The sequence below is a fragment of the Lonchura striata genome, chromosome 1 (genome assembly GCF_050655825.1).
Source record: "Lonchura striata isolate lonStrDom1 chromosome 1, ASM5065582v1, whole genome shotgun sequence".
Lineage (NCBI taxonomy): Eukaryota > Metazoa > Chordata > Aves > Passeriformes > Estrildidae > Lonchura > Lonchura striata.
Genome location: NC_140703.1, coordinates 106,798,607 through 107,848,195, shown reverse-complemented (window position 1 = coordinate 107,848,195; position 1,049,589 = coordinate 106,798,607). Strand labels below are relative to the sequence as shown.

The following is a 1,049,589-nucleotide window of genomic DNA, read 5'->3' as shown; positions in this document are numbered from 1 at the left end:
CTCTCTCCTTTCTCTCTCCTCCACCTCCTCTTCTGCCTCAGGGTCAAGCATTTAAAGAGACAGATCCCAATTTTTTAGTAGCTCTCTTAAATAACTAATTTTTAGTCAGGGACACATAATTTCGTGACATGAGCTTATCAAAATGCTGATAGGAGCCCTGGTGTCTGGGGAGTGTGTGTTGGAGAGGAGAGTTTGAATTCTGCCCTCACAATACATCCTAACAGTATGGCTATTTTAATATGACTAACATAATTTAAGAAGGCAAAGAAAATTGTGATGAATATTTTGGTAACTCCTTGGTTGAAATTTTGACCAACTGTCAAGAAACTGTTCTCAGAAGGAGAGTTTATAGCCACCTTCAACATACTCTAGCAGCTTCCTTAGGCATTTTTTGTAGAACATATTACTCATTGCTGACAACATGATTATAGCAGCTATAGGGATTTTATTGTTTATAGATGTTGTGACTGTGCCTCCAAGATTCTGAGCCCATCACTGTGGCAGATGAACATTACTCGTGGACTCCAGGAAGGCTGAATGTGTAGTGTGACAAGAAAAACCCTTGGCAGAGGGAGAAAAGAGAGGGAAAAGGAATTTGTCAAATTTGTTGGAACCTGTAGGACCTGCCTTTGGTTTCAACCCCTTAGCTGGCTCTGATTTCTCGTCTGTACCAAGAAACACTGGAGGGAAGAAAAATGGATATAAAGTGAAGACTGGGCTTTGTGCTGAATGTGAAAGCGAGCATTTCATGCTCTGGTTGTTAGGTTCAGATGAAGGCAAAAAGCCAAGCATCTAAAACTGAAATAAATTAAGTTCTACAGTGCTGACTCCAGCCAGGCATATTGCTGGTATTTCACCTTGGGGAAGCTGGGACTTCCCAGCCCCCCCAAGGTTCAACTCATTCCCCTTCTACTGTCCTTTCAAGGATTGAAACAGTAGGGATTTATTTAGGACTATCCCTTTCCTGAGCTTCTTTCTACCACAGGTTTCTCTCTGAGATAGGACCTGCCGGGATGTAACCAGCTGCCACTATAAATGGCCTGGGCAGGAGGGGGTGAAAGGGACTGCAGGTTTTGTTACCTTGATTATCAGAATTGGTGTAATAGAGGTTGCTGTTATGGACAATATGGACTGGGAGACATCCCTTGTTCTTCCAGATTCAGGAGGGATAATAATCAATTTAGAGAGATCACCCACCATGTTGCAGTGACATCTCACTGCATTCTTTAAACCAATACTGACATATGAAGGGACTGCTACACTTTTGGTAACTGGTGAAGTTACTAACTTGCCACACACCTCATTAAATGCAACCTGCATGTCTAGGACAGCTGGTGTGTGTCTGCTTGGCACCTCTCTGTTCACAGCAACCCCCTCTCTGACAGACTCATACAATGGCTATGGACAGTGCTCAGAAGGGACATTAATTTCTCCATCTGTATTAATTACAGAGAGTGTGAGCACAACAGCAGCTTAAATCAATGTATTGGCATCCAAATTGACAGGGCTGGTCTCTAGCTAGTGGAGCCATGCCAGCTAACATGGACTGAGACCTACTCACCAATCTGTGTTGTGCTGGGTAAAACCATCACTGTCTTTGAAGAGCATTTGCAGTTTAGAAATATGTAGCAGAATATGACTAACATGTAAAGGAACAGAAGTTTAGGTCAAACCAGAATTATTCTGTGCACTGCAGCGTTGTTTCTGCTGCACTGGGAAGAGCTGGCTTGCTGTCTCTCAGGCATTTCTGATGACAGGATTAGGATGGTTGTTCAGAACATTAGGCAGGTTTTCTAAGTGCTGAAGAGAACAATGTTCCTGAGGGTCATTCTCAAACCTTCTTCCATCTCTTTCAGGGCAAATGGTGAATGAACTACCTTGCTTGAAATGGAAATCCCCTCTAGGAGTATTAACAGTGCCTCATTTTGTTAACATCTGGTTATTACTGAACTATGTGCTGCTGTCCTTCACAGTGTGACTTTAGCTTTCCACAAAGCTGTTCACTGAGGACTCCTGCATTTCTGCCATGTCAAAACCTCCAGGACTGCCCCAGCATTTCCCTCCATCCTCCTGCCATGCAACCCTACGTTTGGTGGTTTTGCAAGCTGTGCTCCTGTGCTCTCTAACCTTCCCTTGCCCCTATAATCTCCACTCACAGAAGATGATCCTGGCTCCCCTAACAACCAGAACAACCAGTCTGATGGCAGAGTCAGATACTGAACATCTGGAGGGAGCCACTGGCAAATGGAGATGGGGCAGTGATGGCCTGAGTTCCTGTGGGAGAAGCGAGGGATTCCTGTGAAGGTGGAGGAAGCCCTTGCAGAGCTGAGTTTGTGAAACACACTGGGAGATGGTGGGCAGCTGAGGAAAGAGGTTTCACAATTTTCCCAGTGAAGACAAGCCTGAGGGATGACAGCATTTCCAGCCACTCCCTGGGTGGAAGGTGTGTCTCTGTACTTAAAAGACAGCAATCTCCCCAGCTCCACCCATGGCATTTTTCAAACAGAAAGAGTTGTGGGATCCCACATGGGGCTTTGTTCCTTCCCTCTGCAGCCACACCTGGGCAGGACACACCAGGGCCTCTGGCCACAGCAGGGCCCATCAGCTCTGCTGGACAGACGTGTTCCAGCCTCCACTCCTGCTCCAGGGGGTGACAGTGGGGACAGGGGGCTGCAGCAGCTGCTGATGCTGCTGCTGGAGCAGTGGCCACTCCACAACTTCCCCCAGACCCCACGCTGGCTGTCTCACTTCTGACCTGTTTTCCTCCTTCACTGAACTCTGCTTGCTAAACACAAAGTGGGATAGGAAACCTTTCTTAAGAGCAAGCAATGGGAATGGGAAAGACAGGAATTACAGAGCCAGGCCATGCAGTGGCTTTTGTTACAAATTAATTTTTCTGTAACCAGAGCTAGACTATAAGAATAAAATCATAGTTGGCAGAGCTGACTTTGGTATTCTCATTGATGCAGTTGTCTAATGTTCATCTTTACACACAAGCTCCCTTGCCTGAAAATGGATCCTATTGGGAGGGGAGGGATGGAACAGGATAGAAATCAAGCAGTAATAATTTGATCAGTATCATTTTAACACAGGTGACATATTCCTTTGTACTTCTACATAGAAAAACCATATCAAAAGAAAAAAAAAGATATTAATAAAGGTAGGCTCACCAGTTTTAAGAAAAAGAGGCTAGAGGTTTTCAGTTACAGCACTTTTAAACCAATTAATCTCAAGGTTTGTGTGACCTATTTAGCAAAAGCTGGCCAAAGTGTCACTTCAGAAGCCCAGTGCTTGACTAAAGTAAATTCAAAGCCATAAAAGTATGGAACTCAAATTGCCATTAAGACATTTAATTTTATATAAAGCTTCACAGTTCATTATAGACAGATGTAACACTTGGATTGGGTGCAATGGTAGAAAGAAATTTATTAGTAGAGAAAAGAACTAGTTAATTATTTTTAATTCACAGAACTAATTTTTGCTTCAAATTATATTCTTTGAACCCATAGCATCAAATTTACAGTTTTAAATCCAATGAGACTACCAGATCTTTGTATTCAATTTGCTTTATCATCTTATTTTTGCAACTCTGATGGGTGAGCACTTAATTTAATTTCCTTTCCTCTGGTCTTGCTATTTCTTTTTCTGTTACTTTGTCCTTTTTGACTCATCCCTTTGGTCCAGGCGACTTGCAATGTGCTCTCCTTTGGCATAAGGATGTCACAAGTACATTACACAACTGAATCAATGGTGATGTACAGAGTAGATCTAAGGTAGCTTTTTTCCCCCTTCATCCTACTGTTAGTTCAGACCTTGACCAGATAAACTTAGATAAAAAGCTAGAGGTTTAGACATTGGAAAAAAATATTAAAATGAATCTATTACAACAACATAAGCTTCTTAAAACAAGTAAAGTAAAGTTTATTATTTCTGTTAGCCTATGACCTATTGCAAAAAAAAAAAAAAAAAAAAAAAAAAAATTCTGACTGAACACAGAGTCCAGAGCATTCCTGTGGAAAACAGAAGATCTATTGAGAAGTGTACTTTTGAAGACTGGAGCAAAGCAGAATGGTGCCTGATAAAATCACATTCATTAAATCAATTTGAAATTATTAAAATGATAGATTCATTCCTTTGTAAAATAATATATTGCCTTTCAGTTAGGAACATGATTATTTACTAATTATTTCATCATATTTCTAAGGTACTTGTGTAAAGATCAATTAATCTGATGTCAGCTGTCATTGCATACACTATAAAGGTTATTGAACCATAGATGTATAGAAATATGAAATTGAAGATCAAAGGCAGTAATAAGAAGATGAACCAGTTTGAGATTGCATTTTGTTTGTATGCCAGTAGTCATGCCAGTTGTACTGTGAAATGAAGTTCACCAGTGACCTGTTTCCTCATTCTGCTCACATGAACAACAACATATGGGAAAATTCCATGAATTGTATTTTTATCTAATGAAATCACACAGCCTCTGATCCTTAGATGTGATTGACATATTTTAAAAAGCAGTAAAGCAAAAGAAGAGGGGAAAAATGTATGATCTTTCAAATACTAATTTAAATATAATATATAAAAACCAAGTTTTGTTATAGGCAAGTTGCATCATCTTGACTCCAATTAAATAGCACTTTTCTTTGCAAGTCATGACCTCAGTGGACTAAGTAATGAAACAAAGTAGTACTCAGTAAGATACCAGATGGAAACCATTAATACAAAGAAGGAAATTTTTTCCAAATTATATAAACAGTAACTTCAGTGATGTGACTGGGACAGAAGCTTTTTGTTAGATGTACCAAGTTAGATTGATGTTTTCACAATGAGACATTCCTATCTCATAATCTTGGAGGTAGTTTGTTTTTCCGTGCACGATTTGTTATTGCTATTATTATTTATTTATTTATCTTGCTTTTGATAGGTTGAACAAGGTAAAGCTGTAAGGAGATATAACACTTCATTTTTATTAATGTTTGATGATGTGAAGGCAGGATAGCAGTGGAGGAATTAAATGAGAACAATGATGTGCTCAAAACAAGGAAATAGTAAAACAATTTTTGTAGAAGGGTGGGGAAGGCAGGACAGAATTAGTCAAGGATGTTGTGCTTGAGAATGCAGAAGCTGAGAACCTGGACAAGAGCCATCTGTGTCTGTTGGTGGACACAGCAACAGAATTGTATTTGGCATGTGGAATAAACCTAAGGTAAAAAGGACAACTGAAGATGTAGTTATTGTGAAACAAAATAGAATTAAAGAGGGTTTTTAAATTGTTGTTTAGACAGACTAGAATAAAACATTTTTGTACGGTGAAGGTAAAGATAAAAAGAATTCAGGAGAAATGCAAAAGAAATTATACTGGGCACATGACGACATGGAGACAAACAGAGTTCATTAAGTTAAAAAAGGAGGGCAAAATTGAGTCAGACGTAATTTCTTCACATTGGGTTCGTCTGCATTTACAATAGACCTACTACATCCTTATCAGAGGATGTGAAACAGCAGGATGGAGACGCAAGAAGAAATAAAATATATTGACCTGACACACAGGATGTCATGCAGGTAAACCGGAGTGGGAAGAAGTCAAATAAGAGTTCCCAAAACATCAGAAAGTGTGCAAGAATGTTTGAATAATGCATGAAACACACGGATATGCATGTATCTCAGCAATGTAACAGTATAAAGATAACATGGTCTGTATAGCAGTGTGTTCTTTAGCTGCTGACCAGGACCACCTCAGCGCTGGAAATATTGTTCTTCTTTTATCCTATTATGATTATAAATTAATTATTATTATTTTCTTTTAAAAATTCTAAGGCGTAAACTCCATTTTTCACAGCCACCCACTGGGCCCTTCTCTCCTGAGCAGCTCTTAGGCTGCCTCATCTTCCGTGACTCTCTTTCGGCCGCGTATCCTCCATGGCTTGGGGGTGGCGTTTGCGTTCTGCTAGTCGCAGGTTTCTTCTCACCGGGTGCACACTTCTCCCAGCAGTTGTGTTTGTTTCCGTGTGTTCCACACCACCTGTGGCCCCGTGCACTCACCACCCAGGTGCCTCTTCACCCTCTGCCTCTTGTCTTTGCTTGTCCCGCTCTGGTCCCGTGGCCGACTGTAGCCGTGGCCTTTTGCTACTTTCTATATTCGCTGCTTGAATTTCTTTTCCTGCTTGTTAAAAATAGGTTAGAAATGGTTGTGAAATAGTTGATAATTGTTAAGCATGCACCGTTAGTTTGGTTATGGTAAAAGGGGTTTAAAGGGTAGTTATAAGAAATACGGTACTGTATACACCTAAGTAAAGTGCACCATCCCTGAGCCAGCCTGGACAGAACTGTAATGGGCCAGTCAGGTGCCTTAAACCTTCAAGAAAATGAAGGATCCAAAAAGAAACCAATCTAAAGGGATGAAAAACAGGATTAAAAGGGGCATCTGACCCACTGAATTCTTGCCACTCCACCTGGAACATCGGGCACATCGCTGCTCAGCGGACACAGTGCCAGCACTGCAGCATCCTTGACAGGAACTCTCCTGCTCAGCCCCCGAGCCCCCTTGCTTTAGGCCTTTCTTTTTATTACAATAAATGCTGAAATCACTTTTAGTACCAGGAGCGTGGTCCTGTTTTTAACAGTGCTGATGCTGCAGCCAGCAATGCTGCCGGTGGCTGCGTTCGTGTGCTGTGTCTGGTCTCGCTGCAGCTGCTGTTCATTACTGCCTCGGCCGTACTTGTGGCCACCTGCAATCTTCCTCTCACAACTTTGTATATTTAATCTCTAAGTCCCATTTTGCCGCCCAGTCCTGTGGTCAGCTTGGCTTATTTCACCTTCTTCTTTCGTGACAGGCTGTTTGTCTCACATTGAGCACGTCTTCAGAGTCACCGTATGCTGGAATAAATCAACCAAGACTCCATTTTCTTCATGCAGAAAGCCAATTCCTTATTCTCAAAGCTCATATTTGTAGGAAATATCAGAAGGCATTGTGTTAAACCTAACTGGTCAGCAATACAATGAAACTCAGTTCATTCGTCAGAAAGGGCTGTTGTATATATCTATCAAATTTTCTGTCTAGATATGTTTGCATTTATCCTTTTTGTGTTCTCATGGGGCAAATATTATTGTTTACATGGGTGCATTTGTTTTCCACCCTCCAAATAGATTCTTGTGTTAAACAACTTCCCTTTCTCAAAACAGCTTCACATGGGAACTTTCAAATTTTTTGTTAGCTGCACTTAGAAGAATGGACTCTGACCAGCTCAGTGTGAGTTGTCAGCTGAAATTCAAGCTGTGCCTGCTGATTTACCATATCAATGGAGTCAGGGAGCATTGATTTCTCATCCTAATTGAAGGCTTCCATAAGTTAGAAGGACATCAGATCACTCAGAAAGATGCTGGATTAGATTAGGCAAATTTAGAATATCTGAAACCTCTCCTGGCTACACAAGCCTTTTGTGCAGCATTTCCTAGAAATAGACACATTAGAGTCAAAATTTGGATTTAGGTTTAAATTTCCCCCTGATCCTTCCATGCAAAGTAAAGGAATTCCCCTAGAAGTGTCTGGGCTGTTCTAGGAGCAGGTGGTTCCCCTTGGGGCTCTCCAGCTCAACAGCACCTTAAACTAAGGGAGCCCACTCATCACTTTCAGTGATACAGGCATGCAAGGCTGGGATAAATGAAAGTGATTAAATTATCTTGTGTCTGGGGGTCACAAAACTGTCCTAAGCACTGATCTTTCTGGTGACCAGTTTCAGGATTTCATTTGTTCAACCTCTTCTGCTTCCTTTTTATTTCACTTGGTATCATTGCAGAGCAAATCTTCACCTGCTGTACACCTACTCCACCTGTGAGTAAAAACATTCCTAAATTTGCATGAAAAAGCTAGCTTTGAGTCAAGTATTAATTCAGTATGCACACTGCTGCAATGGTAGATGTATTATTGCACACAAAGACAAAGTGACTGAGTTCTGACTGAGCTAAATGTAAGTAACAATCACTAAAAAACATGCAAAGGCAAATCAGAAATAGTTATTTATCTTTTCCTTTTTATGAATGATTGAAGAAATAGAGAGCATTTAGTCTGTGGAAGATTTAAGGTTGAGCAAAGAAAAATGAGAAGTGTTTTCATCAGTGTATTTATAACAGTTTGATTTTATTTGGTTTTGGGGGATTTCTATACTTAATCTTTTCACTTTTGGGCCTGGGGAGCACATTGGACAAAGGGTATTAATATTAAGAAGAAGCAGATGTTCTTGTCTACTTCTCAGAAGTGGAAAAAAAAAGATTTAAAGGATTTTAGCATTAATACATGAAACAGCCACAAATGAGTTTAAGAACCAAATGACTAATTCTGAGGAAATATGTAAATAATCTTCCTCACATAAACAGTCTGATTTAATATTGTGGTTATATTTAGGGTAGTGAAATTATATCTCGATGCATAGCTAATAATGTATGAGAGCATGATTCAAGCATTTTTGTTTTAAAATCTTTTTATAAGGTTTAGGCCATAATACATTTAGGAACATGTTAGCTAAATTGACATGTGCAGTGGAAATGTTATTCCAGAGCTCCTACAATTGAAACACATTGCACAACAGGGTTTTAAAGAAGGAATATTTTTTTTTTTGCTTAGACATATCTTGATTGTAAAATCCAACTCAGCAATTGCCTTCTGGAACTTTAATCTCAGACTACAGCTTTAAAACAAGTCTCTTGTCCTCCCCAAAAGCTGTGTGAATTTAACATCCCTTTTTCTTATGCAGAAGATCATCAAGTAGAGTAGTGGGCATGCTTCTATGATTTATTTATCAACTAAAGTGCAAGTTTGACTAAGGCTAAACAAAAGTTTGAAAATGAGCAGCGAATGATTAAAATGACCATAGGGTTGAAGCCATGGGAACATGTCTTAGCCTCTGGCATGGTCATTCAAGAATTGCAGCCAGCTAATTGAAAAAAGTAATTTTTTTTTTTTTGGTAGGAAAAAACAGTGAAGGAGAAACTGAATGAGATCATACTCAGAATTTTCTTATCTCTCTGAGTCTGCTGAGAGTCTGAAATAACTGCTCCAAGCAAAGAAGCAAAGCATAAGCCATTTTCAAAAGTTTTTGATGTGAAGAACAGAAAAGGAGAGGGAGAAAACGTTCAGCAAAATTCCTCTGCTGCTGTTCCAAACGCGGGGAATGCAGCCCTCCTTCAGAGCTGCAGGTGCTCTCTGGGGGCTCAGATGGCACCTCCCTCAGCTGCCCCAGTCCACATTTAAATGTCTTCATCCTGGTACCCACTTTCATTTCCCCCAGCAAGGGCTGAGGGAGCCATGAAGTTCCTGCTTCAGCAGCAGCAGAGGGGAGTTGGATGCTGGAGCAGCACAAGCTCAGGGCAAGGTGTGAACAGGAATGACTGGCTGAATGCAAGGCTGGGGAAATGGAGGCAAATAAAAGGTGCTCATTACGTTTTGGACAATATCTCTGCTCCACTTCAAGATGGGAAAACTGAGCCTGTGCCATCTGATTATCTGCCAGATACTAGCTCAACCCTGGATAATTTTCTGAAGCTTTTGCTGTGGCTGTATTTTGAGGGGAAGAAATCTGAGCTCTAGCAGCTCTTAATTCTAGTTCAAATATTAGTGCCAGGCAGCCCAAAGCAATGAAAGATCTCACTATTTTTTTTGTCAGGGTTCCAAATGTGGCAGGGGCTGTAGCCAGTGAACTGTATGAGGCTGCTGAAAGGTGCATCATCATCCTGACATGCAGTTCACATGTGGCTTATGTTAAAGTGCCATTGCTTCTCAAAGGAGTTTTGCCAGGCAGACTGATTTTGGATGCTTTTTGAGGGGATGACACACAGTCTTAGTGATGCCTGAAACTTTCAGCCTCCAGGTATTCCCAAAATCAGACCTCTCTGAACCCCTAGTTTATCTTGGTGGAGCAATGCTACCCTGAGGATTAAAGTGGCTGCAAATCAGATTGATAACCCAAGAAAGCAAAAGGTCAGAAGAAACAGAAGCATTTGGGCACTTTTCAGAAACAGGAAATAAAAATATATTTAAGGGATTTTAGAAGATTTAGGATTTCATTATCTACTTTTCTGTTTAAGGCTGTAAAACATTAAAAATGCCACAGGTGTATTTCACAACAGGGCCAAGGGAGGTTAAATCAGTCTTCAAACTTGCAATAGGATGGTTAATTCTTATTTGTGAGCTGTGAAAGTGACAGTCTTTATTAATTCCATGAACTTTACAAACAGAAGGTGAACACAAAGGAAGAAAGGAAGACTCATTTGTTGTTTTTTTTTCTGATGTAAAATTAATGTTCATCAGCTCACTTTAATGAGTCAATGAGGCAGTAAGCAAATAAAAGCAACTAATTTGCTCTGCACATCAGAACATATATATTCTACCTCCATCACAATGTTACAAGGAGTAAAAATCCCATCCCCTTTTTGGAGTTGTATGGATATTTTACTGTGCATAAGCATAATAACTATTATTTTCTGTCATTTTCCACCATTTTTATGTTCTTAAAAACAGGCAGTTGAGCTCCTCATCTCTACTGAAAGTGCAAACCCAGAAATAGTCCCTGGAGTCAGTGACTGATGAAAACTGAGTGAATACAGGACATGTAAGAGGATGGGCAATAAAACATGTATACAATGGTCTCAGAAAAGCTCTCCCACCTGTGAGCTTTGTAGCACTGCTGGTGCAAGAAATATTCCAGCATGTGGGTGAGCTGGGATTTAGGTGGGGTGAGAGGCATAAAGAAATGAGTGAGAAGTGATTTGGCTGTCATGAACTTGGCTCTTCTGCAGCTACAGCAGAGCTGGCAAAGCCCGGGTGTAACAAGGGCTGGTTTAGACTCTGTTGGAACTCAAAATGTCTCTCATTTTTAGAGGTTCCAGGCCTTGGTCAGAAGCATTTTAGACCCTGGCAGGCAGCTGGAAAGAGTTGTGATTTTGAGTTTGAGCCATGGAATGAGTTACCAACTTTGGAGGTGGAACAAACAGTCACAAAAGGTTAGATAGTATAGTAAAAGTAGTTACAAAACAGAGGGGAAATTCTTTTAGTATTGTACAGGGGGGTTTTTACTTTGTACATGGGGGTCAGAAGTTCTAAGATGGAGGAAAGTGGGCTGATCCTGTTCTTCCTCCTTCTTCTTCCTTGCCTCCAGGTTCTTGGTGATGTTGGCACTCACAGATTGGTTTAGAGTAGAAAAGCACTTTGTAATATAGGTAGTAGGTATTGGGGAAAAGCTGCAAACATGTAATATATAATATATCATATAAAAGATAGCAGCAGCCCTGGGTTGGGGGGAGAAGAAGAAGACAGCAGACAGAGAGGATGTCAGTGTGTGTGTGTGCCTCTGCCCAGGCTGCTGACCAAACAGCCACAGCCCGAGAAGAAAATCTTTTAGATAATTAACAATAAACTGCCTTGAGACCAAACAGCAAGAGCCTGCACAGTTTTTCTTTGGAAGCACGGGTTGGAGGAGGAATTTCACCACCACATGGGACCCCAGAGCAAGGCTGGGGTTCCCACAAGTCTCTGCCTGCAGAGCAAGTTTACAGGGACTGAAAATGGGAGGTTGCCGCAGCTCATGCGAGGTCGGAGGTGGCTCCGTGTGGTGGAAAAGTCTTTCCTCCAACCTGTGCTTTCAAAGAAAGGCTCAGAAATCTTCTGTTGTTTGGTCTCAAGGTAGTGTATTGCAAGTTATCTAAAAGATTTTCTTCTCCAGCTGCTGCAGTTTGCTCAGCAGCTCAGGCAGAGGCACACACACCCTGACATCCTCTCTGTATGGTGTTTTCTTCTTCTCTCCCCCAGCCCAGGGCTGCTGCTATCTTTTATATGGTATATTATGTGTTAAATGTTTATAGCTTTTCCCCAATGCCTATTACCTATATTAAATGGTGCTTTTCTACTCCAAACCAATCTGTGAGTGCCAACATCACCAAGAACACAGAGGTAAGGAAGAAGAAAGAGGGAGGACAGGGCAGGCCTAAATCCCTCCATCTTAAAACCTCTGACCCCCATGTACAAAACCAAAACCCCCCTGGACAAGACTTAAAACCCCCCTTTACAGCACTCAAAAATTCTTCCCTTTACTTTGTGACTATTTCTACTCTAATATCTAAACTTTTGTGACTTCTTGTTCTTCCTGCAGGGTTTGTAAATCATTCCATGGTTCAATCCAAAATCACAGCTGTTTCCAGCTGCCTGCCAGAGTCTCAAATGCTTCTGACCTGGACCCGGAACATCCAAAAGTGTCTGAGGGACATTTTGAGTTCCGACAGGAGGTGTGAATTGTCACCTTTGCCCTGCTGACCACCAGTAGCCATCAGACAAGAGCTCTCCTGGCAGCACTTCACCTGCCAGCCCCACGTGGGTGAGGAGGGGCAGGATGTCCCGTGCCAGGCTGTGGCCTTTGAAAGGTGGGAATGCAGCTGAGCACATGCCAAGGCCTGCACTGCAGTCCTGAGGCAGCACCAGGGTGGGAATTTTGGTTTAATTTTTGGTTTAATGTGTGATGGAGAGGCTCTGGGATTTTTTGGGTGTGCACTGCCTACAGCAGCAATCGCTCAATGCACCTTTAGATCTTGCAATAATTGGTGAGTACAGGCTCCTTTACAAGAGAGAAGTGATTCCCACATTTCATATAAGTGCACTATTAGTCATCTGCCATTGCTGATATAGTTGACTTATTTGTTGTCTAATGTTTGAGGTGAATGCTATTTAAGATTTATTGTGTAATTTCCACTATGCCAATGTAAAACATATAGTTTGTTGCAATCGGGTTGGAAAAAAGAACTACCTCTTGATGCAAAAAGGGTGCCAAGATTTGAAACTCCCCAGTGACAAATGACAGAGGCACCAAATATACCTTGTTCCTGTATATCACTTCTTTGATGATGATGTGCTTTTTATGTAACAATGTGGGTTTCTTTCCTGTCCCCAGAATATCCTTGGAACTGAGTAATGCTGTCCCAGCAATGTTATTATGCTGACAAAAAGATTTTAATTTTTAGACCGTTATAAAATATATGAATGCAGGCATAATGTTTTAGTTGCATAATGTAATACCAGGAATAGCTCACCAGTCATCTTAATCGAGTCATAATTCACTCAAAATCTCGATAATTTGCAGTATACCTTGTCTAAATGGAGGTCAGAGAAGATACTGGTAAGGTCAATAATCTCTGCTGGTACTTGGCAGATAGGAAAATAATTGTGAACTGTATAAAGTTTGAAATATTTTACTTGTGAGGCTGCAACAATCTTGGGCTCTTTTTCAGTTTGTAGGAATTCTCACCCATTTACAGTCATTAATGCTTTCTGATTTGAACAGGTCCACAAATTAAAGGAAGAGCTGCCTTCAAATCATTAACTTTCCAGTCTTTTGAGTTAATAGGGTTGATATAAAATCACCATTATCAAACCTTCTAAAATCTGATAAGAACTCTAAAATGACATTGCACCACATCTGTTCCATTCAGTTACGCCCATTTAAAATAATTACAACAGAAAATCCTCATTGCTGAGAAAACTCTGGACAGCTGGAGTCTTCCCTTTAACCTACATGAAACTAGCAGGCATCACATCTTTCTTGTTAGCAATTCTGCACAACAATTCTCCTGTCAGCCAGTGCAATTTAAATCACCTGGTTGCCTGAAGTAAGGCCAGGGACATTTAAAAGATGAACAATTACTCCGAGTGTTTTTTAACAACATGAATATATTAGAGAAGTGAAAAAAAATATTCACTGCAAGAATAGTTACAGAATCTTCTTGGAAATTTGCTATATTCCTGAATAACAAGTTTCTAAATTATTCCCATCATTAGAAGGATGCTTTCAAACATTGTAAACATCAAGAACAATTTTAGATTAAAGATCCAAGCAAAAACTTGTAGCTGAAATCTTAGCTCATCAATAATTCAAAGTAGTTCTGGGAAATGTAATCTATTTCTTGGCAATGCTTTATCTAAACCCGTGGCTGTGTGGATTTGATTGCTCTTCTGTGCCACAAGGTGTCATTGTTTTACCATGATCAGCTTTTAAAAGCCACACCATAGGAAAATCTGCAAAAAATTTCCTTCGTCTGGCATTTTAAAAACTTGGAATGAGACACAGATAATTATCTAGGTTTTAGTTGCTTGAGAAATGTAGAAAATAGCAACCTGTCAAAGATTAAATCAGAAAGTTCTCTTTGACACCTACTAATGTACCAGCAGGCCTTCAAGGTCTTCAGGCTTGTTGGTTTTCCCCTTCCTGATAGAGAAGGATTTTGTGTGGCCATTTGATCCCCTTGCCTGGGCAGGAGGTGAGGAGCCCCAGTTCTGTGTGGAAGGCTGGGAGGATGTGGTGCCCTTTGGCAAACCCAGGTGTCTGTGCCCTAGGAAAAGGGCAGGTTCCTTCTGCTGCTTGCCCTGGGAAGGCTGCCCCACTGCTTGCTTGATCGTGGAATGATTTGGGTTGGAAGGGACCTATAAGGGACCTTAATCCAACCCCTCTGCCATGGGATGGGATTCCTTCCACGAGGTCAGGCTGCTCACAGCCCCACCCAAAGGGCCTTGGATGTTTCCAGGGATGGAGCTTCTGTTGCTTTTCAGGGCAACCTGGTCCAGTGCCTCATTACCCGCATTGTAAAAAATTCCTTCCTAACACCTAATCAAAACCTCTTTCCATTTAAAGCCATCCTCCCTTGTCCTGTGTCCTAGGTTATAATATTGGGGTGTATTCCATTACCACCTCAAGCTGCAATCCCTTTCTTTCCTTATCTCATGACTCAGAGTTAAGTCCCTCCAGGAGGACCTGTTCTTGTAGCCACAGGACTGATAAGATCACAGCATTCTGTTGTGAGATGCTCCACCCAGAGGGAGGAGCCAAATGATGCCATCAAGGATATCAGCGGGGTTGTGCAGACAGCAAGTAGATCCCCTCTTCCAAGAGGAACAGCTGAGACCTTCTTTACACTGGACCTCCAGAGGGAAATGACATCAGTCTACAGGACCACTGCTTGGACAGAACCATACCTGCTACCACCACCCTAGCCAGCGTCAGGTTGTACCTCTGACTCTGTTGGTGGTTCTTCTTTTGTGCTATTGTATGTATTTGGTTCTTTGTTCCCTTTTTCCTAATAAATTGTACTTCTGACTTAGAGCCTCTCACTAGTTTTGCTTTTCAAACCAGGACATCCTGTCACTGCAAATCTTGTAAAACCCCCTTCTTTGTCTGTCTTGTAGCCCCTCTAAGGTAACTGAAAGGGGCTCTAAGGTCTCTCAGGAGCCTTGTCCTCTCCAGGCTGCACAGCCCCAGCTCTCAGCCTGTGCAGCTGTGCTGGTATCACCAAAGCAGGGCTCTGTGTGACACTGAGCCTGTGACACAGACAGCAGGCAGGACTGCCAGGAAGAAATTCCACTGTTAAGCATGTACAGGAAGAAAGTGGACTTGAGCATTAGCACTACTAAACCCCAGGAATATTTATACATTCAGGAGATTTTCCAGATAGATGCCTAGTTGCCAAAACATGGCTAAATTTCTCAGGGAAAGCCTGGGGGAAAGCAGGTATCCATCACTTTTACAAGGCTTGCCTGGGGTACTGCTGGGAGTTGGCTGCTCAGCCAGAATCTCCCTATTGTAAATGCAGGAAAACCCAAAGGGAAGAAATGACGATGCGTGACTTAATACAGAAGGCTGAATTATTTCTTTATTATAACTGTGCTAAAATAAACTAATATACTATATAAAAGGAGAATATTTTCTCTAACTCTTATCTCTAACTCCAACACAACTTGTGACCCTCTCTCTCGAGAGTCCAGCCCCAGGTGGGTTGGATTGGCCATCAGGCTCAAACAATCCTCACCAGAATCCAATCAAGCACTCACTCCAGGTAAACAATTCTCCAAACATATTCCACATAGGAAAAACAAGGAGCAGAAATAGAAATTGTTTTCTCTTTCATTTCTCTCTGTGCACCTCTATGAAAAATCCTGAGAGGGAGACATCTCTCTGTTCTGAATGGGAACCACCCAGGGAGCTTCTCATGCCCTGAGCTCTGTGCTCAGGGCAGCCAGAAACACTATCTCCAGAGGTCATGATGCAAAAACCTTGAAAAAAGATTGGTGGTGAGAGAGAGGGAAAAGGAGGAAGTAAGATGAGCTGGCTCACAGATACAGCAGGAGAGATCCAACATCCAGTTGCAAGACTGGAAGAAGTGCTGGGAAATAGGATGCAGCAAGAGTTGTAAAGGAATGTTGTGCATTGAATGAGGAGCTAGTACATGGAATTTTTTGCCCAGGTACTTATGACCTTGGGGAGGACATTTGAGGTTCCCACCATGGGATGATTTAATAGGAAATGTTGATGTGTCAATAGGAACCTATTGGTGTATTACACAGGCATTCAATGTTGAGACAAAGACTGTGAGTTAAGAAGTCCAGATACAGCCATCTTATGTGTATCCATAAGTTATAAGTCTATCAACATATTGCTTAAATAAAATTAAATAAAAATTAAACTAAAAAAAAAATATACCCCGATATCCTAGGCATTGAATCACATCACTCTGAGCTGAAAATGGAAGTTTAAAGTAGTGAGCAGGTATTTAATTTTGTAGTTGATCTTGAAAATCTCAGTGGACCTTCCAAAACTTCAAAACCATTGGAAATGTTTCTTCATCCTGGAATGAAGATTACTGACAGAATGGCGTGTGAAAAGTTTTCTGGATATTGCTGTCTAAATCATTACCTTTTCTTTGCACAAAGTGACACTCTGAAGAGTGTTGAAGCATGGAAAAGAGGGGATTTATCCACAGGAGTTTGTTGGATGTCAGAAAGACATTAGGCTGTGTAATTGCCTCAGTCAGTTTGCTGTAGGGAGAGGAAATTATGTCTCTGTTGCATCAACTTTTCTTCTGAATTTCATCACTGGTAAGTTAGAGATATATTTTTTGAGCCAGATAGCTGTCATTCAGTATTGATACTAAAAAAGTAAAAAACCACACAGATTATTCTCTCTGGGCCTTCTGCTTTTATTTTCTTACCAATGAATGTACCAAACATATATTTTTGTCTTTGATTTAATACACAAAACCCACTATTTGTGCAATATCTCTTGCCAGAAGTTCCTGGAGGTGTTGGCAGCAGAGGTGAGCAGCGTGGCATCTGCTGCATTGTGTGCTGCTTAGCTATTTCACCCTGCTTTAATTTCTGCCTTCATTAGGCTTCCCTAGCCAACATCTGCATGCTTTTAAGCATCTAAACTGAAAATCAGTCTTCACAGAACCAGTGTTAAATCTTGTACTGTCAGTCAGAGCATGGCTTGTGTCACTGGGACAGAAGGTCTTTATGATCTTTATGAGGAACCCCTTTATGCACTGTATAAAATCTTTCCCCAGGCCGCCAAGGGTACCTGTCACCTTTGCTAATGATTCCACAAATGTCACCATGTTAATGATCTCCTTGCAGCTCAAACTGTAAGCCATGGATGTCTGTTTCTCTTGAGAGAGATAACTTGTGTATAAACTGTACCTCAAACCAAATGGAAAATAATAAATAGTGATAACATTTCTAATGGAAAAGGCTTTCCACAGAAGGGCTCAAAATGTCACATCACAGTTACAAAGATAATGTTTAATCTATAATAAAAAATTCCCATCAAATCAGGAGCTTTTACTGTGCACTTTATTTGTTGGTCCTAGGAAGAGGCGAGGCTTCAGCCTTCTCTTTTCCCTCCTTGTGTGCGGGTGCAGATGCAGCATTGGAGGCTTTGGTCACCACTTGCAGCTGTGGCTGTGATGGCATTTGGGGATTTCTGGAGCTGGACCTCAGTCCACTGCTGGCCAAAGGTCTCTGCACAGCCCTTCTTCCTCTGCTACCCTGGGACAAACAGCTCAAGGGCCCCAGTGCTGCTTCAGCCTCACTGAAAACATTTCTCTGGCTTCCAGAGCAGCAAGGCAAAGAAATACCCTGAATCTTTTCAGGGCTTGACAAGACTCATTTCATAAAAGCTTTTTGCATTTGCCAGATTTTCAGCAGCTGATCAGAGCTGCCTATGAAGGCACAGCTTGGTCCGTGAACACCTTCCAGGCAGGGGGTTACATGTACCCTGTTTGTGTGTCCTGCTGATGCACAGTGGGGTATGTGTAGATTCACTGAGAACACTCAAACTGTCATGAATCAAAGAAAAAGACAAAAATCAAAGTATTTGTCTTTTCAGAGCCCTTCCAGGCTAAACAGGCTACCCCCTTAGTAAAAACACTTGATGCTTGGTCAGATATTGCTCCCAAAATATGTATTCATGTAGAATAACCATTGACCACAGTGAAGGAGGCATGGTGACATGATGACAGAAGTGTCAGTCAGACTGCCCAATTCTGGCACTCCCTTTGTCACATCATGCCAAACATTAGAATAGAGCTGTGTGGATGCAGGTAAGATCAAAATTATCTTCAATATGGGGAAGAGAAATCAGTGAGATTAGAGGGGACCTTCCTTATAGCCAAGTTTTACACTCACCAGGTTTAACCTGCATTTTCAGCTCCCAGCCAGACTGTAGTGATTAACTGGACAGGTGAGTCAAGTGCATGATTTTCCTCTGTGGGAAAATTAAGAGAAAAATGATGTGATTCCTTAGAACATCTTGTCTCAGTATCAAGAGGTACTGAAGACTGTGTAAGAAACAGGTTTCTAGTGACCAAATTATTTTCTATTCTTTCTCACTCTCATTATGTTAATCGAGGATATGGGTGCTCATCTGCCAATTAATGTTCAAAGCCACTTCATTCCTATTTTTGCCTTTGAAATTCTCCCCTCATGGTACTGAACACATTTCCAGCAGTCTGTCATATTCAGCATTTATCACATACCCAGTAATCCCCATTTCTCCAGCTTCTATGCTGCAAAACATTAGCCCTATATTTCAAAAAAATTAATAACCGCAGGGACACATTTCAGCTTAGCAGAAGCTCAGGATTGTCTTGGTTTCCCACAGCAACCATCAAGAATACTGGAAGAAAATAGGTCAAATTATTTCATGACAAAATCAGAGGCAGAGTTATAGTGTTAGTTCTGAAAGCTGGTTGCACTATTGTTAAAATGATGTGCATTCCTCTAAATTATTCTAACAAAAAAAAAAAAAATCCAAACTATTTTACTGTAGGAATGTTTGACCCATTTTGATAGAGAACAAAATTAATGGGTCAAAGAAAAGCAACACTTTCACCTTTGTGTGGCATTTTGGTGATAACATTTTCTAGAAACTTATGGATAGAATTAATTCTGAGTTTCCCATTTGAGATATTGTTATAATGATTATAAATTTGACAGCTACAACTATCTATAGTATGGATAGCAACAAAATATTGATCTTGGATCAACAGGAATTTAATTTTGGCTACCTTTCTTTTACAGTTTCTTTGGTTAGTAACATGTGAATATATCACAATTTGGTATTACTTTTTGTGCTTCTATTTGTTATTTCATCCCAGAAGCATTTGGGAGAGTCTGTGATATTATAGAGAATTCCTGTATAGAACACAGAGAGCAGAGAAGACTTTAAGATGGTTATGATCCTTCCACAAAGACAATCTGTTCTTCACAAAGGATAAACGAAATATGTTAGCAAACGAGGTGAATCTCTGAGAAAGTGTGAAGCAATAAAAACAGGGTTTAAATAGATCACGTACTTGCACAGAAAATAAAGTAGGACTGAATTTAGAAACACTTTGGTTAATAAATAGAGAGAAAATCCCAAATTTTCAATCAAGTGGATCAAGTTTGAGAAAATATATGCGTTTAACATCATCACCTTATTTTGAGTAGGAATTGATTGCAATGAGGAAAGTAAATGTTCCTCTTGATAAGCAGACAAATTGAATTTCAGAACCTAGATGCCATCTTTATAAGCTCAGGAGAGCAAACCATTTCTCTGAATATAATATATTGCTTAGTTTTCCTCAAAACACTTTATATGGGACAACAGAATTCTGTGTTCACTGGACTGAATAGTCTGAAATGTTGAAGAATAGTAGGGGTGTTGGTTGGTTGATTGGTTGGTTGGGGTTTTTAGCCTTTTTTCTTTTTTCCACCTGGAAGGCATAGCACAAAACTCTTCTATTTCTAGTTACATGCATTGTGGAACCAAGCTAAAGGTTACCTCTTTCTTCTGCTGGCTCTGTTCAAAACCACTGCGCAATGATATGTGGCATTGACATTTTTAATTTGTTCATTTTGGTTTTGCTAAATGATATCTCCATCCTTATACTTTTCTGTCCTCTGACCACAAATGCTAATTACTCTCTACAGAGTTATTCCTCCTCCCCTTTCACCAGGACTTGGCTTAAAACCTATTTCCCACCACGAAGCAGTCTGGACTGAGTTGTCCCTTATGGCAGGGATCAGCTGGTGCCACAGGACATGTCCCCCTCCATCACTGGGACCTGCTCAGCCTTCAGCCCAGCTGCACAGAAACTCTGCCATGCCTCTGAGTGCAGGTGAGTGAAACCTCTGGCTCCTCACAGGCTCTCACCTGGGCTGTCAGATCCTTTAGCACAAACAGGAGTCTTTGAGCTGATCCGTGCCTTTCAGGCATATGAATTTGAGATTGTTCTCTATGCATAATTTTATACATAGAGCATGATATTCTGCTTTTACAAATAAACAGGAAGGAAATTAAGCATTATATACCAGTTGTTGAGCTTACTGCCAGCTAATTTGGAGCAAATTGTGACTAAATCTATGTAACAAAGGGGACTTGCATAATAAAATTTACTTTATTCTTCATTATAATGCAAATCTCTATGTCCTATTACTCCAACTACAGTATTTTATACCAAAATAGCTGATGATGCAAACCAGATTTCACTACTGCTGAGACCTTGCTCTCTGACATTTCTTCATTCATTTGGGGAAAAAGCCCAGAATTTCCTTCCACATATCTTCCCCAAAAGCTTTCAAGAGATAAGCATTTTTCCCCTGCTTTATTCTAATGTAAACTTGAACCCATAAAGTTTCATCAAAAGAGTGTAAATCTTCCCCCTCCAGAAGTTATCTGCCATGTTTCTTCTTATCCTTTGGATGACTGCAGTAATTTTTATGCTGTGCTGTCGGGAGTGTAATGTTAAGTGCTTCATTAATGATGATTTGTGCCATTGAAAAGTTTAAAATGGGCAGATCATGGCAAGGACCTGACATTATTTATTTTCACTCTTTGTATTAAACTCTGCAAAGAACATTTTAAGAGCAGTTTTGCTTCCACTTGGGGATGCCATAAGCAGTATTTCATGTGCCATTGCCTCAGAGACAGCATTAACCAGGACAACAATAATAATGGCTGCACATATTGCTAATAAATATTTGCATTTATTTGTGATAAAAGGGATATGTTTCACTGTGTGAAAGGAAGGAGATAAGTAAAGATGCTTGTTTGAATTTGGAATAAATGATAATTCCAGAAATTTTCTGCTTGAAGTGTTAAGAAGTAATAATTGTATCCTAAGGAGCCAGGCCCTGCAGAGTGTGGTACAGCAGAGCAGCTGAGAGCAAATGCAAACTGGGAGCTGGGAATTGCCCTAGGAAACAGACTGGGGCTATCTGGGTTTCCCTTCAAGTTAAAACAAGGGGATCTCGCTTTAAGTGGAGGTGGGGACGGATAGGAAGGAGCAGGAGGAAGGAGGAGATGCCTCAACACTCGGATGTGTTGGATTTAAGTCCTCGCCTGGCTCTTGGTTTGGGATCTGGTCCTGAGCTTGAGGTCCTGTCCAGCTTGTAACTGTCTGGAGAGTGAACCAGGGGGCAGAACTTGTGCTAAAATCCAGCTGGGATAAAATAGTCACAGCATAAATTAATACAGGAAAACAGAAATATCTTTTTAGCATTTCACTATCTATTTTTTAAATCCCCACACTATGTTAGAATACAAGAGAGAGGCTCATTTGCTAAAAAAAATTCTTTTTTGCTAAGACCATCACAGGGTGGTATAATATGGTTTCTTTGCTTAGCTACAATTTTTGCGATATGTCGAAAAAACATTAATTTGAAACAAATTAAATGAAGTGTAATTTTTTGTCGATTTTATATATAAATGGGCATTTTATTACAGGTAAAATTTCATGTGACCTCATTTAAACACAGGCACAGGTAATGCCAAATGGTAGGTAATTTCATTAGTGTGTTTTGGCTCATTAAGACTGTATTTCTCTAGGGACACTGAAGCTTAAGAATGTGCATTAGGAAACTGAAGAGAATTACTTCTGAAGAATCTAAGCCCTTGTCTGTGGACTCCAAGGTGGCTTTCGGATACAAATAATGAGAATAAGCTCCATTTCACAGTAAAAAAAAAAGTAAAAAATACAGTATCCCAAAAATCACGTTTAGGAGCAGTATTAAATAAGTTTGTAGGAAAGGAAAGGTCAAACATACTATTGAAGGGCTCTGAATTAAATACCCTAGGGAAATTAATTTGTTAATAAAGACTCTTAGAACCCCTTTACGATTAATGTTCCTTGGAACTTCGAAGAGGCCAGATTGCCTGTGCAATGTAAAATGTCACTGGAAAAATATTCATTTAATCAACATGGATTAAAACATATGAATCTTTCCCTGGTTCAACTCAGATGCAATAATTTTCAAGCACACATCTGCAGCAGTCAGATATCAGCCTGGATGAGTTTGTGCTTAATAGTTCAATCATTCTTTGGTGTTCTTGTATGGGAAAAATCCAGAAATTAGTTTTATAAAGGGAAATTTTTCAGGAATTACAATTGCTGCAATAGAAATGTAAACACAAATTAGATATTAGGGGACCTCACCAGTTTCAGTGACCAGACTGCTGCTTATTTTAATATGTCTGTGAAAAAACCCCACACAAATGGGTTTATGACACAGGAAATATTTAGTACAGATTGTATTTAATTTTACACTTGATCAACAAATATAATTTAATTTGGTGGTAGAGGAAGAGAGCAAAGAAGGAGGTGCTTACCAGGTGGGGAGGGATCCCATGAGAAGAGTCGCCAGAATGGAAAAGGAGGGAGGGAAGTCTGGCTGGAAGAGCATGCCAGTGCTGGTGCCTGCTGGGATCCTTCCCATCTACCACACTTCTTCTGAGAAGAAATAGATCAACTTCTCACTCTCTCTGCAGGATGCAGCAACCTTGACACGCTGCTACTCTGTGGGATGATGTGAAAGACAATAAAAGAAAGGAATATGTTCACTCTAATTAGCAGGAGGAAAAAAAATAATGAAGAAGCAAAGATATTGTTGTGAACTAAATCTTGTTACAGTGCAGTGCAGGCTCACTTTAAGAGTTGTCCAAGTGATGCTATTCCCAACAAATCAAATTAATCTGAAGGCTTGATGTTTATATCCAGGATTATGATGACCCCACAGGAGCAACAATTTGCTGGCAGCATTAACAATGGAAGAACTGATACTCAGAAACTCCCAACACATTTAAAGCAACACAGATGTCATATGTCTACTCCCAGTTAGCAGTACAAGAATTAGCAAGCTCAGTAATAAATGTTTAAAAGTTTTATAAATCCTGTATACATCCATTTGCCTTCTGAAAAATGAAACTGCCTTGTGGTTCATTTTGCCCTCCCATTTTCTCCACCTTAAAGCAGCAGTTTGGGAGGCTCATTTCCATTACAGATGCTGAATGTGCATAAAAGGAGAGTGCCTGTGGAGAAAGCTCCGTTTTAGATGTACTCCCTGTGGAGTGCATTTTTTATCAAAACCCATTTCTGATAAAACATGCTATTTGAGCTATTTTTCAGTTGTAAAGAATCTCATGCAAACCTGCTGCAGCTGGGCTGTAGTGTGCAAAGTCTGGGCTGCCCAGCACTTGGTGTATGAATTGAAGCTGTAGCAGTGCTGGGTAAAAGTATGGGGTCCAGTCAGGACACTGGAAATCACAAATGCAGCTACGTGGAAATTTTCAAATTACTACATTACTCTCTTGAAATGTATCTACAGAGAAATCAAAATAATTTGTCAATATATGCTGAGTTTCCTAAACAGTTCAGCCTTCCCACTCTTTCCCTTCTGCCTAAGTAAAAATGAAAATATTTTTAGGCCTAGTTCTCCTAGTTCTTCCACCATAAACCCGTATCTGTTTGCAGATTTCAGCTGGACCAACCTGTGGAAATCCCAGCTGTTATATATTCACATATGAGGGAGCTGAGTAGGTATGGAAAATGCTTTCCAGGCCCACTTTGAAAAAAGGCTGAAGGAAATATCCAGTTCATGTGAAGTATCTGAAGCTTCACACACAGAGAAAAGTGGATGCCTGTCCCAGAGGAAACATTTCAGGGACAGTTAATGCCTCAACACCTTAGTCATCAGAAACTCAACAAAACTTAAGAGCAATTAATCCTGTGGAAGCCACAGTTCATTGGTTCCTGTTCTTATGGCAGTAGAATCTAAACAAAACTTCCTGACTTCTATGTCAAGTGATCATAGAATCACAGAATGTTTTGGGTTGGAGGAAACCTTGAGGATCACCTGCTTCCAACTCTCCTGCCATGGGCAGGGCAACCTTCCACTAGACCAGACTCGAGGCTCCATCAAACCTGGCCTGGAACACCTCTAGGGATGGGGCATCCACAACTTCTCTGGGCAACCTCTGCCAGTGCCCCACAACCCTCTCAGTAAAGGATTTCTTCCTAATATCGAACCTAAATCTACTCTTTTTCAGCTTAAGGCCATTCCCCCATATCCTTGTAAAAAATCTCTGTCTCTCTGTCTCTCTTGTTGTGGGAATCCAGGGCTTCCCTCTGGCTGCCCTGGCAGGTCTGGGACCCTGGCAGGGGTCAGGAACCCCCCTGGACAGAGCCCCCAGAGACACTGTCTGTGATCTCTGTCCATGGAAAAGAGTTTTCAATCTTACAGGATGAATTACCAGCTCTGAGTGTTTGATATAAGTAATAGTGTGGCACGGGTGCAAAAGTAAAATGTTAGGATTCTAGATTAGGGGGTTCAAAGGGGGAAAGATGGAGGAAATTGGGTGTGTCTTGTCCTTTTTCTCCTTCTTCATGCCTTCCATGTTTCACTATAGTGTTGGCATTTTTCTGTTGGTTCAGGCTGGGGACACACTGTCCAACGTAGGTGACAGATATTGGCACGTTATTGTAAATATAGCACAGGTAGTTTCTGGTATTTAATGTTTGTAACATCCCACTGAGGGCAGAGCCCCACACGCTGCCCTGCAGGACAGAGCTGGGCAGGGCAGCAGAACATGTTAGAGATAAACAGAATAAACAACCTTGGAACCAGCACAGACCAATTATGGCTTCTGCTTTGGCAGTGGGGCAGAAAGACAGAGACTTTCTACAATCTCAGAATCATCAATACCTCAGATTCTGTCATCTTGTAGGCTCCCTTTAGGTGCTGGAAGGAGCTCTAAGGTCTTCCTGGACCCTTCTCTTCTTCAAGATGAACGACCTCAGCTCTCTCAGCCCATCTTCATAGGACAGGTTCTCTGTTCCTCTCTTCATGGCCTTTCTCAGGACCCACTTCAAGAGATCCATGTTCTCCCTGTGCTGGGATCCCAGAGCTGCAGGGATGACTCCAGCTGGGTCTCACCAGAGCAGAGGGGCTGAATCACCTCCCTTGACCTGCTGCCCACTGCTGATGCGGCACAGTCCAGGACACATTTGCCTTTCTGGGCTGTGAGTGCACATTGCTGGGTCATGTTGAGCTCCTTGTGAACCTTTGTCACCTTCATGCAGGCAGTAATAATTATCAGTCCTAAAAATAACTAGGGTTTCTTTGTTCTTACCAGTGAGAGAAATGTTACTCCAGTGCCTCACCACTCTGGATGAGAGGGAAGAAAGCAAGCAGCAGACAAGGCAGACAAAATTGGAAGCAATCATGAAAATAGAGGGGATTGAGGGGGTGGAAGGGAGGGAGAAAATATCATCCTCATTTGAGAGGAAGAACTTGAAGAAACTGAGAAAGATGTTAAAGCATGACACAGTACTAATGGTCAGCAAATGTAGGTGTTGGTGCTTCTTCTATAAAAGGAGAAATTCTGGGAGCTGATCTTTATCTCATATAACTGTTTAGAGAGGACGAGGCAATCAAAAAGGAAAAGCAGTGTCATGTGCTGTGGCCTAAATAGAGCATATATTTTTTTCCTTAAATTAAGACAGGGTATTTTTGAATTTTTATTTCCTAATAAGGTAATGTCATGGTTCCTGGAAAATCTGTGAACTATGAGTTTGTTAACATCAGTGATAATTTTGATAGATAGACTGAAACATTTTCAGTCATACATTGAAGAAAAGGAAGTTTATTAAAGGAATTTTTCTTCCAGCTTTTTTATTAAGTCAACATAAATTCAGCAGTTTTTGGCAGTTTGAATAAAAAAGCCATATACTGTGTAAATCAAACTCATGTCCTTTTTCAAACACTGGGGGGTTTTTCTTGTGGAAAATATCTATATTGGTGAAGCCTGAATATTTTTGCATACTTTGCTTACAGAAAATACAGGAAGTCATACAGGTGCAGTAAATCAATATGCCACACCCATGAAATGACCGTGTATGGTATTTTAGTTTGAACCAGGATTGCATTTTTGTCCCTGCTTACTGTGTCTCACATCAGAGATTTGTCGTGGAGGATGCAAACAGATTCCTTGATGAAAGTGAACTTGCAGACACTGCCCTGGTGGCTGGGTAAGTCTCTTCAGCTGCTAATGAGCAATTAATGCATAAAGCCAGAGCAAAGCTGCTCTGGCATAGTCCCCCCAGATTCCTACGGTGTGTTTGACCTGTGCTCAGCTTTGACTGCTGCAATCAGCAGATCTGCACCAGCAGTCTTGGTAATGGAAACAGCTCGAAAGGTTGAAACAGCTCAAAAGTTTAAAACAGCTCAAATTTTAAAACAGCTTAAAAGTTTAAAGAGCTCAAAAGTGCCAGCACTCGGAGCTCCAGGCAGCAGCCAGCCCACAAGGGGCTAAAGTGCATTTCCCAGTCCTGGCTCTGCATGCCCAGCCTGTCCTGTTTGACATCTGGACCCACAGCCAGGGGCTGAGCTGGGGTGCACCTCCAGAGCTCCTGGCCTGGACAGGGTCAGGAGGGTTGGGTCTATTATCCTGAGAGAGATTGCTTGTCCAGGAGTGTAGGCACAGCTGGAGAGGAAAAACTGCCCCTACGCTTGGACACTCAGAGGATGAGTTATTTGGGGTTTGTTTTTTATGTCTCCTGAGAGCCCAGTGTGTCAGTCTGCATGGTGTCTGTCTGACAAATAGAAAGCCTTGCTTCTGCTGCTTTTCAGAAGTCACATCTGCCTTAGAAAAATAAGATGTCTCCCCTGAATATACATTAACCATTCCTATAAACTCTACTTTAAATTCAGGTTAAACAGATAATGCATGAGAAGCCATGTTACTGCTAATGTGTACAAGGATGTTGTAGCTTCTTCAAGGCAAACACAAAATTAAGGAAAAACAGAGCAAGAAATACAAAGAAGGCCCCTGTTTATTAAAGTAATATTTTCTTTTTTTTTTTTTTAACTAAAAAAAAGTCTGCTTTCTCAGGTGTATGCCCTCATTCCAAGAGCTTTATTTTTAATGAGAAGAAACCACCTTGAAAAAATGCACAATAGTATATAACCATACTAGGCAGACAGCTTTGTTAAATGATTTTTCCCTTCATAGATTTCTCAGGCATCTTAGACCATATGTGTGAGCAGTGTAGCACATAAAGGAAACAATTTCATTCTGGACACAGAGGTTGGAACACATCTCACCATATAGACATTTGCACTCACTAATAAAGGTACATATATACTCACATGTACAGACAAATAATCTTCTGTCTTTTGCTATTCTGATTTGTGTACAGCTATAGAAGTATCAGTATCTATATCATTTTGCCCATCTATATTTCTTTTTATGAATGATAAATAATTAGTGGTGTAGCTATAAAGCTTATGTATTTCTAGCCAATGACACCTTCAAGGTTCCTCTGCTGCCTACTGCTTGACCTTGGTTTAAAAGCACACAGAATGGAAACCTTGAAACCAAGATCAGCAGGATTCATTCTGACAGAAAACAGATGCAGCACAATGGAGAAAAATACACATTTAATTTTAATCCTTCTTTTCCTTTTTTTTTTTTCTTTTTTTTAACAGCCTATTATCAGTTCTTTAAAAAAATCCTAAGGTACAGACTGTCCTTCACACAAGTATCATACATTTAATACTCCAATCCAGTTTTGACTGGATAACTTTGTAACTACTGTCACTAGCAATTTCTACATTATTCCTCCTTTTGGGCATGGTAGCAGGAGAACAATGTGGAAGTAACATAACAAAGGGCTGTGGCCTTAAGATGACCCTTCTTAATGGAAGATTCCTGACTTCATAGAAGTACAATAAGAGGCATTTTATTTCATAACATTTGGACAGGAAGGTTACAGGACTGCAATATAGATAGATGACACACAGCGTTGTGACCTTAAGGATGCTGCTTTTGTCTTACATTACTTTTCAATTTTATGTTCTGTCTCAAGCCACCTAATCTTAGGTAGGGCTTAATAGGCTTCTTGTTTTCTGAAAGGGAATGAAAACAATTATCTTTACAAAGCGGGGAACAGTGTTTGAGATCATGTCACATGTCACTGGTGTAGGTCCATGAAATGGACAAACCCATGCCTGGTTCGCCAGCTGCACTTGTCCATGGGAAATTATTGTTTGCCACTGCATTATTTGGTGCTTTTATAGACAAGAAAATATAAACTTTTGCTGACATTGGTTGTTAATTTGGTACTTTATTAGGAAGAAAAGATAAACCTTTGCTGCTGCTTTTGGAAAAAAAAAAAATGAAGTGGTGCTTAAATAATGAAAAGAGGCAGATCATCTATTCTGAATTACTCAAGCTGTTGGTGACCAAAGAAGGAATGTCTCAATACTGCTAAAGCATAGTGAAAAAGAATATAGGGCAATGTTCATAAGGAACGCAGCAATACTTAAAAGAATTGACTTAGAATAATGCTAAAAAGGACTGGCATTGTATTTGAGTGGAAAAAGGAGGGCATTCTAAAAGCATAGAAAAAGATACTTATAATTGTTGTGGGAACACTGGCAGACAGTGCACCTATCCAGAGTCTGTTTTTCATCAGAGTATGTGGTTATGGTTTGTAAAGACAGGAAAGTCTTGAAGACCTTTCTAGTGATGTTTGTAATTTAAAGACTCGCAGTGTGAATGTTTGAATTTTGGAAGCACGTGAAAATTAATTACATTCCACAAATTCTTGAAGACCCAATATAACAACAACTCTTGATCCAACTTCAAAAAACATTTTGAAAAAGTGGGAGGAATGGATTGTTTTGATAATTGAATTTTTATGTCATGCCACAAGACATTTCTGCAACAGAAAGGACGATTCCTTTTTTTTTCACGAGCATTCTAAAATCTAGTAACACATGATTCAGACTTGCTCAGTTTGTGAAAATAGAACTGTTTTCCAGTGCACATGCACAGACTTTTAATAGTTTCACATAGAAGGGTAAAGATTGTTAGAGAAATTCTGAAATGGTTCAATTCTGTAAATTACATAAAAGCAGCAAGCAGGCATCCAAAGGTTTCTTCCTCACACATTAAGTATCACAAAGTCCTCTTTTCTGTAATGGGCATCTTTATGGACCTCAAATTGCCAGTGTGGTCTCTTCCAAAATCCTTTTCCAATGTTTCTATTTATCCAATTTAGTTCTAGTCTGATGATGCTCATAAGTCCTGTAAATAGGCCCTGCAAAGCAGGAATTGCCTGATGTTTCAAACTTCCTTCTGCTGTTTTCAGGCATCACCATGTCATGGCTGGCCTCTCAGTTCAGCACAGAAGAAACTTCACTTTTTCACTTTTAATAGGAGATTTATTCTTCATTTCTTTAGGGATCAGTGCCCTCAGGTATAGCTAGAGATTCTTTGTCATGCTGATTTAGTAAGTTCTTTTATATCTTTGCTTCCATTTCTCTGTACACACATACTCAACACATTCATACCCATATCTGGATACATCAGAAGCTCCAAAATGTTTGATTGTAAAGCTAAGTAAAATATAGGAAAGAAAGTGCTTTATTTATTCTGGGAATACAATTATGTATAGTTGAATAGGAGACTCTGCTGCATAACTACATGCAGCATTTTTTTTTTTTCAATCTTCTTCTTCATAAAACTGAACTTTTCTGGGGGAAAATGTGCTGATAATAATGAGAGCTCTAAGCACAAAATGTCTGATAATTACAAGAGCAATGAGAAGAGAAACAAGATGCATAGAAGAATAAAGACACTGAAAGAAAGGCAGAAAAAAATCCTGGAAACCTGCACATAGGCCTGGGACCATATTATTGAATCTGAACCATAGCCTTTATTTATGTAATTTTATCAATTACATATAATTACAAGAGTGAATGCTGGCAGAAACAAAATACTTCACTGAATTTTCATGCTTATTTTCTTCTCTCCTTATTTCTTTCTATTGTTAAACATTTTAAATTAATGTTAATAACATTTAATCTATAACATCATAAATGCCCTATAACATGTTTTGGAAGGCAAAATAAGCTCCTAACCTGAAAGATGAGTAAGAGGAGCCTGAGGTATTTTTATCAAAGCAGCCTAAGAAATGGTGCATTGCAGACCTCAGCTGAGATAGTGCAATTAAAGGGAAAGTCAATTGATCACAGGAAGAGAAGGACAAATATCAACAGTCTTTTGTCAATTAGACTTCTAAATTATTGTGTGGGATTCACAGTTTTATGGAAAGGTTAAAGCAAAAGGCTTTGTAATGCAAGAACAAATATCTCTTGAGGAATGCATTGCTGATCCTCTGACCAGTTTTCCACCCTTAGGTAGGATGTGTTGTTACTTCTGACTGTACTAAACCACCATTAATTAGGTAGCAAGGGATGCATTTCACTCTTCAAAATAATGAAACCAGTTAGAGATTATGTTTTGGGGTTTTTTACATGGACTGACCTTCACAGGCTTATGCACTTGGCAAAACCTTTGCTTTATATTTTAGTTTTAGAATGATTCTTTAAGCTGCTTGCTCACAAGTAGAAATTTCCCATTGGAAGCTTCTGTTCTTTTTGAAGAACTACTCATGAATGGGGCAGGTGTCATTTTCTTATCTTTTGAAGTGGTGTATCTCAAGCAGTCTGGTTCAGGCTTAAATTAACCTAAAGATCTTATAGGCAAATACAAAGCACTGACAGTTCTATGAATAAAGACAACTCTATAAATAAAGAGAGAACAATTATTAATATACTCTGAAATACATACTGATCACTGAGAAATAAGAAATGGACTTCAGAATATTGAAATACATAGAAGACACTGTTTTAATTAGATTTCTGTATCAATTTAGAACTTAGAAGAACATCAAAAGGCTTGATTCAAAAGGAAAAAAACCCAATACCTTGATTTTCTAAGTAACAGCTGACAGTTTAATTTTAATGCCATCTTCTAGATTGTAATTTGGCAACAGGCTTTTTTTTTTTTTCTATTTTAAATGAAATTATATAAGTCCTACCTTACACTGAAATAAATAAGTTTTTAACTTTGGCTTTGTTCAAGATTTCAGGTCAGAAATTGGATTTTTGGTGATTTTTCTTGAAATTAATATATTCAAGCTACTGTTTGAACATTAAAACTATCTTTCCTTCCAAAATAATGTGATTTATGTATTATCTGAAAAAAAAGAGCAAAGCTTGAGGTTCCTTCTTATCAGTTGAATTAAGCATTTCAGCAAGTTAGACTTGAAGCATTTAGAAAGTTTTAAGGAATTAACAGCTGAAATTTACACTTCCTGGTCAATATGTATATCTGGGTTTGGCCATACCTTACTGACAGTGCAGGCAGCTGCCTCCCTTGTCAGTGCTCACCTCCAACCAGGCAATAGAATGACCTGGGTCTGGGAATCCATAGTTAACCATAGCACTACAGGTATTCTACATTTATACAATAATCATAAGTCACTTTGGGCAGTCCATTTTTAGAAGGTGACTGCCTTGCTCTCCAGACTGAAATCTCTATTCTCTCAGCCTTGTGACTCATAATGCACCTTTAGTCATATTTTAACCTTCAGTGTTGCACTCTCTGTCACATTTTATTGCTTAATACATGCAACATCACAGCACCAGATAAACCTCAGTGACTTCTGCATGAAAAACCATTTCACTCGGCTTTTTAATAAGAATGCCTTTAAATTTGAATGCTTAATATGAATGTTCCCCTTTGATATGAATGTTGCATTCATGCCCTTGACATACTTGCTCAATAATAATAGCAACAATAATGTCTGTATACAAAAGGGTAAAACAGCATATTTTTCCCATATTATAGAGCCATGTTGGTTCACTGGGTTTCATCTCATTAGACTTAATACTTTTTTGTTTTTTGGTCAGTTGAGCTATAAAACAGAATTGATTCGGGGATATTTCAGGGATGACTTGAATCTCTTTGTATTAGAAGACTCATTCCCTACCTTTGCGTATTTTATTTGGAATTTAATGAAATAACAGTATATGGGGAGAGGTAAAGGAGCTCTGAAATGCAGTTGGTATTTCGGATGTGGCAATAATTTATTCTATGGCTTTACAAACCATATGGATTTACAAACCTACATTCTGTGGCAAACAAAAGGTCCTGGGCTTTTTCGAAAAAGAGAAGCTATTGAGCAATGTGATATGGAGTTCATAATCCTTACCAGTCAAACATCACATTAACAAAAAAGATAATGGGATTTTATCTGATATAGTCATTAGAGGCAATTATTTTTTTCAATTTGTCTTTCAGTTGTTTTCACCTTTTGTTCAGTGCTCACCTCAGCCATGATTCCACTCAGATTTCAGAACCTGCTTGTAAGGATTTAGGGACATTAATTGACAAACCTCCTTTATGGAAGTTTATGGAAGTGAAGAGGTGATATGCTTTACTCATATCCTAGTGAGGGACAGTGAGAGACTGAGTGGGATACTAGCAACTGTGGGATCTCTGCAACTGTGGCTAATGAAAAGCATCATTAAATTCCCTAGCTTTTGCTTCATTAATAGTTACTACTTGCTGTGGCCTTATTTTCCCAGCCCAGTAAGCAGGAATGGGAGCTTGGCCAAAGCTCTGGAGCAGTGGGCTGTGGTGTGGGGGCACAGACCACATTGATTCCCCTTGGGTCACCAGGCAGAGGCATTTCTTTGCACTGCTCTTTCCTGCAGCGCCAAATGAGGGGATTCAGAGGAAAAGAGTGGTGGACATGAAGAATTTATTTCCTGCTCTCACTCCAGTTACATGGTAGCTTAAAGCACAGTCCTCAGCCATTAGAGTGAAGCTGCAGTGGCTGACAGACACTGCTCCTTCCCTCTTAACATGGGTTACAGCTCCTCTACATGTGCCCAAACCGAGTTCCTTATAACCTCCTTGGTAGCCCTTCAATTAACTTGAAAATTTGCAAATAGCTTTCTATGCTTTAATCTGCTTGCTTTCATCCTTTTACTGCCACTTTGATAAATTGCCAGACAGGATAAGCAAGTGGCAAGACAAATACTTTCAGAGGTGGGAAAGTGTCAGGTTCCCAGTGCAGAAACCTCATGTCCTCCAGTGATGGACTTTAAATTTTAATTTAGCAACTCTTATTTCTGGGAAAGAGTAAAAATATATCACATTTCATCCAGTCTACTAGATGTATTTAAATAAGCATAATTTGGATCTGGAGTAAACTCTTGAGGTTCTGCACTCAGAGGGTGAGTGCCAAGTCTCCAGCTGGAATGGCTTCACTCTGGGATTGGTTTCTGTTGCCCTGCCTGACCTGCTGTGTGGCTGGAAACAGGCACAACAACTGAGAATCCCTCAAAGCTCAGACAGAGCAAGCAGTTCTTGCTGCTGCAAGAGAGAGCTGCTCAGTTCTGTTTGTGTATATATCATATATATCATGTATATATCATATATCCTCAGGCTGGAGCTGCTTCTAGCAAAGGCAGACTTTAGGAAGACTAAGAAAATTCCAAACCAAAGGGATAAGTCAAGATTCCTGCATGGGGAAAGCAAATCTGCTTTTCTTTCCACATTTGGAAGCAGCAGCACTGCTACCAGTGGGACAGAAGGACCTGTGCTCTTTTCCAGCTGTGTCCAAAGACTGGTGCACCAATCTAGCCACCATCAAAAAGTTCACTGGTAGTGCCAAGAGTAGCTTCTATTTTCTTACTCACCTTGGAAGACTCCTTAGTGAAATCTGAGCTAACTCTGTGCTGCCTTTTATAATGTTTATTTTCTCTTCAATCAAAATAATGTAATTTACAGCAGAAAATACAAAATATCAGCTTCCTCTGAGTATGTTTAATGAGGTAAATGGCTACTCTGTGCAAGAATTTTATTTTCATGCATCCTGAGAAGGTGGTAACAAAGTCAGCCTGCATGTCTTGAGCCATCAAGGAAAAGATTGCACAAATTATGTCCAGTTCCTCTTTAGACCCACAAGATGGGTGCTCAGCACCTTCTGAAATCCAGAGGGTATATATCAGTGTGCAGCAGACTTCTGTCTACTTTACTAATATGTAAAGTAACTCTAAAATTCTTTCCAAAATCTGCTTTTGCAGGCTTAATATTCAAGGCTGAAAAGAACTTCGTTTTTTAAACCTGAAATTCATTAAGATGAAAAATAGTAAAACAAAGAATAAACATTAAATGAGTAAATGTTATTTTATTCAAACTTTCACCTTGGAGAAAAACAACAATCTCCTCAAATCACACAGGACCTGAAAATATTGGAAAATATAATAAGAGAAACTTGTAAAAATTGTGCAGATATACTGTTTCCCCACATGTACCCCTAATTAAAAAAAAGGAAGTAGAAATTAAGAGACTTTTCTCTTATAGTGTTAAACGAAAACAGATGACAAATAATATTGAACTCTCTGTAAACTTAAAAATATCCACTAAATGCCATCGGACACTGTAGCTTTAATAGAGAATTATTTGGAAATATAAACTTTTCTTTTAATTCTATGGGATTTTTTCTTAAAAGTGGAAGAATTTTGATACTATTTAATACAGTTCAGTGAAGAGTTATTCTTTTTTAATAGAGGTTTCAGGGGATTTAAAGCTATCCCAACATTAATCTTTCATATGATGCATCGTTAGCAGAACTAAAATTTCTCATGTTCTACAAGGTTTTGGAGCACAGTAGCAGAAATGAAGCAGCTGGTTGTATGGTTTCAGATAGATCCCATCTCTATTATTCATAAGTTTGCTTGCTGCAACAGAAATTTTATCCTTTCTGGTGAAGTGGATAACACTCACTTTAAATCCATACTTACATTGTTTGCTGGATCAAGGCTGTCACTGGGGTTGTTGATTTTCAGCAAAAGATTATTTTTTAGAGGCATATGGGGATTCAGTGAAACAGTATTGACTTTGTAGGAGCTGTGTTTATTTAAAAAAAAAAAAATGCTGCTAAATTATTTTGTGATCTTTTGAAAAATAAAATCAAGAAGCTTCCCCAAAAAGCCTTTTTCTCAGTAGCCCCAAGTTCTGTGATTTGAAGCAGGGCTTCAATAATGTACTCAGCACAGAAAATTCTGAGTATTCCAGTGGAAATTGATAAAAGAATTTAAAGATTCCTGTGAAACAATGATATTTTGAAAGATGCAAAGAGCATTCAGGCCCAGTTTATGAGGCTGAGGAGAAACTTGTGAAGGAAAATGCTTACTATGTGACTGTCTTAGAGAGATTTGGAGCTTAACAGAGATTTGGAGCTCTCCCTCCTCTTCCCATCCAATCCAGTCAGACCCTGTCCTGCCATCACACACAAACTCATTCTTGCAAGCTCAGGTAGCACAGTTTGAAGAGGCAAAAATTGCAATTTTCAAGGCAGTTGTGTCAGCAGGACGTCCCAAGGAGTCACACTTCTACTACAAAAAAAAACATTTTAAAAACATAGCTGCTTTTCCTCAAAATTTGTGGCTTTACTTGCTGCTTTTCTAAGCCACAGACTACCAATATAACTGCAACTGCCTTCTGCCAGGGAAAGAAGAACCCAAAATAACTTCTCTAAGGTAAACAAGACAATTTATTCTGCAAAAATAATGCCTACACCAAAAATTACACTGATGTAACTGTACAGATGGAGCAGTAAGATTCCTCAGGATTGATTCTTCCCTTTCAAGTCTGGCTGCCTGAAGTTAGATCTCTCAATCTGTATTCTGGCATGTAGACAAGTAATCTGATTTTCATGAGTGCTCAGCACTAGGCAGATTCCCAGAAAATATTTTACTTTTCAGTAACTAATGCCACTTTTAGAAAGACAAATCTGTGTTGAAGGGTTTCCTCCAACTATTTATATATTGTAGGGTTTTTTTTTTTCCCTGCTCATCTTGACTGAAATAGAAAAAATGCTACCAATTTAATTAATTTTAATTCCCTGAATTAAAAAAAAAAAAAAAAAAGAATCCCTTGCTTACACAGCATCTCACATTATGACTCTTCACTAGCCCTGGGAAATGGTGCAAACAAAATGATATTCCTATCCTATGTATTATATCATTCCTCCAAGGGAAGAAAGTGGAGACCACAGATAACACATTATTTCTAGTTTTTGTAGACATTATTTAGCACTGCATAGAAATTTTTTTTCAAGTATTTTTAAATGTCTTCAATGATCTTTAAGGCAGAATGCTTTGAAATGAAAGATATGCTTACTGTGGTTAGGTAATGGAGAAAAAACTAACAATCACAGGAGAAGAAAAGTGGGATTTATGGGTTGCTGGCTGTTAATTGAGTGGAACACACGTGTGCACAGCCTGTCTCAGGAAGCCCAGCCCAGGAGGAGCAGTGGTGTGGGGGGTGCTGCCTTCTGCCTTCTCTGCTGCCCTGGGGCACCAGCCAGGTCAGGGTGGCTGCTGTGGGAAGGGAAGCTCAGATTGTTTTCTGAGAGGAGCTATGGGTGATGGATGTGGCTGGGATCACCAGTTTGCTCTTCACTTGCTAATGGGACAGTGTTAATGCACACTGCCCTTCATTTAGGATTTCTGGCACTGTCACAGCCTAGTCCTAATAAAATATGAAACAGCTCATTGTACATTGTTGCTTCACAGGGATTTTTGGAATGGAACATCCATCTATTTTTCTGTCATTTTACTTGCCGATATTTGAACACAATGAAGAAATCTGCCTGTCTGCTGTAGTTAGCATTTGTAGTAGGGGTTTTTAAAAGTAATTTCTGTCTTTGTTACTGTTGTTTAGTGTCTTTGAGCTTAGCTTTAATATTAAATAAAAACACAAGAAATGCTATGTTTTAAAAGGCACAGCTGAAAAGCCATTGACAACAAATATTTGTAATATTTTTATTCCACTTTACTAAACTCTTCTACTTGCTAGGAGCTTGGATTCGACCAAGTTAACAAGGTTATCAGTTACATGTCTGTTGTCTTGTTATGGCTTCCTTGGCTGAGGTGCTGCAGCAAACAATGCAGGAGTGATGCTTTGTTCAAGCAGCAGGATGGAGGGGGCAGGGAGGGCTCAGGGCTGCCTCTGCAGCAGAGAGGTAATTAAAAGCATTTTAAGGGATTAAATCTATGCATTTAGCTTAAACATACATTTCCACTCCTCTCAACCTATGGCAGAGTGCCTAAGTTATAAGAATAACTGTTTAAATTACCAGTAAAAAGGCAAGATCATTGCCTGCTCCCTTTTCTGCTCTTCTGTGTAAATGCCAGGTGCATTCAGCTTTCCCCTAAGCACTGTCATAAATTTGCTGTCTCCCTGCTGGCATAATTAATATATGCAACTGTTGCTATCTAAAGAACAGAGGGTGCCAGGGCAGCAGCTGCACAGTTGGAGAGCTCACATTAGCATCATGCCAATTGGCTGGCACTTCTAATCACTTTTGTACTGTCATGATACTTTGAGAAGCAGAAAAAATATTAGCGCCTTCTACAGAATCAGTTGGACAAATGGAAGTAACAGGAGTACCTCATGTGGCTGCTGCAGGATTTACAGCACAGTTCAGTATCCAGTTTTTTGCTGGAATGGTATATGGAAAGTACATAAGACATTATGAAAAACGTTGATACTCTTTTCCCTTCTCCTTCCTGCTCCCAGCAACTTTCAGTGTTACTGTTTGTACTCCTGCCAATGGCTAGTGATTAGCTGAAGACATCAGTGGATGCCTTGAAAATTTTAGAGGTTTTATTCAACACCAGTAAAGAATAAAATCTGAGGTGTTTCTTTGAACTTTTAATAACTGAATGATAAGAAAACTCATTCTCCTCAGTTCTCTACTGAAAATTAAGTTGAGGCCAGCATCCTGCTCCTGGACAGGATGGTTCAAAAATTGTATTCAAACATGATCTCAGCTATACCATACCCAAATTACTGGTGCCTGTGTGAAAACATTGTGCTGTCCAGGGCTAAGAGCAGCATAACTCAAACTGTGTGAAGCCATCACTTCCAGCAGTGTTTTAGCAGGTGTGAGCATAATGCCAGGCCCCAGAATCTTCTCCCATGAAGGTGTGTGCCTCCAGCCATGTCTCCCCTCCACCTTTTCCCTATTTCTTCTCCTCCTGTGGCTGCCCAGCCCTGTGTGCTCCTCTTGCACTTTCATATGCAAGTGCTGATTGCCCACAAGTTACCAGCATGTTTCACTGTCCTCATTTTCTAAATGATCTCTATACTTTTTGTAAATGCTTTTTCCAAGGGATGATGCCTCAGTTTCAATTTACAGCTGCTGAATTCTTTGCATGCACTGTGTTCCTTACCCATTTAACTTAATCAGATCACATTGTATCTCATGTCACTGTAGCTCCTGACTTCACTTAGGAGAAAATTCCAAGCCAATGCAACAAAAAACACCCTGATGTTTTATTTCAGTGGGTACCTTCAGAAGGCTGTAATCTGGGAGGGACAAGGAGCATGCAGCATTGCTTCCTGCAGCTCTCTGCAAGTGCCAATGCACATCAGAGCTGCTGTCACAGCATCCAAACTCACAACTACCAGTGATTTACCAAAATAAAACACTCAATTGCCTTCAAATCCAGGGGCAGATTGGGGTACTCAATACTCCTCTGTTGTGTGGAACCAGTGTTGGAGGCCAAAGGTGGCGAGAAGCCAAGAGAAAGGACGGTGGATTCCTGCCTATCCCCATCTCTCCCCACCTGAGAAAGAGGCAGCTGCTCTGAAACAGTTCATGTGCTCTCCAGGTGTACCCCTTGTTAGGATCAAAGCTTGTGCAATTGTATTTTAAAAAAGCCTACTGTAAAATGCTAATGAGGGCACTTCCAGACTGCTTTCTTGGGTAGCAAAAATTAGTATGTGTGTGTACCATGGACAAAAACAGATTTATAATTTCAAAAAACAGCTTTGTAATTTCCTTTGCTCCAGACAAAACCTTGAGGGGTCATATTAATTTCAGGCCACTGCAGTGAGATATTTAACTGAGGATATTTGATGTTGCTTGCTTCCTAGTACTTCAAAATCAGTCCAACTTTCAGGTTAAATACAAACAGGGCATGCATTGTTCATTACAACAAAGCATATGTTACTAGAATTCATAGAGAGTCAAATGTGGCTCTTTCAAAGGGAAATGTCAGAGGATCCAGAAAGTTTGTATTTTTCTCTAAATGCTGGTTTTCACCAGAACTTGACTCTTGGCAGTTTTCTTTGTGCCAGTAAAGTTTCAGTGAATAGAGCTGAAAACAACTCACATGGGGACTTCACTAAAATGTCTCGTCCCTATAGGAGCAGGTAACTGAGCCCAGTCTTTGTGGTTCAGGAATCAGTGATCTACACAAAGGGCACCAGATGCCTCAGCAGAGCCTTTGAGTCTCCAGATCCTTTGAGGATTTTATTTTCAAAAACTGTTGTGAGAGAAACATTTCAGTAACAGAGACACAGGTGACTAATTCTGTGCTGTACAGAGACATCAAAGTCTTCTGGGTTCCACAGGCTGGAATCCCTCTTGAATAGCTGCACTTAAAACCTTTAAAATCAAACACTGTGGCATCCCCTACAACCCCTGAGACATGTCCCCACCCTCTGAATAAAACCAACCAAAAAGCTAACTCAAAACCCCAAAGGACAAAAAAACCCCCAAACCCAAACTCTACAAAACAGAAAGAGAGGGAGAATTAATGTTTCACATGGGGAACTCCTGGCTGGCACCAGACCATCAAAAATGTTCTGGGGACAACAGTTGGGGACAAATTCAGTGAGAGTCAGGAATGCCATGGTGTGAAAAAGGTGTACTACAAATTAGGATGTATTTTAATGTTTGCCAAAGACTTTCCACCTTTGTTCAGCATAGTGGAGGCTTGGCTGTATCCAACTCTGGACACTGTGCTCAAAGTATAGAGAGTGTGCACAGAAGGGTAACAGGATGGTCAAAGTGATTCTTACATTCCTGGTAGGAAGTGTGTGTAGTATTCTGCATTTTGGAAACAACAAGTCACTGTCTTAAATTTTCATAAAAAAAGATGAAAGTATGGAGAACTGTGTACCAATAAAGCAAATTGTTTTGGCAAGTCGAGGTAATTCTATCCATGTAGCATTTTAAGATCAAGATAGCTCTGATAGAAATTATATATACATCTTTGGTTTCCTCAGGCAGAAGAGGAAATGTGTGTAATTTCCATTTTGCATGAGTTTTACTCAACAAACTTCCAGGTGAAAGGGATCAAGTCATGATTTGTGAAGTCTGCTTCACATGTTCAGCTGAATCTGGAAAAGGAAGTGGCTGGGACTTTACTGGAGTGAGTTTTCAGCTAGACACTGTCCAGCACGGGGGTTTTTCTGAGCATGTCCTCAAGTAGCTTCTATGTTCCTGTGAATAAGTATCTGTGAAAGCTCCTAGGTTCAGGTGCTCCCAGACGTGAGTTGGAAGCAAGCAGGAATTTTGGTGGTATGAACTTTGGATGATGTTACTTAGCAGAATTTTGGTTTCCCTGCATCCTTTAGAGGGAAGACCTTCTTGGAAAGATGATGGGAAAGAAGGAAGATCCAGGGAACCACAGGCTGCCCAGCCTGTCCTCAGTCTCTGGGGTACCAGTAGATTTGGAAGTCACTTTCACCCTCATGAAATATGAGGGTGGATTTGCTAAGGGTAGATTATGCCTGACTAACCTGATTTCTCTGAGGAGCTGAGAGTGTGGATGAATAGCAGATGTTTACCTTGCCTTTAGCAAGACTTTGTCAGGATCTCCTATAATATCCTTAAACTGGTAAGTCATATGTTGGCTAGTAAGTTGCAAATTGTCTGGACTATTGGACTAACAGTAGCAGGGTAGTAGCTGTGAGCCTTGAGTTCATAATCTCCATCCTTGGAAAGATTTAAAAGTGCAACAGGACAGAGCCCAGAACCACCTTTAAGCTGTAACCAGACCTCCTTCAAGCAGCAGGCTGGGGCCAGATGGCCTCTTGTGGTTCCTTCCAACCCGCAGGGTCCTATGCAAAACCCTGGACTGGAGTTTCCTCAGACAGTGTGCTGAGCACAGAGACTTCTTTTGTAGATCAGAATGAGTAAAGGACAGTTATAGCTATGTAATCACAGAATCAGAGAATAATGAGGTTGGAAGAGACCTCTAAGATCATCAAATCCAACCTATGCCCTAACACCACAACTAGACTATATCATCAAGTGCCAAGTCCAGTCTTTTTTTAAACATATCCAAAGATGGTGATTCTACCACCTCCCTAGGAAGACAATTCCAGTACTTTATTATTCTTTCAGTGAAAAATTTTTTCCTAATGTCCAACCTAAACTTTCCCTGACGTAGCTTGAGACTGTCCTCTTGTTCTGCCAGTTGCTGCCCGGTGGAAGAGATCGACCCTCACCTGTCTACAACCTCCCTTCAGGAAGCTGTTTGAATGAAAACTGAATTTAAATGAAAACTAAGTGTCCAGGCTATTGGGGATTGAGATGTTTTCCAGGGTCAAGACTGTGGTTGTGTAGCGTAAGTGAGCAGGGAATCTACAGTAAATCCTGGTGTTACATCAATCTCACTGGCAGCTCACCCTCCTATCTGCTCCCTTGCTGTTTGCCTGGGAGGTATGAGAAAATATCTCTTTGATAGTAGATGTTTTCCTCTGATGCTTGATCAGGTCTGCTTGAATTTCCTAGCCTTTTCTATCCTGGGAGCATGTTGGTGTGCATCCTGTTTTACAGGAGGCAGTATAAGCCTGCTGAATGTGAACCTCTCCCTGCTTCCCTTCCATTATGGAAACAGGAATGTATGAGTCTGTAATTTATTTAATACTATTACATATGTTTCACAAAAAATGTCTGGAAGACTTGTCACAGCTAAACTACCTTTTCTCAGGATTCAGCAATGATAAGATGTATCTTGTACTTGAAAGAAGTTTTAATTTGAATCACAAATTCTTTTGTGCCTGATTTATCAGCAGTGTGTAGTATAGTACAGGTATCTGAGAGTGAATCACTTGCCAATCCAAGCTCTACAGTACCACTAGCCTATTGAAATTATCTATAGAATTTCAGGCCTTTCAAGTCTACTGCTAAAAATTCAATGGACAATTCCATACGATGCCGTAGTGTTAAATGAGCTGGTGCTTTATTTGAAGTTCATGCCTATCATCCAGAAGGCATATGGCTCTGAATGTAAAAAGGATTTTAAAATAATATTTAAAAAAAAAACTTTTGGAAGGATTACAGTTAAGTCCTTTGTGTCTGGACCCAGCTATCATGCTACAACCTGATCAGAGAAGGTAAAACCTTCATATACACACTACAGAGCCCAGCATCTCAGCTGGGATATCCAAACCTTCAGGACTCAACACATGCAGACTTATAAAATGATTAGGAGTAATCTAACAGATCCAGGTGAGATCTCAGCTCCTGACATATCTTAATTCAAAACTCAAACCAAAGGGAAAAATAACCATCCTTCAAGACAGTAGAGTTTGGAAAATTTTTAAAATTTTTCAGCATAGATTCCTAGCCAAGCGTATCTTTTGTGAGTTTGCCATCTGTTATTCCTCCTTAAACATTTTTAAAATTCCAATAACAGTGATAGACATGTCATGGCCTCAGAGACGTTGTGTTTATGTCTATGGCCCACGTATGTTATAATTCCAAGCTATTATTTCTGATTGTGCTCATGCAGGATGTGCTCCCTGGGCCAAGAAATGCAAGAGCAGCAATTCTGTGAGAGATGACATTTGAGAAACACCCCCAGCAAGTCCCACACACTATTCTGTAAGACTCAGCCTGCTTTAATATATTTCATGCACACACACACACACAAACAAAAATTTTAGTTGTTTCTCAGTGTTCAGTGAAATCTCAAATGCAAGATTTAGTCATTACTGTTCCTGGCTTTAGAACAGAGCTGCTGTTGGGATTAGATACCAATAAATATAATAACTAAACAATATAAAAAATTCTGCAAAACTCTGGGTAGTGTCTCTATTGTCAGACGTCCCCTTCTGATTTCTCTCTTTTCTACTTTAATTGTAATTTTTACAAGAAAGGAACTTTCTCAAAATACATTTTTGTAAAACCCTTGCCAGTTTGGTCCTTTGAGCATGAAAATAATGAAAAACTCCAGTAATAATATCTTTTTTGGACTATTATGTGGGAAAAACCACAAATCCCTTATATGTATAGGATTAATGTTCTGTTAGGGTGTTAGACTCACAGCTCTCTCTTGTGTGTACCCAGCTCTCTTGAGTAATGTGTTTTCTGTACTGAACATAAACAGACTTCTGTAAAATGAACAAAACAGAATTCTTAATTTAAACTTCAGGGAAAAAAAAAGTTTGTATTCCACCCATTGCTCCTCAGTCTTATTACAACTCAAGTCCATAGGAAAACAAAATAAATCTAGATAGTCCAAATTGTTTTGCTTCATTCTTTTACAAAATATTAAAAATATAGAAAATAAGAAAATGAAGAAGAAAATAATTTAATGAGTATTATCCCTTAGAAATCAAAGGGTTTTAATGAATATTTTTAAAGTCCATAAGTAATTACCTATAAAAGAGATAATTAGATTTTTTTTTTGTGAGAATTATGAATTTAATTATAACAATGTCATAGGCTTGACCCTATTTTCTTGTGTTTTTTTTGTTTGGTTGTTTTTTGTCGTTTTTTAGAAATAAATTGCTCTTAGCCAGCAAACTCTTTGGGATGAGAACTTTCTTGGAGTCCAGTGTTTTCAGAGCCTAGCAATAGGCAGTACAAATAATCATAATTTAGCCTAATTTATGCAGCAATAAATAATGGTGGTCGTTGGGTCATCTTGTCCCAGAAACATATTCCTTACCAGTGCTGATTTGAAGCATTTTTGACATTTCATTATTACTTTTTTTCTGGTTTTCTTGTTAGTCATTTGCCTGGGAAAGATTTCTTGAGGGGATTTGGCAGCAAGCTTAACTGCTGGGCTTTAGGAATGACTTCTTTTTCCCATCAGGGATATAAAGGAACAGGGCAATATGATTTCATGTCATCTCAGTTTTTTGGGACCAGAGCTTGGAAATGCAACATGCAGGTGAGCTTCCACAACATTACATACAGAAGTTATATAATGAAAATCCATGTTATTTTATTCTCTGAAGTGTATTATATATGTTCTTTAACTTTGTGTAAGGTATTGAGAAATCTTTGGCAGGTATGATGAGTTAGACATAGTACCCATGTGCACCTTCTGACATTAGCCCTTTTTCTTTTGGGAGTTCTATGGAAAAATATTTCTTAGTGATGGAACTATGCACACTACTGATGTTGGAAATGTTGGAGCTGGGGTGAGAAAAGCTGCCTTATGGTATCTGAGGACCTTGATCCCAATGCTGAAATCCATCCGATTATGACTTGAAATCCAGATTAAATTTGGTTGCTTGCATTTATCTTCCATTTTCCATGAGTAGAAGTTTTAAAAAGTAAAATATTACTTGACTATCTACACCACTATCTTTAGTTTCTTGCCTGTTATTAAACTGAACTCTAATGCTGATTTTGTGAGCTGCAGAAATCCTAGTCTTACAATTCCATCCTGAAAGAAGCTGAACAGAAGCACACACACGCTGTTGGTGCTCTTCATGTCAGTAGTTGCACATCTTATTAATGGCAGTTTTTGAGTCTTAGTACTGGAAGAGAAATTACATTGAAATTAGATTGTGTTTCCTTTCCTTTATTTATTTATTTACACTGAAGTTCCTTCAGAATAATATTTGCATTTATTTAAACTGTGAGCAAATTACAAAAGGTTAATTCACTATTAGCCCATTCCACCATTTATGCTAAGATTTTCAGTTTTCACTGTCTCCTGCTTCTTACAAGATTAACCAGAAAAGAATTAATAGAAATACCAAAGCTGAAGAGATAACAGTGTTAATCCACTGATTTTTTTTTGCTTGCTCTGCTTCACAATTTTTGTTAATCTGAAGAGAGGACAAAAATTAATAGAGATACAAATAATTAAGGCACTGAGTTAGCCTGTGGTTTGGAGGCTCTTTCAGTTGCTTGCTTTGAAACACATTTCTATGACCTGAGGCTCTTGTAAAATGGAAATAATAGCACTCTGTAGCTCACAGAATGTTGTGAGATTTAATACATAAATATTTTGAGATATTTCAAATGGATAGGGATTAGATGGGTAATAATGGTAAACCAACAGGTGAATTTATATTGTTTTCTAAGGAGTAATTTAACTATTCTAAAAGCATTGAGGGCATTATTTCAGGAACCCTCAGTCTCACAGTTTTAAATTCTTGTAAAGAAATTGGGAGCAAAAATTACATAAAAACACAATTATAAGTTTTCAAACCTGTGGAAAATTAACCTCTTCCCCCCACCCCCTCTCCACCTTTTCATACAAAATATGAAAAAGGGCTTTATTGCAATGTAAAAATAATTATTGAGATTGTTGAGATGCTTTATTTAATTTCAGATTTCTCAAGCAAGTTTTTCTGTAACACCACAAGTAATTTAAAATACATTTAGACTTGTGTCTAGGTACACCCTAGGTTGGATGAATTTGAAAATTGGAATACAAAGGTCAGTTTATTTGTTCCTTCAAGCACTAAACAGCAAAGTTGGGAAGATCACAGGAGACTAACAAACAGCAGATTGCATAAAACTGAGAGGTCAGTGCAGAAGCATAAAACAAATGCCACAATATACTGAAGAATCACAATTTGTTTTAGGGATGATTTCATTTGAAGGGGTCCTGTTAGTACTTGTGACTGATTCAGTAATGGCCTCAGCATATTTGTCAGGGGGAAAAATAATAAGCTTGTTTTCATGGTATCTAGGTGAACAAGGTCAAAATGAAGCATGAAATAAGATAAGACCAATCCTAGTGTAAATATGAGAACACTGTAGAGACCAGTCAAAATACTATGATGACTTTTCCAAAATGCACCTCTCCTAGAGGAGGTTTGAATGGTATTTCTCTGCTGTCTTCAGGAGTATGTGTTATCCATAATAAATCCACAAAACGATCCACAATAAAATGAAGAAATTATAGTTCCAAGAATAATCAATATTTATGGTTTCAGCAGTCAAACCTAGCTGTTCTCCCTTGCAAAGGAGAAGTACTGTTTATTTCAAACCCTTTGAATTCTTTACCAAGCAATGCAGCTGATGATAGACTAGCAGGATGTGCCTGCTCTTACAAAGAAAAGAAATAAGAAAGGAGATGTTGTTCCCTAAAATTTACTGTTGAATATTGCTGTCTCTTAGGGTGGCAGCTGCAAAGCAAGGCAGGGCACAGCTCTGCCCATCCTCACCAGGGTGCTGCCTCAGCCCACAGCGAGCTTCAGGTGAAGCTTTCTTCTGTAGCACAACCAATATGAGCTTGTAATATACCCTGGTGAAAAGACTGACTTTTGGAATCATGATACTTATTTTATTATTAATAATAAAATATTATCCAAATTATTAAGATGAATAATTACTGTAATTGTCATCTCAGCTATGGCAATGGCAAATGCTGTCCCTTGTATGTTGGAGCCTTTTAAAAATCTAACTAATTGACTTGAAGTACATTCTATTTTGGGTTTATTACCTAATGTTTTCATAAAAGGCCTTCTTGTCCTTCAAAACAAGAAGGTGTAGTTGGCCCCCTCTGTTTTCCTCATTCTGTATAATTGGCCCCTACCTTTTTTTTAAAATTTTTATATCAATTTTATAAGTCTTTTTTTAAGAGGAAAACAATGTCCCCTTCATTTCTGTTCATCATTCCATAGTCTCACCAGTCTCACTTTTTAATTTATTTTTTTTAGCTTGGTTTCCTAAGGCTTGCATGTGAACTCACCTTCTTTGTAGATGCCTCTATACCCTCATATGTCAATTTATAATGATGCTCAGTTCATTGAACAATTTTATTTAAATTTGTCAGGGGACAGACTTCTCAAAGACAATTAGTTTCCTATAAATAACTTCTGAAAAGTGCTAAGACAGCAATGTGACCTCACTTTAGCAGACAGCAGAGAATTCACACCTGACAGGGCCTGAGGGTGCTCCTGGGCAAAGTCTCCTTCGGAGGAGCTCCGATCCCACTGGCAGACAGAACACCATGGAAGCACCTGTTTTAATCAGGGGACTAAAGGAGAAAAGAGGAGAAATCGAGGAGCTTCCAGAATGTACTGGAAAAATACTTGCATTTTCCCTCTTCTTCACTTTAAATAGCTTTTGAAATTCTGTGTGGCAAGGGGCTAAACCCACCTATGGTCCTGTTCCTCGCGGGCTCCTTCCATGGTACAGGAGCCGCCGTGGGGAGCAGCGCGTGGGCCCAGAGCGGCGCTGGGGGCTCTGCGTGGCACAGGGGGATGGAGCTGGGAGCACCCCAGCCCTGCAGCCACCCTGGCTGGTCCCTGCTTCCAGCACCCTCTGCCAGTGCTGCCAACACCAGCCTGCTCCAGGCACCAAGCACCCCCAGCCGCAGGGGCTGCGTCAGGAGCAGCAGACTGAGCTGGGACAGCAGGGTGTGTTTGCTGTGTGCTGGGAGGTGTGAGACCCCAGGAGTGAGCACTACCTCATAAGCATATATTTGTTTTAGATCAAACCAGGTCACATTTAATTTTCATACTCAATACATTCTACTCTGTTAATCCTGTAATAATGATATTAATTCTATTTTGTGTGTTCAGAGGGGCAAATAGCGTTTGAAATGGAAATTTATATTGTTCAACTGCAGCCAAACTGGAAATAGTAGGGGAGGTCAAAGAGGATGATAATGGTCTCTGCATTGCTTATATGCATCCTTAGGGAATATTTTGCCTTTTTTTTTTCTTTTCACCTTTAGTCTGCTATTATCACTACTATGAAATTTCAGCTTAGGGAATATGCTTGATCATTCCTAGTACTGCTAAATGCTTCTTTGTGTTAATCTCCTACAAGAGAAGACTCAAGTGAAAAATAATTCAAGGCCAGGGCCTGTGAAATTTAATAATCCTCACTCATGTGATCGGTATCAGGGAAGCGAATTTTCCTCACAGACGACTATTCAAGTATTATTTGCTTTGTATAAAAAGAAATTATTTTGTTTGCTGACTCTTCTTCATACTTAAAACCAGTTCTAACTGCATATCCTGGTTGATAAGTAACTTGAGGCTTACTGAGAGAGGCTGGTCCCCACCTCAGATCAGAGTAAAGAAGATTCCATTTCCATACAATTGGAAAAAAAGTTGCCTATTTCCCCTTGAACACATAAACTGCTTTTACCTTTCCAGTCACTAATACTCATAAAGTGATGTTATCAGTTACTAAGGGTAACAGGGATCAAGAAACCTATTTTCTTATCTTTCAAGGCCAGAAGGTTTTATCATAGTTAGGAGACAACGTTACATGAACCTAAACGTTCTGCTGTAACAGAAAACAATCTGAACTGTGTTTGGAATGTTTACTATTAGTTGTACAAAACAATACAGCTTTAATTCTAATGACATCAGCTGTGATAAAAACTTCTAGCATGCAGTGTATTTAAAATTATTCCACCCATTTGTAGATGTATTTATAATTTATTTTTATTTAACATTAAACATATTTTAAACACACATCATTCTCATGTTCATTCAATTCCTATAGTGCAAAATTTTCTAGGTGGGCCCCTCCTCAAATGCCAAAGGACATTTAGGATTGTTCTGGTACCCTAAACACGAGTAGAGTAGAGCTGTCAGCCACAGCATCAATTTGTGCAGATGATCTGCTGTTTTCAGGGGCTCTGCTGAAATCTGAAGTCAGTCTTACCAGCCTGTTTAACTAGGCAAGACTGGCTCTTCCAGGAAAAAGAAGTCAGATTGACTTCTCTAGCAACAGAATTGAAACAATTTTCATAGTGATTTTTTATTTTGGCAATTCCAATAAATATCTTACCTTGCTTACAGAGATGCTTCTGGAGCCACATGCCCTTGAAGAACCATTGACTAAACCCATCAAAGTACTCTGTAAATCTTCCCAACAGAAAGTAGCATTTATAGGAATACATATAATAATCATGTTAACATTTTCACTGGGGTAAAAAAAATCAAAGGTACTTTATTTGAAAAATAAGATTAGGATCATAGTTGCTATTGAAGCAATACTTTCACAACTAGAGAAATTTGAATGTGGGGGTTCTTTTCTATAACTCAAACAATTTAAGTGATTCTATCTAATCTCCACAGATTTTGACAGAACATACAAAATCCATCACACAGCAAAGTTTTCTGTTTCCATAACTCAACATAATTTAGTGAAGTTTTGTAGAGACAAATGTCCTGCTGCTGCAATGTCAGAGCTGTCCTAAAGCCAGTGCTTTTGTAGTTGAATCCAGTTGAGGAAATCCTTTATACTGTAGAATTCTGAATTAAACATTAGATTTTTCAGTTTTAATACAGAAGTCTGGGAAGAAAAAAACCATTTTGTTATACCTATGTTAAAATACTCTTACAAGTGTTGACTTGGGAAGATTTATTTCTTGGGTCTTAGAAGAGTGACTTTAAACAGGGCTGGAGGGCAGCTCTTCTGCCAAAGCTCTGCCTACCATGTATAGCATTCCTGAATCTGGAAAAATTTAAGCAAAGAAGAAATCACATGTGCAGGTGTTTCAAAGATGTTTTATCCAAATTGGCTTAGTTAGAGATTATCAGTCAGGAAATCAATTTATTTTGAGGTTCCTTTGTACAGTGGGAGACTTTGCTGTCAGGAGGTTTGAGAAGAGGTCTTCCTGAGAGTGCTGGCCTTTGACTTCCAAGACCAAAGGAAAAGTATTCCTTTTCTCTGGATAGAAAATCTGGAAAGAGGGTGTATACCTCCATTATACACTCATCCTTCTCCCTGGTAGGCCTCAAACAACATGAAGAAAACAAAGAGGAAGCAGTTTCTCATTTTGCAGTACTTGACTTTGATTTTTACAAATAGTAACATCTCACATGTAAAGTTAGGAGCATTAAAAAGTATTACATTTATGAAAAAGCATACTAGCAAAATTCTTTCTTTTTCTTTTTGTCTTTTGCCAGAAAACACCAGGAAAGTGCTTCTTGGCTGATGATATTGCTCATCAATTGCTATTGAAAGTCTGATCAGGTGGTGAAGATACCCTTCATCCTGCAAGAAGGATTACAGTGACAATGACTGCTTTTGGGACACAAAGTAAAATTAACTTCTAGGTTATCCCCGTCAAGGACCATTAAGTCCTGAACTTATGAGGGACACAGTGAACAAGTCATATTTTAACCTCCTCTGAGCACAAAAGCAGGCAGGTTCTTTTCCTCCCCCAACAAATCTGACCTTCGCTGGAATTTATGTGAAAATGAAAAGATAAAAGAAAGCTGTAGCCCTGCCAAACTCTGATGATGTGACTCATTTTAATTACTGGTATTTGGAAATTAAATGGCCTGAGTTTCATTGTGTGTAGTTTGCTGCAGGAATAATGATTTAAGCAAGCTCCAGAGCTGCAGCACCTTTCACAGCAGGTGTGCAACAAGGCATTCATTTTTCTTTTAAGGGCGTCCTTGTAAACATAATAACAATTAGGAAGCTAGATTCACATCAGAATCTCCTGTGCAGTCTGGCATTACCTCCTTGGGCTACTTCATCACTTCAAATTTACTCAACAAGTTCCTCAAATCGGAGCTTTGATAAAATGACATTGAACAACATTAGACGAGGACAATTTCCCTAAAAGCAGAACATGTTAGAGACACAGACAGCCAGAACATGGACACTGCTAAAGGAAACTTCTTGCCTTCCCCTTATCAGCTTCATTAAACCAGAATATCCACTGCGCCCAAGCATTGATTCTTCATTCTGGGTACAGAATTTCTGAGGAAACAAGAGCTGTCTTATGGCAGCAGAGGTGGGTTTCCTTGCTAGTGCTGTTTTTTCACATAGTATTCATCTAACAGAATAGATGTGTTATAGCAATAGTGACACTATCAGCTGTTTCTTACAAAAGTCACAACACACCTGTTCACTTTACATCTAGCTGTATTTTAGCAGTGACTTTTCATGTATTTAGTCCATCTTTGAAAAGCACAAATCGATTTCAAAATACACCTGAGTTTGCAGTACTGTCTCTGAGACAGATGGTGAACTCTCTTGAACAGATTTTTTCAATCCTGTTCAGTGTTTTGGATCATTTTTTTCCTGAAATTTAAATTCACCCCTTTGAGAATGAGTGAATGGTGCACAGTTTTCAGATGTAGGGGGTGAAGGGGAGGCTAAAATGCTAATTAATTTGTGATTCTAAAGTTTACTTAGGATCCTGGAATAAATTAAAATATTTAAAAATATGTTTTGACTATAATTTACACTGATCATTTTGAATATGATAAAAAAACCCCTATTTTTATTAATGAGGAATATCTACTGTTTTTATTGATGAGAAAAATGTACCATTTCAAACTTCAGTACATCTTGTTGTCAGCTTTTGAAACTGTATTCTATACATCATCCAATAACAGTAGGGAATAAGCAAGGTATTTAAATCTGGACTTTTAAAAAGAGACAATGGAATAATTTCAGAAAGATGCTATTAGAGTGTACTAATATATATGGTTTAAAACTTAAATTCTGAATACCAGTTAGGAATTATTTATTAAATCAAAACATTTATGAAAAATCAAACACATTTCACTGACAATACATAATTATCTCACCATAAAGAATATTTCATCCTCAGTTCTACACATGCTAAAATTCTTTTCTTTAAATGTTCCTCAATACTCTTGAACCATTTCAAGTTAAATTCTAAACAAAATGTTATGAGGATCCTACTGGCTCAAGTAGAAGCCATGAAATAATAAGCATTGCATATGACTGCAATAGACTGAAGAATCCTGAAAAATCTTCTTTTAAGATAGTTTTTGTCCACATATTTTAAAAATACTGTGCTCAGCTGAGATATTTACTGCCTTCCCTGATGTTTCTTAATAGTTAGCAAAATTTCTACCACTATCTTTTCTTTGGGAGGTTGTCCTCATAATGCATCTATTTGAGGGCTGATGCTACAGGAATACATTTAAAATGTTGGTGCTCTAGTCCAGTAGTTGTGGTACAGAGAGCTTTGGAACTGAATTGCCCTGTGCAATGTCTCAGTTATGGAGCTATTTGGCAAGTCTATACACAAATGAAAAATCCAGAATTATTGATGGTTCATCAGAGCAAAGTTCATCAGAGCAAAGAATGTCTGAAAAACAAATTACCCAGGAAGGGTATGCAGTATGTATACATTAAGGGGAGGTGCAAACAGCTATGCTCTGGAATGAGTAAAGTACAAAGTTCATTTTAAAATGGGGGATCAATGTCAAATGGTCAGCAAATATATAAATTTCTATTTTTCACTGATGCATTTCTGTCTACTAATATATAAAAAATGATGGAAGTGAAGGTTATAATAGGAAAAGATGAGTGAGAGACGAGTACAGCAGCAGTGTTGTAACTACTTTTGTTCTGAATTTAAATGATTCTAAAAAATTACCTCATTTTTAGTGAAGTCAAAGCTAGTAAATGAAGAACCAAAACTATGTTGCAATAGTTTCTAGAAGAGAAAAGATCTCTACTGCTCTATAGAGTGGTTATTTCCACTGTTAGAACTACATCCATATTTCCATCCTTGCATTTTTGGAGGCTTTTCCTGGTGTGCAATATAAATTTTTGGGAAGGCTAGCAGATAAGCATAGAGGAGTATACAAACAAAATTAGGAGGGTCTGTTATATTTTATAGTCTGGTAGACTTATTTTGAGTTAATGGCTCCTAGCTCTCAGTGAGCTCTTGGTCTGCTCCCCATCCCTAGTGGGACTGGGGGAAAAATGCAGAAGTCATTATTTCATAATCCCTTGGGATGGAGATTGATTAAGTAGCAGCTTAATTTCCTTTTTATAAAGGGCAGCTTAATCATTATTCTGATAACTCTGACAGCTACAGGCTCCATTGATTTATAATGTACTTGTATTCTTTGGCAGAAAGAAGTTGATACTCAATTTTGAGCTGAGTCTATAGATTGGAAAAAGAGTACTAAGTCTGATGGTTTTGTTGAGATCAAGATTCATTAGTGTCAGGCCTTGTGATGCACACACCTGTCCTCTAAAGCTGTAACTCTGCTCTGAGATCAAATAACTGCATAATTCACAAAAAAAAAACCACTCTATGAGAATCGAAGGAGATGATTTTTCCTTTAGTGACATACAATTTAAGGTTCCTGTTAAAAATCTTGCTACCATGTATCCTAGCACTGGGAATGTCTAAAGGCTGATAAATGTAGCTTTTCCCACATTTTCTGTTGACTTTTAAAAAGTACCTAATTCACTTCTTGTTATGCAAATTGTATTGGGAAGAAAAAGTAGGTTAGAGGACCCAGCCTGTGTTTATTGACAGAGTGCTGTGACGAGATACAGCCTGTCAATGCTAGGTGCAAAGTTATATGGCCATTCTGATGACATGCACATGAAAAGAATGATTTTGCACATGAGATAATCACCTTGAATTATTCAAAGTGCAGCTTCTTCCTTCCATATCTATCATATATTACTGCTGGGTCAGATAAGTTGGTGTTAGAGCGTGGTGTCATATTTCAGTCCAAAGTGAGCTTTTAAAGATGAATTATGAACCCCTAAAAATAAAATAGGAGTTTATCACGGGACCTTCAACTACAGAATCACTAGTAAGCATAATTAATACTGAGCTCAAAAATGGGAATCTGCTGCAGTCCTCCACTGGAGAAGGAACATTACATGAATTAGAATGCTTCATGTAACGAAGAGAAAGAGATCTATTATTACCATAAACTTTCTGGTTCCATTATCTTCACCTCCAAACCTATATCAACTACCATACCCGTGGAAGGAATATGATCATTGCACACATGGTTCTCTCAGGAATTCTGAAAGAAATACAATCTCTGCAAAAGTTACTATATATACTGAGACACCAGGCTTTATTTAATGATTAAAAAAAACCAACCCAAGAGCCAGAAACTGATGAAAGGGTAACATCAATTATGACATTGGGATAATTCTACCTGTGCTATATTTTTATGGAGGAATAAAATTGGACTGGCCTTGTCACTCAGGCTACAAGGACCCTGATTAGATGAGCTGAGAGCAGGTAAGAGGAGAAGTGCTCTTAAAATCAGGCTGAATCATAGCTCTTTGGAAAAAGCCCCTTTAACAAGGATTTATACAAGGGGACCACCTTTTGTTTGGCAACAGTGGAACACAATGTCACACCTACCCTGGTTGAACTCCATGGATTCCTGAACAGTGGATTCCACTTATACTTGACCCATCAAAACACAGCTCTGAGTTTTTCCACACAACTTGCATTATTCTTATATTCATATTTATACTTCTATGTGTACTGTCACATGTATAAATACACACATAAAAACCAGAAGCAATATTTTGCTGTATTTATGAAGAAATAGAAGCACAGCTCAAGTTTGCTGCCAATTTAAGTCACCTGTAGATCTTTATTGCCATTCACAAATATTAGCACTAATATGCTAACTGAAATGTGTGGAATATGAACATTTTTTCATTGAAAAATGACATTCATACAATATCAAATAATTATTTTTAAACATGTCTACATATTTTTCATCTTTTCTTTAGTTTCTCTTTAATAATCCAGGATGGGGAGAATGGGTGGTAAGTTTTACTATTTGGAAAAAAAGATAAGACAAAAAATCTTTATTTTCAAGCAATAGATCCCCACCAGCTTCTTCTTCCATCTTCTGCAATCTTCACATTACATGGAGCACATGGTTTAGGTTTCCCTCACTTTCAAGGATTTATCTGTCTTAAGTGTTCTTAAACACTTCAAAATTTTTTTTTCCAGTTATTATTTGTATTTTCCCTGGCCAAAAAACACCACGATTCTCTCCTGTGTTTCAAAAATAGAGTTATTTAATGTAATATACCTGCAGAAAATTTTCTTACATCATTAAGCTACAACAACATTGCAACTGCAAAACTGCAAAGATGGAAGTACAAGAATATATAAATTTCTTTATGTATAAATACATAAAGAACAAAGAATATCAAACAAGTATCTGATTTTTGATCGGATAAAGTATCTTTAGCACTATGCCTCGTTTTTATCCATCAAAGCTGTAGCAATGCTACTACTTTTGAATATAGCCTTCACCTTGGCTGAGCTCCATTTAATTCCCAATTTCTCTGTCCTCATTCTCTTATGGTGCTGTACTATGAGGAGGTTTGAGGAAGCATGGGGAAGCATGGGGAAGCACATCCAGTTTTGGGATGTGGGATATGGGACTAGGGAAGGGCTTGAAGTGAATCCCTACTACAGAAGGGAGATGAGGGATTTTACCTGGACATTTCAGAGGTTGTGGATTTCTGTCCTTGGAGACAGCTCTTCCTTCAAAGACCCAGCTGTGCAAAGCCCCAAAAACCCCAAACTCAGTGTTGAACCTAATTTGAGCAGGAGATTGAACCAGATGTGTTTCAAGGGCTCATCCAAACGGAGTGGTGCTGTGAGTCAGTGACAGCTGTATGTGTGCAGCTCTGGTAGCACCAATGGGCCAGGAGAGGCAGGACTGGCTCTGCTGATTGATCTATTCCAGCAGATGAAGTCCTGCCCTTGCCATAATTATCAGGAAGGCAGTGAGGTCACCTACGCTGTTAGAAAGGACACTGTTGTGGCACAAGAAACTGGATATTCAAGATGGACTCTATGTATGCAAGGCATTTAACCTGGAGAGGCAACAGGATACACAGTTTTCCACTTAATCCCACATATTTTGCATCATCTGTAGTCTTGGTGAGATCCTGTCCTTTGCTTCCTATATCCCTGAGTGTGAGAGGCTCTGGTCTGACAGACCACCCTCTGCATCTCTGACTCACAGCCCCTTGCTGCAGGTGGGTTTATGTGTATTCCTTCTCCATGGACACAGCTGTGGACTACTTTTCTATTATCTACTGCTTTTGCCTCTTTTTTCTCTGTGCCTGAACTACTGGTATTCTTTTATTTGTGGCCATGCTTTTATTTCTTGTCACGTTTTTCAAGTTCTAGATAGTGTTCCATGTAACACATTCTCCCTTCCACCATCTGATATGTCAGTTAGCAATAACTTTCCTTGGATACTTCCCCCCCTCCAAAATAGTTTTGCTATTTTGTATAATTTAATTTTCTTTAAGCTTTATTTCAAGGATTTTGTTGTTTTCTTCCTGTTTTTCTCAATAAATTTTCAGTCATACCCAAATGCCACAAAGTTATGTATAATTGTTACCAATGTAAGAAAACAATTCAGCTTGTCACCCTTCTGAAAGCACATCCCCAGCTGTGGGAACAGATTGTGTCGGCCATATGTGGCTGCAGCACTTCTCAAATCTTGTCATATCTCAGGTAAGAAACTGAAGCCACAGCCTTGACTAGAAAATTCATAATGAAATGTGACAGAGGAGGAGATGGAGAATCCTGTCATCCTTGTGTTCTATATTACACATTGTCAATCTTGTCAAGTCAAATCTGATATAAGTGAATCACATTAATCAGAAAATGTGAATTTCTATTTGACAAGCTAAAGGAGCATAACATCTTCAATTAGACTAGCTACCTAAAATTAGCTACTGACACAAGCAAGTATACATGGTCAATTTGCCTGCCTGAAACTGAAAATCAAGCAAGACATGTTAGATAATAGATAGTCCCAGACTGAATGCAAGGCTGTAACTCACTCTATGGGCCACTGACATCACATGAAACCAAAATTAATTCAACTAAAAATCCAGTTTGGGGTCATCTGTTGGTGACTGTTTTACAGTAAATATTTTAACCTTAAATGTTTTATAATCTTCCTCAGTATTTCAGTTCTTTGGTTAGGAAGGATGGTGGAAGCTGAAGTCCATCTTTCAGACATCTTTGTAAATTCTGTGCTGCTCTGAGATCCCAGCTATGAAAAAATGACAAGAGGCTGGATAAGTCTTATTTGTATTGATTCAGTGCACAGTAGAAACTTATTTTCTACACGTCTATTGGGATGAAATAAAGGGAGGAAAGACTAGTAGGGAGAACATACTTCAGAGACACATGGGCAAGGCCATAAAAGGCTTGAGAAAGGATAGTTTCTAGGTGCCTTCATTCTGAACCTGAAGCTGGAAATTGCTTAGAACCTCACCAGACAGTGTGCTAGCCCATGAGCAGATGATTGCCCTGTCTTGGCAGAAGTGTAGGGATGGCTTCCCTTTGAAAATGGACAATATGAGACCAGTTTTTGGCACCCTTGTGCACCTCAGTATCAGTGTTTAGACAATTATTAGGCAATTACTGACTTAAAGACACACAAATATGCTTCTTGAGGCTAAGTTATCTCTTGGCAGAAAGAAATTAAACACACACTAAAGTCTTAGCAAAGATTATCAGATATTTCTGACCTTCTTCCCAGGGAATTTGAGCTCAAGTCAGAGATTAGATTAATTGCTTTTCTTACCAGTTGCCTTCTGGATGTTCAGAAACTTAAACAAAATATATGAAGCTAAAACTCTCTAGTATTTCCATGTTTTAAAAAGTCTACCTTCCTTCCATAAAGATCAGGACTATAATAATTTTAGAAATTATAAATAGTGATTACAAAACCAAAATAATAATCCAAGAGTCACAACATTAATTTTCTCTAGGTTTGTGCAGCCATGACTGTGTGAGGGACACAGAAAGGTCTGTAGCACTTTTAAGTATCTGCTCTCTCATACTCCTGATGGCTCACTGTTTTTACCTCTCTTTCCTTCTGAGAGTAGAGTCCTTCAAGCTGCTACAATCACTTTTATCTAATATGGACTACTCCTATTTCCATAACAACTAAAACTCCTTCATTATCCTAAACTTCAATTAATCTGACATCTTAATCACTTCTAGAGAAATACAATTCCAATAGGGAAGAATAAGCAGACTAAAGACATGGATTTTGAGGGGAACATGATCATGGTTTGACCTGCTGCACAATGTAAAATATTTTCTACTGATTGCAGCATCTTCATCAAGTTTTATATCTCTCACTGTACTGATGTGTTATAGAGTGAAGAGTTTTCTCTCTAGTTAGCTTTTCTACTATGTTAGTTCTTCTTCTTGTGTGAACCTCATCTTTAAAAGAGAAGTCAATAAATATCAAAACTTGTCCTGTGACATTTACAGAATGGTCCTGCTATTATATTAGGAAAAAAATAATGACCACAGGCAAAGATTAAATACTTTGGCCATAAGGTGGAGAGGCAAAACATTGTTTTACTTTTTGTAACTGGACAAAGACAAAGGAGAACAGATGAGTCCCGAGACAGAATTTCAATACATGATTAAACAGTACATGGTTTTTGGGGAGATCTCCCTCTCAAATGTTTGTCTGCATCTGCCACATGACAGAAATTAAGGCATTTTGGACACAGAACAAGGGTAGAAGACATAAGGAAATAACTTCATGTGCCAGAAATAATGCATTAAGCCACCTCTGTCCACTATAATACTGAAGGGACAGGTGGTGAACAGCACAGTTGTTTGAGAGTTCTCCTGGGGGAATTTACCCTCCTGCAGGCTGCAGACCTGTTTGAACTGCTTCAGGGCTCAGGCCCATGAATGACTTACAGTAGCCCATCAGGAAACTTTCCAGACTGAGTTCATCATTGTTACCCCAGGACAGCAGCCTAGGATGAGATGAATGATAGCAAAGGGCACCTCTGTCCCTGCACTGACCCTCTGAAGGGAGCCTAAATTACTTTGATTAGGTCTGCCTTTGGTTTGAGATTAATTTCACCTCATAAGGTGTGAGCTCATCCTCGCTGTACTGCTCAGCCTAAGTATCAAAGGCTGATACAATTCCTGAATAAAGGAAGGGCATCACAGAGCAACACTGACACAGGTGATGAGCAGTAATATAATAGGAAGCTGCAATCTGATTGTCAGATCTTTACAAAATGGAGTTCTGAGCTCTTACAAGCCTTTGAGAATAAATTGGATCTTTTTCTGCTATGTCATCTCTGCTTTGGGAGCAGAAATTCTTTATAGATAGCACTTTCAGCCATAATTCATTCAAACACTATACTAGCAAAATAGCTAATGAAGGCCTTCAAAACTATATTTGTGATACAAACCCAGAAGATGCTTTTAACAACATCTTTTATCCTTTTCTTGGCACAGGTATTAAATATTTTTGGAAAGCTCCATAAAATCCAAAACTATGAAAAGAGTTTGATCCAGCTTGCATCCCACAGTTAAATCACTCAGAGAATTTCAGAGGAGACTAAAATCTCACTAGAAGGTTTGCTTTCATCACAGGGAATTCTTTCCCCATGATTTTCTTGTCTTTTTCCCATTCTTTTCCTTGACTGGGAAAGAACAATAAGTTATTGACATAAAAAAGGAATAGTATCATTTTCCATTTCAGTACCTTTATGGTTTTTAATCAAATATCTCCAGCATCTCTTGACAGTTTTGCTTAGGGTTTTTGACAAGTTAACTGAAAACAGAAACAGGCTTCAACTATTTTTTTGTTCATTCCTTTTGACTCTACCCTTTGTATTTTCTTCTCTTTGTATCTCCCATACATAGAGAGATAGAATCATCGAATATCCTGTGCTGGAAGAGACCCACAAGAATCATCAAGTTCAACTCCTGGGCCTGCACGGGGCACACCAGGAGTCACACCATGTCCCTGAGAGGGTTGTCCAGACCCTTCTTGAGATCTGTCAGGCTTGAACATGAACTTATTTCTAGTGTTCCTTTGGCAGACTGCTCTCCTCTTATTTTCTCTGAAGTTACAAGAAATCCTATGTGGAAGTGCAGAAGGAGGTGCCAGAAAGTGGACACAATTTATTTGTAATGCTTGTGAATAATGCCATTTACTTGTGAGCTATGCAGCAGATCACTTCAAGAGTTCAGGAGTTTTCTGTCCTAATTCATTCTACCACAAAAAATCTTCTCTGGTCAAAACTCTGGGACTTTTTCCAAAATCATAATTAACTGTGTCATTAGCAAATAAAAGGAATTGATATTGTTTTTACATTAATTTTACAAGTAGTAGAAGTTTTTCACGCCTGTTTTCTGAGTGAAAATGTAACACAAACTTCTGAAATGGGATAATATATATGCTAATGTAAATAGGATGCCTTCGAAGTTTTTTTATACCCTGCACAAAACCATTTGATATTTCATTAAAAGGAAATAGACATGATTGTTTGTAAAAATGAAGTTTCTCATTTTGATTTTCATATTTCTTAGACTGATAGTGCATTAAAATTATATTAAGAAAATGAACAGTTGACATGGACCAGAGCCCACTGTTGTTTGGGGCTCAGTTGTTCGATTTTTATTACAGATAGAAAGGAGAGGATACTATCTATACAATAAATAGTGCTATTGTTAGCATGGATTCATTCAAATATACATATCTTCATTCCCTAGAATTTTTTGATAAAAGGAAGGAGACAATTCTTTGTCACTTATGTTCTCTGGTTTTAATCACAAAGTTCAGAATATGAATGTTTTCAATGGAAAAAAAAAAGAAATTCAAATAAGACATTAAGAAATAAAATATTGTTTTTTTCTCTCCCACTTAGGGACTGACTGTGCTCTAGGCTTTCACAGCTGTACTGGATATCCTTCACCTAAAGAGGGAAACACATAAGGAGAGTGAGGAGGCCTCCAGATCAGCAGTTATTCCCGTTTCCTGACTATTGTAATTCTGTTCACATTCTTTTTTACTCCCAGCCAATTAGGCAACCTATAATTAAATTCCTTTAATTCAAATCCTTTATCACTGTGTCTGTCTGAGGATTTTCGTTTCTCACACAAACTTGGAATCCAATGACCTCATAAACTAAATAAAGAAAAACAGGCTGAAAATCCAAAAAAGCAAATCAGCAGCAGCCATCAATATCAAAATAAGCTGTCACACAACAAAGGAATAAAAAGCAGACATAGAAATATGTCCAAAGTCACCTTTCATTTGTCAAAGAAACGGGGAACACTGCACACTGATGAAAGATTTAAAAGTGTACTTCACAGACTGGATGCATCCCAGCCACTGATAATGCAGAAAAGATACTGGGCTTGTTTGCTGAATAAACATCACAGGAAAATCACAGAAAACTTTGGTTTGACTTATGCAAACATATTTATTTAGTTCACTTTACTCCTACAGAGATTTTCCACTGTAGTTTTGACAGGAAGCAGATTAATTTAATGAACTTTCCATGCATTTACTGTGTGATTATTAAGGGTAAATGAATGTTTCATTTTGTCAGTTTATGTACTTCAGGTAATAACATTTCACAAGAGCTGTCAGCTACACTTAGAATATAATCTTTAATTCATAGGATAACAAATAATGGACAAAAGGTGTAGGTAGCAAATATAAACTTTTTTTGCAGCTGATTATTTGTCTTGTGTGCTGTGACTTCTCTAATGTCTTCATTCCTCTAAAAATCCTTTTATTCTTTGGTCTAGCCTCAATTTTCTCCTGCTACCTTTCTAAGCAGAGGGCTGCTCAATAATATCCCTCCATAGGATGCCAGCTTTTCCTGCAGCTACCCTGCTGCTTGGTCAAACTGTGATTTCACTCACCTTTAAAATGTCTAATAACAACTTCCATGTTGCTCCCAGGATCTCAGCTACAGGAGAAGCCAAAGCTGATTTTGATCTTCACTGCTTTGAGGGAATTGCAAAATGCAGATTTGCTGAAGCTCTGCTTCTACTTTCACTTTGGTAAAAGCACTAGGTCAGTGATCTTTCCTTATGACAAGATTAGTATTAAAAATCATAAAAGAGGTTTATATATGAAAGAATTTTATTAACTTGCAGATTATAATGAAATTCATAGTTGATACAATTTAATCAGTCTTGCAAAAGCAAAGCAATGAAGTTAAACCACCTGGTTAAAACATATCCATTCTTACCACAACATGTTAGAAAACAGTCAATGCATGGAGTTTTATTTCTCCTTACTCAGCCTTCTCATTGTTATATTCTGATCCCATCATTATATTCTTATCAGCTGATGAGGAACCTGGCACAGAAGTGTGTTGATCTGAGAGAAGACTGAATGGGAGAGGAAATCACAACATTTTAGTGGTCTTACTGAGACTGTTTCAGTGTGTGTGAAAAAAACATGCTGCTATGGCACTGCTGCTCTTTGCAGGTAGGTTCTGTGAGTAATTTTGAAAGCTTTAACATACAGTTTTTCATATATATTCTTTTAGAAAATTTTAATGCTTGGTAAAAGCCTTCAAACCTACCGATAAGGATGGATAAAGATTTTGTGAGCAGCTTGGAAAAAAGAGCAGTAGTGATCTGGAGATACAACAAGAATTGCACACAAGGTCTCTGTGATATATGTAAAATACTGTTCTGTTAATTTTATCCTATGCCATAATTCTTTCTGAAAATTTACAGTAAAGGCTTATCAAGAACTGGATTTGTGTTTCACTGAAAGAGTATTCTGCAACTTTAGCTGTAGAATCACAGAACCTTTTGATATCTCCATATCTTTGCCAGTCATCCTCCTCAGCATATTGAAGGACACCCACTCAATCCCTTTATTTTAAATAGGATGACATACATTATCACCTCTTTTTTTCCGCCCTCTGCAGAATTTTGGTCCAGCAGAGGCTCAGTTGCCTTCTCAGAGGAAGTTACACAAAAAAATTAAAGAAAATCTTTTTTTAGCTAAAACTCAGACACTATTTTTTGTTTCACACTGATTACCAAAACAGTGTTGAGCATTCATTTTCAAAGACCAAACAGGATATTCTCAATCTTTTTACCATTTTTCATCTTGTTTCTAGTATCTCTAAAAAGAAAAAAACAAACACCAAAGAAACTCCAACCGAATGAAAAACCCTTTCAGAAATCACTACACTGTTACTTATATCTTACTTCTCCCCACCATCACTAGGTCTGACCCTGACAACAAAATATATACCCTTTTGAGAATATAATCACTTTAGTGTGGTAAAATAGCAGTATAAAAAAAAAATTCTAATTTGTTTGTGAACTGATGCACTTCCACTGAAATAATGAAATTATGTTAGCTTCCTGTTAAGAATTTTTATTAAGCATGCACATTGGAAAGAAAGAATAAGGTGCTATTTCTTTCAAATAAATATCATTGTCTATCCTTAAAATGAAAAGTAAGCTACTTTTTTAACTTACCACAGCAGAGAAAGACCTATTTTTAAGATCTTTAAGAATGAGCAGTACCTGATGTACCACAAGATAGTCAGGCTGGCACCATGAAGATAGTACCTCCCTGGAAAAATAGTGATTGTTGATATTGTGTATGGAAGAAACATGAATAGGAACATGTGACTTTTGAAGGACTGTGCTACTTGCAGAAATATTTCATCAGTGCACACATAACCTATTGAAAGATAAGAGCATGCAGCCTCCCACAGGAAAATATAAGACCTATATTTGATTAAGGCCTAGGCAAAGCAAGATTATTTTTTTTATTTACTGATTGAAAGAAAATCAATTTCTGCATCATAATCCTATTGACAAAACCTGCATGGCCCACCAACAACATAAACACTTATGACACTAAAATAAATAAGCAGTCAGACATTGAAAAGTACAAACTATTCATTTGGATTTTAACATTTACACTGTTACACTCTTATGACAAACACACACCAGGTTAACAAGTATTTATTTCAATTATTTCATGAGAATGAAAAGAATGCTGATTCATCTCTGCTGTCCTTCAAGAACACTCCAAGCTGTAACCAAAGGACTCTGAGCACTGGTTCCTCCTGAAAGGAATATCTAGGAATATCACTAGTATGTAGTACAGAAAGCAGCAGATGAGGCAATTTTAACTGCATGCATGCTGAAATAATCAGCATTTCCACATTAGAGTTTCTGGAGTGGATGATCCAACCCGCTTACAGCACACAAATTTCATAAATTACGTCGGTCTTGGACACTACAAAACAGCTCTGTGAACTTATGCAGAAAAATACTTTAAAGTAGATAAATTTTTACTATAATCCATACAGAGATGTGATGGGGGCAGAGATGTATGAACTATTTGCTAGTCATTTGTGAACTGTTACTCCACCTGCATTTTAACTTGTATCTCTAAGGGAAAGAATAATAATTAGGCAATCACCCTAAATTTGCTTACCAATCTGCATAGCTGCTCTCCATCTCAGTAACTTTTAAGTCATGAAAGCACTATATTTCTGTAATATGTGAAGTAACTTGGTGCAGTGGGAAGGAACTCTATTAATGGTTCTACTTCAAAAAAAGGCTAATTTACATGTTTCTGTCTTTTTAGACATCTAAAAAATCTGTACTGGTATCTACTTCTGAGACCCAAAGGCAGACCTTGTTTTATTTTTAGGTGGCACTGAGAACACTGTGTGGGAAGTGTGTGTGTGCCACAAACAGGGAGCATTTAAACATTCCTGGGGCTTTTGCCTTTCTGCACATTTGAGAAATTCCTCACTCTCTGATAATCCTGGAAATGCTTTTGCAGTATCTGGATGTTGTCCAAGAAACTTTTCAGGCAGCCTTGGAAGAAGTCATCCAGAATTTCATTTTGCAAGACAGACTAAGTATGATACTGAACACATTTCTTAATGCAGTAATTTAGCAATTCCCAGTAACAGAAATTTGAGGATTATATCCACAGTATTAGAAAAGCTAAGAGATGACACTAACTTCATCCCCAGAAGTATAAGGTTATTGGAGTAGCACTTTGTGAGCATCATCACAGATCCCTGGAAAACATTTGCACTGTACAGCACCCATACAAATGTTGTGCATAGATTTCAAAACTGTCTTCACTATAGAATTGTTGGGTTCTTGACCACAATTAAAATATTTATTGCCTTCAGTAAAAAGATGAAGATTCATGATAAGATTTCACTATTCTCTTTTTAAAGATTTTTCAAAGGGAGCAACATTAGGTTTGGTTACATAGAAAGTAAAAAGAGTCAGTAGAAGCCCAGTTTTTGGATAAATGTTATGAAAATTAAAAACTCAACCATTAAGTGCCGTCACAAAGGCAAAATTCTTAGAAACAGTAGATTATAGTGGTATTAAATTACATAATTTATTGTAAATCCACTACTTGTATTCCTTCATTTCCTCACACTACCTCTTCAATGACAAGTTCCTGGATAATTCAAGAAAGTACTTCTGTATTTTCCACACCATGAAGAGCTTTTGGAACATCATATATCTGTTCATCATGCAATAAAGAATAACAGCTAAGAGAAAAAATTGTATTTCAATAGCATTCAGAAGTTGGTGTTTCATCCACAGATATTTCTACATCATCAATAAGAAATAGAAAAAGATGAATAGGACAGCTGGGAATGCATGAGAACTTGTACAGTGTTGAAGACCAGAAGCTTCAAAGAAATAACAGTGTGGGTAGTGTAAGGGTGACTTTGAGAGTTGACTTTCCTACTAACTTTTAAAATTAAACCCTGATAAAGTGAATCATCAAAAAGTGTTTAATGACTCAAGTTGAACTGAATTACTTCAAAGTGTTGTAATACCAATTTACTCTTTTGTGATTTATTTCACGTAAGAAGCTTTTATAAAGAAGCTGTTAGTGTCTGTTGATCAGTTGTTGGAGGAATAACTTAATTTAGGACAATAATCCATTTAGAGGAAATACTGACATTCAAACATGTGCATCAGACTTTTAAGGCTATTTTGAATTTTGAACACAGCTGCAGCTGATTTCCTCTGCAGAGCTGAACCTAAACCTGCATGTTACCCAAATATAAGAGAAAAGAAGGATGAAGATGAAATTTAGGAAAAAAAAGCAAGTTTTAAGATGGGCTACAAGATATTATATAAATAAATTACACTTGAAAAAGGTTAATTCTCATGATAGGGAAAAAACTTTTATTTCTAGAAGATGGGTTTTGTTTGTGATAATCCAAACTGGAATGTCATTATTTTTTTCACTAATGTCAAGTTTTACTTTTATCTACCTAAGTTGAATCTGCCAGCAGAACAGAACATTTAAAAGTAATTTTTATATAACAGACATCCTCAATATTACAGGACAAAGGCTGTGAGACATAAGCTGAATACTAGATGAAATCAGTTATTAGATATAAATAAAGAAAATTCTCTAGGTGTAAATTTGTTTTAGAAAGACCTTCTCATGAAAGGGATACTAAAGACACTCCACATTATGTCCTTTCAGGAAAGAGGAAGGATTTTACACATTTGCAGGATTTTCTCTCATTAAACATTGATGCCTTTTTCCCTCTGTAAAATGCAGCTTGGCTTTCCTGTAGAACTTTTCCAGGTTTAGTTTTGTCATGAGGGTTTAAAGCATAGTACAGGTACTCTGGGACTGATGTTTGTACAGGAATATGTGATGTATGTGACTTGGGAGGTCACCATGCAGACTGACTTTGTGTCTGCAAAAGTGATACTTCTCTCCCAGCCTTTGATTCAAAAATTCTACTCAGCAGCAAGTTATTTTTAACACACATTGAGGAAATTTGTAAGAAACTATGCATAATGATTGATGCTGGTGAAGAGAAACTACATGCAGGGGAAGCAGCAATGCCCTTCTATGACTGTCTCTTTCCTCTAAAATCTTAATTTTTTCCAAAACCAAAATATCAGAGAAAGAAAAGAGGTTCCCGGTTTCTATCTGCATCTTTGCTTTTTCTGTTCATTCTGTCTCTGAACCCTGGCCTGATCACATAAAATGCTCCTTTTCTAGCAAGTTGTCTCCTGCTGCTGATTCATCTCTTGCAGGAATCCAGTTTATTCTCCCTTTCGCTAAGGATTCTCTATGTAATAGAGCTTCAAGAGCATCTTCCACAAAGAGCAATTCTGGTTGTTGAAATGCAGCCTTACCCTTCTTTCCCTTGGAAGAATTTTGTCTCTCATCTACCCCTGACTGGCATTTGCTACAACAATTTTGTCAGGGGTAGATGGACAGAGCTGTACAGAGTGGGAACAGAATCACTGCTTGCTGAGCACTGCAGTGCAGCACAGTGGGAGGCAGGCTGTGAACAAAGTGCTGAGGATTCAGCAGTGATGCTCTTTGTATTCCAGGGGCTTTCCTTTGGGTTGACTCCTCTCTGGTCATCTGAACCAATCCCTTTGGCAGCTGGAGAGCATCAGGCGCATTTCTGGGGATAACATCTTAATCTAGCTTGGCCCAGAAGAGTTTGGTTTGCACAATCCAAAACCACTCTGCAGTGCAAACAGTCTGCAGGGGTGTTGAGCTGAATTAAAATACTGACTAGGTTGCTGTATTAAGTTTTCTTCTTCCCCACATTTCTTCATTCACCTGAATTGGGTGTGAAGGAAGCTCTCTGAGATAAATAGAGTATTCCCACTAGCAATAGCACCTGTGATAGTGGAAGCCACAGCTGAGGTAATATTTTCAGCTCTACTACACTTTTCTTCTCTTGATTTTCTGCTTAATATTTGCAGAAGCAGACAGTCAAGTATTGTCTTGAATATTTTTCAAAAAAGTGTCATGCAAAGACACACATCACAAGACTAGAAGAAAACAGCTAAATCATTGTGAAAGAATGCATGCAGGAAAGCAAAATATATTTCAAATGCCATCTTTAAATTTGACATTTATTATGCCTATATACTATTTTGGGTGTTTCTGAGCTATTAAAGACGGCTCATTCATTGATATTAGAGAACAAGCTGTTTCTTAAGAAATGTGATCAATAAATTGAACTAGCAGAGCTGTCCAAGTTAAAAAGAAAGAAGACTAGTGAATTTATAACTGTCACCAAAACAAATTGGGAAGGGAAGAAATAGTATCAACTATTAAATGAAGCAAGATTTTTAAAGAAGATAAGCTAGCCAAATATAGTAAATTTTTATTCATAGCAATCTGGACAAGGCAAATTAAGCAAAAATTGCATTTTAGCTGATAAACATAGTATGAAGAAAGTAGAAAAGTCAGAATGCAAGTTGAAAATTGTCACTTAGAAGTTCCAGAAAATAAGTACATCAATTAATATATGGACAAGTGTGACTTTTAAAGTAGCAGTCTGAAGACATGTAGGAAAACATATTCCCTTTAAAACAAGACTGATCTGTAGCTGCAGAGAGGGGCCTTGAAGCTGTCCCCTGAATGGGTTTGCTCTTCTCACTGAAACTACTGATTTTACTTTTCACTTCATCTGCAATCAAACACTGATGAACCCAGCAGGGAGAATGTCAAAAGAAAAGCCCAGAAAACACTAGAAATTAGGTGGCCATTTTCATCTCATATCACTGCAAGAAATTGTGAACACACCAATCAATTAAAAATGAAAGTGATTATTTTATTCCCTCATAAATACCACGTGTCTTTATTACAATGTCACAATTTTTTCTTGCTGATAATGCAATTTATTTGTAAACAGCTTTGTAGAAAAAAATATCTGAGTTGAAGCAGTAAGGAAAAATAACACATCGTGTTATTTATGCAGTAAAGTGTTTTGTTCTGGATATCAAATTTGCCTCTTACTCCCTCCAAAAAGATGGACATTCAGTGCCAGGCCTCCTTTGGATCACATAGAAGGTGCCAGCAGAGACCCATTATTGAATGCGTGCAGGCTAAACCTGTATGAAGCCAGTATCTCTTAACAGTTCAGGAGATTTGGTATTTCCCTTATGATTTTTCTGCTCCCCCTTACCTTTCCTATTTAAAATTCATGGTTTCCAAGCAAAAATTTAGAATATAAAAATTACACAGTATCATGGTTTGAATATGTAGGAGACAATTAATGTTTCAAACTATTAAAAACCTCATTAAAACCTTACATGTGTTTCCTGCTGCACCTTTCTTGTGTGCATGAACAGGCTGAGATCAGCACACACAAGCTGTGCTGAAGAAGGAAAGGGATTCAAAATACAGGTTTTGGGAAAAGACAAGATCAGATTCACAATGCAGCAGTGCACATGCACTTCTCAAGTGATAAAAAGTATAAATTGGCAATAAGTTTTCACAGGAAAGATGAGGTCAGCTTGCCCTTGTGTGCTGTTGGAAGCTCTCACAATGCTGAGGACACTCTAATAGGTTGAACTTGTTGGTTGAAAAACTTTCTCCCTCAGTGGATCCAAATTAAGATTTTCCTGACCTTGACAGAAAGAAGCAATTGGAGTTTTCACTCATCTGCAGCCAACTTAAGGTTGGTCAGGCATGCTGTTATAGTATCTGTGTGAAGAAAACATGGCAAAAATAGACTAACCCCTGAAGAAAAAAATACTGAATGCTAGGAAATTGCCTGTGTAATTTCAAGACCTACGCCTGCCCAGAATTATTTTTTATTCTGCATACAATTTCAGCGCTAAAGCCAAAAAAATTTTACAACTCCATTTAGCCCCAATAATACAAAGTTCTTTTTAGGTATAGAATTTGCACTGCAAACCCTGAAAGAAATTGAGATTTCTTATTCCTAATTTCTAATTACTTCAAAATGGAGAAAATTAAACTAACCACATAAAAAAAAATTAGAAAACATTCTCCTAATCTACAAAAGATGGTGTATTTACTAATTTAATCAACTAAAAAGTTATAAAATAGTAATAATAATAATAATAATAATTTCCCTCAGCAGTTTGTACACATTTTCATTAGTGCAGACCTAAACCATATGTCACTATCTGAGGAAAAAAATGGTCATAGTCCTCAGAAATTCTAGAGCAAAGGAGAATGAAGGGTTATGTACTGATATAAAAATCTGAAATCATTATTATGAGCTAAAGGCAGTGTGACATTGTTTGGTGCTCAGTCCAAATGCACCCAGCACTGAGCTGGGTTTGTTTTTAATGTGGTCTTTCCTTAGACTTGGAATTTGAACAATGCTCCCTCCAGAAACCCTACTGAACAATGTTTACACTATAAGCACACAGTCTAAGGGGAAAATACCCCAAAGTTCCATCCAGTCATGGCATGCCCATATTAAAAAGTAGAAATTCTCAACATAGCCATTTAAAATATTTCAGTCCTACCTCTTCCTATGTCCCACTGGCAGAAAACCATGGATATCACAGTGACCCATGGTATCTTTTGTCTAACTCCTGGTGTAAGAGAACTGGCTTACAGATAGGAGAAAGATTTACAATACTAAAAAATGCAATGAAGAAACGGATCTGGTGAGGCTCTCCATTGCCAACTACCTTTAGGGCTATCTGAAGCATCTGGGCACATTATCTTTTATGTGTATCTATTTCAAAATATAAACTCCACCTAGATTTGCTTTTGATGCTTAAAAAGAAAGGGTAATGAAAACCAAAAGTTTGTAAAGATCAGTAACTGAATTATCTGTAATTAAAGTGTCTTCTTCCTTAGCCATTAGTGCATAGTTTGGGATCAGAGTTTCATTTAGAAACCCACTATGAAGCTCATGAATTTCAGCCTTCAGACAAAGTCCCAGCTGCAAACAAACTATATTAGTCTAAAACATTTGAGAAAAAAGATGTTCATATCTAATGTCAATGAAGTGGAAACCTCTTGCAAAAGTTGCATTTCCTTCTTTCCCTCCTGCCTTCTTTCTGCTGGGGGTAATTTCTGACCCATACTGACTGACCATCATGTATTTTGTGTTTGTAGTAAGAGATGATTCTTCAACACTGTTTGAGAATTCTTAATAAAGAACAAAGTACAAACCCTGTAGCTCCTATTTAGAGTGTTCTTTACAAAGACATACTTCTATATTTTGAAGTCCATACAGGAACTATTATCACAAGAAGCTGTAAATACTTGCCCTTCTATGGTATTTTTAAATACAATGCAAATCCTTATCCTATTTGGGATTATTTTGATGACCAGGAGATAGTAGCAGAGCCTGAAATAAATTTTGAAATGCTATTTCTGCAGTGTGACACTATTTAGGTTTAAATATATTTTTATAATTGGAACACTTGTTAAACATGGTGTGGTAGCAGCAGAGCCCTTTTAATATTATTATTATAATTATAATTATTATATATTATATTTACAATTATTATATATTATAATTATAATTATTATAATTGTTATATTATTACAACCCCTTACATTTTATACACAACTTTCTTATTGCCAATAACAGCATCTCTGATCTGCCTGCAGCTGTTTTTTTTTAAAAGATGCTGTCCTTGCAAAACATGAGGAAAACCAAACAGAGCTGCCAGGAGATGGACTTTGCACAGCAGCTAAAAACTTTGGTATACTTAGGGAACTGCTCTGAAAACAAAAGGGAAAACATATGTGCTAAAAAAAGCAATTGTGTTCAGACATTAAATTGTTGACTAACACCTATTAAAAGGCAGAAGAATTCTTACTTCTAAGTTTATTTTTAGGCACTTTCATTGGCCATCACTGTCTTTTACATATTTCAGAAGCTGGTTGTGAAGTAGCATCAAAGCCCAATACTTCTGATGAGTGTTTTTTAGATATTCCATGGGAGATGTAATGTTTAATATCAAATGTACTTATTTAAAGGTTATGCTACATGGGATTTCTAATCTGTCAGGGTGATACAAAATATAGTGCACAACCCAATACAAATGTAAGCTGCACTTAGCCAAATGCATGTACAGCAACTGCAATATGGAATTCAACCCCAATACCAATGTGGTTCCCATTACTGGCCTTTAGAAAATGCTCACCACCATGACAACAGGGTCCCCAGTCACCAGGAAATTGTAGAACCACCACAAGCCTTTTGTTCTCTTTGGAATTCTGCTGTTTTTTCAGTTTTTGTACTCTCTGCTGGGGTAAGTCAGGTATTCTCCTGGTCTGGCTAACTCAGGGAGACATTCTCACTCTTCCAATGAACTAAGGGAGAGATTTTTGCAATGCCTGTTGATCCACTCAGCTGTTGACAGCTGCTTACCTGAAACAAAGGCCACCCTCTGGTCCCCTTGGGGCTGTCAGCTTCTATATAACAGCTTTGGTCAGTCAAACCCTGCATTTTTCCCAAGCTTATGGGGACATTTCCTTGTCCATCTCTCTGCACCTTCTTCCCTTTGGAGCTTTATTGGTCAGACTCATTTAATCTTAATTTACAGACTTAGAAAATCATGAGGGAGAGTACACTCAAATAAAACTGAATAATATGAAACAGAAAAGAAATAAAATGAAAGAATAGCATGAACAACAAGATGATAAAGCTGGGTCTCATCTATGCTCTGAGATGCTGTACAGGAGTAGCCAATTCTGGCAGGTAGAACCCCCCTTCCCAGGCACTCTATTCATGACCCTGCATTGGGGCTGGTGGAACTATCAAGGATCTGTATACGCCTCCCTGAGTAATTGTTTCTCTGGCATGAATAAACACCCCTTTCAAAACACCCTTCCTCTGCAGCAGGAAGATATTTAGTCCCCTTTCACAGGCGGGAAATTGAAGTCTGAGACAGACTGTTTTATCCAAGGTCAGGCACAGTATCTGCTGTCTGAGCTGGAAATGAGCAGAGACCTGCGCCGCCCTGCACCAGTGCTCTGCCAGCATTCCATCTAATTCCATCATTATGTTTGCATTGAATATGACCTTAATTTAAACTTGCTACCACCTTAAAATAAGCTGCTGCCTGCAAGCCTCCTTGCAAGCTTGTAAGGAGTTAACACAGTGAGGCTAAAACTTTCAGTAAATACGATTTATTTTAATTACAGCCTACAACAGCATGACATTATTTTTTCTCCAAACAACAAGGACATAAGTCTCAATGCAATAACTTTTTCAAATGATTAATGGGAAAAGTGGGTCAATACCAAGGATTAAATGGTACAGCAACACAAAGTTAATAAAAGTTAATATTTAATTCACCAGGAGAATAATTCTATTTTGTTATGTTCCAGGCTATATTTTTAAATATAGTGCTAATATGGAAATAGAATTTAGTTTCAATTCTTCACAATTCTAACATGAGCTCTCTAAGGTCACACTTCCATTGCTGTTAAAGCCCATAATATCACAGGGTCCTTTTGATCTAAAACTTGAAATTAACAGTGTCATATTTATATTATTAAGCTAACTATGTAGACCTCTAAAATCAAGGTAACAGTTACAACATTTTCAGTTTGTGTATCCATAATTTTTATTTTCTTTGTCTAAAAAAAAGTCATACAAAAAAATAGCCAAAATCTCTTATGCTATGCTTTAGCACAGTGATTAGCTAGAGAACCATTAACATGTGGAAGAAATAATTTAGCATCTAATGGTAAGCAGAAGGATGAAGCAGGTGGTAAACAGAAATACATAAAGGGTTCTGTTAAGAGAGCACAAGAGACAAATTAAATTAACATATTAGTGTGAGTTTCTTGAACTGCTTCACTGCACTGCCAGCATTTTTGTTAAACAATGCCTTTTTTTTTTGTCTCTGAGGAACAGTATATTTTTATTGTCCTTGGTATCTCATCAAATTTTGTAATTATGAAATAATTTCAGAAGAGTGTTTCTAGTGAAAAGAACACTTGGCCTGTCGCTGTTCTTTACTTTCTGAATAATGTAATCAAGTTTTTAAAGGTCATAGATGGAACTTTTAATAAAAAAGCTTTTCTTTTTCCCCTTATTTAGGTATACCAATTCATAAACATTTTTTCATTTTCATTTTTGTTTACCTGACAGTCACAGCACAAACACTGGAATAAGAGCAGGGCTGTTCTGCTTGCATTTTTGCACCGCCCATAACCCCTTTAAAGCTCAGAAGAATAAAGAAATTTCTATACAATCCTCAAGTCAAGGAAAGCAAGGAAATTTAGCAATAAATAAGCAAATACAGGCTATTTTTTTCATTACTGAATTATGGGGGAAAAGGCAAATCACAATATTACAAACCAAGTTCCAGGCTCTGCTGTCACTACATGCTTTGGTGATGTAGCTAAAGACAGCCCCAGGAACCAAGGCACTGCTGTGCACAGTATCCCAGCAAAGCTCCCTTCCTGCTAATGGAGCTCAGGGTAACCCAGGACACCTTTAACAGATGCAATAAATTCCTCTGATCAGCAGCCTGCATTTCTACAATTCTGTGAATTGCCATATAAATTTATAACATATTAGAAATTACCACTATCATATGTCAAATACAAAATGCCTCTGCTCTGAGTGATTGCTTTTCAGTAAGGAAAATGTATCAGACTATTGTGTGCTTTAAATCCCTGGCCCTTTGTTCTTTTCTCTTCCCAGCATAACACGGTGTGAGTGCATGTGCCTGTGTGCTGTTCTTGAAATCATTACATTGACTGACAGCTACATGCCATAAACAGCAGTCTGAAAACAGCATTGATAATGTGCTGAAATGCTGTCTTGTTGAGGTAATTTAGAGCTATAACACATTTCCCTTCACCTTACCTGTGTCTATGCTCTGTGAAGCAATTCTCAAGCACTGCACTTCCATTGCCCCATGATAATCACAAAAGAGGGTATAGAGAAAGGTGAATTTCAAGAAAGCAGAATTGAAAAATTCTCTCAAACCTGTGTCATAAAAACAATGAATGTGGTGTAGTGGACATGAGTCAACAAGGATGTTGTGAAAGGTAATCAGAAAAAAAAAAAAAAGCAATTTTATGCACAGTTCATGCAGTGTCAATGGACAAAAAAATAGAAGTAGCTCTAACATGTAAAAAGAATTTACTTGCCTACTCTGTTGCTTAAATTCTGATCCTAATCTGGTGGACAAATTTGGTTTTAATGTCATTATAATGCAGATACACTTTTAAATATCAAATACTATTTTCCAAAGTAAAAAGAGGCCACAGACCAAGCAATGCAGGATTTGGCATGTTTAGGACTTTAATGATCTAGTCTGAAATAGTATTTGTGAGTGTGTGGAGGGCCATGCTGAATATTTTTTCTAAATAGTGCTAGCCTCATCACTAAGGCCACAAGCTGCTCATTGCATTTCACAAAGCATATCATCCTCCTGTGAATCCACTGCAGCTTTCTTTGGGGTATGGACAAGTTCTTTAGAAATGGAATTTCAACAGATAACTTACAGACAGTAGGTGTGGAAGACTGGGTACTCAGAAAAGGTGCAAAGTCACCTACAGCTGTCTATATGCTAGCACCATGCAGGTTGGTGGTGTTATTTTTGCTCTTATGTGCATAGAATTTGCCCTTCCTTTGCTGATGTTTTGAGAAAAGTCTCCTAGGCTTGTAGGAAAAGCAAGAGAAAGCCAGCACAGTTTCATCATGTGCTGCTGATAAGAATGTCTGAACTATTACAGTCTATTTGGGAATGTCCTTGGAGTTTTAACTTAAGCTTCTCTAGGGGAAAGAGAAGTCCTAATAGATCATTCTTCTAATAGCAATGATAACAAATAGAACTGATATCAGACAGCTGTTGTATATCAGGAAAAATTGCCTCCTGTTTATTTTAAAATGACACAGTTGAACCACATCTGCACTGCCTTATCACACATTTTCTGGACAAAAGGCTTCTCCTGCTTGTTATTTAGTATGGGGATAATAATAAAAATAAAATAGTCAATGGAAAATGGGCAGTAGAAGCTTTGCTGAAATAACCTGTGGTTATTCACAGTTTCTCTACCCATGACAACACTTGAGGTGTTTGAGACAGTAGGTGAAACAAACACTGTAGTCCTGCTTCACCAGTGATGCATGATATAGTCTGTATTTCTGTTTATCCAGCAGTGACAGGAACATATTACTGCCTCCTACCTGAAAAATGGCCCAGACTTTTTTGTTTGCTGATGAAATTTTAAGGAATAGAAAACCCCCAAATTTCTCTATATTGTGATAAGACAAATTGCTTTGAGATAGTTTGTGTTAGGCCTGGCTGGACACAGTTGAGTATCATACAAGTACAGGGAGGGGGAAAGAAACCAAGATTGATTAGGTCTCTAGTTTATCAGTGCTCTTGGATTTTTTCATACAGAACATGCTGTAGTGTTTCTATGGTCTGAATTTTAAGCCACAGAGTGGTCCAGTATTGAAATGATTATGTAAATTATTGCAGAATGCTTCTGCTGCATTCTTCTGCTAGGGCTGCTTTTGCTCTGAGCCTCTTTATGCCATTCCCATCCATGTCTCACTACATGAAGCTAGGACAGAAATAAGGTAGATTTTCTTTATTTCATTTTATTTCACTGAAAAGGACTGACAGCATAAGTGCGGCCAAGAAATTAGGAATAAACCAAACCAAGTATCCAAATCTCTTTGAGTAATTTGGTTTGAATTTAGGTATTACAGGACTAAATTGTAAGGTTATGATAAAGAGGTGAACTGGCAGGGAGAGGTTTAATTTAATTTATTAGGAGTCAAAAAGGCACATTCTCCGACATTTCAAGATTTCAAATATTATGCTCAGGGCAGATTTCTTGAATTCATGTAAATAATCAGATTTTTAAAGTTAAAGCACTAAATTGAAAGTTAAGCACTGAGAGAACTCTCCATAGGTTTAGCTCTTCTAGTGAGGCTGTTAAAAACCATGGCAAAACACAGGATGTGAAATGGAAAACTAGGGACTGACTCGACCCTGGAAAGGTAGAATACAATTTATATGAACACTGGTCAAGCTTCTGCTCCCCCTTGTTACTGGCTGAGTACTACAGAGACTTGGCTCACCTATGACCTCTTCACACTGTACAGAATCTGAGTAAGAGAATTAAAAAATCACCATAACTAGAGGATTTAGTAGAAAGTAACTCAAAACCATAAAATATATTAGTCATAGAAGAAATTGGTAGCAATAGAGGGAAAATGATGGATGGATGGATGGATGGATGGATGGATGGATGGATGGATGGATGGGTGGATGGATGGATGGATGATGAATGGCTCTCAGAGTCAAAATAAAATGAGCTAGAGGGTAAATCAAGGGGTTCACAACCCCTGGAACAACTTTCTGATAAACTATTTGTCTGAATCACACCATGGGTCATTAATTGTTTTTCAGTCACTCATGGTATCCTGATGCTTTTTCCCATCTCTCAAAAGAATGCATTTTCTTGGACATTTGATTTTTGGTTTTTAGTTGTTAGGTTTTTTTTCCCTTATGTAATGAATTTTCAAAACAGTGAGTTTACTTAAGTGATCTCAAATTTTTAACTAAAAGATTTCAAGCATCTTCAGACTGGCAAATTGAACATTGAACTACAAGGTTCAAGTATTTTGTTTGTTCATTTTCACACATACTGGAAAATTTATTTTATTCCTATTACATACTTGTATGATACAAATGAAAGTTAAAACTGAGGCTGGCAGAGAAGGTTACATTAAAATATGTGTATCTGATTGTGAATCAAATGGATCTGTGTTGCTCTGTGATGGTCTCTCCAGTTGATTAGAATGTTTTAAGGAAGCAATCTATTTTTTAGCAGTCATAAAATCTTGAAACTTTCAGTTCAGTAATCCAGTCATGGTCTTCTTCAGAAGCAGCTGCATTGTTTCAGAATGAATAAAGCACATCCATACAGGAATATGTATGAATAAATATTTCTGAAGCAAATTTTATAACATCCCTGATGTAGAAATTGCTATACATTTATTAGTATATAAATTTATGGAAATATTTCATCTTATTTCATCTTGACACAAACAAAGAAAAGTAGAAAAGCTGGTTTGTTCCTTTAACTGGATTTTCTTCATTACCCTGAGTTAAACACTGAATAAAGGGCTAGGAGTGTAAGATCATATGACCATAAAACTCTTTAAATTAGAGCACAAATGAACCATTTTTCTGTAAAAAGTCAACAAAACTATTCAGTGTGAATTACTCATTCAAGGGTGAATTTAATGGAAATAGAAAATCACAGACTTCTTTCTTATTATTTACTTTTTAATTAAAAAAAATCACATTACTCTTGCATACGATTAAGTATCAAATAAAGCTTTTGATATTAGCAAACAGCTTTACCTAGTGGGAAACTGCAGACATGTTTGGCTCTACAAATTTTACTCTGTCTTTTTCTACCCATCTTGTTTCCATTCCTTTCTGTGTGGCTCTTGGTCTGCAATGAAGCAGCTGAACAACTGCAAAGCTTCTAAAGCAAAGAGCAATGTTTTCTTTACACATTACTCCAAAATTCATTATTTTTATACCTTTTTTTTCATCAGTTTACCATAGGACCCTTAAGATGTAGTGTTTCACTGATCAAAATCCCTGGATTGAGCAGTTACATGCCCTGATAGTATTTATGGGATATACAGCAAGACTTTCATGCAGATACAACTTTAAATGGGGAAAATAAAGCCTCTCCCTTTTCATTAACCCCCTATTTATTACTGGATTCAAACACTGAAGCTTTCAGTCTTTTTTACTAGTCAAATCTAGGATAACAGTATGCAAATTGTGTGTATTAAGTTGGAGTCTCAAAATGTTTGCTTTCTTTTCCAGATTGTGTCCTTGAAGATATTAATCATATTCTTAATTTCATCATAATTATAGGTTTTGACATAGGAAAATTATCTTCTCTTTCACTTGATCCTCTTCCTGCTTGTTCACATTTATCCCAAAGAACTAAAACACCACTCTGATGGCTTTAGATGATTATGAAAGAACAGGCCCTCCTATCCAGGTTTTCTAAGCATTTTTTCTTCTCCCCAGGCCCCATCCTCCAGGAGCAGTGAATGCTTTCAAGAAATGTGGCACAGATGTGTATTAGCATCTTCTGTGTTTTGGAAAAACTACTACAGATAATATGACTGGATCCTGAAATTAGAGGCCCTGTAATGCCTATAAAAGCATTTTCAGAGAGAAACTTGGGCTTTAGAGAATGAACGCCTGCACAAAACCAGCACATTAGGAAACAGGAATAATGAAAGTGAAATGGGAAATTTTACAGAATTGATTCTGCTCTGGAGTATTTACTGGGTGGAAAGAGCTCTGGCACATCACCAGTGACGAATATAAAGGAAAATGTTCCCAGTGCTGGTGCAGCAGCCAGAAATGCTGACTACTCCCTTTTAAGTTAGTTTCCACTATTTCTCTGAAAGCAGCAGTTTGACCCAGAACATTTAATAGCCAGCATGATTCAGACCTTTGTGAGTACTGCTCACATTTCTCAGGGCTTCGTGGTGAGGAAATTGGCCAACCTCTCTTTCAGCTGATTAGAGAACCAAGTTTCCAGTTTGGTTTCATATCTTCAGCAAAATGAACACACTGTATTGAATGTGGCCTGCAGTATTTTAAAATTCAGGTGTATGCTAGGCCTGGTGTTGAAGGGAGGATAAACTGGGAAATCCATAATATGTGGGATAAACCTTGGCCTCATTGAACCCAGGGAAAAATTTATTGCTGTCTTAAACAAACCGGCTGATTTGCTTCACAATTCTGTTTTTGATTACAAATAATCTCAGGCAAATAATTTCCTCTCTTTTTTGCTTGTCCTTGAGGTTTTGATCCTCTTCAGCCAATTGTGATAATCCCTGTGCCAAACTGTTGACAGTCTCTTATTACTAGTATTACTAGTATTACTAGATCCTAAGTACAGTGACACACATCTCAGCCTTTAGTTATCATCATTCCACATAACTGGCAATATAAAAGCAGACTGTATCAGGAAATCCATGAGCACTCCTTATTTTCACTGAGGCCAGCTGCAAAATTGCTGGCGATAATCATGAGTACTTACACATGAACCCTCACTGAAGAATCTTTTGATGGTTACAGACAACAGCAAACACTAAATTGAAGTGCTCAGAGACACAGGGCACTGAAAACAGTGTACTGATATACAGAGTACCTGTGAACCAGGCAAGGTGAGAGAATTTAGAATAAGCTCTCTCACTACATTCCCTGCCTTGCACTTGTAGCATGGATTACAGGTGATGTGTCTGTTTCTGTGTCACAAAGCTTACTGAATGACAACACTTGTTACCCAGAGCAGGGCAATCTACTGTTTGAAATATGTCCTTTAACTTTCCTTAATTGTCAGACTTTAACAGTTACCTTAAATTTAATTCTGTTGCATTTAAGGTCCAGCTTTATGATGATATAATTTATTTTGGACATTACCGGTGACATTGCTCTCTGCCTGTCAATGGAAACATAAAAGAATATCATCATAATGAATATCCATGGACTTACATAAATCACTCAAAATACTTCTGATATGTACAGAGATTTTCCATTGACCCTGTAATGACTTTATTAAAATTGTTTCTACACAAGCTGTGTCAGCAACAGAGATAAGAAATGATGGTGCTTCAGCAACATCACCTCACCTTTTAAATGTTTTGGGAAAACACTGTTAATTTTCTTTTAGTAGTGTATCATCTTTCCCAAATTACAGCCTCAGAGAACAGCACAGTCTCCATATACTGGCAACATAGGAGATTTCCTTTTACTGTTACTTCATAACTTCAGGAGTTATAGTTATCACTGGGAACAAATCAAAGTTATTAAGAGTATCTCCACTCATCAAAATGAAGATGTGAAGCCACTGCAGTTTTAATTTAGCCATTAGAATGAAGGTGATACAGCTGACAGCCTAGAGGACTTAGACAGTGACTGTCATTTCCACCATGTCATTGCTACTCCTCCTTGACTTAATAAAATGACTCTTGTTTAATTTTGTGGGATGGAAAAAACCTTAGAGGACTTTCTTTGAGCAGTACAAGACTCCACAATTCTACATAGGCCCTAACACTGGTGTAATTCCAGTGATCAGAGAAGAATGCCAGGAGTCAGGGTGGAGTTCAGCATCTACTGTGGCAATGGCTCAGACTCTTTATATCCTTTGGTAAGCAGGACCTTGGAAAAAAACTCACTCAGACAATTTCTCTTACAGTAAGATAATTTTTCTCTCTCTCCTTTATACATTTTTAATTGTGGTTTGACCTGCTGCCAAGTTAAGCACTCTTTCCTTATGAGGAAAGTGTGTCAAAGATTCAGGCTGGCCATGACTGAAGCTTTTAAAAGACCTGAACTGACAAAGGTTTTGGAGGTGGAGGGGAAGGAGGTTGATGGGAGGAAAACATCTCCAGGGAACTTCTGGGATTTTTGTGTGTAAAGCACTAACCCTTGCCAAGTTTGGTAAAGGAAAACACACAGTTCTGCTTCAGGAGAAGAAAAAAGAAGCTACAAAATATCAGAGTAAGTTTTCTATGCCTTATATGGAAACTTTTATTCTAAGGACAGGACATAGTTAATAAAAACTAAAAAGTCATATTTCAAATCGAAAGCAAACACGACAGTTTTACTCAAACTAACATTCATGTAATTGGTGAAAGTTTTAAATATTAACATCTACAATCAGCAACAGCTTCAATTCTCAGAGCTACTGCAGTTCTGACATTAAAAGGACAAGGTAATGATGTGATTTACTGTGTTACAGGTGTACAGAGAAAGCTTGACTGCAAAAAAAGTGGAAGATTTAAATTGAGTATGTTCCTTGATTTAAGAGAAAGATAAAGAAATGTCAATGATGACATTGTGGGTTTTTTTCTGAGGTGGACCGTTGTATGCATGGTGCATACAAGTAAGCAAAATAAATGACAAAGCAATGAAAGAAGGAATTTGCAATCTGCCTCTTCTAAGGAACCCAAATTTTCAGAGACAAAATCTAGAAAGCCATGCTTTGATATGATAAAGTAAAGAAATAGCAAAATAATCACATTCTGGTGAAATTTCACCAAAAAGAGAGATCTATTTGATGTATGATTTGCATGAGAATAAAGGAAAAGTATTTATCAATAATTTATTTTTCTATGGGACCAGCTATCTTAATTCTATCTATTTTTAAAAGGTCTCTATCCACATGCCCTTCTGTATTTTCAGTTCTTTTTTATTTTCCTTTATTTCTCATAACTTCAAAATTTCTTCTTCCAGTTTTTTAAGCTAAAGTTTTCCTCTCCATGCTTATTTTCTATGTTACATGTTATGGCTACTCTATCACCATCCGATGTACTTCCTTTACTACTTGATTAGTATTCAAGGCAGAACTACCTAAATATTATTAAATCGATTGTCTGTTACATTCTTATTGAACAATTAACTCTAAAATAGCATATGATCCTTGATTTATCTGAGTTTTTAAGTGACATTTATGCTATTGAATTCAGTGTTACTACCCCAGTATTTAGAGGTTTCAGAATGTTTCAAGAAGTGGACCTAAAAAAATGCAACTCTTACCACTCAAGTCTTTAGACATCAGAAGCACTGGAAGAGTCAAACTCACAATATTTTCTCTTCTTTTTTTTTTTTTTAATAATAAAATATTATGTGCATAACACGTTGCACGACAATTTTCAGTTATGAGGAGCCTAAATAAATTTTTATAGTTGTGCACTATAATATTCAACTCTGTTTAGGTCAAGACAAAAGTAACTACTCAGATTCAACATTCTTTAGAATTCTGGTAAGGCATTTCTCTGAGTGACACGACATACCATTTAAAACATCGGCACTATGTAACAGCAAAAAGTGACTTGAGAAATTTACAAAATTACAATGAACAAAACACATCTACTGAGGAAAATATTTCCATCTCCAACTCAAGAGATATGTAGGGATGAAAATGGGGATCAATGGTGATGAGGAGAGGTAATTGAAGGCCAGAAAAGCTCTTCCCTTGGATTGCTGGACCTGTTTTCAAGGAACACATTGTAATGTAGCCAAAGAATTCAAACAAGAAAGATATCGTACCTCTGCTAATAAACAGCTCTGTTGTTGAAAGAAGGTCAGAAAACTATGTAGGATGTCACAGAAGAGGAGCAGTCTGACAAGAGTTCTCAGTGCAATATGCAATTATGACCCTAAAAGACTAATAATTCTTTAATGTAGGAGCATAGAATAATGAATGTGAGTTGTGGAGTTACAAAGTCTCTCTCTCTGGCACTGGTGAGAACAGCACAAGTGGTACCTTCTGTAAAGTTCTGATGTCCACACTTCAAAGGCTTTTAGAAAGTGGCAAAAGTGTTGCAATGGGCACAAAGGATATCTAAGAAACATGTCTAAAGAGAAAAAAGACCTTCAAAGTTTTAGCTTGAAAGTTGTTTATAAGATAAAATATGTTTTACTCATTAAAAAGGGGTGAGAATTGACAGGAATTAGTCCTGTGATTTTAAATTAATAGGGAGATGTGTATCAGGAGCCTAGCAGTTATAAGCTGAACCTGGAAAGTAGTAACACAATAGTAATTTTATGCAATAAGAATTGCAAAAACCTGGATAAACAACCCATGGCTTGGGGGCTTTAATGTCTTGGGCTGAGTTTGCAATGGTGTCCTGCCGAGGCACTTCATCAGCAACAGCTCCGAGTCCCGCAGTGCCCTCAGGGAGCAGAAAGGGGACTTGATGGTCCCTGTCAGCCTCAGCCTGAGCTGCAGCCTGGCTGGGCTGCAGCTCAGCTAGATAAAGATGCTGGCACTTCCCACTGCACTTTGGGCTATCAGTGACTGCAAGCACACTGAATGAACCAGCAGAACTGCTGGGTCACTCCCTAATCCGCTTGCGCTGAGAAGATCTAGGTGAGAAAAATCCTTTCTTTAATGAGGGTAATATAACGTGATTATTTTGACAAAACTGAAGATCCAGTCTGCCTTGTCTGACAGCAAAACAGAATGCCAAATGATTTCCCTGTTAGCTACAGAATGGTAGAAAATTTAGAAACCTGGTGAATGGTGATTGAAGCAAAGAATGCAAGGACCTGCTGAAGATATTTGAAGATCATAAGTATTTGTGATATAGATTATAGGTGAAACTTTAAATTAAATATACTCATGTTTTGAAGAATAGTGAAAAAATAGGAAATACAGCTTTAATATTGTAAAACAAACTTGATCTAATAAGAAATTTTATCACTGATTCACCAGAGGACAGTATTTTTAAATACACAACTTGGATGAAATGTGTCTCAGTTAAAACCTATAGAAAGATGTATGGATTTTAAAAATCTGCACACTGATATTCAGATAAAATACATGCCAACTTACAGGCCTATTTGAATGTAGATTTTATTAGCAGACTGTCCTATGGTATCAGTCACAAATGAAAGTGTATCTGTGAACTCACCAGGCTCAGATAATTAGCTGCAGTAACATAGAGAACTTTAAACTTAAAAATTGGTGCAATGGATACATAGTATCCTCCTGCCACTGTAGAGCTAGAATGTGTTTTATTCTTTAAGCTAAAACCTTGAACAGTATCTAACTTAATTGAGCTTTTTGCCTGATACCCATCTGTTGTCCTGTATCAGCAATGTGTTCTTCAAGGTAAGTAACTGAAAGCTATTTTCTACACTAGTATTTTATAACACAAGTCCCTTATTCAAGTGCCATTAGCAAGAGTACAGATCAATTTCACATGATATTTAAAATTATAATTTAAAACCAAAGCTTGCTACAAGCCCTCTCTCATAACACCTATTTTCTTCTGCTCTCAAGATTTAAGGATTTACCTACCTGAGGGAGCAGTTCCACTCGGTGGCTGAGTAGAATACTGGTTTGCAGCAGTATTTCCTGCTCTTTCCCCATTCTCCTGGAAGGGTGGTTAGACCACACCTTTCTACCTGCTGTGGCACCATTTTTAGCTTTATCTCTAGCTGCATTCAGTTCAGTTCAATTATCAGAATACTACATGGCTTTTTCCTTGACTCACCAGGCACAAGTCTGCTGTATCATGAACGTTCCGACTTCTCAGGTGGGGCAGAAACTTCACAAGTAGCACTGGGTAAAACAAAGCATGGAAAGTACATTTCAAGGTACCTCATTTCTCTGCTACTTGCAACTGCTGTCACAAAAATGCTTCCAGGTTAGAAAGATTGGTTCAGCGAAGGATCAGATGTGTGCCAGAGCTGGGGCAAAGAAAGTAGCAGCAACACTTGTGTGGGAGTCACCTCTCAGCTCCAGTGAGCTGCCAGATTGGCTCAGGAGGGATTAGGGGACTGCAGCCTGAAGCATTGCACACTGACAGATTTTGGGAGCCCCATGAACCCACTTTGGGCCAAAATATAAGTTATGACATATATCTAAACACTGAAACCCCAATTGCATATCTAAATGTACAGTTTTGGATTGCTGGGGTCCACAGCTTTTTACAGACCCCAAAGATCAATTAATCTTTTTTTTTTATGGGAAACAACTGAGTGTCTTTCACTGTAAAAAGTTTACAAGTTTGCTTCTTTCCCTTATTTTGCCTACCCCAAAACCTAGTTAACACTAACAGAATAACCTAGCATTAGCTAAGGTAAGTTAGCATGTGGGTACAAGGAAAAAAGGCCAGGCCTAGAGTATATGAGGCCTCCTTAAATTTGCTATCTGACAGTGGAAATATGACAGTGGAGTGCATGGTCCAATAAGAGTAAACTGAAGTTCAGAATTGTTATTTCTGAATTCAAATTGTCATGGCCACATTTTACAAAGAACTGATCTGAAAATAACAACAACAACAACATAGTCCCTTTTTCATGTTCTGGTTTCTTTAAGGTATGTTAAAAGGCTGATTTTGTACCATTACAGTTTTTACCAGATCAGACATCATCTACTTTCAAGCAGCCGGCAGGAAGGTCTAAACCTGAGCTAAACTCCTTTTTACATACTCTGGCTAATTCTATAAAAATGTCACCATATTCTCACCCTGCTCCAGATCAAGCACATATCGTGAGGTGAGCTGGTGGTGGGATACAGAAACACTGTCAAATCACAGCCTTAGGGAAACTGAAAAAGCTCTGGAAATTCTGGTCATCATCTCTCACATGGGTCCACCTCAACCATCTTTGGCTCAGGCTCCCAGTATCCTCCTCCTAAGGAACCCATTGTCCCTCCAGGAAGGGGACAGTAGTGTGTGTGGTACAGCACATAGGTAGAACTACTTTTCCCTTAATCCCCACATTTCAAAAAAACACCCCAGAAAAAAACAGGGGACATGTGAATGGTGATTAGTCTAACTAATGGATAGTCACAATGAGAAAAGAATGACAAGCAGCAGCATAATTGAGTTCCAAAACCTTGTTTTAATAAAGCATTTATTTTACACAAGACATATTGTTTATCATATCCTTATAACAATATTCCACATTAAACTTTGTTTTTCTGTAGCAAAAAGTTAACTTCTCTTATGCTAATCACCAAATTGAATCTACTTTACATCTGATCTTAAAATAAAATTTTATTTTTCACCACTTACACTAAAAGGAATAGTGTTCATTCATAGGACATCAGGATCAAATTCTACACTGGAAAAAAGTTTTTCTCAAGCTTATGGTGCACTGAAGCACTGATGGCATAAAAACAAATGCTTGTTTGGTCTTGTTCTGAAACTGAAGGCTTGCCCTCTGGCCAAGAACCAAATGTGCTACCAGATGAGTGATACAGAGACACTGAGCAGCAACATCAGAGAGCCAGGCTGCCAAGACTGCACTGTATCACCTCCATATCCAAGGCTTTGTCTGAGTTAAAAAAACCCTGTAGCCACACACACATATACACAAAACCAACCCAAAACAAAATCAATCCAAAAAAGCCACAAACAATACAAACAAGTAATCCTTGGTCTGGAAGCTTGTAAACTTATTCATGATTGTACCACAAGGAGCTTGGTAATACCCATGTAACATCAGATCTTCCAGCAGAAACCAGGCACTTCCCCTTTATTCTAAAAGGATTTTCATGCATTTTCCATCAAACAGTTTAGTTTCTGTTAGGGATTTTGGTTTTGGCTGTGAATAGAATGATTTGTTGTTAATTTAGCTTGAATGCTATGGAAAGGCAGAACCCAGATTTTTAAATAAAGACTGTACAAAATGCTAAATATCAACATGAAAAACACAAATAAATATTTATAGGATAAATAAATTAAAACATTCTTAATGTTTGAGCTCAGAAATAGATCATCTACCCTGAATAAAATAGACTTCCATGTATATCAGAATACATTAAGAATTAGGATGAGGGAAATGAGTGTTTAAATGCACTTGTCAGAGAAGGAAGTACACTTGTAACCACAGCAATGTAATTTCTGGCACTGAATAGTAAACCAAGTTTCGGTTCCAGTGTGGGGTACACATTTTGTTATAATTATCAAAGACAAAGTCTTTTTGTATAAGTTTGTTTAGAAGACAAAGAGTCAGCAAAATCATTATATAACAGATGAATTGCATCTACATTTGAGACTTGTTTGAAAAAGAAATACCTTGAATAATTAAACACCTGCAACCAATATTTCTGCATAGGGAAAACAAATCTCTTGTAGACTTGGTATAAAAGTTATATTTACAAGTATTTCCTTTGTCTATAGCCCTGTGTAAGCAGCATCCTCCCATAATAAGCAGAACATTCCCACAGTTGCAGTCCAAGGTCAAAGCTGCAAAGGCAGTGATTCCAGTCTCAGCTGCACTGTGCTTTCCCATAGATATTTTTCAAGTTACAAACTCATAAAAAACCCAGCTAGATTCCACAGTCAGACTACTAATCTGTACCTCATAGGAGAAATGCTACTGAACACAACTGAAAACTTAGAGATGCTCTTTTCCTAAAAATTGGCAAGACTTACCTCTGAAGTTTGTGAACAACCCCTCCCAAAGAAAAAAATACCCTAAAAGGAAAAAGACTAAAAAGGCTGAAAGAAACCATCTAAAATCCTAATGCTGTGGAAACATGGATGACTATAACAAGAAACAACCTAGAATGGCAAAGAAATATTCTAGACAAATAAATGACTGTTTTGTCATTACCAGGGATGATTACCAAATGAAAACTTTGGTAATATTTAGTGTTAGTACATTTCTTTTGTAAATCTAGCATATTTTCTTTCTTAAAGGATGTTTGGTGAAACCACTGACCTGTCAGCAAACTTTAGACATCACTTAATTGGTGCACTGTAGCAGTTCTCTTCTATTGCAAAGCCAATAAAGGGCTTTATAATGTTTGAGTCTGTGGAAAAGAAAACACATTTCATAGGTAAAACCAAAAGCATGATAATCTAGGTTTTGGACAGCCTGCATTTGGAAAACAAGGTTTACTTGAGACAGATAGCCCATCAGTGTTTTATACAACTTTATAAAAATGTGCCTTATAAAAAGCACAAGTCATTTGTAAAAGCCATTTGTAAAGAACATCCCCTCTGAGTCCAATTGTGAAGAAAGACTTAGAGGAAAAAGACTATATGACTCTATATCGGTGTAAGCTGATAGGGTAGGACTGACTTCACAGGGAAAGGAAATTGCCAAGAACTAGCTCAAAATTGTTGTGTTTCTACAAAATCCAAAACACTCAATAGTATTTGCTTAAAAAAAAACCCAAACAAGCAAACAAAAAAACCTCCAAAATGAAAACAAACAAAAAACCCCAAAACCCAAAACACAACAGCAAAGAAAAACGCCTTTATGGAAAGAAAATGCAGCTTTCCAAGGGTGATTTAGTCTTCTCTTGGTAGAGATACTGGTAGCAGAAGGTACAGAATTTTGCTTAAAACTGGCTACTTTCTCTAACTCTCTGTCAAGGTTCTTCCAGATCACATGAACCAGAAAACATGTCTGGTTTAGGTGATAAGCAGCAGATAAAAGTAACTTTATTTTCTGTAATGTTTATTTACTCCACTCTGCTGCATCCACTTTTATTTAGTCCAGTTGAGAAGGTGGTTATTTTTCATTCCAGAGTCCACATTTGGACAATCATGATTCCCCTGTCCCTCCTGTGTAAACACCAAGGCCTGGAGGGATGGGAGGCTTCCTTTGGAGTTCATATGACACTTGGAGGACATGGGTCACAAAAAAAGTAAGTATCTAAGAGGAGAAGTTCATGGAGAAGCAGAGCCTGAAGGGATAATGAAAACGGCATCAGAAAGATGGGCCATGTGTTGAAAGGCAGAGCAAGGGAATTATTAATGGGAATGGTTCCATGAGGGATCCCAGTGGGCTATGCAGCTGCACCAGCCTCAGGGCACCCTGACAGAGCCTGGTTTGCAACCCTCACAGAGCACCCATTTGGGCAGGGACATGTCCGATTCTCTGTCCCCGCATGGCAGCACTGTGGAGTTCATTTGGCACAACAGGCAGGCATCACTCCTTAGGGCAGGCATACACGAAAGTCCTCGATGTCATTAGTGGCGCCACCTTTTTCTCTTCCAGCGGGAATTTAATTATTTAGACCAATTCAGCGCTCCTTTCTTCCCCAGCACACCCTTTCTCTCTCCTCCCGAAGACCTCTCGGGTGCTTGTGAAGGCAGCGGGGCCGGCGGTCATTTCTCGGTGGGGTCCCGCGGGGGCAGGAGCTGCTCCCTACGGCGGCAAAACGAGAGAGCGGCGGGAGCTGCCGTGTCCTGCCTTGCCCTGCCCTGTTCGGAGCATCCCGGCGTAACACCAGCCGGGATGGACTCGGAAAGAGGGGCCGGGAAGGGACATCCCGCGGGAGCTGCAATTTGCCGCTCGCCGCGCCGCAGCCTGCGGGCAGAGGCGCCCGGCTCGCCGGCTCCCCCCGGGTATCTCCGCCTCAGGGAAGGAGGAGGAGGAGGGTTTCGTTGTTTTTTTTCATCACTCCTCCTCCCCCCCGCCTCTTTTCCAGCCAGTGGAAAATGAGTGTCTGCCCCTCTGAACGGCCGGTAGAGCGCCTGCGGCTGCACACACACACAGACACGCACACGCCCCCGCCGGCTATAAATAAGTTAGGGAGCCGGGCAGAGGGCGAGCGGCGCCCAGGAGGCAGGGACCGCCCCGCCGAGCCTCCCCGGCGGCTCAGCCCGGCCCCGGGCGCCGGAGCCGCGGGTGCCATGGCGTGCCGCTGCTGCGCGGAGGGCCGGCGGCACGGCAGCATCCTCTACAGCATCCTCCGCAGCGAGGAGCGGGCGCTGCCGCCCGCCGGGCCGGCGCCCCGGGGCTGCCCGTGCGGGTCGCGGCGGCGGGTGGCCCTGCGGAGCCCGCAGGTGGCTTGCAAGGCGGCCTCGGCCGTGCTGGTGAAGACGCTGCGCTTCGTGCAGAACGTGCCCTGCTTCCAGGAGCTGCCGCTGGAGGAGCAGCTGCTGCTGGTCCGCAGCTGCTGGGCGCCCTTGCTGCTGCTGGGGCTGGCGCAGGAGCGGGTGCACCTGGAGACGGTGGAGAGCGCGGAGCCCAGCATGCTGCAGCGCATCCTCACCGCCCGGCAGCAGGGCGAGCCGCGGCCGCCGGCACCGGCACCGGGCCGGCCGCAGCACGGCCCGCCCCTGCCCTCGCCCGCCGACATCCAGGCTATCAAGGGCTTCCTGGCCAAGTGCTGGAGCCTGGACATCAGCACCAAAGAGTACGCCTACCTCAAGGGGACGGTGCTCTTCAACCCGGGTGAGTGGCCGGGCGGGGCAGCGGCGTCTCTGCCACAGGGCAGCGAGGAGGGCGGGGAGAGCCCGCCTGTGTCCCCAGGGAAACGGGGCAGACCCGGGGCTTTCCTCGGGGTGAAAAAGGTGTTGGAGGAGAGGGACGGGGAGCAAGGTTTCACCTTCTCCCCCTTCCTCAAGATCCCGGCCGCAGGCAGCGAGGGTCCGGCTGCAGCTCGGTCTGGGGTCCTGGGGGCTGGCGCTTTCCACAGATGCTTTCCGCGAATTCCCGGCGCCTGGCAGTCGGGTGGAGAAGGCTGGGAGACAGCAGCGGCTCCTTGCTTGTTTCCCTCAGCGGGAGCGGCGGCAGCTCCACTCCCCGGCCCGAGGGCAGCGGCTCTGCCCGGGCCGTGCCCGGGGGTCTGCGCGCCCCGGAGAGCAAGGGGAGGCTCGAGGCTTCCTGCAACAAAGTGCTGTTGTGGCTTTTGGTGTAGCATTTATGATCGGGGTTTCTTTGGTGTTTTTGTTTTGTTTTGTTTTGTTTTGTTTTGTTTTGTTTTTTTTTTTTCCATCTTTCTTTGTGGAGACTCCCATAGATGCAACTCTACCGAGTGACTTATTATCACGTCGGTGACTGACCTGAAAAAGTAGCTGGCAGGCTGGATCTGGTACTTCCCAAGTGTGCAGTACCGTGTGAAAGTGGGACAGGGCTCTGCTGGCGCTCCCACTGCCAAAGTGTCAGTTACTGATGGTTTAGGTTCCTGTAGTGGTACTTTGCATTTATCATCCTGCTTGTGTAGCTTTGCTCTCTATACAGATAAGAGAGAAAAAGTTACAATACTTAAGGTGGAGCTCATGTAACACAAGTCAAATTTGGAAGCTGGTCTAATGCAAAAAATAGAGGCATTGTTCTGGAAGGAAAATTTTCTTCTCTGAAAGGTTCATCAAGCACTGGAACAAGCTGTCCAGGGAAGTGGTTGAATCACTATCCCTGAAAGTGTTCAAAAATCTCTAGATATGTTCCTCAGGAACAAGATTTAGTGGTGGACCTGGCAGTGTTAGGTTAACTGTTGAACTCACTGATCTTGGAGGATTTTCCATCCAAAATGGTTCTATGATCACATATAACCTTAATTCTGCACCTCCATCTTTCAGTATCCTTACTGCGGTTCATTTGCAAACTTCCTGTTGCATGTTGGAGTCATTACTTCTTGCCACTCATAAACTGGAGTAGAAACAGTAGACAAAAGAAGCCTTAAATGTAAAAAGTGCATTATTGTAGAAGTGAAAAACTGAAAAAAGCTATTCTTGTTGTCTTCCCCACTGTAAAAGTGTTTTGGAGAACATTCTTCAAAGGTTTTATCAACTAATTTGTTTAACACCTAAGTGAATGCTGTCAAACAACAAATTTTAGGTTTGTGAAGAAGAGTGTTAAATATCCAAAACACCAATATGATAAGAATTTGACCTGCACAATAAATTTGGCATATTGACTTTGCATTCAAGAAGTCCTGTAGCAATTTAATTTCCTTCTTTCCTTGAGTGATAATTACAGTCTGTGAGCTGTTAGGAATTGTTCTGTAAGAATAATATTGTTTTGTAAACAAGAATATATAAACAAAATAATTTCTTTTCATTTTCAGATCTACCTGGACTGCAGTGTACTCAGTACATTGAAGGGTTGCAGAGGGAAGCACAGCAAGCTCTAAATGAACATGTCAGACTCATTCACAGAGGTGATGAAGCCAGATTTGCCAAGCTGAATGTTGTTCTCTCCTTGTTAAGATCTATTAATGCTAATGTGGTTGCTGAATTATTCTTCAGGCCCATCATTGGAGCAGTGAACATGGATGACATGCTTTTGGAAATGCTTTGTGCAAAATTATAATTAAAATTATAAAGGTGTGTAAAATAATGAAAAGAAGTTCAGTGCAAAGGAAGCTCCAGAGCAGGATAGTGTAAAGTGTTGTAAATAAACTAACTTATTGTTTTTACATAGATAGTATTTTTGTATTCCATAATAAAATATTCTTCAAGTTCTGAAAGCAATTTTTATTAAACACAATGGTTTTGGAATAAGGTTATGGTCATCAAAAGAAGCTTTAAGGTTGTAGAGAATGTTGATGTCCAAAGCTGACTGGCTATTCTTTTACCGTGCCTCTAGAATAAAGAACATATTTACTACATTGTACTTTCAAGGTGAGTAATCCCTGGTTTTTCGAAATATGCACAATCTTACTGGTATTCTTACTACTTCTATTGACTTTAACAAAGTCAAATTTGTGAAGGTTATTAAATATTCACCCAAGGTTTTCTTCCATATGGAGAATATGTGTTAGGAGTATTTTGAGGCTCAATGAACCTTAAAGTATCTTCATCAACTCTAATATTTGCAGTAAAACATTCCATTCAATGAAATAAATATTTTCCCCAAAACAAGAAGCAAATAAAAATCCCCTCAAAAAATATGCAAACAGCAAATGCTGATTAGGGTCAGGAGAACTAGCAGGGTGGACTCCACACTTTTATTTCATCTAGATAACTGCTAACTGGGACTTCAGAAGTCAGATTCTTCAGACTACTTATTCCTATTGAGAAACCAAATTTTTATGCTGAAACATGGTGTAGCACTGGTAATTCCATCACAATTTGTCACAATTTGACATTGATGATGTCTAAATTCAGCGTAGAGCTTGACATTTTATTTTATTTTATTTTATTTTATTTTATTTTATTTTACTTTTCTTGGACTTGATCCTTTCTCCCAAAGTCATTGTGTCTTCATTGGAAAAATACCCTGTTTTAAAAATAAACTCAGAAAGGGAAAATCACTGATTTAAGGGGGATTTGTCTCATGATTTTCTGTTCTTTGCACTCAATTTTCTAGCTTTTCCCAGGGGAATATTGGTAAAGACATGGAGAGTGAAGTTTGACAGTGTTCCCAAAGTAAAAGCAACTCCATGTGTTGTTCAGACATATATTGGCCACCAGCAACAGTTGTTTTTTAAAACACAATAAATAAAGTTGGAGGAATTACTCTCCTTAACAGGAGGTGTGCAGGGGAGAGAGGGAGGAGTTGGAAGAGCTTTCTTTTGCTGCCACCTTGCGCAGAGGACAATCACAGCTCCTACTAAGGTAAGGAGCAGGGGCACTTTTGTTGGCTTGTACCTACCCACATAAAACTTATGGGAAGCAGAAATTGTTTGAGAAGTAGCCAAACATTCCTAGGTGTGCAAGTTCATTCATAAATATCACTGAGATTTGTATTGCCATGGCACTTAGGATCTCCTCATGGGCTTTGACACTGTCACTAAGGAAAAATAACCAAGCAAGAAACATAACCCCCATCCCAAAAAACAATGGTGGTCCATAAATGAGCAGTGTTCTGGTGCTCACATAACTCTGTGTAGGCTTGTGTACCATGAGGAACTTCCCAAAAATTCAAAAGAAGAAAAAATACGTAAGTAAAGTGATCTTTACTACCAGTCCAGACTTCAGATCAATTCAGACCATAATAGAGCAGGCTTAGTTTTTATATTAAGTTGATCCTTTTATATGTATACACAAATATATGTACACCTATAACAAACATCTACATGTGAATAATATTTATGGTGCATATGTAAAAGTTCTGTGAATTTACAATAGCTTTAGAACTTACCTGAAATCTCTGTAACATAAATTTGTATATATATTTCCCTCTTTGTTGGCAGCATATGAGATCACAATAGTTAGCTTTCAAGGATGTCTGACAACAAAACCTCTTTCCACAAAAGCAGAAAGCATGATGCTGAAACATTTAAGTAGTGGTTAGTGGCAGATGGTGTATCTTGGGTAAGGACTAAAGAGAACTCCAACAGCCTCAGACTGAAACAATTTTACTGCCACATGGAATTCATTAATACTTACACTAGTGTTCAGACTTCTCTGCTAAGTGGCAGAAGAGACTTTTTTGCAGTACTCCTAACAATTGTAATAGCTGAGCTTTGGTCACAGGCCAATATTTTCAGCTGAACAGTCACCTTGAGACATCTTGGGTCTATTGTGCCACTACATACTGTAGTTTTCATGACTCAGGGGCACCTACTTATATCCCCAGGTTTGATGTCTCAGCAAATTCCATAGTCTGCCCAATTTTCTGAAGTTGTAATGAAAAATGTACACTGCAAATCCACTTTGAACTGTACTCTATCATATTTCTCTTGGACCAGCAATACAGTTAGTTATTCAGCTGTTGTCTATTCCAATGGAAGTACCTGGGAATGGTAAGTAGGAAATCTGAATGGGAAAAAAAAAATAGCAAGATTTTTGCAGAGAACTGGCAATAAAAGAAGAAAAGGAGAACTGTATGGGAGAGAAGTGTGGGGTGTGCTTCTGGAATGCCATGGGGAAGGGTCTGATTTGAGTGTGGGGACAATGTAGGAGACAGCTGAGTAAGAAGGAGCTGGAGAGAGATTGTAGCTCACAGAACAAACCAGAAGCTGAGCAAAAAGGTCACTGTGGGAGGATTCATCTGTCAAGTCCAGAAGATGTGCAGAGCAGGGAAGAGCCCACCCCAGAAGCTGTAGAGGACACAGGCATCCCCAGTGACCTGCTGGGACAAGTGACCTCCTCTCTCCACTGGTGCTGCTGCAGGAGGGCCCCTGATGGCAGCTGAGCTCCTCAGCCTTCAACAGCGTACAGTGCTCGCAGAATTAAGCACAACTTCAGGATCTCTGGCCCTGGGTGCTCTACAACTGGTTTTTCTGCTGGGTAGGAGAAGTACTGAACTAGGTCCTTTTCTGTCCTGGACAGGGTGGCTGAACTCTGGCTCAGATAGTCTCAGATGGCCATGGCCACTATGGTGACACAAGGATCATCTTTCTGGTTATCCTGGGCAGCAGGAATGGGGGACAAAGCACTGGAGGCCTCAGGGAGGCAGGGTAGAAAGGAAAGCGGCCATTCAAGGATGCTTCTTGGTAATGTAGCCTTTACTAGAAGAAGGGGGGCAAGTCACAGCCCTCCCACAGCCTTAGGTAGTGAGTGAGAGCTCTGTTTGTCAGCTGCCTGGGACTCCCGTGGAGACAAAAGCCTCCAGCCCTGCCTGCTGCTGAGCAGTGCTGTGCTGGGAGCTCTCCCCTGTGCTGGGAGCTCTGCTCTGTGCTGGGAACTCTGCCCTGTGCTGTGAGATCTGAGCTGTGCTGTGAGATCTGAGCTGTGCTGTGAGATCTGAACTGTGCTGGGAGCTCTGCCCTGTGCTGGGAGCTCTGAGCTGTGCTGGGAGCTCTGAACTGTGCTGGGAGCTCTGAACTGTGCTGGGAGCTCTGAGCTGTGCTGGGAGCTCTGCCCTGTGCTGGGAGCTCTGAGCTGTGCTGGGAGCTCTGAGCTGTGCTGGGAGCTCTGCCCTGTGCTGGGAGATCTGAACTGTGCTGGGAGCTCTGCCCTGTGCTGAGCTCTGCCCTGTGCTGGGAGCTCTGCCCTGTGCTGGGAGCTCTGCCCTGTGCTGGGAGATCTGAACTGTGCTGTGATCACTGTGCTGGGAGCCCTGCCCTGTTCTGGGAGCTCTGCACATGCAGCACAGAATTTCTTGTCATGTTCCTAAATGTACCAGTTAATGACTGCTTTTCAGATCAGATATTGACATGGCTTCAGAGGATATTTTTGCATTTTCTGTTTGCTCTCTATCCCTGTCATTTCAGGCATGAGTCTCCTAAGGAGCACCATTTTTTTCAGCCCTCCAGGGTGTTAAAGACATTTTAACTAAGAGCAGCATCCCAAGCAATTGAATCCTGCAGTCCCCACAGTGAGTGCCTCAGGCAGAGGCAGTGCTGTACAAAGAGCCATTCCCACCCACCTCAGCAGAGATTCCCATTGCTCCTGGCCAGGCCTGCTGCTCCAGCAGTCCAGACTCCAGCTTCTAATCACAAAGCTCCATGTGCCAGAGCAGCCTTGCCATGTCCTTTTCTCTGAAGAGATCTGAGAAAAGATAATTTAAAAACCAAGTTGCATTTTCAGTTGTATGAGTGCTTCTTTTAGATAAGGAAAAGCATAGCATTTATTTATAATCTTACTTTTCCTAGTTTAACCTTTGTTTTGGTAACCTTTCTAATAGTTTGCTTTAAACTTTGCACCATTTTGCTGTTGTGGGTAGACTGTGAACATTGTTAATGCCTAATGAGTAGTAACTTTCCTGGTGGGATTCTGCAACTTCAGTTTTCTTGTTTTGAATTGGCCTCATATACTGGCTTGAAATTATGGTATCTAGTCACTTTCATCTCTTTTCAGACAGAACTTATTTCTCTAGTGGACCTTCTGGGCATTGCAATTTATCACTTTTTAATTCACCGAAAAAGGTCCCGAACAGTGCAAGCAAACATGATATCAAAAATATTTGAAATTTTGAGATGTAGCTTGAGATTTTAGCACACATATTATCTTAGGACTCCCAGTATTTATTTTAAATTATGGAAGTGTATTATTTTAAATCTGAAAGTACATGAGTAAAATTCAATAGCTGAGACAAACCAAGATTGTCAGAGGAACTTTGACAAAAATATTCCTAAGTCTACAAGCTCTGTGAGGTCACAGGGCTATAACTTATTAACTCTATGCAAATCCATGATTCATTCATGTTGTTGATATAAATCACATTGTTGGTAGGAATGGGTAGTGATTTCATTGCTTGTGTCAGTATGAAATTGGTCCAGATTCATTTACATATCCTCAACATGCCTAGATGTAGGTAAATAACCACACAAGTGTTATGCTAGCATATGCAATACACAGATTTTCTCCTTTTTCTTCTGCATGTAGTTATGTTATTTACTTATTTTGTATAAGGGAAATCATACTCATTTCAGGTTCAGAAAAAAAGAACCTGTTCTTTAGTTCTATAGCACTCACTGTTTGGTCACATGGGATGAATTTCACCTTGCTGAAACTGAGCTGTCTGAAAATTTGACATCCAGTCATGTTGGGGCATCTGGGCTGTGTCTGGATAGGATGGAGAGACAAAGATCTCCAGGTTCCTTTTGATCCCAGCATCCCTACTGTAGGGTGGCATCATGGATTTGTACTTTGAAGAATAAGGCTTGATTCAAGTTATACACTGAACTGTCAGTGTATAACTGTCAATTTAGTAGAGTGAAACTTTAGGGCCATCCTCACTTCTGGGAAACCATCAGCCATCTTCTCTCAGTTGAGACCATAATGAAGTTTCTTACATATGCACATACCCATACACACACAAGTACCAAAATGTAGCAGGACAATTCATATCCTTTTCTTCTAGTGAAGCTGAGTTAATAGAAATAACAAAAAAGTCAATAAAGCCTCCAAACATAGAGAAAAAGTATTTAGAAAAAAACCTATTGTACATGTAACTGCATTTACCCTAGGAGCAGCCTGCAGTTCCAAGATTTAAGTACACAACTAATATCTGCCATCTCTAAGTAAGAACTAGCTGAAGAAAATGAATCTGTTTTTCAAAGAAAGAGACAATCCAGCTTATTTTGTCTCTTTGAAACTGGAATGAGCAGATAGGGTTGACTGATCAAATGACCAAATAAATTCAGTACTGGAATGAGGAGTTATTATTATAGAGGGGTTTTTTTTTTAATTTTTTTTCTTTTTCCCATGCTAACTTTACTAGATCAGGGAGATATAGGAATAGATATGAGTCTGTCTTCAAAATGTTGCAACATAGCCAACATCAGTTACTCAGCATACTGCTTCTTGTTGAGTATATTTTGGTGTCCTGAAGAACCAGAGCTGGAGGAGGTCTTTAAGATCTTCCAGAAAGCTGAGGAGCAGTGCTGCATTTCTAATTCTAGAAGAATTAGGTAGAAATCCTTCTTCAAATGACTCTCAAACAAGGTAAAGAGAACAAAATCTTATTGCACTAGGATCTGAGGTCATCTGATCTGGGAACTTCAGTTGTTCCCAAACAAGATCAAATGGCTGAGTTCGCATTTATGACTTGTAATTTATAAGTTATTTCTAGCTGATTTCCAGACACACAAATCTGTGCAGAAATTGAGGGAGGTAAGAATGATGCTCAAATGGGTTCTGATAAAGAAGTCCCAAAACTCAAGAAGTTACCTCCTTTAAACTGATTTTTGAGAGGTCCTTCCTATAATTTCTGAGATTTTGAGTTGTGAGAAGAAAACTTTCGCTACATTTGCTGTGGTCAAATTATCCCAGCCTAGTTAACATTTTGAAATAAGGTAGGTGAATCATACAGCTGAACTCTAAGACAATGGCCATTAGCTGGAACTAGTTATTCTAGAATGAATTGTGCTCAGAAAGATTCCAGCTGAATGAGAAGCACACTCTCCTCTAACCAGAGGCACACCCAAGCTACAGCCCAGCTCTGCTCTGGGGTGAAACCACAGTGTGATGCCTGCAGTTTCCTCTCTCAGTTCTCTTCCCTCCCTCCCTCGCAGTGCTTTGGTTTATATAGGAAGTACATCAGATAAGTGGGCTGAAAGGAAGCAGTGGCTCCTTCCAGTTAGGTTGTTGTTCTGGACAACCCTACACACAGCAGCCCTGCATTCTCCAGATGCATTGGGGAAGCTGTAGACCAATCCTTTTCTCAGTACGGAGCAATTAGTGTTTCTGTTATCCATGTCTTTCCCTCCTTTGTCACTATCTTGCATGTTGGGGCAAATATTTGAAGGTATTTTTTACTTTGTTTATGAGACAAACAGAGCTCTTGTAAGTGTAAAGCAATTACTGATATCATGAAGGAAACACGACTTATTTAGTTTTGCCTGGCTCCTGAAGAGTCCAGTATTCTTGGGGTTGCTATGGTCTCAATATTTCCTTAATGCAAACCATAGAAACAATTCAGCAAAGAACCCTTTTTCCATCAGTTATTTTATCACAGAACAGTAAAGGTGACAGGAAAAAAATATGATGAGAAGCAGTAAAGCTGAAACAGGCTATAAATTACAGTGGGTGTATATTCTGTTCTTCTACATAGTCATATGGCTGGAAGCGATTTCATGGCATCATCTAATCCATCCTCCTGTCCTGACAGGATGAATTGTACACCATGTCAAACATGGCAAGAGCTTGTCTAATCTGTCTTTAAACATTTTAGTGATGGGGACTCTATGACACCTCCATTCAGTCTATTTTTGTGTCGCTACCCTTAAAATTCTAAAGTTTTCCAGGTATCTGAGCTGGCCTTTCTATATTGTAGTATAATCTCCCTTTTTCTTAACTTATTCACCAGCTACGTGGACAAACTTTGTGGCAGATGACTCTTGCATATTTGAAGGCTGATAATCTTACATTTTGTGGAAAGCTTCTTACCAGGATTCTTTCAATTACTCATATTCCCTAGAACTTCCTCTATATATCCATTTGGTCAGCAACCACATTCCTGAACTGCAACTCACAGATTTTCTACTGGAATAGAAAAAAAAAATAAACAAATGAAAAATTATAGTTCTTTATGATCCATTTACACAATCTTCTCATCAATTTTCAAACATCACAGTGAATTCTTTCTAGAAATTTTTAAAAATACTTCTTTTATATTACTCTAGCACTTTCTGATAGTCAATAATCACAGTTAAAACATATTTTCCAGCTTCAGCTCTAAACATTTTATATAGATTGCATTTATACTTTTATAACCTCATGGTTGTGGTATTTGATGTTATATGCAGTTATATTTGAAATATCACTTGGACTTTCTTTTTTCAAGGTGGTCTTGACACTTGTGAAATTTAAAAATAAGACTGTTCAAAACGCTTAGAAATTCCCTAGTGGGACTGTTCTTAAACTGTCAGTGTGGGTGGATGAGCTTGGTGGATGGGTAGTTTTCAGTGCCTAATTGCCTTGAATCTGTGAAATGCAGTTCATTGCATCATCAGCATATGCTATTATCTTAATGACCATTATTTTGTTTTCTTGAGACAAATAGGTTGCAGTTTATGGTGGGTTTTAATTTACTTATTTAAATTGTCTTAAAGAAAGGAAAAGGAACCAAGTGCATGTGTAACATAGCAGATCCTCTGGAATTAGTATGCAGAGAATATGAAAGGAAAACAGCAAATTTTGTTTGCAACAAGAAGAATGCTGTACATCAAAAGTGAAACACTATCATTTCTGCAGACCCTTTACTTCACAAACAGCACAGGCTTTTCTACATCAGGAATTTTGCCGGAGAAGAGGAAAAATGAAATGAAATAAAATAAAAAGAAGGCAGAAAGATTAAAGAAGCATATGATGTCTGCTATAGAGCCTGGCAAAATCTGCTACACAGCAGGTCTCCCTGTGTCTGCTATGCCATACTCTGTCAAAAGCAGCTCCCAAGTGTGGGGAAGGGAATGTTAACATTTCTAATCTTGGATGTATTCAATGGTGCCATCTCAGTTTCATCAAAAACCTGTAATAAAATACATCCAGAACATTTTCCCTCATGAAAGCTTAGTGAAACACAGATGTTGCTGCTCCATATTTTCCCAGAGACCCTCACCGACTCTTTTTACAGAAAATCTGGGCTTCCCATAACCCCATCATTGCCTCTAACAGCAGCCTTCCGTTTCCATCAACATTTTGCTCTGCAGAATTGCTGTTATCGTGCAACACTGTGCTTTTCAGCACATTAAACTGGTTAGAACTGAGGCAGTAGAAACGTATCATTGCTATTGCTGGGGAAGAAAGCAGATGCTGTTCATATGCATACTGAGAAATGAGAAGAAAAAACCCAAGCTGAAGACTGTTTTGAAACTTCCTTAGAGAAATGTGAAAAAAAGCACAGTCCAAAAGGCAAGGAAATTACACTAATCAATATTCACCTTAAGCCTGAGGAAGAATGATTGGGATCCATGCTGACATTATCTAAAGCTTTCTTTCTTGCTCATGTACTTTTCAATAACAGGCTTATTTTCTCTCTCTCTTGAGACTCGAATAGACAATTAAGGTTTTTAAACATCTATAGGTTTGGGGTTTTTTTCAGTAATCTGCAGAATGAATATAAATCATCTGTAACTCACAGTGCTGCTTCATGAAAGTCAGTATTTTTATCTATTTTATTCTGTGACATCCTCTGGTTTTCTCTAAAATCTGATTTTTTAAAATCTCTATTGATTATTTTTTTCTTAGTTTTAATAGTTTTCTCCCTAAAAATACTTTGCATAAGAATATTAGTATGATTTCTGCTGACACCTTTCCAGTACTATCACAGGCACATGCATTCACATAAATTCTGTGTACCTAAGCAGGTCCTCATTAATGTGCCTAGCTATTAACTTCAAAGAAAAATCACTTCTAGACATGGAGTTTTGAAAATTATGCTTTGTAACTTGAAGAACCTTTTTCCATTTGTTACTCAGCTGCCTGACATTTAATGATTTAACACTTAAGTGGCAGGGTACATTAAGATGTATTCATGTATTTGAATAGTTTAAAAGGGATTTTTAAATCTGTGCACTGTGGCTGCCAGCACCAAGTGAGAATCTCATGGTGACCAGTGGATTCTCAGGGTAGACATTTCTTCTGACAAGTGAAATAAATCTGTCCCATCAAAGGAAAGAACTGCATTCAGGAAGCTAAGCAGCAGACCTGCTCAGACTTGTTAAAACTGCTGGTCATTCTCTTGGAGGTATTTGGAATTAGAAATTCCAGATATATAAATATAAAATGTATCATGCTGGACCTTACAGCTTGAGGAAGACAGGACTGCTGCTACTCTGTGTCCCCAGGTCCAGCTGATAACAAGCTGAAAAATTATTGCCAGCAGGCACAGGGCACATGTAGAGGTGTCTGGCAGTGCAGGTCAGTGACACCCAGGGCATTCCCAAAGCACAGGCAGCACCCCCAGGCCTGTCCTGCTCCCTGTCTGGCTGGGCAGGACAGCAGACCATCCTTGGGAGTCCAGAGCACAGCATGGGGTGGATCCAGCCAGCAGCAGGGCTGCTCAGCCTCCCCACTGAGGGACCTGCACATGTGGGCTCCCAAGGATGCAGCCCCACTGCAGCTGCTGGCACCACAGATCCACAGGCAGGCAGGCAGGGACACACAGGGGATGAAAAGTCCCCTGATGGAAAGCACTTGGAGATGGACTTTAATAAGTAGAGAGGCAGACTGTGATGATCAAGTGCAGGACAGGGACAGACTGCACTGGCCAGACCTTGCTTATGTGTTGAGATGCTCTGAAGTTTCCTGCATTTGCAAGGCCCCTGCAGGCCCTGACAGGAGCTCTGGCCTGGCCGAGGTGGATGCTGACACTGGCCAAGTGAGTGTTTGCAGGTGTGCTTGCTGTGCTTCTACAGAATGCTGCATTCGAACAGGGTGTGACAAGTGGTGGCTTGTCCCTGCATGCCAGCACCTGCTTCACAGGCCACTGGGCTCTTCACAATGGCCCATCAATCTTCCCCACCTTCTGGCCAGATGCCACTCGCTTTGGCTAAAGACTGTACAAACTGTAACCTTTTGGGAAGACTTTGGTGCACCCCCTCGGATGACGGTGGCTGGACCATCGAGGATCTCATCTCGGATGGTGGTAGCTGTATTCCCCTTCCCCTCTTTTCTCTCTATTCTTTATCTTCCCTTTTTCTGTTCCCTCTATCACATTTGCTGTTGGTACCTAAATAAAGGTGCATTTGTTGAAATTAAACTGATGGTCCCCTGCTGTTTGCCTTTTTGCATTTTTGGGATCGGTTAACAAACCATCATGACACCCCGCACGAGCGGATCGTGACGTGTTAAGGGAGCTAATACTCCCTTCTTCCCCCTCAAACTCCCCACATTCTTTAATTTTTCTCATCTTTGAGTCCTCCCTTAAGAATTCCATAGAAATCCTGTGCAATCCTAAAATGTTCTTCCCCTGCATCCTGTGATGTGTCCCACCCCTAGACAGGAGCCATCCTTAGTCCAAAAGATGGCTCAGGCGGTTACGCCCAGTGATTCATGGTGACAGGTTTCACACCTGGACACTGGGACTGAGGTTCTGCTGGGGCAGCCCTGGATAAAGCCCAGACAGGATTCCCTTCCCTTGGAGTCTTGAATTGGGATATCCCCCCTGCCTGATGCTGTCCTGTGCTCCTCTGCTCTTCTTTATGGCTGCAGGGGTGGGCTCGGAACGGGCTGGGCAGAGTTTTATTTGGGGTGTCTCTGCCCCATTGTCTCTCTGGGCCATGGGTATACAGGTGAGCTTTTCTCAGATAACCTAACATGTTCATTTTGTCTTGTAATTACAGGGACCAAAAATTCACTAAGACTGAGAAAATCTCTCAGGTGCAAGAGAATAAAAAAGATCTTAAGCTTCTGCCTTCTGAGATATCCCATGTGCTATTTTTTTAGTAATATATGATAACTAGAGCCATTCTACTACAGATATTATTTGCATGTTAGGCTGCTTCATCTCCCATCTTTCAAAATGCACTTCCACCACTACAGAAAATATTTTTTTTGTATTTCTTTGAAGAAGTTCAATATGATAACATCTCTTGATTAAATTTTGGTATATCACAGATATTTTCACCAAAATTACATCAGTTATCATCTTGTCTACATTTTTGTTAGTTTTGGGGGCGGGTTACTGAGATGTGATGATGGCGTGTCAATGGGTGCATTTTGATTCCTAAGCACTTTATAAAAGTAATGCTCCTGCATGTAACTTCACAGTGTCACCTATACTTCCTCCACTATACCTTGACCAACACATTTAACCTGTTATCAATGTGAAGCAGAAAAAAAATCAACAATCCACTGTGTAATTAAAAGCAATGTCGTTATCTTAGCAAATTCAGGCTAAGATGAGGCTCTCAATTGCTATACATACATTCATACAACTTCACTGACTTTTCTATAGGCTGAAGAAGCAGCTTGAGCAGAACTTGGCCCATGGCATGACTGACATTTCACACAGCCATGGTGCCACATCGCCCACCCCTATCCCCAGGGGTATTTCAGCTGAGCTTGTGAGCACCAAAATCACTCCCCTCGCACAGTTGTGGTGTGAGAGAGCTCAGTAAAAACCTCCTTCATGTTTGAAGAGCTTAACAGAGTTTCCTAAGTAGCAAGTGTGTTAGAAGTGGATCTGAGAGACACCTACCCTGGACTGCAAAGTAGTGTAAAAACCAACTGGTAAGAAATGCTGCTAAGCATCTGAAAGAAAGTGGCCTTTTCTACTTTGTCCCAGACCATTCCATATAAATTCTTGTTCAACATTGTGTCCAGTGGGTGAGCAAGTGCTTCATGGAATACATAAGCTGTAAGTCATGTTTTGTTTACCTGCATAACATGCTGCAAATGTTCCCAGCTGCAGTGCTTGAACTTTTAACCAAATTCCTCTAACACAACTGAAGGTGTAGTTTGAAAACTAAGGCCTGACTTGAGCTACAAGATAAGGGACAATTTGAAGAGATTTTATTATTAATGTAACTGTTCAAAATTTTCTCAACAGGTATGCATGAAAGTGAGCTTTTGCAGTAGGTTTTGACTAGTGCCCAGAACAGCCCCTCCCGTTATTCTAACACAAATAGCCTCAACTAATTCTCTGCAAAATGTAGTCACAGCTGTTTTATATTGACAGCAGTCCTAACCTTGCTCCTTTTGAAAATCAAATGGGAAAAAGCAGACAGAATGAAATGGAATTGCTAGGGATGGAAGCTAGACATAATACCAAGGCTAGTAGTGGAGAACATACAATTGGATTTTCAACCGATAAGGAACTTGATCTTAACTCTTATCTTCAAAGGAAATACCTCTAACAAGCTGGCATTTTCCAACATGGTGAAAGGCAGGAATTTAAGGAGCAGACCCGAGGGAAGTGTGCTGCCTAGTGAGTTACCAACACCTACACACTGCAGCATTTTGATTTTTTTGAAAGCTTCTCACCCAGACACTATCCAGCCCCATCTGTGCTCAGCTTGAGAGCTCTGCTGCAGCCAGAGCTCAAAGCTGCAGGCCAAATTGGAGATGCATGAACTGATCAAAATTTCCTCTAATTCTACCTCAAGAATAAGTGACTGAAATGAATTCCATCAGCTCTATACATTTGCAGCACTGCCCCTGGCACATTCGAGTTGATTGGCTTATTGCCATAATGGTTTCAGAAATATACTGCACTATAAATGCATGAGCTCTTCACAGCAGTGCATTACAATCAAAATTCCTCCACATCTACACCTGCTATTATTTAAATTGCTCACTGCAACTTCATTGAACATGGCACTTTATTACAATGGATGCTCAGCAAGAAAATCAAATAGAAAAGGACAAAGGGATAAAATCACAAGAAAATGAGAGCACATAATCAAAGGAAAAAAAATAAAATGCTCTGGGATCTCTACTCTTATTCTTACAATATTAAATCATTCTCTTCTTGTTGGTAGGGGAGAATTTGAATGACTAAGAAGGCTAAATGTAAGTTTGCAATGCTGAAATAGGCACTAAGAGGTGAAAGAAATCATGAGTACTTAAAAATAATCATTGAGCCTCCCTGCAAAATCAGCATAACTAGGATTTCATTCCAAGTGACTAAAATTGTCTAAAAAGAATTCCAAATAAGCTTAATACTTTTTTCCTTTTTTAAAACGACTAATTTGGAGCACTATGTAAATCATACCACGCCTCTAGAGAGGGAGAATATATTCAAAAATATGTTGTATATCAACTGTATTTTTCAGGGCTACACAGTCCAATGTCTCCATGGAGCACATTCAGCAATCCAGCTGCATGAATCTTCTATTTCTATAGGCAGGACAAGCATGTGGCTCAACTGAGATTTTTGGTTTTTTCCTAATATGGGGACCCTAGTGGCTACCTTTTTTTAGGTGCAGCTTCTCAGTCAGAAGAGTTAAACACTCTGAGAATGTGTGATTCTCTCAATATTAAAGCTTCAAGAATTGTGTGCATTTGATAGACATTTTATTTGAAAGGAATTTTTTTTTTTTTTTTTTTGAGTCAAATATCCTTCTTAAGGTACTGAAATGAGATGCATTTTTTTCAAATTTCTTGTCTCACTTTGTTTTTAATTTTACATTTGTCTTTGATGTGCATCAAGATGTAGATTTGGTTGAAAGACAGCATTCTTCCCCTCCACCCCTAACTGAGCTTCTCTGCAGATTGTATAAAAAAATAGTATTTGATTTACAATCAAAACGAAAAATTTGAAATTCTCTGTGAAACAGAATTTCCATATTTTACAAAACATTACCATTGGACTTTTCTTTCACTAATGGCAGGCAAAATATTTGGACACACTTGGAAAGTATTTTCCATTGGATATTCTCTTCTGGTTAATAACTTTTCAGTTAGCCAATATATTACCTTAATTTTGCCTCTCCCAGGCATTGTCAACGTGGAAGAGACTCCTCAAAGTCTCAGAGTAAGAGAAATTGTTTAGCTTAAAATCTGTTGTGATAAAGAGGGCACATTAACACTTGAACAATAATAACCACCTTTATACTGACTCTTCAAATCTTTCCTATTTAACTGCCCAGTTGATTTCTAAAACAAAAATTTATTAGTGAAATCTAAATTCTATAGATATCTAACTTTAGTGCACTTCTTACACCAAGTAGCAGAAAACTACATGATTGTGTAATAATCAGAGGTACACCTCTTCTGCCTCTTCCTTTTCTACTTTCATCCCCCTTGTTCATGAATGCATCCATGTTCTCAATATATAATGGGAACATATTATTCTGTGATATCTGTCACTGTTATGCTGTTGTGCCATTTTTGCTGCTGAGTATTCTTGAAGACTCAAATACCAGAGTCACTTTGTGCCCACGTTATAAATCATGGGCTGAAAGGACTAAAGTTCAAGATTTTTTGCATTAAGAAAAACAATTTACCCCTATCTGGATATCAAATGCAAATATGTCAGCAGAATATGTCACATTCCTTCTCAATTACTAAGTATAAATTATTTCTGTCCCACATACAAACATTCCATATCTCAGCCCTTTTCAAGTCTTTTTCTATAGGCAGTAGTCTCGTTATTCACAGCTTAAATTGCAGGCATTTATGTCTCAGTAATGTTCAAGTAATCAACTTGAAAACTGAAATAATATTCAGTTTTAGTACAAGCCTCTCTCCAGGAGCTGAAGTTATGCTGATGTAATATTGCCAAAAAAAAGGAAAAAAAAACCCCAAAAAACAAAACAACCCCATAAAAAAACAAAACAAACCAAAACAAACCCAAAAAACCAAACCAGTGACAAGTTGCTCTGTTGTCTTTGCATTCAGTGAAATCTTTGCTACATTTGTTTACTTCCAGCCCTGTCCTCCATTTCTAAAGCACTCATGGGCTGATTGAAGACTTGACATCAGAATTGTTTAAACATTGCCATGAAAAAAGGTGATATTAATACTTGAACAAATACAATCTGTGACTTGGCAATAAAAAGAGGCTATAACTGAGATATATTAATTGCTAAACATGATTTGAATTATGCATACAAACTTTATGGATCAGCCTATCAACAGATCATCTCCTGTTTGTCATTTGATGCATATTAACTTTATGCACTACTGCTTCAGTTCCTATTTCATTTAATGTTTACTGATGCTTAAGGTATATTAATTCATGACAAAAATAAAAGTTCTTACAAGCTCATATTCTTTTCCCTTCAGCATTGTAACTTGTGTAAAACTAATTTCCTTCAAAATTAAATACAAGAAGATAATGACTATAGTGTGGTAACTTTTGTCATTATGTAGGTATATTGTTTTCTTTTGTTACAAGTTTTTTAATTTAGAAATCAAAAATGGAAAAAATTCGGGTTTTGTTCTGAATATTATTTTTTAAAAATGTGTGGTAATGGTAAAATTGGAACGAACAGAATTGACGTGAATCAGGGAACACATAGACATAATTATTTCACTCAGAGCTCCTGTATTTTTTAGGCCTGAAGGAGAATTAAATTAGATATGTGGAATTCATATATATATATATATATATATATATATATATATATATATATAAATTCTCTACCCAAACAAAGTCCACCCCCAATCCATCCTCAGACTAGTGTAAAATATCTGCAGTTTTTGAAGTGATATTTCAAGCAACAAGTAATTTTGCTTTGCGCCGAAAATCTCTTATATCTCTCCATATGGTACTGCACATGCAGTCCTATTTTCAAAAACAGGCTTTATCTGCATGCTCCTGTGCCTTCACACGTCATAAGAGTGACCATCCTTAGCAGCATCACTTGGACTTGCAGCTTACCTTTGAAAGGGGATTTTCCAGTCAACCCCATTTACCATGCCTTGGCTCACACCATGGAAAGGTCTTGAAGAGCAGGAGTGGATTCCCTTTGGGTAAAACCAAGCTGGGGGTGAGCTCAGCTGCTTTTGGACATTCATGTGGCTAGGCATGAACTAGCTCTGGAGCCTGGAATCTCTCCTGATGCTGGTGGGGAAAACCAAACAGAGCCAAACCTGCTGTAAATTTGGTTAGATTTAGATTAACGCTTTACTAAATCTGTTTTGGACAAACCAACGTGTCACATACTCATTGATCACAGAGACTATTTCCCTCTCTTGGCTCTGATTTTGAGGCTATAGCAAAGAAAAGGAAAATTAAAGTTCCTTTGATATTTGGTATGCTTGTTTCATGAGAAAGGGAAGGGTGTGCCCCTGTATTGTATTTGCATGGCCAGATTTGGTAATGGAGAGGCTACAGGGGTGGCTTCTTTGAGAAGCTGCTGGAAGCTTCCTTCATGTCCAGCAGAGCCAAGGCCAGCCAGCTCCAGGATGGACTCACTGCTGGCCAGGGCTGAGCCCATCAGGAATGGTGGGAGCACTTCTGTGACAACATATTTAAGAAAAAGAAAAAAAAGTTATTTTGCAGATATAATTGCAGCCAGAGAAGAAAAGAGTGAGAATGTGTGAGAGGAACAGCTGTGCAGACACCAAGGTCAGCAGGAGGTGTTTAATGTGCCAATGCTGGAATTCCTCTGCAGGCCAAGGTTCAGCCCATGGTGAGGCAGCTGTGCCCTGCAGAGATGGAGGCAGGGGGATGCAGAGACCTCCCACAGCCCATGGAGGAGATCCAAGCTGGGGCAGCCTGAGGGGAGGCTGTGAACTTGTGGGAGTCCCATGCTGGAACAGGCTCCTGGCAGGTTTCCTGGTAGGATTTGTGACCCTGTGGGGGACCCACGTAGGAGCAACCTGTCCTTGGAGGACTGAACCCAGTGGGAGTGACCCACATTGCAGCAGTCTGTGGAGAACTGTTCCTGTGAGATGGACTCATGGTGGAGAAGTTCATGGAGAACTGTCTGCTGTGGAAGGGACCCCAGGCTGATCAGGGAAAGGATTCCTCTCCTTGAGCAGCATGAGGAACAACCTGTGACGAACTGACCATAACGCCCATTCCCTGTCTCCTTGCACTGCTGGGGGAAGAGTTAGAGCTAGGAAAAAGGGAGGGGTGGGGGGAAGGTGTTTTTAAGGTCTTATTTTAGTTCTCCTTATCCTGCTCTGCTTTTGTTAGTAACAAATTCAATTAACATGTCTAGTTCTGGCCTGTTTTTACCCATGATGGCATTTGATGAGCGATTTCTCCTGGGCTTTACCTCAACCCATGAACACTTTATATTTTCTCTCCCCTGTCCAGCTGTAAAAGGGAGTGATCAAGAGGCTTTGTTGGGTGACTGAAATCCAGCCAGGGTCAACCTGCTATAGCCCCTCTGTTTTCCTATTGCCTTCCCAGAGTGCTTGCACAGAACACTCCTTGCAGTTGATATCCTCTATAATCCCCATAACATTATGGTCCATCTGGCTTAGTGCTCAGGCTGGGCCAAAGCACTTGTCAGTCTTCTCCTTTATTATGGGTATGATTGGCTGTCTCCTTAGCATGATGGATGGGAGCTGATGCTCCACACTGAAAGACTTACATGTCCACAGGGAAAGGCAATTAAAACCCTCTACATTGCATGATTTCCATATATAATTAGAAGAGAGGACTATTAGCTACAGAAAAGACATAAATAAGGTATGTAATCTGGGTGTCTGAGATAACCTGGGGAGAGGAGGGAAGGGAATGCAACTTTCTGTAGCTGAGCACCACCAGTTGTGGGGGTTACAGGGCAGGTGCAGATGTGATCAGTGGGCACCTACAGGTCACCCACGTTGGCCAGAGTGGCCAGGTCACAGTGGTTCCCTCCCTAGGAAGTCCACTGAAGGTCACACAGGCTCCCAGAAAAACAGAAAAGTGACTTTTCTGTGACACAGTGATGCTAAAGATCCTAGGAGAAGTAAAAGAAAAAAAACCCACAAAAAACCAACAATCAAATGAAAGGCCTTTTGAAAACTGTTTTATTTTGACTGTTATGCATAAAGCCAGCAGCTCCCTATATTGCATATACTTGTTCTATAATACTGGGCATATTCCAGTGAGTGAAAGAAGTCATCAGAGATACAAAAGATGTGAAGGGCAAATTGTTAAATACAATCACTCTCCTTGAAGGAAATTTGTGGTATTTTTCTGTCAGGTTTTAAACCAATAAGGGTTTCTCCTCAAGCAGTGCAGTATGTCACAAGGGAATTTAATTTTTTTACCAGGCTATTTTTTGTGACTCCTGTTTCCTGCACTTCAGTGGAGCTCTAAATTTCCTGGAAGTCTGCATTTCCCTTCCACTTGAAATATTAGGAAACAGGCTGTGTAGTCCTTAAGAAAAATAAATAAACCAAAGAGCTATTTTTTTTACTTTTTAGTATTTAAATATAGTAATTCTCAATTTTGAAATAAAGTTTTATGTTTAAATTGTAAAAAAATAGTGTCTGAATTTTCTGTTGTGAAAAAAGAATCTTCTTGAAATATTTCTTTTTACTCCAATAATATTAATACCAATGGTAAACACAAAAGGTATGAAAGACATAGCAAATCAAACTCCATACCTGAACTGGGAATATTTTAGTTTTAATTCTGTATCCTCAAATGAACAAACCTCCTGACATGAAATAGTTCTGTCATACCTTCTTCTAATACAGAGAAATACCTCAAATACCGTTCATTAAGTGAGTGTCCTATGGAGTATTGATTTTAATTATGTAGAAAACAAAGTTCTGAAATTTCAGTCATTTCAAGATCAGCATATATATTTGTAGAGCTACATTTACTTTTTAAAAATACAATCATTTAATGCATTTATGTATATGTATAACTATACTGAAATGTAAATATAACTATATTGAATTTATATAGTTATACTTTTGTGTAGATTTACATTAATAAGATGCTCTTGTAGTAAATTTTTATTCTGGATTTAATTTGGATGGAATTAAATTTATATAAATATGCACTTATACAATATATAAATAGTAAAATATATAAATATATAAAATATAAAAATACATACAAATATATATAATATAAATATATAATATAAATGTATGATATTATAATATATAAATATTATATAAAATATATAAATAAATATATAAAATATATTTTATATAGAAATATATAAAATATATAAATATATAAATAGTAAGTGGCAGGAATAATTTAATAGCTGAGCTTCCTATTTTGGCCCTTGCAGCCCAGAACACATGCTGCTGTACTGCCATGAGGGGGTCTGGCCCCTCACAGGAGCAAAGCTGCAGCACATCCCCTGCTCCTCTTTTCATTGCTGAGGATATGCCAGGTCTTGTCTTTTTCACTCTCATAATATCTGGGAGCTCTGTTTTAATGGCAGAGTAAATTTGGCTTTGTTTTTCTTTTGGAGCACTGTATATATTTTACCTCTGTGTAACAGGGATGCAGGATGATCAGTAAACTCTTAAGCAAAACTAGAGAACTTACCTCGTGCTTTGGGAACCTGAAGCCATGCACTTTATACACCTACCTCTGAAATTTCATGTCTTGCTCTGAATAAAGGAACACAGCCAGCTGAGTCCCTCAAAAATGTAAAAATGAGCTGACTGTACACGTGTTTGATGTTTAATTCTATCTGAAGGGTAGAATGAGGTGGCTTTATAACACAATTTTACTACATAGTTCTGGTAAGGTTCTGTCACACGACACCTGTCTGCAGATGGTTTAGTTTGTGCTCAGGCATTAGAGGAGGAGGTTGAGGGATGCCTTTGGAATCTCTGCCTGAATTGTCTGAGGACTCCTCTGATGATTCTTGTTCAGCATCCATTTTTTACCCATATCAAAGCTTCTCTGCATATGACATATTGTACTCTCATGTCCCAGATATCTATTCCACTGTCTTGACCTCTTGCCAGTTTTCAGACACTTAAAGCACCACCTTTAAAACACTGATTTTCTTATAAGTTATCTCTAGTCTACTGACAAAGTACAGCTGCACTTGTGATAAAGAAAATAAAAATGCATTAAGAAGGTGGCAGAGGAGAGAATGGATCACTGCTTTTGGGAAGCACAGTTAAACAGTCTTCATTGGCAGATGTGAAATGTGAAACTGGTGAGAAACAGGTTTTGTACCCTAGGCAGAGTTTTGAAAACTGAGCAGCTGAAAGAGTCACTGGAACTGAGCTAAAATATTGAAACAGGGGGCAAGAAGCAGGAGGATTTGCGGTATGAGCTTTTGACTGTGTTTGGAAGCCCTGTAAGAGTAATTTTGAGGCAAATGAGCAAATAAAGAAACGTATTCTAAACCATGACATTTACTGAGGACTGACAAGAAACACTCATTAGTTAATTAAAAAATTAATATGCTAATGAAAATTTCAGAGACACCTGGGAACAAAACCAGAAGTAGTACATGGTATTGTTAGAAAAATTGTTTACCCTCATCATTTCATCTGACTTCCTGCTTATCTTCCTTGATGTTTCTAAATGGCTTACTACAGGAATAAATAAGATTTCTGTATGCTCAGAAGGATAAAAACATCTCTTTTCTTCCAAAACTTAAGATTTTTTTTTTTTTATTATTAAACATAATATTCAGGTCCTATTTTTTGTCAAGCATCATTAAAATATTTGACTCCTCACAGGCAACTGTCCAAATTTTCATTACTGCCTAATTACTCAGATTTTTCCCCATAATTTTTTACAGACTTTCGAATTATTTTCTAGAGATTAATATTTTTTTACAGACTTTGTAAGGAAGAGTTATTGCAAATTATTATGTTATTTTATTGTCTTATATTATTGTCTTCTTTATAAATTATTTAAAATACTGCATAATTTCATTACTTTACCTCAAAGCCATCCTGCTTAGACTAGTAAACTCTCCTTCCCAGAGACAGTGCTGTTCCATATCTACTTTTTAAGTCTAACATTTTTATTTGGAAGATTTTGAGAACTCAGTAAGCAATCATTTCAGAACAGTGTGAAGTGTCAAAAACTATCAGAAACCTAGAAACAGTTTATCATTTAGAGGGAAAGCAATCAGCCCAACCTACAAGGCAATCACCTTGCTGGGTGTTAAATTTACCAGGCACCAATGAGAAAAGCACTCTGGGAATATCAGTGTCAGAATACAAAGCTGTACTGAAACACAGTGACACCTGCAGGGAACACCAATAAAAGAGATGATACTGGGACAGAGACAATCTAAATTTGAGAAATTGGAATATATGACATGATTTTGTCACTTTGCAAAATAATTTATGCCTTTCTAATTAATTAATCTTTTATACATAATATATATCTATATAATTTACTATAATTAGGTGACTTAAAAACCTAATTTAATCAATTTTTGTCATGATCCTGGAGATCAACAATAATAAGTCTAAAAATTTTGGAGCACATTTGAAGAAATATTATGATAAACAAGGAATGTCAATTAAACCAATCTTGTCAGAACAAGCTTAATTGTTTTTAATAATAGCAGAATTATAAAGAAAATTAACATTTCTTCTATCACTTGATTGAACTCTTTTTCCCTGAATATTTCATTATTGGTTAATTATGACTCTCTTATTTTTATAGACTGTAATACATAAAAAACTTTTATTATGATATTACATGCATTTAATGAGTTTCCATTTTTAGCAACAGTAGACCCTCTAACTTTTCAGTTTTATGGGTCTACTATACTTCATTGAATTACTGCCAAATACCTAATCTTCCAGAGAAAAATGTAAACAGTCTGTGTGATATATATCATCATCATAACAAGACTTCTCTTTGCCAGTTGACCTGATATGCAAGTTCTTTCAGATTCCTTGGTAACTCTTTTCATACAGTAAGTTACAAAAAAATAGGGAAGATAGGGGAAAATATCAGCAATGTATGTTTATTATAGATAGAAAAAGTTATAAATTATAGCCTACTAAGCTGAATTCAGAATGATTTCTGTGTAGGAATATGTAAATTGACAATAAAGATATCTAACAATAAGAATATGTTATAACAAGGAGAAGAGCTGCCTTGCTGACCCTGTACCTTTTTAATGCCATGTTCAGTCATTTTCTTATGCACTTCTCCTTAGGGCATTTGAAACCTCTTCATGGCTGACAAGGGTTCACACTTTCAGCTTCCAGCCACAATGGCTTTATGAAGTTGCATTCTTTAACCTCCACAGATTTCATCTTGCAAGGGTTACACAGGCATGTGCCAGGGAAAAATTACCAATTTCTCAGGTGGCACCTAAAAATTACTTTTTGAAGAGCCTTCTTTCCTGAGTTCTGTCATTACAAGGTTGTGTTACCTGAGGTACCACTGCATCCATGTGAGAAGAAGGAATGTTAAAAATAATTATTATGTCTTCCTGAATGATTTTAAAAATGTTTGTGCTAGTTGTAGTTCCTAGTAGCTCATCCTGGGTGTTGTTCCTAAAGATGGCACCTAGTTCCTGGCAGGTGTAGGTAATTACTGATGAGCAACACAGACTTGTGTAACCCAGGGTGCCTTGTGAAATCCTTCATAACTTTTAAGTCTTCGGCATAAAGAGGGCAAAATTCTGATCCCGTTGAAGCCAAATATCTGTTTTGCTTTTCCTCCAGCAGGGCCAGCTGTTAGGCTCCCTGTTTCTCTGAGGAAATAGGCAGCTGCATTCCTGCCTGGAACCAAAGCATGGATTTTCAGCTGAGCTTTGAGATGAAATTTCAGAAAGAACATGCATTCACACCCACACCCACAAACCCTGCGAACACCCCCACAAAATGAGTGCATATTAAGGATGATGGTGGGGTCATTTATTTATGGATAATGTAAAATATTTTAAAGAAGTTGATTTTCTGCTGTAAAAATGGAATTGTAAAGATTACAAGGGAATAGAAGTAAAAAAAAAAAAAATATTAGTCAGGAACACATTTGGGTGTGGTGAAAAGACATCCTTCTACCATTTATTTCAAGGTTAAACTATCAAATGTTCAAATATGTCTGCAACTGACTCAATAGCATTATAGATGAATAGGCACTATGCAATCAGAATACATTATATCCCTACAGAGGCAGTCCAAGAGGAATTATGCTGATAAACAAGCCCATATTAAGAGAAGTGACAGAAAGACTAAAAATAAAGCTTTTTGACAATTCAAAATTACCTTTTGCTAAATATTTTATTGTGAAAATGCAACACTGGATCTGCCAGCATAAAAGATTATATAGAATTTTTGGATTTCAGGTTCTGCTTCTTATTCTGACAAAGTATCTGTCTAAATTACAGCATGAAGCAAGTATTCCAGGATAGAAATCAGGCCTCAAACCAGCTTAAATTGTCCTAGAACACTCTGTGTGATTCTTCTCACTCTTCCTCAACTTTTCCACTCCTTCCCAGGGAAGTTCAAGGGAAGTCTGTGCAGGGCTTTTTCATCTGACTGAAGGCTGGGTTCTGTACATTTGTTTTTTTTTCAATCCAAGCTTCCCTGAATGATACCTTGTGCTGAAAAGTCTCAAAATGGGCAGAATCAACTTCTAAATGTTCTTGTTTTCTGAGTCAGATTCTATAATGTTATCTCTAGTCTGATAGAGAATATAAAATAAAATCCTTATGGATAGGGTAATTTTGGCTAGTATTAGCTTCCCTGGAAAGTGCACCAGAAGGAAAGTAACTCCTGTAAATTTTCTACTATTTTAAAATATTTATTACAGTTCACACATGAAAATTTTGCATAAACAAAAGGATATTACATGAAATTGGCAGAAAAGTGGGCCAAAGGAAAGGTATTAAACAGATGAGAATGACCAGAGCAAAATCACCAGAACACCACTGAGTTTATAAATGCACATTGGGACCACATTCTTGTTCTTCAGCATTTGACGTCTGGGTCCCACATAACAAATACATTTTCCCTAGACCATTTTGAGTTCAGCTGTGGCCCCAACTGGTTCAGTTTCAGTTCCAGTACAAACCTCCCAGAACTTTGAAATAGGATTTGCTTTTTGTTCTGGCTTAAGCCAAAAATAAATTGGAAAAAAGACTACTATTTGGTAAGCTCCATTGCTCCATTTTTTGCTCATCCACTGTTCTGAAATCAGACTTTTCAATACATGCATATTTTGAAGTGGACTAAGTGGGAGGGCACTTCACTTCTAATAACTTTACTTTAAAACTTGAGTTTGTGGATTGTGTATAGCCAAAGGAAACTTTAGGTAAAAGTCAGTGTGTCCCAGTATGGAGAAGATGAGTAGATAAATAAAAACCTCTTCCAAAGATCAGGTTTTATCATATCTGAAATTGGCTGCATATTTATCAACTTGAAGATAATGGAAGATCCATTTCCAGCTCCTGCTTATATGTCAGATTTTTATTCCTGCACTACACTGAAGCACATCCACAATTCATCAATGAAAAGTCAAGGTAACACTCGACTTATTTTCTGTCAGTTCTATATTAGAGATCTACCTTTGCATAATACTGAATACTTAAATTGGTACAAGGATACTATGACCCCAAAAGGGCCAGAGTAAATCACTGAGCTCTACTTAAATCAAATGCAATAAGACTACTATTCATCTATTTCTGCACTGGTTTGATTTCTGAATAGTTGAATCCCTATGATATCTCCATGTTTTAGCTGTTTTCAGTTGGCAATCCCATCCAGAATGGTTGCTATGTTTCCATTCATAGCATCCAGGGAATATGTGAACAGTAGTGAAAACAGCAGCAGGAAATGCAGAAATGATCCTAAGCAGCCTATAGGCAGAAAAAGCAGAATTACTTTTTTAAGCAACCAGAAATGTGCATCAAAAATTTAACAAGTCCATATGCAGCAAGCAATGTGGCACATCATCTTTATTGCACTTCCAGAGCAGATACATGTAGTTCACAATAGAAAACATACCCTGCATTAAATTTCAGTTTGTTCTAAATCCCTAGCAGGGATAAAACAGTTAGGGAAAAGGGCATATATAGTCTTTGCAATAAAAATGGCCATTCTGTACCCCTGCTGTGTGATCTAATGATAATGTTGAGTCAAACATGAACAGGGGAACAAAATTGGCCTGGCTAAACAGAAATACTTGGCTGAAACTCAGGACTAAAAGGAGAGTTAATAACTTTTTGAAGAAGGAGCAGGCTACGCAAAAGGAATATGAGAATGTTTTGAGGTTATGGTGGGAGAAAATGAGAAAAGCCAAACCTTGACCAGAAATTGTCTGAATAGTTCCGTAAAAGACAATAAAACCTGTTCTATTAATACATTAAAAACCAAAGGAGGGCTAAGGAGAGTCCTCATCTTATATTGGATCCACGGAGGGGTGGTAACACAGTGACAAAGGTTGAGGAAAAGACTGAAGTGCTTCATGCCTTGTTTGCCTCAGTCTGTAGTAGTAAGACCAGTTGTTCTCTGGGTGCTGAACTCCCTGCACTGGAAGAGGGGGAAGGGGAGCAGAATGAAGCCCCTGTAATCCAAGAGTAAATGTTCAGTGGTCTGCTACACCCCTTAGATACACAAAAGTATATGAGGCCATATGGGAACCGCCCAAGGGTACAGAGGGACCCGGTGGAAGTGCTCACCAAGTCACTTTCCATGAATTAGCAGCACTCCTGGCTCACCAGGGAGATCCCAGCTGACTGGAAGGGACCGAATGTCCATCTACAAGAAGGACTGTAAGGATCCAGGCAACTACAGGCCTGTCAGCCTGACCTCAGTGCCAGGGAAGGATATGGAACAGATCATCCTGAGTGCCATCCTGTGGCACAAATGGGACAGCAGGGGATCAGGCCCAGCCAGCATGGGTTTAGGAATGGCAAGTTCTACTTGACAAACCTGATCTGCTTCTATGACAAGGTGACCCACTTAGTGGATGAGAGAGAGGCTGTGACTGTTGTCTACCTGGACTTCAGTAAAGTCTTTAATACCATTTCCCACAGATTTCTCCTGGAGAAACTGTCTGAACATGGCTTGGACAGCTGCACTGTTTGCAGAAAATGACATTGGGCAGGAGTGTTGATCTGCTGGAGGGCAGGAAAGCTCTAAAGAGGGATCTGGATTGATGGGTCAAAGCCAAATGTGTGAGGCTCAACAAGACCAAGTGCTACATTCTGCACTTGAGCCACAACCCCAGGCAGCACTGCAGGTCTGGGGAAGAGTGGCTGGAAAGGTGCCTGGGGGGAAAAGGAGCTGGGGTTGCTGGTCACCAGCAGCTGGTCATGAGCCAGATGTGCCCAGGTGTGCCCAGGTGTGCCCAGGGAGGCCAATGGCACCTGGCCTGGGTCAGCAATGGTGTGGGTGCAGGACCAGGGCAGGGATTGTCCCCCTGGGCTCAGCACTGGTGAGGCCACACCTCAAATCCTGTGTCCAGTTTTGGGCCTTTCACTACAAGAAAGGCATTGAGGGGCTGGAGTGAGTCCAGAGAAGGGGAACGGAGCTGGGGAAGGGTCTGGAGTGTGATAAGGAGAAGCTGATGGAGCTGGGGATCTTTAGCCTGGAGAAAAGGAAGCTTGGGGGAGACTTTATCACTCTCTACAACTCCCTGAGAGGAAGTTGTGGTGAGGTGGGGGTTGGTCTCTTCTCCAAGTAAAAATGACAGGAGCAGAGGAAATGGCCTGAAGTTGTAAAAAAAACAGGCAAGTTTTTTTAGATATTAGGAAAATTTTCTTTAAGGAAAGGGCTGTCAAACACTGAAACAGGCCCCCCAGGAAAGTGGTTGAATCACCATTGCAGGAGATATTAGAGAGATGTGTAGATGCAAGAGGTGGGGACCTCTTCTATTGATGGACTTGGAAATGCTGGGACAATGGTTAGACTCAATGGACTTAAATACCTTTTCCAATCAAAAGGATTCTATAATTCTATTCTATGATTACCAGTAATGATGATGATGAGGAAGGGAAATAGGGTGGCATCTTATCCACAGCATAAAGCCATAAAATATTTCTATCCTGGAAGAGCAAGCTTAGCTTAAACTTACCCTTGTCCCTTAGTAGTAATCAGTAGTCCTACTGATGTCAAACTGAGATAGGGCAGGAAAATTTGCATTCTTTTGATTAGAGAACTGAGATTAACATTGCAAGTCTCCTCTGATTATATCTGAGAAGATGGGAAGTCATATAAGAACTCCAGGGGGAATGTGATAGCCTTTAAATGAACACAATTTAAATAGAGGGTATCAGGTCTCTCAGTCCTTTGAAGGCAGAAGAAAGAATAGCTTCAAACTGGTACCATGTGAATATCATGCAGCTTATCTGATATTCACTTACCACTTCAGGACTGCTGCCATTCCAAAGGCTAAAGGAAAATGTGATAGCAAGAAGCAAAAGAAAGTGCAAAACACTGGTGATGTGGGGCACACCTGTGTCTGCTCATAATAGGGAAAGATCATGAACTGAATAAGACAAAAATAGAAAGTCACTTTTAAGATTAGTTTTACTGATGCATATCATGAGTAACAATGAGAAATTTTTTTTAGGCATAAAAGTAAATTTATGAAAACACATATTTCTTAGCCAACAACTTTTGATGAGGTCTGTGTTTCTGCCAATTACAGACTCCTCATGAGCTTAAAGAGTTGTGGTAAATGTAGGAAAATGCTTGTTTGGGTTCTCCCAAAAAGTGACAATAAGCCTATTTATGTAATCAGTTTTATAAATTCCTTTTATCATTATGTAATATAAGTCCAGAGTGACCAGGTTCATTTACTCATTCTCTCATATCTTCTGCTGCAGCAGGCTTCTCTCCCAGCTTGCTTCCCTAAATTTTGGGCTATTTTTGGAAACAATCTAGCAAGAAAACATGATTTTTTCTGATATGTTACAGTGAAGAAAGTTCAATGCATAGCCCATTATGTTGCTTAACATGAATTATGGTTTAGACTTTTATTAGCCTTTTTAAAAATTCCTTTATATTAGAGATTTTAGTGCTTTATTAGGATTAGTTCCTGCAAGCACACTCAGGTATTTCTATAAATAGAACTGTAATGGATGCACTGAGTGAGGCGAAATTCCACTGTACTTGGTTATCTTCTCCCTATTGGTAGTAAATTCAGCTGTACAGAGAACAAACAGAAGAAACAGTGCACAAAAATTCACTCAAAGGAGCTCAGAAATTTAGAGACTTCCTTGAAAAAATGACCCCCAGACTACTCCTTTTCCTAGCACATAAGGACCAGCTGTTCCCATCTGTGCAGGGGTCTAACTCCTTTCTGAACATATATAAATCCTGGTTCCATGGTAACATCTGGCAGTAAATTCAACAAACCAGTGTGCTTTTTTGTTTATTTAATATTCTTCATAGTCATTACTTTGATACCTACCAGGGACATTTAATCTTCTGGTAGGACATCGTGGATACATATTGCTCATCTGAAATATCCTCAGCCCTGAAGGTTTTTCTGTATAAATTTGTGTTATGGAAAGAAGTATTTTCCTTTCAGCATTCAAACCTCTGGCTCTCAGAGCACATTGAAGTCCTGCAGATTTCAATTCCAAAATAAAGTACTCTCCCTTGTTCAGAAAGGCTGCCAGATTTTTGGGCATGCTAGAAAGAGATCGCAAGCAGAGGAAAAAATGGAGAACAACCTTTATTCTGTGCATTCCCAACGGGTAGTCAAATACACATGGCAGATTACTGAGAGACCCTGCTTTATTTATTCATGTCAGTGCTTGAAGGAGAGGACCAGGATGAGCAGCCCTGCTGGGGGATGCAGGGATGTAGCCCGCAGATGGCACTGCTCCCTCACTAGTTCTCTTCTCAAGCGAGCCGTGACTCACAGTTTGCACCGAAGATATTATTTTTTCTCCTAGGGACATGTTTACTTTGTGCATCTTGAGCCACAAACAGAAAAATGAGCTCTTCTTCAATGCAATATTAGCAATGAAAATCCTGTTAAACCTTTAAAGATCGTGATGGGCAATGTTTCACTTACCTTTTGCACCAGACTGCTCATACAGTTAAATAAAATTGCTCTTCCTGGTTCAGTGGACTAAAGCCCTTGCCTTCTGTCCAATTTAGTATGGAATTCCTTTGTTTCTAGAAAAAAAAAGAAAAACACTAAAAACTTACAGACCTTGAAGTAGCATGAAAACCTAGATGTTTCTTTAAGAAAAACAAAAATATCTGTCAATTGATAAGCAAACAGGTGAATTGATTAAAGTAATACATTTAAACACACACGCAAACACACACACACACATGCACACAAAGAGAAAATAAACAAATGTGTCCTACTTCAGGCAGCAGCTTATGTTTGATCAGGCTTTCACTGGAGATGCAAAGCTAGCAAGTAAATTGGACAAGGAAGAGTTTTCCTCTCTGTTCTCTGTGGTGTGGCACCTCAGTAAACAATGCTGGCTAGAATTTAACACCAGACTGTGGCAAGGGAAGCAGCATGCTGTAGTAATTTGGTGACTGCATGCTCTCCTTTTATCTATCTGCAGAGAGAGCAGTAAATGCTTGCAGTTAATGTTTCATAGTGTTTTCCAGACTAAAGTTAGAAAAAAAAAGTGGTTTGCCTAAGTTACAGCACTGCCAGTTGTTTCTTTGAAAAGCACTATTGTCTTAGTTTTTTTAGGCAATGGATTTCAGTTTTCACAGGGGAATAATCTCGAGGACATGAAGGTGGCCATTGCTTCTGCTTGATTGTTTACAATCAGTTACACACTGATTTGACCAGCCTATAAAGCCTTTCAAAAACCATGTTCTTACATGCTTAGCAGAACTCTTTAGAGACTGGCTGTAAAAATCTTGCAGTTTTCAATTTGTGCTAGGCATGCACTCAACCCTACAGAAGGCTCTGCAGGTATCTGTCTTGAGCAAAGCTTAAAAAATCTAGTGAATCTTGCTCCTGCAGGTACAGGTCCTAATGCTGCACAAACTGAACTGCAAAGTCTGCCCTGAATGAACATGAGACAAGATGCCAGCAAGGGATTTCTAAACCACAGCAGATCTCAAGGGGTTAACATGAATAGCAGCATTTAAGGGCTCCTAACAAGGCAGTGACAGACAACCTATTTGGTAGGGAGGAAATAACTGGAAAGATGATAACTCTTTTTGCCCCCACGTGCCAGTACTGAGGTTGTAACCACTTTTCCTTGTTGCGTATCACAGGGAGCTTGCCATGTCTGGGAAAATCCATCATTGTTTCTGCTCCTTCAGGTACACAGAAGAAGGGGAAGGCCAAATTCTTGACTTGTCACATTTTTTTTCAAGTCTAGTAAATTATAATTGGTTAGCTAATTGGGAGGCATGTCTCCTGTTAAAGACAGAAACTCTAATGGTTAATTTGCCCAGAGTTTAGCTAGATACACCTATCACTGAAGTCAATGAGCAGATAAAGCTCAGAGCAGATTGAATCTGACATATTTCTGAGGAGCTGCTGAATAATTCCATCCTGTGCCTTTTCTCACACTCCTGCTATGCTTTTTCTGCTCGCAGCTTGATTCTCTTTTTCCTTTGTGTTTGCTTAATGATGGCTGCCATTTCTCCTCTCCATGAACAAACAAGCTCACCATTTTATTTAATGCTCCTATTTGAATTATCTCTGTAAATTCACCAGAATGATAGAAGTGTTATTTTGCTATCTACCCCAGCTGTGATTCTTGCTGATTTAAACTCAAATATGCTAAAATGAGTTTTAGATGAGGATTCTTCGTTCTATTGTCTCTACAGAATTCACTGTTCTGAACGTGTTACTTTGAGAAGAAAAAAAAAATTAATATCCTGTGCTGAAGCATTCTTGGAAAAAGCCAGTGGCCTATACACATAAAGAAGAGATACTTATCTGAATAAAAAGATGTCTGTTAGACATATGAAGACACTCTATATGCATTCTCCTTTGAAAAGCTGTCCTAGTCTCACCCGCTCCACCTTGTTTCCCTCTGACTTATTCTAATCTGACTCTTCTCAAGTTTCCTTGACCTTTCCTTACTACTCTTTCTTGACTTTTCCATTTCATGTCTTTATTTAAGGAAGATGAGCAGTTTTCTTTGTACCTCTGACAGCTTTTTTTGCTATAGCCACCCCTGTGGGTTTGAAGAGCATTTATCTCTGTGCAAAAAGGCTTTTAATGGGATTATTTAAAAACAGAAAAAAAAAATCCAACCCAATTTATATGATGTTCTGAACTGAGCTTTTTAAGCAAGAAATAGAAGGAAAATATTTATCAGGGCTTAAAAGTAAGAATTTCAGGTAATTAAAGTTGATTGACAATTAGTGCTGTCTTTTAAATGAAACAATTGGATTGAGGTATTTGGAACACCTGTTGTATGAGATGATATTACCAGAGAAAAGCTTGAATTGTTGATTCACTAACAAAGGTGTGTGCTAATTCCTTTTTAAAATGAATAGGTTTTAATACTGAGCAAAATAAAGTTGTCAGAGAACTTGACAAACGATGACACACTCAGAACATTGTTGGTAAGTGCTGTATCTAGGGTTGGCTTCAAGCATGCAAAGAAAAGGCAGTAGAGCACATCAGCAGAGTAAAAGTAGGGAAAAGGAAAATTGCAAAGTGGCTGTGCCCCCCTGGCTCAAGGTCCTGAGAAGACAAGCTGACATTTGCTGTGACTATGAGAAACTTTATGGATGTAGGGCAGTAAATGTGGCTGGGAAGAAGTAAAACTCCTCTTAGAAGTATCAGTTATTTCTGTATCTCTTGGCCTACCTCTGGTTGCAGCAGGAGCAGCAAACCTGGTTCTCCAGAATCCACTTGATTCTGACAGTTTCAGGGAGGAAAATGTTTTTCTCTCAGCCCTTCTTGGATGCCACCCCCACAGTTTTGCCTCAGCCTTTGGCTCTTCTGTCCCTGTGGCAAAGTAAACCCATCTTGGCTGTGTTGCTTCACAGAAGTGAACCACCAGTTCAGCTTGACTATGGATATATATCTTTGCAAGCACTGTGAGTGCATTATACACTGTGTAGAAATAGATTATCAAAATGTTTGAGTCAAAGTCAAAGACATAATGAAAATTATTGACAATTTTGGACATAAATAATTTCAGAGCTTTCTATGGAATGGGATTTGGTTCCTTCTCATTTCAGCCATCACTGTGATGATGTGACCAAAATAACTGTCAAGCACTGAAACAAAATACTCTGAGGAAGTTAATAATACTTTATTTTCATAGCTGGGAATTAATAATGAGCAGTAAAAAAAGACACAAGCTCACTATTAAACAGAAAATATAAATATATATAAATGTACACAGAACACACATAAATAAATACATAAATATATCTATAAAATAGTTGATTCAGTTAAAGAATTATCTATTGGTGTTAGTGCAGTTGGGTTCCTTTGGAAAAATAATGAAATGTAAACTTATGTGCAACATGTAAATAAAGATAACCATATCTGCAACATCCACGGCTAGCAATAGAAATATAAAACAAAAATGATACCTGATTCTCACCCAGTCATTAAAAATTATCTTTTGCATTTTTAAGCTTCTTGGGTTGAAACTGTCTATTTATAGAAAGAAGCAAAACAGAAAAACAATCATCCAGCTACTGCAGTCTGTGCCTCTTTTCCAGAGACCAAGGCCCTCTGAGCTGACAGAATTTTGGATAGAATAGTTTTCCCTTCCTTGGCAGAGCAACACTCAGCTAGGGGCAAGATGCTCTACAGCGAGTTTCACAGTTATCAGCTGATAGCAGAGAAACCTAAAACTGGAGTCATGTTTTCTGTTCCAGGCTCTGGGCATATGTTCTGCTGGGTATGTCTTCTTCTGCTTGTTTCTCTCTGGTATCATCACCTCTCCTCTGCCTTCAAACTTTCCCTCCCCCAGTCCTGTCTCCTGAGATGCCTCAGCCTCCTTCTCCAAGCAGGGCTCCCCAGAGTCTCACACCACGCAGGATCCTTCCTTGCTCCCATGTTGGACTTCTCCCTCCTTCCTGCATGAGGCCACTCTGCTTTTGACTTTGCCACAGGACTCATCAGGAAAGAGAATGTTTCTAGGGCAAGAAAGGGCAGGTTTTAGAATCACTTTCACAAAGACTGAGAAAGGCAAGAGGATGAACTTTCCACATTCAATTGCATTATCCGCTGTACCTCCAGCATCCCTGGGAACTTGGAGGATGCTGGGGGCACTGAAGGATTTCCCTGCACAAAAGATATTCCCAAATCCTCATAGCCCTTTGTTGCAAGCTACTTCTCTTCCTGCAGAGATTGTGCACCCACTGTCTTCTCAATTGTATGGGTTGAGAGGGGAAGAAGTTATTTCCAGCTGAACAATGTAAGTAATTCTTATTTTCAAAAGCTGATTTTAGTCCAGATGCCAGAGTATTTTCATGAGAAGACCATTCCTGATATTGCTAAGTATGAAACCACAGCACAGTCACAGCATTTTAAATAAGATATCTGCATAATTTTTAACATTTGCTAAATAATGTTTGCCTTAGGTGGAATATATAAAATTAAGAAAAAATACTGCAAGCACCTGAAAATTGCCTCTTTACGGGAAACACTGAACAAGTTTAACAGTAGAAGTTTCCACCTCCCCTATGTCTATTAATTAAATTCTAATATATTGATTGATTTTGCCTACATATATTTTTATATTTTCTTTGGTTTTGTAAGACACATTTCTAAATACAACTCTAAAGCTACTGGTGCTGTCCCATGGAAAGAAGGACGTAGCTTTGTAGGTAAAGAACTAGAATGAAAAATAGGAAATTAAGTTTTTAGAGCTCCCCCAAATATAAACTTAAGAATGTCCTTTAATCTTTCCAATCTTTGCCAAAATGCAAACATTATTCTATATCAGTTTATGTCAGTTGTCCAAAATAAAGACCTCCCTTGTTAAAGGAAGGAAAGACAAGTCATTAAAAACTGAGATTACTATCCACAGTTAGATGTTAGGTACCTCGTTCCTTTATGTGATTTTTCAATTTGTATATGTAACTTGCAAGCTTTTAAGAGGAGTTACTTTCTGTATTTATTTGTGTTTATTTATTTGGTTTATTGTACACATCGTTTTGCATTCATAGAAGTAGAGAAATGCTAAGCTTAGACTGACTCCTAATGAGAAATAAACAATAGACAACTTGTAACTGCAATTGTAAATTTTGAAGTATGCTACATGAAATCTGCCCCAAAATGTGTATTTTCTCACAAGAATATATTTATCTGGAATATATTATCATAATTTCTATAATTCTGCCTGTAATTCTCAATATCTCAGGATTTTTACTCTTTCATGTTTCAAAATATCTTTCTTTCCTATCTTAAGTTATGGCATAAAGTCAACTGTAGACCATAGTAAGAAGACAATTTTGCAAAATTTTTATAAATCAAATTACAATCTGACAAGGTTGGAGGCCTTCAACTATTTGACTCCCAGGTTTATTTACGTGTCCTTCTGTATGCCCTACTAGGTAATATCTGACTTGCAAGAACAGCAAAATATTTCCATCATCCATTCAGTCAATTATACAATGTTCAATGTTGTGATAGTATCTTTTGTAGTTGCAATTTTGTATTATCTACAAATTAGTTACTTTGCTGTGCCTTTAATAAACCCAGTACCAATAATGACACATGCTGTTTCCCTGAGACAGGCTGAGGCTGAGAAATATGCAGAGCATGATTAATTAACCAAGTGAAAGAAACTACCCAGCTGACAAAAGTAATCATTGGCCCAAATGACCTTTGATGTCTCAGTGATTTTGGCTAGAGGGCTTGGCAACTGCATGGAGTGGAATGCTAAAATAATCTACAACTAATGAACTAACATTCTGAAGATGGTCTATTTTCACTGCACAAACCATTTCTGTTGTTACAAAGCCTGGTGGATTGATTCAGTAGTCTGAAATAAAAGATAGAGGGACTGGTGCCTTAGCTTTTAATAATGTGTTCTCTGTTTCTACAGTAAAAAAAAAATCGCCTAGCTTTTTTTGTACTCGTCATGTATTTCTCAATTAAATTTTTTAAAGAGTAATTTGCTGAGCATGCAGTCCAACTATTATCATGTGATTGGTCATGCACATGTTGTGTTGGTCTGGCTTTGGTCATTCTCTGGTCTGTACATCCCCCTTTGAACCCTACTGTTCCAGTGGCTGAAAAATCCCCTGAAGGTATCCATACAGGGTTGGTACAGACTCAGCTGTTTGCTGTGGTGAATACCTTCTCTACTTTGTCACACAGCAGTTAACCACATGCATTACTAAATCCTTTTCCACCCAATGTTTCATCTCCTTTGTGCCAATTCTCTGTTAAATCACAGCTGTGAGTATGAAGTGCCCTGAGCTGCTGGGAATCTGCATTGCTCACCCACTGTATTGAATAAAAGTCTTGGTTTCTATTGCTACTGGCCTCTGCCTTTTAGCCTGCATGGTGTAATGGAGAGACATCCTAATCTGTAAACATTTAAAGATGGGGAAATGGTATCACTTGTGACAAGTGAGAGAAAAGTGCATCTAACTTTGATTTGGACTGTGAGAAAGATGTGGCCACTCTCACTACTGCAACACCTCCTCCTGCATAAAGACGCTCCAGGAAAGCATGAACATAAATGTGTATATAAGGATATGCACAAATTTCAACAGACTTAAACTCATTTTCTAGGAATGGCTGACTTACAAAGTGCAGCTCAGCCTCATCCTTCCCTGCCACAATGTAGAAACCACTTTCTTGTGAAAATGCAAGCTAATCCAAGCACCTAAATGAAGACTTAATGAGGCAAAAGGCAGACTTCGAGAGAAGAGGTGTCATTTTTATTTAAAAACTGTAACAGGCATCAGCTTTAGTCTTTGCTCAGTGTAGTAAAGGAGTAGATTGCTGTCATTTTTCCATTTGAGAACCCACTGCCAGAGTTGCACACCCTGTGTCGTATTTGTTTGATCATCCCCTGGGACATAGTCACAGTCAGCCTTGAGGCCAGCAGGCCCTGAAGATATGCAATGCAGGAAATGGTGCCTGTTAGCATGCAGCAAAGAGAAACAGCTCTTTCACTTTGCTGCAGAAATCACAGCTCTTTAAGGCTGGAAAAATAATTATTGTATTATTTGCTAATAAACACAACATATATATTTTTAATAAGATCCTGAGTAGAGCTGGAACTATAAAAATCACATGGTATGTGGATTTTTTAATAAACCATCACTTGAGAAATGATGTGTTATTTTAATATCATTAACTGGCATTTTGTCTAAGGAGGGTTTTTAATTAGTAAAGTGGAGAAATTAAAAATGCAGTGCATCAGCTATTCCTGTCCAATACGTCTATGATCCTTTTTTTGGATGACTTATATCTCTCATTTGCTACCAGATATGACGTAGTGATCTCCTTGGTATTTAGATAAAGGCAAAGTACTTAAGTTTATATGGAGGTGTTCTTCTTAAAGCTACATTTTCATCAATACTTTTGAAATTTTGGCACAGCTGACAGATAAGCATTGTTAAACTAACAAAGCTATTTTCTGTCTGAGTTTAGGATGGCAGCCCTTATATGCTACACGGTTGACCTTGCTCTTTTTTTTTTTTCTTTTTTAGAAAATACCTGAAGTTCTTTAAATATTGAGGTCAATGAAGGCCATTATTTCACTTACTTTAATTGTGCCTCTGAATGTCTATTATTAATTCCTTCCTTAAACAAACTGACCCATCCCAACCTACTGCTCAGATTGTTTTAACTGTGAGAAGGTTTGGCAGAACATTTCATGTTTGACTGGTTAACCAGAGCAATACTTCAGACATTCTTCCTAATACACCTACAAAGCATCTACCTTGTGAAGCAAGTGAAGGAGCAGAAGAATAATTAGGATATAAAGAATTCCACTATGCCGATGTAATCCAGACAGCAATGTCTAATGAATGAGAACACAAAGGCATGCAGCAGCTGTCAGTTGAATGCATGCCACAGTGCAGAGCAGCTCTATAAATGCTTCTGAAAGATTTATAGACTTCTATTTCTATTCTGGTATTCTGAGAGCGTATATTATTTGGAGGATAATGTAGGGGCGGGGGGAGATGGGATAAGGATGCAAGAAAATTAGATCCCAAATTAGATCACAGATTAAGATAAGGAGTAAAACTGCTCGTGAATTATCATGGGCTCATAATAGAGCTACTGTATATCCCACACCCGAGAAAAGCACTTAACACCCTCTGCTTACTGCCAGGGTGATTTTGGCTAAAAAAATAGAAATTAAAGGGAATTACAGCTTGCTTTAGCTAAGTACACATCCAGTCATTGATGAACACTTGGAAGTGTTGCTGAGGGCTATGTTGCAGCTGTGGGGCTGCTGGGCTGCAGTTCTGGAGGCCCGTGCACTGGGGCACACATCCGTGAGTCCGTCTGTCCCGAGGATCCGAATCTGCACGCGGGGCTGTGCCTGCAGGAGGAGCGAGGCAGCCACTACGACTGCAGCATATGGCTCTGCAAGATATATTTGCTGCTTCTGAGTTTTTCTTCTCATTTCTGTCTGACATCCTCTGTCAGGTTTCCATGCTTAGCTTTGTCAGTCTTCATTTTCCCTCTTCAGGCTCTCTGGGAGGAATTCAGCTTGGGAAATCACTCTCTGCAACTTGCTAAATCAGAGCTCAACTAAAACGCCTTCATCTGTACCTCAATTTTTTTTTTTTTTTGTGACAATCATTTAGATAATAGCTTAGGAAAGGTTTCCATCACTCTGCAGTAGGGCAGGATTTACTCTCAGTGTAAAATCTGTGCATGTTTTTATCTAGTCTACTCTGGACTATTCCTAATGGCAGTCCTGCAATTACCCCTCTTAAGTAGAACTTTCCATTGTCTAATTGTCCTTGTTTCTAGCATTTTTATTACTTGTACGTAACCTAAATTAATTTTCTTTCGTCAGGTTTCAGCTACTGCTTCTTATTATATTGATCTTATAACTTGAAATACTTTCTCCATATATTTTATATTACCTCTCCTGGAGTAGTTAGACACACTTATCATATCTGCTCTTTGCCATTTTTCTCATAGCTGTACAGGTTGCACTCCATTCATGTCACCTTTTAAATTATGCTTGCTAAACTATTTATTATTTTTTACTATTTTCTCTAATTTATTCCTGGATTTTATTTAGTCAGGAAGCCCACCATACTATCCTGTGAAATAAAGGAAAATTGAACAAGGAACCCCATTTTTTAATAGCCATTTTAAGAGTGTTTCAAAGGTTTATCAAGGTTTTCCATATCTAATTAGTCACTTTTACAAGTACAGGAATACTGTGTTCCGTGTCAGCATAATTATGTTAATGAGTCTAATAAGTAGTCTGAACAATCTAACCTCTTAAAAGTAAATATATAATTTAATAGAAAAATTTTGTTTGGTATCCTGACAGAATAATAGAAAAACTAATTTAATCTCATTAATACTGCTGAATTTGTTATTATTCTGAGTTACACAAATAGTCTTGGAAATAAACAAAATTTCTAAGGAGACTGCAGAAACAAAATTTCTGTACTAAGGAGGCTGCAGATGACATTGAAGGGGAAGACAGCAAATTCATAGGTAACAAAAGCCAGTTGGTACCAGCAGAGAGAAGTGCACCTCTGGCAGGGAGGAAGCAGCTCTCATTTATGCTGAAAGTATCTTTCAAAATGCTTCAATCTGAGAAAGAGTAATGTGTCAGAGAGGTTCTTATTGAAAAATAAACACTATATAAAAGTAAAGCTTTGCTAATCTGATTTTGTATGACCTTGTTTTGTCCTTGGGCAGGCACTTTCAGAAAACTGCAATATATTTCAAAACTGGCAGTTGTGTTGTAGAACCACACCAAGGACCAACAAAGGTGTCTGACCATCAGCACTTACAGGGCCCACAGCAAAAATATTCTGAAGACCAGGGGATTGTACTTCTTGAGCAGTTTCCTATAATCCACAAGAACTCGGGAAGACTTGATGAGGAAAGTTGCAGTAATTAGAAGCCTGGTGTTATTGTTGGACACGAACATCAGGACATGCCCTTCAGCAAAAAGTTTGTGACCTAAACATAAAAGGACATTTGGACAAACTGCTGGTTACAGCTGAAAGGATAAGAAAGACAGGCAAGTGCACATCTCTTCCACTTGTAATCTTGGTTTGTACTTCCAGAGGGGAACCGTGGGATACTTACAGCATCCTGGTGCTGGAGTGTAACAGAGCCCAGGCAGAGTGGGAGATCTGACCTGGGAGAGTCCAGAAGTGTCACTGTGCCACAGAGGACATGGGCTTTGTGAAAGAGACTTCAGGGATTGCTTTTTCTTGTAATCCAAGAGCAAGGAAGATGAATCCCAGCTTTACCCCCAAAACTGTTGGCTCTAGTGACAGGCTCCAGGAAACTTCATTGCATGTCTGTGATCAGAAGAGTGACTGTGTTTTATATTTTAAAGAAACAAAACCAGCAAGACATACTGAAGTCAGCTAAACTTTATGAATTTGCATTTTCATAAAAAGAAATTGTTTCTGTAAAAATCTTTGCCTTCTTACATGTTTTAGTTACTTTCACGTTTGAGTTTGTTTGTTTGTTTGTTTTAAATTATTGTTGAGAACTAATGGTCATGAAGATTTCCACATTGTCTATCTTTCACTGGAGTCATGCTCTAAATAACATCGCTTAAGCCCCTTACAAAAAGGTGCAATTGTATGGTCAGCCCTACAGGTCAAAGAAGAATTGTATATCCTCATTAGGGAATGAATTGTAACTTTAATCTCAGGACCATTTAATAGTCTTTTGGTTACACTGCCCAGACCTCAGAAAGGCCCAGCTGGATGTGACAATATGTGATTTCTTCACTGAAATCCACACTACAGTATTTTTGACTGCAGTGCAAAGCCTTGTGACATCCTGACCATTCCACTGCCATGAAGACATTCATTCCACTCATTCCAGAGACACATTCCTGTTTGGCTGCTCACTAGAGCCAGCCTGACCTGGAGCATATGCTCTGTGGATGAGGGAAACAGGGTGAGAGCATGTGGGTGGGAGACCAGACTGATATTTTCCAAGATCCAGGTCCTTAAAAAAGCAGGGAAAGCATTTCATTTAATTTAGTGGCAGAGTACCATACTGGCAGCTTGCAGTCATTTTGGAAAACACAGTTGAGAGAAATGAAAAATCAACAAATATTACTGTCCATTTGAAAGCAGCTGTAATTCAGGCAGAGCTCAGCAAGTGGTTTGTTGTTATTTAGGATCTGGGGAGAGCTGATTGCAATGCAGGGCTGAGTTATACAGGCTGTTATTCCATAATAGCTGATGTGTTTCTCACCTGACCAGATCCAGATTCACTTTCAAGAACAGATAATTCCATCAGGTTGGCACTTGCTTGCACATGCACTGTTAACAAAATAATGGTTTTCACCATGCCCTTTGGAAAACCATCTGATTGTCTCAGATATGCAGGTTCCAAAAATGCCCTAAGAGCATGCCATTTTGCTGACAGTTAGTGAATAGTCTCAATTAGTTTGAAAGAAAAAAGCTTAAAGAGATGAGCAAGAATTCCAATGTTCAGCAAACAGCAAAAGTGAAATTTTAATGAAAGCTAAATTTCAGTGGGGCTGCTGAAATGGGAGATATGACTAGAACAAATCAATATATCATCATACTGTTTTGAATAAAAATCTCTACATGTGCCTCTATATGTAAGTCTAAGGTGGCAAACCTCATGGAAGAGCCTGAAGGAAAAATCCATTCTGGAAAGGAGCAGAGCATTTTGTTTGTTTCACCAATAAATGATGAAAATACTTGGCCTCCCCTAGGTTAAAAATAACTCATTTGGAAAACTGCTTTATAAACTAGTTTAACAAGGAAATTTTTATAAAGCCTTCTATAGATTCATAATTTAGGTAAACAATTTTACATGAAGAGAACAGGCAGTAATTTATGGATTAAGAGAAAGAAGGGAAAAAGATTTTGCTGAATAATGTTCTAAAACTTCTTTAATTGTTACTGTTAATTTCTTCTGTCATTGTGATCTGGATACATTTTTAACAGAATTTCATTGTTTCATATCTGGGCATTAGCCCATGTGCATTTAAAACACAGAATATATATTTCCAAACTGTTGTAATTAGTAATGATTTTAAAATTACTTTACTGTTGCTTGTGTCATGATTTTTCCAACATTCATCCTGTTGGGAAATACAACTCGATTTAATTTAGATATTTGAAAATTTAGGATTGTGCTATCTTTTCAGTGCTATAAACCTGCACTGGAATTGGTTTCTTCCAAATTTTTATGCACATATATATTTACCTTGTCATCAACTGGTGTAGTTCTGATAAGTAACTAAATTTGAATTTAAAATAATCTTTGCTGAAGGCCTTACATTGGCAAATGCTTTTCTTACAAATAACAACTGTTTCTATTTAGGTTTTCATTATTTCTGATAGAAAGTAAATACTAATACACTGAAACTGGGATAATGAAAATTGAACAGAAGGAATTGGATAAAAATGACATACATTTTTACAATGATATCTTTTTTTGACATGGAAAGGGTTTAGTTGTTTAAAGGAAAACAGTGAAGAGGATTTTTTAGAAGACAATAAAATACAACCATATTTAATATGGTTATATAAAATAAAATATAAAATATGAAAAAAAAAAATAAATAAATAAAAAATAAAAAAAAGAAAAAATAACAAAATATAAAATATAAAATAGAAAATAGAAAATAGAAAATATAACATTGCAAAATAACCAAATTGTTATTGAGAATAACTTTGAAAGGAATTCCTCCACTGTGTTCTCCCTCAAGAATGCTGATAGGGTACAAAAGAAGCAGTCTGTATTCTTGCAAAGTTTTTTAGTATTTCCACAATAAATGTTAATGTGTTCATCAGTTTCAAAATGAAGCATCTCTTGTTTTCTTTTTCATGTTCCACAAACTTGAAAACACCAATAAACAAAATCAGATTTAGATAGTAAAATCTTTCAGAATGATTAAGTAATGATTGTGCTCTCATTTGTGCCTTTATAACAACATATATAAATCCAAATATCCCAGTGTATGTTATTCCTAGATTACATTACAAAAGAAAAATTGAAAGATCATTTGCAGTTTTTCTTTTTCATACTATGCATTAAGTAGAAGCCTTAATGGTCTATCCCACATAATGTTTAGGAGTCTCAGATAAAATACTTTTGTCTTAGATCCTTACAAATATACTGCTGGAAAAAGTCCAACTCCAAAGGAGCTCTCACTCAGAAATGCTTGAGGATGGAAAAATAATGATTCGCTTTTTGTAGCTGCAGACACAAATCAGAGAAAGGTGATGTGACTTGCCCAGGGATATACATGCAACCTCTGGCAGAGCTGGGATTTACACTTTCATCTTGCTGCTCAGTACCTTAATCAGAAAACCTTTATTCCTCTTACAGACTGAAAATTACCAGCTTTGCTGCAAAACATTCCTGGGTCTGAGGAAATAATATTGTCCAGCCCTTCTGAGTCCAGGAGTTCCATGAAATCTGCTTGCAAGAGTTCCCAGTCTCCAAAATCTCCCTAGCTAAACTGGGCAGAATTTAAGTTTGAGGGTCAATTAGCAGGATTCACAATGCACATTATTAGAGACTGAGGGGATTTAGCACAACTGTGACAATGCATTTCCAGCTCACATCACATACATTAGCTGTAGGTGCTGTCTGAGATCTCTCAATCATACATTAAAAAAAGTGACCAAGTTTATTCCAAAAGCATTTTTTTTCATTTATGCTCATTGGTAATAGCTCTTCCCCTGTGTTCTTTGCATGCTATCCTTTTCTTCTGTAATTAATAAATTGGTGTCCTCTAGAATATAACTACTATGCTTAGTTCTTGTTATTACAGTATTTCCACTGGTTGCCAGCCATACCATAGAATGAGGTTTGATATCATGTAGGGGTGAGGGGGATAAATTTCTCAATGGGTGACATGCTAAAGGCAAGGTTTGAAAGGGAAGATTTTTATAACAGTGGGCAAAATTATCCACATGAGACTGAAGGGCAAAGTAATAAAACTTTAAAACCATTAAGTCTGGAGGCCATGTCAGAACATTGTAGTAGAGGCACAGATGGTGTGCATACTGATGAGCAGGAAAACACAAAAGAGTGAGCAAAACTGCATGGATAAATGAAGAATTTCATAACTTTTACTGGGGCAACAGATGCATTATTTTTTAAACCAAAAACCCACTGTAGACAGCAAAGAGAAAATCACATGGAAAGCTATAGTAATTTCACTATCAAAAGAAAATCAATGATGAAAGCTGTGCAAAGATCAAATAACATAAATATAAAGATAGTGAAGTGACAATGTGAGATTTTGAGACAAAAGGGAGTTATGTGAGATTAGCACATCTGGGATTCTGCCTCTGAGATTTCAGAATCTGCACTGATGGTATTGAAACTCAAGGTGTCTGTAGTCCCCTTGTTGGGCTGTCTTGGCTGAATGCTGAATTGTTGCATCATCAGTCCATGGCCTCTTCTCATCTCCTGAAGCTGATGAGCTTTTCATCCTCTGCCTTTGGTTCTGAACAATGTGTTGCTCTAACTGATGACACACAGTGATCACTCTGGAGGGAATTTTCTAAATCATCCCTTCGTTTTCAGTTCAACTAAAGGATTGATGACTTAATTTATAACAGTAACAAAACATTCTGCCCTCCTACTCTCCTAACAGTGGTATCTTCTGTATTTTAAGGTTACTTTTGCAACCTACAGAGGTAAAGCTGAGTACAGCAGACAAGCATGTAAATTTTCTGCAATTGCCATGGAATAAATGTCTCTGAAACTGGGTTTTCATTCTAAAGGTTATGGTTATCTGCAACATTTGCCATCATAAATAGTCCCATTATTAAATGGCAGTAATAAATGTATCAAAAGGAATTAATAAAATGGTATTTTTTCTGAATCCATCCTGCTAGAAATTTCTGTGATCCAGGTCATCCTGAGATCCCCATTATTATGAAGCATGCTTGTCTACTTGAAAGGCTCAGGTCTGGGTAGGAAAACACCCCTGGGAACATCAGCAGGACATGTGGGAAGCAGAGCAAAGAGGAAGATCAGACAATCACAGAGGCTGCTGATGCAGCATTTCTCTTGTTTCCAACAGGTATTCTGAGGCACCTTGCAAGCCTCTACTCCTTGGTTAAACACTTAAATGGTTACTGTCTCCAGGGAGCACCATCAGCAGATGTAATTACAACTCTTGGGCTGCTATTACTTAATCTAGCCTATCAAATGTACTACTTCACAGCAATGGGAAAAGAAACAGAGAAAGTATTCCCAGTCCTGTACAAAGGCTGGCATTGTGGCTTTCTTCACAGCCTTTCTTTGATTCATCTCACTCTGATCACCAGGTGTGTTCAGATCCTCAAAATAATTTCCTAAGTTTTCTTAATCTTTAAGTTTATTGCTATTCTGCCAAAATGCAATAAATTTCTTTATTCCCCTTTTCATTGTTCAGTGTTGACAATTTAGAAAACATTAAGCATTAGCAATATTACCCCTTCTGTTCTCAAGCTGACACAGTACTCCTTGACCCTTGGGTATTTTCTGAGTTTCTCAGCTCTGCATGAATTCAGCATGAGGAAGTGCCATGAACAATGAGAGAAGCAAGGAAAGGTGAAATTAATGCAATTTCACAGTTATCTTATATGATATTGATAGAAATCAAGCCATGTCCTTGTGGGTGCTGCACTTGGGATCTGCAACTGGATTGTTACCTTATAAAAATGACTCAGCGTTTATTATCGCTTAACTATCTATGGTTGAAAAATTGCCTAGTATATTCATCTGATAAACAGTACTGCTGAAATGATGCAAAAGCTTTAGAGATGTCATTGTGGTCTGTGTTAATGGATATGTTTTCAGCAGATTTTTTTATGTGTGCCTTCAAATTTCACAACACTCTAAAAAAGATTAACAATCTTAGAAACATGGGTGAAATATACTTAATGAGCCTATTCTGTGCCAAAATTAAATCTCTGCCCTTAATTCAGTGGCTGTAACTTCTGCATCCATTCAGTATTTTAGGCAGGAGGGATGAGACCCAGAGACACAACTTGGCCAGTGGCATTTACAGAACTTTCTTCTACTGTTCAGCCATGTGCTAGTGGTGTGTGTGTGGTCTGACTGCACTCTCTGACCCCTGTGCTGACAAAGTCCAGCCAGCTATAGCCCTCTACCTTCCACACATAGTGGATGTACAGCTCACTGGGCCCTGGCATCACTGCTCCTCCTATTGTGGAAGACTTCAGCAAACCAGTTTTTTTCTGCAAGTTACCAGGAGCCCACTGTGAGATATGGCAGCAATATGAGGTGGCCTTAAATAGCTGAGATACTTGTTAAGAATATAAATATAACTGTATAACTTGCTTGATCTTTCTACATGGAGTTTCTGAATTCATTAAACTATGTTTGCTGTGTGCTTTACATTCATAGACAACACATTTCCATTCATAAGCTCTCAGTTCTAATAGGAAATATAGAAAACTTCCTTGGAAAGTGAAAGTAGAGGCAGTATATCTGAAAACCTGCCAGGTGAATCACTCCTTTACCACAGTACTGACAGCAGGATCTCCACGTGTTCCTCCCTTTGCAGCAGGCTCTTTGTCATGGGCTTCCTCTCTTGCATTTGTAAATCACCCTGTCTAAGCTGTGTCAGCTGGCTCTGTGCCCTGCACCCAGCAGTGCTTTTGGGCAGTCCTGCTCTGCCAGGGCTCACCTGGCTCAGCTGCTGCAGGGCCCAGTTCAGTGGGAGAGCCTCCTCCCCACTAGCTTCTGACCCACTGTCCTCTTGCTGCTGCTGGGACATTACCTCAGGGGCAGGGCAGTGAGCAGGACACCCAGAGATACTGAGAGTGTCTTCCTGATTACTTTTTTCCTCTCCAGACTCATTTCTACTCTTTGGGTAGCATATAGTCATTTGTGTTGGCTCCCAAAATGGTTTTGAGAAATCCTGGGTTGAACTCTTGTGTGCACTGACATGTGGGAGGTTCTTGGTGTTCCCCATCACCACCCCTGGCTCAGCTCTGCTCCTCACAGAGGGACAAGGCTGCTGGGGAAGGTCCTTGTCCCAGTCTGTCCCATGGGACCCTTTGCTACCTGCCCTGGCCATGCTGCCCCTGACAGGAGACTCATGGATTGCAGGCAGACATCCAGAATGGACGCAGGCAGCTCTGTGGTCCTCACAGACATGAAGCTCTGCTCACAGTGAAGAATACTCTATGAGACAGTCACATGGATTTGCTTTGTTTCACCCTTCCTTTCAGAATTGCTTCTCATGGCGAAAGGATGATCTATGCAGGCTGGAGATCATAAATACCACACAGAAATAGGAGGGCATGGATTCTGGTGGATATTTATGGCAAAAGAATGGCATTTAGAGTGCATTTTGAAGCTTAGTTCATTCAGCTAATAACTTTCTTTCCCTGCTTGAGTATCTTCCCCAAGAGCTCCTCAAAACCCATCTGCAGGCTTGACAAACTGCTCTGCTGGCAGTGACATCTCATTCTGTTTTTAATTTTTCCTGGGAGCCCTGTGATTGTTCTTGACTGTACAACATGCCCAGACAGGAAGTCATAAGTGAGAAAGGAATAAATGACCTTGGGAAAGATAAAATCAAGGAAGTAGCTGCCTCTGTCATTGCCAAAACAATTATTCTGGGTCTTCCCTTCAGTTCCCAGACAGGGTGGGTCTTGCAGCAGCTCATGTGGATTTCTCTGCTGGCTGCAGCACATTTTTGGTTCCTCTGTGCTCTGGTACACTTCAGACATAGTCAGGAATCAATACTGTGATGAATAGACTTTGCATGGAAGCTCTGGAAGTGTTATGGTACCCCTGAGTACAGGGCTCTCCATAGGAAATGGTCAGTAGCTCTTGCAGATGAAAATTGAGCAGCACTTGCCTCCAGCAGCCCCAAAATCTCCCTCCTCTTTAGGTCCCCACAGTGCCAGGCCCCAAACATGCAGCCCAGTTTCCTCAGCTTGTGAGAGGTTCAGTAAATACTTAATATTGAATTCCCTGGCCAAAAAGAAACTGCACCGTAAAATGATTATTTTCTTTAAGTTGTTTCTAATTACTTGACTATTTCCCACAGACTTTTCTTCTCTGACAATAAGTGGTAGGTTGCCATCAATTTGTGGTGTTTCACTTTTATTGTGCAGTGATGGTTACTTGGATTTCATTGATCTTTGCTTGTTAATAAAGATTTTATTTGGCGTTAATAAAGTTAAATTCAATGTTAATACAATAAAAGCTGTGCCTTGTTGATGTGTCTCTGTGTTTGTATTATGAGCATGGTTTTTAGCTTACAACAGGTAAGTTTAACATGCAGATATTTTATAGATGTTTTACTTTCAATTTTTTAAAAGATAAATTATTGAGACAAATAATTTTAACACATACAGCAAAACAACTTAAAAAAAAAGGGTTCTCATAGCTAGAGCTGATGAAGACATGGGACTGTGTCTCTTTGAGGAAAAAAGGAATAAAATAGAAAGCCTTGGAGTGAAAATTATTCTTGGATTAGACAAAAGACACAAGGAACCATGCCAATTAAAAAATGAATTCATCATGCTTTTTGATTATTCCAAATCCTTTATGAGCCAAAAAGAAATACATGTCTAATAATTCTAAATATTCAGCATTAGATCACATTGCCCTCTGCAAAACATAACTACTGCTTGCAGCTGGTTCATACCATGACTTCCTAAATGCTCAGCCTTCCACATGTTCATACTTGATGACATATAGGGAGTACATAGGTTTAATATACTAAATATTTTAGGCTAAATGAACTAATTATTTTTGCTTCATTAGAGTCAAGATACAATTCTATCACAGAATCACAGAATGACTGGGTTGGAAGAGACCTTCAAGATCATCGAGTCCACCCCAGCCCCACCACCTCAACTAAACCCTGGCACTGAGTGCCACATCCAGGCTTCTTTTAAACACATCCAGGAATGGTGACTCCACCACCTCCCTGGGCAGAACATTCCAGTAGTTTATTGCTCTTTCCATGAAAAACCTTTTCCTAATATCTATATCTATATCCAGTATATCTATATCCATAACTACATCTATATCCATAAATCTATCTATGTCTATATCATCTATATCTATATCTATCTAAGTATCTAAAGTGGTAACTACTGGAAAAAATAGGAGTAATGAGGCCACTACTACTGAACTGCTTATTGAATGTTACAATTATATAAATATTCTGCAGCTGTAGGACCGAACCTTCTCAGTTCTGGTGTTACTTTGAACAGTGTATCTCTTCTTAAAATCTAAGATTTTGAAAAAGGCAGAATAAAATATTTAGTAGGAAAAATATGGAAAAATATTGGTTTATGATAACAATATTAATAATTCCAATGCTAAACCAGAACTTTTCATCTCTTCATAAAGAATTCATAGGTGAAAGCAACATTTTTAATTATGCAGTAGTTCTTACTCCTGCCAATGAAAATTCAGTTTGTGCTTTCATAGTTTTACCAGGTATGTGCAGTGTATCCAAATATTTGAATACATCTATTCATCCTTTATCTGCATCAATATTATTTTAATATTTATTTTAAACCTTCACTTGGCACTTCATTTTTTCATTTTAAAGATGGGGGTACTGATAAAAAAAGTTAGCTGCTTCTATATGTATTGTTGTTAACTTAATTAATGCAAGTCATGAAATCTCTAGCTTTTTGCCAAGAATTTAATTTTTTAATTAATTCAGAAGCATTCATGGAAGAGGAATTGCTTTTCTTTGAGTGATGTTGCAGAAAATTCAAGCTTTGTTTGCAAAAAGTTGATCACTGTTGTCTAAAATTTTTCTTTATCCTTGTTTTTAAATCTCATTATTAGAAAAATCCAACTCTTCTCCCATTTCACAAGCCAAGAAATTATTATCTTCTCTTTTGTGGTTATTGTGAAAAGCATTTTCTAGCCACCTCAAAAACATGAACTATAGTCACAGCAGGATTGTTGAACAACTCAAATTTCCCCCTGGGAGGAAGAAAATATCATTTATGTCAACATGTTTATTGATTTAGATTAGAATGAAATTGCAGAGGTAACCAACCCTTCTAACATTTGTCAAGCTGTAGGGTGACCTGGTTTGTACTGATAATTGGAGCTGTGGAGTTTGGGGAAGAGGTGCCTTTATTGCCCTTCCTTGCAGCTGATGGGAGTGTCCCAGGGGACCAGCTTGAACCTCTCTGTGCCCTGTGCATGACACTGTGGGATGCTTGCAGAAGAAAAACAATGAAGGCCTAATAAATTATCCAATTTTTTTGTAAATGAGGGAAAAAATGAAATAGACCTAAAGCACAGAGCACAACAGAAATTCCTCTGGTTTGTATTTCCCAGCCCTGCAGGCTGATGCTGCTCAGGAAAGACGGCGAGAGCTGCACAAGAGGAACTCTTCATGAAAAGATTGAACAAGCTTTGATACCAGCAGCCACTGCCACACAGCTTTACTGATCTTGTCAGGGAACGTTTCTTTGTCCCAGTGTCAAAGCAAAAATAAATTAAACAATCTGTGAAGTCCCTCAAAATGTCAGCGGGCTCTCAAAAATACTTTTCAAAGAGAAATGAGGGTGGAGCAGAACATGGTGGTGACTGAGGATTCAGCTGGCGAGAGGCAGGGATCCAGCATGGATGACTGATGCCAGGGCAGTGCAGCACAGCTCAGCCCTGACTGAGTGTCCATGACACCAGTCCATGCCTCACAAAATCCCAGAGTGCATCCAAATTGGAAGGGACCTCAGCAGATCATCTACTCCCAGCACCCTGCTCAAAGCGTGCTTCAGGGCAGACCTGCAGGGTGCGACTGCAGGGAAAACAGCTTGCGTGCTGAGATGCTAAGGGGTACTTCCTCCTGTAGTTTGTTATAAATCATGAGTTTCAAAATGATTATCCCCCTGCCTGTGGGTTTTTTGTATGTGGGAACAGGTGTGGCACAATGCCAGGCAGTGGACTGAAATAAAATTGCTACGTTACAATTGAGTCAGAAGTTATTTCCAGTTGACAGCAAGACTAGTTGCATCATCTCTTGGTTGACACATTCATGATGATCTCAGATTTTGCATGATGCTGGTGGCCGGATTTCCCAAAGGATGTGAATGACAGAATTACAACTCAGAATTACAACTCAGTACACTGATTTATGATCTTATAGCAGGCAGCGCAGGCAAACCAGGGCTCCTCTTACAGCAATTTTTCCTTTAAAAAGTTAATCTTATAACTACCTCTGGACTGAGGTAGTTTTTTGTGAGACATCCACATAAATCCATGTTGCTGATTCAAACATTGCTGGATGAATAGCAATTCGGGCTGCAGGTGACTGGCAGAAAAACCTGCCTATAGCATCCCCCAGTCAGGGAGGAGCAACATCTTCACCAATGAACTGACCAAGTCCAGAGCTGAAAAGTCCAAGTCCAAAGCTGTTGGACTGAACGCAGAAGTTATCCTGATCCTGAGTCTCCTAGCAGTTCTGAAAAATTATCCATACCAGGATGCTATTTTCAAAATTTTATTTAGCTTGTCCATATGCTTGTTGTTCTTCCTGACCTATGGAAATGTGGGTTGAGATTGTTGTCTTAAAAAACAGCAAAAATGTATGTTAGTTTGTTTGGTTTTTGGGTGTGGTTTGTTTTGGTTTGGTTTGGTTTAGTTTTTTTTTTTTCCCTCAGATTTCTGTGGCATCTCTTCTGCATTCTCACAGTTTAAATCTGAAAAGTTAAAATCACTGAACATACTTCTCTCCCAGGAGTATAGCTGATGCAAAAATAGCTAAATGTCATTTGAAGCAAAATCTAGGAGAGAAGTGGATTTCATAAACCATATCACTCCAAAGTTCTTGCGTAGCATACAGAATTAGTATGCTTAGGTCTGCACTTTCAGTTTTAGACTGAGGTCTTTAATTGCCCTTCTGATACAGGGAAATCTTTGTTTTGTGCTAGGACCTAGAATTTTGAGATCAGTCCATGCAAATCTTTCCCATACAGAGACCTATTTTAAGTTCAAGCAAGAGATTTTATTTTATACTTAAACCAGAATGATGATGTTTCTGAACAGAGAAAACTAATACTAACTGGTAAGGTAACTGGAAAAGCAGTGAGAAGTATCCTAAACGTGGTTCTACCTCTATGCCAGTTCTGTCTTGTTGATTGTCAAAACGCTCTCTGTACACAAGCTTGGCCTTATACCAGATAAACTTGACCTTGAGACCTGCTTGATTTACTCCTTGCTGAGAATTTTATTCTCCTGCCACACTTGGCAGCATCTAGAACCATTTGTTTCCTGAGCAAGTTCACTTACCCTCCAGGGTATACCAGCTGCCAATTTTTTTTCCTTTAAGGGAAGCAAGAGGAAACAATCCCAACTCTGTTCACCCCAAACACACTTTTTAAAATAAAATTAATTATATTTTGATTGCTGAGTTTATTTGTGTTTCATGACATCCAAGTGACTTCCCAAAAATATTTATATTCTATTTAAGTCTGAAGCTACCAAAACAAAAATGAAGCAATTAACATTTCATTAAATTATCACATTAGACTTTATCTGTGTTGTACTGAAAAGTGATAATAAACTGACAAACACATGACCAGGAGACCAACTAAAGCTCATTTCTTCAGAACCACTTGCAAAGAACTGCAGAAGAAAGAGCAGCTGAAACAAAACAAAACCTTCATTTAAACACTCCCAGTCTGAATACACGCATAAAACCCAATCAACCTGCTTTTTAATTCTATAGACTTTGGTATGATGCCAAGATAATTTCCAGCTCATTTTTTCCACCATTAAAGTAAAATTGCTCAGCTAGCTTCTTAAGGGTAATCAGAAACACCTCACATCTGCATTATAAAATGGACAATTTAAAATATTTGTCCTAAAGCCACAATGCAAGACAAATGGCAGCCTGTATAAAACTCATCAAAACAACAGGACACCTGACTACAAAAAAGAGATCATCTCATCAAACAGGACAGCTGGCCGTCTTCCTCTAAAATTTGAATTGCAGATGTGCTTCCCATCCTCAGCATTAGCCTGTAGAGGCCAGGAATGTCTTCTCTTCTTTTTCTTTGGAAATGGGATGGTTTTGTTCCAGTTTTAGAGGAGAAGTATTTCTTGATATAGCCTTTAAGCACTTCTTCAGGACATGGTGAGCTTGTGGCTATGTGGAGGCAGAGGGTATGTGATTCTACAAGACCAAGTGTAGATTCTCAAAAAGAAGGCATCTCCTCTGGCTTGGAAGTCACCATCCCAAGCTGAGATGAAATCTCTAAATTCTCCTGGCCAGAGCGACACTCCTTGGCACTATCAGACAATGTCTTACTAAGATGCTGCCCTGGTTCTGTTTCTAGGGTTGGACGAGGATGTCTGGGATTTTGTGCTCGTCCAGATTCCTTGTCACTGAAAGACAGATGAAGGATCCACCTTCACAGGAAGGCTGTAGGGTCTTAAAATCTTTTGGCCTCTTTCTGCCTAACACTTATTCCTTGAGTTTGATAGGAGATGTCATTTAGTTACTTTGCATCCTGATAGAAAAACAACCTCTCAATGTAGATGGGTTCAAATTGACATTACAGACAAAAACAGGGAGTAAATCCCAACCCTAGTCTTCAACACAAATGAGCTCATTGTCAGGCAGTTGTCGTTGAGTGCTGGAGTTGCCTGAAGAATATTCTGGGAAATGATCATCACACCTTTAAATTCCTCATAGAACAATTTTGCTGTTAAAAATGTCCATGTCTTAGAGACTATCAGGATGCAGAATTGGTGGGACAGACAGGGGAATGGGACAGGGACCTCCTGCAGTGGCCCATCTCACCAGAAGTGCTGGGAATGGTGACCAGGACGGGTGAGTCAGGGTCTGACAAGGACACTGCTCAGGAGATCTGAACTGGGGCAGCTCCTGGGCAAGGAGGATGAAGGATTGTGAGAGAAGGACTCTGGTAATGCTGGTCAGGGCCATCAAGAAACATTAGTGCACTCAGGATCATGACAGTAAACTTGGTTCAGAAATACTCATTAGAGTCAACAAGAAACAAAATATCCTTTCATCTCCAACCAAAAAATGATGTTGGTGGGACAGAAAATAGTTCAGAAGAAAGACTGAAACTTCTTGCCACAAATGCAAATTAAAATATGTTCAAAGGAAAACATGTGCATTAATAAAACATGTCCTACTGAGATAATTAAGCATATGAAATTATCTGTACATGAATGCAACTAACTTTTTCATTTTCATGCAAGATGAAATAAAATAAGTCATTTCAGATCAGTATGTAAATCAAAATGTAAATAAAATCATGCAATTTTAGACCATCTGCCTTCAGAGAATGTTTTTGACTGTGATAAGCTATTTAATGATGTTGCCCACACTAACAATGTCTATGAATTACAGGAATCATGTGCCTTGCAATAATTTGCTCTTATGTGTCTTTTCCTAAATACCTTTTATTGTTGTTGTTACACCCTGCCACTGGATTTTACCCAAAGTAGGGTGTAATTAAAGCTGACTGAGAGCTCAGTTCTCAGAGCAGAATGTTGAGCTTGGTCAGATGAATGCTGTTTCATGCTTTGCCAATGATCACTGGCTGATATTTAAGCAAAAGGCAATATTTAAAATTATATAATGCACCTGGTCATGTTTTGCAATATGTTCCATGGCTAATAAATTCTTGTTTGAACCCAATGTGATTTACTTTATCCTCTGTCACATGAATTTTGATTATCCAGCTTACTATGTGTAACTGCAAACATTGCTCATAAGATTATCCACTCCTTAAACTCAGCTGCAGCACATGAAGGCTTGAGCTTCCCTAGCAGTGGATTGTGAAAAGTCTACCAAAAAATCCTAAATTATATCCACTTTAAATACACACACTTGTTATTAAATACATAGTATGGCTTACATGATTGCAAGAGAAACTGAATAAGAGATTTTGAGTTTTCCTTTCAGGACACAATATGAAAGAAGGTGATATTGCTGCCAGCACATGGCAGCAGCCAAAGCAAGCCCCAGTCTTAGGGACCCAACTTCCTGGGAAAAAGAGAAATATCAGCTCCACATATCAGGGTTTCTCAACTTGTAGATAATAAGTAAGACAAAATTCCTTAGACTTATCTCAAGTCTTCCTAGGATAATGTTTGTGCCTATAGAAATCACATTACTGGGTTTTGCTAAAGAGTGGGTTCAGCCATCACATTACCATAAAAGGCAAAATAAAACAAGATGAAAGGTCCAGGAAAACCCATCTCTGAAAGGATTCTGGTGCCATCACCATCTCATGAATGCTACAGTCAAATCTTTCTGTTGAAAATTACTTGCTTGGCTGCAGTAGAAGTGAAAAAATGTCCCCAGTAGTACTATAAATGATGTGAAATATGCTTGTTTCTTACTTTTCATTGCAAATAAAATAACTTCTGTAGTTTTGTTGAGGTTCACAAAAAGCTTTTGAATGAAAATGGGTCTTAGTCAAGAAGAGAAAAAATGGTATTTATATAGAAAGCATTGAAAAAAATGCTAGTCTTTGTCATTCTCATATGAGAGACTGTAAAACTTGCCTGAGCTTTTTTTTTTGTATCCTCTAATCCTTAAGATGACTCTCAGGAGTTATAAATATAGGTGGAAAAATGAAATATGAGACTCTAAATGGTAACATCACATTTCACCCTTCTTTATTCCTACAACTTATGGCTAAAATGGTAAGAGAGAATTAACTCATTAAAGGGGAAGAGATAATGCCTTAAAGAACTTGAAAAACTCTTTACTTTCATGTAAGATAGAGAGAGCCTGATTTGCATTTATGCAAATCCACTGGAAGGGATGCAATTATACTAGCATAACTTAATATAAAGATGAATCCAACTTGATGTCTTTCTTTATAGCTTCAGGGCAAAAAGCTGAGTTCCACAAAGACCTTTAAGGCTAAATTTAGGGTTTTTAGTTGATGGGTTGTACCAATGTGTTTGCCACAGAAAAATATTTTTAACCATCTTTATTTTATTTCTTTAGGTAAAGGTAAATCTGGGGATTAACTGAGAGTTACTTTTTGGTTGTGTGCATATTGGTCACATATACTCTGTTACTCAGCCTGCTAGTCAGCAAAGATCAGATTTTTTTGCTTACTGGAGATATTATGTGATATTCTTAATAACAGCCAGTTCTCTAGAGAACTTCAGAGATGGGGCAGAGAATTTAAAGAGCTGTCACTCCTTGAAACAGCTTCTTACAGTCAGCAAGGAAATAGTTATCTGGATCTATTATTATTTCATGCATTTCAGACCTGTAAACCCCCATTTCTCAGAACAGCTGTGCTATCACTATATGTCAGAAGCAAACATTTCAGTAAGTGCATTGGGCATTCTCTATTCTGTGGAGTTGCGTTATGTATATGTTTTATTATCCCTGTATTATGTATTGGTTTATTCCTTTGTACCCCCGTGTGCAACTTGGTTTATCCCCAGTTTTCCCGCCTTGTCCGCCCTTCCCGCCTTCCCAGTATCTATCCATCACCCTGAAAGAGGCATTTTACCCCCCCCGGGTGCCTTGTCTATCACTCGGTGCCCCTTCCCATCCATCCAGAAGCTTCTACTCAGGGCACCGGGTGATTGGGCGAGGACCTGGGGCTCCCCCCATATCCTTCCCCCATTGGACCCCACCATATCCCCCCATCCCGGAGCCACCCCCTATCCCTATCCCCATGGGTCGTTGGATACCCCTCCCTTACAGTTTATAAGCCAGTGCAAGCACCTTGTGCTTGTTCCTGTTGGCTGGCATCGTTCTAGGACATTTGGCCCCGTTGGGCTACAATAAACTCGGACTTAGCCCCCAGCAGGATCCGCTCTTCATTTACCACCGCGAGGCTTGCTAGCGCTGCTCGGGACCCACAAAGGCACTCTCCAAACCCCAGCTGGGAGCGGCGGAGGGTGCCTCCATCGCCCGCCCTCGCCCCAGGATGAGAGCTAGCCGGGGCTGAGACAAAGGGAACCGGGGCGGGAGCGCGGCAGCTGGCGCCCAACGTGCGGCCCCGTTTTCGCGGCGTTGGACCCTCGTTTGAGGATTTTAGGGTCGCGCAGACCTGAAGAATCGTCCTCCTGGCCGTCAGCTACCCCGGCGAGAGCAGACCCACGTTTTAGTGGGTGGCACTCTTGGGGACAGGATCGGCAGCTCTGGAAAGCACCTCCGGAGTCGATTCTCTCGCGGAGAAGCCCTGCGATTGGTTTTTCTTTTCCACCCTTCCCTCTTGGACCCCTTTGGTTCGTGAGTATAGGGGCCCCTGGGGCTTTCCCGGTCCTTTTTTTGGTTGGTTCCTTTCCCCTAGGTTTTAGGGGAAGGATCCCTTTTTGGTGGGTTTCTTTTTCCCCGGGGTTCGGGGAAAAAATTCCTGTTTTTGGTGCTTCCCTTTCCGGGCGGGAAGCTTAAGGACCGCGACAAAGCCGGAAGTGTGGTCTTTTGTTTTTCGTTCGTGTTTTCCCAATCGTAGGCGCTGCAGCACGATTTAACATCTAACAGCCATGGGTGCAAGGCTGTCCGTGCCGCAGAAGAGCATTTATTCCCAAGTTGTGGGTATCCTTTTAGTGGGGGGAATTAAGGTTAAAAAATCTGAAGTAAAACGGTTCGTTCAGTGGTTGTCGCAAACTTTCCCTGACATTTCGCCAGCTAAATTATACCAAGCCCCTTTTTGGGAACAGGTAGCGGGGAAGATCCTGCGACAGTCAGATCTCTCTCTCTCCATATTCACCCATTTGGCTCTCCAAATTCGCGATATAATTAAATATCGCTACAAAAGTCTGCCACAGCCAGCCGCAAACAAACCGATCCCCAGTTCGGCGAGTAGTTCACATAACCCTACTCCGCTTCCCTGTCCCTCAGCCCGGTCGCTGCAGTACGATGCAGCGCTCGCCGCTGCAGCGGGGTGCAGGGCAGCTGCTGTCGCTGCTCCCGAGGCTGCGGCTGCGGCGGGCGCTGCGGGAAAACTGCGGCAAAACTCTCCCTCTCTCCCGAAGTCGGGTATTATCAGACAGGCATCCCGGCATTGCCCGCAGGCAGATTCTGGCCCCTCTGAGAATACCCTAGACACCCCGCAGGGCGGTGCAGGCACTGTCTCTGCTTCTACCCGTTCCCCTTCTTCCCCGCGCTGTACAGCCCCGTCCCGTAAAGACTCCGTTCGTTTTCAGTTATCCCAGACCCCCGAAGATCCCTCATCCCCCATCCTCCATCCCCAAACCCCACGAAATGGCTCCCCTTCTTCCCCCTTCCCCAGGACACAAGATGGAGGTGACCGCATGGGTTTTCCCGCCACTCGTGCTCCTTCTTCCCATGATCCCTGTCCTCCCCCCTCCCATAATCCCTTCCGGCAGACCAACCCCTTCTGCTCCCCGGATTTCTCCGCCCACCTCCCTCCTCCACCCCCCGTCAACTCCCCCTCCCTTGAATTATTCAACACCCCACCCCTCAGCTCCACCCCCGGGGAGGGGAGTCCCCACCATACCACTCCTCCTGCTCCAGACCACGCCTCGTCCCCTGGTTCCCACGACCCCACTTCCAGTTCCCACGCTTTCGGTTCCGGGGGGGGGAGCGTGGGAACCCCGATCCACCCCAGTCCCTACCTGCCTTCTCGGCCGCACCTGTCACCTGTACCCCGCGGCGGGGGGGTAGGCCCCTTGCACAGTGGTCCGCCATCCCCCAGCAGACCATCAAAGAGCTCTGCAAGGCCAAGAAGGGGTTCGGGATGGAAAGCGAATACTTCCGAGGCTTATTAAAAGCAGCCCTCTCCTCCAAAGAATATGTCCCAGCAGACATGCGAACTCTCTTCTCCTGTTTAATTACCCACGGAAAATTCCTCATCTGGGAGTCCGAGTGGAAGCGGGAGATCAGAGAGGTGTTACCTGACCTCTGGGCCAATGCAGATAGCTCTAGGGATGAGGATGGGGCTGTAATATCGCTAGACCACTTGTGCGGGGAGGGGGATTGGAAAATGGGGACCAAGCAGGCGGAAAAAATCCCCAGAGAGGCGCTGCAAGTCAGCACTAGGGCAGCAGAAAAGGCGTTTTTTAAGTTAAGACCCAGCGGTACGGTTATTAACTTCTTGTCCCTAAAGCAGGAATCCCTAGAACCTTTTGTCGCGTTCGTGGATCGCTTGCATCACGCGATGGAGGCTCAGGTCCCGGATGAGAGGCTGCGAGAGGGGATGCTTGCCACAGTTGCGAGGCAGAACGCTAACGACGCGTGCCGGCAAGCAATCCTCAGTCTGCCCCTGGACCCTGAGCCTACCCTTCAAAGCATGCTACAAGTCTGTGCGAGGAAGGTGACAGTTCCTGCTAAAGACATTCCAGAGACTCCTAAACCACCAACAAAGAGAATAGCCTTCGTTGAAGCCGTGACACCGCCAGCCACCCCTTCTCCAGATCGCCGCCCTACAGGAGCACCCCCGAGGGGACAACAGCACCATCAGGTCTGCAATCTATGTAGGCAGAAGGGACATTGGGCTTCCCAATGCCCGCTGAGGGACGAGTTTTTTAGGTTTAAACAGCAGCGACAAGAAAAGAGTGCCCCCAACTCGGGGGGAAAACAAAAAAACTGAGTCATCAGCGCAGTCCCTCCCTGCGCGAGGACATAAATATGGTGGGTTCTATAACATCAGAGGAGGGGAGGGACGACTACCTGCAATGCCCACCTGAGGACATTTCACTGGACTTGACACACCAGATTATGGCTGACAAACCAGCCTATATGAGAGAAGATGTGGATTTCATTCCCACTGCTTGGCTGGGTCGAGGCCCGAACCAGCCCAAGCCGATACTTAACATCGTATCTGGTTTCTCCCCATATAGGTTGGCCCTGACTGAGGCTCTGCACCTAAGGGACAGCGACTGGCACTCCATCGCTGTCGACACAGAGGACCCAGAAACCTGGAGGAACCTCCACAGTAAGTACATCGTTCTTGGGGACACAAAATTCACGCCTCTCGAAGTCACTATTGCACCATCCCTGACATCCAGGAACACCGAGCGATTAGTGGTGTGGCTGCACTGCCCCCATCCTCCAGTCTTCCTTCCCAAGGGCCAAATCATCGCCCAAGCCATTCCAGCATCTGGGCCTCCGGCACACCCTGAGGATCTATGGAAGAAGTCAGCGAAGAAGAGCTACCAGGTGTGCCAGGCCCAGGTCATAGGGAAGGAAAGACCAAAGCTCTCCTGCTATATGCGGAAGGATGGGGAGTACAAACACCTAAGCGGTCTCCTAGATACAGGAGCAGACGTGACAGTCATTCCCGCACGGGATTGGCCGTCACGCTGGGAATTGCAAAACGTGGCGGGGAAAATTCAAGGTGTAGGGGGTTCTCAATTGGCAAAGCAATCAAAAAACATCGTAAAATTTGAGGGGCCGAACGGACAATCGGCCTATTTACGCCCGTTCGTATTAGATTACACAGAACCCTTATGGGGGAGAGACCTGATGGCCCAGTGGGGGGTCACAATTAACATCCCGACCCCTCAAGTTTTTCGGGCAACAGTCACTGAGGAGCGTCCTACCCGGAAACTTAATTGGCTCACAGATACACCAGTGTGGGTAGAGCAGTGGCCGCTCAATAAACAGAAATTAAAAGCGCTTCGGGAGCTCGTGAAGGAGCAACTTGCCAAAGGGAATATCCAGGAAACAACATCCCCCTGGAATTCCCCTGTCTTTGTCCTGAAAAAACCTGGCAAAGATGAGTGGCGCCTCCTTCATGACCTTCGCGCCATCAACAATGTAATAGAAGACATGGGTCCTCTCCAGCCAGGGATGCCGTCCCCCACGATGTTACCAGAAAATTGGAAATTAGCTGTCATTGACATCAAAAATTGTTTTTTCCAAATTCCCCTACACCCTGATGACGCACCACGGTTCGCCTTCTCGGTTCCTTCCATCAACCGAGAAGCCCCAATGGAGAGATACCACTGGAAAGTTCTTCCCCAAGGCATGAAAGTCAGCCCAAGCATTTGCCAGTGGTACGTCTCTTCATTGCTGTCCCCTGTGCGTGCAGCCACCGAGGGCGTGATCATCCAGCACTATATGGATGATATTCTTATTTGTGCCCCCAACAGCGATCTACTTACACACGCGCTTGAACTGACAACCAGTGCGTTGGTTGCTGTAGGGTTCGAACTGCGAGAAGATAAGATTCAAAGAATGCCACCTTAGAAGTACCTGGGTTTAGAAATAAACAAGCGGACCATTGTTCCGCAGAAATTGGCCATAAAAAATTCAATTCGGACTCTAGCCGACGTGCAGCAGCTGTGTGGGTCTTTAAACTGGGTGAGACCCTGGTTAGGTATTAACAACGAAGACCTAGCCCCTCTTTTCAATTTATTGAAAGGGGGGGAAGAGCCTAGTTCTCCCAGGGAACTCACTCCAGAGGCCAAAGCTGCTTTGCAGAAGGTTCAGGAGGCAATGTCTGCCAGGCAGGCCCACAGGTACGATCCGGGCCTGCCCTTCAGATTCATCATATTGGGCAGACTGCCACACCTCCACGGTGTCATCTTCCAATGGGCAGACACCCTAGGAAAGGGCAAGGATCAGGACAAAAGGGACCCACTCTCCATCATAGAGTGGGTATTCCTGAGTCATTCACGATCCAAAAGGTTGACACGGCCACAAGAGCTGGTGGCAGAGCTAATCCGCAAAGCGAGAACGCGGATTCGGGAGCTGGCGGGGTGTGACTTTGATCACATCCACATTCCTTTGAAATTAGAATCGGGCCAATTCACAAAGGCAATGTTAGAACACCTGCTGCAAGAGAATGAATCATTGCAGTTTGCACTGGACAGCTACACCGGAAAAATTTCTGTTTTGAGACCGACCCACAAAATTTTCAATTCCGAAATCCAATTCACTCTGTCAACAAAACAAATTCAGAGCAAAAAACCCTTAAAGGCTCTAACAGTTTTTACGGACGCGTCCGGAGGGTCCCACAAGTCAGTAGTGACTTGGAAAGATCCTCAAACTCAGCAGTGGGAGGCAGATGTTGTTGAAGTAGAAGGATCCCCTCAAGTAGCTGAGTTGGCCGCAGTCGTTAGAGCTTTTGAGCGGTTCTCTGAACCTTTTAATTTGGTAACTGATTCGGCCTATGTAGCAGGTGTAGTGTCTAGAGCACAGGATGCAATCCTGCAAGGTGTCTCCAACGATGCCCTTAACAGGTTGCTCTCTAAGCTGATAAGGCTAGTCTCCCACCGAGAGCAACCGTTTTATGTGATGCATATCAGGTCACACACCGACCTGCCGGGGTTCTTGGCCGAGGGCAATCGCCGTGCCGATTCCCTCGCTGCCGCCCCCGCACAGCTGGCGCCGCTCCCGGACAAGTTCCAGCAAGCCAAAATAAGCCACCAGCTTTACCATCAAAATGCGCCTAGTCTGGTCCGGCAGTTCCATCTAACCCGGGACCAGGCCAAGGCCATTGTGGCCACATGCCCGTCCTGTAAGTCGCTCCCCCTACCATCGGTGAGTGCAGGGGCTAACCCTAGGGGTCTGAAGTCCTGTGAGGTGTGGCAGATGGACGTTACTCATATCCCCTCCTTCGGGAGGATGAAGTACGTCCATGTCTCCGTGGACACCTTCTCTGGAGCAGTTTTCGCCTCTGCCCACACAGGGGAGAAGGCCAAGGAAGTAGAGAAACACCTGATACAAGCCTTCTCCATGCTAGGCGTCCCAAAACAGATAAAAACAGACAATGCCCCCGCGTACACATCCAAGGAATTCGCAGGCTTCCTGCAGCAATGGGGAATAAAACATAAAACTGGCATCGCCTATTCCCCGACAGGTCAAGCCGTAGTAGAGAGGACTCATCAAAGCATCAAAAGGATGCTTAAACAACAACAGTCGTCAGCTAAAAATGAGTCCCCCCAGGTTCAGTTAGCGCGGGCCCTTTTTACCATCAATTTCTTAAACTGTTCCTTCGAGTGCCTCAACCCCCCCATCGCGAGGCACTTTAATTCCTACGAGCAGAGCAAGGTCAAAAAAAAGCCGCCAGTTCTCATTAAAAACCCTGAGACCTGGCGGCAGGAAGGACCCTATGACTTGGTCACCTGGGGACGGGGGTACGCTTGCGTATCCACGCCCTCAGGCCTGAGATGGGTCCCTTCCAAATTCGTCAGACCATATGTCCCTAAGACCCAGAAGAGAAAACCGGACAGTCCTCAGGTTCGGCACGCCGCCCTCAGACGGCGGAGAAGGTCCCCCTCACCTGATCCCCCCTCTTCCCTCTCTGGCTCCTGGGATTCTCTGTTCCCCTTTGAGTTAGACCTCCCCTACCTCGACTATTAATTTCAGTTGCTTTCTAAAGAAACAGGACTTTTGCTGCTGCTGGGACTCATTGTGTTTATTACAAGCTTTAACATAGTGATGAACTGAAACCCTTGAACAAAGAAGGGTTTCAAGAAGAAGAATTTCCAGAAAAAGGAAACATCTAGTTTCAAAATGAGCCCAGTGACTGTGAAGCCCCCGTTTAAAGACTTACTTTATCCTCTTCACCTTTCTTTCTTTTTAAACAAAAAAAGGAGGAGATGTGGAGTTGCGTTATGTATATGTTTTATTATCCCTGTATTATGTATTGGTTTATTCCTTTGTACCCCCGTGTGCAACTTGGTTTATCCCCAGTTTTCCCGCCTTGTCCGCCCTTCCCGCCTTCCCAGTATCTATCCATCACCCTGAAAGAGGCATTTTACCCCCCCCGGGTGCCTTGTCTATCACTCGGTGCCCCTTCCCATCCATCCAGAAGCTTCTACTCAGGGCACCGGGTGATTGGGCGAGGACCTGGGGCTCCCCCCATATCCTTCCCCCATTGGACCCCACCATATCCCCCCATCCCGGAGCCACCCCCTATCCCTATCCCCATTGGTCGTTGGATACCCCTCCCTTACAGTTTATAAGCCAGTGCAAGCACCTTGTGCTTGTTCCTGTTGGCTGGCATCGTTCTAGGACATTTGGCCCCGTTGGGCTACAATAAACTCGGACTTAGCCCCCAGCAGGATCCGCTCTTCATTTACCACCGCGAGGCTTGCTAGCGCTGCTCGGGACCCACAAAGGCACTCTCCAAACCCCAGCTGGGAGCGGCGGAGGGTGCCTCCATCGCCCGCCCTCGCCCCAGGATGAGAGCTAGCCGGGGCTGAGACAAAGGGAACCGGGGCGGGAGCGCGGCACTATTCTACCAATAAGAGTCAGGGAAAGGATACATTATCTACAGAAGATCTGACCTGAACAGATGGTGATGTGTAACTGGTTGATTCCTTTAATAGATTATTTATATATATATATATATATATATATATATATATATATATATATATATGAATATATAAATAGGTATGCTAATAACTATCAGCAGTAAAATATATCAACATTTATATATATACAAATATATTCATATATATATCATATATATATGAATATATATTCATATAGCAACATGAAAAAATATGATAACTGAGAATAGAATCACTTTTTTGAGTTAGATATTTTATACAAACCAAAATTTCATTTTTAGGGGGGAAAAAAAAAAGGCCATTAAATAATCTCCAGCAAAACAGAATAACATTCAGAAGCCACCTGTGAAGCTCTGCAAACATGATTACAGCAAGAAGCCCTAAAAGCCTATGTCTATTCTTCAGTATCATCAGCTTTATATTAGCTTAGCTTAAGTACCAGAAATAACCTCATTGCCACAATTTGGGATTTCCTTAAGGTGTGTGTTGCTGAAGATACCCTATTTTTATAGCTCATTCTCTTGTGTTTATTGCTAGCTCAGCTGTCTCTAGGTGAGGGAAGGCATAGGCAGTTCCATCCTTTTACATCCTTTTATATGCTTGGTTTAATGCATTAACCCTAGGAAAACAAAACCTAATGGCTACCCTGTCCCAGTTGCCACAGCACTACAACAGAATCCTTGAAGTTGCTGCAAAACTGAACTGGAGGTTTCTCATCTTTATTACTAATTCAGCCCCATTTCTTTTTGGCAGGAAAATTTTAACAGGTAGGTAATCCTGTACATGATTTATACATAACGTCAGAGACAAAATAATGTGTAATGCCAGAGGCATAATAATGTGGATAAACATAACTAGAAGAGTACTGTATTTTGTTGCAGTCTGCAAACTAAATGGGGATTAAATTAAGTAACAGCATAAAAATCAACACTAGGAATGTACAAGTCACTTGATCACAAATTACTATATTACCTCTCAGTATAATCTCATGCACAAAATGTCAGATTTAATTATGTTACACTAGTTAAAAACTTCTATCATTTTTATATGTCCTATTGAATACATTTACCACTCAAATGTAGCAAACATGCTTATGAAATTTTCATAGAATTTCCTGTACTGCCTTGTACAAGTAAACACCATATTTAATTGTTTTGGCTTATGAGATAATAAAATGAAATGTAGAAATTATGGTAGGATAATAAGTGCAGCATCTTGCAATGCCATTTTTACTGACACCGGGGTTTAAAAATTCCCTGGTTTTGATTTGTGACAGATAAACCCCAAAAATTTCTTTCCCCAGTGAAATTATTTGTTTTAGGCAATTCTCTGACTACCATGCTGGCTGTCCATATGTAATAGGGGATTAAGGTAACCTAGGAAACCAGTATTAACAGATGTAAAAGTCTACTATTTTTCATATTTTCCCATTTCTTCTCTTATCTCAGAACTGCTGATATGGTACATAATAAAACTCTTGCTATTCTACCAATATATATAAAGACATTATGGTACTCAAGCTACTGGGGCAAAAAGGTCCTTCTGCAGGTGTGCAGAGAAGATACAAAGTGTACTAGGGATTCAGAACACACATATCTGTGGCTGCCTCAGGAATGAATAAGGAAGATGTTTTTAGGATAGCTGCAGTCATTGACAGTTCCAGCCACAAATAAAATACTGAAAGTAGGGAACAGAGAATGGTTTTATTTTGTTTTACTGGAAGAGAATAGGTGTAAGGTGATTATTTTGCTCATCACACTCCAGTGCATGGGTGACAATACTTTCCTGTTGATGATAAAGACAATATTCTGTGGTGCATGAGATAAAGAGGTGACCAGAATATTTGTTCAAATACAGCTCTTCTTTTCTAAATAACTCTGCCAAGTGGCTTTGATCAAAGAAAGAACTTGCAAGTTTGATTGAGGGACTTCTTGCTTTAAGTGAAGGTGGAGGGAAGAGAAACAGACAAATTAAATGTTCCTTTATTGCTCACAGATGAGTTCAAGAAGGGAATAGATAGCTACAAATTTCCTGACTTGTCCTGTCTTAGTGGCAGTATGTATGCAAAAAAGGTGTTGTATGTCCCACAAGGAGACAGCTCTGGAAGACTGCATCTCCATTTTTATGTGCTGGCCAGCTTATCTGTCCTCCTACTTACCATAATAGTTACTGGGCACCAGGAACTGCAGCTTACAGCTGGATCCCAAGAGCACACTCACCAATTTCCTTTGCTTAGGCAGAGTTCAGCATAATTTGCAAACTACCCTAGCACTACTGAGCTGCATCGTCTACTCTAATGTCTCCAGACCCAGAAAAGACACAGAAAAATTAAAGGCCAAAATGGAGATCATGGCTTGGTCTCCTGCTGGCTGTGGATTGAAATGCTGCACTTCAGAAATTTTGGATCTTCTCTTCAGCCTGAAACTTGAGAAGGACACCCACCAGCATACTGTTCATATCTCAGAAAAGATCTGAGCTTTCCTTGCATCTCACCAGGAAGCTTCAAAAATCCTGGATTGCCAAGGTTTTCAGTTCACCTTAAGAGAATATACTAGTTAACACAGGGAGAAAAATGAGTTCACATAGCAGTACAACACAAAACCTCTGCTTTCGAGTTAAAAGTCTGACCACAAGCATCTGCCAATCCATACCTACAGAGCTGACCAGTGAGATTTTTTTATATGAATGGGAGATAACACCTCTAGAAACCTACAACACTCATGGTACATCTTTACAGGAGAAACAAATAACTGGTACTGATATTAATTGTGGGAAAGGAGGTTAAAATCCCATTTCTGCTCCTCCAGAAAGCAAATACAGCAGACTCATGCTCAGATGAGGGTTTCTCTTTTTTGGTAAGCAAGGCAGCTGAATGAAGCAATGAAGTGCTGTTGATGTACTTTATTTGACAAGGCAAAAAAATCCCAGAGAACATGGGGAATCTTTTAATGCTGTGCCAGAAGACAGGTGGGGGAACAAGCTTCAGAATAACCTTCTCTGACCTCCATCTCAAAAAAAAAAACCAAAACAAAACACCTTCCCACCCAGTAAGAGGAGACTGTGGGAGGAAAGAAAGGTCTGACTCACAGCAGAAACAAAAAAAAGTAACGCAAAAAGAACAGCCTGCATATGCTTCAATAAAGAGACCTCGTATATCTTTAATTAGCTCATTATAGAAGAGTGTAAAGCACTAAAGGAAGCCAATATGGAATTATCAAATCAAATGGTATTAAAAAAAGAAAGCAGGGAAGGAAGAAGTTGCTCATGGTACAGGTTTGCTGTTAGGGTGCTGTTCTAAGCAAAAGCGAAAAAGAAGGAAGAAGGAAGAAACAGAATAAGAAAATTTGGACATAATCTGCTGTAACAGAAATGTCCACAGAAGTCAGTGAGGAGATTATACTACTGCCTCCATAATTTTGTGTGTGTCTGTATTCCTGAAGAGAGCTGCTCTTTCCATATCCATGTTCACTTTCAGCTCTCCAAACAATCTAATACCCCAGGTTAAAGAAATGTTAAAAATGTAGGTGGTATAGCACAATATATAAAAATGTAGACATCAAGTATAACATTATCCTGGCATTTAAAGATAAATGGCATTAATTTCACATTGTATCTACCTCAGCTACTCTGATCTGCAATTCTGCAGCAAAAGAAATGAGATGAGTGCTTCAGGTACTGTAAGTGGTGGTGCTGCAACTCACCATCAGTGTAAATTTTACTTTCAGCTCTTTTCTCACAGAAATTACTGTTAGATATTTTGGCACATGTATGCTTTGAGCTTCTTTATATTCCCTCAAGCTGCCAAAACAGAGTAAGAAGGCAAATAGGCTTTAGAGACCAAACAAGCTCAGCAGCTTTTGCAAAAACATTCGCAGAATAGGGTAAGGAACACAAAGAGCTGTCCTTGAACTTAGTCTCCCCTCAGTGCTAATGGAGTGGAAGTGTGCTATAGGAACTTTCTCTGTGGCCCTTGATGAGAGCTGGTATGACTAGGATCCTTAAATGGTATTTACAGTACTCTCTGCTGTCTTCATTAGCAATCAGAGTGGCTGAAATAATGACTAATACTGTAAAAATTATCTAAAAGGAAGAAAAGATGTAAACTCTCAGCCAAAGGTGAGGAAAAGCAGGGGGAAAATTACAATTCTCCTGACCTTGCAATACAGCCCTGGTGCAGCACTTCAGGATGGATTGAAGTTGTACCCTTTACTAGCTAAATTACAAAGCTGACATCTTTCTGAAAGGAAACATAGAACTTGCCATATTTTGGGTGTGCATTTTAAAATAAATTAATGAATGCTGAAAATATTAATAATTCAGAAACTGACTTGTGAGGGCCATCTCTTATGTTTCAGCATGTTTGACCCTGTCCCTCTGATACTTCTCATCTTGGAGAGGGACAATTTCTTGAAAGTAAGCTGCATGTGAGCTAGGTGGTTTCTTATGAATATATCATCAGCTGTGACAGTGACCCCAACTGACCAAAGGGATCTTCCAGACCATTTGACATCATGATCATTATACAAAGTGGGTGGAAGAAGGAGCAAGAGGTGGATGTTTGGAGAGATGGAGTTTGTCTTTGCATGTCACCATTACCTGTGATGGGGCCCTGCTCTCCTGGGATGGCTGAACACCAGCCCAGCCATGGGAAGAACTGAATTAATTCCTTATTTTGCTTTGCTTGTGCACATGGCTTTTGCTTTCCATAGTGTTTAAGAGATGCCAAGTCATGGTTGAGAGTCTCTGTTATTTTCACATCAAAGGACCAGACAGGGCTATCACCCGCCAATTTCCCACACACACTCAAAATCACTAACCTCTCTGATATAGAATATTATAAATAATTCCCCAAATTCCCGCAGCTATAGAACCTAATGAACATATGGAGTTTATTTATAGAGTTCAGTGCCAACAGCAAGGACCCAGGTTTGCTGCAGCCCAGTGGGCCAGCCCCATTTTCACAGCCCACAGTGAGTGGGGGCACAGCCCCACAGCTGCATGTCTGAATTGTGTTCACTGCATCCTCTTCATTTGGTGCCTATGCAGAGCCTGCTTGAAACTGTCTAGACATTTCTTTAGGGAAGAAGATTTTTACATCTCAGTGGCTCTTACCCCATATTCTTGGCTTATTCTTTCTTCTGTCTGACATTCTCACAGATCACAGCGTAGAAGGAACCTGTAGAAAGGTGCCTTGCTCATCTCTCACCTGGCTCAGGCTCTAAGGCAATAGCTCATTTACTTAAAAAAAATCCAAAACCAAAACCCAAAACTCAAATCTACTGAGAGAGAAGAAGCACAACTGCAATTCTAGAAAAAGGAAAAATCCCAGATGCTTTTAGACGTTCAGAAGAAAAAGAATGCAATTTAGTACATCAACTTCTAAAAGTCCTCTCTCTAAAATTGGTGAAATGAAAGGAATTTGTAGTGTCTTTTGAAACCATGGCACAGAGTAATCCTATTTAATGACGTGAACTCAGAATAGCAATATGATAAAGGTGAGCTTTATGATAGATATGACAAATATCTAGGGCTTGATTGTGCCCTTTGGTACACTAGTAGAGCATTACTTCCAGCTATTTAAAATCAGCTTCTGATTGCATAAAGCCTCAAAATGTGGGAGGCAAAACAGGAAAATCTCCTTTGTCTGTGCTTAGTAGCACAAAAGGTGATGGTTTTTTATTCAGGAATTGCAGCAAGTGACTTCACCTTATTCTGTTATGTAAGAAATCCAGTGTTGGGTTTTAATTTACATTGCCAACACAAAGCAATGATACCACATTTGTAAAGAAGAAACCCCAACCACCCAAATGAACAGTGCCCACACAAGACATTACCCCTAAAAACCACTGGCACTGTACTGATTTTCTCCCCAAGCTTTTTCAGAGCTGCTGGTTAGAATTTTTTATCTTGGTGTTTACTTGTGACACCACCGAGTTTCACAGAGATACATGTTTTCAGAAAAACAGTTTTAAAATTACTCATGAAAATAGTTTGAAGGCATAACAGATTTATTCATATGCCTGCATTTTTTTTCCAAACTTATTGACCCAAAGAACTCAAAACCATCATGCTTTTCCTACATGAACAACATCCCATAATATTTGCTATAGTGAAAGAAATATAAAAAGAGAGAGGGAAAAGAATGATCAGAAGGAGAAGGGAAACAGGACATATTAAGACAAGTAACACTAATAAAATACCTAAAGTAAATAAAGGAGAATGAGATGAACAGTATACAGAGCAGAACAAATTATGTACTGACACAAGGTAAACAAAGAATTTAAAAATCTTCTAAGGGATCACAGAGGACAAAAAACCAAAAGAAAAGGAAAGAATTAAGTAAAAAAATATCCCAGAGGAGAAGGAAAAATCCAAGTACAAAAAAAAAATATCCCAGAGGAGAAGGAAAAATCCAAGTACATCTTCCTTTATTTGTACTTTATTTATATAAGCACTATTTTTCCATTTACTTGGATGGGAATTAGATAAGACTTTTTATGAAAAGTAGAGAAATTGAAAGCTTTCTTGATGATGAAGGAATGACAAGAAAATATTCCTCGAGAAAAATAATAAGAATTAATTCAACATTTTGAAGATTAAATATACTCCAAACATCATGCAAATTATTATTGGGAACTGTAAAATGCAAGAAATTAGAAAAGAGAATTTATCACTCTCTTAACAACTGTTTTTTATTTTTGTTATAGAAAAGGGTCTCTGTAGAAGTGCTGAAATCAAAGAATCACAGTTTACATTTCTGCCTCTTGTAAAAGTTTGGCCTTTTGTCTCTCCTTTCCTCCCTCCATCCCCAATAAAATGAACCTCAAATGGGTCTCACTGTATGGAATTCCCCTGGTGCCTCGATCAACAGGATGTGTGACATTTTCATGCTCCTAAAATGTGCTCAGAGGGCACAGGAGAAATGTTTGCCTCTATTCTCTGTAGCAAATGTGGACAAAAGATCAGTCCCTGACACGCCTGTGGGGCTGAAAGTCCTTTAATGATGACTCTGCTGTAGAGTGCCACAGATGTGACTGGGCTGAGGGAAAGGCATTTTCTTACTGTCAGGAGCCTGTGCCTCTGTGTGGGTGCTCCAGATCTCAGGAGTCCAAGCAGAAGGTTCAAAATGCACCCCAGCATGACCTTCCTACTTACTTGTGGATGTATTTGTGTCTATTTATTCATTTATATATTTTATATATTTATTACTTGTATGGTCTTATACATGTATCAAACTTTTGTTGTCTTCCCATTGACTTTGCCTCTCCATAATCACAGTTTCCTCTTTTTTTCCTCTTGCAACTAGTTTATTTCTCTCATAAAGACCACCAAAATAATGGAGGACATAGAGAACTAACCACACCAGGGAGACTATGACATCAACAATTTAAGAAGTCCTGCAGGATTTCCTTGGAGGGGGAAAAGCAATGGACATCATCTGAAAAGTCAGATGCACAGAAACCAGCAGAGCCTGAGATGCAGAACGAGGCAGAGAAAACAAGGATGAGTTTGGATTCTACTCCTTTGCCAAGAGGAATGAATATGAGCTGGGTTTAATGACAACACTGTTCAGTGAAATGTTTCTGCTGCAGCAAAGAAGCAAAATATAGCGGGAACACATGTTTTGCTTGTAGAGACAGAGAGGAATAATTGGATTTCTCAGATATATTAGAAATAGCAGCAGGATTTAATGACAACACAAGGGGAAAAGAAAGGAAGGGAGAAGTTAAAAAAAAAGCACCAACTTTGTGACACTGATGACTACAGGAGATGAGAGAGTTCCCAGTGGTGACAAACAAAGCAGAGGATTTATGTGAAAAATGTGTAAGTTAGCCTCCAGAAGTATTTGAAATATCAGCAAAATCTGGGAAAGGAGATCTGTATTGGATTATTATCTTGCAGGGTATCTTCTAAATGTTGTGGTAACTTACTTGAAGTTCTCAGTTTCAAAATATTTTGGACGCTCTTAGTTTTGCATTATTCCCTGAGTAACCAAAAAACCTGTAACTTGAGTTGCTTTGGTTTTATCTGGGTGAGTTCCTGGGAGCTGAGTAAATTGATGAAAGGAAAAAAACATCACATAATCTTGAACATGACAAAGCTTAGTCTGGTACTGAAAGCAATCACTTTAAAATAACCCTCACAGTTTTTAGTACATTTTAATCTAATGTAGAAGTTGGCTAACAGTCAATCCTCCTTAGAGACTCAGTTTGTCTGTGTTTCAAGTTCTCCTTGCTGGCTTCCAGCTGCCATTATTGCTGTAAGAACCATTTGTCATAGGAGAGGAAAGCAGTTATGTGGAATGCCTCAATATAGCATTTGCTTCTATTCAAGATGCATGCATCAGAGGGAATTTGTGCTAGGTTTGAGTAACTAAATCTCATGTAATGAAAAGATATTGGATGTGGTTGGTGCTTTGGGCTCTGGTTGTTTCCATAGTTTGCAGTTCTGGAGAGGTATGAAAGCAGTGTGAAATATTGCAATCCTTCCTGGGGGAGAGTCCTCTAGAGCAGAAAGTGTGGAAACAGTCATCAGCTCTGTAAAACTGGAAGTTTTAATGACTTCTTCTGCTTCAGTTTTCCATTCAAAAAAAAGGAATGCTAATTTACCTACATTTTAGAGATATTGTGGGAGGTAACCTACTTAAGGTTTGCAAGTCATTCTCCTCTATAATTTTTAAACAGTATTATTTAGCTAAAATGAAAGCACTTTTGAACAATCGTAACCATGGTCTTGAATTAATCATTTTAAGGCAGCTTTTTCTTTTAATAAATTCACACTGAGAACATCTGTAGCACCTTGACTAGTTTCAAGTACCTTAGTGAAGTTTACAGACTAAATATTTGACTCCATCTAAGTGAAAGACTCTTTTTCTCTAAATGATGGCATACAATCTACAGAATAAGAAAAGTAATAGTAGTAGTGACAACAATAATAGTAGCAATAAATAATGTAATTGTAATGTTGATTAACAATGGTTTTGGTGACTGAGAATTTTCCCATTTATTTCAATAGATGCTAGATATAAGATCAACTCATCTAGACTACAACTTTTTGTGTGGAACTGTTGATGTCACTGTAGCAGCAGGAATTCACAAAATATACCTTTCAAAGTTGAATGACCTCCAAAGATACTAAAAGCCATTGAGTCAATTGGGATATTAGTGTTATGGCATACTGCAGTTTTTCCCAAGCTGCTTCCTGATAACTCAGTGTTCCATAGTTGATAATTACCAATTTCTCTTTTTGTCTCCCAGGAGCTGATGACTTTATCATCTCCTCTTTTTCTAACATCTCCTTTTTCCTGACTGGTGATATCCACATTTTCCTTTCAGATAGTCTAATTGACTAACATAATTAAATTAAACACAGAGAAGGCATTTGCAGTCCAAAATTGCTTTGAAATTGCTAGTTCAGAACTAAAATATATGTATTATCTTAATCTGATTTTTTTTTAGAAATAAAGACTGTGGTAGTTCAAAATGAGTTGTCACTTTTCTAAAAATAACCAGTATCTCCCTCATTGAAATCATTATCACCCTAATTGTGTAGAACAAGAATATAAAGACATATTATCCATATTTCAAATATACTTCGGAGATGTTCTGAAATGTTTTCAATACTCCCAGTTGAAGTCTGAGCCCTGTTATTTCAGAGAAAAATGGTAAAGCCCTGTTCTGCAAATAGTCACACTTTATATAATGCCAATAAACCCCCCCCAGAAAATGGAAATGCCTGAAGGTGGTCATTCAAGGCATCAATTTTCTGCTGAAACCTTAGAAACTCTATAACTGGAGTTTGGGTTTTTTTCCTATACACTAGTACAGTTGTAGAAAGAAAATAATTAGAGGATATATCTAACACAAAAATAAAAATTCTGATTTTGGTCTACATGTGCAACTGTAGGTATCATTTTATTATGCTCTGTTATGACAGTCATTGTGACCTAAAACAAATATTTTCAAAACTGTCTTCTCTGGCTCACGGGCAGGAGGGAAAGTAGGGAAATGTAAAGGAAGTGATGGTTTTAACAAGCAACTCTTGTTTGCTTGTTTGTTAGTTAGTTTATTTTCTACATAGCTTTATTTTGTTTTGGTGCTACTATTGTATATCAAATTCTAAGTAAATGATCTGATTTTCAAGCTATGACATTTATATTATTGGTTGTCTTGGTTTCCAGAAAATATTCTTTGCTGTTCCTTGGGGAAACAAAAGTGCAGCAAAAAGAGAAGATGCAGTTACATTTTCTCACACCAGAGCTCACCCCTGCAGCTCGGAAAAGCGTCTGGCTTGAAGGAAATCTCTGGGAGCAGCATTGTCCCCAGGGGAGGACTTGCCCAGACCTTGTTTATGCCCTGGGCTTGGTGGCAGTTCATGGCAGCTTGGCAGTGTCGCCATCCTGGCAGTTTCTGCTGTCAGCAGATCTTTCAAGACTGAAATACAGCCCTGTGATTACACTCATTATATCTATTATCCCAGATCCATCCAGCCCAACACAGGAATAGAAAAAAAAATATGTTAATTACTCCCTAGTTATGACTGTTTTGGGGTAACAAATTCTTTCATATGAGAAGTCATATGAGGAAAACTGGTGAAAGTTTGATAATATAAAGTACTGACTTCCTTAGCAAATAAATTGTGTTTCATTCAGCTTTTTAAAGAGCAAAATTAGCAAGAGCAGACTCTCCCATGTGTGGTATGCCAAATCCATTTGCCTACTTTTCTGGAGAAATTGAATATCCACTAATCCTGTTTCTAACATGTTTTATTTTGGGACAGACTTTAGGTGACAGACCTCATTAATAATTTTTCCAGTGTACCATGAATGACAATATGGGCTCGATATGATAAAAGGCAATTTAAATACTGGTAAATCCACCTATATCAGCCAGGTAATGATTCCCTTCTCCATTTTATTTCCAAAAATATTTTATTGTATTATTTATTTTAATTTTAAATTTATTTACATTAATATAAGAAATTGTAATGCAGAGATATGGGTATGTGACAAACATTCTACAGTCTATGAAGTTACAGACAAGCAATTAATCTCTACTAACTGCCCTGGGCAGACTCCTCTCACACAATGCACTGTGGGGTAGCAAATGTTGTTTTTGCTCAAAGGCAAGCAACTTAACATGAATTTGCATTTTCCAATGAATAATTGTGCAAATGACCTGGCTCTGTAAATTCACTCTCTAGCTTTGTGGTGGGCTGTTCACCACAATTCATGTACCAAAGCCTGACTACAAATGAATCTCCACATCTCCATCTCAGCAACACAAGTCGATTATACTGGGAAAGTTTGTGTGCTAGAGAGGGAAAGTTGTACCAGCAGGAAGCACTGGTGCAACTGCCTGGGATGTAGCATTATGGTACCAGCCCCTTTCATGTTGCAATCAATGCAAGCTACTGTAAAAATTGTGCATAGATTGGATCTAATATATATGCTAATGCACAATAGAAAACTCTGCTTAAAATGGTAGAGTACCATGCAGAACAGATCACCTCCTCAAGCAAAACCACCACCATTTGGCTCTTGAGGGGCCCCATGATCACCAAAATAAAAATTGATTAATTTGCACCCTGTCACCTTGATAGAATTGGCTGCTTGTATTTTGCATGCACCATTTTTTTTTGTTGATTAAATACAGACTAATTTCCTAAAAATTGATGCACTTTATGAGAGTAAATTAACAAACAGCTAATAAGCCAGCCATTTTTTTCTCACTGAAAAGCAAAAAAATGCAAAATAAATAATTTTCCTTATTATTTGGAGGGGAACTGGCTTTTATTTTCAGATTATTTGAAAAGGAAACAAACAGTTTCACTTTACATACTACAAGTGCCATCAATTTAGTTGTAGACATAGTCTTGATTTCAGCCCTAGTGTTTTGTCAGTCTAGCACAATGCTCTCAAATGGAGAATGATAATGTTTTTAGGCACCACAAAAAATGCAAAGAGCTGCAAAATGTAGAAAAAGCAGTACTTTTACATTTTCATAGCACCTACTATATAACAAGAAGAGAAGTTGCTGCCAATACTGGCTACAAATATTTATTATATAAAGATATGTCAAGGGTAAAGAGAAGTGCCTTGGGGTGCTGCTCCTGCTGTAGAGGTGTGAGCATTTACAGCCATGCTGAATAACTCCAGAGAGTTCTCCTTTTCCTGCCCCAGGTGGAGCTGATCTCCAGCTTCCCACAAACCAGATGAGAAGGGGCTGCTCCTGTGAGGAGTCTGAGATGCTTTACTACAAGAAGCCAGGCAAACTGAGCAAAAAAGTCAATGGCAGTCAGGCAATCAGTCCAGGAGACATTCTCTTACTCTTCCCACAGGTGGATTGAATGAGAAATACACCATGAATAGTTCAAAGCTTTAGAAGGAACCAGTGCACTTTGTCACTTTTTCAAGTCTGTGCTCTCTCTCACCTTGCATTTTGACATCTTTTCTAACTAAAACAAGTAAGGGAAACAGCCTGCCCTGAAGCTGGTCTCTCTAGTTTAATTAAAAGCTTTATTTCAGCTTTGTGTAAACTGTGTGTGCTAAATGTCAGTAATTCCAGCAAAGAAGAATATTGTTTGCCTTCCCACCGGTCATCTCCAGGTCAACTGCAGAGGTATGGTCCAGTGGAGGGACAAGAACAATTGAAATAACTTTCTAGCTCCAGTCACTTTCATCTTCTGTTTCAATGCCATATTCCATTTCTTCCTTTTCCCTTTTTTAGAGCTCAAAATCGTTATGCTCTGCACTTCTTTTGACACACACTCCCCCACCAGCAGGATCAGTGAGAGAACTGGAACGGTAAAAGCTGGAAGACTCATGGGTTAAGATAAACACAGTTTAATTGGAAAAGCAAAAGCCATGCACATAAGCAAAGAAAAACAAAGAATTAATTCACTGCTTCCCGTGGGCAGGCAGATGTTCATCCATCTCCAGGAAAACCAGGATTCGTCATGCATAATGGTGACTTGGGAAGACAAACTCTATTACTCCAAACATTTCCCCCTTGCTCCTTCTTCCCCCACTGTATGCCCTGGTCCATGATACCACCCGGTCTGGAATATCCCTGTGCTCAGCTGGGGTCTCCTGTCCCAGCTGTGTCTCCCCCCAGCCTCCCTGGCACACCAGGCTCCTCACCAGTGTGGCAGCAGGAAAAGCAGAAAAGGCCTTGGCTCTGTGTAAGCCCTGCTCAGCAATAACAAAAATATCCCTAAATTATCATCACTGTGTTCAGCACAAATCTACAGCCTAACCCTGTATTAGTCACTGTGAAGAAAATTAATTCTACCCCAGCCAAAACAAGCAAATCTGCAGAGGTGAATCTTGCTCTTCTGTATATCTGCAAGGTTAAAAATAAATTTACCAAAGGGAAAAAAACAAACAAACAACCCCCCCCACAATAAAACAAAAAAAACAACAAAAAAAAACAACAAGCAGATTTATATATGTGTGTGTGTGTATGCATGTTTGTTTATGTACATACACACATGCATACACACACGTATATATATATATATATATATATATATATATATATATATATATATATATATATATATAAATTTCAATTGTATTCACATCCTAAATCCTGATCTATCCTAACAGAACCTAACTGGCATGTGACAATACCCCACATGGGCTGTATCTGTTAAGAATATCTGCAATGTTTACAATGATCACATCACAAATGACATTGACAAGTCCACATTTAAGCCCATCACCTTCAATCCTGTGCTCCACTGCAGCTCCATTTTTCCTGAGCCAATGCAAAGTTCTCATTCTGCCATCCCTAAAGCTGGATGCCAAGTATCATGGACTATTTTTCTACTCAGATTTGATATTTTCTCACACATAAGCATCCAGTATTTGTAGCTTTGAGTGGTAAGCTCGCTATACAATCGAAACTTTTTTGTCCCAAATCTGTTTATTTTAGTTTTAAAAGTCAAAATTTAACCTCCAAATCACAGATTAGTTTGAAGCATTTATCTTTGAATTGATCTTCTGATATGCAAAAAAATTATTAAAAATATGATTTTGCAATACACAGTAAATTTTATGACAGGGTCAAGTGGATTAAAAATGGGCATTTTTTGACAGACTACAAATGAATATGTTAGTTATGCAAGTCTTTCTGTTTTTGTAATCCAGTCAAAAATCCATTTAGACATGGCCCTGAGCAGAGAGGTTGGACCAGATGGCATCCAAAAGTTCCTTTTAACATGAACCATCCTGTAATTGTGTTGTGTGCCTTGCCCCCAACAACACTGGGGACACAAGACACTTCATCATACAAATTCAAGAACTGAAGGCTGCTTCTGGGTTTAGCTGGATTAAACAGGCATGAAAGGGAGGATACCTGGTTTGAATGACAGAATTAATTCAGAATATCAAACTGTAGGTTTCCTCTCTTACCACTAAGTTACTAACTGCTATGGACGTGTCTACTGGTAGGTGGTTTGGTGGAGAGGAATTACAGGAGATCAAACACCAAATTAGAAATATTTTTCAACATTTTGAAACCAGCCAGGTTGTTTTTTACATATCAGCATTTTTTATTTAAAGATTTATATAATATTTTCTAATTTCTAGATAGTTGGGACTTAGGGTGCAATCATATTAGGAGATTGTTGCAAAGACCATCAGTGTTAATTACTATCCTAAAATTTAAATGTGTGCAATTACAGTTCAAAACTAAGACAAATAGGACATTTCCTATCATCACGTTTGAGACACCAAACACGTTAAGTTTGGAAGATATTTGAAAAGATGGTCTTCCTAATAACAAGTTCTGTGGTAATCAAGAACAAATAAAAAGATTCTCTGTCAAAAAACAGATTTTAGGGCAACTGCAAAATCACTAAAGACAGGGGTAGACACACATTACAAAATTAAACAATTAGTAGTAATTGTTACAATGATTCTGGAGTATCCAGCATCCTGTTCTGATTTCAGATTTCACTTGTGATTTTTTGCTGGAAAAAAAAACAAACAAACAAACATCAAATGAAGACTGAAGAACCTCAACCACTTGCTGCCAAAACAGGAGAGGCACAAAGGTGACATAATGAGCTGCATCTTAGCAGAGTCTTTTTCAATGCAACTGCTATGGCTGAAAGCTCCAAGTGCCACAGATCAGCAATCCTATCCATTTAGCCCTGCTGGCAACAGGTGAAAAATAGCCATGGTGAATACCTCAAACAAGAACACTTATGGTGCCTTTGATGAGCTGGTTCATCCAAGTCTTACATACACTGAATCATAATTTATTTCAGCTGCTTATTTCAGCAGAAGTCCTGCTGACCACCGAGGCAGAGCTGGTACATGCAGGGGGATGTGGTTGTGTCTGTATGTGCAGCTCCTTGCAGAGCACAGGGGCTGTAATGAAAGACTTTGCTTTCACTAAAAGACCAAATTATTAATAGATGCAGGTGCAAATGAAAAGCAGATATGGCTTTTTAGGTAATAGAGTAAAGAGCAAAGCAATGTTAAAATATATTTGTGACTGAGATATTACCTCACCTCAACAAATTTTGTCCCAGAGGTGTAGGTGTGATTCAGAGAAGTCAGGAAACCAACAGGACACTACATCTTGTCCTGTCTCCCAGTCAGCAGCCTGTCCTCAGCACTGTTTCTGCTGCAGCCTCTTGTCAGGTCCCCATTTTGCATACCAGCTGTGAGAATTTGTTCCACTTCTACATCCAAGACAATTTTATTTTTTTTCAGTTTCAACATCTCCAGGTGAGCATATCCCTATTTACTTTCCTACATGTCTTTTGCCTGTCCATAGCAGTTTTCATCCAGGGACTGCAAAGCATTTCTCTCAGCATACAGGTTTTATCAGTGCTGTGAAAGTGCAACTGTGAGAGCCTTTCACCTCCCATTGGCTTTTTCTCCTAAATGATTATAACATTTTTATGTTCTTCCAGAGCACTGCACATATTTTGTGAGATGGATTGATGGTGAGGAAACTCTCATCAGTCCCTGCTCTGCATTGCTGGCATAATCAGATGCAAGTTCATTCTCTCCCTCCCTCTCTATGACACTTGGACCTGCTATTCCTAAATCTTCTGGAGGAAAATTTAGTAAACAGGACATCTGCTCCCTCTCAGCCAAACCCATAGAAGCCATCTTAGGAGCAGGGAAGGAGGGTGGCAAGATCATTTGACTTGATGCACTGTTCCCAGGGAAGTCCATCTGGGAACACTCCGATTCTGATGTAATCCGTGACAAAGGATGACTGGTAATAACAATTATAATTGCATTCAGTAGTATTGTGCTCAGGTGTAGTAATTTTTATCTTCCCAAAACAATCACAAATTATTTAAATAAGTGATTAAGAAGGACCTGGGCAAACCATGAAGATGTGTGCAGCATGTGCTGTGTTGAAAGTGCTGTCTGAAATCACATAAAGGTTCAGTTCAAGAGAAATAATACTGAAAAATAGTTCTGACTGCATCAGATACTCCTCAAAGTGTTTGAGGAGATATAAATTACTTTGGACATTGAAATAAACATTGTTCTTTCTCTCTTTGCAACATAATTTGTTACTCTCAGCACAAAATCAATCTAAAGGCTTGTTTGAATTCATGGAGATGTGCCTTTGCTCTGCATCAGAAAAGATTTCTCATTCCAAGACATTCCCCATTGCTCCTTCCTGCTGGGAGGAAAAAGTGGATAGAACAGCCTTCTCACTGCCTTCATTTTCTCTCTCTCTTGCCAATTATTTCACATAAACCTGAAGACAAATGATCTGTCTTTTTTGTCTCTTCTCCTTTCCTCCATTTGCTTTCACTCTTGACCATACTTAGTACCTGAATGACACAGAAATCCCTAGGATGGTAAAGAAAACACACAGGGCTGTGGGGCTGCCTGAGTCTACTCCCATCACTGGTGCAGAGTCCTTTCCACCAAATGTACTCCGAAAGAAAATTAGCTGTGGGAGTGGAAATGCCACAGTTGTGTCAAAAAAGTGCTGCAGTGGGGTGAGGAAGCCCTGCTCACTGGGACAGGGATTTTTATTGCATGGTTATGCTCCTCCTCTGATACCAACTACTGTCTCTGCTTGAGTTCCAAAAAGGCTGCCCCTGCAGGGAATTTCCAGCATAATCTTTGTTGGTATGCAAATGTCCTAAATTGTCACAATCCTGACTACTGCAAAAAATTATATATTTATATATATATTTATAAATTTTAATATATATATATATATATGTATAAATTTGCATACATCTCTATGTATGCTTTTATGTACATAGATATGTATTTGCTCACACATTCACACGTGTGCATCCTCACATCCTCCCTGTCAGTTGTGGTGGTACAAGTAAACCAACTTTATGACCAGTGAGACAATTTAACCATAGATAACATGAACGGAGGCATAACCTGATAAAGTGGATCAAGGAAAAAAGGTAAATTTGCCAATCTGAGGACATCTTACTGCACTTAGTATATTATGTAGGCATTTTGTTCCACCCTCTCTTCCATAATGCAGCTAAGTCTCCCATCAATTTGTACTTGGAAATGTCAGAGTTCATTTAAATAATGATATAGAAGGGAGAAGAAACTTTACAGAGATGGGATTTAAAAGCATTTACAAAATAGAATGAAGGAGAGTATGCCAGTCAACAGGATGTTCTACAGGGAACTGTAATTCCTGTTCAAATGACACCTCCCATAACTGTGAAAGAGACTTTACAGAGGGAAAGCGCTTCTACTGGGCAGAAAATCAGTTTTTAAAATTGAATCTAGAAAGTTAAATGTCTTGGTCTGGGAAAGTTCTTTGGTAATGTTTGAGGTTTTCTGACCTTTACTTGCCTAAGGGAAACTGTAACTAGAATAAGTGCCAACTGTGTATATGTGCATCACCATATATTATGAAATAAAAACTTTTTATCCTTTCAGTTGTGCTTGTAGATTAAACATTTATGAAAATTATACTACTTGATCTGAGGTGTGATTTGTGTCTTGTTTCATGAAAGACACTGCAGCTCAACTCATGCTCCATAAAGCTGCCAGATTTGTTAATAGAATCTGCAAATATAAGAACCTGGTATGTGCCAGCAAATATTTTTAGTAGAACAGGAATTTGAATGATAAATCCAAAATAAATCCTCCTGTTCTGCAAATTCAGTAGACTTAAGGAACAACCTCATTACATGTGAAAGCCTTTTCTCCCGGGAGGATTTGTGGAATCCCCAGGGCTTTTCCCATGCCAGATGTTATCAGCAAAAGACTGGAAAAGGTTGCAGGATAGGGAACAACTCTGCATGGGACAGGAATAGATTGATAAACTGAATAGTCTTTGGCAACTCTGATGAGACACTGTCAAAAACCTCCTGGAGATTACATGATGGATTTAGAGCCAAAACACAACAACAACAACAAAAATTAGTGCAGGAAAATTTTACAATGGATTACTATGGTAGTATATAATTTTTTGGTCTATGGATGACAATTCAATGTAAGAAATGGAAGTCTTCCATTAGACAAGAAGTATCATTGTGAAGAATTCCATGAGAAAAAGAATGTCAGTTTTTATCTTTGATTTGAGGAATGAATTTGTGTTGCATCTAATGACTATTGAAATCTAAAAGAAGATTTTTTATCTCATTAATTTTAGTCAATCTGAAGACTGTGTTAAAGTTTTAATATTTTATACTTATGTTTGCATATCAGATCATTTAATTTCTATGACTTTAAGATAAAACTCTTAATGAAAAGCAGAGAAGTGGAAAACTTTCTTGATGATGAAGGAATGATAAGAATGTATTCCTAGAGAAAAATAATAAGAATTAATTCAATATTTTGAAGATTAAATATACTCCAAATATCATTCAAGATTTTACTGGCCATTGTAAAACTCAAGAAATTAGAAAAGAGAATTTATCACTCTCTTAACAATTTACACTGGTTTTTTTTTTTGTTATAGAAAAGAGTCTCTGTAGAAGTGCTGAAATCAAAGAATCACAGTTTACATTTCTGCCTCTTGTAAAAGTTTGGCCTTTTGTCTCTCCTTTCCTCCCACCATCCCCAATAAAACGAACCTCAAATGGGTCTCACTGTATGGAATTCCCCTGGCGCCTCGATCAACAAGATATGTGACATTTTCATGCTCCTAAAATGTGCTCAGAGGGCACAGGAGAAATGTTTGCCTCTATTCTCTGTAGCAAATGTGGACAAAAGATCAGTCCCTGACACGCCTGTGGGGCTGAAAGTCCTTTAATGATGACTCTGCTGTAGAGTGCCACAGATGTGATCGGGCTGAGGGAAAGGCATTTTCTTACTGTCAGGAGCCTGTGCCTCTGTGTGGGTGCTCCAGATCTCAGGAGTCCAAGCAGAAGGTTCAAAATGCATTCCAGCATGACCTTCCTACTTACTTGTGGATGTATTTGTGTGTGCACATTTATTTTTGCTTTATGCTTTTATATTTGTGTATGCTCTTATATGTATATCAATTGTCCATCTTCGTCTTCCCATTGAATTCTTGCCCCACTTGAACTCTGTTCCTGCCTCTAGCCTACTTTGTGCTACTCCTCATAAACCCTTAATCCTCAATCCCCTCCAAACTCTCCAGACCTGTTTCCCACCAGAAGCTTCTTGAATGGCCTGATTTTGGCCATACCATCACAGTGCCAGCTTCCCCCTCACGCCCCATCCCACCCTCCTCCCAAAATCCTTTTCATATTCTGCCACAGTGTCACCACCTGGGGAGCCCTGCTGGCCTGCATCAGACCTCTGTGCTACACAAAACGTGGGGATGGGTGGTTTTGGATGTTTTACAACTACACACATTCACAGACACACAGGTAGAGCCTGGGGAGTACACAGGATGTGTGCTCTGCTCTCACTGACACTGAGATGCTGCAGATACATCAGTTTTAGTCTGGCCAGTGTCATGACTTAAGATATTCTGCTATGTTTTTGAAACTTTTGGCCATGAAGGATATTAGTGTGCAATTTCAGCCTTTGCAACGAGATGGAGAGGAGGGAGAGGAGGGACAGGAGGGACAGGAGGGACAGGAGGGAGAGGAGGGGTAGTGTGGAGCAATAGACACAGTCAATCACAGTGCAGTGTGACAGTCCCCTGGAGAGGGAACAAAAATTACAGCACTGTGAGCACCTCCAGCAAGTGTGTGCCTGCTTCCTGATGAACTGGCACAGCTGCTTTGCACAAAGCTTGAAAAACCCATGTGACCCATTCACAGGACATCTTTCTTCATCATGTAAAAGAGTTATCATATAAATTCTACTTTAAGGATACAGCTTGTATCCTCACGTAATGGGATCCTTTAACTTTGACATTGTCCTGAATTACTGAAAGGGAGTTAAACATTTTCTAGTAATACTTTTCAAAATAATAGTAAAAAGGTCTTAAAAGAATAGTTTGAACTCTCAAGCACATGAGGTGATTCTTGGCCTGTCCTGTACAAGGCCAGGAACTGGACCTGATGATCCTGATGGGTCTCTTCCAAATTGGCATGTTTTATGATTTTATGTTCTATGAAACTTGCATGGTGATACATTTTGGATCAAAACACTTAGCCAAAAATGTCTACTTTTTTCTCTGTCATAAATCTTCATACACCAGTTCTTTCAATTATTCAACTTTTGAAATGAAAAGAAAACAAATAATATAAATTTATGCAGAAATAAATAAAAAAATAAGAAAATAAAAAGTAGATAATGAGATGGAAACATTTGAATTAAACAGTGTGGAATCATTATTTTTAGTTTACTTGATTTCTCTTAGAAAACACACATAAAATATTTCTACTTAAAGGGAAAGTCACTAGAAAAAGTAAATTTTTTAATATCTTTGAAGTGTTGCTTTTCAGCAAAGTGGTGATTGATGGAAAAACTACAAACAGTTCTTATTTTACTGAAGTCTATACTGCTTAGTTTGAATCACCATATGAATTTTACAGATTAGCTGTAAATTTTCTGAAATAAGCATTTCATCAGTTTAGAATCTGACACTATGTAAGTGACAACATAAAGGAGTTTTAAAATTATTTGCTTTATTTACCAACTGCATAATTTTTATCTTCCTCAGTACATTTACACAAAAGCATGTTAATCTTCTAATTAATCTCTTTGCAACATTTTTTTTCCTTTTATAATGATTTTACTACTTTTCATGGAACAGTCACAACTTATGTAACATTATATTGTTTGGATAACCAGAGTAGTGCTACAAGTCTGTGATCACATCCCATCATTACCCTTTCTCCCTGCTGAAAACTGACTTTTCTTTTCCTACTTAGTTTTCTGTCTTTACCTTTTCTTACTCCCTAACAGCACTTTATCTTTCATATCATGACAACTTATGTTCTGTATAGCACCTTATAATGTACTTTTTCAGAAATTTTTGAAAATCTGGTGAATATCAGATTCAAACTGCTCTGTGGATGTACAAGTCCAGGAAACAAAAAGGGAATTAGTAGGTAAAAGTAACTTTGAGTTATGCCAGTAAATCATAAACTGACTAGATTGTTTACTTAAAGAAATACTTTTCCTACTACAGGAATGACAAGGACTCTAACACATGACATGGAGTCTGAGGATTTTATTTTGATGGGCATTAATGCACCAAATTGCTTATCTCTTTGAAAAAAAAAAAAAAAAGAAAGAAAAATATCCCACCTAAATGTCTCCATTGGTTCTCTATTTTTAAAGTTGCAGACCTGATGCCTGATGGATGGTGATGGGAAGGGGATGAAAACAGCATGGACATTAAAGAATGTAGACAAAGCACAGTCCTCCTACTGTCTAAGGCTTATGACCACAGATACTCATGTCTTTGACAGGAGATTTGTAGAAACAGAATGGGAAATATGATTACTGCTGTGGGGAGGCTGTACCTGACTGCCATGAGATAAACTGTTGATATTTGCATTATGGCAGTGCTTGGGGGGTCCAGTTAGAAGCCAAGGTGTATTTCACTGTGTGCCTGCACATAGAAAAGATGTGTCTTGAGGAATGTTTCAGTCACCTTAGATTTGGAACCAAACCCATCATTGCCTTCCTCCCTGGCACAGAAGTGGGAACTATTTTCTTTGCTGGGTTCAGGTGTGAGCTGAGTATCACCAGAAACCTGGCTGGCAAATTGATCTGAGTAGGAAACAGTCACCTTCTTTCTTTGTTCCCTTTGCTCACATCAGAAAAACTGTGGCTAAAACCCCAAACATTTAGCAAATCCACAAGACATGTAGTTTGCCATGATAACACCGTGTCATCTGCCAGTTGTAGTTCATGGATGTGAAAGTCCAGGTGACCCTAAAGGAAGCAAATACTAAGCTACCTTTCCTAAATCTACCATAGTTTCCTTGCTGTCATGGCCTCTGAGACATTGCTGCCCCCAAGGTCCTACAACCAGAGTGAAGGAGAGAGAAACCCAGCACAGAAAAATTTGTTCTGGGAATACACTTGTCTTCTATTTATCCTTCAGGACAATTTAAAATTTCTTTTAAGCCTTGAAAATTATATTAATCTCCCTTCCACTGTTTCTTTTCTTTTCGATGTTAATTCTGTAATGAGATCTTTTAATACTCCAATTCTTCTCCTAGATTTTCCCCCTGGCTTCCTTAGTATTTATCAATGCAAACTACTAAATAAGAAAAATACAGAGATGGCTCCAAAATAACATCTGCAGTGGAGAGCCTGTAATAGCTGCAGATTACATAGGAATACCCAAAGTAGCTCTAAAATTTGCACGTTTGGATGCAGCTAAAACTTATGGAGCAGCTTTTATAACAGCTGCAGGGCTCTTTGCTGCTACTGCAGGCTCAGCCTTGTCCAGTGCTAAAACTGCAGTGAGTATTCAATTGGACACTGTGCATTTGCAGGAGGTGCATGGTACCTTTGGCTACAGTGGAGGCAGAACCAACAGAGATGATAAATCACTGCAAGCAGCAAAAGTGTCTGGAAGTTAAGAATACAGAATGAAACCGTTCTCACCTGCAAACTTCCATTACAAGGATGAGAGCTTTTCTAAAACATAATATTCTTGAAGGATAAAAAAAGACAGTGGTTCCCATGGTGATGAGAAAAAGGATATTGGAATGTGGAGGTCTCTTGAAATAACTAGCAAACACATCTGTAAAGTTGGTAATATGGTGAATAAACACAGAACTATGGTAATCCAAAGAAGACTATTGAATCAAAAAGAAGGAACAAGATATGGGCTGTCCTGAGGGTCAGGAAACACTCTGTTTTGTGGTGGTTAGATATATATGACTTTTGTTTGTGAGAAAGCTATGTTAAATTTTGAATAAAAATTATAAATCTATTTTTTGTTGCTAGAGATGGTTGTATATTTACCCCAAATTTTTATGGGCTTAAAAAAAAAAACTCCTTAGTTTTCCATGAAAGTGGTTTACATTCTCTTACTAAAGGCCTCTTTTAACTTTTCAGAAATTGCCAAAATTATATTGCCTTTTTGTAGGTTGTCAAATATATTGAATCTCAATTTATATATTCAGGATTTCAAGAAATTATAGTGATGGTATAAAGTTTAAGATCAATCGTGTATTCTTGAATGTAATAACATTTTCAATATAGCATATCCAGACTAAATATCTTTAAGCAAACATGTTGTTAAAAGAATATTTCTATTAAATAATTTCCCTTTTCTTCCAAGAAGTTAGTGCATGTTAAAAAATTTATGTACATGGACTTCTAAAATAATTCTGCAGCATTGTAAATCCCCAGCTAATTTGCAAATTTTCAGACATGTTCAATCATCAAATTTCATGTCCAATCACCAGACTTTATGATCAAATGCCAAATTTGAGGCATAATGAAAGAATGAAAAATCATTCTGTGATTTTGCCAAAGAAATAAGACAAATGAAATATAAATACAAAACTACTTGGCAGAAGAAATATATGCCCTATAAGGGAAATGTAAAAATGCTTCCAGTGTGGGTGAGAATGTGACCTGAGAAAGAAAACAAGGAGATTGAAGAGAAGAGCAACCTGGGATCATATATCTTTATCCTACCTGGTTAAAAACTTCATGGATTTATCTGGGCTTTGACAACAGAAGAAAGGTTTGGTAGAAGCACAGATCCCTTTTCAGTCTCCAAAAACCCAGGAAGAGCACTGCAGTGGGTTGGGTTAGCATGGGTGCTGTATTATGCTTTTTAATTGAAGATGGATCAAAATATACCCTTTAAGAAATATTAGCAACTTCCTTACTTGCCTTATTATTCCACTTGGAAAATCCACTCAGTTTTGTCTCAGAGTCTGTCAGCTGCTGATGGATTTAACCAGGCAGCCTTATTCACATCTTCCTGCTTGTGTGTTCTCCAGCTTTCAGGATCTCATGCAATTCCAGAGAGAGAGCATTTAGAACTAAATCTATCAAATGACCTCACACAGAAAATAATCCATTTTATTAAATTTCCGTTGCCATGGATTTAGCTTGCAGACTTGATATACAAAATCCTCATTTTGGTTTGCTAAACAAGATCAAAGATGGCTCTGACTATTCCAAATTCCTTTGAAAAGCTAATCTGTATCATTATGCTTTAGACAACTTCTCTCCTAGGAGTCTCTTCTTTAATGAACGATTATTCACAATAGCACAGGATCTGCTCAACAAAAATAAGCCCGAACATCTTAGAATTTTACAGCTGCTGTAATTAAGCAAACATTGTCAGATCAAACTTTTCTAAAACCATGGAACTTTTTTTTTTTTTTGTTATATATATGTATTAAATTTAGTGGATCAATCAAGAATATTTTCAGAAACATTTTAAATTGAGATATAATTATCTGTTGCTAATATGCAAAAATTGAATAGGGAACCTAACCTAATTCAGTGTTCATTATGATTAAAAGCACTTTTGAGTTCATTGCTTTGTTCAAGCAGAAAGCAAGAAATGCTCTTATAAAATGATAGGGCTTGATCCAGTGGAACAGAATTAAATAGAATTGAAAATGAAAGAGAATTGAAATCTTTAAGCTCTTCATTTGTTTTTCAGTAGGTAATGCTGCAGTTAGAGGAAGCATTAAGGGCATTGGATTTCTTCTGCAAATATCTCTTGGCTGAAGAATATCTCTTCAGTACTCCAAACATGGTAGCTGTAGGTACTGAAACATACAAAGTATTATGAAAATATTCATAAGACTACTGCTTGAAAAGACAAGAATCCATCTTCCGTAAGAGTGCCTGATTCCATTATCTGATTTCTTTTAAGAAAACATGTGGGCAAGTTTTCATGTTTATTTACAGCTGCTGCTTTCATTATATCCTGCTTTCTTATGTGCCATTTCATGAATTATGCAGGAGCAAAAATGAAACAAGACCCAGTGAAAATTAGGCTACAGGACATACCTGAATTTCACCAACTTAAATCCTGAGTTATTTGAAAAAGTGTGTATTGCTGGTGGGAGAGGTATGGGCTGGGCTGGAGGTACCCAGGAGCAGCCTGTGCTTCCTGTCTGCCAAGGAAGAGGAGGAAGAGGAGGAAGAGGAGAAGGAGGGCATCAGTGCCCATCCTCTGGAGAGAGCACTGAAGAGACACCATCCAGGGCATTCACACACAGCCAGTGGCTCTGTGGCAATAAATGGAGAGCCATGCCTGGAATTTTTACATTTTTACATCCACAAGGGAACAAAACTAAGGGGCTTTCACTCTCATTATCCAGACAGCCTTAAAATGTTACTGCATCTAGTCAGCTGGACAGAATTTCCAGTTGCAGGTAGTTGGTTGGTGCCTCCTTCACTGATAAAATGCAATTGATAGGATATTTGTGTAGTTAACAGCACTGGATATGACTGACCAATTCTTACAATTCCTTTTAGAAGTCTAAGGACATCCTTTGATTTAAACATTGCTTTAAAATATACTTTTTTTTTCTCTTTTCATTGCCTAACTTCTAGGAATTAAAAAAAAAAAAATCATCCCCCTGAATTCACATGACTATTTATCCTTTTTAATCCACCCAGTCTTCAAGACAATTTTATTCTTTTAACATTTGGTTTCATCACTCTTCTTTTCTGTGCATTTTCTGTAGGCTGAGAAAGCTCCATAAGGTGTTTTATTACAGATATTAATATGACATCTGATTAATACAGCCACTCTTATAATTAAAAAGCTCTTGCTCCAAGAAGAAAATTGCATTTCCTTTTCTTTTGATTCAATTATATTAGTATATTACCCTTACATTTCAAATCTCCATTTTTAAGTTCTTATATTATTGTTGCAAACTTTGATTTCTTTACAATTTTGAATGTTTTTAAAGGTTATTATTGGTCCCAAAAATTAGACAATCAAGAGAAAACACATATCTCTATATAGAAGAAGCTGCTGTTACCAATACTACTACCAAAATTTTTCTCTAATTCTAGACTTCAGCCAAAAATCCACAAGTGGAATGAAGTGCTGAATAGATTTTAAAAATTAATCACTTTCTGCTACATGGCAAATAATACTGAGCTTTCTGAGAGAACCTGTCTGAGGATATGGCAACATACACTGTACGTCTGTGAAAAGAGCATATCTAAATAATCATTTGGGTCAATTTCTGTTAAATATAAGAACATAACCATTAGCATTCTAATGTGAGAAAAGTGAAGAAGTTACTGACAATGATGTCTCATCTTCAGCTGATGTCTTCTAACCATGGCCACCACTCTAAGGCAAGAATGGTGCTTCAAAAGGCATATGCAAACATGATATTTGGGGAAAATCCTAACCATAAATAACCTCTCATGCAATCACAGAATAATTTAGGTTGGAAAATAACTCTAAGATCATTGAATGCAACCCCAGCACTGCTAATTGTACCATAAAACATGTTCCCAAGTGCCACAACTACATATCTTTTAAATACCTCTTGATGGTGGTTCAACTAATTCCCTGGCCAGTCTGCTCCAATGACATACAACCCTTTCCCTGAATAAAATTTTCTTGACATTCCCAATCTCCTTTTCCCCTGGTGCAACTTGAGGTAGTTTCCTCTGCTTTTGTCACTTGTCACATGGAAGAAGAGACTGAGCCCCACCTTGCTGCAACCTCCTTTTAGCAGTTGCAGAGAGCGATGAGATCCCCACCAAGTGTCCTTTTCTTCAGGCTAAGCACTCAGAGCTCCCTCAGCTGTTCCTCATCACACCTCTGCTCCAGACTGTCCACCAGTTCTGTTACCCTTCTCTGGAGAGGCTCCAGCTTCTCAGAGTCCTTCTTGTACTGAAAGGCCCAAAACTGAACACAGGATTTGTGGTGTGGCCTCAACAGTTCTGAGTGCAGGGGGACAATTCCTGCCCTGGTCCTGCTGCCACACCATTGCTGATCCAGACCAGGTGCCATTGGCCTTGGGCTCCTGGGCACACCTGGCTCATGTCCAGCTGCTGTTGACCAGCATCCAGATCCTTTTCCTCCAGGCACATTTCCAGACATTCTTTCTCAAGCCTGGAGTATTGCCTGGGGCTGTTTGTATTCCAAGGGCAGGACCTGGCACTTTGCCTTCTTGAACCTCATACAATTGGCTTTGGCCCATCCACACAGCCTGGTCAGATCCCTCTGTAGAGCCCTCCTACCCTCCAGCAGATCAGCACTCCTAATCATCTTGATGGTGTCTGCAAAGATTCTCAGGGTACTTTTTCTCCCCTCCTCCAGATTATCAGTAAAGAGGTGAAACAGGAGTGGGGCCATTCCTGTGCCTGGAGAACACCACTGATGACTGGCCCCAGCTGGATGTAACTCCATTTCCATCACTGTCTGGGCCTGGCCCCACAGCCAGGTTTTACCCAGGAAGCAGAGCACCCATCCAATCTAACAGACAGTTTCCTACAGGAGAATGGTGTAGGAAATAGTGTCAAAAGCTTTATTGAAGTCCAGGTAGACAACGTCCATAACATTTCTCTCCTCCAGTGTACAGGCAATCTTGTCATAGAGAGGAGATAGAAGGAGATCCAGTAGGTCAAGTAGGACCTACTCTCCATAAATCCATACTGGCTTGGGCTGATCCCTAGTTTGTCCTACCCATGATGGCACTTCCTTCCCTGTCACAGAGGTCAGACTGGCAGGCATTCTCCTTCTAGACCTTCTCCTAGATTGGCATCACATTTGCTGAGCTCTGGCCAACTGGAACCTTCTTGGTTATCCATGAGTTCTGGTAAATGACAGAAAGTGGCTCAGTGAGCTCTTCTTCCAGCTTCTTCAGTATCCTCTGATGCCAAAGGAGGTCTAAAAGACTGTCTGTCCCTTGGAGGACTCTCTAACATTCTCTAAAACAAGCCAAAGTCTGCCTTACAGAAGTCCAAGGTGGCAGTTGCGCTGACCATCCTTACTTCTTTGAGAACTGAGAATTTCTGATCACAAGATGGCCACCAGACATCACATCACCCATCAATCCCTCTCTTATCACAAACAGCAAGTCCAGCTGAGCACTTTCCTTAGGTGGGTCCCTCACCAGCTGTATCAGGAAGTTATCTTCCACACACTCCAGGAAACTTCACGATTTCCTTTCTGCTATGAAAATTTCTGAAGTGTATTTCCAGATGTCTTACCACATATCTATCTAGTAAGCTGAAGTCTTCCATGAGAACAAGGACTAGTGAGACTTCTCACAGCTGGTTACAGAACATTTAATCTTCCTCTTCCTCCTGGGTGGGGGGTCTGTAACAGTTGTGTGAGTCATCCCACCACGTCTTGTGATGACAGCTATATGAACATTTTCCAGTTGCACTATAGTTTCCAGTTTCTCCTGTTTGTTGCCCCTGTGCATTAGTTGTGGGGGGTTTTCAGCTGGGCTGTTGATCCCAACACCTTTTTGGATACCTAATTGCCCTAATTCCTGTGTGATCTGTCTCAGGCACTTCTGCAATTCCTAACACATCAATAACTCTTTTGTCTTTACTGTTTCATACATCTCCAGCCCCACTGACACAGCAGACCAAAGGACATCACCAGCAACCATCCCTTAAATATTGGTGTGGCATCCTCAGGCTTATCTTGAGTGAGTTTGGTTTTATCCCTTTTCCCCTTCAAATCCATTTAAATTTTTTTCACTGACCTCTAATAACTCCTGTGCAAAGATCCTTTGCTCTCTTTGAGACAGGTATAACCTGTCAAGCACGCAACCTGAACTTAAATCTCACTCACTTGTGAGAAACATCTGACTGTGGCAAAGCTTTGATAGCCAGAGACTTCATGAGAGTTAGTCTGGGCAGAATCAATGACATCTAGATTTACTTAAATTAGCACAATAGCTTGATGATTGATAAAATTGAGTTTGTAAGCATCACACACAAATTAGATTTTTTTTTTTTTTTCCTTTTACAGCTTGAAGGTTTTTCCTTTTCTTTCCTGCCCACACAATCATTTTTGTTAAAATTCTTCCACAGGAAGAATTTGTGTTTCTGGAAAAACACAAGACTGACATTTTGGAGACATTGCCACCCCTGCATGTGCACAGAACAAGGATCAGCACACAAACAAAAATACAAATATCAATCAAATTAAAATATGAGATTATTATCCACTTGGCTCCTTCTCCTTCAGGGTACCCAGAAGCATGCCAATTAGTGCCAGCTGTGCTGACAGTTATTTATTAAGTCTATCAGGAAACTGCTCTGAGATTCAGGGGTTTCACTAATTCCTCTAAAAGCATCAGAGCAGGTGCTTTACTCATAGTGGGAAATTCGAATGCTTCCTTTCAAGACAGATCATATATGTTTCAGTCTGGTCAATAATAATGCTTTTGAGGGCTATAAATAGAAGAATGCATTGCTTTCTTTGCTCTTGCCTAATGAAGTAAAGCAGCTGGCACTTACTGGCAGTCATGGCCCTGATGGTGAGTCCACTCTGAACCTCACCATGCACATTCTGCACCTGGGCGTGTGCTGCAATCTGGTCAGGCATAAGTTCAGAACAAGTAAGCAAGGAAAATGACAGTAAAAAATATTTCTACTCTCAGGGATTGTCCTATACTTCAGGAAAAAGCCGATGGGATTGTCCCCAACTCCTGCTCCCCAGATGGGTGTGCTCAGCACGGGCCAGCTGACCCTATAGAGCTTTCTCTCATGGGGCAGTATTTGCCAGTGCAAAACCTCAACTGTTCTCTGTTCTGGGATCCACTTGGATACGTTCTACCTTAGCAATAGAAATTGCCATAGATCATTTTCCTCTTTAGTTTAAGACATTAAGGATGGAAATTTAATGCTCAATCCCTCTTCCTGACACAGGATGGATGTTGTTATTATCCACATAAAGAAAAAAGTTTCTTGCATGCCTTGGAGATCCTACAGATTTCATTTTCCTCCAGAAAGAAAGAATGAAACTCTTCACATTTTGTTTTATGAAACAGGAATATTTGTAATGACATCTGTTATTTAATATATCCCTTTCACTATATTTGCTTTGTATGTATTTCTATCATATAGCCTTTGTCTTGTAAGCACATTAAAAAGGCTTGCCTATTGAAGTCCATCACAAATAATTAAGTTATAAATTTTTTAAAAATTTCTTTTCTCTTAATTACTTTCTTAAGACAGAATGACAGAACTGAAAATATTACTGGCGCTAAGAAAGCAACAATAACTGATATAATCTAAGCATCTCCTTCTAAACTCATCTTTATTATTCATATTTTCTCCTTCATGTTTGCACAACCTTAGAATCAAGACCTGAGACACAGAAAATAGAGCTTGCCTCTGTGAATAATATATACACAGGTGATACTTTTTCTTCTTTTTTCCCTTCTCTCTTTAATGAAGGCATTTCAATTTGCTTTCATTCATTCAAATACCCAGAAGTGTGCAATGAACAAAGTGGTTCCCATATTGTGATTTTGAATTATCATTCTTTTCAAATCTTTCCAAATGGGACAGGCATATTCATTATTAATAACTAATTTTTCATTTTCCCCACTTGCACATTGCCATGATCTTACATAGCTTTAACTGAAATTTGTGTATACATATATATTCGTATGCATTATATGGAATCAAGAACTACCTCATAGTGGTGATGCATTTTTTCCCTGAAATTTTTAAATGTAAATATCTACCATATTATAGTTTCAAAAGCAATTGTATAGTTCTTCAGTATTCACCGTAAAATTCCCACTGACACTTACAAGAGCAGAGTCAGTTTTGTGAGAGCAACACTTCAAAAGCTTTGTGAAGACTCCATGCTGTACAAAAGTTTGCAGGAGAAGCCCAGGGCTTTTATTTTCCCATACTGTAATTTGTTAAGGTGTTAGAGTCTGTTAACTCAGATTTTTTTTTCTCTTTTTTGATGTTTAGGACAGATTTTTCTGTCACTATTCCTCAGTGCAGGAAAATAGATAACTTCAGAAAACATTTACCATTCAGACAAGTGTAATTGATATCCCTTTTGTCTAGAAGCTACTAAAGCTTTGCATTTGCTACATGGCAAATGCTTGTAAGGGTTTGGAACGGGACCGTGTCAGTCTTTATCCAACTTCTGTCCATTTCTTGACAGCACCTATTCAACTGTATCCATGTACTCAGGTGACATCATGTATCCAAAAAGAATTTGTAGATTACAAATAATTTGTTTGAATTACAAGAATTTGTAATTATTAGACAAAAACTCTGCTTCTACTGAGAAATGTAAAACAGGAACTAGCTCTGAGACTGGCAATGTTTTGTTATAACCCGAACTTTTCCACTGTAGAGCAGCAAGTTTCAGCTGATCAATTTTTCTGTGAAATACTTCCTTATGCCATAAAGAACTATAGGGGAGGATGGACACTTTTTAAACAACACATGGGTACTGCTGCCAAAATGTCTTTTACTCAAATAGGATTGGAGTCCACATTAAATGATGAAAGTGCTTATATGTGATGAAAAGGCTTCTATAGTTGCACTGCTTTTCTGATTAACACTTCCCACAAAACGAACCCAAAGTAATGAATTTAATTTAACAGCTCCAAAATTATGACAGAAAATAAGATTTACAGTGCTTTAAATCTTTCTTTTTGTCCTAAAAGAATTAAATACTTTGTCTAAAATACTAAAAAATTAATTTCTTAAGTTCAGTTGATAAGAGGCATGAGAAATGAGGTTTCCAATCTTTTATGAGCTAAAGCCATGGGTAAAGTGTCTCATCCTGAGGGTCTCTTGCCACAAAGGGCACAGGGCTGAGAAGAGCTGGCCAAGACAGCTAAAAAGAGAGGAGTTGGTGCCTCATTCTGCCTGTGGTTCTTTCTCTTCAGCTTGATTTGAGATGATGAGCTCATGTTGATCCTGTCTTACTCAGAAACATGTTTTGCTTTCCAGGGAATGAGATAAGTAGGGATGGGCACAGGAATGAGGATTTTTGAAACCCACACCACCATGGTCCACTTTACTCAGGCAGGGACCCTCTGCCTGTGTGCCTGTGCCTGACTTGGTATAAAACTATGTATAAGAATAACTGAAGTCTCAGATCCTCCATAGCCTACCAGAGGTTATGTGCTGATTTTCATGGAAATGGGATTTCAGTCAGAACTAGGGAACTTTTTCCACAAATACATTTATTAGATTGGAACGTAGCTTACCATAGGAAGTGTCAAATGCAATAATAGAAATTCACTTTGAAAGCTTTTTTCCATCCATCTTCTGTCATCCTATGAATATTTTGGTTTCCATTTCAATCAGGGACTAAGAAATTGCACGTGTTAGGTGCCCTATTTGTACAAACTCTGCCTTATTAAATATCACATATTCCACCAAATTATGAAACATTTGTTTTAAGTGGTTTAAATGATGCAACGTTTTCTTTAACTACTGTTAAAGAAAATAATGAGAAAATAGGGAGAGTATACATTTAAATATATAGCCACAGTTGGATGCTGGACTCAACTGATAGAAGAAGGTAGTAAAATCACATTTATATTCTCAATCTTATAGGGAATCATTATCATTTTTCTAAATAAATGCAACTAAATGAAGCATTTCAATTTATATTTAAAAAAAAGCAAATTTTTTATGTAGAGGAAGTAATATTTTTTTTAACTAGCACTGCTTCTGAAAACTTCATTTATGAAGACCATTAGTCTGACCTCATTTACCAGCACTGAATTCACTTCAAACTGATTATAGTAGTAACTTATCTGTCATGCTCTTTTGAAATAAAAAGAACAAGAAAAAATGAATCAATGTAGTAATTATATTAAAATATCTACATTTTTTCATAATTGGTTTTATGTGTTAACAAGAGAGAACGATGTAGCCAATGAAGTAATTACTTGCTTCTATCTGATCCCTATTTTTGTAAGAAACAAAGTTTAATCCTGAACTAATAATTTTAAAATTCTCCTTTTACTTACTTTTTATATTCTGGAGCCCCAGAATGATGTATTCAGTGGAATAATTAAGCTAAATGCTTCTCTCTTCTGCATGTATTCATGCAGTGGGTGTTGAAGAGAGGAAACAACAAACAGGTCAATTAACAGACTACTGTAGAAATTAAAATCCTTCTAATCTTTCCCGCTTGGATGATCTATCGTAGGCTGAAAGGAAATAAAATTCAATGCCTTTACTAACACAGCTTTAGCTAGGGTATAAAGGCAACACTCTTGCTGATCCCTTTAGCCATGGCTAAAGGCAGTACTGAATTTTACTGCCTTCACAGCTGCACATACATGTTAGTATCACAACCAGGTAAGCCCTGTTTGACTTCTGAAGTGTGTAGAATTTTTTGTGTTTTAGGGACATGGTAGGGCTTTCTGAATTCAGCTACAAGTCAGTGTTCTGTGAAGTCTGGTGGCTTGAATTGTATTTCCATGCTTATTAACATAAACTGCCTCAAAAGTATTTCTTCATTCAAGAATGTAAGGAATTAAGACACCATAGTCAATTATTCATGTCATTCAGTTTGGAACTGTTACTGAAAACTAACTTAGGTTCAGTCCTAAGTCAAAATTTAACTCTGTGAATACCTACATACATGTATAGATAAATATATTTTATACAAATATATTCCATACATATGTAGTATTCAAATTTAGGATATTTCCTGTGTAGGCACTTGTAACTGCAGTCTACACTGGAGCAAAGTACTGCTACAGCAGAGAACCTCATTATCCCCTTGGCTGATGGCAATGAATCATTACAAACCCGTACTTTTGTCCTGTGGTATTTGAAAAACAAACCTGGCATTTCAGGTTCTGCTGAGTCCTAACTCCAAATCTAACACCAACACCTCCTTGAAACTCCCAGGGGTGCAGTAAGTCCTACCTGCTGCCAGAACGGTGCCACAACATTTTACACTTTCAAACAGGCCTTGTGTGGGTCCTCCTTCCTTGAGCTTCCCAACAGATGATTGAGGTCTCTTGTCTTTAACCTCAGCCAAACCTATAATGCAAATTTAAACATAACTAGTCTACAAAACTCCATGAGTAACTTGCATATCCCTGAAAATCAGATTTTGAATTATTTGTTTCTGCTGATGCCTCTGATCACAGTATTAACTGCTTAAGAGGATACAGAAGTTAATGTACCTGATCAACTGCTGCTTTCAGCTTGAGAACTGATCTGTGCTATACCAAAATCATGGCCTAGTTACACCCAGACTCATTAGGACCATAAATCATAATCTCAATTCCTGCTGACACCCAGGATCTTGACTCTATACTTTTGGAAGACACAAATCTAACTCTCAAACTGTAATCTATCTCTGAACACCAAGTAATTTTCTCTGCTTTTCTGAACTCTTACAGCCTTCCTTTTCCTGTTCAGGACTACCCCTGAAGTTAAAACCACACCACTGCAGCTCAGCCCAACCCTACAAGCCTTGTATCTTGCTTCCCTCAAAAAGCAAAAAGTCTGCCCTTAGCCCACAGATGATCATATTCCTTGTTACTAAATGTAAAACTTTTTCTCGCCATAGTAATAATTGTAGCTATTCAGTCTTTCCTTTCCTGACCCCTGAACTGAAGCTGAGCCACATATTCTTCATCCAGAATTTACTAAAAAAAATAATATTTTCTGTACATTTTCATAATCTTAGCTACAAGGATATAAGATTATTATTATTATAACAGTAAAACTATTTATTTAGACATTACTGCTTTAAACTTTAATATATTGCTGACAAGTAAACCCATCCTGGTCCAAACTAAAGTATAATACTTATTTCTCTCCACCTATGATACTTATTGCTCTCCAGAGCATTCTCACCAGCCTTGTGTGACTCAGTTTATTCAGTATAATTATTTTGTCTGAATCCTATTCAAGACACAAACTTTGCTGCAATATTTTAAGCAGTCTTATGACCTAAATCTTCCTAAAATATAACCTTGGCTAGTACTCACTGTGAATCAATTGCACATGTAAGATCAATAATTGTCTTTCTCATCCATGAATGCTCTTCCCTTCTGCTTTGGCAAGCAGATGAGCATGGCATAAAGACAAACAAGGTGTTATAGTAAGGACTGGCAAGACTTGAGTTAGAACTAGATTTTGCTTTGCCATTTAAGACAGCAGGTGTTGAGATGAATGACCTTTAATATATCAAGGACCTAACCTTCAAGTTACCCCACATTAGAGGCTACCTTAATGAATGATGGCTCAGAAGATGAGCAGGTATAAATATATAACGTGTGAATTGAAAAACTGTGTAGATACTTGGTCTTGATTATGTGTGAAAAAGAAAAATTAGGGAATTAGAGGTATTTTTTTTTTTGTGTGTGTGGACATATTATGGTTAGATTGCTGTTCTTATAGCTATTTTTATAAATTTCCAGACAAAGTGATAAAAGTGGAAAACCAATGGGGAAAAGTTTATCTAACTAGAAATACCTGTGGCTTTCTAAAGACTAAGAATAATTCTTTTATATATAAAATAACAGAGTTGAACATTTCTTTGATCTCTGCAGGAACCAAGGAGGAGCTAGGTGTTTGGTGGAAGGAATGGTTCATTGATTATTTGTGAGACTGTAATTTGACAATTCAAACATTACTGTTGATTCATTAAATAAAGCTGACTACTATTTCTATTAAATATACTTCCTGTCTTTATGAATGCTACCTGGGTCTCTTCTGAAACTGAAAATCTGAAAGCACAAGTTTTTGATCTAATGACCTGCTTGATTCTGTAATGCCAGCATGATTGCCTCCAGGCCAGCTGCAGCCTGTGACCAACATGAAGTCTGAGGACTATTAGAGAACTGGAGATACTGATGATAATAACATAGGATTTTACCCAGCAGAATTTATATTAGAATTTTTTATTAAGTCTGGTGCTTATGACTGCTGCTCCTATGAGGGTGGAAGCTGGTTTTCCCCCTGAAGCCTGTCAGAGCAAGGGGAAGAGACTATAAGCACATAAAAGTTACATCCTAACTCTGAGGATCTGTAATGATATAGATACATTTCTCTTTAAATCTTGTTACTTCTGGTCTTAACCCTAATGAAATTACAGTGCCACCACTCATCAATTCCTAACAATCTTAAAACATTCACTTGTGAAAACTCTTACCCCAGCCTCACAGGAGTGAGTAATAAATCTCCCAGTGCCTTCTGGCTCTCCAGTCCTCTAACTCTAGTCTTAATCTCTTCGTGACAGCATAGAGCCGAATCTGTCAGTGGCTCAAGAATTAACATTAAGCTGCATGTTAGTGCTGTGACTGACTTCTCTGAAAATGCCCAGCTGGGACACTTTGTCAGACCAGGAGCTGTCAGGAAATCCCTGCTGCCACTGCTAGAGCAGCAGTAAAATTTAGAACAGTGGAGACAGCTGTATATCTTGGCATTGCTAAGATCAATAAAGGTTGTTGCTGACATGGGCAAATATCTTACACAGAATTCAGGAGGAGAATGAATTAGAACAGTTTTCGTTATGGCTGTGGTTGGGTGTGGAACAATCCCATGCTTCTGCCTGAAAATGCTGCATGTCTAACAGTGATGAGCATCCTGCAACAGGAAAGGTGAATCATGGGGTGTTTGAAGACTTCCAGATCATCCCTGGGAGAGGAAGAAAGGCTGGTTTGATCCTGCAAAATGCAGGGGAGGGATTATTTTAGCCCAGAGTTAGATCTCAGGATAGCAAATGTTGAAGGACTAACTCTTGGATTAATTCTGCAAAATTCAGACTATAATTTATTCTGAGAATAAAGGGTCAATGTTTTGTTGTATTTTGGCTATTTTTAGGCCTGTAGTGGGGTTTGGGACAGCTGAGGTATGAGAATTAATGTCAAGTATGAATTTTGCCTGGCACACAGAATGGGGCTTTTAGATACATTTTATTCTGGTCCTGCTTAGATGGAGCTAATAAACTCCTATGTTAAATATAGGTTTGGCATTAGGCTTTAGGAAGAATTATTGTATGTTATTGTACTAAGTGGGAGTGAATGCCAACAGAAGGTTGCTGATTGACTTTGTTAAAGGTAGTGTTACATTTGAGTCAGACTTAGTGCCAGTCATTGGGAAAACTGGCTGAATTTATCTGAGGTTTCCTTACTTGGTTGAGAACAAACTAGCATGAGGTAAAAAACATGCTTTTTTTTAGATTCAGAAGAAGGTATGGCTGGAAAATAACAAATCAAGTCAGCTATACATTTGTGATTATTGCTTGAGTTAATCAAGGACATTACAGTATCTTGTTTTTATACCAATGACAGAATCTGGTTTAGAATTAGAATCAAGTCCAACCACTGTGTTTCACTGAGAGATCCTACAAGGCCTGCAGAGATAAGATGAAGGTCAATGCCAACAGTGGCATTTGGCATTTGATTGATATCAGGACTGGGGAAGGTCACTGCACTTGCATTTAATGGTGGTGTTAGGGCAGGCACCTGAAAGAGCAGAGCCAGGTTTATCGATTGAATTTCCAAGATTAGCAGGGCTGGGGTGATATTTTAAATAGGTCATACCAAGTGCAGGGACTAACAAGAATTGCTGCTCTTCTGAGTTAAGTTTGTGATTAGAATTTGCTGTGTCAAGAACTAAAAGGCTGAGGCCAGCAGGCTGGAGAGGAGTCAAACTGAGAAAGTGGTCTTGTTGTTTGTTTTGGATATAATTATCTCTGGGCTCTGACATACCTGATAGGATAACTATGTAGATTAAAAGAAAGAACAAGGGAGGTAGGATAGTCCAAGTGATGAAGAATTCTCATAATACCCATGCATTAAAACTCATTACATAACCTTACTTTTCTTAAAATTTCTAAAGCTCAGCCTACCATGAGTCCCTTTCACTTTGAAGCTGGAAATATTGCATAGCTCAAATAAATGTAACAAGAATAGATTTATCCTGCTCAGGTACAGCAGTGGATTTTAGCTAATAAGTATTCTGAAATTTAGAGCACTGGACAGCTCTGGCTGGGCACAGACTCATTCTGCACCTGAGGCACATCAGGACTTATTATTTCAGATATAGATGAGATTTTCCTGAAACTCTTCACTGTTTTAAAGCAGATCTCAGGAAAGAAAAAAAAAAACAAAAACAAACCACAAAAAAAAACAACAAAAAAATCCCAAAACAACACAAATCAATTATCCCCCTCAAAAAAATTAAAGAAGCCCAAGCAAAACACACAAAACATGATGATACAAAAGTTGAGAATGTAATTGCAAGAAAATTTGGAATTGATGATCTTTGTGTTTCCCTTCCAACTTAGAATATTCTGTGATCTGGAAATAAAGTTAATATGCTCCCTTGAAACCATGGTGTGACTATTTTAAATGAAATGTGTGGGGTTCAGAGTTTTCTACATATATATATTTTCCTTTCCTAATTTTTTTTGAAAGTAAACAACAACTAGAATAAATTATACTTATAATTCCACTACTGAAATATTAATAAAATCTAGCTATTTACTTTTGTTTGAAATGGAACTTTAACTTGAAGAAAATAAAACAAGTTTTTCTAAAGTCCCAGAAATTTTAGTTTTTATTGTAAATTTATTGTAAATATTCAATATGTAGTCGTATAGCAGTTGAAAGGATCTAAATTAATGTGTGAACTCATAAAAAAGCTTTTCAAAATTTTTTGAACACTTGCTTTGAAGAGGGGTAGACTGAATTAAAATGAATTTACTAAATTTACTCATTTTCTCCATGAAACAAAAGGAATTACTCTCTATTCAGAAGTCATGTGATGTAATTTTGGGAAGGATGTACCACCTTTTGCATACACTGATTAAGTGAAGCTCTATTTCAAAACCAGGAAAATTTGACTGGCTGACCATGAGGATTTCTTTGCCTTTGGTTCTGTGAGGAGTGAGAATGTAAATGTACTAATGTAAATGTAGTAATGCTTGTACTAAAGCAGCACAGAAACCTCCATTCCTACCCATGGAAACACAGGGTATCCACAGGCTAAACATTGCAGGTGGGGCAGTAGGATTTAGTGCAGTGCCCCAGCCAGCAGTGATTACACTGAATTTACCTTTTCACTTTCTCACTGACACCCACAGTGTTGCAAGGAGGTTGTTAGAGCAATGAAGGTCAGGAAATGCCCTGAGGTTACAGTACTGCTCAAGCCACTGCTACCCAATGGCTCACAAAACCCTTCTTTGTCTCTGGCCCCATCTGAGCATCCAAGTGCAGCTATCTGAGCAGTTCTGAGCAGTTAAATTATAAAACAGCCTGATAATTATGTTTAATTAATGGAGTCTGGGGTCATTGAAGACAAGGACAGTGCTTGAAAGGAAGAAAAGCTGATGGTTAATGGTGAACAGCATTGACCTGAGCTCAGAAATCTGCTCAAACACCCATTTGTGTCAATGGAGTGGTCAATCATACGTGAGACCTAATAAATTAAAAAGAGGAAAGAATTAGGACTTGAGAACATAAGCTAGCACTGGTATAAAGATTTTTAAGGGAATTTTCTCATCCACTACAAAAATTTTAAATGGACACTGAGAATGGGAATTTTCATACTGAACTATGGTTATCAAAATAGTCAGCATACACTGAATGTTATGATCCCTTTTCAACTAGAGAGATAAGCATCTTCAGAATGGGAATAATTCCTCCTGTTTTAGCTCTTGAATAATTTTTGGATGGATTACCCTCTGGAGACACTCTAGCCTCCCAAGTTTGTTTAAAGTAATAACAGAGTAGGGAGGAAAGTATGTGTTTTTATCTGGAATTACCTGTTTGTCTGTGGAAATTAAACCATAATGCTTCAGTTGCAAGGACTCCAATATTAGAATGGTAGCAAGTTCAAAGAGGTCATAATCTTGTATCTGACATTTGGATAGTTTGAAAATTAAAAAAAATAAAATCTGAGCAACAGGAAATATTTTTTTGATCTTTAACTTAGAGACCCAGCTAGATCTTCTGCAGCCTACTTTATTCCTCTCTCACATTATTAGTGCATTCATCATCTTACAAGTGCATGCAAGTACTTTTGAAAATACCATATAAGGGTTCATGGGGTCTGCTGTCTGTAAAATCATTCTGTCTGACATTTTTATAAAACCTTCTTCAAAAGTGCTCCCATGAGCCTTTACCCATTTAGATGAGGTCAGTATGTTCCTGTTCCTGTCAGGTAAACCTACTCATTTTCTGAATATGAAATGATTTTCTAAAAAATGTCAATTGTAAAATAATCTTAACTGCTGTAATATAGCCTGTGGTAAGGATTGTTGTTCTACAGCTAACTTTGTGTAATCTTGTCCACTTAAGTAAAAAGTAACATGCATATATCTGCTTTAATCTTGATCTTTGAAAAATATCAGGCCAACAGACATTAAGTAATTCCTTGTGAAATGAATTTTGTAAACAGACATTTGCATTTCATAACACATATATTAGCATAGAGTGATTGACATCAAGTTTTTCCAGGGTTCATGTTCTCACCCATTTGCATTTCATAACAACTTTATTTTATAAGCACAGAGAAGGAAAAAGAGGAATTATGTTTCTGTTCCTCAGTCAGGTTTAGCAATGTGAACAGCCCTGGAGAGCAAAGCAGACAGTGCTGAGCACTCTGTGTCCATGGTACACGCATTTAAAGCATGGGGAGGAAAAGGAGGTTTCAGACCAAGTCTTGTCTGGCACCATGGCCTGAGATCCCACTCAGTGAATAACTGGGGAGCTCACTGAAGTTCAATTCCATCCAAAGGAAGTTCAGATCAAGCATGCTGAGCCAAATCTGTAGTGTGCACCAAAGCACTGAAAGGAGGGGGCACTGGAGATACATTTCAGAATAGTATTCCTGATCCAAGTAAAGAAGTAATGCAATGCTCAATGAGAATAGGCCTTAGGAAAATACTAATTAAAATAAAACAAATGCTGTTTTCACCTGCTTTGAGCTTTGAAGACACAAGATTCATTTTACCTCTCACCATCACCAGTTGGCAATGGAGAGAAAGCAAAGACATTCCTTTCCTCTTTGCTTATAAAAATTGAATTATCTTAAATTCTGCTTGCTTGGACTGTAGCAGGAAATTTTGAGACTTATGCTAACGCTTCTAATTGCAGACATGATACCAAAACATATCCAGGTGTAGAAATAAAGCCCTTATTAAGTAAACAGCTGTGGAAGTAATCCCTTTCTTATTGAACAAATTGCTGATTCAGAGAGTCAGGTTTTCCTCTTCTTTCATTAGCAGCAGAAGTGTTAAGGGCAGAAAGGCACTCTGGGACAAAATTATCAGGCACCCAAGCAAAAGTTTTTCCTTTGTGAACTGTTAAAAAGCTAATGCTACCTATTCTAGCTGTTGTAACTAATCTTTGTTGAAATCAACAATTCGTAGTGACTAATGAAATGTGTGACATAGAAGCAGATTGTCCTTTGAGTTTGATATATAATATATGGCCTGAAAAAAATTAAAAATATGAGAAAATGAATTTAAAATTACTGGAATAAATACAGACTATGGAAAATGTCAATGTGAAAAGGCCTTTTTCTGATTTAAAATTTAATTGAATTTCAAAATGTTCCACTTCAGTCAATTCTGAGGAAGCTCTGTTGGGTATTCACAATTTCCTGGATGTCCTAGAACTGATTGACAACAAGTGTGTTTTCATTTTGTCACAAGAGACAGCTATATATGAAAAGAAAAAAATAAATATTTTCTGAGCATGAAAACTTCAAGTGTATTTAGCAAGAGATTTGTTTTTCATAAAGTGTTGTTGCACTTTCTTAATAGGTAAGATATCTGTGATATATCACTTGGACCTTAACTATCAAATAGATTTTGAAATGCTGGTATTCAGCAGTTTAGCCCAAAATTGCACTGGGGATATGAGTTTAAATGCTCTAATTTAGGTCACAGTAACATATTATGGTTTAATCAATACACAGAAGCAATTGTTTACTGTTTGTGATAGTTAATGTTGTTTAATTCTAAGAATTAATGACTTGGATAAAATGAAGAGTAAAAGCCATATTCTAATTTGTGTGAAGGGCAAGTTTCAGTTTCACAGAATTGCAAACTGTTAAAAGAATGAAGGAAAATACCACTGCAATTACTACAAGTACATAATTTCAGCTTGGAGGGCATTTTTAAAGTACTGCAATAAGGAAAAAAAAAAGAAAATTTGTGTTACTTAAAGTACAAACCAAGTTTTTAATGAGGTATAGAAAAGTCTCCTAAAAACTGCTGGAAGGTTGTTCAGAATACCCAGTTTTGGTTCATAAAATTTACAGCTCTCAAGGGCATTAATTTTTAAGGATTTCACATGACTTACAAGTCATGTAGCCAGACACAGGCCATCATGAAATGTGAAGTATTAGCATATTTACCAGTTAACATTGGAGCCAGAATCATGAGGTTTATAATGGACACAATGGGTTTTGTGTTTGGTTTTTTTTTTTGTGGTAAGACATGCTTAACAGACCATAACCTCAAATAAAATAGCAAATAGTATTACTGTTTTTCAACTACTGAATCATACTTGCTACTTCTTCCATTTAAACTTCCATTTACTCTTCCACAACCTATTGCATTCACTTTTGATTTACTATGAGCTTGGTTAGCTATCAAAATAAATCAAATGTGATAGTGGATTGGTACTGGATTGCCATTGTAAATATAGGTTAGAAGTGCTCTTTTTAGTTTAAAAAATGTAAGTCAATAACATCAAACTTTATATGCTACAGAGTGTTCAGAAAAACAGGTTTTTGTCTCTAACACAGAAGAAAAAAATGTAAGGTACCTTTAGGGATCTTCTAATAGGCACTAGACCCGTGCTTTTCAGAAACTAGTAGATGTGAACCTTTGTGTTATTTTAGACTTAAACTTTTGAAGAATAAAATCTCAGGGAACTTAATCAAACATTGAAATCAAGAGGATCCTGGTTTACTTTCTCCTCAACAGAGACATGAATCTTTCTTTACAAGTGCTCCATTGGAATGTTTCAAGTCAGGTTCCTGCTAAGAAAAAGCTGATCAGTGTCATGGTACCAGGGCATGTTCTCAGTGTTACGTGTTTCATTGGATGCTGTGGGTGTCCTTTGAAATGTGAATGGTCCTAAATAACAAATTCTACTGGAAGTTGCCTCCCAGGTGGGACAGGCTCTAGAGCAGGACAGGTGGGACAGCCCAGGCCATGACTGCCAATCTTGCTGAGATGCACATAAAGCTTTCTTCAGGGTCCTCAGCTTTTACACAATGCCCAAGGGCTAGAAAAAAAGGGCTTCTGAAATCACTGTGTTCCTAGAAACTAAAGCTTTCCAACTTCATATATGCCCCAAAGAGCCAGGAATGCAAAATCTAGAAATGAGAACGTATTTAATTTTTTCAATGTGTTAGGTGTAAACTCTATGTGCTTACATGCAAAAGTTGTATAATTATTCCAATCAGTTTTATTTTCAGGAGGAAGAATAAGGTTGTGAAAAGCATTCACATGATTGCACATTTTCATGGTGATCAGGTTATTAATGTTTTTAGAGAATATCTGTACCTGCAGTGAATACAAATCTAAGTTGAAAAGAGGAGAGGAGGGGAAGGGAAAACTACACTGTTGCTGCCACTCTTCCCAGCACCTGCCCACATCAGGGACTGGCAGAAACAGGTCTCTGCCTCTCCAAAACCCTTAGGGAGATGTGCACTGCCTTGGCATGCAGGGAGAGGCCTTATTCAAGGGCCACAAGGCAATCTATGCAGGCTTCTGAGCTTTTAAACTTGGGTTCTTCCACTCTAATTCATATGGATGAAGGCAATGGGCTAGACACAGCCTTACTGTAAGTTCTCTAGAGTGAAAGCAAATCTTTAGCCAAGGATTTGAAATGAAAAGGATTTATCCTTTAATTGAGTCTAAGTTCCTCCAAAAATTTGGAAAGGTTATTTCCCCATATATTAAAGAGAAGATAGTCCTGGAGACAAAAATCCAGAAGAGGCAAACTGAAGGGGACAAAAAAAAAGAAAAAGATTGGTGTAGAGATGGGCTTTCCATTCTTTGCAATATGTATTTGTGTCTCAGCTTATTTTTAGCCACTTTTTCTGTTGCTAATGTAAATGTTCCTGTTATTCTTGGTAAACCCGGAAATGTTAATTTTTTCTCAGCTTCATAATTATCATTAGGTGTTCTTGAGGATAATTCTCTCTCTTCCATACCATATAAATGGAAGGCTACTGTCATTAAAGCTGAATTATGCTTTATTAAAAATTATTTATATTTAATCCAATTATATAGATGATATAATGTATGTCATGTAGAGTAACCAGCTATATATACAGCCTGATATGCAGAGATATTAAAGAAAGTTCTGATGTGTGCCCACTGTTGAGTGTGTTCCCAAAAAGCCCTGTCACATTCCATCATTCGTTCATGGCACAGAGCCCAAGTTCAGTGGAGCTCCAGCTGCTGACAGGCCTGTGTTGCTGCAGCCAGCATCAGGGGGTTTCTAGGAAAGGCTGTGACAGCCTTCTGCATCAGGTGCCATCTCTGCAAGGGCATCTGGAATTTTGACAGAGTGCCAGGAAAATCCATTTAATAAGCATGTGCTGGAAAATGCCTCTAGTGACACAATATGCTGGCAGTTTTCTTAAGAAGCCACTAGTATGGATTATTCCAGAATTTGGCCCTAAAGCATATTTGAAGAATATAGAAATTAAGTAAACCAGGTAGGTATCCTGTCTGCAAGAAAATTCACAGCTTTTCCAAAATACGACCATGAAAGTAATAACAATCAACTCCCCCCTACACACACTAGAGAGTGTTCTGTTTTAGAGACCATGATACTCCATTTCAACTAATCCAATAGCTATGCCTCCTGAAAAACATAAGCAGACACCATAAATATTTAGTCCATGATGTTATGTACACATTTCACCTGAACCTTATTACCTGTCTGTTGTGTTGGAACCTGAAAGGCTGCATAAGCAGTAATGTGGTTAAGAATGAGACCCACCACTGTGTTTTATACTTATCATAATTTTTATTGTTGTGTATATGGAACAACAGGTGCATCTAATTCTTGACAAAGAGCCACTCTGTTAAAACTGTCTGCAATTATACATTTAAAATTCTTTTAATATTAAAGTTTCAAATTCTAAAAGCAATTAACTTTTCTTAATTTGATAAAAGTATTTAAAGTATATTTTTAAATTAATCTTCTTAACTATAAGAACATGAGGTTTGCTGTTGAAGCAAGTGGGACTATTGAAAATCTTAGTTTGCATATGTGTTATAATTTGGTAATTGCTGAAAAATTCATTTGAGATACTCTAATGGAGATGCTACAGAAACACCATATACTGCTCCTTCATGTGATCACACGAATGAAGGCAGAAGGAACTTATGACTTTGTTTGTATTGCTTATGAAGGTGATAATTTAGGTTTTGCTTTATGGTTGCTGGAGAATCACTCTCCCTGTGTTACCAAAATGGATTTTTTCTTACCATAAAGATGATGATATTGGAAGATACAGAATAGGGAGGGGGAAACAAGGGAAAGATCACTGTTATATGAAAAATCATCCCTCTGAAAAATGAATGAACACAATTCTTGACAATAATCTCCTATGAATTACCTTCAAAGTATTTTGTCTGTTGTGAAATTTCTCTCTATCCTAGATGGCAGACTCTGATGTCAAGCCTGCCACCAGAAGGTGCATCAATATTCCTTATTGCTGGAGCAAGAACCATCAGACATAAGAGGAAATCCGGATACTCAGCCTAAATGTAGACTATGAATTTTAGGGAAAAAAAAGTTAAATATATGTATGCATAGATTTTTAAATTTAGTTTTACTGATGACTTTATCTAACAAGAAATTATGTACCCATACATAATGTTACTTAGAGTGCTTTAGAGATCTTTATAGCATTCAGACTGTTACAAAATGACTGTTTCATGCCTAAAATGCTTTAAGTTAGTGTTGCATTTGCTCAAGTCAAGGTTTATTTTTTATTCCCTTGAGGGTTATTTTTTTTTTCTGTGAATTTTCATATGCCTGCTTGTGATGGTTTTGGCTGGGGCAGAGGTAATTTTGGCTTTGGTAGAGCTAATTTTCTCCATAGTAGCTGGTGTGGGACTGTGTTCTTGTTTCCTACTGGAAACAGTGGTGGTCACACAGGGGTGTTTTGGTCATTGCTGAGCAGTGTTTGCACAGTGTCAAGGCCTCCTCTGTTTCTCAGCCACCCCCCCAGTGAGGAGGTTGGGGTGCACAAGCTGTTGTGGGGTCAGAGCAGGGAGAGCTGACCCCACAGGGACGTCCCAGACCATCTGGTGTGAATGGCTCAGCACAGGAGAGGCAAAGGGAGGGTGTTCAGATCGATGGTGTTTGTCACTGCATGATGGAGCCCAGCTTTCCTGGGATGGCTGAACACCAGGGAAGCCTGCCCATGGGAAGCACGGAACTAATTCTTTGCTTTTCTCAGCTTTGCTTGTGTGCACAGCTTTTGTTTACTTATTAAATTGTCTTTATCTCAACCCATGAGTTTTTCTCACGTTAGTTTCTCTCCCCCTTTTGACCAGTGACTGCAGGGGGTTTCGTTGCCTGCTGGGGTAAACCATGACAGTGCTACAATAAACTGTATGTCTGAGAGGTATGTCGTGTATTCTGCACCCAATAGATGCCAGGGAGCTCCAGCTGAAAATGCTATGCTCGGTGCAGAAATCTTTGCTGAAAACCATGCCTTTTTCAAGATAGCTATTTAGCTTGCTAGAAACAGCTAGCTGGCTTGCTAGCTCAGAACTGAGCTTGCTAGATAGCACAGATCCTTGTCAGAGTGTGTTTACAAGATTATGTACAAAAGATATACAAAACCTAACATGAAGTTGAGCCTAAATACAGACTTTACTTAATTTTCAGGTCTCAGTGGAATCAGTGCAGTAGTTGACATCAGCATCAGTACAGTACTACCAAGAAAACAAGAAGATAAGAATAGTAAAAATAAAAGTTTTTCTGAAGATGTTAAGTCAGAAGCAAGAATTTTTGCCCTGTTTTCATAGTCTGTACTACTGTCTTCTGTAGTACACCTGCCATCTGTATCATGGTGGATATCAATATGTTTTCTCCATGTATCTGAACCCAATAACAATGAAAAACCATTAAAATATGTATCTGACTCAAAATAGATTGCAAATTTTATGAAGTCACTTCTACTTTAATATATCAGATATTTTGTTTTGTTTGCCTAGCTACTCCTGTCATATATTTATAAATTACTTGTTTCTGTTGGGCACACTTTTTTTCCTTTAATCTTTCAGGAAATTCAGAAAAGGAAAGAACCAACAACATTAAAAATAACCCATTTAATTCCATCCAAAGAAAAGGCCTAACAAGAGATTCTGAGACATTAAAGGCAGACAAAGAGAGAACAGGAAAAAAATTTTATTAATAGATGTGATTCTTCCTTAAAGGTAGGTAATCTCAATTCAGTTTTCTTTTCATGCCTAAGCAACTACAGATTTTTTCTCAACTTAAGGGCCAGTAAATTAATGAATATGTGTGTTTTCCAGGTTTTTATAAAAACCTTCAAATTTTACAACGACAAATAAATTAAATGGAAGAAAACACAATAAAGTAGTATAAGAAAAAGAGAAGAACTCTAGGAGTTTTCTAACCTTTAATTAAGTTTGTAAGAAATCCCTTTTGTTTGAGACATGTTCTCAGATATGCTTCTTGATAGCAAAAAATCCTGCCTAAGGGATTTTCTGGATACTCACCTCCCACCAAAATCTTTGCATGGTTAAACATCTCAGGTATTAAACTCATACTCTATCCCATCCACACATATGTTGTATGCATTTTCAATGAAGCCATAAGGGACTTCTGAAAACACTGCAATAAGCTGGTGTCAAATCCTTAAAGAAATTATGTCTAGGTTTTTTTCTTAATTTCCAAGTAGAAACAAACTGTGGAAAAAATCCCCAGTAGTATTTTTATCTTGTCTTAGAAAAATAAAATTTGCTGTTATTACTTTACTTAATTGCTTTGGAAAAGTGTGTGAAGCAATATGTGTCTGAAACGAAGAGTATTGCCAAAAAAGAAATATCCATCTACAAAGCAAAAGGAAGGCTACATCCACTGAAAAAAACCCAGTACATTTTGAAACCCAGTGCCTTGGCTGTCTCATCTTTTTGGCAAAATCTAATAATTAATTTATTGGAGAGGTTGAAGCTGCAAACTTTAGGCAACACCTGAAAGGAATGAAGAGAGGAGGTATATGAATTTGGACATCTTCATAAACAAGCTGCTTATCCACAGGCTACAGTCATTTTTCCTTTGGACTGTTGAACATTTAATTACTGTATATGAAGTAAAATGGCTTCAGTGGAAGAAATCTACCAAGCCTCAAAAATCCTTACCTAATAATGCTTAAATCAGTCCCATTGCCCTTGGCAGGAGCAAAGGAGGAAAACAGCAAAACCATCACAACACTTGCACCAGTCTGAATTTGAGAAGGAGTTTTCATAGATACTGAGCTCAGGGGCTAAATTTCTGCTGGGGACAGACAATCTATATTATCCTGAGGGAAATTTCTAACTCTGAGCACACTTATTATATATGTTTGTTCTCACAGTTTTGTATCCTCTGGCAAAAATGCTCATTACTCTGTGTGCTATTTTCTGTGATTTGCCTTCTTAAACATGAGGTTTTATTCCTGTACAGCGCTAAGAACATAAACCCTTAGGAAGGGCTGTGAATGTTGCCAGGTAACTATGCACCATAAACTTGGGCATTGAACTGTCAGTCTGCATTTTGAGATTAACTTCTCCTGAGCTGTGTCAAATGCCTCCATAAGGACACAGCACACACCTGTGTTTTGACAGGTGGCAGTGACACTGACACCAAAATACCCAGCGATGGGCAAAGCATGCTAACAAAATGATACTTTGGTTTTTCCCTCTCCATCCAACTTGAGGTACCAAAATCAGTCTTTTCCAACCTCCTTCTTCATTCTTTGTTCTCTGGGTCAAATCCTACCCCTGTGTATATTTTTGGAACCCCACTTATTTCCCCATTCCCTTGGTGACAGCTGTATAGTCACATTACCTTCATTTAGAGTCAGTTGTGGCACCTAGGCAACCCGAGGGCATCAGTAAATTGGATCATTGCCTCAGATTGCACTCGGTGATATTTTGTTTATTTCTGGGGAGAAACCTTTATTTGAACACAGCTGTAGCTGCCTATAACATCAGGGGAAATAAAATCTTACATTTTTAACCACATTTAACAGATAATACTCTCAATAAGTAACAGAAATGATCCTGTTGAATAGGTAAAAATGAAAAAAATTAATTTAGGTACCATTGCAGTCCTGTTCTCTCCTCCAGCACCTTTTCAAGAATCTGATTTAAACTGACAGAAGATAAAAAGATTTAAAATAATACCTGACACATCATCCATAATCCTTACTATTGTGCCATCTTCTTGCCCTCTTTCAATTTAGTTCAATACAGGGGCAGGTGGCAAGGACATGTGAGGTGCCTTCCCCTTAGATTTTGGATTCTCTTAGACCACTAGGGTAATTTGGCTTTCATTGGTACATTCCATAACTAGAAAGATACTTCTGTTTGGAAAGACAGTACACATAGGCACAAAGAACCAAAAAATGAATTTTAAACAATGGTATGGGGTTAAGCAATGTAGGACCAAAAATAAATGGAAGATACTTCCTCAGGGTGAAGCTAACCAAAAATAATATTGAATCATCTGTGCACAGATTTTACAAGGGAAATATTGAAGGCTCAAAATTCAGTTAAAAGTACCTTAATTGGTACTTAATTGGTGATTATTTGGTTGATATTAAACTTAGATAACCAGGGCTTTCCAGAGAGCAGCAACTGTCTTTCAACATAATGCTGACTTATATAAGCACTGAACCTCTGTAAACTGGCATAATTTTCTGGCAAATACACACAATGACAACTTAGAAGAGAAGCAGGAAACCTTTCCAGAGGTATCCAGAAATCAACCAAGGTCAGTTCACCAAATGAGAATAGAGAGAAAATCCAAAATTCTACAGGAATTATTTCGCAATGAACAAAAAAAAAAAGCAAACAAACAAAATGAAATCACCATAGCAGCATGGATTGAGATACGTAAAATAAGAGAATTATTCAGTAATCCAGAAAATTCAGTTAAAGTCAAAATAAAATATCTTTAGTGGTCTGTCTTTAAATCTTATCTTGAAAGCTGCCAGTATTAGTAATAGCTGCACAAGATAGCATCTCAATAGTTCCACTACAGAGAAATGCCTCATGGGAAAAGAAAACAAAGTAATAGCTTCACATTTTTTTTAACTTATTTTTTTGTGTGTTGATCCAGATCAGGCACTTTGGACACTCAAAATTCTTTTCAACAGATTCAAATAGAGTTACCATAAAAACATGGTATTTTAAAGGCCTAAATCATGTCTTGGAAAAGCTTGTTCAATAGGACAAAAACCACCAACAAAACAACAAAACCCCCAAAAAAGCTAGTGACTGTTGTTTCAAATGCAAAGTGAAAGATTTACTGGCACATACCAGCTTTTTCCCTCTCTTTTTTTTTCCTCATATTGCACTACTAATAATGTATTTTTGTTTCAATGTGTGAATTAGCTGACTCATTTTCAGATGGCACACAATAAATATCATGCTTTGCTTTCTAATTGTTGGGGGTTTTTTGTTTGTTTTTTTTTGGTGTAGTTTTTTTTTTTTTTTTCTTTTTCTTTTTCTAGCTGGTTGTTCTCAAACCCATGAAAGGCATGTTTCAAGCATTACTTGTGTTGTTATTTTGTGCTTTCAGTTGATCCATAACCTGTCATGGTTTGATACTTCAGAAGTTGCTACAGGCTTTGAGAAGCATATGTGCTGATTCATGTTCCAGCTTTGTTTTCTCCAGAAAAAACACTCAAGATTACAGTTAAATTAGGTCAGTGGTTGGATTGAAAATGCAGAAGAAATTGCTGAAAACACCTTTCTTATTCCTGGTATAGAAATAAGAAGAAAATAAAAATCAGGGTTCAGAATACCTTTTATTGAAAGTCTTGTGTTCAAGTAGTAAATGATATTTTTTCCTTCTCCACTGGTGAATTAAACCAACCAACCAACCAAACAAACAAACTGAAACAACAAAACAAAACCACCAAAAAAACCAAGCAAAAATCCAAACCAACCAACCAACCAAAAATAAAGAAAATTGGGCTTTCTTTTTTTTCTAGAAAACATAGTAAAACTATCCCAAAATATTTCTTTTAGAGTATTTAGGCTTTAAGATATATGCCAAAAAATATGTGAAGCTCATGATAAGATCATGAGAAATAACAATTTTCTGTCCTCATTTGCAGGAAATGTGCAGGAAGAGCTGGGGCGCACAGTGACTAATCTACATGAGTTAATTAAACATTGCCTGTGGTGCTCTATTATCTCACTCTCATGCTGTTAAAAGGGTCTCTGGCACGATTTTACTCTGGGCCACCAAGGGCTCTCCTAGTCAGTGCCTAAGCAAGTCTGCATGATTTCTCCTAATAGACAATTTGGATAAGACACCTATTCTGGATGCCAAAAGAGTTTTAATTGTATTGATGCACAAGCTGGCCCCAGGGCCAAAGAATGGGCCAGTCACCATTTCCTTTCCTACTTTCAAGGTGACCAAAGTGAGGAACCCTTGTGAAAATACATTTGGAAAATGTATTGGGAAAAGCAGTAGGGTCACTGGGAGTATCCCCTCCACATAAAGAATAAACAAAAAAGCTAACAAATAAGTAAATGAGATAGGTATTTGTAAAACAAACTTAGAAGACTATGGTCAGCTAATATCAACAACCCCAAAAGTCAAGCTGATTTACAACTTGAAAAGTTAACTTATACCATAAAAATTGTCATATTAATAATCAAGACAAATAAAGGTGTCCCATCTCTACATTGACTCCTGCTATATGGTAAGGATAGAGCACAAATTAAAGGCAGTGTTGGTATGTACCCAAACGTAAATTAAAGCTTTGTCTTTTTCTCATATGATTGATGAAAAAGGTCAGCCAACTATCCCCCAAAATAATGGAAGACACAGTAGGCAAGTAGAATTACTAAATATAAGACTGAAGTAAAACTCAGTTTGGAGTTATCCAAATTTGGAGATATCCATTCCAGAGCTCTAAAAAATTTGCACATTTAATCTAAGTCAAATACTAAGAATTGTTAATACATTTATAAGGCTGATAACTATACTCTTGACTAAACAATTGGAGCTGTAGCATCTACATTTAATAAATGGAAAAAGAGCAGCTGCTCAGTTCAGTTCCTTATCTGACTTAAACAGTAGGCAGGGCTTTATTTTAAAAAAAAACTGCTGAAAAGTATAGAAGCAAATAAAAATGATGGTGAGTAGTGTGGGTCTATCAGTCTCTGCATGGTGCAACACCACCCAGGTAAGACCTCTTAGAAAATTAAAATAAAATATAACTAATTATAGAGAATTAGAAACCAAACATAAACATGTTTTTTCTCAAATTCTGACTGTTCTGACAGGAAAAATGTGATTGGAGCAGAAGGTCCTGTGGAGGTGAGGCAGTGCTGGTCTCAGTTGACTTTCTGCTTCACCTTGGGTCTCATGCTCAGCTCCTGCCACATCCAAATCACCTCCTGCAAAAAGGCTGGCTGGGCACACATGAACAAAATTTGAAAAAGCTAATTTGCATAAGAGGTGTGCACCTGGTAGACTAAATAAGGGAGTGGATTGAGCCCTCTCCTGCTTTTTTTCCTCTCTTCTCTTTTTCCTCTTTCCTCTCTTTCACTTTCTTTGTCTCTCAACTCCTACTCTGAACCATCCACATGGCAGGACCAGCGTGGGACCTAAGGGCTGCTGACATTCTTTGTCTTCTGAGGAAAACATATTTTATATCATATTTTACCACTTGCTCCATACTGAACATGGCTGTGGGAGCTGGGGGACTATGGAGGTGTGCTGTGCCTTGGGAGCCAGAGCAGGTGAATCCTGAAGTGTCCTGTACAAAGTTAAGGGCCTGTTTGCCTCCACTCTTGGGGAAATATATTGTACAAATTTAAGGGCTGGTTAACCAGTGTCCTTCCAGTCTAAACAGTGGGCTGGTTGCCAAAGTTATGGTGACTGTACAATAAAGCCCAAGAGTTCCCTGACAATGAGGTTTGGTGTCTTTCTTCAGCCTAATGAGAATTTACCAAACACCACCATTGGGTCGTGACACTTATCAATCTAGATTTCAGTAAAACACACATGGCACATTATTAGACAGTACAGATAAACTGATAAAATAACAGAAAAACAGGATTATGTTGGACTATATTGAAAGCAAATCTTTTAGTCAGGAGAGGCTGGTAATGAAGATCTTAGATGAGTACTGAAGACAGTCTTTGCATCTTACCCTTGCTTAAATGTGGAAAAGTTCTGATTCTCAGTTTTGGGATGCACTGTCAATGAGTAAGTCTAAGAATATCACACACATAAAACAGAGGACTTTAAGACTTAACTAAAGCTTGGAAGCTGATGAGAGATTGTAACAATTGCATTCAAAAAACAACCGCTAAAAATAATGACTAAGCCCAAAGCCTTATGTATAGATCATTATGTGTAGAGCATGTACTTCATCATTAGGCAATTCTGAGTCATTGCTCTAGACATCCATTTAAAATAAAAGATTATTTTAATTAGGAAAACTACATGTGAAATAGATATAGACATATCAGTGACATTTGGCAAAGCTTTGGTGAAAGATTTCCTGTAGATCCTCAACAGTATACCAGACCAGAACCATCACAGAGGAACCTTTCAGATGCTGAGGGGGAAGAGAATTATGGGAAGACCACACTATCTTGTCTTGTTTATCATAATTTAAAAAGGCCAAGATGCATGGATGATATATAATACCTAATATATTCTGAGTAAATGCAAAGAATGAGAGAACTGTGCATAGAAAGAAAATTGGCACAGAAAAAAATACATTCAGGGTAAATTTATAGTGGCTTGTGAATGGTAGAAATTGATGGCCTAGAACAATAAATATAAGAGAGTAATAATAAAAAACTACTTATATTTAAGTTTAAGAAATGTACACATTGGGGACTTAGGGTACTTATAGTAAGGACTGGACTTGACAGCCAGTAGCATTTCTCCTAACGCAATATTTGTAGGACTGTCCTTTATTTCTCCTCTGTGGCACCTTCAAGAGCTATCTGAAGTAGGTACTAAGACTTTTTTTGGACTTCTTTTGCGTCATGTCTTTTTAATAACTTTTTATAAATGTTTTAGAGGAGATTTACAGTTCTACTTCACATCTTCACAATTTATTTTCCAAAGTGTCCACATCCTACAAATTATTTTAAAACAAGATTCTCAAGGGAGAAAAGTTTTCCCAGAAATAATTTCACAAGTGAAGAATGGGTGGGGAAGTAACTTAAAACTACTGTAAATTCATTCGTAGTTCTGGAAAGAGGGTGAAAGTCTCTCCCTCTTATGATTACGTGATCTACAAGTAGTTGTTAGGAAGAAAATCAACTTATTTCCTGTTGTGTCTGAGTGGATTTTTTTTTTTTTATCAAGACTAGTATAAGGATGAACAGTAACAAAAAATTCCTGACCTGTGAGAGTAATCTCTTCAGGAGCAAAGCTGTCTCTTTCCACACTGAAATAAAATCTTCGTAACCCTATCCCTTGTTCTCCAGATTCTGTTGATGTACAAAACATATTAGACATCAATTCGTAAAAATTATCTTCTTAAAGTTAAGCCAGCTTCAAACCACAATAGTTTCTGTAAAATGGTCCGTACAAGTTTGAAGATCAGACCTCATTTTTCAGTCCCACATTGCAAGCTCTGAAAGGAACTGTCAGCAGCTGGCATTTTATTTTATTGAGAAAACAGAAATCTAGGGTAGAATATTCTTGTGGTTTTTTACATCTGGTATCTTTTGTCACTTTTGAATCAAATCCTTGATGATATTTAGCATTTGTTTAAAATTATCTCACTTCTCCCATTTTAATTAAAAGTTAGGAAATCTGTTATTTACCCAGGAGATTAGATCAGACCCATTTCATCCTATTTACAACAAAGAGAGTCAGTAATAAGTCCTTGAAACCCCTTCTAATCTCTAATATAAATATTTATTTAATCAGTTTAAAAATTATAATTATTTACCAGAGAGACTGAGTCAACTTCTACAAAGTTATTATGGATGAAAACATAGTTTTTGAGGCTTTTAAAATAACTTAATAGCTTGAAACAGCTTCTTTAGAAGATGCTCAAATCTTTTTTGGCAAATGATTGTTTAGGTTGCTATCTTTTGTATAACCTAAGGAAATTTTTTCCCCCAGGCATCTATTGATTACTTTAATTCCTAATTAACTATTTGCTTGGAAGAGTATTTTCTTTTTCTAATGATTTCAATCATTAGAATAAATGCTGCACTACTGTCCTGGTTTCAGCCTTAAAACCACAACAGCTTTTCATGTCACTACAATTTCAAACTCGCTCTCACACCACTTGTATTGGGTTTGCATGACAAGGTTTTGGTAGCAGGGGAGCTAAGGGGTAACTTTTGGGAACTGCAGGGCTGACTTCTCTGAGAAGCTGCCAGAAGCTTCTCCCATGTCTGACAGAGCCAAAGCCAGCTGGGCACAAGAGAGACCTGCCACTGGCAGGGCTGAGCCCACCAGTGATGGTGGCAGCGTCATTGCGACAGCAAAGCAAAGAAGGAAAAAATCCAAAATGTGCAACAAGCAACAGCAACCAGAGAAGAGAGGAGTGAGAATATTTGAGCAACAGACCTGCAGGCACCCAGGGTCAGTGAAGCAGAAGTGGAAAGAGGTGCACACAGAGCAGAGATTCCCCCAGACCATGATGAAGACCACAGTGTGGTAGCTGTGCCCCTGCTGCCCATGGAGCTCCAGGATGGAGCAGGTATCCACCTGAAGCCCATGGAGCACCCTGTTCCAGAGCAGGTGGCTGTTCAAAGGAGGCTGTAACACCACAGGAAGGCTGTGCTAGAGCAAGTTCCTGGCAGAATCTGTGGACCCATGGGGGCCCCATGCTGGAGCAGTATATTCCTGTAGGGCTGCACGCCCCAGAAGGGATCCATGCTGATGTTTGTGAAGGGCTGTAGCCTATGGAAGGACTCATGCTGAAGAAGTTAAGGAGGACTATATCCTGTAGGAGGCAACCCACACTGGAACAGGATGAGTGTGAAGAGTCCTTCCCCTGTGAAGGAAGGAGCAGCAGAGACAACGTGTGACAAAATGACTGCAGCCCCCATTCCCTGTTCCCCTGTATGGGAGGAGGAGGAATGATGAGTGATCTCTCCTTGTCCTTATCTCAACACATGAGCCTTTTGTTATATTTCCTGTCCAAATGAGGAGGGGAGTGACAGTGGCTGAGGTGGGCATCTGCTGTCAAGGTCAAACCACAACATAACAAGATCCTCTCTTTTGTACATTCAAACAAATTTATACTCTTAACTTTACAACCAATTCATCATAACAAAAATGTCCTCTTAGATGTATCAAAAACCAAAGACACAAATGTAGTGTATTGATAGCACAAAATATCTGTGACCAAGAAGAACATATAATAATTAGTTACAGTTAGGGCAGCTTTGGAAGTTAACTTGGAGGAAGTCACCTCTTGCAGTGGGGAGTGCAAAAGTGGCTGAGCTGGTACTTGGCCATAGGCATTTGTGCCTATGGATTTCATTCATTTGGGTCCAGAAACCAGGACTGAGAAAGGCCTGGAGGAGGCAACAAGGAATTTATCTATCATGTAGGATGAGAATTCAACCAGCACAGGAGCAATAGTAGTTTTCTTGCATCTTCTTTCATAGTATATTCTTCCTTGAATGTTTTTTTTGTATCCTTTCCATTCTCTCCAGTAGATGTGGTGCTACTATCGGGTGCAAGATGATGCTCACTGGAGAACAAAAATCTTGTGCTTGTTGTTGGCAATGTATCCAGTGCTGCTGACAGAAAAGCCACAGTATATTCCCACATCAAATATTTGGGCTATGTTGCTTCTGACAGCTGTCTCCACCACAGTCAGTACTAAATCTGAAGACAGTCAATGCCTAATTTCTCAAGACAGAAATGAGAGTGCTATATGAAGTAATCATAAGGGGCCCAGGCTTTGTCCTAGCTTTACCTTGCTCAGTGCTTATTTCCCTGCAGAATAAGTAGAGAGAACATGCTGACCTGGGTAAGGTTCATCAGCATTCAGAGAAGAATAGCTATTTGATTTTGTGGTTTGCATATTGATTTAAAAGAATTAACCCATTCTGCATGCAACTGGAAAGTAAAACACTGTAAAGATCTCTGACTAATTTTCTGGAGCTATTTTTCAATCTCTAGACAATGCATTTGGACATCACTTCTACATTACTGTTTTATCTCCTCTGTTCACATTATTTTCGATACTGCAGTCCTGTTCTGCTGAAAAGTATGCTTACTGTTCATTTTACTTTTGACATTTGTTTTTACCGAACTTTGAAACTAACCTGTCTACAATCCATGAGTCTATTTGAAGTGAGGGTATATTTCCCAGACTTCTTGGAACAATTTTGAAAACTTAAACTACAATTACTGATCTATCTTGCATCATAATGTCTCTTTTTCTCAGCATCACCTTTTATAGTATATGACTACTGGGGTGTCTTTTATGTTTCTTGTTTAATGGAAGACCTTCTTTTAAAATTCTTCAGTTGAAATAAAACAGCTTTTTACTTGCAAACAAGAGTTTTATTTGCACTTCAGTGGATACTGTAAATTTAATGTGCAGTTATGTATGTATTGCTTCAAATGACATTCCAACCACCCTGATCCAGTAGCTGACATGTAGGGTCCCAGCATGTGAATAGCTGCATTTCACAGGTCTGTTCATAAATTTATGTTTCAATTGCAGATACAACACTAAATCCTAACAACACAAACTTAGTACTTAAATTTTTTATTTATTTTATTTATTTTTTTTCATTAAAAACAAAATGCAATTATCTATGCAAAATATAATAAACATGAAGAAAACCTGCTCCCAAATAGAAAAACACAGGTTGGATGTCCTGGTTTGGGACAAATTTAGAAGTCACCCCAGGACATTGGGAAAAATAAAAAGTGGAAATAAGTACTCATAAAGAGAGGGAAAGTTGAATTTAATCAATCAATGAAATTGATTATAGGAATAAGTGATACATGTCAGGAGACTCTAAGAAAGATGTCCAGAGGTACTCTAAACATTTCAATCAATATTAGTGCTTGTTGGTGCTTTTATTCTTTCTGTCTCTTTATTTATTTTTTGAAACCAAGACTCCATCACTCTTCAACCAATAGTCTTGTTTACTTACTTTTTTCCTGTGATTGCCTCTCTTCAAGCATGCAGCCCTATGTGGCTTCCCAGACTGTTCACACATACATGATTTTGGGAGACAATACCAGCAATTAATAATTAATAAAATTTTTGCATTTGTACTTGTCTCAGCCATGTGTCTAAGAATTGCAAGGAATGCAGAGTAATGCAGTAAAGAATAGAGAATTATGTTCTTCAATTTTTTTATTAATGTCTGTTAAATAGCAATATTTAAAAAATGTAACTAAATATACATAAATATTTTTTGAATTTACAGTGGATACCATATTTCTGTGCATGTCACATGCTGGTATTTGAGTAATCATAACTCTTATGATGTCTAATCGAATGCTAAATGCATTTCCTGCCACCATACCAGGCCAATGAATCGTGTTAATACAGGTGAAACCATGATCATTTATTCAAATGATCTTACTAATATTTTGTATAGCAAAGATAAAAATCTCATGGGAAGTAGATGAAGCAGACAAAGTTCAAAAGGGTGACTGCCTGTAGAAACAATATTTTTTAATATAGTTCACCTTGACTTCATACTGCAGGTGCAAAATACAGTAATTTTAAAAATGTATTTAAATATGAGTTGTTGCAGGTAAACCAATTCAGTTGTCACATCTTAAAAGTCTTGTGATGAGCTACAGACACGCAGGCCTGGCACAAGTTTATGGCCTGGGCTTCTGGAGCCAGAAGATCACCAGCCCTTTTGACAACTTGAGCTCTAGCTATGACACACAATAGAGCTTTGTAAGAGTTGCTGTGCACTAGTGCCTGTCTCTTATTGCAAGCCCCCAAATCCTTGTGTTACTGACTTTCAAATTTGGAGCAATTCCCCAGCATCTGAGGAGAATCACGGCTTTTAAAAATAAGAGTGGAAACAAGTTCAGTATTTCTTGCATCTTTCAGGACTTCAGATGGTGAGGGTCTTGATAGGAAGACAAAAAAAGCTGATTGCAATTAATTTGTGTAGTGTAACATGGGTATAAACCCATTGCCTTGGATAATGATTTATGCCACTGCACTTTAGAAGGGAACCACAAAGCTTACAGCTGTTCAGAAACCCAAGGATGGAATTTGTCCTGACACAGGCATGATGTCATATTCAACAAACTTCAAAAAAGAAAAACATTCATCCAAGTTTTCAGTAATGCCCTTTTTGACATTTTTTGTTAGTTTTCATTGGAACAATGACAACATTGCTGTGATTTGAGCTCCTTCTCTTCCACTACAGTTTTTGAATCAGTCAGGGTCTTCCATCATGCTCACACAAACATACCACACACACACATTGAGTGCTAAAAATTATTCCCTACCATGTTACTTTATTTCCCACCATGTTATTCTATTCCCCTGTCGCCCTGTGCTTCCAGTGGAGCTAAACTGTCACAAAACTTGAGCAATGCTGTAACAAATCAAACAAGTTTGCACCACCCACACACAAAGTCTTTGCCCCAGAGAGTTGTGAGACTGTATTTCTTGCTTTGCAATGATTATAACCATAATCCTTAGAGTTTTTAAGAAAAAAAAGTACACGGAAAAAAAATATATATCCTAAAGAAAATATCCTTAAGAAATAAAATAGCAGAACAAGAGGAAACAACAAGAAAGAAAATATTAGAGGTCAGATTCTCAGCTGGTGTAAGATGGAGCAGCTCCATTATCTCCAGGGGAGCTGTGCCAGCTTATCCAATACATATGCTCTGGCCCAGTATGCCCTTCTAGTCAAATCATTGAACTGGTACCTTCAAAGCTTTCCCTATCATGCTGTTAAATTTGTAATGCTACCAGCAAAAATGTCTTTCAAAAAAAAATTTTGCATACGCAAATTATTCACATTGCTTTATTTTTTCTTTGTCAGTTCACAAAAAAAGGTATTTCAAGTTGTCATAACCTTGCATTTAGTCAGTGAAAGAGTAAGCTTGAAAGGAGAACAATGTTTTACAAATTGGACACATACCCTGTTTACTTTCCTCTAAAATTTGCACACTATAAAGCAAGTGGGTTTTTTTGTTTTGTTTTAAAACCTTCTTTGTATATTATCATACAAAAATATTCATATGCAAGTAATAAAGATTTTTTTAAACATCCAGCTTTTTTAAACCTAAATCAAAGTCACACCAAAAGGGCTTTTTTGTTTGGTTTTGTGTTGTTTTGTTGGTTTTTTACTCTAGACAAAGTACACATTGTGCTTTAACAAACTTATGGCATCATGTGCTCTTTACAAGGATTGTATTGAAAAAGCTCATGTGTTGCTATTCATTAAATAATGTAAAACTTGCCTACTTTTGTGGGTTTTATGTCTCTTAATTCTCTTTTCCCCCCCTCATGTGTTTGTGTTTGTATATATGTGTGGAAAAGTTAAGGCAAGTGCAATCAAAGTTACAAAAATCAATGTTTCTATTGCTAACATGTGCAGCATTCATATTTAGTGAGTGATGTCTTTTCTCCTGTAAGAATAAAACGGATGAAAATACAAAATGTTTAAGATATTATAGTTATTAAAATAAGATCTTCATTTTTTTAATACCAGGCTTGTTAGGATAACATAAACCATGTCCTTTTTAAAGTAACATACACTGAGACTAGGTAACATTTTGATCATGACTCTCTTGCTTCTCAGCAGTAAGTATAGTATTACTACAAAAATGCAGTTCCTTTTAGCTGTGACCCATTTAATTTTTTAAAAAATAAATATAAATAAATCTCTTTAGGTAAAATCTTTACTATACAGTAGGCATAAATATAGGTTGATGTATTTCTACTTAACTTTAGTGCTTCTATTTTAACTTTAATGATTTTGAACAAAGTGTATAAAGGAAGAGACATATTTTCCAGTTTATAATCATACCTGTAGCCTTAAAGAAAACCTTGACAAGAATGCATATGTTAATTTATGGTTTGTATGTCAATAGTTATGGACATTTGGAAAAGGTAATGATACTAAAACTTCAATTAAATTATAGAATAGGGAGAAATTCATGTTCAAAAATTCTGGGCCTGATTCTGCTCTTTATTTTTGCACCAATTATACAGAGCTACAGCTAATTCTGCTGACTCCAGTAGAAATATTTTTTTACTTCAATCAACTATTAAGAAAATTAAGATAAAAGGTGCCAATGCCTAGCATGACACTTCCTTGTTTCATTCCATCAATGCAAAATCGAAGATGGCACGTAGATATTTGCATCTTCATGGATGTGCATGTATTCCATAGGAGCTGCAAAGCAGTTCCACTCTGCTGGTTGCTCAGATTATGGAGGACCAGCTGAGAGCTTTATTAACAAAGTGCTTTTTCAAGATGCTTATCCAGGTGTTAACTTTGAACAGTGGGCTCCCAAGAAGGGGCTATTGCTGCTTGAGTTGCATTGTGCACTCTGCTTGTGGACAGTCAGCTCCCTCTGAGATGAGTAAAGGAACTAAATAAAATTAAAGAAACTAAATCCCCTAGACAAATTGCTTTATTTGTATTAGTTTTGCAGCTTTTTTATGGAACAGCAGGTGATGAAATTTTTCTTCTAGTATTTAAACTAGATATATGTTCTTTCTGTTAAAAATCTTTTCGGTCATTTTGTTTTATTGTCATCTGAAGAAAGTGCAGAACATGCAATATGCTAATAAAAAGATTTACTTATGAAATGCTTAATTTTATATATTATCAAAAGTCTCATGAAACTAGTAACTGCACAAAATTTAATAGTGTGCTTTTCTTGCGAAATTCATAGGTGGCTCCAAACTGCCAAGAGTGAGAGCAGTGGATATTGAGATGCATTGTTGGGAAATAATCCCTTTAACTGTAAAAGCTAAGATCAGAATTCTGTCTTTTAACATACTCCACTCACTACTTGTTGCTGCTTCACCACTGCCCAGCACTGGGCAGCTGCCTTCTTTAACTTTATTAGCATGCTGAACATGTATCATCTACAAATCTTCAAACCTTTATAATGAAGATGTTACAAATTATTTGTGCATTTTCTGAATAATATAAAAATATCTTAGGTCATATTTTTACAGGACATGTAATATAAATTATAGCAAATTAGACTACCTAGAGCAGAAGAACTGTAAGAGTTACAGGAAGAAGGGGCAGATATCTGTGTTCTAGTAAGGTATTTGAAATAACCAATGATAATTTTGTAAGTTCCCATAGATTCACCTTGACTTCGAAATATTTTATTTTATTTTTTTAAGACTTTGGAGAGCCTTAGAAAGCCAACAGATAACAATGAGAAGGCTGGAAAAACCTCAGCTTTTCAAAGGAAGCTCATTTCTCAGTGAGCAGGGGGAATCAGACTCACTGTGCCTGAGACTCCAGGTATAATAGCACCTGAAAGTACAATTTTCCCTTAAAATACCTATTTTTTGGATTGGCTATGAAGTGGATAACTGTCTGAAGTGGGGCCTAAGGAAATCTGACAGACCTTTGAGCATGAGCACACTTGTGCTAAAAGTCTCTTGACTTTCAGACTCATTTATGACTATTTTACTCCAGTTCTCTGGACTTCTCACTCCATTCTTTCTAAAAACTCATGTAGTGCAATGGTATCTCAATCTTGATGTCTCCTTATGAAAACAAATCAGAACAAAGCAAAGCAAGTCCAAGCAAACAAAAAGACAATTCAAGGAAGGGAACCATTCTTGAAAATTATATGCATGTACATCTCAGTCTGTGTCAAACTCCTTATGCTCTAGGTTGCTGTCTGAGGAGATCTTGAAAGTTGTATATCTGGTAAGGTGCCCAAGGTGACTAAAAGGGAATTTTTCCTCAACATTCCCTAAAGAACATCTTGGCAAGTGCCATTTCAAGCAGATAACATCTTTGCTGCTGCTTCTCACTCTTCAAACAACTAACAACATTTAAAAAAATCAAGGAATGGTATTTGCTATGTGGTTCTGGAAGCTACTCACACACTCTTTTGTTTAGAAGAGTGAAGAGGTAATCAGAGAAAATAAGAGATGAACTATACTGATATTATTTACAATAGGAAATTTGGCAGATATTCAGGTAGGTCTTATTAACTAGGAAAAAAACCATTTCCTACCTCTAACGAGGTTATATAAATGGCTTCAGATAGCAAACATTTGATGAAGGAAGTATCTGCTAAATTTGGGGTTCCAGGCGAAAGATATCTGTAATTTTCTGTGGCAGCAGGACTAGATGAATGCTAGTTATGTTAACCTATCTGGTCACCACACAACCAGTAAAAATCTTCCCTATACCTCTCCCACCCTGTGTCACCCCAGCAATGTATTTCTGTCACAGTACCCCTAGCACTGGCTTGCTTACAAGTTTGTCATCTCCTGGCAGCACATGGGAAATGCCTTGCTATAAAAAAAAAACAGATTTCTGGGACTTCCTTCCCTTTTTTTGGGTGCTACTAATTTTATTTTGTTGTATAGTTCTATGATTAAATGATTACAAGTTAAAATACCTATGTACAGGAATAAAATTGCATAAAGTGCTTTTTGTGATGTAAGTAAGATCTGAGAGTGATTATTGCAACAATTTTGTCCCAGATAGCTGCACAGTTTGCAGGTTCATGTGTTTTGCTGAGGTAGGCATAGGTTAGTGCTCTCAAAGAAGGAGCCTGGTGTCACTGCACTATTTTACCAAGATAGATAGATGGAGAGACAGCTGTGTCACTGTTCTCCTCACTACTTTGTATTTACATAATTGCTCCACTTGAAGTTGTCTGGCTGTTAAGATGACAAATGTACAGCATTCTAATGTGATGCTGAAGGTAAACATATAATACTAATTGTTTAAATTCTCTACTGAAATGTTCCTAAGAACTCAGTTAGGGCTGCAGTGAGCTGTTCGTCAGAGAATATTAACTCTGGCAAACAACTTCTTGTATGTCTGTAAATTCACTGCCACTTGTGTTTTAAATTTACAATGAATAATGGGATTTCCTAAACAAATATCTCTATGGTTTACCTGTCATGCAAAGAATGGAGAGAAAATTTGGAAAAGACTTACTTAACTTCCTAGAAAACATCAGGAGAAAACAACCTTCTCTTGAAAAAGAATTGTCTGAACCCAAGTTTAAAAAGATTAAGTAATTGCATTGCTAATTTGTTTTTCTTTCTTTATGTTTGTTTTTCAAGTGTGTGTGGGAAGACTACAGCTTAATGGAATATCTTGAGCCAATAACTGACATTTTTAAGACTTTCTTTTTACCTCAGAGAAGATCAGAATAGCATCAGGATGTTGCTTCATATGAGCAATCTATGTGGAAGTGAAAAATGGTTTACTGAGAACAAAAAAATGCGGCCTTTTTTCAGCTCGAACCTTTACTCCTGTGAGTCTCAGAAAAGAAGCACCTAGGCAAAGAGGCTTTGTGTGGACCCCAACCTGAGGACTTACAACAAGCTTTGAGTGCTTGTACTTCTAATTCAGTCTGTAAGGGAAACAGATATGAGAGGATGGGATGGGATGGGATGGGATGGGATGGGATGGGATGGGATGGGATGGGATGGGATGGGATGGGATGGGATGGGATGGGATGGGATGGGATGGGATGGAAATTTCTGCTAGGGTTCTCAGGTGTGGTGTTACTTGACTGAGATGGAAATTTCCTGTGGCTGTCATTTAGTGGATTGCACACTAACCAAGCAAACTGACCTCTTTCTATGCTTGGTGCTGGTGTTTACTTTGAGCATGGAGCAAATGGGAAATATTGTCAGCTGCTCCTGTTCTTCCAGCTGCTTTGCCAAAGGGCATTGCTCCCTCGACATCTGATAGCTCTCATGTTTATTCTCACTAGCATCAGTAGCAGCTTACTGCCCACCTTCCCTGTGTGCTGCCTGCAGCAGGTGGGACACTGGTGATACCTTGAGGTTCCTTCTGCACCCACCTGGCAAAGGAGCAGCTAAACAAGAAGCCAGAGGGGCCCGTGCTCTCCTCCTCCATGCACAGGAACACTTTCTCCTCTGTGGAGCTTCTCAGTTGTAGACATGTGGTGCAGCTGCCTGCTTTGGCATACACTTCTTTATCTGTCACAAAATGAGTTTGAGAGTATGGGCACAGTAAGTATTAATTGCTCCTGGATGATGGATGAATTTGTATTTTTGAGGAGGGCAGAGGGAGAACTAGCATTTGATTAAAAGAGAAAGAGAAGGTTAAAAACCAGATCTATTTTATTTTTTCAAAATTTTTCTGTTCCTTTTGACATGTTCTGATGGTTAAGAGAACATCTCTAGAAAAGATATCAAATAATACCTCCCTCAAATTCTTAGCTCTCGCATTTTGTTTCAAATTATTTTCCTAATACCAGTCATCAAGAAAAATGTTTGTACTCTCTCTAACCTCAGTACTAGATAATTTATTTTATTTAACATTTAGATCCTAGAGAATCATGTAACTCTTAGTCCCCCCAAATAACAGTATTTGAATTGACTATTGAATGTTTCTGAAATTATGTTAATTAAGATATTAGCTATTTAATGTTAAGAATGATACTAAGCTTTTGGGATGACTCTGGTTGTAATTGCAAGTTGAATACTTCCCTTTAAAAACACTAAATAAAAATATACTGATTTTTTAATAATCTGAACAGCTTCAGAATTGACATGTTTTCCAAATAAGGTATCAGACCTGCCTTTGTAATTTCTTCTCTAACTTCTTTATGACCCTGTGGACCCTAAACCTATACCCAGAGCTTATTAGTCCAGAGCAAAAGTCAAACTTTGTTATAAGCAGAAATAAAAAGAAGAAAAAAAAAAGGGAAAAGAAAAAAAAGAAAATTCTTAATAGCTGAAGCACTTTTATCATTTTCACTCCTTGGAGCAACAACACTGAGTTTTGGAATATCAAGTCAAGGCTGTTTGGTGAAGTATGATGCTGCCAACATCTTCTTGGAGGATAGGGACAGACTCAATGGAAAATGGCCCTGCAGAATTACATCACAAACAACAGCTCAGTATCCATGCTAAATTCAGTGAATCTGAAATTAAAGACATAATGGTGTGCTTCACCCTCCAATCAGTGTGCTATTTAGAAGGTGAAGAGATGTGCTTATACAAAAAAAAAACAACAACAAAAAAAAAAAACCACCAAAAACAATCCAAAAAACCCCAAAAAACAAAACCAAAAGAATAAAAAGCAAGGGAACTTGCAACCCTCATAATACAAGGAAACTCGTTATGAGGTTGCTTACATTTTTTCTGCTGCCAGACACTTTAACCTATTTCTCAGCTGGGTTAGAAAATGTATCCTAATAACAGCAAACCAGGTAGGGGGTGGGAGTGAAGTATACTTACTCTAGTTAATAAATTAAGTCTGCTACAGAGATTTTTTTTTTTTTAGCACTGACAGATTTTTGGTATCCTCTTTATAACAACAATAGAAGACAAACAAAAATCTCTCTGTGCTAGACTATCAACAAGTACAAAATCATTCAGAAGTGTATTAGACATACAGGGACATATTTGTGTTGCTGATCTGTCTGGATGGCCTCCAAAAAAGCCAGTTGCTTGATGTAGGTCAGCCAGAGTACAGAGCTTTGCATGACAAAAGAAACCACAACACAGTCAAAAAGCAAGTGGGTATTTTGCCCTTTATTCTCCATTGGCCGTTCTATTTTTGAGATTACTTTACTGCTGTGGTTTTTCTTCCTTCTTTGGATTTTAACTAAATTCTCCTTAGGCTTACTAGCTTGAAATTTTCTTCTTATTATTTTTTCTTTTTTTTTTTTTTTTTAGTGTAAAAATGAAGGAATCCTTTTTACTAGGCCACTTTTCCCAAATCTCACTGCTCTATCTATAATTTAAATGAGTAATTAATGCACAATATCCAAATAAATCTTTGTGAATTTTGATCAGGCAGGTATAACAAGGTTTCTGACAGTTATGGAACTGATTATCACCCATTATGTAAAATACACATGGTTTTCACAGCTGTGCAGAAATAGAAAAATCTTAGTTTGCATCTAAGCCTAACAGTATTGAACTCTGAAACAGATCATATTGAAAGTGATGTTGGCTGCCAGGTGAGAACTGGGTCCCTACTAAAATCCAGAAGGCATTTTGCTGTTCTTTCCTTGCAGCCAAGATTTCAGTTTGTCACAGACTGCAAATATTAATTCCTTTTCTCTTTGTTTTTCCAGCTTTTTTTCTCCCACACAAATCAATCTTGCACTCATTCAGATTTATTATATTTACTTTCAAATCATACTGTTGTAACTGAGAACAGAATCAGACCCAGCAATGCATTTTGCCTTCAAAATAATTAGCTGCATTCTATACAGTCTCCCATTTCTTTCCAGCTATATATGCTCTCTGGAGAATCTATATACTGAATTTACACAAGCTGTGTAACAAGAGTCCTTTTATAACACGGACTAGCATGATTAGAGAGAGCCATATAGAGACAGAGCACCACACTTGGATAATTCACGTGCATAGAATCCACATACAGACCCAAAGTTATTGACCAGGCAGAGAAAGTTTTTCTGATCATCACACTGTGCCTTTTTTAAAATAAAGTGCTATTTGCTTATGGCTAAACCTTATATGTGGCTATTGCATGCACATTTCAGGCTGCATTGTCAAAAACCAAAACACCTTCACCAAAAACGATGGAGCCTAAGCACTAGGGCAATGACAATTTTTGTTGGTTTTGGTTTGTTTGCTTTGTTTGTTTCCATTTTATTTTGCATTCCAATGGAATTTTTGTCAAACATAGAGCATGTGAACACACAACACTTTCCTTTACTGTTTCCCACAATGAGCTGTTCACAGAAGAGGAGTGCTAAGGAGGAATGTTTCTAAAGCCACAGAAAATTTCCTCAAACTTATTTCAGGTTTTGTCATGTGTTTCTCTTTGTTTTTTCTTATGCTCAATATTATGACAAAACAGTATAAGAAAACCTTCCTTTAAGTAGTGAGAATATCAAATAGTATTCGTCAATCCCTGAATCATGCTATTCAAAGTGCTTAAATCTAAAAATAGAAGAACAGAAAAGTACTTCCCATGTGGCTAAGGAAAGATCTATCCATTGGCTAATTGTGATTGTGGTCAAATAATTGCATCCTACATTTATTTCATATCCCAGTCTTTACACCAGGGCATGTAAAGGGAAAAAAATAATGAATTTATTTCAGAGGATCCTGGGGTATTTAGGACTGTTGTGGTTTAAGCCCAGATGGAAATTAAACACCACACTGCCACTCAATCAACCCTTCCCCTTCTCCCCCTTCTCAGCCCAGTGAAAGCCAGGACAGGCATCCAAATGAATGAAGGAAAATGCCATCAGTGCCTGACAGGTGTCTGTAAGAGCAAATAAATAATAGCTTTCTTAAAGCAAATGTGCAAAATTCTCTTAAAATGTTATGTGACCTGGCAGCCTAATTTCCATTTTGTGGATGTTTGGCACATATCCAGAGACACTATAATAAAGAACGGGTTGTAGAAAAGCACTTGAGCTAAACCTCAGAGAAATAAACATTTTAAGCAAACAAAAGTGCACGCCTCAAAGGTCTATTAGCTTCTTATGCAGATACTGAGATTTCTTGACTTTCACAACAGAAGCATAGTCATTTCCTCCCACACTGTCAGTTCTGGATTGCTCCCACATATATCCCCCAAACTGCAGCTTCTCCACTCACTTCTCATTAAGAAGACCAAAATATTATAAGCTCTACTTTTCTTGCTGTGACAATTATGATGAACAAACCCCCAAAACATTCATTATACTGGCCAATATCATTCAGCTGCCAGAAAAACACCTAAAGCTAATTAATTACATAAATAGACTCTCAAGCCTGTTTGCCAGGACACCAGTTACAATTCTGCCAGGGTAAATCAAACCCATGGCTCTATGACAGTGTGCTACAACCAGAACTCCTCTGCTTCTGCCAGCAGGGACTAGCAGAGAGCTTGGCCTGAATATGTTGCAGAACTGCACCACTTCTCTCTCCTTCTAAAACCAGAAAGGACTTTCTGTTATTTAAAACATAAGTATGAGCAAGGTGCTTATTTAATTTGTCTCAAAGATGTCTGGGTGTAAACACAGTGGTGGGCTTTTATTCTTCCCTGTCAGCCGTGGTACATGCATTATTTGCAACTCCTCAAAGATGGAATCATACATAAAAATAAAACTAATTTATTTATTCATTAAAGTGAATAAATTGTTTTTAATACTTCCAGGTCTGATTTAAATATTAATTTTGTATAAATAAAGTTTATTCTGAAAACAGTTATATTTCTGGTAATCATGTCATTTTTTTTCTGCCTGAGTTCTTACTGAAATCATGTTGAAATTAATAAAGTTTTATTTATTGTTACAAGCTAAAATCAAATGAAAGAAGATTTCTTAATCTTGAATATATAATTTTAAAGCAAATACAGTTTTTGGAACATTAAAATACAAGGGACTCTGAAATCCACAGGAAAATAATGTTTTGCTCTTGCTTTTTTTTTTTTTTGAAAATAACACTTTCTATAATACAAAGTGACAAACCATCTACAATACTGTCTTTTTTATTCCCCTTTGGTTTGGAAGTCATCACTGTACATACCAGCAGGACTCTGCATTTCAGTGTCTATTGCCTCACTTGTCTTACTTGCCTGACATTTGCAAATGTTATTTGCAAGATTTTGAAAGTTGAGAAAGAAAAAAAATGAGTGATTAAAAAATAAAATCCACAACCACATTAATACTTTTCCAGGACGTGTTAAAAATAAGGTTGCTTTTATATTTATAAAAGGGATACAACCAACTCATTCTTAAAATTAGAATTAAGAAAAAAACAAACCCAAGAAAGCAAAAACCAAACCGGCTATAGTTTCTACACACTCTAGTGACTACTGTGAAGCAACCAATACAGATTGGGTATTTTCTCTTGTTTGACAGGTATCTACCAAGTTACATGTTAGATGGTCAGACTGTAGTGTTACCCCAAATGGGGGTCTTTGTAAGGGCAGGGAAGGAGCAGTGCACATTACGAGAGTAGAAATGAAACTGGAGCTCTCAGTGAGCAGTGGGGTCCTTCTAAGAACAAGAACTCTCCAAAAGAGGTGAGCTGCAGCAGGCATGGCTAGGCAGGCCAACAAAATGGATGGTGCTTCTGATATCAACATAGCTTTGTCCAAGCATTCCCAAGAGAGGTTATAAACAAACAAACAAAAAGTCTAAAACTATACTAATGAAGCAAAAAAGTTTCCTATCTATACAGCAGTCTCTTCATTTAAAAAAAATGTAAATATACAAATTCCAATGACATATAAAACAAAGTCAAAAATGTGAATGGGAAGAGACATGGGTAAAACAGGAAGACTGATGCTACAAAGAAATTGCAAAAACATATGTACAAGACCCTGTTTTTCCTCGTTTGTTATCGATTGTAATGCATGTTTAACAGCAGCAGTCGAGGATGTAGTTCCAGGCACCAGACTGCAGACTCTGCTCCTACTCAAGGGGGTTGACAGCCCCTTGCATGTCGGTCACCAAATGACACTTGATATACTGGTCTCCCGTGGCAAGAGGGGCAGTATGGCACTGTTTGTGTGAGCCTCTTCGGGGTTCTGCTCCCTGTTAGTTTTTGTCTGCGGCCGCTGCCCGTTTATAAGTGTCATGGGGATGTTGCAGTAGGTGTGCTGGTTACCTATTGAGGTAAGTGGCAGGGTGCCGGCAGGAGGTACATCGTATTCATAGCTCCGGTAATAGTGTTTCTGGCGCATCTGTGAATGATATGTGTTATGAAAGGTGGAGCGCAGGTCTGGATGGGCAGTGGCAAGAGCAGTGGAGGTGGCAGCAGCCATGGAAATTGCGGAGACTGTCTGCAGTTCCCCAAAGGGCCCCTGCTCACTGACATCTAAAACCTGCTCGTTTGTCATGGGTTCAATCCTCTTAAAAGGCATTTCATACTGTAAACGTTTCCAGAACTTGGAATTCAACTTGTTGCATTTTGGTCCGTGCCATTTAATGACAGTGAGGAGCTTGATGGTATGTTTTAGGGCCTCAACCTCCTGGTAGTTCATAACTCCTCGTAGTTCACTGCACTCAATCAGTATCACTTTGATTTCTCCCGTGACTAACATATTTCGAAGCCTTGTTTCCAGTTCAAAGATGCTCCAACCTCTTCTTACCACGTAACTTGGAGTCATGACGATGATCAGTCGCTTGCTTTGGTCTACACATCTTGCCACATCTTCAATGTAGGCTACAAAACAAAACAATTGCTCAAAAATCAATCTAAGAAAACAGTCTGCTCTTATAAACTGGTGAGAAACAACAGAAGCAAATCCTTGCTCCCCAAAGATCTCACTGAAATATGCAGAAACATCAGCTATAAATGTGCCAGGCTGGCCTGGCAGAACATGATCTTAAGTAACCAGCTCTATGTGGACCTGCTTGAGCAGGGAGGTCGGAAAGATGATCTCCACAGGCCCCTTTCAACCTCAACCATTCTGTGATCCTGCAAAACATCTATTCCCACACATGCTACGGATCGTGAGTGTTTCTTCAAGAGCTGTGGGTTTGTATCATCTCTTTCTCTATTGGAACAAATATGTCCATCGTGATTTTTACCTTTAAAAAGGCAAAGTCACCCAGTTAGACAACAGAGCATCATCCATGTGCTTTAGGACCTCAGTCTCAAACCCAAATAATACTCTAAATTTTTTGGTAGTCTTAGATTCTGTTTTTCCTTCATGCCCCTGCCACACACATTCATAAAAATTATTATTTCCTGTAAATTAGTGTTTAGTTTGGTGTAGATTTAAAAAATATCCATTAGATTGTTTGATGTTCTATGTTGTTCTTTGTCTATACCAAGTATCCTTCCTTTTATCTTTCATTAAAGGTATTGAACTTTGTCATTGTCTATATGGCTACACTGAAGTCATGAAGCCACTACAACAACTGACAAAATATGACTGCACTTATGTTGGAATATGTGAGAGGATCTACTTGTACTATCTGGAATCAATTCTAGTATACAGTCTCTGAGAATGATCAAGTTCATCCACACACTGGACACTGACAGGATTCACCACTTTTTTTCTGGTATAGAAGTTATTACTCAACCATTGCCTTAGTCTAAATACAGCTTTGTCCTTCCTTTGTGAATTTCTGTAATAAGAATCATGGATATCTTTCCAAATAAAATCTAAGGAACTGAAAACAAAGACCTTCGTATTCATTCCTAGATATGCAAGTTCTCAAAAAATCTGAAAAATGTTAGTCTCTTTCATTTACTTATGCATCCCCTTCTTGCACTGTTTTACCTTCAATTAAAACAATACAATTACTAAATAATAATCCTCTTATCTGGGAAATGCACATTAAAGTTTGGTGGCTTATCCTCACCATTCTCTAAAAAATGGGAGAAAAGATGACATTCTGAAGGAGTAGGTGTAGAAAGAAGACTAAAACAATCACTGCAATAACTCATTTTCTCCTTCACTATTACATGACAATAAAGACATGACTTACTTCCTGTGGGAATCAAATCTCTGTCTGGTATGAACAACTTGTATCCATAATGCTTTTCCAGCATATCTGGTAGAATCTCAAGAGCAAATCTTTCTTCTTCTCCAGTTTCTTGATTCCACTGATCAGGATCCACTTTGGTATAAGACAGATATGCATCATAATCTTTGTTGTCTAAGGAAAGAGGGAAATCAAGTTAGTTTATTCCTTATTCTAGCAGTTTTCCCAGATATTTCCCCAGGTATTATTTCTGGGAGAATTTTCCAGGAAGAATAAATGGTTTAGATAAAATGGCAAGCTTTCACCCAGTCTCCAGATATGCATCCATTCAGCTTTCCTGTTTCACCTGGTAGGGATAATCCTTAGTTACACAGATACAAGGAAGGAGAGCTCCACATCCATAGACAGAAGTCAGTTTATGTAAGAATCTGGATGAAGGAAATCCATTAAACTTCAGAGTGACAGCTCACGAGCACAAAATTCAAAAGCCACTGAGAAGAATTTGCATTCTTCTCTAGCATAAAAGGAGAATGAAGAGCATGGAAATAATTAGGCTACTATGTAAATGTCTCTGCTGCATAGTAAAACCATTTCAGTCTTGCCAGAATTTTACTATAAATTTAGGACTTGAGGCTGAAATTCTCTACATGTACATATAGCATTCCTTGTAAACTCTTTAACTCTCCAGGTCTGAAATTATTGCCAAGCTTAAATCTTTCCAGCTTCAGCTCCTGATAATGCAGTTTAAGTTTCTTGAATTCTGTGTGCTTAAACTTGCAAATTTAATGTTGCATTAATGTGCATTTCATTACTTAACAGTGTGTTACTTCAATATGAGAAATAACCATGCCTGTGTTTTAAATGTGCTTGGTGTGCCTACTTGAAAGACTGAATCAAAAGCGCCACCATTAATTTTCATTAGGAGGTCAATAATGCCAAGTGCTCTGGAACTAATTCAGTGGAATAAGAGGTCACGTTTTGACTTTTGTTGTGAAGAAAGTAGAGAAAAATCAATGACAAGAGTAATGAAATGCTAACATCCTTCTAACTCTCTTGACAACATTATGAACAGACTACCCAGAATATCAATTGCTTATAAAAGAGATCTAACTGAATATTCTAAGTACTGTGTGTCATAAGTAATGTTATATTCAGTCAGTGCTGACTTCATTTTTGTATTGAGAAACTCTTTTCTTCATTTTACACCTTTTTGTAGTCTGGCAGCATTATTTTGAAAAACCTGCCAGCTGTAGGTTGGATGGAAAGAGTGTAAATGAAATTAATGGAGCGGTGCTAATCTTGAGCAGTCCTTTCTCCCTTCTGAGGAACCGTGTGCACTAATGCTAATTAACATTTGCAGATGACAGAACAAATGTGGTTGTATTGTTACTGCTTTTAAACTTTCTAAACCCATGAAGTGGCCATGTGCACATTCTGTGCCCTGCACATCTTCTGTGGGATATTATCTATTGGATAGTTATATCCACAGAAAAAAACAAACAAAACAAATTTAAAAAACAAAACAAAACCAAAAAAACAATCCAAAACAACAGCAAAAAAAAAAAAAAAAAAAAGGAAAGTAAGTAAAAGAGAAGCACTAACTTTTATAGGTCCCACTTTCCAGGATTTTTTTGGGAGTATTTATGAAAACATGTCCTTTAATAACAGACAAGCACCTCCTGCCTTTGATAATACCTTAAGACTGATTTGATCAAGCATAATATAGAGGGGCATCCACTGCAGGTGTTTCTGCAGTAAGACAGTGTTTACACAGCAGAAGTGTTAGCACACAGCGCAGTCAACAAGTATATGGGGAAATTATTACAACTGACAAAATGCTGGTGCTGCAATGACATATTCTATTGTCACCTCATTAATGGTCATAGCCATGGTACATGCTTGAGACAAGTGCTGCTCTGTTCAAAGGCTTTGAGTAAAGATGAGAATGCAAAATTTCTCAAAGAGATTAATAATAAGAAATAATGCAGAATTCAAACAGTTTTAAAGGCTGAGTGCTGCCTGTTAAGATCCAAATGCATCCTTACTTGGAGGGGATTATTTGTGCTATGACATTGTTTTATTGCATATGCAAATATTGCACTTAGCATTTATTCAAAGTACATATTTGTCATATCATGGAGACTCCAGCATCTCCACTAACTACAGCTGCATCATCCTGTATTGCAGGAAAGATATCTTTCCCTCCTAGTTTTATGAGTATTTGTAGGGCAAAGAATAGTTGGGGTCTAGGATACATCTGCAGAGATGTGTTCGGGCATCAGGCACGGGGAAGCTCTGGATTAGTTAATCACAATGAGGTCAAATGCAGCTTGTGCTCAAGGTGTGATGCATTCAGCCCACAAATGTCTCAGCCAGCCCCAAAGCACTAGTACTTCAAGACTCCAGGCAAAACAGTCTCTGAGTTACAAACTGTCCTACCATTTCAACCGTTCTATGGAGCTGGAAAGGAGAAGTTTGTAAGTGAGCAATGGTCATGGAGCTACACTCAGCCACAGGTATAGATAGACCTTAGGGGTAAACTCTGAGGGTCAAATCTCATCTTCGTTAATAACACACAGAAGGATTACTTCACTTAGTGGCCCAGGTTTCTAGGCAAAGCACCTGTTGCATCATTGGAACATGCAATTTTTAATCCTGCCCATTCCTAGTGGTACTCATTCAAATGCAGAGTGCGCTGTCATACTCCCTGTAACTTTCTACAATGTTAATCCAACAGAAGTGATATAAATTTTTAGGGGATGAAGCTGTAAATGCTTCTTATTATTCCAAGGATGTGCTCAGCAGCAGTCACTTAAAGGCTCAGTGTAAGCATAAAATGAAACCCAGACTCTATATGCATCTACTCTTTCACATGCAAATGGGATCTTTGGGTAAGTAAATTGCTATCAGACATATAAGAACTCATCTGTATGCATGCTCTCTTAACAGCTACACATGAAGAAATGATAAGGTGGTGCCTACAGAAAGAAAGATAAAGCTTCCTCTTCCACAGGGACCATGAAATATATTTAACATCAAATTTGCATTATAGATGTATGTGTTTTCTAATGATTTACATGTTACACTGCAAGAAGTCAGCAGTTTGGGCCTTTGAGGGTTTATGAAACACTGAAAATATTTCTGCTAATGGGGGACAGAAAAATCATCAGGAAAAATTAAAAAACAGCCAAAAAACTTCCTAGAGTAATTTTTATTTTCTTATCAGCCATATTCAAGCCAGTGATAAATTCTGACTTTTAGCTGGTATTATACATTTTAGCACAGAACAGATTAAGAGATTAGCTCATGGTTACCTTCACAAGGAGAAATCCCACAATGTTGTATTTCATAATGAACCTTATTTCAATGAAGCTCTAAGAACTAGATGATGAAGTCAGCTCATGTGTCTGTGCATCCTGAAATTCTCAGAGCAATTTGCAGTGCTTTCAGAAACATTCAGTGCAGTGGAGGCAGCTGACCATGCACAGGTTGCTCCACAGCTCGGTGTAGCCAGCAAGGCTGGGCAAATCTTCCATTTCCAGATCAGCAGGGAACTGCACAGCTGACTCCTCTCCTTCAGCAGAGCACGTGCTCTCCTCTTAAATACTCAGATATTCATACAGGAGTTAGGAGAAATGCACTGATTTAACTGAGTATTTCAGGATTTCAAGGGGAGCTTTGGAAATTAGAGATTGGGTCCTTCCAAATGCTGCAGGGAGCTGGAATCAAACTGATACAGGAAACTTTTGTCTTAAAAAAAACATGTTATGTTCAGGAAAGGTTACAAAGAACCTTTCAAAATTTCTCTGAGACTGTAGCTGCTTTAAAATTATGGCATTTCTTAATCTGTATTTGCTTCACAATCTTGGGTGCTACATTTAATATATACATTGGGATAGTGGTTATCCTTAATATAATGAAAAAAATGTCATTTAATGCTGAGTTGAATAAACCACTCAAATCCTAGGTCTTTCAAAATACTTATACTTTTCCTCACACTATTTACTGTTGCTGATGCAACATTTTCTATTATTTTTAAATGTCAAACCCTTTTAATGTTAATAAAAATTAAGAGCTTCCCACACAATTTTTTCCATGGCATGGTGTATTTTAAATGTAGCATTCCTCATGATAGTTCATATTCTTGTGCAAGTGAGTGATGTTGAATTGCATGGGAGTCTCTTTCTAGTTTACATCTGAACTTTTTAACCTATAACAATCTCTTAGTTTGAAATCCAAAGATGATCTTGGTAATATTTTATTTTTAAAGATACATATATAACATAAATTACACATGCACTTTAGATGCTGTGAAATAGGAAGAGAGAAATAAGAAGGAATTTTTCTTTGAATTAGGACATTTCGTGTACAGAATCTAGAAAATCCCATATTTAGTGGAGACATAAATTGAGTTTTTATTGTTTGAATTGCATTTCATATGTAAATAAACAGCATAAACAAGAAGAGTTAAAAGAAACAGTTTTCCAGCAATAAAATTTTAATTAAATAAGAGAAAAATCCCTTTTTGTAACCAGTAATGTTTAGAAAGAAGAGAGCTGCATTTTTCTAAGGTGATTTTAATAGAATTTTAAATTGATATTCATAGAGAAGGATTTCTTATCGTCACAATTTGCCAATAGCCAATAAGAATATATAAACGAGTGGTGAGACTGCTACTGCAAACTTATTTTGTGCGTCCCCAGGGAAGGTTCAGTAATTGCAAAGTCACTAACTTCAGCAGTAATTTCAGTCTAGCTATACCTGCATAGCATAATCATTAACACAAGTGCTTAGGTGGTTCTTAAACCAATGGTAAAATTTATATTTAAAAGTTAATAACTTAGTCACACAGAAACCTGAAGAATCTTAAAGCCCTGGTATTTCTCACTGCTTAAGAGTTTCCCTGGGATGAAACCCAGGAAATCACTAAGTATTTCTTACCTGCTCTTGTCCTGGACAGTTAATAAGATATTATCTGGGCATTCCCCTAGGTTCCTCCATGAACCCTGCTAGTCTTTTGCAGCTAAATAATAGCAAGAACAAAATCATGATTACATAAGGACTCCCAGGTGCAACAGGAACTACAAGGAAGAACCAGTTTCATCAGTCTCCTAATTTGAGCATTGATTTGCTTTCCCTCAGCAAGAAGCAGAAATTCATCTCTCATGAAAGAGCAAACAGCCTAGGCAAGAAACATTACAGATGTCATGTACCAAATCCAAACAAGATTTCCAGAACTGAGAGAGCTCAGCAGCGGTACGCTTTAATCTTATGAGATTTATTTCTTTATTTTCTTATTTCAACAATGTGGTGGAAAGCAAACAAACACACAAACAAACAAGCAGCCACTTTCCCTCTTCCAGAACTGAAACCCCCCAGGCCTGGGCCCAGTGGCCTTCCCTGTGCAGAGCTGCACAGAGGCCGTGGCTTCCTTAAATTCAACAAGGTTTCCTTGGCAAAGAAAGCTGAGAAGATTGAGGACACCACAATGAGCCCCTGCCCATTATTTTAGAAACAGCTGATGGAACCTAAAGGCACCAAGGGTCATTATGAAGGTTATAATTTCAGCTCTTAAATAAAACTCCCACTTTATAGCTATCAGATGCCTACAGCCTTTTTTTCTTGAGCCTAAAGCTTGACTTCTTGTCTTTACAACAATTTTAGTCAGGTTTTGTCTTCAATTACTACTTGTTTTTTGTCAGCCTCCTAGTGAAAAATGTCTTTTCTCTTTCATTTTTTTTCAAGATTGTGTTCACCTTTGCTTATTAATTCCTTGATAAAAAATTGCCACAAATTTAAAAGGTTAAAAATCTACCCAGGTACTGGAAGCAGCAGATACCTGCAAACTGTTTCTACTATTAGCTGTACCATATGGTCTTGCCTCTGAAACTAGAATCTAAAACAAAAACATATGTACAAGTTTTTGAGTATGTTTGCCTATCTGACCATGCCCAATGGTTTTTAACCTGCCACCCATAGACTTCTAGGTTTATCCATAATGTAAATTAAAAATAGCATACAGTTATTCACATATGCACTGGAACCTCTCAGATCTTGAAATGGCAAAAAAAAAAAAAAAAAAAAAAAAGTCAAAGCCAGCTATTTTGGTGACTTTGAACTTCCTATCCACTCTGAAGCAGGTTGATAACTGCACTACTGAGAGAAGTGACTCCTCTCCACCCTCACCGTGGCTGATTTGGCTCTCATTCATGCCTGGGGACTGATCCTTGCACATCTTGATGAGCAGGAAAAGTAAAAGAAGAAAGTTGTCCCAGGTAAAACAGTGGGAAAATTTCCACTTATTTTAGGGTGCCTGAAAGTCAGCTTATACCTAGATAAAGAGCAGGTTTCTATACAGTAATAACATCTCTTTTGATGCAATTGGCTTTTAAGGTCACAGAGTGCAAGCTAGAAAGAAGACAGGGCATGTGTTGATCGCAGGTACTTGTAAATGGTTATTTACATTTTCACTCTGTCAGTTAAAGTACAATACTTATTTTCATAAAGTAATTTAAGAACTGGGAACAGCAAGAGAAGTTCCTTGGAAAGTAAAAAATACACAAAAAGCCACTGCTAAAAAGCTACAGAAAATGAACATGGTATAAAATGTCTTTTGTTGGAGCTCAATGTACAACAAAACAGAAGAAATCATCACTTCTAAAAGTGGCTTTCAATAATATCATTTTAGTCCCTAAAGTGTGCTTTATGGACAAGGTTTTTAAAAATAAGCTTTTAAGTTTAAAGCTGCAATGATAAAAAGGTTACTTGACATTTGACAAAGATTAGCCCTCAGAAGTCCCCAGTGAAGTATCTATTTCTGAAAATGTTGTTTTTCCAGAACAGTCGGGACATTTCTTTATTTACATTGCACTTCAAGCTATCATCTTTACTGTGTACGCAGAGAGATCTTGAGCTGGATTTTTCCTCTTAAACAGATTTGGGAGTTTCTGGCCACCAAACCGGTAGCGGTGAGTTATGGCTCAGAGATGCAAGGTCATGCCAAACACCTGCAGGTAACAAAAGTTTCTCCTTTGCCAAGGGTCAGAGTATTTCTCTTGTCCCTGTGCTCCAGTGACTAGGGGAGCAGTCAGACATTCACAGTGATGTCCCTGACTGGACAGGGGCACCCTGTGCTCCTCTGCACTGAAGGACAGGTTGTGGTGTCCATCACACCATCCCCTGGTGTGGAGCCAGCTCCCATGCAGTTGGAAAGCACGGGCATGGAGAGAGAGGAGAAACAGCAATATTATTGTATCCCAAATTAGTAGGAAAGGCAGGGAATCAACCACAAAAACATAAAAGGGGGCTTCAATTCCCATTCCCAGGACTAAGCTGCAGTGCCTGCAGGAGAGAGAAAAACAGAAGGAGAGAATCTTGTCCTTAGGCTGAGAAAAAAACACTGGGATATTCAACAGTGTAAGTTAGAGAAGTGAGGAATCTACAGCTGTGACCACTTCTTTAATCTGCAGTATCCCTACAGAAAGTAATAAACTGAGTTGCATTAGCTGTAAGGGTTAAATACTTTGTTTTCAAATCTCACAATTTACCTATGCCTCCCACAAAAATGCGTATGTTAGTTAGCCTCAGAAAAACCAATGTGTCTAAGGCTTGGAAAGGAAAAAGGAATTGTTATGAGATTTGACATCCTGAAGGGCTTGTTCTCTGATCATGGAAGAAATGAAGCATTGAATTTTAAAAGAGATTTGCAACTGAAAATTTTAATTGGACCTCACCTTTAAAGTGTTTGAAATCCTCTCTGGGTACAATGCAGTGCACATAAAAAAAGACTGTGATATTTTGATGTTTGCTTATCTCCATGCTGTCCTGAAGTATGACAGAACATGGTGTAAATTATGAATAGAACGTGGGCGCTCTGCTGCTGCACTGCAGGAGATGTGGTTAGAATAGGATTTTGGAGTTCAGCATTTTGTGCCTGTCAATAACAAACTAAGCCAAAGGAAGGGATCTCGGTGTATATCTGCAATTTATTTCTGCACAAGGCATGTCTTAGGCTTCTGTGGAACATTTTTTCTCCATCTTCCTTCTTTTGCACGAGTGTAAGTGAAAGAGACAGAGTGAAATGTGCAGCTGCAGTCTCTTCATTAACACAATGGGTTTTCTCCATGTTGTCAGCATACTGAACACAGTAGCAGCTACATGTTTTCATTAGGAATTTGTAAGTAGTATTTTTCTTTTTATATTGCTGTGGTTAAGCATTCAAGCTATCAGTGTTTACCCTGGTCTTCTAAGGAAAATCCATGCTTGACCTTCTTTAACAATGACCTTTGCTCAGAAGGATAAACTGAATGGATATTGGCTTTCCTCCTTTTGAATCACAGAACAGCATCCTTTGGAGGTAACTTTTTTTTATGCTTAAAATCCATGATTCAAGTATTGCTGTTCCTAACCAACCAATGTTTGGGATGGGACAAGAGAGAAAGGCAAGGGTACAACACCTGGCAGAGTGAGTCCTCAAATGAATTGGAAATACTTGAGATAATGATAAATAACAACTATAAAAGCAAGAATTACTGATACTAAGGGAGGAAATAATAAATTACACCTATTTAAACAGTTATTGTTTATTTCTGCATATTCTAATGTGACTATTATTAAATCCACATAATTTATGGAAGTAAGCATGCCCATTTAAAATAGCAGCTGCTTTGTGGATAGGAGAGGATCTTATCTTCTGTAAAAAAAGGTGTCTGCCAAAATCCTCCATGACTCACAGTCCCTCTGGGCCTCAGTTTCCTCCTTGGTAAAATAAATAAAACATCCCAACTTTTTTCCTCACTGAGCTCCTACATTAATGCATCTTTTTGTAAATCCCGTAGAAGGTTACAAAATGTTCTGGTGTTTGGCTTGTTGCTCTGAAAGAGCATTTTCTATTTTCAATCTTTGTGCATTTTTAGATGGGAGGCAGAAATGGGTCATTCCCTAGTGATTTTATTATGAAAGTCTTATGTAAGGACCTGTAATTCTGCAACTGCTCTTTTCCTTATCAGTGACAGATTTAGCCATCACTTGTTTATCAGTACATATTTATTTTAATATATCACAGTGTCTTCTGCCTACAGGCTGTTATCTTGACCTGTAAAAAAACCTTTTATTAGTATTTCTGTAGGAAAAAAGGTCCTGTCACCAAAGACATAGTAGTAGCTCAAAACATCAGAAACTCTGACCCAAGAAAGCAAATCTAATTAATCAGAGCCTGCAGCTTAACCCAGTTTGCTGTTCAACAACAATTTTGATTAGTAAGGCTAGAGGCAAAGATGACCTTTTCCTTCAGTCCTTAAAAAGGTAAAATGAAAATGCATGTATATGTTTCACAGAGCTAGTGCATATATTGTGGATTACTTTTGTTTAGGCTGGATGTCCTTGAATCACAGAATAACTTTAATGACCATTTACAGCCTGCTCAGTGATTAAGTAAATTAACTCAAGCAAAGGAATACTGGGTACATTCCCAAACACTCAGTGCAGTTTATTGAAACTGATCAGTTTAAACAAGCAGTAAATTGAGATACACTTCAACCTCTACCTATCTGTTGAATACAATTAGGGAAAACACCCCCTTGCTCAGTACTGACAGAAAGTGAAAATCTTTAATGTACAGATGTTGGCAATTTACATTCAGTGCTGGGAGTAAAAATCTAAAAGACATGGATGTCTTCTAGAGCTCCAGAGAACAGCACATACATCAGCTCAGCAGTGACTGTGCTTATGTGCTGTATGAAGAATGCATATTCAAGTCAGCACATAAAATTGCAGTAGTTACCACATCTTGAACTGAAATAAAATTTGGGCCTTGGTTGAGAGAAATAAAAGAGATATTCTTAGAAAGCAGGAAATGTGCTAAGAATCTGCCTTACCTCCATCTAGTTCTTCAGCTCCAAAATGATTTCTGTAGAAGAGCATAATCTCTATCTTGTAACACTTGTAGATAGTCACTAAACAAACAAGCAGCAGCAGAATAGCACCAAGCCCACCAGCAAGCTCAACTGTGTACATCAGCTCTGCAAAGAATTACAAAACGCAGTAACAACCACATTCCAAACCACAGAAAGATTAGCAGCAGACCTTGAATTTCTGTCAAACATTAAAATAAAATAATGAGTGATGAGTTATTTATGTATTTATTTCATTATAAAGCCCTTGAATGAATACCTAGTTGATGAGGGTTTTATTCTTCAATAAGCTGTTTTTTCCCCTCTAATACACCATATGAATTGCTCATTTAAAAAATAAATTTTGCTGGGGATGTGTGTGTGTGTGTGTGTGTGTATGTGTGTGTGTGTGTTTGTCTATGAGTATGTGCATATATTTTGTAATTCTCTTACTTTTTTGTTTCTGCAGATAGATCACAATTTGCTTTACCTAGATCAATGTTGCCATTTGATTTAGAGCGAAATCAAAAGTGAATGTTTCCTTTTTGAGGACTATAATGCGAAATCAGCTCTTCCCTTATTCCATATACAAACAGGATGTGGGCAAACTGGACAAGATTAAGGATTTTTTTTTCCAAAATAAAATTAAAAATAAAAATAATTTTAAAACCACACAAAACATTTGAGGGATGTGAAGACACATCATCCAAGGAGACCTACAACCTCACATCTCAGTTGTGTTAATATTTTTAACAGTTTCCCAGAGGTCTGCATTTTATTCTCATTTTTCCCCCAATGGGCTTAGCTAATGCATAGACACAGCAAACAGTCCTGGTTTGTCTGTTATGACATTCCCATTCAGATCTCCTGGTGTCTCTGCTGCTGGATGGTTTGGGATCATCACCATGGAGCTCTGTTCCTGAGGACAGGGACTGGTCAGTTGTGGCCACCACAAGTGTCCAGCAGCAGAGCCACTTCTCAGGCCAAAGACAATGTGCCACCACGGACTTTTGCCTCCCCCAGTCTGAAGGAAGCTCACAGAGCTTTGCTACTTTTCATTTGCTCATTGACTGAAAACTGATAGAATCAAAAAAGGAGGGTAGGAGGAGAGTTGCTAACAAATCTGTAATTTGAAATCACTAGATGGCAAGTCTTCCATGCTTTTCCAAATCACTCAGTTTTGAGGAATGATAAAAAAACACCAGATCTTGGAAATCTAAGATACAGGGTTTGCTTCATGAAAGATCTGTGCTGGAACAAGTATTTTCACAGTGTCCTCTTCAGCTGTGCAGCTTATGTCTGAGCGAAGTAGTGTGGACCTGGAGTAACCTTTTTTTGTGTGTGGTTGTGCAGATTTAATAATCCAGCACAATACAATTCAATTAGAGAAATAAAAGGTTAGAGGAAAAATTGAAAATTGCATTTATTTGACAGCGTCTACTGAGAATCACACACCTTATTTTTATTATTATGAGGCAACTGTAAGAAGATTTCATTGCTCTCTAGAAGACACTAAAAGTGTGTAATAAAATAAAATAAAAAGGCATTTATATTCCATGTCATTCTTTCCAACACTGTGATGGAAACTTTTTTGTATTAGATATTTTTAAGACTGACATGGTTATTTCAAACTCCCAATACTTTTCTGGTAAAGAGAGGGAAATGTTATTAAAAACATTCGATAAAATATGGTTTGCATAGGCAAAAAATGCAGTATTTTAAAATATAAATGGCAATGGAAATTGCACTGGCTTACTATACCCTGTTTATCATTTTGTAATACAGGTGATGCAGCTGTTCAATGGTAACTAGAAGAAAGGCTTTAATATTTTGGGTTGCTAGGCACAAAGTACTCTATTTATGTGCCTGCTGTTATGACTCACTAAAGTCAAAGAAAAACTTTACAACTGGAAAAGTGAAGTTTTTTTCTCAACTAATGATTTTTATATGAAATGAAAAGAAATAACTGCATGTATTCATTTGTTTTCTGTCATTGTGCAGGAAATCAGACTAATACACTACATCACTTTTGCCATCAGAGTCTCTCTTAGTTATATGTTTCCCCATAAAGTAAGATTATGCCTTTATGTTTGCTTCAGTAAAATCTATCTGAAAGCACATGAAAGTGTCCTTAATTAGACCATCAAAGCAAACAACAAAATTCTCTAGCCAGCCTGAAACATATAAGCAATTACCTTTTCATGTGTTGCTGCTGAGCCATCGTGGTGGTACACAGATAAAGTGGCTCTTTCTTAAACAGATTTGTTTGCAAAGGAAGTTTCACGGTCTATTGATCGAACAGAGCCAGCTTGTACTTTCCTCTGTGCTGGACAGCCTCTACCAGCACACGTTCACTCTGTGTTTTGGGTGCAGCTTGTCAGGGGTCAGAGGCACTGAGGGGCAGTGATTAGCCCTGCTGCATCCCTACACCCGGCCCACGAGTGCCTGAGCTCGCCCCAAAGTGCTGGAAGTGGGAAGAGCTGGAAATGGAGCAGCCACACCCGTGCAGCACCATGGAAGGCAGGGGACTGGCCTGGGCACACGGGCAGCAGGCTGATTGTTTTCAGGCCTTGAGTTTGTTTTTCTGCAGGACGCTGAACTGCGCCCTGAAAGGCCACTGCCCGGCTCTGAGATTCCTTAGGGGCTTTAGGAACTGTGTTTCTCTGTATTGAGCTGAACTGAAGGGGCAAGAAGCAGAAGGCTCAGTCAGCCCTGCCTCTGCTGTTGGTCCCTCAGGTGACTGAAGCCATTTCACATTTCTGTGCCTCGGTTTTCCCAATGTGAACTGGGGAAGGTGCTCTGGCTCCTCCCTATCAGAGCTTACTTCTGAAAAAGTGTGAGCACCAAGGGTACTGCTGATGTGTCTGTCAGGTTTCAACAGTGACTGTTAAAGACAAGTTAAAGAGTAGCAGCAAGGCTGCAGCTCATGGCTACCTTCACAATAACACTTTTTTCTGCTGCTTTATTCTGCCTTTTACAGTGTGATTTGAGCACAGTCGCTGCAGCAGGCATTACACTCACTTTGAAGTGCGATCTATTTTTCCTGCTGAAACTCAAGTTTCCTGTAGTGACTACACTCTAAAAAGATTCCGTTTCATCACAATTCCACATGAGAAGAAAGATATGAGAAGTGCAAACCTTTTAAAATCTATTTGGCCCCAGTGTTGTGTTGCTCAAATTACAGACCCTCCTTAAGGAGCTGAGACTGAATGCAGAAAATAGTAGAGGAAAATTACTTGGCCAACCCTTAGGGCGACAGGCATTCTCTTAAACACAGCAAACGAGCAAGTGCCAGAGAGTTACATCCACAGCACAGCAATCATTTAGTTACAGGCAATTAACAATAGTCTTCCAGTAGCTCAGGAGTAGTTCTACTCCAAGGAAAACACATTGATTGCTGCAGCAGTAGTAGATTGGTTTCTGAATAAATAGCTTCAATTTAAAACAAGATTTGTTACAAGCATTTTGACCAATGGCTACAATTTTTTTCCTTATCAGGAGGCTTTGGACAAGCAACTCAGTGAAAGAGACAGCTAATTAAAACAAAGCACGTGTCCTCTCCATATATCAGCCATGTATGGCTTGTAATAAATGCACTCATTTTATACCTTTTCTTTCCTAATTATTGGACACATTTGTAGGTTGTATATTTGATCTTCACCTGGATCTAATATTTGATAAACTTCCTTTCACTGTGTCATACAGGTAATTCACTTATCATAACTGAAGTTGTAAGAAGAAAATAAATAAAAGTGTTCTGTCAAAGATTCATATCTTTTGACATATCACATGCTTCAGGAACTTTACTTTTAATGATATGTAAAAATTTAAAATTAATTTTATTCACTAATTAGCTTTCATACATCTGAACTGCTTATAAAAAGAATTATATTTCAAACATCCCTTTTTTATTTTTGTGATTTATAACACTCTGAGCACATGTGATTTATAGCTGCGTATTCAGTTTCTGAACCTTTTTCAAAATCCAATTACAGTCTATCTAAGGTTTCAATTTTGCAATCACTTACGCAGATTGGCCAACTTCATTGACTATAAGTAATCCCTCTGAAGTCAACAGGACTATTCACAGAGCTTCAGGTTAGCACACAAATAAATCTTTGCAACTCTGTGGCCTAAACTGATTTTCATTGTCTGCTTGTCTTGGATAATTTAACTCACAAAGAGACAGGGTTTTGTTAGAGGCAGTTCTCAGTTTGTTTAGGTATATTATCACAGACTGCAATTATTAAAGGAACCATAAGGATAATAAATATAATTTGGAAGGGGAGCAGGGGCTGCTGTGTTATAACATGCAAGTTTGGTTATGAATGGGTGTGTTTCTTCTAAAGGAAGAATAAAACTGGCTAACACAGGAACACTTGCCTGAGTCTCATTTCAGAGATCAGCCCTAAGCAGTAGGCAGAGTTTAAGCTAGCAACAAAGAAACCCATTCTCACGGTTCTAAAATGGAGAAGCATGATTATTACAGTATTTCTTATGGCATAGCCATATAACAAATTATCTTCCCAAAGTATGTGGAACCCCAGCTTTATACAGCATACACATATCCAATACATGTATGTATAAAATCTATTCTCTACATTTTAGGACTTTTGTTTGCTTGTTTCAGATTGCAAACCAAAATCTGGTTGTGCTAAAGGTACCTAGATGGATATGTGTGAATATCCTATGGATATATTATATGAATACTGTTATGAATAATTACTGATTGATTCTGTAAGACAATAGTACTTCTGATAACAGTAGAAGCAGATTTAGGCTACTCATTAGCTTGATTATGAAATAATTTATTTGCACAAAGTATATGTTTTCTACCAGCATGGGCCACTCATGCCTGTGGATTTCTGCAGAACTGACTGAAACTGCCTGAATTTAGTTATAGTTTTCAGTGCAGTAATTTCATTTTATTTATTAGAACTACTTTTTTTATTTTTTATAACAATAAATAATACATGTTCCTGATTCCCTTATGAAAAAGAACTAGTCAGGTTTGGGATTATATATACATAAGCATATATGTGTGCAAATGCAACACAGGGATCTGTTAATTTATTCATTAGTATGGCAGAAAACATATCTGAGCCTTGGTGCTGTTGGATTTCCAGTGTTTTTAGGAGATAGTACATTATTATAATAGAAGTATGTTCTTACTGATGGCATTTTTATTTCTGCTGAGAAGTGCAGGATACCTGTTCCCAGTAGGAGAGTAATTACACACACTATCTCCAACAGTATGTTAGCTCAAAGGAGGATAAGGTTGGGAAAATATAGATGCTGCAATGTTACTGAAGCTTACTACATTTAAATATAACAATGCATTTTAAAGGCAGTTTATGATATAGATTGAAGGGAAGAAATGTCATGGTGTGGAACTGCAATAATCTTTGGTTATCTTCCCCAAATTTAAGAATTGTGTATGACCTGACATCTTCCTCATTAGGAGAGCTTCCTGTCATTTATGATGCTCATATCCCCATTCATCTGTTTAGCACAAAAATAACTTTTGCACCTTTAAGACTAGTTCCAAGATCAAAAGAGAGAGAAGTGCAGAGTTTGTTATCAGAAGCTGCACTTGCTGCCCCGCATCCTTCTGCTGGACTGTGTTGTCTGCAGACAGACAGGCAGCAGGACAGAGCTCTCTTTTGCTTTTAGTTAGTTTTTAGCTAGCTAAGGCAGAGAACTTCCCTAGACTGTGGATTTTCTTGTTCTTAGAATTGTTCAAACCTGCTGTGGACTAAAAACCCAGAAGAGCACCAGGAGCTCACACCTGGGCTTGGCCTGGGCCGCGGCATTTCCAGCGCTGGAGGGACTGACAAGAGACAGAGAGCCAAGCTACAGCCCAGGAAAGGAACTTTCTGAGTCTGTCATCTCTTCCAAGTGACAAGAAGCTTTATTGTTTAATATTGTTCATTTTCTGTGCTAGTAAATATTTTTCCTGTTAAATAAACAAATTTTTTTCACTTTTCTCCAAATAAATCTTTTCTGGACCAGCTGGGGGAGGGGCCACTTAAATTTGCATTCTAAAAGAGCCCTTTGAAAATTTTCTCCCAAAATTTACACTAAACAAAGACATTTCTATTTGTTAATTGTACTACAAGCCCATAATATTACTTCATTCAGAATTTCTGAAAGAAATGAATGTAAGAGGTACTGAGGGATGCTAAAAAATGTGGCAAAAAAAAAAGAGTACTGAGTTCCAAGGATGTAAGATCATAAAGCATACTGTTTTCAGGTTTTTTTTCTGAGGATAGCATTAAAGAATAATTTAGCTATGCATGGATTATAGAAAAAAAAAGTGACGTTTCATTTTAAAATATTTTCATCCTTGCCAACCAAGGTTAGACTTGCACTTAGACATTACATAAAAGGAAGTACTATGATAAAAGTGGTACAAAAGTTGTTTTAAAAAGTAATCTGTTAAACAAACCAACTTGTTTGACATATTGTTAGCACTAAAATTTGTCAGAGGAAAGTTGGATTTAGGCTGAATAATCTTACAAACTTTTTTTTTACTGGAGTTATCTTAGTCTAATTTTATAAAGTATGAAAAAACCCAGACTGATTAAGAGTGGTCTCGTGAAGAGTTTCTTTCAGGCAGAGGTCTTTAGTATTTCATTCCTTGACTAATTTTAGATGAGGTTGAATGTGAAAGGACAGTAATGTTTAGTTAGGTTTGGGCAAGAAGAGAGCTGATACTTGACCTTTGGCCTTGTGTCAGGAACATCTTGGGAGAATGAACATTTGCACTGCTAAGCACAGTGACAACTTGAAGGCTTCTTCAATGGCCATTGGTGAGTGAAAAATCAATTTACATCAAACCCAATTCAATTTCAATTCCAATTCTAAAACCTGATGAGGGTCTCAGGAAAGCCTTTTCAGCAGTGCAGAATAAAAAAAGAATGCCTTATAAAGTGGAAGATAGACTCATGTAAGATCAGAACTGACCATGTGGATTGGAGTTCTTCAGCTGAGCTTCCACTAGGACTCAGAGATTCACTGGAGTGAACAAGTGCTCAGGTCCAACTAGCAGAAGCTGAAATATAACTCATTGTTCTCATATTTCATATGATGAGTTTCCTTTCAGAAATTTCAGAAGCATTGTGAAGCTTTTTGGTAAAAGGAGATATAATACCTGGGGTTTCTTTGCAGAGGTTAGAAAAGAACTAATTTCGTTTCTCTTTTAAGTCTTAATTGTCACTCATCACTACCACTGTGTGAAATTCTGTGCAACTGACTGAAAACGCATATAACACATTCTAGTCTGTAAGTAATAAACCAGATTTACACTATTATGTGAATGGCACTGCAATTTAAGGTGCTTGTCAGCCATTCTATTCTCATTAATAGCCATATGAAGATAATTTGGAATTACTTTCTATTCATAATTTGCTATTACATTGCACAGGAAATAATAATATAATGCTTATGCATTAAAAAAATGATGAGTTTTAAATAAGGTAGCTTTCCTCAAGATGTATTCAATCTAGGAAATATTACCTTGCATATTTTTCAAATATATCTTTTCATGGGCAATTTTAAACACACTCTTTCTCTAAACAATTTATTTCAGTGAAAATATTTTTTTTTCTTGACAGGAACAAAAACCCCAAATTTGTTTTAACTACCCTCATTAATTTACAGTCAACAGGATTCATACATGCCTACTGAGAACACCTATGACAGAGAAAAACAAACTGAAACCATTAAAGAGGCTAAGGGTAGGAAATTTGATGATAATACTGTGTAGATGAAAATGGGAAGGAAGGGAAGTAGATACTTTTAAAAATGCATGAAAGCATGTTACCTTAGTTCTGGCATCTGTCCCAGGAAAAATACCAATATTATTATTAAGCTTTTAAAATAATATCCATACCACTTAAAGCATAAAACCAAGATAGAATTTGAGATTATTTTTGCTGTAGAGTTCTACTTGCTGACTTACAGAGAGGACTTTCAAAAAAATAATCACATAATTAGATAATAACCTGTATTTACAACACAGTCTATGATAAATAAGATTATGAAGACTTTGATCCTGCATGAAAGTCATACTTGTCAATACATAACTTTGCAGAAAAGCATTCTTCTTCCTAATGCATTGAATTTTTATCTACTACATTAATAGATTATAAGTTTGTCTTCTTTAATTAAAAAACTTATGAAAAAAATGGAATTGTAGTCTGTGATCCACCTGTTATATTATCTGCAAACTGTGGTCTGTCATTAATAAATTTCTGCTTAGCTGCTGTCAGTACCACCCTCAAAATTAATTTCTAGAAGGTTCCTCTACCTAGCTGAAGATTAACCTGTAACTCCTCTGGATGATCAATGACACCTACCACCAGTAAGTAACAAAATCAACCTTAGATTATAACAAGTAGATTTTTTTCCCACCCAAAAGAGAAAATAACTTGATTATTTTAAGGGTGACAGGGATTTGGTCTGAAGGTGAAGGAATGGGATGAAAGTTAAATATTTTGGGTTCTGATTGCTCTCTTTTTCCTATTTTTTTTTACAAATTTTGTTGGAATTAATTAGAAAAAGGAAACAGAATTGTCATTGTCATGGTTAAAATGCTCTACTGCCTTTAGCTTTGAGTTAAATGTTCCTTATGCACAGGAACATTTGAGGAAATTTAGGACTTGAAAAATGGTTAGCGGGCAGGAGAACAACATAGATCATAGGCTTTCTCCACTGGAGTCAAAAAGTAAAAGAAGTTTCAGGAGAAAATAAGAGCTGGGCTTCCTACGATACAGAGCACTGATGTTTGCACTAGAGGGATGTACCAGGGCCCCCAGCTTTTCCCAATGCTGGACCCTGAAATTGTCTTCAGTTTCCTGCACAAGTGGTGGTGGAGTCCAGGGGCAGTGTTCTGCGCCCCTCCTGACATTAGCTCATGCCAGGAAAGGAGAGGCTCTGGCTGCCCATCGCAGTGTCACACCAGGGAAGAGCAGAGTTCCTTCCCCTGGCTGGATGAACCAGCCTCTGGTTTGGGCCAGCACCACCCTCTGATGGCCCCTGCTCACCCTGGTCGTGAGAGTGTGTCCCTGCCAGGCTGACCAGGGGGAATATTGAGGAAGATGTATCCAGGCTTTTTGTGGTGATTTAGATTTGTTGTCGTCTTATGCTTTCAGGGCCTGGGTAAGCATAGGTATGTCTCAGATCTCCCCCTGGACTTTTCAGTGTACAGAAACTCTAATGACCTGGGTGAAGCAGCAGTTGCAAGGGTGTTTGAAAGCTTAAACTTCGTACCTAAACACCCACTGCAGCATTTAGCCCTAAATACTTTTCCCAGGAGCTCTCTTTGTTCAGCAGCAGAGTTTTCTGCTTTGCTGTCCCTTCTGATCCTGGTGGTAATGTTCTACACAGGAAGTTGAAGAGGGATTATAATTTCTTTTTCAGGTATGCAGTGAACATTCCAGATTCATCTTTTTTGTACTCATACTGCTGGAAAAGAAGATCGCTAACTAGAAAACCAGCCAAAGCTACTACATCTGCAAATGTCTTGGTGTTCAGGAAGCAAATTTACCTAATTCTTAAGTCCCAATTGGTCTAAGTCAGCCAAATAATCAGAAATTAATAAACAGCTAACTCACTCCTAGCAGAAGCTAAATATGGATCTAAACAAGGAAACCTAAACTGAGAGGTTGTCATGGTGATATACAGGAGACTAAGCAAGCAGTGCAAAACTCCTCTTCCTAGGAGACCTGAGAGACTAGCTCAAATTTTTATCTGCCATGCTTAATTTATCATTTCACTGAAACAGTTGTCAACATGCAAAATGTGTAGAAGGATTGTATCTGGTACCTTTTGTCTTTCAAGGGCACAACAGATTTTGCTTCCAAATCTATTCCATATTCAGCCTTACTTAAAGAGGAAAAAAAAAATTGGGGAGTTTTTCTGCTATTTTTTTCCTTTTACTATTTATAAGGGCAATTAAATATTGAAATTACTCCCTCTTAAGTATGTTATCAGGAGGCCACATACTGTGGTATGTTTGACTTACTGAGCTCTCTAAGAAAGGGAGCAAGGAAAGTAGATTCTTGCAAAATTCATGCATGCACAAAGTTAAATTAGAGATCTGGTGGTCACAGAACAGAGAAGACATGTTTTCAGTCTTGGAGCTACTGCTTATATGGAAGATAAACTAAGGACTAGCCATCATCATGTAACTTAATAGGTATCAGTTAAATAAATATTGGTTTTAAAGTAATTTGACCCTTAAAATTTTTTATTTTCAATATTCCATCAAGTAATTTGATTATTTGGAGCAAGTTGCTGGATTTCAGTGTTTTTTTGGGTTAAGCTCTTCCTCTGGGTTCAAATGTCTCTGAACCAGAGTATATGACTATTAGCTGGTATACTGTTGAGGTTCAACTACTTATTAAGTTAATTTCTCATCTCAGAAAATTCAAGAAAATATGACAAATGTCAGGCTAAGTAAAGCATCTGGTAATTCACATCTGCATCTTTTAAGAACCAATGACAAGAGTTTAGAAAAATGACTACAAATGAAGTTCTATACAAGAAATTGGAGGGACCCAATAATATGTTTAAATAAATTGGTCACACTATCTTGAATTATGGTTTCCTTCTATACTTAGACAGACTTTGCATGCTACAAAACTAAATTTAGGGAAGATATCACATCTTTGATGTAAATTGAGATGCCACAAGTACTTCAGCACCACAGTAAGATCCTGGTTTGCTCAATTCTACAGTCTAGAAAAATCTCAGGAATGTCACCAAAATGCAGACACGGCTCCTGCTTATTTGTTGCTTTCTGAAGTCAACAGGAAGCTGCATGAGGATGGGAAGTGCCAATCCCAGGGATGTGGAGGCCCGTCTGGGAGGTAAAGTGGACAAGGTGGGTCTGGGAGCTTTGATTTGCAGGAGATTCTCCATCTCCCTGTAATTATCTCGGTGGGAGATGGCTGTGGCCATTAGGCAGGCTGGGATCATGGGATGTGAGCAGTGAGGAGAAACAGGAGGGTTCTTAGAAGCTTCTGTCATGATGTTTCACTTCAGAAATGTTGATGTCAAACAAGTGTTGGAAGGAAAATTTCCATGTCAGGCTGTGCAGGAACCCCCTGGCATGGGGTTTAGGTGGCATTTCTGATAAAAGTGGAAGGTTTTTGGTTTTGGTTTTCCTAAAATTTGATTTCTTTTTGTTGCAGAAAATTATTAGCGTTTAATCACCTGTGGTTTCCTACTATTTTTTCCCTATTGAGCCTTCATTAATTTTAAAGTTAATGAATTATTAAATGCATCTTTTATAGAGATCTAGTCAAAAGGCATTACTGCATTTTTTCCAGTGACAGCCATAATTAACAATATCCTTTCTCTTTTACTTTGCAAGTCGTACAAATTCCTGGGGAAAAATAACGATTGACTATTAATTCTTCGGAAGTTAAAATTCATGCTTGCATCAGAAGGAATCCCTACAAGCTGACCACCCCTACACTTTACCCCTTCATGGAGAAAAGCTGCATATTTACCCCTTTTGTGTAGAAGAATACTGGCATGCCGACGTCCATTCCCATTCTCGACGTAGCAGGAATAATTTCCTAGGTCTGCCTCTTCGACTGAGTCAAGAATCAGTGAGATGGAAACCTCCTGTTCCCCGAGATGTTCCTTGAGAACCCTGAAAAAAAACAACCATCACGCCTGTCCTGCTTGTACCACAGTGAAGCTTTAGATATTCATGACATAATGATGCTACTTACAACTCTCTGGCTTCAAATTTGGTTATGGTTCGATGCAAACTTTATTTAATTATATCATGCCCTTTTCTCCCTCACTTCTAATGAGGAGGTTTGGCTTTGTAAATGTTAATGAGAGCTGCAGTTCATTGTCTTTTTTAAAGCAGAATGACATGTACATGGATAATATATCATTGCACACTTTGATGGAAACTCTGATCCATGGAGTCTTGGAATGGTAGAAGAGACAAAAATGAAAACAGTTATTCTGGGGTTTTAGAGTCACAGTCTGGGCCAAAAACAATATTTATCCTTTTTCTGAGGCACTTCAACATGCCACTCAGGAACAATGTGTTTATGCCATGAGAGATAATTTTCTAGAATGCATTATAAAATTTGATAATGTTTTATCAAACAGTAGGAAGAACTGGTACACCAGGTGCCACCAGCTCATAGAGATTAAAAATAAAAAGCTTCCTTATGTAAGACTCCACCCGTCTTCCCATTACTTTCTTTCACTCTTAACAAGACCATCAGTAATTTTAGGAACTCAGGAAAGCAAATGAAAAATGATTCCAGGCCTGAAAAATTAAGTGGAAATGAGCTTTTCTTCTCCTCCCTCCACAAAACAAGAAAGTTGTAACAGTTTTGTTGACACTTTTTTTGTCAGTCATCAGATAGCCAAGTCACTGGCTGAAGGGCTTGGGAAAGATTTAAACACAAAATATATCTGATCTTATTGTCACATGCCATTTAGTGTATTGGTCTTGAATTTTGTAGAATAAACTTGAAGTCCACTGGGTGAAATACACTTCCTTTTTGCGTGTGTCTGGGGATGATGACCTTGAAAGTCACTGTGGTCTACTTGATTTTGCTAATTGTGATTGTATTGTGTATAATTTCTTTTTTTTGGGTTTTATTCCTCTATCTCTCATTTTCCTTACAATTCTTATTAATAATATATATTTACTACTATAATTAGCATTATTGATATTATTATAATCTCTTATTTTGTCTCAATTATTAAACTGTTTTTATCTCGACCTACAAGTTCTATTGTGGTACTTCTCCCCACCTGAGGGGGATAATAGGGGAGTGAGTGAGTGGCTGTGTGAGACTTACTGGCTGAGGTTAAACCATGACATGCACACCAAGATATGCCTGAATTTCTGAGTTTTAATTTCTGTGATACATAGAAACAGTGATAGTCACACATACAGAGTTATAAATGAAAAAGGAATCTCTTCAGATCCAAGCAGATATTTCATATTAGATAGGATTTAGTATGCTATGTCAAGCATGTAATTCTCAATACGAATACACATTTGTCCTTAATTTCTAAATGAGGCAGCACTTTTAGGAGCAGTAGAAGTACATGTCATAAATTGCCAGATCCTCCCTAAAACAAGTATTTCAGCAGATATAAGCAGCCCACATAACAGGATGCTTGGTTCTAACAAGTCAGATAACATCCCAGGAAACAGTTTTTTTCATTAAGAAATCAAAACATTCCAAAAGGGAAGTCAAACTACAACATTTATTTAAGGTTTCATGTTTGAAAATAATTTTTTGAGCTGATTTTCTGAAGATATTTATTTTTAATTATTTAATCTTACTAAGTATCCTCATAGCTGTTTTTGTAGATTGCCACATTTTGAAAAAGTCACTAGGTAAATTCCAGCTGGTCAACACTACAGCTCTTTTTGGGTAACTATTCTGCTTTTGCAAATCTCTAACATCAGATTTGGATGAGGAGGGCATTTTTCTGTCCTCTAGTGGTGTAGTCAAAAAGCAAATATATGATGTTGCAAAACAAAAAAAAAAAATCAGACCCAATGTGCTCCTTGGCTAATCTGTGATAAAATGTATGACATTAACTATCAAAAAATATAGAGAAAAAAGAAAATCCTTTTTCTGTTACCTAATGTCACTTTCCCAGACTCGATTATCATCCAAATCTTCAATAAACTTCTCCCCTTTCATCCAGTAGATTAAAGGACTGACATCTCCACTGTATCCAAAGAAAGCTCTACAAGTTAGATTAGCAGAACCACCTGTTGAAAAGAATGTAAGAAAATACATTTATTTAAAAATCTTAGGTCAGTTGCTTTTTAAAAACCAAAATATCCAGAGAGCTCCTCAATTCCCAGTTGCTGTTGAAAGTGTCCATGAGTATCTGCTTGTCTTGACACAATACATTTTCTGAAAATAAATACAATAAAAATTAAATTAAATTATATGTAAAAACAGGATTAGTTACTTTTCAATACATTTTCTGTTTGATAAGGATATCAGAGACTATGTCTTTTCAGAAGGAGCTAACTTAACAAAATATTTCTATTTTTTCTCAGAAAAAGAAAAAAGTTAGGTAATATAGATGTGCAACTATATCTATGTTGGTTCAGCCTTGCAATGGTTTCTGCAGAGGCTGGTATATTCCTGTAGAGTTCCATTCCCAAGAGATATCTGGCAGAAAGACATGTGCTCATTGTTATAGTTTAGCAGGAAAGTTTAAAGCACTGACACTTGAAAAAAGCTCATGTGAACTACTTCTGAGCATTATAAGCCATTAGAATGGGAAGAACCATTAGCAGAGCATGCAGTGCATGCAGGGAATAGAAATTTCATATATATGTACAGCGATACTTATTTAATCATTATAATAAGGATTTAAAAAACTAATATGCCTTCACTTTGTCTATTTTTTTAGGGAACCTTACATTGTGTTTGTACTACCTGGCTTTGGGCTTTATCTTGAGCACATGCAGAGATTGAAATGGCAACTTGCACACTTTTTGTGTGTGGTAAGATTGGATAAAGCAAGAGGACAGACACAACCAAAGATCTCCCATTCACTGCCGCAAAGAGATTTGTCTCAACATGCACCAACTCTTCTGAACTTCCATATTCATTTCTTTAGGGGATAATTACACAGTAACTTAAGGAGGTGTTGGGAATTAGGAAGTGGTCTTTTTCCCCCTGAAGAGAAAATTTCCTTGGAGTTTATATTACTGCTGAGACCAAGTTCATATCTCAATGACACCTTCAGTTTTAAAATTTTGGACTTTAAAGCTGACAGACCATAGCTCCTGGACAAAAAATAAGAGGAAAGCATTTTTAGCACTACTTCATCTGTATCAAGATGCCATAAGCACATCTGTGTTTAATTAATTTCCTCAAAATACACTATTTTGGGTCAGGACCTGGTCCTTCTTAAACATACAACATTAACACTTGAATTTCATATTTAACTTTTAGCAAGAAGATAAATGCAGGATTCTGTGTAACAAAAAGTCATAACATTATTAAATTAATGTCTTATAAATTACTAATAAATACACATTTCTATGACAATAAGTGTCTTATAAATGTCTTATAAATGACTGGCTTGAACTCTCATATCCATGCCATGAAAAGTACAGAATCAAAAATTTTTGTTCCAAATGTGCAACATCAAGGCAAATATAATTTCTGCTACTTTCACAATCTGTTTTGGAACTTTAGGATCTCATTTTCTTTTAGCCATTTCAGGAAGGTTTGGTTGCTACCATACCTTTTGCAATCAATGCCTGCTAAGGAGACAGGAGTATTCCAGTACTTGAAACTAGAATGGAGAGAAGGGTCACCTTCATAATCAAAAACTATGAAATGGAATCTCTGAATAATGAGAAATTTTAATAATCTCACTTATTCTAGAGCAAAGTTGCCAAATATAAGTATCTTCAGTGAGAGGGCAAAACCTCTCTTTCTAAAGACAATCATAGCTCCTGTTTTCACACCCCGGGGAATGATGGTCAGGACACCACCCTGGAAACCAAATTTCTCACTCTCTTCATGGCTCAAGAAGTGCAATTTGGAATCACTGGGGGAAAGATTTTTTTAAATCTTGAAGCCATTTGAAGGGAACGAGATGAGCATGGGGACACCACTTAATGTGTGTCAAATGCATAAAAAGCTGTAGTGGAACATGATAAATTTCTTGGTTCCTTGCCATGCTAACCCAGTTTCCTACAGCAGTTGCGCTGCACATATATACCAAGTGGAGAGTGGGGGTGGGTGGGGTTGTTTGGTTTTGGTTTTGGTTTTGGGGTTTGCTTTTGTTTTTATTTTGCATCATAATTATGATGCTTGAACTTGTGAAAATGAAAATATAAAACCTTAAAGGATTATGAATGTCTTGTAATCTGTGCACTCTTGAAATGGGAGGAGGTACCTGCACATGTAAAGCCAAAGCAGGTTTCTGTGATAATTGGACAACCCCTGTGGCATTATCCACCAGACTTAGAGTGCTACCTAATGCATCACTGCCGCTTCTTGGGCTTTTTCCAGAGCTTTCCTAGCAAGCCAAGGCTTGGTTGAAACTTTACAGCTTTTAAGAGTTGGCAAGATAACAGCTAGAGAGGCTGTAACTTCTGGCCAATTTATCCATGATTCACAGAGATTAGACACCACAGGTGCTGAGCCATCAAAGCTCTCCAGGCTACTGCAGCTAACAGGTACCCCTGAGAGATGATTTTTTATCTGGTTGGGCTTCTGAGCCTTTTATAGATGAATATTATGAGCACGGATTTGTTTTTTAAATATAAGCATCTTCTGATAAGGGCAAAACTTATCTAAAAGAGAGGTTTTAAGATTAAGGTTGTTTTCTTTATTTAATTCTTAAAGAAGTTTTCCCCCTAAATAAAACATGCAAACATATCTTTAAATGTAGAATCTGAAGTCTCCATTCAACATGAAATGGTTGCAAGTGAGAAATAAATTAGGAAGAATGTAATGCCACTTAGTAGTACCGTGTTGATTGCAGTTACTCAGGAAAGACCATTAACATGCTGAGGCTTCAGCTATAAATTACCTGCACTGTCCATCTCGACCAACCTTCACAATAACCCAGTGGGATGGTCATTAGCTGGCCATCAAGGAAGATTCAGTGACCAGCTAATGACCAACTGTGACCATTAATTAGGGGGTCTGTTACTCCAGGACTCACAGCTTTGTGCAGAGGGCACAGAGCTCCCTTGGTGAAGCAAAGAGGCTTCCAGCTGCAGGCACTGGTAAATAAAACCTGGCTGCAGGGCCATGCTAGGAATGGACAGAGCATTTTGGGAGCACATCTTGATCTCTACTCCAGAGCTGTCCTCATGAGAGAGAGAGTGAGTAATGCTGTAGGAGGGGCTGCATTTTTCCCTAGGAGTTCAGCTTTGAAGTGAGCAGACAGACAATCTCTATTGTGGCACCAAGCAGCTGCTCTGCATGGACAATTTGCTTTTAAAAGTCTGCAGATTTGTAGAAAACATGAAACATATAATAAATACAAGAGCTGCTTTGCTTCATCTTTAAGCTAAGGTATAAACAACTTGTCAATCAATTAATACAAATCCCTCACAGTTAACCTTAGGCGACTGTTTCTCTCCATATGTTTTCCGCACTGAGAAAAACTAGAGAGAGCTGAAAGTCATACAAGTTTCATGAAAGTATATATAATGTTTTCTATGCCATTAGTTTAAACTTTCCTGTTAATGCTGGATTACTACAGTTTTACAGTCTGTTTTTGAAGGATTTTAATTTTGCATTTTAAATTTACTAAGTGTTTTCAATTAAATTACTAGGGAAATTCATCTGTATCTGTCCTGTTTGCTCTAAGATGCAAATTCAAGTTGCATCCTGGGTAATTTTTTTTTTTTTGGGTTTGTTTGTTGAGGTTTTTTTGTTTTTTTTTTTCTTCATATTTTTTTTAATGGACCCTGGAAAAATCCAAAGATCAGAATAGAATTATTAAGTGAAACTTATAGTGTTGCTATTTTTATTGACATCGCCTCGAAACAACAAACAGAAAAACCAAAGAAACTTAAAGAAAGCATAAAGAAAAAAATAACACTTTTGACACCTCAGTATAATTATACATTTTTAAACTGTGACATAATGCAATAAATACACACAAGAGAACACATAAGAAGTAAATTCAACTGCATTTTTCTCCATCACCCTCTTTTCTGATGAATATGCTCTTACAGTATTGAGTTTATTTTTGTAAAAATTGGAATAGCACTACATGCTTCTGCTGCTCAATGTGATAAAGTCACACTCAGTTCAAGCCAATTGGGTTCAAATTTAATTAGTAAAAAGCTCTTTGCCATCCAAACTCGGACCCATTTTTGTTGCATAGTACGCGTCCAAGTAGAGCAGAATGCAAGAAGGGACAACAAGGTGTTCTTCCTTGAAACCAGCGAATATCTTGAGCAGAACAATACAGATTTTGTGTTCATTTTCACGACTTGTCAACATTTGGGGCACTTTGCAAACTAGTGCTGGGGAGCCTATGCCCAGCAGAGGGCACCGTCTGACTTCCAAACATTAAAAAAAAAACCCAAATTCCTAGTGAATGACTTCTTATTAAATGCATCATCCTGCTAAGAACGTGCTAGTTGTAATTAGAAAATAGCAAATGTTTTGCGATTGCTTAAATGCCCTCTTGTGTGGTCAGCTGAGATTCCGCTCGCACCGTTACTCGTACAAGTTTTGCACAGCACCAGAGCACCTTCCTCACCTTTGATTTGGCAGATTCTTCAGGGAAGGGAACCATTTTTTGTTGGCAGTAACTGTAATAATCAAAAATGCTCTGCAACCTCTTTTTAGAAGATTTCTCAAAGACATATTATAGAAGTGTTTGAGAGCTATGCTCAACATTGAGTAATATTGAGTGCCAAAAGACTGAAAATGTTAAATGCACTGAAATGTGTGACTTTTTTTTTTTACTGTGCAATGTAAGCTATTTATACAATTTATGTACAGAAAATACCTAGGTAATACCTACACACTTACAAGTATGCCATTTATTTGTAATGTTAACATCTCAAAATGAAATTATAAAAGGTCAAGACAGATGCAATCAAAATCTCACACACAGGAATTAAATACTGTTCTTTCCATTCACATTTAAGGAAAAAATACTGTCAAAATATCAGTCTTCCAAGTGGAGGGCTGTGAAAGCTGGTAACTTCCTAGGTGTGACAGATCAGCACTGACAGGAATAAGTCAATGACCCACTTGTTTTGCCAGTGTCATCTGACAAGGCCAGCGGGCAGGTAAGTAGAAGCTGTTCTCATTTTCAGAGAAGTCTTATGTCTTAAAACAATTCAACAGTGTTTGGAAGCCTTCATGCAAATGTGATTAAGAAAAGAAAATAAAACCCAAATAAAAGTGAAGTACCATATAGTTTTCAGCTATGTGACTTGATCCTATGGTCATCTACAACCTGATCTGTAAGGATCCTCTTAGAAGAGGGTGAACTGCAGAGATTCCTCTGGATTCCTTCCTTGCATGCCCAAAGCACCACCTACATCTGCTCTCCGGTTTCCATACACATTTTTGCATCTTGATATCTTGTACTGCCTTAACATAATGTAAATGTCCTGCTGCATGCTTCACATAGTGAGTTCGGAAAAATTAAACAAACAAAAAACCGAAACAAACAAACAAATAATCAAAATAAATGTTATTTTCTGAAATGTGACTGCAACCTAGAAATTGCAATATTCTAATCTCATCACTGAGTAGTAGTTTTTTCATGTTTTTGGCAAGTCATCAGGTCGTGCATCCATACAATTGTGAAGATACAATGGGCAATTGCTGTCTATTTTAAATTCAGTAGATGCAAGTTTGAGAGGGTTGGACATAATAATTCACTAAGTGTTATCATGCAAGCATCATACAAAGTGCTGAATGTGATTACACAGCTGTATTTTTTCATTAAAAGGCCTGTCCATATTTTGCTGTGCTGCAGAATGGAATTTTGATTCCACTGGAATCTAAAGCACATTTTGAATATGTCCTTCAGGCCACAATGATGTAAACTTAGAGTGCACACTACATTCCTCCACAAGAAAAAAAACATCAGCAAAAGGTTCTCAACAAGTCTAGAGAGAGATAGTAGTTTTTGAACTTTTACAGAATTTCTAAATATCACTATTTAGGGGAGAGGTTAAAAAAATCCCTTCTTTCAAGTTCTGTTTTGGTGTGGGTTCTTTTAGTTTTTTTGGGGGGTTTTTTTTTGTTTTTTTTTTTTTTTTAATTGGATAGAAAAAATCAAAAAACTAATTCTTATTCATTAGATTTTTCTTTGTTTTATTTATTTATTTATTTTTTTACTAAGCAGATAGCCCTCCCTCACCAGAGCTTAAGTCATTCACTTGTTTTCAGTTACCATTACCACATGAAAAGCCCTTTGCCTTCCAGGGCTTCCATCTGCTGAATTACAATTCAGCAGCAGGACCCCTGAAGGGGGTCTGTGTATGTTCCTGCTGATCAGCCCTAAAATACTGGAGTCTGCAACACCTTATTAGGTGCTGAACTCAAACATATATGGTGTTTATAAGATTAACTTCTGTGTGTAAAAATTTTGTAGTGGGTTTCTTCATAGATTGTGAAGGAAAAGAAGCCCAAATCCTTTCTGCTTTGATGGGCTCTTTAGCAGCAGGGCTGTCAGAGAGTCAATGAAGACAGCAACCACCAGAGCAGACTGCAGAAAATGAAGTGATGTATGGAAATTGGGGCTCAAAATGTCCAGAACACCTCTCAGGTGCATAGATTGTCAAACTTGCCCTCATTTCACAAGAGGTAACAAAACCCCTGAACCAATAATCTTGATTTTCCTAACAGCGGGCCTCTCCTCTTGATAGATGGTAATGTCAGGCTGATAAATTAGCTGTTCAGCAAGTATTTTTCACTCCTTCCTATTCAGAAGTAGAGGCTGGAATGGAAGACAACTATCACAAAAAAAAAGCAAGTATTTCTAAAGAAAAGGAAAGCCCCTGCAGTTGTTTTACAAGATTGACTTAACTTTTATTCTCACAGCTCCTATTTTCTATTTCTATTTAGAAAATGCATTTATAAACACATTTTTTGCTGTGCCCTCTCTGTGAGGTCTAAAGATAATTTGTTTTTTAAAAGCTTATCTGTTTTTAGATAAGTCACAAGAAAATATCCTAGGTAACAAAATATCTGTAATTTAAAAAAAAAAGATAAAGAGGCGGCTCTAAATGTAAACTTCACATATTTTTTACCTTTTATAGAGTTCTGTGTCTTGGGAGCTTTAAATCTGTTCATATAATGCATAGTTTAATATTGTTCTGTGTTTTGTTTCTGTATTCTCTTTAGGTCACACTGCCTTTGATTATGATGTAGTGGTATTTTAATGATGTTACATGATAAAAAAGCCAGCCTTTGAGCTGACAGCCCAAAGTTCCCATTGCACAGAGGAGTCCAAAAAGGCTCCCAGAAGGGACCCAAGTCCCACACCTGGGGCTGCCACTGCCCCTCAGCAGTCACTGACCTCCAGAAAGGCCTCATGTCTTTAGCTTTGTGAAGTCCTGCACTGAGTCATATTTTGGAAAACTCCTATAAAAACAGATAGGTTTCTTGGTTAAGGCCTTCATGTTTTGGAGAGAGAGAAAAAAATAAACAAAATTTTTAAGGTATGTGTCCTTCTGGTAAAGAATATTTACTGGTAAGAAATGCAGTAGGACCTATAAGCTCCTGCAGTTCTGTTGGTGACTCTGGGCCCCAAGAAACTACAAAGCTAGAATAAGTTCTCTGCTAGTTAGGAAAGACAGTTTCAAGCCATTACAGTTCTCACTACATATTTCTCCATCCCAAACAGAATCCAGAGGCAAAGCAGCAGCAGGCTCAAAGAGGGACGTCAGTGGCTCTCTTGGTCAGAGCACAGCTGTTGCCAGACTCATTTTGCTGAGGAACTACTTGAAAAGCACACAACAGCCTAGCTCCCTTTCTGCTTTATTTTTCTTGTGAAAACTGTAGATACAATTCCTTTTTTTTTTTTTTTTTTTTTTTTAACCTGAAGAGTTGTTCCAGCAGATAAAAGATTCAAATGTCTTACTGCAGAGGTATTTTTTATAAAACCTCTCTTCCTCTTCTTTCTGAACAGACTATAGTGGGTTTGCTTTGGCCTCTGGTGGGTGCTAGTCCATGTCAAAAAACTCTGCTCATAAATCTTCACAACCAGTACCTTCTCCCAGCCTCCCTCTCAGGTACACTGCACAATATGTTCTGTACAAAGAATAGCAGATGATGTTCTGGACTCTAGATAGTGATAAATGACATACTTATTTTCCCAAACTTTGCAAGCAACTTAATGTCAGATCATACTTAAATGTAAATATCAGCAATCTTAATGAACAGCCTTATCAATTCATGTTAAATAGAAATTCAAATTCTTGTGGCTCTTTCAGATCCTATCTATCCATCCAGTTAGTATCTTTGGACATGGAATTTAACAAAGAGCATTAGAAAATGTGTTTTACTGGAATGTCTTATAATAGCTGCTCTTTAACTGCTTTGGAGAGAGGGACTGCAGTGTTTGTATCATCATTAGGTGATTTGAGCACATACATCAAATTCTCAACTTTGGAGTCATGCATATATACAAAATAATAAATTGTAGGTTTATTTTCCATTGGTCAGCCTCACTATTCTTTTCTTCTCTTTGTTCTTTCTTCATAAGCAAATCTACCATGGACTGAGGAGACTGCAGGGTGAGTACAATTATTTGGGTGAGGAGGTATTCTGAAAAAGAACTGTAAAAATGGGCTACATATTGAAGATACAAAGAAATTACAGCCTTTGAAAGTAGCATGCACAGTGTCACCTACACCTGGGTTCTTATTAAGGAAACTGGGACTCCAACTTACAAACAACAAATAATTAAACACTCTATCTTCTTCTGGTGATCTTTCTCTTCAGCATGCACTGTGAACATCACCAGTTCTAAGATTTTCATTAATTAATCTATTCTGTCAGATCAGATCATATGATGGAAAATGTCATTTGGAAAAGATCCAGACTAGTTTGGCCAACATTTGAATGGGGAAAACTACTGCTCCCATGAATCAATGTGGCACAGCAGGATAAATACAATTGAAATAAACCACAGCTATTATGTAAATCAAAAGACATCAATTTGTTCTAAAATATGTGACACCATTACTCTGTTCAAATTTTCACCAGGAAAGCCATTAAGAACCACTGAAAATTGGAGTCCTGATGAAACAAACCTACTGATTACTAATAAAATAGATAAATAAAATCAGCACCAACTTTCAGTTTACTGCAGTAAAGCCTCTGATGGTAGAAAGTGATTTTATGTTTATTCATACTGGGTTTTTCTACTTGAAGAAAAGAATGAAAAAGAGTGATATATATATATATATATATATATATATATAATTTAAATGTGCTTCTACTTTAAGACAAGAAGGTGTAATGAAATGGACAGAGAAAATACTAATTCTTAGCATAACTTCAGAAACCATTTGCCATTTAAATAAATATCATATGGACTAGTATCTGTTCATATAATTTTGAAATCCTAGCACATCAAATGTTTCTATTGCATAAAAATGGAAATGCATGCTGTTCCTAAGAGCACTGGGCTTTCTGCTTTTATACAGTAGTCATTACATTATGTAGTCTTTATATTTCTCTTACATATGTTAAGAAATTGAACTTTAGTTAATAAGTGCTTTCCTAAGAAAATACTGAAACAAAATCCATTAGAACAAAACCCTGGTTCACAAAGATTCAAATGGAGAAGCTCGTTTGCTTCTCAGTGACAAACGTGCTGTACTCTTGGACCATACACGTGCTGGAATAATCCACTGCTATTGATCTACTTACTTGCCACATGAGGAGCACGAGGACATTTTTTGGATTATACCTCAAGAAACTGCAGATTGATAGACAATGCTTGGTGAAGGCAGCTGCACAAATTCCACAAAATTCCACAAATGGAATAAAAAAACTCAGCTAGCACTTTGTATGTGCTACCTGTCTTTAAAGGAAGAAAAGTTTATAAATGGGAGCAAGCATGAATTCTTGATGCTGTACCTGCTTTCTGGCCTGACACAAGAATTGCACAGGACAGGACCTGAGACAAGAAGAATTCCCACAGGGAAGAATATGTGTCTGGCCAAAAGGAGGATTCCTGCCACGCGTTCCTGGGCCATACAGCTCCACCCTCCAGGTCCTCACTGTATGAAAGCTCCTCTTCTGTGGCAGAGCCTGCCCACTGCTCCCAACCCCTTGTCTCTGGTTTTGATGGGGTGAAGACCAGTGAACTTCATTTCCCTCTGCAAAGAGTAGCTATTCCTGCATCTCTCAGGCCAGAGGGGGAGAGTTTCTTGTACTCCTAAATAACACCTGATCAAGGGCTGGCTTCATGTTGGCTGTTCCTCTTCAACAGGAAAATGACCTGGCCAGACTGGAGGCACTGTAGGAAGAAGCAGAGCCTCATGTCCCCATCTGTGTTTGAAACAGGGGCAGGCCTGGGCATCATAAAATATGATTCTTCCAAAACAACTTCCTTCTCAAGAACAATTAGTCATTAAATTGTCTTGGTTTGTTGAATATTTTTGTCAAGAGTTGATGCTTTTTAATACTGGAAAGTCCAAACAGCAGCAAGGCTGAAATTATTTATTTTCTTGCAGCAGCCATGTGGGCCTCCTTTCTCTAGTCCATCCTCATTCTCCTTTAGTTGTAATTTCCATGTTTGAACAGCACAGAGTCCTACCAGCAAAATTTCTGAGAGGTTTAGGGCTCCTGTGTCTGAACCTTGAGGTCAGCAAGCAGGATATTAATCCTTTTACTTACATAAGTGTGAATTTCCGGAACAATCTACATAATCCATCCTCCTCATGCTGCATGCCCACCAATGCTGTAATTTCTTCTTTTTTTTTTTTTTTTTGTTTGTTTTTGTTGGTTTTTTGTTTTTAATCTTTTTGTTTGTTTGTTTGTTTGTTTCTTTGTTTGGATTTTTTATGTGTTTTTGGGGTTTTTTTTGTGTTTTGTTTTGTTGTTGATGTTCAGATGATTTTTTTTGTTTGTTGTTTTGTTTGGTTTTGTTTTGTTTTTATTTTTATATTTTCTAAGTGTTCTGAGAGGCTTTGGAGTTATGTCATTTCTAAAAAGTAGAGGAAAATAAAGGAAAAATTCACCTTGTTCGATTCCAGCTCTGGGAATACAGAACACTGTCTACAATGCTGTTTGTGCTTTTAACAGTTTCTGGAGGTCTCAAAGCAAGGACTAACAGCAGGGCTTGAGTGACAATAGAAATATAAGGTATGACAGCTGCTGGTAACAGGAACAGGGACAAATATAATTATGCAATATTTATGATACAAAACATCCAAGGAGAGAGGTGGCAGGTTGGTGTCTGTGCCAGCACAGGTCTCTGCAGAGGTGTGTGTCCTGTCCCTGTCCCCCAGAGCTGAGGCTGCCAGTCACCCCAGGCTGCATGGTGGCTTTTTAATGGGGACACCTGTCCACAGGGGACCAGAGTAACTTTGCAAAACCCATTTGCACTTGTGGCTCAGAGCTAGAAATTTAGTCCAAGTCTGGGGGAGAAGAAGATGTGTTAACCCTTGCATTACATAGCCCATCAGCAGCTCTAAAGAATACCATTGCAGCTATAGGCTTTGATTTTTATTGATGCAATCATTTGCAAATGCTGTTACAAATGACTGGACAGTAAAACATTGAAGGGTTTTTAGAAGTGCTTAGTACAGTGTTTAATTTTAGTCCTTTGCCATCTCAATGGCACCCATCCCTTTAAAAATGTGTCATAAATGGAAACATGAAAATGAGTATTATTTATAAAACAGTTCAAAATGGATGGCCTTAAGCATTAAGTATTGCATGAACACATATCCAGCAAGTTTCCTGCATATGTACAGTGTTCACTCTCAGTGGAGTTTAAATCCATACTTAAAGAAAGTCATATAGATCTTCTGAGCATCATCAATAGTGAGGCCAAAAAAAAACCACTTTAAAACACTGTAATGTTAATTTGGGATCACTGCTCTACAAACACAAGAAGTTGGAAAGAAAACAGTCATCCATACTGAATCAGAGCAAAGATCTACCCCAGCATACTCTACCTGTACCATTCAATAGCATGAGAGGCAAATATATATATATATGAATGTGACAGTCCCTGAAAACAACCTAAGTTTTATCATGAAAATTTTTACAGACTTTAACTACAGCAATGCAAATAATAAAGAGCAAGGTCATAGATTTGTCCTTTATAAGCAGTTTGTCTGTTCTAACAGGATGTGCATAAATAATGGGACCAGAAATAAGGTCCATTAGGACTGGGATACAAAAAGAAAAGGAAAAAAAATAGGCTTTCTGATGGAAGTTCAGCAATGTGCTTTTTAAAGAAAGCATGCATTTATATGAGAATTTAAAAGATGTAAATTTATTGGTATAAGAAGAAGCTAAGTGATCTTATCCAATTGAGTGCTTTGCATCCAGCTTGTTGCCATTTATTTTCTCCACCTCTCAGTATAATCAAAGATAGCTAAAACTCAAGTTTAGAGAGAACTGTTAAGGATTTTTTTTAAAATGCATTAGATTTTACAGCAAGTATGCTAAACTATACTTTATGGAAATTGCTGTCCTAAAACATTTTGTAGTGTGAGATGCTAAAGTTCAACTGATAAATAATGAGCTCATGTAAGAAGCATGAAAAAAACAGAGGAAAATAATAAAAAGTAATAATAAAATAATAAAAGGAAAAGAGGCAAAGTTACTCCTGTTCTAGGTGCTAATTTAAAGATGAAGAGAGAATTTTTTTCAAGACTGAAATAGCAGGCAGCAGTTCCTTGGTGTCAAAGGCAGGATGACAAAGGGTGTTTGGTCCTGTATCTTTTCTATTTCATTTCAGCCAGTCTCTAAACTGAATACCTGTCCTGATGAGTGTGAGAAAAAAACTAATTCAATAGGAATAGCAATAACTTTTCAGTGTCCTGCTCATTTTTTCCCCCTTATACTGCTATAAATAATTATTCTAAAAGCTATTTCCATCTTGAATGTTTAGGTCAGTAGTGTGGAAGGAGTAGCTGAGAAGCAGAAAAAGATTGTTTTAGAGGTTAGGACCTGACCTCTTCAGGGGCATGTACATGGAAAGCAGGAGGGTGGGAATGAGGCACCTCAGAGATGTGCTACTGGCACCTACCCAGTGACAATGCAACAGCCTAAAACCAGGTTCCAAAAAAGGTTGTGCTGAAAGAGGAGGATTTTACTGTTTCTCCTCAAAACAAAAGCCCTCAACACTCCTGTTGTCCTGTTTCCACAGCCAACCTGTCCCATCCCATCCCTCCTCCCCATCCTAAAGGTGTCCTGCAATCTCCAGTACCTTCCTGCCTGGAGACAACTCCAGGCTTTGATCTCCAGCACCCATGAAAGGCAAGAGGCAGCCTGAACTCTGCTAACGTGTAAATTAACCTTACACCTCTAACACATAAAGTTATGAAGGCTGGAACCTGCCAAATCTCTAACACAAGAAATCATTAAATATTACAAAATTATGTTGAGATGTGATCATAAAAAATAACAAAGTCAACAAAATAAAACACTGCATATGTGTGGGAGAACTGGCTGAGAACCACCACTTTCCTTCATCCTTGAGAAAGATTCTTCTGCTGTAACTTCAGGAATGGCACTGCTAATAAGAACTGGCTAAGAGCATCAGTTTGCCATTCTGAATAAAATGAATCATTCTTAATATGATTAGCACATGTTACATATTAGAATGAATATGAAATTTAGGTTTGAAAAGAGCATTTGTCTAAAAGAAGAAAAAGGTTGACATGACATTTTCTTCATAAATGAAGACTTACAGGGGAAAAAAACCTCTGCTTTCTATATTCATTGTAGAAGTATTTCTATTAAAAAGCTATTAGTTACTCAAATGTCACTTTTATGAATAAAAACTTATCTTGGTGCAATAGAGAGATATTGCAGATGAGTTTTTGTTTATTTAAAGAACTGAAAACTTAAAGATTTTCATTAAGAAAGACAAAAAATGCAGAGCTACTAGCTCACCCTTCCACTAAGTGAGAACATGAAAAGCTCCAATAGATTATTTAAAATTACAAAGACAAACTGTTAAATAGGTTAGATAGGAATAAAATAATCTTTGATAGGATTTTTTAAAGTTTTATTTATCAACTGCTCAGAAATGAATAATTCATAGAGTGGACACACTGGGTTCAACAGAATTAATTTTCTATGGCTTAGACAATGGTATGAAAAGCAGAGATTTCCAGGAGACATGATTTCTGATAAAAAAGGTTTGGAGTTTTATTTCATTGATTTTTTTTCCTGTCTGCTAGTTTATTTAATTTGAATAGATCAGGATCTTGGAGCTGTTAGACCAGGATAGTCACAATAGCATGGCTGGCCTGCTAAAAAAGATTCTGGGATCTATCCCAAGACTTGCAGAATCTGAATTCAATTGATGCAGGAAGAAGTTTGGCAGCCCAGTTGGACCTTGACCACCTATTTTCCCAGAGTTTTAAAATTCTTTTAAGGAGAGCAAATTACTTGGGAATGGGGAATCCCAAGCTTTCCCTGCTAGCTTCATATCAATGATCTTGGAAAGTCTTATTTGTCTTTCTGCCTGGAAATACAGTCCTTAAAGTCCAGCTTGAGCTTCTCAAACTTGTATCTTTTCTTCCTATTGACCACCTCAAGGCCCACCTCAAGGATGCACCAAGACCACTGGCAGAGTGGTTATGTTGGACAGGAAGCATCTTCCAAAGTGACAGTTCTAGCCAAGGGAAATTCTGACTTCCAGCTCTATTGATCAGGCAGGAAACATTCCTCATGACTATCAATATTCAAGACCAGGGCTTTGCAATCTTGGTGATCTTTACTGACTTGCAATAAATCTAAGATGTTTGATTTACCAAAATGATGTGAAGCCAATTTGTTCTGGCTGAGATTACCTTTTCCCAAAAATTACTGACCTTGACATTTCGGTGTAGTTTCAGCTCTACTACATGTGTAGGACTTGAGATACTTATTGTCACTTGCTGTTCCAATTTACCTGCCACCATGGCTCAGAGAAATTTATCCTCTAATCCTGTGTTTAGTTTAATTCAACTACAAGGACAGCAAGTCCATGAGATTCCACAATAGAGACCTTCCAGGATCAGCTGAATGAATGGTAGGATGTGAGAGTCCAGGACATTTTTCTGGCTGCCCTGGCAATCTCGAGACCCTGGCAGGAGCTCGGTGACCTTGGCATGGAGTCAAAAACAGCTGTGGTTTTGATTTTGGCCCATGGAAAAAACTGCCAACTTTGTATGGGGAATTACAAGCCACAAGGGTTTGAGTAGTGTGGTAGTTGAATTAACACAGGGTGAAAAAGTAGAATTTTGGGGCCTTTTAGAATGGGGTTCAAGGGGACAAGATGGAGGGATTTGGGTGTGTCCTGACCTTCTTTTCCTTCTCCCTGTCCTCCATGTCTTGCTGTGATGGTGACACTTTTCTATTGGTTTAAGGTAGAGACACATTGTCTAACACAAATGATAGATATTGGCACACTATTGTAAACATAGTACAGGTAGTTTTTAGTATAAAATGTAAATACCACCCTAGAGAGAAGACAGAATGCCATGGCCAACTTGCTCGACAAAGCTCAGCAGGTCAGAGAAAGAATGTTATAGACAAGGAACAATAACCTTGAGAAGCCAACCCTATGCATTTCAGACTTCTTCTTTGGCTGTGCAGGCTGGGAAATGAGGACTTTTACACTGTTGGGGTCACCTCAACACCAAGACCCTGAGAGTAGGCCTGAGTATATCCTACAGTAAATCAATATTCAGAAAATAATAGCTAAAATCCTGAAAGCAATACAGCTGTAAAAAGCTGTATTGGATCATCTGCGCTGCTTCTGTACCAGAGATCATTTCTTCTGGACCCCAGTGGTGTTGTAAGTGTAGCATGCATTGCTTACTGTAGGTCTATGAACACTGTTTCTTCTGTGCAAATTGGATTTAAATTGCAGAGGAACCTCCTTCTGGTGGAGGCCAGTAAATGTCACTGTGATAACAAGCACTGCTAGTTACATTTGTGATTGCTCATTTTTTTGTTCACTATTTCTTCATCTGTTTCTCAAAGAGGTCATTTGTTTTTGGCAGGCTACTTGAAGAAGTGTGAAGAAAGGAGAATATTTATTAATGCATTTACATAAATGGTGTCAAGCTAAATTCAGTATAATCTGTAGAGCAATATTACTTTCAACTTATTAGGAAAAGAATAAATAAAATCAGAATGACTAGACACTGGAAAGGGCACTAAACAAATTGGCAGTGAAACCTTAGCAAAGCACCCTTGTTATCACTCTTGTCTAGGCTACACTTCTGCAATGAGGAAACTGCTTAACACTCTGTAAGCTCTGAGATGACTCATATGCTTCAAATGAAGCATTTACATAACTGTTTATAGGCTGGGGGCATTGCATCATAACCTCCATGGGGGAAGAGAATAATCTCTCCCATGCTCATTACAAACCAAAATTTAATTCCTGCTTCTAGCAGGAATACCTTTGCAGTTTAAGTTAAAACACCACAGATATCTTTTTACTTTTTTTCTTTTTGCTACTGACTTGCAGTAAGCATAATGCTTTTGGGATGCTTTTGTACAAGAAAGGGAGAGGTAAAATGAAAAGAAAGCAAAGTAGTAAAAATCCAAATCAGGGAAACCATTTTGCAAGGTAATTAATTGCATTAGAGGAGAAAATATATGTGGAACAAAAATGGGTTCTGGTCTCTGCTCTGTCTTATATTGATATTGCATATCATTAACCTATAACTAAGATTAAACATATGATAGAGAAATAGGTGTATGTTCTTACATGGACATTTATGTGCTACTTAATGGCTCAGGTATTATTTGAATACATCTTTTAAAATGCAACCTGTAAGCATCATTACTCTTGTGACTGGTATTGCAATAGTGATAAATTTGGACCCTAACAATATAATCTGATGGGGTTTTATTGGTTAGAGTCAATATTTGCTAGAAGATGATGAGGTGAAGAACTGGAAACATTAATCTCAAAGTTAGGACAAACATTTGTCCTGTTCACCTCCAGTTAAAATCATTCTGACTTCCATGCTATAAAACTAGTGTGTCTCCCATATTTTATTAATTCATAGAATCATAGGGCATATTGTGTTGGAAGGGCCCTCCCAAAACCATCAAGTCCAACCTCCCTACAATGATGAAGGGGGAATTCAGTTTTTTTTTTTCCTGTTTTTTCCTATTTCTGCAATTCACTGGAAAAATCTGGGCCCCAAAATTACATAAAAAATTATCTTTTCATGTTTACAAAATGATTAGTTTCACATCTTCTATGAATAGCATTTTGCATTTCTAGAGTGCCTTCATATAGACCACCTAAAGTATTCTGCAGTTTTCTTAAATAGTGCAACAACTTTTCTGATACCAATGGCTGGGTCTGTATTTTCTGTTCAGTTGAACATAATTAGTATACTTCTATGGTGACAAATATTTTGAGAAACCAACTGCAGAACTATCTGGGATGCCAGCAGAACTCCCATCCTAGTCTGGGATTTCACCCACTGTCCTCACAGCACCACGGCATTTTGCACAGTAATGATCCATCTGTTTATGGCTGGCAAAATAATCCTCATCATAACCACTGCCCAGCTCAACAGCTGTAAAGTGTAATGAAATATAAAACCATTTAAGGCTCCTATTGCTGTGAGATAAATAAGGAGTTCAATCCACATAACTCGTTCTATGCAAAGGTGCATCACTTTGGAGTCTTTTACAATGGGTGAAGAGTAGAGAAATGGAATCTGGGTGTTTATGTGGACTAAAAACAAGGGGGTTTAGTCAATGACTCCTCCATGGGTCTCTGAATAATTTTCACTGCTCACAACACTTACTGATGTGCTTCTTGTATTTCTGGCTCATGTTACTAAGAAGTTCTGTCCAGTGCTGCCTGTCTAACCCACCAAATACCATTCTGATGACCACAGACATAAAAAGAGCATGGTGAACTGGGAAAAGAAATATGGCAATAGTTCCTTTGGGAGCCAAGATGGATGATTAAGCCTTAGCTAGAGGAAGTGTCTAATTGTGAAGAGAGAGAAACAAAATCAAGTCATACCTTGCAAGAGAGGATTTTATTTCTGGTGTTAGAGGATGAACATTTCCTGCTAATTTGAAAGGAAGTCATGGAAACACGGTGGCTGCAGCAAAGACCTTTCAGATCACCGAGTCCAGATCCTTCATGCAGGGGATAGTTTTCATACTTCTGTCATACTCAGTGTATTTTACTGGAACCTAGCTAAAAGACCAGCAAAAAAGTTGCATAATTTGGAAAGGAGCCAAGACAAATGCCTTTCCATTAAATACTATATAATTAGTTTTAATTCACTATAAAATCCTCTAGAATTTATCCCCTTTACTGGTAGATTGAAATATACTCCCTTTGGGAGGGTTTTAATAGGAATATTTGCCCTCATGAAGAAAGTATGTATTCCCATTCTCTTCCCAGCTGTCTGATAAAACAGTTGGAGCAATGGCTCCTTTGCCAGCTTTGCCAGTAATCTCTGTGGCTGGCTTGGGTACCATCTAGATCTTCTTGTGGGGTGTGGGAAATAGCTCAGTTTAAATAATAATCCTGTCTTCCTCTTCTGATTTCACAGAAAACATAAGGCTTCTACACACTAAAGATATGGTAAGAAAATCCTTTGCTTTTTTATGCATAAAATGGAGGACTATCCAGAGAATATAACATCGTGGGAATTGCCCTATTTAGTAATGCTTCATAACTAATTCTTATCCTCCTAAGAAAGGCATGTTAAGTCAATTAAAAGATTCATGCATATAAATTGCTTGGAGCTATTCAAGGATGATGATAAAAATATAGTGAAATTTGTAATCCTGTTGGTAAAGAGGGGAACTTCTTTACAAACAGAAGAAACTAGACTGGGTAAAATGCAGAAATATTCACTACAGACTCATTTGCAAACAGACACAGTCTAAGCAGCATTCATTTGCTCTCATTTAGAATTGTGACAGTCCCAGTTTCTCAGGAGATGGCAAGGAACAGAATTCCCAGTAAAATACTGTATAGATCATGCTATACCTTCTTCCTCAGATGTGCACAAAGCTTTTACACAATTCACTTTGCCTCGAGAGAGATATTTTTTTAGTGAATGTCTAGTTACAGAAAGGAAGAAAGTTGCAAAATTATTTGTGAATTCAGATGAATTCTGGCTAAAGAAGGATAGAAAATATCGAGAGGTGTTTCTTACATTTTCAAAACAAGTTTTTCAATATTTCTTACTCTAATGTATTATATTTTGAGAAATTACCTGCCCTGACAAAGGAAGGACTTTTCAAAGAGGACTGAAAATCTGGAAAGGAAATGCCACTTATTATTTTGTGATGAAAGACATTGTTGGCTTCTCCAAAATGAGACACTGCATGATATCATTATTACATCAAATATTCCTGAAAAGGTTATCTAATTTCAACCCTAAGAAGTGCACTCATTTCTTAGCCAAGTATTGATCCTTGGCAGATTTAAATCACAAGGGTTGAACTGTGCTAATTATTGTGAGAACAGACTTCTTCAATGTTTTAAGTTCCCATGTCTAAATTGTCCTTTCCTACCCTCATGCAAATGACATTTTTTCAAAGCAGGGAGGAAGGGAGAGCCATTGCATCTCCAGATGAGGTGAGTTATGAGTTCTGCCAAGAGGTGAGATGTGTAAACACTACTTAACACTTTATATTCCTTCAAGCCCCTTAGACTCAGGTTAAGCTGCCTCCTGTGAGTTCAAATTCCCTTTGAACTAGGTCATCTGAGTGATAATGACAGTTTACATGTTTGTATTGTCACTTTCATCCTGTGTCCATGAAAAGCAGTGTGGACATCGAATTACACAGAGCTAAAAATCATGGAGGAGCCTGCATCAATTTTACTTGACTTCTCAGTATTCTAAAATCAACAGTGTGAACCCAAGAACTTGGAAAGACCATATGTCAAGAAATTTTCTGTAGATCCTTCCTGGTTTTATTCTGCAGAAAATATCTCCCCAGATTAAACAATTTTTACAGTAAAGAGGAGTTTACTGTAAACATTTTAACAGATAAACAGAAGTTTATCTGTTACCATCTAGAACACAAAATACTCCCTAAAAATTATTTTGGTGGTATATCAAAACTAAAATGGAATATGAATCCTTAGACCTGGAACAAAATATGCCATACCAGAACATTTTCTATTCAGGATACTGAGCTTTCTGAATTTTAAGTTAAGGTAATTTTGACCATGGTTTTGGTACTTCTATTCTATACAAAGCCAGGAGAATTGTTTGCAAGTGTTGCAAGAATAGACAAAAGGTGTTAGAATCTCCTGAACCATTAAGACAATGGTTTGTTTAGAGTTTGACTTGAATTCCAAATAAAATATTATTTTCTGCCATATTCCATGCACCTCTGTCATTCAGATGTATAGTCTAAAACAAGATACTAACTCTCATGAGTGACTAATGCCTGCTGCACCCACACTGTATGAGCTAGATTGAATTATCGTTTTTGGAAAGGTCTGCTTAGTTGGTTTTGGTTTCTTTGATGTTTTGTTTTAGTCTGGTTTTTTTGCTTGTTTGTGGCTTTTTTGTTGATTTTTTTGTTTCTTTGGTTGGTTTTTTGTGTGTTTTTGGGTTTCTTCTTTTGTGGTTTGTTTGTTGGTTGGTTTGTTTGTTTTTAATGTACAGAGCATTTTGGATTCATATTACAGAAGCTGGGTTGAAGAAATATCCCAGGCACTTGGAGGGCCATGCTGGGAATTGTCATGCTGTGATTTATCAGAAAAGTCTTAACCAGAGACCGAATTTATAAAGAAGCTGTCAGTGTAACCATAGAAGTAATCAAGGACGTATCAGAACTTTCACATATTCTCATATAAACAGAGGTAATTTACTGAAACAAATGTGCAGCTGATATTTCCCCATTCCAAGGTGCTGTGAGGATAACCCAGGGGTCTGGTGAAACTGTCAAACAACCAAAATTAACCACAACGTAGGGTAACACTCTTTTACATTGGCCAAGTTTAAATACTCTGGAGATGAACTCTTGTTTTATATCCGATCGTGGTTTTGATTCAGCGCTGTGGTGAAGAACATGGATTACCTTTAAACATTGCACTCCTCTCTCTGCTGCACTCACACAAAATAAATTAGGTAAAAAATCACAGATTACAATAGAAATTGAATAATTAAGAGCTAAATTGAACTAGTGTCAAACTGTCTAGGGGGAAAAATAATTTCCATCCACATCTCAGTGATGGTGTAATAAACAGTGTAACAATACCATAGAATTACTGAAAACCCATATCACACTTTTATCCTTTCTTGTAATGGTCCTTATTACAGGCATTAGACTCATTCATCAAAAGGTTAGACATAAATTATAGAAATAGATTAAAGATGCACACTGGTGCATGTGCTTGCTTAAATTTAAGCTGCTCTTACTGCCTTATTCAAATTCTATAGGTTGAACAAAGTTTTGGTTTGGTTTGGATTTTTTTTTTTGTTGTTGTTGTTGTACAAGTATCTCACAGTTTTGAATTTTCCCAGTAGAGATTCTCTGTAATTAAGACTTAATCAGTCTTTTCAAATTTAATTATTTTTAACTTCTGGAAAAATAATTTCATTTGTTTCTAAAATTTTTCCAAGAGCAGTCTCAGTCTCATTCATGATCATTACCATTGCCTAATTAAAAATAAATTAACTTTATACACAAAACCAAAAAAGTTAATCCAATAGGGATAGTATACTTGACAAAAAAAATTACAGGCTATTTCCAGCACTGTGAGGAAAAAAAAAAAAGAATCTATTTTTAAATCCAACTCAAAATTTTTTATTCATGAGCATTTTCATATTTTTTCATTATAGTTTGAATTCATATAGTGAGAACATAATACTGAGAAACAATTTTAAAGTATCATTTACCATGTTAAACATACCATATATCTGAGTATTGAAAAGTAGCACAATTTTTAGAAAAAGGATGAATGATAAATATTTGATAAAAGTTCATTTTTATGATGATAAGATTAATTAAAAGAATTTCAGGAAATAAAAATATATAGAATTAAATATGTAATCAAAAGTAGACCACGATGTTCTTTCATTAACCATATTTAAGTGGTACAAGTCAAGAAAATAGCGAGAAATTAAGTTTCATATTTTAAGCACAGGCTTACTAAATACAGATTTTCATAATAAAAGGGGACAGTCCTTGCCAATCACCAAGTCCCTCCAAACCTATAAGTTAATCTTTTTTCCTGATTGCAGAATAATTTCAGCCAAAGAATAAATTACATGATACAGTAAGTCTCCTTTAAAAATATTAGCCTTAGATGTGCACACAAATGGAAACTGTACATGAAAATAGAAAGACACAAACTGCTTACATGCAGTTTACTCTGAAATATTAATTTGTACAGTTCTTGCTTTCAGTGACTACAGGATAAATTTTCAGATTATAAGTATGTCTTCATTTAATGTGCCCTTTATTAAAGTGTGAGACATTTCAAATGAGTGACAAAAATGTTATAAAATACCTGTTTAATCCTCCTTTATCTTTCCATCCCACCCTGAAAGATAAGGGTCTATTCAAATACTATTCACATATGACCACATTTCTGAAAACAGGCACTATTAGTCTTGAGACCTACTGTCATTAACAAAATTCAAAGCAGAATGTGGCATCTATCCTACAAAAAGGGGACTTGAGGGAAATAGATCTAAAAAAATTCTGTTCCTTGAATGTTATTACCTTTGTTGTTTTCCTTTTAAATAAAGAATTCTTTATAATCTCAATCTGGATCTTCTTTTGGTTTTATATTATTATAACAGGAAGGTTGAAATAGATTGACATTATATGATAAATAGCTACCACAATTTCTTCAGGTCTAAACGCTTGCAGAAATGTTCCTGTACATGCCACAATTTCATCTGAACACCAGGTACATTTTAAGCAGGCACACACGGGTCCCTCCTCTTTGGGTACTGCATCTTTTGGCTCCTTCCCTGCTGTTTCTGAGCAACTTGTAATAGAGTGTTCCATGGAAGAAAGACTTCAGGCAGAAGTCCAGAGAAAGAGGAAAGAAAAATGTGACTGCTATCTCTCAGCAAGCTCTGGAGAGTGAAATGACAGTAACTAACTACTGTGGCAATATCGCTCATGGGGAGAAATAAAAATGAAATCTCCTGGTATGGAAAAGATTTTTTATTCAAAGTAAATTCTATATGGTCACAGCTTCAACAGTCTTCATTAAAACCATGCTACTGAAACCTCTAAACACAGAGTAAAAAGCCATGGATTTAGAGCACGCTAACTGTTTCATAGCTGTCTGCACAATCACTGTCAACTAAAGAGAGACTCCACAGTAATCTGAAATCAATTTACATTAGAAGACATCAGTGTCTCATCGTTTGTCACTATATGAAACAATCTAATATTCTGCCTTAGCTGGTTCTCTGCTCCAATTATTGAACATAAATTGCAAATCCTTTCCTATTTCTGAACTTCTTTTGAAGTAGGAATTTAGAAGAATGGTGACCTCTAGTATACCAGGATCCAATCCCTTTGATTTAAAATGTTGTAAACACACTGCTCATAAAAAATGAAGAAAAAAAAAGAAAAGAAAAGCTCCACAGAATTTAGATAATTTAGATGAGGGGGAGAGTAAAAGGGGCAATTACATTACAGAAATCAAAAGAACATTGCTTTAATGTCTTCAAATATTTGGCTGTTTAGAGACTTCTAAAAATGAGGAAATCAGAAATAGAATAAATGGGTGAAAATACCACTTGTTTTCTGCACCCACACATGGGAAAAAACACTTTGACTGATGACAATTGTTTGTGCGTGAAAAAAGGAAGCAACTATGAACATATCCAGACCTTATTCTGCCTCATGTCATGAATGCGCCTAAATAATTTTATTTTCTTCAACAGCATTTGTGATATCAGGTCTTTCTGGACATTCCTAACCTCTGAAGATCCACATCTCATGAGATTTCTACATCAGCCTTTGCTGTAGCAGTCCTGTAAAATTTTGTCACCCATTGCCATAAACCTGATTACTAAAATCTGCTTCTTTTAAAACAGTTTTAGCTATCAAAAATCCTTCATGTCCCTACCTGCAAAGCTATCCAAAATAATTTTATTCTCTCATTAGTCAATCATTTTTGTGTTTGTTTAGTTATCTAAACACTTTTCCACTCCTAAATTACTCAAAATAAAAAAATTCCAACACAACAGTTTGCTGGAAAAATAAATGGAAGTTTTGTATTAAAAAAAGGAAACAAAACTTTAAAAAGATCCACTTAGAAACTATGTGAAAAGTTTTGATTTATCTGATTTACCTTCAGGTTTTAGTTCTTGAAAGCTTTTGTGATTTTGATATTTTTTAATTCCAATTGAATAATATGTGGAAAAAGCCATTGTAGGACATGAAAACTGCCTCTCAGTAGTTATAGCTCCTTGTATAGATATTTGATTCTAAGTGGGTATGTAGACTGCCACTAGACAGAAAGTGCTTTTACTACTTTCTTTTCATCTTAATCCTTTCTATTGACCAAGTTAGGAGGGGTTTCACTGGCAGAGCAGAAATGATTGGTGTATTGCCATGATTTCACTAGATTCAGAATAAAAGCATAAACATCTAGTTCATAGCTGTAAAACTTCCTCCCTCCTGCCTCATGCTGCCAAATCTAAGGATTTGTAGTGTCAACTAACTTGTATTTCTGGATAGAAAATTTTTTACAGTTTAGCTGATTGTGATAAAGTAAGTTTAAAAAAATTCAAGGTTTCAGTAAAGGAAATTCTTAACTAGGGATCTGAAAAAAAAAAAAATAGAAGGATAATTTAATTGCCTACTAGTGGGTTTTAATCTTCATCAGCAAAATTATGAATGGATACAATTTTCACCTATTCATTTACCTATGCAGAAGTAGAACTACATTTGGAATTTGGGATGTTTGCAACAGCTATTCTCTAACTAACATAATCCTTTCTGCAAAGGTGCACACAAGGAGATGTGTGGTAGGCAGAGCTGACATAGGTACAGAAGGTGGGATATTTAGGGCAGCACTCAGAGCCAGCCAAGACAAATCATTCATCTCCATCTTAGATTACCAGTAGACTGTTGCCCAGCTATTGGTACCATAGGAGAAACCAGAGACGAGATCCTTACTATCTAGGGGAGCATTTGTAGTCATTAGGTCACCATTAAGTGGTTGTTTGCAGAACTCACCAACATCTAAACCTTTGACAGAGAAGAGGTTGTAACTCATGAGTCGAGATAACAGGACCATGTTGAAAACAATCCAAGGAAAAGTGGCATAACCTGATTAGCTCTGATGAGTGGAAGTGCCTTTTGTCTCAGACTGAGCTGTTGTAAGGTGGCAGGCTTATTGTGCAGTGGAACCACTGTTTAGGTCACACAAACTTGGAAAACAAAGACATGGATTTTACCTGGGCTCCTGGTCCTCCAAACCCACGGTGAAATACACTGCACCATTTTCACGTGCTCACTGTTCAAAATGGAACAGTATTTTGAAGGTTGCCTCATCAACTTAAAAACTGGCATGTTAGTAAAACTTCAGCATAAGCCCCCAGCTGGATGGTGTTTATCTCTGTCACACCAAATATGTGATATCTTAGATTCCAGCTCCATGCCAGCAACCCTTCAGCCACCACTGCCCTCTTAAATAAGAATTAGTATTTGAACAACTTAACTGTATTGATACATGTGCAGAAATAGATGACATTTTCTTTTTTTTCCTTCAAAGATAGTTGTATTGGATCACTATGGAGTTAATCTCACACAAATTTATAAATTGGCTCCCTGTGGAGTTAATCTCACACAAGTTTATCAAACATAAGTTGAAATGTGAATCACAGACCAGAAGTTTTAAAACTGCACTGTTTTAGTTATCCTGAACTATTGATTTTCCTTCGTATCAAAACTCATTCAAGAAATATTAATACTGCTACCTTCTTTTGAACATAAACTTGCAGTTTGAATAAGATGCAAATAGCTACCACCCTTAGAAATGGAGAAAACTACCCATATATTTTGCAGCACAAAGTTGAAACTAAACATGCCATTTTTCACCAAAATATTGTTTCCCATTACTGAAGAGAAGTGATGGGCCTGAGGGCCTCATGCATTACAAATCTCGTGTGCTTTAAATTGCTAGTAAATCACTTGCAGTTTTGCCTTTAGTAGTTTCTGCCTAGCTCAGCATTTATTGCTTACAGCTGAATACAGCCACCTAAATCATCCATCACAATTTTATAACCTACTGTCAGTTTCCATTTCATACACCAAAGAACTGGCACATCTTCAGAATGGCAATGGGTGAGCACACTCTATACACACTGAATAGTTCTGCGTGTGCAGCTTGATGCAGTGTTTTTAGCAGCACAGGGAGAAACACCCGTGAGTTTCATCCATCAGCCTTTGACCTCATTTGAGGGGACAGAGATTCAGAGCAGAGCCTTGCCCACAGCTTGGAGTTCAGAGCTCTAGTGCTTGCTGCCATCAGGTTGCTTACAGTGACATGAACTTTTCTGTTCTTCATTGACTCCACACAAGAAATAAGGTAAAACTTCACCCAGAGGTGCCAGACACACTGATGGCCATGGAACACTGAGCAAACACACCTAGACCTGGTTTGCATGACAGACCAAGATTTTGCCAAGTTTAAACTTCTGATTTCCTAGGCAGAACTCAAATATGAGCCAAAGGCTCTTCCTAGATGTAAACTGTGTGTAGCTGGAGACAGCAAAATGTCTGGTTTTGGCATCTAAGTCCCTAAGGAGGTAATTCCGAAATGACCAAATTTTAAAATGGGGTAAAATTCAGATCTGTGATCCAGGCTGGAACCTCTTTGTTCCTCTGGGGGTACTGAACAGATCAAGGTCACAGAGGAGACGAGAGGTTCAGTGGTCTGGGTTTCTGGAGGTTGATGGACTGGTAAATAGCAACAATTCAAAAGTTTCAGTGAAGACAGTGTTGAACCAGGTCCAAATTTGATGTCACTATGTAATTTAGCTTCACCACTTGCTGTTGAAGGCCCTCTTGCCATATACATATTTTCTTGGGATCCAGCCACATTGACTCTAAACCATCTAGTTTATGGGCTTATTTCAAAAGGGTCTAATTCAAATTCCTAAATGGATTCTTTTGACTTCTCAAATTTTACATTGTCCTTACATAACAGCAGCTGAGTTCAAAACTCTGAGCTTACATCTTATTACTCCAATTCTGAGTTTTATGATGAACAACTTGATCTGTAGAATTTTCCTGAAAAAATTCTACAAGCTTAATTTTACTGTCTCATATTACCCGATTAATAGCTGTCTTTTCATACTGTGTTGAATTGCTTTTTTTTTCCTTGAATGGCAAACTAAATGCATAACATAAAGGACATTTCCACATGTCTGTTATAAAGTAGCATTTTAGATTATTACAAGCACATTACCTCAATAGCAGAATCATGTCCTGTTGGCATAGAGTTGGTAAAAAAATATCCAACAGGAACTATAGAAACTGTATCCAAATGGATATTACAGACAAACCAAAGGCTCCATCCATTTACCCTACATTTACAAAGTCACTTAGAGAAGTGACTTAAAGAGAACAAGGAGTTCATTTCCCTGAAATGTGATTTATCTGCACTTTAGATGCTGTGGGGATGGATGCTTAGGGAAAGGGATGAATAATTTTACTGCAGAAACACAGGAAGTGAAATTTATAATTACAATCAATAATAATAATCACCATTAATCATTAGTCAGTTAATAATTACTTAGTAACTAATCACATCCACCTAAATATTAATTATTCATTAACTGATCAGTTTTAATAAACTAATAATTTATAACCTATTATTATTAATTACCTAAAGACAATAAACCTCACAAAGGGATGCTTTTAATATTTTTCAAAATTTGTTTCATATTTATTTTCTTTCTCATCCAGAGTGATCCCCTGCTCCCAGTGATATGTCCTTGGAGCCTTTCATTTGAGCCAGTACCATCCTGCCACAAATTAGCCCCTTATCCTTAATTTGCCTTGGCTAATTAACTTGTTCCAATGGAAAACTATGCATTTAAAATAAGTAAAAATTAAAGGTTAAAAAAAAAAAAGGCCAGTCACTGAATTGGTACTTCAGTATTTGAATACAGCTTTTGGCTATTCCAAAGAACTGAGTGTCACTTCAGGAAATTTCAGGACACCTTCAATCAAAGCCTTTCACAATCATTCTTTTTTCAATGTTCTGACGTACACCTTTAGCTTTCTTAATTTTGAGTATGAAAGAATGGGATGTGTCATCACCAAAGAAATTAGGAGCCCCTTTTCACCGTGCTGAGTGTCTATCCAGGCAAAGGCAGTCTGATTCATAACAGATCTCACAGATTAATTTGTGGAGAAGCCAAGAATTGAGTTGCTGTTTTAAGTATATCTGTAGCTTTGAAGGTATATGTCAGAGTGCAGAGAGTATATCATAAAATGCTATCTTATTTTCTCTGGGCATAATACACTAATCTTAAATTTGTGTGAGTCATGTTGAACATTCAGGCTGTAAAGTACATTCATAAGTCCAGGAGTCTTCATCATAAAGGCTTTACGGAGGAAAATAATACAAAGTTTTTCTTAAGGAAAAACAATAATGATATTCATTTCCAGTTATTCATTTAAGATACTCTTTTTCACTAAATTCATATAAACAGGATACAAACAAAAGGAGAGTGGATGTAATAAAACTGGGAACTCTGACTTCACAAGCCAATATGTATTACCCAAGGTTAGACTGTGCACATAAATGAATGTTGTTCACATTTTAATATGACTAATTATATAATTATGACCTTGAGTTTCAAAAATCATCACAAAAAAATCAGAAAACTATATGATGACTCATTGATTTAGGAAAAAACCCCAACAAAACAAACAAACAAACAAAAAAAAACCAAAAAACAAACCAAAAATGTAAAACCAAATACAAAAACTAAATGTGCTCAGAAAAAAATCACATTTTTATTTGGTTTTCTACAAATAAAATGAAGTTTTAAATACATGTGCCTGTATGTATGATGGGTAATTAATAAGGGAGGGAGGTTTCTGAATGAGGGAGGTCTCTGAATGTCCAATTGACTGACTTCCAGTTGTAGTTTGGGTCTTCTCTTTTTATTCAAACAATGGAAATGTTATAACCATGCTGGATATGCTTCCAGCTATGTTTATTCATCTGCTGCTTCGACCATAGTAGCTTTTCTGGCTACACCTTCATTCAAAGAGTGGGAAAAAATAGAAGGAATAAACATGCCTGGTCCACAGCTGGTATAAATCAGTGCAGCTTCTCTGTCTTCAGTGGAATGACACCAATTTATAGCAGCTGAGGATCTGGCTCTTGAAGCCAAGTTATGAGCCAGATGAGCACAATGGGATGCAAAAAGAAGGCATAATGTGGCCATAAATTTGCTCAAAGGCTCTTCACATTTCAATGATACTCTCTTTGTAGAATTCAATTAGCATTGCTGTTTCTACTCATAAAATATATGCTCTTCCTGAATAATTTTTTTCTTGTTCTTCTACACTGTCCAGAGGCCAAATCTTACAGCTGCTGCTTAGGCTAAAATCTATTGATTTCACAGCATGCCTTCAGTATGTAAGCTGGACTATTTCACAGAATTTCTGTGTTAAACAATATAAGCTTGGAAAGAAGTCTGGGAATAATCTTTAGAGTGCAGAATTTAACATTTTTCAGATGTCTCAGTCCCTCAAAGGTTCAATCCACAGTGCTGCCTCTTCATTTTTGTAATTTATCAATTATGTTTTATGTCATATTAGGTTTTGTGTTCTGATATATTAAAAAAGAGTATTTGAGTGTGTGAAGCATATGCTATAAATCAACAAATAATAAAGAGTCAGAACCAAGTATCTTATTTACTGTGTGGCAGTAGTGAAAAAAATAAAAAGAGAAAATTACAGGAATAGCTTTTTCAATCTTTATTGTAAAGCAAGGGAGAAAATAATTTAAAAGAAGTTTGTGATAGTATGCCATTTGCAAACACCACTTTCAAAGGTTTATAAGAATTTTCAGTATGTGTAAAGTTCAAAACTAAGAAAAAAAACATACAAACTCCAGCAATATATCACCATTGTATTCTTGCATTTTCCTGCCAATTTAATCTTAATAGCTAGTTTGAGCCTTTTGACTGAGTCAACAGCTTAGGAGGAGCAGCAATTGTGACAATCCCTTCTCTGTTCTTCCTGGGCTGAAAAGTCATGGCAACTGCAAAGGTCAGATCATTATTTTCTTTACATTTTGCTGCCACTAGCTGCTTTATTTAGGTGCTAAATCAAGGCTCCTTGTTCTTTCTACCAGAGGAATATCTGCATCCCAAGAGTGGCTGACTTTCTCTAGCCTCTTCTACGTACCATCCTAAAAGTTTTTCGAAAACATACTGTAGGAAAAGGAGAAAACCACAACTCCTTGCACCACTCTAATATTCCACTGATGATTTATGTTTGGCATTTTTCCAATTGCACCTCAAATTTAATCTTTAACTTTGTCTGGACAACTCTCAGTTAATTTTTTTTCACACAGATGCTAATGCAACATGTGTTCCATCCCTTCCCTTTCCTTTCAAATTCCTCCTCAATACTCCTCCTTAGAGAGCATCCACCAACTCCAACCAGATGGGTTGATAGAATTATAAATGAACTGACAGGAATTTTAAAAATACTAGAGTAGCATATTGTCTGGATATGAACCTTTTTAAGAGCATCAGGAAAGAAAATTTATTATAATTTTTGTGTCTAACCTGTCTGTTCAGTCATTGCCCATCTACTTTGTCTTTAAATTAGGCAAGACCTAAGCCTTCTTTTCTATTCTATGGCACCCAGAGATGGATTTTCACAAAAAATGACAAATAGTGGTCAGAGTCCAAAGCAGTTCTTGAGCTGAGAAGACAAAAAATTTAAGAACATTCAAAAAGAAACTGCAAGATCTGAAGGATGTGATTGCACTGCTACAACATAGGCCCCTGAATTGCTGAAGAGAGAATAGATCATAAGGTGTAACATTTAGAAAAAGCAAATCCTTTAAAATAAAAATCTGTAGTATGCTGAGAATACTTGCTCAACGTAGAAGGTTTCAAAAGGCTAATTTTAGAATAAAAACTAAAAAATATGAAAACTTTCTTAGAAACAAAGCCAACTATTTAACCATTATAGAATTAAAAATATTCAAATAGGAAAAATAATGACAAAATTAATAGTGCAAAAATTCTTTATTAAAGTCATAGTGATTTTGTGATGATCTGTACAAGATTTTATGTTTTATTTTATGTGAGCACCAAAACTTTCTCAAGAAAATTTTAATGAAGGAATATAAATTTCCCTTTAAAACACTTCCTCTGATTTGAGGTAGTAAATCTGTCATTTGCTTTTGTGGTGTGCAATTTTTCATTATAACTGATTTTAATTCTTTTCATCCAGTTTTATAATTGTGGAAAAACAGAAAAAAGACTTGCAAATTTTTCATGTTAATTTAGGCTAAACCAGCATCCAAAACCACTGAGGTTTTTTTGCTACTATTGACTTTGGAAATGGCCAGGCAGCTCAAAATGAAGTGTAGCAAATTTTGCATGATTTTATGTGGTCATATAGATTTCTATCTGATTCCTTTTCCATACATCAGAAATGGGATTTTTTTCCTCTTCTCTCACAATGTCTGTTACATACATGAACAAATACTTATTTTAGCAAACAAAATTGGTTACATACGTGCGATCTTACTTTAGTCTTGATTTTTTGTTATCTGAGACCGTTAATGTTTGTACAAAATTAGCATAATGAATCTGTGTCATTTTGGCAGGACTCTGTTCTTCAGTAAGCAGCCTGCCTGCAAGAAACTAAGGTTCAAGAAAATTCCTTCCTCCCCACCCTTCTGTGCAGCTAGATTGCTAACCTATGGACTTTTCCTCTTCAACAAACACAAGGACAATACTTTTTAAAAACTCCCAGAACTATGAAAATAAAGGTGAAAGTTAAGTTTCCAGTTATTTTATTTTATTTTCAGTGATAATTATCAGGCTCAGAAAATCCAAACAAAAACCACTTTATATCAGTTCTCAGTTTTAAAAAAGCTTTAATCCTGTTCCAGTTTCCAAGTGAATTTGTTCTAATGTACTGCCTAGATGCCCAAAAGAAATCATAGGAGAAACTAAATATCTTCTTTTCATCTGACAGAAAAAGAAAAATTATCTCCTTTCCTCTCATCACAACATGAACTTCCTCAACTTCAATGTTTGCCAAAGACTGCCTTCTAATCCAATTTGATTTTTTTAATCCGATTTTCCTAGGTAATAGTTTGAAGACACTAAAAGCAGAAAATAAATTATTCACCTAAAACATCAAAGCCTTATTTTTCTTCTATATGTTACTGAAGTCTAACAAAGTCTGTAAATAGCATACAGTTAAAAAAACGTTCAAATGACCATAGTAAATCAGTGGGACTCAATACTAATATATTCTTATGGCAGTTTTCTATGGGTTTGGATTTTGATCATATGGCAATTTAAAAACAGGAATTTACATTACTTTACCAATTAACTTCCCATAGCAAAGTTATAAATAATTTTGAATGAAGATTTTAAGTGAAGCTGTCAGTTATTATGTGCAAACTATTAATATTTTATTAAGAGGAAATTTCAAGATGTAGTTGTGGCTGTGTACTTACATAGACATGTTCATAGTTTGTTCCTTTTCTGTCATTTGAGTGATATTATTCTATAATTTTTCAAAATAATTATATGCATAATGTAATTAATTTTTTCTTATTTGTCAGGGGAAGTTCCTTTGAGCAAGTAGTGCCTTATGAGGGATACAACATTTTGTACTTTGTGAGGTGTGAAAGAACACTGTGTGTTATGTGAATTCTTAATTGAGATGCTCTGCTAAATGACATCTGAAATTCCTATGGCCATAGTAGCATGGTATTAACATATGTAAAGGGATAGCTAAAGAATACTGGCAAATATTTTGTCTTTAGAGTTTCAAACTTTCAAACAAGAATGAAGGAGGAATGAAACACTGATTTTGTACAGTGACATTTCAGATAATTAGAATATTTTAAGTATATTTACATTTTCATGTAAATATAGGTACTGATTAAGCAATAGTTGGCTAAACTAAAAGTTCAATTACCTCATTAGGTTAATAACTGCTTTAGGGAATTTTATTAATTTTTTACTTTAGAATCTTATACTTTCATAGTTTTTGCTACAATTCTCATCAAAAAATGTTAATGTCATAAACCGGTGGCTAATAATATGTTTAAGTGTTTTCTTCATCAGAGCTCCTCATATACTCTTACAATCACACAACCTTGTACCTTCTGTGCCTTTTTATTTTCTGTTTTTACTCACAGATCTGTGACATATCCTGAGAGCTATGCTTGGAAAGAGACAGCTCAGTGACAAAGCTCCCTGTGTGTGCTTCTTGTTTTATACTACAATCCAAGCTTTCCTGGCAAATGGCAATATCTCTATAATGTACTTGCCCATTGCCCAGTGCAATTATTCCAGGGCACTAACAAAATACAAAGAAATACATAAACAAATAAACAGGAAATCCAACACTGCAAATCTGTTAAGATGTTTTAACATGCCTCATTTTTTGAAATCTTGTAGGAAATTTGGACTAATAATCTACTACTAAAGTTTTGGTTTAGAAATTCAGAGAAATATTCTTGTCCACTGAATTATTTATAAATATGATTTATTATTCTTGGATTTGAGTCTTGTTGCTTATGCCATCCTATTTTTGCTCTTCAGACAGCTTGCAAGGATGGGAACACTGCTTCTGCATGTGTCAGTATGATTATTGCCAGTCACTGAGTGCCACAAAAATTGTGTCATCTTGGTGCATTGGACTCACCAAATCTTTAGGAATCCTGTGTTGAAAATCTGTCTCATGTCAGCTGGATTCTATCCAGAGGCCACTGATTTAAAACAGGTGTCAGACAAACTCTGCTTTCCCATCGTTCATCTTTTTACGACACTTATCTGCATGAAACACTAGGGACTTTTCCATACAACCAATTTCATAACTTTGTCTACTTTAAGTATGAATGATGTTCTAGTACTGGTTTTTAGCTATAAAAGCAGCCTAATTAACAGACATATGATTTTTTTCTTTTAATAATTGAAATTTTAGGAGGCAATTTAAGGTAAAAGGATATTCTCTGATGCTTAGGAACAGCTTGATATCATCTTGGTTTCTGTAATTTCCTACCTAAATGATTCTATTATTCTGTTATGCTGCTAAAATTTTTAATTTCAGGGAATTGAAAATTTGAAGCCATACTATTCTTGATATGGGAATCATGGGTGAGCTTTTGTCTATAACAAGCCAATAAATTTTTAAAGAGGTATAGGATAGTAATACAGACATTTCTTTGATAAATGTATATAATTCTCATGCATAAAGCTGTTGATGGATTCTCAAGTGATGCAACCTATCTGATCTTTATGGGAGGGACCATTTGGGGAAGTTAGGACAAGACAGGAATCTCCAATGGCAAAGGCAGAAAAAATTATGTTCATATGGTATAAAATGCTGGTGTTCCATGAATAATGCCTAAGATACTCTATGTTTTATCATGGTTTTGTGTTTGTTTGTTTGTTTTATTGATAATTCTGGTAGTTTAATAAGAGGTATTGTTTCTCACTCCCAACCTTATCTAGTGTTTGCTCAGGGCACTGTGAACACTCTCACATTGGGTCCTGTATTCTGCATACTGGCTTACTGAAAACATCAAAAAATCTACTTTGGAGCCTGAGTGGTGGTCTAGTATAGAGGGATGATATTGAACTCTTACCTAAGCAGAAAACTTTTGCCTGGTTTTCCTGGACAGCTGGGGAGCTGTGGTAACCAACTTGATATAGCTAAGTAAACCTAACGCTGCTGCAGACAAGAAACTCATCCATATCCCAGAACAAATTAATCCAAATTATTGTGGAGCTTTATTGAAGGTAAAAATCTGTAATTTTTATCGCAGCTGTCTCTGTGCCCTGTCCTGGGAGGTGCTGCTGGCAGCATGCTTGTTTATCTTCCACGCTGGCTGTGACATATCTCTTGTCTGCTTTTCAGCTCATCATGGAAAGCTCCATTTGAGTTCATCTTTTAAGGCCATTATCACAACACACAAACAACTTGAGGTAGTAGTTAAAAGTGCAGCTTTGCACCTTTTCTGCAGGGAGGAAAGAACAGATTGGTATTTTACCTCAAAAATTTCAAAACTTAGTTCTTTTTTGGAAGATGTCTTTACTTCACTCTATAAAATCTATGGGTTGATAATAGAGGCTTTAAATTCAACATTCACTGTGGATGATTGATAAATGGAATGAGTATGCAGAACAGGAGGATTATGGAGAAAAATACTGAAACATACAAGAGGTCTGAAGGGATTGACATACAAGAATAGATTAAAATTTTAATATGTGTAGAGTAGCTAAACAAAAACTGAGAAGGGATTGATAGTCATGCAGGGAGTAAACACAATAACTTGAGGCAACTGAAGGAAATTAATCAGAGGAAAAACTAGTCTGAAAAAAACAGGAAAAGTAGGATTGATTAATTTCCCAGAACAAAAGGGGAATTCCCAACACTTCAAGCCTTAAATCCAATATAGAGAAAAAACATAAGAGGGTGTTCTCTTGGGAGAATTCTCTCATTGCAAAGAAATATTACTTTCTGACCTACTGGGTCCTTTTTATCACCAATTTCTCTGTATATGTAATTAACAGCAACAACGCTGCAGCAAACCCTTAGAATATTGCATTATATTCACATGTGCAAAGGTGGTAACTATTAGCCAAGTCACACTACAGGAAAAGTTTCTGAATTCTCTGTTTCCTAAGAAAAATATCTTAGACTGTAAGCCAGGCTTGAAGCTTCATGAATATTGAGATTAAGCTATCTTTTTCCTTATTATCCTTAGTTTGCCACCTGTACATTGTAGTATATATTGCTTAAGAGGTTACCCAGAAACAGGCTTTGAGAATATATTGTCGCTTGAAAAATGTAATTAATTACTATTGTTTCAGCTAACAGATTTCCATTTCAGGTTATTTATTTTCTAGAGTCACTGATGAGCCGACTGGAAAAATGAAACACTTGAGTTTAATTACCAGTCAAAATTACAGCTTTCTAAGTAGGTACTTCATCTCATACCCATTTTCTAATTGTCTCTTCTTATGGTATAATAGGTAGCTATATCTGCTGCCTTTCTCATTGTTAACATCTTACTACCACATTCAAGCCAAAAAGAATATAAGATGATTGTAAGATGACTTAAGTGTAGCATTAGAGTGCACCAAAGAGCAGAGTTTAATATCTCACAGATGCTTACTTATTTTCCCATGACCAGTACAGAAATAGAAAAAGGAAATTGCCTAAAAATAACATACTGACATTAAAACTTTTAGATCTTTTCAAGCATAAGTTTATAAAATATAATGCAAGTGAGACTACAGATATAAAGTGTATTATTAATGTCAGTGATAGACCACCATGACTGCTGAAAGTAGAACTTGAAGCTGGATTCCCAGTGGAGAGACCATGCCCTCAAGGACCCGAGCTCTGCTCCAATGTGAGCATCTTCAAGGTAGGGCCACTTATAACAAAACACATATCAACACTGTCAGCCTCAAAAGAACTAAAAACATCAAGAGGTAATATTTTAATCACCACTGGCTTTATAAAAACAGATTCTGTTCCTGAAAAAGAATAGCTTTCTTCTTCCTCACTTCCTACTCCAGTTATTTACAGATATTGTATTCTTTACATTGCTTATTCTGCATAATTAAATTGAGTTGAACCTGATTAATTAGCTGAACTAATAATTCTTCATATTTGACCTCAGTCTTCTAGGTTTCTACTCTCATATTCTCTGGCTTGATCTTTGAAGCATTATTATTTCTTTTACAAGATGTGAGAGATTAAGTCAGTGTAGATTAAAAGATGAAAATCAAATTTAGGAATTGACTACATCATAAGTCCAGCTCAAAGTGCAATATTTGTCTATTCTATGTAGGAAAATGTTTATTTTTATGATCTATACCTTATAAATCATCATTAATTCTCATATGTATCTAAACATATGTCAGGAGTCTTTACCAGCAATTTTATTTTTTGCTGTTATGAATTACAATTACCGGAGCTAAGCAAGCTCTTAATGGGATTGAGGTTCCACAAAGCTAATAACTGCATATCTTTAAAATGATCAGTATTTTCTTTTTCAGAATGGACATCTTTTTCAGATGAGAATCAATGAGACAAATACTATTATTTGAAACCGTGTTGTATTTGCATTTGTGTTATGGGTTGTCTAGTAAGAGTGACAGAGAGAAGATATAAGACCAGACAAGTATCAGGTCAATTCTTAGGATGTTGACAAACCATTTATTATGCACAGCTTACTGAGTTCTAACAAATGCATACATAATTTAGAACCAAAGATCCTCAGTACTGCTGCTGTTAATCTAACTATAAACAACACTCATTTCAAACTATTGTAATAAGAAAAATCTGATGCTCAGTTGTTTACCTATGTGTCACTGACCACACATCACTTTACTCATCTCCAGCAAGAAAATTTTCTGTGCTTTGATTAATTTAGAATTCTCTGTTTCATCCACTAAGAAAATCACTAAAATCCACCAAAGGAAAAAATGTCTCTCCACATACTGTACATAAATTTTTTCACCTTTCTTATTTTCTACTTCTGGTTTATATATGTGTCCACAAAAACACACATAAACAATAATTGTCTCAGTTATCTCTTAGGTTTTACTTTTGTTGGTTTTGGACCAGTAGGAAAAAAACTCCACAAAATGACAAGCCAAAAAAAGGACAAAAAAATTTTGCTGAAATCAGCTGTAGAGATGAGCCAAAGACCATGTAAAAAACCACACACACATTTTCCGTCTCTGTGTTTCTGGGATGCTTATTCCTTTTATTTTGATGGAGATTACAAGGGGTTTCTTTCAGTTTTGTTTGTTTTGGCTTTGGGTGGGTTTTTAATTTTTTTTTTGTGTGTGTCTAATACACACAAAGACATTTTTTTAAGTTTTCCACATATAAAATTTGGTTTCTTGTACTAATTTATTTGATTTTCGAGATGTGAGACTGGGCACAGGTGTTTCAAGTGAACAAATGTTCAGAATAGGAAATTTATCATGATGAATCAGGGATGTTCTGAGTAGTTTTGTTCTCATCCCTTCATGCTTCCTTGGTCTTCCTTTTGGTCTTTATTACTTTATGCTTTCAAACTTCTGAAGTTTTATATATTTTGACTGCTAATATTTTTGAGGGGAAAAGTAATTTTTTCATTGGGATTTATATAATTTTATTTTTAAATAAAGAAGATGGAAGAGATAAAATTATCCTAGTCATCAAGAAGGATAATAAAATCTTAAAAATATGGGGATTCAAATTAAGAGGAAAAGAAGAAGCACATTACATATGAATGTGTTAAATTAAACAGAATTCTCTGAAACATAAAGTCACAACATATAATTCATTTTATAAAATATTTTGCACAAAGACTGGATTATGTGTCTATCCTTCAAGATCTTTATAGATTTCAGATGCAACAGTAAAGAATTTAGGAGCAAAAGCACTGGAGAGAAAACTCTAAAGATTTTAATCAGGAGTAATTCATGAAGAGACCAAAAGAAATGGTTTAGGTGGTCAGATTTAATTCTCTCATGTTGTCAGCACATAGAGACAACAGTCATAATGCAGCACCCTTTCCTTAGCATTTGCAACACCTGTACCTTCAGGTTAAGATTAAAAGTTTCACTAAACAAGAGACTCAAGAATTCGCAGTAGCTTTTAACTAAGAGATGGAAATGAAAGAACTAGAGACGTGTTTTCTATGTGTTTCCAGTCATACTAAAAAACTGGTTTGTCTCAATAGATTGTTACTGATCCTTGCAAAATGGCATATTCCTCCTTCAGAAGGCAAGATTTCTATACAACATTTAGAAAGAAAAATTTCCAAAGCATCTTCTCCCCTTTTTCCACTTCCATTATGCCTACAGTGAATTATTACTAATCTTAAGAATGGGTTAAAAAGTTAAAAATATTTCCCAGTTCTGGGCATTGTGGACACAGAAAGTTGGGAAATTTGTCATCCATTTTTGTATTAAGATGCAACAATGTCAACTGTTTGGCAAGCTAGAATTAGGTAGCTCACATTAAACAAATTGTGAGGATTTTGATCTGCCTCAGGCATTTTCCAGTGTTTGCTTAAAAGCCTGTATAATTTTTCTTAGTCATAAAATAGGCTATATAGGAATTCAGCCATTTATATATTAAAAAAAATATAAAATATGTTTTTTCTTGTTTTCCCAACATAGCAAGGGAAAACTGGGTAGCACCATTTCATCATTATTACTTTTACTGTGTTGGCTAGGCAGGAAGACGGCCACATTTCTGTTGGCAGTGCATAAGCACTGGGACAGCCTATTCCCTACCCTTCAACATCCAAAGTCACAAGTCACTAAGTAGGAATCAGATCCAGCAGCTTCCCATATCACCACAATTTCAAATCTGCGGTGAGAGATTATTTGGCAAAGGTTAGACCTAAAAAAGCTTTCCTTTGCCTCCTGTTTTTAGGAAGGAAAGCTCTCACCTGCTCATTTCCTGCACAGCTGACAGAGAGATCCATTTTCTTTATCACAACCTACTTCATCTGAATGTGCTGGTGGTGTGATAATATGCCATTGTCATTTAATTATAAATGAAGTGCAGTGAGTGTGCCTGTTTTGCATTGGGTGGCGTTAATTTTCTTTCCAGCGGCTGGTAAGGGGCTGTGTATTGGATCTGTGTTGAGCCCAGGGCTGATCATACAGAGATGTTTTTGTTATTGCTGAGCAGGGCTTACACAGAGCCAAGGCCTTTTCTGCTTTTCCTGCTGCCACACTGGTGAGGAGCCTGGTGTGCCAGGGAGGCTGGGGGGAGACACAGCTGGGACAGGAGACCCCAGCTGAGCACAGGGATATTCCAGACCGGGTGGCATCATGGACCAGGGCATACAGTGGGGGAAGAAGGAGCAAGGGGAGGAAGTCTGGAGGGATGGGACTTGTCCTCCCAGGTCACCATTACCTGTGATGGGGCCCTGCTCTCCTGGGATGGCTGAACACCTGCTCATCCACAGGAAACACTGAATTAATTCCTTGTTTTGCTTTGCTTGAACATGCAGCTTGTGCTTTCCATATTAAACTGTCTTTATCTCAACCCATGAGTTTTCCAGCTTTTATGCTTCTGATTCTTTCCCTGGTCTCTCTGGTGGGGAGTGAGCAGCAGCTGCCTCGGGTTTAGCTGCTGGCCGAGGTTAAACCATGACAGTGAGTCAGCGGCTTTTCTGTCCTTTTCTCAGCTCACATCCTGCCCTGCAGAGGCAGCTATTGAGCCATCAAAGGCAGGAAGATGTTATGAGACCTGTAATGCCCCATAACTTTGATATGCAGCTCACCCAGACACCTCATTCAAGCAATAAATATTTTAGAAGGGCAGCAGACAGATAAGTGAGTAAGTGAATTAATTCATGTGTTCTTATTTATGAAATGCTTGCTCCCAGATTCTGTTAAAATTTTACGTATTGGAGAAATTGAAATTTACTTTCATGAAATGACCATCATCTTCTCTCTACTGCAGAACTGGCACTGCAAGCTGCACACAGGCAAGGGCACGACCTCCTTTTGAAGATCAAAAGCCCTGACAAAATTGTACCAGTCTCATCACACCATTTCTGTGAGCAGATATGCCTCTCATTTAAGAATAAATAAAGTAATTTATTCCATTTATGGCTCATTTTCCTTGAACTTTAATTAACTTATAGAGGGTCAGAAATCCTGTTTATGCTTCAAACAAAACTGCTTTTCCCTTTTGAGATGCTTGGTTTCTTTCAACTTGTTCACTGATAAAAATATGGTTGTGTTGAGGCCACCCTGATATGAAATTCTTTCTTCTTTCTCTGTCTATCACAGACTTCTGTTACTTGGAATATATATTTAATATATTTTCTCCTGCAAAATATTTATCTATCACTTCATTATTGTTTTTATTCTGTTATAGAAACTGAATATGTTTTCATTTTTCAACATATTTACTGGTGAGACCTAATAAAAGATCCTTAATAGAAGCCAAAATAATGCATTTTACACCATTCTGTTACATTAACTGAGGAGAGCAAGCTTACTAAGAGATGCCTTCCCCTGTTCCCAAAGCAACAGGTATGCCTGCACCATAAAATCCAGGAATATAGTGTCAATTCCGAAGAGGAGGAGGCATTAGTGTGACTCAGCTGTGTAGGAATGGCAGCTCTTGTCCTAAATGTGTCATGGGCATGTTGGCAGTCTGCATTTGAGGTCTTGAACCCTGAATGCAGTTACTAATGCTGACACCAGTTCTTGGGCTAGCCCAGGTCAGCTCATGCAGACCTTGTAACACGTGCTCTAACAGCTGCACTTTTCCTCTGGGAAATGCCCTTCCTCCAGCCAAGGCTATTCCCTGAGTGAGAAATGGTGACACCACCAGCAACGTGTCTGAACTTTTGACTGATTGTGGTAGGCTGAGCCTGGCTGGACTCCAGGTCTCCACCAAAGTCACTCTGTCACTCCCCACCTCAGCTGGACAGGAAAGAGAAAATATAACAAAAGGTTCATGGGTTGAGATAAGGGTGGGGAGATCACTCACCAGGTACCATCATGGGCAAATCAGGCTTGGTTTGGAGAAATTAACTCATCAACAATAAAATCAGAGTAGACTAAGTAGAAGGAAAGCCAAACTATATAATACATTCCCTCCTTCTTGCCAGGCTCAATTTCACTCCTGATTTCTCTGCCTCCTCCTTGCAACAGCACAGAAGAACTGCAAAAGGGGACTATGGTCAGTTCATTGCATGTTTCTGCCACTCTTCCCCCTGAGGGAAGAATTCCTCACTCCTCATTCTGCTCTCTAGCATTGCTCAGTGCATGTTTTGCCTGTTACCTCTCTCAGTTACTATCCTTATCTCAAATTCCTCATGCCCCATGTTGGGCACCAAAAGGGACTGTGGTGGGTTGACCTTGGCTGAACATCAGGTGCTCACCAAGCCCTTATTTTCCCCATCAACCAGACAGTAGGGGAAGAAAATAAGATGGTAAAAGCTTGTGTGTCAGGGCAGCTAAAAAAACGAAAAGCAAAGATATATGTGGAAGCAAAGAAAACCAGATTTGTTCTTTACTTCCAATCAGCCAGTGGTGTCCAGCCTTTTAACATTTTACAGCAGCACATTGTTTAAGTAGAAACAGATGCATTATTTCTGTGAGCATACATCTTAAATTAGAATTTGCTCAACATCTGGTTGTACAAGGTACAGTATATTAAGTCCATGACACATCTTTTGTAGCAAAATCATAATAGAAATAACTCTGAACAAATATCCGGGAGCTGAAAAGGCCTAAATTCTGAGAAAATTAGGATTGGGGGTTTGGCCACATTCTCCAAGTGGGTATTTCAACTTTGCTTTTGGAAAAGGAGCTGACAAACTTCCTAATAGTTATTAGTTTTCAGTCCTAATTATTTCATTTTTAGTAAGCCAGTAACACTGAGAAAAGCTGGTTCATTTTAGTCATCAGTCCTTGATCAGTCAGAACTCTTTATACTTTGTAACCTTTATTCTTAGATTCCTTTCAATTCCCAGCAAGGCAACAAACCCACATCTTTATATGTGAATTCTGTGCATGAGAATTTCTTTGTCTGAACTCATTTAAGAACTCCCATAATGATACAGTGAAAGTTTATGGTATTTCCTCCATCATGCTCAAGGTGTTTGTTTCATATCCCATGGGGTATAAATCAATATTGTAATTTAAGAAGAAAATAACACTCAGATTAAAATCTCTCAGCAGGAAGAAGAAGAAAGCATTGCATGTTTTTAAAGTTTAGTCAGGACAGGGATTTTTGCTTCAGTGATATGTAAAGCCCTCAGCTGGACCTATATTTTAAGAGAGAATAGATAAAAAGAATTTGTAGCCAACTAAAACTATTTTATTTAATTTGAAAAGCAAAGTTTTGAATTTATAGTTACTATGACCAAAAAAGAAGAAAATAGTCTGTTTTTTTTTTTTAATAAGTTCTTATTCCTTTTAACAATACATTATGTATATTTAAGCATATCACAGTCAAATCATATAGGCACTATCCTGGGTTGACTGAAGCTGGGGGAAAAGAAATGTTCTACATCAAGAGATGAGCTCTTGAGCTTCCCCTTCCCTTTCTCTATCTTTGTAAGTCTCCATTAGAAACAGTAACAATCTCATCACACGTTTTGTATCAAATAAATAAATAAATAAATAAGTTATGCAGATGCCAAATGTAGGATGTATAGGTACTCCAAAATCTTGCACGTCAGCTGAATTTTTAGTGCAAACACTCTATACTGTTAAAATAAATCTTTTGAAAAAAGCTATTCTTCCCTTTTACTGTCATACTGCAAAGAAAAATAAGCAAGACATTGTAAAATGCCAAAAAAGAGAGTTGTCACCCAAGAGCATATTAAAGGCAGCAGATAAATTGTTGTGAATTCCCAGCAATATTTCATTTCAAGCAACTTTCCATTCTTGAGTGCTAGAAGTGACCCATTGTTGAAAAGCAATGTGATTTGTGACAGTGGTGGTGTGAGAGTTCAATGCAGGAATCTGCAAACACACTTTGGTTCTATTTCAGCCATTGCAGAAGCAGGCATAAAAGACAATAGTTAAAGATTTAGATTTTTTTAATGTTTCTTAAATCTGTATTTAAGCAAGCCACAAACCACCCTTCCCCTCATATCAAACTCCTTATAAATGACACATCACTTCAGGAGAGAATGATATTGACAACTAAACCTTCCTAAAAGTAAATATGTTGCAATTTATTCAGAGATACAAGCATGTCTCACCTTGTCAGCTTTCAGACTGTTGAGCTGAGATAATAGGTGCAACTTTCCATTAAAGGTCTGCTTTAAGCCTGGTAGATAAGAACACAAAAATGGGACCTTAAAGAAGATTCCTAAATTTTAGCTGTGAGCCACTTAGGGCATTGATTTTCTAAAGTGCTGAGCACTCTGCAGTTCAGGATAAGGAACACCATTAGGTGTTCTTATATGTGGGTGCTTTGGGTATTCAGGCTATGTATATAAGTGCTTAAATAGATTTTACTAAAACTGCTCTACAGGGATAGATCTACAGGCTAAACACTGGCTTTACCCAGATTTCAAGGTGTCAGATGCTGTGGTCTGATAAAAAGCTCTGTCAAAAATTTTCAGATGTGAATTCTGGGAATGTAATCAAGATGAAAACATGTAATAGAAGCATAATTCAGAATGACTGTAATTAGTTTCTCTTGTTTATCCTATGATCTTGAGCCTTGACTTGATATTCACATCAGATCAAGATGTTTATATGCACTTATTCTAAGTTGAAATAGCTCTGTACTGTGCTTGGTTAGTTAGACAATGTTGTACAAATATATTCCAAGGCATTTTATTACAGAGCTGCCAGTGACAGCCAACTCCAGACATTAGGCAGTACTGGATGGAATGGTTATTCAGGACAACAAGAAATTATTGGCTGAAAGAAGCTTGGGAGTGGTCTGTGAATACTGGAAAAGAACAGCAGACAAAGAAGGACTGATTTAGCTGGGGGATGAAAATGTGACAGGAAGATAAGTCAAGTCAAGAGAAGAAAAAATAAAGGGAAAAGAAATATGTGCAGATGAAAAGAAACTAGAAATAGAGATATCAGTGCAATTGTACAGGGCTTTGTCATCAATAATTAATAGTTTTGCCATTACAGAAATTAGAAAAACAGTCAATAATGGGATTGAGAACAAGTGATGTGATCAGAGCAAGAGATAGGAGAGGAAGTTTTTTGGTAAGGACCTTCAAATTAAAATGGAACACAGTAGTAGGCAGTGGGGATGCATAACTTTGGGAAATCAAATCAAGATATGCTTGACTCGTAAACATACTTGGATTTCACCAATGTAGTACTCTGAAACCAGTGACTCCCAGAAACATTAAATGGGAAAAAATTGCACATCCTGAGTATATATTTTTTTAAAAACACAGCAGAAACATACCACAACTGTGTCTGTACCTCACTGGAAGACATTCACAGAGTAAAATGAAATTTTTTTCACGAATCCTGAATGAAGGACATACTTCAGGTTGTCATCTTGAACTCTAGCCCATTACCTTAATGGATTTAACTTAGACCCTTAATCACATATAATATTGTCCATTGGTGCAATGATATTCTTCAATCACAGAAGGAAGTCAGGTAATTGGCAGCCTGCTCACAGAACCACTGGCCACAACGGGCTGCTTTGGCTGGTGCTGAGTTTCTTGGCCGTGAGGTCAGGGGGACAGGGCCACCCTCCACAAATCCTGATATTCAGCAAGGATGGTCACAAGGAAGCTACACTCTTTTTGGCAGCTTGGTACCTCATTTTTCTGTCTGTATTATGACTGAATTAGGGAATGTCTGCAAGTTTTGCAGCTCTTATCTGCAGGAGGTGCTGCTGCTGCTGCTTTGTGTTCCTATTTGCCAGCTGAGTGAGTTCAGGTAACTGCTACTGGTCTTTACACCCCAGATACCTGCAGCCTTGTATTGATACCACAGTAAGACTTTCCAAGAAAGGAAAAAGACACCAGAGAGGTTAATTCAGCAAAGAATTCTGTCCCCAAACACTGAAGCAAGTGCCACAGTGAAAGCCAATCTCATGAGACAAGTAGGATGGACTTTGACACAGTGTCCACATCAAGCAGGTAAAATTAACTTGCTTTCCTTGATAAATCGTAAAATACATTTTTAACTAACAAAAGTCTTAGCTCAATAGAAGCCTTCATAGGCTTCTTTTCTTTTTTATCACTTTATAAAACTTTTTTCCTGTGCTCTGAGAAAACGGCCCACAGGTGAAAAGAGGATTGTCATTGACTCACGAGCATGAGTCACCTGGAAAAAGACTTGGCTATTAGACCTGATGTACAGATCTTTCTCTTTAGGTGTCTATAGAAGACTTCTCTGTGAAATTCTAGCACACAACTTAGCTATATTTTTTGAATTCAGAGAATCTTTTCCATCACAGAATAATCTCAGTTCCCCTATGATGATGTTATTATTCAAGTACTCAAAAGGAAATTCAGTGAATCATGTAAATATGCTATTATTTATTTTGTTAATACACACTAACTTTTGAGAGCAGAATTGACAAAGTAAAATCAACAAGGTAATAAAGTAACCAAATTCCATCTTGTTTTCAAATCAAATGAAAAGCATAATTTTAGTGGAAAAGCAAATAGTGGGGGGAAAAAAACTATCTGAAAGACCTGAGGGAACTGGCCATAAAATCAGCTACAACAAAAAATCAAACCAAAGTCTCAGAAGAATCTGGCCTTCACATGCCTAAGTCAATTCGAGACATCACAGAACTTAAAAGGACAAAGAACTGGTAGGAGATGACAGCTTCATATCTGAAACCCAGTCAGGTTTCAAGGTTAAAGCCATATTTATGTTTTCACAGTTTTTCTTCCTAATTTTTAAGGTTATATCTATGAATATTATAATATCTAATCTGAAAATTTCTAATAGGTTAAAAGGCAATCTATCACCATCTTTGAAATATGTTAACAGATCTATAGTTAAATTAGGCCATGAAAAATGGCTAAAGGTTGTCTGTGAAAAAGCTCTTTTTTATGACAGAGATAATTGAACTCACAGAGAGGAAAGTATAAGCTGAAAATTATTTAGAAAATTCATCATGAAAGTGTGCCATTATATTAATTTAGAGAGAAAATAACTTTTTCTTTATTATTTACCTATCTCTAATGAATTCATCTTTCTCTGAACAGACGGGCTAAGTGAATGTCAAAATGTTAATGATGAGCAAGTTGAAAGTTAGAGTTTGACCTCAGTGCTGAGCAGCCAAAACAGTATTTCTGATGTCCTTGTAATGCAACATGAGATGGATCTTTGTGACACTTTTTTTCTTTTTTGTTGAAAGATAAAAGAAAGATGTTGGTGAAAAATTTAATTCAATCAATTTGTTGGCATTTTTTTTTCTCTTCTCATATCAGTGTATTATGCAATGAAAATGTCCTAAGAGAACTGAAAATTTCACTTCAGCCTGCATATAAAATGATTTACATTATTCTCAAAAGCTCATTCTTTATCACCTCAAGATAATGAAGGTGACAGAATGAAATATGAAGAAGGGAATTTAAAGTCCTGTTACTAATTTTTAGCTCTGCATATTAGCTAGAGTGCACACTGAATCAAATTTTTTTCCATTTTATCAGTGTTTGTTGAGTAATTTACAGTCAGTGCCAGTAATTGCCCAAGTAATGAAACCAATGAGAGCACCTCTGTAGTGAACAATAATGAGGAAGAACATCCAAAGTACTGGGTGATAACTAAACTATTTCAGACCCCAGAACATGTAACTTCTTTTTAAAATGAGTGTTCAAATATCATTTAAGTGTTCACTTAGACATTTTTCATTATGAAGCTTCATTTTAGTTCTTAATTTTCTTAGTGCCCTAAAATAAAAAAAATAAAATAAGCATCTCTATTTAGTGTTAGGACTACAAATAATTTTGTGAATTCTTATAATGAAAAGGCATTTTCTTTTAGTAAGTTTTAAGTATGGAAAACATTGATTAAAAAAAAAAAGAGAGAATGAAATGAAAAATTTTGTTGAACTTACTTGACACTTTATGGTGTTCACCATTCCTTAAATAAATATTTTGCTATTATTTCTATTTTACTAAAGTACAGATTCAGTGAGGAAAGAAGTTCTCCTTGTAAAAATTTAGTCGAAATATGTCTTAGGACATGTATCTGGGGATATTTAAGTTTGAACTTGTGTGTCTTGAAAATCACCTAAGTGTTGCAACAAATTATGGGGAACTGCTGACATTAAACAGTAGAAAATTTGGGCTATTTCTGCTCCCATTTACAAGGGTTTCATAGGAGAATATGCTGTTTACTTCTGTTAAATCCATTTTAATTTACATAAGTTTATTGGAATGGAAAAAAGGGGTCCATTTGGGTTAGTTATTTGCCCATTATGTGCATATTTCTGTACATTTCATTATAAAAAAATCACAGCTGAAGAGCTGTTATAATGCTCTTGGTCAAAGTTCAGGGCTGTTGCTCTGTATCCTCCTTCCCAGTTTGCTAAATAGAACAGACCAAAAAATATCTGCTCAAAAAAGGGCAGGGAAATACAATATGTTGTTCTGCCTATGCTTCTCTGTCAGTAGCTGAATACAGTGTAAAGGAATAACTGTGGTGATCCTGTAGCAAGTTAGTGTTCGCTCACAGAGAGAAAATCAATATTTCGATCAAACCAGATATTAGAACAGCAGAGAACAAGCTCCCAGGATACAAAGAGGAAATTTTTTACAATGAGGGTGGTGAAACACTGGGGCAGATTGCCCAGAGAGGTGAAAGATGGTCCAGCTCTGGAAACACTGAAAGCCAGTTTGTGCAGAGCTCTGAGCAGCCTGATCGAGCCGGGGATGTCTTTGCTCATTGCAGGGGGGTTTGACAAGATGACCTTTAAAGGTCCCTTCAAATCCAAAGTATTCTCTAACTCTATGATTCCATGAACTGAATTGGTCAAAAAAGATGGCTACACTTTTGCATTGCATTGTTTTGGTATGGATGGATTTACAGAGGGACAAAAATAAAAGTACACAGCTTCCACGCACAGTGGATTTAAATACAATGCTTGTCACTGATGTACCCAATCAAAAATAAGTTTTTAATCAATTTAAGCAGAAAAACATATAGAAAAGCACATGGAAAACTCAAAATCTCCTTTATATGAGAGTATAAAATGTGTGTACTTGTTTAGAGGAAATAAGAAATAGGTCAATATAAGATTCATTAACATTTTTTCATCAGTGATATTCTGCAAAAAATGGAGGGTCAAATGAGCAAAGTATATTATAAAGTGTAGAATTTGGGAGCCTGTGACTTATTTCCATAACAAAGAACTGTATATTAAAGAAAAATGAGGTGTTTGTGCTATCTGTAAAGGAGACCTAGCTGCAGATACTGAATCAATAGCTTACTGCTTTATGAAGCTGAATTTTAAGTTAATACATTTATTCAGATATCTATTTTCAGATCTCTACATAAGCACAAGAGAACAAAGTTCAATATTGTAACCAAAATGCTTGTCATTATCAGATAAAAACAAAAATATCACAATTGAACACATACTACATGTGAAATACTAGTGACAAAAAGGGACCCAACCTCCCTGTATTTAAATCCATGAGAAATTATATAATAAAAGAGAAAATAAAATCCAGGGGTTAACAATAATTATTTTGAATATGTTGTCCTTTTTAACCTTATTAGATGTTCTTCAAACTAGTTCTCTCAAAAAAACAAAATTATAAATTCTCTGCATGAGTTGCTGTCACAGTTCCACCAATGAAGAAGAAAAGGAAAAGTTGTCTTTTATGTTTCATATTAGGCATACTTTGTCAGTGCTGTTAAGTTACATTTCTGTGGATTAGATTTCTGTTAACTGGTTGATTTTTGCCTGTCATTGCCTCAGAACATTATTGATGTCATGATAAGCACTAGTGAAATAGAGTTTTTTTCAGTAATAGACTGTTTTGTCAGATGCATCTTTTCCTTTGTAATGTCTCTCTCTCTCAAATAATTAAGTCTTAGATGAAGAACAGCTAAAAACACATGAACATGCTCAAATAATTGGAATGTATCCCTTATATCTATGCCTTCTTTCATAAGGATCAATACACAGAAGAGCAGGAAAGTTGTATCTTCATCTGCCCTTGAGAGAGGGGAGATGGTGCACAGCATCCCCTCCCTGGGTACAATTTTGCTGCTAACAGGGAATGTACTTCTGTCTGCAAGAGATTTTTCCAAAGATGCTTTTAGGTGGGTAAAAGACATGTTTTGGAGTGTGAAGAAACCATACAGGTCACCATGACTCAGATGGTCTGTCCAACAAGCCTTTAAGTACATTTTCGGTATCTGAAAGCAAGCACTGAACCTTATGTACATTGACACTCTTATAAGAGTTTCAGATTTGTTAGCATAACTACTAGGAGTGAATTCATCTTTAAGTAAATTTTTTAAGATTTTCTCAAGCCATTCAGCCATGAAACAGGATTTTTTAGTTTTCTTTACATCTGAGCATAATTACCAAAGGCCTCACTGAATATCCCAGAAGAATATATTGATGGGAAAATGGCTAAAAATGCTAAGCATGAAATGTGCCATTGTGGGTAAGCTTCTAGTGTGCCCCCAAAATGGCCGTGCAGAATAAATATTCTCCCATGGCACATTTCACCTTTCAGAGAAAAAGGAACACTGGTAATCTAAATTTTTTTAATAAGTCATGAAAAAGGCAGTAGGTATGACTAATTTGTCCTGGTGTCTAATTAACAATGAGATGAAAAATGTATTGGAGTCTACTATGTTTTCTGCATCTGCATTGACAACAATAGCAAAAAGCCTGGCTCACGTCTAGACATCCAGAGGTAGATATCTTAATCTGTAGATTCAATATCAGTAACAGAATTGTAATATCTGAGGAAATAAATAGAAGGAGAGATTTTCTATTTTATGAGAAGATACTGAGTAAAACTATTAAGCTGTGTAAGTGTTGAGAAATATAGGTAGTGGGTACAGCATCAGAACTTAAGTATAAGATAATATTGAATATTCATTTCTGAACCTTTATATACCATGTATCTTGTCACAAAAATCAGGGAAATGCATACTTGTACATTCTCCTTTTTTAACCTGCTTTTATCTAAACAAACTCCATGTGGAATATATTGTTTGATTTTCCCTGGAAGACAAACTGGGTTCATGACCAGGGTAGTCTGAAGAAACTTATGGAAGAAATCACAGTGTTCAGCATTTTGAGAAGCCTATTGAGAAGCACTGCTTGTTTATCACAACTTAAGCATTGACAGAAAGCTGACTTATGTTTTGTCTAATAATTACATTCATCCAGTGCATATTTAAGCAAATATCTTTTTCAGAGGAAATATTTGGACATTTTCCTTATGAAGGTACCTAGAAACTCCCTGATTTTAAAGAGAGGTTGTTGCAAGATGTGTTTCCAAAAGCAAGGTAGCATGGAAAAAGCAAAGTGTTCAATTTTTTTTGCTCTGTCCTCCCCTGAATTCTTCTCTATCCAGATAAAATGCAGAGAGGTTGATGATGACATCCAATGCAACTACCAGGTTTTCTCAAAAACTTGTTATTTTAACTTTTTGTATTACAAATGAAATCATAATAATTACAGTTCTTCACAGTGCCCTGCTTTTTTGTCTTCTTTTATTAAAATTGTATTGTTACATTATAGATAGAGGAAACATTTTGGACCATTCAAGATTTTTCTTCTATTTATCTCCTACAGCTCAAAGGGCGACTTTACTATTGTTCCCCTGCATTACCAATGAGAATATTTTTCCTGGATTTAGTACAGTCTTTCTATTTATTTGAGATTTCCTTATTCCTGATCTTACTAAGTCTTAGGATGTTCCATTTTATTGGTTGCATTTCAGATTTCAGACCCATGGTTCTGTTGTTTCAATCCAGGATCAGTTACAAAAGTTTCTATACAAATAAATCACAAAATGCAAATCCTGCTAATTGGGATAAATTAAAAGGAATTGAAGCGTTGTAGATCTAGGCTGAAGTAGCTTTTGCTTTCCATTTGAGATTTTAAAAAAACATTTGTCCTTTTCATTTCTCTATGACTATATCAGCAAAGACTTTAACTATTACATACAAAATTTTTAGGATAAAAGCATTTCAGCTAAAATATATCTTAATATAAGGGATTATTGCAACAGTTTTTCTGTTACTGTGTTTGATGGTTCATGCTTAGAAACAGTTGAAACTCTTAAGCATGTGCCTCCTTAAATGAAATTATCTTTCTTGAATCACTAGCTAAACCACTTCCATGACTTAAATGACACTTTGCTCTTTTTCACATTCATGTCTTACATTTCTGCTGTATGATCAGTACTTGACCTTAGTTCATTTGATGTCTGACTTCAGAGGAGTGTTAAATCAAATATAGAAGGACCTGGGTATTACATGCTGATGAAAGTATCAGTGCACAACCGTTTGTACTTTGCTTTTTTCAGCATTTGGCCACTCCACGGTGGCAGGAGATGGTGCCTGTGGCTCAGTGCAGACAGCACTGCATATGCATCAAGTGCCATTCCAGTTCCACAGGGAGCTTTGTGGGATGGGTTAGGGAGACCTGTGGCCTTGCAATTGTAGAAAGAATGGTCATAAAGGCTAGTAAATCCTTCCCTATCTACCTTACCAGTTCAATGCAAAAGCCACAATTTCCTCTTAGTCAGGAGTTGGAATTTGAAGCTGATTCTTCTGTTTATATTGCAGTAATACTTGCCCCCTTATAAAAATATGACTGCTGCTTACATTCAGTTTTAGTGAGACTTCAAAACTCACCATCAGTTATCTCTCCATGGAGCAGGTTCTGCACACTTAGCTAGAAAGCTTTTTTGGGTCGTGTTTTTTTTTTTGTTTTTTTTTTTTTTTTTTTTTTTTGTTTTTTTTTTTTGAGACACGAACTAAAATATGCTGGAAAATAAATCAGTTCTGGAACCTTAGTTAAAACACAAGCACTAAGAAAACAGTTTGACTGCCTTCACAGTAAAGGGCTACTCAGTCAGTACAGAGTTCAGGATGCCAAATATATACATATAAATAAATACAAATATATTTATGTATATATATGCTTTCAAATTTTGGCACTTCTGATAAGTTCCAGACTGACAAAAAACTGCAATAACAGTGAGTCTTTCACTGGCAACTGGCACTCTTCACACACATTTTTAAAACTTCTGTTTTAAAGGTTACCATTATTGACTGGGGTTGAGACTGATCACACTAGGTCAGTTCAAAGTTCTCTCTAGCCCAGTACTAGGTTTCATGGAGGACAAATACAGGGCTACAGAGGTCAAAACTAAAGCAGAAACCATGCTTGTCCTGCAATTAAGAAAATATTGCAGTGTATGTTAGGGCATATAGATTCTTTCTTGACCATGGTCTTAAAGCTTGTGAAAGTCTCCTCTCCCCCTAGCATTTAAATCTTCTTGTACTCAGTTATTTTCTGTAGAGTGAATAAATACAATTGGAACTGTACTAAGAAACAATGAATCTACAGCCCATTAAGAAGTTCTTCCTGTGCATTTCATCAAACTGTTCAGAGCTGCAGCACAGTTCTACAGGATATTTTCTCTATTTGCCACGTTCAGACAAAGTTTACAGAGGAGGCTTGAATTACTTCCTTTCAAAGAGAACCCCATGTGTGCACCAGATCTGGTCCCTGTGGGCAGCTCTGAGCCACACACATGGAGGTGGCATGCAGTCACAGGGATGGGCCTGAATCTACTCTGAAGCAAAACTCTAAAATGTAAAAAGATGCAAAATTCAGGCCTTGACATAAACCAGCTCAGTCTATTAGACTGCTGATATTACACCAAATTATTTGTTAAGGTAGACATACTCACTGCCTCCAAGCTTCTGATTTCTGTTTATAAACTCCAGTATGAAAGTGATTTTCGGCTTCTTAAATCTCAGAATTCCCCACACTGGAAGGAAAACATTAGGATTGTGTATGTTGTATCTATCTTTCAATTGTCAGTATGATTAAACCATTCAGGGGCACAAATACAGCTTTTCATTTTAGATCAAAAGCCAAAGTAGATAAGTGTGACTCTTGACAGCAAGTTGTATGCAATAGGAAACCAAAATATGTTTATAAGTTGCAGTCCTTCCCAATGCTCTTTCTGATTATTGAATTCACTCTCCATTATTTGGCTTTGATTTGAGCATAAAACACAGTATAATTGTATGGAGGCTGGTAAATTTGTACTTGAACAGAACATTAACTATAGATATAGCATCTCTTATGGAAACCAGTTAAAGGTGATATTGATACATAGGAGACACAAGGGCACTTCATAAAAGCAAGAAAGCCATCAGTTTAAAAGGCTACATGAGAACACATATGAGTTTTGAAAGAAAAAAGAAATTAGCATTTCTTCTGAGATGGGCAATATTCTTCTGAGGAAAGGATGGAAATGTAGCCATTTAAAAGTATAATAGATTCAGATCTTTAGAAACATCCAAAAACATTGGCAAGAATGGTGGATTACAGGAGGCAATTATTCTTTCCTTTTTAAAATTTTCTAATTCTTACGAGAAGAATGAAAGGTACGGATAGTTATGGATACATTAGTTGCCAGGTTGCCTAGTGGCATGGTGTAGTCCAGTAATGGATATAGCATATTCTCTTTTATAAAATTAATTAAGACTTCTTAAACTTAAACTAATTTAGTTCAGGAAAGGGCACATGGTATTCTTCTGAAATGAATCCATGCAGATGCTGGAGGAACTGCAATTGTGAACAATTATAAACATTTTAAAATAGATTGTCAGTATCCTGTGGGTACTCTCTGGTAGCATGGAGAGGTTTGCATTCCCACTGTTTTGGCTGATATTACTTCACAGGGCAATAAAGCAAGAGACATTGCAAGAGAGGCTTTGCACGCCAGGAGGAAAAGGTCGCTAAGTAGTGGCAGCTATACAATAGCTTTTGAATCAAAAATAGGAGAGAAAAACAGTCTGTTACAGTTCTGAGACTCAAATTCCACCAGTAACAGAGAAAAAGAGAATGTTAGTAAACCTGAAAAAATGACCAGCAGTTTTCTTGGCATCATTCAAGTTGACTGAAATGGTATCAAAGCCAAGCTATCTGCTCCTTTTTTTTTTTGTGCTTTGGAGAAGCAACTCATCCTCCTGTTAAAAATTTTAAATTTATATTAATTGTGTAATGCAACCAATGATAAACTAGATTATCTATATCTTGAACATGTTAAATCTTAGAAATATTTTCCAGTTTTTTTTTCTCAGAATAACTCATTTTTTTCTTTATCTTTCCTTTTGCTTTATGCTTTAGGCCAGGTCTCATACTGTATTTGGAATATACACTATAAAGTTCTTCAAAGGCAAAAGTTGGAGTCAGTTGTCATAAATGTGGCCATCATCAGAAACTCTAATCTACAACCACATCTTCTCTCAGTTATGAGCTCATAATGGAAAAAAGTATTAACCTCCTTTATGTGTATAAATGAAGTTTGCAGCAATAATAACTGTTGCTTTATATAATTTGATAAAGTATAATGTTTGATAAATAGAAATAAATGCAAATTAAAATATCTATATTGCTGCACTAGGTAAGAAAGGACATTTTCCTCAGAGGTTAATGACTTGCTGGTTTGAGGAAGAGAGAGAAGATCCTATCCAAACTACATTTAAAGAGAAGTAAGAGCCACTGGTGATCCAGGAAGGAAACTTACTCAAGGTAAGCTGTCTGTCATTATTTTCAATGACAAGAAAAGATTTTTGAAATTAAATAAAAATGGCATATACATGCAAGTTATCATTCTCTCCAAAACATCTTTCTTAGGAACATAATCTGAAGATGCATAACTGGCAGGAGATACAAGTTCCTGAAATTCAGGGTATGTGCCAATTTGCTACAATTTCTAGAGATCTTCATTGAGCTTTACAAGGATTTGATTTTGAAATAATCCAAATATTTTATTTTCTGACACTTCTGTCTTTATAACTTTAGATGATAATTTTTTGGTATTGTAAAATAATGGCATGGCATTCTAATGGCATTTAGAATTATTTAAAGATATATGGATCACATACATTTCAGGATATACTTCCAAAATATCCTTACAGCACACCAAATTTCAGCAGATAATCCACACCATACTTCTGCATAGATGAGTTTGAGAGACACTACCATTATGTCTAAATGGGTTAGACATGAAATGGCAACTGTTCTCAGCTGAGAAATTTCTCTTTTCTGAAGGAAGTTACACTTAATGAGTACACTTAAATCTTGATAGGTCACATGCAGTTTAGGATATAAGTACACAAAAAAGAAACTTAGATGAATTAATATAATAAAGACTATATATTTCAAATGTCTTGGTTTTTCTCCAGCTAAGTCAGAGGACAAAATTGTCAAGATTGTGAAATTATGTATTGTTAGAGAGGATGTAACAGCTACTTTTCAGCTATGTAAAGTAATGAACCTACAATACTAATATGAGTGTTTTCTTCTGCAAAGATTTTGTGGTGCTTTTTTTTTTTAATCATGGTGTTAAAGATGACATAGCAAAATATAGTTCTGGGGAAAATTATTCGAGACAAAAGTTATCTCACTTTTTTATATTTCATATGAGCTAAATATGGGCAAAGAAGAGTTTTGGCATTCAGAAGCTATAAATTAGACTGTATTGCAGATCTATCTGTGATGGTCTAGTGCATGGAATGTGCGTGGGTTTATAACAATTTCTTTCAGAAAAATGACTAAGGATTAAATCACTTTTAGTTAGGAAAACCTGTGCATTGTCTCCCTAGATATTTTTAGGCTTTTGCTCTTTGATACAATTGGAAGTACTGAATGCATATGGGATGAGGCAGATCTATTATCAGAAACACTGATATTTAAAAGCATTAAATAGTTTGTGTGCCTACACATTTGCACATTCAATTTGCTATCACTTTTCCTAAAGTGCACCTTGTCAGGACTTTCTATAAGCAGCCCTACAATTCCCTTAAGGTACCTTTGTAACCCCTCAGTGTAGCCAAAGAACACATAAGTAGATGATTTTGAGTATCCAGATCATAATTTATATGAACACTGAAGCATGGAGAGAATAGTGATGATGGCTCTAAATTTACCAATCTAATTCTATGAAATCACATGTCCTTTTCTTTCTTTTTTCTCATGAACTGCCAGTCTTTCACTGGAAGGGACAATGGAAAATAATAGGTCACTTCTAATCCCAATTGACAAGGATGAGCACAGTCAAAATTTCCTTTAATAAAATATTTTTAGAAAAGTTAATAATAGTAAATTAGTAGCAGCTTCCCATTATATCCTGTTGCTTTCAGTCTCAGCAAAACTTCTACTGGGAGAAGTGACCATAAAAGAATGAGAAAATATGAGGTTAGGGAGAAAAAATGGTACAAGTCCTAGAGCCAAAACTTACACTGTATGTAAGGATCAACAGCTCAAACAAGAGAAATAAGCACTATTATTTGCCACAGGTTTCCCAGCAGCATCAGATTCTAAAGCAGATGAATTTGGAACAATGACAGTAGCAAATGTCCAGCAAAAATGCTAGTGACAGGAGGCCTTCCAGGCTGGTGTCCTGAGGTGATCTGATACATCAGAATAAACCACATCCAACAGTAATTCTGTCTGAGCACTCCCTCCTCAGGAAGCCAATCAAACCCAGGGCTGCAAGCAGCATAAGCATCATGTCAAAGGAAGGGATTCTGCCCCTCTATTCTGCTCTTGTGAGACCCCACTGGAGTAGTGTGTGCAGTTTTGGTGTCCCCAGTGTAAGAAAGACATGGAACTGTTGGAGTAAACCCAGAGGAGGCTATGACATTGATAAGAGGATGGAATCACCTTCTTTATGAGGGAGGTGAAGAAATTTGGGGCTGTTCAGCCTGGAGGAGAGAATGCTGTATAGAGATCATTGCACAGGGACTAAATCACAATGGAACTGTACTCTAACCAATAGAACAGGGAGTACAAGCCCAACAAAACTGGAACAAATGTTAAATTGTCAATGTTGATGCATGTGTTGTATGGGAAAAGCAAGGATTTATTTGTGAAAGTAATACCTGAGACATTTGTCTTTGACACTGAAAAAATGCCATTTTGAAATACATCCTGAAAAAACTCCTGAAACTGTACTTGTATATGTTGGAAATAGATGTGTCTGTATGAGAACTAATTGTGGCACTATCCTTCCAGACAGCACCACTGTAGAGATGAGCAATCGCTCAAATGTCTGTAATTTTACCAGAATTGTGGGAAGTGACTTTAGTTATTCAGCTCATGTCACAACCTACTGACTGCTGTAATCTAACTGCACATCATATAGATATTTACTGCCCACCCCACACTGGAATGAATTTTACATTGGTAAAGAAGCTACTGCAACATGATGGCATGTGTCAACTGCTAGAACATGCTGGAAACAATGGACAGAAAGCTCTAATCCATGTTCATCGTGGAATAGATACTATGTTCTGGAAATAGTGAAGAATGAAATCAGTGCTGGCGGGGCACTTTATTCATATGGTTACCAACAGTAACAGAAACTTTAAATCAGATGTTGCACCCCATAATCACTTTGCTAATTTCCATTGTATTATACTTGTTATTGTACTGTTTTTTATGTTAGAGTGTGGAGAAAAGCTAGGTGTTCCAAAGACCACCTTGCATATATAATACTACTCACTCATGCTTACACTCACGTTTAACAAAACCTTGATAGTTAGGTAATCTAACAAAAGAAAATTCCCTCAAATTACAATTAATAGGGCATGAATCTGTTTAAAGAGGCTCAGAGGCAAGAGGCAACCACACTGCCACTCTGTGGAGCAAGATGGACTGGGGAGTTTTTAACAGGAATGCCTTTATGCATTTAACTGTATACATCTTTGTGTCTGTATGTGTGGATATATTGATTTAAATATCCTCTAGTAATACAGCATGAACGTCGCTGCTCAGATCTATAATTAAATCACTGTTGCAATTGTAGTAAACTCTATCAAATCACTTTGTAAATGTTAAATTAGTCAATGATTGAGTGCTGTTAAACCCTTTTGCATCCTTACCCTTTAGAAACCCTGTAAGTTACATGTAAGTAATTCTAAATTACTTCTAACTTGATTTTCCTTTGCATGTTTTACTATGTAGTAATTAATAGAGTGAACCTTGCCATTGACTCTGTTAAAGTCACAGATTTATGGCAAAATCTCCTTTGACCAGTACCTTTGACAATGATTCTTTTAGTGGCCTAAAACACTCCTTCATGCCAAGAGAGGAGAGATCATTGATGGGGCCCAGCATTAATCACGCTTGCAATTCCTTAATGAGAACCATGACAAGAGTCAGGGAATTTAAATTAGTTTCATAGAAAATGAATAACTAGGACTGGATCTTACTTTAACTTTTTCAAATTCTGCATTTGTACAGTCTACCTCGAAGCTAACTGATCCTTGGTCAGTGGAATTAAATTAGCACTTGTAAGGTACAATGCATTTGACATGTTTTGTACACTAATTGTGTTTATTCCAAAGGACATCCATGTCAATAGATCAGAAGAAAATACCTACTTGTAGATTACTTAATTTGTTAAAATGACTTTCACTCCTTTCTTTGGATTCTGAAGGACTTGACTTCACTGTATGGCAGAGAATTCTGGTCGCTGATGTGCAGTCACAGATGTGTCTGGTAATGAAAGCAAATAACTACTTTCAAATAAAGCTGAGGCTTCCTGCTAGACATAGCAGTGAAGTGCTACTTCAAATAGTACAATTCATCCTATAGAAGGCCTGAAGATCCTCTATACATTTCAGTGCCTAATTTCTTGTAACAGACCCTATTTTAGGAGGCAGAACTAAATTTTTAAGAGGGCTCTTAAACACATTATTTTTGGTTAGGTTTTGTTTCGGTTTGGTTTATGAAACCTTATTTTCAATCTGGCACCATGAATGGCCACTGCTGGAGAGAATTATGTTTGGCAATGTGTCAATATATTGCAGGCAAAATACTCAGAGGTTAATGAGTTGACCATCCCAAATTGTCTTCTGATAAAATTCTATAAGCATGGGTTTTATTACTTAACACACTTCTAAAAATTATATTTTTTAGTTTTAAGAGCTGAGCTGAAGAAGTACTATAAAAATCCTTCAGCCACCTGTGTATTTCTTGCTATTATGAAAAATTATATTTTTTATTATTTTAATTTAATATGTCATAAAGATTAGGAAATCATATTCCCAAAGAAATAAGCATTCTCTAAAATTGGCACATCTAGAGTTTGCTGTGGATTCTAAAGAAGACAGAGTTGACTCATTTGGTTTTCAAATGGACTCATTGAACATAGCACATATAGTGAAGAATTAACTAACTGTAGCAAAATGTTTTTCATAACTGCTTCTCTCTGCTGGAAATCCCACAATCATACTTAAAATCTAAGATAATGAGAAAGCCTCTAAGCTGAAAAAGTGATCCCTTTAATAATTTCAATTCCAATATAACATATAATTTTCTAAAAAACAGAAATTTTGAAATTTCTAAATTTTTTTCCCAAATTCAAATTGAAATACTTTCCAATAGTTACAATATATTTTTGCTGCAGATCCTTATAACACACTGCTATCTGCACTGGCATCTGAGTAAGGACAAAGAGTCTCTTGCTACACTTGGGACAGCAGTAGTGACCACAAATGTATAATGGCTCACTGACAAACGCTGGAGGATGTGGAGTGCACACTGAGGTGGGACTACAAAGAGCACAGCACTGCAGCTACAGTCAGGGAAAAGATCACAGGGATGAACACAGCAGCAGGATCTAATCTGAGCTAGCTGCAATAACAAATATGGCCAGCTCCCACAAAAGCTCTGCTTAACTGGGAGGAATTTCATTCAGATGCAAGCACCTGACACTCCAGTACTGAAGCTGTGGTGAGCTTCCTCTTCTGCTTATTTCACCATGGGGCACTATGGACAAATACAGATGGTATTTGTAGGACTATTTGTAGCACAGGACTTTCCATGAGCTCCTCCTAGTGCCTGACAGCCATTTGAAACCTGAGTATCTGGTTCAAAACAATTCTAGGTTCTTTCTGGTATTATTAGTAAACATCAGCTTTTAGATCTAGACTGTTCTCCAAGTAAAAATGGAAAATGAGTGAAAATGGCAAATGCCAGACGTGCTATCCATTATTAATGAACTCAAAGGATATAGCTTTCATTGCTTGAACGCATAATAACTTTTTTTTAAAAAAAGTCAATTTTTTTGCCACCAAAGGGCCAGTGTCTATAAAAGTCAGATTTGACACTGTTTTCACAGAATTTGCATTACTAAGCTTAATTATTCCATTATTGTAAACTTGGGGTAAACTATATTTTCTCATTGTTTCGGTTGGAATAAAGTTGACTTTCTTTTTAGCAACCCATTAGTTGCTGTGGTTTTGAATGGTGTTGAAATCAGAGTTGATAACACAGGATTGTTTTAGTTGTTTAGTTGCTGAGCTGAGCTCACAGTGTCAGGAACTCCTCTGTCTCTTGCACCATTCTTCTGTGAGCAGGCCTGTACTGCAGAAGAAATTGTGAGGAGAGACATCTGAGACACAACCCAGATGACCACAGGGACATCCTACACCATTTGGAGCTTGTGCCCAGCAATGAAACCTGGGGAGTCAAGAAGGAAGGGGAGCATTCAGAGTGATGGTATTTGTCTCTCCGAGCCACCACTGTGTTGATGGAGCCCAGGTTTCCTGCAGATGGCTGAACCCTGCCCGCCCATGGGGAGTGGCAAATGAATTCCTTGTTTTGCTTTGTTTGTGGCTTCTGCTTTACCTGTTAAATTGCCTTTATCTCAGTCCATGAGATCTCTCACTTCTGTCCTTCACCCCACTGCAGGAGTGAGTGAGGTGCTGTGGGGTGCTTGTCTGCCCAAAGAGGCTTAACCACAACACTATTGACCATCGCAGGACCACCTATATAGAGGCAGAAGTTTTGTATCCAAACATCCCTTATGGACAGCAATTTATACTGTGAAGGTATGCAAGATTCTGATGGGTAGATTTCTGCAGACACTTGTGTGTGAAACATTTTAACATGAGTTCATATAATTTCAAATAATTATGTAATAATATCCAAATCTGAGGGCATTATTGTTGAATTGCACAATAAATTTTTAATTGGATTGGATCTTTATGCAATTATTATGCTTTTTGCATTTAGAAAATAAAATAAGGAAAACTAAGTAAACATAAAATTTAAAATAAGTACTTAAATTAAGAATAAAATATATAATCTGAATACCTGAATATATTCTATGTATGCTGGTTTTTGCATAACATGCTTTATATAGAGCAGCATTATAATGCAAGTATAAGACAGAGAGGCAAGTTAATAACATCTGTGCAGTACATTTTTTTACAAGGAAGTATATGAGCTATTTCAAAAGCATGTTGTCAGTTTGCTAGTTATGCCTTCAGGAAATAGTCCCATAAAATGAGTGCAAGCTGCCTGCTAAATTACAATGTAATTTTCTTATTTTAGTGGAAGGTAAGCATTTGGAATACCATCTTGTTTATCACAAATAGGGAACACCACATTTGCTCAATGGAAAATTTTAATCAGTTAAGTGAAATTCATGGATTCAATGTAACCTTTTTTAGGAGTCTGTTTTAAATACTTAACTACAGAATATGCTGCAGTTTAGTTGATGAAAATGACCTGCCTGTAGAATTACCATTATTGCACATATAAAGTTATGTACTGCAAGAAAATTTTTGTACACTGTAATATCAACTGGATTTATTTTAGCCAGTTAAAAGAGGACATAACAAAGCATAAAAAAAATGGCTCTCATAAAGGATAAATATTGTCCTCTGACCCAACTCATCTTCCACTTTTTTTGGGTTATTTTTCCTAGGTGGGGCAGTGAAGCAGGGTTCCATCTGTCCATTACTTCAGTTAGGGAATATTTGAGTATTTACTTCTCTACGAAGTCTCTAAGATCTCTTTGCTCTATGGTACTTATCAATTATTGTGAATAATTTTTAAGTTGCAGGTAATTTAATATATTTCCCAAGGAAAAAAATTCATGAGCATGCTAAAATCACTTTCTTTGAGCATGCTACAAATCACACTAGGTATGTCAGAGCCCTCTTTACTATGGAGCCCTCTTTATTTTATCCATGGTTTATATGTAAGAAGTAGGTCTTTTGTGTCCTAACAAAACAAGCTGATTATATATGTGCAATTCTATTTATATATATATGATCAAGACAGAAATGTGGCATTCCTCTCTGGAGCAGATGAATCACTGCTCTGAAAGTCATGTTCAGGTCTACTGTAAGTGAGCCAGAAAAAGTGCCACCAGCATTTGTTCAGTTCTTGTGGCACTGAAGTCTAGAGTGTAGAAAATATTACCCTGTAAAAAGGAGGTTCCACTGGCTTCGCTGAGTAGAACTCAGGATGCTTCCATGGATTGAGTAATCCTGGGTAATCAGGCTGAAAAATTCTCCAAGGGCTTTCTTCTCAGTGAGCAGAGGTCACTTATGACCCTGCACAAAGACGTGCCAGGGTGGAATGGAGGTGGGCAAATAATGGACTAACACTGCAAAATGATTTCTGTCACAGGCATAACGTGAGGACTACATGTCTTACAAATTCAAATGCTATTTTTCTTACTGGTGCTAAAACAGAATGAAGTTGCAGAGCAGTATTCCTGAGAGCCAGATTCTGTCACACATATTGGATATGAAGTGCCAATGGCTTCAAAAGAGGTTAATTGCAAAAGAAAATAATGTTCACTACGAGAAAGGACTACAGAATATACGCCTCAGAAGTTTCATAGGATTTTATCCAGGAGGAACCATTATGATCATTCAAATCTGATTTCCTGCAAAACAACTCCAAAAACTTCAACTACTGATTTGTTCACTTTGCCCACCATGCTGGTGCTTGAGCATGTTTTTTAAAATGACAACTAATTTTAATTTACAGAGTTTAAATGCTGGAAGACGCACTACAAACTCCAGCATGTTTTGCACAGTTTAATTAAATTTTATTGCTGAAAAGTCTGCCTCATTTTGACTTTGAATTTATTAAGCTTCTGATACTAGCCACTGGGTCTCATTCTCCATTCATCTGCAAGATTAAAGAGCCTTCTACCAGCAGAATGCTTTCCTCATGTGGGCAGCTGCAGACTACAAACAATTCACCTCTTAACCTTCTTTTTTGTTTAGTTAAATAGATTAACTTTTTTTTAGTCTTTTACAGTTGAGACAGGTTTTTCAACCTTACATTATTCTTTGAGTTCTTTTATAAACCATTTCCAAACTGCTGACATTCTTTTTATACTCTTTACATGAAAACTGAACAAAGAATTTCAGTAAGTACTTGCTATCATGGATGACACTGAACACTTCCTTGTTAGTCTCACCTTTATTAAAGCAAAGTCCATGCCTGGCTTCAGAGCCACAAAATCACTTTGCAACCTCAGGTTCAGAAGGGTGTGCCCTGTGACCTCCACCTGCTCTATGGGAACTGGTAAGTGTTTTTTTGAAATCTTTTACTTTAGCTAGAGATTCCCTCAAGATATACTTTTAAATAATGTTCAAACATAACCATGTTAAGAAATTCTTGTATATATGGAAAAAGCCAAAAAACCCAACTGCTATTAAGGATGTATTATTCTGGGAATAGAACAATTCATTAGCTGGACAGACATAGATATAATTAATATTTTTATTGATTATAAAAATAATTAATCATAAAAATATAAAGTGATTATAAATAATTGCTTAATTGCTTAAAAACCAATTTCCCCTTGGGTAAATCAGGGGCTTTAACTATCAGGCATTAAATGCATAAACAACTCTATGCTTACTAAGCTGGACATTGAAGGATATGCTGAATAGCTTTGACAAATTGAGTTTTTAAACTAAGAATACCAGTCCAAGAAATCAGTTCAAAATATTAAATATATTCTCTGTACCTAAAACCTTTTTGTTTACAGTCAAACTGAAAGGAAAGCATTACTTCTCCTCCAAGTAAGTAGGCAAGCCAAAAGCAAAAAAGATATTTTCAGACTTTTTTCTTATAATATTTTCACCAACCATGTTTTGGTACCCAAAGAGCAGAGATAGTAGTTATGGTGGTCACTCCTGTAAGGGCTTTTTTAGAGCATAATTTCTGTCTTCATGGAATTTTGATGAATTATGCTACATGACAACTGCTTAAATGTGAATTAGAGTTTAAATCAGTGTCTGAACAGATTTTGTTCCAAATCAATTTTTAAACATGGTTTTACAATTCAGAGACTAGTGATACAGAAACTTTGTTCTTGGCATCTGCTGTAATGATTGTCCATTTTCCTGAGGGCTAGACTGATCTTCTCAGCACAATAAAGATTTCCTTCTTGTGAATGAGGAGTGTGGGGTGCATGTTTTCCTTTGTACCATACTTCTCCCTACCTCCTTCTCACTTTGTAGAATGGACAAAGGACAGTAGTTAGTTCCTGCCACAGGTTTGTAGTCTACATATTCTGTTTCTGTGGGACTTTAAACTTGTCAAGACCTTGGACAGAGAACCATCTCCCTTTCTTCAGATTCCTTATTAATACACAGCTACAAAAAAGAACCACCAGGAATGAACATTATCACTTTCCTATTTCTGCTTTCCCCCTTATATTAGACATCCAAGGAGAATGCACAGGTTTGTCCTGATCCATCCTCCACGTGTCCAGACTGCTCCTTAGAAGGAAGTGGCTGTTCAGCAGATGGTATTTCTTCAAAATAACTGCTGCCTGTTTGACATTCTGAAATAACCTCTAATTTTCACACAGGTAAGGGAAGCTGCTGCATATCTATGGGCTAGTGAGATTTGGTAGGTGAAATTTATGTTTTATATTCTGCTTCTAAAGAAATTACTAGGAATTGCTTCAGTGACACAAAACTGGCAGTATTTTCCTTACTTTCCTCATGACTTTTGGCAATTATTTATAAAAAAATTATTAGCTGCTTTCTTATTAGTAAAGCAGTGTGAAACTGAAATCCTCACTTGCTGGAAAATGTGCTTTTAGTTCTTGTTACTCTGATTTCTTCTCATTGGTGTTCTGTTTGTGCATGCTGAGGAATTTCTGTGAAATCCAGATTATGACAGATTGGCAAAATTTGGTTTACTTTACATATGAAACTATGCAAAGCCATGAAATCCTTACAGTATTGCAAATAGCATCTTAGTACAGGGCTCATGCTTTTTAGAGCAGAATCAAATCTGGATGAACTCCCAGGGGCTGTGCAGCCCTCCAGTTCCCCTGTTCTCTTACACTGAGTTTAAAGTTTTGCATGGTGCTAGCACATAACCATTTTCATAGACAAAGGTGAATTTGCAGCCCTGTAGAGTTTTAAGGTGCTCCATGTGGGATCTATTTTGGAAATATTGATTGCAGTAAATAATGTAAATCACACTTACAAGCATTGCTGTAGTTAGGTATCTTGATCTTGGGTCTAGTCATAGAAAACAAAGTATTCCTGCTAGGAAACATACAAAATCACACAATGAATTCCAAGTACAAATATTTGCTGGTATATGTATAAGGATTTCTTATCCAAACATCACAGGATGTTTCATTGTCCCAGAGAGGAACCCTAGACTGAATGTGAGTTATAAATAATTCCTGTCAGGCTTGGAATAAAGTTTTGTAAGCCTTCTGAGCACCTGTATTACATGGAACATTGACTTCACCTGCTGTCCATCATTATGGTCCCTGGAATACACTGTTGAATGTTGTTAGACCTTGCTTCATGTCTTGAACTGAAAATGTGTTATTTCACTGGAAGTGTATTTGTTCACATTTTTTTTTCCAAGCTGATATTTTTAGATTAAATTTCTAATCTTCCCATAAATACTATATCTCAATATAAATTTTATTATTTCTTTGTAGCAATATTACCCCATATTAATTCGCTCTCCTGTTTTATGTATCATCTGTAAAAACCATTCATGTGAGAATAATTCCAGCTTCCACAGCAAAAATTAAGATATTAATCAAGATGGATAATAAAGTCATGTCCTGTGGAAAACCACTAGATACTTCTAGTCAACAAAATGCTATTTATTATCATTATTAACTTAGGATAAATTAAGCTATAATAAAGGTTAATTGCATAAATAAATCAGCTTGGACTTCTGAATAACATAAAGCAATTTGTTAATATTTCCTGCACAGACTCTTGTCTCCATAAAACACCCAGCATCCATTCTTAGGAAAGAAAAGGCAAAAACTTTTAGCTATTTATAGTTACTATGGAAACAAAGCAAAATCAAATAATCATCAGAGCTCGTGTGATTATAATATTGTTCATTTGATAGGCTATTGAACCATACTCTTGCTTTTAATAGCATTTTATTTCAAATAATAATAAACCTTGGTGTTATGGATTTCACATTCAGGTGTACCCTATTTGATTACAATAAGGGAAGACATCAGAAGGCTTAAATTTTACTAACCTATAAACATAAACAGTGTACAATGTAGGAAGTTTTGCTTGTCTAAAAGAACAATTTTCAAAGTAGGCTGTAGAACAGAAAATGTTGCCACTTATTGTGAGATATTCCTTGCTGCAAAAAACCACCAAATGTCATGCTTTAACTTTTTGTTATGGTGCAGGTGAAAATATGGGTTGATGTATAAGATTACATATCCAGTCCTATCAAATAGCTAAAAATGAAGCAACAACCAGATCAAAGGGAAGAGGTATTTAATGACCTTTATGAAACATTAAAAAAATGTACCAAATAATTTATTATGCAAGAAAACATTTGTGGTGTTTTTAGATGCAACTAATAAAAAATATGTTACCTAATTTGTAAACAATCTCAATTTAAGTGTATTCAAATGCAAAAAATACATGATGATCAGCTTACTGCATTTCATGTCCAAGCAGGCACAGGACACATGTCCCTGACATTCAGCACATTCAGATGTAGCCCGTGGGTTTGCTGCTCTGACTGTTGCATCCAGGAATTTTGCTGCCTGACACACAAGCTATCTATCAGCCTCCTCTAAAGAGACTCATTCTGTGATCTTCAGTATCTTCTGATTTTATCTTTTCTTCATTTCTTGCAGTGAGATGGACTTCACACTACTGACATGGCCACAAGGCTGCGGCCACCCCGCTGCTTCAATGCTCCTTCCACAAAAGCTCACAGGAATAAAGCATTCCAATGGAAAGACCAAGCTATGGATGAAACCTGATGCCCCCACATACAAAGGGGTCAATACAAGTTGTAATTGTAATGGTAGCTTTATGGCAAGAAGAAACAAAATCTCTTGGTTACTAGAGTCCAACTTGCTTTCACAACCAGAAAGACTCTGACTAAAACCTGTGCTGTGTTTCAATTAATCACGAGTTCAAAGATCCATTTCAGACATGGAAAGAGAATTACAATGATGACAGCACCTAACCTTTCTAACGACAAGGGATATGCAGGTACTAAGACTGCCATCAAAGTTTTAAAAGTATTTTGACAGCATATACAGTGCACACATTCCTGTGGTATGGGATAAAAAGCTTTTACTGGTACCACTTTGGAAAGCATCCTGTTTCCCTTGCTTCCTTCATGCTGATAAAAAAATCAAAACTCAGATTGCTTTTTCTTCACCCAGCTCTTGACTCTAGTTCTTCTACTGGGCTTGTTGTAAGTTCCATATTTAAATCAGCTTTTCTGTTAAGAAGGAAATTACTTTATGGACGACATCCTGGTTCAATTTACATCATCCTGGTTCAATTTACATCAATAGCAATATTTCTGTGGAGACAGAATTTCATAACACAATCTCAAATTACTTTTAAAGCTATTACTGTAGGAAATGCAGCTTCTAGAGGCAGAATTTGTCTTGTTTCCCAATGCTTTTAATAACATAATAATGAACAATTTTCCACACTTTCATATAAGTAAAGTGTCCTCTTTATTCAGAAGAAAAAAAAGGACAATGAAAGTAAAAAAAAAAAAATAATAATTTCCTATGGTGATACAAACAAAAAAGGAAAAAATAATTTAAAGAATAAATTCAGTATAATTGTGTACCACAAATGCTATACACTAATCCACCTGATTTTTTTTTTTGTAATGCTATTTCAGAAGAATGCTGTTCTTTAAGACTATTTTAAAAGAATGTTTTCATCTATAACATATTTCTATGTGTCCTGCTTTTCTATATTTGAAAATATTGGCTTCTTTTTCAGTACAATGAGAACTGCTGAATTTTCTCACTTTAGAGGTATCAAAAAATCCTTGTGATGTACTTAGATAGGTTTCCAAATAACAGTTTCTTGAATCTGTAATTTTTTATTTGGACTTGAAACAAATATGTTATTATGCTGGTAACCATTTTCATCAGTCAAATTCATTCTTGAAAATTATGTCTATCATTTTGGTGATTAACTTGCTTTGGATGTGTTTTTAATACCTTAATAAATAAATCACTTAATACCTGATTTTTTTTTTTCTGAACTAAAACAGACACATAAAAGTATTTGAAATCTCGAAATTTAATAATAATAGATATATTTTTAGAATCTCTTTCAGGTCTTTTTCACATTTGATTTTCTTTTTGCTGCCATCTTTCACTATTTCTGACAACATCATGTTGGATGAAAGGCAGTGAGTCAGTAAGAAAGAATGTGTTGCATACTTCTGTTTATAACCTAACATCTGATTGATTCATATTAGAACATCTTGTCAGCCACACAACAGAGTACAATGTGTTTGTTAGCTGGATTCTTCATTTAGGATGTTTCTGGGTTTGTTGATACTATTTCTCCAAATTCTGTATCATCAGGCAAAGAGGAATGTTTCCTCTTCCTATTATAATTAAAGGATGCCTTCTGCTGACAACAAATGCACTTGTATTGGCTTCTAAAGACACAGTCCTTATGAAAGAATTGCAATAAATACATTTTGGTTGGGTTAAACAACAGATGGCTGACATCTTCTACAGTTTCATTTCTCTGGTGATATTTTGCCACCCTCTAAAAAGCTTGAATTGTAGCACTTCTTGTGTTATTGTTGATTTTGCAATAGGAACCAATCTGGAAAGCAGTAATGACATCTCTGAGAAGGGTAAATGTTTTTCAACAGTTTTCTGCTCATAAAGTCTGAGACGGTGAAAAAGAATAGGTAATCTGAAGGGTTTACCTTTAGTTATGTAGCTTATCTGGTGAGCAAACAAAAAATATGCTGGCAATAAATTTCTATAAACAGCAGTATGCCTCATTCCTCCTAATTGAAAAATGTGAGAAACTGTTGCAAACTTCTTACTTTTCTGCCAAGACCTTTGACTTAGGAAATAATTGACATTATAAAAACTTCTTTTTTTCTTCCCTAAGCAATTTGGGAATTGGAAGATGTAATGGAAAGTTAAATATGAATGGAAACACTGGAAGGTTTCTAGATGAAACAGAAACATTTGGTCTGAACTCAGAAACACCTTAGGCACGGATTCCCTGGTGAAAACATTCGGAGCAGCCAGTAGAAGTAAAAATCAAAAACTTTCTCTTTGCAAGCAAATGTTACCATGACCAACCTTCCTGTGAAAGGAAGAGGCTCGTTCTGCACACAGCTCCTTTCATCTCCTGCTTGGGGTCAAGCAGTGCTGTCCTCAGCAAGCAAAGCTCACCTGTCACCCTCACACATGAGCAGCAGAGACACACCAGGACAGCCACTGCCTTCATGTCCTCACACCCCTTACCTTCCCTGAGCTCTGCACCACATCCAAAATACCTTCTACAATTCTATAAGATTTAATTTGTCATGGGTTATTCAAATGGATCCTTGGGAGCCTTGTACAGACCAGATCATTTGCAAGAGGACAAGAAGTTGCTTTAAAGCAGAGTTAGGTAAATATCAAAATGGTTTTTGCAAAGATGAAAAACAGCCCAGAGATATGTCAGTTTAGACAAAGATGAACTTTTTAAAATAAGAAGTGTGTGAAGAGAGAGAGAGAGAGAGAAAGAATTTAGGGTATAGGCATAAAGATACCCACATTCTAATCCAAAATGCTCAGTGAGCATAATACTGATATTCAAAAACGTTTCAGGGTTTTGTTTGCCTTCCAAAAACAAATTTCAAATGAAAAAACCCAAAAAACTAAAAGACCCAACACCTTCATATTAGCCTTTTCCCTTCCCTTCCCTTCCCTTCCCTTCCCTTCCCTTCCCTTCCCTTCCCTTCCCTTCCCTTCCCTTCCCTTCCCTTCCCTTCCCTTCCCTTCCCTTCCCTTCCCTTCCCTTCCCTTCCCTTCCCTTCCCTTCCCTTCCCTTCCCTTCCCTTCCCTTCCCTTCCCTTCCCTTCCCTTCCCTTCCCTTCCCTTCCCTTCCCTTCCCTTCCCTTCCCTTCCCTTCCCTTCCCTTCCCTTCCCGTTTTTTCCTTCCCATATTTCTTGGGCAGAATTGCTTATCAAAGTATATCATGTCATCTGAGCTAAAGAACAAGCTGAAAAACAGCTACATATATGTCATACTCTATGTATAAGTTTTCTTTGGGTGAAAGAAAATAAGATCAAAGCACAATTCAGTATCCAACACATACATATTGATTCAATGTAAAGATGTGCTGTGCTAGGAAATATGTTATGATACGAATTTTCAATTTGGTCAGCAAAGGAGGAAGTATCTTGGAGTCAAAATTTCCAATGCTCATTTTTTCCACTGCTTTCAGATGATTGTGCCATGAAAACCATTTGGCTTTAAGAACATGGGATAAAGGAGAACAATACAGTGCACTAATCTCTGAAATAAAAAGCATTTTGAAGATGCTTTCAGGAAAAGTAGTCAGTCATATTGATTTGGAAGGCAAAGAAAGCAACTTAGTGATCAGAGAAAAGGCTGAAGAATTTGTACATGGCTCTTAATGCCCAGAGCAGAATGCAGGCTACCCTGTGCATTTCTTTAAATAATGCTTTTCACAGGGAATTCAAGGTAGATACTAATGTTTAGCTAAAATAGAGATATTCTTTAAGCATTTGGGTTTGGGCTATTTTGTGTAAAGCTGAATTGCCTCCTTTCTTGACAGAAATTAAGAGAATGAAGCAGCACTGGTTGTGGAAGTCCCCTACAGGGCATCCCGAGTGACAGTCAGCAGTGTGTGAACTTGGACAGCTACAGGCGGATCATGAGGAAATTCTCTTTTCATAGCAGATGAATTTTACCAGTGTGAACTGGCTGCCACTGTGATGGAAAAATAAAATGCAAAGGGACACACCCTCTCTCTTGCCATGGCATACAGAACATAGGCCACTTTGGGAGGTCCAGCCTGGAGCTCCCCCTCTCCCTCTTTTCTTTAGCAGTTGGATACTGCTCCAGATGCACTCACTGATGTCCAGTGAAGGGAAGGGATCATTTCCACAGACATGCCTACTCCACCACTGCCAACACAGCCCAGAGTGCTGGGGCTGTCTTTGCCACAGGACCCACTGCTGGCTCATGTTAAACTGGGCTCTCTGAACCTTTTCTGCAGAGCTTTTCCCAGCAGTTCTCCCTCACCTTGTGTTGCTTTATGCCATCCAATTCAAAAGGATTCACCTTTACCCATGGAGAGCATCTTTCAGTGCAACACCTTCAGCTTTTCCTTCTCATCTTGAGAAGGACCCATAGGTCATGTGAAGAGAAGATATGAGACAAAGCAGGAAGGAACACCGGCCCCTTTCTGAAGATAGACTGATTTTATTTTTTAAACACCAATAAATTAAAGATATCAGTGTTTTAGACATATTGCCTCATTAATACACAGAGCAGAGAGGGGATTTAGCAAACAGATGAAAGGCTGGCTGCTGGTACTTCTCACCTTACATCTTTCTACATGACTGTGAAAATGTTTCATCCTAAAAAACAGATCCTACAGCACAGAGGTGTATTTGTCTCCAGGTCCATAGACCCAAACTTTTTATCCCTGGGGTCAGTGAGCAGTAAACAAGGGTTTGAATTCACTGCACTGCTACGTGTGCATGAAACTGTGAGTAGACGAGACAAGGAGAAAAAAATAAAAAAGTATTTTCATTCCTTCCTGTTTAAGCTCAGAACCATTTCTGTGTCTTAAAAAGACACTGGATAAAAATTCATAATGTAAATGCTCTCTCGGTAGAATGAATGAGTCATAAAGATAGAGCCATTCTATAGCCACTTTTTCATATTAGGACATTAGGACATTCTTATAAATGTTTGTTTCTAAGTATGAGAAGCAATGGAAAACTTTTTAAATTAAGTGGCTAGAGTTATTAATTAAAAATACACAAACAAATAATATAACTAATAAACAATACTTGAATATAATGTAAAGAAATATTTTGATTTAGGACTTAAAAATGAACTAAATCTAGTGTACAGAATTTATTAAAAAGATTAATAATTACATGGAATTGCTATTTTAATTGCTTTGCTAATCATAGAGGCATTATTCAAAGTCTTTTAAGATGAACAACTTCATTTGCATGTGTGCTGCTCCTAATTAGTTTGATGCTTTGTGCTAATAGAATGGTCCCACAGCAAGAATGTATCTTTAGAGTATTTGTAACAAGAAATTTATTAAAGTATAGTCTTCTACATTTGGTTATGGTGGAAGAGTTGGTGACCTTGTTGAATGCTGAATGCTGTTACTGCTTTTTCATGACTATGATAAAGGAGGGAAATGCATTGTCCTTAGAGAGGGATGCAAAGAGGTGACAGGAGCCTATTATGTAGTTAGGAGAAAATAACCATTAGCACTTTGTGAAAACGACATTTAGAAAAAAAAAAAATATTAAAAACAATGAAAACTACAGACTGTTGAAATTCTTATCAATAACATCCTTGTTTTCCCTAGCAACTAAGAAAAAATGAAGAAACACAGTAAGTTGGATTATACAAAAAGGCCTTTCAAAGCTTTGGTTCCAGGCATGAATAACCAGGAGAGCAAAGCAGAGCTGGTGAATTCAAGGCCAGGTTGGATGGGGCTCTGGGCTACGTGGTGCAGTTGAAATCATCCCTGCCAGGGGGGTTTGAACTGGATGATCTTCAAGGCCTCATTCTAACCCAAATCATTCTATGATTTTATGAGGAGACTCCTACAGAGAAGTATTTGAAAACATTAAAAAGATAAACAAAACCACCATGGTGCCATTAAAGTTTTCAACCTCTATTCAGTTTAACAGAAAGCAAGTTAACATTGAATTAAATATATATGCCTATTATTACTTTGAATAAGGATTTTATTGTTATTGCATTGGATATTTTAATAAACTTCATGCAGTAAACATAGAAAAGAACATTATAAAAAACTCATTAATTTTAATTAGTCCTGTTATAAATTAAGTGACACTGCTCAGCTGCCTAGCAGTAAGTAAAATGCCATTTCTGAATTCACATGTAAATAACTGTGAGTGACAAATAAGAATATGATGATAAAGGAATATATAATTACTGCTATTAGCATTATACCTAAAAAACAATTGAGGACTGAGTTGTACCTGTTAAAATAAAGCTCCTTTGAAGAGAAACACCAAAATATTTTTTCACATGCTTATATCAATCCAGTTTATTATATGTTTAATGAATGCATAACACAAATCAGTATAGAAAACAAAGCACTAAGAAACAAAGAAAAATATATTCATTTTTCTGTTGATTACATGCAATGAACTCTATCTTATGGTGATACAGATTTTAATTAGTCTGTGTTTGTTGAATGAGATGAGAGGCAACAGCTTTTTATTTAAATTTTGCTTTTTTGTTGATGTATTTCATTTGGTAATTGTTGGAGTTTGTGAGTAAATATGAACCAAAATTCTGTAAATATGAAATAATTTCCTAATTAATTTTTCAATGTAAAGTTGCTTAGATTAAAAAATGCACGTGCTTAAAAAGTAAAAATATTTTTAAATATTTTGAAGTAGTATAATTTGGATTGGTTTGCAGTTTCTTCAAATCTTATTTTAATAAGTGTAAACAGAATTTATTAAAATATTATAATTGTTATACAGCTATCTTGTTTTATGGTTAATTTGATCCAAAAGTAGTAGTTTTCAGTTTTCAGCAAATTGAAGGAGTTGTCAGTAAACTGAAGGATGTTATACATACTTATTTATGTATTAAGAGCTCCAAACTTTTACTGCTGCTTACATAGTCACTGTCTTTACATGGGATTGCCTGTGTCACTGTCATACAATTGATATTTATTAAAATGTCGTCACATATGTTGGTACTATATCGCCAAAGTTATAAAGTATTAAATAATTATTTCCTTCTTGTACTGCTCAGAAAATAAATACCAATAATGGTGCCAACCAGTTTTAGTTTGGTTGTTTGTTTTTTCCTTTTTTTCAATTTTAAATATGTTAATTTTCATTGGTCACATCACTGACATGTTAATTTTTTTTTTGATAATGGGATTAATTAACCCTATTTGCTCAGGAGTGTAAAATAAATAGAAATACAGTGGTATCAGGCTCTGTCTACAGTGGCCTCCTCTGGTCATTTCTGTAGTGTGTCCATGGAAGACACATATTTTCTACTGATTTTCCTCTCCTTTCCCTCCCTAAAGAAGTCAAAATAACATGAAGCCATTGTCCTTTCCAAAGTGCTCTAAGCCCTTCTGCATTAGGAAGGTCCTAATTGCTTCTCACCACACCAGAAATACCATCATGTCTTACAGGTTATTTATACTGCAACACTTCTGCCCCTAAATTCTGCCAATTTTCACCATCACATCAGGTCACAAAATACCGAGGTATTTCTCTGGCTGTGCAGCAAGGATAGATTCAGCTGGGAGCACTGTGAGCCAGTAATGCCCTTCTCATCTCTGGGCCTCTCGTGCTGAACTAGCTTTGTTAGTGTGCATCCACTCTCACTTATGGGTCATAAAGCTATGCCCACATTAAACCTGGTCTATAACTGTTCCTGATTACCTAGGGTGTTCTGTCTGAAAAAAATTTAGAAACAGAGTAATTCAGTCATTTTCAAATTGCTCTATGTTGATTTTCTTGTCCTTAAAACCTGACATCAAATCACCATTGCTTGATGAAAGTGGTGAGGAAGAAAATCTGTGCATAGCAGTTCCAAATGGAAGTACTTCAAGTAAAAAGATATGAATGCTGCTGGGAGCACTTGCAGCAGACGGATCTGGCTATAGATTGATCTCTTTTGTTCAAGCCAAGCCTGCTGTCAGCAATAGCTTGTCTCTCTTTCAGCTGATTTTAAAAGCATCACCCAGAAAATTAGCAAAATGAAAAGGGATGCTTCTCCTTTCTGAATCTCACACCATGCATGTACAGAGCTTTGTACGGTCTGGCAAAAGGATGCAAAGCAATGAATTCACAGGTAAAGTTTAAGAATCCACAATGACTTCCAGCTGGGAAGTACTATTAAAATTTAAAATGCTTGTGAAGATTAAACATGGTTACCTATGGGCCCTGAAAATGGGGGAGGGAGCAATTCAGGAAGGGCTACAGTTGCTGCTGGTAAAATGAATGATTACCAAGTAAAAATAAATGCAGGAAAGACAGTTTAATATTCACTTTTGAGGACAGAGTAGCAATGACAGTGTCCCTGTGCATCATTAAGCTCCCAATCCAGATACTGATGGCAGGGGCAGAAGAATTTTATTATCTTGCTTTCTGACACATAAAAGCCAAGTTTGATGGAAGACTTTGTCTGAAAATTATTTATTTTAGCTGTTCCATCAGATTCCTTAATTTTGGTAGAATTCAAAGCTTTTGGGAGTGGGCATGAATAACAAGTAAGCAAGAAATTTAGTTGGTAATGCTCATTTGCCTTTTTCTCTCTTTGGTAACAAATGGTACAAACAGTAACACCAACACATACATTGCTGCAGGATGCTCTCAAACTTCAATGTGGATTCAAATGAAAGGGAAAAGAAAATCAGAATATATTCTACTTGTAAACTTTCTGTAAAAAACAGATGAGATGCCATCCTAAGAACTATAATTTCCATGTTCTTTCTTTTCTACAGAGATGGAAAGGGATCATTAGGAATATATATAGCCCAGCAAGCAAGGGACTGTTGGATATTTCTGAAAATAATACATAATAAATCAGTGAACAAAAGCCATGAAGATTCCACTGTTCAAAATATTGTTTTTAAAGCCTTATGATGGGTGGTCTAGCTTAAAAAGAAAAAAAATCCCCCCAGAATTAAAAAGGTTTCTTCCCAGAAGCATAGCCCTCTCATTATTTCAAATCTCAGGTTTAAGGCTTGAAGAAGCAGCAGTAGGGTTATTATCCTCTGTAAGATTCAGTCTCCTGTGACAATTTTTTGACACACTCTAACAGGATAACAAGGCATGGAAGGCTGACACAGGAGGATGATAATGCACTTGAGATTGCCTTTTGAGTAATTATGTGATCCCAATTAAATTAGTTTAGAATGTCTTAAAAGGCAGGTTAAAATTCAGTATTCATTGTCCATCTTTCTCTATGAGTTGAAGTCCTGCTCAGTACACTGCATAATTGCCATGAAAGCAATGATTAGAGCTTCACTGCCAGGATTCATTGCTGAGCTTCCTTTGCAGTGCTCACTGCTAAGGCTGCTCCCCAGTTTTTCTTGCATTTGAATGCATGAGGTTCTGGTAATAAATGTCATTTAGGATATATGTCATTTAGGATATAAGTAAAGGTACAGTCACCCCAGAGACAACTTCAATCCTAATTAAGCATTTGCAGTACTTCTAGAAAAGAAAAGGTTACTTATGCTTGTTCTTCTAATGACATATGGATCTGGACTCTGCAGTCAAATACACCTTTTGATCATAATCAGAATATGGGTGTACTTTGGGAAAAGCTATCCTTTGGTTAAAAATGAACTGCTTTACCAATTTTATCTCAGAAGAGTTTTTGCACTAGTATTCCAGAAGTACTTTTTAAAGGAAGAATTATGCAGGCATTTTTGATTATTTTTTCTGCATGAAGTACACGGATTATTTGTCCTAAAGATGGCAACTGACAGTATACTGTTTCATTTACTTTAAAGAAAAGGATTAACATATCTTAGCTACTTTCCCTTTTTATTGAGAGCAAATGACTTGTGCTTGAATATATGCATATCTGCAATGTAATTATTTTGATCAGTGAAAAATAACTAATGCAGGCAGGTTAGCAAGAAATGTAAGCTATAATCAGTGAGTTAATTTGTCTTTGTAATTAACTGTGCACTCCTATGGTTCTCTCTTCTTGTTTCTACAACCCCAAAACACCCTTGCAGTTAGCATCAGTTATATAATTTCTCATTCAAGTAGAAGCAATTGGCCCATTGGTCCAGCAGTGCATTTTCAGCTCAGATATGAGAGGATAAGATGGCACCCAGCTGTTCAATAGCAGATTTGATGCAACTCCCTCTAGGCATGCAGTGTCAAATTGGTCAAGACTCACAATTATAATTTGGCTTAAATGATATCTTTCTATGGTTTGAATAAAAAATATCAGAGCTCCATCAACCTGCCTGTACACAGGAGGGTGAACAATGTTTATCTCTTAGAAACCCCTCAAGCCATGCCCAAGCTAATGAGACCCCTACACTTCATTGGTGTTTCTGCCCAGTTCATCAAACTGAAACCACCAAAGAGGGAAATGTGAAAAGATTAATGACAAAAGAAAAGGCATGAGTATTCAGTAAAGTTTGAGTACTTATTTAAATTTGCATCAAATAACACATTTGTGAGATTTGATATTGATTCTTTCTTATATGCAAATTGCTCCAAAATTATTTTGTTGATGAAGAAAGGCATTGATAAACTGTATGTGCCTTATGGCCTGAGATGGTCAATGCCTTCTTCTGAAAAGGAGGGTGAAAACTTATCATTTGAATGACACCATAAAACTGACTATTTAAATGTACTAAGTTCTCATAAAGTTGATTTCAGCAGTTTCCTTTGTGCATATATATATATAGTATATGTATAATCTCACAAACATGACATGGCAATGTGCAATACTGTTCAAGCAATTGCTATCTACAGTTTTTCACACCTTTTAGAAAGATTTCATAATCCCAAATATCCCATTAGACCAAACAAAATAATCACAAGAGTGTATGACCAAAAGCTTTTCAGAGTATTAAGTATTTGGGCTGCACAAGCAGAAACTTACTCAGACTCAGATTCAGTGAGAGGAAAAGGCTCCAGTGGCTCAATGACTTGCCATAATCCTTGATCATGAATTGCTACCATTAATTTAATAAGTCAATTGTGAGTTGAAATCCAGAGGAGAAGCATCTTGACATCTTCAAAAATGTTAAGAGTTGGAAAGTCAATTTTGGTCAGCTTGTTTCCATAAATAAATTTGCAATTCTATTAAAAATAAATTAAATCTATAATTTTAGGAGCACATCCAGTGTGTGCAGCTGGAATTTTGTGAAGGAAAGAGCATGGTGTAACATTTGAGTTGATATAAGATTGGCCTTTCCCCAAGAGAAAATTATAGATTTTTCTACCAATCACAAAGTAACACAGAGTTTGCCAGACTTAAAGTGCTTAGCAATATTCTTGGCAAAGGCTGATATATAATCATCTGTCAATTATACTACTGCTGTGTGCTGGAAAAAGAATTAATTTTGACTCCATTAAAATTTGATCTCCTTAATCCAGGCCTTGATATCTTTTTTCTAGAGGAATACATTTTTCTACACAGCATAAGGTAGAGATTTCAAGCTTTTCAGATTATTCCCACCATGCATTTTCTGGAGTAAAAATAAAAGGGGAACATTTTGCTATTCAGGCTGAAAAAAAGACAACTACTAGAAGCATAATTTGAATTTTCTTTCAGCAGAAAAATGCATCAGTTTTAGTCCTAGCCTGGCTCAAAGGTGGAAATCCAAGATCATCCAAATCTTAAAGGAAAAAAGATGCATTGCTTCACAGGGATCAAAAAGTTGTCTATTGCAACAATAAAACACATTTGTGATAGAAACAGAGTTTTGGTCCTTCTAGAATTAAAAAAAGTATTTCCATAATATCATTTATGTCTCAGTAGCTATGGAAAGCTTTGTGTTTTTCTGATTTTCTCTCCACAAATGTGAGCATCCTGCTCTACTCATCTCTAATGAACTAAATTATTTTCTACTTTAAGCTTGAGCTTCATGTAGTTGAACAGTTTTTGATTCAGCCATGATGGTTCCTTCTTAAAGTTCTGATCCAACATTCTGCATTGCAAAATATTAATATGTTCTCAATATAGTGTCATCAAGGAATTCAGAACTCTCCCAATCTTCCCTTTTTTTCAAAATTTACTATTTCCTCTAATAGTCTAACATACCAGTTGGAGTTCTAAATTTTCTTTCTTCAGGCTTCTTGTCTCTGTTGTGATATTCTTTCTTCTCTTTTCCTTGAGAACCATGGGGCCTCATGAATCAGAATTAAGTAATTCATTTCAGTGATCAGAGTCAAACTGAATAGGTGTATTTGTCACTCCCTTTTGCAAGGAAAAAAAAACCCAACAAAAACAACTTCAAGCAGTGCCAGACATTTTGTGCATTCTTCATCTGGCGGCTGCCTCTTACTCCAATCATGTATTTCTCTAATCAATAGGAAATCTCATCTTCGTCTGTAGTATTCCTCCCTTTATCTTTCTTCTATTCTACTAAGAAAATGAAAATTCAGTGTTACTTCTGGTGGGGCTTTTTTTGACACAGGCACACAGAAAAACCCCAGTAGCTAACTAGAATATAAAAAGATTATAACTAAATTTTAAATGTAAATCTGGAGTCTCTGTTTTAGAAATGGAAAGAAAAAAAGTTATGGAGAAAATTTCTTGCTCTCTCAGTATACTGAAATAATTTGCTTAATAATCTATTTAATTTCAATCTCACAGACTATTAGTAGACTTACATAAATTTAACTTTAAATCCTAGAATTTTATTTGCTTGAACACTATTGTATATGGTACAGAGTTCCACAGACTATTTACATACTATGTAAAGTAGGACCTCTTGTTTTGAATCTCTTGCATTTTCATTTTAAATGACCTCCTCTCCATCTGGCATTGAAAAGGGCTATAGATTTTATTCTATATGATTCATGATCTTATATATCACAGGATGCAAAGTTTTGCTTTTCTTCCCACAGCAACTACAATTAGTCTACATAGTCTCTTAAAATAAAATCTGCTGTTTCTGTCTCAAGATACAGTTTTGCTGTACTTTACTGAATTTTTTTAATTCACTATATTTGTGATATTAGCTAAAATAGACTTGTACATCAAAATCCCATTGCAAATCACTGAGACCAGCTATTATCAAAACTTGCTCCTCGCCTGTTCCTCTCCTTGCAAGATGAATATCATCTAGCATCTTTTGCCATAGATTGTAAACTTAATTGTACCAATAGCATGCTAGTTTAAACTGTCTTCTTGTTAGTAACATACCTCTTTTGAAAGGAAAGAAAATTTAAGATATTTAGAAAAACTGGGAAGAAGGATTTCTCCCTTCCTTTTCCCTAAGCTTTCCTTCTGTCCTTCTTAAAGACAGTGGCTCTTTGAACACTCAGCTGCATCTCAGGTCTTGCTATGCTGTGTCACACAGGACTGTTGGCCACTGAGGATCTGCAGGACACTCATGTATCCAAACACACACAGACAGGTGCTGTTTCCAGGCTGTAGCAAAATGTTTATGGTTGTACTTGATCTCAGAATCATTTAGGTTGGAAAAGGCCATCTATCTCTGCACAAAAGTCATACCACTGAGGTTGGTGCCAGTTAAGGAAGCAGCTGAGGGAGCTGGGAGTGTTTAGCCTGGGGAAAAGGAGACTGAGGGGAGACCCTGTTGCTCTTTAAAATTACCTGAAAGGAATTGTAGACAGCTTGGGGCATTGGTCTCTTCACCAAGGGTGAACTGATAGGCTGAAGGGAAATGTTCTCAAGCCACACCAGTGGAGGTTTAGACAGGATATTGGGGAAAATTTCTTCACTGGAGTGGTAGTCAGGCATCACAAAAAGCTGGCCAGAGCAGTGGTAGAGTCAGCATCCCAGGAAATGTTCCAAAAAATCATGTAGATGTGGCACCTGGGAACATGGTTTAGTGGTGAACTTGGCAACGCTGGGTTAATTGTTGGACCTGATGATCTTAGAGGTCTTTTCCAACCTAAGTGATTCTGTGATTCAATGCAATTTTTTTCTTCTTCTAGGTGGGTCATTAAGCTTTTGGTGAACCTCACCTAATTTCAGGAAGTTATCTGATCCTTACTCTTCACAATTTACTGTAATTTATACTAGTTGTGTGTAGCTGCATTAGTCTCTTTTCATTCCCTGAAAAAGTTAAACTTGAGGATTCACGTCCCTAATGTGCAAGTTAATGAAGTTTAGAATATACTGGGGAACTAATATATACTTGCTGTCCTCCATGCTTTGGTTACAGTTTGTCTTTAAATAAGAGAAAAGAACTAAAGATCTTTGTTGGTGCAGTTCACTGCTGGCATCCTTGTCTTACCTTCTTGAAGTGTTCTTCAAATGTCCTTGTTAGCTACCCCCAAGAACAAGTTAACTGTATAATAAAGGAGGAGAAATACACAACATTTGAATACAACAAAAGGAAAAGAAAGAGCAGATTGAGAAACCTGCCCTTTTACACACCTGAGCACAATCATACACAAACTGCAGTGAAAAACTTGGTTTCCCCTTGCAAGTGAACTCCCCATGAACTCTGGGGGATGGCTTCCGGGGTGAATGTCTGCAAATGCCTTCCCAATGCACATTGTTGGTATATATAAAAAATCCCCATTATGTGAATTTAAGTAACTCACAAAATCTGTTTATTGTTTAATATTATGTCATCACTAATTTTATGCTTCAATTAATTTTCTGCCATATTTTCTCATGTTATATGAGAAAGCTATTTGTATGAAGTCATCTTTTGAAAATTAATTTCATTTTCCTTTCTGAAAAAGACCATCTGCATGAACACGCTGAGAAAGTAAAAGGAAAACTTCACATATTTAATTTTATCAATCAGAATTATTCATATGATTAAGCTTTGTAGAGTTTAAATAACAAACTGACTTGACATGCCCCTAACTTGCATAACCATTGTCTCAGGAAAGTAACTTAGATGCAGACTGTCTGACTGTGTGTGGAATTAAGATTAGAAAGCCTTGCCAGAGGTGGGTAGAGGGGGTAAGGAGATAGTCTTGCATTCTTTCTCATTGCACAGGGTTTATTTTTCCAAGGTGGGTGGTTGCCAGGAAACAGTAAATACAACTGAAGAAATGGATTTATTTGACGTGAATCCCTTAAGTGAGGCGAGAGAACAGAACATATGCAATGACTGAGCTGAGGATCAGTTTGAGCAATCACATTTGTTCAGGTGATTGCTGAGAAAGCCACACACAATATTTTATTTTTGCATCCTCTTCTGCCCTGTTTTCATCTCCTGCAAGAAAGGAAGATGAGTACAGTGCTGGCAGCACCACAATCTTTGGAGGCAGATTTTCTGGGGTGATGCCTGCCATCCAAGAAACCTTTATTGTTCTCACATGGTGGCAGGGAGCCTGGGGGAGAGAATCTGCTTGACTGTGCCAGTCAGGTACCAGGGTGCTCCCCACAGCCCCAGCTCCACTCCCACCTCTCTGACTCCTTTCTTTCCCATCCTGTTCTTGCCTTCTCCCTTTTCCTCCTGCCCCCGCTTACAGCCATGGAATTAATGTCAATTTTCTTCTAGCTCTGCTTACACAACATTCTGTGAAATATTCATTTCCCATGCATGTATTTCATCCAGACTGAAATTTGCTGGATGCAAAGCATATATCCTTCTTGGCATTTGGTTTTTTTTTTTTTTTTTTTTTTTTTTTTTTTTGTTTCTGTCTGGTACAATCAGGCGCTATTCTTGTTTGTTTCCATGCAGCATCACAGCAATAAATATAAATAATAAGAGTATGTGCAAATTATCCATGATTAACTGTTTCTGGGGGAAGATTATCACTTCTCTGGGATTCACCCCTCCCATAAGAAGTCTATAATCTTATAGACATATTAAATCATTGAAATGATTCAGAAATGTTAAAGCAGAAAGATTTCAACAAGGGAAGCTGAAATCTGCAGCTCCTTAATAACTGCTCTGACACTTTTATGTAAAGATTTTTTTCAAAATACATTTTAATTGGTAAATTTTGTTTTAAAACTTGAGGCTACCCTACCCCAGTAATTATGTGTACTATGAATTTGGAAGTGTGCTGGAGAAAAGAATTAGTGCAATTACCTTCACTGTAAAAACAGGTATCTGTGGACATATAATTTAAGACACCACTCAAAAATATTGCACTTTCTTTTTTATCTATTCATTTTTGAAGATGATAATTGGTGAGAAATTCTTGTGTTATGGCTCTGATTTATGTTTGTTGTAAATTTACAGACACATAATATTATAGGAAAGATGTTCCGAGCTGGGTAAAAAGATATGTCTACCTAAGCAGCTAAAGTTATTAAAACTCTGTTGCTCCCATAGTTATCGTATTTTATTCAAAGGTTCTCAAAAGTTTAGACAGAAGTTTTGATCTAAGTAGAGATAATATCATTTATCTATTCAAAAATTACTTGTAATTTATGAAGATTTGAGGAAAGTAGGACATTCTTGACTTTGAGTTATTAAAACTCAGAAATATCAGGTTTAAGGATGAATAAAAGATAAAATTATTCTATTAAAAAGAAAAGTCACATGAAGACTACAAGACATCAACTTTTTCAGAGAAATTGGGAATTCAAAAGTGTAAATATATGTTGTACTGTTTACACATCTACACCAGTTCTGACAGTAGTGCATGGCCTGTTTTACTGCACACATTTTGCAGAGTAAGAGAGATGATTTAGACAGTACACTTATAGAGCCCAGGCTCCTGAGAAAAGTGGAGGAAAGCCTAACTTCTTTTGGAGTCTGGCTAAGAACTGGAGCTGAAAAAGTCACCAATTCCTGTAGGGGTACCTGCCCTTCTGAGCCAGGAGTTCATGCTATGGAAATCTGGCAGATGCTTGCCCTGAGTAAAGTGGATGTCCACCAAAGTAAAGAGATGTCTTAGAGGTATAACTTACCCCAAGTGACTTTCCCTGTGTCAGGGCATGTTCTGTCAGGGGCACAGTGACCAGAAATCAAAATTTCCTGGATTGCAACCCTGTATTACTTCTCTCAAATCCCATTACCTTAAACATTAACAACCTTTACAGTAAGATTTGCCATAGGGAAATGTTATTGAGGCAGGTCACACGTCAAGCCTACCAATTCTGACAGTATCCTTTCCGTGCATTTCTTTTTCAAAGGATCAGTGTGAGCAGCTGCCACTTCCTATCGTGTAAGAACACTTGCTGATCTTACTACTGCCAACTTCTTCACCGCATTGCTCACTGAAAATGTGGTGACAAGCTGGTGCTGTCAGGAAATCATGTCCTCTACAAATATCTGACTTTACCAAAGCACAAGCTCATACCAAATCCATGCTATATTTGCATCATATAAATATATATGTTCCAATACAATACAAACAGCCATGGAAAATCCACTATTTTCATGGTGTGTATGCACAGTTGCAGAAAATAACCTTTATATCATTTTGCTGTTGTTATTTTTGTTGCATTTTCTGCTTTTGTTTTCTTGCTGTTATAAAATATTACTTTGAATTAAAACTATACAGCAAATTGCCTATTTTGTGTACGCACGTGTGCATGTACACAGATCCCTGAAATGACAAAGAACCGAAAAATACTGCCAGAGTTGTTTCAGTTCCTTTGATGATCTCAATTTATTATGGTGTTTATCATGCTTTTCAGAATAATACCTATATTTTAATGTTGTTTTTATTATCTTTTCAATATTTAAACATGAATCTTTAAACTTTCAAAAACAGGTCAGTCATTATTGCTGTTTTCTTAATAGGAAAATGAGGCAAAGGAAGACGAACTAATGTACTGACGGTCTTACAATTTTGGTCATGGTGTTTGTCATGACAGAAATTCACTTGCAGTTTCCTACACATGGCAAAGTGCTGCTCTTCTCCTTAGCTCTGACTTCAAGGACTTGAGCATTTCTCTGGACTGTCCAGTGTAACAATTTCTTAAAAAAATATTTAGGACAAGAATCACACAGAAAGTTGTGGTCTGAGCAAATACTGTGGATATTTTACTGACTTTTCTGAGGTGTTGGTTAATTACATTTTTTACCTGATTATAATGTCTGCCATGATCTGCTCCTGTCAGAGGTCTTCAGGGTCCTTGCAACGGTCATGAGGCAAATGAAGGAAACTTTGGACCGTCTCTCACAAATGTCCTAATTATTTCTAGAAATAATATTTCATCTCTGTTTAGATCAGAGAAGGTGTTTATTTCCAGGGAAGATAATTCATCCACATTTGTATGTGTTTCCTTGTTTAGACAGGAGGTTTTATGAAGGCATCAAGCATCTAGAGCAGCATTCATTCCCTGCTTCTGATATTGCTCTTTCCCTGGTGTGTTATGAGAACAAGGCTGTGCATTCTTTCACTCATTTTCCTATACCTGAAATAAGGGAAACACAATATCACAGCTGTGCAAAAGAATTCCTCAGTCTGCCTGTGCTGGAAAAGCCCCTATAGAATATTGACTTCAATAATCTGGAAATGTGGGTCAGCAGAAATGAAGCAGGTGTGGGATGGTGGAAATGCATTGAAGGGAATATGACAGGAGGGAAGCTTAAGAAACAGAGATTCCTGTTTACTCTGGCCCTTCATTCTACCTGCTAATCCCAAACCCACAGATCCCAATAGCATTCTTGATCTGTCTATAACCAAGAAATCTATTATTAGCTGCCCTGCCAGATCCTTTAGATCCCAATCTGTTCCAATAGTTACTCCCATTTGTAATTAAAATCACAGCTATATCTATACAAGCAGCCACATGCCATAGAATACACGATTATAGCAGTTTTATTCCCTAGTGGCATTTTCTAAGGCTTAATTTATAAAATAAAAATAGTATTTGAAATTGTGTTATGAAAAAATATGATTTCAAAATACGTGTTGAAAAAAAAGATACTTCTACTAGAAAAGAAACTAAACACAACCACATGAAAACTTAATACACGAATATTTCCCCCCCAACTTTCTTTTACAAATTCCTGAATATCTTTTTAATTTGGAAAATATATGTCAAATCAGGAGTCTCTCCAGGTCAGGACTGACAAGAGTGTTGCAGTTCAGTGTGCTTAATTATCTAACATAAAGAAGAGAAAGCTCAGTCTGTGCACATTTCATGTTCATGCACCTTTTCTCTGGTTAAACTATGACACTTGCTCTTACTTCAAAGATTTTTTTAATAGAAAAGCCAGTTATCCTCCACTGACTTTTGGCACAAACATCAAATGTTTCTGACAGCACATGCTGACCATGCATTACACTTTTACTTTTTCTAATAGAGTATATATAGCAAATGGCTTTAGCATGATTCCAAAGCAATTTAAACTACAGTCTAATTTTAATCAACTAGGAGAAAAAAACGCAACAAAACCAACAACCAAATAAAATCCATTCTTAACAATTCTTTTCAATGAATTAATCAGTTTCCATCTCAGTTATTTGGAAGAAGAACTTAAGATAATTCAATTACTGTAAATACTTAGGGAAAACGAATGATTTTTTTTCAGAAAATTGCAGAATAAATTAAAACATCTCTAGGCTAAATATAAATATACAGAAAAATGTATTTGCTTGTATTTAAAAACATCTGCAAAAGCAGCCGTAAATGTGTATTTTTAGGTTTTCACAAATGTAGTAAAGCCCATTTATACAATCAGACTTAAAGTGCTTATGATGCTGTAGTGTGGTGTGCAGTGAAAACAGAGAAAGTATAAGCCAGCAAGAATAGTAGAAAAAATTTGTCTTCTGAGCTCTCCTGAGAATTTATTCTGAACCTTGCAGGCTGCCCTTATGCAGTGCCACACTACCAGCCCTGTGTGGTGCACGTCCAGCTCATGATCTCATTGCCACAAATGTTTGTCTTGCTCATTCATACTTATATTGGAGAAACTCAAAGAACATTCTGATATAAAACTGTGAAGTCCTACTGGTTTTGTTGATATCAATGTGCTGTAAAATAAGGAATGCAATGCCAATTTGTAATTCTATTTGTCTGATAACAGTTGAGTTTAAAGGCTTGGCTTGTGCAGTGGGTTGATGGCAGCCAGCAGCCATCATCATTTGTATAACTGTTCACTCACTCCTTCCCTATGGTGGGATAAGGGAGACTATAGGAAGGCAAAAAGAGAAAAAACTTGTGAGTTCAGAAAGTTTTACCACTTACTAAAAAGCAGAGTAAACTGCAAAAGCAGAAAGCAATCACAAACAATCCCTGGAACTGAGTGTACAGTAAGAAAGGGAGTGAGCAACTGCAGGAGACTTGGAGATCACAACTGCATTAAACACTGCCAAGGCTACAGAAGGAACTTGCCATAAGCTACCACAGCAGCAACTTGAGATGTGCAGAGAAGAAAGGAACTTGTAACAGGAAGGCCCTAATTCCAGGCCTGTCAGAGGTGAACACACTCAAGTTAATGCATCCAGACAAAAATTCCCACTGTGGCAGATTGCAGGAAACGAAGCAATGCTTCAGGATCCACAAGGTGGTGATTAACTTCTACTTGATCTCTACCTCTCTCCTCTCTCTTTCTGCCCCTTCCCCTTTCCCACTTCCCATTTATTTCTATCTTTCTACCTCACATTTACTGTTAAAAACCCCTGTACTTAAACTATGATCTCATTTGCACCTTTTATTCAGGCAGAAGCATCTTTCAGTAAATTGCATCATAACAGGAACAGGTCAGGTGAAGGAGCAAATGAGTCAAACACTGTGACCAGCAACAGAAAGTTGAAGCCGTCAAAGTCAGAGCAAAACTCATATAAGAGCTTTAAATCCAGTCTAGAACACTTTGATCAGATCTGTCATTATCTGGAATCCCTAGAGTCAGATAGAGCTGTGTTGGGTGAATAGTACCAGAAGCCAAACATCTAGACCAGCGCTCACTCAGTCCCTGCTCCAGAGGGACAGAAGCAAGAATAGGAAGAAAAAACACTAAGAAAAAAATCGGGTCAAGTGAAGATAACTTTTCAAGTGAAAGAAATAGAAAAAAACCCAAAAAAACCCAAACAATGCAAAGAAGATCCGTAGTCGTCACTTCTCATAAGCAAACTAATGCCCAACCAGTTCTGAACAAAGGCCACCTTAGAAACCAAAATGACAATCCCTTTCTTTTCAGAAAACAACAAAAACTTCAGTTTTTGTTGCTGAGTATGATATTAATACAGCATTGAATATCCCACTGACCATTCTGGATCAGCTGCTTAGGTGTGTCCCTTCCCACCTTCTTCCCCACTCCCAGCCTGCCTGCTTGCTTCGGGAGGAGACAGACTGGGGAAAAAGCAAAAGCCCCAGTGTTGTGCAAGCACAGTTCAGTGAAAGTCAAAATATTACCAACCCGCACTGTTTTAGATACAAATCCAAAACATAACAACATATGGGTTGCTATAAGGAAAGTTAACTCCATCCCAGCCAGAGCAAGTACAAATTGCTACAGAAGATACTTAACCACTTATTTGCAAAATTAAGAACAAGATTAGCTATTAGGCAAAGCAACCTATGTCCTTACTTATGTTACTTATGCCCTTTAATTCAACAGGATTTGTAAGAGGTCCAAACCAAGCCCTGTCTAGTCCCTGGGTAGGTCCCAGGAATTTCTTGGACAAGCCCTGAAGGTCCTACTGATCCCTAAGGAGGAGGACATTTGAAGGAAATTCTCCACATGGGAGGTGTTTGGATGATTACAGCATTGGTTGAGTAGATCTCACTTGCATCCTGCTACATAAATGTCTGACTTGCTACAGAAGCTGTATTCTGGGCTTCCTGTAAATTGAAGGAATTGCACTAGTCTGTTTCGATGGGAAATGCAGTGCTAACAGCACCTGACTTTTAAGTGCCAAAGCTGGCCAATCAAGGACACCTCAGTAGTCACTGAATGGTATAATATATTTCCTTAAGGAATTAAGCCAATTACTTTACAGCAGTGTCAGGAAGGGATAAATCATCCACTTTAGGTACCTACTGCTCTTCAGGTATTGATATACTTGTCAAAGTGCCAAAATTCAGTGTCAGAAAGAAAACCTGAATATCACTAATTGAAGAACTAACTTGAAACAAAGCTCAAAAGTATTAAATTTAGCAAATCTGACCAATGTAATCACAGTTCATAGACTCATAGAATTATTAAACCATCAAGGCTGAAAGGGACCTTTAAGATCATCCAGTACCACCATCAAGCCAACACTTCCTACTCTCTCCTTAAACCACGTCACCCACCACCAGATCCAAACACCTCTTGAGCACCTCCAGGGCTGGTGACTCCACACCCTCCTAGGCAGCTCATTCATTCCAAGGCCTGAACACCCTAATTTTTTAAATTTTTTTTTCCCCAAATATCTAATCTGAATCTCCCCTGTCTCAGATTAAGGCCATTTCCTCTGGTCCCCTCAGTGAAGGCATGGTACAGATCTGCCCCCACCCCAATACGACCTCATTTCAGGTAGGTATAAAGAAATGGAGTACATGGGTTCATCACTGATTAGGGTTTATTTGATGCTACTGACTGGAATGTTTCTTCTCCAAAGATGAAATAAAGCCAAAACACCACCGATAAAGTGGAACTAAAACCATGATCAACAAAGGTATATACAAAATCAGGCGACTGTTGGATATTTTCAACTGTAAAATAAATTTTGGGCACAATTTTCTGCCACTTGAAAGTGGTTCTCCAGCATTAGCAAAATGGAGACCAGTTTGAATTTACTTCAAAGAAGCTGAATTGAGAAAGTGCAAAAAACAAATTGTTATAAAAATCCCAGGGGAAGGGGGTATTTATTTTAGGTTTATTACACAAGATCTAATATTCCTAAATATTCAGTTAACATTTCTAAAAAATAATTCATTAATTTTACTTAGGTTGAATAAATAAATAGATGACAAATAAGCACTTTGATGGTTCTTATCAGATACCTTCATGCCAAACTCTCCAGTGCATTTATTGCCATTAATCAGTATGCTGCAGTATTGTCAGAATAAGAATTAATTTACACAGAATACAAGCAAGACTGGTAAGTAAATTCACCCACTCTGACAGTCTTATATGCTATAGTCATTAGTAATTAAAGTCAAGAAGGCAGAAAATTATGAAAGTTTCATCCATGTAAGTAACACATACTCACCCATGCCTGGTGAGGAGCATGGTTCAAGACCATACCTAGGATATATTGTTCTTTCCTAAGACTTAGGAGACATTTCATTTTCACTACATTAAACCCTTGTTCTGTCTGAAACCATATTCAAGATCATAGAGGTATAAAGTGATTGTAAAAATAATTTAAATTATTCTAGAAGATCTAGCATGCGGTGGTACTTAACAACAGTAAGGAGCAACTATTAAAAGTATATAAATATTGCTTCAGTGACCACTCCTTTACTGTGGACAACTGTAAGATGACTCCAAACTCTTTTCTTAAGTTAGGATAATATGGAAATGCTTACAGGAATAAACACTGAGAGGATTCTGGCCCCCAGAATAGCAAAGGCACCATCCTTTGCCACCCTCCTTAGAGGAGAGCACCAGTCTGAAAGCTGCGAGGCAGGAGCCCTGCAGGCTCCTGTCCAGCCTTCCCTGCTCTAACTCGGAGTCTGTGTCCTGCTAACCTGGATCAGGTGTGCCAACAGGAAAAAGAAGTATGGGCAAGCTTTCTTCTGGTTTTCATGAGAACAGTATTAAAATACTCCTCGATAATTAACCTGGATCACTTTTCTAGTAATTTTTTGGGGCTGAAGAAAATGAATAATTCACCTCTGCAATTATAGCTAATAAAACTGCATTAAAAATGAGATAACAACATTTTTTACAGATTAGAGCTGGTAGACGATAGTGACACCACAGGGATGCTTTACTCCTTGCAAATATAAAAATACCTTATAGTATAGAACTAAGAGATTTTTTTCTTAAGTGAGATATAATCCACATTATCATGCTTTTAATTATAGCCTCAACACTTTTATTTTAATTTTTTGCTCCCTGTTGGGGGGAGGGAATATTCAGTAATAGATACACATAAAAAATTAACAAATTATGGTTTAATTTATATGTACTGTTATCAATACCAGCTCTGGAAAATATCCCACAATCTCTAATAATACAATGGGGAAAGTAGAAAAAACATACAATCTTTACTGTTTCTGTAATGTTTTACACACTTGTTCCAGAAGTGTTACATGGTCTTTGAGAGCCTGCAAAAGTTACAGACAAAATATAAATGGTCTTGTAAATCTCAAATCTTTTGTTTCACAGCCTATCAATTCTCAAGTGCCCAGGCTGAACTATAAGCTATACAAGGCAAGAATTCCATTGCAGAGGGTTCTTTGGTGTGTTTGGGTTTGTATTTTTTTTAAAGGTGACATTTTAACCTTTCTCTCTTTTTCTTTTTTTTCCTTTGGGTAACTTGTGTAAAAACTGAATGCCTATTTCATGATGCAGCCCCTTTCCAATTTTCCATAAAGTGGTTAGTATTATATCTAAAATTAACATTCCTCTCCTATGCAAATACACAAATGATGTTTTATAATGAGTGTGAAATATAACAAAAAACACTTAAACACTTAAAAGTTATGTGTGTGAGAAAATATTCAAAGCTCTTCAGACTCCCAGAGAAGCTGTTCAGATACCATTAAAATAAAAATCAATCCTCTCCATCCTGAAATTTATGGCTCACTGCTTCTGCTGTCTTTGAAGATACCATCCTCAAGGGTCAGTCAACACATTCCCAATGTCAGCTCTTGCCTGAGAATCAGCTATACTGGAATTCCTAAAAGAGTCATCTATCCTGTGTGAGGTCCAATCTTTCTTATGCTCTTCATTTTCACTACCTGGAAAACCTGAATAAAATTTAGAATTTAAACGGCCGTGTGACAATTATATTTGACAAAATAGACAAGTTTTGTCGATCAACTCTATTTTCAACAATGGACTTCTGAAAGATATTATAGCTGTTCTTTATCTTTGGCTCATTTGTAGACGAAAAAACAAAATTAATATGCAAATGAAGACCATCTTTAAACTGTTGGGCTCACTCCTTAACTCCTGAGATTTAATGGACATGATTGCATCTAAACCCCTAAAAAAGAAAGCAATTAGTATTTCAGTGACTATTAATTATCTTCCAATGAAAGATGTAGCTCAACCAGAGCCAGTCTACATAAAATATTAAGTGGATGGCACAAGAACAATTATATTTATTCCAAGTCAATCAGGATGCAACCATTAAGATTACCAATTAACAAACCCCTACCAATTCACCTAAGAATAGTAGTGTATTCTGTATGGAATTTCTGAAAACTTTGGCATTTATCACTATTATTTATATGCTTTTATATATTTTTTCCTTTAATTTTTTCTTTATATATTTATTTTCATATGAATTTATAACATAGGGTTTATTGCATGATTTTCTGGATTTTATGTATGTCTCAGTGATTATTCCTTCTTTTATTTAACACAGTAATGGATATAAAATCTTAGCATTTACCAGCAATTAAGGATATTCACACAGTTAGTGATAAAACAATATTATCCCCATCTCTGGAAGTGTTGAAGGCCAGGTTGGACAGGTCTTTGAGGAACACTACCTGGTGCAGTTGAACATGTCCCTGACCACTGCAGGAAAGTTGGAACTAGATGATTTTTAAGATCTCTTCCAACCCAAATTCGGTGATTCTATGATTCTACATCTCATCTCGGACATCTCAAGCAGTGGTCATAGATTAGCATACAAAAATGTATTATAACCACTTGGAGCCATAGAAATGTGGAATGTTTCAATTAGTTGAGGAATTTCTGGGAAAGATCAATCCAGTTATTGAAAATGAGACTCCACTTTACAAGTTGATCAGAATGATGTCAACATATTTTCTCTACAAATTGCTTACTTTTGGAATATGTACAGGAGCCCTTTTTTAAATCACAGGGTCCTAGAAGCCTTCAGTGCTGAGAAAACATTGAGTTTCTTGGTTAAGTATTAAGACAGCTGTGTAAAGCATTTTTCCTAACCAGGCCAATGTGACAGATGAGCTACTCTTTAGAGTATTTTAACAGCTTCAGTGAACTGCAACAGGAGGTGAAGAGACACCCTATTGTCCAACCTGTATATCTCAGGGATAGGCATCAGCATGATTTATTACAAGAGCTTGAACCAAGCCTGCAGCAAAGGAGAAGCAGTTTCAGATCACTAGGGAGGGCTGGGCTGGGCTAACTACTTCACTGGAGTCAATCACTCTTACACAAAGCATCTGCCAGAACTCTGCTATGAGACATTTACAAATCAGGGATCATGACAAGTACAGAATGTTCTGTGCTGCTTCTTCTATTTTTTTTTCTTGTTGAAGTTAGCAGTAAGATGATTTGTATTCAGTGCTCTTATTTCTCACCATGTTACAGCCTATTTTGCTTTAAGTGCAGTTCAAAATTTCTCACCATAGCATGGCCAAAATAACTCAAGTTTTTCACTGATTTTGCTTATGTAAAGGTGCTCTATGAGAGATCACTGGGAACAAACACACTGCACTTGGTTAACATTGCACAAACAAAAGTTTTACTCTGCCCCCACTGCCTTATAAAATGATTTCAGCATATGTCCTGAAGCCAAGCTCTGCCACGGAGCTGACTTCATAGGCTGTGGTTAGAGGAAAACCATACTATACAGAAGCCAGTTGGCTTCACGCTAAATAGATATCACCATTTTGGGAACCACATTTGCCAAACCCTGGGTGTTCCTCCATGCTTTTACACAGTATTTTTTTTTTTATGTCAGCAACTTGTGAATGTGATAAAATATAATTATCCATAATGGGATACAAAGTACAGCGCTATTACTTTACAATGATTGTCAAAGTTGCATTTAGAAAAGTGTATGGGCTGCATCTGTGAATGCAATTCCATTGCTGCCCCAGTGAATTTGGCAGTAAATTTTGCTAGTCATGCTTCAACAAAAGATTAGGAAATTAGGTAGCAGAATATAAGAAATTGTGGGACGCCCATACGGTTTTGAATGAAAGATGGTGAGCACGCTAGACATTTTCATGCCTTAAGTGTTTGTATCATTCATGTATTTTATTGAAGTATTTTATATCATTCATGGGTTCCTAAATAGGTGTAAAAAAGTAAACAAGTCTGAGCCTGCTGAATTACAGAATAGAGTACAGTTCCTTCAGTGTGTATGATAGCAGCTTTACTCATTCTGACTTTGTAGGAAGGGAAAAGCGACAATTGTCAGTACTTATGCAACACTTTGTCGAACATGAAATGTGCTCCCTGCCAGGAAGTGTCTTTTCAGTTTAACCTCAAAATGTCAAAATATATCTGTTTCCTAAGTTTCCTGATTAGCTCTTTTCCCAGTGAAGCCTGTTCACAGCAAAAGAAAAGAAGAGTTTTAGTTTGCTGCAGAATGTGTCTAAGAATAAATATTCTAACACTGATTTCAAAAGCTGAGTTATTGGCTGCTTTTGCACTGATTTTATGGTAACATGTTATGTTCAGCAGTGATCTTTGGGCCACTAAGTATAAAATCTTCCAAACTTAAAATATATATAACTGCCAAAAAGTAAGCTTATGGTTGGAATGCACTGTATATCTTACCTAAGAGCTCACAAAGAAGAGCTGAAGGATTTGATGGCTTTGTGTTCTAATTGGCAAAAGCACAAAGTGTGCACTCCAGTTCCAGGAGCTGCATCCTGATTTCAGCTAAGACATCACAGTAGTTCAAGACAATTACCTAATCAGCCTTCTCCTGCTGTAGCCAATAGATGGGGTATTCACCCCAAGCTTAGAGAAAAACAAGACTGACAGTCAATAATGCTGTTTAAGGGTTTCCATAATGTATTTTTTGCTTTGTAATGAGAGTAGCTTTCCTTCTCTTCAATTTTTAGTACACAGGTTACATTGCAGTTAATCTTATCTGATAGTTTGAGAGAGCAAGAACTACAAGAAATATCCTGAGAGGATATTTTTTGTAGTTCTTACTCTCTCAATCTATCAATGTGATCCCAGAAGTCATTCTGCATAAGATTTTATTTAGAAATAAATAAGAATTATGGACATTTCAACAGCTGAAACAGCTTTTCTGAGTAGTTTTGCTTTATCTACATTAAACAAAGACATAGTATATTATTCCTTGTGAAAATGGAACACATTGGAATAATTTGCCTCTATTAATCTCTCATATATAAGCTTTGGAATGAACAGAGCAGAAAGAGACATAATTTTAGAGAGGAGATTTGGATTTTTCTCTCTCAAACCTACTGCCAATAGGGACACAGTAAAATCTAACTAGGATATCAATAATTAGTTTTTTACACTGGAGCCAAACAATTTTGCTTCCCACCAGAAACCAGGCTGCAGATGAAGTAAACTGAAATCCCTGTGGTGCACAGATTTATACCAGATGGGAAGTTCTAGCAGATTTTTAGGCTGGCAATATTAGAGTTTCCAGTATGTCTCTTTTAGGCTTGGATATGGGTCTTTAAAAATTTTCTTAAACTGCTCCTAAAATGATTTTTTCTTTTATATAGCACTTTTTAAAGACTTTTGAATGGGCGAAACATTATGTGAATTCTTCCCAATAGGACATTTTTTTAATATTTATATTTAGTAATACATCATATGGCATTAGTAGTTCTAGTAGTAGTGGTACTAGTACTAGTAGCAGTAGGATCATTATTACTATTATTCTTGATTTGTACCACCATTAAGGCATATTTTTAAATATTTGTATATATACAAAAACTTATATATAAACATGTATATATAAACATGTTTATGTATAAACATGCATTCAAACATATATATATATATGTGTGTGTTTTTACATAAAGTGTATATATGTGTATATGGATATATAAATATATCTTTAGAAAAACAACTATAATATAACCATGTTATATTATAACCATACAGAGAGAGGAGCACTCAAAATGCTTAATCTCAGAAAGTGTGTAAAAGCAGACACATCATTCCTGTGGCAGCCTAAATTATACCCAGTGCATGGTGAGAGAGTTGATATTACACGCATCTGTTATGTGACAAATCACAGCTTTCTGGGACTCTCAGAGGAAAAATACTATCCTTTTTTTTTATTTTGTGTGTTCATGGTATTTAAGTGTAAGTATATGGAATTTCTTAAAAAAGCGTTAACACTGGAAGATAAAGTAACCTGCTGACTTTTACAGAAGAAAGTTATTTCTTACAATAAGATACTTCATTTTCTTCAATTTTCTCTTTCTAAATTACTAATGCCATAAAAAATATAGTAAATTTCAAAATAATCATAAAACTAACATATAATGTAAACTCTCTTGGAAAAAAATACATGTTATGGATAAAATTTGCTTTCAGAGAGACTTTCAATTTGATATAATTGAGCAATTTTACATCGTACTTTAATGTGATTTATGAAAGTAATTTTTTCAGAAATAAAAAGATGCTATTAACTGAAAATAAATGTATAATAATAAACACTGATTTGAGTAAATCTTCTGTCTCTATCATTTGCATATAATGTTTATCAGAGAATTTAATTAAAAAAATATTTTCTTACTATTAATTGAAATATTACAAAACCAAATAACTCCATAATAAAAAACAACTGAATGGAAATATTATATAAATCCTTATTTAAAATGTTCCTTGAAGAATAAGAATATATTAGATACTCTGTACTCTTTCCTCATAAATTGAATTTCATGTCCAAGAAGATGGAAGCTATACCACGGTGAAAAAAAATCCAATAGAAAGAGAAAGGGATACATCTGCAAACATAATTTCCTCACATTCAATTCCAAAGGGGATCTCTTATTTCCACCACTTCATAAACTCTGTTAAGGCCATTCATTAAGACCATTCTATTAAGAGAACTGGCATGTAACACTGGCAGTAAATAGGTTAGTCAGTCCTGTGACCTGTTCACGGTGTGACAGGACTTGTTTGGCTCAAACCAGACATCAGCTCTGTTTCCATAGATGGGAAGAGCACATCCTAGTGCACATCTTTAAGGGAATAGAGAAAATTCTCTGATCTTTGGGGATGCAAAGAAAGCTTGGTTGCTACTCCAGTTATTCCACATGTTGCTACACATAAAACGTTGCTAAATTGAATATCTGTCCTGAGGCTTCCTCAATTTTCCAGTGGTTTCTTTTCCTCCTAACAAGTCTGATCTTCTTTGTGGAAAACTGCTGCTAAAGGAGTTCCACTTGATGCCTTGAAAACAGGACACCTGGGTAAAGAGCCATCCTGGACTCTGTCTCTGGGGGATTGAGGACCAGTTCTACCTGTCAGTAGTGAGCAAGATGGAAAATATGTTATCAGTGTCTGATAGCAGTCATATGCTGAACAGAAAATGCTCGATGTTACTATCAGAACACGCTGTTACAGGCTGTGGGGCTGCAGTCTGCAGTATCACCCCCGTGACAAAGGGGAAATGCAAAGAGGATTGTCAGGACTTCAAAGAAAGTAAATAGAGAGGTGCTTTTGGCTTGGGCATATCTCTTTGTCTTGCATAATTGATAAGCGATTTTCTTCCAGTCTGACAAACTTTAAGTAATTGCTTTTAGTTTTAAAGGAGTATTTTTGTTCTCTGAAGAAGCACAGAGTTTACAAAGTGAGGGAGAAAGTGTTGCAACATGTAGTTCTCTACTGTTATTTTCATTTGAGAAGACTACTGGACAGAAATCAATAAATGAAATATTCCTTCACATACAATATTAGTCACTTCTGGAGCAATTAGGTGCCTGAGGTCCAAACTACATACAAATATTCCTTATTTTACCCCAGGAAGAAGCCTAAAATTCACATTATACAACTGAGCACTTGGTCTGGGGATGCTAAGGTGGAGGTTTTATATGCTTCAGACTTAACTTCCTTAAGGCTATGATTTCAGATTTAAGATTAATCACCAAAACTAAAAAATACATTCGGAATCCTACAGAATCAGGAGTATCTCAGAGAATACTCCATGACAAAGGTGAAAAGGGTTATTCCTCTGGGAAGCAAAAGTAGGGAAATTAGAGGACTGTATGACTTAGAAGAGATATAACTTGTTTTCTTGCCTGATCCTAAAACTAACTCTTTTTCTCCAGAGGATGTTATAGCGTTGTCATACACCCTTAACACTTTTTTTTTTTTATGGAGCAGCAATGCAAGGAGTCCTTGGATCCTGGATGATGCTTCCAAGAGGAATGCAAACACAGCTACTGTTGTTATTATGAGACTGACCTATCTTTCACAAAGAATAAAAGTTTGGACGTGTTTTGTTTAATCTTTTTGACATGTTTCACAAATATATAGTTGTTTTTCTGAAACACAAATATAAAAATTTCCTTACTGACAAGTAAATATTAACCTGCTCCAAATGCTTCACAGAAAGACAATACCAAAATGTTAGTTATATCAGAGATCATCTGCCATGTATCTATTTTGTATCTTTTCTTTGAATAAGTGGCTTGATGACTAAAGAGGAAGACATTTTCTAAAATCCAACTTCTCTAAAATTCCAAATGTCGATTAACTACAGCAACTATGGATACTTTTTTTCATAAACATTTCCCATTTTTTTTCAGTTGTACACTAATAATTTTTGCAGATATGGCCATTATTCTAACCCACACATTTTTATTAACCTGTACTTCATTTTATGAGTTTTCTGAAACGTGTGATTCTCTTACTGCTTATTTCACTTGCTTTAGATCTTGCTGATTATCTGAATCAGTATGTTTATACTCCTCCTGATCAGAGCTTCTAGTTGCTATGCAACTGTTATTCAACCATCAATATTCAATTATTACCGCCAAAAAAACCTAAGGATTAAAGCAACAGATAAAAGTAGTCATTTTATTTATCTGGAAGTGGAGGCTTCTTCACTGTGGGAAATGTGTCAAGCACCCTGAGTGGAGTATGAGTGTAAGAGGTATCCTGAAGCAGGGGAGGGCTCATTCCCCGGTGCCCTTCAGAACATTTATAGGTCCCAGCCTTTGCACCTTGCAGGGCAAGCAGCTCCCAGGCACAGGGAAACATCACCAACACTGTCAGGATTTCCTAAAGTAGATATTGTAGATATTGTAGATATTGTAGATATTGTCTTTGAGCAGCTTGTAACATCTAGCTGGTTAAGAATTAATAGTGAAAAGCCAGAATTACCGATTTGATTGCAAACTTCTATAAACATGAAATGATAGCAAAATATAGGCTATTTAATAGATTTTATAAATATTTTCTAAACACTCAGTTATCTGTTCACAGCCGTTAGAGAGTCTATTATGCAACAATTACTTGAAAGAAAACCAGCATACTCTATAAAGTCAAGATTGAAGATAACAAGAAAAAATACCTCTTAAAGCACTTAATGGGTTTTAACATAAGTTCATGCCTTTTTAATTTTTTTACAAAATATACATTAAACTCTGCTGAAAAGCTCTAGAAAATCTTAAATAAATGTAAACAGAAACAAACCCAATTCCACTATGAAATTCACTCCTCCCAAGATTTTGTATACATCACTTAGATTTCTGTGCACCATGTAAAAGTAGGTAGCTGCAGGGTCTTCTGTAGATCACTTTAAATTGTGAACTTTTCAAAGCACACTGAAATATTTCCTTACTGCTGACTTGCAGTATTCATTCATTCATTCATTCACTCATTCATTCATTCATTCATTCATTCACTATATGTACTTATAATAAATTCACATTACCATGAAAATTATAATAAAATAATAAAAAGCAATTATTTTCCAATTATCAGAATAATTTATTGCTAAGGGTATGTTGAGTGCAGGTGATTTTGGTATATTCTACCTGAGGCTCTGAAAGTGTTTTTGGGACATTATTGCTGCCTCACAAGACTGCAACAGAGGAAGTAAATTATTTCCTAATTTTGTCACAGAGTAAACACTTTACTAAAGATACCATGTATTAGAGGACAGAACTATTGCATTATTTTTTGATGAAAGATTTCTTCCTCATATTTTTTTTTAATTTTTTTTTTTTCCCTTCACCTGGGAGGGTGTCATTTTGGCCACTACTCTAGGTTTGCATGCAGAAATAGCATGGTTAGAGCTTCATGATTCTGTTTTATTCAATCTCGTTACTCATGTATCTTTTAAAGACATTTTACTGTCTATGAATAAAAATAGACAGTTGGATCCAAAATATTGTTGGATATTTTTAAAAGCAGCAGTAGGACTCCTCCATCACAAGACTTTTCAGAATGAAACAATTGTGAGTTTACATGAGCTTTCCTTGCTGCTGACTTTACAACAACGTTATAAACAGTTTTCCTCTTTAACTGATGAAAAATATTCTATAAATAGAATTATAATTTTCTATTTTATAGCTTTTAGCTGTAAGTGCAGGGGAAAGAAATCACAACCTCTGGGCTCTGACAAATGATGATAATTTACATTATTACAATGTCTAAGAATTTCAGGCATGTAACAGACCATTATCCTTGCAGACTAGAACACTCACAGTTGACCTTTATCTTGATGTTCCTAAATCTATAATATACAATTAAGATGAGAGGCAATAGGTTGTTACAGGCAGAGTCAAAAATGCAAGGAAAAACGAGATGATGGCATTAAAATGGCAGTATTCTCATAGCAGTTGTGTATTTTCCAAATTTCACCACAGTATCACAGCAAAGGAGAGTATTTTAGGGTGGATTTTGAAGGCGAATGTTAGCATAGCTTTGTAGAAGTACCTTCTAGCAGCAAGTACACCACAAAAGAAAGCTGAAAATTCTTTTGTGGTAACTTGCACCGTGTAAGTGAAGCATTCATATGACAGAATAAGTCTGGCTGGAGCCAGCTATCCATAGATGACCATGGGGTATAAGACCTGCAAAAGAAATCAAAGGAAACAAGTAATGATATGGATTTAAAGGGCAGCACAAAAGGATCAGATTCCAAATGAGAAAACAGAGAATCTCGTGCCTAGTGGATCCTATCCTACTCCAGAGTCTAAAAATTATGATTCCATTTCAGATCAGTCTTACCATTTCCCAGTTTAAAATGTCTTAAATTTCCAGGCAGATGGAGACTTTGCTTTTAGTCTTCACCAGCCAGATGAAAATCTGCTCTGGATTGAAAGGCAAGATATTTGAGAATCTCTCACTGCCATGTGTGGCTGCACTTCTGGCTGGCATAAGCTGACATCCAAGTAACCAATGCTGGAATCCATTTAGAGGGGGAGGAAGTGGTATTATGCTCCTTCTGAAAAGACTTTCAAATTGTGCCATAAAAGTCTTGACTATCTAATGTCCAGTTTATATTGTACTTGGTATTTGCCTTTGTTTGTAAAATAGTTGGCTAGTACTATCACCACACCATCAAAAGCATGTGTATTATTTCCCCCCCTCAAATGGCAGGTAATAAAAATGCTATTCTCACCACTTGTCAGAGGGGAAGGGTTTGATTTGACTTAGAGATAGAAAGATGGATCACTGCAGTTGAATCATTTCTACTTCTTAGCAAGTAGCAAGGAGCTTCCTTGACTCCCAATGGACTTATTAGTTTGGTACAAATATAGAAGGAACTATCTGTCAAAAGGTAATTAGGGGTTTCCATAGGTGTATGTCCTACTTGACAGCTGAAAAAGAATTTAGCTTTTCTTCTCACAACACTAATAAATACACATTGTAACTGTTTCTCTCACTCATTCTTTTTCACTGTTTTCCTCAAACTACTTAGTTTGACAAACTAGAAAATGTCATTTGGTGTTCTCTGAGGTCCCCCTAAGGGGAATGGAATAAGATTTGGGCAGCCTGAGAATCTTGCCAAGAGAAAGACCACCCTTGTGTTGGATGCAGAGCAGAAGTTCCTTGAGTCCTAAGTATTGTGCTGCAAGAGCAGGTGCTGCCATGAAGCCACCCACAAGGGAATACCAGGCTAGATGAAGATGTAGAGGCTTATGGAGAGAGGATGAGAAGAATAAGTGCAGAGTATCATAAAAGTAGCCCCCAATGTCTGGGAAGAATTATGTGCAGGACTCCAATGATTTCAGAAAGCTAATTAATTACTTTATTATACTATATTAAACTATAACTACATTGCACTAACAAGATCTATCCCTAACTAACTATCTAGAAAACCTGTGACTCTCTCCAAGAGTCCTGACACACACCTGGATCCAACTGGTCCATGAATCCAAACAATCACCACCAGAATCCAATCAAACCATCACCTTGGGTAAGCAATCTCCATACCACATTTCACATGGGCACAAACACAGGAGCAGCAAGATAAGAATAATTTTGATTCTCTTTTCTCTGCTTCTCTCACAGCTTCTGTCAGGAGAAATACTCAGAAAGCTAAGTCTCTATCTGTTCAGAGGGCATGTGAATACCACAGCAGAGCTGTAAAGAAAGCAAGCACATTAACTCACAAAGATGACCCACTGTTTAGAATGTTTACTCAGTTCTGTTCTTAAAAATAACCAAAACCAAGCAGACTTGTCAGAACTCAAAATGTCCCTCAGACATTTTTGGTAGTTCCAGAACCCGGTCAGAAGCATTTGAGACCCTGGCAGGCAGCTGGAAACAGCTGTGATTTTGGATTTGAACCATGGAATGATTTACCAACCTTGCAGGAAGAACAAGACGTCACAAAAGCTTAGATATTATAGTAGAAATAGTCACAAAGTAAAGGGAAGAATTTTTGAGTGCTGTACAGGGGGGTTTTAGTTTTGTACATGGGGGTCAGAAGTTCTAAGATGGAGGGATTTAGGCCTGCCCTGTCCTCCCTCTTTCTTCTTCCTTACCTCCATGTTCTTGGTGATGTTGGCACTCACAGATTGGTTTAGAGTAGAAAAGCACCATTTGATATAGGTAACAGGCATTGGGGGAAAACTATAAACATGTAACAAATAATGTACCATATAAAAGATAGCAGCAGCCCTGGGCTGGGGGAGAGAAGAAGCAGTCGGGAATCAGAGAGGATGTCAGGGTGTGTGTGTGCCTCTGCCTGGGCTGTGAGCAAACTGCAGCAGCCCGAGAAGAAAATCTTTTAGATAACTTGCGATAAACTACCTTTGGACCAGATGACTGAAGACTCTTGAGTTTTTATTTGAAAGCACAGGTAGGAGGAGAGACTTTTCCACCACACAGAGCCACCCCTGACCTAGAGGTGAGCTCTGGCACAAACTCTATGAAGCAACACAAATTTCGGATTTAAACATATATGCACACTGACACACACAAAGACCGCAAGTGAGAGTGCAGAGGTCATAAAGATACAGAGTTTTCACAATATTTGTTGGTTTACTACTTGATATATCCATGTGTGTGAGAATAAAGGTTCCTGGTCAGCAGCACAGAGTTTATGTGTGTAGTTTTTCAAATATTGGGAATGTAATTTAATTTAATTATCAAGTACATATTTGGTTGAAATATCAATAGGATTCATTTACAGCAGAAAACATGAAGCAAAGTTTAAAGAAATGTACAATTTATGATCATCACTGCCACTGAAATCCTTTTTTACACTGGTACTTATCATTTCACTTGAATTATTTCTAGTAGAAATCAAAGGATATATATATAATGTAATACTAAGCATTCATGATATTACTAATATTTAAAAGGCCTCACCAACCAAAATGTTTAACTTCAAATTTTGATTGCTTTTAATGGAAACGCTATTAAAAATTATTGAACACAAAACCATAATCCATTAACTCACACTATAGTACTCTGAGTAATTCAGAAAACATAAAAATTGTCCATGCTTTTTGCATCTAGTTCCACTTGTATCTTAAAACTGTGGAATTGTTATTGTACTCCAGAGGGTCATGGATGCTAAAAATGCTTTAATGTTTTTTTCTTTATTGAAACTTTTAGTAAGAAAGCTTTTATAGAATTTAAAATTTTAGTTTTAGTTATGAAAATTTCACTTCTGAAAGGAAAAGCCCATGCTTCATTACTTTATTGTTATTTGGACACTATACCAGGGGATCCTGAATTTTTCTTTAAAGTGGCAAATATAATTATTTAAGAGTCTGATGGAGTTTATTACTATCTTGCTCTGCAAATGAAAGTTCTGTAAACATGAGCTTGGGTTGTGCATGTTTCATGGTGGGAACAGATTCTTCTTATGTTTGCAGTGGTTAAGCAAATAGAATATAACATCTTGCATCAATAGTAATAGGAAAAATGTATGAAAGGTATAAATCTAAGTTTGAAGGCAAAGGTGCAGAAATCAAGTGAGTTCAGAAGTGCAATTTATGTGATCAGCTTGGTTTTGATACTAAAATGAGAGTTTGTGAACCACTCCAATGGACTCCTTATAAGAAGGTTGGATAAATTTAACCTTTAATCTCTATTCCTATACACTGCACTTCTTTCATTTCCTTTTCTAGCATTTCAAAGCTGACAAAAGATGCTTTGCTGGATTCTTACACATGCCTCATTTTCCACCTTGTGCTCCTTATCTTCCTCTTACAGTATGAAGCTGGTGTGAGCCCTTTTAAGAGAAGTGAATTTACCTTGAGTTAGCCTCTTTTGCTGTAAAGGGATGGTAAATCTTGCTCTGAGGCTTTCTTTGGGCAGCTACAGTCCACTGTCACAGTGGTCTCTTTACATACACTCCCATACTGTTTTGGTTTTTTTTTAACACAGACTTCCAAACTCTGGCATCCAGGGCCAAATTTCAGTCCACAATTTCCTAGTGCAAGTTTTCCTAGGTTTCCATTCCCATTGGCACCTTGCTTAATTGTTCCTTCTGGATGCCAGCTGAAGGAGGAGGCAAATTTCTGTATTGTGAGTTCTGTGCAGGAGTGATAAACTCGGGTTATACTTAATTCCACATCACCATGGGGCTTTTCCAGAGTGCATAGGTATCCTGGAAAGGAGCTCTTCAGATTATTAACATAAGATAGATAAATAGATCTGCAATTTAAGGGAAAATTACCTAAATAAAGAGTAGAGAGAAACAGATATTTTCAGAGACAGGTAGAGAGTAAGAAATTATTCAAAATGCTTTGTGCTGCCTCTGGAAAGTTTTTGACTCACAAAGGAGAGGAGGCACCTTAACAGCTGCACAAAGGGGGAATGAAGAGATGTCCAAAATCCTTCTGAGCTTTGAAAAGACAGCCCACACCACATCCACTGGTAAGAGGGAAGGGTGAAAAGGTCATTTGCAAAGTACTGGGCGAAAGAGCTTTGAGTTTTTCTTACAATAATGCAATGAGTTACTGACCAAGAGTAACTATGTTATTATCTGGTCAGTGTAAGTGAAGAATAAATACTTCCATTGATTAATGAAATTTATAAATCAAAATCCAATGAAAAGAAAATTTCAGACCCTAATTTATATAATGAAATATGAAAGCTAATCTGCATTACTGGAGTAACAAGCAGAGATTTTTCTTTTCTTGTCCTGTGTGTTGTTGCAGGGCAACACCATTTAGACACACATCAGTGCCAGGAAGATCATGGAGCAGCTCATCTTGAGTGCCATCACATGGTACATGCAGGACCAGGTGATGTGTAGGTGTGTCACCTGGGGATGTGTTTTAATGGTGGGTTTGGCAGTGCTGGAGTTATGGGTTGGAGTCAGTGATCTTGAAGGGTTTTTTCCATCCTAAATGATTCCATGATTCTAAGGATCTGGCCTAGGGCTGAGAAAAGAACAATAAAAAAAGGAACTGTGTTTTGTTTCAAACTAGTTCTCTTTATGTCTCTTCAATCTTCACAATTTGTTCCCAGAGTACAAGCCATACCTATTCTTTCTCTTTGAGACTTAACATATAATTTCTTGATAGTATAACAAATATACTCTCTAAAATCTACTTCAGTTTTGCTGGTCCTCTTGCCAGACTTTATTATTAGAGTTTATCCACTCTTTCTAATCCCCTTGCATGAAACAGAGTAAGGGTGATCCAAACTCTTTTTGTTCTTTTAAGAGAAAAAAAGTCATAAGCATTCCCAGGTGTTCGGGCAGACCTATTAATTGATTGGATGTTTTCTGAAATGCAGAGGCAGCACAGTACCAAGATTCAAGCAGATATTGATCACATTTCATTGCTACCCAGCTCAAATAACCCTGGACCAGAATAAACACAGGGATGATTTTAACAGACACTTCCATCTATATCTTCCACCCCTCAAATTCAGCAGTAGGGTATCCATATGAAGCCAGAATCTACACATTGAAATCCACAGCACTGTGTGCAGAACAGTGGATTTGTACCTATAAATTGTTTTAAGCTTTGCTGCTTAATGAGACTGTAATCTGCTGACTCCTCTGGTCTACAGCTCTGCTACTGAGGGGGAACACTTCAGTTGTCCTGGGATATTAGTTTGAGTACAAGGTAAAAATTTGCTTTTATCAGTGAAGATAAAGTCACAAATAGGCTACAGCTACAGTGTGAATACATGTGCATATGTGTTTGGAAGACTACCTTCTCTATTACTGATTGTGCTGAAAGACTTAAATGGAATTAATAGATCACATAATATGCTCAGGTTTTCACTGCTTGCACTTGAGCTTAATTTGTAATTAGCATATTTTCTGCTAGTTTAACTTATAAAATTAATATATTAATACTGAAATAACAGTATAACCATTCACTCAAAAAGAGTATGCCTGAACTTTGAAAATCCTGTTCCTATTGGCAAAGAGACAGCACCTTGTGACAGCAACTCTCTGGCCACAGAGAGCAATAGACAACTTTCCCGGGCCTTTCTGGGAGAAGTCTGTGAGAAGATCAGAGAAAAGAATGAGAAACAATTTGTATCTTAACTTGCTGCAGTGGTTGTTGTGAACATGTGGAATGTGTTATGGAGATTTGTTTACCAAAGGGTGGTTTCTTAATTACCAATGGTGATGGTGTTTGGACTGGAGGACCAATAAGGTCTACCTGTATCATAACTGTCTATAAAAGCAATGGGTTTCTTAATAGCGATATATAGAATAAAGAGATTGATCAGCCTTCTGTGAATCATGGAGTCAATGCTAATTATTACCTGTCTGGAAGCCTTCTGTTGTAACAGTACTTCAGTCTCAAAATCAGGGGATAATAAGACTGGTGGCAATTGGCCACCAAAGGTGGTTACACAGAAACTTTTTGCTGTGTCTATACCTCGGAAAACTGAAACTTATCCTCTCTATTAATGCTATTCAGGTAATATAACCGTGCCTATCTCATATTGAAGTAAATAACTATAAATCAAAGAAATATGATCTTTCAAAAAGTGTGAAGAAACCACTTTCAATTATTCTGCAAAATAGACTTAGATATTGTTACCTTAGCTTTCAAATCTACTGAATCAAGCAGTGAAAGATTTATTAATAATGCATCCTTACTTCATAGATTTTATATTAATTTTTCAGTTATCTCTATAGATCAAGAGCATGGGATGATCTTACAAGAAAAGAAGACCCCCTCAGGAAAATAAACCTTACAAACTTAGCAAATGTATCTGAGAGCTACACTTTGAATTCATGCTTGTGATATGTGTTATTACATCTGCTTAAGCAGCAGTTAAATTCTAATTAATCTTTAATTGCAATTATACAGGGAATGTAGAAAATTTAACCTGTTTGACCAAATGGGAGTGTCTGTCAGATTTAGGTAGATTCTGTTTTTAATGGGTTTGTTGTTTTTTTCTTAATCTATTCTATTATTTCAGTTGAAAAATTAGCTCACTTATCCATTAATAACTTTGACATATTCTTTTCTCCCCTTTGCCTTTTAGTTGCACTGGTATTGCTAGCCAATACGTAAGGATTGTGTGCAAATAGGAGCCTTCTCTGTTTTCAACACACAGAAATAGGAAACAAGCAGTTATCTAGAAGAAACTGTATTTTCTTGTTATTCACTTAATGTATTTCATGACATCTTATATTTGAAGTAAAACTTGTTGTTATAATAATATATATATTTTTTTTTAACCAGGTTTAAAATCAAATGGATTTTGATAAGTACAAAGTACTTCATATTTGTTAAATGATGGGTGATATTTTATTGTTTATTGTTTATATTTTAAAATTCATACTTTGTAATGAAACATGAAATCACTCTCATAATAAGTAATGGTGGGTAGTGACAATGCATTGGATATCTATGTCATTGATCTTCAAACCTTGGCCTGGGTCTATAGTGAATTTTCAAAATGTAACTTCAATGGGAAAATCTGGAGCATAGTTGTTCATAATTTAAAGTCAATAATTGAATAACTCCTTTAGAAGGTCTACAAAATTTTGTTCTATCCATAATTTTGTTTCTTACTTATAAATATAATAATTTTACCTCTGTGAATGTTCACAATAACAACTTGGTGGCACCTGTCAAATATAAGCCAGTACTGCAACCATAAGTGAATTTTAAGTGAATTGTGAGTGAACAGTAAGCTAACACATACACACAAGAACCACACTTGTACTGCTGTTCAAGGACAAGCTTTTACAGCATAGGAAAAAGGTATGCAAGAGAGTTATACAAATGGGAACACAAAAACACTGAGCACCTGTTTTTAAAAAGGCAGTTTTTTTCAACTGTTATGAATAACAACTGCAAAAACATATCTTCTAAACATAATCCATGTCAGTAAGCAGCAATAGAAAGATATAATTTAAATATTTACCTCTTTTTAAGAAATGTGTTAGGTAAAACAAAAAAAACTGAAAAAAACCACATGCATTTTGTAACCTAAAAAATGCTGAAATTATTTGTCTTGGTGTAACTCAGTATACAGATTAAAAAAAGGCAAATAACAAGAGGACAGTTAACCACACTCACAAATGGGACTCATTTTACAATACAGATTAGTACTGGTTTCAAGGATGGGACAGAACTACTGAAAAGACTCCCATCTGAGTTTAATTTGAAGCCACTGGAAGTTAGTAATGAAAAAGGAAATTAACAATTACAATGATCTTCTTTTCTATTTGAGGGTAGTGATGTTGGAGGGTGTACTTTACCTCTTCATAACAGAACATAGGAAAAAGAGCCCAAATATTCAGCGGTCAGTGGGAATCTTGAACCCTGACAGTTCCTTTACAGAAATATATGTCCAAGTGTGTATTTATATATATATTTTTAAGTCAGGAATTAGTAAGTCCAAAAATACACAGCTCTCTGTTTTGTCAACCTGCTAATACTTTTGATTTATCTTTTGATTTTCCTTGAGTTATCCCAAACAGAGGAAGTTCATAACAGTCACTGCCAACAGGTGGATGAAGGTGTTCCTTCCCATGCTTGGTGCTGGCTCTGATCTCATCCCATTTGACATTTACCAACACCACAGTGGTATCACCTGGCATTCCTGTTCCCTGCTCATCCCATGAATACACAGGCCAGTAATTGCAATGTCTTTTCAGTGAGCAAATGGATTTCAGTGACTATGGATTACTGGGAATACAGTCTCTGGAAGCACCTTTGTGAATCTTTCACAAGATAAGGCTGATGAGCAGCACTCTGCCTCTGTGCTGGGCAAACTGAGGGGATTTGATTTTGCCTTCTGGCCCTGAAAAATGCATGGCTTTTAGACAGATTACACAAGAGGCACCTTTAAAGCAGCTTTTCTTGAGATGGAATTCAGGACCCTAGGGGAAAATAAAAAAAGTCAAAGTGTAATCTAGAAGTGTGAGACCTGCTTTTTGGAATTTTGGTGAGTTGGCTGTAAATCACAAAGTTCTAGCTGTCTGACAGATCTTTCCAGTGCCAAGTGCAAGAGCCTCCAAACCTGGGCTTTAGGGCAGACTGGACAGTAAAGGATAGAGCCCCGCCTGTGCAAAAAGCCCAAAAGCCTCAGCAGCCACTGGATCATTTTTAAGTCCTTTTTTAGTTTTTATGGTCAGTCTGAGGTACACACATACTCTCACTAAGGTACAAGGACATGTCTGTATTTTAGGTGTGCTCAGGGTAGTGGTAGAATATTACCAATGAGATGTTTCATTACCTGTGTGACCACCCAAACACCCACCCACCAACACCAATGCTTCACCATTATTTATTATCAAACTTGCTGCACAAAGGACTAAGGTAGGTTAGAAAATGATTGTGTGACCAAGCCCATGGCTCTCTCATCCTTAATATTCTTAAGAGCAGAAGATTCTCCAGAGGTAATATTCTGTCATAACCTATGACAACACCAGGATTTTCTCCTTCCCTTCTCTCTGTTCAGGTTATTGCACTCTACCCAAACCATCTAAGGACCCAGAATCTCACCCTTTGTGTGCTGATGAGCAACATTATTGCAGCAATAGGGAAAGAACAAATCTAGCTTTCATGATCCCAGCTCCTGGTAGGGTGGGAAAGACAGGATTATAACTCTAGATATAGCAGAAATGAAGAAGCACAGGAAAAGGCCAACCTGCAGGTAGAGTATGATATGCAAGATAGTTGGGTCACAAAATTGCTTCAGCAATGAGCAAGTCTGTATCTTTCAGCTGATGCAAATTTAAAATTACTGTGCTACTACCCTGTTGATAGATTGCTTGTCACTAGCTTAACAGCTTTCTGAGACAAACTATAAAACAAATAATAAAAGAACAGCTTCAGAAACAGCCATGTAGGCAGAGAAAGTAATAGGAGTGGAAATAGGATAAGAAAAGAAATCTCTTTAGGATGATGGAAAAACACACTGAACAATATCATGAAAGAATCTACCCCCCATTGCTACTGAGCAGCTCATGAACACAACAAACTCTTTTTGGAAGGCAATAGTTACCCATCTGACACAAATATTAATCTGAAAAAAATATTAAGAGATGAAAAGGAGGTTTTTTCCTTCAAAGTTTCCCTTCAAATACTTTTGAAGGAAAAATGGACCACAGTGCAAATGTTGATTCTGATAATTTACAATATGAAATTGTAGGCTGATGCTTTTAGAGCGACAGGGAATTCCTGTAGCTTTTATCCATGAATGGTCACAATGGACCTCTGTTCCCCAGGACATTCTAAGAGATAACACTACAGACAGATCATCTGGCCTTTACAAAGCAGGTGGATGTATTTGCTATTAAAAGAGAAACTTTGGCATGAGGTTCAGTGAGAGGACCAGCAGGTAGGCTCTCCTGGGTGGAGTTGGAATGTTTTAACAAAATGCCTCCATTTCCCTCACGGGCACAGATGGATGGAGGTGTTACTCCTGAGTGTGGAGACTGAAATGAGGGGACACTAAAAAGGGTCAGCCCTGTTTGCTCATGGGATGGCAACCTGAGATATGCAAGAGAAACAAGCAGATTAAGGTAAGTCTACAAGGAATTCCTTTCCCTGTGTTTTCCACCTAGATTCTTTCACTCTTTCATCATGAATTCTGTATAGTTCTCATGAAAATATTTCCATTACACAGCTTGAAAGTATTTATGGGTTTAAAGAAAATCCTTGTGCACATATCAGTTGGAATTGGCGCTTCAAATCAAACTCTTTTATTTGGGTTATGAAGAGAAAGTTTTTCCAAAACATGCTTCCAAGTAAAAAATTAAGGTTTTACTTAACATTAAAACCTGGAAACTCATATAAAAGAGTTACCTTTGCTGCTCAAATAGGTACAAAGAAGGAATTTATATCCCCACAATTCGGGACATGGGAATTAGAAAACCCTAAGCTTTTCTTAAATAAGGGAACGAATTTTCTCAATGCATCTGGAGAAGCCCTATTTCAAGTGCTGGGGACAAAAGTGAATAGTAAGTTATTTTTCCATGGGGAAGCAGGATGCCTATAGCATCTCTAATGTCTTTTCTTTCTGCATGACCAAGAGAACTTCATGTCCCCAAGATTCCTCAGCACTGGCATGATAAGTGAGTTTTCTATCTTCCTTTGACCCAGATTTTTATTCTGCCTAAAAAAGAACACATCTTTCACATACTGTGAGTCAATAGAAAATAGTTGTCCTCCCTACATTTTTTTTTTTTTTTGTCCTTGGATCATATTTTAAGTATCCATTGCTCATGCTATGCAAATAATGAAATATCATGGAAAATATAAATTATGGACAAAGTATATAATAGCTATTTTACCTATAGACTTGCACAAGAAACCATAAAAGGTATGTGTTAAAAATTAAAATAATTTATGAATACTTAATTCAAGCTTATTTTCTAACTGCGTTTTTAAAATAACTTTTTACTGTGGGAGAACATTCCACAATAAGTAGCCACACTGAAATAACTGAGGATTCCCACTGTGCTTTTGCACCATACTCTGCTCTGATGTTAGCCCTTTATCCCTCTAAAGGTGCTTTCCTGACAACTCAGTGATTAATGGAAAAGAGGTGAGTAGTTAAATATTCAGCTTTCATATCTTGTATTCTCCTGACAGAGATCTGGAAGAATCACGCATATGCAAAAACTCTTTGAAATGTTGCAATTATTAAATTATTTCCTAAACCCTTTCAGAAATTAAAAATGGAAAAAAGACTCCTGTGGTTTTATACACCGTGAAAATATCAGGAAAGCTAAGAACCCATTATTATGTACTCCATTATGTCTGAAGCAGGAAGAGTGTTACTAGTAAATATAATATTCTCAACACTAACTCCCACAGCTTTTAATGGAAAAATATTTCTCATTTTTCAAACCTTACAGGCATAAGAGGAAATGACTACTTAACCAGGATTATCTTGTTTCATCCCCTTTAAAGATATGTATTTTGATTTTAAAAGTATTACTTTATCATGGTTGTCATAGTCTATTAAGACACTTAGACATAAGCAGCATCCATGTTTCTCATTCTGACATCTTTGACATTGTGCCTCATGGGTGCACTGCTTCAACCAAACCTCAAGGTGTGGGGCACTTTTTCATCAGCATTTTTCAAAATTTGTTATAGGGACACTGAAGAAACTCCTCCCAACTAATGACACCACTAACCTGAAAGAGACAGCTCCATGCAAGGAACTGATTAGTTATTGGTAACTCTGCAATGGCTCTTTCTGCTTTTTTCTGACAAGGGATAGCTCTGAATGTGTACAGTGAAAGTGGAAGTGTGGCAGGGAAGGGAAAGTCATTTGACTACAATAAACCATCAGGATCACTGTGGAAGTGCCCACAGCTCCTGGCCCATCTTGGGGAAAGTAATTCCTTTTCTCCAACTAACCCAAGCCTTTGCCTCTCCATGAGAACTACAAATGAATGCTAACCTACAATTAAAACCCATGCAAAAACCTTCCCTGGTGAGTTGATGAGTTGGATTCACACAAATGACTCCTGGGAAAAAAAAAAAAATACATTTCTCAGCTGTTCCAATCAACTGAACCAAAACCTTAATATGGAATTAGCTCCTGGAAGTTCCAGGACTAAGGTTATCAAAGTTTTGTCAACATGAAAAATTGCCTGACAAAATCTCTCTTTATCTAAAGACACTTAGATCTCTCTTTATCTAAGAGCTGTTTGTGTGTATCAACTGGTGAATAAATATATGTAAAGGGCAGGGGTGGACACTGAAACATCAGGAACAGACTCTCCACCTGATGATAATTTCAAAACTACTTCTGGCCTCTGAAGTCATTCCTGTTCTAGTTGGATTTGATGATTACACAGATTTTACCAGCAAGTCCAGAAAAAAAAGTGAGTAACAGAGAGAATTTGGCACAGACTATCACAGACCAGTACATAAACAAATGCAACTTCCCAAGGTCAACATGGTCCAGAAAGGTCCAGAGAAACAAGAAGGCAAGCACACACTAGTCAAAGCTAGTGCAGAGCTCTCCCAGGCAGGATCTACATAATCCTCCGTAGCTGATTTTGGTCATGAGCAGTCATTCTCGCAAATCTTTTGTGACAGTAATAGGCTTAAAACTGAAAAACAATAGTTAAGATAAATGGATATAGAAATGCTAAAGCTTCAAAGGCCAAGTGAAGAGTGCCCTATCAATGATTCTCAAAAGACAGAGCACTTGCTGACCACCTTTTTTCTTCATTTTATGTAATCTTTCTTTGTTTTTTCTCCTATTTTCTTATACTTGCATCCTATTTTCTGATACTAATTGAAATCTGCTTTTATGTATAAGTATTCAACAGAAACACAACTAGATAACTATAAAACCATCATGGTCTAATATAATTCACACATTAATATATTTCTTTCAGGTTTTATCTAAGAAACAGGAGAAATAGGTATTAGCTTTGCAGGCTGACATTAATCTAATTAGAATGTTATTAAGGAATCTCTCACTAAATGTCTATTGTAATCCTGGCTTCATAAACAAGACAGATTCTTGCTGCCCTTTTATTAGAGTCATAACCCAAGCACACAGTATACATCCTCCTTCCTTTCTGCATTTAACTGCTGCTTGTAGCATGGTCCAGTACCCCAAAGAGAGAACCTGTGGATTTCCCTTTTCTCTGCCACAACACGGGTACCATGTGTGGTCCTAATGATATTCTCTGTAAAGGACTGAAGTGGTTGTGATTCCCTCCTCCTCTTCTGCTGTTTCCCAGTATTTACTTGTTTTAACTCAGCCCCTGTAGAGATTTTGTGAGCATCCTGCATTCCAACTGCCTGTTGCCTTAACTTCTGTTTTTGAACAGGCTGTATTTTTCATTTTGTTGGAGGCCCTCATTTTCTGCCTGTTACGCCTACACCTAATATACTTTTTATTTATTGCACTAATTGCCACATGTATTTTTCAGCTTTCTCAGAGCCAGTTTTCTGACTAAAGGTCTTTCAAAGACACTTCAAATTCCTCTGAAGTTATTTCTAAAGTTTATGTTGTTCACTGGAATTTGACCAGAACACCAGACCTGACATATTAGACAATTTCTAAATATCCATATTCTCATTAAAAATCAGATGGGCTAAACTCCATAGCATGCATTTTAGTATCAGTCATATCAGACTGATTGCTTATCATCTAATCCCTTCCAGAAGTCAGATAGTGTCCTCTGTGTTGCTAAAACTTAAGGAGGCTTCAGCCTGCAAATAATGGGATAATTTGGGATCAGTGTAGAGCAGAGTACTAATAAATACTGCTTTGAAATCTGTAATCTCTACACAGAGGTTGCAGATTCTACTGCACATTTGCATGTGAAAGATTTTCTCTATTTTTTTTCTGATTAAAATTGGCAGTGTGGTAGATGGTGGATGCACACAAACCCATGGTTTGATTATTTGAAAAGATGCAGAAGTACCAAATGAAAGCTATGCTAAGCAGCATATATTTGGATCTTAGTGCAAGGACTCATTCTGAGATTACACCTTAACCTGAGAGAGTTTTCAATATCCAGAGATGCCAATCAAATGAAAAATACAAAGGCTGACTGGTAGCTTCCATCTTTGTAGAGTTCTGTGGGATGTCTGGCAGTTGTAAAATGTCTTCTAATAAGAAGGGCATTGAATATATTGTATAGAACTTTTTATTAATCCAGTTTAATTTTTAGTGATATTTTTACTGTACAGAATAAATTTACTCTTCTTTGCCTTTCTTTCTCTTCTTGTCTGGGAAGAGAATGGTAAGGGAATGAAGAAGAAGTCAATGTCCTTTACAGGGTTTAGACTTATGTAGGGTTCATGGTGTGCACTGAAGAAGGAGGAGCAATAACTGGAATCTAAAGCTCTTTCAAAGGAAAGAGCAAAACAGTTATTGCTGTTGTGGTAGCAGCTGCCATGACCAGATATGACTAGTTGGGTGTGGCTCTAGAGAGTCTGTACAGAGTGGAATAGAAGTATTTCCTCAATAAATTTGCAGTGTTTGTGGTGATAAAACATATAGAAATTCATGTGGAAACTGTGAATCAAGCAAGTTTCCATAATTTCAGTTACATTTCATCCTGTCTGGCCATTGTCAATAAATGTATGTAATTAATAAGTGGTCTGAAAGAGGATGATACTTGTCTTAGCTGTATCTGCCATGTATGAAATGCTGAAGTGAGTATTAGAGGATTCTTGAAGTTCAGAGTTCTTGGATTTCTGATTAGTTAAGGTAAGGATGTGGGAGGATGAAGATGTTTCTGAGATAATGACTTTCTTTTGTTCAATGACCGCCAATTTTATGGGGGATACTAGGGAAGGAGAAAGTCTCTTAAACTCTCAGGATATTTGGGTGAAAGCAGGAGAGGAAGTCCCTTTCATTACAACTACCACTTGTGAAGACTCTACTGTTCCAGATTATGCCCTTTCACAGAAATCTTTCTTGCTTTACTGATACAAGAAATGTCTGTCCCACCTCTGTTAGCAGTATAACCAAAGACTAATTGGAAACGGAATTCTTTAAAATGCCTGTCAGATAGAAAAGTGGAAAATGGTCCATTGCTGGCAGGTATTATAGCTCTGCAAAAGGCATAGTATTTGAATTCCAGGTAATCCTTTCCATTAGTTACATTAGAATAACTCTAGAGAATAGTAACAGTAAAAGAAGGCAGAACCCAGACTAGAAAGTCAAAATTATTCAGTACAAGAAACAAATATTTATCATAAGAGTAGTAGAGGCTGTCTAAATAGAGAAAGTTTGAAAAGTAAGAAACAGTATTGGTATCTACAAAACCACAGAAAAGGGCTATGCCCTTTATGGGAAGGAAATAGATGGTAGTAGTATTGTGCGTAAGTCTATCTCCAGCAGGCAAGGAAGATTACTAAAGTGAAAAGTGTACAGCCTTTTAGAGAGTAGGAAGGAGAGAAGGTACATTTTACATGCAGTTAGCATAAAATATTGAGAGTGTTTTTGAAGTCTTTAAAGAATGAATGCTATTGTTTTTCTAATACAGAATTGTTTCAATTGTCCTCAGGCTTCTGAAACATTTATCTTCATACAGAGATACATGTGGTATTCACGTTCTCTGAACAGAGAGAGACACGAGTCTCTCTCCCAGGATTTTTCCTGGGAAGTTGTGAGATGCAGTGAGAAAGCTCAAAGAAAGAAGAAAACAATTCTTATCTCTATTCGCTGTTCCCACATGTGGGATGTGTTATGGAGATTGTTTACCAAAGAGTGATTTGTTAATTGGACACCAGTGATGGTTGTTTGGATTGATTGGCCAATTGAGTCAAAGCTGTCTGGAGACAGTCAAGGGTTTTTCTTTAGTATCTTTTTAGTATGATTTTGCCTAGTATAGTATAGTATTAATGTAATATAATTTAGCTTAATAAAAGCTATTTATTCAGCCTTCTGCAACATGCAGTCAGAGAGTGTTATTCCCCATGCTGGGTGGGTCACGCTCCTTCGACAGATACAAAATCTTGAATCTCATATTACATACTGGAAAGGGTTTGAATTGCAAAGGCAACTGAAGATGATTGACTTAAGAGAATCAGAAAAAGTTTGAGACAGTATAAACTCTTACAATGCCTTTCAATACCATGCTTCTGAAATAAGTTTATCATTACTTACATATGCCAGACATTTACCTCATGATATTTTTAATTTATGACTCCAAACAGCTTGTTTTTAAAAGTGAAATTTTAAAAAATGTATAATTTAAACATTCTTAACAGTATTTTCTACTTAAATCAAAAATAATGTATAGATTCTGACAGTTACTTTTCCCAGGATTAGTCATTAAAGGAAAAGAATCCTAACATTAATACAACACAAGTGATTTCTTGTAAGTATACATTAGAGATGCTCTCTCAAGCCACCAATTTCTGTTATCATCTTATGTTTTTAAGGAGGCAGCACAGATCTTTACAAGTCTTGACCTTTATTAATCAGTGACTGATTCTTCTTTAGATCAATTTTTTAAGTAGACAGAACTGAGTAGCACAAATGCATGAGGAAGAATGAAAACTATTTAAAAAAACCCTGTCTTTTTTATTATCTTTCCTTTGTTTAAATTTAAACACAAAATTTAACAATTGTTCAAAATTTTTTTTCTTATCTGTTAGAAAACACTGGTATAACCCAGCTTCTCCTTGTCTTTTAAAACACACTTATGGCTTACTACCATAAGGAAAATGATGCAGGGTATATGGGTTTTCATCTCTGTATGAGAAAATGTTTGGATTTTTAATTTATTGTTTTTCCATAAAGCTTGTAAAATCTATAGCTGCAGTAATCTGGTCCCATTTATGCCTATAATATACATAGGATATATGTGGATGACAATCATTTTCCCTTTTAAAAAAACTTTTCCCTTTAAAAAACATTTTCCCTTTTAAAAAGCTACTTTTAAAGGTAGACTGCTGGCTTTAAAATAATTTATCCTTCATTAAAAAAATGATTTATACTTCATTAAAAAATGTTATGTATGGAATTTACTAGGCACTAAAACTGATGATACAGATAATTGGATTTTCATTCTATAGACTCTCTAGTCTCATATTTTTTCTAATTGAAACTGTAAAAATTTATTAAAAATAGTTTTAATTTTGCTCAGATTTCAATACTTTTGTCTTTTAACCTATTTGCATGTATTTCTGAGCTGCAAAAGATGAACAGCAGGAACAGATGGTACTAATTTTTAGATTATTATCTGTGTTGGGTTTCCTAATTAATTTTCAAATAACCCCAGAGTTTTAATTCAAATATAATATCATGTTGTGTTTTCACAAGCAAGGCAAATTTATCTACATTTTGCCAATATGATAGATAAAGTATTTGGGGGTAGGTAAGTTATTGATCATAAATAAATAAACTAATCATTACTAACTGTGAAGAAGCTGTTACATATTGAATAGACAAACATGATAATTGATGATTTAGGAAGGATTCTGTATTGTTCTTTAAATCATAAATGTGGTACCACAGTTCACGGAATTGCAAAACATTTGTGCCACAGCAAGTGATAACAAATATTGTGAGTCTTTTAGAAAGCAAAGAAAACCCCACAGCCTTATACTTCAGCAATGATTTATCTTCCATAACTCAGGAAATGCTGCTGGGGTCAAGTACTGAGGCTCAGCTCATCTACAAGTCAGTCCCACTTGAGACCCAAATTAAGTGGCTTCAAAGTAACCAGCAATACCTGCACCAGCTTCCCCCTTTAGACATCTCAAACTACTGAAGTCCTTATTTTCATCTGTGGGTGGCTTGTAAATTGCTACTGACAGTTCAACGCTTTGTATCTCCTTATCCATTAGGTTAATTCAGAATGAATCATACTGAATTTAGGACACAAACCCTCATGAATTACATCTCATGCCTTGGGATATTATGACAGCTCAGGGGAGTTGGTCCACACCCACACTTGTTAACAGATTGCCGCAAAGCAAAACCAGAGAGAGGGGCAGGGGTACTGCAGAGGGGTGGGCGATGGACCAGGCAGTGACACCATCTTGCCACAATAAGGATAGAACTTGTAAATGACAAGCAAAGTTGAGCAGAAGGAATCCTCAAACTTGGAGAGATGCTTAGTACAGTCTTTTTTGGTCTACTTCAGGCTGGAACTCTGTTTTCTAATTACATGGAGTTCAAAAAATGTATGTGAAGACTCACTGAACATAGTCAGAGTGGGGCTTTGGTAGTTTGGCATTAGCAGTGATGACACAGCAGCTCAATTTTCCTAAAGAAAAATCTAGTTTCAACTGAAAGGGAAAAATGAAAGAATTTCAAAACAAAAGTGATTTACTCTTAAAATTACTAATTTGGAACCATTTTCATGGATAATTGCCTGCAACACAAAGTTAGACAAAAGTAAAAATAAAATATCACTCAATCCTTACATTAACCATACAAGGTATTGTATGTATTGGACTTTTTCAATGTATTGTACAGATAATGTTGAGTCAACCACATTACTGTTGCAGGTTATATTAAAATCAGTACATTTTTCATAACAAAGCAATGTTTCAAATGCAGAAACAAATTCATTTTTTTCATGCCACTAAGAGGAACAACTAAAAAATGCCTCAAAATCTTCTGACATGACAGCATTAAGAGACTGAAAATGCACCAAATAAAATATCATCCTTCTAAATTAAAATTATCTTTCAATTTTGCTGAGTTGTGTAAGTATGACCATCAAAAATTATTTGCTATGTTGTTCTCAGTATCTGTAATCTATCATGTGCAGTTCTGCAGAAAAACAAGAACCATCATACAGTGTGCCTGTTACTCATATTGATGAGTAAAGATGAGATGGAGAAAGAACAATGGATAAACAAAGTTAACTTAATATCTAATTAAAAAGTTGGTATGAGTAATACCATTTTTCCTTTTATCACAGTTAAATGTCTGCTTTGCTCTCAAGCTTCTTTAACTGTATATCAGATAGTCAATTAAGTAGCAGTGTGATTCAATATAGCTTTAAATAATATCAAAGCAATTATGTCCTTGTCATGGTCATGGCAAATCGTTGACACATCTTAATTAATGGAGCTACATCTCAACAAATTTAGCAGTCAAAAATGTAAACATATTAGAAAAACTGGGCTATAAATTTCTGTGATATACCACACCTTTTCCATTTCCTGTTGTAAAATTCCTCTTGTTATATGGGTCAATGTAAAATGTTTCTCAAAGCTATATTTTAATATATTTTTGGAATTTGGCATTGATTCACCTGTTACATACATGTATCATGGAAGAAGACAGTCACACGCCCCAAGTTCAGGTATGTCATCCCAGATGTCTGAAAAAAATACTCTGAAAAGATGTCTGAAAAAATCCTATACAGGGAATGGAACAAGTTGTCAGTTTGCCAAAGTCCAGGCAAAGCCACCTTGAAGGGAAGATGCAGGTAGCTGCAAAGCAGTTCCACTGTGGTGTGATATGATTTATGTCATGCAGGTGACTCTTGATCTGTATTGACATTTTTGGGAACTTATTGTGACCAAGTGTAGACTTAGAGTGATGTTTCATAATCAGTTTGAGCCAAAACACCTTCTTCCACCTTTTCTCCCTGGCTGCAATTCCCAGTCTCACCATGTATTGGCATGAGGGTTTGCTGCACTCGTGTCACCATCAGTATAGAACGTCATCCAGTTTAAATTGGTTTCCTTTCCTTTAAATTGCTTTGCATCCCTGTAAGGAAGAATGCTGAAGCTGGATGAAATAAGAGGGTGAGGGGAGGCAGTTGTCAGAGCAGCACAGATTTACACCTCTTTAAAGCAATCATGAAACATCACACCATTAATGGCTGGCATAGCTGGCAGGTGAAACCTCTCTCAAGAGGCTGTACTGACTAATTCAGGAGCCTATTTGAGTCTAAACTGAATGTAAAAATAGCAGGAACACAAAGGTACTGACAGCAGCAGAAGTTAGGCATCTTAATGCTTTTGTGCATCTTACTCTAAAAGGGGGTTTATGTTGAGGCTTTTAGTAATTTTCTCTTTAAATGTGGCTGTATCAGAACAATTTTAAACAGAAAACAAGAAGACCTATGGGTTTGCCTATCCAGAAATTGCTGGAAACAGTAGCAAAACTTTTTCTCCTCTCCAGGCCTCTTGCTGCTGTAAAAGTAGGAACCTCTTGAACTGCCGGCTCAGTCTGCCCTGGAAACCACACTCCATTTTCTGCATCCATTTTCCTTTCCTCAGGGACAGACTGATAAAAGGAACTCCCTAAATAAACCAGTTCTGAAAAAAGGTGTGAGTATTCATAAAACTAAAACGCAGGCAGTGAATTGTAATGGTATGAACACTCGGAAAAGTCTTTCAAATACACTGAGTTATGCCTTGCATGTGTCCTTCCAGTAACTACTACAATAACATTTTAGTCCTCATTTTAGGTTTTGATTTAAACTATGTTGAACTATTATTGTTGGTAACACATTTGCATGTGTGTCCACTGTAGTAAGTAAATTATTCTGAACATTCTTATTTTGGAATGGCAGTTCCAAAATATTTTTTCTTGGATTTTGCCTTTCTAAATGTAACTTCTGTTTGTTTGTTTTTCCTAAGATGAATAATCTCACTGATTTGAGTATGACATAATGTAAAATATTTGCATTAATAAGCTTTTTTAAGTGCCTGACCTTTCCGAAGCACTGGGATACTGTAAATGGCACTTTGGATAATGTTGCTATGATATCAGCTGTGTTAACTGCCACTTGACAAAGAAAAAAAAATATTGGTTGTTGTATTTTTAAATTGTCTTGTTTTATATGAGGATTGAAAATATTAAGAGTTAAAAAGGTCTTCCAAACAGAAATCCTCTAATTTTGACTTAAGTGGGATGAATTCTCTGTTTAATATAAATTTATGGGATATTAAAACCACACACAAGAAACCTGCAAAAATTCTCTTCTAGAAACCTATAGACAGCTTTGCATCAATCTCTAAACATATAAAACCACCACCAAGAAGCTAGTCAGTCCTCCTTTGATTTTTAATGAGGAGAAATGTACCATGCATGCTTTTAGATATCTCATGAAAATCTGACCGTGAATGAATGATTAAAAATTACAAGCATTTATTACTTCAAATTAATTGCTTTGAAAGCTGTGAAAGAAACTAAACTTATAACCCTACAGCCTCACATCCCCAATCTATTCATTACATTAGTGTACAGAGAAGTAATTTTGCAATGGTTGTTATAATTTTTTTCTAAATAAGCCTAATGTGGTTCACTGAAGTATGTGCTTCATTTATTCCTGTAGTGAACATTAATAGTTACTTGATACATTTTGTTTCATGGTGAATATAAAATTTGTCTAATATTTCTTTTCCAATATTTTCAGTTGCTGTAAACTAGCTTTTGGAATGACACCAGCATACTGGTAATACAACACATAACTATGTGAAGAACACTTTAAGCAGATTAAATGACTGATTCATTAGAAGGTGACATTTGCTGAAGAGCTCCAGGTAAGTTCTCAGGCCTCACAAACCCCTACATGCTGTAAATTTAAATTTGGGGTTTACTGGACTGAATGCCTTCCCTCTCCTTTAACTTCCTAGCTCCATGGCTCTCATGAGTTGCCTCTGAGCAGTGAAACAAGTGTTTTAACACCTGGGTTTTTTTGCATTTGGTCTTTTATTTGTATATACTTTCAGATTGGCATGAAAACTAAGTACTCAAGAAACCTCTGCTTTCAGGTGATATTTTACTTTCTTGTGTGGAAAAGAGCAAAAGTACCTAAGTAGTCCATTGTCAGAATTTTACCTCAGGCAACAGAATAAAAAATTAAAAGAGGACAGATTGTGGAAAATACTGCTGTACTACCTTTTGTTTCTAACTCTTTAAAACATTCTCAGACAGGTACAGAGCACCAGTTATGGTTGGCATGTGACTTTTGAACACACTGCCAGTCTTATTTGTCAATAAGAAGTTTCGACTAATAACCCTGTGCATCCTAATATTCTCAAGCCTATCCCAAAACAAAATTATGCACTGACCTATAGCTCATCGTGCATTCATTACTAAAAAAATACTATATAAAGCTTTATAATACATGCTATCTGTAAACTGTTGTTGGAATTATTTTCATTTTTTAATATCAATTATGCTATGTGGCACCAAGTTGAATTTCTGTATGTGTATTATTTTTATTTTCAATTTTCCCATATATTAAATATACAAAATTACATAGGTAACAAACTGAATATTTATTATAAATAAATATTGTTAATATAAGTTGATATATAAGATATAAATTGATTAGATCTTGAGATTATATATCCTGTGTATTCATCCATAATATCCTATGAAAACAGACAAGAATAGCACTTCAGAATGCACAGTCTGGAGTCTCAGTGTTACTCATCTGTTAACAAATATAAAAAAAGATCCTGTTCAGCTGATTGCTTAAAAATATCCACACTACTCTGTTCTAAACTGGAAGAGTTTATCAAAAGCATTTAAGCCCTCCAAACCCTTAGTGTTCCTTAGTCCTTGTATTTTCTAGTGACCTGACAAGCCCTCAAATCCCCAATAATGTTTGCTATTAAGAATGCATGCAGATTTAGATGTATTTTTCAGAATTAAACCTGTGTGCAGTGCTAAATCTTAATTCAAGCTCACAGTATGTCTAAGACAAAATCTGTGTTCAGTGCAGCTTCCTGTAAAACTACTCCTTTGAACTGCATGAGCACATGCTGACTTTACCAATAAGGCTGGAAATAATTTATTCTAGAACTGGAAAACAGACTACTTCCTGTAAAAACTGTAAATTCCTGAGTAAAAGCTGTACTACTTTTTCTCATTTCACCAATACATTATTCTTGAGATGGGCTTTATGTATGACTAACTTTGCTGCTCACAAGAGAACTATATCCCTACAGCAAGATATTCTGGAGGAGTTAGTTAATTTAAATACGGTTATTAATGATGGTACACAATATTAAATTTTGAGTTTGACATTTTCTGTTTAACATTTTAATGCTTGTTCATAGCACCATTGTATGATGATCTGTTTGTTTTTTTTTTAACACAAACACTCATTTGTTTTTCAGCATCATGTATGATGAAGCCCCTAAATATAATTCAGAAACACTAATTATACCTTGAAGCAAAAAATCTAGCAAAAAATGATCACAGAACAATATGGTTCCTGATTTTTTAAATGCATAACATTAATGTCTTTCTAGGACTATAATTTCACATTAAATAATATACTAGATTTGGCTAAATTGCATTTATTTCTGTGTGTACTTAATATGACCTTGCTTACAATAATTTATGTCCTGCTCTTTGCCACAGAGTATTCCTACAAAGGTTTTGCTTTATCTGAGTTTATTTCACTCCAAGAGTAAGGAACATACAATTTTTGACTGTTTAAGTCATAAATTATGCAGGATGATCCAACTGATATGCAAAGTTATCTCAGGTTTCATAGTCTCCTCATATTATCAAAATAGACTGGGTTGTATTACAGAAGCAATCTGAAATAGAATATTCTCATATATCTAATCAGTACATAAAGAATCAAATTGACACAGTTGCAGAGATACTGAACAGACATTTTGATTTCATCAAATCCTGTTCAGATGTTTAACACAGATAAGTATGTTATATAGCACTCTAGAGCAGATGTTTCTCCATGGAGTATAACCTAGCATGAATAAAAAAGTTTTACTCTTCCACCATTAAATCACATAAATGTGCCCCAGAGAAAGAATTGATAAAGTGGGATAAAATTTGAATGAATGAATTGTCAAATTTTGTCCATAGGTAAATAAATAAATATATATACAGGAAGAGATTATGTGTACATGTATATATGTATTTATTCTCAGACACAAGTGAATTAAGAAAGAAAAAGAAGGCTATAAAATATATAAGCTAATTTTAATATCTTAACCATGACCTCTTAGGATTTGATTAAATTGGGAAAAAAGTAGAAGGAAATCAGTTGACATGTCACTGAACTGTAACCACAAACTTTTCCTTAGTGCAGTTAAGTGATTTTGACTCACTTATTGTCTCTTCAGTAAACTGTATTAGGCCCTTCATGGGGAGCCTCAGCTACAGAATAGTTGGATTAATGCAATCTGAAGGTTAAAAGTTTTAAAGAGGGAGTGTAGGGTACCTTGCAAACACTTTTTTTTTTTTCTTTTTTGGATAGTCAGATTTTAGAGATTAAAACTTCCCTTATCACCCTCTTCATTAGATTTTTTTTTTATTTTTCCTAAGTGAAGGCCCTTGTGGGGAGCCCACTTTAACGTTATGCTTCTGACTTTGGAATTTGAAAGATGAGCTGAAAATATCAAGAAGAAAATTTAAAATTATTTTCCCTGTTTAAAGTAGAACATGTAAAAGTGTCTGTGTGCAATTGTGGTCAGGTTGCATCTGGTTTGACTGAAAAAAGATACATACATGCTAAAACAGGTATTTTGATATTCTGAACTTCCCATTAGCACTGCTTCAGAGAAATAAAGGGAACCTTTTTTTAATAATTTCTTCCCTTCTAACGAAATGATCCTGTTTTATAAAAAAGCAGTCAATAATACATTTATTAAATTTGCTTAAACTGACTTAAAACCCCTCACTGCTGTTATTATTGCTGCTTCTGACACTTCACAGGCTCTCCATTTTTCAATGTATCTCTTCCAATAATGGTCCTCAGAGCTTGCAACAACAGGGCTTGAGCTGCTTAACACATCTAGCTATTATCATTGACAAAAAGACAGCAAAATTAACAGCAAAATGCAAACTTCTGCCCCAATCAGATAAATATTTCCCTGTGAGATTTTCCTGAATGGTTGGTTTATATTTTCATTTATATCTTCATAGGAAAAATTGTCAAAAAACACTTGTAGTTTTGTTTCTTTGCTTGTTTTCATTTGTTTGCTTGAGGTTTTGTTGTGGTCTTCCCTGATTTTTTCCATATACTAATAGCATATATATTCTTTATCCATTTACACTAGATTTCAAATATTTCACTTTTTATGAACTAGTCTGCAGTAAAGTCATTAACTATGTGAATTTTTCAGCAAAGCTTTTTTTTAATGTTTTACTAGATGAGTATTACCCAGGAAATGATACAATATTAGACCAAAATGTTTCAGAACATTGAGGTTATAAAGTTCTCATTAAAAAAAAAAATCTCTTAAAACATTAGTTTGTTTAAATCTAACTTTTTGCAATAAATAGTTCAAAAAGAAAAATTTCTTTTTCAAACACCCCAAGTTGTTTTTTTAAAGAATAATCCATGCTCTTATATAAATATTAAAGAAATTGCATGACATTGGGGAAGTAAATTTTGAATTTACTGTTTTAATTATTCTCATGTGAAACTGTTGCCCATATTATGTTAATCTAATCAGAATATATCAAAGAGCTAGTGTCCAATTGAAACACATGATCCAAAAAAGGTACAATTTTTTTAAAAGACAGTTGATGTAAGCATATAAACTTGAAATTCTTCATACAATGGAAAAACAATCTTTGTGCTGCAGAATGAATAAAGCATTTATATGTAATTTGTAGAAATAAAAATTCTCAATATTCTTTCAATTCAATTTCCGTCCTGAAAGGAGTCACTGATTGCTAATTATTGCATATCACTTTAGTTAATTTATTTATACATCTACTGATTAATCTAGTTAGGGATGGCTTTTGTCATTAACAAGGTCAATTTCTGTGGAAAATTTTTATGACAACACAGTGCTGTAAAGGAACCAGCATTCTTCTTTCCCTGATGGGGAGCTTCTTCCTATTACTACCTTAGAAATAATATACTAAATGTTTTTCAAAGAATTTTTATCTTGAATCTGTGCAGGGAAGGGTGAGAAATAAGAAATCCCCAATTCATTATGTAACAGTTAATTTAATTTTATCAAAATAATGCCCTGGATAAAAACAGGACAGGTATTCACTCTGTACTTGGTCACAAGTAATGTTTTACATTGGATAAAAGTTAGGAAAATTCACTTTATTCAGATGACAGGGAAAGTCTCTTAGTTCTTGTACAAAATTATGTTTTAGGTCCAATTTTAGGTCCATTACTAGAGTGCTGAAAATACTTTATTCCTTTTTTTGTTTGTGATTTTTGGGGTTTTTTTTTGTTTGTTTTTGAGGGGTTGTTTGTTTGTTTCTCTTTTCCAAAATCAAGCCTATTTAGCTAAAAATAATTCAACAATAGCTTTATTTTTCTGAGTGAATTTTGATATGTCAAATTACATCCCCATGCAGAACCAGCATATGGAAAAACGGGGAGGACAGAGGCTAACTAGCTTGTGAGGTGTTTAAAATAATTATTTCATGTTTTGTAATTTTTAATCCAGATCCATTATTGTCTGTTATGGAATCACATTTGTCTTCTTTAGTAACATGACACGAACCAACTGGTTAATAAAATCTGACTTTTTTGAGTCAGGTTAATAGTAATCTTTGTTTCCTTGATGGGGGCAGATAGGACAGTGTTGGTGTGAAAAACACTGTAACCTGAAAGGTGAAATTGAAAAGACTCAGAACTTGCCAGTAAAAAAATCCCAGAATATAAGTTTAAAGTAAATGTTCATATAATGGATATGATATATTTCTATCATAAATACATAACATCTGCATGACTCTAAAATTAAAAATATAGTTGCACACAGTTTTAGTATTTCTGATATATAAGGAACAATGCTAATTAACTCCTTCCTGAACAGGTCTGTGTTAGTCTTTTCAGGTTTGTATTTTCACTATTATTACAAAGGGGTCCTATGTTATTAGGGATTTTTACATTTGATTTGGCTAGCATGTTGAAGGTAAGAAGAATACTGTGGAATTCAGTTCCTTGGTCATTATGTTCCTCATTCTCATGCCTTGCCTCCCCTGGCTTCCTGCTTGTTGCTTTTTCTCCCTGGCCCATGATGCTGCCAAACCACAGAATGGCTCGGAGCTGAAAACACTCTTTGTCTTCTTACGCCTCCAAGCTTTGCAGGACACAATCTTTTGAAGAGTGTGTTTTACATAATATTTAATCTGGAGTTGCTGTTTCCAGAGAAGTAGTTTGTAGTGGGGTCACATATCTACCTAGAAGACTTTTTATCTGGAGAAAAGCTTAAATGTAATTAGCATTTTTTATCCTTGCAACAGGATTAAGTAATTGATTGCAAAATTGGAAACGAAGTAACAAACAGAAAACATGAAGTCCAGAAACTAATCTTTCTTTCCTCATCTGGGTTTTTTACTTCATTCCCTAGCTTTTCCATGCTATTTTATATAAAAGCTTTTGAGAAATTAAATTCTCCTTCAATTTTTATCCTGTGCTTCCATCTCGTGTGTTTCTGGTTACTATTCAGTGAAATAAACAGATATTTCTGATGATATATCAAGACACTTGTGACCCTCCAAAGTTGCTGGTTGCAGCACAGCCATGCTTAACACACTCCCAAATACCAGCTGAATAGCATGACACATTTTCCTCAAACAGCTCTGGATACCTGGAGCACAATGGGAACCCGTGAGTTCCTAGGATTGAGATCTGCAGATTCTCCAGCTCTGTTTTCTCACCTTTTGCCTCAGCAAGTCTGACTTAAGTAGTATCAGTCACCCCTTAGAGAAACTCCTCCCTGCAGTCACATCCTGATCTGATGCTGTTTTATGGAAGCCAAGCAGGATAATAACACAACAGGTTTGTGGTCCCATGGCATTAGTTTTAATTGCTGTGTATAAAGAACCCACTGTGCCTCATATGTCTGTCACCCATCAGTGAATAAGATGCGTCTTAGATATGTCTTGGGAGTTAAATACACCCCTATTTAGATACTTCATGGAGGTGTTCTGTTGAAGAACTGAATTCCAGTAATTCTTTCAACAGAAATACACTGGTTTTACTGAGGTCTTTCTCAGGAGTGTACCCAGCACTGCTCCACAGGGGTCTGTGGAGCAGGGGAACAGCAGGGGAAGATTTGGAGGTGAACAATCACTATTGACTTTCTAGTTCATCGTGTGCACCTGGAGCTACACACCCCTGTAAGGTAGGTACAACCTCCCAGAGCATTCCCTGACACACACACTTAACCTCTTTCATCTCCAACTCTGCAAGGTAAGAAGGACAGAAATGTGGCAGCAGAGCAGGGCTTGCCCCAGCTCCCCAGCAATTGGTTACCTGCTAAAGAAATCCTGGGCTGCCCCAAGCTCCTAGCTCCTTGCTCTATGTTCTCTTTGGGAATGGGAATATCATGCATTCCACTTCTCCGGCATCCACCAACACTTCTATTTTCCAAGTAAATGACAAACACACCATCCCCAAATACATTCTGGAGGACTAACATTTTCTGGCAGTGTCTAGACTGGCCACAAAATGTGGCCACCCCAAGCCTCAGCTGAGTAGAATTGTCCTAGCTTCAACAGCTATCTAAGTGAACCTTGGCATTATTCCAACATTAAAATATTCTGCATCTTTGTAAGGTATGAACTGACCCCCTGAAATGAACACTGGCTGTCCTCAGGGAAAAATAGACCTTTCAAAGGTTATCCAGCACAACTAAAGCATTAAATCTAAAAGCAGAAAAACACAGTTTTTGTGTTAGGGAACTATAATTTTTTTTCACTTGTTCCAGTTCTCAAAGGTTTTTCACAGGTTTTTAAACAACAAATTAATACTTTATTGTAGCTTCTTGATATAAGGCTAAGTACTGTAACTTCACATAAATTTATGGTCAGACTTTCCCATCTGTGTCAGAAAGCAATGTTTTCAAGTTAACTCTTTTATATTAACCCACAACTATTTAGTTTTCTGAAGAAGGTATTTTTCAAACCCAGCTCTTTTCAAATTATTTGATATGTTTCTTAGAACTATGAGAAATCATAACTGAGATTAATGTACAAAAAGCCTCTAGCTAGCCATTAAAAATTACACTCTTCTTGAAATAGCCTTACCATGCAGTATATTTAGCAGGACAACATCAAAGCCCAGAAAAGTTCTACCTTTTGATTTTGTTTTTTTTTTTTTTCCTTTTATTTCAACAAAATATCTCAATAAGCAACATTAGTTAAAAAAAAAGTGCAGTCACTTTGTTCTCTGTTTCCTAGTCTTGTGTACAAACAACTGAAAATCATTGAGGACTGGCATACAGGAAAGATTTTCTGAATCAGTGTTCAGAAACAATACCTTCAGAACAATAGAAAGTAGCTCTAGAAGGAAACATGCTACACACCTCCTTTTCTATAAAATAGTTTCTAAAAAAAAACCTTGTATATCAGCATATCAGAAATTTACCTGGATAGTCTGAATCATTCAAAGTAATAGTTTACTTATACCAAAGAAAATATGAGTTATTCTCTGGCCACTATTAGCCATAAGATGGTAATCACCATAAAATTCTCTGCCAATGACTGTCAGAATTAATTTGCAAGCCTTCTGCTTTTTCTGATGTTGTGTTGCAGAATGTACTGAGCTTTACTTGCTGTATTTTTTTCTATGAGATTTATATATACTTTTTCCTACGAGATTTGTTTCCACCAGATTGGTTTCCATTTTCTCCTGTATCCAACATGCTAGAAAATCTATCAATAGGTTACTGTTCTGACACCAAAGCATAATTCCAGTGTGGCCTACTGTTTGTTTCTTACAAGTTGCCCCCATTGCCAATCCACAAAAGAGATAAATTGCTATATCCTGCAAAATCTAGTAACTCATGCACTCAGTTTTGGAGCCCTCATTACCTCTGCAGCAGTAGGACACAAAAGTGATCAATCATACATGAAACAAAATACTTTCTTCATGCATCAATTTCTCTTAATTCATCTATGCATAAATATCCATACATTCAGAATTATCAGATGCTATTATGATAACACTAATGTTTGCTGGATGATTTGCCCAGCACAACCTTTGTAATTATGAAAATATCTTTGCTGCCAACAGAGCACAGAAGTCTTCTAAGCAGAACTTAAACCACAAAATCCCAATGAATCCCAGAGTAAATATGTATAAATATACAAAGAAGGGAAAGTATAGAAAGAAAAGTTTGGATACTCTGGTCACCGTTGACTTTCAGCAAGATAAAACCTACTATCAGTAACCAAAAGCTTAGCATTCAGTATTAATTATTAAGATTTTTTTTGCCAACAACAATCTTGTCAATGATATATCATACATTTCTGCATGGAATCAACATATGTTTAATGTCTTTTCAATTAAGTTATTAATGTCAGCATGCCATCACATTGCCATCATACATTTACACATCAAATTCCTTCATACAATTTGAACAGAGGTTCTGTTTGCTACTTACCTAACTGGGTCTCCTGAATTGTTAGCTTACTCTCCAAGGGGTGTAAAAGCTTTGGTGGTTTATCTGTTAGTGGCGCTAGAAAAGAAAGAAATTCACATATGTAGTGTTCTGATTATTATTGGGTAGACTAAGACTTGGTTTTATACCTATTATTTCAAGAAGGTTTTGGGTTTCTATTATTTTAATAATGTTTATGCCTTCAGTAACTGTAAATGTTTTTCCTTAGACAGTAAATATAACTCCAAAATTAAAGGCCCTTGTATTAAAAAAAAAATATTCTCTTTAACCCCTCACAAAAAAAAAAAAAAATCCACCAAAAAATGCAACCAAGCAATAAAACAAAAACAACAAAAGCCCCCACACCAACCAACCATGAAAAAAACCCAAACCAAAAATGCACTGACATGGCAATTTTCTTTTTTTGTAAATATTATTCAGAATTTCACACTTTGCTGTGATATTTAATTATTTTTCTATAATGTATAGTCATTAAAAGATAGATAACATAAGTTACTCTAGAAAAATTTTGAACATTAAAATTTTATTTCAAAAGATATACCCAACACTGAAACTTTGTAAAGTGTAGTACTAATAAAAGGCTGTTTTTAAAATCCAAGGAATTGATACAATGAAATAATGTCAAGATTCCTAATATGATGGCTTCCCTTTTTCCTTTTAGTCTAGCCTGAAATAATATTATTAGACTTATGCAATAATGGAATAGAAATTAGAAATTGTTTATAGTGGTTAAAAACCTTCTGAAGGCTGTTGAAATGTGTTCAAACCATCCATGTATATTAATCATGCTATTCTACTACATATAACATCTGTCTACTTAATTCATAGACATGACATTGATTATTACTACTTTTGTTGTTGTTAGCAAGTGTACTTTTAACTATGTCTGAGAGATGAGTACATGCCATTTGAAACAAAAATAATGGTTTTTTTTTTTTCTGTTTAATACTGGTAGTAAATATTCATGGGAAATTTCCAACTTTTCTAGTCACCTGCAACATTTTGATATTCTGCTTTTCAACATCAATTCATACTTCAGTTCTTAACACAGATTATGGGCTGTCGCAGATTTAAAATACATTTGACATTTTGATATAGCTCTAGAATATTTGTTCCCTTCAACTTGTCAAAATCAATGCTCCTTTTCTTACTGACACACACACATACCCATATGTGTACAGGCTTAATCTACTAAACACACTTGTCTCCTGTCAGTGGAATAGCAGGAGAAGTTTATTTGCATTCTCTTCATTGTGTTTCCTCTGGTCTTTTAGTAAATTATCAATGTTCTTTAAAAGGTACAGCATTAATTTCAACTTTGCAACAATTATGGAATGGAACCAATGGAACCAACTCGTGTTTCTGCTTTACAGAGATTATCCTTTATATGATAAAAGCATAAACCCACTCAGTTGTATCTAAGGTGTTAGCCCATCAGATTCAGCAAAGAATCAAAATTCAGTGGAGTGGTAAAACACGTGTACTTGGGCCAAAAACCTTCTCTCAGTTCATTCTTCTCACAGCTCCTAGTCTCTATGGGAAATCATTCTGCACTACAGGCTTTGGAGAGAGCTGAAAGGTTTTTGGCATCATCTCTGGCTTGCTACTTTTTTTTGCACTAATGCTAATTCTTTTTATCTGTTTTTCTTTCTCTCTTTTTTTTTTTTTTTCCTTAAAGGCTAAGTGGGTGGAAGGGAAAAGTATTCAAAATATATTTTCTTCTTAAACTGTAAAGTTAGTCATTCCCATTTCTTAACTTCTTTGTAAAGGCTCATAATTCATCAGCACATTGCCATTTTTTAAACATCTACTATGAATTTAAATTTAATTTTGCATTTCTGTCATTCTCAACTCAATTATTATTCATCAGATAATGTCTTCTGAGTCACTGTTTTTCTAAGTCTGTTTTGAAACTGTGAGCAAAGTTCCCTCATTGTAAGTAAAGATATAGTAACTTGTGGAGTTAATCTGAATGCAATGAATAAATAGATTAGAACCCAGCATTTTTAACAGTTAAAGCAAAGATCAACGTTACTTTTATGATCCTGTATCTCAGGTCTTTAAGCAGATTTCTTATTTTAAATGAACAAGGTCTGGTTGTGTGGAGATAAATTATACTTCGACAGGAGTGTGAAGTTGTAAATTTTTTTCCCAGTTTAGTTTATGAGATTTAATACATCATTTAACAAATAAAATGCTACTGAAAACAATAAATTAGACACATAACTGGTGTATCAGAATCACAGGAGCATGAAGGTGGAAGGATCCTTTGGAAGCTGAGTGACCCAGCCTCCAGCTGGAAGCAGGTCCAATTGAGCAGGTTGTCAGGACCTCATCCAGTCACATTTTGAACATCTCAGTGGGTGCAGATTTCACCACTTTCGTGTGTTCCAGCTGCCAACCACCCAGTGGCCCTGCACTGGACTCGGTTCAGTACAATTGTCTTTTTGAACGGCAGAAAGCTGAAAATTTCTCAGTGTGCCAGGTGTGGCCTCACAGACACTACAGGACTGGAAGGATCACCCTCCTGGACATGCTGGCTAAAGTCTTGCCAAGAGCTGTGCAGTTGGGCTTCACCAGCTCATGCCCAACTTATTGTCCACTTGAGCTGATAGGACCATTCATGCAAAGCTTTTTCCTTCTCAGTCAGTCCCAGGTTCTGCTCTGATGCATGAGATTATTCCACTTCTAGACCAAGATGTTGCCTTTGCCTTTGTTAGACTCCATGATTTTCTCCAACTTTTCAAGGTTTCCTGAAGGAGCATCTCTGTTCTCTACTTCATCATCCATTCCTCCCATTTTGCTTAGAGTGCACTCTGCCCCATCCCCCTGGAGTACAAAACCCCCTAATCAATAGTAAAACAAAGATACAATAGAAGTTACTTGTGACATATGGTTATTTTAATGGGAGAGTTACCAATGTTTGTAGATAGGAACAATTTATATTTAGTAAGACAACACAGCTCTAAAAGTTCTAAACTGGGGAAAGTATCCCAGCATTGCATTCCTTTAGATGTACACCAGCCTCACACTGTTGTATGTCTGTCCTATAAGCAATCAAATTTTCCAGGGCCAACTCCTTCACCTGTCCAGAAAAGTAAAACTATCCTTGGATACTCTGCATTCCAGAGCTTTAGACTGTAGGGAACTACTGTGAATATGAGTTATATAGGCAAGGAAAAGAATTTTAATAACTATATGTGCTTGAATATCAAGTTTTACAAGGTGATCTGAAACTTTTCCTCAGTCAAACAGGGCCTTTAGTGTCTGTTATTTGATTAATTTCTTAGCCTGAAAATATATGTAAGTACATTCTGGCATATTAATTCCAGTGGACTGAGGAAGAGGTGGGACTTTCTTTAGGTGCTGCAGATTTCCTGCAATCCTAGTTTAGTTTAGAAACTCTGGTGTAGACCTCTGTATCTCCTGATAACTTTTTCATATCCTTAAAATCATGGGGAATGATTTCTTAACTAGGCTGTGTAAGAATCTGTTCAAAATCAATATTAGTTTCAGACAGATATATTGAGCCACAGTTATCTACTAAACTGAAAAGAAAAAGCATAATTTAATCATTTGATTATAAAATTTTGCTATATAGCAAGACCCCAACAAAATTTATAAACTCACAACTGTGTCTGGTCTCTTAAATAAGTTAAATACCTTTTATTCTTTTTTTTATAAATAGACACACAAAGGCAATAATTTTCATGTCCTACAAAAATATCTATGATTTGAAAGCACTTCCTGTTCTATATTGTATGTAAAGAACAAAAATCCTTTGAATATGTTTAAAAATATAAAGAGAAGATCCTCTTCCCACCAGGTAGTACTTATCTACATGGCTGTCACACAGGAGGAACAGAGTGCTTGGGTTCCTGTTCTTGCATAAGGGAATTCTCAAGTGTCTTGGCAAGAGCCTTAGTTCCTGGATATTATTATCTACTCATACATGGATTCACTTCTCCCTTCCTCCCTTTTGTTTTTTTCTTTCTCTTTCCTTCTCAGTTTTTTTTTTGCTTTTGTTTTTCACCACCCTCTCACCATCCCTCCCCACCCCCCACTGTCCACCCCCACTGCTTTAGAGTCAAGAAATCATTTAATCAAAATTGGTATATTCCTCTTTAAAAACAATGGGGATTGATGGGTCAGTGCCTTTTAAAGGAAATCGGTTTGATCATAAATCAAGTTTAGAGCTCATCTTATGTTTGACTTCTGAACTATCATTGATGAATGGTTTGAAAACAAATATGTGTCAAAATTGAAGTAAACTAAAGTTAAAGAAAATAAAAAGGTGAAGTAACCAATTCTGAAGATTTATTTAAAATTAATATACAACTTCAGAAATACCAGTCAGCTGCAGACATATTGATCCTGCTCAGAGAAAAAGTGACTGAATTCACATTCCGTGTCTATCAGATTGGATGTACATTTAAAATACATTGAACAATTTTTCTTGTGGTAATGAAAGTGAGAGCCACCACAATCAGTCACCCTGCTGGAAACCATCCAGAAGATAATATTTTCACATCAACCACTGACTTCCATGCTTCTCTTCCTACACTGCTGCTTTAGCTTTAGATGAATGTGGTCACATGAGAGGTACATACACTTGCTCTGTGTATGTATTATCATTTGGAGAGACCAACTAACTATTAAATTTTAATACATGCAATGAAGAAACCTTAATTCAACCTGTATATCAAAATAACACTAATCCGGGCATCAAATGGAGTTGCCTCGAAATGCACAAACTTAATAATAAGAAAATTATAATTCCAAAGATATAGATTTATGTCTGTTTTATGAAGTGGTCTCAGATTCTGTCTTGAAAATAACTATAAAAGGTTTTCATTTCTTAGAGGAAGACAGGGTTTTTTGGAACTGTCTGAAAATCAGAAAGCCAGTTTATTGTCTGGACATTTCATTCCAGGCAAAAGTTCACAGGAATAGTTGCCTTACTTGTCCAGTCTGAGTTATATATATTTTAGAACATTTCTGGTTCAAATGTTTTATTGAAGTAAAAATTAAATTTTGAGGATGAAAATACTTCTGATCTCTCTAAGATTTGTGATAACACAATGAGATTAAACCTCTTATGTTTATGAACTTAGACTATTTTTAGAAAAAATGACTGACATGTCCCTGGAAGATATTGTTACTATAGCACGGGATTAAATAGAATTCATTGCTATGCAAAGGGAAAATATTCCGTACACTTTGAAATCAAAGGACATCAGAGACATGGACTTCTTTTCATGAAGTCTGTGCTGTTTCTTTGAATTCAACCCACAGTTCAAAAAGACTCCATCTCTTGGTTTGTGTTTCAAAACTTAAGAGACTTCCTTATTTCCATGTACTTTCTTGCTAATATTCTGAGCTTATGTTTCTTTTTCTCCTGCATTTTTTGTGCCAATTTTGTCATGGACAGATGATTGTGAAGACAAGGTACTTCTGTCAGGGAAGGGATATCTGAGGAGGATGTAGAGGAGGTCTGACTGGCTATAATGCTGAACAAGTTGCCCACGGAATTTGTGCCTGCCCCACCCCTGGAAGTGTTCAAGAACAGGCTGGATGGGGCCCTGATCTGGTGGAAGGTGAGCAACAGACCCAGCAACCTGGTCTAGTGGAGTGACCCTGTCCATGGCAGAAGGACAGAAACCAGATGATGTCTGAAGTCCCTTCCAACCCAAACCATTCTACAATTCTGTGGCAATAACAGCACTGCTGCCTGCTCCACAGGCTCTCAGAGCTCTCCTGGGCCTGGCTGTGAAGTGCATTTGGTGCACTCACCCTTCCAACTACCTCACTGAACATTTATTCAAGCATTGCCAAGGATGATTGTCTTATGCCAATGTCAGTGGAGAAGGTTTGAATCTAGAGAAAAACAATGTATTTGGGTTTAGATTTGTTTGTTAAAGTGTCATGAGATGTCTCTGAAAATAAAGCACTGTCATTGGAAAGCCCTCAGTTATGAAAAGTTGACATCGATGGCTATATTCAGGAATCATAAGCAATTATAATAATAGAAGGAAAATTATAGCATTCCAGTTGATAATTGCAGTGCCTTGAAAAACTCCAATACTTTTATGTTTGGTAAACTTTTATGTTTGGTTTCTTTGTTTTAATAGAAATGTCTGAAAAAGAAAATGCAGTAATGCAGTAGCAGTAGTCTACAGTAGATTTCAATAAAATTAATTATGTCCAGCCTGAAGCTGCAGTCTTGAAACATTTATCTACACAGTCACTGTCCAGATAAATATTGATACTGAGAACTCTGAGATTCCTCAGAGTAAATGTGAGCTGAGCAAAAAAAAATGTAGTGAAATGCAAGGATGCTGTTTTTATTCTTTCTTTCTCTATACAAAGTTATAGTCCTATGTATTCAGATCTATCAACAAAAACATCAATATCTTTTAAAAATGAAATATATGGTAAGGTCTTTCATAAGAAGGGAATTCTTTATACCTGCTTGAGACTTAACAACCTTTAGTCTTTGTTCTCAGTTTCATTCAGATTAGTTTTCATTCACAAGGGCATCATTTAAAGTTACATATGCCATGAATTGCACAGCAGTCCTGTAAGAATATTCTGCCTCACTGTGTGCATGCTGAATCAAGCAGTTCAAACTGAGGGCAGACACATATAAGGACACTGAAGTTCTGTGTGCAAAGCCATAGGCATATGACTATAAATGAGCTGTCTAATGTGACTTCATTTCCACTATGACTGACTGAAGATGAGCTTTTATCTTCTCAAATGTTCTCATAAATCTTGCATTGCAAGACAAAAATGTCTCTCAGTTTATGTCTTTCTCACTGTCTTCTCCTTACCACATATTAAAAACCCCCAAACCAAAAAAACAATTTCCCACCCCTACTGCTATGGGCATATAAATGAATTATATATATATATATATATATATATATATATATATATATATATATAACCATTATATATTATAATGGCTTTAACCATAAAATACTTTTTATTTCTTACACCTAATAATTTCTTCTGATATTTTTCCCAAACTGGCCATAATCTTTAATTTTATCAATAACAATTTAAAATAAAAAGAACCCTTTACAGTTCTTTAATAGAATATCAGCCCTTCTTAAGAGAAAGTACAGAAACAGCTAAACTTGTATTCAATAAAGAGGTTGCAAAAGTTTTCATGATGCATACTGAGAAGAGACATTGCTAAAATGAAATCTAAAAGATGGGAAGAATATTTCCAAGAAGGCTTTTAAAATGTTTTAAGTCTATGAGTCCCCTGAGATTAACAATGCACTAAATACTGGAGAGGAGCAAGTGTAGCCAGATGTTGGGATTTTCATTATCTGCTCATCTCTAATTGAATCTGATGTGACACTTGTGCTATCCCTATGACTTCAGAGGAGATGTTATTTTTCTTGAACACACAATGACATTTCCCAGACATCATCTCCATGGAAAAAGTACAAATAATCAAAAGGTTGCCATGGCAGATGTTAATGCAGTCTTGAAATACAAAAGAATGAAAGAGTATATGTAGTAAAACTACTGAGTGAAATATCAGCCTAACATCTTGAGAGGCTCTTAGTATCTTTTTGTGTGGCAGGTTTGGGATTGATATATTGATCTTGTAAAAAAAAGGGAAGGAATAAAGCAAAGCTTCAACTCAAAAAGATTTGAAGGATTCCCCATCTCCCACAAAAAGCCCCAAAAAAAACAGAGACCCATAATACAGAAAGCCAAATATAAATATTAAAGTATCAAAAATATCCAAATTTTTATTCTATTTTGCCTGTATTTTCTCTATACTACACCACTGTTTTTGTAAAAAAATTGATTCCTAAAGCGAGATAATGGAAATGAGTTTTCCTATGCAGGTTAATGAAAAGGATGTCATGCTAAAGACTAGTCTACCTGCATGCTCTGTTAAATTTTTCCCTGCACTTGTGTCTTAGAGGTATCAGATCATTGGGAAAAAGCAGGAATGTTGTTACTACAAAGTCAAGTTATATATTATCAGTGCATTATTTGAAAATAAAATCTCTTGTTAGCAAAATTATTAAATTGTGTATCAAGGAGCATTTCCACCACCAAATCCTCTGATGTTTCAGCTTAATAAAGCAGCTCACCAGCATGTCATTCAGTAGAAATGCAGTCAGATCCTGTAAGAGAATTTCTCCCTGTATCTATATCTGCTCCTGTTTCTACGTGTTTGCTCATGCCTTTGTTTAGAAGAATCTTTAAGGAAGTGGTATGTTTATTACTCTTGTATAAGACTTGTGAAACAAATAGAAACACACAGAGTATTTTTAACAATGAGGCTACCTGAAAAGATGTCATATTCATGAAGTAAAACAGATTTGTATAAATAATAATGATTTAGGCAAACTTATTAGAAAAGCCAGAATAATAAATTATCATCAAGCAAGCATTCTGCAACACACTATTAAAATTTTTCTGCATATCATCCCAGATTCTAGGATGATTCATTCCAGGATGAATGAAAGATTCATCCGGCTCATATAGTTACCTATACCTGTTCTCCTTCCTTTTATCTCTAGGATAAAACACATAAAATATAGAGATGGAAGTATCATAAGGTTATAGCTCCTGTGACTAGAATAAATACATATTTTTAACCATTATTCCATGATTCTTACCAGATGACCCCAAGAATTGCTCATTTATACAGTCTGAATATTCAGTGATACCGATATTTTCTTGTTCAGACCCACCTTCACACTTGTCATTGAATTTAAGTAAGTATTTACCATTATTTCTTGTCCTCAATATTTTCACAATCATTAAAATTTCCCCCTGAAATTCAGCAATAGTTTCCTTTACTTTTTTCTTTGGCCTATAATTTGTGTACCCTATTTCAGATTTAGAGTTCAAACCCAAGGAAATGGAGAGTGGTTTAGAATCACTTGAATCATAAAGAAACCTGGAAAAGACCTTTAAGGTCATCAAGTCCAACTGCTAATCCAGCACTGTGTAATCCAATAAACCATGTCCCAGGTCTTTTAAGTACCTCCTGTTCCAATGCCTGTTCTGTGGACCTCCTCCAGCACCTCAAAGTCTTTTGGTAGTGAGGGCCCAAAACTGGACACAGGATTTGAGGTGTGGCCTCACCAGTGCTGAGCACAGGGGGACAATCCCTGCCCTGGTCCTGCACCCACACCATTGCTGACCCAGGCCAGGTGCCATTGGCCTCCCTGGGCACACCTGGGCACATCTGGCTCATGTCCAGCTGCTGTCGACCAGCACCTCCAGGTCTTTTCCCACCAGGAAGACTTTTCAGCCACAATTTAGAGTACCCCATTGAAGGTAGCATCAGTAGAAGAGTGATATTAGGAAATGAATGGTAACACTGGGAAACTTGTTCCTGCCTTGCATTTATTATTTCTTCCTTTTTTGAAGTTAGGGTAGATAGTTCTTGGATATACGCTAATTCATGACCTTTGAAGACAAATTCTAGATACTCTATTTTTTAAATAATTAAATCTGATATAAATCTGCTGATAATGCTGACATTTCAAAGTAAGATTTCTCAGCCTCTGAGGAGGCCTTGTAAAGAGAAGAGGACCCTATGCACCCTGACCATTTCAAGTCTTCCAGTGAGCTGACATTTAAAGGCCTTGCAGTTAAAGATTTTACATATTTCATAGAGTTTTCTTTTTCAGGACTTGTATTCAACCTTTTAATTCTGTTGTTCTATTTAAAAATCATCTGATTTAAAAGATGACCTGCTCTCATTCTCTCTGTTGTTTCTGTCTTAGACCTGTTAAGATTAGAACAATTACTTTGTTCTCCAAGTAATTTCAGCAATTTAGTCTTCTGAATCTATTTTTGCTCTGATAGGAATTTGGACATACTGTAATTTCTTGTGACCTAAAAACTGAAAAAAATCCACTTTCATGAACAATAAGAAGACTTTTTATTTTCTTTTTGTACTTCTCATTGAGTGCACATGTGTTTTGCTGTCTTCTCAGGCAGCTTTTTTTGATCTACTCCATTGAGACAAGGGTTTTGTTTCTAACTTGGGAGATTTTGGACTGTAAGAAAGCAAATATCACTGCTAATCTTCAAGAAAGTCTCAAAGTAGCATCTTGGCAGTGTAGGCTGGCCAGCCTTTCCTTGATCCCTAAGAAGATGATGGAACAAACAGTCCTGGAAACCATTACCAAGATTATTAAGAACAAGATGATGATTGAGAATAGTTAGCATGGATTTACAAAAGTAAAATTGTGCATAACCCACCTGATAGCCTTCAGTGATGAGATGATGGGCTCAGTAGACCTGCAGACAGCAGCTGATGCTGTTTATCTTGACCTAAGAAAGGCTTGAAAGGCCTCACTGACAAACTCAATGGATTTTGTATGTGGATAGGGAGATGGGTTGACAGCTGAGTGAACTGCTGGACTAAGTGGGCTGCAATGAGCAGCACAAAGTTTTTGGGGCAGCCTGTACCACTAGGGTCAGTGCTGGTGCAGCACTTCTTGAGTGATCTGGATAATGGAACACAAAACTGGGAAGAGTGGTCAATGACCAACAGGGCTGCTGTCACTCAGGGGGACCTTGACAGGATGGAGAAATAGTCTGACTCTGACAGGAACCTCATGAAGATCAACAAGGTGAATTGCCAAGTCCTGTCCCAAGGGAGCAATAACTCCAAACTTCAATATAGGCCTAGAGCCAAGCAGCTGAAGATCAGATTGTTATGGAAGGACCTTGGATTCATAGAACCCAAGTTAGCCGTGAGCCAGCACTGAATTCTTGCAGCAGTGAAGACCAGGAACACCCTGGGCTGCATCAAGCAGAGCATGGCCAATGAGTTGAAGGTGATCCTTCCCTTTTTCTCAGCTGTGATGAGACATGTCTGGAGTGTTGGCCTGGCTCTGGACTCTCCCAACAAGAGATATTGACATACTGGGATCAGGGTAATGAAGGGCCACAGTGATGACTAAGGGATGGGAACATTTCAGACAAGGAGAGACCAAGAGAGCTGAGACTGCTTAGCCTGAAGAAGAGATCCCTCAAAGGGATCTTGTCCATGTCTGAAAAACCAGGATGACTAAAGTCAAGATAACAGAATCATACTTTTCTCAGGGTAAGAGACAGGATAAGAGGCAATGGCACAGGAAAAAAAAAAAAAAACAAAAAACAACACGGGAAATTCCACTTAAACAGAAGAAAAATATTGTTCACTTCATAGGTGGTGACCCACAGGAACAGGTTGCCCAGAGGTACTTTTTTGTCTCCATTGTTGGAGATTTAAAACCCAACTGGACATAGTCCTCAGCAGCCTGCCCTCTCTGTCCCTATACTGAGCAGATGGTTGGAACAAAATATCTCTAGCAGGTCTCCACTTGTCATACAATTTTTAGCAAATATTTGTTCTGTGCAATCAGGTTTATAAAGCCTGGAGAGTTCCCTGGGTATCCTGAGTACTCAGTGTCTGTCCAGCAGGTGGAATGGGGGATGTGCCATGCAAATTGCACTGTAGAGCTCCAAAGTTGATCATACAGATGTTGTGCTTCTATATTGTTTGTACAGACCTTTCCATTATATCAGCAGACACCCTGGCATAGAGAACTTCAGGTTTGCATTATCTGTATACAAGTCTTGTCTGAAGCCTCATCTGTGCGGTTTTTATTTCCATATCTTTTCTGGTTCTCAAGATGGTAGGAAATCAAGATCTACCATAGAACATGAAAACCAAAAAAAGTTACATAGTGCATGTAAGGAGAGGGAGAGGAGAGAAGGAGAACATGCCTGAGAACAATAATATCTGACACATATTGTCCATTTAATGTGCCAAGCTTTAAATAAAGCTCTGTCTACAAACCCAGTATGGCAGATGTTATATTAGCACATATCATACGGTTACTTGGCAACAAACAGAGATTAGACATCATAAACATTTGGTCTGCAGAAATGTTACCAGAGCTAGTGATTGCACAACCATATTTAATGCTTGGTGCATAAAAATATCCACCCTAGTTGTGTATATACTTACTGTGTGTAAAGCAAGCTCCAAACTTTTTCAGCAAATGGCCTAGTTAAATATGATAGAATTTTTAAAAATATTTCAGGCTTTGTCCACAAGGCACTATTCAGTGTCACACAGAGGATTCCCATTAGAAAGGACTTATAAGGACACAGTCTGTGCTAAAATACTATATTTCAGAAGTTCAGTAATGTCTGCTGGTGAGCAAGGGAAGGGTGCACTGCTAACAAATCCATGCTGCTTCTAGTGTTTGAGCTCCATGCCACTACACAGTACTTGCTACAGCATATCACCAGGGATTCAGGAGCCTTCATCCAGTTTCCAAAAATTATGTAGATACTTAGGAGCCCAACTGTTATGCCAGTCCTGAAAAACTTGTTATAAATCCCCTTTGTTTAATTCCTATGCTTTTGTAAATCGTACTTGGTGCCATAATCCTTGTGCAAGTCTAGGAGCAGGAATTCAAATCCCCATAAAAAAAGTGACTTGACTGTAAAGTTTTTTTTTGAAAATGCAATTTTCTAGCAAGTTAAACTCTTTCCAAATGGATAAGAAATCTACACAGAGTCTGTGTAGAAAGTAGCAACACAACCCATTTTGCATAAAAATACTCTTGGCTTCTCTTTATATGTCTGACTTTTCTCTGAATGTCCAAAGTACGTTACATGCCATGCTAGTGAAAAGAGAAAATTAGCTGTCACCTCAAATACAAGACAACAAAATACCCTAAACTTGTATGGAACCTTAAAATGTACATGTGTAGCACTTCTATAAGAAATGAAGTTGTTTTTACAAGGAACTAGAGAAGAAAAATATCAAATCAGAATTGAATCAATTTTTGCAGATGGCAAATAAAAATTACAGAGAGAATAAGAAAACTTTGTTTCCATGAGAAAATACTCATATGGATTGAGGGATTGTTCCTCAGAAATATTTAATCCTTGTGTTCCATTTTGATAGCAAAGAACACATTTTCTTTCCACAAACAGTTGTGTGTAGTAGCTATTACATTACATGGCTCTGGGTCTTTTAAGGAGAGAAAAAGGCAAGTAAAAGTTATTACCCAGCAGTAATAGCCATATCTTTTCTATGTAGTGCACTGACTGGGAATAGTCTGTCCAAAAGTCTGACATCTCCATTTAATACTTTTAAATTCTTAGTAACAAAACAGTCCTATTAATATTTAGGCAGTGAAGATTAGTACACAAAGCCTCCACAGACAGGACAGGAAGCTACTGTATCAGAAGAAGAAAAAAAGATCTAAATCAAATGAACAACAGATGATACCTTCTGCTCCTCCATGACATTCACAGAGCCATGCTGGGTTGGAAGGAATCTCTCAGATCAATTTCTAACACCCCTTTGACACAGGCACAGACACCTTCCACTAGACCAAGTTGCTCAGAGCTGCATCCAACTTGACTTTGAACACTCCTAGGAACAGGACATCCACAACTTCTCTGGGCAGCCTGCTCTAGTGTCTTACCACCCCAGAAAACATAACAAGGTCTATATTTTAATTACTAAAATATGCAGATGGATTTTCATGATTAGATGGATCTTCAGAGTCTCTGGATATCACATTACCATTGCACCCCACAGATATCTGGCATTTAGGAAAACTAGACAGACTTGTGCTATGTGTAAAGAGTCAAAAGACTTGTCAAAATCATAACAAAAGTTCTAACATTTCCTTTCTGACTGAGTTACACCTCTGCTGTATATAGTTACAATATTTATTATTATCTTCCATGTAATCACTTCCAGAGAGAGAGGATCCAGAAATTATTGCCTCTGTCAAAGGTTTAATTTGCCTGTAACATTTCTTAGTGGCACACATGGAATATGTCTCTGGTATTGTATCATACACAATACAGGTAAGATGTCATAGGTTTTACTATTGCAAATGATTTTCACCAGGACTTCAAAAGCTACCACAGGCCGTTTTCATGCCTGATTCATAATATGTAATCCTGGGAAGAAACACTGAAAGTAGCAGATCAGTGGAGGAAAATAAATAACTACACTATAAAAAAAAAAAAATCAGAAAAAGTAACAATTATTCCTTTTTTTAGCAGTTTGAGAAATACCATGTTTATGGTGTTCTTCTCTGCTTTCTTCCTTTCTGTTCAGTTTTCCTTTTTGTCTAATAAATTCAGGTAAATCTCACTGTAGTTGTTTAATTACAGCTATTAAATTAGTTCTAATTAAATTAATTACAACTAATTTAATTACTGGGGCTGATTACTGGTGAACATGCAGTAAAAGATGATGTAACAGAGAATGGTACATCAGCTAGGATGGTGGCAAGCTTAGTAGGCTCTAGGACATCAACTTAAATTAGTCATTGATTGAAATAATCACAGATTGCTAATGTAGAGCCCACCATAATGGGGGTTTAAAAGAATGAAAAAGCACTGCAAAAAAAGGAAACTCGAGGGTACCTTCTATAGAAGGTACCCATATTAGAACTATGCATCATGTGTGTTCAGAGCTAAAAATTAAGAGAAAGGAAAGAAAATCACTCCCAGATTCACTTAGCATAAGGAAGAGTGAAGGAAAACATGACAAATCACACATTTCTAATGAAGTTATCTGCTTGATGTATAAGTGCAACTTGCAGCACTTGGAGCTTTTCCCCTATTATTGATTCACTACTTACTCTAATAGAAGTGAATTTATCAAGTGTTGGTGGTGTCCCAAACCAATTCCATATGTATGTCTTCATCCTTCATGTGTATTTCAAAAATCTTTATCAATATGCTACAGGTTAAATATTCTTCATCCAGACTTGTGATAAATTTTAACTTAATATATTTTACTTATGACAGCAACAGAAATATAAATAATTAAAATAACAAAAAATATGCTGAGCCAGATACATTTTTCTGGGATTGAATTGACTTTAAAGTACCGGTAGATTCAAGCTATCAGAAATCAACAAGCAAGAAATTTAAAGAAGTTTTGGTGTGGAAGAACTCTGGAGCCATGACATAGTCAAATTCCCGGGGAAGACCTCATACTAGGAAGCAAATTTGGAATGCAAAAGTAGTCTCAGTGAATGCATGTTTCTTGATATATTCACATCTTTTTTGCTCCTACTTTCTTATTTTTTAAAGGAAAAGGCAGGAAAGGAGAAGATTTACCCTTGGTACATATTTCAAATCAAACTAAACCATATTCACCAGAGAACAAAAAAGCAAAAAAAACTTAAAGAGCATATATAAAATCATGATAGAAAATTGTCAAGTGTAATGTTGGACAGATTTCAAAAAACATATTTCATAAACAAATATTGTAAAGATACTAAAAGCAGACTGCATGAAATAAATATTTTTGAAAAGAGTCACTAAGAAATTGTAAATTTTTCAATACCAGGAGCCTTATTCAAATATTAATCAGAATGCCTCATCAACATGTGGATATTTCAAAGAGACTTTCTAAGTGTGTGAAATATGAGAATCACAGCTAGGTGAGGCTGCAAAGAACTGCAACCTGGAGGTCATCTAGTCCAAAATACCTGCTCAAAACAAGGCAAAATTGACAGCTCCTGTTCTAGAAACCTTCAACAAAAATTTTTGTGCTATTAATACATTTTAATATTCCTTTCCATCTTGCTTATTTTCTTTGACAAAGAAGTTTTGGATGAAAAAAGGAGGCTGCTTAGTTCCTCTCCACTTCTGCTTTGCCCATCAGAGAACAGCCTCATGCTGGAGTTCTGACATAGGAACTCACAATATTGTGAGAATCTTCCAAACTCTTCTGAAACAGGTTCTTCACTGCTAAACTTTTTGCAAAGAAAATAAGGGCCAATTTCTCTGCCAAGTGTTGTCATTTTTTGAAAAAAACAGACTTACTAAAAGCTGCCTGCAATTGATAGCCAAGTTATTAATAGCTGAGCATTGGCAGCAGACGTAGGAACATTTAAAATATGTTTTTAATCTCAATAATTATTTCATACTATAGATTTTATTTTATTAATCAGACTTAGAAAATGTTACTTTGATGTTAAGAACAATCAGATATTCTGAAATGATTTCTATGCATGCTACTATTTTTATTATTGTAAATGCACCTTAAGATGCACTTAATAAAATAATTTTTACCTCCTCAATAAGCATTGTACTCTTGTACTCTTCTGTATAAACTCTTGTCTGTATAGTCTGCAGATATGTTTTTGCTTCTGCATTTCCCATCCTTCTCAGATATTTAAGTAGGTTTAATGTGCATTTCTTGTTGTGTTTTGGAAATGGAAAAATACAGGAATTCAATACGGAAAAGATAGATGGATAGCTATATACTTGTTTCAAAATAAGTAAGAATTTTTTGATGGTCAGATGGGGTTAACAATGACAATGTCACATTTCTGTAACTCTGGGATGGCTAAAAGTTGGAACAATAAGTAGAGGTATAAACACTGTGCTCTAAAGAAAATAGAACATTCATGGAACTATAATAAACTGTCTATTATCTTCTGCCTGTAAGCAGAAAAAAGTGCTGGTTTTGAGAAAATTATAATCGGCAAAACCCTCACTGTCCTTCCTCTGTTGACAATTATTTTGGTATAAATAAAGTATTAAACTAATTATGCCAATAAAGGAATGTCTCAAATTATGATTTTTTCTTAAAAATTTTCCTGCTGCTCAGCACTTTTAGCCATATTTTGCATTCAGTCATTGAACATCTCAGCAGCAGAAATAATTTCCAGAGATTTTTAACTTGTCTTTGTATTCAGGACCCACAGCTCTTCAGAGATGTAGATGGCTTGCACTAAGATCATGGGTGCTCACAACTTCCCCACAGGTTTAGAGAGAGCAAACTCTGCCTCTGGGCCAGGTGGTCCAATGTGAGACCAGTCTCACAATGTGCCAGCTGGTGCAAAACCACTAGTCTGTTCTTCTGTTTTGTCTGTAGTCAACAGGTCCACTAAGCAAACTAATTCATCATCATGGAGCTCCTCTGAAGTTGGTTATTTCACTAGGAATAGAAGTAGTTTTTTTAAAATTTTATTTGGTAGGCAACAACGGCTTAGATATTTTGAAAAAAAAAAATCCTTGCATAATAAATAAAAAAAAAATACTTAATTCTATACTAGAATGAAGAAAAAACATCAAGAGATCCCTGTTTCCCCAAATTGTGAACAATATAGGATATAAAACTTAAAGGAATAAAAGCTCAGTGTGGAAAGTGAGAATATAGGAAACACTTTTTAAGTTTTATCCACAAATTTTTGTATCTTTTCATTCAAGTAATCATCATGACTAAGTACAGTTTTCCCATCTGATTTAATTAGCTGTAATCATACCAAACTATTGTAAGTTGAACATTCAAGATATATGACACATCTTTTCAAATACGTGTACACTTATTGTGAAAATGAATGTAATAGTAGCACTCACTAGCCCAAGGCAATTACAATTACAAGAAGTGCTAGTTTAGTAAAAGGTCACAATCTGATGTCTTGCATTTTCCTGAAATAGCCTTGTCACTCCACAAATTCTAACAGTGAAGACATATTTAACTTTAGAACTGATTCCATGTTCTTCTGAATATTTTAATAACAAAAATTTAAAATATATATTCTTGACAGAAATGATGGATTAAATTATTAAACTGCTTTTTATTTTTTTGTACAAGCATTTTATACATTTACCTATAGGCATACTGCTGAATAAAGTATGCCAGTTTTATGAAACACCAACGCTCTGACCATGATAATTCCTTAATGCTGTGTGAATCACTAAGAACTTTTTTAATGACCCTTTCCAAATTACATTAATCCTCAAGTTTCTTCCCACAGTCTTCTGATTAATTCACTTGAATTTTGCTGGAGGCAGCATGCATAAAGCCTTTGCCTTCAGCTGGATGGCTGGGGAGGATGCTTTTGGTAAAGTTCACATCACATCAATCAAGGATGAGTCTTCCTGTCTGGCTACTTTGTGTCAGTGACCTGGTTCTTGAAGCCATAGCTCTTTTCCAGAAACCCTTTTCCAGAAACCCTTTTTCTTACCCTTTTTGTTACCTGCACTACAACACACTAGGGCTGCAGAGAATACAACGAAATAGGCACCGTAACTTTTGCTGCTGGCAATTCATCAAACAGTGTTTGGGGAAAGCGAGGGAAATAGTATAGAAATTAAGATAAATCTTAGAATAGATTTTTAGGAAAATGAATACTTTTTGAACATCCTATGTCTCAAGAAGGAAATGGAGTGACAATGAAGATTAAGCCAGCTGTTGTTTAAAAAGCATGTGGAAAATGAAAATGCAAAATGTCCCTGGTTCATATACTGAATTAACTACAAAAACCTTGCAAAACATGCAAAATCTACTTGTGAGGGAAAAAAAAGAAGAAAAAAAGAAGAATGTATTATGGAATTAATAATGTATCCATGCTAAAGAATGGCTATTTGTGAGAGATTTTTCTAACTCTGTAGTAACCATCAAGTTTCTTAGGAGACAGTTACATTTCTTGTTTTTCTTTCCTTTTGATTTATTAATAAAAAGCCAAATTATACATATAATGTAAAGATTATAAACTGCTAGCAAAAAAATGTTGTGTTGTAGGTGTGTATGGTAAAAGTATGTTTCTCTCTTGGTGGCTACACGTAGAGGTGAAATATAAAAAGTGCTGTCTTTAAACTAGGTATTTTGCACCAAAGCACAGTATGGGTATTCCAATGACAAAGTATCCTAACAAATAAGCAGAAGAGAAAAAAGATAATACAATTAGAGAATTTACAAATCAAATTAGCAACTCCACAATTTACTGAATTATAATTATATTATCTTGAATAATCTGTCTCAGACAGTGACCTGTGTCATTGTTTCATCTGTTTCACCTCTTACTTCATCTTTCTTTCCAGATATATAATGAATATATTGAGCACTGCCTGCTATCCTATGAAATACTGTATCCTTTGTTTTTATGAAAACACACAAGCTTCATTTTCCTTTGGGAAAACAATTAATTACTATCTGAAACACCTCTCTAGCTTGAATCCTATATACATTTAGCATTTAACACATAAAATTATTTATCTTGTGAACCAGCCAAACAGGAAAATATATTAAACCCCACAATTTAAAGTTTCCCAGCTATTGACCAAATATGTTCCCTAGGAATTTTCACATAAAGTTATAAGCTTTTTCAGCAGCAAAATTAAACTGGAGTTTTGTTTACACTTATGTTTTCTGAAACAGGACCAAGCTGCCATTAAACTAATATAAGTATCTAGTTTTCTTTATGATTGAACTATTTATTGATTCACAGGCAGACACATTGCGACTAATAATAGTCTTCTACCTCCCTCTATACTTTTCTCCAGATAAAATTATAATCAGGAAAATTATTCAGTCTTAGAAAAAATTGGCAAAGACATCTGAATGCATTATTACTTCCACAAAAATACCCAAAAAACAACCTTTTCCCACAACATATATTCTTCTGTATAAGAATTGTTAATCTCTGTTTTATCTAAAAAAATAGACCCAGTTCATGAATGATTTAAAAAACCTTATCTGTGTTTTGAAATTATTTATTTTGTTTAGACACCTGGGAAAAATAGTGATTGGTGTAAATGCATTTCTCATTCATAAATATGTGTAGCAAATATTATAGGAATGTGTAAGCAAGAGCAAGTTCATTAGCAATACAGAAACATCAGAATAAAACTACGTCAGGTAAGTTATTTATTCAATTTCTTCATGTGATACTTGAAGATCTAGTTTCATCTGGAATTGCTGCAAGGGGAACTAGGGAAAACTTTATTTATTTGAATTAAAACTAGTTGCAGTCTGTTTATATTTGCAACCTTTCCTTAGTCATATATTCTTTATTGATCTAACATTCACAAGAAAATATCTTAAACTTGCATGTTGGCTTACTCTTTCAAGTTAAGCAGCAGTTGAAGATGTGATTTCTCTAATTTCATGAGGCAATTAATCTAAGCACGAAGAAATCCTCTCCAAAGAAATTTTTGGTACAATGAATATTATCAGATTAACCTCTCCTTCTAAGTAGACAGGTTACAAAATTGAACATGAGGTTTCCTTTCTTCTGTTGCTCAGAGAAGAGAGACAAAACTTCTCCTTATGACTTTTGTCTCTTCTTCTTGAAGGAGGGAAAAAAAAAGGCAAAAACCTCCTGACTAATAATGCTGGCTCTTTCACTGAAATGCAAAAGCTTATTGGTGCTTCTTGTCAGTATTAAAACTGTGAACTTAATTTCAGAGGTATTATGGATAGAAATGTCAAATGCAAATGTAAAAGTAAGTAAGATCAAAAAAAGAACAAGACAACAAACAAAGGAGATCAAAATCCTGAAGCACTTCCTGTTCCACATAAAACCCAATTTCATATTAACATTGATATTCACAGCAATGGCAGTGATGGAAAATGCCACCAGCACATCCACAAAAAAATTTTGTGGCACTTAGCTGTAGATACTTTCATCTGCTTAGTAATAACCAAGTGGTTGTATAAGGAAAAGGACTTGTGAATTGTTAACATCAGCAACTATCCCTACTTGGTGTGCAGCAAGTGTGTTGGGAACACACTTGGGAAGGTGTTTTCAGGTTTTTAATTTTATAGATTATTAAAAACCAGAAAAATATATTTAAAACCCAAAATATATTAGGTAGACTTCAGGAGATCTGTTACTTGAATGTAAGCCCCTTTTTCTTTAAAAAGACCCTATCTGAGGTTAGAACATGAATGATACTTCAGAACAAACCAAACCCAACCCAACCCAATCCAATCCAACCCAAACCAACCCAACCCAACCAAACCAAACCAAACCAAACCAAACCAAACCAAACCAAACCAAACCAAACCAAACCAAACCAAACCAAACCAAACCAAACCAATAATTTTAGTACCCATTCTGATAGCACACTTTCACTGGAGTGGTTGGGAAATCATAGTAAAGAGATGTAGGAACACATGCAACAGTTTTTTAATCAATCTTCCTTTAATTCATTTTGAGGAAGGGTTATCACAAATAGTTCACTGGCTGGTTCTGAAAGATAGTCAAATATGAATTCTAATACATGGTTTTCTACTATAAGCCACAGGTCTTGAAATGCAGTCACTATAGACAGGAACTCTCTGTCAGAAGGCTTAACAGGAATCTATAAAGATTTTTCCACTGCACAGTATATATGATCATATGCATATGTAGACGTGTGTATTCAAAAACACATTTGGAAAGGCAGTTTCCTGCAACTTAACAAACCCATTTTCTGAAGAATTGAGGACCAGAGAGATTTTGGAGTATTGCAACCACTCTGGATTAAGTCCCAAACAAGGGCTATGCTAACCTCCTAAGCTTGTGAAAGACACAAAGCAAATTTTTAAAATGCAATTTTTTCCCCCAAAGAAGATTACAGAATTAAGGCTGGAATACAAGGCTGCTTCATCATGTTTCTTTACAAGTTTTCCTCTCTGAGTCACCAGCCCATGAAATAAATATGCTCCAAAAGAGTTATTTTAGAAGAAAACAAAAAACTTTTTCTCTTGTAATTCTCAAATAATATATTAAATGAATCAGAAATAAGCAAAGCAACAAATGGAGTCACGCCTCTACCAGCCTGAAATCATAAATGCTGAAAGTATTATGTGTCCTGATTCATCACAGTGAACTTCCTCAGGAATCTGATAAAGGTCATTCAAATATTAAACAACCCACTATTTCACTCAGCTAAAAGCACATTGTATCTCTATGCCATAATCATAAAATGGCATCTCAGCTGCCAAGTGCCCCTGATGTGTGCAGTTGTAGCTTAAGGTAAAGCAATGGCAGAGTTTTCTTCTCTACTGCCTGAGCTACAACTAACTGTTATGAGAATGTCAGTGGTTAAAAACCTGACTGGAATACTTTTGACATTTAAAGGTGGGGAGTTATTTGCAATTGAGAAATGGTAACTCTTAGGCTGAGGTGCACCTTGCTCACCCAAGGCCAGGAGAGTAAAGCCTCTAAAGCAGCAATCCCTTACAGAGTTTACTCCCCACAAACTGCCCCCAGTCATCCTGTATAAACAGCAATTAAACATGCTCTGGGCTAAGGCAGCTTGTTCCAAGTTTTATAGGATTACCATATTCATAACTGACAGTGGATGTCTGGGGGCAGGTGCTGTACCCTGGTGTCCAGCCTGAGTCCCACTGCCCTTTCTGGCCAGGGGCTGCACATGGGTGTGTGAAAGCATCAGCTCCTTCCCAGCTTTCAGCAGGTCTGCCTGAAGGTGCCAGCCACACATCCTGAAGTGTCCTGTTGACAAGGCTGCATTGTTAGTTCCTGTCTTAGATAAAAGACTAATTTCTTATCGCATTCACGCAATATCAAACTTTAGAAGGTTACAGAGATGAGTATTTTTAACTTGATGAGATGTTCTTCAGATCATTACGCCCTCATCAAAAAGCCAGAAAAAAATATACTGTCATTCACTCATCAACAGGTTGGATAAAAACAATAGTAAATATCTTGATTTTAACTTTGCTACTTTCAAATTTGCTGCCACATACTACATGGAGATCGCATTCATTTAATCAGCTAATTAGTTGCAAGCAACCTCTGATCTTTGCTAAAGATTAAAAATACATTTGTTAATGAAATCTTGAATACAGCTTTTTGGACAGATTCAGAATATCTAAAAGAAGAGCATTGTGTTTTTATTAAGTTTACCTTGGAGACTGAATTTATGCACTTGTAACACTACTATGACCTATATTAAAGACAAACTGATAACCATTGCCATGGTAACCAAAGAGATTCAGAGATCTTATAAGAGTTTTCATGTGAGAATTTAAAAATAACAACTCTACTTTCGTTTTTATTCCAAAAAGTCAATCAGCTCTAAGTAAACAATTATTTTATATACCCACATATATTTATAAATATAGAAAGAACATGAAAGTGTTTTGCAAAATTAATTATATCCATATATATATAATACTAAAAAGTAGGTAGCTAGGTAAATTCTTCTCTGCAAGAAATTTATATTTTGCAATAAAATTAGAAAATTTATTCTTTCAGTCCAATAGGAAGGTATTTATAATTAACAAAAAGCCATCTCCCACCACTCAAGTAGTTAATAACACATACATTAAACATGACTTAAATGGTTGTACTGTTTGTCAGCAATTATATCAGCAGTTGTTTTTGTGGGTTATTTTTTTGTTTGTTTGTTTGTTTGGGTTTTTGTCTTTGTTTTTTAATCACAAATCATTTAGGCACTCAGTACCAAACCAGATTGGATGAAGATGTATGTCTTTACTGCAAACATTTGGATTCCCATCACTTTGCTACTTAATGTGACACCAGTTGCGAAGAAGAAAGTTTCAATAATTTGATGTAAAGTTGGTTAGCTCTATAAATCATGAAATTCATTATTTAACATTTCCTCTTGAAGCAACTTCAGACTGTCAGTTATAATAAATAAAGGAATAGACTGGTTCCAGCCTCTATTTAACTTCAGACAAAGCCATAAATGTCTTTTCAAAAATTCTTTTCTCCTCCATATGCTGTTCTAATATATATTCTGCAGTTCAAAAATTTTATAATCTTTTTTATAAAACTAGCAAAGAAACACATATTATTCATAAATCCGGGTATTTTTTGCTAAAACTAACCTTGTATTTGTTATCTATCATACTTATAGGTGTAATAATATACTTCCCAAAAAGTATCTAGAATGTATTTTATGCATTATATTTATATCCCATGTAATATTATCTATACTTACAAGTATATAGTCTTAAATGGGATATATTAAGTTCCAATATTATAAGCATCAAAGCATAATAATTTATGGTAAAGCCCAAATGAATACATTCAATAAAATTTCAGTGTCATGCAGTGGTTATAGATTATCTTGTCAACTACCCATTAAATGCTAAGTATTATGCATAGGTAAGAAAGCTGAATTGAAAAACTTGCGGAAGCTCCCTTGAATGGCAACACAATGTTCCAAATACTTGAATAAAATTAAAAAATAATTCTTCATATTTTTGGGTTTTCCCCATTGCACTGCTTGTTCCAGTACAGTGAAAAGTTAGGGGAAAATTCATCAAGTATTTCCACAGCTATGAAGTAAAAGTGATGGTTTAGACTAACAGCCAATAAATATTCAACATCCAAAAAATATTTTAGATTTTTATTGAATTGGAATGATATCTGAACTCTGTGAGAAGCACCATAGTGGTGACTTCTCTACACACAATGACTTATAGAATACAGATGAGTACAGACACTTTTTTTTCCAAAGTCAACAGTGTTAAAAGTGTTGATAAAGGGAAAAATCATTTAACAACTCTGTTCCTGTACTTCAAGTTCTTCATACAGGTTAAAAATAAGAGCTGCTTCATTGATGTGGGTTTGATGACTTTTCAGATAAGCAGTTGAACACTCATGCTCTAGAATGATATGGTGATAAGTACAATGAAATGCTGAAGTATTAAGAAATTATGAGTCATTTAAAGAGTAATAGGCTGAAGTCACATCATATGTGGCAATTATATCTAGAGATTTCCTGCATTTTGCTTGTAAAAACTATTGCTGCATAGCATCAGGAGTTTAATAAATAGGCTCCTTATGTATTCATCAACTATCATATATGGAAGTAGAAATGAGAAGCTTTTAAAAACATGACCATCTATCATTTTTGTTAGAAATCAAGAGAGATTTCTCTCCATTGTAGTCATTGAGGATTAATCAGTTTGTGGCCTCATGGCCCCTTAGTAAAAGTCCTCCTGTTACCAAATCATGATTGCCAAAGAAACCCTGGTCCACCTTAGAATACATTTTTCCAGGGGCTGTTTTCACTTTGAACAAGACTTAGAGAACATTTTTTTTCTTCTAAACTTGCCCCATCCATTTGTCTTGTATGCATCTGTGCAAGAAGGGTCAGTGCTTAACATGGACACTCAATCATGGTGTCAGTGCTTAGGGACTATTTTTAGGTGTAGGAACCTGAACCAGCTGCTCAAATCAGCTATAGTCTGGACAGAACTGTCAGTGCAAAGCCCAGAGTTAGGAAGGTGCCTTCTTCTCAACACCTGTGCTAACTGAAATGAAACGTGGTCCCTAAGAGTCCTCCTTTCTCAGGTCATTCAAATTAAGGGAACACAATCCATACAGGCAGGCTAACAAAGATACACATGAAATATGAAGGTTAACAAAAACACTTCCCTTTAATTTGGGGAAGTGTTACAAATACACAAACAGAAGATAACTTCTTTTCAGAAATGGCTGGACCCAAGTAAAGTACTAAACATTCATTTTAAAAATAGGAGGAGTTATCAGAGTAGATATATACTTGTGCTGAAAAGCAAAATACCCCTGAATGGCTCAACACACTCTCAATGTGTTTATGTACTATTGCTCTTTGTCAGTACTATATTAATTACCTAATGATTCAGAAATATTTTTAAGTGCTATAAAAGAGCCAATTACTACCATAGTTGTATTATTATGTTATAGGACACTTAAAATACACATGTATACATGTTTTCTGCTCTTTAAAATTATTTAGTGGGTTAATTTTCTGATTTGCAATAGGAATAGAAAGTTGATGTCCCTCTGAACACCTGTGAACCCAGCTCTGTTCACAAACCTAATGATGCTTTTCCCAGGATATTTGTTTAATTAGTTTGTTGCAACAGATATATTTGAAAGGTAGTGATATCCTTCTCTACTATGTGCTCTATGGGGCTGAAATTACTACTGAATTTGAAATTTTATTTAATAATAATGCTTACAATAAGAGAAAAGATTCATAGTCAGACCTATTTGCAGAGAAATACATTCAGTAAGTAATATCATGTCTAACAAGTGATTATAGACGAGATAAAAGAGGACACCTGATTCTAAATTCAGTCCTGCTAGAAGCAGATTTCACACATGCTCCAATCATCATAAAACAAGAGTTATTAATTATTTTTGGCTATAACTCCTAATGCAGTCAATGTCAGTTCATTGGCATCTTTTAGAAAAAATATCACTGCTGTTACAATCCTGAAAGTGTGACACCATCTTTGACCACGTGATTTGTGGTATCTGACTGAGGTAAGGCACACGTACTGAAGTATTTCAAAAATCAATGTTTTGCATTTATTGGGATGCTACTGTCAGAGTTGTCAAACGCAGGTGAAGGCAGAGGACTGTGTGTGACTGGACAGAGTGTACAAAGATGTGTCTGTATGCAAGCTTTTGTCCAACCTGAACAAAACAGGATGTTTTTTGACTGCCATGCAGCAAACATTTGTAATCAATAAAGTTCCTATCACTGTAGACTTAGAGATCAAGCTATATAAATATCCCAGATTCCCCCACCAAACCAAAACTTACTTTTACTATATTTTTTTTAAATTTTAGCCATATTTTGAAACTAGTTCTACTCATGAGCATTGTCCTCAGAGTTCAACTGAACAACATTCATATTAGAAGCCTCAATCCTATTTTTAGACTATTATGAAGGTTATCAACCCACATTTACTGCTATGACAAATTAATATTTAATTTCTTACTGCTTACAGTGACAGGAGTTTGTGTCATGAACTATGTATTGTGTTGGTTAAAAGCCTATAAATTGTCAGTTTGTGTCTCATAGAGGCATACCAAATTTTTAATAAATCAGATTAAGTATTTTTAAATTGCAGTATCTGTCTTGTGGAAATTTTATAAGAAACAACCCAGTAATTTCTAAATTGTATTTCTAGCTGTCTGGTGCTTTTGCTGCTTCACTTGGATTGGAGCTATTGATTCCAAATGTGAAATTACAGAGTCTGGAGACACAGGATAGCTACTTGTGATATTCATCACAAGGCAGGTATTTGGCTGCTCATGGGCGACGCTTTTCTTGCGTGAATGTAACTCTGCAAGATCATTAGAAAAGTAACAGAAGAAAATCTATGCAGCAGTTTCACTGATAGAAGGAATGATATCTGCCTGAGAGACAGATATAATGGCAATATTACTTTTATCTGCCATTTGTGTATAGTATATATCTTTTTAAATTCAGGAACTTGTTGAACGCTGGGTTTTGTTTTGCTTATGCCTTTTTAGAAAATACAGTTAATTCCAATATTTGAGTAATTGAAAACAAATAATAACAATAATAATAATAATAAATTACATTGACTTTACAATGGATAATTTTATTAATAAAAGTCTCACTAATATTGTTATGGCCAAGATTATGTTGGTAATTTTACCATTTTACTTACCATGAATCAATGAAGACAAGGGAAATGGTAAGGCAGAAACATAGGAGACTTTTCCCATCACCACAAAACCTAAGACTGAATACCCTGCATGACTCTAAAGTGAGTGGTGGAAAGATCAAAGATGAACAATAAGCAAGCAGAAAACGCAGTGAGATTGCAGAAAATGTCTTTGTTTTTGAAGGACTCCTACAACTGAATGCTCTCTCCGAGACTTGTGTAAAGCATAGTCATTCATGTCATAATTTTAAAAATTCAAATAAACCTTACAAATGTGGCCTGAGTTTAGGCATCCAATTTTACTTTATGCATGACCATATCATACTTGGACTTTGTTACAATCTGTATGCAGACCTACAGCATATCTACAGCACAGGAGAGGAACCAGGGAAGATACAAGTCATGACTTTATTCGGCTACTATGACACATTTTTTAGAATTTTTCCTATGATGATCGCACTGAATTTTGTGCCACCTTAATTTTTTTTTCTTTTTTTCCTCATCTCTATGCCAATGAGTAAAAGAATGAGCCTGCCTACAACCACTTTTATGATAGCTACAGAAAAATCTCTCAAATATGATGGTACATTGGAAATTCAGCAAGAAGTAATAACTAAGTGTTCATATCAATATATTTATGCATGTTATATTGCCCCATAGAATTTCATTTAATTTCATTTTGCAAACCGAAACCTAACTCCAATTTTAATTTCTGAAACCACTGCAATATAAAAATATTATTACAGAAACTATGTAAGGGAATTTTATAAATTATATTCTCTCCAGCCTTTTTTGCATCTGTATCTTGTTCCTACAATCCTCTCCTGCTGAAGTCTTGATGAGGAATTCAGGGGAAAAGAGTGACTAATTTCAAAAGTGGAAGTGATAAACTAAGGACATCATGCTCATACAGCTCTCTTTCTGCAACTAAACAATAAAATTTTATGCTAGTAATTGATAGTGGTACTATGGCAAAAGTTTACCACATAATGAGCTTTTCATAGTAAATTTTTTAATTGTAGTTTATCTATATTAAAACTATGTTGTAAAGCTCCCCAGCTCGTTTACCATAAAACAACCTTTAGCAAGGGTTGCAGGATATAATCTCTGGATAATATTTTCCGGTGTCCTGGGTTGTAAGATAAGCTTGTATTCCATTTGCCATCTGTCGAAGGCGAACCGGTTGGACAGGTTTTTTGTTATCTCTCTCAGAGACAATGGTTTGTGTATACACCTTTGACTGATTCAATGAAAGGCTGAAAAAATGTAACGCCGTGAGGGGTCCCACCCAGAGGGGGGAAGCAGCTCTCGCTCTTCTTCGCGGGACTCCGAGAGAAGCAGCGCTCTCGCTCTTCTTCGCGGGACTCCGAGAGAAGCAGCTCTCTCGCTCTCTCTTCGCGGGATTCCGAGAGAAGCAGCTCTCTCGCTCTCTCTTCGCGGGATTCCGAGAGAAGCAGCTCTCCCTCTTCTTTGCGGGACTCCGAGAGAAGCAGCTCCCTCTCTCTCTTCGCGGGATTCCCGGGGAAAGCAGCTCTCTCTCTCGCTCTCTCTTCGGCGGCACCCGCAGCGAAGCAGCCGGCGCGCGCAGAGGCGACGGCAGCGGAGCTCAGAGGCAACCCCGGCGCAGAGGAAGACCGGCCCCCGCTGCCACCAGATCTTCAGAGGAAAATTATACCCTTCTAAAGATCACCACTTCAGCTGCAACTCATCAACTATTGCAAGGGAAAGCAATTGTCCCAGCAAAACCTGATACTGGCATTCCTCAGGTTCTAGACTTTTTCTTTCACTAGTTTTGTTTGTACCGATTGCATTTTCCTTTTTAAATTGTTGTCTAGTTTTCTCCTAGTAAAGAATTGTTACTCCCACTCCCATATCTTTGCCTGAGAGCCTTTTAATTTAAAGATCCTCGTAATTCAGAGGGAGGGGGGTTTGCCGTTCTCCATTGCACAGGAGGCTTTGCCCTCTTTCACAGACTCCTGTCTTGTCTAACCAAGACAGAATTTGGCGCATCAACGTGAGGCCCGAGGGCATTGAGAGGGAAAAAGGATTAACAGTTCTTAAGTAATTTGGTTTTGTTGTGTGTAAAAACATCTTCAGCATCACCATGTGGTCTAGTTTACCTTGGTTTGGGTGGCATGTGATCGTAGCTATACTTTTCCCATTTGCAGACCCTTATCTAAAAATGGGTCCTATGACTAAGGCTACGGTGTCTGTTATCAAGTTTGGCTTCTGGGTTAATTGGGTGAGGAATTCATGGATCTTTAATTTCCTCTGGAAGGCAGGTACATGGATTCATAGCTATCACACGTTAACTGTATGTTTTTGGGGTTACTTTAATAACGGTACCTACTGCGAGGAAATAGCACCTGGGCAAACTTTCTCTCAACCTTTTAACCATCTTTTTGGGTCTGTTCCACCAGTTCTCAAAGGGTTAAGATCCTTTATAAGTGCTAATGATACCATACAATGGGTGGTGTTGCTGATAGTCCTGTTATATTTAGCATTCAGAGATAAGGGAAGATTAACCTGGATAACTACCCTCACACCTACACCACAGACTCGAGATGCTGCTGCTCCAGAGCCTGACCCTGCCCCACAGCCCACCTCAGAAATGAACCGCCCAGATTGGGTGAGGGTTCTGGTTAAGGAGATACGAGAGATGCTGAAGGAGTGCATTTCCCCAGCTGGTGAGAAACCGGCCCTTTGCCTTGAGGAGGGACAGTCTAATAGTACAGCTGTGGAACCCACTAATGTTACAACTGTCCAGGTTCCAGCTGAACCACAAGGGCAGTCACGGTCAGCAGCAGTGGCCCCGGTAGAAACAAGGAAGTCTAAGGTGAAAGCAGAGCACCCTGCAGATAGGGACAGGAATGGAGGAACCTCACAACCCACAGGGGAGCCAGAGATTGCTATCATCACCGAGTCCCTGACGTACGAAAGTCTTCGCAATCTGCATAAAGACATTGTGCGACGAGGGCGTGAGGCTTATGCTACCTGGCTACTCCGGGTTTGGGATCTTATGGGTACAGGCGTGCAGCTGGACGGTGGTGAGGCAAGGAACTTGGGACCCTTGACCCAGGACTCGGGTATAAATCAGGTTTTTGTAAGGGAACCAGGGTCCCTTTCTCTCTGGGAGCGGCTCTTAATGAGTGTCAGGGAGAGGTTTATCCACAGAGAGAGAATGCAAGAGCACCATCATAGAATGCGCTGGAAGACCCTCGAGGAAGGGATCCAACAGCTGAGAGAAGTGGCAGTATTGGAGGTACTCTTTGGGAGGGATGGACGACACAATAATGACCCTGACAAGGTCAGGTGTACGGGACAAATGCTGTGGAGTCTGGCAAATCTTGGGCCATCTCAATACGCCACCTTCATTGCAACGATCAATGCTGACACCCACCGGGAGACAATAGGTTCTGTTGCCAACAAACTTAGGAATTATGAGAGTATGATTAATGGCCCAATGCAGGCTCATATCTCAGCTGTGATTAAGGAGTTTAAAGAGGAGATGAGGGAGGAGATAAAGAAGGTTAATACAGCACCCGTGAGAGTCACAGGCCCCAGAATCAGCACCCAACAATCCCCAGCTAGAGAGAGAGGGTACACCCCAAGGGCTAATCTGTGGTTCTTCCTGCGTGACCATGGGGAAGACATGGGGAGGTGGGATGGGAAACCCACCTCTGTCCTGGCAGCACGGGTCCGTCAACTCAAGGAGGGAAACTCTAACCGGGGGAGTTCCACCAAAGTGAAGGTAGCCTCAACCTCCCGTGACCAAGCTTGTGGGTACGATCTGTCAGACCCCCTTGAAGGGACCTCTAGTATGTATGCCCAGGGAAGGAATGATAACCAGTGTTAGAGGGGCCCTGTCTCTAGCCAGGGAGAGGCACGGGAAAACCGGATCTTCTGGACAGTGTGGATCCGATGGCCTGGCACATCAGAGCCACAAAAATATGATGCTTTAGTTGATACTGGTGCACAGTGTACTCTGATACCATCGGGACATGTGGGGGCAGAGCCTGTTTCCATTGCTGGTGTGACAGGGGGATCACAACAATTGACTCTGGTGGAAGCTGAGGTGAGCCTGACTGGGAAGGAGTGGAAGAAACACCCTATAGTGACTGGCCCAGATGCTCCGTGTATCCTAGGTATAGACTTCCTCCGGAACGGATATTACAAAGACCCAAAGGGACTCAGGTGGGCTTTTGGAATAGCCGCTGTAGAGGCAGAAGACATTAAGCAATTGAACACCTTGCCTGGACTGTCAGAAAACCCCTCTGCAGTAGGACTCCTAAGGGTGGAAGAACAACGCGTGCCAATTGCGACCTCGACAGTGCACCGCCGGCAGTATCGGACGGATCGAGATGCCGTGATCCCCATCCACAAAATGATTCGGGAGCTGGAGAGCCAAGGGGTGGTCAGCAAAACCCACTCACCCTTCAACAGCCCCATCTGGCCTGTGCGCAAATCTGACAAAGAATGGAGATTGACTGTGGACTATCGTGGCTTAAATGAAGTGACTCCACCGCTGAGCGCTGCTGTGCCGGACATGCTGGAACTCCAGTACGAGCTGGAGTCCAAGGCAGCAAAGTGGTATGCCACCATTGATATTGCTAATGCGTTTTTCTCCATTCCTCTGGCAGCAGAATGCAGGCCTCAGTTTGCTTTCACCTGGAGGGGCGTGCAGTACACCTGGAACCGACTGCCCCAGGGGTGGAAACACAGCCCCACCATCTGCCATGGACTGATCCAGGCTGCACTAGAAAAGGGTGAGGCTCCAGAACACCTGCAATACATTGATGACATCATTGTGTGGGGGAGCACAGCGGCAGAAGTGTTTGAGAAAGGTGAGAGGATCATCCAGATACTACTAGAAGCTGGCTTTGCCGTCAAGAAGAGCAAAGTCAAGGGACCTGCCCGAGAGATCCAGTTCCTGGGAGTGAAATGGCAAGATGGACGGCGCCAGATTCCCACTGAGGTCATCAACAAGATCACAGCTATGTCCCCACCAACCAGCAAAAAGGAAACACAAGCTTTCCTGGGTGCCATAGGTTTCTGGAGAATGCACATTCCTGAGTATAGCCAGATTGTGAGCCCTCTTTATCTGGTTACCCGAAAGAAGAATGATTTCCACTGGGGCCCTGAGCAGCAACAAGCCTTCACCCAGATCAAGCAGGAGATCGCTCATGCTGTAGCCCTTGGCCCAGTCAGAACGGGACCAGAGGTCAAGAATGTGCTCTACTCTGCAGCCGGGAACCATGGGTTGTCTTGGAGCCTTTGGCAGAAAGTGCCTGGGGAGACTCGAGGCCGACCACTGGGATTCTGGAGCCGAAGTTACAGAGGGTCTGTCAATCGAGCTGGCCCTGCTCAGTCAGAACCCTTACACGCAGTAGATGGAGATAAGGTCCCTGTAGTACATATGAAAGGTATTTTAGGGAAAACTGTTTGGATTAATCCCACCTCAGGCAAAGACCAACCCATTCGTGGGATTGTCTTTGCTCAAGGACCTGGTTACACTTGGTGGGTAATGCAGGAAGATGGGGAGACCCGCTGTGTACCACAGGGAAACTTAGTCTTAAGAGAGAACTGGGTGTAAGATTTCATGGTGTGCAGATGGAAATAGAATAAGGGGTGGATAATGTCCTGGGTTGTAAGATAAGCTTGTATTCCATTTGCCATCTGTCGAAGGCGAACCGGTTGGACAGGTTTTTTGTTATCTCTCTCAGAGACAATGGTTTGTGTATACACCTTTGACTGATTCAATGAAAGGCTGAAAAAATGTAACGCCGTGAGGGGTCCCACCCAGAGGGGGGAAGCAGCTCTCGCTCTTCTTCGCGGGACTCCGAGAGAAGCAGCGCTCTCGCTCTTCTTCGCGGGACTCCGAGAGAAGCAGCTCTCTCGCTCTCTCTTCGCGGGATTCCGAGAGAAGCAGCTCTCTCGCTCTCTCTTCGCGGGATTCCGAGAGAAGCAGCTCTCCCTCTTCTTTGCGGGACTCCGAGAGAAGCAGCTCCCTCTCTCTCTTCGCGGGATTCCCGGGGAAAGCAGCTCTCTCTCTCGCTCTCTCTTCGGCGGCACCCGCAGCGAAGCAGCCGGCGCGCGCAGAGGCGACGGCAGCGGAGCTCAGAGGCAACCCCGGCGCAGAGGAAGACCGGCCCCCGCTGCCACCAGATCTTCAGAGGAAAATTATACCCTTCTAAAGATCACCACTTCAGCTGCAACTCATCAACTATTGCAAGGGAAAGCAATTGTCCCAGCAAAACCTGATACTGGCATTCCTCAGGTTCTAGACTTTTTCTTTCACTAGTTTTGTTTGTACCGATTGCATTTTCCTTTTTAAATTGTTGTCTAGTTTTCTCCTAGTAAAGAATTGTTACTCCCACTCCCATATCTTTGCCTGAGAGCCTTTTAATTTAAAGATCCTCGTAATTCAGAGGGAGGGGGGTTTGCCGTTCTCCATTGCACAGGAGGCTTTGCCCTCTTTCACAGACTCCTGTCTTGTCTAACCAAGACACCGGGGAATGCATAAACTCCCCATCCATTTCAAACTGTATTACTGCTTCATTTATAAAATGCCACAGCCATGATGAACCATAACCAACTTTACTGTGATGTGCTGCTATTAAACAAAGCCAGCATTGCCTGCTTTCTTTGCCTCATCCCTGATGTCATCCACACCATCAGGGTACTGAAGTGCAGCTCACAGTTCATAACAGATCTCCAGTCAGGTGAAAGGAACTGCAAGGTCTAAGTGTGACCAGAATGGAAATATGTGGCAAAAACCCTCATAGTTTAATAGTGTTTCTTGGCTACAGCTAACCAAGGTGTTACCAAGAAGGGCCATATTGCACACCTAACAGGTATATTTTGGTGGGTATCATTTCCTGGGGTGTTTCAAAATAATTTTACTTCAAATTTAAAGAACCTACTGCAGTACAGGGAGGAGCAGAAGAGGCTGAAAAGAAGTGTGGAGAGAAAAAATCAGACTGAGATGTCTCCTCAGTCTGCAGCACCTGCTAAATCCTATTGGAGCACAGCAGAGGAGATAAAAGTGTCAGGTGGGAAGAGACAGAGATGTTCTCCTACACAATAAAAAAGACATACTTAATTTCTAATCAATATAATATTTATTTAGCCAATACTATAGAGAAATAATATTTGTGAAGTCCTGGGAACACAGGGGGCATATGAAAATGTAAAAGAAAGGTTTGTTTTCAAACGACATTTTACACAGTGTAAAATTCACCTGCTGGTGTCAGATTATGGCACTCATCTGCTGGATCTGCACCTCTGCACAGTTTGTTTAACTGGGAAAAAATAAACTTTAGTGGAAATTTTCTTCTTCAATGGACTGACTGATATCATGTTCCAGCAGATGCTGGAAGTTCAAGGAAATCTCCAACTGCATATTTACAAAATAATCCAGTTTAAACTAGGTTTATTATCAGAATCTAGGCATACACTATTGGACTGACAGCACCAGATGGGTAGTATTAGCTCCTAAAAGTTGGCAAAATTTAAAGGTATGTTAACCCATATTATTCACTAGTACCTAGAGATGAAATGGCACTTGGATCATATTGTGTGTTGCAGTTTCAAATAGAAAAACCAGTGAGTGTGTGCTAAAAACAGAAGTGTGGGTTCTTTATTCATTCTTCCTGCAGGGTTCTTCATTAAGGTATTGATAGAAATATGTTGAGATAATGAGTATATAACCCCCACAACAGTATCAAGGACTGTCCACATTCTAGCTTCTGTGTTAATCATCCATGAAGAAAAAATCATCCTAATAGAGAGCTGTACCTTCTCTTTGTAATGAAAATGAGCTATTAATTAATTTTTAGATGAGAAATACATTATACTGGTACAAACTGTTTGATAAAATTGAAATAATCAAGCACACAGGATCAAGATTTATATAAACTCTGGTGAAAAGAAAAGGTAAACAAAAAGCACTATCTTCCTCTCAGGAATCACAGAACATAAAATACAGTTCTATATGATTTGTTAGGTGTTTTTTTGAAGAACACGCCTTGATGCATTTTGCAAGTTCTTCAGTAAAAAAACAAACAAAACAAAACAAAACAAAAGAACAAAAAAAAAAAAAACACCTCTGCCCTCAACAAAATTACTTTTTGTAATTTGAAAAGTATCTCAGCATTGTCTAATACATTATGGACAACAGGAATGACTCTATTTCCACATAGATCACAATTCATTCTATGCATGTTTGAAGCTCTGATGCCATAAATAAACAAACATGTAATACAATCACAGACAGTATCCTAAGATACAGCCCATGAGGGTGACAGCTGCATCACCTCCTCTTTGTAATGGCAACATGGACTAAATACACAATTATGATGAGTGCATAAACAAATGCCCCAGAATCACTAAATTCATTTCTATCAGGAAATTTCTTAGTTTTCCTTTCTGATGGTATCGCTGCGGGGCTGAATGTCTCCATTCCTTCCCATACCTTAGATCTTTTCTCCACTAAATCTAAGCCATGTCTTTTCTCAATTTTCAAGTAGAATTCTACTAATAACTGCTTTATGGCTTTCCCTTTTACTTCCTGAGTAGCTCCATCCATGGAATTAAGGAGATGGGGATGCTGTGCAGCTCGGTATTCATATTAGTCATTAAGAAAGTGGGAGTATGTGAAGGATTCCAGGCACTGTGACTGGAACATCTGATGTGGGCTGGAGCATAACAGGATCCCAAACCCTGTCATGTCAATTACTGGACATCAGTTGTAGCAGTGATTCTGCATCTGAGAGACAATGAGACTAATTTTAGTTTAAAGTGAAGGAAGTTTTGTTCATGGTAGGGAAATTGCTGTTGGCAAATTGTTTAATGTGTATTGTAGATAATGTTTGATAACTATAAAATATAACATTTAAGCTATTAAATAACATTTAAGAGCTTAAAAGAAAATGGGAGACCATTGGTCTTTTCTATTTTTGCTATTTTATTGATTTTTTTTCAACAATTAATATTTATACATAAATAAGAAGCTAAACAGATTCTACCAGGCAGAATTTTTCTTGCATAGATTTCTTTTAAATGCTTGGCTTAAATAGGCCTGAAACTACTGATATGTGATTTTAAACCAAATTCTGTCTTAACATGTATATTTTTGTTTAAATATAATGTAAAACTGCTGAGTATATTTGCAATCCATGTGAAGTGGAAACCAGTGTTATCTCTCCCCTCAGAAGCCATCATGCATTGAATGGGTTTTTATGAACCATATGGACATTAGTGAATTATTTTAAAATTACTGGAATGTATGTTCTAAATTTCCTAACTTCTATATTTTAGAGACCTATTTCTAGCTGTCAGAACTTATGGATTTATATCTTCTATCTAAATGCAGAGTTATACTTTATTATTCAATAAGCATGAATTTTCTGCTGAATGTGAAGAAAATTGCCATGTGGAAGAATACTGTATTTCTGTAGTTATGCAATATGAAAGTGATGAGGCATCAGTTGTTTTAGTCTGTTTATAACCAGTTTCCATTGTAACCATGCTAACCTGTTTCCTACTTAAAATATTCATCAAAACAGACACATCAGGGCATGCATCTCAGGATGAACAGAAGCATGAAAATTGAAACAAAAGCTTCATGTAAATGTTTTAGAGAAGAGCAAATCCTTCCAGGAAATTTAATCAATATAAAGAATTATATGGAAATCATAGTAGATGAGAGCAATTGATTGAAGGATACAGCAGGAGAAAAATAATATTTCTCCCGCAGTAAGAGCTGCAGGTATGGAACACACTCAGGTGCAGCAAATAATAACATTGATTTACATTTGTTTGGATGAACTAATGTGAATTCCCATCAAGGCACTGACATTGCCATCTTCTCTTTGACAATACAGCTTTATGTGTTTTGAGAAGGCCTGGAGAAAAGCCAACAAAAATGACTGCACATTCAGAGCCAGAGATAAATTATAAAATCTTTGTAGTTATATAATTAAATGGGAAAGTTTTCTTAGACTAATTGATGAAAAACTCTTAATGTGTGTTTTAATCTCTAAATTTTAACAAATAAAAATTACAAACTCCTCTTTTCCTGCAATATTCACAGTAAATCAAGCCCAATAGGAATTGGGAAAAACACTTGCCAGTCAGATTTTCTGACACAAGGAAATAAGATATCAAATAAAAGATTAAGCAAGCAAAAAACCCCCACAAGAAACCAAAATAAAAAAGACAAAAAACCCCAAAACCCCAATGTTTTGACGATTATTTTGGCTAAAAAATTGAGCAAAAATTATTCATAATTTGGTACAACTAGTTTAGAACCCAACATCCTTTCACAAAAATGGTGTAGTTCACTTAATAGCATTTAGAAAAGTTGAACACAAAGACTGGCAAGCCATTGTGACAAGAAAGCTGAAGAATGAAGCTGACATGTTACATATCATCAGTTAGAAGGTCCTTTCAACTTTTTAATTTGTGTACGAACAAATGTCTTGATGCAGCCTAGTTAGAAAAAGCTAAATTACAAAGAACAGAAAATACTTAATTCTTTACGAAAATTCTGATCCAATCTATTAAGCCAAATCACAGTTTTCTGCTTTAATCATGGAGCCCTTTTGTGGACCTGACCAAAGCAAATTTAGGGGAACATACAAAAAGAGAAAGCTACACAAAATAAAGTTAAAAGAAAAAATAAAATCTAGGTACAGAATAAAGGATTTTTGTCTTTACTAAAACAATATTTTAATCCTAATATAGGTTTAGTGACAAAAGCTTGACTAATTCATTGGGCTCACAGTACAAGTGTTTGTTTCATTTTAGTCAGGATGGAAGAGCTTGGAAGTTGTTACGTGCATTTGCACAAAATTTTGTTAAATTAGTCTTAGAGGATAGATTGCTCTGCACTTGAAAAAAGATTATATTGTTATAAATTCACACACACACTCAACTGTCCCCATTACACTGTCACAATTTTACAATGATTAAGAGGTTAGAGAGCTCATCTGCATATATTTCTGATTTGTTTTTTACAACCAAATATTCTTCTGTGGTATTGTCCTACACTGCAGTACACCAAAACAGCATGGAAATAACTAGCAACAAGAAAGCATTGACATTTGGACAAACCTATACTTTTCAGAATGTTTTTCTCAGTGTTTACCAGATTTGAATATTCACCAGACATTACTGGGGTTTGTCCTGTCCTTTATACAATATGTGAATATTCTACCACAATTGCATAACCTGGGAAGATATATTTTGCACAGAAAACATGTTGATGTATTTCAGCTTACAAACACTACTATCAGACTGCAAGAAAAATTAAAAAGGGATGGCATACATGATCCTGTATGAAAAAAAACCACAAAGCCATCCTAAAGAGGTAAGGAATAATGGAGAGACACAGTCATGTGAAACTATAACAAAATTAAAAGAATGAAAACAATTCTTCTTTTACCCTCTGAGGTTGAAAGATAATTACAAGAACAATAGCCAGGCTCAATCCAAACAGAGCTCAGATTTCATAAGAAAATTTTCTTAAAAGTAACTGGAAAATCAAGAGTAAGAACAAAATCAAGAATATTTTCTTCCCACCTAGAGCCAGATTAGACTAGGCAGTAATTTAATAGTATAAAATACCACTTATATGAAATTTGATACCAAATACATTTTTGACAGGGAATATATCATGTTTTATAGAGAAAGAAGCAATATGAATATTCTGAGATTTAAGTAATTCAATTTTTGCCAGAATAAAAACATTCTGTACATTGTATTTGAATGCAGCAGGTTTATTCCATTTTCTTAATGAAGAACTCACCCTGGATCTATAGGAATAATAATGCAATATTTTAGGTTTCTCACATGGAAATAGTTTTTTCACACATATATTGATGATATATTAGAAATGTGATTTATGATTTAATTAGACTGGCATTGGAATTAGAAGGATGTAGATACCATCACATACATGCAATTTATAGAGTTTATGCATCATATTCTCCGATGTTCTCATTAACACAATTATGAGACCAAAAATACCTCACATGAACAATATGTGGTGCTGGCACCCCCACAGAGTGTGTCCGTCCAGCAACACCAAATTTCTGCCTTAGCAGAGTAGTAAGACCAATGTGTGCTACAGGACTCTGCTAATTCATGTGGATGAGCCAATTTTGCATCTTTACCAAAATTTTAATCTTCTTTATTTCGCAGCTGTGCAGCTTGGGAAGCTATATTACCAAAGAAAACTGGTAATAAAATACAAATTAAAAATAGAAATTAAAAACAAGACCCAAGTGATACATTTTAAATGGAATTACTAGAGCACTCATGAATTCATATTGTCTAAATAACTCTCCTTTTAATAAAAGTTTTGGTTAGTTATTTTTGTTGGTTTGGGCTTTTTCCTTCCTTTAATTTGATAACTATTGATAAACAGTCTCAGACTGTTTTTATAATTAGATTGATTTCTCCAGTTTAATAGCTGGATTTTGGACTCTTCTGTTGGAGTCATTTTAATGTATAACCTTTTAAACCTATCTCATTTATTACAGCTGGAGCAGTGCAGTTTGGACATGCCCTGGACACAAGAATTCTTCTGAGAATTCCCTCAGCAACATTTTTCTTGGGCAGAACCCTAAGGCATTACATTTAAGCATGTTTTAGTACTCTGTATTCTTAAAGTATCTTGTCTCAGTAGAGACAAGTCCAAAGTTGCATGAAAATAGGATTGTCACTCAATAACATCTGGAACATGTCTGCTTCTCTTCCTCAGGTCTGTGATCACAGGACACAAAATTTAAAGGTGCTCAGCGTTAACTAACCAGAACAAAATAAATAGAAACAGATTATTTTTGCCAATTTCATGTCTCTGAAAATAAAATTGTTTGTACATAATGCAAAAATCATGCAAAAAAACCCCAAAGTATTTGTTCAACATAAATGTAAAGGGAAGTCATAAATGAAAACAGGATTTAATACAGGAAAGACAGAAAGAGCAGCATATATCTTATATGGATTTAATTTCTTCACTTCAAATGTTATATTTACCAAATATCTGCTGTGCACAAATAATACAATTAATCTTTTCAATTTAACTGCAAGATGACTGTCTCTTAAATAATAATTTATTTGGAACCATATTAAAAGGAATTAGGATTTAATGGGATACATATAAAACCCTCCAAACAAAGATTTCTGGCTAATTAAAGATAACAAAAATGTTACTGAAGAATTTTTGCACTATGTTACAGTGAAATTTTTTCAATTCATAAATATCAGAATTTTTTTATGAGAACTGACATTTTTCAAGTTCTAGTTTAATTTATCCCATGATAATCATACATTGCTCTTGGTAAATAACAACCATGAAATTCTCCTATAAAGCAGAGATATTGATATGTCCGCAGTGGAATCCCGCAATACTTTCAGACACTTTGATTTTATAGATTTTGTTGAAAAGTTAGTTATATCCCTGTAGATAACCATGGCAACAACAAATATGTTTATCTAGCTAACAGGTTCAAAGTTAGAAAACTGTCTTCAGAAGAGAAAATTTTACCCTTAAACCAGTAGTTTTATGTTTTTTAGGAATAAGCTCATTAGGAAAATGTATATATTGAAGTGAGAACAACATATGGATGTGCATTCAAAAGGTAAAAATACCCAAAAAAGTAATTGTATAGGGTGTTAAAAAATAATTGCAAACTCTCTAATGTTGTTTTTATAGGAAGTAAAGCTAAAACACAAAACAGAAGAAAATACACGATGTTATATTTACAGTTCAGAGCTTTCAGAAATAAACTTTAAAAGACTGCCAGTGTTTCTGCTCCTCAGTCTCTCAGTTTCCTTTTAGCAAACACAGTGGAATGAATGGCTCGTCTATCCTTCACATTTCTTATCGATTCATTAGCATTAAACGTGAATGGTTGTGACACAGTAGCAGTTAAAGACTAATTTACAAGGGCACAAACAGCATTTTATGTGGTAGAAAGACACTAATAGAATAAATGTTGGTTTTCTCAAGTAATTTCCTTATTACTGTACTTACATAAAACATGACCATACTGTACAAAATTTACATAATTGCTACAATAGGTTCCTAAGTTCAGAAATTATTTTCCCAGGTCTATTATTTTTACAATCTAAATTTCATTATATTTTTTTGCTTTCCTTGGGCAAGTTCCTCTTCTAGTAAACACAACAACAACAAAAATAAATTTAAAAAAATAAAGCAAAAAAAAAAAAAACCAAGACAAATCCCACCATACTAACCTCAGACCACACAAGATGTACAAAAATAATTTCCACACTGTGAACATAACTATACAGGTATTAAAGATACAAGAAACAGAGGCAAAGAAGGAAAGTATCACCACTTTTTACTACATGTAAGAAATTTTTACTACACTTTTTGCTACAGAACACTGCTGATCGACAGGATCTGATACACTGACCAGACAGGCTATCATGACTTCCCACTGACATAGACAAAAGAAGACACTGGAACATATTCTCATCCCTGTGCATATTTGGAGGAAATTGGGAAAGGAATGAGGAAAATATATACATTTCATATAGATTTGCTTGCAGGCTGTTGAAAGAGAGAGGGAAGGGCAATGGGGGAAGAGCTGTGGTAGCACTGGCTCATTATTTCCTTCCTGAAGGTTTCTTCTCTCACACATAATTCATTTAAATGGAGAAAGGTTATCAAAGACTATTAAGGATAAACAGCAATCACTATTTTCATACAACACAAACATCTCTGATAATACTTTGTGAAAATTACTTGCTGCTCTTTCATTTCTTAAAGGAAAAAAAAAAGAAAAACCTACAAAACACAAAGGCCCATTTTTTTTTTTTTTTTTGTGATTTTTAAGAATATTTCCATTTTGAGCAGGTTCCTAACCAGGAGATTAATTCTGCTCAAAGGGATATACAAAGCCCTTTTCACATTTTTTCCCCCGGTAATTAAAAGCAACAACCAAACAACACAGAATTATTCCATGAAAAGAAGGATCTACAAAGGGACCAATCCTCTCCTAAGTATAAAAACTTCTACAACTCTAACTAAAAAAATAAATCTCGAAATTCTATGCATATTCACACACTTACAGTTGACTGAAAAAATTCAGGCCTTGTCCAACCATCCAAAGATCAGTGAAGTTTCCCTTTGTTTACCAGAAATTTGTATACTTAGATTGAATTGAATGGAATAATCTTTCCTAGATAATTAACAATGTGAGAATAACAAGAGGTGAACTGAGAGGAAAACAAAATTTCCTATCAGCCCCAAGTCATAAAAAGTGAAAGCAGCTCTTTATGGTTCTGCATGCACAGGAAAGGCTCCCAGGGTCCCCTCTCCAAGCACGGAGCAGCAAGAAGGCTGCATTTGTTTATGTTCCCTGATATTAAAGGGGAATAAAAGAAGGGCACGAGACATCTGTGAAAGGATATGGTGTTGGAGGGAGGGCAGCAGCACACCAACATGTCTGGCTGCGAGGCTGGGAGCAGGGAAATAAAGCACCACTTGTGGGGCATCCCCAGAGCACCCAGAACTGGGAGCAGTGGGACTGGGAAGGCAGAGGTGGAGCGTGGGGTACCCACAGGGGGGTCAACCCCACTGTGAGATGCTGTGAAAGGGATTGGGATGAAGGGAGAGAACAGGTAACCTAAAAACTGGAAAAGGAGGAGGCAGAGATAAGTTTTAAAATGACAGTTCTGGTCTGTAGACATGTTTAGTGCTGCCAGTTTGCACAATGCCCAGCTACAGATGATTGAACAGTGTGACAGCACTGGGTATTTTCATAATAAATATAACATTCTGTATTTTCACCAGTATTTTCTCCATGTTGGATCTTAGTGCTGAAGCTATCACTACAACACTTTGAGTCCACCAGAATCAGAAAGGGGATTAATAGCTCATATTTAAAAATATTGTTACCCTGTGACCAGGGAACTCCACAAATCAATATTCCCTTATCTCACACATGAGTTATGAAATTATTGCTTTGTAGGTAAAGTGCAGAAAGTTTAATTCATGCACCCAAGGTGATGCAGTATGCCTTTGGTAATACTGGAAAGCAAGATATGTCACATGCTAGTCTCATGTCCTAATAAATCTTCAGAACAATTATACCACAAATTCAGTTAAGTGCTCATTATATTCTTGAAGTTTTCCCTCCATGATGTAAGATATACACTGTACTTTATTTAAGTCATAGCACGATGCAAAGTATGCTTAAATGCAAATCTTAAATGGAAATTTCTTCAAGAAAATTTTGAGCCAAGAAAAAGAAAAAAAAGTATTCTTATGCTTGCACTTATGCTGACCTTACTGTTTTTATGCCAGAAAAAAAAAAAAAAACAGTAGCTAGGAATTTTCTGACAACATATTTTATAATGAAGCCCTTGTTGGAAAACACTTTTCATTTCAAATGTCTGGTAATGAGCTCTGCAGCCAGAAACAAGCACAAATTTGGCACCAGCCAAAGATATCAGACATGCTGTTTGGATGCCCAGTAGATTTTGTCAGCAGATGATTTGGGAAAAAAAAAAAAAAAAGCAGCACAAATAAAAAATAAAAAATGACAGCATTAAAAACTAACTGAAAAACTCTGGTGGTGTCCAGAATTCATTACCATGTCCTTCTGTCACAGATGTGGGCAGAAAAGACCTGAACCTTCCTCCAGCTGCAGGGCTGGAGTGGTGCTCTGTACCTGCACTGCTCATGGAGCTGCTGCAAAGGAAAGGTGGAATGGGGATACAGAGTGACATCAGCAGGCAGAATACCATGACAGAAGGAAAAGGATCTTGCTGTCACATTGAATCAGGATTAAACTGTGGCATATGGTAACTGCACAAGAGATGTTATACCCTTTTGGCATGGACCCTGGGTACAGAAGTGTAAAGACAGAGTCAGTTTAGTCATTAATCCCTGCTCTGTATTAGGGCAAGAGAACTGGTTTGGAAAATAATAACTAGCAATAGTAGTAATATTAGAATATACTTTTTAGCCACTTGTAAGAAAAGCCTGAAGAACTCTTAAAAAAAAAAGATATCTTTTTTTGTTTTCTTTTTTGTTTAAACTCAGAAATATTTTACTATTGGATTCTCTCAAATATTGCACCTCATTAGAGCTTGTAAAGGGGGAGGCAAAAAGTCATCTTTTGCTTTTCCCAGGGGAGTGTCCATACCAAGACAGCTTTTGCAGGCAGAGCATCCCTCCACCTGAGACTCTTGCAGTGAGGAATAGCTGGGTGGCTGAACCCAGCTTTCAAGAAGTGGTTTGCAGAGTGGATCTCAGCCTAAGGCAGGAAAGAGCAAGTGAGATAAGAAAAGAATTATTAAGCCAAAATTTCACTGGAAAGCCTGGTTCCTCCATCTGTCTTCTGCTCAACTACTTTCATGTTTACTTCAGTAGTTATGGACATTCCTTCAAGAAGTAACTCCAGTCATTTTAGTGGCATTAAGTTTTTTAGCAAGCTTATTTCCTATGACCTGTGTGCTTCCCTGTTTCAGCAAGTGTTTAATGAAGCAGAGACAAGAGTCACAAAACCCTTTATAAAAAAAAAAAAAAAAAAATAAAAAAACCATCTTAGTAATGTAAAATGACTGAGGATAAAAGACATAAAGAAATGTAGACAATGAGAATTTAATTAGTACTATGTGACATGTGGTGAGATTTCTGCTCTTGATCATTAGCATTTCTACAGCTTTGTCTGCCCAGGAATAATGAGGATAATGGGGTGCTTTTCCCTAACTGCAATCATCAGGTATGGAAATTAAAGAAATCTCTACAGAGTCTGAAATCTGAAACTATAAATAATAATGAAGGTTCTCTTGTACCCTGGAATTAACTAATGACGCATTTTCTGAGAAGAAAAAACCACAGTTCCCAGCACCATGTCAAGTGCCTGGCTGATGGTGAGTAACTCTCCAGCTCCTACTCTAATCTGATCATGCAACAAGCAAAAACACTTTGATGCACAAGGGCCTATATATAGCAGTGAGTGCTATACAGTTCATCTTTTCTGCCCCACAATGATTTATTTTCCCATGTAGATTTTGTGCAGGTCTTTAGCACTAAGCTTCATGGAAAGACAGACAGAAAAGGTGGCCCCTCAAGGTCGTACTGAACATGCCATAAATGAGAGAAAAGGGTTCTACTGAGCTCTCTCCTTTATTCCCTGAGTTGGGATGACTCAAGGAATTGTTTCAAGATTAGGGTGAAATCAAGGAAGCAACACCTGTGTCTCAGGGACACAGAATGGAGGGATGCTAATAGGGCCTTGGGTTGGAGACCTTAAAAAGAAAAATCTTTCTGATGTGCAGTGTAATTTTTTTACTTCTTTTATAGGAATTACAGCAGCAGGTGTTTTTTTCCAGATCTGTTATCTATTTTAAAACAATTTTTTTTTTCATTTCTGATGTAAATTATTTGCTATTGAAGACTTTGTAATGGCATTTTTGGTCCTTACCATAAGAAATAAGGCAAACATATGATGGCATTCAAGATATAGAAAATTTAATTCTCACTGGACACACAGAGTGACTTTATCTGTGTATTAATAAATTTTTCCTATGAACAGAATTAAATTTTAGGAAAATAAGTTTTTTCCTATGAGCAGCAGAAATGATAACATTTTCTCACCAAGATACTTATGCAACCCATTTTTAAAAATTCTATCTTAGCAAATAAACTGGAGGTTAACAGTATATTTTGAAAGAAAAAAAAAAGAAACTTTAAAGTGCATGTAAGTGAAAACAGGATAGACTCTTCTTTTTAGTCAACAGTAAAAGAAAATATATGGATTCTAAACCAGTGACATAAATAGGTTTTCTATTTTTAACTTAACAAAGAGGGAGAATAAAAATGTTCCCTTAATTCAACACTAAGGTGGGTGGGGTTTTTTTAAAAGATTTTTCTGTGGAAAAGCTTTAGTTGGATGGAGAAAGTATACGGATGGAAAGCAGGCATATCACTGAATACACTTTGTACTTTTTTACTTTCTCATATCTAGAAAATGTTTTTAAAGTCAAATGAACATCATACTTGGTCATCTAAGATAATTTTTAAATCTGAATATTGCCTCAATTCACAACTATTTCACAAGACCCAGCTCACTTTTACCACGCTATGAAAACCTTCATATGAAACCCTTATCAGCAGTAATTGGAAGCAACTTTTCAATGAGTAAAATTAGGCTAAATAGCTAACTCCTGAAGATTATTTGAGGAAACACCCCTTGTACTCATACCTTTTGCTCAGCTTTGAGTTTGGGCAATGGCAGAAGGGATTCCAACATTACCATGAGGGGTCTCAGACTTTCTATTGACTGATCATCTCTAAGTATAAGAAAATGCATGTGCTTATTAAAAATCTCCAGTGTAACTGAAGAGAATATGAGGAGGAAACCATAAATGGCAGCAGTAAACCACACGCTCTGTGGGAACCCTGGGGAAACCACTGACCTTGTTACCTGCGTTGCTAATTCACCTCTGCAAAGGTTCCTCAAACTAATTGGTGTGTGGGCATTTTGATTGCAAGTGTACTTGTCAGCAACCTGGATTTCAACAGAGGTTGTGTTGAAATAGCTCTCAAAATAGAGCATGTAATTGGTCCATTTTTAACAGCCTTCATTGTAAAAGATCATATCAACAGTGAAGAGAGTGCAAAGAGCAAGTGAAATAATGAGATAATCCAGGAAAACCTTGTAAGAATTACAAGACAAAAAAACCATCTAAAATAGCTCTAATGAATGACTATGTCCTTAAATGATGAGTTATGTTTTAGAGCAATGCATAATTTCATTTGACAGCTGCTATATAAAATGTGAATTAGAAGCAATTATTTATGTATATATTTATGTGTAACTGATACGTAACTATATCTATATATAAATAAATAGCAAATGATGACCTCAGTTCTGACACACAGACTCACCCTGATATTTTATTATTCTGATTTTACTCTCACTATAAATCAACTTATACTATTGGAATCTGACATAGTAAGAATTTACCTCAAATAAATTAATCAAAAGCATTACATTTAAGATGTCACTGCTTTAGCTTATACTTCTATGCTTGCATCCTTAAAAGAGCTAAACAGGTCTCAATATTAAGATTTTTGAAAAGTGAAAGAAATAATGGGATTTGAGTATAGAAAATAAGAGAATTACAGAGTTGCTTTAACTGGACATGCTTTAGGTGAAAATTGTAGAAGGTGTAAATGAAATTGAATTTTCTTTACCACTTTATTTTTAATTAGGACTTATTATTGTTTATTCCTTGCCCTATCTTCCTTTTTCAAATTCTGGAGTATTCAGATGCTAATAATTTATTTTGCAAGTCTGGACACTTTGGTAACATTTAGGCTGATCTCCTAAATTTATGGGCCAAAAAAACACCACCAGCATATTCTGGAAATACTTAATCTAAAAAATATTTTTATATTGCTGTTGAAAATTCACAAAATAGTATGAATTATTGGAAAGTATTGTTTGATACTGAATAATAGAGAATGGAAAGCAGAGTTGGCTAAGCATTTGTAACAGTGTTAATGGAAGGAAAGATTCCCTGTCAATTTCTTGCTTGATAAGGAATAGAAATAGAGATAACAATTTTGAATATATTATAGATTAATCAAATTTAACAGATAGTAAAAGAATTTGAAGTTTTGTCTTAGTTTGACCTTTCTCTTGTCTGTCTTCATGGTATTATCTTTGTGAGTAAAATAATTCACTGAAGTTCAGGAAGATTACTTTTGTGCAACAAGGATTTAATAATGTAATTTTTCTGAATCATAACTCAGTTAAAAAAGATATATAACATAGAGAAACAGAAAGAAGACAGAATGAAAGAACAAATTAATCTTTTTTGTGAAGGCCATGTAGAACATAAATACAAAAAGTAAGGATTTGCTGCAATAATAATTCCTATTATTAGCCTGATAAGCATTTAGAAAGGTCAGGATTTTTCTATATGCCATCAAAATTACCTGCTACTGATACAAAACATGAAAATTTTATTTAGCATGTTATTTCGTCAACATTTGTAACCATTTTAAATAATTTAGAATACTGTATTTGTCTAAGGGATCCCAGGGAATCTTGACTGAGACTCATACTTTTAAAGTTGAGTGCAGAAGAGACCAAGAAAGGGATACTGTACTATGGATATGAAATTATTATTAAAATTTTAATAGCAAGATAAACTTCACTTCAAGCCTTAAATCCAGATATTTTGGATTAAATGGACAAACCCCTTAACTAAAAGTTATTAACAACCACTGAATAGAAAAAATCTTTTGTCAAGAGAGCTGATCAGCTCTGCCAGAAGTTCTTTGCTGTATGTACTGAAAAGTGCATTAGCCTCATTTAAATTTACAAAATAAGCTCAAAAATTATATAAAATATCATTGCAAGTAATGCAGTTCAACTGTTCACTCCATGTAGGATTTTTAAAAATACTTTAATTAGTTGATTTTATTATGTTTATTTGTTTTATTTGATTTTTTTAGAAAGTATTTATATTGCTGATAGTTTTAGGATAACAAAGTATGCCCCAGGTATTTTTTGTCTTCCCACAGTGAGGAGGGACAGAAATGTGTTTCAGAATGTGGAGGAATTAGTGTGAGGTCGGAGGCTTCAGTGGTTGAGCAGTCTAAAAATAGCTTTGCAGAACTGAGCACGGCCATTAAATTTTACCTTCTGAATGAAGTGCAGAAATACAAAGAGGTTTAACTGAGCTGAGAACAGTTCACCTTTGCTCGAACATACAAACGGAAATTCCTGAAGATTCATGGCTTTGTCTTAAGGTGCCTAAATGTGTTAAAAATTAAATTCTGTCAGACTATTTCCAAACATCTGCCAGAAAGCTTATGGCAGACCATGGCATTGTGCCCAAACCCCTGACACAGCTTTGTTGCCTCTGTCCAGCAGACCAAAATTCTTCTTGAAGTTATGGGATTTGTACATTTTACCAAAACTCTTGAAGAAGGTAACACTCAGTCATCTAGACATGTGGATCGTCACATTCATATAAATATAGTTGTCTATGAGCAAATATAGAAAATTCTTCATATTCAGACTCTTGATTGACTGCATGAATCAGTGCTAAAAATAGTTTATCACTTTCTACTCTTCTGCAACTGACAGACCAAATGTGACAAAGATTAGCCATCATAATGTGTTAAACATGCTTTAAAGCTCCCACTGAAATGTATGATTCAGCTGCTTTGATATGCACATTTTGCTGAAACAGCACAATTATTTATCTTCAGGAAAGTGTACAATTGAAAGAGCAAAGTCTGCTTTTGATCATCTCTTTGAAATCTTCATTAGCACAATTTTATTCAGAGCTGCAGCTGCTTCTCTTTGCTGGTGGAAACTAATCAATCAAGCTGCAAACTTACTTCTGAAAGAGTACAAAGCAGCAGCCAAGTATCAGTGTATTTTTGGTGTGGCTTTAAAGCACACTAATAAGGAACAGAATATGTAATTCTCTTTATACTAAATACTATTCACAGCAATGACAGTTAATTAGCAAGTAAAATGCAAAAGTAAATATTTGGCAAGATTACAACTTTTAAGCAAAGGAGTGTAAATTAACTACTGGGGCAAGTAACAGATGTTTCCATAATATGTACCTGACAGGAGGGCTTTTTAAATGAGACCAGCAACAAATTCTTTCAATTATATTTTTATTTTCATTCCAGTTAGAAAGGATTAGTTAGTAACTTATCCTCTATGATAACCTGCAATTTATTAACTGGAACCTTCTCTAAAGTTGTTGGTTTTTATCTCTTGACTGTCTCAAGCTACAGGCATAATTGAGACTGCCAAACACCAGAACTGACTGAAAGGAAGTTTTGAATAATTTTGTCTGGTTTTCCATCAGCAAATGCACTAGCATGGCCAAAAATTTTAATGTGAATTTTGGCTGGACACTGTTTTCTTTCATCAATTTTAAGGAAGATGATAACCCTTTATACAATTTTGATGAGGATTTATGAATATGTAGCAAGCAGAAAATTCTATTTTGCTTATTCCTTTGCATGAAAATGTTATATAATCTCAATTAGTTCAATGGAACAGAGCAGATGTCAACCCTGGGCATATATTAATTGGTTAAAATGCATATGGGACAAGTACAGATGTCTCTCCCTGGCCATGTGGTGCACAGTGAAAACACACTCCATTCTAGGTAGAATAAGGCTAGAAGTAAGGACATGTCTGGGGATGTGTCAGTAAAGACACACCACATTCCCAGAGAAGGAAATTATAAATTATTCATGGCGCAAAATATTGTAATTTTTGAATCATTAAAAGAAGCAAAATTAGCTTGCTCAGCCTTAACTATTCTGCAGCACTCAATACACACTATTTTGCCAATACAGAAGTGCAAACATGGCCACAAAGGCAACTTGTTTTGATATAGATCCCAAGGTGCACCAAGCCGTGCACAGACCAAGCTTACATATCAATTCAAGCTTACATGGGCTGCCAGGTGTCCTTCAATCACCCAGGGCCCTCCAGGAGGAAAGGCCTGTGGGATCCACCCTTGGGATGCTTGGGATGCTGCTGCACTACAGCTGCCCATTTCACCTGGGGGTCTCAGCCCTGTGACTCCATACAGACACATTTTAATCAATGAGAAACAGCAATAGGAAAGATATTTTGCAATGCTAACAAAGTATCAAACACAGTAGATTTTCAGTACAAAACCATTGCTGCATGGAAACTTAAAATAATGTATATGGCTCCTCGTTTTACTTACATGCATTCAAAATAGGTACAATAGGACTTAAGACAGCAGAGATATGACACAGTCTTTTTTTCTAGAGAATCCTTAAAGATGTAAAAGAAGCTGGTATATGAATTGATAATTTTTAGTGGGGGGACTTAAGAGTTGCAATGATTTTAGAAAAATCCTTAACATCCTGAAACCATTGAGTTAGTTGACAGTGTCAATGTAGTGTGAAATAATACAAAATTATAATAAATTATTTTTTAGATATTCAGGAAAAAAAACCCTTGTGTATCCTTGACTCTGTTCTCTGGAATCAAACTATAAACTGATGGAATTTTCCTTATGGTAATCTGTTTTATCGTACCAAACCCCCAAACTGGTGAGGTTTTTGTGGAATTCTTTTCTCAGCCTCAACAAAGAAGCTGTAATAAATCACCTGAACTTAAAAACTCTGGTTGGTACATATTAGGAAGTTATAAGCCACTGAAAAAATGCCTTTCAAAAAGGAAGCAATCAACACAAAATTCAACAATACTTTCTGAGAAGACATATGCATGTGAATAATCTGTGTTCTGATATGTAGTTTGGCAAGCCTCTAGGATAAGTAAATGCTATGTGAATGAAGAAAAAATTTTAGTTTCTCAGGGAATATTTTCATAAATATAAGAAGTATATGAACAGAGGTAAAGATCTCCCTTTTATTTCCCTCTACAAGATTGTTTTCAAACAGTTATTTAGTTCTGCCATAGACAATCTAATAAAAGAAGATACATTTGTCTTCAGACACTATTAAAGTAGCCTGAATAATTTTTTAAAACCAATTTGCAACAGACATTTTATTGCTCCAGAATTTTCATAGATGTCAGCTACTATAAAATAATGGGCACATTACTCACAAACATAGGCTGCAGAAAAACAGTTTTTCCAGAAATCCTGATCTCATTCTGTCATTCAGAAAAAATTCCCATTTTTCTAATATGTAGAAGTCTTCAAAGTTAGCACAGCATGAACACCTGTGATCAGAAGATGTGTTAATTTAAATGAACAGCAAGAGGTCCAGCAGACTTTGACCCTTTCACTGATATTCCTTTGAGGATAACATAAGTAATGAATGGGTGGTGATTTAATTAAAAAAATGAACTCTTCCTGGTTATGCATGAGTAAGTTCACAGACCAATAAAGATTAACGCTTAACATTTGCCTGTTTTAACAATGCTCCATGGGCCTGTAGAACTGCATGAGAGAGCATTTTCTCCTGTAAAAGCTTACAGTATTACAATGGCAGATCCAGAATGATTCTGAAAATGGCTGGTCTGTAGAGAAGAGTTTTAGGTGAAAAGTAATCACAGACATTAAAAATCACTATAAGAACTTCAAACGAGAAAACCCAGACAAAACCAAAATAGTTCAGGTTTTTTAGTGTTATCCTTCCCCTAATGCCTCTCACTACCAAAGTTACAGTACATAAAACTGTGTTAACAGGGTAGCAGTTTTTAATATTTTCTATTTATTTATGATTTCATATGTATGCCAGCAAGTCTGGATAAAGAAATTAAGCCCCCTTTTTTTCCATAGATATTCCATATACACATTACTCAAATAAAGAGAAATTTGATTGCCCTTAGTGCTGGAAATATATTATCCTGTTTTAGTTTATTAAACATATATATGAATAGGTAATGCTGTTCTCAATACACCTAAATAAGAAAGAAAAACATTCTCCAGGTGAAATAAAAGTGTTTTTAACTTCATGAAGCATGACGTTGAAACAGAACTCTAAAGCTATAGCAACAAGCTCTAAAGTTAATGCAGTATTTGTGCCATTCAGCATCAGAGATGTAAAAGCTAAGCAAATAACCAGTGTAACCAGCTGATTTTCTTCTGGAGCTCCTATCATCTTAACATCTTATCATCCTAGCACTAGTACAACTGTTTGATGTGATGAAGCCCAAGGTCCAAATCATCTTGGTCAAACCACACATACTCATTGATGAAATGGGAGGGGGGCTGGATAAAGAGGAAGGGAATTGGATAAAGAATAAAGCAAGTTTTCATAGAGACTTTAGAACTATAAAGATATAAAGATTTTATCAGAGTTTTCACTTCCTCATAGAAGAAACTCCATGGCAAGAGCAGACTAAAGTTTTGCTGATGTGGCAGGAAATGCTGGAAAACCTTGTGCTGAAACAGAACCAGTAGTTGTGACAGTAAAGCTGACATGCCCAGCTACACTGACATCCTCCCTCTATCTTATGTGTTGAGGCAATGAGAGGAACTATGACCTTCCAAGTAAACTAGGAGACATTAAAGTTACAATATTAAAACAGAAGATTCGCTTCTCCAGCTTTGACTTATTTACAAATAGAAAGATGTGTAAATCGGCGCAAAGTTGCTTATAAAAGATTTAGATGTGCATAAGAGTACAAACACTAAGTACATTGGTTTTCTATTTTCTTTTCTGTCTGGTTTTAGGATATAAAATGGCTGCTATAATTTTAATTTAATCTAAAATGTGTATTTGAAAGAAATATGCCACTTATTTGATTGAGTCCAAACAAATTGCTGAAAGCATAAATTATTCATTACCCATCTGAAATCAATTTTTAAAAAATCCAAACTCCTCCCCATAAAATAACTAACAGAATTGACTGATGTATTTCTCCAGAGGATATCGTTCTGTGGATTAACTTAAAAGCTATTCCTATGATGAGGGAAGTTGGTTGGTTCACGTATGTACAGATTTTACATGCCTAACAATTTTCTCTTGTAGCTTGCCCTTCCCCTGGGAATATTGAAGCTGATGAGAAAAAAACTGCTGTGGAAAAAGAAACCCCCGGCATGAAAAAGGAATTTCAGTGCCTCCAATATTTAACTGTAGAAGGCACAATATTTAATGCCCCCACCAAAGTAACCCTTTTCATAGGTAGTTTGAATCTTGCATTTCTTTAAATAAGTATGTCCTGAATTAAAAAAAAAAAAAAAAGTCTAGTTCAACTCAGAGTTCAGAAAGGCGGTCAGAAAAACAAGCTGACATGTTGTGTATGAGATCCCATAGAGTTTTATTGACTTACTATCTTACAAAAAATTATACTTTTGGCTTCCTCTCAGCTTCTAAGGAGGCTGTAGGAAATCAATGCCCTGAAAAACTTGTTATAAGTCAATCAAGCTCTGGTTTCATTGACATTTTTGGAAAGATTAGGAAACACTTTTCTATGACTGTGGTCATAGGATGGTTATGGCTCCATCTGCCCACTGACATCTTAAGTCAGGCAGATGGAATCAAGGATTAGTTGAGGGATTTCCTTGTTGATTCTTCACTAGTAAAGGCTACTCAGGTACCAACAGCCCAGGCCCGGTCAAGACTTCACTCCTTCTCATATGAAAGGCTTGAGCAGACCAGGTATTTTGTACCACGAGGATGGATTACCCCAGCTCAGGTAGAAAAGCACCCATCTAGAAGAACAGCCATAATCAGCACAAAATACAAAAGGCCACCTGCTGAGCAGCCAAGGAACACATTACTCCTCTTGTGCATACATTACTCCTCTTGTGCATGCTTTGGCCCAGATGAATTGAGAGATGAGCTCAATCTCTCTGCAGCAGTTGCCTTCCCCTGGCAGGTAATATATCTCCCCTGGTAATTTTCTGTTGCATCCTCCCCTAGAATCCAACTGCTGAGCCCCAGGAGTGCAGGGGGAAACCTCTGCATTTCAGAGAGAGTGGAGAAAGACATTTCTGTTCCTAACATGGGAGGACACTGATTAGCACAACTTCCAGAAATGAAAAGTTGGTATTTCCAAAATGCAACAGTCCTTTCAAGAACTTCATCTAGAATAAAACCCATGCTCATCTTCCCTGATATAAATGATTTAATAATGAACTAATAAAGCTAATTTTATCAGCTAAATATATTCCTAATGTAAATCCAGAAAGCAGAACTTTGCATAATATAATTTAACCTCTTGCACAATACAGGGCAGAAGATTTCTCTGTGTTTCTTTACACTTGAAATAAAATTATCTTCTCTACATATTAAAAAAAGTAAAATCTCATTTAAATAGTATTAAAAAAACCCAAACAAACAGTTTATTTTCAACTATTTTGGGTCAAAAGTTCTTATATTTCCAGGAATTCAATGCTTTGATAGAGCTTAGATACACTTTATTCCCCATGACACTACTCTTACATAAAATATTCTCTGCCAATTAAAAGAAGTATTAAAAAAGGATTACTTTGTAAAATCAATTTTGTATATGCTAGACTTCTAATCGACATCCATTCTGAACTGGCGGTTCAGAAATTATGTGGAAACAATACTAAACTAGTGGTAACAGAAGTTTACTTTATCGGACAGAGAACATAATTTTTAATTATATGTACCAGTACAAATGTAATGATGCAGCCATTTATAATAGGTACAACCAGCAAATTCAAAAACATTTTAATTAAAAAGCATAATGGTGAGAATTATGTCTGTCTTAACTAAAACATTTAAATTATAAACAAAATGTTGTAGTAAATGTCTAGACCCAAATACATTAAGCTCTCAAAAAACACATCCACCCATTCCTCTCCAGCTCCCCCATTTTTAGCCTCAAAAGTGCTTTGCCTTATTAGATTAACACTAGAAGCTTTAGATTTTTTCAATTAACAACTTAAAGTCATTATAGAAGACAGAGCTGCAATGGCAGTGGCTGTTTTCATCCTTCTGTGCCTTTCTGCATGGCAGAAATCTCCAAATTTCCCTGCTTCAGACCAAGGATTCTCCAGTGAGATTTTCTGCTTCTCATGGCCCCAGGCTGTGCTGGGGGCTGAGTTTGGCTCCTTCCTCTGCCCAACCAGCAAGGACCTCAGCAAAGCCACCAGCAGCTCTCTAGATTTTTTATATTAAGGTGAAAATACACACCCATACACTGTGACTTACCTGATAAATGACAAGTATAAGCTAATATTTCACATTGGTCTTTTTGCCTGATTTTTAAAAAATATTATGGCACTGAGAATTAACAAAATCCTTCATCTTCTCTATTTTTCTGTAGATAAAACTTTCTGGATTTTCATTGTGAGGATTTAAAGCTATGGAAATATTTATTCAAGAAAAGAAGCCTTATAACCTTAGTATCTTTATTTATATTGAGCTGTGTTCTTGTTGTACAAACACATTAACCATAAACACAAATGAGCCATGTTTTACTGATTTACTGAAGATGTTTTTTGTTGTTCCCTGCTTCCATTTTTAAGAGTTTCATGAGTCATTAAATCATCCAATGGTTCATATACAATAGACTGTCAAGTAAAAAAAATAATTTAAAAGACATTTAGTTTTATTAATAATAGCAACAACAACAAAAAAACTCACTATAAATGTTGACTTCTCATTAAAAATTGATTTTATCTCTATGCTGAGTTTTATATTTTTCCTGTGTATTTCAGAGCCACACACCCATATCAACAGAGGATGCTGTTCTGATTGTTGTCCCATTTACAGTCCATGGTATACTAAAATGTACTCAAATAATAAATAATAAGGATGCAATTTTTACAGAAATTCAGAAATACATTTCAAATCTTAGAATATTCTTATTTAATTTCTTAGGCAGTTAAGTCACACAGTATGATTCAATTTAAGTACTACAAATGGGATGTAATAAAGACTGCAAATGCAAACTGTTTAGATTAATGTAATACCAAGGGTGTTGGTTTAGTAATTATTTTTTGCAGTCAACAGTCACTTGTTTCATTTGTGATAAGTAAAACACCTAATAACTTTAATTTACATACAAACTTTTGGGAGAAAAGAGGCAAGCACAAGCACAATACAGAGATAAAACTGTTGTATGGTGGTGGTTATTTCTTTTTTTAAAAATTCTGGCAACATGTGTCATTGAAAATATTGATACTGATATATGAAGATCAGATGCCAGTATTTTGGTTCCTTAATAAAATATACATTTAAATATGAAAAGGAAAAAATGTTAAATTGGCTATAATACGATCAGAAGGGTACACTTCTAAAAGTGTGTTATTTCTAGATAGCCAACTCTCTGATTAGTACTATATAGAAGTATTTGGGATCCTTGCAAAATTTTCTGCAGGATATGTTAAAAACTCTTATGATTTTGTAATTAATTCTTCATGTAATTCCTATAAGTCATTCTTTTGTATATAAAACAAGAATTTGGCAAGCATACCATGATGTAAAAATATGAGAGGTGAGTCCTAGTAGGAATTTAGGCAGAGGCTTAAGTTAAATATAGGCTTGGGGGAAAATTTGCAGTGTAAGAGATAAGACCAGAGAGAGATTCAGCAAAGACGAAAGCCATTTTTATATGTAAGGAAGTGCTTGCACTTAATGCAGCCTTGAAGGAATGTGTGTTAAATAGAAGCACACTCATCCAAATTAGTTTAGGAAAAATGTTTTGTATGCAGGGGATGACTTGAGAGAAAGTCATTCCAGGCTGATGCTGTGCCTGGAATTCAGAAAAGTGAATAAATTATACTATGAGAGATTACTTAAGTGCCTTTTCAAGTGTTTCTCATGAAAGTACATTCACCAAAGAAAAAATAAAAAAAAAAAAAAAGCAAAATGAAGTGTTACATATAATAATTACATTTGGCAGACAATTGGTTTTGGAGTGGGTTCATTTATAATAGATTAATATAAATGGTAAATCATTGCCTAGTTTAAACTTTTTTTTAAATAGAAAAGTCTGCATTGATCTGGATGGGAATTCTCAATTTGATGGTACATATCTGAGATATAACTAAATACTCCATAACCATTTTCAGTCTGCATCAGATTGTCTAAATTTTGATAGATTAATAACATCAAACAAAATTTTAGACACTATAGATACTTTCACCTAATCATAGAATGGCTGGCATTGGAAGAAACTTTAAAGATCATCTCCTTCCAGCCCTGGTGCTGTGGCAGGGCCACCTTTCACTAGACCATGTTACTCAGAGCCCCATCCAACTTGATTGTGGGCACTTCTAGGGATGGAGCATCCACAGCTTCTCTGGGCAAACAGTGCCAGTGCCTTCTTCACAGTAAAGAAATTATTCCTGATATCTCATCTAAACCCGCTCTGTTTCACTTTGAAGCCATTCCCCTTGTCCTGTCACCCAGGCCCTTGCAAAAGTCTTTCTCCATCTTTCCTGTAGACTCCTTTCAGGTACTGGAAGGCCACAAGTAGGTCATCCCTAATCCTTCTCTTTTCCAGGCTGAAGAATCCAAATTCTACCAGTTTTTCCTCATGGGAGAGGCGCTCCATACTTCTAATTATCTTGGTGGCTCTCCTCCTACATGTATTTACATGCATTTTTCCTTTGCATTTACCTTATTAAAATAATCAAAGTGTTGTTTATACATGAATGCAGCTGAACAAAAATAACAGGAGCAGTAATTACAATTAGTCTTATTCTGATTCCATAGATCTATCAGTGACCATCTACAGCTTGTACAGCTGGTGTGCATTAGCATGTGCAATGTAATGTGAGAACTGATGTTTATAGGTTGGAAGACTACTTAAGATCACAGCCCCTCAAGGTCTATTTTAAGCCTTTTCTCATCAGTGCAGCATTTAAACTAGGTAAGTGGCATTTAGAAGTAAGTCATTTTGTTGCTTTTCTTTGGACTAAAATGCTTTGGAAGTTTTTTAGCATAATTCTGTATGGTGTCTCAGACTTCTAGGGTACTGCTTGATCAGACAGCTCAATGACCTTGGCATAGAACCACTAATAGCAATTCATTTTGCAGGGGAGCAGATCAGGGTCTCTTCTTCACACCTTTACAAACCATAACGAATTATGAAAACCTTTATGGTACTGTAGTCTAAATGCAGAAATCTACTGTGAAATTTGTGTTTGCATGACACATTTAGTTCAGTGCATGCTTAGTGAATTACCAATGTAGGATTTTCTATTTATATTTAGAAAACAAGCAAATAACTTTATTATGATATAATTTTGCATAGCTTTACATCGAATCAAAATGAACTTAAATAAGTAAATTTTATAAATATAAATCCTAAAATAAATAGCATTAAATAACTTTAATTAATTGTATTTATGATGTAATAATATTGCAGTGATATGTTTTTTTTTAAATATGAAATTTAAAAGTTAATATGAGAAAAAAGAGCTGAGAATAATATACACAAATTGTTACACAATCAAAGAAGAGAATAAACTGAACCAGTTGTTTATAATTTACAGCTATTTATATGTGAGATAATTGATAGCTGAAACATGTAGAAGAAATATCCCTCATTAGCACGTGAAACAGTTATAGAGAAAATTTCCCCTGAACCCAGTATATATATGTAATATACTTGAACTGCATAACATGTTAATTAATGTCCACAGTTCATTGCAAACATAACATTTTTGTAAATTAAGAAAAAAAAATGGGAAAAACTTTAATGTTATTTTGAAATTTTTTCATTACACCTGTATTTATTTAAACTTTTTGTGCATACTGGGTTATATAAGCATATAGCAAAAGAGCAAGTAATACTGATCTAAAAGCCAGTATATAATACTTTGAACCACTTTCCCTTATTTCCAGAGAGAACTTTACTGTAGTGTCTAAATCTTCCCTCCATCTCATCTAAACCTCTGAGGTTAATCTAGTAATTGTTTCAAAGCTGGTAGTGTATTCTGCTCAGGGTTTACAGGTCTTGAATAGTCCATTGTGTTGAACAGGAAGAAAACAGAGAGATTATCAAGTGTTGCATTTTGAGATGGCACTGATTGCCTGTCCAATAGGCACTGCACTGAAGGTATGACTGTTATAACTCTCACATAACATCAGCTCCCAAAAACAAAGAGGTTTCTGAATACATAAATTAAATTATTGGACTGATGCAGGCAAGTTAAAGGCAAGACATATATGAGAAAAAAGGGCAAAAACTCTAACTTTAAAGAGAAAACATCTGAAATAAGCCCAGTGTACAATATTCTGCTGACAAGCAGGATTTCTCCCCTCATCTCCAGCTCACTTTGCCAGCAGCCCTGTCTTTGATTTCACCATACTCCTATTCAAAGTAGCAGTGATTCAAAGTTCACAGATCCCATCAGACCTGTAGCAGATTGTCAGTGATTTCAGCATTTTAAATTATTCTGCTTTAAATTAATTGTAATACTTTTGCTGAACAATGCGTGGATGGGTCCCATGCACTCCAGTGTTCCGTTGAAAATATGAGCAGGAATAAACATACTAAACAAGAAAAAGCTATTTGAAAGCATTATCTCAAAACAGTGAAATGTTTCCAAAAGCTATGGAAAGATGGTATTTGACACAATGTTCTCTCTTCCAATATGTTTTTAGACTTCAAATTTTAAAATGTAATTATTTGCAGTGGCTAAATCACTTTATATTCTTGTTTTCACTAGCTCTGGCTATTATTAGCACTAAATATCACCCAAATATTATTTTTTTTCAGAAAGATTACTTAAATTAAATAATCTTAGTTTGTCATTTAGGGAATAGTGTGGACTCAATTTTTTTGTTGTATTGACTGTATATAATAAATAATTTATGCCAAAATGCAAATATGTCTTATCTCATTACAAGCTATATCATTACAGAAGTGACTGCTTACAACTAGTTTCAAGTTGAATCCATTCAGCAAATTTTCATCTATGACATCTCAAGAATCACAATATGTTAGAGGCATGCAACAAAAGCTTTTCTTGCTGCAACTTCTGAAGATTGTTGCAGCCAGCTACAACTTTAACCTGGATTCTTGACAAATGCTGTGAAACAATTCATAGGAAAATCACAAAAGCAATGATAACTGTCTTTTAAATATTTTTTATAATTAATAAATGTTTATGCTTAATGTTAACTTCAGCTATTTAACTGTAATGGTACTCATAAGGTATGAAAAACTATAAACTTAGCTTTACACAAATGGAATGAAAATTCAAATGTACCTTTTCAGACTCATCTTTAAGACTATCAAAACTATCCTTCAAACTTTATGAACATGGATAAGTTTTTTTCACAGTTTCCTGACTGAGTTAAATAAAGCACTCAGCCAAGAGCAGATGTGTAATTCTGCAATGGAAGAGGGGGCAGGGGAACGGAGAAGTAACATTATTTAGTTTGTTTTCTTGTTCATAGTCTGAAGAATAAAGTCTTTCATTGATTGCAGTACTCATGACTCTTTCAGAATTTTCAAGGCTCATTATTTAACAAATGATTTAATAAGTAATTCAGACATTAGGCTGTACAATACATTCAAAACCCAAGGATGGAAGAAACTAAATATTTTATAAGATAGAGAAATTTTTAAGTAACATCAGTTCCATTGTGATTTCATAAAAATTTGCTTTTTTTGTGTACATTTAGAAATAAGTATCCAGAGATCCAGCCATCCTCATTAAAAAGTCACAAAAAACTGCATATATTGTAAATTTTATTCTTGATACAGTAGCTTACCAAAATATTGTACAGAAATTGTTCTAGAAAAACAACTTGCATCCTTGCCTTAAGCATGCCTTAAGAACATTAAAAGAGTAACTTTAAAGCCTCCATTCAGGGTTACAATAGTTCATCCACCAGCAGATGTTTTCTCTTTGACAGGATGCTTATACTCCAAATACCAGTGCGAGAGAGAGTGAAAGAATACTCAGTGCTTTACTGCTGAAGACTGAAGCTCAAATGAAATTTATATGGGTTCATGCCCTGTTTAGGAGATTTATTTTTAAAGGAGATTTGGGTATAACTTGGAAATAACTAAAAGGATCTTGAAAGACAACAACATTCACTGTGTGCCACCACTGAATAATGAATTATTCAATAGCAGGATGCTCTAAAAAAACCACAATATATATAGCCTGGATGAAGCCTGAGCTGGACGAGTGCTTTAGAGCTGCCCTGTGCGGTGTGGGTGTGTGTGTTTGGGAGAGAATTTGGGAGGTCCCAGCAAAGGCTCACACCAAAAGCATAATGTGCCAAATTATTATGAGGCTTTCCAGGAAGAATTCACTTTTCCATTTTGGGGCTTCTGGTGAAAACCAGAAAGAGACAGAGTTACAAAAAAAACCCCAAAAAACTGGAAAGACAAAGAAGTTGATTTGAGTTTGGTTTTCCTGTGGTGGGGGGAAGAAAGCCTCCAACAAAAAACCACAGGTGAAGCATGGAGAACTTTAAATCCCACATTATATAACTCTACCTGGGTCTGCCAGAGCAAAAATCCTTGCTGTTCCCCACACAGTTCATTGCTGGATTTTTAAGGAACACCCATGTTTGCTCTCTCCCAGGTGCCACATCCTGCATCTGGAACAGGGCAACTCTGAATGTACATACAAATAAGATGCTGGAGAGTGGTGATGTGGAAAGGGACCTGGAGGTCCTGGTTGATGGCAAGTTGAGCGTGAGCCAGCGGGGCTGTGGCAGCCAGGAGGGCCCAGTGTGTTCTGGGGGCATCAGGGACAGCATGGCCAGCTGGGCAAGGAGGGGATTGTCCTGCTCTGCTCCGCCCTGGGGCGGCCTCACCTCAGTGCTGGGGGCAGCTTTGGGTGCCATGATACAAAAAAGATACTGACATCTTCTCTCTGTGACCGGTGACAGACCCAAGGGAATGGTCTGAAGCTGAGTCACGGGAGGTTTAGGTTGGGTATTTGAAAAAGGTTCTTCACCCAGAGGGTGGCTGGGCACTGGAACAGGCTCTCTAGGGAAGTGGTCACAGCACCAGCCTCACAAGGTTCAAGAAACATTTCAGCATTCTCTTGGGTATGGTGTCATTGTTGGGGTTGTCTTGTGCAGGACAAGGAGTTGGATGTGATCCTTGTGACTCCCTTCCAGTTTAGAATTTCTGTGATTCTATGAGATTTTGGGGATTATGGGTTTTATCTTAGTTTTTAAGAAATGTTTTTATCAATACGTTTACTGGGCAATGAAGAGAGAGTTCTGTTTTGTTAACTAAGATGCCTCATTAAAGAAGACAAAATATCAGCTGATTGCCTTATTTTGCCAAATTTAAGAAGGAATGAGACATACCTATTCTGGAACAGCAAATCCCTTGTGTTTATGTAGAAAGTTGAAGTCCCTGATTTGAATTTCTAACACATCTTTTAGTAATTTTCTTTCAGTAAATCTTGTCCTGCCCTTGGGGTGCACTAGCACAGTTACTTTCCAGGGACTGAACATTTTCAGCCTACCCTAAGTGTAATTTTCTAATCCTCTCCATATATGTTGGATATGTTCCAAGTTTCCAGTTTATCTTGAAACATAGACTCCTAGAATTTGTCTGTCTTCTTTTCTTCTCCATATACTTTTAAAAGAACTCAAAGGAAACAGTAATACTTTCATTATCTGTCCATATTCTTGTGCTCCTAGGAAAGTTTTTCTGGTTCTCATTAACCTTTCCTCTCTCTATGTGGAGATTAAGCACTCAATTCCTTTCCCTAACACAAATTTCTTCCACTCTTACAAAAGAAAATGTACCAGCTTTACTTTTTTTTTTTTTAAATAATTGCTAAGAGCTAAATCAATAAAAAATGGCCATGAAAATGACTAAAATAACTTGGCTTAAACAAATTTGTATATAACATTTTTATCTATTGGAGTTGTAAAGCCTATGATACAACATTATGGCAGGATTGGTAAAATGCTGATATTACATACTGTTTATGAGGAAAAAATTGTTATACAAAATACATTTTGCCATCATCTCTTGTTAACAGCTACCACGCCGATTCAATGGTCTTTTTGTCTAAATTTAATATCAAGAAAACAAACATTTCATTAATCATATGTTCTCTGAGGTGGTTTCCAGAATAAATGTGCTCTGTTGAATTAAGATTCTGTTGGAAAATCGGTGGACTGGAGTGGGGGAACAGGGAATAAAGCAAGCTTGACTAAATGTGTTTGCTTGTCAGAATCTCATGTCCTTTCTAGAAACTTGACTGGAAAATAAGTGCACACTTTAATCTCAACATATCTGTACAGTGAAGATAGTTGCATATTTTCTACATTTAAATCTGCCTCCTATAAATTATTCAAATATGTTCTTTCCATTCAAACTTTTCAAAAATATGTCAGAAGGCAGTGGAGACAAGCTAATAGCTTGGTGCTTACCATGTCCCTGACTAATCCATGAGAACAAGGCAGGCCAAGGCAGTGCACTCAGGTCAAGGAGCAGTCAAATAATTTCAAGACCACTGTGTGCATACAGCTACACACTGCATAATGTGTGCATCAGCTGCCATTATGTTTGCCAGTCATGTCCATCAGAATCTCTCCTTTCCTAAGATTCTGCTAGAATCTCTCAACTTTCCCTTTCCCACTTTTCATTGTTACTTCTGATTCATATTTACTGCCTATTTCTTTGTCCTCAATATGCGTTTTAGTTATTCCCCTATCTGGCACCAGAACATTAATGAAAGTAGATTTTACCATTAATTTTTCTGTAGCTTTTAAGATCTCACTCTAGGAAAAAAAAAACTTCCTTATTTTCACCACTGCTTCATGGCAAAGGTAGATTTTCGCAAGTCTCAGCTTTGTCTGTCCTTTTTCCTACTCTCACATTTTCTCTTTGATTCCTTTACATTCAATTCACACACTTTCCTAGCAATGCATTAATTTTTTTCAAGTTTAAATCCTTTCTCTTATACCTTTTAACACCTGCCACATCTGATTCTGTTCATAAGGTGCTATCATTTTTTGTAGTATTACCATTATTTTTTCCTATAAAAAAAGACCACTGTTTTGTAGTTAAAAATAAAATAATACATAACATTACTCTTTTTTTTGCTTTGTTCCACTCTCTTCTTATGAAGACACAGAATTATCTGTTTATGTCATTCTTGCCTCAATCACTCTTTGTATTTTAACACTTCTTAATGCTGATATTGGGGGAGAAAAGTTTATAGCTGCTTAAGGAAGAAAAAAAATATTTATATATGAAGCATATATTCAGTTAATTCCAACATCTTACATGCTCCATGAAAGCAGAGTTATAACTGATAAAAGTTATATCAACTACTTTCCTTAAATTTCACCGTCTGTGATTAGAATAACACTGACTTGACAGAGGATAACTCAAATAAACTCAGTGGGATACAATCCTGATGAGTGTTAGTATTGTAGTGTTGTGGTTACTGCAAGCATGACCAGATCCTTTAGGGTGAGCAGTCCCAGTTTCCTGAGTTCACCTCAATCTGCAAAGGATTGCAAGACCTCTTGGTCAGCCCTGGAGGCCACGGTGTCCTGCTGGTGTGCAGAGGCTGCCAGGAGAAGGTGCTCACCTCCCTGATACCAGCTGATGCTCACAGACTGGCTCTGCAAAGCTCATTCTCCCCTGCTCAGTGTTTGAGTGGCCTTGCCAGCTTCCCTCCCTCTCTCTGGGACCTCCAGCTTCATGTCCTTCCCCAGTTTCTCCTGACAGATGGTTCACTGATCTCAGTGAGACAGTGATCTTACTGTGATCCAAAGCAAACGGATCTGCCCGTCCTTGGCTGAAGTTCTTCATCTGGGGGTTGCAGCTCCAGGAGTGATCCACAGATAATGAGTTCTGAGGCTGTTTTAGCCATGATGATGTCGTGCTATAAATGTGTAACCCAATTAATTGATAACTATGTTCATTCAGTAATTTAACAAACAATGGCTGGATTCTCTCTTGCCACAAGCAATTCTAAGTTTGTGCTGGGTTGACCTTTTGTTTCCAGACCCTTCTCCCCTCAGCACCTGCCATTCCTCCAGATATGGTCAGAAGCCTTTCCTGACATGAAAAGAGATTTCATTTTTCTAGTGCAGCTTATCACACCTAATCTAAATTACTCTCTGCATTTCTTTTTTAGTTTTCACTCTCCTCAATTGCATTTTACTCTAAGAGCATAATAAATATCCAACTGTGTTGGAAAATATTCCTTCTAGCTCAGAAATCTGGTTTCATCTAGCTAAGAAACATCAATGGGAAATGTTATTAAGGGACTTGCCACTTTCTGCAAACCATTCTCCCACAGAGTTGATCATCCTTTGTCCCCTTTCATTTTGTACAAACATGATCAAGTCACCTCTATTCTCTAAAAAAAAGACATTCAACATTCCTCTCCAGCAACATTTTTTTTTGTCCTTTCTCTTCGATTACCATGGGCACAGAATATTACAAAATTTTTCCACAGCTGAGTTTTCATATATATTCCAGAAACCACTCAAAGTCCTTAGTACACTCTGCAGACTACATGAAGTACTCCATTTTATTTATTTATTCTTTCATTTAATAGCTTCCTTAAGCCAAATTTTCCCTCCATCTTTGTCTTTCTTCTGTTATTTGATCCTTTCTCAAATATATTTTTTTTCTCACCTGAATCACTATTTCAGTCCATTCTAACATAAAAATATTATCTCAAACCCTGTCGTAATTTTCTCCATGGTTACCAGAGTCCCCTTGGCCTTATGCATTTTCCTTTCAAATTATTTATTTCATGAAAGCGCACCACAGAAAACAAGTTTACTTTCCACTGTTACATGGCAACACATCCCAGAACTGTATTTTTGCCTAAAAATTTACCACATGTAAATTCAGGACCTTATACCTGTAGTAGAAAACAACATCTCTCCTAATATTTATTGAAGAAAAAAAGCCCAAACAAACCCAGAGTTTGCACAGATCTGTTTCAGATGACTATGTCAGAACAAATGGCTTCCTAGTTGTGTCTTATTTCAGCTATGGAAGAATTTGGGTGGTTACCTGTTAGTCACGTATCCCCATTCAGGATACCAAAACTAAGATCTCCATTTGAGTTTTGATTTATATTTTACTGGATGCCCAATTGTAAATTTAATTTCAGTTGCCTAAACCATGTTTTCTCATACTGTTCCTTCTTGCTGCCTTGTTCTTGTCACCAATAATCTCTATCCATCTCCATCCATCCAGATATTTTTCTTGGCTGTCTACTTCAAATTCATATTTCTTACCCAAGTCATCATATCTAGGTTATCTACATCTTGACAAGTTTTATTTTTACAACTGAGACAATTAATTTCTATCTTTTTAACTTTATTAGCTTAGTCCTTTTTTGTTCCATCTCAAATGAAAAGCTATTCAAGATGCACGTCTCAAATTCATTATTCACTCTTATTACTTTGATGATACAAATTTCCTCTTTTTATTTCTCTGTTGGATTCCCCCTCTTTATAATTCATAAATCAAAGTAGAGAAAAAAAACCAGCTTTACAGTATGTCAATAGCTTTTTCATTTATCCTTCAATATCAATGATTCACCTTGCACTTGCCACTCACAAAATGCTCACAAAGTAATTCCTCCTCCATGTCCTCAAGGGCAGTTACCTATTTATAATAAACAATGAAGTATTGTTTCCTTGCAGTTGTTTATGTAGCTATCATAATGCTATTATGGGTTCTTTTTCACACTTACATTGCAAGCTATTTAGGGAAAGAAGAGCTTTGCTTCATTATACAAACACCTGTCAAGTGGGGTCTGGACAAGACCTTCTTCTATCATGCAAATATAACTATAAAATGAAAATTATATATATTTTTAATGCATAATTTTTGGGTGTATGCTTTGTATAACAGGAGAGTTTCATACCAAAATGTCATGACAAGACATGGGGAGAGATTAGTTCTCTTCCTCAATGGATGTTCTGTGACCCACAATTAAATGAATTAGTTCAATAAATTAATATCTCTGAATCCTTATTATTAAATTCTCAATTGCTATCAAAAAATTACTTTAATTGAAGTAGCACTAACAAAGTACAGTCCATAGATATTCTGTGAGATGTACTGTCATATTATGACAATTACTTTGATATAAATATTAGATATTAAAATAGTAATGAAAAGTACAATTATTTTCTAACATGAATGCAGCCTTTTCACTTTCTAGGGTTCTTCTCATTCACATGGAATGCAGTAATTCCAATATTATGACAATAAAGTGAAATGTAAGTTCTATTTTGTCTTTTTTGCTAATAGTTGTAACATAGTTTTGAACATTAATGTAAATGGTAAAATGAGGAAAAAACACATAATTACTTGATGCATTTAATGAAATCAAAGGAAACAGTCCAGAAGCAACAAAACAACTTCAGAGTGATGAAAGTTGTTATCATCTATGTTTTTTTAATGTCATTAGAGGGTATGATAAAGGTGTGATATAAATAGGCTGAAATAATGGAAAACTTGAGTGTTTCACAGGAAGATTATCTGAAGTATTTGTATCAGGAATTAATCTACCACTCTACCATGGTATGATGCAGTACATGAGATTTCCATGCAAAACCACAAAAAGTGCAAGTGATGCACACTTGGGTCATCTCTGACCAAATTCACCCCGTTGGGGATTGGCATCAAAGAGCTGTCAAACACAGGTCAACTATCCATGTTCAGAGAGGACCTGTATTTCTTGTAACTAGATTTAAATTCACAACTGCACATAGGCACCTAATGCGGCCTATGAGAAAATATCCACAAGATTATCAGCCTAGACATAAACATAGCAGAGGAACCCTACACACAGGGCTGATACCACACAGCTGGTGCATGAGGCACATATACAGGAGGCATATCTGTCTTTCACAGCAACAGAGAAGGAAAAGAAATTTTAACTAAGAACCCCAGGTATCATTCTTGAAGGACGTCTTCATGGATCTTTCTATTTTCTAAATTCTAGTCAGCTGCTAAAAGCTAAGGAAGAATCCACTGTGCAAGTCAGATCAATTTCTAAACCAAGGTTATGTGGGGCATATAATTAGTGAATCAATTGATATTTTGTCCCTCTAATTTTTTGAGTAGTTTGCATAGTGTGTGTAACTGTCTCTGGGGATAGAGCATGGAGGCAGGAGGTATGTGGAACATAACCTACAAGTCTCTGAGTTTTCAGGAAAACTGAACCTAAAACCAATGACTGATTACAGATGTTTCCTTGCAATTTACAGGCTGAAACATCTTAGCGTATTAAAACAATCACAGCATTCCTTAAAACTTACACTTATTATCATTCTAAGATTAAAATTAAGAAAATTATTACTTTCTTTAAAATGTTTTTTGCTTTACATATAAATTAACTGTTATTTCCATGACAGCTTGTTTTCACAGCTGGTCTTTTAAGTTTTAGTCCTCAGTTTGGCTCCTGAACAGAATCTTCACTTCAGGTTTTTATTTAATATTCAATCCCTTTGTAATGCCTGTCAGAAACCAACTTTTGAGCAGGAAAACATAAAGAAGTGCACTTTAATTGTTCATTACAAGCCTTCTGTGCAATTTTTAAATACTAGGAGACCAGTAAGAAACAGTCATACCTCCTTCCATAAGTTCTGGATTTGCATATAAAAGTATTTTCACATTTTTTTCTACCTCAGTTCTAGGAACATTTGTCAAGGGTAATACTCTAAGAACACATATAAACAAAAAAGTGTTATTTTTAAGTATTTAATTTATATAAAGCATACCGATGTCTCTCAAGATGAATTAACCTGGGTAGAATAATGAGACTTCATAAAATGTGCTCAACAAAAGTCATACCCAAAGTTCATAAAACAAAGAATCATTAATTCCTAATAATTACAATTCCATAAAAACCTGTTGTGGTTTTGTAAGACAAAGGACTTGAAAATTTACTATTTCAAAGTAAAAACAGAAATAATTATTAAAAATATATTATTTATTAGTGGCAAGCAGAGAATCATAAGAACTAACAATATGTGAACCTTATAAAATCTCACTTTTACTTATATAGTGTATATATATAGATACAAGCTACTGTATTCTTATATTAATGAGCTCTTACAGCAATCAGTTTTGATAAGATACTTGAACATGAGTTCTGTCTTGTTTCAATTTGTTAGTTCTTCTTTTCCATCATCAGTTGTCAAACTAGAGCAATAATAAAAATGCATTGTGTTACTTTGCTCTATATGAAATATGTTAAGTATGTAACTTGACAGCTTCTTTCAGAAGAGAGATCCAGAAGAGTCAAATATTACCCTTATTTATTTTAATGCTATTTTTTCCCTTTAATGAGCTCAAAACAAATTGCTTTAATTTTAATTATCCAGTTTTAATTTGCATTTTGTTTGAGTCACAAACTGGAACTTCAAGAACAATTGCCCATTCTTTTATCTTCAACATCTGAACAACTTAAAAAATTATATAATGTAGAGGGAAAAATATATTTTAAATATATTTTCTTTCATAATTTTTTTTCAGTGTTGTTTAGGTTGTTGATGTTTTGCTTTATTTTGGGTAGGAGGTTTCTTGCTTGTTCATTTGTTTTGGTTTGTTGGGTTTTTTTTAAGTGTAGCTATTGAATAAGCATAAATCTACAGCTTTGTGCTTTGCTCTTCTAAAGGAAGTATAAGACCTGAAACTCATTAATCATGAAGGGGCTGTGCTTTACCTTGTGACATTGATCATGCCAGCCCCTAATCGATCAAAAGCACTGTACGGGCATTTAACTCAGTTTGAGGTCTAGAGAGGAAAACCATACATTATTCAGAGATGTCTGGAACTCAAGGGTCAGAAAGACAGATTGCATAAAGAACTGCAAAACTAAAGGAGTTTTAGGTTCTGACATGGATGCAATAACTTCCAAGAAGATGAAAAGTGTGGAATAACAGTAATGGAAACTTTATTTATTTATCAAAACTGTGCTGTAGTACAAGTTTCTTATCTCAGAAAGATATCATATAATAATGATCTTCAGATGCAATTGACCTGTGTGAATTTAAATTCATGACCTGAACATGACAGATCATATGTACCCCTATGACTTCTTGAAGACAGCAATTTTCCATTTGGAATTACTTTTTTGAAATAGATAAAAACATAGTGATCATTGCATGGCATGAACACGGATCAATATATACTAAAACCTTTATGAAAATACATTTATTTTCAGCAACTCTTGATAAAAAGATTAAGAAATTGATAAATGGCCATAGTGTCATGGAGCTATTAGACATCTGGCTTTGTAAGCTATGAAGAGGATCCAAATTGACAAGTATTCATAAATATAACACCTAAATTCCAGTTCCAATTCTATCACTGAAGTATGCAGAAATACCTTAGAAACTTAAAGAAAATAATTTTTTAAAAAAATTAATACAATGCAGACAGCTTGAAGGAGATACATTTTGATGGACCATCATTCCAGACTAATAAGGTAGACTTCTGGTAGTTTTAAAATAGATTCATGGAAGATTGTTGGCTCCTCTCTTTTTTTATCTCTGTTTTTATCTTTTTGTAAACTCACAGAATTGTTAAATTTGGAAAAGGCTACTAAGTCCAGCTGTTAGCCCAGCAACACTGCCTTCACCATTAAACCTGTGCCACACTTACAAATCTTTTAAATGTCTCCAGGAATGGTAATTCCATCCGTTTCTTGGGAACATGTCCCAGTGTCCCATCAATTTCTGGGCTCAATCATCCAGTCAGTGTTTATCTAGGAAACTAGGCACCTGTGCAAGCTATGAGCAGCCAACTTCCCCAGAAGAATGCTGTTGGAAATTATTTCAAAACGTTTTCTAAAGCCAGGAAATGAGTATCCACATCCTCTTCTTTACCTACTAAGTGGATCATGTCATAGAAAGAGATCAGGTGAGTCAAGTGGGACTTGCATTAAACACCTTAGCCTCTTTCTACTACTTTTTCATTATGTTTCTCTCCACACATAAAGGATGAAGATTCTCCTTAGCCCTCCTTTGGTTGTTAATGTATTTATAGAAATATTTTTACTGCCTTTTATGACAATAGCCAAATTAACTTCTAGTTTGCCTCAGTCCTTTTCATTTTATGCATCTGTAACCTCTTGACATCCTTGTAATACTCCTGAGTGGCCTCCCTCATCTTCCAAAGGTGGAAACTCTTCCTTTTGCACCCTGAGCTCCAGCTGGTTTCCATCCAAGTCTTTCTGTTCAGCCAAACCAGTCTTGTTCCCTGTTGGCTCACCTTTCAGCACATAGACACTCCTGCCCCTTGAAATTTTCCATCTTGAGGCATGTCCAGCCTTCCTGGACTCCTCTAGCCTTCAGTACTACATCCAAAGGGACTTTGTCAAACAGTCTTTTAAACAGACTCCAGAAGTCAAAATAGCAGTTCTGCTGAGCCCTTCTTTTTTTCACCAATCATTTGTCTGATTATATTGAATTATTTTACTTCAGAATGAACCATACTGTAATGCCAGTTATTATGTTCCTACATCAAACTTATTCAATTTACTAAAATGGGCAGAAATTGGCTTTTTCAGCCTCCAGAGAAGATTCAACTTCCAAATGACTTGGTCTGGATTCTGAGTGAAAAAGTGATGTTGCAAGCTGATCAGTCATCTGATCAGGTCGCTCACATCTAAACAAACAAGCAAAGAAGCATTTTTCTGGAATATTTGCACAAACAACAAATAACAATTCTAGATAAATCTGAAATGAAAACATATGCACTGTAAACATGTAAGGCAAAGAAGTTATATCTATTTGCATTTAGAAATATTGACTAATTTCTTCTCAGTTATTTGTTTCTTTATCACTGTGCTGCATTGATAAACAAGTAAACATTATTTTCTACACAATTCAAGCAGCAACTTAAAAAGCACACATAACAAATAGTGTTCTATCCTTCAAATACATAGGTTGTCCTGTTATAAATCTTTAAGAGAAACTTCAGGTAAAAAACATCAGGCCTTTACTTTCATATAATTTAATTTCTCATTGTTTTGCTTCTTATTTTGCTTTACCCAACAGACTATGACAGCATTTTGTTGGGTGTTAAAAGGCCTGATCCAGCTTTATCCAAGATGGTTGGGCCCCTTCCTTTTCCTATGCAGACTTTGCACATAATAGGACAAAACTTGATGCCCACCAGCATTTTCCTATAAACCAATTTTTTCATTTGCTATCATAAGCAGACTTTGTAATGAATTGTCACATTTACAAAACCATAAAATTTAAAGTGGTTTTTTTTGGTGGTGATTGTATAAAATGCCACCCTAGGGTATGCCAAAGGTTTCATTAGCGGTGTCTGACAGAACTTCAATGAGAAATGGATACTTGGGTAGGCCTTTGCTTTCAGCAAACATTTAATTTGAAAAATCAGTAAACTCTCTCCCATGAAATTATTATTCCATATAAACTCCTCAAATTAAAAAAAGTGTGATTTTCATCCAGCTCTCAAAGCCCATTAATTCTCAATACATGTAGTTTCCCCAAAGCTCTGAAAGTCAGCTGTGGTACCTCTAGGTATCCTTTGCTCTGCCTGTGCTTTACAACAGCCAAGCACTCATTTAGTTCATATCAAACAATTGCAAAAGAAAAAAAAGAACCAAAAAAGTATAAACTCTCCTCATAGATTGCATTTTCTTTTTCTAGTCTGTGTTTCATTATTTCTTCCAGAATTAGAAAAGGTTCACAGCAGTTCAACATTCCCTCCATTAAAAAAAGGACATCTATAGTAACACTAACACAATATTTTTCTTCAAGAATTTCTTGCATCTTGGATAATGTCTCCAGTATTTTAATAATGGAATTTACATTTCAATTAATGTTTTCTACGTCATTAAGATATGGAGATAGAATGCAAATACTGAGAAAATCTCATTATTGTATAAGGCATCTTTACAAGATAAATTGTTGACCATTATATAGAGCTCAGTCAAAGCTGAACATTGCTAGTATTAATTAACTAAACTGTGCTAAAAATTTGTTACTGCTTCCCAAATCTTGGGAGAATTTTTGAGAAACAAAGCCTCTTATATATGGAATATATCCATGACTATATTTCTCCTATATATAGAATAAATCCAAAATTAAAATCTTTCAGCAATTTCTCACTTGAAGACAATGATTCTCATAATCATTACTGTTACATTAACATGCTTTACAAACCACCAACATAAGCTGGCATACAGAGAGGGAAGTTGTTCCTTTATTCATTACTACAGAAAGCTTAAATGAAATGCATGACCAAGTCCTTGTTTGCATGGGACTGAAGAATATGAGATGCATTTCTTCATTTCTTAGAGTGGGTGCATTATAATGCCTTTGTTTAAAAGATTTATTCCTTCTTTGTTCAAAAAACCAAATTCTTCTTAAAAAAGACATTATATGATATTTTATTATTTAAAGAGTTCTAGTTCAGAGAACATGAATGGCACTAAATTCATTAGTGCCTCCCTATCATTTTTAAGCAGAATAATTATAGCAAAGAAATACTTTTTTCACTGCCTTATCTTCAGTCTCAGAGGGAGAAGACTATGGCAGACCTAATTATATTCACAATGAACTCAGAGGAAAGTGGTTCTGTGGTAAAATTTTCATTAAAACAATTACTCATATCTCTATATGGTAATTCATAAACAGGTGCTGAACTGTAGATGAGGATTTTCTCCTATGTATCAACTATATTAAGTGGTAAAGAGCTTTTTAAGTAGTTGTCATGAGAAGTCATGTATCTGGAAATTTGATAAATTCCAGTGACAGAGAGAATAGACCCATTCAGACAGGTGAGCCTTCAAACTATATTCAAAGCATGACATTTTCGTCCATGCTGTATCTGAATTACCCATTAACAAAGATAAGTGGAAACAATATGACACCAAATGTCATCAGCAAGATACATAAAGGTCATTACCTTATTAATGCTACACTCAGCACTTGTGCAACATCAGATGGAGTAATTTTCTTCACATGCCACAAGAAGGGCAATGATACAGAACAATAAAATATCATTTGAGAAGACTTACAGGCAAGTATCTAATAGTAGAAAAAAGAATGACAACAATTGTCTTATGTTCAGATGTCAAAATTCAGGGCACAATTTATAATATGAATTTAAAGTTAAAAAATTTTAGCAGCTTCTTCATGGTTATCTTGGACTGTATTTAGTGATATCTAATACTGCATGGAAACTTGTATATATTTTATTATCTTTGAAGCTCAGCTCTAAAAGTTATTTCTCATTGACATGACTAGGACACTGCAAACTTTAACATCTCTCTTCAAATCAAGTAATCCCTTCAGCGTAGTTGATATTGCAAAATGTGCTCCAGGCATTTTCTTTTTAGCACCATAAATGAGATAGCGTTCAGCTCTCTTGCATACTTATACTGCATATGAAAGTGAGGAACATTTATAACTATTGCTGAAATAGGGTGATGCTAAAAATCTAAATTTAACCTTCATAAATGTGGAAAATGATACATCTATTTCTATATTTTCACTCAGATTAAAAATGCTTACAAAATACAGGAGATCTGCATATGTCTGAGTTCATGAAGAATTAGTGTTCTGATGTCCTTAGCTGTATACCTATGACCAAAATCATAAATGAGATTACATTACCAAGGAGGCAGAAAAATAATTTGCCCCTACTTTTGTTTATTGTCAAATGCATATTAGATTACTGGAAAATATGCCATTTCTTTTAAAATAAAATAATGATTTATAAGGTTTTTTTCACAACCATTTATGTTCACATACTCAAATGTAATCGGTATCTAATATTAAACTCAGTCTAAGCAACTGTCTGAGTAAATGTAGATTGAATTGAAAGTCAGGCATCTCAATATCATTTGGGATTTGAGTCATGGTAAACAATGAAAAAGCAAACTAAATGAGGTTCCAGATGTCAATGTTATTTCAGAGGAATAAAAAAAATACCAATCCAAGACTGTGAATTTTGACATATTCTGTTATTTTTTTCCAGTAAAATCAGTATTCTTACTTTAGAGACTCTATTGTGTGAGCTTATACAGAAGTTCAAGCCAAGACATGGTTTCAGTGAGTGAATTACATCTTTGGGAGGAAGAACAGAGATAAATTTCAGAACAGACCTGTAGGCTCAATCTATACAGTAAATTTTCTTTATATTCATCTGTGTTGGAGGCTTCAATCTCATTTAAAATGACAAATTACTTTTCCCCACCAGCCTCCCCTACATTTACCCCTGTAAATCAGTGGTCAATATGTATGTTCTCTCTGCTATTTTGATTTAATTTTATCTTGTATTAAAAATATAATCTGTCTGAAAATTTTCTATAGATGTACATAGGTTTCCTAGATTACTACAGTATGGCTAAGGTAATGTCCTTTAAATATCAATTTCATCAGCAGAGGCTTAAAAGACTTTGAAGTGGTTGGTAAGATAGAGTGGTGACAAAACACACAATTTGCATTTTTCACAAAAATGCTGTAACTGTGGCACAGTTATGGTGTACTCTACCATTAAGCATAAGGGGAAAATTCCATGCCTTTCTGTACTGGAGAGCTGACACGTCAGCTATTCTACTTGCTGCTCTCATTCTCTTTGAAATACTTAGGAAAGCAGTGAATCTGAAAATTATTAAACTACATTTCATAAATAAATGATAAGCTATGTTGCAATTTTTATTTAGCAGGAGCTTGTAATAAGAGGAGCCAATTGTGTTAATAAATACGCACACGTATAATCAGAGAGGAGGAGGGAAAGGGAGGAAGAGGGGAAAGAATAATTTCATTTTCTACTGAAATACAGCATTCTCTGGTATAAAATGGAGCGATTAACAACAGCTCACAGAACTGCATAAAACCGGAAGTGATTATCACAGCCAATTAAAAGTGCAGAGGATAATTACGTTTGGCAGACTGCAAACCCTTGCTGGATTCTGTCCAGAACACAGGTCCAGAGCAGCAGCTCAGTTAGTCTGGAAGCTGGTTCCAAGAGCAAGTGCCCAGGGTGAGTGTGCTGAACATTGGCTTTCACACAAGCAGCTGCTTACTCATGAGCTGGCCAACGAAGCTGTCACAAGAATGGTGCAGCAAAAAGAGATTGTCAGCATCTACCAGGCAATAATTAAACCTCATCTCTGTACTTTTTTTCAGACATGTACTTCCTTTCTGCGTATCAGCTGACTAAATAATTGTCACAATTAAAGGTGCTTCAATCAATATACATTTCAGCTGATTGGTAATTTCAATGAAGCTTCAAAAAGCCACCACTGACATAACTTTATCTTTTTCCAACTGGCATCACCAAAATTGAGGAAGCTATTTTATTGACAGTCAAGTTAACTTGACATTTTCTGAATGAGCCTGTCAAATACCTGTTTTTTTATGACATTGACATCCTATTTGTCCTGTATATGGCTATTAATGCTGGTAAAGAATATAAAACTTTAAGGTATAACCTAAACTCAGATCTCTTGTGCTTTTTCTACCTCCTTCTGTATGTTTTTGCAATGACCTCAGCAGCCTCCCACTAAATAAATGAAATGGATGAGACAAGAAGCATGGGACAAAACAATGTTCAACAGAGGCATTCATTCTTATTTACATCTATTAATGTTACCATGTTTTGTTCACTGATATATTCTCAAAGACACAGAGACTGTATGAGCTTGGCAGGCATCTCTGGAGGTTGCTTGGTCCAAGCCTCTGCTTAGAACAGGATCCATGACAGCAGATTGCTCAAGTTGTTTTGAACATCTCTAAGGATGGAGACTCCACAACATCTCTGGGCAACCTGTTCTTGTGTGTGACCATCCTCGTAGTGAGTACTGTTTTGTTTTGTTTTGTTTTGTTTTTTTACATTGAAATGGAATTTCCTGTGTTTCCATCTGTATCTATTTCCTCTCATCCGTCTCTGGGCACCACTGAGAAGAATCTGTTATCTTTACTGCTCAACCACATGTTTATGGGCATGTATGAGATCCCCCTGAGCCTTCTCTTCTCCAGGCTAAGCAGTCCCAGCTCCCTCAGCCTCCTCATTTGTCAGATGCTAAAGATCCTTAATTTGGATCCTTAATTTCAGGATCCAAATTTAATAGTGAGGATCCTTAATTTGGATCCTTAATTTAAATCGCTTCCCTGGGCTTGCTCTACTAAGTCATGTCTCACTTTGATTGGTAAGCCCATTTTTTTTACCTAATTTTCTGAGATTTATTTTCTAAGAAAAGAAGTACAGCTGTGCTGTCATATCCACTTGAGAAGTAGCTACAATTTAATTTTATGATCCAAAACCAGCAGCAACACACCTAAAATACTGGTGCTGAAATTTATTATCATTGTCAGTAAAAACACCACAACATTTGCTAAGGAGTTTTCTAAATAAATGTATAAACATATTTTGTATGTAACTAAGTTATTTAATTCAGTTTCTATTTTTGCTATCCATAATTACTCATTGTACTGTGAATCTCCCATAATTTTGTAGCTTACTTGCAGTTTGTTTCTCGATGGAAGAGGCTCTTTTGATACTGCTGATTTGTATGTGCTATTATATACATAATAAGTTCTTCAAACCTGATTCATTTTTTGAAAAAAAAATTACAAAATAAAAATCTTAAAGGGTCTCAAGATATATTAAACTGTTTATGTGTTTTTCTCCAACTTGTTGCTGAGGTAAAAGAATATTTGTAATGAATGATGAATGGGTTAGTCCCTGTAAAAAAATATGGATAATATCATACCTTAGGGTTTATTACTGTATTTAATGCTTGTATTTACTAGTTAATACATAAAATAAAGAAAATACTTAGATCATTTTCTCATCTAAATCCAAAGTTTGTTTACATTTAATCCCAAATGTTTCAGCATTTCCAGAAAAATAAATTGATTTGAAGATGAATGATAAAGGGCTGAAAATGCTTCTTATAAAGTAATAGTACTGATGTATTCTAAAGTATCTGAGAACAATATTACAGTCATGCCTCTTTCATCATGTTTATCCAAAAATATTGTCAGGTTTAATTACCCTAAAACCATTAAGAACTACTGTAAATGCATTTAGGAAATAAGGTGGTTAATTGAATCAATTATGTGAAGTTTTCTTTCTGGTTCAGGATGGATCAGCAGAGGCTATTTTGGAAGACACAATAGGTGAAAGAGTGCTGCCCTATCTGAACCCCTGTGACCCACAATGAAAATGTATTTATGTGAAGATGCAAAGTTGCAGAAGTAGAGCAACAATGTCTAGTGTCCATTTCATGCCCTTCTGAGTGTTATCGTCAGTATGAAAAAACATAAAGAAAGAAAGATCCACTGAAGGATTTGGAACAATCATCAGCCTCAGGTGCTGCAGACTGGACTCTCTCTGTGTGGGAGTTAAGTAAGAAAGAGGAAGAAGAAATTAAGAGTAAGGAAAATGAACACACAATGGAAAAAGTTATGAACCATTTGAAAACTGTCAGTAGAAAATTTGTTGCTAAACATTTATACGTTTATGGAAAATTTCTTCATTGCAGTAAAAATTATTTCACTTGGCAAACTCAAGCACGACTACTGAAGACTTAATGTAATGTTTCAGGAGGGCATAGAAACAATTTAGAAATAAGCAGGAGAGCTGAGTGTTTTATGACTCTCTGGGACCTATTGTTGTTATTTCCCAAGCCATCACACAAATTACAGACCCTTCCTGGAGACTGCATGCTCAGGGAGAACAGGAATAGATATATCGGCCTCTATAAAAAAATAACTAATTTTCTGTAGATGGTGTCATCAAAAAAGAGTCACAACTCCCATCTCCAAATAACAATAGAGTTCATGTTCTTAAGCATGGATTACAATAGATCCATATAAATTTGTTGCTACTGGATTCACTCAATATCTCCAAAATTCACATACAGTTCCATTAGGCACTTCTAATTTGATCCTATTTTCAGTCACCTGAAAATTGCAGCTTTCTTATAAAGCTTAAAAAGGACATAAAATAAACCATAATCATAATGAAATGATGAATCAACTGTTAGTAAAAATATTTATGTTAGGAAAATAATATGAAAAATAATATGTTAGGAAAAAAATTTAAATTTAAGATATCACTATTATAATAGAAATACTTTGTAATTCTTTTGACGTCTACTTAAAATATTATTGAAATTTCATTTGAATAATTAATGAGAATTGTAGCATAGGAGCTTAATTCTGTACACTGAACAGAACTATAGTATCCCTTACATCACATTTTATTATATTTCATACCTGGAAATGACTTTCAATCCCAAACTACTTCTTCACTTCTGTAAAATTTTGTGAGAAAGAGGGCCATTGTGACATCATTCAAACCCCAAAAAGGCTCTTACATTCTGAAAACTTATTTTTTGCTCAGGTCAGACAGAAGATGCTTTTCCTACCAATTAAACAGTAAAATCACTGGGAAGATATCTTTTCTATTCTTTCTAATGTGGAGCTAGATCCTTAAGAAATCTTATTAATCTCACATCAGGACCTATACAAGCAGAGAGGAAAATTTGGGAATCTGTGTTACTTATGTTGGATTGCAAGGAGCTGAAGGCGGCTGCATGTTAATGGGCACAGTGAGTTTCAAAAGGTGCTGCACAGAAACACAGAAGGAATCTCATGTGGGGAACCAGTGAGGAGTTACACAGGATTCTGCTGGTGGTGTGTTACTGCTTTACAAAATTTTTTACTACACTTAAGCTAAATATTTTGCATCAGGGAGACCAGCTGATGATATCCACTTTGCTTTGAAATAGAATTACATGGAGATACAAAAGAAGACACCTCAAAATCTTTTTTTTTTTTTCCTGGCAGTGTTTTATACTTTATTGGGTGAAAGGAAAATATGTATATTGGTTAACTGTTCCCAGCACATAAGAGTTCAATAGAATTCAGCAAAGGATTAACTGTTGCTAGAAACCAGTAAGACAGTCTTTTCCTTGTAAGGATGACACTTAAACACTCATCCAAACTCAGTCTTTGCAATTTTCTTGAACCCACTAAAAGACTTCTACTGTTTAGTGTTTCAGGGGGTAGATTTACAGCAAAAAGCAGATAGAAATATGAAGTAGGAGTTCAGTGGTTAACCACAGAAACCAAAGATAAATTGATAAACTTATGTTTTCTGTGCTCATACCATTGTCCGCAGATGACTATTAAGGAGTAATGACCAAAATTCACCCTCTTTGTCAACTATCTTTAGTCTACTAAATTCTTTTATTTCATTCTACTGAAAAAATAAAATTTTGACTTATCAACCAGTTTTTATAAAAGACGATGGTCTACATTTAAATAAAAGCACACAGTGCTTTTTTAACATCTTTAAGACTGATAAGGGTAAATGAAAAGTTCACAAGGATGATACTTTGAAACCTTTATATATACTTGATTTTCTGCTCCCATCAAGTCTTCAAAACCACTCCTACATCACTTTTTTATGGCTCAAATATTCCATCTCATCCAAAGAAGCAAAGGAAAACAGTGAAGAGCTAGATGAATTTGAGCACAATTCTTAACAACACTTTTGATTTTTAAACCTTCTGGCCTTCTGAAGACTCCACATGTTTTGTTACTCTTTAAAATTTTGTAGCCAGAAAACACGGAGAGATATGATGTTACAGTCCAAAAATATGATCAATTTAAACTGGTGAGAAAATATCAATTCTTTCATCTCAGCCATACTAATTCAGAAGCAAAAGTAAATAAGAAATTTATAAGTAGTGTCAAAAAGTAAAATATCCCAGATTTTTAATACTTGGAAATTTTACTATCGCCTCAGAATTTATTTAGAACAGATTTAATGTTTCCATTACAGAAATGCTCCAATATTAATTGCATCAAGTAGCATATTGTACAGGCATCAGTGTTTAATTTTCAGATGTAAACCTAACTCTATTCACTGAGTGTTTAATGAGGTTAAAATACATATTACCAGATGGGAGTATTTCTTATTAGCATTCTCCTCATCCTAATTATGCTGTACAACAGCAATGGAAATTGTTGATCAGTTTCAAATCTTGGCCTAACATATTCTTTCTGAGCAGTCATTTTACATTACAAGATCTTTGTAATTATGTGATCAGGTTTTAATTCTTGTGTGCTGTGGCACCTTTACATGAGAAGTGCATGGCCTATATCTCTCCAGGGTGCCACTATAATTATTTTACACTGGTATAGATTCAAGTATGACAGTAAGGGTAGAGTGGAATAATCTGATAAAATAGAAAAACTTGTTCTAGTTTTACCAGATGCTGGACCCCTTTTGCCTTGCTTAACTATGCACTGGTAATTTTTATTAAATTAATTTTAAAAATGTGCTTTATTTTTCTTCATTTGATGATGAATAATGTGAAATCTTTACATGTGAGCAATTGAAAGCTTATTTTGTGGATTTGGATATTTAGGTGCCTGAATAATTTGCTATGAATAACTAAGTATTTAGTTTGCTCTCCTACAAATTTATGTATTGGGAGCAACAAGGAAAAAGGGTTAGATGAAAAAGTGATGATTTTTAAAAAATATTATATGTCTTAAATCTGGCATATCTGATAGGGGATATTGTCACTTGCAAGAGACTTCAAGACACAGTAAAAAAGAAAAGAACAATCTAAAGAGATATATTGTTTGAGAAACAAGAAAAGGAAAGTATACTTGTGTCCTCTTTTCAAAGGAAAATGAAGGTGCACATAAGGTAAATGTCAGAATGAAAAACAGTAGCAGAAAGCTGAGAGCACCTGAGCACATCAGCCAGGAGTCTGCTCTTTGTCTCCTCTGGAAGTGCTCAGCTGCCATCAGCTCCAAGAGGCTGCTGGTCTCTGCTGGTCCTGAGTGGACACAATCTCAGCAGCACAGTCTGCCCTAGGGGAGCAAGCAGGAACAGGCACATCTGTGTGAATCAGCCCATCACTGACAGTGGCAAGAGCCCAGATGAGCAGCTCAGATCCATCACTGATGATTTTCTGGCCCAATGGCTACAAACAGGTGAGACAAAGCTGTGTACTGACCACCACACACATTATGTGTGCTTATCTGTGCTGTTGTGAAATTTATTTCTTCTGAGGGTCTTCAAGATAACTTCACACGTTGGGAGTATATCTAGGTGGCTGCCTTACAAAACTGGTATTTTAAATTTATCACTATTTTCTCTGTATGCTTAAAATTCTGGGGCTCTAAATTAATAATAATAATAATAAAAAAAAAACAAAACAAAACAAAACCCAAAAAAAAAAACCAAAACCAAAAAAAACTCCACTCTAAGTAAAGCTGGGAATAAATACTGACAGATTGAAGAACTCCAAAGCAGCTAAAGTCTGACTTTACATCCTTCTTGAGCAACTTAAAATCTCAGAGTGCAGAATTTTTGAGACCTAGTTTGTAACTGAGAATTATGAGATATTTTCATTCGTTTGAGTTACCAGTGCATTACCTTTGCATTACCATTTAGCTGGAGGATTTAAAATAATAGACTGTAGATTTGAGAACCAGAATGTTCAACAGCATAACAACTGCATCTCTTTGAACCTCTCTGTTAAAACTGTTAAAGCAGTTTTTTTCTTGGTTTTCAGCAGTGTAACAGAATAGAATCAGTCACTAACTCCTAACAGAAAAAAAGTTTCAAACCAAGCAAAACCCACCATTTTTCACACAATGCATGATTTTACAAGAGTTGGATTCCTTCCTGCAAGATCTTGTGGAGGTTTTAAAGGTATATAGAACTGTAAAAAAGTGTGAAATGGAGTTTGGAAAAAGACTATTAATGCAGACAGCAATGGAAAAATTCCCTGAACTCCAAGTAAGAGAAGACTGAAAGGTATTCTTGGGAAATGTCATGGTCATGACATTCAGTTATTTCCTTTCTCCTTATGTAACTACTATAGACCAAATGTGAATAGATGGACTCTTTCAGGGTAGAATTAGTACCTTTAACAAGAGCTTATGAAAAGTTCTGTAATTAAATCTCAGAATCCTCTAACTGAAAACCATTTCCCAAGACTCAAAATAAGAGGAAAGCTTATTTCCATGAGCTACAGTACATGATAAAAGGGCTTTTAAATATTAAATGATATATGCAACCAATAATAAACATATTCTGTATGAATATGTCCCCTATTTAAATTTCTCAGTATTTGCCTTCGGTGCAGAATTCAGTAGCTACTTCATTTGTCTAGGAGAAAACATAAATACACACAGTAACTACTCATTACTTCAATGAAAAATTCATGTCTTAGGCTACAAATCTATGTTTTGTTCACTACGTTTGCTATCTATTGGGAAATCAGTGTTGCAATTCTGCTTTTTGAAATTATTTGGGTATTCAGGGACTGAGAGAGAGAACATGAAGGAAAGCTGATTATTCATCTTGTTTTACATACATTTAATCCAAAACTACTTGTATATGCTATTTGTTTATGGCTCCAAGAGCAATAATATCAGTTATAAGATGAAATCACTCCTTATTTAGTTACTACTGCAGTACAAGACTTCTTTTTCTTTTTTCTTTTTGTATTTTAATTCAAAGTATTCAGAATACCTCAAATATTCTTATGTATGCTAAAAACATAGCAAACATGATATCTGTCTATTAAGAAAGTGATAAATGTGCTCATAAAAGGTTAAAAAGCAAATGATATTTGTTGAAACACTCTTAAGTTAGAGTTAAGAATATGCCAGGAAAATTTTACAAAGACAAAACAAAATCTTCAAGAAGTTTTTGGCATTACTAAATTAGTCTCTCGGAAATAATTATATATTTGGGTTTGTAAAATAATATATTGGGTCTGTAAGTCATGTCACACCTACTCTTCTAGAAACTACTAATTTAATAAAGATATTCAGTATTAAGATATATCTATTTTTATCCTGTAAATTAATTATTTAAAAGCAAGAGCTGCACTAGTTTTGTTGGATTTCTTCTTTCACTACTTAATGCACTCCTACCGTTTCAAAAGAAGAACACACATCCATGTTTTCAATAAAATAAATATAAATGTACCCTTTGTTCCTGATTTAACTAAGAGATGAGACTGGGTGACAACAGGAAAAATGAGGAATGTAAAAAAAGCTGAATATAGAAAGTACATAATAAATAGAAATATCATGCCCCATTAAAAGTTACTCAAGAACTAAAATTCAGTAACAGCCCAAAGTAATGTCAGCTATTGGCAGCAGACTGTGATAACAGGGACTTCCAGTCAGCTGGATCATGGATGTATTTCCCTAGGGACGACCCAGATATGCTGTAAGTCCTGATAGTTGCAAATATAAGGCAGTTCCAGTGCCAACTAAAATAGTCTCACATCGATACAAACCTTTAAAAACTCTTTTGCATGAATAATATCATTTTCTTAGGGAAGTTTATTGGAGAGTGGAGTTTCTGATGGACAGAAATACCTCATGAAGGAAGCTGGAAATTGTAGCATGAATATCAAAATGAAAAAGCAATTTATGAGAATTTTTTCTCCCTTCTTACAGCTAAACCTGATCTAAAATCACAATTAGGCCTAGGGCTCATTATGCTTTGGACCATAATTCTGACACATACTGGGTACTAATGTCATCAGTAATTGTGTCAGTGGGGTTTAACCTGCCAAACCAAAGCCCTACTGCCTAAAATTGGCTTTTCTTCCATAAACTGTGATACTAACACTAATGTACATACATCTGTATCTTTCAATTCTATTCAGAGAAGAAACACTCTGCTGACCTCCATCTCTCACTATGAAGAAAGAACCATCATTTCTCAGGTCCTGTGAAACAGCAATAGGATGAAGCTTTTGTCAAGGGGGCCTTTAATGCCATCCTGTACTTGTCAGTGTACATTTCTCTTATTTGAGAATACAGCTAAGATTATAGACCAATTCATGCTCCTTGTCCTCCCTTTTTTGGTCTCTGTCATTATTACTTAACCATGTATATCTCAAAGAAAGAAATTAGAAATGAGACTGCTTGGAAAACATGCTGCATAGTTTTACAGTAAAAAAATATTAGCTCAAATTCAAACAGATTTAAAAAAAAAAACAAACAAAAAAATCCCCAAACAAAAAACCCAAGAAACTTTCTTGGAGTTTCTGCAATAATGATTCCTTTAGAAACAATTTCAGCAATAGATAATATCTCTATATCAGCTGCAGCCTATCAGACTAAAAAAGCTTTTGCCAATCTGAGACCTGTTTAAATGCCAAAAGCAGAGGGAATATCCCTCCTACCTCCAAGCAGTTGCTTCTGTTTCGTATTTACACAGTTAATGACATGTATTACAATGTTCGCATAGGGACCAGAAATCCACTAATGGAAATATTTTTCCTTTAAGGAACCGAAGTGTTGAAGAAAATGTATGTACACCAATTTTGTATCTTTTTTTTTTTTTTTTTTTTGCTCTGCCATCCTATTTTTTTCTTTTTTAATTTTTTTTTTTTTTTTTTTTTTTGCAAAGAATGGGAAGCTTGCAAATGGCTAAAAAGAAGGTGTTTTGGAAGGAATCTCATTCTAAGGTCATTTTGCTGCACAGTCTCTTTCTAAAGATTTTTTTTTTGTTAATTAATCAGGTTATACCATGTTTTAAAAAGCTTATTTATTTAAGTAGCTATTGAGAAGCAAATTTAAAAAGATCATTCTCTTTTTAAAGACAATGGAGTTCTATTCCAGTTTGATGAAAATTCTGGTCCTTCAGGTGAACATAATTGTAATCTGATTCATTTCAATTTATTTCAGTGAAATCATAAGAGAACAGAGCAAAACAACTTTATTTTCATAATTCTTATCTTTCTGGGAGGTCACTCTAAAAAAGGCAGCAGTGCTGTAGTGAGGGGAATCACTGGAATGAACTGGATATTTATACTTTATTTGCTGAAGGTGAGAATTGCTGACAATTAAAAATGGTAACCAAGAGCCTGATGTACCATGACTAGCACCAGAATGACATAGTCTTCAGTTTTGATCAAAATTAGGGAAAAATTGGGTTCATAGGAATTATGTTTGAGGTTTGAACATGTATTATTATTCTTAATTCCTCCTATCATGTGTATACCTATGTATACACACATGGTTCTGTGAAATTCATGCCTATTTTTCACTTCATAAAGTATCTAGCTCCTTGAAAGCAAGAGTCAGAGAGAAAAAGTTTACATGGAGAAAAGTCAGAGTTTCAAGACAGCTCAGTCCTGCTCCACGGGTATTTTATTTTTTGTTATGAAGCAGCACTAAGGGCAGATAGAGGCACCTTCTAACACTAAGTCTTGGCCTCCTGGAGAAGCAGAACAACATTCCCATTTGACCCACCTTTTCACTGCCATGTGAGGGGAAGGGAATGCAATTCTTAAAATGGTCTGAGGGTCAGTGAGGGGCTAATAAAAGTTTTCCAAGAAAGATGATAATCCAGGAAGGAACTTCATCCTGCATTATTATCCAGACATCTACCTATTGGGTAAATAAATTACATCTACCTATTGGGCAGCTTTTCATGTTTCATAGGTATGTTTTTCTATGTCTGCAATTATGAAACTCAGAGCAGTATTAATTAAAAACATTTTATTTTAATTCTTTCTATAAATCATTCAGGGTGACTGATGCATTCCTCTGATGTCCAAATGCTGTTCAGCACTTAATAAATTTATGAACCAAGCTAGAATTACAGAATCTGAAGTGAATATCTGAAGACTTTTCTGTCCCTCTGAATGTGATCAGAAGAGTTGGTGACTGGGACAGCAAGCACATGAAGTGTTTCATGCCTCTATTTGTAATAAAGAAATTGGAAAATGTGTTTGAGAACATTTTCTGCATTTGACTGAGTACAAAACTAAAGATTGGTCCCAGCACTGCAACATCCAATCTGTCTTCAAGTTACTAGAAAAATCTAGATTAGCTAGAAATGAGCAGCTCTTACCTGCCAGCACCACTCCAGGAGGTTTGACAGTCACGGGCAACCATGGATTGTGCAGTTTTTACTGCCAGTTTGATATGTTGCCTAGTTTAGAAGCACTGGAAACTTTAGACAGAAAAACAATTACCAAGTGGGTGCTGCTGAAAAACATTTTGCACAGCTCCCCTTCAAGGAGCGGGGCTGTGGGCAGCCTGAGATCCAGCAGGGAGAGAGACTGGTAGCAGCACAGGAAAATTTCAGCTGACCATTATGGAAAATTCCAATGTCTGTCTTGGCTCTCAGAGCAAAGTTCAGTGTTTCACTTTGCAGCATTTTTGATGAGATAGGAGCTTTAGAAGTGCAATGCTGCCATGAAATTAAAGGCAATGGCTTGAAATTTGGGCAGGATACTGACAGCAGAGTGCAAGTGCTCTGCTTTCCTTTCACATTTTGTGATAGGCAGAACAGGCTATCACTAACTTCTGCTGATAGCTGGTGGAGTTCTGTTTGTTTGTTTTGAAGTAATACTGACTTTCTGAGTGCAAATACTGACTTTTACCCTATGAATTGCTAAACTATTAGTTATGATTAAGCAAAAAGTACTTGGTTTCAAGATAACTGTCTCCAATTTAATTTGAAACCTCCAAAATATTATTTGAAGTTAGAAAAATATTCAAAGACTACTAAGTGAAGTCTGGGATCCTGATAGAGCAATGATGAATTTCAATTATAAAAAGCAAAGAATCACCTTCTATTCAGGACATTGTCAAGAGTTAGTGCACACACTAATTCTGATACCTACTGTCAGCTGCTGAACTATGTGGCTGCAAAATATGGCTGGGCTGAAGGGATCTTGTAATGACATAAGAGAATACCACAGCTATTTTCATAGAATCATAGTATTACAGAATTGTTTGGGCTGGAAAAGATCCTTAAGTTCATCAAGTCCAAGTGCTAAAAATGCTGTTAAACCAATATTAAATCTGACACAGTGCACAAGCTGAGCAGAATACATCACATTCCTTCAACATAAAAGTTTGCAGTTTAGCCTAACTCTGCCTTATCCCCAGGCAGACTACCATCTGGGAGTAATTGGGGTATCTCCTTAAGTAGGGATCAATACATTTAAATTACATTCTAATTCAGGTAATCCAATTTTCTTCTTTTCTGTGCGAAAAACAAACAAACAAACCAACCCAATTTGAATCTAGGCAACACTTCAGTAAACATCTTGATTTGTCATTCAAGAGTTATTTTTTTCCATTTCTATATCAGACACAGGCAAACTATTGAAAGATGCCTAGAAATCACAGAGCATTTAATTTCAAATGAAGTTATTTATCCTGAGTAGCAAAGAATCATGATGTCATGAACCAAATTCTTTATCTACAAAGCAGAGTAGAAAGGTTTCTTCATCCTCCCTGTTCTTTAATGTACTTTTGGGACTTTGCCTAATAGTGAGGCTGGTAGTGCAACCTCCAAAACCATTCAGGTCTCATCTTCCCTGAGAATACCAGAGCGTGCCAATTATTGCTGACTGCAATGGCATTTTATGTGATGTAAAGATTATCAGACAGGAATCACAATGAGATATGCCTGTTAATCTATAAACAGGAATGTAGTGTCTTTTGTCTCTCTTCTCATAAATCTAGTACAGATGACAGAGATTAAGAGAGATTTTGAATTATGAGACTTTGAATTCACCAGGAGTGAAAGCATAGTTTTGTTTTTTCTAAATATCTCACAACCAGTTTTGTCTTTTCTAAATAGCTCCAAACCAGGAGTTTTGTTTTTTCTAAATATCTCCAGACCAGGAACTGTCTGAACACACCCAGAAAGCTCCTGCCTATGACTGCTCTTGTAATGCAGTATTGCAGCAGCTGCTTAGAATGTGGTTTTATTTATTTTGTTGGTAAGCCTGTTTTTCAAGAATGATTGCCAGACAGGGGTGACATTTTACCAACTCCAGCAGTGTCACAAAAATCATAATTTGATGTAACTGCTATGCAAGTAACAAAATTATGTCATTCAGAAAAAAGACTTTGTGAACACTGTGATGTTTCAGGCAGCACATTCCAATAGTTAATTCCCACTAGCACTACTAAGAGTTTTTGAGCCGCATTTGCTGCAATATATGCCTTTTCTAACATTCCCTCCTCTCACATTTCTTCACTTCCACCATAGTCTAAGTTCTCAATTATACTTTTTTTTTTTTATTTACTTCTGCATTCATATTTCATTGACCATTAAGATTTGGCTTATGACTCTGAAAAAAACCAGATATTCTAAATAAATTTAGTTAATTTTTCCTGCTATATTAGGCAGAGATAAATCTTCCAGAAAGAAAACAAGGGAATAGCAAGCAATTTTTATAGGCTTGATTTCTAATATAACCATTCACTTTTTTACAGATGACATATGAAAAAAAGATTAGAAGAATTCTAAATGCTTGTCTAGTTGTCCAGCTGCCCTAGACTCAAAATTTCAATATTTACAGCTCAAACTCTAACCTGTTCAACAATGCTTGGTGAAGTTCCAAGCATGTGGACCAAGTCTTAAAGGATAATTAAGGTTATTTAAAAACAATTTGGAATGTGGATGAAAAAGTCCCACCTTAAATTTAGCAGACAAAATTGAAGGTACTTCTGATTTTTCCTAGCTAAGGTGTTCTGCTTTTACTCAATGCAGCAGCAGGAGAGTTTACTGGCTGCGACATTATTTGGATAATAAAGCCATATTAAACATTAGTTTAGTCTTTTTAAAAACCTATTCTAATATTCTTCATGAATTTATATTTCAATATTGTTTGTGCATAAGATGCAAAAGTATCTCTCAAATGTCTGTTTAGGTAGCAAACATAACCTTAGGGAGGGAGAAAAATAGGTTTATATATTTGACAGTGTTGTTTATTTTGCTATAATGCCATTTCTAGAATAAAAGCAACTAAGCAAGTAAAGGAACATCATGCAGTGGATTATGTAGTAATAGCTTCAAAGGCAATTTGGAGCCGCTCACTTTCTCTATTCCTTAGAATGAGCACAGCAGTTATAAAGGTTTTCAAACAGGAAAGGGCTGCATGCTGCAGTTGAAGTATTTCATGGTGACAGGTAAAGGCAAAGCTGACAGGTAAAGGCACAGCTCTTCAACGTATTTAATATAAATTCTAAAATGATTTTGAGAGCTACCCTTTAGAGGGGGAGAGAGAAATAATGATTTTTTTCGAACAAGTAAATGATGTCTAGATTTGCTTTTGGCTGAAGTTTTCACTGTATCATTCTATACAAACTTAGGCAGCAAACGTTCATGAAAGCATCATTTCAGTGAGATTCAGGTACAGTACATTCATCATCAGCTAATTTAAAGAGAAATATATAAGGCAAAAATTTAACTAAAAATCCATCACCTTCGAACTTCTCAGTAGTTAGAATCTAAATACTTACAGCTTAAACAGAACAAATCTTGTATAATAGTTGTTATACAGCCTGCTGGTACATAAATCATAAAGTAAAAATATTAAATAACCTCATTTTTTAACAGAAATTAGAAACAAACTTAGGTGCAATAGCTATGAAAATCCTAATGATATAGCAATATTCAATTTTAAAAATCCATTTAATTGTTTAAAGAGTGACAAATATTCTCTACTATAGCTGTAGCAGTATTTTACCCTTCCCAATTATTCTTATTTTTAATTACTTTTCACAGTGGTTTGTCTTATTTTTCTGTCCCTCTGCTATTTCTTTTTATAAATCAGTTGAACAGAGTAAAAAGAAATCTAAGCATATTCATTCCACTTCTATTGTTTTCTTTAATGGAATGTCAACAACTATTGTAGTTCTGAAGAGCTCCATTGTACCATGGACTGTTGAAGCCAACAGTGGGTTTTAAAAGCTGTGATTATAGCAGCCGTTCATGATGACAGATACAACTGTATTCATTTAAATTTATTCAGAACTTCTGACTACCTCACCAGTCTTTAGTGTCAATACTATCTTGTGAAAAACAGTAGAGATTCCCACAGTAGGGAAAATCATAGTTACATTTACATTGGGCTTCCTGTAGAAAAAATAAATCTCTGTCTTTTCTACAAGTATTTTTCCCATCTCTACTGGTGGAAGCCTCTTACTCCTTCTATATTTGCATATTCATTTTCTCCTGTATGCCACAAATCTTTTAGGGAGTGTTGCAGTCTTCTCAGGTTCCCATTGCACAGTAGAAAGAAATATGTGTTTGTCTTCAACAAATTCTCTATCCACAGCCATTCTACTGCCTTGGTTTGAATTCACAGCTACTCTTCTGCACCCAGCAAAACTGTCATTTTATTTAGGAAAAAAGAGTTAGTGTATTACTATAGGCATTAAAAGTCTTCCTCTTACAGAAGAACTTCCTAAAAACATAGTAGGATTTTTAAATTGTCTTTCTCTTGTTAAAGATATATTTTCCTTTCAGGGCAGAAAGTTCCATATATTTCTTCAACAATGTATTACTCGATATTTGGTGAAGGTCAAATGCAGCTAAACACTTTCAAAACTGTTTTTTTTTTTTTCTCCTCCTCACAAAACAAAAACAAAACAAACAAACAAACAAGAAAAAAACAACACACAAAAGCAACCTGTATGCTGTCCTGTCCTGTCCTGTCCTGTCCTGTCCTGTCCTGTCCTGTCCTCTCCTCTCCTCTCCTCTCCTCTCCTCTCCTCTCCTCTCCTCTCCTCTCCTCTCCTCTCCTCTCCTCTCCTCTCCTCTCCTCTCCCTCTCCCTCTCCCTCTCCCTCTCCCTCTCCCTCTCCCTCTCCCTCTCCCTCTCCTGAATGATAAGAGATTTCTTTCTGTTGACTGGTAATCAGCAAACTCCAATCAAATTTAATGAATGGATGTGTTTAATTGAAACACCTGAATATTTATAATTAAAAGTGCAAGAGATAAAACTGATTTTAATAGCATTGTAACTATTGTTTTTATTAGAATAGGTAAAAAATCACCAAATGTCTCTTAGCTGTAGAATTTTTAACGTACCAGCCCACCAATCCAGTACAAATGATTTTTTTCTTTTCTCAAAATCTTTTACAAACTACATATTTAGCACTGGGTTAGTTTCTCTTTTAATGGCTGAAATTGCAGAAAACAAATCTTTTTCCATGCTAATTTGCTGACAATGTTGAAAGGCCTCTGAAAGAATAAATATCCTTTTTTATGCATGTTGAAGATACAATCCACATCCTGAAAATTTAACAGTAGTTCAGTTAATTTAACTAGATGTTATCAATTGCCATAAACAAACAAGAATTAAGACCACCTCCAATTCAGTTTTTGAATCAGAATTGCATTTTTTACTCTATTAATTTTATTTAATCTTCCATAATATACATGAGCAGGAGCTACAAGGACCTTCCACACATGTAGTTATTCATTCTGCAACAATTCAGTTATTAAAAAAAACTCTCCTTTCTACCCACAAAATCCTTTTAAAATACCAAAAGTAAGTTTGTAATTTTTCTGTTGGCTCTGTATAGTATTTTTAATCAAGTTAATGCAAGTTTTCTGCCCTTTGATACTCTGAAGCACTCAGTTTAATAAGGGAACCAGTTCAGCTCATGTTTTCCTAGAAGAGTGACTTTGCCATAAATTCAAAAATGGAAAGAAAAACTTTCAAGTCATGAAAGTCTTTTAATTTGGACTGTAAGGTGCATCTCTCCCATAATTTATCTTGTTTGGATTAGTTTTCTATTTTAATAACATAACATTTTAAAGAACTGCTGTTTTCAAAGGACAGAACATAAAAAAACCAAGAGTGGCAATTATCTTGTGACTTATGGAACTATTAAGTAAAAACAGGACCCTGAACTTGTATTTATAATATTTTATTCCAATCTATTTATACTATAATCTAAAGTAAAACACCTTCAGTGCTTTATGCTTTCTGCCCAATGCCTAGCAGGCACTTCTACCTGTATGTCTTTTGAGTGGAGTTTATAAATCTTTGTTCTCTCAGCTTTATGTGAATATCAAAACTACTCTGACAGATCACAAAGATGTTTTTGAACTACATAGACAAGCAGAAATCTAGAGCAGAACAGCACAGACATTAGCTTTTGAAAATACGAGCTGTAATCTGCCAACTACCATTTATAATATATTAGAATAAGACATTACAGAATACATGCAAAAGCATTTTGAAATGTCCTTGACTTTTCAAAAGCCAGACTAAATCTTTCAAGCATTTTTCTTCAGTCTTAGGAGCTTCTCTTAGTAAGAGAAATAGCTGCATAGGACTATTTCCTATTAAGTGTACAGCTTTTTATTTGTGGATGAGAATAGGAAAGACAATAAATGCTTTTCCTTTTGCGATCACATAATCTCTACTAAACGTCACGTTATCCACATTTTGCAAGTGTCTTTTCTTCCTAAATCTCTGTTCCTGCCCTCCCATTCATCCTAACAAACTGTCACTCCTCAAATGTAAGCAAAAAGTCTAGACAGTGCTAGCTGTATGAAAATGACAGAGTTCACCTAGCCCTAATTTTCATTTTTCCTGGTGGTGTCGGAATAGCTCCTCAGAAAACTGAATTTACTCATAAAAATATAGATATTAAATTAAAATAATAAAAAAGCATATGCAACCCACACAAAGGAATCTGCCTATTTCCATTTAAATGAGCTTATCACAATGCATTTTTTGCCCTTTGCCTCGTTATTCATGAGTGACTTTTTGAATTCTGAACGCTAGTTCAAAAATTCTGAAAAACCAATGGAATTGTTTTGAAGGAACAAAACACCTGAAAATTCAAACCAGGATGTCAGCAAGGCTCTGCCACTGCATGGAGGGGTGGCTGCTGGACTGGAGGCCATGGCCAGGTGGGAAGGTGCACACTTTGGCCCTGCAGGAGCAGTGTTCCCTGCTCCCTCCAGCTCAGGGGATTATTTCTGTGCTGCCTTTTTTGCCAAGACTGTCTTCCCGAGTTCTGCCCAGGGCAGGGTGGGCAGATGTGTGGCTGGCTGGAGGGCAGGAACGGCCAGAGCAGTGTTTGTGGGGAGACAGCGTGGCCCCTCAAAGGTCCCTCCTGCTGCTGCACACCTTAGAGGTGGCACCAAGACCCAAAATGTGTTCATGGAGCAGGCTGGGCAAAAAGGCTTTGAGAGAGAGTGGCTTGGGCCACCAAAATCACAAACTGAGAGGCAATTATCAACTGCAACATACAAAGATAGGAACCTTCCAATGAAAATGCAGAGTCAGAGGGTCTAAGCAGTGAAGCGAGGTCTTCACACTCAAAGCTGTGAAGAAACCAGATGTTCATGGCAAGTGTCACTTCTCACTTGGATGTGCATGGAAGAGACAAGGTTTTCTGGCAGAGCTATACGACAAGGAAAAAAAAATCACCTCTCTCCTCAGTTTTTTACCCAGCTAGGTATTAGACACTATTGATAGCAACATTAAAAATGCCCTGTTAGAAGATATGTGTAAGTACTGAGCAGAAATAGGAGCTTAAAATAAATTTACCATCTCTACACTGAAGCATTGTGACCCACCTACTTTATAATAAAACATTTATTCTGTTTACTGCAGCTCTCAAACCAAAACATTTGTTTTCAAAGAGGACTAATTTTTCTTTAAATTTAGTTTTTGTTGAATTGAGAATAGTGCAGTATAAAAGGAAAGCTTCCTTTTCGTCACAATCATAATTTTCAAATAAATTACGGAATGAAAAAGGGAAACTTGGTGTTACACATGAAGCACAGTTTATTCTAACTGCCAAAATTAATCAAAACAGAAATATTTAAATATACTTATTTTGCACACTGCAGCTAGCTTAAAGAAATGCATGCTGTGATTCTAACCTAAGGACACTTAAATACCATGAAAAATAATAACAGTAATGTTGCTTTAGGAACATCAATGTAAAAGCAATATATTTTACTAGACCAACTGATATATTAAGCCCCTGAGATTTAAAGACAGCCTTGTACATCCAAAAGCTTGCACTTTTTTTTTCCACCAGCTGTACATCTTGTTTAAAAAACAAATAATATTTCTACTACAGATTTGTACTTGTCTGCTTTGAAAAGCTGACATGAAATTTTGAGTTTATTTTATAACAAGAAAATATTATGTAGAGCCAGCTTGTTATTTCCAAAGGTTATAGCCATAACAACCAAAACCTTAAAGTAGGATTCATGTGATTTAGATGCCTATATTATAAATCTACATTTGAGTTTGTCAACCAAAGCCCTTGGATAGTCAAGAGATGGAAGTGGAATTCTGTAAAACTCAGCTGACCTGATGTTCCATGCATTGGCACAAAGAGGATATCAGTCACACCATGGAGCTGCCAGGAGGAGCAGCCAGCTCATATGCTCATATTTAATAAATATTAAACTTAGGTGAGAGGAGTCTTACTTCTCAGGGAAAAAAAGTACACAACAGGCCATGTATGCACCATAAAAAACCTTCCACAACTTGAGTAAAATTAAGCTGTGGGACAAGTAGCTCCACAAAGGGCTTGTTAAGGGCTGGGAATGTTCATTGTCATACTGGGTGTCTGGAGAAATATAATCCTCTTGAACATGTGAAGAATGAAGCGAGGTGAAACGGAATTATTTAGAAAAGGAGAAAACTCACAGGCATCTTTCTACTTTAGTTTTTCCATCTAAACTTTGTTTAAAGAATGTGGAAGAAATTATTTATATCACTCCTCAGTCATATTTCTATGAAGTTATATCTAATATTTTTAAATTAATCCTGTTCTGGGTGTGAATATAATACTCCAAAGCAAAAGGAAAACTGCATTATAGAAATGGAAAAATGTCATTGCTGGTTCCAATTTCTTTTTCATATTCAAACAATTCTTGTGTGTTATCATGTTCACACAGAAAAACAAAACAAGCTGGTGAAATTGTTTTCCGAGATTAAGCTCTCACATAGATAAGTAAAGCATCAGTAAAGCATAAGTAAATTATTACACCATTTTGATTTAGTAATTCCTATTCCCTTTAACATAGCTTTAATTTTTAAACTTTTCAGATAAAGTACCCTAGAGTTATTTCTCTTGACTGCTGAATTTTAGTTCTATTTTTTCCAGTAAGTCAGTAGGTGTTTTACTCAAATTTATTCCAGTAAGGGCTGAAAAAAGCTGTTTTACAAAGTGAGTACACTGGAGGAACTATAGTTTCAGACATTCAGAATTAAAATCTGTACTTTATAGTTATATAGAAATAGTTGGGCAGGTTTTTCCTTTTTATTATGGTAAAAAAAATATATATTTCATCTCTTGTTCATCCTGTTTTGGAGGGTCACTATGCAGCTGCCATGCATTTTGCCTGTTACTAAAGCATGAAGAAAGAATATTTAAATTACCTTTATAAAATTATTTCATTAATTAGTTGAAATAAATTGCATGACAGAATAACCAATAAAACATCAAGGTGATTTGCAGAGCTGGATTTTTAAAAACTGGTTTCAATTTTTAAAATTAACATCAGTTCTGATCTTTCATAACCAGAAAGTCAAAATGAAATTTAAGTCAATGGGCAAATGGACATGAATCTGAGAGAAACTAAGATTTCAGTCTTGATTCACACTTGTAATAGAATTCCAAGTAAAACTTGTTTCTTAAATTTGATATGCACTGTTTTTCTATTGTTTATATATACTAGGATATTTTTGGTAATTAATTAATACTATGAGAAAACAGCATGAATAAAAAGGGTTTTTTTCCCTTAGGAGGTTGGTGAATGGGAAATCACAACATTTCTGTGCATGTCAATACTCTTTGAGAGAAGATACATTTTTTAATATAGTAGAATATATATTAGATACCTTCTAAATTATTTTAAGGCTACTATTCTGTTAAGACACATCCCCATGTGATATTATTGCAGTTAAAATAAGGTGTCTTTCCTTTTTTTCTGTAAAAAAAAATCTGCTTCTAAAAACAACTCTAATGATTTCAGGTACACATATTATGTGGAATTTCTCTCTGAACATATGTATTACCCATATAATTTTGTTTAGTAGCTCTGAGTTTAGAAGTTGCCTAAGCCATTTGAAAGACACTGAAAGCATAGGGAAAATTTAAAGCTAAATATTCAGTCAATCTAATTGTGTATAGACTGTTTTTAAGAATGTGTACAGATTGTTTTTAGGATGGGAGCAACAGAAGGTCCTTATGCTATTGTACTGGTAAATTTTATACTCTGGTTTATTAAAGCACCATCCTGGAAGGCTCCACTGTACATATAAATTATCTAAAGCAGTAAAAGTATAAGCTTTGGAAATGACAAATGCTAAGTTAGGACACTATTGGTGTATTTAACATACTCTAGGGGAATGTAAAAGTAAAATGAAGTCTTCTGATTCCATAGCAATAACATGAAACATTAACATTCACTATAATTTATCTGATTTTTAAAAGGTTGTTTAACAAGCATCTTGGGTGCCTTAACAACAGATTTATTTAATTTCATGAGATATTATTGAACTACAAGTTTATATGTCTTTTATGTCTTTAGCAGTCACTAACACATTTTTGTGATAAAGTTTTTTCTGCAAATTCTTTCTCTCTGCAGAATTTAGTTCATCTTAAGAACCTCACTACACTAAACTGAAACAATCATCCTGGTAACAACATTCACTCACATTGTTTTTATTTCAATTTTCAATTTTATTTCAATTTTATTTCTCATATGACTCATGAAGAAAGAGAAATTAACTCACACAAACTTCCATTTTGGAAATGTCATTTCCCTATTTTTTTCTCCTCACCTGATGTAGAAAACCAAATTTGTTTGGATTTATTATATTACATTAGTCTTTAACCTTACACACGATTGAAAAAAAATCTTCAGGAAAAAAATAGTATAAGTTTAAAAAGACATCAGGTTTATAATAACACTTAGAAATAAGCAAAATTGCTGTAAATTTAACAACATGGTAATGCACTGTACTTCTAGCATAATATCTAATTTGTTAATTTAAGTGGAATTTATCATTGTGATTATGGACTAAGATTTCTTCTATTTCTTACCAGTTATTGAAACATCCCCCTAACTTTTACTGTCACTGCATTGCCCACAGGGAGTACAGGACTCCAGCAGAAGTCATGACTGCATCATCAGCTGCTAGTGGCCAAGTCCTGGAGAACTTTTGGTAAATAACAGAAAGGGAGCAGTATCCTGTGCTTTCTGGACATTGTCCAGAATGATGAGCATATAAACACATCGTCCAAAGGGAACAAATTATTCATCAGGTCTTTATTCATCTGACCACCTTACTTTGCCTACTTTTTGAATTACCTTTTAGAGGATCTTCTCTCTACCCTAACTATGATAAGAATAATCTCTAATAATAAAAACTGGTCTTTGTGAGCAGCATATGACAAAGGAAGAAATGTCACCAGTAACAAGGTTGAAAATCTGGAATTTTTTCTCCCTTTAACTTTTGCATTTATTTGACAAAGTGATGAAGCTGGTTTTCTAATTCATCATTTCAATTTATAACAGAGACTACATGACATCATCTTCTCTTCCTTTGAGGTAAAATACATAAAGCTTTGCTCTTTGCTGTCTTCATATAAGGCTAGTTTTGACTAACCCTTTAAACCCATTTACAATAAATATGTTAAGTGAATGTTTACAGAGAACATTTATCAAACATCGACATAATGTTTTGATTATTATTACTCAAATACACACAGGAAATTCATTTAGACCCTTGTTTTCAGGAGCATTAAAATGATTGCACTATAAAAGAAAAACACTTATTTCTAATTTACAAAAAAAATCATCCCACTCTTCAGCCATAGCTGTGTTAAACCTACAGAATTTTATGCATTTTGAAATGCTAGGTTAGTATTTTGAACATGCTGTTCTCATAATGAGTCTATTGTTTGCTTGGTATTTTACTTGTCTTTGCATAGATAAATGGTAAATAGAACTTCTATCAGAGTATGTTCTGGAATTGAATTAAATTAATGATGAACAAAAGGAATGAACGTCAGCTCTGATAATTATTAGGATCAGCTGAATCAAGTAGTCACTGGGTATATTCAATATGGTTCATACTAGTCATTAATGTCAGAAACAAAGCAGAGGCTGTGCTAAATCTCTAAATGCTTGGAAAACAACTCTCTTTGTTCTTTAATACTTTTCTCACCTAGCACCTGCCAAAAATAAAGAGGAACATACTTATGGCATCACCTCTCTGCATTCTGATGTATTGAATGTGAAAGAGCAGTACACCTGGAAGAAATTGAAGCCAACTTTTTTGGGGAAAAAATGGTGAACATTTTGTCTTGTACAGTTAAAATACAGACCACTTAAAGCAGGCTATAACCTTCGAAGTATGTGTGCATGTGTGTCCTGTTTCAAGATTTTTTTTGTTTTGTTTTTATTCACAATATATGATTGCTAGATGTATATAAAAGATCCACATGTTTTGAGCTGTGAGGCTAGGTATATAATTTAATCATAATTATTTCTTCATAGTGTTTATTTTTACAGTGATATTTTCAGCTCTAAAAATACATACATACATGTAGTCATTTAATATTTTCCATTATGTTAATGAGAACTAAATCTATCAGAAAGCAAAAGAGACAAGCTTATTCAATATAACCCAAACTTTAAACAGTACTAAGAGTTGACTACAGCATAACTGAATGAGAAAAATTGCATTCCTTTTTTTGTTGCCTAAAAAAACCTAAAGATGAAAAAAGTAATGGGTTGAAGAGAGAAAAGAGTAAATGGGCACTTTCAAGATTATTGCAGAAATTTGTTGAACCAAGCAGGCTGAATTTAAATAAAAAAAAAATTATTCTGACAATTTATTATTCTTATAGCTTGATTGTAAACATGCTGGACTAAAACTGTATTCATTCCAGCAGGAGTTCTTTCTAAGGGAACTTCCTGGGGTCTAATCATTGAATAAAGAAAACGAAGGGTATCTATGAGGAAAGGATTCAGGATTAAGAACCTACTGATTAGCTCTGGTTCCATCTGCAGTGTATAAGGTTTTCTTACTTCTGACAGAATGGAAGAAAGTATTCTAATATTTAAACTAAAATAGAATAAGTAATGTTCCAACTGCAAGACTGATGGGGTCTGTCTGTTTTATGGTGTTCATGATGTTCACTGCATATCCTATTGCAGTGAGGACAGGTATATTCTCTCTGACACAGGCTGGACTTCAACAAAAACAGAAAGAGTTTGCAAATGTCTTAGTACTATACGTAAAAACAAACAAACAAACAAAATTTTTTTAAAAAATAAGTAAACCTAATATTTAAATAAACTAAATCACTGAAGTGAAGTATTTTTGACCTATGTTGTGCAGTATGACTAAATTAACACTATCCTTTTCTAATAGAATTCTTTCCCAATGCTAAAAACATTCTTAATTAATTATGTCAGAGACAGCAGGAATGCCTTAATTAAAATTCCACATATAAAAGAAAACCTACTCATCTGAACTATAAAAGACTACAAATGACTTTGTGCATTGCAGGACATTGTAGAACGTGTAATTGTATAACCAAAACCAAAAAAAACCCTAACATTTATGTGAATATTTTGATTAGTTACAAGCTAAAATAACGAGTATATAGTTTTTGTTTTGCAAAACAGGGAATTTCTAGGTTCCATCTCAGAAAAATAAAGAAATTGATTCAAATCACTTATATTTTTTCAGTGTGAGATACACATCTTCAGAAAATTTGAAAAAGTTTCCATTAAGATCAAAGAAAAAAAAAACAAAAAAACAAAATATAACCCAAAAACAACAAACAAAAAAGTGAGCCATTAATTAGTTGCTACTCTAAAGGTGTACTGTAAAGGCTTACCCAAAGTGACAGTGAGTGCTTATAATTTAACCTAAGAAGAGGCAATTTTTAAAATAATCTTTTAAACAGAAAGGAAATTATCTTTTTCCATGGCTTAGGAGTTTTCAAATGCTATACTTAGATGAGATGGATATTACCTATTAAATGAGTTTGATCTTTTTCTAAATGTGTGGATTCCCTTTTTATTTTTCAGCTTCAATGCTAAATCAGAATACGAGGCATTGCATGTTCCACTATGAGGCACACAGATATTTAAGGTGTAAAGCACAGAGGTTATAAAAAGGATATACAACGCCAATATTGAAAAGAGCATGTTTACAATTGCATCCATAGTCAATGGTCTGTAAGAGCAGCAGGTTTCCCTAAAGGAGACAGCAATTCTGAAAAAACTCACTGTGTGGGAAAAGAAGGGAATCCTTAAGAGGTGACACTCCACAGTTGCCTGGAGAGAAGAGGTGGTGAGGAACAGGCGTAACAAAAATTTGTACAATGAGTAAATCTATCTGCTTGTTCTGTTTATTCACATAATATTATAAAGATAATATTATATCCACTGTAGATAGAAGATCCACTGTACTTCTAAAGGAGTTTACTAATTTGGAGGTTGTCCTTAAATCTGCTGGGTTTTGCAGAGGTGGAAATTTAATAGTTCCCTCCCTGTGAATTCATTCATTTTTAGCACATCAAAATCAGCCAAGTCTCTTGCTGCCTTTGTCTAGTTAAACATTAAATACTGAACTCCTACCTACACTACAAGTGATAAATTACATTTTTTTTTTCAACTATTCCTACAAATAGTAACATGAATCTGGTTCAAATGCTTTTTTTCTTTTTCTTTTCTGTCAGTCTGAGCCTGTTGAAATACTGCTGTGCAGTAGAGCACCAACCAAAAGGACAGAAGGGATCACTTAAAGATGCAGTAAATATGTACTTTTGAAATCCAGGTATCAAATATTGCAAAAGATAATTGACATCATTCTGGTATAAATCATACACTTGAATAATCTTTCTCTGCTTTCTTTGTATCAGAGTCCATCAAGACTATATGGATGTTTATTGTGAGGTTAATCACTCGACAGTATTTCCTATCTGTACTGACCAAATAAATCAATGTTGTACAACAACAAAGAGATTCTGGTTATTGAGTTTAAATAAATATGATTGATTACTTGAATCTACCAAAGCAACATAAACAATATGATTTCCAGACACATCCAACAGTGGGAAATTGGATTCCCTAATTGACCATAATTTCTATTTATGTGGAGAGAAAATGGGATACAGTGAATGAGACAGCACACTTTTCACCACTGAAGAAAGCTAAGGTTGCAATTCAACCTAATGCTTAACATAAGTGTGTTCCTAGTTGCTGCTGTGCTTCAGAGTTATATATTAGATACAAAAAAAGGATCAAGAACAACCCACATAATTATTCTGGAAGACTTTTTTTGTTTTCCCAGATATTAGACATATGAGCCTCTTTGTCAAGCATATGGATCTAGTTCACCTCTAATTTACCAAGAAAATCCTCATCTGCCTTCTTTTAGGAAATACATTGTGAAACCACCAGCATTACATAGATCATGATGCACCCCTTCTTACCATTTTAATCCTATAATTGTAAAAGCCCATTTTTACCTTGCATCTATGTTCACCTATATGTTTTACATAATTGTAAAATGGAGGTTAGAAGTCTGATGAGGAATTGAAAATTCAGTGGACCATTCTTCACATTGTTCTGTTGCTGTGGACATTACTATTACAGTATATATTTTGTTTCCATTCATAATGGATTTTAAATATTGATATGGTAGTTTTAAAAGCAGGTTATATTAAATGCATCTTATGCAATTGCTGAATTATAGAGTTTATTCATGTTACATAATTACTATGTGGAACTTAATATTTCAAAATATTTCTGAAGCCAAGACTAAATGGATTAAAAAAATAATCAGACTAATGTAAAATAGATTAATTGGTAACCACAGCACAGGATGAGTGAGATCAGGAAGTTCTTGAACTATAAACTAGAGAAAGTGCGGAGAGAATAACAGAGGAAAAATGCTCCTGTCCTTCATCATTCACTGCTCAACACTTTAAATGGCCCCACTGGGAAAGAGCTACTGCTCTTGGGTTGTGGCTACAGCTGTTTTCATGTCCAAAGACAATTAGAGTTTGTACCACGGAGTTATTGCTACAGCTATTTTGATGTCCCAGGTAATTTAATCACATGACACAGTATGATAGACATAATGATATTTTTTCTCTGTAAGAGGTCATACTTTCTGAAATTTACATGTTCCTTGACCATATTTTCCACTCACAAAAAAAAAAAAAAAAAAAAAAAAAAAAAAAGTGCTGCCCACAAGCTTTTCAAACAGAACAAAACTCAGACTTGCCAAGGTATTATAGACACCCCTGTGGAGTATTCAAGACTGCTTTAATGTATCAACCATTCATACCTAGGCAGATAGCAAAGATGTCTGCAAATGGTATAACTCAAAACCACACAACTTGAACCACAATACTCAGTGAGGTTTTTTTTCTAAATATAGGAGATAGAAAGAGCCTGTAATTACCTGTAACTGTCAACTCCGTAGTTCTTCTGACAACAAAGAATCCATATTTTAGCTCACAGGTGTAATTTCCAATGTCATCCTCTCTAACTTCCCGAATGACAAGAGTGTCCTTCTTAAACACAATACTTGATCTCCACGTTTTTGACTTGCATTCCTGTTTAAAGAGAATATAAAACTTCAGGGATCATGTTTTTACACTTAAAATGGACCTCTGTGGCCAATGCTTCCCAAAGTAAAGGTGGCTACGCAAGAGCCCAGGCTAGTTCTAAAAGTATGTAAACTAAATATGTAAAAATCCAGTCTATTTAGATGTTGGTTAAAACTAATTTTATCACCTGATTTCATATTTATTCCTCTGGCTAGAAAAGGTAGTTGATTCCTTTGGTGGGTTCTTTTTGACATTAGTTTGCTGAGTTTCTCTCATTTAATTTACTTATTTAGCATTACACTTTTTTCTGCAATCTATGATTTTTATATTACCAGCAGCTCGGGCCGCAGAGAATAATTTTTTTAATTCAATTTTTAAAATATAATTATAATTTAAAAATGCAGAGAAACAGAAGATGAGAATGAGGAGAAATTAGGATGTTACATAACTCTTTCTAAAACAATCTTAGAATCAAAACTTTCTGTACCTAGAAAAAATGCATTATTAATCTAAAAAAGTATTTTTTTAAAGAGACAAAATCCAAGATTAAAATAAGCAAATAGTTGGCTACACTTTTCCTATCTTAGATATGCTATCAGTTAATTTGGACATTATCTTTCCAGGCCACAAAATTTTACTTTTTAGGTAATACAGTCTTGTATACCATAATTCTACTGCACTGCCCACAGGCAACACTACTTTCAAGAACTTGGCCCTTAAGTAATGATCTAGAAAGCATAACACAATATTGAAAGAGTTATTGATAAAAAAAATGAAAGTATATTTGCAAATATAACTTTAAGTATAATGTATAAACTGAAATATTGGTAGTATTTGCTGAATTTTATGCTGCAAAATTAAGCTGTTTACTCAGGTAAAGCATACATAGATTTCTCATACAGTTCAAAGCATTTCATTTTCTCAATTAGTCAATTCTTTTCTACCATTGGTTCTGTTGTCTTTTCTTGACAAAATTTTAGAAAATCGTCATAACACATTTCGATCAAGATAATCATAACACTGCATAATATATATTTGAAAGTATAAATGTCTTGCATTCCTTACCTTATACCACAGAATTTCAGGCTCCCTAAATGGAAATAAAAAATCCTCAATTTCAGGACATGAGATTTCCTTGCTTTTGCTAAGTTCAGCTTTTTCAAAATATTTCATCTTTGAATTGTAGCAGAGTCCAGTGTCATTTTCACCCACCGTCAGCGAAATGGACACTTTCATACAGTAAGTTGAGTTTCTGTAATGCAATAAAAACAGAAAGAAAAGTCTAATAAATTGGAACTTGAGCCAACACACCAAGAGCCACATACTCATCAGCCCTGAGTATGCCTTCAACAGAAGTGGCAACATTTTACAGATGTTAATTAAAAATAATCTTGTGATTAATTATAGAATGAAGGATGTTTCAATCCAAGGCACTGCCAGTTTGTTTACCATAGCCTTCAGTGCCCATACTCCCAGGACAAAATATTTTGTATTACCTACAGACTTAATGAGCTTGTGTTCTCTCTCCTGAAACTTGTTACATCTGCTTCTGGATGTTGATAAGCAAGGCAGGCAGAGACTAGAGAACTTTGTTTGCCTTCCCACATTCCACTATGTGGCTCAATCAGGCAAAAAGACAAAATTGCTTGAAATGACTTTTATTTTTTTTCCTCTTTATTTGACTTTCCAGGTGGGGAGCAAATAAGTGAATAAAGTTGAGTATTCCCCAGGAGCACAGTGTGATGGTGTAAGATTTCTCTCATACTGTTCTGTAAGTTCATTTTACCCCTGGCCTGCTGACAGAGGATCCTGCAGAGAGCATTGAGGAAATATTCACCTCCTTATCACCATTCTCATCCTCTATGAGATGATTGGTTATTTATAATGGACTATAGTGTATATCAGACATGGCAGAATCTCAGAGATCAATTTCTTGAGATCTGTTTCCCTTTTCTGTTCAATAAGAGGAGATAGAAATACTTAGGGATAAAGAATATGAAAACTTATTTCAAAAAACTCTGCAGTCCAATCTTCTACAGAAAATGTAACCCTGTAAGTAACTATCAAGTTAGAGAATAGTTTTAGAAACATAAATTTTGTTTTATATGATCCTTAGCTGTCGATCTAATTTATGGAATTGTAAGGAAAATAAACACAAAATTATTTCCTCATAATGAAGAGGTTAATATAATTTGTTAACACATTGAGAATCTGGCTGTATAAAGCAAATAAGGTTGCTTAAGATTTATGCAAGTCAAAGATAGGATCCACTGAATATGGATCACTCTTGCTGTATTTAAACTGGTAAAGAGCCAATTCCCATTCTTGCCTGTACATAAAATTGAAAATCACTCACTTTTAAAAGAATATTTTTTCATTAGTGCAAATTATGCTATATCTCCATTAAGGTGTTACTTGGAATATTTTATTTATTTGTTTTTTTATCATCTGTCTTGAAAATATCATAAAAAGTCACTTAATTCTGTTTTTCCAAATTGGTAAAATATCTTTATTTTTGGAAGACTCATATCTTGGAAACATGTTCTGAACAATTCATCAAACTCTGAGGTTTAAGAGTAAACATAATAGTGGGAGTGTCCTGTTATCGGATGACAGGGAGCAGTTTGGCTATGCAACTTTCACATTTAAATATTCTCTTTAATTCCTTCCTGTATATTTAAGCATCATGTTTAGTTCATGTTGCTGAATCTCATTATTTAAATATTTCTAGAAGGACATGGTAGTGGTAAAAAAAGGGAGGACAATTCATTGTCTTCGCAGTCTCTGAAGAAGCAAGGTTAGAAAATTTTTGCATAGGCATCCTTCAGTATTTGGAGTGAATTTTGCAAAAAATATGATGAAATGTTTTGATCTACTAAAGAACTCTGTTCTGCAACAGTGACAATGTCAATTGCCAGAGACAGAATTTCATCTGAGGCACATCCAAGTTTCCATCGCAACAGCAGATCCTTCAGGAGATGCAGCTAAGGCTTCCTGCTCCATAAGAAAAGCATTTTGGAAATATTTCAGAATGTTTAAATTCATTGTTTGAAGTGGATATTTCTAAACTGTCAGATTCAAGGTACTGAAAAATTTTTGGTGGATTTTTGTCAGTTGAGCTGCCTAAGAGAATTTTCTTCAAAAGCTCAAAGTATTATCAAAAACACCTACAAGTCCAGATTCCCACTGATGACACAGACTTCCTTATTTCAATTCTAAATACTAACTGCATTGTCAGTCTGACTCATCTCATGCTCTCTGTCACAAACCAAGGCTGTTGGGATGAAACAAAACTCAAAGAGGTAGGTAGAGAAGGCAGAGCAGCACAAACAGTATGAGGTAAGAAAACCAAGATAATGGGCTCATAGTACAGAAAGTAAAGAAAGAGAGAAAGAAAATTAAAAAGTCCCCAGGTAGGAATGAAGAAGAAGAAGAAGAAGAAGAAGAAGAAGAAGAAGAAGAAGAAGAAGAAGAAGAAGAAGAAGAAGAAGAAGATGAAGATGAAGGGTGAGTTTTGCTGGTTACAGCTAGAACATGAAGGATACATTAGATGTCAAACTTCTCAGGCAGCAGGAAAAATATCAGGCAGCAGAGCCCTTTGGAACATGCACATATGACAGAGGGTAAAAAATTCTCAGGTGTTAGAAGTAAAAAAGTTTTCCCTATGTCTCTTACTTGAGGGTCCAGATAAATAACAAATAAAACCAAAGAAAAATCCTATGATACAAGTCTAAGGAATTTTAAAAATTGGTGCTAGCCAGTTAGCCCCAGCAGGTCACCGCCCCACCAGCGGCTTCAGGACAGCAGTTCAGAAACTCCAAATGCAGGATTCCATTTTACTGGATTTGGGTTTTGTTTGTTTTTTGTGGACTTTTTTTCCCAAAAACTGTTTTCCCAAACTGTGCTTTAACTCACTTATCACATGATCTATATTGGGTGTTTCTTTTGTTTGTTTGTCTTTATTTTTTCCTGAACATGGTGATAAGAAGAGTGACAAATTATCAAATTAATTTTTCTCTAATCTCACCAGTCCCATATGTTCATATGTATAAAGTTAGCAAGAACCTTTTTGTATATATAAGTGAAGGTTTTCATTTTCATCTGCTAATCAATAGATTTTCAAGTGCTAGAATAATAAGATCTTAAAGTACAAAAAACAATAAAAGGAAGAAAAAGCTGTTTGGTGTTTTTTATTTAAGACCAAACACATTTAAATCAAATTTATCTTAAAACAAAGTTAAATGAACAGGTAACTTGTTAGAGAAAAAAGGAGAAGAGGAGACACAAGGGGGAAAACTGACAAGAGAACACACACAAGACTAAGAATAGCTTCTCTAAGCTTTAGCTTTTACAATATTCCCATCTACATTTAAAGGAGTTGCTTTGAGAATTAAGCACTTAAATATGGTTTTTTTATGAATCCATCTCCAAAATGGGCCAGATGTATTTATGCTTACAAAACTCCTTTTTATCCCTCAGAAAAACCTCTGGTATTTGTCAGTCTCCAGCCTCACCAGAGAGAGCTCAGTGATAGATTTATACAGCTCAGCACTGTCCAGGCAACATCCCTCATCATCCCTATTCATGACAAAAGGGAAAGTGGGACTCTTCCTGTTACTTGTCCACTTGGGTGCTTTGCCATTATACTGTTTACAGAGTAAACAAACTGGAGAGAAAACAGGAAGCCAGAAAACCTCTCTTATGCTTCTCTTCACCATACAAAGTTGGAAAGTAACTTTATTTCCAACTCATTCAGAACTGGACATTAAAAAGAAAGTCAGAGAAAAATCTTTTATTTGCAGTTTTATTTCAAATTTTAATAAGAGAACTTAGCCAGTGATGTCCATATCCACTTTTTATAAATGGCTCACCACATTTTTAGGGAAAACTTTTGTTGACTTCATTAATTAGTTTTTTTTTCATGATTTTGCAAAAACAATTTTGTTCTTTTTCAGTCCAATTAACTTCTGTTACTGTTATTTGGATGCCTGAAAGCTGGAGAGAAAAGAATTCATTCAAGACAGAAACAAAAACACGTTATTGTTAATCTACTTGTGCTCTTGGCCTGTGGTTCCAAAGGCTCTTTTAGCCTTTAAACTTGAGCTTTTCAACTTTCACAAAAAAATTTTTAAAGCCTCCACATAGCAGCAGGGTTTTTTGAGGACACGCCTGAGGCCTTGGGCACGTGGGGAAGGAGGAAGGCCAGGGCACCGTGGGGCAGCCAGGATCACTCTCGTGCACTGAGGTCCCCTTGGTGGCAGGATCTGATGGCCCCAGCAGGTCGCTGCCCTCCCAGTGGCTTCCAGGACAGCAGTTCATAAACTTTATATGCAGCATTTCCTTTTAATGGGTTTGGGGTTTGTTTGCTGTTTGGGTTTGTTTTTTTTTCCCCCCAATCTCTGGAATGGCTGACTTTCACACTCGCTGGTTCTGATATCTGGAATCACAGATTGCCTTTTCCACAAAGCTTCCAGAGCCAACAGAGCTGCAAGTGCTGGGGCAGTGCTTCAGGCATGGGGAAAAGAGAAGAAAAGTGAAGGGAGCTGGACAGAAGCCAGCTGGAATTTTCCTCTGTGCCTTAGAAATTATCTCCTGCTTCCATACCCTGGGGGTCCAACCCAGTTTGGAAACTACTTTTAACCTCAATTGAATTACATAAGCACTGATTTCTTCCCTCAGGGGTCACCTAATTATGTGCATGATACTATGAAATAACCCAGTGCACACGAGCCTCCAGGACTATTTGAATATCAATACTCTGCAAGATACTTGTTCCAATAGGTTTGAATTAGACACACCAGGAAATATGGTTTAGTTTTAATGCCCACTTCCATCCTTGGAAGCCAAACATTCACATTTTATCTTTTTCTGACACAAGTGGTATGCACTGCCATCCTGAGTTTCCCCTTCACTCCAAACCTGTCAAAAGAGAAAGTCAAAATGCAAAGTCTTAAATGCCTTAGAATAATGCTTTCCTTGTGTAATAGGGAGCTAGTGACTGATGTGAAAGGCCTTTTATTGATGTTCTGAAAAATTAAAATTAAATTAAATTAGCCTTTACAAAGGGAATTTAATTTTCTCATCCTTCCAATGCCCTAAAGCTTCTTTTTTTTGTGTAAACTAGAAAAAAAGGTGTAAAGGTTTATGTTACTGATTTTTCTGTATGATCTCTGTCTTTTTTAAAGTCAAAAAGTGAAACATTTCTTTATAAGGACTGGAATCAATCTGATACTGTTTTCCACATTTTAATAAAACTTCACTTCCTTAGTTCAAAATACTAAAAAAAATTAAGACAATAACCTTAATTATGAACTTGTACTGGCAATTACATGGAAGGCAAAATTACATAAAATTAATTAATTTCCCTAATTTCCCCATCAAACATTTACTTTCACATTTAAGCTTCCTTTCAGATACATTAAAAGAAAAAAAAATCCATAATCTTACTGTGCAGGCATACAAAAATATTCCTATAATGTAACTGTCTGCACTCCTACAGTATATGAATATAAATCTAAATAAAAATTATTTGAAGTTAAAGATTTCTTACAGAGGAAATGTTGATAAACCAGTCATATGTGTATGCTGGGAATTCCAATGATTGTAAAAATAATACTACAGATATGTAATTCAAGGAAGTTACTATAAATATTTTAAAAACATATTAATTGTATACTTATATGTTATTTAGTATGAGAAAATTTTGATTTTAATAATAACTTTCCATTAAAATATTTGGTATCAGGCACTTATGGATTGCAGGTAAAAATGTTAGAGGTAGTTAAAAAGAAGCATTGTACTGCACAGGGCATATAGGGTGAGTAAAATATGGATTGCCACTAGTCTGAATTTAATTGCACATTTGATATTTTAGTGCTAGTTACAAATTTAGTTCTAAATTAGCTCCTCGTTTCAGTAAGTCTTCCCAGGATCATTAGTGAAGAAATTTTGGGCCAGTGAGTCATAAATCCTAGAATGGAGATGTGTCAGAATGATACTAAATGTTTTCACTGCAGCAGATCAATGTATATTCCCAGAGGAGACAGAAGTATGAAGAGCTGTGCAAAAGTGTACCCTCACAGATGAAAATCCCTTTAGCTTTCAACAAACTGCAGTAGGGAGATAATACCATAGCATGAAATGCCTCTAGGTATACTATGTCCTCAATACAGGAGGGGATGGCACTTGCTTTTTCGGGACTTGATCCCGAAGAGTAATTTTTATACCCTTCCTTTGCACCATATGCCAGAATAGCAGAAATGCTTCTTTTGAAAATTACAAGTGAATAGAGTTATATTATTCCTCACATTTTTTTCATTTATAGAATCACAAAATGTTTGAGATCAGAAGTGAACTCTTTGTGTCATCTTGTCCAACACCCCAATCAAGAAGAGCCACTTAGATCTGCTTGCCCAGGAGCGTGTTCCGAATGCTTTTGGATATTGACAAGAATGGAGACTCTACAACCTGTTCCAGGGTTCAGTTGCCCTCTTGGTGAAAAGTGTTTCCTGATGTTCAAATTGAATATTCTGTGCTCCAGTTTGTGCCCATTGTCTCTGGTCTAGTAACCAGGCAACACTGAAAAGAGCCTGGCTCCATCCTGTTGGCACCTTCTCTTCAGAAAGGTCAGCGAGAGTCTCTGTGCCTTCTCCAGGGTAGAGTCCCAGCTCTGTCAGCCTGTGCTCACAGCAAAGATGCTCCAGCTCCTTTATCATCTTCATGCTTCTTCATTAGACTCTCTCCATGTTTCTCTTGCACCAGCAAGTCTGGAATTGGACACTACTCCAGTGGCCTCACCAGTGCTGAGTAAAGAGGAAGGGCCAGCTCCCTTGGTGTGCTGGCAATACTAAAACAGCACAGGCATCATTCACCTTCTTTGTTGTAGGGGAACATTGCTGCTTCATGTTCAACTTGGTTTTCACCAGAACCCCCAAGTCCTTTTCTTCAAAGTTGTGTATATTTTTGTTCATGGAACATCTGTTTTCTCAGGTGTTTTTTCACTCACTGGGGATGGAGTGGAACCATTAAACAAACAAACAAAAAATTCTTTTTCCAAGTATTATATAAAAAGGACAAAAAACCCCATAAGGCTGGTATGAGAATGAATAGAAAAAATGCAGACTTTTTGGAGCCTGTTCCAGCAGCTGTGCTTCTGTGTTCAGGAACAATTGAATGTTACTACATCCTGATGACTCACAAGGTCAACAAATACTGAAATATCTTTATCACCAAATCATCCTTTTTGCAAATGCCTTCTTTTATAGTACTAAAACTGAAAACATTGAAAGTGCAGTGCTGCTAAATGGTTTCTCCCTTGTTCCCTCTCTTTGCTTGATGAACTCACACAGCTTTCACATAAAGACAGATCCTGTCATTCAGTCTCAAATGCTAAGTCAGTTTTCTGTTCAGCTGTCCAATAGATGCATAAAGACTATCCATGAAGGTATCTGTCTTGTTTCCAAATGATTAGATATTTATCTGTTGTTAACTCTGCATGAGTCTGTCATTTTCTGAATAGAAAAGTTGCTCATTAATGCTAGATATGGACCGAGATATCCAACAATTACAACATTTATTATAGATATTGGAAGAATGACATTTGCACATGAATAAGATTCCCTTGAAAATCTCTCCGTAACTCTTTCCCATATCTACCCAGTAAAAATGGGAATACATAAAAACCCATTACATTTATTAGGTTCAAGGCTGTTTCCTATCATACTGATGACACTTTTCCAGACTCCCAAAAATTCTCTAATGGGATTTAATGACAATTCTGAATTTTAAAAAAACTAAATAATTCCTGGAATTATCACTCCTGCGTTTGTTAAAATAAACAAAACAAAACAAAGAAACAAAAAAAACAAACCAAACCCCACCCCCAAAAACTGAAACAACTCCCTCCCAAAAAAATACCAACCCCTACAGTTTTAGTTATACTTGTTTTACACCTACTTGAAAAACAACTCAGATATCAGTCAATCTTCCTTACCAGTCACAGGATTAAAAGGAAGACAGGAGTATGAGATCTCAATAAGAACATTGCTGGGTGCAGATTGAGCCAGAGTTCAAAAGAAAGCAGCAACTTTCTGCAGAAAAGTCAGTCTTTGGAAAAGTTGCTACTGCTGCTACTAAAGTAGAAATTTAGAAATGTGCAAGAATTTTTATGAAATTTATAAAACTGAAAACCTCAGAGCAAGCCCTGAATTTCCAAAGGCAGCAGAATTTGAGGGAATAAATCAAGCAACACATGGATATTCACAATTGTCCTTCATTTGAGAACCACAAAGGACACATTTAACTATTTTTGACTGTGTTCATTCAAACAGCTTTACCTCAAAACAATTTCTAAAGTTGTCCCAGTGTTATCGGTAAAGACATAATAAATATTTTTATTTCACTCTAAGTTTAAGATCTAAAATGTGCTTCTGATACCCTTCAGGCAGTAGCTGAAGATGAGAGTTATGGAAGCTCAGGCAATATAAACTAGTATTTGCACTATGTTCATATCAACAGCATCCCTGAAGGCAAACATGGGCAAGCAAGGACTTCACCCACCTGAGCTACCAACTCTGCCCAGCATTGAAAGTGTTCTCAGTTCAGCCTCCAGAGCTTCTGTCCAGTTTGCATTTCTGCCCTTAATTGTACTAAACACCATCTTTGTGTCCATACAGTGAAGGGAAATTGTATAAAAACAATAATATTTACAGAGAAGATGAAAGAACTCAGTGAGCCTCAACATTAGTTGAGGATCTTTGGAAATATTTTATTAAAGAGGCTAGGGCAGCCAGAAGGATATACTCTTTGTTGTAAGGCTTTCAAAGCACGAGTTGAGACTCCATGCTAAAGAATTATTTATTCCTTTCTTCTACAGAAACCCCAAATAAATTAATTCTTGTTTTCCTCAGCATAAAAACAATACCTGTGGACCTTCACTCTTAATGCCACATTTCCATCTCCAGTGACTGACCTAAGTACAACACAACACATTTGAGAATTTAGCAAAGATAAGTCAGTATATATTCAGCAAGTATATGAAATGATACTATTATTTGTTCCAAATTATTATCTACCACCAAGGTAAACAACTCTGATGTGACAAATGAAAAGGTTTCAGAGGCATTGGCTGCCCAAACAAATAGTGTGAGGATAAGACCCAGGCAGGTGCCAGACACTATTGCTATATATTTTCAATTCTTGATTTAGCTTTCAAGCTTGCTGCTACATGTCACCCTCAGTAGCATGAATCACCCAGAACATCCAGACAAGAAAATCCAAAGTCATATAAACAGCAGCAAAATGAATGTGTGTGAGCTTTCTACACAGAAGCTTTGAATAATTTCACCTAAATCAAGTGTGCTTGTGCAAGCTATATTCATTCCACAAAAATGAGGTTTGCTTTACACACTTTAATTCATACCTCAAACATAAAAGCTAAGCTGAACAAGTTTAAATACATTTCAGATAATTGAAAGTGACTTCTTTTTCAGTTGAACTATGAGGCAACATTTATGTGCCAATCTTTAAACAGCACAGATGCAGGAGGGACAGTAGCAGACACCTCTCTCAGACATATATTTTCTTGGTAGTGGATTCACAGAAACGTCCATTTCATTTGTCAGAAATGCAGAATCTCCACTTTGGCTTGTCTGGCTGCTTCCTCCTATAGTAGGACACAGCTTCCAGCTGGGCTGCTGCTGGCAGCTTAATCATCTGCTGTTCTTTATCACCTAGCTACATACACAAATTCCCCACTATCTAAATATAGAATAGCTATATAAAAAGTTCAATTCCATTTAAAATACTTTGGCTCAAAACCCTGCCACCAGTTTTACAATAGGTAGAGAATTAATGAATATATAAACTATTTATGAGTAGCAAAAACCTACACTGTCACTTACGTGCCACATTTTCTGGTTTCTATTTTTGTTTCCGCATTCTATTTCAGTCCCATTTTTTTCTTCATATTGGGAAAGAACAAAGAGAACCTGTGAATTCCTGTATTGATTAAACACTTTGTCACATTTTTCATGGATGAATAAATTTGCAAGTACTTTAATATTCAGAGCAATTTGAATTAAATAGCTATTTTCTTGACATTTGTTCAGAAACATGACTTCTGCTTATGCTCTTGGTGTTTTTGTTAGAGTCAGGTGAACACAGCAACCAGAGGGATGAGGACAGGCTGCAGGTTCATCCAGCAGCCAGGCTAAGCTCAGGCACTCACAGCTGGGCACACACACACACAACACATGCACACAGGAGCTCACAGGGCTGCTCACACACACACACCCCTACACAGATGCCCTGTGCTTGATGAAATGATGAACTGCAGAGCTGACCCAGCCCAGTGCCTCCCCTCCAGCTGATCAAGTTGAAGTCAGGGAGTGGAATACACACATCCACAAACACTCCCTGTGGGTGCTTCCAGCAGCTGCCTTTAGCCTCTCATCCCAGGAGCTGGCCCAGGACCACTGCTTGCCCCAGCTGCTGGCACTGGCACATGAGGTTTCCCACCAGGTGTTCCTCAGACAAGTTACCCTTCTCCCAGCCAGGCCAGCTCAAGGCTCACTAGCATGCACCAACCCCTGCTTGGTGGAGGCAACACATCCACATGGAGAACTGAACTGGACTGCCATTTAATGAGAAAATGGGACAAGTTATATAGCTCAAACTAGAGTCCCTACCATCACCATATTTACACTGAACAGCATTTTATCTCCTTTTCCTACTATCCTCTTGCCTTTTATATGCTACTCCATTTCTTTCCCATACATTAGTCTCTCTGTGCCTCTTGTCCTTCTCCTAAATAATATTCATGCATCCTCCAAATCATTCAGCAATATTTTTTACATAAACAAAAAGTGCTTTTCCTCCCTGCATCCCAGAGGAAGCCCCACACACTCTTCAGTCCGAAGGCCTTTCCAGGAGGGAACAGCTCCAAATAATTACAGGTCATGGGGATTTATTACCCATCTCTGCTTCTCTAACCCCTCACTAAGCCTTTGTGTTTTCCACAATCATCTTTAGGCACTAGAGTATGACTAACTTGGCACTACATGTTATAGCAGACAAGGTGTCAGTATATTAATTTTACAGCAAAGACCATCAGCCAATTCTCAAAGGTAACAGGATAACATTCTTGACAAGTTACTGATTTCTTCCCAGTATCCCTTGTTTTCCTAGCTGGGTCTTTCCTTGCCTCTCTTTATAAATGCTCTCCTCTGCTCATTTAGTCACTCTCCTGGCAAAGATCCCATCAGGTTTCTCTCTAAGTTTATTTTTTTATAAAATGTCCACTGTCCTTTCTTTGCTATTTAATCTAAAGACTTCAAAATCACCGCACGTTGTGGCAAAAGTAGTCAGTTTGTGAGTGTAATCATAACCACTTTTGAATGCTTCATATTCTGGTAATACGGTTTTCTAATGATTTTCCAAAACTTTCTATAATCCAAAGCAAATGCACACAAAATGTCTAATCCATTTCTGCACCTTCTAAAGAAATTTGAAATACAACTTTTATTTTCTTAAACTTCATGTTTACAGCAGTATTTATTCTACCTGGTTTTCTCTGAAGTTTTCATTTCCTTTTACCTTCCATTTTTACCCCCATTCTAATATATTTAAACCATGATTTTGTCTACACTATGTAAGCATTATGTTTACATCAGTATATAAATAAACATATAGATAATGTACCAATATGAATTCCTTAAATCCTAGATATTCTCAAAACTTTTTCTGAGTGTGTTCAAGAGAAAAAAAAACCGTAAATATTTATCTCCTAAGCTAAACTATTTTGGAGCTACTACAAACAAAATAAATATAAAAATCCATCAAAAATTACAGATAAAATTTCAGGATATACTAATTATAAGTGTCATAGAAAAGACTGTCTTGGGAGAAGGGACTGAAAGCACACAAAAATCAGAAAAGTCTTTTTCTTTCTGAGCCACTTAGGAGTTGTTTGTTTTTTAACAGAGCTTGTTATGGGAAATCTTCCATTGTAATTATGCATCAGCAACTGCTACTACAATACTGATGCTTTCTATATAATTTTTTTCCTTTCCTCTTTTATTCTGAGGAGAAAAATAGTTCATAAATATTTCAATTTCCACTTTCTGAAAGATGAAGAGCAACAGTGAAATGCTGAGGTTTTTAAAAGCATAAACTGTAGTACCCCAAACAAAATACCCAAGGAAAGTGTTTTTTTTTTTTAATGCGCAAGACACTCAAGTGACAGAAATGTTTTGCAGAACATGACTTGGAAGCCCTCATATTATATTCTGCTTCCTTCATCTGCAGGTTGAAATATATAAGATAATCTTGGAACTATTAAGAACAATAGCAGAAGCCCTAAAATCTTCAATCTGCAGATGCAGATTTTTCCATGTTAGAATTTCCTGCTCATTGGTGTTAGTGACAATATCGTTATTGTTCCTATAAAATGTGTTTGAATATTTGGTCCTTAAGAATTTATTTGCACCTTTTCAAATTAAGTTAAAAAGTTTTATGTTATTTTATTAAATAAGTTTCTAAATAATTTTTGAACATGTCACAACATACCAATGACTCTAGTACAGTTTTTAATCAAATGCATGCATATATGTATATTGAAATGTAAATTTCTTCAGAAACGAAAGCTATGCTATCAAAAGTAGAACAGTTGTGAGTTTGTGGCCCCAAGTTGGGGAATTCCCTGGGGGCTCCCCTGGCAGGGGAGTCTCTCCTGGAGCAGTTCTGTGTCAGGAATGAGAGAAACATTGGACTTTTTCAGTCTTCAGCTTCTGTTTATTGTTATCTTATCAAAACTTCAGCACACTGTCTGCACCGGACTCTGTGTGCATGAAAAACAGCACAAACATGGCCAACAATCTCATGTTACAAGGCCTTTTAAGTCTAATCAAAAGCTAAGCTACCCAATTAAGACGTGACACCTAAATTATTTTCCTTTCTAAATCAATAACTGAACCCTAAAGACCCTCATTGTGGATTTTTCTACCCAATCACAAGATGCCACCTAAACTCAAGAAGAAAGAGGAAAAAGAAGAAGGAAGAAGGGAACTCAAGACAAGACCCTATATCCTCCATCTTGAACCCATCTATAACATGCTGAAAATCCTAAAACCTTAATTTCTCACCCATGTGACATACTCCACTACTCTCTACAATCTCTACAATCTATTTCACACTTTTGTGGTTTCTAGTTTACCTTGGGACTTTGGAAGTTATCTCCATTGATGAGGGTCAAAATCAGTGCTCCCCTGGGGGTCAGGACACCCCAGAGCAGACGGAGAAATATTACCAGTGCCCTGGGTTTCCACAAACAATAAACAAACGTTTTATATATTTCATGTATGTTTAAATCAAAAAATTAATTAGCTCATTTCTCCTAAAGTCAAAATATCTGAAACATGGACGTTTTATGTAGAAGGGCAGAAATCAAAAATATGTTCAAATATATTGCAGCATAAAGGTAAGCATTACTTTTGATGTATGATAGCTCTGATAAGCATCAGAGTTACTCCAGGATCTCTTTAGCTTAAAAACAACCCAGTCTATTAGTTTTTTTTTAAATAAAATAGTTATAAAACCAGTTGATTTCACACAGTAAAAGACACTCATAGGAAAACAATATGAGAATAGCTTTCCTGGATTCATATGTGGTCTTTTTTATTGGTTTTTCAGCTATTTCACAATACATACTAATGATATTACTCTTTCACAGTAAACACAGGAACTGCAAAAAGCCATAACAAACCAAAACCAAACTTGCACTGAAAAGTATTACTAGCACATGAATTTTTATCTGTGACAGCAAGAATAACGTTCAGTAGATATAAAAAATAAAATATTTGGTTGTTCCTTATTTCTGGTCAGACCATGGAGCTAAACCAAACTAAGTAGGATGATGTAATTCCACAGACTGTGGGGTTTGTGTGTATTCTTCCTTCAGAGCATTATCCAAACAAGATGTGTAGTTGAAGGCAAAGCCACATCCAGTGGTTATACTGGTTTAGAAATAATTGAGGCTATGTCTATCTATCTATCTATAAGATAGTTTCAGAAAGCTCTTGAATTTTGGGGGAATGTCCCTCCTTTTTAGATTTCTTGTAAGCTATCATTTCCAGAGAAGCAAGACTGGACACATTAAAGCAAGTCTGGTTTGGGAAGATTTTACTTGTTTGAGCAGATTCTCTCAATTTTTGTGTAAGCTAATACAGCTTCATGTCTGGAGTTATGAATCTCCCTGCAGAGAACATAATTGATTTTTTTTTTTTATTTTTTTTTTTTTTGGTGGGGAAAAGCTGTGCAATGGAGTTCTGTTCCTGTATCAGCTCAGTGACAGCTCATCATTACTTTGTGACTGAAGGCTGTTCTGAACACTTGGCAGAACTGGGCTTATTCTGCTGACAAAGCATAATTTTGCCACAATCTGCTGACATGCCCAGCCAGAGGAGGGATAGGCTGCCTGTTCCAGCACACAGCTTCCTCCAAGACACTTCCCTGGTGTAGTTCCCTCCACAGCTAGACTCAAGTCTCAAGTAAAAATATCAGTGGTAGTTTCAGTCAGCAAGATGGTTTTTGATATTCAAAAGCAGAGGGAGGTCCCTACAGCAGCATATGCATATTTATGCATAGATATTTAATGTTTTAAAACTAGGAGAATTTTAACAAATTTCTTTATAAAGAAAGTGATTACTTAGTTGTCTTGATTATGCCATTAAAAAAAAAGTAGCAAGTTCCTTACTTAAATTATTACTATATGCCTTTAGCTCTACCTTTCTTTGTACTAACATTATAAGTCAGTTATTAGCTATAGGATTATACTTTACTTTTCAGTGTGAACTTAACTCATTTACATGTCCAGTATAGACCAGTGTTTCCCAACACTTGATATTTCAGACTATGAAACATGGCTTCAATACTTTCAAACACTACTCTTAATTATGAAATCTCGTTGGATGGGTTGAAGTTCAGAGATGTTGCTATCAGGCATGCCATGGAGAGCCCCTGCATGCAGCATGGTGTAATATGACACAGGAAAGAAAAAGGGGAAAAAATTAAAAAAAATTAAAATAAAAGAAAAAGAGGAAAAAGGCAGAGGAAAAGTCACATTATTTTCCTCAATGTCCCCAAGTCTACTGGGGTCCTCAAGTTAAAATACAGGCATGGAGAGATCCTGTAGATCAAGTGTAGCTCAGAAGAGAAGAGTTATATAATCTCTATATCCTCTCTTCTCACCAAAAATCCCTGAATAAGATTGTTTTTGTGGGGAAAGTGTCAGATCTGACTGCAGCACCACTAAAATATCATTCTTTTATCACTTGCCCTCATTTCAGTTTTAATAAGCTCTCTTGGCTCTCTTATCTTTTTATGTTCACTCCAGAGCAATTAAACAGAAATGCAAATGTCATACCCATTTTTATAACAGTGTCTCTTATAAAACTGTAATGAAGACAGAAAATTATATATGTTGAATTATCTATCTTCTTTTTGTCAACAAAATTTAGCTAATATGAAGATAATGCACCTCCCTATATGTACCATATGTGTGTTTGCATGTTTTATGAACATGGAAAGATTATTGGTTATAATTTTAGCACAACTTCTGAGGAAACATTAGACTTTGAAAGCTCAAATCAGTTAAATCAGGCAGGGAGAGAGTTTATGAATATTCAGTGTGGATTTCAAAACAGCTGCTCTTTTGACCATTATAAAAATATTAACTTTTTTATTCACTAAATAGAAACATACAGTAAAGTGATATTGTGTTCACACAAATATCTGATAACCACTTTAATCCAGATGTGTTTTCATAGAGCTATCTTCCCTCTTTAGAGGGAAATCTCACCAAAGGAAAAAAGGCAAGGAAATTCAGATTTATTTTTCTCTGTTTTTCTCTGAAACAAATCCAGCAATCCAATGGAGACACAGAGAGTATATCACAAAAATAATTCAGTAAGCATCCATCATGAACAATGAACAACATGCTGTCATAATGACAACATCTGATCACTACCACTAGTAGAAAAAATCTTCCCCCAACTAAATGAGGAAAACTACACTTAGTTTTCTAGAGTTTTCTTACACTTAGAGGTTTTCTGACACAGAATGCCATCCGTCTTCTGCTCAGGTATTTGCCTGTGACCTCAGCCAAAGGCAGCCAAGTGTTTCACACTCTGCAGTACATTTACCTCATCATCTGTGAAGTGTAAAAGTGTTATTTTGCAGAGGAGGAACTGAAACAGAAAGACTACTTCCCCACTCCTCACAAATAATAATATGACAAAATATCACAAAAATAATTTAAATCAAGTTCTAAACATTTACCCTCCAAAATCAACCCTACTTCTAAATTAACACATCAAAGGATCAAGAAGCCAGAAAGAATATATGAAAGAAAATATATTTAAATTGATATTTTACATAAAGAAGAAAACTTTATTTGCAGCATCCTTGTGACTGTACCATTTTTTCCTCTGCTTGTTCAATCTTTATACGGACTATTCACAGCCATGTGTAAAAACAGGATGGTACCATCAGGGAAATAGCAGGAGTGAAATCATGATGCAGATAAACTAAATGGTAGGGACTAAGACTGTCAAAGAGCAGACAGCTTAGGAGAAGAGCAGGTAGATTAGAAGAACCAGACAAAATGAAGGGCTCTGTTGGTTTGTATGGTGAGGTGTTAGCAGCAGAGGGCTGCAGAGGTGACCTGTGTGAGAAGACCCCAGGGCTGAGCCACATCAGACAGATCCTGCTCCAGCCACCTCCAATAGATCTGCCTCAGGACACAGCTGAGCTCAGCAGCCAAGTGGGGCATGTTCCTAGAAAAGCTTATTTAAGAATGCATTTCAGGAAAACCACAGCACAGTTGCTGTGGGACAGGACTTAGAGAAAACTGGAAGGAACAGCCTTGCAGCCTCTAAGCATGGTGAAAAATGAAGGGGAAAGTGTTATCCAGGTGCTGGAGCAGAGAATCCCCTGCAGATGACCATGGTGTCACTGGCTGTCTCCCTGCATCCCACGGAGGACCATGTTGGAGCACATATCCACCTGCAGCCCATGGAGGGCTCCATGCTGGAGCAGGTGACAATCCATGAAGGAAGCTGCAGCCTGGGGAGATCCTGAGCAGAAGGAAGTTTTCTGACAGGAGCTGCATTTCATGAGGGCCCATGCTAAAGCAATCTGTTGCTGAAGGTCTGTATGCTGTGGAAAAGGCCCATGTGGAGTAAATCTTGAAGAACCATATCCCAGAGAAAAACCCACACTGGGTATCCTCATGAAAGACTGTATCCCATGGAAGGGGCACCACACTGGAGCAGGGTGAAAGTGTGAGGAAGTAGTGGCAAAGATGAACTGCAATCAACTGAGAGCAACCTTCATTTCCCATTCCTCTGTGCCACACTGGATTGACAGAGAACTTGAGAAAGAGGAATAAAGCTGAGTCTGGGGAAAAAGAGGAAACTGGGGGATGCCATACTTAGTTTTATCTTTTTTTTTTCTCACAACCATACACTTAATTTTCCCCCAGTCAAATCTGATTTTCCCATGAAGGTAACTGGTAAATTATTTCCCTATTTTTATCTTGACCCACAAGCTTTTTCATTTTATTTTTCTCCTCATCCTGTTGAGAGAGGGGAATGTGAGAGCAGTTGGGTGGGCATATGGCAGCCAGCCAAGTTTAACACACCACAAGGGCAAATCATTAACTTCCTAATGGCACTGAAAGTAATTTTGAATCCCAAAGCTATGATAAAATATTTGAGTTTAATTTTTATTGCCATTTAATTCTCTCATGATATTTTATTAGTTATACCATCCTCCTCAGCAATACCCTCATATATTAAAAAATGACTTTGTTTTAGATAGGCTATTATATATTGTAAGCTTGAAAAATTAGACATGAGTTGCATGATTTTCTGCAGAGTTACAGAATGAACACAAAGATGACATGGTAGGCAAGAGCATTACTTGTTTAAACATCAATTTTGGAGACTAGACAAGAACATTACTTTGATGTACAATATCAAGATTTTTTGAAAAATAAAAGCAGAAAAAGACCATAAAATGTAGCATGACTGAAAAGCTCTCTTTAGAAAGACCAGAATAAAACTGCATTGCAAAATAAATGGTCTGAACAAACCTGGGGATCATATAGGAAGGATTATAAAAAGACTGTATCTCCAGCTGGGTGAAGCCAGAGATCTTTTCTAAATTTGAAGTAATTTATCTATCTATTAATTTTTAAAGATGTGTTTCCTGTTTTCTCTTTATGTACTATTGACATTTTAACTTTGTTTTCCTGGTTTTTTAAATCTATACTGCAGCAATAGCAAAAACATATTGAATGTTATCTTAATCTGTCATATAAAGTGAGGGACAAACAAATAAATGCAGAACCACACACGTTTTCAATAGTAATTCTCAAATGCTTTCCAAAACACTGGTAGTATTGGCTCAAAGATGATGTATCTTGAGATAGAGGAATAGCTGCAGGTACAGTACAGAGCTATCTCTCCAGCATGCAACAGTATATAGCTAGAAAATGCATTTTTTTAATAGAATACTTGGTGCTTTTCAAAATTACTTTCAATTACTTTCAACTATCGCTGCCGTCAGTATAGTATTAATAATGATAGCAACAACAATAAACAAGTAAAAGGAACAAAAATAATTTCAATTGATGGATCATTCAAAATAAATCACTCCAAAAGACATGGAGCAATCCTCCTTAGCCATACTTTGATGTTGTTATTCAAACACATTGCATCCCTCTGTGAAACTTCTATTTAATTTAATCTTATATTCATTTAATTAGCACACAGGAGCAACAGAAAAGGAGGCCAAGCAGCATCAGTGCACAGCAGAACCAGCACAGTTACTGCCCTAGGTCCCAAGAGGTCATGGTGTTACACTGCATGCAAAGAATCTGGCCTGCTCCCTATGGAAGAAGACTGAATGGGACATAACATTCTGCATTTCTAAAAGGTTTAATCAGGAGTTCGGATGCTTTCATTTCCTAGCCAGCTGAAACAACTTGGATGCAGCTGCTATTTATTAAGCAGGCTGGCCTCTACGATCACTTTAATGGGTCAGAGATACACAACAGTAAAGACATAAATGTAACAGAGCACAGATTTTACAAAATCTGTCTCTCTACACATCAGCTTTAAGCCCACTCTTACAAATTCCTTTATACTGAAAATTAAGAGAAATCCCACGTGTTTTTCTCACAGTTCAAGTCTTGGAATTGTAATGTATTTTTTGTATTCTAGTAGTGTCAAATTTACCAGTCAAAATGAATGCCTCCCTGTTTTAGGTGTTGTGTATAAACACTCAAGAAGAAAACATGATTGAAGGTCTTACATAAAAGAAGAATAGACTTTTCATAAAGAGAAGGAAGACTGTTTAGAACAAAAAGTTACAAGGTTTGTTTTACTTGTTGTTACAGAAAATTTACCTTTTTTTTTTGTAAATTTGAAAAAGTAAGATGGCTGTGCTTAGACTGTAACTGGTGACGAGTAAATCATAAATAAAAATAAAAACCTGGACTTTTAAGGAAGTTTTTGAAAGCATCTGTATCTTTAGGCAAAGCAGAATGCAGGCAGAGAGGGCAGAAAGCCAGACTGAAGGAGAGACCTAGAGGAAGACGAGCTCTGAGATGAGTGGTCTATGAAGTGTCACAGAAAAGTTCCTGATCTACAGTGAACAGGACTATTTACACTTAACTGCCTAAGTTAGTAGAAAGCTAGGGTTTTGTTTTGTTTTCTTTTTTTTTTTGTTTTTCTTCTGTCTGAGGAGGAAGAAAAGGTGGAGTAAATTCTTTAAGAAATCAATCAGCTTCATAACGTGGCTTCACAAGGGCTTACTTAATTAGACTCCAGATCTCCTCTGCTCACCCCACAAGAGCTGATATTGGAAAAAGGAGTATAAAACCTCCTGAGTCATCTCTGTGCAACACTGGGAATGCCATGGCTTTGGTGAGTAGGAGCTGCTCCACCAGCAGGGTTATCCAGCACTGCCTCATGGAAACACCTTGTGCTGCTCTCGAGGCCACTTCTCAGACTGCATTTCTGAGGCCTCCAGTACCCCAGAGTGAAAAAGAAAATCTTATAATTGATACAGGATTAGGGAATTGCATTCTTGAGGAACCTATTGTAAGTAGTCAGAAGTTGGTGCATTTTAATTTCCAACTTCATTTTTTGTCCGAAGAGCTGAGGACAAAAAAAGAAACCCCTTAAAATAATATTAGTGCACAAATAAATCCTTGAAGAGCTGCTGCTGAGCATAAAGACCCACTTATATCTTTTAAATAGATAGGAATGGGATAAGCTGCAAGAAGTGAACACTGTGCTTCAGAAACAATCAGTAAAATATGTATTTGTCTGGGTCTTTAAGTTACAGTTAAGTCAGCATCTGATGAGATATAGGTTAAAGAGAGATTTGCACTTCCAGGTAGTATATTTATAAAATGGGAAAGACAATAAAAGGAGATGTGGCCAAGACATCCTAAACCAGCCCACATCTGTGGAATGCATTTTTAAATACCTTTCTTATCACATTGGAGAAAATGCTATGATGGTACAATTTCTTGTTTTCAGAAAAATGAAACAAAATAGCCTTGAAAGCAAAGAGAAAAAACCCTCACTTTAAGAATTATTGCCTTTGTCAGCAGCTGTTTACTCATATTTCTTATATATGGTGCCAAGAAAAAAATGTGCTTCTTCAGATATAGTACAGTACACTGTGTAATTTTGATAGTCAGATATTTATTTCTTGAATTCTGTTCATCAGAATACAGATATGAAAACTGAGCAGAACTAGAAGTTACTTAAAAGAGCCAAAGCTAATAGAGTAAAAACCCATATGCCAATATAAAACCCACCCAAAAAAGTAACAGTTGTGTACATAGAAACAAAATCACAGAGGATGTACTATAATGAACAATCTCTAGTAACTGCAAGCAGACATTCTTTCAAAGAAAATCAAGGATTTAAAAGAAATATCTTCTCCATGTAAAAAAAAATCTGTAATTATTTTGAAGAAAATGAAATATTGACACTAGAAAAAAAAAAAAACCAAGCAAACAAAAAACACCCCAAACTAATTAGCCAGTAATCCACTCAAGTATTTACCTGTGTAAAGACCTTTCCTATGATTTGCCACAGAAGGTATCCTCTTTAGGGAAGGTGAATAATTTCAGTAAACTGGGATTACAGGAACATCAGGAACATGAATCTCAGCTATGTAACTAATCAGACATGAATGAAGATTATGAAACAAAAATTAAAAGTTGTGTCCAGGTAGATAAGGTTAAGAAAGCACAATGGCCTCAGCTGGCTGGTCACCAGGGCTGCTCCCAGGGCTGAGCTTTGGGTCTGGTCCTGTTTAACACCTTTTCTGATGATCTGGATGTGGGAATTTAATGTACATTATTTCCCTGTATCCATTCCTTGGATTTTGAAAACTTAGCCTTTTTCTACTACTCCACAAAGTTTCAGTGTTGGTAATATCTTTTCAAATAAAATTTTCATCAAATATTCAGAATTCCTTTACAGTAATTTAGTTATTTATGCTTCATTATTAGTTTTCATATGACCAGATACTAGATCTGTACATTTCTATATTCAATTTCCTGCTCTTTAACTTAATAAACAGCAATTTATACCTGTAGATGCATTGCTATCTTCTCATTCTGGCTTTAAAATCAGCACGTTTTCATATGACAATATGTAATTATTAACTAGTCAGAGAATAGTAAGGATAAATTCCATAGCTAGGGGACTATTAAAAATCATTAAAGAGATAAGACTGACATTGTCAGAAGCACAATATTAAAAACTCACTCTGAAACCTTTCAAAATTTAATTTGATATTTTACATAAAGAAGAAAACTGGCATTTTATAAGCATAAAAATGACATTAATGTCCATAGATAATTTATACTGAATATATACATTCAGTAAAACAATAAATAAGCATCTGAGAGGTGAGAGAATTGAATAAGTTTAACCAGGATGAGTTAAAAGTAAGGTTTATTTGTCCATTCCTGAGTATTTCTGTGATTGTGCATCTTCAGTGTTACAACTACAGCAGCTGAGCTATGAATACAATTTGGAACCATGAAATCCATATTCCACTCACAAAAAGCAACCAAATCAAAAGATTGCCTATAAAGCAAAATCCTCAGTCTTTTAAAGCCTATATTGGGGATTTGATACCCTCTTTAGCAGCTTTTTGAGTTTTGCTATTATTAGATGGAAACATTTCAGAAGGAATGGTACATTAGGAAATCTCAAAGATAATTGAAACACATTCTTTGCCTAACTACTAGTGTTCCTCATTGGATTGTGAATTCCTTCCGGGGGAAAATTGGTACATGAACTTCATTAGCACAGTCTGAATTTTACATTTTGTTTGAATATCTCTGCCCTCTTCAGACCAGGGATTCAACTACCTAATCCATAGGGATATATGCACAGTGTAATTCTTAAAGATGTCTCACGTGGAGAGGACATGGATATTTGGAAGTATATTGTATCCAACTGCCTAGAAAATAAGCAACAAAACCTGAATAATTTTGGTCCTCTACATACTTCTTTTTATTTTCCTTTGTTTCTTTTTCATAAATAACAAGTATTACAAGATCCTGAGGACTTCATGCTGGTTCTTCCCATTGGAACAAAAGAAAGTAACAGTTAGGATCAAATAAACCCATGGAAGATATCCTGCAAAGTAATAGAATGTCTTCTGCCTTTGAAAAGCCTTTGCTGACTGGGCTGCTGTCTTATATATATATATATATATATCATATTGCAGAAGTCTTCAATATATATATATATATATATCAAATTTACTATATACATCAAGTCGTGTGCTTGTATATTGTGCTCCATGAAAACTGTTTCTTCTGTTATTTTTCTTGTCTGAGCATACACTTGTGGCTGCAACTCCTGTTGATTTTCCCAGAAAGGGACAGGAACCAGGCTATATAAAGAAGTGCTCTGCTATTACAGGTGGGAAATGAACTATTTCCTACTCCATCTTTAATATAACCATCCACTGAAACATCTATCCACAACCACCCTTGCCCACACTTCTGAGTGCAGGTGATTCATATTCTGGATAATTTTTTAGCTCCTTAGTAATTTCAGTCACAGGAGCAAAAAATAATCAAAAGTGAAAAGCTATAAGAAGTGTCCATAGAAAGCCTGGATTCCCAGCTGAGCTAGTTCTTTATATTGGCGTCCCTTGGGAACTGCTCTGTGTTTTGGCTCTACATAAGATGCATTATATAAGAAACCAACTCAGGCCAAAATAAACCTATTTCTTTTTGATAATTTCAAAAGCAAATATTCTTATTTAATCAGACTATCCAAAGCATTATCTGCATTGCCAGACACAGGGCATACATTCTTGACATTGTTTTGCACTCTTGTCCAATTTGTATGTGTTATTTGAGTCTATATTTAGTACATTTTGTGGTATTTTTGTATTACTAAAATCCTCTTCAAGATTCCCACTGAGATTTCTACTTACCCATTATATTGAAGATATGTTTTTTAATCACAGTGGGGTTTATTTGCATGAGACCAAATACCAAATATTTAACTTTTTTCAAGTTAATATAAAGACTCTTTAGTAATCCCTATCAGGAGTATATGTTTAATTTTGTTAATATCATCTGGCTATGGTTACTCTAGTGATAATAAATATAGTAGAACAGAATATAACATTGAATAATTGAACATATACACTAACACATGTACACTGTTTCTTTGATTTTCAAAATGAGAAATTTTAATTATTAAAACACTAAGAGGAATTTGATCTCTCTGCTGCTATGTAGGTAAGCAGATCATTGATAGTTAACAATGATAAAATTGTTTTTCACACACAGAGGCAATTCTACTCTGTAAAGCTGCTTCCATACTGAAATAAACATCAGATTTCCCACACGTGATTGCTTTTAGGAAATGTAGTGAATGAGAATAATTGACTGATAAACTCAGAAATTCTTTTTGATTATATGAAACAAAATTTTGTGCAGGTTATCAACTGACTCACAAAATTATCCCTTCCCTGAGGTTCCTGGTCATAAAAGACAGACAACATGTAGATTAAAAAATAGCCAAGTAGGGTATTAAAGTGCATTGTTTATACAGCCACTACTGTATCGATTGGCACTTGAGGTGTGCATTGTATGTGGATAAAAAAATAATTAGATGAGAAATTCACAATCAGAGACAATTAGGAGATAAGAATCTTGATGCAACACCCAAGGAATAGTATACAAATAATTGAGAACAGGATTCCAGGCTCTCAACTGTTCAGTAGTTTGACTTCACTGAAAACTGAAAATTTCAGCATGATAAAAAAATAGTGTGTATGCTTGCTATTAACCATTGCATTTGAATGAGGTGTCCTGCAGGACAAGCTCAGATTTAAACCTCGATTTAGGGTTTACCAATTAAGCTAATGGTCTTTTATTTTTTTAGTGACAGAGAAGAATACTGTGATGAGGAGTGATGATTATTAATAGTCAACATTTTTCAAGTGTCTGATCATGAAACACCCCAGCATAGCACAGTTCTTCACTGTGATGAGTAAAACAGCAATCAAAATCTCAAACTAAAATCCTGTAAAAGGACTGTATGAGAAAGATAAGCCTGAAGATGATAGATAGATAGATTAGATAGATAGATAGATAGATAGATAGATAGATAGATAGATAGATAGATAGATAAAAATCATAATTTAAATTCATTATGATAAAAAAATTTTCCTTAAGATGTTAAGTCAAATCCTGTCAAAACATTACTACTGCTTGTGCCAGGACAGACAGTGGCTAGGCCATGCATGGCTTCCTAAGTGTGCACTACACCATTACTAGAAAAAAAAGACTGTCACAGATTATTTCCCAAAATTGAGTCATTCATTTTCCAAAACCTCATAAAACTTCTTTTAATCTTCATTTTTTTCTAGGTTTCCCTCAAGATCAATAATTTCTTAAGGTTGTTGTATGATGAATTAAAGATGAAATTTCTGCTATCTGATCCAAAATCATAAAAATACACACCCTTTGCAAGTAGATATACATGTAAATGGTTGTGAAAAAATCTGATAACTACAAAAAAACACTTTATACAATTGATCTAAATGCCTCAATTGACCATACAGGCAATGTCATTGCAAAACTATGGAGACATCGTTATTTGCATGCTCTTTAGAGCCATTTTCATGTAGTGCTATGACTGAAAAACAATTAAAATTCAGATCTTTAGAGACCCAGTGGCAATGCTGTCACAATACAATTTTAGACAATTTAATTTAGATGCTGCAGCAGCTGCTTTTCAATGACATTTTGATGTTTACCCAATTTTGCTGCTGGGTTAATTGAGTCATATTGAGGTCAAGTGGCTTGTCTGCAATTACCCAGATGTAGGCTCACTGAGAATTACAGCTCAGGACTATCACATCTATAAACCTCTGTTTCCCCCAGTAGGGCAAAAATACAAACAGAAATAAACTAATCAATGAAACACTCTCAGTAAGAAATTATGTCAGCAGCCACAGCAGCAGATAACTTGAGTTACTTGTGTTATTGAAGAATAACTATTAAGTAAAATGGGAGAAAATACATTAACATGAAAATGCAAATAACAGAAGAGCAAAATATTTTAGAATTTATCTCATCTTAACAAACTGATTTATTTTAAAAATACCATCAAGTTAAAATTGAATAATAACCCAAGCAGTAAAGTTTAAATAAAACCTCTTGCTTTTGCTAGAGGAAAAAATAATTTCTTACTAAACTCATTACATCAACTGACTGCTTCTCTGTCTGAAAGCCATATCCAGAATTGTAGGCAATGTGAAAAAAAACAATTGCTCAAAGAATAGATTGAGTTCTCAAACCATTAATGGGTTCAGCTCAGCTGAAACTATTCTAGGGAAAGGTGTCATGGAAAATGGTCCTAGTGCATCTGCAATCTCAGTTGCAGCAATAAATAAATAATAAATAAATAATTTATGTGTCCAGGGGCACACATAAATAATAGAAATTAGAGTATTTTTACTTTGAATATCACATTCCTCTCCCAAAACCATATTTCAAACTATTATGTAATCCTAGTTTGGAATCCTAGTTATATATACATGACTAAGCTGCAAATTACAGTAGGAATTACTAGAGCATAACTCTGCCTTTAGAATCCTTTGTAAACACTGTCTCAAAGGTGATATAGGAAAATAAAATATACACCATACAGGACTAGGTAAAAAACAATGGAGGTTTTGTATATGACTTAAAGAAAAAAAAAAATACCACTAGTTTAGGTTTGGGTCATGTTGTGAGTGGAACATATTTTAGTAGTTGTTCTCTCTCTCTCCATTTTAAAGATGGTCTCTCTCTACAGGTGGTATTTCAGCTGGTACAGCAACTTTCTTCTCTGGAGGTATTTTGAACCAGAGACACAATCCTCTGATTTCCAAATACAGCTTTAAAGTTACCATTTCATCCTCATATTTAATTGCTATATGGAAATTTGATAAATACCATCTTGTAGATGTGTTGAAAATCTCCATTTAATACAACACATTGTTCACCATTTAGCTTTTTGCAAAGAAAAATGATAGCAAGAGGACAGATAAACGACAGCTAGAAAACAAAGCAATTAATTCTGGTAACATTAAAGTCAAAGGAGGAATATAAGACTAAAAATAAGACTAATCTGACACAAAATTTCATTAATAAAAAAAATGTTTCTCTTGGTGTAGAATGTTTTATCCGTTGAAATATTCATAACTAGATTATTTAGCATCTACTGGCAAGTATGAATAATCAAGAGAAACAATTAAGAAATCATCATATATTCCTGTCTTTTCTACCTTATTTTATAAGATACTTTAAGAGTTATTACAATTATTTCTTAGGGTGGAATTGGAACTGGCAACTGACAAAACCAAGTTCAACTACTTCCTAATTGTCAAAAAAACACTATGTGTGTTGAAAGTTGTTTTTGAAATATTCTTTTAACTAATTCACCTTTTCAACATTTTCTAGAATTTTACCAATTATAAACTTCTGAATGAGTAAATTCAAAAATACTTCTATCACCGGAAGAGATGCTATAAGAGATGCTATACAAGTTTGAAATATCACATAGACCAAGAATATCAAAACTGTATATCATGTGGAGGAAAAACTTCCAAAAACTTTTTGTTTTCTCCATTTGTATTTGCTTTGGTTACTATTCATTTTAATAATTTAGAGATTATTTTTCTTGAACCACTGAAATAGAATTTGTCTAAACTAATCCTAAATTTCTTAGTGTTCCTTTGAACACAAAATTTCTCTTTTTCATGTTTTCTATTTTTAAAACACCATTCAAAAATCTTTATGGCAAGGTACTGAATGTTCCTATTGGGAAACACAGACCAAAAATTAGAGAAGCCATATCAGAGACGTTACAGAGTACAGATCAGAGACTGATGATACCCAAGTAGATTTATTAGTGCAATCATTATCTCACCAGGACTTTATGATTGTAAGACAGATAATCAAGCTTTCAAACATTATTTCATTTTTCCAAAACTTTCTGTGATTCTGTAGTGACTTTAGTTACTGACAGAGGAGAGCTTGAAACTTTGTTGTTAAATAAACACAGGAAAAAAAATTAAAGTATTTGCACAGGAAGGCCTTATTGATTGACAAGGTGCTATTTATTACATTCTTTGGCACAAAGTTCAGATCTCATGACAGAGAGAAAGAAAATAATAGAAAGAAATGAGCCCCTCTCAGTGAAGCATTCTCTAAAGAAAATATTAGGAAACTGCAGACTAAAATAACAGTGAGTTGATAGAAGACCAATTATAAGCTTTTAGTTATTTTGTTTAACAAATGGGCAGTCTGCAGGAATACCTTATTATTCATATCAGGTCTATTATCCGGTTCATATCATAATCATATCATTCATATCAGGTCTATTATCTAGCTCAATAAGGATAATTCCTGCATCTGGGAGGGAACAACGCTGAGTACAAAATTGTGCTGGGAGACCCCCAGCAGCTCTGGGGCAAAGGACGAGGCTCCTGGGGAGCATCAATTTGAACATGAACCAGCGATGTGCCCTTGCAGAAAAACAGGCCAATGATACCCTTGAGTGCATGAGATGGAGCACTGCCAGCAGATGCAGGTGGTGCCACACCTGGAGCAGCGTCCAGCTCTGCCTTCCCCAGGTCAAGAGGGACAGAGACACTCTGGAAGGGCCACTGAATTGATCAGGGACTGCAGCACCTCCTCATGTAAGGAAAGGCAAAGAGAGCTGGGACTAGCCAAAAGAAAAGCCTCAAGAAGATCTCACAGGTGTATATAAATACCTGAAGGGAGGGTGTGAACAAGACGGAGCCAGGCTTTCTTCAGTGATGCCTTGGCATAGGAAAAGAAACAAAGAAACTTCTGCCCAAATGTCAGGAAGTACCTTTCCTTTTTATCTATTTCCTTTTTACGTCCTATGGTCTTGAGATCAAGACTGCCATAATGAGACAAGTCTTTGGTGTAACACAGCAGCTGCCACAGGGATTAGTTATAGTGGATTAGGATCTTTTTCTTGCAGACAGCTTCATGTCAGCAGTTTATAGATGTAACTGCAAGAAAAATGTAGCCTAACATTAACTGCTTGTTCTTAGAATAGCATATGCACTAATTTCCATGATACATGTTTTTTATATCTTTTTAGAGGTACTCCAATATCAAGGAAGAAGTTCAGCTCTTCTGGATGAGAAAGGATAAGATGCTATTTTATTTAAATTTTGTCCTTCTAACACACAGGGTTGATGTCTCAAGGCTTGGATGGGTGCCCCTTCTTTTGTCATCAAAATTAAGTCATTAATTCCTGTGTCAGAAGAATCCAGTTTCAACAAGGAGATGCAATTGATCACAATTTTTACAAATGTAATAGGAAATGGTGTGGAAAGCTTATCATTCTGACCTTGCAAGGGAGTCATTAAAATAATGTTTAAAGGGATCTATGAGTACTGTGTTACATAGTGCATACTGTGATTTTTAAAATTGTATTATTTATATTTGAATTTAAATTTTAAACTACAATTTTTGAGCTTTTGTAATGAGAACTATGTTAACAGTAGGACACAATTCCTCAAGGACAGCAGTTGTCTTTATTAATGCATCATGATAACCCAGTCTTATCTTGACTTTCATGTGCACATACATGAATATACTAGCACTGTATGTATATACCAAAACACCTCAGTTTTTTTAGTTTGCTACCTCCAAGAACATTAACATTAGCTTTGTCTATATTAGCAAGATGAATAGATAATATTCATGTTGCTTGCGTATGCTAAGCAATAATTTTTTCTGACAGTTCACTAAATACTAGACCGAAGCAAATAAACTCAATCATATGCAATCAATGCATAAAAGCCTTGAATGTTGTCTGAACATTTCACTGTCATGAATACTAGTGATACTCCAACAAAAATAAAATACTTATGGACAGCATGATCTTATAAGATACCCCTGTTCATACTGTCTTTTTCTTATTTTTCAAGACTAAAATGTGTGGTAACAGTTACACAGTTCGTAACTGCAATGTTCTTCACAATCCAATCTTACCTACATACACACCTAAGATTTATTAATTGGTTTCACATTATTTTTGTTCCTCACACATACTCATGCAGAAGAAAGAAATAAAGTTCATTTTCATTCATTCTTATTTACATTATTTGTTTAATTTCAAAAATTCACAGGCCACCTTGGCTGCCTATTAGCTTCAGTGAAGCATCTTGTCAAAATCACCCATGCAGTCTTGTATTGTCATATATAGTGTGATTGATGGAACCATCAAACTAACATACAGGACCAGACAAATGATTATAAATTCAAAATCTGATAAACATTTACAGTAATCTGCCTTAGAATTCCTGTAGTTGTTCAAAGCATGTAAAGTATATTCTATGTCCTGGAATTCCTTGGAATCTTTAATTTTGCTGTTCATAAATTCTTTTTCTTTTTTCATCTTGTATGACTGGACATTTACATGTTATCATATGTAAACGTCCATATATATATATATATATATATAATATATATCATATATCACATCATGTCCTCTTTCACTACAGTATTAAAAATGGAATGAAAGAACAGGGAAGAATGAATCAGCATGAATGAAGACAAGGCTATGGGCCAGGTACAAACACTTATTTAGCACAAGAGCCCCAACTGTTTCACAGCATTAAGCTCATGCTTTTTGTCAGGTCTATCAAGGCCTCTTGTTAACATTCCTGGATAATTATTTTAGGCCCCTCCTCAGGGAAGGATCTATTTCCAAATAATAATATTGAGTGCATCCTGAGGAATAAAAGCAGTGGTTCCATTGCCAATTCTTTTTTTTCCCTACATCTAAAGAAGTCATACTATAACCCTGTAGTCTAACCACCTATATGAAGTACACTATAAAATGCATGATTTTAGTACTGGAATGTAACTTCTGTTTGACATGTAGCATGTATTTCACAAAGATAATTTTACTCAGTTTAAATGTTCCAGCAAATGAACAATTCACCAAACGAATAAGTAAAAAGTCTCTGACTATATTAGCCATAAGTCAATCATTTTTTTCTAGCCTGAGTGCATGTTGCTTAACTTGCTTGCCACAAAACCTCATCCTGTCTTTCACTGAGCCATCCTACTTGATGCAGAAATAAAACACAAGATCAAGTCTGAGCATTATTTAAAATGACTACATAGACCTTTTCTCAGTCACTTCATTTCTGAGCAGAGTTCCTCATGCTGTGCATGTCAAGCACACTCTGATCTAGAAATTTTAATGCAGATATGATGGGATTAGATGGTCACATGTTGGCTTACATTATGAAAATTAAAATCAGTGTTTACAACTATCTAATTTATCATCTGCCAAATGTCTTACTTGCACAAATCTGCCATGAGTAGTTGTATATTTTCTCCAGAAGAAGGAGATTTGTAATGGCCAGAGAAGGGATTGAAATGTTTAAACAAATCTACAGTGCAAACACGGGAGGGCTGTCTCTGGCGGTTGTTTATCAAGGTTCTCAGCCTTATCTCAAATCATCCTGGATGTGATTTAGTTCATCAGTGGTGATTTTGCAGGTTTAATGACAGAAGTGGTGATTTAGTTAGTTACTCCTGCTGGACATGGCACATGCAGTGGACACATATTTCAGCTGAGTTCCTGATATGTCCTCATTTTAAAAAAATGCACATATAAGTAGCTACATATTTATAGACTTGACTACACACTTAAACTTTTCAAGCTAAAACAAAATTTTCAGGGAATGGCAAGATGCTTGTCTGCTAGTATTTTGCATTTATAACAGTGGCAGCTACAATACTGTTGGCACGATAAAGGAAAGCAGAAAAATATGGATCACAGTATGGTTTGGTTAAATAGCTGGTTTTATACTATACTTCTTTACACTTAATATATTGCATTCTTGATGTTACTTGGATTCAAAACAGCATTGTATAAATGATCAGAGTGTTTTTCACAATATTTTACTACATTTAGCCAGATATTTTTGTTTTTTTCTTTAATGAAATGAAAAATGTTTTGAAAGCATGATTAAGTTAGTTAAAACATGTTTTTAGGTTTCCTAAAGCTCAAAATTCTTACAATTAGATAAAGGAGTGATCTCTAACTGTATCAATTCACTTAAGCTTTCTTCACTGAAGGTGCTACATATTAGAAGAACTAATGGGCTATGAACTAGAATACCTTCAATTGCCTCTCTTTCACTGTGTGTTAAGAACATATATTTTCTAGAGAAAATCCTAAACACGTATATCCCAGTCTTCCTCCTTATACATACCACAGAGAAATGAAAACATATGCCACTTTTTGAAAATGTTGAGCAGTTCTCCAGGAAAAGACATTTATCCCTATCATGCAGCTCACCTGTCAGATTGACAGAAGATAACCATGCCTGTCCATACCACCTGCTCTCTAAGCTGTAAAAGTGTAAATAAGGGAGGCATCATTTTCATTTTCATTGTCTCTATAGAGAAATATGTATCTTCAAGACTACAGTATAAGACCAAAATTCCATGGTGATCATGGATTATCTCAAACTGGAATGGATGCAGAATGACTGAGTCCAACTCTGTGTTCCTCACAGGGCTATCCAAAACTAAATTGTGTAGGGATATGTGGTAAACACAGAAATTTTAAGTAAATATAAATAATGTGAATCATGACATCCTTGTTAATTTGTGATCTTTGGAGGTTTGACTCATTTTAAACAAGATGGATCTTTTTTTTTTTTTTTGCCTAATTTTCAGTTCTGTTTCTTTTCTAAATGCAGTAATTCATATAAAGTTCATGACCTCGTTAGGATCATAAAGATTTTTGACATGCTCTGGATGTCAAGCTCTAACTTTTAGCTGAAGTGGTAATTTGCCAATTAATGAAGCTGAAATGACTGAAATAAATATACCCTTTATGCACTTAAAAAGAATATAGAAAAAAAACTGCAGCAATTCGGATTGTCGTACACAATAAGAAAATCACCCAAATTTGCTTGTGATTGTTATCTATATAGTGACATAATTTACTCTAAACATAAAAATTACTTCCTTGCCAGTTATTATCTAATAATTATTGAATGCCTTGCACTAAATATTTTATCCCCTTTTTTGTGACAGAAAATCAAACTCCTTATACAATTCTCAGTGACTATTTGTACACTTTAAAGAAATATCATCCAATATATGATTCAGTTTTATACAAAACTATATCATTTCTTCATTGCAACTTGCAAAATCTGCACATTTGTTATGCAGTGCTTCAGGAAACATAACTTTGACAATCACATGTCTTCCAAATAGAACTACTGAAGAATCAGAAAGAGCTAGAACATGTAAAATGCTCAAAACTCTATTAATCATGTAGCTGTTCACTCAAAAACATTACTTCCCCTTTAGCACTCCTCACTGTTGAGAGTCTATAATAGTCATTCTGTCTCTCAAATTTCTTTGGTGCATTTTCTAAACACCAAAGAGAAAACACGATGGTTAAAGTAAGTACTTGCATGTCAATGAGATTCTCAGTGGCAGCAGAGGACTGAAACAGGAGCAGTTTGCTCATTTCAAGCCACCATTTAAATGAAACTTTGGGAAGAGAGACTGACAGGAGGATTTGCTGTAGTTTCCCAGAGCTAAGGTTTTAATGCAGTATCTGCTGTTCTGTGTCATACACAAATATTACACTGCAGTCTGCTACAGAGCCCCAGCCACATATTTATTCCCCCTCCCGTCACTGTAGTGGGAAGACATATTGCTGGATACCCTCCTCATCCCATATAACACCACACCCTCTGTAAATGACTTTATGTCAAGTCTTTTCTATGAGATACAGCAGGAACCCACTGTCCAGCCCAACTCATCTCATCTGTCAGCCAGCCATGCCAGTTCTGCCTGATGGAACTGAGGGACTCTGATATTCAGTGCTTGAAGAACACATTCCAAAAAATCTGGGTCATAACATATCTTCCTCATATGCAACTGCATCTTATCTCTTTCACTGAAACAATGTAAGTGTCATTAAATGTGGCAAAATTGATGTCTTCAGACCATATCATATCATGTCCACAGAAATGGCATTTACTGATAAATCTTGTTGCTCAGACTATTTTGACTATAAACACATTTACTCAAACTCCTCTATTTTAGCTGATTTAATTACATTTGGCCTTTTCTGATTTTCCTCATGTGCTAAACACCCACAAGATTTGAATGTGTGGCTGCATTTTTCTCATGAAGAATAGGAAACCACAGCTTAAAAGTACCACTCTAACAAATTGTACATTATTGCATACACTGTCAGATTATTGCCCTAATTAACAACTGGGTATTTTCTCTCTGATGGGCAATATGAGAGGTTAACAGAATCCTTGTTTTCATTCATTCCCTATTGAATACTTTCTGCAAGCAACAGGTTTAATGCTGGGACCTATATGATTTCAGCAAAATTCCCTACATAAAGTTCCCACCAAAAAAAATCTGCTAAGATAAGGATAACTATTGGTATTGGGAAAACTGAAGATCTTTTCAAAAACAATAGAAAATATTTCAGGCCAGACAATTGTTTTGATATAATACCTCTTCAATAATGAACAGATTTGAGTTTGAGAGTGGGTTCCTGAGGCCCATAAAGAGTCTGCATGCTGTTTTGGCTTCAGCACTTGAGAGCCAAATGGAAAAATTAGCAACTTCAATAAGCATAAATGGGGCCTTTACTGTCATAACATATGTCAGTGTATCATAACAGTCCAGTAGATCTCAGATTGTTTGAGGCCATTATTCTTCTCACTTCAAGTGATGAATGGACCAACACAACACTGCTGCTGCAGGAAAATGAGCTGTCACTTGCCAAGCATAAAAGCAAAGCTACTGTGAAGGAAATCTTTTGGGGAGAGGATATTTTGGCATGTAGCAGCAAGTGTTCTGCAGCAGGGAGATTGGACACAGACTCAGTGTCCCCTCCAGCATCAGCTCTGCCTGCCTGGGGGCACTTGGCCCTCTCATTCCGTACCTGGGAGATGAAGAATGGAACATCCTAAGAAAGTGAAAGTTCTGTGTGTCCCTACTGAATCTCACTACCACCTTAGAGATGTTTTTAACAAGGACAAGGATTCAATATAATTTCATATATCAGTAATGCCATGCAATTTATTAATAACTTTTCTATCTATAGTGCTACAAAGCCTAGGGTAAAATTCATAGGACAGAAGAGTGGGAGATAATATATTAATTTTAGCAAGGTATGCACACCCCATTTAAATTAAAAATTGTATAACTCTGCTGCCATATAATCTGTATATTTTAAATACCAGAACAAAAAATGTGAAGTAAAAAAAACCTAGATGTAAAGGAATGCAGTAATTAAAGGTTCCTTAATCCTGCCACCCTGTGTGCCTATATTACAATGTTATCTTTAAATAAAATGAGAACTTCTTTTTCCCTAGTCTTTCCTTCACTCAGCCATCTTCTTTTCAGATTTGGTACCCTGGATATGCAAACCCCAGTAAATGTTCTCTGATTTAATCTTTCTTCCTATCTGACTGCTCAGTATGCAGGTCCTGGTTTGACTTACTGCATATCCAGAACTGAATACAAAGGATTTCATTTCCTTATAAACTTCTATATAGTTTTTATCCTTTCACCATCCAGGTTTTTCATTAAACTTTCACCTTTCAAATTAGAATATTTGGCTGCAATCTCACAGGGAAAATATTTTTTCTTTTTATGCCCAACCTGAAAACCTAGGCCAAACAATTCTTAAAGAGATTTTTTTTTTTCACTGCAAAGTTAACTGAAATTTTTGATCCTTAGATTAACTCCTCTCAAATAAGCTTTAGCTGAATTAAAGTGACTATTAAATGACACATACTTGCAATGACTGCAGGAGCAGCTAAAAAAGCTTACTCCATGGGTAAGTCATGTAGACTCAGTTCCTGAGTTCCAGCTGCTTAACTGAGTACTCAGTGAGTGCTGTGAGGACTCTCACATCCATGTTTAGACTCTAAGTGGTTAGAGTTTCCAGCAGCTCCTGAATTTTACCTCAGATGAAAACACATTAGTGTGATAGAAGGAAAGAATGTGTTTGTAGTTTTAACAGCTGTGAAGCTTTTAATACAAACGGATAACTGCAAATCCAGGTCCCAGTGGAGTTATCAGCTATTTCCCAGTGACTTAGAAGTCAGCATCTCAGTAAAAAACCCAGACACTTGGAGAGGGAAGAGTTTTCTATTGAAAAGTACTTGTATTTTCTGCACTTTGGTAACAGTGTAAGCCCTTGCTTGCTGGGGAAAGAATTACTCCTAAAGCAAATGAGACTCAGATGCCTTGAAGCCAGAACAGTGTCTCAGTTAAAGCCTTTTGTTTTGTTTTGTTTTGTTTTGCAGTATTAATTGAAGTGCTTATTCTCCAGATAGTCTTTTTCAGCTCAGCTGAGAATAGTGGCAAATCCAATGCCTGTCAGTCCTGGAATACTGCCTATCCAGTGGTCTTGAAGCAAATTAAACAAAGATGCTGGTTTAGAAGCCTCATCTTTTGGTTTTTATACCTTGTTATTAGCATTATGCAGAATCATACTGGAGGACAGTGTATCACACATATGCCTTGCCTGAATTCTGGTAGAAAGATCTGGGGTCTCTGAGGCTGAGAATCTTCTCTGTTCTGCTGCTGAAGAGATACAAGGCCTGAAGATCTATGCACCTTATCCTTCTTTCCTCAGCATTGAGAAGAAAGGGATTCTGGAAGCATACTTTCATTAAAATATGAAATCGGGGCTTTTATTTTTCATTTGCCTTAATATAAAATATTATGCTGAAATAAATTTAATTTTTATTAAGCCTTGCCTTTTTCCAAGGATTCACAAACAGAGAAAGAGTACAAGAAAACTATAGCCAAAAGCAAGCGTGTTACTAGCAAAGCTAATTTTAGTACGTAACACTGATAATGAGCACACAAATTTGAATGCATTTTGATTAAACTTTTGCCTGTAAAGTACCATATTAGTAGCCATACTTTAAACAGCACTGAAGATAACATGAACAATAGCTGGTTTAGTAGATATAATGTCACACATTGAGAACTGCCTGTGAGTGTCATTACTCATTATCAACCACCACAAGGGTGTATTTGACTATGTGCTCTTCATTTAATAACATACCACATCTGGGGGTTACTGACTGCTATTTGAAACACATAAGAAATATATTCATAGTGTCTAGACTGAGAATAGCTGTGAACCTGAAAGTTATTAATCCTATTATTTCCTGCATCTACAGATGCATGTGTGGCTGAGGCCTACAGCACAAGGGAGATGTGAGAGGTTAGAGAGGGTAGGAGAGGGTCCAGAGAAAGGCCATGAAGGTGATCTGTGGCACCTATGCTATGGACAGGCTGAGAGAGCTTTGTTAGTTCAGCCTAGAAATGAGAAGACTCAGAGGAAACTTTCTAGTCTCCTTGAAGGAAGCTTCAGAAAAAGATGGAGAGTGACTTTTGCCACAGGCAGATAGTGATATGACAAGGAGGAATGGTTTTAAGCTAAAAGGGGGTAGGTCTATTTTAGGTGTTAGAAAGAAATTCTTTATCCAGGGGGTAGTGAGGCACTGGCACACATTGCCCATAGAAGCTGTGGATGCCCCATCTCTGGAACTGTTCAAGACCAGCTTGGATGGGGCTCTGAGCAACATGCTCTCATGGAAGGTGTCCCTGTCCATGACAAAGGGTTGGAAATAGATAATATTTAAGGTTCATTCCAACCCCTGAGATTCTATTATTATATACAAAGAGATATATCTTCAATTATTGCACATATATATGTCACTATTGGACATGAAATAAGTACACAGAAGCTTGGTACGTTCAAAAGAGAAAAAGACCCAGTTTTATTCAAACATCTGGTATTTATAGAATTCTAAAGGTGATCATGGGTTGGAGGATGGAATGACCACCTCTCCAAACACACTGTCCAAAGATCAATCATTTCTCTCCACCCACAGAGGAATATGTAAACTAGTCTATTTATACATGAAATTGTGTGGGACCTCTGATTCTCAAATATATAAACATTATCAGAAGGCTAAAGAAGTTTTATGAGAACTTTAAAACTTTCAAAAGAACTATAAAAGAAAACTTAACACTTTAAAAAATCAGGGCAACATATATGCATATTCAAATCTGTATGTATGCTGAGCAACTACGGATGTGTGTGTGTATGTGTGTATTAGAGTGTGTATTTACATACACAAACTAGCTCTTGCAATAAGTGAAAAAGGAGCACTTCTCACTGTCTAATCTTGATTAATTTTCTAAGTGACGACCAAATTTAGCACTCAAATGCTGTATCATAATGCTTACTACATTAAAAGGCTGAATGAAGATCAAGAAGACATCCTTGACCTTTGATAATCATCTCAGCCTTTGCAATTAAATAGCTCAAGATTTGTTTGGTCACTGTCATCACCTTTGAAATTAGCACCAACAGGCTATATTACTTTGACAGATGATAACACTAAACATGCACCAAATATGCAAATTTCATTAGTTCCTCTCTATAGTGGGAATATCTGATTATTATTTTCAGTGTTATAAATAAGTTCTATCTGTTAAGTCTGTCTTTAAGCTTTAAAAGAAGACATTAAAAAACTAAAGCAAATTAATTTTTTTCATACTACCATCAATTCAGGATATATTTACTAAAAAAGAGTTACTTTTTAGTTATTATATAGACACTATTGGAACTGAAGAAAAAATTAATTATTAAAAGGAATCTTTGCAAGCATGGGTCATTATTTACCTCTTGCTTACATGTGAACTCTGATTTTATGATAATAGAACAAGGAAGTGAAATATTTTAATCCAAACTATTGACATGTTACATGATGTCATTTTATTACTTCTTGCACATCAAATCTGGAGTCACTTTGAGATCTCACATGACTTCTCCAAGTACTCTACTCTTTTCACAATGAACTATTGAATCATGTGCATCAGCAGTCCTTTGAAAAACCTGCTATTTTGACATTGCCAGACTCAGCAAGTAATTTGCTTTTTTTCATGCCCTACATTTCCAAGGCAATATTTCATTAACATCAGTATCAGTATTTTTTCCTCCAGTTCCCTCCATATTCTCTCTTACTTGTGCTTTTGACTAGGAGTCTGGATTCCTATAAAATTATTTACTGGATGGCCAAAAAGAATCTCTTAGATGTATTGAAAAACTTCAATGAAATTAATTCATTAACTAATTAAATTCTCTTTAATTGCAGCCTACTTATTTTTCACTACTAATCTTACCACTGATTTCTCCTTCATTGATTTTGTTATGATTACAACAAGTTTCCAAATGTCCACCTGATTTGCATCTGATCACTTTTCCTCACAGGCCCTCCAACCATTTTTTTTTAATTTCTCTCACCATGACATTTTTGCAATTTTCCATAGCATACACAAGACTCAGATTGAAGATTTGTGATAAAGATGTTTCTACTTTCTTTCTGTATCAGATAAAGATGATATCCCAGCTTTTTTTTTTTTTTTAATAGAGGAGAAGATTGACATGAAGGGAAAGAGGGACAGAGGCCTTCACCTTTCCACTCTTCTTTGTACTGGGAACTACACAACCTCTTCTTCATTACTGGGAATATTGGGTGCCTATCTCTGCTTTGTGAAGGCAGAGGAGAGAGAAGCAAGGGTCAGAACAAGAACCATGGAAGAACTTCTCAGGGCTGCTAGGACTGCTTTAGCTCAGTATTGGCCTGGGGGAAATGGTCTAATTGATGTGGGAAGTAGCTGTTAATGGAATTGTTCCAAAAACATCCTGAAAACACAACACCTTATTCCCAACTTTATTGATTCTTACCATAGTGGTAGCAGAAAGTAGTCAGTAGGCAAATTCCCTACAGTGTCTCTGCTGTATCAGTAACCTTCCTGGGTCAGGGCTACACCCCTTTTTCAGATTGAACCCTTCTTGGAAAAGTCATGAAAACATCATCTGTCTTCACCAGAGATTGTCTAATGCTAGGTACTTCTGGGAGCCTGACTGAAGATTCACAACTGCTTATTTTCTTTCCCTTTTCTAAAGGATGGTTTGTAATATTTTTTGTCAGAAACCTTGAAATACTAAACTAATTACTAAAAGACTTATTTGTTGTACTGATGGTTTTTAAGTCAGTCTGATAAATTTCGTGAACATCAATCACTATTATAGATTTGATTTCAGAAAAAAATATTATCATAAATTAATTAAATTCCATTATTTTCTTGTATTATGAACTCATTCAGTAAGTTTAATATTTTAAAATGCCAGCTTCATGTCATAGCACTAAGTACAGACATATCTCCCTTAACTTTTATATCAGCTACTGTATTACAATGTATGTGATGGAAACACACAAAGGTAATTTTGTTTAGAATGCAGTTTAAGACATTTCAGTTCTGTCATCCATTTACATTCATACACCTTTATGCTACATCTAAACTCCTACTGCAGCTGTCAGTCTGCCTGATGGAGCCTAGAAAATGGTTTTGCTCAAAAGCCACAAAAATCTCATTTTATTTACCTTAGAGTGGGTGAGTAGTGGCATGTGGCTTACCCAAATCTATCCCACATTCAGCCTCCTCCAGATCTAGTGTCAATATGTCGTTCCCTTGGAAGTGTCCTGGAAATGCTCCTAGAGCCTCTAAAATGGCATTCGACACCTATCCCCTATAATGGAATCAAACCTTAGCTATATTTGAACATCAGTTGAATTGCCTTCTCTCCTGAGAACATGCAGAATTAAAAAAAGAAACAACTGACATGCAGCTTTTTAGAACCTAGATGCTTTAAGTGAATTTTATGTCCACAGATAGCTTATACACAGAGGTAAGCATTTGCAGGGCAGATTCAAAATACAATATGAGATATTAAGAGCAAACTTAAATGACCAAGTAGTGGCCCGTATTACTACTAGCAATACAACTTGGTTGGTTTGAGTTCTGTGAAAGGAAACAAAAAAAATCTATAAAAATTTGAAAAAATTAAAAACCACTGTTATGAAAATGAGTGAGTCATTCTAGTTTTTGCCTCTGTCTTCCATTTTTTTGTAGCATTGTGAAAACAATTGATCCTTGACTTAAATATCTGTTATATGGAATTAACTTTATTTGTGTTTTCTCTTTCTCCTGCATTTGCTAAAGAGGCAAATGTACTTCTTTAAAGAGGTAAAATCACTTCCATTCTGTTGCAAGCTTTTTGGACTTTTTCTAATATGGATGTTAGATGCAGAGTGCAAAACAGACAAAATACTGCCTACTCTTTAACAAAATTATGGTTTTTTACTATAAACATTACATAGTAATGCAACCTGAATATCTATTAGGACTTTCTTAAATAACATATGTAAAATCAAACATCACAGTCATATTTTACTATTTTGTTGAAATGAGATCTGAAGTGTTACTTTTAAAGCCATAATTATTAATTTAGTTATGAGCGGAAAATCCTTGACAATCTAAGGACAAATCTGGTTTGTTGAAAGTGTTCTTAATGGGAAAATAACAAACCTCTAATAAAACAGTGGAAGCAATAGTCAAAATGTTATTTTCATTGCTGTATTTAAGCAAATATCTCAACAACAAAAGAATTAGCAGTAAAAGAAACTGGACATAACATAAAAGGCTTTTCTTTAAGTCTTTCTTCAACCATTATTTATGCCTCTCCTACAAGTTCAGAGCTGTTAAAATGCAATATTAACACCTTTTGCTCAAATACACTAATTTCTTCTTATTTTCCAATATCAACATTCTTCCCCTATTCTGTGTCAGTATAGGCATTTGTTATTTTGCCCTCATAAAAATTAATATAAGTCTTTATAGAAACCTTCAAGTCCTACATAAAAGAATTTTCTGGACTAACCTGTTTAGTTCTAGCCCATCAAAACTCCTCGTGTATTCATGACTCCACTCACTGACCATAAGGGTCATATTGCTCCTTTTCCTACTCATCATCATGCTTGTTTGCTTATTTTTCATTGTTGAGCCCTCACTCAGCCAAGCAAATAGCAAACACAAGCTGGAATTTAACTTTATGCATGAGTTATACCAACTCCACAAAGAGAAGATGTACCCTGCACTCACCTGCTCGTCTCCTCAGTATTAGGTGTTTGTTTTGTCCTAACACATCTGGAAGGTGTTTATCATGTACAATGAAGATGCTAATGTCAGACAGCTGACCTCGTGCAGTGTCAGGGCAGTGGGGGATGAATAAATTTCAATCTCCTGACTTTCAACAAGCGTTAACTTCAAGAAAATCCCACATTTATTTCTAGGAGCAACTGCTTTTGCCATCTGTACAGAGCACTTAATGTAAGCTCTGGCTACCCAGCTTGTACAAATTCCTAGTGTTAGCTGGAAGGCTTTTTCAACTCACCAAGCCTCTCTAAGTCATAGTCGAAAATTATATGGATATGTGACTAGCCTACCAAGCTTGCATTTGAAAAGGAGATGGAGCAAACATAAGAAAATAAGAGCCAGATTCCTTGTGATGGTTACCATCTTCACAAGAAGAAAAGACCTTGGAAAAAGCTCAGACAAGTGTACAAATAGAGTGTAAAAATAACAATGACAGTTAATTGACCCCATGCTCTCTATAAACCATATGACCACAAAAGCAGGAACTAAGGAAAGTCCATCTCATGTATTGAACAAGGCTCTCCTGAACTTGTACACCATTTCAAGAGGCTGTCAGAGCTGTTTTCTTAGAAGCATAGGATTGCTAAGGGTGGAAAAGACCTCTAAGATGCTCAGTCCAACTGTTAATGTAGCACTTCCACAATCACCACTGTGCAGCCATGTCCTATCACTCAGGACAATGAGTGGTGATACTGTCTTAAAGGAATTAATAGAATAACAGGCTCTTCTGAGACTTCCTTCTTCCTGACTATTGCTAGGTCACTTGGTATTCCTTTGAGAAAGCATATTTCTCTTCTCCATTGTCAGATTCCTTTGTCAGTAATACACATAAACCTATCCAAACATCTCATGCAGATCTAGGGAACCATGTTTACAAACTTTAAAGACAAATGTTTTAAGATTTGATTTTCAGATACTTTCTCCCTTTTTTTTTTTTTTGGGGGGGGGAGTATTTTGTTGTTTTTTTTTTTTTAATTGAGATTTGTTATGTATTGTTATATGCATTCTTACTCCTTTACTAAGATAATATTTTTTTAAAACTCTATAAAGAAATAAAAATATTTATAAGCATATATAGCCAGGATAAAAGGCCCTCGTTGGGTAACACAGATTTCAAAATGGTTGGTACCCAGAAATAGCAATTCCCACTTGTAAACACATTTTACATTATTCAAGATGAGGAAGAAATGATGCTTCCACCAGGTTTATGAAAAATTGATTCTATTTCTTTTCTTTGCTCACCATTTCCTTCAGTAAAGCAAAGATTTTCTTATACATCATGCATTCAAGATTTCTGACAATTAAACAATTGTGAATACATTAAATATATAAAAATATATATTCCTCTTAAATTGAATTGGTAATTTAACACACTCCTGCTGTGGATGGTTAGCCTTCACGGGGAGGGAGGGAGGAAAGGAGAAAAGGAAAGGAGGAGAGGAAAGGAGGAAAGATGGAAAGGAAGGAAGGAAGGAAGGAAGGAAGGAAGGAAGGAAGGAAGGAAGGAAGGAAGGAAGGAAGGAAGGACATATTTATTTAAATAAACCTGAAATAATAAATGTGAATTTTAAAATAACATATGTAATTAATTTTTAGTGAAAACTCCCTTAGTCTTCCTTCCTCCCTTCCTCCCTCCCATCCATCCATCCATCCATCCATCCATCTGAAAATTCTGTACACTTCACACTACTTCAGACTTTACCTCTTTGTCTAAATTCTTGTACTGTGGGTTACTAATAGAAACAGTTAAGCATACTGAAGCAGGTGCTCAGGTTTTTTTACCAACTGGAGATGAAAATAGATTTGAACAATCTCCATAGATGCTGTTATTCCCTGTTTGAACCTTGCTGTCAGCTGATTTTGAATCTTCAAACCTGAATATCACTAAATTAATTATAGGCAGTATTTTTATGGCTAATAGGTATCTAATGAATTTAAGCATGTTAAAGCTAGAGAAGGTTTTTCATCTATTATATATTTTGTAATGCTTTATTTAAACTTCTATTGTTATCTCTATTTGTCTGTATCCTAAGCATTCTTTATAGCCACTCTTATGTTTTGGAACAAGACTTGTTCATATGCATTTTTCTCCACTAAATATTACAGCTTAACAAAGCAATTCATGTTCATAAACATTAAACATGTTCATAAATCATCATGTCTGGATGGGTGCATCCCAAGGGTTATGGTGAACAGTGCTACATTCAGTTGTTGGCCATCAGTAGTGGGGTTCCCCACAATCCACTACTGGGGCCAGTTCTGTTTATATTTTTATCAATGGTTTAGAAGAAGGCAATGAGTGCACCCTCAGTAATTCTGCAGATGACAGTGAGCTGGGCAGAAATGCTGGTCTGCTGAATAGTGCAAAGGCTCTGCAGAGAGTTTGGGACAGGCTGGATCGATGGGCTGAGGCCAACTGCATGAGGTTAAAAAAGGTGAAGTGATGGGTCATGCACTTTTGTCCCAACAGCCCCATGCAGTGGTACAGGATGAGGAAAGAGTGGCTCAAAAGTGGCCCAGCAGGAAAGAATCTTGAAGTTCTGGTCAACAGCCCAAGTGACCAAGAAGGCCAATGGCATTCTGGCCTGTATCAGCAATAGTGTGGCCAGCAGGAACAGGGCAGTGATTGTTCCCCTGTACTCAGCAAAGATGAGGCCATACCTGAAATCTTATGATCAGTTTTGAGCCCCTCACTGCAAGAAAGGCATCAAGCAGCTGGAGCATGTCTAGGGAAGGGTTGTGGAGCTGGTGAAAGGTCTAGCAAATCAATCATATGAGGAATTGCTGAATGATTTGGGATTGTTTAGTCAAAAGAAGAGGAGTTTCAGGAGAGATCTTATCACTTTATCGCTTTCTAAAACTATCCTAAAGGAGGTTGTAGCCAGGTGGAGGCTGGCCTTTTCTCCCAGACAACCAGCCACAGGACAAGAGTAAAAGCCTCAAGCTGCATTAGGGGAAGTTTTTATTTTTATTTTTTTTTCTAATTAAGAACTGTTATTTCTTCTCCCATATCTTTGCCTGAGAGCCCCTTAACTTCAAAATTATAATAATTTGGAGGGAGGGGGTTTACATTTTTAATTCCAAGGAAGGCTCCTGCCTTCCTTAACAGACACCTGTCTTTTCAAACCAAGCCAAGTACCTTGTTATCTGTTATTAATATTGCTACTAGTACTGTGCATTTCATACTCCACTGTTGTTTGCTTTCAGTAAACAATTATCTCAACCCATAGCCTCTGCCTTTGCCCCTCTCTTGCCAAAGGGGGTGGTGAGAAGAAGAGTGGTTTATTTGTAGCTCTTATTTTGGACTGGTAACAAACTATCATAGTAGTTTAAAGCAGATTAGAACATGGTCCTACCTACCTCTGGATTAAATAAAAATCCATGTATAAAAAGCCATGGATACAGGTTGAAATTATAAACATAAAGTAAGTCTGAGTAGTTAAATTAAGCCTTTATCTATACTAGCTGGAAATTGCAACATCAGATAATTAAGATTTTATTTATATAAACAGAGGAGATTAATTATGGTATTTTAAATTGCATTATGGAATAATTGACAAAACTGTTTTCATTTTCATAGCTACTGTTACACACTTATCAGAAAATATTAATCCAAATATAACTAAAAATTCTCTTGAAGGAGCTTAATTTGTAGGGTTTTGTGTTTTTCTTTTTAAGAGAACTGTCATCATCTAAAAAACCATATTGAGTATGCCATTGGACAAACAATTTTATATTAAATGTCTCACAGATTATATAAAGAGCTCATAGAATAATGTTTTTATAAACACATTATTTAGTAAAAATCTCCGTCAGCACACACAAGCCAGACAGCAAACTGTGTTCTCCCTCCCTCTACCCAAGACAAAAAACAAAAACCAACCAAGCAAAAAAAAAAAACTCAATTAAAAAACGTGACAGACAGTAAACCTTTCTAGTTGCTGATAAAACAATTTCCACATTTTCCTTGCATCACTGTGCTAGTTGCATCATGCATTCCTTTCCTAGCCACTCAGTTGCTCTACACTTTGCTTTTGACTCTTTCTACTGTGTATTTGTAGCATGACCAGGTTTATCCAGATAGAGAACAATACTGTAAGGGGCTGGAAAAATATCTCTGTGTAAACCATATTAAAGATGCAAAAAGCAGCTGAAACCTGTTGTGCAAAGCAGGAGCAGAATCCAGTCCAGTTTCTGGTGCTAAAACTTGATGAATCAGAAGGTTAAAGTTTTTTGGATGACGTCTGGTACACAGGCTCTATTATCAGGTTAAGCCAGATGTAATTCTAAAGGATGTATGTAAAAGTGTTGAAATTTCACCTTCTGCTTTCCTTGATGCAACTACTTTACATCAAATAGAATTTTTTTACAGACGAAAAGTTAATTCAGTTAAGTCACTTAATGAAATCCACATGAAATTAAATCTAAATATATATAAAAAAATATTTTTACTCTAGGATAGTGATTCCAAGAGTGAAACCAGAATCAGAGAAAGAAACATATGACTTATTCATCCAATGCCAGCCACCTTACAAATTTTAGATTTTGTTATAAATTACTAAATTTGTACAAAAGTAAATTTAATATGTTCAAGACATTTCATAGCAATTTCTAGTCAGAGTTTAGAAACTTTCAGGGAAGGGAATGCCAGGAGCAGAAGAAAAAAGAACACCGTCAGGAAATTTTTTTTTGACACAAAAGTCTCGCTATTAAGAGCCTTGTTTCATTTTTGGTCAATTAAAATGCAGTATATTAAAAATATAGTACCTTATAACACATGCATAGAGCCCGCTGTCTTGTACCACTGTTGGTCTGAACCAAATGGAGTCTTCTTCTTTGCTCATTCTGGTTCCATCAAAAGCTATAGGTTCCTCAAAATCTCCAGGTCCAGAGCTTTTGTACCACATCAAACTAAGTCCAGCACTTTGGGCTAGGGAGTAATTAGCTCTAATATATCCATAAAAGAGTGCACACTTTATACGAACAGGTTCTCCCACTAGAACTTGATATTTCTTGTAATCCACAGACCAGTCAGTGCATCCATCAGCTACAAGAGAAGAGAAAATGACAAGAGACTGTCAAAGGCTTTGGAAAGCACTATTCATACAGCAGTTTTTATTGTGGGAAAATATTGTATTTGAAAAAAAAGGCCATTGAGGGACTAGCAGTATGCTTTTTATCCCTGAAAAATTAAATGTATTTTCATTATGTTTATGTCTTTTACTTGTCTATAAGTGAACAGAGCTATTAGGACATATATTGCTATTGCTCTTTTATCTTTCGTGGAACTCCAGCAAGACCAGTTAAAAAATGCTGAAGTGAAATTAGAGCAATGCAGAGGGCATGTGGTTCACAGGATGTCACCATCTAAATTGCTTCAAATATCTTCAGTGTTACCATGTAAGTGAAAGTCTCAGAAGATATTAGGACAAGGAGCTGTGATCTGAACCAAAATGCAAAAGTTTGGGATAGATTTGAAGGAGGAGAAGAAACTGTCTTTACAATAAGAACAGATGCACAAAAAGTTATTTCCAGGAAAATTACTATCAATAATATAAATGGATTATTCAAGAACATGTTAAACAGATCTTAGTTGGAGTTCCTGACTTTCTAGAACTGCATTACAAATTATGGTTATTAATGTTTTATCTTTTTTTTTTTTCCTGCTGAACAACCTTACCAATACTGTCCCACAATAACTGCTCATCAGAAAGCAAAACTAAATTTATTTGACATGCCAAACCCCAGTAACATAACTAAACACCAAGGCCAAAAAACCACCAAACTCACACCCTCATCCCCTGTATATTTAAGAATATCAAAACTACAAAAGTAAAAGAGCTATTTTCTAAAATTTCTTCCTAAACAAAAGCTTATATATTTTTAAGCAATTTCAACCATGAAAATTTACCATTAGATTCATACACTAAAAAACACATTGTCCAGTCTCAGCTAGTTACCTAGGCCCCAATCCAGCCAGTAGAAAGCAATCAGTACATCCTAAGGACAATTTATTTCTGCTTAAAATTAGTATCTCTGTCTCATAGAAATATTTTGTCTTTGACTCTTTATTAACTTTAAAAGAGCTCAGATAGATAGATAGCTATCTTAGAAAATCAACTTTTGAAAAGCTCTATTTTCATCCTAGAATTGTACTAACTTTAACAGGGAATTCCAGCTACTGTGCAAGGTAAAGCAGTATTTGCACTTTAAGCTTAGACAATATTTTGATTTGTTACTTGGGAGAAAAATGTACTAGATAGTGATTTTTTGAGTCCTTTATTTGAGTAATGCCACAGTACTCATCATATATTGCAAAATAAGAAAGACTTTGACATTTTCACACAACCCTGTGTAAGCAATTAACCCAAGTTAATCCAACATAGAAAGATGGAACAAAGTGAATGAATTAGAGTGAGTGAAAATTTAGAGTCAATTTGCATTGTGAACAGAATTCACACACAGAGATATTTCATATATCTTTGGACTGTCTCCTCCTGCATTTACTTTTATGAGCACGAAGGGAAAATAATATGTCCCTGTTCCAATTTTCCTATACAATAGTTCCTAAAAATTAGTAAGTGTTCTTACGAGGCCCTAATAAGACTTAGTTGTACTCATGCATAAATTGAAGTGAATGGAAACAAAGCTACACTATTAGCTTCCCCTTAGGACCAAAGAAACTAACTTTCATGTATTCCAGGATTCAATTACGTCTTTTATCATTTAATTTTTACCTCTCTGAAAGAGCATTCTCTCTCACCTGATTTTATTTCTCTCTGCTTCTAAATCCCAATGCCAAAAATGAATTAACAGCCAGCTCTAAGCAGTGTTAATTTCATTATATAAGTTACCAGGTAATAACTTCTTCATCATACTTTATCATCAGATTTTAATCTTGCCTTTCACCGCTTAATTTAACTAGTACACAATGGTTTACATTATTAGTTTGTAAGTTATATCTTCTCTCTCAAGTTCTAATGGCTCCCAATTCCTTTAACTTGCAGAATCCATGAGAATATATTGCTGAATAGCACCAACTCAAGCCCTTTGTTTTTGAATGAAGGATTAAGTATGCAGGGTAGATGCCACTGACTTTATTTCAGCATTATATATCTCGTAAGGCACGTGGAGGTCCTGGTTGATGGAAAGATGGGTGTGAGCCAGCGGGGCCCTGGCAGCCAGGAGGGACATCCCTGTCCTGGGGACATCAGGGACAGCATGGCCAGCTGGGCAAGGAGGGGATTGTCCTGCTCTGCTCTGCCCTGGGGCGGCCTCACCTCAGTGCTGGGGCAGTTCTGGGTGCCATGATACAAAAAAAACATTGAGCTGTTAGAGAACATCCAAAGGAGGACAGTGAGGATGGAGAAGGGCCTTGAGGGGAAGCTGTATGAGGTCACTTATCTTAGTCTGGAGAAGACCAAGGGGAGACCTCATTGGGGTCTTCAGCATCCTCATGAGGGGAAATAGAAGGGCAGGTCCCAATTTCTTCACTCATGACTTGTGACTGGACTTGAGGAAATGACATGAAGCTGTGTCAGTGGAGGTTTAAATTAAAAAAACTAAAAACTGGGAAACTGCTTTTCAGCTAGTGGCTAGGCACTGGAACAGGCTCCCCAGGGAAGTGATCACAGCACCGAGCCTGACAGAGTTCAAGAAGTGCTTGGACAATGCTCTCAAGCACACGGTGTGACTCGGGGTGTCTGTGCAGGGCCAGGAATTGGACTCCCATGATCTGATGCGTGCCTTCTAACTCAGCATATCCTAATATTTGAGAAAAGCCTGCTATGGATCATCTGATTTATCTATGTATTCACTGAAGTGTTTATTCATTTTTTGGCACAAACCACTTCAAAATGTCCTACCAGATATCTTAAGACAATATCTAATTCTCCTGGATTCAGATGGGAGAGAGTTCATGTCTTTTCAGCCAGCTGTATTTTCAGTGCTGTATTTTGGATTCAGAACTAATGAGCACCTGGAGCACTGTGTCCAGCTCTGGGTTCCTGAATACAAGTGATATGTGCAGACTGCAGTGTCCAACAAAGGCCCACAAAGCTGATTAAGGGACTGGAGCATCTCTGCTATGGGCACAGGCTGAGAGCTGAGACTGTTCAGTCTGTAGAAGGCTTAGGGGGGATCTTAGTAATGAATACAAAAACCTGAAGGGAAGGTGCAGAGCCAGGCTCTTTCCACTGGTGCCCAGTAATAGGACAAGAGGCAATTGGCAGATATTGAAACACAGCAGGCTCTTTCTGAACACCAGGAAACACTTTCTTTCTGTAAGTTACTGAAAATTCACACAGCAGGTTGTGAACTCTCCTTCTTGGAGATATGTAGAAGCCAGAGACATAGGGCTGAAAAACCATTTCTAGGTGGACTGTATGACATACAGAGGTATCTTCCAACCTCAATCATTCTGTAATTCTGTGCTTTATTAGAGTTACACTCAGTGATAACCTTAAGGAAACATGTCCTCTTCCCAAAGTGGTCTTTGAATGAAGTGAATATGAGAGTGTTTCTCTTCCTGCTTTCAGAAATATTATACCAAAACTGACATTCAAGTCATTTAGAACTGTATTAACCTTATTACAGCTGGAAGGCTTAATACCCTAAATATCTTCCAGAAAAATCCTCACACTACTGCTCAGCCAATGTGCTAATCTATGTGAAGGTGCTAATTCAATTTTGTCAGAATAGAAAATCAGCATTCCTATCATAAGGCACACTGTGATATTTTTTGATAGCTGATACTTCAGGAGATAATTGCCAATCTCTCCATAAAATGCTCTCTATTCCATAGTAAGTGAGGAACATATACAGAAGCTTAAAGCCACATAATGAAAAGAAAAAGACAGTCATGTCCTTAAAAAGAATACTGTGAACACTCAGATGATGATAGCATGCATGCATCATAACCAGCACTTTCTCTGCATGTGGTGTGTAGAGCACGAGCATTTTTCAGTCTAGAAAAAACTTGGATTTATCAAAAACTAATTAAAAGCCCAATTTCTAGATTCCTTGAATAACATAAAGATACATTTTAAAAGACACAAACATATATTCAGAAAATTGTTTTGGTTTTTATATTGCAATTGCTACTTAAAAATGTTACATGTTAAACATGTTTTACTGGCTTTGTAAATAGGGAGAGAAAACAACAAAGGTTTAATATTCATTCAGATTTTCTAATATTAAATGGACTGAATATTTCTATTCAGTTTCATATTGTAACTGTGTCCATTTCTACCTTGATTGGATTTTTTTTTTTTCCTTTGTTTAAAAGTAGGGCATTGACCAAATAAATTATCTGTTTCCTCTCTTAATTATGGCTGCTACTGACACAAAATCAACACCTTCAATTACAGTGGTTCAAAACAACTATGGGGAAAATATACACTGCATACTTTTCAATGTTTGTATTTATACCGTCACATCATCAAGCAGTCAATCATCTTTTATAAATTGAAAAATACTTGAATAATTCAAGAGCTTTGAAATTTCAGAACTGCCTTCAAAAGAATGGTTGTAGTCCCTAATCTCTATTTTAATATGCTGCCTGTTATTGCTAAACATAATAGCACAATACAGAGTCCAGGATAAATATAATCTACTCCAGTTATTTCCTTGAGTGATTTCAGGGTATGAAATAAACCACTTTGCATCACTCTTCTAATAATGAGATCGTTCTGCTCAACACACAAGTGTCTTGCAGGCTGTATCTGCTGGATAGCACCCAACATACAGAATATTTTACATTACTAAGAAGACCTTCCCCTTAATTTTTGGTATCATATGTATCATTTTCAAGGTAACATTCAGTGCTGAAAAGGACAAAAATATAAAGTTAATAACTCCTGGGTCTGGTGCTACAGCCTGATCTCATTCATAACCTTCAATTCAATATATAGGTTTCAGGGTTAGAAAAGGTTTTCACTTTTTCAATACATTGGTTAAAATTTGATTTCCAGACATCTAAAATATAGGTCTGACAGTTAAAAACAGTTCTCTTAAACCACTAGTAAAACAAATAGCAAATTACCCTATTTTTTTTAATGTAATGATATTTAATAAAATAAAAATTAGCAACAGATTTACTTTTTCCTGCTCATCTGTGTTTGTAATCCTGTTCTGAATTTTATATACAGAGGATTATGCAATGTCACTGTGTCTTTTCTTTATTTGTCAGCTACTTCGGGGTTTAATAAGGCATTTGCAAACCTGACAAAGAATTGATATCATATATCACAAAAAATTCTGAAAAGTGGGTGTGTAAAGAAGAAAGCACCAGGTCTTGTTCCTATAGCTGGGAAATTGGCAAGGAGAGCTCTAAGGGATGCAGAAATAAGATGGCAATATGTAGGGAGAGTAAATATGATGGGTAGAGAAATCAAACAAAGGATGTTGTCTACGTGCTATAAGATTTTTGGGTAGGGTGGCAAATGGCACAGTCAAGAAAACAGACTTTCCTTGATTGGCTGCTCATAAAACAGCCTCTCAAAAGGTCACTGAGTGATGCACGAGAGTCATTACTTTAAAATAATTTCCACAACAATATTTTACCATCAAAATCACTCTCTGTTCTGGATTACTTTACTTTCTACCATCCTTGTTACTTTCTGCTTTTTGCTTAGACTAATTAGCATTAAAAAACAACAAAAATATTAAGATGTTATAGTTTATAGCATACTCATTACAGTGCCTGAGCCAATTAAATATATCCAACATAACACATGGTATTCTAGTGTGGGTTCTCATTATGAAGACATGCAAAGATTGTCTATTTTTGGTTTGCGTATGCTTTTATTTGATACAAAAATAAGCTCCAACAGGAATGAAGAAGCAGAGTTTGAAACAACACATTATGGAGATGAGAGAGAACATGGTCAATTCTATTCTTAGACTGCTTAGATTTTGTTTTTTCAAAGTACTACCAAATGAAATTGGAAAAATGGAACAAAAAAGAATTAATATTAGTACTAATGTTATCAAATGATCACATCAGGTATTTCATATGCAATTAAATTTCTTTTTGCACTGAGTGCTATTGCAGCTTTGCATATTGCACTTCTGTTAGATACAACATTTACATTTTGGAAAAGCATTTTCATTCTCTTGAAAACACATGTAAAATTATGGTTTAGGCTAAAACCACATATTTTGTTCTCAACCTAAAACTGTGTAGTGGCTGTCAGGAGAGGGTGCCAGTAATGGAAAAGATGTTGAATGACATTTCAGGGAAACAGAAAAATTATTTTGGATATCATAATCTATTAAAGAACTCAGTTCCTAAAAATTGCACTTTTCCCAACCCCAGCTAAGTTGTAAAAGGGGTAGATGTGGTATTGGAGGAATTTTGGCAAAGACATTAGCCTGTAGGAAGAGGAGTAACAAAAAAGAAATCTATGTCTTGCCACAAACTAATTTAAAATACTGTTTCTCGGCTTCAGAATACTGCACTAACAAGAAACAGTGTATATATGCCTAGATATTGGTCACTTAGAGGCATAATAAGCATGAAAATAGCTTTATGTCAATCTGGTGGGAAGTCTTTTATGTCATTCTCTCTTTTACCTAAGCCAAGCCAAATTAAACAGATTTTTTTGTCTGAATTATTACTATTCTTTCACCACAAGTATTTTGTAGAAAATATTAAACTGTAACAATTATTTTTAAAAAATACTATTTACAACAGACCAATGCAGAAGCAAATGTTGCACTTCCTAAGATCCTACTCTAAATTAAGAGTTTTTCCCAGTTGCTTACCCAGTCCCTTTTGCATCTTTCAAACCTTCCTATTCTGTCTTACCATGTCATATAAATTAGGAAGCTCTTTAAACACACACTTTAAAGGTATCCTGGCTGGACAAATTGATCAGGTTCCACTGGATTGACCCCAGGCCAGCAACAAGCACCCACACAGTTTCTCAATCACTAAACCACACATGCAACAGAACAGGGGAAAGAATAGGACAAAAAAAAAGAAAAAAAAAAGAAAATTAATTGATCAAGATAAAAGTAGTTTAGAAATTGAAGAGAAAAACCTGCAAGTGATGCATAAGCACTCCCTCATTATCTCCCACAAGCAGAGAAATATCCAGCTGGTGTCTGAACAATGGCTACCTCAATAGCCAACACCTCCTGAATTTATCTTTGATTATGATGTTATTTGGCGTGGAATATTCCTTTGGCCAATTTGGATGAGTTGTCCAAGAAGTGTCCCCTCTCAATCCCTTGTCCCCCACCTCTGGGGAGTAGAATGGGAAAAAGAGAAGTCTTGTGTTACAAGTTCTGCTCAGCAATAATCAAAACACTGGTGTATTACCAACACTATTTTAGTCACAAATCCAACACACAGCATCATAAAGGCTGCTGTGAATAAACAAAACTCCGTCTTGCCCAGACCTGGCACACAGATCCCTAATCTTCTGTGTGCTTCTGCCTGTTACCTTCTTTCCATTATTCATTTCCAGCTCAGGGACTGCCTGTACATCTACAGTTGCAGCATAGGGATGGAGGCATAATTTAATCAACAGCCACAAAACACAAGAGTTTATTTACTAGATTGATTTCCAAAGCCTGATATTAAACAGCATTAATTTCTGTGCCCATCTGAAATGAACTGGTTCTTCTTTGCTATATTTACTATAAAACTTCATTTGAGGGTGGTTCTACATTCTCTGTTTCTTTCACAGAATCACAGAATATTCTAAGATGGAAAGGACTCATAAGGGTCATCGAGTTCAGTTCTCAAGTAAATGGCCCATTTTGAGATCAAATCCACAATTTTGGTTTTGTTAGCACCAAATCCTTTGTATTCCCTATGTGGCTATACAAGATTATCTGATTTATCACTAAAAAATAGTCCTTTTTGAACGTTTAGAGCCAAATTTCTTTCCTCCCTGCTCCGCAAACATACTGTGATTTATTTTGAAAGACAACTTCCACCCAGTCTCACTATCACACAATTTCTATATAATGTGTAACTTTTTATGTAATCTTATATATATGTTTAGATATAGAATCTCACCATGAGTATGTGAAGAAGTCAAGTCTGGTACATGCTGGTCTTAAAACTCCCTCTGGAATGACTAAACAAAGTGACTGAAACAAAATAGTAAATCAGCCTGAAGAGAACTGGGGAGAGGTTGAACTAATTTCTAAAAATTGAAGAAGCACATGTAAGGGTAGGTTTTTTTCCCTTTAGAAAGGAGATTTCCCAGAGAAGAGAATCTTTGGGCCATCCTGGGGTATCCCATTGCATAGCAGATGGCAAATTATTTAATCTCTTCTATAATCTCTCAATTATTGAAACTGCTTCTGAAAATGCATTCTGTTCACCAGTAGATTCATTTTGGAGATTATGAGGAAGATCAAGGATTTTTTCATGTTGGAATTTCAGTAGCACTTAAGTAACAGCTGCACTGTACAGCTCTAAACTATTTCTACAAAGAACTCAACCACTTAATATCACAAAGTTGCTGAATATCACCTGAACTGCAATAAATATGTGAGAACTGTCCACTTGCAGTAAATATAAGAAAAATCAGCAGATTAGTTCATAACACAAGAGGATTAAAATTAATCAAATGACAACATATGAATAGGAGAGTACAAAAAATGCAAAAAATCAGACTGAGAGCTTCAGAAAGAGCTGAAACCCAAAGAAACACTTTATTTCAAACAGACTTTGAATCAAAATATCATTGTTACTTCAAAATGTCAAAGATTAAAATCCTAACCATATAATTATTAAGTATAAATAGGCCATGATGTTACCAGGACTATACAAAGTTTTAAAAATTACGTATTTCAATTTATTATTCTGTTCTACATTACTTTAACTCCTAAAACACTGGGATAAATTTAATATATGGAAACTGGGATCTAGGATTTAAAATATCGATATTCTTTGTCAAAGAATATATTAACTGCATACAATCCCCAGTGGTTTTGATAGTTGTTGCTTGCCTAAGCTGTTGCTGCTAGGCTGAAACTGCAGATATGGATTTATTTAAAGCCATATATGTGTCAGACAGCTATTTGTGTTTAGAACTGCAATTAAATGGAAGCTAGAACATAGTATAGCATTAGAGAGCACAAAGCAGTTCTAGAGAGTTTTTCTTTACTCAATATGACAAAGTAATTTATTTTTCTCAAAGCTGGGAAGAATTTTTAAATAATCTTTAGTGTATATCACTGCTTCAATTTGATTTACTCTGTGTGTATTTGCATGCAAAAATAATTGACCTAGCAATTTCAATATTCTTGAACAGGGATATGATGTCAATATTTATATCGATATGATAATACAAATGTGTGGTGCCATTAGGAATCTGCTAAGCAAGGCTTTAGTAATCATCACCAGTTTTGAGACAGTCGAAAAACATTTAAACACTTGAAGAAAGAAATGTCTTCTTCCCACAGATGTTTTGGGGCAGGTCAGTGGGGCAGAGCTGGGCAGAAAGGCTGAGTCTGGGGGGAGGGAGGGAGGTCAGGGCAGAGGGGTCTGGAAGGGCAGGGGCTCTGTGGCCAGGGCGCCCTGGTGGCCTGGGAGTGACCAGCACAGCTCTGAGAGACCACAGGGAATTTCCACAGCACAGGTCAGATCAGGACCTGCACTGTGCTGCCACCAGACAGGGGAAAATAATGACTAAAGATGGGGAAAATTCCCCATAAACTTCCCCCTCCATGAGGCTGTATCTTCAGCAGGTTTTACTTTAAAAAATGACTGCCCTTGTAACAGTCTATTCTGTTATGTCATTACATATCCTAACGAGTTTCAAAAAAATATACATGGGTAATAGATACAGGTACTCTGCTTTGTGTTCATGTGGACAAGCATCCAGCTTTTAGGAAGGACACATTTTCCTTCTCTTTTGCATTTCTTTTCAGTCCCAAGAATAATTTAACATTTTCTGTGTGAATGAATTCTTGACATTACCCTGAACCTCACTACCAGCACACAACACAGACCCGACTATCATAATGATTAGGAAATATGTATTAACCAAATATAAGAAATGTAGTCATTGCCAGTTTGCAGATCCTCTCTTATACAAAGCCCCCCATTATTTAACGGCTACCAAAGACTCTGGAACAACTAATATACTTTGGGAAAAAAAAAAATTCTCATTTCCCAAAACCACAAGAAAACCTTCTATTAATGCATAACACTGGGATAATTTATAATAAGACGCCTAAAAATGACATATTTTCTTATTAAACAGAAACTAATTTTTAATTTAAGATGTTTTATGATGTATTCTCTTTTCCTCAGATTTTATTAAGTACAAGCATGGTAGTTTAAGTGAAAAGCAAATTCATTAAAGACTTAGCAATAAACAATATTAACTGAACTTTAAAGAGAAAATATTAACTATAGTAAATTTGCAATCCAGGATTACAAAAAGTCATTATAAGTGTTTGTACACTTTTTCTCTGTTTTAGAAGAGTCCATATTATCATAGCATCTGGCATTTTCCTTCCTTTTTTTTTTTTGGGTCCATATTAAGTCAAGAAGCTAATGCTTATGAAATTTATTAAATTTTGAAAATCTTTGCTCCTGTCTTTGACATTTCCTCTGTTCCCAGATCCACATGCCACATGTTTGCCACACTTGAGACAACTTACCAAAGAACAAGAGGTCACCAGAGTAATGCAGTAGTTCACTACCTTAATCTCATTAGGCAAAGGAAATTTAAATCACTAATATTTGAGTTTGAGAAGAAAACTTTACACCTTTCACCAAAGTTTACTTTAAGGCTTAGTATGAATGTTTTTGTTGAAGCAAATCTAAAGAAATAGAAAGCATTTAATTGAGTTAGGAATCCAAATCCCACAAGACTCAGATAAAAAGCTTCCTCAGGTACCTTTGTGGATCAGGTAAGCACACTGATGTGCTTAGCTGTACTGAATTTCAAAGAGAAAATCAAAACATCAGAGCATTTCCTTTTTTCTACTTATGCTATATTCTAGAATACATTCAAAATTAAAACTCATTAGATAAAGCAAACAAAATACATTATTTTACTGAAATACATTTTTGCATCCTGATTCTATGAATACCATAGGAATATTTTCTGATTGAAATTCTGAAAACATTTTAAATGAGAAAAATATGCCATTTTCAATTGAAAGACAATTTTTGATATATTATAAACCAAATTCTTCATTCTGCTTAAATGAACAGATACAAGAATATTTATTTGATTTTGGAACTGCTTTTTCCTACAGTTTACACTGGGACTCATGACCAGGTTAGATGGCTCAAATTTTCCCAAGCTAGAGCTGTCCCAATGGGAAATTGAGTACCCAAAAGCTGTACCAATAGGAAGATGAGATACCAGGAGCTGTCCCAGTGGGAAAATGAGACACAAGTGTTGTTCCAAAGTGAAGACAATAGCAGAAAGAAATTTATAAACTCATCTCCCTGACTGGATAACAGGAACTTCATGGCCACTGGCTCCTGGCTCACCAATCCAAGAAACCCCACCGACTCTAGGGAAGAGGAAGACTGAGCAAGCAGACTAATTTGCATAAAATATGAGGGAATATTTTAAACAATAGAAAATAGAATGCTAAATGCTCAAAGAACCACATAATTGACTTGTTAGTATATGTAAATAATGAAAATCATTGATAGTCCTGACATTGGCTTTGTGGATTTGCCATCCAGCACTCCTTTCTGTGCAATACTGAAAATAAATCAAATAGTTCCACTCTGTGGGGGATTATACTTCCACTCTCTGGGGAATTGGCTTCCTGCACACCGTGGGAAAGAACAAATTTTGGGATAACAGCTTTGCCATGGACACATTGATAAAACATAGTGTTTTTCCAACCATGTTAGCCTGTGCCTAGTCCATCTTGGGAGCAAGACAGGTGCAGACAAGGCAACTGAGACTTCAAATTTAATTGCTGCATAGTTAGTGTGGCCCACAAGAGCCTCTCTGGGAACAAGTGACAAATCACAGAGGTCACCTCTCTGAGTCAGCTCCCTGAGCCCTGTACCAAAAAGCTGTCATCCAGCTGTTTTAGTAATATCCTGATTATGTTTCTACTACCTGTGTGGTGCTCCCAATTAACACCCATGAGCTTAATTCCCCCATAAGGACAAAGGCAGTTGATTTAGAGGCATCCCTTGGGTCCTTAAACGAGAAATTTTTGGTGCCACTATCTTGGCTGGGTGGCCAAGAGCAGGTCCCCATGATGACAGTCACATCCCTCAGTTTGTTTTTCCCTCAGCCCTTACACAGAGGCCTGGACATTGCATGTCCTGCATCACATCCGATGCTCACAACAGTGCCTTGCATGCTCACACCCTGCAGCAGTGCCCTGCATGTTCACACACGCAGCAGTGCCCTGCATGTTCACACACTGCAGCAGTGCCCTGCATGTTCACACACTGCAGCTTGCCTTGCACACTCACACCCTGCAGCAGTGCCCTGCGTGTTCACACACTGCAGCAGTGCCCTGCATGTTCACACACTGCAGCTTGCCTTGCACACTCACACACTGCAGCAGTGCCCTGCACTCACCTCTTGCAGCACTGCAGCAGACAATCACAATGGGGCCTTGCACACTCCTCTGCTGCCACTGTGCCCTTCACACCACACTGCAGCAGGGCACTGGTGCTCACAGCAGTGAGCTGTGCACACTCACACTCAGTGGGGCCGTGCGTCTTTGCACACTTGTAGGGGTGGTCTGCTTGCACACCCCACTCCTGCTCACAATCCCACTCTGCACACACACCTTTCTTAAAGGCCGTGGCCTGCAACCTCCCACTGCACCTTTCCAGCCACTGTAGAAATGAACGTTTGTATAAAGGAATTCAATGAATTTAGAAATGGCTGTAAGAGCACCTTATAGCCCTGAGACTCACTTTTATTGAGTGATGCTTCACTCTGTTTGATCTCTGTACAGTCTTTTTGCTACCTCTAATGCATGGAGGTAAAGAAAATGCTAGTATATTTTTCAAGATAAGGTCACAGAGCTGAAATAGATTTTGATCTCTGATTATTTAAAACTTCAGGGAGTTTTCAATTTTAGAACTGATTCACCGTCTATGTATCTTCACTGTCATCCTTTACATATATAGGCACACTTAAATATACAATTACATTATTAATGATTAATTTACTTGCACAGTATAAGAAATGCCAATGAGAATAAAATCTGAGTGCAATCTGGAGCTGTGCAGTTTGAGGGTCACTGATGTCACAGCCCTCTGCTAATACTGTAGGAAGGCAACACGTGGAATGTACAAATGTAGGATGAGATTTATTTCAGAAGAAATGAGGCATGACTGAAGTAGACAAACAGATTTAGATACCATCATCTGTACAACCAAACATGAATTTCTGAGTTTATGTCCAGATGGAGCAGAGAAAAAAGACCAGGAACTTTTTCTATTAGGAAAAATAAAAAGAAACTAGTTCCATCTTTCCTGAACTAAAAGAAAGAAAATTAAGGGTAATGAAGTAGAAAAAAGAGTATATCAAAAATATGAGAAAGAACCAAGACTGGATAATCCTGAAAGGCTGAGAAACATATGAAAAACAACATATTTGATAAAGCTTCATATGCTTTTCATTAACAGAAGTGCTTATATTGCTCCTTGTTTAGTTTTGCTTTGTTATGTTCTTCCACAGCATTCAAGTTTTTTCCATGTGAATACAATAGCAAACAAGTGAATTCCTGTAACAGTTCATATTATCCCCCCATACTTTCCTTCTGGGGTAAATAATACATATCAATTTAGAAAATTTTCCATCACAAAGTTCACACATGAACATTCTTGACTGTTTTAGGGTGTGTTAAACTTACGACCTGTTTCTTTCTGGAGAGAACTGAAATTCTGGTAGACAGATAGAGGAAGATATAGAAAAGCCTAAAATTGCAACACTGACTTCTGAATTTCTAAGCAATTGAAACAGTGGAAAGGAAATGTAGCCTGAATAAAAGTTCCCTTATGATAATCAAGTTATTTATTTTGCTTGGATTTCCTACAGCCTTTATGCCTCTGGATAAAACTTCTTGGGTTATTCTAGTGTCTTCAACCCTTGTTTAGACACCAGGTTAACTACCTGAAATAGGGCTACAGCAGGAGAACAACAGCCTACCAGGACTCTCTAAGAAGCCAGGAAAAAAAAAACCAAAACAACATACACAAATATACACATATACACTTTTTTTTTTTTTTCTTTTTTTCGGGGTTTTTGTTTAATTTAGATTTTGTTTTTGTTTTGGTTTGCATTGGTTTTTTGGGTTTTGTTTTGGTTTGTGGGGGGTTGTTTTTTTTTTTTTTGTGTTTTTTTTTGTTTTTTCCCCTGTCTTGAGTAAGAGAAAGACAGCTTACATATATTTATAAGGAAGGATAAGGTTGGCTCATTTTACCTGGCTTGCACTGACTGGGCATGAAACAGCCCAGTATTAGCACAGTAGTGCAAAAGCTGTTCAGTTTTGTACTTCAGGTTGGGAGCAGTTCTGTGCTAATGAGACCACACAGCTTCCAGCCTGGAAAGCTGCAAAGCTCACAACTGTCAGTGTAGTCTTCTCCAAGTAACACATTAACTTCTAACTTCTCCTTTCCAGATGAGCTCAGCCTCCCAAAGCAGTCAGAGTAGTTACAGCAACCCCTCATTCATAGCTTCACTCACCTTCCCCGGGGTTTCGTGAGTACTGCCATTCATTGTCCCATTTTACAGCAATAAATTAGTGCCACTCCAGCAGCTCAGGCTGGCTGCTCACATGGTATTTCTCTGCACATTAGCCAAACAGTAGGAGAAGCCACACATGTCTCTCATTTGACACTTGAGTCTCATTTCACACTTGGGTTTGCCAACAGAGTAAGAAATAGTATTTATCAAGCTTCTCCTTAACACAGTCTTCTTAATATCAAGGGAAAATTGTCTTTGAGAGTAAAATTGTCTCCAGTTGAGAAATGTTTTTTGCACCTCTATGTTGCAGAGTACAAGTAAACTTAGTTCTTACAGTGGTCATCAGCAGCTTAAGTGCCACTGTTCTCTAAGGTTTGATCTTTAATGACAAAAAATGTACCCAAGGAAAAAGTTTATTTTTTTTTGTAGCTTAACCATAGCAAACAACCAACATAAATAAAAAGATTATAGCTTCACAGGAAAGGCTGATTAGTACAAATGACCCTGATATATAGGATTTTGAAATAAATCTCTTTTTTTTTTTTCAGCTAACCTTTGAAATTGAGGCCAACACATTTCTAGAGGATTATTTTTATTTAGAAAAAATCATATCATGATACTCAGACCTACTAGCAGCAAGACAGAAAAAAAGAAAATCTAAGGTAAGATTATATGCCTCCTTAAATGGCAATTGCAAATCTGTTCTTTAATGTGCCACTAACCCAGAGGTAGGTAAGGAAATAAAATCAGAACTAAAACACAGCCACTGTATAGTATGTGTGAAATTGATGTGATTAAACCTCACTGTATGGCATGTGTTGCATTATTTCACACATAATAAAGGAAACAAATGGGATAAGGTATGTAAATATTAATCCCAAAATTCTCACAGACGAACAGACTTCATCCTCAAGAAGCTGGCATTAAGAAATAGCCTGCTATGGAAAACTTTCAGTTTAATATAAAATTGTTCCTATTATGATACAAATAAACCTCTCAATAAGGAAATAGAAAAAAAAAAGTTTTCAGAACTAACTCATAGTGTTATGTGACAGACATTTTGTTTCCAGTGTGAACTATCCTGGAGATCTATTGTGGAAAGCATGTCTTAAAGACCATTAGAATATCAGGTCACATCAAGGCATTCAATGATGCAGAATTATTAACTTCTTTGTGAATCAAGACCTATTGAAAAAGTGGGTACATAATGTAAGAGTAAAAGAATTAACCACTGTGAATAAAAGATAGTGAAATTAAATTCTAAAATGTTAGAATCAAAAATGTTGCATAGTAAATATAAGGTAATGAAAAATCATCCAAAGGTAAATAACAAACTGAAGATTTCATAAGTTAGTACTTCGATCTATCTGCATATAAATGCATTATTCTATCTTTTATTAGAAAAATCATATGAACCATTTCACTAAAATGAACATGTAGAGATACTGGAGGTTAATGAAAATAAACTTTATAGGAAAATATGTGATATTTACATGAATATTAAAGAAAATTAATCATGCACAAACAAAAATGAAATTCTTCAAGGTTTATCACAAAAAAACTACTCCTAAATAGTATTGGACAGTGCACCTACTAGGTGCAGACTGAAAGAATTTAAAAATGCCCCCTTTTTCTCTTCCATTATAAAGTAAACCAATATTTTTAATGGCAAAGCAGGGCCAGGTCTTCAGAGTCAGTTTTTTTTTGCCTGTAAGATCTATCAAAGGAGGAAATAGAAATTCTTATAACAATTCTTATGTTAAGACCACTTTTTTTCTTTTTTCCTGAAACTCCTACTGAGAGTTGCTGCATAGACTCCATCTTTGAGTATTTAGAAACTATCTTGTATTTCACAGCCCATATTTAATTTATACCTTACATTTATCTGTGGTCATTTTATATTTACTCTTCTTTGTGCAAGTGTACTTAATTTATTATCTCTTATTTGTGACTAGCAATTTGGGAAAGCCCTACAGCCACCTTATCATCATCCTTCATGCTCATCTGAAAGGAAGAGGAGAAAAAAAAAAAATTTGATTCATTGATGTGTATCTTGATCACTGCAGTACAAGGAGCACTCCCCTCTGAACATGTGGAATATTACTAGTAGTTCTAGGAAGTCTCTTTGTAACATCAAATTATGCTAACAAAAAATGGTTTATTTTTTGATGATACAGTAAAAATATTGGAATCAGTGCACTTCAAAGGCAGAATTAAAAAACAGCAGCACTGAAAATAATTGCTTCAGCTACTGATGCTACAAGTTACCATGAGATGGGTCTAGTGCTGTCAAAATAAAAATGCAAGTGTATTAATTTTAATAAAAGCTTAAAGAAAACTTTATCAATATCTTATCAATATGCAATACAATCACATCAGACTACAGTCAGTTATTTCCTTTAGGTTTTCTCCAGTTTGATTAAAACAAGTATATGCTGCCTGGCAGAATTTGAGTTCACTTCAACAGAACCATCACATTCAATTTTCATTACCCATTTCCTCATTATAATTTATTGTTGACATTTTACATCTATTGCTAAAGTACACACAAAGAAGTAGTGAATCTCAATACAATAATATCAAAGATTGGAGAGATGCTGTTGTAAGAAAGAAACAAAAATAAAAGCATTGTATTTCCTTCATTTAACCACAAGGTGATTATTAAGAATTATTTCATTCATATATTATAAAAAAAATATGGAAAATTGAGATTTTGTGTGCTCACTGCTCAGGATGTCTACTTTAGGTATCTAATTTGAGTGTCCAAGAAAAATTTGTTTTCCTGACTACTCAATAGAGAAAGGCTAGCAAGGTATCAACCTGGAATGTGAAAAATAAGCAGTTAAAATTAGGTGATGACTCTATTGCTCATGTTTACAGATGGAGACCTTGAGCACTGAATCCTGGGAGAAGAAACCTTGCCATGGGGCTGCAACAGCAACACCCACCCTTCCTCTGCATCTCTGCTGATGGGACAGGTAATCTCCTTGAGTAGAGGCCAATGAACAAAGACAAGTTACAGCACAAGGGATGAACTGAAACCAAGATTGTTTCCAGTTCATCCAACGATAGGACACCATGAACTGTGGTGGGTCCTGTAACATGGGTAGGAAAACACAAAGGAATGTTTTGCTACCTAGCCACGGATAAGAACTCCTACAATTTCTAAGGCAGAAGTTCACCACTTGTACAGCAGAGCACAAACCCATCTTTGCTAAAGAACTTTTTGCTGTAAGGAGAGAGTAATCCCCAGTGTGCCAGTGAAAGAAAATCATATCTCCATACCTTGGCTTTGCAGTCCATACATAGTCACTAACAATATACTTCATTCTCCCTTTCCCCACACCCCTGACAAGAGCAGGCCTAGAGAGGAAGAGATAAAACCAAGGTGGCATTGCTTCTGAACACCACTGGCTAAGCATATTTCTCCTCCTTTCAGCAAACCACAAAATTGTTCTCCCTTTCCCACCTCCACAGAGTGTAAGTTACCAAAAAATGAGCTCTCAGCAGCTATAAAGCAAGAGCCATGCAAGCTAGCCTATGTGAAGAACTCAGAAAACTGAACAAACCCATGGGCTGAAATTAACCCCGGTGCTTCACAAATATTCTGCTCAAAAACATTTCAATATACACACACAGATATGCTACAGCAGATTGGTTTCACCCAGTGAGAAACAAATTAACATCTGTCTAGAAAATGATGCTCTGTTGTACACTTTGTCTTTCTCTGCAACTCCCCCTCCAGTTTTCATTCAATTTTAATTCCTGCTCAATTCTGTTTTTCTGAAGAGTGAACAACTCGGGGATTGCAACTCTGAACTGCATGTTTTCTAGCTAGTGAAAAATGTATGTGTTCTAGTGGGTGTTCTTGCCAAGACAAATAAAATGTAAAAACATAGTGATTTCCATTATTAAGCCTGCTTTCTCAGATATGGGAATTTCAGTGTCCCTGAATTCAGTAATATCTGCTATAAGAGATTAGGTAGGCAAGTGCTAATTAAACTGCTGGGCAACAGCCACATTATCACTGCTGAACAAGAAATACCTGAACAGATGCATCTCAAACAAAGGAATGAGATGCTACTTTAAATAATTGTGTGGTTCTTCAGTTCACCAGACCTTTCAGATGATAGAATCTGAAGCTTACAAAGATAATGTCTTTTGTCTTTTGGTTTTGGAAAAAACTAAGAAAATAGCTGAACTTCAAAAAAACACACAAACCACAAAACATACTCTAAATAGCATAAAAACTGCAACACAATATATGTGTGTTTTCTATTAATTTTGTTAGTTTCTGCAAGATAATTATAATACATTACTCCTTTCCCTTGCAGGAGGAGTTTGTCTTTCACCCACCTGTAGATCAATGTAATATAAATAGAGACTGATGATGTTAGCTTCTAATTATGATTAACAGTAATGGTAGTAGTAAAGGCTAACGGTAGGAGTAGTAGTAGTAATAATAATGATTTTTAGAAGGCAAACTATAGGATGGCAAAAGCAAAAAATTCACAGTTTGATAGACATATAACCTACTTCACTGTCTCTCACTAACCATTTTCCAAGGGTTATTTAGTCAAACAGATTCAGAATCTAAATTCTGATTAAAGTGAGTGAAATGTTATAGACTGTTTCCTGTTACCCATTGTGAAAAACAGAAATGGAATTTCACCACTATGCTCAAGTCTTTTAGAGGCCATTACAATTTCCAGCTGGATATCCACTTTGATAACTAGACCTGTTCAGCACTTTTATCCTTTTTATAAATGTGGTGCAGTGCTTGTATTGATGAAAAGGAGTATTTCAAATGTGTGCTCTCTTCCCAAAGAGTAAAGTTTTTAAAGAGAAGTCACTGCAGCATCATTAGTTTATACTTAATTAGTTTGCAATCAAAGGCATAACTAGAAATAAATAAAATCTTTATGAGCATTGATGTTGACTGTTTTGCACAGAAGACATAGTCATGTCCATACATATTTTGGTATAAAATTTATTTTTCCTGTTGGTCTCCTGCAGGCATGCAATTCAGAGGAAATCAGATTTACTGTTGACTAAGAAAATTTGTAGTAACATTTACAAAGCAACAGCACTCCAACATATGTGATTATTTCAATATTAATTAACAATATTAATAATTAAATATTAAAACTGGCATTATATTAAATGTATGGCAGATTAAGCATCACAAAAGAGTAATAATACCAAACCATATTTTCTCTCCCTTGACAGAAAGCTTGAATTTTAGAGATATGGTGTTGTAAGTGAGCAGATGAAAAAACTCAAAACTTCATAACTTTTCCTTATTACCTACACTTAGCATACAATTACTTTTGTCTTCTGAGTGTTCAGAAGTCCCTTAAGTGAGAATTCTTCACTCTTCAGTTTCAACACTTTTTTGCTTAAAGATAAGTGACCACTTATAGCTTGGGGTATTCACTTGGCTATTAAACAAAAAAAAATTAACAGCGCAGGTAAACAAACTTTTATCTGTATTCCATTCCATTTATAAACAGGAATGATTAGCTCAATTTTCATAATTTCAGATGACTAGCTGTCAAAAATATGCTTTTCCCATTCCTGATGTGTCTTGAAAAAGCACTACCTCTCTCCTGCTAAATTATTCAAAATCTCTTACCAGAATATTTAGTGGTCTTGGAAAAAAAAAAACAACAAAACCAGAAAACATATGCATGATGTATATGTATTATAGGAATTCATTAAAATTAATTCTCTCACACATCAGATGAGGTACTGCAGATATATATGTACATATATATATCAGATATATATGCAGATATATATGTATAGGTATATATAAGGATTCTCAAAGGGCAGAAAAAGAGTATCTATAGATATAATGTCAATTAGTATTTAAAACCTCCAAGCATTCATTTATAAATCCAGTAAAACAAATCAGTGAAATGTCTTTTTTCTTGAAATAATTTGGATCATGCTTTTTTCCCCTACATACTAAAAAGACATTTTAGATATTGGATGAGACAATGTGCCATGAATATATTAATGCAATGAAAAAAAGCTCCCACTACTTGCCTGTCTGACTATGCAGGTGCCACTCTGAGAGCCATTCTCTCACCACCTGACCTCATGTCCAGCTTCAACCTCCCTTGGCACAGCTTGAGGCTATTTGTCTTATCCCGTCTCTAGTTCCCTGGGAGAAAAGGCTGAGTCCTGTCTTTGCTATAACCTCCTTCCAGACAGAGGGCAATGAGGCTTTTCTCCAGATTAAATAGCCCCAGCTCCCTCAGCTGCTCCTCATAGGACTGACTCTCCAGACCCTTCCCCAGCTCCGTTCCCTATTTAGCTGGGCATCCTCAGTGCAGTAATAATTAGCATTTTCATGGTTGTAGAAGGTTAATCAATCACTTTATTGTACTGTACTGTACTATACTATATTATTAAGAAACACTCCTCACTCCTGCAGACAGTTTGATAGAGTACAGACTGCTTAATTGAAATCCAAACACCATCACCAGTGGCCAGTTAAGAAATCACCCTTTGGTAAACAAATCTCCATAACACATTCCGCACGTGCACAACAACAGGTGCAGCAAGTGAAGATAATAATTGTTTCTCATTCTTTTCTCTGAGCTTTCTCATAGCTTCTCAGGAAAATCCTGGGAAACTTATCTCTCTCTCTGTTCAGAGGATATGTGATTACCACAGTTCCCCTTCTCTGGACTTACTCCAGCCCCTCAATGCCTTTCCTGTAGTGAGAGGCCCAAAACTGGACACAGGATTTGAGGTGTGGCCTCACTAGTACTGAGCACAGGGGGACAATCCCTGTCCTGGTCCTGCTGCCACACCATTGCTGACCCAGGCCAGGTGCCATTGGCCTTCTTGGCCACCTGGGCACACGCTGGATCAAGAAGAGGAAGAGAAGAATGCACACATATCAGCAAGCACCACTTTATGCTGACTTTTGTAGTCATGGCAGGTCTTCTCTGGACATTACAATCTTGATTCTAAAATACATACACACAAGTTTATATTAAAGAATTTGATGACTAAAATTAATAAGACCTTCCACATGCTGAGAGTTTTTCAGATGTCAAATATCAGTAAAATTAAGACAAAACAGTCTCTTTTCGACTTCTATTTCTTTTCTGCTTTTTCACCTTCCTTTCAACCATTTCAAGCAGGTAAGAAGCTGTGAGGCAGATTTTATATGGCAAAGCACATGAAGGCAGGGACAAGTTTTTGAATTGTATTTGCAGTTTTAATGTGCTAGGCAGAAGCTAATCTTCCTCTGTTGTATCCTTGGCTTACAGCAACCCACAGTGGGATTAGTGTGCCTTCCCAAGTGCCAGTGAGAAGTCCCATTTTCTGAAGCTTTTGTCAGACTAGGTAGAAATGAGCCTGCATCTTGCAGCATAGAGGCTCTCAAAATCTTTCAATGCCTTAGACATCAGTAATTACTTAGTCAGGAAGCATACAGAGGAATTAATCCCTACCTGAGAACCATTTGTTGTTGCGGCAATAAAACCCCTTATATCAGCATGAGTCGTCCATACTTTCATAATAGAGCTCTTTTTTTTCCCCTCTAAGCTTCATGTAATTACATATTCAGAAAAATTCAGTGCAGCAGACTTCAGATTTACCTATCACATGTCTTACAGACCTCATTAGAGCAAAAAATGAATTGTGTAAGAAAACCAATTCATTTTATGCTTTTAAACACATTAAATTTGCAGGTGAAAGTTAGAATTTTGTATCATTTTTCTCTGGCATATAATTCATTGTATCTATATAAGCATAAGTGTAAGTCTATGTAGGACTGTTATGGATGCTTCTAATCTGGTAACAAAAAACATTAAAGCTAGCAAATTTTTCTATTTTCTTCTATTTACTTCCTCATTTCAAAGAAGGCCTCCTTTCCCCCTTGTTCAAAAAGGAACAAGAAAAACACATACCAGAAAAACAAACATATCCATGCATAGACAAAAAAATGAAGCCAAAACAGAAATTGTTTAAAAAAATCAAACCCCGGTCTGAGACTCAAGAAAAAACAAAAACCACAAAACAAAATCATACAAACAAAAAAAAATATCAAAAATTAATGTAAAACAAACAAACAAAAACCCTTATGAAAATAACCAAACAACCAAACAACCACCCAACACCCCTCTCCAAAAAAAAAAAAAAAAGCAAACAACAAAAACAACAAAAAGCCATGAAAAACAACCCAAGATCATTAATGGAAAGCACCAAGTCATACATAACCTTTTACTTTCTTTTTCATCCACTTATTATATTTACACCATGACCTATTTTCTACTATTCATTTTAACCTAAGCCATGAAAAATCCACAGGATTCTCATGAAGTAAAGGAAAGGATGGCTGGGAAAAAAAAAAATCATTGATTTTGAAGTAATTGATTGATCCAACTTGTCCAAGCTGCTTTTGTCAGATATATTACAGAGGTATCAGTAGCAACACTACATTTAATGCTGTATTGAAATGAGCACTTAAAACAGGATTAAAATTCTCCCATTTCATCCTTCAGTGATTAAAATTAGACTCCAAATGATGTAGCAACACTTCAAAAGATAAGTACATACCAGGCAAATTACAGATGAACATTTGAAAATAATGCCTTATTAAACATTTTCCCTAAGAGACTTAGTGTGCTGGCATCACCTTAATATCAGAAGTCTAGAAATGCTTCAGAAATTTACCCTAGCCCTAGATACTTTGAAATTCAAAATGCTTTTTAGATAAGCATTTAAACATTGTTGCTATCCTCATTTCTCTTTTTTCTTGTAAGCCAAATAAGATCATGTGCTGAACCTTTCAGCAGTGCCTGGGCCATGTCAGCACTTCTGTGTTTTCTTTGCACTTGTGCCTGCTCAGCTCTATAGGTCTGACTGTTAATTTTACTATAATATTTCTTCAGATTGAGTATAAAAATAAAAAATTCTTGTGAACTCTGAGAACTTCTTAGGCATTCCAAACAATTTATTTTTTTACTGGAAAACATAGAAAAATCATGCAATTCTTTCACTCAAAAAAAAAAAAATTAATTCCTAATAAATTGCTTTCAATTAATAATAATAATAATAGTAATTCATTTTATATTGCCTTCCTCAAGGACCTCTTCCTCTCTCAGGTGAGGGATGTTCTGAGATGGTTACATGTGAGCACAGAAGGGCTGTGATAGCCCAAGGGGAGCTGCAGGCAGCCAAAAGAAACCAGAGCAATTGCAGTTCACCTCAGCCACCAGGTCATATGTTTCCCAGGAAACAGCTATCACAATATCTTGAAAATCAGTTCTGACACATTTAAAAAACAAATGAATGCAGAATTTCGTAATAATTTTTAAATCTTTTACCTTGTTACAGAATTTTTAAGGTGATGGCATTGTGCTCAAGCAAAGAAGAAATACTGGATAAAAGCCAAGTTCTTATATTGACAACATTCACACAAATTAGAGACATTGAATAGATCATTGTGAATAACTTCTGCAAATCTGAAAAGTGCTGGTAAAATAGCTACAAATAACACAAGGTATTTTCTAAAATATTTTTGTGTCCTATGGCAGAAGTGCTTTTTGACTCAGAAGGACCGTATTAATTTTATCAACTTACTGTGAAGCACATTTGAATGCGATTATAGTTTTAATTTATGGATACCTAGATCATTCAAATGACACAAATGTGGTATTGGATTTGTACTGTCCTTTATATTGAAGCCCTATGGTGTTTGCCAAAAATATTTTAAAAATAATATCAAAGTAATATATTCTTGCAGAATGTTATCTAATTGAGTTACCAACAGCTCCTTGAATATAAATCCTAAATTCAGTTATGCTGTGCAAACTGTTATTTTAAACACCTGCGTTTCTTTTAACAACTTGCCATGCCTATATTATTTGTTGAAACCTCAACTAGTTTTTCTCTGAGTGTTGTGCCATATTGCATAACAAAATCTTCACAATGGCACCTTACTTTCTAACATGATATTTTTTCATAGAATGCAGTATTTCTTTCCAGTATGCAGTGCCTTGCACACAGCATTAAAACAAATAAAAAAACTCTGGTGCTTTTCTTTTATGATTGTTCTTTTGTCATAAAATAAAAACTAGACAATCTTGTGAAAATTACAAGTAGAATGCAAAAGAGCACAACCTAAATATTTGCAAGACCTGAGTATGCAGCAGGTTAAAGAGAAAAATGGTGAGAAAGATGGCTGAAAAAAGCCACTGCAGGTTCTGAATCTTGGGTTCTGAATCTTTAAGATTGCCAGTTATTTAAAACTCATTACTTGTCTGATGGCTCTTCTGGGCAAGCCCACCAACAGGACCAAAACGCTAATTGGTAAATACCTGATTGTTTTCAGATCCAGCTTTTTGTTTGCATGTGAAGTCACAAATTCAGCTTTGGACTTTTCACAGTGGTCTCATTCATGGCTTCCCCTAGAAAAAATTTCTGAAGCAAAATAACATAAGCTGAGAGAGTTATTTTTATTCACTTTATTTAATTTGCATTTGATTTGCAACCGGCAGAGGTACTTGGATCATCTCTTTCTCTGAGATAAAGTTCTCTGAGTGTAACTTAATTGGAAATCTTGCCATGCCATTCATTCCAAGAGTTATTGAATTTTGCACTTTGTTTTAGGTCTGCTGAAGCTTTGCATTAATCCCAGGCACCTACAAAGTCTAATGTTAAACAACCTAACATCAAGACAAATAAGGATGTACTTGACTCAAACAGTACTCAAAGGTGTATTTCCTCAGTGTATTTCCTCTAACTGTTCCACAACAGGGAAGCCAGGCAGTTCTCTGATGAGTCATTCATTAAACCTTCCAGTTGTCCCAGCCTTCCTCCCAACCCATTCAAGTGCCACTGATTTTGAGTATAGCAAAAATCTCCCGTCTGAAATATGATTGGGAATTAGACACACACGATTACTAAAGCACTTAGCCACCATTAAAAAAAAAAAAAAAAAAAGGTTTTGGTTTATTTTGCTGTTTTCAGGAAATCCTGCTGCCAAAAATCAAATGACACAGCTGGAAATCATAATGCTCCATAGAGATGGCAGGCTTTTTTTTTTTTTTTTTTCATTTCATTTAGAGAGAAGTAATTGTGGAGGCTGCTCTGCTTTCTAAAAATAGATAACTGCAAAACAAATTAATTTTACATTTGCATTTTATAGGCTCTTCACTTTCCCTCAAAATATATGAATTCAAGAAAAGTAACATAGTATTAGTCACTTTTTAAAAACACGAAATACACAATTCATTTTATATAAAGCATCTACTTTATTTTACAGCTTCAAGTTTCTTCTTTGAAATGTTTTACATGAAATACATGATAGAATTGCCACCTTATTTTGGAGTTTATGATATAAACAAGGTCACTGTATAATTCAGAGCACAAAAACCTTTTCTGATGGTGAAAATATTGAGTCTTAGTACCACACTATAAAGTTAATTGGACCACTGGGAAAAGATACTTCAGGTAAGTAGCTGCAGTAGATATTTCTTTGCCACCCTGTAGAGATATTTTTCTCTGACTCCATCAGTTTACTTGCATTTTCTCTAAGAGAGTACCTTAAATTATGGATAAAGCTTCTCTCTAACCTATTTTATACTAATATCAATACACCATTCAATCTTCAGCAAAATGCTCTTGCTGGAAAATGAAGCGCACTGTAAAAGGCTGCTAACAAGGAGTTTTGGAGGATTTTTCTTGCCAGTTTCTTGTTTTCTGGACCTGTGCTCAGCACTGATCACTTGAATATTGTTTTGACTATTATGGACAGGATAACTGCTATAGCATGCTGACTTGAAGTGCTTTGCAGTTATTCTAAGCAGAAGCACAGAGGTCACAACCAGATTAAGTCCAGAGCAAGTCCATTGTTCCTCATTATTGCTTTCAGTACTAATGTGTTCCACTTAAGGCAGAACAATTGATTATTGGTCAGGTCTTTTGGTAAAGTTGAAAACCACGGAAGAAATAATTCAGGCTAAGACAGGTGATGGAATCTTTATAGGGATGATTTATCCATGGATAATGGTATATGGTGTTTCAGTCATTTTATGATGGAATGACTGGGATGACAGTTGATGAGGAACAACCGACTGATGTCTTCTACCTAGACCTAGTAAAAACCTTGACATGGTCCCATATGACATCCACATCTCTAAATTGGAGAGAAATGGATTTGAAGGATGGACTATTTGGTGCATAAGGAATTGGCTGGATGGGTGCAGCCAGAGAGTTGTGATCATCAATCTTTTTTTGTCCAGGTAGAGGCCAGAGACCAGGACATTCCCTAAGGGCTCTGTCTTGGAATGGATGCTCTTTAATATCTTTGTCAATGACACAGAGAATGAGATTGAGTGCACCCTCAGCAGGTTTGTAGATGGCACAAAGCCAAGCAGAGCAACTGGCACAACAGAAGGACAGGATGCCATCCAGAGGCACCTGAACAAGCTCAGTAAATGGGCACAGGTCATTTTCATGAGGTTCAACAAGGCCAAGTGCTGCACCTGAGTTGGGGCAATCCCAGACACAAGTACAGACTGGGAGAAAATTCACCGAGAGCACCCTGTGCAGATGGACTTGGGGATTCAGGTGGACAAGAAGCTGCACATGAGCCAACAGTGAATGACCACAGACAAGAAAGATAATTGTCTCCTGGGCTGCATCCAAAAACACTTGGCTTGGGCAGCAAATCAAGTGCTCTACTCTGCTCTGATGAGACCCTACCTGGAGCACTGTGTCCAGCTCCGGGGTCCTCATCTTAGGAAGGCCATGGTCCTTTTGGAGTAACTCAGAGGTGGACCACAAAGGTGATCAGAGGACTGGAGCACCTCTCCTAGGAAGACAGGCTGAGGGAGCTGGGGTTGTTCAGCCTGGAGAAGAAAATGTTCCAGGCAGGTCTTAAACAAACCTTGCAGGCCTAAAAAAGAACTGGAGAGAGAATTTTTGCATGGGTATGTGGTGATAGGATGAGCAGGAATGACTTTAAACTTAAAGAGAAAATATTTAAGTTAGATGTTAGGAGGAAACTCTTTACTCAGGAGGTGGTGAGGAACTGGAACAGGCTGCCCAGAGAAGTCAATGCATCATCCCTGAAAGTGTTCAAGGCAGGCTGGGTGGAGCCCTGAGCAATTTGGTGGAGCGGAAGATGCCACTGCCCACAGCAGGGGGTTGGAACTAGGTGGTGTTTGAAGGCTCCTTTGGTGCCAAGACATTTTATGATTAATTCTATCATTCAATAACTCTTGTGACTAGGATTAAACTTCACAGTGATGAAATCATAAGGTGACTCTGATACTGTTATGCATAGTTAAACCAGGAATGCTAGCTTAGGCTGGGGGCACATAGTCAAGCTTTAAAGTCATTTAGGTCTACCTTTTGATCTACCTTAGCCTTTGCTTACTTGCTTAACTTGTCAGCCTCCAGATGAAAATAGATTCTTGAAGAATGAAAAGACGTATAAGATTTATGATTTTAGTAAAGAAAGAGATGGAAATGAGGATAAGAGTAATTTTAATTACTCAAAATTACTTTTTTTTCCAAAGTATTGCCATACCTCTTTGTTGAAAGCCCACATTTGGGCAGAGATAAAAATATTTCTGTTCTCCTTTAAGAAGTTATGCTATAATGTGTACCAATACAAGCACATATTACACATGAAGCATTTCTGATGCTAATTGTTACCATTAGATTTTTCAATTATAATGTTGGTATAACATTATGAGGTACAATCTGGAATAAAAAGAATGACTGCAAGAATGAATAGTAAGTTACATTAAAATGTACTTCCAGCTGGCAATGTTTTGCTTTAAGTGACTCCTTGAAAATACAATGCAAATTAAAGACCAGCTTGTGTAACAGAACTTGATACCAGTTCATTGATATTTTTTTTTAATACAAAAAATCCTGTCTATGAGAGGAAACATTTATTTTTAGACAAACATTATCATGCATCTTCACAGCCATAAAAACTAGACAGGAAAACAAAATCTCATAAAGATTTAATCTACATTCCATTGTCTGCACAAATATGGGAAAACCACAAATTGCTCTATATAGGACAGTCCTTTTTATGTGTGTTTACAGATAAGAGTAGTTTTTTAATATATTTCCAGGTGTTGTTATCCACTTCACAAATGACATCCTTAAACTTCAAGACTGACTATCAGGCAGTGAAGGTCTAGCTGGGTTGTTAGAATTATGATCCATGAATCCCATGGATAGGCTGCAAATGTTTGCACAAGCAACATTTATTCTGCACTTTTGAACTTCTCATCTTCATTATAATCACTAATATATCTTCCCCCCTCTCAACTGTTTTAACACCAACTTCTGCATGTGTTCAGAAGCATGCTATTACCAAATTTTGGCTTTTTCTCCTCCAAATGCTGATTTTTTCCCCCCCACCAGTTTACATTATTGTGAGATCTAGGACAGGCACTACTCAGTCCTAAGCCTGAAAAAAACAGAATCTTTGGATACTGCTGAGTCAGAAAGGGTTTCTTTATGCCACAGGAAGGCAGTAAATGACAGCTTCATAATAGAATTCACTACAGGAGGTATACAAAAAGCAGATGAGTTATTTCATGCTATGTATACTAGTTTGCTAATTTTGATTATATAATGTTATTGGCACATACAGAAAGAAACTCAAAGGTGAAAAAAAAAATTAAGATTATTGGAAGATATATTTTTAGAACTAATTATCTACATTCACATAAGGAAAACTCACCATTAGTTCCTTGCTGTGAGACAATAATAAATTAAGTCAGGAAGCTCAAGGTTTGGGAAGAGAATAAAAAAAAATCACATTTTAAGTTAGATGGCAAGTACAATGAATAGGAGAGGTACTTTTGATCTTATTACCTTCAGAAGGATGTCACTGGTATCACTCAGTATAGTCCTATTACTACAAACTTACATTGCAGCCCTTAGCAAATTCTGCCCTTCATCAGTTCTTCATACTGAAAATTGTTCTCTCATAGCTTTCTTTCAATTTGTTCCATGGAATTTTCAAGGTATTTAGGACTGGCATAGTGCCTTTATGACCATGTATACACAGTGCTGACCACTGCCAGATTCTGGCCTTTAGCAGACACCATTGTGATTCTATGATTATGACTTATCACTCTTCTTTCATCCATGAGCAGTCTTACAAAATAACTTCAAATTGGTATTGCTATTGATACATATTTTTTTGATATGACAAATATGAAAAGACACTTTCACCTTGGTAACAGTCTCTTGAGATTTAAAAAGAGCTAAAACCTCAAAAGGCAGAATTAAATGCTGTTTTATGATAAGAACACAGGTGGTGAATTATGAAGAATAGAACACTCCTTTTATATCTCTGGCAAACCTGAGAATTTTTTTAATAATTATTTAGAGACTATAGATGAGAACTATTACTAAACCAGGGATGAAATGCCTATTAAATCATACTTCTGTGAAAAGAAAGCCTAAGTTAAAAAATAGTACTGAGAAATGTTGTGTAACATGCAAAAATTTTTAAAAATCAATCTTATTTTCACACTCCTTAATTCCAGTAATATTAGAAATCAGTCTACAGCTCTCAATGGAATTGCCTAATTTTATCAAGGACTGGTTTGCAACTGAAAAATAATGTTGGTTAAGGGCCTCAGTGCTCTCTTATTAACTACAAAGATGATCTACTTCTGCAAGTCAAACTGTACATAATTTGTGCTGTGTCAGAAAACAGACACTGTGCCATATATATAACCAAGATTAATTATTATAACAATCCTGGAGACACTCCCACTTATTAGCATTTCAATTTCTCCCTAGATTTGCCTTAAAGGAAGTGAAAGAAAACACATTAGTTATTGGTTATACTGTGATTTTATTATGATTTTGCTGTTACTTTCCCATTATCAAGAGCATGAGTGCTGTAAAAAATTCTGCTTATCACAGTATATATTTCTGTAATCTCTGACCTCTTTGTACTCTGAGCCCAGAATAGTCCCATAACCTTCAGCAGTAATTCTGAATTTACTTGCACTAGGTATGACTGGGATGAACCTTTCTGGAGCCTCTGACAGACTGCTCAGTCACAATTTTAACTTGAACAAAAAATCTTTATTTAAAAAACTATTTGTTTAACTTATGTACTCAACAAGTTGTCGGGGTTTGGTTGGTTTGTTGGTTTGTTTTCTTTTACCCTCCCCTCCAAAAGAGAGAAAGTTCGGAATATGTTAGCTGTAAAGTCTGTCAACCTTATTGACATGTATAACACTATGAGTTTATCTTCACTGTCATATGTCATATTAACCAGGCTTGTTAACTTTTTATTGGCTCTCTTTATATCTTGGTTGTTTTTGGTTTTTGGTTTGTTTTTTTTTCATTAATGTCCTGCTTTCATATTTTGGACTTTCAACTTGGTGAGTATGACCATCTCTCTGTACACGTTCACACCACTGTCACCTGTAACTGTGCATGCACTAACACAATATAAGTATCAAATTGTAACAGCAATATTTAAACAACTTTTAACACCTTTGCCTCCCAATTTTTTTTTCTATTTGTCTAAGTTCAGTAAAGCTGATGGTTTATAAATAATTTAGGTTATGAGCTTTATCACTAGCAGTTGTTCACAAGTACAATTAAAAGCACTGATAAAATAAATGTAGTTTCATATTAGCAACCTTTTAGGAAATTAATTTTAATTTCCTGAAAAAGGGAATTTTCCCTGCTTCTCCCTATATTTTTTCAAGAACTGTCTTGGTTTCCAGATAGTGTAAAAAACTAAATCCTTCCATAGCTTGATACACTGGCTTGGGCTGAAATTTGACAGGGTATTTTAAGGCAAGTTTGGAAGTTTCTCATCATTGCATTTTTAACTGGGTTGCTCATGCAAATCTGAGTATGCAAATCTAATTTGAAAGGCAAAACATTTGTCTGTCCAAAGTTAATTTTATCAGCAAATAAATTAAGGTCAAAAGGAAAATTCCATCCCTCCTCAAGCCTCAGAATGCCAGAAAACATAATGTTTATAATGCCCTTCTCCAGCTGACTACAAACCATTACAAATCCCATATTTTTGCCAGGATGATAACCCTGAAAAACATAAAGTCACAGAGGCCAGCAACTGACTGTACTACAGTTCATGAAATGCTATGGTTACCCAGATTCCAAATTCTCCTTGCTACCAGAGGCTAAGCAGTAATTTTACAATAATTTCCCAGAGGTCTCAGAGACCCATTAGACTCAATGCTCCTTTCTCTTTCTATGTAAGATTAATATGTACTGAGGAAAAAAATTGGCAAGTTAAGGATTTTGAGATGTGGCCAAAGTAAAACTTGTTACCTACTTTCAAAGGATCCTTCCCAAACCAACAGTCTTGTTGGGTTTATTCATTTCTCATACCTTCCTTTTTCTTCCTGATCACCTATACTTTCTTACCCAGTTTACCTCACAATTTATCTGCTACACTTATTTTTGCCTGTGTACAATTCCTTCCTTTCCTAAGCTGCTTTCACAAGGCAACAATAATTTTCTAATGCCACATGCTCCACTACCTCTTATCTCAGCATTTTGGCTAAAAGTTTCAAAATTAACACCCTGGAGAAAAAGAGACTGGAGATTGATGCAAAACATATTTTCAGTAAGACATACAGAAATACCTGTAGAGTCCACTTAAGGTACATCTATCACTCCATCAAAACTTCATAAAAAATTCAGAAATATAAAAGTATTGTCTGTCATTCTCTTACATAAATCTTCATCCCCTGATAACATATTTTAGTTACCGAGATTTTTCACATGGTCTACACCTCAATAATTGAACTTTTCCGAACTATATCCAGAAACTAAATACCTGATCACTCTTTAAAAATCAAAATGAGTAAATTAAATACTTGATGATAAAAACATGGCTTTCTTTCCCACAATCATATGAAATCATAAGATACATGCCTAGAAATTATCCAGATAACCTCATATGCAGATTAGTCTGTGAAAGAAGTTACTTTTTATCATTAGTAAAGGAGGAAAGCACCTCCACCACGTTTAGATTCCTTGTAAAAATTTCTTGCAGCCACACTTGAAAAAAAAGAGTCCTTATTCTCAAACCTAGACTTCAAATGGGAGGACAACTCTTTATCTTAAAAAAAAAAGAATTAATTCAGAGATCTAAAAAGATGCTAACCAGCTGTTGAGACATCAGTTGTAGCAGCCAAGAGGTTTCTTCATTTCAAACAGCAGAGGACTGAATGTTATTTTTTCTAAAGAAAGACTAGGAAAATGAAATGCTTTGAGCAGAAAAGTGGGAAAACATATACTGCAGATTTAGGTCACTAATTTTTTTTCTTTTCTCTTGCAAAAAAAAAAAAAAAAAAAAAAATCTAGGAAACAATGTACCATTCTGCATGTGTAGAGGTATTCAATGGGATGCTCATAAAAGAGCTGATAAAGAACAACTTGTCCTACACAGCAAAATAAAAGAGCATAAATAAGCTCACACGATGAATCACAGTATTTGTTCAGGCCAATCTACATGGAATTAAAAGGAGCTATTATAATATTCCATCTTTAATCTAGGGGAAAAAAAGGAAGTGGCCTAGGTCAGTCTCTTCCTAGGTAGATTAAATAGTTTTGTCCTTAAAAAATTGAAAAAAATAAAGACATTAAAATTGCTACTAGATAAATATTTTCCTGATTTTTTAAGATTATGTGCAAAGAAGCATACTTGTTTTCCTCCATCTATGTAAGCCTGGATACTTGCAACTTTGACCTAGTCTTTTTAATATACTCACAGAAAATCTTTCAGCCTACTTGTTTCTGCGTAACTTTAACCTACAACTACCCTGTCCTGTCCAGGAAAAAGCATGAATGCTTTGAAGAAAATATGTAATTTGTATTTATGTCTATTTAATTATGTCATTGTTTTTCCTCATTTACATTAGCCTGAGACAAAATTATATTCTTATTTGTAGGGGAAAAAAATACAAGCATTTTTTTCTTTACAGTAAAATACATAAATTCTGGTAGGCTATGTGACTGTCACGAGCAGATACCTAAGGAGGGCAGGCAGATCAGAAGTTTAACTCAGAAATGAGTTAGGATTTCTAAATTTTAAGCACCTGTTCACAGCTCAAGCATACCAGCACTGTTTTGGGGGTCCATCTTCATTTTTCTTGTAATAGAGCTCTTCTTATTCAAGCTCTTCAATGCTCAGAAGTCTCCACATGATGGCACCATAAATATCAGAAACTGTTTTTCTTGACTCTGAAACAAGGTGGAAAACCTGTGCCAGTGGAATGAGATGTTGACATCATTACTACACTAAACCTGTACCCCACAACATTTTATCATCTAATGGTTAGTTCCTATTAACAATAATATTAAATAGTTTCTAATATCTCTCTCCAGCCAAGAAGCCATGATCTTGTTCAGTTTTTTTGTTCTTTGAGCAAAATATTTGACAAGTAAAAATATTTCCTCTTCAAAAATAAATAATTCTGTTGTTAATATGAAGATTTTTTTTTAGAAGCTGTTACTAGATCCAAGATTTTTGATCAAATGTACCAGGAGGGATAGCTTACATGTGATTTTAATTATGCCAGAATATGCTTTTATCTTTTTTATGAAAGAAAAGTTGTTAAAAATTTAGTTTCATCCAAAGCACCAAAGCCACCTGTGAGACAATTAATAACTTTGTACCTTTTACAAGCCATAAGAAAGAGCTACATATCCTTCTTTCTGACAGTTAGACTCGATAATGTTTGCTTGTTAAGTTGCTTCTGATAGCAAATTTTGCCTTCCTGAAACTATTTTTAGAAGTCCCATGAATCAGACCTTATCCAAAAAAGATTTTTTTTCCATGCAAAATCTGAGAATTTCAATTTTGTAAAAACTAGAGGAATGATTTTAAAAATGACACATGGAAGATTAATGCATTTATAGCAGACATCTTCAGGGAACTTTCATCAAAGTTATGGAAGAAGATAACTTTCATTGAATTTTCTTAGTCACCTTCACTTTTCTCATTTTCACAAATAAAGCTCACCTTCCACACTTACAGAAGTTAAAGGTGATTAAGTAAACCAATTTTAAGATGGAACCAGAAAAATGCCATCAATGGCTTGAAGAATTTATATGATACTACTCTAACAATGCTGACTGCATCAGCAATATAACACCTTACTTTAATGAAATTAGAAATTGATTTGAAAGAAATACAACAGTCTGTTTTAATCCAGTGACAGAGCAATGGGTCTTCTGATGCTGTCATTTTAGGATGTAGAATGAACAGTTGGTCTTCTCTTTTCAATTTCTTTTTTTTTTTTTTTTGACTGTTTTGTTTTTTGGGGGGTTTATATGATATTTGCAATGGGCTATGTGAAATTCCCTGTTGTAAAGATCAGCCCCTGAAAACAGGTGTTTTCAAGAAGAAAATGGAGTAAAATTATTGTCATACAGTCCTTCAAGATTACCTACTTGTGTGAACTCCAACATCAAACTGCCCTGCCCCCTCTCCCAAGGCTGAGGGCATAACTCTTCTGTTGACTTTAAATCTCAAACCTTATAGCCCTTTTATTGTTGAATTATACAGGTACTGTACAAGCACCTTACAGAACAAAGTGCATTATAATTTTTATCTGCACTGAGGATGATGTCCAAATTAAGGGAAAAGTTCTGTGTACTCAGCTTGTTTCTGAAAAGTAACATGCAGTTGTCTTCATCATGGGAGCTGTTGGAGAATGCTCTGGTCATGATATAAAGCACCATTATACTTCTCAGTTATGGCATAATTTTGAGGGCCTTTAAACATAGCCTACAACCAAGATCCGCTATAATCTCCACCCTGAAAATATTTATAAAGATTTCTAACAGCCACAACTAAACCAGGATTTGACATTTACTGTTTCGTAGACCTGAAATGAGCTCCCAGGCCCAAACCACAAAGAGCAGTAACTCTGTCTCTTTGCTAATAAGCTGTATGTCTTTCCCTACTGAGAGCCATGTGTGAAAGCAGCAAAAACATTCACACTGCTCCAAGAAACTATTCAATTCTTTTAGCTGCCTCTGGTGTGTCTGCAGGGCAGCAATCTCTTCAAATGCCTGTGATGATTTGGAATATAAGAATAAGAGCCAAAATGGGAAAATAGAATATTTATTAACTTGTTTAATATATTTCATGATCATCAGTTGGAGCTCATTCTAAGTGTAGTCCTCTCCTCAATATACAAGGGTTTATCACAATATGTCACAGAAAGCACAGTAAAAAGAAATTACTGTCAGTAAAACCCAGTACAGCTTATTATAAGCTCAGAGGCAATTTGGAACAAGCTTAAAATAGATGCTTTCAAATACAGTTGGTCTTGAGTGACTTATTTTATTTTTGCTAATGGAACAAGGTTAAAATGACATGATGATAAGGAGTCTCAACTTTTTAATTATGTATCTCCTTTCATTTTAAGCCTTCTTTCTAGTATAATTTCTCTTTACTGACATAGGCTCTGGCAGGACTGGTGAAAGCAGCCTGGGCCTGCTGGTATCCATCAGCTGCACAGTCACCGCCTGTGCCTGGGCTCAGGAAATGCTGCCACATGGATTTCAGAGTGTGGCTCTTTCCTGCAAATACAGCCTTTCTCCAGTCATGCCAGGTATTCTCTAGGGACATCATCATCCTCCTCCTCTTACTCTTCCTCATCCTCATCCTTTCCCTCTTTCTCCTCCTTACTGGACCTGAAACTAAGAACTAATGTACTGCCTTAGGTTGAAACCTCATGCAGCCCTCCTTGCTGGAGGGTATATATAAAATTATCATGCATTAAAAATAGAAAGGCTTAAAGCAGTGTTACTTTAATGTAAAACACAAGCACCAAATTTCATATTTAGTAACAGAAAATCCATGATTTGGTATTTAAGTGAATTAGTATATTTCCAAATAATTTTTATTCATATTCTTGAATGTTTATTATTTATGCATAGACTTCCTCATTTGCTAACAATTATCACTGAAATAATTCTCTTGCTAAATGGAAAATGGCACATTTAAGTTGAAAAAAGATAAATTCCCATACATTTCTGACCTTCCCTTCAAGAAGTTGAAGGAGAGAGGGACATCAAGGGTATCTTTGCATTCCACATTTTTCCTCTTATATTTTGGGTCCCCTGGTATCCCTGTAGGGACAAAACAGATTCTTAAGTCATCCTTAGGAAAGTTCCCAAGTGTGGGAATGTAGAAATACTGGTGAGAGCTAGTGGGACTCAAGTGCTTTACTTTGCAGATGCTGGGATTACTCAAGGGAACTTAATTCTAACACAGGACATGAAGCAGCTGAGTGATGGCATGTGGAAATCCTCAGCTTTGTCTCTTCATGCCCCACGGGGTCTGTGCTGATTTTGACAGGACACGCCATGGAGCAGTTTGTCAAGTCAGTCTGTCAAGGTGTCTCCTAGGATGCTGTTCTAAACTTACTTAAATGGGAACAATTGTGACCTAGAAATAGCAAAACTGACTGCTGTCCTCCCACCCGAGACAACTGTGATCTTGCAATATACTATTGATATATTAGCTGTTGGAATATATGTTTCAATTGTGTATTCCTTGAAGTAATATCTGCTGTCTCACGTGTCGGTCTTCTGCTACAAATGCATTCAGCATAGCTTCTCTAGAAATCAATCCGTATCTGAGAAAGCCAGAGGAACTAAACACAATGCAACCTTCATGACTGGAATCCCCATCTCATTTCTTTACAATATGATGAGATAAGTCAGTTATTAGTGCTTGTCAAAGGATAATACCACTTCTTTCTTACCTGCTCCAGAGAAATTGTATTATTTTCTGTGAATGAAGGGAAAACAAGAAGCACTGGGTATGTGATTTTATTGCTATGGTTCGTGGGAGCTGCAGTTCAGAAAACAGCCACAGAGCTGTGAATAGCTGTTTCCCAGGTGAACAAACATCCCTTGATTTATAATGAGTTATGGGAGATACACAGGATTCTACTCTCAGAATAAAACTGAAATAGCTTTATTAAGTGTTAAGATGGCATGAAGATCAGCATAAATATATTGCATTATATTTGCTTATGCACATATAAACATTATTTTTCCACAATCAGCAGAATTTGCACTTGATATTGTGAAACTCTAAGGATTTGTATTGATAATTTTGGTTTAGTTTTATGTTCATGTTTTCCTATAAAAAAATTTATCTCTGAATCTTCTTTGTAAAATATTGCTGTAAATTAATAAAGTATCAGCTGTACTTTAGAATACTTTAGACTAATTTGTTAAGACTTTTTATTCATCCATACATTTCTAAATATCATAGAATACTTATACATATATAATAACATATAATATTTCATGTTAGAAAGGAACTTTAGAGGCCATCTCTAGTCCAACCCCTCTGCCACGAGCAAGGACATTCCCAAACAGATCTGGTTGCTCAGAGCCCTGTCCAACCTGACCTTGGAGCATTTACTACTTTTTTTGACAACTTGTTCCAGAGTTTGACCAGCCTCATCGCAAAAAAATCCCTCCTTCCTTCTGCTTTAAATCTAACCTCTTTTGGTTTAAAACTGTTATCCCTTCTCCTTTAGCACTACCCCTGATGAAATTTGCTCCTTTTAAGCCTCCTTTAAATACTAAAAGCTGCAATGTGGTTTCTTCTCCAGGCTGCACAATCCCAGCTGTATCAGGCTGTCTCCACAGCAGAGATGTTCCAGCTCTGTGATCATCTTTGTGGCCTCCTCTGGATTCACTCCAACAGCTCCTGTCCCTCCTATGCAGGGACCCCAGAGCTGGATGCAGCTCTGCAGGTGGGGTCTCACCAGAGCAGGGCAGAGCAGATTGCAGAATCCCCTCCCTCACCTGCTGCCCAAGCTGCTTTGGGCACAGCTCAGGACACGTTTGTTTTTCTGGGCTGCACGGGCACAGTGCTGGCCCATGTCCAGCCTCACCCACCAACAGCCCCAGATCCTTCCCAGCAGGGCTGCCCTCCCTCTGCCCATCCCCAGCCGGGATGCATACCATGGCTTGCCCAGACCCAGGCTCAGGTTTTGTTGAACCTCGTGAAGTTCCCATGGGCCATTTCTCAAGCTTGTCCAGGTCCCTTTGGATGGCATCGTGTCCCTCAGAGCTGTCACCCACAGCACTCAGCTCAGTGTCAGCTGCAGACTCGATCCCACTGTCTATGTCATCGCTGAAGATATTAAACACTACTGATCCCAATTCCAGTGCCAGGGGGTCATAACAATTTGATAATTTAATTATGATGCTTATGAGATGTCAGTGACTTCAGTGTGAAATACCCAGCATATCACATCAAATAATTTCTGGTTTGTGAAAAATGAACTCCATTTGTCATAGAGTTTAAATTCATTTAAATTCATTTAGCTCCAATCAATATATTTACAGCTTTGAGGAAAATTTACTATTTTAAATTTTTTCTCCCATGAAACAGTAATCTTAATCTTGACAGGGGAAGAAATATCCCTACCAATAGCAGTAATAGCAGTTCCACTGATGTCAACAGTCATTTTTCATTATTAGCTGCATATGTAATTTCAGTTATTTAAATTTAGATGTTCTTGACCTAGTTTCCTTTTATTTTTAATCTAAATAGCTCAAATATCTAGGAAAAGACTAAAATGTTTCTGTAGAGATGGACAGCTTTGAGCACATGATGATGATACAAATGCCACATACATGTATTTACTTATATATTACCACCCTGGACCAATATAAAAAACTGAACCAAATGAAGAAGGCAAGAAAAAGGCAAAGCCTATTCCTTACAAGAAAAAATGTCAAGGATGACATTGCTGTGCTGTTTCATGTGGGGCATGAAATAAACCTCAACTTGGCACCTACTCAAGGCTGAATTGCAAGCAGCTTATTGAAAGGCAAAGTCAGCCCAATCAAGGAAGATGGGATAAATTGGTCTAGAAGAAATTGTCAAAAGCACACAAGGAAGTATCTCACTTTAGACACGAGATGCAAATATTCTACATTTTTTGGTTTTAATTTCTTTCTTCTCTCAGTTATATAACTTGGGATGGATGAACAAATTATACTTTATGTGGGAAAATCTTATGGTTGTTTCTCTGATGAAAAAGCTGTTTCATCACACATTTATTTTTTGAAGGCTCATGGGCCTTTGATTTGGCCTCAGGCTAACGGATTTTAGATCCAGCAAGATTTCAGCCTAATGATGCATTTAAAAGTGGCTAGGTGGTATGGCTTCTACTCAGAATGAGGAGTAGAAAACAAGATTTGTCATTAGAAGGTGCACTCAAGAGTAATTAAAACAAATTTGAAGTACAGTCCTCCCTGGTACTATAACATCTGTTTTGAATTACCACATATTTGGAGTAACAGTTGGTCTTTGCTCTTTATGGCTTCATAATGAACTGAACCTTAAGAACTAATTCCTAAACACCACTAGTTTGGATTCCTAAGCATGCTCAATTATATGCTTTCTCATGCTCAGAAAGTATACTGTCTTTGTATCATGGATAAAATATAAATATGGAGGGGATTGCTCCTTTTTGCCCAGGCAGAATGTTTTAAAAGAGAGCATCATATATAATTTTTACTGCATGCTACAGCTGCAACTGCAAAGCATCAATAAGCACTTAAATCTTAACCACCCTGTGTTTTGCTAATATGAGATGGGAATAAGCTGTCAGTTAATCACATAAGTTAGAGTGGAGTATGTTCTGGTAAAGCTTAATATTATTAAATAATACATGATCTTGGGTCTAAATTAATGCATATTTTAAAGCTAGTTTATGCAGCATTTGATTTGTATTCTTTGTATCTTTTGTCTCTTTGAATGGGTTTTCTTAAACTATGGAAACCTGCTGAATTCATGGTTCTCTGTAGAAAGCCTTTTGTTTTTGGAATATACTGGGCATCCATCCATATAAATTAAGTACAATGTTTCACACAACTTTTTTGAATACTAATGAATTGCAAAGGTGACCTCTTGAAATACAAGAATATGGTGCTTCTGCTAAGGAACCACAGTTCAGATTTCAAAACACGAAATATTTAAAGAATATTAAAGAAAGAAAAGAGAAAATGAGGTTATAATTTTAAATTGATTTAGCTAGAACTTTATTTTATATTCATAGCAAATTCCCACTGGCATCAGTTTTATTGGATTAGATATTAAGTGACAACTCTACACTGCAGTTAGACTGCCAAAACCAATGTGGTTTCCTACACTGCTTTTAATTTTTATTTCATTATTTTTGACCACTTCTTTTTAATATTCCTCAACTACCAATACTAGTTTCCCAATTTTTAAATTGCTGTGGTCACAGGGGCTTAGTTTTAAATAGTATTACTCTGCATCAGCTACCAGCTCATCTGTTCCTCTTTTTCTGTTACATTCAGATGAAAGTTCTGGAGCACAAGTCTTATGGGGTGCAGCTGAGGGAGCTGAGGTTGTTTAATCTGGAGAAAAGTAAGCTCAAGGGAGACCTTAGCACTCTACAAGTGTCTGAATGGAGGTGGTAGCAAGGAAGGCACTGGTCTCCTCTGCCAGGTAACAAGTGACAGGATGAGGGAATGGCCTCAAGGTGCACCGCTGGAGGTTAAAGTTAATTATTAATTAAATTCTTCTTTGAAAGGGTGATTGAGCATTCAAATATGATGCCTTGGGAAGTGGTGAATTCAGCACCCCCTTTCAGAGTTATCTGAAAGATGTGTAGAAGTGGCACGTAAGACATAGTTTAGTGGTGAACTTGGCAGTGTTACGTTAACAGTTGGATTCAATGATCTTAAAGGTCTTTTTTAGCTTAAAAAATTCCACTATTGTATATTATCATCACACATTTTAAGGTACCTCAGACAAATATTTACTTCTTTCATTGCTTTGATTTTTTAATTCAGATTTGAAATTTCTTGGACATAATTTGAAATAGTTTGGATGTAATTTCACAACGATAAATTTAACTAAAGATTTATTGGTTTTGCTTTTCTTCCTCTTGAATGAGGAATTATCTAGCGTGGAAAAGATTTTTACCCTCACTTTTACCCCAACACTGCCTTGGTGAGACTTGTTTTAGTCTTATAAAAATTAAAAATACAAAAAAGAGAACTACAGACCAGTCTGTCTCGCTTTGGAGCCCTGCAAAAGGTCCTCCTGGAAACTGTGGTAAGACACATGGAAAACAGAGAGGGAATCTGTGACAGCTCTCATGGCTCCACTGAAGATAAATTCTGCCTCTCAAATCTGTTTTTCTCTGGTGGGCTTACAGTATTGGTGGATAGGGGACACCAACTGGTGTCATCTACCTGGACTTGTGCAAAGCCTTTCCTACTGTGCCACACAACATCCTTGTCCCCAAACTGAAGAGACATGGATTTGGTGGGTGGGAGTAGATAAATTGTCTGGATGGTCATACTCAAAGATTTCAGTCAGTGGCTTGATGTCTAGAGAGTAGCAAAAGAATAGCAAAGAGTGATGTGCCTCAGTGATTCATACTGGAATCAGTATTATTGTGAGAAAATGAACAATGGGATTGAGCAACACAGGCACACTCAGGAAGGCTGCAAATGACACCAAGATGAGTAGTATTGCTAATACTCTAGAGGGAAGAGATGCCAACCAAAGGAACCTTGAAGGGCTAGAAAGATGGGCCCATGATCATTGGAACACTGATCGTTGTAATAAAAGCCCCAAATTTTTCAGAGTCTTGAAATGTTAATTCTCCTTGGACAGTAAATACTAAGATATTTCTGTATTAGTTTTCTTGGTTGCCACCTTTAGCACTAAAGACTCTAATACAAAATGTTTCTTTCCCTCACCATCATAGAAAGTATTTCTATGACAAAAGGATAAACCAAACTCTTTCTGCTGTCAGTTAACCAGTGCTTCAAAATGTCTGCATAAGAGATCTGCACTCAAAGGAAATCAAAATCTTAACATTTTGTGATGAAAATTAAAAAAATCAGCTGTCCAAGAATTACAAAGTTTGCAGCATGCACTATTTTTACATGCATGCTTCAATTAGTTGCCAAATGCATTGATTGAAGTTCTGAGATTTTTTTTTTCTTTTAGTTTTGTTTCTAACATATTCTACAAAAATATCCCTACTGGGGAGACTGCAAGTCAGCAGATATATAGAGTAATGAGTAAATACCCTGTATAGAAACTGAAATTTCTATGTTGAAGTCAGGGAAAGATGTCTATGCTATGACATTAGAGATTTGCAGAGACTTATGTAGGACTGCACTGAACTTAACATATTTGTTGGAGAACACAAAACAGGTACATGGCTTTCAGGGGGATTTTAAAAATGGGCAAGAAATGTGAATAGCAAGTTTCTACTGATGCAGACAGCCAGAAATTACCTAATGGAATGTTTTCCATTCTAACTCAGAAGAAAAATTCTCTGAATTCAGGATGTGCATCAGAAGTACTCAGTTTGCTCAACAAAGACATCACTTTCCAATCTTTATCTCATTTTCTACTACAGTGTGACAAACATTAAGTTTACTTGCTTACATGTTTTTTTACCTACCATATATTTATTTTTATGGGAACTGCAATGACAGAAAAAAAAAACATTCTTTTCCGTCTAATTTATTTTGTGCTCTTACATCACTATTCTTTTATAGTTTATTCCAGTCTAAGCCTCTGTAGCCATAGTGATTTCCTCCATGTTTTCTTATTGTGAAAATCTTTTCCTAATCATAACTTACTGGAGTCCAAATTTCTTTATTTCAAAGCATTAAAGCATGCTAACATGGAGCTAAAAATAAACACATTCAACCCCCATCCCCCCCCATTCTGCATAATACCATGATGCCCAGGACACTTGCAGGATTATACAAAAAATTCAGTTTCTTTGTGTTCTGCTAATTTTTTGGGTAGGTTTTAAAAGGAGAAGCTTCTCTCATATGTGCCAGTTTAATTTAGCAAATGTTTAGGTGTAAGTCTATCCCCCACTTGCTTAGAGCTTCCTTGCCTGTCAGAAGTTTTCAGAAAGAATACTACATCATATACATCCTCAGCTAACTACAAGTCCAGAGCTTTTGCCAGTACAATTCTTCAAGAATTTCAAGGAAAAACAAAAAACAAACAAAAAAAAACCAAACAAACAAACAAACAAAAAAACTTGTCTTATTTAAAGTATTGGTAGAAATCACACAAATTTTCTTGAAACATATTTTCACAAAAAAACAAATATATGGCAGTTAGCAGTTCAAAGAGCAATGGTTTAAAAGTTTTGGTTACATCATACTGTGTTGATAGCATCCTAGTCCAAAACTCTTGAATGAAATGAAGTTAAATGCTTTTACTTTCTGGTACCAAAACACAGAATTAACAAAATGTTCCTTGAAATTTCAATCTGTTGATAGTAAAGTATGAGAAGAAAGAAATCAAATATACATTCTAAAATTACTGTGTCATTATATTTTTTCACAATATTTTTATACCTAAAACACCCTGCAATTCTGGTGTTGAAAAATAAAAACACTTTGAACAACCTTCTCTGAAGAGCTCAGTTTCAAACCTGGCATGATTGTCTAGTCTTTCCGAGGATCACTAATGTCAGCATGAGTTCTTTGGATAGTTTTAATAACACTTTTGTCTATTTCTGGGATGAAAATTTATATTGCATTCTGTTGTGTCTCTTGGGCTACACCCAAGATGAACCAAAATGGTCACATGAAGTCTCTCATTTTTATAAGTTCTGGTTCATTAGCATATTGGAGTTAATTGTCCAATTACAACTTTAGCCCATGAAGTCCCATCCTTCTTGTTTTCTCTCTTTAGTCCACCATTGTTTATGCTCTGGGGCCTGAGATATGGATCTGTTGTCCTTGGTCCCCAGCTGGAGAAGGAATCGTTTTGTCTTCCTACTCTGTGAAGAGAGCTCACCATCCCCTAATATGGAGCCTAGACTTACACACTAAAGCAGAACACAATCTTAAAAATATAAAAAATAAAACAGAATCTGAAAAATATTTAAAAATTATCAGTACTACTGATAATAAAAACTAAATTTCTTGTTTTAGAAAAAAAGTTAGAGATTATTTTTATCATAATTTGCAAAATAGTATTAGAAGTCTATGACATGAAAAAAAAAATTTGGAAAACTATAGCATAATTTTTCACTTCTAGACATTGCTGCCTACATGAAACCTGTTTGCTTACCAGCAACCCATTAGTCACAACTTTATTATTTTTCAGGGGTTCAGGACCTTCCTCCCCAGGATAGCAGAAAGATGATATTCGGACCATGCTACTGACATGTCCAAAAAAAAAAAAAATCACTTGACTGAGAAACAGAAGATTCAGACAAGTTGTTCATTTTATCATTACCAGTATAACAGAAAATTAAACTGCCTTGATTTTCAATTTTCTTGCAATTTTCATTTAAAAGGCATATGCATTGATAAATAAAAGAAAAAAGAAGAAAGAGGAAGAATGTAAAGAGGGCTGGAGAATTTTATCGCCTCATTGATTGCTTAAGAAAACTGAACAGAAGAACCCTACAGGCACAACTCCTACCTGCACACACATGTAAGTTCATCCCATATCTTAGTTACTGCCAAGTCTTCAATTTAATAACAAATCCTCTTACCTACTGAAACTAGTATGCTTATAATATAAAAAGTATTATTTTTGACACACATTTTTCTACATGCTAAAAAAAATTTGGGAATTGACAGAAATGTTTTCAAATAATGTTTGAAACATGAGGACTCAATCCAGGTTTTAGACACTTAGAACATAAAAATACAGCAGGAGTTGTGTTCCAAAGCTGAACAAAAAAAAAAAAATAAAAAACCACAATCCAAACCCTAAACTATTACGTTTAATAACTATTACGTTTAATAACAGAAACTTTATGGAAGTATAATCTATAATAGAATCTAACTAGAGTCCATGTCAGCAGATTAAAATATTTTAAATGCAAATTGAACTTACAATAAATCTGTCTGATAAAGAATTACAATTAAAACTGCAACCTTAGCAATAGTTGCAAATAATCTGCATATATATTATTCACTTTCCAAGCACATTTAATTGTCTAAAAGTAGAGGGCTTTTTAATTAAATGTGTGTGCATATCTATATGTTTTTATGTGGAGACATAAAATTCTCCTAATTGAAATATGCCAGTAAAGGGTATATGAAAATTGGTAATTAAACCAGTCTAATATTAGAAATGTAATTATGAAATGCATCCTTAAAAGTAATGTTATATATTATTTTATTAAAGTAATATTATCATTAAACAAGGATCACTAAATACCAAAAAGAAAAAGATTAGCTATAGCGCAAGGCTGTAATATATTTTTTTAATTATTCTTATAGAGAAGGAAAAAAATTACATATAGCTCTTTAGGAGAGAAACAAGACAAAGTTATTAAATTGTCTATGCTATATTCTTTCCCTTTCTGGACCAGATCTTGCTTCTTGTAATATTCTAGCCAATGCTCCAAGATTCAGACCCCTATGCAATTACAAGCAGTGTCAGCTGGCAGTTATCTGAGTGAAGCAGATAATCCTGGCTCTCTCCTATTACAGCCTAAAATATACTTTTTAAATTTTCTTTTCTTCAATCAGATGCTCTGTGTCATCTAAAGAAAACAATTTGATCGCACAGGAATGGAAATCACTATGAAACATAAGGCATGGCAAATGAAACAGACAAGTTCCTTTTTTTATGAATATTTTATAACAGCTTGACTATCCAAGCAATGTCTTTCACAATTTTCTCAACTTTTCATATTTCTCACTTTTCTTTTTTCCCCCATTTATGTTTCCTTCTCTACCATGTCTTTATTGCTAAAACAAGAAAACTCAAAAAAACAAAACAAAACCAAACAAAAAACCAACCAACCAAACAAACAAAAAACAAAAAAAGAATTTTCACCAAAACCCCAAACCTAGAATCAAAAGTATCTTTGTAAGAATTGCTCTATAAGCTCAATTCTATGCTCTGCTTGATAGAACTGGGTGCTTGTTAGTGAGTTGTTTCATAAGGCAATATTTTATATACCAAACACATATAAGAGAATTCACACAATTAATCATTCTCTGAAATGAAGCCTCTGTAAGGCAAATATCAATTAATTAGATATCAACTAAATCAGTGCATTTGATACCTGAAACAAACTTTTCCAGGATGATGAAACCAGTCCCGAATGTATTCCTAACGTTAGGACAGACACACTACCATGCTGCTTTTGAATAGGTTGAAGATGTTGACAAAAAATTTAATTCTATTGAATTCTCAAGAGATTTTCTGATTTTGAATACCAATAACTTCACCAGTCTAGTTTTGCCTGTTGTCTTTGAAAAGGTTTTTCACCCTGAGGGTGGTTGTGCACTGGCACAGGCTCCCCAGGGAAGTGGTCACAGCACCAAACCTGACAGAGTTCAAGAAATGTGGTCAGGACACGGTGTGGACTCTTGGGGTGTCCTGCACAGAGCCAGGAGTTGGACTTGATGACCCTGATGGGTCCATTCTGATCCACTTTATTCTATATTCACTATGATTCTATGAAACAGAGGCTTTGCCTTCTTTATTCAATATAATTTAAAGGAATGTCCAGTAATACGGTCTTTCAAAACAGGGAACAAAATATTTCTTCCATCCCTCCCATCTTAACTGAGGAAATGCTAAGACCTAGGAATATAAATTTAATGTTAAATTTTAAATCTTTGCATTTGCTCTTTGTCACTGCCAAAATATACAGATATCACATCTATTAAGAAGGCAGATATAAAGGTAAGTTGAGCACAATGTTTATGAAGTAAACCTGAAGTTCATAAAAAGAATTATATATTAAAATGTATATTTAAAAATACTAGCACAAATTGATGAAACAATTCAAGATTTATATGGTCTTTAATTACAAACATAATTTAAAATTTTCAGTGTTTTTTAAATTATATTTTCAGTTAGGTCTGTTTGTGAAATATTGTGAAATATGTTTATTGCTAATGAGTCAGTTTATCATAAAATTAGGTCTAAGTTCACCAAAACTTTTCCATCTTAGGAGGCTATTTCTTTTTTTCAATTATATAATAATCTCTAGGTATTAAGTTGTAGCTAGCACTAATTCCCTAGGATGTCACAGATTCTATCAGTTTTCCAGAATAAGACTTTAAAACAAAACGTCATCTAAATCTATAAAGACTAGAATATAACAGAAATTATATTCTTAGATTTATATTCTTATTAATCCAGAAGCCAGTATTCAGAAACTTGCTTCTAAACACAGCTATAGTAGACGCTAAAAGCAAAATTTCAAAAAAACTGAATTTGTCTTCTCTCATACAGTAGTTTTTATTAAATTATATTCAGAAGTCCTGTAGACTACTTTCAAAATTACTAGGTTAAATTTGCCCTGTTAGAGGTGCCTCATTAAACCAGTACAGACACTTTCTTCTGTATGTCATTCACCAAATACTGGAACAAGATGTTCAATAAATCTATATAATCAATAATGCTTCTCTTGATGTGTTCCACCACTGAGTCTTGCAAAAGCTGGGGCTTCAATGAGTAACTACTGACAAACCCCAGTCAAAAACTCTGCCTTTCTGAGACCTCTGAACAAATTTCTGATGTAAAGGAGTCGTCAGTCACCATTAGAATCACTATTACAATTCCTAGGTTAATAATTTTAAAATATGCATTATTATTATTAAACAGCCCTGCCAAATATTTACTCTGCATCAGAATCTCAAGCAGGTTAGTGTGTCACTCACAGTTATCACTTAATGGATCTCTACTTTGTAGGATTTGTGACTTCTAGGGTTTTAAAACATTCAGGGAAACATTTTAGTTTCCCTGCAAATAGCCAGGACATATCATATATAAGCAGAGTTTTTCCTTCCATGACAATAAGTGGTTAATAATAATTATAAGGAAAACAAAAAAACAAACAAACAAACAAAAACACAAGTACACAGCTTGTAGTGTAATATTAGGGTCTGTGAATTAAAATATTTTGCTTGATACTTCCTAGCTTAAAACTAATTGTTTGAAATTATGTCTTCAACACAGATTGATCTGTGGATACCTGAGGTTTTTGATAAATATCTAATGAGAATAAATGCACCAAGATAAATCATGCTAAGACCATTGTATTTACTTCAGCTTTTTCAAGACCTGAAATCCAAATGCTGATATAGTTCACACATTTCATGCCACAAGTGTTAAAACATAATTACTTCAATTGCTACTGTTCAATTAATTAAAAACATTTTGGTCAGGTTATAAACAAACCCTTTAAAAAAAAGTTTAGCAATGTTTATATGTTACAAATAATCATCATGCACTGTCTATAGTTTTCCATAGAGCCTCATATTTTTTACTTGACTAAAACAACAGTAAACATCTTTTTTTATGTGTTGTAAATGAAAAGAAATGTAATTTTCTGTTTCATTTGGAATTAGTTTATTTACCACCATCATAAAATATTTATTATGTAGATGTCAATGAACTGAACTGAACAATTAAAATTTATCCTCCACCAGTTGTAACAAAAGGCAACTATTACTGAAATTTACAACCTTCTTGTATTACGGATTTTTTGTTTTAATTATTTTATTTGTTTGATTGCTGTTTTTCTCTTTTTTCCTTTTTCTTTCTTAATTGAAGCTTTACAAAAGAAAACACTCCTCACATGTAGAATGAAAGTACTGTATCTTCTTAGCATCTCAATGGTGCTACACACTCAGAACTTTTATTACAAACGCTGTACTAACACAAATGATCCACATAAACAAATAGTTGATAAATCTTCATACCTATTCTGCTGAAAAATCTGGAGTAAAGTTCTATCTTGACAGGAGGCTTGCCATGAAGCTTAATATAACTCACAGTTTCACCTCTTTTCATAGTCTTAATAATTTCAGATATTTACAAAAATACAGTTTTTTAAGTAAGTGTCATAAACAGTGCCATTATTTCATAACTCTAAAAGCGAAACAAGAACCATTTCTTTAATTTGATAACTAGCTTTGAAATGCAAATTTCCAAGTCCCATTTTTGTGAGAAGCAGGGTTTTAAGGACAAACATGAAGAGAACTTATATAAATGAGCCATAAAGTGACCAATATCCATTATTAGGTATCACATAAAACTGGCGCACTTCCTATGGAATTCAGTTTAAAGATCTGAGACGTTCTCTTTATACAGTTTTAGGAACAAAGCTCTCCTTTATCCCTTCAGTTGTCTGTGACAAAATCCTTACCTTGTTAGCTCTAGCCAGGTACACAAAACCTGAGATCAACGCTACTCTCAAAGATTATTCAATCATACCCTTGATAAAACCATGAAAAATAAACCTTTGTCATAACACAGTTCTCTTCAGAATGAGCAAAAGGAATAAACAGAATATGGGATGAAATGAAATATTTACTCTTACTTGCATGGAGAGGCTTAATGGTATTTTTGACAAGAAAGTGCAAATGGGAGGTAAGCTAAACAAAAAAAGGAGCTTCCTACTCTACATCTTCTTCACATGCATGTGATTACTGCACGTGCACATTTGGCACAAAAAAAAAGGTTTTGCACTTTGAATTTGAATTCTGGCTGTTCAGATGTCCCTCAAACCCTTCTAACAGATTTTCCTTCCTCAGGGTATTGACCAAGGCTCTATTATTTTTTTTCCCTGTGGCTTTTATTATCTAATTTAAATATATTAACCCAGATGGCAGGATTCCTGGCACCCCCACCTTTAGCTGCCCAATTGGATTGACCCCCAAAGACTAAAAGTGTGCTGAGAGAGCTGCCAGTCATAATGAAGGGATATGAAAAGAGATGGTCACGGCACATTTCTGTAGATGCAGGGAGTAGATTAACTGTTTTTACATTATGAAGTCTTTTATTTATAAAGAGGTGAACAGAATTCTGGGCATGTTTGTTAATTTACTCTTATTCATTGATATGGATAAAAAATAGTTTGATGCCATATAAAAACTTATTAACTACCCTCTTACTGATGTTCTAAATTCTCAATGGGGTGCTATTCAACCCCCCATTAATACAGGAGTAGAACATATGATACATTTTTACTACTAAGACCAGTTGGACTGCGAAAGCCAGATCCAAAAATCATACTAAAGCTGTAGAGCAGAGATGTAAATGCAAGATGACTGTACATCCTATATAAAGTAACCTGGAAATTGTTAAAAACAGGTTCCCATCCAGCTGAATTCACTGTAAATTTCCTAATTGATTTCTCTTTGAGTGGGCTTTAGAACCAGGTATTTCATGACTGTTCATACTTTCAGTTTGGGGATATAAACAATAAAGGAAATATCCAATTTTATTTTAAATTATGCAATGGTTTTTATTGAAAATTGGCAGCTGCCAGCATTCCAGAAAATGAGACTGCTAATTTATATGCCAAAATAGAAGCATTTAGCTTCTGAGAGACTTGATAAAACTATCTCTAAATGACTATTTGCAAAATCAAGTGCATATTTATAATTGTGTAAGATTATATTATTTCTCCCAGCTTGAAACTAGGAATGTGAACTTTTCTGCATAAAAACTCATCCACTGGATTTAATTTGACCCCTTAATAGATACTATACTGCTAAAAAAGTTTTAATTATAAGATCCAGCCTGAAGTTACTCAGAACTTATTTGCCTGTCAAAATTATTGGGGAACACTTTATTGTAACAAATAAGAATATTATTTAATTGGGAAAGATTCAATTTAGAGATCAGATTTAAGGAATAGTGCTAAAAATATTAGTTTACTGTCCATCTGTTAGAAATAATACAGCAAAAGACATTAGAATGTATTCACCATACAAGGTAGAATAAAAATTATATTTTATATTTTTCAAGGCGAAAATTTCATTTGCTAACAAATACAAATAAAGGAACTGGAGTTACATTGGCATTTCAAATAGAGACAGAAAAAATGTATTGTACCACATTAAAGTTGCTAAATTTAAACCTCTTATTTGCTATTGCTGCTTCTAGTGATTCATGTCTGCATCATAAATTGAAGTTAACGGGATAAATATACAAAACCCAATTTACTTTTCATGTAATGATTTCACATCAAATTATGATGGTACTCATGAATGGTAAAATTCTAATCGAGTTAATTTTTATAAATCAAATATGTCTAATTTGTCAAAAAATAACACTGAAATATTTTGTCTCACAGCTTGAGATGAGAGAATATTTTGCTTGTTTTCTCTAGTCATATTTATAAGTGACACCTGATTTAAATGGTCATTATAGGAACCTAAAGATAAATTTTCCATAAACTGGAACTGACTAATTTTCATCTACACTTAAGTTACAATACCTTTTTATTGCTTTTCTTTTCATGGTTTAATTATGGTTCTTGAAAGCCCCTAACACCAAAGTTCTTAGTTTCACTGAACTTCTTTCACCTCAGATTATTCCATACTTATAAGAACAGAATTCATATTAAATATGAGAAGGTGGACCTATAGTAAAGCTAAAGTTCCTATGAAATTATTTCAATGAAGTCAGAGATAATACAGTCACATTTTTCTTTATAGTCATTTTTCTGGGAAAACTATTTTTTTTCACCAAGCTTGACTACAGCAATAGTTTTCATAAGTGTGAGAAAACACAGATGGTATAGTAGAGTGGATTGATATAAATAAACTACCTTGTCTCCATGTATTGATTTTGACAAGTTTCCCCAATTTCAGTTCTTTTGAGAGAGTCAAAAATAAATGGTGATCCTATGATTTCACTTGTTTGCATAACTGAAGGTGCAGCCAAGTCTGATAATCATGACTGGGAGTTGGTAAATTGATATCTTTTCTTGCAATAATCACTGACACAGAGAACGAGAAAAGCCCTGCACATTGTCCCCTCTCTCTCTTTCCAAATGGATCTCTGATTGGCTCATCAATTTTACTCCAGTTTGTAACATCACAGCTTTTATCCTACAACAGAGAAGCAGTGTTGCATAATTCCACTAGCAGACATGTAACACCTTCAATAAATATATACACATATAAACACATTCAAGCTGACAAAACACAACTTCAAAAGAGAATGCAAGAAAATGCAAAAAGAATGCTGCATGTGCATGCAAGCAAGTTTCACCCTTCTGCTAATGATTTATGGAACCTTTCTTCTTCAGGCTTGATGACATAGATGAGCTTGATAATAATTTGTTGGACATCTTAGTGAACACAAAGCTTTGAAAGAAATGGATTGACAGTACCGAACTATCTGGTCTGAGTATTTTGGTGAATTTATGCAACAGTTTAAGTAAGAATATTACAACAAGTTCTCATTAATTTAAATAATTAATTACAGGCTGATGAAGATTTACTTTTCAAAAATGCTTCAGAATTCATACAAGAAATTTGGAATTCACAGCTCTTGGCATTGCAATGAATATAATGGCAACTCCTAAAGTCACTCACTGCATGACACAGCATCACAGAATGTCCTGAGTTGGAGGGGAGCCACAAAGACCATCCACTCCAGCTCCTGGTTTTGCACAAGGCAGCCCCAGGAGTCACCCCATGTGCTTGGGAGCTTCCAAACACTCCTTGAGCTCTGTCAGCTTGGTGCTGTGACCACATCCCTGGGGAGCCCATTTCAGTGCCCAGCCACCCTGTGTGAAAAACCTCTTCCTAATAAAAACAAAAACTTCAATCTATTCAGTTTCAGACAAATTTTAGTTAGTTAGTTAATTTGTTTGTTTGTTTTGACTGCTTATTTTCTCTACAATGTAATAAAGTAGAATTTGGGGCTCTTTTTTTTAAGAACACTTGTTCTACTTCTAACACTGTTTCTTCTTCTGTTTTCCTTATCTGTAATAACTTTGCAGGATTTTTCATCTTATTAGATGTTTGCAGTATCAAACTTTTGCTTAAAAGATTTAAGTAAAAGACTCTTTCCTGTATCCATAGCCCTTGAAACCCTTGAAAGATATCTTGCAAATATAGCCTTGAGTATTTGATTTTCTCATCTCACACATCTTCTCAGTCTTATCTAGCAGTGTCTTTTTTCAGGTTCTTACTTATCATATTTCTACATTTTATGCTTTCAAACCTTTGAACCTAAAATTAAAAAAAAAAAACAGCCTATGAAAATCACTCAAATTTATAATTTCTCAGAGAATTTAATGTTCTTCTAATTAAGCTGACCTAATTGTGACAAAAATTAAAGAGAAAATACTTCTCTTTTTGAAGTGTCTTTAAGTCACTTCATCATGGAGCTAGTAATTAACTAAGGTATTACTGATGAATTCAGGTATTTAAACCCAACCTAACCGTTCAGGAAGTTTTAGGAGCTTAACACCTAGGCTCAAGCTAGTTAATTCTCACAGAATTAATCCTTTTATGAAAGCCCTTTAGCTAACATTGTTTCAGTTTAAAGTTTTAAGGAATCAGTTTTGATTTAAATTAAATGGGTTCCTGAGTATTTTAAGTAGTTTATCTGTTATTTTTCAGCTTCTGGGAATTCCAAACTTGAATCTCTTTAAATAACAGTTACTATAAATAACAGAAAAGTTTTGATATATAGGTCAGGTTACTCACACCTCAAGTTCTATCAGCATCAAATAGATGGAAAATAAATTTACCTTGCCTCTTGCTACTATTAACCTGATCTTTACCAACAAAGACACAGCCTGTTAATGTTGAACAGTGCCCTCTACACCTGTGGAACATTTCAGCAACACTATATGGGGACAACATGCAAATAAAGACTGTTTAACAATACTAATGGGAACTGGGTGATTCATTATCTAAAAGAAAATTCTTCTGAGTATCTCTGAGCTGAGCTAGATCTATTGAGTTGTTTGACAACTAATAATATTTTATTTCTTTCCCAAAGAAACAAGATGTGATAGACGCCATAAAAGGAGAAAATCTGATCCTGCTTATGTAGGACATTTTTAATTAGGTCCAGCACTGTGTATCTGCTTAGTTTAACACGGTGAAACTCAATTAAGCTGCTTTAACTCAGACAAGCACTTGAACTAGTTGATGTCCTTAAAATATCCAGTATACAATTTGCTTTAAAAGTTAAACGAGTTGTAGTGATTCAACTTCTAAAATGTGTCTATTGACATTTGACATTGTTCCTCTGAATGAGGGTGACAAATATAGAATTATAATTTAGCCACTCAGTTTAATGACTAAGCTAGTTTTACTTTTTTTTTTTTCCTGTTGATTTCTAATGGCCCTGCATAGCCAATTTGCTGATGTGAAAGACAGCTGGAACCTCTCATGTTTTATGAATGGTAAAGCAAAACTCTGACCTCAGTTTAAACTGTGCAGGATAACTGACAGCAACAAGAAGAGTGGGAACATAATTTAAAGAAAAATGTTCTGAATTTGAAACAGAATGGTTAATTTGGCTTTTTATCTATTTCTGTCATAAGGTTTTGCAGTTTTCCATGCAAAAGAAGGAAAACCACAATTTATTGTGAATCAGCTTCCCCTCTTCAAGTAAAAACCCAGAAGAAAAGTGAAACTCTTGGAAGGGAGCACAAGCTACTTTGAACTAAAAATCTGTGTGTCCTTCTATAGTCATTAAACACGTTACCAGTTGTTCTAGGTTAGTACAACAAACTGCATTGCAAAACAAGTCAGAACACAGCAGGACTTTGTCTTGGTTTCTCTGCAGGGAAAACAGTTTAAAAACTTCATAATATCAAGTGCTAATTCAAACAGCTTTGAGCTGAAAGTCAATGATATGCAGCAAATATGCAAACCTAAAAATACTGAATTAGGAAACACTTTTGGATAAGAGTCACTTGTGAGCAGGAAATGCTGTCTTAGGAGCTAAAAAATAGTACAGCTTGTATGGAAAATTGTTACCTTCTTCTGAGGACCTAATAAAATTTGAGACCACAGGACTGAAAGATATAATTCAAAATACTCCTGCACAAAATGATTGAAAAAAAATCTTCAGTCTTCTCTCTTTTTTTTTTTTTTTTTCCCCGTGATAAGTCAGATTTTCTGGTTTATGTTTTTCTTTCAAATTTTATCACTTATAGACCCCAGGTGTATCTTGTGTGTTACTCACCTGTTAATACTTGGAGAAGACTATGAAGCTTACACTTATTAAATAATAATTTCTGCTGTCTCTCTCTGTCTTCCTCTCCTGCTATCTTCTTAGCCTACTGAGAACCTTCGACCCAACTGTGGAGAGAGAGGATCGGGAAGCGAAGTGAAGGGACGCACACAATTCTTCCAGTCCCATTAAGAAACTTCTGTTTCTACCACAGCATTCACAGCTGAAGAAACAGCAAAGTCTCTAACAGGACTGTTTCTCTGGAACTGCAGCACCAAGGACCAGTCTCATCCAGCCTGCCACATTTAACAGGCTCATGAAGCTATCAGGCTTTCCTGCAAACATCACACTCAGCACAGCTCTGTAGGAAACAATAGCAAGGCTATTCATTGTCAAAATTTGGGTTCAAACTAGAAAGTTACGCTCATTTTCTGTTCTAAGGCTAAAAATATCAGACAGAGGGTGGCTGGGCAGTGGAACAGGCTCCCCAGGGAAATGATCATGACCAAGCTTAGCAGACTGCAAGAAATTCTCAGAAAATACTTTCAGCACATGGTGTTATATCTGGGGCCATCCTGTGCAGGGCCAGGAGGTGGATTCAGTGATCCTTGAGGATCCCTTTCAACCCAGAATATTCTATGGTTCTATGGGCTGAGGATTTGCAATATGAACAAGTAAAGCATGTTTTAATTAAGACTTACAGTGGTGACAGTTTTAAGTCACAGAACTTAGACAGGTTCTTGAGCTTTAAATAAATTTTTCATGTCATTTTGAGTTAGAACACAACACTGACTGTACCTAATGTCTTACAAAATCTACCCACCTACAGCAAGTTCCAAATTTAAAAGACTTCTTCAATTGTGAAAAAATTCTTACTGAATATGCTGTATAGCTTTATACCATGTACTTGGAGGGAAATTAATGATTTTAGAAGGATATTTTTCCAGAAGCAGGAATCTTCAGGACTTTACCAGCATTCAGAATGCTTCATTAGTTTGCTTTAGTAATTAGTAACATCACAATGTTGACAAATTCCTTATACATAAACTTCCATGTCTTCTTAATGCAGTAAGAAATTCCAGACAAATATATCTTTATTATATTTATATTGTGTTCCTTGAAAAATTAGAGTGGGGAATGAGTATTATGCTATTTTTAAAACCTATAAGAAATTAGTGGAACTCTTATGGATTGTACAGACTTGTGACTTTTACCTGGCATTTTAACCATCAACTTTACATGACAAAAGTCTCAAATAAAAAGATGTTTGTGTTTTATATAGTTGGACTCAGTATGTAACCTGGCACACTAAGCCTAATAGTAAAATAACTAACCTTCTGAGGAGAAAGACCTAATATCACACTAAATATCATAACATGCTTCCTCTCCTGAGCTTTAGATTTTATTTTTAATAACTCCAAGAAGTACAGCTCTGAAAACAGTATCATTTTTAAGTCTTATCCCATATTCTGGGATAGTTAAAATATCTTCAGGGAGGTTAAAGAGGGTTTAAGAGTCCTTTTTACAGATAAGATCCAAGATACAATATAGCCTTCACATTAGTGGCCATAAAGATGAAGAAATTGAGATTTTTGATGTTTTTGGATCCCTTGGCAACACTTTGAAGAACACTTGGATTATTAGACTGCTTTAAAGGGTTGCAAAAGGCTGATAAAGATAGATAAAGTTTAATTTATGCACACACGTACATGCACACTTTTATGTATACATATACACGCATATACACACACAGAATAAGATTGTAGGCTAAATATGGGGGAAAAAAGATTAATAATTCTACTAAGGGCTAAATATAGATATTTAGATTTATAAAATCAGGGTTTACATTTCTACCTTTGGTTAGAAAAAGTTAGAGCAAGTAGGCAGCATATATTCTGTTTTATTAATTACCTGATTTTGTCTCTTTATCTTCTGTTTGCTCACATCAATTTGTTAGATACATCTACAAAATCTCAAGGCATTGATTCTCAGTTCATGAAACCACAAAAATATGAAATTCCTCCCAGCTGGAATAAAACATTTGAACTGCTTTACAGATGGTCAGTCAATCCCCTATTAAAAGTTCTTGTGCTGGGGAGGAGGGAAATGATCTGACGAGAGTAAGACCCTCCAAGGGACATGAACAAAGATTTCAAATAACAAGTCAGCACTCTCTTTAACATATTGCTCGACTGTTGATAAGTAAAAAGGTAAGCATCCACTAGACCTTGAAAAAAGGCCTTTATTTTTGTCCAGTATCTCCAGGCCTTCAAGGGTCTTTTTAGACCAAAACTGACAGGAGCAGGGCATCTCTCTTCCTCTTCTGGACAGCTCTCTTGTTCATTATTTGTAACTGCACAAACTAATTTCCCCCCTTACTCACCGTCCCAAGTGACTTTTACATGTGAATTCGATGTTTTCCAGTATTTATTCTTCCCTTTGTCATGGGAAGAATTATGAGATTGAAGATATTCATAATGGAATAGCCTGACAATGGAATATCTAAATATTTATAGATGATAAACAGAACTTCTGTGTGCTGAAATATGAGTGTAAATGTTAAGTGCAACAAAATGAGTTTAAAAGTGAAGCTCATTTTACCGAAAATTCCTTCAAAAGGGCAAAGGAAATAATAGACCTTGGCAAATGTTCAGCATATTTTGGACTTCTGTTATTAAAACAATTACATTATAATTAATGTAAATCACAAACTCAAATCTCAAATCACAAACTCCTTTCAAACAAAATTACATATATGACAGTAATTTAAAGCAGAGTTTGGCATATCTCTTGAAATCATCAATATTTTAACTGTGTTTTCAGCAAATACTGTGAACCACTTGTCTTGAAATTTTTTCTATTTTTCAGTATGTCTTGGTACAACAAGGCTACTTTAGTAATTGTTTTTACTATAAAACACAGTCTTCAAATTGTGTTTAAGATCAATAAAATTTTATATCCTTATAAAAAATTCAATAATTTTGCTTCTATAAAATTTGAGAATATTTGCAGGCTTTTCCATGCATTTAAGTTCTTGATGGTCACAAAGGGACGATCTAGTAACCACAAAGCAAGAAATACTGTTATTTACTTAGTTTAAGAAGGACCTGCTTAATGGAAGCCTAGAAGAGATTCAGGCTGCTCTAAAGGGAAAAATTAGGAGAGTATTGAAAAGAGAATGTGTGGGTTTTTTGCTTTATCACACCAGAGCCAATTCTCAGTGTGAAGCCCAAAACAGCAGTGGTTGTTGAACAACTGACTAGATGCAGTAGTTCAGACCAGCCCCAGGGAAGCAGAAACAATTACTTGTCTGACATAAGAGTTTTTATTTGAATTACTATTTAAAGCTAGAAATAATATATAAAAGAAATAACAGTAAGAACAATCACAATGTTTTACCGGTTTTATGAGGTACAATTTCCAATGAGCCTCACTTTAGTCATTCTAATAGAGAAGAATTTTTACCTTTCCTTCCTTGCCCATAAAATACTAGATACTTAATTTCTAGCATTTTCCTCTAGCAATACCAACTCAGAAATGCTGAAGAGAATGCACATTTCTAGATCACCACTCTGTGTGGTGTCACCTTCAAGATCTACCATGGTTTGGAAGGTCCCATCAGACATTTCTAATTGCAGATTAAGCACAGCTATGGCAGAGAAAGGCAATAAATTCCAGTCAGTCTTCAGTTATCCTAAAACTCTCAAATGCATGAGTAGAGGGAGCAATTTTCCCAAGAGGAGTTTGAACTTCTGTTGCTGTTCATAACTTTCTTTTATCATGTCACACTAACTCCTCTGTAAGGGAACAGAATGAATGCTCTGACTTTGGCATTACAGGCCCCATTTTGTTGCCAATGGACAAGGTCCTTAATGCACTCAAAATACACAAAAATGCACTGTAGGATTAAAAAGAAGTTGAATTAATAAGTTAACAGGCACTGCAGATGGCACATGTCTGCATCATAATATACATAATTTTAGTGTTCTGCTCAAAAGTTTACTGCTTTCCCAGATGACTTAGAATTTCCTGCATGCTTTTTTTATGTACAAGAGAAAAATTTTTGCATGGTAAATTCTCAAAAAACAGCCAACAAATCAAATTCTAGGGATGTAAGATTTGTCATCACAAATATCTACATGACGTTTATTTGTAATTATTTTCTTGTTAAAATCTTATAAACATTTAGTGACTTGATTTCCATGCTTCTATATACATCCTGAAATGACCTAACTGTAAGTCTGGAGGGAAGATATGAAGTTTGTTTTTCCAAAATATGATGAGTTTTCTTCTCTTCCTTTTTTTCAATTTCTTGACAGCAAAGAATGCTTAAAAATGTGGTTCTATTATTATCCATTGGCTCTATTAGTCTATTTTTTTTGGAAAGTACTTTCACTCAGACTTTGTATAAATCAGAAAACAAATTTATTCTCTTCTATCAGAGAAAAAAACATTTTCCCCTTTCAGTGGAAATTTACATTAAAATTATTTAAAAAGCGAATGCATTGTCATCACACAGTTTTCTTTGTCTCTATTTTGAAGATATTTGGAGGCAAGCATTATTTTATTAACATCTATCCATGGAGTTATCACATTTCTAAATGACAATTTCTTGATCATATGTTACTAATCATATACCTATATATTTGTATGCATGGAATGGAGAAACAAGGATTACAGAAAATAGACAAACTGGGATGCAAAAGTCTGTGTGTCTTCTAATGTGCCAACCTTGTTATAAATCTACATGGCAGCTGGAGTGTAAATGGTGTATGGTCACACAGCTGACAAATTAGACCTGCCAACAGCTACAAAGAGAGGAAAATGGAGGGAATTTCATTGCAGAACAAAAAGGCAGACTTTCTTCTTTGATTTCAATTTACATAAAAAAATAGCATGTTGTTTAAAACAATCACATGCAAATAAAGTAAGTCAGAGAAAACAGTCCTCAGACAGGAGCCCTCAAAATAATAGCCTAGTGACTGGAACAGCCCATGGACAAAGAGATTACTCCCAATCTCTCTTTCTTTTCCTCCAATGCACTGAAGCAGAATAATACCTCATTGCCAGTACAGTCTTTCCTATACATTCTAGGCCAGGAAAAACATACACTACCTGACAGAGCCTGAGATGCCCTGGTGCCAGCTTTCAATTTAATTACACAGACAGAAAGGATTCTGAAAAGACTGATGTGTCAGTAGCTATAAAGATCATTAAATCCAATTCCTGTGGACAAAATCTTGAGTCATTTTCAAGGGGCTAAAATGGAATGGCTCCTGGCTTTTATAAACTAGGTTTGAATCAATACCAAGGCTAACTCTGCTTATTGCATATTGAATATGCTTTCATAAAAATTTGGGTTGAGGAAATTTAGGCCCATGTGAAGAACAAATTCCGGGGCTGTAGACTGCATGCTGACAAGTTGTTCACCAGGTTTGCTCTATTTGCATCCCACACTTACATGAGCTCATTTGGTAGCAGAGCTCCCAGGTGTACATTACTTTGATTTCTGGACTCTGTGACTAACTCACATGCATCTGCTAAAATAAATTAGTCTGATACCATTTCCTGACTTTAATGTTTCCAAAACTAATGCAAATTCATTATTGATTATGTCACAGTCATTAAAGAATTTTGAATCGTGACTCCAGTCTCATTCTGGTGTTTCTCCAGTACATAGCCCTTAAGACTATTAGAATCACTCCTGATTTATACACACACATACAAGAAGATTACTGACGCAGCATTAAGAGTATATGTGAGCATTGGCCAGTAAAAAAGCTATTTTTATGCACTAAATTTAATTGAAAGCATCCAAGAACCTGTTGGCTTTTAAGTGTTGATTCAGTTATATGCATCCAGAAGCCTGAGAATATCTGGGTTTTTATTTAAGTGAAAAATTGAATACCTCACAGCATCACAGAATACACTAGACCATGTCTTTATTTCAAAGCTTTGAAATTCTTTTATTAAACACATCGGTAAGGAAAGACAGTGTAAGGAAGAGCATGGGCATGTTTTCTGAAATGTGAGAAAGAAGGCACTCAGTTAAATTTTAAAGTTTTTATATCTTGTCATCCTCTGTTGCTGCAATTTCTTTTTACACATTTTTTAAAAAATTACCTTGAATATATTTGAATGCATAACTTCCCATCTTCCCACCACAATTATCCTAACCAAAATTCCAGTTCTCAACTGGAAACCTACAGATTTAAATGAAGTTGTGTGTCTAATTTGAGTGAGAATCTCTCCAGAATTCCTGAGAAGATCCAGAAAGCTGAGTCAGTATAAATAAGCAACAATCACTATAACACAAGCAATAAACAGGAAAATATAAGATGCATGCATATTGAGGCTATAAATGGTCAGAACATGTCAAGACCTCTCCTCTAAGTGAATACAACAAAAGCAGGAATGAGGACAATCAGATCACATCCTTTTTCTCCTTATCCTGTAAAATTCATCACTCCAGTAACAAACCATTAACATGAACCAAAACAGGTTAGATAGTCTTGGTATGTAGTCTTGGTAGGTATTCTTAATTTATGGTATCTTCATACTCAGTACAGAAAATTCTAATATGGGTTATTCCAGTAGAATAAGAATAAAACAAATTTTTAAATTCTAACATGCCCATAAAAATAAGTAAAACAAGTACTGATAATGATCATGGCAATATTTTTGTGATGTTTTAGTGTCCCAAACTTTTGATCTATTATCCATGCAATGAAAGCACAAGAATATTTTGCTATTTTACAAAGACTGTAAGAGGTTATAGAGATAGCATCTGAGCTACAGAATTTAGAAGTTTGCAGCCACATTCTGTTTACATTTCAAACAAAGCCCATACATGCACAAGTTCATCAACCTCTCAGCTGAACTCTGATTTTGATTGAAAGGAAATGCAAATGTGTGCCTTGGATAGAAATCTCAGCATGTACATGCAGATCCACTTAAAGATGTTAAACTAAAAAATCATAAGTGCCTGGAAATACTGGAAAAGGAAGTTGGTATCTTGTAAACCGAGTTCAAAGTATATTCTTTGATATGGATAAAGAGAAACTTGAAGCAAGTAAGTGGAATTTCTCCAGAATTAATAATGTGTGAGACTACAGTTAGTCTTTCTTTTTTCTCTGTAGTGATTTGACAAAATAAAAATTATTAATTTAGCTTTCACTTTAAATGCAGCCAGTTGAGTTTATGGTGTGTGCCAGACTTTTTCTTTCCCCCCACTCTAAAGCAGCATCACAAATTAATGGTAATTAAGTGAAGAAAGAATTTTGTATATCTGGACAAATCTCACTTCAGTAATTTATTTATTTCCTAAATTTAATAACTTTTAGGAAGCTTCTTGAGTAGATAAATAGACTCAGTATTAAAAAAATTACAGGCCTTATTTACTGTTTGAATTTGGCACCAGCTTGTAGGTGTTGACTCTTTCTATACCTTTTTCTTTTGTATTTTTTCTATATTACTTTTCTCCATAAATGGCTACTGGTGAAATAAGGTCTTCATTATTTTCTTTAAAAACAAAAAGGAAAAGCTGGATGAGAAGTGTTCTTTCTTAATGGCATTTTCACCAGGTTTGCTGACCTCTTAGGTGGATTTGTTTTAGTTAATAAAATTGTATCCCTTTTATCTTTCAATTAAATAAAAATGTGCTGTGGAAAATAAGAAGTGAAAAAGTAATTTTCAATGGTCCAGAAAATAATCCACATTAACATAGGTATATTTACAACATTTTCTCTCCTAGTTGTGTATTTGGTGATTCTTCTGCTTCACTGTAAAGTTGTAAATATGCCAGAACAATTTCACGCCCAGTTCCAGTGGCCAGACTCTTTCATTTCTTGTGTGTCACTCCATTCTTGCATGACTGCCTTCAGATGCTTCTGGTCCTTGCCTCTCCCCATCAGAAGCTCATAACAATGAGTCCTCTTTGGATTTCTTTCAGACTGGTGGAAATAAGGGTGATACACCTTGACTTCACTATGGAAAGGAAGATCCTAATATGCAGATTTTGACTATTACCATCTGCCTATCACCCTTTTATCTCATATTTTCTCAACTGATAAGTTTTTCTGAAACTAAAATATGACACCAGGCTATTTTAAAATGACAGATAAGTCTATTTTGTGATATGAACTCTTGTACTGACCCCTCAGAGGCCTTCTCTCATACAGGCTTCAAAAATTTATAACTTGCTTTGCACTCACAGTTGTAAAATAAAAGTTCATTTCCTACTTCATCTTATTGAAAATTATCTTTTAGGTCTAGAGAATTTGCATTTCATTAAATTGGAATCCTAGAATAAAAGTTTCAAGAAATTGTCTTTCCTAAACCAAGATAAATGGTAAGATTAAGAAAATGGGAAGTTTCTAAAAATAAAAGGCAAAACTGAGGATATTTCCATTGCTGTAAAGTTTGGGAATGATTCTATTATAAAGAGGAAGAGAATAGTGCAATCTCTTGAAAAAAACATAATTAAAAAGAGGTGAGGCTTCTGTCTCTGACACATGGAAGAATTTTTGATATTAATTTTGTTATTCAGGTATTAATGATCCAATTTCTGAAACAAAATTCTGAATTAATGTAATGAGTGCTGCAGAATGAGTACTCATTCTGTACTATGTTCTCTTTCTTCTTATTGAAACAATTCTATGTAGTGCCAAATGAAGACCTTTGGGCTGCCTTACATAACCTGACTCAAATATTAGAGTTTCTTATGTAAGATAAAACATGGAAAAGTATTTTGCTTTTTATCCACTAAATCATTCTGTGTAAGTATAGATCTACTTGAATTTCAACATACTGACAGTTTCCAAATATGGTTAAGATAAAGCATGTCTATTTTTATGCCTTTTATGTTTCAGATAAAAGTATCTATTTCTTCCATGATTTCCCCCTTGCCCCCTGACAAGTAGAATTTGGTGGGAGGGCTCCAAATCCTGAGATGAGGCCAGTCTGAAGAAATCATTAACTATCCTTTTCTTGAGATCAATTGGAACAACTAGATGGAACTAAGAATCTTTTATTTCTTTTCTCCTGCAAAGTGTATTCTGTTATCTGTGTGTACAACAAAAAGTATTTTTGCACTGATCCATTTGATAAACCAAAGCAAAATAAAAACTATCTAACAACTATATTTATATAAACCAGTTTGCACTGATAGGCTGTATCATTATAGCTGTGAAAACAGTACATTCACATTTTCTGTCTTGTAAATGACATCTCAGGTTTGAAGTTCACCATGTTATTTTAAAATGTACTAAGCTTTTGCTGTTATTTCATATGAATTACTTATCAGCTGCACTAATCTTATATAACATTGCTGCTTAATGAACAGAAAGGACTCATGCTCAAAAAACACTCAGAAAAACAGCTTGCTAAACAAATGTGATTCAATTACAGTATCAGTAGCTATTTTTGATAGGTTAAAAAGAAACTGTTCTGGAAGAATCTCCATTTTAAGTTGTTTTGACAATACTGCACATTCTCCAATGAAGGTCTCAAATGAACTTCAATACAGATAAATGCAAGTTTTAACCAACTCATAAGTTACCAACAGTAAGGTTTTCATTCTTATGTTATCAAATATTTTTTTCTTTCTCTATTAATTTGTTGCTCTTTTTCATAAATACAAATTATAATATTTGAGAGACATAAGTCCTTCTAAAATTTTTATTTTCTTAAAATATGACTGTCCTCTTCATTGTAGCACAAATATTCCAGCATCTCAAGGACTAATTTTGCCATTTAATAAATGTATTGCCACACACTCCCAAATCAAGGGAATTAATCTAATTTACTCTGCTTTTCAAGTTTCTCATGAGGTCTGATACATTTTCACAGATGGCAAATTACCCAATGGTTCTGATTATTACAAACTCTTGCATCTAAAATAGTAATTTTCTGCCTACAAATTGTCTGCTAATAACAAAAGTATCCATTTAAATAAGTTCAGTGAATGAGGAATGATCTTTTTCTTTTGCAGCATGAACGGTGCATCTGCATTAACAGGAAGCTCCTTCATGACTTTGGACATTCATATTGACTGTGTTCTTTTGATCCACCCCCTCCGAGAAGCTGAGGGAGTGGGTCATGAACTCCCCTGTACTCTTAGAAGTTGCTATGTATTTTATAAACTATTTTCAGCAATACTTGTTTCTGTTACTAGTCTTTTATGTGTTTTTTTTTTTCAATTAAGCCTTGCTGAACATACTTGCCTTAATCTTTTCCTGTCTCCACAAAGCCATCTCAGAGCCAAAGGAAAAAATAACACATTCTGAGAAACACCTAGTTCTGGGTTTTTGCTTGCATTCTGCTTTCGTCTTACTGTTTCTTTCCATTAAAGCTATTCATCTTTTTTGTTTCTCTATAGGGGACATTTTGTTACCATGTCCCCTTAAATGTCCTTTATCAGATAGAAGGGGTCAAGTTACAAGGACAAATGGACCAACACACAACTCTAATTTGGGACCAGAGCTTTGCTGACCCTCGTTATTTTTCAGACATAAATGTTTTGCTTTCCATCACTCTTTCATTCTCTTCTATCTGCCCCTTAGTGTCGAAAAGAGGATGTTCTCTTATCTGCCTCATTAACCATCTCTGACAGCTAGAAGCCTTATCCACAGCAATCTTTCTGTAGGATGCTACAAGCTGTGCTCACCTCACCGTAGAAGAGGACTGGGCCTTTGACATTGTGATCTGCAGGCACAGCCTATGTGCACTGTTCAGCCCTTTCAGTGGTTTTTATGTGGATTCTTCATCATACAGGGGCTTGTCAACCTACATTACTTAAGTGTGACAAGATGAAAGAACATCAGTCTTGAGTATGATGGACAGGAACTTTCATGCTCTTGTGTGATGACATTGACTGATAAAACTGATATAATGAAAATTATCAAGTGTTGTCAAAGCAATTTAAAGACAATTTGTGCTGCACCTTTTAGTGTATTTGCATATTTTTCATCTTACAACTAGGTAAATAAGATGCAATAAGAATGCTGTGCTGGGTGGGTTTAACAACCCAGGTTGCTCATAGCTGGAGGTCAGTAGCTGTTTAAACCAATCTCTTGCACAGGAACTGGAGAAAAGCAGCAGTGCTTACCCAATCCACTAATCAGACTTCCAGGTGGGACTGGCAGGAATGGAGCTACAATGGATATAACTTTTAGACACAGCACTGTGATTTTTCATGTCACATGGAAAACTGCAAATTCATTATTGGTTCCAAGAGGCAGAGGACATTTAAGGATCACCTGGCTTTGGTAATCATGAATCAATAAATCTCCTGGACATTATGAAAATTAAAAATTCTCGTATTTGTGCAAATAATTTCTGTGGGAAAATACCAGTTGTTATACCCAGCATTCTATTACAACATGCTGAATACAAGGCAGTTTTGTACACACCTCATAGGTGTACATATAATAGGCCGGTATTGACAGTATTAAAAATATAAACGAGCAAAGTTTAAAGGTTATTTTTTCCTGTAAGCATAGATTCCTTCAAGTATCTTTCGACTGATAACTAAGTAATTTTAATGTAACTCATAACAATCCTTTAGGATACACAAGGCAGTTGAATACTAACAACTAATGGCTATATGTGTCAGCATTTACAGTGACTTAAAGATTGAATAATTTTTTGATGTATCTTGAAAAAGACATAATTTTCTTTTGCATACAAAAAAAAAAATCTTGCATTAAACTTTTCCTTTCAGTTTCCTTCAGGACCCTGACATAGTCTATGAAGAGTTTCAAAAAGTACTGTATTAGGAAAAATAAAGGGAGAAAAAAAGAGCACTGGTTGTCAGTCACTTAAAGATAACACAAATTCATAATCTTTGTGTAAACACTCATCCAAAACTGACCTAAATATCTTCTACTCTTAGGTACTGAAACCTCAAATTAATCTGACAAGTAGCCAATACTGAAAGCAAGCAAGGAACCAACCAGACACAACAACAAAAACACAAGACTCTGTGTTGGCAAAGGGAAGGAAGAGAAGGGACTGTAACTCGGATATGTTTATTTCTAAAATATATCCTGTCAGAGCAGCCAGACAACCACATTTATCCCTCTGAAAGAAGAAAATACGTAGGGCATAACAAAAAAATCTGACTCATTATGGACCTATCAAAATGTCATTTAGAGTTGCAATAAAAATAAAAAATATGGCCTAAAAGTGCTGCAGAAGAACTCCTCATGGACCATATTAAATGCAAAAATAATGCTAAACAGTGATAGAGAATCTGAAAATCTGCTTTCCCATCAAGGATATGACAAAAGAAATATATATGTCCTAAACCCCATAGCTCATCATTCAAAGAATTTCTGAAGTCTTTGTGTTTTTCCAAAGTAGAGGATGTGTTGTCAGTTGCTTAAATATATTTCAGAACTAGGCATCATTTAGGAAATATGCAGTCATTTTGAAATGTAGTGACCTGTGGCATATTGAATCATGAACATTTTGGCCTTTGGTCTATTAAATAATGCATTCTTTGTGTGATGCTTTTGGACAGTGTCTCCAAAAACTATGTATACAAGGGCATAAGTTTAACACTAGAAAACAGGGACTTTTAAACTTTAGACTTAATATTATGGAATTTATCAAATAATTAATAAAAGAATGTGGGCAAGTATAACATGAAAAATAGCAAAGATTTTATTGCCTGTAATGTTGATGTATAACATTATAAACTGTTCACCCAATGTGTACTGAGTGTAATAAGTGACAACAATATAGGATTCAGATTTCACTTTTGAACTCTTGCAATATGTGCCTGAGCTACAGAGTCCAAAAGTCTTTAGTTTTAGTAGGTCAAAGCTTTGTGTCCTGCTAATACTTTGACAAAGCACCTGTTATCTGAACTATCATCATAGAGGGTAAATTTCTAATATTGGCAGCCATTCCAAAATGCCAGTTTCTCACAAAATACCCCAGAATATGACAGAACATTTATATAATACACCATCAAAACCAGATGATTGAGATATTGCCCAAAACAATTGTTTTGATGGGACGTTATCTCTGGTAATAAGGCCTTAGAACAGCCTTGTGAACATCATGACTCCCACACAGCCATGCTCCCAGTGACTGTGGCTCTCAGGACTTCTAATAGGAAAAAAAAATTCTTACACAATTACTCTCAATCTGCCCCCAAGCTTTATCCATTTCAGTTTCCTTAGTTTCTCATGTGAAGCTGTTCTATGGGAAAATCAATAGGAAGACCAAAGATATGATGCAGTAGGATCAACAAATTTGGCCTTCTTTACCTGGAAAAACTGTGTGCTGTATTTTTTCTATATAGCTGTGCAAATAGAACTACAATCTGGTCTAACACTTGCAGGGGACTCATAAATGACTCAATAGAAATACATTTTTGTGCGCTATTTTTTCCTGCAGTAAACCGATTTTGTTCCTTTAAAGAGGTCAATGTAAATTGTTTACATTGCTATATTTTAATATTTCCCATGTGCTTCTCCTAACAGGATGAAGGAAGTAACAAAGTGTCACCTGTGTTGCAGACTTCAGTAAGATGCTATTTCAGTATATATTTTTTTTTTTTTAAGAGGAGAGAGTTTCATTTCCCAGGAAATGGAGGCAGAAGTAAAATTCAATGACGCTAGGTTTAATGTATGAGTCATCTAAGCAAATTAACTATTTCTCCTGTATAGAAAACATTACTCATTTCAAGCCATAAATATATCATTAAAAATATAACAGTCTACAAATAGAAATGCAAGCACATACTTAAAGTTTTCTCAGATAGCTACAATATCTTACCTTCAGTGCTTCTACAAGTCACTTCAGTAATTTAAAAGTCTGGGTTTTGTCTGAGTATTATAATTACTGTAAGGAAATCTATTCAGGGTGTTACATGGCCAGTAGCTAACCATTAGTGTGAACAACTCTAGTCATTCAACAGAAAGCAAAGAAACCCCAGAGCACACCTGTGTTTCAGTACAAAAATGTAATCCTGTAGCAATAAAGGCAAGCCTCTATTATATTCAATGAGTTTTGCAACCACAAAAAGGAGCCAGAAAACTTGAGCCTTTGTCTTTTCAAGAACCATGCAATGACACTGTATCAGTGCCTATTTATCAGCTACGGGTTTTTAAAATTAAATTGCCCCCGGATAGAGTGCCCTGCAGCCATGGGGCATAACCTTCTCCAGGCAAAGAGAGCCAAACTCAGGACTAGGTAACACAGGTGTGAGCAGAGTGGCAGTGTGCATGGAGGCAATTATGTTTCTTCATCCCAAAGTCTCTGCACTGCTCTGTTTTCAAGCAGTGAACATGAAGGGTGAAATAGGAGTCAGCATATTTCTCCGCTGTCCCATCTCTCCCTTGGCCAGCAGAGGTGCCAGATATACTGACAGGGCACACTGCTCTACACCAAGAAAAAAATTATTCTCCTTGTGTACTCTGAGCAGTTCAGAGTGATGTTCTGTTCTTCCAAAACAAGGCAAGCAGAGATCTGCATGGCCCTGACTGGATCCATCCCAAAACAGTCTAGCACCCCAACAACCTATGGACCTTCAGAAAGTGACATTAGCACTTCACTTCAGAGAAAGCAACAGTTTTGTCTAATTCATAAAGAAAAACAAGGTGAGAAATTCCCACAAAAGATTGTTTCACTCCAAAAAGCACTAGTAACCAGTGCTCTCTCTAAGCCAATCCACACCAGGCAAATGATGTCTGAGTCTTGTTAAAGAAACCTTTTTTGAACAGCTTGATTGCTATTATGAACCTTGCAGTGGGAGTTTGGCTTTTAGCATATGTGAAAGTATGGTGTGCTCTGCTTTATGTATATAAACAATTTCCCCATAGTAACATAGTAAACATTGCACAGACTAGATATGGCCATGAAGCCCAAGCACCTTCTTTCAGTGCTAGCACTTTTGAAGGACTCTTCTTGTGGACTGAGAAACAAACAAACAAACAAACAAAAAACCTTTCAATAGATCTTTAAAAAAAATTCTTCCAATGTTGCTAAAGTTATTGTGATTATGGAAAAGGAGGATATATTTGGTGTAAAAAATGGGGAAGACAAGAAAACATAAGCCAGATCTCTAATGTTGTTGAGACTTAAGCAACAGACAAACTGCAGAGAAGAGGAATAAACAGACCGTGCTGTAGGATCCAGCACATTTGGAGGGTCTGGGCATGTAAGTGGCACAAAAGGCCTTTTATGCTGTGAAAGAGCCAAACCCATGTGTATGGTACACTGCTGACTCTGCAATACAAAAGCTTGAACAGAGAGTACTGTACAGGGTTCTGAAGGAAGTTGCACTTCTTTTATAAAAGTATTTAGAACCTCAAATTTTTTAAGAAGTGCAGGACACTCTGATACAGGGAATGTTCATTAAAAACAACAACAAAAAAATCAAGCAAAGAAACAAAACAAAACGCCAAATGAGATGATTTTAAGCACATTTTATGCCACCCTACATATTTCAGAAGTCTTAAGTGTCAAGAGTCCTGGTCTGCTTTACTAGAGTGCCCCCATAAAAGGGCAAGGAGAGTGATCTCCAGTGGTACTGTCAAAGGGAGCAGGAGCAGATCACAGTTTAAGGCTCTGAGGACAAGAATGCACCTCCAAGATTGCACATGATTTTGAAGTGAGGTAGGAATATATTTTTTTAATAATCTAACAGACAGCTATTCAACTTGTGAATATATATTCAATCTATTATGTTTAAAAGATGTTTTGAGACAAAAACTAGACAACTTTTATGAATTTCATTGTTGCAACCCAAAAAAAAAAAAAAAAAAAAAAGGCTTTTTAATCTTAGAGTAACAAATTTCTCTAAGATAATGGAAACTTTTATACTCTTGACACAGAGGCCTCTGGGCCTTGCCAGCTCTGCCTACAAAGCCCTCTTCAAAAAGGCTGCTTACAAAGGATCGGGACTAAAACATTCTGGAAACAAGATACTGTTACTCTTTGACTTGTAAAATCAATAATTCACTGCTAAATATTGTGTCCTCTCTATCACCTTTCCCTTTTCCATGACTTTTATTTACCACACAAGCTCAAGCTTCTTTTTTTTTTTTTTTTTTTTTTTTTTTTTTTTTTTTATTCTTTCATAGGCTCAAAGGGCTGTAAAGGATTTAAACATATCACCTCCACCCTGTTGGGGCAGTGTCAATGAGCCCATCCCTTGTGAGCCACATTTTCTTCCTTTAACGGTTTCTTTTACAAACTGCTTCATCCTCCTCTAGACTGACCAGAAAATTTTACAGATTTCCAAAACTTAATAAAAATTTTCAACCACTTGTCTGCATATTACTAAAAAAAAAAAAAAAAAAAAAAGGTAAAAATTAGTTTGTCAGAAATTCAGCATCCAAAGATTCACGTGGCTTGTATCTTATCAAACCAACCAAAACAAACAATCCCCTGAAATAGGGATCAATGCACTTAATGCATTTTCCACACATCTTTCCACACAGATATTCAAAAACATGGATCTATTTGGTTTCTAAGCAAATATTCTAAAGACCCTGCATAAAAAGACTTTGAATGTGTTATGCAGCACCAGTATCTTCAAGCAGTAGAATAACCAATGATTCATGGTCTGAGAGTCTGAAGGGCTTCCACAGAAAAAATAAAGGAATAAATAATGACAGAAAATGTTGACAGAAATGCATCACTCGAGGCATTTCTTTTTTTCTCAGTAGACAAGAGACAATAATTTTTTTCTGTAAATAGGAATTTCATCATGTCTCTGGTCAGCCTGGTGATATCATCCTAGCCAGGATGAGGATTCCATAACAAGCCTGAAGAATAAGAATCAGACACTAAATCAAGGCTCTTTTGTGAGTACATTGTAAGGCAATAAAGTATAATCAGAGCAGAATATCCCATTTTCCTTTCATATATCTAGATCTTTGAAACAGAATAATTTAGATTTATTGGGGTTTTTCATATTTTTTAAATATTTTTATAATATTTGCATATTTCCAGCAACTGTAAATTAGAATAAAATTAATATTTTTCTATATTTTGTGGAAAATCCAACTTTTCAAAAATTTATATAAATACAGGAAAATTCAGAAAACTCACTTTAAACTTTACTCAGATATTTTACTTTTCTAAAAAAACCCACTTGCTTGAACTCACATCCACATGCTTAAAATCTTGATGCATTCATAAGCTTTATAATGGATAAAGGCTGTGATTAATTAAAACTGCAGGTTTAGCTAATCATCTCAAAATTTAATTTTCTTCAAAATCCCTCAAACTTTAATATTAATATTGGAAAGAAAAGTAGAAGTGGTGTCTTTTTGTTCATTTCCCAGTCAGCGAGAATGAGGGCCTTTTATCAGCACTTTTCAGGCAGGGAAAATTGATGAAATGGAGAATGTTTGGAGCAATTGGAAAAGTAAGTAATTCAGATTTTTTTTTAGACAAATCCACAGAGATTATGTTAGCCAAAGATACAAAGAGGCAGATAAATTGTATTTTCTCTGTCTGTTAGGGTTCTTGGAGCAATGTCTTGTTCTTTATTCATGTAAGCAGCAACATTCCCTCTAATCTGACTGTGTGCCAGTGGTCAGCCTTAGCCTCAATGGTCAGGCGGACAAGGATCTTGAAACAGAATTTGGAATGGTTCAGCTCTTCAGAATAAAAAAAAAAATAATATCTAGAATTTGCATTCATTTGATATCTACAATTGTTTGAAAGTAATGCAGAGCTTCCTTATGTGTTTTTTGCATCATATGTAGGTCTATGCCAGGCTACACATGCATTAAAATGATGGCATGCATTTTGATTAGTCAGTGATCATTGCAATAATGGAATATCGTGCAAATTTATTTTTAAAAGAAGGAAAAAATTTGCATAAAACATTGAATCCAATGTTGCATTGGATTTAATGGTAGTTTTCACTGTATAGAATTAAAAGTTACTAATTTGTTTTAGTTTTGAAGACTATGCATAGAAATCAAATATTGTGTGAGCTTTCCAGCTAACATGAAAAATAAATGAAAACATATTTAGTGACAATCTAGTATAGTAAAATTAGGATTAGTAGGATAAACTAGATCTATTTTTTCAATCTAATAAGGGAGTTGTAAGATCAAAGTAGTTCTAGAGAGAAGAATTTGTGACCTAAAATTTTAGTTTTGATTAGTTCAGAAGAAAACCTTTCTTTTTTTGATATGCAGAAAATGACAACAGAGCCACTAAAGAAAAAAAAAAAAAACATTAAGTTTCTGCTGCATTCTTTACTTTCTAAACCCAACATGACTATAATTCAGGTGTCAAGTAAAATTATGTTGGACAGGTTTTCCTTGTCCTTGTTTGTTCACATCACAACACTGGCATGTTTCTACAGTTCAGCTGGAAAGGAACAAGAGATTTGAACTAAGAGACTCAGGTTTGAAATGACAGTAACAGGAGAAGTCTAAGCAGTATTTTTCTGCACCAGTTATCTGTAAGTGTCTCACATAAAAATCTATTTTATGGACAAAGGGTTAATTCATAGTTACAAATAATTATATCCTGATTCCTTGGATGAGAAGAAAAATGTGACCTAAATACTTACTTTGGCCCCATAGCAAAGCCAAGGTTTTTTATTCTCCACCCCATCCCAGAGCTGTGTAGAAGAAAGCACACAGTACTTGGCAGTGGCTCAATACAGCATATTGTTTCTCATCTCACCTCCAAGCTGGATTTGAAGGAAGGTTTTCTGTTTTAGACATACATACAGTAGCTGTGAGGAAAGTTTCATCTTAAATCTGCAAAATCAAAGAAAGTCTGACTTATGCCCTGTAGCCTGTTTTACCCATTTCAATATCAATAGTGTAAGTTTTAATACCAAAAAGATTTGAATTCTATATCAATGATTACTCATTTTTCTAAATCCCTGATAAGACACAGTGACCATGAACTGCACATTTTGTGATCAAAATACTTTAGAAATTATTTCTTTTTTCAATTGCTATGATCACAGAATCACAGAATCATTATGGCTGGAAGGGAGCTCTGGAGATCACCCAGTCCAACCCCCCTGCCAAGGCAGGGTCACCTGGAGCAAGTGACACTGGAACATTCAGGTGAGTTTTGAATATCTCCAGAGAGGGAGGCTCCATGACCTCCCTGGGCAGCTGTTCCTGTATTCTTCCACCCTCAGTGTAAAGAAGTTCCTCCTTATCTTGAGGTGGAAATTTTTTGTTATTCTTTCTCCTTCTATTTTCCCTTCTTTGTAATGAAAAATAGTACCTTCCCAAACTTTATTTAATATCTTCTTTTCCTCCTAATTATTTTATTCCGATTCTCTGATTCTTCTACACATATCTAAAGATCTAATAACTGAAAAACATATGAAATGTGGATTAGGAGAACTATTGATTTATTGTTTATTACCTCTGCATCCCCAGATGATCTTTATGTCACTCATGTAGTGTATCTTGGGGATTACTGTAATATTAATTAATTTATTTTAGCTTCTTGGAGGTGCTTTCCCTATCACCTAAATAGAACCTATATGACAGGGGAATTTTCTGTGTTTGGTTCACAGATTATACATTTTCAAAAGTTATTATTAACATGTAACAGAAATATTTTAAATATTTTTTTATTAGGAGGAAACTGAAACAATATTACAGGAAGAAAAGAGTAGATTTGAACTGAAACATCATATCTGAAAGACACCATAGAGATTTGGAGCTACATAGAAGTTGATGATATAAAGATAAGTATTGGAGACAGAAATGAAAGTTTTAACTGAAATATTTGAAGTCTATTTTTTTGTTTGATTGTTGCTATTTTGTTAACCTGAAAAGAAAAATCTTTACATTCTAATAAAAAATTGTGTAATGTCTTTGTTCCTCTACAATTTTCATCTGTCAGATGTTTTTCCTCAGTATTGTCAATGATTTCATAATTCCAAGTGCCTACATTGGAGGTTCTGTGCATTAAAGATATGTTGTGGAGGCTGTGGATACAACTGTGACTCAGACAAACCTGAGGAGGAGGTATAAAGGAAGCTGCTGCTCCAAGAGAAGTTCTGAGCTGTTACCCCTCTTAGATAAGTCTGTAGGCCATGATTCTTCCATTTTTTTCCCCAGATTTAAATTATGAAGTTCAATTATGGATTCATCTGTTTGAAACCCATATAAATTTCTTTAAAGCCACTCTCTGTGTGTAGACTCTAGAGACCTCTGAGGGCACATGCCTGAGGTACACTGCTCAACTTGCAATCTAGACTTTGAATGCATCAGAAATAGTGAACCTAAGTAGAGACAGAACTTTGCTTCATGTCCTTTCAATCAGCCTCTTTCAGTGACTTAATACACAAGCTTTTGCAAATATTTTAACTTTCTGTAATTTATTTTCCTTATCTGTAACACAGAGGTATCACCAGACGTACCACAGTCAGAATGCAAAACAAATTGTTCTGAAGAACTTTTTGAGATCCTAAGGTAGAGGGCATATTGTAAATGCTAAACATAATTATAATTATACATACTAATATATCTCTTTGTCACTATGAAACTACCTTAATAGAGCAGAATTTTCTTAATTGCAATATACCGCTGTAGAATCAGCAATGTGCCATTTGATCAATTGTCCTAATTATTTGAAATCCTGAGAAATATATCACTTTGGGAGATTTTTTAAATTACTATAAAAATATGCTTAGGTGACAGAACAAATCTCTCCCTATGTACATACTTGATAACACTGGTATTAAAATCACATTGAAAAATGAAGTTAAAAACAGTGCATTATGAAACCCTAAATATTTTATTAAATTATCTTCTTGACAATGGGAAGGGATGGGAGGGATGGGAAGGATAGGAAAAAGCTGAAGTAAAATAAGAGGCCAACAAAGTAGGGTATCTGTGTAGAAAGTTGTTCCTGTTAGCCTCAATGAATTAAATTTTGCCAGGTCAACTCTTCTGCCATTTAATCAGACCAACCACCACCTTCATCCACTACTTTTAATTAAAATACCCACTGCACTGTTACTTCATTTTGCCTCTTCACTTTCACTTATTTCTCCTGGGTGTTTTGCCTGGACAGGGAGTTTTCGCATTTAGATATCTTCAAAGCACTGGCCATTGCAAAGTCCTGGAATATTATGTATAAGCAGTTGTAATACAAATAAAAACAATGCTGGAGTACCTTAATCTCTTCTAAATAGTTCCCTTTATCAGAGTATTGCATCATCTTAATTATTTTGTACCAAAGGACCCAGATATTACTCTAAGTAAAAGTAATACCATTTTGTGCTATTACCATTTTGCTTCTACTATACTGGTAGAATTCCCCACAGCTCTCTTATCTCTCCCTCCCCACCTCCTTTATTACTACTACTACTACTACTAATAATAATAATAATAATGATAATATCATCATTATTTCTACTATGACTACTACTACTAGTATGGACAGTAATTTTAAAGCAAGGAAACACATTTGTATGTCATACCCTAAATTAGACAATTTCCTAATCTCTACTTGGTCAGGCATGACCTGACCCCATCATAGCAGGTTGGATAAGAGATCCTCTACTAGCTGCAGACAGCAGTATAATACAGAAGTGAAGGCCTAGATATGATTGTTATAAATAATTTAAAAATTATAATTAGATAAAAATTACATTTCACTAAGAATGAATAAGCACTTCTGTTAGCAAAAAAAGCAAGTTAAAACCCACTAGTTCCCAAGTTACACAAGTTACAGACAGTATCACAAACTCCTTCCCTTCCTGCTTTACACATGAAAGGAAAGTTAGCAAGGGGTCACCTAGGAATGAGGCTTCATACAGCTGCTCAGTGATGGGGCTTCTTCTTCCACACACAGGGCATGGTGTTTTTCTTATTTCCCCTTTAAGAGTCATCACTCAGTCTTGGTCACAAATTTGCATAATGTGTTATGGTACCTGGTCTCATAGATTAAAAAAAGGAATACCATTATAAAAACTATTAAAAAAAAAAAAAGAAAAAGAAACCAAACAAACAAACAAAAAGGTGGAAATCACATATGTCCAGGAACTCCACAATCGAATTCTTTAAGCTCCCAGTTTATCAACCAAGAGGCCTGGGGTCAACATAAAATGCAATAAAATATTCAAGAGTCATACTTGCCCCTGCGATGAGAAGAAAAATATTGTTTCAGCTTCCTAAACCAGCAGTTTCCTCAAAGGGGAAAACCTTTCCCCTGACAGTTTGATTTTTGGTGTGTCAGGGGAAGTTCAAAATGAACAATAGGAAAAGGTTTTTCACAGGAACAGACTCTCCAGGGAAGTGGCCACGTCCAGTTACAGTTCAAGGAATGTCTAGACAATGCACTTTTTCATATGGTTTAGTTTTAAGTAGTCCTGCAATGACTACTTGATGATCTTCACAGGTTCTTTTTAACTAGAGATGTTCTAAGATTCCATTAAATCATGTGATTTCAGTCATACCTTAGTGTGAAATTATGCCCCTTTTCCTGGCTTTGAAAATACATTACTTTTCAGCCCATAGGTATAAAATGAGCTGTTTATTTGTTGGCAATTTCTTTGAGAGCAAGAATGTCTAATGTTTGCAAAGAGAATTTTCAGTTTCCTTCCATCAGATATTTGCTGTTGCTTACCAGCCACATAAAGCAGGCAAACCCAGTACCAGCATATCTCTGGAAATTATGAATATGGACTTTAATGCTATTTAGGTAGAAAAAAAAGACAAATCATTTCTAATGTGCATAGAGAGTTTATCATTATCCCTTCAATCTAAAAATACATAAAATTATGAACATAAGGAAGCCTAAAAAAATCACCTGTTTTCTGTAGAATGCAAGAACCAGAATTCCCAGAGCTATGTAAAAGCCACTTGTACATTATCTAGCTGAAAACCTTTTCTTCCGCTGAATATTATTTATTACATCCTTTTCTTCTTGTTATTTTGAATTTTAGATCAATTCCTCTCTGTTTTCCTAAAGCTTATATTAGGGATTAAGTAGATCTTCCAAAATGTTGCACAAAATAATTGCTTTTCATTAGGAAGTATCTGGTGAATTGGCTAGTCACAGTTCTTCAATTCCAAATATTAGCTAAAATATGCAACTAGTTAGTTAATTCTAATCTACTATTTCACACAGTTAATGAATTATTCATAGGTTCATGCAGCTGCTGAAGTACTGCAAAAGCTTAAATTTAGCACTCAGATGGCACACGTAGCAACTTGGCAATTATTATTTTTTGGAATATGGCTTTAATTTAAATTCATATGTGATTGATGTGATATGACATGCTGAGAGTACAACAGATAGTTTAATCAACAAATAGTCCTTATGAATAATGTTGATGGCAAAAGTTCTATTGAATTTCATGTCACTTTCCTTATCCTTAAAATGAATTTCAGTTCTTGTTCAGCTCTTGATATTCAATGTGTTTTCTTTCATTAGAAATATTGAAGGAGGATGGACAGAAATGCAAATAGGAAATAGATTATGATAATATTTAATATTTTCTGTGAGTTTCATTTCCATTTCTACTTATTTATCTTCACTGTCTTGGACTCAGTCCAACATTTTCTACAGATAGTAATAAAGTTTTAGATCAGAACAATGATCTATCAATATATAAAAAAATATATGAAACAGTGTTGCCCTAAGTGTCATGGATAAATAAATCGTCATAAATAAAAAATATTTATAAGAAATTATAATGACAGTTAATAAAGTTTCTTAATTCAACATGATTGAAATATTACGGAGAGGTAAAGCAATTATTTTCATGACACTTGAGATTTCTTTCCTTTAAAGATACTATGACAGCAAGAAAGAAATTTGAAATAAGCTAGATACTTCCATGGAAGCATGGAAGTGCCAAATATCTTTCACATTATGTTTTATAAACTTTTGTTTTGTAACAACTAAAATTCAAGTAGCTATTTTTCTGACAAGCAAAGGAGAAAATAAAGGGAGGATTTTGTCTATGGCTTGGTCTAGAAAAGGTAGATGTATGACCTCACAGTCCTGCTTGCTGAAGGTGCTGGATGCACTTCCAGAGCCTTTATTTCACTCTTACCCCCCTCCCATTGTGCACTGAGGAATGTAACCTGCATCTTACACTAAGAATGAGAACTAAGATCCAAATAAGTGTTTTTTTGTTGCTTTATGCTCCAAGTCTCCTATTAAAAGTTATCTTACGATGTTCCAGCATTACTGAAGAATAACACAGACCACCTTCTGAGTTACAATAGATAAAAAGAAGTAATGGGATTTAAGGACATTACAGTGAAGATAAAATCATTGCTGGGGGTAGATAAAGACTGAGAGCCTTTTAGGTATTATTTTTTTCAGTAAACGTCTAGGAAAATATTTTCAGTTAGTCATCTCATTGTTCTGTTCCTCTGTAAATTTTAACAGTTCTAGGAAGAGTCTACTCAAATCAGAGACTTTGATTGGGAAAAATATTCCATGATCTTCCATATAACTAAATTTAATGAATACAGAACCTAATCTTTCACAAGCCCATCTTCCTTTCCTTGTTACAGGTCATCTAGTATTTGTTCTTTTGGAGCAAGCACTTACAGCATGGGTGCTCTTCTTATATGCTTTAGAAAAAGGTTCCTATTTGAGGCATTGAAAAAATACATGATGTTTAAATTGACTTGTTGAGAGTTCACGTATGAATAGAATGAATAAATGTTCTACGTGGGGAGTACCTCTGAGATTCAGAAAATTCCCCAAGTGCATGAGCAGGTGGCACAATCTCCACTTCAACATAGGGGCTGCATGCTCTGCTGAAAAACGTTAAGGTGTACTTGTTATGTTCAAAATATTTATTTCAACAAAAAGAAAAAAAACCCACCTTTTATAGAGTATCATGAATTTATTTAGTTGTGTGATAGAAATTACAAGATAAAAAAGGAGAAAAGTAAACTGTTTTAGAGGAAAATCTCAAAAAATAATACCACTATAATTGTTATGCAGAAACTTCTTGGATTTTGTACTCTTTTCTGTGGTATTATTCTTCCCCCTTCACTGCTTCTATAGCTGTTAGAGTCTGCAGCATCATAGTAGGAGTAGAACACTGCAGCATGTCACCAGCAATCCATGTCCTTCCCTCAGGTGCATCATGATGTTAACAGCTTCTTGCTCCTCATTTCAGGGTAAATGTATATTTCTAACTGTTTCTCCCTTTGTTTGATTTTGCTTGGGTTTTTTTGTTTGGTTTTCTTTGGGGGGAATTTGGAGTTCTTTTGGATTTTTCTGGGGGGGGGCTTTTGGGTTTTGGTTTGCTTTCCTTTGCTTTTTTTGCTTTTGTTTTGGGATTTTTTTTTGTTTTGTTTTAGTTTTGGTTTTGGGTTCTTTGGTAGTTTTTGGGTTGTTTTGTTTTGTTTTGTTGGGGTTTTATTTTGTTTGGTTTTCATGGTGGTTTATTTGTCCCTAATATATCTTAATTTCCCATATGTCAAACAAACATCTTTTGTATCTTGCATACTTGCTCTCTGTTCTCCTGTTACTTCTAAAACACTGTTTTTACACAGATATGAAGGTGACAATAGGTAATTGACCACTCATGAGTTTTTAATAGCCCTGGGGGTCCTCATAGCACCAGGTGCCACTTCTGTCATCATCCCATCCCTTTATACTCTCTACACTGCATGATCTTCCCCCACATTTAGGGGCTCTGATTCACAACCAGTCTTTCATTCCATTACTCTGCATCATTATGGTATGATCATAAATAGCTCATTCTACACAAACAATTACTTAATAATGTATAGAGAATCTATACAAACATTATACCACCTGATTGCACAATGCTCAGCAAAAGTAAAACAAATTAGGAAATAGCCATTATAAAATAGGTCATTAGAATATTGCTTTTACATCTCAACATTGAGAAACTTAGCTCTGAGCAGGCCAAGAGAAGTCCTGACAAAGCCTAAAAAGTCCAAAGGATTTGCAGAGGTACTGTGAAGCCTGAAATCTGTCATTAGCAAGGTCAATAATGTATTTATTGGGTTACAGAGCTTGATGCTTGGATTGTCTCATAAATATTCAGAATAGCAAGACTTGCCTAGAACATAGTATGGATTCTTTTCAGAATAATATAAATACATATTAATTAATTTGACAATGCGATGGATTAATACACAACAAAGTTACTGGAGGTTTACAATTTATGATACACTACTGAAGGAATAGAGATCACTGAATGGCTCATCTGAAATATAAACTGAATAATCAGGGAGTGATTTTGATTAAGGGCTAAGCTTTGCCCAAGTTACATATGCACAGCTGCTACTGATGCCAATTGAAGTTATGGTGGTGTGTATCTGAGTAAAGGATCTGCTTAAGAATAGGAGTGGAAATTGTATTATTATTATTTGCTTTCAAGAAATAATAGGACTCTGGAACCTCAAATTTTTCATATAGATAAGAAAAGGTATAGCTTGATAGGGCTAAAAATCAATTGGAACAGATTCTATCACTTCTGTGGAGTAGTACCTATTTGCCTATCTGATATCAGCTTCCTGATTCAGTAGAATTTTATCCTATATAAGAAGTATTCAACATAAATAGGAGAAAGAAAATAAAAGTATCTTAAAATCTATAAGCATCTCCCAAAATTCAAGATAAAATATTCTACAGAAAAAGAAGAATACTTTAAGAGAAGTCTTTTATGAAACCCTTTTTATGAATGACATGCTTTTTATAAATGCAGGTTCTATTATTTTAAATTCAGGTTGCACTCCCATCAATTTAAAGAATTTCAAACTTGAAACAAAATCACTTTGCCGCCCTCATTATGAAAAATTGCCAACACATATGGGAGATTTCTATTGAAAAACTGGTTATCAGAAACTCAGATGACTAAAAAAAACAATAGCACAAATAACTTGAAAGATCTTTCAATTAAATCTATATGAACTTTTTGTGACTTGCATTTCTGAAGCCCAAATAATACCACATATATATATTCCTTTCTTTCAAGATCTGCTTCCTTTCTCCTTAATATGTTCCAAAAGTCTAAACTTTTCAAATTTCACCTGAAAAGTTCATCCAATCATGTAGTTTGATAGAAATAGACTGTCTAATGTGCAGCCTATGTCTCTATGTTCTTGTAATCTAACCCACGTCAGCAGTCCAATAATATGTATTTGTAGGTATTATTGCAATGCATTGTAGCAAAAGTAGTTTAATAAAAAACAATCAAATACTCATTTTTAAAATATAGCAAATATTTAAAACTCATGGATCACCACCTGAGGATTTTAGAAAACACCATCACTATTTTCCTGATCATACAAGCTTTAGGCAAAACAGCAATTTATTTCAGTCAGTGACTATGAAGTTGCCCACAGATGAACTATATATTTTAAGAGTTTCCAAGTACACTTTGTGCTTTATTATCTCCTAAAATATACCTACTCTTCTTTTACATGCACTTTTGACATGGAAGCATGGGCCCCCAAATTTCCTGTAAATATTTCAATAGCATTGAGAGGGTAAATCTGGAAAGGTAGAGAGTGAGATTCAGGTGAACACATTGTCCTTATTCTTCTCCTGTGTAATAAATATTAAATGTCTAATAATTTTTTGTGCTCATAATTAAAAAAATAGATACATATTTTAAATTTCTTTTTAAGGTGGTCATGAGAATGAGAAGAGCCTCTCTATTCTCAGTGTAGAAAAGTGCAGCATTGTAACATGAAAACAGGCAGGCTGCTGCCTTCTCCCTACAGTTTCACAGGACTGACAGAAGTGAATGCAGAACTTTTCTGCTCTTTGCCTGGCTCTTGCAATCTCAAGTTATTTTTACCTCCTGTCTTTCTGAGTTTCTTTTAACAGTAGTGTAGAAATTAAGCAGGACTTCGGGGTTGATACCAGTGAAGACAGAGGAGCAATAGGATTTCAATAGCAGCAGTGAGTTATTGCAGCAGCTCAGTTTGTGCAGTCAAATTCTTAGTCAGCAACATGCCTTGGTTGACACGAAATTTGATGGAAATAAAACAATCCCCTGTGAGTAGTTGTCAAGCTGACTGGCACAGCTCATTCCAGAACTGTTGGCTTTATGTCTCATAAGAAAAGGAAAAAAGGAAAAGGAAAAGGAAAAAAGGACAAGGAAAAAAGAAAAGAGTTTAAAGGAGTGTCACAGTGAAAGGGGGATAAAAAGAACAGTCAGAACATGTTTGCCATGTTGTTATGAAAATGTTGTTTCTATGGGAATGCCTTGACCTGCAGCACTGGGGCTCACAGCCAGTGCATAGCCAAGGACAGGTCACTCCACTGACACCCAGCCGTGCTTCAGCTTGTCTCTGCTTCCTCTGTATTTTCAGACATGCTTTCACTCAGGCACAACCTCAATATTTTTGAGCTTGTCAATAGACAATCCCAAAAACATAAGTTCCAATTTCAGTGGGTCCCCCAGGAGAAGTTTGTATCAGCCAGAGTGTAAAGTTTTTCAAGGCATTACATCCATTAAGTACGAGATTCTAAGTTTGGGCCTTTGGTCATTATATTTTTCTTTCTGTTGTTTCAGCCATCTAGATTTAAGGATGATATATCCTATTTTGGAGGAAATGAAAAAAAACCTGTGGTGAGCTATATCCAGATACCCACAGGAAAAAAATAATTATCAGGAAATGAAAAAAAAAAGAAAAAAAAAAAGAATAAAAAACCAGCAGACATTAGACATTAGACTCCAACTAAGTTCCTGGCTTTACTATCACCCATATTTAAATCAAATGAATTTGTATATAACCTCAGAATTTGGGAGCTGCACATCCTTCTACTGGCACAGAATTTTGAAAGCAATTAATTTGTTCTGGATTTACTACACTGTGCTAAAAAAATGGCATTTTTTCTTCCATGACCTACTTCATTAGGCTGATGGGAATGTTTGCTGAACTCTGTAGAGAACTTTAAAAACATATAATGATTGAGAAAACTTACTATTTTGACTGAAAACAGAAATAGGATTTTTAATATTTTCTACCCAGAATAAAGTCAGTGGGTTGCTTCTGAAATTTTCTTTAATATTAATTTGTCCTCTTACTCTCCTGAGATAGCTAAAAGTAAGAAAAACAAAACTCAGGTTTCTTGTTGTTTAAGTTCTGTTTGGCTTTTTGGCCTACCATACCTTCCTGTAGGTTTTCAAGGAAATAATTTCAAAATTAAAGTGTGGTCTTTTATATACTTCTAATTCTTTAAGGTATTGACATTAATAAATTCACAGTAGAAAAGATTTAGGTGTTATAAAATAAGCTGTTATTGCTGTGATCTGAAACACACGCACACACACAAAAGATTCCCGTATGTATTTGTAAAACTCAAAATCTAAAGCTCCAAAATTATATTCTAGTCCCTTGTTTAGAAAATTGAACAGATATATATCAAGATGAGTGTCCTTTGGAAAAAAAACCATTTATTTATCTGATCCTAATATGATAAGGCAAAAGAGCAAACAGGTATTATTAAGTATTCATGGCAGCTGTTTTATGGGTGTGGGGGAATTGTGCTATTAAGGGTTAAGAACAGAAAGCCACTTAGAGGTGTCAGCAAATATATTTATCTTGTTAGGGAAATTGCCTCGAACAACTGTGATCCTGAGATACAGAGAACAAATCCATGGACTCAGCTGCTTTTAGAAATTCTGGAAACATCTACACACCGGCACATCTAAGTGAAGAGTGAGTAAAGACATCTTGGACACACTTCTTGTGCATTTAGTAGTATAGCTTTATTAAAAAGATACTGAAGGATAAACAACAGCTGCTGATTTTAGAGATGGAAACTAAAATGTCCTAAGCCACAGAGATAGAAATGTGTGGTGCCATTCTGTCCTTCTCCCATTTGCACCCAGAAAATAGTCTCTGTGTCTATCCTTTGATGATTTGTATCAATAGGCATAGAAGCATGGACTATTTGTGTATATATAAAGGTTGTATAGACCAATCTCAATGAAAATGCAAAACCTGAAAAAATGGCACTGAAAATTCAAGTCTGTGTGTAGTTTGATCATATTCTTGGGTTTTTTCTGCCCTTAAAAACATCTCTTAGGAAAAAAAATATATCTAAAACCAGACCTATACTAAGCTCTGTTCCATACATTAAAAAGTCAGAAAGGTATGGCAATGAGAAATAAATATTTAAGCAAAACAGGAGGTTCTTGCTCTAAGAAAAAACAAAGTAGATTGAGAAATGATGTTTCCAAACCAATGTATTGTACAAGTTGCAAAAAGCAGAGTTCTTTACAAAGATTTATACACAAAAATGATTAATATGCAATTCTGCTATTTTTTGTAAATTTCCCATGAAAGACTGACAAAATTCCTTTGATCATAATGAATGAGCATCAGAAAACTGCACTGAATAACTTTTTTTTTTTTTCAGATTTGAACAGCTAATCACTAATGATGCCAATATTAATATACAATTAGGCTGACTTTCTCCCTTGGAGAGATAAGACTGAGAGGTAAGATGCATCTAAACCAACATAACAATGCATAAAACTTATCCAGGTCTTTATGGTATTTAGGTATTTAGGCACAATGATCTTGGAGGACTTACAGCGTAAAAAAAGCTTATCAATGTTTAACAGGCCTCAGTACAATATTTAATATAGGATTAGAGACAAACAGGAATACATATCACAAGATCCTTGGGATTTCTGACCACCAGCAGCTCAATTTGTTTGTAATTGGTGCATATGGAACAAAACAGAAACAGAAATCGTGTTTATTCTCCTTCTGTTCACTTCTGTTTGCTTTAACCAAAAAGCTAATTTTCTATTGAACTTATTTTATCCTCCGGTTAATTTTTCACACTTTTCCCTGAAAGGGCTTCAGGCAAGAGTGGACAGTGGTGGCACAGCTGATCACTTCTTGTTTTGGACAAAAAAATTAAAAATAAGTAGCTTTAAGATTTGTCCTGTTTCAGGCATAATTTCAAATTAGCATTTTTGAAGGCTTTCTTTAACAAGGGTATTGCAGTATAGCTGTATAGAAGAATTCAATATATTTTACCTTTGACCATTAAAAATAATTTTTCAAAGGATATAGGACTCTTGTAAATACTAAAAAAGCTGAATGAAGCTATTTTCCCTTAGATTAAGTAAAAAAAAAAGGTTATAAAGTAGTTTTTGGTTTATTTGAAGTATTTTCTAAATGTTCTATTCTATGTTATCCTTCTCTTAACTGTGCCAAACCTAGGTTTTATTTTTGTATTTGAAATGCAAAATTATATGTTTCTTTCATTAACTATAACCAGTCTCTATGTAGATTTTTCTAAATGCTTGGAATTTGACACTCACAAAAGGATACAGTCCCAAAGTAAAAAGAGTAAAATATGTAAAAAGGTTGAAATTACAGCAGAATTATTTCAAATTAAATTATATCTTTAGGGCAATATGATAATAAATTAAATTTCTGAACACATAAGAGGGGACTGAAGTTCCAGGAAATTTGCTGAATCCTCCTAATATGCATGTCTTTTCTCTTCGGCTTTATACACTTCCCACTTTTGGCAGGAGGCAAAAGTGCTGCCATTGCTGTAAAGGAAATTTCCACAATGTTTTAAGTTTGACCCTAATGTTATATATCACTGGAATTAATCCACCTAACTTTTTAGGCTAGTTTTGAAAACTTTATCAACCTGTGATCTTTGGGTATAATTAGATCAAACTCCAATCTTTGGATCAATACTTTAAATTGACATGCCTTTGAGATTTGTGAAATAATTGTCTTAAAATGCCATTAAAATGGCAAAGTTCTTGGTGAATAATTTATCCAAAGTGACTTCATTAAGTCACTCTATAACAAGTCTTATTGATCTTGATAGCATTGCATGAGGCAATATAGGCAATAAAGGATACCTCAGAAGCAGGAATGCTTCCTCTTCCCATTCTTCCCTGTTTGAGAAAGAGATGTTTCTTGCCAGAATGAGTGTTAGGATTAATTTTTGATAGCAATATTGTCAAATATTCCATTTTACATACTTTAAAGCAGAAATTCAGTGTTAAAAGCTAAATGTCGATCTGACTGCTTCAATATATATGAGTGAAAGAATGTAGGGAGTATATTATAAGGGCTTATCCTTTTATTTCCTCAAAGTTATTGTGAATAATTACAATTATCAAACTGCAATCTACAGAAGAAAATAAATATTACACATAAGTATAAAAGAAGAAACTTAGAATTAAAATGAATGCTATCATTATTATGTGGATTTTTCCCATAAGAACTTGAATAAGTTTCCTTTATATAATTGAATATAATCCTTCATATATATACACAAGTAGAGTGAAGAAGTTCAAAAGTATGTATTTTAGTCACTTAAGACTGGGGGTAAAGGGAACGAGTCAACCAGAATATCTATTAATACCTTATAGACATAATGTTGTCTCACAAACTTTTGCAATTTTTCTTTTTCCAAACTCACAATCCAATCATACATGTAAACATAGATTCATTTCTTAAAGTTGAAAAAAATAGATTTTTGGGTTAAAGTTTGTTTGTGACCTAGCTATGAATGAAGAAAAAAAAATATTGGTCATATTGGCTGTCAGTGTGATTCAAGTCTAGCACAAAAATTTGGGAATTCAGGAATACATTTAGTTCTAATTCTCTAAAAGGAAAATTCAAGAAAGAGCACACTGCCATTCAAGAGAATCATTACTTTTGAACTAGTTCTTGACCTGCTGGAAAGAAATGATGAGGGCTCAGACAAGCTGCATGACTTCCTCAGCATTGATATTGCTGGTGGCATGCACAGTTCTTGACTTTCTTCATTACTGCACTTGCATACTGTGATAGAGATAGAAGGAATAATTAAGAACAACTGTTTTGATTTTCAAACTTTTTAAATTTGCAGGATACCTTGTTAAAATATAGAAACATACAAATACAGAAATATAGTATATGCATGCACAAGCACACCCATGCAAACAAACACAAAAAAAAAAAAAATCCATCCATAATATGAAATAATGCCAAAACAAAATTCAATTACTGCTGTACAGAATGTAGGTTACATTTTCAATGTTCCTGTATTTCTTCCATATAAGAAAAAAAGACATTTTGCTGCACTCCTTCTGAATACCTAAGAACATCCATTGATCCAAAAATCACAGCCTGATAAACATTGCTGTACACAGTGTCATGGAAGTAGCTCATTATTTTTCCTATATGAAGCCAGTACACTGCACCATTTATGTACATCCTTTATAACTGTAACAGATCTTTCAGTTGACATTGCTGAATGGTATTCCTGAGGTTTCACCCAAAAATAATCTTATCAAACTACTTGGAGACACAATTATTGTGCAGGCCCTGCAGGCTTTTCTCATTGCATAGACTATGACAAAGATCAATTTTTAGGCACAAGGGAGGGAAAGGAACTAAACTAGAGATTAGAGGAAAAGTGGAATTTTGAATATTTTGCCTTTTGAAAATTTCTTTTAAACTTTGCAGAAAAAGTGCTGAATGACTGCCACTTAATTTACAGGAAAATGCAAGACATATAGGTACAATATCCATGAAAATACAGCTACATTACTACAGTAGACTGTGCTGTTATTAACTGATACTTCATTTAATTACAATTTTTTAAAAACTGCAGTTACTCTGAACAAAGATATTAATGAAATTTACAAGCTTGAGCTTTTTCCTCCCTCTTTTCCTTTTTTCATTTTCTTCTTAGATCACAAATATAACAACCTACAAATATTTTTAAGAACTTAAATATACAAAAATTAATATTAGCAATGATACTACAGTGTCTGTACTTCTCTGTCTGTACATTTCCTATGTGCAGAGCCACTGGAGCACTCCAGGGGAGGCCTTGTAGACTGGTGAATGACAGAAACTGTTATCAAATAGAAGAAGGATGATACTATAGCTGGTAGACTAATGCGTGGCTTAATAAGGCTACAAAACCAAGGAGGAAAGATGCCTTGTGATATTTCCTTCTGGCAGGGAGTGGGAAGGACAGGGGTACAGAGAAAGGGAAGAAGAACAGAAAGTGAAAACTCCTCTTTAAACTAAAGGACCGGACTGACACAAAAATAAATGGATGGAAGTAGACAGGAAGACAGAAGTGTGATTTTATAGGGCAGGTGGATAATAAAACTCAGGTGGATTTTTGTCAATTGCTAAAGGTGTGATATCCCAGAGATCAAAAGAATTAGACTTGATTACCCTGAATATCCTCTTGTTCTGAAGAAGCATGATTATCTATGTCTCTTCTTTTAGATGCCAACAGAAACATAAATATTATCTGGTTAATGGTAGAACTCGACCTTTGAGACCTTTTCCAATCTTAATAATTCTGATTCTATTATTTTATGATCTATATGCTGATTCAAGTATGTTTGCAGATCTATACTTATCAAGTATATGTGAAGCATTACAGTGGCAATTTCCACTATGTTTCCAATATGTTTTTCTACCTTTAGTGGTTGGATGCTATCTGGCCATAAATCATGAATACAAGAAAACAGCAATACATTGTGTGCTTGGATAATACATGCCTAGGAACAGTTTCTGGGAAAAAAAAAGGCAAAGGTTCATGTGGACATCAAATGAACAGGGCTTACTTGAAGCTTGGTACTAAAATATTTTCTGATGTTGTTTTAGCAGTATTTACAGATGTAAAAACACTTCCTTTTATGTCTGCCATCTCTTTCCTTTTTATCACCTCATGGTCTAACACTTTGTCACCCCTGATGGAGAAATCTTTGTTAATGTTCAATTTCCAAGGGCACAACATGAACAAGAGTAATAAAAGTCATTCAAGAAGACAGCAGCTGAATTTTAGTCTAGTGCAAGAGCTCTAGTAGATAGCATAATGAAGTTTAATTACTGAAACATCATTGAACTTCTTGAAGAACTGAGTAAATAGTCTTTAGTCTTCTGAAATAAAAAGTAGAGTGACCACTGAAATCTGAAAAGGAAGATTAACACAAACTATAATAACTTATCTCTTTATAATTTGACAATGATGTGCCTTTTAGATGACCATCTACTGAAAACTTCAGTACTGAAAACTGAAATTATGTTTATTGTAACAAAGTCCAACACAAAGAGCATGAACAATACTCTTCAAAATTTTCATAGTATTAGATCAGTACTCTTCAGTATTATCATAGTTTAAGATCAATGTCATGATAGTTTAAAAATCGTTAGGCTTTGTTTTTTAAACATTACTTTTTTCATCAATAAAGAAGAAAAGTTTTCTTAAAAATAGATGAAATTAAAAAGACAACTCAAAAAAGTAATGGAAACATTTTGATCTAATAGTCAAGATGGTAGGAAAGCTGTTTCTAATATAATGTCTGAATATAACTTTTTTCATAAGCATTGAATGTCAGTTCTGCAACATCATACAGATTCTCCCCTGGGTAATTGTAATAGTGCCAATACCGTTCAGCATTATAATTAATGATCCAGATGATAAGATACAGCACACCTTCAGTGATTTTACAGATGATACAATACTTGAAAGAGTGGCTGATGCACCAGATTGGTGTCCTTTTATTCAGGAAGACCTTGAGAAGCTGGAGAAATGGAGATCAACAACGGTGAAAGCCACATCTTGATCACGGGGAGGAATAACCCAAGTACCAGGGTATGCTCCATCTGGCAAGTAGTTTGCAGGGAATGTCCTGGGTGTCCTGGTGGACATGAAGTCTGGACACGAGTTTGCAGGTTGCCTTTGCAGCCAAGAAGGATAAAGGTACCCTGGGCTGCATTATGCAAAAGAGTTGATAGCAGGTCAAAGGAAGTGATCCTTTCTCTACTCTGGCAAGACAAATCTGAAGTGCTGGGTCCAGTACTGGGCTTCCCAGTATGAGAGAGATGTAAACAGACTGGAGTGAATCCAGTCTCAAGGGGCTCAAGGACTGAAGCTTCTGGCACGAAAGAAGAGGCTGAAATAAATGTGATTTGTCAGTCTGGAAAAGAGAACACTCAGAGGGGTCATGCTTCCTCATGGGGGAGTAAAGAGGACAAAGTTTTCTCAGGCAGAGGGCACAAAATGAGACTTAAACATAAGTAAAATTTTCATTGAGAGGAAGAAGGTCACACCCAGAAAAGTTGTCTAGAGAAGCTGAGGAGCCTCTACACTTAGAGATATTAAAAACCCAGCTGGACACACTCCTGGCTACCCTGCTGTTGTTGACCCTGCTCTGAGTAGAGGCTTGGACCAGGTGATTTCCAGAGGTGCCTTCCTGCCCCAGCCAGTGTGTGTGAGTTGGTCATTTTGTGTTTCAATGAACAAGTTATGCGGCTCAAACTTTTCCTCCACAGATCTAATTGTATCTCTAGATTGCAATATTTTCTTCCATGCCTCCCTCTCATTAAACTTGACAGCATGACAGATGTTTTTATACTGCTGATAGCAAATTCCTACCTGCCTGATGCACACTGCATTGTGCAAGTCCAGAAAGCCAATTCTGGTAAACAGAGGCAGCTCCACAGCCACTAAACTCTTTATGCCTTCAGTCATAAAAATGAATTCTGATGACTTATTGTCTAGAGGGACACAAAGTAAAACTTTTCAACCATCTTTTCTTTATGACTGGCAGTGTGTCTGCACATAGTAGAGGGAGTGCTCTAGCTGGCTGTTAGGGAGATTTATATGAGCATAACTTGGATGTTTCTCAACATATTTAGTTGCCAGTGTAATATGAGTACCCAGTGAGTTACTGTCCCACTAATGAGTCATAAGACAAACAAAGGCTTTGAAAAAGATCCATTGTTTCAGACATTTTTTTTAATAACTAGAAAATTATTTTTTTAAAAATCCCATAGATTCAGAGTTAGGGGTTATATATATGCATGTATGAGTGTGTGTGTGTGTGTGTGTGTGTGTGCATAAAATATATCAAAGCTATGGCAAAATCCTGGAAATTAAACTGAGAATTTCTGTACTGCAGCAGGTTGAAGACTAGGAAGAGATTTTTAATGTGATACCATATTCTGGTTTAGTGAATTTTTTGTTTCGTTTTGTTTTGTTTTGTTTTAATCTGAATAGTGTATAGTCAAGAGCACTTTATTCAAGATTCAGGATTAGGTTGGTTTGTGTCCATGTGACTGGTACTGGCACATAGTCTTGAGGCTGTTATTTCCAGAGGAACAGAACTCAGTTTGATCTGACTAGAAATTAGTGCTGGCTTGGACAAGGGCAAGGTAAGTTTCTCACGTGGACATAGTCCAAGTCTCAGATCAATGTAAATTATCTTGTGCATGCACCTGTTAAAATAAAATCACCTTGTCCAACACTTGGCAACAGCTGTTGTAAGGGAGCAAGGGAGGTCTGGATGCCTGTCTTCTGCAACAAGCTCTAAAAATTGAGAAAGGAAAAGGACAACCTCAACTGTGTATGAGGCAAACATAGAGACAAGTTGTGAGAAATCCAGGTTAGTCAGGACAAGATGATTCCAACTATTAGGAAGCTGTTCATAAGTTTACCTGATAGAAGAACTGCTCACAGCTTGTCAGAACTTCAGAGGTCTGTAACAGAATTGAAATGAATATGTAGCAGCTTTCATTACACAGAAGCAAAAAATAATTGACATCGACCACCTGCTAAGAGAACATCAGCACTAATGTAATGAACTTCAATTTGCAGAAGACAAAAAGTGCTTTGTCACAGTGATGCACAGATACTGCTGTACACTACACTTCTGAAAGTGTCATGAAGAGCTGGAGTCCTTAGAAAGAGCACCAGAGGGAAATCTTGTTTTGTGATAGTTTTATAGAGCTAGACACTGGCAACTAGGACCTGTGTGCTTCTTATATGCCTAAACATGCCATTAAGAATATGAGCATTTTCTATATATGTTATGTATGTATACACACTCATAACCATATGAGTGTTTAAACATATTTGTTCATATGCATATGCCTATATACATGTGCATATACAAACACATATTTGTATATCCACACCCAACCTTATGTAATTGCATTATATATTCATCCAAGATGGCAAACTGGAAAGCACAATGATTGATCATGAAGAATCATAAAAGAAGAGCTCGTAGTTCCTAGAAAATCCTTGAAAAAAATTAAAATATATACAAAAAGCCTCAAAAGAGATGAGAACTACTATGTGAAGCCTTTCAAAGCCTCCAAGAACATTAAGAGTTCCAGTAACAAATAGAAAAAGAGTAAAATAGCATCAGCTTGAAAATTTGGTATGCCTTGATAAAAGAAAGAAGAATTAGAAGCATGAGTGCATTCTGCATAACTTCCCAGAACTATCATGCAAATACAAAATTAACAAATCTAAATATTGTTCTGTGGAAGATACTGAGACAAATGAATCCAGGGCATAAAAGGTCAATAAAGCTATTTAAAAGCAAGTAATTTCTTATACTAATGGCAATCAGAAAGAGGAAGTTTTTCAGTATTTATCTACACAGGTCCATGAAGTGAATTTTTAAAGAAATTTAGATGATGATGAGAAATAAATTTATGTCACAGGATTACTGACTTCAAAACAAATAAGGATTTGGCCTGCTAATGCTGAAGATGTCTAACTGTGGATGAAACTGAGGAATTATATTTGCTAGAGGGTCAGAAATTTTAGAAAATAATGAATTACAGTTTGTTTCTTTAACAGCATCCTGTCATAAAAAAAAATTCCTGCACTTCTGACTGTAGACTTTGATGCAATAGTTGCTAAGAGTCAGCACCATTCTGGTGAGCACTTCTGCAAAAGGACTGAAGTGTGACAAAATTTAATATTTATGCCCTTAACCACAAGTGTTTTTCTTCTTTATCTGACATGTGTTTCTTACTCAAGCTGTGCTGCTTATTTTGCTTTATGCAGTGAAAAACATCACATCAGGGACCCCCTTTTTTTACAGAAATATCATATACACAAACATGTTCTGTGTTTAAACACATGCAGGTGAAAGCAAAATTTAGTTGTATGTCTTCACCTGCAAAGGAGTTTATATAATATTTTATGTTCTGTGCACACTGCTGATTAAAAAAACTTGAGTAAGTTTGATACGTTCTGGTGCAAGAAAGTGAGAATATATTTGAGTTGAATATATTTTTCTGTGCACTTAGTATAAGAAAACAAAGTCCTGTGATTTATATCTTCAGCAGAATCATAGAAAACTCTGAAAACTAGCAAACAGAAATAAAGCTAGGATCTTATATAAGAATGTACAATTAAGATACTAATTAACATAGTGAGTGTACAGGGCTGTATAACAGAAAAAAATCACAGAATTATATGAGCACTGATGTGTTAGGTGAGAGCATGATCAAGAAAGACATACCTTTACTGGAGACTAGTACTGCTCTTCACAGGGAAACCTAAATCTATATGGCAACACAATCTGGAAATGGCATTGATTCAAATTACTCCATTATCTAATATTTAGGATAATTTTCAAACTTTTAAATCAGTCATGTGGCAATTAGAGGAAAATCTATGTAGACATAGGTTGATCATTTCTCTGAGTCCACACTGCATTATAAAAGGGGTCAATAGTCTCAGATGTTCAGTGCAGAACTAAAGCAACATTCTTTAAATTATTCTAAGTCTTCTAAATTATTTTCTACTTTCATAATTATTAAAAAAATCAAATTTGATCTACAAGAGGCATGAAGATACTTTTTGGAGTTAAGGAATAGTACATTTTGAAATATATATACGGAAGACTAAACATTTGAATAGTTGAATGAAATAGGAACAAAATAACTTCTTCAGGTACATGTTATCTGATATTTTTTTCAATTCAAATGGAAGGTATTCAGGTTTGGAAATTATGAGTTATATTTATTTATAGAATAAGAAAAACTGAACTGATAGACTGAATCCATTAAAAAATAAAAATTAATAATCCTTAAAAATATAACCCTAAGTTTCTCATGGTGTTTTGAATGTCACATATTGCCATTTAAGGCTGAGACTGTATTCTGCATTGTATTCCCTCTTATTCATTGGCCATACTGGAAACTTTATGAAATGCTATGGTATCCATGTGAGCCACCTTTTCCTCCTGAAAAATATTCAGTCTGTCTGTTTGATATGCTGTCATACATTTTGTAGGGGAAAAAAAATTAAAAAATCTTCCCTCAACTCCGGTAATTGACACACATTCCATGGAAAATAGCATATTCTTTTCATACGGCTTAAATTCCAAACTAGAGTTCTGTTGAAAAATATGTGCTAGCCAGTCCACAAGTCTTCCTCTAGTCAGATGAAATTTAAAGTATTTCTTGAATGAGTATCTTGATATATGGCTTCTAGACAGTTACATGAAATTACCTAATGGTTTTAACTCTATATGAGAATGAAAACTATAAAACAATTTTAAAAGTCAACAGATGACTCAAGAACACTTCAAACACTCTGCATCTTATTCAAATATAGCCTTTAAAACATACAAACTACCAATATATATTTGATTTTTCTGGTGAATCAATGTCTCTTTTTGTGAAGTAGCTTAACTAAGGGACAGTTGAGGATTTTTACTGAGAAAACTGCTAGATTAGGATTACCACTCAGATGTTTAATCAGATGATCACTTAATGTGACTAGTGGTTTTAGTCCATTGCACCACGTCTGTGAGTTATAAAGATACCATTGTTCCCATTTTCAGTTGTCAAGAAGGTGCCAAATGATTTACTGAACACAGAACAGAGATTTACTCATGATGGTGCAGGAAATCGAACTGTCCTGATTTTTATTTGGTTGTTGAAAGTATTTTGTACACAAAGAACAGTTATTATTTTCACTTATCACGCCAGCACTTTTAAACTAAAGAAAATGTAACTGCAATCTGCAATTGCAGTCTGCTGGAGTTGTCTTCTCCATTCCACAAGACAAGAAAAATATTTATAAAAACAATTTAAATTGCTTATGTCATTAAAAAAAGCTTTTTGAAAAATTAAAGAAATTATAACTTTTCCTTCCAGGAAAAGAAAAACATGAATATTTGCACAATTTTTATCAAGGTTCTAAAATCCAATATTTTATATACTGAATTTCATACCAGCACATATATTTACAAAGGGATAAGGTATAAAATGACCTACAAGTATAGTCAACTGGCTTTTTTGACATGCATTACCATGTGTTTACAGATGGAATTATGTACTATTGACAGGAAATTCTGTATTTGTTTTGGAGCATCTGTAATCTCACAGGATCTGCTGTGCTGGAGCAGACCTGTGATTAGCTCAGCACTCTGCCTCTAACTCGGGCCAGAGCCACATACATCAGAGAAAGATGCAATGTATTCGTGTGGAAAATGACGGAGCAACCTGCCTCCCTAAAATGCAGCTTTGTGCCCTTGTCAGTTGAAGATTACCTTGTGCCCTGAAGAGAGATAGAAATTACCTAAAGGATGAAGGATTGAAGCTTCTTGTTTCAAGCTGTAAAGTCAGATAAACAGAAAAAGAAATACACACTCCAAATAGGTTGTTGCAAATATGTCTGCTACAGCACTCTTCGAAACATACTATCTGCAACAGCACCAGATAGAAAATGCTAGATTAGATGGCTGCCACATTGGTCATATCTGCTTTCTATTTCCTTTACAATAAGGGAATTTCTTACTATCCTTTAGCTATTTTACCATACACTTTTATATCTACAAGAGTAGCCAATGGTGAGGATTAGTATTTTGTAAACTGTGTTCTAGGAACAGGTATAGAACGTACCATATTCTGTGGTACTAATGTGTCAATGACAGAGTAAAAACACTGAATATTTTTACATGTCCCAACCTCAAATTAACATTTTTTTTTTTATAAAATGAACAGAATCTTGGGAAAAGTGTCAAGAGCTGAAGAAGAATAACATGATAATACTTGGTAGTACAATGGATAAGCCAAAACTGAACACATTGAAATTGTGCACACTAAAGAAAGCAATCCTGATTTTTTTTCATGGAAAGAGTGAAAAGGAGTTACCACTGGTAGTCAGTAAACAGCAGTTTCTAGCCTTACTACTTAGTCAAAGATTTGCAATTATAATAAAGAGTTCTATGAAAGTATTATCTATAGGGGAAAGAGTAAAAAGGGTAATGAGTGAAAAATAAAATCAAAACATATAAAAATGATAAGGAAAGGAAGAGAGTATAAAATACTTATGGTCGTCATATCCTAAAAGGATAGTAAGATTTGAAAAGAAGTGGAAAAGGGCAGAAAGAATTTTCAAAGATATACAAAAACATCTGAATGAGATGTGACTGACCTTTAAACCCCAAGCATGCAACAGAAGTCTGTGAAATCATGGATGCCAAGAAGAATGTGAATAAGGAATGAGTGTTTCGTTCTGGTAAAACAAAAATGGAATCACAAGACTGAAATCATCAGGCTAGAATTTCAAAGCAGGAGCTTGGTATGCTATCACTTTCCTCATAGTTGAACTCTGTGCATGCAGGTAGGTTATTGCTTCAGCTTGCATAGGCTCAAAGCATTTCTCCTAATTCACAGGAGAAAAAAAGCTTTAAGGAATGAGTCAAGACGGTAATAGCTGACTAACAGAGCATAGGAGTACACCCAAAAAATATAATAAAATGGTTGCCACTTGCTACTTTTCTGCCTGCCATAGACTGGGATTAAGACCAGGGTTCTGAAATAAACGTAACTGGTTTTGCCAATTTCACACAACCCAACAAGTAAATTCAAACTATTTCAATGTCCTCCCAATCTCTCCACAGTTGTTTTCTGTATCTTGCCATCTACTATTACACCATCATCCTTTCTTTATTTCCTTCTTAATAAGGGACTGTATTTAATTCCATCTTTAGGCATGTCTCAAGTGTTCCTACACATCCAACAACATATATGTTGTGTTTATGTATATATATATATATATCTCACATATTTTTACAGATATGATATATACACACAAAATTTTATGTACATCTTTAAGACAGTTATTCTCAGTTCTTTTCTGCTTGGCTCATGGGAAATTAGGAGCTACTAGGTATTTTTATGGCAGAGTGTGGTGTGGTTCTAGAATTAATTTCTGAACTTTAATGAGGAATTTGTATCCATTTAATATTTCCTACTAAATTCCAAGTACAGGAGACTAACTGAGAAAAACAGAAACTTTAGTCATAAGAAAGTTTTGGATTCAGCTGCAAAATTTGACACTGATTTGAGGCAAAGCATTTTCCCTTCTGGCAAAATATTACTGCTCCAAAATAACAACGATGAATGTCTTCCAGCTTCCTGCAACAGATTTTGTCCTAAATTCTGACAAGACATGCGACAGAGCTGATTTATGACTTTCTTTTTTTATTATATAGTCATGTCTGTGATTGATATTCTAGACCAATATTTAAAAATATACACACCTTTTTTATCTCTAAGTGTTTTAATACAATCAATAAGTAGAATGAAAGGTAATATACTTATTCTGATGACTGGACTTCAAGACAAATAAAAAAAATTATTGTGAACTTTCCCCTTTTGGGTAGGAGACCTCAGATTTTTCCATTGTTCTCTTGGAATAAGACCCAATTTTTAAATAGAAAATACACATAGTTATAATCAGATTATACAAATGTCTCATTTTCCTTCTTGTTTCTCTGGTTTAAATGACTGTGGATCTTATAAAAGTTCCAAACACATTGCTCTGAATGTAGTGTTGAAGGTACAATTTCAATGTGCTCTTATCCTATTTATGGTAATCCAAGACAAACTGTTCCTTACTGTCTTAACACTTTGAAGAAGCAACAATACCTATTTAAAAAGTCATCAGTGCAAACTTTTCATTATAGGCAGTGAAAAGATGATCTTTAGAGAACCTCTAGAGAACCCCACATATGCAGGATAGTGCTGCTTGTTTCATTTAAATAAAAATAGAAATATATGTGTCAGTCACCGTTAAGTGATAATGATGCCTGGAAATCAGAATTAACTTAAAGTTTTATGGAAACAAACCACTTGGCATTCTCAAGGCACCATTCTCAAACATGCTAAAACACAACTTTGATTAGGTGTGTGAAACACACACTTATCCATAAGTGGCAAATTCTACATTAAAAGGACATTTTGAACTAAGATTAATTTTGATCCAAACACAAATATGGAAAATTAGGATAAATGAAATGAATATAGGGTAAGAACATTACTTGAATTCCATTTTATTTATACTGGAATGTAACAAGACAGTAACATAACCATATTTTTCAAAAGTTTTACGTTAAATTTAATTGTAGAATGTCTACATTAAACAAAACAAAATTCCACTCCAATAATTCCATTATGTAATGTGTTTATTATATGCATAAGAAACTAGTCTGAGTTCAGCTCTATCCCACCACCATTTTTAGGTACACCCAACTCCAGGAACAAACTCAAGTGGATCATAAAAACCCAGCCCAGAACTGTCTACACTTCAGTGTAAGAATTAATTCCTTATTCTCCTCTTTCCATCTCTTCCACTTGCATCCTCAGAGTATAGCAATTAATTCCACTCAAAAGACTGTTAAATTCTTATCATTAATTCAGTGGCAGAGCAGGAGGGGATCAGTGGGGTCCCAGAAAGACATTCTGCATCCCCAGACCTCTGCCACCTGTGTGTGGGTGAGCATACTCAGAAGAAGGGTTTGTGTGACATTTCTCACACGTTCTGCTTGCCACACCTTGCCTTGATTTTGCCCTTGAATGTACTGATTCCTTGCAACCATTTTCTCTGGCACAGCAGAAATATTTTGGGGTTTTTTAATGTTTTGTTTTGTTTTGTTTTTTTCCAATCTTAATCAAACTAAAAACATAAAACTGGGTAAAATTATAAAAAGTTACTTCCCCTGTTCTCACTGAGATTATGCAAGAACATATGAAGAGTCCACAGCAGGAGTGTTTTTCCCTGTATATATATACATTAAAGCATATATCTATTATATATAGATATAATTGCCAAAAGTAAACAACAAACAAAAGTACAAAACAAATAGCAAGGAAAGAAGACACCCAGAAACATCCTAAAGAAGTTTGTTTTTTTCAACATGGTTATATTTATAGAATGGCTCCTTTAATGCTGTTTTGTTTCGATTACTTTCAAAAATAAAATTGAGAAGTCTATCTGCTTAGTTACCTTGATTGTCTCTTCCTGGTTCTGATTCAGCTAAGGATCATTTTTCAAGAAAATTTGTATTATATTTTATCCTCAGTGAAGACTGAATGATGTTTTTTTCATCAGCCCTGGCAACACAAGACATCTAAGTGCCTGCTGCAGCAGAAGAAATGACCACTGTTTCTTTGCCAGGTGTCCTGTAGATTTCCAGTTCTATTTACCAGTTCCAAATGAGCACTGAGGCTGCTCAAGCTGCATGTCATAAATGGGTCTGTAGAAACTCCTTCCAAATCAACTGATCAATTGAGCTCTTTTTCTTTAAGAAATATCAGTCACCGGCTGGTGGACACAGTCTCACAAAAGACATCCTAGACTACATGTTATGGCCAGCCACCATGGGTTTTGAGTTGGTTTATGCTGGATAGGTGGAAGTGATTAAAGCAACACAGTAGAGACAAAAAAAACCCCAATGCTTATTTTCTGGCTATAAATATTTCTTTTTAAACAGTTGTTTGTTGCTTTGCCATTTTGAAGTCTTTACATTTCAATGGAATACAGAAGAAAATGTAAGCATTTCAGCAGTGCTAGGTTTGTAATATCAGAATTTATCCTCCCTAACATAATTTTGCATGTTTTTCTGCAGCTGAAAACCAGTATTATCCCTTAGAATGAAATAGAATATATTTGAAGCAGTTAATAAAGCAGCTGTTTAATCCTGCAGTAACTAATACTAACAGCATTTACAAAACCAGAGCATTGCTGTCTCACAAGGTAACTGTCAGAAACCAACCAAGAATACCTTAACATAGTGAATCATTAAAGTCAAAAAATCATGTATAGAAATCCAATGTAAGGGATTTAATGATGGTAAATTGAGAAGGTAAAGTGTTAAGAAAATGTAATCCTTTTCTCTTCCGCTACCCATACAAATTGTAGCATATATTAATATGCTACCTAGCTAGTGTATGTTAATATTCAGTGTTATATTCTATGTCCCTCATGATTAACATAAATAAATCTGTAAAGTTATATAAATAATGTCACCATATGACAAACATTATTGTATAACAAATTTTGCCTTACATTTAACTCTACTTATCTTGAACTTTGCTGGGCTGTTGAGGACATCAGCATTCCCAGGACAACACAAGCTTTCACTCCAGAAACCTTGATCAGCACAAAATCAGTGCCATGATGGCTATTGACTGTTGCTTGACAGACTGAATTTCTTGTTCAATCACTTGCACAGCACAGAGTGGCAAAAGATTTTATGATTGCAAGTCCTATTTCCAGTACTGACACAAAACCAAAATGTGTTTTTCATCATCGCAAAGCTAACAGTAGGAGAAAAAGCACTATTAAGCAGAGAAATGTACTGATTAAATGTGAAGGTTAGGTTAGAGCCATCTCAGTTTTGTCAGTGCAGTAGTTTCCAGCACAAGAATTTCTGATATTTAATGCTTGTAAGTATTTGCTCTTAAGTGTCTAATAAAAGTCACTGATTAGCGTGTCATGAAGGAAAAGATTAGATACCATTTCCTTGATTTCTCACTACTAACATAATTTCAGCATTTAGATTACAATATTCCTGTCTAAAATTTAACTTATGGCTCAGAATGAAAGTCATGGTGAATGCATTTGTATCTACTGTTTGTATGAAAGTAATTGGTAGCCTGTCATGCTGTAATTCAGACCTTTAAACTTCAATAGTCACTAAACTACTCTTTTATTATTATTTTTATTTTTATTATTATTATTATTATTATTATAAGTGGAAGGTAAGAATATGTGCACAGAGGTTGGTACCTTAGAAAAACACAAAACTGCAGGTGATGGTGTATTTTAGCAACATCTGGGAAGTTTATTCAAAAACTCTCAAAAATGTAACAAAGAGACAATCACTTAAGTATGCACTTATAGTAAATGACTTCTGGGAAATGAGCATGAGCAACTCATGTCAAAGATTTATAATGCTTATTTTCATAATTCAATATGCAAGTTTTTCCATTTGAAACAGACACTTAAAGAGCAGGATAGAATATCCATGTTGGATATTCTACTTCTTGCACTGTGGTCTATGCAGTATTGCTTAATTTAAAACCCACCTTTAACAAACAGAGATCTGCAAATAAAAACCATAAACACCTATTTTCTCATCACACTCAAAAAAAAAAAACCAAACAAAAACCCAACAATCTATGGTTTGTCTTTCAGATTATGCACCCTTGTCTCTGTCAGCCTGCTGGGAACAGGCACTGCTGCTGCTGGGATACAGAGACAAAAGTGGAACTTTGTCACTCTGCAGTCACAGGACAGATCACATACAGGATAGTGACAGGTAATGACAAGCTGATGATAATAAGATGATAACTAATTAGAAAGGTGGATTAATTGACCTTCTGGAAGACCTTTCAGGATTATGAATAGTGTTAAAAAGTCCTGTGGAAGCAGAAGCAAGTTCTAGGCCACTAAGAGCCTGATTTATTATAAGAAATGTTGCATTTATTTGTATACATTAATAAATCATCAGAACCTTATGAACTATTGTAAGAGAAAAACAAACAACTTTTTTACAAATATTAAAAAATTAGTTAAAATATCCCTAAAATAATAGGCATATCTGAAAATACGTTTTTTCCCAATACAGATACTTTCATCTTAACTGAGCTAAGCATTGCCATATCTATTTATGTTAACTATATTAAAGCAAACACAAATAATCCAAACTTTGAAGGAGAAATTGGTGAAATTCTAATGATGCTAAAATACATTAACATTTATGTATTTCTTTCTTTATTTTAATACAGAAAAATTCTCTAGCCATATAGAAATATTGTAGCATGGCAAATTATCATTCCTGCAGATAACTTTTTTCAGTATCTTATATTTTAAAGACAAATTACTAGATCACATTGTATTTAAAGCTATTTATTAAAATACTTTAATTTATTCTTGGGTTTAAAAACTTTGTTTTGGGAAATGTTATTTCTTTTCATGAAGAAGTGCTTCATTCTGCTTTAGTTACTGGGGATAATAAAGCAGTTATAGGCAAATCTGATAGAATTAACATCACAATATTTTGATATAAAATAGCCAGGCATTTATTTTCCATAAATTTACTACTGCAAAGTGAAGTCATAATTTTTTCCTATTAAGTTTCCTTTTGTGGCTTTTTGCAAGAAAGTCTTTGTATGTTCTGAAAGCTGAAAAAGACTCTTTTACTTCATTAGGTCTTCATATTTTTATCACTCTAGCAGAGACAGGAAATGAATTGACCTCAGACAGTCTTAAATCTTCTTTCTAGAACTTTTGAGATACATACTGCTGTTACACTTAGTATATGCTTCAGATATGTTCAGTGAACCAAACCCCCTCCCAGACAAACAGGGGCTATGTTTAGAAGAAAATATTTCATTTTCTAACATTAATTGTGAGGATCTTTAAGACCAGGGACAAATGGTCCACAATATATATTCTGCCTACTGTCAAAATATACAAATATAATTTGAAGAAAAGGAGCACAACAACTAGGAACACAACAAAAATTCTATTCATTACATAGGAAGCCTTTCATGATGCTGAAGATACCAGCTAAGCTCTGCAAGAAACACAAACCAAAGAAAATATCCATGGCAAACACCCACTAATGCATGACCCATTTTGCACAAGAGCTTTTGGAGTTGAGGACAGTGCCAGAAATTTCTTCCCTCATCTTCACCACTTTATTGCTAATACAGTCAAATTGTAAAGGCAAAAGTGTCATGGTCCTGTGAGGGACTTCAACTTGCAGCTGGGGCAAGAAAGCAGGGAAGCAAGAAAGAATACAGGATTCCCTTTCTGCTGTCTTGATTTTCAGGTTTTGGAGTTATTACACATTTATGTTTTCCTTCTTGGTGCATGTTTTTCCTTTAGGACTCCCTAGAGTCTTACTAGGTACTCCCAAGACACAGCAACTGTGTCTGATGCAATCCTGCAGAAGTCATAACATGGATACAAATAGTCACATTGGTACTTAAGATTCTGGCATTGTTTAATATCATAATCACCTAAAAATGGATTATATTTTATTTCAGGATCTCATCTTTAAAATTTTTACATCAATATCCCAGAAGAAATTGTTGTCTTTTAACAAACACACTGTCAATAAATTAAAAGTCAAATTTTTGAGTGGTTACTGCTATCACACTGTTATTTATGTGAGAGCTCAGCAGTTTTAGAAGTGAAGGAAGAGAAAGAAAAAAGACTGACCAGCAAAATAAACAAAAATAGATGCTTCTTTCATCTACCAAATTTCCTGCCTTTCAACATTTATTTAGACATTCATTCTCTCTCTCCTTGTATTCACTATGCCACTTGAATTGTACACTTACTGACTTCTGGATTACTCCCTCACTTTCTGTAAGAAAATGTGTAATCATGCCCCAGGTTAACCATTTCCATGCTGAAGTCAGCACATAACAGCTCAAAGAGTGAAGAATCTGAGATAATGTGCCAAGACTAAATCAGCGATTATCTTGCTGATACTTCCATTTCTCTGAAAAAAACTCTCCTGTGCTTGGCCAAGTGATTGTTTTGTTGTATATTTCCATGTCTACCTGATAGTTTAGAATATAATGTGCTATAAGAATTTGTAAGATTTTGAGGATTGTGATTATTGCATCTTTCTCTAGGTAGTAAGGAAATCATAATTATATACTAACAAAAGGTAAGCAGCCTAGGCTCTTTTAATTACTATGTTAGTAGCTGTCAATAATACTGCAGAGTAAAATGTGAAATCATTTTTACTTTGCGCACCAGGAATTTCAATGCTTAACAATTCTACCACAGAATTTCATGTAGACTGTATTTCACATCAATATATATCATCAGGATCAAGTTTAATAATATAGGCAATGACTCCTCCTGAGCACAGAAAGGAAGAGATATGCAAATAAGGCATTATTCTCCAGTCACTCTACACTCAGGGTATACTCATTCTAACTTTATTCTTGCCTTCATATGAGCTACACTTCCCTCTGTCCTCTGATGTCACCCCCTGATACATTATGCATGATTTCTAAAATCATGTCCTTCTGCATAGAATTTTTTTTTCAGAGGGAATAAAACCACTTCCTTGTAAGAACTACAATCTAACAACTTTCCTAATCGAGATAAGGAAAGTTTACTTATGCACTAGATTTTTCAAATACACACAGATCTAGATGACATTCCTCTATCAAAATTGTTATCATGTGGGTTTCAGCACGTTTTTACTTGAGTTATAATAACCCTGAAAGTGCATCCAGTACTTTAGTAGACTTTGGAGAATAAACCATACCAGCCTATCCTTCTGACAAGTAGATAGAAGGTCAGTAGATTTAACAATACATTGATTTAAGTGTCCTTCTGATATAAAAGTTGCAATATAATACATCACAAAATCACACCAATTTTTTACATACCCAAATATCTCAGGGAAAGCTCAATTTCTATCACAGTTTTGCATTGGGCATTTTTCTGTAGGAAGTGGATGTTGAGAACATCCAGTGACAAAAATGATCAATAAATGACATTCATTCCTCCTAAACCTCATTTTCCTGTCATTCAAAGGTGGGAGAATAGATGCATGTTACTTAAGAGATAATGCACAGACTGTAAAAAAAGCAAACCCCTACTTTTTCAAATATTATTTATATTAATAAAACCAAGGAAATGAATTCTTATTATTTTACATCACATTAAAATGTGATAAATTGAAATGGTTGAAATTTCAACCACATTTAAGTTTAAAAATTTCCCTCTGAAGATAATTAAGTGATCATTCAGGTCATCCAAAGGAGTTGTGGAATATTCCTTCTTGGAGGTTTTCCAAAACCTGACACAACAAAACCCTAAGTGACCTGACTTGAATTCAGTATTGTATGGAGCTCCTGGCTGAGCAAAGGTTGTGTTAGGAACTTCTGTGGTCTCCTCTCTCCTGAGTGAGGCTTGTCAGTGCAGAAAATTGCTCAGATCATGATTCATATCATGATTTGGAAATCAGTTCATAGTTCAGCATGGCATCAGGAGTTTGGATTGCACAAAAAAAAGCTTTTCTCCACCAATAAAGTCAGTATGATTTTAAGGATGTGTACTCTCTGGACCAGACAGTTATTTGAATATTACTTGACTTGCTAACTCATAAAATTGATACTCATGTTTCTAAAGATTTCAAAAAAAAGCACACTTCAAAAGAAAAAGCAAATAGAAATGTGTTAGGTACTCATTTAGTTTGCTGATCTTTGTAATGATTTAAAATAAGTTGGGAAAATTCCTGAGATCTGAAGGTCATATTTTTGCATAGACTTAGATGACTATAACATAGTTAGATACTGGGCTGTTTTCCAAAGTGCCCAGTTACTAAGTTTTAATGAGAATTATTTGCTCACCCTATATCACTTAATCTGAAAAATGCAACTATCCACTTACCTTAATTTTAGTGAATGCATATGCATTTCAAATTAGCCTTAAATTGTCTAGTCTTTGAATTGAAGGCTTAATATTTTCATTACTCAGGCTAAAATCCTTTTCAGAATATATATATTTTTAATTTCCTGCTGTAAAATGTAGCCTTCCTTCTGTCCTGCATTCACTGTTTAATATAAGTGATCAAAAATACTACTTACTTTTTAAAGAAAATAGTAATTATCATGACCTTTTAAATTAGTCTTGCCTGAAACACAAGTGACCAAAGATCATTATTTGCCTTCATTTTATTGTCCTACAATAAGAAAAATATGCTCCTATAAGCCACCCATGGTAAAAGTCTTGTTAACACAGACACAAGGCTGAATCTGATGGAGGGGACTCAGCTGCCTACACACAGATTAGGCATATTTGATGCTGTTTCAATTTGCTGAGGTGTTTGGTAGGCATGGATGATAGAAGGAGTATTTCATCTTCTGGGAAGGCAATTGGAGACCAGAAAAAACACTGTGGAGTGTCTAATATAATGCTAAATATTTACTTTGCAGAATCGCTTCCTAGTAGCCCTAAATAGTGGAGTGTTAGTTGAGAGACTTTGTCTGTGTCTTCACAACTCTTTTTTTTAAATTATAGCAAAAAAAAAGACCTAACCTTTTATACCACCTAAGTGAATTCACTACAAAACCATTAATATACCTTAATAATATATTTATCATTGATTTATATAATCATTTATGTATTAAATACAAAATAATAGCACTCTAGAAAGACTTTTCAGCTGATGCTAGATATTCCATACATTATTCTCCCATATAGGCATCTTTTGTTACTCTGGTGAGTTTGTAAGGGATTGATTAAACATGGTCCCTTAAGGATGACATATATTTTTAAATTCCTGTAGTTACACAGAATTACATTGCAGTCCACAATTGCTGCAAGGAACTGTTATATTTAATTTTGTCAGTCATACCAGTAGATTTTGTTCTCTGGTCAACATTTTGTCCACAAAAGCTTAACCACCAATTGCAACCACCATGGGTGCCTCCAGGGAATAACACATGAAGCTCCACCTTTCATGAGGTGGAAGGTGCAGCAAAGTCCTCTTTCATTAATAATTCCTTCCATAATTTATGGGCTTGTAGAATATGAACAACAACGAATTGGCAGCCTCCCATATGAGTTTGATGTCACATAATTATGTGGGTCCAGCCCACAGAAGAGAATATTACATGAAAAGATGCCTCCTTATAAAGCACACAGAGGCACTGGGTGAGGTTCATCTCCCCTGCAAGAAAACCATCCAGGTCTGAGCTTTATAAGAGGTGGAGAGGAACAGTCAGTGACTCTGCTGTCCTCTGTTCCTTTATCTCCCTACCTTCAACTGTTGACACCACTGGACTATGATACATTTTAATTACTCACTTTCAATTCATTCAACTGATGACAAAATTGACTGTTCAAAAAAATTCCAGCCAGTTGCATGCAGGGTCCACACTCCTCACACACTCACTATTGAGGTTTGTTTCTTTGATATTCATGTTTACAGACCATGATGGATCCATGTCAGAATGGATCATGTTAAGTCAGCAATGTCTGCTGAAGTTATTACTTGAGCATTTTAAATTAGGAGTTATCTTCTCAAATCAATTAATCTTGATGGTCTTATTTATAACAAATCGATCACATCTTAATTTCTTATTCCACATGCTACAGTTCTCTACAAAACCTAGTAAACAAAATTAATGATAATAAACATTTTTCAAAGTCCCTTTTGTGTTTCTTATTCCAGGAACCACCACCAATTAATAAAGTTGTTAAGGGAAAGTATATTTCTTCTATCTCCAATGAAGACTACACCTGAATAAAATTATACAGGCTTAATAAATGTAATGTAACTATGTCCATCCAAATATGAGATTATATAACCCAAACAATTGAATAAGATATTGTTTAAGCAAATGTTTAATAATTTCTATCAAGATTTAGTAATGTTTAATTATTTTTCAAATAAATATAATTTATTTTAGTTGTGCGATTTATCTGATTTTGGTGATGGCGTTTATAAGTGAGAGTGATTTCTTTGCTACCAAATTTACATGCTCTTTTTTCTAAATGATGATTTTCACATTAGATTCTGTAATAGGAGCAACACTGATTTTTCTTTCCAGTGGTGTCTTTTTGTATTGTATTCTAATTGCTATCACTTTCCTTTTAATAAATAAACAACAATCATTTTAAATTTAATCTGAATGCAAATCTATTTTATCATTTGCTTAGATGCCAGAAGCTTTTTTTATGCTAACATTGAGGTCTGACCTTTATTTCTTTCGTCTGGAAAAATTGCATTTCCCTGAAAAGTTCTTAAGTATTTCTAAAAAGTAAGTTGCCTTGAAGAATATAAACTCCTTAATGTTAATTGTCACTGCTCAAATGGATAAGGTCAATTTTGTTTCCAGTCATCAACTTATCTGATAAAAGTATTATAATTACTTGCTCAAATGTGACATATACCTTTGAATCTGAATATTCTTTTTAAGCTTTAGAGAAAATCCTAAAATAAATGAGGAAAAATGTGTTAATAAACAGTTTTAAACACAAAATCATTACATTAGCATAAGGTGAAGTGAAATTTCTGTGTGTAATAGAGAAGTAATCTTTTCAAAACTCAACATACCTAATACATTAAGTATGTTGAGTTTTTTATTATTATGTAGGTATTGGATAAGGTTTAGTATGACACTACACCTTTGAATACACATAAAAATATTTAGAAAAAAATCTGCGATTTTAGAAAGAGACTGTAAGTGAATCTATAGTTTATTAAAATAAATAACTAACAAATTCACATTTTCCCTCAATTTTCATAATTTTTCATTCCTATATGTTACAGAGACACACCATATACTCTACCCCATTTTCTGGGAAAATAAGGAAAACATGCTTTCAGTAATTAATTTTCTAGCTCACTCTTGGCACAAAACCAGGTAATCCTGCAGAAAGCAAATGCATTAGTGTGCAGTTTCAGAGAAAAGCTTCAAATTCAGGTATACCCTAACCCTCTGACCCATACTGGAAGAACTTTACAGAGGTGAATATATGTGCATCTTACTACCATATTCTGAACAATAGCAAATCCTTCTTTCTACAGAAACTTCAATGAGCAGAAGATATTTTGTAATTTTTTTGCTTTACTCAATTTCTCAAATAAACCAAATAGCAAGAAAATCACTTTTTGCTAAGGCAAAATATAATTTGGAATTTGTATTTTCAAATTTTTGAATCAGGAGAAGAATGGAAATTTTTTGGAACTGATTACAAAATGAAATTATAAGGAGACATTTCAAATCAAGCCAACACTTTCAGTATATTCATAATTTTCAATATTTATTTGGATCAATTTAAAGTTTTCTTATATAGTATATGAGGATGACTGATAATGTGTATGTTCCAGAATAAGTTACTGGAGCACTGGACATGAAGTGAAACAAATGCCCCATTTTTTACAAATTCACTCCCCAAATTCCTCTTCAAAGAGGAAATGTTTGATTGTAGCAGGCACACTGGACAGAAAGTACAGCTCTAAACATGTAATTTCAATTTCCACCATTGACTTATGGAAGTACCCAGCTCCACTTGCCAGTATATCTTTAAAGAAGTTGGAAGCTTTTTTCCCCCTAAATGTGCAGATTGATTATGCACCAGAGAGTCTGCCAGGTGTACTGGTGGCAATTGCAAGAAGCCAGAAAATCCATTTTAACAGAAGAGGGATTCCTGAAGTTGCCTGGTTGGGAACAAAGCTCCATCTGTGCACCTGATTTCAAGTGCCTCTGCTGCAAAAGCTGGGTAGAACTGGTGAGTACTTATTCTGTACTCTTACTGCTTCTCCTGGAAAATACACATTGTTAAAGCTAATTGACGAGGAATTCTGGCCTTTCCACATAAGATAACAAATTAGATATGCTCTACACATATGATCACTTCAGATTGGTGCTTTTCCAGCTGGGTAGTTGCTATAGCAGAGTAGCAATTAATCAATTAACTTTAATTAACTTGGAGAGAAAAGAAAACACAACAGAATAATGAAAACACACTTCCTGCAAAACCAAACAGAAGATCATGAGGGCTCAGCAGAGGATTTTTAGGTTCTTTGTGTGTGCCTGCCTAGAGTATATAGGAGGACTGGAGGCTCAGGGGGCTGTGAACCCAAACCAGGCAGATTTCCCCACAGAACACACCAGCCACGGAATATTGAGACTTGAGACAAGAGGTGAAAGTTGGAATGAAGGAGCTTCTTGCCAGGCACACATTTTCTGCCACAGAGGTGGAGACCCTGGGAGAGGAGATAGAGACAAAAGAGGCAAGTAATACAGACTAGTGGGACAGAGCTAGATACAAGGAAGGGAAATGACAGCAGATATCAAAGAGTATCTGAAAACTTTGGCAGGAACTGCTCTTATTGATTTTTTCTCTTACACCATGGGCAGTAAATTTTGTTACTCTGTGAAAACTAAGAGGATTTATCCCATCAAAGCCTTTCTGTAAAGCTTATGGGAAAATGAACATCTAGGATTCTCTTCCTGATATCAGAATTTCTATGCATTCCTGTTCATAACCTTGTATTTCATACAAGCTGCTGGAGCAGTCATTTGCTTAGATACTCTGAAGAGAAAAACCAAATTCAATAAAATCCCTATGGAAGGAATTTCTTAGATGAAGGCAAACCTTTGCATTCTGTAAAGTATGGATCACACATCTGAGAAACATTATTTCTTGCTTTCATGTAAACTCATTAAGATTTGATGAAGTTGTAATATTTTTCACTTTCAGATAGAAAATGTAAATGATCCTATAATTAATGATTACATTATAATTCAGCTATTACAGAAATAAAGGTTCTCAATAAATGCTTTACTTTTTGCTTCTCTTTGCAAATATATTATCTTAACTTTTTTTTTCTACTGATACTAAACCAACTCTCTGTGCTCTCTGTTCCTGTGCTACCTCTTCATAACTTGATTTAGAGATGCTTCTGTGACAGAAAAATATCTTGCTGTTTCTCAGCTGGGATAAGAGAGTTCCAGTGGGCTGATAAACAACAACAATAACAAAAAAATAGAAAAGAGAAAGCCTGCAAATACACTAGAGAAGAAATGTGAAATCTTTTAGCACAGAATCAAAGACTATGACACTTGAAAGATGGAGAGCTGTTTGTTCATTAGAAAAAAAAATCAATTCTAAGACTAAGGATAGTAACTTAAATTCTATTCTTTAAAAGCACGGTGTTTATACTGTTTATTTTCTTATTGTCTCTAGATAACTTTGTGGAGAAATTTTTATACATGCTCACAGACACATACAAAGTGTGTGTAAAAGCAACTATTGCAAGCACATATTTTAATTTTTAGATCCTTGGTCTATTCTTCCACAACTTCTCTTAGTTCACTTACAGCAGGAGTACTGGTGTGTTTTTTCTTGTATAAAATTGTAGTGTTCTATGTAACAGCTGGGAGGATTTTTCAGATTTAGTAACAGTAGGGATGAAGAAGTGTCAGTGTCCTCTGATTTTAGTCACAAGGATGAAGGAGAGTTTTGTGAACTGTGTTTATAACAATCAGTATCTTTCTAAAAGACCTCACTCTAGTTTGTGTTGTGACAAGCAAAAAGTAGTCTTCACCAAAATAGTTATTGTACATTACTCACAAGAAAGAAAGAAAGTGAGGGAAAGTGCACAGAACTGTAGGGTAGAACTGAAGTATAAATCTACAGCTGCAAGCTGACAGATAGAGTGGAACTGAGACAAGACATATTTTGACAAATGAGAAATTTTCCACCTTAAGATGGTCTTGGATAAAGATTACTCTGCAGCCCTGTTGACAAAATTGGCAAATAAGCAATGAAATTTTGTGGCAGTTCATATATGTTAATGACAGCCAAACACAATTTTGTGCTGAAGAAATGTCAGTATCTATATTTGGCCTGCTCTTCAAAAAAGATATTGAGTAACTATTTTAAATACAGCATGCACTGGCAGTGATCTGATCCTTTCAAATATTTTGCTTTCCAAAATGTATATAATCCTAAGGCATTTATATTTGGTGAAGATTTTAAAAAAGATAGTATAAAAATAGTAGATACTGAAGCATAACAAAAATTACCAGATTTCACTTAACCCTTTTTTAAGGCCTTGTATAATAAGCAATAAAATTAAAATATATTTATTGCACTCCAACTCAGACGAAAAACTGCCATGAACTTGAGGTTATCCACTGACTCCTTCTTTACAACTTCCTCCTGAAATGAAAAGTTTATAGCAAATCAAGACAAAATTTCTGTTTAATTTGCCTAATATTTCTTCATTAGTATTCTGTGGAGAACACCCCTACTTTTTTAAATCTCAGCACTCATCTGACACACTGATGAGTAAGTCCAGTACATAATTCATAACCATTTTAGGACAAAGTTCTAAAATTCAAGCTTGTTCCTGACAGCATTTGGCTTATTCAAGCTGGATGTTAATACTCTTCCAGTGGTGTACTGCAATGAAAGTTCTTCTGGGTTTTTGTCTTCTAAACACGCACATACACACATTTGTATTTTTTTCAATGCTCAGTAAATTATGAAAAATATCAATCTACAAGGCAAAACCCTTATATCTATAGTAGCCAGAATCAAAATATTTCATATATAGTTCTCTACTATATGTCTATTCCAAATGCACCAAAAGCTCTTGAATTCTGTCTCTAGCAAGCCCAACAATCAGTGTGGCTGCACCTCTGGGTAATAACACTTATAATACATGTTACTATCAGTTTAAACAAAACTGCTTTTTCCTTTTATTTCCTTGTATATTTTCCATATTTCTTCGTAAGTTTTTCTAGCCAGAAAACACAACTAGTTCATGCTATCCCTTAGCAGAGGCTGTTAGATTATTACTGCTTTTATGCATTAAACTCACCACTTTCTGACAGCCTGGATTCCCAAACAAGGCGAAGAAGCTGCCATCAACTGGAAGCTTGTGAACCTTTGAACCTCTTCTTGCTCCCACTATTGCTTCCAGAGGACACAGAGGAAGGAACTCTGTTTTCTCTAACCCATTTCTCAGACATCTCTTGCCTAAACTGAGGTACCAATGGTGCCCAGGGAGGGAGAGAACAGTGAAGCTGTGTGGCCATGAAGGTTTTTCCACAGTGTGCAGGAAAGAGCATAAGTAATTGAGCAATACTAATTGTGGGGAAAGGTGTCAATCCATATATCAAGTCTTACAGAAAAATCTGTGGCTTGCCTTAATATTTCAAATTCTGTTTTTTAGACGTTTAATAACTTCTTCCTCTATATGGGGCAGGACATGATTGAGCAATTTCAATTATGTTAACAGCATTTTATAAAGTATTTTATAATAATTATTAAAATGACAGACTTTTATAAGGTTTTTAATTTACAATGTGCTGCAAAAGTGATTAAATGGGAATGTTGTGAAGGTAGTATTACTATCTCTTCATATGGCAGGAGATTAATATCTTTGGAGGGTGCTGCAGAGCACGTGATTACATGATCAAAATTAATGGTTGTGATACCCTCCCTTATAACCAAGCAAACTACTAAACAGGGTCCTCAGATCCACCTGAGAAGATGCAATTTTGCACTGTGATATATGGAATGAGATTACATGGGAAATAACAAAATGCTCATCATCCAGGAAAAGGATAAAAATACCTCCCAGTTTGTTGCTAACATTTCCTTGCTAACATAATGGTAAGAAGCAGGCACTGCTTTTTTTTTTTTTTTTTTTTTTTTTGAGGTAAGAAGTGATCTTATCATATATATGTGGATGGGAATGATTTTAGACACTGGAAAACACTTGTAGGTGAATGAAGGATCAGCTATGCAGCAGAAGAGCAGATAGAAAGGTGTTAATAGCGAGCAGGGAAGGGAACTAATGTATCAGGGATAATAACCAGGCACTTCTGTTTCTAGGAGATTATTGAACATTATTATTTTCATGTTTTGGTATGATTTCGAACAGTTCAACTCAAGTTTTCTGAAAATGTGATTCTCCTTTTTAACTTGCCATCTTTTTGTAATCTCCTAATGGTTCAAATTTGTAGAATGTCACTGTCAAACAACTAATGGAGGATAGCTTCAGGGAGTGATATATATATGCCATTTATAGACATAGATAATATAGATATAGTTATAGATAAAATTCTATTTTTTTCCTTATAAATATATTTTTCAAATACTTGCAAGCACTTTTGTAACCTTTCATGACCTTGCCAAAGAAACACTTAAGTGGAGCCACTTCTCTGAGACCACCACTGCAGTCCTTCAAGGGAGCCAGCAGGTATTTCAGACATGGCAGGTAAAGCAAAAATAAAACACAACAAAAGCAAATATACAGGGTAGGGAGTGTATTCTACTCAAATGTGAGCTGACTGCATGTGTCTTCTGCTTTCTCCTGGCAGGATTTTTTTCCCCCTAACAAATGTGTTGTGAGCAATCCACGAGAAGTCAAAGGCTGCTTGATGAGATAAAACCTTGTGGGGTTTTTTAGCTTCCTAGGGCATAATATACCAGGAACAACATTCTCAGAAAACATGAACCCTGTTTTAGCATGATTAATTGTGACAAACTTGCTTAAATACAGCATTTTTCTTATATTAACATAAGAAAAATCTTAACATACAGAATTTAATTCTAAACTTTTCTGACAAATGCAATTTTTCAAACTTTTTTTTTTTGTAAACTCTATCCATTTTCATAGAAATTTATGCAGACACAAAAATATTTCATTATCTTAGTTCTTTTATAATGTTCTGACCAGAGATTGATCATAAAAATTTGACCTATTATTTTCTCTTCTTAGCTTTTCTTTTGTCCTCAGATTCATAGTGCCCCAAAAAAAAAGGCTGGGAAAACTTTATGTTCCAAAAGAGTATGAGATCAACTATGCAAGATTGCAAAATGCAAAATAAATTTAAAAAAAAATTGGCAATTTATAGTTGTATACTTGAGTTCAAAAATATTTCACATAAATCATTACCCTTTTACTTCTCTTTGTTCAAGCATGCAGTAACTATGCTGCCAAGTTAAATGTGATGTGGAAGAAACTTAACCTTTCATTCCGAAAAAGAAATGTTCTACTTTTCATAACTTTAGGACTTCAAAATTGTGATTTGAATTGTGTAAGATAAATAAAATATGTCTGTTTGAATGACTAACATCTTTTATCCAATTAAACATTTACTTGATAAATTTTTACGTATCTGCCATCCAATGATCTCTTCCTTGCCCTGTTAATTTGTAACATTGTTTTCTCCACTATATTAAATTTCTATGAAATGGTAATGGCTTTCAGATTACAGAGGAGAACAAATGGCAGAATTTAGTACTCAGAATGTTGAAAGAAGAATGCATGGTTCAAAGAGGAAGCATGCAACTTTCTATCATGAATTCCTAGACTTTACCGCATCTTTGATATTAAAAAAATTCTACTTCCAGAGTATGTATTTATGTTCCACTTAAATATCATGTTTAATCTCGTATAAATGGAAAACAGAAATATAAAACAACAGAAAAGTATAAGTTGCTAATTTCAACAGTTCTTGTCATTTTTTCTCCTGTCTTTTTTCTTTTTTTGCAGATGCAGTTTACATATGACAGAAATGCAATTAGTCTTAGCAAGAGGTTCTTTCTGAGAGGTATTTCAAATGTACTAGAGGCACTTATAAAAGAAGTTTCTACTGAAAATTCATTGGATTTCATTTGAAAGGGCCAAAATATATTTGTGGTCTTACTCTTCATGAGAATTCTGTTCTAAAAGGAGGTTTCTAGCTTATTTTCAGCCCATGAACTCCCATTGGTAAAATGTGGTTTATTTAGAATTCTTACTAGGAGTCTAATATCTTCACTGTCTTCAAAAATCACCTTTTTGCAGCTGAGGTATTTTTCAAAATTCAAGCAAGACCCAAGAGACCACTTTAGAACTCCAAAATACCCAGTTTCTTGTAAGCTTTTTTTCTCTTGGTACTGGTTTGCATGACTTTTTGCTCTCAGCTTGTTCCTTAGACAGCATACTCTTTGAGAACATTTTAGCATAAAATACAGCTCAGGAGGAAATAATATATATTAAAAGTAGCTGGAATTTCACATACATGAAAGGCCTGCACTCACTTCTATTTATGTTTAATTACTTTTAGTCTTCACTCCAAGATGTAGATGCTTTTATGAAATACAGAATAAAAAAATCAGAGGATATGAACTTAACAGCCACCTTTCACTGCATGTGCCCCCAGTATGTTTCATACAAGGCTATTTCCTACAGACACTAACTGGATTTTTTTCTTTTATATTTTCCTTAATGCAGCCTTTCAACTCACCATGGGAAAAAATGAAGAATGTTATGCTAGTACCTCAAAGTCATTAGATCAGAGTCTGTCACAGCAAAACAGTGAATTCCAAAATAGAGGGTACCTAACAGAAAAATACAAATCATCCCGAAAAGCAAATTAATGTCATGCTACTTTTGTTTCATGTTGAGTGCAGAATGGAAATAATGATCATTTTATTCAGTAAATAGAACAGTGGGCCTTGAAGAGAACTTCAGCATGTGAGGGTTATAATATAATCTTTTCCATTTGACATTTTGTGCTCTTCTCTGTAAGTCAAAAGGGCTTTGTTTTTTTCTTTAATCTTTTCCTTTGCTCTAATATACCTTTGGATACATTTTTTTCCCTCTCTTCTGATGGGCAGTAGTGATTGATTTTGTGATTACTAATGGTCATAAGAGATTTGGGATGGTCACAAACTAAGACCCAGGATTGTGTGTAGGCCTGGACCTAACTCTGAAGTTTAAAATTTTTGTCTGTCTGAAACTTTTTCAGAACTACTTATAAGGAAAGACTACTCCAGACATCTATCCTTTTCAAAAAATATTGAGAAATAAAAAGTATTTAAAATCTTATCAGGAAATTTATGAAATAGGAAAAAAAAATTACTGAATTGAAAGATAGTGAATAAAAGCAAAAAAATAAACCCCACTGGTAACAGAAAAATGTTAGACTCCATTTAATTATTAATCAAGATCCAATGGAATGTTTTGACTTGTCCAACATATTTTAAAATGCATTCAGTTAAAACAAAGCTTTTATGTCTCTGATATACTTAAAACCATTTTTTCTAGCATAGCAACACCAAGTTTTTAGATATAAGGCTCTTGGAAAGACATTTTTATTATGAAAGCTTGTGGTTCTAGAGGTCATGGTAGAATGAAGTTGTCCCAGCATCCTCATTGTCTTTTCTTCCCAATGGGGTAAAAAAAAAAGACTAAAACTGTACATTTTAATATGATGGCACAGCTAGTGTTTAGCCAGGCACTGCTGACAGTTTTTTGGGAGCAGGGCACCACTGAAAAGGCTCATCTAACCTAACAGAGTATGGCTTCAGGCAGTTGGTGTTCTCAGCAGACACTGAAATGGAGTAAAACAGATTTTCTAAGCTCAGATTTAACCTTCCTTTCTCTTTCAATCACTTTGATTCATATGAGCTCTTGATCACTGCTGCCCTGTGCCTTGCAGAGTGCACCTGGTGCCACAGCCTCCAAAGAACAAGGTAGACACAGTGGTGCAGCTCCAGCAACAACACCTGGGACACAAATCTGTCACCTGGTCACCTTCTGACACTGCCTGAGCATTCCTCTCTTACTCAGCATGCCAGCATACTCTGTACCTTTCTGAATCATTGACTGAATTAGACTAGTACCTATCCTTATTAGACAAGATTGATCAGTTTTAAAATAAAGAAATTACATTATTATTAATACAAATCACCTGGTTTCCTCTAATTTCATCAAATTAAACAGATTACTGTATTTATGCCTTTTTCCCCTATTTTAACCTGGTCACACGGCCATGCTGACATAGCATTTCTGGCTGTGCATCCCACAATCCCTCTGAATACTTCCTTCTCTGCCCTTTCTTGCTCTGCAAGTTTGCCCAGCATCTTAGGAAATGTCGTACCTGACCTTTTCAAAAGGGCAAGGCTATATCTTTGTTTATACTACTGATAATCACAGATTTCAGACTAAATGTGCACCTCCATTTCAAAATTGCTAGACATAAATATCCTACAAGTTTTATCAACAATGTTCTTCCATCTGGCAACCAATCTGTGTTACGGTGTTGAGATGAAATCAGTCTTTGTTCCTCCAACCACAGAACATGCTTAGCACAAACTACATTCTTCCACAACACATAAATCTCTTCAACTTCGTCAAATAAATTTTGCCCTGCAGTTCTGGTATTTTTGCAAGTTCAGGTATGTGCATTGCATGTGCAAGACTTCTGTATTGGCAGTTTGAAGGCATTTTAATTTTACAGTGTATGCGTTTATCAAAATACAAACTAGTGAAAAACAACCCTTCAGTCAACCAACCCCTAAAATGTTCACAAATCAGGTAAGTTTTCTTTTTTGTCCTTCAAGGGTTGAGGGTGACAGTGCATAATTTGAAAACTATTTTTATTCAACTGGAGTTGAAATAGGTGTGTGTGTGTGTGTGTGTGTGTGTGTGTGTGTGTGTGTGTGTGTGTGTATTCATGTGAGTAGATAATGAGAGGAATAGCATATTTGTCTTTACAAACAACCTGTGGGTCTGCTGGTAAATAAAACTAGCACTGAGAGATAAAAGAACGGAAAAAAATATTTGCTTTTATAAATAAACTTTAGTTTTGTTGATAAATGAAATTAGACATTGAAAGATGAAAGAAACATTGGGAAAAAAAAAAAACTAATTTCCATAGGAAATAAAAATTAAAAGGGAGGATTATACATTATAGGGAAATCTTTGGTATCAGGTGTATTGGGAAGTCTGTACCTCTCAAGTCAATGGGGAAAGAGAGAAGGGAAATGTGGCTGGGAAATTAGAATAAAAAGGAGGCTGTGTCCTCCAAAAATTTAAGAGATCCCAGGGGAATGCCCCATGGCCTCTCCCTTTATTCAAATAAAGTAAAAGGACTCCTCTGTCTCCTTTTTGGACATAAACTCTGATGTTTGTGGATTAATTTTCCTGACAATATGCATGTCAGTTGAGAAAAAAAAAAAAAACTTTTATCCTCATAGAAGATTACAGCTAATTAGATACTAACAATATCGAGGAGGAAGTCAGTTCAGAAACCCATGACCTGTAAGGTTAGGCTAAATATACAACATGAAAATTGAGTAAAATATACATCTAATCTTGATATTTAAGATTTAAATAGGTCACTATCTTCTCTATGTTTTTTGCTTTTTCTCACCTGATAAACAATATTAAATGAAAAAGAAAATAGAACCTCAAGGCCATTCGAAATTATATTCAATGAAATTACCTCATATTTGGTCCTGCTTACTATATATTTCTTAAATATGCTACTTCACTGAAAGGACAAGACCTTGTGTTCATACAAAATGACATGACCTTTAAACCTCAAGAAACTTTCTCACTCATTGAAAAATTTGACTCCTGAAAAATAAAGTCAACTAAATGTGATACCAAATAAGTTACTCTATTTGTTAAAACAAACAACAAAAAATGGCTGAAAATATGGCTTAGTCTTTATTTGCATGAATAAATGAAGTTACAGTCCAATTACCATGTTAATCTAATTACTGCTGGACAGATTTCTGAGTACATCTGCCGACTTTTTTGTCAGAACTGAAAGAGAAAAACAGGGAAAAATGTGATAATATTTGTATTGTCTAAATCCCTTCGGCAGCTGCAGTCTAATTTGTTTTGTAAGACAGAGCAACCACAAAACTACTTCAAATGGGTTTGCCTAATGATTGTCTCACAGGGGCCATTGCAGTGTCCTCACCTATCAAAGCACTGGATATTAGCTGCAATGCCTTCATTTTAGCCTAGTACTCTGTGACCTCTAAGGAATCATTCATTTTCCTGTTTAGGAAAATTTCTGTCTCCATATACCATCAAGATTTGATACAATTTTGGCCTATTTGACATAATCTCTCTTAAAAACATTCATTTCATTTGTCTTTGTGAAAATGGAAATAGGACAAAAGAGAAAACTAATTCTTTTGTGTCATACTGAACAATATAATTTTAAGTGCTTAACCTTTCTTAATATGCTTAAAGCACCAAAAAATAAATAGCTGCTGTCCTTATTTTAAACGTTCATTAATGAGATAGAACACTGTACAAAAACTCATATTTTATATGAGATGACATCACATTCAATGACTCTCCAGAATATTGCAGATATTTTTAATTTTTTTTCCTCAAGTGAAGAATTTACCTAAAAGTTCAACGCATAGAACATTTAGAGCACACATTCAAACCCCAATTGTACTAAACCTTTTGGATAAAATCCATTTGCAGTCTCCAAAACTGATTTCTAATGTGATAACTCTAAAATTTGGATGTCACATTTCTTTGTGTGTCTCGGCTTTGTCACGCCATACTTTGCATTCTTGCCTTTTGAAAACCCAGTCACCCATCAGAGCTGAATTAGACCCCCCAGCTTAGAAGAAAGAGGGGCAAGCATGGGCATCAACCTCTTGTAGTGCAGAGGGCAGAGCACAGGGGTCCCACAGTGTGGGTCACTGCAATGCACCAAGAAGCTTTCAGATGATAGCAGGGGTACAGGGGTCTACAGAAAAGCAGTACTAAATTCCCACTGAGTTTTAGCATGGAGGTATAATATCTGTTCCATTTTTAAAATAGATTACTAAGGTGCCTAAACAGAGACAACCCAACAACACAGGGTATTTCCCCATTCACAAGTTCATACTAAAGACCTTCAAAAGCAAAAGAGCACTAAGATGCACCTCCATACTCTGTATTCAGTATTTCCTATTGACTGAAAACTTAGCATGCAAGTTATTATGACCTTCTCCCTAAAATAACACTCCCCAGACCTTGTACAAGAAGGATTCTAGTCGGCCTAACCAGGTAATAGATACAGAGCCCAGTTTCCCAGTGCTTTGGAAACAGTCTGACCAAAAAAATACTAAAAATCATCTTCTGAAGGCTGGAAGGGTTTATTGACTTGTACACCAAATACAGATATGTTGTCCCAAATGTTGTGAACTCTTTCATGAGCTGTGGACCACTTTGGACTACAAGTCTCCATGTCCTTTCCACAGAAATCAGGGCAAAGAGGGATGACTGCATGTTATCCAGTCTTGCCTGCATGGGGACAGGATACAATCCAGACATTATTTCAAGAGATAGAAGATGGCAGTTGTTCCAATATACAGAGTTGAAACATAATCTTAGAGAGTTGGATTCTCAAGAAATGTTATAGAAATATTACATTATTAGGCTGCTGTGGCTAAAATTTCAGTATTTGAAACTGACAGAAATTCTAAACTGAAAGTTCAGAATTTCATTTTAGCTTAATACTTCTCTTATAAAGTTTATATAATATAATTCTAAAGCAAATGTACTGCAGAAGCTAAAAGCTAGAAATTGATTTGTATGCTATCAGATTTTGTTAAAAAGGAAAGTATTAACAAATTTCTCACTTTTATCTAACTGACATTTTAGCCCTGAAATGTGAGATTACAGTTCTCTTAAGAAGTCTAAGCATGACCTAATACCCAGTGAAGAACTTGGCAAATACAGAAAGAAAAACTGGGACCAGTCATAAAATCAATATAGAACAGATTTTACCATTACAATTCCTACAAATCCTTCCAGGCAATGATAAACTCAGTAATTAGATATCTGACCTTTCCCATTGTTCATACTACCGAGTGTTAAACTTTCCACATTACATATTACTGTTATTTTTTAATGATTAAGTGACATTACATATTACTGTTACTTTTAATGATTAAGTGATCTAGATGTTCAGCATATTAACATTCAGCCTAAGAATCAGTGTTCCTTCTTTCAAACACCCTATTTTCAGCAGTTTATCAATTTGCATATGACAATATTCCATTTTTACATGAAATGGCCCATATTTTTGGCTCAAATTTGCAATCATTTAGAATACATTTCTCATGTGCATTGTTTCATTGCTGCAAGGTGTTTATTCAGAGAAGAATAATGAATTGAAGATTAGCAGAAAATATAAAAATAGAAAACATTCATTCCACTCTAAACCCCACACATCATGACTAGTTTAATGTTGCAGCATATAAAGTTTACTTCCCAAGTAATTCTTTTTCAGCTGAAAATGTTTTCTGAACAAACAGGTAATTATTATCATGAATAATAATTAATATTATTCAGAGTAGATACTGCAAGAACAATTTTTATTATGTATGTCACCACATTAGTATGAAGGACCATTTGTAGAAGGAAATGCAAGAGGTCCTTCCAACTGGACTGGAAATATGACTTACAATTTGCACAATGAGGAAAATTTTTCAGCAATAGAAGATGAAAGGGGAATATATATTGCAAATTAAATGGGAAATTAAAAATAAACAGGCTGTGAAGAGTCTTGCAATCTATTTTGTCCTTAAACCTCAAGTCCTTATCTCCTTCTATTTTCCCTAGCTTGTGTGGCTGCAGCACTGAGGACAAGCTATGCTTTGTGAAGGGAATAGTGTGTGTATGATGTCCAGGTTTGTCTGGTTTATTTTACTGTCTGCAATGCTACCTTGTTTAAAGTTTTCTGTATGGACAATTATTCATGTTGCCTCTGTAGACCAACATATCTATTAAAGGGAGCAGGAGGTTTAATGAGATTGATCCACCCACAAAAGTGAATAAAGTTTTCCTACATGCAGTTTGACCTTAAAAGTTCATTATTTTTACAAACCTAATATTGCTGGAAACATGGAACTCTTTTATCTTGGCCTCATCTACAATTTTGAATTTTTAATCAGCATACTTCCTGAAATGGAAAATGTAAATGAACAAAGTTGTATTTTGTTAATTTGATTATATTTCTTTGAGTATCTGTATGAGTTCACCCACACATACAGATATCCACCTTCGTGTGCCTCATTTTCATGGACACTCATTAAGATCAATCAGAATTATTTTTAAAAATTGATTAGTTAAACTATATTAAACTCCTGCCTGGACACTCTCATTCAGAATTAAGGAGGGCTTGCATTTGGTTTAATTTAATTTATTCAGGATGTGAATCCACTAATCTACTTTAATTAATGATGCTCTGAATTCACGACTTTAGTCAATTTGGGTTAACTTTCACAATTGCATTAATGTAGACAAGTCCTAATGCAATTCCAAACATAAAGTAGTATTACCCTAACCAATTTATATGTTGCAACTCTACATCCAAAGTCAAGATAAATTTCATGACTTCCTGGCTGAATTTCATGGGTTTCTGCAGTTAGAAAGGCCAAGATGCAATCTAAATTCACAGAAGACACAGATTTTCTTTTGAACCCACAAAAAACCCAAACCTGTTCTAACAACTGGATGGAGGTAAATGCTTCTAGATGAAAGATAGGTGACAAACACTTTAAGTGTGTGGGTCACTAGGTATCCCACAACACTTTTCACAGGATTAAAAGTGCTATTCCCAAGACACCCTGAGTAATTACCTCCTATCCTTCTAGCTCCACTTGCAGTTTTAGCTGGCTGCAGCATTCTCTGCTTAGCAGTGTAAAAAAGCGAATTTTGCTCTGAGCAGCTGCTGCTTTGCACTTCAGTGGTGGATCAACGTGTATAGCCTGCAATGGTTAACAACCTTGGAATGCTCAGAAAGAAAAAATGTGTAATTGTTTTAGCTCGGAATGTTTTCCCTTGCATTTGCTATTTTCCCTCAACTGAAGGGCACCACAAATTGGCATTTCAGTAATTGGGAGACTTGACAGAGACTGTGCTTTACAGTATACCAAATACTTGCATGAAGATAAGCCTTAAGGAAGTCACATTAAGAAAGTCACAATTAGAATAATATTAACTAACTGGAAATTTAGTTAACATTTTAGTTAACATTTTAATTCTGTAAGTATCAATGCTTAAATTTGTTAAATACTCACTTTAAAAACTTGAAGTGTTTAATAAGCATTTTTCTTAATTCTGCATTTTTCTGTCACTGTAACAACAGATTTTTATGTTTTCTTAGGACAAAGCCTTAGCTATTACTACATTTCTTAAAAATAAGTAGCAGGTGAAATTGTTTCTAAGTCAAAAGATATTTTTATTCTTGCAGCTAATCATTTCCATTTATAACAGAAACATGATGTTATGTAGTTAAGTATAATGGCTAAATGATTGGACAAAATTGTTTAAAAATTACCTGTATCTACTAAAAGTGTGATTTAAAAAGTAAATTGCTGTACACATCCTCAGAGCCTCAGGATGATACCCTTCCCTTCCCCCTGCCCCATACACACATACACAGTTTTGGCTTTGTTTAATAAAACACCTCATTCCAAACAGTAGGAAATCTGCCTTCTCCTTTGAAATATGGTGTAACAATTGCAGTGTACTGTCCTACAGTGTAGTGTAAAGTTTGTAAATTTATAAGTTTTTTAATTGAATGACAATGTAATATACAACAAATTTCATATATGTATATTTTTAATCCAAAAACAAGTAAAAAGTATACTTTAAAATTATTTTTTATAAAAGTCATGTTTTGCATTCATACTTGCAAAAAACTCTTGCATGTTGCCTATAAAATCACCTGCCTGATGATTTTTCTCTTTTCTTTCCTCCTAAGTATTTACTTACTGCCACTAGAGTAGCTTTTCTGATTTTCATCCAAGAAGCAGTCAGGTAGTTTTTGAATTGCAGCTAAAAGCATGAATAATGTTAAGTACAGCTTTTGTTTTGTTTTTTTTTTTTCTCCATAATAGGTGATGACATGGACATCACAGTATGGTGGCATTTAGAAAATCAGTTGGGTAGCAGGCAAATGGAAACCCTAAAAGCATAATAAATGCACTACCTTCCTTTGAAATTGCTACTCAGAATGTCTTTCCTCTCTACATGCAATGAATCCATTACACATGGATTCTGAGAGCGGATGTAACGCTCCTACTTGTACAGCACATTCTGGTCCAGAGTTCCGAATGCAATGTGCAAAACTGTGCAAGTAATCTGTATTCTCTTGTTAAATACAGAACAACTGCTTCATGGACACATTAAACATTTCACCCACGGTCATTGAATGGCTTATTCTCCATCACAGCTGGGCCCAGTGGTGGTGGTAGAATGGGGTTCATTAGGTCACACACCAAGAATGTTCATTTTCACGTGTAAGTTGTTATCTTCTACCTGGCACAAAGAGTTGCTACCAGGAGAACTCTTCCAATTTGAAAAGCTTATGATGTAAACATTATTCAGTTGAAAACCTGTAGTGTGGAAGCTTCTCTATTAGCAGAAGCTCAGAAAGATTATAAATAATAGCATCTGAGCAGGTCAGGTCTGCTAAGGACCTGAAAATCCTGTGCAGAACAACTAAATAGGTCCCTTAGGAGAGATCAAGAGGAATCCAAGAACACAGGTCAAGGATAACTGGTGATTTGTAATTGGACCACTTGAAGGATTATGAATTTACAAAATATTGTTTCAGGTCTAAATGTAGGTCTTACTGAAAAAGCCAAGACATATGACAAGAGCTGATATTTTGAGTATAAATTCCTGAGGTGGATGATATTGTTATTAAAAAAATAACTGGGGTACGTTTTCATATTCTTGTCACTCTACTACTTATTTACCTCTTCCTGTAGCATCTGAAAGATTTACAAGGAGGTTCTGCTAAACACTTCTGGATTTGTCAGTCTGAAGTTTCCATGCTCTGAGGCATCGTAAGGCATTGTGTAGTGACTGATTAGTCTTTTTTAGAGAAGGACCGTGAACAGTTGGAACAGTTAACAAAGTGAAAAATCCTTAAAGTGCAAGCTAAATAGGGAAATATGTTCTTATAACAATCATATATTTGTAGTGACTATTTGAATAGGACATTGAGTTTGTATTACAAACTCAGACATATCTATATACAATAAGGACAATCAACCCATTCAAAGTATCAAAAAAAACAGATTACTCTGCTGATAAAAGAACTACTCAAGGTGGTTTTAAAATTGTTAAAATTACCAAGACTCAGCTGAAGTGAGCTTGTTGAACTGTTGTCTGGGATACCTCAACAGTATTGTTAAACTGTCAAATCTAACAATGTTCCATTAATGATTCTAAAAAAGCCTATCAGTGAAGCCCTCCAACATTGACCACAAGAGTTTTTCAGGAGAAATACAATTTCATGCAGCTCTGTTAAGAGCACTTTTTATTAGAGCAGCAGGATCTGGTTGCTTAGCAATAGTAACTTAGAAGGAAAAGTGCCTGGCCCAGTAAACATATGTAGGGGGTTCATATGTATTTCTGTGGGTGCATCCATTCATATATATATATATATATATATATATATATATATATATATATATATATACACATACACACACATATATACCCTGACTGTGTATGATTCCCGTTTTTAAGGAGAAGAAGGAAAAAAAGGAAAAGAAAGAAACAATTAGTTCAGACATGATTTAAAGTAGCTTTCTGAAAAGTAATTTAGAATGTTCATCTACAGCAATGCTACAGACTATGACAGGAAACCCAGTAGGTTTACAAAGAAAGAAAAGTAAAAGCCAAACTGAAATACTAGGCTGATGACTTTTATCAGCCACAACAACCTCAGGGAAGATACTTACTCATCTGTCACAAAGAGTTCTATCAATATTGAATGCTACAAAGTTATAGATAACAGAGATGGCTTTTCCAGTTGGTGATTGTACAAATCCATGTTTTTAGTGATGGGCTGGGAAAAATGAGGAGGTTTATCTAATTTTTTCTGTAGCAGTAGAGACTCCACCATGCCTAGAAAAAAGGTTTTGGGGTGATCTAATTGCAGCCTTCCAGTATCTGAAGGGAGGTTACAGGAAAGATGGGGCAAGAGAATTTACCAGGGCACATAGTCACTGGACAAGGCAGAATGGCTTCAAACTGAGAAAGGTTTGGTTTAGATTAGATATGTGAAGGTATGCACTGGAACAGAGAAGCTGTGGATGCCTCATCCCCAGAAGTGTTCAAGGCCAGGTTGGACTGGAGTCTGAGCTACCTGCTCTAGTGGAAGGTGACCCATGGCAGAGGGTTTAGAACTAGATGATATCCAATGTCTACTTCCAACCCAAACTGTTCTATGGTTTTATGTCTCTTAGAAAGTTGCTACAGTGATTGATTGTTCCTGCTGTAAAAAATTCTTTCTTATCTTGGGCTAATCTGTCCCAGTGCAACTTGTACCTGCTGCCCTTACCTTGTTCATGTGACTACTTGTGAAGAGACTGAGCTCTTTTCTAATTTAAGAGACAGAATATAAACAGTTCTATAAGTGAGGCCCTCTGAGTGACTAAAATCAGGACAGATTTTTCTGGAAGTATATAATATTTGCACTTTGATCATCCATAAGAGACTGATTGAATGAGAGATGTTTCCTGAATTGTCATCTCTAACTGATGTGCTATTGGGTTGTATCATTAGCTATGAACTGCCCCAGCTCTCTTCAATATCACCAAAGCTCCCTTTGGCATATTTGTCATTTTCCCTGTAATGTCATTAAGCAACATACTAATGAGAATGAATATGAAAAATTATCCTTGAAAAATTTCATTAGTAATCCCTATTTAGGGAACACTTAACATAAACATTTTGCATTCTCTTGGTTAGCCAGTTCTTCATCTTTCTTATCGCTCTTCACGTTATTTCTGTGAGGTACACTTTAAGTCATTCTACTGTAGCAATTGAGTAAATTATTGATTTAAATCAGAAAACACAGATTTTTTTTTTTAAGTTTGAGGTTGGGGTTTTATTTGCTAAAAATGCATATTTAAATAAGTAATAATAAAAATTATTTTAAATAAAAACAAATTTGTATATTATTATATATTTCATCACTATTTTTCCCCCTGTGTTAATTTGCTGTCCTTGAGAATATATAAAAAAAGTATTTGAAATTTGGGCACCAAAATTAATGCCAGTTAATTTTTTCCACAGTTACAGAGGCTGAGGTGAAGGGTTGCAGAAAGGCTTGAAGAAGCAGAAAAATATTTTTGCATATTATTGCCTCAATACCTTATACTCAAATACTGGACAAAGTAAATTGAATATTAAGTAATAATGCATAATTACACATCCAGAGAGATGATAATGAAGAGCAAAGCACAACAAACTGTAATCCAATCACAAAAGCAAAGCATGCAAATGAAACAATCAGGTTAAAGATGCTGAATTTGCAGCATTTAATAAAGATTTATAAAGCAAGAATATAATTTAGCATAGCAGGAAAAAAAATCTATTAGCAAATATAATCTCCCTGATGCAATTCCTTTTTGGTACATGCTAATTCTTCTATTAACAAATGTCCAATGATTTTGCATTGAATATTCAAGGGAACTGAGTCAATATTAGGGAATCATATAATTCTCTGCCAGAAAGGAAAGGATTCATTACAGCTACTGAGAATTCATTTGAACAGATGAAATAAAATATTGCCAAGTTTTAAGTGATACAGGATCCAAGTGCTTGAGACCTATGGAGTTTTCATGGTAACCACTACCCTTGAATCTAGGACATATGACGTCTGATCTGGAAGAAGTCTGCCCCATTGTTCCCATTAAATTAGAGTTTTGTTGGTTTCATTCAAATATTATGTCACAAAGTACAATACTTTGTACAAAGATTTACACATACAATAAAACAAGAAATCAAAATATTTTATATTTAATCTAATGAAGCATCACCTTAGTCAGCAATTGTGTGAGGGGCAGTACCATGCCCTGTTTCTGGTCTGAAAAGCTTCAAAAGAGCCTTACTGACCACAAAATTGCTATCTACTTCTTAAAATGAGTAATAAAGCACTTTGTTGAATAGATATTGAATATATAGAAGAGATATATTTATTGATTTTCTTTGTGCACACGTAAGATGAGCATAAGTTTACCTTTAAATTAACTTTGCTTTTTTAGTTAATGAAACACAAATATAGGAGTCCAATATACATCCATTGACTATTGACATTCTAGAAGATCTAGCAGGAAATCTTTCCTCTTTAGTGTGCTTTGACTAGATTTTGCCTCACCACAATTAAAACATAGAGTAACAGCATATAGAGTAAAATACAGGTAAATTTGATTTTTAATTAGCAAAAATTACCAGAAAACATTTAGATTTTTTGATGTCTGAATTATTCATACACACTTCAGTATGCTTCATGATTCCTACACAAAATAACCATCAATTACATTCTGAAAACATTTACTATACAGCTGCTTTGATTCTCTGCTAACAAGTAATATACACTGTCTACTCCTTTAAAAATGCTTTACAATCTGAGTCAGGGAAGGGTCCTGCTTGGCAGAGTGTTGGCATTTCAGGTCTGAGCCAACAACCACAACTGATTTCCTGATGTCATCTGTGTCACAGTTACAGAGGGAAGATAGTTTTATCTAGAATCCCAGCATTTGGATCTGGACCACAAACTGGTTTATAGCCAGCACAAATCTGTAAGCATTGAATCTTCCTGAGGGACCAGAAATTATATTAGCTGTTCACACAGTATAACACTGCCAGAATGCAATTACTGCTGAAGGGCTCAACATGGGACTTGAGCCCCTTGAAATGCAAGGGCACCACTGGGCATCAGTGCTTTGGAACTGCCCAGATGGGCTTTTCCCCCCGTCCCTGGTGTTTTCAGCATGCTTTCATTCCTCTCATTTCCTTTAAACAATGAGAACCCTCACTTTAGCACTTAATGACTAGGGAAAGGGGCATGTGAGGAGCAGAGAACACAATTAAATATGTCCCTCTGCTAATATAATTTAAAAATTTCACTCTACAACCTTGTTCAGAGCAGCACTTACATTTCTCTGAAATCTGTGGCTTTATTCACACTTTAAAGCTAAAGGCTTTGTTGGACAAGGGTATTCATACAGATAATAAATGTACTTTTCTATTCCCATCCAGGAGTTCAAGAACATTTTTTTGCAATAACTAAGAAAAAAAAAGTTAGAAAGCCTTTTTACCATAACAACAAAAAGTTATTTTGACTTTGAAATAGGATAGAATTTTCTTCCTCCAGTAAAAAGGCTAAACATTTTGTAAGGAAATTGAAAACCAAAACCCATATACTTTTGCTTCTGCTGCTTTTAGATGCCTGTTTTCTGCACATCAGAAGAAAGAAAAGTGTTTAAAGACACTTTTTAAAATATTCATTGAAAATCTACATTTCCTGGGAAGAACAAAATGATCCAATAAAGACCTGCATCAATCAATTAAAAAAATTAGATACTGTTTTATTTTGTGAGATGGATTTGTAAGAGTTGCTGCATTGCTGCCATGGTGCATGTGTTTGATATTCTGCATGTGCTTCCTGCTTTTCATTCTTGGTGGGAAACAGGAAAATTCTGTGCTGTGACAGCTCAACTATTTACAGTCACTTGGTGTCACACACACACACACACAGAGACTGTCTAGGTACCATCAGGAACAACTTTCCAACTACTGAGTTGCTAAAACCAGAGTAGTAATGTGCATTCACAGAGATAGAGGATCAGTGAACAGTAAGATATTCTGATATTAAAGTCATTTTTCACACCTCTATCAAAGTGAATACATTACTTCGTTCATCTGTGTCGAACCTTAATTGTCAAACTGAGTTTGTGGACTCACAGGGCTTTTAAAAATACTTGTCATCAGAACACGTGCACTATTACAAATTTCATTAAAAGCATATTTAAGCCATGCCAAGCTGTGTTTTTCACTACCAAAAAGTAATGATCCATTACATATTTATTTTTGCAGCCATCTAATGAAATGCAAAGAAAAGTGACACAGCAATGCCTAGTTGCTGAACAAGTGCATATTTTTTTCAGGATGAAAAAGGTTCTTACAAGGCTGACTGCTGTCAGAGTTAGCCAGTGATCAGAATTTAAAAAAATCATCTCTCCTTAATGGTAAGGAGTTTTAGTCACACTCATACATATGTGTTTTAATAACCTGAGTACTGTTTCATCTTAGATGTAAATAAATCATAGTGAGCTGGAGATCTTTAAGATGCTCTTCACAGAAATATCTAGTATTTCTTCAAATAGAGATGGATCTCCTAATTAGTACATTTTTTGGGCTGTGTATTGTGGTACAGTGTACTGTGGTGGTACTAATTCCATACTGTAGTGCAGTGTATGGTGTATTATGTATTTTAGATACTGACCTAGTGCAAGACAAAAAATAATAACCAAATAGGAGAAATATTTTCCTGAGTTAGAAACCATAAAATCATTAATAAATCTCAGTACATTTCCTACTCATAGCTATGATAGCATTCTTCTATCATTGGATCTAGGCTAAAAACTCCATGGAGGAGCCTCTCCAGCCATGAAACTCCTTTGACTTGATATTCAATCAGTGCTGTGGGAACAAGCCTTGGCAGTGTGCACTCTTTGGATTCATAGCTGTGAAAAAAGTAATGCAGATGCAATTTTGTGTATGTTTTTGTAGGCAACCCTAGTCTAGCTGTAGGGCAGATTTCAAGTCACTCAACTTCAAGGCAAATCAAAGCAGAGAGGAATAATTTCCTGCCTCCTTGACAGGGACACAGACTCTGAACAGAGTACAGTCACATTCTGCCTGGAAACTGTAACAGCTGCAGCAAACATATGGAACTTCCATGTAAGAAAAGCTGTTTGGTTTGTGGAGTGAGACCCTAATCAAAGTGATTGATGCTGGGTATGATGCAGAAATGCAGCAGATATCCCTTTTGAAGGAAGATACTTGAGAGATAAATACAAAATGCTCTAATAAATGAAACAGGCTGAGAAACCTGTAATACCTCTAGGATAGATGTTAAAATCATTTAGACTTATATTAGCAACGAGTCATTTCCCTTAATACAAAATATAGAACATAAAGAGTAAAAATGGATCAGTATCAACCAATATCAACTCTGACATATCTGATTTTTTACACTGTGTTTTTAATAGGATACAAAAATAGGGTATATCCAATCACTTGTTAAAGGCTAGCTGCTGTTAAACTTGCTTGCAATGAATATTAACATCAAAGAGTAAGTATTTTTAAGTCATTGGAACTTTGCCATTGTTATTGAGGGAACTGTCTTTTTCAGTAATTAGCACAGGATATTCTGAAGACAGACATAATTTACTGCTAATGAATCAACAATATACAAGTATGAGAAGTCATGCTGTTTCCATCTTAGCTACAAGAAAGTGGTATAAGCACTAGTAGTTGCAGATTCTGAAATTCTTTTGAGTCTAAGAGAAAAGCTGAGAAAAGTTATTTCTAACTCACAATTTTCATGAAGGGTTGGTATACCCTTGTTCCAAACGTGTAAACTGAAAAGAGTAATTTTGGGGGTGAAAATGGCACAGGCCTGTTTTTAAAAAGAGTTTTTTTGATTGCCTTTCATGCTACTTTTATTTCCTGACATCTTTAATTATTCTCATATGCAAGGAAAATGGTAAATCATTCCTATTAGATGCTCATTTGAGTGGGTAGAATGATACATAAAACAATATTTGGGAAAGTCATATTCAAGCAACATGTTTTATTAGTTTCCAATATTATTTAGAATACTCTCAAACTGTAAGTGGTGGACCTTAATTTAACAATAAAGGAAATTATATTAGTTCAAGTAAATGATTAAATAAAATCTCAAGGGCAACAGAAGCATTCTACATGTTTGACATTGATGGATGGTTCTGGATCCAAGCTTCCAAGCTAACAATGATCTGTGCATCCTCAGACTCTAGAAAATGACATCTAGAAAATATACCCACTGCTCTGCTAGCAATAACAGGTGAAGAAATAAATACACATAAAAACTTTGGGGTAACTAAAATGAGGGAAATACCTTAGAAAGGACAACTAAGTTATAAATATTTCAGTTCACAGGAGATTTTTCCCAGTCACTATGTCAGAGCTTTCAGCTGTCTGCAGAGAGTTTTCTATATAGATGAACATGTTTTCTGTTAGAATAGTTCAGGTGGCAAAGTGACTGGCAATAAAAACTTGTGCTTCCATATACAGTAGATCTCTTTTATATATTTATGACATTTGTCAAATGTCCTGCTCTTAAAATCATGAGTGCATTTACCTCCCACTGAAGTAATTGAAAGCCAGCAATTCTCTAGATCAATACAGCCAGGATCAGTAACTACAGGACTATAAAATTATTTCAGTCAAGTTCTTTCTTGTATAAACAGGCTTTGCAATAGATGAAATTAATTTTCTTTCAGAAATATTTTAATTGCATAGCAATCTGTTTGATATTAAGACTTCTTTGCCATGAAAAGCAGCAAAGGCTTTTTGGACAATCACCAAAGGCTCAAATTTTTCCTTGCAATAACTTTACTGTGTACTCCAAGCAATTACATACAATTTAACACATATTACATTTAGAAAGGAAAGTCGATAGCTTGCCTATCATCCTAACCTTTAAAATATGATGAAAAATATACATGATAGTGGAAATAATCCTGTATTTTTCCAACCATGTATTTAGGGATTATACTACAAAAAGGTTTATGTTGTAATTTTCCTCTACTCCATTGCTCTAAAGAGAATGTTTAATTTAATTAGGTAAATGAATTTGCTGGTGCCCTCTCTGCTCATGCAGTCACACACTGTCCTCACCTGAGCAGAGAGCAGGGAGACCACCTTACATCCAGGTCTTCCCTTCACATACTGACAGCAAAGTCAGTATCCACATAATGGCTGGAACTGACTCATGGCTGTGGGACCTAGGGAATTGTACCTAATTTTTGAAGTAATATTATTATATATAAAGAAAAGCCCTATTGCATTCAAGGACAGTTTTCCAAAGATTTATTTTCTCCTACATGTATTTTCTCACTTTCGGAAACTGTGAGAAGTGTCTTACAGATGAATGTTGTGTTAAAAGTTTGCCTTCCATACATTTATTCTAGATACACTTTAGACTTTAGATATATTAGAACTCTTGAAATACTGAAGTTTCACTCTACATCAAAACAGGAGCACATTCTGAGGAATAATAATGAGCAGGCTGGAAACTCATGGGTAAGAGTCAGAGACCAAGGCAACAAAGGGAAACCAGAGTTTGGTGTCTGCTGCAGGTTGCTCAGTCAAGAGTCTTATGCAAAGTTTTCTTGCTCCAGCTACAGGGTCTTGTCCTGCTGGGGGACATTAACCACCTCAACATCTGCTGGTCAAGTAGCCCAGCGAGCTGTAGGCATTCCAGAGGACTCCTGGGATGCATGGAGAATGACTTTCTAAGACAGGTAATAGGCCAATCAGAGGGGATGCAATACTGTAATTTAGTATCATGAGGGAAACTTGTAATTCAAATCTTTTTCTGTGTACTGTATTGTCCAGTTCCTGCAACTCTTGAGGAGACAAAGAATGCAGCAAACACCACAAGAACATTAGGAAAAAAAAAATTAATAATAGATTCTATGAATGAATACAGTACCTACCAGGATCAAAAACTGGGATCAGAAACACAATGTCCTCAGCAAATCGCTAGAGACTTCAACAAACTCAGTTATAAACAACTAACTTTAGAATAAATAGAGAGTATAAAAGAAGTGACGTGTCACTAGAGCTAGACTGTGATGAATGAATATACTTGGTTTAATTTCACTCAAAAATGTGCATTTCCTCTGCCAATATGTAGTATACAGATGCTTTTCCAATGTTTTACAAAATATTTTACAAAATCTCCAAGCCCAGGTTCAAACTGATCTTAAAAAAGACAGCCAACCAGTACTTATTAGATTCAGTATGACACTCACAGATTGATATATTTTGATTGTTCTGGAGAATATTAATTAACTTTACAGTGAAAACATAACCATACAGAAATATACCTTTTAAAAAAGGGCATGCATTTTCCAATTACGTACGTCACAAAATACTTCACGATATTCTTACTGTATTTAGACATGACCACTAAAATGAGAATTTGTCACCAGATAACTAAGAAAGTAGTGGACATAACTCTGATATGAAAGATTCATCTTTGCTTATCCAAGAAAAAGAGATCAAAAAAGTTTTGTTTAATCATAATTCCATGTAAAAACACAGCCTTGAAACTATGCAATTCAGATGTTAGAGAACTAAGCACAGCATGTGCAATAACTAAGTACCAAGTATGTACTGGAAGGAGTACTGGTATTAGCAGCAAGCATAGTAGGTGACTGGCATTATTCCCATAAAAGATAAATAGTCACAGTTGATAAAGTAACCAAGTCTTGTTTAATCTTTCTTTCCAAAGGAAAAGGAAATATTAGGAAAATCTTTCTTTCTTTTCTGTCTTTCTCATAAAGGCAACAGTTGCTACTAAACTCCATTTCTCAGTTTTGTTGTCTTTTCACTATCTGAACATCTTATAATTTTACTCTTACAAGTCCCCTAACTCAAGGTGCAATTGCTGCTGTCTAATTATGTTGAAGAAAGTTCTTCCTTCATCTTCTACCAGATACAGATTTTTTAAATTTATTTTGCTTCATTCTAGCAAATAAAAGCAAACTACTGTATTACTGACTTAATGAAGGGTCTCAATAAATCACGAGAACTTTTCAAGAACAAGGAAGAATAGTCTAACTCTCAGACATCTACCTTTATATTTGAAAGTATTTATTGTTTTCAGAGTAATATGTCTGTAATAAGTTGTCATAGACAAATGAACTTTTAGGGAGCTCCATCAAATTAATTGATGAGTAGAAATTACAGTTGTGACCCTATCTACAGTTGGGACCCTATCTAAAGCCTTTGCTAAGTCAGTTCCTTCTCTTCCTCCTCTTTCAGTTTCTTATGCAGACTCCTGTAGCTTGCATTGGATTGATTTCTTACATACAAGGTCTTCCAGTTTTGCAATATAGGTTTTTTCCCAAAATTTCTTTAGACTTGCCATCTTGACTTGTCCTCATTTCCCTCTAAACATTATTCATCATATTCCTTAGTAAGGTTCCCAGCTTCAGTTGGACTTCTGGTTTCTTCAATTTTTATCAATATTTGTCTCTCAAATATCATTTACTCTCCCAAATCGACACAGTGCTAAAACATTGCAACATTGCAATATGATCTTGTCAACTCCTTCCATCTTGAGTGGTCTTGGGATTATTCCCCTCAAAAGTTACATGAAGGGTAAAGACAGACAAACCTGGACTCAGAGAAGTTCAGAATACTGCTATCCTTTCTTAAGTGTTGCCATACAATAAATAATATCATTCTTGGACATTAATCGATATCTCAAAACTTGAGAATATTTGGTTCTAAAATACCAGAAGATATATTTTAAATTGCCAATAATGACTGTTTGAGCAACAAGTGAATATAGCTGACATTTTATTTTTATTTATTCTTTGCCTGGAGAAATGTAAATTCCAAGGAAAGCCTAAACTTGAAGTAAGAGTCTCCTTTTCCTCTCTATTAGAACAGCTTCCTATTCAATCACTTGCTCCTAAATCTTTATATTTTCCTCTTAAGTGGAGTTTTTATTTTGAGTTATTAAATATCAGATACATAACTGTGTCTTTGAATTAACATTTGCTTGTCTCCTATGACTAACTTCTCTTCCAGAAAATAGAAAGCTGAAGAACTATACCAAGTATTGAAATGCATTATTTCTCTCGAAGGAAAGAATGTAATATTATCATACAGAGTTTTATGGATATACTTTATGTGTGATTATTATGTGCATTTAAAGAGATGCTTGTGTTCATGATTTTAAAAAAAAAGCAATTATTCCTTGGCTAATTTCCTTTTGTAGAAAACAAATATATTGGTGAATTTTCAATGGAGTTAATACCAGAAAAGTGGAATGTGAAACTCATAACCAGCACAATGAATGAAGAAATTTATATTGATTTCAGTAAGAAAAGAGCTGAATCTAAGTTTGATAAGTAAATACAAGATATAATCAGATAGAGATTTCTCAAAGAACATTGAAATCAAATGTTCACTTGTTTCCGTCTATTTTATTTACTTGATTTCACTTGACACTCATTGCCTCTTGAACCAGAAAACAAAATCAGTACATAATTTTCTAAACCTGATCAAGAAACTCATGTGAAAATAAACATATGAAAATAGCCGCACTTTGATTTGGAACAAGTTTTCTGCACACATAACTGAAAAGAGAATAACTTTTTCTGGGAACTACAGCTGTATTTATTTCTCCTTCAAGATTTTGCACAATAGAGTCTCTACATTTATAACAGTTTTTGATAATGCAGTATCTGTATTTTAACACTACACAGATCATTAGCATTCATTTTTAGCCACAAACACAAGTCATAGTGCTGAATATATCAAACCCTGCAAATCCTACTAATTAGTAACATTGGCAGTTGTGTGATATTTTATTGTCATTCATCAGACAGCTTTATTTTGGTTTAAAAATGATAAAACTAAATGGCTTTTATCCTTTGTCATTATTCATTTACAATCTGATGTGAGGACAAACCCACACAGAAAAACCCACACATAATATGGTCTTCTTAACTAAAAGCAAATGCAACTGAAACAATCTCTGCTGATAAAGTTATGTTTTTGCAATTTCTTACAACAGAATATACAAATTGACAATCCAGCAATTCAAGACAATGAACATCCTAGAAAAAAAAATGAATTTATCTGATAACATTATAAATATATTTCTTTTCAAATAACATTTACAGAAGTTCTTAATATCTTTACACTAACTCAAACAGCACAGCCTGACTTCATTCTAACTCTAATAAAATCAGATATTTCTTTCTGTATCCATTAGAAAAGTTTGCTGCTGTTTTATTTATGTGGCTTTGTTAGTCATTTATCATCTTCCCTTTAGAAATAAACAAAGAGCAAAATAAAGTACAAAGTATTCTAGATCTAGTCAAGTATCTCATTGTTTGTGATAAAAGACTAAATAGGCAAATAGTCTCTCAGTTTGAACATGAAGTTGGGAATATAAACCCATGCAAACACAAGAAACCAACATCTACAGATGCTTCAGCATGTGCTTCCCTTGAGTATTCATACATCTCTCAAGTCACAGACATCTTTCACTTGGAGAAGAATAAACTTGTTTAGCAAGAGAAGCTTCTACCTCAGAACAGTAAAATGTTTTTAAACAGATGTATTAGCAGCAATATTAAGCAGTGTGTCCAGTCCAGCAGTGCACTGGTAGCCAGCAAACCCTGCACAGAAGCCTGGTTCAGCAGCCTGAGCAGATGCACAAATTGCCAGATGAAAGGCACCCCTCACTCACATCACCCAGAGAGGTGCAAATCCCTGCAGGCTGTGCCACACAGCAGCTTTGGGGTGTCTCAGCTACCCCAGCACACCCCAAATGCCAGCAGGTAGCCACATGAAAATCCAAAATCCTAGCCCTAGCCAATACAGACATTGGCCTGAGGCAAGAAATTCATTTTACTGCTCAATGTGACCACTTCAGAAGGAGAGCAATTGTTCTTTTAATATTTCATTTAGCAGGTGCCCATTTATGATAATGAAATTTTGAACACATGGCAGAGCTGTGGTTATTCATGTAGACACCTGAAGACAGATAACTTATTCCAGAATAGTATCCCTGCCTCAAACATTCAGTGTCACAGAATCCCCAAAATAAATACTAGTGCCAGTCAATCTTAAGTGCAGTAAAGGCTAATGAATTGTCTTTACAAAGAGGTATCAGAAAGAAAAGTAAAATTATACAGATTGTAATCTCTATTAAAATCAAGTATGAGTTTGAAAACCTAAGAGAAGTGAACAGAAAGTAAAAGAGACAAGAATTTCCAGAGTATGGAAAAAAACCTGCTGAAAATTACCAATTATTATTATCAATATAATAGCTGAGTTGTAAAGGAGCTGGGAAAATGTATTCTTTAGAGGGGCAAGAAATGTTATTTTCTTCTATTTATCTTCAGAATTGCTAAAATATGTGAGCATTTAGAGTTCAAAAGGTCAAAAGTAGACTCCCCAGGGCCTTTTTTTTCCTCATGAAGAAGTCAGAGATTTGATTTACCATTTTAAGTCTAAAGAAAAACTTAATTTTGAAATATCACACAAGTTCAAAAAAGAAGCTTGATTTCAGAAAAGTAATCTTGATGCAATTTATCACTAGCATTTCACAAAAAAAGCCTTCAACTTTTTTTTTTTTAAAAAGCTTTATTCAAATGAGAAGCAGATAAACCATGCATAAAATCCAAATGGTGGATAAATGTCTTTCTGACACAAAATTTATATAATTTGATGAGAAAAAATCAGCACCTAAAACAGGCACATCTATATTGAGCTAAAACTTGTAAGAGCTTCTCCTCCGTAGTGTGAATAAAAAATTAAAACAAATTCTGCTAGAAATTAAATATTTGTGTTTACAGGGTAATTGAAATACCATGGCAGAGGAAGACTTATATTGCTCAAAAATGTGTTCTTACACACAGCCAAAAAAAAAAATATCAGTCATAGTTTAATTGTTCTCTATGTTTTGTTTAACAGTTCAGCAACTACGAAAGTAATATTTGTGGTTTCATTTAATAAAAAGTGTTTACTCTCAGGTGGCTGTTTGATTTTTTAGAATGTAAAAATTAACAAAATAATGCCTTGTGAATATCTGTTTCACTGGGAGTTGTCATAGGAAAGACTGAATGTCTAATCTTGCATAGTGACATTATACTGGCTTGCTTTCAAAGATGCAAATCTTGAATTCTATTTAAAATGAGATGATGTTCCACGGCAATATATAACAACCAGTTTACTGGACAGGTGGAAGAAAACAAAGACATTCATCACAAAGAGATCAGACTGCTTAGAGAGAAAAAGGAAAGCAGCACAGATACATGGATTTATGTCCATCAGGCCAGAAGCAGCAGCATTTTTGCTCATGTCACAGACTTTGAATTTGAGTTATTCCTAAAATCAAATGATGAAGTGCAATCATGATCCAAGGCTTTCTAAGCTTAATGTACTTCACTCTTCCTAACTACCTGCATTTTTTTCCAGTCTGGCTCTTTATTTATGATAGAGGAGAGAGAAAGAGAGACATTATTCTTTCAAAAGCTAATCCTTGTCTTCTTTCTACAAGAAATCACTTAAGTCGACTGAAATTATGAACATTAAAAAATGCCAGGCCAAGACTATATTCTGCTGCAATTCTACAGAGAAAAAAACTAGTGAAGAGGAGCAGAGGCACTGTCATGATATCCCATAGCATGAATTCAGAATTGATTTTCTTTACTTGCTGGACAAGAGCACATTTTTATACAAAGCTCTGTTCATGTCCCATAGCTATTTAGGGTCTGTAGGAGGAAATGTTGACAGTCTCTTTCTTAAGCCTTCTTGTAGCTAATACTGCAGCCTCTGCCAACTTGGCATTGCAAGGCTTCTATTGGACTCTGTGTGGGATTTGTAAAGCCCAACAAATCGAGAAAAATACTTTCCTCAGAGAAACCTCGGGGTTTTCTCTTAGGAGATCAGTATTATGAAATGTATGCTGCTTTAATGATTTGAATTTTCTAGCATTTAGACAGGACAAAAACCTATGGACCTACAGAAATTAAAATCTATATTGAAAACACATATTTGTGTTTGAAAGCAAAATTTTATATCTTTTAATATCACTGAAAATATGTGAAGATTTGCAGTGACTCTCCAGAGGAAGTAACAGGTATCATTTCAAGATGCTGAACTATTTATTGTTTTAATTAAGTTTACAATTAACATTATAATACAATTTATAGAGGTTTAACTCTTTCCTCTTTTCAGTAATACTAATCAAATGGACCCTTGCAACAAGGAGAAGATACAATGTACAAACTGCCACTAACAGGCAGCATGCTGCAGACATCGTTGCACTTCAGAATAGTTAAAGATTCTGCATTTTGAATAGGCATAAGCTTCATGAGCAAGCAGAAAGTGGGAAGAAATTACTGATACCTTTGCTGCAGAATCTTATTAAGTATTTCTGGACTTTTATTTAATGAAAGAGATGTTCATACTGTATTTGACACATACTGTATTCTGAAGGTATAAAAGCACACAGAAATAGCTTCTGTCAGATTGGAATCTAGTCAGGCCCAGTTTCCTTCCCAGAGTGGACAGTAGGAGATGACTAAATAAGAAAAACAGCATCCCAGCATGGTGTTTGCAGCACTGTCTCTGTCTCTAGCTCTTCTATTCAACAAGAAAAGTTTTGGTTCAGGTTTCATGAGATAAGAATAAATGGCTATATAACTATATTAAGCCACTTAAGTATTCATTGCCACAAAGCAATTACTGTTCTCCTTTAACTAAGTCTAAGATGGAATTGAACATCAATAGGTCATAAGAACAACATTGTTTATTGTAAAGTGGAAGGAAAACAGTTTCAGAAAAAGACAGCTGTGTTTGTATGCTGAAGCAGATTCATGTGCACCATTTTACCTGGAAGAAATCAGGAGGAGAAGGCACAGCATCAAAGGGAGGAGAACTGGTGCTGGTGGGTGTACAAAACATGAAGTCTGTGCCTTTCCAGGCACTGCATTTTCATTCAGGTGAACTTTTCATGTAGCACAGTACTACTGCTAATATGGTTTAGTACAAACTAAAATCAAATCACTGAGAACTGTGGCACATAGTTGGAACATTAATCCCCCCTTCTGGTATTTCAGTAAATTCTAGAAGGTAAAGCTAATTCTATACAGTATATTCAGCTACAAAACTCTTATTTTATAATACTGATCTATTGGCATGCACAGAGCAAAGCCATCTTCTGAAATGTTTGCAACTGCACAAATATGTTTTCAGTTACACTATATTAAAAGTTTTGTCATATAAAAAAATCTTGTGCTCTTGATTCTCCTACTAGTGTTAACATTGGTCTTTTTTTCCTTATTTTTGTTAAAATTGCTGATGCTATGAAAATGAGATCAAACCTTTAGGCACATTGGGACTTGTGTTTTGGATAGAAAATCAGCTGCTACTTTTTCTTACCCTTGTCTCTTTCTTCAGAGTGAAAATCATTAGAGGCAAGAATTCACCTTGACATGTACCTCTATTTTCTTCACAACAGAGCTTTTTAAAAATTTAAAATGGCAATGATTGTTGAATTGCAACAGAAGTTAAATCGATAATGAAAACAGCTTTATCAGCTCTCCAACTACTCCTGTTTATGTATCTTCAGTACACTTGTTACTCTTCCTGTCAGATTCTAGAAGGATGTTTCACCTTGGGGGTGGGAGGAGACCCAGCTTATCATCCTGAACTAGGTACCTGAATTAGGAAGTGTTTCCATTTTTGTCAGTGATTCTCTTCCATTGTCTATAGAGAGACTGAATTTCCATTAGACTCATAGTTCCATTACCAAGAGTTGGGCAGTGGGAATATGAAACACTCTGAAATCTGCTTAAATAACTCTGAGGATGACAAAGAGACTCATTAAAGTTCCATACATCTTACAGCCCATTACAGTTTCTGGGCACCCAGCTGTCTTGTTCAATTGTGCATATGCATGTTTACAGAAGATGAGAGCCATAAAAAATAAGAAGGAGAGATTTAGTGTCTGCTGTAGTTTAAAATAGAAAGTATGACTCTGGGCTGTAAATTTACTTATATATATAAGAAGATTTGACTGCAGATATATAGAAATCGATGTAATATTTATGTTAAGCATACCCAAAAAAAACTTATTTAATGAAATAATAATTTCAGTGTTTTCAATCCAAGCTTTTATGCTGAATCTGCTCTCCAAAGACAGTCAGTATATTATGGAATGTTTGCTTCATCACCTTGTCTAATAACTAAAGCTAATTTAAGAATTCATAAGTTCCAAAGATCTTTTAGAGTGTCAATAATGCATCAGAGACTTGCCTTAATAATATCTAACTAATGATATAATTGCATTTACTCTTTTACTTGTGTGGACAGGAACAGATTTAATTATAAAAGCAATAGTATATAGATTTTAGCAAATTACTAGTTTCATTCATTAAAGAAAACAAAAAATACAGTGTAAGCCAAGCCCTCTTGACATCACAGATTCCTGGTTTATAAATGCCATAACAAATAAATAAATGCAGTATTTAGTGTACATCCATATGTGCCACCAAAACTGATGTGGACAGCAAAAGAGTTTGTGCTGTGTACCTTATCTATATGATAAACACTTTTCCAGGTTTTTAGATTGTTTTATTCTGGCTTTACAGACTGAACACAAAATCACAACTAGAGATTTGTATTTGGTTTAATGCAAAAGAAGTCAAACTATTCATTCCAAGAATGTCCAATGACACAAATCAAAGTACAGTAAATGGGGAAAATAATGCCATTGACTAAATAATGCAACATTTATTGCTGCATTAGCACTACTGTAAAATGAGATGTCCTGACTGAGTTATTTCATTTAGCTTTAGTATCTATTTAATGAAAGAGGAATATTATATTCAATTAAAGTACACTGGTTAAACAGCTCTTGACTGTTTTCGCCTCTTTGAATCCTATGTTATCAGAGCAAAGGCTCAAAGCCACAATACCAAAGTAAGCATCATCTACATTAAGAATATATAATCCACATGCTATAAATCTGTGGTGTCTGAAGAATTGCAAATTTGAAAAGAAAAACTTTATTACCGTTTTGAAAAAAATGTTGAATTTTATTTGTAATTGAAATCAATTAGCTAAATATGAGAGTAAAGGAAGACAGTATATTAAAAGACTATTTCTTCTTTCATGGGCTATGAAAAATTTTAAATTTCTTATAGCAATTACTGGAACCATTTACCTATTTTCAAACCTAGCTACAAAAAAAACCTGGTATGTTCATCTTCCCCTGAAAAGATCACTAAATTTTCTGGAATAGTTTCTCCTAGTTAAGCGTGTGCCAGTTCCTAGAGCACATTCCCAAGGCATGCCAGCCTCCCCAAGGTGCACCCATGCTGTCAGGTAAGACGTGGGGCCTGAAATGGTGTGCACACACTCGTATCATTGGAAAGAGTAACTTGATGTTCCCTCTTTTATTTCATTGCCAATAAGGATCCAACTCTCGATATTCTTTTAAATGAAAGTTCTACTTAGGCTGAACAAAATCATTGAACATAAATGTCTGCTTTAGTAAGACACAAGCAAATGAAAGTCCAATCATTTAGTGAAATGAGTCATCATTATCTGCATCAAAAATCATATCAAAGACTGAGGAAAATGTTTAGACTTTCATTTTACTATTTCTACAGACATTAGGATACGATAATTTAAGCAATTTTAGCTTGTGTGAGTTTATTTGGGTAAGGTGAGAATACCAGAACTTCCTATTTAAGAACATTCTGCTGAACAGACAGAATGTTGGTAGCACTGAGAGAGAGAAGTATTTCCACAGGAAATAGTAGGGTCCTGATTCTCCTCCATGTCCAGGAAACTTGGAATGGTATGTAATTAAATGTCAGTTACAAAGACAGACAACTGAGACCAGTTATTTTTGTTTGACCATGAACATTTCAATTGTTTACAGGTTAGTATATCACTTCAGGCAACTTATCCAGAGAAAAGAAGTGATTGACTATAATCACTTTAATGATGCCACAAAATTGTGCAACTCACAGAGATAGGAGACTTTCTAATTAAAAAAACCCAGAAGCTGGAAGCTGCAGAGGTCTCAGTGACTTTAAAAGATTTGACATAGTATATTTAAGACCTCTGCAATGAAGTCATGCTCAGACAAGCCTCTAAAAGTAAAATTCTAGACAAAGACAAATTTGCCTTTTTATTTTGACACACCCTGTAGTGCAGCTGTGTGGACTTCCACACCCCATGCTCCAAGCTGGGAGATCTTCCTCTCAGCCCAAGAAGCTGACACTGAAACCAAACCTCTGAAAGAACTGAATGCATTTCTAGTGCTCATAGATCCTGGAAAACCCTGATATGCAGGTCCTCTTGGCACTTTAGCCTTACAGCTGATTTCCTGCTCTATCTGTCCTCTCTCATCTTCGGCCGTGGCAAAAAAGTACAATCATGTATTTTCATTACCATTTTTTCCTTTCAGAGCCATGACAGTCCAAATAGTCAACCAAAGAAGAAAAGGTAGCATGAAATTACTTCTGCACAATTAATTTAAAAATTCCAGATTTCTTTTTTCTTATAAAATAGTATAGATTTTGTAAAAGAAATAGCTTCCATTCATATTGCTTTCTATAGCTTTGGAGTAAAATATATTAAGACTCAAATATCAAGCACCTGGTTTGTTCACTTCTATTTTCCAGGTGAACATACTAATACTATGTTTAAATAAGATGCAATAAATATACAAAGCCACTGTAAAGTGAGTGCATACTGTAAAACATACACAAAGAATATTTTCCTTGAAAGTTACATATTCCAGTTTCTAGTAATACAAATCTGCAACACCAAGTTCTTCCAGAAGATAGATACATCATTCATAAACACACCATCTTTTAATAATATTGGTTTCCTTTTATTCAGCCAATTTTCCTGGCAGAAGACTTCTATATGTGACTCACAGTTAATGGGTGAAAAAATACTAAATATTACTTGATGTGATAGTCAGATTATAGCTAGGGTGAAATTAACATATATTAACGTCAGAATAAAATTTAACAAATTATCAACCCAAAATTTTATTTTCATACAGTGCTGAATCACTATTTTTGCTGGTTATTATCTGTATTCTATATAAGATATCCTACCCCTATAATTAGATTGCACTTTAAAAGAGGGAGAAAAGACATATGGAATTTTATCATGAAGAACAATACACAAATTTGAAAGATGTCATACAGATACAATTTTAAAAATGTTTTCTGATTTTATGTTGAAAAATTCTATTAAAAATCTAACATACCATGCAGAAATTTTCTATGAAAAAAATGAAAAAAGTCTAGTGCCATCTTAAGGTTAGCTACCCAAGTATTTAATTATTATTTCTACAAAAATAACTAAAAGTAATTTTATCTGGCCTGAAAACACATTATGTGTAATCTTTACAATCACATATGATTCTACTGCTTTTTGAAGTGTCATTACTCTCTGACATCTCTTTTGCATGAGTACTTAACTTCCTTGTAAAAGACAGTTATCTTACATATATATTGGATTAGTATCTTCTTTATTCTCCTGCTGTTTCCTTATTTTCATTTTGTCCAAGACTCATCTAGACATGAAACTTTTGAGTAGCCTGATTTTATTCTTTTTTAATATGTTACTACATAAAAAGAGTAGTTTCTCTGAGTATGTAGAATATATTTAAATGCCCCAAACTCATGGCATGTAATACTTTCTGACAAAAAGAATTCCAAAGAATCGAGTCTACACTAAGCATTCATGACCACACACAATATTTTCATTACTCTGTTCAATACCCACAAAAGCTGACTTAAAAGCAAGAAATGTGCAGAAGGACAATATTTTTGTACTTATCTTTCAAGCACACACTTATCTTGGATAGTTTTTAAAGTCAATTGCCAGAAAGGCTATTCCTGCCTTTAAACTCAATCACCTTATGGGCTAACAGCAATTGATATGCAATGTAGTGATCCTGTTGCATTCCAGTCAGTAGAATTATTATTAGTGACTTGAAGTGGAAATGGATCGAATTTGGAATGAACATGCTGTAGAAACAGATTTTACATGCACTACTGAAACTTACGGAATGTTTTAGACTCATGCAATCACTAATGGAGAAGTTTAGACAACGGTACAATCCAGTGATTTGCACTCCAGTATTTACAAAAATGTCGTGGAGAAGTAAAAAACAAATAGTTATTTTTTTACTGCAGGTGCAAAAGACAAAAATCCCCCATCATCTCCCTCTTTTTTGAGCATTATACTCTCTTCCATACCTAATAAAAACAATATTTCTTTGAAGATTTAAATCAAGATATTCACTATTTCAGTTTTTATATGTGTAGGAAAAAAATAGGAGTTTGCTGCTCTATTTCTTTCCATTTGCAGATGCATAAAGCAGTTGCTTTAGAAAATGAAAATGAACCCTGTTCAATTTATAGCAAGTGTGTTCTCATTTAGTCTAATCTCTGCTGGCTCAGCATAACATGCTGTCTTTACAGAGAGTCTACCAGAAAAGGAACCTTAACAAATTTTTTAACAGCTAAGGAAGAAAAGTATAATCCTTGCTTTAAATGCGAGTATATTTTATAGAAATATATTGGTCTAATATTTGCATAATAAAAGCATCATAAACAAAATAAATAAAGGTATAATGCACTTTTAATTCAGTATCTGAGCACCTGAACACAGAATTGTTTCTTTCATAGCAGACTAATGACCATGTTTACCTTTTTATATTAAAAAGGAAGCAATTAATTTTGAGAAAATCATTAAATACCCAAATAGTGTACTGTCAATTTTGTCTTGATCTCAGATAAAATAACTGCAAACTTACATCAGCTATGATCCTTGGAAATACCTTTCATAGTTCTACACTGCAGTGCTGGAAAATGATCTACATTAATTGATTAAACTGAATCAATTCAAGATGCCAAGCTGAACTGCAAAACAAAGTCTTTTTTTCCAGCCTTGGAACACGAAGGATGTTCACAGTCTAAATGGTTTTAATCACAATTCACTGAATCCCCACCCAGAGTGGTGCATTCAGGTCTTGGATTTTCAGCACAGGAGGGACAGGGCCCTGCTGGAGTGAGCCCAGAGGAGGCACAAAGATGGTCAGAGGGATGGAGCACCTCTGCTATGAGGAAAGGCTGAGAGAATTGAGGACTTTGGGATGACCTTATAGCACCTTCCAGTGCCTAAAGGGGGCTACAAGGCAGCCATAGATGCTTTTTACAGGGGCATGTAGTGACAGGACAAGGGGAAATGGCTTCAAATTAAAAGAGGATAGGTATAGATTAAATATTAGGAAGAAATTCTTTGCTGTCAGGGTGGTGAGACACTGACACAGGCTGCCCAGAGAGGTCCTATCACTGTTACAGGTTGGACAGAGCTTTGAACAGCCCAGTCTAGAAGAAGTTATCCCTGCCCATGGCAGGAGGATTGAAACCAGATGATCTTTAACTAGATAATCTTAATCTTCATTTCTAAATTCTTAATTCAATGACTGCTAAAAAACTTTGTATTTTAGCTTATATTTTTGCACACTGGAATGTTCACCTTGCCTGAATACATGTTTAAATAGGCTCATGAGGCAGCAGTGACACTTGAAAACAATGTCACTGGTTGGATTAAAAGCAGGTATTAGCAAAATATCATTGTTGCATGAAGATAAAAAGTTCAGCAAATGTTAAGCATGGAATTGTCTTGAACTTCAAAGTTTTCTGACTCCTGCCCGTGTATTTCAGATCATACAATTATGAACTCACATTACTACAAATCCCCTTCTGCTATAGTAAATTCCTGTGAACATCTTGGACTCAAGACCTAGGTAAAATTACATTTCTTTCTTTATGTCCCAGTTTTGAAATGTTCCCCCTATTTTCTTCATAAAGAAACCCAACTCTAAGATCTGATGGAGAAATCAGACATTATAGGGTGCTCTTATCACTAAAAAAAATGACAATCACAGGAAAATTTGGTGCTCAGTATGAGAACAGTCTCTGTATATTTATTTCAACATTGATGATCTATTTACAGTTCTGATGATTTTCTTATAGGAATCAGAAAATATAGGGAAATTATTAATGTACTTTACATTAAAATTGTTGAGAAACTAAATTCTAGATTATGTACATGATAGTAGAGAAAAAGTCTAAATCTCTTTTTCTGAAGAAGTCATAGCTTTAAAAACAATATAAAAAAAAGAATAAATAAAACAAAAATTTATCTTGAAGAAAAAAATGCCTTTTTTTTTTCTGTTGGAGAACATAGACTATGAAAAAAATCTTTACTGCAAGATTAAGAGTAAAGAAGGTAACTGCAGTTCTAGGTGTATGAGTAAGTTAAGCAAGCCTTCTTCCTCAACAAGAAATTCACCTAGGGGACTTTTTTTTTGTATCATCTATAGCAACAAGAGCAAAATTCATCTTTCTGCAGTATAGGATTTTGACCTTGTAAATAAATTTTCTCAGTCACGCTTTCCTGTTATTTTCCACATTTCTGTATTGAAACTGCATCTTAAAAATGTGATCAGGTTTTGTAAACCTATGGATAGAATGTCACCAGAGGTCCCCAGCTGGGGAATAATTAGTATTGGCTCCATGATTGCAGAAGCTGATCAATTGCTTTATTATCTCATCCTATACTGTATTATACCATACTTAAAAAACCCAGTAACCCTTACAGCCATTCTGATACAGCTTTGACTTAATTGGTCAATCCATCCAAACACCATCCAGTGTCCAATTAAGAAACCACCCTTTGGCAAACAAATCTCCATGACACATTCCACTTGTGCACAACAGCAGGTGCAAGTGGAGATAAGAATTGTTTCTTATTCTTTTCTTTGATCTTCTCGCAGCCTTCCCTGGGAAAGTACCTGGGAAAGTCGTGCCTGCTGCTCTCTGTGGCCAGAGAGCTGCTGCCACAGAAGGGATGCTTGACTGGAAATGGGAGCAATTTGTGTCATTTTTCCATTTCTTTCAATAGACCTTGTTTCTGTAATTTAGTTGAGTAATTGTCTCTATTAACTAAAATGTTAAAATAATTCTCTAATTTTGTAGACTATCCACACTAACCAATGCATGGACATTTCAATCGAGTTTTTCTCCTTTTAGTTTTCTATTTTTGAAATCTGTAACAATCAGACAATGTTTGATTAAAAATACAATATTTAATAGCTGTATTATCACTATTATCTTTGTTCTTACATAATCACAATTATTTAAGCCTAGTAAAAAAGCAAGATAAATGTTAGACTACTATACATATTCTAAGTAGTGGCATAAAAATTAAATTAACTTTTCAATGAAGTATGATAGGTTTAGGAGAAAATACATGCAGTTGTAGCAAACTGAAATTGAGTATGCCTTTGAGAGAAGTTTTATATCAATTTCAGATTTTTTTGTCCTCATATACTTCTACTTCAAAGGGTTAGTTGGAGATATTATAGCAAAAATACACTACAGGTTCAGGGTGACATCAAGAGATGTCAGAAAAGAAAATCCTTAAAATCTGCCAATTCTCTGAGCTTTACCTAACAAAATATTGTCTTATTGAGGTTATACGATTTTTTATTTGGTTCAACAGCCACACAATTATATGGAAAGAAGGGACAGCACCTGAAGTTTGAAGGAGGAAAGAGAGACCCTACAGGTACATGCACACATTTCCCCCAAGCCCCCAAGCAAAGCAGACATGAAGAAAAGCAAACATTGAGTCATCTTTGTAATTTCTTTTCCTAATTTGCTTGTCTATTGCTGGGAACTTATTGTGCATGTTTCTGTTAACTTCTCCTTAAAACAACTTCCCCATGTCTCCAGTACACAAAATTTACATGTCTGAATTCTCGTTTGCTTAATTCAAACTTAAGTATAGAGACTGAGTTTTAAATGGTATCTCAACTTATTTTTTCAAGAGAAGCACTATAGATGTGAACTTTTAGGGTGAGGTAAGTTCTGCTATTAAGCAGATACATTTTGATATAAGTGATGCAGAAAGACTATCTCACCCTTAAAATAGTTAGGAAGGTTTAATTTTGGTAATGCTTTTGGATTCCATAATGAATAACTTCTAGAATAAAAATGTCTCAAAGAAGAACTTCAGGAAATCACTAGAAAAGGCTATATGGATAATATTGTGGGATTGTAACAAGACAGAACTAAATATTATTACAACTCACTTTTTTAAAAAAAAGTCTATGTATGATGCTTTCACACCACATTCTACGTCCTCAGACTTGTGAATAAAGAAAAATTGAAGTCTGTGATATGGATTGTCATAGAGATAAAAATAGCAGTAGTATAACAATCTTATTTGGTTCTTATCTTCCAAATAGGGATTAGGAAGAGGAAAGACAAGAAGTAAAGGCAAGAAGAACAGAAGAAACAAAGCTCCACATATGGAATATATCTTTTTGCCTCAGTGATCTGTCTCTCAAAAGATTTTGATCTTTATTCAATGTTTTTAAAAAGGTCTGCATACCAATATATTGTGACTTTGCTTTTCTCTTGTTCAACAGAGCCATCTGCATTGTTTTCGGCAGCTTTTTGCTATGTCTTTAGTATTAGGTTACTGAAATAACTGAAACAGAAGAATCAAAAAAACTAGATATTTCTGTGATAGAAAACAAAAAGCACAAAGACATTTCTTTATTCAGGAGAGATGTTAATCTCATCTTATTTACCTAAACTAGATGAAATAAGCCCTTTGGATCTGAAAAACTGAGTCACAAATCTGAGTTTCCATAGTGATCACAAGTATAGTTCGGATAATGAGACTGATGGTATTATTAAAAAGTTTAACAGTTGAGAAAAAATAATCATGATTTTAGTCAATATACATTGGAAAGTCAGAAATTTTAGAAGTATTTTCCAGCATAAGTAACCATACATTTTGAACAAGGGAATCTTTCAGATCTACAATACTTGCTCTGTGAAAACCCTCTGTCCCTCCGTGGCACATATATCTCCAACCATTAATAACCACTAGTATATTTAATTTACATAAAACAGCTAGACCTTAGTGGATGTGAATTCCACAGAATGTGTGTTCTCAAAAAAACAAAATAAAACAAAACAAAACAAAAACAAACGAACCCAAAAAATTAACGTGACCAGGGAATGTCAATTCTCATTATTTATCCCAGGTTTATGGTATATATTTCTTCTCACTGATAGCAATACACTGAGAGAGGTTTTGTAAAAGGAAAAATGGAAATAGAACCTAAGTACAATGAGGCCTTTAGAAGGACAACAAGGTGTGGAAAAACCCTCAGTATTAGAAGGGAAAATCTTGTTCTTGCTCCTAAATTTTGATACCACTGAAGTGTGAGGCAAAGCTTGCAATCCTTTAATTTTCTTGCAAAATTCAGTGCTAAGAACCAAATTTTTGAAGAGTGAGGAATTCTGGGTTGCCTAAAGTGGTCTCATTATTAATATTTTAACTCCAGATCTACTTGCTTATGTTAACTTTAATTTGAAGGGAATTATGTAGCATTCAGAAACTAAATGTACTGTTTAAATCTATAGCTATTCTAGTTTATTCTAGTATAAGCTTTCATTATTTAAATTCTGTTTTGTATTGTCTTTTAGAAGTTATAATTTAAACTGAAATCTCTGGTTGATTTCTTTATTGTTGGTTTTTGGTTTTTTTGTTTTGTTTTTTTAGTTTGTTTGTTTGTTTGTTTGTTGAAAAAGCTGGTCTTTTAATGATGCTGGCAGAACACAAATGTGTCTTTTCACTTACATCATCTTGTTTTCTCACCTGGAGGCTTGCAGATAGCCTTACCAAGTGGAACAGATGCAGGAACAGGGAGCCACTGAATGAATTTAGGGCGTTCACACCTAAATCTTATACAGTTCTGCTTTGTGGCAGCTTCTTTCCTTAAGGGCTGGAGTAAAAAAAAAGCAAAACAGCTAAAAACTGAAACAAATGATTTATGAATCCAGGATGTTATGGCTAATAATAGTCTTCAACAGGATTTTTTTCAGCTTTGGCATTGCTGCAGGGGTCACAAATGATTTACTTGTATCATCATTCATCTTGGAAAGGCGTGTTCTGAGTTTGGCTGCAAGAATGAGAGAAATGCATAGACACTGCACTCCTTGGAATATGTTGGAAGATAGTTTCTACAAAGTAGGCTTGGGAAATCTGCCATCAGTTTGAGCTATACTAGATCTAGCATAATCAGAGAGTAGTTCAATAAACTGATACTGAATCTAACAATAAAACAAACAAATAATACTAAACATTCAAACAAACAAACCCCCAAGCAATTTCTAGGAAGTTTCCTCTCAAGCAAGTATCATGACAACTGAAAGAGAGGCAGTAAATACAACACAAAATGTCAGATTATTCTGAGTTGGAAGGGACCCACAAAGATCAGCAAGTCCAGCTATTAAGTGAATAGCCTGTACAGGGATTAAACTCACAAACTCAGAATTATTTAGCACCATGTTCTGACCAGCTGAGCTGATATTGGGGACCAGAAAGTCTTTAGGTCACCAGAAGCAACAAAGATGGACAACAGAACATTAAAATAAGGTATTTCCTTCTGATAAAAAGAAATGGCATTTTCTAGTTACCATAAAATAAAAAAAAACAAACAACAAGAGAAGACGGGAAGAGCCACAAAGTCAAATTGGAAATGAAGAATTTAGCTCAACCTGTTCAAAAAGGGGTAATAGTTTAAAACTAAAAGAGATCAGATACAGACTAGATATTAAGGATGAAATTTGTTACTATGAAGCGAGTGAAACAATGGAAGAGATAGTTCAGATAACCCAGAGAGGCAGAGGGCAGGTGCCCCATCTCTGGAAACATTCCAGGTCAGGCTGGGGGGCCTCTGAGCAACCAGATTTATTTGATGGCTCATTGCAGGGAGGTTGGACTAGATGACTTTTAAAGGCCCCTACCAACCCAAAATATTCTGTTTTTCTATGAACAGAGTTTATAGCACCAAGTTAATATTTTTTAAAATCCTCTTACTTATCACAAATGAGACACAAGAAGTGTGAAGTTTTCCTAAAGCTGAAAAGCAGATATGTTAGGATCTTAGACTTGCACCCACAACCAAATTTCCCATATGCTTCCCACACTGACCTCCTCCTTTCAGCACTGTGTACGAGAAACAAAAAATATATATTTAATAAACAAGCAAGTGTCTGGTTACTTGTTTAAAGAAAAAGCTTTATATTTTACACCCTTACTTTTAGCACATATATACATTTATAGCAACATGAGCTATTACAGGTCTTTTTCAAAAAGATATTTAATGTCAAATAGAAAGTATTAGAGAACTATCCCAAAATATTTATCTTTTTTTTTATTTTATTTTTAGGTCTATTAAGTCTGACAGACTATGAAATACTGCAGATGAAGGCTGTTAATACTCTTAACACTTGACTATAAAGAAAAGAAGGATGTTCTCATTTGAAAAGTTTGGAAAGTGTGTGAAGGTTATCTGAAATAATCAAATGAGAAGAAAGAGAAACAGTCAATTAATGATATCTTCCCTGTGGACTGAGAATGCTTCACTAAAATGGAGAAAGTTATCTTTCCCTTTATTATTTTGTGTAAAGATCATAGGACTACAATTCATTTTCTCTGGTTGATGTAGCACTGTACTATTAAACAAAAACAAAATAATAAATTTTTTACTAGGTAAACACTTGTTTCTTCCATGGAACTATGCACCATCACAAAAATACTCAAACTGAAGCTCTGAAGCTATAATAATTGATTGCATTTTGAAAAGAACAATATATTAAAAGAACCTCAGAAACCTAACCAGACCAAAATGGCTTAAAAGAAAATAAAAAACTGGTATATTTCAGGAAATAAAATTAATCATCATTGGAAGATTTTTTTTCAAGATAAGCCTAGCTTTTAATTCAAGTCTTTCAGTGTAAATTATGGATGGATAAATAAAATAGAGAAAACATAATAATGTGAATCTGTTGAACATTTCTCTCTTAGCTGTGAAACAGAGAGTTCAATGTACAAACTCTAATATGTAATATCAATATGACCCTGTTGATATCCTTCCTTCCACTTCTCAGAAAAAACCTTTACATTTCAAAACCTGAAAATGTATCAAATTATTTACTGAGATATTATGGTGGTTCCAACTCTCTCTAGATGCACATGAACTGTCTGCTAACACAGCTGAAAGTCCATGGACAGACTCTCCCCTGTAGGTAACAAAGGCAGTCCATTTTATGGTCACTAATTATATGTCAAAAAGAAAGTCATCCTCTGACTGCTACATTTTAAGAACAGTCTCAAGTGTATTTTTAAAGTCACACCTTAACAGGCACGATTCTGAGATATTTAACTTATCTTCTGTCTAACCCTGAAATTTTGTACTTAGTAATTAACATCGTTACTATCATCTGAGGAACTTCAAAGTGGCTTCTTGCTCCAATGCTCCTTCTACATTTGAACTTGTTCAGAAATATTATGATCCTAGATCAGGAAGAAAATAGAACATGATCCAGGAACCTAAATTTTTAATCCTAAGAGAACACAGACTGGTACTCTGGCAATTTGCAGCATCCAATAGAGTTGCATTTAAGATTAAAGCTGTAGGAAATGTTTGTAACCACTAATTATGATTATCCTATAGAGGAAATCAGTATTACTCCACTGTTTGAAATTAAGGCGGGTCAGCTTGGTGAAGGGAACTCCAGTATCAAGTTTACAAACAGCAGAGAAACAAGAACTTGACATTGTTTCTCAGTGGTATATCTCTTTATCTGGAAGGATGGAGATGTGGGATTTGATTCCTGGCCTCTTGGACGAGTTTCAAATTAAATTAATAAATTTGTACAAATATATTGATGCCTGTGGAAGCAAGGGATAAAAAAGAGAACTCCAAACATTTGAATTGTCTACTGGGAAAATTACTGTCTTTTCCACACCACACCTAATGAAACTTCCCTTTTCCTGAAGTACAGGAGAGCTGCACAGAGGAAGTGCAGAGTACACCTTTCTGCACAGGTGTGGGATAAAAGCCCTCCCAAACATTCAGACACATAAATGAAATCTCAAGCCATATAAAGGAGTTATCTAGACTAGAAAAATTGATGAAACAAATGTTACATTTCTTTCTTACTGGATAGTTCTATGAAAACATTCATTTGGGACTGTTCTCAGTTGGATTTTTGGTGGTTTTATGATGCTACTCCAACATTCACAGAATTCACAGAATCACAAGGTTAGAGAAGACATTAAAGATCATCGTGTCCAACCCATACCCTAACACTTTAACTAAACCATGCTCAACTAAAACATGCACAACCATTCCTGTGTGATGTATGACTCAGCTGTCTAAAAGAGAGTTCTGAATTGTGTTAAGTGCTCAGACTCTATATGCGTTATCACTAGCTGTCACAGTACAGAATACATAATCTGTATTAGGACTATACATAGTCCTAATTATTCCTGTACTGAAAGGCATTAGAGTCTGTCCTGCCAGAAGTGCAGTGACCCTACAGCAGTTCAGCCAGAAGCCACAGGGACACCTCATCCCAGTGGGATGGTGTGTCACCATTCTGTGTGTTATTCAGCTACAGGAAAAAAAGATGGAATCCCCAAGAGCTGAGTATCTTACTTATCCCTGATATTTATCACTGTATTCATACAGACCTAAACTGCCACCTGGCCCTTCTTGCTGAATATTGGGACCTCTCAATAGCAGGCTAAAGGACGATCGTGTCCTCGCTGAAGGTATTGACTCTTTCTCCAATAAAAATTAAACAATTTTTGTATGATTTTGCTCCTGTATCCTGGTGCAGTACAGATGGAAATACAATAAGCATTTAAAACATCCTGGTCATTTGCATTCTTTGCTTGCTTAGGACATCTGGAAAATTTATAAGGTCTTCTCCATGCACTTAGGCTTAAAAGTATGAATTTATGTGAATAAATTATTTTCTTTTCCTGTCTTAATGTTTTTTTTTAAGATATTCAGGGGTTTTGAAGTTAATTCCCAAGTTTACAGTCTGCTGTTAAGAGAGTGCTTGGAATAGCATACGCTTTGTCTTCCACACTGTAAATCTTAACAGTGCAGAGCACTCCATGTTTCACAGACAACGTAAAAGATACATCACAGCCATTAACCTTCCCCTCAGCTGCTGATAAAGTAAAATAGGCCCATTCTTTACAGTAACAGTAATGTATCTGTTCAGATAAATATTCCTCTTGCTGCAATAAAGTGCAGCATTTTACAGCTGCATACCATCTTTGCAAACTATAACGTGGCAATTAAAATTGAGTACCAACAGAATACTAAGTGAAGATTTGAAGGCGAAAGGGGATGAAAGACCTTTTCCTAAAACTTTCCTCAGCAAAATCTGAAGTTCAACACATAAATCAATGTTTGCTTATGGGACTTTTTAAGTCCACAGCAAAAATATAATATCCAATTAATTTCTGATAATCACTTCTTGACAGTTGTTAATTTGATATAGTAAAGCATAGTTTATGCTGGGCATTTATTTTATTGCACACAAGGCAGTTATATCAGGAGGCTGCAACTAAAGGACTCATGTAATTTAAAATTTAAGAAGCTATTTTATAAATATATAAACAGAATGATACTTAAAATATCAATAATTTAATAAAATTTCTTATGATTTCATAATAAGAGATTCAGAAGCTCTAGCCTTGTCTCATTTACCGTGTAGCCTTGTGCAAATCACTAAGTCATTTTCACTCATTTTCCCACACCCATAAGACGGAGTTTTGTATTTCCCAACCAAGAAGCATATTTAGGATGAGATCAAGACTAACTGGGAGGATTGGTTCATCACATTTATATACAAGGGTTACTTAGTGATCTAAAACAGTGAGATCCACTTACAGAGTGCCTTGTACATTTATATGTACATTTATCCTTGACTGATTCCAAGAACTTGTGATGCTATTACACCTGACAGTCAGGATCTGCACTTTATAATAATTCTAATAGTTCTGAGAAAATAAATCTATTGATGGATCTTATCATATAATCTTATAGCCATATCATTTTTTTTTAACTGAGTGGGGCAGAAAAGCAATACTTGCCCAGTTTTCCCCATGCCTATAACTCAGAAAGAATTTTTTTTTAAATTTACTTCTGTAAAAGAAAATAGTAGCTTCAGAAACACCTTATCAGTTTTGAAACAATTGGAAAATAAATGTTAAAATACTGCTTTCAGATATCACTCTTAGCATCATTTTAATCTCATGTATCAAAATCCACTTCAACCAGTCACATTTTTCAAAACAACAATTTATCATAAATTTCATTATCGACAAAGAAAAAAGACAGTCTTTTTATTATCGATTTTTCATTATCGACAAAGTAAAAAGACAAAGTCTTACTATTTTCATACGACTCTCTAGCTGCTTATCCCACAGGACCACAGACCTCATGCCACCCAGAAACTCCTAGGAACACATTTTTTGCCTAAATAATTGAACCACGAGAAATTTATAGGTTTGGAACCTAACAGTCCAACCATTTTTTTTAAGTGTATATACATGAGATGATAGCACAAAATAGAAGGCACAAGAACAAATAAATTAATGCAGACAGTTCAAAGATTATAAAATAACTTCAGTTTCTCCATATACCCATGTGTTTCAGAAAAGTTGTAAAGTTCAAAGCCATGCTGAACTAAGTGCAAAAAACATTTCTCATCCCTTTTGTGCTCTGAAAAATGTAATGCCCAAAATAACAGAACAAAATAACATAAAGTGAAATGAGCTATACATAGGTCACTGCCAAAGTTTTAATTTTAAAAAAGAATAAATATTTATAATATTTAATAAATATTTATTCTATTTATATATATATATTTTTTATCAGTCAAAACTACTTCAATCACAATGCTGTTATGCTTCTTTCCACACTACCAAATGAAGAGTAAGAAAGCAAAGTAAAAATCTTTCCCTGCTCAATTCCCTTAACTTTTAAATACTGAAATAATCTGAAGTGGAATGAAAATTATCAATATAAATTTCAGCATTATTAAATGATTCAATCTATAAATATCAGGGTAAAATACGATGATGTTTCCTAAAATGGCACTGATTTTTAAGCATACAGTTGCTGAACACTTAAATATTAAAATACACTTTAGTCAAATTCCACCTTGCAGACAAACACTTTCTAAGAAGAAATAAGACAGGAGATTGTCATGTGTCTGAAGGTAGATTAAATCCTCATGAGCACAGTTAAAGGGACATGCAATGTGATGCACATATCTATTAAACATGCATGAGATAGATATGGACATGGTGTTCACATGCACACCATGAGATGTTTGTGAGGTGTCAGATAAACAAATGTGCAGGTGCAGCTCAGGCAGTGTGTGCACTTTTAAACTGCCCCTAAGTCCTGCTAAGCTGATTCACAGAGGTGAATGAGACAATTGGGGCTGTATGCAAACCAACACAGGGTTCACGTTTATTTTTACCTTGGAATTTCTTGTATTTATGAAGTACTGAACATAAACCATAATTCTAGGAGAGGATGTAGATTTTACTGAAGTGCATAAAGATACTCTCAAGCCTTGGCGGAGGCATTATTAAACTGTAGAAACTGAAATACTCAAAGTGTTTGAAGTATTTACTGCTTTACTCATGATCTTTTCCTGGTGTTTTTTCTACTGCTGTGCTTTCAGCTGCAATTAATATTTTCTGCTTTAAACATATGTAAATGCATATCTTAAAAAAGCAAAAAACTTGCCTCCATCCCAAAAAAAAAACCAAAAACAAAACAAAACAAAACAAAACAAAAAAAACCCCACAAACAAAACCCAAACAAACCAAATCTCCAAAATCCAAACCCAAGCCAACAAACTGCATACCAACCACAAAAAATGACCATATATTTTATTTTTTAAATGCATAAATGAAAATAATAATAGCAGTAGTGTTCTTACAAACAACAGATATCTGTAGTCCCCACTGCCAGAACTTTTCAGTAGGCACCTCTCTTTCTTTTTTCCTACATCATGTGTGAGGGCTTTTTTTTTTTTTTTTTTTTTTTTTTGTCCAGCTCTGAGTTTAGTTTGTTACTAATCTTGCAATTTCAGAAACAAGACATGATACAAAGTAAAAACTGCAGATCTAACAGGAAATTCTAGTGGAACAGCTATGAGCAAATTTCAGCTTCTGTGCTTCAGCTGTCACCTTTTCTTTAAACCAAAATTAACTACTATTAAATTACTACATGAACAGGTTTCTGTTGATCATCTCCCAGCACTGCTGTGGAGGCTGGAATGTTTAGCTGTTAGCTTTTGTGAATTTTAATAATGCCATGTATTGTAATATCTGTAATTCTAAATCTCATGCTTGATTGACAATAATTTCAGCTGTGAGTGACACTTTGCTTGCAGTCAGATCTGACCACTTACTGATGGTGGCTGACCTATTGTTAGTTCATCTACCCATACAGCTCTGAGCCAAAGGTAAAATTTCACTTATTCCCTCATGCTGGCATAGGCACTTGCACACGACCCCAGAGTCAAATTAGAAATTTGACATGGTATCAAACAAATCTTCAATTCCATTCCATTTCTTATTTAGTTTCCAATTTAGTTTTTCTAATAAGGTCTCTTCAGATTAATTAAAGTTAAAATTACACCTATGAATAATACAAAATTCAGCCATAAATTCTATGCTGATTTTCCTTCTGAATTTGCAAAATGTTATATATGTTAATCCCAGACAAAATTGCACCCCATAGAGTTAGAGAGGATCACTACTAATGTTCTTATGAAAGCAGACAAAGACAATGAAAAAGTTTCAGAAATTGGCAAAGTGCTTTGGGATATATTGTATTATATAATTACTGTGGAAATCCTGAACATCTGTTTGGTAAAAAAAGCCCCTAAACTTTTGCTAGGTGACAACTGTTGCAATCACTGAAGGAAAGAGGAGAAAGCAATTGTGAGCACTGAAATGGGAAACAAGAGTAATTCCTGTGGTTAGTACAACAGTTTTGATGAATGTTGCCACCACCTGAAAAGCCTTTCTTTCCTCTAGAAAGGAAAGGATCAATAGAAAAAGATCATCCAGAAAGTTTTTCAGTGGCATTGCTCTTTAGATGCTGCCACAGTCTTGTGTAAGGAAAGTCTGATGAAATGCAACTGTCTCTCAGCTGAAATATTATATACAGCTACATACCTGACTCTTTTACAACATCTGCATTAAAGGTTAGATCTAACTCAGTTCCTAAATTCCACTAATAATGTCTCATTTTTGGCTTGTAAAAGGCAGGGTCTTGATGTTAAAATTACTTAATAAAAATCCTACTTTGAGGTAGTCTTGAGAATTTCACACTTAGAAAGACAGATATTTGTATAAATAAGGAATTTTTGCTCTGAAATTTTATATTCCATACTATGATATGGGAAAGCCAACTGTCCACCAAGGTACTTGAACAATCTTCCAACTTCTTTTCTTCCAACTATTATTTTAAAAACTTTTCATAGCATATTTAATATTAATTTATTGAAAGTCATCTTGTTACCAACCAAGCAGAACATTGTGCTCTGAAATAAAAAAAAAAAACAAACTTTTCTGAAATAAATATTTCATTGAATCTGTAATAATACTTTAATTTATTATGTACAGTTTTTAGCATTCATTGTGTTAGTCACATTTTCTGTCTCAAAGCACAAAGAGAACTGAGATATTTATAAAAGAATCTGATTCTTTCTGAGTCTTTACTTTTATAAAAAAATCCTTGTCTATAAGTGATCCTTTTTACTGACAGTGATTAATTGTACATGCCTTCAGAACAAAATTTGGGGAAAACAGAAAGAATACTAATTTCTAAAGATTTATGTAACTCTGTATCCTTAGTCACAATGTGTGGAAAAAATACCGAATCGTAAAGAATGGCTTTTAATATGGATTAAATGTTTAGTCATAGTTTGTAGGCAGTACTCACAATCTTTCAGAACCTGGGATGCTTAGTAATCTTCCTCATTTAACAAGGTACTTTCGTATATTCAATACAAAATAATAAAATAATTTTTAAAAAATTATTTAAGCATAAGCTCTGTAATTTCCTTTTATTCCTCTTGCCATTACCTGCAAATATCCTAAATGTTCTGGGAGCATTTCTATCACTGTACAACAGAAAGGCTGAATGGAAGCAGGACAAATGGCCAGTGAACAGCTACCTAGTAAAGGATCTGCTCTCTGCACATCTGTTAAAGGAAAGGAAAGGTTTTAATTTAACAAAGTCCAGATTAGATTTGCAGAAAAGAAAATTTAAAAATGGCAGATGGATCATCTGCTCCCATGGACATGGGAAGAAGCTTTATGCTTACTTGTACTGCTTTGCCAAGGTTTATGGAGTTCATGCTATTCTCTGGTCCATTGTGAAAGTAGTATAATTAGAAGCATGTTAAAATTGTTTTAAAGAAGAGTATTTTTAATCTCAGACACAAATATTTTCTTATTGTTAGGTATATTTTCTTATGTTTTATATGTATTTAAGTGGTTTTTTATTTATCTTGAAAAACAATTATGATTCTGATTGTAAAAGCCACTACAGAGATTATGAATTTTAGCAAATACTAAACATCAAAGTACGTAATATGTCATTAGCTAGGAATGTCATTTCACTGTGTGATGTTTCTATCATTGTTTACCTCGGAATTACCATTTTTCATTCTAAATAATCCTAATATTTATTTCCTATGACCAAAATCATATTTTAGCACCATTGTTCAATAGTAATAGTTATTTTGTTTAGTTTTTGCTGATTGCTCCTCTTTTGCTTGTCTAGTTATTGAAGAATGTGTTTGTTTTCCATTATAAAATATGTTACCGCTGTTGTTAGTTTACTTTATTGTAGAAGATAGGGAATGACACAACTCTTCCAAGTAAGGTCTTTTTCAAGGAAAAAAAAAAATCTTCAGCCAAGATTGACTGTACATGTAGTATTTGCTAAGAATGAAAATATTAAAATATCAGTGGCCCATACCAGGATACAAAGCTAATGGGACAAGGGTAAGGGAACCCTCGTGATGCACAAGACATGAAAGTAAGCTGTAAATTATTTATGATGCAGAGGCCTTGCCATTCAAAGGAAGCATAAAAATTTTTTCTTCAAAAAGAAACTCTAATTGTGATGAAATAATATAGTCTAACATTTTTTTACGAGGGGTGAAAAATAAGCATTCCAAAGATATTTAACATACATGGAGAATGGTAGAAATGTTGTAACAAAAGAAAACAAGTATCTGTGATGGTATACAAATCTAATTTATAAATCAAAACTGAAGCACCTGCAGGGAAGGCTCCATTTCATATCTAATGTTGAAGAACTGCAATTTTGCATAATGCTAGGAGAAATCTAGACCTGAGGTCATACAGTCAAGAAATGTAAATGAAGAATATACCTGAAGGAGTAACTGGTCGAGCTGAGGTGTTACCCCCAAGGATCTGAAGTTTTGCCACTGAAAAGTAAAAGTCCTGTTGAATTTTTTACCAAAGAAAACCATGTAATTCTCTCAGTATTTGCAATAATTTACCCATTGTTATTAAATTATTAGAATTATTTCACTTCAGGTGCTTAGAATCATAAAATGGTATGTGGGTAAGTATAGCACTCACAGAGATTGAAAATAAAAAATGCAAAAATTTGATCACCACAGAAAACAGAAACTAGTTAAAGGAGCAATATCATACCTGATTTCTGAATAATGGGAACATTTGCATTATATTTATTGTTCTTGTGTGCCTTTATCACTTTTATTGTTGTGCTGCAGTGTAGCCCTTTGAAGGTCTGCCAAACCACTGCGGCTTACTCAAATGCAGGGCTGAATTTTAATTAAGCTTAGCAAAATACTCATTGAATTTGCTGAGCCTGATTAGGCCAGTCATCCTGATAGACGTGCATAGGGCATCTTGCTTACTTATTTTAACAACTGACAGAGCCAATTAATAGATTCTTGTAAAATAGTTAAATGTGAAAAAAGCAGAATGTCATCACCTCTTTTCATTGACAGTCTAGTTGTTTCATGTATTCAACATGGTTAGAAAAGATTTCTTGGTATTGTAATAATGAAGTAGTGAAGAGTAATTCAGTATTCATATTCATGAAGATTGAATCACCAAGATAGGCATTTTGTTCCTCTAAAGTATTCCCCCATAAAATCACAGCCCAGTGAAGAGAAGTTTCTATGGTCTCTGCAGGGTAACATTAAATATGTATGCAAGTAGATGCCTTCTCACAGATGACTTTCTGCTTTTTCAGAGAAAAGATACTGAGACCTCTCCAGCTTATGGCATTAGAATATCCTCTCTATATATATACATACATATACATCTATCCTATATCTTCAATCTTTCCTGTGAAGCGTGACTATGAATTGCAAACCCAAATGTTCTTTATCTCTCTTCTCTGTGAGAGTGGCAGTTTCGTTTTTTTAGAAGTTTAATAGTCAGGTGGATTTTGACTTAGCAATGTCCTTAGGACACTCCTGTGCATTCCTTATACTTAGGAGTGTTGGTTTTGCTATTTTTCTCTTACCTATCAACACAAATTCAGGGGAAAAAAAAGCTTGTAATGTATAATGAAGAAAAGTATAATACCTGCCATGTCAACCAACCTCTTATCCCTAGAGAAAAGGAGTAGTACTAACAAAAAAAGGCAAACAAGGTGAACAAAACCATTTATATTCTTTGAATGTAACTTAAATTTTTTGTCATGAAAGCATATGAAAAGTTCAACAAAATTAACAGAATTTGCATTCACTTCAAGTTGTTTAGTACCAAGATAGTAAGTAAACAAAATTTTAACTACAAAGATAAAAAATCCGGATACAGTGACTGAACTACAGTGATCAAAAAATCCCAAGAGTAAACAAGAGTGACTTACAGCAGAAGCAAGAATAGCAAATAAATTACCACAAACCACAACACCTAAACACTGAATTGCAAAGACCAAAGAGCTTTTCCCTCTAACTGAAAAAGTGTGGAAAACAGAAATGGGGAAGATGCACTGTGTGAAAATGGAATATGTACAGTTAAAAGAAGGGTAACAAATTTGTCATTTTGTGTCCTTCAGGAGAATTAATACACAAAAGCAGAGGGTGGGAAAGATGGTGCTAATATTTGATTTCACTGCAAAACAGCAATTTCCATAGGTTTTGGTGTGCTAATTCTAGGCTGAGGCTAGCAAAAATACAGAATACCTGGGATAAAAATTGTCTTAGGGGATTTTGTCTCCGTCTACAAGCAAAAGACAAGGAAATAGATTAATTCAACACAGTTTTTAAAAACATTGTTGATTACACCCTTCCCTCAATCTCTTGTAATTACTCTTCTTTGTTATTAAAGAAGTTAAGAAGACAACTCCCTATGTTATTCTTAGTATTTTCTTATCAAATGGGATATTTGTATGTCTAAGAAAAGGATTTACTTTTAATAAGAATACCAGAATTGGATAAAAAACAACATCAAAAAACAAAGAAATGAAAAAAAAGCCCCAAAATAAACCAAATAACACAAAGCCCTTTTACTGATTATTTAATCTAATGATAAAGCAAAGTTATAAAGCAAAAAAATCATGTTCAGTATACAGAAAATTTCAGAAATATTATCTACCAAAAATTTTTGCTTGGAGTAGAAGTATTTAAACTTCTTTTCTGGAGTGTTACTGACACATAAAAGGGGAAAAGAACGCTTACATGCACTGTCATCAAGGTGGTCACTGCTGCTATCCACAGCATTTTCACATTGCCACTTTCACAAGGGTCACTCCTATCCTCCAGGTGGTGTCTTATTTAGGATGAACTGTTTGTTTTTCATAGAACTGATGAAGTGTAAAACATAATTAGGATATTCCAAAGTCTGTCTTTACGCTGCTGTTTACAGGAATTTCCTTTTGACTGCTGTGTCTTTCTTATGCAAGTTTTTCCTGAGCAATTGCCTAGCTTCACCCTTTTCAATCCATAAAGTTAAAGCAAATCCCACTATTAGCAGGTTTTTTAAAATCAAGATATAGAAGGGTTATTGAGCTTAAGGCAACTTATTATTTCAATTTTTCATCCTATATCTCATTGCTACAGAGATATTATGTATTTTTATTTTAAAAAATCTATAGAATTAGGATAAATATTACATTATATTGTCAAGTAGACAGATAACGGTCACAAAATAAGTAAAAAAGAGAAGAAATAACATTCAAATATATAATAATTGTTTAGCCTTATTGAGGGTTTTTTTGAAAATGATCTGAAAATTACTAGCGTTTTGGGTCTGTGTCTAGAAGAACATCATGGTCATGGAAACATTAACCAAAGAAATTATAATAAAGTTATAGACAGTTTTAATTTGATAAAATTATAGCTACCTCTACCAACAGTAAGAATTTATCATTTGTTTTTCTAAAAGTACAAATAAACTTTTTTTGGAAGAGATTTTGTAGGTTCTACTTCAACATCAAAATAGTGATTTTTTTTTTTCTTATCCTAAAAAAAACATTCTAAATGGCAATTTTTGTGAAACCCAGGCAGCTATTGAGGTATTTGTTCTCAGGATGTCCCTGCCCATCACTATCATTATGATTTTGGCAGCTTTCCAAAAGAGATACCCTCCATCTGTTACTGTTTCACAGAAATGGTACCTTGAGGTCCACTTGACCTATGAGCCCTCAGGCTCTCCAGCAATTTAATAGTAATTTTTTCTCAGTCAATTAGGTTGACAGAAAGTGCTGCATGGAAACATTGCAGGCTCTACATGTTTTTGTTTTCCATGCACAGTTCTCTAATCTTGTTTCTTTCACAAGTTCACTTTCAAGTCAAGACTTTTAGACTCTCTCGAAGAGAAGGTGCTGAATTTTTCCCTGAACCCTAGGAAAAAAAAAAAAAAAAGAATCAATGTGTTGTAAAGTCTGTCGTTCTCATAATCTCCAGTGAGAGAAGACGGTAATGCTGAGGTTGAGAGACTCAGACTTAGAGCCCTCATTCACAAAGGTTTGAAGACCACCTTTGACAAGGGGAATAAATGTTGTAGTTTCAAACCCCAAGCAATTGCTGGGACTACACATGGATCACAAAGTTAGAGAAATGAACATAAAAAATTCTGCTATCTAATGCATAATTAATTTACAATTGTGATGTGATGTTCTACTTTCCAATGGGTAACAAGGCATCAAAATTAATTTTTATTCAAAATATGAAGGACACTGATACATGAAAAGAGATTTAAGATGTGACACCACAGAAAATATGTTTTTATTACTCTGATAATTAAATTAATGAGGTTTCTTCATGGATGATACATTTTCTGGTCATCATTTCTTTTGCATTTATTACAGAGAATCTATTGATAAAGAAACATTGCAGAACTCTTCCTATCTATAATTTGTTGGTAAAGACAAATTGTTTGAAAGTGGCATAATTTGTCAAAGATTGTGTCTTGAGTTGTCTGGTTATCTAATGTTATAAGTTAAAAGTTATATATCTAGCAAATAATGTATATGTTAAAAGTTCCAGTTACCCATAGCAAAATACTAGGAAGAGAAAGCATACAGTAGGAGTGAAGGTTGATTATTTAATTATTGTCTTTTCTCTGCTTGACTCTGGACAAAGCTTGGACAAACACATTGGATGGGGAAATGAATAAAAAGGGAGGGGAAAAAACTACCGTAATAAATAAAAATGGTGGAAATACGCTAGCCATTTCATCTCATAATTCAGAAATATAAATTCTACATTCCACCACTGGAGACAAGTTCTGAAAATAGCATATGCATTTTTTAGCATGTCCAGTTTGTGTCTTGAGAGTATCTGTTGTAACCCACTTCCAATTATATTAATGAGAAGAGAAACAGTCACTGACATTCTGATATATCTTGATATTACCAAACTTACTGTCAAATAAGCAAAAAGCATTTTCATTATGTCAGAATAGATAGAAACCTTAAGGAGGAAAAAGCTCACATACACATGCACACACAGAAGCAGACAGTTATGAAACTCTACTAACAGAACATTTGTTTTCACAATTAACACACATCTTCATGGACAGTACATTATCTACTGTTTATCCAAAAAGGGAAGCCTTAAAGCTATGAAATTAACATTTCCTTCAAGTCATTCTTCTTATAAAATCACTTGGAAAGAATAAAAAATATTCACAAATATTTATAACTGGTTTTTACCTAATGAAAATAATGTTTTACTTATGAAATAATATGCATGAATCAAGCTGAAGTACATCCAACAAACACAAGTCCAGCTGAAGCAAAAATTAGAGTAGAGAGATTTTTGGGTCATCTATTTTTATACATGTACTTGCATGGGTGTGCATGTCTTTGTGCACAGAGAAAGAAAAAGAGAAAGGTTACATTGCAGCAGAAGCTTGTTCTGAGGAGACATGTGGGAAATCATCACTTAAATTGCAACAGCCATGTAAGAACTGCTCTGGATCTACAAATTATGTCCACGGGTCTGACATAAATAGAAGCTAGTCTACTTTTCTCTGGATTATTAGGGTTTTCTTGAAAATACCAAGGAAGTATACTAACATTTAGAAAGTTTACACAACAAAGCAATAAAACTTATAGCTTCATTTTCAAGAAATACAGGAGTTTTTGTTATATCAAGTCCTTTTACTTTAGCTCTTAAACTCAAATGTCTCGTTGATCTGGCAAATACATGAGTACTACAGAAATTAGCTGATGAATCTATTTAATGAGTATGGCTGGCTTTGGACTTTGTAAACCAAATAATGTGTTTCTGAAATTATATTTAAGTCCACTGCAAAATGTTATGTGACTTCCTTGTCATCTTCATACCCAGGACCTTTTTTCTAAAAATATTATGACTGACCAATAAACTCTTACAATGGAAAGAGGTACAGAGGAGATGGGCATGAAGCTCAGGGAAAAATGCAGGGTTTGACTGACCAAAGCTGCTCTATATAAGCTGACTCAGGCCCATGGGGACCAGGGGGTGGCCTTTGTTTCAGGTAAGCAGCTGTCAAGAGCTGAGTGGATCAACAGGCATTGCAAAAGTTTCTCCCTGAGTTAATCAGAAGAGTGAAAATGCCTCCCTGAGTTGGCCAATTTAGCACATGTGAGACTGAATATCTGAGGAAGAAAAGCTGTGGATTAGCCCAGCAAAGAGTATAAAACCCCCAAAAATAACAAAGGAATTTCAAAGAGCTCCACAGGCTTGAGTTGACTTAACCTACCCTTATGCCTTCCTGATGAGGGGAGATGCTCAGCTTGGTGATGGTGAGAGTATTATAGATTTGTGACTGGAATGTAGATATTGCTGTATTTCTCTAAGTGTGACTTAGATTTGTACTGTGTTATATGGTATATTCTGTACTGTTCTGCTAGATCTGAAACCCCATGGAACATCAACTGTCTTCATACAGGTGAATTAGATATCCCTCCACATGTGGAATATCTAAAAGAACCGTTTTGGAGAGTATGGAACTCTGACAAACATGCAAAAAGAAGGTCATTCCCAAATTACAAAGACAATTATTTAGAAAACATGCACCCCCAGTTTGTCATGCAGAACAGTTACAGCACATCCAGGCTCTTTAGTAAAGTGTCATGGACAAGACAAACTCATTTCTTGGAGAACATGTCAAGAAGAGCAAGCATTTCTATTCTGCATGACAGAAACTGATGTTAGTCAATGGGTAATGCTCACACAATATACAGCAGAGGTTTGCTCATGTTATCTTTGCAGAGATAAAAGTGGAGGTCATGAAACAATTCTGCCATGCTGGAAAATCTGTAGTAAACACTGATGCTTGCTATTCACTTGAAAAACAAGCAAACAAAACCTAGGGTACTAGGTACACTATTAAAGTGCCAATATTGAAACTTTCTTTTTGTCTGACCTCCAGTAATTACTGCCCGATTATAGACAGAGTGGAAAAAGAGGTATTTTAGATCTTTCAAAATGAGGGCTCCATTCTGTTGCCACTGAAATCAGATTAGAATATTATACCTGACATGAATATGATCAGCATCAATTCCTCAGAGAAAAAGAGATTTGAGGTGTCTCAGAATAGTTGTGTATCACTATAGACTTCCTCATATCTATTCCACATACACTTCTAGTCATAATAGTTTAAATTAAACATAAACAAATCACAAATAAATCTTGGCAGTGAGTAAATTATAAGAATAATGCTGATTGTCTTCAAAAAGACATTTTTTATCTCTCTTGTCTCCTCTTTATCTCCATGGAATAAATGTTAAGTTTCAGTAAAATATTACTAAAGCTATTTTTTAATGAATTCATAAAGAATAATTTTCAGGTAAATGTTAATGCTTACACTTAGCAAATTAGAAAAGAATCTTGCAAAAGTAGCCGTGTCTTATAACTCAAAATCTTACACAACATAGAAGAAAGGAAAACTAAATCTCCTAATATCCTGTCAGTTTTCTAACAGAAATTTATTACTGATTTTTTTAAACAAGAAAATTAGCAATATGTTAATAACTTGAATTTTCACCATATGTACATTTAATCTGATCTTTTCTGATTACTGCTCCCTAGCCTTTTATGATTTTCAAGAATACTGAAAGTATCAATTATGGTGGATTTTTCTAACAAATTTAAGCACATTATCTGAAATACTACTGCTATTTTTTATTTTAGCTATTGAGAAATACTGCAAATATGATTCTGGGATAATTGATAGCAAATGTTGACATTTTAATAGCAGCTACAAAAACATGTGATATTAAGGGCAGAATGGATACCCTACTACTCCTGACGCCCAAATATAAATGGTATTTCTAAGATTTATGAGTAAATTTAATAGCTTTCCTCTTTACTGTGCTTGATAAGTAAGGGGCAAGTGAAAATAGGGGGAAAAATCAAAATCCACACCAAACAATGCTTTCAAAAAAATCTAAAGCTAGAATATTCTCATATCTTTTTAAGAGTACAAAGTGAGATGAGTGTAGTTAGTTTATACCTGCAGGTTAGAATAATGATTGCTTTTCAACTTATTCATGACAGATAATTGGGCAAAATTTTCCTTGAATTTGTTTTTCTAACAATAATGCATAGTGAGTATATTCCATTAACTGTTTAGTACCTGGTCTGAAAACCTTTTGATTGTTCCTTCTTTAAATACAAAAAATTCTTAGAAAACCTCTCAGGAAAACTGTTTAAAAATGAAGAAGTGATACACAGTTTCATACTTGCCTGCAGTCAGTTTCTGTCCCAATGCTTGTATAAATGAACACTCAACACATGACTTTGAATGCACAAAGCTATTGGCTTTTTCTCCCTCCAATATTTTTTTCTGTGTCTGAAGTCTCTGATTTGGTAATGAAAGTAAAGAAAATTCATAGCATACCTTACTTTACTTTTAAAAAATCTTACATACGTGGTGCACATACCAATTCAAAGGCAAATAGAAACTAAATGCTTTGTCTTCACCATGTAGGCCCCAATAGAGAGATGAACTAACTGGCAGTGAAGCAGCATTTGGTCTCCAAACACAATCATTTAATTAGGCCTCCTGTCATTTGAAAATCTGCGCCCACTTTTTTCTCTGACAAGCAACAAAACATGACAAGAAAAACAAGAAAACAAGGAGCACACAGGTGTAATCTTCCCAAAGTACAGAAAATGAAGCATCATGGGTAAGAAGAGAAAGACATTTTTAACAGGGACAAAAGTGCTGATCAGTCTTTCACAGAGACAGAAGACAGGCTGAAGCAAAGCCAGGGACCTCAATAAATCGGGAAAGATGGACAGGACAGAACGCACATCCCACCAATATAATTAATGCAACGTTCTCCATTTATTCTAGAGAAGATGGCAATTTATATACACTTCTATATAGTTTACAGTTTGCAAAGGCACTCTGATTGGCAAGCTAACATTGTTTATCTTTGTCTTAAGGTGGTCTAAACCTTACACTATAAACCTATACTACTTCACACCCAGACAGCCCAGTGCTCCCCATCACACCTTAATACAATTCCTAACTGCGCCACAAACTCTTAATTCTAACTGCGTCAGAGCTCGCAAGGCCCAGATCTGAGGCTCAGACTGGAGTAGCTCAAATCTCATTCCAAACATAAATCATGCCTCTATCTCTCAGAAATGCTGCAACAATGAAGTCTTATCATGGACTTATCTGAAGTCCATGGCATGGACTCACAGAGACAAGGAGGCAAATCCATGGATGGCTGAGCCCAACCCCATGCCCAGAGCAGCATCCAGGCTGTCTCCAGGGCTTTAAATATCTCCAGGGATGGAGGCTTCCCACAGCCTCTCTGGGAAACCTGGCCCACTCATTATCCTCACAGTACAAATCACCTCTTGTGTTCACAAGGAACCTTTGGAGTTTTGTTTTGTGCCCACTGGCATTTTCCATGTCAGGGGGCACCACTGAGGAGAGTCTGGTTCCTTCTGGATTCCTTCCCATCAAATATTTGCTGAGCTGCCTTCTAGCCACCCCTGGTCTGCATTGGTGGCTGGGGTTGTTCCACGCCACGGACAGGACTTGGCACTTTCTTTTTCTGAATATCATACCACACTTTACAAAACTCTGGGCACAGATGTTCAGCTGGATTTCAGTCCACCTCACTGTCCACTCATTTCAGCCAAACTACATCAGCCTCTCTGTGATGATGCTAAGAGGCAGCCTCAAAAGTCTTGCTAAAGTCAAGACAAATATTACTCACTTTTCTACCCTCATCCACCAAACCTGTCATCTCATTGCTGAAAGCTGTCAGACTATGTAAATGGAAGGAAGAGTTTATTTCAGGTCTTTGGTTTCTAGGTAAAAGGGAATGAATGGATGAGGTAAGGACAAACAAAAGAAGATTCAGACCAATTGCATATTTTGCAAATAGAATTTTATATTGTTAGATTACTGATTGCTATTTTGCACTCAAGGAGTGAAGAAATTGACATTCTCTTAGCTTCATTTCTTCTTCCTCTTTTTCTCTCTTAAATAATTAACCAGAACACTGGAGTGATGAATACATATAATTCCCAAAATCAGTATTGTTTCTGACACACTATTCTCAATTTCATGTGTTATGAACAGTGATAGAAAAATATCTCCCTATAAATTAATATGATTTATTTATGTTTTAAGTAACATTTCATGTTCTAAGTTACACAGGTACCTGTTTTGTCTTATTATAACAAATTCAAACCATTTCGCTGGAAAAACAATAGCACTGTCAGTAGTTTTTTATAAAGAAGAATTAATGAAATATCACTTTCAAACATCTTTGAAACAGTAAAAGAAAAATATAAAACTTCACTATTTAGAGAAATTTTTCTTAATCAGGCAGTAGTTAGATCAGTTAATAATAAAATGCAAAGTTTTGCCAGACATTATCAGAACTTTAAAGAAAAATGTTGACTTTGCTGTAGCAGGAAGGGCAACACAACCAACAGCCTCCTCTGAAAGAGTATGTCAGGGTGGGATGAGGAATCTTTTGGGCAGTAGACAGCTAGGTTCTGAATTAGAAAAGGATTTGTCCAGTTACTTTATCACCTGACTCCTTTGCTGAAGGATTTGAATCATGTGTCTAAGTGCTCTGCTGAGCAATAGAGCAACAATCTTGTATTTTGCTTGTGGGCCTGATTAGTTGATTGGTTTTTTTCCTGCACACAGATCAGTAGCAAAATGAAAGCACTTCTGATATTTGAGATGTGATCTCCATCATTATATCTCAGAGACAGTTACTTTCCATGTTGGCTTAATGCTGTACTCTTACAAATTTCTCTGCTACATAAGCAAACCACCTATTGTATTATCTTTTGTTAAACAAAAATAATTCATTAAATGACCACATTCAAACATAAACAATGAGGAAAGGAAAAGTCAGGTGAAACATGGAATTTAGAGGCAGTAAACCAGCTCCCAAAGCTGGCCAAAAGTCATGCCAGGTGAGGCTTGTGGAAAGAAGGAAGGCATGAAGCATGTAGCTAAGATAGGTCTATCTACAGTTAAAATTGAAATGGCTGTAATAAAATAAAAAAAGGCAAACAAAACCCATAGAATTTCCAGAATCAGGCTTGAAATATCCATTATTCTTTTTTCTTTTTTCTTTTTTTTTAATGCATATACAGTTCAAATATTCACAGTATATTCCACTGATTTTTAACTTCCTGTATTTTCTACAGTGTAGGTAACCAAGGAAAAAATAACCATCTACCTTTATTTTAGATATATATATATATAAAGGTAGCTACTTTTCTTACTGGATTTAGAAATTATTAAAAATAGAAAAACTTAAAACATAAAAGAGAACACTTTTTACCCAAGAAGCACCCAAGACACAATTTTGTTCATTTATTTAAAATATAAAATCTTTAATTCCTGTGTCTAAAATCAGTAAAGAAAAATAAATAAAAATCTCTTGGAGTAAAATCCTTTTACTACTAACTTGCTTCAAGTTTCCTATGGTTGTCATGGACTCAGGATGTGTAAGTGAGATATTAGCAGTTCCCTCTGTTATACATGTATCTGCTTAGTTGTGCTTTCAGATGTGTCTGCATAAAGGAGAAATTATTTTTTTCTCCATTGAACTCAAACTATGAGTAAAGATTCACTTTTAGATACTAAAAAAATAAAACCAAAAAAAAACCAAAAAAACCCCACAAAAACAGAGTACTGCTAAACTAACTGAGTCCTGAATATTCTTACCCCTTTGCATATGCATATTTTATTCACATGGTAATTTATCATTTTTTCCCCTAAAAACCTGCTGCATTTAATCTCATAATGGGTGGTACTTGTTTAATGACAAATCACTTAATATTCTCTTTCCTCTTCATTATTAGACACTTCAAATCATTTTCTGGAAAAAAATTGCCATATCTCATCAGATTTTTTTGACTCTACATACCTATCAATAAATTAATTTCTGCACCATTATGAGACAAGTATTCATCACTATCCCATTCTACAGAAGAGAAACAGAACCACAGAAGAAAATTAGAAGTGTCTTCTAATTTCAGGTGACTAAATTTACAACAAGCACTTGATATTTTCAGTGATACGTTCCCACTGGTTAATAATCAGACTTCAAATCTCAAGTTCAAAATTTAAAAATAAGAACTTATTCATCATTGCACAGAAAAATGGTGGTTCTGAGAAGCTGTTCACATAGAAACTCTGGCAGAGAGACAAAATCTAGCTCTGCAGGGCAATATTTGGTTTAACCATCTCTATTATATTTTTTGGTACTACTTTTGCAGTATCATCCACCAATATAAACCCAAAAACCTGTAACTATTTTCTTCTTTTTTTTTTTTTTTTCTAGATTAAGAAGGACTTCTTATTTTAGGAATTGTTTATTGACATGCTCCTACTCCAACAATCATTAAAGTCAGGTACTATAAGTGCCTCCTCCTAATATATTTCTTCTTGCTCCTGCATGCAGGAGCTCAAATTAGACCATACTGACCACTCAGATCTGTACAGATTTAGTGGTTTTATTAAATATTTATAGTAAGTATTGAAATGCAGCAGAACCAAAGCTCTGAACTTGTATTTCTATAGTATTAACTAAACCTGCATTTAATCTGTTATTTTAGTATATTTTATACATTTAATTTCTATTATTTAATAGCAAATAGTTGGACAAAATATGTCAAAATAATCCTAACTAAAAATACAAATTATTATTGACAGATATATGAAACAGAGATACTTACAAGAATAGCAATTCACTGCCTCCAAACTATGTAGTGAGACATTGCTTGAAAAATATGTCTCTTTTCTAACATCAGAGGAATGCTTAAATGTGGACTTGCTTTCAAATAGAAATGTTTTTTTTCTACCTATTCTGACTTTTCACTCAAGTGTCCACTCCTTGCCTCAGACTCAGGCATTCTGCCTTACATGCTTCATCCAAACAGCACCTTTCTAGATTAACTGTTTCATAGTTTCTCCCCTTTTCTTTTATAGTCATTGCCCTGGTTTTGTCTCAGATTCCTTGACCCATGTTCACTGTCCAGATGCCCCATTTCTGCATCTGATTTCCCAAAACCAGCTCCAATAGTTGTGAGGCTGCCCACATCTCCCCTTCCAGGCATTATTCCACCAACACCAATCTCAGCGCTTTTGGCCCCACTGTCTGCTTGGGTCTCCCCCTCAGACCCACCCTCCTGAATGCCATCTCCACCCTTTTTCTTTCTTTTGCTCAAGTTTCTCTCTCAACCTTCCAGTGGGATTTGAAGGATGCCTCCTATATCTACCTGTTCCAGTTCCCTTCCCATGAAAAGGACCAAGGCTACTTCCCGAGCTATTCACGCCTTTAAATATTGTGCATTTCCTCACACCACTCCACTCCTCACTGTGGCCTCTCTCCTAGGACCCACAAAAACCTCCCCTACCAGCCACACTTCAGAAGAATGTATTAGTGCATGCAAGAGACAGGAAAGAAGTCAGAACTCTTATCTCATATAACCTTACCCTCCTGTGGGAAAGGAGCTCCATGGTAACCCTACAGAGATGGGCTAGGTTTAACTTTGGATAACAGGGAGACAATGCAGCAAAAATACACAGTTGCTGAAATCATGCCTGGGAAAGTACAGCAAGAGAGCAAGATGACTTCAATTAATAATATTTCATTATTAACAGTGTTGATATCTAATGCACCAGATTGTCATTGGTATTATGTACACACAGGGTGAGGATATAAACACATTGGCTACATTATTTAGGGTAGGAGGCTCTCATTTACAGCACAGAAGACTCTCCTCCTTTGGTTCAGGTGCTTGAATCTAGACTTAGTCTGCCCCAAGGAAAGTCTCTTCCTGCCCCACAAGGTCACACTCCAGCCATCCAGGGCTGCCACTGCACCAGCACCTCCATCACTCCCTCGTCAGCTGCGAAAGGCAAGAGAGACACCCTGTACAAAATCCCTGCCAAGCCTCAAGTATCACGTGCCAGACCTTTCCAACAAACAGCTGCTGGAATGATTACTTTTAAGAGGCGTAAATCTGCATCTTTTCCTGGTTATTTCTTTTGAAATCTGCTCATCAGTTTGGCCCCAAATGAGTGAAAACTGCCTTGAGGTGAACCAGCAGTTAAGCACTAATCTCTGTGCCAGAGGCTGAGAAATAAGAAGGTGAGAAGAGAACCTCCTGCTTAATCACAGAGCAAATTTAATTTTCCTTAGGTATTTAGTCTGTACATTACCCTGCACACCTGTCAAACCTGTGCACCCATCTGAACAGTCATTGCTGCACACTGGATCAATAACTGCTGATCTAAAGGGTCTCAAGAGGTTTGCTTCACATCAGCTTTACACAGAGACAAAATGTTAAGTTTCATTTCTTTGTTTTTACCTAAATCACTCAATTTCAGAATCGGGGGGGGGGGGGGGGGCAGGGGGTGTACAAAGACCTGAAGTAAAATGTTTTTTTTCTTCTATATTTATACATTTGGAGTACTCAGCAGAGTAAGAGAAATTCTATGGTTTTATTTCCTTGCCCAAAGTAAAAATTATGAAACATAAAGCATATTCTCCTCAAGTCTAGCAGACAGTTCATCCTCACAACATTAACATTAATCACAAAAACTGACCTAAATCCCATAACCACCCTGCCATAGGCATTTTGATTTGCCTAAATTCTCTGAAAAACTTAGAAATTTCCAGTTATTTCCATTATTGTCAGTAAATTCTAAGTTGCCATAGAAAATGAATTAGGTTTCTCTCTACCCCTATCATTATTTTAATAGTCTGTTTTTTTGAATTTAATATTTGCAGGTTGAATAATTTCAAGTAGACATGTCCTATGACTCACTAATGGTTAACAATTTAAAAAGCAGTAATTAATATTCTGCAAATCCCACTGACAATTACAACTATATAGCACTACAGCCTCCTTGGAGTACATTTCAGATTATGAAGTAGAAGGAAAATCTGTACTCCTCATTCTCACATTGCTTTGGACTTAGGAGGAATGAAAAGGCGGCTACATATATATACCATTGTGATGCCATAATTTATAAATCCCTGTCTGGAATGTAAATGATCAAATTTCTAATTCAGACTTTCTATGTTTTTGCTTATCTTCTTCCTTTGTCAGAATAAGAATGGCACTTTGGGACTTTCATATAATTTGACATTGTTGGTCTATTTTCTCAGTTTACAGGTCTTTAATGTTATTTCCACTATCAGTGGAATCTATTGAGATTAGTGAAAATGTAATTGTGGCTTTAAAATGAAATTCAAAACACACTAACATGTAATAAAAACAGATATACTGACAATCAAATAACACTTTTAAAAAATATGCTTTTTCAGTATGTGTTTTCTGTGCATCAAATATCGAATCTTCACTATGAATACAGAACTTTTTAAAATTACTGTCTTTGTAAGCTATTAGTGCATACAGTGAGCAAAAACCAAGTATTCCACTCTGTGTGTGTGTGTGTGAGCTTACTGATGATGAAGTCTTGTAGACTGTGAATTTTTCTTCTGCATTAAATAATTTTTACTCCGCTGCCTGTCTGGTTCAGGCTTTTGTTGTTCTGCTAAGATGAATAAAGCAAAAAAGTTTTCTTTTAGTATTTGAGCATAATTTCAGGGAAGTTGGGACAATTTAGGATCAGAGAACAAAGCTGCAAAATTTTCAATTATGAAAAGTGCTTCACATAATTTTCTCCAATACTTCACAGAACCACAGAATAATGAGTTTGGAAGAGACCTCTAAGTCCAACCCAGGCCCTAACACCTTAACTAGACTACAGCAGCAAGTGCCACGTCCAGTCTTTCTTTAAACACATCCAGATATGGTGATTCCACCACCTCCTTAGGAAGACAATTCCAGTACTTTGTTATTCTTTTGGTGAGAAATTTTCCTAATATCCAACCTGTACTTTCCCTGATGCAACTTTGAGACAGTGTCCTCTTGTTCTGTCAAGACTGACCCTCACCTGTCCACAACCTCCCTTCAGAAAAATTATAAGCAAAATGTACATAATTATATATATATATAGCTATAAATACTAAGACCAAAAATTGTCACTAAAGTAAAAATTAGTATAAGTTTAAAACTCAAGTGTCACTTTTTAATCTTTTTAATGCTAACAAACATTAAAATCTCCAGTGAGGTCAGCAGAGTAGGCCCAACTTATATCAGTCAGTGATTTGCCTATGAGAATAACTATTTTCTTACTTAAAGTCTCGGAAATCCCATGGAAATATGTCATAATTATAAATTAATCTTACAGTTATTTTCATAATTGTTAGAAGGAAAATTGTACATAATATTGCCTAAAGTTCAGGAAAAATGCCAATATTTTGTGGAATTTTCTGGTACTTTGCTTATATCCAGTGACACATTGGCTGGTTCTTAAAATATTTCCATAAAGTTCTTATATTTCCATTAAATCCTAAAGCAGCACAAAAAAAAATATACAAAACCCCCCAAATAATTTTTAAGCTATATCATTTTGTGGCTGTAAGTATATTTCACTGAAAAACTAACCAAACATATTGATGCAAGATAAATATTTATCCAGCATTTACATATCCTGAAAATACTAGTGCTCTTTTTTTTATTCTGGTTTTAGTGGCAAATGATTTAACACATCTACATTTAAGTTCGGAGGGTAAGAATTCAGAATTGTATGAGTGTGTTCTGTTTATTTCATCACAGTAGTTTACATGTTAATCCAGTGATAATGAACAAAATTCCTCTTTGGGAAGGTACCTCTCTGGTTTCACCCCATAGCATAGTTGCCAGCACTGTTTTATCCTTCTCACATTAATTTTTATTTAATATGTTTTCTCAGAGTAGCATAAGCACTTGAAAAGACATTGCACTTTGCTTCAGAGGTCTTTCGTTGCATTTTGATAAATTTGCTTAAAAGTCAGGGTTGAAAATGCCATGGATACACCTCAATTTGTATTGAGGACTGGTATTGCCAGGGAGGTTGGGTATCCTTAAGCTTGATTGTAGGTATTTGGTGTTTGGAGCTTTTTTGGCTGAATTTTATTAAGTGTAAGTTTTGCTTTGTGATGCTTGGTTGCATAGTTTATAAAAACTGCAGGAGAGTTAAGACAAAATGAAAAGAAAGCAACAAAAAAGGATAAAGACAATAAAATGTGCGAGGAAGACTGAGAGATAAAGGAACAGAGTAGTCTCTACAAAACCTGAAAACTCCAGGGAATGGATCATATCTTCAAAGTAAGAATACAAATGAAATTGACCTTTTTCTGAAACAGTGAAATGAAGAACAATCATCCATAGAAGAAAAAGTGTGGATTTGGATAAAATAAAAAATAAGAACATCATAAATGAGAGTGGATGAGATGCATCATACAGAAATATTTGCAAGCAATATGGATGTAGTTTCTTAACTGATAATGTTGGTGGTCCTGCAGTGGCCAAGACCACAGAAAAATCACATTTTTTATTATGTTCCAGACCAATCCTCTGTAGGTACAACACAATCTTCAAACTACGACAGCTCCCACTGGGAACAACAGCATCTCTAGGGAACGGGAGTCTACAGCTGAGTCACAAATACTTGCCTGTAACTTGAATCAGTTCAAACAGAAGATATGAAATCTCAAAATGTAATGACAGTTCATAACCTTTCTCAGAAAATCATCTGAAAGCACTTTAATGTGATTGAACAAAATGTGGCACCTTTTGGAGACCAGAAAAAAACTGATTTCCATTTCATAGTTTAATAATTCTAGAAGAATAAGTCTTATAAAGATGCTTTAAAAAATAAACACTTAAATACACTCCTGAACCCCTCTCTTATTTCATCACTAGATCTTCATAACACTAATGTTTCAACACAAAATTTGCTATTCTGGACTGCATGCTCACTTATCATGATGCCAGTATTTCTATTCTGAGGGTTACAGGGAAGGAATAAAAACTCCAAACAACTCAAATTTTGCATGCCTGTCTTTTCTGGAATTAAACTTCCTCAAAGTGATACATCAAAAGCAGCTCAGTTCTAAAAAACCACATGATTCTGAAAATCCATGACAGTGCAGATTTATCTGCTTATGTTTTGTCTTCAACTTCATACTCAATTTTACCTGTGGAAAAGATGTTGAGCTTTTCAGGCATTTAAATAATATGGTAAGCAAAAAAGAACTGCAATACTACTTTCTACAAGAAATAAAGTTTTAAATTAAATCATGCCTCTCACATATGCAACCTTATTCTATCCATTTCACCTGGACAATCTTTCACAACATCTGAAGGCACAAAAGACATAAAAAAATCAGTTTTAAGGAAAAATTTTATGAATTTTCAGAAAAATTCTCAGATTAACTTAGAGCTGGTTGATAGTTACCTGTCAAAATGCAGAAATAATGTTGTTTCAGTCTCACCACACAGTGAAGCTGTGCAGGCAGGACACTGGAGAATAAAGTGAATAAGCATTCTGAGAGTTCTGCTCTGCTTCCTTCAGCTCCTTCCACATCCACATCAGCATCACAGTCTTTACTCATAAATATGAGATATTTATTATTTAAAGTAACTGCCCAGTTGCAGTTCACTCTGTTGAATAATGAACTAGAGCATTTCTAACATAATTTTAATTCTGCATGAGATAGTCTGCATATGTTTAAATATCCTTAAATTTATGTATGTTTACTTCTTGAGTGCTTAAAATAATTTTAATCAGATTTTACCTGTGAAGGTGATCCATCTGATTTGTCTGAATCTTGGTCTTAGTAAGACCAAGCCGCAATGTGTGTTAACATTTATTCACCTCACAAGAGAATAAGGGCTAAAATAGTGAATCCTATAATTAGATTCATAGGTGATGAATTATACAGCAAATGTGGATGACTGGATCTGAGAAGTGTCATGACACACAGTTTAAACCAGTATCAATAGAAATATATTTATAGAGAGAAAAGAGCGTAATTAAAAGAAAAAGATCAAGCATGCTTGCACTTTTTCTTTTATGATTCAAAAATCTTGCTATTCAGAAAAGATATTTTCTTCCCAGTTTTTTGAATGAATTGCTAATTATTACTTGTTCAAATTGCAATTACTATATTCATCAACTATACTGAGGAAAAGAGAAAATGTATTTGCTTGAGATTAAACTAATATAACTTTCTATCATTTTATACTTACAATTTATTTTGAAAATAACACAAAACAAGAAATCTTCTCCATGTGTCAACTGTTTAGGCTTAATAATTCCTCTGTCAATATAAACAACTTTCAGGTGGGTATTTCAAGACATGGCATAAAAACAGCTCACTGTAGGTGTTCTTGCTATATTTTCTGCTGAAGAATAAGGATGTCCCTGAAGTGAGCAACATCTGAGAAAAGCCCTTACATTTTACGGACTACTGGTTAGTGGAATAGAACTCAATTCTATGAAAGCTATGAGGGTTTGAAATACATTAATATCCCAACTACAGCATAAAGGGGTAAAAAAAGGAGCAGTGAACCATCTCCCAAGCCCATCTTTCAACCACCACAGTGAAGGATTATGGATTATTGTGGCTTACACTCAATCAGCTCCTCAGTCTTTTTTACTCTTAGGTTACAAAATTCCATCTTGGACCCAAGCAATGATCCTAGCATCTACAGGAACACATTTATGTAAAGTAAGTTGTTTGGTAAAATGGAAGTTTGTTATTCCTGTCTGAATTCCTTGCTTAATTCTTAACTTCACTATTTGGCTTCCTATCTCAAATAACATGATTAGAACCACTTAGTGAGGTTTAATTAAATGCTAAATAAATTGATGAGTTTTCTCTTTAAAATTTTACAGTTAAATGATTTATATATGACTTCTTATTTGTATATATGCTTTTTTATACAACCATGGAGGGTTGCATGAGTTTTCACCTAACATACAAAGAGAATAGGATGTGAGAAATGAAGATTAGGAGCTCTGATTAAAAAATGAACAACGGATTAGTGATTCTGTCCTTCTACTTCACAGAGCAAAATGCAGATCAATGTACCCATTGTCCATAGCCCTCCAAAACTTTCAGTACCAGCTTTCCAATTCTTAATGTCTAAACATCTACATGAAAGAAGGGAGAGGCTGAGCTTGGCAGTTTGTTAACTACACAGATATTATGGATCATTGCCTTTTGAATTTTCTTTTTGTGAAGGAATCATAAAGGAGCTCCAAATTTGAGTAAGTATCTAAAATTCCTATATTGAGATTTGCAAGGCCCAATGAAATAAATTATTTTTTAAAGGATTTGCAAGCAAAATTGGACTCAAAGATAGGAACATTCTATTTACTTTGTAAGAAGCACAGCATGTTAGTAATAAATCTGGCACAAAAATTATGCCAACTGACCTTTTGTTTACCATAAATTTAAACATAAAATATGTTGTTGTATATTCTTTGCTGGCATTTTGATCCATTTATTAAATATCAATATTTTAATTTGTGAGGCATTTTTTATGTAGCAGAGTGTACATATTGCATCAAGGATAGATATACTAATTCTGTAACACCAACACTGCAGCTCATTTAGCTGTGAAAAACACTTCCTTTCACATGTTTCTCCTTCCTTATAATTCACCCAGTAGTCCACCATCAGCAACAAGAAAGAGAAATTCATTTTTCAATTAAACACTGGGTAACAAAATATTGCTAGGGTTTTATGCTAAGGTTTGAATTCCTTGCAAATCTAGTCCTTGATCTTAGTCTTCAGAATAAGTCCATAATTACAGGAATTTGTGTACTCTGTCTTCCATAATTCCAGTATTTCAAGTATTTGAGCTTTCTGAATTTACAGGGAATTTACTACCACAGTGAAATTATTTTCTGTGATTATAACCACAGTATTTGAATATTTTACCCAAAATTATGCAAAGCTAAAGAAAAAAACTTTTTAAATAAGTATGTTTGAGCATAATTTCATTATTGAAAACTACCCCCTGGGAAGAAAAAATTGTGTAATTTTCTATTTTCATGCTGACTTTTTTAAAACCAGACTTTGAATTATGTTGGTTGAATTCCAAGACATATGTTACAAGGTCTTTTAGCCTATATAGTGTTGTAAAAATACACTACTCTATGTCCCAGAGACGACATATTCTAAAAGAGTAAGTTTTGAGGGAATCTTTATTAGCCAGTCTTAGTTGTGTCCCCAATTCATTCTTGGGCTTTGGACATGCAAAACTTGACTGCTTTTTAACTCCCCACACATAAATTAGATTGCAAGCAATCAGTTTTTTGATTTTGCTGGTTTTTTGTGTTTGTTTTTTTTTTTAATTTTTCTGCTATTTTAAACATGAGAGCTCAATTTCTGTATCTATTTTCTATAGCTCTATAATTTTACAGTGCACATAATGCTCTAACACAAACCCAGCTCTAATTCTATTTTCAGGAAAGTCTTTCTGGACCTTTCAAAAATAGATTGTCTGGGGGTTTGTTCTCTTTAATTAAAGACACAGAAAGAGACTTACTACAGTCTGTGTTTTCAGCACATAAAATTTACTACAAAGCTATTGGTATTTAATATTTTCATTTTTCAAGCTAGTCCAATATAGAAACAAAGGAGCCACAGTCATTCCTAAGTGACCAGGAACATGTGTCTGGTCCCTCCAGGCTGAAGGGGTCTGCAGCCACCGACATGGTAATCACATTAAAATTTGAAGAGGAAACAGACACAGGGCAGAATCAGTGTGAGGGGGAGAGCCTAATGCTACTTTTTCTGAATTTGGCTTTGCTTTCTAAATCTTTTATCCTTGGTAAACAACAAAAAAAAATCAGAGAATTAAAAAGCATCAGCATGATTAAAAATTAATTTTCTGTCTTCACCATAGGTCTTCATATTCTGTTTTCAGTTGAGGATTACAAATAGCTGCAGTCACTATATGTTCTAATATTGATGTTAACAGGGCGGTTGTTATTATATTTATGCATTTGAATGTTCCTTACTAGAACCAACTAGACATCTGCACAAAATAAAGAAATCACTCATAAAATATGCCTTTAAAATATATGAGCAGAGGTTGCCAGAACCAAGTTCTGAAATTCTAAATGTTGCTGATTCTTCTTTGTTTCACCAGGAGAGTGAAGATCTGTGTAAAACTAACAGGTAAATCATAGGCCAATTCCTAGAGGAAAGAAGAACATGCCCACTTGACAGTTCCACAGAAAATTGTTCCTGTGGAACAATTCCTAAATTTCCTTAACTTAGTATTTTCCAGACTGGTTTGTTGGTTTTTGTTGGGTTGGGTTGGGTTTTTTTTGTGGTTTTTTGTTTGTTTGTTTGTTTGTTTTTCAAAATGTGAGAAGGTTTGAATATTGGGGATTTAAACTGAATCCAAGATTCTCAAGTGACTAAGTATCAATTGGTTTTTCAGTTTAATGTGCATGCAATATCACAGTGCTCTTATACTTTAATTCCTAATTTCTTATTTAAGCTTGTTCATGTTCGCTGGGCAGTGGATTTTATTTTGTTTTGCTTTGGTTTTTTGTTTTTTTTTCTTTTTGGTTGGTTAGTTGGCTTTGTGCTTTTTTTAAGGGGTTTGGATTTTTTTTAATGACTCATACTCCAGCTCCCTTCTTAAAATTGAATTTCCAGAAGTTCACAATTCATTAAAAACTTTACACCTGTACAATATTGATTAAACATAATTTGAAATTTAAACACTCTATGCAATGACTAGAGGTCATTGCTTTTAAATAAAGTCATTTTAACATCCACTGCATATATTTGGAGCAATGAGTATACTTACAAAGGAAGAGAAAAATAAGGTTTTGTCAGACGGTTTGAAATGAGAACAAAGGCTTAAAGATGTTTCTTTATGAAAACCTTTTTTTAAACACACTTATATTTGCCTGATGATGAACAAATACACTAATAACCTAAGAAAAATGCAACATATGTTTTTCTTTTTACTTCTCTCTCTTCCATTTAATTTCAACCTTGTTGGCACAAGGTTGATTTCTTTTTATTGTTTTTTGCCTATGTAATATATGGAAGCACCCATGCATGCTTGTATTTGTTTCTCCAGAATGGTTCTGAAGTGCCCAGCTGTACATTTACTTTCTGTTTGACCTCATACCTACCTTGTTAATTCACTTTCCTTCAAGGTTTTCTTCTGCTTTTGTTTCTAGTTTATCCTAAACTAGTTTATCCTAAACTAATTGAAAAGTAAACTACATCAAGGATATGAAGTCTGAAAAATCATTCTGCCTCAGAAATAATAAAACATTCATGTGCAATCAATAATCTGCATACACAGAGCAGCAAAATTTATGGTTAAAAGTATTCCTTCCCATCTGCCCAGTCCTGTATAAACAGTTCACTTTAAAGACATCCTAGAAAGACCAATCCAGAAAAGGCAGACGGATAAACATATTAATGAAATATATGTGTTTCTGACAATAGCTCTCTGAAAAACTTCATACTGAAACTATACTGCAAAATTTAACAACTAAACTTTAACACACATACAAATTAAGCAAGGGATTCTGAAACATAATTTACAAAAAACAAGCAGGGCAAGGAATAGGCTTCAACACATACAAGTTAGAGAGAATTTCTCAGTTTTCAGCAAAGTTTTTGAAGAAGAATTAGCATCATTGTTGAATCTGGAAAAAATATATCAGAAGAAAAGTAATGTATGAAGTGTAGATAATCCTTTAAAGTTTTATATGTAAATTTTCTGATAAAAATAAGTCACCACTTCTACAACTAAGTTTGTAGGATGTGTGTCTTGAGCTTTGAAATATTTGTAAACTTGATAGAATTCAAAACTTAGGAAAAGCCTTCTGCAATTAAAATATGTAAAGTTTTCAGGTGGATTCCACAAGAGTATAGCTCATGGACACAACCTGTGATGTGGCAAGCATCATGAACAAATATTCTTTCACCTCAAAAATCATTCTAAGGATCCCCAGTATTAAACTGATTCGTAAAAGTTTTAAAGCTTCAGCAAATTCTGTGAATTGCTGGTAGAATGTGGCAACTGTGCTTCTGGGTTAAAGATCTCTTCACACAGAGAACAGACAAGGCTTTGGGAAAGGACATCAGCTTTGTGGAAATCAACCACACATATCCCATTATGGAAAAGGTCACAGGTACTTTACAGAGTCTCTGTGTAGCTAATAATGCAGTGCTATTAATACCAAGAAAAAAACAAACAAAGAAAACAAAACCCTAGTAAAAGCTAAGTGGGTTAAACACTATAGAGGTGTCAGTTAAGAAAAACACACTGGGAGTTTGCAGGACTAATAGCAAGTATGGATTACTGAGATAACATTATGGCATAATTCTTTGTTTCACTAAAAGGATGGCTTCTTTTTGAAATATGATACAAAATTTATGAGACAGGAGGAGATATTTCCAGATATCACTTGGAAAACCAGGAAATTTCATTACTATGCAGAAATGGAAAGGTCCACCTACCTGAAGTAAAATGTTGCTTTCCTTCTAACACTAATGCTGTCTGTTTCTATTGCTAAATAGGTGTTATGTTCAAGTGACTAGGAACCACTTAGCACTATTACTAGAAAGCAGAGCAGCAAGCCTCCTCCCAGGCTAGAGAAAAAGATTTTTTTGGAACTACAGAATTTGAGAAATAAGCTTCAGACACTTGCAACACAAAGGAAACAATAAAATCTCTTTGCTTTGACTGTTATAGCCTGTAATACCAGTTATGATGGAACAGTAAACAAAATAAGTAGGGGTAGCAATAAAATATGCCCCAGACACTGTGCTTGCAACCCTTTCATCAATTTAACAGACACACAACAAAATATAAGATAGATTTTTACTTAAAGGCACTATGTTATTGTCTTAAAATGCTGTAGAAAAAATAAAAGTTAAAAATCTATGGAATTCACTTGAATAGGGAGAAATCAAATAGTGAGAAACATTTCATACTGGCCTCAGAAAAAGTAGTGTTTTGAAGAAAAGTACTTGTTTAGTGTAAGCAGAATTCAAACCACATTAAGCAAAGGCATCCATGTTCCTGGCATGCAGCAGTTGAGGTTACCAAGACTGTTCACAGCAACCTCTCCTGACATAGGGCAAGTGCTGGAGATTTCCTTTTTCACTTTTGGTCTCTATCTTTTATAATAAAGCTGCCACTCAGTTAACAGACAATCTGAAAACTCCATTGTACATATGATTCTCAAAGATTAGTAGAGTTTTTAGTCTTCAGATTGAAGTTTCCTATTTTTTAAATACTGTTAAATATAAGTTGAGATTTCACAAAAAGCTAACGGTACTTAAGCTGAAACCTTCAATGAAAGTCAGCCATCAGCATTTTATGACTCAGAAACATCCCCCAGATAGAGTTTTGAATGGATCTGATTACTTAAAATGCATGCTATAGCAGTATTTAACTTCCAACATCAGAAACTGCTTCCTAGAGAGTAACTCGTATAAGAATGCTAAAATGACAGTCTTTTTTCCCAGATAGATTTCTATCTCCTAATGAACACTGCAGGATTCCAAATTTGTAATGTGCAATAAACAAATTTGTTTAATCGACAAGGCATGGAGAACAGGTTGAAGTCTGAGCCTACAGTTCAAATTAAGTAAAGATTTAATACCTGCGAGGTAAGAAATGCAATGGAGGACCTAATGAAATTGACAACAAAATACCTAAACTTTATGGTTTTCACATAAATCAACATGAGGTTTTTGGTTTTGGTTTGTTTTCTGGGGTTTTTTTTGGTTTTTTTAGGACTGCTACGTTAACTCATAACTTATCTACAGTAAAAGTAATTTCTCATAAACTCAGGTAAGTATTACATTGAATGACCAGGCTGGTGAAGACACTTGGCTATTAATGAACTTGGGGGATGGTGACCCTCAGAAGAATGATGAAGAAAACCCAGATGAAATATTTATATGCTTTTCCACCTGACACTGCCTCTTTGACAAACTGTTTTAAATACACAATGCAATTATTTTCTTATTAATTCCTCCCTGTGATTTATAGTTATGACTAATCTCTGTTGAAACTTCCAGAACAGGGAAATGAGAATAAGGAAGAGATGTATAATTTTTGTAAAGTCTCACTTTAGGCAGAATTGAAGATTATTTTGCTGAAATGGTAAGAATCAAGTTAGAGCCTGAAACATTCCAATTTCAAAAGGAAGGTGTTTACCAACAGCTACCAATCACTGAAGTTGGAAATTATATCCTCCTTACCACTGTGTCAAGAGATATGCCTCATTTGATGAGCAGCTGGGATCTAATGATCTAATGATAACTGCAACCAAATATCGGTCATCGGTCAAATATTGGTCATCTTTTAATTTTTAGGATTTTCTCAAAATTATTTGGTGAATATGTGAAACCTGATGCCCAGTCACGTTGCTGGTTTAATTGTGCAGCTAAAGATCAACAATTAACAGGAATATCTGGAGGATGTAGAACATCAAACTGCAGAGAACATGAGTGAGAATTTCAGATATCCTGGAAACATCCTAACTTTCACTGAACACCAAACAAATTTACACACATTGATATGCCGAAAATATGATATTGCCAAATATCCTTCCACTTTTTGACTTAGCCAGCAGGGCTTATGTCCTACCACACTTGCTGTGGTGTATTCTCATACCTTTCATCTCATATGCTTCACCTCACATCCTATCCTCCATCTCCCATGAGGAACTACAAGTTCAGGCCCCACAAAGGCATAGGAAAGGGCAAAAGTACATCCATACAAATAAAATGAGAAATGAAAAGACCAAAGTTTTGCAATTTGCCATCTTATGCTTGTTTTCCTCACACATGTAATTATGAATATCTGTCTTCTTTTCCTCTGGCTAAATTTTTCCAGGAACTAAACATTTCTAATTTTATTTTCTGAAACTGTGAATAAAAAGCTATGTAAAATCAGTCTTACTCATGTATATAATTTGTAATAGATGATGGTGTCTGTTTAATTTTAACTTTTAGAAGGCAAAATACATATTCCAGACCAGAGAAATTCTTCCTTTAATAGACTTTCTCAAACATTTTGCAGTACATAAGCTAGTTTTACCCTAATCAAGGCACACAATTGCACCCTTCAAATGCCTCGAGGAGAAAAAGTCTGACCTCATGTTGCAAATCCATGATGAAAGTGAACAATTATCATCACACTCTCAACTGAGTGATTGCTGATTACAGCCACGTGTTGAGGACAGGATGTTCCCTGACCTCCCAGAAGGAAGATTCTCAGCTGTCAGAAATCAAGAGTGCCAACAGCGAGGCACAGGACCTGTAGGGGCTGAGAGCTGGGCTTCTCCCCCCATGGGTAAGATCTTGACAGCCAGGCTGAGCTGGTGGAAGGTCCCAGTGCAGGAACAATCCTCCCCCAGCACATCTCAGTCAGCCCTTGCAGCCTCTGGTGGCTCAAGGACTCCCCAGGACAGGGGTCATAAGCTCTGGTTTCAATATACTTTAAATAATAATATTATTATTTATTAATAATATTAATTTAATTATTCTATTAATAATATAATAATAAATATATTCTTACTATTAATATATTTTTAATAATATCCTATTAGCACTCTTTCATGTGCTAATCATCTTGCACCCACTTTAGCAATGATTTCTATTGAATTGCTACCTGTACCTTTGTTCTGTGATAAAAGATTTCTGAGGATGGTGATGAAGGACCTTAGAGAAATTGAAGAATATAACATTTTTTAATTGAGAATCCAAATGTAACATTTATAAAAGAATAACATTTAAATTTGTTATGTTAGGAATGCAGTATGAAATGAACAGAAACCCAAAGAATGTTCAGCCATCCAATTCAATTTTTATGAAGTCCTGAAATTTTAAGAGTACATTTTCAGTTTTATATAGCTGCACTTTCTATGATGTGGGAGTTACAGAGAAAATATTTATAATTAGGGAAGCTATTACATGAATTAAAATATATTTTTATTTCAATGCATTAATGGAGAAACTCCATGCTTTATCCTGAGAGAAAAATTGAAAAGTAATTTGATTATTTTCTGCCTAAATGTAGTTTCATGCTGTACCAGTCAGTATTTAGAAGCAATCTTAAGAATTTTTAATAGAAAAAAAAAACAACTGAATTATTTAAAATATAAAAGGGATTTTTAGCTATCATTTACAGTACCAGAAAATCATTGCTCTCCTTCTTTAAGACTAATGTTGATGATTTTGATTATTAAGACTTTCTAAGCAAGGTTTGACATGAGTGATATAATATAACAATGCACATTTTAAAAACTGTCTAACATGTCTGGATCAATGAATGAATTTTACTTCTCCAAATCTTTATAGGTAAGTAATGCAGTATATAATTTTATAGCATACTAAAACATATGCAAAGGAAAGATTCAATTTCTGTTTCAGCCTCCGAAGACAGATAAATCATTGAATAAAAGAAGGTAAAGATGAGGTTAAAAATGAAATACCAATGCAAAGTCTGCCCTGAATAGCAATATATTTACTAAAGGGCTCTTCTGTCTTTTGCTGGGACAGCTCCAAGGACAGGTGCATCTTATTAAAAGCAAACAAGAGTCTCAGTTTTAACTTGGTACTTCACAGCACCTAATCAGAGATAGCTGACAGAACGTGCTTATTTCATGTTCAAATTCTGAGAGTGCACAAGATATTCATAACAAGGTGGTGCCAAAGCAGTTAGAGAATCACAGAATGTCTGAGGTCAGAACCTGTCCCAGGAGATCAAGCAGGGCCTCAAGCAGGGCCACATAAAGCTGATTGCCCAGGACCATGTCCAGACAGCTTTTAAATATCTGAGTTATCGAGGTGACAAAATTCAATAAACTAAGAAGAACATGAGTGGGCAAGTTAAAAAAATATATTTCAACAGTATTTTTTTTAATCAAAATTTTTTATTTTGAAAGGAAATAGTAATAAAGTGTGGGCATGGCTTTGTTTTCTTTGAAGACTGGAAAAACCAAGAGTGAGTATGACAGGGCTCAGCAGACTTGCAGGGTACTTTAGCTCACAGTGTCATCAAAGTTGAAATCCTATGCAATGAACTAAATATAAGTTTTTTTCTTACTGATTTTGAGCAGAAATTGTACCTAGAGAATCTGAGAAAATTCATCCCAGAAATCACAAAATTCTCTTAGAAAATTTTTACTTTAATGAAATAAATTCTCTGGTGAAAATTCTTAATGTAAAGAACAAACCAAGAAAATTAAAGCCAACTCCTCCAGCATAGTCTATGCAATCATTTAATGGAGTAACCCCTAACAGATGCTATTTCCTCACTTGCCACAAATTATCAAAACACAAATGCAAAGAAATAAAATATGATTAAGATAATTTAAATAGAAAGTACCAAATAAAAGCATAAGTAATGGTAGAGAGGGCTTTGAGCAAGTCAAATTTAATACTGTATACTTTATCAGAGCTTCAGTTGTCTCATGGACAGTGAAATATGGTAGATATGACATCTTCTAATTACTTCTTGGGCTTAGGTTATTTTATTATGTAAAATGTTATATTGTTAAGGTGTGTTTCATACAGATTTACAGATCATTAGCTAATTATATCTAATATGAAACATGGTGATTAAATTCTCATTAATGACATTTAATTGGATGTTATTAAAAAGTGATAATTTTATTCTGCTTAATGCAGAAATGAAGTGCACTATAGCTTAATTACAGCTATGCAAATAATTTAAATAAACTAAGTTAGAAGTCTTCTAATAATAGCATTTTTTCTCCTTTTAAAGGTACATTCATTTACTTTGGTCTTAGTCTGAAATTCAGTAATTTGCATTATGCTTCCTTAATTAATGAATACTTCAAGAAATCACAGAGCAAGTAGCACTGAAAGCACTGGAGATAAAGCATTCTGCTATAATGTTTCACTTTAAGCATTTCCATATGATAGGGAACAGAACAGATACATCAGTTCAATAAGCTGTGACTTGGAAAAGATTATTTCAAGCAATACTCACCTCTAAAATGAACAAATATATCATAGTAATAAATACAGAAAACAATGTAGATAGCACTTAAGAATTCTATCATCATAGTCATTAATTATTCCAGGAAACTTGTTGATGTACCCTAAAAATTTGTATTTATTTGTTTAGAATTTTATTCTGTACTCTTCTGAGGAACAATGCCTTACTCCTCTACTTATCTTCCTAATTTCCAGTTTAAAACTCTCTCTTAGCCTGAATGTGCATATCAACTTTACCTAAATAAAACAACCCAAAATCTTAAATTTAAACTTTGACAGGAAAATACACTTTAAGCTATAAAGATGTAATGTTTCCCTTTTCAGAAAAGGATTTTTCCCAATCTGCATAACAAACATTTTAGTGGTCATAATTAAATATTTGATCTTGCATTTTTTTTTTTTGATGCCTCTAAATTACCAGTGGAGATTTTCAGATAATTCGGCAGCCAAGTCTAGGTAAAACTGCTCATCCCAAACCAGAATGGTCAGGTTGAGGGCTAGCAGAGGGGGGTACTTTTCTCCCTGAACCAGTAAGGGAAGTTCTTTTCAGAGTTCAGGACCTGTGGGCCGTGGTTTTTCTTTCATAATACAACTTCAACATCTCATTATTTTCTACAGAACAACTGGAAGTCATGAGGAGTAGAGTAGTACTGTAAAATTATCAACAAATCAAGTGTGAAGAGTTCCTTGATTTAGAAGTTGTTGATTGCAACACCTGAAATTGGAGAATAAACTTTATACTGCTGCAACAGTATTATGTTGAAAAATTTTAGAAAGCGGAACCACATGCAATTTCTTGAAACTTAATTGGCAAAGCAGTTGCAGTTTAGTTAATTTTGCAACTCTGTCAAGAGGCCTCTACTATGAAATCAAACACATTTTCAAACACAAAAAGAATCCCACTCCTTACATAGAAGTGTGAATGTTGGGTATACAGCGCACTTTGCAGCTAGTGCATAGGAAGAAAAGAAGCATATTAATAATGCAGCAAAAAAGAAGAAAAGAAATGCACCTTTATTTTCTTCAATTTTTACCTATTTCTTTCCCCATATAATTTGAATCAAAGGCAGCTTGGCCAGATCCTCATTCACTTCAAAAATCAACAGGGCTGTGCTACAGACAGATCCTCCTTTCTTACTATGACCTAGCAAGAAAAACAAAGATAAAAATGATTCCTTGTCTTACACATTCTATCCAGTGAGGCACCTCTATGCAGTGCTGGGAAAGCTTAAATTGCAGGCACTGCAAGGATGCAATAGGAAAAGAAGCATTCCAAATTCATGGGGCTTGATAGGGCTGAGCTACATGAGCTGTACTTTAAATATGGAATATGGAGATAACTCCTTTGAGACAAATAAAAGATACCTACAGAAGGATTTTTTATTTCCTGGACTGAATTGTCTCTACTTTGTGACTACTGGCAGAAAATGGAGGAGGGAAAAAATGTCACCAGTAAATGGATGTGTTCTCACTCTTTTTTTTTCACTGGAACAAATAAGTCTATAATAGATTTTTGCATGCAAACCCAGAGTTTAGGGGTATTGCAGGGTATGATTACAGAATACATACAGACTTCAAAATATAAGAATATGCAATAGGCTTTTAAAATGCTCTGTTCATCTTGCCATGATATTTACTTTTATAAGTATTCTTACTTCTGAAAAATATATTTTAAATACTTAAGACTAAATTAATGCTTTTATCATGTCATTGTAATTTTTTGTGCAATACTGGTGTTAATTTAGCAAGTTAAAAGAGAACCTCATTACCTTATTACAATATGAAAACTAAATTTGTCAGAGTGTAATATTTTCTAAAGTTAATTATGTACTCATGAAATGTACTAATTAAGGTCATCTATCAGAAGAGCCTAGGAGTGTTTCCAAAGTTTTGGAAACTTCACCTTACATCCATAATGTTTTTATCGTTAAACTAACAGAGGGATCATGCACCCCTACAATAAATATATGCACCTTGATATAATTTTTGAACACAATAAAGATACTTTTTTCTTGAGTCATTTTACTACAACTATTTCTTTCATTCCATAAATTCTGGAACAAGACCAAGACCATTAAAGACATTTAGGTGTTTCATAATGCAGCCCATCCCTTGCTGAGTTTTTGAGGATGTGCAAGTCAGACTCCTACACGTAGACCTTATAGCACTTCTTTCCACAGCGTTCCAAACAGCTGCACTGCACTCAGAGAAATGCAGGGCTAAGTGCAGACTCTGACACATGAAACTTCTCTCTCATTTCTGGTTTTCATTTAAAGAAAAATCTACTGTCTTCTTGTAGCAGCATCATAAGCTTGAGCTAGATATTACCTGAGTGTAAAGGTCTAACCCAAACACAAACTTTTTAGAAGAAAGTTGAAGTAGTTGATAGAAATGAAAAGAAATGCTGATAGAAAGCAAGAGAAACTGCCCATAGCTATATGTAAGTAGAATAAGTTTCTCTGAGATGGAAATAGATAATTGCAATGAAATTAATGATCTTGGCACCCTATTGTCATAACTAAAGAATAAATGAAATTCAAAATATGGCGAAAAAAAATCTCAGGTGGCAAGGTTTTGGTTTGAATGGGGTTTACTGGAGTCTACTGATATTCACTGATTCCTAGAAGTTCACAACTGCTCACTAGCATTTGGCCAAAGGAAGATCTGTCACCATGCATGTATTTTCTACTTCCTACAGTCTTAAAATTAATACTAAAAATGAAGTCTTTTGAAAATATTTGGTGTATTAATTTTACACTCATATTCTTCAAATGGTTTCTTAACCAGAGATTGAAGGGCAAAAATTCACTAAAAATCATAAAGCATAATAAGTGACAGTAGGGTAGAAGTCAGAATAATGAAAAGAGGAAATTGGTAAAAAACATATTTTGCTAATGACCAGCTCATTTTTCAATTTTTACTTCTTTATGTGTCCATTTGATTAGCTGACCAAGACACATGCTAAAAAAAAAAAAAATCCAGCTATCTCTACTGACAACAGTTACACTTTACAGAAATCATAATCAAAACCTCGTAAATCTTATAGCAATTTCAAGTTGGTGCTTTTAGAAGTGTAAATTGAAAGAAATAAAGATTACTCACATTTTTAAATGTCCTATTTATGAGGAAGAGAAGACTGGGTATGTAAGAACTGGTCAGTTTTCAATACTCCAAACTGACCTGGTGGAAATATATTCCCTGCATCAGCTGTGAAAACACAGATATGCAAATACACAAACCAGGGCTTTTATCTAACAGACTGACCACTAATCACAAATCAACTTACCTAAAAGGTTTTACAGATGAGCAGAACGAAAAGTTATCAACCCAAGATAAATGGGTCTGCTTAACAGAAAAAAATACTGAAGATTCAGACGAAGTCAAGCTATTTTCAGTAAGAATCCCAAATCAAGGTAATTTATTCAGAAATATTGTGTTTTGATTATTCAGCAGTAAATGATGGAACCATTGGGGCAAAAAGAAGCATAAATATGATACAAATATTATATAAAAGACTACTATGAAATGGTACATTATATAGAAAACAGACATTGGGCATTTATATATTTTATAATATTTGTATGCTATTACGTGAGTACAGTTTTTGTTTTCATATTAAAAAATCTGTATAATGCATTTTATTCTGTTTTCTTGCTAAAGTGTTCATTTTATTTCTTAAACTAAAATCTGGAATGTATATATGGTAAGTAACTTTTACATGGTTTCTCATGCATTTTTTAATTTACTTTAATTTCAATTGTAGAGGAATTTAAAAGAAACATAACTGAAGATGAGGAAGTACAGAGAGAAATTTGGAAGAACTATGCTTGGTTTCTAGAGAATTTTTCTAGGTTTGTTTCAGAGTTTTACTGAGTTATCTATGGTTAATTTCCCTTGTATATATTTGGCATTAGAAGACATTTTAGAAGACATGTTTATTCTTTAAAGGAATTATTCCTCAGAGATAGAATTGCTGGAACTTGTAGCACAATCCTTGGCATGATTCCTAAGAGTTCTGATGGTTTAGCATATTCCAGGATTTGATGTGTGTGGAAAGAGCCCAAGTGTTCCTTAGGTACTGGTTTATTTGGGTTTTTTTTTTGATTCAGAATTAATTGCGACTTATGAAAATTCTGAACAGGAGAATGACATCTTCTTTAAAGCTAAATATTTTCAAAAGGCTTCACCAAACATAAAAGATTCCCATGTGAATGGGAATTCCTGTAAATTTGTTCATGCATCAATAATTCAACTATTTTCACCTACAGCATTTCATTCTGATCAGGTAAAACTTTGACTATATGGAAAAAATGTAATGATGTTAATTTTTCAGGAAACTTCTTTCTAATTTATACAGCTGTCAGAAATAAATTGCATTTATCCTGACTTTCTTCATCTTTTTGCAGGTTAGTGCTGCTCTGTGTTACTGACAGAACTTCCACATTTTATTAATAGGATGAAATTTTATTCTTTGCAATAGCCTTTTCAAAGACATAAAAATGCAAGGGATATTCAGAGAGTTAAAAAAAGTTATTGTTTGAAAAATTAATAAATTATATACCAGCAAGGTTATATACACTGATAGTCCTTGGCTCTGATAGCAGAAATTAATTAATTCATCTAATTTATTGATCAATTTAGGTGTAAAAACACTTCAGAGATAAAATTAGTCTTTCAGTCATCCTGAGTTATGAAGTATAATTTATTACATAACTTCCATAAGAGGGAAATTAAAAAAGAAGCACCAATCAGTCATCTAAAAGGTACTACGTGCTGCTAAATTTGCTTCTAAAAGCTGTACCAGTCTAGAATTTACAGTAGTTTCTATTTCATGTCAATTTGTAACAGAAAGAAATCTGTGATATTTAATACCTTCTATACCTTCTAAAATGTATAGATAACAGTGATCTGCAGTTTTATTCATGTTTTTCAGTTAGGAAAGGAGGTTAAACTCATAGGCTTATAAAAGAAAAATCCCTGAGTTACCTGAAGTTTTAAATTATATAGTGACAAAAGTGGTTTATTCCAGGTACTTCCTTTTATACTCAGAAATTCTCAAGAGAAACAATGAAACCACATGTTCTGAGACATCCTGACACCTTAATAGAACAGAGGTTGTAGCTTAAGAGAATCCGAGTCACAGCAATTTCATGTACAAATAAGTCAAATAAATTGCTATATCATGGTTCATTACCATATATAAGATATTTTCAAAATATGTCTTTTATCCTGAACTCTGATTCAGCTCCAAAGTCTATTTCACCAACAAAAAGATTGCTTAAAGTGCCATAAGTGATCTTGATATATATGAAGACGTGATATACTTACCACACACACAGAACTTTGTATATTAGCTTAACACAAAAATAGATCCACTAGCAGGAACCCAAGTCTGAATTGCATTTTGTCACTTTTTCTCTTTGTGTGCTAAAATAGCCAGAGCATTAATGCCATTTCCTTCTCCCACAAGTATCCTCTAAAAGACACATAAATACTTATTAAGCAGGAATTTACTGGGTGTCAATAGATGACTCTAGCACCAGTAAGGACTCAGTCCTTTAAAATACAGCTCTTCTTTCTTCCATATGTAGAAAGAAAACAACTTTTAAAGCACTGTGATATTTCAGTGAGGTTAGTATAGAAATGTAGATCTATGGATGCATTCTTCTTCATTTAATGCAGAAGATTGTTAAGATTTCTTCTATACTATTTCTTCTATACTAAATTAAGATTTCTTCTATACTATCTCTTCCAGATTATTCAACTGGAAAAAAATGGTTGGAATTCTATCATAGTATAGAAAAAAATAATCTCTCTCCATATGTTCCCTTAATTACTTACTTATTCTTTTCAAGGTCTATGAACAGAAACGAAATGGAAATTTTGCATGATTGAAAATGTGATGACAATGAAAGCTGTAAACAGAAAGTGAAAGACTGGTAGGATGGTACTTGGTAAAAATGAAGAATATCTAAGTCAGGAAAATATCTGCTAAAATCAGGAAATAGAGGATAAAAGTATGAAAGCATAGAAACACTACTTTGCTTTGGATCTTCAAAGAACCAATCAGTAAGAACTGTCTACACATTCAAGCTCTGATAATGCTATTACATGAAACAATGCAGATTATAATGAGACTAAGAGGAAACTAACAAACAAATACATTCATACATATGCATATATATATAAATGTATAAGTACCATATACTTATAAGTATACATATATATTTTCTTCTAAGACAGCTGGAGGAAGTAGAAATGCTGCTTCCTTATAGAATAACAGAAACCAAATATAATTATGCATGCAAAGTGAGGATTTTTTTTTTTGAAAATCAAAATTTAGAGCAAGTTTAATTGTATATGAAAGATAGATTTCCCTGATTTATAATCACTTACAATTGGAGGTTATGAAAGTGGGAAAAGCATGGGCGAGTAATAATTTAAATAATTTTAATTGACTGAACATAAAGTAGAGCCCTGAATCTTAAGTTTTTCTGTCTGCCCATTTTCTTCAAGGACCATCTGAAATAACCAGCTGGATTTATATAATACTTAAAATCAAAAACAAAATAATTTTATTTTTTCTTTCTTAATAACTACGCTCTGACACAAAATTTCAGTTCAAGCATGATAAGTAATCTCTTTGATACACAAGTTAGCACTCCACACAGAGAGAGGCCTTTAGTGCTATGCAGCTTATTGAAGGATTTCCTCTGGTCCAGGAGAGTTGCAGTTAAATAACAGAAAGTAAATGCCAGACGTAGTTTGCAAAGGCACCCCTAAAAGAATTAGAGGACTTTGTACTTCTAGTTATATAATGGATTTACTTAACAGCCTTGGGCTTGTGTAATTGGAAAAATTCTGCTTTCTTTGAGGCATTTTCCTCCACTGAATTGCTTCCACAGGAGCTAGGAAGAAACTCTGGGATGCATTTTTTTCTGAAAGGAAGCCTACAAGGCAAAAAGGTAAAGTAAATTCAATAGAAAAAGTATGCAGGAAAAAGGAAGGAGCTTTATCTTCAGAAGGAATGTCCTGCTCAGAGCACAGCCAGGAGTGCCTGCCTGCTCAGCCAGGTCCCAGCTGTGCCAGGTGTGTGCTCCAGGCTGCCTCCATTTGTACCAAATGTAGATTAACACTGGCATTACACTGGACTTAAGGTCTTTCAAACTTCAGTATGTGTGTATCCTACTACATACTAACAACATAATCACTGCTGGGCCTGTGGGGAAAAGAGAAACTCAGAGCAGGATGTCAGAGGCTGAGTTTCAGGCGTGCAGAAAGAAAGATCAAGGTGGATCTCCATCTGAAACCCTGCCATTGCAGGTGAAACTTATAATCACTTATCTTTTTAATGAACTATTTCTTTATTTTCTTTTAGACTGTGCTTTTCTTTCTTCAGCCTTCAGCTTCCAACCATTGCTAAGTATTTGTTCAAAATGTGTGCATTCCCATATGAAGTATCAGGAAAGTAAAACTTGCCTACAGAAGTTGGTCAATAAAAAAACATTCTAAATCAGTTACTGACATTAAATAATAATAAGAGATACCAGGCACAGCTGCACTACACCATAAAACTTATTTCATCTGGTAAAGTTTTTTGGATAGCCTTTGAAGTCAGAGCAAATCACTACATCTGTGCCCTTTATCTATATGTGAAGATTAACACAGCCCATTAAAAGGAGATTCTGCACTAAAAGATGGAGAAAAAAAAAAAAGTTCAATCTTACCATATTTTATAAGCAATAAATAGTATACTAATAAATGTGGTCTAGAATTAAAATACTTCATAATATGTGTCTTTCAGAATGCAATTACTCAAGTCCGTGATTACTTTTGCTCTTTTGTTGACATAATTTATGTACTCAAACACTTACTTTAAGAAGAATTCTTGACTATGGAGCAGCACTGTGAGTATTAAACAGAGTTACATCCCACTTCAAGGAAAATACAGTCAAGGGAATCATGAAGACAAGCAAATGAATTCCTTCATGATGGCAGACAACCACACCAGCCTACACGTCAGGATTAAGACAGCTGATGTCTGTGGAGAAGCTGAGCTGACAGCATTGAGAACAGTGCAGAAAGTGATAAACCTTGTGCAGCTTACACAAAAATCTAATGTGAGAGAAAAATGATTTGGTCAAGAAACCTGATCTTTTATTTTCTCCATTTTTTGATGTTTCACTTACCATGATGGGATCCTTTTTCATAGGGCATTACATGAGATATTTACATAAATGTAAAACCACAAACACATATACAACACATATGAATTTACACAAAAAATGTATGTCCTATATTATGTATAACACATATAGATTTTTTTTTTTTCACAGCATTGAATTACTGTCTAATGATAGTTTCTGAATTCCAAAATTGCTTATGACAAGGTGCAAATCTTTACTTGAAAAAAAAAAGAAAAAATTTTACAAATTTAAAGTTGCCCAGAGAAGTTCTGGATGCTCCAATCCCTGACGTGTTCAAGGCCAAGTTGTATGGGGCTTTGAGAGACCTGTCCTAGGGAAGGTGGCCCAGCCCATGGCAGGGGATGGAACCAGGATGATCTTTAAGGTCCCTTCAAATGCAAAATATTCTATGATTCTATATACAGTGTAATAGGTATCTAGCCATTCTTTGAATGTCATTAATTACATTAACAGATTTAATGACAATTCCTTCTTCAGAATACAATACCTTTATAGTTACATGGATTCTTGTGTTTTACTATGGTTTTGGAGACCTACTTATCTGAAGAAGGATTTACAATTCAATTGCAAACTAATAGTCCAGAAAATGTATTATTGTAACAAATAAACTCTTAATCTTTAGAAGGTAAATCTAATAGCCAAACACTTTCTTATAAATTTGTATCTTTTTCTCTTCAGAACACTCATAAAATTCAGTAATAATTTCTGTGTTGGACAATGGACATTGAGTATGCTGGAAACATAGGCCAAAGAGTAACCAGTATTTCTATGAAGAAGAATTTTTTCACAGTAAAGTGATTATTTGAGGACGGATGGGACCATAAGAGAAATGAAATGGCAGAAATTATATATTTAGTGAAAATATGGAATAGCAATATGGAAGCAAAAAGATTGGTAGTCTGATTTTCATAGATTCAGAAAGAATATGTGCCTGTGCTAAATGCAATTGAAATGGAAAAGATCTGGACAAATGAGAGAAAGCATACCACATTCCATTTTAAAAGGATATTTATCTTATTTAAAAACAAAATTTATATTATTTTATTTCTATTTCCAGTGAGGAAAACTTCTTTTTTTTTTTTTTCTTGGTTTTTTTTCCACTTTTTTTCTTTTTTTTTTTTGGTTTTTTTTTTGTTTTTCTTTGAATGATTATGGAATTACAGTATGATATGAATTTGATATACAAGTGCACCAAAGTTCTGAATTTATCTGTCCTTTTTATCTCAGACACTAATTGGACTGACTCACTTATATAAAAAATTAAATGTTAGCAAAGATCTGAAAGCTAATTTTATCCTCACAAATATCAAGGAGGTATTTTTTTTTTTGTTCTAAACTATTTGGAATAAAACATGCTCATCTAAGTAACAAAGCTGCTTTGAAGCACCCTCTACAGAGGCAGCCCACCAAACATTTTGCTGAACTGTTGCTGCCATTGCAGGAGACCACCACAGAACATCTTCTCAAACATTCCTGGAAAGGCTTCTGTTGACTGTGAATGAAAAAAATATGAATAGAAGCAAAATGACAAGTGGCAACTAAGTTTACTGATCACTGCAAAGTGAGATTTTGTTTGTGTCTGATAACAGACAACTTAGAAGAGGAGAAGAACATCATATATCAAAATCTTGGAGGAATATAAAATTCATTCTAAACATATTCCTAAGCTATTTGTTTCTTCCTGAGATTGTGAATTCATATACCACCATGTCAGACACATCATCTAACCTGCACAAAACAGCACAGTGGCCACAATGAAAGATCCTCTTGCCATGATTTAGTACAGGGTGAGAAATTATTGGTGTTTGACAGGCTGCTCCTTAAAATAGAGCTCACATCAGATGTTATTTTGCCAGTGTATCTCAGCCCATAACTGCCCAAATAGAAATCACTTCAGGTGAAATAGCAAGAGCAGTGATGGATCTGCAGAGCTCTGATTCTTGTATCACAAGTCAACATCAGTTCCTCTGTACAGGTGTAGCTGACTATAGAAATAATTTTCCCATATAGAAATCATTCTACTACTGTACATGGAACTACTGTACATCCCATTCTCTTCATAATGCAGCCCTCTCAATACCTTTTTTCCCCAATATAAACCTGAAATATAATTTTTTTCCTGCAGATAATTTCTAATAGCATAATTGAAAATAAGATTTTTTTTCTTTTTTTATATATACCTTAGCACAATGAAGTTCATACACTTGAGAGCACTACAATAATGCTACTTTCCCAATATATTATCAATAGAATATCTCATCAGAAAACTGTAAAATCAAAGCAAAATTGTAAGATCCATTAAAAATTTAAGCATTTTATTTGTTCCTATGAAGGCCTTTCATGTCTGTTTGAATATCATGTTTTTGTGTCTTGTTATTTCCTCTAATTGAAAATATATTTAGAATACCATTTAATTACTGAAGGAAAATACTAATAATATTGTCCTTTGATATACTTCTTGGGTTCTTATCAGAAACTGTAATTGCTTGGATACAGGTATAAGAATGGTTCAATTATGTAGCTTCATAGTCCAAAATGCACAGAAACCAAGTGAATTTTTTGTTGTATTCTTGACATTAAATGTCAAAATAAAATTTAAAAAGCAGCTGAATCCTTCTCATTGTTTTCCTTTGCTACACCATAAGGTGAACCCTGGGATTTCATTTTGGAAAATAATTAAAAGTCACACATTAAATACAAGAATTTAAAAAACTGAAGTAACCCAAACCATGAAAATTAAACTAATATTCAGGACTACCAGAAAAATACAGTCTTGTCCCAGAGGAGCTTGCATGAACAATGATGACCTTCCTCTTCATTTGCTACACTGCAGAATGCAGCACTGTGGAATTCCAGTTTTGGAAATTTCATATTTCATTTTCCAGATTAAGGCAATTCATTTGGCCTGTTGGTGATATACTAGGGTGGTAGTTCTGCACTCAGGGAATCTCAGCAGCTATTCATCCCTGTCCTTTGTCTCTGGAATTTTCTTTTTGGTATTTTCCCTTCTGCAAAATGAGTAAGAGTTTAATTTCAGGAAAGGATAATAGCCAGAGAAATAAAAAATGTCTGTCATTAGAGAAGAGATAAAGCCAAAAGCCTATTGGCAAGGAAGAAAGGAAGGGCTGAATAAAAAGAAATAAGAGTGCAGGACCTAAGGACATTATTGGATCACTCAGGAAAAATGTGGAAGAGAAGCTTCTAGATTTTTGCTTTTAAGTGAATTATCATATTATGAAGGAAAATAAAAGGAAAAGGTATTCCTTACCCCAAATTCTTTGTAGAATACACAGAATTAAACATTTCAATTAACAAAAAAAGCCTAAACACCACATGAAAATTTGAATTATCTGTTTAGAGGACTAACAATTGTTCTGCAAAAAGGCTTTCAAAAGCAAACAAAAAAGAGTTTGTAAAAAACATAGATTCTCTTGACACCAAGAGAATACAAGGATGAACAGAGTATTTTTTGTTCATTAGCTTGTTTTTTGTTTAGGACATCTGTGTCTGGTATAATAAGCTGCACTGAAGAGCCTCCTTACTGTAACAGAAATTTTAGAGATATTAATGAAATCCCAGGCTTGTGTGTTATGTATATTCTTACACAAGGTACTAATCTGCTAGCAGCCCACACACACACATCACACACAAGCTTGTCAGCAAGATGGTGATTAATAGAGTGCTTCTTATTAGCATTGGGTGCTAACTTTTTCTGACTCATGTTGGCAGGTGCGCCTCTGTTGCTGGAGGCAACTGTGATAAAACAGGGAGATCTGGAAGAAACCATTGAAACAGCCAGCTTTGGGAATTAAATCAGAGATTTGAAATCTGTTATTATGATTTCAGTCATGAGGAAAATAAATCCAACTATGCGAGTTTGAGCTTTTGCACCATTCACAGCTCTTATCAGTATGAGAAAGCAGCCCCCTGAGAGTTTGGTATTTTCACACACAGGCATTGTGAAGCTTTATTGTTGTGTTTGATAGCACAGTGATTGTGAGGCTCCATGTGGCTCTGCCCCAGAGGCAGCTCTCAAAAGCCCTACTGTCTCAGCTCAGAGTCACTCAGACTGCCTCTGGCACTCAAAAATCAGCAGTGCTGATGATGCCACGACTCTTTGCCATCCAGATGAGATCAGTCCTCCAGACTGATGCACAATGGAAAGAATGAAAAGTGTTTTCACTAGAATCCTCCTTATGTCTTACTGCACATACTATGCTCCTCAGCAGGAAAAGCCAGAAAATGCCCTGGACAAGCAAATGAAGAGCAAGAGTACTTTTAACATGAAGAATTAAATCACAGTAAGCAACTACCATCTACATACAAGCGATAATGTATCAGCTATTTGTACTATTCTCCTCTTATAATTACATAGGAAAGGGACTTCTGGTGCACAGAGAGAGAGAATATTTCTGAATAATTCAAGAAGGACTTTTTAAATGCCAAGCTGACAGGCAGTTGCCCTAGCTGGAGCCAGGAAGCACTCATTTGGCTACCAAGAACACAATGGCTTGAGCAACAGCTGGAATTAACATGGGGTGTTAATCCTACAAATAGTAACAGATACCACCAGTCTGGTGGTTTTTCCTGAGAGATGCAGCAGGCTGCTGGCACATCAGACAAAGACAGTTACACTTCTCTCCCATGCTCAAGCTGTGCTTCATAAGCCATATTGCCACTTCACAATAAAAAATAAACTGAGGTTATATACAGTGCTGTGCACCCAAAGATATCACCTATTGTGTTTCTCCATTTAAAATTTAGGTTTTACGTGGGAACATGTAGTGATAAAGGCATATATTTTCTTAGATATCTGAGGAAGTGACTCTTTAGAAATGTTAATCCAATCAATAAACTCAAAATGTTAGAGGACAAAAACTGTGAATCTTTAGTATATGTAAACAGTTCCCATACAAAAAAAAAAAAAAAATACTGTCAAGTACATGATAAAAGGTGACTGAGATTGAAAGATTACCAATTAACATACACTGCTGGCATGCTGTTATAATCTTATATTAAAGAGGCTCTTTTACTGTTCAAAACAACTGCAGGATTCAATAACCAAAATATATCCAACAGAAAGTTTTTACACTCATACAAAGATCTTAGAGCCATATTTTAACTGTATGCCCATGTAATTATAACCCAAGAAAAATTTGAACAGACTTCAATTTTTAAATTAATTCATATTTCCTATTATGAAAGAATTAAAAGAGTAAATTATTTTTCTTTGTCCTTGCTACAAAGAAATAATCAGGAGCATTGAGTGGGTAGACTTCTATTTACAACAATAAAAGAAAAACCACAAACCATTGCCTGCAGGCATGAAAGACACCTTTGGGATTGGCACTTCGTAAAATTCTTTTGGCTTAATAGACACATAGCTGTTTATATATTATATAGAGAAGGTCCTATTCCTCAGACACTTAAATTCTCTACTCAGAGAAAAGGTACACAATTTCTGATTACATATCCATTGGCACAAGCACCCAGCAAATAACCATAAATAAGAGTTGGGGAGAAAGACTGTGTTTCAGGCTTGCAGACGTTACCTAAATTTAGGGCTAGATTTGAGCCAGTTACTCATAGTTTTTTCTCCCAGATCTATTTGTTTTACATAAATTGATTGCATGTCCTATATTCAGAACAGAAACTTTTTGCCAATGTCCTTTGCAGCACTATAGCAAAGCTAAAATGGAAAATACCAAAAACTTGAACCATTAGGGTTTTATCTAAATCTCAGACCCTGAATTCCTGAAGTCAAATGTTTTGAAAAGAAAAGGAAAAAAAGAAGACAGACCTTTAATCCGTCTGAGATAGAGAAAGAAGGGAGTCACAGGGATGAGTATAAACTCTTAGCCCCAGTCTAACAATGCTTTTAGTCCCTTGCATTTGGAAATACAGAGGAATGGATGGATTAAGATGAAAAAAGGAGAGACAGATCAAATGAATCCAGATAAAAAAATCCCATAGAATAAATAGCAAAAGTCAGATTTATTTTAAGCCTAATATTTCTAATCAAAACTTTAATTTCCAAAGGTCCATAAGATAATCAAAGAGCTTTGAAAAAGTACTCAGACTATCAGAATAGCATTTATTCTTTATCTTAAATATAAGTATACTTTTTAAAAAGATTAAAAGACTGAATTGAGAAATAAGAGATGTTCTTTGACAAAAATATTCATACTGAAAATTCAGAAATAGAATAACTGTTTTGTCAGATCAGCTGAAACTCTTCTATGCATCTCAAGCAGAGGAGACAAAACAATGTCATATTCATTTTATCTTTAAAAAGTAACATAGTGTTAAAAATATTCAATGGGAAGATTTGCATAAATGTTGTTTTGTAATACTTTGCAGTGCTGTCTTCAGCTTTAAGAACCTAAATCTGTCACTGTACTTTTGTGCTGTGTTTATCAACAGGTCAAAAATCCCAAAACAAAAAAAAGTCCATCAATATCACAACACATAAGTAAAACTAGTTAGAAGACAGTTTTAAAACTGGAAAATATGTTTAGGAGGAAAAAATTCCTTGTGGTGGGTTGGCCTTGGCTGCCTGAAACCCATGCAGCAATCTTTGTTATAAAAGACAACCCACCACAACCATTCTTCCAAAGGTTAAACAACCACTCTATAAAAATGTTTGCCTGACAGCTAATCCAGTTTTCTAGCTCCCACTTTCAGACATATTGGAACTTCCAGTATTCATGACTTTTCCTCCTACATCATGGATATTTGCATTAATGTCAGTGGGTATTAGAAAGAATTATGACTTTGAGCATTAATTTTCATAATTTCATTTGCTATTCACTGCAATAATACTAGTTGAAATAAATTTGTTTTGTAGTAATGCAGATGCCATATCTATTTCCAAAACCACTTTGTTCTAATATACACTGGTTTACTATTAAAATTTGGTGCCACCAGACAATTTATTAAAGGTTTGTATTGTAGACATGTAGACAAGCTTAGCAAATAACTGCCTGAATATTCATTAAAAAATTAGTCCATAGAGGCTATGTAGATCATCCCAAAACTCACTATCAGGAAGGTTTAACTGATTAAATTCTGGAATAATATCCTGTAATAAATAAATAAACTGCAGCACTCAAAAATCCATCCCTGACTTTTCAGTTTCTGCCTAACAAATCTCTAACTCTGTGAAATATACATATACAATTATCACTTGGTCAGTTTTGAAATAATAAAATGCAGGACACCCTTTCCTCTGCGGATGCAACAGGATTCCTCCTTACAACAGTAATATCCACCATAATGGAAAGACTACACTTTTGCCACAAAAAAACCTTTTTGTTGTTTCTGTTGTTTAAAGCACAACAAAACAATCAGTCAGAAAACTAAAAAAAAATTTGTTTAAGAAAAAAAGTTAGAGAAAATGAAGGAGTATGGATAACTATACCTCTTTTTTTTTAGGATTTTTTTTTTTTTTTAATATCATAGAAATGTGCTGACAGATCTCTGACATGAATTTTTGGAGATTTTCCAGTATTGAAATTTCTCCCAGTATTTCAACATACATTTTAAACTTTGTCATTTAAATAAAAAAAGTTAAGAATGATTAAATGCCAGCAGAATAGAAGGTTCTGTTTGTTGGGTTTTTAATTTTTTTTAAAATACATAATTAACAGTTCTTCAGAATTATTTAAATGTCAGTGTCATACTTCTTTTAACTAACTCTTCCACCATCACGCAGTAAGTGAAGGAGGAATCAGTGTGCAAAATAAATGAGGGTAAAACTGCCCTCTAACAGCTGTTTTGGTGATTCACTGATTAAAGGTTTTTAAAAACAAAGTAAACCAGAATTTCATGGCAGATTGCTCAGGTTAATTAGTCTCTCTGAAGAGTCTAACAGCATAACCTGAGTGACAGCATTTAGAAGGATAAGTTGTCTCTTTACCACAGTAATCATAGGACACAAAAATATATAAACATTATGCATGATTAAGACTGATGGAAGTGGCACTAATTTCAAAAAAGGACAGATCAGTTCTGCATGTCCATGCAACAACCAGCCCAGCAGAGAAACCCTAATGTACCTCAGAGACTTGAAACTCATTGAGATCAGCTCTTAGGGGCACGGGAAGGAATAGAGCAACAACCAAAAAATTCTCACATTCAAAACATGAGTAGAAGTGAATTTTTACAATGGTGAGGTTGTGGATCTGCTTTCCTGGAAGGTTTCCAAAGATGAGGATGCCTCTACTGAGCAGGAAATCTACTACATTAAGATGGAAGCAGAGCCTTATCCAACAGCCTCCAAGAACATTTCTTTTACTCCTATTTGCTGTGAACATTTTAGATTGACTGAACATCTGCACTTTGAGGATGTTTTTTCCCCTTGGAATTCATGGAAATATGCATGGTTAACTAGAGATTTTGCTAACCAAGCAACATGACTGTGTCTCAGGACAATCTATTTGTACTTAGGAACACCATGTGTAATTACAGAATTCAGACTGAATACTGCTTGTGTGCCTGAAGTTTTTAATAGCCAGTGAACTTAAATGTCTAAAATTTGAGTTTTATAATTTTAACATTGTGTCCACTATTCTAGTGTCTTAGCTGTGCATTGCCAGTCAGAAGTTTTGTAAGAAATATATTAGCTGCTGAAAGGATGAAATCTAGAACTGAGTGACCAGATAAAACAGTTTTTGCTGTATTAGACATAATGATAATTTAGGGTTTCTGTTAGTGGCAAAAGCACCAGTATTCCCACATCTGACACTCTATTCTCTGCCAAGGCATGACAAATGATAAAATAAGATGTTCTGAATACTGACAGATTCCATGTCCCAGAGATCACAGACCAGTACTGTCACCCCTCAGGAACATCTTTTTAAAAGTCATGGTATGCTTATAGAAAGAGCTCTGGACTTTGAGCTCAACTTTGAGTTGATTAACTATTTTTAGAAGTGAATATTATTAAAATGGTTTGTGGGGTTTTTTGTTTGGTTGGTTTTTGTTTGTTTTTTGTTTATTTGCTTGTGGCTTTTATTTTCCATCAGAAGTCACCTGGACATAGAGAAACTTTCTTCATGGTATATAAGATTTAAAGCCAAACTGCTAAGATGTGCAAGGAAAAAGGACTTGGACAGGACAGATGCCAGAGTTTCTGTAAAATGAAAAATAATAGCAAATTAAAATACTACTAGCTTAGCACAAAATATTGAAACCAGACTACATTATTAGTAGTAATAGGCAAGACATTAAACAATAAAAAATTGTAAATAAATTTATGGTACTCCTGTTCTAGATTTATTAGGACTCTGTATGTCATTATGAAAAGTACATACAGAATACAAAATATATTACCTTTGATGAAGATAAATTCTGTTGGGTCACAATATAATTTTATAGGAAGACAATCTAATTTACATATACAGGCATTTCAGATTTTCAGTAGAACTCTAAGTAGCATAATTTCTGTTGTATCAGAACAAAGAACAAAGAAGCCAGAATATATTGTATAAACTCTTCATTTGGATCATGGTGTCTTGTAATTTCTGTAAAGAAACCTATCAAATTCCATACATAATTCTCCCTCAAGGAAAATTAAGTCAAAACCACTTAAATTTAGATATCCCTCTCTTTTTTTGAAAGGAATTTTAGTGTTAAAGACAAATGGAGATGTTTGCCTAGTTTTCTATAGGAATGAAGGACTAACTAATGAAGGGAAATCTCATTACAAATAAAGTGATAAATTTGAAGAGAGGATAATTAAAAAAAATCTATCTAGTTTTTTTTTTCTTTATCCTTGTATTTTGTTTCTCATCTGGTAAAAATTAATTTCCATGACACATTCAATTTTTATAAGCCAAGGTATCTTTCACAGGTGACAAAAGCCTCACTTAAATTCACATACACACAGTTTCAGTATGAAAGCCTTATGCTTAAAAATTCCTAATCAACAGGGATGTTTTCAGTTTGCCTGAGTAAGTGCAGAAATTTCATCACACACAAATGAAACCTGATCAGAAGACACCTTGATGCATTTGTCAGAGAGAGTGCATGATTTGGCTTCATAACTGAGACCTTGCAGTGATCCATAAAAAAATTGAAGGAAAAGTTAAAAACTTGGAACCTGACCACATTTTCTCTTTGTTCTGTGCTTTTCCTCCAATATAAGTTAATATTTGATAGAGAACTATCACCTTCTAGTGATAAATCATCCACGGAAATGCTGTCTCTAGTGAGGTGAGATGCATCAAAATGGTTTTTTACTATTTTTCCTTCTATAATTTTTACTGCTGCTGAAGATGTTCTGTCTCTGAGGGTTTTTTGTAAAATACCTTTTCAACACCTAAATTATGTTAAAAAAAAAAAAGGAATTTAAAAAACTAAACTTAAGCAAGCTAAGACTATGTTGGAGGGAGAAAGCTGTAGTTCCATTTAGGGTTTCCTCCTTAACTTTGGAGGCATGACCTAACCACCAGGTTGGCTGGCACTACTCAAATGGTGAAGCTGTGGGATTTTAATAGGTAAGCAAGAAAAAGTAAGAGAAATATGGGGCATAGGAATAGTACCTAGGCTGTCTTAAGGATATTTACTTTGAAGAATGAGAAGAAAGGATTCTAGAAACATATCTGGATATAGTTTGAGTTTATCACACTAGGTTTATTTTAAAATACGCTTAGTTGGTGTAATCAAATACAACCTACCAAACAGATACAGCAAAGGTTTAGTTTCATTAAAATGTGAATGGACTTTAAGAGTGTGAACTGAAGCACAAATCCACAGGGAAAATATGTGATTATGAGCAGTCTGATGACATCTCAATAACTAGTCCTCCCGCTTGTCACAAATTATTCCTCCCATGGTGTTTAGCATGAGTTATAATGAAAAAATACTCATTAAGTTAGCAACAATGCTGAAAAGTTGCCTTTTGAAAAGGTTCCCATAGTTGTTTTTTATTTACTCTGAAGAGCTATACTGCTACCACATTTACAGAATCAGCCCTGTACTTTATATTTTTCAGTATATTTCAGAGGATAAAAAGTTTGTATATGATTTGTTCAATTTTACAGGATAAATACTTCATTGTAAACTGTCATTCCATAGATAAACTCTATGCAGCTATTGCTTGGAACTAGGTTATCCAAAAATCAGACTAATACATTTAACCTTGCTTTCAGTTCAGGTGTTCCTGGGAAGAAAGCTTTAGAGAGGATGCTGATTTTTTTTCCCTTTTAATGCTTGTATTAAAAACAAATTAAAGTGTTCAATGCTCCATTGCCATGGGAGGAGGTGAGGGGGTCAGAGGGCTAGAAGGCATCTCTGCTCCACTACTGTTTTGTATTAAAGTAATCAGTTCTGTGGCATGATCCAGTAAATATACGCAGAGAATTGGCCAATTCTCTTAGAACAAGGATTTGGAAGACAACGTCAGAAAGAAGTGACAGTTGAGAGAGAGAGATACATTTTAGTTACTAAAGACTTCTCTCTTCCTCAGCCCTTTAACTCAAAATAAAGATAAGAGATTGTGGAATGTGTATGCCTTATGTTTTCTTTTGGGGTATTCAATTACCTACTATTTCTGAGAGTACTCAGACACTCAATCTACAGCATCAAGTCTGAAAACAAACACTATTCAGGCAGGAAAAATGGGTCCTAGGTAAGAGTAGTTAATAATATTCTCATCTAGATAAACTACAGACTGTGGATCCTAACTTCTTTCCCACCTTTGTAGCCCAAGAAAGAGTTCCTGTCCCAAAGAACCTACCCTCCAATCAGTGTTTTTTATAGCACTGTTATATTTCCCTGCAATGGGATTCATTGCAAGCTGATAATAGTTCTGTTCAAAGACTAAGGTTTTCAGGAGGACTTGTTCTTTCATTTAGATAGATAACTTTAGAAGTTCCATCTACACAGCTGCAATTCTATGCAAAGGTAATGGTATCAGTATTCACAAGAGAATGATACAAAGACCAGCACTCTACTCTAAAAATGCCGCCTGCCTCACATTGGGCTCCAATTAAAAATGTGGGAGTTGGATGGTGGGTGCTGCTGCCTATTATCTGTTCCCAACAAACCTCTCCTGTAGAAAAGCAGGTTGGGTTGATATTCAGGCAACGCAGTCAGATCCACACACAACACTCAGCACAGCTGGCTCAGTGAGAGAGGCAGAAGGGTCCTTTTGCAAGGTTTTATTTCAGCAGTGTGCCACATGGGGTGGCTGAAGGAAACCCAAGCAAAAAGAGGACAACCACGTGCTGCAGACAGCTTGATAAAGGGGAAGGGATGGGGGATGGAGATAAGGGCAGGGCAAAGGAGATTGGTCTCCAGGGGAGAGGGCTCAACCACCAGGGGTATCCAATCAATGAGGGAACAGGGAAAGGAGAAACCAGGGTAGGTTGCAAAATATAGGGATCAGTGAGACAGAAGTCCATGGAAGAGTCTTGTCTTTTCCCCCAGGAGGAATGAAATTTTGTCTTTCCAGGGCAATGAGCTTGGGAATTGTCTGAAGGGAGAGAGTTCATGGGATGCTACACTACACAGGGACACATTCTGTTGCAAAACATAATGAGATACTAGGCAAAAAAGTGAATACCAGAAAAAAAAAAGAAGGCTAAAATGCAGATTTCCATTTGGCTGGAGTTCTACAGAAAGTTGAAATAAGAAATGAAGGTTATGTAACTGCTTAGAAAAAGCAATTTTTTGGCCCATTGGCTCTGTGTATTTTATTTTAGAGTTCACAACTAAAGAACATAATTTTTTCCTATTTTTCAGGCTGCCTTAATTTAATTTTTTTTGTCTTGGTTTTTATGTCTAAGTAAAATGGTTAGGTAATTATTAGTAATGGAAGAAATAATTACATGATCACAATTACTTCAGTGAATAAACTGTAATCATTGAGCTTTCTATGAGAACACATTGGACATTAAGTTCTTCAAGTGTAAGTTATACCATGTACTCTTAAACTCATGATTATAGTTCTTTCTAAACAAGTAAAGGGAAGTGTTGATTGTATTTACAGACTATCTCTTTTATTATTATGGTGTATTTCCTATATTTACAACTGAAGGAAAGCTCACTGTCCACACATTTAGTGATATAAATTGCAAACGTTTATTGCAGTCAATAAGGACAGTGAATTTATACCAAGTAAAGATGCATTCTACCTTTTTTAAAGGGTGACTTGTAATGCATAAAGGGATGAAGGTGAGCTAGTCCTAAACTTTGTTTAATGGTTTAAAAATATACTAGGCTTCTCTGTGAGAAAAGTGTAGTGAAAATTAACAGAAAATGCAATTACAACTAGTGATGCACTTCATCAGCTGAACCATAATACAGTAAAACCCAGGTGCCATTCTGGGAATAGAAGTTTTTAGTAAATAGTTTCCTTTAAAATAGACAGATGCAAAGAACATATTTTTCATTGACTACTTTTTTTTCCTACAATCTCTTTACTTGAAAAATATGTTGTAGACGAACTAGTATTGCCAATACTGTCTGCAAGCCTGTTCTTTTTCTATTCTGCAAAATGAAAAGAAACAATCAATTTGAACACATTCATTTCACAAAGACATCCTCTACTACCACTTAGGAAATGGTACTGTTTGAGTAAATTTCTGTAAAGCTTGTACTGTGATAAATTTCTTCAGAAAAGAGAAAATATTATTCATATGAAAAGTGGATACTTTAACACCTTAGTTTAATAAAAAAAAAAAAAAAGTTTGTTTAAATTATGGTAAACATATGGCTGCATTTAGAAGGTTTTAACACTAGGTTGTAATGACATTACAACAGTACATTTTATGCATTATTATTTAAATAAAACATGTTTTCTTTGATCCTTACCATAGAGAAGCCTTAAAACCTAAACACCCTGATCATGTTCATACTTAACCCAGCCATTAAACCCTACAAGATCTTTCTCCTTCTCTGACCTTTTCTTAGCTTTCAAACAGGAAAAAAAAAAAAAAAAAAAAAAAAAAGGCAGGAAACAGAAATTTTGACCTCTAGAAATAATTTGCTCCACAAAGCTTTTGTGACACACAAGAGGGTAGAAAAGGGAGAATGCATAACCTAGGCTGGAGGTTTTCTCTGAAGGATATTCTTTTATTGTACATGTATGGGGTGCAGTTGGCAAATTTTTGGTAGTGGGAGAGACACAAGGCTGGATTCTTTGCGAAGATGCCAGAAGCTCCCCCATGTCCAATAGAGCCATTCCGTATAGCTCCAGGACTGATCCATCACTGGCCATGGCTGAGTTTATGGGCTATACTGATAGTGCCCATGGGATAACATATTTAAGAAGAGAAAACAATGATACACAAATGTAGCTGGGAATGAGATGTGAAAATAAGTGAGAGAAGTAGTTCTGAAGAGACCAGTGAAGAAGGAGGGCAGGAGGTGCTACAGGCACCTGAGAGCAAAGACTCCCCTGCCGTCCATGGTGAGGAAGGATGTCCTCCTGCAGCCCACAGAAGTACAGAGTGGAGGAGTGATCCACATGCAGCCTATGAAGAACCCCACGACAGAGCAGGAAGATGTGCCTGCAGGAAGCTGTGACCCTGCGGAGACCCCACACTGGAGCAATTTTCCTGGGAGTGCCTGTGGCCCTTCAGAGAAGACCCCACACTGGAACAAGTTTGCTGACAAGTCTTGTGACCCCATGGGGGATCCAGGATTCCAGAAGGAATTCACCCTGTGGAGAGTATTTCTATTGGGGCAGTTTGTGAAGGACTGTCTACACTGGAGTGGGCAGTCTGAGGAGAAAGAGTGATAATGTGTGATGAACTGACTACAATCCCCATTCCCTGTGCACCTGCACTGCCTGGGCAGAGGAGGTGGAGGAATCGAGAGTGAAGTTGAGTCTGGTAAGAAGGGAAGGAGGGACGAAGGTGCTTTTTCAATTGGTTTTTATTATCCTATTCTCTTACTAATTATCAATAAGTTCCATTAATTTTCTCACTTCGAGCTGTTTTACCCAGGACAGTTACTGATAAGAGATCTCTTTCAGTCCTTTATCCTGATTCATGAGCTTTTTTGTCATATTTTCTCACCCTGTCCAGTTGAGGAGGGTGAGTGGTAGAGCAGCTTGGTGGGCACCTGGCATCCAGTCAAGGTTAATCCAGCACAATATCATATTAGTTTTTGGCATGTTCCTGTTCTGTGTTCAGTTATTATATCTGTGGTTATACAGGACACACACCTCACCCTGGAAAGAAATTCCTCAAGCCCCACAGCTGAAAGACGGGAAGGGAGCCAATTGCTTTGGAGTATAAGTACAAACATCAGTCAAGAAGAAATGAAAAATGGACATAAAACTAGTCATGTTTACAATGAATTACCAATTATTCTATTTCAGCTCACGCTGCACTGGGCCTTAGTTAATAAGTAGTGCCACCAAGATGAATTCACTAAACACTTAGAAAGACTATTAATAAGACTGAATTTTCTTGGCAGTAGAAAAAAAACTTGGCTTACATCCCCATGCTTTTCCAGAACCAAATGAAATGGAAAGTAATGCTTTTCTCACCACCGATCTCTCAATGTATTTTATAAGCCATTTGCACATATTGAGTAAGATAGGAAAAGCACAAGAATCACCCTTTCCTTCCCTAGGTAATATTTATGATCTTAGGATGCCTTCTTAGCTTCAGAACTGCAGTGACTGAGAAATGTTCACAGCATTTCTGCATAAAACAGTGAGAATAAAATATGTAGAGAAGTCATCTTGCCTCTCTGATCAGTAGTGAAGGAACGGTGGATAGAAAAGCCACAATAATATTTCTTCAGTCCATCAAATTATATAAAAGTCAAACCCACAGCAGGCATTGATGATTTTGATTTTTACAAAAGTCAACAAAGTTACACAGATCAAACTCTAAAATACAAAATGCAAAATTTCTACATTACGGATGAATTGCCCATATTATGGATTGAATTTATACATTATGGATGAATTTGCACTAGAGAAACACCCTTGAACGGAAATTTATCTCACTGCCAAGTCATTGAGCTGAAATATGGATCTTCTTTTGTTTGTTCAACATACACTGTATAAGTGCTGATTTGGCATTACTTTTAGGTGTGAGACAGGACACCCAGAAAGGTCATCTGCTTTATCCTGACTGCTGCACTGTGGCTCAAATGGGGATGCTGCTGGGGTAAAAGGGCATAGTTGTCATCTTGAGAGTAATGGTGTGTGCTCAGAAATAATTTCTGAGTGTAAATGCACAGCTCAGAATAAGACCACAGTCATGGATCAATAGAGCTGTGCAGCTGACACTGAAGGACAGCAGTCCCAGAAGCTTCAAAAGTATATCAAGAATGCAAAATTTTCTTAGAGATCCAGAGAAAAATGCAAAAATTTTGCAAACCAAGGAGGCACTGAAAACTATTGGAATGAAGATCTATCCTGATAGGACACAGCAGATTGGGAAGACCTATCTTCATACACCTTGTATTAATCTACTAGATCTAGAATATCTAGGATTTGTTGATGGGAAAAATTGCCTTCAGCAGTTGAATTCCTGCACAGATGTACCTCTGGCCATTAGCTCCTTTCACAGTATTTTTGGCCTCCATATTTAAGAGAAAGGATGGGGCTCTTCCCCCTCACTGGTGATTCATTATTCCATACACACTAATATTAGTAAGACAAGAACTTTCTTAATGAACTGGAAAATTTGGTAACAGTTAACAGGTGCTCATGCTGGTAAAAGAAGCCTGTCCAGAAAACGGCTGTGAGAAATTAAGTGGAAGAATCTGTACTTCTGAAAACAGAAATTTTCCCTGTACTATCCTCAATTATTATTTCCTTAGTTAAAGAAAATTAAATGTTATTTTTTTTTCCATGAAAAGTAATATAAGTTTATGCCTTTGCACTTTACACAAGAGGATCACTACTTTGTAATGAAGGAGTTGCAGAGGGTTTTGATGTCAAGCTGAGGACAATAAGGAAAATATGTCAAAATTACAGGGTGCCACATCAAAGGGTAATCAGTTTGAAAGCTGGGAACTCACAGAAGGAATTATTATCTGCTTCATCACAGTACTTACATAACCCTTTAAACTAAATATCTGTAACTTTATTAAACCAAGTATTATTCTATATCTAAATTAAAACAACCTGAAACATGAGTCATTAAGAGACCTTCTGACTTTTTCCTAATCCAAAGCAATTTTTTCCATAAGAGTTCCACCATATCAAAATTGTATAGAGAACAAGTCAAAGGTTCTCTTTTATTTCATTACATTTGTTTGTCCACGGTAGTCATGAGATAGACACTCTGTCATCCAACAGGGAGGAACAGCAAGTCGGTACCTCTTTGTACTGCCACACAAATCTACCACATTGGCCTTTTCTGCAATAAAGGTAATAGATAATTTATAGAACAGATTTCTTCCAATGGATTTAAAATTTCTCACAAAATAATATTCTGCATCAAGTTTTTTCATACAAGTGTTTCACATTATAAAAATGTTCACATCCATGAAGCATCAATGTGCTGCAACATGTATCAGCTGAAGCCAAACATGGGCAAGACCTTGAACCTTTGCAAGCCTAAGACCTTCTTAGATATTGACGTTGTAGCTGATACATAATATATTAGCAAACACTGCATTCTGGACGGGAAGATCATAAAATTAACAACATGAGCAGAGAAACAGTTTGCAGGAATCATCACCACTGGTTGTATTCTTCAACCTTGCATCCAACCTGAAAAGCCTCAGGCTGAAGATTCCTTGCAGTTTTATTATATGGGCATAATAGTTCACATGCAAGCCTTACAATGAGTGATTTACTGCTGTGTTACCCAGATTTGATTCTTTCCACTTTCATTGGGACTCCTGTATTCCTAGTCTCTATTATCTGTGTATTCATCTGTACCTAATGTGACCTGCAAGCAGCTTAAGGAAAAAGGTTCTAACTAACGACTCACTTCATCCTGAGAGTATCTGCCTCTGGATAGAATTCTGTCTCCCTAGACTTCAAACAGGAAGATGGAAGGACCTAGATTAAACCAAAATCAGGAGAGATCAATACAGAATCACAGAACCGTAGAACCACTAAGGTTGGAAAAGACCTCCAAGATTATCAAGTACAACCATTAACTCAGCACCATTTGCATTCACCACTAAACCATGTCTCCAAGCCCACAATCACATTTTGAACCCTCCTGGGATGGCCATGACCCTGAGTATCACTCAGAAACGCCTGTTTACATGGACAGAAAAGTCAGTCATGAGCCATCCTGATTAAGGTATGGTTTCAAATTAATGTACACAATTTCAAATACACACTTTACCTATGATGTCTCTGTATCTGGAATATTTTCTTTACATTTTTATTTTCATTTCAGACTATTCTGGGATGTGTTCCTGAGCAAACTCTCAACTCACTAAACTTTTCCTAAAAAAGAAAGAATAAAAAAAAAAGCCTTCTCTGCCTTACTGGTAAGCCTTAGGGTTCATTCATATCAGCTGTATCTGAAGGGGATAGGTGCATCAGTATACTGGATAGAAGATTCCTGACACCTTTTAAAGACTATTTTTAGAGTCTCTGCTGGGAAGTGGGCTCTCATCTGTACATTACAGTAAACAACTGCCAATTCTGAATAATCAATAACCCAGCAATGTAGGAAGTTCAACTTTACAGTGAAATATGTTATATATGATTACGATATTTCGGTTAATCAACAATGTTTTAATTTTTTTTGAAAACCTGAAAGGGAAAAATATTTTTTTTTGAGCATTATACCATGTTTTTCACTGATACAGGCAAACCTAAGGAAATAAATATTCATGGCTAACTCCTATATATTCTTCATGCCAAGACAGTGAGAAGAAGTATGGGTACAGATCTACAGGTTGCAAGATGTGGCTGGGGGTTTGTATTCTATTGCCATCTGCTAGAGGTGGGGCAGTTTTCTTCTGTTAATTGAGCCACCTGTTAAAACCAGGTGGGCCAGTTTGCTTTATCTCTTCCACAACCAATCCTCCCTCTGGAAAATATCTCCTGTTAATGGGCCTCAGAGTGTCACTGCATGACTGATAAAATTACATCATCCCGTTATGAGATGATCTGCCCATGGGAGAAGCCAAGCATTCCTACCTGGATATAATCTGAGACTCAGAACACCTCAGTCAGCCTTTTTCCACTGGACTCCCAGAGGAAGACCAAGCCCATGTACACCACCCCTGGACCTTCAGAGGAAAACTCCACCCTTCCTCAGGATCACTGCTCCAACAGAACCACAGCTGGCACTTCAGGACTGCTGCAGCCACCATGGAATGGGACTGCTACCAACACCCTGACCCACAGGGTGTCAGGTCATATTCTGACTCTGTCAGTGTTGTTTTGTATTACTGCATTTTTATTTTTATTTTTCCTAATAAAAAACTATTATTCATACTCCCATATCTTTGCCTGAAAACCTTGTAATTTCAAAATTATAATAATTTGGAGGGAGGGTGTTTACATTTTCCATTTCAAGGGAGGCTCCTGCCTTCCTTAGCAGATATGCACCTTTTCAAATCAAGACAGTACATTACTGCCACAGTAGGATTGTTTGAGAATTGAGTCATGGAGGAATGAAGAAGAAAATTTAAGAATCAAAAAATGCTGAGAATTAAGATAACATTATTATCTCATTACCTTTTCAATAGATGTAAAATGTCCTTGCACCCTTCCTAGTACAAAATGAATAAAAATTCTCTTAAACACTTAGATCCCATAAATAAGTAACCTAAGCAGTGTGCATTATTGAAAAATTAATTAGTCTGCCTTATTTTCTTTCTTCAGCCACAAACATATTTGATCTCAGCAAGTTGTACATTTGCATCATGTCCAGCATATAAAAAATAAATACAATAGATATCATTTATATGTCTCCTCTCACCATTTACTTGTGATAAAAAGCTGCACAAGCCACATTAAATCTGTTATGGATATTAAATGAATGGTCTGTCAAAGATAAAAATAATTAAATTGCACTTTGGAATTTAAGCTGAAGAGACTAACACAAGATGTTTATTTACTATTGTTGCCAACAGAGTTTCCTTTGGTAAATGGAAGTATTGTAATTTTTCTTCCTCTAACATTTTCACACACCTCATTGCCCATCTACACAATCTTCCTGAGATAGCAAAATGTTCTAAAGTATAAGACACGTTTCCTCTTAAAAAACATTTTGGCATGAGGAACCACACTTGACAATTTCAGGCTGCAAAGCTGCATTGTATTTTAATAAAAGGAGACAAAAATGTTGTATTTACTCATCAATATAACAAAGTAAGAACCTGCTTATCAGCGATATCTCTAACTAAGCAAATGGATACCACCTGATGGTGAAATTCCAGGAAATATCCAATTCTTTTGTTAAATACTGTATTTTCAGCTGGTAAAGATGCTAGAGTAAACATTTTGACAAAATCACTAAATACAGCCCTCAGAATTATTACAAAATCTTAGAGACTCTTTAAAGTCTAGAAATCTTCCAAGAGGCCTCTATTATATATTTTGGATCCATAACTATATGCTTTTTGGAACAGTGACTGCCAGCTTCCAATATATGGATGGTGAAAACCAAGAAGACTAAGAAAAAAATAACAATTTAAGTACTTAGATTTTAAAAATACCAAAAACCTGCAATCAAAAGAAATAAAAAACACCCAAGCAAATCTGTAGGAAAAGAAATCTCTATTTGTTTAATGAACACACTCCACAGGACTTCATTTAGCTGGAAATCCTGAACCTTGAATTGCCATTAAGTAGTCATGTTAGACATACAGATTTTGTACAAGTCTATGTCAATATTAGTTTCAATTTCAGTGCATATCGACATCAAAGCAGGATGCAGAAAACAACTTACAAAGGAAAAATGTGACACGAAGCCTGGATATTTTAATTGTTGGCAGACCCATCAATGCCTGGTATTTTTCTTGTTTTCCTTACTTATCTTTAATGACTCCTTCTTTCATGGGTTAGATGGTGTTATTTTCAATGACTGAAATCAATAAAAAATGTTAATTCCTTCACAAATATCTACAAAGATAAATAAAGATAGATTTTTTTTCATTGAGATCTTTTCACCAGAAAAATTACTGCTTATATTTACTACATTTGATTTTGAAGGCTCTGAACAAACACCTACTGGAACTACGCTGATGTTCAACAGCCTTGAATTTCGCCTTTAGAAAATTGTCAACTTTTACTCAGAAAAATGAGTGCATGGTTGAAATTACATTAGAGGCTGCTGCACTTCTCAACACCCAGGTTCACACTAACATTATTGTGTTGCCCAAATGCCTTCAGGGGATAGTGGCCCTGTGATGTCAGTGGCCAATGCAGCAGGCAGCAGGTGAAAAATGTACAGGGTCCTGGAATGCACCATAACTCTGTGAAGTAAACAATGTATTAGAGGGGTAGCTCAATCATAATTTAGGAGACAAATTGTAGGAATAGTCCTTGAAACCAGAAGGAATGTCATGACATGGGCACAGATACAAAATGATATAAAAGGATCTTGACAGAATTCTTTCCAAAATCAGGATCTTTGTTATTTAAAAAACAGAGTTCGCCTGTGTAATCCAGTTCCATAGGTATCTTAATGAAGTCCAGGAACATATCTTTATTGATCTCAGAGAATATTGAAATAAATATTTACAGTAGATAGATTTTAATATTTGTCTTAAATAATTCAAGGCATGTAAATATCAGGAAGTTGTTTAACCAGCATGCAGGGTATTCAATTTGAAAAAAAATTTAAATTAGACAACTGGAAAATCTTAATGATTAGGCTTGAACAAGAAATACATTAAGCTGCAATATTTCAGTGGAAATATGTCTATTAAATTATTAAATTCTATTTCTTGCAAAATATTCTTTTATAACAATATTCTATTATGTGTTAAAACATAAAAGTACTATGAATCTGATATTAGATATTTCATTCTATACATTATATGTTCTTATATATAATTCATTTAGGTTTTTTTCCCCCTAAAAATTTCTTAAGCAGTTATTTCATTGCAGAATGGAATTTATATCAGCCTCCTTAATGATCAATGTAAAATAAATCCCTAAATTCCTGGCTTCATGGGAATCTTCACTGTGACCCCATTCAGTCTAGGGAGTGCCAGTCTGGCATCTCTGAATGTTCTCTTATGAGCAATTTCTTGTGATCACTCTATCATGACTAATCTATAAATCATCTGTGCACATAGGTTACAAGCAAGTAAAAATAAAAACACAAAGAAAAAACTAAAGGTTGTAAGTAAAATAAATTCATAAACATTAAATAACTCTCTGAAAAGCAAAAATAAGATCACAATCTGAGAGTAGTCAAAAAATGAACAGCAATCATCAACTTATTACCATGAATGATAGGGATTTTAGGGATGATACTTCTTAACATATAAATAAGTCATCTTAGTTTTTCTCAGTATTCTTCTCAGACTTTCAAAATCTTTTGTGGGCTAAGTATAATTAAGATTTTTTTCCTCCAACATTTATATAAATTATATACTTGCTTTTATTTGTCTCTTAACTTTTGTAAAATGTACTCAGAGCTGGTAAAATGGCATCACAGAGAAGAAGCATGATTTGACTAGTTTGATGCAATTTGCACCATAGATCTTACGTAACAACAGCTAATAATTATCACTTAGCCTTAAAAATGCATTGCTTTACTTGCTTCCAACAGGTAGCATCCTAAAAGGGTTAAGTATTCAGTCATCTTTAAAGCAAAATGCACCACCAGTATTCAGGTACTTGTTTCAGCAAATAACTCTTGCATTTACTTGCTGATATTTTTTTGTTGAGTTTGTTTTTATTTTCTTCTCCTATATATACATTGCTACTATAATAGTCAGTAAGGCTAAATATGACATTCTTCAGAAAGAAAATGTCACCAGTCACCAAATGTTACCACTCTGGCATGTCTACCTTCTTATATTGGCTTATTTAGATTTAGGTGCCAGAACTTCAGGTCAAAGGGGAGACCTTGAGGCTTCTAAACTTCAGTGTGTTATTTATGGGCAGACTACAGGACCATGCACTGCTGTCCCCTTTCTCAAGAAAGGAAGAAAAGGGAGGTAAGAAGGCAGGAATGCACTAAATGTAACCTTGTTTTGTGGGGGAAAACTATTCTGAATTTGTGTGGTATAGTGAGAGAAATAACATATGGGAGTGATCATATCTATACCAATTAATTAATCTACATTAATCAGATAACATTTTAATCATTACATGATTCTACTTAAGACATCAATTACTTATGCTTAGGGATAAAGGTAAACAAGCAAAAGAAATACTTTACACTAGCTCTAAAGAAAAGGCTTATACAGAGATCTAAATTAATGTAAGATGGCAACTATTAACAGCTGTGAACAATTCTATTGCTCTTTTAAATGTAATTCTTTGCATTTAAGTCATCTGGACCAAAAAGAAGGCTCCTAAAATTCTACTGTTGTTCATTAAAGCAGGGATGACTAGATTACATGTATTCACTCATCCACTCCAATGTGTCAGAATCTTAGAGATAACTTTCTGTAGTTTTAATAGAATTTTTATTGAAGTAATTTATCCTCAGTGCACCAAGTTTAAAGAGCTCAACTCTGCCTACAAAACAATTATCTAGAAAAACAGAATGTAGCAGAATCAGTCTAGTGGCCATAAGTGATTTTTTAACTGCTTCAATCAGGATCTTAGGACGGTATCACACGGAGTTTGCCCCGGCCCCATATTCCCCATTTCTTCCCTAGTTACTCAACAAAACCATTACCTGATAGCTGAATTACCAAATGTGCAATCCACGTGTAATGTGTTGCTTCCACACAGGAAATATATTATTGATATCAGAACTGTATTTTATTCCTTGATTCTCAGCCATTTCTTGATAATGTGACATATTCATTTAATTTCTGCTGAGAATACACAGTGAAATTACAATGCAGGAGCTTTTAATATTAATGTTTCCATCAAGGGTCACAGTTACATGGTGTTACAAATAATAGAGGTACTAACAAATATTTTGTAGTATTATATGAAAGGAAGGAGAATGTTTTCTAGTGGATTCATATTAAACAGTCTACCAAAGAAAAGAGAGGCAAGATAAATTAAAGTCAAAAATCAAGCCAATGAGAAGGAAAATTATAGCAAGAAGTAGAAAGGGAGGAAAAAAATATTGGTATTTTAAATAAAGTTGAAGAAACAGTATGAAATAAGTGAGATACATCAATAAGTAAGTTTTTGAACTGCACAGTGTGTATAAAATCAGATGGTTATTTTAGTAAGGTTTCCAGCAGAGCTTGCCCATTTGATATATGGACCAGAAGAGGAATTAAAGAAGTCTCAAAACACTTTACTCAAAAGAACATGAAGGAACGGAAATTTGCCAGAATGCTTTTTACTTCAATATGTTAGAAATTTGAAAATTTTGCTATGATGCAAAACTGCAAAATTATCCAACAGAATATGAAACTATTTCACACTATTTTTCCTCTCAGATATTTCAGTTGCTTCAATAGTCCAAATACCATAATGCTGCATTTTTATCTAACTGAAAGACCTCATTTTTTGCTGGCTGGACTCTGCTTATTCTTGTGATGACAGGAAAATCACACATTCCCAGGCCCCCCCCAACAATATTATAAAGTCTAAGTTTTCATCAAGAGGAAGGAAAAATAAGAAAAAATATTTAGGAAATTATGTTCTATTTCTAGATAAATTTGACATAAAATTGTTAGGAGCAAAACCTACAACAGTGGACAGACAACACAGAAGAGATCAACAAAACTAGTAAGACATTTAGAGGATCCTTGCCTCATGAAGAATTTAAAGGAAAGTCATTAAATGAAAGTTTAATTTGGTATAAGTTTCAGTTTAACAGTTTAACAGGACATGAAAGACTTATCAACACTTGCAATGTTTTACCTTTATCAGATGTACTAAGATAACACTATTAAGTTCAGTATGTTTTCTTAATCTTTAGTTTGGTATTTCGTTAGAGGTTAGTGTTAGGATCGTTGTTTCTTGTCTTTTTAAATATAATTAGACACTCTCCTAGATTTACTAACCTGCCACACTTAACAAAATTAATTTTCACACTTTTTATTCATCAAAGTTGGTAAGCACATTATCAGGTATTGTAGTTAAACTTTTGATTTTAGCAGAAAACCCCTGCTTTTGGATGAGTTCATCAATAACCTCAATCCCATCCAGATTTACTTCCTTTGTGAATAACCCATGATTTCAATTCCATCAACTTTTTCACACCTGGAAATACCGACTCACTTACCAGCTCTGTTGCAAATAATTAGATTATCCTCCTTATCTCCTTTTTTTGAGAACTTCACATATTACAGAGTTCTTCAGGGATATTTCCTGTGCACTTACAGAATGCTCTGGCAATCCCATCTTTAACATGAAAACAAATCCACTTGCCAAGTGATTGAGTGTCCTATTATCAACATAGATTTTTTTTTAAATATACAAATGCTATTCATTTGACCCAAATATTTACAGACTTGTTTTCAATTAATGATATGTAAATTATAAAACATCTATTTAAATAGCTTAGGTCTTAGTAAATTCCAAATGGGTTTTTAAAACACTTCTCCAAGTTAAAACTCTTAATATCTATCTCTGGGAATGATCCTACCCTTCTGGTGCAGGTGAAAGGAGAACCAAAAAAGTTAATCATTTTACTGAAACAAAAATGTATGGCAGCAACAGTAACAATTTTAATTTCAATCATTTTATTCAATCTTCCTAAAATGCAAGGATAAACATCTGAGGGCATGCTTATTTAAGACTGGTGATTTTTTTTTTCTATTTATAAGTCTGTTACACAAGTTATAAGTTTGACAATGTTCTCATCTTTTTTGATGCAGAACAACCTATATTTTCTTCTCTCTTTAAGCATCATGAACATGGCCTTGCTTTCTTTATTCCCAACATGATCACAGCAAAGGTAAAATGAGTAATCAAGAATGATGTGAAGATAATTGTAAAACTGAAAGTAAAACTACAGCTGCTTTGAGGAAACAAAAGGCACCATATGCTCATTAATTCATCCTCTACTCTCATGAGAAATTGGTTTTATTATCTTTTTTGTCATAAGAAAAGACTTCTACTGGAAATGTTACAAAAAATTCACATCCAAATTGTATCTTATGTAGCTTACATTGTAGTCAAAAGAAAAGTTTTACTAATCTATTCAACTGAATATTAAAAATATTTATAATGACTTCAGGTAGTTACTTGGAGAGTTTAATTGAAGTGGAAACTATTTTTGTACATGATTTTCAGGATCTTAACTTCTTGGGTCAATGACTGCTGAAGTTTCCTAGATAATAATGATAAAAATGATAGCAATGATAACAACAACAATAATGATTATAATCATCATCATCATCATCATCATCATCATCTTTTCAAAGCATAGAACTGTCAACATGATATTTCACTACTTGTCACTTACACAGATGAAAAACATATGCTCAAGTTAATTTAGAATACAGTCTCAGAAAGTAGGTTTTGCTTTTTTACTGAAGGGCTCTTTCCCATTTAATGGTAGAACTTGCCAGCCATATCTATTAGGTAGAGTACTAGAGCTGAACAGCAAGAAAATGTATGCACACATTTCAGATTCCCAGTTGGAACTTAGCAATGCATGCAGTAAAATATTTAGCAGTTAACATTTTTTTCCTTTCAGGAAAGACAGTCTAGTAGAAGTTAAACAGGTGTACACTTAAACCAATTTTTTTTTTTAATAGACAACCTAATAATGAAGGCTTTGAGAATATTCTAGAGTCCTGTGACCTAAAGGAATGGAAAAAGTTGTTCAAGGAAAAACCTAATTGTTTTAAATTACACCTTCCATCACTCTTGAAAGAATAATGGAATTTTTATGTGCACAGATATTATTCCACTGAAAAGAAATAAAAACAACATATTCTCAGAGTGTGTATATCTTCAGCATCTTTCCTTTTCCTGGTTTTTTGGTTTTTTTTTAATCTAGCAAGACCTTTCACAAAGACAGAAAAAAATGGGGTTTGTAATTCATAGACACCACCAAAGACTGGATACTCATATTACACAGCTAAATGATTAAAATTTCTCTGATAATCATTGGCTCCTTATTTCACTGCTTTGTTGGAAACTGTATAGCATTCATTTCTTCTTGGAATCAAAGTGAAACAAATAAATCATCACTTTCTACAGTAATAGGAAAACCAGTTGGAAACACTCAGGGTGTAGTAATTCCTGTCATGCATGCCATTACTTACAACAGTTTTGAAAATCTTCTCTACTTGAATAGCATGCCTATGATTTAAATTTTTTATGTAAATTAGACAGGAATTTACCAGTCCAAAGATCTCTCTTTTAACACACTTCAGAACACAAATGATTTTTTTTACCTCTCCCTTCCACTCCTGCTTTCCCCTAATTCAAGAATGAGTAATAGGCAAAAAGAAAATACAAACCACTGAGGCTACAATTCTGCATATATGTGGCTTTTCACTGTCGTTAGTGGTTTTTGTGAATGAAACCAGTGAAAAACATGAGAACCAAAGTCCATAATATTTGCTGGAACTATCTAGATCTGTAAGAGCTACCAAGATTAAGGAGGGAAGTTTAAATATTTTCTTGTAAAAAAATAAATTCTAATTTCCACAGTCCTAAGGGTAAGAACATGTTGTCTGTCTCAAATAGCATACATTTTCACAGAACACTCCTTACAAAATTTAGAAACTCAGTCTTTCATCCAGAATTTCAAACAGGTCTCCTACTAATGTCAGTTAATCTTGATTTTGTTTCAATATTAATAAATTGATTTTAATAAAAGAACTTACTTTGTTACAAGAATTCTGTAATATAGGAAGCTTTTTTATGTTTGTTTCTAAAACTGCTAAAAATATTCTAAAATCAGAAATATACATAAATATCAACTGTCACTTAGCACGATTTGAATCACTTGGTAATCAACATATGACTGTCCACTGTTTCATTTATATTCATTTCTGCTGACCTATACCAACACAGAGACACCATAGGGAATAGTGCAGAAGTCTGGATATACTTTTATATATGGATATACTTTTAGACATACAGTGGGTTAAGATAAGTCACACAGAAGTTACAATATTGATATACAAAATACCCAATGAGAATGAATTAATAATATTTTCAATGTATATTATATTCAAAATTAAGTATAATTAAATCATCAAAGGCAAAAAATAAGTGTAAATATGACAGAAGTTGAAAGCATACTTAATTTTTATATATTTTTCTTTTTTAAAGGTTGCAAATCCAAAAAAAGTTATAGTATTCAGCATTATGAATAGTGAATCACCATGCAAAAGAGATTCAAACCATTACCGATGAAGACTTTCAAGATTTCCTAATTTCATTACTTGCATTATTCATTGGCTCTGCAGCTTATCTATATGTACAGGTGCAATAATTTACCTGAACTCAGAATTTCAATCATTCTATATTATTTTAGTTTGCGGATTTAAAAAGGAATTAGTAATACTAAAATAATACTTAGTCAACATTAGGAATGTCTGAGTAAGAATAAATCACTACTTCCATATGGAGTCAGCATTTCTATTACCCTGAAGAAAGCTGCAAGTAAATTTTGTATAATACATCCATGAGTAATCTATGGATCTGATGTGTCTCTTCAAAGGGCATAATATTTTTTTTCTAATTTTATTGCCTGCACAGTACCTGTTGGTGAAATCTCTAGGTTCTGACAGTAAAATTACTGATTGCAGATTGGTATTCTCTGGAGTGATTCATGCTCGCATTAAATTTTTCATTATTTCCTCAAGGTCCCATTAAACATTGTTACAAGCCAACTGTGACTTTTCAGGTTGCCTTCTAAGAAAGTTAAATGGGTTTTACAGAGACTGCTCTGTAAATATATATGTAATGGAATACCTGTACTTCTTTAGATCTTACTGTAAAGAACCAACATAAAAACTCCAATTTCTGGCAAAAGAAATAGCAGAGAGATCCCCATAGGACAGTGGTGGACTAAGGGAAGCATCACATGCTACACCACTGCAGGGTCACACCCAGGAGCGAAGCTAGAAATTGATTTTAACTGCACACATCCTTCAGAAGTATGACAAAGCATGGATGAATGGTTCACTTCAACTCATAACCATTCTAACTGATGCAGAAGGAAAGCAGTTGCTTTACTTCATTTACTCCATCCTTGTTTATTCTCCTCTTAAACTCCCAGTCTGGAGTCTCCTTTCCCCATTAACCAGTGGTCTGGGCAGCTCTGATCTTCATCTGAGTTTGGTAGAAGCCAAGTTCAGAATCTGCTTCTGAAATCAGGAACTGCAGTGAGCATTTGTTCTCAAGGTAAAATATGGTTAGTGCTTAAATCCTACAGTACAGCATAGTAGTTATAAAGCTTTCTCAGTCCCAACTTCAAAAGATGCCCAAGGGTGGCTTGAGGAACTGTATATGTGTTGGGTCTGTAGTTTACTGGAATATTAAGCATCACACACAACAGATACAATAGATGATGAAAAAAGGATATTTGCTGGTTAAATAAAAAAGGGAAAAAAAGAAGATCCTTCTACTCAGAAGCTTGAAGCATCAAAAATATTCAAATCATCCTATTTCAGACAAGTCTCCAAACACTATTTTTCACATTATTGAAAATTTGTTCTTTCCCTTAATATTTCTAGTCATTTCCTCACATGTCACAAGCAGCATAAGAAACAAAATGGAAAGAGAAAATCATTTGGTACAACAATATGACAACATATGCAACATGAAAACATGGCTGAAATACACAAGCATCTGACACAAAAGTGCATAAATAACATGCAATAAAAAAAAGGGAATTTATCACATTTGTTTGCATATGTAGGCAGAGTTTCATCTAACTCATCAATATTCCTTTTAATAATGGCAGCATTATTGCTGGATAAGTGGTGGCTACGAATAAATCGTGTATGAAGAGCTTCTTTACTGTAGGAAAATTAATTTAATATTTTTTTTAATTTGAATTAAGAACAACAAATTCTACTCATCCCTTCTATTTTTAAATGCCTTTGTGTCAATTTCTACTCAAACTGAAATTTTATCCATTTGTTACAAAGTAGTTTTCTTTCATAGTGAAAGAATATGGTGCAGTTATTTTAGATAATAGGGGTCTATCTAGCCAGAATCCTCTGGCTACTTCTTTGACCCTGGCAAGTGAAAAATTCTCTAAATAGGATCTTCTAATCAGATATGATTACAAATGAAAAAAATCGGCTAATCCCTTCCCAACTAGTTTTATAATTATTTCCTTTAATGGCAAAAGTATTTAGTTAAGGCAGAAATATCCAAGATATTTTGTTTCCTAAATGTTTCTGGTTTAATACATTGCTGTAGGTTTTCAGCCAGCCATGTATTCGCTGTTCCATTCCTATGTTCTGTTTCATGCAGTAAGCTTCCCAGGTATCCTACATTTTGTCCCTCCATGAATTCTGGAGATGCACAGTTTGACATTTTGAAAAAAGAATATGATTGAATTCAGAGTAAAATACAGGGACTGTGTGCATGGTGAATATAGAAGCACAGATCCTATAAACTGGCAAACATCAACAAGGAAATCTTTTTATGCTTTGACTGTCATATTCTAGAAGAGGAACATTTGAAACCATATGTGTCTATATATACAGTTCAGCAGAAACATAAATCTCACAAACTTTACTAATTATATGCAAATTTAAAAGAAAACTAGAGTCAATATTCTGTCACATAAATATCAAAACTTCAGGGTTTTTTTTAGAAATTGTTAGTAAGAGAAAACAAGGTTTTGATTTGAATTTATCCTTCTATAGAATGACTACTGCCAACTACCTAAACCATTTATATCAAGCATAAGAGACTCAGCTAAAAAAAAAAAATGGAAAAAAAAAACAGATAAAGAGATAAAGTATTCCTGACTTCTATGATTCTGTCAAAGGACCTTAATCAGAAATAATAAAATATATGAATATTCATCATATTTATGGTGATCCAGGCTTCACAGTAATTTAATACTTGAACTTTTTCTTATGATGACTCTTTCTGATATAAAGAATTCCCAGTGGGGATCATTTTTATATTGTAACAGAACAGTACAGTATTAATGTTAAATGTTTTGGGGTGTTTTAAAAAATTTTTAAATTTATGTCTTCTGAGAAAGTTATTTCTCGTATTCATGTTCAATTTAATGTAATTTGGCTAACTATGCACCAATTTTTCAACAGAGATACCCAAGATTTGGTAACTATTGCATCTTAAATTCATAGTTAATGTATATAAAACCAATAATTGCTTTTTGTAATGGAATTTGCAAGGAGAGACCAGAGGATACAGAAGTTCATGCACCTGATATTATTTCTTTTCCCAGTAAGTTACATGGATCTAAACTTGTGCAGATATTTACTTACATATTTCTCATCTGTTTATGAAGATTTAAATCCAAATATTAATAAACTGGATTAAATTATACTAGTAGGAGAGGGGAATGGATTATTCTTTAATGTCTACTTACACTCCTTCCCAATAGCACTCTTATGTAGCACTTCATATTTTCAAAGACTTTTACATCTTTCATCCTTCCTACAACATTACTTTTAAGAATGTCAGTGTGTTGTGTATTTCTGTTTTAAATTCAAGACATTGAATTTGAACTTTAAATCCATACAGAAAAGTAATAAAGAAATACTTTTCTGAATAATTTCTTTCAAAGACCATAGGTCTTAGGTGAAAATATTGTCTTCCTTCCTGTGTTCCATATATAACAAAAATTAACTAAGGGGATCAAAAATATACACAAATTTAGAATAATGTAGCTGCTTAATGTCTTGATGATGTGAGTATATCTATGCATGAAAAGGCTAAAAGTGAATATTAGAGTAAATGACAGGACTGTAGACTTTTAGTGAAAATTATTCAAGAAATACACTTAAATTATCATTAAGGAGATTCATTTGGAAATATGTTCTGATTTAAGAGTATTGTACAGCCACAAGAACCACAAAATGGTTTAGTCACAGGCTCTGCAGAGACTGCTGTATTGGGTTTGCGTGGTAAGGTTTGGTAGTTGGGGGTAGTGGCTTCTCTGAGAGGCTGCCAGAAGCTGTCCAAGAGAGGAACTGTCCCCAAGATGGACCTGCTACAGGCCAAGACAAAGCCCACATCAGTGGTGGTAGTGCCTCTGGGATAAGGTGTCGAAGAAGGGGGGGAAAAGCTGCAACAGCAGCTGAAGAGAGGAGTGTGGGACGGTGGGAGCAGCAGCCCTGCAGACGCCAATGTCAGCGCAGAAGGAGGGCTGGGAGGTGCTCCAGGCATCAGAGCAGAGTCCCCTGCAGCCCGTGGTGAAGAGCAGGGTGAGGCAGCTGTGTCCCTGCAGTCCATGGAGGCCCACAGCAAAGCAGAGATGCAACTGCAGTCCTGGGATGACCCCACTGGAGCAGGCAGCTGTGCCTGAAGGAGACTGTGACTTATGGGAAGTCCACACTGAAGCAGGCTCCAGGCAGGACCTGTGTCCCTCTGGAACGAGGAGTTCACAATGGACCAGGTTTCCTGATGGGATTTGTGACCCACAGGAGACCCACACTGGAGCAGTCTGTGAAGAACTGCAGCCTGTGGGAAGAACTCTGTCAGAGAAATGGAGAACGGACTCCTGCAGGAAAGACCCTGCACTTGGGCAGGTGAGAGTGGGAGGAGTCCTCCCCCTGCAGAGGCAGGAGTGGCACAGACAAGGTGGGATGAATTTCTGCAACCCCTGAGGCTGTTCTGCCTGTGATGGCAGCTAGTCAGTGATCTCAGTGTTTTTATGTTGACTCACAGACCCTTTGTTACCTTTTCCCTCCCCAGTCCAACTGAGGTGCGGAGGGACAGAGCAGCTTTGGTGGATATCTGCCATTCAGCCAGGTCAACCACCACAGTTCCTTACATAGAATCATATATTCACAGGATTATAGAACAGTTTGAGTTGGAAGGGACCTTAAAGACCATATAGATACAATGACCATGACATAAACAAGGGCACCTTTTACTAGATCAGGTTGCTCAAAGTTCCATCCAACCCAGCCTTGAATACTTCCAGGGACACAGCATCCACAACTTCTCTGGCAACCTCTTCCAGAGCCTCACAACCCTCACAGTAAAAAATACCTCCCTAATATTTAATCTGAACCTACCCTCCTTCATTTCAAGCTATTATCCCTTGTCTTGTGACAACTTGCCCTTGTAAAAAGCCTCTCTCCATCTTTCTTGTAAGCTCCTTTCAGGTGCTAATCACCCCAAAGCCTTCTCTTCTTCAGGCTGAACAAGCCTAATATTCTCAGCCCTTCCTCATAGAAGAGGTGGTCCATTTTTCTAGTCATCTTGGCAGCCCTCCTCTGGACTTTCTCATGAGTAGCGTGAAAGAAGAAAAGCCAAATTTTTCCTTTTTTTATTAGTTGCATCAAGAATTTTTACAAAATGGAAAATATCAGAATTGTTACATCTTCCAAGTATTCATTTTTGTGCTATAAAAAACCAAAAAAGTCCTACTGGAAATACAGCCTGAGTTTCAAACATCCTATATGTACTTAGAATAATTTCTGGTTTCACTTGTAAGATATAGAAATAATTAGAACAAAGTACATACTCTTCATTCTGATTTGTAGAACCTCATTTTTGAGATGTGCCTTGCTCTAGGCTAATGTCTCCCATCATTTAACTGAAGATGCAAGCTTTCAGACAATAGAAAAGTACAGTGATATTAGTCCGTGAAGTTACATGTAAAAATGCTGCTTTACTAAAGTATGACTAGTACTAGAATATATGTTTTGTTTCTCTGTATTTTGAGACAAAGTTTTACAAATGGCTTGATATTACCAACCTGCAATCTTTCTTATCCTTATTCCCAGTCCTTGTCCATTTATTCCCACCTTTAGCTCATTTTGGACATTTCCCTTCTGTCAGATTTGTCACCCTATGTGACTCTCTGCATGGACATGTAATTGCCAGGGCTGATACCAGAGCTGTCAGGTGGGGCAGAATCCCCTTTGTTACTAGAAGCTTTACATCACCAAACCCATTTCAGATTTTGCTGTGGCATTAGGGACAAATGAATAAGGCAGAAGAAACATTGAATTATCTAGGGAATTTGTAAAATCTCCTTCAGAGTAGTACGACTGATGGCCATTGTAATCTGTTTGCTATACAACAAAATAATGAATCAATCAACAAGTTATATTTTCTGCATTAAAAAGAGGCATATTTCAGAAAAAAATATTTTCATAAACTACTCTCTTTAAAACAAATCATTACATAATCCTAAACTCTAAAAAGTTTATACACATACACAAATATAAAAATAAATTTACACACATTTGCCAGCTCCTTATATAAATACAATGGGAACATTCCTACCAGATGTATCTGATACTTGAGACTAGTTAAAATTTTAATACAATATAATACAGAAAATATTAGACTTATCCTCTTGTTTCAAACAATTTTTTTCTTTGGTACACCATGCCTGATGGTTAGGCAGAACCCCACATATTTAGGCACTCCAAATTTTCCACTTGCATGTGGTTGGCAGATGTGATGCTGAAGTGAAGGAAGGCTCTGCATGGGCAGCTAGAGGCCAAGCTGGATTCCTCATAGTATCTTAAACACACTCATATTTAGGCACCTGAGTACAACCCTAAAAAACTATTCCACCACTAAGACTAAAAGAAAATAAGCTCTTAACTGTATATAAATAAGAAAGGTCTGACCTTTTGGTTCACCAGTTTAAACACTGAAACTTGCTTTTCTTCATGGAGCACCATTATCCTTAATATCACAACACCCATGGAAAAAATGGAAATTAACCACACATTATTCTAAAAGATATTTTACCACTACTAATTACAACTAGCTTGAGGTGTCTAAACAGCTTTGAAGAATGGCATTTAGATTGCCAGATATGCCACAATTCACACAAGCAGCCTAACAAAAGGAGGAGGCAGTCAACTTCAAGTCTCCTTATATCCCAGGCTGGTTCTCAGATACTGATTTCCTCATTCCATTCCAATAATTATTGCAATAAATTGTCACTCTCAACTCTGCAGGGCTGGTTCACAGAATCACAGAATCTTAAAAGTGGCTTGGGTAGGAAAGGGTCCATGAGATCATCGAGTTCCAAACTCCCTGCTGTGGACAGGGGTACCTCTCACTAGACAAGGTTTCTCAGAGTCCCATCCAACCTGACCTTGAACATTTCCAGTGATAAGACACCCACAGCTTCTCTGGGCAATCTGTGCCAGTGCCTCAGCACACCTACAGTAAAGAATTTCTTCCCAACAGTTAATCTAAACGTACTCTGTTCCAGTTTGAAGCCAGTGCCCCTTGTCCTGTCACTACAAACTCTTGTAAAAAGTCTCTCTCCATGTTTCTTGCAGTCTCCCTTCAGGTATTGGAAGGCCAAAATTAGGTCCCCTTGCAGCCTTCTCTAAGCTGAATAATTCCAATTGTCTCAGCCTTTCCTCACATAAGAGGTTCTCCATCTCTAATTATCTTGGCCCTCCTCTAGCAATGACCAAAGGGTGACAGCAAGAATGTCAGAAAATTAAAACCTATCCCTAACAACTCTTTTGGTAAGGGGCTGACAATGAAGTTGTTTGTTTTGTTTAAAATGAGAATTTCCTCAGAACATTCTTGTCACTTTTAATATCAGGAGATATAAAAATAGTATGTGCAGAACTATGAGTCACTTCTATGCCACACTAGGTAAATTTCAGTTCATCCTTCTCCCTATCTTAGTATTTCTCCAGTTACCCATACAGCTTCAGAAGATTGCCAGGGTTTTTTTTCCATATTGTATCTTTTAAATTATTAATTTTCCTGCAAATAAATTCAGATATGCATTTGTATACACAGTGTTTACAGCAGTGAATTATTCAGCCTATGTACTTAGATGCCAACTAATACTAATAGTTACAAATGTACACACATATTAATAGAAATACTGAATAATAGGAAACATCTACAAGTGATACACAATCTCCACTACAAAAGAAGGGAACCAGAAGAAAGTTTTAAATATCCCACCCTTTTGGCATACTTTCTGGCAGCCTCTCTTAATGACTTTTCTCATTCTGAATTGCCTTCCCATGCTCATGTGAGGGTTTAGAGATTCTTGGATTCTCTTTAATCCACCTGAAATAATGTATGTGCTTGTATTTGTTACCTTCACAGTAGCATTTCTAGAAGAAAGCTATTTGTTTCAGGGTTTTCTTAAAAGACTTTATCTGAAAGTTCTGCTGCTAAGAGTATGTCTCAATTTTTAACTTGTTACATCATCGTAAAATGTTCAAAATTAGGTTGTGAAAGGTCAAGAGAATACCTGACATGTTTAACTAAAGAGTTATTAAACTGGATGACATGAAACTCATATTTTACCCAGGAGCTTTCCACAGTCAGTGCACCATTTGTCTTTGTTCTCCTGAACTGGCTCCATTCCCATGGGATTCCTCTATGACACAAAAGAGCTCAAAAGATGATTGCAGGAACAAGCTATTAAGGAACAATATACTGAAAATCAGAAAAATCTGTATAAGACAGAATCTATAAACAACTTTTTCTATTAAATTATCCAACAGTTATATTTGATATAACTATTGATAGGTGATGAAAAGATTTCTAAAACACCCCCTTTACTAACCCGAGTGTTTTTTGCTGTAAAACTGCAGTGCAAACCCTAAGTTAAAAATATTTTTTGAAAAAATGGTTGCTGGGTGAAGCCAATATTTATAATAAAATACCTGCCCATAATGTGTTTATTTTTTTATAGATAGGCCATATGGAGCATATTCATGCCATTTGTTAAAACTTATGATTGTTCTTGCTCCCTGTTATTACTCAAAATAATATTTAAAATTATATGCTGCCTACCTAGACAAAAAAAAAACCCAAAGCCTGAAATTCCTGCAAGGCATTTAATATGCATAGAGGCTCTTTTTATTTCTCTAGAAAACTCTTGTACAAGATACTTTAATGTTAGAATTTTAAGTATGTCAACCTACAGCAAGTTTCACCTTCATGAATCAAGATCAAATAGTTAAATATAATGGGAAAAAAAAAATATATATAAAATCAGGTGGTAGTATGTACAGGTAATCACCAGAATAATTGAGTTGCTTCAGCCTGCAAAGTTTTGATTACTTCCTTTTATTTTATTTGTCAATGACTTCTATTTGGTTTTTGTTTGTGTGTTTCAAAAGAAGCTCTCGTTTGTGTCCTCTCTGAGATGACAGGGTCCCTGCTCTCTTTGGGCCTCCAGGGCCAACGCCTCTGGCTCCTGCCTGGGCTACTCTGCCATCCCAGTGCCCTGCTGCTCTGCCTCTGCCATTTAACTGTGTGAATGAGGGAGCAAAGAAGAAACTCGGGCAGCATGGAAAATCAAGAAGCATGGAAATCAGGCAGCACAGGCTTTTGGCAAAGCATTCTTTCATCAGCTCAGCACAAGGAGAAGCTTAAAAGAAATACAGTTGTGCGTCCATCTTGCTATGGCTTTCTACACTAAAATGTTTCATTGCTTTGCCTTTGACAGTTACAATTCCTAGGGGAAGTGTATTTTACTAAATACTGTTTTATGGAAGCAGAGGTATTTTCATGTGGGACCAGGAATTACACTGGTACACAACAAAATTTTACTTAGGAAAATAATTTCATATTGAGGCTCCTTCAGCATGAAGAAAAAATAAATTACACCTCAGCTTGAATTAAACAGCAGAACTTCAGGTATAGACACTTCATTTAATACAAGAAAAGGAAAGGCAAGCAAGTTGGTAAGTGAACTAAGCACTGAGTTTAATAGGACCTACAGGAGACTAAGATATTTTTACGAGGTCATTTGATTATCAGATTATACTATCTTCATAAATGTGTAATTCTATTAACTGAGACTCATCATAAATAAAAAATGAAACAATAAATCTTTTATTTCTATTTAAGAAATACATAAAACATCCTTCCTTAGTGAAAAATAATCTTGAGGCTTTAGGGGAAAAAAAACCGCTTATAACATATGATAAACAACTCTTTTTGGCTATGGGAAATCTGTTGAAGGTACTGGTTAATTCAGCTCTACAATTTTACATAAACTATTTAAAATATCCTCAAAATGATTGTTAATATTGTTAATCCTTCCAGTCACTGAGTTGTATTCACAGAGAGCCATTTCTCATTGACCTAACCCATCTAATCCTCATGGTAGGAAAAGTAGGAAGTAAAGTTTAGTTTTGAGGAGTTTAAGCAAAAATTTTAAAAAATATATAATTTTAAAACATACTTATAGCAATATATTCACAAATAATGTCAGTATGTATGCATTTGGTACTGAGTTAGGTGGGCTCTTAAAATTCCCAGGCGTTCTTGAAACATTGAGAATTTATTCCTCCTCATGGTACTAGCAACCTTTTAGATGAAAATTTTCACAAAACATGCTGCAAAACATTCACAAAAACTCAAAAATTTTTGAGTAAAAACATCATCATTTGGCCCAGGCAACCCACAAATATCTTTATTAGTACAATAAATGTACAGTTTATTGAGCAGTTAAATCTCAAGCATAGTAGGAGTCAAATGGATCAAACCATTTTTAATATAATTTCCTCACAGAAAAGCTTTCACCTTGCACAACTTTTGAGCAGGACCACTTCTGCTGAACATAGGGCTTATCATTTTGTCATCTTCTGTTAAAAAACAACAAAAAACAAACTAAAAAAAGAAAACCCACTGAACACAAAAACAGAGCATAATTAGGCAGCATATTTTATGCTTTCTGGGTTGATTGAAATACCATCATAATCTGAGTTGTTCTGTTTTACAAAAAAAGAGAATAATTATTATGTAAGATCACAATTGCATCAGATAGTAAGGGCAGAAAAAATATCAGTTTTTAACCATATTAATTATTTGTAGAAGTTCTGAACAAAATTCAGTCTAAAAAAACAACTGTTTATTTACTTTGTCCTCTTATGGCACCTCAGTTACACTCACAGCTTGTTACTTCAAGAAGCTATAATAAAAATAATTCATTACAACCTTTGTGAGTGAAGTAATGCATGTTTCACGAAAAAGAGTACATAAATTAAACAAGCTCAATTACATTATCTAATTTAACTCAGCACAAAATATCACATGGTAGATTTTAAAAGTTTTGAGAGCCTCAGAAGGGAAGCATGGAGAATATTCCACAGTTTCCAGCACTACGAGAAGTATAACCACATGGGGAAAGAACCAGGTAAAGGATAATCCATCTATTCTCAGCAGTTCTTTCAAAACACAAGTCTTGGAGGAAAGCACAATCTGGAATTAAATATGAAACATATTAATACAGTGTTGCCTAACTGGAGTGAGAGATAAATGATTTAGTCTTGCTGAAGAGAATGAGAACTGATGCAAAGGTGACTGCTGCAGATAGCTGAATAGTTTTTGTGGAATGTTGCAAGTTACTTGTTTTCTATAACAACTTCTTCTTTGGTGGTACAAGCATGTATGTATGTGATTTGGCTCCAGATGTGATTTGTCACATCCCGACACACAGGTAATAATAATAATAATAATAATAATAATAATAATAGTAATAATAATAATAATAATAATAATCTGAGTTGTTCTGTTTTTCAAAAAAAACCCCAGGATATTCTTAAATTATTCCACTTAGAAATTTATTATTAAAATAAAAGTATCAATTCAGGACTTCTAAGTTGGTGTGAATCTGTTGCCTCTGCTCTATTAGATGAAAAAAAATCAGTAAATGTACTTTGATTGTCATGAAAGATGACAGCACTCTAATTAGAATGACAAGACAGGAAAAGGTGACACCACATGAATTTTTTTTTACCACGCCATGGTCATTACTGGATTTATTAGTACTTAATGAAACATTAATTACTGCATCTGAAAAACAGTGATTAAGCAAGTTACTTTTATTTAAACTAGGAAAAAAAGAGAGAAAATATGCTAAAATATTAACTTGATTTGATAATCGTAGTAGGAGATGATAGAGTCTGCATTGTAATCACTTTTCCTACTTTATCCTAGCTGCACTTATCAATAAGTAAGCCTTCTCAATACTGCTGACAGGTAGATTTAATTAAATGCATCTATAAGGAGGGCATAATATAAAATGTTTTCAAAGGCCTTGCCAGTAAATGTAAAGTGATGGGATTTTTTTTTCCAGATTTCAGGGAAATTATGAAAAAAGATGAAGACATCTTCATATCCTTTGATTTTAACAAATGTTTGAATTATTTAATTAGGTCACCCATCTGAAAATCTTATATATCATTTTGGAGTGTCCTAATTAAGAGAATCTATTTACCTGCCCACAAAAGGATACAAAACAAACATTAGTGCCCCAAGCTCTTTGTATTGTACTTTTTCCTCTCTCATGTGATGTGCTGAGATCCATAAAGACTGCCTGGTAACCAGACTTCACACTATTGTTCTGCTTGTTCTAAAGCTGGAAAAAAGCCCAAGTCTCGTTTTTTTACAGGAGATTATTTCCTGATTACTGATGCTCATAAATCTCAGAAAACTAGGCTCTAATAAGAACACAGAGTATAAATATTTTGATGCAGCACCTCCAGCACTTCTTCAGGAGTATGAGGATACTTTGTGAAATATCTGTCTTTGCTATAATTGCATTCTCACTGTGCTTTACTGTGATCTGATGAAAATTGATAAAGCACATTGAAAAAACAAAATTTAAAAATTGTCCTCCAGTTCATTTTCCACAGTTTTATCTTACCAGCCTCTTGAAAAGTGCAGGTACACTAGTGTGATATAACCAGGAAAACCAAGATTGTGACCACACTACACTCTTGATCAAAGCAATGGAACAGCAGAGGAGGGATTTTGTGAACTATAAAAAATGCATTCTGCATCTATTTCACAATTTTAAAAGGAAAACTGCAATACATTTTGCAATAAGCACAGACTGACATGTTTTTAGTTCAAACAGCTAGAATAGAATTCAGACATCAGAACAATCCAAATTCCAGTTTTTCTTTCTGATAATTTTACCCTTAAATTTTACCCTAAACCTGAGAGCACCACCATCTACCAAAAATTAATCTCAAAAACACAATAAATCAGTTAAATGAAGCAAAAAATTAATTATGCATTCATAGCCCAAATAATCTAATTTTGTTTTACAGTTATCAGAGATACTCATGTAAACCCATTCTAGTGTTTTGTTTCACAGTCTGAAAGACAAGAGAAGATAGATAACTAGATTACTTTTAATGACTTTGATACAAGACATACAACCTGTTGTGGTGTTTTTATCCTCAGTATTCAAGTATGTGTGTATTTTTTTTCTGGCTCACTAAATCTTCTCTACCTTAATAGAAATCCTTCAGCCTCTAATACACCTTCCTTCCCTTCCCTTCCCTTCCCTTCCCTTCCCTTCCCTTCCCTTCCCTTCCCTTCCCTTCCCTTCCCTTCCCTTCCCTTCCCTTCCCTTCCCTTCCCTTCCCTTCCCTTCCCTTCCCTTCCCTTCCCTTCCCTTCCCTTCCCTTCCCTTCCCTTCCCTTCCCTTCCCTTCCCTTCCCTTATGATCTTTATCATTAAAAAGATAAACCTGAAACTTTAAGTCCTGCTAGCTTTGTACTGGATAAATGGCACCTCCAGGTCAGGTATAAGACTCATTTAAAATTGTATTTACTCTAAGATTCAGTTTCCTTCCTTTTCTCAAATGCTTTCATTTTCACAGAGACAAAAAGACAAATTTGGCTTTGAAATATGAACATTCTTTGCTGACAAAACCAAAGATATGTTTCCATTCATACATATTCAGCCAAGTCCTGAATTGACCTACTACTATTGCAGTTTTATATTTGTAGTCAAGAAAATAAGAAATTCTAATTCTAAATTAAAGTATTATTTTGACACAAAATTATTAATATGCTCTTTTACAGGTACAGCATTGCTTTATTTGTTTCTAGAGTTCCCTGTGAAAACAGTAATGCTGAAAAAAACTAGGAATCCTGTTCCCCTTAATTTTTTTTTAAATTTAATTCTTGAGGGGAAGCATTCCTGTGAAATAATCCTTCATTTAGACAAATAGAAGAGTGACAAGCTCAACTTTATTGATCTCTAAAAGCACTAAAAAAAATTCCAGAGACAGAGTCTTGATTTGTCCTCTGGTCCTTTAAATTCTGCAAACCCTTCTGAGTCTCTTGGGTGACTTCAGCACCTTTCATGTTAAGAGGTATAGAGCAACTTGAATTTACTGCAATTGTTATGAAGATTCAATTGTGAAGACCAAAATCAAAATTAATTATCACAGAAAAAAATTAAATCTGATGCACAAATTAGTGGACAGCTTACATAGTACCAGTAGCGTGACTAACTGCATTTCTAGAAGAGGACCTTTGAAATAAAATTAATAATCTTAACACATTACAATCCCAGAAAAAAGAAACTAAAGTAAGAAAAAAATGGAGGAAAATGTGATTTATTCTTCCTGTAATTTTGAATTAGTCCTTGCCGTAATGAATAACATGTAGAGGTGCTACAGTATTCCAATTTTCCAATTTCTATTAGCTTTGAAAGACTTTTTAAAAAGGAGTAGTTCTGATGTTAAAAAAAGAAAGGTATTTGTATTTACTGTAGCATCTCATTTCACTATAACATGAACAGCTAAAGAGATAAGAATTGTTTTGTTTCTAGAGTTACACAGAGATCTTACATTACTTAAATCTGTTGGAAACAACAAAATCACACTGCAAGACTTTTTTGCTTGAAGATTAAGTAAGTATTCATATTAAAGTATCCTTTACATAATTTCCTTTTTTATTCCTAACTACTCTAACAGATACACAGATTACTTTTATCATTAATGTGTGGACAAAAATGACACTGGAATGTAACTTTTCTAAATGTTTATGAACACCTCAATCCTCATACCAAAAGCCCTTTAAAAGGAAAAAGAAGTAGCTTACTGAATTTGGTGTATATTGTCAAATTAAATGAAAAATAATTCCATTTCATTATTCTATGTCTTGTATCATTTGTTCCTGTGACTCTCAGAAAAAACCCTGAAATGCCCTATGGAATGATGAAATTACAGCTGCTTGAACACCATTGGATTGCAAACCATTCTAATTCATTAAAAAACTCTATGGATTCTGGTGAGACTATTTTTTTTCACTGAATCACTGTATCACAGTAATTTCCATTGACTTGTCTCTAGCACTTATTAAAATACATAATATAACAATTTCATTTCTGATTAGCATTGCTATGTCAGACCTTTGTCTGAAGGTCTGACTCACAAGTAATCAGGAGATAATAACTCTTTGAGAGTCAGAAAGACCATGTTAAATTGTTCAAATGAGAAGAATCAATCTACACTAGACTGGTCATTTAAAACAAGCTTGATTTATTTTTCTTTTCAGTTCTCTGAAGTACCAAGCAGAGCAGAAATCAGAAGGCTAAGTTCGGTTTCCATAATAGCATAATAAATATGAAAAATCTCCATGTGTTGAATGAAAAGAAAACATTGGAAATCCAAAATTGCCAGAAATAAGAGCTGAAATTATTGCAACTTACTTGAGTATATTTAGAAATATCAGTAATCTGTGTAGCTGAAAAAGTGTTCCATTATTTTATGGGAATGTGCCTATGTGAAAGAGTATGCTAATACTGACTCATTCCAGAATATGGAATCAAATGCCATAGCTTGTAGAATCAGACATCACATAAAGTAAAACTCAATTTCCATAATGTCAGCATAGTCAAGGGAAAAAAAATCTAAAGAAATCATAATTCTGTGATTTTTTGTATACTTATTTTGACATCATTGAAAAAAATGCTTATTTCATATCCTCTTCAGAATTTATTTAGAACTTAGGTATTTTTCCAAGAAGACTGAGAGGATATTTCCATGAATTTTTTCAGTGTCTACAAAATTAAACAGGAAGAACAGGGTTAATCTATTGATTAACAGTTAAACCAAGAAACATCCTGCATTCTATGGGCTAATAGCTAATGAATGCCTAATTTACTGTAAAAAATCATCCCCACAGGACTGATTTAGATGAACATTGCTCTTGTGATGAAGCTAAATTGGCTAAAGAGAATTTTAAATAGTTAAATAAGATTCACAAGAAATTAATGGAAACTAGAGTGGTGGCATTCAACAACTGAATAGGTTTCTATAGAGGATGTGACAGTATGTGTCAAAATTGAATAAATCATAGTTGGGTTTTTTTTACTTCTGACTAAAATAATGTGTCAATTGGTTCTCTGATGAATCCCTATAGAGCTTCAATTATTTGTATATTTTATTTACATCAGTGCTCAGATGTTGACTTTTGTCTTTGGTCTAACTTCCACCAAATTCTTTGGGCAAGATACAAAATGCCTGTGAATGTTCACATGTATGCTCCATTCTTGCATGTAAAACATGCATCATCCTGTTAAAAAGAATCTTGTTGCTTTCATTCATATATATGTGTAAATATACAAGCACAGACAGATATATTCTTCTAAAAACTTCAACATAAATGACTAGATTAGTATGGTTCAAAAAAAACTAAACCATTTTTTTTCTAGAATTTGATTGCCTTGAAATGCCATTAAGACTTGTGTTGGGAACATAAACACATGCTTCCCTTTCTAGAGGACAGGACTAAACTAAAGGCATCCTTATTCTTCACAAAAAAATGAGAAAAGACTGGGTAGTTACTCCCAGAATACCCAAAATATACATGATTGGGCAATATAATACTACAGATGCAAAAGGGACAGAAGTATAGATGGACTGTAAATCTATTGGAATACATACAGTAGCACCTTAAGAAGCTACTTAAAGTGTTTGGAAGTAGAAAAAGAACTATAAGTACCAATTTTTCAGGAAAAGAAAACATACTTTTTGCAGGTGATTTGTTTTCTATTTCATATGTGGAATTTAAAAATTAATGTTGATAGACAGATGTATCAAAGACTCCCTGGGCGGATTCAGCCCTCTGATTATTACCCACTGCTGATACTCCAGGCTGGCAGAAAGAGAAGCGTCAGGGCAATTAAAAGGGACTTTAGGGCACTGAATCAAGCAGTTGGTAGGGCAGGAGTGCAGGTAGTGTTCTGCCCTTTGGTGGCAGAGAAAAAATGATGAAAGGAATAGGAGAGGCCACATTATCAACAAGTGTCTCAAGGGTTGGTGTCATGGGCAGAATTCTGGGTTCTTTGATCATGGGACAACTTTTCTGGCACCTGTCCTGCTGGAACTGAATGGATTCTATCTCTCTGTTAAGGGCAGAAAGGTTTTAGCTCATGAGCTGGCAGAACTCATTTAGAGCTAGGTTTGAAGGGGGAAGGGGATGCATCTGGCCTCTCTGGAAGCAGGCCCAAGGGTGGTAAGCCTGAATTAGGGGTGAAATCAGTAGCCTAGCTGAATGCATGTATACTAATGCATGCAGAATGGGTAACAAACGAGAAGAGCTGGAGGCCATGGTGCAACAGCAGAGCCATGATGTAATTGCCATCACAGAAACGTGGTAGGATGCCTCACATAGCTGTAGCACTGCAATGGATGGCTACAAGCTCTTCAGAACAGAGAGAGGAAAAGGAGGAGAGGTGGAGGGGTGGCCCTTTATATTAGGGGGCCATTTGATGTCATGGGATTGAAACTAATGACAATGAAGCTGAATGCTATGGGTAGGAATTAAGGGGAAAGCCAACAAAGCTGACATGGTCTACTGGGAGTCTGTTATTGATGACCCAGTCAGGAAGAAGAGGTGGACAGACAGCTTATTCCCTCAGTTTGGGAAGGACATTGGGACACTTGAGTACGTCCAGAGGAGGCAACGAGGCTGGTGAGGGGCTTGGAACACAAACCCTGTGAGAAATGACTGAGGGAGCTCTGGGTGTTTATCCTGGAGAAAAGGAGACTCAGGGTGACCTTATCCCTCTCTACAACTTCCTGAAAGGTGGCTGTAGTCAGGTGGGGTTGGTCTCTTTCTCTGGGCAGCAACTGACAGAAAGAGAGGACACAGTCTCAAGCTGTACCAAGGAAAATATAGGTTGGATATTAGGATTTTTTTTTTTTTTTATATAAAGAGCAATAAAGTACTGGAATTGTTTGCCTGGGGAGATGGTGGAGTCACCATCCCTGGATGTGTTTAAAAAAAGACTGGATATGGCACTCGGTGCCATGGTTTAGCTGAGGTGTTAGGGCATGAATTGGACTCAATGATCTTGAAATTCTCTTCCAACCCAGTCATTCTGTGATGTAGCTTTTAAAGACAGTTTTGTAGGTCTGCTTGCTTCAAAGATAGGTTAATTCAGTAATCAAAGAAATTAAAATATTGACTTAATTTCTCCACCTTTTGAAGAAGTTTGAATTTGCAGGTAATTATATGAATTTCGTAAATTTAAATTCAACTTCTGAGCATTTGAAAAACTGGTAGGTAAAAATAAGATTTTTCAATGATTTTGATCTTCATACTTCATTTAAGCAAGTAGGAATGGATGCATTATTAGAGTTATATATTATTATATAATTAGCATCAAGGAAAATATTTTAAAATAATATAGTAAGCAAACTCAGAACTGTAGCTGGACAAAGGACCATAAATATATTTAATGGTCAGTTTCTGCCTGGGGAAAAGAAATGTGAAGCAATGTGCAATGCAGTCAGGAGCTCAGAGGAGAAGAACAAAACTATTCTTTTCCTTAGAACACTGAGATTAAATGCTATATCATATTACTCAGCAGAATGTTACCTTCATTAGACCACTCTGGGCTCTTAAGTGCAATGAGAAAGATGTTAGATGGTTTAGAAAATTCTAGTAGGGTTACTGTTCCTGAAAAGATAAATATCAAGCTTGAATAAAGACCATTGTTTTCTGCTCTGCACATACATCATGGAAGAAATGTGTCTTCTCCACAGACTATCAGACAGTTTTATCAACTGACTAGATACTGGAGGAAAGGAAGGGAGGGAAGTGCTCCAAACCATTCATGGAAGTGTATGGTACTGACATCAGTGAGGCTTAGATTTCCTAGGGGATGTTGAAAAGCCTCTAAGGCAAAAGAACCATAGAGGTGCTCTCTCAAGTTCCCTTTTAAAGAGGTCTCCTTTTCAACAGCTTCTCTCCTGTTTTGTGGAATTGAATGTCAGTGTATAAACTGGGCCTATGCTCTTGATGTTAAAAATAAAGAGCTCCCACAAAACTACCATTGCTGAGACCTCAGTCATGTTTCTCTGCAATTTTTAACTTTCTCTGTTAAAATAAAGCCAAAATTTTGAAACATGTGCAAACATTTTCAGATAAATGGTTGCTACATGTATTAAAAAATAGTTAATCACACTCAGACCTAAAAACAGGATCACTGCCTTTATGTAAGTAATCTTTAAGTCTATTCTCAAAATATAAAATGTTTAGGTAATAGGAAGACTTCTTTACTTAACTATGTTACGCTGGCTTAATACAACTTCGTAAAGGAAAATCTGCTTCAACCCTATCTGCTTAACTTTTTAAAATTAGAAATTATGAAATTTATCTCCAGAATAAAAATAGTCTACATCTCCAAATCCTGGAAATAACCCACAGAGAAGTAAGAGAATTCTGAATCATGTTAAAAATGGAGTTGAAAAAGATTTTTTCCTCAATGCATTAATTAGCTCAATACTATAACAACATCTGTTTGGTTTAGGGTAGTTTTTACCATTTCAGTTAAAATCCATGTTTCAAACTTTCTTTTTCTCCTCTGTTGAATGCAAAATTTAAACTGGCTGCCACATCTATTTTTAAAAATTACTATAAGTCAACTTTTTAGCTGATAATTGACAGCATCTCTACCATATGAGCTCCCATGGTTAAAAAGGTTAAAAAATAGTTCATGTTCATAGAACATATACATGTTCTGAGATATTTAAATCAAGAAGTACCTGATTCCAAAATGCTACGTGACATGTGACTTTTAATATCTAAATTTTGTCTCAAAGTGTTTTGTAAAACCTGAAATCAGCTAAAAGGTATTTGCTTAACTCCATTCCTTAGTAATACAACACTACACTGTCATGGCTTTGAATTATAGTACATTTATAAAAGTCAAACATCAGAAAAGAAAATTAGTCCTCCCTGTGACCATAACATAAATTTAAAAGTGGAGCCAAATTTTATGGGATTGAAAATGATGTGGCTATTAATTTAACAGAATGATTTTGTAGAAATGCCAAATATACCATGCAGTCTGCCTGACTGCTGCTCTGCCAGTCTCCTCCATCATCAATCACACAAGTTATCCCATTGTGTTATTTTTGATCTACTAACCTATTTCAGACTAGATTGCACAAGCATACACTCCACAGAACAAAAATAAATGTGATATTGTATAATAGAATTTCTCCTAGAACCAAAATATTTCAGCAAATGTTATACTACTTTATAAAAACCTCTCAGTCAGCACATCAGGGATGTGCAGTACAACACAGTAAAATAAATTAAAAGGTGCACAGCCATGCATAGAGAAACAAACAATTACAAAAATCCTCTCTGATGGTCAAAAAGAGAATTCTGGATGTCAAATTCTGACTTCTGACATTTAATATTTTATTTTATTTTTTTAAAAGCACTCTATAGTTTCACTGATTTTTTTTTTTGTTTGTTTGTTTTGAAGACACTGAAGGAAAGGTGGCTGCCACCAGAAGATTATAAATTGTCCTTGAAACATAAAGTAAACACATGAAAAATGTACATGAAAAGCTAAACTACCAGCAAAAGTAATTTAACATCACTGGTCTACTGTTTGTTGGTTTCTAACACGTACTCATAAATGTCAAAACACAACAGAGCTCCTACAGGAGAGAGATGAAAATTGAAGGGCTCAGCTGCTCCTGAACAAGGCACTTCCTCAACACTAATGCAATGCAACATCTCCCTTCATTCTTTGTTCAGTCTGTCAAAAACTTGGATCAGTGAGCTTTTCCTGGCCAGAGAAGTGAAGCTACACAGACAGGAAGAGAAGGTAGGTGAGAAACTGGAAACTTTGAGCTAGTAAAAAATTAGGCCAGCAGCAAATAGTTACCTCCTTGCCCAGAGCAAGAATGACACTGTGATTCAGAAAAGTGCCTGAATTTTGATGGCTTTAGGGCATCTCATGAAAAAAGGTTGCTTAACTGCTGCACTTTCTATGCTTAATAAATGCAATGCAATGCTAGAATTAGTTACTGGAAGAAGATATAAAAAAGCTCAGGTTATTTTAAAATATATAGGGGACTCTGTCAGGTGAGTAGGTCTCAGCCTCGTGAACACAAAGATTCTATATCTTTCATTTTTGGGGAAAAAGACTGACCCATTGGTAACCAAAGCCAAGAGGCTGCAGGTAACAGTAATAGGGTTATTTATCACGTGAAAAGACGTGGGACTGTTCACATATCACTTTGCAGCTGCTGCTTAGTGTGCAAACAGCACCACTCTGTAACACTGAGGGCAGGGGAAACCTTTTGTTCTATGAAAACAAACAAAACCTCTGAGTTTGACAGTGATGTCTTTGGCAGGCTTTGGCAGGACGAACACCTTTCCTGCTCCATTCTCCCTAAGGAAGTTCCCCTTTTTGCCTATCCTTGGCAGTGCTCTTCTTGTCCTGTTCTGCCCATTGTGGATGGTAGGGCAGAATGTACCTTCAGCGAGTTTGCTGCTGACACAAATCTGTGTTTGCAATCAGGTGCCTCCAACGGCACCAGGGGCTAATGTTTGCTAATGTCCATTTATATTCTCTGTATCTTCTGGCTATTCCCAACCTGTAAATGCTAAACTTTCAGAGTCTAGGAATCTTTGTTGTGTTGACTGAAGCCCATCAGGCCTCAGCCAGCAAATTATTGGTTTTTGAAGAAAACCCTCAATTGCCCCCTACCTTGGCAAAGGTGAACAAATCCACGACAAAAGTGACTTAAATATTTTAAAAGTTGTATAATTTCCAACAGAGCCACTGACCACAACCCTCTGGCTGTGTCCATCTGGCCCATGGCTTGTGCCCCAAATAGCCCACCCTCCAAAGCCAGGGCTCTGCAGTGTGGGGCTTGGTCTGTTGTGTGGGATTGTGTCCAGAGCCTCACAGTGCTCTGGGCACATCAGGGGCTATAAATGCCCAAATCCAAGGACTGCTCCATGCCAGTTCCAATGCTTTTGGCTGTAGAAGGGATCTCAGGTGTGGCCCTTGGTGATACAGGCCTGTTGTGTCAGGACCCTTGGGGATGCAGGACATTGTGGTACCCAGAGGTTCTTTGGCAAGATGCCGCCCTGCTCACGGGGTATCTAAGGGGTGCAGAGCCCTGGGGTGCCCAGTCCCAGGAGGGCGGCTGTCTCATGAGGAAGCAGCTCCCCTGAGAGCCTCTACAGTAGAGCATAATGGAGATACTCCCAGAGGAGGCAAACCCTAACTCCTCCCCTGCCATGGAGCAGCCAGGGCTGTGCATGAGGCCCCAGGTGACAGCCAGCCATGGAGGGAGAGGGGACAGAGGGAGCTGGGATGAGGGCAGAACAAAGCTGCCTGGGGCCAGGGCCCAGTAGCCCCTGATGTGCCAAGGCAGTCGCCTCCTTCCCTCTACAGAGCCAGGGCCCTGCTGCTCCCCAGACCTCTCCCCTGGGTGGCGGCTGGAATTGCTCCCAGAGCAGTGGGAGTGAACAGTCAAGTGGGAGAGTGGGACTGGGCCAGGGAGGAGGGAGAGGAGGAGCAGGAACTGCCCAAGTGGAGAAATCTGTCCATTTGGGAGAGATCCTGAGAGCCGTCCCAGCAGTCAGATATGGGATTCCAAGAGCTGTCCCAGGAGGAAGATGACAGTGACAAAGTGCTTCTCCAAGGGGAACACTCCATTCATCAGGTGCTTTCCAAAGGGGAAATCAGTCAAGAACCAGAATTGTCCCAAGACGGAGACGACAGCGACAAAGAGGACTTGCAGGATGGCGGGGAATGCATCACCATCCACACCATCGGGGTCAACCCCGGTACCCACAGCTCCTGCAGCACCCCAGTGCTGCTCCCCAGGACTCGGCCAAGGCAGCAGCTTGTCCGGCCTTGGCCAAGCAGGTGAAGGCAGCCGGGGCACAGAGCAGAGCCCTGCCCCACACAGCCCCTGCTGCCCCCCGGGCCCCTCAGTCTCCAGCCGGGAGCCCTCGGGGAGCCGCCAGCTCCCCCTAAGAAGCGCCCATCCCCTTCAGGCGGGCACTGTCCCACTGCCCCTGCCTGAGGCACAGCCGGACGAGGAGCGCCCGCTGCCTGCGCCCGGCCGGGCCCGCCAGCGCCCAGAGCCGGCCCGGCTCTGAGCGAGCCACACGGACTGCCTTCACCTGGATGTGTCCCTCCAGGCTGAGCAGCACTGCAACAAAAAACACCCTCCCATTACTATGAAAGTAGGGTTTAGGAAACAGTAGCAGTAAGGAACAAAAGCACACAAAAAAAACCATTAAAAAATCCCCCCCCCCCAAACAAACAAACAAATAAACAAAAAGAATGGGAATAAGAGTAAGATGATCATAAGGAAATTGTAGTAGTACATTATAATAAGAAGAAATAGAATAACAATAAAAATAGTAAGTTGAATAAGAGTAAGAAGAATAAGATGAAGAAAAAATTGTAGTAGTAGTAGTAGTAAAAAAATAAAGAAGAAAAGAAGAAGATGAAGAGGAAGAAATAATAGTGGTAAATAATAATACAAAGAATAAGAAAAAGGGTAAGGATAATAAGTTGGATAAGAATTAGAAGAAGAAGAGATAAGAGTAGAAATAAATAATAAATAGAATAGGAAAAACAATAAGAAAAGTAAGAAAAATAAGAACGACTAAGATGAAGAAAAGGATTAGTAATAGTAAAGAAGAAGACTAAGATGAAGATGGAATAGTAGTAGTCATAAATAATAATAATATCAAATTAATAACACATCCACACATCTTCTAGAATCACAGAATGAATAGAAGGACCTTAAATGTCATCTAGTTTCAACTGATTATCTTCTGCTCTCTCTCTCTCTGAGACCTTTTTTTCCTGTTTATTTCTATCTCTTTACCTCCCCTTTCCTGTTAAATAAAATTCATGTTAAATGAAATTCGTATGTTTTCATGTGATGTCATTTGCACCTTCAATCGGGCAGAGGCATCTTTCCCTAATGGGATTGTAACACATGCACAGGGTCCCTTCCAGCTGCAAGCATGCCATGATTCTGTCAGCTCCTCACTTCCCTTTTCTTCTTCCCTCTGCTTCAAGCTGGGAATGTGCTTGAAAATGTCCAGGAAACAAACATCTGCTGTCTGCTCTAGGAGCCCACACAGCTTCAGGACCTTGTCACCTGAACCTGCACAGCTCCCTTGGAGGCAAGGCAGAAACAGCACCCTGGGAGCCTTGGTAATTCCCCTCTGTGATCCATGGTACACACTGCAATGGTCTGGAATTCCAGCTTCCAGCAAGGAAATATTCCTGCCCTTTAAGGCAAAGCTGTAAAAGGGCCAAAACCCAAAGGGAGCAAGATCTTACAATGAAATTTCACAACCAGCCTTCATAACTTAATCAAGCATTGTTTTAGCATGTGAAATGAGAAAAATTATGTGTTGAGGGCCTTTGGCTGGAGCTGCCATGGGTACAGATAGACAATAGGAAAGGAACAGAACAGGCAAAGGAAGGTAGAAGAGAAAAAAGGACACAAAGAGCAGTAAGCTGGGAAGGTGGCACTCTGAAAACCAAAGTGGAACTTATTGAAAAGGACTGAGACAGCAATAAAGAATTCTGAAACTTTTATTTACTATCTGAATACAATTTCCTTACTTGATCACAAATCTCCTGATAACAACAGTCATCCATCATGGTTTTCAGAAAGTCCTTAGTTCTGAATGGATGTTGCAGGATGCAGACACAAGGAAACAGAATGGCATTTTTCCTTATTCTCCTTAGCAGGGGACATGATGAGAAACCTGGAAAAAAAGGGCAGCTTGCACTCGCCCTTCAGAAAGATGTGGAGGAGCAACAAGGTCTCATAACCTCTGTAGCTTTTCCCACAGTCGTGTGAAGCCTGATCCCAGACCCCAAGGGTCACTTTAATGGGTGCCTTAATGCAATGCTCACTTGGTATTGAGGTGCAGCATGGCAATTTTGTTCACTGGCTCTTCTCAGTGGTGCCAAGCAAGACACAAGAGGCAACAGGCAGAAACTGATGCACAGGAAATTCCACCTGAATATGAGGAACTTCTTCACTGTGCAGTGACTGTGCAGAGGTTGTGGAGTCTTCCTCACTGCAGATATTCAAGAGATGACTGAATGCAATCCTGTGCTGTGTGCTCTGGTATCACTCTGCTTGATCAGGGACGTAGACCAGGTGGCCAGATGTGGTCCCTTCCAACCTTACCCATTCTATGATTTTGTGATCCTTAATGACTATAATTGAGTGATTTGCCATCTTCTTTCTTCTGCTGATGTTAAAGATCAAAGTGATGTACAATTCACCAGAAACCCCCTGAGTTTCTATAAGCTGAAAAGATTTACATCTGTTCTGAACATATTCTAAAGATTTTTGAGGAGTTTGATTGTCAAGAACAGTCATCTCAAAATGCATTTAGTAGAAGTACTTTCTGATCACAGAGACTGTCAAAGCAAGAAGCTCAATAACATCTCAAAAGTGAAGATGGAAACTCACCAAAAAATTGGATTGTTGCATAGAAACAAGGGAGGGTATCCAGAAATGAGGAAATAATACACTTGAAAAGGTAAAGAACATTATAATGCATTTAGTTTAAATTTATAAAATTACCTTGGTAGACTAAAGACTGAGAATTTTATATTTTTGTTTTTATAAATGCACTGTTCTCATAGAAATTAACATTTTTCTTATAAAATATTTCACATGGGAATATATTTGCCCTGCTTAACTATATTAAATTCAATATTTAATTTATATCTTTTACTTGTTCAGGGTAAATATGTTTCCCAATTCTTCCAACATTTGAAAAAAAGTAACACAGATGGCTTTAAATAAGAAGGATTTTACTGTTATATGCAATTGACTGGAAGATTCCAAATTATCATGTTTTGGGATCTCTTCAGACTGATCCTGCACTTTCATTTCTCCAGTTGCAGCTAGTTCATTGCATAGATCTTTCACATACATGAAGCAGATTCATGCCACTGTGTAGGACTTGCAATTCATTGAAAGGTAAATTTAAAGTTCCTCACCCAGATTTTGTTTTAAACAAATTTGCTCTCTCTTCATCTCAGAGTGCTTCATCCCTTTATAATCCCATGTTAGCTGAAGGCAGACAAGACTAAGAGAAAGTCAGTAACTGAACACTGGTAAAAACCAGTTTGAAGTCTCAGTGTTAAAAATGAACCACACTGATTTAGAATTATATTTGTATTTTATTTTAATTATTCTTTCAGACACAGCTATATAATTGTGTTGGGAACTGAAGAAAAAAGAATGTTACATAAAACAAAATTAATTCAGAACTTGTTTTTTTTTTGTTTGTTTGGGGGTTTTTGTGGGTTTTTTGTTTGTTTGTTTGTTTGGTTGGTTGGTTGGGTTTTTTTTTTTGTTATTAAATTGCCTCCCCTCCTACCTCTGGTCAGGGCTCTATCTCCTTTTTTTCAGGAGAAGCAGTTCAACCCTTCTTTACAACTCAGAGTTCAGCTGCATGCAAATCCATTTAATTACCTGTGATTAGCTTCCGACATGACACACTAATCCATTTGGATGCCAACATCAGAAGGAAAAGACAACAAACTAAGAAAGCCCTACATAATCTGGCCGCTGTTTGAAGGGTTCATCCTTGAGCATGAGAGATACCCAGCAGAGTCCTGAGGAAAATATCCAGTTCAGAAGATTAAAAAAATGATCTTTTCATCTCAGGGAAAAAAAAATAAACTACAGACTAAAATGGTTATGAAAAGTCAGTTGTAGTCAAGGAGATTTATCTGCAAATGTTTTAGTGTTTACCATGAAAACATTATCCATTGATACAACCTGAAACAGACAACATCAATAGCTATGCTGGAAGTTCTTGTTTGAGTTAGATTTTTTGTGTTTCTATCCCAGTTAAAATAAGTAATATCAATTAAAACCATACAAAAAGTTGTTTTGATTTTTGTGATTATTTTGTTTGTTTTTTCTAAGGAGCAAAGTATAACAGGTATTATTGCCTTCTTTCAGAAAGTCACAAGATAGCTAACAAAATCCCAAATTTGCTCAATAACTAGCGTAATTTATAGTTTCAGTGGTGTATTGCAGTAAACTCAATATGTATGAATTGAACAGTTTTGTGATAATAGAAGTTTTATTGACAGGGTTAGCTACACTTCATATATTTCTTCCCAATCACACAGTTTGCTTCAAAGGTCTTACTCTAACTACTAATATATTAAAGAAATCAGAGCTGCAATTTATTTTAAAAACACTTCATTTCATATAACAAATTTTGGAGTTATTGCAATGAATTTAAATAACTTTATATGTAAACAAAATAAAAAATGGATGGGTCTATCAGGTTTCTGTTCACATCAGGAACTTAATCCCCACTAGCCTTTAATAGAAGCAGTAAATTGCCTTAAGGAAAAGAAAAAAAAAAAACCTTAGATTCAAGAAAAGCATACATATGGGAATTAATTATGCAGAAAGTTGAACTAATTGAATATTAAATTATCTCTTTTTATTTCATTATAAATCCTTTTCTAAGATTTTTTTAAGGAAAAAATATTTTTTAAATTTAGATTAATTATTTTTCATTATTTTGCTGCAGATAACCAAAGCTGTTATCAACTAGATGCTTCTGTCTTTTCTTCTCCTTTTTCAGATTTTATTAGCATATTTGGCCTATCAGACTTGTTTTTTAATTCATGCATTAGGTCATTCTGAACTATAAAAGTGTATTTTGAGACCCCTAGCAGAAGGCAAGAGTTCAACAATTTCCCAGAGAATCTGTGCAAGCTCTATCCCTGGAGGTTTTAAGAGACTCACACAGATAAAGTTCTGAGCAATCCAGCCTGATGTCAGAGCTGACCTTACTTTAAACCTGACACATCCAAAGATCTCTTCCAACTTGAATTATGCTACAAAAGAAAGCTGAAAAAAAATCAAAACTATTACCTGCCTCAGCCATTTACAGTTGTGTTCAAAAAGCCCTTCAATATTATTCTACTAACAACTGTAGCAAAGATAATCCACACCAGTTACTGGAATGGTAGATTCCAGATAATGGAATTTGCCTCCATATTTGTTTATATTTCATATATACAGGCAGCTTTAATTATTCATATTTAGATTATGTCATTATGCTACTGCAAGTCAAATAGAGACTTATTAGCAGGTAATATAATTTCACCCCAAAATTTAAAAAAAATACACAGCATTGTACTACTTATACCAAAAGTAACGACAGTAAAAAATCCAAAACCAATCCACAAACACAATAAAACTCAGCAAGAGAGGTCTTCAAGAAGGAGGGAAAAGACATGCAATTTTATTTGATAGAAATAGAAGCAAACAAAAAATACTCTCATATGTGACTGGTCATTCAGAATTGCTTAATGCAGTGAAGTACTGTGAACAAAGCATAACATAACACGTTATTCTTCTCTCTAGAGTGTGATGGAACTTGATGCCTGACCTTTCCCCTAAGCAAGAAACAAGATTTAAGGCCTTCATATTAAATTTGGCATAGAAATTAAGATCAGGCAAATGGGAGAGAAAATAGAGCTGTTTCACTGAGCATATTAATTAAATCAACCTAATAAATCATAAATTAAATTATTTTAATAGCTGCAGGTGGAAAAATAAAGGAATTGGGAGGTTCTCAGAGCATAACAAAGTATCTTTGATTCAAATAAATAATTAGAGAATCAGATACCTTTAAAATTACATAGAATCATAGAATCATTTAAGTTGGAAAAGACCCCTAAGAACATTGAGTTCAACCTTGGAATGAACATCATCACGTCAACTAAACCTTTGCACTAAGTGCCATGTCTAGTTGTTTCTTGAAATGCTCCACAGACAATGACTCTACCACTTCCCTGGGGAGCCCATGCCAAAGCTGCACCAGAAATTGCTCCTTATGTCCAGCCTGAACCTTGGGCAGCTTGACCCCCACATGTCAACACCTCCTTTCAAGTGGTTGTAGAGAGCAAAAAGGTCGCCCCTGAGCCTCTTTTTCCCCAGGCCAAACACCCCCAGCTCCCTCAGCTGCTCCTCATCAGACCTGAGCTCCAGACCCTCCGCCAGCTCCGTTCCCCTTCTCTGGACTCACTCCAGCCCCTCAATGCCTTTCCTGTAGTGAGAGGCCCAAAACTGGACACAGGATTTGAGGTGTGGCCTCACCAGTGCTGAGCCCAGGGGGACAATCCCTGCCCTGGTCCTGCACCCACACCATTGCTGACCCAGGCCAGGTGCCATTGGCCTCCCTGGGCACACCTGGCTCATGTCCAGCTGCTGCTGACCAGCACCCCCATCTCCTTTTCCCCCAGGCACCTTTCCAGCCACTTTTCCCCAAGTGCAGAACCTGGCATTTGAGTTTTTGAACCTCATACAACTGCTCTCAGCCCATGAATCTTATCCAGATTCCTCTTCCGCATGGCAAGGCCTGTCAAAGTACTTCAATTCCAAGAGTTCTTATAGTTTACTAACATGTGCAACTGTCTCTATCAAGAAAGTTAATTCAGAACTTGGGCACAAAATCCTCAACAGCAATGTTGAGCAATGCTACATGCAGCATCTACTGCAGAGTTGGAATTAACAGCAACGTTTTAATATTTTAACATTTTAACATAACTGTCTTCAACACCAGACACACACAAAACATGCTGGCTTTGGATAAGGATCAGCTACTTTGAAATGCAAAGGTTTGATACAGGTGCATTACTTAGCAGAGACAAACTCAAACACAGTCATGAATGAATAAAGCAGTCCACCTACTTAAATATGCATAAAATTTCATTTCTTTTCAGTTTCCCTGAATTACAGAGAGCACGATATTAGTCAGATGATAAGGACAGTTGCTTTTCCATGGAGTCTTATTGTGAAGGACGGTTATCAGCTTCTCTAGGCATTGTAAAAGCATGATCACACTAGGATTCAGTAACTTACATCCCGAAATTTGTCCACTAGGGGTTTTTTGGTTTTGGTTGTTTGTTTTTTTTTTTTGGTGCAATTTCTGGGCAATGACCTTGTATTTTCATGTACTGTTGAGCCAACTCTTAGTGATAAATTTTTAGGTTGTTAACACTGTCCAAACTGGTTTCTATTTCAACATCTCATTATTTCATTGCAAAGACTTATAATAATTTAACTATGAATTATAAGAAAAAAAAATCAGATAACAGTAACAGTGGTTATTTCAAGCAAACCAATAAAATATATTAATTTATTAATATGTTTGTCATAAATCTGTTTACTTTGAAAATTTGACAAAAAGCAGTAAGAAGTGTTTTCCTTAATCTCATGTCTTACATATTACTTTTAAATTGGTTTTATGGTATATATTTCAAATGTATAGAGAAAATATATTATAATTTTAAAAATATAAGCCATCCTATTTTACCATTCCTAATCTCCAGAAGTTATTTGTTCCTTCTCTCCTTGACATGAGAGTTACTTCTCACAATAAAAATGTATTTTCTCATAAACATGGTTTGCCATGGTTTTTCATATTTTCTCTAATCTTATGCTTCTTGCTTCATCCATTAATCACCCCATTTTGCTAAAAATTCAGAGCAAATAGTACACAAAAAAAAATGAGTGTGCATATCTGTAAATTTATACCAGCTAGCATTTCTGCTGAATAATTGTTTCAAAAACTGTTCATTACTGAACTAGGATGCCTTGCTACTGACTCATTCAATTTCCTAGAAAAAGACAGTTTAAAATTCTGTTTTTTCTCTCAGATAACAAAAGTATAAATTTCATTTAATACAATGACAATGGCAAAACTGAACATATGATACAAAAAAAGTGATTTTTTTTCAGAGTGTGTGAAGTGCTTGGCACAGTCATCAGAAGGAAAATAATGAACTGACTGGCCTCCATGCTGTCCTGACCCCTGTGAACCCATGAGCTACGCATTTGTCACTTCTAGAAAAGGCAGCTTGACTCCTTCTCATACCTGGCTCAGATTGTTTGATTAGAAAGAGCTCAGAGGTTAACACTATTGTTCCATGTTTTCCCTCTTCTTTTGCTGTGCAGCTCCCCAGTAATCACGTGTGAGAGAGCTCAACAGCATCTCTGTAGGCTCCAGGATCCATAGGAAGGAGCTGAGCCTTCCCTCATAGCACAGCTATCTCTACATATATGTACAGGGATTTTGAATTATTTTTCCCTGTCTCTCTGTTTTGGCCTCACAGTTCACACTGGGTTATACCACAAATGGCATTCAGCAAAAATTCTGGAATTTAAGACAAGTCTACCTTGTACTTTTTAAAAAAGTAGTATCAACAACAGCTTTACTGCTGACTGCTCTCTTTTGGTCTAACCAAGGCACGTATGTTGCTGTTACTTTCAAGAGAGTAAAAACAGCTCCTTTTTGTCAAGGATGAAAAAGAGTCCTTTGTGGAAGTGGGCTAACCCACTAAATGAATTTTCAGATCACTTCAATACAATTGTCTGCTTTGCATCTGTACAACCAACAGTTTCCTGAAATGAGTTATGCCTTCAGAGCAAGATGATGGAATTACAGAAGGACACACCTCTCAACTAACAAAACTGTCTTGTAATTTGCCATTACAGCACTCTGATAATTCTCCTTATAATTAAAAAAAAAAAAGCTTTGAAAAAAAATTAAAAATACAAATCTTACAAGACCTTGTGTATCCTGCTTTTGAAGTAAAGACCATAACATCTGAAACAAGTCTGAGCACAAACATCTGAAGAATTCAGAATTGCAAAGGACAACCTTTTCTTCTCATGCTAAGTTGGTTCCCATATATCTGTGTATATAGCACTTATAGCACTTTCTCTCTCCAGCCTTCAGGAAGAGAAAGTCAGGAATATTTTAATAGGACAGATGTCATCAATTTTAATTTTCTTTAAGTATAACAACAAATTATATTCTAATGGGCAGAATTAATTGTCATGGCTATTATTTTTATATTTTAATAATTTTCACTACTGAGTACACTTAAATAAAAAAACAGAAATATATCATATAGCCATTACTTGTCCTTGAGGGTTTTTTCCTTCTTATTTACCACAGTCATTATTCTACACAAAATTGACAGGATAATATTCAAATAAATAAATCTGCTACAACAGTGATTTCTGATCAAAGGTCACTGGCACTTTCAAATCTTTTAGGCTGTTTACCAACAGATGCCAATCAGTAAAACAATCCCTAATGGTTCCCCAGGGAACACAGGGACTGTGGAAGAAAAGTCATCCTGAGCAGCTACTAAAACTCAATGACCAAACTATGTAAGAATATCTATTACTGTCCTTTGGCTTCCAATTTTGTTTTGTCTCCTTTCCTATCATTAGTCATTTCTTAATATATATTGCACACTCTAAAACATTGACCCTTTGCCAAAACACAGACAGTCCTTTCACATACTGTGGTATTACTCACAATCTCCCAGGACTTTGAAAAGTATCAGGATGGATCCTGGAAACAACAAAAGGTCATATAACTATTTTTAAAATGCCAGCCATCCTATTCACAAATGCTCACAGGACAAGTAACAGTTTCTGCTTTTACAGTGTCTCCAAAGTAAGTAATGTGTCACAAAGGATTTATGCCTGAGATGCAATCATTCCTTTCTGCCCAAATCCTCCAATGGAACAGAATTATATTTCTTTCTTTCTTTGCAGTATAGTCTCTCTGCCACCCCTTGGTATTCAATCCTCTTATTTGCTGTTCATCTGACATACTGAATAGCATCCTTATCTTATCAAAGCAGAGTACAGACCACTGGAACCAAGCCATCCCCATGCCCAGCTTCAAAACCATATTCTAAAGGAACCCTCTAACTTCCTGAATATACAGAAATTTACTAAATAAGTTGATTCTTCATTCCTACTTTCTTTCAGTATCTCTTGATTCACAAACAGCAAGTCATGCCTTTTCATCTACCAAGATTCAAATGGAGGTTTACCACCATAAACTAGAAAGAAGTTGAGGATCATACCAAAATTGGTGTAAATGGCTTTGTCAGAATCACTGCAGGATGGGGCTATGGATACTTTTGATGTCTAAATAAGGTGGCTAAAGGACACTAATTACTCTTCTGACATCCTGGTGCCATGCAGTAATAGCAAGATACAAAAATTTTCTGTGGGTTATATTAATTACAGAAGGCCTCACAATTCCCTTCAGAATTAGACAGATAGCAGAAGTTCAGGACAAAGAGTAAAAGTGTTGAAGAAGGAGGCAGAGCAGCATTTAAACAGTCTTTGCATCGCTAGATGATCTAGGCTTCCCTCCCAGCAGGCACAAGAAATCATTCATCTCAGCTGACCTCATTACTGTATTGCTTTAGAAGGTTTTTATCATTAAAAGAAATGTGCAAGTACAAAAGCAAGAAACTCCCTTTTCCACTGACATACAACTATCTATTGCAGAGTAATTAGAAAAAATCCAAGAAAGTGGATACACTCAGTTAATTAATTCTTCAACTATGAAGAGGAAGTTGTAACATTAAAAATTAAACAGTGATTTCTACTACACATTTAAATGGGGAGGAATAACCATCTTTAAATAAAACAGAACAGGTGCAAAAAGAAAACTAAAACATACTTTATATTTAGAATAAAAACCTGCACAATATTAGTGTTAATAAAATCACTATGGAATTAATTAATAGATTACAATATAAGAAAGTTGCCTAAGAATAAAACAAGGATTTCTGTTTATCTCTATAGTGTTTTGAACTGTAAAGATTCACTCTCATCTTTTTGTCTCTTCTCCCTCAAAAAAAAAATTTCACAGAGTTTTCCCCATTCAGCCCCACAGCTACAACCATAAATTAGGTTGCATATTTATGTACCAATTCAAAATGAGTTTTTTGAAACAATCCTCATAAGAAGCAAGGTTCACTTTTTAATCAGGTCATGATGCAAAAATAATTCCATTCCCCAGTGCCATAAGAAGGTACACATATATTTGCTTAGGACTGATATTCACTGTACTTTTTCTCCTTGTCACCAAACAGAGAGATAGAAAAAACATTTTCATAGTAATAACAGTAGTCTTGATTGTTCCAGTTTAAAAAGTCATTGCTTGTGAAAGTTAATCCTGTACATCAAACAGACACAGACTCTAAATATTATTTCAGTTTCTGCATAACCACACAACAAGCCACAAGTCTCATCAATTAATAATGGGAAATTAACATTCTGTAATGGAGTGAAAACAACAGCTAGGAGCCATTAATATCAATTGACCTAAACTCCTATGGATTACAAGAAGCATATCCTTTATTTATATCCATAATGCTTTGCTCCAAGCTCACAGTACCTAGAGTAGGGCATTTGTAAGTGTTCTGCTCATAAATTGTATAAGAAAAAGAACAACAGGTATATTAATTTATTTTTGAACCTTCTTATTACTATTCAGTGCATAACAGATCCAATATGACATCCATCAACTAATTACCTTTTGAAAAGAAGCCAAAAGGAAAATACTTAGGCAACCAAAACACATGCAGAATTAAAAACAGAATGGAATTACTGAAAGGGAGATACTAAGAAGAATATGACTATTTATGCAGTACTACACAATTAGGACACCAAATCTCACCTGGAAGGGTTACAAAATATAAATTAAGAATACAAATACTCAAATACTGGGTACCAGATCTCTTCTAATGCTCAGAACTTAATTATGTGCAATTTCTCAAAGTCTTTTTATAAGCTGGATTATATATATATGTTCTATAAAAGAGTGACAGTTCAATTATTAAGTACAGATAAGTGAAGTCAATTAAAAAACTTCCTAGATGCAAAGTGTTCTCATACTGTCTTGACTGACTTATATTCCTTACTTTTTTTTAACTACATTGTTGAGTTCTCATTATGACATTCCTCATTAGGTGTAAAATCTTGGCATGGTTGCTTTTAAGGATAGTATTGCACAGATATATTTGTTTTCCAGTTAAAAAAAAAAAGTCAGAAAACAGCAACTGTCTTTTTATTCAGAGATATTCTTTTATACAACTGTTATAATTATCTAAAATAAACTTATTATTTCATGAGCAATATATCCTAAAAAATCATGGATGGCCATAATTTAGAAAAATATAACCTTAAAGAATAACTAGTTGAAACTTTATTATGTGTTTCCAGTCTGTTCCTCAGAGTTACACTATTTTTAGAAAGAAAAATCTGGAATAATTTTTACCTCATTAAAATTAATATTTCAAAAATAGCATCTCAGTGTCAAAGCCTTTACTACCTTTTTTTCATAATATTGATCTTTCATCCAAGTATGACACGAACCACCCATATTGAGTAATAATAGCTAAGGCAACACAACAAAATACATATCTAGGCTTTAATCTCATCATAATGATGTGAAGGATCTCATACATATTCCAAAAACCCATCACTAGAAAGATTTTCCTTCCAGTTAAATCATTCATTGTAGAATAAATATGATCTAGAAAAGAAAATTTCTATTCACGAAAGCAGAACTAAACAGAATATTAATTAACTCATATTGCAGAATAATCTGTAGAAAAGCAGGAAACTAGAGGCAGTAATAGCAACTCTCACCTCTTTGATACAAGGCAGCCAGATTGTTATTAGGCAATCTGAGCGTGAAAAAAGCTAATACAATAATACTGCCTGAATATACTGATCAGCTCATGATTGTTTTATGTAATGACATCTCTTTTCATACTTTTTTTCACATTTTCCATTTTACCATATTTAAAAAAAAAGAAGAAAAAGAAAAAAATCCCAAACCTTTCTTTCTTTTGTCTATTCAGCATCCTTGGAAAAAACCACCAGATGGCAATGCAGTGTTCAAGTATTTCATTTAACATATATCTTATAGGGAAAAAAAGTCTATATGCATCAGCATGAGGCTCTCTTTCCTAACCTACTTCCTCTTTGATGAATATTAAATAATTCATAAGCCAAAACTCTGTTCAGCACAAGTAAGTGATCAAATACCATTCAACCTGTAAAGAAGAGAGTTTTAGAAATCTAAGTTCTATGAATGTAAAAACACATGACAAAAAAAAAAAAAAAAATCAACAATTTAGTTCAAACTGTGAAACTGGATAATTTCAGGAAAAGTCACTGAAAGGAAAATATTTAGAAATACATTACCATAAAGTTCTCAAAATATTATCAAGGACAGAACTGAATTGCACAAAAAGTAAATCTACACACTTCTTAGGCACAGCACGCATTTATATGTAGTTTGATTTCATGCTAAGACACAGGCATTATCTTCTGCATTTTTGAAGTTTAATTCAATTCCTGTAAAACTATATGCTGAATAAATCAAAATATGTAGACTTTAAGTATTTATTATTCTTTTGCATCATGCAGATCACAGTGGTAAGACAGGAACTATTTCATGAAGGAAGATGCTTTAAGATATTTAAAGGACTGAGAAGTAGTGCAAGAGTCACCTTCCCATTTAGCAAATCTTATCTGAAATCTATAATTTGACAAAATAAAGTTCCTCTTTGCAGTTACTGTTGCAGGCTCTGAAACCTCTTTGGTTCAGGGAGACCTCACTGAGTACCTGAAATACCCAGTTAATAACCATGATGCCCACTGTGAAGTTAGTGGTTGGTGCAGGGAAGCTTACAGCAGAGTCTTTTCTTTCTTTCTTTCTTGAGAAGGCATTACAACCTGTAGGTGTTGTAGGGTCAACTCTACTTGACAGAAAAGTTAAGGTGTGCTTAGAAGTACTCAGATTAGGAAGAAGTTTCTTGCATCGTCTGTATTTAGTACTGGAACTTTTAGTACTGCTGCTCATCTATCCATTCTCATGTAACAAGCAGAGTTATCAAATGCTCTTAATGTAAAAGAAATCCAACATATATTAAAGAGTAACTTAAACTGTTCAGAACTTATTTATAATATCAACTGGGGAAAAACGTCTCTTCTGTCAGATAGAGACAATCATACAAGTTCAAGTGTTAAACAGGTAAGTTGAAAAGCTGTGAGCAAACTAATTTAAAGCATGTTTTCTGGCTAATGTAATAAATATTTTATTCACACTGTTCCTTTTATTCCCTATATTATTATATTAAATTGATACATAGCTCACAGTGGTAGAAAGATTCAAAGACTACCTTGAAGTAATTTAAGTGCTTTGTATAAGGACTGCTGTCATGATCAGAGATCAAATCCAGTGTAGCAGAACCTAAAATTTCTTATATTGTAAAGTCTTTTAACCTTCTTTTCAAACAAACAAAACCAAGAATACTACATTGATTCTAATTGTTTCCACATATAACTAATTACTTGATATAACTTCAGTCCTGAAAGCCAATAGATGGCCAGAATTGCAATGAAGTTTTAGAAAATGACTTTCTGAAGTTCTTGAGAAACAGAGAAGTTGTTGGAAATGTATCTCCACCAGATTGACAAACTCATTTTATTAATCACTATCTTTTTAGCAGAGCTGATAAATAAACATAGAAAAGAGGTCAAGTACTCTGACCGTATTGACATATTTTCAAGGACAGATCTCTTTTTAGTATTAAATAATGAATATAAAATAAACACGAAGTACATGATACTATATATTTAATAAATATATTAAAATATCTAATAAATATGGAAGTATATACATTGAATAAATAAATAAAAAAAGAATACAAGTTCTGTGGTTTTAGGTTTGGTCATGAAAAACAGGTTCAACAAAAGTGAATTAGAAAGAATAAAGCCGTTAGAACAACCATTTAGCATACTGATATAAACTTCTTTAACTTTATTATATTCCTGTAATTTATAACAGAGAAGGATGTAAAGAAAAGCAGTACATCTCAAAAATTATAAGAACTTTATAAGAACTTGCAAGTATAAAATATTACTTTTTAATTTTTTTTTCTTTGCTTTCATGGTGACATTTCAAGGACAAAATGCACTCACAAGTGGAACTCACTGAAGAGAGTTAAACCATGCCTTCACCATGCTCTGCCTCTGGCTAACATGTTCACATAAAACTCAAGTTCTACTTTCCAGGCTGATTTTTTCCCCCTGCTTCCAATTGTGCATTGTACTAATATTTGGAAACTATTTATGTTTTCACAGTACATGTAAGTCAATCTTATTTTGTTAAAATTTCTCTTAAATAAGGTTTTCCTTGTAGAAACACTTCAGGATTGCAAAAATCATACCTCCCACCCAAGGGAGGTAAAAAAACTAAACCAAGCCAAACCAAATCAAACCAAACAACAACAAAAGCAAACCAAGAACCGCCACACACTACTACATTCCACCTAGCACTGAAGAAGTTCTTCAAATCTTAAATCACAAAGAAGCCAAAGGCAGAAGGATCTGAGATTTCAGTAAATTAGAGATTGTTTCCTTTGCACACACAGTATGACAAACTGCCCCCTTGGTGATACATTTAATTGAAGATTTACACAGGAGAAGCATGCAAAAACCTCAAGATCCCATGGTACAGTAAGGTATGATACAAAGATTTCCATTATAGTTTTTCCTTTTTATTACAGCATCTGGATGAGAACAAATTCTATGTCTTGAAAAATTTTGTATGCTTTTTCTTTTGTTGGACAGCAATTATATTACTTTCCCAAAAATAAATTTCATTGTATATTTACCATTTTTTCCTTGCATTGGTTAATCAAATGAAGAGAACACAGGCAAAAAGTTATGAAATAAAATGGAAAGACAACTCAAATTATCAGTGTCAATTTCAAGTAACAGGTGACAGCTAAACTTTTTTTTAGTTCCTTAAAAATCAAAGTCTTTGTAAAATTTACCTTAAGATCAATAATATTTTTACTATATTTGAATTAAGGGGCCTTGACTTCAAGCTTAAAAGTATTAAATCTTAATCAAGTTGGACAATCTTAGACAGACATATTCAAAGGGTATCTACATTATCTATCAAGGCTACAGCAGCCTATAAACACGTCAACTTATCAGCAGATCCTTTGCTCTGCACACAGTGTGTATTTCAGATTTCTTGAGTTTAAATAACCCCAAATATACTTTATTCTCAAGTTTTTGTTAAGGAATACCTTACTTTGTAGTAGTACTCTGCGTTTGCCTTCTCTACACCAACATTTCCAACTACTAAAATATTGGCGACATAATCTGTTTCATTCTGTTGTTACAAATATAATCCATTGAAAATGCAAGGTATAATTTAAGATGTTGCCAAAAATGTATAAAGAGCTGTGTTCTCCCCAAGCACCCATTTACAACTACTACCAACCAGAAGACAAAAATAAATCAGAGACAGACTTCTGGAACATCACAACAAAAGCTACCTAAAACACTCCGATGCCAAAAGGAAACTTACAACTAACAACAAACCCAATTAACTAATTCAGTCAACATGGGATTAAGACTTTCATTATCCCACCAACAAGGAATTAAGGCTTTTGTTAAGGACTTAGTCTTCTTTAGTGCAGTACAGCAAGATAGGTTGCAGAAGTAGAATCCTATTTTTTTCATTACCCAGAGAAAAGCCAAAGAAAGTAAAATCAGAATTTCAGGGTGACACATAAAAAATGAATCCAAAACTACCCAACTGTCTGAATAACAGCTATTTTTCTTTGCTGAATTAAACTGTTCAACCATGTATTATATCCCTTTCAAAAACACATTTTTCTGTTCACTTTTCATGGCTATTAAATTTAATGTGTTTGCTCTATTTGTTGTTGCTTAAACCCAAACACTATAATCTTAATTTCTCAAAGTATATAGTGAAACAGATAAATCCAGTAACCAAACAACACTGACTGCAACGTAGTCTTTTAATTAAGTTAAAAAGTTCTAGGAATAACTTTCCTTCAGCAGGTGAAAAGTTATATTCATTTCACATCTGATTTTTTTTTTCATTAAGTCCACAGAAGACAACAATCTAAAAACACGTAGAAGCTGCCAACTCTTCTTGCTGCAGAATTTGAAATGCACTTAACTGTATTCCAAACCACCATAACAACATCCTGGTGTATACTTGTAAACTTTACGCACTCCTTTCCAAGCCACAATGTAACCACAGAGTTAAAGATTTACTTACCTGATCCCCTTTTGGTTACAACCTTCAAGCTCTGGGTCAGAGTAGCATACAAGAGAATCAAGTTGGGAATAGGAGCTTTCATCTTCTGTCTTTCCGTGGCTGCTTCCTGGAGTACCAAAAAATAGAAAGAAACACTGGTTGTACATTGGTGCTGAAAAAACTTTGAAGTAAAAAATCATAAGACTGACATTGTGGAAAAGCTAAATACAGTTTTTGTGAGAAATTTAGAGCACTAAAGATGTTTTATCTTTCTTTTAAAAAGTATGCCAACCAAAATAGTTTTAAAACAAACACATGCACACACTACATTTAACCCTGGAGCTTAGGCTACAACTTTGTCTACACATTGAAAATTCATGGGGTCTCTACTAAAACTTATAACTTTAAAACATGTATTTATTTCTTTTTATCATACAATCTTTTCCATCCATCAACATGAAAAAGAACGTAATGCCCTTCTTCATTAGTTTTTCTCTAATTTATTAACACCACAAATTGAACAGAAGATTCACAATAAAATGAACATTTGATTTAAATAAAATCTGATCATCTTCTTGGGAAGAGAGAAAAGCACATCACAGTAAATAGCAGAGACACTTGTAACTTCCTTCTAGGTGAGCAACTTCCCATGCACTTTCAAACTAACATATTCACAGCACTAAATCACAAGTGAATGTTACTTAGAATGGAGATAAGCAGAGCACAGACTGTGCTTTAGCCTTCACCTCCAACATGTGAATAAAAGCTTTGAATTTCTATTTAGTTACTCTGGGTATTAAGTGGTATGAGCTGCTGGTGAAAGCAGGGACTAAACATCTTGTAAATCTTGTTAATTCCTCATTTATATAAGGAAATAAGGGTGTCATCTATACATGATGATTATCAACTTTCTTCAGGATAGGTTGATAGAGCTCATATCTCATATTTCAGTTGGAAGAGGAAAGGAGGACAAATCTGCCTATTCAAGCTGGACAGCAGCCTATCTGTGCTATCTATATTCATTAGAGTAGCTTACACAAAAATACTCCTGCCTAATGGGAATGAGAAAGGGCTGAGATCAATGGTTCTTTAATATTATAACTAAGACCCAGACTAAACCAATGTGGTTTTGATATTCACCTCCATTAATCATAGCACTGGACAGGAACTGAAAAAATCTCAGAAGGTGCCACATAGTACAAGTTTTGATTTCTAAAGAGACCATGAATCTTTTGCATTTTCATTGATAATCAGGTTACTGAGTACCCAAGATATTTTTGAAAGCAATATATTAAAATGTCCTCATATTAGAAGATAACAGGTTAGAAATAAGAAACATGAGGGGTATAAAAAGGACTTATAGGAAGAATTTCTTAAAATTATTACTTTATATATAATCCATATTAAAGCCTTACATTTCATGACATTTCAGAACCAAGCACAAATCTGTTACATTCACCACTATGCATTTAATAAAGATGAGGGAGATATTTTGACAACAGTTTGTGATATCTTATTTTTTATAACAATATTTGTACTCACAGAGAAATACTCAAGTATTTGTTCATTCATGGACTTTGACTTCAGCATTCCAGCATCACAGTGAAAGAGTAACTTGCCTACATTCACACGCTACTTCAGAAAATTTAGGCAATTTAGAAATTAAATATGAAATATGGGATTGCTAGGAGGTAAATTATGTGTAATGCAAACATTTTTAGTAAAGTTTAAAATTTAACAAAGTAGCATGACCACTGGCAGTTATAAATAATATAGATCTTAAGAAATTTAGAAGCTGGCAATAAAGGTTAATTTTCCAGGAGCACAGTGAGTAGATACCACAATGTGTTATGCCACATTTTACTGCAGACCTTAGTCAAGCTTTCTGAAATCAAAATCTCATTTCTCAGTCACTGCACTAACTGATGCCACAGGAAATCCTGAAGCTGATATCTTCAGCCTCCAGGGAACTAGCAAGAGTCAGCTCCTTGCACTGTGTGAGCCTAATAAACATTGCCCAAAAAACCACAGGATCTTACTACACAATTACAAATCCAGTAAATAGGTTCAGACTATGAAAGAATATCCAAACACATCCTTTTTGACCACACATCAAAAGATAATATTGCTGATCACTGTGAATAAATGTAAATATATACATATATTTGCATATGTATGTGTATGAATGTATTTATTTGTACTTATAGCTATTTGTGTAGGGAAACTGTGGAGTAACTATAAAGATTGATTTTTTCAAAGCAAGCCTCAGTAAATGCAATAATATCTATAAGAAACTGTTCAGTAAATTAAAATCTTCTTTTGGTCCATGCATATATCACTAATTTAAGTTGTCAAGTCAACAAGGGGAACCATTATTTTAATAATATAGCAGGAATTACATTTGAAACATATCACCATGGAAAACATTCTCATGTGCATTTATTCTCAGAGATTCAGGTCTAACTTAAAGGCATAAGCTAAACTGGCTGCTGCCTACATGACTTGTGATAAATCCCTAGAAAGTAAAGTCTGCTGCTGTCTTTGGAAATACCAGAAAGAACTTGCTGCTAAAGGGAAAAAAGAAGGGAGGGATGGCTCTCAACAGCAGCCACTGGCTCCTTACAGCAATATAAGCAACAAATCAGATCTTACATAGGCTCTCCCCAGAGCCTTCCAACCCTTCTCTTCTGTTTACACTCCCTTTTGTGAAGGAGGAGAATTATTTCTGATCTTCTCTACTTTTTAAAAGCCAAACACCCAACCAATGAAAATGCAAAGAAGTAAAGATCATTTTACTGGAGCTGGTGCCTCACAGCTCTGGAAGTTGTCTGGGCGGTTGGGAAATTCGCCTCAGGTTATTCATATGAGTGATTCAAAACAGATATTTAACATCTCTTGTCCCTTGTTCCGGGTGAATGCCTCAGAAATTGACTATTCTAGAAAATGTCACCCTTGTGAAATTGGTTGTGAAAACAAAATAAGCAAGTCAGAAGAAAATATAAAAGGAACATCCCAAGGGGAATCTCACAACAAGTTAACAAAGTCAACAGAAAATGCCTTCACTGCTGCAATGAGTATGCCCGAGGCCTAGACACTGTAACATATTCAGGTAGCTTTTAAACTAGAAAACAAATAAAAGGCATAATTCTGAGAAGTCAAATTCTTAACACTAAGTGGAGTGTGATATCTCATGCATTGGAAATAGCCTTCTTTCAGCAATGAATTTTTTAAGGAAGAGACTATTTTACTAGTCGCTTAGCCAGAATATATTTCTTTTTTAAAATAACATTAAGAAATTCTGATTTTAACAAGCAGAACAAGTCTGCTGTTCCTTTAAGCAATAATTAGATAGATAGTTTACATATACATCTACAAAAGTCATTTTTATGGCTGTTCTTTTTTCTGATTTTCAGTTACTTCCACTAAAAAGCCAAGACAATATATGGTAGTTATAAACATAATTTTTGGTTTTTAAGCTGAATCTATTTTAACATGTTTTGCATACCCTTGGGGTATAAGACTACTATACTCCAAGGGTGAATAGTAAACTAAGTCTTTTAGAACCAGATTTTTGGCTGCCTTTCTTTAGAAAATACCTAAGATGAATTGTTTTTTCATCTTTAAGCAGTATTCACAACTTGAAATTTTCAGTAGTGGGTTGTTTGTTTGTGTGAGCCAAAGCACTGAAAAAATGTTAAACATTTCTGCAGAAATATATTGCACACAAATTTTAACTGGGCATATGAATAACTTTTTAAAAAATTATTTTCTGAAGGTGTCACTGCTTGACACCAAAATGCCATAGCATAGCATTTACATCAGAAAGTATCTAATTTTCAGTTGAGACAGAAATAGAAATACAGTTGTATATCAAAACTAACACTCTGGGGAAATGCCAAGAATGCTTTTTCTCTTTGATTGTCATAAATACTCACTGTGAGGAAAATGCATACACATAGACACATGCTTTCCAAAACAGCTCAGTAGATATTGAATTAACTTACATTACATTACATTATAGTAAGGTAGTTCCTGATAAAGCAGAAAAGTAGAAAAGAAAATTTTGATTTCCTTATTGTACTTATAATGGGCCTTTCCCAATACTTGAATCAAACTTAACTGAAGTAAGAAATTTTCCATGGGCTTGGTCCCTTAAAATAACTTTAGGGGATGATTCTCAGTTAGCCTATAACTGCTAGCTGATGTCTGTTGACTAATTATTTGAAAATAATTTTTCTTTCCATACTGCTATTCTAACTTTGAAGAGTGTTTTTTTTATACATGTTAAAAACTGCTGCATTACCTTTCTTCATATGCCCTTTAAAGAAAAAGAAAAAAGAAAAAGAATATTGCTACATCCTCTGAAATCTGCAAGATGTTTCGTGACTGTTCTGCAGTAATGACAAAAATGCCTGTTCAGTAATATTCTCTTTTTATGTCGTAGTTCTTTACAAATCCCTGAATAGGATGACATTAGATCTCACAAGGTGTAAAGGAGAATTTGGTATGTCCAGAACACAATTCAAACATCTTGGGGAAAAAAAAAAAAAGGTTTAAATTCCTAAAATGCAAGGAAAAACTAATATTAGAAACAATCTGATTTTATAAATGTGTCAATTCATTGTCATGAGCTGATATAGAACGGTAAGACAATCCTAGCAATTCTTAAAATGGTAAGTAAAAGAAAATTTACCAGTTTCAAATACAAAACTCCATTAAATTAGTCCTTTCCAAACTCTCAGTAAACAAAAGGATTCAGCAATCAAATTATGAAGAACTCATGAAAAACCAGGCAAAAGCAACAGGAAGCCAATAAGCTACTGCATTTGCTTTCCAAATCATCCCTGCTCCTCCATGCTAAGCAGCTTTCCTAAGTTCAAACATGTTGCGGTTCATGACAAAAAAAAAAAAAAAAAAAAAGGGAAAGAAGATTAGGTAAGAAGATTAGTAAGGGTGGAAGGAATGGTGACAGTATTTTAAACTGAGATATCCAAAAGCCAATATGACACCTGTCCTGCAGGGCACATTGTGAATAGGAACTCAGTGGAGCCTTTGGAGAGGTTTCCAACAGAAACAGGTTTTCCTATTAAACCTGGTACTCATTATTGCCTTCCTTTAAAGATACTTTTTTTTGACTCCATCTGTAATACAAGGTATAGTAAAGAAGGCAATCTATCTGGAGAAATTTAAGATTATTCCATGTATTTCTGTATATGAAAATATAATCTACTTTTCCCAAAAGTTTCCATTAAGAAACATGAATCACTGAAACATATAAAAGAATTTTAAATTATTCTACAATGAAAAAGAATTCTGATATGGGCTGAATATTTATTTTCTTAGTCTTTTGTAAAAAAGTAATGTCAACAATAGTATTTGAATGGAACATGGACTAGAAACATTCATATTTTTCATACTGTTTAGATTGCATAATGAGTTTCTAAATATTTCATTAAGTGGCTTTTTTCTGTACTATGTAAAGAACAAGATTTCTGGATTGTGCTTTTTCTATTATGAGACAAATAAATTGTAGCAGATTGCAGATAGTTGAAATTTAACACGTCATTCGCTAGAGGAAACTCTTTTGAATAAACAGTTGGACATCTTGTCCTTCTGAAATACTCACATAGCTGAAAACTATCCAACATGTATTTTGGGGAACTGCAGGGGATAAGAAGAGGAAATACAGATTCAGCAAAGACATACAAAAGGGAGATGATCCTCTCTTGCCAATGGTCTCATAGGATCTTGTGGGATCCAGGTCAGCAGGGTACCCTTGACAGTCCCAGATAATTCACCAAGGTGGCTCAGTCAGTCAGAAGTACTGATGCAAATAGAGCAGGAAAGAAAATCCTTGGATAGTGAGGCAGTGAGATATTTACCATCAGGATAAGGGAACAAAGGATGGAGAAAAGTCTCTGTTCATTTCTAGAAGCCTTTACTTAAGATAAAAAATACATCAGCCTAAGTTTAAAACAATCTTGTATTGTTATTAGAAGTAGATAATACCCCCTCTTAATAATTCACAACTCATGATCATAAAGAAATAAGAATCTGAAACTAAAGAAAGGATTTTTTCAACAAAAAATGTAACCAAAAGGGACTAAAATACTTGATGTTTCCAACATATCAAGTAGGATACATAAGAAATGTGTTCTCATTGTACAAATTAGGACAATGGATTAAGGAAAAATTTGAAACCTTTTTTTTTTTTTTTCCGGACAGCAAAGAAAAAACATTATAGGAACCTTACAGCAAACTTAACAGGCAATAATCAGAAAGTTTAGCTCAACATCAATGTTTAAACAAAGATAGAAGATGGTTGCTGTGTTACTTAACATCTAAAGGGAGATATAGAAGATAATAAATAAAACAGTTATCCCTTTTTATACTCAGATAAAGAGGAAAAGTTCAAAGATATCAGTGTGATTTTGAAATGCTGCCCTTCCACATAAAGCAAAAGGCCTTTCTTTCAAATCTGTGTGCATTGGTGACCATCACTTAACTTATAGCATGATTTTGGGATGCAAGACATCTAACACTACTTATCTGCTCGTGTGTTGGTTCCTTGACCACTCTGTATCTTTGCTTTTTGAGAGTTAGTAGCCTTGTTCTTGTATCAAGATGAAATTCCACCTTTGCCTAAACTGACAAGGTTTTAATACTGCAAGTATAATTTTCTTGGATAATTATGCTTGTATCTTCAGGCATCTAAATGAGCTCCTGAACTATTTGCAATAGCAGTAGAAAACAGAAACACAAAATCACAGAATGCTTTGAGTTGGAAGGGACATTAAACTTGCTGATGATGTCCATGTTATTGATGAAGATGTTAAACAGTGCTGGTCACAGTACCAACCCCCCAGGGAATGCCATCTGTTCCTGGCCCCCATTTGGACATCAAGCCATTGACCACAACTCTTTCAGTGAGACCATGCAGACAATTCTTTATGCACTGACTGGTCCACCCATCAATTTAATGTCTCTCCAGTTTAGAGACAAGAATGTCATGCAGGACAGTGTCAAATGCTTCACACAGGTCCAGGTAGAGGACATCAACTGCTCTTCCCCCATCCACCACCACTGTAAACTTGCCACAGAAGACCCTCAAATCTGTTAGACATGATTTGCCCTTAGTGAACCCCTGTTAACTGTCAGCAATCAACTCCCTTATTTTCCATGTGCCTTAGCACAGATTCCAGGTGAATCTGCTACATGATCTTGCCAAGGTGAGACTGACCACCCTATAGTTTCTGAGGTCTTCTCTATTTCCCTTTCTAAAAAGTGAGGCTATATTACCCCTCTTCCAATCTGTAGTAATTATATTCACTTTACGGATTTGTGGAATTCAAGCTCCTCTTTATGGCAAGTTTTCAAAGACTAGCTATTTGCAGCAAAACCATGGCAGAACAGCTGGATTCTCTAGTTCCTATATGAGTACTTTCATTTTCTAATTTATGAATAGTAGCAGTTATATAACAACATAATATGCTTCAAAAAATAAATTTGCAAGATGTAACTTAAATTAACTCTAATTTCGAGCTTATGTAATGATAAAAGTATTTTTTAAAATTTCAGTCTTCATAAAATTTTCTGAATAGTTACTTCATAAAATGCGCAAGTTCTTTTCCAGACACTAGGAGAAGTTTTAAAATATTTTGCTTATCAATAAACATTACAGGAATGATTTATTTCCAAAAGTTCCCGGAATAGTATTTATTCCTAAAGAGGTTACCTAGAATAGAGGCTAGACAGTGTTAAAAGATTAAAGCAGGTATTTATTAAAAAGTCTTCAAAGGCAGTACAAGAGCCTGGCTGTGGCTCCACCCAGGATGGACCCAAGATGGACTCTGGGTCACGAGTTTTTATACTTTTATAAGTTTTGGTCCATTACATACTGAGGTTAATTGTCAAATTACAGTTTCATGTTATGATATCCCATCCTCTCAGTTTGCTCTCCTCAATTCTCTGTTGTTTATACTTTTTGGGCCTGAAGCTGCAAGTATTCTCAGGCTGGAAAAGGATTGTTTGGTCTAACTAAACTGTGAAGAGAACTTGCTAACACTTTATATGAAGCTCAAAGTTACACACTAATGCAGCACAGAATCTAGAAAATACGAAAGCAACAACTTAAGGCAACAGTATCTTCCATCTGAGTTACTAATGAGAAAGATGTTTTCCCTCAAGATGAAAGACAGAAGGATATGGAGGATTGAAGCTCCACTGTTCATATTCTGACAGAATGTTTATACACAAAATAATAACCCCCCTTTACCACCACTCAGGTTATCAGTTTACATCACACCAACATCAATGGTTTTCCACAGCTGATACTTGAAACACAATTTTGCTAACACAAGGTAATCTGAGAGCATTACACATGACCTGTTTCTAATTTAATGCTTGCCCTATCCTGCCATTTGAGATGTTAGGGAAGTTGTCTGTAATTTTGCATTACACTTCATACTATATGAGCTCCCTCTGCACTTTAGAGCTGTGAAAAGGGAGAAACAAGTGTTTCATTTATCCCCTCTCTCTCACAGACTGACAAGCCCTTTACACTTCTTCAAACCAGATTCTGACAACCTGTTGTCAGGCCCTGAGATCAGTAGTGAGCCTGAGTGTCCCTGCCCAGCCTACCCTGAGACCTCACCTGCTGGGCCAGGGACAAGCTCATTCTGGGGATGTCTCTGTGACACTTCAGGACTTCTGGGCTCCAGCTCCACCTCTGGCCCCACCTGGGTGCTGCCAATACTCAAGGCAGCCCATCTCAGCATGGATTGCTCACACACGTGCTACCTCCAGCCCTCTCTCGTATCAACTTCTGCTCCTGGCTAGAGCCCTTGGCCATGGCTCACCACTGCCATTCCAGAGGCTGTGGACAGACCCCATAACCACCCACAACGTTCAAAGACTGTGAAACTGCACCCCAGGGGTGAGGCCAGGACTATGCCAGGGTTGGACAGTCCATCTTCACCACACCCTGACACCTTGCTCCTCAAAAGGGCCTGAAATACAGAACCAATATTCACCAATTGTCTGTCTCAAACCTGCTCATTTCAAGTGGGATAAAATTTCTCACATTTTAATACTATAAATAACCTGAGAAGAGTTGCTACTTCCCTTTGAAAATGCATAGATAGTAAACAGTTTTGTGTTTACAGAAATAATAATAAAACACTTTGGAAGTTCACTATTTTATCAATTATGAAATAATTCTTTTACGATGTCAGCAGACTATAAGCAAGATCACATATAAAAATATTTGAGTAGCATCAACTCAGAATCTGAGTGAGATTTCACAGGCAAGTTACTGCCTGACAAAGAGAAGAGTACATATGATGAATAGTCCATTTGAATATCAACAAGGACCTAAAGAGAAATATACACACAAAGGATAAGGCAGCTTTACCATTTTGATACGTCACCCTGTGTACCATAATTAAAGCAGAGCAATTTCTACAAAAATTATCATCATTAAATTGATTTGTAAAGAATTCAAGCTCTGATGATATGCAACTATACCAGTGGTGGGTATAGCAGAGCAGCTCTTTTTGCTCTGTTCTGCACCCCATCAATATAAGTCAATACTGTCAATCACATCACAATTTCATAAGTCCTGTTGTATTATTATGAAGAAGAGTAGGAGCGTGAAAAGAAGAAAGGACTGCAAATGGGACTAAAACTTATCCTGTTAAATTTATAGAGCACTTTGCTGCACTGAACAAGATAACTTTGAAACTGCCCAGACCCATCATTCTGCCTGGGATGGCATGCCTTAGCCCTGCTTCATTTTTAGTGTTGATCTTGTTGCTTTGATCTTGTTTAGCTAGTTCTTGAAAAGCATATCTCAATGCCTTTAATTTCTAGCCAAACTCTGCTTTCTATTTCACTGCCCTAGCACCAACCAGCTACCTAATAAACCCAACACAGGAGAAACTTTCATTGCTTCAGTGGAAAGTAGCAGATCTATGACTATTGCTTACCTTCAGCTGTGATCTCAGCCTGCACTGAGATCCAAGGTCACACAGCAATGTGGCTGGCCTAAATAACTACTGCACTTAGCTTTCTCACAGACATTTACAGTTTTAAGCTGCTGAACAGTACTGTTTATTAATAGCTGCATTTTATGATTTGACACTAAGAGGAAGTTGATGGTTTTAGAAGAGGCAGAGCTTTCAGTTTACCAATTATCTGCTACTAATGAGAACTTATTAAATACGTAATATCTGACCTTAACGCTGCAACATCCTGATAATTAACAATAGGTGTTCCAAAATTATAATTTCAGCCTGTAACAGTGGAAAATATAAATCAAGTAACGTTTACATATATTCAGGTCACAAGTTAAGTATCACAAGTTTCAGGTCAAAACTAATTGGAGTATACTTAGTATGCTGCTAGCAATTTTCATAGCTGAGTGATGTTACAATGATATTATTCAAAATCTTGATTAGAGAAACATGATCAAATATAAAAAACCTTTACAAAAATAACTTCTCTAGAAAATTGTAATATATTCTTCCACCATAACAAATATTTATGTAACTTTTCAAAACTTAAATTTCAAATGCTTATGGACTGAGAATCACTCTGGTCTTACTTGTGGTAGGTCAGGCTTGGAATTCCAAGTCACTAATTCAAAACCTTCTGTCTTAAAATGGATGAAATGCACATCAGAAAAAACAGGAGAAAATACTGTAACCCTGGGACTCTTTCTTTCCTATGGAAGTGTTGAAACTATTAAGCCAGAACTTGTCTCCTTTTGCTTCTTTTTCCAGGCCCTTGGATTTAGTATGCACAGCTGCACAGCACCTTGTTTTCTCCAGAAATTATAGAGATTGCTGTCATCAAAATAATTGGATGAGGCATTTGGGACATGAGGGTTCAACTCCTTCAAATCAAGAAGACTTACAAAATAATGCTTCCATTTCCTGGGCATGTGCTGTACTTCCATAACACGTACACACATTGTGTGCTTTCAAAGGAACAGTTTGTGACGAGCAAAATGTTAACTTGTAAAATAAATGCAGCAAATGTTTATGGGTAGCTCATTCAAAACTATTCTGTTAATTTCTGCCCTGTTGTACTGGGTAGAATGATTCCCATCATACTCTAAACATAAAAATGGAGCATTCCATAAAATTTTATCAGCTCCTATTGTGAAAGCCCCCAGGAAGCTTTAAAAGCTCACCAGAAATGCATCTAGTTTCAGCAGAATTCAAAACTTAGCATAAGTGTATTTGCCCATGAATCTATGCTATTGACTGACTACTATAATGCCAATAAATCATAAATACAAAATCTATATGAGAATAACACTGCTGAGGTTTTACTTCCTTGAGAAATTATGTCTAAAATAAAAGATTTTTGGTACATTCTAAAAATACATGCAACAACAGTTGATGCTTATATTATTTACAGAGGGTTTTGGATTCTAGTACATACTCCCCACAGGCACACTAAGAAGATCACTCCCTCTCCAACAGCAGCCAGCCCAGCCTCTGCAAATGAACTGGGAATACAGTATTTTTTTGATTTCTTCTGACCCACAAGAAGTGTCAGTCACCTGTCTGTTCCTACCTTTCAGTTGCTTGGGGCTGTTGTGCTCACACATTGATTGATGGATTAGAAGTGGATGAAGATGTAAGGTAAATTTATGTCATATGCAGTGAATTTCATACCACACACACAAATCTTATTATCTCTTCATTGATTATAACACCAGGAGATTAATAAGAGCTATAAGAGGTATTAAGTAAACCAGAAGTAAAACGTTTTATGGGGTTGCATTACTGTGTTCTCAGAGGTGTGTCCACCCTCAATTGGTCACTCCAAGTGTCAATATCCAAATTGACCTCTTCCTTCCAAGAAGATTCTTTTTCCCATGTCAAACCACAGCATCTCTTTTTTTTAATTTTCTTTTTACATTAAGCTAAAGGAGATTATTCTCATGATTAATTGTGAACTATGGCTTCCAAAATCAGTTCTGGAATGAAAGTCTCCCATTGTTTCTTCAGGATGACGAAAGGCCAATACTCTGGAAGGCCAGATACGAAATGGACTTCTACTCTTCCTGTTGTTAGTGCAGCATTATTTATTAATTGCTTACATGATGGGAAAAATGCTTTGATTGTTACATTTCCAGATTAAACAAGGTGGGATGAATTGCATTGTTTGAGGTCAGTGACAGTATTGAAAATTATGCTGACAGACTACAGAAATCATATGAAAAAAAAAAAAAACTTCAGAGAAACAAATGTAAATTGGCAAATTAAGAAGATTTAATCAACAAAATGCAGGGAGGATGAATAACAGCTGGTTAGGTATTGGTTCTGTAGGAAAGGATCTATCAATTATAGTAGATTAGAAGCTGAATACCAGCAAGCCTACACTTCCTAAAATAAAGTGGATATCCTGAGATGTGCACAGAGCAGGGTAATTGTAACCTTTATCTTCAGGCTCTAAAAATATTTTAAAAAGTACATTCAACACTTACACACAATGACTGAGGACAGCTGACCTTGACACTGGGCAGCAGAATAGTTTCATTCCATACTTTTGATTGTATGAAACTGCCTCTGAAAATAAGAGGTGGATGTCTATGAAGTCCACACATTCTGGAAAACACTTCTTCAAAACAAACCAAAAAAAAAAAAAAAAAAAAAAAGGAATATAAGAGTTGTTTAAGAGAGAGATCAAGAGTGTAAAGCATAGACAGTGGTCAGTTCACCAGTGATGGCACCAGCAACTGCCCAGAATGTGTCATTTTGAAACAAATTATAGTACTATGAGAATTCATTCAGCAGCCAGTGCAGTCATAACAGGTAGAAATACTGATTTTGTTTCACCTGTTCAACATTATTTGGAGACAATAAGCATTCCTAGAATAAATACTGACATTTGCCCACCATTTTTGGAATAAGAAATTCTGAGGTGGATATAAAAGACACAAGTGCTTCATTTGCTATGGCATCGTGGCTCATGACAGTGCATAGAGCTTAAAAAAAAATAGAGAGGAAGGGAAGGGAAGGGAAGGGAAGGGAAGGGAAGGGAAGGGAAGGGAAGGGAAGGGAAGGGAAGGGAAGGGAAGGGAAGGGAAGGGAAGGGAAGGGAAGGGAAGGGAAGGGAAGGGAAGGGAAGGGAAGGGAAGGGAAGGGAAGGGAAGGGAAGGGAAGGGAAGGGAAGGGAAGGGAAGGGAAGGGAAGGGAAGGGAAGGGAAGGGAAGGGAAGGGAAGGGAAGGGATATAGAGGAATAATGAGATTATTTGCTCTTGCAATTAAGGGATAACTATTGTGTGAATATTAAAAAAAGCTTTAGTGATACATAGTTAAGTTATTGTAGTTTAGATGTCCTCTGTTCTCTCCACAGTTCCCTTTTCCCCCCTCTGCACTGTTGCCATCAGACAGCCTGGGTTGTCTAAAACAAGGCATGCACATGTGCCCCTTCCATGAGGCAGTTGGGAATGGAAAAGCTTGCTGCTAAAGGGGTGTGGCATGGCAACACCTGACCTCCAGTCAATTTACAAGAAAGCAATCTCCACCAATAAATGGCAGAGGAGATCTGACTGACAGACTTTGGAAGGGGCCAGGGCTGGCTGATGCAACCCCCAGGGGTATATAAAAGACAGAGCATCTATCTTGAAGATGAGCCCGCCATGTGGTACCCACGAGGGCAGTTCCCAGTGCTGTGCATTTTTCTTTATGTAGTCCTTTTGTTGTATTTTTGTTAAGCTTTAATAAACCTCTTAAATTCTCAAAGTGAGCAGTTATCTCTCAGGGAAGGGAAGGGTTTAGAGGAGATGAAAACACACTCATTATATCAGTGTTGCTGGTTTATGACACAATGTGATTTAGGAGAGTGAAAAAAATCAGAAATAGAAGATCTGTTAAATTAAAGATTTTTAGTTGCAGGTATTGTGTCAAGCAGAGACAATCATGCTTGAAATGCCCCCTTAGCAACTGCCATCCTTAGTTTCACTGGAGAGAATATAGGGAGAATGTAAGAATTCAGAGTGAGGTGCCTCACAGATCTGCATTACAGCCCATTTAAACAGAAGATGCAGGTATAACATCCTTGCTCCAGCCATTGACCATTATTCATTGCCTCGCACATCCTGCTCACAGTTGTGCACACTTTACTGTTTTGTGATGCCTAATAGCTGCAATCATTCCATACAATGGGGCCCCAGCAAAAGGACATTCTATACTGACATTTGTCCATTTAGGACAGAAGCCTATTTTCTGTTTAATGTGCATGCATTGTCAGTAATTATGTGCAAATGAACAGTTAATGAAAACAAGTGTAGTAAGAAAATCCTAAGGTTTTAGCAATTGAGGATCTTAGCACAGCTCTAATGGAACAAGTATTAGCTGTTCACCAAGAAGCGTTTCGCTCCATTATATACAAGCCATTAGATACTGACAGAGATTTGACTATTATCTTGTCTCTATCAACTAACTTAAATTTCTTCATTGTAAGAGTGCTGAGGCACTGAACAGGTTGCCCAGAGATGCTGTCAGTGCCCATCTCTGGCATTGCTGAAGGCCAGGTTGGACAGGGCTTGGAGCATCCTGGTCCAGTGTGAAGTGTCCTTGCCCAAGGTAGGGCTGGATGATCTTTAAGGTCCTTTACAACCCAAATCATTCAATGACTCGATGAACTTCAATTTGTAATATAAATATTTTTTAAAATGTGCTTTGGTCCCATGCCAATTGATTAATTTACAGCTTTTAAAGTAGAAGTCATGATAAGCATTTAGCATTCTCTGATATACTCTAGGTTTTGTGTCTGCTGTCAGATAGACACTAAAACTTTTTAATTTTTATGAAGCATAGGCAGTATTTCAATATATTTCAGTCTACAATATTTAAAAATTAATTTGCTACAAGGATAGGGTTTTTTTAGCTATGTATATTTGGACAGGCGAGGTAATTCCTTTAATTTAAATATGTGTACAAGTTTTAGTCTTTCTTGCAAACTTAAAAAACATAATATCAAAAAACTTTGCTGAAACATGTAGTAGTTTAAGCAGAGGACAATCCCCAGAGAAATGGAAATGCTGTCTACCCTGACAAAAACCCTAACAGAAAGGTTATTTTTAAGCAATTGTTAAGTCTATGCATGTTCAGTGTTACTAGGGCAGAATATATCCCTTTCAATACTACTGATTTGAGGGCTTGTCAATGCTAACTACTTTGTCCAGAGAATGCAGAGATAGATGAGGAACTTATGACTCCTGTAAGAGGCCGTCTGAAGACCCTCACTCATTTGCCTGCCGATTGCCACGAGCAGGATTTCCCTTCCCCCTCTGCAGTTCCGGCTTGGAGAAGGCAACAGTGCAGGTGCAGCCGCTGCACCGTTACGTGCTGTTCCCAACGAGGCCCGGCAAGAACTTGGCAAGGAGTTGGCAAGGACTTGGCGAAGACCCAGCGTGGACCCAGCACCGAGCGGCCTACTGCAATTCCTGCTTCACTCTCCACCTTTAAGCCAAATGAACTGTTGGGGTGACTCTGGTGGTCTCTCACTGAAGACCCCTCATCTGCCTCACTACCACCATGACAGACGGAGATCAAGAACCCTCTTCGCAAGGACTGAGACTGAGACTCCTACCACAAACAGTGGGCGAAGGGAGAGAATGACCTGACCTGTTCTTCTCCAGTAACTTCAATGGACTTATCCCTTATTGTGTTTGTTCAGCCTAGATGATGTTCTGTAAATACACTTGTTCCCCCACAGCAATTTCAATAGACTCTCATTGTTCTGCCTGCTCCCCCCCTTTTCCCTCTGTGGACTATAACTGGACCCCTGGGATAGGTAGAACTTTGGAGACTCTCCCCAACACAACAAGACGGATCCACATCGTCCGGACCAGTGAGGACTCCGCCTGTGTTGGTAGCTATTCCCATCCCCCCTTCTCTCTCTCTCTCTATCCTTCTTATTTCTTTTCTGAACCCACTATCGCATTTATTGTTTTGGCCCTTAATAAAGGTGCATTTGTTGTGATTAAACTGCTGAGTGTCTTTTGCACTTTGGGATCGGCTAACGAACCATCACGACACCCCGCTATAAGCGGATCGTGACAACTCCTACTTGCCGAGAGAGCCGATAGCTTATTCTTAGCACTGCTACTAACTCTTATGCCCATACAGATTCATGAAAGCAATTTAATTAGATATGAATTATCAAGGGTTCTCAATTGTTTACTTATTGCAGGTCAGGTAACTAGTAAAAAGGAGTAAAAAGGTTGCCTCCTGCACAAAAACACCTGGCTATTTTTTTTTTTTTTTTGAAAACAGGATTCAATTTACCTTTTTTTTTATTCAGGAGAACTTGTTAATTATATAGCTAATTCAAGTCATTTATATAGCTAACGTAGCCATATAGCTATGTAGTTATGTATATAGCTAATGTAAGATAATTATATAGCTAATGTAGAGTGAAGCTATGGTTTCAATGATGAACAGAGCACCCCAACTTGTGTTATGACAGAAATCCTCATTGCCTCCTTCTCAGTTTTATGACACAAAGCCTGGAGGATCATATATGACAATACAGGGCTAAGGAGCATCAAAATAATCTTTAAATCTCTTACTGCGCTGCATTTCTTTTTTTCTTTAAAAACATTAAATTGTGTGAAGCAGTGTCTTCCTCTCTGAGCAGACTCACTGGGGGCAGCAGGAGGGCTGCATGTCCCCACGGGCTGGGGCTATTGCAGGGCTCCCACGCCCCAGGCAGGAGCAGCTGTGGCACCAGGGCAGTCCCACCCCAGGCACTGGGCACCTCCCGTGGGGACACTCTCAGGGCCAGGTAGAGGAGCCTGAACCCATGGCTCACTTCCTGCACAAACCTGCACTCATGCCACTGCACAGGCCCGTGTAGAGAGTAGCTGCACATGAGTTAATTAAGGCTCTTTAGAACAACACCAAAATATTATGGAAGTTTATAATCCGCTACACTCTTCTACAGGCCTTATCTTTTCAAACCACATAAAAACATTAACTTTTCATTACTTCTAATAGAAATCCAATACAAAAGGTATGCACTGAGGAAAATCTATTTCCAAATTTTGGTTTGATCTACTGAATCAATAGGGTCTTTATTTCTAAAGCTATTTTTACTCTGTTCTCCATCATGCTTCATAAGCTGAGACAAGATTGTACCAAGGGCCTTCTGAAGAACTAGCCTGACAGAAATATCAGTATATTCTCATATACTCGAGATCTGATGCACTACTCAGGAGCTAGGAGAATTAAAGCATTAACCACATTCAAGAAAAACTCCACTATATTTTCTCCACTCTGTGTCTGGAAGTACAGGCAACTGCTCCACGGACAGCAGTTCTCAAAGCAGAGTTTAAAAAAACCACTTGTTTGAAGAAAAAGACAAAGACACCCCCTCCTCACAATAAACCCCAAAAATATAGGACTTGTTAAGGCTGAGAGGAAGAACTCGAACAGCACAGGGATTTTGCATTTTGTGCTAGTTAAGAAATTCTAAATGTTGTATTTTCTTTGCTGGTGCATCTCCCAAGACAAGACAACTGGGATCAATGTGGTAGTATGGTAACTAAGATTTGCAGAGAGCTCTAAAGAGAGGGCAAAAGGCAGGAAAGTTGGGTTATAATACTTCATTATAAATGAAGTGGCTAATTAGCAGTGCAGGAAACAGAAGGTATGGTAGAAGCCAATGCAAGATGCCATTCAGACTCTTCAAGGGACTAAAAATAATGAATCTCTGCAGCAGTTTGACAGGTGTCCACCAAAAGAAATTTAACTTCAATTGTCACAGGTAGATGAAAAGATTGATTTGTTAAAGTAAAACAAGTCAGATCCAACATGAAGATTGTAGTGTAGGTACATCTTTATGCTTACTTTATTAAATATTTGTCTTTCCAACATATTGAAAGAACATAAATCCTCCCTAGATTTTAGCTTCTAATTTTTTCCTGGTTTGATTCTACAGTTGAAAAACATCTACTGAGCTGTTTTACTTCCACTTCTGCCTCTACCTGACTTTGAGCCAGCCCTGAGCAGACATTTATTTCCCTGAACTGTATGGGTGTGCTATTCACTTTTGTTGTAAACCAGGAATCTTCAGAGAAGCATCAAATGATGTGAGAGAGAAAGAAGAGATGAAAGGAGGTAGCAGAACTACAGACTTCATCACTTAGGTTGGCTAGGACTCCTCAAACCTTTGGGTTAACTTGCTTATGAAGCTCATGATGCCATCCTTTTATCTTGCTGACTAACCTGACACTGCAATATCTGAGTGTAGCTTTGTGTCAGCAAAGCAACTTAGGGCATTGGGCAATGCATTTGATAATTCTGGATTAATATCCTTGTATATCAGGCAGCAATGAACTGCCTCTATAGTTCACAAACAAGTAGTTCTCTTCAGATAAAACAGTCACCCTAGAAGAGAATTACATTTTTAGCTTGCTGAGAGGTCCTGACTCCATACATACAAAAAGAGCTCTTCTCAAATATCCAGTGTTTGTCAAGCAGTTTCTGAATTTAAAAGACTGCATTTGAACCAACAGAACAAAGACCTTGAATTTAACAGTATGCTTAACAATGTTTTATTTTAATAATGCATGCTAAATGTTTTACTAAACAAAGTAAATCCTAGTTTGATTAGTCTACAGTATTTTCATTTTGTAAGTAGATGAGGGAAAATATTTTTCAATAAACATGGACTAAAAAAAATTTTGTAGTAGTATGGACCTGACCAAATCAGAATGCTGTCAAAGTCATGCTTTTTTTTTCTTTTAAAAAGTAAAAATACAGAGATAGAAACACCTTCTCTGACCTGCTGGTCACACTTTTTCTTATTACAGCCTAGGAGAGTTTCTAGGCTTTCTGGGCTTCAAGAACACACTAACAGCTCATTCTGAGCTTCTCAACAAGCAACAACCTCAAGTCTTTCTCCTCAGGGAAGCTTTCAATCCATTCTCTGCCCAGCCTGTAATTGTGCTTGGGATGTATTTGTGGTGCTGTGACCCAGAGGCAGGACTTTGTTGGACTTCAATAGGTTTGCACAGACCCACCCCTCGAGCCTGCCAGGGTCTCTCTGGATGGCATCCCTGCCCTTCAACACTCTGAGCACACAACACAGTTTGGTGTCAATGGCTGAAAAACCTGCTGAGGGTGCCCTCAATCCCACTGTCCGTGTCACCAGCTAAGGTGTTAGACAGCTCTGGCCCCAGTACTGACCCCTAAGAACACCAATTAGACATCAAGATGCCAACCACAACCTTTTGAGTGTGGCCATCCAGCCAAGTCATTATTCACCAAGTGATCCATCCATCAAATGCATGCCTCTCAATATAAAAACATATTTAGACATGGAACAAAGATTGTGACACATACCTAAATCTGTTGCTGCTATAAGAAGTATTGGCACATGTCAATATTTACAATGAAAATAAGCTACAAAAACTTTACTGTAATAATTTAGTAATCATTTACTGATGTATTTCCTACTGAATTATTAAAAAATGTATTGTCAAAATTAAATATACAAGATTTTGTTTGATTGGTTTACCTTAGCTAGAATATTTCATGCATCTCTTCCTCTAAACTGCACATTAAATGGAGGCTTTGCAATGATGTCCATGTATTGTCTTCTCTGGTTCATCATCCACACCAATCTGCTAACAGTTTTGTCTCCCCATTGTGGAAAATATCAGTACTACAGCCAAGAAAGTCCTTCCTCTGACTGTTGCTGGTTTAGAATTACTTGGTTTACAGTTTTCTCAACAAGGTTAATTCTCCATTATTTGTGTACATATATAATTCCCAATGGGAATTTTTTTAGATAACAGGAATTCAAATTGTAGTCCATGTTTATCCCAAGTAGTTGAAAGTTTGGACTGAAGAAGAGCAGATTGCAGGTCTCATTTAAATTCATTAATGCTGTTTTGAAATAATTTAGTTGTTTTATGTATTACAGCAGCTGCTAGTGTAGCTTAAAATAAAATGGGAAGGGACCATTCTGTTTTCAACAGAACAGTCTTTATGGGCTTGAATTTGGTAGAGACATCATGCTATCTTTGATGACTGTTCCCTGGATGACTATCTCCCTAACAACAGATGATGCTTGTGTGATGTTGTCTGAAACAAAAGGGCTTCAGTTTGTAATCCTATTCTCAGCACAGTTTGATTACCAAAACAGGCAAGAAAAGAAGCCAGATTACTGAAAAGAGTTATCCTCTCACAACCACTCCAAAAACAAATCTGAGGATCTTACTCAGAAGAATTTATTAGAACCCAAGAGACCAGTTGTAGGATTAATAGATCTCCTTGCCCTTTTTTTAAAGGCAAATTGTTGCCAAGAAGGTGAGAATTCCTGTTTTGTTCTTAGAAGCTGAAGTGCTGACCAAAGTCTCTGAAGACAATCATCTGTATAAACTCCACCAGAATAAACTCTCAATTTGGATGAGAGCATAGACATAAAAACTCAAGGACTTCTTCATCATTTATTTTCTTGTCATGATGACCTCTTGGAATTAATTGTTCTCAAAAGCATTCGTTTTCCAGGTTTGCTACCCTTCACTAAAATCAGGAATCTGATAAAGAAGCTTTAAACATAAAGCTTTAAACATATCAACAGTGCACATTAATGTTTTTCTGGAAATCTAAATAGTTCCTTCACTCATTACAGCTCATATAGATCCAAATATGTACTCTCAAGCCCCTAGCTCATAGTTCTGTTGCTGAATACTGCTCTAGATAAATATAACATAATGTTTATTATTTGATTAATAAAAAAACAAATTTGTTAATTTCTATAAGGACAGACTCTATCCAGAACATGAAGGGCAGACTTGGAAAGAGAATAGAAATACTCTTTGACAGCTAAAAAAAAATGGTAAATTAAACTGGAAAAGAATGAAAAATTTAAAAACAAAACCAAAAAACACTAAAAAAAAACTCTGAACAAAAATATTTACCAGTGTTGTTCCTATTCAAAGGTTGAAAAATGGAATCAGAGCTTATTTGAATATGCTCTGAAAGCTCTTGTGAGGGTCTGAAAGGAGTTATGAAATTTAACAATTAATCTTCACAAGGGATGTGACACCATGCCTTTAGATTTCTATAGTTGAGGCAAACAATCAAAAGAAGTTACTGATCTCTTTGAGAACCCATCTAGAGATTCCATTTTCATAGAAAAACACATTTATCAAACAGCATCACTTATTTTTAAGCAAAGAACAATGAGTCACTTAGGAATCTGAACCAGAAAAGATCATAGTAATAAAATCTTTTCAAGCTCTCACAAGCTTCAGAGTTTGGGCATATGACTTCTAGGAAGGTAAACATGGAAAATCCTGAATAATTGTGCTAAAATGCTAGTTTGAACAATCTCTGACCTTTCAAACAAATCAATCAGTTACAAAATTGTTAATGCTTTGTTTACAATTGCATCTATATTTTTAGGAAGTGCTAGAATAAGCATAATTTTGGTGTTTAATACGAGCCTAATAAATTCTGAATGATACAGCAGAGTGGACAAAAGAATAAATTTGCTAAAATTGAAATTAAACGCTAAGGTGTTTTAAGATCCTAGAAAGGAGTAAGTGTGTGTGGAAAGAAGAGATACCAGATTACAAAAGGCCCAAGAGGAGGGATATGCTGAGCCTTGCAGGGAATATCCATTACAGTGCATCATTCCTTGCAGGCTGTGCTATGGAATCAGCAAGAATGCACTCTGATCTTATCTTTAATATATGGTATAATTTTGAGTACATCTTCTCTGCTACAAATGGAAAAGGATTTTTAGATTCATGTTTGATTAACAAATTTTGAATTGAATTTAGGAAAGATTTTTGCATTTAGAATAAAAACAACAAAAAAGCAAGTTTCTTTCCTTTTTATTATCTTAACTTATTAACTTCTTAACATCTTAATCTTTTATTCCCTATTTCTGCTTGGTAAAATGAAAATGAATAAATGCTTAATTGTCTCATGTTTAGGATGACAGAAATATTTAGTTTTAATTACTGGTAAAACTGTTCATATACACTCATCACTTATTCATTTTAACATTGAGTCTTTCCCTGTTTTCCCATGCTTTAAGATTTATTGAATATTTCTTCAATTAAAAATTACAAATTACATATATTCTGTGTATTTCTAGAAAGAAAATATTTACTATGCATATGTAAAATAAAAAAAAGCAAATGAGCTAAGTGCTAGTCTCTTTAATTTGCTGATACTCAGTAGTAAAAGACATAGTAAACAATAAAAACTGGAGTGAACAGAAAAACAGTGTAGTCAGAATTTGCTTGATCTCCTCATTCACCATTACACAGGGCAAAACAATGGACTGGCAAAGTATAAATCTGTCAGTTCACAGCAACTGGGACTCAAGGGAATTAAGAATGACCTCCAAAGCATGCCTTATTCCTAGACAGCCCCTCCTAAATTGCAATAATGTTATGTGATTTGGGTTTTAACAATCCGAATCACATTTTGTATTTCTTCTCTGACATAGCAATAAAAAGAATATGAAAATTTCTGGGCTAAGCTTTCAGAGAATCACCAGTTACCCACTTTATAAAAGAATGCTGCCACATTGTCTTGAAATGATTATTGGGCTTAGAATTTTGAGTAACTGTGGTGATTTTCCTAAGGAAGTGTTAGTTTAAATTGCTAAACCCACTGAATAGCCACAAATCATTAAAAGGTTTGTTTTTGTTGTTTTGGTTTTTTTTTAGCTTAATGGCATTATTTATCTTCACACTACAAACTGTGCTTGGCAGGAGATTTCAAATGATACACATCTAGTCATAAAAGTAGAGAATAATCTCCTAACACAGAAGATGTCTGACTTTTATACTGGAAGCTGCATACCCGTTCAAGGGCTATTGCAGAAGGTTGAGACTGGAGAAATCAAATCTAATAACAGAAACAAAGGCGATCAGTTGGAATCATGATATTCCATGGACTTTTTCAAAATGCTTCTTTTCAGAGGATTATAAAATAAAATAAAATAAATGCAATGAAGAGAGGAAACACTAGTCTTTTCAAAGTATAATCTCTATGGCAGCACTAACAATAGTTGTTCATTTCAAAGAACAAATAGTTTCTAGGCAATCTGATTTTGTTAATTCTTCTTTTTTTCTTTTCCAAAGAACATCATTATGTCTTTACACCCCTGCAGCAGATTAAAAGTAGTAAAAAAACATGCCCTCAGTATACTGAGGTTGGCGTGGCACAGCAGTTGAGATGTTCCACCAGTGACACCTCTTTGATGACCTCTGGATAATACATTCTTCTAGGGAAGGCACCAATATAAATATAGTCCTCTACAGAATGCCATAGAGCAAATTTCTTCAGTGTTTTCCTTTCTCCTTCATTTACATGGGAATTCAACAAGAAAGATTTTGCTTTCTCCTCTCCCTGTGTATTGTCCCAAGGAGACAAGAAAATGAAAATAACATTGAAATAGTTAGACTTCCCTGACCCCTTTGAAGAAACTGAAGTTTTTGATGGGGGTTGAGTATTTTTTAAGGTCAATAGAATATGAGATTCTTCAGTAACTCTGTTGGTTCCTAACCCAGAGGAATAAACCACACATATTTCCAGTGGATTTTTGTAAATGAAGAGCTCCTTCCCAGCTCCTGGGCTAGCAATTGTCTTCTTGATTTCTGGCTACCTTACTTAGAACTTGTTTACATGAAATTCAGTTGTTCCTGTACTCCCCAAACATTTGCATTCCCAGACTGGCATCCTTGGTAGTATATGTCCCATAGGTTAGTGCAAAATAATCATGATGCTCCATGAAGTACTAATGAAATGGAAATGGACCAAAAGAGTAAAATTCCTTCTGAGGGGATATGCTTGTAATAGAGGTAGAAAGCTTATAAATTGTATTAAATTGTCAGGTATTTATTTGAGAAAAGCTTCATCAGGAACAGAATCAAGCATTTAAGCTATTTCAGCCCATTGCTCAGTGCCATGCATCTCTGCCCAACATGTTAGACTTTCACAAGTTAATATCCTGTCCATACAAAATCCCAGTCTGCAAAATTCAACATTTTCTTTAATTTACTTCTCATCAAATAGGTTGGTATTCTGAAATTTATAATGTGATGCTAGTTTTTCTTAGTAGAAACATGGAAAATTACATTATCTTAAAAGTTACATTACTTTATTTTCTATCCATTCCTTCTTAAAGTACTGAGAAGGACTATTTAGTAGCCACACCTATCTTTTAAAAAATAAAAATAGAAAAAGAATAATGGGGTAAAGGCAAATAATATTTCTCAATTTATTCTTGCAGGTCTATGGCATTTTTAAAGTTTTAAAGGCAAAGAGAGCTCAGTATCACAACCATTACAAAGACAGGAATACTATTTAGGTGAAGTTTTATTTTAAATGAAATATGCTAAGACTGCTTAAGCAATTCTGCTGGCCACAGTGCTCTGCAAATTATGTTTTACAAGCTGTCCAAGGCAGATGAGACAGAAAAAGCTGTACCAAATTATTTTTAATACATATAAAGGATTCATATTGAACAAATAATAAATTGATCCACATGAATGAGACATGGTGTGTGTAAACAATGTAATTGAAGTATCCTCATACAGTATTTCTTCCCATGCTATAGTCAATTTTCTGACTATTATAATAAACTCTTCATGAAGTAAATGAGCAGCTAGAAGGTTTTCATTTATTTGTCAATTTATTTTCAGAAAAAGTGTCTGGAGCTATAAAACATGTCTAAATTACAGAGGAAAGCACATTGCAACTATAGTAATTCAGATGGGCTTTATCACACCAGGAAAGCTAAGTTAGTTTTGTGGGTAGCAGAACTGCAAAAGAGAAGAGAAGGTTGGTAGTGTTGCACATGACATGGAGCAGAGGAGTGCAATTTTTTCACCATTGGCCTTTTTTGTAAACTGGCAGTTTCACCTTAGGAAGGTTGTTGCAAATGCACACCAGTGTAAAAGAAGTAACACCAAGTTATTTTGTTTTCCTTGTATGGGAAATGGAGTAGTGGACAAGATCTTACCACCTTAGGATAGTCTTGACACATACAGTAGGAATTATGCAGCCTGCTAAACAGACACATGGGCTAAACAGCTGAAAATATGCTGCAGCCAGCTGATACTAAAAATCCACAGTAGCAAGTTTGCATCTAATGAGGTGACATGTACAAGCTTAGCAAGTATTTGGGTCATAGTGTTACTGGTATAAATTTGCCCTCCTTTGCTCACTTAAATGGAGCTGTGGAAATTTCTGTGGCAGAGTATGAGCAGAGGTACTTGCTCATTTTACAGTGAAGAAATACACATTTGATTCAAATGGCCATGAAAATACCACAGATGTCTTATAGGCCGACTTTACAGAATATAAATAGATAGTAGACTTAATTATTCTGCTTCCACAACATTTTGACTGATGTACTTCTGTGTTGTTCTTTTGGAATTGACTAAACCAGGAATGATGTTCAATACCCCAACATAATTCCTATGAATGATAACATATCTTTGCAAGGTAAGGGCACAATGGTTTTCTCTATCAGCAGTAGATCTCTGTCTAATACTGAGATCCCATATGCTACTTGTAGCTCCTGCCAAAAATCCCACTGTACCGTGGAGAGAAATTCAGCATGGAGAATTGGAGCTCCCGAAGGACAGTGCTTATTACAATAATACTCTGAGGGGAAATGCTTTGTAGAGTTGGGTATTTGCAGGAAAACACTCATTAACTCAGTTTGTTCAAATAACAACAAAGACACCCCCACTCCCAGAATCACTCCCTTTTTGCTTCACACACACATGCACTCACTCATTCACAAGTGTAACTGTTTTCCAAAGACTTCCTGACTTAATAATTTTCTAAGAATCATTTAATTACATTCAGTGGAAGATAAGGATATGGTTATGTAGTTAAGTAATTCAAAGGAGGGGAACTAAAAAAGGAAATTACATTCCTTCTTCAACTGGCAGCTTTGTTTAAATGTAAGGCTGCATGTGAAGCACATCCAAAAGCCAGATTATGCAATTAGCTAATAGCCACTATTGACATGTAAAATCAATTTATGACAGCTATCATAGCAAAGCCAAGTCAGATAATGCACTAGATTGTGCACCATTCACTTTGAAAGTTTTATCATTATTAGCATCATATGGATGACAAATTCTGTGTACATCCTGTTAGTAAATGTTCAGTGGGTACACAGCAGTCATGACACAATATAACCTAGAATGCAGCCGGCCCACTATTGTCCTTGAGAGACTGGAAAATTCAGCTTTGGCACTGCTGTTTTGCACAGTGGTGCCTCCAGTTCGATGAGCAGAATTCTTTGGTAAGGTCTACTCTGGGACAGAGCACTGTTGCAGAACAGTCTGGGGCTAAATGCCAAATATGACTTCAGTTCTTGCCCCAACAATGAAAGTCATTGTTAAGACTGGTACTGGAAATCTTCACATCTTCTTTCTTCTTTCTTCTACCATTAGCAAAAAATCTATAATCACACATCACTTCCTTGAGAACAAATGCGGTAAAGAGAGGTAAACAGCAAAGCTCAACAGCATTGAAAAGAGAGTTATAATATTAAAAACTAGATAGATTTGTTTTTTCATAAAAATTGTGTGGCAGTTTATAATTGGCTCTCTACTTCTTAAGCCATACACTTGTCAGCTTTCAAAATGTATATTCACAGCAGGGAGCACGCAGCTAGGTTTTATCAGATGAAGCTAAGGCAAACCTTTAGCTGGAGGGCAGAATACAATTGTCAAGATCCATGCAACCTTAAAGCATGTGAGTAATTGTGCTGTATCTGGGAGTTTAAACTTCAACAGGACTGTTTGTGCAAGTAAAGATTATACAAGTGGATAAGCATCAGTAGGTCAGTCCCAGTATGTGCCTTCTTTGAAGTGTACACATTTCTAGAATACAACTGGGAACACGGCTCTTGCATACAGAAGTAGATTATAGGTTTTTATTTTGCAACACTGAGGGTGCGCTAAAGACAAAATGAAATTATCCCTATATTATATGAAATTATCATGTTATCAAAAACTGTATCACTGAGAATTATTTTCAAGCATATAATAAATATTCTCTAGCACTTCAGTATTATAAAAGTTATCAACAAAAATTTAATATCTCCAGAATTCCACCTATTTCAGTGAGAATGCAGAGTATATGAACCAGCACAAAACATGTTTTTCTGCATTCTGTATGGATGAAATGATAGTATCAAGGAGACAGGAAAAAAGTTTTTGAAAGGAAACAGGAGAAAGAAATAGATATAGATCTGCTTTGTATGTTAGAATCTTTACATGACTGATAAGATTGAACAAGCACTGAATAAATCATTTCATTTTCTGTGTACATTGATTTTACTCAGCTTTCAGATTAGTGTAGATAACACAGCGAAAGATTTCAATGAAAATTAAACTAAAGAGACAATGTCTCCCTAGTGTGAAATAAATTAATGCCTTCACTGGGAAAAGCTATATAGCGTTCAACAGAAAGTAAATCCCTCACCTTGAAACAGCAATTCAAGGTGAGTATACAGAAAGATGAAAAATAAGGATCAATAGAGTCAGAAAGAAGAATAAGAACTAAAAGGTAGCATGCATTGTGGTAGAACTCTTGTATTTTCCAATATTTTCCCAAAATTCTTATTTTTCCTGGTTTATTGAGAAATAAAGTTTGCCTTTGCTTCTTTTTTAAGATTCATGATGAACAATTTGCATCTTTCCTCCGAGGTAAATATTTTTCATGAAGCAATTCTACAAAGGCAAAAGAAGAAATATATTTTTCCATTCATGACAGTTCTTCCTGTGACCAGGAACATCACAAAGAACAAAAGTACTTATCCCAATTCTCCCTGACAGGCACAGAAAGCAAATAAAAAAATATCTCCTGCGTGAATTCTGACAAACACTGGAGAAAATCTATCTCCAGACAGCTACAAGAGTTTTAAATTCATATTCTTTGCTTTATGTCTGTATGATCCATCATTTCCCAAGACCTCCTCCACTCTCATATCCCCTTGGAAAACATGCCTCCACAGCACCTCCTGTAACAGCTTGGAGCAGCTGAGAAAGAAAACCACCCACAGTGCTGTGATGTCCCTTAATCTTGCAGGTGAGTGTGTGTGATGGGTGGACTTTAGTTCAAACACTCTCTAAATTTGCCAGAGATGATCTATAGCTGTCTGAGAAATCCAGTAAAGCCTAATTATGTTTTCTGTGTCCTAAGGATACATCTTCAGCAGCAGCACCCCTTGCAGGTCTCTGGCCTCCCTACAGTTCCCTTCCAGCTGCCACCAGAGTTCCCTGTGAGTATTCCCTGCAAAGCTCTGGAGCAGGAAGGCAGGTTAGAGACTCCACACTACACAGAGCCTTCCTACCTCAGCTCTCCAAATCTGTGTAAATAGAAATTGCAAAACCAATGCTAGCTCTTATCCAAAAATCATTTGGAAACATGTAACAGAATTAGTTTTTCAAAATTAATACAGATACTAGATACAAGTGAACATTGAAGATTTGGCTATATTCTAGAGCAGTGTAAGATTTTAGTTATTCATGGTAAAAAAAACCCCTAATGTTGCTTAAAAAGACCCAGGGACATAGAACTTATATTCCTTTTTCTCCATTTTAAGTGAAATGAAGAAGAAATGTTGAGTTTGTTAACACAGAAACATCCTAACCTTGAATAATCAGGTCAGTGGACTTTATGTCAAAAAGGCAGTAGCAGGCAGCAGTACAGAGCTGCTGACTTCTCTAATAGAGATTTACTGGAGTGGCAACATGAGTTTTACCAGTATATATGACAGCTCTTTAATGAAACTATTCACAACTCCATATTTCCATTACTTGTAAGCATCAGTGCTTTATTATTTATAGAATAGTTTCCTTCTCCTCTAACCTTTTCTGACATCCCAGTTCCTGCTTAGTCTGTGTCATCAGTGCTTCTTAGTCTTCTTTACTTTTGACCATCTTCCTAAAACCACTTGCTGCTGGTCTTATTTCTTTCTCCATCCACCATACTGTTGAAATCTCTTCCCTTCCCTCTGGCACTACAATATTACAGAATTTCTGTGTGACTGTAAATGTCTTTGCCTATATCTTCAAGCAGTGCAACACCTCCTGGGGGGAACAACTGCAAGGAATTCCTGTTCAATTCCTGCAGTCATAAACCATGTGAGGTCAGAATAAGAATGCTCTATAAACATGAGCAGCTTTGCAGCATATGCAGACTGATTAAACCTAATATGCATTTTCACATAGGATATGCTATATATAAGAGAAAGCACACTTACTGAACTACAGATTCATCTTGCAGAGCATGGAGATACTACGAAATTTAAAAACATAGGCAGTTCTTAGCTCTTTTAACTGATTGTTGCATAACCTTACTAAAGGTGATGTTTGTTGTCAAGATAATATAAATAATTTTATAACTACTGATATCCAGGCTCTCAGATATGACTCTCTCAAACAAATTAGAGATAAAATTTTCACTAACTAAGCAATCATATTCAGCAGCGACATGCAAATAATGTTAACAATTCCTTTATGTTTTACCTTGTCCACTATTTCCAAACATAGTCTTTTAATATATAGCAAATCTACAGAGAGTTTCCTTTCCTTTAATATGAGAATGAGCAGGATCAGAGAGATCAAAGCAATACAAAGCATTATGATTTTATTCAGTTTCTGGAAGCAAAACCAGTTTTTGTAGGGGTAGAGGTGCATGAGCTCTAAGCATTTTCTTTTGCGTATTTCATGCCACAGCTCAAAATATAGAATCATTGAATCTGAAAGCATTGACCTGCAGTGCTTGATGGAAAGAGAAGTAATTGAATTCACATATACACAAAACACATTTCTTATGTATATAAAATCTGTTTTCTGTATAAGAAGCCATCCACATATAGATTGGTAACACTTTAAGGATAAGCTTATTGAAAAGAAAATGAGTTTTCTTTCCTTACAGCTTAAGAGCTATTATCACATTTTCATACACACCGTTTGACTTCCATTTAGACTTTACAAATCCTGTCCCTTTGAGTATGATGCCTACTCTCTCCATACTGTTTTCTCCTTTCAGAACCTCAAAACATTTTGAGAGTCTGAGGTGCAGCTGAAGCTAAATCAGTGAACTCTGAAATTACATTCAGACTGTTTTACCTTTTTTCCCAGATCCACATGCTTGGTTGGAAGTGTAAGAGCTGGATGGGAGAGAAGAAGAAGGAAGAAGGAGTAAAACAGGCAATTTAAAAGCAATGCCTTTTGTCCAGGTCAGTCAGGAATCATGAGTTTTCTCAGTCATCAGTACATAATTCACCAATGGTTTTCTGGACAGCTTTATTCCCTGAAGGAGAGCATATTGTCTCCTTATTTTTACTGCTATTTGAGTGTTGTTTTTGTTTTTTTTTTTTTTTTTAAACTAAGCCTGAAGGTTATTGCAGTCTGCCCTACTCCTCATTGACAACAAAAGGGTATAAGGCCAACCATAAGGCTTCAAGTCATGCCTTTTGCACTCTTCATGAACTTACACTGATATTAACACACAACCAGGTAGATTTGCAACCTCAATTCTTACAGATAAGGCTTGTTTAAAACAATTTCTTCTTCTGCATTTTCCTGTTCTACAGTGTCACTCTCATTTCAGTGATTTAGAATAACAGAGTTTTATCTTAAACTGTGGCAGCTCAGCACACACTGCAGGGGATGACAAGGATCAGCAGACAGTGACAGGAGCGGTGCAGCCTTTGCTCATTACTGAATTCATTCCTGTGATTGAATACCAAATAGTTATGAGAGGAGGAGCTTGCACAGAGATATACTAAAGACAAGCAAGGAGAGGACTTGTTTTCATCTGTCAGATTTTTTTCATCCAACAAATATTCATAAAGGTGAGGAAATGCATTCTTTCCTTTCTCTGCCTCTGAAAAGCCTGAGTCATTGCACTTCCTAAATCTTTACCTTCTCTTCCAGTGACTTCCACCTGTCTGAAAATCTCTTTGTTTCTGATGTTTAGAAAGAAGAGCAGGAGCCCAGAAAGTCCCTAAACATAATAAACATATTATTTAACATAATAGAGCGAGTGCAGAGCACACAACTCCCGCTGGAACACTAATTTTTGAAGTACCTTCTCATAATTTAAGACACATACCCCAGTAGGAATATAAAAAATTAAGTTCCACACATTCTCCAAGCAATTATTCAGGGAAACCTGGTAAGCTCACAATGGAGCCTGGTAAATGCCGCAGTGCTGTCAGCTTCTGGACCTGCCCACCCTTAGAAAGTGAAGTCAAACCTGCACTGTGGGACTGCACTGCATTTCAGGACTTGTAAGATGCAGTGGGAAGGTTAAATTCAGAAGTGATTTATCAACCAGCATTATTGAGTTTATCATTTAATCTAGATCAGCTGGTACAGCAACTGCTGCAACAACCTGCTTGCTTACAGCTCATTGTACCTCTACTCCACATTTAATTCTACACAAAAAGATGTAAATAGCATTACAGCCATGGAGTGGCTGTTGGTTTGTTCCTTCTAGTCTGCTCCAGCACCAGAGAGGAGAGTTTGCTTTGCTGAGAGCAACTGTGTCTCCTCCCTTTGGAGAAATCTGCTTGAAGGTACAATGAGCAGTTGCCCTGTACTGAAGATTTAGACAGTACAAAAGTGCTTCAGGATCTAAAGCAAAACCCTGTGTGCTCTGCTGCTTCCCTTTCCCTGCTGCTGCAGGGAACTGGGACACTTTAGAGGGAAAAAGAGTACTGCTTGCAGCTGGGAACAAGTCCACAGCAAATTTTCAGAGGCAATGAAAGAACTGAAGGATCCTTATGGATTTCAGCAGCATCTGATGAAACTAGAAACTCACAGCAGCTTTTCAGGCTGACACCCAGCCTGAAGGAATGGATTTTCCTTGCCTTGACAAAGCTGGCGTGGGACAGGCTTGTTTTCAAACTTGTTATACACAAGAAAAGGAGAAAGCGATCCCTCAATTAACTCCTTGCTCAACCAAAATTTTAAAGTAAATGGAATGTGTGCATTGCTGGGGTACCATCCACCCCACTGCTATTAAGGTAGCAACAGTGCCAGAAGAAAACCTTTTCTGACTGTCCCTAAAGTTCAGACCATGCAAAGAATTGAAGAAATAGAAACAATACTACATTTTTATTCCCAGCGACTGAAAAAAAAATCAGTTATTTAATTATGGAAGTGGCAGGAAGACTCATAGTGGCCAAAAAAAAAAAAAAATCATTGTTTTATGTTTATGACAGTAACATTTTCACTGTGTCCTGATTATAAACAGGTAAAAAAGCTAAACTATTCTCTTCTTCTAATTAAATTGCAGCTATTTCGGCTAATAGTTTTAAAGAAAAAGAGAGATCAGGAGACTGCTGCACTCCTTTATATCATTCTAAATCACAGTTCTGTAACAGCACATCTAACTCTTTAGCTGGCTTAGGAAAAGGTAAAGGAAGAAAAAATTAATTTATATTTAACTCTCAATGATGTAAAATTTTTCCCAGGAAAGTATGATATCTGTGGAATATGGTAATAAACCACTGTGGTGCTTTCACACTATTTTACACATTATTATTTTATACCATTATGTTAATTAATTGCAGGTTCATTAATCATTCTTGCAGCTGGAGTGTTAAACTTAAATTATGCCAAAAGTGAAAATGAAGTAATTAAAGTAAACAGTTGAAGTGCTTTTGTGAAGTAAACAACTTTTAAAAAGGTGCTATGCATATATACAGTGAATTGGGTATTTTTTTAATTCAGTGATGTGTTCCACTCTGTGAACTTTGGTTTACAGTTCTGTAAACTTTTTTACAGTTACATCCAATGGGTAACTACAGCTCACTGCTAAATCCCTTCAGTGCCCCTGTGAGACACGATGATGTTTATTAACCAATAATGCTGTGCAGGAGCAGTATTCTTTTAAGTATTCAATCTCTGCTATTCTTCTTTTTATTTTTTCTTTTTTTTTTTTTTTTTTTTAATCCCCAATACATCTCCCGTTCCCCTAGTTCTCCTCCTGGGTAACCATATCACCTGAATCTTGCCAGCTCTTCTATGCAGAATGCACTGTGTTTTCCTTATTAAAAGATATCAAATGTTTGAAAACACTTGCTCAGAGATAATGATAATTACTTGAATAACGTTATCAGTATACAACACATGTAGAGAAAAGTCTTCACAGAGGCAGAACAGATTAATTCATATTTCTTGGAGACACTTTCAGAAGTGTTACATTGTTATTCCCTATTGTTATAGGGAAAATAAAAGAAAAGCAAAAAGTAACCTTGTCCAACCTTGAATTTTGAAATGCAAACCAGACTTAATCCTGACAGGTACTGAGCTCACCTGTCTCTTGACTGAAGCTACTGTTAATACTGAATTCTCAGAACCTCCCAAAAGTTTAAGGACTGGAAAATTTTTTTGCTGAGAAGTGTTCTCCAAATAGCATTGTGCCAGTCCAAAATCATTATTATTCTGTTTCTACAATAAACAGCACATTCATCAGTGATGTTTTATGATTCCAAATGAATGTCAAAATATTTTAATAATGATTATGTAACATGGAATTGCCAGGGTACCATCAGCTGAAACCAAACCATGAGGGAATTATTCACAGCCAGTCAGTTGTAGCAGTACACATTTGGTTGTGTCATAGAACAACTTTTGAGCTACATGTAGCTTTTTATTCCTGTGCAACAATTTCTTGTCTAAATTTTCTACCAACAGAAGAACTATGAAATTTAGGGTTATTTTTTTTTTTCTACAGCTATATGTTCCTATAAATTTTCATCTATTCTTTCAAACATTCCTTGAATGTTTTGATTACATAAAACAAACAAAACCCCAGTGAACCAAACAAAAAAAAAAAAAAAAAAAATAAACTAATCACTGTAGCTCTCATTTCAATCTAACTCCTATGGTTAGAAGTGCTGCAATTGAAATGTGTACTGTTCACCCTTTCTCTTCCCATGTAAACTTATTTGCTACATTAATTATTCTTGGTTATATAAAATTCATACACCTCTTTTACCACCTCCTTGCCCTGTAACATACCTATCTCTTTCCCCTCTCACTTCTTCTTCTCCATACATTGCTTTTTTGAATAGTCTATGACAAAACTGCTCCAGAGATGACTTCACTCATACCCATTGCTGTGTGAGAATAATTACAATTTATAATTAATAGTTTATAATGACGTATGCATGGTTAAGAAGCTTAAATTACAATCAAATCCTGGAAAATACTAATCCTTTGAAAGAATAACACTAAGACTAACTTTCTTTTTTTTTCTTAGTTGTAATCTCACTGGGGACAAGCCTGAAACCCAGAAACGAGCGCTCCATATGAGTTAAGATGTGAATATAACTGTTATGTGTAATAAATATAATTCGTGCCATTCCTTGTATGAAATATGTAATATTGCATACTTGTTAAATCATGCCCGTCGTATTAGTTCCCCCCGCCCTTGCAGGCGAGACTGGATGTATATTGGAAACTGATTTACAAGTAAAAGGATGTGGCTCGGCCAGGAGATGGGCTATGGCTGGGCTCCAGGTGTTGATCATCGGTGCTGATCGTCCAAGATGGATCTCATGGAAATCCTCAGACAGATCCATGTGAATGCACCTTCCCGTAAACTCTCATCAAGAATTCAACTACTCCGGACATTGAATTATTTCTCCTCATCACCAAAAAAAGAAAATCTTATTAACCTATAGACTCTGAATAGAAGAAAAGACTAACTGCTCAAATCTTGGCCTCAGGCGGAATTTTCCCTATAAAAACCGCCTGTGCCAGGATGGAGGTGTGGGCATAGGAGAAAACCTCTGCTGAGGCTGACTCCTTGTTGCACACCCAGGGCCGACCCCGGGCTCGGCTCTGTCCTTTCCGTGTGGCTGGCTAGATAGAATTTGACTGCAAATAAAATGATTTTTATTTTTAATCTGGCTGAATAAATTCTAGTTTATAACATAACCAAACCTAAATTGTATTTCAGTTGCTGACCATGCTCGTTTACCCTTTCCAAAGTACAAAGTTTTCTTGCTGAAAGATGCAGCTTTCCTCGCCTTTCTTATCAAGGGTAAATGATAACCATAATATTCATTCTTCTGACATTTTACTAAGCACTCTGTATTTCTTTTCATGTGCAATCCATTAAAGTTTTTATCCAGAACTATGAATTAAATACATCTCCACTAAGTTTCCTAAGTATATAACATCCTTGATATGATACCTGGCACACAAGCCTTTTGGGCAGCATTGTATCAGTGCTTTGTAAAGCCCACATTCATTCTACCTATAGTCTCCTGTGCCTTTGTTACCTTTTCATATGCATGTGTAATCATTTAGGTTAGAAAAGACCTATAAGATCATGAAGCCAACACAGCACTGCCAAATCTACCACTAACACATGTCCCTAATGCCTCATCTACACATCTTTTAAATACCTCCAGGGATGGTGATGCAACCACTTCCTTGGGAAGCTTCTTTTCAATGCTTGATAACACTTTCTGTGAAAAGGTTTTCCCTAACATCCACTCCAAACCTCCACTGGCTCAACTTGAGGACTTTTCCTCTTGTCCTATTGCTTGTTGAGAGATGAGACCTCCCCCCAGCTCTCTACAATTTCCCTTTGTGTAGTTTAGTGGAATGATAAGGGACCAGCAATGAACCTCCTTTTGCCCAGGTTAAACAACCCCAGCCCCCTCAGCTCTTGTGTTCCAGACCCCTCACATACACACACACAAAAGCTTTGTTAAACACAAGTTTCTCCATTAATTTTGCACCCCTTCACCTTAATTATATCCTAACTTTGGGAGAGGAGTGGAACACTGTGGTCCATGGACAATTACTCCTTCCACTCTCTGCACTTAATGGTAATCCTGCAAATGTTTCATTCCAGTGAAATTCTGTATACATGGGTAACTTCCAAAGCAGTTGCTGCAACTTTTTTAGCATTCTGAATGTGCCTCATCTATCTTAGTCAATCATTAGATATTTCTTGATCACCATTTTTCTTCCATGAACCTGATTGCTGTAATTATTTCCCCATACTTTTCTTGAGTCAGGTATTACCTCTTTTTAGTATATGTCATTCATCACCAAAATTTTCAAATACCACAGCAAATAACTTTCTATTTTTATTCCAATGAGTAGTTGTTATGTTTACATGAGAAGAATCCCAAAGCAAATAATCTATAAGACAAACCATAAGTCTGCAAATAGGCAAGAATTCTTTTCACAGTGGACAAAATATCCAGAGAAAATTATTAATCTGCTGTCCATTCTCCTTTTCCTCAAAGACTCAAATTTTATTGCAAAAATAAGCTATTTTAACATAAGATCACTGAATAGTCATGACCCTTACTCTATGACATTATTCCTATACAGCAATATTTTTATAATCATCTACCTAAGGCACTTGCTTTTCCTCCTCCTTTCTATGTTGCATCCAGATCTGCTATACTTGCTACCTGTGCCTAATTTTAAATCCTGATTTAAGATCCACATGAGTACCATTTAGTTCACAAGTATAACAACTCAGTAAAATATCATCATTTATAAATTTCTGAGAAAATTTGAAAACTGAAAACCTGAATTCAAATTTTCTAGTAGATTTACAATATATTATATCAGAGATTCACTAGAATTCTGAAGGTCATTTTTCAGGCTTGCTTTTTGTGACAATGCAGTTTTACTGAATCAGTGGTACTTAGTTGACATATGTTTTAAGGAACATAGGAAAGAAATTAACTTCATCCAGAGAAAAAAACACTAAATCAGTGAAACCAGGAGACAATTTAGCAAGGCTGAATGTAATTAACAGGGTGCCTAGGAACTTTGAAAACTGCCTGAAGATGTCTACTAGTTTGCATCAAGTAACCTTTTCCTCATTAGGCTGTATTAACCCTAAATATTATTTCTGTTGGGAAATAAGACTTATTGCAGTAAAATAAGCTGTAGAATTTGAATAGCTCTAAATTATTATAGATTAACACGTTATTTTTGCTTAAATGTATGCTGAACACTGACTACTTTGAACTGCACTTTCAAATAATTTTTTCCCTTCCATCTCTTGTGTGACAGTCATAGGAATTGAAGTAATGGTCTATCTTTTTTTGGACACGCAAAAGTTAAATTTGATACTCTGTAATAAGTTATATACACTTCACTGTGACTGACTCTGAAAGGTGAATTACTTGAAATCTACAACAAAAGGGGTCCCAGCTCTCTACATTTGCCTCCTTCCTGTGAAGTCACTCTTTGCTGGTGTGGCAGGTAAACCTTGGCTAACTGACAAGGGTCCACCAAGCCACAATATCACACCACACCCAACAAAACTAAGGGAGAAAATTCAACAGTAAGCTTGTGAGTTGATACAGGGGCTGGGGTATTACTTATCAGTAACCATCATGGGCAAACTCAGCTGGGAGAAATTAAGAGAATGAATTACTGACTAATAAGGGAGTAGGATAATAAGAATCAAGACCAAAACTAAAACATCTCCTTTTTTCCAGGGCTCAACTTCACTCCCTACTTCCTTCCCCAAGTAGCAGTGCAGGGGCAAAGGGAACGGGGACTGAGGTCAGTCCATTATACTTTGTCTCTGCTGCTCCCTTCTCCTCACACTCTTCCCTGCTCTAGCATGGGGTTCCACTATAGGCAGATCTTCTGGCACTGTCCAAAAGTGGGTCCATCCCACAGGCTGCAGCTCTTCAAAAGCTGCTCTAACACAGGACACAGTCCTTCAGGAAGAAGCTGATCCAGTGTGGATCCCCTGCCACAAGCCCTGTCAGTGACTCTGCTCCAGCATGACCTTTCTCCCCAGGTCCGCAGGTACCAACTTGAGCCTCAGTGTCATTTAAGTACTTCATCTGTTAACATTTACTGCTCTGAAACACCTAGAGAGGTCTGCTTTCAATTACTCTTACTTATTCTTGAGTTGAATACCACGTTAAAGAATTTTTTAAAATGTTTCTATCCAAGGAGGATGTCTATAAGGCATATATTATAAAGATTCTATATACCAAATACCATAAGTACACTTTGTGATAATTAAACTGCAGCTATAGGATGTATAGAATATATACTAAACATTTATTAAAATCGTGAAAGGAGAGATGTAGAAGGTACACCCAATGGCTCATGTAATTATTTGGAAATTATTCATTAGGTTACGTCACAAATCTTTGTTGCTTTAATAAGGAAAGCTTTCCTTCCTTGAATTTCTTAAAACCTGTATCTGTACCTTTTCCTTTATTTTATCTTCTTTTCTTTAACATTTTGAGAGAGAAGAGAATTTATCAAAGATGCTGTTCTCACTGCAATGCTTTAGAATGATGCTTTATTGTCATGTGATATATTAATTTAATTTGAGGGAAAACTGTTCAGGAAGAATTCAAAATATGTAATATGGACTCCCATCCTGAATGGGAACACAGTAACCAAGGACACACACAGAACATATAATTCCTATGGGTAATCCTATATTTCCTGTGGTTTTTCTACTCTTTGAGGAGCAGCCGTCATATGATGATAATGTTCTGAGCTGGAAAAGTAAAATGCTTGTGTCTGTCCCATGAGAGAGGTTTTTATATTGTGTAGACCTAAGAAAATATTTTCACAATGATTCCTATTTTCCCTATCTACTGTAGGATGTATTCTACAGGTGGACTTGATATCCTTCCTTTCTTAAGTCTTCCTTTCTTTGTAGGCTTTCTTTCCCACAGAAGGTGGGACCGGATGAACTTTTGAGGACTTTTTGACCTGGGCTGATCTATGGTTTTGAGGTTCTAAGTCTGAGGGAGAAGTGCAATAACCTGAACAAGAAGTTTAACAGAGAGTGCCACTACCTGAAGATCAGATGCAATATTCCATAGAACCTAGTACAGAAAAACCCTTGGAGAAGGTGAAAGGAAGCTCTTAGAAGTCAATCTTTGACCTTTAGGACCTACCATGGGGTTGATTTGCTTAAGTGTTAGATCTGAAGTTAGCAGTAGGAACACAGACTGGTCGAGATACTGGATCAGGAGGTATTTGGCCACAGAGAAGAAAGGTGGGCCAAAAACACACAGAATTTCAATGAGGCACAGCAAAAGAAGTGTAAGGCAGAAAGACACTGATTTAGCAATACCATTCCTAGAGAATGCATGTTTAAAAGGCCAATGCTCAGTTAATCTGATTATCTGAATTGGCATCCTTTAGATGTAGGGGGTTTACTTGTATCCAAATACCTTTAGCAATTTTTCCTCTCAGCAGATAATCCCAGCACTCTGTGTAGAAACTGGAAGATGGGGAGAGGTAGCAAGATAGCTTATGACTTCTGCTGTTTGGGTGCCTGCCTGCCCACTCCTTTCACAAGCATTTCCCTGTGGCAAGCAGCTCCCTGAAAGCTGGTAAAAGGCTTTGAACTGTTTTACAAAATGCAGTTGGCAGAGGAAAAGTGCTTTCCATCAAGAAAGCTGGAGCACCGTGTTTTCCCAGCTGCTCTGAGGCACCATATGTTTGCAGCAGGGCTACTAATGCTACTTTTATTTCTTTAGGAGACGCTACAGATGTAAGCCTCTGTAGTGGTAATTGTATGAAGATAAGCAAACTGCTGGTATGTGGCAGTATTTTACAGGGGTTAATGTCAGGGTCAGCCCTGTCAAAGGAGCTGACACAGAGTGCCTTGAGGAATATGGAGATCATGACCATCAGTACAACCAGTTTCATTTAACACTGTAAGACCCTGGGAACAAGACTTTCAAATCTCTGTGGCTTGGTCAGCACAGTAACTGAGATTCAGCTGACCAGGATGCTAGAAGGATGTTCTTCCAATGGCAATTTAGAAGTTGTCATTAAAATTTTTGTTAGCAACAATTAGACTTTAGAACAGTGAAAGCACATGGTGTATAACCAACCGTATTTGCCTCACCCATGTTTCCAAACCTTTACTGGGATGACTATTTGTCAAGCAGTCAAATCACACCTCCTCAGGGTGTGAAGGTACACTTTTCTGTCCCAACTAGCAGTCCAGAAAATAAACAGGAATTCACAACACCAGATGGGGAATAAGGTGCTGAGCAAATACAGGTAGGGATCTGGTTCAGAGCTCTCCCTGGGGGTTGGCAGGATGACAATCTCCAAGGAGAAAAAAATGTGACTAGCCATGTGGGAGAGTCAGGGTGAATGGCAGTTGTTTAGGGTTTGAAAAGGAAAACAGCCAGAAGAAGAAAAGACAAAAACAACACTGTGTTGCAAGAAGTGTTGACAAAAATCTCTTTAAAGTTTACCATAAAAACCAGACACATGAATCTTCTCTCTTTTGGCAGGCTTTGAGGCATTCTTATATAGAGTAACATGAAGAGACCAGATGTCATATCATGGTTAGAGATTTGCAGTCAATGGACAGGCTGAAAATAAATAGGACACTGAGAGAGTATAGGGAGAGTTACCTAGAGGAAGGGAAATTGGCCAATGTTTTAAAGTTGCAAGGCTCTGTTTCCCAGAATTATACTGGCAGGGGAGTCCACATCTATTTCTTACTTCTACAGATCCTCAGTAAATTATGGCAATGATCCAAAACTGCTCTAGACTGTTACTCATCTTTCATTGACTTGGTTGCAGTTACAATAAGGTATTAGGGTTTGGTGACCAGAGCACTGATGTTCTGTTCTGCCTCCTACAAAAGTCAAAACCAGTTCTATCCTTTAATCTGTTTGTATGTCAGATCTCCAGTAAGCATTGTGAGAAGGGCTGGGCTTGCTGCAGTCAGAGTAATTCTGGAGTAGGAGAAAGTAAAATAGAAAAGAAGAAGACTACTTTGAGGAGCCAGCACAGAATGCAGGAATGGGCTCACACTGTACAGTGAATAAACTCCACCCCCTTTATAATGCAAATTAAACACCTGATTTCCAAGGTGGAATGCAGTTAGGAAACTCTTTACCAGCCACACTAGTGCCTGGTAGTGTCACCTCACCAGGGCAGTCCCTGCAGAATACAGCTCTTGTACAGGCATACATTGTCACCTCAGAGTGACCAGAGCTATGAATGATGATAACAAGAAAACATAAGCCAATATAGTAGGGTTATCATAAAATAATAATATTTTGTGTAACAGAAGTCAGACTGGGCTAGGGAATGTAGAATTTCAGGTCATCCTGGAATAAATTTCTAAAAATCAATTATGTTCTCATAAAAGGCCAACAGTAAGCAAAATGAATCAGAGATGTTTTTCTCCATTTAATAAGAGGATTACTTGGTATGAAGAACTGAATTGAAAACAACACAAAAAAACCCAAGTCAATCAATCAATCCCCCACCCTCTTTTTTCTTTAACCTAAATAGTGATGTGGCTATGTGGCTGGTCAGATCACTCCTTCATGGAATGACAGGACCAGCATCAGTATTTGCTGCCTATAATTGACACAGATATTCAATGGATTGAGGAAAACCTCAGAGAGCTTACTGGAATAGAATTCCAAATTCTTTGACAGAAAAAATAGCAATTTCTAATATTTAAATGCCTGCATTTTCCAGCAGCACTGGGGTCCCAGGCTGAGGCAGGGAGCAGGGCTGGGTGCTCTCTCCCACATGGAGCCCACCCAAGGGCTGGGTCCCCCAGGGCTGGAAGCTCAAGCACACATATGGCTCTGATGGCATCCTTGAGGCATCCCTGGATCTGCCCTTTGAGAGAAAAATGAAATCCTAGGATGGTTTGGGTTGGAATGGCCCTTAAGACCATCCACCCCCCTGACACAGGCAGGAACAACTTCCACTTGACCAGGTCACTCCAAGCCCTGTCCATCCTGGCCTTGGACACTTCCAGGGCTGGGGCAGCCACAGCTTCTCTGGGCAACCTATGCCAGGGCCTCCCCACCCTCACAGGGAAGAATTTGGAATTAAGTGGAATAGAAAAGAAAGTTTCTGGATTTCTCTGGATGGATTATATTGGAACCACAGTATCTAATCTAGTCATCAATCCAGCTGAGAGAGGTAGGTACTCTGTTTCATGGCAAGGATGTATTACCAGAATGTACAAAACACTCAATTAACAGATTGCAAATATGTCTGGAAGTACCAAAATAGTGTGCATTGAAAAATACTGTGGTTGAGTGTTGCTTCTCTTTCGAAGCAACACTCAACCACAGTATTTTTCAATGCACACTATTTCAACAGTTGAGTAAATTTAGTAAATGAACTTCATCTATCAGATACAGGTTAAGGAAAAAAAAAGAAACAAAAAACAAAGAACAAAGCCAACTCTTCAAGTTGTGTATTGAACAATTGAACTTACTAAATGCAAGGAAATAAAAAATTAATCTTGTTCAAGCATAATGTCTGTCTATGAATACAATGCATTTCAGATATATGGCAAATGGTCATCCCTCACAAGTAAGAGACCCAGTGATAGACTTATGGCACAATAGAATAAAATGTTGAGAAACTGAGCAGTGGACTTTTTTGCTGAAAGTAGAGGAGAGGAAACAAATCTAAAGAGACACATGGCCCAGACTTTCAGATCTATTAATCATTCATGGTCATTCCATAAGACACATGACTGATTGGCTACATGCCTATGATCATAAAGATGCTGACTGCAACAGAGTCACACCTTAGTTTGTGTCATTCAATGATTGTCTGAGTCAATGGCTGTGAAGACTTAAAGCTAGTCATACAGAAATGTGGATTTTTCTCAATCTTCTAATGAGATTTTTATTTGTTCATCCTTTCATATCAGCTAAACTAAATATTTTTAAACTTTTCCTCTTTATTACATATATTAACTGACCAGGAAAAAAAACCAAACAAATAATCAAACAAAAATCCATGTATTTACAATGAATTATGATTAAGAGGTATCCATGCTTACCAGAAAGACTTAATTACAGTGCTGAAGAAATTAGACCCTTCATCTTTACTTCTGCTTAAAAAGCTAAAATTCAGTGTTGAAAATCATGGGATCCATTGCAGCTGTACAAGAACAAAGCACTGAAAAACCAAACACCTATATATACCTATCACATATATAAAAGAACCCCAAAGAGAATATATCAAACATGTTGAGCATAACCATCAACAAATACAGCCTCTTGCCAGGATGAAAATCTTACTATATTGTCTATAAAATCTTCATATGCAAATTATCTTTAAATCAGCTTGGGGGAAAATAGAGTAGGAGTACGAGCTATTTTAACATTGAAGTATAATTAAATTGAACTTGAACAACATCCTCCAGGCAATAAGGGGTGTGGAGTAAGTTTCAGTGAAACACTTAAAAGTTCAGCTGTTTCTATGTCAGCATTTTAAACATTCTGAAACCAAGAAGGTTTAAGAACTTGGAAGCTGAAAGGGATAGGGAAATACCTTCTCCAAATTAAGTCTTTCCAAAAACTACCAGCTGTAAATTGTTCATGAAGAAATTGAGACAAAGTTTTCACAAAGACCTCTGCAAGCAGTACTTTGAGCTCAAAAGAAATGAGATATACCTTGCCTATTTAAAAAGTTATAATATCCTTAAAAACTACAGTTATTGTTCTTGCAAACAAAGTCTTTGAAGGCCTATTTCCAAAAATGAGTCTCCTAAGTATAAAGGAAAGAAAGGATGTAAAAAATGCCTTTTCCTCCCTAGCTCCTCTTTAATTTATGTTCATAGTTCAAGGATTAGGGATATCTTTTTTTTTTTTCTAGCTTGATTTCAGGCTTCTATTGCTATAGGAGTGATTGTGAAGAAGCTTCTCCCTGTGCTTTTCTCACCTCTTAGTTTCTTTGCTGGAATAAAATTGATAGAACATAGAAGAAAGTCCACAATAAACCTTGAGCAGTTGAAGTAAGACAGCATGTACGTTTTAGAAATTTCTTCTCTTTGAAAAGAAATGCTTTGTGTGATGCTGTTTTTGCACTGCACTTTTTGAAGTACCCTTTAGCAGCACTGTGGTTACATGGATATAGTGCAGGGGGGAGGTTGTCAAAAGGTACCTTCAATTTATTGATTTTAGTAAATGAACTTAAAATATTACACAGGGCTTCTTTGGTAATGTGTTTCTTCTGATCTCGACAAGAAGTTCAACACGAGCCAGCAATGTGCCCTTGCAGCCCAGGCCAGGTTGGACAGGGCTTAGAGCAACCTGGTCCAGTGAAAGTGTTTGAAAGTCACAGGGGTGGAACCAGATGATCTTTACAGGTCCCTTCCAACCCAAACTACTCAATTATTCTATGACTTCAGAACATTGCATTTCAACTGTTTTAATTAGCACACTCTAATAAATAAATTTTAAGATAACCATAGCCCATTTTGGTTTCAAAAACAGAGGCTTTATGAAAACAGTTTACATAGCAGTCTAGAAACACAGAGATCCTAATTATGTAGAATTATAAGATGAATAACCAAATCAAGAATAAGACCTGTAGAAAATTTAATTTGCTTTATAAATATAGGAAGGATAGCTTTTAAAGTAACAGTGACATGATAGTGATAACAATGAGTAATTGTGTGAACCTTGTGAGATGTAGAAAAGTGAATTGTCAATGAAGAGAGGCAGTGCTATAAAAGCCCAGGACACCATCTTTCAGTGAGTATGTTTACTGTGCTGACTCTCAGCTGATAGAACTACACAGTTACTTTTGATGGATTGTTATAGCATGGTGTTTTAGGCCATGTTTTATTCTTTACATTGTGTCCCTGCTGCCCAGATGTACAGGAACATGCAGATAAGCCATGTAATATGTAATATGTAACTGGGTAGATCTTCTGATAATATGTAAAAACACAAAATATTAAAAAATCAGCTAGTAGATCAATCCCAAGGAAAAATCAAAGTATTATAACTCAATTATTTTAAAATTAAGAAAAGTAATGTTCAAAGCTTTACTCAGAAAAAATTTAATTTTTTTACATGTGCTGGTATGAACATGCTTTTATTGATGAAGTTTTGCTGCATTTAAGCAAGATGAGTTTTAATTTTACAATCAGATTTTTTTTAAAAAAAGTAATAAAAAGACAACAGGAAAAGAAAATAAAGATAAAAAATTACAAATCTAGTTGACATTATCTTCCAGAGTGAGAAAATTAACTAATAGGAAAAAAAAGTAAGTTCTTTATGATGCAAAGCCTCGTTCTGGAAAGCTGAAGAGTGGTCTCTCCTGTCCCTGAGATAAGACAAAAAGAAATAATAAAATCTTTACTGGGCAAGCTCTGTTACTTCATGCTGACACTGTTCTATTGAAGCTTTCTTTTTTTTTTCAATGTAGGGCGACCATGTACTAATGTTGCTTCGTGCTGCTGGAGTCTGTAGCTTTTCAGCTTCTATTTGAAGTATTATCTGATGTCTCTTTTTCCTCTTCTCACTTATGTCATTTTACTACTATTCTCCTCAAAGAGACACTCGTCTCTTGATCACTCCTTTAAGCACATGTCAGAAAAGTGAAGAAGAGAAGGCCTGTGAGAAGTGACATGCTGGATATTTGCTTAAATCCCTGCTACTGAAGAGCATGCTCTCAGAGTTACCTGAATCAATTTTGTTATCCAAATGCTTCACTCCACAGGTAAGTCAGAGGCATGGAATCCACCTGCATTTGTGCATGCATGTTTGCATATAACCAGTGTAGGCTGGCAGATGACACTGACCCACTTTGAGGCTAAAAAGCTAGTTAAAAGCAGAAATAATCATTTGACTGTAAAGTGTTAAAGCAGAAAGCTGCAGAAAGTCTTTTACTTGCTAATCTGGAACACAGGCTAAAGGGCAATGTTTGCAGCAATACTTAGAATTAGGTCAAAAAAAGGGCCATTAAGCAAATAGAAGTGTCACTATCAGTTAATTATTGGAACAACAGATAAATAGGAAAAAGAATGAACTTATCCTAATAAAAAGCAAAGCACTAATAACTCTGATTTTAAGCAGACAGACACACTAATGCTTGCCATGCCCCATCAGTGCTCATCAGCTCTGACCTGCTAATGTCTTAACACTCTTAACACTGAACCTCTGTTGAGGAGACACTGCCAGGAGAGTCAAGCTGAGTCACATTATGTTCCACTCTTCTGAAAGTGAGTACACAGGAAGGAAACAGAGATAAAGTGACCTAAATTAAAAGCTGAAATTGTGTTTTCTGAAATGAAACCTCTGTGTGCTAATTTCTGCATTTAACTTAAAAACCAACTGACTAAGGATATTCATATATTATAAGGATTAATTAAAAATAATATTAAGTGCCCTTTCCTATCAAGTATCCCATCTGGAATAGTTTGGCATTTCTTGCACAATATCTCAATTCATATGAACCAGAATAATTCACTCTTTCATGCACAAATATTGAAAATTCTGAATTTAAAATAAGTTATATTCTTAAGTTTTAAACAATATTTAGTTCCTGAAATAGGTAGCTGCAGAAAGGGAAATCTTAGCTCTCATGTAGATTTGTTATCTCTGGATAACTTGAAGCACGAATAAAATATGGATTAGTACAGTTTAAGCAGTAGTCTGGATTCTGATTTTCAGATTTGGCCTTTTTGCTGCTTTGTTTATTTAGTTAAAAAATCCCAATAACTCAGAACTCCCAAAACTCTATGTCTCTTTAGGTCTGTGCCAACTATTGAAGAGGGCTTCTCAGTGACTTGGCTGCACTGCTCATCTGCTCCTCAGCGAGCCTGGAAATCTTAGTGATGACACAAAACTTTGCTCATTCCAAATGAAAGGTTGTTTTCTTTGGTATCTGTTTGACTGATGTGAAGCAAAATACCTCAGACACAGACCAAGGCTTTTTTTTTTTCCCAGCTGGTGGCATGATATGTCAGATATTTGACATCCACACGTCTTCATTTCATAATAATTTCTCTATTTTCTCTAAGTTCAAATATATGCACCCTTGAATACCTGTTCAGATCAAACAGACTCAAGCAGGTGCTCATTTTAGGCATCAGGGGTAATAGCAAAAGTTAATGTTAAATTTCTGTCAAATCTAACATAAGATAACTATTCAACATTCTTGGCACTTGTAGTGCTGTGCAAGTAGATTATAAAATATTGAGTGTTGAAAGAATGTACAGTGAATGCAAGGAAAGCAGACTCGACTATAACCAGCTTCTGCATAACACTGGGGGCAGTTTTAAGAAGTGTGAAATGCTTCACACACTACTTCATTCCCAAGGAATCTACAATTTTAAACGTTTGAAAGATCTACAGAAATACTAAGTACAGTTTTCTTTTCATTGTGACAAAGAGAAGGATTTAATAATAAACCAGCTATTCCTCATGACAAACTCAAAGACCAATGTTTTGAAGGCAAAGTATTGAAATCTCCTTTAAGAGCAAACACAGACAGTGTTCTGATGCTTGATCTTTGTTAAGTCCTATTATGAAACTCCCAGGTAAAAGAAATATTTTTATCATATATTACAAAATTGCAGGGTAAAGGAAACACCATCATATTTTTAATGCATTGAAAATTGAAATCTAAACATTTTATAGGAATGTATTTTAACTTGGGAAGTGTGATACTGTCTACTAGAATTCTAGACTACTATTACCTGTAACCTGCTTAGCCTTATGTAATATCTCATGTTTTCCTGCTTATGGATTTGAAGGTTGAGAATGCCAGCAAAAGGAGTATTTATGAGAACAGAAAGCAAAGTGTCCTGTGGTGCAAAACTTTATATGGATTCTTCTTTCTTACTGGATCATTTTGAATTCAACACTTATTCTTACATGAGTAAATCATCTGTGTGAATATTCAGTGACTGGATAGTACCACACAAAGCACAGAAGTAATTTTTTTTTTCCATAACAACATAAATGTGCTATCTGTATTTTTGCCCATCTTTGTTGTATTTCAAAACTCATAACAGATGAGTGATAATCAACACATCAACTTCCCCAATTTAGGTTTTCTTCCTTACTCTCAAAAAATAATGATTAACAATAAAGATAACTTGACACCAACTTACACTTTCCTAAGAAGGGGAAATAACTTCAGCTGTGATTGTACCACCAATCCAAGCCCTAAATCATATCAGGCTCTGTAGGCCAAGGTCATCATCCCAGCCTCTATCCAAAATGTAATCATCCATCAGAGAAAGCTCCACAGCATTGTATGAAGCAGACCTTGGAAAGTGGCCAGTTGTATTCTTGATTTTTTCTATTTCCCAGACAGTGCCAAGATGGTATCTAATCTTTGTACAGAGAAGAGAGAAAGGCACTACAAGTACATTGAACTGAATTCTTACAGCATGAAAGCAACTATTTTCCTTCAGTACCTCACAGACCATATAGTGGGTATTTTCTGCTAGTAAAACAACTACTAGGAGTAAAAACAGACTAGCCCTGCTCCTACATTTATTAAATTCATTAATCTTTCACGTCTCTTAAACATTCATATGAAGGGAAGAAAATAGGTCTTAAAATGGAAACTTAGTTAAGTAAGACTAATTGTATAAGAGAAGGAATAAATCTCACTTTGAAGCACATTGTCTCTGGAAAATTAGCTTGAACAAAAGTGTGCATTTGTCCTTGAAAAAAAAACAAGACTGCAAATCATAGTAATGAGAAGACATCTTGCAAATATGAATTTAAAGAAAAAGTGCTTCTCAATAAGAAATTATGTCAATGCCTAGAGGAGTAAAAGAGAAGTGTCTGTATAGTAAATCTCATTTTCACTTCAGCGCTATTAGTATTGGAGTTGTAATTCAGTTAAGCCACAAGAACACCAAAAGGGAATGAAATGGCAAATCTGCAAAAGATTTCTCATGGATGAACAAGCCCAACAGCCACATTCAGTCTTTGAAGGCTACCAACTTCCAGAAGAGCTAGACTGGGAGATACACAAGAGCCATGCTTGATTATGGCTTTTACTGACACTTCATGTACCTTGGGACCTCCTTCAGGCTCCTGCTAGAGCACTGCACTAGGTCACACCTTACCCCAGTGTGCATCACTGCAGGAAGGCTGTGTGTTTCTGGTTTCTTATAGCACCAGCAAATACATGACAAGTAAAATAATTGAGATGAATAGACAAGAGAAAACAAAATGTAATGGGCAGTATTTAAAAACTGCATGTGTGTAAATGTGCATTCATTTACACACATGCATCAGCACTAAAGTTTTGTGTCTTTGATTTGACCAGTCCCAAGCATCTTCTGTTTATACTTATACTGTCTTTTAGAGCTTGTCTAGTTAAATAAGAATAATTGTCTACCAAGTGTTCAGGTCTATGAAAAAGGCCTGAATTTTTGAATTTTGATAGTTTGGAGAAGTGTTGTCAGCTCTTAAAATTTCAGATAATTTTGATTACTTTGAGGCAAACACACTGTATGGCTAAGAAAATGTGATTTTTTTTTCTTAGAAAGGGTGAATCAAAGTTGTTCAAGTCCTATCCAGAAAAAAAAAAAAAAACAAAAAAACAAAAAAAAAAACTTAGCTTTTGTAATCCACTCATTCTTCAGTGATCTTAAAAAACATCCAATACATGGTATCATAACTACATTGTTACAAGGACCTGCATTTTCTTAAATTCCTTGCAATAGCTGTTGAGACGTAATGCCATTGTTTCAAGGAGAACAACAATTCTCCAGATTTTGGAAAAGGAATTATATCCAACTGACACGACTGAGAAAATGGAAGTCAAGAGAGTATAATTTTCTGATACAATAATTGGTTAGGGCAAACATGGTTTTTCAAAGCCTCCCATCCAATCTAGAATAACCACTTGAGGGCACCTCTTTATTGTAAGGTCGTTTTAAAAGGCACCAGCTTTAAAAAGCAACTTAAAAGATTTTGGTGCTGAAAATATTCAAAGGTAAGAGTGCCACCTACTGAATCTTTCTGTCCCTATTCCAATAAGCCCCAAGAACCTTACCCATCCTTTAAGCACTGGAAAGTACAATATTTTCTTTGCTAAACTTATTAATCCAGTAAAATAATACCACAGAAAAAGAAAATAAAAATTAATCTTAAACTTCTGTAGTATCTTTTATCTGAAACTTCTGTAGTACTCAAATTTAAATATTGGACATGTGATCTTGGTTTTCAATCAGTTTCTCTTTCATGACTTCTTTAAAAAGAAAAACACCACTTCAGGATGTAGATCATTTTTGCTAAACATATGTACTCTTAGTTATTTGAAGCTAAAGAAAGCCTTTCAAAACCATAGCACTTCTACAGTAACTTCAAAGATTACCATACAAAAATTCCATTTAGAATCTCTATTTGTTTTCAAAATTAGGCTAGGGACATTTTTGAAATAGTGGTTTGGAATATTCTTCACTTTAAATTCTTAAAAGAACCCTCATAGTTCCAATAAAAATTATTACATTATGGCTCCTTAGCAGCAAAGACAACAGCAAGATCATCAGAAGCCGCTACATAAATAGTGCCACTATTTATTTTTGTCACTACATAAATAGTGCTTATCAAAGGCAATTGAAAGTACAAAACGCATTATATGCTTGTAAGATGTTAGATAATGCTCCCAACCTAGAGATTACTGATCACTTCTCAGGATTTTACAGTTATAAAAAATATCCAGGCCTGTTACTGGGTTGATTGAATCCACCTTGACCTAAAAAACTGGGGGAGTATTTTTATATTTCAGTCTGTTAGCCCCCAGGTAGATGTCCTAAAATGTTCAGTCCTCCATTAATTACAATCATTTATTTATTATCTAACATAAACCACATAGCTAAAAACTTGCTTGAAACTGGTTCACATTTAACTATATTGAAACATTTTCACAGAAAAGGAATTATTAATCCCAACAAATGTTTAATGCAGGATCTTTGTTTCCACCTCCTGTGTTTTCATCTCTGATATATCCATACTTAAAGGAAGAAGAAAATGCTTCCTTACTGTCTAATCTGAACTGAAACATTATGAAGCTTTTCTTAGCATGTTTTGTTTCCACTAGTGCTTAAATAGCTTGGATGAAATTAAATAATTTAAAGAGCTGTTTTCAGTCAAAACAAATTAAACAGCTTTTTTGTTACTCAGCTTTTCTCTTGCAGCCTTGACATTAATGAGAAGACCACAGAGTAGGCTTCATAGCTAAGGAATAATGAAGACTAGTTCTACTTTTTTGTTTCACCTTGTACTTATATTTCTCATGATTGCATAGCTCCTTTACTTAAGTATAGGCTGCATGAGGCAATGTCTATACCATAGAAAAAAGATACCATCATTTTCTATGGAAGTTGTATCTCCTGAATAGATGGTAAGACTATTTTCATTTTTGTCATTAGGAAAATGTTTCTTTTCCAAATGTTAAATAGTGTCAATGAAAGAGTAGACAGTGTTCCCAAAGTTGTAAGAGTGAATAAGTATGGAAGACCAGAGAGGACAATGCTCCACATAATTTCTAGATTCAATAATGGTCTAGCTTTTCTACTGGGACATTCATTGGAGAAGAGCTTTGTATGTAGTACCTAATCTAAGTCTGGAGTTGAAACCCATACCCATTGCCTTTTTTTAGCTGGCTTCTAACAGGTTTTATATTGGTGGGGGTGGTGTAAGGAGGGAAGGGGAAGGGCTCTGACTGGCAACCTGTCAGTCACCATGAAGGTCACAAGCCTTTTTTGGACCTTTTAAAAAGTTAGCCTATTAATAAGTATTTCTTGTCATAACAATATAAGTTGCTTAACCTCAAAAGACATATCTCATAAATATAAATTTAAATAGGTGTCTCTAAAATTTGACATTGCAATACTGTAGGTGTTTTATAGATAAAGGAATGTGTTTCCATTAATTGCTAGATCCAATACATACTTCTACATAACTACACCAACATATCACCAATAACTGTGTCAACTCTGACAAAAAGCCATAAAAGTAACATAAAATAGAAACAAGACCCTGTAAGAGACTCTGTACACATATATGTGATCAGCTCATGAGCATTGCTCTGGTCTCATCAAACTCCACATCTAAGGGGGACTGAGCAAGGTACACACTGTATTGCTGGCAAATGCTTTGTTCAGGAGGTTGGAGCTGGTATCTGAAGACTGGCTGGTAAGACCTGGAAGGTGTTAAGAGCTGGCAAGGCTTTTAGCACTGTATATTTGGAGAGAAGGTAGATGGTGCCATACCAAAAGGCAGAACCAAACAGGATAAAAAAGCCCAGCCAACAAAGATATTCAGCCACTGCAAACCAAGTTTTACAGAGTTTCCCACCTGGCAACCTCTGGCCTAGCAATGTCTGCACACCTGATTTAAATAAACAGGTTCCTCATGAATGCAAGATACTTTCTGAATCTTAAGCCTTGCATGCAGGATAAGGTAAGAGGAAGATGTTACTCTTAGTCTGCTCCTAGATTTAGGGACCACAACTAAGGTAAGATTTTAAAGCTGAATTATGCAAGCTGCAGTTAAAAACTATCAAGAACCAGGCTTTGATCCCATTCCTGCTTAAGCTGGAGAAGAGACTGAATTTACATCCTTGTCCTGCTAGATGATTGGTTTAATCACCAAACTGTGGTGTTTCCTGACCACTTTTCCCCACAATATTCTCATATTGTTTAAAATATACCATATATGACACACTGAGCAGGATGGATAATATTTTTAACCATGGTACACATCTATAAGCCCAGAATTTCAGGTTTTGTTACAAGGAATACTTTAGTGTTTTATCCAGTGGAGATTAAATTTAAGAGGTACCACTAAGGAATTCTTACTCAGAATATCCTGCAATGCAGGGAACCATTCAGGATATGAGTGATCAAGTCCAGCCACTTGCTTCACAGTACCTGCTCCTTTATCTATGCAGAAGGGACTGAAATGTTAGTTCTAGATGAATGCATGAAGCACTGCATGAAGTAACTCATCATATAAATTTCCTGAATGTTGGTGTCAGGTTGAATCACGTTGTCCCTAAGGGACATACAACAGGAGCAAACTGAAACACAGGAGGTTCTCCCAAACCCTTTCCCTCCAAAGGTGACTAAGCTCTGGCACAGGCTGCCCAGGGAGGCTGTGGCATCTTCAGCCTTGCAGGTACAAAAAAATCCATCTGGACATGGCTCCAACTCACCCTGCTGGAGCAAAGGTCCAGCAGTTGACATCCACCAGTCTCTTCCAAACAGCATTCTATGCTTCTGTGATTTCTTACCATCAAGTTTGCTTTCCCTACAGCTGAGGTGAAGTGTCTGTCTTGTGGATTTTAGCACCATGTTTCCGTGGCAGGAACACAAGCTTCAAGATAATTTGTTTCTTCCAAAGTATTGTGTTATTTTCAATTTCTCACCACTAGATTAATGTTTTGAAAAATCTTAGAAATATGCAATGTTCCAATAAGAGGCTTAATATGGTAGATATATACATGGTTTTTAGTGTATTTATTCCAAAATGAATGACAAAGAAATCACAAATATTTATTAGAAGTCAGTCTACAACTGAAGTACAGATGAGAAAATTTATAAAGTACTTTGATGGAGATGGAAAATGGATTTTACCTTCAAAAATCCTTTCTGAGACATAACACACAACAAAGGACTATTAAACACCTTGCAGTGATCAGAGAGATGATGTTCCTATTACATTTATCTGTTCTCTGGTCTGATGTGCTCAGTCCAGAAGAGATTTGTGTTTGATGACAACAGTCAGTGTTAATGATGTCATACTAGAATATGATATTTCTATATTAAACAGTACCTTAAAATTACAATTTGGATTTAAGATGAGCTATTTAGCAAGATTACTGCTATTGCTTTGGTCATTGCCTAGGCAATGAAAGGGCACGGCAGTCCCAGGGCCATGGAAGGCTGCTGCAGACCTGACTGTGATCCTCAGTCAGTTTTTCAGTCTTAGAAATCCTATCACATACCAGTTAATTGGCAGAAGCTGGAATTCCCAAGGATTGAATGTAATTGCCTGCTGTTGTCTTCTGTTCCCCTCTCATTACAAGATACTCAAATTATGTCTGAAACTTGAGGATACATGACATGAGTGCAAGACAGTGACAATGTTCCAATTGGTATTTCACTTACTGATGTATTCCTTCATGCTTGCTTTTCATTCTTTCATTGCTTCCTTTTATTTATTTCTTAATTCCCTTGTATCTGTACACCTTGATTAATTAAGAGATATGCAAAATTAAAGCCTTGAACACTAAATGATGCATGAAAAAGAAATTAAAATATACTTGCCTTCCATGTGGTATTATGCAGTCACTGCTCTGCTCTTAGTGCTGCTAGTTCTCACACTACTTCATGTGTGTATCTCAAATATTAAGTTCAGATCCAAACATAACTGTAAATAGTTTATCCTCTATCACAAGCAATCTCAATCTCAGAGCCCACTCTGAAGTGCTCAAAGCAACACAGCAGTGTCTAAGGCCAAAATGCCTTCATTTGGTAGTACATGAATCTGAGACCCTTCTACAGGTAAAGAAGGCAGTTACACTTCCTTCTTTCTGGTTAAACATTATAAAAAGTACTTTTCATGCTCATATTTTGAATTTGGTTCCATTTCTAGCAAATACTAGAAACATCCACACTCTCTGTCTTCCAACTGAACAGTGACACATACAAGTTGTTTGGCTACTCTGCAAAAAGGGACCTTTCACACATGCATCTACTGTTGCATCCGTTTGTGACTGTCTGACCTGTTTGATGAGCATGAAGGAATAAAAGACTAGGATTCTTTTTTCTTTTTTTTTTTTTTTGGAAATGCTATTAGCATACCAGCATTTACTTGTCTTGATTCTGACTGCAGTCAGAACTATATAATTATATGTTATTACAGCTCTAATGACTTCTATAAATTCTCTAACAGATGTGGAAATCTATATTTCTCCCTGTCTTCCTTAGTTTAACGTGATGGCATTTCTTGTACTAAAGCTGAATTTAATCCAGGATAGTAAGAAAAATGAGTAAATGTTTAAAAGTCTATGTGTGACACCACAAAAAATTTTGATTGAATAGAAAAAAAAAAGGAAATATTATATCTTTATTTAAACAATCACTTTTCAATCCATGTGTTTGCTTCTTAGCATTCAGCAGAACACAGCCTTTTTTTTAGAACATGTTCATTCTGTGCTTCTTGCTTTAGCTTCAACCTGAAGTACAAAGTACCAGAGGTTTCTTACATTTCTCATTTGCTGACTAGACCAGCAGAAGCAGAATGCATCAGTAATCTGGTGATATTCCCACACCCATCAGCGGGTCTGAAAGGCTTTGATAAACTTTTACAATAGGCTTCCCAAAGATGTACTAAATGTGACTTTTAGAAATCCAACTCTATCCAAATACACAACATCCATTACAGGCACTTGATAAACTACAGTCGATTTGTAACAAGTACTTAGAGAAAGATAATAACATATGTGTGAGGGAAAACAATACACTTTGTAATCACAGAGAAAGCACAGAAATCACCTCTCGGGGGTGATGTTCAGGTGGTGTTATTTGTGTTCATACAGAGAGACATGAGGGATGATGGGTTACAAAAAGCAGTAATCAGGTAATATATTATTGGCATGAGAGAAGAAGGTGTGGAGGGGGTGTTGTTGTTTGTTTGTTGTTGCCGTTGGTGGTGGTCTTCCCCAGAATCACCTCTTAAAACAAATGCTGAGAGTTTGGTACCTTCATAAAGCATGTGTCTGTGCAGCACAGCCTGTATATCTGAAGGTCTTGACAGGAATTTCTTTAAATATGCAATAGAGCATTCATTTCTGGAATTGTAAGTATACTGGAAAATCCTTCTGGGAGAGAAAGAAAACAGTGGTCCATAACGCTTCTCTCGCTATGTGAAAATAAAAGCATCTGGTAGTATAATGAGTGTGTTGTTGCCTCAGTGCAGTCGATCATCTCTGTTTTCACAAGCTCATGTACTCCAGTCAATGGAAATCACTGCGGGAAGTACCTGGGGATGCAATGATAATTTTTCTACTCAAAATCTGTATTTTATTCAATAAAAGGTAAATGTTATGAGAAAATACTGGAACCCTGGCTAGCAAATTTCTGTAAAACTCATGTTCAAAAAAACTTTGAAAGAGGAATAACTGATATCATCACTACTATTCCTATTGAGAGAAAACAGCTTAACTGTTGAGCTCAGCTCAACAGTTGAGTTCAGCTCAACAGTTGAGCTTTGAATGTTTTAAATATAAGTCAACTAATGAACAGAAAAGTAAAATAATGAAGGGCATAAGTCAGAGGAGTCACCTTTAACCCATGGGAATAGATGAACATCCCTATCAGCTGAGATGTAGTTTATCTTTTTTTTCTAATTTTGTGTAACTATGTATTAGCTGCTTGTATTCACGACTTAAAAGATATCTCTAGTCTGAGAAGTTATTTAAATATTGTGATATAATTTTCTTACCAATTATTTTCAGGTCAAAACCTCTTGGATTTAAACTAGAAATAAGACTTTTTTGAATTTGCAGATATGCAGATACATTCCCGAATATGCAAGTCAGTCTGTTCCTCTCCTCCTCATCTCTTTAATCTGTATTTTTCCTTCCCTTACTTACTATCTTTTGCAGTAACAGTACCTTATCCTGAAGCTAATTTGAGGGGTTTAGAATGGAACTATGTGGCTTTGCCTGAATTGTATTGAACCTTTAGTGCCCGCAGAAGTGCTAAGTAGCCAAAATATCTCAGAAAACTCATCAGAGGTGACACACATAAACACAAAGGTCAGGCCTGTTGCAAAATATTCACTTTTCTGTAATGTATAAGGAAGCAGAATCTGCTTTAGCAAGAGCTTGACCTAGATGACCTCCAGAACTCTCTTCTAACCCCAACCATTCTGTATTTCTTGGAACAAAATATACAAAGGGCAAAAAATTTAAACTAAAAGTGAGTACATTTAGATTGTAAAGATGATTTTTTGGTTTTTTTTACAATGAGAGTAGTGAGATATTGACAGTTTTCCCAGAGAAATTGTGGATGCTCTATGACTTGAAGTGAGGTTGGCTTTGAGCAACCTAGTCAGGTTAAAGACATCCCTGCCTATGATGTTGGCCTAGACAACCCCAGAAGTTCTCTTACAACACAAACTACTCTACTCTAAAATTCTGTGCTGAAGTGGAGTTTGTAAGGATTTTATCTGCCTCCCAAATGTTGTCTCTGCAAACACTATGTGTATATATTGATTTTATATAATTTTAGTTATCTATCTATACCCACATTTACCCTCAAGCATAAACTTTTTTGTATCCTAGCCATAACTCTTTTAGATGACTACATGAAAATAAGCCTTTTCTGATAAAAGCCCATTGATCAATAGAGGCAAAAAATGTTCTCCTTGCCAGCTCTCAAAGTGGAGTTTTTACCTACAGTAGTAATAATTTTTTTTATGTTTATAAGTTCAAGCCCTAATGGTTGTGAGGATGACAGCTGTGAGGATATCTAAGATGTTTACCAAATGCTGGGGACCCTGTCCTTGGAGAGCTACAGGACTGTGTGCTCCACTGGCTTTTACACACCCACAAACAGTCAGGTCTGATACCTCTATAAAGCCTTAGACCTTAAAGCAAACAGTAGAAATTGTACAGAAAGCCTGATGTCCCCACATTAAAAATCATATTTGCCCTGTGTAAAACATCAAGCAGGGCATTTTAATATATTGAAACCAAAATGAGCCATAGAGTATGGCAGGCAGGAAAATGTTAACATATGTTAAAATAGAAGTTTTATCTGGTGGAAGATAGTTCAATATTTGCAATTGTCATGTTCTGGCATGGAAAAGTACATATTTTTCATAAGGGAAATAATTAGAAAGCCCAAAACAAACAGCTAGCTGATTAAAAAAGTGGTGAGAGATGGAAACAAACATCAAAAATCAACCCCTATAAGCACAAGGTGTAAGCAAATAATAAAATTTACATTATCTCCTAAAAAATCCAGTCTACAAATGTTTGCATTTGGGAGAGGTTAATTCCCACCTTACCCAAGCATCTCTCAGCACGGGCAAAATTATCTCAGTGCTTTGTGTTATTTTAAGTTTGATGTGATCTGTGTAACTACTGCACTTTGAGAATCCACTTTTCTTTCTAAGGTTCCTGAAACCTGGAGGAAAATCTTATCTTGCTACTTGTGGGGAACAAATCCTTGCTATTATTTATACTATTTCTATAAATATAACATCAATCAGTACCTAGGAATGCCAGCTTCATTTTCTGACACTTTCCAGGAAGATGTGGGAAACCCTCTTTGACCCCAGAGCCTTTTCAAAAATGTACATCGTGGTAAAAGAACAGCAGAAGATATCTGAATTCTGATAAATTACATGTCATATGTTCCAGCTGAAGTACCACTCTAGGGCCTAGGTCACTAACAGGAGACACATCTCCCTCTTTCCAAACCTTTGCACCATCAATTTCATTATACTTTGGCTTGGTATGTATGATTTCTTTACAGTAAAACAAACTCTAGCCTGTAATATTTCACAGAATCATTTAGGTTGGAAAAGACTTAAGATCTATCAAGCCTGATTGTTAACTCAGTACTGCCAAATCCATTACTAAAGCATGTCCCTGAGTGTCACATCCAGACACCTCTTGAACACTCTCGAGGTGTCTGAACCACTTCCCTGGACACCTCTTTCAATGCTTGACAACCCTTTTAGAGAAGAAGTATTTTCTATAACCCAATATAAAATTCACTGGTGCAATTTGAGGCCATTTCCTCTTGTCCTGTCTCTTGTTATGTGGGAGAACAGACAATCCCTACCTCATTACATCCTCCTTTCAGATAGTTGTAGAGAGTGATAAGGTCCCGCCTCAGCCTCCTTTTCTCCTGGCTAAACCCCTCCAACCCTTCAGCTGCCCCTCATCAGACCTGTGCTCCAGACCCTTCCCCAGCTCTGCTGCCCTTCTCTGGACCCACTCCACCATCTCCATGTCTTCCTCGTAGAGAAGGGCCCAAAACTGAACACAGGACTTGACGTGCAGCCTCAGGAGTGCTGAGTACAAGGAGCTGGCCCCTGCCCTGGTGCTGCTGGCCAGACTGTTTCAGGCCAGGATGCCACTGGCCTTCCTGGCCTCCTGGGCAGCCCTCCAGTTCATGAACTGTTGACCAGCCTCCCCAGGTAATTTTCCACTGGGCAGTTTTTCAGCCATTCTTCCCCAAGTCTGGAATATTTAATGGGTTTGTGATCCAAGTGCAGGTCAAAGTGGTGAATCTCACACAACTGTCCTTGGCACATCAATCCAGCCTGTGCAGATCCCTCTTTAGAGCCTTCCTGCCCTCCAGCAGATCCACACTCTTGCCCAGTGTGGGGTTATCTGCAAACTGACTGTGTCCTGATCATTGATAAAGATGTCAAACAGGAGTGGCCCCAGTGCTGAGCCCTGTGGAACTGGCCCCAGCTGGATGCAATTCCATTCCCCACCAGTCTCTGGGATCTGCCATCCAACTGCTTTCTTACTCAACAGTGAACACAACCAAGCCATAAACAGCTACTTTCTCCAGGAGAATGCCATGGGACACACTTTTAAATGCTTTACTGAAGTCTAGTTAGGCAACAGCCATAGCTTTTTCCTTATTCTCCAAGTGTCACCATATCATACTCATGAAGGACCTGCCTTTCATAAACTTTCATATATTTCACATTGGATGCTTTGAAAACTTAAGCCTTAATATCCAAGTATGAGAATAATAAAGAGGTTTATCTAAACATCAATAAACAGCAACAAAAATATTATGAGATAGCTTACTTCAAAATTGTCTATATGGTACCTTGTAAAAGTTACATGATTGCATGCTTTTTAAAGCTGAAGCCCCTTATTGTCTATGAAACTATACATATTTTAAATCAGTTACTAAATATTGATCAAATTTTACATGAACTTGTAGATAAGGTAGGATAAACATGCATATTCCTGGACAGCAAAAACTACTAAGCAGCTTTATAATAAATTTGGAACCAATGAAGCATCATGATTCATTAATATTTTAGTGCATGTTACTAGAATTTCTCTGTTGCAGCATAGATATCTTGACCTGTTCTGCTTTTTTTTTTTGCTACAAATTTTCATTAAAAATCTATAAACATATGCTGTAGAATAAAAATAATATCGAGAAAATTTTGAAGACTCTTTCCATCTTCTTGTTTGAAATTTTAAATGAGTATATTTGAGTGATAGAGCATCTCAATTGTTTTATTTTTTTAAAATATATTTTCCTATTTTCTGAAGTACCAATAATAAAACATTAGTAAAAAACATATATGAAAACATCCTCTTCAAATTTTGCTATTTGCATTGTTAGTGCATAAGGTGCACTGTCATGACAGGCTCTCTACAAACAGTTTGTCCTCATCCTCAGATACTTTTCAGTCTGAGCATTACCAGCTTAGGCCCCCAGAAAAGAAACCTAACCTGCACTGAATTTCAATTAAGCTGTTTTTTGAACCTAGCCTACAATAAAAACAAACAAACAAACAAACAAACTCTCTGCCATACTATTGTACTAATGCTTGCAACCCAGTTAAATTACTGGGAGGAACAGCTATCTTTTTTGTTTCTTGTCTTTATATTTTTCTTTCACTCAATGAAAGGTAAACAGAAACTCACTAAATATTATATTCATTCATAAAACCTGAATATTATATTCATTCTGCATGAAAAATAGGGAATCTATCACTTACTAAGTACTATTAATTATCAAATACAGCAACATCAGCTACAGCAATAACTGTTTAAAGCAGTCAGGCTGGAACCACTGTCTGTGAGCTCTGCCATTAAACCTCTTTTGAAGGCCTTGGGTGTTTATAAAGATACCAGGCCTTGGCCCTATAACCACTTATCCACATGAACAACCTCAGCTACACGAGAGAACCTTACAAACTTGGCAGCATCATTAAAAACTCACACAACTGGCTCCAAGCCAACACATGAAAGCCAAGCTGATATTCATATGTTAATAGTAATGATCCTCACTGTTTTTCAACTGCATCAATGAAAAGATGAACATATTTACCTAATCTATAAATAGATGCATCTGACAGACACTGTCTTTTGTTTTAATTAAAACCGCCTTTTCCAACATCATCTGTCATGCCACAAGCTCCAGGGATTCCTGGGTGGGAGGAGGAGTGAGCCTGGTCTTCTTCCAGCTCAGATCACAGCACTGCTTGCCCTTAGCCCTTCCTCTCTCACACTGTCAGGTGGAATGAAGGAGGCACACACAGCACGGTCCTCACTTCTTCACCTCCTGTTTTGCTTTCCATTACCTTGTTTCACTGCCTCGCTATCTCTGGAAAGAGATAGATCTACATTGAAAAAGCAATAGCAAACATAGATGCCTATATTACATCTATCAGACTTAAATGTATGGCAAACCATTGCAGCATAGAGATGATAAAACCAGCAAGAACAACTAATTGCAGGTGTCATTAAAGATTTTAATAACAGGATAATGGGGACTATTTCAATGCACAGAGAAAAAAAAACCAAAAACATAGCAGATTAAATCAGGAAAATTGTACCTTTTTGAGGTCTGGAAACAAAATGTCAAAAAAACTTTGAGTTTTGCAGAAGTTAAGTGTCCACTAGTTTTCATATCTATCAATAAGGGAGATGTATTGCATTTTCCATTAGTTATACAAATTAAAAAAAAAAAAGAAACCTTTTAAAATAATATATTTGAATCATTTTTGAGAGCATAAACAGACCACCTTAAACATAAAATGCAACTTCAGTAAGAACTACTTGAGAAAGTCTTTTACAAGCTCTTTCCAATCTAAATAAAAAAAAAAAAAAAAATGTTCTCCGGGATCAGATATTGCAAGTCATTTATTCTGTTTTGTGATAGTAACAGGGAACCACCTGTTCCCCATCCTTGATTAATCAAAATCAAAGAAGCTACAGTGATTCCGTCAAATGGCTCACCCTAAGGCAGCAAAGTAAATAAAACAAGCTTAATACGGTATACTAATTTACAGAGAAACATTCTAGGATGATTTATTTGTATCTCCAGCAAAAATGTTCTTCATCTGCCTAACAAACCAGCAATAAGGACTGAAGGCTTGAGTGAAGGCACTTAAGGACTTGAGCATGTGGTTTGTTGCATGAATGCCAGAGCACTTGGCAACTTGTTTAATCATTCTTTTACATGTAAGAACAACAACAAAATCCCCTGTTCTACTCAACAGTTACAATCAACCTCAGTTACAGCCAAAAATCAAAAAGAATTAACTACGAATTATGAACCGAGACAGGCTGGCTAAGTTCAGACTGCTGCAGTGTTATCTTTTGTTCCAGGACTGCAAACTGATTCATCTCCTCTTTCTAGATTGCTCATTGTGAAGCACAATGAATATTAATCAACCTTCGTTTAGAATATTGGTCAAGTACAGATTTCTCTGAATGGCTATTAAATAGTTAAGCACAGATTATACATTTTTCATTTGTGAAGAAGACCAAAAAAACCTATTCATTAGAACTATTGTGAATATTTTGTGTAATAGTCAAATATATTTTCACTCTTATTCTACAAGACTTTCATTGTGCTAAATGTTTTTCCTTACTTTTGTATAAAATAACATTTAAAAAAAATATTTATTTTTGGTTACCATGAGTTAGCATTCTTTAAGTCATTAAAATGGTTGTCATGGTTAAAATTCCTCTTTGGAAATACATAATGACAGAGGTGTCAAGGCTCTGACAATACTAAGCAATATATCAAGACAGTATAAAAAGTCAATAGTTTATGATACAGGTAAATTTACTTTTTTTTGGCTAATGAAAAATCTTTAGAACCTAAACAAAAGGAAATACATGGAGAATCTAAAATGCAGACATTTTAGCTCCTGCAGTGTCACTATAGAATACATGAAAGCACGATGCAAGCTGTTGCTATTCTAAAGGTGAAAAAGAGGAAGTTTATTTTCTGACCTTAGTATTTATACTTTTCTAAAAGTGACAGTGGATTGGAGGGTGAATGTGTTACCTCTCTAATGACATTGGACAAACTACTAGTACATTAAATTTCTCTGCTTCTATGGAGGAATGGATGAATGGTAAACAATAAATTGTTTACAGAAAGTTGCGTGAGAAAGTTCTCTACAAGAATGTAAACTCAGAAGTCTTTAGAAAATCTTAAGAATCAGGGCAACACTAGAGCTATTCCATGGGGGTGCAAATTTCACTTCCAGTGAGAGGCCATGGAGTGCTAAACCCAGGCCTACTCACACCAGCCCCTGCTCCCACACCAGGCTGGGTGAGCCCCTTTCCTGCTGCACTGAGAGCAAATGCCATGGAGGAGCATCCACCTCCTGGATGGTTTTGATATTTTTGAAGAGTTTCATAGCAGCTGCTTAGGAACTTGTTCAGTGAGTCTAGAGGTTGGCTGGAAAGCAATGGAAAACAGGCTGGAGAAATGAAGGGTAACTGAGCAGACCATGGGAGCCCTGCACACTGGGAACGACGTGCCAAGGAGCTGCTCTGTACTCAGGGCTCAATAGCTGCTACTAAAGCAGTAATAAAGTAAGCCTTGTTTGTCTATGCAGATCGTGAAGTCTCCTCAAGTCACCATCTTCCAGCTCCTAACCTAACATCTCCTCCCTTCAGTAAAGGAATGACCACCAACTAACCTTATTAAGACAAATAACAGTTTAGAGTTAAGCAGTGAACAGAATTTATGTCAATAAATTCTTAGCATTAAATTATAGTAACTCCATCTGGACTCTACTTTGCAATTACCACAACTAAAATAACAGGGACAAGTGCCACTTAAAAAAACCAAAAAAAACCGTCATTTAATATACATTTACAGAAGAAAATGTAAAATTTAAAACCTGCATTGTACTTTTACTATTAAGACACCATTTGCTATTTGGATAGCATTGACTATCAACTAGTTCTTAAATTCTACAGACCAATTTAGAACTCCAGATTTAGATTTGGATATGAAATGTATAATGCAATAAATGAAAATTCATTATAATAATGGTGTACATATCTCCAAAATTTTTTAGGTCTAATAAATGATGCTACTTGAAAAACAGTCAGAAAAAAAAAACAAAACAAGCAGATACAATTTTGCAAGCAACATATTACAGCTGCCAAAATCTGTTGTCTTTGTAGTGCCATTACTCCAATGTTGCAGGTCAAATCCAACAAACAGCTGTTCAATATCTGAGGATTTTACTAAATAATGCAACACTACACAAACAATGGAATATGTACCGAGCTAGCCTCAGAGGAAAGCAGAACATGGGAAAACAATTACTTTTAATCTTGTTATGGATTAAAGGCCTGAATTATATAATGCATTTCTTACAAAACCTGACAAAATACTGCTATGAAATGTGTAAATCTCCTCTTTCTATTTTCAGGGGGCTTCTTTTCTTTCTTTTCTTCTAGAGCCAAAGCATCATTTCAGCTCTTCTAAAACTGTTTTCAAAACTGGGTCAAATTCCTAAACCAAATTCTGCTTAAGAAAATTTGGTTGTCATATTTACAGATCATCTGAAGAAGCAGAAACCTCCTTTAATGTAGAAGGGCTGGATGGGGAGGCTGGAACGTGCATGCCCTCAGCTGATGTTCCTGTTTTAACAGGAGTAATGGCAGCTCTAAAAAAAAGGTTGGGCTGAGCACTTAAAAATATTAGCTCACATGGCAGTATCTTGTTGAAATTCATTTACTCATTTTCGTTTTTTACTAGGAAGCTAATTTCTTCCATAGAGGTAAGGGTGTTTCTTCATTCAACTCAAATCACTTTATTTTACTGGTCTGAATGTGAAACCCTTAATGCATTTATCAGTATCCGCATAAATAAAGAAAACTTAACATATTCTGGTTTCATATTGGGCTTTCCCCCCTCTTTTAAAGCAGCAATTAAAAATAACCCAAAAAACAATAAACCAAACCAAACCCCTTCCATATTATAAACTAATTCAATTCCTGATGAAAAGAGTGAAACAATAATTATATCAGATCACGTGGCATGTAAGCCCTGATTTCTGCACTATATAGTAGACTGCACTTCAAAATAGGTTTATCTTGTCCTAGGAACCAGCTCCAGGCTGGTTGGAAGTTCAGCCTGGGGCTTCGATCCACACATGCCTGATGGGGATCTGAACTCTGCTGCAGCAGAGGGGAAGGGAGCTGCCAGCAGCGCTCTGTTCCACAGGGCCACCTGTTTCACATCATACAAAAGCTGCCCTGGAAACTGAACTGACATGTGGGAAGTGGGAACAACCAAGGGATTTCCTTCCCGATTGTGCTTCTGCTTCTAACCAAAGTGCCAAGGCAGACAGAGCCCACTGCAACTCATGCAATTGGGAACATTCTCCAACACTCAGCTTAATTACCATTCAGCCCAGAGCAACATTCACTCTGATCCAGATGTATTGGGTTTAAGTGGCATGCTTTTGGTAATGGGGGGAAACCACGGTGGCTTCCCTGACAAGCTGCCAGAAGCTTCCCCCTTGTCTGCCAGAGCCAAAGCCAGCCAGCTACAAGACAGACAGACCCGCTGCTGGCCAGGCCAATCAGTAACAGCAGCAGCACCTCTGGGATAACAGATTTAAGAAAAGGAAAAAATATGCTGTGCAACAACAGCTAAAGAGAGGAATGAGAATATGTGAGAGTAATATCCCTGCGGACACCAAGGTCAGTGAAGAAAGGGAAGGAGGTGCTCCAGGTGCTGCAGCAGTGATTTCCCTGCAGCCTGTGGGGAAGAACGTGGTGGGGCAGCAGGTCCATGATGGAGCTGAGATCCACCTGCAGCCCACAGAGGGACCCCAATGGAGCAGGTGGATGCCCCAGGGAGACTGTGACCCTGTGGGAAGCCCACACTGGAGCAGGATACTGGCAGGACCTGTGGACCCATGGAGAGAGAAGCCCACGCTGGAGCAGCCTCTTCCCGAAGGAACGCAGCCCTTGGAACAGACCAACAGTGGAGCAGTTTGTGAAGAACTGCAGCCCATGGGAGGATTCACATTGCAGAAGCTTATTGAGGACTGCTTCTTGTGGGAGGGACCCCACACTGGAACAGGGTAAGAGTTTGAGGAGGAGGACCAACAGAGACCACGTCTCCCACTTCCCGTCCCCTTGTGCCATGGGCAGGACAGAGGCAGAGAAATCAGGAATGAAGATGAGCCCAGGAAGAAGAGAGAGGTGAGGTGAAGGTGTTTTCTAGGATTTGGTTTTATTCCTCAGCATCCTACTCTGATTCACCTAGTAATAAATCCAATTAATTTGGATTTATTGAGTCTCTTGAGTCAAGTGGAGTCTGTTTTGCCCATGACATGCGAGTGATCTCTCCCTGTCCTTATCTCCCAAGCCATGTGCCTTTCGTTTTATTTTCTCTTCCCTGTCCAGCTCAGGAGGGCAGTGACAGAACAGCTCTGGCATCAAGACAATGCAGAACAAAACTAAATGGGTTTGGGTTTTTTTTTTGTCAGGTTTTTTTAGCTGTTCTTCAGAGTGCTGTGTTATTTTTTTAATGAATTTTGGAGAAATTATTTGAGAGAAAAGTGCATGAGTTCTCTTTGGAATCTCATGTACAAAGAACATCATACGTCATCCAATGTAACATTTCAATTTTTTTTTTTTTTTTTTTTTTTGTATATAAGAGTGATTTAAACTTTACTTTGTGGAGCAGTGTAAATCCTCTCTTTTTTAGAAACTGGAAAAGAAATATTGTAAAATGACTGCTTGGGGAAACATACTAATATCCTGTGTTCTACGTGTAGTTTGTTTTCTCTAGTGATACAGGAATGCGTGTTCTGTTTACCTTGAAAATATTCAAAATTATGTGTAAATATTGTGAATACATTAACCTCACATTTATTAACTTCATTAAATGCACAATACTAATTTCTGCAGTGCAAAGTAAAACCAAATCAAACTAAAATGTAACAAGCATCTATTTCTTTCCTGTAATTTTTCCTCAGGTGGTGTCTGGGGAGACTTATTTGATGTGGATGCATTATTACTAGCAAGTGCCAAGCAGTTTTACCTAAGGTGATGGGGAGAAGACAAGCCTGAAAAATCAGTGGCCTTGCTGTTCTGGAAATACTGTTTCACCCCTGGCTAGCTCCTCCAGAATTCTGCAACTGCCTTAAAGCAATCCTTCCTACTCCTGCTGCTTCCTTGGGCAATTATTACATCTTGTGCTGGGGTGAATACACCTTTGCCTAGCTGATTGAATATACCTGTGATTAGTAAGAAAAGCAATTTTCACTACATGCCCAGTGGTGAGACAGAAGAGCCTGTGAAGCTGCTTCCCACCTGGATGTGTCTCATTTGGCTCTCCTTTGTCTGATATAGCTAATAACAGACTGGTTTTGGACAGCTTTTTCCTATCTGTCCTTTCCCATCTTACACATTAATGAAGAAAAATTATACCATTTTTATGCAACGTGGGACTTGTTCCTATATTATAGCTTTAGTAATTTCTTCTTTTAAACTTCTTAATTTACTTTCATAAAGGATTTTATGTCCGTACTCTCACCATTGCACCATATATATATACTAGGACACCCTGAATGCCCTTGATTTCTCCTGCTCTCTTTCTGTGACACATCATAATTTCTAAGGCTTTTTTAATTCTAATTAATTATACGATGTTGAGAGTTATTAGCTTGGAACTTCTGGTGTATAAGTGGTGTGGGGTCGGTGCTCTGAAGTCCTTTTTAAACTAACTGTATATTACATTTCTGGAGTCAGCTAGACTCCCTGGCTGTACCAGTACAAAAGGAAATAAAGGCAGGAAGAAAGCTCCAAAGCTGGATCTGCAGCCATTCCCACTGCTCCCCTGCTAGCACTCTTCTGGCACAGCCATGTTTTGTGGGGGGGATTGAAGGGGTCCATGGATCTGCTGTATTCACCACTGCAGGCATGGATGCTTATCCAGATGGTTTCTGGCATCTTATTCCCACAATTTAAAATTATCTGGTGCCCCCTCCTAGCCTCACTCCTGTGCTTAAAGGCCATTCTGAAATGCTAAGTGCCTAACATAACTGGATTTTTTAACACTGGTTATGCAAATGAGATGCTACAATCATGGCTGGGGGTTCATAATGTAGTTTTATTTTTGTGTCTGACAGATGTCACCATCATTGATGATCCTATTTCACACTGGCTATACTGTAATTTTACATCCTCAGTAAAGCTTAATTGCATGTAAGTTGAAGTGTTTTTCACAAAAATTTGGTATATGATGAGGCCATAAGGCTGAGGAGCCACAAACAAAGTATTTAGGACATTAAACAAAGGGTTGGCTCTACAATTGCTCTAAACACACAATTGCTCTACAAAGGCTCATTTACATTACTCCCAGATAAAGTTAGCCAAATCCTGTGGGTTTATTACTTTAAATTATGCTGATATTACACTTTACCATCACTTGAAATTCCTAGATTCCCTTTTTTTTTTTTTTTTTTTTTGGAGGCTACTACTCCTCCTATGCCAAGTGGATTGTTCTTCCCTTTCTTGACTTTTTAATAATGAAGTATCTGAGTATTGTATCTCTAAATAGATACCATATAAAGTTTCTGTAGGTCTGAAATAAGAAAAAGAATAACATTTTTCTTAGCTGCATTTGTGACTTGCATTAAAATGCCAGATTTTCTAGCATGGTTTTAGAGCTGAGAGGAGGGGATTTTTAAATAGTATCTGATAACTATAGGAACCAATGAGAAATATAGTGTCTTGTTATGGGAAGATAAGATATATTCAATGAGGTCTGAGCTTCACACATTCCACTATTTCTGGTGATCCAGTGAATGTACTCACATTCTATGAGCAAGAATGACCTGTTCAATCTTACACACCTAGTAGCTACCATGATATCCTGCATAACATACACTGTGAAATAGCAATGAAATAGTCTATCCTTCTGCTACCAGGATGAATTTTTAAGCCAACTTATGAACAATTAATTCCATTCCCCACATTGCCAGAAGAAAGCCCACCCTTAAGGACACTTACCAGAGCAGAGAGGGCAACACTTTTTGCTACTGCTCAGATTCTAGGTAGATTCCCAGCACTAAATACACACTTTAGTTAGAGTGGCAAAGCATCAGAAGGTGGGGCAGCCACAGACTGAGAGCAAAGTACAGCTGTCAGAAAATATGCATGCAGTAAGTGCAGTATCTTAAGTTACAAATCAGAATGACATATTACTGAAAAGCTGCAAACTTAGCATCTGCATTTGAAGACAGGTGTGTGGGAGAGCTACTGCAAACGGCACTGGCAAGACCTCCTCTAGCATAATGCAGAGGCTTCTGGTCAGTATTCTCCTAAAGAACTCAGGCCACAATTGCAAAGGCTGCTCTTAAAGCATATGAGGGGAACAGAAATCTAATTGGAATAGCATATTTTAGCTTGCTTATTGTGATAAATATCAGAGAAGTTATGATTTCTTTCTATACACCATTAGAGAGCAGACATGAGGCAAAGACAAGTCAATTAAAGGGCACTGAATCTGAGCTGTCCAGCAACTATTTTGGCCTTGAAAACAGAAAACAGATTAGAAGGACAAGTCTAAAAGGAAACTGTTTTAAGGGAGAGTAGGCACTGAATAACAATAAGGCCCTGTCCTCTATTCCTAAGAATGGGTGTATATATTAAAAAGTGGAGTATATCCTGAGAAACAAATGATAAACCATTGGAAATTAAAGTTTATGCACCACTGTAAAATAAACCTTTAAAAATAAAAACAAAGTTAACTTGTTTCAGGAATTATCTGCTGAACAATTTTACTGTATTTGGGTAAAACTTAATGTGACTCCAGGAACATGTAAGTATAAATTTATGTGGTGGTTAGTATTATGTTCCAGCAGTGTCCCGTCTTACATGGAAATAACTAGACAGAAATAAAGAGATTAAATATATCTCATATGTGATTTATGTTAATTCATGCTAGAAATAGAAAACTGTGTTTTTAAAAAAAGAACCTAACAGGAAACCTTTAAAAAGAGGCTTTGAATAGCTGCCTTCTTACTCAGCTTTACTGTGCAAACACCCATCATTCAGAAGACATCTTTCTACAAATTTCCTCTGGCAACTCTTGTCTAGTCTGGGGATGGCTACTGGAGGACAATTTATAGGTCAATGCATTTTTCAGAAGCAGACATCATGATCTATGAGCAATACACACTAGTCAATTAATTACTTCTGACTGATAAAGGTAATAATGATGACATACTCAATTTAGATTGTCATAAGGTGTTTCATTTGGTACCATGTGACATTCTAATTATTAAGGAAGTAAAATCACACAAACTACATTAAAAATTAAAAACCTTTCAAATTAAATCTTGCTTGTTAATATGAGGTCAAAAGCCCAAATTCAAACTAAGAGCCCAAATAATTTAAATATGCTGAATACTGTGTAGCATAAAATTATGTTTAACTCCTCATTAGTGATAGCTTAGTTTTCTATTTCCTAAACTGAGTTTTCATCGATGGGGATGTGATTTATGATACAGAATTCTGAAAGGCTCGTAGAGATTTTTGAAGAAATTTATTCTTCTGTAGCTAAAATCAACTTACAGAACCATCGTGCTTTTGAGCAAGTTAATTGTTTTAATAGTCCAATGAAAACTGGGCTGTATTCTTAAATGAAATCTACAGGTGGCCTGGCATTGCTGAAGCTTTGTGCTCTTCCTACAGACAGACAATTTGTAAAAATTGGCTACTAAGAAATTAGGCCTGAGGTGGCTTTTTAAGCCTTCCTCAATCATTTGAGCAGACTAAAAAGACAATGAACTCCATTCTCTGTTTCTTCAAATTCCTTCTCCACTGCGATGCCTACAAAAAAATTGAGAAGGAAGCAGTATCTGATGGCTACTGTCAAGAGTGTTGCCAATATGGTTTTGTTATTACCTCGTGCTCCCCAGGTGCCCCGATCCAATTTCTCTCCCTTGTAAGCCCTATGGTATGGCTTCTGAGCATGCACAACACAGAGAGAAATGGAAACTGGGTGATTATGGGCAATCTTTCAACAGAAAGAAGTCACAGTATTCCTTCATCAACATTAAAGTCCCTATTTCCACCCAAACCTAAACCACAATGTCTGCTTCCTCCCACAAGAAGACATTATTTCCAATTCAGACAGGGAATAAAATAATTTCTTCCACAATTTAATCACAAAAGCTTTCTGAGGAGGCTATAGGCAGATGCACATTTTGTCTGTACAAAGATATTGTATGGAGCTATGTATGGAGTGGAAAATAAAAAAATTTGCTGTGGACAAGGTCGAGCTTGGCCTCTAAAAGCACTAACACCTTTAATTGAAATTTGCTGAACAAACATGATGTGCTGAGTGCTGAATGCAGTGCCGTTTTCCTACAAATGCAAATTTTGGCTGTGTCAAATGGAATTATTTCACCAAATCTTTGTTTCACCGGCCCTTTTTTGGCAGGACAATTTGTGTACAAGACCAAGTTTGTAGCTTACTTCTGAAGAGTATCAGGGCAATGCCCCAAATGCATTGGAGATCCGTTTGCCTTTCCAGCCCTGACTCAGAGAGCAGCAGTACACACCTGACCAACCTGATGGAGAGAAACAGGCCAGGGGAATGGTACTCAGCTCTGCATAGACCTGTCTCCACAGCATGTCAGTGATGAGAGTCATGTTCTAGGGCTTTTCAAAGGGTAATTTAAAAAAAAAAGTTGCATAGGTATCTCATAAACTCAGATATAGCTAGATTAATCTTCAATGTGTAAGGCCTAGAGAGAGCTAATTTATCTCAGGGAAAAAAAAATCTGTTTATATATATCCTTTTTCTATTCAGTTAGATTACCCCTTTCCATTTCACTATTCCCTTTCATGCATGTGTGAGTCTTAAAATGTGATAATCAGAAAGTACCGTCTGCATAACAAAATCCCCAGAAACAACTGCAAAGCCTGACAACCAGCTCGCATTTCAGAGGATACAGCACATATTAATGCTTTACTGAAGGGAGCTCATCCATCTTCTCAGACGGGAGTCTGTCATTTGCACTCCCATCACACCACAAAACACCACATCTTACCATATCTTCACATCTCACAGTCTCTAATGTGTCTGTTCCCTTAGTGTGCCAGGGAGGTGAGAAATGCTATCACCCCATTCTGCTCCTGGGAATCCAAGTCAGGCAACACGTCTGCACTGCCAAGCAGCTCAGCCCTTGAGTAAACTCCTCACAGGGATCACCTACTCTGTGTGAGTTCACTGCTGCTTCCTGGAGTCAACAGGGGAGGCAAGGCAGCTCACTCCACAGATGGCCTCTAACACCAAGGTAACAAGTTGGTTTGGTCTGTCTGAACATTCCTCTGACACCATCCTATCCCTAAACTTATTCCTGCCTGTAGCCTAGGACACACAACATCTGCCAGTTTTGTGTCTGAGGAAACTACAGTGCAGGGGAGGCTGTACTTCACACCAACAAAACTAAAAATAATTCCATAAACCTATATAAAAAAACCAACTGTAAGAGTAATAACCATGACTAGAAGTCCATCACAGGTGATTGAGAAGGAACCAAAAGCCAAATGACAAATACTTGAGTCCCAGGCAATATCAGGCAGTGTGGCTATGAACAGCTCTCCACCACTTGGAGAAAATGAACTTTACTGCAGCCAAAACCAGCACAGACTGGTCCCCCTTCCTGCCACCTACTCAGCTGGCCCCAGAGTACAAGGTGGGGGGACTGCTTCCCACCAAGCTCTCCTTCACTTGGGAGCTGATGTTAAACCAAGGCGTGACATTGGCCAAGGAGGCAGAATCTCTCCTTAGGGATGATGTATGCAACAGAAAATATGTGATCAAACCAAAGTCACGCCAGAGGACACTGACCAACACCAAGCATTTCTCTGTCTTCACTGTTCATAGCTTTTCTTTGATACCCATCTAGAAACAGCCTTCCCAATGCCTGTCAGCTGGTGCACAGGACATGTGGTAACTACAGGGCTGCACAAGATGGGAAAGCAGCGCTCTGCTGACCACTCCCTGTGCCTCTCCAAGGACCCTTCCTGGGTGCACTGCCTGCACACCCTGTGCCCACCCACCTGGGGCACCCAACACGCTCCCTGCCAGCTCACAATCTGCCTCTAGAAGGAGGCTGAATTCCATCAAAACCTCTCGCACAATCTAATTGCAGAGCTCAGTTATCTTAACTGGCAGGTGTACAGCTAATTGTTCACCTGTGGTATGAAATCTCAGGAACAACGTGCTACATAAATAGAGGATTTCTGTACAATGCAAGCAATGTGTGCAGCAGGGTGTCACAATCACTGTCAGTGACTGGTGACAGCCAGAACGTCTCATCTGATAAATAAATTCCACATTGCTGAAGGTAATTCATGGATTTATTTGTGTATCACAACACATAAAATAAAGGGCCATTTAAGGATATTATCTCCTCTATGGCTTTGTGTTCAAATAAAATTTAGTTTTCACTAATAAAAGAGGTGTGCAGAGCCATGGGACCTGATAAGTTAGTTCCTGTTTCATGTGTGTATTCACCATGAAAGCTATGCACCACACACACCATGTAACAGAAAAAGTGAGCTAGAATTCCTGACATCAACAAAACACAACCTCCTGCTAAAATCAGTTATTCCATATTTAAAACTCCCATAACTCTTGTTATAAAACTTTTGAGTTCCACAAACTAAATTTTACTGAAACCCCTAGAAGCATATACTGTTTTGATACTGAAATCAGTGATGGTTCTCTGCTTTACTTCTGGCCATCTTCAGGAAAGTGAATGTTGACTGACAGCATATTTTGTTTAATTTTATTCTTTGATAAGGACTGAGCAAAAATTGTGCCCCTTCATAATGAAACTATTTTTAAAATAAGCTTTTAATAGTAAGAGGGTCTGTCTGTCCTCTAAGATAAGCAGAAAGACAATTTGTACTTTAAAATAAATTATGGACTTACATAAATGGGTATCTAAATTTAATCACAAAAATTTATTTTCCTTTCTGGTCTGTCCCTTCCCTTTTTGTCTGGGGGGAAGTTGTGTGTGTTATTTATTTTTTTTTTTTCTTTTTTATTAGAGCCTTAATAGATAATCCTCAAAACAAACTATAAAGTTTATGGGTGCAAAAATTGCTATTATATGAACACGGTCTTACTATATTATATATTTACTGTATTTTTCCTCTATCCTACAATAACCTTTATAGTATAAATTTCCAGTAAACGAATAATAAAGAAAAAGGCTTCTTCTTTTTAAGTTAAGAATATTGTGCCAATCTTGGTAGGAAAAATACAAGGCAATTCTATAGTAAAGAGTCTCTAGCTGTAAATTCAGTCATGCTCATTCATCAAAACAAAGAATAAGGTTGAAAGCTTATTTGAAAGCATTCTGAGAGGCCAATAAAAAGAACAGTAAGAGGGAGGACTGTAGAACCACAGTCCCTGCCAAATAAGCAATAAGGTCTCTTATTTACATATTTCAGGTGACACTGATGCAGTCTGATACACTTTGGGCTACATTATATTTGCATTCCTGCATTCAGGTTTCATTATTAGCTAAACTAGAGTCTGGCTTATATATACAGCCATTTATATTGCTTTCAAGCAATGGTTTTCATACTCTGTATCAGTGTGGGATTAAACATACCAAAGTATATGTTGAAATCTTGACTCCTACAGTAATCTAAAGCCATCTACACAGCAAGCAGCTCCTGCCAAACTACAGATGTACTGCCCACAGCTTCCCCTATTGCAAAACACAGACTCCCTCTGAGTTATGAATTCAGGACTAGCACAGAGACAGCAGCCTGTCTTGCACATGACAGGATACTGCCATTCAGGTGACCGGTGGCTCCTTGACTCCTTGACTTCCAGAAACTAAACCAGCTCCTGTGGCAATGCATGAGGGAGCTTGGATAGAAAAACATGTGTAGGTCTAAACCAGACATGCAGGTGAGACTGCGCAGCGGGTCTTGGTAGAGTAGGCAAACCTCCAATACAGTGCTCTTGAATTCCCTAAGAACAAATTAAAGGAGCATTTTCTATGTAGTTGGACCAGGCAAGAAAGCACAAGAAAAGTAAAACTCTAGTGGTTAAACAGTCCTTAACCGTGCAAATAAAATTATAAAAATAATGGTAAAAACAACATATGAAAATTGACATAATGGTTGTGTTTTCAATATTAACACCTATGATTTTATAACAAAAGTTATGTTTATACATGCACACCTCTACTTATATTTATATAGATGCTTGTATATGTACATCAGTATTTGAAACCAATCTAAATGATCACAAATTAAAGCTGAAAGATTCATTTTAACACGAGGCATTTGAGATGGCTGGCAAGCCTTATTTACACATTTCCTGTATTTTTATATATTTAAAGAAACATCAAAGGTTTTTAATAAGAAAATTATATTCTCATAGCCATAAAGTATACTCTTGTGATTGCATTAGAGTGGCTGTGCAATATAACTTCTTTGCTTGTTGACAATGGTTTTGCTATGTTAATTGAATAAGTCTGTGATCTTTATTCATTAAAATTAATGCAATAATATCTATGTTGAAGGTTCACATTGGACTCAATCTGGCAAGCCAAATGAAACAGCTTCACTGGAGTTACTCTAACATTATTCTTGACGAAACAGAGCTCTGACAGGAGATTCTGTGTGAAATCGGTTTACCCTTGCTTCACTTAATATTATTCCAAATCAGCGAGCACGAGTATCTTCAGAGCAGACAAAAATGTCTTCTATTAAACAAAGCAATGGAAACCACAAGTCTCCAGGCGACAGGTTGTGCCGGGCACCGAGCCCGCTGGCTGGGGCATCCCGGCTGTGATGGGGAAATGCCGCCGGCGTCACCGCGGAGCTCTGCGGTCCAGCCCTGGTCCAGAGCCGTCAGCTGGAATTAGCCCAAAGGATGGCACTGAGCACGGCTTGTCAATTCCAGTAACAAGACCTGAAAAAAACAGCAAAGGTTTCATGTACGAAACCCGGGATCCCTTCACCTCTGGGATTATCTCCCAGAGAAACAGGAGCTGCCCCGCTCCGGCTTTCCCGGTGGGAAAGCTGCTCTCCGGAAGGCGGGCGGTACCTGCGAGCATGCAGCAGGTGATGGCTCTGCGCCCGCAGGCAAACGCACTGCAGGAAAGAAGAGAACCTCGCTGCTAAGGTTTTTAAATTCCCAAATCTAATTCACTCCACACTGAGACCAACTGCAGCCCTTCCCACAACACCCCGGGCACTGGATTAAGTCGATGAGTAAGAGCCAACACAGAGTTGAAGTTCAGCATCAAAACCACAAAGCCGCATCACTATTAACGTTTTTGTTCTGTTAACCAGGTGGGTTACACCTGAACCTTGGCAGAAAGGACAACCACAAGCTACCTTTGCTTCGTGACCATCCATTTTTTATGTTTTACTTTTTTACCTTTGATTCGTGACCATCCATATTTTATATGTAATTAATTCAGGCAACAGGGGAAAATGAGAAGATGAATAGTGAAGTAATCTCAAATTAAAAAGACTGATTAGTATTTAGGAAACAGGCAGCTGACCTAGCCACCCCCAGTAGTATGACTCACAATACTATTTTCATATTTGTATTATTGAGCATGTAAAGACCTTAGCTGAGAGTCCTGTTCTGCTAAGAACTTAGATTAAGTACTCTGAAAACATCTTCCCTGATTAATTTTCTACTGAGAAAAAAATGTTTTCATTAAAATTTTATGTCTAAAATGGCATCTTTTGATTCAGTCCTCCCAAAATCTAAGTGCTAAATAAATAAAAAATATTAAAAAGTCCACCCTCCAAACAACATGGAAATTACTTATTTTCTGGAGGCTAGAAGAATGGAAATACTTCCTATGATTTCCAAGGGCTGGCAAAAAATTTAATTTCCACTGAGGTAGGAAGAAGAAATTGACATTAACTTTTTCTCTAGCCCTACTTCATAGATAATAATAAAAAAAAATAAGCATTAATGTAAAGGGTTTACATTATAAATAGACAAAGCACTTAAAAAGACATGAAGGCAGAATGTATTTATGTCTTTCAGTGTTTAGACACAAGAAATTGAAGTATGGACAAATTTTGCAAAATTTTACAGAGAAGCAATATTTGGAACTAGTGAAAGGGCCTGATTTCAGACACCAAAGAAATAAAAGACATACATTGCATTAGCTAATATGGAAGCTAATTAAGCATTAAGTGATATTACAAATGGACAAAATCCAGAGAAAACAGTAATTAAGGAAGGTCCCTTGTAATTGAACAGCCATAAGTAGAAGTAGAGTGTCTGTCCATTGAGCCATGTGACTTTCCTTTCAAAGTTACATTATTATATATAATAATATACATTATTATATATAAGAAATGTATTATACATTATTATACATATAAAGTATTGAAGAAGCAATACAAAGGAAGATAAGTTAAACTAACTAAAGACTGAAACCTACCTGTATTTTCATTAACCTGACAATTTTTTAAAAAGAATTAGCTCAGGATGTACCGTAACACTGCATATATTTTTAGTGATTGATTTTAGAGATCTTTCTAAGTTTTCCATCACAACAACTGAAAGTACCAAAGACCAGGAATGATGTCACAACCTTTTAAGAAATGAGACATTCCTTTCAGTGACTGAAAAAAATATGGGGGTTGCATATCCTCTAATAATGGAAATTAATAAGACCATTTATACTGTCAATAATATAGTAAGTTTTATTGGATTCTATTAAAGTTTACAAGATTTTCTTTTTGCAATCAATGTTAACCTATTAAACATAAGCAGTATGAGGTTTTTTTTCCACAGAAAATAACAAAAACTAAGAAATTGGATGATAAAGCTGGAGATTGATCCAATACCTATGGAGTGCTGTAGGCCTCGTTCCATTTCCATCACTGTATTTTGGACCAGGACTTTAGTAACGAGGAATTAAACAGCAAAATTGGGCTTTTCAGTCAACATTAATGAATTTTTATTAAGCAGTACTACAATTGCTGGGTTTGTAAAATGAACAGAGAGTGAAGAACTATAGTCTCAAGAACACAGAGTTCATCTAGTCAGAGGAGACTTCCAAGGGAAGCCAGTAAGAAATCCTTTGGAAGAGGCATCTTTTAACATTTCAGAATCACAGACATCCATCCACTGACTACACCACAATTGGGGTACACAAGGGGAGAGCCTTCTGTTACACAGCCATATAATCTTCTTACCTAGGTATCTATTACAATGCAGCACTTCAAATTTTTGTCTTTATCAAGCCATTCTATTCTACCAGAGTTTTCTCTTCACTGTATCCTTGTCCATAAGAGACAAAGGATTTGAATGAACTATGAAAAGGAGTGTTTTCCTTTACTCATTTTACATTTTCCATTCTTAAATTTTACTGGTCATCAGGAAAACAATATATAAGATCAGCCAAAGTATCTTTCCATAGTCATCAAAATTCCCTGCATCATCTGTTCTTCCGTATTGTATCTTCTTTTTCTGAATAAATAAAACCTTCATCTCTTTCTTCACATGGGGATCTTTTCATATGGAAGACTATTTTTTTTTTTTTTTTTTGGCTGTCATTCTTTGGTCTTTTCTTCTTTCTTAATAGGTTTCTGGATAAGAAGTTACCAAAGACAGATGAATTATTCATACTGAGTATGAGAGTGAAGAAGTATTATACAAGAAATGCTACACAAAGTTTTAAATTTCTTTTATAATACACATAAATACACATTTCTTCTACTATGAACTGAGAAAATACCTTGGTTGAGCTTCTTCACAACAATGGGAAAGATTTTTGATAGTATCAAAAAGATTTTTTAGAGGTTCTGTTAGGAGAGATATATAAGAAACATTTAGATTGTATCTTCCAAAGTTTTATCATGTAGATTCCTAAAGTTACATTTGATCCCATATAGCTCTTTGATAGTCCTTTCAATGTTTCTGCTTTGATGTTCCAAAATACATTTGTGTTATCTTCAAATATGCTGCATTTACAGATCATTAAAAAATAGCTACTAAATCAACCTTAAAAACCAGCTACTGTCTCATGGCTTGTTTGAATGATGCTTGTTTTCCTCCATTCAGCATAAGGCATAACTAGAGTATTCCCTCTTTATGGCTTGCTCTCAGTCTTCCATGGGGTATGTGAGTGAGTGCACAGGTAAAGGCACATGTATGCACAGGCATACACAGGTACCGGTATTTGTGCATGTGTACATGTACATAATGCTCCTCTAGTGACCAGATACAGAAATGATCCCTGAAAGTGTACATAAAGGTATTACAGAGCATCCAAAGTGGGGCTATGAGGATGGTGAAAGGTCAGGAGGGGAAACCTTATGAGGAGGGGCCAAGGTCCCTGGGTCTGTCCAGCCTGGAGGAGCCTGAGGGGAGACCTCACTGCAGTTACAGCTTCCTCCTGAGGGGAAGTGGAGGTGACAGTGATGATCTTTTCCCTCTCATGAACAGTGACAGAACTCAAGGAAACGGCCTAAAATTGTGTAAAGGGAAGTTTACTTTGGATATCAGGAAAACCATCACCCAGAGGATGGTCAGGCACTGGAACAGGTTCCTCAGGGAAGTGGTCACAGCACCAAGCCTGTCTGAGACTAAAAAGCATTTGGACAATGTTCTCAGATACATGGTGTGACTCTTAGGGTGTCCTGTGCAGGGCCAATGAGTTGGACTCAATGATCCTGATAGGTCTCTTTCAACTCAGCATATTGTATGATTCTATGATAACTAAATATAGATGTATGTGCAGAGAGATAGTTCCAATTAGCCATCCTGATTTAACACTGGTGTAAGCTCACCACTTTCAGCTATGGGATTCCCCAAAGAAATGTCTAGGAGAAAGTTCACAGGCCTTGTCTGCTTTGTAAGAGATGTTGAATAAAAGAACTCTGTGTATACTAAACATGCAGATCTTATTGACAAATATGTACACAAACATACATATATCCATCACAGTCACAACTTGCTGAAAATGAAATGCCATGTATTTCCAGTTATGTTATTTTAAAATCAGCAAAAGAGTTTGGAGGGGTGGGGGATGGGGGAGGAAAAAATGTTTTAATGTGGGAAGAGACAGAAAGCATTAAAGGAAAGTCAAAGATGCAGAATGCCAAGGTGCTGTATGGTAACAGCTGTGCTCTGCTGCCATCCTGAAATTCTGTGCACTGAGCAGCAACCTGACAGACACAGGGCTAAAATTGCTGCCAGGGATCAGTGCCACACAAAAGCATCCTGGCCAAACACATTCCTGTGCAGACATTGTGGCTCTATCCCAAAGTTTCCATCATACCAACAGATCTTGGTGTAGGAATTATCCCTGAGGCATATGATCTGAGCTCAGAGACAAATCCACTAAAGGTGCACTGTCAAATAGATGTAGGTGGGGCACAGATGTACTTGGAGGTTCCTTACACCATTCAGGCAGAGCAATTCTCAGTCAGATGCAAATGGTCTGGGAACTCAGAGAGGTCAGAGCTGTTTAATCCCACTCCTAACCAGCAGCAGAAGCCTTTCTCTGCACATGACAATGGATGTACATTACTATGACTTCATTTTCCCTGAAACAGTCCAAACTTTTGGTTGGGATTGAGAAGAAATTGACACTCCAAGCACAGCAGTTGCACTACCTTGGTGTCAGTCTTGCAAGAGTACTGTGAAATCCTAGTTGGAAATTCAAAGGTATGTACTTTGTCAGAACAAAGTCTGATTTCTGTAAATTATCAGCCTTTTCTAAAATTATGGGCCTTTTCAGTCTTTTCATCTAACAGAAAATATTCTTTCTCCCAAGTTCCTGACATTATTATTTTATGGAGAAGGACCTCAAGTTACCTGAGAGATCACCATCTCATTGCGTGACTGGAAAAAGGCATGAAAACAAAAAGTTGATGGCTCTTGAACTGATGATTTTGCCAAAAAAAAAAAAAAAAAAAAAAAGAGCAGTGGGAGTTGGGAACTGCAATAACTTTAAGCATCTGGGTATCCCTAGTAAAGAACAGACAAGAGGAATACAGAATTATATTCCATCTCAAAAGACAGAGAAGATACTTCACCACTGTGAATGCCTGTACATTTACAAGCTTTTCTGGCCCCCTTTTAACCCATTCTGCAGTCTCCATTTTCTTCCTCTTTCACAATACTCTATTCACAATGGTCAGCTGTAAAGGACCAGAGAACAGAAAACTTTCTGACACCACTTCCCCTTGTCTGCCTGCTGATTGTATAGATTAGTGTAGATGGTATTGGTCTTCTCAACACATGAATTAGCTTTCTGTAGTTCTTTTCATAAGCTACACTGAGCATTTCCTAAATTATTCCCAGAAGTAAAATATAAAATGGAAACATCTACTGCATTGGCAAAAATCTAAATGTTCTCCCCTTCTTTTTTACTGCATTCCCAATTTAAAAATCTTTGTGAGTAAATGCTGCAGTTGATGCTACAACTGTTTAAAGATTATCATCATGTCTGTGTGCTGTTCCTACAAACATGAAACTTTAAAGCACATAAAGCAGTAAGACTGACTGACGCCCTTGGTTCGTTTGTTCAGACCCAGTTATTGAGGCATAAATAGTGTGCTATCTAACACCATGAACTGACCTAGGAGTGCCTATAATACACAGGTACAGTGAGACCTAGAAAAACTGAGTACTCAGTGTTAGAACAGAGAGCCAGCACTACCTGATTTCCTTGCCCTGGTCTTACAGAGCTGTGACAAATGACACAGGATTTTCCCTTCTGCAGGATGGAGTTCCATATGTGACTACCTCAGGGGAATATGCAAAGCTTGAGTATTAACATTCAAAACCTACAAATTTTCATCTTCATTACTTTCTCCTTCTTCCCTGCCCCCCCAAAAGAGTTTTCACCTAAATGCAAATTAGTTTTAAGCTGTCACAAAAAGAATTAATTGCTGCATTTAATCTGTTTTTGTTTCAAAAGTATGAAAACTATATGAAAGTGCATAAAAAATATATATGTTAAATGATCCCTCCTGAGTCACTAAGTCACTGTGGTCCATCACTGCATATTTAATTACATTTTAAAATAAAAGTATATACTTGAATTGACAGAGCATAATGGCTGCTTTGGTGCTGCTGTAGATATTCATAGAAAGACTTAAAGAAAGACATGGATTACTGACCTGAGAGGCCAGGACAGTAACCTAAAACAGCCATCATGGTCTCTACTGTGAATTCTTCTTATTTCATAGACCCCCGACACAATGGATGGAAGCAGGATAGAGGTTTATAATAAAAACGCTGACACAACCTTACCTATAGCTGTGCAAATGGTGCTTCTATAATTAAACTTTACAACTTCAGCACCACGAAATAAGTTGCTAGTTTTTAATCATATTAATCAGAGCTTCGTGTTTCAATTGCCATATATTATCATGCAGTGTGAACTATAAAAATAAAAAGATTCCCAGCTGCTAAATATCACAGCTGTTATGAAACCCAGAAGTATATCCAAACACTCCTCTGTAAGTGCAAATACACTGAAGGAAAACCTCAGCTGACTATCCATTTTTTTGGGTCTTTTTCATTGTTCAATACAATGGCCACAGAAGGTTTTCTGAATACATTACAAGAATATCACTGAATAGTAAAAAAGTTTCATTAAGATCTCCCCTGTTTCAAATTTTCCTATCAGCACTAAAACAAGTCTACTGTTTTCTATGACAATGACAGCCAGAAGCCTGCTTTTCCAGAGAAAGGCACTGAGATTATTCTTCATGCACTGCTGTTTTCTTTAAAAGCCAGCTCTCCAGCAATAGTGAGGAGTGGGTGGCAAAACTCTCACTGCTTTCAGTGGTCTGAGATTTGGAGCCTGGAAATGTTTTATGAAAATATTTCTCTTCACATTTTCTCTTCATTTGTCCGAGTGATATACAGCTTTACTTCAGCAAGGAAAGTTTCCTCTCAAAAAAGCTACATTTGGTGCAAACTGAAGGGATATTGCATTGGAGCTGCAACCCTCTATTTTTACCAAGTGGTCATTGCTAACTACAACAATAAAATTAATCTGTAATTAAAATTTGGTTGCTTACCATTGTCCTGAATTTGCAAATCCTTGCGTGCTGCATGCCACTTTACATGTATCATGTGACACATTCCCACACTGTCAGTGCATACTCCTCTACAGCACCAGTTTTATAACACCTTCTGGAGACAATTGTGCTTTCCTTTGAGATGGGTGGTACAGGTATGTAGCCTGTGTGTCACAAAGGGTCCTGTAAGCAATCAGTGGAATGAGCATGCCTGCGATTTTGTGTGGGGGAGAATATGCAATGGACATTTCTGAAAATTATAAGAGCTGTAGCAATGCATAGGAGTTGCCATAGTGTTATTCTGACCCCTGAAGGATGGAAACAGAGTTAACTTCATATCCTTTTTTTCCCAATTTACTCAGTATACTCTATGAATGTCAAACTCTAAACTGCATTGGCAGGTTATTTTAGTGCTTGCCCAGACCTAGCCTCCAGAAATATGAATATAGTCATGAACTAATGGTGAATCAACTTTAAAATACTGATGTTTTCAGGGAAGCAGGAAAAACTGATTTTTCAGGCTGCTGTAGGGTAAAATTACAGTGAGTTTGATAGTGCATTAAATCTAGTAGGTATGTGAAGATCATGCTTATCTAGAGATGTAAAACCCACTCTGCCCTCACCTCTTCTTAACTGAAAAGTATTTTAGTGACATTTTGCTAGAATGGATTCAGAGTGAAGTGGGGAAGGACACAGGTCAGTGATGATAAGATCACTCATTTCAGCTGAGTTAAGATTTCATCAGGCTTACATTTTTTCAGAAAATGCATGTGTTAGAGGTATGGGCCCTCACCAGCGCCTTTGTGAGCTTATCCATCTTCGAGTGCTCTTCCCCCTCCTCCCCCTGAACAGATAGGAAAAGTGATTCGGGATTCTAAAATGGGCATTAAGGCATATCCTGATACTGCTATCTTTGAGGACAATTTGCTAAAAAGGTCGGAGTTAAACCAATGGGACTCCTGTTACACCTTTGCTCATTTCTAAGCCGCTTGAAACGCGCTAAAAGACCACCTTTTCGGTTCCTCTAAATGTAACAGGTGCACGAAGCTGTTGTATGTGACAATACTTTCTCCCCGCGTCAGTCACGCTGTATTGTAACCCACTGAGGCAGCACCCTGCCAAAGCTGCGAGCAGCGGCTGCTCACACCGAGAGAGACACGGCGCTGTCTGCGCCCGGGCGGAGCGGCACCGGCTCTGCTTCTGCACCGGGGGATGGAGAGGTCAGCACAACGCCGCGCTCGCAGCTGGGCGACGGCGAGGGGAGAGGAGGAGGATCAATTTTAATTTCGGTCTTGTCCCTCCTCCGCTCAGCTGTTGCCATGCACCCAAGTCCCAGGTTGCGGTGTGACCTTGCGAAGGAGCGCGCAGCCGGCGCTGCTCAATGGGACCATTGTGCAGCCCTGCCGGGGCTCTTCCGGAGCCTCTCCCCGGGTGTGGCCGAGCCAGCGCCTCGGCAGCCTCCCCCTCCTCCTCCTCCTCGTCCTCCGTGAACTCCCTGTCCCGGGGAAACTCCGCCAGCAGCACGCTGATGCAAAAGGCAGCCTACGAGAGGCAAACCCCTTGTCAGGAGCTGAGCAAGGATCTCCCCTCCTCTGCCCAGGTCTCCATCCCTCGCTGCCGAGAGCGCTACAAAGTTAAGCCAAGTGATCGATACGCTACAGGAGAATATTATTCCACTATCGGCGACTGATGCCACTGATGTAATCAAGTTACATAATCACCGTCTTTGCACAAATACATCCATCTTCCTACAGACAGATCTGCATATCTTCTTCCATCCATTATGCATGAACTCACCAGCAGTACATAAGGGTACATATTTTCGCACACGCTATGTAACTTTAGCATTGCAGTGCATTGCACTGCACAACGTCATCACTATCGATTCCCTCAACCTTCCCCCATTCCCTCTTATCAGGACTGATTTTGCAGAGAGAGATTACCAATGTGCATTGCTCGGATCCCTTTAAATCTTTAAAGGCTGAAGTGCTTCCCTCACTTGCTTCTGTTCTTAAGAAGATGATCTTTCCTTTTTCTCTCGTCTCGCTTCACACCACAAGTAACAGGAATGAATTCCCACACAGTCCCTCAGCCAGATGCATGTATGTATGAAATACCGAAGATAGCATCTCTGTTTGCACATCTTCCAACTCCCATACACGTGGTCCGAGGTTTCAGTAGGTAAGTTATTGGATAAAAAAGATATTTTGTAAGAGCAGCTGGATGAGATATTTTCAGGCTAGTGACATTTACGATATTTCTCTACTATGAAGCTGAGGGAATATTGTCCTTACCGCCCCTCAGTTTATAATTTCCTTGCAGGATTTACAGGAACAGTTGTAATCCCAAATTACCAATGGCATTTAACCCCTTTAGCACCAGTGCACTGTACCACGATCAATAAGGATCACCACCTTAAAGTTTAACAACTTGAAAAGCAGATTTTCTCTACCTCCATTGCAGCTATGAAATGCAGAAGAACGCTGCACAGAGTTGGAAACATCTATTTAACCAGAGGATGGTATCCGATCTCGTATTAATTAGATTCCATCACAGAGAGCTTCTTTGCTGTCACATACCCTTTCCAGTCAAATATATTACAATCAGGGAAATAAAAAATTAAAAGAGGGAAAATTAAAGACTCCTTGTTCTTACAGTACTCTCCCAAATCCAGAGGATGCATAAATACAGAGGGAGGAGGGTTTTTTTTTATTTTTAATTTATCGCAAAAAGCACTCACCAGAAGACCTACTGCAGTTATTCCACTCAACTGCCAATAGCAGCTGGAGCCCCTCGCATCAGGGTAATGCAGCAATCCCGAAAGTGCCCATTTCAGTCACCCGCCACCAAGTTTAGCAATGCCGGGCTTTTGCCTGGATAAAATGACCTTACCCACTGGAGTCTCCCGAAATATTCCTCCGGTGCGATCAGTCAGCGAGGCGAGTGCCGGTCACCACACTGCGCACTCGGCCGGAGGAGCCCCGTGTTTACTCCTGGGGCTCAGCTGGCCGCGAGTGCCGCGGACGCGGCGCCCATCCATCCAGCGCTGCCAGCTCCGCCGGGGGCGCAGGTAATTCCATACAGACTTCGGCGCCCCCCACCCCCCCGAGTCGCCCCTTCCTTCCCAGTTCAGAAAGTGCCCGCGTCGCCGGCGGGAGGTACCATCCAGGTGCGGCGAGGGGGGGCGGGGGGAAGGGGGCGGCCGGCCGGGGGGCCCCCGCGCCGCCCGCGGGCAGCTCCGCGCCCAGCGCGCCGCCGGATCCCGGCTGCCCGCACAAGTATCCGGCGAGCGACGGTCCGGAGGGGGCTCCTTTCCTGGTGCTGGGCGAACGTGGGGAAAACGCTCCGGGGAGGGGGGGCGGGGGAGGCTGCCTGACGGGTCCTAGCACCCGCACCGCAGCGCCGAAAAAAAAAAAAAAAAAAAAAAAAAGAAGAAGGGAGGAGGTTTGGGGAGAAATTCTCCAAATGGAAAAGAAGAAAGAAAAAAATCAGTTGTCCGCTTGCCCCGAACGATACTAATCCCCGGTGAAAATGACAAGTGATCAGCAAAGAAGAGGAGGTCTTGATTGATAACCACAATCCACCCAAAATATCCTCGGGAGCAGAGGAAGAGAGGGAGGGAGAGAGGCGAGGGAAAGAAACTGCAGTGCATGAACGATCCCTGTGTTCCTACGAGACGGGCTCGCTCGCTCGCTCGGCTGAACGCGCCCTCCGCCGGGCCGGCAGGAAGGGGCCGGCACTGCCCCCCGATGGACAGCGCCGCACTCGCGCCGCGCTGCGGGGGGAGCCGGGGAGGGCCTTCCGAAGGGATCCTGGAGAAACTCCTGGGAGCGGGGCCTCCCTCCCTCCCTCTCCCTCTCTCCCTCCGCCCCGGCGCCGCCCGCCTTCCCGCGCCGCCTCGCTCCGCAGCGCCGGGGCCGCTCCGCTCCGCTCGGCGCCGCTCCGCGCCCGCCGGGGCAGCGGCGGGGGCACGGCCGGGCGGGGAACGCCGGCCGCGCAACGCGCCTGGGGGTCAGCCTGCTTCGCTTCACCTCTTGTGCTTTATTTTATTTTTCTCCCCCACCCCTTCCCCTCCGGTTTCCCAAGCGAAGTGTTTTAGGAGAGATGATACATTATCTATTCTTGGATTTTTATAAGGCAAACTGTGGGCCTCGCTGTTGCCATGGGATCTTCTTTGTGCGAACTCTCTGAACTGTGTGGGAACAGTTTTATTTCCTTCCCTTCAGATTTTTGTCTTTATTTTTTTCCCCTTCTCTTCTGCAACTCTTCTGAAGATATGTATCAAAATGTAACCGCATTATTGCCAATTAAGATTAACAGCAGCTGCAAGGTGCATCTAATTAAGAATGTTAATTACTTCATGAAATAAATAGTCATTTGCGGATGTTTATTATACTAAACAAATGTTCTATAAAACATAACTCAAATTCTGACACTCCCCTCAAAACATTTGTTCCTATTCCTGCACAAAGGTGCACGGGAGTAGGCACCCCTTCTTCCATTGCATTTACGCACCAGGTGTACACACAGGGAAGAGATAAACTTGTCTGTGTATAGGTATGGGGTTGGATCTGAGGCATTTTGAACTCTTACAACCCATTGTATGGGGTGGGAGTGTGGAGGAGCAGGAAATATCTGAGCAATGTGAGATAAATGTGTACAGTTACGTACCTGTTTATATCTTTGTAAATAGCACTCTCCGAAACCGGGACAAAGAGACCAGGCAACTGTTCACTTATCTCTTCATCTGTCCTGGCTCCTTGTAGGGCCACAGAGAGGAATCCAAACTGCTACACTTATTAAACCCCCAATATCTTACAAGAGAAGGGGGACAAGAAAAGGCAGCCCATAGGAGAATATGTTTTTCCTACAGAACATGATAAAGGATTATTGATAGGCAGATAATGTGCCATGCAGGGTCAGTGGGTTGCAGGAGGGCTGGGAGCTGTTGGAGGATTTGTGAAACTTGCTCACACCCCATCACACCTCACCTTATAACAGAATGGTGTTCTCCATGTCAGATAAAAAATAGACAAAGCTAGAAATGAGTGCAGCAACCAGTAGTCAGAATCCAATGTTAAAGAAATTAATGTGACTGGTTAAACCAGTCATTTAGATACTACTATGATGAGTGATCCGTATGCGTGGGCAGGTAAAAGAGACATGAAAAACTTTATGGGATTCTCTTTGTGGATCAGTATAGGGCATTTTATGTTAGCTAAGTGACTCATACCATATACTTTAGAGAGCAGGTTTGGGTGCTTGATTTAGAAGCCTGGGCATCCTAGCTGTTTAACAGAGTGAGAGGGAAAGACAGAGAGGTTCCCAACTTTGATTCTCACCATTATCCTTTGGGACAGCCGCTTTCTCACCATGGAGGTGTGACAACAGACTCCCAGCACAGGCACCTCCATTACGGGAATTCCAAGAGTCTTCCTTGTGCCTTGACAGAGCGACAGATGCTTGAGGCTGCTCATAGTCTGCAAAGGGCAGAGAGTAAGAAGGAGGTGCTTGGGCTCACCCTAACCATTTGCCTTTAGTTCCTGATGCTATACAGTTCTCTTCCACTGATAGCCAAGTCATTTAATGTCTCTGTCCTTTTGTTCCTTCTCCGTATAATGTGAATTAACACTGTTCTTACTCATAAGGGTGCAGTGAAGATAAAAAGGCATTAATGTTTGCTAGGTGCTCTTACACAGCGGTCATTGGAGCTATATAAGTTCCCAGAGAGGCTGATTAAGTGTCTGGCAGAAGAAATGGAAAATGAAAAAGGGTGGAAGCCAAAAGCTGTGAACAAAATACAATGGAATTGCTAAAATGGCTGAAACCAGACTAATAACACAGAAAAGCTGTAGACCATTCACATGTGCAGAATACAAACCACCTGTGTTCTTGAGTTAAATTTATCCCAGGGTTAAAGAAACTAGATTCTGTTCATTTCTCTGTTGCTGAATTGCTATGAATAGCAATGCAGTTGTATGGATACAAGCATACAAGATTTCAAATTTAATTTTTTTCTCAGCCACGTACTTAATCTCTAATTGGCTTTATCCTCCCCTTAATAAGTATGTTTTTTCTAAAATAGAAGGGGATCTCCTTTGTCCTCATCATGACTTGTGTTCTCAAGAAATTTCACCAAAGAGAAGAACATAATTTTATCCATTGTAATTCCATGGCATTCTGAATGCTGAAATGTTTAATATGAATTGGTAATGTATATTGTACCTGAACCATGTGTGTGAGCTTGATGCTTTGTGTCCCTTGAAAAAAGGAAGAGGCACAAACCACATCCTCATATGTACCTCAGTGTGTGCCCTTAAAAGGATCATCACATTTAGTGTGTATTAAGTGAAACAGTGCAAAATAAGCTTCCTTTTCTGACTTTTCTGAAAGTAATACATATATAAAATGAAAGGGCTGACAGCATATATGGGTCTGAAGAATGTTAACTTCATGCAGAATGTTCTTGGTTAATAAATCCAATCTGCTTGAATGGGTACTGCCCAAGACCTGATATACACAATCCCCTTAGCTGCCAGGGCTCTACAGAACTTCATGGCCTCATGCTTATCCTGCCAGCAAATCTGTCCAGAGGGTCCAAAGATTGACAGGTCTTGATTTCTTCCTACCTGTATGTGGATTTTAGGTAGTAAATATTGTTACCATTTGAGTATTTATTTCCCACTTCTTAGCAAATGCAGTGGGAGAAACAGGGTAACACAAAACACCAGCACTTGCACATTCTCTTGCTGAGTGTGCATATACAAGTATGACATGATAAATCTGACAGGATGGAAAACAAGCATAGATTTTTAGATTTAAAAAGTAATGAAATCAGAGTTTCCAAAACATGCCTTCACTCCCCCACTAAAAACACCAAAGAGAACCCCTGCTCATGTAAAAATCTACTTCAGAACCCTTTGATCATGTCAACTGCATTCTCAATCTAATTACTAAACAGTTTCAGTAAAGAAAAGGAATCAGCATTTTGTCTAGTTTTGTCTAGCTTTTTTATTTTCCTCTTCTCAAAACACAATTGTGTCGATCTTATTAGAAACAGGTTCCCTTTTTGTCCATTTCTGGCAGACTAAGTAGCCTTGAATGCTTCAGAGAAAACAAAGGAAAACTTGAAATCTGCTATGTGATTAACTTCCTAGTTCTTGAGTTCTTGTGTATATTTTATATTTTTAAATTCTGTATATTTTACATTATATATAATTGCATTTTATTTGTTGAGTGCTTTATATATTGTACTTTACATATTACATCCTTTCCATAAGTCTAAGCAAGTGTGTTCAAGAAAGAAGATATTTTATAAAGAGTAATCCCTAATTCTGTGTCATATGAAAATTTTGAAAGCAATTTCCTTTACAGAGGAGCCTGACTCTAACATCTAGTCAGGGAATAATACTCATCTAATAATGAAGAGATTTAATCACAAAAATTCTTGTTTATAGTTTTAATTGCAATTATATTTTTCTTTTCCTAAGCCACTGCTGGGTTTGCACGGCCAGATTTTGGTATCAGGAGAAAGAGCTACAGGGGTGGCTTCTGTGAGAAGCTGCTGGAAGCTTCCTTCATGTCCAGTAGAGCCAAGGCCAGGCAGCTCCAGGATGGACTCACTGCTGGCCAAGGCTGAGCCCATCAGGAATGGTGGGAACACTGTTGCTTTGATTTTTAAAAGTGTTAAGTTTTCTTTTGTAGTTCTTTTGAAAGTTTTAAAGTTCTCATAAAATTTCTTTGCATATTAAAGAGTCAGAGTTCCCACACAAATTCATGTATAAATAGAATAGTTTACATATTTTTCTGTGGGTAGAGAGAAATAATTAATTGATCTTTGGACCAGTGTGGTTGGAGAGGTAGTAATTCCATCCTCCAATCCACAGTCACCTTTAGAATTCTATAAATACCAGATGTTTGAATAAAACTGGGTCTTTTTCTCTTTTGAACTTACCAAGCTTCTGTGTACTCATTTCATGTCCAGTAGCGACAGAACACCTCTGTGATAACATATGTGAGAAGAAGAAAAACACAAGTTACTGTTCAGTTGTAATTAGAGCCAGAGAAGAGCAGGGTGAGAAATGTGAGGAACAGCTCTGCAGACAGCCAGGTCAGTGGAGGGGAGCATTAATGAGGCTTTGGTGGGTGGGTGGCATCCAGACAGTGTCAACCCACCACAACCACATACACCACCCTAAGTACAGCATGCTGTCCCCATTTCTGAGCTGTGTTGTCCCAAATGCTACAAGCTGTACCGTGCTTTTATTGTTGGTACCATTTAAGTGTGACTAATTTGGCAGCTTTGTGCAGAGCGTGTCAGACAGCCCAGGCTCTCTGCTACCCAGTCCTTCAGCTGTAGGTGGCCTGAGCAAAGCATTACAGAACCTATGGATGAAAAGTGACATTGCATAAAAGCTAAATATCTTGTTACTACTTTAAGACACGCATATAATTGATTTTTAATGATTAAAGAAAACAGAATTTGCATATATATGTATATAAATAAATATATATGTATTAGCTTTGTTGACCTTCAATTTATTGCTTTAACCTACTATAGCAAAGGATATTGTCAAGGTAATTAAATGTTCATCTCTTTCCCATTTTTAATTTTGTAGAATAAATGGTTATGTGTTGTTCCTCTAGTCTCTCATTAGAGTATCTCAAATGAAGATAATACCCATCCATAAGCTGCTTAGAACATATACCTCATCTATTTAATTAAACAGCACTCCATCACAAGATGAGAAAACTAAAACGATGGGGTGCATTCATGCATTAAAAAAAATCTGTATGTTTCAGTTCAGAGTTGCTTTACTTTTTTCCCCCAAGAAACTAACAGAAGGTAGCAATAAGAATTATTTTCCTTTGCGGATCTGTTTAAGTATTCGGTAATATAAATCTCATCCAATTCCTATAAAGTCTATACAAAGACTCATATTGCTTCGGTATGTGCTACAGCAGTCTTGCACTACTGTTGTCTGGCCAAAGATCATAAATGGGAATTTTAAATAAAAGCATTATTTGGAAAAATGTTGCACAAGAACAAGTGACCCATGTTATCAGAGTAATCCTTTAGCCAGTGCTGTGTCCCAGCAGTGGCCGGGGCTGGACGGCTGCAGGTGAAAAGGGCAGGGCTGGTGACAAGTAAAAGCACTTCTCATGTAATGCCCCTCCTAAATTCTGACAGCTGCCAGTACAGGGATTTTCACTTTTCATCATGAGAAAATGCTAGTCACGAATGTGAAAAGTGACAACTTAAGAGACAAGAGAAACTTGTCTCTTAATAAACATAAGAGACAAATTGATCTGAAAAAAACCCCAAACAACCCAACACCCAAACCCTAAAGGAAAAAGCAAGACCACAAGCAAAACTTTGTTGACTCATCCAGCTGCTTTGTGAAAAATTTTAGTCTATAATTTTTATTTTTTCTTTTTAAAAATTCCCAGAAGGTGGAAAATTAAAAGAGCAGTTCCCATGGGCTGCTGGTCCCTCCCTGCTGTGCTGCTCCCCCTGCCTAGCACACTGCCCTCCTTCCCAGCACCTCCTTCCCAGCCCACTCCTTCCCAGCACCTCCTTCCCAGCCCACTCCGGCCACTGAACCCTTCTGTTGATGAAAGCTTTTCTCAGCAGGACAGGGATATTTCCATGGCCTCCTGCATGCCTGAGGGCAGGCCATGGCTGGGTGGCAGGGCCAGGTGTCCAGCAGCCTTCAGGTGTCCGGGACCTTCCCCAGTAGCCCCATCTGACCCATCCGTGTGGATATTATACACAATTTAATAAGTATAATTTCTGTGCATTCCTGAATGTCTGTCAGCACCTGCCCATTCTTGCTTCGAAATGTGGTATCAGTCCTGTTTGCATAAATGGGGTCATGTGGTCATCATGTCATTAATGGGTGAATAATACAAATATTTTTCCTTTGACTGTAGTTGAAGCATTCCCTCCCTCACCACTGAAATTACTTCTGCAGCCTTGGTTTCAGGTTAACCAACCAAAATGTGGAGTCATGCAGGCCAGGGGAGGGATGGGACTGCCAAGAGCAGTAAGATGCTCACTCAGATGAGCTCCATATGAGCAAGTTCCCAAAGAACTATGGCTACTTATCCTGATGTACATTAAGTACTAAATTTTCATATATCAAAGAGCATGACTGACAAAACAAAACTAAACCCAGAAATTGCCTGTGTGTGTAGATGTAAACCACCTTGACAGGAACAGACTAAAATTTAACTGGTTTAATGTTCCTGAGTAAAAATATCCTTTGAAAAGTTATGAAGCAGAATAAGAGATTGCTAAAATCAAAGATGTGTGAATTATCTACCTCACAGAGCCTGTGAATCAATTACATATAAAGCTATACATGTCAAAATTAATTAACCTAAGAAATGTTTATTATTGTGTTGTTGATTTTCTGCCTCCCCACTATACACGCACATGCACTCATAGCAAGGATCTTGATTTTGTGCTTACCAATGCATCAATTTAGCAGCTGCAAAGGTTTGTCCCAGTTATTAATATAAGTGATTAGAGTCATCTGCAGTCAATGTTTTGTAGCTTCACTTTGCTGTTTGGATGCCATGGGGAGATCAAGGCCTGTACATACAGACTGGAGCTGCACATGGGGGAATAACTTACTGAGGGCAGGCAGGGACAACACATGCAGTGGAAAGGAGGATGGAAAAATCAACACCTTTATTACATGTATGACAGGTCTTGATGGCAAATCCTGGCTGAGAGGAATGTATCAATACAGGTGTACTATGGGCCCCTATTTAAGGTGGGGACAATGATTGTAAAGGAGATTAGAAAGATTTTGAAGGCAAGCAAAAAAAAAAAAAAATTAAAGACGATAGTGATACAAAACCTCAGCTTGGGTGCTATGGTAGAACATGGTGATTCAAGTTTAGGACATAATAAACACTTGCTCTTTGGAACAACTAAGTAGAGAACTCACAAGAAGAGAAGCAATTCTTTTTAACAGTGCAGAAGAGCCAGTTCCAGAACCAATTATTTAAGTACCACTATACAATAATCACTGTGAAGTATGCAAGTTCCTGAAGCAAATCTCGCCAGATCCCTCCAAATAGATATCAAAACAAACTCCCCTACTCTTACTAAAATATTATTTTCCTATAAAGAGAGGTCATACATAAATAGAATGTAATTAGTTAAAATGAACTGAAAAAAATACACTTCAAACAGCAAAATATTAGTTGGTGCAAAGGATGCTGTTCAAAGACATCATCTTACAGGCTTGGTGAAAGAGCCCATCAGATGCTTATAAAAGGGTTAGCTTGATCCTGACAAATAGTAACGGGTGTTTTAGGGATTAAAAGAAACCCATTCTTTCCAACATGAAAATCACAGCCAAATAATTGGAAATTATACATGGTAAATTAAATGTAAAGCTATAGCAATGCAGCCCTGACAAAAAATGTTGAGAATCAACCCACTAATAGCATATAACATAGAGAAAAACTATTTTCAAACTCATTAGAAGATGAATTTGCCATCATTGGTAACAGCAGATGATTCAGTTGGATGAGAATTAGCAGAAAAAAACCCCAGTCAATAGAGCAGTAACAGGTTGAAAAATAGTCAATTTATAGATATTGTTCTGGTACATATGAGATATTTTTGCATCTAAGGGCGTTAAAGCAATTATTGCTACCATAGTTTAAAGTATTTTTGATTTCACAAAAATTTTGTAGTACTCACAAAGGAAACTATCAATATCACTATCAAAGTTTCTCAAAAATGTCAGATTAATATTAAACAATTTCCAATAATAAATCAAAGTATCAAGAATGATTGAGACAAGAAATGAAAACAAAACTGAAAAGAAGCATTATACCACAGTATAAATTCATAGTGAACTTTTTTCTGGAATATGATACATGATAGGGTCACCCTGTCTCAAAAAAACTTACTAATTGGTAATTAGGATTAAGAAAAGTAATTAGAAAGGGAGTATTCAAATAGAACATGTTTGCTCAGAGAAGTGGAAGATGACTGAAAAGAGCAGGCCTATTTGGTTTGCAAAAGATGATACAAAGAGAAATATGTAAGATCTGTAAATTTACAGTGTAAGGACCACTGTTTTCAGTACACAAGAATGAGGAGGCAGCCAGTGAAATTATGCTATGACATTTTCAAAACTGATGCATAACAAATAAGTAAATTGTATAATTCATTCATTGCCTCAGGACATATTGAAGGCCAAAGTATAAATCAGTTATGAAAGATTAAGTACATTCTTGTTGGAGAGGCCTCTCTTTTGTATTAAACAATAACCTGACTACAACATCCCAGGCAGAAAATGTCTAAACTGTGTGCAGCCAAGGCAGAAGGGCACACCAGAGAAAGACAGTCTGCTTCACTTGTTTCTTTCACCCTTTGCCTAGGATTCTTTTAGTAGTCATTCTTAGAGATGACACATTGGGTTAGCTGGGTCTTTGTGCTGAATCTTATGGATATGTGTTTTGGTTTTGTTGTTTGTTTGTTTGTTTTTGTTTTTTTGTTTTTTTTTTTTTTCTTTTAGGGTATATGGAACTTGAAAGTTTGCATTATTGAAAGTATTAATGCATATTATGCACAGTTAATGCAACACAGAATCTGTAAACAAGTGACAGGGAATGTCACTTGCCTAGGTAATTATTATTACAGAAATGTCATTTTCCATTGGTGTTTACTTCTACGTAAAAAGAGTGTAAAAAAATGCTACCAGGTAAGAATTCCTGAATTTATTCAATGTTCATGCTACAGGTGTAAGTAAGCAGACATTATGAATGCAATAGGAAGAAAGATGAGAGATCCTGAAAAAGCAGGAAATTCAGACTCACTTACTTCTGCCTGTGAGGCACTGTTAACAAGATATTGAGCCATATTAATTATGATACTCCTTTCAAAATGGTACAAACCCCCTCACTTTTACATATTTTGTTTGTTTTTTTTTTTTTTTAATCAATTTATTCATGGCCTACAACCTGTAACCTTACTAATAGAGCTTCTAGTATTTGAGGAAGCTTAAAAAATCTGTTCATAGGACAAAAGCCTTCCTAACATCCTCTCAGATTTGGAGTGACTAAAAAATGTTGTTTGGGGTGATGGCAATGTGGCAGGACCTTTGTATTGGCAGCAAAGGGGTTAAAGGAAATGGGCTTTATTATGGCTCTGTGGGAGTTCTGTTTCTGTCTGAATCTTTCTTCAGGTATAGACTTGAAGAAAGGAAGAAGAGAGCCTTGGTAGGAGAGTTTGTACCCTCCTGAAACAGTTTAGCTACAGGAAAACTTCACAGCACAAACAGATTTGAGGCCTCACACAGCTCAGTTATGAGTGCCAGCTTTTCCTGATGTGGATCTGTAAACAATTCTATCTAACTTTTATATCCATAGTGTAAAATTCAAATTCCCAATGTCCAACATTTTCATCTTATGGCTTTATTTTTTACAATAAATATTCTCTTGAAATAAACAGCAAAAATAATTGCTACAACGTTAGCATGATTGTTACAGAAGGTCTGTGGCAGCACAGAAAACAAGCTGCAGACAATGAAAAATGAAGGATCAGCAATTACTAAGATTTAAAAGAACACTGTTGTATAACTTTTTTCAAGGGACCTGGAAATAATGTAACTTCCATTTCAATGTGTAGCTTTGCCTTGCTTGATCTTAAAATACCATTTTTTTTCCTAAGGCCAGAATTCTTTCTTCTAACGGGACAACAAGCTGTTCCTTATGAGATCAACAGTGATGGTGCAGCATTTAGTGAAAGAAGAGAGACAACTGTCAAAGCAGAGGAGAAAGTTTTGTTTTCAGCCATGAAGAGAGACGAATCAGAATGAGAAAAAGGAATGAAGGCAGAGGATAGTGGTGAGGTCTGAAATGAAGGCAATGTGATCTGAATGTTGATGAAGAGGCATTGACAAGATGAAAGATCTCTCTCTGTCGCGCTCGCGCTCTCTCATTTCCAGTGTGTAAAATCTGTCCTGTTGACACGCTCCTGCACTCTTTTTATATCGCAAAACTGGAACAAACAGGATTCACAATCAGTGGTGGTGACACAGCCCCTGTGAAATATAGCTGCTAAGGGAAGGGTTCAACATTCTCCCCCTTTTTTTGACTCTTTGGTCCATGTAGCTGGACTATATCAAGGTTTGAGGATGCTTCTCTGAGTAATTTAGGCTGATTACAAATGTAGGAGGTCCTTGGGGTACTCACAATTCACACCCACTCTCCAGAGCATACAGTATGGTGAAATATTCAGGTATTTTACTTATATGTAATTTAATCGTATTCATAATGTACATAGTTCTGTGTTGGATGTCAGTACTCACAGGATATCCTGTTTCTCAAAACAAACAACAAAAATAAGCAGGAATATTATGTTTGAAAATAGAAGTTAGCCAAACTTTAAAAATCAAAAGAAACCCTACTACTTTTAATAGTAGATTGTCTTGGTTTGAAAAGAGAGGTGTCTGCTGAGGATGGCAGGAAAATGTAAAACCCCTCCCTCTGAGTTATTATAATTTTGAAATTTTGAATTAAAGGGCTCTCAGGCAAAGATATGGGAGTAGGAATAACAGTTCATGATTGGGAAAATAAAAATGAAAATGCAGTAATATAAAACAACACTGACAGAGTCAGAATATGACACCCTGTGGGTCAGGGTGTTGGTAGCAGTCCCATTCCATGGTGGCTGCAGCCCTCCCGGGGTGCCAGCTGTGGTTCTGTTGGAGCAGTGATCCTGTGGAAGCGTGGAGTTTTCCTCTGAAGGTCTGTGGGTGGTGTAGATGGGCCTGGATCTGTCTGGGAATCCGATGGAAAAGGCTGGCTAAGATGTTCCAAGTCTCAGATTATATCCAGGTAGGAATGCTTGGCTCCTCCCTCTCGGTGGATCATGTCCCAATGGGATGATGGAATTTTATCAGTTACACAGTGACATTCAATGGCACATTACCAGAGGATATTTCCCAGAGGGAGGACTGGTTGTGGAAGAGATAAATTGTCCCACTTGGTTTTAACAAGTGGCTCAATTAACAGAAGAAAACTGCCCCGCCTCTAACAGATGGCAATAAAATACACACCCCGAGCCACATCTTGCATTTGCAACCGAAGATATAGATACACTGAGGTCAGATTAAGTTCTTACTTCAACATGTGCACTCTCCAGCCATCAAGCCACTGGTCTCAATGGCAGTTCCTTTCAAAGAATCAGCTGTTGCAGAGTGCTCAGAACAGTGTGTATGCTCCCAGAAAGTACTTTTACACAGTGTAGAACAGCCTATAGTATCAGATATCAGTATCAGATATCAGTAGGTGTATAACGTAGACTTAAATGTGTTGTCATATTGTGAAGTATACAATATATAGACAACAAAATTTTGCCTTGAGATAAAAAAAAAGGTCCAAATTTTATGTTGTATCTGAGGCTATGTTGTATCTGGCTTTGTTGTACTTCTGTATTATGACTTTTTAAAACCAGTGCCTAAGAAGCTTTTTTGTTTTTCCCTCTTTATAGTACAACTGGAGGGAAATTGTGATTTCTCTGGGGTCAGTGAAGAAAATCAAGGAAGCCAAGGTTCTTTCTCAAATCCTTCACTCCTTAGTAAAAGGCTTGTTCACTTTTGTAGCTAATTTGCCTAAGAAGAGTAAAATTAAATTATACATTTATCTGAATTATATATAAGAGTCATGAGGTTTAGTTAGTTAATACTTATGTAGCTCTTCATAAAGGTAAAATACATTTTATTATTGTTGAATATTTAACAGCAAGTAGTATGCAGAACAGTTTTATTAGATTTTTTAAAGGCACTCCTGGAAGACTTCCCTGAAATTCAGTAGGTCTTGAATCCACTATGATTTATTGAGATGCTTGAATCAAAGCAGGTTTGTTACCTTGATGTATATCTGTGTGTATACTGTTATTTCACCACTAAAAAGGAAAGGTTGTTTAAATTTGCCCATGTGCAGTTACAGAAAATAAATATGACTGCAGAGGATGCAAAATTGCTAGGGCATCTCAAGCAAAATTTTTAGCTGGTAGGCAGTTGCCAGGAACATCAGGCTTGTGGGTACTATAAAATGGCTGTAACCTTGCTTCCTGCTTTGCCATGTTAGAGCCTCAGAAATCCAGGTTTGCTGCTTATAGTGACCGTGTGGTAACATGGATTTGTGGAAATGCATAGAATCTGGACTCCTCATCTTCTGAGGAATAAAAGTCAAAATTAAGTATTCTACTGAGAAGCACAAATTGGCTCTGGAAGGAATGATAACTGCTCATCCTCACCTTCATCTGCTTCCATGCAAAGATCGGTGTGTCACGGTACTGTCACTGCTATGATATCTTAATCTGATCACACCCAGCCTGTGCAAAAGGCAGAAATTGCAAAAGAAGCTGATAATGTTCATTCAACACTACTCTATTAGGAAAATCAGGAAATTCCAACCTTTGTTGCCAACCATGTTGTGAAGGTAGGGAAAATACAGAGAAAAAAAAAAAAGCAAAATCATAAATTAGACCAAGTTTCTTTGAAAACTCGCATTTTCAGTTCTGAACAGAATACCTGACAGGTAGAAGGACAAATTTAAATATTAGTGTTCAAAGGCAGAATGTCTTGGAATTATTTGCTGTCATGTTTTCTACATAACTTATTTTACAGAAAATTAAAATTTGAAACCAGGCTGAAAACACTTACTAGCAATACCCCACTAAAAAAATAGTGCATAAATCACATATGAAAAAATGTACATCTCTTTTATAACTGCGTGTATTTTTAGGGTTTGGTGTTACAAGCTGTTAATAAGCAATGTATTTTTTCAGGAGACGGGGATTTGGAACTCATGGGTCAATGAACACTGTAACTTTCCCATAATTTTGCTATCTCTGGTCACTACTTTTACACTATATTACACACATTTTCACACTTTGTAGTAGGAGCATCTTCTTGCTGATACATTCAGATACAACAGTGAATAATTTAAAGTTAATTGAAGGATTATAGATTGAGAGGGTTCTTTTAGGTAATTTGTTTCCTCTCTCCTGTTTCATTTCCCTGCAGTTCTTCTCCATAATGGCCTATTTCTCACATATTTATTTTGTGTGGCTTAACTTTAAGTTTAAAAAATACCACTGAAATAAATGATCAATATGTAACTGTCAGGTTATTCTAGATCTGTGGCTTATGTCTGACTGCATATTTATGAATTTTTAAAATGGAAATACTTGTAGTAAAATCCCCCGAAAAAGACTGGAATAAAAAGCCAAAATCCTCCTGAAAACCAAACACCAAACCAAGCCAAACTTCAACTCCCATACAAATCAAAATCTGATTTAGTGATAGCAGCAATGATGGAAACAGTCTCAGGTGTTTCCACATGGGCATATATATATATATATATATATATATATATATATATAAGACAGTCCCTTAGGAAAAAATGTAAAACATTCTTAAGCTAGTCTTTGGTTTTAAATAGAGGCCTGACTATCATTAATGACTGTGAAAACATTGATCTCTGTTAGAAGATCACAAATTAAATAATTATATTGGGTTTCAAAGATTTGTCGGAATCAATACCAAGACAACTTTGCATCGTATTGTAACAAATTAAAACAAATTTTCTGCCACTGCAATTTGTGATGCTAACTGTGGTAATTAGAGCAGAACTAATCTTCCATAACTTTAGGCTCTCCTCATCATCATCATCAGAGTGTCATCATCATCCTAAGCTCCAGACTACCTTTATAGGCATGGGGGAGAAACAGAAACTGTATTGGAATGATTCAGCTCATTCTAGTGTAGACATCTTAAGCGAATCTCACCTTTGAAAGATCTATTTCACTCTCTCAACTAGACAGGAAAGTGGATTAAAAGCTTGGAAATAGAAAGTATATGACAGATGCCTAAGTGTGTGTGAGGTTATTCCTGTCATTAATATGTAAAGAGGATATAAAATAATAAGCAGAAGTGAATTTCTAAATTTAGAAAGCACAATATTGCACAAAAGAAAGAGTGATTTTCAATGGTTACAATTGTGTTTGCACATAAAATTTTAGCAAAATTTATACAGATTATTTAAAAATATTACCCTATCTTTGTAGCCTTGAATTCAATACAAGGATTCCAAGATGTTGCTAGAAAATCCTGCTCACTTGTAGGAATAGCTTTTTCCATACCTAGGAACACAGAAAAAGGAAACCATATTTTTTGTTTGGGTTTTGGTGATTCTTCATAATAACATACTTATACAGATATTCAAAGACTCTTTCAAAGTAGGAACACAGTACTAATATTATGAACTCTCAAAACACCTAAAGAGCAATTATGGAATTGTGACTAATAGCCATTGGCTCTAAAAATAAACCTAAAGGCACTTCTTTGTAACCCACAAATAGATCCCTTCTTACACGTTCTGCTTGCATCTGACATGATGATCAAAGCCTTATAGAAAGAACCTATTTATTTCTTTAAAAAATGAGAATAAAGTGAAGATTATAATAAAGTTTCTAAGGAAACTCACTGTTGAAATGTGCTCCAGCATCTATTGTGCTCTGTCAGTGATCATCAGTAAAACTCAGGTAAACAATGTCACTTTTCTTTTTGAGGGAATACTGCATCTCCAAATGGAGAGAAACAACTGAAATCCCTCTCTTTTCAAGAACAAGCTGTTTGATTAATTTCACTTATTTCTTCTTCTACCTGTGGCCAAGGATGATAAAGCACATAATGGATGGTTTACATCAGAAAGTAGGTATTAAATATTACATATTTCTGATTTTGCATGGGATTATTCCTTGGGGCTTCAACTAATTTCCTCTGAATTTACAACTTGTTTTAACTTTTATGAGTGATTTTAAGTCAGAGAGGATAGAAAATAGACCCAAAACTGGAGAAAGACTTGTGCATCTCTTGTGCTTCCTTCCCAGGACATAATCCAAAAGAATCCAACAAATACTACTTTTCCCCAGGGTTATGCCACTTTAGCTATTTTTTTTTAATCATTCATAACCAGATTAAATTTCTTTCTCTCTTCTAAGTGGCAAGCTGCTGCAGTTTTCAATTGCTCAAGAGAACAAAATTGGAAAGTTTCAACAATAAGGAGTATTTAGCAAGTCACTTTTTCTTTTCCCTCTTTTCCAGCCTGGACTTTGGTTTGCACCCATAACATTTATTTAGCTTCAAAGGCTAATACTGCTTGATGATATCAGGCAATAAGGGCATGACTGGTTTATAAAAATCTACACATATAAACAAGAAATTGTACTGGAGATTATATTTCCATAAGATGGCATCTAAAGGTATTATGGCTATCGTTTAATTGTGAAGAAAGCAGCAATCTTTGAAGCAGTTATATTGCTTGAGGTTATCAATTTTGACACTTGTACCTGTATTTTTTCCCTGCACCCATATTTTCAGATGTTTTTACAGGTAAATATAAGAGAAAATAACTCAGTTTTTAGGGGGAATGTCACCTTTGTCCATTAAAACCAAAAGAAAAAAAATCCCAGACTTAATTAAAAATCTTTCTCCAAATTTCTCTCCTTGCCAAAAGGACAGCGTGACATAGCATGAATAAATTCTTAACTAAGCTATAGTCTGCCAATAAAATTCCAATTTAATGGACACTAAAGCAAAAAGATATCAAAGCTAAGGTTGTAGCTCATTTGTTTTGTCAAGCAGTGGTTGAAAGTGCTTAAGATATCTTTGAATTGTAATCAATGTCCTTTTCTCTTACAAATACACTTCTTTTATTCCTTGTGGTTACAACTATTTGGTCATTAATTGATTTTTTTAAAGATTGGTTAATTATAATTTGACTGTAAATGGAGCAAGTAGCCTAAGACAGAGAGAAGCTCTTCAGTTATACAGGAGACAACAGAGAAATAATGACTTTTTGGAAAAGAGGTGTGCTTATCATCAGGAGAAGAGGTCTAGGAAGAGGAAAAAGAAATTAAGGAAATTCCCCGTTCACATTTGAAATTTTTATAAATTAGGACTTCCTCCTTATAGCTGGGACTCTGAACAAACAAGCACACACACAGACACACAAACATTAATCATTCACATTAATCCAATCTGATTTTTCACCAATTTGTGGTAGAAAGGACACTTTTAGGAGAATCTGGACTTTTTTTTTTTTTGTTGTTTTTTTTGGTTTTTTTTGTGGGAGAAGCTGATGGAAAATAACAGGTGAAACAGGACTATGAGAGAGGTATGGTGAGGGTACAGGTCACCTACTTGTAATGCCTATCAATTAGTTATTAGAACATGTGGTCAAAAAGAAAATTAACAGGAGTCATGTTGAATAAAATACAAGGTCTATTTCAGAAAATGGTTTGTAAGATCTTCCGACTTATTGAATGCAGAAGTGACATGATAGCTCAGACAAAGTGACAACAATTTTGCAATTTGATCTTCCCCATTAATTGTATTTAGAATAGATATATTTGTGTCCATTCCCTTCTCAGGCTGCTGAACCATCATATTGCTATGATCTCTAAATTTCCAGCTGACTTTGAGAGTCCTGAGAAGCTGAAACTTTCCTTTCATATCCTTAAAGACATATCATATAATTTGCATCTATCCTGCTCTGGTATTTTTTTCATAATTATTTTGTGCTGTTCAGAAGCTCCCATATTTGGCTCTCTGTATTTAAAATGGAGCTGAAATTTGTTCATAGACCTCTTATGGTTCACTGAATTTGCTTACAACTCCCTTGGGAGCTTTTGAATAGGAGAAGATCTGGGGGATGACACCAGTATCTTTGTACACCAAAAATAATGAAATAATTTGATGTCACCAATGTAGAACCAAGTATTCCGCATGTCAGGTAAGCTCTGAGTAGGCAATCTCTGCTTACAAGAAAAGGATTCAGCCAAGTCCTTATCACTCTTCAGCCAGCACAGGGTAACTTAGGATAGTCTTGGCCCAGTTAAGCAGTCATGCCTGCCCTAGATCTGTGGGAAAGCTGAAGCCAGAATGGGTCTTCCCATTCTTGCAATATTTAAAATAAACTACATTTTGAAAAGAAGAGTTGTAACATTTGCTAAAAGACTGTATTTGAACTGCTGAGCAGCAAAGGCCTTTTAATACTTTTTTCCTCATTTTTTCCCTTGGAATTGTTAGCTAAGAACACACAACAAAGAGGAGATATAAAAAAATCCTTCAACTTTTCTGTGAAGCAGCGGGGTTGCCAAAAATTCATGCTCAATCCACCCCCAAATAATCCTCAGCAGAGCAGTCTTATTATCTCTGATCCCTGAGGACAACGGAGCTGAGAGTAAGGTAGTTAGAGAGAAGCTCCCCCTCCCTCAAGGTGTCTTTAGAAATTCCTCACTCATGAGAACTAGGTCTGTGTGACCAGAGGATGAAGACAAAATGCATGGCTTCATTTGGCTCCATGCTATGGATCTTCCTAGCCCCAGGATTTGTTCCTCAGCCATTCAAATTAACATAGCATTAAAATATGACAGGATTATGTTCTGTGGACTCATTAACACATTCCTCTGGTGCAATGGGAGACAAGGGATGCTTGAACGTTCAACCACCCGAGGCATGTATTAATGTGACTGGCACCCCCTGCAATGTCTCAATACATTGAAATAAGACTCCTACTGAATACAACTTTGCAATTTACATGCAATTTTTTAAATGTACCACTAAAGTATTTATCTTTTCATTCCAGCAAATAATTCTCAGGTTTGTGATGGGAGAAGAAGTTTTCTATATAAACCTACTATTAGATTGTAATATTTTCCTAATTCATTTGCACTTCATTTCTGTCATAATTTCTTGTCTAACTCCATGAATTTGGGAAAGCAAACTAGGATACTTCAGGATTTTCATTTTTTTCCCCATGATGACTTTGCCTCACTGCTGCACTCAAAAACCTTTCAAAGGCAGACTGAGATGCTTTCAAGCTTCTTTATTGTTAGAAAGCCAAATGGAAAGCTGATCACTGTTCCCCATTCAGTTTTTTAATTCAAGCAGCTCCACAGTTGCGTTTGTAAATACAACCAACCATAAAAGCAACTGTCCACCCCTGAATGTCTGTTAAACCTATGAGCAGTGGAGGATGCAAAAACTTGGAACCAAAAGATACCAGCTGTAACCTGCACTCACCTGCAGATCATTAGGTGGCAGTCTTCCCTCTGGCTTAGCACTGAAACCAGAAGAGCAGAAAATGAAGTCTGGTTTTGGAGGAGCCATTGTTTTAAACCTGCTAAAATACAGAATCTGAGATTATTTGGATCTGTAGTCATCAAAAAGGCACAACAAATCTTGAAAAAATAATGTTGTTGGACACAATAACTTGACAAAACTCAATCAGAAAGGTTCTCTATGTTTAGACTTATTATTCTGGCTGCAGCTCTTGTGGATGCTGCAGGTCATCATGTAACAGACAAACACATAACACAGGGAGTGTAAAAAAGCATGGCCGTACCTTAAAGCCTAAATATCAATTGTTATATATGCCTACTGTGACATTCATGTTCAATAGCTCTTGTTATAAAAAAGCAAGAATACCCTCCCACAAAAAAAAAAAAAAAACCAAATAAAAATCCACAAAACAAAACAAAAGGAGTTTCTTTCTCTATACACACATGTATGTACAGAGCAAATCAATTACTGTGAGTCAAAATTTTCTTTCAGTATGGAATATTTTATGAGAATATTCTTGCAGGAATGCAAGAACCTATCTTCTCCTAGTTCTTGGGAGATAAAACAGATTATCCTCATTTTGTAGAATGTTTAAGAATTTTACCAGTGGTCAATCAGATAATTTGTAGCAAGGCCAGGAACGCAGGCAGATCCAGGTCTTCATGTCTCTTCTTTCCTTATCTGTTATTCCTTACGACAAGAAAACCTGCAGTGCCCTCTCTAAGATGTTATTTAAGTAGAATTTGATATCACTTGAACTTTAAATCTATGTTTGAGACCCTAGTTATCTACTGAGTGATTTTTTTTTCCAAGACTGAGAAGGAGAGCTCACTTGCTGTCTTTTGCTATGAATACTGAAATTTACATCTATCTTAAATTGAAAATTCAGTGGAAGCTGATAAGTGGGTGTTTTTTTTTTTTTTTCTTACTAAATCTTGGACCTTTACTGTGAATGCAAAAGGCAGGAGATGTTGAATCTTCTCATAAATTCTAGTGCTGTGTTTCTGAGTGAAGAAAGTTTTTCAATATTTTTTCTTCCATAATCACTTCTTATCCTGCTCTGCAACACAGTCTGTTTGCATCTAGAAGACTGCATGGCACACAGCAGCATACTTTAGTGTTCCTTTGTGTTCATGTTGGCCTTTTTAACTTTGTGGGGCTGTAAATTACACTGGAGATTTCATGGAATGAGCATTGTCACCTGATTGAAACAAGGTACCTGGAACATCTCTTTTCAACACGGACAGAAAGCTGCAAGTTTAGCTTCAGAGGAAGATGGGGTAGGACAGCAAAAATTAATTGGGCCCTGTAGTTTGAGTGAATAAAAAGCTGAAAGACATCCCAAGTCCAGAAAATTTTTCACTTGGCTTCTCTCATGCTACATTGTTACTCGTGATACAACTATACGAAGAAACATAAAAACTGGTAGAATTAATGACTTGGTTTACTTTTAAATGTTTTTTATTCTGCCATGAGTCTGTGCATGAAGTCAAAAAGCTATGGCACTGTTTGCATGTTTGAGGCCAATGTAGAACTTAAAGATTTCTGGCATTCATTGCACACTGAAAATGATTTTTAAAATAATGAAGGTGAGAACCTACCCTTTTGCCATCAGCAGGTGCTTATTTTCCAAACAGCTGCTTCAGTTAAAGTCCTTAACACCATCCATATGCCCACCATCTTCAGCTGAGATGGGAGAAGGATCACAGGAGCAGTTTGTAACCTCATTTACATGAAGCCAGCCAGCTAAGTTTTTATATCAAATAGCTAATTTGATTGTTTTACTTGATTTTATCTGAACTACTCACAAAAGTTTTTTATGCTACCAAAGGTATAGAAGAACAACATCCTGTAGTTCATGGTGTACACAAATCGAAGTAATAGCTTTACTCAGATCTGTATCTTCAGTAAAATATCTATTTACTGAATTATTTATCCTTTGTTATTATTCATCTGACTGCAAGTAGGGAAAGTAACAACTTATGTTGACTGAAAAATTTAAATTTTTACTTCAGGGTAAGGTATTGAGTAAATTTTAAGAAATGTGAATACATTGCTTTAATCTATATGAAATTGTCAGAGAAGACCTTTGCTTGGGTTTTAATTCATTACTCTGTTATAATGCCTAATGATTTTAATTTGTTTTTAATGAAGAAATTTAAACAATTTTTAAAGTACTGCAAATAAACCTTTATGTAACAGTGAAAGTTTGGTATGCTGGACTGTCTACTCATTATCTCAGGGCTCTTCTATGATAACACATCTTCCCCCAGTTTTATAAAAGTATTTAAGATAAAGGAAACTTCAAAGCAAGCCTATACAGAATTAGCTGTTCTTTTAAAGGCTTTCTTGCTTTGGGTTTTGGTTTGATTTTGTGGAGATTTTTTTTTTTTTTTTGCATATGTATGTGTTGTTTTGTTGGGGTTTTTTAATCAAATATTAAATCCTTGACACCCAATATCCAAGGACAAAGCTGGTTCTAATCCTTCTTGAAATTAAATTATATAGGCTTAATGTTAAAAGGCAAATATAAAGTCTGGAAAGCCAAAAAAATGTGTAGAATGAAATACTAGATGCCTTTTTTTTTTATCAACTGTTAAGTCATTGAGCTGTTTTATAAAACGACATATCATTGAATTTATGAGTGTCAGTTGTGCTTCCTGCCAGCAACATGAAACAATAAGAAAAAAAAAAATTCCATTCTGACTGGTTAAATTAATTAGAATTAGCTCAATTAAAATGTTTTTGGGCACTACATATATATACGCACCTTGTACAATGCAATGTTGGGAACTCATGCATGATTACAAATCATGGCTGTGGTCTTCTTAAATTCAGTACCATGAGATCCTGGATATTCAGTGTACACCAGTGGTTTTGGTGGTTTCCTCTACAAAAAATGTGAGTTAATTTTTGCTAATAGGAGAAGGAAACAGTATTGAGGGAAAAATGTTTGTGTTTGGGGAAATACCATTAAGTTTGTTAAAGTGTGGTAAATATTTCACTTTTTTGTTTCTTAAAAACATAGTAAAAATATATTTTTGTATTTCTGCACCATCTTTTCTTAAAAGTATGGGAAAATATATTCTAAATGAAATTAGGCTACAATCTAACTGGAGATACTAAATCCTTGATGTTTAATCCATGGATACAAAGGCTTTTCCTTAATTACATTAGGAAAAATATTTCTTAAAAAATTATGGAAGGTTTTCAGAAATAGTCACAAAGGGATGTTATTTACTAAAAATATTACTATATAAGCACTACAGATAAAAAAATTGTCTTTTTAGGGTTATATGTATATATATGTATATGTTTGCATATCTACATAAGTTTATCCCTTCCTTCTGTAAGGAAAGGAAAAGAAAAAAAAGGGGGGGGGGAAAGAAAAGAAGTATTGCTTGCCTGTCATGTCATCTTTTCTCTCAGATAAAGTAGTATGATCCTTCCTGTATTTGCTGTACATTCTTAAAGATGATAAATAACATTCTCAAGCTTTTAGGAAGAAAAATAAAATATTGCATTTAGTGAATGTAAGACAGATAGTTGTCGCAGAAAGGTAATTAAACTTTGCCCTAACTAACCTGTATTTTTAATTGGTATGTTTAACTATATTTAGTAGAAGTATATAGCACAAAGTATCCTGACAAGCAATAGATCATTTAGGCATTCCAGTGCTTTTATCAGCTTGAAAACTATGCTGCTCTAGTTCTGAAAATATTTAATCTCTGGTTCTTTATTAATCAAATTGTTTCTTTAAGAATGGTTGGAACCCCTATTCTCTCTAAATTTCCTTAAAATATTTATATTGCTAATGTTCAAAATAGCCACTCAAATATATGTGCTGAAAGGAAAATGCAAAAGGCAACATTTGGCTGCCTTCATGTAACTGAATATTTACTCTATAAAACATTTTTTATAAATTGTGTGAAATTATATAATAGCAAACATTATTTCAGGGAATAGAGGTTGTAGAAATTCAAAGTGCAGAAGAGGAGTATGCAACTTATTACAAAATATCACAGTGTTCACAAGTGTCCTTTTTCATCTTTCTTATTTAACCTGAAAGAGAGAAAACATAAAATAATTCCATAGAAATATAGAAAGAAAGTTTTGATTACTTAATTATACATTTGCAATGTAAAAAATCAAATGCAATTATGATATATTTTCATCTTTCAGAAATGTAATATTGGCTGTGGCCTGATCTTCCACCCCCTGGCCCCATAAAAAACATTCAGCTTCCAGCTTGAAGTTAATGAAATTCCTGTGCTTTTTGTTTGTATCCAGGCATAAATGAACAAGAGAAAAGAGAAATATTGTTATTTCCTTATATGCATATATGTTTAGCATAAAAATATGATAATTCTGTTTTTCTGAAAGATTTCTTGGAGCAATTTTCAGATCTGTCATTATATACTATTTCTCATTAAGCCAAGTTAGCCCTCCACACTTCCCATTCCTTCCATATTTAAAGAATAATATGCCAGAATGTTTCATTACACAGAATCGTTTCTTAAAGCAATCATGGTAAATTATGGACCTCTTCAATCTTCCACCAAAGGAAAAAAAAAATTAGAAAGGAAAGATTACAGTTCCTGCCAGGAATCTGACTAAGTCTACAGCTGTTCGGACAGATGGAAAATTCTATAAGTCTTTACATGGTAGCCCAAAGAATTGTAAATTTGAAGTCAACTTTTCATATTTTCTTATTCAGCTATCCTTGAATGAAAAAATGAGAAAGGCAAAAAGAGGGATATTTGATTTTTTTTTTTCATGCCATTGTGACAGATGGAAGAGAATATTAAAACTACATGTAAATCCTTTACTTTATGATGTCTACTGTTAGTTTTTTTAATTAATTTTTTTTTCTAAGAAAGCTCATTTTGGGCTGTACATAGAGCAAACATAAATTAGCTTTAATTGAGTCATATGAATATTTATCTGATGATGGTATATTCCATTGGAAAAAAATTTCTGGTCTAATGCAACAACAATGTGCTTCTAGAAACTATTTCTGCTGGAAAACAAACAAAAAAACCAAAAAGCCAGAAACATAATAGGAGATTAAACAGGAAAATGAAACAGCTTATGCATTCCACCTCACTGTGAAATATTAGTTGTGTATTAGTGTGCAAGTCACATTATATAAATATCCAACTATAGTCAGAATCTAACATCAGCTTTTGTTTATAATTCTCATTCCGTGTTCTTTATTCTAAAAAGGCTCTTGATTTAGTAGAGCTGAAAATAAAAGAAAGAGAATGCATATTGTTGTCAGATAAGATGCAGAAAATCTTGCAGTTAGTGGATTGTGACATGCTAGCAAGGATTCTGCTCTGCTCCTTTTCTGTGTGCTTTTATTGGAACAGTGTGATTTATGTGGGGAGTTGTGGAAAAAAGGGAAAAAATGTTATGATTAAAATTTGTTTAACAGATCATATACTTAAAATATTATTTCTGTTTAGTACGTGAACATATTTTTGATGTGTGCTTATTAATGCACTTTTCTGGTCCTTTCATTCTCAAGTATTTTACTGAATAGCCAAAATAACTTGAAGCCCACCTTGGACAAAGAAGGTTTGCTTTAAGACCATGGTTTTAGTCTAACTGGTAGATTTTTACAGTATGAAGTTGTGTCAAGGGAGGTTTAGGTTGGGTATCAGGGAAAGGTTCTTCCCCCAGGGGGTGGTTGGGCACTGGAAGAGGCTCCCCAGGGCAGTGGCCACAGCCCCAAGTCCGAGCTCAGGAAGTGTTTGGACACAGGATGTTACTCTTGGGGTGTCCTGTGCAGGGCCAGGAGTTGGACTTTGATCCTTGTAGGGTCAATTCCAACTCAGCACATTCTGTGATTTGTTCAATTTTAGGCCATCATATACTGGGCTCTTAAATTTTAGTTTTGAATACAGAAATTCACAGAAATGCAAAGATGCTTTTTTATTGGCCCATTTACTGGACATGCATTTTCCTTGTATCTTTAAAGGCAATCTAAAGTCATTAGTTTAGACTTTGGTATTTGGTATTGGCTATTCTGCTCCCTCTGATAAAGGAAACAACACCTCCTAAGTGATTTTCCTTTAAAAAACTCAATGTTGCCCCCATGTTCCCAAGAACCTTTAACCAAGGCTCATTTCTACCTTTTTTTTTTGTGTTGTGTTTCATTTCTTTGTTTCATTGGAAATTGTTGCCAGACCAACACGAAACCCAAGAATGAGTAATACCATAAAGTAGTACTATTAAAGTGTTCAAGGCCAGGTTGGAGGGGAATCAGTGACAGTTCTTCCTGCTCATGGCAGGGAGGTTGGAGGTAGATGATGTTTAAAGTTCCTTCCAACTCAAACCATTCTATGACTCTACCATTGCAAAATAGCTGTAAAATTTGTCAGCCTAGTCTGAGGAACTCCAGATTTATTACAAAAGCATTGTTGTGGGTATACAGTATCTCCGCTGCTTTGTGATAGTGAAGACTCTTTCTGTAAATAACTTTGCCTTCATGATTTTTCTTCTCCCTTTTATAACATGTGCTGTGTCTACTCTGCTCATCTTTCCCCATTTTTCACCACAAGAGAGTTTCTGCATGTAAGGGAGCAAGTGCACTGCCACAGAAATCCATTAACTAACTTGAACTTCTTGCCTCAGGCCAAATATATAAACTTCAAATTCTTTAACAAATGGTTTAAAAACTTTAATTGTTAAATCCTGAGCAAATCTAAGTATAGAAAGGGCTCTTAGAGGTTACCTTGTCCTTCACCTGCTCAAGCAAGGCCACTTAGAGCTGGTTGCCCAGGACAGCACAGAGAGAATTTTGAATATCTCCAATGATAGAGACTCCACAACCTCTCTTGAGCAGCTTGTTCCAGGGCCCAGTCACCCTCACAGGGTGACAGGAGATTGCTCCATGTCTAGAATTGAAGATTTGAATGTAACCTATTAAAAACACATGGAGAATGTAATCAATTAATAAAGACACATAATGGAATAATAACAACAAAAACAATAATAATAGAGCAGCCAATTCAATACATACTTAAAGAAATTAAACTTTACTCAAGATCAGTCATGACTGGGATTCATTGGGTGCTTATGTCATAGATAGCACTGTGCAAAAATAACCATATTTGATCTAATGAATAGAATAATTAATAATATAATAATATAATAATATAACATTAATTAATAATTAATATAATTATTAATATATATATCTAATAATTAATATAATATTAATTAATTAAATTAATTAATTTTAAAAATGAAAAAAAAAAATAGTGCAATATCTTTGTATATGTGTCCAGGAATTTAACAGGCTGTAATTCAAATTGTAACATATTGAAATAAACTTATTTGCAAATATCAAGTTTGAACATGTCACTAAAAAATCTTTTGGACTATCTGCAGGAAGCTGAAAACCTGTAGTCCTTAAGTATTCTTATTGGACCTCAGTTTGGAACTTCTTGAAGGCTTATAGAGCTTTATACATAAAGCATTTTTTGAGACTATAAAATGGAAAGAAAATAAATATTTTATAATTAAAATCTTAACATTTCTTTTCAGAATCAATCATCCAAATGTTCTTCATATACCTTCTCTATGATTGCAAAATATAAAGAAATTTGTTTCTTGAAACATTGAAATCTACTCTATTAAATCACATCAAGATTTCTGTAATTAATATTGTAGACAAGAAAAAGAGGTCCTATGGAAATGCACTGCAGCCTCATCTTAAGCAGCACAACTGAAGTCTCAGCAATGCTCAGAATGAGGAAGATGCTTCCCTTTGATGCTGGAATGTGCCTGTTTTATTCTCTCCTTTTAGCTTGTTTCTTGCTGACCAGTGAATACAATGAGTTTTGATAAAAAAAGAAGAAGGGAGGCTTCTTGTTAAATTCAGTTTTCATTTCATCTTCCCAACTTCTTTGTCTTTTATATGGTATAAAGAAAGATGCACCAGTATCGTACTAGAATTGCTGCAAAGTTAGCTTTTTTCACTCTCCTGTTGTCTCAACACCTTCTTAAGGTTAACATTTTGCCTGTATCATGTGCACATTTTCAGGAAACTCTGTAAATGTGAGAATGGGAAAAATTATTTCTCTTTAGTTCTAATAGCATCCTCAGTATGTGAGTGAATGGGTAGTTTGCATAATTTTGCTTTGCTTGATTTTTAGTAGACATTGTTCTTGCAAAAAGTTTTCAGGGTATCTCAAAAGTGAAAGATTTTTTTTTAATATTATGTCTTTATTAGCCATTTCTTACTCTCAAGACTTCATTAGGAATGAAAAATATATTTCCAGTGAGTCCAAACAACTTTACTTTTATATAGAATCTTTTATCTTTGGGGAAAACAAGTCCTTGAGAGAAAAGGACAATACAAAATTGAAATTTTTCTAAAGGGAGGAAGAGACTGAAGTGTTGTCAATTTCTTTAACCAATTGGAAATAATAATGATGTTGTTTTTTTACTTAAATGTCTCCGTAAACCCACTTGTCATGTTCCTATGTAGGTCTACATAAAACAATTATTTCTTATTACAGATGAGGAGAAAAGTAATACTTGTTCTACTTGAGTATGTTTAATGGAATTAATACCTCAACTGCTTGATATAGTTTTGGAGGGATCTATTGTGTAGGCTATTTAGCATAGTTGAAATGGTACAGTGTTAATATGTGAAAAAAAATAGTGAAAAAAGTCAAACATATTAAGACCACACCTATTGCATTCCCCTTGGAAGTAGCATATTGGAAAACTGTAAAAGTGTCAAGGACAGGGAAACACTATTAAAACAATCAAAAATAAAAAGACAGAAAAAGCCTTGGGAGCACAAATGAAGAGAAAATCAAGACATTTCTCTTGTTAATGCTCAATATTACAATCTGAAATACCTGTTTTGATGGTATAAGCAAAAAAGTCTGAAGTGCTAAGTCAGAGAGGGACTTAATTACTGTAGATAGAAAAAGCTTCTCTAACTTTAAGAGAGTGAGAATTGACTAAATGACAAATAATTATAATGCTAAAAAAGCCTTGCACACATGTTTAATAGACCTGAAAAAAAGAGCTTTCTGTCCAAGAGGATGGTTTTGGGGTTTCTTTTACAATTGTCTCAGCTAAACTTATAAAAAACATTACTAACATTTCAGTGTTTAGTTTAATGAGTTCCCTTGACACTTGGTAAAGTTAATCAGGATGAGAACACTTAAATATTTCCTAGATTAAAACCTAAAATGCAAGCAAGGAGCCGGCATAAAAAATAGTTTCAAGTGCATCTTGAAGAACCATTACAAATTCTCTGCAGTTCCACTACAGAGATTAATACAAAAAAGTAAGAAGTTAAAATAAAAAATGCAAGTTTTTTAATCCTTTAGTGAAATTACTTTTTCTCCCAGGTTTGTAATAATTAAAGTTACCAGAAATTTATTTTTGGTTCTTAAAAGAGTTCAGATTTGGACAACACTGCTCTACTGCCCAGGAGGTCTTTGTTATGACAATGTGGAATTCTACTGCGGTAAAGGATGTAGAACTGCATCGGGCAGAAATTTTATGTTGTTCTCTGTGGCTTTATTCTGCATCTCTAGTACACACTGGTATACAATAATGCAGACTATTACTTGACTAAGAAAGCACATTCACTGGGAATAGATTAGAAAGTGACTTGAAACCAAGAGGAAGAAAGCTGTGTAGAGAAATATTCACATGAGAGGTTACAAAGCACTAACAGCACAATTTTGGAAAAGCAGTCTTATGCTTGAAATTGTATTGCTGAATTTTCATAGTAGTTGGCAAAGATGCTAAATGCTTTTTTAAATCCATGCCATAATAGCTGTAACAGGATGCTATTCCTAATATCAATGCCTGTTTGAATGCATTCTTGCCACTGTGTATCAGTGCTCCAAAAGCCACATACCAAAATTGTGAATAGTTTGATTGAAGCAAATAATTAAAAGTATTAAACTATGGTCTAATTGAAATGTTATATCCTCTCAAACAATGTCAAGATATGTTCATCGAGTCCAAGACTGCCTGACACAGGCATGCAGCAGCAATAAGCAAAGGTGTTGCACCCTCCCTAGGCAGATGTGTGCAGGCATTTACCATTGCCATTGGCTAACTCCCAGATAAAAAGCAAATTGAGAGCCCCATTTATTCAATTTTGAGTGTTCAGTCCTTTAGAGCCTAATTTGAGCTTATTTAATAAGGACCACCTCCACATTCAGGGGTTCTTATCATCTCATAGGGAAGTCTGCCTTTAATTCAGTTTCACCCACCTTTGTGTGGCTTAAGCAGCAAAGGAAACTTGTGGAAGGATACAGACATCCAAAGCTAATAACTTGAGACAGAAAACCCGAATTAATAATCCACATCATTTTGTGTCTTACTGATATTGAATCTCAGACTTCTAATGAAGTCCAAGTTGTCATCTAGAAACAAATACAACAAGAAAACCCCCAGAGATTTCTTCCTCTATGTTTAAAAACCCCCCAAATCCATAAAACCCCCCTTTAATTCAATTTCATGCAGTATGGGGCCAAAAGTCTTGGTTAAACAATTTTTAATGTAATTTATATGCAAATAAGCAAATCATCAGTGTCTCAATTTCCTAAGCTAAGAAATAATGTTGGCTATATTCCTACTAAATGTCATTAACCTAATCACCTTTGCAATATTGAAATTTGGTTTTTGTGTTTAGCTTTCAAACAGTCACAATAACTTTTTTCCCCCAGAGGATTTTTCTTAATAAACTTGTATTTATTGTCTTTTGAAGGACTTTCACTTGGTGGAAGTATGAGACACAAGCCTATGTTGTAATCCTTACTTATATATTTTGTAGTCCTATTTACTTGTGTTTTGGAGAAGGTCTGAATCAGGAATGTTCTCTTTCCACAAGAGATGAACCCTGAATCACAAAGTGCAGGTACACTTGTAGGTTCTCTCTTTTCTTGTACCATCAGCTTTGCTTAAAGACTTTCACAATTGGCAGTCATAACTGCACACACCTTTCCTTACTTGTAAATATGTAAGCCTCTTTCAGGTTCATTCTTTCTATAGCAAATAAAAGGAGATCATTGTGTACTGATCATACTGATGTACCTCCTGATCCCTTCATTACTGTGTTTGTCCTTACATTTCTGGGCAAGAATTTAAGAGAAACAGCTACCCTGATCATTTTCTGGATGGCATTTAAAAATGGAAAAAAAATAAACTCCTGCCTTTCAACAGGATGTTCCAGGTTCTCAACCTGGCAACTGCATTTTAGTCAACCTGAATTATGGTGATTGAACGCAGCAGAGCATTCACTGGCAGATGAAAGACACTGCAACATGATATTAGAAATAATCACTGAAGGCTTTGGGTGAATAAGTCAATGAAACTGTCCCGATTTTATTTTAAGTACATTTCCTTTCTGATCCCCTGAAAGGCATCATCTTGTCTCTAGTTCTTTGTAGAAAGCAGACATTTTCACACTAAGATTTGCAATTATCTGCTAATGTTTTCAAAACATTATTTTTGCAATTCTTTTTCTAACCCAAGATTTTAAGACAGAAAAAGGTTTAATTGGGATATTTAGAAATAATGGCCCTGGTTTTAATTAAACAGAAAACTGAACATTGAAGCCCTTACAATATCTATTTGCAGTTAGGTAGTTTCTGAACAGAACTTGGCTTTGTTCCTGTTTGTTGAAATGCTGAGCTCATAAACCATGAAACAATTAGTTGGACTACAAATTAAGTAAGACTCTCTTTCCGTTATTGCAGATAATTCTTGAATACCAGCTCAACACAAATGAAATTGGCTGGTAGCAAACCTGTTGCAGACAGTGATAAACTATCTTTCAGCCTTTTGCCTTGCACAGTTAAGATTTAAGAAGCTGATTTGGCCAAGACTTTTTAAAGCAATGACATCTTTTTTGCAGGTAAAACAGTACTTCATTCCCCATTAGCAACAGACTGTTTCACTGATTGTGAGGAGGAGAATACCAATGAGTTTTAAAAATACATTAGAAATGTTTTACTAGACCTTAAAATAAAACATTAAACTCAAGAGTTGCAATCTGCTCTGTTTCCAGCATTCACTGGGATAGATGTTAAGAGGATACTATTGTAGGTAAAATGGTAATTCATGTGAATAAAGGTGATACACACAGGGCCTCTGTACAATATCACCCCTCACAAACATTAACAATTTGTGCAACATTTGGCAAGAACAGGAACCTCTTCTGTCCATAGATTGTTAATATTAATGTGTTTTCATTATTAGATAAAAAAATCCAGCAATAAATACAACTATTGGGTGGTCTTATAGTTACATGCTAAAATGTGCACTTATAAATCCAAAATCATTCCCTCTAATCCCCAACCTCCTTTGTATTTTATCTCAAACCACATTAATCACTGTGTGGTTCAGTTTAAAAGGTAGAATGTTTAAATTCATTCTTATGCACCTCTTTGCAAAATAAATTTCTACAATATTTGACAGAGAAAAAGACAAAGAAGACACAGAATAATTATGTCTGAATTACTTTAAGCAATTTGTACCTAGGACCCATGAGGCTGGATAGAAAAGGGCAGAAACCCTTTTTTTATGGTAACTTTGGGAGTCATATCATCTGTAAATTAAAAGCTCAGGTATGAATTGGATTTGTACCAAAAGGGCCATATTGAGGATGGTCAGTGTACTGGGTCTCAGAAATAAATACCAGACCTAATCTAGTTCTCATAAATGTGAATGGAAAGCTTCCACTTTATTTTAGGAGGAGATATATCAGGCCCATGCTGCTAATTTCATTTTAGCCTCAAGCAATATTGGCCTGAAAGTTTCCCCTGGGCACTGCAGAACTCCATTGTGTAATTGTAGGAGCTCTGAGACTTGGATGAACATATTTTTATCCATTTTGACACAGATAAATTTATGATTAGTCTCATACAGAAAAGAGATTATCTGTAGGCCTTAGAATTCTGAATTCTTTGTTTTTCAGAGTTATATCCCTTGGCAGGGAAATTTACTCTCCTTGTCATTGGCATTTGTCACCTCTTGGTCATAGTTTTACCTCAATTTTTATCTCTGACTGACTGATTTTTAACTTCTCTTCATCTATGCATCTGACTTTGTCTCAGACCAGATGTCATTTTTTGTGACTAGGTAATGAAAGCTCAGCTGCCAGCTTTTATTACAAGAAAGTGCTCTCTTCGTATGTATTTTAGCATCCTTCAGCAAAGCAGACTTTTATTTCAGAATCACAGTAAGATGCACCTATTTTTTTAATCCATCTCTCTAAGTCAAGGAAGTATTTTATACTCCTTTCAGACAAAAAAGGGCAAAATTAAATCGACACCTTTCAGCAATGCCTGCTGCTTTAAGAAAGTCTGAGCTAGCATTCAGTAAGGGTAAGTCATGCAAAGCCTTAGTTTTTGAGCAGGTATTAATTAAATATGAGCTCAGCCAAAGAGGAAAATAATCTCAAATTACTTGATTTTAAAACATTAATGTTAAACCGATAGGAAAAAATCTGAAGAAGCCTAAAAAGAGAAAAAAAAAAAAAAAAAAAAATGAAGGAGACCCCCTCCACAAGTGCTACATCAAGGGAACTACCTCTTCAAAAATTATGTGATTAAGTCTCCTTTCAATCTAATCGGAATACTTCTCACTCAGTGTATAATAATTTTATCACCTCATTTACCCTGCTGTGAACTGGGGAAAAATCAGGTCCATCTGTCAGCACAGAAAGGTTTTGATTGAGGACTAAAATACTTATTCAAAATGAAAAAAAGAAAAATAGAAAATAACAAAACAAAATTCCTATATTTCTCACGTCACTAGCTGTTCTGTCATTAATACAGAATGTCAATATTTTCTTTTCTGTAACAGAGAGGTCATCAAATGAAGCTTAACAGCCAGGTAAAGAGACATACTTTATGCTTTTTCTGCTTTTGTAAGAGGAACAAGTGGAAGAATTTTCCTGAACTGAGCTCTGAAGGGGCTGTAGAGGGAAAACTTAATTTAGCAAACCCAAAATGAATTGAGAATGAACTAGACTGGGACATGTCATCATCTGTAAAGGCTGAATCATATTTCCAGGCTCGTGCAGAAGCAGAAACTGATATATCTAGAAATTTTGTAGAAACTTGAATGCATCAGGATGACTGCCAAAAGCCACTTCCTCCCTTGTGATACCAAAGTGTTGCACGTCACGCTGATGCCTGTTGGTGCCACAGATTCACGTTTCTGTTCTCCAGATGTAAAGGATCTGTAAACTCAGCCTAACTTGCATTAGCAACTTCCACTCTTCTGCAACAGCTTCTACACCACAAATTTCTGATAGCATAATATAGAAAAAGAAACTGTTTGGGGCAATATAGTCCACCTCTGAGTGATAAATTTAATAAGTTGAGTTGCTCTGGTCTGCCTCCATGAAGCTTCGAATAAGTCAATTTGCTACTTGAAGAGAGGAAGGGTCCTTGTTCTCTGCACTCAAGAGTTCCTCTGACTGAGTAGTACAGAGGAGATGTTGTAATCTATACTTTCCCTACTCCAGCCTTAATGTCTAATGCCCCTGCTTAAAGAGGAAAAAAAAATCCCATTTTCCATATTCATTTTTGCACTTGATGATTTGCTTTCTCATTTTAGCAAAGCACAGAGAGCTCTCCTGATGAAAATCAGCCTAAATAAGACTGAATAAGTATAGTTGCCTGACAAACTGATGAAGTTACTTTAGTTTTTGTCAAAACTAAACTCAAAAATCTATTCTGGCTGTCTGACTCAACAAATGACAGAAGTACATACTCAGATTTCTAAAATATCCATTGCAGTAGGCAGTGGTTACTACATGCCAACAAAAAGCATTGGTATGTTCAGCTAGGATACAGGAAGGCTAGATTCTCTTTCCATTTTTCCTTAATTATTCATGTGTGGTTTTTCCTAATGAACAGGAGTAGCCTTAAAAGACTATATAAAAGGCTATGGCCCCAAAGAGCTCTCCACAGATATTCTTTTTTTTTTTTTTTAATGGATTTAAAGTTTTTATTGAAAATATGCTTTTTCTGTTGTCAGCATGCCTAGTATAATGTAATTAAACTGGGAATTCAAGAGGAAGAGAATACCTTATGCCCCACAGTTTCAAGAACCTAATTCCAGTAAAATTTTTAAACTCTGCCTTTTTAGCTAACTGAAGCCAGATTTACTAATAGATTCCAAGGAAGCATTTCTGGTTTCAACTGGAAAGGAGTTAGCTGATACATGTTGTCCTGTGTTAATGTGACAACAAAGAATCCATCCCTGGCAGTCAGATATGTTGGATTTTTGTGAAATGGATGAGGTTTTGTACTCCTTCTTTCTGTCTTTTTATTACTCTGTATTCATGCTATTGATCACTTTTGATGGTGCTCTCAGTGACGTTTACAAGAGGTGGCACAGCAGCAACTCCACTGCAGGCTCTGTGTAAAAGAATGCAGTTCAAGTCAGATATTTTTCCTTTTGTTTCCATCAGCTGTGGTAGTGGCTGAGACTAGGAAACCTCCTCACTATGGACAGCTGCTAGAAAGATCATACATAATGAGCTTCAAAGCCTAAATAGCCTTCAGCTGTTTGTGACTTCTGACTGGAATTCTAAGAATTAATCTACTGCCTTTTGGGTGCACAGGGCTATATGTGCTAACTCTGACTGAACCTTTTGTCATGTATTAGTTCATTTAGGAATCTCAGAACAGTGCAGCAGCACAGAGGAAAGGGTCCTTCTAGCAGCGTTTATCCGGGACATACATAGCCTCTTAAAAGTGAACTTGGCAGCTTGCATCTAATGGAAAATAATTGCATTTAATTATTCTACTGAAAGCAACTGAAGTCTTTGAAGATTTCTACTTAACATTGAATCAGAATTGATTACAACCATAAAAAATTGATTTGTAGATATCTTCTATTCATTCTTAAAGCAAACATCTAGGCCCTATTTCTTGTTGGGTTACAAAGTAGAGATTTATGAGATGAAGAAATCATTCCATTTTAAAGCTCAAATTTTTTTAAACTAGTATTATTGGAATTTAATGTTAGATATAGTTTTAAAAACAATGCAATGTAGGTATACAAACAAGGAAAAACTGTGCTAATACCATTTTTTAATAATAAAAATGCCCCTCAGTTTGGGGTAAACTTGTACATGTGCACACACACACACACATTACTGAAAAAAAGATAAATTATCAGTTCAGGTAAATGTTCAAAACAAATCTTTTTCTACTAACAAACTTGTGGCAGCAGCTCTCTGGCCACAGAGAGCAGGCACAAAATTTCCCAGGTACTTTCCCAGGGAATGCTGTGAGAAGATCAGAGGAAACAATGAGAAACAATTCTTATCTCCACTTGTTGCCCCTGCTGTTGTGCACATGTGGAATGTGTCATGGAGATTTGTTTACCAAAGGATGATTTCTTCATTGGACACACTCAATGGTGTTTGGATGGATTGACCAACTAAGTCAAAGCTGTGTCAGAATGGCTGTAAGGGTTACTGAGTTTCTTAATAAGTATGGTATAATACAGTATAGGATGAGATAATAAAGCAATTGATAAGCCTTCTGCAATCATGGAGCCAATGCTAATTATTCCCCAGCTGGGGCCTGCAGCTCCACAAACTGGTGCAAAAAAAATCCTTCTAGGACAGATTGTCACAATTTAAAGTAGTTCTCAGTAAGCCCAAGTCAGGTTCTCCGAGTCTGTCTATGAAGCTGTTCAGGTTGAAGGTGAAAACCTAGCCCTTGTATGGATGAACACTTAAAGTTTGTAAAGCTAAACTTGGTGCTCTAATGCTGGCAGCTTCAAAGGACTATTACATGACAGAATAGTTATCACATAGCTTAATGCTGCACTGTCAACCCTTTCTCATCTCTAGAATCTGATGGTGTTATTGCTGATGGTTTTTTGGTGGCTTTCAGCTGCTCTCTGAGTTACAGCAGCTTGCAGTGATTCTGTTGCTTTAGTTTCTCAAATATCTTTCTATTATTTTAGTAACTGCAAGGGAAAAGAGTACTCAATAAGAGCCACCACAGCATTAGTTATCATTAGAATTGCATTGGAGTATCATTAGCAATAGCAAGTCTGTGACTTTCAGGTTGTATTTAAAAGTGCTTAAAAGCCACAGTTTTCCTTTGTAGACATGGTTTCTCCTGCAGCCCAACAGGTCCCAGTTTCTCAGGTCTTACCCATGCAAATGTGGAAAAGAAAACTGTGCAGACCCAGTGCTTTTCCCTTATATCTATGCAACACATTCTCTATTGCTTAAAAAAAATAAAACCTGAAAGAATATAATTTAATTTTCTATAGAATTAGAAGTAGTGGAAACTTTAAAAATGCTTTGTTGTATCTTATCCAGTGAAAAAATCCTTTGTATATCTAGCACACAACAGATCTCTTCAAATATTCCCCTTAAATACTCTTAGAGCATTTGTTTTTACTGGTAGCATTGTGATCCTGCTACCATCTCAAAAGTGAATTGGAATTTCTACTTTCTCTCCTCAGCTGGAGAGCATTAAACACATGCATGCACATCCAATAGCATATCATTAAACCATATCTTACTGGACCTTTTGGCTTTTTCCTCTATGGTTCTTTGTCTTAACTAGTAAACTTGTCTTCACATTCTAGGTCAGTGAGAATAATTTTTGTTTTCTACAATTGCAGCATCAGCCCAGTAGGCTGGTGGCTGACAAAAGTAGCTGTCGTTATATGCTTTTCTCCCTAAAGTAAAATTTATTCATTTTTCTTGGCTGCTTTAAATTATCCACAGACAATGCTGCGAGGATTAACATATTATCAATAGACAATACCACAAGGATTAACATGACTTTTCTTCCAAAAGTACATTAATCTCTGACCTAAATCCTTCCTGAAGTTCACAAGTGGTGCTCACAATATGTGTGCCCAGGTTGAGGGTATTTAGGAAATGTAACTGATGTCAGACAGAAGGCAAAATACCTGATATCAGGCAAGGCCAATGGCCAAAAAGTGCTATTATTGTACAATTTTTTGCTTTTCTCATGTTCTTGTATCTTTCACTGAACTCTTCTATGGTGATAATTTACTGATGTAAAGTGGGAGTAAGTACATGTGCACTACTAACTCTGTTGCCTGAGTTCCTAAAACACTTCATATATACAGCAGACAGAGCAAAGCATGTCCCCAGCTACAAAAGGCAGAACATAAAGATCAGCTAAGTAGTGTCTTCCCCTTTATGCAGCATGGAGGTATCTTCTGAGGTCACCTACCTCCACTCACCCCATAACACCTTTTAGAAATTAGAGTCCTGACTGTAACTCATGGGTGAAAATAGGAAGTGCAAAGGTTTGCCTGTGGTACAAGAGTCCTTCCACCACCAAGCCCAAAACTGGAGGAAAGGAAACTGAAGAAAAAGAACATGACTCCTAGGTTTTGTAAGGAAAAACTGTGCATATCAGACAGACCCCACAAGGATCAGGGGAACAGTGACAGGTGGAGGACCTGTGGTAGCCTCATCAGTGAAAATCGAATCAGTGAAAATTACAGAACATTGAATCAGCTGTCCTTAAAACTATCAAAGAATAAGGACAGGACTGCTGAACATGATTTATAACCTACAAATATGAATCAGAGAAAGAAACTGCCTTTGCACCATCATGTAAACTAAAGTAGACTCCTGCCTATAGGATGCAGGATGGAAGAGCATTTAGGGATCATGTCAAACCTTCTATGGATGTTTTTAAGGATTGTTTGGGGGAAGGAGCTAATTAGGTACAAGAGGCACAAATATGAGAAAGAAAAGAAAAGAAAAAGGAGATTAAAAGGAGCTAATGATGCCCAGTTTACTGGCAGCACAGTTTATCCTATCCTCTCACTGAATCCCATTTCTAATTGTTTTAACTGCATGTGCACTCTGTGTTAGTGATTTGTGTGCAAGACCACAGATGAACAGCAATCCAGCTTGGCTGAGTGTTCTGAGGTTATGCCAAGTGCCAGTCTGCAAGAGAGCCATGAGGATGAAGGGACTGTGGGGCCCAGGCCAGCTGCTGGAGATGTGCAGCTCCAGGGACAGCAACTGGCTGCAGTGCAGGTGAGAGACCACAGAATCCTGTGTGTGTGAGCACTTGATTTAAAGTGAAGCAGAAGGCTTCAAAGACTTCAGTTTCTCTCAGAGTAACGGTTAAAGGCACTCATTTGAAATCAGATCCAGCAGCCAAATTTACTCTTAGAGGCTACATGTCCATCAAAACTGCTAGAAAGGGCTTTTTCTCTCAGCTAATCATTTGGGAATCTTATATGAACAATCAGATGGAGATGGGAAGTACCTATGTCCTGAAATCCCCTGGGTCTGGGTACATATAGCAGAAACAAGCCTTCACAATTGTTTAAAGGGTAGTATTGGGGGAAACTGAACCTCCAGGCTTCCAGCTGATACAATGCCATCAATGTAATTATTCTACTTAAGGCACTGATTCAGCAATGTACTTAAATACACTGCAAAAAATTAAGCAAAGGTTAAACTGGAATGTGCATCGAATCACAAAGGAAATATGAATCTTATAATGGTTTATGCATATATTTGTAGTTGGGATAGACATTTAGCTTGCCTCCAAGTTGCCAGTAAACTTGCATTTGTTGTGTTATCTATCCTTAAATCCTTTAGGGTGCTAAATCTGGAATATTTTTCACAGCGTAGTGATCTCTTTTCATTATAAAAAACAGTGTATTGCACCTGAGTGATTTTTAGGCACTGCAGTTAAAACATCTGAGACAGTTCTCAACTGCCAGATCTATTGTCCTGTCTTGCTGCACTTTAGAATCTTGCTGATATTTTTTAACATCCATTTTGATTTTTTATTTTAAAAGGGCTTTTTTGCAGTTCTTACAACTAAATACTATAAGTAAAGTTAAGGATTAGTAGAGCACCTGGGGCTTTCAAATACTAGCCTGATAAGATTACTTACTTTCAGATAATTTTTGAATTTTGAATCTGAATGTACAACTCAGAGATTCCAGTGCAGCCATTAAGACTATGTGAGCTTAAAGATGTGACACTTAATACTTTTCCAAGGGAAATATTCCTTTTCTCCAAGGACCTTTCTGTGAAAGGAGTCTTGATTTTGAGATATGATGTGTTAATATATAAAGATAATAAAATCCAATGCTGATGTGGTTGTTATTCAGTTTGGGGGGAAAAATTGGTATCTGAAATGAGAAGTAAGATCTCTGTCATTTTTCAATGAACAGATCTAAAGCATAGGTATTACCCCTTTCCAAAACATAACATACTACCAGTCTGTTGTGTCCTTTCCTGGATGACAGAACCATGATGTTCTCACTCAGCTCCTCTCTACTTGCACACATATTGTTTTCTATACACACACACACACACACACACACATATATATATATATACAAAAAAAATATATACAAAAAAAAACCCTAAAATTGGGCTATGTTTAAATAAACACAAATAATACCTCTGCTAGTTCTTCTGCAAAATACATTACATTTCTATACTTTTATGTAGAGTCTGTCCAGATTGTAAGAGGATGCTCTTAACTTTGCAAAAAGCTAAAAAATAGACACAGCTTGAAGTACATATCAATATAAAGAACATCTCATACACTGATTACATGATAAAATATCATCATTAAGAGGTAGGAGGCCTGCATAGGAGTCAACTGATTAAAGCAAAAAGACAAAACAGTTCTAAGATGTAATTGCTTTCAATTAATTTCCCAAAATGAGCAGAAGTCAGGAGAGGTGGACATTTAATGGAAACAATTCAGTAGCCTGGAGAATAGCCTTAATTAAATGGTTTTTATATAATATTTTGTACTAGGGGGCAGGAGGAAAAAGATATTGCTTCTTACTCAACATCAAATAATTTCCAGGCATCTAATCTGTAGTAGCAGAATTGTTCAATTTGCGATTATGATATGGCCTTGGCCTTTTGCAATTACCTCATTTTTTTCAGACACAGTGAATATTTGCCATTCACATTAATACAGTGTTTCAGAAAAGGAAAAAAAAAAAACAAACCAAAAAACCAAAGCAAAACAAAACAAAACAAAACAAAAACAACAAACAAAACTTGCCAGAATATTTAATAACATAATCTCTTCATTAAGCAATGAAACCTATTCATGGCCATTTGGTCAGATGAGAAAGAGTTCACTGGTGCAATTGCTGTGATCAGCACTCAGGACATTCACCCAGGACTGTCCTTAGCTGATGTCCTGGAGTCTGACAAACACATTATTATCAAATCCATCTGCAGCAAGGCAGCTCCTAAGAGAATTACTGTAACATTTTAGGTTGTCACCTTCCACTCTCACTTCTAAAGCTGCTCAGGGCAGAGTGGAAACACCCAAATTCCTTTAGGTTAAAAGCAGTGTGATTTCAAGGGCAGAGAAAATTCTGATTCAATGCAATGAAACTGTTTACAGAGAAAATGCAGGATGGAGACATATAGGCATCCTAATGTAGAAAAAAAAGTAAACAAAAGCTAAGGTAATACATTTACCTTTTCCTCTGAAAGTGTAGAGAAACATACGCGGAATGCAATAACAATTTCCAGAGTGAAACTTTCACACAGAATGGCTTATCTGTTGAACAGAAATAAAACATGCACTGCCCTGGTGTTCTTAAAAGCCTGCTTATTTTCAACTTGACTGTGAATAGAGAAATAAGTAGCACAACCTTTGTTTTTGTGCTTAATTTTCTTCACAGAAAAAGAAGGGGAGAAGGAATTTGCTTTCCTTAAATACAGACTGTGCAGCTATCTTGTTATCAGAGGGTGGAACCAGAGGGTTTATTACTTACCAACCCACTTTTCTGTGAGATATCTCTTGCCCTTTGCTTACAGTAGTAATATCTGGAATTTAAAGATTGTTATCTTTAAATAATTTCATCATTATTCTTCTGTGACATTAATATTTGTTATATAGTACTGATGCTATGTACCAATGAAGACCTAACAAACAACTTTGTCTGACAGAAACTGTCACACCAGTTAATGCCTTAGTTAAAATTAGATCTTAAAGGATGTTGGAAGTCAAAACCAGGTATATTTCCAGGTTATATTTAGGTCAAGATAGATACTTCTTTACTGTAAAATTTTCAATTAAAATTGGACATCTAGTTTCTGCAAATACACATGAACACTACTCAACACTTTGAGGATTTTTTGTTCCAGTTCCTCATTTTGCTTGTGACCATTTCCACATTTAACAATCTAATTACATTTCTAGGTTATCTATTTAAGTTGTGCTCTTATAAACTTAAAAAGCTGAATTTTAGCAATATTCTATTCTTACAAATAAAGCTATACTCAGCAGTATACATCTGTCCTCTGATATCATTGCAGATCTTGTTCTGTTGAATTTAATTTCTTCATTTCTTGTGTACAAGGGGCTCCAATGACTCTTCCATTACTTGTTATCTGATCAAGATATTTGGACTGACCTTATTATATAACTTTTACCATCATATTGATTGTTCTTAGACTTTCTATATGTCAAAGTATTTCTAATATCATCTTTATCATCTGAATTCTGAAAATATTGGGTGTTTCTAACACCATCCTTTGTGTCATTCAAGCTTGTAATTGACTTTGTTTTTACCTGAACTTTGCCTCTGAAATATGTCTGTGTGGTCTTTAAGTACTTTTGATCCATTTCCCCTAAGACCTCCAACATATGAAATTCCTTCTTTATGTAATACCTTTTGCTCTATTAGAACTATTTTAAGTAAGTGTTTCTGGGATCACACGATCTCCTGTCCTTAACTTGTCTTTAGGAAGTTTCTTTGTTGGAAAAGCCTCCATGAGGCACCTGTTGAACATCCATTTCTCTCCTGTCTCAGCACACATTACTCTCAAACTAGAGTTCCCATGGCAGCTTTAGCAGATGTTTCTGGCTTGACTCAGTATTCAGTTGAGACTGAATTTTGCCTGAATTACAGGCAAGCAGGAACTTCTTGCAAACTTTTTCCTAACACACTGTGTGCCCATTATACCCCAAAAAGCAGCCCAGAGCTGCAATTCTCTTCAGGGCTGGTATGTGCCACATCAGCCTTTGTCAAGTGCCAGGAGAGACACTCTGTCATTCACCTTACCTTGCTACAATGCTGACTCTAATGATTTGCCTCTAAAGGCATCTGAAAAGACAAGAATGTGTTTTTCCATTAATGACTGCTAGGACTCATGAGATTAAGGAAGGAGAGGAGTTGTATTGTTGCTTTTGTTTTTTCCTATTCAGTTGTGACCTTTAATTCTGCCTCTCTTCTTTTAGATAAACTCTGTGGATATTATAATAACAATAAAAAAAAATAATCCCCAAACCAAGTAGCAAAAACTGTGCACTTGTCCTTAGAGATAGTTAGTGCTCTTTGGAGGAAAGAGGAAAAGAACTGCAAGATGTGTATGCACCCAGTTATTATTTTATTAACACATCATGCCCCACTCTACTCTGCACTGGTGTGACTCACCTTGGGTCCTGTGTGCAGTTTTGGTTACCACAACATAAAAAAGACATTCAGCTGTCAGAGAACATCCAAAGGAGGGCAACGAGGATGGTGAAGGGTCTGGAGGGGAAGCTGTGTGAGGAGGGGCTGAGGTCCCTTGGTCTGTTCAGCCTGGAGGAGACTGAGGGGAGACCTCACTGCAGTCACAGCTTCCTTGTGAAGGGAGAGGAGAGGCAGGCTCTGATCTCTGCTCTGGGGTGACAGTGACAGGATCCAAGGTAATGGCCTGAAGTTATGTCAGGGGAGTTTTAGGTTGAATATGAGGAAAAGATTCTTCACTCAGAGAGTGACTGGGCACTGGAACAGACTCGCTAGAGATGTGGTCACAGCACCAAGCCTGACTAAGTTCAAGGAAGCATTTGGAGAATGCTCTTGGGCACATGGTGTGATTCTTAGGGTGCCCTGTGCAAGGCCAAGAGTTGGATGCAATGGTCCTGATGATTCCCTTTCAGTTTGGCATATTCTGTGATTCTGTGATCACTGCACTGGTAGCATTGTTTTACTATTTTATAAAATACTTGGAACAAATTTCTGCTTCATTGAATCAACTGAAAAAGAAGTCTTGGCACCTGGATAAACTGGTTTCCTTTCCAGCAGAAGGCAGTAGGTGGGTTCATATCACTGGAACTGTCTGACAGGAGAGTCCTTTCCAGCATCTTCACACTTGGTGGACATAGGTCCTCTGCTCTTTTTTTCTTTTTAGTGAGACAGAGGTGTAGAGCAGAAATACTGATTTGGAGACATATCTAAGGGCAAAGTTCTGCTGAAACATCTTTAGAAAAACTTGGGCACAGCAAAGCTGGTGCCAGGCCTGCTTCAGTCAGGTTCATGCTGCCCAAAGGGGTCATGAATTTATCCCTCCACCATGTGCAGCTTTCTCTACCAGAAGCTGCTGGTGTAAGTTAAAGCAGAGGCCAAGCACAATGTCACACAGATAGTGTGCATGATTGGACAATCATGATACAGCTGCTTTGAGGAGAAGTCATACTATATTTTTTATCCTGAAATATGCAATCTTTATTGCATTTAACCAGATAAGAAAATAATTTGTACCTATAAAAATGAGCTCGATATTTTGTTGTTATGGGGAAAAAGTCTCCAAATCTTTAGTGTGTTTCTCTCCTTAGATTCTTAAGGAGTTCTTAAAGATTCAGGTGTTTCTTTAATCCCAGAGAATTTTTTGAAATGGAAGATAATCTTTAAGTTGAAGGCAATCTCTGCCCCATAATTCAAAATGAACTTTCAGTGGTCTCTTCTGCTCTCCAGCCTTTCAGTACCTGTTCACCTTAATTGTCATACAATTTTTTTTAATGTAATGCACCAAATGCTTTCTGACACTTACTTGGTGAAACACAGAGCTCCTAAATTATATTTAACTCTATTTCTTAGCTATTTGCATGGCAATTGGCATTGTATAATGCATGAAAACACAGTTCACTGAACTGAAGTCTAGTTTTCAGTATGGTTCTGACATATATTTTATTATTAAAATGATTTTAAAATGCCCTTTGTGTATTTGTCTAGCAGCTTTTTCACAGTGACAATCTGAGCTTCAGCACTGCAGTGGAAGCTGTGGCCTTGTGGAATCTTGCATGATATTTTTTCCTCTTGACCTCATCTTTCCTCATGGTTGCACTTAATACAGCACGACAAAGGAATTCCAAATTTCAACATAGTATAACACATATTGTTGCTGTCCTCACAGGCCTTTCTTTTCCTCTTGAGAACTGAATAAAGAAAAGCCATATAATGACTGACTTCAAGAAAAACTTCTTAGCTTCTGAATGCTGAATGTAGTGCATGAATAACTGATTTTTTTTTCTGTATTGGGATTTGAAAGATGGAGTGTGCTGACATAGGTATAATGTTAAGTTTGTGCAATGACTTTTGTATTTTGAAAGTATATCCAGTATACTGGGATACTGGGTATGTATGTATGTGTATATATATATATATATATATATATATATATATATATATATACACACACACACATATATATATATATATATATGTGTGATATATATATGTGTGTGTGTGTGTGTGTGTATAAAGTCAAATAATGGAAATTAACACAACTGCTATATTTTCAGGAGAGATATGCCAGTAAGGAAAAGGAACTTGAGAATTTTGTGTGTGTTAAAGGAAGTGGCCTCTCACAATTTTCCTTATACATCAGCCTCCATTCCATAGAAGACACTAAAGAAGATCATATGTGAATATCAGATAATGAGAGGAAAAAGTTTTTTCACCTTTCCCTGTTGCCACTAGTTCTGCTGGGGGGAAGCTGTACAACCCTTAGACATCTGCCTTTCTGAGTAGGAAGCTCTTTTAAGCTGAGGAGCTGCCTTACTGCCCTTCTTTTGGAAAATACATTTTTGCTATGTGACAGTACTGGCCAATGTTGAGATTCCAGACTCAGGTAGGAATTCTATGAAAGCGTGTATAAGATTTCCAGTGGTTTTATTTAATTATTTATCTGTATTTCCCACTCTCCTCAAAGCCTATGCCAAGTTATTCAGCCGGAAGAAATGAACTGAAAGTTTGCAATCTGGTAAAAGCTGTTGTGTTTTTAACAAGCTGTTGAATCAGGTCCTTAAACACTGAATCTCAGTGTTTGCCTAGATCAGTAAGCAGTTCCTCTGGCTCCATTCCTAGATGTGAGCTTTGCTTTCTGGTCCCTTTATGACAACAAGACTCCAAGGCTGACTCCTAAGGCTTTTGTGGAGCATGCCACTTTGCTTTCCTCAGCTCACTGTAGTTAATGTTGCTTACATAGATTCCATCCATGAGGATGTTCTGATTTATGGTTTAGGAACAGGCTCACAACCCAAAAAGTATCCTCAATCATAATAATTTTCCCAGCATTATTGAGAGCTATAACAGACTTTACATCTGAATCATTGGTTGGAGTTGTACTCTTAAATAAAGGGACTCTGCTCTTTCCTGACAAGAATGGTAAGACACAGTAATTTATGTCCAGAGTATATAGTGTTCAACTGTAAGTCAATGCCCCACATGCTGCTCCATGGCTATAATATATAAATAATTTCTGTGAGTAGTTTGTTCAGTCCAAAATACCTGCAATAATGTGAGCATAATGTCACAGCTTAGCAGAGTGTTGAAACAAAAGGAGGGGATGCAGTTGTGTGCTAAGATATCAGGTACTGTTAGAGGACCTCATACAGCAAAGAGAAACAAAGCTGGTGCACATTTTTCCCCTATGCCTGTGGAGTTCCTTGGCCCCTGATGGTGCATGCTTTTGTCTGGATCATGGCCAGGAACTGTCCAGCAGAAATCTAGTTTGCTTCAGCCACAATTGTGCCTTGTGGATGTGTTAGAAATTAGTCTGCAGGGATGTTCAGCCCACAGCATTCAGCTTGGTTTTGTTTCCAGTGTAACCACTGAGCCTGTAACCTGTCTCAGTGCTGTACCACCTTCTGGTGGCAGGTAGCTCCTCAGGCATCTGGACATGTGAGTCACTGCTCAGCCTGGGATCCTGGGCTTGCCCTGATAGCACCTTGTGGCCGCTGCATGCCTGGAGGAAGAGCAGAGGTCCCTTATGCAGAACAGAGTGTGAAGAGAGGAGTCAAGGTGCTAGACTTTGTCCCTGCTCTGGGAGACGACACAGACAGGGTATGTCCCTAGAACCAACAGCAGAAAGACACATCCAAGCCCAGAAGTGAAAGCAGTGTCGCAGTTAATCACTGTAAACTTGTGCAGACTCCTTCACTGCCCAAAGCTTCCTGTCTTACTCTGCCAGGCCCTTGGGTCTCTGACCTGTCATGCACATTTGTTTCCTTTTTTTGCCCTTTCGCGTTTTCTAGTGTCATTTCCTTTCCCTGTAGAGAAACCAGGGAACAGCATCTGCTAGATTAAGCTGACTCATTACTTCGGAGTCTTTCTACTGAAAAATGTTGCATTATTCATTTATTGCTATTCACACCTGTGACACACAAAATCTGAAAATCCTCAGAGATCTTCTGAATTGCAGAATTATCTATTACATCAGTAAGTCTCTGTAAGTTGCTAAAAGTGTGTTATCAAAAGCATTAAAGTTTCAAAAATTATTAAAATTATTTTTCCACAGGTTGTGCTGAGTGCTTAGTCTAACTACAAATGCCACAAGGTTCTACATAAATCTTGGCAGGATGGGCCACTCTGATTTTGTCTAATAAAATGAAAAGATAAAATGCTAAAACTTTGCACTTTGAAATCCATCCCTGTACCTGTGTTTCAATTTCTTTCACATTTGTTGAAATAATTTCTTTGTTTACTTAATGTGAGCATGATTCAATGTTCCTCCCCATCTCTGACACCAGCAACTCACACACCACTGGCATGTGGCTCCTCTCAGGGGTGCAGGGACACATCCTTGGGAGCAGCCTTTTCTTGGCATCACACCATTCTTTCTGGATGAATTGTCATCAGTGCTTAACAGCCAGTGGATACCTTCAGAAGGGCTTATTTACTAAATTGTGGAACATTTTGAACTTTTAAGTTTCTCTATCATTTCATTTCACCAAAGACAGTTTAAGTATAGTTTCTGTCTCTACAACAGCTGAGCAGGAATTTTTAGAGATCAACACTTTGTCTTTTCTCATCACAAAGTGTGCTGATGTTGTACTACACACTGTCTCCAGACAAGGATTTGTCTTCATTGCTTTGGGAATTTTTTCATGTGAATAATATTTTTGGCTTGGTTGAGCACAATCTTTGTTTCCTAAGTCCCAGGATGGCTGTCATTCATGCTAACATAACCCTCTGATGTATCTCTTTGAAGATAAAAATTATAGTCATGCTATATGAGAAAATCTAAAGATACAGCAAAGGTTTTTTAGAATGTTTATTGATGACAAGCAAGCAATATTTTCTGTAGTGGTGTAGTTTTCTTTCTTTATTGGATCATATAAAAAAAAAAAATTCCCCAGAGATAATTATCCCTAAAATGTTTTTTTCTTTTACTGGTTAAAAAGAAGAGCAGAAGTAACATGAAATCTTGAAATTAATTAGTATAGGATATTTACCAAATTGTATTCTTGGTTCTGCAGTTCCCTTTTCCTTAATATCTGGCAGGGAAGAGAAAAAAGATATTAGGGTGAGTAATTCTAAGCAATCTCTTTTTCCTGGATTGTCCTTCACTGCCATAATAAATTTTGATGTTCAGTTAATAAACTAGAAATTGTGTTTGACCAGCTGTATGTCCAGCCAAAACAGTTCCCAGTTGATAATACACTTGCCTGAAAAAGACAACATTTAGAAGTGAAGCTATTTATTTACATTAACACAGAAAATTTCTAGGTATTCAGTTACCTGCATACAGATAACCTGGAAGTAGTTACTCTGTCCAAATGAAAAATTGCAATTTTGAGAAGTAAAATCTGTGTGGTATGGTTACTACTGGTAAATTAATTGACCAATACTTACATTGTGTAATCAGCAAATTCTTGTTAATATTTTTATGTGTCTGAGAGGCTGGGCAAAGTGAGGCAGCAACAGACTGAGAAATTAAATTAATGAATTGTATTAATGTTTTCTCTGACTGGAAATTAAATGCCAAGTAAGTGAAAGAAAATGTATGATGAAGACAATTCAGAAATAAAATTTATAAACAATTTGGCTGGTGTTATACTTGTTATTTGAAATACATTTCTCAACATAGTTGTAACAGTACTAGAGGTGTAGAGAAAATGTTCAAATAAATAAAAAAATCCAGACACGCCTGCAGAAATTTAGTGAAGAGATGCAAATGTCTAAGAAATTGAAAGGTTTTTATGTCTCATGAGAATCAATTAATTTTTTTTGTTTAAATTTGGAGCTTTTATATCTATATAAATTTATTTCTGAATTTGTTATCTATTTTTAGAGAAAAAAAAAGAAAGCTCATAAAGCCATTTGAGGAAGAAGATAGAAACTTTCAAAGATTAAGGCTTTTTGGAGTAGAAAGAGATAATCTAAATTTTAGACTTCTAATTCCGGTATGCTGGAGTATATTCTTAGCTGACATATTTCATTGAGACTATACTCTTGGCTTATAAAGGTCATAAAATACAATTTATTGAAAGATAAAGGTGCAAATAATTACAAAAAAAATCTGTTTTGGCTGTGGGGCATACCAAGTGCAGTGCTGAATCTCCTGACTCCAAACAGAACAAGTTACATCAACAATTGAGAATCAGCTGCTTCAGCATCCATTTGATCCAGGCACCATGAACTTCTCCAGCTCAGAGGCAGGAACTCGGAGCTTTTCTTCAGTGTGAATTCCCTCATCTTCCATCAGCAAAGTTATGGGTGGTAGCCTTGCATAGTTAAGGCAATAACTCTCCTTAACATTTCAGTCATACCCAAGGCCAGAGGCATTTTAACAGCCATTTCTTCATCACCTGGAGGAAGCATGTCATCTCCATTTGTCCTTCCCTCCAATTTAGTGACCTATTTATTTTGTTACCTGTTTTCTGTAAATACATTTTTCTGAGGTAGGCTAATTTCTATAACAGTGTTATATCTGAATATAAATATGAGTTTTATGTGTCAACAGTGTCTTTATTCTATTTTCTGTATTATTAATCTACTATAATTGTTTACATAGAAGACTGGATTGCATAGCTCTAAAATTCTATCTGATCCTTCCAAATAATCTTCATACACTTTCATGTTGTTTCTCCAAACATTGTACCTATTATTTCTTCTCTTTACTCTTTTTTTTTTCCCTGATTGCGAACTTTTATCATGAGTATTTTTTCTTTAGATTTTCTAATCTGAACCATGTTGGGTAGGTGGAAATGATGACTTGTCTTGATTTCTGTTCAGTGACTGGGTAAGTAGATATCAAAATGGGGTTAGAAGCAGACATTTCAGAAAGAAGAGCTATCATACAGTGATATATCAACAAGCTGAAAGATCTGCAAACTGTACAATGCACGATGTTTAACAAAGAAATGCCAACCTGGGTTGAAATAATCCCAAGCAGCAGTAACAGCTGGGGGATGGATGCCTGGGATATAGGTATTTTGGAAAAGACCTAGAAGGTTCTGAGGAGCAAGCTGAACATGGGTCAGCTGTGAACCCTTGCAGCAAACTCTGTGTTTCCTGCATAGATCAGTAAGAATATATGCAGCAGGTGATAAGGTGTGATTATTTACGCCAGACATGAAACAGAGTGCTCAGTTTTTGTCCACCCTCCATTCAAAAGACAAAAACAGGGTCACCAAGATGAGTGAAGCATACATATGAGAAACGTTTGAAAAAGTTGGGACCTTCCAGCTTAGGGAAGAGAAAACTCAAAAGGGGGTTCTAATCACAGCCTTTCAATACCTCAAAAGTAGCAACAGAGAAGGAGAAGCTACTTCCTGCACAAGGATGCATGGGATAAAAGGCAGTGGACACAGGGGCAAAATCTGTCCAGGTATATTAAATAAATCTTCATGGTAAGAACAATTAAATATTTCAGTAAATTACACAGAGAACTGGTGTGGTCTCCTTCACCAGAAATACTTGTTCTTGTCTTGGAAGGGTCACAGATAATCTGATCTAGGATCCTGCTTTCACCAAACACCAGACCAGGTATTTTTTTCAGCTATCCCCACTGTCCTGTTCTGTGATTCCAGAGTTCACAGTAAAGCTCTGGCAGAGAAGAGGTTTAAAGAATCCTTTTAGGGCTTTCATCTATCAGGGAAGATGTCAGATAATCAGGATTAATGAATTTTTTAAATGCTCAGAAACTTTTCTAGTCTGAATCACTCGAGTCTTGCTTGAGGCACCAATCCTGGAAAAGCGAAGGTTGCTGTGTTTATTGGCAGCACAGTTTAAATGTAATTTTCCCTTGTCACACTGAGATAAAATAATTGCTTGCACATTCCCTGGTTGCAAAAGGTTTAGTAACATTCTTGCCTGGTAATTGTTTGATTCTGTGCTAATTCTTTGGCAATGACAACAGGACCATATCCCCAGTCTGTACAGTATGTAAAGCAATTTTCATCCAACAAATATATCAAGGGTATTTCATTAGTCAGATTATGATTTTCTGTCTTTATCACAATAATTGATTCAGAGTAATTGTATCCAGTTCTTCTGGATGTGGCTGGTTCCTCGCTCAATTTAATCAACTCTGTATAAGTATAAACCTAGCATTATTTAAATTGAGTAATTTAAATATAGCTTTCAGAGGGGAATGGTATTTTGGAAGAAATAAGAATAGTAATTAAAAAATTATTTTTAAAAAGCAAAATGTCTTCTATTTTGTGAGGTTCTTCTACTATCAATTTGTATTTCACATTGTAAATATTTTGGAAAAGAGTCTTGGTTTTCCAAGTCAAGATTTTATCTTTAGAGCTTTTTTCCCTTTTATCATGTATTCTACTTTTCACATTTTACTACAAATGAAAAAAAAGGAAAGAAAAAGAAATTAACAAAAAAAGGCTAAAAACGCATAAGCGTTATAAGAGTGGAAACTAATTTCTTTTTCTTCACTTTAATATTTAAAGAAAAACTTTAAAAAAGTGCAACAACAAATCAGGGAACGTGAATGGATCTGTCTGGCTTAATAATTCTATCAACAATCTTGATGGTGGCATAAAGGACACACTTCAGATTCGCAAATGACATCAAAGAGGAGGGAGCAGTAGGAAGAGTGGATATATTCAAGGGCAGGATTTCTGTTCAGAGAAAACTCCAAGTTCCAGGGATGAGTACACAAAAGCCTTATGCAATTCAACAAGGAATGCCAAGTCCTGCCCCAGGGGTGAAAGACCTGCAGGCTGGGGAGCTGCTCTGTGGGAGAGGCTCTGGGGTTCCACTGGCACCAGTGGGACACGAGCCAGGGCATGACCTGGCAGCTCCCTGGGCTGCATTAACACTTCCACCCTCAGACTCCACTGGAGTCCTGCATCCAGTTGGCTATGCCAGTAAAAAATCCAGACTTAGATCAACCCAGGCAAGTCTAGGAGGACCCTCAGGATGGTCAGGATGGGAGCAGTGGCTGTGTGAGGAGGTGCCAGGGTGCTTGTTGCAAGGTCCCAACAACCACCTGCCTCTATCCAGGCCAAGGACATTAGCATTCCTCATCAGGATCAGTGGGCAGGAAACACTGGAAATCCAGGTTGGCCCAAGTAGTTAAGAAGTGAAACATGGTCCAGGCAGTCACCATCCTTGTAGGTATTTCAAGAAAATGTCCAGGGAGCTGGATCTGATCTCATAGCTAGCAATGCTGTGAACACAGGTCTGGACTAGAAAGCTTTTGAATTCTCTTCCCATCTGATTTATTCCATAGTTTTAAGATATGCAATAAAAAGTTAAACTAAAAATGAAAAAATGGAAGATAAGTGAATTTAAAACATACTTATGTGCACATGTCCCCAACCAAAAAGGAAATAGAAATTTATGTTCACTTTAATCTTTAAAAAACTTCAAGAAAACTTCATATTCTGATAAAAAATGGAACAAAATTTTGCCTTTTTTTTTTTTTTTAATGAAAACAATTCCTGGAGAAAAAAATTGTTTTGTCTGGTTCTAGTTTCTGAATGCTTACTAAAACCACTGAACGTCTGACTGGATTATTGTTTTGCAGTTAGATTAGTACACACTGAGCTGATCATGAATAATCTGAGACAGGATCAGACCTTTACAATTTGGTGCCTCTGCATATTCTGGCTGTTTACCAGGTTCTTATTTTCCTAAAAATATAAGAGGCTTAATTGAGAATTTGTATTGCAGCATATGCATTTACACAAAATGAAATTTTGAAATTTTTTTAAAGTAGTTGAATTCATAAATCTCAGTGAACCAAATATTCTTAGTGAAGTAGAACAAGCCTTAGCTTTCCAGAATAAGCATATTGAATCTTTGAATGAAGATTAGTGGGTTTTCTTTCAATCTTGTTTGTTTGCTTGTTAGTTTGAACAATAGCATTCAGCTGCCCAGTTGAAAATGATAATATTTAAAAATATTTGATAATATTAATGGAATTTTTCACAGCTGGAAAACAAAAAAAAATATCAAATTGATCAAAGGGTGTAGAAAATGCTGAAAATTTTTGGGTGATAAACCTTGAGCTCATTCCACTGAGCTCATTCCACTGAACTCATTCATACTTGGCATGCATCAGGTATTGGAAATTTAGACAGATGGCATTGAAATGATATCCTGATGATTATTTCTCATAAGTTTTTTAGAAATTTGAAGTTGGTTGAGGTTTTTTGGTAGGATTAGTTTGGTGGGGTTTTTTTTTCAGTATGATTTTTATGGACACCTCCCTTACTGATTCATTTGCAAGTAAATATCTAATTTCCACAACAGAAGTGTGGAGCTCCTAAGACAATTGCCTGAAGATGTGATAGTGCTTCCAGTTTGTGCAGAGATTTCACACAGACTTCTATAGACATTTGAGCTCCTTCTTCTTTTTCCTATGAAAATGTCTTCCAAACATATCTCCTATTCTATATCATTTGTAAACAAGAATCTTCTAAAATTACTACATAGAGTCAAAAGCTAGAGAAAATGGAAAAGTGAATTTCCCAGTGGAATTATTTAGATGTATGATTTCATATTGTTGCAATTTATCATACAGTCTTGCCATAAAATTTCACAGGATGATGTGAACTGACACTAGATTTCAATTAATAAGGGCCAATTTAGACTTACTGAAACTGTCCAGAGGCTTCTTGTAAATTCATGTATCCTCTTGTAAGTATTATGATTTACACTTTCACTCTGAAAAAATCTATAATGAAAATTTTTTTAAAGAAAATATCTAATTTTTTTATGAGGACAGAATTAAAATTAATTTTCCAACTCTGGCATTTTATTTAGGGGATTTAATGCATAAAATAGTATATTGAAGTTTTTTAACACCACATGCCTCATGGTGTGTCTGTGGGTAAGCATGTATCTTTGCCAAAATCTGATGGATTGTTTTTATCTTCACAAAAGTCCGTATCTCCTATGAAATATTCTCAAAACCCTTAAAGAGAAAGTAATGTAAAATTATTTTATGTATCCAACGCCATGTTTTGAGACTGATAGAAGAAATGAGATATAAATGAATATTTGTGCCATTAAGAAAGTATTTTTTAAATCTTCAATTTTTCATAGAATCACATTTAGACTGGAAAATACCTTTGAGATCATTGAGTCCAACATTTGGACTTGTCAACCAGACCATTGGACCAAGTACCACATCCAGTAGTTTCTTGAACACCTCCAGAGGTGGTGATTGCACCACCTCCTTGGGAAGTCCATTCCAATGTTTAACAACCCTTTCTATAAAGCAATTCCTCCTGATGTCCAGCCTGAACCACCCCTAGCACAGCTTGAGGCTGATGTAGAGAGCAATAAGGTCCCTCCTGAGCCTCTTTTTCCCCAGGCCAAACACCCCCAGCTCCCTCAGCTGCTCCTCATCACACCTGAGCTCCAGACCCTTCCCCAGCTCCGTTCCCCTTCTCTGGACTCACTCCAGCCCCTCAATGCCTTTCCTGTAGTGAGAGGCCCAAAACTGGACACAGGATTTGAGGTGTGGCCTCACCAGTGCTGAGCACAGGGGGACAATCCCTGCCCTGGTCCTGCACCCACACCATTGCTGACCCAGGCCAGGTGCCTTTGGCCTCCCTGGGCACACCTGGCTCATGTCCAGCTGCTGCTGACCAGCACCCCCAGCTCCTTTTCCTCTTTGCAGTTTTCCAGCCACTCTTCCTCGGCCTGTAGCACTGTAGAAGTTTGTTGAGGCCACTCAGCACCTGGTCTTCTTGAACCTGTTCCATTGGTCTGGTTTCCTCTATCCAACCTGTCCAGGTTCCTCTGAAGAGCCTTCCTACCCTCCAGCAAATCAACACTCCCACCTAGCTGCCTGTCATCTGTGAATTTACTGAGGTATACACGATCCAATCCCCTTATCCAGATGATCAATAAAAATACTGAGCAGCACTGGACACAATACTGAGCCCTGGGAACCACCCCTAGGGACTGGCCACTGACTGGATGCAACACAAATTCCCACCACTCTCTGGATCTGGCCATCCAGACAGCTTTCATCCCAGTGAAGAGTTCTCCTGTCCAAGCTGTGGGCTGCCAGCTTTTTCAGGAGAATGCCATGGGATACAGCACCAAAGACTCTGCTGAGGCCCAGGTAGACAAAACCCTCATCTTTTCATCTGCCAGGCAGGTCATCTGGTCATAAAAGGAGATCAGGCTGTTCAGGCAGGACTTGCCTTTCCTAAATCCACGCTGACTGGGCCTGATGTCTTGGTGGTCCTGTATGTACCATATGATCCCACTCAAAATGATCTGATCCATAACCTTGCTGGACACTGAGGCCAGGCTGACTGGCATGTATGTTCCTCAGATCCTCCTTCTGGCAGGTTTTGCAAGGCTTTTTTTTTTAGGTTTTCCGTTGGCCAGTAGAAATTCTTTGGATGCTTTCTGATAGACAAATGGGAAAAGTGTTCATTTCACAAAGTCTAAATTAAATCAAAGAATCAAAGCCATTTATTGATTTCTGAACAGCATGTAAATAATTGTCAATCGACAAACAATACATCCAGGAGTCATATCTCTAGTACAGTAGATAATCTGCAATATTACACACTTTCAAAAGAAATAACAAAAAAATATACTGACAATAATGCCAATATTGATAATAACAAAAAAAAAAAAATCCTAAACATTCTTCTGTAACTAGTCCCAAAATCTTCATACCACATATGCACACATGCAATTATGTTCACACCCCCTGCCAAGACAGGGGTATAACCAGTAACCCCCAGCCACCAAGGCACGGGGGCTGCCCTGCCTGCATCCTTCTCCTGTGGAGAGGTGGAAGCCCCAGGAACCTGACTATGATGGGAAAGGCTCAGAGAGGTTGTTTGCACTCACCTGAAATGGGTCCCACCTGCAGGAGCAGCCACTCGCCCAGCCAGGAGCCTCCCAGCATCCAGCAGGGACAGGGACAGGGACAGGGACAGGGACAGGGACAGGGACAGGGACAGGGACAGGGACATCCCTCTGGGCTGGACAGGGGCTGTGATGCCCCAGGGCAACTTCTGTCACTGCTAAATCAGGTTTCATCTCTGTCCTTTCCACTGCAGTCTTTCCCTCTGGTTATGAATTTTCATGCTTCTTTTATACTATTCCCAGTGACTGCTTCTTTGTATCAAATCCTCTTTATAATTCCCCCATTACTATTTAATCCAGCTGACAATCATTTTCTTCTTGAGCGTGATCAGTTTTGGGTGAAAATTCTAAAAAGCAGGTTTCTGTATTCACCACGTACACAAAACCATACATCCCCAGTACTCACACTCTCACGTTCTCACCAGAACAGATAATTTGCCAAAAGTGGGTTGTGCAGGCACCCCTGCATAGGTCACCAAAGGAACAGGGTGTGACTTCTCACACTGTACTGAGGTGACCAGCATGGACATTGGTGGCCATAAGTAAAGTAGATAAAATTGTGAATTAGTTAAAATATTTATTTTGAAACCAGAATTTTTTCACCTTTTTTATTTTCCTGAGAAGAAAAATAATATTTTTTACCCCTGCCTGTTTCTCTTCTTTTCACCAAGTTACCCTAAATTTCAGCAAAAGAATCAAGAATACTTTTTTTTTTTTTTTTTTTTTAATTTCAAGAAAATGCAGGGGAAAAAAAATTCATGGCTGGCTCTCAGGTCAATTTTACCATGAAGCCAGAATAAGAGCTTACAGGAAGACCAGCAATACCTTTTTCAGTCTGCTCAGTATGTGTTCCACAGGGATGGGGCAGGGGCAGCCAAGACTCCTGAAGGGGCTGCAGAGACCCTGTGGAGTCTGAATGCCTCAGCTGTTATTAGAACCTGTATTGGTTTGTGCTCATCCCTAGCAGTTCTGGGCCAGGTTATTTAAATAACCAATGTGGGTAGTTGATATATACCTAACTTGCTGCTCTTTTCCTGCACTCAGAATAGACATATCCAGGGCAATTTCATTGCAAAAAGGAGGTCAAATGCAGTCGTGGGATGGAGTAATTTATACTGCCTGGTGGGCCCTTTAGGTAGCTGGTAAGAAAACCACATGAATCTGTTCATCTGTCCATAGCATTTTGTTTCTGATCCTAGTGGTAACTGGCATCACATAAAAATCAGTTCTTAAAATTCTTGTGGTTATCTCCATATCAAGAACTGAGCAGTGAGGCAGCTACAATGCTTGACTGGAAGGCATAGATTTTTTTTAAATCTTCTTCTGTAGGACTTCAAAGTACATTGTAATGACTCACCAATTTCTTTCTATCACAGATCAAACAACATTTAAAACCCCTTTCCGTGTGCATTGCTGAAGTGAGAGGCTTTTCATCACTTTCCTCAAGAGAACATGCCACTGTCTTAAAGTTCTTATTGTTAAGAAGATTATTTTCTTCATGTTTAGCTTAAATTTGACACTGTATTTTACCTTTAAATACTAGTTCTATTTGCTCCATCTAATTTATTCCTAAATATAGTTCTCTTTTCTCTTTGGATTTTTAGTGGTGCTGGAGGTATAACTTGAGTACTAGCACATTTACCCATAGTCTTTTGTAATTCAACTAGAATCAGGACCAGTTGTGAACCTTATTCCTGCTTGTCTTATTCCAGTTTGAGATGTCTCATGGTGTTTTATATCTGCTCAGACAGGGAGACCATTTTTCTGAAGGTCATCTCTATTTCATTGTAGGAAATCCCCTGTTCATTGTAATGGGTAACTATCCATCTCTAAATCAAGAGCTAGAGCCTTGTGTCACTGAATCATAGAGTGTTTTGGATTGGAAAGGACTTTAAAAATAATTTAGTTGCAGCCACCCTGCCATGGGCATGGACACATTCCACTAGACCAGGTTGCTCAACCTGGCCTTAAATATTTCCAGGGATGGGGCACAACTTCTCTGGCTAACCTGTGCCAGGGCCTCACCTCCCACACAGTAAAAAGTGTCTTCCTTATATCCACCCTCTTTTTAGCTACCCTTTTTTTAGTCTAATCCTATTAATCCTTGTGCTGTTACTACAGGCCTTGGTAAGAAGCTTCTCTCCACCTTTCTTATGAGCCTTCTTTATATATTGAAAAGACACAATAAGGTCTCCCCAAAGCCTCCTCCATGCTGAACAACCACAGCTCTCTGCCTGTCTCCAAAGGAGAGATTCCAGCACAGAATCAGTTTCCAAAATCAATATTGTGGCCTTCCTTTGGTCTCCCCCTTACAGATTAATTATATTCTTTTACTGGGAGCCCCTGGACTGGACTCAGTACTCTACATGTGGGTTTTGAGAGCAGAGGGGGTAAATAATTTCTCTTGACTACTGGCCACACTTCTTTTTATGCAGTCTGAGATGGGCTGTCAGCACATACTGCTCATTCATATCCAGTTTTTCATCCACCAGAATTCCCCAAGTCCTCCTCTGCAGGGCTGCTCTAAACTTATTTTTTTCCCAGCCTGTATTGATATCAGGGACTGCCCTGACCTTGAGTTTGGCTTTCATGGGCCCGCACCTCAAGCTTGTCAAGGTTTGATTTGAAGGTTACAGTCTTTCACATGTTTTGACACTTTCTTATATTTTCCAGAAGAGGAGGGAGCTGACTGAGATACATTAAGTAGGTTGTTTGAGTCTTACTCTGTATATTAATGGCCATTGTAATGGAGTATGGAGACTGGGGTTGAAGTGGGGGAAACACATCATGAAAGTAGGGCATAAACAGTGGTGTGCATTTTAGAGCTTGATTGTACATCTAAATCTGCTTTCACAATTACAGAGACTAAAGAACAAAGGAATATGTTAATTAGATAACATGTGCTGATTAAAGTGAAAGATAGGCAGCTACTTTGCTTTTCTTTTAGTAAATAACTATTCTCTGGAATAATATTTTTCATTCATTTTCATTGCAGTAGCCAGATTCAAAACATCTTTAATTTCCTGAGGCCTAAATCTCATAAAAGTTTGATATTTATAAAAGTATTAATAAAATTTGACAAAATATCAGAGCCACCATTCTTCACAAGAGTAAACGACAAATGATTCCACAGTAAAAACATCACAAGAATATAAAATCAAACTTAGTGCCCCAAAGAGAAAAACACTAATGTACAAATAAGATTTGCTTCCAAATCTGAAGCCACAGGGAACTGGTTAAATACCAGCTGATGTTTGCTGCACCAGCTAATTGCCATACATACTGTTGAATCTGTGCTGTTTCATCTGCAGCACAGGCTTTATTCACTGCAGGAATCAGGGTGCTCCTAGCTTTTCCCTGAACATGGCTGGAACCTGCACAGGCTGTGTCCCCAGACAAGATATGATTAGCACAAGGCTGCAGACATGGGATAAGGCTGTTTCAAAGAAGAAAGGTGGGGAGGGAGCCATGATTTGGCAGCTGTGTTTCCCTTGGCATGCATTTTGCAACTACAGTGTGCTTGGAGCTCAGGGCTTTGTGGTTTAAATAACCCCTAGGTGTAGCCCTAACCCTAGGGGTAGCCCTAACCCCAGATGAGGGATTAAGAGGTGCATGGGGGTAACGCTGGTGCCAAGAAGAAAGGTGGTGGGACAGCCAAGTTTGGGCAGTCCTGTGCTCCCCTTGGGCCTTCTGCAGCTACAGTGTGCCTGGAGCTCTGGGCTTTGTGGTTTTCAAAACCCTAATCCTAGATGCAAACTTAAGCCTAGGGAGAGCAGTAAAAGTGGCCTTGGGTTAAGGCTGGTTCAAAGGAGAAAGTTATGCAGAAAGCCATGTTTTGGCAGTTTTGTGTTCCCCTTGGCACTCCTTTTGTACCTGCAATATGCCTGGATCTCTGGACTTTGTGGTTTGCAAAACACTAAACCTAGGAGTAACCCTAACCCTAGGCAGAGCAGTAAAAGAGCCTTGGACTAAGGCTGGTTCAAAGGAGAATTGTGTTCCCCTTGGCATGCCTTTTTCAGCTGCAGTGGTCTTGGAGCTCTGAGCTTTGTGGTTTAAATAACCCCAACCATAGGTATAACCTTAACCCTAGGTGTTAGAATCAAATGTGCTTGGGGGAGACTCTGATGCCAAGAGGAAATGTGGGGTGGGAGCCATGTTTTGGCAGTTCTATGTTCCCTTTGGCATGCCTTTTGCAGCTGCAGTATGCCTGGACCTCTGGACTTTAATATTTTCAGAACCCTAAACCTAGGCGTAACCCTAACCCTAGGTGTTAGAGTCAAAGGTGCATGGTGATGATGCTGGTGCCAAGAAGAAAGGTGAGGAAGGAGCCATGTTTTGGCAGTTCTGTGTCCCCCTTGACATGCTTTTTTCAGCTGCATTGTTCTTGGAGCTCTGTGCTTTGTGGTTTTCAAAACCCCAACCCTAGGCATAACCCTAGCCCTAGGCGGCAGAGTCGACAGTGCATGGGGGTGAGGCTGGTGCCCAGCAGAAATGTGGGGAGGGAGCCACGTTGTGGCAGTTCTGTGTTCCCCTTGGCATTCCTTTTGTACCTTCAGTATTCCTGCAATTCTGGACTTTGTGGTTTTCAAAACCCTAACCTTAGGTGCAAACCTAACTTTTCTTTTCCTTTTTTTTTTCCTTCTGTGCATTGCATGTGTCTCATGTACCATTGCAAGATTGTAACTTCTATCATGATGACTTGGCTTACAGGGAACATGTCTTGATCTGTTCTTTTGTCCAGAACTTGCTAGAAATTTATCTTATTAACCCAGATGTGCTTTGATTTCAGCAGTAGATGCCTTCAGCTTAACCAAGGACAAATTTTTCTCAGAATGGATTTGTAGAGATGGTTTCCCAAACACCCTTCAGTGTTCCACAGTTACTGTTAGAGGACTAAGTATGGAAAAAGAATTTACAGGTGCACACAGATTCCCAAAAACTGGCATGGTGGTCACACAGATTTGGTAAGAAAGAAAAGGTGGTGTCAGAATAGAGTCGTGGCATACCTTGTTCTGAGTCACTGAGATCTGAAAGGCAGTTCTACAGGATAGGGAATTTAGTAGATCCACACACAAAGATACCATAAAAATTAAATAATACAGCTTTAACATTTTCACCGCTCCTTCATGAGTGTGTACCTACTTTTCCCCTTAGTAAGAGAGAAGTAATTTTTGTGATGTAGGAAGGCACTTAAGGTGTCCTAGGAAATGTCAGTCAGTTCAGCAGTCTCATGTGCTCCCAGTACAGAAATTATGGCCTTCCTCCCTGTCTCCCCATCTTTCTCATTTTCTTTGTGCTCACTCTCAAAAGGAATTGCATTGCTGCATTGAATATGAAACAGCAATGTAAAAAGAATTATTCCCCCATATGTAAGATAAAGGATTATATGACCTAGAATATGCTTCCTATTTTTCTGCCTGGAGGCAAAAATATATGAAGACATCTTCCACTGTTTCTTCTTTAAAAAGACACCAGAATTCTCCCTGTCATGGACTCTCCCTGTTGATATATTTATTTAACATGTTTTACTGTGTTTTTTTCCTATATTTTACATATATATGAATATTCATGCAAAAATGACATGTTTGTCTCTATTCATTAACATAGGTGAATCTCCCTTTTATGAACTCAAACTCCTCTTTAATGGTTTTCTTTTACTGTTTTCCAATTTGATTTCATGCAGTGGAAAGACTGAAGAGTAACAAAATGAAAACAAATAGTGTAATGCTGCACATTTCCTCTAGTCTTTAGCAATATTCTACTACCTTGAAGGTTTAGAGAAAATATGAAATTATACATGATAAAAATCTCTTATGTAAGCTATTCAAATTCACTGTACTCTGTGAATTCACCTCCAATGCTGCAAGCTCCAATGTTATACACAGAAGGATTCAACTTCCTGCTGACAATATTGAGCTCATCACATCTTTTTAAATGAGTCTGGAAAAATTCCCTAGTTACACATATGCCTGCTTTTCTAACTCATGCACCAGAGGGTTAGGCTGGCTCCATGCATTCCTTGAGAATTGACTTCTCTCCCTCTCTTTCCCTCTTCCCGCTGAAACATCTGCGCTTGATTTCTATTTGTCAGCTGGCAAAAGGAAACTGAAATACCTCTGTGACAGTTATTCACAGATGCACAGTTTATATGATCTATCTGTAAAAAGTACCGTGTGGTATCTCCTTTCCACCATGGGCCAAAGGACGAGATTTACAAGATTATGTGTGTATGTAATTCCCACTGTAATCAACAATTTTTGGGGTTACAAATTACTTCCCCAGATCTCTTCAGTTTATACTTGATTATTACTTAGATTTATACTGAAACAGCTGTATAAATATTGCAGGATTTGTATTTCTTCATATCAAAGAAGAAAACAGAGCAAGGGATGCAGAAAGGGCAAACGAACATATCTGATAAGAAGTGACACTCATGACAGCTACCATGTGTTGATGGTCACAGAGTGTAAGTAGTTCTGAAGTAAATCCATGATTTTCAAAACAAGGCTCAGGTTCTATATTTGTCTTGAGTAGTGTTAAGGTGAGCAAAGTTTCCATAGGGACTGAATTTTCTAGACAAGAAGCTCTGTTACACTTTCTATGACCTTGTGCTCACAGGCTAGAGTAAATGCAAAACTTTTTTGTGATGCTCACTACATCATGGATGAGGAGAAAATTATCCCAAAAATCACAATGAACAGGATATTTCCCTCATAAGTTTTTTGAATGACATACAATTCCTGTTTCAAAGCCTAAACTGGGTTCAATAATTTTGGCTGATACATAAATGTGAATAATGATTTTTAAAAGGGTAGAAGGAAGCAGAAGGACTGTAGAGTTATCTAACTTGCAAAGTTTGACTGGATTGAGATGGGCAAATTGAGGGTCAAAGGATGCATCAGAGCAAAGTTAAAACAATGCATGGAAGGGAAGTGTCCTTGGAGTTGGTGATGATGAAGCAGCAGCCAACGCAGTGACAAGTCTGCATAGCTGATCGTTGCCAGGTTCTATTCTGTCTGGTATGTTAATGTACATCTATAATAAAAGCAATAATATGTTGTCCTAAAGGATGTTACCTCTGAAATAAATACTAAGCTGTCTTCTAACTTAGGTGCAGATTCATTATTTCACCAGCACAGATTGATGTCGATTCTCAGTGGACAGAAAAATTATCACAGTTTTCCTCCTTGACTCATGCTGTGGGAAAGGCTTGGGAGTGGCAAAATAAACAAAACACTAAACACAGAACTAAATATTGACTAAGACTCAGTCATCTCATTTTCTAACTGGGTATTTCCAAACCTTGAAAATTACCTAGCTAAAAGGAAACACTACCAAAAGTGTTTATATAGTTTAAACTGTATTAATTGGACTAGGTACTTGACCTCCGGTTGCTACACATCCTTGATTTAATGTTAGTTGACAATCTAGGTGTATTAAACATTTAATAGAGATCCATGTCTGGTGTTTTAATTTTTTGTCTGCTATTTTCTTTTCTTGAATGATGAGCACAGTTGGTATTTTTGTTGCATCAAAAATGAACAACAGAAAGGACTGCTTCAAGCAAGCCTATCTGGCATATCTGCTCTGAAATAAAGTTGTAAATTGCTTTTCTAAGTAAAACTTATTTACCATGATTCATTATTATATACATTTATTAATATATATTGTCAGAATTTTGATTTATGCACATTTACTTTCAGAATCAGGTATATTGTGCTGATTTATGTATGCTGCATATAAAACTTACTTTAAAATCTTAAATTTTAGAGTTCTGATTTAGTATGTGAGTATATAAATCTTTCTGTTAAACTTTCAGTTTAGTTTCCTGATTTATATACACAAAATTTCATGGATCTTAATGGTGAAATTCTGATTTAATACTCTAGTTACAATAAGAAGTATTATTACAATAAAATATGCAACAGTTAAGATGGTAGGATGAAAGTAATCAATGATTTTTGTAAATTGCACCTCTGACCCAACTTAAGCTGGTGTAAATCAAAATAACTTCTTCACTTCAGGAACTTTCTCTGACTCATTATATTTATGAATCTTGCTCTTTAGTCATAATATGCAAATATAATTAGAAGCATTACACTTGGAATGGTTTAATGAAAGGGGAAGTTATATAATAGAAATAACTATTGTTTTTGATCTCAACTCTTTACAATCTTCATTTGCTAGTCATCAAGAACAATATACCTAGCAGAGATATGCTGTTACAGATGTTCATGAATGTTTTGGTACATTAGCATATACTTCCTTTCAGATAAATTAGGTGCTTTGATATTCATCAGCTCTTAAAAGTAAAATCATAATACAGTTCAAGATCACAATTCATTGTAATATTGAGTTTTCCCATGAGTTCAACTGCTATATTGCTCTCTTTGCTACATAATATAATAGAGTATAATATAGTAAACTATCATATTTTGTTTTAAATAGGCAATATGAGGTATTCAAAAAACCAAACATAAAAACATATTTCTAGGTGAAGAGGGTTATTAAAAGAGTTCAAGTTGAAACACTGGTAAGATTTATTCCCAAAAAGCAGCTACTTCTTTTTACAAATCCATTTCCCAGCCTGATAACCCAAATATCTGAGTGTGTGATGAGCAGCTGTGAGGTCCCCAGGCTAGAAGGACTCTCCTTTTTCTAGCAATAATGTGCTCATAGACTCATGCAGAAGCAAAGTATCTTCCATTTCCAAACAACTATGTGCTACACAACTATGTGTTATTAGGTTGATGTGGCAAAGTTTTGAAGTTTGGTGGGTGGGAGTAAGGGAAGAGTATGAGGAGCTCTCCCTCTGAGGAGGAAGAATATGACAGGGACAATGTGTGATGAACTGACCAAAGAAATAATAGGGAATAAAGTTAAATAGGGAATAAAGTTAAGCCTGGGAAAGAGAGAGGGAGGGATGGAAGGAACGTGTTTTTAAGATTTGGGTTTATTTCTCATTATCCTACTCTGATTAAATTTGTCATAAATTAAATTTATTTCCCCCAGCTGGGTCTGGTTTACTTATGATGGAATGTGGTGAGCGATCTCTCCCTGTCATATTGACCCCCAAACCTATTGTTCTCTCTTCCCCATCCAGCTGAGACAGAGAGTGACAGAGTGCCTTTGGTGGGCACCTGGCTGCATCTGGCCAGGGCCAACATGGCAAAAATGGTCAAGAAAACAAAGCTATATTCCTGACCCAAAAAAACGGTCATAAACCTCAACTAAGTCCTACTGTTTTGCTGTGTGATAGGTCTGGTTCATCTTTATTCTGCTGAATAAAATCACGGAATCAAGAGGAAGATGTGTTTCAACAAATTAACGCTTTAGTGGTGAACATAGCTTAAGTTTTCCTGTGTCAGTTAATTTCAATTGCCTAACAGAAAAAAAAAAAAAAAAAAAGAAGAGCAAAACTGTTGCAACAACATATTCTCTAACTCTAATATTCCATTATAATCTATTTTCTACTTAGGATCTTCTTCCTGATCCCATGGAAACTTCCTATTTACAGATACATGCTTATATTTTCTGTAGGAACTGAATTGCTTTGTCTATTTCTAACCCCTGGAACAGATCATCTGGCAGAGATATCCATTAACATTATGTTTCTTGCTGCATAAATAGACTCTTCCACCTCTTCCACTGTGGGAGTTGAAAGCTTCCTGCAATGACCAAGTGTGAAAGTTCCTCTCCCTCTTCATGAATGGAAGTGCAAGTGACAGAAAATCTTTATCATCCCTTCACTAGTGAGGGCGTAGGTCTGCAAGCATCAGGAAGTCTTGTCTGTTAGACTAAACCTGAGGTCCTGGCAAAAATATTTTTCAATCCAAAAAGAAATTAGCTGCCCAAGTGTGTGTGTCTTGTGCAGTTTTAACTAGCAAGGATAACTATAACTGGCTATGATTCCACTGGGTTCTTCAGTGTTAAATCTTTGCTATAAACAGTCCATGAGTGATGTGAAAGATAGTAAGTAGCAAGTATGCACTTTGAGTAAAAATACAGCCAGCAGAGAGAATTGATACCTTGTGCAAACTTCCTGGCATTTTTCCACAAAGCAGTGTTTAAGTCATTCTTTGCATAGTAGCTTTGAATGTCTTCTGCATTAAATTCAGAACTTCATGTAAAAGTGATAGTCATAAATAGTACAATAATAGTGCTTTGCTGTGGTTAACAACACCTCAGAACACCTCCATTTCATGAAGTCTTTTGAGACACTGCCATGCATGATTTCAGAACCAATAATTATGCCATTTAACAAAAGCCTTATTTAAGTGGAGAAAAGTCTCCAAAGCTCACAAAGTAATCCAGATTATAATAAGTAAATGGAATTAAAACAATTTCTTTGTAAGCATGATCTGATGATGCAAGTAGTGACATGGGCACAAGGCAGAATTTCTGAGAAATATTTATCCATGATATAGATGTTTAAGATTTCAGTGGAAAGTGTAATAACTCTGCCCTGCCAATATATTATAGATTTAGTAATGCATAAGTATGCACACACATTTAAAAATGTAATCTGAGACCTAAAACCAGATTCTAGATCTTCCTCTGAGAGATAGTTTTAGAAAGCCAGCACATTGCCTTTTGTATTAGAGCTCATTTTCTGCAGTTTTCACTGATTCAGAGCTGCAGGTTTCAGGAAAGACAAGGGTCAAAACCTTAGAAACCTGGTCATGCATCACCCTGACTCCTTGGGATCCTTCAATATCTGGAGTTGCTTGAGCCAAGAAGCTCCTGTCCTATTGTCCATCTAGAGACAACACTGGATAGTAGGATTACAGGAACTGGTTTGTTCTGGAAGGTCATGTGTAAAATCAGTGTCTGAAATAATGAATAAAGTAATTATAATATTTTTTTCTGGTTTCACTTACATATCTCCTACACAAGGTATTTCAAGATAGTTAATTCCAGTTAACGTACTGAGCAAATAACAGGTGGTTTAGTTAAACTGCATAAAATCCCAGTGTGAAAGCTCTAATGAAAATTAACTAGGGTTTAATTCAATGAGTTCAAATTGCTTCCAAAGTAAATCAAGCCAAATCAAATTAAGGTCATTACAGTTTTCTGTGAGACAGTCCAATCAGGGGTTCAACAGAAATTATTCATATGACTTAAATACTAACTCAGAATGATTTTTCTGAGTGTTTTTCCCCATGCAGACCAGCCCTTAGACTCAGTCAGTGACACCACCTACAGAGCACTCCTGTGGGAGCTGCCCAAGAAGGCAACCAGCCTGCACTGGCAGAAATGTCTTCTGCCTGCCAGGTCCCCACCACAGGAGGGGATGCCACAGGAGACAATGCTGTTCTGGCAGCTGAGTAAAATTCACTCAGAATATTGACAGATTATTTGCATGAGTGCTGGCATCCCAAATTTACCTACCATTAGTTTGTCTTTCAAGGCTGGACACTGTCTGAGAAAAAGGCTTAAAAATTAATCTAAGAAGACAGAAATATATTTATAATAGCAGAGTTATTTAGAATTGGAGTGTTACATTGGGAGAGTTTTTCACTAAATACAAAGAACATAAAAGTACTTCCCCTCCTCCAAGAAATAAGCAAATAATCATTTCATTAATTATCTTTTATTCATTTCATGCTGGTTTATCCCTGGTAAAAGTTACCAAAAAAAAAAAAAAAAAAAAAAAAAAAAAAAAAAAAAAAAAGCAGTCACTTGTTGCAACCAGCACAACTAGCACAACTTCATGTGAGGGGAGACCTGCTTGTTGAACCTGATTTCTTTCTCCAGCAAGGTAATCCACCTAGCTGATCTAGGAAAGCCATCAGATATGATCTTTTTGGACTTCAGCAAAGCTTTTGGTACTGTCTCTCACAGGATCCTTCTGGGCAAAATGTCCAGCACACAGCTGGATATCTGTGTTGTGTGATGGATGAGCAACTGACTCATGGATCAGGCACAGAGAGTGACAGTGAATGACATCAGTCTGGTGTCCAGCTGTCCGTGGGGCTCTGCAGAGCTCCATCCTCGGCCCATTTCTTTTCAATAGCTAATGACCCAGATACATGGCTTGAAAGAATATTAAGTTTGCCAGAAACACTAAATTTGGAGGAGCTGCCCTTGAGGGCAGAGAGGCCTTGTAGAAACACCTTGACAAATTAGAGAGATGAACAATTGATAGCAAGTTAAATGTGAGTCAGCAATTCCCTGGCAGCCAGGAGAGCCAACTGTGTCCTCCTTATGAGGAGTGTCTGAGGTCACTTGGCTTGTTCAGCCTGGAGAAGACTGAGGGGAGACCTCATTGTGGTCTCCAACATCCTCATGAGGAGAAGCAGAAGGGCAGGTACTGATCTTGTCACTCTCATGGCTAGTGACAGGACTTGAGGCAATGGCCTAAAGTTGTGTCAGAGCAGGTTTAGGTTGGATATTAGGAAAAGTTTTTCACCCAAATGAGGATCAGGCACTGGAACAAGCTCCCAGTGCAGTGGTCACAGCATCAAGTCTGAGTTCTAGAAGTGTTTGGACAGTGCTCTTGGGCACATGGTGTGACTCTTGGGATGTCCTGTGAAGGGCCAGGAGCTGGACTCAATGATCCCTTGGGTCTCTTCCCACTCAGCATATTCTATGAGTCCATTATTCTCTTGCCTGAGATATTTTATCTGTCAGACACATACCAGATATATACTTTGACCTTGAGAATTTGCCAGTCTAATTCTAATCTAGTTGAACAATTTACTTTTGCAAGGCAGAAAAAAGGTCAGTTCCAACAATCTGCTGAATTTGAAGAGAATTTCAGTGAAACTTGTACTGCAGTTTATTCACACGCTTTAGTAGTCATAGAAATAATGTATAATTTTATTCCAAAAATCTAGGATCTACTGAGCCTAAGTAAACAGAAGGATGTCAGATAAACGGAATTCTAAGACAAATTTAGAGTAGAATAAAATGTGTCATTGTACTACATTTATGACAGCAAATCATTTCTGCTTTTGCCTAAACTGATCACAAACAACAGTCACCAACATTGCAGATGGTTAGAAACTACTTATTTGATATCAACACTCATCAATGGTGAAATAACTCAAGCTTATAATACATAATAAAATTATATAGAAATCAAAATTTGTCTTTAAGAACTGTATCAAAGAATTATTGAGACATATGGGCAGATCTAGCACTTGACTAATTTTCTGTTTGGAGCTTTTAAAAGAAATTCTGCAGACTGCCTTGGCCAGTATACTAAAGTGCTTAACTTCTTACTCTTAAAAATAGTTTGTTATATTATATTCAAATTTTTTCTTGGTTTAAATTTGGTTGCTACTGCTTGTCCTATTCAGAAGGGCTCATAGGCAATGATTTCTTTCTATTGTCCTTACACCTGTTTTTTATCATATCCATGTTGTAATTCATCTTATCTAGACTAAACTACTATAGTTCCTTTCTTTACAGATTTTTTTTTTTTTTTTGCTAGATCCTGCACTAATTAGAACACACTGAATGATTAGGATTCCCAACTTTGCAACTATTTTCTGTTTATATGACCCTTTTCCAGCAGGATATCCTAAACATGAGTAATGTAGAAAGGCACAGCCATATTGGAATTCAGATATGTATATTTCAGCTGTAATTCATTTTCTATAGAACATTGTGGTTTTTTGCTTACTGGATATTCTGTAACATGCTAGGTTTTTGATTTTACTCTAATCCGTATCTTGACTTGATATCACTATGATGGAGTCTCATCCAGATGACACAAGACAACTATTTGTGTGATGCTCTTTGCCACAATTTGATATGTTCCTCTTCTTTGACCACTGAATCAGGGGAAGACAAACCAACATGTCAAATAGCATTGAGTAAACAATTACAATACATGGATACATTATTGACTTTATGCTTCCTATAATGAATGGTTTGTACACATGACAGCTAGTACATTCCACATTTGAAAGAAGTCTTTGTCAATCATTAAAGAGAGATAAATCAGAAAGTAAGATCTGAATAATATGTTTGCAAAACAGCCTGTGCCAATCTTGTTTTGATTTTGAGCTTTTATTCCCTAGCAACTGTAAGTCACAACATCACACCAAAGAGCAAAACAAGAAGTTCTGTATATTCAATGCATGCAGACCTGCATGAATGTACCAAAGACATGTTTTAAAATGCATTTTGAAAAGTTTACCAGTATCTTCTTTTTTCCAAATGCAACTGCAGAAATAAAAAATTACTATCCAGTTTTCATGTTTGAGCATAAAAGAGGTGCTAATGATTATGCAAATCTTCAGGAAATATCAGTTTATTTATAACTAAAGGATATTTTTTAGCAATATGCTTCCAAAAGTATTTTTCATGTTGTCATGTTTTCTATTTTCTTTAATTCTATTTATTTTCTTTATTTCTTTTATATGGAATATAAATAAAAAATGCAGTTATGCATTCCGGGATAATCCTTCTTCTTCTTCTTCTTCTTCTTATTATTATTATTATTACTATTATTATTATTATTATTATTATTATTATTATTATTATTTTCATAATCATCATCATGTTGATTACATTTTTATATTGGCCTGTCTTAAATAAGTTCTCAGCTAGAGGCCATATGATGACCACATTCTGATATCTCTGAGCTTTTCCCTCTTTACACAAATTCATTTTGCCTCACTAATGTTTTCTCTCTTTCTTTGTGCTGTGCACTCCTTCCAACATACCTACATCACATTTAGTGCTGCAATTAAATATGGATTATACTACAAAAAGAACTGTAAAGTTCCTGGATGATAGAAAGCAGTTTCCCAAAACATTTAAGCAGTCTGTCTCCAGTTTTGCAGTTAGATCCTGAGAAGTTTTTATCAAATAGGAACAAGAAATTAAAGAGACACAGATGGGTACAGCAAACTTTTTTTCCACCTCATTTTTTGGTTTTTTTTGGCCAAACAAAACTCTAGTTAGCAAGGTTGTTATTTTAGTTAATGGATTCATTTACTGATATGCTGTTTAGCAGTTTCTGTGCTTTTTTACCCAAATGTAGGCCAAAATTACATCAGAGGAGCAATTGCATCTGTTCCTTTTTTTACAGTGATTATAACACAGAAATAAAAATAATAATAATAAACTTTAGTACCTTTTGATAGTGATGATGGTGGAAACTGGTTACAGATTAGTATCTTGATTAAGAGGCAACCTCAAATATTCAATAAGATTTCTGATTATTTAGGTCCATTGGCATAATTTATGTTATTTTCTTACACACTATAATTTTATTTCCCTCACCATAAATTATTCTCCTATAATAAGATCTGACATGTTTTACTCGGGACATTTAATCTTTATGAAAGTTCCTTCAGAAAGAGGAGTAGATAATTGAAAATAAAATAGTATAAAATTAATGATACAAGCACAAGAGGTACAAAACTTTGCTTTTAGTCAACTAAATATCCAGTATCTTGAAACTGCAGCTATTGGATGATAGTCTCAAAAGACCTAATGATCCTCATAAAAATCAATGGTAGCTTTACAGTACAGACAGCATGAAAATCTGCCATAGATTATACACCTTTAGGAGAAGTGATTTAGATTTTATATATATTTTCTAAAGATAAGATATACTGATGGTTTTGCATGCAAATAAACAATAGGAGCAGTCTAAAATATTCAATGTTTCCCTGTGTCAAGGAAAAGAATCATCTTAAAAGTACTATAGCAAAAGGGCAATTAAGGTACAAGTCTAAACACCTGGTAACAAAATATTGAACAATTTAAGGAAATCTCATTGCATATGCTTCATTCATTTTTGAGAAATCATGAAAGAAGCATCTATGACTATGCATATTTTCTAAGTCAGACATGATTTTGCTAACTAAATGAAATTTTATTACAAAAATCTTGATTTTTTTTTTTGTTGATGAAAGATGGATGAGCTGTGGCCCATAACTTCAAGCTGGACAAATACCAGAAACATAGATTTTAATTAGGAACTTTTTTCTTAATGATGAATTCTTGAAGGACATATTGTACATAGATACAGATGACATAGTAGCTAGTCCTGCACCAGACCAATTTGAAAATTTTCTTTTTGTAAAATTGAAAATAGCAAACAAGAAAACAGGAAACATTAAAACAAGCAAAAAACTCCAAAAAAAAAAAAAACATAAAAGCCCTAAATATAAACCCCAAGCAAAACCTAACAACTCCAAATTACTTTCTATGTATGGCAAAACAAATTGTCTTAGATTGCAAGGCATGATCTATTCTATTTGCCATCTGTTAGAGGTGGGGCAGTTGTCTTCTGTTAATTGAGCAGTTTTCTTTATCTCTTCCACAACCAACCCTCCCTCTGGGGAGACATCTGCTGTTAATGGGCTATTGAATGTCACTGCATGGCTGATAAAAGTTACAGCATCCCATTGGGATGCTCCCAGAGGGAGGAGCATTCTTAACTGCATATAATCTGAGTTTTTGGGACAACAGAGTCAACCTTTCCACTGGATTCCCACTGGATCTTCAGAGGAAGACTACATCCTTCTACAGGATCACTGCTCCAACAGAACCACATTTGCCGCTCTAGGAGGACGGCAGCCATTCTAATTTGGACTGCTACCAACATTCTGACCAAAAAAAGTGTCAGGTTGTATTCTGACTCTGTCAGTGTTTTTTCTTTTGTATTATTGAATGTATTTTGGTTTTTTTACACTTTTCCTCATAAATTATATTTCTGACTTAGAGCCTCTCACTGGTTTTACTTTCAAACCAGAACACAAATGCACTGGATTGTTGGACAATACTTCAAAACCTATAAAAATAATCATAGATTCACTTTACAAACACAAAATAACTCCTACAATTCCTATAAAAACACCTATAAATATCACCGAATTCCAATTACTCAACCCAAATATGTAAAAAATCACAATAACACTGGATGAGGGAAAAAAAGGTGACAAATCCTTTCTAAGACCAATTTCAGAAAGATACATGTGTATCTAAGAATGTAATTATATAGCTAGCAGCATTAAAAAAAAAAAAAAGAAAGAAAGAAATTTTCCCATTAAATGTAAAGGAACAGCCTAAAATTTAGGGAATCTGTTTAAATCCTTACTTTGTCATTAGCTTATTGGGTGATACTAGGCAAGTTTTTTAGGATTAAGAGACTACCTAGGTAACCCAGTTTGTATTTCATTTAAACTGCTTTAGCAAGGTAATAATCAGCCTTTGAGGGAACAATTCTTTGCACTGATTAAAAAACAGACCAGATGGACAACCTTTAAAAAGCTGGATTAAATGAGTTTGCATTCAGGATTAATCAACAGTTGAGTTCCAGACTCAATGTTCACAATTTATTAATCTAACATGAAAATTAAAGGATTTTATTTAGAGATCCTTAATATTACAATTTTAATGTTATAGGCAAAAACATCTTGTCTGATTTAAAGGTTTACAGACAGATGTGACTTTTGACGCAACTGTGAATGGCTGCTTAGGTTTATGTAATAAAACCTGAATATTTAATTTTAAAACCACAAACAGCTAAACCCCTAACCCCAAAACTTGTCTGCTCTCCCTGTTTCTTAAGCCAAAATTATGAATTTTAATCTTTCAGACTACATTTTATATCACACATTTATTTTAAATTAAGGTACTTCCTAAGCAAATTCACACACAAAACCCAGTATGAGTTGCTGATATATTTGTAGATAACTATTTAATATGAGTAGGTTCACTGTGTGTTCCAGTTTATCATCACATTTTTTTTTCTGATATTTTGTGCAACCAACTTTTCACATTCCTGGGTTAATGGAAAAATTAAACAGAACTGTCATCTGTGCATTGTCCTTTCCAATAATGTATGCTCATTTGCACTAGATTAAAGTATACAATGTCAGTGAATAAAAATGCTTTACAGTGATGATGTAGCATAAGGAAGACAGAGTGACTCATCAAATAGAAGTATAACAAGAAACTGACCAAACATCTCTTTTTGTTTTTATTTTCCAGTTCTCAAAAATCAAAATTCACCAAGAGGAATATATAGAGTTATGTTAGTGTATAAATCCTTGGAATTGTCCCCATGCTCCAACCTCCAAAACTTAACTTTCATAAAATATGTTCCCACTCTACAGATAGTATCCTGAAGCAAACATTGGTAAAACTAGAACATTCATGATGAAAACTGAGAGAAAAAAAATAATTTCAGATTACCACCTTTAATACACCACTTGATGTTTTCATTTTTTTCCACCCAGGGAAAAAATACAAACAAACAAGAAAAGAAAAACTTAGATTATTGTTTTATACTACTCACAAAAAAAGGAAAAAAGAGACTGATTTTCTCTCCCTGTGCTCTTTAATTTTTAGTGAGTATCAATTCTTCCCTTCTAACCTTTGTTTATAGCTCACTCCTTTGATATTCATGATGAAACATCATTCTAATACTGTTATGCACTTTCATTCAGGAATAAAAAGCTAAAAAAGGTATACACAAGAGACTGCACACTTGTAGAATACCACTGAATTAATTAAAATATGCCTGACCAATCATTCTAAAGAAAAAAATCCCATATTATGACCAACTTAAACCCATTTAACTACATTAATTTGCTGTTCTTGGAGACCATTTCATTGCAACTTTAAATTTCCAAATTTTGTACACAGATTAAACCAATCTGTGGATATAAAAATATATATATAAATATACCAGCAGTATAGCTTTCAGGGAGCTGACTCAAAAGTATCTAGAATTCTCAGGTAGAGAAATCAAAGAGACATCTGAAAAATCTAATATCAAAGAGACACCAAAATCAAGAGACATCAAAAAAAAAAAAAAGTATTTTTAAAACTGCTGCAAAACTTTGGTAGAAATTTATTTATTTATTTATTGCCCTGCTAGTGCAATCTCTGCAGGTTTAGAAGCTGTAGCATTTTCATCCTTTTTTTGGTTTGTCCACATGGGTAATTTACATGTTAGTGAGTTGGTGAGGAAGAAAGAAGAATAATACAAAAATTGTTTCAGAATATTGAGAGCAAGGTTCACATTTTATTCTGTCTGTCTCAAAACTTATTTTCAGTTTGCAATCAAAATTTTCAGTATTGATAAACCTGATAAACTGTCAGCACAGTAAAGTGAATATTAGAATATCAACTCTTACTGCACTGCATGTGTAACCAGTCAAACCCCAAATTCTGCCTGTCAATCATAAAAGGAATGAGAAAAAATAAACTCTGCATGCCCAGGAATGAAATAATCTTTCTAGATTTTAAATTTCATAATCCCTATCAATTAATAGAATTTTTAAAGTGTAAATCCTGTCTAAAAAAAATAATATATGTGAAATAACAGTGAATGGTCTTTTTATACACGTGTCTAATCCTTCACTGAATCTTGCTAAACTCTTGGCCTCAATTATATCTCAAGATAATGAGTTTTTAATGTATCAATTTTCATTTACGCTAAATTTCTTTTCTTCATTGTATAATGAAAAAGGTTAAAAGAAATAGATTAAGATTTACCTGTAGTTTCTGAGTCTCAATAGCTTTATAGACACGTCTGCATTGACAATTTAAAATGAGGCAATACTATGGTTTTAAAGAGAATCCAGCCCTTATGCCCATTTGCAGAGCAGCTTTTCTCTTTTGCACACATTCCCTTGTGAGGAAGCTAAACAGGAAATTCACCAGAAGACCCAAATATTCTCTCCTGTTGAAAGGGAGCATCAAGTTGTGAATTATGTCATGGTCACACAGCCACTGGGTACCATGACAGAGGGTTCACGTGCCACTAACAAGGCTCTCAAACTACTCTGAGCACCTGTAGTGGTCCTTGTGTGTCATAAAAGGGGCAAGCACTGCACTCAGCATCCTCTAGTTTTCCACTCATAAGCCTGGAATTGCTCTTCTATCTTGTACTAAGATAGATTTGCCCCCTTGGAACTGCTTTGCCACTTAATGATAAGTCATGGGCTGCAAAATTCTCCTGAAGAGCAGCTCTCCTCCACTCTCAATTTGAAGATGAAAAGGCTCTGAAAACTGGAAGGGTGGATGCCAAAGACTAGTTCATGGCAGGGCACGTGAGCTGTTCCCTTGCCACCAAAATTTCTGCATAAACTTGGGCAGTTCTTCAACAAAATCACTAGAAAGGAAGAACTAACAAATACTGGTTTACTTTTCACATTGGAAGTGTAACAGAAGTGGTCATCCAGTGTTCTGCATTAGTTGCTGCAGTCAGAGGATGAACACTCACACTTTCTGTGGACATTGAGAAAACAAAAAGGACAGTTGCTTGGGCAGCAGCCACCACACAATGCAATTTTGAAATATAGTTTAGCAACAGCAACATCATGAATATAAATGATGTTTTATTCTTATATGGATTACAAAGGTAAAGGTGGTAGGAACACACAAATGCAATAATGTCCTAATTATCCAAATAAAACAAATCAAATTAAACTGTGATTCCTAAGCAGATATGTGGAAATGTGTATAGTCAAAGAAACAAAGGTTTACTAAATAAGTTTTCATCAGAGAACTTCAAACCATATGTATATAGACACATTTGGCCCAAGTATCCAGCTTTATCTAATGTAAACTCCATGAACCATGTACAAGAGAAATATAAGGAACAACAGAACTGTCTATTTTACCTATTGGTCTGCTCCTGTTGAAACAGGAGGAAAAGATTTTTGTGACTAGTAATACAAACATAACTTGCATGAGCACCTCTCTGTCTTTGTGGTAAAAATATCAGTCTTCCCATTTTCTGGAGATCCTCTGTGCCTTTATTCATAGCACACAATCCTAAAACATTTTAATTTTGTCTACTACTTTTCCATAAATAGAATGAGAACCAAGCAATCTATTTCAGATGCAGATCTCTCATAATGGAAAACCTTGTACTATTATTACTGTTGGTTTATATTTTGTTCCACATCTGTCTTTTATATTATGACAGCACTGTCATATTTTCTTCTAGATATGCAGATTAATTTTAAACCAACCTCTAGAATGCTGAAGACTCTTGTATTTCTCCAGTTTATGTTAACTGACAGTTTACTGTAAAGTATTCTTTCCAATATGAATCATCTGGCATGTCTAAGCTACTTTTACATGCCATGATGATATTAATGTAATTTGTGTGGGCCACTCAGATACTGTACTGATTATGAATTGGAGTAGTGTTTTTTTCACAGTGTCCAGTATGGAGCGGTGGATTGGATTTTTTCTAAAAAAAACAGTGTTGATAACTGGTATATTTTTGCTCTTGCTGGGCACTACTTGCACAGAAGCAAAGCCTCTTCTATTCCTTGTGCCACACCACCGGTGAGGAGGCTGGAGGTGCACAAAAAGCTGGGAGAGGACACAGGACCAGTGACCCCAAGTGACAAAGGGGATAAGCCACATGACACCATGCTCAGGATGTAGAGGGAAGAAGGAGGGAGGGAAATCATTCAGAGTGTGGTGTTCTTCTTCCAAAGTCACCGTTATCGGGGGGGCTGCTCTCCTGGCAGTGGCTGAACCTGCCTGCACTTGGGAAGAGGTGAATGAACTTGTTTTGCTTTGCTTGTGTGCTCAGCTTCTGCTTTCCCTATTGAACTGCCTTAGCACAGCCCACAGGTTTCCCCACTTTCACTGCTCTGGCTCTCTCCCTCATCCTGTGGGTGTGGTGGTTGGCAGCGGGTGTTAAACCACAGTGGTTATCCATCCAGTCTGACTTTTCCTTCTGTTTCATTGACTGTGTCACTGGTCACTTACTTTTGCACATTGCTCACAAATGACAAACAGCTTTACTGCTATGAAATCAAGAGGTATGTTTCATGTTTCACAGGTAGAATGGTTCTTTTTCGTTATTTTTTATCTGCTACAATTTCATCTTATACCTGTCATTATACTCTATTGCATTTTATTTTCCTTCATATATTATTTTTCTCTACATCAAGGTCAAAAAAAAAAAAAAAAGAATTGTCATCTTTTCTGAACACAGTCGAGTGATTTATCAAATACTGCTGGTTCAAAACCTTATTTTACTTCCATAAAAGACTACATTTTACCCCACTGTTTTTTTTTTTTTTTTCCTTTTTTATACTCTGTGGATGGCCTGAGTTGAATTCCCACCTTTTCACAGAACCTGGACTAACCTGACCTCTTAAGAGCTCTGTCAAGTATTTTCGGATGCTATTAGTGACATTCAGAAGTCACAACTACTTTTTTAAAGTGTAAAGAATAATCTTTCTTTTAGGTATAATCTGTAGTCATGTACCAATCTGGATTCATGCTTTTTCATGTTTAATATAAGTGTCAGATTAACACAGTTTAAAGCATTTATAATAGTGTGACTGAGGAGGTATCTATGTATTTATTATATGTACTTAACCCTTATGTAGTTGTTGAAAGTGACATGTCTTAAATTACAGCAATTTTGTGCTGGCAGTAAGGTGCTCTCTTACAGGACATTACATAAATTGTAAATGTCTTCCCAAAGCATCAATCAAAACCAGCAATGATAATGTTGCCAGCAAAATTAGAAACAAGCTGTCAAGAAGCAAATACAAAAATCATTATGAAAGAAACTCAGATTTATATTTGGCTCTAAAAATTACTTTTCTCCAGGAAAGGAAGATAGTAATTTTTGGTATTTTCTATTAAATTTAGGGACATTTCCTAATAAAAATTTAATATTTGCAGAATTAGTGAAATGGTCTCTGCATTTACTACATAGATCTATTATTAACCAGTGGAAATGTGGTTAAAAATCAGGCAGGAAAAAAAGGAATGACTATGTGGTACCACTTTTCAGGAAACTCTTCTGGTAATTCTAAAAAGAATATAGAAACACTGTTTGCAATTAAAAAAAAAAAAAGAAAGAAAATGAAATGACATTGATTAACTCTCTTCTCTCAACAACTGTAAAAAAAGAGTTTTGATTAAAAAGATCAAATTTTTAAAATTCAGTGAAAGAAAGACTCCAAACTGATCCTCTGCTATCAATAAGACAGCAATAATTTTGGAGACTCAAACTACTGTCCATCATATTGCAATTGAGAAATGATTAAGCATTAAATATGAGAGGTGTAATATTTTTTCTTGTTTCAAAATATCTTTTGTCTTACATCTTTATTAGCACCTATAATACAGAATGTCATTTAACTACAAGAAATGAAAATAAAAAGGAAAAGTTAAAAGAAAAAAAAAATAGAAGGTTGATTATTATACTTGTTACACCTATCACTTGAGAAACAGCTTATGAGGCTTGAAACTTTCCATGGCCTTAAATAATTAACTGCAGACTAAAAGGCTGAGCAAATATGATTAGTCAGTTAATAAATGTTATTGATTTAAAACATAATAACATTACACAGTGCTAGAACCATCTATTTTACATGACATAACTATATACATTCTAAGTAAACATTGCTCCCTAAAATTCCTTTCTCCCTTAAAAAATTAAAATAAATTGCAGTGATAATTGCTTAATGAAGCATGTACAAATATTAAGTTTCTTTTTGGATTACTAGCTAGCTAGCATACTGCATGCCTAATAGGTTGTTCAATCATAATAAAATCAATTTCATCTTTCCAATGTGATATGCAAAATTATGATTTCTTTTTAAAATTGAGAACCTTCTCTGTAGTGCTTTAAATAAATAGATATTAAGAAGCTGAAACATTTTGCAAACTTGTGTCTATACTTAAAGTAAGTAATAAAGTAAGCATATAAAGTAAGTTCAGTGAACTCATTTTTGGAAGACCTGTTAATATCAGTGTTAAAAAAGATGAAAACCAAACCTAAAAGGAAACAATTTAAAGTAAAAATATAAGCAAAGACAGATTACCCTGTTATCATTGCTGCAGTTTTTCTCAGTTGCAGTGATGTAACATTTGAACTCATGTCAGTTTTACATATTGAGGAAGATTAAATGTTTTCTTGCATCTTCCAAAAGTAAAAAGTGTAGTATTTACACTACACTGTCAGTGACAGATGAGAGGAATGATAGTATCTGACTTTCATTATAATGCTGTCTTTGTGATAACAACTCTTTACCAAATATTTATACAGTAACCTTATATCTAGAAATCTAAAATTGAATGGCTGTGGAGTGATGTTGCACATTATCAACTACTATAGCATGATTTAGCTAACCAACATCAATTTCCTCCCAGCCTATAAAGCAAAATCCATCCAGTCTTTATGTTGAAAGATCTGCAAGCAGCAGCACAAGATAATACAAAACCAATGAAAAAGAGTCCCAAAAAATTCTCTACAGAACCAATAAATAAATGCACAAAAAACTAAACCAATGAATAAATAGAATTACTTAAAAAGGTGAAATCAAAGAAATCACCCTCCAATCAGATTTTTAAAGATATTCTTTCCACCTAAATCTTCTTATTAATAGTGCCATTATATTCTGATGTCTGGAGTTACATTTGCATCATTGATGCAAATTTCCCCATTTTCAAGCTTTTCAAGAAATATTGTCTGGTTCTTGCATTTTTGACCCATCAACTGCATATCAGTTTAGACTCAGACTAAGGGATGTGGCATATGTTTCATTTACTTGCACTGTACAGATGGTTTAGACTCACATACATGATAAACCACCAACATTTAGTTTAATTCTTGGCCTACTTGAGAACAATTTGTATCCTTCTTGTAGCACCTAGTCTTAATTAGCTGTGAAGATTGCAGAGCACAGGCAGTGTTCACCTTTTCTTGTAGAGGGATGAATACAAAAGGGGTGTACTCTTGAGAGAGCTGCTGAGCACTTTGGTGCTGAAGATTTTTCACTTCCATACTGCTCCTAGAGTATTTCTTCCCCTAACAAACTCTTTGTCATCTCACCTGATTTGCAGCCAATGGATGTGATTTCATTGTGTTTAGCTGTAAAACATGGTGAGCACTAGGATTACTTGTAAGTGCACTAATTGCCAATGCCATCAAAATGAGGTGCATCAATAACTATTTCATTTCTATTTGATAGTTTTCTTTCTGTTCTGCTAAACAGGTTTTAAAAAACCAGTATTATGTATTTGTTCCTATACTGCAGTTATATAATGTATGTAGCTGAATGCTTTAAACACCTCTTTCAAATCAAAGCACAGTAACTTTGGAAAATATGTACTTTCATGGACTATTGATGACATTTTTAGCATCTCTTTATGAAATTGTGATTCCTATTTTGTTCTCTGATATAGACGGTCAGAGAGGTTTGTAATGGTTTAGGTTCCACTCTGGCTAACTCTAAATAGAGTTATTAGCATAATTTTTTTCCTCTAAAGGTCATGAAAAAGTAAGATAGGAGAATAAGACCTTCACCAGAATTGTGAAACAGAAGGAGATACTGAAAGCTTATTTAATGACACAGGCAGTAAAAGGAAGCTACAAAATACTAGTACTGTGATTGATCTGTTTTAAAAGGTATGGGTTGTGGGGTTTGGCACCTCGAAAAATTGATTTTTCTAATATCTGGAGAGATAAACACTGAAAGACTGAATAATATGTAATGGCTAATAGATATAACCCATAAGAAAAAGTGCAGTGGTTCTGTGAAGGGTAACAGTAGTTGAAACTTAAAACCTCCCATATAGTCACCCAGCAGCTCCTGATAAACCATCAAGACAATATTTTTTGGTGTTTATAAATTCTATGGAAAAATCTATTTCCAGAGCAACTGGTGGCTGCAGGGCATTTCCCCATTTTTAAAGGGGGCAAAAAGGGAAAATATTTTGAATATATGGTTGATTGAATAAATTGACAGAGTCCTGTCAGTTTTATACAAGTTTCTGGTGAGGTCAGAAATTTACACTACTCATGGTGGAATCTGTTCCTGGACAGAAAATAGAATGGATCTATCCAAAATCTTTTGCCCAAAGAATCTGGTCTGATAAAAAAATACATTGCAACATTGGTGCTTTGGGGTGTCTTAGTACTGAAGAGGCCAAGTTGTTGCCCAGTAAACCACAAAATATGAATTCAGGCATTGCAGCAGAGATGATACCAATAGTAGAAGGAATTACACTTTAATTCCATGTTTATTCCACCCCATATCTCCACCCTCTGAACCTCATCAAATATTTTTCTTGTTCCTTAGACATATATCTTTATCACAATTAGTTTCTCAGACTAGGGTGTTGCTTGCCTTCCTACTATCTCTTTACCTACCACAACCACAACCATCATCATCATCATCATCATCATCATTTCCCTGCACTTAATCTGTTTAGAGTAATTCTGAATGTGCTCATTCATTCTTCTGCTTCTGAGATTCATTCTCTGGGACTAAAACCTCTCCTCAGACTTTGTCCAAAAAGCTCCTCAGTTGCCAAATGAACACACAGTCACACATTAAAGGGAGAGAATAAATAACCAAAAGTATATCCACTGACAAATGCTGCAGGCCACAGAGTCCAAGATAACACTGAGCATATGAGGGCCACATATCAACTGGCAGAAACCTCAACAATTTAGACAAAATATTTGACAACAGTACTAAGTAGAAAAAGGAAAAATTAAGAAGAAAGATGAACAGTGAAACAGAACCTTCTGATAAGTTTATGTGGAAAAGCAAGTGAAAAAGAAACTGAACTTTCAGCTATGTCAAGGAGAGGGATATACTCAGAATATCATCAAAGTCAAAGCAATTCTAAAAATCACTGAACAACATTTAACAAAATATCACCAGCAGAAAAATGCAAAGATTCAAGCAAAGCTGCTCTCCCCATGAAGCCATGATATCAAACAGGGCATGAGGACAACAAAGGGAAGACATCAATAGTATGGAGCACTTACTAGATCAGATGCACAACTAGCCCACTGGAAGGTTAGCACAGAGCTAAAGGAAATACCAGACAAAAAGTGAATATATTATCTCTGCTGCTCACAGAACAACACTGTAAACTTTGCATAAGGGTAAAACTATAAAAATTGAATTAACTGGATGTGGAACAATGAGGAAAAGAACAGAAGATGGGGAAGAGAGACAGAAATAGGGACACATTAGGGGAAAGGGGGAAAAGGAAAGAAGAAAGGGGGAAGAAGAAAAGGGGAAAGGGAGGGAGGGATAATTTTTGTAATGCAAAAAATAATTACAATAAGTTTAATTTGGTAATTTTAGAATTATTTCCCATGAGAACAATACAAGTATTTAGAATGACATTGGTATTTATCCCAGGAGCTAGGCAAATTCTTTCTAATCATTAATGTGCTTTTTGATTAAAGATCTTGTTTATTTCTTACCCCCTCTTTTCACCAGGCTGAGTTTTCTGGCTGATTTAGGAAAAAAGGACATAGCCATATAATGATATGAGAGAAACTAATGTTGTGTTTACAGTTGTATGTCTCAGTAAAATCTCATTCTTCTAAAAATCTGTGTGATGATTGTTAAAAAAACAAAATTTAAGTTCAGATGTGGCGACAATGAGAGAAAGAAACAATATGACAATGAAGAATTAAAAAGAAGGTGTGCTGGAGAAACACGAAAGGACAAGAAACAAGAAAATAAATTCAAACAGAAGTGAGAAAATTAGGATAATTTTGAAGAGCTCTGCATGGTTCATACCAGTATCTTTAACAAGATGTGAGATATTTTTACAAATAACCTGTAGGGCTATGTTTTCTATGTTTGCAATAGGAACATTTTGGGTAAGATCTAATGTGCAATATCAGATTTTCGATAGCCAGTCCAGGAATCTTGGTGAACATTTGCATCAGCCAGCAGCAGTGTTTCCATGAAGGCAGCAGGCACAGTCCATCTGGACTTCTAAGTGGGATCATTTCATGTTTAAGGACTATGATTTGAATTCAGGCCATTTCTGGCTAATGAAAAATACATGGCAGTTCATGGCATCAGTAAGATGATTTGCCCTGAATTCCTGTATCATACTATTGACAATAGGAAGAGTAAAGCCAAATCTTCTAATAAATACCTTCTTTAAATGCTGTCTTTCTAATGAAATAATCTAGACACTGGACTACACAAATTTTATATTATCACAATGTAATGTGATAATATAAATGTAATGCTAATCACATTTGCTAATCATGAATGTAATGCTAATCACATTTGTTTGTCTGTCATCATCTATACTATTGCAAACAATATACAATACAAGGAAATGAGACTATATGTGAAGGGGAGAGAAGCAAATTTTGTTGAAGTTCTTCAGGCTAATAAAAAACAGTGTAGCAAAAAAACTAAATGGAAGGAAAATGGAAGAACAAGAGAGAGAATGACATAAAAAAATAAAACAATAGAGAAAGTAGTAAGAGGTGAAAATGATACCCTGAAGCATGATTAAATATAAGACAGAATGTCAATAATTCATAAAAAGAAATGGCTACTTAGAAATGCAAAGCTTACCTCAGCTTGGTTTGGAGACATTGTCAGTATACAGGTGTGAAAGGAATTTGTGATCTGTCAGTAATCAATCAGTATTTTATATTTTTTTAAAAAAAGAGCTTGAATAATTTATATTGAATTTTTCATACTGCCTCTAAGAACTGAACATAGTACCTGGAAACAGTTGGGCCAATTGTCTCATGACTAATAAGAAAGGTGCAGATCTGAATTATGTCAATCTCATTAATAAGATTGCCTGTCTATATCCAGGAACATGTATGGTTGTGACAGTATTTGAAGATAAGAAGATGGAAATAAATGTATTCCCTGGACTGAGCAAAGCCTGATGACTGTCAAAAGAGATGTTGGCAGTGTGCCCTCTCTGTGTGGGGGTATATTGCTAGTTACAAATCCAGAATCTCTAAACCCTCAAATTAGGACCAGTATTTTTATTTAAATTTTCCCTTCTCATCAGGTAAGGCATTATGCTGTTCAGAGAGAAACAAAGTGGGATATTGTTTTCAGAAAGGTAATGGTGTAATCACTTGTCACTCTCTAATGAAGCTAAGAGAGCACAGGGAGGCTGGATGAGGAGTAAATCACAGAATGTTACCAACAGTCTAAAAAAGATATTCTTGTTTAGCTTGTAATTTGAAAATATCTTGCTACTGAGACAGCTGCTTTTATGTATTTGTACTGGAAAACCAAAGAAAACCAAAAAACCTTTCAAGAGTTACCAGGCATATAAATCAGTCAGCAGAATATGAAGAGAGGCATCCTGACACTGAGTGGAGTTGCAGTAGAGGTTATGAAGACATCAGCACTTCATGGTGAAGGTCTCAGACTTCTGGAGCCTTCTCTCCTTGCACTTCCAGAAATGGTTGAGGCATCAGTCAGTCAAGGGAAGTGACACCAAGGAAAGCGATGCTGTTCCCCCTCCGGGTTTTCCCTGGAACTCTCCCCTGGAGTGTTTTCTGGATGCAGTGCAATCACTTTGGCATCACTCCTTACAATAAATGTTTTAGTTTTTATGGTTATGAATATCTTTCACACACGTAAAGTAGCTGTGAAGAAGCAAAGCATGAACATTATCAATACACGTATTCAGCATTTGCTGCTGTGCTTCACCTAATTAAAGAGGGTTTTAAAAGACTTGATTTAGCTAATTATTTGTGTTGTAATTTTTGACAAAACTTAGTTGTTCTGAGGGAACAACTCAGAGATGGAGTCCTAGAGAAAGTATTATGGTGACATAATAAGTACATTTAATATTTTATTTAAATTTTGTTACATTTAATATGTTATTGCCCATATTCCTGAGAAAATGTTTCTTTTTGATTTCTCTTTGATTTCTGTCTGGTTTTGGTGTTATATTAACAATTCCAAAATGTATCTCTAAGCAGCAGTTTTGTGGGTGTCTTCATTTTTTCTTGTCAATTCTTCTGCTTATCACATGTGAAACAAATGAAAAGCACCATGAAATTTGATAGCATGATATTTGTGCAGTGCTCATCTTGGAATAGTCTCTCCTGTTCCTTGTTAGTACCCCCATTCTCCATCAAGCTAAGCAGAATATTAAAACCTTCAATTTTCCCAATATTAAACTATGTGACAAAAGTCCTCAAAAATGAACCCTTTGAAAAAAAATGCATTCCACCAGCTTTTATAACTTTGCTGCTTGAGACTAGTTCTGACAGTCTCCTATCTCTCCAAGTCACACTCCAAATTCATAAGCAGGTAGATTTTGCTTTCGATCCGTGAGCAGATTCCAAGTTAACTACTGCTCTCAAACCATGTAAATCACAACAGCCACTTGGTCTGTTTCCTTCCATGCCAAGGTAGATTTTTAAATTTTATTTGGTATTTAAGTTTATCATGGCACAAATCTCTTCCATCAGTGCTCAAGCAGTGTCAATGACAGCCTGCTAGATCATTTTAGCACCTATTGAGGCATACTTGTTTAGTGAGAGTTAACAAATTAAATAAATAAATAAAACAGGTTAACAGAATGCTTCAGATGATTCATAAACATGTGAGTTATAGTTTCTGGGTTGTTTTTGGTTGGTTGGTTGGTTTGCTTGCGAGTTGTTTTTATGTTCTCAAAAACTGCCTCAAAGTCTTTTCCTGAAATCAGGTTGTCAGTCACTTTCAGAGGAGTTACGTTGATGCACATGTTTGGGGAAAGTCTTACTGGCATTTTGAAAGAGGCTCCTTTTTCTCAACAGGAAAGGTGTTGTGTAATTAACTCTTTCTAAGTCAATATTTATCCTCTAAACCATTAGAAAGAAAAGATTCTTTTTCTAAGGTGCAAGACACAGATCATCTACAGACTATAGCTGCATTTTTTACATATTATCAGAAAGAAGGATATAGTCAGAAATTTATTTAATAGAAAAATCATTAATTTGGTGATGGTTTGTATAAATCACAATTAAAATTTTAAGAGACTCAGAGTGTTATTTGTTAAACTCATAGGAAAAGATATTCTGAATCAGCTGAGATAGGATGTGACTGTCCAACATTAATCATTCTGCTAATACAGTAGAAGAAACAAAATTTGCTTTCTGACAATTTATGACTGACCAGAGAAACTATGGGTATAAGGACATATTTATTAGTGTAATTTATCATCTTTTGAAATAATTTCTTGCTTTTCTTGAGCTATAATACCTTATTGTGAAGTAGTATATCCTAGAAATGTTCATAAAACAAACTCCATTTAATCTCATTGTAAGAAACCCTGTGATTTCTCTCATATTGCTGACTTAAGGTCTAATGGCTTAACCTGATCTACAGTTTCATTTTGTATATGGCTTTAGTTGCAAAATGATTATTTATCTTCTATTACTATTCCTATCCATGCAAATGCATGTTCCTGCATTTCCTTCTTTCACTTCCTGTCTTGTTCCCCAAAAATGCAGTTAGACAGTTTGAGTTTATAAATGAAATACATCTATAGTAGTCTGAAGACTTTACTTTGAATCATCATACACAGCTATAATCAATGTGTAACAATTACTCTATGTTAAGTCCTTTGTAACCATCTCTCAGGGCAGTACCAGTAGCTGGGACTGATGGGTTCTTACTTGATCTTTATCATAAAAAGTCTATAACATCTATATCTATAAAAAACCCTCAATGTTATCTATAAAGGACTTTGAATTTTTTTTCTCCTGTAAATCTTTGTGAATACCTTGTTTTCCTCTCTACATCAATGGAAACATTTTCTCACAGCTTAACTTTTAAGTGTGTGATTAATTCTTTTGTGTTTGCAGTTAGCCACATGCATAATGGCAAAGCTTCAGTTCTTCTAAAAGCAGGAAATAAATTTTTGTGTTTCTACAACTTGTACAGTATTTTGCCTTTTTTACAGATTCTAATCCCTAACTGGGGATTATAGAAATATAAAAGCTTAATGAGCATCAGTCCATCCATTATCAGAATTAATTTAATTAATAATAAAATCTTGCAGCAGAACAAGAACTTGCCATCTAGAGGAAGATAAAGCCAGGGAAAATCAATGCCTTATCACTTGACTGTTTTGTGTCAGACAGATTTGTCCTCAGAACACTATAGTTCATTTAGAGCTCAGACTAACTCTTAAATTTCTAATATCTCACATTTTTTCAGGGGATATATTTTTTTAAAATGGGATCAAGGATACTGCTCAATTCTTATGGGCCTTATGGGCCTTATTGTATGCTAACTTCAGGCACTAACATGAAATGGTTTTTGAAACCAAGATATGAGAGAAACTCTGTTTTGTTGATGATCCCTTGAGTCATCAAAATGCCTTAGAACACTACTTTTCTAAAATAATAAATCCACTGGAGAATTATCTAAACCCACCCAATTCTCATTAGGATTTTTTATTAATTTGATGTCTGCTGCATTGATACTAACAGCACATTAAATTTTGAAAAAATATTCAAAGCATCCTATGGGATAATGTATTATATATAATATCTGAGGCTTATCCTTTTGACTGTCAAGTTTAATATCAATAAATAATATTCAAGCTCAATTACCCGTTGATAACATATTGCAGCACATTATAGATTTCCAGCATTGACTACTAGGATTGCAAAACCCCAGCAGCAAATAACATCAGAATAAAAAAGGTTTTGTGTCCATTCTCTGGTTTGTTCACTTTTAGGAATTGACAGCAAACTTTTTGTCCCAAAGACTCACCTCCCTAGGTGCAGGACATGCAGAATCCCTCCTGAAGGCACCAGAACTCCTGGTAATCAGTACATACAAGATCACTCCCTTGATATCACTTCAAATTACTGAAAAACTTGGGAAATACAGAACTAAACTTATTCTAGTAGTGCTGGGAATTTGTATCTTCCTGTGTTTCTGATTGCCTATTAGACAACGGTAGTCTTAATTTCCATTTAATTTTTATTCATGTAATTTTAAAATGCCATTTCTTTTAATCTAAGATGTTTGCTGGCAACTAAATTCTAATTGCTTGAAAAACAGGTTCCAGTGCAATTATTAAAGAAATCTTTGATTGCCTGAGGTAGATAGATATAATTTCCTAGACTGTACAAATTAATTATCATTGATCTGCTTGACATTCCATGCCTATCTCTATATATGTGCATATATATGCAAGATATATATATATATATATATATGTGAGATATATATTTATATACACACACACACATATATATATAACTTTAAATTTTGCTTAATAGCTGAGGGTTGTTAGAAAAGTTTCTGATCATGATGATTCATGGTACACATTGATAAGTTTTCTCAGTAAAAACTGACACTGATTAATATATAGGCTAAGTTCTTGCTATTATAAATGTGTCATACAAGCAGCAGATGCCTTTTGAAGGTAAAATTAAGTTTGAGAATTCAAGGTCCTGAAACTGAAGCAGACTGGATAACTTAGTCTTTCTTCCTACTTCTCTATAATTTCTCTTTGGAAATGCCTTTAACTTTTGTTGTTATTTCTGGTAATGTGTTGGCATAAAGACTGCTAACACCAGACCATTTTTCTGAGCTGTATGTGAATTTCCTAATTGTCTTCAGAGGTGATAGGTGAGGTATAGCATGTATACCTCATTTATTTTTCTAGACAAATATTAACTATTTAATGCTACTGTACATACTGACTTCTCATGTTTATCTGCTGAATGGGTAACATAAGTAAAAGGTTACATTGCACAAACTTGAATTTCATGGTGTTTAATCCTTGTTTAACATGTCTGTATATCTCCCATATTGCATTCTTTCTCATTCCTAACAATTAATAAGCCTCGTTTTTGTTTGTATTGTCATCCTTAGAATTGTTTCATTCCAGCAGGAAATAAATTAACTAAAATAGCTCAAATGTTCTCCATGCCAAGACACTTTGGAGTGTATTCAGAGGTAAAAGGGAATAATTTTGATATTCAAGTGTGGTTTTTACATAATTTCTTGTGTCTTTGGCCATCAAATAAGCAGAATTTTTGAGAATTGAAATTTTTGATGCTTAAGTTCTACCCATAGCCTTGCATGGATTTGGTTTGAGTGAATTAGGTAAGGTCACAGAAGGAAACCAAGCAGGTCAGGAATTCTTTCCACTTCTGGACTAGTGACTCAAATACAAAAATGCTCTGATTTTCCTTAGTTCTGTTGAACTCAATTTTTTTATAAACTCTATCTTGAATTCATCAATTATGGCTACTTGCAATTGTAAATTTGAGGGGCCTAGCCATTTATCAAACATGTGATAAAACATTTTTCTATAAAACCTTCTGACAATCATTAAAACACTAAAATCTTTTAGATGCTCCCAGTCTATTGTACAATCAACACAAATGGGTTCCAGTCCATTGCAAAAGTGGCATTTCAGAACTCGCCTTATTTAATGTTCACTTGGAAGGCAGAAAAAGTGTTTCCCATTAGTTTTTGTCAAAAGCTTTTTGTGCCAGCTGTCTTTTACAAGGTTTCTAATCTGTCTCCATTCTGGATATCCCCTTTTAAGATCTGAAAAGGTCTTCTGAAGCATTTCTGATATTACTTGAGTTACACACATAGATCTAGGATAAGCTTTGTAGATTCTGTTTTCTCAGTGACAGTCTGGAACATAAACAAATGCGTTTTACATTTTCAACTACTTAGTTTCCTAGCTCATTGGTTGCTCTCTATATTAGAAAAGACTTTGATTTTCAGAGTCACAGATACTATATTTTTTTCTAAATTTGATTTCATTCAAGCTTTTAATTTGGGTTCTCTATACAGATTATGATGGGCAGTCTTACTTGATATATGCCATAATCAAATTTTAGTCTAACTATAACCTGTATTGTAGCTTGTTGGCTTGTTGTTTTTCTTATTTTTCAGATTTATCAGACAAGTTCTTCTATTTATATGTCCTGACTTAATTTGTGCTCATGTTATGTTGTGGAGGTCTTTTTGCTTACTCAAATGGTTTATCTTTCTTTGGCTGTCACAAACCCCATTCTGGGGAAAATGTCAGGCTTTACCCAACCTCTTCATGCCAGTGTAATCTTTCCTGTCTTGAGTCAGGCTATTTATTGTCTTGAGTCAGGTCATCTATGTCAAAACTCTTACTTGGTGTTTTATTGCAAAGTATTAATTTATTTTTCAATAAGAAATAATGCAAAGATGACCTGTAACTGTTATTTATATCTACTCTCTATTATTAATTTAATAGAAAGTAAAATTCATGGAAAATGGAAATGGAAAATTCAATTTTGGGAAAAAACCAAACAGATTTTGTCTCTTATTTATTCTGGGTTCAGGTTCAACTGTTTTGTCTTTTTTTGGGGGGGAGAACAATACAATCTAAAGGTATACAAGAGAAATTTCTCACTGAGATAAACTGACCTATTTCCATGTACCCAGGCTACTTAAATGAAAATGTAGTGTCTGCAGTAATCCAAAGAGGGAACTCATTTTTTTTTTAATGAAAATTGAAAGTTTCATTGATAATGAGTTATACACAATGAAATGCTATCTAACAAGTTGATTGCTTATATTAAGTTGCCAGTCAGATAGTGTTAACTTGGACTAGCAGAAATATTTCATCAACATAAGCTGTAAGACTTTTCTCTGTATTATTTATTTCTTTTCTCTTTCATTTCCTCTTTCATTTTCTACTGGCATGGTATTTGTAGTAAGTGAAGCATGAGCACTCATTTTCACTTACAAAGCAGACCATTTACCTACTTGGAACATAAAGATATTTAGTACATTTGCCACTATGTTTTTCTTGTAGCAGACATAAAATACAGTGTGATTACAGAGAAAAGATGTGGGCTACGTACTTAACACTTAATGTCTTAAACATTTTTTATGGAAATATATACTCTGTTCTGCTTTCTCTCCTCTTCATTACTGTAGCATTGCAGAATAGCTACAAATTGTTGTCTTTAACCCTTTGAGAATATTTTTGACTGATGACATTTCTAACAGCAGATTATCAACATATATTCTAGCTTTGAATCACTACTGGAAGAAAAGTAGCATAATAAGGCTTCTATTTTTACTTTGTATAGTCAAGTATATTGTTTCTTAGATAGTAATTTGGCATAGCTATGAACAGGAGGTTCGTGTGCAGTTTGTGAAACTGTAAATATTTATTTTTATCATTGTAAGTATCCTTATATGCATTTTCTATTTATTTTCCACAGTGAAGATGGTCCACCCACAATACATATACATAATTTTATAAAGATCAATTCCAGTAAAGGACTGTTAAGGTCACTATTAACTCAATAAGCTTTTTTTCCAAAGGCCTTGCCTGACAACTCTGTACCAAAAGGCCTTTAGCCAGGCTTTCAACATGGTCTTCACTAGCATTCACATGGCCAATGAACTGAAATATAGGCTGATAAATGGGTGCAAAACTGGCTAAACTCCAGGATGAAAGCTTATTTTTATCACTGGTTTAATGTCCAAATGGCAGCCATTCATGGACATGTATTGCAACAAAAACTGTTTGTTAACAACCTAGGTGATAGAATGGTGTTCACCTTCAGCCAGCTCACAGATCATATCAAAATGGGGGAAGTGGTTCATTGCTACCTGAAGTGACCTCAATAAAATAAAAAAATAAAAAGGAGTAAAAAAATACAAGCAAAGGAGAATGCAAAGCTGAATAGGACAAATAGCCCCATTCACAAGTACATGCCTAGGCAGACTGACTAAGAATTAGTTTTGCCAAAAAAAGACCAGGTAGGCATGAAAGCTGATCATGACCTGGCAGTGTGAACCCACACCAAAGAGGGTCAGCTTCATTGTTGGTTTAACCCCAGCCAGCAACTAGATACCACTCAGTCATTCCCAGTCCTGAGTGGAAATAAAATTAAATACTCATGGCTTGAATTAAGAGCAGTTTAATAGTTGAAATGAACTAAAATATAATATTTATAATTATTATTTTACATTAAATTGTAATTGCAATGGAAAAGAGAAAGAGAAAGGAATAAAACCCATATAAGACCCATGAAAAACGTGGTGAACAATGCAATTTCTCACCACCCACTGACTGATGCTCAGGTGATTCTGCAGCAGCAATCAGCTCCTCCCAGCAAACTTCCACCTGCTGATTGAGTTGGCATCATGTTCCATGGTGTGGAATATTCCTTTGGCCAGTTTGGGTCGGCTGCCCTGTCCCTGCTCCTTCTCCCCAGCTGCTCATGCAACTTCTCACTGGCTGGGCATGAGGTGTGAAAAAGTGCTCGATGTAGAGTGGGCTCTGAGAACTGCTAAACCACCAATGAATTATCAATGTCTTAAATGTCCCAGGGAGGCAACCCCATAGACCTGCCTGGCACAAATCTGTGCAAGCTCATTTATTCTGCACTGCCTTCTCATAAGGTGTTTATGGGTAGGAACACAAAACAGCCATTCTCAGTTTTGCATTATGCAGTCATGTGTTTCCATGGGGTTACAAGAGCAGAGTAAGAATCTAACACAATCTTTGGCTCTCACCTATAACCTTGTAAGAAACTTGTAAGTTTCAAAAGCATGAAACTAAAAGGTAATTGAACTCTTTCTAAAAAAATGTGATTCTTGAATTTCTCTCTGTAGCTTGACTATGTAAAGTTTGTACAGAGTCTGCATGGATAAGATGCCCAAACAAAAGGTTTCAAAGACTTTGTTAAATTTCTGCCCATCAACTGACCTTATGCACCACTTTTTTACAGTTCTGTACTCTAAATGGTGTCTTTATTTTGTGGGACTCTTTTCTATGCTTTTCACTTGATGTTTCAAAGCACTTTGAATATGAATAAGTGGTAAATACACTTAAGCCTGTGTAAGTAGCCACTTTGATTATGTAAACTCCTGTCTTAAGAGATTTCTAAGTATCTCCATAAATATAAAATAATTTGCTTCTAAGAAAAAAACATATTATGTTAGTCCTTAGAATGCTGTAGTTGAATGTTACTAGTTATCTCAATTGTCTGCTTGCATATCTAGTTCTCACTTCTCAGTAATTCAAAATGAGATTAATTATGTGAGCTGGAGTTAATAAACTTTAGAGATAGCTCCTTGTTCCTAGAAAGTAGATATTTCTGTGCTGGAAGTTCTAAACAACTTGACAGAGAAAATAAGAAAATACTACTTGCAAAAAAACCCCAAAAAACTAGGAGATATTCTACTACTATAAGAACTGATAGTTTTGACTGCAGAAGATTTTTATCCATATTAGCAGGGAGGTTTTATAGGAAGCACTTCATAGTGTTTGTTGTAGTTTAACCCCAGCCAGCAGCCAAGTCCAGGCAGCTGCTCACTCACTCCCCTCCAGCAGGATCAGGGAGAGAATCAAAAGGGTAAAAGGTGGAAAACTTGTGGGTTTAGATAAAGACAGTTTAATAGGGAAAGAAACCCCTGTGCTCACTAGCAAAGCAAAACAAGGAATTCATTCACAGCTTCCCAAGGGCAGGCAGGGATTCAGCCATCCTGGGAGAGCAGGGTCCCATCACATCTGACAGTTACCTGGGATGACAAACACCATCACTCCAAACATTTCCCCCTTGCTCCTTCTTCCCCCACTTTATGCCCTGGTCCATGATGCCACCCGGTCTGGAATATCCCTGTGCTCAGCTGGGGTCTCCTGTCCCAGCTGTGTCTCCCCCCAGCCTCCCCGGCACACCAGGCTCCTCACCAGTGTGGCAGCAGGAAAAGCAGAAAAGGCCTTGGCTCTGTGTAAGCCCTGCTCAGCAATAACAAAAACATCTCTGTATGATCAACCCTGGGCTCAACACAGATCCAATACACAGCCCCATATTAGCCACTGGGAAGTAAATTAACTCTACCAGCCAAAACCGGCACAATGATGAATCTTTAACCTCATGAGAAACTTGGCAAAATCCTGATCTAGACATAAATACCATTTAGAAAAAGATGCAAGCTTATTTCCAGAAAATTAAATGCACTTCCTTTTCTGATTATAGACTCACGCACAAGACAAAATATCAACTAGATATAATAAAATAAAATATCAACTAGAACCCAAGGAAATTTTAAATTGTGCATGTAATGGAAATTCTAGCACACATCACGCTTCCAAATTCAAAAAAAAATTATGAAAATGTACTCTTATTAGCCCCATGCAGAGTATAGTGCTATTAAAAACCTTCCATATTTACTTCTTGATTTTTTAGAGCATCCTGGAGAAGACTATATTTACCAGAGCAAGATATTTGGCCTATTTTTCACCTTCACTATTCAAAGTGGTCATCACAACTTTCCAAAATTTAGTAATATTACAATACATCTGGGAAAAAAGTTTAGAAAAGAAAATTAATTTAGGAAAGAATTTTTGTAACTACGAGTTTCTAGTTCTCTTAGAGCAGCTGTATGTCTTGGCTAAAAAAATACCTAAAAATGAACAATATTTTCCTTCTCTATATAAGGATCCTATCATGATTTTGGAACAGAAAAGATACATGGGATAGCTGTACTGCTTTTTTCAATAACATGCCTTCTTAGAATACATTCCTGGCATGAACTTATGCATGTTTATTTTCTTTCATATAAACTGCCATAGAAATCCAACAGTTGATAAATTGCAGGTAAGTGATGGTGTTAGTTTGCTAGTTGTTTTGAGGATTATTTTACATGCTATAACTGTTGTCACAGAAATGCCTGTATTATAACTTTGTGTTTAGCTTGAAGACTTGTCCAGCTCAGCATAGGTTGTGAAGATTTTGCATGTTAGTGATCTGAGTGGAGTTTCATCGTGATGTCCTTAAACTACTCACTGCTGAGGTTACAGTTCCCCAAAGCAGTTTCATTTGCTGATATTATCATCTTCACAGCATCTCAAGAACTGTATACTATGTATAACTTTCTTATTATTTTAGTACCAGAAAGATTCCCATTACCATTGGAAAAGCTTTCATTTTCTTGTCCTCTAACTTTTACTCCCACAAGTATGCATATTTGCTGAAAGTAAACTTTATATGTAAACTTTCCTGTAACAATGTCTATCCCTAGACCGTGATGGAGTAAGGCTTTGGATTTAGCACTTTTATCATCTTCTGAATCATTCCCATCTGCAGTGCAAAGTCCCTCACCATCTGTACCGTGCCTGATAACTTATGCAGGCAATACAAATACTTGCCTCTTCTTTCCATCAAGGGCATTTTTTTTAAACATGAGCCATTTCTCTTGCAGTCCTAATTCAGCAAAATACAAAACCTATACATAACAATAAACCATTTTTCATCAAACTGAATGACTGATGACAAATTATCTCAATTTCTTTTGGGAAATGTTCCTCTCTAGGAATGAGACTGGAATGAAATCTTGCACCCTCATACACAGCAGTGGTGGCCCACCACACATAGCCCTTGTGAGCTCTGGCACTACTGTGGCTGCTTTCACCCAGAAATTTCCATGGCCTTATGCACACAGGTAGACAGCCTGTGCTCAGCCAGAATAATAGTCAGAAATTAAGTTTAATGAGAAGAAATGACAGACTGAAATGTCAGGAGTAGACCTTTTTTAATGTTTAATGGAAGAAATCACAGCTCAGGCACAGGGCATGACCATTCAAGCACTGTAACCACCTGCTGCTTACATGGCTAACCTCTTTCATCCCCTTACCCTTCTATTTCCCTTGTTCCTTCTCCAGCCACTCTAAATCCCAAGGGTGTCTGCAAGTCCTCTGGCCCCAAGATAATGGTTGTCCACCCTGGCCATGGGGCTGATCACTTGCTGTAACTGAGACAGGTTACCCTCAAACCCCTGCCCTGCTTTGTTTGTGTGGCAATGAATTCTTCATCACATAAGAGTGCAATCCATGATAATTTAGGGTAAATCAAAACCTTTGAGAAGATAAAAATGTTATCTTCTGAAATACAGAGGAGAATAAAGTGTTGCAATCTTAAAAGCCATCAGAACAGAGAAAGAAAAAAAATGAAATAAGGTGTGTACGGATTATTCCAGTTGGTGATCTGCACAGATCATGCTTGTGCTGCTCATGGAGAGAAAGCCTTCCAAACTAGCCAGCAGCAAAACTATTATCTTCTTCTAATCCAAACATCAGTTTTATTCTTACATTGTGCATTGGGTTTGTGTGGCAGGTTTTTGGTAGCAAGAGGGGGACTACACGGCTGGCTTCTGTAAGCAGCTGACAAAAGCTTCCTGTATATTGGACAAAGCCAATGCCAGATGAATCCAGGATGGACCAACCTGCTGCTGCCAACGCTGGACCAATCAGACATGGTGGTAACGCCTCTGCAATAACGGATGAGCTGGGAAAGAGGGAGAGGGGGGGGAAAATTTTTAAAAGATTTTCTTTCCTTCTCATTATCTTGCTCCAATTTTGGTTGGTAATAAACTCATTTTGTATCTCTAAGTCAGGGCTATTCTGCCTGTGACAGCAACTGGGGAGTGATCTCTCCCTGTCCTTATCTCAACATATGATTCTTTCAATATATTTTATTATCCATGTCCAGCTGAGGAGGGGAGTGACAGAGCAGCTTTATTTGTAGTAATTTATTACGTATAACAAATATAGAATTAAGAAAATGAGTACATGCGCTAAAGATCAGGATATTGCTGATAGAAAACTGAAGATAACTATCACACTGCTGGGCTGCATCATATGCATATGTACTGGAAAGGTATAGTTAAAAAAGATCTTACCAACTTAAATTGTCATAATTAACAGATAGTCCAATAACATGGTTGTAAAGAAAATTTCCCATGCTAAGAAGATAATAAGCCTTATTTTCAAGACCAATTAATCTAATTTCAGTGTCCAGATATTTCTATGCATTTGTCAGCAAGGTTGAATATTTTTCTCATAAGTAGATGTAATTTTCACAAAGAAGTCACCTTCAAATATTCTTCCAAATAGCCAGAATAAGTAGATTTCCTTAAATCTGACATCCCAAGCTTTATATTCTTAGCCTTTCAACTATTATTTTCAAACTTTTCTGATTGTTTTATTAAATTTTTGTGTGCATTAAAAGCAATTGACATACAGTTGTATAGATCTGCAATTACAAAAGGCAAACAACCCCAGACTGTGCAACATATTTGTAGTGGTTTAGATAATACAATGCTTTACATGCTTCCAATTTAAACATAATTTAGGTATGCTTATATTGGAAGTAATTAATATTAATTCTAAATATTTTAAATAATTATAATATTAAGTCTGTAAAAAATGATTGTAATAAATTTTGGAACAATACTGCCTCATTTGGGACAGAGCCTATTTCTTAATCCTAATGGAGGATAGATGTTTAACATTTCCCTAAGGGGATTTCCATCATATGTACTTTAAGCTTCTTATTTAATGCATAACATCAACCACAATGGATGTATACTTACATTTTCATTCAAATGCAAAGATTTTTGCTTTACTTCTTTCAATTTATGATCTATAATTTGCTAGTTCTCTAACAGGACCAAATCTCCATTTGGTTTTATTCCATCTGAAAATGCATTTTGATTTTCCTTAACTCCATTACGCATTGGTTTTCTTTCATTTTTGTTTTTCCCCCTTCCTCTGCTTTGGGAATTTTTACCTTATTTTTATTGATTTTTTGCATTTGCTGAACAATGCTGGAATATTTCAGCACTTGCTTCTTTCTTCAAATTTTATTTATTTATGCCAAGAGTTACTTTAAACTCTATTAAAACTGTTTAAAGTTCAGAAAAGCTATATTCAATGAGTGTAATGAACTTCAGATCCAAGTCAGTATGACTAAACCATAGCCAGTAAAGGAACTTCACCTCTGTGGAAAATTCCCTTTTCTCTTCTTTCATACTTTTCCCAGTCCAAAGTCTTATTTCTTTTATCAGATTTCAGGTCATCTTCACATCTCTTCTGAAGGCTGTGTCTTCTGAAATGAGGACCATTTTTATCTCTTCACCTCCATACATAAGATTTTTTATTTAGTTAGTTTTGGAGTTTTTTTGTTTGTTTTTCTCTCTGTTGGTTGGTTGGTTTCCTTTTAATTTCAATCTCTCACTTTGCTAGCCAAAAGTTTCACAGCAAAATTACCATGTCTTCCTTTATTCAGCCTACTGAAATACTATTGGTTTAAGTACAGATAGGAAACTACAGCTGTCAAGGAGTTAAGATTAAAATATAGTTTAGACCCCATTCCAAAATACATATGTTGATATGTTGTATTGTGTTTGCCAGTAGGTGAAAAAAAAAAAAAAAAGCAGTAAATGCATTGGAATTCTCAATTCACATGTCTGGTTGGACTCCTGCAAACTCTGTCCTATTGAACCCTTGCTGTATTTGGCTAATATGACTGGAATTGCCAACATAAGAAGGATGTGGACTTACTGCAGCAAGTGCAGAGAAGGGCCATGAAGACAATCTGGGGGCTGGAGCACCTCTCCTGTGAGTCTGGGATGCCTGGGCTTGTTCTGCCTGGAAAAGAGAAAGCTCCAGGGAGACTTCTTACCAGTCTTCCAGTAACAAGGGACCTTCCAAAAAGACTGGAGAGAGATTGTTTGCAAGAGCATGTAGTGATAGGACAAGGGGGATGACTCTGAACTGAGAGGGGGCAGGTTAATGTTAGATGTTAGAAAGGAAATCTTAGTTTATAAGGGTGGTGATAACTGGCACATGTTGCCCAGAGAAGAGGTCGATGCCCCATGCCTGCAAATATTCAAAGCCAGGTTACAGGGGTTTGAGCAACCTGGTCTAGTGAAAGGTGTCCCTGTCCATAGCAGGGAGGTTGGAATAAATTACTTTTAAGGCTCCATTCAGCACAAACCATTCTATGAGTCTGTCATTATTCAACAGCACCATTTGGATTCTGAAATTGCTTTTCTGCAAGTCTTTGTGTGAGTGTATGAAGTGCTGTCATTTCTGAGATCAAGATGTGTTGTTTGTTCATAAATTACACTTTTACAAAGATAACATTTTAAATAGTCAGACACCATGTTGGCAGGGTTTAGAAATACTGCTTGAAGAAATACTGAATGTCTGATGTCTTTCAAACACTACTTAGAATCTCATGAGTTTTAATTGTCTAAAAAAGCCAATGTCAATCTATGACAGTTTCAAGAATTCATGTAGGAAGTGCCCAGATCTTTATCAAATGAATGAATAAATAGCATATTAAATTTTCAGTGGCATTTTATCTTAAACAAAGTTTTGATTAAATTTCAATTGTTTTTTTCAGAATATTTTGTTCATTCATAAATTACATTTCTTAGCTGTTTCTTGATTTTGAATATTGTCAAAACTAACTTTCTTGTGCCATTAAATAAATTTAAAAAAAAGACATATGGAATAGGCATTTTCCCATGAGTATTCAGATATACCTGGGGTATTTTTTAGCTAGATAGCTTCTTTTTACCTCGCTCATAAGTGCATAAGTTTCTTTTTTACCAGAAGTACTTTGTGAAGAAGCATTTGATCGTTAATCTGTGTACAGCCAGAAAAAAAAGGAAGGCTCATTCCTGCATTAGCAACCTCATTTCCAAAGAGGATTACTCTCATATGCAAAGATCAATGAAGGTATTATTAAATCTCCCAGCCCTCTTCCCTTCCTGTGCAAAGCTGATATTACCAATTATTTTAAATATGTCTGACTCTAATTATAGTGAAATATTTTTGGCATGAAGTGGACGGATGTTGAATATTTTATATCAGCCTGATCTCAGAAGGAGTTCTAAACTATTTAATACCTTAGAAGATGTCATTGGGCTAAAAGGGATCACTTTAATAACAATCTATCTCACTCTCATTTTTGTCAACTGTATGTACATTTAATTTTTCTTCCTAACAAATGATTTACCCTATTTCTGTCTGATAAAACAATGGATCAGTTGACCCTGGGTTACTAAATTTCCATACCTATTTTAATTCTTGAGAATTTGAATAGTTTAATTTATCTCTTACCTCAGAAGGTGCCTTAAACTATTTTCCTCTACTATGTAAAGAGAAGTTTTTGTGTCAAATATGCTTGAGCAAAAACATCAAAATACTTATGGCAGCAGAGCATTTGGCCAAACATTTAAAAGATTGTATCATCTGTGGCATACTTGGAATAAAGTTTTGCTGTAAAAACAATTCTAAAATCAGTGAAATCTAATAAAAAATGACACTTGAATACAATAAACTAAGAATAGTAGCTTTAGTGAAAGGTATCCAAAATATACAGTTGTACATAAAGACACAATTTTGAATTTATACTTTGCAGATAGTAACATCTCAAATGTTGGAGGATGGCAGGAAACAAACAAGCAAGCAAATGACTTCCAACCATCTCGTTCAGATAAATTGAAAAAAGCCAAAACAAAACAAATCCCATGGATCTTGACAATTATACTTTCATCGTATTTCTCTGATTATATTCTACTGTATTGCCTTCCCATTTATTTAACCTGGCATATCCTCCCTTGCAAAATACATTGCAATATCTGTAGAAATGGTAATAATTTCCCACAGGACATTTAACATTTTCACCATTTCAGGACTGTATTTTAAATTTACATTTCCCCGGGGCTGTAAGTGTTGAGACAATTGTCCAGATGCATAACTGTAGACCATGTCTGTGGTGTGCAGCTTGAGACAAGGTGTCGTCAATCAAGTTTTAGCATAGTTCTAGTTTAGAGGACCAGCTTTGCAACTGAAAATAGGTGCAGCAGGGAGCCAGTGACACCCATCTTGATTTACAGCACATATCTTGCAGAGGATTCTGTGGCATAGTTCCCATTCCAATCATCTTTTGTTAGCTGGGAATTTATGTTAGGAGAAACTCAGCTGGAGGAGAAAAAGCAAGCTGATAGGTCATCTGAGAATCACAAAATAAATAGAACAAAACTGAATTGTTTTCAATTCTAAATTTTATTCTTAGCCTGTATGCACATTTAGAATACAATTCAATTCTTAATTTTTGAGTAATTTGGGCTGGAAATTTTCATCATTGTCTGTAACAATGATTGTTGTTTTACTAAAGAAGAAAATTAAGTAATGTTAAAAAATAGTCAGATCATGCTTATAGTCATCTAATTATTTTATAGTTATCCAGGTTTGGTATCCTGGGCTGTATCATTAATTGTGTTGCCAGCAGGATCATGAAGGTGAGTCACTCACCTGCACTCAGTACTGGTGAGGCCACACCTAGAGTCCTTTGTCCAGTTCTGGGCTCCTGAATTCTGGAAGGATATTGAAGGACTGGAACAAGTCCAGATGATGAAGGTGGGAAAAATTCTTGAGCACAAGTCCTGTGAGGAATGGCTGTAGAGGTTGGGTTTGTTAAGCCTGGAAAAAGGACGGCTCAAGGGAGACCTTATCAGTCTCTACAGCTCCCTAAGAGGAGGTTCTAGCCAACTCCAACTCCAACTGGACCAGGGGAGGTTTAGGTTGGACATTAGAAAAATTTCCTTCACAGAAAGGGTGATTTGGACAGTGGATTGGGCTGCCAGGGAGGTGGTGGAGTCACCATCCCTGGAGGTGTTCAAGGAAAGTTTGGATGCAGCTCTCAGAGCCCTGGTCTAGTGGACAGGTTGGTCCTAGCCTGGATTCGATGTTCTCAGAAGTATTTTCCAAGAATTCCATGATTCGGTGTGAAGTTAATTAATAACTTAATTTGTGTTTTCAGGAAGAAACCTTTCCATTCCATTGACTTATGCTAACCAACAGCTCTTACAGCAATAAAATGTTTCAAAAGAGAGTTGCAGACTGAGACAAAATAACTTGCCCTAGTAAGAATATAATGAGTCTTTAAATGTGTCCTTCAAGAGATGGTCAGTTCCTGTATTCTTGAGATGAAAAACCATCACCTTCTCAGGAAGTTAATGAAGGTAAGATCCTCACCTGATAAGATCAACAGATCAACATGTACTTTCAAGGGATAGGAAGATGAAAGCAGCAAAACATCCAGAGAAATGTGTTCTCTTGGATCTGAATATTTGTGTGCCATTCAATTTCCAGAACCATTCATAAGGTACAATTAATTCCCTTTTTCTTTTACATATTGCTAAAGGTATTATTATAAAATGATACTAAAAATAAAGGAGTATGATAGTACTTAACTATATACTTAGAATGTAAATTCTAGCCATTCTACTTTATGGTGTCAGAGTTTTAACACAGATGGAAAATCCTCTGCAGGCTTCTTATAGTGCTGTACTTAGGCTGTAGTCAATCTTTGAGTAGAGAGCATAGTGCAAAAGAATGTTACCTACATGATATTAAATATGAAAAATAAAGAGTTGTTGCAGGTTATTCAGCTTTGTAGGTTTTTCTAAACTTAACTTGACATTCCCAGTTCATCTCTGGTAAAAGAACACACACAGTATAAGATGTTTTGTGGATTAGCTGAATTATTAGTGGTTTAGAGCAGTTAATTAATGATTATTCAGTGGAATGAATAGTAAAATATTGTGTTCCTGTGATAGTGCAACTTAGGGAGTAATTTGAGATTGAAAGCTTCTAAGCAGGAGTCTTGAATAATTCTATTCACTCAAACTCATGCATGGGGCATTTAGAAAATGTTTCAGTGTTTTTCACAACTCTGTTATAAATTTGTAAGCTTGATTAGAGCCAAGGTCATTACAAGTTACTGCATAGCAAAACTGTTGCCAAACTTATTCTGTAAAATAACATGACAGGAGTTTTTATTCTTTCTAGATGATTATGTAAAAGGAAATTTTTGGTGGCAATGGTCATCAAAAGAATTGTATTCTTTTTTTTTTTTTTGTGCAGAAGATCAGTTCATACTCTGAAAAAGCCCCTTGTTGCATTTAACATGATCATCTACATTAACAATGGATGCACAGCACTTACAGACATGAATGAAGGTATCATAACCTAAAAGCTATTTATTTAGCTGTACAGTGTTTCCTGTTGCTCTGGCCACCCAAATCAAAGCTCATACTGCAAGCCAGATACTCACATACAGGACAGGCTTCAAGAGAAGTTAAAACAAACAAACAAAAAAACCAAAAAAAAACCCAAAACAAACAAACCAAAACTATCAAAACCACCAAATCTTAAACCTTCCAAAAGACAAAGACATCAAAAGTCCTGATGAGAAAAAGGATGAAGAAGAATATTTTTTATTATTGAGGGAAAATAATATTTTAGGATGGGATTTTGCTACTTTGTAGTGCATTTGGTCTATGTCATGGATTTTGGCCAGGTCTTTTTAATTCTCCGTGCTTCAGGTCCTGCCAGGTATGTATCACACTCATGCTTCCTTTGCCCATCTCTATTATCTTTACCAAGACTATGGAATACATGAGGCAGGAAGACTTATTATTTAAACAATAATATATATGTGTAGCTCCTGTCCTGCATTGCATAGAGTTCTTCAGATCAGTCTCAATTATTTATGGAATTTACACATTATCTAGAAGAAGAGCTAGTGTTTATGTAGCCTGCAAAGCCCAAATATTTCTCTTAGTATTTTTCTTATTAATGGATACCTTGGACTGCTTAGCATTCCATGCTCTGCTGCATCCTACCTCATTAGTCCTGGAGGAGTGTTGGCAGAATAACTAGGAAAAAGTCCAGGAATTTTCACTGTTGCAGAGCCACTTCTGCACATCATGCAGGATGTGTCCAAATATCTTCAGTGCAGCTTCATGGACTTGGATAAGCCTTTTTATTTTTTTTTTTTTATCTAGCTAGAGAACTGAAATGAAGTCAGTATTTTATTTTGGTTGCCTTTTGGATTTTTGCTTATTTGTTACTCTCTTAAGTAGCTAAATGGAAAAATATAACTCAAATCCAGTGGAATTCTGTCTGCCATTTAGTGAGTAGTACAGAGACCTTCTACTTCATAGCAAAATTTTCTGCATACTGGACTGTCCCACTCACAGATTACCTGAAAAACATTTCACCTCTGATTCTTGTAGGAAAGGATCACACGAATGTTTTCACATGATTTCTAATAGGACACCTTAAATATTGTTCTATAAATATATTATTAAAAATATGAAATTTAATCTTTTACTCTTTCACTTTCATCAAGGTCTCTCAAATATGTCTGAGAGCCTTAGCCATTCAAATTGTTTATTATTAGCTAATACACCAATTTTGGCTGAAAATGTATGGACGATGAACATTTCAGTTCAGCATAGAAACCAAGACTAGGTTCAGAAAACCGTTTAGGTTTCTATCTCTAGAGCTCAGACTCTGAAGAGAGGTCAGCTGCTGTCAGCTGCAATTATGCAGCCAGGAACCTGCATCAGCCAGTGCAGAACAGAGAAATCAGCAACCTGGGAACGAGCCAGTCTATTTTGTTTAGAAAAAACTTGAAGTGTAGGGGTATGTACTTGAAGGGACTTCTGCTAGCATGATGTATACTTGAAGAGTGTTTTCACACTGCAGCTATTGACTTCTGAAAAACTGAGAACAAATTTCTAAATGTCACATTGGTCATTTTTTGAAAAAAACAAACCTAGATAACAGGAAGAATTAAAAAGCAAAGAATTTTTTTTTATACATATTTAATATGAAGGAGATTCTCCAATGAGTTATTCTTTCAGAAGCTCTTCAACCATGTTATTGGAAAGGAGAAAATAAGGAGAACTTGGTGCTACAATGTAGAGAGGGAATCAGCCCACACTGTACATGCATGGACACCTATGATCTGATCCTGCTTGGAGCTAGACTCTCATCCATCACTGCCCAAGACATTTTCATGGAGATAACAGAGTCCCTAGCAGATCACTAGGTGTTTCACCTGGTTTTGGAGTGGCATGTGGAAATAAGGTGGGAGAATCTAAGGCATCTACAGTGGTACTGGAGGGCACAGCTTAGGTTTAGCAGATCTCAAATCAAGATGTCTGCACGTGCTTCCATGTATGTGTGGACTTCATGTGCCTGGTGCCCTTTTTCACACCTTCCCTAGTTCAGCTACCCCCAAAGCAGAATACAGTTCATCACTTTCTGAGCCATACCAGTCAGGGTTGCATCAAGCTCTTGCATTCCCAAAGGTCTTTCAGAAAACATTAAATTCCTCTAGGCAGCTAATTTGAAGTCGTAGAGTCTTCATGTGGTCTAGGTCCTATAGAGTTTGATGGAGATGCTGCTGATGCAGTAAACAGATTATTTTACTGTAGACCAGACCCAGACATCTCCTTTAGTGTGAACTGAAATATGCTACAGACTATAAATTCACTGAGGAGCTCTTCACAACTTCATCAAGAGCTCAGAACTGTGGAGGCACATATGACTCTAACATGAGGTCTCATAGTTTTTACCAACTTCGTATACTTGTTGAAATCATTACAAGGTTAATAAGTAATAATGACAATTAAAAAAAAAAAAAAGGAAATACTAATGATCAAAGAACACATTCCCAGACATTTGCTGCTCACAACAACTAGCACCATGGGACTTGATGTGGCAACTGCTTCTTGAAAGAACATCTCTGCTTGTCAGAAGTCTAACAAAGAATTTAGTCTCATAGACATGACAGTGTCAAAACTGTAACTCACTTTTATCTTTTAAGACTTGTATGTATCTTCCATATACCATACACATTTCCAGGAATATCTATCACCCTTCATCCTTTGAAGCATGTGACATTTCATTCAGCATTTTTTTGGCAAATAAATTCCATGGAAAAGAAAACAAAGTACATTTCAATCACATAGCCTGGTAAGGAATATGTACTTATCTACTGCATTACATGTCATAGAACTTTAAGTTTTTAGTAGAAGAAACCAGTGTGGCTTTATAAAACAATATTTTTTTTCTTTAAAAAAATAAAATGAAAAAAGCAATAAAAAATTAAAACCCAGTTGTACTGATAAAAAAATCATGAGGTTGATTTTGCCTATTTCATTCATAAGTAGATAAATTTAGCTGGAAAGGATTAGATTGCAGAACAGAGTCCTTCACACAATAATATAATCAGTACAACAACATACACAATTTTGGATTCCTACTGCTGCCACCAAAATATTATTGTGATGTGTCAATGGCCATTCAGATTTAAGAAGAATAGCCTAATTAGCTTGTAATTATGTAAATACATTTTCTAAAATAGCAAACAAGTTATCACATGATGAGTTAAAGGCAGTTGCTTTCCTCACTTCTAATAATTTTATTAAATATTCACAGTTTTCACATTATGGATTCAGACTACTTATAGCTTTGATATACAATTTAGCATTAGGTGGTTGGAGTGCTATCTTTGAATTTATCAGATGAATTGCTTGAATTTAATTTGGGTAGAAAGACACCTATTGAGGAAACTATTTTCAGTTAGGCAATGAGCTGTTAACAGCAATGTTTGGAATAAATACATTTTATCAGCATTTACAAAGGCACCCTACTAGGTAGCAAGCAGAATAGTACATTTCATGGTGCAATGTAATTTCTTTGCCCTAAAAATAGCATATTTTTCCTCTTTCAAATTCAACAATCTTGTAGGGACAGTGTTACATTTGTTTTGCCTCCAAGTACAGTTGAAATACTTTAAAACGATGACATTTTGCAAGCAAAATGTATTCCTCTACCTCACAGAAACAAATGTATAAAGCAGTTCTCTTTTACAATTATATATTTTGCAATGTATATCTTGGAACATATAGATTTTTTGTAGGTGTTAAGAAAGAAAGGGGAAAAGTATCTTTTTGTAAGGTACTATAAACTGTAGATCTTCATTACCAGTCTCTGAAGGCACTTGAACTCCATGACATTGCAAAAGAGATCCCTGTTATTCTCTTACATGATGAAAACTTTCACACAGATGCAGCCTTTGAAACATGAGTGGCAAGAAATCTCAGAAGACTGAATGCCTGAGATAGGAGGTGTAATAGTGCAGTATTTAAATTGTGATATTTAAATATATCTTGGTATGAAAGAGTTAGAAGAAGCTAACCAAGTGTCACAAAGTCTGAGGAGATAAAGACAGGCCAACATCAGCTGCTGAACAAACTGCTGGTGATTTGGACTTCAGCACCCTTTTTTTACCAGTAATCCAAATCCTTTTGTATGCAAGTACATGAAACAAAATGGTCAAACATTTTGCCCTGCACCATGGACCCCAGCAAAAATAATGTAATTTAAATAAATAAATAAAATTAAAATAATATAATGAAAAATATAAGGAAAACAGAAATAAAGACTTTCAATTTAATGTTTTTTCTAATTCTTGAAAACACAGTCTAATAAAATTGCTGAAGATTTTTAAATAAACAAAGTACCAATACAAACAATGCTAAAATCCTGTAAAACTCATGTTTCATATTTCTACTTTTAAAAATGCCAAATTACTTGGTAAGATAAGACACTGTAAATGTCATATTCACAGAGGTCTGCAATTCATTACACTTCCTATATATTTTTTAATATCTACATACATAAAAACTAGGGCACAAAGCTCAGTCTCAGTTCAGCAGTCTTTCAGATCTGAATATGTGAGCTTAATGTGTCCTTGATGTTACAGTTATGTTATTTTTTATGTTATGTTAATTTTTTTGAAATTAAAATATTATTTCACACTGTCTCCAAATTTTTTGTGCATAATGCATATTATTGCCTATGATCTTCTCAGGAAATGTGACAAATAAAGTCACAGAAAAAGTCTAGGAGAAGAAGTAACCTACTGCTTTTAACTTATTACTTTTGTGAGAATCTTTATTGATTGCTGTCTGTTCTTGGTCTGTGTTGCAGTTACTGTACTGGATTTATTGAATTACAAATAAGACTAGAATGCTCCCCAGATAAATGATTCGTTGTCATATTTACATGAAAAAATGTAATTTTTTAATTAAAAAACCCCATAATTGACAGGTAAATGAATCTATCACAATGGCAGTATAGAAATGGGTATTAGAAAATATATATTATATAATTACAAGGATCTTTGTGGCCCTTCTCTGAACCCTCTGCAGCCTGTCCGCATCTCTTTTGTATAATGGGGACCAAAACTGAACACAGCATTCTAGATGTGGCATGGCAAGCACTAAGTAAAAGGAATTTATGAGACACAGCATCCTGTGTGGGCAAGCACTATGGTGTGGGAGCAGTTTATCTCTTTCTAGTTTTGCTTTCTTTTCATCCTTGTGTTTGTCTTTTCTAACATGTCTGTACTTTGCTTTCTGTAAGCTTTTTTCTCTTTTATTTGTTTTGTTTTCATTGAATCAATACTCAGTTTTTGCTTTTTTTACTTTTTTATATGCCTTGGAAATTAATAATTAGCAACAAGCTAACCTGAAAAATTACCATAATGTATTCAGTATATGTGTATGAATAAAGAAGCAAAAAGCAGGGGAAAACAAGAACATATTACAAATAATAGGCTTGTAAAGCTGAAGAAAACAGAACAAGCAACCAGAAGGATGAAATTCTAGTGAAATAAAATTCTTGTATTGAAAATACTACTCCTGTATAAGAATTTTATTCTAAAAGTGTAGTTCTTCTTTAAAAAATTGTTTTATAAATGACACCAAAAAGTTGTCATGCATAAACAAATCTGAGGAAGACCATTTGAAAATAGAAAGTCTTATTTAAGCAAAAGAAACTAGATCCAAATACTGTAACTGTAACTTAATTCTAAATTGTGTTTTACTAAAAAGGTCAAAATGAGAATTGAGAAACATTCTGTCCTGGGAAAATATTTTACCCCTATAATAATGTATTAAACAATTTCCAGTACCAAAACCAAGAAGTCTTCCAAGATTCTCATGGCCAAATATTGTTATAAAGGGTGTTTGAGTAAAAAGAAGCCATAGGACAATACTAAAATGAACTAACCACTTCACTGTGCAAAAGTTTAGGAACATCACATATTCAAGTTTATTGTAGCAGAAGTCACTGCTCAGGAATAGTCTCATATGAAATGTTAATAAAAAGAGTTTTCAAATAAATTAATAAAATGAATACCAGCAAACTTCTAGAACCAGATGGTATTCACATAGAGTTCTAAGGAAAATGAAATATGGAAGTGCTGAGTTGTTAACGATAGTGTGTAATTTATCACTTAAGATGTCCTTTGTACTGGAGGAATAGAAAATGGCAAATGTGATACAAATTTTTTAAAAGGGCTTTGGAGAACTATAAAATGGAAAGTCTATATCTGCACTCAGCAAACTGTTGAACTTATAATAGAGAATAAATTACTAAAAATGATATAGTAGAAAGTCAACACAGATTCTGTAGTTATGCTGCACAAACATGGAGCAAATTTAGATAAAGAAGATGATAAGGTTGATAGAGATAACCATTGATATATCTACTTGGTTTTCAAAAATAATTTTGAAAAAGCACCTCTGTAAAAGAGGATGCTGTGGTAGAATGGATAAAGTCTTCCTGTAGTCATTAATATGTGGTTAAAGAAGAAAAATAAGCTGTTGGAAAAGATGGTTGTTTTACCATTATGGAGAGATCCTTGGAAGTTGATGCTATTCAACATATCCCTGAGCGATCTGGGAAAAATTATGATGGTTATCCAATTAATTGACATAGTGTTTTTCAAGGAAGCAGGAACAATAATTCAGTATGAAAGTTTATGAAGGATATTGTAATAGTGATTGAGTGAGGGATGAAATGCCTGAAGTAATTAAAACAAAGCAATATGAAATCAGAGGTTCTATACTAGCTATTGGCATTGGGAAAGATTTGAACTATTGTGCTTAGATTTGAAAAATAGCAGATAGATATTCAAAAATTAATAGGAAAGGAATAAATAAAAGCCTCCATGATATGTCTAACTGTATAAATCCATTCATCACATTTCTTGTGCAGTTCTTCTTCAGGCATTTATTATTCTTCTATATCAGGAAGGATATAGTACAGCTAGACACAGTACGGGAAAGAGAATCAAGTGTGAAATGGGTTGTGACTGAAGAGACAAAAAAGATAAGAGCTCTCCAGTTTACCAAATAAAGGACTATCACAGGATAGAGCTGCATATAGAATCAAGAAATCCAGGGAATATGTAGTCAGGCTTTATTATGCTGTAGTACACAAGAAAGACAGTAACATTTCTATCTTCTTTTTCTAAAGAGTTGCTTCAGCTTGTTGTAGTTTTAAATGAACTTTCTGACCAGTTTAGTATGGCAGTTTTTGTGTTGAGATATGAAGATCTGACAAGATGAAGGTACTGTTTGATTTCAGACTGCTTTATAGTTTCTGAAAGATTTCCTGGTGTTAATTCCATATATTTCTAAGCTTTCCCAGTCTAGTATGCCTGACCTGAAGAACCATGTCTTTTGGTACAATGATCTGACTATACTGTGCACATACACTCCATCTTCCCTTAAGGCAATCAATATACTACCCTCAGTGCAGTGGGATTATTTTTAAACCACAAAGGCCACTAATTCCAGATAAGGTTTCTTTTTGAACTTGGAGCTTATTAAGCAACATGAAGGGAAAAAAAAGCTAACAGAACTTTAAATGCAAACCCCATCTGAACTTTCTATCCTGACAACAAACAGAATGAATTATTAACCAAAAGTGATGTTAGATAACCGGAATTAGCTTATTTGCTTAGTTTTAACACATGCAGGTTAAGAAGATACAAACCTATTAAGATAAGAAGAGCTAATTTTTTTTTCCAGTTTGCAAAAGGGATGTGTGGGTGGTTGTTGACAGCTGGCTTAAAAGAGGGGATCATTCTGCTGTATTCAGCATTGGTGTGGCCTCACCTTGAGTGTTGTGTGCAGTTCTGGGCCCCACCACTTAAGAAGGGTGTAGAGGTCCTCCCGTGCCAGGGAGGGAAGGAATGAAGCTGGTGAAGTCTTAGAAGACTTGTCTTAGGAGACACGGCTAAGGACTTTGGGGTTGCCTAGGTTGGGGAAAAGGAGGCAGAGGTAACCTCATTGCCCTCTACAGCTTTTTGAGGAGGGGAAGTGGAGAGTGAGATGCTCATATTTTTCCCCCATTTCCTCAGAGATGGAATATGTGGGAACAGTTCAAAGCTGCATCATCAGAGAATGTTTAGACTGGATATTAGGAAGCATTTCTTTACCAAGAAGAGAGTGGTCAAATAGTGACAGGCTTCCTGGTGAAGGTGTTTGATGCCCCATGGTTCTCAGTGATTAAGAGACATTTGGGCAATGCCCTCATCAACATGTGTTAACTTTTGATCAGCCCTGAAGTGGTTGGACATTAGAATAAAATAGGTTCCTGCTAGGCTTCTTCCAGCTGAGCTATTCTATTCTATTCTATTCTATTCTATTCTAAATTTTCTATTCCATTCCATTCCATTCCATTCCATTCCATTCCATTCCATTCCATTCCATTCCATTCCACTCCATTCTTAATCCAGGTGTGTCTATAAAATTTCTAACTAATACCAATGGAAAAAAGCTTTCTCAATTTTGGACAGGTTTTGAAACCATACTGTTTGGCTGTGTCATTCAAGGCACTGCAAATGGGAGAAAGCATAGAAGATTTTATGAAGGAAATGTTGATTTTGCTAGAGGAATACAATAGAATATCTGATGCTCTTTGTTCACTGTCTTTATTTTAGGTCTGAAAAAAGCTTTCTAGTTCTTCCATTGGAAGTAAATGCATAATGTAAGAAGAATTTTTGGATTCTATTTCCTACAACTGCATTAATAATTTTTTTACCTACCTAAACATATCTACTGTTTAAGGTAAAGATCTCCTGGGTGAATTTCAGCATGTTGGCATCCTACCATTGAAATACTTTTCCTACTGAGTAATAAATTATTCATTTGGATATGTCAGCATATGAGCCACTTTGCAGTCCCATTTCAAATTAAATTGAAAGCTTTTATACAATAACTATTGACATTAACATGGTAGGTTCTCAGCACTCTGTGAAGGTTTACATTCTCATCCATATTACTAACTTTCTTGGAAAAGAAAAGGCTTTTGTTCCTAAATATGTGATTAGAAGGAAAAAAGGAAGAAGATGATAGGTTCAAAATTGAGTGTTTTATTTATTTCTACTGTATAGCTCATAGTATGTTTTTGATACAGCATTCTTAGCAGTAAAAATATCTAAAGCATGCACAACTAAATTCTAGAACCAGCAGTTTGTTAAAATAGCCAATATAAAACAAAACAAAAAACCCTACACCTATAAAAGGCAAAAGTGTCATTGAAAAGGTGAAAACCCCATTTCCACACATATATTTCTAGGCAAAGGGTAATTTTTAATGCCAAAAGGATGGAAAAAACCTGATCTATGAGAAGAGGAAAAAAGTCACCTCAACTCTACAAATTTGGTATTAGCTTCCAATTCAAATTTGTGAGCAGGATGGAAGCAGTCTAGTGAGAATTACCCACTTTAGAAGCAACTGTTCACAGCATATATAAATTTAGTCAATAATGAAGGCCTAAGAAGAATTAAAAAAAAATCAAGAAAAAAAGAAACCTCACCATGTATCAAGAATAGAAGGATTTCTTCTTTGTCAGAAGGCAACCAATAAGAACTCCAAGGAACAGGCTGAATAGCTTGTGAGTGCAATGGAGATCACTTTAGGACTAGTCCAAGGTAACAACACAGTCCAACTATCCCACCTTCAGACAATCTCTTTTAAACTATATGCACAGTTCTTCCTGAATTTGCTAAGTTACATCTTAAAATGTATTTAATGCCTTGATCCTTCCATGTTAATTAAAAGACTATTCCACTACTTGAATGATTAAAATCCCATTTTTCTAATGCCAAAATATTTCTATACATTTTTTTAAAAGGAGGTAAATTACAGCATAATCTCCCTTCTAACTGAGGCGTTGCCAGTGAAAATGTAATTACCATTCTCTGCCTTTTTTGAGAACAGGTGTGTTTTAATCAACACCAGAAGTGCAGTCATACAATTTAAATAAACAACCAAGATTTTTAAAATGCATTGTTACATTAAATTAGTAGTAATGTACAAAATTAATAGTATTTATGAGACATGTGAAACAAGGCAGTATGAAAATGTTGTGTACAGCATGTACTCTTAGGAAGAACTTGCATGTGTTGAATGCAGCAAAAGGCAGACTCTGTACCAATCAGACAGAAACCCATGTTTATGTCAGCTATTAAGGAAAGGACCTGCTGCACTTCAGTAAGAACAGAGTTGTGGGAAAAAAAGTGTCTACAATCAAAATTAGCTTCAAAAAACAAAGCTTGGGGAAAATGACCTGATTATATTATCTGCTAATATCTCATATTCTGTCTGGTCTTTATAGCATTTTTTCCTCTCCAATTGCCTAAAATCAATTGAGATATGTTCTGATTATTTTTCCTGGGTAACTAATCATCTAAAATTATACACTGGGGAGTAAATGGACTTCATACTGAGTTCCACAGAGAACTCAGTTAGTGGGTGGGACAAAATGTAATGGCTAAAGAAAATTATAGTCACAATCTCACAGGAACCTTTAGGAGATTAAAGATTTGCTTTTCTCTCACACTATGTACATACTGGTTAACACTTGTGGAATTACCCTTGACTGCCTAAGAAAGACAGAAATTAAGCCTTTGATCTTGTCAAAATTTTTAGTGGTCTCTTAAGCATTAGAGCTAATTTAAAACTATACTTTATTTTCTCATTTCAAAATAAACTCAGGGTCAGGGATTTTTTAAATTATTATTTGTTTGGTTTGGTTTGTTTGTTTGCTTTTTCTTATCCAGTTAAATTTTTGAGGGATACTTCAAGCGAATGGGAAAAAATCACAAGAAATTACAAAATATGTGGTAGCAAAAAGTACTAGTTTTCTTTGTTTAATTCCTATCACAATTTGTTGACATGTTTCTACTTAGCATCTCAGTATCCTGTTTTCTCTCCTGAACTGACTATGCAATGTTTTTGCTAAATTACGCTAATCTTGTCTATAAGATAAGCAACATCACAAAAAAATTAAACCATATTTTGAAATTCTCATCTCACTTGCAAAATATGCCCTTTATGTTGGCAACTGGACATATAATTGAAAGTTAATTTGCTATGAATTTTTGAAGCAGTTTGAAGTTTAATAGATTTGTAATTTAATATGCCACAGGGATATTACAGGTTGGTTCTGTGCCTATTTCCTAGAATGTCCTGAATTTTATTTTTTATAGTCTTGGATCGTCACAAGAGGAGTTTTTGTTTAGATTTCAACTTAGAAAAAAGAAAGACCAAAGAATGATCTTTGGTATCGTTGTTACCTTTTACCACTTGCTATAATTACTTCTATATGTAACTATTGGCACAAAGTTTTCAAATACACATACATTATTATGATTTGCAACCCTAATATTTTCAATCTATTCACAGTATACCCAAATGTAACCATTCAATGAAACTTTGCTTTGATTGATGGTTATCTTGAGCAGGTCAAAGTTATTTAAATAAAATCAAACTGTACCACATTATCTGCCTATTAAGTCCTGAAAGTATTATAATGTGGACATACAGTACAAAAATTATTAAAATATTATAAAGAAATGAAAGTTGACTGTATCTGTTATGAAAAGAAACCAGAAATCATCTGGAGATCAAATACTGGAAGAATCCAAGCTTCATTATCCACACCCTCACTCAGTTCACTGCACTTCTAGACTTGTTCACATTTTAATGTTTTCTTATAATTTTTTTGTTACCTAAGGTCCTTTCTCACCGAAGTAATCCCTAAACCTGACACAAACACCAAATTAAAGCATAGGAAAATCTGCATCTTTATCTCCAGCATGCATTATGCATTAAATCTCAAAAGGCAGTTCTTACTAAATCATGGAAAACCACATTATTCTATTATCAAAAGATCCAACTTTTTCACAACTGACAGAAAAATAGAAGTTTTTTAATATTATCACTCCTCTTAAAACTGTAGAAACAAAAGGACTCTCACAGAATAACCAAGTCTCTGTCTAGCTCATTTGCCAGCAGCAGAATTATTAAATCGTGCAAACAATGGCCCTGGCTCACTTCTCTGCATCGTAACCATGGGCAGGAGCTGAAAAGTTACACGCAGAGTCATGGGGTAGTGTAAGCATTGAAATTGTCTTTCTTATCATACTGAATAATGTAGAAGGATGTGATGAGACTCTAATTTGCAAAGCAAAAATGAAGGCAACAGGATCACCAACAGAACTCAATTTTATTCAGATCATAAAATTCAGTGAGAATTAAGTACTGAAATTTTTTCTATATTTTTTCCTAAAAATCAAAAATCAGACAACTTCAACGAACTGTGATCAATAGCAGTATTCCATACCCGATGTTCTAAGCTTTTACAGCTTTACCAACTGTAAGTTGTTGTATTTGAACTCCCTTTTATTTCACTAAGGAACAACAAATAACAACTGTAACCAATACAAAGAAACAGAAAACACAAGAATAGAGGTGAAACTAAGTTTTGCTTTACCTGCAGAACTTATGAATCTCAAACCAAGGCAAAACAAAATAAAGCCCAGATGCTTCTGGCAAGAATTTCTAAGCCACTTTTCTAAACCGTATAATTTCTTTGTGAGCTCATTTCCTACTATTTCTAAGTTGCAAAAATGCATATCAATAAAAATTTTGGCAGAAATGATATGATATTAGCTGGAAATAATTCAGACAAACTAAGATAGGATAAGAAGTATCTGATGAACGTTATACACTTTTTGCTTATCTACAAGGTTCTTTGATTTTTGACAAGGTGACAAACATCTGAAGCCATAGGAGATGTAAAATACTTCAAGGTTCAGGAATAAAAATAACTGAATGTCTTGTAGTTGAACATTTTCAGAGGTGTCACAGGCTTTTTTTAATCTATTCCCCACACTCAGAAAGCCTTGCTTCACTGTGGGGATAATAGGAGAAGACAATTGTATTTCCCCAATTTTGTCTGGATCATGTTTCAGTGTTTGTATTTTAGCTTTTGCACCAGGCCAGGCAGAGGGATAAACAACAGTTTTACTAAAATTAGTCACATTCCTCTTTGCTATTGTGATTTATCTGCCTGAGAGCATTACCTGATGTAGGTTAGGCCTTCAGAGTCTCTGAGCCTTCACTGGGTTATTTCCTGGTCTTCCCTTTCTTTTTTTACTGTCTGTGAGAGGTTTCTCTCTCACTTCATTCTGGGATGCAGCTGGCAAGTGGCAGAAGGGGATGATGTTTTCCATCTCTCACCTCTCTAACCAGGTGCCTGTGGAGGACTAAACTCTCACTTTCAGGCTGAGAAATCAATTTAATATTACTGTACATTTACACAGTGCCAGGAGAAAGGATCTCAATAGAATCTTTAAAGTACATGTATAATGAATAAGAAATCAAGATCCTAATTGTCAGGGGATGCTGATCTATTAAAAAATAATATTCCTGAATATTGATCTTTGGCAGATGACTTCTCTTTTCCATTTCCTAAAACTATTTTTGTTTGATTTTCATTTGCTTGTTTTTATTTCTCCTTAAAACTTAACACTGAAATATAACTCAATGCTTATTAAACTGTTGTATTTACATCACTTGAGTTGTGGACTATTGGGAGATTGAAGACAATCATGAAATTATTCTCATTTTGTCTCTGTGTCAGGACATGCACCATTCTCCTTTGATCCTCTTTCCCTGCAGGCCTTTACTTTTAGATCAACAAAAGGGAGAAACAAAAAAAGTCAATCAAAACTTCATAAGTGATTAGAAAACACAATAGTTATAATTGCCTGGTCACCCTCTGTAAAAATACATAACTGTGCAGTAAAAGACAAAGCATGCAGGTTAAGTTGGTTTCACATTACTGACAAGAATATTGTTGAATACTAAAAAAACCCACAAAAAACCCTAAACAAACATTAAAAAATATCTCCTCTTCTGATAATAATTTTTAAAAAATCCAAGAAACCATACACAAAAAAATCCTTGAAACCACAAACCCTATGCCTAGATATAATTCTAATCTCATAGTCAAGTGGGACCACATTTTAACTTGTCTCCACATATCCCCTATACGTCATTTATATATACATATATTATCAATCTGCTACCCAAAATTTTTTCTTATTAGCTTTTCTTTTCTCCCAAGCCCTTTCTAAATCCATGTACCAAGTCAATATTAATACAAAAAATAATGATGCAAACTAATACTCAAGCTGTAAATTTAAATGCAAAGTTAGAAGTTATAGTTAGTAGGATCAAATGAAAATTATGTTTCATTCTTTCAGCCAGAAAAGATATAGAAATGTGTAGATATATTTTGTTGTGTAGTTAATTAATTATGAAAATGCAAAGACATTAAGTTCTACTGAATGAGACAAGTAGGAGAATGAAAAGGTATACAGAATAAGTGAAATAATTCCCTTATGAGAAATAATTCCTTATGTAAGATCACACTCAAAATTCCCAAGAATCCCTATGTACCAGCAGAAACCTGATTCAGTCAAGTCTACAAAATGGGTGGATATGTAATAGACAGTGAATTATTCAGATGTGTATCGTCATTTTTAAATACTGTGTTTCTTTGTGCCACTTAACAATGTGTGCACCAGGAGAGGATCCCTACCCTGTTTATATTCTGGCCATTCAAGTAAAAGACAATTTGCAAGTTTTCTGCATTTTTGCGTTTGTGGTTAAATGACCAATACATTTCCCAAGGGAAATTTTCCAGCAGAAATACTGGAAAAGAAAAATATCTTTTTTTTTTTTTTAATAACAGAATGTTAATTTCAGGAAAAAAATAAAACCAAAAACATTCCCATATAAAACAGTAAAACACATATTTAATGTCAGACTAAGGGGCATGGACAAGACTATTTTGAATTGACTTGGACTAAACTATTCAACCAAAGACTCAACAAATATAAAATAGATATAGTTACATGGGAATATGTAGTTGGATTATTTAATTCTAATAGAGCCTAAATTTTTGATACACATTTATCAGCAAGTATAATCACAGTTGCCATCAAAAGAACAAAATAGTTAGAGTACTACACATAAGCCAAGGCTGATTTTCTGAGCCCTCATTATTCAAAATACATAGATAAGGTGTTTTTTCTGAGCATTAAAAAATAAATGGTCTGACCCAGGAATGAAAGTAGAAGAATGAAGTAGTGGAGGAGGACAAGGAAATATTTGGATGGAGAGTTTTTTCTGTTACCTGAGTTTATATAATATCTGAAGAAGAGCCAAAAACTATACAAAAGTTAGACATACATATGAATGTGCTTAGAGATGCTTCTCTGTGTACAAAATATTTGTGTTTGCATTTATAAATACATTTCTGCATACTCATACATGTTTATCTACATATGTATAAAACCAACAAAAAAACCCACAAACAAACAAACAAAACCCAAAAGAAACAAAAAACCAAACCCAAACCAAAAAGTAAAAAAGAGAATGGTGCTGAAGCAGAACCCTACTTGGAAGAGAATATTTTTTCTCAAGAGTGAACTGGTATTTAGTTGGGTAACTAGAAACAATAAAAATCCAAGCAGGATACTAAAATATCCTGGATGAACTGTAGGAATCAAAAGGAATTGCTCTGTAGGAACCAAACTGTGGGGGCTAAAGTATGTATCTGGGTTATCCAGGTCAACTACCTTATCCTCATCTGACTGCACCATGAAGGATGTGTTTACAATCAAATACTGATGTATTTCCTCTTTTGCAGCCACCATGGAATTTGCAGAGATGGCAAAACTGACAGTCAGTGTCTTTTAAGGAAATTCCAATTACTAGCAGGTACAACAAATGCATAATTATGAAAAAAACTAGAAGAGTAAATTACATGTGTGTCAGAATAAATCATTAATTTTCCAGCTATTTTTTCTCCTTTGACACAGCTTATTTTTTTAAATCGTGACATATGAAAGTGTGAAGAGAAGCCACAAAGGGTTTTTTTTTTATTAAAAAAGATAGTCCATAGATAGAAAAATGACAAGCTGTGTAATAAAATGCTATTCTAACAAAATATCAGACTGATTAAAAATACCAGGGGAACAGAACATTGTTTCATAAGGCCCTCTTTTCCATGTGGATCGTTAGTGTGGGAGAAAATCCTTGTAATTCTTTGCACTGCTCCCACACATACGCCTACACATATCATCACTTGACTTTAAAACTAACAATAGAAGTGTTAGTAGAGCTATCACCATCTGCAGAATGAACTGTGCATTTTTAAGGCTGCAACAGTCTCAGACATTAACAGTAGTAGTCATATAGATGGTAATACCCTCTTTCCACAAGAACCATGTAGGGGTCAGTTGATGTATTTGCCCATAAAATCACAAATATAAATTCCTTTGCATGAAAAAAAAAAAAATTAGTAAGTTGGAAAATCTTTTTCTGTTTCTTGGGTTTAATATGAGATAAAGGGCTTACATCTAATAATGGTGGGAGCAATGAGCTACTCCACTGCAGTCACACATGTAAATTATACACTCACACATGGTCATTATAACATGCCAGTGTTTTAATGACCTTGGAGATAACCTCACAAGGATCAACTATTGCAGATAATATTTATAGAGAGTGGAAGTTCAAATCAATAAAGGATTCCTATATCTTTTATTTTCCTCCTTTCTTTCTACTTAAGAATTCTGATCAGAATGCTACACCCAAAAATAAATTCTGTGGTCATCTTCTTTCACGTAGTGTCTATAGCCTTTGATTATTTTGAAGAAAAACTTAGGGCTCCACATTTGAGTTTTCTAACTGTACAATTGTTGCAGGAGCTTTATGGTGCAGATTGCAAGACTATTGGTGTAGTAACATAGGCTGCTTTTTTCCCTTGCTATATTGAAACCATCAAGAAATCCTCAGAGGAAACAAATATTGTCAAAATATTGGAGTTGTACAGGAAAGGATTGCTCAGGAGTTTGCAAAGATGATTACACAGGGAAAAAAATCAAGAAACAGAGGACAGAGATAAAAATCAGGTGACAGAATAAGAGAACTGGAACATAAACTCAGTTACCAAATGCTAAATCAGTCCAAAAGAGCATCAATGAAAGGCAGCAGAATAACTGACAGCAGACAGGATGGGCAAACTTAGACCTAAGTCTGATTCTTCCTCAGCCAACTCTTGCTTGTGTCACTCAGGGTGCATCCTTTGAAAAGCACCTGCACAGTTTCTTACCAGCAACCTGAGATTTCACTCTATTTAAGATATTTCTGGAATAAAAAGAAATCTGAGATAGCCTTTGAGAACAGTGTAATGGCTAAAATATTAGCCCATCTCGGTGTTGATTAACAGTAAATCTGGGAAATAGCTGAAATGTTTCACATACACATCTTTCAGCTTCAAGTTTAATATTCAGGGATACCACAGTTTGCTGCTCAGAGTTTTGCATTTCTTTAATATGGAATGTAATGGCTCTTTTATGTTAGGAATGTGTTCTACTAGGGACATTTATATATGAGTATTATCTTAGTTGCTTCCATATAGAAGTGGTGCAAATATCTGAAATTGCTCTGCCTGGATTCAAACTGTATTTGGTTTGAAAATTTTGCAGCAGGAAAAAGCAGAGCATGATTATTTGGCAGTACACACTAATGTAAGCATATGATTTCTGGCCTACAAAAATGTGTGCCTATCTACCACTGGAACCTGAGTACAAAGCATTCCCATGTATTTAATTTGCAGACTAACACTGCAGGATGATGAATGTGGCTGTCAGGGTTACTTGAATTTAGCTGAAAGTATAAAAAGATTGAAATCCATGAATTTCTAATCACACACCCCGAAACATCCTTGAGGATCTGTGTGCTATAATTTATCAAATCAGAAGTTCTTTTATCCTAACAGAAAAGCAAAATCAAATTTTTTTTTTTCTTTTTTTGAGAGTATTAAGGTGAAAAAATGTGGCTTTCAGGATCTCCTGAACTGGGAGATAGGACACAAGGCATTTTCAAGACATTCAGTTTGGACTTTGTCCACTTCTTGCAATATCTAAATTTAAGTATCTCCTCTCCTCTCCTCTCCTCTCCTCTCCTCTCCTCTCCTCTCCTCTCCTCTCCTCTCCTCTCCTCTCCTCTCCTCTCCTCTCCTCTCCTCTCCTCTCCTCTCCTCTCCTCTCCTCTCCTCTCCTCTCCTCTCCTCTCCTCTCCTCTCCTCTCCTCTCCTCTCCTCTCCTCTCCTCTCCTCTCCTCTCCTCTCCTCTCCTCTCCTCTCCTCTCCTCTCCTCTCCTCTCCTCTCCTCTCCTCTCCTCTCCTCTCCTCTCCTCTCCTCTCCTCTCCTCTCCTCTCCTCTCCTCTCCTCTCCTCTCCTCTCCTCTCCTCTCCTCTCCTCTCCTCTCCTCTCCTCTCCTCTCCTCTCCTCTCCTCTCCTCTCCTCTCCTCTCCTCTCCTCTCCTCTCCTCTCCTCTCCTCTCCTCTCCTCTCCTCTCCTCTCCTCTCCTCTCCTCTCCTCTCCTCTCCTCTCTTTTTTTTTCTCTCTTAACAATTTTGCTGTATTATATATAATCAAGGATTGAAAACACTTCACTGTGTCCTTAAGCATATTTATCGAGAACAAAAAATCTGTAATATATATGAAGAGCTTAGCAACAACACTGTTTTGAGAGATGTGTGTATGGAAGCTTACACTGCCTAGAGAGGTCTTTCTTACAGCTGGCATTACTTTGAAAAATTGTGTTTCATTTAGCTGGTGTACTTGATAATGTAGACATACAAATGCTATCAAGGTTATCTTGGGTTCACCAATCTGCCTTTCCTCTTTCAGTTGACTTCCCACTTCACTGAAACACAGTCTTTCCTCTAGACCCATTTTTGTTTAGGTTTCTGAAAGAAGTCAGCCAACTAAACACTAAATAATCTAATCACTCAAAATCTATTTATAAATCATACAGCAATTCAAAGAAGATATATCAAAAATAAGAATAAATGATATAACTTAACTGAATAATCTATTAGTAGATAAAAATTAACACCATAGTTAAAAAAGTATCTTACAAGTTTATATATTTTAGTAATTATAGTAGAAGTGCTAATAATAGTACCTTGCTTACTTTAGTATATACAACAAATAATTAAAAAAAATCTATTAATAGAATTTTTTTAGTGCTAAGAGAGAGGGGAGATGTAGGAAACAGAAAAAAGCTATGAATTAAGCTAATGTTACAGCAATACAATACACATATAAATTCATACATTTATATATGGGAGTAGGTTTTATAAAATAAAATGTGAAACCTTTCATAAGGTTTAGCCAAACCTTGTGTAATAGCCAAACAAGCCACATATTGTTTACTACTCATCTCCATTGACATCAACTTTTTTACATAAAATTAATAATTTTATTTATTTTCCAATATAGGACTATTATTTACCAAATAAAGCCATTTTGAAAATTACTAGCTATCAGTTTCTTGATATACGTATATGACTGAAAGTTAGGAAGGAGAGCAATAAATATTATTTTGAGTAAGCAAAAAAAGGAAGCATATTCTGAGGAGTTATATGTAAAGCTTGACTGGAGAGAGATGCTGGAATGCTGGTTTTGGCAATATTCGCATTATGTACCTTGCCCTTCTTTATTATTTCACATCTCCAACAGTAACTGTCACAGTAATATTTTCACTAGTAAATATGCCTGATTTTTCTCCACTGAGTGTCTTGAAGCAACATTTAATCCAGAGACCTCAGGCTCAAGCTGCCCAGGCACAGCCTGCCAGTGTCCTTACAAAGACAGGCACTGTGGCCACCAGTCATCTCTGAGCTCCCAGTGGAAAGTTGATTTCTGAGACCTGTAGTTGCCATAGTCAGAAGAGTGAAGTCTATCTGCTCCAGTGAGGTTTAACAGGATTTTCCTGTTGGTAGCCTTTTAGAACAGGGCTCAATAATTTTACTGCCATTCTGTGCTTCTAGGTCTCAATTGCAACATTAACATCTGTTTTGACCATGACATAATTGACTTTTGCCAGCTGGATATTGTGTGATAAGCCACCACCTTCTGCTTCCTGCATAAGCTGATAGAAAAGGAATTAGAGCTAAGCAAATGTGGTTATTATTGTGGATAGGAGGATGGTTTTGTCATTAAAGTAAACCTAATAAGACTTAGATTCAATAACCATACCATGTGCAAATATCTTAAGCCAAATGGTTGTCAAGGAGCTCTATAGGAGATTCAGGTTAGATATTAGGAACAATTTCTTCACTAAAAGAGTAGTTAAGCATGGGACCAGGCTGCCCAGAGAAGTGGTTGGGTCACCATTCCTGAAAGTGTTCAAAAAATGTTTGAATATGGCACTTGGGAACATGATTTAGTAGTGAAGATGTCAGTGATATTACGTTGATGGCTGGACTTGATGTTCCTAGAGGGGTTCTCAAACCTTAACGCTTCTATGATTATACCAACTCATTCCCAGAGGGAGGTCATTGGGAGAAAAGGGACTAGGAACATCCTGATGAAAGGGAGTTTCACAGATGAAAGTGCTTCTTATCAGTGTAAGATGCTTAAAACAGAGACAAATCAACTCAGACCTGCTGGATGTGGCAAGAGCTGGATGCACCCAGCTGAGGCAGCCTCAGCTCCCTCGCGCCTTGCATCACTTTCTGTTCAAATGAGTGAACAAAGACTATTAAAAAATTCCACTGGGTTAGAATCACAAAATGATTTGGGATGGAAATGACCTTCAAGTTAATCTAATTTCAACTGTCCTGACATGGACAGAGAAATTCTCCATTAGTCCAACTTGCTCCGAGCCCCATCCAACCTGACCTCAAACACTTCCAGGAATGGGGCGTTCACAGCTTCTCTGGGAAAACTGTTCCAGTGCCTCACCAACCTCGCAGTAAGAAATTCTTCCTAGCATCGAGTCTATTCCTATTCTCAGAGCTATATCAGCTAGAGCTGTGTGAAAAAGTAACCTACTGCCTTATGCATTTATTTTAGAAGTATAATTGGATGGAAGTACAGACAAGTGATATAAGTTTGAAACAGAAGCTTATGGCTTTGTAAAACCAAGAGCAAATACTTGATTTAAACTTGCAGTCATATTTTTATCTCAGGGAAAACATAATTAGAAGGAAAGATACAGTATAATTCTTGTTTTAATAAACTATATTTCACATATGCTTTATAATTTGAAATGTTACACCATATTTGAGTAACTCAAGTGGGATCAACTTTCATAATTATCTAAATCAACTTGACATGTCTAGGGATCTGAATTTACATAACTAACTCAGGGAGTTTAGGTTTTATTTTTTTCTTTCATATCTGTGATCAGTACAAAGGGCAATAGGTTATTTTCAAAGTGCTTGGTAGTCTGCAACAGTTTGCTAAAAAAGGAGAAAAACATGTAGTTTAAACAAGATACGAGTGGTATTTAAGATTTAAAATATTGACTGTATACCCATATCTTTGGGATTTATATTTAAGAAAATATTCATACAGGTTTATGAAAACAGTTAACTCAAGCAGAAATAGAAATAGTTAAGAAGTAGTTTATAGAGAAGATTAATGTTAATAATCCATTGATTGGGAAGGAGACGCATGATTTAGTAAACAAAATTTTGTTTAAAATTGCTTTTGCAGGGTTTAGTGGTGTAAATGCTACTGAAAACTGAAGTATCATCCTAACTGGCACCATCACTAGAATAGTGCTGAGGAAATTTTGTGGAGATTCAGGTATTCTGATGAGGAAGGGTTTATCTGATTACAGAGTTCTTTCATCTTTGACTTTCACCTTCACACATGGAAAGCTGGATTTAGGTGTCATCACTGTGGGCATGGGTACAAGGGGATACAGTCTTTATGCCCCTGATGCTGTCAGTGAAAGAGGTGTTCAGTTTATACAAAAGGTATTTGGTTAAGTGGCTATTCAGGTATCCACCTTTATAGAGATGAATATTTTCCACTAGAATATATTGACAACCATGATTAGAGCTCTACTGGGAGTAAGGAGAAGATAGATATGCAGGATATTTCCATCCAGAAACCTAAATTCAAGGTGCAGATCTTAGTAAAATGGATTGAGAAGAAAATTATTGTAGTCCCCTCAACCCTGACTGATCAAGGTTTATTAACCTCCTTCCTGAAAAAACTCTAACAAACAAGCAAACACAAACAAAACTCCCCAAACAAACAAAACAAAACAAAACAAAACCCCAAACCCACCAAATGCGTCATGACTATTTATGTCAATAAATGCACCTGGTCCCAGAATCAGAGTAGATAATCTGAAGATAAATTAACTGTCCTTCACTACCTTGTTCTAAGTCATAGTGTGACCATGAGTTTGTTGGATTCTCATCACCAAAGTACACTTTGGAAAAGAACCACTTTAAACTAATCTATTGTTATCTAAACCAGAATGTTGAACAATATCAACAAAATAATAGTTGAATGACTAACTCCCAGTCTGAAAAGTGCACTATCACAGTCACAGTGTCATTCCTCTAATAAAGGAGAGAAGGTTTAAAGAGAAGAGCTTTAATATCTGTAAGGCTCTGGAGATAAAAATCATTATTGAAGAAATTTGATATCACTGGATACAACATGTCATAACTATCTAGGAGCTTTATTTGCAGATTAAGTGACAACTACTGAATAAATCTCATCTGGAAAGGGTGATTGTTTTATTAGCCAAACCATTTGTTTTCAGTGATTGCAGAATTGCTCAGAAATGAATAGATAAACATTTTATGTAATTGAAGGAATAGAGATCTGGTGTTTTCATAAGATTTTTATTAAATTTTTCCACTGGATTTCTTTTTTTAATGTAATTTCATTTTTATTTAATTTTTTCCTCCATAGAGATCATTTCTTTGTCACTCTTCACAATTTCACATACTGAGTTACAGGAGAAATTGCTGTCAACAGCATTTTCTTTTAATGCAGCATATTTAAAGAGGCTGGTGTTTTAGTTCTTGTCTGAGTGAATATGAATTTCAGTTGCTTAGAGAATACACAATCTTGTATGCAAATTGTGCATTTATTAGAAGACAGCTATAAATCTGTGTATACTGAATCCTAATTTTTAAATGCTGTTATTTTAACCATGCTCAAATTAAAAAAAAAAAAAATAAGGCAAATAATTCAGAGCTAGCTTCAACAAAGTAATGCTCTCTAACAGCTGATTATTTCTTTCACAAGCTACTTAAGAATACACAAAGAAAAAAGGGAATTTATTATTTACTGGTCTGATGTAAAAACACATTTTGATTTATGTGGTCCTTTGTAGCTTTCTATGGTCTTTTATACTGCCAGGAGCAGCAAGTCACAGCAAATGTCCCCAAGTTTTAGTGACTGGACACGGGGCAGAAAAATGTTAAAGCTCATTATTCATAATAGGTAATCAGGTTTTCAGAAGTAATTATTGTCTTCTCAAAAATAATTTAATCTAATGAAGTATGATACTGGAAGCCTCACAGCATTTGGAAAGGTGTCTTTTATCTTATACTGCTCTTATTCCTGTAATCCTGATGATTTTTTTTTTTTCTTCCATAATGCTTCCCCATAGAAGACAAAATGTGACTGATTCGACTACAGGGGCAATTTGGAGGGTAGGTGGAAGAAGTAAGTTTGGCAAATTGCTTTGTTTCTATAAATGTGAAATATTGGAAACAAGTAATGAATGTTGTTCAACTTTTCAACTAGGTTTACAAAGACAGTGTTCATGATCTATGCTATCTTTTACAAAAAAACTTGCCACCTCATAGAAAAGGTACATTTAAAGTAGTGAATATTTGAAAATACTCAGGTAGAACTGCTTTTAGAAATGTAAATATGCATATTTACATTAGAAAATTATTTGTTATACACAACTCAATCTTTCTAAGTAATAAATTGTAGCAAAATCTCTCTGCCATCGTTAACAGGTCACATGACAATAGGTTAATTCTGATTTATTTTGCTCCATGTGATAAGAACTTTCCTCAATTTTTTTCCTGCATCAAAAGTGATATATCAATATTTCTATATCAATTAAGCAGTTTATACTATGAAATATTTGTTGATATAAATTATATGAAATGGGAAAAAGACAGGAAACTTCTTTTGTTGGGTCTTGGAGACTTGCCTTGAAATAAGCAATAAAATTTTGCTTTTCTAAAGCTAAATATTGCTGAAAATCAAACATTTTTTATCCCCCCAAATATCTTTCACAAGCATTTGAAAATTTCAATACTCAAACTCTCTACCTGTACTGAAAATTAATTCTGATGTGGAAATACCTGGTTTTGTGAGATCCAGTGACAAACCAGGACAAGAAATCTGTCATAATGAACATTACTTCTTTAAATCACCTGCAGATTTGTATTTAGAAGAGAGCATGTGAGTGTGCCACGAGGATTGCATGCTGGATGGTGTGAGCAGATGTTGGACAGCTGCAAATGCCTGGTACCATGACAGCTCCTCCTACTCACATTTCAATATAGGCAAAGAATTTTACCTTTTCTCCAAACTTAGTGCCTAAAATGTACCCTTTGCTGTTTAATTGCATTTATAAGAGAATAGAACATTTTTGAAGACTCAGAGGTACCATGAGACTCTGTAAACAGCAGGAATAACCTTTAAGACCGTGTTCAAATGACTACATCTCTCACAATGCAATTTTCTCTGCTAGGGCTACCTGGACACAGACATTAAAAGAATCTTTTGGGAGATACTCTTCTTGAGTTAATGTTTAAATATAACATAATTGAATTAAGGTTATTTGTCTTCTCCCCTGCCAAGCAGAGTTCAAGTGCATTGGCTACCTCTTACAAAACCTTCAAGCACTAAAGCATTTTCAAACTGAACACATATGATATGTAATGTCTCTGAATTGCTGTTCTGCTCAATAATATATTTGAATTTTGAAGCAGCATACACACAATCAAATTGAAGCAATCAATGGACTTAGTAAGTCTTGTAACAAAGATATGTGATTTATCTGAAATTCCTTTGTAGTTCCCTAACAAAATTAATTTTTGGAACAGCAATAAAACACAGCACATTCATAATTCAGCCTTCAGACCAACACACAGTTGAAGAGACACTAACTCTCCAGTGAGCTTAGAGTTGTGTACATGAACCTGCATTCTTCACATAACTGACAGAGCTGGAAACACTGAGTTTACACAGTGTTAATGATGCATTTTGAGCAAGGAAAAGAATTGAGAGAATATAAGATTAATTTTAAAGGTGTCTTTACAATACAAAATATGCCAAAATAATATGAAAAGAAACAAATAAATAAAAAAAAAAACCCTCAAACCCACCACCAACAAATAAAAACTCAAAAAAATGCAATTTTAAAACAAGAATAAAGTAGGCAAGGGTATTCTCTTGAGATTTATTTTTGCTGAATGAAATACATTCTAACTCACACCAGCCTTTAAAATATACTTGTGATAATTTTTTTTTTAGAAAGAATTGTGGAAATTACTTTGAATAAAACATTTTTTCTTTTCTTCTTGCAGGTTGGATCCAAAAAAGGAACACAATTATGTCTCCAACAGCCAATTTTTGAACAGCAAAAATCCTGTAGCATGTTCTGATTTTCCTCCTGTTTTTATTCTCCTACTGACCTTCTTCCATCTCATCCCATTGTTAAGCCCACTTATGAATTAGCAGTTATAAAGCAAGCAATTTCTCTTTAATTCAATTTAATGGAACTGAATTAAATTTAAATAAGGCAGCAGACATGCAAGGTACATGTAAAACACTTTTCATGCATGCTCGTGCCTGTCTGTAAGACAGCCAGAAGTTTCTGGGGCATTTGGCGCTGTAAGATTTAACTGTCACAATTCACTCCACCCCAGTTTGTGGTCACAAAGCAGTTGAAGGCATTCCTAATTGCCCCTCAAAGTCTCAGTCTGGAAATATCTTGAATATTCTGATGTGCCCCATTTGTATATTTTCATTTAAATTCCTAAAATGTATGTATTCATACAAGGCATAATTTATAGTATTTTAATAGCATAGCTCAAGGCATCCTGTAGATTAGTTTTGAAACAGAAATTAATGGAAGAATGGCTTCTTATGAGAAAGTGGTGTATTTCCAGCTGGCATAGGTACTAAAGCTCTTCTGCATTATGTAATTTTGTTTGTTTTCAATCACCTTTTGGGATATAGGATGGTGTCTCATGACTGGTAAAAAAAAAAACCCAAACAACTAGTATTGAAATAAATTACTAAAGCAAAGAACAAATGTTATGACTATGAAGCTCTATGTATCTGAAAGAAAGTTTCTAAAAAAGTGATGGAGAGCAGCTCATTTTTCTTCTTTACTTTGACAAATCAAATCTGGTTGCTCTATTGTAATTTGCAGGAGTCACATTTCCTTCTTTACTGCTTCTCATTCCAATCATTGTGGAAGTCATAGTCTTATTAAAATTCCCCTGGGATATTTCATTGAGTTGTCTTTGTGACTGTCCACTTGTTGCTGGAATACAGTCCTATGTCGGAGGGAAGCAGAAAGAGAGAACAAATTGCTCCTTCAGATCATTTAGTCACATCACCTGGAAGACACAATGGACAGGCCCACATGGTAACTATTTCCCTGTTTCCTTTATCTCACCACTTGCTACTGATAAAGAAATAGTATATATACCTTTTTATATTACTTTTTATACTTTATATTACTCTTTTATACTTTTTTTCTCATTTATTAGTGAAGCACAATTTCTACTTTGGCATTATTCCACCTATATATCCCCAAGTTACTTTATCAAAGTGGTTTTCTTGTTTCTTTATCTACCCAGTAGTGCACATAGCTTATATTTTCATTTAGGGAACATGGAACAGGTGATTTTGTTTTTCTTGCCTTTCTTTGTGTTCTTGGTTTTGGTTTGTTTGGGTTATTTTGGGGAGGTGAGGTTTTTCGTTGAAGAGTAGAACACAAAACTCCAGGGAAGAGCATTTGAAATAAAGCAAAGTAAATTGTAATGAAGTAGAACAACTTTTCTAGAAGAGACTAGAAGTGTCTAGATAAGTGGTGAAATAACAGGAAGTACCCCGTAAGTTCATTTAACCTGTTGCAGAAACTGTGATTGTGGACAGGTTTGTCTAAATGTTTTTCATCATGTGCTGCTTGGAATTGAACCAATCAGAATTAAAAGTAGAAGAGATCATAAATCTATTCATAACACAGAATGTGATGGATTTAAGGAAAATACATTAGCAGAAAAAATTTTAAAATGGAGGAAAATATTGGAAATTGGAAAAGTTTTATATCAGGCAGAATGAACTTGCAGCTATAGAAAGACACTGAATTTTTTTTACTTGTTTCTTGCTATGGTGCTCAAAATTTATGTGTTAGGTTTTTGTGAGATGGAGAAGCTACTGCTTAGAGAGAAGAGTAGGAAATTAGTGAATTTTTCTTGGTATTAGAGTGAACAACTATAAAGAGTATCAGAAAAGGAAATTTATTTTTTAAGAAAATAGTGTTTTCAGCAAAAATCCATTTTCTGGATGTCTAAAAAACCTTGATGCCATCTTTATCCCCATAATTCAGGTCCCAGTGGTCAAAAGCTTAGTTTGATACCAAATAGCTCTTTGGCTGTGGCTGAGTTTTGGTGAATAAATTATAGTTGCAGTTTGAGATGTGCAGGCTGAAGCCAGGCATAATAGAAAAGCACAGAAACATAAATACATACAGTTTTTGAGAGGATATTTAGGTCCTTACAGATTTGAGAGGGAAAATACAGACATGAAATATATTGTGGAAAAAATAGGTAGAATTTAAAGTTGACAGTTTAGCACCACCAAGTCTCTGCACTCAAGGGGAATTCTGTCCCAGCTGACTTCCTGGCTGTCAAAGGCTCCATGGCAATTTCACTGGCAGTGGGACACAATATTAATCCTTAGCTTACTGTCTCACTAACCCTATGTATTTTTGTGTGCTCTTACCTCAGATATATTCTGTTTGGGAAGTTTCTCTCTGCATGCCTGAACAAAAGGGACCTGGTGGGTGAATGCTGCAGTGCATCTACTGGTGCTCTTCTAAATATTTTACAAGGCCTAGAATATTTAACTGACAATAAATGACATCTCCCATTAAGCATTTTAGACTGATACAACTGTCAGAAGATTTTTATGCCAAGTAGCATGGGAAACTACCAATTACAATTGTTTCATTTGTTCAGTTTTTGGACTAGGATGTGCAGATGTAAAAGTAATTGAAATATTTTTTTTACACCTGGGCCATGTCTGACATGTTATTAAAAAAATAAAAATAGAGCTTTCTCAGTAAATTTCAACCAGTAAGCTATAAATTCTAATACATGCATTCAAAATCTTAAATTTTAAACAAAAAGTACACATGAGATTGCTAAAGTAGCATACATGCCTGTGTGTATTCTTGGATACATGCACAAGGCAGCCTTAACCATTGGTTTCACGACAGAGAATCTCATATAGTCTGCATCAGAAGTAGTTTCTGCCTTAGTGCAACTGTATGTCATAATTATATTTTCATAAAAAAAAGTCCTCATTAATTAATATATGTATCTAATTTGCATGTCTGATGTAAGTCATCAGTCCCTCCAGTCTTTCTCTCTGATGGTAGGAGAATGATGATATTGTTCTGATAATTTTTTTCAATATTGTTTCTACAGCTTTTTGAATCCTTCTAATCTTCTCACTTCCTAACCTCAAGCCTCCCAACCACCCACTCATTTTTCATATCTACTCCTGGAGACTCCTTCAGGAAGTTAAATTTAACATTGTGAAAAAAAAATCACTGATGGTATTTATTAAAAAAAGTTCTCAGTTTGCATTTTTGTAAGGTACCTTTTGTCTTTATTGGCACCATAATTTTCCCTGATAATATATCTTTTAGGCTCCTGTTCCATTGGTTCACACAATGCTATGAAGACAGTAATACTGCAGATTGAAGACTTTTATTTGGAATAAATAATAACTGCAATGTGAGCAATTCACAACTGCCCACATGGAATCACTGAGGCTGGAAAAGACCTCCAAGATCATCAAGTCAGCCTTTTGATTAATTACCACCATCCTCACTAAACCATATCATGAAATGTCGCATCTACTCATTTTTTTAACACTTCAAACAATGGTGGCTCCACCACCACCATGGGCAGCCTGTTCCAAAACTTAAACACTCTTTCAGGGTAGAATTTTTTTCCATATGTCCAACCTAAACTTCTACTGGCTTACCATGAGGCCATTTCCCCTTATTCTGTCTCTGTTTATGTGGAAGGAGAGGTCAATCTCTCCACAGCCTCTTTTCAAGCAGTTGAGAGAAATAAGGTCTCCCCTGAGTCTCCTTTTCTCCAGGCTAAACTCCCCCAGCTCCCTCAGCTGCTCCTCATCACACCTGAGCTCCAGACCTTTCCTCAGCTCTGTCGGCCTTCCCTGGACATGTTCCAGCTCCTCAATGACTTTCTTGTAGTGAGGTGCCCAGAACTGGACACAGGAATCTTAACTTATATCTTCCGTTTTTCTGCTAACCTTAGAATCAGGTTTACAGAAACTTGGCTTCCATTATTTTGTTGTCGAGTATTATCTATCATAACTCTATTTCTTATGCTAGTTTATGTGGTCTACTAAATATTTTTATTACCACTGACGTTCTGATAAATGCTGTCAGCCTGAATCACTTGATCTTACCTGCTCAGTCCAAAGTACATTTTGCATGAAACCCTGTTTGCAGAGAGATCTCCACTCATTATTCTGCTCATGTTTGACCCTTATGAATGACATCTAATTATAGGTACCAATAAAAAACAGAGTGAAATATGTTCATATACATATATATGTATATATATATACATACATATATATACATGTATATATGTGTATGTATGTGTGTTTAAATAGCCAACAAAAATGCACGATTACACAGCCAATGCAATTCCCTGTTCATAGCTGCTGTTATTTTATTACTTTCTGCTCATCCAACATGTGCTGCTGTGCCCTTTAAAGCAGAAAAAGTATTTTATTTTTTTATTGCTACAAAACAAAATCCAGAAGAGTCTTCACTTTTGTGTCAATTTCTGGATGCTATAAAGACAATAATAAGTAAATAGAGATGCCACTTGGGGGTGGGAAGTTCATCATTTACGTATGTAAATTTAGGAAATGGAAGGCTCTAGCCATATGAGTAGTTAAATCAATTTGCAAGAAGGGAAGGTATCAAACAGCTGGTGTAGAAGTAGCTATAATAATTTTACCAGGAAAAAAAACCCCAACAAACTGTTTTATAATATGTGTTGTGGTTTTGCAGGTGATTTGGCAATGAAGAAAATGTAATTTTCTCCAATGAACTGTGTTTTATGTGTTTGTCTGTTGTTACATCTGTTAAAAGAAAATCAGATTTTTATTTACTGTGGCCATTTATATTGCAGTGATTGCTAAGTACATTTATTAGCAAGCAATACCATTTTTTCCTTTCTTAAAAAAAGCAATAACATATCATCAATATCATATTAGAGTTAAATCTTTTGAGTTACTGTTGCAATATCAACCTTAAATGTCTGCTACACAGATAAAATCATCACAGTGCAATTGTCTCTAATACTATATTTATTTATTTCTGAAGGTCTGAAAGAAAGAGGAAATTTAACCATCCTTTTTGTTTAGAGTCTGTTATTCAGGTTTGCTCTCTGTACATTTTTTTGGACAGCTGTAGGCTCTGGCTTTCTCCTAAAACTTTTTTTTTTTATGTTAAGGATGTCTTATTTTAAGGCATAACAAACAACAGAATCTAAACTGATCCAAAGGTCTAGTTCTTATATGGAAATTTCATTCATGGATCAAAAACATCATTAAATAAATAACATATATTAGAACTGGCCAGAGAATTAATAGTTTCCTTTCACTGCTTCAAGAAAGTGTGGTTTTGTTTTGTTTTCATCCCTGTCCCCCAAAAAATAAACCAAACCAACATAAACTAACTTTGCTGTATTTCATATAATGGAATATATTTGAAGTGTGCACCTCTAGATAAATAAAAACAAATCACCAAAACCCAGGTGTTTCAGTCAGTTCTTTCATGAGAAGTGACACAGGGATTTTGATTTGAGCCTCAGACACTTTCTGTCTTAAACCTTGTTGAGTATCATGAGTTTGCAAAGCTCAATAACTTATCCTCAGCATATTGTGATAAAAAGGCATTTCTTCAGACATTGTTCCATTTGTGCTAGTAATCTGCTATTTGCTCTCTTCTACTGAGAAGGAAAGCTCATTCTCTGAGCGATGAAAAAACCTGAGTAAGACTTCTCCATGTTTCTTTCTTGATTTTGAAAATCACAAAGAGGATTGTGACTGGATTAAGTACAGCCTCAAAAAAACCCCAATAAATAAAGCCCAGATTACTGCAAGGTGTCAAGTGGGCCAAACCCTTACAACTATCTTTCTGTCAAATACTTCAAACTCAGTTAATTCTCTGTGAATAGCATTTGATTACTGAAAAACATACCTCTAGTTCTTGTAATAACAAAATATTGGAAAACCTAATTTCTTAAGGTATTTTGGAAAACCTAATTTCTTAAGGGTAACAAATTGTTTCAATTGGCATTCTACAAAAGAAGCAAACACTCTTATTTTTACAACTCGAGAAGGTTAGGTTTAGCACTAGAAGATACATTATAGGATTAGCCAGGCTTTGTCTGGCTGTGTGAGTGATAAAAGGTTTGCACAAAAGGATGGATGCATTTGTGCTCAGTAGTATAAAGGACTTGAAAATAGTATTTTTTAAAAATAAAGATGTGCCAGGTTTTGACAGTGACTAGTGACTTTAGGTAGATTTTCATAACAACAGAGAGGACAGACTATTCATGGAGCAATCAGAATAAAAATCAGGAAAATAAAAATTACCAAAAAGAGAGAGGCAAACAAAAAACAAAAAACCCAGGCCAACAAAACCCTTCCCCTTCTCTAAAAAAAAAAAAAAAAAAAAAAAAAGAAAAAGTAATGCTTATACACATAATCAACATAGAACATGTCAGGAATTTGTCCAGTACACAAACATGTTTGAATAATGAATACATAATAACTTCTCCAGCAATAACAACACCCCTATTCTTGTTGGTTTGTTTCTGTTTTGTTTTTTGGGTTTTTTTTGGGGGAATAGTGTTCTTTCATTATATGAAAACTGACTAGTCTAGTCCACTAGACTGAACCTTGGGAGTTATTTCAAAGTCCATTATTCAAATATATATATTTCTGAAAAAGAGAATAAAAGAGTGATCAGCATTTCCCATTGTGTTACTGGGAAATGGCCACAGCTAAAACTTATATGTATTCATATAAAATACACAATTACTCTTCCCTTGAAGTTAGACTGGTTCATTAAGAAGTTGCATGCCTGCTTTATTCTGACCTGGCAATGAGGAAAATCAGTGCCAACCAATAAAACTGTCTGGAGAATAAAATGTTAGTGCTAATGACATGACATTCATGTTATCAGAATTACATGATAACAGCAGTTTAACTACTGCTGTTTCTAGTCTTCCTTTGATAGATATGAGCAGTGGTATTGCTCTATGTGTGCCACTGGAAAACATCTGATTTACTTGCATCCCAAGGAAATCCAAATAGAGCATTCTCAGGCTACTCTGTGATGTGTACTAAAATAAGATGAGTGTAAAAACCAAGTGATTTTCTTCAAATAGTACATTTGATACAGGACAAAATACTAATGTAGATGAACCTTTCTCATTTAGAACATTCCCAGCTCTTATTAAAAACGTCCAGTTTTCAGAAATGTTGTCTAAATTGGTAGAAACAGCTTTTAGAAACATCATTCATAAAACAAGCAATTTGTTGTAGCCATAGTTACATGGCAGATACAACAAATATGCCAGGGTAGAATCAACTTTAGGGGAACAAAATTTGTAATTATCCCTAACTATATAATGAAGTAACACATCTTATGGTCTCACTGTCATCTTCAGCCATTTTGGAATTCATGCTCTAATTAAATAAGGATCAACTACAGAAATAAAATTTTAAAGTTTCGCTTAGCCTTTACTCAGGTAACTCTAAAAGCAAAAAGATTAGAGAAAGTGTTCATCGGTCTTTCATGCTACTTCCATAGCTAGGTTTTGTTGTCTTTATCTTTCTCCTCTTGCAAATGCAATAATATTTTTGATCATTTTTATGGGAATTTCCAAGATATATGCTTATGAATGAGATAGGAAATGCGTGGGATTTTTATCTCTTAAGAAAAGAAAGAGGCTGATAAGAATCAGTCTCTTATTTAGTTCATAGCAGGCAGAAATCAAAGCACACAAAATTCTCCATCAGTGTGCTAGCTGAAGTTTCTCAGTGTGAAGTCCACATGTGAAAAGGTCAGAGAGCAAAATGTACTATAGAAAAGAAAAATAAATAAAACTGTTTAGCTCAGACCACCAATGTGTAGCATAAATAGACTAATTCTGTGTGAACACTTTTTCTTGACACCTAGTTATACCATGCTGGATCAATGGCTCATAAAATGTTGCTTCAGTGCAATTAAAATGTGCTGAATTACTGCAGATAGTAACTCATAGATAGATATTCTGATGCAAGTGACAAAGAGTTAAATTTCTGCATCCGCTCTGGGGCAGAGCACAACATGTTATTAACTTCTTAGGCAACTACAGAGTGTAAGAAAACTTGCCCAGAGAGGACATGCAGAGTAACAGTCTTCCTCGTCACTCCTAGAATACAAGATTAGGGCCAGACTCAGCAGGAAAAAGATTAGTTAGTGATCTTAAATCCTGAATGAAATGTCTACTCACAGGTTTATGTCAAATTCTAGCCAGATAATTTCAGTTCCAAGGTACCTTCTGTTCAACAGGGACATTAATGAAAACATGGCCTTTTTTCCCCATTGATTCAGTAGTTTGACATGATACCTTTGAATCAAAAATGAACCTCATGGTTCTTCAACTGCTGTGTTGCTACTGTCACTGACAGTCCTTGGATTTATTTCTGTGGACTAATAAGGATGAAGCATAACAACAAGAGATAAATAATTGAAAGAATAGTATTTTAAAATAAATGCTAGTACCCTGCAAGACAAGAAATGTGCTTTTCACATGAATAATGCAATACCATTTGTGTGTACTGTTATGGATGCAGTATAATTATCAGGTAGACCTTGTGAGAAATATGTTCCACATCATTCTCTCTGATTACTAGTGGGAAAATTCTTCAGAAAAGAAAACCACACTGCCATCTTGAGCATTCATTCCCTGTAATTTTGCATTCTGCTTTTTGTTTGAGGGAAAGGTGCAGGGAGCTTTTTGGTATTTGAAAACAGAAATGTCTCTCATTAAGATTGTGCTGTCCTTTCAAAAGAGAAGCCACTGACAACAAGCATGTCTGCTTGACACTTCTAATATGTTTTCTTTACAGGAATATGATTTCTGGTCAAACCTGGAGAGGAATTCCAGAGAGAAATAGCTTACAATGGTAAGATCACTCCCTTATGAGAGCTAAATCCAAGTTCTTGTTCTTTCTAGTTCATTCACAGGGTTGATTCATCTTCACTAATTGTGGTGTTTTCTTTCTATTCTCCATGTCTGACTTTACACTGTCCCAGCTTCATGGTCTTTGAGGTGAACCTGGTGCAGGTGTATCATCAGATATTCCAGCATCTTTCTTGACTTGATAATTCAAAACCCTTGAGCATGGATACTCTGGCAGCCTGCTTCTCTGAGCTTTGTTCATAACAAAAACATTTCAACCATTCATGCTGTTTGGAGACAAGCTAGCACTTACTGGTACAAACAATTTTCATAAAACCTCAACTGCTGAAAGGTATAGACATTTAAAAGTAGAGGCTTTACCTCATCCTAACCCTGCTGCTAATCCAGACAGCTTTTTCTCCCTGTCCCAAATGCAAATTTTTTTTTTGGCTGTGACTATAATCCCAACCTAGTTTTCCTGTCATCAAACTAGAAATAGAAGAGTAGCATTTTGTGTTGTTACTTATCACATTTCTTATCATTAACACATTAGAAGAGACTATAGAACAATCATTGGCATGAGTCATTGTTCCACCAAAATTTGAAGTTATAAGCTGTCATGCACACATATAAGAGAAGATAGCAAACTTATTATTCAGGTACTCTGCAGAATCTTTTCACTTACATCCAGTGCAAGACATTTTACTCTTAATATGCTATGGGCTTTATATACTCAACAATTCCTGTTTACCCAGAATTTTGTTGAAAGGAAATGAGAGGAGGTGTGTGCAGAGCAAGCAGTAGATATGTTTGAAAGACATTAATATAGCAACAAACTGAGCATGTCTTCAAGTATTCTATGCAGAATGATTGAAGATCCATTAAACAAGTAATCAGCCCCCTACCCTTCAAATACCAGGAAGGAATACACACTACTCTTTTGCACAACAAGGTATTAAAAACTCTCAAAATATGTTTTGAAATGCTTTATTTTAAACATTAGATTTCAATATGAAAAAACCCATAAATTATAGTGCTTAGAAAACAAATCTGGGTCTACATTTTCAAATAGGTTTTTGCACTATTTGCTAAGACTTTCTAATGATGTGCGTTAGGTCATGGAAATGAAAATGCTAATTAAGGTGTTGAACTGATGGTCAATGATGTACTTGCAGAAAGGAATCACTAAATATGCAAAATAAGATTGATGTAAACAGCCTTAAATTTGGCCTGTTAGAAGGACAAATGTACTGGACAGAAGGAGCAGTAAAATGAAAAACAGTGACAGAGAAGTCATCTCCCAGCCTGGAAGCTGTGAGCCCAGGACTAGGCCTGAGAGCTGGAAACTTGAAAAGTACAGCTGGCCTCTCTGAGGTACAGCTGGGTAACCTAGAAACCAGAGATGTCCTCAGATACCACTAAAAAGTGCAAAAATCAAGGAATTGTAACGACAACTAGAGAAATTTTAGGGAAACAGATGAGGTGCACATTGGCTACATTAACAATAATGCTAGCATTTTATTTTCTTTTTATGTCTGTTAAAAAAGAAAAAAGGATAATGTTTTCACAGTACAGAGAGGATTTTAATGCTCCATAGTATTCCAAATTAAATTCAAATATGTAACAAAGGAGAAATTTTCTTGACATGCAGACATGGAAGAAAGCTAGAAAAAAGTCTTGTTGTTGTTTAGAAATTTAAACTGTTAGTTTTTATGCTCAAGAAGAATGTGTACACAAGTCATTACTTGGTCAAGGAATTATCATGAAGGGTGGTGGCTGACTGCTACTCCTGGAAATTACTGGTATGTTTCCACTTGTATAATGGATTTTAAAATTCACTATGTGACAACATGAACTCCTGTGGAAATTACTTGTGAAATATTAACGTTATGGAAATAACATTTTAAAAATGCTATTATTCATACTAGTCAGCTGTAACTCCATTATATTGCTTGGTGGCATTTTGATTTCTCAGAAGTGACTTGGTAGGATCAACCCAAAATGAAAATAGATTTTTCTTCTTTCCAGTTTTTTACATAAATGGATGAATTATCAATCCTGGAATGACTAAAGGCATAAGTAAGTGTCCTGCTTTCTGGCTTCAGCCAGTTATATACGGTAGCCCTAGGCTATAAAATGGAACTTTCACACATTGGCTCAAAAACAACCGCTTTAAGTGAACAGTCCTGCCATGAGTAATTAAATTGATTCTTAATCAAAATTTAAAACTAGTTTCATGCTAAAATTAGTAAAGATGATGCAGTATTAATAAGAGTTTTTCTCAGTTGTTTTGACTTTGCAAGCAGAGTTTATAAGGACAAATGAGAATAACTCCAGCAGTGACAGTAACACACCAGGAAATACAATAATATCTTGTGTGATAATAAATATTTATTATGACAGAAAAAGAGAGAAAGTGACAGAGAGGGAGCATGACATTTGTTTTCAAAATATGCAATTTTTTTTTAATGTCATTTTGAAATAGAAAGAGGAAATAAACCACAAGTAACCTATTATGTGATCCATATTAAGAGAAAAATAGTTTCAAATTTACTGAGCAATTGTTTTATGACAGAACCAAACCTGATCTAAATGACCGTGAAATTCTAAACCTTTCAGCTTGAATTCTTTAGTAATCAAAGTTTGTGTTTGCTATTTTCTCCCTCTGCTCTTGATTTTTAATTGAAGTTCTTTATTCCACAAAAGTGATCACTAGGAAAGAATGTTACAGCTTTCACAGTTGAGGTCAGCAGACAGATTGTAATTGACTCAATCACTCAGAAGAAAATGTAGAGATGTACTAGATTTCTTAATGCATAACAGAGATAAAAATGCTAGGAAAGTAATAAAGCATAATAAAGTGGCATAAGTTTGGAATGGTTTTTATTTTTTTCTTTTTTTAGTAAAATAATGTGTTTTATTACTTTTTGGTTTTTTGTTCTGTTTTTCTTTTTTCCAAAGCAAATAAATTAAGTAGCATTAAATGATTGTACCAATCATTTAAAAGAAAATGTAGACCAGTGTCCTGAGGCAGGCAATAAAAGGAAATTTTTCAACCTTATCTGAAAGGAAATGACAGAAGTTAAGAAAAAGGTGATTTTGATTTGTCAAATATTAAACATTCAAATGCAAATTCTGCATTTCATCTTTCTTCTCTTACTTTCTCCTTTTTTTCTTCTTATTTGAGGAAGAAATCTATCTTTTAACAGTTTGTCTTTCTCTGAAAATATATGGAAGGACTAAAGTCAACATAAACTCCCAGAGATGTGGAGTGTTAAAATGCTGAAAGCAAGCAAACAAACAAAAAACATCTTTCAGTAAGGTTGAAAGTCATATGTCATTGGTTAAGAGTGAAAGGCTTTCACTTCTGGATAATACCACTTTGAAACTGCTACTAAGAATAACTGTTGTTGTTACTGAGGTCAGCATTCACAATTAAAAACAGTAGCAAAATAAAGTCTCCATTCAGATTTACCTGGAAATCAATTTAACTGTTACCAGAACTTCTTGTGTGACTCAGCAAAGTGAAAGGAGAGCCAGCCTAGACCTGGTTGAGATTTTTTAAAAAATTAATTAATTTTAACACTTTTTAATTTGTTTTTTAGGATATGTGTAAAGAACCTGATGTCTGAAAGTGTTTTCTTTTTCAGCATTTATTTTCAAGAAAAACATAGTTACCAATTGTTTTTAATAAACAATTATTTTGTTCAAAATGCATTTTTAAAAAATAATTTTTTTAATGGGAAATTTTCTTGATTTTCAAGATTTTCATTGAAAGTAGCAATTGATATATCTGTTATTAAATGTGATAGTCAGATACTATGGTAGTTAGTGCTACAGAGATTCCTGTAGAGATATGAAACAATAAGGAAAAAATATTTATATACATAAGCATAAAGCTTTCTGCATTAAAAACAGTTATGTTGACCACATTAGAGGCAGGAACTGATGAAGCTAAGAGTCTATTAATTATTTGGTAATTCTGTAGCTATAACACTAATAGTGTCTCCATATATATATGAGGACAATATAGTCTATCATTTTGTGGGGGACAGGTGTCCTCACAGGAGGCCCAAGTTTATCACAGAATGAGGAAAAATCTTTAGCATATAGAAGTTTGCAAAGGAATCTTCAGATTTCCCTTTTCCACCTCAAATAAACAAAATTACCTGATTTTATGTGCAAGGCATTCTGATATGTCTTGTTACTTTAATATAAAACCACAATTTCAGTGAATATATGGCTTTTCCTTTTTTTTGCCATTTAAGAACTTCTACACAGAGCCATAGGATTTTGTGATGATTTATTGAAGATTTACTGCTTTTTAGTAGTAACGAAAGAGAGGTTTGGAAAACATTTCCATAATTTCATGTACATGGTGCCTTATGGCACCAGAAGCCTCAGCCACACAAGAGTTTTCACAGAGAGACTTTTTGGCTCTTGACTCTACAAGTCTCCATCTTCCAGCCCCTGAAGGCATGCACAGACTGTGCTCCAAAGCTCATCACAACACTGAGTACTGGCACACATTGCAGTTCTATTACAGTTGAAATAGGAATGATATTGGAGCAGGCAAAACAAACCAGGTTTTCTCTGTCAAAGGTGTAAAACCATGGGGGTATATTCTACATGAAAACAACTGTAGAAATGTGCCATAAGATAACAGTATCTGATTATTTCTGAGGGGGCAATCAACAATAACAGCTAATTGTTTAACATAAGCACTGCAAACCCAAAATAACCTGCTGTGCTCTCTTCTGTTTTATCTCAAATAGGAGACCACAGAAGGTAATTATTCTAAAATAATGGGTTTGTTTGAACACTGCTGGCTCTACTGACATTTTAAAATATATGAAGCTTAAATAAAACTCTAACTCAAATTAACACATATTCTTGTCATTATAACCAGAGAAAAAGGGAGCCAATACTGCTATGGCTCTTATGTCAAATTATGTGCCTGACTTATAAGGCATAAAGGCTCCAAGGGAGTAAATGAATGTTGTATGGGTAGTCTAAGTTTCAAGTTGGATAAAACTGAATTTGGAGGTTTCACTCACTGTCATTACACTCAGCTCTAGAGGACCTACTACGTGCTAATTCAACACCTCTTTTTTCCTTAAACTTATGGGTTTAATATTATTTCATATTAGCACATCATCTGAAATAGTTGTCTGTGCTACTTTTTTTTTTCCATGGAGTCTATGATTAGTAGGGAATTCTGATTAGTTTCCCCCTTGTGGAGATTTCCCATTGTTCCCACTGATGGAGACTCAGTCTTTGTCAATGCCTTTTATTTAAAAAGAATTCTGTGAATAACATTGTCTCCCCACATTGTTTCAAAAAAGCTTCCTGTCCTCTGTCATGCACTGAAACTTCTATTTAGTTTCTCAACTTTTCTTGCAGTTATTTAGAGAGAATTTTGTTCACATCTCATATGAGGATTAAAAGGCCACCCTAACAGCTTACTGTGTCACCCAGCCCTTAGTATAATAAAAAGCTGAATAAAAGATATGCACAAATGTGTAGAATTGAACCTCCACAGACTGACTCCAGATCCATTGTCTGGCTGGCATCATGGACCCCACATCATATTCTTTTTCCTGAAAACTTTTGATTGAGGAAAACTTTATTCCTTTCAAAGGTTTTCGAATATGTAAAAAAAAAAAAAAAAAAAAAAAAAGTATGACTTTTTTTCCAGAAAACGTAAATGCTATGAACTTGACATAAAATGTAGATAAAATGAAATTAATTTCAGCCAAACAGAAGGTTTTATAAATGATTCTTTAAAACTTTCAAATATAGAAATAATTGTTAAATGTTCTGGAGGAAAGCAAGATACTACAGCAAATTGTTTGCATTGTTAGCAGGAAATTTCTGACAAGGAAAGAGAGCAAGAGGAAGCAGTAAAGCTGGGATGATGAATAGTAAAGCAAAGGCAAGTGGATAAATACCTGGAAGCATGGAGACACTTGGGATATGTCAGCTGATGGATGGTTTTAAGACCTATCTCAGTTTGCAAAGTACTGAAGGACAGAAACTCACGTAAATGGTTTTGACTAATTCATCCTAGCCCTCTCCTTACAGAGTAGCTCACAGAAACATGGAACAGATTTTTAGGCTAAGAATTTATGAAGCATCCTATTCCTTCAAAAAACTTTAATTCCCTTGGCTGTGTAAAAAAATACTAAAACCTCGAGCTTTACCATACCAAAAAAAAGAAGAAGAAGAAAAAAAAAGATAGTAAAGCTAGACACTCAAAAATTTGCACCTTAATATTGGTATTAAGTGGTTTGTTGTCAGTACTAGTTTAGTCTTTTCGATATTCAGGTTTTAACAAAGTTGTAGCACTCTGCAGTAGAAGAAGCCACCTGGCTTCTACATTTCCCTTTTCTGTCCTCAAAATTGATGACAGACACAATGGCTTCTTAAATTAGACTTGTCCATTACAAATTGCTTCTATTCAGTTTGTCTTCTTTAGAAAAACATTTGTGGCAGTTTTAGAGAAAGAAAAGCAGGGTCTGAGGGCACTGATCTCCAAAATCAAGCTAATGCTGCATCTCACTTGAATAAACTAGCCTATGAAGATCCTCACACATTCACAGAACAGCTGAGTTTGAACAGCATCCCTGGAGCTCGTGTTGTGCAGCCACGCAGCCCAAGCAAGGCTACCTAACAGCAAGTCACAGTCATGTCCAGATGCCTTTTGATACCCCAAAATCTTTGGGTATCTACAACTTTCACAGTCTTCTTGTGCAATCTGTGCCATGGCTTGATCACTCTCACAGTCAAAACATTTTCTGATGTTCAGGGGGGATCCTCCTGTGTTTCAGTTTATTACAGTTTATTTATTTTACTTATATTCTGTTTATTTATTTTAATTTCAGTCTATTTCCTCTCATTCTATCACTGAACAACACTGAACCTAGGTCCATTCTCTTAAAAATAGTGGTTGGTTCAGTCACCAGATCTCGGTAATATTTGCATTTAGTATTTCTGTTCTACTAGTTGGATAATATTGCCTTATTAGGAATTCAGACTGTATGTCAGTCATGGGAAAAAATAACCAAAAGACATTAAACAGAGTCAAATTAAAAGCTTTCAAGGCCATAACTTTAAAAATAAGTTACAGTATTATATAAATACTATCATTTTAGTTTCTTAAATGAAAAATATATAATCACATAAATAAGAAAAAAAGTCTCTTTTTCCATTACTTATCAAATCATTAACTGCAAATGAATCAATAGTATACTAATATTTTATATTAAACTTCTTTCCTTATAAAACTGAAATTTATGATGTTATTTAATTTATTAATACTCTTTTGAATATTCTAGGAAAATTACATTGAAATAGCTCTATGAGAATGAATGTTAGAAAATTGTAACTGTTTTATACATATACTTGTGCATTGTCTATGGCTTTCTCTTGAGGTAATTCTACACTAATGGCACAGATATAAAGTGAAAATGGGTGCTGCTTGCTTAAATCACATTCCTGCCAAGAAATTAATTGGAGAAGCTACAATTTACATATATCAAATTATGAAATTGTGCTATATGGGAAAATAAATACTTTTCTAGGAAAAGCTGCTGAAAGGCAAAAGTGTGATACTTAAACCAGATTAATAAAATTTCTATTGACTCAATTTAGGCAGCATGGTGGAAAATGTATATCTACATCAAGACAGGAAGAGTAAAATTAAACCTTCTTATAAGAGAAAAAAAACTGGTTAAATGAGTCAAGGGAAGATATTAAAAAACACATCATCTCTTAAGATACAGGATCCTGCTTTGTGGAGCATTTAAATAAAAGGTTGGTAAGTACAACCTATTTCCAATACATTTGAATATTTTTTACCATATCATGCTGTTTTATGACATCTTTTCACAGAAACTTATTTTAGTTCTGCTGATACATGCATTGTCTGTTACAACCATCGCATAAAAAAATATGTTAAATCTCATGTTAATTTCATACATACAGAAATAAAAGTACTAACACTAACATGATGAAGAAAGAAAATATTCCCAGACTTTATCACACCTTAAAAAAATCAGCAACCAATATACATAAAAAGCATGCAAGCACATTAAATCAAGTTCTAAATAAATGATGAATTCTGTGTTGCAATTAACTCAGAATATGGGAAACACCTCTATAAAAAGAATGCATTTTTTTTCAAAAAATAATATATGTATGGCATCTGGTCCTTTGTACTCAAAAAATATATAGAACAGGCTGTTCAGATATTGTGGCAGTGTGGGCAAGTGGAATTTCTTATTCATAGCTTTGCTAAAACTGTCAGCTTTTAGCAAATTTAACTGCCTAATACCTCAGACTATAGCATTAGAAAACTCATGATCTTATCTGTGTGCTCCACAAAACTGCTTCCTCATGCTGGAGCATTCAGTGATGTCCACAAGAGGCTTTCCTACTGCCTTAGCTGAGCTGGAAGATTTACTTGACAGAATTCTTTCTTCATTTATACCTTTAGCTTTGACATGCAGTTCTTCAAAATGGGCTCCATAAGTCAGCGTCCTTGAAAAATCTCACAAGGTTGAGAAAATAGGAAGATGGGAATAGGGAACTCTTGAAAAAGAAAGTAAATCTGGCAAATAGTACCTTCTAATTAATTTTTTGCCTTGCTCATCATCTCTTCTTCTACCAATTGCAATTACTATTGCTGTAATAAAAAGCAGAACTTCTCTATTCTTCTGCTTTTTAGTAGGTTCTCTGCCAAGTTGCGGGATGCTTCTGACACTCAGCTTAGACTGACACACCTTCACAGTTCAGGTCATGCATCAAAGTTTGTTTTACTTTTTGACCAAGGTGAGGTGAACAGCCTGCAACTAATTTCAGGGTGTTGAAAGACAGAAAAAGCCAAGTGTCAGAGGTAGAACTGGCTCAAGCAGCGCAGTACACTTCTTTCTGTTACCTTATTGTAGCCTTGGAAAGTACAGTCAGTGCCTCCTGAAAGCCAGATTCATTAGACATTTACAGGTTTGTGAGACAATGGTTTAGCCTCAGTAGATCCACTTTAAAACTGTCAATTCATTATATACAGGAGCAGGCTGGCAATTTTTTTTGTTTTAAGTGGCTTTATAGGCTGCACTCTACTGGGCTTCAGTATTTTTCACTCAATAGTGGCTATTTGTTCTTTCCAGTGCTGGCTAAAATGTCTTTTGGATTGGCAATGGTATTGAAGATACAGTGTTAACGTTTGAGGTCAATATTCTACAAAATTTTATCAAAATCTTAGATTAGGAGGGGGTCTAACTACTTGCAGTATTGCTGATCATGCTTTATCCTATCATCCTTGCTATTGCCAAAAGTAGATCTCATGCATTATCAGTTGCTGAAATTAAATAAATAATTGAACATATAAGAGTGACCTGCAGGTCCTCAGTGTTGGGAACTGCCAGATCTGGTAGCCTATCTGAGGTGAGGTTGCTGAGGATCCATAATCTCACATGTGACTGGGAGTACCCTTTATGCCTCAGTGTGTACAGGGATTAGACTTTTATCACATAACCGAATGTTTTCTTATCAACATTAATGTACATAATGAGCAGAATCACCACATGAAGCTGTACAAGAAAGGACCCCTGAAGCGTCCAAAAATAAAGTTGCTGGGAGTGTTACTGTGACTTCTATGAAGTGACAGCCCTCTCTTACACCATCCACATACACACTAAGAAGTCCACCTCACTTGGTTTTTTTCACACCTTTGTTTTCATTTCATTCCACGGCACAGCTCTCCACGAACCTCTGCCCACAAGCCCCCTTTCCCCTTCAAAACACATTTTCTCATTTCTCTCTGCCTTCTTGCAGATAGAGGGATTTCTCTCCATCATATTGATGGAAACCTCCCCACCATGGTGTCAAAGTCATTAAGTTCTGATTAAAACTTCCTTGTATCCTGGGTAGAGCTTTTTACAGAGATCTTTATAAAAAAATATACTTGTCTCTGCAAATTTCTCCAATCATCTTTTCATCTTTACACTCAAAATGCCTATTCCTTTTCCACCTACTTCAGGTTCAGTTTTTGGCCTAGGTAAGAAGTGGGAGAGCCAAGCCTAGTGCTCAACTGGCAATAAAATTATTATCTGCTTATATTCTACAAAACATTTCCCCTTTGTACTTCCTGCTCCTATTATTTTCTGGATTTTAGTTATAAGTCTCAGTGGCTCCAGGCCAGCATCTCAGTAATATGACTTCATAATTGTCATCCTCCATGAGTGAGTATAGAAAAGGTATAAGGTAATTCTGCAGTGGGGGGAAAAAAGACCCCACGTGCATTGCCCTCAGGTATCCCATGGAGCTCCAAAACCAGTGAGTGCTCTTTGTGATCCACTGTTATTTGCAATTGTTCAATGCAAATATAAAGATTTTCAGACACTGTATGTCATCCCTTTCAGTCAGAACTTCCAACTACTGACCAAATTCCCATTGAGACAATCTGGACTGGAAATTACAGGAATATCCTCGTGTAAGTTTACAGGACATAGTGGGGCTTCAACATCCCAGGCCATACAGGTGAGGAAGAACAGATAGATAGATATAGATAGATATAGATATAGATTATATAGATAGATAGATAGATAGATATATAGATGATACAGATAGATATATATAGATATATAGAGAGATATATCTATAGATATAGATATAGATATAGATATAGATATAGATATAGATATAGATTATATAGATATATAGATATAGATAGATATAGATATATGCTGATGGACTCAGACATCACAGGTAACATACAGAAGGTCCCTCATTCAGCCTATATGTGAGAGCTTTGATGGGTATTACCTCTGGTGATTGCTGTGGGAGAGGTTCCATATCAACGAAGATGTATGGATGTATGGATGCTTTGTTCTTGAGGCACTAGACACTTATAGCAGATAGCTCTGATAAGAATAATTATGGTTAAAAGACTGATATCCAGGAAAGACTTAAACTGCTGGCTGATTTATGAAATTATTAATATTTCTTTCATTTTTTTTATTTTTATTATTATGTATAGTGGAAGAGTTCTCACCTAAGCCAGTTCTTGATTGACAAAGCATTGTTTAAAAATGCCAGAAGTTAACTTTTGCAGTTTTTAAAGCTAGATGTAATTGTTGTTTAAATAACTGTGATTTATAATGGAAATAAGGGAACTGACTTTTTTTGCCACCTATGTCACAAAAGAACCTTGAAATATTTGGATGACATGAAGCTGGAGGAGGTGGTTCAGAAATACTGCGAATGCTTTTGCATCAATATCTGCTGCTGTTTGAAGAAAGCTGACATTATTGGTATTTCTTAGCACTCAAAGCAAGATCTGCAAGTGAAAGTCATGAGCAAAAATGTCTCACTCAGTCTAGAATTTCTGTTAATCTCATTAAAAATATGCTAATATATATTTTAGACTGATAGGCATATGTGGGTAACAATTAATGCAAAACTCCTCAGACATGAAACAAGATGACAACCAACAGGTGCAAGATCAGCTCATTCTCAATGTTTGTCACTCACAAACTTGAAGCCTGGATTAGCTTTGGCTCGTTGCCTTGTGCTGGGTGTTGTGGCTGTGGACAGAAAGAGAGCAGGCAGAGAATCAAAGAAAAGTTAATAAAAAATTTAATTTCATTAGTCAACTGAATATCAAGAAATTTTTTTCATATGACAAATGGCATAAAAATTAAGGGGAGACAGAGTGACTTTGAACAACCTCACAAAACAGTGAAAAAATATGCAGTGAAGAAAAGTCTTTTAAAAGTGGTATATATTTATACTGTTTTCAAGAATAAACTTCTCCTGCTTAAGCACTGAGGGTGCCAGATGCATGAGAGAGAGAACATGTTCCCTTCCCTCAAAACCAACTCAAAGGAGGAGACCTGCTAAAGTGGATAATGTATATAAAACCAAATGAAGGTCATTTTAGCAATTAAAAGGATAAGTGAACAAGATATTTTGAGTGGTACTGAAATGATATTGTATACATGCAATCAGTGAGCAATAAGCCAAAGATGTCAGCCTGTAGCAGAATAGGGTAACTTTGGTTTTATTAACTGCAACATGCCTACTTCCCAATTTAATTTGCACCTTCCAAATAGATCTTTATTTAAGGATACTAGAACTAAACATAATACTGTACATACAAAATATGTGTTTATTTGGGGTTTTCTATTATTGCTTGTTTGTGGGTGTTTTGTTTTTTTTTCCTAGAAGCGCTATACTGAAGCAAATAATATCTGAAAATAACAGAAAAGTTTCATATTTTAGGTTCAAGCATTTTTCAAACAAGTACAGATTAAGACATGTACCAGCTTGTCACTGTCATATTCAACGCAGTGACTTAGGTAGCAACAGTATGAAAAATATTTTAAAAAATAAATTAAAACTCTATGGAGTTAGGTATACATTTCTTAGAATTACACGCTAATACCAGTAAAGGCTAGTAATTTTTAATTTTGTCTTACTGAAGATGAAGTGTTGTGTAACCATACCTGAAAAGAAATCAGGAATTTCAAGGGGTCCCATAAAGGCAAATTCCATGAGTGAGATCCCCTGCCCTGTCAGGAGTATTACTCATTGGACAGTAACTTATTTCCTAAATACACATACCAATTGAGATTTTGAAAGCTACAAAATGCCTGGGGCATGTGCATGTAGCTGCTGTTTGTGACACAGAACACCTACAAAATAATTGCGTATTTCTAGACCAGTAAATGAAGGTCAATGGCACCAGGTGATTTTAGTTAGGAAACTGAATCTAATTCCACGTCTCTAACAGAAAATAATAGCATAACATAGAGAAAGGCATGCTGTATCATGAAGTGAATTTGTTGTCACTCTAGGCAGACACAAATGACACCATAGCTAGACTGAGGGGAAAGGGGGAAAAAAGACAGTGCTTTTTCTCTCTTACAGTAAAATATCTTAGTTCTTGGGTAAAAATCCTAGTTTAGATTTAAAGGATTTAGATTTATGTCTAGGAAGACATAAGTTACACCAAGCATTGAAAAACATATTCATAAACTGAATTAGAGTAGATGTGTTACAATTTTCAGATTGCAGTTATATGAGAGTTGTTAAGTGCAAACCTTAACTGAAGAGGAAGATTGTGATAAAATTTCTTGGAAGTAGCAGTTATCAAAAACTCAGCTTTTGAAAACTGGAAACTTGGGGGAGGTTGCACACAGAGGCAGTGAGAGCATTTCAGTGAAGATTTCTCTGTGGGTCTGTGCCGAGCTCTGCAATAACTGGCACATTTTCCCACGGTTCTTCACAATGGAACCACGAGAGTGGATGAGGGTAGTTGAACAGTGACACCTGTCCCCAGAAATCCTAGAGCCCACCCTGAATAATTACAGCAGTTCTATAACTGTGAGTATGCAGAAATGAATCATAAGGAAGGATCTGAATGAGATTTCTGCAGAGAAATTCAGCAGTCAGATACTACATGTGCAAGTGCTGTACTGAGGGCACAGCCCACAGTGATAAAGATTTACTTACACAGACGTAGGAACAGGGTCCAAAGGGTATCGGATCTCTTAGGTCAAAGAAACAAGAGATATAATAGTGTTTCCTGTCTGTGTACTGTCTTCATGCTCATCTATCTCTGTTACTAATAAAGAATAGGCAGAAGAGACCCTGGCAGAACACACTTTCAAGATCATTGGAGAACCTTCTCATTTAGATTTGGGTTATCCAAGCAAGACAACTGAGTACTGACAGGGAAAAATAGAAGAAAGTAGTGTGTATAGTTCTGTAGAAATTCTGCAAGGTACTTCTTAAGCTACAAGCTTCTTTTTCTAATACTGAACAATAATAATTATTTTGTATTTCAAATAATCACAGATTTTCTGTGACACTATAACTGTCATTGAGAGACCCACACACATGATATTTAGAACTCAATATGTGAATCAGACTTGGCACATCTAAAATTTACTAGATGCTCTTTTTCTGATATACCAAAAACCAGTCAGGAGAGTTAAAAGGAGTGCAAAATTGCTTTTGCACGAACAAGCTGGTTGGCCTCCAGCATATATTGCTGTATAGGTTCTTTTCTTCCCAGGTTTGGGACTCTGCACTTACCCATGTGTAATGGCTGAGGTTTCCAACAGCCCAGTTCCTTTCTCCAGTCTGTCAAGGTCCCTCTGGATGGCAGCACAACCCTCTGACATATTAGCTACTCCTCCCAGTTTAGTGTCTGCAGCAAATATACTGCAGGTGCACTCTGGCCCTCACCCAGATAATTTAGGAAGATGTTGAACCAGATTGAACTCTGGTCTATATTGCTAATTTTTGTCTTCTACTAGAATTAGTGCCACTGAACATCACCCTCTATGCCCTAGCATTAATTTCTGATCTGTCTCACTGTCTTCTTGGCCAGTCCATACATCAACAGACTGTCTATGAGGATCTTCTTGGAGATAGTGCCAAATTTCTTACTGAAATCAAAATAAACAAATCCACTGCTCTTCTGGTATTTACCAATGCATTTCATTGTTGAAGTTTCTCTGGTTGGTCATTCATGACTATCCCCAGTGATGTTAAGATGACTACTTGTGATGACCTTCTTGTGCTTCACGTGCCACAAATGATTTTTATCCTACACAGATGCTCATTCTTAGATAATTTCTGGAGTCATAAAAATTAAATCCTGCTTCTGGCATGAGCTCTGCAAACACTTGTTGGCATACAGTATCAGTTTTGCCCCTTCAGCCTCAGGATTGAAAACACCACCTCTTCAGTCACTATGGATAGTCTCAGATTTTTCCATTGTTGCCCACAAGAGAAAATTTCTGCAGATAACATTCAGAGGGTTGGACACACTTCAGCAGTCTCTTTGCAACATCTTGGATCCAGGCACCCATAAGCAGCAAACTTCTTCAGACAACAGGTCAGGCTGGCAGACAGGTTCCTCTGTGCCTTGCAGCAGGGACTCACCCACTGTTATCCCTTACCTTTTACTGCTGGTGGAGTATCATGAGTTAGGGTCACTCAATCCAGATGTCTCACTGGAACCCACATCTAGCTCCTCCTCTGCTTTGAGGTCAGTAGACCTATTCTGTAGTTACAAACCACTTACTTTTCTTAGTTTTGTTACTTATTTATTTTACTTTAATTTATTTTAATTTTTCCCTCAGTTGCACAGAAATGATTTAATTGTTACCTGAGCAGTGAAATTTCTCACTATATCTTATTATTGTACCATGCCATGCACTATTTAACAAAGAAAATAATATGACAGAGTTCTTTTCATTGGTTTGTACTCCTTGCCACTGGTGTGACTAGTGAGGGGACAATTAGTCATACAAAGCTCTTGGTGAAACCAGACAGAGCTACTAGTCAGAAAAAAAAAGCCTTGTTTTCTATGCTTGCAGAAGAGTTCTATTCCCAGAGATCAACAAAACTCCTTTCTATATCTTGGAGAATGAGTAAGTAGTTTTAGACAAGACTATTTAAATTGGGGTTTTGGGAACTCTTTCAGAAATGATAAAATACTTGGAAATTCTTCAACGTAACTGGAATATCCAAGTTTTGATGAAAGCTCCTATTTGAGTCAATGACCTGTGGGCATATGGCAAAACACAGTATGCAAGTAGTGGTTACTACCAACGTCTGGCATTTCAGTGGATTTACTTATTTGTGGTTTGTACTTATTGATTACCAAACAAATTGGTCAGAAATGCTTATAGCTAAGTAGTTTATAGCTAAGCTGAAGCAGAAGTTAGGGATTGCTGCTGGAGAATGTTTTCAGTTCAAGATTCAGTTGAAAGGAGCACAACGTAGCCTTCAGTTTCCACTTGAATACCAACTTTTCCTCTTTCAGAAGGATTTTATCATTAGTTACTGTTATATGTGGATTTGCTCTTTGTCAGTCCTACATCATTCATAATTGGTTTCTTGCCTTGCAAGGTTTTTGATCATTAAGGACATAAATCAAACTGTCACTCCATTCTTTTTGCATTTATTTCTCCTGCATGCAATGTTTTCCCACATCTGTTACTTTTTCTAATCCTCAGAAGTTTTAATGTAGTTTTCAACTTTCACATTCAGACCTTTGCTTCTTTTCTGATAAACAATTTTGTTTCTATTCTTAGAACAGTCTCCTGTCTCACGAAGAAATACTTTCACAAATAATTTTTCTTCACACACATGAATAGTTATACAGTGTGTTCTCTCCTTTTGATTTGTCCTTTTATTTTAGATTAAGGTGCTAAAGATTCTGTCTATGTATCATGGAAACATATTACATGTTTAATAAATCAATCCTAAAAATAGCCATCTCACTACTTTCTAAACTTCAAAATATTATATTTAATAAATCAATTAAAGTGATTTATTTTCCATATTTCCAATAGATGTGGAGTGTGATATAAGAATATAGATCTGCTACTTTACTAAAGTTTATAAAGATTGAAGTAGGTTTCTGTCTTTTGTATAATAGAGTATGTATCACACTGAGAAAAGATAAAAATTAGCTATACATGCACACAAATATAAATATTTGGGTTTGTTTTTTGGTTTTTTTTTTTTTTTTTTTTTGGTTGGTTGGTTTTTGTGTGTGATCAAACCATCATTTTAAATTAGGGAAAAAAGTTAAAAAAAAGCATAGCTAAGATGATTAATTGAACAAAATTTTTGTTTATTTACTTTTACTATTTTCTACATGACGAGGGTACTGGTTTTGGCTGGGGTAGAGTTAATTTTCCTTTCAGAGGATGGTGTGGGGGTATGTTTTGGATTTGTGTTAATACACACAATAGACAGGGTTGATAATTCGAGATGGTTTTGTTGCTGCTGAGCAGGACTTACACCGAGCCGAGGCCCTTCCTGCTCTTTGTCCTGGTGGGAAACTGGGAGGAGACACATCTGGGACAGGTGACCCCCGGTGACCAAAGGGATATTCCAGACCATCATGCTCTGTGTGTAAAGTGGGGGAAAGGAGGAAAGGGGAGGACTTGTGGAGTGGGTGGTGTTTTGTCTTCCCAAGTCACTGTTACACAGTTGGATCCTGGATTTCCTGAACACCTGCCTGCCCATGGGAAGAAGTGACTGAATTTCTTGTATTGCTTTGCTTGTGTGTGTAGCTATTTCTTTGCCTACTGAGCTGTCTTTATCTCAACCCACAAGTTTTCCAGCTTCCACTCTTTCAGTTCTTTCCCTGATCCTGCTGGTGGGGGAATGAACAAGTGGCTGCATGGTATTTTCTGGCTGGATGGGGTTAAACCATGACAACAAATGAGAAATAAGAGAACTTATGTTAAAATCCTTACTAAACCAAAATGTGTTGAAAAGCATAAATTTGTATTCCTGTACCTGAATCAAAAATTGTAGTTTTGCATCAATGAAATTATCTGAAGCACAAGTAACTTATATTGTGTATTTGTAGCAGTCCTGAATATCGACTGGAACATAGAGGAAGTCCAGCTAGAACACTGCTTTCCTTCTGATAACTAGAACTCCATTAAACATCACCTGAGGAAAACCCTGTGGAAGGAATTATGTAATAATATTAAAATAATAATTGAAATATTTCCATTATTAGAAAGTATGTATTAGAATAATGATTTTTGCAGCGAGGTCTATCCTCAGTACCTTGCAATTGAATGATACATTCTATCAGATTTAACACAGAAAAAACGCAAATTAAAACTATATTTACTTCTCTCTTTAACAAATATATCATAAGTTACTTTAAAATAAGACATTCAAATTCCAAAACATTTCTAATATTTTAAATTGCATTTGTAGGTTTTGGAAAACCCATTGAAATGTCCATTTTTGGGAAAACAAGCTTGCTCCTTTTTATAAATCACACAAGATAATGCTTCTGATCAAACTTTTATTTATGAATTATTTTTCTTGTGATATCCTAGTATCTAATTTTCTTCCTTAAGTCAGATTTGGTGGTGGTATGGAAACACTTCTTATTTAAAACAGTTGTCTCAGACACTTGTCTAGTCTACCATTGCTCATTTTGCCTTGACATTTATGCAGCAATAACTGCTTGGAGTTAATGCAGTTAGGTAAGTCTGGGCAGTGTTCCAAAAAGAACCATTTTGCTTTATGATGAAGCAGTCCCCACTCAACGCAATTCCAGAAATATCCATCTTTGGCTGAATGACATATTTATGATTCCTCAGTGTTATTTCATTTTTCTGAGTTGCACCAGTATTTGTAATACCAGTTGCAACTTACTTATTCCAGTCAACAGCATCAAGTAATTTTTAAGTCTATTCTCAGGCTTCATGAAATAAATCAATACAGGCAAAGGACTGTATTTTCCAGAATGTGCTTTTTTATTGTATGCTGAAAGATCTCTCTTCCAAACCAAATAAATATTTACCCAAGAAAACTATATTGTGCTTCTGTGTACTTTTGAAAATTTGGCATTCCCAGTTTAATAAAGGTTGGGCAAGATCTTTCCCTTTGGCCATGATACATGCAACACCCCTCAGCCACTAAAGTATAAAAAATCTTTCAGAGCCTTATAGTTCCTCATGACAGAGGGAAAAGCCATGTTTATAGAGCTTAGTCCTAGACCACAACAAAAGGAAAATATAGTGTTTCTGTGATAGTGCTCTCATGCAGAGATTTTGCTATTCTCTCTTCACCCAGGATGGTATTTGGATATTGAACACTGCAAGTCAAGTAGCAGCTATACAGAAAGTCATACTTTCAGCTAGACATGGGTAAAAAAATGTTAAAAAACAATGACAAGGGAAGCACAAAATTGTTCTGAAGCATGAACAAAGCCAAGGGACCATTTTTAATCTCATCAGCTCCAGTACTGATTCTTTTGGGGTGGCCCATGTCAAGCCACCAAATTTCACCAGCAGCATTACTTGAGGCATAAAAGATAGTAGTCATGCTTAACTAGCTGTATCATAAGATTCATGAAGATTCTCTGGTTTGTACTTGTAGCATATGAAGATGGAAATTTTAAATAAACACTTTCTTATTAAATACTGACATAGTAGATTTATTATCATTCTAATAACCTAGGTACCAGAAACATTTGTGCATTCACTTTTCTTCAGAAGTGTCTGTTTCAAACTGATAAGCATGCTTCTAAGTTCTGTAGCTGGAACACACTCTCTTAATAGTGTGCTCTGCACTCCAAGCAGCATCTGGGTACAACTTCTCAAATGTATGCAGACTAAACCTTGTTTAAATTTCTGGTTGTAAATGCTTGTTCTTTCATTAGATAGGGTAGTAGCCCTGGATGTTTAGTGGCACCTGTCCAACACTTTTCTCTGCCTTCCATGTGCTGTCTTTATTGAGGATTTTATTAAAAACCTAAAATTTCCAGGAGTTTATAAATCAGGTGTATATTTTGATTTTCAATGGAATTATTTGTGTATTCTTAGAAGCTATAAAGTCACATTTAATGTATCATAATTTTTAGATCTGTACTTATTAAGTAGCTTACATTGATAACAGAATGCTAAAAAGACGGTCATTACTGTTTACAGTAATAGCCTACATTTAGGAGGAAAAATAAATGTACATAATAAGGATTACA

The 1,049,589-nt window shown here is 36.3% G+C and overlaps 2 protein-coding genes and 3 long non-coding RNA genes across 7 annotated transcripts; 2 read left to right on the top strand and 3 right to left on the bottom strand.

Annotated features, from left to right (window-relative positions):
* The first annotated feature begins 89,816 nt into the window (after positions 1-89,816).
* On the top strand, positions 89,817-92,720 carry NR0B1 (nuclear receptor subfamily 0 group B member 1). The gene is made up of 2 exons (XM_031504993.3): positions 89,817-90,550; positions 92,166-92,720. The coding sequence occupies exons 1-2, from the start codon at positions 90,007-90,009 to the stop codon at positions 92,408-92,410; spliced, it is 789 nt and encodes a 262-aa protein (XP_031360853.3). The 5' UTR covers positions 89,817-90,006; the 3' UTR covers positions 92,411-92,720.
* A 122,067-nt stretch (positions 92,721-214,787) lies between these two features.
* IL1RAPL1 (interleukin 1 receptor accessory protein like 1) lies at positions 214,788-893,345 on the bottom strand. 3 transcript variants are annotated; one of them, XM_021552988.4, is made up of 12 exons: positions 892,447-893,345; positions 806,657-806,762; positions 536,509-536,788; positions 490,050-490,236; positions 488,837-488,990; positions 384,905-384,979; positions 306,238-306,318; positions 252,583-252,715; positions 250,458-250,603; positions 238,924-239,067; positions 229,052-229,222; positions 214,788-227,777 (listed from the first exon to the last, which is right to left on the bottom strand). In XM_021552988.4, the coding sequence occupies exons 2-12, from the start codon at positions 806,736-806,738 to the stop codon at positions 227,059-227,061; spliced, it is 2,172 nt and encodes a 723-aa protein (XP_021408663.1). In that variant the 5' UTR covers positions 806,739-806,762; positions 892,447-893,345; the 3' UTR covers positions 214,788-227,058. The 3 variants fall into 3 exon arrangements, with proteins under 3 accessions (XP_021408663.1, XP_077637781.1, XP_021408666.1); XM_077781655.2 differs by lacking the exon at positions 806,657-806,762 and having other exon boundaries at positions 892,447-893,344; XM_021552991.4 differs by lacking the exon at positions 306,238-306,318 and having other exon boundaries at positions 892,447-893,340.
* On the bottom strand, positions 326,919-352,545 carry LOC110483264 (uncharacterized). Its single transcript, XR_002467542.3, has 2 exons — positions 334,830-352,545; positions 326,919-332,986 (listed from the first exon to the last, which is right to left on the bottom strand). It is a non-coding gene; the product is annotated as an uncharacterized LOC110483264 (long non-coding RNA).
* Positions 442,052-470,948, top strand: LOC146768811 (uncharacterized). The gene is made up of 3 exons (XR_014949963.1): positions 442,052-443,482; positions 461,719-462,385; positions 463,677-470,948. It is a non-coding gene; the product is annotated as an uncharacterized LOC146768811 (long non-coding RNA).
* LOC110483263 (uncharacterized) lies at positions 608,448-637,439 on the bottom strand. Its single transcript, XR_002467541.4, has 2 exons — positions 624,230-637,439; positions 608,448-623,896 (listed from the first exon to the last, which is right to left on the bottom strand). It is a non-coding gene; the product is annotated as an uncharacterized LOC110483263 (long non-coding RNA).
* Positions 893,346-1,049,589: the final 156,244 nt, after the last annotated feature.

What these genes read in the sequence shown, in the direction of transcription:
- IL1RAPL1 (XM_021552988.4), bottom strand. Translation starts at nt 806,738, where the DNA reads ATGAAAGCTCCTATTCCCAACTTGATTCTCTTGTATGCTACTCTGACC. An exon ending in TACGGAGTTGACAGTTACAG is followed by an intron (nt 384,980 to 488,836) that starts GTAATTACAGGC and finishes TTTCTTTTCTAG; the next exon opens with CGCCACTAACAGATAAACCA. An exon ending in AGCTGAAGAACTAGATGGAG is followed by an intron (nt 229,223 to 238,923) that starts GTAAGGCAGATT and finishes CTCTTTCCTTAG; the next exon opens with ACAACAAAGATTATGATGCA.
- NR0B1 (XM_031504993.3), top strand. Translation starts at nt 90,007, where the DNA reads ATGGCGTGCCGCTGCTGCGCGGAGGGCCGGCGGCACGGCAGCATCCTC. An exon ending in GACGGTGCTCTTCAACCCGG is followed by an intron (nt 90,551 to 92,165) that starts GTGAGTGGCCGG and finishes TTTCATTTTCAG; the next exon opens with ATCTACCTGGACTGCAGTGT.